General features: G+C 41.7%; 5 protein-coding genes and 2 pseudogenes across 13 annotated transcripts; 3 read left to right on the top strand and 4 right to left on the bottom strand.

The window, feature by feature from the left end:
• The first annotated feature begins 100,733 nt into the window (after positions 1-100,733).
• On the top strand, positions 100,734-128,629 carry CSRNP1 (cysteine and serine rich nuclear protein 1). Its single transcript, XM_089673137.1, has 5 exons — positions 100,734-100,874; positions 117,988-118,163; positions 121,192-121,451; positions 122,448-122,744; positions 123,154-128,629. The coding sequence occupies exons 2-5, from the start codon at positions 118,007-118,009 to the stop codon at positions 124,177-124,179; spliced, it is 1,740 nt and encodes a 579-aa protein (XP_089529263.1). The 5' UTR covers positions 100,734-100,874; positions 117,988-118,006; the 3' UTR covers positions 124,180-128,629.
• A 74,317-nt stretch (positions 128,630-202,946) lies between these two features.
• On the bottom strand, positions 202,947-203,091 carry LOC149465912 (U2 spliceosomal RNA; annotated as a pseudogene).
• An 18,258-nt stretch (positions 203,092-221,349) lies between these two features.
• On the bottom strand, positions 221,350-320,433 carry TTC21A (tetratricopeptide repeat domain 21A). 2 transcript variants are annotated; one of them, XM_089673134.1, is made up of 30 exons: positions 320,133-320,432; positions 313,801-313,877; positions 312,878-313,007; positions 310,917-311,027; positions 306,820-306,986; positions 302,870-302,986; positions 301,063-301,220; positions 299,168-299,252; positions 296,205-296,303; positions 292,318-292,510; positions 289,302-289,399; positions 288,091-288,291; positions 286,655-286,784; positions 271,872-272,029; positions 269,270-269,485; positions 267,102-267,340; positions 265,796-265,868; positions 259,948-260,058; positions 257,984-258,122; positions 256,778-256,881; positions 246,020-246,208; positions 244,157-244,267; positions 238,950-239,031; positions 238,292-238,442; positions 237,146-237,307; positions 232,736-232,931; positions 228,336-228,560; positions 225,180-225,300; positions 221,691-221,758; positions 221,350-221,613 (listed from the first exon to the last, which is right to left on the bottom strand). In XM_089673134.1, the coding sequence occupies exons 2-30, from the start codon at positions 313,825-313,827 to the stop codon at positions 221,536-221,538; spliced, it is 3,939 nt and encodes a 1,312-aa protein (XP_089529260.1). In that variant the 5' UTR covers positions 313,828-313,877; positions 320,133-320,432; the 3' UTR covers positions 221,350-221,535. The 2 variants fall into 2 exon arrangements, with proteins under 2 accessions (XP_089529260.1, XP_089529261.1); XM_089673135.1 differs by lacking the exon at positions 312,878-313,007 and having other exon boundaries at positions 320,133-320,433.
• On the top strand, positions 320,213-378,044 carry GORASP1 (golgi reassembly stacking protein 1). The gene is made up of 9 exons (XM_089673136.1): positions 320,213-320,379; positions 349,081-349,161; positions 355,321-355,524; positions 355,611-355,697; positions 355,992-356,122; positions 361,006-361,159; positions 366,011-366,146; positions 372,337-372,489; positions 374,813-378,044. Exons 1-9 carry the CDS (start codon positions 320,317-320,319, stop codon positions 375,040-375,042), a joined length of 1,239 nt encoding a protein of 412 aa, XP_089529262.1. The 5' UTR covers positions 320,213-320,316; the 3' UTR covers positions 375,043-378,044.
• Positions 378,045-405,315: 27,271 nt separating this feature from the next.
• Positions 405,316-462,965, bottom strand: WDR48 (WD repeat domain 48). Its single transcript, XM_089673133.1, has 19 exons — positions 462,893-462,965; positions 458,476-458,616; positions 456,549-456,627; positions 454,533-454,615; positions 453,504-453,633; positions 447,422-447,510; positions 443,210-443,311; positions 442,852-443,076; positions 441,833-441,907; positions 441,545-441,647; positions 440,842-440,939; positions 437,871-437,978; positions 436,774-436,870; positions 433,727-433,822; positions 433,524-433,632; positions 427,432-427,519; positions 424,104-424,180; positions 419,808-420,000; positions 405,316-415,082 (listed from the first exon to the last, which is right to left on the bottom strand). The coding sequence occupies exons 1-19, from the start codon at positions 462,938-462,940 to the stop codon at positions 414,987-414,989; spliced, it is 2,037 nt and encodes a 678-aa protein (XP_089529259.1). The 5' UTR covers positions 462,941-462,965; the 3' UTR covers positions 405,316-414,986.
• Positions 426,027-426,142, bottom strand: LOC149465909 (U2 spliceosomal RNA; annotated as a pseudogene).
• Positions 462,966-510,814: 47,849 nt separating the features above from the next.
• Positions 510,815-1,028,836, top strand: LOC149465907 (sodium channel protein type 5 subunit alpha-like). Of its 8 annotated transcripts, XM_089673130.1 has the most exons (28): positions 510,815-511,576; positions 669,730-670,057; positions 672,967-673,085; positions 681,878-681,967; positions 707,315-707,443; positions 710,681-710,772; positions 727,469-727,702; positions 752,796-752,859; positions 756,630-756,771; positions 757,412-757,609; positions 759,164-759,349; positions 761,546-761,929; positions 819,151-819,286; positions 844,855-845,093; positions 848,662-848,835; positions 851,786-852,142; positions 880,815-881,294; positions 895,810-895,833; positions 902,382-902,502; positions 943,100-943,254; positions 945,949-946,122; positions 974,713-974,835; positions 995,928-996,203; positions 1,004,187-1,004,243; positions 1,009,808-1,009,945; positions 1,016,496-1,016,600; positions 1,019,528-1,019,798; positions 1,023,165-1,028,836. In XM_089673130.1, the coding sequence occupies exons 2-28, from the start codon at positions 669,782-669,784 to the stop codon at positions 1,024,397-1,024,399; spliced, it is 5,979 nt and encodes a 1,992-aa protein (XP_089529256.1). In that variant the 5' UTR covers positions 510,815-511,576; positions 669,730-669,781; the 3' UTR covers positions 1,024,400-1,028,836. The 8 variants fall into 8 exon arrangements, with proteins under 8 accessions (XP_089529256.1, XP_089529253.1, XP_089529251.1 ...); XM_089673127.1 differs by lacking the exons at positions 510,815-511,576; positions 669,730-670,057; positions 672,967-673,085 and having other exon boundaries at positions 681,883-681,967; XM_089673125.1 differs by lacking the exons at positions 510,815-511,576; positions 669,730-670,057; positions 672,967-673,085; positions 974,713-974,835 and adding an exon at positions 974,258-974,383 and having other exon boundaries at positions 681,883-681,967.
• Positions 1,028,837-1,137,175: the final 108,339 nt, after the last annotated feature.

The following is a 1,137,175-nucleotide window of genomic DNA, read 5'->3' as shown; positions in this document are numbered from 1 at the left end:
GACTGTTGTATGTTAACGCAAAACGCAGTGGAAAACGGATAGGTGGGAACCTAGCCTTAGAAAGACATACTCCATATTGACAGAGACTCTGTAGAGGGCATCCCTGGACTCCCTATTCACCTTACCTTCACACCCTTGCAGCACCTTGCTCCTCCACATCTGATACATGTGGTATGGGGGTGATGTGACTTGCTATTTTGTGATGGTACCTGGGCCTGGCAGCCAATTGCTAGGCTAAAACACTGTCACATGACCTCACCTACACTGCCAATTTCAGTGCTGGCTAGGGCTAGGGATGTCTAAAATGGGTTCATTCAGAATCTGGTGCAGCTGTGCATGGTATCCAATACTATTGTAGTTCAAGTCAAACATCGGCCGTTCATGTGTTTGGCGAACGCACAAACGGTAAGGGCGTTCAGCGGGATGCTCACCTGCCGTGCCGCACAATGCACTGTGCCCTGACAGTGCATTGTTATAGGCCAAAGCAATGCACCTGACCGCAGGTCAGGTGCAATGTTTTGGCTAATCACAGCACATGATGATGTCACAAGGGGGTAAGGTGACCCCCAGCCCCTTGTGATGTCATCACAGTATTTAAGAACTGTCATCCTGGCGCAGCTGTCAGATGGCAGGAGCCAGCATCGAGAGCGGAGCGTTTTTTTTTTTCTTTTTTTGAGTTGGCAGAGGTGGCAGGCATTGTGTTTGAAGTTGGATCTACTTTGGGGGACATTTTTTAAATTTTTGTTTTTAATAAAGGACTTGTCAAAGACTGTCCACTGTAATTTTTTACACTACACTTTTTTTGTGAATTTACCCCATACTCATTCACATGGGGTGGGCTGAGATCTGGGGGTCCCCTTGTTAAAGGGGAGTTCCAGATTCTGATAAGCCCCTTGCCCACAGACCACTACAACCACCGGCCACAGTTGTGGGAAAGAGGCCCTTGTCCCCATCAATATGTGGACAAGGTGCTTTGCGGGGGGAGGGGCACCCCCCATGTTGAGGGCATGTGGTCTGGTATGGTTCAGGAGGGGGGCTATCGCCCCCCGTCTTTCTTGACCTGCCAGGGTGCATGCTCGGATAAAGGTCTGGTATGGATTTTGGGGGGGGCCCACACAATTTTTTTTTCTCACATTTTGGCTTCGGGGTTCCCCTCAAAATCCATACCAGACCCAAAGGGAGCAATTTTGAGAAAAAAATCTAATTGCTGGGCAATGCCTGCAATTCTTTTTACATTCAGCTTTCAGCGAGGAACCCCACTGACAGCTGAAACATTAAGGAAGCAGCTGTTAGTAGCTGTGCCATATTTTACCGCATACTCAGATGCAGCAAGACACCGCTTCTGTTCAAAGGTTGCGGACAAAATTTTGTTATGTTTGAATGTCAACCACAAACCGAACAAGGGGGTATTCGGCCTATCACTAGTAACCAATCAGCTTCTAACTTCAGCTTGTTCAGTTGACTTTGACAATAAAACCTGGAAGCTGATTGGTTTCTATGCAGAGCTGCACCAGACTTTGCACTCTCCAGTTTTAGTAATTCAACTCTACTGTCACTTTGCTTTAAATGATCAAGGTGACAGTCTCTATAAATAAAACTACATACTTATATTTGTAATTCAGAGTTTCTCCATGTCTAGATCAGGGGTTCTTAACCTGAGGTCCATGGACCCCTTATGGGTTTTAGGAAAGCCATGAGGGTCAAATAAAAAATAACATTTACATTCACTATACAACCCCCCTTGTCTCAATCAATGGTTTCCCATTGAAATAAATTAAAGAAAAGCACCCTTCCACTGCTTATAGCCCTGACTGCTAAGCGTCCCATGACTCGTTGCTGGCCCAAGTTTACTATTAAATTCGTATCATTGTTCTCTGTACAACAGCCATCTTGTTCCACCACTTAATAGACAGTGCTAATTCTATTAGCAGTAGTAGTAGTAGTAGATTTTGGGCTGAATTAAAGTATATGTAAACCCTCATTTTGTAAGACAACCCATTCAGTTTAAAATACAAATGAAAGGCACATTTGTGCATATATACAAAAAAATCATATATATATATATATATATATATATATATATATATATACACACACTTTTTTTCCCCTTTTTATAAGTGATCACATTCCTTTTGTTCTCAGCTGCATAAGGGTGGGGGAGGAAAAACAGCAGAACACTGATCTTCCCAGTGAACGGCTGTGCAGGAGGGGCGTGTCAGGACAAGTCTGATCATTGGAGGAGAGCACCCTGAAGTTCAGCACAGCTAGAGAACTGACCACAGTGTGCTCTCATGCCTAGTGTGGTCAGTTTTTAATAGTAAAAGCAGAGGGACTGGTAGAACGGATGCAGCAATACCATTTTTTGATTGGGGAGTACAACTACTGATACTTTCTGTCAAGTACCAACCGTTACCAAGTAACGATACTTGGTGGTGTGATTTACGTCGATACAAAATGTATGGATGCAAATTACATTACAAAGAATAGCATGCGATTTGAACAGGAATGCAATTCCTGTCCAAATTGCATGCTGTTTCCCACTGCTCCTGTGTGAACCCAGGCTTGTCATTTTTTTGATCACTTTATTTCTGTCACAAAGAATGTAAACATCAGTACACAGCAATAGGTCTGTGACAGGTATGCTTTATGGAGGGACCCCAAATCCCTCCTCTGCCCTTAAAAGCATTCAGTCACACCAAGACTGGTGTGACTGAATGCATTTATTTTTTAAAAATGGCGCCTTGTATTTCAGAGTAAACCGATAGTAATGTCAGGTCATTGCTTCAGATTTACTATTTAATGGAGCCGAACAAAGCCAATCCAAGAAAGCTGCGGGGAATTCAGATCCTCAGACCTGTGAAGCGGCTTTTTTTTTTTAGATGGCTTCTGATTGGTCAGGACTGTAGCACAGCTTTCTTGGATTGGCTTTTTCAGCTCCATTAAATAGTAAATCAGAAGCAATGACCCAAAAAAGCCAATCTGAGAAAGCTGCCCTACAGTGCTGACCAATCAGAAGCCATCTAAACCCATACTGTCATCCCTGCAAGGAGAGGAGAGAAAGCCACTTCACAGGTCTGAAGATCTGAATTCCCCACAGCTTTCTTGGATTGAATTTGTTCGGTTCCATTTAATAGTAAACCGGAAGCAATGACCTGACATTACTATTGGTTTACTCGGAAATACAAGGCTCCATTTTTAAAAACAAAAATTCAATTCAGTCACACCAGTCTTAGTGTGACTGAATGCTTTTAAGGGCAGAGGAGGGATTTGGGGTTCCTTCATAAAGCGTACCTGTCACAGGCCTATTGCTGTGTACTGATGTTTACATTCTTTGCTACAGAAATAAAAGTGATCAAAAAAGTGACAGTGTAAAAAAAAAGAAAAAAAAGAAAGTGGAGTGGAGAGGGGGTCCATTGCTTTAATCAGATCCATAAAGGGGTCCGTGATTCCAAAAAGGTTAAGAACCACAGCACTAGACGAGAACCTGTTTTATCTATAGCTTTGGCCTGTGGCAGTCTGAACTATCTGTCAAACATCTGGTGGTGCTTGGAGTAGACGACAGTCATGGTGGTGCTTGGAGTAGACGACAGTCATGGTGGTGCTTGGAGTAGACGACAGTCATGGTGGTGCTTGCAGTAGACGACAGTCATGGTGGTGCTTAGAGTAGATGACAGTCATGGTGGTGCTTGGAGTAGATGACAGTTATGGTGGTGCTTGGAGCAGACGACAGTCATGGTGGTGCTTGGAGTAGACGAAAGTCATGGTGGTGCTTGGAGTAGACGACAGTCATGGTGGTGCTTGGAGTAGACGACAGTCATGGTGGTGCTTGGAGTAGACGACAGTCATGGTGGTGCTTGGAGTAGACGACAGTCATAGTGGGGCTTGTAGTAGATGACAGTCATGGTGGTGCTTGGAGTAGACGAAAGTCATGGTGGTGCTTGGAGTAGATGACAGTCATGGTGGTGCTTGGAGTAGATGACAGTCATGGTGGTGCTTGGAGTAGACGACAGTCATGGTGGTGCTTGCAGTAGACGACAGTCATGGTGGTGCTTGGAGTAGACGACAGTCATGGTGGTGCTTGCAGTAGACGACAGTCATGGTGGTGCTTGCAGTAGACGACAGTCATGGTGGTGCTTGGAGTAGACGACAGTCATGGTGGTGCTTGCAGTAGACGACAGTTATGGTGGTGCTTGGAGCAGACGACAGTCATGGTGGTGCTTGGAGTAGACGAAAGTCATGGTGGTGCTTGGAGTAGACGACAGTCATGGTGGTGCTTGGAGTAGACGACAGTCATGGTGGTGCTTGGAGTAGACAACAGTCATGGTGGTGCTTGGAGTAGACGACAGTCATAGTGGGGCTTGTAGTAGATGACAGTTATGGTGGTGCTTGGAGTAGACGACAGTCATAGTGGGGCTTGTAGTAGACGACAGTCATGGTGGTGCTTGGAGTATACGACAGTCATGGTGGTGCTTGGAGTAGACGACAGTTATGGTGGTGCTTGGAGTAGACGACAGTCATGGTGGTGCTTGGAGTAGACGAAAGTCATGGTGGTGCTTGGAGTAGATGACAGTCAGGGTGGTGCTTGGAGTAGACGACAGTCATGGTGGTGCTTGGAGTAGATGACAGTCAGGGTGGTGCTTGGAGTAGACGACAGTCATGGTGGTGCTTGGAGTAGATGACAGTTATGGTGGTGCTTGGAGTAGACGACAGTCATGGTGGTGCTTGGAGTAGACGAAAGTCATGGTGGTGCTTGGAGTAGACGACAGTCATGGTGGTGCTTGGAGTAGACGACAGTCATGGTGGTGCTTGGAGTAGATGACAGTCATGGTGGTGCTTGGAGTAGATGACAGTTATGGTGGTGCTTGGAGTAGACGACAGTCATGGTGGTGTTTGGAGTAGACGAAAGTCATGGTGGTGCTTGGAGTAGACGACAGTCATGGTGGTGCTTGGAGTAGACGACAGTCATGGTGGTGCTTGGAGTAGACGACAGTCATGGTGGTGCTTGGAGTAGACGACAGTCATGGTGGTGCTTGGAGTAGATGACAGTCATGGTGGTGCTTGGAGTAGATGACAGTTATGGTGGTGCTTGGAGTAGACGACAGTCATGGTGGTGCTTGGAGTAGACGAAAGTCATGGTGGTGCTTGGAGTAGACGACAGTCATGGTGGTGCTTGGAGTAGACGACAGTCATGGTGGTGCTTGGAGTAGATGACAGTCATGGTGGTGCTTTGAATGAATAGTATATATTTTTCTTATAAAGTCAACCTCAAGCATTCCTAGTAAGGCTGCTACTGTAGGCATATACCTAGATCTCCGATTTGATCATTACATTCCCGGGGCTATTTTCGTACACATGGAATGAAATGAGTAGTTCTGGTATACATATAATAAATTGACATTCTTGTAGCAGCCCATATCCATTCGACAAGTGATATCTCATTCATGCGCACACATACTACTAAAATATGTACACATCTTTCCGCTTCATCTGTCTGACGCTCTTTGAAGATAGGAAGGTGAATGAAAGGCCAGCTTGCTTGATCTATTGAAGTTTAAAGACAGTGGCTTTAATTTTGCCTGTTTGATTACTTGCACATTACTCTACAGTCTAAGCCTTCACACATGGCATCACTTAATGCAGGCTCTGGGGAGTTGTATACTGAGACATGGATGAGCTGAGACAGACTCCTCCTGATCACAGGTGGGTGAATGGAAATGACAGTTTCAGTGACTAGAACACTGTAAGCTGGGATGACTGCCCTGCAATTATAGCAATTATAGTGTTTCACCTCTGAACAGAACACAGATTCTTTGACCTCACAGAGGTGCAGTGTCCTGGACTGGCTTGGCTCCTATAATCTTCATCCAGGGAGAATTGTCATGTAGGCACACTGTCTGCACCAACGCCACTAGACACACAAAGCGTATTCCTGTTTTGGATCTTTTTTGTATGGCTAGCTCTTGTAATACAAAGTATAATGCCCAAATCATTTATAAGGTTTGAGAAAGTGGACAGCATGAGCTGGTAAAGATGGTAATCTACACACTTAGCCAGGTATGTCCCCTAAACACCCCCCCCCCCCAAAAAAAATATATTTATTATATTATATATGTAAAAATGAATGCAAAAAGATAAATTCACAGTAGAAACACATATACAGTATGTGATTTTTAATACTGTTTGGCCCTTCTTGGGATCCAGACATTACTGCCGCACAACACAAGCAGATCCTTGTATGCCACTGCAGAAGCAGCAGAATAGCTTGGGCAGCACAGTGGCTAAATGGTTAGCACTTCCACCTGGCAGCACTAGGGTCATTGGTTTGAATTCCAACTATGGCACCACCTGCCTGGAGTTTGCATGTTCTTCCTGTGCCTGTGTGGGTTTCCTCTGGGTACTCCGGTTTCCTCCCATACTCCAAAGACATACTGGTAAGTTAATTTGATCCTGTCTAAACTGGCCCTAGTATGTGTATGAACCTTAGATTGTATGCTCCTTGGGTGACTAGGCAAGGAAGCAGCACAGGGATGATGGCATCTCTCTGCTGTCTCCTCCTATCAGTAGGATTACTATCAGAACATTTTCATGAAGCAGAGTTTGATTGGGTCCGAGTACCAATCCTGTTTCCCAGAATGCAGCTTTACAGGGATTGCAGGGGGATGATAGTGAGATGCATGTAGATCCTAACACCAGTTGCATTTCAAATACATATAATGTTTACTTATATAACTGCATTGATCATTCTAGATCAGTCTGGAGTTCCTTATCTAGTAGGATGTTGCTGTAGATTCCTGCTAAGCTGTCTCCTGAAGCTGGTACTGGCTGTGACTTGATAACTTTTTCTAGTGTGCATTTGAAATAATTTCTTGTCACTGTCACTTGTCTTGTGACTGTTCTGCAAACCTGGCAGCCAAAGCAGAGGAGAGACTAAATTAAGCAAAAACGTAGTCTGATCATAAAGGCCTCATTTCTTTTTTTAGCCAGCCAGAGGACTCCGAAAAAAACAAAAAACAATAGATTCCTTACCCACACAATAAAGGTGGATGGAGAAATCCTCTTCACTGTGCCATTGTATTTTGACAGCAGAACTCCTCCGCTTTTAGAATACACTGATCAGTGGCTGCAGCCAATTGACTGTAGCCAGCAGAATGAGAAAAATTTCCAACACTCCCAGTCAACAGAACTCAATTGTTACATCAAATTCTGTTGAGAAGAAATGGCCATAGATGGATCAAAATTAAGACAGTCCCTGCTGAACCGGTCGCATTTCAGTCTATCTATTGGCAGTTTTATGCTGGACATAGATAAAATAGATTACCCTAGAAACATGGCTAATTAAAGGATCAAAAAGAGATGAGCCGTGTATGGGACATGCCATACTGAAAACTCCTCTTTAAATCCTTTTTGATTATTTGTTTTTCCACAGGAAAAAACAGAGACCTTTCCTTATAAGGTATGGTAATTAATAATGATAAAAACACAGCTGATGCTTATACTATAAATTTATATAATATATAATAATAATATTTAAAATAGTTTTTCTGGAAAAAAATCATGGCTAATTATTAGAGTTCACCTCTGGCTCGGATGTTGTGTTTTGGCTGTGACAAATGAATGCCACCGGATGCCAAAAGTTTTATGGTTTTTACTGGAACCATCAATAGCCAGTTTTGGGTCAGAAATCATCCAAGTAGCACCCAATATATAAAAATGTACATACATGCTGTGAGCTTCTCAGGCTGTCTGTTCAGGATTCATGGACGGTGCCAATAGCCACATCACACAGCTCTGATCATACTGAAGCACCTCTGTCTTCTGCCGGCTCCAGAGCCGTGTATTTTTTAGGAGTCAGGCCAAAAGCCATGGATCTATCTTCCCCGTTCTAGCCCTACAACCTCTGCTCTTACTAAGCTTTCATCTGTATGAAAAATAGAGCACTACAATTTACAGGGGCTGTCATTACTCTACACAATTAATGATTCCATGGTGTACTATGTAATAATGTACTATCAATGTTATAATATCTCCAAACATTTCTCAAAACCAATAAATTGCAATACATACATACATACGTACATACATACATACAACATTACTTATATCTCCAGTGTCTTAAACACTTTTAATGCCTCCAAACATTTCCTGTACTATATTGCAGATTTCCCAATACACACTAAAAATCCCCATACTCTCCAATATTTCCTATACGTTTCCATCCTTTCTAGCATTCCCCATACTCACCCAAATTTTCCGTAAGTTACCAGGCCTCTTAAAATTCCCAAATATTCTCTATAAGTTTTGAACATTTTTAGCATTTCTCATGGCCCCCAATGTTTCCTATACTTTTCGATGCCCCTCCCCCCCAATATTCCTCACACTTTCAAATATTTTCTATATTTCATACAGTATGCTTTCTCACACTTCTCATACTCCCCGACAGTGTCTATAATTTATCATTTTCAAAGCCTCCCACCTCTCCCCAATATTCGCTGTATTTCCAATATTTTCTATACTTTTCCATACTTTTTAATGTTCTCTGTGCACCCAATATTTTCTTTTCAATCGGTTTTATTGAATTTTCACAAAAAAACAAAAAGAGAATACACTATCGATGTATCACATTACATTCAAACCAAAGATAGGCAAAAGGATAAGATAAGGGGGGTAGGTACAAGACACCACAAAATGTGCTCACTAATCCAATACTACTAAACATATCAACAATGTTGAAACCGTAAGTACAAAAGTCCAGTGTGCTGTAGGAAACCAAACTTCCATAGAACATCTTGTAATACCCTGCCATCTCCCAAAAAAAACGAGAGGGAAATAATCGTACAACAGTGGAGTAATGAGACCTGATGGCCTGATGGCCTGATGGCCTGTAGGGTTTGCAGTCACACAGAAAAATCAAAAGCTGTTAAATTTGGCATTAGAAATTGGACCTTGGTGTACAACAGCAGGACATAATTATGAGCACAAGGACAGCCTTTGAGAATCTTTCGAATAATATCATGAATTCAGAAAGAAAGAAAAGACAGAAAGAAGGGAAACTGAAAAAAAATTAAAAATGTACAAGAAAGAAAAAAGAAAAGAAGAGGTAGAGAAGAGAAAGTTGCAGAGTTTTGCCAGCCCACGAGTCCATCACTGCCCACCTACGCGTCCGACTCTAGCCATCCGACACCTGCAAATAAGTAAGCCAGGTATTCCAAGTCTTGTCAAACATTGCCTCTTTGTCATGTAGTACGCTTAAAATTTTCTCATTGAACATAATCCATGTCAATTTGCGCTTTAGTAAAGCCAAATCAACTACCGGACTTTTCCAACTGTGGCAATTACAATATTAGCTGCCAAAAACATATAATAAATCGGAGTTTGTGTATGTCTCAGGATGTTCTCCACTGACTCATTTAAAAATGTAACCTGATCGTCTTTGTCAATGGTCAATAAATATATTAACGAGTGGACATGTAAAACTATTCCCACCTGCCCACACCCCCAAAAGCAAGAGGGGAGGAGCCCGGATACATTTTGGAAGTTGCTCTGGTACCAAATACCATTTGGAGTAGGTTTTGTACCTTGCTTCAGTCAAAGGCACGTTCATGATACCTTTATGGATATGAGTAGCCCCAATATTTTCTATACTTTTTATACTTTCCTACATTCGCATCCAAAAAAGCCGACCATGGGGAGAAGGGCCACCATATATGTAAAACCATTCCCACCTGCCCACACCCCCGAAAGCAAGAGAAGGAGAGACTGGATGCATTTTCTAAAGTTGCTCTGGTACCAAATACCATCTGGAGTAGGCTTTGTAACTTGCTTCAGTCAATGCCATGTTCATGATACCTTTATGGATACGACTAGCCCCAATATTTTCTGTACCTTTAATATTTCCAACAATTCCCATACTCCCCACTTTCCCCATTCTTAAATAAATAAATACATAAGTACTAAGGTGTTCCTTTTTTTATGCAGAGATAACTTATCTCATTTCTGTTCTCTGCAGTTCTCAGGGAAAAATCATTTCTTCTGTCCCCCTGCTAATGAAGCGCTGAACATTTGTTCTCAGAAGAAGAGAGAAGTTTTTCCTCTGAGAACAGCTGAAATCTGTATAGAAGGAGGAGGGCTGCTTATGATCTCCTAAGATAATTGTGTGACTACAGACCACCTGAGTTTAAACAGTGAAACCAAAGTTAAAAAGACCATGCAATGACATGAAAATAATTAGCACTGACCACTTTTTAACGCACATTTTGGCACATTCTTTAAATGTGTATTTTGGCTCCTTTTTATTGCTTATTTTAGAATTATTTACGTGCATTTTGCTTCTTTTTAACATGTATTTTTTTAATATGCATTTTGATGTGGGGTTTTTTTATGTGCATTTTAGCACTTTTCTAAACACACATTTAGGCGTTTCAACGCACATTTTGGCACAGGTTATTTCAACATGCATTTTGGTGTGGTTTGTAATGCATATTTTGGCACTTTTCTTAGCACGTATTTTGCCACTTTTTTAAAGTGCATTTTGAATTGGTTTTTATGCATATTTTGGCAAACTGCACATCTGCTAGCCACTTTTGGGTGCCATTAACAAATAATGGCATCGCAAACATGACATGCATTTTGCATGCGTTTCCAGAACACACAATTATTATTATTATATAGGATTTATATAGCACCAACAGTTTGCTCAGCGCTTTACAATATAATGGGAGACAATACAGCAACAATACAGTTCAATACAAGAGGGTTAGGAGGGCCCTGCTCCTTGGAGCTTACAATCTAAGAGGGAGGGGCTAGTGGTACAAAAGTTAGTAACTGTGGGGGATGGACTGGTAGGAGGAATAGAAGATTCCATTATTAGCTGAGGGCATGATAGGTTTCCCTGAAGAGATAAGTTTTCAGAGATCGCCTAAAAGTGAGCACAGTAGGAGATAGTCTGATAAATTGGGGTAGAGAGTTTCAGAGGATCGAGGAAGCTCTGGAGAAGTCCTGGAGACGAGCATGGAAGGAGGAGACAAGGGAGCTAGAGAGCAGGAGGTCATGCGAGGAGCGGAGAGTACGGTTTGGGTGATATTTGGAGACAAGATCGGTGATGTAATTTGGGGCAGAGTTATAAATGGCTTTATACGTTATTGTTAATGTTTTGAATTTTATTTGTTGGGCAATGGGAAGCCCATGGAGGGATTGGCAGAGAGGGGTGGCAGATACAGAACGGTTAGTAAGGTGGATGAGTTTGGCAGCAGCATTCATGATAGACTAAAGGGGGGATAGCCTGCGATGAGGTCGGCCAATGAGGAGGGAGTTACAATAGTCAAGGCGAGAGATAACAAGGGAGTGAATAAGTTCCTTAGTAGTTTCCGAGGTTAAAAACGGCCGTATCTTGGAGATGCTGCAGAGGTGAAGTCTACATGATTTGGACAGTGATTGGATTTGGGGCTGAAAGGACAGATGGGAGTCTAGGATTACACCTAGTACCCTGGCATGAGGGGAGGGACTGATGGTTGTATTATTGATCTTGATGAAAAGTTTTGGAAAGATTGAGTTTGAGGAAGTGGAGTGACATCCATGCAGATATATCACTTAGTAGGTTAGTAATGCGAAAGGAGACTGAAAGGGTGAGGTGAGGAGTAGAAAGATAGATTTGTGTGTCATCAGCATAGAGATGGTACTTAAAGCTATGGGAGTTTATCAAGTGACCAAGGGAGGAGGTGTAGATGGAGAAGAGAAGGGGTTCAAGGACAGAACCTTGAGGGACCCCTACAGAAAGAGGGAGTGAGGAGGAGGAGGCAGAGTTATAGGTAATGATGAAGGAGCGCAGCGATAGCTAGGAGGAAACCCAGGAGAGAGCAGAGTGGAGGGGATGGTCAAAAGTATCAAAAGCCGCAGAGAAATCAAGTAGTAAGAGTACTGAGTAGTGGCCATTGGTTTTAGCAGTTAGTACATAATAACGCAGGTAATAAATTAGCCAAAATACATGTTAAAAAAAGCACCAAAATGCACATAAAATTTCAACTCATATTTTTTTTAAAATGTGTGTTGAAAAAAGCAGCAAAATGTTTGTTAAAAACTGCACCAAAATGTGTATTAACCAATTCAATACCGGGCAATTTTACACCTTCCTGCCCAGGCCAGTTTTCAGGTTTCAGCGCTCTCACACTTTGAATGACAATTGCGCGGTCATACAACATTGTACCCAAACTAAAATTTTATCATTTTCTTCACACAACTAGAGTTTTCTTTTGATGGTATTTAATCACCACTGGGGTTTTTATTTTTTGCTAAATTAACAAAAAAAGACCAATAATTTTGAAAAAAAAAAAGTTTTTCTTTGTTTCTGTTATAAACGTTTGCAAATAAATAATTGTTCTTCATACATTTAGGCCAAGATGTATTCTGCTACATGTCTTTGGTGAAAATAACCCAAATTAGGATGTATTTTTTAGTTTGTAGGAAAGTTAAAGAGTTCACAAACTATGGTATAGATCTGAATATTGATCAATCCTGAAGTACTGACAGCCAATCTAATTTCTTGAGGTCCAAGAATGTCAGAACAGTACAGATATCCCCCAAATGACCCCTTTTTGCAAAGTAGACAGTCCGACGTATTTCATAAGAGGCCTGGCGAGTTTTTTGAAGTTGTATTTTTTTTGTAATAATTTTTCGGAAAATGAAAAAATTCAAAAAATTAGTTTCACTATTTTTTTTTTACATACTGTCACCAGTGCAGTACATCGTCATCATATAACTGGCATGGCGGTGATCAGGGACACTGACTGGTGACAGTATGAAAAAAATATATATATATAAATTTTTTTTCTTTTTTTTAAGATTTTTTTTTCATATTTCACTATGACCACAGTAGTACAATGTTACCATAGTAACATTGTACTACTTTGGGGAAGTGATCAGTTTTTTTTTGTTTGTTTTTTACACAATTTGCTTTTAGCAAAGAATTACTTTGCTATAAGCAAGCATTTACCTGAATGACCTCGATTCATTCAGGGTTTTTTTTTTTTTTTGTGCTTAGCTGTGATTTGGCCACAGCTAATCACATGACATGTGCATGTGATTAGCTGTGACCATTCCCAGCTAGGCACACTAGTATACAATGGATGGCATGAATGAAGCCATCCATTGTATACAACTGTCATGTGACCTGCTGTGATTGGTCACAGCAGGTCACATGGTACCGGCAACGGGGCCGATACTCAGATCTGTCATCGGACATGTCTGAGGTACACGGCCGGTGACAGATCGCGCCGCTGCGCCGCTCTGCAGGAGCGCACTCTGCGCATGTGTGGGAGGACACCGTATGGCATCCACCTGGAACGCTGATGACATTTGCTGGCCGCCATTCGGCCATAGGGCGGGCGGCAAATGGTTAAAAATGCCCAAAAAAGCCAAACTGAACCTTTTTTGGGCATGGAATGTTGTGTGTTTTTTCAATGTGCATTTTGGTGCATTAATAGCGTATTTGTCAAATGACAAAATGTACAACAAAATACATGTTTGCTAACAGCATTTTGGGTGCCATTAGCAATGAATGAAAGGTCCCGTCCGACGATCGGTGTTTCACTGTGTCCGGAGGACACAGCGAGCACCGGATCGCGGTGCTGCACGCTCCCAGGGAGCGCGCACAAGCACGGTGCGGGGAGGCCGTTTATAAACGGCCACCCGACCCTGCACTGCCACCGTCCAGCCGTTTATATACAACGGCCAGTCGGGAAGTGGTTAAGCAGGTTTATGATTTTGTGTTGGGGCACATTCATAGCCATCCTGGGTCGCATGTGGTCTGTGGGTTGAAGGTTGGACACCCCTGTTCTATTAAAATGTTTCCCAAGCTCACCTTTTCAGCCTGATCAGTTGACAATGACTATTCACAGGGGTTGATTTACTAAAGGCAAATAGACTGTGCCCTTTGCAAAGTGCAGTTGCACTCTGCGAGTGAAGCTCCAGAGCTTAGTAAATGATGGGAAACTCCACTTTGCAAAGAATAGCCAATCACGTGCAAGGAAAACTGAAAAAAAAAAACAGTATTTTTCTTGCACATAATTGGATGATAGAAGTCAACAGAGCTTCTGCTCATTTACTTAGCTCTGAAGAAAATGCTGTTGCAGAGTGCACCTGCACTTTGCAAAGTGCGCAATCTATTTGCCTTTGTAAATCAACCCCATTGTCTTAGTTCTAAAATGAGATACATAAGCTGCAGTGCTACATGTGGTCCAAACATCTCTGTGTTGTGATTAACTCTAGTTGTGTTACGTTATCCATCTTCCCTCTTCTCTTGGGAATATGAATCGGTAGTTGTGCTTCTGCTTGGAAGGGGAATATATTGGAATGATTCTTTGTAATCATAGACTTACTCCCTGTAATTAGCTTTCTCCATGTGGAACCCAATGAAAATTCTCTTATCTGCAGCTAGACCATGGTAATAATGGCATAGCAGATAACTTACACCCATGAATAATAACACTGTAATTGCAGGCTTGGTGTTCCTGTACTATATAAACCAGGAACATTTGCTCCAAGAACATTCAGAAGGAACCTACAAACCTAGGTGCTCACAAATACATATTTAGGTGCAATTATAAAAACATTGCAAACATCATTCATCACCATTTGTGTTTTACAAGTTTGACAATTAAGAACTTTATGCAAATCTATTTGGTTTGCAAACAGAACTTCAGTTTACAGTTTTTTTTTTGTTTCGGATAGAGTGAGGGATGGTTAAAACTCTTGTCAAATCTTTATTGCCGTCTGAGGCTCCACCAGAGAGATTTTCTTTGACTTCCTGTGCCACTGACAACGGCTTCACCAAACAGAATTTGACGGAAACTTTCCAGCAGCAACACAGACTGAAATTAAAATACCTTTATTTCAGTAGCATAAGAGAAGGTTAGAACCTCTTTCATTACTGCTAATGGAGATTTGCTCTCATTTCCTGTGTGGTGAAACCTTTGTCACCATGACTCACTAACAGCACTCTATCTAAACAAAAAAAAAAGTTTTGGCTCAATTAACATCTTCCTCTGAAGTCAAATGAGGTCAAGAAAAGGAACCAGTGAAAGCTATAGGAGACCACAGAGACTGTAGCTTTCAGAAGATTGACACAAGGTTTTCTAGTGGACTTCAGGGAACCAGTTCTGGTGATAGGAGCAGTTTGGCAACAGCAGGAGAGGTAAGTATCTTATCTCTTTTTTACAGGTATGAGTTTGCTTTAAATACTTTAGTATATGACAGGATCACTTTAAACCAGCCTTTCTCAACTAGAATATCATGGAACCCTAAAATTACTCCAGATGTTGCTAGGGGTTCGCTGAGCAATGAGCCATCCACTGACATCAATGATCTTTTGACTGTGTTCAAGGGGGGCATTTTTCCCACTGACTGTCAATGTTAGGGGCATTCTTCCCACTGAGCACTCCACCTCATTGCCAGTGTAAAAGTGCCCTATTCCTGATGACCACTAATCTAAGGTGGCCTTTTTCCGCTGGCTACCAATGTAAGGGAGCAATTCAAAGAGCATCAAAGTAAAGGGCACAACAATGACCACTAATGCAAGGGGACCTTTTTCCACGGACCACCATTGTAAAGGGGCATTACAGTGACCAATATTGCAATTGAATGTGCTAGTTCTATCTGTTCTTTACAGGTATGGGCTTGGTTTAAATGTTTTAGTATGTGACAGGATTACTTTAAACCAGCCTTTCTGAGCCAGAATACCATGGAACCCTAGGGTTCCTCCAGAGGTTGCTAGGGATTCATTACAAAATGAGAAATTTCTATCTCTCATATACTGTAAGTCAGCCTTTTTCAACTGGGGTGAGGTTTCTTCAGGGGTACCTTGGCAAAATCTCTAAAAATTGCCCAAAAAGTATACAAGCCAGCGGATGGAGCAAGCCTGCCTTTTAGTTACACAAAACCAGAGGTTTGAACCATTACGACCTTCTAGCCACTGAAGTCCTAACAACCAATTACATCATCAGTTGGTAAGGTGGATGTTGGTTGCCTGCACATCATCTTTTTGGCTACCTGTAAAGGAGCACATTTTTCCACCAATATTAGGGGGATTCCTGCCACTGAACACCAATGTGGGAGCATTCTCCCCACTGTGCATCAACGTAAGAAATATTCTTCCCCCTTACTGCCAGTATAAAAGGGCTATTCTTCCACAGACCACCAATCTAAGGGAACATTTTAAGGACCGTTGGTCACTACAATGATCATTAATGCAAGAGGGCACTTTTCACTGACTGTCAGTGTAATGGGCCATTTTTCCTCTGACCATCAATGATCCATTTTCATTGTCTATTATTCTTTTCTGGTCATTATTACTTTTATTTGTTTCAGCTCATTGGTGGTACTGAAAATAATCTTGCCCTATAGAATAGCTCTGTGTATCAAACATGCTAAACAAGGCTGTAACAGAACTGACCGAGACTACGCTTGAGTACTTCCGTTAGAATACCGCTTCCCCATCCGATTACTGACAACAGACACCACAGCCGACCATACAAGACTAGACGACACCAGTCTTGAAGTAAACCAGGAGGTAGACTACTTTATTTGAACACAGATACAAGATATATACACTCAGGGGACAAACCCCCCTCCCTGCATAATGACACAGGGCGGGGCAATCTACATTTAGTAACAAGAGACACACAGGTATTCAAACTTCACCACTGGTCCCATCAGGAGGGATGGCTGCTGGAGACCCCCCCCCCACTAAGCTAATACACATAAATACATACATCCCATAATAGTTTGCTCCCAAGCCAGACAGACAATAGAATAACGGGATGCAGCCACATAACATTAAACAATCAACAACCCCCACCCCGCTTATCTCCTAAATATGTCTACACAGTCTGAGACAAAGCCCACACAATATTAGGACAGATCACCCTGTACCCCTAACAGGCACAGGGTGATTTACAGATAAGAGGGATATGGAGAGCTGAGACAGGGATCTCCCCACCTCTTCAAAGTGAGCTGGGTTTCATGGGCCCCCCACCCAAAGTGACTCCCGTCAGAAATGCACACTCACATTTATGCTTATATCCCAACTCTTCACACTAACGCACTATGGCTTGTAGATATATCAGTTATTAGCAGGGTTCCCTGAGACATAAAAGTTATTTTAAGTGCTCCTCCATGTGTTAAAATGTTGCGAAAGGTGTCTTTAAACTACAATATGTGTACATATAATGTATATAATAATTTCCCATAGTTACCTAAACACCAACAGAAATGTAAAATATGGCTAAAAGTGAGAGGGGCCTTACCGGCTGTGGCACTGGGAGTGTAGAGGCAGTGCAGAGCTGCTCATAATAGGTATTTGATGTATCTTCCATCTGCAGTTAAGGGTATCATAGTTTATGCTTTAGCGCTGGAGGAAAAAGACAGCATAGAAAGGTCAGAGAGATGTTGCATGAGATATACTGTATGTAGGCATACCCTAAAAAATAACTGAAGCCTCAGACAATGGGTTTCTTAGACTGGCCATAAATGTTAAGGTTTTTCTCATTCAGCCCCACAGGGAAAAAACTCCATTCCCCCATCCAACAGTGTAGACAGATGAATGTACAGCACCTGATATTGTATTCTGACTGCCAGCACCTGGTCAGTCAGAATACCTGAAGAGTGCCTGCATCTGATTGGATGCAGGCACTATTCAGCTGAGAATTTTCCGTCTGGCTCATTCAAGAAAAGTGGAGCCAACAGGGCCACCCACAGTACATTCCTACTGAAATGGCCAAAATTTGATCAGTTTATGGCCAGCTTTAAGATTTCTCCATCCCACAGATTTCTCCATCCACGCACATTGTATTCTGACAGTGGAAATCTCCACAGCGCACAAGATGGGTGGGGGGTAGGCTATTCATTCAGTTTAGTCTTACTTTAAGGAAAAATAATGTAAAAGAAAGCCAATGTAGAGACCACATTTAAATCCTCCCCACAAAGCCCTGGCGCCCCTTTAATAGGGTCTGTACGCCAGAGGGCGGGAATAGTTGGTGATCATGTGACCACTGTGATTGGCTATCACAGTGGTCACATGATTTTGAGCCAGTCCTGCCAGCTACTGATTGTTAGTAGGGAGCTTTGACAGCTTGGTCTCTGTACTGGGAGCACACAATGAATGCACTCTCAGCACAGAAACATTGGCTGCCCACACATAAAAGTACAGTTACACATTAAAATGATTGCAGAGGTTATTTTTTTTATGAAAAAAAAAGAAGTTATACTTACTTGTTCTATGTAGTGGTATTGCACAGAGTTGTCTGTTTCTTCCTTTTCTGGAGTCCACCGACAGCTCTTTCTGCTCCTCTGCAGGTGCCTCCTCAGCAAGTTGTGTGCTGGGGGGGAACTTGTTCAGGAATGCTCCCAAGCCAGGCAGTGTGCTTCCATAGACACACACAGCACACCCCCACTCCCTCCTCATAGGACTTTGACTGACAGCCTATGGCTCCCGCTGCTGTCAGAGTCTGCTGTGAGACTAAGACGGGCGGAGCAGTGGCACTGCAGAAGGGGGACAGCGCTGAATCAAGGGAAGACCCAGATAAGTGTTTAGGGAGGGGGTGCAGATACAGCATATGCAAGTGTAAACATTTCCATTTATATTTGTTGGATGTTAATAATAATATCACTTTTATTCTAGTTGTAATAGACCTTTAAATTTTATTATGTGCGATGCAGTCCTCCTTGTGACCGTGCCAGACATCCAGGCTGCAACATGTGTGTTAATTATTACACATTACAAAGCATTCCACTGTGTAGAATCAAGCTGATATTCTGCTATACCTGTGCAGACATTCAGCTGCTTGCACACAACCCTGCTATTTCTACAAGCAAATATTGATTCAAGTCTTTTCCCACAACCTGCAGGTGCCTTTGGCACAAAGCGGGTTAATGGTAGTCTCTGGCCTGGGAGAAGAATATCATTTGCCTGTGTGAGCTCTTATTTGCAGCTGATCCTAGTGCCAAGTGTTTAGACCTTTTGTGATAAGGACGGCCATAAAACAAAGATGGAGGAGTTTAGAGGATTAATCTATTTGCCTGACCTTTGAGCCTTGCTCCAACTTCCCAGTGAACAGTTCTGCAGGAGGACATAAATCAATACTCCTAATTGATTTTACGCCTATATTATTGTTAGAGAAGGTGTTTTATCCCGTAAACATTACCAGCATATAGATGTTTACATTCACGGTACAAACATGTATAACAAGGGGGAGATTACAGAAAGTGATTATCCTTTCCTATAGTAATGATTGTCTTTAAACATGATCTGTCATCTGTGCAAAGCTCAATTCTGGATAAAAGTTGTCAGCAGATACACACTATACATACATTGACCGGCCACTTTATTAGGTACCAGGGGTGGACTGACCATTTGGAAACTCGGGCACTGCCCGAGGGCCCGGGGTCAGTAGGGGGCCCCATGAGATGCCCCTGCTACCTTTTTCATAGGGTTTTGACTTTGGGCAAGGACACAGGGGCCCCATGATCCCCTATTGCCCGGGGGCCCCATGAGTTGTCAGTCCGCCACTGTTAGGTACACCTTGCTTGTACCGGGTTGGACCCCCTTTTGCCTTCAGAACTACCTTAATTCTTCGTGGCATACGTATGTTCAGAGATTCCTCAGAGATATCCACTGGATATTTTCTCTTTTTCGGATCATTCTCTGTAATCCCTAGAGATGATTCTGCGTGCAAATCCCAGTAGATCAGCAGTTTTTTAAATACTGACACCAGCCCATCTGGAACCAACAACCATGTCCCATTCAAAGTCACTTAAATCCACTTTCTTCCCCATTTGATGCTCAGTTTGAAATTCAGCAAGTTGTCTTAACCATGCCTAGATGGCTAAATACATTGAGTTGCTGCCATGTGACTGACTGATCAGCAATTTGTGTTACCAAGCAATTCAACAGGTGTACCTAATAAAGTGGCCAGAGAGTGTAAATACCAACTGTTCCAGGTTTGAAGGGACAGCTCCACATCTTGATCTTCTGTCCATCAATATTGTGTCCCGGGCCATGCCCTGGCAGCACAACCTAAGTTACTGCGCATGCACAGTAACTTAAAAAGGCATTAATTGCAGAGATCAAAGCTGTGAGTAGGTTGTCCCTACTTATTAAAAGCGGGTGGGACTAACTCATAAAGTGAGCATCATCAGCGCTTTCCACATATTCAGAGTTGGGGTTGCAGCAGCAACAACCTGTAGGGTGGGCATGATTTCGGGGGCACCCACCAAGACAATGGGCAGGTGAAATGCAGACCATGGGCAGGGTTAACGGTGTCCCAGAATCCGGGACCATAACATTGGTAAGCATGCAATATTTGGCTAAATGTATATGGACACCCCTCCAAATGATCAAATTCAGGTCTTTTCATTGAAAAGTACTGTTAAAGTGGTAGCAAACTCTATTTTTTAACTTGTGCCTAGAGGTAAATTTGCCATCAGGCTTACCAGTTGGCACAAGGAATACCTCCTAAACGTATTTAGATATTCACATTGGCAATACCCGATATTGTCACCCTTGCATGCGCAGTGACACTGCATTCAGGGCATACAGTGTGCCATCAAATACGGAGCTCCGTACCGTTGCCATTCAGCCAGTGTCTGCAAACCAGGTGAAGATGGAAGGCCTAGGGAGCCGTGACAGCGCTGTGCTGGAGGGTTCTGTGTGCAGGTACGCCTGGCATAATGTACTAGTATGTGGTGCATACTAGTACATTATGACTTAAACCTGTAGGGTGCCCAATTTTTATTTTTATTTTTGTGGCAGTTTACTACCAATTTAATGCTACAGCATACAAACACATTTTAGACAATTGTGGACTTCCAACATTGTGGCAACAGCTTGGAGAAAGCCCTTTTTGTTCAAAATAACTGTGCCCCTGTGCACAAAGCCAGGTCTATAAAGACGTGGTTTGATGAGTTAGGTATGGAGGACCTTGACTGTGCAGGTTCCTGACTCCAATCCAACTAAACAGCTTTAGAATAAACCAGAAGGCCTATTGAGAGCTAGGTCTTCTCATCCAACATCAGAAAATGACCATACAAATATATTTTCGTTTGAATACCCATAGACATACCCCAATCTCTTTTGGTAAAACTCTCCTAGAGATGTGGAGGCCATTATAGCGAGAAGTGTGAAAAGGGTGGGATGAAGGTGGGGGGTGGAGGGGCAACTCCTTACTAATGCTCATGGTTTTAGAATGCGATGTCTATAATTTTGGATAGGTGTTCACTAACATTTAGTCAGTGTATATATTATTATATGTGTGCTTGGTTTAACCACTTGCCCTCCTGAGAATTTACCCCCCCCCCTCCTGACCAGGCCATTTTATGCATTACGGCGCTGCGTTACTTTAACTGAAAATTGCGCGGTCATGCAACACTTCACCCAAATTAAATTTACGTCCTTTTTTCCCCACGAATTGAGCTTTCTTTCTGTGGTATTTGATCGCCTGTGCGTGTTTTTATTTTTTTGCGCTATAAAAAAAAAGACCAACAATTTTGAGAAAAAAACAATATTTTTTACATTTTGCTATATGTCCAGTAAAAAAAATTAAAAATCAAATTTCGTCATAAGCTTAGGACAAAATGTATTCTGCTACGTTTTTGCTAAAAAAAATCCCAATACGTGTAAATTAATTGGTTTACGTGACAGTTATAGCGTTTACAAATGGCGGTATATATGCTGGAATTTTTTTTCTTCACTGGTAATGGCGGCGATCAGCGACTTATAGTGGGGCATTCTGACACTGGGGGGGAACTGACTTGGTGTCACTGACATCCCCAGTTACACCAATACAGTGATCAGTGCTAAAAAAAAGCACTGACACTGTACTAATGGCACTGGGTAGGAAGGGGTTAACATGAGGGGCGATCAAAGGGTTAACTGTGTGCTGGGAGTGTTTTACTAGGGGGTGGTGTGTTGGTGCTTCACTGTAAGCACACTGTTCTGGATGGCTGTACTGCGCACAGCCATCCAGAGCAGTGTGCCTAAGCCGACAGGGAGGAGGACTGTTAGTAAACAAAGCAGCCCTCCTCCCTGTGTGAGATCCTCGGTAATCACCAGGCGTCGGCGGGTAATCACCGTCCGGGACCCGCTAATGGACAGCCTCAGCCGCGAATGACGTCGCAGGTAGGATGCACGTGGCTCGCGCACACCCCCTACCCGGAAATACAAAATCACGTATATATACATGATTTTGTGCTCCCCTGCCACCCTGTAGCAATATTTCTGCTATAGGGCGGCGGGGAAGCGGTTAATAAAGATATAGTGTATTTTCATTAACACTTTTCTGAATCATTGCAATGCTTATTAAGATGATCTTTAATATCTTAGAGTGGTTTTAGAGGCAGGAGTTTTTTTTACCTCTATGCAATAAGTTATAAAACCTTCAATGTGCAGCTCCCCTTTACACTTTCCTGTGCCTGATCTCGATCCAGTGCTGTTCACAAGAGCAGCACAGCTTCTGTTGGCTCCTGTTGCTGTCAATCACAGCCAGTGAGGAGGGGACAGGGCTAACTGCACTGTGTGTGCCAATGCACATACACAGCATGTCTTAGCCAAGTGTCTTATTATGGAAGCACTCAGTATGGAGGAGCCAGGTGCGTCAGCGGGGGACCCAAGCAGAGGAGGATCAGGGCTGCTCTGTGCAATACCATTCACAGAGCAGGTAAGTATACCATGTTTGTTATTAAAAAAAAATCCTTTTACAATTTCTTTAAATATTAATAGCATAAAAATAATCTTATATAAGTTTGATGCAGCATTTACAATTGAATATGTTTGCTTTTTCATATATTTTATTTAATGAGATATAGAGATTTGCAGATTAGCCTAAAGCTGGCCATGGACAAATTTAAATTTGATCAGTTTAGCAGGAATCAACCAAATTTTGATCAGTGTGTGTGTGTGTGTGTGTGTGTGTGTGTGTGTGTGTGTGTGTCCATCCCTGCTCAACAGAAATTGATAGTTATAATTGTCTTCTGTTAAAGGAACAAGTAAAAAAATGTTTGCCAGTGTATTCTGATGGGGTTCTGCTGTCAGAATACAATGTCCCAGAGAAGAGGATTCCTCCATCTACCTTGCTTGTGTGATTGGAGGGATCCGTTTGTGTTTTTTTAGTTTAGCCCCTTGGTAAATGAAAAATTGAACCATTCATACCAGTGAACTGCTGTAAAACATTGTAAAATGTGTGTATGATACACAGTTGGGGTGCAGTGGCATTCATTATCAACAGCATCCCAAAGAACTTAGGCAGCTCATCACATTGTACTTGCATTTTAGCACACCCTAACACAAACCATCTGTGTGCGTTGTCATCTGCTGTGTTAAAGAAAAAAGTGTGTGTTCAATTATCAGTGCATTGCAGTTTATTTTGAATGGGCAGCCTAAACACACTTGGTAACATGCCAGTCACATGTGACACCGCAACATGGTAGGTGTGGACAAAAATCTAGTTGTTGTTTTTTTTACACATATATTTAAGTATTTTTTTTTAAGTTTATCTGTCAAATATAAGCCACAACCAGAGAGTGTTTAGAGTATAGCAGTTAACTAGAATTCATTGAAACTTTGCTCACTAAAGGTTAATGGACTTTGGTCATCATCACCATTGCCCTTTCTACTGCTTAACTGAATAAAGACCTGTATGTATACAGTATATACACAGCGCACAGCATAAATGAGTACATCCATTTTGAAAAGTAAGATTTTAATCAATATCTCAATAAACACGAGAACAATTTTCAAAATTTTGACAAAACTGAGTTTTATAGAACATTTGTTTGGCTCATTACATGAAAGTAAGGTTAATAATATAACCTAGATTATAAAATCCTCTGTTTCACACCAATTAGTTGATGCAAAAATGAATACACCCCCCAACAAAAACTACTCCATCTCGTATTTTGTATGACCTCCATGATTTGTAAGGACAGCACTAAGTCTTCTAGACATGGAATGAACAAGCTGGTGACATATTGCAGCATCTATCTCTTTCCATTCTTCAAAAACAACCTCTTTTAGAGCCTGGATGCTGGATGGAGAGTGATGCTCAACTTGTCCCTTCAGAATTCCCCATAGGTGTTTGATTGGGTTCAGATCAGGAGACATATCTGGCCACTGAATCAATTTCACCCCGTTCTTCTTCAGAAATGCAACAGTGGCCTTAGATGTGTGTTTTGGATCATTGTCATTTTGTAAAAGTGCATGACGACCAAGGGCACGGAGTGATGGTAGCATCTTCTCTTTCAATATAGAGCAGTACATCTGTGAATTCATGTTACCATCAATGAAATGCAGCTCCCCAACACCAGAAGCACTCATGCAGCCCCATAGAAGGACACTGCCACCACCATGTTTCACTGTAGGCACCATGCATTTTTCTTTGTCTTCCTCAACTTTGTGACACCATACAATTTTGAAGCCATCGGTCCCAAAAACATTTATCTTGGTCTCAGCACTCCAGAATACAGAGTTACATATATAGTTAGTATGGCTGTTTCTTGAGGATAACATTTGGATGATGAAGTATCAATCATGTATAGAGGAAGAATATTAGATAAAAAGAAGGAATATTCCTGTATCATTATAGGGGTTATTGTGAATACATAGACACTGTGAAAGACTTTTGTTTTGGACTTTCGGGGGAGAAAGTGATATTCTGTAATCCATGAAGGCCCCACATCACAACTCACAAAACTTAAAGCATCTGCTACTGACAGCTTGGTGCCAGATGCTACAGCAAAACTTCAGAGGTCTAGTGGAGTCCATGCTTTGATGGGTTATGGTAGGTGGTCACAACGTTATGGCGGATCGGTGTATATTTAAGAAAAACAAGATATAGTTGTTAGAAGCTAAAAAACAAAATATATCATATACAACATAAATCAGCCCCAGATGATTCCCCCCCCCCTCACTTCCCATACAGAATAGAACAGTAGGATTTCTTAGATAAGGAATCCAGAAACATTGCCTGAAGCAAGTGATCTGGATTAAATGACAGCACACAAAGGCTTCTACTGCATACAGCTTACTCTTCTTCTTCAGTATAATGGTGTGTACTGTGTGTATAACTGTCAGTGATTAATTATGATTGCACTCTGTATAGATTTTTTTTAGCTTTCTAAGAAACAGAATTGGTAATCCTACAGTAACATTGACAGTGTATACAGTAGTAAACAGTAAAGCTGGCCACACATGCTGGGATTTGATTATTTAGATTCCAGGATAACTCTCCATCCGCCCAACATGCACATCAAGTAGTCAGTTCATGTTGGGTGATTGCCTGATTTTAATTACAGCATAAAAAATGTATTTATTCAAGGAACATACATTGTACAAGATGTTATCAATGAGTGAAGCAACATACAATGATTTGGTCCAACTTTAGTTTTGTAATTATGAAAAGGAAATCTAAACTGAGAGATTATGGAGACTGCCACTCCGGACCTCTCCTTCTAAAAATGCTAGTTCTCTGTCTGTCATCCCAATCCAATTGCTTCAGTATTTCCTAGGCCACTGCCTCAGATCAAGTATGCAGATCAGGAATCATGGTTTCACTAATCTGTATGTTTGTTGCAGGTCAGAGACTGAGAAATGATCAAAACTAATGACAGCCAAGGAACTAGTATAGTTAGGAGGAGGCCTACAAGTTTCCTTTTAGTGGAGGGAATAGAGTTGTAAATAGTAAAAATCTTCTAGTGTGTACTGCATTTTATTCATGTAAAAGAACCGTAAAGTGTTACTAAACCCGCAGCAGTAAAATCAGTCTGTATGTGCTGTCAAGTATGCTTGTTTTACTCACTGTGGAACCTAAGGGGTTATTCCTCTTCCTTGTGTAAATAGAATATCTGATCCTTTCTTCTCTGATCCTCCCCTTTTTCTACTGTCCCCCATCCATCTGCTGTTAGAACAGAGCCTTGGGGGCAAGTTGCACATACTCAGTTTGGTATGTATTGCAAGAGAGGTTTTTCTTGGTTTTATTAACAAAGCCTTATTCACACTGGGCATATACAGTGTATGCTCATGCAAGGGCCATATTTACCCACACAGTACTGTATGTACAGGTGTTCCATGCATCCCCATGAAGGTAGTTCCATTGAAGTCTATTGGGACACAGCTGCTGTCCCCATCTGTGCGGGTGCATGGCCCCAAACCCAGAGAGTGTGCATTAGTGGCCATGCACCCACATGAATGTCAAACTGGAAGTAGCCACAACGTCCAAATCGACATCAAGGGGACTGCCTGCAAACGGATGCATGGAACACCTGTGCATCCACGTGTGGATAAACATGGCCCTCATACGAGCATACTCTGTAGCATGTCTCGTGTGAATGAGGCATTAGATGGGATGGCTCATAGAACATCTAATCGAATGATAATAGAATTCCAGGACTATTATCCATCACCTGGGGGCCACGTGTGGGATAGCATGTCGGGTGTCTTAAAGCAGTATAAACCTAAAACCAAAAATGTAATATCCCACATGGAAAAAAAATATATTTGAAATATATTTTAAAAATATTCTTCCCAAACATATTGACATATATTTGAAATGCTATAGTTTTGGCCATATTCAATATATTTCAAAATATATTTAAATATATATATATATATATATATACTGTATGTTGAAATGCATTTTTATTGCAAAATATATGAAAAATATTTTTAAACATACATTTCAAATATACTGTATGTCTTTAAAAATACAAATCTACATTTTTGGAATGCATTTACAAATATATGTAAAAATATATGTTAAAATTCCTTTTTTTACATGTTAAAACAAATCTAAAGAATATATTTTAAAAAATTTATTTTTTTAAATTGCTTCCTGGTTTCTGGCCAAGGCCAAAATGATGCATCCCAAGAGTCTTGATGGGCTTTTCTTTTTTGTTTTTCGTTCTCTTTTTTTCAAAATGGCATTGGCTAGAAATGCTTGGGGCTTGTTTTTAAAAGTGATTTCTCAACAAAATAAAGACATGGATGGATGCGTAAGTTTATTTTGGATATCTAAAATGAATTAAATAGCATTTTCAGTTTGTGGTGCTCTGGTGCTGTTGAGGTCTGCGTGCAACCATTTATAATTTGTTTAAATAAAGGATATTAAAAAGATAGATGTAGATAGATAGATAGATAGATAGATAGATAGATAGATAGATTTGAACTTCAGTTTTCCTGCAGCCAGCATCAGCATTTCTAACCCCCCTTTCGGTCAACAGTATGGCATTTCAATTAGTCTGTACTGAACTCCGCCATCCCAGCAGAATGCAAACGAAAATTGCTTGGTGACATGCAGAAAGGAAGCTGTGCAAAGCTGTCTCAGACACCAAGCCAACATTAACCAGCAGACTGTGTGTTACAAGGAATGAGAAGAAAAAAATGCAGACATACCAGACTGAGTTATAGTTTGTGCAGTCAGGGCGGGCTGAGCTACAGAGTGCCAGGACAAAAAGACCAGCTTACTAAGGCTTACAAATTGAGGACATTTAAGCAGCTGGCAATTCCCAGTAGCATGACAGTAGACTAGGGGCATTTAAGTACAAGTGTTAGCCGAATACATTTAATTGCATTTCTTTGTGTTTCAACAAATGATAATAAATAGGAATACAGATGTCACTTGATGCTAGGGAATATAGTAAACCCTCAGAAACTTTACAAGTCTGCATGAATAAATTGACATGTTACAATATCCAGACACAGTATTATTATTATACAGGATTTATATAGTGCCAACAGTCTCCGCAGCACTTTACAAAATAGGTAGAGATTACAGTTACAATACAATTTGGTACAAGAGGAAACAGAGGGCCCGGCTCCTTAGAGCTTACAATCTAGGAGGAAGGGTTGAATGATACAAAAGGTAATAGCTGTGGGGGGGATGAGATGATGGAGGAAATAAATGGCGGTTTACTAGGTAGAAGCAGGATAGGCTTCTTTAAAGAGAAAGGTTTTCAGGGATCATCTAAAGGTGGATAGATTAGGAGACAGCCAGACAGATTGGGGTAGAGAGTTCCATAAGCTTGGGAGAAGTCCTGGAGGCGAGCATGGGAGGAGATGACACAGCAAATGGAAAGCAGAAGGTCTTGGGAGGATCGAACAGTGCGGTTTAGTTGATATTTTGAGACCAAGTTGGTGATGTAGCTGGGGGCAGAGTTGTGGATGGATTTGTAAGTTGTTGTTAGTATTTTGAGTTTTATTCGTTGGGCGAGTGGAAGTATAATTACAAACATTTTCCATTTTATAATGAAAAATAAATTAATGTGCTCCAACAATCAATGACTGTTCCTAGACATGATAGGAGCATCTGATGCTAGCCATACATTCATATATTTTTTTGTTTAGCTTGCAGGCTGAAAAAAAAATGGAACAGGTTCCTCTGGTTAGCACTTCCCCCTGGCAGTACTAGGTGCATTGGTTCGAATCCCAACCACGGCTCCACCTGCCTAGAGTTTGCATGTTTTCCCTGTGCCTGTGTGGGTTTCCTCTGGGTACTCCGGTCCTCTCACACTCCAAAGATATGCTGGTAGGTAAACTGGCTCCTGTCAAAATTGGCCCTAGTATGTGTATGTATGAATGTAGGTTAGGGACCTTAGATTGTACGTCCCTTGAGGGTTAGGGACTGATGTGAATGATGTGAATGTACAATATATATGTAAAGTGCTGCATAAATTGACGGCTCTATATAAGTACCTAAAATAAATAAATAAATATTCCCGTTAACAGCGCAGATTAACAAATTCCCCCCCCCCCACCAGAATATTGTACTCTGACAGCCACTGCCAGCAATTGCCAAAATTCCTGAACAACAGCTGCAACTGAATGACTGTGTGCAGTAAAAAGTGACTCCCGTGTGCGGGAGTGACGTCATCACAGCTCAGCCATTCAAGCCGCTGGAGCCAGCGGACCCGGAAGAAGGACCATGTGAAATGGGAAGCCCTGTCAGCAGTGACAACGCACCACTGGAGGGCTTCGTTTTATGGTAAGTTTCAGATAATGTGCTAGGATGCAATGCATACTAGCACATTATACCATTGTCTTGCAGGTTTTTTTTATTGTTTGTTTTAAAAGGTCACGGTTTACTACCACTTTGATAACAAAGTGCAGCTTTCATAGTGTACAGTACTCCATTACAGCCAATTAGGTGGGCAGCTCCAACTCCCCTTTGTGGAACACTCGACAACGGCTGGGAATCTCGGGAATCGTGATGTCACCCATCGGCTTCTGTAACCCACCCAATGATGGAGCTCCCTCCTCTCCCCTGCAGCTGCTGCTCACTAACATAGGGAGGGCTGGAGCTGCTGGGCCATGGGACTGGACTGAAACGACTAAAAAAAAGGTAAGTACACATATCTTCTTTACACAGGACAGGTAGGAAGAAGGAGGAACATTTTTAAGAATAGTTAGTGTTAGGGTTCAAATTCACTTTAAATCTTGGCACAGAACAAACAGTATGTTAAAAAATCGTTTGCGGAAAATCACTAAACCCTTTGAGGACCATAAGATTACGGATTGCCAAAAGAATCAATTTTTTGTTTTTAAAGTTTGTACATTTCAGTTGCTGTAACTAAGTCATTTCATGAAATAATTGGCAAAAAGCTAGATCCATTTGTTGATAGGAACTAATATTTTGACTCAAACCAAAAAGTATTTTAAGTTCTTAATCAGATGATACAGGCAATTAAAAACATGGGACAAATACGTCCCTTGGTCCTCAAAGGGTTAACTAAAATAACATTTTACTTATATAAACAGACGATAGGACAAAAGAATTCTGTAAAAGGAATGATTCAAAAAGACATCATTTTTGTAATCTGGCTATAGCTGCTTGTTTCGGAACAGTGAAATCGTTTTCCCCTTTATCCTCCACTGCCATCTCAAATATTCAGTTATTGCAATGATGGAGAGAAATAATGCTTAATAATGGGCATTAATACTAGGTTGTCTTGTGATTACCTGGCCTAAAAACACTGCATTTGCTTCTGTTCTCTTTTCTCCCTGCGGAAAATAATCTAATACACACTGGCTGCACTATGTTATTATTCATTATAATTGATGCCCAGAGGCATCTGATAACTCTAGCGTGTCTGTGGTTCAGCACAGACATTAAATGGAGATCAAGTATGATGTGTTGTCAGAAATTAATATATTATTACATTACAAGGATTTATTTATGAAGCTACAGATATATTGTACATCTTGGGATATAATGAGGCTGGATGTAAAATAACAGAGGGAAATTTCCAACGAGAATAATAATTAAAGTGTTTTTGCATAAACAAAAATTAGGTTTGTTAATATTAAAAAAGACATGAACATCAAAGTTAGTCCATTGATAATCGTGTTATCATCTGCATTATTCCATGAATGCAAAACATACCATAAACTCACACATCACTTGTAATAGATATGGATGACTATACAGAGCCGGGTTTCTGCACAGCCAACGTGGGTCTTGGCCTAGGGCACCAGGACGGCCAGGGGCAACGCACAGCCACCCACACACTATGTTGCTGAATGTCAGTAAAACATTTCAGTGTACAACAAAAGGTTATAGACTGCTGCTCTACCTGCCAGTGCAATCCAGATGGGTCCTAATCATCACTTTACTTGCACAGCCTGTGATTTTTTTTTTTGCTGAAATGGTGTACTGTGTGCTTATAATGAATCCATCCTGAGTCTGTGCCTTAGAATCAAGCTGCTAGCAGAGCATATGGCCTTATATACATGGGCATTAACCCCTGGTTCACATATAGGCGACTGTGCAGGCTGCGTTTTGCGGGGGCATGAGAGCCCATTCATTTGAATGGACTCCTGTACCCTGGGACACGCAGGGAAGAAGTCCCTTGCACTTCTTTTGAAACCGCAGCCCGCACGGGAACCTCGGTTCCCAGTGCGGTTGTGATTTCCAGTGTGGGTAGCGTGCCATTAAAACTAATGGCACCCACCCGCGGGTCTGCGTTCTTCTGTGTGGGTGGTGCAGCTGTACGGATTTTCATGTGGATCCACAGCAGCACCACCCGCACAGATGTGAACTTAGCCTTATTAGCTCCAAAGTCCTCAAGTAAAAAAACCCCAGCATTCTCCCATATCCATAGAGCCAAAGGTGCTGCTTTCAGCTGCCTATAGAAATAAATGGTTGGTTGTGGCTATCCTTGTGTAAAAGCAATTGCTTCTGCATTGCTGTTTTCCCACGCGTACACATACGGCATATTTCCCTAAACGCGCCACTTTCGCATTAAGGGAAATACGACTTTATGTAAAGACAGCTCTAGAGCCGAGACCAAGAGCTGAAAATCCCAGGGACAGTCAAATAACACAGCCCCATAGAGGAACATTGGAACATTTCCCCTCTATTCCTGTTCTGGTGCCTTGATCCTCACTTTCATTCCTTTTGATGCTGGAGATCAGGACAATTAGAAAGAGTAAATCTCTGGGACACTGACAGTGGTCAAAACCTGACAGAGGTTTTAACCTCTCACCCTTCTATCCAAATTAAAAAAAAATTGTAACTTTAAAGTGAAACTTCACTCTGTCAATCAACAAGGACTATTTTTAACCGTATGCTGCTAGCAATAGTAAATGGATAGGAAAGTATATCATATTTACTTGTTTTAAACTTTTTTTTTATATTTCTTCAGTTACTTCCTAGTTTCCATGCCTAGGCAAATTATGTCATATAACCCAGCAGTCTTCAGGAGCGGAGGGAGGGTTCTCAGCTCAGCCTATGCCTGAGCTAAGGGCAGATGGATTTCAGGAAGTAAATGATACATGATTCATCTGCCTTTACTCAAAATGGCCACTGCCTGAAATGCCAGAAGGAGGCTTTTCAAAATGATTTCTAAGCAAAATAAAGCATGGAGACATAGATGGATGGCTGAGTTTGCGTTAAATATTAAAAATGAATTAAATAGCATTTTTGGTTTGTGGTGCCCAGATGCAGTGCAGTTCCACTTTAAAGTGTTACTAAATCCACAACAGTAAAATCAGTCTGTATATGCAGTAAAGCATGCTTGTTATACTCACTGTGGAACCTAAGGGGTTAATTCTCTGCATTGTGTAAAAAGGCTGTTTGATCCTTTCTTCTCTGCCCCTCCTCTTGTTGAAATGACCACCTGATACAGACTGAATCTGTAGTCACATGCACATGCTCAGTTTGGTGTGTATTGCTAGAGAGGTTGTTTTTTTTTTTTTTCCGTGGAAGAGTGCATTTGATAAGCACAGGGCCAATCAGCACTGTCCAGACAGAGGTCAGGGGTCCTGCATCCTCCTAGAGCAGAATGAAAACTCATCCTACAAGCTTTAACCAGTGCTCTGCTGAAGTCACAAGACTGCTATATACTGCTGGTGAGAAAATGTATTTAGCAGTTTATATTTACTAAAATAATAGCATTTTCATGTTGTGTGTACTGGGGGAGACCAGATATAGTGAATGCAGGGTCCTGGGTTTAGTAACACTAAGTTTGTTGCTCAGTAAAATATCTGAATATAATGAAACATATTGATAGACTGTTTCCCTGTACCATGGGCAATAATACACAAGAAGGAGTTACTACAGTATATCACTATAAGAGACTTTATTGTGGAGGCTCCACACTAACGTACGTACAGTAGATGTATTGTTTTAGCAGGGGTTCCTTGAGATCTGTAAAATATTTGAAGGATTCCTTCAGGGTACAAAGGTTGAGAAAGGTTGCCTTAGACCAGCGTTTTTCAACCTTTTTTTCAGTTGTCGCACCCATTAAAAGTATGCAAATCTCGAGGCACCCCAGTCTAAAATATAGAAAATGTAAATGTTAAACCTGAGTCTGGGACAATGCACACAACTGCTCTGAAGAAATTAAAGCGGTTGTAAAGACTCAAGGTTTTTTACCTTCATGCATTCTATGCATGAAGGTAAAAAACCTTCTGTGTGCAGCAGCTCCCCCAGCCCCCTCAATACTTACCTGAGCCTCATCGCGTTCCAGCCATGTGAACAACAGTTTCGGCCATCCCGGGTTTCTGCCTCCTCATTGGCTGACACAGCAAGCGAGAGTCATTGGTTCCCGCTGCTGTCAATCACAGCCAGTCAGCCAATGAGGAGAGAGGGTGGCGGGGCCATGCCGTGGCTCTGTCTGTGAATGAACACACGAAGTTGTGGGTGCCCCCATAGCAAGCTGCTTGCTATGGGGGCACTCGACAGAAGGGAGAAGCCAGGAGAGCCTGCGGGGGACCCGAGAAAAAGAGGATCCAGGTTGCTCTGTGCAAAACCACTGCACACAGCAGGTAAGTATAACATGTTTGTTATTTTCCCAAAGAAAAAAAGAGTTTTTAGAGTCACTTTAAAGCGGAGTTCCAGCTGAAAAAAAAAGTCAGCAGCTACAAAAACTGTAGCTGCTGACTTTTGAATACAGCCCTTGGTCCAGCGGTGTCCTCGCCACAGCTGGTTCCACCAGCCGTCTTCTCTCCGTGGTGCTGGCATCTTTAGTGTGGGCACCCAGCTGTGACAGCTTGTGGCTTCACAGCCGGGTACCCACTGCGCATGCACGAGAAGCTCTGCGCATTGTGAATGGCCCCATAGTCTTCTGGGACCTGTCACGTATCCCAGAAGACTATGGGGAGGAAGGGGGAGACAACTTCTGCTTCCAATCACCTAGGCGATCGCAGCGGAAGTGGGAGCAGGTACCTGTCAGATTCAGGTACCCCCCGCTCCCCAAAGGTTCCAATCCTTATTGGGAAAGGGGGACAAAGCGGAACTTCCCCTTTTGGGTGGAACTCCACTTCAACGTCATATCAGAAGCTCCCCTTCACATCAGAGATCCTCCCAGCACATAATATTCAATCCTATACATTAGTCCCCACAGCACCCCAAAGACCTTCTCTTTAACCAAAGAGTCCTCCATCACAGAGCCCCCAAATCACACAGTCCCCCCCAATGTATTACATTGCTGATGGAATGAAAGTGTATGCTGTGAGCAGAGATTTCCTTTGAGGAAAGTCCTCTAAACTAAAAGAGAACTAAAGAAAATATATTCGGGTTTGTCCAAATTGTCTTCATTTATTATGTTCACGGCTAAATATTAAATATTTATGTTGTATTTCCCACAATCAGTCAGGAGACGGAACTCTGGAGTATTTATTTCAGGTACTTATATAGCGTCGTCAATTTACGCAGCGATTTTTACATATATATTGTACATTCCCATCAGTCCCTAACCCTCAAGGGGCGTACAATCTAAGGTCCCTAACTTAGAATCATACATACTCATAGTAGGGACAATTTAGACAGGATCCATTTAACCTACCAGCATGTCTTTGGCGTGTGGGAGGAAACCGGAGTCCCGGAGAAAACCCACGGAGGCACAGGGAGAACATGCAAACTCAAGGCAGGTGGTGCCAAAGTTTGGATTCAAACCAACGACCCTAGTACTGCCAGGTGGAAGTGCTAACAATTTAGCCACTGTGCTGCTCATGCCGACTTCAAGTTTTCTGAAGTTCCTTGCCAGTCAAATGATCCCTTGCTGTCAGCTCCATTTAGAAATAGCTGACTGTATCTTCTCCTTGTGTCTAATTCATATTATTCTGTATAGAATATTAAAGAGAGCAAAAGAGACAGGTGATCGAGTAAGCGGCTAGTGCTGGCTTGTCTTGTTAGGGATCACAGAATTCTCTACAAACACAATGTCATGGAAGCATCCTTTATTATTATTATTATTATACAGTATTTATAAAGCGCCAATAGTTCGCTCAGCGCTGTACATTACAAAGGGGGACAGAACATGTGACAGAACAATACCAATACAATGCAAAACATGAGGGGATCGAGGGCCCTGCTCTTTCGAGCTTACAATCTAATTTAACATTATTTAAATGTTAATTGAGGATTTAATCAGAAATGTAAAAAGTTACATCAAACATCACTTTATAAACTTCTAAACATAAAACAGTGTGAATACAACTGACTCAAATCCTTCATAGTTTGCTTTTAGCCAAGCTACCATCAGGTTGAATTGCATTCCAAGGATGGGGAGCCTTGTGGTGACCCTTGCAGGGTCAAACTCGTTGCTCCAGGCAGTCTGTAAGAAAAGGCTTTCAGTCTCCACTCTGTTGACCCGTCTTCTCTTTTATCTTCTTTCCTTCTGCCAGTTCTGGATGACTTGTGTAGTCTGATTTGCATCCTCTTGATGTTCCTTGTACCTAGTAGATTGAGTTTAAGTATGTGATAGATTTTTCTAGGCTCTGTATGTTACTTACCCTCTACACCCACACACATACATTGTATGCGTCAGCATAAGTCAAACCAAATGTTAAGGTATATGAAATGAAGGAATGTACAGCTGAGAAGTCAGGCCAGGATAAAATAACATTTTACAGTACTGGAGTCAGTAGATTTCTGCATCTCTTACCCACATCAGAGTCTAGAATACATGATCAGAAAAATGTATGAAAAATACTGCTTATGAAGTGACCGTACCAGGGGCGGACTGACAACTCATGGGGCCCCCGGGCAATAGGGGATCATGGGGCCCCTGTGTCCTTGCCCAAACTCAAAAAAGCCTATAAAAAAGGTATCAGGGGCATCTCATGGGGCCCCCTACTGACCCTGGGCCCTCAGGCAGTGCCCGAGTTTCCAAATGGTCAGTCCACCCCTGGACCGTATAGTAACCTGATTGTTAGTACACAGCTTTCGTCCAAAATTTTTAGAAGGGACAAGCACGGAAAATGTTCTTGAACGATACCAGATCGTACGATTTCCGTTTGATCAGTACAGTTTTCATCTGAAAATACAATACATTACATCGCTTTCAAATTTGTATTCTGTCGTACAAGAATTTTCATAACTTTAGTAACCTCTTCACTTTCGATATGAGACTAGCATGCAAAAAAAAATGCACGATCATTCACCCGATATTCATAGTTTGGTGTCCCTAGGACAGGGGTGCTCAACCTTTCGAAGAGAGAGGGCCACTTAAGTGATTTGATAACTGGCCGCGGGCCACAATGAAATTAAATGGTTTAGAATTTTTTATTTTGAATAGCATAATGAACATTTGCCTCCTGCAGCTGTGAATGCTGTTTGGAGGGAAAGGAGGAGAAGCCAGCTTTCAGTGATTGCAGGAGGAAAATGGTCCTGTCCAAAAATAAAACAGAATGTGACAGTGAGGCAGCACAGGGTCCCCTTCATAAGACGGGGGTCACTACTGAGACCCCTGATGCTACACCAGTGGTTGGAAGTATGTGGTATAACCAGGGGCGGACTGACAACTCATGGGGCCCCCAGGCAATAGGGGATCATGGGGCCCCTGTGTCCTTGCCCAAACTCAAAAAAGCTTTCATACTGATGTGCTGAAGTTTACCCGCAACGTGCGTGCAGCACAGTGCACTTGAGGTTTTACTGCAGCTTAGCTGCGCTTTGCCATAGACTTCTAATATATCTTGTAGGTGTGGTGCACTTTCTGAAAGCATGCCAAAACTCCTACATTCAGGAGTGTTGGTGCGCTTTTGGAAAGCGCACTAAAACAGCAGGATATAATAGAAGCGCACCTCCCTGGTTTGAGGTTGAGGGCCACATAAGAGGGTTCTAAGGGCCACATGTGCCAGCATATAATAAATATGCTACCAAAATAGTGCGTGCTGTAAATTGCCTCCAGCATTGTTGCCCAGAGTCCTGAACAGCAGTAAATCTTTAGGCTGTCAGCAAGGTGGCCACTACAAATTCGGCACAGTGCCTAAAATAGAGAGCAACTGAGCATTTGCAGAGTGGGATGAGATAGCGTATTACTGGATTTTAAACAGTATAGATTGTAAGCTCCAAGGAGCAGGGCCCTCGAACCCCTCGTGTATCGCATTGTATTGTTATTGTACTGTCGCATGTTCTGTCTCCCATTGTAATCTACAGCGCTGAGCGAACTGTTGGCGCTTTATAAATCCTGTATAATAATAATAATAGTACTTATTTTTAATGTTTTACATAGCTATATCTGCAAAAAGGGTCAGCATGAAGTGATCTAGCAGGACTTAATTTTCTGACTACAGTTCCACTTTCCAAGTCCCTGCTGGTGACTGCTGACTGCTGCTTCACTAATTACCAGATTAATAGATTGCATCCCCAAACATCCTGTCCAGCCAGTTTTACTGTCTGTTTAGCATAAATCACAATATGGGAGTATAATTCTAAGGAGTTCTAGGAGATCAAAGGCTGCAGATATTACAGCAAACTTCCTGTGTCTGATACAGTGGTCACTCGTCTCCTAACTTCATCTTCCATAAAACAACCCCTTCCTAGAGAGAGAATGTATAGTTCATATATGTCCTCCTCTATACGCTACATTTTGGAGGCAATTTACCTGTTCATGTAATAAAGTCTTTATATCATTTTAGGGCTAAATTCATAGAATGGATTCATGCTTTTTGCATCCTTTCATAACCCAGTTATGTTTTCCAGAGGATGAAAAATGTGAAAGACAAACAGATAAAAATAGATACAGAAATAAGTCCTGAAATAATCAACTGAAAACTCTAGAGCAAAATAAAGTACATATTGGCAGTGAAGGAAGTATTTCACACGATGATCAGTACATGTACTTGCTGTAATGGCACAGAATTGATCATATATTTTATGGGTAGTTTCACTTCCTTTTAACTACACCAGAAAAGGAGTTTTGAATGGGGCCACATATAGTATAGGACTCATGGGAGGATAGGCTGCTACATTCAGAGACCTCTAAACACCATCTCTGGACGTCGCCATTCTTTGTGCATTCTAATTTGTCAATTAGCTGCAGTTAGTTTGTGTCCTGCTGGAAACGCAAACTATCCGTGTTCAGCTAATAGCCTCTCCAGGCTCTGGAAGAATGCTGACAATATTGTCGGAATCCACCTCTCAGCATGGGGCTGATAGCCAGAACCAGCTGTGCCTGCTTTTCTGCCTGGTGCTCCAGTGGGTATGTGTATTTGTTTTTTTCTCAGACACCATACTTCTCCTTTTACCTTATGACTGGTACTGGAAGCAGACAGTTTGCATCCAGGGACCAGTCAGTTTGTGCGTGTGCATAGAATCTATCTGCCTCAGATTGCAGCTTGAATGAGCCCTAAAACATTTGCTCTGTTCTAACTCTTACCTTGACTTTACAATAAAGTGTTTATAAACCTTAAAGGATAAGGTCACCTATTTAGTAAAAAAATAATAACTGCGCATTTTTTTGCAGGTAACAAAATGTGCATTTATTATTTTTGTCTGCAGGAGCTTGTAAAGCTATCAGTAGATTGCTGGTGCCATGCTGGTTTCCTGCAGATCTGTCAGTACATTTGCTTGCATGTACAGTACATCCCATGCAGGAGACCTGCATGGCACCAGCAATCTACTGATCTGATCTCTGGTGCAATGCTTTATAGGCTCCTGCAGACGAAATTAATACTGACAGGAAGAATCAGTGAACTACCACGGCGCTGGGGGGTGATCCCCTGCTAGCTGTCAAAGCGGGGCCGGTCTGATTTTAGCATGTTACAGGTTACACCCTGAATATGGGTGTAACATGTAACATGTTAGGAAAGTGAACTTATCCTTTAACAATGCACTTCTTTTATTTGCTACCTTTTGGTCCCTTCAAAAATAACTAAAGGCATCCCTTTTTGTAAATTTTGGACAGAGTGAAGATGGATTAGAACACCTATTACGTTTTTATTGCTGTCTTTGCCCCCATTAAGGAGATTCCCCCTCCCTGTTTGTCCATTTTACCATTATCGTTGAAAGTTAAAGAAAACCCAAATTTCAGATTGTCCCCTGAAAAGTAATAGAGGGGAATTTTTCCAATCAAGAAACTAGTTCTTGTGACCTGGAGGTCCCTAAGGAGTTCCCTTAAAGAAGAACTCCGGAATAGGCAAAAAAATCACCCATTAACACACCCCCCACATAAACACACACAAGACACTAAACAGTTAATAAAAGTTTGAAAATCCTTACCATTGAGTAGAAAGGTCTAATTGAATTTTAATGACCTCATCTCTGTAATTCAAAAGATAACAGCATATGTTCTGCCATGGAGGAGGTGTAACAGCAGGGATTGCAGCATATCCTCTCCTCTCTCTCTGCCGTAAAAGGAAACTACAATTCCCATCAACCACAGGGAATTGTAGTGAATATGGTACAATAGTAGTACACTAGGCCTGTACATGTTGAATGTGTCTGGGAGTCTCAGTCCACCCACCACTGCAAGTGGGTCTGAATTATATCACAGCTTCCTGGAGAAAGAACTACAGAATGGATGTGCCAAGACCAGTGGCTGGGGGAAATTGGAGGCATAGCAGCCACTAGTCTTACAAACAGGAAACCAAAGAGAATTAACGGTTTGATTTGAAAATGAATAGGTTATTTCAGAGCAACTACTGAGTGAACCAGAAGATGAATGCCATATTGAGTGAAGGTAGGAAATCAACAACAAGGACATGTAAATAAGTTTTTGCCTGAAGTTCTGCTTTAATTTTCAGGGATTTCCTCTCACTTCCTGTTTTGGCTATGGGACAGGAAGTGACGGCAAATCTCCCCAATGGGACCCAGATGGCAAAAAATAAACTGTCGGGGGTTATAACCCTCCTTTACTCCTTTTATCCAAAATTAAATGTAAAAAGTTTTGCCTATAGTTCTACTTTAAATATACCCCCCCACACACACACAAACACACAATACATTAAACTGTTAATAAAAGTTTGGAAATCCTTACTATTGGGGATAAAAGTCTAATTGAATTTTCATGACCTCAGCTCTGTAATTCAAAAGATAACAGCATCTGTTCTGCCATGGAGGAGATGTAACAGCAGGGATTACATCATTTCCTCTCTCTCTCTCTCTCTCTCTCTCTCTCTCTCTCTCTCTCTCTCTGCATTAAAAGAAAACTACAGTTCCCATCAACCAGAGGGAATTGTAGTGAATGTGGGCAGGTACACTAGGCCTGTACATGTTGAATGTGTCTGGGAGTCTCAGTCCGCCCACCACTGCAAGTGGGGCTGAATTACATCACTGCTTCCTGGAGAAAGAACTACAGAAGGGATGTGCCAAGACCAGTGGCTAGGGGAAATTGGAGGCATAGCAGCCATTGGTCTTTCAGACAGGAAACCAAAGAGAATTAAGGGTTTAATTTGAAAAAGAATAGACTATTTCAGAGAAATTACTGAGTGAACCAGAAGATGGATGATATATTCAGTGAAGGTAGAAAATCAACAAGGACATGTAAGTTTTTGCCCGAAGTTATGCTTTAATTTTCTTCTCACTTCCTGTTTTGGCTATTGGACAGGAAGTGACACCAAATCTCCCCAATGGGACCCAGATGGCAAGAAATAAACTGACGGAGGTTATAACCCTCCTTTACTCCTTTTATCCAAAATTAAATTCAAAAGGTTTTGCCACAACTGATGGCCCCTGAGTGGATGTGTCTTGTTGCTCCTGTTTTTTTTAAATGTTTATAAATTAATAAAAATCATTGAAATACAAAAAGTTTTGCCTATAGTTCTACTTTAAATATATTTTTTAAAGTGTTTTTTCTGTGCAATAAGTGCAAAAATAAACAACTGTTGATCCTGCCAGAAGTCTTGTGAGCTGATAACTTCTTGTACACTCTACCTGTGCTGACTGTCATTGGTTTGAATTATTCCCAGTTCTCTCTGTAGACCACAAATCAACCCCAATGTTATGGAGAAGAGGTGTTCTGCAGTCATGTCCTAGGGTGATGCTGCTGCTCCTTCATAGATATAGTATGGTTAATGAGCAATGTCACAGGAAGTGTGTTTCTGGCAGGATCAGCAGGTAAAAAAAGAGAAAAAAACCTTTTTAAGAAAACTAGTGCAGTCACCACATTTATAGGCTTTAAAATGAAATGTAAAGTAAACCAGTGCTTTCTGCAGGTTCAGTAAATTAGTCCTGACACTTTACGGCAAGTACTGTAAAGTTCCCGTGGAATCTGAGACATAGTCTACTAACCCCATAGTGAGTACAGATTTACTCTAAAGTGTAACTTCAGCTGAAACTCTTTTTATTGATTTTCGCTAGCCTGTGGAATGTTTTGATCCTCTTTCAGGCTGCATTGTTGTGTGTCTCCTTGTTAGGAGCATTGCCTCTCTCTTCCTGTCCCCTTCACCATCCCAGCATTAATGTCAGCTCAACTTCCTGTTTTGTCTCTCTGAAGCTCATTTTGGGGACACCATTACCAATCCCCAGTGGATTCTCCAAAGTGATAAACAGACAATGCACTCCAGACACAGGACATTCAGATGACAGAAATGTTCTGGTGTTCACTGGGACAGAGCGTGAATAGACAGAGGCAGCAGTAGAAGCTGGACAGAGGTTCTAATCCTCCCTAGTCCACTCTATATAAAACCAGAGAAAATAGTTTAGGCTGGAGATCCACTTTTAGGCTAGGTTCACACTGTGACTACACACGTTTTTCATACAGTGGAAATCGTGCTAGAAGACTTCATGCTGGCCCCTTTTGCATACATTTGTATTACGATGGGAAACATTAAAAATAAGTGTCTATACTTGTTAAAATTCAGTAATACACTGTCTCACCCTGCTCTGCACATGCTCAGTTGCTCTCTATTTTTCCGCACAGTGCCAAAAATGTAGAGGCCGATCTGCTGACAGCCTAAAGATTCACTGCTGCTCAGGGGCTCGGGGTTTCAGCAAAATGGTAGCTTTCAAGAAACAGGAACAAAGCTGGAGGCAACAACACACAAAAGGGTTAGGACCCTTACTTTTTAATATATATATATAAATGATACAGGGTCTGGGATTAAAAATCCCATTTCAGTCTTTGCAGATGACACCAAGCTGTGCAGTTAAATAACGTCCTTACAGGATGTCTCCAATTTACAAGCCGACCTCAATGCACTGTTTAATTGGGCAACTATGTGGCAAATGAGCTTTAATGTTGATAAATGTAAGGTTATGCACTTGGGGGCTAAGAATATGCATACATCATACATACTAGGGGGAGTACAACTGGGGGAATCAATGGTGGAGAAGGATCTGGGAGTTCTGGTAGATCACAAAGCTTAATAATAGCATGCAATGCCAAGCTACGTTTCTAAAGCGAGCAAAATCCTCTCTTGTATTAAAAGAGGTATAGACTCCAGAGAGAGATATCATATTACCCCGGTACAAATCATTAGTAAGACCTCATCTGGAATATGCAGTTCAGTTTTGGGCACCAATTCACAAAAAGAACATTGGGGAACTGGAAAAAGTACAGAGAAGGGCAACCAAACTGATACAAGGCATGGAGGAGCTCAGCTATGAGGAAAGAATAAATGGGCTGAAATCATACCAAACAGAACTGCATGTGAATCGCACAGGAATGCACTGTGTGGGCATGGTGTGAACCGGCTCTTAGTCTGTAAGCAGCTCTGCAGCAGGGACACACATGAATGGTCCCACAGCCTCTGTAAAGTATGTCAGTACTATGCAAGTTATTAAAATAAATACATAAAAAAATTAGTTGACCTGGCATTTGTGAACTGTATAGCTATACAACATGCCATTGGCAGCCACATTGCATTAACATGAGCTCAGTTAAACATTATTTTTTATTCCACTAATTTTATTTAAAGTGGTTCTAAAGGCAGGTAAGTATAACATTTTTTTTCCTTTAGTAGTAATAATAATAATAATAAACTTTATTTTATTTAGCGCCTTTAAAGGTAGCTTCTCAAAGCGCTTCTAAAAGAAAACACAAGAAATACACAGTATTAAACAAAGGAAAAAAAGAACAATTAAGTGAAAGCTTGTCTAAAGAAAAAAGTTTTTAGATTTGATTATTATTATTATTTAGTATCACTTTAAATCTGTAAAAATTAATACAATTTCAATTAAGCATCATCAATGGATTCTATAGTACAAAATAGTTTTATTTTAGTCAAAACAAGTGCAAAACAATAAAATGCCCAAGCTGCTCCTCACTACAATGTTTCTATATAGTAAAGCCAATGACATTCCTTTCAAGTATTGTATTACAACCTCATTGGTATTCAGAATGCAATGTTAACATGTCTTGGTCTGTCTGATCACCCCAGTGAAAGGGCCATGGCAATACAAATTTCAGTGCCCAGCATGGCTTCTGAGACTGGTGCCACCATGATTAATGGCATCCTTGTTTTATTGATTTTTTTTTGGCTACCTCATATAATTTGCAGTGAATTAGAGATCTTTCCTGTTACTTTTTTTGGGAGCTTAAAGGAACCATTTGCAACTAGGTCCCATGAATTTCAATGAACGTACAACAAGTTCAGGGAAAATGCATTAATTTACTTAATTTAAATTGATTCACTAATGAATTATCTAGCTAATTAGTATTAGCATGGACCCTGTTCCTCCACATATAAACAGAATAATTAGTACAGTTTACAGTACACTTCAGTAAAACATTAAAGTTATTAATTTATACTTCATTAGGAGTTTAAACCTACCAGCTAAATGACTGCAATTTTTATCCCAGTACTCATCATGTAGCTAAATCGCAAAGCTGGCCATACACCAGCAAAGTTTTGTTTGAATGTTTGTACAGAAATTTAGAACAATTGCTTGTCAGACCATTTGTTAGTCCCATTATGGACCTAACAAACTTCATGTAAAAACCCTGAGAAATTTTGATTGATTGCCATGCCAATGTTTGGATTCTAAGTTCAATTTCAGAATGAACATGTGCATTACAATAAGTATGAATTTTGCTAAATGAAAACATTTAAAGTTAACACTATTCCATTTTTCTTCTTTGTCACTGTGGTCGAAAAATGACCCCATTTGATTTGACCCCATTTGATTTGACCCCATTAACTATTGGAAATTCGAATGAATGTTTAAAAACTAATTTTAACAGACACAATTCTATTGGTGTATGGCCAGCTTGATTTTCTAAATGGCTGTAAATGGCCCAGGACCATGTGACAAGAGGTTTCAGTTCTCTTTAGCCATGGAGTGAAAGACTTAAAGCAGGACTGCACAAATAGTGGGGCTGCTTTGCCACTTAACCCACTACTCACTATGCTAGAATATACAAATGGTTTAATTTATTTATTACAGGTACTTACTGTATAAAGCGCCGTCAATTTATGCAGTGCTTTACATATATATATTGTACATTCACATTAGCCCCTAACCCTCAAGGGGCGTACAATCTAAGCTCCCTAACTCACATACACATACTAGGGCCAATTTAGACAAGATCCAATTAACCTACCAGCATGTCTTTGGAGTGTGGGAGGAAACTGGAGTACCCAGAGGAAACCCACACGAACATGCAAACTCCAGGCAAGTGGTGCAGTGGCTGGGATTCGAACCGACGACCCTAGTACTGCCAGGTGGAAGTGTTAACCATTTAGCCACTTTATAATTAAATTATAATAGTATTATCTCAAAAGGAAATTTTATTTGCAGGTCACATGACCTTTCGGGGAGGAGAATGGCAGCGCCAATATGTTCGAGACTACATTGCTCTTGCAGGTTTGCTAATGAAGAGGGTGGGATGAGGCAGTTCTTTTGTTTGCCATCTTTAAATGATAAGTTCATCTTTAAAAAAAAAAAAAAAAATGCTAATTTTTTTGCAGGTATAAAAATGTGCATTTACTATTTTTTTTTTAGGAGCCTGGAAAGCATTGCACCAGCGGTCAGCTCGCCGGTGCCATGCAGGACTCCTGCCGACTGTCAATGTAATCTGTCTCCCCGTACATTGTACAGACAGGCAGTTTCACACTGATAGGAAGAATTAATGAACTGCCACAGTGAGAACTACAAGCCAGCGGCCACAAATGATGGCGGTACTGGTAGCTGATTCATTCACAAAACTCTATGAATGAATGATGCGGCCATGTGTAAAAACAGGTGAAACGTAACATATTCCTGAAAGTGAACTTATCCTTTAAGGCATCATACACACTGGCATATTGAAAAATTCCTATAAATGCTTAATCAAGATGCCAGATCTTTTTAACATTAATTGCATGCGTTTATGCAAATCACAGCTGTTTATGTATGCTTATGTAAATAAAGGTGTAGAAAAGACTAGTACACTTCTCCAGGAATGTGAGTTTAGGAAATGCATTTTACACCTGCATATGGCCACATTAGCTAACATGCAGCTGCCTGCATAGGTGTATAAAAAAAAACACCAAAAACACAAAAATGTTTTCCATTCTTGTGTGCCTGATGCCTAACCCTCTCTGTACTGTGCAGCAGATTTTCATAATCAGTTGTAACTAGATTTAAACATTGTCTGTCCTAACAAAGGATTAAAAGTTTAAGGGCTGGGCTTCTTGCATTGTATGTAAATATAGACAGACTTGGGACAGACTCATTCTGATATTGTTCATAAAAGCTTGCAGTCAGCCATGACACCTTCTGCTGAGAAACATCTAAAAAGAAATATAAAAAGAAAAACTTGGGAACATATAACAATCCAAACATATAATGGGGTTTTCTCAAATTTGACTGCAAAAGTGGAAATACGTTTTAAGTCTTTACGTGTATGGCCAGCCCCCAGACTGTCCTTTAAATATTTTACAATGTGTGTATTTACCCTGCTCTAGTGCATGAAATCTACTGTCAATATCAAGAGACAGGAAATCAGTATTGGGAAGGAAAACCCTTTCCATTAAACACAGAACACATATACAGTGTGTGTATCTATCTATCTATCTATCTATCTATCTATATATTGTACTAAGTAGTCAGTGAACGGACTGTTAAACCTAAATTCGGGTTTCAGCGTTTCTTCCCTTCCTCTACTGCCTAGCACATATAACACATTAACACCATAACATAGTGCATAAAAGTGCAGAGCCTATTTCTGTCTTCTTTGAAGTCACATGACGACTGCATCATAAAGCACTTTTGTTTTGTTTCAGTTTACTAGGAGAGGTCGGCACACATCTAATTGGTTGATGTTCTGCACAATGCCTGGAGGCACGCAACAACTTAAAATACAAACTTGAAGATCTCATTGCTGGAAACTCCAGTATGAAAGGATATTAAACTGCTGATTGGGTATTGTAAGTGCAAAATAACCACCGACATGTGACAAAGTGAAAGATTTCCTCAAAGTTCTTGGCACTAGTTACAGGGAAGACTAAGCAATAAATCATTTCAAGACTTCTCAGAAGACACAAAATTCACCTTTTCTCAGAATTTTCAGTTCACGCCTTCTTTTTCACAAATTGACTGTGTTTGGAGCAGAAATATTGTCCTGTTTAAAGCATAAAATATTATTTTCACATTATTATAGTTATGATATTTATATATGATATATATATATATATATATATATATATTATATGATTTGAAATACCCATACTCCCAATTAGATATGTACCTCTAAGGTAAATGAGCAAGTACCAGTGTGGCTTCTATGTTTGGATATAAACAGTCTAAAAATGACATGCAATACAACAGATTTCAGTAAATGCAAAGCCTTAAAGGCTCAGTCCACCTTTTAAAGAGAACTATGGTGTTTATGAAACAAAAAATTATACTCACCTAGGTGGATGCAGCATTGATCCGATGTTGCATCTGTTCCCTGCCAACTCTGCACTGAGAACTGAGCAGTCAAACACTGCTGATCGTTCAGTTGTCTCCTCCGCTCTGAGTAGAGAGCAGTGACTGTCAGTCACCAGCTCTCTGCTCTGCCCCTCCAGTGCACACTGGAGCACTGGGCTATGGAAGGGGCAGGAGCGGCTGTCTCAGTCTCCTAGCAGCTTGCTTAGAAGCTGGGCCAGATGCCAGTCCAGGCATCTGGGTGGATTCCAACCATATGGTCAAGATCTTTTTGGAACCTGGACCGGCACTGTGATGTCAGTTAACAGTGGGCATTAGCTCACTGTCAGCTGAAAATGGGTCACAGGAGTGCAGAACTGAGTGCACTCCTGTGATCCATATGACAAATAGGGCCAAGAAAAATTTGTCTCCCTAATTATCCTTTAAAAAACGAATACGTGCACATATTTTTACAGGGAAAATTGTGCACTTATTTTTCTCACAGGAGCCTGCAAAGTATTGCACCCGCAATCAGTAGGTGTGGGTGCAATGACAGGCATCTGCAGACTCTACCTCCAGCTCCCTGCTCATACCGAGGTATGGGCTTGAAGTTACTGAGCTGGAGGAAGAGTATGGCTTGGATAACACACTTCCTGTGCTAGGAACGCTCACTCACTGTACTATATCTATGGATGGGTAGGCTTGTCATACTAGAACAAGACTACTATCCTATAATACATTACCTAAAGGGGTGTTGATTTGTAGTTCACAAGAGATAGTTGGAAGGCTGATAACATTGTTTAGGATATCAGTTCAGAAAGTGTACTTAGTCTGAAAATAGAAAACGAATTCAGTATCCACATCTAACGTTGGCCATAGATGGATCAAATTTGTTCAGTTCAGCAGGAACCGGACTACTTTCAATCCATCTATGGCCATTCCTGTTCCATAGAAGTCCATCTAATTATTGATAAAAAAAAATGGAAAAAAAATGTGATGCATTGTATAGGTGTGCATGGGGCCTTATAGTATATAGTATTGAAAAATGGTGGCTTTTAAGAGTCACAACATCCGCATTCTTGGTGTCCAAGATGACATCACAGCATGTGATCCTATTGCTCATTTTCTATATTGTAAGTTTCCCAACTCCATCTCTCACTGCCTTAAATGTCAGTGCACTACATGGATTTATGGACTGGGAAACAAACACAGTTTCCTAAGGCTGGCCATAGATTATGCAACGAAAATGACTAGATTCTCCAATTAACACTGACACCACTTCAAGGTGGATAAGGGAATTCCTCCTGCTGCTCTATTGTATTCTGACATTGAGAGGTTTCCTCGCTTTCTGAATACAATACTGCTGCTGGCTATAGCCTGTGGCAGCAACCATATGGAAAAAAACAACAAAATGCTGGTTGTATTGAAGTTGGTTGACAGATAGACTTCAGTACAGCCAGCCTGCTCACAGATGGATCAAAATTTGGCTGGTTCCTGCTGAACCGGCCGAATTTCGTTGCATTTAGTTTTATGGCTTTAGTTTACAGTCAGTGCAGTCAGTACTGCCATATAACAGCATTGAAGGTCATATGAGTCTGCGGAGTTGTGGCACGTACCTTGAACTCTCATATCCAGGAGTGTGCTTTGTTGCAACTGCTACCTTTACAACTATTCCCTCATGGGAAGTTATGTTGTATGATAACCATGTGACCCTTATACCATCTATAAGTAGTACCCTTTTTTTCTTTCTTTTTTACTTTCCCACAAACAACTTATTTGCACCTTTTGTAACATGTCTAAAGATACAAAACTGAGACTAGAATGCAAAAATGGAAACATCCCTGACATGGTTTGTGCAATAATTTTACTGAGGTAGTCTGAAAGGATAAAACATACGTGCAGAATGGGAGGTGTAAAGACACTGGCTGTCCCACATTCTGTGCATAGCAATTCTATAGAACATATATTTCCAAACATACAAGTGATAACACTTCTTCCATTTCCAATAACACAACATTGACAAGTATTCATGCCTTTGCAGATATTGATTAATATACTGAAGTAGTTCATAAAAAAATTCAACATAGTAATAAGAGTGATAAGTTATGACATAAATGACCATATAATGGTTACATTGTTCCAGGTTACCCACCATCTTAGGCTAAATAGAAAGGTTGTCTATCCTGTAAGTGTGCCTGTTAATGTGAATGGCAGACATTTGTCAATTTAAAGAGCAGCCAAGAGAATTAAAGTGTATGAAAATTAACTTCTCTTATTTGGTCCTGTTTGCTTTGTTAAATATAACATTGTAAATGCAAAAAAATAATTTAAGAAATTTAGAGCTCTCCTATGTCCTGTTCCCATGTCCTGTGTTATCAATGTCCTCCCAGTTATCTTGCACTAGAAAACATTAGTCCCTATAGTGTGTAGGTTGTGAGAATCTGCAAGTCTTACAGATTCAACCCCCCCCCCAAAAAAAACAAAAGAAATCTGTGCCATAATACACTTAAAGGACACTTAAAGGAGAAATACAGCCAAAGCTGTTTTGGCTGTACTTCTGTGGATCACTGAATTGCAGTTTGTTCTGCACTCCTGTGACCCATTTTTAGCTGACAGAGGGCTGAAGCCTGCTTTCGGCTGATGTGACTCAGTGAGTGCAGGCTGGGGAACGATCCTGACTTCAAAGTCGGGATCCACCCCAGAATCTGGATCGGCACCTAGCTCAGCCTCTCAGCGATCTGCCAAGAGCCTAAACCAGCCACTCCCTCCCCCTCCACAGCCCAGTCCAGTGAGTGTGGGGAGGGGGGGAGAACAGACAGCAGTGACTGACAGTCACTCTCTGCTCAGAGCGGCTGTGAGAACTCAGCGATCAGCAGTCATGTGCAGGGGTGGACTGACAATTCATGGGGCCCCCGGGCAATAGGGGATCATGGGGCCCCTGTGTCCTTGCCCAAACTCAAAAAAGCCTATGAAAAAGGTACCAGGGGCATCTCATGGGGCCCCCTACTGACCCCAGGCCCTCGGGCAGTGCCTGAGTTTCCAAATGGTCAGTCCACCCCTGGTCATGTGATCACTGAGTTCTCACTCTTAGAGCCGGCGGGGGACAGATGCAACATCGGACCGATGCTGCATCCACCTAGGCATGTCTAAAAAAATAAAGGAAACCCCATACTTCTCTTTTAAGGGAAGCCATGGATGATTCATGGATCAACTTGAGTACAGTCTGCCCATACATGGATCAAATCTTAACCGGTCCGTCCTGAACTGGCAAAGATTCGATCCATTTATGAACAGCTAAAAGCTCTAATCCAGGATATTAGCAACCTCTCTCTTACTTTTTTCTCCCATCCCCCCCTCTAACAAACCGCTGGTATTTAAAAAAATTTCCAAATGGCCATTTTACTTAAGTTGTTCCACTGACCCGATCCTTCTATCTTTTACTTCCTGGGGTCCTTCTTTGCATGTCCACTTTCTATAGGTGGAGGTGACACTTCCAGTGGCCAGGTCCACACTCATAAGCTCCAAAGGCAGGGGAACTCACAGGGTATGTGAGGGGACCAATGCCCAAGAAGCGGGGAAAAATGTATGGTCCCTAGGGCTGGAAATTAGCTTTGCTCACAGAGGAAACTGTGACTTTGATTTAATATACAGCAGCATGGCTTAGGAAGAGGTGTTTGGAATCAAGACTGAGGAGTTAGGTACAATTGGTTCACAGTACCTAGCTATTTTTTTGCTTGGAGTTGGGCATTTAAGCCAATCATACATGGATTGAAATATGGCCAGTTCAGCAGGGACCATTCAAATTTTGATCCATGTATGGGCAGAAATTGTACACAATTTCATCCATCAATTGATTTGGGTAAAACCAACCTGTCAGGTTTCTGCATGCAATTTCTTCCAGAGGCTACAGCAGTAATCATTGTATCCTATGGACCGGGAAAGTTCCCCTCGAAGGCAGAATACACTAGTGCTGCAGGTCGGATTTCCCCATAAACACTGACTGTGTTAATGGGGGAATCAAGCGATTTGCTTTCCTTCCACCCATGCTGGAATGAAACAAAATTGATTAATCTATGGCTTGCTTTTTATACAGTCAGGTCCATAAATATTGGGACATCGACACAATTCTAACATTTTTGGCTCTATACACCACCACAGTGCATTTGAAATGAAACAAACAAGATGTGCTTTAACTGCAGACTGTCAGCTTTAATTTGAGGGTATTTACATCCAAATCAGGTGAACGGTGTAGGAATTACAACAGTTTGCATATGTGCCTCCCACTTGTTAAGGGACCAAAAGTAATGGGACAATTGGCTTCTCAGCTGTTCCATGGCCAGGTGTGTGTTATTCCCTCATTATCCCAATTACAATGAGCAGATAAATGGTCCAGACTTCATTTCAAGTGTCCTATTTGCATTTGGAATCTGTTGCTGTCAACTCTCAAGATGAGATCCAAAGAGCTGTCACTATCAGTGAAGCAAGCAATCATTAGGCTTAAAAACCAAAACAAACCCATCAGAGAGATAGTAAAAACATTAGGCGTGGCCAAAACAACTGTTTGGAACATTCTTAAAAAGAAGGAACGCACCGGTGAGCTCAGCAACACCAAAAGACCCGGAAGACCATGGAAAACAACTGTGGTGGATTACCGAAGAATTCTTTCCCTGGCAAAGAAAACCCCCTTCACAACAGTTGGCCAGATCAAGAACACTCTCCAGGAGGTAGGTGTATGTGTGTCAAAGTCAACAATCAAGAGAAGACTTCACCAGAGTGAATACAGAGGGTTCACCACAAGATGTAAACCATTGGTGAGCCTCAAAAACAGGAAGGCCAGATTAGAGTTTGCCAAACGACATCTAAAAAAGCCTTCACAGTTCTGGAACAACATCCTATGGACAGATGAGACCAAGATCAACTTGTACCAGAGTGATGGGAAGAGAAGAGTATGGAGAAGGAAAGGAACTGCTCATGATCCTAAGCATACCACCTCATCAGTGAAGCATGGTGGTGGTAGTGTCATGGCGTGGGCATGTATGGCTGCCAATGGAACTGGTTCTCTTGTATTTATTGATGATGTGACTGCTGACAAAAGCAGCAGGATGAATTCTGAATTGGTTCGGGCAATATTATCTGCTCATATTCAGCCAAATGCTTCAGAACTCATTGGACGCCGCTTCACAGTGCAGATGGACAATGACCCAAAGCATACTGCAAAAGCAACCAAAGAGTTTTTTAAGGGAAAGAAGTGGAATGTTATGCAATGGCCAAGTCAATCACCTGACCTGAATCTGATTGAGCATGCATTTCACTTGCTGAAGACAAAACTGAAGGGAAAATGCCCCAAGAACAAGCAGGAACTGAAGACAGTTGCAGTAGAGGCCTGGCAGAGCATCACATGGGATGAAACCCAGCGTCTGGTGATGTCTATGCATTCCAGACTTCAGGCTGTAATTGACCGCAAAGGATTTGCAACCAAGTATTAAAAAGTGAACGTTTGATTTATGATTATTATTCTGTCCCATTACTTTTGGTCCCTTAACAAGTGGGAGGCACATATGCAAACTGTTGTAATTCCTACACCATTCACCTGATTTGGATGTAAATACCCTCAAATTAAAGCTGACAGTCTGCAGTTAAAGCACATCTTGTTTGTTTCATTTCAAATCCATTGTGGTGGTGTATAGAGCCAAAAATGTTAGAATTGTGTCGATGTCCCAATATTTATGGACCTGACTGTATATATGTATATACATAAAGATAATGTCTATATACACTATATTGCCAAAAGTATTGGGCACCCCTCCAAATCATTGGATTCAGGTGTTCCAATCACCTCCATGGCCACAGGTGTATAAAATCAAGCACCTAGGCATGCAGACTGCTTCTACATACATTTGTGAAAGAATGGGTCTCTCTCAGGAGCTCAGTGAATTAAAGCGTGGTACCTTGATAGGTTGCCACTTGTGCAATAAGTTCCTCCATGAAATTTCCTTGCTACTAAATATTCCATGGTCAACTGTTAGTGGTATTATAACAAAGTGGAAGCAACTGGGAACAACAGCAACTCGGCCACGTAAAATGACAGAGTGGATTCAGTGCATGCTGCAGTGCACAGTGCGCAGAAGTCGCTAAATGTCTGCAGAGTCAATAGCTAAAGATATCCAAACTTCATGTGGCTTTCAGATTAGCACAACAATGGTGCATAGAAATGGGTTTCCATGGTCGACCAGCTGCATCCAAGCCTTTCATCACCAAGTGCAATGCACTGCAGCGGATGCAGTGGCGTAAAGCACACCGCCACTGGACTCTAGAGCAGTGGAGATATGTTCTCTGGAGTGACAGATCACACTTCTCTGTCTGGCAATCTTATGGACGTGCCTGGGTGGATTATGGGGGGGATTATGGTGTGGGGTTGTTTTTCAGGGGTTGTGCTTGGTCCCTTAGTTCCAGTGAAGGGAACTCAACATACCAAGACATTTTGGACAATTTCTTGCTTCCAACTTTGTGAGAACAGTTTGGGGATGGCCCCTTTCTGTTCCAACACGACTGCGCACCACTGCACAAAGCAAGGTCCATAAAGACATGGATGAGTGAGTTTGGGGTGGAGGAACTTGACTGGCCTGCACAGAGTCCTGACCTCAACCTGACAGAACACCTTTAGGATGAATTAGAGCGGTGAGCCAGGCCTTCTCTCTGAAATCAGTGCCTGACCTCACAAATGCACTTCTGGAAGAATGGTCAAACATTCCCATAGACACACTCCTAAACCTTGTGGACAGCCTTCCCAGAAGAGTTGAAGCTGTTATAGCTGCAAAGGGTGGGCCAACTCAATATTGAACCCTACGGACTAAGACTGAGATGCCATTAAAGTTCATATGCATGTAAAGGCAGGCGCCACAGTACTTTTGGCAATATAGTGTATGTATATATATTTATTGTATTGCAGTGCACTCCTTGGAAACCATTCATAAAACTGAAAACTACTAATGTACCAATATGTGAAAAAACATTTGGCTATAACTATAACATTAAAACTCAAAAGTCCAACAGTAAAAGGTCTGTGTGCTTTCCTGAGGTCCTCCACTGCTGAATTTTAAATGCTTATTTGGTTGTAGGAATTAATTGATACCCTTTTTCTATTGGCGAGTGCGAGAACGGATACTTTGTGGTGCAATTTCCATCCATACAAAATGGGTGCAAATGGCACTGCAAAGAATGGCATATGATTTGAACAGGAAATGCAGTGTGATTCCTGTTCGAATCTCATGCGGTTTCCTCACCGCTCCTGTGTGAACCCAGGCTTGTCATAGTGATTTCAGCCTGGGTTCACACAGGAGCAGAGCAGGAAATTGCATGCGATTCAGAGAGGAATCACATCACGTTCCTGTTCAAATTGCATGCCATTCTTTGCAGTGTCATTTGCACCCATTCATTTTGTATTGACGCAAAGTATTGTTTTTGAGTATCGGGAGAATTTTCGATACTCAGTATTGGCACCAATACCGGTACCGGTATCAGTGTATCCTTGATTATGGGTTTTTTTTTCCCATAAATGATTTTATATTCACTTGCAATGTGCCTTTGAACTTGCTAGAAAAATTACTAGTAAAGCCCTAAAACAGCCCCTCTCCCACTTGCACATCATAGCTCTCTCCTCTTCCTGGAGTTTCAAATTACTGTCTGTGCTGGTCTGGCTCCTCCACCCCTCCCCTAAATAACCTTTTATATAGCAACTGGGGGAGAAGTGAAGAGGAATTCTATATAGTGTCATTTGAGTGATAGCTTTGAGTTTGCTGAGGCTTTTGACATCAAGATGGCAATTCCCAGCAGCGCTCTAAGGTAATTTTGGATGTCTACACAAGGGAGAATTTGCCAGGTATATAAAAATATAAAAAATATGTAAAGTACACATAAAGTCTTATTTTGCTGAATGGTCTGGTCTCTTTAGGTTGTTTAATGGTCTCTTTAAGTTGGTCAAGATGGGAAGAATATTTATGCAGGTACCCAACCATGTGACTGTCTCCACAGTTGGGTACCTGCATAACTATTCTACCCAATTTAAGCCATGGACAGAGAACACTCTGACCATTTTTTTCTGTGAGAGATCTTCCTATCTATGTGCAGCCTGGCACTATCTAGTTAAAGTGATATTAAATGTTTAGTTTTTAAACCTAAAATAAAATAGCAAACATGACATGCTTACCTGCTCTGTGCAGTGGTTTTGATCATCGACTTCTCGGGTCCCCCACCAGAGCTCCTCCCCCTTGACCAGTGCCCCCAATAGCAAGCATCTTGCTGTGGGGACACTGGTGCATGCTTGCTCCTGAGACCCACTCTATGATCCATAAGACACATGGAGCCACGGCTGCTATACCCCCACACTCTCTCCTCATTGGATCACTGTCTGTGATTGACAGCAATGGGAGCTGCTGTGTCTCAGGCAATGAGGAAAGGGAGAACCGGGACAGCTGAGGCTCCCATGCACATTGCTGGATCGAGATGGGGTGTAGGTGAGTATTGGGGGGCTGTGGGGGGAGCAGCACACAGAAGGTTTTTTTACTTTCATGCATTCAATGCATGAAAGTAAAAAACCTTCAGCCTTTACAACCACTTTATATTTATGTATACCCTCATTCAAATGGAACATAGTAGCTGATGAAGGCTGGCCAAAAATTCAGGGAAAAACAGGCAACAGTAAGAAAAAAGTCAACCTACATCTTTTTTTTTCCCCCAAAAATAATTTTATTAGGAAAGTTAAGGCAGATCAATGTGCATGCAAACATAGATTACAGTCTGGACATAGACACAATATGTAGCATCCCGTTTCGCAGACGGGCCATGGGTTTAAACTGTATTACAAATCGAGATGAGGTATATCTTTATATCGAAGGTATATAGCAAACCAGCAGATACATAGAGTATAATAGATAAATTGGTAAATCGGTAAATATAAATAGATAAATATAGGTATATTAATTATTAACCTATCTACTTGTAAGCCCTTATGTTGAGGGAGTGTAACCTACATCTAAGAAGGGTGCATAAGAAGCTTCTCTGGCCCATAACGATATCTCTTGCAGTCCGCTCTTAAAAACATTTAAAAGGTCCACTTTAAAGTTACCATACACAAATATGCATTACTATATGATCAAAATGACTGCAACTCAATCTAATTGTAGGTAATGAACTATCAAATCAGATTAGCTCCAATCCCAGAAATCTCAGTCTTCCAGATTTGAAAATTACTTGTCAGTTTTTCTTTTACCTGCTCAGTAAGCAGAAATAGGTTGGTGCTGCCTATACTCCCCTATAGAGAATTCATCTGACACAAAGGGGTTTATTTACTAAAGCTGGAGAGTCCAAAATCAGACTCCCTTCTGCATAGAAACCAATCAGCTTCTAACCTCAGCTTGTTCAATGAAGATTTGGCAATGAAACCTGGAAGCTGATTGGTTTCTATGCAGAAGTGAGTCTGATTTTGCACTCTCCAGCTTTAGTAAATAAACCCCAAACAGTCCCATAGATACATGGCAGACAAATATGTGTTCTCTATGTACAGATACTGTTTGATGTTTCCTAATGTCCCTCACCCAAAGTGTAACAAATTCAGAAGAGGACAACAGTGGTGGAGTGTCTGTGTTCATTCATCCACTGCAAATCCGGGATGGTCAAACATTGCTTCATGGGAAAGTCAGAGACAATGGCACTCTTGATGTTCACAGCAGGGTCCTGATTGGGAGGATAAATCAGAGATCAGGAGAAGATAAAACAGTACTTAGATCCCTTTAGAGATAAAAGAAGTACACCTTGAAATCAGCTGGATGAGAAAAAGGTCTTCAAAAACATCATAAAAAGACTACATTAACATTCAATAGTAGTGTACACATTCCAAACTGCATTCAATGGTTTGCTACAGCTAAAGCAGCCTATAGATATTCAGATGATCATAAACATTAGATAACTGTCTCCCCATAAGGTATTTCCAGCCACATCAGCATTGTTGTTGGGGAAATAGTGATCAGAAATTTTAGAAAGCCTTGTTTTTTCCCCTTAAGGCAGGCCATACCTTATGAAAAATTATTTTCTTCAATCTTGGGATGAAGAGAAAAAAATAGCTTGATTCCCCCACCAACACAACATAGTCGATCTCTCCTGCAGCACTATTGTGTTCTGCCGGTTTGTAGCTTGTGATTGGACAGTGATCGGGTGAAAAAACCCCAACAGGTTGGTTTATGGAAATCGATTGCAGGATCAACTTCAGTTCAACCAGCCTGTACATATATGGATCGAAATGGGAATGTTTCTTGCTGAACTGTTCAAAATTTGATCTGTCTATGGTCGACTTAAGGGTCAGCGTTCTCAACACACTTCCCCCATCCTGTATGGAAATATTCAGATATACCTAACCCACAGACTTGGGCACCACAAGCAGGACTGGAAAAACACAGTCATTGTGCTGCACTACTAAGAAGTTGAGCCTACATACTGTATGTTTACTTTATGTACATGGAGTAAGGAAACATGGTTTCAAAGTTCCTGAACTGAACTCCTCTCAGAATCCCCTGTGCCTCCTGCCTCCCTCCAGTTCTCTTGCTGAATTCAGCCACAAATGTCCAAGAGCTGGCCAAAAATAAGTAACAAAATAAAGAAACCATTAGAACAATTTGTAAATGTTGAGGGTTGTGATTGCCCCACAGGACACTGGCCCACAAGAGATGTTCATTATGAAAAATGCTATAATCCTCCTTTTAGAGAACTATGGCTTATAATACATACAATACTTATGCTTTAAAATCCATGATGTGCAAAAACCTGTGCCAACAACTCATGATCCTTCGGGTTCATATAACTAAAATGTCTCAAATTATTTAATGCCTTTTAAAGTGTATCTAAATCCAAAGCTTTAGAACTCGGTCAAGCAGGAAAAATCCTCTCTTAAGGGCCATACACAGAGCAAAATTTGAATGGTTCCTGATCAACCCACCAAAATTTGAACCATGGGTGGGCCTGACAGCACCCTCTCACCCAACATCCTTTGATCTGAAAATTGAAAGAGCCAGGTGCACATTTTATGGCCAAAAAGTGTCTGTTTCCAATTATTTAGGCATTCTGACAGCTGCAGGTTCCTGCTGTAATGCGGGCCATAGATGAGATGAAAAACGACCAAAAATCGGCCGAAAAAAAAAACCGGCCGATTTTCGGATTGTTAGTGCGGTAATCGGTCGGCCGTTTTTTGTGATTTTTTGACCTTTTAGATTATCGGTCCTGCTGGAAAATAATCGCCCAAATTTGTCGTTCTGCCAATTTTCGCGGCAATGATGGACACATTTGCCGATGTTTTTCCGATATTTAAAAATGCGCATGAGCAGTGACATGAAAGAAGAAGGAAAAGAAGAAAAGGAAAAAAATAGAATATGAATGAAAAGAAGAAATAGAATATGAAGAAGTAGAAAAAGAAGAAATAGAATATGAAGAAGAGGAAGAAAAAAAGAATTTCAGTCCGATATTATATTTGACATTTAAAAGTATAGCAACATTGTATCTATTTGTATCCGAATAGAAACATCTGTATCCAAAATGGATACAAATAGATTCAATGTTGCAACTTTTTCTTCTTCTGCATATTCTATTTCTTCTTTTTATTCGTATTCTATTTCTTCTTCTTCTTCATATTCTATTTCTTCTTCTTCTGCATATTCTATTTCTTCTTTTTATTCGTATTCTATTTCTTCTTCTTCATATTCTATTTCTTCTTCTACTGCATATTCTATTTCTTCTTCTTCTGCATATTCTATTTCTGCTTTTTATTCATATTCTATTTCTTCTTCTTCATATTCTATTTCTTCTTTTTATTCATATTCTATTTCTTCTTCTTCATATTCTATTTCTTCTGCATATTCTATTTCTTCTTCATATTCTATTTCTTCTTCTTCTGCATATTCTATTTCTTTGTCTTCTGCATATATTCTATATAATTGCCAGCCGTAGACGGGACGAAAATCAGCCGACCTTTTTTTAGTGGTAATGTCGGCGGCTTGAACGACCGATTTTTCATTTTTCAAAAAAAAAACGTCCGGTTTTCTCCCTGTCTATGGCCTGTTTAAGAATACAATAGCCAGCAGAGAAAATTTGTCCATCCACAATGTTTACTGTGGACGGGGGAATCGATGGATTTCTCTCATTCAGCATGCGGGGCTGAACAAGAGAAACATTATCACATATGGCCAGTTTTTGAATGCTGTTACTGGAACAAGTGTCGCCTTTGAAAGATCTATAAGGCTCTTTCCAGCAGTATTTACTGCTTTCCAGCAGTGTTTACCACCCCCCGAAAAGCGTTCCACAGTGGATCACTTTTAGGAGGATGGAGAAAAGAGAGTTTGCTGGCGATAATACTTCTCTACTGTCACCTGATGCCTGTTTTCTTTTCTTTTTACTGCCCAACATTGATTTTGCAGTACAAGACCCCACTACAAGTGCTGTGAGTTACTGCGCAGTCCCAATTACTTAAATGGGAGAGTTTGATTATTATTATTATTATACAGGATTTATATAGCGCCAACAGTTTGCGCAGCACTTTACAAGATAGGTGGTATCCACTGTCGATCTTGGCATGTCACATTAAATTACAAATCATCAGGGCTGCAGCAACGTGTACTCACAAGAGCAGCACTGTGTCTATTTGTAGGTGGGCGGAAAACATGTGGATCGACTGCTGGTTTTTACTACCCCCCTGGCTGCCCATGTGACAAGAGCCTTAAGGCTTTTTCAGACTTGTGGTGCCCTCTGAAGAGTGATCAATGTTTGGTATGCTTTTCAAAGGGCATTTGCAACTTCTGGATTTAAACCTATAATGCTGCACTAATAGCGTGCATTGCATGCACAGTGTGGCCCCATTAAAATTCAATTGGTGAGTACTGCTTGTCAAAATATACACCCTGAATTAAAAATGCTGCGGCTGCAATGCATCATGTGTACAGCCCCATCCTTCTGTATTGGGTCAGCATGGGTGGGCAGCTGGGGAGGAGAAAAAATGCAGCTCAGCCTCCTGTTTTTACTGCTCCTTGCTGGAAAGAGCACTTACGGTTCCTTTAACAACTATTAATTGTGTATTCCTCCCTTCCACACACGTATACCTAATAATATTGGCTGAATGAGCAAATAGAGGGGTGAGTCTCCCCAACTCTTTCACAGACAGCAATAAAAAAAACTGATAGAGGTTCTAACCCTTCCCTACTTTATCCAAAAATAATGTTGTCTATGGATACACTGTAACCAACCCCACATGTACAATCGGTAAATAAATGGTGGTGCTGCCTTTTATCACATAACTGACCAAGAACTGCTTGGAGAGCCTAAAGCTGACGAATTCTCCGACAATCTCAATGGTTCCTCTCATCTTTAGTTATTTAGGAAGAAGCTGAAGTGAGATTGTATGCGGTAATAGAGGTTTTGACCATTGAACAAAGAGCTGCACATACTAAACAGATTGTCTTTAATTAGAAACAGAATGTTATGAGTCATTTCTTATAACACTGCCATATTTTTATTGCCTTTCAAATAAAGATCCCGGTCTGAATGATTTAGTGGAAGTTTGTAAGCTTTGCAGGATCTCGCCTGTACAATACACGCTGCAGCGAAGGCGTAATCACAGTCTATTCTGTCTTAGAAAATACACTACTGGATGCATGTTCCAGGGGAGAACTACCTTGTGTATCACATGTAGAATGTCACCATTCCACACACTACGCATTCAATGGAACTGGATTTTGCAAATACCAACAGTGAAACACTGTAATCATGTGATTTGTGTTCTGGCGGAGATAACAATGTTTGCGGAATCACTTCCAGTGCTAGCAGAACAAGCACATTGTGTGCCGACACTACTTAAGAGAGAAGTATAAAAACCAAATCACATCATTTTAAGTGACAATGTAATTACCATATAGTGTAACCCCATTATAAGTCCTCATGCAAACTGGACATTTCTACAGCTGCTGTTTTTGGCTTCTGGTGGTTTTTTTCTACAGTCAATATGTTATCCTATGTTTCCATGCACACATAGGCTTTAATCAGCGTTTTATGGCAGGAGCATTTTCTGGTTGGAAAAAAAAAACTAGAACTAGTGGGTTTCAAGAAGAGTCTTTAGCTGTAAAAATGCTCTAATGCTGACAAAAGCTGAAAAACGCTAAAAAAAATGTGGCTATCCGGCATTTATGAGCATTTTTGAGCCTGAAGATTTTGTGGGAGTATAATTTTGCTAAAAAACACAAACGCTGAAAAACACTGTAAAATCATTCTTTGACAAGGGTACCAGCCTGCCGCGCCAACGTCACCCTTTGCTGCTGGAGCCACGTGTCTGGCCAGCGGCCATTTTGGAGCCTTTTGAATGCATGCATGAATTTCCTGCTGTTGCTGCTAATTATTATTATTATTATACAGTATTTATAAAGCGCCAAAAGTTCGCTCAGCGCTGTACATTACAAAGGGGGACAGAACATGTGACAGAACAATACCAATACAATGCAAAACATGAGGGGATCGAGGGCCCTGCTCTTTCGAGCTTACAATCTAATATATTGGTTACTATATATAGGTTTACTTGCACCTACTGTTGCTGCTATTGGACACCATATATAGATTTATCTGCACTTATTGTTGCTGCTATTATACTGGACACCATATATAGCTGCTTGCTTAATAGCTGGTGCTATTTGCTGCTATCATACTGGATGCGACATGAAGCTGCTTGTTATGTGAATATCAACACTGGCTGAATAAAATTTACTACACTATATCAGCCTTTTGTCCTGGTGGCTTATTTGAGCTACTTAAGGTGGATGCTGAGCATACCTGATGCCAGCTGTAAGTGAAACCTGTGAGCAGTTCCTACATCCAGAGAGGGTCTGCTGAGAGGTCCGGATTATATTCCCTGGGTATACCAAGTGCCATCGGAGTGCCGCATTCCCACCGGGTTCCAGATGACCACCAGTACCCTATATACTACATGCGTATAATCATTTTATGTCTGGTGAGTGCAAGTACATCCCTTCTTTGCCTATCACGAAAGTCACGAGCACCTTAATCTGTGATGAAAGCTGATGGGGATTAATTGATATTTCTCTATCTGGGAATACTGATGCACCTTTATGGACATCAATACATTTATTTATGCAATATAATGTGAAGGGGCGGACTGACAACTCATGGGGCCCCCGGGCAATAGGGGATCACGGTGCCCCTGTGTCCTTTCCCAAACTCAAAAAAGCCTATGAAAAAGGTACCAGGGGCATCTCATGGGGCCCCTTACTGACCCTGGGCCCTCGGTCAGTGCCCGAGTGCCCAAATGGTCAGTCCGCCCCTGATAATGTGTTTACATGTTAACGTTGTCACTTTATAAACAGGTACTGTCTTCATCAAGACTTCACTACTTTTTTACACTTATGAGCATAAAACTTTGGGCGTTCATCACTTTGTCACTTTAACAATATTTGAGCGCTGCATTTTGATTTTATATATGTTCAAGGTTTTTAGGGGTTGCCTTATGCAAGCTGCTTTTATTATATATTGAGAAGCACTCGCTTTATTATTTATATTTTAGGCTGAAAAACACTAGAAAACGCTGAAAAAAGCTAATGCAAAAATGCTAAAAAAGGCGACAAAACTCACGTTTTTAATGCAGCATTCTACAGCTAATGCTACTGGTGTTTTTATAACGTCCAGTGTGCATGAGGTCCTCATGCACACTGGACATTTTTACAGCTGCTGTTTTTGGCTTCTGACATTTTTCTACAGCCAGTAAACTCCCCAGCATGTTATCCTATGTATCCATGCACACATAGTCTTTAATCAGCGTTTTTTGGCAGGAGCATTTTCTGGCTGGAAAAAAAACCCAGAACTAGTGGGTTTCAAGACAAGTTTTTAGCTGTAAAAATGCTCTAACGCTGAAAAAAGCTGAAAAACGTAAAAAAAAAAGTGGCTATCTGGCATTTGTGAAAGTTTTTGAGCATGAAGATTTTGTGGGAGTATAATTTTGCTAAAAAAACGCAAATGAGAAAAACACTAGAAAACGCTGAAAAAAGTGAATGCAAAAATACTAAAAAAGGCGTCAAAACTCATGTTTTTAATGCCGCATTCTACAGCTAACGCTACTGGCGTTTTTATAATGTCCAGTGTGCATGAGGTCTTATAGTCCTCAGGCCCCTTCTCTTCTCCATCTACGCCTCCTCCCTTGGTCAACTGATACACTCCCACAGCTTTAACTACCATCTATATGCCGATGACACTCAAATCTATCTCTCTACCCCTCACCTCCCCCCTTCAGTCACCGCCCGAATCACTAGCCTTCTGAATGACATATCAGACTGGATGTCACTCCACTTCCTCAAATTAAACCTTGCCAAAACTGCGCTCCTAGTTTCCCCCCCAGCCCCTGCCCCCCCCGACTTCTCCATCACGACCAATAATGCCACCATCAGCCCCACCCCGCAAGCCAGAGTACTAGGTGTCATTATAGACTCCAATCTGTCTTTCCAGCCCCAGGTCCAATCGCTGACAAACTCATGCAGGCTCCACCTCTGCAACATCTCCAAAATACGCACGTTCCTAACCCCAGAAACTACAAAGCAACTCATTCACTCCCTCATTATATCACGACTTGACTACTGTAACTCCCTCCTCACCGGCTTACCTCAACACAAGCTATCCCCACTTCATTCTATTCTGAATTCTGCGGCCAGACTCATCCACCTTACTAACCGCTCCATATCCGCCACCCCCCTCTGCCAATCCCTCCACTGGCTTCCGATTGCCCAACGCATAAAATTCAAGTTACTAACATTGACATACAAAGCTGTTCATAACACTGCCCCAAACTACATCACCGACCTGATATCCATCTACCACCCAAAACACACTCTCCGCTCCTCACAGGACCTCCTACTCTCTAGTTCCCTGATCTCCTCCTCCCATGCCCACCTCCAGGACTTCCCCAGACCGTCCCCCATCCTCTGAAACTCACTACCCCAATCCATCAGACTGTCACCTACCCTCCTCACCTTTAGGCGCACCCTGAAATCCCATCTCTTCAGGGAAGCCTACCCCACCCTCACTTAATTGCCGATCTCCTCCGCTCTTCCTACCACTCCATCCCCCACAGTTATTTCCTCCTGTACCACTCTCCCCTCCCTCCTAGATTGTAAGCTCCAAGGAGCAGGGCCCTCAAACCCCTCGTGTATTGTATTGTATTGTTACTGTACTGTCTCGTGTTCTGTCTCCCATTATAATGTACAGCGCTGAGCAAACTGTTGGCGCTATATAAATACTGTATAATAATAATAGTAGAAAAATGAATATTTTTGCCATGGAGATGATATGTTTTATCATATCTGAATGCCTTTCACTGCTAGGATTGGGGGTTACTGTATTTACTAAAACTGGAGCGTGCAAAACCTGGTGCAGGATATAAAAAAAAATCAGAATGTCGGTTAGGCACTAATTAAAATAGTTTGATATGATCAGACCATTTACTGGAAATCAATCAAATACAAGTTTGCGATAGCATATTGGGCCCTGAAAAGCACAATCTTCTACAAAAAAGTATACATACTGTGTTGGGAGTGGAGAAAATGTTATGTCTGTGTGGGTAACTTCTCCTTGTCCATCATACTATAGAAATAGGTCAAGACCAGGACAAACAAAAAATTATGATGCAAAAAGAGAATTTCTTTGGTTTCTCTGGGGCCCAAACACAAAGATATTTTTGGCTGGACTGGAGTACAGTCTGTGGCAGCTGCAGACACCTGCCAGACCATCACTTTTGGATGGGAGGATCAGTTGGACAGGTCCGAAATGTTTGGAGCAGCTGGACATACAAGCAAGATCCAACCACCCTTAGGATAAATTGTCGGATAACTGAGAGCTGTAAGGGGCTTTATAAACCTGTACACTCAGATCTACAGAGCATACAAAGAGGGCAATCAGGCAGGGGAGATGACACTGTCCTCCAAGATAAGCTCAGATTGGGAGGTGTTTGCCCTCACTTTCACTTTTCATTCAGTAAAAAAAAATGCATATTGGGTCTTCTAGGGAATCCTCAGAGTGCATGTCTGTTTTTGAAATAGGCCATAGTCTTACCCAAGGCTTTTTTTCAGCAGGAATATGGGGGAACACAGTTCCACCACCTCCAGCACTGAATATATGTAATGGCAAGGGGTGCTGGAGTGTGCTGCAGGGTCTATTGATGCTGGCGGCAGGGGGATCCATTTCTGTGGGGATGTCTGTTGCTGCTGGGGAGGTCTATTGTTGCTGATGTGAGTCTTATTTTTCTGAAGAGGTCAATTGTTCCTGGCAGGGATCTACTGTTGAGTGAGGGGGTCTATTGTTGCTCCCTGCTGAAGGGTCCATTGATGCTGGCTGTGAAGAGATCTGTTGTTGCTGTCTGGGGCTCTGTTGTTGCTGGGGGGGGGGTATTTTATTGTGGATGGTCCATTGTTGCTGGGGAGATCTATTGGTGCTGCATGGGGATCAATTTTACTGCTGTTCTTGTTATCATTTACAAATCCCATACAATGTACTTAGCACCACACAATTATACTTGCTTCTGTATTCTATTGCTGCTGGGATGGGTCTTATTTTGCTGGGGGGGGTCAATTGTTCCTGGGAGGGATTTACTGTCGAGGGAGGGGTCTATTGTTGCTAGCTGCTGAAGGGTGCATTAATGCTGGCTGTGAGAAGATCTGTTGTTGCTGTCTGGGGGTCTGTTGTTCCTGGGAGGAATCTAATGTTGAGGGAGGGGTCTATTGTTGCTAGCTGCTGAAGGGTCCATTGATGCTGGCTGTGGGGAGATCTGTTGTTGCTGTCTGGGGGTCTGTTGTTGCTGGGGGGAGGGTATTTTGTTGCGGGTGCTCCATTGTTGCCCAGGGATCTAGTGTTGCTGCATGTGGATACATTTTACTGCTTTTCTTGTTATCATTTACAAAACCCATACAATTTACTTAGCACCACAAAATTATATTTGCTTCTGTGTTCTGTTTCTGCTGGGGTGGGTCTTATTTTGCTGTGGGGGGGTCAATTGTTTCTGGGAGGAATGTGCTATTGAGGGAGGGGTCTATTGTTGCTAGCTGCTGAAGGGTCCATTGATGCTGGCTGTGGGGAGATCTGTTGTTGCTGTCTGGGGGTCTGTTGTTGCTGGGGGGTATTTTGTTGTGGATGGTCCATTGTTGCTGGGGAGATCTATTGCTGCTACATGGGGATCAATTTACTGCTTTTCTTGTTATCATTTACAAATCCCATACAATTTACTTAGCACCACAAAAATGATATTTTTTCTGTATGCTATTGTTGCTGGGGTGGGTCCTATTTTGCTGGGGGGGTCAATTGTTCCTGGGAGAGATCTACTGTTGAGTGAGGGGTCTATTGTTTCTCCCTGCTGAAGGGTCCATTGATGCTGGCTGTGGGGAGATCTGTTATTGCTGTTGGGAAGGGGGGGCTGTTGTTGCTGGGGATCTATTGTGGCTATAGGGGATCTAATTTACTGCTTTTCTTATTATCATTTACAAATCCCATACAATTTACTTGGCACCACAAAATGATACTTGCTTCTGTATTCTTTCAGGGGACAGTACTAGGAGGTGGGTAGGGGGTGGAACCAAGAAATGGTGCTCAGAGGTGGGTAGGGACGGAGACAAGGGGGGACTCAGAAAGGGGGTGTTCCTGTACCTATTCTCTGAGAAAAAAAAGCCCTGATCTTCCCTCAAAATGCTCTGAAATTATACAGCTGGACCCTTTTTAGCACACGGCATGCAGGCAAAGGGCACGTCCTTGCCAGGGCCCTGGTTACATGGACCACAAAGATCTAATATACAGAAAATGAATGGCTAGACCACACAAGGGCTTTTTTGACCTCTATGTTTCCTTTATTATAGGTTTTGAAAATAACAAATTCAGTAATATAGAGATTGGACAAAAGTTGCTTAGTGCAGTATAACACTTTTGGTAGTAAAGTAGTACATTTTGTATAGTGATGTACACATCAGACCAAAAGGAGGGAGAACCGAGGCTGCACAAGGGGCAGAGAGATTTGGTCTCAAAAGAGGGACAATCCCTCCAAATGAAGGACAGTTGGGAGCTATGGCCATACTGATGAGAGGCTAGCAGATCATGAACATATACTGTATGTGATGGTTCTCCATTGCCACCTTTATCTTCAAAAGGAAGGTTTACTTTAAGACAATTAATAAGAGAGGGCGAACTCTTTGTTTCCAGATTGTCAAATATGTAGTACTTATATATGGACGTATCAGCAATCCAAGCTTGGTAGCCCACTTTTCTTCTGCAAACCACCATTAATTCATGTATTTTACTATACTTTGCAAACCATACATTCCCATCGGGTGTCACTGGGTGCCTTTAGTCATCTATGAATAAGGGTCAGTTCACACTATAGAAATGCAGTCCAGATGCATTCTGGATGCATTTCCACATGTGTGTTTTTGATGCATTCCGGTGCATTTTTTACTTGTATTTATTTTTTAATTTCAGGTACTTATATAGTGCTGTCAATTTACGCAGCACTTTACATATATATTGTACATTCACCCTCAAGGGGTGTACAATCTAAGGTCCCAAACTCACATTCATACATACACATACTAGGTCCAATTTAGACATGATCCAATTAACCTACCTGCATGTCTTTGGAGTGTGGGAGGAAAGCGGAGTACCCAGAGGAATCCCACGCAGGCACAGGGAGAACATTCAAACTCCAGGCAGGTGGTGCCGTGGTTGGGATTCAAACCAATGACCCTAGAGCTGCCAGGCAGAAGTGCTAACCATTTAGCCACTGTGCTGCCCATACATGTTCTAGTGCATTTTTTATGCATTCCAGTTCATTTTTTCTCCTCTCCTTTCCTTCAATTTAAATAGGGACTTGTGCATCCCAGTGCGTTTTTGGTTCTTTTTGGTGCGTTCCAGTGCATTCCGGTGTGTTTTATATGCATTTTATCGTGTTCCAGTGCAGTTCTGTGCAGGAAAAATGCAGCCTGTTCTACTTTTTTTTCTGCAACTGGAACTGCAAGCACTGATGTGAACTATAACATTGACAACCATATAACCTACTGTCTGTATGTTCTGGATGCAGAAGAAACGCAACTGAAATGCATGCAGTGTGAACTGGCCCTTAGTGTTATGATATATGCGCAACAAGCAGGGCCTTCCGTTTCCTTTTGTACCAAATTGTATTGTAACTGTAATGTCTACATTCATTTTGTAAAGCGCTGCGCAGACTGTTGGAGATATAGAAATCCTGTATTATAATAATAATAATATGCATAAATTACTGCACTCAAGACATGACATTTTCTGTACTCTGTATTCATCGCTGTATTACTGATCTTTTTTTTTTTTTTTCTTGTTCAAACGTTTTATTATTTTTTTCAAAGGCAAGGAAATACAAGTTTAGGACAATCCATATATATACAGTATATATACAGATACAAGTGAGATGTATTACTGATCTTCACACAGCTGTGTGCACTCTTCCAAAGACAACCACACATCTGTATTCAGATCAGTAACAAAAACATGGATTTGTTTTCTCCCATGTGCAAGAGGCCCTAAAGTTAATAACAAAACTAGGTGGAAATATAAAAGATGAATGAATTTTTCTCCACTTAAAGCTCTCTTTTCTAAACGGCTTTCATCTGCATGGTTTGCTCACAGTAGTTGCGCTGTCATGTGCTTTGCTACAAATGCTACAAATGTAGCAATATGCATGGACAAGAGAAAGTACATTGTTTTCAGCAGGAACTGTTGAAACAATTTGTTGCTGTGCCAGGGATTGTAAAAAAAGTGCTACATGTTGCATTTTGGGTACATTTGAACAACAATTCTGTGCTTTGGCCATTTCAATCCAAAAATAGGTTTACGTTATGGTCCTATAAGTAGGTATAGGAGAATCTGTCAGGATTCAGTTTGCAGGGGGAACATTGAAGCCAGTTTGAAATTCTCAAAACCTGAACTAATGCAGGCCATACCATGGGTCGAATTCCGAACAAATTTTCTCTAGAAAATCTGAATTTTCCTGCGTTTTGTAATCCGATGGTGCCACCATTGGTTTCGAAATTCGGCCAACCAAGCCTTCATTTCCCCTCATGTTGCTTCAGAAAAGAATTTTCATGGGCGAGAATTTTCTTTTCTTTCCAGGTCACAGCTCATGCTCATTTCTTTTTCGTTAATATTTCCCGCACGATTCTCCTCTCATTGATTCGAAACTCGTTCATTTTTCAAAAAATTTCCAACATGCCCGATCACTCAAATTCGATGAACACACAAAAATCATCTGTTTCTATGACCCACTAATGGTGCGAAATTTGAATGAAAATTCTTAGAAAAGATTTTCGAAAGAAAATTCTTTCGGAATTCAACACATGTATGCACGGCTTTAGCAGCGAATTCTAATGAAGTCTATGGGTGCAAATCTTGATGTAAAATTTTGACTGTTTTCAAACCAGTAGGCAAGCTACTGTCAAAAAAGGTGTATGGGGAGCTGGGCACAGCCATGGGGGATGTTATTGGTGTGAATGCAGTGCAATTAGAGTATTACAAATGTATAGCTCAAATCACACATCACGAAAATTGCATGTGATTTGTACAGGTGTGCCGCACCACACAAGTGTGAACTCTGGCTCTAGGAGCAGAAAAAAAAATGCTTATTATTATTATTATTATACAGTATTTATATAGCGCTAAAAGGTTTGCTCAGCGCTGTACATTATAGTGGGGGACAGAACATGAGACAATACAGTAAAAAAACAATACACGAGGGGGTCAAGGGCCCTGCTCTTGGGAGCTTACAATCTAGGAGGCAGGGGATAATGGTACAGGAGGAATGGGGATGGAGTGGTGGGAGGAGTGGAGGAGATCGGCTGTTAGGTGAGGGCGGGGTAGACTTCCCTGAAGAGATGGGATTCCAGAGGATGGGGGAGGTCCTGGAGAAGTCCTGCAGTCGGGAGTGGAGACCAGGGAGCTAGAAAGTAGGAGGTCTTGTGAGGAGCGAAGATTACGGGTTGGGTGGTATTTGGGTATCAGGTCGGTGAGGTAGTATGGGGCAGCATTATGAATGGCTTTGTATGTCAATGTTAGTAGTTTGAATTTAATGCGTTGGGCAATCGGGAGCCAGTGGAGGGAATGACAGAGGGGGGTGGCAGATGCGGAGAGGTTGGTAAGGTGGATGAGTCTGGCCGCTTACTTCAGGATAGACTGAAGCGGGGATAGTCTGTGATGAGGTAGGCCGGTGAGAAGGGAGTTGCAGTAGTCCAGACGTGAGATAATAAGGGAGTGTATGAGTTGTTTAGTAGTGTCTGGGGTTAGGAACTAACGTATTTTGGAGATGTTGCGGAGGTGGAGCCTGCATGAGTTTGCCAGCGATTGGACATGGGGTTGGAAGGACAGGTTTGAGTCTAGAGGGACACCTAGGACTTTGGCTTGCGGGCTTATAACAGTTTCTAGGAGATTAATAAATGCTAGTGTGCATGCAGCCTCAGACTGTGACACCTGATTTTTTATCAAGTGTTAATAGACCTGAATTTACTGGAAGTAGCAGCCAAAACCAAACTAATAGAGAAAACACGGGTTAAAGCAACAACATGACGAAACAGGATGCATTTTTTGGTGTGAAGCCAGCTTGATGGTCGTCACTTGATGAGTAAATACGGTACATACAGACAGCAGGTTACTATTGAACAACTTGGGATGTTGCAAGCTGTTTGTACACCTTTTGCCTTCCTCTTTCTAGTTTTAGTTTTCTTCCTGTATGTTCCTTGCCTAAATAGATTAAGATTTTGTCATTTAGAATTTGAAACCACCTCTGAATTTCCCAGGAAGGAGTGACCAGTACAGTTTTTTATTTTTGCTTTTGTTTTCGTTGCAGATTCTCCACATTATGTTGTGCCTTGCAAGATTTTTATGTGCTACTACACAAAGTCATGTCTTTGGTGATGCTAGAGCTTGTTCACACCCAGGGGTGGACTGACCATTTGGAAACTCGGGCACTGCCTGAGGGCCCGGGGTCAGTAGGGGGCCCCATGAGATGCCTCTGGTACCTTTTTCATAGGCTTTTTTTTAGTGTGGGCAAGGACACAGGGGCCCCATGATCCCCTATTGCCCCTGGGTGGTAGCAAGGTACCCTGAGTCATGTGTCACAATCATACATAAACATACTAGGGTCAGTTTAGACAGGAGCCAATTAACCTACCAGCATATCTTTGGAGTGTGGGAGGAAACTGGAGTACTCGGAGGAAACCCACGCAGGCACAGGGAGAACATGCAAACTCCATGCAGGTGGTGCCATGGAGTTGGCATTCGAACCAAGGACCCTGGTACTACCAAGCGGGAGTGCTAACCATTTAGCCACTATGCTGCCCACTTTGCGATGCATTGACATGCATTGTATTTTGTCTTTGTACACTGCACTGAAAAAAATGCAGCATGTCTACCTTTTTCCCCAGCAAGTACCAAGATGAAAGCTTTGGTGTGAAAGGCCACATGGACAGCAATAGTATTTTAGATATTAACCCTCTCTGTTGAATTGCATTGTAACTGTTGGCGCTAAATAAATCCTGTATAATAATAATAATAATACAAATAATACTATTTGCTGTGCCCTTGTGTTAGGAGAAGTTTCTTCTTTTTTTTAATTATTAGTTTGGATTTTGATAAAAAAAACATACAAAAAGTACCAAAAGCACTTGAAAGTAACAAGAATCTAAACATTACAAGATTCCGGCACGGACTGCGCCTAACAAAGAATTAAAAGTGCTCCATACTCCTCTGTCCATGGGCATAGATAAGAAGCAGCAATATAAAGACGAGGTACCGTAAACACAACATTATAGATGTAACACAGCAGCAGTAGATATACACAGTTCAGAGTAAACTTAGATTCAATGGGCTTGCTATGTAGCAGAAGGGGATGCATTGGAGCAGGGGGTAAGACAAAGTGGGTACATGTGGGGACAGCATGTCTCTATCTAGTAGAAGTTTGAGGTTTTTAAAAAATAAACATCCATACTCACCTCCATGCTGCAGCTGTTCCCTGCTTGCTGTAAGCCAGAGAACTGAGAGATCATATGACCACTGATCACTTGTCAGTTTGCTCTGAGCAGAGAGCAATGACTGTCAGTCACCACTCTCTGCTCTACCCATCTAGCACTCACTGGAACGTCGGTCTGAGGAGGAGGTGGGGGCTGGTGGTTTTGCCTCTTACCCATATGCTGAGAGTCAGATTTAGCTGTCAGTCAGGCAGCTGGGTAGATCCTGACAATATGGTTGGGATCCTTCCAGAGCCTGGACCGGCTCTATGACGTCAGCTGACAGTAGGCTTTAGCCTGCTGTCAGCTGATTCTGGATCACAGGTAAGTGTACTCCCGAAACTCAGAAGAAAGATATGGACTCTTAGATTGTATGCTCCAAGGAGCAGGGCCCTCCTAACCCTCTTGTATTGAACTGTATTGTTGCTGTATTGTCTCCCGTTATATTGTAAAGTGCTGAGCAAACTGTTGGCGCTATATAAATCCTGAATAATAACAGTAGACAAAACAAATGTGCAATACTTCTCTTCTAAGAGGGGCACCTTTGGACAGCTGCATTGTCTGGAGGGAGGGGAGCATTAGATGTACTAGCAGATTCAAATACACATTTACAAAGTGAAACCAAACTCAAGCTCACACTTTATATGCAGTTACAGCATTATTTTCCTTTGTGATAAAGGTTTTACATGAATAAATAAAAACTGCTCATTTTAAGCACCCCTGCCATTTTTAATGGTTTGTCTTATCCATGTAAACTGATACATTTTGCAGAATAGCTTGTGCTTTTGAAACAGAACAAACTTGATGGCTGGATCACCAGAAGAAAACAAAAGAAAGGAAGCCTAAAAAAACAAATGCAGATGCAATTCTTAGATTCATCACATCTAAGAATTGATAAGCTGCAATTAAATAAATGTTTGCTTTTGGGTTTAATACTGCTTTACGTTCCATGATAGTGTTAGCAGAGCCAATTTTTATGCAAGCTTGTAGCCCTAGAATACAATGGTCTGGCCAAATCCCAGACACGGCCTCTCTTCCTGTCTCAGCTTCTTTCCCATCATACTTCTTAATTATTTGCTGTGTGGATTTATATCTTTAATCAATGATGTCAGCTCTGAATGGGTACCTCCTGGCTGCTGTCTGCCTTCCAGAGTTGTAAAGTTGCTGTGGAAGAGTCTGGGCACTATTGTCATTTTATCACAGTGATTACATACAATTAGCCTGAGTAGGTTGTCTCCCAGCCTTTAGAATGATGTTTCTGAAACAGAGAAAGGACAAATACACATTGCTGTTGCAGCTGTTTTCACCTGAACGCCACTAGATCCTTTGATAATACAAAAAAAAGCTATAATGATGCTGAAAATATGGTCCCTCAGCTAAACTGCAGCCTAGACAAGTTACAATTTAAATAACACTAAGTACTTGGGCACCAGTAAAGAAAACCTATGCAGATCATTTATAAATGGTTGAAACCAATACTGAGGGAAGACTATCAATGCTTATTATGTGGCCTGTTTATTATGGTGGCCATACATCATCTGATTAAAAGACTCTTCCAAAAAGTGGACAATATGATCACATCTATGAATCATCAAAAAGACTGCATCATCGATCAATTTCAAGCCAAAACAATCATTAATATTATTTGATCTGGACAAAAAAAAGACAATCACGGGAAAGTAGAGAGTACGATATGATCATTAAGGCTAGGTTCACATTTGTGTGGGTGGTGCCGCTGCGGATCTGCACGAAAATTATTATTATACAGGATTTATATAGCGCCAACAGTTTGCTCAGTACTTTGCAATATACAGCAACAATACAGTTCAATACAAGAGGGAAAGGAGGGCCCTGCTCCTTGGAGCTTACAATCTAGGAAAATCTGTGCATCCGCACCACCCGCACAGAGGAATGTGGACCTGCGGGCGAGTGCCATTAGTTCTAATGGCACGCCGCCCACACTGGAAAACGCAACCGTACTGGGAACCGAGATTCGCTTACGGGCTGCGTTTTCAGAAGAAGTGCAAGGACTTCTTCCCTGAGTGTCACGGGGCATGGGAGTCCATTCAAATGAATGGGCTTTCGTGCCCGTGCAAAAACGCGGCCCGCATGGCCGCATATAAGTGAACTAGGGCTATGTGTGACACGTGCAAAAATCTTTTCATGCGATTCTGGTTATTTAAACAATTGGTAATTTTATCTATTTGTGGTGGGGTGGGGATAGAATATATGATTTTTTTTTTTTTTTTAAAGCAAAGTTTAGTGAACACAAACAGCATTCAACAAAATTTTAGCATTATTTTGTTTTTAATTGTACATACCATATTAATGGGAATAACATAAAATATATATTTTCATATAGAATTCTATTTGTAAAACAAAAAAAATGAACAATGACAGTTGAAAATGCGTAGTGCTTAATTTGTACCAAAAATAAAGTGTACATATCAGGGGCGGACTGACAACTCATGGGGCCCCCGGGCAATATGGGATCATGGGGCCCCTGTGTCCTTGCCCAAACTTAAAAAAACCCATGAAAAAGGTACCAGGGGCATCTCATGGTGCCCCCTACTGACCCCGGGCCCTCGGGCAGTGCCCGAATTTCCAAATGGTCAGTCCGCCCCTGGTACAGGTACAGTAGATGAACATCATTATGGGGTTGACTTACTAAAAAAGAGTGCAAAATCTGGTGCAGCTGTGCACGGTAACCAATCAGCTTCTATCTTCATCTTGTTCAATTAAGCTTTGACAATAAAACCTGGACACTAACTGATTTCTATGCAGAGCTGCACCAGATTTTGCACTCTCCGGTTTTAGTAAATCAACCCCACAATGTATACTTTTTTGTAGCTTGCAGTACGCTGCATAGAAGATTGCTCCAATCAGGGCCTAATATGCTATCATAAACTTGTATTTGATTTTGAGTAAATGATCTGATCATATCAAACTATTTTAATTAGTGCCTAATCGACATTTTGATTTTTTTTATATCCTGGACAGAACAATGATTGGAAATATGATCGTATGTAAAATTGCTTCATGTTTGGCACCCTTAGGTTGCTCATTGCAGTTTTGATGCTAGAGTTCTCCTACTTTCTACAATTTCAGAAAGCTAGTGTATTTTTTTTTATTTTGTGTTACTTTTCAAGTTAAATGAATCTGTGGTTTGCACACGTGAACCTCCAAAGATTTATATAATTACTTTCCTAGGGTTCTTTCACACGGGCAGAAAACCCCCTGGATCCACCTGCTCAGGGGGAAATTTGTCCATTGATCCTCACTGAGCAGGTGGATGACAGGTCCTTGTCTGTTCCGCTTGTACAGAGCGGACACAGACACAGCCCACTGTTCTCTATGGGGCAGTCAGATGTAAACAGACCACCTGTTTACATCCTACTGTCATCTCATCCAAACTACTTTACAGATGAGGAGCAGATGCAGGTAGGTGTAAACGGACACATGTCTGTTTGCATCCTCCTCTACATAGAGAACAATGGGTGGTCTGATTTGGTCTGCCTGAAAAACAAACAGGCGAACCTGATTAGTCTGCCCATGTAAAAGGACCCTTACTCTGCCCTTGATCCATTCAGCTGCCAAAAGTGAAATACAGATCAAATGTAGGGTACAAATCATCTAAATTGTAGCTTACACTGGCTATTTCCCTCCATCAACCCCTGTAACAGCAATAACTGGCCCAGTGCTGTCACTTGGCTGAGCCACATGCTCCTGCATACCCAGAAGCCAAAATTACAGTGCACAGGTGATAAGAAATGATTTATGGCATGTCTGGTCAGTAGTGAATTCCAGGCACAAATCTCCAAAACTTGGAGTTGTCCCGGGAACTAAATTCTTCTGCCTTCACAATACAACTGGACAGCTTATGGAACACAATTAATCACTCTGCAGGGAAGCTTTAGACAAAAAAAATCAATTACGCAATCTTAAAGTGGAACTTTAGTCAGAAAATAATGCCCTGATAGATCACTTCATGCTGGCCTTTTTAGCAAGTATAGCTATGTAAAACACAATAAAAATCCAGTAATACTCTGTTTCATCCTGCTCTGCACATGATCAGCTGTTCTGTATTCTCGGCACTGTTCCAATAATCAGTGAGTCACTAGAGGCCAATCAGCTGAAACCTCAATATTTACTGCTGCTGAGGGAGGAGGAAACAGAAATGACACAGACTGTGCAGAGGAAGGACAGATTAGGGAGAGAGAAAAAAAAAGCTAGATAGGTAACAGGATACATTCTGCTGCCAGGGAGACACAAAACAGTTACTGTAAACTTACAAGTATAGTATCTCCCTGATTTTTTTCTACTTTCTACCTTGGCAGCCAGACTGTGAAGTTCAGCACTGTTAGACAGCCAACACATTCATCATTGTTTTAGTTCTACCATAAGGTTAAATGAAAAATAAAAAGTTCTGATTCCCCCGTCCACAAAGGTGCGGAATCCCCCTACTGTGCTATTATGTTCTGAAGTCAAGGAGCATTCCCTGCCAATCAGATACAATGATCAGCACTGCTAGCTATAGCTGGTGGTACTGAGTGATTGTGAAAAACCCAACAGACTAGTTGAATGGTAGATGGACTTCTGCATAAACAGGGTGCCCATACATGGATTGAAATTTATTTGGTTCTGGATTAAAGCTTCTGTCAGCCTTCCTCTCTAGCTGAGCCAAGACATACTGTACAATCAAGGTTGAAAATGCACATATTTTAATTGCAGAAAGTGGCTAATAATTGTTGACGCCAAGGAGAGGGGAAGAGTTCTCAGTAACAAAGTGACTGTTCTGGGCACAAAATGGCAGCCTCTGGCAAGAAGAAACAAGAACAATACTGGAGACAATTTATAGCACACACTAATTCCGGTAGCATAATTATGAATGTGGAATGTATGTTCTTGTATTAAAGATCATTCATTATTATCAACAACCTGTTATGGGCCTGTTTCCTGCTCTAATGTATTACATTCAACACTGAATTAATTTATATTGGAGAGCAGATACCATTATCTACTCACCACAGCAGTGTTTACTCCACATTTTGCCATTGCTAAAACTCAGGCTCTGATGTGGAGCCTGTAGTGCCCTTGATGTGGAGCCTGTGTTGTCACAATGTGGAGCCTGTGGTGTCCCAATGTGGAGCCTGTGGTGCCCCGATGTGGAGCCTGTGGTGTCCCAATGTGGAGCCTGTGGTGCCCCGATGTGGAGCCTATGGTGCCTCGATGTGAAGCCTATGGTGCCTCGATGTGGAGCCTGTAGTGCCCTTGATGTGGAGCCTGTGGTGTCCCAATGTGGAGCCTGTGGTGCCCCGATGTGGAGCCTGTGGTGCCCCGATGTGAAGCCTATGGTGCCTCGATGTGGAGCCTATGGTGCCCCAATGTGAAGCCTGTGGTGCCTCGATGTGGAGCCTATGGTGCCTCGATGTGGAGCCTATGGTGCCTCGATGTGGAGCCTGTAGTGCCCTTGATGTGGAGCCTGTGGTGTCCCAATGTGGAGCCTGTGGTGCCTCGATGTGGAGCCTATTGTTCCTCGATGTGGAGCCTATTGTTCCCCGATGTGGAGCCTATGGTGCCTCGATGTGGAGCCTATGGTGCCTCGATGTGGAGCCTATTGTGCCTCGATGTGGAGCCTATTGTTCCTCGATGTGGAGCCTATGGTGCCTTGATGTGGAGTCTATGGTGCCTCGATGTGGAGCCTATGGTGCCTCGATGTGGAGCCTATGGTGCCTTGATGTGGAGCCTGTAGTGACCTTGATGTGGAGTCTGTGGTGCCCCGCCAAGTGCTCTCTGCATTACGTTGCAGAGAACACTCTTGAGTAATGACTGGAGAAGTCGGTCACATGACTTTGACAGGTCATGTTACCGGACTCTGAACCTTTTTTCATTTATTGGAATGAATTTGAGCTTCACTTGCTTTGGTGTCTTGACGCAAGTGGAGCCTAATGCATATTTCTAAAGCACATCACTGTATTTTATAAATGTGGCCATATAATAAGGTCATAGCATTGCTGAATAAATGAGGCCCTTTCCTTCACAACCTTTGGGGATCTCACATTTTGTAAACTGAACTAAAATAATTGCAAGGACACTGATATTTTCCAGAACTCATGATACTGAATTAAAAAAAAATACAATTTTCCCATGAAGTCATGATTTATGCATTAGTCATGATTTATGCATAATAGGCTTCTTTGATTTTAAAACAATAGTCTTCAATATAAACTTTCTTAAAAGCAACAAATGTGAAATCTTGCATTTGCAGAGTCACAAACTTCCAGGGAAATAGTGGGGACGATGCCTGGAAATCGGGGACAGACAATAATGCTCTATCTATATGTCAGGAAGAAACATGTTCTAGCGTTTGATCACAGCAAAGTGAATACTTGGAAACTGACTCATGTACACTCCATGAACTTCATGAGTACGCTTTTAAGAATCTACCATTAAATGCATATGTTTTCCAGAATGGTCATTTTTAACAATCAAAGGTAAATAATCTACTGTGTAAATTGCAGGCAAGAACAGCGTACTGCTATATTGTTTGCCATTGACATGTATTTGTAAAGCATATATAGAGCCTATACATTCACAGATCAAAGTTGAATGAGATCTAACCCCTAACCGGATGACATTTAGAACTTTCATATATTGTAAATTAAACAGCTGATCAACTGCAATGTTTTTTTGAGGGGGGGTTTCAAGCTATTTTCACCTTTTTGTATTTTTGAGTACTGCTTAATGCTTGGACCCTGAAGAAGGGAGGACATCTCGAAAGCTTGTCCTGAAAATGTGAATGTTAGTTCAAATAAAAAAGAATCATGGACAGTACTCAATTGTTTTTATCTTCCTATTTGATATGTTAGTGCTGCTGATCTCCTCTTGATTTTTCCCCATGTCTTGTCCACATGTAGTCGATCCATGGTTGACTGTACATTATGTAAGAAGTCAACTTGGAGAGAGTTGTCACTGCAGAACAAAATGGGCCTGAACAAGATCACCGGGTATATTTTGAATAGACTAGACATATGCTCATTGACCATCAAAGCGGTCATGCGGGCCTTCACCTCCTGTAAAGTGACAGACAGAGACTTCCAGGCATGGACAATGGTAAGTTTAGCTGAGAGAAAAAGATATGAGGCCAATTTCTGTTGATATGTGAAAAGGCCCAATATGGGGCAATGTAAAAGAGCAAACCGGGCATCCTTACGGACAGTCACATGGAATAATGTCTGTAGTAGGCCAAAGACCCTGGACAAGAAACCGATCAGACGTGGGCAGGACCACCATGTATGTAGGACATCCCCATGTTGACCACACCAACTAAAACATCTATCACTACTGCTGGGATAAGCATGGGCGAGTCTAGAGACCCAGTCGCACCACACAAGGACTTTGTCCCAGTTCAATTTTTATATAATTTTTGTGATTGGGTTCCTGATGAATTGGATCAAATTCACTTTGTGATTGAGGGAGCCAGGTGGAAGATTGTGGGCAGATTGTCCAATCAGATGTAGACACTGCCAAGGTATTGTGACAGCCACAAATCCATGTATGAGCGCCCTGGTTGTACAGAAGTTAATCTACTGTTTGACTTTGGTACAAACAGCCAGTTGCGTTTTTCCCCATTGATAAGTGCTGCCAACTATAGCCAGTGGCACTGATCATTGTATTCTGACGGTGGGGAAGGCTTCCCACCATCAGAACACAATAGTAGAGAAGGAGGATTCAAACTGAATGTGTGGATGGGGGAATGTGACCCACTGTTTTAACCAAAAAAAAAGATGAATGTATGGGCTACTGTAGCTGTCACTGAAGCAAGTTTTCCCATTGGAAAATTTCTCCTCTAGTTCTGGTGAAAACTCAAAATCTGGATTTTTCTTCACTTTCAGTCCTGTTGTCAGTCACCAAGACAAATAGAGAAGTTGAATCTCATCAGCAGGGACACAGCAATAAAAACCTAGTGGGGTGTCAACCCCTCTCTAATCTACCCCAAACTATAAACCAGTTTTGGCTTTAGATACATTTTATTAGCAATGGGTAGGTCTCCTGATGTGGGTACCCTTAAGTTACTGTGTAATCCTTTTTACATGACTGTCCAGATATCACAATAATGCATCCATCGTGCCGAACAATATGCCTCCATGTATGAATAGCTTCACTCTCTGCAGTTATTTTGCAGAACAGAAATGAGTAATTTAATGCAACAATACTTATGCATTCTGTAATTAGCAAAGTTCGTGCTGTGGGATGCTCGTCCTTTCATGAATAATATTAATATTCTCCACATGCTTCTTAGAGCTTCCCTCTTACCAATAATTTAAAAAGAATATTTACATGCAAAACATTTGTTATGTAATTGTTTCTAAAAATACATCAATCTAGCAGCCTTGTGAGGCCATGCAGTGAATGTAGATGATTACCTTATAACTGACATCATCCTATCACAGATAGCTGTGGATAATGGCAAGAGTTCAACTGGTAGTCCCAGAAATTCTATGTAGATGCACTTTGTTGGCTGTACATTGCATGCATTGTCAGAGGGAAAATCCAGGACAGAAACCTGTTCTATACACCTACCGAACTGATCATTTAACTATTTGAATTGAACCTAGCAACTGAATGCCTTTTTTAATTCCTACTTGGAACCCCTTCTACTGATTTCACAACATGGTTATTATTATTATAAAGCACTGGTGTCAAACTGGCGGCCCTCCAGCTGTTGCCAAACGACAAGTCCTATGAGGCATTGCAAGATTGACCATTACAAGCATGACTCCCAAAGGCATGATGGGACTTGTAGTTTGGCAACAGCCGGAGGGCCGCCAGTTTGACACCCCTGTTATAAAGGATTTATATACTGTAGTGCTGCCAGTTTGCTCGGTGATTTACAACATGAGAGCAGACAGTATATTTACAAAACAATTCAATAGAGGAGGAATTGAAGGGCCCTGCTCGTTAGAGCTTACAATCTAAAAGGGAGGTTCAGGTGATACAAAAAGTAGAGGATTAGCTGATGGAGTATATAAAAAATACAGGCTAAGTTCTCCTTTTGCACCATGTTACATAACCCATATTTATGGTGTAACATGGTACAAATTCCTCCCCTCTCACCCTCCCTGTGACAGCGGGTAAGGGCTCTTCTCCCCCACAGTCGTTTTGCTCACAGCCACACAGGGATCTGTGAACAAATGTACTACAACCCCCATCTGCTACTGTGGACTCAATGGACTACGAGTTTGGTAATCAGCACACTTGTAGTCCACTGAATCTTCCTCCAGCTCTCCAACTGACAACCCGTACAGAGGTACAGGCAGGGAGCTGAAGAAAGTGTCTGCAGGAGCCTGACATTGCAACCATGATCCAGTAATCGAGGGTTCAATGCTTTATGGGCCCATGTAAAAAAAAGAAATTATATATGTACATTTTTCTTCCTGCAAAAATGGCCATTTTTTTTAACCTAGCCTTTAATTCAAACCTGAGAATGTCAGAAGGCGGTGCAATTAATTTCTGTCCACATGCATGAGCTTGTGCTCGCTGCCCCCTAACCTCTCATTGTGTTTTAATTCAATTTATTTTACCTTCAATTCAATTTGTATTTTTGAATTAGCCCCGGTTCACATATATGCGGCCGTGCGGGCCACGTTTTGCGTTTGCACAAGATCCCATTCATTTGAATGGACTCTCGTGCCCCGTGACACGCAGGGAAGAAGTCCCTGCACTTTCGGTTCCCAGTACGGTTGCGTTTTCCAGTGCGGGCGGTGTGCCATTAGAACCAATGGCACCCGTCTGCGGGTCCGGATTTCTCTGTGTGGCTGCACGGATTTTCATGCGAATCTGCAGCAGCACCACATGCACATGTGTGAACCTAGCCTTAAGGTTTTCTGGCCCTTTACATTTTCCTGAGCTGACCTGTACAGGTGTCTCCTGAGTGGTCCAATCTAAGCATGTGACTTTAAAGAACTTTCTGGAAACTGTCTGGACCATATAAAAGGCAGCAGCCCTCTGTGCTCTGGGCTTTAGGCTGGACACTGGACTTTGACCCCCCCTCCCCCTTCCTGTCCCAAGCACTTTGTGTGGTTTGTCACCCATGAATCAAAGGGGGACTTGATATGTTAAAGTTATGATGTTTAAGCTCGGGTGCTATGACTGAGTGGATTTCTGTAATATTATTACTTAAGTGCTTGATGTGAATGAGTTATTCGACTAATACCAATAAAAGTGCCGCAGCCATTATTCAAGCCATTTAACTGTGTTATGTGTTTTTTATATTGGTAAATGGGGTAAAAAGGGGCATATGCGGCCTGCAATCCCATGGTTGGATGGGTTGAGCTATTGGCATGGATTTGGGAAACAGTTGCTCACTGCATAATTTTGATTGGTTTTACTTTTGAAATGACCCCTACTATGTAATTTTTGGTGAAGCAAATTAATCTATTGTAACATAAAACAATAATTTTCAGAGTGACAGTCAACGGGATTTTTTTATTAAAATTATATCAATGCAGGCAAATTTACTATTGTGTTATATCAAACAATTGTGTTTCAGATCTAGTTAAACAATCTGATGAACATCTGATGCAAGTATGTCCAGCTTTAAGGGCACCATTACTGAGATCATCAGATTTAATTATTTGCTACACTTTAAGGCAGGCAATAGATGATGTGATTTTCTTTCCTGAAACTATGGGTTGTAAGAAAGAAAGGTGTTCAATTATCCCATCACCACAGTCAGTGTTGATGGGGAATCCCTTCAGCAGAGCTATTGTTTTCTTCTGGTGGGGGGGCTCAGGGCACCAGCCCCAACTGGAGAACCCATGGATTATTGTTCTTATATAGCTCCCACAGAGGGATTGGAAAGATACACACAGTCTCTTCCCACTAACAACCTGTTAACCACTTCAAGACCGGACACTTTTACCCCCTTCCTGACCAGGGCAATTTTCAGCTTTTAGCGCTATCACGCTTTGAATGACAATTGAGCGGTCATGCAACACTGTACCCAAATTAATTTTTTACCATTTCTTTGAGACAGATAAAGCTTTATTTTGGTGGTATTTATTCACCGCTGGGATTTTTATTTTTTTTGCTATGTAAATGAAAAATTCCAAAAATTTTGAAAAAAAGTGTTTTTTTTATAAAATTTTGCAAATAAATAATATTTCATCATAAATCTTTTCCAAAATTTATTCCGTTATCTTTTTAGTAAAAAAAAAAAATCCAAATTGGTTTATGACAAAAATTATAATTTTTAAACATTTTTTTTACATTTTTATATTATTTTTTTTTTTTTTAACATACTGTCACCCTAGCAGTACAGTGTCACCATGGTGACACTGTACTACTTGTAGGGGGTGATGAAGATTTTTTTTTTTTTTTTTTTTTTACACATTGCTTTTACACCCATATAGGATGTAAAAGCAATCATTTCTCTTTCTCTCTGTGTGCATTCTTGCAGTCATTGAGAAGTACTGAGTGAGCTGTGAGTGGTCACAGCTTGTCACATGGTACAAGCCTGTTGTGAATAGGCTTGTACCATGTGACCTCTGTGATCATTCACAGATTTCACAGGTAGTAAGCAATGATGTCACAAGTCACATCTTGCTTACTACTTTGCATGTGATCACTGATTGGCCAATCAGTGATCACATGATCGGGACTTCGTACAGAGGTCCCGTCCGACGATCGGTGTTTCACTGTGTCCGGAGGACACAGAGGGCCCCGGATTGTGGTGCTGTGCGCTCCCAGGGAGCGCGCACAAGCAGGTTGCGGGGAGGCCGTTTATAAACGGCCACCCGACCCTGCACTGCCACCGTCCGGCCGTTTATATGCAACGGCCGGTCGGGAAGTGGTTAAACATTACCTGCACAAGGTTTAATAACCTTTTAAATGCTAGTCCTTAGGACATCTGATGGTCTACCTGGTCTTTGACTACCTTAGATTGTAAGTTCTAACAAGCAGGGCCCTCTGATTCCTCTTGTACCAATTGAAACTGTAATGTCTGCTCTCATTTTGTAAAGTGCTGCGCAAACTGTTGGAGCTATATAAATCCTGTATAATAATAACACCTGACAGACATGGGATTGTTACATAGCTGATGATGAATTTGAGCTTAAAGGGAAATCACTTCCCACAAATGCATTCTCCAGAGTTTCTGGTGTTAAAGGCCCTCTGCTGTGAAATCTGGCAACAGGTGCTCATATACATATCTATACATGTCTCTGCTCTTGGCCTCTGATTTATATGCATATGCTGTTCAGCCTACACAAACATAATGCATATGTTTATGGTGCACCAAACATACTTCTTTTGTACAGGTCTCTACAGCATAGAAATCATTGATGTGTATACAAAAACACAAACATGTTAAAACTGAGACTTCTCCCAAGATTATTAATACCTATTAAAATGTAAAAAGCCAGTCATATACATATCTATAGCAAAGTCTCTGCTCTTGGCCTCTGATTTATATGCATATGCTGTTCAGCCTACACAAACAATATGCATATGTGTATGGTACACCAAACATACTTATTTTGTCTCTACAGCATAGAAATCATTGATATGTATACATAAAAACAAACAAGTTAAAACTGAGACTTCTCCCAAGATTATTAATACCTATTAAAATGTAAAAAGCCAGTCACGCCTCACCTTAATTGCTCAGAGTGGAATTCTGGCAGGTTTCACTGTGACACTGTGTGGTTTCTGTCATCTATGTGCTTTATTATTCCAATCAGAAAACTGGGAATTTTAACACCAAAACTGAGAAAAGAGTCAGTGGCAGTCTCCAATGGTGAGGAGACAAAAGGACCTGTGGCTGTACCAAGGCAGCTAAGACAAATATTCAACCTGATGTTATTTTCACATTTATAAGTACTCTAGAGGGTAGGAGATAATCTCTTGGACCTCCTATTAAACATCCAGGATGGTCAATCAAAATTTGTGTGTATACAAAACCACAGATTTCAAGGGGGCCACAATCAAGTGAGTTGATAAAGTACTAGGTAGGGATATGCAAGTGACTTTGGTAAAATAATATTGTTGCAAAGCTACTAATTTTATTATTGTGAGGAGGAGATACTCCAATTCACTCTTTGAGCTGATGTTTTTTTTTGGGGGGGGCAGGATTATTTTGGGAATATAGTTAACTCTATTTATTGTTCTTTATATTTGTAGTGTTTTATTTTATTGTCCATTAGATTGTAAAATTTTAAATAATCAGGCAAAAAATGGCACAAAAACAGGTCAAGGATAGCTTCTGTAACCCACTGCACAGGAACCCACAGTCCCCTAAATACCACCCTTATTTTGTCCTTCCCTATTGATGACAATGCATTTAATTCAAAAGATGGAATTTTGCTAAAAGTTTCAGAATTTTTTCACAATTCTTGGGGAATTGAAAGCTCATTTTTAATCATCCATAATTCTTTGACATATGATTGCTGCTTGGCAGTAAGGCAGCCCGTAGACGATTAGAATTTCTTTCCTGCCATCACTGGTGGTGGTAGGAAAGAAAATAGCTTGATTCCCCATTCACCACAGTCATTGTTAATGTGTCCTGCCAGCTGGCAGTTATTGCATGTAGAGAAATCCAACAGGCTGGTTGTACCATAGTCGATCGATGGATTGACTTGGGTACAATCAGCCTGCCCATAAATGGATTGAATCTCGGCCGATCCCTGTTTAACTGGCAAAATATTGATCCATGTATGGCTGGCTTAACAGTGGCACATTTGTTTTAAATTTCTCCTTCAATCCTTTACATAGAAGAGTAAAGGGAAGGGCCAGTTCACAGCTCAGAGGGAGGTTTCCCACCAATCTCCCTGTGCAATAAGGAGCACCTCTGGCCACTGGTCATTATCATCTAATTATCACCCTTTTAAGTAATGGCATTGGTGTGATTTTCATGAACCATAGTTTAGCTGGGTACACACTAGTAGATTGTCATTCAAAGTGTTTTATTTTAAAAACATTTTACAATTTTCTAATCCTCAGTGGGGTCAAATCAATGCTCATTTTTTACCACAGCGGTGAGGAAATTCAAATTTGCTTTAACCTTAGGTTACTCAAATTCAAACTTGCTTTTAACCTTGGGTTACTAATCACAACAACCATGCCTAAGCCAAAGAAGTATTTTTAAGGAGCTATTATCACCTTTGGCACAATTTATCCTGTACATTGTATGGATATGTAGTGGGAGGTCATACAACGTGTATTCATATGCACCAATACGATGGGAAAAATAAACCTTATATTACTGTATACTAAAGCAGAACTACACTGCATCTGAGCATCACAAACCAAAAACACTATTTAAATCATTTTTAATATTCAAAGCCAAGCCCCCCAATCCATCCATGTCTCAATGCCAGTTTTGCTGGGAAATCACTTTGATAAACACAACCTAGCATTTCTGACTGCGGCCATCTTGGGTAAGGGCAGATGATTCACGTAACATTTATTTCCTGGAATCCATCTGCCTTTAGCCCAGGCATGCAGACAGGAAGGTTTAGCTTAGAACACCCTTCCTCCCTCCTAAAGACTCCTGGGATGTGTGACATCATTTGCCTAGGCCTGGAAAACAAGAAAGTAATTGAAATGTGGAAAAAAAAAAAACGTTTAAAATGAGGAAATCTTATATACTTTCCTATCTATTTACTAATGCTAGCAGCGTAAGGATTAAATATAGTCGATGTTGATTGAGAGAGTAAAGTTCCACTTTAATATTATTATTATACAGGATTTATATAGCACCAACAGTCTGCGCAGCGCTTTACAAAATGAAGGTAGACAGTACAGTTACAAAGCAATTTGGTACAAGAGGAAACAGAGGGCCCTGCTCGTTAGAGCTTACAATCTAATATATCAATTGTTTATGCACTGATCTCCATCTATAAATAGGACTTTATGTCTAGAAGTACCTCTAAACCTCTGATCTGGAAGATCAGGCAATGACTTCAGACCTGTGGGTGGCCCTGTACCCAAATGGATTGCCACCATCACGGTAAACAAACAGTTAGAGCAGTTAAAAATTGTCCCAATATCTTATGCTCCTCCTTGATCAGCCAACATCTCTCCTCTTCTTGCTCTCCCCAGTGACACAAACCTATTTATGGAGCGATGTTCAAACGTCCACCAGGAGAATGATTAGATGGTACCTGCATCTCTACCCTTAACACCTGGTTCACATATCTGTGGCCGTACGGGCTGTGTTTTGCACTGACACGAGAGCCTATTCATTTGAATGGAGTCCTGTGCCCTGGGACACGCAGGGAAGAAGTCCCTGCACTTCTTCAGAAAAAGCAGCCCGCATGGGAACCGAGGTTCCCAGTACGGTTGCGGTTTCCAGTGCGGGCAGCGTGCCATTAGAACTAATGGCACCCGCTTGCGGGTCCGCATTCCTCTGTGCGGGATCCGCAGCGTCACCACCCGCACAGATGTGAACCTAGCCTTAAAGTCTATTGGTAGCTTAGGCTGGCCATATATATTATGCAATTATATTTCCTTCAACCACAATTTGAAGGAAAGAAAACTGCTCTATTCTCCCAACACAGTCAGTGTTGAAGAGGGAATCTCTCCCAGTGCGCTATTGTATTCTGATAGCAGAAGATTTTCCCACCATCAATACAATGATCACTGCTGGTGACTATAGCCTGCGGCACTGATCGTATGAAAAAAACGGCAGGCTGGTTGTACTGAAGTTAATCGATAGATTGACTTTAGTACAACCAGCTTGCTCATAAATGGATCAAAATGGTTCCTGCTAAATCAGACGAATATCGATCTGTCAATGGCCATCTATAGGTTCAGCATTGGAAGGCAACCTGAATTGTCTGAGCATGCATGTTTATATCAAAGAAGGTAAGGAGGAGGGAGTGCATTCAGATATCTCTGTTGCCACCATATCTCGGGTGTGATCTGAAAATATCCAATATGATGGTGACCCCTGTTTTCCCAGTCCTGTTGACCGAGGATGTCTGGGTCAATCTGATGTCATCCATTAACATAGAATGTTGTTCAGACTAATTCAATCATCTCATGTCTGTATTATAGTTTACAGTTCAATGCTTATTTTAAATAGGGAATGTTCAGTCTTCAATGTTTCTTTTTTAAGTGATAAACTGAAGTGTGTTCATTGTATGCAATGTGACATTTACATATAAATACTTCAGTGTCACTTTTGAAGTTGCTGGCCAGCCAAGGCTTGGCTGGGTAAATAACAACTGGTGGTGTCAGGCAGGAGGGGGATGAGGCAGCAGATTAGAACTAGTAAGGACTTGTCCTTACAGGTAACTTAAAGAATGACTGTACAATTTTGTAAAAATGTCATGAGTAACTGGCCACAACCACAAGGTGCAAGAATGTTGGTGGGCTCTGCCTTTTGCTGGATCATAGAACATAATGGTCAGTTCCAGGCAGACCACGCTCAGTTGTCTGTGGTCATGGCTGGGCACTGCTTACCCAATAATTGGATACTGACGTTCCAAACACTGTGTGTAGGCTGGGCAGTGAAATGCAATTGTTTTTAGGGTAATCGTTTTTACTGTTAACACAGCACACCACATCTGTTGTAATAGCATTTTCTGTAGTCACTGTGAAATGCATTTGTCAATCAGTTCATTGAAGGACACAGGACTCTATTCTTCATTATCATTATTCTTTAAATGGTCACAAAGCAAGTACTCTGCGTGCTTGGGCTCTGATGGAAGAAGCCATTTCTGGACAACAGTTGCCAAAGTGACCCTCTTTCTACAGGACAGTCCCCACATTTTGACAAAATGTTTCCTGCAGAATTTCCCTCAAGGAGGCGACAGCATTTAGGATGCAATTGCAGGCTGAATACAAATAACTCTGCTATATATTCCTATCAGGGATAAGCATCCTCCATTTGTACAAGAATGCCAGCAACTATTTAGGGCTAGCCATGTGCACTTATCTCTGATTCAGAATCCACACTATTTACCATGGATGATGGAATCTGCACTGCTCACTATTATATTTAGACAGCTGCAGGACCCTCAGCTGCATGAATACCTGAACAGTGACTGTGTCTGATAGAATGCAGTTACTGTTCAGTCAACAACTTTCCACCCAGCTCCTTTGACTTTGAAACTGACTTTTGTTGAGCTTGGTGGTGCTGAATTTGAGCCAAGTATGGCCAGTTTAAGGGAAAGTTTGCACTAACGTTGCTCTCTGAAGAATGATCTGCATTCGGGTCGCTCTTCAAAAAGCATTTGACAGGCAGTGAGGAGGCATTGTATTGCCTGCTCACTGCCTGCTTTAACCCTTTGAACCCCAAACTAGGTTTTGTAGGGTGTCTCTATTCAGTTACATGGGTCGCATGCAGTGGGTGGTATTGCCCACTGAACGTGACACCAGAGATAAATTTTGCCATGCTGCGATGAAAGTGTCACAGCTGTGGCAAATGTATCCCCCCCCTTCCCTTCCACTGCCTTTGCAGCTCAATGAAGAACATTTGGCTGCGGCCCAACCATGTGGTTTTACCACCCCACGGACCACTAGTGTAAAGGGTCCTAGGTTCCACAAGTGTACTTACCCAGCATAAATGAGTCTAAAATAGATTGTACAGCAATTATACAATTAAACTGTAAAGTGTTTGGGAAGTAGATATATGCCCACACAATTAGTTTTCTGCCGCAGATTTTGACTCAGTATTTAATGTCATTGAAACTGCTTGCAATAGATGTCCTAGTGCTATTGGTTCTGTTTCCATTATTTTGTGATAGCAAGCAAGGCCTTAAAATGTAAATAGTTAAAGGCCAAATTACGTTTTTACATAACCCCCCATAGACATGATGAGGTTTATTTACTAAAACTGGAGAGTGAAAAATCTGGTGTGGCTCTGTATAGAAACCAATCAGCTTCCAGGTTTTATTGTTAAAGCTCAGTTGAACAAGCTGAAGTTAGAAGCTGATTGGCTACCATGCACAGCTGTGCCAGATTCTGAGTGCACAAGTTTTAGTAAATCTCCCCTGATGAGTGTTTGTGATATCTGGCTACAATAAATCATCTCATATCTAGGTTGTTGAAAGCATCTTCAGCCAAGATGAACATTTATATTCTGTCATTACATAGCGTACAAATCATTTGTGAAATCCTGAAACCATACAAGGCAATCCCTTTGTTTTGTGACTACATCAAGTCCTGTTAGGTTAATTCCCTGTTTTCACTTTTGATACATAATAAGATTACATTCAGAATACACAAGACAGTCCAGAGTGTGAGCCCATGCAGTGGCAAGGTCCTCCTTTCTGTTGATTACAAGACTGAAAGATGCTATCAGGATCATTTCTAAGAAACTCACTTGTCTCTGGGAATGTTCAAGATAAGTACATACAAATACACCTGGGGAAAGAGGCATTGTTCAATGTGCAATCAAATTAACACCCCTCCACCACCCCATCCCCTGACTACAGTCATTTCGCTCACTGGCAATTTCAAATATATTTTTGTATATTAGTAACGTCACATTATTATTATTATACAGGATTTATATAGCGCCAACAGTTTGCACAGCGCTTTACAATATAGGGGAGACAGTACAATTACAATACATTTCAGTACAGAAGGAATAGGAGGGCCCTGCTCGTGGAGCTCACATGATCAAGTGCAGCGGATGCATGGAGAAGCACAATTATGCTGGCTCTCCTCATTTTGCAGCTCTGCTGTGGAAGATCTAGAATATTTTTTTTGCTCACTGTGTTCTGTTAAATGGGTGTACCGAATAGCAGCTTATTACAACTGGCATCATAGGAAGTGATTGGTCAGCAATGCCACCCAAATGAATTCTGTACCACTAATATAACCTAAATACAGTATTTCAAAGTATTAGGTAAAGGTTCCCACCCATCAAGATTAGTTATTTACGTATGATCAGTTTCCTTTGCCTACTCTAGGGTAGAGGTGGAGAAGGCACAGTAAGGCCGGCCATACATGGGTCGAAATTCGACCGATTTTTCAGACCTAAGGATAATCGGGTGATTTTCACTCTGTTAGTGGATCAATGGCACCGGCCAATTTTCGTGGTTCCTCCCCTTTTCGGTGATCGGGCATGTTGGAAAATTTATGAAAAACTACCGATTTTCGACTTAATGATGGTCAAATCGTACGGTCATTTTTCCGAAAAGAATATGCACATGAGCCATGACCTGGTAGGAACAGAAGTTTTGCCTGTTATATGGGGTGAACTTTATGACTTGGTCGGCCGATTTTCAGAATCATTGATGGCACCATCTGATTACTGAGCGAACTACGTTTTTGATTTACGGATGAAAAATCGCTTGGAATTCGAACCATGTATGGCCTGCATAAAAGGTGCATGATGCATACTCTGCACCTCGGTCCATATAGAAAAAGCTTTAACATTTTTTAACATTAGTCTTGGGGGGGGGGGGAGATTTACTAAAACTGGAGCACTTAGAATCTGGTGCAGCTGTGCATGGTAGCCAATCAGCTTCTAACTTCAGCTTGTTCAATTAAGCTTTGGCAATAAAACCTGGAAGCTGATTGGTTTCTATGCAGAGTTGCACCAGATTTTGCACTTTCCAGTTTTAATAAATAATCCCCATAGTGTTGCTATCATTTTTCAACCTGTGAATGGCAGTCTGCAAATTGGTGTCAAAACATTAGTAAACAAATAAGCAGGTTAATAAACATGATATAAACATAAATAAATACTTCTGTATTTGAGTTCCTGTGTCTGCATCCATGAATGCACAGGGCAGTGTAGAAGGTCTTTACATTCATATAGTTGTACAGCTGGTTTTCTCAGTTGAAACTGGTTAGGCAAGATTCTCTGACATTGTCCTAAGTGAGGAATCTCTAGGAAAACACGCAATAAAAACAAAGTTGGGATACACAGCACATACATGGATGAGCCTAAAGTTGGCCATACACTTTCAGTTTTTTGTTCAGCTAATGGGCAGATTCCTCCACCTGCACAAATGACATGGATAGATAGAATCCAGTCCACAGGGATATTGTATTTTGACAACAGCACGATCGATCAGCAGCTGATTTGGCTGCAGCCACTGGTCAATACAAATCTTCCAACATGTCCCTTTGACCAGGGGCGTACTGACAACTCATGGGGCCCCCGGGCAATAGGGAATCATGGGGCCCCTGTGTCCTTGCCCAAACTCAAAAAAGCCTATGAAAAAGGTACCAGGGGCATCTCATGGGGCCCCCTACTGACCCCGGGCCCTCGGGCAGCGCCCGAGTTTCCAAATGGTCAGTCCGCCCCTGCCTTTGACATACTGGACTTGCCAAATTTTGATCTATGTATCACCAGACTATGACAAAACAATGGAACGCTAGAGCTTGTGGGAGCATAAAATGTGGACCTATCCAAAATAGCAGTGAAAAATTACAGTACAATAAAAACTCATCTTTTGAGTTTTTTTAGTTGTTTGTTTCTTTGTTTTTCTTTTTTCTTTCTATGATGGGAAATATGACCACTCACAACTGATGTTTTCTTTCTCTCTCAATATGTAAATTGCAAGTGCTGTATAGTATGCTTACTGCCGGCTTCCTCTCCTTCAGAATTTGTATTTTATTTTCTTTTGTCAATTTGTGCAAAAATTTGAAAATATGAATAAAGATAACTTTAAAAAAAAAACTCAAACTCATCTGATTTTGCCTATTAAATAGCCAGATCTGGTAATTGTGTTGGTAATAGTATTTATGGTCTGTTTTGAGCCCAACTCCAACCTATTTTTTTTTTCTTTGGTTTTGAAAAAAAAAAAGATATTTTCTTTTAGAGCAACAATGTAAACCTTTGTCAAGCTTCTGTTTCATTTTGGATCCACATGAGGGAGATTTCCTCTCACTTCCTGTCTAGGTGACATTTGTCAGTATTGGAAGAATGACAGAACCACACAAATTGTTTGGAGGCAGCTCACTTTTAAGAGGAACCAATCAGCAAGAGGAAATTAATTTATTCTCTCTTGAGAAGAGGAGATTAAGGGGAGATACGATCAACATATATAAATACATAGATGGTCCATGTAGTGAACTTGATGTAGAGTTATTCACTTTAAGGTCATCACAGAGGACAAGGGGGCACTCTACATCTGAGAGAAAAGAGATGTAATCTCCAAATATGGAAAGGCTTCTTCACAGTAAGAGCTGTAAAATGTGGAATATACTCCCTCAAGAGCTGGTTCTTGGCCAACTCAGTAGATTGTTTTAAAAGAAGCCCTGGATTCTTTCCTAGTTGTACACAATACAACTGGATACTATTACTTATAAGTAAAGTCCATCCAGGGAATATCTCTTGGGGGATCAAGAAGGAATTGTTTCCCCTGCAGGAGCAAATTAGATTGTGCTGTGCTGGTTTTTTTGCCTTCCTCTAAATAGGTAAATAGGTATTGTATATATTGTTTTCCCTTTTATTGGTTGAACTGGATTGACTTGTGTCTTTTTTCAACCAGACTAACTATGTAGCTCCCAGGTTTTATTTTCATAGCGTAACTGAACAAACTGAAGTTAGAAGCTAATTTGTTTCTCCAGTTTTAGTAAATCTCCTCCAAAGTTTCCATTTAAACACTCCCTAAGCCTAAATGACTTTTAACCCTGGTAGCCCATATGTGCAGAGGTAAAAAGCTGGACTTTAAAGATGAAACAACGCACATATGCGTTGCTGGATGGGCAATGTTTATGTGCTTGGAGAGTGCTCCCAGCACAAAGACTATGTTACCGCAAATGGCATTTGGTCCCTAGAAAACATCAGTAGCCTGCGGGACCGGCTTCAGATCATTTGACCACTGTGATGGCCACTGTGATGCCAGGGCGGGCCAGAAAGGGTTAATAATAATCATGATACAAAATGAAAAGAAAGGAAACCCAGACAGTGCAGCAGGCAGGAGAATGAAGGGTAAAGAATAGCTTACAGTTAGACCCTATTCACATTTATGCATCGCAGTAGTAACGTGATCATTACGGCAATACCAGTAAGACATGTCCGTGGGTTGTGGTGCCATTAATGCTGCCCAGATGCACTAAAGCAGCACATCTGCATTGCAATGTACTAATGTGCATAGTGGTGCCGTGTCAAAAAAAATGCTTTCATTGTGTTGGCAGCCTAATAAAATAATTAGTGAGAATGGGAGAATTGGGGATATGCTTGAGGTATGCACTGTGCAGAGTTGTCCATGTAGTGTCCCCTTACATAGGAAGTCAGAGGAGAAGCAACCTATTACCACCTTTGTATGCCACCCACTCCATGCTGGAGTTGAGCTTGTGCCCAAATCACTCTCACGCCAGCTGGTTTTGGGGAATGAATCGATTGATGGAAAGTGGGGGTGTACACAGGGCATCCACATGCAGGCTCATGTGATTAAGGTCTGACCCTATGACCGTCATCTAATGTCTATGCCTACCTAAAACAGGCTTGGGCTGTTCTTAACATGCTTTGACCTGCAAGGCAGAAAGATTGCAAACAAAAAGGTGGTGGGGGTTGTTTATTACCTTTGTAGAAGTGAAGGAGAGAGTCAAAGTACAGACCTATGTGAGTCTAAAGCTGGCCATCCACGGTTCGAATTTCCACTGATTTCTTTGTATTGGCCAAAGTTTGAGCTATGGGTGGGCCCTGCCAAATACCACCTGTATTAAGAAATTGGAAGAGCCAGGCAGCAAAAGGGCATCCGAACAGTGAATGTAGCTAATCAGTGGCAGCCACTGTTGGGGTATTCTGACAGCTGAAGGTTCTGGCTGTCAGAATACAATAGCTGTCAGTGGGTCATTTGTCCATCCATGCTGTTTAGTATTAATGAGGAAATCTATGGATTAGTCTGAAAGAGAGAAATCCTTACATGCATGGTCACCTAAAAAGGGAAATTCCACTTTATGTCCCCCTCCTCTACCTCTTTTGGAGGTTTCTTTTTTGGGGGGTGTACCTAGTTTTGACAGACACCCCCTCACACACACGCACATCGCCTGCAACCTACTGGGACACATCACAAGTCCATGGAGGCTGAAGGTCCATTGACAACGTGCAGCAAGTGCAGTGGGGAGCTGGCTGTGAAGCCGCCGGGAGTCACAGCCAGCTACCCACAGTAAACAGGGTGGTGCCAAAGACCTGAGGATAGGTGAAGCACCAGCCTGGGTGAGCACAGAGCTGGACAGGTGTGTTTTTATGAAAAGTTCAGCAGCTATAGTATTTGTAGCTGTTGACTTTTTTTTTTTTCAGACTGAAGAACTTCTTTATAACAATTAATTTCACGAGGATGTACATATCAAACATACCAGAAACAAGTGTACAAATCCACTATGTCCTGTCATTTCAGAATTTTAATGAATAATATTTTATATATGTACAGTATATACACACATTCTATATAATTATGTTATACTGTCACTGCTGCTTAGTAATGTGTCTGTGTAAATATTATAATTATACTACACCAACACTACTTATATCTCATCTGTGTCTACATGTATATACACCTTATATGTAATTATAGTGCACCAGCACTACTGACTTCCGATCTGTGTCTATATATATATGTTATAATTATACTACATGGACACTGCTCATATCTCATCTGTGTCTATATATAAACAGAATATACACTAATAAATATATTAGTACAATTATACGTAATGTATATATACACATAGATCAGATGTCAGCAGTGCAGTATGGGTGTATATAGGGTGTATATACATTAAGACACAGGCAGCGTCAGTGTAATATATATATATCAGTATGTGTGTATGGCAATGAACATGTTTATATATTTCTATAACATATATGTGCAATTACATGTATACTATCTGTAACCATTTAGTTCATTTGATCCTGCATATGTGTATAATATATAGAGATATTAGATCAGGGTGTGGGTGCAGTATATTGATCTCTGATATATTGGATGTGATCAGTGTGGGTGCAGTATATTGATCTCTGATATATATTGGATGTGATCAGTGTGGGTGCAGTATATTGATCTCTGATATATTGGATGTGATCAGTGTGGGTGCAGTATATTGATCTCTGATATATTGGATGTGATCAGTGTGGGTGCAGTATATTGATCTATGATATATTGGATGTGATCAGTGTGGGTGCAGTATATTGATCTCTGATATATTGGATGTGATCAGGGTGTGGGTGCAGTATATTGATCTCTGATATATATTGGATGTGATCAGTGTGGGTGCAGTATATTGATCTCTGATATATTGGATGTGATCAGGGTGTGGGTGCAGTATATTGATCTCTGATATATTGGATGTGATCAGTGTGGGTGCAGTATATTGATCTCTGATATATATCGGATGTGATCAGTGTGGGTGCAGTATATTGATCTATGATATATTGGATGTGATCAGTGTGGGTGCAGTATATTGATCTATGATATATTAGATGTGATCAGTGTGAGGGTGCAGTATATTGATCTATGATATATATCGGATGTGATCAGTGAGGGTGCAGTATATTGATCTCTGATATATTGGATGTGATCAGTGTGGGTGCAGTATATTGATCTATGATATATTGGATGTGATCAGTGTGGGTGCAGTATATTGATCTATGATATATATCGGATGTGATCAGTGTGGGTACAGTATATTGATCTATGATATATATTGAATGTAATCAGTGTGGGTGCAGTATATTGATCTCTGATATATATCGGATGTGATCAGTGTGGGTGCAGTATATTGATCTCTGATATATAGCGGATGTGATCAGTGTGGGTGCAGTATATTGATCTATGATATATTGGATGTGATCAGTGTGGGTGCAGTATATTGATCTCTGATATATATCGGATGTGATCAGTGTGGGTGCAGTATATTGATCTCTGATATACTGTATATCGGATGTGATCAGTGTGGGTGCAGTATATTGATCTCTGATATATAGCGGATGTGATCAGTGTGGGTGCAGTATATTGATCTATGATATATATCGGATGTGATCAGTGTGGGTGAAGTATATTGATCTCTGATATATATCGGATGTGATCAGTGTGGGTGCAGTATATTGATCTATGATATATATCGGATGTGATCAGTGTGGGTGCAGTATATTGATCTATGATATATATCGGATGTGATCAGTGTGGGTGCAGTATATTGATCTATGATATATATCAGATGTGATCAGTGAGGGTGCAGTATATTGATCTCTGATATATTGGATGTGATCAGTGTGGGTGCAGTATATTGATCTATGATATATTGGATGTGATCAGTGTGGGTGCAGTATATTGATCTATGATATATATTGGATGTGATCAGTGTGGGTGCAGTATATTGATCTCTGATATATATTGGATGTGATCAGTGTGGGTGCAGTATATTGATCTATGATATATATCGGATGTGATCAGTGTGGGTGCAGTATATTGATCTCTGATATATTGGATGTGATCAGTGTGGGTGCAGTATATTGATCTCTGATATATAGCGGATGTGATCAGTGTGGGTGCAGTATATTGATCTATGATATATTGGATGTGATCAGTGTGAGGGTGCAGTATATTGATCTATGATATATATTGGATGTGATCAGTGTGGGTGCAGTATATTGATCTATGATATATATCGGATGTGATCAGCGAGGTTGCAGTATATTGATCTCTGATATATTGGATGTGATCAGCATGGGTGCAGTATATTGATCTATGATATATATTGGATGTGATCAGCGTGGGTGCAGTATATTGATCTATGATATATATTGGATGTGATCAGTGTGGGTGCAGTGTATTGATCTCTGATATATTGAATGTGATCAGTGTGGGTGCAGTATATTGATCTTATATATCGGATGTGATCAGTGTGAGGGTGCAGTATATTGATCTCTGATATATATTGGATGTGATCAGTGTGGGTGCAGTATATTGATCTATGATATATTGAATGTGATCAGTGTGGGTGCAGTATATTGATCTATGATATATATTGGATGTGATCAGTGTGGGTGCAGTATATTGATCTCTGATATATATTGGATGTGATCAGTGTGGGTGCAGTATATTGATCTCTGATATATATCGGATGTGATCAGTGTGGGTGCAGTATATTGATCTGATATATTGGATGTGATCAGTGTGGGTGCAGTATATTGATCTATGATATATTGGATGTGATCAGTGTGGGTGCAGTATATTGATCTATGATATATTGGATGTGATCAGTGTGGGTGCAGTATATTGATCTGATATATTGGATGTGATCAGTGTGGGTGCAGTATATTGATCTATGATATATTGGATGTGATCAGTGTGGGTGCAGTATATTGATCTGATATATTGGATGTGATCAGTGTGGGTGCAGTATATTGATCTATGATATATTGGATGTGATCAGTGTGGGTGCAGTATATTGATCTGATATATTGGATGTGATCAGTGTGGGTGCAGTATATTGATCTCTGATATATATTGGATGTGATCAGTGTGGGTGCAGTATATTGATCTCTGATATATATCGGATGTGATCAGTGTGGGTGCAGTATATTGATCTATGATATATTGGATGTGATCAGTGTGAGGGTGCAGTATATTGATCTATGATATATATTGGATGTGATCAGTGTGGGTGCAGTATATTGATCTATGATATATATCGGATGTGATCAGCGAGGTTGCAGTATATTGATCTCTGATATATTGGATGTGATCAGCATGGGTGCAGTATATTGATCTATGATATATATTGGATGTGATCAGCGTGGGTGCAGTATATTGATCTATGATATATATTGGATGTGATCAGTGTGGGTGCAGTGTATTGATCTCTGATATATTGAATGTGATCAGTGTGGGTGCAGTATATTGATCTTATATATCGGATGTGATCAGTGTGAGGGTGCAGTATATTGATCTCTGATATATATTGGATGTGATCAGTGTGGGTGCAGTATATTGATCTATGATATATTGGATGTGATCAGTGTGGGTGCAGTATATTGATCTGATATATTGGATGTGATCAGTGTGGGTGCAGTATATTGATCTCTGATATATCGGATGTGATCAGTGTGGGTGCAGTATATTGATCTATGATATATATCGGATGTGATCAGTGTGGGTGCAGTATATTGATCTATGATATATTGGATGTGATCAGTGTGGGTGCAGTATATTGATCTCTGATATATATCGGATGTGATCAGTGTTGGTGCAGTATATTGATCTGATATATTGGATGTGATCAGTGTGGGTGCAGTATATTGATCTATGATATATTGGATGTGATCAGTGTGGGTGCAGTATATTGATCTATGATATATTGGATGTGATCAGTGTGGGTGCAGTATATTGATCTATGATATATTGGATGTGATCAGTGTGGGTGCAGTATATTGATCTATGATATATATTGGATGTGATCAGTGTGGGTGCAGTATATTGATCTCTGATATATATTGGATGTGATCAGTGTGGGTGCAGTATATTGATCTCTGATATATATCGGATGTGATCAGTGTGGGTGCAGTATATTGATCTATGATATATTGGATGTGATCAGTGTGGGTGCAGTATATTGATCTGATATATTGGATGTGATCAGTGTGGGTGCAGTATATTGATCTATGATATATTGGATGTGATCAGTGTGGGTGCAGTATATTGATCTATGATATATTGGATGTGATCAGTGTGGGTGCAGTATATTGATCTGATATATTGGATGTGATCAGTGTGGGTGCAGTATATTGATCTATGATATATTGGATGTGATCAGTGTGGGTGCAGTATATTGATCTATGATATATTGGATGTGATCAGTGTGGGTGCAGTATATTGATCTATGATATATTGGATGTGATCAGTGTGGGTGCAGTATATTGATCTATGATATATTGGATGTGATCAGTGTGGGTGCAGTATATTGATCTATGATATATTGGATGTGATCAGTGTGGGTGCAGTATATTGATCTATGATATATATTGGATGTGATCAGTGTGGGTGCAGTATATTGATCTCTGATATATATTGGATGTGATCAGTGTGGGTGCAGTATATTGATCTATGATATATTGGATGTGATCAGTGTGGGTGCAGTATATTGATCTGATATATTGGATGTGATCAGTGTGGGTGCAGTATATTGATCTCTGATATATCGGATGTGATCAGTGTGGGTGCAGTATATTGATCTATGATATATATCGGATGTGATCAGTGTGGGTGCAGTATATTGATCTATGATATATTGGATGTGATCAGTGTGGGTGCAGTATATTGATCTCTGATATATATCGGATGTGATCAGTGTTGGTGCAGTATATTGATCTGATATATTGGATGTGATCAGTGTGGGTGCAGTATATTGATCTATGATATATTGGATGTGATCAGTGTGGGTGCAGTATATTGATCTATGATATATTGGATGTGATCAGTGTGGGTGCAGTATATTGATCTATGATATATTGGATGTGATCAGTGTGGGTGCAGTATATTGATCTATGATATATATTGGATGTGATCAGTGTGGGTGCAGTATATTGATCTCTGATATATATTGGATGTGATCAGTGTGGGTGCAGTATATTGATCTCTGATATATATCGGATGTGATCAGTGTGGGTGCAGTATATTGATCTATGATATATTGGATGTGATCAGTGTGGGTGCAGTATATTGATCTGATATATTGGATGTGATCAGTGTGGGTGCAGTATATTGATCTATGATATATTGGATGTGATCAGTGTGGGTGCAGTATATTGATCTATGATATATTGGATGTGATCAGTGTGGGTGCAGTATATTGATCTGATATATTGGATGTGATCAGTGTGGGTGCAGTGCACTGGTACAGGATGTCAGTGTGTGGGTGTGTGTGTGGTGGGGGTGTTATGCCCTGTGCCCCCCTCCCCCGTTCTATGTGGAGGGGGGGATGGGGGAACACATAAGGCGGCGGTGCGGGATGAATCGCTGACACAGACAGAGGCGGCCGGAGGTGAACGTAGGAGAGCAGGAAGCGGAGTTTGGCTGGTGGAGGTGGAGGAAAGGAGGGGGAGGAGTCTCGCTCGGTGAGGGAGGGGGGAAGGCGGCTGTGTGGCCGGGGCTGGCTGTCTGGCTCCTTCTCCCCGCCTGCGTCACCAGCAGGAGTTTTCCACTGACGAAAAAGGCTGATCTCCGGAGGAGAGGAGTCAGAGCAGGAGGAGCTGTCCCAGCACTCACTGCACTCCACTGCCTCACCGGACTATGAGCGCCGCGCCGACCCCCCGCATCTGAGCCACACCGACAACAGCACGGGCAAGGTAAGTGTCCCCGGGACAGGGGTCCCCCCAACAGGGGGCAATGGTACTAGGGGGGGCAGGTGGCAGAGAGATCGGGGGCATTGCTCCTGGAGTGAGAGGCGCTGTGCCCGGTAGGGCCGGTAATTGGACGGGGTGCAGCTCTCTCTCCTCCCCGGAGACCCGCTCTCTTCTCTCCGCTCCCTCAGATTGTTACTTTGTATCCAGTAGCCGCTCTGTGTGAGTCTATGGAGCCGGAGCTGACTATGGGTGAGCGCGGAGAGTGAGCGGAGCCCGCCCTCTACCGACACTCCACGGTAAGCACACCCAGAGCGCGGCCCCGCTTTTCGCTGGCTCTTTAACTTCCAGTAATTAGTACATCGGAAATCGTGTTTTTATTTTGTGCAATAATCTGGCTTCACTCTGCTACTGGTGATTGTTTAAAATGTGTTCCTGATCTGTGATCTGTCTCTACTCTGCATGGTTGTTGGATGAGTTGTATGTTTTATATTCTGCTGCCTGTAGGAAGTTTTTTGTGTTTTTGGAAGTTGTATGTGTTTAGTAAATATGTAGAAGTGTCCCGGTTATCTGTGTGTGCCGGGGACTGATAAGGTGCGACTGGGTGTCCGGCCTGATAATGCAGCTGCCTGGGATCTGCTGATCGATGTGTGATGGCAGGGCTGGATCGGGCAGTGTGGGTCGGGCAGGGATTGTAGGGATCGGGCAGTGTGGGTCGGACATGGACCTGTGTGGGTCGGTCAGGGACTGTAGGGATCGGACTGTGTGGGTCGGTCAGGGACTGTAGGGATCGGACTGTGTGGGTCGGTCAGGGACTGTAGGGATCGGGCTGTGTGGGTCGGACATGGACCTGTGTGGGTCGGTCAGGGGCTGTAGGGATCGGGCTGTGTGGGTCGGACATGGACCTGTGTGGGTCGGTCAGGGGCTGTAGGGATCGGGCTGTGTGGGTCGGACATGGACCTGTGTGGGTCGGTCAGGGGCTGTAGGGATCGGGCTGTGTGGGTCGGACATGGACCTGTGTGGGTCGGTCAGGGGCTGTAGGGATCGGGCTGTGTGGGTCGGACATGGACCTGTGTGGGTCGGTCAGGGGCTGTAGGGATCGGGCTGTGTGGGTCGGACATGGACCTGTGTGGGTCGGTCAGGGGCTGTAGGGATCGGGCTGTGTGGGTCGGTCAGGGGCTGTAGGGATCGGGCTGTGTGGGTCGGACATGGACCTGTGTGGTTCGGTCAGGGGCTGTAGGGATCGGGCAGTGTGGGTCGGTCAGGGGCTGTAGGGATCGGCCATGGAATGTAGTGTCCTGATCGCCCTGCCCTCGAACACGGGAGTTTTTGGCGGACTGTCTGTCGGGGGAGGGTCGGAGCTCCATTGACGTTCACACAACTTTTTGACATCATCAGCCTCCTGTTTGGCAATAGGAAGAGGATGAGGGAATGACATGGAGTGATTCACAGCGCAGATATGCTGGAAGTGACCTCATCAGTCTGTGGAATTTTCCCTCCTTGGTGATCAGTGTAAGAAGTGATGGCAGGAAAAGTCCTTCCACAGTCCCTGATTTGTATCTCTAGCTATAGATCTGTGTTCCCTGACTCTACTCCTGCTGGGTGTCTGTTCCAAGCATCAACTACTCTTTTGGTAAAAAATAACTTCTAAAGTTAGTTTGTGAACTTTCTTCCTAGTTTGAGGTTGTGTTCCCATCTTCTTGATTTTGGCTTCGTATTGAAAAATATTCTCCTGAACCATGTTCACCTCTCTGGTATATTTGATGTTTAAACATGTTCCCCCATATATACATAAATTCCTGATATGTATTATTCTTCAGATCTGGCACTATTTTTATTGTCTGTTCTATATCAACTATTTTTTGTAAGAGATGTCTTCAGAACCAGCCACAAATTTAAATGAAGTCTAGATAAAGACCCCTCTAGTGATCACTAAACATCCATATAGGGGAATCAGAACCTCCTTCCTCTTCCTGGTGACCCCTCTAGTGATCACTAAAGATCTGTATTGGGGAATCGAACCTCCTTCCTGATCCTTGTGAACCCCCTAGTGATGACTAAAGATCTATATTGGGGGATCAGAACCGCCTTACTCTGCTTGGTGATCCCTTTGAGTGATAACTAAAGATCTGCAGTATATAAGGGGGTCAGGACCTCCTTCCTGGGACAGGGCGCCCTCTACAGGAGGCAATAGTCATGAGAGATAGACCAGAGGAGGAGAGCATTGCTGAACCTTCTTCTGGTGACCCCTCTAGTGTTCCCTAACAATCTATACAGGAGTATTAGAACCTTCTTCCTGGTGACCCCTCTAGTGATCACTAAAGATCTGTATTGGGGGATGAGTACCTACTTGCTCTTCCTGGTGCTCATTTTTAGTGATACTAAAGATCTGCAGTATATAAGGGGGATCAGGACCTCCATCCTGGAACAGGGCGCCCCCTACAGGAGGCAATAGTCATGGGAGATAGAGACCAGATGAGGAGAGCATTGCTGAACCTCCCTCTGGTGACCCCTGTAGTGATCACTAAGATCTATATAGGGGAATCGGGACCTCTGCCCCCTTCTGGTGACCCATCTCATGATCACTAAAGATCCATATAATGGCTTCAGAACCTCCTTCCTCTTCCTGGCGACCCCCTCTAGTGATAACTAAAGATCTATATAGTGGGATCAGAACCTCCTTCCTGATCCTTGCGAACCCTCTAGTGATGACTAAAGATCTATATTGGGGGATGAGAACCTCCTTGCTCTTCCTGGTGATACTTTTTAGTGATAACTAAGGATCTGCAGTATATAAGGGGATCAGGACCTCCTTCCTGGGACAGGACACCCCCTACAGGAGGCAATAGTCATGGGAGATAGAGACCAGAGGAGGAGAGCATTGCTGAACCTCCCTCTTCTACCTGGTGATCCCTTTTAGTGATATCTAAAGATGTATATATGGGGATCAGGACCTCCTCCCCCTGCTGGTCACCCCTCCAGTGATAACTAAAGATCACTAGATCACCAGCAGGGGGAAGGAGGTCCTGATCCCCCTAAATAGGCCTTCAGTTATCACTTGAGGTCACCAGCAGGGTGGAGGAGGTCCCAATTCCCCCTATACAGATAACTAAAGACCTATGTAGGGGGATCACAACCTCCACCTGGTGATCCCTCCACTGACTCACCCCAGACTTCTATATAATAGTAATCAGGATCTTCCTCCTGTTGGTGATCTCCTGTTAATGCATCCCAGAACTCTATATTGAGGAATAATGACCTCTTTCCTCATGCTGGAGACCCCCCCCCCATAATACACCCCAATTATTCTATTAATGTTTCCCACTCCTGGCCACAGTGTTTGCACATTCTGCAGTCCTCTACACCCCCAAACCCTTTTCCTCTGTAGTTCTGGCCATTCTCTCCAACGTTGTACCCCCCAGTTGTCTAAAGACAATCTTACATTTGTCACCTTTACAAATGTTAAGTGTATCCAAAATCAAAACTTTTTTTTGAGTGTGGGGGGGGGGGGGGTTTGGACCATGAGCAAGCTTTATTGCTGTCTTGTGTCCCCTCTGGGGAGATTCACTCTTTGTTCCTGGTGACCAATGAGTCAGAAACTGATGGGAAATACAAAATGTTAAAGTCACCGGAACAGGATGTGAGCATAAATCTGTCAATGGGGACACCCTCTCCACCTCAGCTATGTAGGATGAGGTTTTCTCTCACTTCCTGTTGTCTCTCTGGGAAAGTTAAAAAAAAAAGTCCTCAACTGTACACAGGTAGCAGAGAGGAAAAAAGTCTTAAAGCTGCCATAGTCTTTACAGAAACATAAAAAGTTTTCTTGACAGACTCCTTAGCATGCGTTACAGGAAACCTGTAGAGAAATATAAAGGTTACTATTGCTGAGCTCCTGAAAATGCTAGCTGCCTGGCTCGTTTTGCTTTTCTTATTCTGAGCTGGATCAAGCATGTGACAAGGGAAGACAGAAGTGCTAATTGGCATCCTAGGTCAGGTGGTTTGAAGCCATGGAATTTGCTTGAGTGCCAGGGAATGGGGCATTTTTCACAATGAGAGGTCAGCAGCCTACATTTTGCTCTTGCTAATAATGATGTTAATTAAGCAGCTTGCTCCTGCAGCCTGTGAAGTGAGATAATGGCCTTTCTTTAAGCTGGAGATCCCTGCAGACAGAGAATACATTCCCCCAGGGCATTAACCCCTTCACGGTCCCAGGGAGTCCCAGGCTGTGTCTGTGGCATGAACAGTGAGAACAATGCAATGTGTTACATAACACTTCCCAGCTTGTCAGCACTGTTCTTCCTGTGGATTGCAGTACAGTAGGTACACTTGTACGGGTACACAGAGTGACTGGCTCACTCGGCAATGTCATGCAATTGTAATTGAAGGGACGAACGTCCTATTATTACTGCATGATGTTCAAAGTAAACAAAACTGCAGATTTGTCATCCATAAGCAGAGATTCTCCTTGTGAAAACTGCACTGATGAGTAGATCCAGAGATGGACAACCCAACCTTTTATGTAAAATTTGAATCTTCCTGTGAAAGGGATGCTTTGTCCAGCCTCCTCCCATCTCACTAGAGACCCTTTAGGCTCCATGCACACTGGGCGTTTTAATACAAAATGTATGCAAACATGGGCGTTTTAATAACGCTGGTAGTGTTAGCTGTGTAAAGTCAAGTTAAAAAGGCAAGGTTTTTTTTTTTAGCGTTTAGCCACATTTGCGTTTGTTTTTTTATTTTTTAAAAAAAAAAAATTTGCTCAAAAGTACGAAACCGCTGTTTTTCAGCATTAGAGCTTTTTTACAGCCAAAAAGACTCTTAGAAACCCACTAGTTCTGGGGTTTGTTTCCAGCCAAAAAATGCTGATTAAAGCCTATGTGTGCATGGACACATAGGATAACATGCTGGGGAGTTTACTGGCTGTAGAAAAAAAAACGACAAAAGCCAAAAACAGCAGCTGTAAAAACGTCCCGTGTGCATGAGGACTAAATGTGATGGACAGCTTCAGTAAGGAGGCTCTATAGGATCAGGGTCTGAGTCTAAGTTTGACTTTAAGCCCTGGTTCACACTGATGCGATGCGGAATTCGCAGTGTTTTCTGCAAATTCCACACCACATCAGAATCGCACCCCGTTCAGGTGAACCGCTACAGGTGTGTATGTTAAGTTAACACCCCAAAAGCGGTCCGCAAAACACGGTACGATGTGCAGAATCGGATCGCATAGGTGTGAATACCCATGCTATCCAATTCTATTGCAGACCAAAAAAAGGGTTCTGCTTGGTTTTGGTGCGGTGCAATTGGAGCCATACAAAATGTATGGCTCCAATCACACCGCACACAAATTGCATGTGATTTGCACAGGAATGTGGTGTGGTTCCTGTGCGAATCGCATGAGATATACCGCACTACATGTATGTGAACCCGGGCTCAAATTTATAGAGTTTGAATTGCTCAGGTTTGGTTTAAACAGGACTTAAGAAAAAAAAAAAAAGTAGTTAACCTGATTTTATTTATCCATGTCTTTGTTATTCTTTCTTAATCAGTGTAAAAAAAAATGTTTGCATTAGAGCCTATTCAGAAACTATTATTTTATAGTTCTTAATTGGATAATTATTCCCTGGTTATAATAGACAATTGTGCATTGTACGCAACACAGTAATACCATCCTTTCCCTGAAGTGATGGTCACCCTTTCCTGCAGCTCTAACAGTGACATATTAACTACCATTCTTTTTTGCATATTAAAGTGGACCTACTGATATAGTTCAAATTTCACATCGCTTTGATGTTTTATTGATTAAAAACACTTTTTTTTTTTGCCATAAATAAAATTGCAGCCCAAAGTTTAGCCAGTCATGGTCACATGGTATCTGGCTACCATTCATTGCTGCAATAATCTTTTGGTTGGTACTTGCACATGGTACTGATGTATGAACATCAGATACTCCTGGTATAAAAAAAAAAAAGCGAGGAAAAAAAAAAAGCTGAGGATGGGCTGTATAACACATGTACATTTGCATGTATTCGTACACAGTGGTAAAAATTGTTCTAGTGTTTTATTTGGTTTTTCATCAAGGGAGTGTCGCATACATATGAATTTGCACATATGCAATAAAATACTGGGTAGAAACACAAATTTTTGTAACTTGCTAATTTTTGGTTAGCACTTCCGCCTGGCAGTACTAGGGTCGTTGGTTCGAATCCCAGCCACGGCACCTCCTGCCTGGAGTTTGCATGTTCTCCCTGTGCCTGCGTGGGTTTCCTCCGGGTACTCCGGTTTCCTCCCACACTCCAAAGACATGCTGGTAGGTTAATTGGATCCTGTGTAAATTGGCCCTAGTATGTGTATGTATGAATTAAGTTAGGGACCTTAGATTGTACACCCCTTGAGGGTTAGGGACTGATGTGAATGTACAATATAAATATGTAAAGCGCTGCGTAAATTGACAGCGCTATATAAGTACCTGAAATAAATAAAAATAAATAACTTTTTTTCTACTGTTTTTTTATATGCAGCACAAGTTTACACTCCTGTGTGTACAGGCCCATTAAAAACAATGGGTTACATTTATATAAATAGAAAAAAAAATGCCTGAATTGCCTAACATGTGGCGTTTTTAGGTTTCTGCATGTACAGAAGGCCTTATGAATGAATTCCCATTGCTAGGATTGTTAACATAAATCTCTTTCTTGTGTTTATATACAAACAATTGGCACAATATGGGTCTTCCACTAATTGGTAAAATGTTTTCTTGTAAATCATTAGCAGTGCATGGGCATTTATCTGAAGTACACGCTTTCCATCATGTCTTCACTAGAAACTCCCCCCACCTTAGATTGGTTCCTTCCCCCCACTTCCACTACATTGTGTTGTGTGGGAAAATTCTCTTTATCTGTGATGAGTGGAGGGATTGTGTTCTCCAGCAGTCTAGGGCACACTGCCTTTCACAGGTGCTGTACACAACAAGGTGCCCTTTGGTCAGCCCCCTGTATCTTTGGAATACTATTCTAAGTGGAACAATGAAGGATCTTCCCATGTGAAATATTCCATTTTTTAATTCCTGGTAACAGGCTCTGTGCCTGCCTTAACTGTGCTTTCTGCAAGCCTTTGTTTCCGTTCTGTCACTGTGATTTCTCGTATCCACCCAGACAAGCTGCTGGGATTTAGGGTCGCATGGTAGGATTTGGATTAATACTGCGGACTTGAAGTACAGTCTGTCTGGCTTGTTCCTATAAACCTGGAACACATTGAGAACAGAGTGTGAGATACAGTCTCCAACACCCCCCCCCATTACTATACGTCATTTATGAATGGGGATTGCAGCATTAGAAATGTTTCTTTCTGAATAGAGCTTTTTTTTTTTTTTTTATTCTAAGCTTTGAAAAGATGTGACCGTGCAGTGAGCCATCACAATTTGTAAAATGCGATGATCAAGAAATGATGCCCACTTGGTAGCCTGGGGCCACATAGAGCTGTGAAAGGAAGCCTGTACTAGGAGCATTATGTTAGCTGCTATTGCTGAAAATTACTAGCTGCCTGTCATGCTGATCCAGAATTGGATAGTGTATAGGTCAGGAGTTGTAATTTCAGTCTGCCTTTACTTGCTGCATGCTTGTATGTGAATTCAGGGAGTATTGAAGTCAGACAGCCAATCAACACGTGTTGTAGGAAGGTTGGCATTCTAGGAATTGCCTCTGTATAGAATTTCTTTAATGGGCTCCATCAGGCGTTCTCTTGGTCCCCTATTACCCCTGGTTCACACTTGCCCTGCAGCCTCATCGCATTTCTCTTGTGGGACATGGGGTGGGGGGGAACTTTGTGGTTTCCACGAAGGAGCATTTTGGAAACCGTGCATGCACTGTTTCCTTGTGTGACACATGCGCACAGCAGCCCTTCCAAATGGCCTATTTGCACCACATGTAGTGCAGTGCTTACATTTTTCTGCATCAAAAAAACATGGAAAGTAGATTGTATGGGTTCCAGTGGCATAGTTCACACCAGTGCTGTGCATTCAGTGCTCTTCAGTTCCAAAAAAAAGTACAATATGCTGCTTTTTTTTACTGTGCAGAACTGTACTGGAACGCAGTAAAAAGCATCAAAGACTCATTAAAAAATAAACCCTAGTACAATGAAAAAACAGGATAGGAAGCAAAAGAAAAGCATTGTCTTCATATAAATAAAGGTTTTGCAAATGAAATGACTCAAGAAGGAGGGAAAAAAGCGTCTGTAATGCATTCAGAAACACATTAAAAAAAAGTGCACAGGAATGCATAAAGAGCATTACAGCACATGCAGAAATGCATCCAGAATGGATCTGGAGGATGTTTTTGTGGTATTGTCTGCTGCTTACCTGGCACCACCATTACAATTCCAGCTCGTCACCAGTGCCATATAGACACCATAGTATTGAAGAGCCAGCATTGTAACTGGAGGGCGCAACTAACCTTTCAAATGGTGACCTGCAGTTGGAAATATGATGTGCCCCCACTGGCTACAGTATATTTGATTCGTTGAGCCCCACATGTTATCCGTACCCATAAAATGCAATGAAGGCCATAACTAAGTACAGCTACAGGAGGCCAACAGCAAATTTTGTTTATGGCCAAGCCAATAAATCTATCCTAGGAATAATATAGTGTTCCATCTCAAAAGGAATGTTTCCGTTTTACCTCTTAAATGGTTCTTATGGTAATTTAGGTATATTGAGGGCTATCTCCTAGGAGGCCTGATCATGTTTTGCGCATTTTTATTTATTTTTTTTCTTTTAGGCAAAATCACTATTTCGGTAATTCTTTTTCTCTCGGTTTGTCTAGTATTTGCAAGTTTTTACCATGCAATGTTCTGGGAATGTGCCTGAAAGTCTTAACCTGGAGCTTGTACTCCTAACAGGCAGATCCCGTTCTACCACATCTCTAATCCTTCCTCTCTATTTGCATCTCAGTGATCCAGCGGCTGCTGCACGTGTCTGTTTCAGTGTCTATAAACAGGTGTCTGGCTTTCAGAAAGGAAGGCGTGCTCTGCATAGACTCCTACTTGCTTCCTGAGGTTTAAATGTTTTTACACACCTCTTTAAATGTTTACAGCACTCTGCTTCTCTTTTATGGCCTATTGTAAGTGGATTTCTTGCAGGCTAATGACAATTACAATGGCTTGCCCATCAGTATGAACAGCAAGGCATGCAACAAAACGATACACTTATAGGTTGACATTATCAAAGTCTACAAGGGCCAGCTTGGTGTTCTGTCAACAGCCAGGGATTAAATCAACCAATATAGATATTACTTGTGATGTGAAGAGGAGATAAATGAGTGTATTATTCAAACACTCACTGCAAATCAAGGCCTAGTTGGCCAAGATGGGTGGTGCTGTCAAGTCTCCACAGTGTATACTGTCAGGTATAGCAGAGCTCTATGCATTCTTGAGATTCCTCTATACATGGGGAAATACCCTTTTTACAATAACATGAAAGTGGTATAATGCATTCCCCACCTCGCATCTCACTAGGATACGCCCACTATTCCAAAATGTGTGCTAGAGATTCTGGCACAGCAGTATAGCTTGGGGTGGCCCCTCTCTCTAAGGTCAAGTTTGAAGAAACAGCTTTGTTTGGCTTGACACTTGATGTTTTTAGCTCTAGGTAAAGGGTAGAGCTTGATGCAAATTTTTAGCAACAGACTTGTTTTTCAGAGGTTGATGTACAACACTCAGAGAACAGACAAGTAGTGCCAACATTGAACTAATATTCGTGGCAGCCAGAGCTTTTTCTTTAGACAACTGGACCACGTTCACTCCGGTCATCTTTATTTGACCCTCTTTTGGTTAATATGGAACAGTAAATCCCTAAGGCTTCCAGTTCATGGACATCCTGTATAATTCACATCGGCTAGATGTGCCTTGCGTCAAGAAGTCTAAAGCCAGCCATAGATGGTTTGAATCTCGGACGGTTCAGCGGGTGGGATTACCCCATCAACACTGACAGCATTTATGGTGGAATTGAGCAATTATTTATTTTTCCTCTTTCCTGCAACCTGTGGTTGAGGGAAATAAAATCACATCTTCTATGGACTACCAAAGTTTTATATTAGCTCTTTTAACTATAGAGATCAAATTAATTTTTCCTGCATCCTCTTGACAGTTGTCAAAGCGGCCATCAAGCTTTTATGGACCCTATTGAGCAAAGACATGGAAGCTGAGACATGTTGGGGCATGGAATCCCATTTTCAGTGGGAAACCATTGATTCTCTGCGCCTGTTCTGGACACACATGGTGTTTTGCAACCCCTCAACAGCTACTGTAAACAATGGTACCATTCACACTAGAGTATGCCCTTGAAATTGTAGTACATGTCACATCTTTCTTCTTGTATGCAATCAAAAGCCTCATACAAAGTTTCTCATCCATGTACCAGAATCGCTATGTAAATCCCAGGACCACATTGACCTGCCTTATTGCATTAAGTTTCCCATATAATCAAGGCATCAGATTTCATTTCCTGGCGGACACCTGGTCTCCCATCCCATGTTTCTCATACAGAAGCATATATTGGAATGTCTCCATTTGTACATGACTCTTAAAGTCATAGGAACACCATGAAACAGCAAGGATATTGCTTTGTTGTTCTATTCTACAATAGCAAGCAGTGATGCTTAGAAAAGCTGTCCTCCTGTTTCACAATGGTAAGGTTCTTATTTTTGTGGGTCTGTACCTTTAATGCCTAGCGTCTAGTGGGAGTGGTGGTGCCAGGCTGGAATTCCTGCGGTTTTGGTCCATCGACTCTTGTACTTGTTCAAAAAGCTGTTTTTAGTAAAATAGATGAGTAAGATGGCTGAGCCAAGAACAGAATGTCTTTTGGCAGTGGCAAGTGAGGCAGATTATTTTTTTAATAACCTGAAATAAAATAAAGTTAAATAGTCCTTCTTGTATGTAGCAAAATGTTGGACTTGACACACTCTAAATATTTTTTTTTTTCCTGCGTTGCTATTTCAAGAATTTATTTTTGTTATAATTCTTTTGCTGGTTCTGTATGGAAGGAAAAAGGTGTACACTGAATATTCTAAATTTTTTTGTTTTTTTGCTTCTGAAGAAAGAGGGTGTACCTACTGTATGCAGTTGTGTGTTTAATTTTCTATCTGTACAGTTACAGCAGAACTTCTGCAATTGAGCACCACAAACCAAAAACTGTTTTAATTCCTTGTTTTGAATATTTAAAAAAAAAAAAAAAAAAAAAAAAAACATGGATGGATGAGTTTGATTTGAATATTTTAAAAAAAAAAAAAAAAAACCTCATCCATCCATGTTTTTTGTGTTTTTTTTTTTTTTTTTGTTTTTTTTTTGTTTTTTTTTTTTTTGCTTAGAAATCAAATTGAAAACACCCCCTAGCATTTCTGGCTGTGGTCATCTTGAGTAAGGGCAGAAGATTCATGTCGCATTTACTTTCTGTAATTTATCTGCCTTTAGCTCAGGCATGCAGACAGGAGGGTGTGCTTGGCTAAGAAAACCCCTCCACTCCTGATTACTCCTGGGATGTATGACATCATTTGCCTAGGCATGAAAACCAGGAAGTAACTGAAGAATTGTAAAAAAAAAAATTAAAACTAGTAAATATGATATACTTTCCTATCCATTTACCGATTCTAGTAGCATAAGCATTAAAAATAGTCACTGTTGACTGAGGGTGAAGTTCCGCTTTAATAAGCGTTGTACTCATTTGACAGATTGCTGTCCTTTGTTAGACCTTAGCTGACCTGCTCAGACCCCACCCCTAGTAATATCACATGTAATCTTTAGTCCTCGTGCACACTGGACATTTTTACAGCAGCTGTTTTTAGCTTTTGATGGTTTTTGTACAGCCAGTAAACCCCCCAGCATGCTATCCTATGTGTCCATGTACATATAGACTGTAATCAATGGTTTTTGGCTGGCAAAAAAACCCCAGGACTAGTGGGTTTCTAGATGAGTGTTTTTTTAGCTGGAAAAATGCTGAAAAACGCAGCAAACTGGTGTTTTTGGATGGTTTTTTGACCAAAAAAATGTTTTTTTTTTTCTTGGTCAAGAAAACGCAGCTAGACACTAATGCTGAAAAACTCAAGTTTTTAACGTGACTTGACACCGCTAACATTACCGACGTTATCAAAACGTCCAGTGTGCATGAGGACTAATTATTAGGAAGCGCACTCCTTCTATTGGATCTCGACAATCATGACACTCTAAGAATTATTGAGAAAGTTATACATAGAGTGGCATAGTAAACATTATTATGCAGGTGAAATGCAGTGCATTTTATTTAAAATATTGTTGCATAGTACAGTATCAGGCAGCCTGAACAACAGTTACATTGTACATCCGATACATTTATCAGGATGGTTTAGGAACATGGGTCTGAGCAATAAAACTGCCTCATGTCCTACTGTATGGCCACAAGATATTACTTTATCATTTTTTTTCCTTTTTTATTCTATGAAACTGTTAGTGTAAAATTATACTTGGACTTTTACACATGCAAGAAGTCCAATATCAAGCAGTGCTGTAATCTTCTAATCTGACACTGAAACAATGCTGCCCTTGAAAGACATCAGGTGTTTTTTCTAAAATAGAAGCTGAAGTGGCAGTTACTTTAGGCCCCAACGTCCTCAAGCGACCCCTTCATTCAAAGCTCGGGTGACACTTGGCCACTGGCTCTCTCTGATAATTTCTCGCTGTGTTCACTTTGTAGCGGCCCCGTGAGCAAAGCGGCTTAACAGTGTGTCTTTTCTAGTGCAGTCTAGAGCCACTTCATAAAACATCTGGCAACAATTTACCATACATAATTCAGTGGGAAACAATTGCGGCATAACATCAGAAAGCCACACCGCTCCTATTATATGTGTGGGGAATTTGTAAGGTCAGTAGCAGTGACCTGATTCATGCAGGGTAATATTTGTGTAGTGGTGATTTTTATAATGTATACATTAAAATGGTAGGAGACACTGTAATAAAGAGTGCTGGTACAGAGCATGCAGATTGTGTACAGAATGCTGAGGTGGGACAGGTTGCATTCCACCGGAGTGGGAAGATTTAGCCATTGTTGGTCCAGCTGTTAAGTGTCCTGGCTAAGGTTCTGTGTAAAGAGGGAAGGCCACCCTGTAGATTTGATGAGTGCTTGCTGTCTGTCCGGGGGAACAGAACCACCAGCTGCTGTAGGGGAGAATTTTTTATTTTTTTTGCTTTTATATTTTTATATACATTATAATTAGCATATTTATTTTTTTTTGCTTTTCAAAAAAAAATCTTTTTTTTTGGGGGGGGGGGGGGGGGGCATGACGTACATTTTGTGTACATTCGTGTGCTTAGTCAAATTTGCATGTGTACTTTTTATTGCTAGGTTGAGTACTGCACGCTTGGCTGAAACACTTAGCCACTTGTTTACAAACATTGTGTTGGGTAGACCTTGGAAACCCAGGAACATGCAGTGGTAAATAGATGCGGGGGAATTACCTTGTTTTGTGTGTTCAAGGTAAATTGGTGTGTTTGTTCCCTGTGGTAGTCAGGTCAGGTTTATGGCACCTTTTACATACTGTAATAGCGGCCTAGAGGCAGTCAGATCCCTCCTTTTAGTACATATGCTGGCTTGTGCAGTAAAACACGCTGATCTATAAATTGCTGTGTATGAACTCTTGAACCTTGGCCTGTGTCAACAGGAGAGATTTTTCTGCAGAGCGGGGTGGTGGGTGTGTTTTTAAAGGGTTTTCCTTACCACAGGTCTGCTTGGTATGCTACTGAGGCATTGGCCAATGGCTGCAAGAAGATGACAGCCGGTGAAAATATCTTTGAATACATTAAAAAGATCCACTGAAGCCTGCTAGTGATTTTTATTCATTTTATACTTTTTTGTACTTCTTTTTTTTTTTTTTTTTTTTTTTTTAGGGTTAGTGCCATTTTTGTCAACTATGTAGCCTACAAAGAGAGGTTGCATGTTGGTTTAGCCTACAAAATTGCAAGAAATGTCCTTCTGTACCCATAGTATTTTCGGCAAGTTCAAAAGGCAGGTGGTGTGACCTAATGAAAAGCACAGTAAACCCTAGAAACTAATAGGTTTAGGTTTTAAAAATGTGCAAACTATCTGGCCACTGTTGATAATTGTGCTCGTTTTCTTATTAAATAAATGAGGCTCCTATGTAATTCAGGAATTCCTGGCACAACAAGAATTCCTCTTTCACTGATCTGATTGAAATCTGCAGGTGCTTCCTATAGTTTACTACTCTTTGCACATGACCAATATAAATCTGAAGCCTACCTGCATTACTACAGTACTTAGTAGTGTAGCCCAAAGCAGCTAATGAGAAACTTGTTTTATGAGCTGCCCATGAAACTGTCAAATGTTCTCAGTGGTATCCCATGTTGGCATTTCCATCAAACCAGTTGGCACTATAGATGTCTTTATTCTTTTTTCCTAGTGACTCCATAATGTGCATTGTCATTAGGAAATATCTGAAACCTCAGAGCTGAGCCAGTGTCTTCTTGCTGTACATTAAATGAGACATCAGGGCCATTGCAAGTCTCGCATAACACACTTGTAAATAATTAACCAGCTTACTGTTTCCCCACTCTACAAATATAGCACTAATTCAGATTTAATCACCTGCCCGGTGCTTTTGGTTTGGTTAAAGTTTCCGTTTGCTGATGCTGATGTTATTTGCAACCCCCTCTTTAGCATTAAATATTGTGCTTGATGTCTCCAACCATCAGACCTGCAATAGACAAAAAAATCTATTTCAGGTGTCTTTGGATTGTAAAGTGGTTACACAAGGGGACAGGAGGACGTGTCCCCTGGATTTGACCAGTTCTAAAAGATAAGGATGGTATTTTTGGAGAAAGTCAACTGATGATCCGCTAGTATGCTTATGTTTCTATGCTTGGGGGAACAGTTCCAAGCTACTTATGGCAATAAATATTATACAAATTTCAGCAACTACTCCACATCTGCAAAAGCATTAAAAATAAAAAGTAAAAAACTTGTTCATAGGATCTGATATTTATTTTAAGAGATGGGTTACCAGACAGTTGGGCAATTAGGAAACGATCGGATCATGTACTGTGTTTTATTCTGTTATTCGGGAACTTATAGTATTGGATGAATAATTGCATATGGCTATAGGGCCAAAATTGATGCATGAGCCAAGATATTCTGAAATAGTCACGTGACCAGCTATAGACCAAATATGGTTAGTGAAGACCAGTCTGACACTATTATTGTTATTATTATTATTATACAGGATTTATATAGCACCAGCGGTTTGCTCAGTGCTTTACATTATAGTGGGAGACAATACAGCAACAATACAGTTCAATACAACATCACAAAATGATTTTGCAGCTCCTATTCTTCGATCCAGCAGAAATAAGCTAGCTTACCACTCTGGAGAGCTCAATAGGCATGCAATATCTAGCAAACTTGTGTAATGTGAAAGGATAATTGGCCCACCATCTGGACGTTGCTGATGGGGAAAAATTGACATACAAGTAGGTCTACATCTCTTGGGGCAATAGAAGTAGTTGTGTGACTTCCTTCACTGTCTTGGGTTATCTTCATCTGAGTGACTATTGAGTAGCCATATGTCCATTGGACTGGGCAGTCTGAATATCAATGTTTGTATATAGCGCTGCCTTTACAATGCCTAGGTGGGGCAGTGGTCTGTCTGATGTAATCCTTCCAGCTAGCAACGAGAGTTGCAGGTCAAAAGGCATCTGCTGAATTCTGAAGCCACCTGTAACCATCACTATTGTCACTTGACTTCTGAAATCATTGGGGTTAAGCAGCGATTTATATTTTTATAACGCAAAGCTTGCATGAAATGGTTAACCTTACAGGTATATGTAGTACATACTTTTTTTTTTTTTTTTTTTTTTTATTTACTTTTGATTATAATTGGATGCCAAGTAGACTATTGTAGATGGCAGTTGCTGTGTCAGGGTTAACATCTTCAATCCACGTCATGAAGAGAGCTGCAGTACCAAACATTATTCTCTAACAATCCTGATACTTCTGTTCTCTAAAGAAAGGAAACCTGATGTCATTCACAGCCCCCTATCTTCCATGTAATTTGTGAGCTCAGCCCTCTTCGTCACCACACATTCCACACTGACGTCAACACGCTTACTAGCAGAGCAGTAAAAGTTTCTGGACTCTTGCTCATCACAATACCCCGGCTGTTGTCACGTCGATTGATAAACACGGGCAGATCACTGAGTCACCCTGAGTCATCTTTCCAAATAATGCTTGTGCCGTGATGTCTGTGCTAGCTCCCTCCTACATGCAAGCTAATATTAAACTGCTGTCTTGTAAGCGTATAATAAAATCGTGATGAAGCAAGGCGATTCATTTCACTCCCTCATTGAGACGGGTTGGCTTTCTTTCTATTAAAGCATCAAACGGCGTATCTCCTTATCACTTACTGAATTGCTGCTCTACTCTGCATCTGGCCATGCTGATACAGGCACTGCATTTAGGTGTGTATGTATGTGTGTGTGTTTGTGTGTGTGTATGTATCTATGTGTTTGTGTATGTATATATTTTATTCCATTTCTAGTAAGAAGCAGCTTTCTTTTGGCACTTAAGAGGTTACTTTGTCCTTGTGACGGCAGATATCCATGTAGACAAGAGAGGCAGCACTAGGACATAATTAGATCGGAGGCATAAAATGTCCTTGCTAGAGACCCACTTTCATTGATACATCTTCAGGCAGCAAAAAAAAAAAAAAAAAACCGGGTGGAGCAATTTTGTGCTATTAATATATCTGTGTTTCAGCATTTTTTTTAGTAAGGTCCTATGCCCCCTCCCGTGTGCTTCCCTGGGGACATACAGCATGCAAAAAGTGTTCTCTAAAGAACCAGGCAAATTTTTTTTTTTATTTTTTATTTTTCTTCCTTTTCCTCCTGTCACTAAATGAGCTCGCTGGAGCTGAATGGAAGTGACAGGAAGCAGTTGCCGCATTATTACAGTCTAGCTTTATCTTTGTTTCCTATGTTACAGGAATGCATTTACGTGTTTGTGTGTGTAAAATGTTGATGATGATTATTAGTAGTTATTTTATGGTTTAAAACTGAAAAAAAATTTTAAAAAATTTTCTTTTAATTTTAAAAGGTCTGTGAAATCATCAGCCATGAGCGGGTTACTAAAACGCAAGTATGAGGCCCTGGAAGACTATTCCACATACTCCTCCTCTTCATCATCTCCATCCTCATCTGCCACCTCTTCAGGAGGGGAATCTGATGACGAATACAGCTACAGTCCAAGGCCGATCATTAGGGATTATACCCGTAAGTAGATGGGGTTTAGTTGCTGAAGGCTTTTTTAAATTCTGGTTTAGAAAGAGAAAACGTATATGGTACTTCTGCAATTTATGTGTGCATTGCAGTGTTTTTGAAGAGCCAAACCATGGTAATAGCTTAAAAAAAAATGCTATCACTGCTTCTGCAAGCAGCATGGTCAGACGTGCGCACTTCTCTCCTCCTAGACTACAGAGCACATTCCTTCCTAAGCTGTCTCTTGCTTTGCAGCCAGTAGTGCCAGTATTGTCAGTGTGTGCATGCATGCATACAGAGATTTCTTTCCTGATGCCACCTTCAGCTCCCATGAGCCTGCCAATAAAATGTGTAGCAAAGGGCTCTTGGGGGTTGTCGTTCTGTGAGGGTGCTTACCTGATTAAGAAATAAACTAGACACCTTTTTACAAGCCTATTGGTGATATCACCAGGAGTAATAAACTAGCTTATCACTACAAGTAAAAAAAGAGAGAAAATTAATGCAGGGACATGCTCCAGAGGGAGAGAGCCTTGGGGGGGTAAATTTTTTTTTTTTGTCATGCTTGGAGATCACCTTTGGTAATTGGTAAGGATTTTTGTTTCCTTCTCGAGCTGGGTTTAGATGGCTCAAAATTTGGACAGTTCAGCAGGGGCCAAATTTCAATAAAACTGGCTTTTTTGGTTTTCTGACTTTAGGGGGCCAGACTGTTACCAGTGGGAGTGAAAAATGCAGCAGAAATAGTGCCCAATCATTGTCAGTAGAAGGAATGGCGCCCTATTATTGTCAGTGAGAGGAATAGTGCCCCAACGTAGGTGTCAGTGAAAGGAATGGTTCCCCAACACTGGTATCAATGAAAGAGAAAATTTGCCCCAATACTGGTGTCAGTGGAAGGACTGGTGCAACAACATTGGTGTCAGGGAAGGACTAGTTCTCCAGCATTGGTGTCAGTGGCAGTAGTGCACCATCAATGGTATCAGTGGGAAGAAAAGTGCTGCCCCATATTATTGTTAGTGGGAGCAATAGTGCTCTATATTTTATATCGGTGGATGGAATTATGCCTCATTGTTGTCAGTGGTAGGAACCATTCCCCAATGATGGTACCAGTGGGAGGAAAAGTGCACTTTTCATCTTTTGTGTTAGTAATAGTGTTCTGTAGTTTATATCAGTGGGAGAAAATATGTCCCAATGTTGGTGTTAGTGGAAGAAATGGTGTCTCATATCAGTGGGAGGAATAGTGCCCCAAGGGCCATATAAAGGCAATCAAAGGGCTGCAACCGGCCCCCGGACCACAGTTTGGAGACCACTGCTGTCGAAAATGGCAGCACTCTCTCCACCAACTGTTGTTGTTTTGGTATTTTTTTTCCTTTTTCATAAACCGGTATTGATGAGCTAGTTTTAACTTCTAGAAACTCGTCATGTGTCTTCATTAGTAACTTTACATTAAAATGCTTAAAGCAGACTCCTAAAGTGCCTTGTTGGACTTCATGTTTAAATGCCCAGCCTTGGAAAGTCATTTGCATGTAGCTGATAAGCCAGTCCTGTATTTGTGCTCCCATTCGAACAAAATCTGCTGGCAAATCAGGCTGGTTTTCTGGAGTCGGCTAACCTCTTGCATCCCAGCTGCTGTGCAGTATGATTGTAAACTGGTCTTTAAATAATCTGCATAGTTTCCGTAACTGCAGCAGTAAAGATGTCAACTCTTCAGCACCTGAGTAAACACACAGAGCGCTTTCCCCCTTTGGATTCTAGAGTATAATATATAATCCCGGAACACACAAGTCATGCTCATTACTGTAGAGTGCTCTCTAAAAGTTTTTCATAATCCCCTGACATTAGCCACTTTCCATTGGTCAGCCTGGAAAAGTTGAATGGGTAGAGCTTGTATTACATTTCATATTGGCCATTGCCTTGTTAGTAAGCCTTTATTGCTAAGAGCAACTGTGTGCAGGGTGCAGTAACCCATAGGAACTAGATCTGGTGAAATCTGAGTTTTCTGAATGGGTTTTTGCACATTTTGCTGTCAGCCGTCCTGATACTCTTGTGTTTATTGTCCTTCCACCATGATTTCACAGTTGCATGCACTAGATTTCTTGTGTGTATTTTTGCATTCTTTTTTTCTTTCCTCCAAACTAAAAAGTAAAGATAGTAAGGAAACCTGATGTTTTGAGCTTCCTTCTGCCTGTCTAGTGGAGAGGTTGTATGGCCAAATACAGCAGGACCAGAGGGTGGCTCTCCAAATGACTATATATATATATATATTGCAACAATTCTTTAAAAGAGCAGACAGTTGTAAAGGGAATGTATTGTTTCTGCTGTGCGCTTGCTTACATTGTTTGGTTTAGAGTTGAGATACTCTTTAAAACCAGAATGCTTCAGCTACTTTGTTCCAGCATGCCTTGCCAGCCAGCAGTCCGCATCTGGAAAATGACCAAATATAGGACCTGTCATGAAACAGGATAAAAGGCTATTCCACCTAAAGCCATCAGTGTTTGTCTGATATGAGCCAACTAGCGCACATCTGATGACTGGCAGGCTCTCTGCTCTCATTATGAAAACAAGATTTGAAATGATCAGTTCACTGCGACACCAGTTAACTGGGAGCTGCAAACACTAGGACTGGCTGTCTGCCAAGATCCTTTGTAGTGAACAAGGGAGTGGGTAACAAGTGCTCTGACAACCATCCTTTTCAAGCTGAATAGATTAGGTAGGTGAGACACAACTTCAGTGATTATTTTGGGCAAATAAGCAGTAGCAAAAAAAAAAAATAAAAAAAGTGGTTGTAAGAGATGTAGTTATCTGTGGAAGGATCTGAATTTAAAAATAGTGTGAACTTCCTTTTTCAAAGTTCTGTTCGCATAATGTAGTTAAAAGTCATACTATTTGCCAATTGGCGGTTCAACTTTAATCTGCGCTACTGGTGTAGTTTTTTTTCTTTTCATGTAACTGTCACATGCTTATTAGAACTATGCATCTAATAAGTATAAATAAATATATATATATATCTCTTGTATATAATATTTATATATTTCTGTTCTCTCTACAGCTGTATCCATTTTAAAGAAAGCAAAACTTGCAAAGAAGAACAAAGTACATTTTGACCGGGTGGTCGTGTTCTACTTCCAGCGATGCCAAGGGTTTACGAGTGTGCCGAGCCGGGGTGGTTGCACTCTGGGCATGCGGCGGAAACACAGCTATAGCCGGCAATTTACTATGGAAGAATTTTCAAGGGAACAGTTGACCCGACGCAGGGAGAAATTAAAGGAGCGCTTAAAAGAAGAGAAGCTGATGGCATTAAAAAATATGGTAAGTTTTGATGAACCAATATTTCCCTGCACATATACTCCAGATGGGGAGGGGGGGGTTTGGATGTATTTCTGACACACAATGGGGTTGAATCTCTGAGGCTCCATGCACACTGGGCATATTAATAACGCCGATAACATTAACTGTGTAAAGTCATGTTTTTTAGCGGGTTTTGTTTATCAAAAATTATTTTTTTGCTCAAAAAAGTCCAAAAACACCGGTTTGCTGTGTTTCAGCATTAGACTGTTTTTACAGCTAAAAAACTCATAGAAACCCACTAGTCCTGGGTTTTTTTACAGCCAAAAAAAAAACACCCCTGCCAAAAAACAATGCTGATTAGTCTGTGCATGGACATGGGAGTTTACTGGCTTTAGGAAAAAACGTCAAGCCAAAAAACAGCAGCCGTAAAAACGTCCAGTGTGCATGAGGACTAAAACTGGAGAATGCAAAATCTGGTGCAGCTGTGTATGGTAGTCAATCAGCTTGTTAATTAAGCTTTGACAGTATAACCTGAAATGCACAGCTGCACCAGATTTTGCACTCTCCAGTTTAAGTAAATCAACCCCAATCTGTGGTGGGTCAGGTCACAGAGGTATCTTGCAGGTTGCTTGTATTGGTTTGCACACTCGTGCTAAAATGACCAGCTATGCTCTCTTCATAGCAATAGCTCCTTCTTCCTTTTTTCAAAGCTTCCAATTCCCTTTTGGGAGGTAAATGATTGTAGTTGTGTTTTTTTTACAATTGGCCAAGGATTTAATACCCTAATGAAGAGAGCAACAGCTGCTGCCAATTTCAGCAGCTCCTAGAAACTAGTGAGAAAAAGTGTTCGTCTGTCCAATCTGATTAGTGGCCTTGAGTGGCTACACACCATTGATCTTTGTGCAGTTTTATTTATTTATATTGGGACTTTCACTGGTCATCCTTGTTTTCTTTGCTGTACTAATATGGATCTCATATTCCTACGGTTGCACTTACTTTCACGTTTCTCTTTTACAGTTTACAATGAACGGTACAATAGAGTCAGAAAAGGCCAATAACCTCAGCATAGATGACATCTGTGATGAAGATATCGACATGACCAATGCAGAGATTGAAGATGGTTTCAGTCCTCGCATGTACCCTGCCAAAAAACGAAGGGCACTGCTCAAACGAGAAGGTGTAAAAAAGATTGACAAAACGGAAAAGTATGAGCTTAATGAAATCCGGAAGTCACGAGAACAATGCGGCTGTGATTGCCAGGATTTCTGTGATCCAGAAACTTGCAGCTGTTACTTGGCAGGAATTAAATGTCAGGTTAGTATGGGCTTGCAAAAATTGTTCTCACACCAAAATCACAGTTTTTTGTTTTTTTTAAAGACGGCCTTTGCACTGCACTTGACTGTGTACATTTTGTTCAAAGAAGTATTTTGTTTCTTATACATTTTTGATGTTATATATTTAAAATGTTAGCTTTAGGAGATACCATTTTCTCTTCCTGAGCCTAAATTAAACAGCCAACAACAGTTGGAATGGGGTTATGTGCTGTATCATTTTGGGCAATATACCAAAAACTGTGTGCCAAGGGAGAAATCATTTCATATACTGGGATATGTCTACTTTGTTGGCCCTCATAGGTGGGTTTGTAAGTTTTAGCAGCCTTATTTTTGTACTGAAACCGTTTTGAATCATTCAGTAAAGGAACATGTGCTTTTTATCATTTCAGAGGGATCATTCCACTTTTCCATGTGGATGTACAAAGGATGGTTGTGGAAACCCAAATGGAAGAGTAGAATTCAATTCATCCCGTGTGCAGACCCATTTTATCCATACGGTTATGAAGCTTGAGCTTGAGGAAAAGAATCAAAATAATGAAAGACACGATGAGACCGACGTAACCTGCAGTGAACAATTTGATTCCTTTGGGTGTTCATCACTTGAGGACAGTGAAGAAGAAGAAGATGATGACAGGACTGTTCCTACCACCACATCCACCAGTTCCTCCGCCTCTAATTCCCCAACGTCATCCCCTTATCATTTCAATGTAGACTTGGAACCAGCAAATGAGAACAGTTGTAGTAGTGACACCACAGACAGTTCAAGTTCCTCTTCTCAGAGTGAAGTCTCTGAAGGTCCTTATGAACTTGCCTCTTCATCTGATAAATCCCAGTCAGACTTGGAGGAAGACTATCTTGCTAGGATTCTTCATTTCAATGATTCAGAGTACGAGGAAAACAGCAGTGACTGCCAGGACAACTTAAGTTTTTTTCATAGCACGGATTTTTTCTGTGACAAGGTTTACGAGTCCCTTTCTAGTTCCGAAAAATCCAATAGTGAGGTGTATTCAAACACCTTATCGAACGTTACAAAATGTGTAGATGAAAACGCAAACCAAGGCGCAGATTGCTTTTCGAACAATGGGGTATCTGTGGCCGTCTCTACTGATTCTACTGTGACACAAGGAGAGCCACTCTTAAAAAACTATATGGATATCAGCCTTTCTTCAGAAAATTTTGACTTGCCTGATGAACCAGATTTCAATTTTGGACCTCTTTACAATTCGTTAAGCGAATATGATAATTTGTGTTCTCAGCAGTGTCTATTAACATTCTTTCCTGGATTTCCACCAGCGACAGACGCAACTGCAAGCTTCTTAGAATCTTTGATTAGCTCCTCGGAATCCTCTGGTGACAATCAATATTTAGAAGATGCCTTAAAATCGCCATCTCCTTTTGAATCGCTTATAGCGTAAACAGTGGATTACTGAATCCCATCTGTGGCATATTGCAGAGACATTACTACAATGAAAAATTTGAAATGTTTCTATGTTTTTACATGGATACAAATATTTTTGGTCTTTATATTGGGGAATACACATTTTGGAATACTGCCACAGTAAACTGTTTACTACACATCGATTTTGAACTAATATATACATATATTCTTTTTTTTTTTTTTTTTTTTTTAGAAGTTGCTTGTATATAAACCTGAAGAATTGTGATTTGTTTGTAGACCTGTGAACAACTATTTTATGGATGGGAGTGCAAAAACTTCCATCTGTTCAGTGCTTTTAAGATAAACTTTATTCATGTATTTATTGTAAAATTGAGAAATATTTGCAGAAGTAGTGTGCACTACTCGGGTTTACAGAAAACAAGGAAAAATGGAGAAAAAAAAACACAGACTTTATATAGAGCTGTTTTATTTATTGCAAATTCCAGGAATGAGTCTGAAGCTTGAACTAGCAAGAGTTTTTTATTTAAATTGGAAATACCTCAGATGTATTATGAGTACAATCATATTTTTCCATAATATATCTGCATTATTTATAGCCTAATATTTTCTGATTTCTGTACAAGTGTTCAGTTCTTACACCCCCCCTTAGTTCTGTGCATTGTAAAAGTGCAATATCACAGCAGCAGTCATTTATCAAGATATGTCCACTATATAGAGCAGATTGATAAAGAGACATGTGACTTTAATGTGCACATGGCACCACAATGCTCATGTTCCTGGTCCAGACCACTTCTGTGACGTGCAAGTCTGTGCCTTCCTTTTTTAGCTGTTTTTTTTTTACCTGATTTCAGCAAAGTTTTATGAGCATCTTTCAAACACCTTGAAAGAGGAAGGCTGGGACTAAGATGCAGGGACGTTTTATACGTAGGTATGTGAAGCTGAATGTGTTATGTACCTTGCACTTGCTTTCCAGTGCTCCCATACATCAATTCCACTATGTGGAGTTGCCATTGATAAATGCCACTGACAACATCAACAAGCACAAGGATTTAGTGGGCGGTTCCATTTTTTATTTTTTTCTTTGGTCAAAAATATCTTCGTAGTTTTCAAGTTTTGTCCCAGTATTGAGTTCCACTTACAAGCCATATAATATAATTTTTTTCCTATATGTTTGATTTCAGTTATTTAATCTTACCATAAATTATTCATATTTATTTGAAGCTTCTAGGGATAAGGCCATACAATTCTATGCAGTTGGTTGGATGTTCATGCCAAGAAATCCACCAACTTGGCAAAGTCACTGCAATGGTAAAATAACTACAGAGCCGGAATAGAAGAAAAATTTAAATTGCCATGATTTTTAGGTGGACTCATTTTATATTCCACAGTAATATATGACCCAGGCTATTTATATATATTATTTCTTTTAAATATAGGTTATGTGTTATGTAAAACAAAGTTATTTATTTCAGTCATTTAAATACATTGTCAAATGGATTTTTTTGGTTTCTACAATCCACTTGTATTTAAATGAAATATAACAATATTTAAGCTTTAAATGCAGATATTTAAGTAAGAGTGTTAATTAAAATGAACATTTATGGGATGATTAAGTAATAAAAGTGTGTTTTATATATTTTTAAATTATAAAACATGTTTCAATAGGGCCAGAGACCAAGAACTATGTAACTCTGCTTTGTATTTCTTTTTTGACTGTACTCTAAAGGTTATCTAGTGCTGTGAAAAACTATCGCAAGGAATTTACAAACCATCCTAATACTTTGACCGTCCAGCTCGCTAAAGTTACCAGTTTGTAGACTATATATATATTTTTTTTTTTTCCTATTTTGTGACCTAATTGGCTACTGTGAACAATGTCCTGCTTAGCAGGGCAGTATTGGAAGATAACCAAATTGAAAGTGCAACTACGCTCCTTATTTTAATTCAGACCTTTTTTGTAATTAAAACATTTTGTCAGAGCTCAGGAATCCCATTTTGGCATTAAGGCATTGTTCCATTCACGCACAAGGTGATTCCTTATCTTGGTTGCATTTTCTAAAAAAAAAAAGTTTGCACATGTTGAGTAATGAGCCATTGTTAGGTGGGTAATACAGCATTGAGGCAGTGATGTTTTGCTTTTATTTCCTACAGCCTGAGCAGTGTGCCAAATGTAAATGTTGAGGTTTGCCTAGTAACCTGGAGTAAGTGTGCTCTAAGGCAGTGGTCTCCAAACTGTGGCCCTTTTGCTTGCCTGTATTTGGCCCTTGGGGCACTAGTCTTCTAGCTGACACCATTTATTGGGAAATGTTGATGGGGCACATTTTCTACTACCACTGGCCACAATCTGCCCCTCCCTCCCAAATCCTGAAAGACCGTAAACTAATCCTCTGTTCAGAAAGTTTAGAGACCCCTGCCCTAAGGCAAGACGCCAACATGATTTTGACTGCCATGATATTAGTCCAGCAAAGGCTGATTTAGTGTCACCTACTGCAACAAATGCTTCTTGTTACTAGATAAACCATAAGGTCCAGATTGTATAAAAGTGTCATTATTCAGGATAGAATTATTTCCCAACAGTCCAAACAGCAGTGAAAGCTTTTGAGCCTGGCTTGTGCCTGATGGGAAGTAACTTGATTCTTAGTAGAGACACTTGGATACATCAGGCCCAAAGTTTCATTGTGGTGAAATAGTATTTAGACATGGTTCTTATTCAAGTGATACACACAAGTGCCTTTGCCTGCACTACTTTTGTATGCCGGTGTTATGTTTGTACCAATGTGTCCTTTCATGTACAGCATGTAAAAAATGTGCTTCATCTTTTCACTAAACCAATACATTTGGTCAGAAACTGCCAGTACCAGCTTGCTTCAGCCCATCAAGAAGCTAAAGGATTTACATTATTCACATATGCCAGACCTGGCCATGTGTAATAATATGCTATGTAAAGCAAAGACTTTGAATGGAAGAAGCTTTTCATTGCTTTTGGTCCTGCTAGTTCTGGAGCAGTGACCATTTCTTACATAGGGCATCTGTTCCCCCCAAGACCACCAATTAGATTAATTCTGCCCTGAAAATCTTAATCTCATTGGTGAATGTGGGAAAATAACTCCAGTTCTTAGTAAGTACACATTGAAACATCATGCCTTTTTAATCACTGCCCAAAAAAACAGAATAAACCACAATCTGGGAGAAGGAGGGTTTTTGCGCAAATACTTGCTTCATTAGAGTTTAGCTATGTCTTGGATATATAGGTAAAAAGAACTTTACTGTGCTTATACAAGTCAGAGCTGTGACATACAGTGATCATATCAGCCAGCAGATATCCAGCTTTTAACAGTCAAGCATGGGCAGCTAATAAAAGTACATTTTGATTGGCTGCTTTTTATAACTGGACGCTTTGTCCATCCTATAGACTCATTTGCATTGTTTGGTTGACCATAGATGCTATGTAAATTGTCTGAAGCCTTGCTGGGCTTACACTAAACATTGAAAGCTCCTTTAAAGTGCACCTGTCATGGACACACGGTGGAGGTCTGTATTGTGAATGCTGTGGACTAGTTTTCGCAGCTTGTTTTGACAACTAATCCTTCTCACAAGATGGCTCTTGGCTTTGTGTATGTGATGAGTGCAATGTTACTCTTCATCAATGACCTTTGCGTAATAAAACAATGGCCAACTGAAGGTCATTTTTTTTTTTTTATTGTACCAACTGCTCTAAACTGATCCAAATAAACTAGTGATTGCTATGAGTTACTATGTATACTTGCCCATTGCGTTTTTGAATTTGTCTAATGAGCCAATCGGTTACTGTCTTTAAATATGCTGTCTAGTTCGAAGCCAAACTGAAGGGGTGCACTGTTCTAATGGTATTGTGAAACACTATGGGAACATGGTTTTGCAAAGGCCTGTTCTACCACTCCGGCATTTAATAATGTCGCTTAGTATTTCAAGTGTTAAAACATTCCTGCTAAAATGTAGATAACTCCAGTATTGACAGGCCGGTCTTGACAGCATATTAAAACTTTAGTTTTAGCAGGCATTCATGGGTTTTACTCGGTCTCTAACATACTGACAAGAATGATCTGGTACTCACTGTATTTATTGGCACTAATTTTTTTGTTACAACATTCCTGGGTTACTTTTGCATTACATATATAATTTAAGGTAAATTAAATATCCTGCCTTCATACTATGTGCATTTAATTTATTTGTTTTGTGCCAAAAGCCATGCATAAGATTGTATTTTGTTTCATCTGTGTTGTCTATTTGCCCTGGGTATTTATTGACACGGCTTGTAACTATCAAACCTCTTTCACAATTGCTATCTTTAGCAGTTTTTGTAAATACTGTTGAGTTTTTTTGTTTTTTATCAGCAATGAGAATATCTGCAACTGCTGTATGTCATTTCATTAAAGCAATATGAAGAAAATATTCATTACACTTACAATAAAAATCTTAAAAATAAATGCTTTGTCTTTTGTTTATTTCTTTGATGTTGCATGTTCCTACACTCTGAGATATATTGAGGGATATTTATAAATGGGTTGAGAACCAGAATAATTTCTATGCAATGTATTTTTCTGGACTTCTTTACGCTCTTACTGTTGGAAAAATGTGTTGTTTTTTTTGTTTTTTTTAAGGCCATGGCTGTACTGGGGATTGTAATACTTTATTGCAAGATTTAAACTCTCGCTAGGCTTCTCACATTGATTTCAGTGTGCTCAGATAGGCTGACTGCCAGCATATGGTAATCAACACCCCCCTTCCCAAACACCCACCTGCAAGTGGCCATGATGCTTTTGCTGCAAATACTGCAAATTTAACTTGCCCATTGTGGTCATGGGGATTGCGCTGCAACTGTGAGCCACACATTAGGCGTGCAGTCATGTTGTGATGTAATATTTCAATATAGAATTCCTCTTGGGACTGAGAAAAAAAAAGCCAAAAAAACACCCATTCAAGATTGACTCCCAAACACTTTGAAGCTGCTGTTCTACCTCCCTCTGAAATGTCATCAATCACAAATTACCTTTCAGAGAAAGGTAAAGACTTTCTGTCTACAAGTTCGTTGTTGGCACATGTGCATGCAGCGCATCTGATTGGCTGTAATTATTGCCTTTTTCCTCTATCAGTCTAGTGCTTCTGTACAGGGGATTACAAGAGGCTGAAATAAAGTGAAATTCTGGTATTATTAGTTGCGTAGAAATTCAAGGATGGATCATATGATGGTTTTTACACCTCGGGGGGTTGAACTTTATGTAAAACCTGTACTGCGGGAATATGTACAGTGCTATTGCTGACCCCTTCTGTAAATGCTGGTTGCTTCGCTGTCATGCCAATATACTGGGCCTGCAAAGTGCAGGCACATCAGGGGTACTGTCCTTTTCACAGACTTCACTTGCTGCATGCTAGATACCAGTCAGTAGCTTAGAGAGTTCTGCCATGGTTGTCAGAAAGCTATCACTTTCACAAGGAGGTCAGCAATGAAATGCTCCTAATTCCTTCAGTAGGGGTTTCCTATAATGATCAGTTTGTTAGCTAGAACAGCCCTTTCATCTAATGGAAGATTTTATGTAGCGGGGGCAGAACTGAAACATTCTTTCTAACACTGATGATCATAAATGAAATGAAGGTATAAGCTATGGCCACCAATTAAACACCACATAATGACAGTTTAACAGGCAATGATTGAGAGGGGAAAGTAGGAGATTAAGAACAGACTGACAGTGACAAACCGGGATGAATGGAACTACTTAGAGGAGACAAGAGACAGACACAGGGGAATATGAAGTGCTTCACTTACAATGAGGAAACGTGTAGCCACGGACACATTTGAATAAAATTACATTTCTGGCACTGATACTAGACTTTGCAAGTGGATTGTAATGCGAGTATTGCTTCATTGGAGACCTGAAAGCATAACTACTTTTCATCCATTTTTTTGTACTGTATGGAAGTAGCACAAGATTTAAATCAATTGTGTCATTTAGTTCTTTAAATCTGAAATATTCTGATGGGTAATACACCCATTCTCTGCCTCGGAAAACAAAAACCTATGCATATTCTGAAATAAGATCCATTTAAATTGACTTCAACAATGTTGTTATAGAGTTATGGGCAGCTTGGTGAGAAGTTGTTTTTTAAAATGCAAATTTGTAAACTTACAGTGGTTCTAAAGGCAGAAAGGGTTTTTTTTTTTTTTTTGTATCTTCATGCATTCTCTGCATTAATGTAAAAAAAACCCACCTGGGTGCAGCTCCCTAATCTGCACCCGCCTTATACCTACCTGAGCCCCATCTAAATCCTGTGATGTGTGGGAGGGCACTCCCGGCTCTCTCTCTCTCTCCTCATTGGCTTCTGTACAGCACAACCAATGAGTAGAGAGCAGGGGGTGAGGCAGAGCTGTGTTCTGTGTGTGATTGGCTAATATCCATTCACAGGTGCATGACTCAGGACTGCCCTCCATAGCAAGAGGCAAAGGGGAGGAGCCAGAACTGCTGGCAGGGGACCCAAAAAGAGGATCAGGGCTGATCTTTGCTCTATTCTTGTTTTTTTTTTTTTTTTTTGACTTACAAACTTTAGAATCACTTTAAGCGTGGGTGTGTGGGAATGGATTCCCACAAGTAAGGTGGACAGAGCAGGGGTGAGCAACTGTGGCCCTCCAGCTGTTGAAGTCCCATCATGCCTCTGCCTTTGGGAGTCATGCTTGTAACTCAGTTTCGCAATGCATCATGGGACTTGTAGTTCTACAACAGTTGGAGAGCCACAGTTGCCCACCCCTGGGATAGAGGAATCCCCCCTGCTGTGCTATTGCTATTCTGTCTGTAGTGCTATTCTGACAGCGCTGTCATAATATACTTGTAGCACCCTCCTAGATAGCTAGGGGGAGCTAGATTCCAAATTGTTACTTAGAGGCTGAGCAGCTGCCTGTTTTAATAGTCAGAGGGAGGTTAAATTCAGCTCTGCAGACAGCTCTCTGGGAATTCCCCCAGCTCTATAGAGTTTTGGAGAAATTCTAGAAGCAGTGGGAGGGAGTGAGGAGTGGCTGGTCTACACTCTTGAGGGATCCTGACCAGTCCCCAACAAGAGGCTTGGCATGGGGTCAGGACAGCCCTTAAGAGTGACAGAGCCTGCTCAGGAGGAGAGCTTGGGTGGGAGATGGAAAAGTGAGAGGCTGGAGAGCAGGGGCCTGGAAGGGAGCCCAGAAGGGGAGCGGCTTGCCTACAGGCAGGGACGCTTGGAAGGAGGAAAGCTTGCGACTTCACTGGCCCCCAGAGCAAGGAGTACCTATGCAGCAGGGAAGGATCGGTGCAGCAGAAAGCCTGAGAGCAGCCTCCAGCTAAGTAGCTCATAGGAAGAGGACTGAGAAGACCTGCACCCCCTGGGCCAGTAAGGGGAAGGAGCACTCTGGTGGGAAACTGGGTTAGCTACTACCTGGGGCTGTCTTCTCTTAAAGTGACAGGCACTGGATCCCCTGCCCAGGGATTCACCCATAACAGCTGGATAAGGAGTATCTAGGGCAGGGGTCTCCAAACTATGGCCTTCCAGATGTTGAGCAACTGCAAGTCCCATGAGACCTTGCAAGACTCTGACACCCACAGGCAAGACACCCAGAGGCAGAGAGATGATGGAAGTTGTAGTACTTCAACAGCTGGAGGGCCATAGTTTGGAGAACACTGATCTAGGGCCTGGGGTGGTACTACGTGAGATGCTAGTTAGCTCTTCAAGAAGAAGGATTTATTTTTCTTTGCTGTTAGAGTTGTACATAATTCAAGAAGATTGTCCTCTGTTGCCATGACCCTTGGGTATCCCATACACCCCTTACCCCATCCTAGTTTATATCCCCCTAATAAAATCCAAAAACAAGCTCAAGAACTGGTTACTGTCTCCTGGATGCAAGTCTGTATGGAAAATGCATGTTGTCTGGCAGTACAGGACTAAAGGGACACCCAAATCTTCAGTGACTCCTAAGGGGGTAGTGCTTCTTACTGATCAGCAAAAATTTTCCAACAAGTCAGTTCATCATTAGTTTGCTCCTGGGTGACCATAACCTTATCGCTAAATGTTAAATGGGATGCATAACAGTCATTATAGATGAGTTTCAGATCCACTGCTACCATAGGTTTGCTAGAAATCTCCTGGATTCGATAAATTTGCAGATGGCAGACATTTGGCCAAAACTTTGCAGGTTCACCACCGGAAATAAGGAAAAAACTATTATGCAATGAACAGCCTTTGCTCTTTGTCAGCTGAGTCACTAAAGACAATAATTTGAAGGATTGACAGTCCCAGCCCCCTTTCTATAAAAGTGTGGGACCACATTAACCATGTTGTCAGTGTAAGTTGGAGCTGTTGATTGGCGACAGTTCTGTGCAGGGAGAGATTCTAGATTTTCTTTTATTTCGGCATCAGTACATGTCCCCCATGGCCGTGACCAGCTTTCCATGCATTTTGTTTATCAGCAGCTTGCTTATTAGCCCTGCAAATGGCCAGAATTGAATAACAAACCAATCATAGACTTCAATAGGGTTCCATGCAAAGTTTGAGAACTTTGAACAACATTTACAAAACTTTGTAAATTAAGCCAGAGCATTTCCACTTTTGCAGCCAATTTTGGATAACACCTATTCTATATTTTTTACATGTTCTCATTCACATAAAACAATTAAAAAAATGTAAAATGCTGCTTACGTTTTACTTGTTCTTCTCTGAAAATTCCAGAACTGCTATGCACAGGGGTTTGGGGAGTTAAAGTTTACCATAATTAACTCTGTTCTGCGCAGGCAGATCTTATTATCAGCCATAAACTAGAATTGAACACTGTGGGGTTGATTTACTAAAACTGGAGAGTGCAAAGTCTGGTGCAGCTGTGCATGGTAGCCAACCAGCTTCTAACTTCATCTTGTTCAATTAAGTTTTCACTTGAAAAAACCTGGAAGCTGGTTAGTTTCCATGCAGAGGTGCACCAGATTTTGCACTCTCCAGTTTTAGTAATGCAGGCCATAGATGGGGAGAAAACCGGCAGATTTTTCTTTAAAAAAACGAAAAATCGGTCGTTCAATCGGCCGACGTTACCAGGAACGGTTAAAAAAAACGGCCAATTTTCATCCTGTCTACAGCTGGCAAGAAGTGTCTCTGCAGAGAGCTCCGCTATTTCTTTGACAGTTCTTTGACATTTATAGCGGCTGCAACATTGTATCTATTTGTATCCATTTCGGATACAGATGTTTTTATTCGGAAACAAATAGATACATTGTTGCAGCCGCTATAAATGTCAAAGAACTGTCAAAGAAATAGCGGAGCTCTCTGCAGGGACACTTTTTGCCGGACTGGAATTCTTCTTCATCCTCTTCATCTTCTTCTTCATCCTCTTCTGCTTCTTCATCTTCTTCTTCCTCTTCTTCTTCCTCTTCATCCTCTTCTTCTACCTCTTCTTTATCCTCTTCTGCTTCTTCCTCTTCTTCTTCATCCTCTTCTTCATCCTCTTCCTCTTCTTCCTCTTCTTCTTCCTCCTCTTCTTCTTCTTCCTCTTCTTCATCCTCTTCTTCCTTTTCTTCTTCTTTTTGTCTTCCTCTTGCAGGTCACTGCTCATGCACAGATTTTTTATCGGTAAAAAGATTGGCCGATTTGCCCATCATTGCCGCGAAAATCGGCCGATCGGCAAAATCGGCCGATTTTTTTCAAACTTTACCGATAAAAAAAATCTGCCAAAATACCGAAAAACGGCCGACCTATTAACCCACTAACGATCCAAAAATTGGCTGATTTTTTACCCATCTATGGCCTGCATTAATCTCCCTTGTCTGTCCTAAGAAAGGTCTAGAAGATCTAGAAGCTGGATTTCTCCATTGTATGTAAATTAGGGAAGCTCATTCAGGGGAATTCAATAAAGTTATAATGACAATTTTCTGGTGGTCCCAATCTAGGCGAGGATTTGCGGCAGTGTCGATAACATTGCTGACGAATATGGCAAATTCAAGTAGTTCTTATGACTGCCACTTTAAGGCTCCATGTACACGGGACACTTCTGAATGATGGAAACTGACTGCTGGAAAACGTAGGTTAAAAAACGTCTGCTTAGCCGTGTTTGCATACCGCGTTTATGAGCGGTTGCGTTTAGAAGTGTTTTTTAAAGATAACCTCAGGAGACCTTCCAAAATGCCCAGAATGCACTGAAAAACAGTAAAAAATTAACTATTTCAGACATTTTGAGAGAAATAGAGAGAGCAGAAGCAGAGAGAGCAGTATTTGTTGAGATTAGCTGTCTTTTTTTTTTGTGGTGTTTGGATGTGTTCCAGCTCATTTCTGTGCAGAAATTATTGCAGCAGTGTCTAACATATTTTCTTTCACGCGAAACCTCAAAGTATGGTGTACCAGGTTCATTTGAGTACCGGGAAAACGCTTTGCATGCATTTTTCATGTCAAAAAAAGTCTCTGGACAGCATCTGGAAATGGAAGCATTAAACATTAACATTAAGCATTAAAAATATTTTTCAAACGCTTTTAAGTGCGGTTAGCTGCGTTTACAAGCATTTTGCGTTTGAAACGCTGATAAAATCTACTCCTGAACGAAAGTTTTCTGCATTCAAAAAAATGACTGTAAACGCAACTGCTTGTAAACAACTGTAAACAAAGAAGTGTACATGGACACATAGGAAAACATTAGGGTGAGTTCGGGGGCTGCTGAAAAAAAATGCTGAACAGCCCCTAAATGTGAGTTCATCAGCTGCAGTGTACATGAGCCTGTACAAGAACCTGTTGCTATGGCATTGACAAATTCTTAAAGAATTATCTTTTAGATTTAGAAACTGATGGTTATTAAAGGAGTTCACCTTTTAACAAAAAATAATAAATTCACTTGCCTGGAAAGCATTGCAGGAGCAGATCTCTGGTGCCATGCAGGACTCCTGCAGACTGTCAGTGTATCTGTATGCTCGTATGGGGAAGCAGAATCACACTGACTGGAAGAATCAATGAACTACTACAGCGTTCAACAGCACCCTGCTAGTTCATTGAGAACTACAAGCCGACAGCCGTAAAGATTGTCATAACTGGTAGTTTTCCCATTCATAGTATACTGTGAATGAGTGATGCAGACTGGCAGGCAGAGCCTTGCATGGCCACTTTTTATAAAATTGTGACAGCTAGCAGGGTGCAGAAGATGCTCTGCTAGATGTTGTATCGGGAGATCAGGGGGGAGCAGGGGCTGGTCCTCTCATACATCCTGAATAGGGGTAACATGTTAAGAAAGGTGAACTTATGCTCAAAGGAAAAGTACAGCCAAAGCTCTTTTGGCTGTACTTCTGTGACCTGTTTTCAGCCGACAGTTTGCTGAAACCTGCTGTTGGCTGACGTCACTCAGCCGGTCCAGGCTGGAAAAAGATCCCGACTTTGAAGTTGAGAGAGTCCACAGATTCTGGAGCGGCACCTAGCTCAGTCTCTCAGCAATCTGAGGGGGGGAGTTGGCTTTGGGAGCAGATATGACAGCGGTGTGTAAGAACTCAGCGATCAGATGGGGGGTCAGATGCAGCATCACACCGATTCTTCATCCGCTAGGTAAGTATAATGAAGGAAAAAAAAAAAAATAGCCCTACTTTTGTTTTATGGTGTCCGTTTATGGACCAGTGGTAATAGATTGCTGCTCAGTGTCTTGGAAATTCGCTTTAGCGAATTTCTCCTTACCGTGAGTACTCGCAGTTGGATGCGTAGAAATCCCCCATAAAGCTGTGCGAATCTCGCTTACCACGACTGCAGCTAAATTACACGATTCCTGCCCATCCAAATTGGTTAGCTTCTGTTGAAATGTGGGTGATTGGAGCTCCGTTACCCTAGAATCATCACACGACACTCTAAGGCTAGTGTTGCAATTCACATAAGGGCCGGCTTCAGACTCAGCCCCCGGTTTTATTACAAGCACACACATGCCCCCCACATGAATAAAGTCAATCCCCTCCCACCGAACAATGCAATGGGGAGTGCCTATACACAGGATATACATTCCGATTGGAGCATAGCCTTTCCTATTATCTATCACTGGTCCTCCCCCATGAGCCTTCTGAGGTCAGCAAACTTCCTCCCCTTCCCCCCCCATGAGCCTTCTATGGAGGGCATATTTCCTGTCCTACTAGCTCCTATTGGTATGTAAATTCTTTGTACAAGCATTCCCTAAGCTAAACACCAGTCTGTACCTGGATGGGCCCGATACAATCTTTATTAAAACACATCCATCCAAGATACAGTTTCAAGTTGGTAATGGGTTGTAAGATATGCATAAGCCTACACGCGGAGTTCGTACTGCTTGGCGCCTTGCGGCACGAAGTCCATGTGGTACTATGTTGCTGATATGTGGATACAGGCCCGCGGTCTACTGCCAGCGGCATTCGCATCGAATGCCGTGGTGGTATACACGCCGGTCTATAAGCGCAGATCCGCCATCTCATCCATTACCGAGCTGAGTACTGTAATACATACATTGTACATGCGCATGGCCCAATTGCAGCCTTCAGAGCTTTAATTAAGCCACACGACATATGAATAACACGAATATATGACACATTTAAAGTTCGACCAACAATACAAAATTTCCATGACATCAGTTCTCCGGCATTCTCGGAGAACACAGTTCTCCTGTGAATGCAGTTTATGAAGCAGTTCTCCGAACGAAGGGAGAACGGTCTCCAAACGCTGGAGAACGGTCTACAAACTCTGAAAAATGGCTCATTTTACTATATTCTCGCCAGATTACAGTAAAAGATCAGTTTACTAAACAGAGGTTCTAGTTACCTATTAGGCTTCACCCCCCCACACTGCAAAACTACTCGCCATGCCCCTGTCAGTGTGATGGGCACACTAGCTGGGGAGGGAGGTAGAAAGTGCATTGAGCTGGAGGAGTCCAGTATGGAAACTCCATTTTCAGTGTTGGCATGGACAGATTCATACATGATTTGGGCACAAGCACCAACACTTTCCTTGCTGCGCCCTGATGGAATTCTGAAGGGTGTCTAGTACACCCTATATGAATTTCCTAAAATGAGTTCCAGTCTTTTTCATTGGAGACAGATTGAGTTTCATCTCATTTCAAATAGTATTGCATTAAGGCACACCGATAATGGACATGTACCTTTTTTTAATCCCACCATTCCACAATGCAATTGTACAATACAATGCATGTGCATTGGGGAAATGCATGTGTGTTGGGGTGTACTTTAAGGTGCAATGGGGGTGCAGTGCAGTGAATTAAAAAAGAATGGCATCATGAAGCACTATACTGACAATTGTGCAGTGCCATGTCTTGCAGTAATTACATAGTTAGTCTGGCTGAAAAAAGACAAAAGTCCATCCAGTTCAACCATTAAAAAAAATAAAAAGTTATAATCCTATACCCACAGTTGATCCAGAGGAAGGCAAAAAAACCCAGCAAAGCACGATCCAATTTTCTCCTGCAGGGGAAAAAATTCCTTCCTGATCCCCCGAGAGGCAATCGGATATTCCCTGGATCGACTTAATGTGTGTAACTAACAGATGTAAAGCCAGCCTATTAAAAACACACCAAGTGTAAGTAGAAAGAAGCAAAGAAGAGAAAAATAGAGGTGTGACTTGGAGGAGGAAAAGAGTGGGTTGTGGAAGCACCAAGCAGATCTACCATTAAGGGGATGTTGGATCCTTGTGCCAAAGGTTCTTAAAGCGGATGTTCCTCCTCTTAATCAACATTGACAATTTTTAATCTTAATGCTGCTAGCATTAATAAATAGATAGGATGGTATGTTATATTTACTTCTTTGAACTTTTTTTTTAACATGTCTTAAGTTACTTCCTGGTTTCCATGCCTAGGCAAATTATGTCATACATCCCAGGAGTCTTCAGGAAAGGAGGTGGGGTCTTCGCAGCTAAGCACACCCTCCTGCCTGCATGCCTGAGCTAAGGGCAGATGGATTCCAGGAAGTAAACGCTACATGAATCTGCCTTAGGGTTAGATGGCCATACCCAGAAATGCTAGGGGGTGTATTTCAAAATGATGTCTCAGCAAAATAAAGCATAGAGACATGAATGGATGGGTGAGTTTGCTTTAAATATAAAAAAAATTAAATATAATTTTTGGTTTGTGGTGCTCACTTTAATGTGTATTCCCTGGTAGAATAATTCCCCCAACTAGAACCGAACTATGAAAAGTCATACCATCAGCTGAGGTGATAAACTGTATCCAGTGACACCAGATGTTTGCGGAACTCGTCCAGTCTCCTTCTCAGTATGTTTTAATGTAAGAGACTACTTCCTCATTTTTCCCCTGAGTCCATCAACCATTTTCTTCAAAGTGTGACTCAAACTCACAGCATTTCCTACGCTCTGAAATCTAATATGCCTTCTACCTGAATGCCCTACAACAGCCATTTCAAAAGTAAAAATGTTCTTTAATCAGCATAAAGAGGAAACACACAATAATAACAAACACTTGTGAACACACTGACACATCAAAAAAATGTAAAATCCGTTTGCTAGTGGCTTAGTGAAAGCTTGTGCTCCTAGATATGGTATTAGAAAAGTCTTTTTATCATGAAATAATCCGGATCAGTATAGATTTTATACAGTTGGTTAAAATCAAAATTAGCCGAAAGCAAGTGAAAAAACATCTAGAATAAAATGAGCTAAACAGATTACATAAAGTTAATTTGGTAATTTGAAGTTAATCTCTCAATCAACATTAAACAACAATCAACTATTTTTATTCCTTATACTTCTGGCATTAGAAAATAGACAGGAAAGTATATAATATTTGTTTATTTTAAACTTTTAAAAACATTTCTTCAGTTACTTCCTGGTTTCCAGGCCTAGGCAACTTATGTCATACATCCCAGGAGTCTTCAGGAGAAGATGCAGGGTTTTCTTAGCTAAGCACACCCTCCTGCCTGCATGCCTCAGCTAAGGGCAAGTGGACTCCAGGAATTAAATGCTACATGAATCATACGCCCTTACGCATGGTGGCCATGGTCAGAAATTCTAGGAGATGTTCTTCAAAGTAATTTGTCAGCAAAATAAAGCATGAATATATAAATGGATGGATGAGTTTGCTTTTAACACCAAAAATTAATTTAATAGTTTTTGGTTTGTGTTGCTCAGATGCAGTATAATTCTGCTTTAATACATGAATCAGTCTGCATTGTGGACAAAACTATAAATGAATGATCAATCAAAATAATCATTATAATGCATATAAGACCACAAGTATATTTAAATGCAGACTTCACTGAAAGCATGCCTTAATAACTGGCTGTATGGGCTGGGTCAGCTCAATATAAATATATAACTAACATAGTAAGTAAACACAAATTTATTTTATGCAATATATATATATATATATTTATATATACACTCGAGGGGCATTCAAGTCAAACCGGGATGTTTAATTTTACAGGTATAAAAAGGGATTCTAGCATGGCGGTACTACACGCAGTAGTAAGTGGTAAGTGTGTCCTATTACTGATAGGTGGCACACACATGTCACGGGCCAGTCCAGAGACCAGTTATCAAGATGACAGACAACAATGAACAGCGTGTGGTGATGACGTTTCTTGTGAACGAAGGTGTAAGCCGTGTACCGGGGGTGGGCTCCCCAGGATACAGTGAAGTCACGAATGAGGAAAGCAACCCCAACACCAGCTTTTGCCACAACAGAATTTTACTTAGATGTGGCAAATAAACACAACCACAAATGCTGGAAACATACAATAAATGTACATACACCCAGCCCAAAGGCTGAGACCCTTGTGCTGCACAACACGGTGCCTTCTGATGGATGAAGGTAGAAAGTGAATTTATCTACTGACGGGCAAAAATAAGCTGCCACACCTTGTTATTACCCTAAAAGAGCAGGAATCAGTGTATGGGTGTATGGTATGGGCTAGCCTGCGGTGCAGCACAACAGCTTACAATCTTACACAAATCTACAGTATTCCCCCTCCCATAACTGGTCCTGTAGCACATGCCTGAGTATTCCTTCTGAGCAAACCGCCAGTCTGGCTTGAGTTTGTAGGATATTATCAGCTCTCCAATGTGAAATGTCACTTTAAGTTGTGGAGTCCTTCCAATAATCAGTAACAACACTTGTGGCCTGACACAAACAGAGACCCTAACTAACTAAATATAGGCCTGGACTCAGTCTCCAGGCGCCAACACTGAAATGAGGTGTGTGCACGATCTTACCGACCCGGGTCTGCTTTGCATACGCTGGTGACTCTGAACAGAACAAATGTCTCTCCAACAAGCATGCGGTCTCGCCATATATGGTGCTTAGTTCCTCTGCTCTCATCAGCCTTCCTGGCAGCAATCTCATCAGCATTCCTGGCAGCAATCTCATCAGCTTCCTGGCAGCAATCTCATCAGCTTCCTGGCAGCAATCTGATCAGCATTCCTGGCAGCAATCTCATCAGCTTCCTGGCAATCTCATCAGCTTCACTCAGCTGCAGCTCTGGTTACTGAGGGACGCTTTCACACCTGGATGTCATCAGATTCTCAGCTCACACGGCCCCTTATTCACCATGCTCCAAAACATGGCTTCTCTCTCTCCTTCCTGTTCTCTCCAACTCTGTGTGCAAAACCCCACCTCTTCATGAATATACAAATATCTATGCAGTCTGAGGCTGTGTTAGAAAAACTGTGACATCTTGTGGCTAAACCGCAGAATTTCAGTCAAAACATTAATTTACTTCCACACAGTGTTCAAACAATGAGAGCTGTTTCCCTATCTCACAAAGGCATAACACCAGCGGACATTTACAGAAGACTTCAAGTACAGTACGGTAATGAGACGCCCAGCCGCAGTAAGGCTTTTGAATGGTGTAAATGTTTCAAAGATGGCCATATGTCCGTCAGTGACAATCCCCGCCATGATGATTCCCAGCCCACAGCAGTCCTTCCATTCAGCATGTGGAAGCCTGGATAATCGATGCATAACCTGTCATGAAATTGCACAAGAGACAAATCTTTCTGTGGGAACAGTGAACACAATGATGATGAAGTGAAGCAGGCTGTCCTAGGATGGTTGAGGCGTACTGACAAATCTTTCTATGATGAAGCTTTCCAGGCATTGGTTAAATGCTGGGATAAATGTATAAACATGTATATATATATATATTTTTTTTTTTTTTTTATTTAAAAATCATGGTTTCAGTGTAAAGTTATAGGATATCCAGCCAGAATACGGGAATCAGAGTTTATATATATATATATATATATATATATATAGTTAGTATCTATATATATATATATATATATTTATAAATATATAAATATACACACATTGCTCAAAAAAACCTGACAAACCAGAACTATCAGTCTTGGAAATTCAAGATGAGAATGCTACTAATCAGAGTAGGTACATGGAAATCTACAAATGAATTCAGGCCAGAACACTTTTCAGATGAGTGGATAGATAAAGATCAGAAAGCTCAGAGCACAATATCTCTTAGCAAAGAAGATGATCAAATCATACATATATGCAATAGTAAAACTGTTGAAGAAATGTTGGGAGGATTAGGTGCATGAAAGTGCTAATCTCAGCAATTATATTATTATACAGGATTTCTATAGCGCCAATAGTTTGCGCAGTGCTTTACAATGTGAGGGCAATAAACTGTATTTGATTAGAAAGCTATACCAAACCAAGCTGATGAAAGGCCAGTATATGCATGATTACATTAGGCACACTGTGGAAATGGTTGCATGACTGAGAGGTATAGAAGATGAAATAAAAGATTTTCATGTCGCAGCACCATTACTTAGTGGTTTACCAGAAAGTTATGAAACGCTTGTCACAGCACTTGATGAGCGTCCAGATGAACTGACATTGGAATATGTGAAGGGCAAGCTTGTAGATGAATATAAGCGTAAAACAGAAAGAAAGATGGTGCTCCTGTTGCAGAGTCTGCTTTAAAGACAAAAAATAGGAATAAAAACAGTAACATGCAAAAAGAAACACGTGAATGTTTAGTGTACAAGAAACAAGGCCATTTAAAAGCAGATTGCAGAATCTGAAAAGCTTGAATGCAAAAACAAACTAAACTACAAAAAGCCAAAAGTGTGAAGGAAGAAACTGATTTTTCTTCAGTTAATGAATACGTTTTTCAATCAAAAAGTTGCACCTCATCTTTGCAGGCATGGTGTGTTGATTCAGGAGCTACGAGTTACATGACAAATGACAGCAATTTCTTTATTCACCTTAAACAGAGTAAAACAGAAAAAATCACCACAGCTAATGGGCAAATAATGGGATCAGAAGAAATAGGAGACAGTTTTCTTTACTGTTCCCAGAGTTTCCCAGAGTGTCATTTGAAAGATAAATAAATAATTTGCGCTAGTAAATGTGTATAAATATATAAATATATATAAAGAAATCATCAAATCATAAGTCCAGAAAAAAATATATATATGCCAATACCACAAAAAAAAAAAAAAAAAATATAAAAAAACTTTTAAGTGCAAAAAACTTTTGTGCAAAAAAAGTGTCTAAATATGAAAAATTTCACCAAAAAACCTTGATAATATAATGGCAGATCATCCATAAATATATCTTCAGAAACGGAAACTCTGCAACACACCGATCCTCATCGATCGAAATAACAGGATGAAAAACTTTGTAGTTAATCGAAAATCCACTTCTCCAATAGATAAAGGACCACCTTCAAATGTATCCATGGGGGGAAATGCCAAGCACTCAAGAGAAACAGAAAGACTTCATGGTGCAATATTATAAAAACCAATTCCTTTATTAGGTACTCATTGCACTTACTCAAGAGGTGTCCCAGCCGACACCAGCATCAACAGCATAACAGCAATCACATAAACGAGCCTGGCTACTCAGCACATGCGCAATAGCTGGCAGCCAAAAACGTAATGACGTCACATCAATCAAGCTCCGCCCTACGCGTTTCGTCATCGACGTCCTCACGGAGCGGATAGATGTGAGACGTCTCAACCTCCTTAAATATTCACTCACAGGAAACGAACAGCTGACATCAATGGGGAATCAAGCAAAGCAAGCCGCCCCACAGATGACAGGAGTCCACAAAGGATATACAATGTATCCAATATATTTGCCATCACAAGCAAAAAAACTTTAAAACAAGAGAACAAAAATAAAATAAAAAGAAATTTAAATAAAACACTAATGATAAATAAATTAAATAAATAAATAAATACATTAACGGGCCAGCACCCTCTAAGACCAGGGGTGTCCAAACTTTTTTGGAAGAGTGCCAGATTTGATGAAGTGAACATGTGCGAGGGCCGACCATTTTGCCCGACATTCTGATGAACCATTAAAATTAAATGCAAATGAACTATTTTATGCAAAAGTTTATTGAAAACGGCATATTTTCATTTTGTGACTTGGATGACAAATCTAAACAGGTGTTAAATCACTCTGCCAGCACAGGGAGAAGGAAAGCCTAAATCTCGCGAGATCTCGGAGGTCGCGAGATTTGGGCATTGTTTCTCCTTGCACTGTCTGATGACGTCAAGCGATCCTGAGCACCAATCCATTATAGCCCAAATTGATACCGTATTTTTCGCTCCATAAGACACACCTGACCATAAGACGCACCTAGGTTTTAGAGGCGAAAAACAGGAAAAAAAAAAATTCTGAACCAATGGACTGCAGACACAGTACAGGAGATGACCAGAGACTGCGGACACAGTACAGGAGATGACCAGAGACTGCGGACACAGTACAGGAGATGACCAGAGACTGCGGACACAGTACAGGAGATGACCAGAGACTGCGGACACAGTACAGGAGATGACCAGAGACTGCGGACACAGTACAGGAGATGACCAGAGACTGCGGACACAGTACAGGAGATGACCAGAGACTGCGGACACAGTACAGGAGATGACCAGAGACTGCGGACACAGTACAGGAGATGACCAGAGACTGCGGACACAGTACAGGAGATGACCAGAGACTGCGGACACAGTACAGGAGATGACCAGAGACTGCGGACACAGTACAGGAGATGACCAGAGACTGCGGACACAGTACAGGAGATGACCAGAGACTGCGGACACAGTACAGGAGATGACCAGAGACTGCGGACACAGTACAGGAGATGGACCAGAGACTGCGGACACAGTACAGGAGATGGACCAGAGACTGCGGACACAGTACAGGAGATGGACCAGAGACTGCGGACACAGTACAGGAGATGGACCAGAGACTGCGGACACAGTACAGGAGATGGACCAGAGACTGCGGACACAGTACAGGAGATGGACCAGAGACTGCGGACACAGTACAGGAGATGACCAGAGACTGCGATGACCATTCACAAAGCGAAGCGCATGCGCAGTGGGCACCCGGCTGTCACAGAAGCCAGCGCAGGAAGACTGTGCAGCGCTGGAGCGAGGAACAGGTAAGACCCTGCAGGAGACAACAGCTGAGCGCCCGGCCCGGTATTCTGACATGGTGGCGGCAGAAATACCGGACTGGCCGCTTTATATTCGCTCCATAAGACGCACTGACATTTTCCCCCCTTTTTTAGGGGGGGAAAAGTGCGTCTTATGGAGCGAAAAATACTGTAAATGGTAGCCCCAGTAGTAATTCCCTGTGCACCACCTGGGATCCCTCGGCCCACGTTCCGGACCCCACAGATGAGCTGCCCAATATATAACTTACGGCCCTTCACTAGTGATTCTGCGAACGCCACTGAGGACTCCAGGGATCACTCGAGCGGGAATTGACGTCATCAGCCGGCACACAGAGAAGGAAAGCCCAAATCTCACGAGATCTTGGACGTCGCGAGATTTGGGCTCTCCTTCCTGCGCCAGCTGATTATGTCAAGAGATCGCTGGAGTCCTCAGTAGCTTTCAGGGAATCGCTACCGGGGGCCGTAAGTTATATATTTGGGTAGCTCACCTGTGGAGCCGTTTCAGTCCGGAACGCGGGCCGCAATTGGCCCGCGGGCCGGACTTTGGACATGCCTGCTCTAAGACTGTGTTTCAAAAAGGGAACTTAAAGGGCCAGTAACACTTTAAACACAAATAAAGGGGAACTCTAGTAATAATACAAAAATAATGCAAAAATTGTACAAAAAGCATACAATCTCCCATATATCATCTTTAAACAGTTGCCTATATAAAAATATACTTAAAATAACATAAAAATTAAAAATTTGTGAGAAAACAATTCAAATCTATATCGACATTTAACCCAAATGGTTGCAAGGAATTTAGTTCATAAATCCAAAACGTCTCTTTTTTGGAAATCTCATTAACCAAATCCGAGCCCCTCCAATGGGGTTTTACCATCTCGATCCCATAAAAGGTAAGTAAGCTCGGATCACAATTATGTACCAATTTGAAATGTTTGGATACACTATGTTTATCAAATCCTTTTACTATGTTTCTTATATGTTCGCCTATTCTTGTTTTTAAACATCTCCCAGTTCTCCCAATATATCTCAAATGAACTGGGAGATGTTTAAAAACAAGAATAGGCGAACATATAAGAAACATTATTATTATTATTATTATTACTACGAGTTTATATAGCGCCAAAGGGTTTGCTCAGCGCTGTACAATAGGGGGGGACAATACATGGCACAGTACAACAAAGACAGACAGCGTACGAGGGGTAAGAACATAGTAAAAGGATTTGATAAACATAGTGTATCCAAACATTTCAAATTGGTACATAATTGTGATCCGAGCTTACTTACCTTTTATGGGATCGAGATGGTAAAACCCCATTGGAGGGGCTCGGATTATTGTCATTTGAAAGATACCTGTGAAAAATGACCTGTATTTCCCACCTCTTGAAAATAATCATTTGCCAGTGAAGGAGCTCACAAAACAAGGTAATGTAGTGACCTTCCAAAATTACCGCTGTGCCATCATAAAAGGTGATATCTTACTTGCAAAGGATAAAATTACAGATGAACTGTATCAGCTGAACTGCAATGAGTTGGTTAATACTGCCAAAGTGGAAAAACATTCAAACTGCATTCACACATGGCACAGATGACTTGGGCAGAGATGTTCTGACACAATAAAGAAATTAACGGAGACTGAAGGAAGAGGTATTATCTCACTTTTATAGATGATTACTCCAGGTATACTCCACTATATCTGTTACACAACAAAAGTGAAGTGCCAGAGAAACGTGAAAAGTATACATGTTAGATCAATGTAATTGGGGCAGCACAGTGGCTAAATGGTTAGCACTTCCACCTGGTAGTATTAGGGTTGTTGGTTCAAATCCCAACCACACCACCACCTGCCTGGAGTTTCTGGGTACTCCATTTTCCTCCCACATTCCAAAGACATGCTGGTAGGTTAATTGGATACTGTCTAATTAATTGGCCCTAGTATGTGTATGTATGAATGTGAGTTAGGGAACTTAGATATGTTAGGGTTAGCTACTGATGTGAATGTACAATATATACAGTGTATATATATATATATATCACTGCACAAAGTGGCAGCACTATATAAGTACCTGAAATAAATGAATTAAAATTGACTTAATATGGCCATTTGCCCATATTAGGTCAATGATGTGTATGTCAGCTTCAGAATGGGGGAGTCTTCCACCAAAAGGTCATTGACCCATCAATGACAGTCAACCTCCAGGTTCAGACCCAAGCTCATTCCTAGGAATTAGCATTTTCAGAAGGAGGTGATTAATGGCAACCTCCATATTTCATTCACTGCAGGTTACCTTTAGAAAATGTCACTAATAGAAGTAACTCTGTTCAGTATAGGTTACATAAGCAGGTATGTTTTTATTTAAACAAATTCCTTTAAATGTTCCATTGTACCACATGACCGAACGTGGGATCTAACCAAGAGGACATTGTAGCAATTACATAAACATTAGCACAGTTGGTACATGTAATTAAATGCAGCTGAGGTAGAGACCTGATTTCAACAAACTCTCCACTCTCCCAGAATGATGTCAGTGTGCTGACCTTGCCTTCTGCTTCGGATTAATGGTGACTTATTGAATTACTATTCCACTCTGCACTGGAATGGCACACCTCCTCAGCTGAGGAAAACACGCATCTGGATGGCTCTTTCTCATGACTCTAAAACTGACAACTAAAACTGATGGGAAAAAATTGTGTTTGCAGTTTTTAAAAAAAAAAATCTTTGCTTTTATACACGTTGGCAATGCTGAATTTCACACTGTCCTATTCAGAGAATGTTTAGTGCAGACCTTCCACCAGTTTCATTTAGTGTCAAACTGTCCGCCGCAATATCGCGGTCCCGCTATAAATCACTGATTGCCACCATTACTAGTATAAAAAAATAAATTTCAGCATATATACCCCCATTTGTAGACGGTATAACTTTTGCGCAGACTAATCAATGTACGCTTATTAGGGTTTTTTTTTTACCAAAAATCCGTAGCAGAATACATTTTGGCCTAAATTTATGAAGAAATTCGATTTTTTACATTTTTTTATTGGATATGTTTTAAAGCACAACGTAAAAAATATAGTTTTTTTTTGAATGACAGTGTTTTTTCATTTATAGCTCAAAAAATTTAAACCCAGAGATGATCAAGTACCACTAAAAGTAAGCTCTATTTATGGGGAAAAAATGACATAAATTTCATTTATGTACAGTGTTGCATGACCGCACAATTGTCACTTACCCCCAGTTCACATATATGTGGCCGTGCAGGCCGCGTTTTGCATGGGCATGAGAGCCCATTCATTTGAATGGACTCCCATGCCCATGACACGCAGGGAAGAAGTCTCTGCACTTCTTTGGAAAACGCAGCCCGCACGGGAACCTCGGTTCCCAGTACAGTTGCATTTTTCAGTGCGGGCGGCATGCCATTAGAACTCCTCATTTCTCTATGCTGGTGGTGCAGCTGCACGGATTTTCGTACAGATCCGCAGCAGCACCACCCGTACAGATGTGAACCTAGAGTCAAAGTAATGCAGCGCCGTATCGCAAAACATGGCCTGGTCATGAAGGAGGGGGGAGAGTGTTGGGAATCTTCTCGAGGTTAAGTGGTTAATCAATCTCTATATTTGAATGCAAAAGAAAACTATTGGGTTGTGTTGATGAATCATATTGATAAAGGGAAACCTCAGTCAGCTAATGTTTTATAAGGAAACACTGTAATTGTGTAGATCACAATGTCCACTCAGATTACTTTAAATATGAATATAATAAAGATCTCTCCTAACCAACATTATAAAATTTTTCAAAGTACTTCTGAATGGGCTTGCAGCCTCTTGTTACATGATTCTGTGTTGTACACCATCTCTTTCATGCTCTAGCATGTGCGGTTGAGACTGCAGGGGTGCTCAGTGAATGGGTGCAACTCAGAACCAGGGAACACTCTGGCCTGCATTATCTTGGATTAAGATACAGAACTAATCAGAAATGGCAATAGAATATATGGGGCAACAAAGTGCAGAAGGTACATACAGCCACTCAGCAGATGCACCCTCTGACTGTAAATGCAAAACTTTCATATCTAACTGGACTGTACCTTTAACTGCAGGTTATCAGTCGCCGTATCCTGCCAAAGAAAATGTCACATATGATCAAGTGACATTATAATAGAGTGTCTCATATAGGATTTCAATGTATTCTGTAGTCAGAATGAAATTTAATGTGCAATATACTTATTAGGAAATAATTAATCAGCCTGTTTTAACTCTTTCAGTATTGCAAAAAAGAAGTTAAGCAGCTAAATTATGCAGGACGATTGCCAGCATGGGTATTGTTCCAATGCACATTTTTTGGCCTTTTTCCCACTTTGCAATAGGAAGGCAGCTGTATTCCGGGTGCAGGGGGGGAAGGGAAAGGTACAATGAAGGATTTAGCAGTAATTATTCATCAGTAATTCACAGGAAACAAATGGAATTCTTCCAAGAGCTGATGGAGGAAGTGTTCAAGTACAAGACTCATTTTCAATATTTCACAGTTATCTACACTTGTTAGGCCTCGTCTGTCATACATATTATGTACTGCTGCCTCTTCAGTTCTTATTGCGACCCCTTCTTGAGGTCAAGTCTAAGAAAATGATTAAACCAGTTCATTTAGATATGACTTGGATTGGGCACATTCACAGATACTGTATCTGATATCTACAAATATCAGTTTGCTCATCGATCCTCCTTACTTTTTTTAATTCTTTTTTTTTCTTTTTAAACGGGGGCTTGACAGCATTCAAATAAATTGGCTTCTATTGTGAATTTGGCTATAGATGTGCAGGCTATCAAAGGTACATTTGTCCTGTATATTGTATCTAAAGGAGTTTTTAAAGTTTGTGTAACACTACCTTCTTGAGAGCCGCTGGTTTTGGATCGCCCTTTACTTCCTGCACAGCCAAGCAACACACATTTTCCAGATACAAGAAACAGTCCATGGGCTTGTTTTTTTCTTTATTAGGGAGTTTAACTTGGATAGGATTAAGGGATTATGTGATGCCCAACTTGATTGAAGAATAACAAATGAGGACAATTTCTTTCTGTAAACCAGTGTTTCTCAACCTTGTTTCAGTCAAGGTAGTCAAAAGTATGGACAATTTCAAGTCATCCTCTGAAATTATGGACAGTCTTGAGGAACCCCATTCTAAAATGTTAAAAAAAACTATTCTAATAGTTTTGTGTAATGTAGCAACATCCAGACAAGTAGGACACCCAAAGTTAGAGGTGATTTATTCTTCCAAAACAAATACACTTTTGCACACTGGTACTGACTAGTATTCAACCTCTTCAACCCCCTACAGTCCGGCTTCCATCCCCTACACTCCACTGAAACTGCCTTACTTAAACTCACCAACGACCTGCTAACCGCCAAAGCTAATGGCCACTATTCAGTGCTCCTACTCCACGACCTCTCAGCGGCCTTCAACACAGTCGACCACCCCCTCCTCCTCAAAAAACTACACTCCCTCAGCCTCAAAGACTTCGCTCTCTCCTGGCTCTCGTCCTACCTATCACAATGCTCCTTCAGCGTTACCTATAACACTACCACCTCCCCCTCACTGCCCCTCTCTGTCGGGGTCCCTCAAGGCTTTGTCCTTGGACCCCTTCTCTTCTCCATCTACACCTCCTCCCTTGGCCAACTGATACACTCTCACGGCTTCAACTACCACCTCTATGCTGACGATACGCAAATCTATCTCTCAACCCCTCGTCTCACCCCTTCAGTCTCCACCCGAATCACTAGCCTGCTGAAAGGTATATCAGATTGGATGTCGCTCCACTTCCTTAAACTGAACCTCTCCAAAACCGAGTTCCTAGTTTTCCCCCCAGCCCTCGCACCCCCCCCCCCCACTGACTTCTCCATCACGTCCAACAATGCCACCATCAGGCCCACCCCGCAAGCCAGAGTACTTGGTGTCATTCTTGACTTCAATTGTTAAGGATCCGCCAGGTGGTGCCTCTGGCAGCCCACTGGACAGGAATACCCAGAGCGTGGAGTCTAAGTCCCGGTCTGCGTGTTCACCAGGGCCCCTGATGGTGGGGATGGACTTGAAGCAGACCAGGACCAGGTCACAACCTCCGAGCAATCCCGCCCGTGGCAGAGGGAACCTCCGGGGATGGATACAGGAGGAGAGCCAGATGTGAGGAGGCCGGCAGGCCCAGGCAGGATGGATGGATGGACGGATCGTAGTCAAACTAGCCAGTTGTCACCGTGGGGCAGCGAGGTACAGAATCGGCAGGCAGAGGATAGTCAGGTCACACGCAGGATCAGTATAGGAATGGTCAGTCCGCAGAGAGGTCAAACAAGCCGGGGGTCAGGACAGGAGAAGGCAGCGTAGTCAGAGCAATCCGGGTCAAAAGCAGGAGAAGGCAGCGTAGTCAGGGCAATCCAGGTCAAAATAACTCACTCACAGGGGTACAGGAACTCAGGTAACAGGATAGACCTTGCGGCGATTTGTGACAGCGCAGGGCATCTTTAAATACCGCGCCCTGCTTGTCATTGGCCGCCCAGCGTGTGCTCCTGGCGCCTACTGCGCATGCGCGAGTCTCCCTTAGCCGCGGCCGGCCGGGACCTAGTGCCCGTATCCCGGCGCGAGCCACCGAGACTGCGCATGTGCCGGACGAGACGCCGCGGTGGACCTTGACACCAATCTAACCTTCCTGCCCCAAGTCCAATCGCTAACAAACTCATGCAGACTCCACCTCCGCAACATCTCCAAAATACACCCATTCCTAACCCCAGAAACCACTAAACAATTCATCCACTCCCTCATCATATCACGACTCGATTACTGCAACTCCCTCCTCACTGGCCTCCCTCACCACAGACTATCCCCACTTCAGTCAATCCTGAATACGGCAGCCAGACTCATCCACCTTACCAACCGCTCCGCTTCTGCCACCCCCCTCTGTCATTCCCTCCACTGGCTCCCGATTGCCCAACGCATTAAATTCAAACTACTAACACAGACATACAAAGCCATTCATAATGCTGCCCCAAACTACCTCACCAACCTGATACCCAAATACCACCCAACACGTACTCTTCACTCCTCACAAGACCTCCTACTTTCTAGTTCCCTGGTCTCCTCCTCCCATGCCCGAATGCAGGTGTAGATAGAATTGCTTTCAGGCCTTCCTCTGAGCTGGTTCCTCTCACAGCTATGCAGGCTTTCCTTCGCCAGATGACTGAAGGGCAGTGGAGCCCCCTCTTTCCTCCAACCTGGAGACAGAACCCCCCCCTTCTCCGGGCCCCCACCCAGGCCACACAACAGCACTTTCTCAGCACTCCATCTTCCACCTGACTCCCCTGCTGGCCAGGCTCTGTCATATTTATGGGCTGGATTGCCACACTGCCAATCCTCCTGCCTGGGATTGGTCAGACTCCCAAAAGTATGCAGATCAGCCCCTCCTCACCTCCGCCTACTGACTTCTAAAATTTTTCCAAGCTTCTAGAGCAGGGGGAAGTGCCAGAGAACTGACCTGTAGAGCCCTCCAGCTTAACCTGCAGTAACTATCTTTCTAAACCCAGGCTTCTAGCAAGCCTCTAACTACTCTCAACAACTATGTACACTAGAGGGGGCGCTACATTTGGTTAAGTTAAATTTTTATTATTTAACTTATGTGTCCCTGCTGGTGACATTCACCCTCTTTGTTTGTTCTGGTGACTACTGCCAATGGCGCAGAACATAATGAGATTGGGAACATCTTACAGTTGTCACTGGCATAGGCAGTGAAGGGAAAGATCGCCTCTAACTTTGGAAATATTTCCTTTGCTTTCATTTCCTGTTGTGTTAAATTGATTGTAAATAACCAAATTATATTTTCTAACAAACGTCATACTTACCTGCTCTGTGCAATATTGTTTTGCACAGAGCAACCCCAAACCTCCTCTTCTCGGGTCCTCCGCTGGCATCCTGTCCCCTCCTCTAACCAAGTGCCCTCATAGTAAGCCACTTGCTATGGGAACACTCATGTGTGCTCACTCCCAAGCCAGCTCTGTGTGTCCATAAGTCCATAACAGTCTGTGTGTCCAATATGTCCATAAGAGCTTCTGCATTTGTACACATAGCTGAATCAAAATCAGGCTCAGGTAAGTGTTTAGAGGGTCTGGGGGAGGAAGCTGCATGCAGAAGGTTTTTTACCTTAATGTAAGGAATGTATTAAATAAAAAAAAATGTCTGCCTTTCGAAAAACTTTAAGGGATATTTCTACAATGGACACAGAGATAGGGACACTGTCACCAAAAAAAAATACAAACAACACAAATATAAAAAATTAAAAATAAAATATTTTGCATTTTAACTTGCAGTGATTTTACTTTTGTCCTTGGGGAAGGGGGGGAATAAAGGGGAATATTATAAAGTGTCACTTGAGGGACAACTCCGAGTCTGCTGGGGCCTCTGACATCACATCCAAGATGGAGGCGCCCAGGAGTAATTTCTGGCTTTTAGATGTCTATACAAGGGAGGCTTTATAGATAAATAGCATGACTAAAATACATCAAATAGACACAGAATCTCCTGGGAAAATTTTTGTGAAAAGGGTATGGTGAAATGTCAAACAAAAATCAACACTCTTAACCTCCCTGGCAGTATTCCCGAGTGTAGCCTGGGGGTAACTTTCAGTACCAGAAGCGATAACCCCGAGCTACACTCGGGAATACACTGCAGCGTTGCTATGGGATCCCTTAAGCACTTACCTTGTCCTGCGGTCCCGCGCTGTCCCCCCTGCAGCGTCCTCGGCCATGTCCTCCAGCCGATGCCGGCATCCGTCTTCCAGGTTCCATTCCAGGCGAGCATCGGGACGTACAGGACATACAGGGGGCGGAACCGGTGGGAATTTCAAAAATGTAAACATTTGACATTCACTCAATACACTAAAATCTGATAGTATTACATTACTGTATCAAACCATTTCACATACATTTTGTCCCGAGTGCTTTGTCCTGTGCTCTGCCTGTATTTTACTGTTGTTTCAGCCTGGAAACTGAGAAATGTCCATGGTGTCCAAAAAGCATCTCTTTAGGTTTTAGACTAGCTAGAGAACAGTGAAAACAATGTACCGCTTTGAACACAGAAATACTGACATAATCAGACCGCTAGGGAGGTTAAAATGGAAATCCAGCTTATACCTAAATAGCCGTAAAACTGTCCCCTCCCCCCTCGTAATACCTATGCTAACTAACCTGTGTAAAACAAAGGATGTACTGTATATACTTACTTATTTTTGGGCTGCTCCAGTTACGTGATCCAGCGCCCATTTGTGAGCCATCATGGTTTCAATTTAGAGGAAGGAGCACCGATGACAAATGGTCCATTGAAGCCTATCGGTGATGTCACTGCTCCAGGCTTTACTAGCCACTGCTGGAGCTCTCTCATCTCCCCCCCCCAGACATGGCCGCTGGCTAACACAGAGGATCATGTGACCGGACCACAGCAGTCTGCAAATAGGTAAGTAAATACATCTATATTACACGGGTTAGTTAGCATAGGTGTTAGGAGGGGGAAGGAATCATTTTAACCACATGCCGCCCAGCCACTGTATAAATACGGCGGCAGGGCGGCACGGCTGGGCAAAAGCACGTTTTAAAACATGCGTTTTGTAAACAGGTAGGTGGCGTGCGCAAGGCGCGCCGCCGCCCTACCTGTCCCGCCGATCACAGCTGCGGATGTCAGTCGCCGGGTCATCCACGACCTCTTTGTTTCCCGCTCCCTCAACCTCCTGGCGATCACGGAAACCTGGATCCAGCCCACTGACTCTACCTCCCCTGCTGCACTCTCCTATGGAGGTCTCACCTGGACCCACTCACCCAGGCCTAACGGTCGTAAAGGTGGTGGGGTTGGTCTGCTCCTGTCACCGCAGAGCACCTTCCGAGTCCTCCCAAACCCCCCCTCCCTATCCTTCTCCTCCTTCGAGGCCCACTGCGTCCGACTATTCTCCCCAACCCCCCTGAAGATTGCTGTGATATACCGGCCTCCTGGATCCATACCCCGCTTCCTGGATGACTTCTCCTCCTGGCTACCCTTCTTCCTCTCCTCTGAGCTACCCACCATAATTCTTGGGGATTTTAACATCCCTGTCAACCTCGACAACCCGGACACAGCCCGTCTCCTCCACCTAACCTCCTCCTTTGCACTTGCACAGTGCATACAATCCACCACCCACTCCGACGGAAATATCCTTGATCTTGTCTTCTCCAACCGATGCGCTCCCCACAACCTCACTAATACCCCCTTCCCTCTCTCTGACCACAACCTGATCACCTTCTCTATCTCCTCGTCCTCCAACGCCTACCCCTCCAAATGTCACACTACTACCAGCCGTAACCTCCGCAACCTTAACCCTGCCTCCCTCCACTCTGCAGCTGATCAACTCCACGACCGCATCCTCCCCCTGTCCTGCCCCGACTTGGCTTTGACCGCCTACAACAATGCGCTCTCAACAGCCCTTGACTCACTAGCGCCTTTAACCACACGCAACACCAGACCCCGACCGCTCCAGCCCTGGCAGACTGATCACACCAAAACCCTCAAACGACAAAGTCGTGCCCTAGAGCGACTATGGCGCAAAACCAAATCCAAACAAGCCTTCACCCGCTACAAATCTGCCTTCCGCACCTACACCTCCTCCCTCCATGCTGCCAAACAGGCCTACTTCTTGACCCTCATCAAGGCCCTCTCCTCCAATCCTCGCCGACTCTTCTCTGCCTTCAACTCTCTACTCTCTCCACCCCCACCTCCACCCAGCACCTCACTCACTGCCCTTGAGATTGCCAATCACTTCAAAAACAAAATTGACACAATCCCTGCTCCCATTTACATCTAAACTCCTCGAGCGCCTAGTCTACACCCGCCTATGCTCTCACCTCAACGACAACAACCTCCTCGATCCCCTACAGTCCGGCTTCCGTCCCCTACACTCCACCGAAACTGCCTTACTCAAACTCTCCAACGACCTGCTAACCGCCAAAGCTAATGGACACTATTCAGTGCTCCTACTCCTTGACCTCTCTGCGGCCTTCGACACAGTCGACCACCCCCTCCTCCTCAAAAAACTACACTCCCTCGGCCTCAGAGATTCTGCTCTCTCCTGGATCTCATCCTACCTGTCACAACGCTCTTTCAGCGTTACCTATAATGCTACCACCTCCCCCTCACTCCCCCTCTCTGTTGGGGTCCCTCAAAGCTCTGTCCTCGGGCCCCTTCTCTTCTCCATCTATACCTCCTCCCTTGGCCAACTCATACACTCTCACGGCTTCAACTACCACCTCTATGCCGACGACACACAAATCTATCTCTCAACCCCCCACCTCACCCCCTTGGTCTCAGCCCGAATCACACACCTACTGAGCGACATATCAGACTGGATGTCGCTCCACTTCTTTAAATTGAACCTCTCCAAAACCGAGTTTCTTGTCTTCCCCCCAGCCCGGACACCACCCCCCATTGATTTCTCCGTCACATCCAACAACGCTACCATCAAACCCGCCCTGCAGGCCAGAGTACTGGGTGTCATTCTGGACTCCAACCTATCCTTCCAGCCCCAAGTCCAATCTTTAACAAACTCGTGCAGACTCCACCTCCGCAACATCGCCAAAATCCGCACGTTCCTAACCCCAGAAACCACTAAACAGCTCATCCACTCCCTCATCATATCACGACTCGACTACTGCAACTCCCTCCTCACTGGCCTGCCTCGCCGCTGGCTATCCCCTCTTCAGTCCATCCTGAACACGGCTGCCAGACTCATTCACCTTTCCAACCGCTCTGTCTCCGCCACCCCCCTCTGCCAATCCCTCCACTGGCTTCCGATTGCGCAACGGATCAAATTCAAAATCCTAACGCTGACGTACAAAGCTGTCCACCATACTGCCCCGAACTACATCACTGACCTAATATCCAAGTACTGCCCAGCCCGCACACTCCGCTCCTCACAGGACCTCCTTCTCTCTAGTTCCCTGGTCTCCTCCTCCCATGCCCGCCTCCAGGACTTCCCCAGGGTGTCACCCATCCTCTGGAACTCCCTGCCCCAACCCATCAGATTATCACCTACTCTCCTCTCCTTTAGGCGCACCCTGAAAACCCATCTCTTCAGGGAAGCCTACCCCACCCCCTGCTAACTTGCCTCCCTCCTCCACTCTTCCTACCACTCCATCCCCCACAGCTATCTCCTCCTGTGCCACCACCCCCTCCCTCCTAGATTGTAAGCTCGAAAGAGCAGGGCCCTTGATCCCCTCATGTTTTGCATTGTATTGGTATTGTTCTGTCACATGTTCTGTCTCCCTTTGTAATGTACAGCGCTGAGCGAACTATTGGCGCTTTATAAATACTGTATAATAATAATAATAATGTCCCAGCGATCAGCGGTAATCGCTGACAGAGAGCACAGCTGCAGTAGCTGTGCTTTCTGTCAGTTCCCTGACAGCTCCAGGACACGGTGATCGGGACAGAAGAGTTTATCTGTCCCGATCAGTGGTGTTCCCTGCAGTACACACCCCCGCCCCCTAGTAAAACACTCCCCTCACACAGTTAACCCTTCCCTGAAAAATAAACTTAACCCCTTCCTCCCCAGTGCCATTAGTACAGTGTCAGTGTTTTTTTTTTTGCACTGATCACTGTATTGGTGTCATTGGGGATGTCAGTGACCCCAAGTCAGTACCCCCCAATGTCAGAATGTCCGACGCAATCCCGCAGTCCCGCCATAAGTCACTGGTCGCTGCCATAAGTCGCTGATCGCCGCCATTATTAGTATAAAAAAAAACTAAAAATCCCAGTATCTTTCCCGCCATTTGTAAATGCTATAACTTTCACGTAAACCAATTAATTTATACATATTGGGGTTTTTTTTTAGCAAAGACATGTCGCAGAATGCATTTTGGCAGAAATTTATGACTAAATTTGATTTTTAAATTTTTTTTTACTGGACAGGTTTATAGCAAAAAGTCCAAAATATTGTTTTTTTTCCTCAAAATTGTCAGCCTTTTCTTTTATAGCGCAAAAAAATAAAAACCGCACGGGCGATCAAATACCACCAAAAGAAAGCTCAATTTGTGGGAAAAAAAAGGATGTAAATTTCATTTATGTACTGTATTGCATGACCGTGCAATTGTCTGTTAAACTAGCACAGCGCTGTATAGCAAACAAAATGGCGTAAATTGCAGTATCTATACCAGCAATGGGCAAACTACGGCCCGGCGGACCTTTTAATCCGGCCCGCGGAGCTAGGCTCCCGCTAGGCTCCTCTCACAGTCCTCCCTGAAGACCGGTGTAGCATGAAAATCTGTCTCCTATGAGGATCTGTCCCCCTCGACGTATCTGCGCATGTGCCGGAGATCGCCGATCGGCTGCTAATGCCTGAAACTGGCACATGCGCAGATACGTCGAGGGGGGACAGATCCTCATAGGAGAAAGATTTTCATGCTACACCGGAACGGCGCGGGAACACGGCGAGAGGAACGCGCGGAGCAAAGATAAGTGAATTGACACAAGGGGGACTTGGGGACTTAATATGGGGGATGAATTACTATATGGGGGATGAATTACTATAGGGGGGATGAATTACTATATGGGGGATGAATTACTATGGGGGATGAATTACTATATGGGAGATGAATTACTATATGGGGGATGAATTACTATGGGGGATGAATTACTATATGGGGGATGAATTACTATGGGGGATGAATTACTATATGGGGGATGAATTACTATAGGGGGGATGAATTACTATGGGGGATGAATTACTATAGGGGGGATGAATTACTATGGGGGATGAATTACTATGGGGGATGAATTACTATATGAGGGATGAATTACTATATGGGGGATGAATTACTATGGGGGATGAATTACTATATGGGGGATGAATTACTATATGGGGAATGAATTACTATATGGGGGATGAATTACTATATGGGGGATGAATTACTATGGGGGATGAATTACTATATGGGGGATGAATTACTATATGGGGAATGAATTACTATATGGGGGATGAATTACTATGGGGGATGAATTACTATATGGGGGATGAATTACTATTGGGGATGAATTACTATGGGGGATGAATTACTATATGGGGGATGAATTACTATGGGGGATTAATTACTATGGGGGATGAATTACTATATGGGGGATGAATTACTATGGGGGATGAATTACTATATGGGGGATGAATTACTATATAAGGGATGAATTACTATGGGGGATTAATTACTATGAGGGAAGAATTACTATATGGGGGATGAATTACTATATGGGGGATGAATTACTATGGGGGATTAATTACTATATGGGGGATTAATTACTATGGGGGATGAATTACTATATGGGGGATTAATTACTATGGGGGATGAATTACTATATGGGGGATGAATTACTATAGGGGGGATGAATTACTATAGGGGGATGAATTACTATATGGGGGATGAATTACTATGGGGGATGAATTACTATATGGGGGATGAATTACTATATGGGGGATGAATTACTATGCTTACTATGGGGGAATATTACTATACTTACTATGGATGACACATACACATCATTCATCTACTCTTGGTCCGGCCCCCGGGTCCAATATATGAACCCATTGCGGCCCTCAAGTCAAAAAGTTTGCCCACCCCTGATCTATACCATAGTTTGTAGACGCTATAACTTTCACACAAAGCAATCAATATACACTTATTGGGATTTTTTTGCCAAAAACATGTAGCAGAATACATTTTGGCCTAAATTTATAACCAACTTTGAGTTTACTATATATTTTTTATAGCTGAAAGTAAAAAATATTGTTTTTCTTCAAAATTTTTGGCCTTTTTTTGTTTATAGTGTGAAAAATAAAAAGCGCACAGGTGATCAAATACCACCGAAAGAAAGCTCTATTTGTGTGGAAAAAAAGGACTTAAATTTTGTTTGGGTGCAGCATTGCATGACCGCGCAATTATCAGCTGAATTAGTGCAGCGCCGAGTAGCAAAAAGAGGCCTGGTCATTAAGGGGGGTAAATCCTCTGGAGGTCAAGTGGTTAAAGCTAGTTAGGTGTAAGCAGGAATTCCACTTAATAAATCCACTTAATAAATCCGTTTCATAATTAAGCATCACTGAGGGTTTCCTTATTTCCTCACTTCATGAAAATAATAAGCAATAACTACAAATTAACATATTCTTTGTTTTTTTTATCTTATTCAGAATCATTTGACTATTATTACTAAAGGAAAGCCTCTATAGGAAAAGGGAAATTATTTTACTTGTCATCATGTGTTTTGCGTTCTGTATAGTTCCCCAAATAGCCAATGTATTTGTAACATTTGTAATGCTAAGTCATGTGACTCTCCAACCACAAAGACATGTGAAATGACCACAAAGTTGTTTGGGAAAAAAAAACTGTTTCCACGTGATGAGTTATGCTGAAAATAATGGTCAAAGGCTATTTTAGGTTCCTAAAGGATTTTTTTAAATAAATAAGTGTGTAATGTGCTATTACAAAGATAGCAACATTTATTTAACCAGTAATTCTGAACTAACAAATACAAATCAGGGTTTGTAGAGACAAGCTCCTAAACAGAACACTCACTGTGCATTCCTAGCATGCTCCAAGCAAGAAATTTATATTGAACCAGATGGCTAAATACAGACAAAAGCTGAAAACATTTCCTTCGGGTTGTACTCCATTAACTTATAAATGGACTGTGCTGCATGTAGGTGCTCAACTGCAGTCCCCACCTACCAGGACTGCTCTCCCCTTTCTGTAGTACATATTGAGGTGCTATGAGACACAGTGATAGATGAATGTCTACATGTAGGGAGTCTATGTACATAACCTTATTAAAAAAATGAAATGGGAAGGGAAATGTTGATGTTCAGAATGTGGTAGCCCATAGCAATCAATATTAGTCAGTAGTAGTTGGTCACATTCAACTGGATTTGTTTTGTAATGTTTGGATGTTTTGTAGCTTCTCCAAGCCACTTCAGTTCCATCCTGTTTTTGGATAAATAACCTCTACACATGCATGTCAATCAGATAAGGGGGTCTCTGCTACCTGTATGGATAGAAATGCTGGGGTGTCTTCCTGACATTCACTGAAACTGAAGACGTGACTTGGACACGCTATGAAATGACTTCAAAATTATATAACAGGTGCAGCCGAATGTGCCTAATGGTGGCCCTACATGGATCAAATTTGGCCAGTTCAGCAGGATCTGGCCTAATTTTGATGCATGTATGGGTAGCCTGCTTGTACAGAAGTCGATCTACTGATTGACTTCTGTACAAACAGCCTGTTGGTTGTACAGAAGTCAATGGCCAGCTTAACTTCTACCAGCTATACCTGCCTTGAATACAGGAGAATCTTCACAGACAATCAAGATTATTTTTTCTGAGAAGACTACATTCAATTTGAAATTGGAAACCTAAAGTGTATGTCCAGACATTACCCAGATCACCCATTACCCCCAAACCTCCCTCCCCCCCCCCCCCCCAGATTAAGTCCCAGCATTATTTTTTTTTCTATTACCATAGTCCTGGAGCAAGAAACAGCTTTTATTAAGACATTATTACAAGGCTTGTAAAATTATTCTGAAAGATATTTCCAAACGGACAAATCTCTTTGGAGAGGAAAAGGGAGATAGAACACGGGGATGACTCTGTCTTATAGTTTTGATTGTAACTAGAGGATCAAGAATTAATTGGGGATTTTTTTATATGGAGGGATCAGGACTCAAATCTGTGCAGTTGCTTGAAATCATGTAATGATCTGCAACTGATAGTCATGTTTCTGGAGACTATGTATTTCCATGCAGACCTTTCGGTGGACTGCTCTCAAGGCTGTTTCAATCCTCAGACCTTTTCAGAAGAGACCAATGCTGTGTCCTTTCTGTACTTTGGCCAAGGCACTCTGTTGCAGTTGAATGTTGATATATAGCTTTTAATGCAGTACTATACTATTGTACTATACAATACAGAGATAAAACAATATTTATTTCGATTTACAGCACGTTAAAAGCCCTTAATTGAAAAAAGCATAGACTTTCTTTAAAGCACATGTAAACCCAAAAGCAGCACAGTGGCCAAGTGGCTAGCACTTCCATCTAGCAGCACTAGGGTTGTTGGTTCATATCCCAACCATGCACTAATCGTTTGAAAGTAAGTTAATTGGCTCTAGCATAAATATGAGTTAGGTTCCTTAAGGACAGGGACTGATGTTAATGTTATATATATATAAAATGCTGTATAAATTCTAGTTGTTATATAAGTATGAAACAAATGTAATATATTGCAGCTTACAGGTCATTGAGTGTGGTGGCTGCATTAGTTTTCTTTTTCTTGAAGCCAAATACATTTTGTGTAAGTATAAAAAAATACCAGTTGATCATATCAAAAACCCAATGTCCACATAGCTACAATGTAGGGGCGGACTGACAACTCATGGGGCCCCCGGGCAATAGGGGATCATGGGGCCCCTGTGTTCTTGCCCAAACTCAAAAAAGCATATGAAAAAGGTACCAGGGGCATCTCATGGGGCCCCCTACTGACCCTGGGCCCTCGGGCAGTGCCGGAGTTTCCAAATGGTCAGTCCGCCCCTGCTCCAATTCATTGAAATGAAGTCTGAAACCATCTCAGATATCTCTTTGTGAACTACAGAACACTTCCTCCAATGTTATAGAGATGAGGAGAGGGGAAGGTGTCCATGCTCTCCTGGTATGAGCAGCCCAGTGTGACAGCTCTGCTTCTTCATAGATACAGTACAGAAAGTGAGCACTGAAACCGTAAGGGTGCATTCACATTTACAAATGCACCCTGCTGGCGATTATATGCAAGAACCCCAATGGGGGTTCCTGCGATTAGCTGTGATCAGGCAGCCCCATTAAAACCTATGACATGCTGCTGACTTTTGCAGCTGATCATGCCTACTTGCATACAATTGCTCATGGTGCTATCACATGTGAGTGATCGGTCTTGGACACAGGCAGTCTGCCTCTAGGGTCGATCACTGGCATGTGATCACAGCATGAGCGATTACTGTATTAGTGATTAGCTGTAAGAACTGGCAGCCTCTCATTGCTTTCAAAGGGGCTGCCTAGTCCCAGCTAATCACAGGAACCCCCACTGCGGTTCTTGTATGTAATTGTCGGCAGGGTGCATTTGCAAATTTGAATGCACCCTAAGACAGGAAATATCACAATCAATGGCTGAAAAAAAAACAAAAACCTGTAGAAACAAACTGATGCAGCCACCACATCAAAGGACTGGTAAACTACAATATAGTACATTTTGTTCTTCGGTTTAGGTACACTTTAAAGTGGTTGTAAAGGTAGAAGGTTTTTTTACCTTCATGCATTCCATAGCCTGTAGTCTGATCAGGTAATTCTGTTTTTATTTTACTTGATCTATAATAGGCTGGTAATATATCTGTTTTATAACCCATTTTTAAGGGTGGATGTGGTGCCCACTGATGACATGATTGCTGCAGACTCTTAGGCAGATGTAGCTGAGCTGCTGTATGAAGTTACAGTTTGTGGTTATAGCACCTGCTTATGAATTAATAGACTCTGTTTTCGGATGAAGTGACAGACACCATACATCACTGAGACATGGCAAATTACCAGAATGGTTTCTCTGCTTCTCCGCTAGGCAGCTTTTCAGTGTAGTGTAAAATCAGCTGCATAATCTCTTTTATGGTGAAGTTATATCACACTGAGATTTTAAAATGCTGAAAGATACCCTAAAGATGGCCATACACATGGGAATCTGATCTTTCAGAAACCAATAGACCCTCAGACAAGCTTCTCTGCACCCAGGCAATGCATCTACAGTTCACTGAACACCAAGTTTTGACCATTACTCTGGAAGTAATCAGAAGCACAAGGGTTTTTTTTCACTGCCATGAAGGAACACCATTGTCATTCTAGAATGACAGAAGAATACTACTTTTTTAGTCAAGGAAAAATCCATACATTTTGCATTTTTTAAATGTGTGTCTATATTATGTCCTGTGGTCTATCATAAAAATCTAAGCTATTATGATGCGCCACAGTAATATAATTTAAAAGCTAAATTAATAATTGCAACCATTTTTGCAGGTAAAAAAAATGTGCATTTATATGTTTTTTAAATCAGCCTACAAAACACTGCAACTATGGTCAGAGGATCACTGGAGCAATGCCAGGTTCCTGCAGACTCTTCTTCCAGCGCCATGTCTTTATCAAGGTTCAGACTTTGAATTAGAGAGCTGGAGGAAGTGTCTGTGGACTACAGGACTTGTAGTTTATTCATTTACAGATCTCTGGGGGTGTAATATTTTCCTTCATGATACACGTTACACCCTAAAGCTTGCCATAGATGAACAGAAATTGGGCCGGGACCAATTTCGATCCATGTATGGTCGGGCCTGTTCCTGTTCGACAGAAGTCGATCATTAGAATGACTTCTGTCAAAATGAGAATATTGAAAAATTTTTATCGATTAGTGGCTGCAGCCTGCTGGCTGCATGAAAAAAATAATCGACTATGGCCAGCTTAAATGTGGATGTAACATATACCAATTCAAAAGGTGAGGTTAGCCTTTAAACCACACATTTGCATTCAATATGCAATCCTGGCCTTTCTACTTCACTGTGTGTTCCCTTTCATGTGAATGTAGCACTACCCCTGCAGGAGTTGCTAAATTTTGGGTCCCCCTATAGTCCCGCACAGTCAGGCAACATGCATTTTCTACACAGACTTACATCCAGGAGACAGTAACCAGTCCTTGAGCTTGTTTTGTTTTGTTTTTTTTTATTAGGGGAATTCAACTTGGATGGGGTAAGGGGTCTATGGGATGCCAAAGGGTAACGGCAATGAAGGACAAACTTTCCTGGAACATTACGTTTACGTTTTAAGTCTTTACGGCAAAAATTCTCTTCTGGAGAGCTAACCAGCATCTCTTGTAAAACCATCCCAGACCCCAGATCCTCCTAACCCAGCTGTCCTGGGTGAATCCCCGGGCAGGGGATCCACTATCTGCCACTTTAAAAGAAAACAGTCCAGGGTAGTAAGCTAATCCAGTTTCCCACTGCAGTGCTCCTTCCCCTTGCTGGCCCAAGGAGTTCAGGTCTACACAGTCAGTCCTTCTCCTATGCTGCTGGTTGGTCATTGGCTGCACCTTTCCTGCTGCATAGGTAGTCCTCACTCTGGGGGCTGATAAAGTTCTGAGTTTTCCTCCTTTCAAGCTTCCTTGCCTGTAGGTGAGCCCTTTCTCATCTGGGCTGCCTCTCAGGCTCCTGCTCTCCAGCTTCATTTCTCCATCTTCCACCTGAATTCTCCCTCCTGCTGAGCAGGCTCTGTCACTTTTAAGGACTGTCCTGGCCCCATGCCAAGCCTCCTGTTGGGAATCGGCCAGGATCCCTAAAGAGTGCAGATCCTTACCTCCTCCCACTGCTTCCAGAACTTTCCCCAAAGTTCTAGTGCAGGGGGAAGTCCCAGAGAGCTGATCTCAGAGCCTCTCAGCTCTGAATACAATTCGACCCCACTCTGACTGTTGCACCTGGGCTGCTACTCAGCACCTGTCTAACAATTTGTGATCTAGCTCCCCCTAGCTACCTAGGAGTGTGCTACATGTATTTAGGCAACATGCACACTGGTGCACTGTCCAGCCCCGCCACCAGCAACCTGTCAAAATATAGGACACGTTGAAATATGTGACAGCTGTATGCAGCTGGACAGTGTACTGAGTCTTATGCATGTTTAGGGCCATGTGTGTTCAGGGATGTATGCATTGATCCAGTGTTTCAGGCATACATCCCTGGATGCATGAGGTCCTAAATGTGAGTACCACTAAGTACAGTGTCCACCTGTCGTGTATTTCAGCCTGTCATAGATTTTGACAGGCTGTTGGCAGTGGGGTAGGAGACTCATGGTCTTCCCAGGTGCTGGAAAATGCTACGATTTGACACACATGGCTTAAGAATCCAGTGTACATAAGGCCTTACTTGTTTGGTCTCACTGCTATCAGAATGATGCACTGGTGTGTGAAATCCTAGGTTCTACCCAGCCATTAGAATTGGCTGGTCCATATAAGAGGTAAGAACTCTGCTCAGACCAGGTGAGGCACCACATCCAAAGGTAATTGAACAAATGGAAAGAGTTCATCCCATATCTTTTCTCCATAAATCAAGTAGCATGAAAATGACTATAGTAACTTATCGGGAATGTCTTTGAAAACAGGGCGGTTACTGGATGGCCAGTGTGCTCCTGCCAGCAGGATAAAATGATGGCATAGAGTTTATTTCTCTTTTTCTTTATTTTTATTTTATAGCAAACAGTCAATATTTCTATATGCCATTTTCTTGTTTTTTTATTTTGTATGTAGTACTCTCTTGTGTACAAAGTTTGTAAGTGTAATTAGAGGCTTGCTAGAAGCCTGGGTGTAAGTCAGAGGGTTTACTTCAGGTCACACTGGAGGGCTCCACAGGTCAGGCCTCTGCTACCTCCCCTTGGTTCTGGAAGCTTGGAGAAGTTTCTAGAAGATAGTGGGTGGAGGCCAGAAGGTGCTGATCTGCATATTCATGGGAGTCTGACCAAGCCCAAGGCAGGAGGCCTGGCAGTGTGGCAGACAGGCCCACAAATATGAGAGATCCTGGCCAATAGGGGAGTCAGATGGAAGATGGAGTGCTAAGGTGTGCTGCTGTGTAGCCTGGGAGGGGACCCCAGAGAAGGGGGGGGGGGTTCTGCCTCCAGGCTGGAGGTCAGAAGGGTGGGAGAAGAAAGTTGATAGAGGGAGCTCCACTGCCCTACAGTCCACTGAGGAAGGTCAGCCTGCAAGCTTGGAAGGAAACCAGCCCAGTGAAAAGCCTGAAAGCAGGTTATCCAAAGCTACAGGACACAAGGTCAGGTGTGAGTACCTCTACACCCCCAGGGCCTACAGGAGAGAGGGCTGTTAGCTGCTATACCCATCCAGTTCTCCCTGGGACAGTTCTACAAGTCTGTTCTAGAATCTTTTTCTCTGTGATACACTTCAAAGACAGCCAGGTGGATGGGCAGTTTCTAGCTGGGGACCTACTGCTCATTACAGAGACTGTGTTAATGATCTGCCAAGAGACTGATGCCACTCCGGACGCAGTAGAAAGTCCAGGATTGTTGTACAGAATTTAGGAGGTTTGTCCTCAGAGTATCGGTTTCAAGTAAAGTTGACCATCCCATATACCCCTAGACCCTATCCAAGTTGTTTACCCCTAAATAAAACAACATAAACGAGCCCATGGGCTGGTTTCTGACTCTGAAAGAAAGTGCAGGAAATAGGGGGGCCCAAAACCATTGCCTCTCAAGGGCATAGCGCTACATGTAATTTTTACTTCTGTAAATATTTCTATGCACTGTGTGCCCAGGGATATTAAAAATTAAAAGATTTAAAGTTAGAATTAAAATTCAAAACTTTTAAAGAAATTGCTGCGTCATTGTAAATTTGCTGTTAATCTGTGTGAGATTGCATCATGTTGCTGCACCCTCAAATTCCTTGTATTTGAATTGCATGTAAATTAGCGTGTGAACAATGTCATATCTGCCATAGGTTGGGATAGATCTCATTGTGTGTATCTGTGCATGCGCATATGGTTACCTAATAGACCAGTCAGCTGACAAACTGTAGGTGGTAGCAAGGTACCCCGAGTCATGTGTCTGATATGTGTGGACAGTGGAAAAGGTGTAAGTGTGCAAGCATTTCAGCTCCCAGGATAGCTTGGGGAATCTCACAAGCATGTGCAAATTACCTATCTGCTACACAATCCTAAGGACTTGTTCACATATACTGCTGCCCTTCTAAAAACTGATATGCAGTAGATTGCTTTTCAGAGAGTGATGGTAGTGAGGAGGCAATATGTCCCTGCCCAGCACCTGCTTTAACCTTTACCATTGTTACAACCAGGAGCGGACTGACCATTTGGAAACTCGGGCACTGCCCAAGGGCCCGGGGTCAGTAGGGGGCCCCATGAGATGCCCCTGGTATCTTTTTCATAGGCTTTTTTTAATTTGGGCAAGGACACAGGGGCCCCATGATCCCCTATTGCCCGGGGGCCCCTGGAGTTGTCAGTCCGCCCCTGGTTATAACAACAGCCATAGAGTGCATCAGGTGGTATGCAACATTTTATCTGCCTGTGTATGTCCCGCCAGCTAGATTGTGGGTGAGTTTCCCACTAGAGGTAGCTGATGGTATTGCAGGCAGTTATACCTGTTTCACAACCTTGTTTTACCTTCCCAAATCAAACCCTCTCCTAGTCCCTCCTCCCCCAAGCAAGGATCTTGCTCTGGTTAGCCAGTTGCTCTGGGTATGATCTCCTGACAGCTTCCCAAGCACCAAAACCTCAAGGATAAAGTGCTTATGCCTCTCTGTCTATCAGACAGCACAGCAGTGATGTGAGTGGCCAAAAGAAACAGAACTGAGCAACATGTTGGCACCATAAAAGAATAAAAAGGAAAAAAAAAAAGAAAAGTAAAGGAAAAAAGAGAGAGGGAAGTAAAGAAAGGAAAAGAAAGCAAAAAAAAAAAAATGACGCAGAGGTAAAAGGAAAGAACAGAAAACAAATAAAAGAAAGAAGAAAGGTTAATTTAAAAATCTTTGAAGTGTTCAGTCATTAGTCAGTAGAATGCGCAGATCTCCTCAGCATGCAATAAGTCAGCAGGAATTTCTCCCTAATAAGTCGAACACTTATGATGACTTTATACTCTGCTGCTGAAGTGCGTCAGAGGACGGCTGGTGGGAGGAATATTGCTTTTTAAATGTTGTCACACTTGTTTATACTTCCGAAAGGGATTACAGAGATTAGAAGGGTGCTTATTGTAGAAATGAGTAGCAAATAATTGCTTAGGTGTGTTATGGATGCTGCACAGTGTAGGATGGGAGGTAGGAATGGGTGTATCAGCCCTTGAAATTTCCAAAACTGAGATGTTGCCTTTAAAGTGAACCTGTGCTTCGGCCATGCAAGCCAGGCAATGGATTTCCTTAATTGTCACCCCCAACTGAACTACTCTGTTTCCCCACCAGAGCAAAGATATAAAGCCCCATGTAAACTCCAATGTGGTCTAAGCTTACATAGAACTATGACCGCTCTCACCATTCATGTGATGGTGCCACAGAAAGTGAAATCACATGGTAACCATATTCTCAGAAGGACTGAGTATTTCTCCTTACTCTGCCAGGCAAATGGAACAACCGGGTAGGGAGTGTAATGCGAGGGTCCTATAAATATGTGAACCTGATATTTTGCCTTGCAGTAGCAAGCCACAGTTTTATTTTAAATCTAATAATTTCAGTTTTTACAGTTCCTGGCTCTCATACAACGCATTCTGTACTCAAAGTATTGTTAGTATACAGCTGGTAAAAGGGGGCTCGGCAGTTATGTTGTGGGCACCCTAAACTTTAGGGGCCTGATACAGCTGCATTTGTACCATCTGTTGCCCCTGTATTTTAATAGGCACATGCAGTTGGTCCTCCCACCTGTAGGTGGCGTACTGCCATGATGGCATGGGAAGGAGAGTCTCATAAGGGAATTGGTCTCTTAGAGATTCCATACACTGCTTTGAGAGAGGAAGGTAGTCTGATTATATACCCAACTCTTGAGAGACTTTGGCAGCCATCTTGGCTGAGAGAACCTTTTAAACAAGGTACCCCACGTCATTTTGGCATGCTTCTGGTGAGTGTGTGGTAGGGAATGAACTAGGGATAGTTGTTAGCACAGGGTCAGGAGGGATAGCTCAGGGAAAGCTCCTTCTTCACTTCAAAGACTCAGATAAGTGGTGTGGAGGAGTGGAGCTGGTGCCGGCTGCAGAAACACTCTTTGCCTAATCAATGAAGGGACACTACCCCTGGTAACGGAAGCTGTCCTCATGTAACATATACTGTAAACACTGAGATTACATATTATCTGAATCGCTTCTATCGATAATGAAGAACAGTTTATCTATTGCTGCAACCAAATTATGAAGGAATTAAATAAAAGACATCAGTGCACTATAAACTGTGTGTGAATAGTTTCTCCCAATACAAGGTACCTAACTCAGGCCCTACAAATGTATATATGATTCCACTCACTTATGTTTATCTAAAATGCAAAAAAAAAGTTTCTTTGAGTGTGATAATGTTATTAACCTCTTCACGCTGGCGCCTCATGGCCCTGTAAGGGGTTTTCCGACGTCGGGAGGCATGGGCGGGGTTTTAGGGTCATGTGACTGCCATGATTCACTGTCATGGTGGTCACATGATCGGAAAAGGTCCCGATCGCAAGGGGAGTTTGGGACCTTTCTGTGAGACACCGGGCGCTCACTCTCAGCACATATGTATTTTCAAATGGTATGCAAATATGCGGCTGCTCGGCGTCATGGCCCAGCTGCCGAGAGGCCACATACATGCATACAGAGAGCATCAAGGGGTTAAAGTAATTTTGAAATTAAAATAAACATGTTTTACCCACCTGCTCACCTGGTCCCCCAGCAGTGATCTTGGCTCCTCCTCTTCTTTGTGTGTCCCCATAGTAGACCATTTGCTATGGGGGCACATGGTGTCTGCTCACTCCCAAGCTGTGTGTCTATGGAGCCGTGCTCCATAGACACACAAAAGGACTTAGCCCCACCCCCCACTTCCTCCTCGCTGCATTTGATTGTCAGCTAATGGCTGCTGAAGAGAAAGAGAGGGGAAATGAGAAGCAGCCATGCACAGTGCTGGATCTATTCTCCCCTCTTTCCCTTCACACAGGGAAGAGGGGGAACAGAGCAATAAAAACCATTATTTGCCTTAACGCAAGGAATGTATTAAGGTTAAAAAAAACGTTTTTAGCTTTAGTATCACTTTAAATCAGAACTAAACCTGTCCTGTACACTGGTTGAAATTTGTTCGCTTCAGCAGAGATCGACTGAATTTCATTCAGTGTGTGGTCGTCCCTGTTCAATAGAAGCCAATCATGCAACTGACTTATGTTGAAGGGATATGTCATAACATTTTCCCTGAGCCGCGGCTGCAGCCAATCGGCACGTGTCCTACCAGACCTCATTTGTGTGGATGGAAGAAACTATTCATCTTTTTGTTTTTTTTATTTAGCTAGAGGGCTGAACGAAAAAAACAAACTGTTTATGGCCAGCTTTTTCCCATGTACATAATGTCAGCAAATGACACAGAACGTTACAGAGGTCATAGAAACATACATCACTCACACCCCAGGGGCACACATACTGTAGGGATTATTTGGGTGGGAGCTCTTCAGCTTCCAGCATGTTAGGACTGTTGGAGGAAATCAAAGTATTCATAGGAAACTTACAAAGACACAGGAAGAACATGAGATTGTGGCACACATGGTGGATGGACAATCTGCTTCTTCTGACTATAATGCTCACAAATGCAGCTATCAACAATTCTTGCAATGATTTTAAAGGATACCTGAACCCAAGACCAACAATGTAAGTTATTGCATCTTATCAGTACTTAAAGTGCTTCTAAAGCTTAAACAGGTTTTACATTAATGAATTCTCTGCATTAAGGTACAAAAAAGTTTAGGTAAAAATATCACCCCCCCCCAATACTTACAGTACCTGAGCCCTAACTCAAACCAGTGCTGTGCCCATCTGTGGTGGTTCACCCCACTCTCACAGTCTTTGCATAGGCAGCCGGGGGCTGGGCTGAGCCATGCTCTCAGTGTCTATAGACGCAGGCAGCACAGCTTGGGATCAAGTCTACAGGTGTGCCACAATAGGAATCAGCTTCCTATGGTGTCACACTAAGAAGAGGAAGTGGAGGACTGGGTTGCTCTGTGCAATTCTATTGCACAAAGCAGGTAAGTATATCATGTTTAAACTAATTTTAAACTTTACAAGCACTTTAAAGGTCCATGTTGTGGAAAAATAAATGAATAAATGCATCAGTATTTGCAACAAAAAAAAATTGCATTGTTTTTTATTTTGCATATGAGCGTGCACAGTATTGTAATCTCAATGGGTGTGTATCACAGGTGCAATGCACAATCTCTTGAAGACTCTTCCTCCAGCTCTTTCTCCAAAGTATGTGTAGCACTACCCTCTTAGGCTCCCTGTCATTTTGGACCCCTTTCTGAAAGCCCAACCCCTGCTGACACCACAGGATTCTTTTGACCAGAGTAAATTACCACCAGATCGTAGACTCACACACAAATTAGAGTAAACTGATATGAGGCTTATAGTAAACTTCAATGTGAGCTTAATTAAACGGCACAAAATGGTATTGCTAATTATTACCCTTAGCAACTCTAAGCAAAGAAACAACACATACAACAGAATCTCAATCAGTGTCAGCAGGCCTGCTTTTCAGGAATTAACCCAATACCCCAAACCTGAGGTGTTTTTAGTCCCCCTGCGAGCAAGGAAAAAGTTCACTCTGGGCACTCAGAATCTGATGGCAAGTTTAAATCTGAGAAGAAAGAGTTGTTTCCCCAGGGTAGTCAATGTCTCATTTAAGTGCAGCAAGGAATCTTCTGCGCGCTTGTTGGGGCCCAGTTGGTGCACAAGATGAAGGTAACAGTTCCTTAAAGAATTAATACAAGGAGAGGAAGAAGAAAGGAGTAGTCCTTTCCTTTTCAGTGGCACTTGACTTGGGTGTTGTCCCCTTTAATACACTGAGCAAGGGGGCAGCTTTAGGCAAATAGGGTGTCAAACAAACTGGCAGTAGGGCTTGTTGGCAAAGGGCAACTCCACTCTGGGCTGTTGTAACCATTGGCAATGGTGGTAGAGTTTCAATTAAGAGGGTAGACCAATAATTAAGGGAGCACTGATGTGATAAGGCCCGCAGAAGGCGTGCACTGCGGCCAGCTCTGATGATTGGAATGTGCTGCAAATGTGTTCAACAGTAGCTGCTGTGGGAACTAGGCCATAACACATGGTAAGTAAATGCAATGTCCACAACTCTGTGCAGGTAAAGTAGCAGGTATGAGGTGAATATCAGTGTTCTCTTGTATGGCTGGTGTATGGGACTTTCTCACCCGATTGGTAGCTTTCAGCAAGTTCTAAGTTCTCCCTATCTCTAGGGATGGGGGCCCCCATGGGTTTTCTGGCCTCACTTGCAGCATTCCATCCGGTCAACACAATCCGGGTCACCCGCTGGCAGGCTGCCTCGCTGAACAGGGTGGCAAGGGTAGCAGTCAGCGTCTCCTCCTTGCCTTTCTTCTCTCTAGCTTTGTGGCCTGGTCCGGTTCTCCGGCAGTCAGCACAACTCTCCCTCTACTTCTGCTCTCCAGCTCTCTCTCTTCTCACTTCCTGTCCAGTCTCCCGGGCCTCTGTTTATAAATGCCCCCACCTACACGCTAGCTCCTCTGGGAAATGTAGTCCTCTGGTACACTGCTCCCCAGCAATATCCTGCAGATCAGCATACAAGGCTGCTCTGCAGCATGTGAGCACCACTGAATTGCAGGACACTGCAACCTGTTACGTTGCTTTTCCATAGATACAGCACAGTGGGTTTTGTCACCCTACGAAAGGAAGTGTGTTACTGGCAGGATCATCAGGTGAAAATAAAGGAAAAAAACCCATAAAAAAGAAAACTGATGCAGCCATCAGATATTAGCTCTGGTAAGCTGTAATTTATTACACTTTTGTTTTTGGGTTTTGATATGCTTTGTGTATGGTAATATTCTGTGGACGTTTTTGTGTTTTTTATTCCCAGCCTACTGGAAGATTTCTATAATAGATGCAACCCTTAATGTGATCTCTATCTCCTAAAAGTCCAGTTATTACAAATATTTCTTAGATATGTTACACTACTTGTACACCAACTCTCAGAATATCTGGCCTTACAAACAGAAACAAAAAGTATAATTCCTCCACCACTACACACTCTGGAAAAGTGAAAATTGGGCCAATAAGTTGATTGGGGTGTCCGCCCTGTCAGTTTTGTATTTGTGTTTCATACATTTGAAATCCGTGTTATTTTAATGATACCAGGCATGGATGTATGTCTGGGTATACACAGTGCAGCCTGGATGTGTGGGGAAGGTGTGAATTAGCAATGCTCACTGACATCTATACAGGATCGCAAAAACACAAAATCCAGGCGGGAAATAGGTCATGCTCCAAAGCAGACGCACTCCACAGAAACAATATTTATGCGCTGGGAATTGTGAGTGGGAGAACGCTCTGAAGGCCTTGAACAAATATGGCTTCTGTTTGGTTCACCTCCTTCACCTGTGTCAGACGGAAGATATGTATTTAGGAAACTAATGATTTGGGGTCAAGTTTTAATGTTTTGTTTAGGTTAAAATTGAGGTTTGTATCTTTTTTTTGCTCTGTATATGAAATCCTTATTTTACAAATAATCATATAATACAGGGTTCACCAAGGTCACTGCTAAAAGAAGCAAGAAATCCAAGAGAAGCGCTCAATCCCTGTATCCCAATCAAACCGACCAAGCCCAAGTCCAGCTTCTGCCAGCTCGGTTCCAACAGAGTATTAGTGACAGTCCGCATCATTGCAAGTTCTACTATAAAAAAAAATTAATTGTATTGATACAAAAGGCTAAAAAGACAGCCTCTAAGAGCTAGGTATGGCTGTGGGTGTTTTGGGCTAAAACAAGTCAACTTTTCCTGCATGGCTGTGCAAGGCCTCACATATCAATAAAATATCACTTTTTTTTACACTGGAACTCTCCATGATGCAGACTTTTACTAATAACCTACTGGTGAAAGAAGACATAAAGAAATGAAGTTTTTGGCCCATGCACTTTGCATACAACTAGCACCATTTTTTAATAATGGCCAACCTGCAAGCATGCATTAATGTGCAATAAAGTGTATAGAAGCTAACAGTGAGCATAGCGGAAGCTGTTTCCTTTTGGACTATCTGTCTTTAAATAGGGTTAGGGCCTTTACATTTTAACGGACCAATGAATTGTATTGCACATCAAGCCATGTACAGCCGTGGTTAGCCATTGCTTTAAATGCTAGTGCTAGTTCACATGTATGTGATGCCCTGATGTGTGTTGCCTGTTTTGTAATGCATTGGCACATTTATGACAATGGCTGCACATAATTGTTCTTAATGCACATAAAAAGAAATGAAAAGGTGCGTTGAAGAGCGAGAAACCAGCCTTATACCCCAACATGTGTGCATTGGGCGTGCTCTGTGACTGTTTTGTCCTGTGGACACAGCTTATCACAGATCATGGTAAAGAACCAATCACAGCGGTCCTTTACCATGTGATCGGCTGTGTCCAATCACAGCTGGTCACATGTAAACAGACTTGCTGGTTATTGGCATTTATTTTCCTCACACGCTGTATCTGTGTCAGGAAAGGGGAGCCGATAACTGGCCTTTCTGCAAGTACATTGTTTACACTGATAATCAGGGCTCTGATTATCAGTGCAGTCCCATCAGTGCCAATCAGTGCCCAATAGTGCAGGTTACCAGTGTTCATCAGTGCAGGTTATCAGAGCCCATCAGAGTGGCCTATCAGTGCCCAGCAGTGCCGCCTAATTAGTGAAGCCTCATTAAAGTGCACATCAGTGCCATCGGGTCAGTGCTGCCTCATCAGTGTAGCCTTATCAGTGCCTATCAGTAAAGAAGAAAAATTACTTATTTGCAAAATTTTATAACAGAAGCTAAGAAACCCAGTGGTGATTAAATATCACCTAAAGAAAGCTATATTATTTGAAAAAATTATAAAAATTTCATATGGGTGCAGTGTTGCATGACCACGCAATTGTCATTCCAAGTGTGAGAGCTCTGAAAGCTGAAAATTGGCCTGGGCACGAAGGGGGTGAAAGTAGTTAATTATGCAATTCATGACCAATTGTTTTTTTTTTCATTTTTGTGGCAGGCCTCCTGACAAGTTTGAGAACATAACTGAATAATGAGCATCGGCACAGCCATTTGTAGTTTTCATTGAGAGAGCATTTGTTAGGGTGACAACTATCAAATGAGCAATTAAGGGATGGAGAGGGACAGAACATTGTCCCCTTATTACATGAAATGTCTGAATAAGGACCTTCATGGATCACCAGGAATTATACTAATGAAAGCTGCAGATGCAGAAAAAGATTTAAATTGCCTTAACATGTTTAAGATCATATGTTATTTTAGTGATTGGATTTAAGTCTACTTTAATTGAAAATATGTGTAGGGCAGCAATTATATGTGTGGAATCTGAGCATCAGATACTGAATTGTAGAAATAGACTTTTCTTCAGTACAACAGTTAATATTATCCTGGTAAACATGAAAATAGGCTGGTGTTGCACCTGTTGGCTAGAATAGGCAAATAGGAACTATACATATGCAAAATTTCATATTTACCTAACTAAAAATTAAAGATAAAAAAAGTTTCTTTTAATTGTATGTTTTTTTTCCTTGAAGAATATACACCAATCAACCATAACATTATGACCACTGGCAGGTGAAGTGAATAACATTGATTAACTAATTACAATGGCATCTGAAAGTGTGTGGGATATACAGTATTAGGCAGCAAGTGAACATGTTGTTCCTGAAGTTGGTCAGTTTAAAGCAGAAAAAATGGTCAAGTGTAAGGATTTGAGTGACTTTGGCATAGCCAAATTGTACAAGCTAGACAACTGAATTAGAACATCTCCAAAACTATCTCTTGTGGGATATTCCCAGACTGCAGTGGTCAGGACCTACCAAATGTGGTCCGAGGAAGGAAAACTGATAAACCAGTGACAAGGTCATGGGCAATCAAGGCTCACGGACGCACATTGGGAACAAAGGCTAGCACTTGCAGTCCAATCCAATAGAAAAGCTACTGTAACTCATATTGCTGAAAAAGTTGATGCTGGTTTCAATAGAAAGGTGTCAGAACACACAGTGCATCGCAGTTTGTTGCGATTAGGGGTGCATAGCCACAAACCGGTCAGGATGCCCATGCCAACCCATCGCCATAGCCAAAAGCATCTACAAAGAGCATTTGAGCATCAAAACTGAGCCACAGAGCAATAGAAAAAGGTGGCCTGGTCTGATGAATTCAAGAATGGTTTGAGGAACACACCAATGAGTTTGACATGTTGACCTGGCTTTCAAATCCTACAGATCTCAATCCAATGGAGCATCTGTGGGATGTGCTGGAAAAACAAGTCTAATCCATGGAGGCCCCTTCTTGCAACTAACAGGACTTAAAGGATCTACTACTGACAGCTTGGTGCAAGATACCACAGCATACCTTCACAGCTCTAGTGGAGTCCATGCCTTGATGGGTTATGGTAGTTGGTCATAATGTTGGCTGATTGATGTATGTACAAAAGCTCTATATGTTCCCTTTAGGAAAAAGGTCAGATGTGCAGGTGCAATCTGACCACCTTCAATCACTACAGTGCGATTCTCTATTAACATGGAAGTGTCCATATTTATGCCTATGGAGGTAGAAAAATACACAGGCTGTCTTGGACACATCCATGCATTTTTTTGATACTCTACTGCTAAACTACATGTTACATATTAATCTACTTTAGATTGTACGCCACTTGGGGGTTAGAGACTGATGTGAATGTACAATATACCGGTATATACTGTATGTAAAGCACTGCATGAATTGATGGAGCTACAGTCATGGCCGAAATTGTTGGCACCCTTGATATTTCTCCAGGAAATCATGTATTTCTCACGAAACGTATTGCATTAACACATGTTTTGCTATACACATGTTTATTCCCTTTGTGTGTATTGGGACAAAACAAAAAAAGGGAGGAAAGAAAGCAAATTCGACATAATGTCACACAAACCTCCAAAAATGGGCTGGACAAAAGTATTGGCACCCTTTCACAACTGCGGATAAATAAGAATGTTACAAGCATGTGATGCTCCTGTAAACTCACCTGGGGCAAGTAACAGGTGTGGGCAATATAGAAATCACACCTGAAAGCAGATAAAAAGGAGAGACGTTCACTTAACCTTTGCATTGTGTGTCTGTCTGTGCCACACTAAGCATGGACAACAGAAAGAGGAGACGAGAACTGTCTGAGGACCTGAGAACCAAAATTGTGGCAAAATATCAACAATCTCAAGGTTACAAGTCCATCTCCAGAGAACTAGATTTGCCTTTGTCCACAGTGCGCAACATTATCAAGAAGTTTGCAACCCATGGCACTGTAGCTAATCTCCCTGGTCGTGGACGGATGAGGAAAATTGATGAAAGATTGCAACGCAGAATAGTCCGGATGGTGGATAAGCAGCCCCAAACATGTTCCAAAGACATTCAAGCTGTCCTGCAGGCTCAGGGAGCATCAGTGTCAGCGCGAACTATCCGTCGACATTTAAATGAAATGAAACGCTATGGCAGGAGACCCAGGAGGACCCCACTGCTGACACAGAGACATAAAAAAGCAAGACTACAGTTTGCCAAAATGTACTTGAGTAAGCCAAAAGCCTTCTGGGAAAACGTCTTGTGGACAGATGAGACCAAGATAGAGCTTTTCGGTAAAGCACATCATTCTACTGTTTACCGAAAACGGAATGAGGCCTACAAAGAACAAAACACAGTACCTACGGTAAAATATGGTGGAGGTTCAATGATGTTTTGGGGTTGTTTTGCTGCCTCTGGCACTGGGTGCCTTGACTGTGTGCAAGGCATCATGAAATCTGAGGATTACCAAAGGATTTTGGGTCGCACTGTAGGGCCCAGTGTCAGAAAGCTGGGTTTGCGTCCAAGATCCTGGGTCTTCCAGCAGGACAATGACCCCAAACATACGTCAAAAAGCACTCAGAAATGGATGGCAAAGAAGCGCTGGAGAGTTCTGAAGTGGCCAGCAATGAGCCCAGATCTAAATCCCATTGAACACCTGTGGAGAGATCTTAAAATTGCTGTTGGGAAAAGGTGTCCTTCCAATAAGAGAGACCTGGAGCTGTTTGCAAAGGAAGAGTGGTCCAAAATTCCGGGTGAGAGGTGTCAGAAGCTTATTGATGGTTATAGGAAGCGACTGATTTCAGTTATGTTTTCCAAAGGGTGTGCAACCAAATATTAAGTTAAGGGTGCCAATACTTTTGTCCAGCCCATTTTTGGGGTTTTGTGTGACATTATGTCATATTTGCTTTTCTGCCTCTGTTTTATATTTGTTCCAATACATACAAAGGGAATAAACATGTGTATAGCAAAACATGTGTTAATGCAATACCTTTTTTGTGTGAAATACTTGATTTTCAGGAAAAATATCAAGGGTGCCAACAATTTCGGCCATGACTGTATATAAGTACCTCTATAATAAATAAATCTCATGCTAGTAAGAAAATTCATTTTTTCTTGACAATTGCTTAGTTTGTAATACATACAATATAGTCTATCTAGAAGTGGACTATTACTACACTATGAATTTGTACTTGATACAAAGCAGGGCCAATATTTCTTTAAGACAGCTACCATTAAATCTAAAATGCATTGCACATTATTGCTTTTTTCCAGAGCCCTTACCTCCTGCCCCTTTACCTTTTCTTCGGCTGTCACAACGGTCTTATGTTTTGCATAGCAATAAGTGTAAGGCATAGGTGTCTAAGTAAAATGTCATACACTTTAGATTGCATTAAACATGATAAGCTCTTCCCCAGTGATCTGAACTGTGTTCATCCCTGTCATCCTTTCAGCAGCAGCGGAATCTAGTTTCCTCAAACTGTAGAACAAAGAAAATCAGCACCGCCAGTAAGAATGAGATGACTGGTCCTTTTCACAGCTGGGTCTACATCGCTGTCAAATACGGTGATAAAATGCGCTAATTAATCTTTGAGGAGTTATGAGTACCTGGAAGGCTTATTAGAATTGTGACTAGATAGGTGGCACAAGTGTGAACTCAAAGGGACTTTGAAATCTGAAAGCCCTAAGGGAATATGTGTTCTGCTGTTCCTTGATATGTACACTGGATTTGGTGTATCTGCTGAGTGCTGAGCTCATTCCTTTCATGTGGAGCATTTAGGACCTCAGACAGAGGAAAAGTAAAGGTTTTAAATGGCATTAGTATTGGCTTTGGATGGATCCCAAATACTCCTGTTCCTTTCTCTCTTTTAACACAAATAGCATAAGTGAAGTGAGAAGGAGGAACCATTACACACATGCATCCCAGCGTATATATTTTTTCCTTTGGTATATGTCCTCTCAATTGCACACATTTGAGCTTAACTCCAGTTTATAGCAGTACTATGAGCCCAAAGGGTGAGTTCACGGCTCTTTGGTCCACAGGTAGTGGGTTTAACGGCATCCAGCAGCAGCAGAAAGGAAGTCTTTAGGGGAGAGTGCCGAGTCGGAGGTGATCACTGTACCAAAAGGCACTTATTTACAGATGTACTAGGCAATGGATTTGTCATGTTTTACTTTAAAGTGTAGTTAGACTAGACATGTGCAGTTCATTTTGTTCTGAATTGAAATTCAGAAGAACTTTTCATTATTAGGAAATTTGTATTTATCCAAATTTCCGAATACAGAAGTGCCCAGGCTGTATCCTTGGATAAGGGTCTGGTATGGATTTTGGGGGGGACCACACACTGTTTTTCTTTTTAAATTTTGGCATGGGGTTCCCCGTAAAATTTATACCAGACCTGAAGGGTTTAGCAAGGATTGAGGGGGGGGGGCCCTATGCTGGTTTTTTCTATGTTGGGATTGTTAGTTTACATTTTGCATTCAGCAGATGATTCATGGTTGTTAAGGATGCAGTGGCCAGAAAGCTGACCCGCTCCTTAACAACCAGCTATTCTTCACAATGAATTTGAATGGATTCAATATTTTTATTCAAATTCGGTTTCATTGGAAATATGTCTAATCCGGTCGAAAACAAATAAACAAAATTAATTTAGTTACAATTGCAACTAAACAAAATTAGTAACTTAAGAACACAAATGTTTTTTGTTCTGCACATGTCTAAGTTAGACTATAATATCTGTGAGACCACATCAGTAGCTTAGGGCACACAGTGGGTCCATAAAGTAGGGTGTCAGAGGCTAGACCCCAGATCCTGTAGGCAGGACAGGGCCTAGAAAGATGGTAGAGAGGTTCCTGCTGTGCTGGGGGGGTACAGCTGGGAAAGGAGCATTCACTGCCACTGTTCCAGAGGACTCCACTGACAAGCAGTGGTGTCCACCAGATTATACTAGGTGAGTTATTTCAGTGTAATCAGCTCAACTCTCTGTTAATTGATAGATGGAACACTTTGTTTATCAGGAACACTGTGAGCTGAGCTCAAGCGTCCTCTGAACTAATCTCTAGTCAAACTCCGAAGTAGCTCTCATTTTTTAATATAATGACCTGTAAGGCGAGTTATTCCCACCCAAGAGGCGGGCTGCTTGGCAGGAATGGTCCAGACCACAGCTGATCAAAGTAAACAAAATGAGCACACATTGGCAGTTCCACTAAAGGTGAGTTCAGAGAATGGTCATCTCTACTCCTCTACCACAGACAGGACTCTATTGTCAAAGTGACAGCTGATTGCACCGACAGTGTGCAATCAGTGGGTCTCAGCAGGCATGTCTTCTGTATGAATCCTTCTGTATGAATGAAGGATGCAAACATTTTGCAACTTTCAATCATAAGTAATGCTTTTATGAAAATCAGTGTAATGTCCTTTAAACCTCATGCAGTTCCAGCAAATCTGAAATTGTACAGATAAGTTAACACTTTATTAAAATTTAGTAATGCCAGTCAGCTTTTGTTATTGAATTCCTCCTTCTCGTCTTTCCTTATTATATTAGTTTTTTCTACTGTTCATATATGATTTTTTAATTTTTCTAATATTGTTTGTTTTTGTAGCACCACATTATAAAAATAGACAAAATAAAACCTGTATTTTCTTTGTAAATAATATTATCATGCTTTATACTAAAACATCCTTTTTGTGTCTTTAAAAAAGAGGCATAGCCAAAGTAATATTTGCACTTTTAAAAAGTTATACAGTAAACTGCCATAGTACCCAATCTGTTTGCTGATTATGGACTATTTTTACAGCAATCAAAAGCCCTTAAACTACCATCAGGGGCGGACTGACAACTCATGGGGCCCCCGGGCAATAGGGGATCATGGGGCCCCTGTGTCCTTGCCCACACTCAAACCACACCCAAAAAAGCCTATGAAAGGTACCAGGGACATCTCATGGGGCCCCCTACTGACCCTGGGCCCTCGGGCAGTGCCCGAGTTCCCCAATGGTCAGTCCGCCCCTGACTACCATCATTTCTAAGCTCAAATTAGTATTTGTAAAAGGTATGGGTGTTCCAAGGGAGACCTTTCGCAGAAAGATTCTTACTTTTGCAACTTAACTGGGAATCACGCTAGTTCATGGATATGAGACTTACAGTAACATGTCTTTCCACTGAGTATTAGGAAAAAAAAATACCAGAAGATCAAAACTAGAAATTCAGCCTAAATCTGGAGGAATCTTTTGCAGAATGGTTCAAAAATCCTTCAGTTTCTGAATCAGCCTCACCAACTGAAAATCTTTTTTTTTGCAGTTTATAACAAAGTACTTGAAAGGAAGAACTGTGAAGAGCCTTCCTGAACTGTAGATCTATGTTTTAACTTTAGTGATTTATGTTTGTTATGCTACAATCCAGTAGAGCATTTTATTTTTGGTTTGAAAAAAGAACCCTGCCTCATTTCTGCTCATCTACCGTTACTACGGTTGCTACACAATCCATTATTTCCCCCAGGTCGTGACAAAACTGGACAGTTTGCTTGGTGGCAAGCAAATGGCTTCCATGATATTCATTCCATGCTCTCTCCCACTCGGATACTCGCCTTTGAAACTCTGCGCTCTTCTTACAATATCCCATTGCGGGAACATTTTGGATACCTTCAACTCCGCCACTTTATCAGTACTTTAATACAGACATGTTCGGGACCCTACAGGTTGACCCCCTTTGAAAGACATTGTAGACATAGACCCCATGCTCCGGGCTTAATTTCCCTGGTCTACTCTTCCATTATTTTTCACAGAACTCCTCCAGTCCATTCTTATCATCAGCGTTGGCAGTCGGAACTTGGGGGCACTCTAGATCAGCAGGATTGGCAGATCAATTATCCAAATGTTCTAGGAATGTTATCATTCTAGAAAACGCATACATGGTTCTTTATAGATGGTATTACACGCCTGCTCGTCTGGCTCGTTTTATTCCCACATATTCCCGACTTGCTTTTGAGGTTGTCAGCAGACAGGTACCATGGTCCATATTTGGTAGACTTGCCCCAAGGTGTGCAGATTGTGGATCAGAGTTTATGCCCTTCTCCGCACTATGTTCCACACAGACATTAAACGCAACCCGTATGAAGCGCTTTTATTTAAACCATTAGTGGGCCTGCTTCATCCTGAACGGCAGCTGGCATCGCACTTGTTCATGGCCACCATGCTGACGATTGCGAGAGCTTGGAAGACTCCCCTCCTCAGCTTCGAGGCTGTCAAAAACCGGATGAACTTTATAATGGTCAACGAAAAGTTGACAGCTATACTGTTAGACATCCATACAAAATTTTTACAGACATTGCGTCCTTGGCTTGATATAGCTCAACCGTCAAGATTCGACCAGTCCCTCTTGTCGATATAAAACTTATATACCAGCTTTTTTTTTTTTTTTCTTTTTCTCTGCCGCAGTCCCCCTGGAGCCCCCCCCCCCCCTTTTTTTTGTTGATGTCTGTTTGTTTGTCTCCTTTCTCTTTGCTCCTTTCTTTCCTCTTGTTTAGTCGGTCTTCTTCAGGTTTTTTGTGCTGATTGTGATTCCTGTTTTGAGTCCTGTACCAGCAATACTGCACCCATGTGCTGGACTCCTTTGAGAGCCCTGCGTGTTAAGTACCTCTCTGTACTCAGAGAGGCTCTTTCTTCTATTCATCTCGCATTCTGTATGTTGATTCTGCAACAATTTTTCCTGAGAGTTTATGTTATTAGTCTCTAAATATCTATCATTTTTGCAGTTTATTGTCTTTTCTTTCTGTACGACACTTATGTACACAGTTTATTTTCATGTTTTCTCATCAGTACATATTCTGTATTATCCATCGAATCTTTTGCATGTTATATTCCTGTTGGTCATTGCATACGTTCTTGACTAATTCTCTGCTGTTTCTATTCTATAATAAAATTATTTGTAAAAGAAAAAGGAACCCTATGTGGTTCTGAAACTTTACACTTGATTAGTTGTGATTTATTTGCAATGGGATAAATTATCACTTTATAATACTACAATGTGTGTTGGTAACATTTTTCTGTTCTGTTTTCAAGCGTTTTGGTGGATCAGAGCCTAATGCTCAAAATCCGTTATCAAGAAGAAGAAAAGACAATAGAAAAACAAAAAACGGAGTTTGCAAAAGTCGTTTTAATGAAGTTACTTCATTTGATAAAGATAAACTTTCCAGTACAGTCTCAGTGCTTACATCATTTCTGTTGAGCTCCTTTGCCTGAGGAACTTTTTTCACTATCATGTATACACAGACAACATCCCCAATGAAGTGGTGCAATATTTCCCTTAAAAGGAAAACAACAGTTGCTGCCACAAATTAACATGTTGCTCATAGTACACAGCAGGTGTGGCTGTACGCGTTGCACAGTGTTGCAGGTTCACTGAAAGCAGAACTTTGATCCTCTGGAAAGCAGCGCTTCCCCATGTGCAGCAATGGACTCTTCCTTCCTCACATCCAGAGCCAGTCTTTGGGCGTGATGACATCAGGAACAGTCCAGGCATAAGAGTGCGGGGGGGGGGGATAGAATGCAGGAGAGCAGGAGAGGCAGGTACTGGTCTTGCGCTCAAAGGATCAGCAGATTAAGTAAGTATATCTCTGCACTGCAAATCTCTATACAAAAACTAGCAGTAAGGGGGCATGCTGATGGGCACATTTTATGTTAAGGGGCACTCTGATAGGCACATATTATGTTAGGGGGTACTCTGATGGGTACATATTGTGGAAAGGGACACTCTGATGGGCACATACTATAGAAAGGGGCACTCTGATGGGCATATTGTGATGGAAAAGAGGCAGTCTGATGGGGAAATATGCTGTAAAGAGGCACTTTGATGTGAACATATGATGGAAAGGGACACTTTGATGGGAACACTGGTGGAAAGGGGCACTTTCATGGGGACACTGATGGAAAGGGCCAGTCTGATGGGGACAGCTTATGTAAAGGGACACTATGAGGGGCACACCTGATGTAAGGGGTCACTGTGATGGGGGAACCTTATGTAATGGGACACTCTGATGGGGCAACTGATGTAAGGGGGCCTTCTGCTGCAGAATCCTGATGTAAGTGGGCACTCTGATGGGGACACCTGATGTAAGTGAGCACTCTGATGGGGACAACTGATGTAAGGGGGCACTCTGATGTCATAGCACGAACTTGAGATTTGGACCTTGGCCAGAAGAAAATTTTAGTGACAGGACCGCCTTGAATTTTAATTCAATACCCCTGTCCTAGGGGTCTTAATGAGCTCCTTTAGTTGATGGGGAGCTCATGATCATGTAAAGGGACTTTTAACTTGCTGGTAAGCAGAGTTAAAATTTACCTTTTTTTAGGCAGAAAAGAGAGGAATTAAGGAACTGCATCCTAAGTCCATTGACCACTATGCACCAATCAAGATGGGTCCTGGTGCTACAACAATGACAAATGTCTAACTAAGCTAGCAGTCCAGGAATAGTAGTTTTTCATGGTTTTTGGTCAAATACTTGCTTGTAGGTTTCAGGAGAGAATGCCTGTCTATAGGCAACTTTGCAACATTTTAGGCCATCCATTCATTGTACAGTCTTTACAGATGGTAGAGCTGATCCAAGGAGTATTTGGGATCCAGCCAAGTCGTTTTTGTGGCACTGAGTTGAAGAAAGGCCTACTGTACGTCAAAGGGCTTTTGTTCACGTGAAACAAGTTTTGCATTCCCATACATGTCTATGGGAACACCAAATTTTCTTGAAGCAGGTCAAATGCAGGCCGGAAGGAGGTCAACTGCAAAAAATAAAATGCATGGCAGTGAATTTTGAATGAGCTCATTCAAATTGATTGCATCGACACAAACCCAAAGCCTGTAGACATGGGCCCTAAGCGGTTGAAAACATAATAAGAATGACCACAACAAAGCAACAACAGCTAAAAGTGGGGTCACGGAGACTATATATATATATATATATATATATATTTTTTTTTTTTTATTTTTTTTTTTTTTTAAGTTTTCTGTCTACTTTAAAAAAATAATAACAGGCTCCTCCTATTCTGGGTGTGCTCCTATAGCAAGCCATAGACATGCTCAGCTTGAACCCCCCCCCCCTCCCCTGCCTCTGCTTTCTCTTCACATGATTTGACTGACAGCAGAAAGAGCCAATGACTCTCACTGCTGCCTTTGTGTCCTTTGAGGAGAGGAACAAAGACCAGTGGTAGGGCCGATACAACAGACTTACCCACCAAGCAATCTCCTTCAGCGCTGCAGTGCCAGTGCTCTCGGCTGTCATGAGCACTTCCAGATTTTTGGATTCAGACTCTTTGGCCACTTGATTGGCTGGGCTGCAGAAATGTCACTCCTGCGCATGTGCACGGAAATCACATCATCACGGCCTACAGCAGGGCCATAAATATTCTCTGAGCTGTGCATGCATGGCTCGATGTACATTAATGCTGACAGGCAGGAAGAAGCAGTTATGAAGCAGATCAATCCTGAATACGGCTGCCAGACTCATTCACTTTTCCAACCGCTCCGTCTCCGCCACCCCCCTCTGCCAATCCCTCCACTGGCTTCCGATTGCGCAACGGATCAAATTCAAAATCCTAACGCTGACGTACAAAGCTGTCCACCATACTGCCCCGAACTACATCACTGACCTAATATCCAAGTACCGCCCAGCACGCACACTCCGCTCCTCACAAGACCTCCTTCTCTCTAGTTCCCTGGTCTCCTCCTCCCATGCCTGCCTCCAGGACTTCTCCAGGGTTTCACCCATCCTCTGGAACCCCCTGCCCCAACCCATCAGATTATCACCTACTCTCCTCTCCTTTAGGCGCACCCTGAAAACCCATCTCTTCAGGGAAGCCTACCCCACCCCCTGCTAACTTGCCAAACTCCTCCACTCTTCCTACCACTCCATCCCCCACAGCTATCTCCTCCTGTGCCACCATCCCCTCCCTCCTAGATTGTAAGCTCGAAAGAGCAGGGCCCTCGATCCCCTCATGTTTTGCATTGTATTGGTATTGTTCTGTCACATGTTCTGTCCCCCTTTGTAATGTACAGCGCTGAGCGAACTATTGGCGCTTTATAAATGCTGTATAATAATAATAATAATAATGACATGAAGATGTCGTCTGTCATAAAAATCCTACCTGTCAATTTTATTTTTTCAGTTTAAAAGCAGTTTAAAACCTAAAAGCAAACATTTATTATATTGCAGCTTACCCTTTTTTATATGGGATGGTTGCATTAATTTTATTTATTTTAGACTTTCTTTCTTCTATTTGTACCTAGTGATCAAGCCAGTACAAGCTCTCTTGCAGATTGCATCAGTTAAAGAGACAAGACAAACCATTTACCTCTAACAAGGGTGCTTACAACGATCAGCTTTTGTTTATTTATGTAAAACATTTATCCCAAAGGGAAAAAAATGGTCTGCTGTAACTATTTATATGTGAGCTGGAGTTTGGCTTTAATTTGTTAGTGTATCTAAATTGGCTAGTACATCTAACACTCCCCTCCCCCCAGACTGACAGTACTGCTGTCCAAAGGTGCCCCTGTGCTCCTTCTTCCAGAGTGGGTGACACTCTAATAACAGGTCTGATAATGGCCTGATCACCGGGTGAAAACAGAGAGTTAAAAAAGCCTAAACCCCCCCCCCCCCCCCCAAAAAAAACCAAAAAGGCAGCTACCACATCTAATGATTGGTATAGAGCAATATTTTACATTTTTGTCTTTGGGTTTTATACCACTTTAATTCTTGCAGATTTTACTGTGGCCCACATTTGTATTTGCTTCCTGTTCCATATTTTTATCACTCTGGTGGCTTTCTGTATATCAGACAAGTACAACTGACACCTTTACTGGCTTGCAGAGATAAAATCAATAAAGAAGCAAACCACAATTGTATTATATTGCTTTCACTTTCATTGCTTGTTTAGTAATAAGTTTCATTAGCAAAAATGTGAGTTAACCTATGCTTGCCAACACTATATTGCCAAGTATTGGGCACCCCTCCAAATCATTGGATTCAGGTGTTCCAATCACCTCCATGGCCACAGGTGTATAAAATCAAGCACATAGGCACGCAGACTGCTTCTACAAACATTTGTGAAAGAATGGGTCGCTCTCTGGAGATCAGTGACCTCAAATGTGGTACTGTGATAGGTTACCACCTGTGCAATAAGTCCATCCATGAAATTCCCTTGCTACTAAATATTCCATGGTCAACTATTAGTGGTATTATAACAAAGTGGAAGCAACTGGGAATAACAGCAACTCAGCCACGAAGTGGTAGGCCATGTAAAATAACAGAGCAGGGTCAGCGCATGCTAAAGCGCACAGTGCGCAGAAGTCGCTGTCAGCAAAGTCAATAGCGAAAGATCTCTAAACTTTGTGTGGCCTTCACATTAGCACAACAACAGTGCGTAGAAAGCTTCATGGAATGGGTTTTCACGGACGAGCAGCTGCATCCAAGCCTTACATCAGCAAGTGCAATGCAAAGAGTTGGATGCAGTGGTGTAAAGCACGCCGCCACTGGACTCTAGAGCAGTGGAGATGTGTTCTCTGGAGTGACCAATCATCTTCTCTGTCTGGCAATCCGATGGATGTGTCTGGGTTTGGCGGTTGCCATGAGAACAGTACTTGCCTGACTGCATTGTGCCAAGTGCAAAGTTTGGTGGAGGGGGGATTATGGTGTGGAGTTGTTATTCAGGGGTTGGGCTTGGCCCCTTAGTTCAAATGAAGGGAACTCTTAAGGCGTCAGCATACCAAGACATTTTGGACAACTTCATGCTTCCAACTTTGTGGGGAAAGTTTGGGGATGGTCCCTTCCTGTCCCAACATGACTGCACACCAGTGCACAAAGCAAGGTCCATAAAGACATGGATGATTGAGTTTTGGGTGGAGGAACTTGACTGGCCTGCAGAGTCCTGACCTCAACCCAATAGAATAGCATTGGGATAAATTAGAGCGGAGACTGTGAGCCAGGCCTTCTCATATGACATCAGTACCTGACCTCACAAATGCGCTTCTGGAAGAATGGTCAAACATTCCCATAGACACACTCCTAAACCTTGTGGACAGCCTTCCCAGAAGAGGTGAAGCTGTTATAGCTGCAAAGGGTGGGCCAACTCAATATTGAACCCTACGGACTAAGACTGGGATGCCATTAAAATGGCTTCCCAATACGTTTACCAATATAATGTATGTATATAATTGAAACTATATATATTATATATATATATATATATATATATATATATATATATATATAAAAACACTAAAGTACACAAGATTATTTACATGCTGATCTTGTCCACATTCTTTAAATAACAATTCCAAACAGTAAGTCAAATAAATCAGGGAGTTGTAGTCTGGGAACATCACAATTTTGTTATAGGTCAGTAAGGGCATTCAATGTAGCTTGATCGTAGTTCTACCCTGTTAGCCTCCCTGTGACTCCAATACTAGAGCAGACAGACTGTACCTTACCACATTTCACCTTGTACCAAGAGTTCATGAAAACAATTACAACTTGCAGGTCAGTGACTAATAACTCGCAAGCAGATAAAAAAACCACAGTCAGCTTCACAACATAGAGAAATAGCAGTGAATCATGTCTGGACATAAACTTTACTGTAACACCAATGTCTCATATCTTCCTGAAATAAAGGAAGGTTGTAGGGCCAAACAACACTGTATTTCTGAAGTCTTCATATATCGACCTGGGAATACCTCTGATGAATCAGAGTGCGGATGGTTACACAATAATGTCACAATGGCAAGAGGTATCAGGAATATCTATCTGTCCATATTCAGCAGCCCCCATCCCTATTTCAAGTTTATGTAAACCCAAACAATACATTTTAATATAAACTTTAACATGTTGGTTTAATTAAAAAAATAGTAATCAATATGTTTAAAGGGTAACTCCACTTTTGTGAGAAAAAAATAGCAAATAAAACAGAAATAATATAGCATATACAATTGTGACACAACTAACATTGTAATTGAATGTTATTAAAAATTACCTTTCCTTTTCAGTCTTCAGCACTGTTATCTTCTGTAAAATGCAATATGGCTACCTGGAGGTGTTCTGTACACAGATAGTGTACAGAGTGCCCCCCAGAAATGTAATTTTCTGCTTGTATAATTGGCTCACTGATTTTCCCAGAAGTCTGCACGAAGATACAAATCAGTTTTCAGGCATCCCCTGCAATAAAAATGTCATTTATGGTGAGATACTCCCAATAGGATATCATGTTTAAAGGGATGCAGACTCTGCAATTTCCTCATTAGAGCCCTGCAGGTGATGCAACTGATTGATATTAATGAAACCACTCCTATTAGATTATATTCCACATGAACAGAGACAAAAAACAAACAAACTGATCTTTCTTCTTAATAACAAAAGGTAGGACTGCAACAAAGTTTGTTAAAATCCTTGCAATGTATATAGATCACCCAGAAGGAAATGGTTTTTTTTCAACAAAAAAAATGTGTAGCTTTTAATTACTTCATGTTCATAGAATGCATACAAATATCCTGGACTGATGTAAAACAACTGCAGCCATGGTCTTGGTATTTATTTAGAGTTGGCGATTGTCTGCTCAGTAAATTTGACCTTGGCCGATCTACAGCCACTTAATCACCTTTATTATAGTAAGAAGGGATGCCATTCCACCATCCAGGGAGTCCAGAACCACGTTAAACAGCCAGGATATCTACATACCTGTACAGAGGAAATCAAGGAACAACCATTCTCTGATTTCAACAAGGTAGCCAAAGGGCTGGACTAGTAAAAAACATTGTAACCTTTCCATAGAGATGGAACATAGAAATTACTAAATCACAGCAGCTGTCACACACTGGCGAGTCAAACCCGCCAGGTGGATGAAGAAGTGGCGTCATCAGTGGCTATCCTCAAACGAACCAAGCAGTCACAGGGAAGAGTACTTGAAAAAGGAAGCAGGGCCTCTGAAACATGTAGTACACACCCCCCTTTTTGCTCTCCCATGACTGCCCGGTTCGTTTGAGGGCAGCCGTTGACACCAACGCTTCTCCATCCCCCTGGCAGGTCCGGTTCCCCAGTGTGTGACAACTGCTACGATTTACCTTTTTCTGTGTTCTATTTCTACACATACTGTTTCCCTCCACGTTCAAGCAGAACCTTCCCTACTTGAATGTAAGTATGTAAGTGTGGATACTTGTTTAATAAACGTTACAATGTTTTTACTAATCCAGCACTTTGGCTACCTTGTCTTCTACATGCTAGTGAGGATCCTTCCCTGATTTGATGTGCCATAGCTACGGCACATTTTTAACCTTCCATCCATCCATCCGTCTTGGACCTCCATTCTGCATGGACTGATACCCAGCCTTGATAACCACATGAACAACAGAAAATAAAAAGACCTAGTGCATTATCGAAAGACTTTAATATAAATCAGTATTAGAGAGAGAGAGGGTCTGAGACTACATGTCCCCATGGAAAAACTGTTTCTAACCCAGACCAGAAATAGGGATATTAGGCAAGTGTTCCTATATTTAATAGATTACTTTTGTTGTCCATATACAGTGAGGAACAGAAGTATTTGAACACCCTGCAATTTTGCAAGTTCTCCCACTTAGAAATCATGGAGGGGTCTGAAATTCACATTGTAGGTGCATTCCCACTCTGAGAGACAGAATTTAAAAAAAATTCAGGAAATCACATTGTATGATTTTTAAAGAATTTATTTGTCTTGCACTGCTGAACATAAGTATTTGAACACCTAAGAAACAGCAAGAATTCTGGCTCTCAAAGACCTGTTACTGTGCCTTTAAAAAGTCCACCTCTACTCCACTCATTAATCTAACTTAGTAGCACTTGTCTGAGCTCTTTAAAGACACCTGTCCACCCCACAGTCAGTCAGACGCCAACTACTACCATGGGCAAGACCAAAGAGCTGTCAAAAGACACCAGAGACAAAATTGTGGACCTCCACAAGGCTGGAAAGGGCTACGGGGCAATTGCCAAACAGCTTGGTGAAAATAGATCAACTGTTGGAGCAATTGTTAGAAAATGGAAGAGGCTAAAGACGATTGTCAGTCTCCCTCGGACTGGGGCTCCATGCAAGATCTCACCTCATGGGGTATCACTGATGATAAGAAAGGTAAGGAATCAGCCCAGAACTACAAGGGAGGAGCTGGTCAATCACATGAAGAGAGCTGGGACCACAGTTTCAAAGGTCACTGTCGGTAGAACACTACACCGTCATGGTTTCAAATCATGCATTGCACAGAAGGTTCCCCTGCTCAAGTCATCACATGTCCAGGCCTGTCTGAAGTTTGCCAATGACCATCTGGATGATCCAGAGGAGGCATGGGAGAAAGTCATGTGGTCAGATGAGACCAAAGTAGAACTTTTTGGTCTAAACTTCACTCGTCGTGTTTGGAGGAAAAAGAAGGATGAGTTGCATCCCAAGAACACCATCCCTACTGTGAAGCATGGGGACAGGGCGACTGCACTGTATTAAGGAGAGGATGAATGGGGCCATTTATTGTGAGATTTTGAGCAACAACCTCCTTCCCTCAGTCAGAGCATTGAAGATGGGTCGTGGCTGGGTCTTCCAACATGACAATGACCCAAAGCACACAGCCAGGATAACCAAGGAGTGGCTCCGTAAGAAGCATATCAAGGTTCTGGAGTGGCCTAGCCAGTCTCCAGACCTAAATCCAATAGAACATCTTTGGAGGGAGCTGAAACTCCGTGTTGCTCAGCGACAGCCCCGAAACCTGACAGATCTAGAGATCTGTGTGGAGGAGTGGGCCAAAATCCCTGTTGCAGTGTGTGCAAACCTGGTCAAGAACTACAGGAAACGTTTGACCTCTGTAATTGCAAACAAAGGCTTCTGTACCAAATATTACCACTGATTTTCTCAGGTGTTCAAATACTTATGTTTAGCAGTGCAAGACAAATAAATTCTTTAAAAATCATACAATGTGATTTCCTGAATTTTTTTTTTAATTCTGTCTCTCAGAGTGGGAATGCACCTACAATGTGAATTTCAGACCCCTCCATGATTTCTAAGTCGGAGAACTTGCAAAATCGCAGAGTGTTCAAAAACTTCTGTTCCTCACTGTACATACTGTATGTACACTGCTCAAAAAAATTAAAGGAACACTTTGAAAACATATCAGATCTCAATGGGAAAAAATATCACGCTGGATATCTATACTGATATGGACTGGGTAATGTGTTAGAAATGTAAGGATGCCCCATCATTTGATGGAAATAAAAATGATCAACCTACAGAAGACTGAATTCAAAGACACCATGAAAATCAAAATTAAAAAATGATGCAGCAGGTTAGTTCATTTTGCTGAAATTTCACTGCAGCAACTAAAAATGGTACTCAGTGGTTTGTATGGCCCCCACATGCTTGTATGCATGCCTGACAACGTTGGGACATGCTCCTAATGAGATGAGGGATGGTGTCCTGGGGTATTTCCTCCCAGATCTAGACCAGAGAATCACTGAGTTCCTGGACAGTCTGAAGTGCAACCTGGTTGCATCGGATGGACCAAAACATGATATCCCAGAGGTGTTCTATTTGATTTAGGTCAGGCGAGCGTGGAGGCCATTCAATGGTATCAGTTCCTTCATCCTCCAGGAACTGCCTGCATACTCTCACCACATGAGGCCGGGCATTGTCGTGCACCAGAAGGAACCCAGTGCACCAGCATAGGGTCTGACAATGGGTCCAAGGATTTCATCCCGATACCTAATGGCAGTCAGGGTGCCATTGTCTAGCTTGTAGGGATCTGTGCGTCCATCCATGGATATGCCTCCCCAGACCATCACTGACCCACCACCAAAACGGTCATGCTGAACCATGTTACAGGCAGCATAACATTCTCCACGGCTTCTCCAGAACCTTTCACGTCTGTCAAATGTGTTCAGGGTGAACCTGCTCTCATCTGTGAAAAGCACAGGGCGCCAGTGGTGGACCTGCCAATTCTGGTGTTCAATGGCAAATGCCAATCGAGCTCTATGGAGCCGGGCAGTGAGCACAGGGCCCACTAGAGGACGTCGGGCCCTCAGGCCACCCTCATGAAGTCTGTTTCTGACTGTTTGGTCAGACACATTCACACCAGTGGCCTGCTGGAGGTCATTTTGTAGGGCTCTGGCAGTGCTGGTCCTGTTCCTTCTTGCACAATGAAGCAGATACCGGTCCTGATGATGGTTTAAGGACCTTCTACAGCCCTCCTAGAGTAACTGCCTGTCTCTTGGGATCTCCTGCATGCTCTTAAGATTGTGCTGGGAGAAACAGCAAACCTTCTGGCAATGGCACGTATTGATGTGCCATCCTGGAGGATTTGGACTGCCTGTGTAACCTCTGTAGGGTCCAGGTATCGCCTCATGCTACCAGTAGTGATACTGACCCTAGCCAAATGCAAAACTAGTGAAAAACAGTCAGAGAAGATGAGTAGGGAAAAAAATGTCAGTGGCCTCCACCTATAAAACCATTCCTGTTTTGGGAGTCATCTCATTGTTGCCCATCTAGTGCACCTGTTGTTAATTTCATTAACACTAAAGCAGCTGAAACTGATTAACAACCCCCTCTGCTACTTAACTGACCACATCAATATCCCAGGAGTTTAACTGACTTGATGCTATACTCTGATTAAAAAGTGTTCCTTTCATTTTTTTGTGCAGCGTATATATGTATAAACAGACTAGTAACAGAAGTATATCTGTCTCTGTCGTTATCTTACATGTACTATACTCGATAGTTAAGTCTGTGATACAGTTTGCATGGGTAGTGATCACCAGGGGCGGACTGACAACTCATGGGGCCCCCGGGCAATAGGGGATCATGGGGCCCCTGTGTCCTTGCCCAAACTCAAAAAAGCCTATGAAAAAGGTACCAAGGGCATCTCATGGGGCCCCCTACTGACCCCGGGCCCTCGGGCAGTGCCCCAGTTTCCAAATGGTCAGTCCGCCCCTGGTGATCACCTTGCTATATGTTAGTAGGGGAACCTGTTCATTGCAATATCCAAGCCTTGCTTGGCTTTATGCATATTAGTTGACAATACAGAAGGGATAATTAAGAATATATTTTGTTACAGAACTAAACGTTTGCAGCAATTTATGTCCTAGAAAATGAATAAACGGTGACACCCGGCGATCCTCATTGGATTCTGGTTTTTGACAGATCTGACTTGTGTTGTAACAGCTCTAGTATGTGTGAAACCAGCAACAGAGACAGCTGATGGCAGGCTCCCCGAGGCTTACATCACCACATTACACTGAATACGCAAGTTGGATTCCATGCCAGTGTTTAACATATCAATTTCACTATCATCTACACTACTGCAGCAACTTCTACTAACATCCAAAGCAGTGCTGGGTTTAACATTCCACACCCCCTTCCCTTCTCCAGCAAAGACTTGTTTGTTGGGTTTGCTAAGGCAACCTTCATTTACAAACCGTATTTAGAGGGAAAGTCTGCCATTGCTGAGCTCCTCCTGAGACTATTAGTTTCCTGACTTGTTTCTAAGCAGCCCATACATTCAATTCCTCCATCCGCACATTCCAGGTGGATGGTGGGATCCTCCTGCTGTGCTATTGTGTTCAGAATACAATGATCATTGCTGCTGACTATATCCAGTGGTACTGATCACTCAGGAAAAACATGACAGGTGCCAGTTTAGCAAGAGCCAGCCGAAGTTCCATTTATATATGGGGAACTTAAATCCAATCCTTTCTACATCACTCGCTTGGAACAAGCATGCAACCAGTAAAGCAGAACTCCTGATGATTATGTTTGTACTAGGTCAGTGACCTAAAGTAATGGAGCCACTAGATCAATATAACAGCCAAGAAAAAAGCATTTCCAAAAACAAAGGTAAGCAATAGTAATGTACATATTTTTCTCAGTAAAGATTTTCTTTAAAGTGATTGTAGTCTTTTTTTCTTATTAATAAAATAAAAACAGGTTTATACTTTCCTGTTCTGTGCAACGGTATTGTACAGAGTGGCCCCCGACGGTGCTCTTGGCTCTTCTCAGTGTGCCACCATATGGCACACTGTCATTGCACACCTGTCATTGCACACCTGTGAGCTCACTCCTGAGCTGGGCTGTGTGCATCTATAGACACACACAGAGTAGCTTGGCCCTGCAACCCTCCCTCATCCCCACTTTCTCCTCACGGGATTTGATTGCCAGCAGCAAAAGCCTTACTGCAGAGAGGTAGGAAAAATGTGTAGCCTTTACAACCGCTTTAAAGCTGAACTTAAAGTGATACTAAAGTCTTTAATAAAAAAACATGTCATACTTACCTGCTCAGTGTAATGGTTTTGCACAGGATAGCCCAGATCCTCCTCTTCTTGAGTCTCCCACCAATTTTTCTGGCCCTCCCTTCTGTCGGGTGCCCCCAGAGCAAGCAGCTTGCTGTGGAGGCACCCGAGCAGGCGTACTTCTGAACCATGGCCCTGCATGACCGCGGCTCGGCCCTGCCCCCCTTCCCCTCCTGATTGAGTCACTAGCTGTTATTAACAGCAGTGGGAGCCAATGGCTTCTACTGCTGCCTCACCCAATCAAGAGTGAGAGTCCCTCAGACAACCAAAGTTCTCGTGGGCATTGCTGGATCAGGATGGGGCTTAAGTGTTAGGGGGGGCTGCTGTACACAGAATGTTTTTTACCTTCATGCATAAAATGCTAGAAGGTAAAAAACCTGGAGCTTTTAAAGCCACTTTAAATGCTCATTTAGGGGGAGGGATCTTTGCAGGGAGTGCAAAAACCAAACCCTGGACTATTTTTTTTTTTAAATGTTCACCTAGGCCCGTAAAAAGAAGCAGTTATTCTTTGACTTAAGATGCCTTCAGTCTTCCAATGACACCTAACAATAACTCAACCCAGAAGACTAATATGAGAGATTGACTTTAGGGTGTCATTGTCCCACCCCCTAGGAACCCTGCACATACAGTAGACTGATGCAGAGAGACGCTAATGCCACTCTCTGCTATATTCAGGACTCTGCATCACTGGAAAAGGACACAGTTGTAAAGTGACCAGCCAGAAAACATAAGTAAAAGGTTTGTTAAAAAAAATCAAATACTACTGGAGGGGAGCCTCAAAAGGGGAGGGGCCTCAAGAAGGGAGGAGGAGGGAGCTCACTGGAGAGAGGAGAATGGAGCCTGGAGTTGAGCTTTAATTAGCCAAGAAGCCAATTAGTTAATCTTGGCACATGAGGGAAATCAAATGTTCTCAGGATATATTTTCTGCATTAAGTCCACTAGATGGTGCCAAGTATCATAGGAAATAAGTATGCTCTTCATCTCCATCTAGTGGCCATAATGGTATTTTTCCCATTTAAACATTTGATCTGCAGAAATTATAGTCTGAGAACATTCTTGTTTTCTCCATTTGCACAGAATGGCTTTACAAGCATTTTCAATGGCATGAACACACAGTGTACATACAAATTCAAATACAGTGGGGATCGAAAGTTTGGGCACCCCAGCTAAAAATTTGTATTAATGTGCATAAAGAAGCCAAGGAAAGATGGAAAAATCTCCAAAAGGCATCAAATTACAGATTAGACATTCTTATAATATGTCAACAAAAGTTAGATTTTATTTCCATCATTTACACTTTCAAAATAACAGAAAACAAAAAAATGGCATCTGCAAAAGTTTGGACACCCTGCAGAGTTAATATCTTGTACTGCCCCCTTTGGCAAGTATCACAGCTTGTAAACGCTTTTTGTAGCCAGCCAAGAGTCTTTCAATTCTTGTTTGAGGTATCTTTGCCCATTCTTCCTTACAAAAGTCTTCCAGTTCTTTGAGATTTCTGGGCTGTCTGTCACGCACTGCTCTTTTAAGGTCTATCCATAGATTTTCAATTATGTTGAGGTCAGGAGATTGTGAAGGCCATGGCAAAACCTTCAGTTTACGCCTCTTGATGTAATCCCCCGTGGATTTCGAGGTGTGTTTAGGATCATTATCCATTTGTAGAAGCCATCCTCTCTTTAACTTCAGCTTTTTCACAGATGGCATCAAGTTACCATCCAAAATTTGCTGAAATTGTATTGAATCCATTTTTCCTTCTACTCGTGAGATGTTCCCTGTGCCACTGGCTGCAACACAACCCCAAAGCATGATTGATCCAACCCCATGCTTAACAGTTGGACAGAGGTTCTTTTCATTAAATTCTGTGCCCCTTCTTCTCCAAACATACCTTTGCTCATTCCGGCCACAGAACTTGTTTCCAAAATGCATCAGGCTTGTCTATATGTTCATTTGCAAAGTTAAAACGATGATTTTTGTGGTGAGGACGTAGAAGAGGTTTTCTTCTGATGACTCTTCCATGAAGACCATATTTGTACAAGTATCTCTTTATAGTGGAATAGTGTACCACAACTCCAGTGTCTGCCAGATCTTTCTGGAGGGATCGTGCAGTCAAACGTGGGTTTTGAATTGTTTTTCTCACAATCCTGTGAGCTGTTCTGTCTGATATTTTTCTTGGTCTTCCAGATCTTGCTTTAACTTCCACTGTTCCTGATGACTGCCATTTCTTAATTACATTCCGAACAGAGGATATTGACATCTGAAACGCTTTGCTACCTTCTTATAGCCTTCTCCAGCTTTGTGAGCATCAACTATTTTCAGTTTCAGTTTTCTAGACAACTGCTTAGAAGAATCCATGGTGCTGATTGTTGGGGCAAGGTCAGATGAGTCTGGGCATTTAAAACCTTTGAGATTGACATCACCTGGTCTTCCCAGACGATGATTGAGAACAATCCATGACACTGGCAGGTCTCAGCTTGGCAAAGGGGGCAGTGCATGCTATAAATTTTGCAGGGTGCCCAAACTTTTGCAGATGCCATTTTTTTGTTTTCTGTTATTTTGAAAGTGTAAATGATGGAAATAAAATCTAACTTTTGTTGACATATTATAAGAATGTCTAATCTGTAATTTGATGCCTTTTGGAGATTTTTCCATCTTTCCTTGGCTTTTTTATGCACAATAATACAAATTTTTAGCTGGGGTGCCCAAACTTTCGATCCCCACTGTACACCCCCATCTGTTTAAGGACCTTCACAATTGTAACAGTCGTATACCTGAGGGAACATTTTTTTAAAACATTTTTTGCCATAACCACTTCTCCTCCATGTGTTATAGCTGGGTAGATCACCCAAACAAAAAAAAAAGGCCTGCTCCCATGAATCAGACATGGTGATACAATGATGGAGGTGGGCACAGACATAGCATGGCTCTGGAAATAATTCAGGATGTCTGCTCTGTGAGCTCAGCTGGATATTAGCAATGCACACCAGCAGCTGAGACAACATCATGGTTATTCATAGGTTATAGTAAGAGATTGTCCCCTGTGCTAGTGGTTGCATGTTTGGATGAATTCCCCTGTCCTCTGCCCATGGATACCCCTGTGGTGCTGCAGGGATATACTTCTAGAGATGGATTAGAACCCCTGTCAGATTTGTATTGCCATCTGCACCCCTGTTAGGGAGATTCAGCCTGTTTGTCCTGGTGAGTGTTATCTTTGAAAGTGAAAGAAAAATCACAAATTTTGGGTTGCCACCAGAACATATTTAGAGGGGAAATCTTCCAATGGGGACACTAGTGCCTTTGGAGGGATTTCCCCTCATGTCCTGTTTTGGCTATGGGACAGGAAGTGAAGGGAAGGGAAATCTCCCCTATGTGACACAGAGGGCAAAAAAAAACTGACAGGGGTCATAATCCTCTTTTACATAATCCAAAATGGAAAAAAAAGTTTTCCTAGAGTTCTGCTTTAATTCATAGAGGTTGTATTATCAGTTCCCACAATGCAAAGCCTTTTCTGAATGGAAGAGGTGGACAATTCATTAATTTGCCCATCCTCCATTCAGAGTGCTTTTCATTGTGGGAATTAATAGTACAGCTTCTATGATTGGAGAGGGGGATGAAAAGGTTGGGCATAGTCAGCACTCAACAAGTACCAATCACAGCTGCAGTTTCTCAAATTAATCCCCTAAGCACTGGAAGTTTTCTGCTGCAGGGGGTATCTGGTGGCAGAGGACAGAATATTTGAATTTAACACAGCATAAGCATAACCCCCTGCACTTAGTGAAAAATGTTTGTTTAAACTAATACATTGCAAATAAAGTGACCAAAATTAAGGGAATAAAATAAATGAGAAAGCCGCAATCCACAATGTGCCTGAATACAAACACGAACAACAGATTAAAATGTAGATGTGCTAACTCCACCAATATTTGACCACAAATTCAACACACTAAATCAAGTACAAACTTATATATACTAATTTGTGAGTGAAGTAAGTCTCCTCCCAACCTGTTCACAGCTACTTCACTTAAAAAAACAAAACAAAAAAACTCTGTGTATAAATGTGCAACAATAACAAATACAACTCTATCCCGTATATTGTGCAAAATATATAACATAAAGTGCTAAATTATTAGTAAAATGTAATACAGTGGGGAAAAAATTATTTGGTTTCATGCAGATTTTGTAAGTTTGCCAACTTACAAAGAAATGAAGGGTCTATGATTTTTATCATAAGTGTATTTTAAATGATAGAGACAGAATATCAACCAAAAATCCAGAATAAAAACACATGATACAAATGTTATAAATTGAGTTGCAGTTCAGTGAGTAAAATAAGTATTGGATCCTCTACCAACCAACAATAATTCTGGCTCCCACAGACTGGCTATGTGCTCATGCAGTACACAAGAAGGTGCTCCTAACAACAACTTGTTATGTGTATAAAAGACTCCTGTCCACACCTCATAACCATGGGCAAGACCAAAGAGCTGTCATAGGACATCAGGGACAAGACTGCAGACCTGCACAAGGCTGGAATTGGCTACAAGACCATCAGCAAGAAGCTTGGGGAGAAGGAGACAACTGTTGGAGCAATTATTTGCAAGTAGAAGAAATACAAAATAACCATCAATCGCCCTCAGTCTGGAGCTCCATACAAGATTTGGGGTAAGGATGATCATGAGAAAAGTGAAGGATCAGCCCTGGCCTACATGGGAGAAGCTTGTGAATGATCTCAAGGCAGTTGGGACCACAGTTGCCAAAAAAACATTTGTAACACAATATGCCACGATGGATTGAAATCCTGCAGTGCCTGCAAGGTCCCCATCCTCAAGAAGACACATGTACAGGCCCATCTGAAGTTTGCCAATGAACATCTAAATGATTCAGAGAAGGATTGGGAGAAAGTGCTGTGGTCAGATGAGAGCAAAATTGAGTTCTTTGGCATTAACGTGACTCGCCATGTTTGGAAGAAGAAAAATGCTGATCATGACCCTAAGAACACCATCCCTACAGTCAAGCACAGAGGTGAAAACATTATGCTTTGGGGCTGCTTCTTTGCTAAAGGCACAGCCTGACTTTGCCGCATTCATGGGCCAATGGCCGAACCATTTATTGTAAAATCTTGGATGAGAACCTTCTTCCCTCAGCCAGAAAACTGAAGATGGGTCTTCCAGCATGGCAATGACCCACAGCTTGTGGCTTCACAGCCGGGTGCCCACTGCGCATGTGCGAGTAGCGCTGCGCTTTGTGAATGGTCCTGTAGTCTTGTGGGAACTGTCACATGTCCCAGAAGACTACAGGGAGGGAGGGGGGAGGACAACTTCAGCTTCCAATCACCTTAGGTGATCGCACCAGAAGTGGGAGCGGGAATCTGTCAAATTCGGGTACCCGCTTCCCAAAGGTGCCAATCCTTAACAGGGAGCGGGGGATAGCCCTAAAGAGAAATTTCCCCTTTTGGGTGGAGCTCCGCTTTAAGGTCATAGAGTGGCCTATCCAGTCTCCAGACCTTAATCCTATAGGAAATTTATGGAGGGAGCTTAAACTTAGAGTTGCCAAGTGACAGCCAAGAAACCTTAAGGATTTAGGGCTCACGTACACGGGGCGTTTGGAAAACTCTTCTGAACAATGGAAACTGACTGCTGAAAAATGTAGATTAAAGTCAGTTTAGTCGTGTTTTAATATAGTGTTTATGTACGTTTGCGTTTAGAAGCGTTTTTAAACGATAACCTCAGGAGACCCTCCCAAATGCCCAGAATGCACTGAAAAATAGTAAATTGACTATTTCAGACATTTTGAGAGAAATGGAGAGAGCAGAAGCAGAGAGAGCAGTATGTTTTGAGATTACTTGTCTTTTCTGGTTGTATTCACTATGAGCACAATGCAGCACGTTCTACCATTTTTTTTTTCCTTCAAGCGAAACCTGGAACTGACTGCGCTGGTGTAGTAGGTTAATTTGAATACATGGAAAATGCTTTGCAAGCATTTCTGATGATGAAAAAAGGCTCTGGACATGGAACAGTTAAAAAATGCTTCTAGATGCAAACGCTTATAAACTCTGTTAACCGCGTCTACAAGTGTTTGAAACGCCGATAAAATCTACTTTTTTTTTTTTTTAAGTCCGCAAACGTGCAACTATAACAAAAAACCCGTAAGTGTTCACAAAAAAAGTGCAAGTGCAAAACACCACACGAAAAAGTGCACTTAGGGGTGTGCTTTGTCCTACCCCCGAAGGGGTTGGACCACTACCCTGATCCCCCGGGGCACGAAGCTCCTGACAGGGACAAGGTTCCCATTTGGTCCTCCTGGCCAAAAGGCCTGGTGGACCACCGTTCCTTGTGTCCAGCCGAAGCCGGACACCCAGTACTTGGTCAGGGGGCTCTCCCGAAGAGAAAACCCCCCAGGGACGGGAGGAAGGAACCAAAAGGCCACACATCCTCCCCCTAGACTTCAGGGCAGGCCCAAGGACCCACACCCTCCATCCTGTGAGAAAAACACACACATAAGTAAAGAAAAAGTGACAAAACGTGGGAGGTGTAATAAATTAAATAAATAGAAAATAAAAAAGTGGTTGTGCCAAATAGTGCACAGACCAGGCCCTGAGGCCTGTAGCAAAAATTGTCCTGGTCCTAGCCAAAAGGCCTGGTCCTACGGCCACTGTGCAGGAAAAGTGGTAAAACAGTGACCATGTGCCATCTTCACACTGTGGGGTCCCACACCCAGGTGTTACTAGTGGCACCCCTGAGGCGACTACTCAGGGGGCACTGGTTTGCGGACTCTCTGCCTTCCCGACCCCTTGGCCAGACAAGGTAGATCCGTCCAAATCAGGAGGAACTGGGTCCTTCCGGTCTCCTCGGGGGAATTACTCCCAGGCCCCAGCTACGTGTGGGCGTCCCGGTTTCTGTCCCCCTGGTACTAGCCGTCCAGACCCCCATCATACCAGCAGGGGTACTATACAAACAGTCATCCCCGCAAAGCTAGAATGACCGTGGAGCACCCCTACTGGACACTGATAAGAAGAGATACTACACTTGATCTTAGCCAAAAGGCCGAGAAGCGATAAAATCTACTCCTGAACGCAAGTTTGGTGCGTTCAAAAAAAATTACTGTAAACTCAACTGCCTGTAAATGACTATGTGTGCATGGACACATAGGAAAACATTAGGGAGAGTTCAGGGGCTGCTGAAAAAAATCCTTAACTGCTCCTGAACATCAGCAGCTGCAGTGTACATGAACCCTTAGAGAAGATCTGTAAAGAAGAGTGGACCAAAATCCCTCCTGAGATATGTGCAGACCTGGTGACCAACTACAAGAAACATTTACCTCTGTGCTTGCCAGAGGGTTTCTTTTTTTTTTGGGGATCAAATACTTATATTACTCGCTGAACTGCAACTCAATTTATAACATTTGTGTCATGTGTTTTTCTGGATTTTTGGTAGATATTCAGTCTCTGTCATTTAAAATACACCAATGATAAAAATGTATAGACCCTTCATTTCTTTGTAAGTGTTGCAACTTATAAAATCTGCAGGGGATCAAATAATAATAATTTTTCCCACTGTAGATGTGAAAGGTAACAGATTTGATGCTACCCCTTCACTGCTACTTCCACTTTAATCACCATAAAAGTGACTTGCTTGCAATTAACCAAAGTTGTCAAATTCAAAAAGTTCATCCAAATAGCAGTGCTGATCAATTGCCACCTCTTAGCAGCTACTTCGATGGACCTCGACCACACCAGTCAACAAACCAGATGGTTTGGACCCACCAGCAAGGCCCAAACACACTAGTTTTTATGCCTCTGGCAATGCCAATTCACTGCCACTGGCATCCGGTGAAGATAAACTATGCCATGGGAATTCAGACCTCCAAAACAATTACTCAGTAATATCAGCCAAGGTGTCCACACTACAAGCTGCAAACACATTAGCACAAGAAAGAAAATATTTCCATATCGCATCAATCCTCAATGTATTAAATCACAGATTGCGTACTTAAATGTGAATGAATATACATAGAGCTCTAATGGCGCACACCACTCCTGACTGCGGCCGTGGGCGATGACGCCACTGCCTGGACTTCGCCCAGACGTTTTACACACTTGTGCTTTCACTTGTGGAATTTTTTAATTAATTTAACACAGCACCCACCAGCACAAGGGACACCTTTTATTCATGGTAACTACTGTTCCCAGTACTAGGAACAGAGCGACACAGTTAGTGCCAGGACAAGATCATCCAGCGCCCAGGGCAAAGATGTAAAACTGTGCCTCCCCTTCCGAGGTCATTATCCCAGCCACGGCACCTCCTGCTTGGAGTTTGCATGTTCTCCCTGTGCCTGCATGGGTTTCCTTCGGGTACTCCGGTTTCCTCCCACACTCCAAAGACATGCGGATAGGTGAATTGGCTCCTGTCTAAATTGGCCCTAGTATGTGTATATATGAATGTGAGTTAGGGACCTTAAATTGTACAACCCTTGAGGGTTAGGGACTGATGTGAATGTACAATATATATGTGTAAAAGTGCTGCATAAATTGGCGGCGCTATATAAGTACCTGAAATAAAAAATAAATAATTATGTGCAAGCTTAGGGGATCCTACGCTCAGCACTCGTTAAAATCACTGTCACTACTCCTGTCCCTTGTAACAGAAGGTGCCTCCATCCCTATAGAAAACCTTTCCGCCCAGGGAAGTCGCCCCTTCTGCCCACCTTTGTCCCAGCCCTGGGCACAGTGGCTTAGGGGTTAGTGCTTGTACCTTGCAGCACTGGGGTACTTAGTTGGAATCCTGCCTAGTATCTGCATGGAGTTTGCATGCTCTCCCTGTGCTTGTATGGATTTCCTCCCACACTCCAAAGACATGCTGGTAGGTTAATTGGCATTAGACTGTAAGCTCCTCGAGCGCTGTGGATGGCCAGTATATAAAGTACGGTGTAAATTGTAGGCACTATATAAATGACGGTAATAAATAAATGAGGAGTAGACGGCGTCTCATCGCGTAGTGTCAGCACCAGGAGTAAACAAAGTTTGTAGTAGACTATCAGCAGGAGCGATTCATGGAAAAAATCAATGCAATAATAACTATTTTGTTTTAGCTGTATATCGCTATAGAAACAAACTATATTTGCTGATCCAGTTACTCTGGCAAAAGTTTGGACGCAGGCCAAATGCTTTTCTTCTTTATTTTTTGTCCTAAGACACACCCGGTCTCCTGCCTAAAGACCTGCGATCATTGGGAAAAAAAGGGAGATGTTCTGTAAAGCAATCTAGTAAGTGATAGCAGATGTCTTTTCCTGACAAGGGTTTCAGTTTGACTCAATTTATAAGCAGCCACAGAGAAGACTTACTGGAATACCACAACAGATCAGAGAGAGATGTGGACATGGATGTACTCAGCTAAAAGTTACCAGAGGTCAAACTTCATATAATAGGTCACTGGCACCCTCTGCTGGTTGTTGCTGTGCACTGCAAGGCAGAAAAGATTTCTCCAAGAAAAGATTTGTGATACTGAGGCTGATATTTAACCCTTTCCCTATCAGGAACCATCTTGCATTTTCCATTTCAGGTAGCACTTCCACTTATACTATTTTCATGTGCATGTTGCGTATTGCATTTGAAAGTTTGCAAAACCACATTTATTTTCAGAAAGCATGGGACCTACAAAATGAATGGTCCATTTCCCACCTATGCGTTCAAATTGTGGAACAGACTGAAACATGTTGCTTGATGTGTCAATGTGCATTGCAGTATGTGCATTGCTGCATATTCCATTCCATTACATATTACAGCAATACTTGTCCATGTCCCCAAATATCCACCTGACCCCTTCTTCCTTTTTTTTTTTCTCACAGCAAGACAGTGCAGGCAGATGTTTACTGGGGCGAGGTGTTGTGGATCAGGTGCATTGCTTCATGTAGGACGGTACTGTATGTGTGGTGTCCATAAGAAGTGAATTAGAGTAGTCCCAAACCGCATTTACAACACTGTTGCAAATACACATGGCAAAGCCTTCAGCTGCCACTGTGCTCTAGTTGTGCTTGTAATATGTCCCTGCGCCTCCCTGCGTCCTGGTTCACATATATGCGGCAGTGTGGGCTGCGCTGTGCACGGGCACGAGAGTCCATTCATTTGAATGGACTCTTGTGCCTCGTGACACACAAGGAAGAAGTCCCTGCACTTCTAAAAATGCAGTCTGCACGGGAACCTTGGTTCCCAGTGTGCGTGGCGTGCCATTAGAACTAATGGCACCCGCCCGCGAGTCTGCATTCTGTGGTACGGCTGCACGGATTTTTGTGCGGATCCGCAGCGGCATCACCCGCACATATTAGAGGAATGGACTGCCTCCAGGCATATCTGGTCCTAATTTATCCCTGCAATATGTGCTCCAACGTGGAGACTCTCAAAAATAAGATTTATTATACAGTGTTTATATAGCGCCAAAAGGTTTTCTCAGCGCTGTACATTAAAGTGGGGGAACAGTACATGAGACAATACAGTAACAATACAATACACGAGGGGTTCGAGGGCCCTGCTCTTTCGAGCTTACAATCTAGGAGGGAGGGGATAGTGGTCCAAGAGGAAATAGCTGTGGGGGATGGAGTGGTAGGAGGAGTGGAGGAGAACGGCAGTTAGGTGAGGGTGGGGTAGGCTTCCCTGAAGAGATGGGTTTTCACGGTGCGCCTAAAGGTGAGGAGGGTAGGTGACAGTCTGAAGGATTCGGGTAGGGAGTTCCAGAGGATGGGGGAAGTCCTGGAGAAGTCCTGCAGTCGGGTGTGGGAGGAGGAGACCAGGGAACTAGAGAGTAGGAGATCTTGTGAGGAGCGAAGATTACGGGTAGAGTGGTATTTGGGTATCAGGTCAGTGAGGTAGTTTGGGGCAGCGTTATGAATGGCTTTGTATGTCAGAGTTAGTAATTTGAATCTAATGCCTTGGGCAATCGGGAGCCAGTGAAGGGATTGGCAGGGGGGGTAGCAGAAGTGGAGCGGTTGGTGACCACACTTTATAGAGAGGCCCTGATGAAACCATGCAACTGCAGCATATATTTGCAAATGTGTGCAATGAAAGCTTCTGTTTTTTAATGTAAACTCTTAGACAGTGTCTTTTTTTTTTTTTGCAGTTTAACTGCGTCCATCTCACCTTCTGTGTGATCTGCAGTTTCCATAGTGTGGCTCATGTGATCAGTTATAACATCAGCCATTTGATGGCATGACAGTTCAGTTGAGAGCATAAGCAAGTGACAGTTATCATTCATGGCATGCCTTGAAGGTACCTGTTTTGGGAAATGCATGGTTTAAATCCGATAACTACAATCAATAGTGTAAGAAGGTATGCAAAGTCTTACAGCTCATCATCTTTGACCTATTCACATTTGTTCATTTTCATGCATGAAAATGAACAAATGTCATGAAAGATGTATGAAGATGCATTGCAAGTAGCAATCCTAGTCTTTCCTATGGGGCTAGTTCACATCTATGAGCTTCAGTTTAGTGTGAAAGGAAAATGGAAACTAATTGGGCCCATTCATGGCTACAGGAGTCTGTTACCACGCATGTCTGGGGTTGCCACCTCGTCCCTTTAAAACCAAACAAATATTAATTACACAGGTTCTGTGGCTGATTAAGTTGGTAATTAAACTCACCTAGTACCTTATTTGCATTTAAATTAGCCTCAGAACCTGTGTAATTAATGTGCTCAGTTTTAAAGGGATGAGGTGGCAACCCTACGCATGTCCCATGCACATGGAACAGTTTGAATCCAAGACTTTGCCCGCTTTGATCTGCCTGGAGTGTACTGATTTTAACCTAAAATTTCAGTTGGGCTTTAGTTGTATTTGTGTATTTTTTGTAGTATTTTACTTAAGGCCTCTTTCACACAGGGTAGACTGTGGCTGGGATCCACTTGCTCCATTGATCCTCTCTGAGCAGGTGGATGACAGGTCCGTGTCCACTCCACTTATGCAGAGCAGACACAGCCTGCTGTCCTCTATGGGCAGTCGGATGTTAACTCCTGTCTGTTTACACCCGACTGCCATCCGATCCTGTATTTTTTGCAAATCAGATGTGATTGGATATAGGCGGGTGTAACGGACACATGTCCATTTACACCCACCGCTCCATAGAGGAGAATAGATGTTCTGATCAGGGTCTGCCTGAAAAACTGACAGGTGGATGCTATCAGAATGTCTACGTGAAACGAGTCTTACTTAGTTTACACAAAAAGCAAACTGCCCAAAAGTGGTCACTATTGGGGACAGGTATCTTCTAAGCTGAGAAATACACCTAAATACCAGGTATCATAAAACACAAGTTTTTATTGCTCAATTTCGAGTGAAACTCCAGCGTGGGTTCAAACGGCTAACATTGAAAGTTCAACACAAGAAGGATATGAATAGATTAAACAGACTAGACAGACAAACATAGATTATTATTACACAGGATTTATATAGCGCCAACGATTTGCTCAGCGCTTTACATTATAGTGGGAGACAATACAGCAACAATACAGTTCAATACAGGAGGGAATTGAGGGCCCTGCTCCTTGGAGCTTACAATCTAGGAGGGAGGGGTGAGTGGTACAATAGGTAAAACTGTGGGGGATGGAGTGGTTGGAAGCGTAGAGGATTCCAGTATTAGCAGAGGGCGGGATAGGCTTCCCTGAAGAGATAGGTTTTCAATGATCGCCTAAAGGTAAGTAGAGTAGGTGATAGATTGGGGTAGGGAGTTCCAGGGGATGGGTGACACTCTGGAGAAGTCTTGGAGATGAGCATGGGAGGAGGAGATAAGGGAGCTAGATAGTAGGAGGTCTTGTGAGGAGCAGAGTGTACGGTTTGGGTGATATTTAGAGATAAGATCGGTTGTGTAAATTGGGGCAGTGTTGTGGATGGGTTTGTATGTCATAGTTAGTGTTTTGAATTTTATCCGTTGATAGATTAATATGACCACGTCTGGACGCATCTAGATTCATACATGGGCAGCATACTGCAACAACATGCTGCAAACGTAGACTACAATAATGTATAAAGGTAGCTCCCATGTACTTGGTTTACTCCTGATGTCTCACCTAGGACACAAATTGGTGTTTTCTCAACCACTCGCCAAGGTGAGCCGCATACATTTATCTCAGTTTTTCTGTTCACCCATCGATCCTCTTAGATGAGCTCTGCCTTTGTTTCGTTTCTACAAATGGAGGACAACATACAGTGGGTATGAAAAAGAATCACCCCCTTTAAAATAATCACATTTTGTTGCTTTGCAGCCTGAAATGAAGACAGACACTGTTTTTGTTTTATCTAGCTGTATTTACTCAGTGCAACTTATAACATCCAAGTGAAAGATACAACAGAAAAAAAAATGAAAAACAGAATCACTGAGCTGGAAAAAGGATCATACCCCTTAGTCTGTTGGGATGTCTCTACTAACTTTGCATGTCTAGACTTTGCAATATTTGCCCACTCTTCTTTGCAGAACTGCTCAAGGGCAGTTTAATTTGATGGTGACTGTTTGTGGACTGCAGTCTTTAATTCATTCCACAGATTTTCAATGAGGTTGAAGTCTAGGCTCTGACTACGCCATCCAAGGACATTTAACCTTTTTCTCCTTCAACCACTGTGTGCTCATTTTTCTGTGTACTTTGGGTCATTGTCATGTTGGAAGGTAAACCTTCTTCCCATTGACAACTTTCTGGCAGAGGGCAGCAGACTTTCCTCAAGAAATTGACAGTATTTTGCCCCATCCATTTTTCTTTCTATCCTGACAAGTGCTCCAGTCCCTGCTGCAGAGTAACACCCCCATAACAGGATATTACCACCTCAATGCTTTACTGTAGGAATGGTGTTATTTGGATGGTGAGCTGCATTGGATTTCTGCCAGACATATCGTTTAGTGTTGAGGCCAAATAATTAAATTTTAGTCTCATCTGACCAGAATACCCTTTTCCATGTGGCATCAGACTCTTTAAGGTGTGTTTTGGTAAAGCTCAGTCATGACTGCACTGCATATGGCCTTTCTTGAGGAGTGTTTTTTTTCTTGCAACCCTCCCATACAAGCGGGGAACACAGTAGCTAAGTGGTTAGCACTAGGGTCATGGGTGCAAATCCCAACCACGGCACTACCTGCACGGAGTTTGCATGTTCTCCCTGTGCCTGCGTGGGTTTCCTCCAGGTACTCTGATTTCCTCTACGACTACAAAGACATGTTGGTAGGTTAATTGGCTCCTGTCTAAATTGGCCCTAGTATGTGTAGGTATGAATGTGAATTAGGGACAGATGTGAATGTACAATATATGTAAAGCGCTGCGTAAATTGACAGCACTTTATAAGTACCTGTAATAAATATAATATATGGGCATCTTAGTGAGTGAAATATACAGGGATATGGGAAATGGCATTGAGACACACACACAGGTTGAACTGGATGGACTAGTGTCTTTACCAACTATGCAACAAGCTACATTTGCGGATAATTTGTGATATTGTTGTCACATGCACACAATGACAACTCTGATATAAAGTTCTTCAACTACTTCAGAGTTGCTGTAGGTCTCTTGGTAGCTTATCTGACCAGTTTCCTGCTGACTCTTTCATCCAGTTTGGAGCGATGTCCTGATCCAGGGAGGGTTTGTGTTGTACCAAATACCTTCCACTTCTTTATAATAGACTTCAATGTGCTTCTAGGCATTGATAAAGCCTTTGACCTTTTTTTGGATCTATCTCCTGCCTGTCCACAACTTTATCCCAGGGATCTTTTGACAGTGCCACCCATAGTAGTTGATTGTTTGCTTCAGTTACACTATCAGTGACTGAAATGCTCCAGGAAAGATCTTTTCATGCTGAGCTAATCAAAAGGACTGCAGTTGATCACAGTTAAAAGTTAAATGACTTTTGTGTGCCACTGAGAAGGTGGTTAGCTGATTGAGTCATTTTTAGGAGGGGGTGATTCTTTTTCCAACTCTGTGATTCTGTTTTTTTTTTTATTTATTTTTATTTTCTACTGACATGTTTGGTTTTATATTTTTCACTTGGATGTTATAAGTTGTACTGAGCAAATACAGCTGGATAAAACAAAAACTGTCTCAATTTAAGATTGCAGAGCAACAAAATGTGATTCTTTTAAAGGCGGTGATTGTTTTCTATATGGTGCAACTGTTCACCACAGCAGGCTACACTCCACAACTTTCAACTTGAAATCCAAGCTGAACTAAGGCTGGCCATACTTTATTCAATCCTCTTGAGATTTTTGCTTTAGATTTACCAAAAACCATATAATATGAGGTCAAACCCAAACAACACTTTCAGTTGTATCCAATCAGGCAGACCCTTGCACTACACAGTTGAAGGTAAATCTAAAGGACATTGGAAAGAAAATTGTATGGCCAGCCTAAAGTATGTACTGTGCAGTGTTGAAAACCATAGCAGCCTTATAGGTAGAACATTGTTTTCTATGTGTTGACTGAATTATGGGGCTGGTTTACCAACGGCAAACAGGCTATTCACTTTATACAGGAAGTTACACTTTGTAGGGGAAATTTCCCCTGAGCTTAGATAATGTGGTTAAATATCACTTTGGAAAAAATACCCAATCACATGTAAGGAAAATAAAAAACAGCATTTTTTCTTGCATATGATTGAATGATGGAAGCCAGAAGAGCTTCCCCTCATTCACCAAGTTCTGGGGAAAACTCACTTCCAAAGAGCAACTTCCCTTTGCAGAGTAAACAGTCTGTCTTTATTAAATCAACCCTTTATAGACTTACATAGAGCCCTGGTTCACACTAATGTGGTGCGGAATTGACAGCGTTTTCTGTGCGAATTCCGCACCACATCACAATCGCAGCCCATTCATGATAACCGCTGCGGGTGTGTATGTTAACACCTAGACGCTGAGCACACACAAATATGTGGCCTCTCGGCATCTGGACCTTGACGCTGAGTGGCTGCATATTTGCATGCAATTAGAAAATACATATGTGCTGAGAGTGCGTGCCCTGCGTGCTCCCAGCACATATGTCCGTGACTCACAGAAAGGTCCCGATCTCCCCTTGAGATCAGGACCTTTTCCGATCATGTGGCCTCCGTGATTCCCAGAAAAGGTCCCAACCATCCCGGCTTCTGAAACTCTTAAAGGGCCGAGAGGCATTGGCGCAAAGGGGTTACGTTAACAACATGCGGTGCAATGTGCAGAATCGGATCGCATAGATGTGAATACCCATGTGATCCGATTCTAGTGCGGACTCAAAAAAGGGTCCTGCATATTTTTGATGCAGTGCGATTTGAGCTATGCAAAATGTATGGCTTCAATTGCACCACACACAATTTGCATGTGATTTGCACAGGAATGCGGTGCATTTTCTGTGCGAATCACATGCAATATACTGCACCGCACAAGTGTGAACCCAGCCTGAGAGAAGTAAAGCACATGCACTAAGTATCATTGCAAATATGGAAGCAGAGCATGAGTAAGTAATGAGAAAAAATGCTGCCCCTATATATACATATAATTGCATACTATTATAAAAACATTTTTTTTAAAACATTAAAAATCTGTATGAACATTGTTTGACATCATACTGATCTCTTTTATATGTTTATCTAAAATACCTATGAAAAGACTATATGCTCTTTTTTACATGACTTTTACTTTTTATGTGAATTTTTCTTCCATTGGGAAGTGCGCAGAACTGCTGCTGGTGTGAATGAGCTGTAACTGGCTGAGAACACACAGGAACATCTACATTCTTCCAATGGTGCAATCCTGCAGCAATTACATAAACTATAGCATCAAAGCCAATTAAGTGTACACACAGCTTCATAACTCCCTGTGGCTCTTTTTAGCTCACAGTTCACCTGAACAATAAGGTTAATTCAGTGTTATTAATAGAACAGCTGGTGCTAGGTTCTCTTTTCTGCTGCTAGCATTTAGAGGAAAAAAAGAAAAGCTTTGGATAACTTAACAAGATATGTTAATGGATTAAACTTCTGAAATCATTACATAAGTGAAGGGATTAAGCTTCAAAGTCTAAGTGATAATTCCATTTGGGTGCAATAAGGAAGGGTTCAAACCCCTAGCATGTGATCACTAATGTTCACGACCCTATCAGCCGCCTCCGACTCTGGCTGACCAAGTGATTGTTGTCATCCGTCTATGTTCATTATAAACGCCTATCAGTTATTTACTAGTGCATCCTTTTTCAATCTTTTCATTCTGTTGGAACCCTAGGAAATCATTTTTTATTCTGTTGGAACCCTAGGAAATAATTTTAAGCTCTTAGGAAACTCCTGCTAAAATGATATCTACAGTTCATGGTACATTAGTGTGATCAATAATGGTAATGTAAATATAGGAAAAAATAAAAGAATATGGAGTATCTTAGCGTATCTGAAACCCAGGGCAGATGATTTTCATACATCCCCTGCTTTATTTGACAGCACTATTTTCAATAATAATTGTGACATGAAACAAATAATGGCCAAAAAGAAATAGACTATGAAGAGTTGAGTGTCCCCTTACACCAGGGGTCTCCATACTTTCTACAGAAAGGGCCAGTTTACTGTTCTTCAGACTTTACGAGGGCTGGACTGCGGCCAGTGGGAGTAGAAAAGGTCCCGACGTCAGTGGGAAAAAAATAATGCCCCTTTGTTTGGTGTCAGAGGGAGGAATTCTGCCCCATCATTGATGTCATTGGACCCTATCATTTGTGTGACTGGGAGGAATTGTGCCTCATCATTGGTGTCATTGGAAGGAGTTGTGCTACCTTTATTGGTGTAAGTGGGGGGGATTATACCCAGTTGGTATCAGTGGATGAAATAGTGCCCCAAGGGCCAGATGAAAGCAAGCAAAGGGCTGCAGTTTGGAGACCACTGCCTTACACTAATGCTTAGTTGGAACAGGCCTCCTTACACTAGTTGTTAGTGTAGTGTCCCCTTACAGTGGTAAATTGCCCCTTTACATTGATGGTCAATGTAGGTCGGAAATCTATTCAGCACCGCTCAAAAAACCCATAGCAACTTCTGGAGGGAACCTAGGATTTAAAGGAAAGCAGCATTAGAGTGTGCAGAGGGTGAGAATTCAAAGGTCATTAATACAAGAAAATCAGCCTGTCAACTGTTCTAGGCTGGGAAACAACTTCCTGCTGAGGTCCCAATAGAGTAAAAGGAAGATATAAATTATTCAGCAGATAGGATAAAGAGAGAGAATGAACAAGTGCTTACCCATACTGTCTGTTTTATTAAATGGGTAGTGTGACATTTCAAAGCTCTACCCATACACACCAACATTTCTGAAAAAATTGGAAGGAAGCCCTTTCACTATAGGAAAAATTGAAGGTGTGCTTCACATTCTACATACTTTGGCAAATTGAACATTCTGGAGGAAATGAGGAGGCTACAGCAATATTCAAACATGATGGGGGGACTCTGTACTTTTAACCTGTGGTGCACATGGTGGTTGTAGTACCTCTCATCTTGGCTTCCCAGATGGGTCTTTCAACCTCTTGAGCCACATTCTTCTCTCAAATTTCCCAACTCTAAGTGTTTCCTATCTCTGGGACAGGACCCCAACAGGTTATATCACCTAATTTCTAGCTGTAGGCTTTCCCTGGGGGGATCCTCTAATTGTCACCGAAAATAGTGCCAGATCTGGTCTATTCCACCCCACATTCTCTGGGATGGACTGCTTCGCTTTTGGTTTTGACCATATCTGCATGCTTAACCTTTGCTGTAGCCAGTGTCAATCCTCCTGAAGTATTCACATTACCATCACACCAGGGTTCTTTTATTGTGTGTAACAAGTGTAGTCAACACAAAAAAAACCATCCCCCTTTTACAGTAACATTTCCATATTCCACAATATCAATTTTTGGTCAATTAAATAACTGATCAAAATTTGTTTGGTTTCTCCTGGACAGGATAAACTTAGACCAGTGTATGGCCAGCTTAACTCAGTAGAGCTTCTCCTCTACCAAGCAACCAAGTCCCTTCTCTGGATTAATTAGATGTCCCCCGATTATAAAACAGGATCTCAGTTAAATACTACATTGGAAGTAAAGATGACAAAATACTTCAAGCACCCCTTTACATATTCACAACAACACACATTGGTGTTTTAAAGCCCAATACTGGGGAATGGTTAGAATATATGTTGGGTTTTATTTTACTGCTGTCTACAACTTTATGTTTTACCCCTGTGGCACCACAAGAATGAGGATGAAAGAGGGGTATTGGGACAGGGCACAGAGAGCAATAAAAATGTGTTTTAACCATTTCCCCATTCTACTAAAGTTAGGCCTAGTTCACACTGGCACTGAAAGCAGGCTTTTGGGGGGCGTTTTAAACACTCCTCAAATGCCTATGCAAATGATACTATGGACAGCACAGAGTGCTGTTCACATTATCAAGACATGAAGCGTTAGCATTGTGGAGTCTGGATGAGTTTGATGCCTTTCAACGCCTCCCATTCAAGTCTATGTTGATACTCCGCAAACGCGCTGGTAGGCAGTTGTAGTGTGTTAATAACATTACAACTTATAGGCATTTGTGGTGCTGTTTTAATGCTTATAAAATGCTTTAAAACCACATGTAGGGCATTTGAGGAGCATTTGTAATGCTTGTAAAACGCCAGTCTAATGCCCATGCTAGCGCTATAGGAGCATTTGTTAAGAGTTAGAAATTTAGTCAAGTGTGAACAAGCCCTTAAAGTGTTTCCATTGCAATCTCTGTTCCAATATTAGAGATTATCAATCACTTCCTGTTCCTCTGACTTCCCGTTATCATGAATGTTAGTGGAATACTTCTTCATGATTCTTTTGAATTATTTTTTATTGAAGTATAAACCATATAAAGAAATACATACAATAGTTGAAGATAAGGTAAAATACCGTTCGATATCACAACCAATCCTATACAGCTTGAAGTAAGGGCACTAATCAGTTCAACTACATAAAATAGCAGAGCCAAGAGAGATAGTCCAAACTGCTTATAAAGATACAAATAATCAACCTACAAAAGAAGAGAACAGTAACGAGGTATCATATTACTAAGAGACACTATTAGAAACCACCTAGATAAAGGGATCATGCCTGTGTTTTATCTATTCATCCACTGGGTATTGTAAAACCCAAGGAGCCCATCTTGATGTATTCTTCATGATTCTTAACCTCCCTGGCGGTATTCCCGAGTGTAGCTCGGGGTGAAGTTTCAGCACCACAAGCGGTAACCCCGAGCTACACTCAGGAATACCCTGCAGAGTTGCTCCGGGATCTATTCTTCCCTTACCTTGTCCTTCGCTCCCGCGATGTCCCTCCTGCAGTGTCCCCGGCAATGTCCTCAAGCGGATGCCGGCATCTGTCTCCTGGGTTCCATTCCCTGCGACGTCAGGACGTACAGGGGACAGAACTGGCTGGAAATGTGAAAGTTGCAAAGTGACATTCACTAAAATCACATAGTAAAACATTACTGTATCAAACCATTTCACATACATTATGTCCCGAGTGCTTTGTCCTGTGCCCTGCCTGCATTTTTACTGTTCTTTCTGCCTGGAAACTGAGAAATGTCCATGGCGTCCAAAAAGCGTCCCTTTAGGTCAAAAGCGGTTTTAGACCAGCTAGAGAACAGCGATAGTAAATTAGAACCACTTGCAGAATTTAGTGATAAAGATTTGTGGGGAAATTCGTCATAAGACACTGAAAACTATTTTGCAACTTTCAGTATTTTTGGTTTGGTTATATTATTGAATTAAATGTATTATTATTATATTATTATTTTTTATGATTATTTATTAAACTATAATTTATGATTTCGTGTTTCAAATTTGAACATATCCGGGATGTTTATTAGACTCTTATTTGGACAGATTTCAGTGAGTTACTCCTAAAAATTACAGGCCTACAATAAAAAAAATACATATTTCCATGCAAAACAATGTACCACTGTGAGCACAGAAATATGGACATAATCAGACCACTAGGGAGGCTACACTGAAGAAGCTACCCAATCCTCCCTCTATCTGAGCTCAGTTCATTTTGTTTTTTTTTTGTTCTGTTTCAGTTAATAGAACTACATGACCCACATGATATGTGTTTTGACATTTGTGTGGGTGATGACAGAGGAGGTTTTTTTTTCCTGTTTTGTCACTACTGCAAGCCCCCCTCTCCTCATTAGATAATCCTGCCCACCAAACTCTATGGGCTTGGATGGACAGGTGTAGGAGCAATAAAATGCGCTGCCAGGCTCCACCCCCCTGCAGGCAGGATGTCAGTGCTACACACATAAAGTGTTACTAAACCCACAACAGTAAAATCAGTCTGTATATACAGTAAAGCATGCTTGTTATGCTCACTGTGGAACCTAAGGGGTTAATCCTCTGCATTGTGTAAAAATGCTGTTTGATCTTGTCTTCTCTGATCCTCCCCTTCTTCCAGTGTCTTCCTCTTATCTCCTGATAAGGCTTATGGTGTGGAGACACTGCACATGCTCAATTTGGTGTGTATTACTAGAGGTGTTTTTTCTTGAGAGTGCATGTGAGCAGCACAGGGACAATCAGCACTGTCTAGACCAGGGGCGGACTGACCATTTGGAAACTCGGGCACTGCTCGAGGGCCCGGGGTCAGTAGGGGGCCCCATGAGATGCCCCTGGTACCTTTTTCATAGGCTTTTTTGAGTTTGGGCAAGGACACAGGGGCCCCATGATCCTCTATTGCCCGGGGGACCCATGAATTGTCAGTCCACCCCTGGTCCAGACAGAGGTCAGTGGTTCTGCATCCTCCTAGAGAAAACTCCTACAAGCTTTAACAAGTGCTCTGCTAAACACTGATAGAAGTCATAAGACTGCTCTAACTGCTGGTGAGAAAAAGTATTTAGTAGTTTTTATTTACTAAAATATTTGCATTTCCATGTTCTGTTGGAGACCAGATATAGTGAATGCAGGGTCCGGGTTTAGTAACATTTTAAACTACATCTTGGCTATTACACACTAAATCACCTGTTCAAGGAGTGCAGGCACTGGCATTTAAAATGTAAATCACTGCCCAGAGCCTGAAGTACACAGAACTTTGAGAAGGGTTTCTAAGGCTTTGCTTTCCACTTGAACAAAAGGAAAACTTAACTCAGGTAAGGACAGGCATTACTTATACACTAGTGGACAATTGTTCTGCCTGGAGTTCAGCTACAGAGTGTATGTTGGGGGGGGGGGGGTGTGTGTTAAAAAAAGGTAGGTATAGGTTGCTGGATTGTGGCATGGCTCTCCCTTGTAGCAGGCTCACAGGGGGCCTTATGGTCTTCCACACACTGCATTCAGACAATGCCCCTAATTATATGATGTGTCTTTTATCTACCAAACAAAATTTCCTTAGCTGACCACAGCATTTTCTGTGCTCAACAGTGCCTTCTTGTGCTTCTGCAGAAGGGCTTGGACCGCACATTTGGAAACCTGTCTTCCTTTAGGTTTTTGCCTGTTAGAGACCTTGTTGATGCAATAAGACTATCTTGTGTTTTGTTGGCGTGCTCAGTCTTGCCATTGTGTTGGAATTTCAGGTCTTTAGCATCCTTAGCCTGCCAGTGGAGCATTGCTTTCCTTTAAGCTGGCCATAGATAGTTAGAATCTTGGCCGGCTCAGCAAGGACCAGCTGACATTCAAACCATGTATGGGTAGGCCGAATGTACCCAAGTTGATTGACTGATCAACTTGGGTACAACCAGCTTTCCGGATTTTACATGCAATTATTGCTAGCAGCTGTTATATCCGCCAGCAGTAATCACTGTTTTCCCCCTGCTCCTTCCCCCCACTCTGCTGGGAGAACACAATGGCTCGGTGGGAGGGATTCCTCATCAATATTGTCTGTGTTGATGGGGGTATTGCAGGAAAGAAATTTGCACTGTCTATGGCTTGCCTTACAAATTTCCATTCCTCCTCCTACACAGCCAATTCTGTTTTGCTAAATGATCGCACTTTAACCTACATGTTGTCTTGTTGTTCATTAGCATCTGTTTCGGTATAATTGCTTAATCATGCACTGGACCATATGCCTGCAAAGTCTGTGCAAGTTTACCTGAGAGTCACGATGGTGTTTTAAAGGAAAATAGTGTATATATATATATATATATATATATATATATATATATATATATATATATTGAGTTGAGATTTAAAAGAGAAGTATAGACATTTATACTCACCTAGGTGGATGCAGCATCGAACCAATGCTGCGTCTTTCCCATCAGCTCTGCAGTGAGAGCTGAGTGATCAAACTCCGCTGGTTACTCAGTTCTCCCCCTCTGCTCTAAGCAGAGAGCAGGGACTGTCAATTTCCATCTCTTTTCTCTGTCCCCTCCAGCGCTCACTGGAGCGCTGGGTTGTGGAAGGGGCGAGAGGGGCTGGCTCAGGCTCTCAGCAGATCACTGAGAGGGTGAGGCAGGTGTCGGTCCAAGCTTTCGGGTGGATCCTGTTCATGTGTTGGAGATCTTTTCAGAGCTTGGACTGGCTGAGCAAAGTCAGCTGACAGCAGAATTTAGCCTGCTGTCAGCTGAAAACGGGTCACAGGAGTGCAGAATGAACTGCACTCCAGTGACCAACAGGAGATGTACAGCCAAAATATACTTCTCCTTTAAGGGCTTATGCACATGGGTGGCCGAGCCCATTCAACGTAATTGTAGACACATTTCCTTCACATGGGCAGCCCAGGTGCAGTGTACAGTGTCAGTGCCATGAATGCTGTATACAGTGATGCTATCCTAAACACAAGTATAGAATATTGGCTATACTTGTGTTTATGATAGTATATGATCTTCATGAAGAGAAAGCACCAGGAACCTACAGGACACCAGAAGACACCAGGGCATCCACTGCAAACGCCAGAGGATCCCAGGTGTGGGACACAAACCTGTCCAGCTTGTTGTTGAATCTGGACATCAAGAGATCCACATCCCCACCTCAGTGGAATCACTACAAACACTAGGGGTAAAGGATCCATTCACCTGGGTTCAGCTGTTGGTTGCTGGAAAAAGTCAGCCTGCCAGTTATCTACACCAGGAATGTGTACGGTGGAGAGAGCCAGAACTCGAAGGTCTGCCCTAGATGAGATCAGATCCACTTTCTTTTGAGAGACATGACTTCTTGATGTAAAATATGTATAACAAGTCTGTTCAGTGAAAATCTCCAAAGAGATCAGTTGCTAACAAAAGACATGATATAAGTAATTATCAAGCAAAATATATAAAAATATATAAAAATATTTACAGCACAGGAATGATATTGTATAAGCAATAAATAATTGTACTGTGATCCACCACACTCCAACGAATGAAAGGTATATGCAATGTGCAAATGACATCCACCAGCAAAACAAATTATTATACAGGATTTATATAGCGCCAACGGTTTGCTCAGTGCTTTACATTATAGTGGGAGACAATACAGTAACGATACACTTCAATACAAGAGGGATTTGAAGGCCCTGCTCCTTGGAGCTTACAATCTAGGAGGGAGGGGTTAATGGTACAATAGGTAATAACTGTGAGGGATGGAGTGGTTTGAAGAGTAGAGGAATCCAATATTAGCAGAGGGCGGGATAGGCTTCCCTGAAGAGAGAGGTTTTCAGTGATCGCCTAAAAGTAAGTAGAGTAGGCAAAAGTCTGATAGATTGGGGTAGGGAGTTCCAGAGGATGGGGGATACCCTGGAGAAGTCCAGGAGACGAGCATGGGAGGAGGAGATAAGGGAGCTAGAGAGTAGGAGGTCTTGCGAGGAGCGGAGAGTACGGTTTGGGTGATATTTAGAGACAAGATCGGTTATGTAATTTGGGGCAGTGTTGTGGTGTCATTATATATTTTCAATAAACATTCAACGTAATTGACACTCCAGTGTTTCACCAGTGCAAATCCTGTCACCTTAAGGTAAGTACCTTACCAAACTCTGTACCCCACACAGAGGTATAATCCACTCATAGAAATGAAATCCTCAATACAGAAAGTTTGCTGCTGATCGTGTCTCATCCGTCTGTGTCTCCCTTTGCCTGTTCCTCTCTCTCAGCAGCTCAGACATCCAGGAGAAAATCTGCTCAATCACCAGATCCAACACTTCTTCTCTCTAAGCCGCCAGCCAATCTCCCAAATATCATACCAAATTTTTATATATCATGTTTATATAGTTTTTAATGTCATTCAAAAGTTATTTATCAATTATCATAAATGGAAAGACACTTGATTCAGTCTCAAATTCATTGCATATACTAATAAATATATATAAATAAAAGAGAGAGATAAAAACACACAGTGTATATAAAACTTTTTGTTCTTTTTTTCATATGTACATTGATGACAGCAATAACTTAATCAACTTCAATATGTAAAATACAATTTTATTTAACAAATCAGATTCGGTTTATAAATTATGCCAACAGATAAGGAACATGCTTCAGACCAAAACCGCTTACTTAAAAAAAAAAAAATTGAACACATAAAAAATGAATAAGAAAAGCCCGGCAGCAGAACAGATAGGCATATACTGTACAGGATAATGCAAATTATGTCTTCAGACAGCTCTGAGCCTTTTCCAATATTTCCTTTCTAATTTTGGGATATGTGGGGTGATCTTGAAGAACCTACAATGAAGAAAACGTTAATATTGCACTGTATATTACCAGGTTTTTCCAGAATAAAAATGTATTTCCACGCTTACCTTATGACAAATATCTATAGTATCCACATACTTCTTGTCCTTTAAATAGTTAAATGCAAGTCTAAAACCTGAAAACATGGGAAAAGTCAATGCGTATTTTAAAAATGTTCAATTGTACATTTTCAATGGCAGCTAGACACCTGATACATAGGGGTTCATTAAAACAGAGGGGTTAACTAAAACTGAAATTGCTGTTCACAGACGCTCTCCATGCAATCTGACAGAACTTGAGCTATTTTGCAAAGAAGAATAACTTCATAAACTTTCACTCTCTAGATGTGCAAAGCTGGTGGAGACATCCCCAAAAAGACTTGCAGCTGTAATTGCAGAGAAAGGTGGTTCTACAAAGTATTGACTCCGGGGGGCTGAATACAAATGCACAGCAAATGCACAGATATTTATTTGCAAAACATTTTGAAAGCCATTTATCATTTCCTTCCACATCACAATTATGTGCCACTTTGTGTTGGTCTATGACAGTGGTCGGCAAGCCGCGGCTCGCGAGCCACATGCGGCTCTTTACACATTTTAATGCGGCTCTTCTGTGTGCCGGGCGCCCGCTCCCCTCCCTCCTCTCGGGCGGCCGCCCCAAAAGTCAGGACTCTGCAGCTAGCCCAGCAATGGGCAAACTACGGCCCGCGGCCCGTATACGGCCCAGCGGACCTTTTAATCCGACACGCGGAGCGTGGCAAACATTGGCTGTCAGGATGTAGGCGGGGCAGCGTGACGAACTCCTCTCCTCTCACAGTCCGCCCTGAAGACCAGAACGGCGCGGGAACACGGCGAGAGGAACGCGCGGAGCAAAGGTAAGTGAATTGACACAATATGGGGAATGAATTACTATAGGGGGGATGAATTACTATATGGGGGATTAATTACTATAGGGGATGAATTACTATATGGGGGATGAATTACTATATGGGGGATGAATTACTATGGGGGATGAATTACTATGGGGGATGAATTACTATGGGGGATGAATTACTATATGGGGGATGAATTACTATGGGGGATGAATTACTATGGGGGATGAATTACTATGGGGGATGAATTACTATATGGGGGATGAATTACTATGGGGGATGAATTACTATATGGGGGATTAATTACTATGGGGGATGAATTACTATATGGGGGATTAATTACTATGGGGGATGAATTACTATATGGGGGATGAATTACTATGGGGGATGAATTACTATATGGGGGATGAATTACTATGGGGGATGAATTACTATATGGGGGATGAATTACTATGGGGGATGAATTACTATATGGGGGATGAATTACTATGGGGGATGAATTACTATATGGGGGATGAATTACTATATGGGGGATTAATTACTATGGGGGATGAATTACTATATGGGGGATTAATTACTATGGGGGATGAATTACTATATGGGGGATTAATTACTATGGGGGATGAATTACTATATGGGGGATGAATTACTATGGGGGATGAATTACTATATGGGGGATGAATTACTATATGGGGGATGAATTACTATGGGGGATGAATTACTATATGGGGGATGAATTACTATGGGGGAGGAATTACTATATGGGGGATGAATTACTATGGGGGATGAATTACTATATGGGGGATGTATTTTCAGTTTTAAAAATGTGGCTCTCAAAATAAATTTCAATCGTGGTTTTGGCGAGATTTGGCTCAGTTGAAAAAAAAGGTTGTCCACCACTGGTCTATGACATAAAATACATTTACATTTTGGGTTGAAACATGACAAAATATGGCACTTAGGCATGCAGACTGCCTCTCCAAACATTTGTGAAAGAATGGGTTGCACTCAGCTCAGTGAATTCAAGCATGGTACCGTGATAGGTTGCCACCTGTGCAATAAGTCCATCCGTGACATTTCCTTGCTACTAAATATTCCACGGTCAACTGTTAGTGGTATTTAACAAAGTGGAAGCAACGGGGAAGAACAGCAACTCAGCCATGAAGTGGTAGGCCACATAAAATGACAAGAGTGGGGTCAGCGCATGCTGAAAAGCACAGTGTGCAGAAGTCGCCAACTGTCTGCAGAGTTCGTAGCGAAAGACCTCCAAACTTCATGTGACCTTCAGATTAGCACAACAACAGTGTCTAGAGAGCTTCATGGAATGGGTTTCCATGGCCGAGCAGCTGCATCCAAGCCTTACATCACCAAGTGCAATGCAAAGCGTCAGATGCAGTGGTGTAAAGCACGCCGCCACTGGACTCTAGAGCAGTGGTCTCTGGAGTGATGAATCATGCTTTTCTGTCTGGCAATCCGATGGATGTGTCTGGGTTTGGCGGTTGCCAGGAGAACGGTACTTACCTGACTGCACTGTACCAAGTGTAAAGTTTGGTGGAGGGGGGATTATGGTGTGGGGTTGTTTTTCAGGGTTTGGGCTTGGCCCCCTAGTTCCAGTGAAGGGAACTCTTAAGGTGTCAGCAAACCAAGACATTTTGGACAATTTCATGCTCCCAACTTTGTGGGAACAGTTTGGGGATGGCCCCTTCATGTTCCAACATGACTGCACACCAGTGTACAAAGCAAGCTCCATAAAAGACATGGATGAGCAAGTTTGGGGGTGGAGGAACTTGACTGGCCTGCACAGAGTCCTGACCTCAACCTGTTAGAACACCTTTAGGATGAATAAGAGTGGAGACTGTGAGCCAGGCCTTCTCCTCTGACATCAGTGCCTGACCTCACAAATGCGATTCTGGAAGAATGGTCAAACATTCCCATAGACACACTCCTAAACCTTGTGGACAGCCTTCCCAGAAGAGTTGAAGCTGTTATAGCTGCAAAGAGTGGGCCAACTCAATTTTGAACCCTACGGACTAAGATTGGGATGCCACTAAATTTGATATGCGTGTAAAGGCAGGGGTCCCAGTACTTTTGGCAATATAGTATACCTGTACAGATCAGCCCTGATCATCTTCTTTTTGGGTCCCCTGCCGGCAGTCCTTGCTCCTCTCAACTGCCGAGTGCCGCCAATGATAAGCCTCTTGCTATGGAGGCACTCAAGTAGGCTCCCTCCTGAGCCACGCTCCTGTGAATGGACATTGTCCATTCACACACAGAGTGTGGATTGCCCCCGCGTTCTCCTAATTGGCTTCTAATTGATGCTGTGTAAGCCAATTAGGAGAGAGACCTGGGAGAGCTGTGGTACTAATGCACCTTGTTGGATCGAGATGGGGCTCAGGTAAGTATAAGGGGGGCTGAGTGGGGAGCTGCCAAAGAAGGTTTTTTACCTAATTGCATAGAATGCATTAAGGTAAAAAAAAACCTTCTGCCTGTAGAACTAAGTTAAGTTTCTGAACTGTGGACACTGGGTGGGTTTGTCTATAAAAGAATAAGAGTCAGGGAAAAAAACCTTTCCTAATATATCCAAAACTTAAATAAACAGATGCAGATCATTTAATAACAAAATAATCAATATATTTTCATTTAAATAATTCTTTAAAAAGATCCATATTTAGCAGTTTACACTCACCTACAGCTGGGCTGGACTGACTGCTATAATTCCAGGCAAGTTTATAATTCACTGCAGCATCCTTGTATGATTGTTCCTTCTCCATAATAAAACCCAGGTATTCATATGCTTTGCAGCAAGACTAGAAGAGGTACAAGTCCGTTATTTTACAGTAACATGCCATGCAGATATCTACAGTAGAGTAAATGACAGAAAATGTAAATAGGTATATGTAAATGCATATCAAATGAATGAAAATAGAACAAAGGAGAAGTACAGCCAAAGCTATTTTAGTTGTACTTCTGTGGATCACAGGAGTGCAGTTCATTCTGCACTCCTGTGATCCATTTTCAGCTGACAGCAGGCTGACTGGCAGTCACCGCTCTCTGCTCACAGTCAGGGGCGTATTTGTCGTGAGGCCAACAAGGCGTTTGCCTAGGGCGGCACTTTTCAGGGGGGCGGCGCGGCAGCCCCCCTCTTTCCCACGGAGTGCCCCATCATTGGTATCCATGTGGAAGTAATAGTACTCCATCGTTGGTGTCAGTGGGAGGAATAGTGCCCCATCATTGGTGTCAGTGGATGGAATGGTGCTCCATCATTGGTATCAGTGGATGGAATGGTTCTCCATCTTTGGTGTCAGTGTAAGGAATGGTGCTCCATCATTGGTATCAGTGGATGGAATGGTTCTCCATCATTGGTGTCAGTGTAATGAATGGTGCTCCATCATTGGTATCAGTGGATGGAATGGTTCTCCATCTTTGGTGTCAGTGTAAGGAATGGTGCTCCATCATTGGTGTCAGTGGGAGGATTGGTGCTCGATCTTTGGTATCATTGGATGGAATGGTGCTCCATCATTGATGTCAGTGGATGGATCGGTGCCCCATCATTGATGTCAGTGGCAGGGGCGAGACGCGTCGGTACGCAAGCAGGCATTTCCGGGTGCGCTGTGACGTCACTTCCGGCGTGGGAGCCATATTTGAAAATCCTGTATTGTATACCCATGCAGTACAATTCCAGCATGTGGTAGATCTGCAGTGTCAGAGGCGAAGGAATATGTGAGTGGGCATTTTTATTTGTTTATACCCCAATAAAAAGGTTTTACACTATGGAGGTTTTTTGTTTATATATGGCCTGGAGAGGACATCACTGACAGGGCTGTATATGGGAAGATTGGAATACGTTGAAGTGGATATGCCCAATAATCCTGATACCATCCTGAGGGGTTTATATCTCTGAGCGAGCTGACCCGGTAGGGTCGATACAAGGAGGTGAGGGGGCACTTCAGCCATTAAGGATTTGCACAAGAGTGATCACATGTCAGCGCCTGCATGAGCATTTTTTTCTGAGCATCAAGATTGGACTTTTTATATAATGTTGTGTGGATATATATTATTGTGATGAGCACCACTATTGGACATTTTTATATATAATTTTGTGTGGATATATATTATTGTGATTCTCACGAGTGTTGGATTGGACACTGGTCACATGTACACTTGATTACACGTTTTGCACTGTGTATATTTTACTCCCTGTGTGCACTGGGGGGGGGGGTTTCATTTATTTGTGTTTTATTTATTGATTTGTAGCACTGCACTATTTGTATATATATTTAGTCACTTCACTCATTTTGTTAAAGAGGTTAGTGCTAGCAGCTTGGGAGTTAGGACCCCATTTTGAGCGCAGGAGGATTTTTACCATTTCCGTCCCTAGGTTTGGTGTCACCCGATGCCAGAACACTTGGTGACACCCCCTCTCTCTACCCTCTTTCTCCCCCCCTCTCTCTCTCTGCCCTCTTTCTCCCCCCCTCTCTCTTTCTCGGTCCTCTTTCTCCCCCCCCTCTGCCCTCTTTCTCCTTCCCTCTCTCTGCCCTCTTTCTCCCTCCCTCTCTCTGCCCTCTTTCTCCCTCCCTCTCTCTGCCCTCTTTCTCCCTCCCTCTCTCTCCCCCCTTCTCTCTGCCCGCTTTCTCCCTCCCTCTCTCTCCCCCCTTCTCCCCCCTCTCTCTGCCCTCTTTCTCCCTCCCTCTCTCCCCCCTCTTTCTCCCTCCCTCCCTCTGCCCTCTTCCCCCCCCCCTGCCCTCTTTCTCCCTCCCTCCCTCTCTCTGCCCTCTTTCTCCCTCCCTCTGCCCTCTTTCTCCCTCCCTCTGCCCTCTTTCTCCCCCCCCCTCCCTTTGCCCTCTTTCTCCCTCCCTCTCTCTGCCCTCTCTGTCTCCCCCCTACCTACTACATGAAGCTGCACTGCTGTCACCAGGGTTGGGGGATTACACACTGACCTGCTGCATACTCTGCCCGCCCCTCCAGCTCTCTGACTTCAGCACCCGTGGCAGGGATGTGGACCCGTCCCTCTGCTGAAACTCCGAGGAGGAGAGGTGTCTGAAGTGCTTGCTCACTGTCCGTCCCCTCAATGCTTGCCTATTTCAGCAGTGGCACATACAGGGATGGACAGAGCCTCTCATGGGGCCCAATAGTGACCCCGAGCCCTCGGTCAGTTTGCCCCTGGTGGAGCAGGTCTGGTGTCACCCCGTGCAAAAGGACGCCCCTGGTCAGTGGATAGATTGGTGCCCCATCATTGATGTCAATGAATGGAATGGTGCCCCAAAGGCTGGATATTGGCAAGCAAAGAACCACATCCAGCCCATGGGAGAATTGAGCGCAGAGAAAGGGGCCATGAGGTCTTTATATTAATGTAGTGTTTATCTAACATAAATCAAATACAGTACAAAAAAAAGTCTTGAACTGCCATTTTACTCTACTTTCACATGTGCTTGCACTGACTGCAGCATTTTCCATGCTTAAACTAACCCAGAGCTGGTCTTGCAAGTTACTATGGTAACAATACTGCTAAAGAGCAGTTAGGATCCTATGTTATTATTTAGAGTCATGTGTCCCTCTAGACTACCCTTGGATACTAGGCCCAGGCTGTACATGGGGCTTCCACTCCTGCCCAAATTGAGATAAAGCCCTGACACGTTTGCGGTTAGGCCCAGCACCATGATTTAACTCTAAAATACCAGACCTTTCACTGCCTACTAATGTTTTGGTATTTGACAAGTGAATGATGCGAGCCAGGTCATCTGGAAAGGATTGCTCAGCTTACAGGCTAGGAAAGGAGAAAACACTCTGTAACTTGGACGGTTTATGAAAATGGCCATTTAATAACAGTGTGCCAATAACAAACCTTGTTGTAGTTAAGGCAGCGTTTCAGCAGTTCTGTAGCTATGTCATATTTTCCTGATTTGATATATATATCTGCAAGCAGCAACCAGCTCTTCTCAAGATCTTCAGCATCTTCCATTGTCCAGCGAGCTTTGGTTAAAAGTTTTAGCTGGTTTCTTGCTCTGGGTGTTTGCTTTAGAATCATGTATGCTTGAGCCATTGCTAGAAGGACTGAGACATTCCCCTTCTACAAGTACAAGGAATATAATATACATATCAAGTTCAGCTACATGGGGAGTACAGAGACATAAAAGGCAATAGAAAAGGACAAGATAATTAGAAACAGTGACGTTACTTTTTATTATTCAGAACTATAGAATTTAAAGGCACAATACAGTTACACATGATGATTCTGTTTAAACTGACACAGCCAACACAATGAAGCTGCTTAAAGTGTATGAAAATACTTTTTTTTTCATTAAAGTGGTGGCAAACCTCTGACACAAAATATGAACAAAGCATATCCCTCTATAGCACGGGTGTCAAACTGGCGACCCTCCAGCTGTTGCCAAACTACAAGTCCCATGAGGCATTGCAAGATTGACAGTTACAAGCATGACTCCCAAAGACAGAGGCATGATGGGACTTGTAGTTTCACAACAGCTGGAAGGCCGCCAGCTTGACACCCCTGCTCTGTAGTATGTAATTGTCCCATGCAAAGCACCAAGTGTCATTTCTGTCCGCTGCCTATTTCCACTGCTATCTGCATGAGTCGCTTCTGACAAGTTTTCCTACCCCCAGGAGGTAAAAAGATGAGAGGGGAGAGAGCTCTAGCACACAGCCTGGTATTGAATTCCTCAGCTCTGTTCCTGTGTTCTGTTTGAAGGGGGGTATGTCCCTTCCCTCTCACTGACCTCTGCAGAGTGTAACTTCTTCTCCCAGCCCCCTGCTGTTTAGAGCTGAGAGATCCCATGTAAATTCTGCACTTTCTATTTCAATGGTTTTTATTAATTTTTAAACAGTATAAAAGAGAGGCAATAAAACACGCCCACGCAGGGGCTATCAATTGCACAGATAAAAAAAAATGCAAAATAAAAAAAAAAAGGAAAAACCGTGCTCTAATGCCAACAGGGCAAAAGGTATGCCCACGCAGAGGCTATCAATGGCACATAAGTTACAAAACATTACTGTAACTGACTATAACAACTAAATGCAGCACAATTCTGCACTTTAAATGGATGAAGAGGAGAGGTGGCTGCAGATAAACAAAAACAACTTATGTGTATCATCTGAGGCTAGTCACTTCACAGGGTATATGTAAGGGTTTACAACCACTTTCATTTTGTATAGCGTAGGGAAGGGTTAAACCCTCTTAATTTTGTCTTTTGTCTGTTTCTCATTTGGGGAGATTCTACCCTTTTTGCTCTGATGACCCTTGTCTCTGAGACAGAAAGTGAGGGAAAATCTAAAACTGTAAAGTTGTTACCAGCACAAGAGGTAAAAGTAAATCATCCACTAGTAACAGATGTTCTGGTGACAACTGACTAAAGGGGAATTTCTACTCCTCACTCACTTTGGAGAGATTTATTCCCATTCCTCTCATTTTCCTGCATCTTCAAGACAGGGAAGGGAAATCTCCCCAGTGGGACAGAGAGGGGAAGAGAGAACCTGATATGGGTTTAACCCTTTCCTTACTCCATCCAAAACAAAAAAAAAAAAAAAGGGCTATTTATAATTTATAACTGCCAATCTGTCATGCCGGTATTTCTCTGCAGTGGGCTAACTGGCTCTGCAAATTCCTTGAGCTGCCAGAACACCAGTATGTAGATATAGTATCTTCTTGTCCTGCAGCTTCTGTTCAAGCAGGCCAACAGTCCCAGTATCTAATTTCCTAATAACATAGGGACACCATGTATATGTATGTGCATGGTCCTGCATAAGCATGGAGAATACATACAACACTGACTGGCAAAATGATAATACCTGTCCAGAAATATAATGATAGCTCTGCTCATTATAAAGCATTATATAAAACTAAAATGAGGGCTTTTCTTGCTTTAGCACTTTTACCACTTTCTGACTAGTATCAGAAATTTACTAAACATATTCACATGTTGCTCTTTGAAACCCTCACATCAATATTTCTGAAGGGTAGGCTCACAAAAGTTCCCGTAAGTATCTATGAAATCTGCCAAATTGTATTTTGGTGCATCTGGTGAGCCCCCAATTCTAAGTGCTGTTTACATTTTCTGTTCTGACACAGAGCTAAGCCCTGCCTTCAACATTTAATAATTAAGTGCCAAAAGGTTTAAAGACTGTTAGATATTAGTGCATTACTAGCATGTTTATTATAAGTTCCTTAACAAGATCTAGAGCAGGGTTTCTCAACTGGATTTCCACTGCGATATACTTGTCAAACACAATCAGCTGACAGGTAGACCGCATCCACTCTTCTGACACATGCAGAGCAATGCAGGGAAGTGGCTGTGATACTGCTGATTGTGTCATACTGTTTCCCGCTGCCCCCCTCCTTACGAGGAAGGGAGGAGGGTCCGGCAGGGAACAGCACACAAGAGGACTCATCTCAGCCACTTCCCTGCGTTGATCTGCTTATGAAGGAAACCACTGGTACTGTAGTGTATGCCCCATAATGTGCCTGCTGTGTTCCCCATGTAATATGCCCTGCTGTGGGCCCCATACAATGTTCTGCTGTGTGCCACATGTAATATGCCCCACTTTGTGCCTGATAATGTGCTCTGCCCCCATGTAATGTGTCCTGCTCTCATGCAATGTGCCATGCTGTGTGCTCTGTTCCCCAGTAATGTTCCTGCTGCCCCCCATGTAGTGTGTTGTGCTGCCCCCAAGTAGTGTGCCCTCCTACACCTGTGTACTGTGACCCCCTGTACTCCATCCTGCTGCCCCGTGTACAGTTTCAAGTTGGACCCAGAATTCAGCATCTGTGCAGAAAAAAAAGCAAGCACAAGTTTCACATTAAATAGGTATGTTTAATGCTATTTTAAAATGTAATTGCTGTATATCAACAGTTCGCTGACTATACCAATGTTCCGTGAGCTGTAGATGTGAACAATATTTCAGGGATTCCCCAAGATCTCAAACTTTTTGCCAAGCTTCCTCCAAAGTAAAAATGTTTAGAAACCCTGATCTAAAGCCTGGACCATAGTGCACTCTAAACTGGTTGATGCTACCTTTGACCACTAGATGGGCGAAATTACAAATGAATAGTAGAGTTTAATACCTACAGCTATTGTTTAAAGAAGTTGTAAAGTTCTGAAATTAGAAATTAACAAATCATATCCTTCTATAGTATAAACTTGCCTCTAATCTAAGCACCTAGTGTGCCTCCTGTCTGCTCTCTCATTCTATGGCTATCTGCATGAGTCACTTCTGACAGTATGCCAACAGCAGACAATCCCAGGAGGAAAGAGAGAGAGGGGGGAGAGAGAAGAGAGAGAGAGAAGAGAGAGAGAGAGAAGAGAGAGAAGAGAGAAGAGAGAGAGAGAGAGAGAGAGAGAAATGGGGAGAGAGAAGGAGGGAGAGAGAGGGGAGAGAGAGGAGAAGAGAGAGAGACCAACCTTTCCCTCCACTAAGGTCTCGGATTACACTCAGCTCTATGTTGTGCAGTGTGTGACATCAGATTGCCGCCCCCTGCCTTCTGGAGGGGAGAATTGCTGTGTAAATTCTGTACTTTAAATGGCTGTAGACAAATAGAGTGCTGTAGATATGCTGGCAGGGGCGTCCAAAGGCAGGTGCAGGGGGTGTGCGCCGCACCGGGTGACACATATTGTATGGGGTGATACCGGACCCGCTCCACGAAAAAGTAAGTTGTAAAACAAGCAGACGATCCCCGCAAAATGGATCAGGTCTGCGGATTGAGCATAATGGATCGGAGTCCGATCCATTATCCTCCACAATCCGCAGATCCGATCCATCCTGCGGGGATTGTCGGCTTGCTTTACAACTTACTTTTTCGTGGAGCGGGTCCGGTGTCACCCCGTGCGATAGGTGTCACCCTTTTCGTGGAGAGATCAATTAATCCTGTATAGATTGCAAGCCGATGATCCCCGCAGGATGGATCGGATCTGCGGATTGGGGAGGATAATGGATCAGACTCCGATCCATTATGCTCAATCCACAGATCCGATCCATCCTGCGGGGATCGTAGGAGGGGGTGTCACCAAGTGTTACCGCACTGGGTGACACCAACCCTAGCGACGCCCCTGTATGCTGGTACAACTTATGTAGGAGAATTGAAGCTTAATAAACGCCTTCGAAAATCGTTTTCAAGCTGCAGGAAGTACTCACATCGGGATCTGTGTTTAATAATTATGTGGATAAAGTAAACCATACACATACTGCAGAGATCAGTGTGACAAGGTGAAGTTGGGATGAGATGTACATTACCTCTATGACTGCCATTTCAGTGAATGTATTAAGTGCTGTTTCCACATTGGTCTTGTCTTTAGTGGCCACCAGGCAGGCGCACTGCAGCATTGTCAGTCGTTTCTCACCCAGCACAGTATGGGGATTGAACTCTTTCAGCAATTTCTCAGCTGTCCGAATGCCCAGCGTCTCTGAATCTCTTCTTTCTCCTGGTAGGCTGAATAGCAGAGGAAAACACACTATACAGGTTTCTTTCTCACAACATGCCTTATTCAGTGACAGAACTAAAGGATGAACTGCATCAAACATTCTGGGTCGCTCACAGCAACAAATCAAGTTTGCTTTAACTTCTACATTGCACTGCGGGGAGGAAGCAGAATTTATTTTATTTTTATTTATTACAGGTACGGTACTTTGATTTGTTGCTATGGGCAACACATGATGTTTGTGACATTTCTTCTTTTGCTAATTGACAAATATGTACTTTCAGGGCTTATTTATTAAATGCAAGTACATGAGAATAGTGGTGATGCCCTATTGTGAGTTTGATTTTTCATTAACCTCTGCTAGGTATAAAATAAGGCCATTATAATTGGTTATTATAAACAATGACCGAGGTTCTATCTATTCCCCAGCATATGCTAAAGATATAAACTTTACGTGAGCTACAAATTCTACAATATGATTGTGTATTCTCTGTACAGTCTCCTTCATGTTGACTATGTAGTACAAGATAACAGCCCAGTACAATAGGCCTTCAGACTACATCGTTGTTAAAGAGGATTGTACAATCAGTTTGTAATGTGTTTGGGCATTTTTAGAAATTCACCCTTCCTGTTACAGCAGAGCTGTGCCCACTACTCCAATGTACTGTCCATAATATACAAGTTGCCCATATACAATAAGGGTTATATACTAAAACTGGAGAATGCAAAATCTGGTGCAACTCTGCATAGAAACCAATCAGGTTCCAGGATTTATTGCCAATGCTTAATTGAACAAGCTGAAGTTAGAAGCTGATTGGCTACCATACACAGCTGCACCAGATTCTGAGTGCTCCAGTTTTAGTAAATTTACCCCAATGTGTCTTTTCCATGAACTGCCAGAGACGTGATAAACAGAAGGGAGAAACAATAGAAGGCCGCATTGACAGCAAATCACACAAGTCTGAAGCACAAGCCCTTTAAGACAACATGGAAGATACACACAATCAAAGGTAACCCTGATAATTACAGCTCTTAAGGCCTCATGCACACAGGGCGTTTTTGCAGCTACTTTTAGGGGCATCAGGCTTTTTTTTCCCTACTACTTCCAAACTGCCCTCCATGTTATCCTATGTGTCCATGCACACACAGACCTTTAGAAGCTTTTAGTAGCAGTAGCATTTAACAGCAGGAAAAAAAAAAAACCCAGGGCCAGTGCCTCCAGGAGCAGCAGCGTTTTGGCAGAAAAAATGCTTAACAAGGCTGAAGGCGTGTTTAGCGCTTGAGCGTTAATTAATTTTAAAGGCCAGAATAAATTATTATTCTGGCCAATGAAATGAATTAATGCCCAAGTGTTTGGCGCTTGTAAATGTGGCTAAACACTTGTAAAAATGTTAAATACTTTTACCAGCGTTAGGCATTTTTTCTGCAAAAACGCTGCTGCCAGGAGGAAGGCTTCTAGGAGAGTTTTTTTTTTTTTGAATGTCCTCTGTGCATGAGGCCTAATACAGAACAATTACACAAGATGCATGATTCTAATGTGGAACAGAAGGCACACAACTCCATAATGTCTGATTCTCTAGGGCAGCCTTTCTCAACCAGGGTGCCTTGAGGTTCCTTCAGGGGTGCCTTGGCAAAATGTCTAAAAATTGCCCAAAGCTTGTATACAAGCCAGCGGATGGAACAAGCCTGCCTTTTAGTTACACAAAGCCACAGGTTTTTATTGTGCACCATTACGACCTTCCAGCTGCAGGCGTCCTGACAACCAATACCATCATCAGTTGATACGGAGGATGTCAGTTGCCTGCACAGCATCCTAGTTTGCCCCTCCCCTGCCCCTCTCCATCAGTGCTGGGGTCACATTAGCTCAGTGATGGATAAAAACTGAGGGAGAAGAGAAACACTGGAATACTAGTCATTACCAGTGTGCAAAAGCGTATTTGCTTTGGAAGAATAAACACCTCTAATGTTGGATGTCCTATGTGTGTGGATGTTTCTGCGTTACAAAAAACTATTAAAATAGTGTTTCACATTTTGGAATGGGGTGCCTCAAGACTGTCCATAATTTTAAAGGGAGCCTTGTCTAAAAAAAAAGGTTGAGAAACACAGCTCTAGAGCAGCCTCTCTCAGCCAAGGTTCCCTCAGGAGGTTGGTGGTACCTTGAACACTGACGGTTTGATCTTCTTCCAACACTGACCACCAATTCTAGGGATCTCTTTTCCACTAATCCCTAATATAAGGGGGCACACCTTCCACTGACTACCAATTTTTCCTATGCCCTCCAATGTAAGAGGTCCTAACTCCCACTGACCCCACATGTAAGGGGACCTTTTCTGACCACCAATGTAAAAGGTCACTCACCGTCAATAAAAGAAGGCCTGCCCCCACTGACAATCAATATAGGGGGGCCTTCTCTGCTGAACCTCCAATGTAAGGGGCCCTTCTGCCACTGTCCTCCAAATATAAAAGAATGTTACACTCCTCACTGTCTGCATTTCTTTTCTGCCTATTATGATTATTATTATAAATATTATTTTTAATTCATGGTCATTGTTAATGGAAATAAATTTGCTGTGTAGATGAGAGAGGGTGTTAAAATGACCTGCCCTGGGCATTAAATATCCTTGAACCAGCAAACACAAATGACCTGCGCTTGGGGATGGACTCGATGCAGGCTGCAACCACATTAAGAATGTCCTGGAACATGCACACCTTGCTGCCCTCAACAGACTGGGGGAATCCAAATATACTGAATGAGGAAAGAACAAAGAGAGGGCACACAGGCCTAGTGCATTACCATAAAAAATATTTAATAAGAAATAAAATATGTGTTGTACTCACAAACGACAATAAAGTCAAGGCACATCATAAAAGAACAGCTGGATCAACACCGCGCTGAGTAACAGTCCATAATGGGGAGTGTAGACATCCAATAGGCTGACGCGTTTCGAGGACTTGCCTCTTCCTCGTTTGTGAGTACAACACCTATTTTATTTCTTATTATTATTTCTTATTAAACATTTTTTATGGTAATGCACTAGGCCTGTGCGCCCTCTCTTTGTTCTTTCCTCATTAAATATCCTTGGTATGCCACTCTTTATGTTTTATTTAATTCCTTCTATTACTAACTGTTCATGCTAATGTATCTTGAGTTGTGTATACATACATATTTAGAAGGGATACCCAGAAACCTGGGAACCTCTGTGGTAAAAGGTTGAGAAAGACAGCTCTAGGGGAAGAGGAAATGACACCAAAGTGACATCACTTTCTCCTAAAGTAGGATAGGTTTAGCATATGCCGAGGGCCCAACTTCTACTGCTCTGCCATCATCCATTGTTACTTCCTAAGCTGGGATCACCCAGAGAATACAAGAAGTCAGTGGTTTTAGTAATGTAAGTAACAGAAATAAATAACAAATCCAATAGGAAAATGGGGCTCCCATGATAGGTGTTAGCCTGGCAAAACAAGAGCAGAGGTCTCCCTCTTGGAGCCAAAATATGTAAAACACTGTTAGATAATATGACTCTCCAGTATCTATAAAAATGAAATACCTGGTATTAGTGGGCTCTCTTTTAGATATCGATTGCTAAGATGACTGGTTGATTTTTTTCACAGCATCAGGTTTTCATTTTGATAGCATCACACATAATTTGAAGACTGGTGTAAAAGCAGTGCCACTTTGATAAACTATGACAATAGCATCCATCAACCTGGTGGCTGACCTAAGTAACTTACAGATCTACACATGAAGTAAGCTTTCCCTTATAGTAAGGTTTTCCAAAATGCAGACAAACATGCTCAAACTAAGCAGAAAGTGACTTGCCAGTTTCATAAAAGTTTTCAAAGTGGCTTCCTTCCAAAGAAAATGTTAATCTTTACCCCTCCTGCTGTCCGCATGCCCAATCTCTGCTGTCCTCAAGTGCTACACTGGGTTCTGCATCAAACACACGTACTGAAGTATCAGATGTTTGGTCGCCCCTACATTCCCTGTTTTCTTCTGCTGAACCTTATGTCACTGTGTCCTGTAGTGATGTAGGGGCCTGCAAAAGGAACCAAAGTGCAGAGGGGGGACCAGACATTTTAAAGACAATGGAGAGCTGCGCTGCGGGTGATGGAAGGGTTGAGCATTAACCCTTTACTTTTTCAAAATAATTTTAGACTAGCCACCGAGCCACTAAAAAGTTGTACATGACAAGTCAACTGACTAGATAATACAGAATGTGCTTACCTGTTATCTTCATTTAGGCTGTCAAACACCTCTCCTCCTATGATCTCATTGTCTGGATTCAAACATATCTGGATCATGTTTGTAACAGACTTCTCTCCCCAGTCACTGTCTTTACGAGCCTTGTTAAAATATTTCAGAGCCTCATTTGGCTGCCCTAGATGCCTGAAATTAAAAATACAGTGAAAAAGTAATTGTTATCGTGGGAGATCCTGCTTCAAAGTTCCAAAAATATAAATGTATGTTTTTTGGCTATTATAAGAACTTGTTATGCTGGTAACACATTCATATAAGTCATCTGGGTACTAGTTTGAGAGTTTGACTGTCAAGCTATGTTTCTTAATCCAAAAAACTTCTTAGCAATAAAACGGACACCTTCAAGGTAAGTAGCTCACCAAAGACTGAATTCCTAAACAACACTGTGGAGATGCCATATTCCTTTAGCCGGCTGCCAGCAATGTGACCTGAAAGTGGATCTCCACCCAAAAGGGGAAGTTTCGCTTTACGCCTTTGTCCCCTGCTCCCCATTAAGGATTGGCACCTTTGGGGAGTGGGGGGGGGCGGATTTGACATGTACCGGCTCCCAGTTCCGCTGCAATTTTCTAGGCGATTGGAAGCGAAAGTCGTCCTACCCCCCTCCCTCCCCGTAGTCTTGTGGGACAAGTGACAGGTACCAGAAGACTACGGGGCCATTCACAAAGCACAGCACTTCTCCCGCATGTGCAGTGGGCACCCGGCTATGAAGCTGCAAACTGTCACAGCCGGGTGCCCACACTGAAGATGCCGGCGCCGGGGAGAGAAGACGGCCGGTAAAACCAGCGGTGGTGAGGACACCGCTGGACCGAGGGACAGGTAAGTGGCTGTATTTAAGTCAGTTTTTGTAGCTGCTGACTTTTATTTTTTTATTTTTTAGGAAGAACTCCGCTTGAAGCTCAGTGTACACTTTTAGCAGAATGGGAAAAGAGAAATGTGTGTACAAACTGATATCTGTTTCTTTGGTAGCAAGTAAGAGAAATTTAGAATTTTGGCAGCAGGATATCATTGCAGCTTAGTTTTTAACCAAGATTAAACCACAAATTGGCTCGTGTAGGAATCATGCATTTTGCAGTAACTGTATTTAACAGAATTGAAGCTCAATTTAGACGTTACCAACAATGAAGACCTTTACAGTAATTATAGCCAGGTTCTAGTGTGGTCCTTGAAGATGCAGTCAACGCCAGATCAAAGAACTTTGGAGCATCATCCAGCTTTCCACTTCTTCTTAGTAAGTCAATCAGTTTACTCAAGACTGTAAAATTATCTAAAAAACATACAGGATAGCATGACACATGCTGCATTAGAGCTTACATGAACAATGATAATAAAAATGAGATTATTGTGTATAGTGGGAGAGCATACTCTACTCTACTGTCAGCTACCAGTGGCAGACAGCCCAGGAAATCTGTTCACTAGGCCAAACAGAAGCCCTTACAAACAATTTAGAGAAATCCTGATTGGATAGTGGAAGTGTAGCTGGGTGGAACATGTGATTATTTTTGTAGTACAAGTGTTGCTTAATGGTTGTGATGGTGGTACACAAGCAGGGGCAGACTGACCATTTGGAAACTCGGGCACTACCCGAGGGCCCGAGGTCAGTAGGGGGCCCCATGAGATGCCCCTGGTACCTTTTTCATAGGCTTTTTTGAGTTTGGGCAAGGACACAGGGGCCCCATGATCCCCTATTGCCCGGGGGCCCCATGAGTTGTCAGTCCGCCCCTGTACACAAGTTTAGGAAACATTGATGTATACCAGTAAAATATATTCAGACCTGGTGTTTTTTCCAGAACCTGGTGAAAATGTTCTATAGCTTTGTCATACTGCTGTTTCCGGAACATGATGTCTGCCATCATCTAATGGGTAAGAAGAGAAGATCAGTTTAATTCTAGGTGATGATGATGACATTATTTGCAGTTCAAACATAATTCTAAAGACTATTAAAGTGGAACTTTATGTACAAAACTAAAATGGGAAAGCAGGCAGGATTTTTAATTCAGAAAAGACATACAGACAGAGACGTGTGGAGGGCAGTCAGGCATAAAAGGACAGCAGAGTCTGTTTATACCCGGACGCCCATAGAGCAGATCGGGCTCCACCCTTGTCTGCTCTGTATAAACTGAGCGGACCTGGACCTGTCATGCACACATTCTGCTCTGATCAGCAGGGCATCAGCAGACAGGTCACCTGCTCATCAAAATGGAGTCTACCCATGTGAAAGGGGCCTTAGTGATATGAAAATCTAGAATGGCCTGGATGATTGGGTACAATTCAGCAGCCTGCCTTTGATACATAATTACATCCTTATGGATGGTAAATGATTATGTCATCATAAAACTTATTGCCCACAGATATCAGGAGACTGCACAAAGGTAACAATGCACAAATATATTATGATTGATTTATATGGTTTTTGTTGGCAAAGAAATGTTGTAGATGAAATTTCTACAGCTTTCTGTATAAATGGGTTTTGATGGTGTGTTTAAGGCTCCATGCACACTGACTTAGGACAATGCTGCTCCTAGAGGGATTTAACGTTTTGCCAGTAGAACAGTAGAAGCAACTAATGTTATCCTATGTGTCTGTGCACATTAGGTCATTTAGAGGCATATTTTGAGTTCAGTATTTAGAGGCTGAAAAAAACTCAACTTTTCTATTTTTGAGAACGGTTTTCGGACAGGAAAACCATTAAATGCTGCTAAGCACTCCTAAACTCTTTTACAAAAAATGCTCTAAATTAGCGGGGGTTTTTTCTGCCAAGAACACTGGCATTTTTTTAAGCCAGTGTGCATGGACCCTAAATCTAAACCATCATGTTGTTTAAAACTGCAGCTTCCTGTATAAACAAAACTCCTCCTGTGCACTCTTTATTTGCCATGCCTCACTGACAGCCTACAGGACAAAATCAAACACCTTTTCCAGGAAAAACCACAGAATAATAAGACATTTGCCAAAAATGGCAAATAACTATCAAGGTATTATAAGAGGTCCTCACCTGGTTTACTCAAATCTTAATCTTTTGGTTGTTGCTGGAGCATAGGAAGGCTTGGGGTCTACAAAGTGCTACAAATATCCTATTTCCAGTCTTATTGAGCTTATACAGCATGTATGTCCTGAGAAAGGGTGCATAAACCCCTGAAACACACTGGCTGTTTTTTTTATTCTATTATAACAATATAACATGATCAGAGGATAAAACCACCTGGGACTGTAACTCAAGATCTAACAGCCAGTGGAAACAAATAAACAAGTATACCCAGGTACCAGTCCTTGCAGATACAGGAGCAGTTTGCCCGCACGTAAACAGTAGTGTGTCAGAATCGGAGGATCTAAGGAGCCACCCGATCTTCACCAGAGCCGCTGGAGGTGTGGATGTTGCACTGCAATGCAGCTCCCAGGTTGCGGCTCTCTAACACACCCATGCGGACACAGTGCAACCAAATAGCTTGCTGGAAGGACATGGAGTATGTACAGGCTACTAGGCACCAAGGTAACCTACTTCAGCAAGCTACGAAGGGAACCCAGAGGAGGGAACTCAGGGAACAAGCATAAAGCTCAGGAGAATGAGGGATGCTGAGCAATGGTGCAGAGACAGACTCAGCAAGCTGGAAAGAACTGCAGGGCATACAACAACAGGTAACAATGCTGAGAAGGACACACACACAGCAATAGAAACTGAAGGGATCCATGAACAGAAGCCATAGGGAATACAACTGCACAGTCAGAGGGAAAACACTGAGAACACAGACAGGATCAAACAACACACAGAATATGGGTATGCTCAATCAGCGGTGAACACCAAAAGAACCAGAGGAGTCCGGCTTCCATGTGAAGACACGTTTTCCAAAGACGAACACACAGATGCAAAGGCTTAATAATACCTAGGTTCAGGGCGGATAGACAGGAACCCAAGCAGCTTGGACAGGAGGCAAAACCCGGCTCTGGATAGATGTGAACGGAAGCATGACAGAGAAGTGACCAGAGGGCAGAGAAAAGTTTGTGTATTATACAAAGAAAAGTGCTATACCTACAGTTGTGCTCAAAAGTTTGCATACCCTGGCAGAAATTGTGAAATTTTGGCATTGAAATTGAAAATATGACTGATCATGCCAAAAAATGCTCTTTTATTGAAGGGTGATGATCATATGAAGCCATTTATTATCAAATAGTTGTTTGGCTCCTTTTTGAATCACCCAAATGGCCATGATCAGGGGCGGACTGACAACTCATGGGGCCCACGAGCAATAGGGGATCATGGGGCCCCTGTGTCCTTGCCCAAACTCAAAAAAGCCTATAAAAAGGTACCAGGGGCATCTCATGGGGCCCCCTACTGACCCCGGGCCCTCGGGTAGTGCCCGAGTTTCCAAATGGTCAGTCCGCCCCTGGCCATGATCAAAAATTTTCATACCCTGGAATGTTTGACCTTGGTACAGACACACAAGGTGACACACACAAATTAAAATGGCAATTAGATGTCCCACATCTGTGGCTTTTTAAATTGCAATTATTGTCAGTGTATAAATAGTCAATGAGTTTGTTAGCATTTACATGGAAGCACTGACTAGGCTAGATACTGAGCCATGGGGATCAGAAAAGAACTGTCAAAAGTCCTGCGTAACAAAGTAATGGAACTTTATAAAGATGGAAAAGGACATAAAAAGATGTCCAAAGCCTTGAATATACCAGTCATCACTTCCACTAAGAAGTAGAAAATTCAGGGACCTCTTGATACCAAGCCAAGTACAGGTAGACCAAGAAAGATTGCAGCCACAACTGCCAGAAGAATTGTGCGGGATACATAGGGAAAACCATAGGTAACAACAAGAAAAATACAGGCTGCTCTGGAAAAAGACAGTGTGGTTGTTTTGAAGGAGCGCAATGTGATGACACTTGAAAAAAAATGAGCTGCATGGTCCAGATGCCAGAAAGAACCTTTACTGCATCAATGACACAAGAAGGCCCGGTTAGGCATGTCAAGGTGTTGTCAGGCATATTGTAACCGGGCTTTTTTGGGGCATTGGTGCAGTAAAAGCTTCTTTCTGGCACCTCGACCAAACAGCTCATTTTTTTTCAAGTATCCCCATATGTACTCCTTAAAAACAACCACACCATCTTTTTCCAGAGCAGCCTGTATTTCTTTTGAGGTTGCCTGTGGGATTTCTTTGAATCCCAGACAATTCTTCTGTCAGTTATGGCTGCAATCTTTCTTGGTCTACCTGACCTTGGCTTTGTATCAAGAGATCCCCGAACTTTCCCCTTCCTAATAGGTGATTTAACAGTACTGATTGGCATATTCAAGGCTTTGCACATCTTTTTGTGTCCTTTTCCATCTTTATAAAGTTCCATTACCTTGTTACTCAGGATTTTTGACAGTTCTTTTCTGATCCCCATGGCTCAGTATCTAGCCTAGTCAGTGCTTCCACGTAAGATCTAACAAACTCATTGACTATTTATTCACTGACACTAATTGCAATTTAAAAAGCTACAAATGTGGGACATTAACCTCTAATTGGCATTTTAACCCGTGTGTGTCACCTTGTGTAACTGTACCAAGGCCAAACATTCCAGGGTATGTAAACTTTTGATCATGGAAATTTGGGTGATTTCTGTTATCATTATGATTTAAAAAGGAGCCAAACAACTATTTGATAACAAAATGGCTTCATATGATCATCATCCTTCAATAAAAGAGCATTTTTTGACACGATCAGTCATATTTTCAGTATCAATGCCAAAATTTCACAATTTCTGCCAGGGTATGCAAGTTTTTGAGCACAACTGTATATACAGTATAAGGAAGTCTTCTTTATAAAGTATAAAGAAGACATTATACATAGCTTTGCACCCTAGCTATCCCATCTAGCCCTTTAGCAACAAGCCAAACTAAAGGATGCTGGCTGACTCCTTATGGTAAATGTTTCCCTGTAATGCACTCTCATCAGTATGGCCTACAACCAAATGAAAAAATGTGGCTCAACCCAGTGTTTCTATATTTAATTACAAAGGCTTTATTTGTGTTGTGCACATACAGTATACACTCATCGGCCACTTTATTAGGTACACCTGTTCAATTGCTTGGTAACACAAATTGCTAATCAGCCAATCACATGGCAGCAACTCAATGCATTTAGGCATCAAGACGTGGTGAAGATGACTTGCTGAAGTTCAAACCGAGCTCAGAATGGGGAAGAACGGGGATTTAAGTGACTTTGAACGTGGTATGGTTGCTGGTGCCAAATGGCTGGTCCCAGTATTTCAAAAATTGCTTATCTACTGGGATTTTCACGCACAACCATCTCTAGGGTTTACAGAGAATGGTCCAAAAAAGAGAAAATATCCAGTGAGCGGCAGTTGTGTGGATGAAAAAGCCTTGTTAATGTCAGAGCTCAGAGGAGAATGGGCGGACTGGTTTAAGATGATAGAAAGGCAATAGTAACTCAAATAACCAATCATTACAACCAAGGTTTGCAGAATACCATCTCTGAACGCAGGACACATCAAACCTTGAAGCAGATGGGCAACAGCAGCAGACGACCACACCGAGTGCTAGTGTACCCATCTTCTAATGGCTACTTCCAGCAAAATAATGCACCATGTCACAAACCTCAAATCATCTCAAACGGGTTGAACGTGACAATGAGTTCACTGTACTCCAATGGCCACTCCACAGTCACAAGATCTCAACCAATAGAGCAACGTTGGGATGTGGTGGAATGGGAGATTCACATCATGGATGTGCATCCAACAAATCTGCAGCAACTGCGTGATGCTATTATGTCAATATGGACCAAAATGTTTCCAATACCTGGTTGACACCTTGTTGAATCTATGCCATGAAGAATTAAGGCAGTTCTGAAGGTAAAAGGGGGTCCAACCCAGTACTAGCAAGGTGTACCTAATAAAGTGGTCAGAGAGTGACTGTATAGTATATATGTATTTGCAGTATACAGAACATGAAAGACAAGAGAACATTCCGTTTACCATGGTAGCTTCCTCTTTATATCTTGGGTCCTGAAGTAAGACATTGCACTGCATTTCACAGGCATCCAAGTCATCCATTATAAGGAACAGACATGACAACTGTAGCAAAACCTGTTATAAAAGAAATGAGATCAGTTGTTTTCTTAAGCACTTGGCCAACCTGATACTACCCACTTCGTGATTTTTTTTTACTCTAGGGTTTTTTACAGATCCAGTAATTTTTAATATACAGAGTGAGCACACCATGTAATTATTTAGCAATAAAGTTGTATTATTATTATTTTTATTATACAGGATTTATATAGCACCAACAGTTTGTGCAGCGCTATACAAAATGAAGGCAGACATTACAGTTACAATACAATTTGGTACAAGAGGAAACAGAGGGCCCTGCTCGTTAGAGCTTACAATCTAAGAGTGAGGCTCAAGTGATACAAAAGGTAATAGCAGTGGGGGATGAGCTGATGGAGAAAGTAGAAATGCAGTGTCTTAGTTAGAGGCAAGATAGGCTTCTTCAAAGATAAGGGTTTTCAGGGAACATTTAAAGGTGGATAAATAAGGAGATAGTAGGACAGATTGGGGCAGGGAGTTCCATAGGATGGGAGAAGCTCAGAAGAAGTCCTGGAGGCGAACATGGGAGGAGGTGACACGGGAACTAGAGAGCAATAAAGTTGTATTAGCCATATAAACACAATAATTATACAATGGGTACAGATATCCAAGTATGTCATCACATCAAGCATAACACAGCAAATGTATTGGCTCCACTGTTAATCCCAATCTATAACCAAAAAGAATACATGCATGTACATAAGAAAATTGAGCGCCACTTGTTCATATAGCAGCTGATGTTCAGAAATATATACAGGTGTTCAGTACCCTAAATGGAATAATTTCCAGAAGGATAAGGAACGCATAGCCAGACCTTGGAGAAAAGAAAGAGAACGAGGATGAAGATCCCAAACTTTTAGAGGTGCAGGAGCCCCGTATCTGCCCTCACTCTTTTCACTGTATTTGTTTACACCTGAAGCCATTACAGGCTAGGGAGAGACAGACCTTCAGTGTCCTTCAATAGGATAACTGGACAGGAAGGCTGCTGTGAGATATCTTTAGAGTCTACTGGCTTTTGCATTCCCATACAAGCCTACAGGAATGCAAAACCCACTTGAAGCAGGTCAAATGCAAGCCAGAAGGAAGTCAACTGCACCTGTCAGTGAATTCTGAATGATCTCAGAAACATCTATAGAGTCCAAAGCTATCTACACAGGGCTTACTTCTCTACAGAGTCACCTTTATAAATACTGTATATCCATAGCTCTTTTATACAAACCAGCTTATGTTTTTTTGTTTTTTTGTGGTCTGGTGGGAAAGCCCCTCTTTAAAAGGCTCATTAGTTTATTCAGATAAAGCTGAACTCAATTGTATCTGAGCACCACAAACTGAAAACCCTATTTAAATTATTTGTAATACTCAAAGCAAATTCACTTTGACCATCCTAACTAAGGGCAGATGATTCATTTACTTCCTGGAATCCATCTGCCCTAAGCTCAGACATATAGGTAGGAGGGTGTGCTCAACTGAAAAGTCCCCTCTTCCAGATTCAAGAAAATGCCTAGGTCATAAACCAGGAAGCAACTGAAGAAATGTTAAAACAAAAAGATTAAAAAGGATGTTAAGGAATTAAAAATAGTTAATGCGGATTGAGAAATTTTAGTATACTGTGACTTCATGTTATACCAAATGGTAACTTTATAAAGTCTACTGCATGAATTTGGAGGACAGGAAGATTTATTTATATATATATATATATATATATATATATCTATCTTAAGATTGTCTGGGTAGATGATGTGAATTACTTACTTTATTGTCTGTGTCGTAGTATGAAATTGCATCTTTGTAGTATTTCAGTGCATTTGTGTAATCCTTCTCCCCTAAGTAATGTTCAGCAAGTTGTACACAGATTTTGGAAGCCACTTGTAACTGATTTGTGATCATATCTGGTTGTTCAAAAGGAACTCGCTTCAATATCCTCATCTGAATGTCCAGTGCCTGAAATGAAATCCAGTAATATGTTTATGTAGCTCACATTTCCCAATGGCCTGTGAAAATGTATAATGAAAGAGAAGTTTCAGAGAGTTGGTCATATAAGAGCTCATCCAGAAAGAACATTAAGCTTGTCAAAGAGATCAGAGTAATGCCTGATGAACAGAGCTATTATAAACAATACACTGCACTTTATAGAGTAAACACATACCTCCATGCAGTTTTGGTTTGCCACAGTACAGCACTCACCTGCACTGCATTTATATCAGTCCTGATCACAAAAAAGTGAATGGGGCAGTTTTGAACGCAATAAATTACATCAAGTTTTCTAGATGCTAAAGCTCAACTTTTAAAGAATCAATTTAAAGAACTAGGCTGCAAGCTGAAGGGAAGGACCTCCAAGGTGATATTCTCTGAAATATTATCTGTGCCATGCGCAACTCAGGAAATACGGGGAGATTAGAGAACTCAATGCATGGCTAAAGACCAGGTGTAAGAGGGAAGGATTTGGGTTTCTAGAGCACTGGGCTGGATTTCATTGGGGTGCAACCTATATGCTAGAGATGGTCTGCACCTAAATGGAAGGAGGTCTGCTATTCTAGGGGAGAGGTTTATGGGGAGGCTGGAGGAGTATTTAAACTAGGATCGAGGGGGAAGGTGAATTAGATTATAATGGGGCAGACAGATCAGACAGGGGTCAGTACTTATTGATGGGTTGAATGGGGAAAGATGGGGGGAGGGCTATGGCAGATGATAAGAAGGTTCCCATGTTACAAACAACTAGTGAAATTGGTAACATTTGTATGAAAATAAAAAATATGCAAAATATGTGTGCACAAGGTGTCAATGGATTAAAGTGTTTGTTCACTAATGCCAGAAGACTGCGAAGCAAAGTAGGTGAGTTGAAAGCTTTGGTGCATGAACAGAACTATGACTGAAAGGGTATTGCTGAATCTTGGCTTCATTTTTCACATGACTGGGCCATTAATATTCCTGGCTATGTTCTCTTTCGGAGAGACAGAGTAAATAGGAAAGGTGGTGGTATCTGTCTTTATGTGAGAAGTGATCTCAGAGCGAGTGTGAAGCATTATGGGTGGAACTGAACATGGGGTTGCGTACTACTAAGGTAATCACTGGAGTTTGTTATAGGCCACCTATTGTTAATGAGGAGGTGGAGACTTAGCTCCTTGCATTGATCGTAAAGGGCTGCAAGGGTTGGGGCAGTGATAATAATGGGAGATTTTAACTACCCGGAAATTGACTAGAGTAATGGCACTGCAGGAACAGTTAAAGGGCAAATGTTTTTAAACCTACTACAGAACAATTTTATGGTACAGTTCATAGAGGCCCCAACTAGGAATGATGCTCTGCTGGACCTGGTAATCTCAAACCATGCAGAGCTTATTATGAATGTCCATATAAAAGAACATCTGGGTAGCAGTGACCATAACATGATTTTATTTATTGTTAGCTGTAAACAGCGAGCACATATGGGAAAAATAAAAAGGCTGAGAGCTTCTCTCTAAGGCTTAGACTTGGAGGGAATATTGGCATCAATGAACACAGCACAGAAATGGGAGTTCTTCAAAAAGACTGTATGTGAACACACTGCAAAATATATTCCCATGGGCAACAAGTTTAAAAAGCTAAAAATCAAACCTATGTGGTTTAAGGCCAAAGTTAAAAAGCTATAGATAATAAGAAAATATATTAATAGTAAAAAGATCTGGTCCGAACATGTATGCCCTTTACGGAATAATCTAGAGTGGGTGACTGGGGACAAAGAGAAGGCAAATTTATTAAATACCTTCTTCAGCTCTATGTATACAAAGGAGCATGGGGGAGCTTTTGTCCATACTGGGGATGGTATTGACATAGCTCCAGATGATCCACATTGGTTCACAATTGACATGATCCAAAAATATTTAGACAGAATAAAGGTGAATAAAGCACCTGGATTGGATGGCATACACCCACGGGTCCTTATTGAATTGAGCTCTGTCATTTCAAAGCTATTGTTTCTAATTTTTAGGGACTGTTTAATGACTGGCATAGTACCACTGGATTGTCATAAGGCCAATGGGGTGCCAATATTTAAAAAGGGATAAAAATCTGTACCAAGTAATTATAGACCTGTTAGTTTAACTTCTATAGTTGGGAATATACTGGAATTTTTAATAAAAGATCACATAGATGAGTTCTTGCTGGAAAAAAATATTTTAAGCAACAAACTGCATGGGTTTATGAAAGACAGACGTTGTGAAACAAATCTGATTTCTTTTCATGAGGAGATGAGCAAAACCTTGGACAGAGGGGTGGCGGTGGACATGGTATACTTGGATTTTTCAAAAGCGTTGACAAAGTTCCCCATACACGGCTAATGTGTAAAGTAAAGTCTATGGGCTTGGAAAAATCTGTATGTAAATGAAAGTACAGAGAAGGGCATGCAAGCTGGTAAGAGGCATGGAGGAGCTTCGGTGTAAAGTTATTCACCCTGAGGTCATCACAGAGGACAAGGGGGCACTCTTTACATCTGGAGGAAAAGAAATGTAATCTCCAAACATGGAAAGGTTTCTTCACAGTAAGAGCTGTGAAAATGTGGAATAGACTCCCTCAAGAGTTGGTTCTGGCCAGCTCAGTGGATTGCTTCAAAAAAGGTCTGGATTCTTTCTTGGATACACAGAATATAACTGGATACTAACATTTATAGGTAAAGTTGATCCAGGGAATATCCGATGCCTCTCGGGGGATCAGGAAGGAATTTTTTCCCCTGTGGGAGCAGATTGTTTCATGGTTTGCTGGGGTTTTTTTTGCCTTCCTCTGGATCAATTGTGGGTGTAGGATTATAACTTTTTTTTTTTTTTTTTAATGGTTGAACTGGATGGACTTTTGTCTTTTTTCAGCCAGACTAACTATGTAACTCAACGTTCAGTTAACAAAAATCCAACTGTTTATTTTTTTTAGAGAGCAGGCATATCCTGAGTAGAAAAGTCTGCATCCTGCCAACATGGTCTTGAGAACAACCCTTGCTTTTTGTGTGGAGGCAGTGGTCTCTCTGAAAAGGTCTGACACACTACCTGATGAGTAAGGCAACATGCACACAGACGTACTAAAGCAAAAAAAAGTTTTATTGTATAAAACACATTGTTTTCCAGTGAACTGTGGAGCTGCAGGTGGGGTGTTAATAGAAGTTAATGGCCGTAGGCCCCTGTACTCATATAAATGCCGATGCTTCTCTGAATTGGCATTTGTCCAAACATGAGACGGAATTTTCCGAATGCACGTCGGCATTCGATAAATCACATTGTATGCGCATGTACAGGTAAATGCTGATCCAGAGAAGCATCAGAGCTTTTACAAGCATAGTGAGGTATAGGCATTCATTTTTATGACTGTCTGTATGCCCCACCTTAGCTCCCTAGCCTCAGGAAAAAGACAGGGTTTATATATATATATATATATATATATATATATATATAATGCCTAAGTACATCCTTGTGTATGAGCCCTAAGACCTATAGCTCTGTAATAAGGAAAGCTGATATTCCTTGCAGTTTGTGTAGTTTGAAAAGCTCTAGCACTGTAGGAAGTGTTCTGGATCTCTGCAGAGAAACTACTGTTTCCACACAGAGAATAAGTGTCTTTTCTTTGCAGCATGATAGCAGGACACAGACTTCTTTAATCAGAAGAGAACAAACTGTCAGACTACACAAATATTTGTCTTGATGTACCGGGAATGTATTTATCTGGTCATACTGAAAGTGGGCTTTAAGATGCCTCTCCTTCATTGTTCATTTATGTTTGTTGTCTGTACACCAGAACATTTATCTTTACAAACATAAACCATAACATAATAATACTTTATAATTGTGTGATTCTTATATTCAGGATCTATTTTATTAAAACTGACTTATTTAAAGGAAACATAATGGTTACCACCGAATATTTCCAGCACTGAGGCTGCATGTTCGATAGATGCGTGGAGTTTTTATACTATCCCTGTGTTGGAGTTTCCCCTGAATACTCAATTTCTTATCACTAATCAAATTCCATTCTGGTATTTGGATAGGTGTATGACCTGCACTTAAACTACAATGGGCTCCCTTTAAACTACAGATATGTATGACTTGCACCCCACTGCCCCTAAGTGACTTTTGCACAGATACAATACTATAATCTATACAGGGCAGGGAACATGACTAAATCCTAATGGAATAATCACCCTCCCATTTACCCAACACAATAACCTGCTGCAATCTTCCAACATATCTACTGCTTTGATACTTGTTCTCTGAGGTTTAATATTATGATCGTTTTCCCCCTGATACAGAGGCTGTCTCAACTGTCTTTACTGGATGATAACGTGAAAAAGAAATAAGAAAAAAAGCCAGCCCACAGAATAACAGAATGTAGATTCTATGAATCTACATAGAAAAGACAAACTGATTAGTAAACGGAGCGGTAAATAGTAATGATTTCAGTATTAAATGATTAAGAGTATATAAATGAGCAGTTAACAGAAGAATCAAATGGATTACTGAATGAGGGCAAAAAACATGTGCACCAAACTGAGGAAATTCACCTTTTATGTCTCATAGTCAAGTCCAACAGTGGAGGAATCCCTGGAGAGATAACCTGTAATGCAGGGGATCATTGCTTGTACAGGCCCCAAAAGATTTCCCAGCTTTGGCCAAAGCATTGAGGAGAATAAGATGTGGATTCTTTTTTTCATTTCTGGTGGGTTTTGCCCTCATTTAGTAATCTATCCACTTCTCTTCATTCATTTATTTAATTGCTGTGTGTTTAATAATGATTTGACATTCTTATGACATACTGCTGGAACAATACATGACTTCATATTCTTGGCTACCTGTAATGTTATTATGATTATACATGATAGCGGCAATACAATGAGCCTGAAATACGTCACCGACTGAGCCCAGAATGTGCTCCTTGTCATAGTGCGGGGAATCAATGACATGACCCAAAAAGAGGGAACGACCTTACTCCTCATCTCCATCTCCACCATATCTCCCCCCCTACCCCCCACCCTACTCCTCCATTGTTACTCCTCCTCTCCACCTCATTTCCCCCACCCTCCACCATATCTCCCACCCTACTCCTCCATTGTTACTCCACCTCTCCATCACCACCATATCTCCCACCCCACTCCTCCTCTCCACCATATCTCCCCCCGTACCCCCCACCATATCTCCCACCCTACTCCTCCATTGTTACTCCTCCTCTCCATCTCCACCATATCCCTCTCTCTCCCCCTTCATTTCCAGCTCTCCCCTCACCTCCACCACTTCTATCCTCTTCTCAGATCTACTGCCCTTCTCCACCAGTTCTCCCTGCATGCTTTCCCATCAATCAGTCCCCTTCCCCATCACATTTCCCTCTACCCTCCGTCATTTCTCCTTCTCCCCTCCCTACCCCCCCCCCAACATTTCTCCCTCCTCTCCCTACTGCCCCCCCATCACAGAGCGTCTCTTCTACCCCTCCCCCATAATATCTGTACTGTATGACATCACCTCCCCTCCCCCACCATACAATCTATATACTCTAAAACATCACCCCCCCCTATACAATCTATATACTGTATGATAGCCCACCCCTCCCCCACCATACAATCTATATACTCTAGAACATCACCCCCCCCTCTATACAATCTATATACTGTATGATATCACCTCCCTCCCCCACCATACAATCTATATACTGTATGACACCCCACCCCTCCCCCACCATACAATCTATATACTGTATGAAACCCCACCATAAAATCTATATGCCGTATACTATCACTTCCATCTGTATATTACCTCCCCCATAGGATCATCTCATATACAATGTACACAAAGTATACTTTACACCTAAAACTGGAGTCCACAAGAGTGAACATCTACAGGGTAGAACTTAAAGTGTTACTAAACCCAGGACCCTGCATTCACTATATCTGGTGTCCCACAGTACACAGAACATGGAAATGCAATTATTTTAGTAACTATAAACTGCTAAATACCTTTTCTCATCAGCAGTTAGAGCAGTCTTGTAACTTCTATCAGTGTCCAGCCGAGCACTAGCTGTTAGGAGCAGTTTTCTTTCTGCTCTAGGAGGATGCAAAACCCCTGTCCTCTGTCTGGATAGCACTGATTGGCCCTGTGCTGATCGCATTCACTCTCCCAAGACAAGAAAAAAAAAAATCTCTAGCAATACACACCAAACTGAGCATGTGCAGAGTGTCTCCACACGATATGTCTTATCAGGCGATAAGACCGTGGCACTTGAAGAAGGGGAGGATCAGAAAAGTTAGGTTCAAACTGAATTGTTACACAGGATTAACCCCCGCTTTACTGCATATACAGACTGATTTTACTATTGTGGGTTTAGTAACACTTTAATAAATGTGTGAACAGAAGACAAGTTGTAGCCTTACAAACTTAATGTGATAGTAAACTCGTTTTTTAAAATTTTACCTACAGGTAAGCTTACAATAAAGCTTACCTGTAGGTAAAATGAATATCTCCTAAACGTGCATTGTTTAGGAGATATTCTCAATTTTCAAAAGCCGGCGAATGCGCTCTGAAGGAACGGCATACCAGTGTTGTTCCTTCAGAGTTGTGTGCCGTGGCCTGGGACTCCCAAGCACATGCGCGGAAGTAATGTCATTGCGGCCCAGCCTGTCAGACAGCCAGAGTTCGCAAACCCGGAAGGAAGACCCGGTGAAGATGGAAGTCTCTGCAGCGATGACAGCGCGCCGCTGGAGGACTTTGTTTTAAGGTACGTTTTATATAATGTGCTAGTATGCGATGCATACTACCACATTATGACATTACCTTGCAGGGGACTTTTTTGGGTTTTTTTTCCTGAGATTTACTACATCTTTAAACAACAGAAGCCTGATGGGGCTTGACTGGGAAATAAGGAACCTTACCCTTGATACCATAGGCCTGAGAAAAGGAATGACGAATCCCCCTAGAAATAGTGGATCAAGAGGATCAAGAAGCAGCCTGACTCTTGTGAGGACCCACAAGCACAACAAACAAGGAATCAGACCGTCAAAATGAAGTGGTATACCTAAACTCAAACAGATCAAACAACAATAAAAGAGTGAAGCATCTTCTCCTTAGGATGCTTCGGATTAGTACAAAAAGAGAGTAACACAATCTCCTGATTCAAGCAGAACAAAGAAACCACTGTAAGTAAGTAAGAAGACTGAAACCTCAACATCACCTTTATCCTGGTGAAAAACCAGGAAAGATTCCTTGTAAGAAAGCACAAAAAAAAGGTGAGCAGATAAATGTTTAAATCTAAAGACTCAAGAAAATCCAACAGGCATAGCCAAGGATAAAATTCTACCAGGAACCCATTACGTCAGGCAAAAAGCTTATTATTTTTTTTCAGTAAGTCTGTATAGATAGTGAAACAAAATCTGACAGGGGTTATAACCCTCCCTTACTTTATCCAAAATGGAAAAAAAACTGTTGCCTATAGTTCTACTTTAAGATCTGAGCTAAACAAATAAAACCCTGGCTACACCAGAGCTCAAAATGTGGCATAAAGCTCAGGCAAAGATCGATTCTGCCAAAGTGAAGTGTTACTATTAGTCCTCAGAATATCAAGCCATGTCCCATAGCTTGAGACACTAATTCATCAGGTTGGAAGATTGGCCTTTTAAACCCGAAATTAATAAAAGTAAGAGGGTCTAGGTGAGGGGCAATACTGTCAGTGGCCATAAGATGCATAAACCAGGGGATCTGACCAGTGCATCAGTGGAAAATATGAAAAGTTTACAATGCCAATTAGTATAAACTGAAGCCTGCCAGGGGCAGGCCTCCCAAAGCCTTGGGATATTTCATACTGGACAAGTTCAGTTTATGTCTGCTGGAGCCCCAGATAAAAGGTTTTAGTAGAGAATCTAACACTTTAAAATATTTCAGGAACAAAGAGATTGTAGACTGCCAAAAAATATAAAGGGTTTTAGGGAGAAAAATCATTTTAGCAAGGTTAATACGAGTGCTAGACCCAGTCCTCTGGATGGCTGGGGGTCACCATAAACAGAAGCAGCCAAAGGGATGAATGAGTCAATCAGTGTACATACAGTGGAAGTTGGAACCACCTGGAACTTCTTTCTGCAAATGCTATTGGTGCCAAGTAGGGCTATACAACATATATATAAGTAAAAGTGCAGAGCTAAAAATCAATCAGAGTAGATAAATAAGTTATTGCAAAGTGCTATAGTGCCAATGATCAAAGTAAATAAAATGGAAATTATAAATAAGTGTCCATATATGTGACAGTCTGTGTTAAGGTGATCATCAATCTTATGCAATCTGCTGATAAGTTATTCAGTGATGTGCCAAAAGGTGTGGTAAAAATACGCACTCACCAGATGCGTATTTTAAATACGCATATAAGTTATATAGCCAGAGGTCCCCTTAAAGGTGGAACGGATTAAGCAAACCGGATACGGAATCTCTTTCCTCTGGATAATACGTAGCCTTGCGGGTGTCTTCCGAATCTATAAAGGTGTATTCCTGCCAGAGGTCCCCTTAAGGTGGGATGGGTGTAACAGCCTGAAGTGGAATCTCCCTCCTCTGGATCCTATGTAGTACTGCAGATAAATTCCAAGATAGACTCTGTGAATCAATCAGCTCAATGTAGAGCCAGAAAAAGAGTTGGCCATAGTGTAGTATTGTAATAAAAAGGTTTATTAGTAATCCACGTGGTAAAACAGGTAAGTATAAAATGAATAACAATGCATTGTGGATAGGGACTAACCGTCCACCAAGCAAGATGGCCGCCAGACCTTTACGAGGCTCCGGCAGCGTGACGTCACAGCGTATTGGCTCCTCCTTAAAGGATTCCACTTCAGGCTGTTACACCCATCCCACCTTAAGGGGACCTCTGGCAGGAATACACCTTTATAGATTCGGAAGACACCCACAGGTCTACGTATTATCCAGAGGAAGGAGATTCCGTATCCGGTTTGCTTCATATGTTCCACCTTTAAGGGGACCTCTGGCTATATAACTTATATACCTCACCTGTTCCTCTATCCAGCGGCGCGCTGTCTTCCCGGCTTCTGTAGTGTGGGCGCTCGGCATGACAGCCGGGTGCCAAGTGTGCATGCGCGAGAAGCGGTGCGCTTTGTGAATGGTAAGGCGGCACCTGGGACATATGACAGGTCCCTGAAGCCGCCGGACCAATCACAAAGCGCAGCGCTTCTCACTCATGTGCACTGGGCACCCTGCTGTCAAGCCAAGCGCCCACACTACAGAAGCCGGGAAGACAGTGCGCCGCTGGATAGAGGAACAGGTAAGGTCCTGCTGCAGAGCGGACACTAACCAAAGAACAACTCTGCAGAAGTAAGAGCGGGTACCTGTCAAATTCAGGTACCCGCTCCCCCCCCTCCCCAAAGGTCAACAGTCATCTCCTGTACTGTCCACAGTCTCTGGTCATCTCCTGTACTATGTCCGCAGTCCATTGGTTCAGAACATTTTTTTTCCTGTTTTCTGCCTCTAAAACCTAGGTGCGTCTTATGGTCAGGTGCGTCTTATACTTACCTAGGGCTATAAAACGAAGAACTCGGGAACAGGTAGATAAGTAGTTTGATAGGTGGCTGCCACCTAAGAGTAGGGGATCATTTAAATAAAAATTTCACTAAAAGCAATGTTTCCTTTAAGTTATTGGTTAAAATAAATTTGCAGCAAAACCACATGCAATATAAAGATACTACGATGCATATACAAAAAGAAACAAAGGCGTGAAGGACTTTAAAGATGCTTGTATACCCTCAGGATGAATAACTTTGATACACTAAATGTATAAAAATTATGAAATTTATTACACATAATAAAATGGAACATATACACCCTCCCATAAAATCAGGTAGGAAAAAGGCCCCAGCAATATCTGGTCCCATTGTACTCGTCTCTCTCTCTTGGGGTCGATCTTTGGTCTGAGCAACTGTCACTATGGGTAACTCACATTATCATAATTATAGATTACTGATTAGGTATAATAGGGTTAACTTGTGTTATTATCTAGATTTTGATGTTAAGTAAATAACTAGTATTGGAATATATTGTATTTCATGATCCCTTCTGTATTTACAGTGTTTTCCCTTCTTTGAACCCCTGAAGAAGCAAATGCAGCAAAACACGTTGGGATTTACCATCATATCACCTTCCCATTTTGATGCTTGTTACATTGGTGATGTTTAGGTCATGATTCTATATTGTTGACCAAGAGAACGTGTGATATGGGATTCTCTGTACTGAAGGGTTCTTTTTCCTACCTAATTTTATGGGAGGGTGTTTATATTCCATTTTATTATGTGTAATAAATTTCATAATTTTTATACATTTAGTGTGTCAAAGTTTTTCATCCTGAGGGTATACAAGCACCTTTAAAGTCTTTCACACCTTTGTTTCTATTTGTATATGCATATACTTGGACATTGTGCTAATGGATCTGACATACCAATTGTGAATAAAGAGACTATGATGCAATCACTTCACATATGCACTTTTTTCCATGGAGGCTGCAGAACATCGGCGGCTATCTTACCTTGTTTAACGTGTCAACCATTTCTTCTGTTTTATAGTTTTTGTATGTACGCCCAAGTAAAATGAGAAACTTCACATCATTAAACAGTGAGGGCAAATCAGAAACTGAAAGGAAATCGAATGCAGTGTGTTACTATTTGTCCAGCTGATACTATAAAATATGATTCCACATAAGCTACCTATTCAATTCCAGGAAAATTACTATGTCCTTGTTGGTTTAGCACAATTACTGGGTTAAAGTGTAGCTCTTGGCAAATATAAAAACACCATTAAAAAGAAGCTGTGTATTCCTTTAAAAATAATTAAATGCATTTTACATACAGCTTGCTGTTGATCTCAACTTTCTGTCATCTCATGCACAGCAGCACTTCTACAGGGAAGAGGAGAGGCAACACGAAGAGCCATCAGAAGGGGAAAGCATACTGAGATGAGTTCATGACCCATCTGTGTGCTGCTGTTTCTTTATTGTCAAAAAGCTGTTAAAGTACAACTAAAGGAAGACATGCACATACCTCATAAAGTTAATAAAAAACTTGCTTTACTTTCCCTAAGTGGGCCAAACTCTCCTTCATTTGTGTCTCCCATGCTTCCCCTCCCAGACACTGCAGCTTACAGTGGTAAGGTTTCAGCAGCAGAGGCAGAGCTGTCCAACTCTCACTCTCACAACCACCAATGCAGGTGGAGGGGGGATTAACTTTCATTGCCACTGACCACCAATACAGAAGAGGAGAAGCTGCAGAAGTGCACTTTTGATGCGTTTTGTGTTTTAATCTGGCCAGCAGCAAGCTGGGGAAAAAACGCAAAATGCATCAAAAACACGTGCAAAAACGCACCACAAAAAGCACGGCAGAAACGGATCAAACGCCAACTGCACAGGTGTGAATCTAGCCTTACTCAAAATGGCCACACCCACAAATGCTAAGGGGTGTTTTTCAAAGGGATTTCTCAGCAAAATAAAGCATGGAGACATGGATGGATGTGTGAGTTTGCTTTTAAAATGTATATGCTGCATAGTACCAATGAAACATTCCAAACCCAAGAGTCAAGATGAATTAATACTGGGAAGTAAACAGACCTTTTAGTGTAATAATAGATGAGTGCATATGTACTGGACAGGTATATATTCCCCCCAAAATCAAACATGTTCATAGAGCATAGTGAAAACCCTTTGTTCTACCAAGTTCCTTCATCAAAAGGAAAAACATACCAGGCTCGTGATTCAGAGCGTGTGTCAGGAGATCTTCTGCTTTTTTATAGTTCTTCAGTTTAAGAAAAAGTTCAGCAAGATCACAGCACAGAAAATCCTCTGCACTCATCTTTAGAGCAGCTTCATAGTAATTTACTGCCTAGGAATAAGATAAAGGTGAGACAGCCATCACACTCCATGAAAATGTCACAGGTGAATGGAGAAATGTAGGAAGTAGAGGTTTACACTCTGACATCTTACATATACATACATCTAATATACAAACCTTCATAAATAGTAAGTGAAGTTCACCATTTATTGAAAGTATCCTATGAGAAACTATTTTGTTTTCGTTTTCGATGAATTTAAATAACTCCCGTCTATAGTATACAGTGTAAACCAGCAAAGCATTCAAGTTTAGCTAGCATAGCACAGGGCACATACAGTAACATAGCTTGCACCAAGTAAGAGTCTGTCAATAGAACCCTCTGCCAACACTGTGATCTTCCATATACAAGACACACATTGTTTTTAAAAAAAGGTAACAATTATTCCTCATAATTATGGCCAAATGTTATTGCAGGTTACACAGTTCATTAGCAATATCCTCAGGGATACAACAAGGTGTTGTTATATCATACACGTATAGTCCCTATGTTTCTTAGAGACTTCGTGTTTGCTTTCTGTGGCCAAAGCACATGGCTTTGTGACCCTGGCAAATTGTTACAGTCCACATTTCCAAAGCCTTCCTGAAAGCAGGGGTGTCCCTAGGGTTGGTGTCACCCGGTGCAGTAACATTTGGTGATACCCCCTCCGACGATCCGCACAGGATGGATCGAATCTGCGGATTGAGCATAATGGACCGGACTCCGATCCATTATGCTCCCCAATCCACAGATCCGATCCATCCTGCGGGGATAGTAGGCTTTCTTTACAACTTACCTTTTTCATGGAACGGGTCCGGTGTCACCCCATATAGGTTGCATGCCGACGATCCCCGCAGGATGGTTCAGATCTGCGGATTGAGCATAATGGATCAGAGTCCAATCCATTATGCTCCCCAGTCCGCAGATCTGATCCATCCTGCGGGAATCATCGGCATGCAACCTATATGGGGTGACACCGGACCCGTTCCATGAAAAAGGTAAGTTGTAAACAAAGCCGACTATCCCCGCAGAATGGATCGGATCCATCCTGCCGGGATTGTCGGCTTGCTTTCCAACTTACCTTTAATTGGAGCGGGTCCGGTGTCACCCCGTGCGGTAGGTGTCACCCGGTGACGCATGCACCCCCCACACCTGCCTGAAAGTATTATACAATACTATGTAGGCCATGTAATATTCAGACCCCATGCACACTGAGCATTTGCCCAGCTCTTCTAAATACATTTCTCCTGGAAGGAGAAAAGCAGTGTAAAAAATGTGCCACATTTTTGCAAACGCGTTTAGGCGCATCAAGTGCTTGAGTGTTCATTCGTTTCAATGGCTAGAATATTAATTTATTTTGGCCATTGAAATGAATGAACACAAGAGCTAAATGAGCATGCACTTAAGTGCATTTAGACGTGTTTACATGGGTTCAGGTGCATCAGGCATTTTTTTGCGGCCAAACACTCCTCTCTCACTGGCCCTGTCTTTTTTCTTTCTTCTTCTAAACGACCCCTGCCAGTAAATGCCTTTGTGTGCATGGACACATAGGCTAACAAAGAAGGGTGTTTAGAGGCAGAAAAAAAGCAAAACGCCCTTAAAAAAGACATTTTTGATGCCTAGTGTGAGTCTTTTTACTTATTACTTAAAATAAACATCATTATTCCTCATTAGCTGTTCAGTGAAAGGGAAAACTTTGATTGTAAAGCCTATTAATAACTTTGTCTCAGCTGATCAAAAGAATACAGGAAACTTAAAAAAGTAAGCAAGCATTAAATTCTGATATTCTGAATGTGCTGATGGCATAAAAATACAGAATTAATGAAAATCTACTACAACCTTTTTATACTGATGGGTTCTCATAAGCGATAGTCCAACCCTGCTTGTAAGTGCTGCATCTTTTGGCTTCTTTCTTTGTGCTTGATCATAGACCTCTAAGGCTTTCTCTGGCTGATACAAGAAGAACACAAATAATCATTAATTACATTTAGACCATAAATAGAAAAGTATTATTTTAATAAAAATTAAAGTAAACCTTTCCTAATAGAAACCCAAAAATGCTAACTGTTTGGCTTTTATGAAGATCCACTGGCTTCAATACTTTCCGGGTCATTAGCTAAGAACAAGTATACCAATCAGTAAAGTCCTTATCTTCATACTTGTTCAATACTGTAGCTGTAGCAGCCTGGTATTATTCTTTTAGAACCAGTGGTAAACTTTTATGTAAAAGCGATCCAAACAGCCCAATCACTTTTAGAGAGCTTGAAAAGGGGCTCCCTTCTTCCGGCATCTTTCTAAGGCTCTCCCGTTCCACCAGGTAGCTCGGGACTGATGTAAAGTGTCAGGCCGGCTGATAGCAGAGGAAATGGAGGAACATCCATTCCCCCATCTCCTTTGTGAAAAATAAAGCATGAAGCGACAAGGATATCGTCACTTCTGGTTTCAGTGCTCTGTTTGATCGGCTGCCTTGGAGGGCACAGGAGGGATTGGGGTCTAACAGACCCCAGATCTCTCCATAAAGATTAACTGTCATTGCACAAAGTCATCACAAGTGGTGTTGTTCCCCCCTTGGAAAGGCAATAATAAAATAAAAAAAGGAAAAAAAAAGGAAAAAATTATAAAAAAAAAATAAAATGAAAAGAAATGAAAAAATATTAAAGCACCTCCATCACCCCCATTCTCAACAAATGCAAACATTTAGGTCCACACGCATTTGTAAAAAGTGACTGTTCCAGAAATGTGGGGTGATGCCTCAAGTGTCAGAGTGAAAGCAAAAATTCTAGCAGCAGAGCTCATGTTTAACTCTAAACTGGTAAAATGTAAACCCTTTTAAACAGTTGCTATTGGATAATTTTTGGTACTGTAGTTTGTTGCCATTCAGGCTTGGCGCCATTTTAAATCTTGACATGTTTAGTATCTATTTACTGCAACATTATATCTTATATTTTGTCAAAATATTGGGTATTATATTGTGTTGCACTATAATTTGCATTTGAATATTCTCCAGGGTCTTTCCTTTCAGGAAATATATAATGCTTGGAGGTTCTAAGTGATTTTCTAGCAAAATAAAAAAAAAAGCTGACTTTAACTGCTTTGGCGCTGCCCTATAGTAAAAATACTGCTACATGGCGGCACGGGTGCGCAAAATCATGTATATATACGTGACTCGCGCTCCTGCGGTTTTTGCGGGCTGGGTGCCGATCTGCTGATGCCATGATTTGATCCCAAGGGATCAATCATCCGATTTAGGTCAGTGATGGTCAGCCTAAGTCGGATGATCGATTCCTGTCCTATCAGGGATCTTCCTGTACCTGTGTTTACACTTACACAGGTACAGGAAGTGAGATCACATTCTGTCCCAGAGAGAGAAGAATCAAGACACAGTGAGTAAAAGCAGCACACTTTTCACACTTAGAACACTTTAGGACACATTTAACCCCTTGATTCACATACCAGCACTGCAGTATCACTTGGTGGTATGGCGAGTCCCATAAGTGCAGTACAAGCTGGTGCAGTGGAGAGCACAAGTATTGTCCCGCAGCTACCAAGAATTCGCACACAGGCCCATACAGCCCCTAGTATCCTTCCGGACATGCTTGCAAATCCCAATTGGCAGCCCACAAATTCTGCAGCACCCTTACTTCCCCCATTCACTGCCCAAACCGGAATTCAGATGGAAACAGCAAATTTAAATACTCCCCTTGATTTTTTTGGAGCGGTGTAAAAATAATTTAAAAAATCAAAAAAAGGTAAACAAAAAACAAAAAAACACCCTCGCCGCCCCACACCTGCGTTCCTGACCCCGTGCCAGTATGTTAACAGCAGTTGTACCCTGCATGTGAGGTATCGCCGCGAATGTCAGATCAAGGGCAGTAATTCTAGCACCAGACCTCCTCTGTAAATTTAAAATGGTAGCTTGTACAGGCTTTTAAAGTGTTGCCTATGGATATTAAAACATATGCAGTTTGTCGCCATTGCAAGGGACATGCGCAGTTTTAAAGCATGTCATGTTTGGTATCTATTTACTCGACATACCATCATCTTTTATATTTTACCAAATAATTGGCCAAGATATTGTGTTTTTGTGCAATAAAAGTTAAAAAAAAATTATTTTTTCCAAAACATTTGCGTTTGAAAAATTGCTGCGTGAGTACTATGTGACATAACAAATTGCAGCACCCACCATTTTATTCACTAGGGTGTCTGCTTTAAAAAACTATACAATGTTTTGGGGTTCAAATTTTCCTAGTAAAAAATACTAATTTATTTCAAGTGAACAAAAAGTTTCAGAAAAGGCTTGGTCTTCAGGTGGTTAAAAGTGTGAATAATGTGTGGCATAAACTTCTAATGCTGGGCATAAAATGCCCCCACCCCCCAAAAAGACCCCTTTTTGGAAAGCAGATAGCCCAAACTATTTGCTGAGAGGCATATTGAGTCAATAGAAGAATTTATTTTTTTACCACAAGTTTTTAGAAAATGACAAAAAATTATAATTTTTTTTACAGAAAATTGGCATTTAAATGATTTATTGCTCACACATGCCATTGGTATATGTGGAATTACTCCCCACAACACATTCTGCTACTTCTCCCGAGTATGGGGGTACCACATGTGAGAGACTTGGCAGTCTAGCCAAGTACAGGACTCCAAAATCTAATCAGCACCTTCAGGCCTTTAAAGGGCTTTATTTCCTCATTCCACTTCCTGACTACCTATCACAGTTTGGGAGGCCCTGAAATGTCAGGATAACACCAAACTCCCCCAAACGATCCCTTTTTGGAGAGTAGACACCCCAAGGAATTTGATAAGAAGCATGGTGAGTATTTTGCAGATCTTGTTTGTTGCCACAAGTTTTTAAAATATGAAGAAAGAAAACAAAAACATATTTTTTATTTTCTTTTTCTATATTTCAAAACCTTGTGACAAAAAGAGATCTGCAAAATACTCACCATGCCTCTTTTTAAATTCCTTGGGGTGTCTACATCCATCGACTCAATATGCCTCTCAGCAGGTAGCTTAGGGTGTCTACTTTCCTAAAAGGGGTCATTTGAGTGTGTTTGTACTGTCCTGGTATTTTAGCACCTCAAGAAATGTGATAAGCAGTCAGAAAGTAAAAGCTGTGTAAATTCCATTATATATCCCATAGTTTGTAGATGCTATAACTTTCACACAAAGCAATCAATATACACTTATGGGGACTTTTTTTTTTTACCAAAAACATGTAGCAGAATACATTTTGTCCTAAATTTATGACGAAATTTGAGTTTTTTGGATATTTTTTTATGACAGAAATGAGAAAATATTGGGTTTTTTTTCAAAATTTTCAGTCTTTTTTTTTTTATAGCGCGAAAAATAAAAAGCGTACAGGTGATCAAATATCACCAAAAGAAAGCTCTGTTTGTGTGAAAAAGGGACATAAATTTCATTTATGTACAGTACTGCATGACCACGCAATTGTCAGTTAAATTAGTGCAGCATTGTACAGCAAAAAATGGCGTAAATTGCAGTCTCTATACCATAGTTTGTAGATGCTATAACTTTCACACAAAACAATCAATATTCACTTACTGGGATTTTTTTTACCAAAGACATGTAGCAGAATACATTTTGGCCTAAATTTATGATTAACTTTGAGTTTACTACAGTATACAGTCAGGTCCATAAATATTGGGACATCGACACAATTCTAACATTTTTGGCTCTATACACCACCACAATGGATTTGAAATGAAACGAACAAGATGTGCTTTAACTGCAGACTGTCAGCTTTATTTTGAGGGTATTTACATCCAAATCAGGTGAACGGTGTAGGAATTACAACAGTTTGCATATGTGCCTCCCACTTGTTAAGGGACCAAAAGTAATGGGACAGAATAATATTCATAAATCAAACTTTCACTTTTTAATACTTGGTTGCAAATCCTTTGCAGTCAATTACAGTCTGAAGTCTGGAACGCATAGACATCACCAGACACTGGTCATGCCTGGTGGTGCTCTGCCAGGCCTATACTGCAACTGTCTTCAGTTCCTGCTTGTTCTTGGGGCATTTTCCCGTCAGTTTTGTCTTCAGCAAGTGAAATGCATGCTCAATCGGATTCAGGTCAGGTGATTGACTTGGCCATTGCATAACATTCCACTTCTTTCCCTTAAAAAACTCTTTGGTTGCTTTTGCAGTATGCTTTGGGTCATTGTCCATCTGCACTGTGAAGCGGCGTCCAAATGAGTTCTGAAGCATTTGGCTGAATATGAGCAGATAATATTGCCCGAAACACTTCAGAATTCATCCTGCTGCTTTTGTCAGCAGTCACATCATCAATAAATACAAGAGAACCAGTTCCATTGGCAGCCATACATGCCCACGCCATGACACTACCACCACCATGCTTCACTGATGAGGTGGTATGCTTAGGATCATGAGCAGTTCCTTTCCTTCTCCATACTCTTCTCTTCCCATCACTCTGGTACAAGTTGATCTTGGTCTCATCTGTCCATAGGATGTTGTTCCAGAACTGTGAAGGCTTTTTTAGATGTCGTTTGGCAAACTCTAATCTGGCCTTCCTGTTTTTGAGGCTCACCAATGGTTTCCATCTTGTGGTGAACCCTCTGTATTCACTCTGGTGAAGTCTTCTCTTGATTGTTGACTTTGACACACATACACCTACCTCCTGGAGAGTGTTCTTGATCTGGCCAACTGTTGTGAAGGGTGTTTTCTTCACCAGGGAAAGAATTCTTCGGTCATTCACTACAGTTGTTTTCTGTGGTCTTCCGGGTCTTTTGGTGTTGCTGAGCTCACCGGTGCGTTCCTTCTTTTTAAGAATGTTCCAAACAGTTGTTTTGGCCACGCCTAATGTTTTTACTATCTGTCTGATGGGTTTGTTTTGTTTTTTCAGCCTAATGATGGCTTGCATCACTGATAGTGACAGCTCTTTGGATCTCATCTTGAGAGTTGATAGCAACAGATTCCAAATGCAAACAGCACACTTGAAATGAACTCTGGACCTTTTATCTGCTCATTGTAATTGGGATAATGAGGGAATAACACACACCTGGCCATGGAACAGCTGAGAAGCCAACTGTCCCATCACTTTTGGTCCCTTAATAAGTGGGAGGCACATATGCAAACTGTTGTAATTCCTACACCGTTCACCTGATTTGGATGTAAATACCCTCAAATTAAAGCTGACAGTCTGCAGTTAAAGCACATCTTGTTTGTTTCATTTCAAATCCATTGTGGTGGTGTATAGAGCCACAAATGTTAGAATTGTGTCCATGTCCCAATATTTATGGACCTGACTGTATATTTTTTATAGCCGAAAGTAAAAAATATAGTTTTTTCAAAATTTTCGGTCTTTTTTCGTTTATAGAGCAAAAAATAAAAAGAGCACAAGTGATCAAATACCACTGAAAGAAAGCTCTATTTGTGTGAAAAAAAGGATATAAATATAATTTGGGTACAGCACTGCGTGACCATGCAATTACCAGTTCAAATAATGCAGAGCTGAATAGCAAAAAAATGCCTGGTCAGGAAGGGGGGTAAATCCTCAGGATCTCCTTTTACAGGTGTCATCTTTGAGCACATAGGCCACTGGTAAGGCATGAATACACCCCTATTCCCAATGATGGAAAACAAATAAATTGATAGCACAGCGCAATGCAATAGAGTCCAGAAGGATTTTGCAGAAGATACCTCCTGAATGTTCATGTAGGCATCTCCCAGAAGAAGACTTGTCTGTGGGCCAGGCAACTTCTCGCTCAGCTCTCTGTTGGAAAGAAATCAACAATTTTGCTTATATATAATGGTTATCACATAAATAATCTAGAAAAAGGAAAGTGTGTTGTCCTTAGCAATCATCAGAAGTCAGATGTAATTTTATTGCAGTGCAAGTCAGAAAAAAAATTGCAGTGTGGGCAACATGCATACTTGTTTCAGGTGGAACATTATATGGTCACATGAATTCTGATTCACCACAATACCATAAAAATAAAAATCCAAATTTAATAAAGAATTCTTAAAAAGTAACTCCACTTTTGTTGGGAAAAAAACATTCCCCTCTTGGTGATCTATGCACATTGCAAGGATTTTTAACAAACTCTTTTGCAGATTCCTACCTTTTGTAATCCTGAAGAAATCGCTGTTGTTTGTGTCCGTGTGTAAAGTGAATCTGTATAGAAGTGGTTTTATAATTATCAATCAGCTGCTGCACCTGCAAACTCTAATGAGGAAAGTGACGGGGCCTGCATTCCTTTAAACATGATTTCCTTTTGGGAGTATCTCACCAAAAATGACATTTTTGTGGCAGGGGATGCCAAAAATCTGACTTGTATCCTAGTGCAGACTTAAGGCAATAAAGCAGGAAATTGCATTTTTAAAGGGCGCTCTGTACACCATCTGTGTACAGAACACCTCCAGGTAGCCATATTGTATTGTATTTTACAGAAAATACAGCACTGCAGAGTGAAAAGAAAAGGCAATTTTTAATAACTTTCAATAACAATATGACTTGAGTCCAGGGGCGGACTGACAACTCATGGGGCCCCCGGGCAATAGGGGATCATGGGGCCCCTATGTCCTTGCCCAAACTCAAAAAAGCCTATGAAAAGGTACCAGGGGCATCTCATGGGGCCCCCTACTGACCCCAGGCCCTCGGGCAGTACCCGAGTTTCCAAATGGTCAGTCCGCCCCTGCTTGAGTCACAATTGTGTATGCTATATTATTTATTTATTTTATTTGCTATTTTTTTTCCCCATGAAAGCGGAGTTAGCCTTTTTCATTTACCAACTGCAACAAATCTGTTGTTTTTTTTTTTTTAAGTCAGACTAGGACAGTATAAATTCTGATTGGTAGCTTACCAAATTCCATGTATAACTGAAATTTCAAGCTTTGATGAACAAGCCTTTTAAAAGTTCTGTTACGGTAGCATACTGACATGTTTATTTTAGAAGAATACTAAAAAATATCTGTTTTTATTAAGATACTGTTACTAGAAACATACCTGTAGCAAGCAATGTATAATTTTTTATCCTTTCGATTTTTCAGATAAACTTCTGCCATCTTTTGCTTGACCTCGATGTAGTATTGCTGGTTTGGTGTGATGTCTCTCAGCATGCTTAGCGCTGACTCTGTATCGCCTTTACTGAGGGACATGTCTGCATTAGCTATAATGATTCGAATTTCTTCTGGGGTCCCATGAAATGCATTGACTGCATCTTGTATTATCTTTGTAGCTTCATGCTATAACATCCCAAGAATATGTAATCAGGTGAGATAAAGGTTATTAGAAATGTAAACGCTAGCTCAGTGTAAAACTGATTTTAGAGTCACCCACTTGTTTCTTGAACCTGTTGCAGTGTGGTAGACTCCAGCTGTGAGTTTATTTGCAGTGGTGTCTGCCTTGCTCCACTCCCAGCCAGCCATAATGAAGGCTTGATTGAGCTCTATATTATACATCACTGAGATTCCATCAATGAAGTGCAACACCATAATTAGTGCTGCTTTATTCCTAATATAAATGGAGGAATTCTCGGAGACCCGTCAAGTTAGGGGGCCCCAGCACCTTATGCGAAACAGTTTCTGATTTTTGGGGCTTAGCCTAATATGCGCTGCTTACCTTAGCTGACCATACGCTCTACTCAAATTTCAGCCTATTCCTGCTAGCTCGGCCGAAACTGAGCCCTCATGCGCACTGGACGTTTTGATAACACTGGTAACGTTAGCAGTGGAAAGTCACATCAAAAACTTGCTTTTTTCAGCATTTTTGCATTAGCGTTTAGCAGTGTTTTGCCACGATTAGCAGCATTTTTCTGCGTTTGGGTTTCTTTAGCATTTTTTAACCACAAAAAAAATTTTTTTTTGGTCAAAGAAAGTCCAAAAACACCAGTTTGCAGCGATTTACCATGGTTTGCCCCGTTTTTCAGCATTAGAGTGTTTTTACAGCTAAAAAACTCCTCTAGAAAACCACTAGTCCTGGTTTTTTTTCCAGCCACAAAATGTTGATTACAGTCTATGTGAGCATGGACACATAGGATAACATGCTGGGGGGTTTACTGGCTGTAGAAAAAAACATTAAAAGCCAAAAACAGCAGCTATAAAAACTTCCAGTGTGCATGAGGACTTACTCCTGGTTCACATATCTGAGTTCCTGCGGTCTGCGTTTTGCGAGTGCACGAGAGCCCATTCATTTCAATGGGCTCCCATGCGCTGGGACATGCAGGGAAGAAATCCCTGAACTCCTTCTGAAAAAACAGCCTGCACGGAAACCTCAGTTCCCAGTACGGTTGCAATTTCCAATGCGGGCAGTGTGCCATTAGAACTAATGGCACCCGCCCGTGGGTCTGCATTTTTCTGTGCGGGTGGTGCGGCTGCATAGATTTTTGTGTGGATCCGCAGCGGCACCACCCGCACATATGTGAACCTAGCCTTAAGCAGTGTATGGTTCTGCCAGCACCGCTGCAACATTTGCTGAATGAGACTTTTAGTAAATTGTTGGCCAAACAGCAGCTGTATCCAATCAGATGCAGACACTGTTCAGTAATCTTAGAGCCAGTGCTGCTGGCTGTTAGAACACAATAGCATGTCACAGGGGAATCATCCAACCACACTGTTAGCGTGGATGGAGGAATCTTTTATACTTCTTTCATTTAGCCTGCAGGCTGAATGAAAGCAATCCTTATTTGCGTGGCCAGTTTAAGCAGCGACTGCATTAATTTTTTGTAGTATTTTTTCCTCTGTTTTCACCTGGTTATCTTGCCAGTAACACACCTCCTGTGTTTGGGTGCCTCCACTCTGGATGAAAAAGCACAGGGGCAAGGCAGACAGCACCATTCTTAATCTGGGGGAGGGGAGTGTTAGATATACTAGCAGATTTTAATACACTAACAAATTGAAGCCAACCTCCAGATCACACTGCAGTTACAGCAACATCACATCTAAGAATTGGTAAGCTGCAAAGTAATAAAAGTTTGCTTTTGGGTTTAACACTGCTTTAAATATCATAGTCCATCACTGTAATGAGTAAAGCTGTGTTTGTATGAGTGAGCCACAAGTAAAGACAGCAGCAAATCTTTTTTTCCAAAGTCCCTGCAGCCTAGTACAGAACTCATTACTCTTAAAAAAAAACCTGATTTGTAGTGCAACCATATAATGCCTCAGCTCTTGCTTTACCTGCTCTCCATTTAAACGAAGAAGTTTGGCCAGTTCCAGATATATGGACACTCTGTCACTTATACTAAGGCTTCCAGTTTTACTTCTTCCAGCCACTCCACTTTTCATCTCAGGGAGGCTCATAGCCATTCTTAGCATCTGTATAGCTTCTGCACGGTTTTCTGTTTTCTCCAGAACCTTAGCCTTAATTAAATAATAAATAGGATGTTCTCGAACCTAAATTATGAAAACAGGAAACATGATGATTAAGATATATAGTGATGATCATAAAAGATTTAAGATATTATTTATAAAGCACATAAAGAAACAGAGTACATATCGAAATAGGAGAAATGATAGGTAACACTCTACCACCAGTATCCCAAGCAGTGTCTCCACCTTTAGGGGTCATTCACACTATCAACTGAGGGGCGGTAAACTCCTACAGTTGAGCAGCATTTTTACCACCTCACAACCACTCCCCCTTCAGCTGCAGAGGCAGCGGCCAGGGGTGTACACATCCTAAGGTCATCATGCATTACTTTACAGCCACGGCAGTGGTTATACCTTCTGTATGAATGGGGATGCTCTGCGGAGTGTTAGTGTGGTATTCAAGGGGTTAAAGCAAGCAGTAAGGAGACAATACAACACCTCCTCGTCCCTGATTTCAGATTGCTCTTCAGAGTTCAAAGAAATGTGAATAAACCCTTATGATATTATGCATTACTCTGTAAAAGCAAATATTTATCAAGTAGCCCTTGATGTGTGTCAGTGTATCCTACATACCCTTTCGACTAAGTACAGTATATATATTTGTTTTTCATCAGATTTTATTTTAGGTCAGATTTTGTGTAAGAAACTATTTGCCATGCAGGGCAACAAGAAAGATGGGATGGAAGACAAGTACAGTTTAGTACACAGGTTTTCAACTTCAGCTTGCATAAGAAATGACATTGTTACTAAGGCATAAAATAGTTTCACAACCACCAGGCAAGGAATTTTAGCAGATCTTCACCCTCTTTCTCAACAAAGCCTCAGTTAAATTGTAATGTAAATCAATATCTTTGGAGAGTCTAGTTTTATATTCTTCATAATTAACTTTGTTAATACATTTTGCAGCTGCTCCAGGCTGCAGCCATCATTGATGTCAAAAGGATTGTCTCATTGACACCTGGGATATCAGCATCAGCAATCCCAAGATTGCATCTTCTTTTTGTCATATCATGGTATTTTGTTACAGAAAATGACAACTGTGTCAGCCGCACTGTGTGATTACTGCGCAGGACCAAGAGCTGGATATGTAAGCTGGGTATCCATCTGCACTAAATCCCAGAAGTAAGCGGGTTTCAGCTTTGGGTGCCCTTGCCTGAAACAGTCGCTGGCACAGTGGAGTTAGAAGGTATTGTACTACAAATTAAACATGAAAAGACTCAACTAAATATAGAAAATATATTTAATGCCAGCACAATAAAAATGTACAGTAATATTTTTCCTTAGATTTATATAACTGAAAAAGAAATATATTTGGTTTATTTGTGATTTAATATTTTATAAAACTTTAAAAGGAAACTAGAATCATGTTTGTGTCAATTTTAAATTATTTTTTAATATTGGTTCATATCCGTTTTTTTATCAATATGTTTACAACTTTGTTTAACAAATAAACATTTATTGCATGACAAGTGATTCCCAGAGCACTATCCTTTCTCGCAGGCTCGTTGTGAAAGCAGTCTAGAGCGCCACCTTTGCAACATTTCATGTTTAGGTTAAAAAATAAATAAATAAATAAACTTTTCAAATGTTTTTCTTTGTTTAGTCCTGGCCATATAGTACACAAATAAATAATATATGTACAAAACCACCATACATTAAATTCCGGTGAGGAAATAGGTAAACAAAGGGAGTTTAGCCTTCCTAATGTTATAGCCACATTGTGGGTCTTTGCTCTTTCTATCATAACATAACACGGGTAAATCTTTATACATATCTCCTTCTTTACAAAGCTGTTTGAAAATGTAATTTATACAGTTTTTCCCATATAAGATCTGCTTTAGAGGAACCCATTCCTGCAAGAACATGGAAGCTGCTATTGCGGACTTCTTATTTTGTAAATGCTAGATGTTTGGTTATCATGCCAACCCAAAACAAGAATGTAGATATGGACTACTAACTTTAAACTTAGTGACACATATATCTGGCAAGTAACTCAGAAATTCCTAAAGCCAGAGGTCAGCATAACGGCCAAGAATTTAGCATTTTTCAGCATAACAGCAGTGGCAGCCCCCACATTTCACTTTAAACTACTATACTAGGTTCAGTCTGACAGTAAATCCAGGAGAATACGTGTATCATTGGATCATATATACAGTAAATAGAGACATCAGGGCATAAACATCAAGCTTTTCACTTGATAACCATGTTAATGCAAAATCATACAATAAGAATGTTGTAGAAATCCATACTTATCATAATCCTTAAGTGAAATTCTGGAACAAGTCTGGCTATGCCCTAATCTACAGTCATGTCATAATTTCTCTAATTATATAATAATCTGTACCCATTATTTGGACTGTTGGCAAGTATAATATTCATGTTCCCTATTTCATTTATGATTAACATTCACCTTAAAGTTGTGGCTGACTCCAGTTTCTAGTGACACTGAGCATTCAGAATACTTTTCTTGTGACAGGTAGATCTGGGCCATAAGAAGGTGAGCGTCAGCCCACTCAGGATTCAGCTCTATACAGCGCTGTAAGGTTCCTTGTGCTCCATCAAAATTACCTGCAAGTGGAAATAACTAAATGGTACTTCTGTAATGAATATAAACATTTGTTCAACAAATATGAAAACAGTACAACAGGAAAGGGGAAATGCTATTTTAAAAAGTATTAGAAATTAAATGTTAAAATTAGAGTACTACTGTAGCGCTACCCTCTTGAGAGACGCTGATTTTGGGTCCCCCTTTACTTCCTGCACAGCCAGGCAACACACATTTTCCAGACACAGGAAATAGTCCATGGGCTTGTTTTTTTTTATTTATTAGGGAATTTAATTTGGATAGGGTAAAGGGGTTATGGGATGGCCAACTTGATTGAAGAATAACAAATGAGGATAATTTCATTCTCTAAACTACTACAAAAATGGCAGATATTTGACTATGCCCCAGCCAAAACATGACAGTCTCGAGCAAAGTGGCAGCTTGCAGGAGCTCTGAGTCACCTTGAGTGAATTTTTAGCAAAGTCCCAACTTGTAGGAGCCGTAAGTGAACAAAATACCAGTCCACCTGGCTACGATAATTGATCCCAGGACAAGGGTTTGGGTAAGCTATGAACTCTCCCCTGAAGATTTACCAAGAACTTGCATCCAGCACACTTCTCACTTATAGGCCCTGGGGGCGCAGAGGTACTCACTTTGTCCTTGTCCTGCAGCTGTGGATAGAACTGCTTCTAGGCCTTCTGCTGGGCTGGTTCCTGTCCAAGCTATGCAGGCTGTCCTACCCCGATGGACTGCAAGGCAGTGGAGCTCCCTCCTTCAGCTTTCCTCTTTCCTCAAACCTCCAGCCTGGAGGTAGAAACCCCCTACTCTCTGGAGGCCCACTCCCACAGCAGCACTCCATCTTCCACCTGACTCCCCTGCTGGCCAGCCTCTGTCATATTTTTGGAATGGTCTGCCTGCCACACTGCAAGGCCTCCTACCTGGGATTTGTCAAGCTCCCATAAATATGCAAATCAGCCCCTCCTTACCTGTGCCTACTGACTTCTAGATGCCTCTGCAAGCTTCTAGAGCAGGGGGAGGTACCAGAGAACTGACCTGTAGAGTCCTCTACCTTAACCTGAAGTAACTCTCTGTCTAAACCCAGGCTTCTAGGAAGCCACTACACTACACTACTAAAGTATGACTTATAATATTAATCTATAGTCATGTCTGTATTTAGAACGTTTTGCAAACAACAATTATTTTTTAAAGGCTGCACGCTTCTGCTTTTTATGCAGAGATAATATTTGACTGAACAGACCATCAAATAAAAGTGAAAAGGGCAGACTGCATCACGTTGCTTACAGAGAGTCTTATGATTCCTCTGTGTGCACCCCTCCTCTGTGCATTTCTGTTACCAGAGTAGTGATAAGAACAGGGAAAGAAACAAAGAAAAGAGTGCCATAATTAGAACCATTTGTGGGTTTGTGCTGCTCCTTCTTACCCTGCTGCTCTAGGCAATGGACTTCCATTGCCTTATGACAAATTAAGCCTTGTATGTAGCACATTTTAATTGTATACATACGACATCAAATGTGTATTCTTTGAATAGTTTACACATATTCTGAGTAGGGCAACACATGAATGACTAATGGTTCAGCAAGAAATCTGTACTGTTCAGGGGCGGACTGACCATTTGGAAACTCGGGCACTGCCCGAGGGCCTGGGGTCAGTAGGGGGCCCCATGAGATGCCCCTGGTACCTTTTTCATAGGCTTTTTTGAGTTTAGGCAAGGACACAGGGGCCCCATGATCCCCTATTGCCCGGGGGCCCCATGAGTTGTCAGTCCGCCCCTGGTACTGTTTTTAACCTCTTGCCGTCCGCCTGCTGTTTATAAACGGCAGGGCGGTGGCAGTCCAGGGTCGGGTTGCCGTCCATAAACGGCACCTGCCTTTTCTAGCTGTGCGCGCCCCCTGGGAGCGCGCACCACCGCGATCCGGTGCCCACTCGTCGGACGGGACCTCTGTACGAGGTCCCGATCATGTGATCACTGATTGGCGAATCAGTGATCACATGCAAAGTAGTAAGCAAGATGTCACTTGTGACATCATTGCTTACTATGTGTGAAATCTGTGAATGATCACAGAGGTCACATGGTACAAGGCTATTCACAACAGCCTTGTACCATGTGACAAGCTGTGACCACTCACAGCTCACTCAGTAATTCTCAATGACTGCAAGAATGCAGACAGAGAGAAAGAAATGATTGCTTTTACATCCTATATGGGTGTAAAAGCAATCAGTGTAAAAAAAAAAAAAAATCTTCATCACCCTCCACAAGTAGTACAGTGTCACCATGGTGACAGTGTACTGCTAGGGTGACAGTATGTAAAAAAAAAAAAAAAAATAAAAAATAATAATATAAATAAAATAAAATAAAATGTAAAAAAAAATGTTTAAAAATTATAATTTAGGTTATAAACTAATTTGGATTTTTTTTTTTTACTAAAAAAATAATGGAATAAATTTTGGCTAAGATTTATGATGAAATATTATTTATTTGCAAAATTTTATTTAAAAAAACACTTTTTTTCAAAATTTTTGAACTTTTTCATTTACATAGTAAAAAAAATAAAAATCCCAGCGGTGAATAAATACCACCAAAATAAAGCTTTATCTGTCTCAAAAAAATGGTAAAAAATTCATATGGGTACAGTATTGCATGACCGCGCAATTGTCATTCAAAGTGTGATAGCGCTGAAAGCTAAAAATTGCCCTGGACAGGAAGGGGTAAAAGTGTCCGGACAGGAAGTGGTTATAGTGTTAAGAAAATTGGATATATAAATGTGATATAAGAGGTTAGTATTGGGGATATAACAAGCTAGACTACTAGACTATACTATATGCTATATCAGAAGCAGGCCCTTGTGATTGAAAGACAAATAAACCAAGCGCTAGGTGTCAGTGAAGGAAGGGATGGCTAGCAGCTGACATTGGAAGTAAACCTCTAAAACTTCAAGTGGTACATAAACGATAAAAATATGCAGCGCTATAGGATTAAACATAAATGAGTAGATAACAAATACTAAAAAAATCAGATATGACATGAAGCTTCTAGGTTATCATAACGTATTAACGTGACTTCTGTGATGTATCGGCATCTGGAAGACTGGAATGCTCGTGACTCTTGTGGTAATAAACTGAGAGTAGATTGCACTAACCGGATGCATATGCAAATGAAGCATGGAGTAATTAAGACCTACTCCTAGTACTCTGGAAGTAGGTCACTGGATAGGTAGTTGTCATCTTAAAACTTGCCACTAGGTGTCATATCTCCCAGGACAGGCAAAGGCAGGAAATCCACAGACAACAGCAGCAGCCAAATGAGGTATTACCCACGATATCAGCCAGCAGACGGACAGGAAATATGTAGCCACCTTCAAAAAAGGCCCGGGCTCGCTCAGTATAAGAAAAGGAGCCACAGGCCAGAAGCTTTGATAGTGTAGCAGGGTTTATTGGTATAATAAAAAACATAGGTAGAAAACCACTTACAGAGTAAGAATATGTACACGGCCGTCCAGCAATGGCCATGCAATGAGTGAAGATATCTGGGGGGGCACCATCCCTGACGCGTTTCATGCGCTGTGCACGTTCTCAAAAGGGGGGTGCATGAGGTGAAAACGATCCCTTATAAGACAAAATGGCCGCCGCCATCACTTCAGGCGCATGCGCCGTGGGTCTTTTGTCTGCAGTCATTATACTGCAAGAAAATGGCCGCGGCGCACTGACACTGCGCATGCGCACCTTTGCCGCAATGACGTAGCGGATTACACGGCGCATGTGCGCCTCGGCATTTATGACACCTAGTGGCAAGTTTTGTATTTCAATGGTTTTTATTAATTTTAAACAGTATAAAACAGAGGCAACAAAACACGCCCACGCAGGGGCTATCAATTGCACAGATAGAAAATGCATAATAGAGCAGACAACGCTCTAATTCCAATAAGGCAAAACGTATGCCCACGTAGGGGCTATCAATGGCACATAGGTAACAATAACATCAGTGAAACTCAGATTATCGCAACTAAAGACAGCTGTCCACTGTCACATCAAAACAAACAGAAAAGGAAAGAAGAAAAGCAGAGAAGAAAGAAAGAGAAAAAACCAAAAAAAAAACACACACCAGAGAGCAAGGGTCCATGAGCGCCAATACAAAACTCCATCACCTCCCTACACTGGCCGGGGGGAGCGTGGGAAAGGCATATTGCAACCATGGCTCCCATATTTTCAAAAATTTATGTTGAGAGTCGTTGCATATACTCGACATCTGTTCATTGAGCATCATAGTAGTCATACGATCCCGCACCCCCTGAAAAAGTACAAACGGACTCTTCCAGGCCTGGGCAATTGTCCTAGTGGCCGATAAAAACAAATAGGAAGCCAACCGCTGCTGACGAGCCAAGAGGCCCGGTATGGGGCAATGAAGCAAAGCATACCGAGCATCCCGGCGTATGGAGAGATGAAACAAAGTGAAAAGGAGGCCAAACACACAAGACCAAAAACGAACCAACCTCGGGCATGACCACCAGATATGCAGTACATCGCCACGATGGCCACAACCCCGAAAACATCGATCACTACAGGCAGGGTTAGCCTGGGCCAAACGAGCCGGCACCCAATACCAACGAAACAATACCTTATAGGCTGCTTCCAGCGTGGTTGTATTAAACGAACATTTAGCTATGAGGGACCAGGCTTTATTCCAGTCCTCCGGATCCACAGCCATTCCCAGGTCGCGTTCCCACTGAACTACATATGAAAGAGAAGTGTGCGACGAGCATCTGTTCAAAGCTGCATAAAGAAGGGAGAAAAGGCCCGGGGCGCCTGGACGCTGCTGGCAAAGCCGTTCAAAGGCAGATGTCTGATATGGGAAAGCAGAAGTGGCCCTCAGCGAGAGTAGCCAGTGCCGCAATTGAAGGTACCGAAAAAATTCCGCTGGGGGAACATCCCGAGACTCCCGGAGGACATTCCAGGTGGGAAAGGACCGAAAAATCAAAAAGCGTCGCACCTGTGAGAAACCATGAGCCACCCACCAAGAAAATGCCCTCGGGTGATCTAGACCCGGCGGGAAAAGAGGGTTATTAACGATTGGAAGCAAGGGCAGGAAAGGTGACATCAGGCCACTGGAGTAACGTACCGAGTCCCAGACTCGTAGGCCATGGAGCAACATCGGACTCAGCGCCGTAGGGCGCAGGGCAGGGGGAAGCCATAGAAGTGTCGATAGTGCGATAGGGGCACAATTAGGCAGTTCCAGCAGGACCCAGAGAGGAACATCGGAGGAAGCGTGCAACATAGACAGCGGGGCAATTTGGCTCGCCTGATAATACTTAGTTACATTGGGTACCCCAAGACCACCTTGGAGTCTATGAGCAAAAAGCGTATTTCTAGAAACTCTGGGATGCTTATTGGCCCAGATAAAACGCATAAACTTCACCTGAAGCAACCGAAGAAAATGAGGGGGAACCCGCACTGGGAGGGTGCGAAAATAATATAACAATTTCGGCAAGATGGTCATTTTCACTGAATGAACCCGTCCTATCCAAGACAGGTGCGGAAATTGCCAGGAATGCATAAGAGAAGATAAGGAGCTAAGCAAAGGATAATAATTTGCAGCAAAAAGGGAGTCATAGGTGGGGGTCAAGCGAATGCCACCTAGTGGCAAGTTTTGAGATGACAACTACCTATCCAGTGACCTACTTCCAGAGTACTAGGAGTAGGTCTTAATTACTCCATGCTTCATTTGCATATGCATCCGGTTAGTGCAATCTACTCTCAGTTTATTACCACAAGAGTCACGAGCATTCCAGTCTTCCAGATGCCGATACATCACAGAAGTCACGTTAATACGTTATGATAACCTAGAAGCTTCATATCATATCTGATTTTTTTAGTATTTGTTATCTACTCATTTATGTTTAATCTTATAGCGCTGCATATTTTTATCGTTTATAGGCCCTTGTGATTGTCCTTATGTGAAGCTGCAAATGTAAAAGTTCCTTAGCTATGGCTAGTAATGCTTTCTGGGATGTGTTGACAGCTTGTGATATACTGTATATTGTAGGGCATGGTCCAATTTAATTAAGAGGAATAAAGATATATAAAATGTTATCTATCGCTACCCATAGGATTTCACTTTTTATTTACTGAGGTGTGTAAACTAATGAAAGACAGTTGCTGATTGACTATAATGGTTTCTGCACTTTGCTGTGCTGCAATAAGAACATGAAAGAGAACATGAACTTGCTTTAACCACTTCCCGTCCGGCCGCTGTTTATAAACGGCAGGACGGGACACCTACAGCAGCGGGTTGCCGTCTCTAAACGGCACCTTGTATTTGAGGCTCGTGCGCGGCTCCTAGAGCGCGCACCCGCAAGCCCGACGATCGCCGAGTCCGACGGACACGGTGGATTACGTGACATGGTATGGGACCAATGAAATCGGTCCCATACCATGTGATCAGCTGTGTCCAATAAGGACACAGCTTAAGTGTAAACAAAAGCCGCATGGTGCGGCTTCCGCCTCCTTCTCTCACGGAGTTGTCTGTGAGAGGAGAAACAGCGAAGAAGAGGCAGTAGTTAACTGCCCTCCACCTCAGTGACACCTGATCGCCCCTAAAGTGTCCCTGATCGCCCCTAAAGTGGCCCTGATCACCCCTAAAGTGGCCCTGATCGCCCCACGTGTCCCTGATCGCCCCCACAAGTGGCCCTGATCGCCCCCACAAGTGGCCCTGATCGCCCCCACAAGTGGCCCTGATCGCCCCCACAAGTGGCCCTGATCGCCCACAAGTGGCCCTGATCGCCCACAAGTGGCCCTGATTCCCCCAAGTGGCCCTGATTGCCCCAAGTGGCCCTGATTGCCCCAAGTGGCCCTGATTGCCCCCAAGTGGCCCTGATCGCCCACAAGTGGTCCTGATCGCCCACAAGTGGCCCTGATCGCCCACAAGTGGCCCTGATCGCCCAACAAGTGGCCCAGCAGTGTCCCTGATTGTCAGTGTCCCTGATCACCACATAGTGGCCCAGCAGTGTTCCTGATCGCCACAGTGTCCCTGATCGCCTCAGTGGCCAAGCAGTGTCCCTGATCGTCACAGTGTCCCTGATCGCCGCAGTGGCCAAGCAGTGTCCCTGATCGTCACACAAGTGGCCCAGCAGTATCGCCGCAGTGGCCAAGCAGTGTCCCCGATTGCCACACAAGTGGCCCAGAAGTGTCCCTGATTGCTGCAGTGGCCCAGCAGTGTCCCTGATCACCGCAGTGTCCCTGATTGCCGCACAAGTGGTCCAGCAGTGTCCCTGATCGCCGCAGTGGCCCAGCAGTGTCCCAGCAGTGTCCCTGATCACCGCAGTGTCCCTGATTGCCGCACAAGTGGTCCAGCAGTGTTCCTGATCGCCACAGTGTCCCTGATTGCCGCACAAGTGGTCCAGCAGTGTCCCTGATTGCCGCAGTGGCCCAGCAGTGTCCCTGATCGCCACACAAGTGGCCCAGCAGTGTCCCTGATCACCACACAAGTAACCCAGCATTGTCCCCGATTGCCGCACAAGTGGTCCAGCAGTGTCCCTGATCACCGCAGTGGCCCAGCATTGTCCCTGATCACCGCAGTGTCCCTGATTGCCGCACAAGTGGTCCAGCAGTGTCCCTGATCGCCGCAGTGGCCCTGATTGCCGCAGTGGCCCAGCAGTGTCCCTGACCACCACACAAGTGGCCCAGCAGTGTCCCTGATCACCGCATTGGCCCAGCAGTGTTCCTGATCACCACACAAGTGGCCCAGCAGTGTCCCTGATCGCCGGATAAGTGGTCCAGCAGTGCCCCTGATCACCGAAGTGTCCCTGATCACCGCAGTAGTCCAGCAGTGTTTCTGATTGCCACACAAGTGGCCCAGCAGTGTCCTGATCATCGCAGTGGCCCAGCAGTGTCCCTGATCGCCGCAGAAGTGGTCCAGCAGTGTCCCTGATCGCCGCAGTGTCCCAGCAGTGTCCCTGATCACCGAAGTGTCCACGATTGCTGCACAAGTGGTCCAGCAGTGTCCCTGATCACCGCAGTGTCCCTGATTGCCGCAGTGGCCCAGATCACCACACAAGTGGCCCAGCAGTGTCCCTGATCACCACACAAGTGGCCAGCAGTGTCCCTGATCGCCGGACAAGTGGTCCAGCAGTGCCCCTGATCACCGCAGTGTCCCTGATCACCGCAGTTGCCCAGCAGTGTTTCTGATCGCCACACAAGTGGCCCAGCAGTGTCCTGATCATCGCAGTGGCCCAGCAGTGTCCATGGTCGCCGCACAAGTGGTCCAGCAGTGTCCCTGATCGCCACAGTGTCCCTGATCGCCACACAAGTGGCCCAGCAGTGTCCCTGATCACCGCAGTGGCCCAGCAGTGTCCCTGATCACCATACAGTGGCCCAATCAGTGTCCCTGATCACCTTACAGTGTGCCTGTCCATAAAGTGTCCCTGATCTCTGCCACACCAGTGGATCCTGTTCACTGCCATCGTCTGTGAGGAGAGAGATCCAGTACAGCTAACTGTGAGTAATTTTCAGCCTTTGCACAGAGTTTACACACACTCACAAAACTTTGCCAGCCACCTCACTGTATCTCTGATTTTTTCCCAACAGTGACTAGTGTGACCCAACTGCAGCCAGATATCTGTCCCTCACTGCAACACCATCCTGATCACTGCCATACCAGTGGGTCCTGATCAGTGTCAAAAATATGGCCAAAAGATCATATACAAGCGAGGAGGCATTTCAAATTCTGAGTATGACAGATGAGAGTGACGGAGAGCTTAAAACATACCTTGGGGTGTTTGCTTTCCAAAATGGGGTCTTTTTGTGGATAATTCCATTGTCCTGATGCTCCAGGACCTCCAAAACAGCAATAGGTAGTTAAGAAATTAGATGTGCGATCTTTGCCCTTAGAACGCTAACAGGTGCTTATTGGATGTGGAACCCCTCTATGTGGCCAGACTGTGAAAAAGTCTCACACATTTGGTATCACCATATTCAGGAAGAGTTAGAGAATGTGTTTTGGGGTGTAATTTTAAGTATGCCTATGCAGTGTATTAGAAATATCTCATAGATTGACAACTTTGTGTAGAAAAAAATACATTTTCATTTTCTTTTCGCATTTTCCAAAAACTTGTGGCAAAAAATGAAGTCTTCAGAAGACTCTGCATGCCTCTTAAAACATACCTTGGGGTGTTTGCTTTCCAAAATGGGGTCATTTTGTGGATAATTCCCTTGCCCTGATGCTCCAGGACCTCCAAAACGGCAATAGGTAGTCAAGAAATTAGATGTGTAATTTTTGCCCTTAGAACGCTAACAGGTGCTTATTGGATGTGGAACCCCTCTATGTGGCCAGACTGTGAAAAAGTCTCACACATTTGGTATCGCCATATTCAGCAGGAGTTAAAGAATGCATTTTGAGGTATCATTTTAAGTATGCCTATGCTGTGTAATAGAAATATCTCATAGATTGACAACTTTGCGTAAAAAAAAATACATTTTCATTTTCTTTTCACATTTTCCAAAAACATTTGGCAAAAAATGAAGTCTTCAGAGGACTCCCCATGCCTCTTAAAACATACCTTGATGTGTTTTCTTTCGAAAATGGGGTCATTTTGTGGGTAATTCAATTGTCCTGGTGCTCCAGGACCTCCAAAACTGTGATAGACAGTCAAGAAATTAGATGTGTAATTTTTGCCCCTAGAACGCCTAAGGGTGCTTATTGGATGTGGGGCCCTTCTATGTGGTTAGACTGTGAAAAAGTTTTACACATGTGGTATCGCCATACTCAGGATGAGTAGCAGAATGTGTTTTGGGGTGTAATTGCAAGTATGCCTATGCCGTGTGAGAGAAAGAACTTGTTAAATGACAACTTTGTGGGAAAAAAAAAAAGAATTTTTTTTACTTTCATCATTTCCTTAAAAAATTGGCAAAAAATGACAAGTTCAAAAAACTCCCCATGCCTCTCATTAAATACCTCAGACTGTCTACTTTCCAAAAAGGGGTCGTTTGGGGGGTATTTGTACTGTCCTGGCATTTTAGGGCCCCAAGAAATTATATAGGTAGTCCGTGCATCAGGATTGATACATTTTCAAATATATCAAATATATATACCGTGGTCTGTGGACTCTATAACTTTCACAAAGACTAAATAATACACACTGATTTGGGTTATGTCTACCAACAAAATGTAGCACAATGGATTTTGGCCTAAATTTATGAAGAAAGTATATTTATTTGCAAAATTTTATATCAAATACTAAGAAAAACATGTTTTTTTTCAAAATTTTCAGTCTTTTTTCATTTTTCTAGCAAAAAATAAAAACCCCAGTGATGATTAAATACCACCAAATTAAAGCTCTATTTGTTTGAAAAAAATGATAATAATTTCATTTAGATACAGTGTTGTATGCCTGAGTAATTGTCATTCACAATGTGAGAGCGCTGAAAGCTGAAAATTGGCCTGGACAGGAAGGGGGTAAAAGTGTCCGGACAGGAAGTGGTTAAGTTATGCTCACAGCACAGATAGGTACCCAGAGTCTTCCTGCACTACTGAGCTCATTCATGGTTTTTCTGTAGCCGCAGTGTGTTTCTGCAGGGTACAGACACTATCTGATACACACACTGTAAGCACTGGGTACAAATGTTTAGGTTTTTTTTCATTCATTCGGTGGGCTGAAAGGAGAGAAAAAAATATAGATTCCTGCCTCCACACAAGAGATGTGGATGCAGGAATCCTCCCCTGCTGGGACATTGTATTCTGACAGCGGGGACCCTCTGCTGTCAGAAAACAGTGATCAGTGCTACAGCCGATTGGCTGAAAGCTGCGGATAGAAGAAGATTTTCCAACAGTCCTGTTCGACAGAAGCTGATCTAATGATCGTGTTTTGTTTAACAGGTAGGGCTACATGCAGTTTGAAATTTGCTGGTCCCTGCTGAACCGAACTTCAATCCGTGTGTCCCCAGCTGAAGACAGACTAACGCAGCCCCTAGCCACTTGTACTGGATGTGGGAATCCTTCCCGCTGAACTATTGTTTTCTGACAGTGGGGAGACTTCCCCACTGTCAGAATATACTGATCAGAATTGCAGGCTATACCCTGATCGAGCGGAGAGATCTGAAAGGGCAGTTGTACAGAAGTCCATTGGCTCATACAAGAATCAAAATTCAACCAGTCCCTGCTGAATTGGCCAAATTTTGATCCATGTATTGCCAGCTTAATAAATGAATACTGGTGCAATTTCAGCCAGATGAAGGTTAAGCTACCAGTATGTTTTGCCACTGTGGGAGTTAACAGGGGCAATCAGAGATAATCCATGGAAACACAGGAAGTACATATAAACTTTGGTAGACAATGTCACGTTTATATATAGCAAACCTTTACAAACCAAATAAATATGTGTTTTTCTTACAAATCAGTTTGTATTCTCCCATGCAGTCATCATTTTTAAAATTCCTGCCTGCAGTTTGAAGAAACACCACTAGATGTCACCAACATTTCTGTCAGAAGCTTTCATGCTACTAATAAAGCTAAACTGCAAGTAGGCCTATGAGGTTGATTCAGGACTTGTTCAGTTTTTGGGGCGCCTTTGTAAATTTTGCTGCACTCTCCACTGCAGGATAAATGCTTCTCAAGATCTAAGTGTATAATTCTTCCCATAAATGCACTGCAGTGAGACGGAAAGGAAACTGTATGGGGTCCTTCGCAATGCATTTTAAGACATCTAAAGTTTGCATTGTTTTGTTTGTAAAGTTTAAAAAGTAATCATAAACTCTAGGCAAAACTATTCAAACCATCTAAAATGCTTATGTTTTATGTTTTTTTTATGCAAAGGGACATGGCAGGGTGCCAGATCAGCGTGAGTAGAAACAGTAGAACTTTATTCAAAGAGCACTTACATTTAAAACCTCCACGGTCAGCGTCCTGGGTCAATACAATGTACAGAGACATCTCTCTCCAGGGTGGTGGAGCCGACAATTGCTACAGGGCATAAAGAGAGACCCACTGGAGATGGAAGTCTGCAGCGTCTCTCCGTGAGCTCCCGCAGCTTGGTAAAAGGAGGCAGAGCTTTGGAAACGCATTGTGGCCCACCCACCTATCACTCACAGTACCTGTCAGTAACCCCGGCCATCCAGCGGGAGCTTACGGAGAGATGCCACGGACTTCCATCTCCAGGGGGTTTCTCTTTATGCCCTGTACCGATTGTCGGTTCCACCACCCTGGAGAGAACTGTCTCTGCACATTGTACTGACCCAGGACGCTGACTGTGGAGTTTTAAATGTAAGTGCTCTTTGAATAAAGTTCTACTATTTTTACTCACGCTGACCTGGCTCCCTGCTGTGTTCCTTTTGCATGCCTTCTGAGCAGGGGCGGACTGACCATTTGGAAACTCGGGCACTGCCCGAGGGCCCGGGGTCAGTAGGGGGCCCCATGAGATGCCCCTGGTACCTTTTTCATAGGCTTTTTTGAGTTTGGGCAAGGACACGGGGCCCCATGATCCCCTATTGCCTGGGGGCCCCATGAGTTGTCAGTCCGCCCCTGCTTCTGAGGGATTCCCCACATCCTTGGCAAGGAGCTGCCGGTGATTGTGTGTGCCTTAGCCCCTTCATCATCCACACATTTCCTCATTCAACTACCACCCAGAAGGACTGTTTAACAAAAGCAAAACAGGGCGCACTCTCTTCGTGCATTAAACATAGTAAACCAAGAATTTAATATGAAGCATAAAAATGCATACTCACAAACCAAAGGGGGGTAAAAACAGACAAGAAGAGTCCATAATGACAGTCTGAAGTAACGATAGACCCTTAGTCAGGTTAGAGTTTGTCTCCCGAAACACGTTAGCATACCTCACTAGGGGTCTATCGCGCTGTTTTGCTTTTGTTCACCAGTATCAAGATTTCCCGATCTTTAAGGGCTTCACCTCTACGAATGACAGTTTCAGTCTGCATGACGATTAGGCGCTGGTCCCATTTGTTCAGAAGGACTGTTTACTTGACATATGCTGATTCTTGCATGTTTGCTAGTTTTGTTACATTGTATCCGGTGACATTTTTTTTACTTATTTGCCAGCTTATGTGGACCCTTTTATTTGTTCAGCATTCACATCATATTCCACAATCATTAGAGCACTGGATATGCTTGTAATTTTTACAAGGTGTTATATATGGTATTGCGTTTTATGTCTTTTAGCATTAGATTCTGAAAATCATGCTTGATGCATGTGGAATGTGAGGTTTGTATTGACCATAAACAGAACTAGTCTATTGTTGGCGCTATATAAATCCTGTATAATAATAATAATTTTACAAATGCAGAAGCATAGCAACAAGGGTTACTTTAATAGCTCACACGCCAGCTTTTGATGTATACTGGTGCCACATTGCTGAAGTGGAGTGAGTTCCAGGCTCCCCTTATATCTCTTTGCTCTTAGCAAGGGGCTAATTCATCTGCAAACAGGGTGCACATAAGATGGGTCCAGGGGCGGACTGAGAACTCATGGGGCCCCCGGGCAATAGGGGATCATGGGGCCCCTGTGTCCTTGCCCAAACTCAAAAAAGCCTATGAAAAAGGTACCAGGGGCATCTCATGGGGCCCCCTACTGACCCCGGGCCCTCAGGCAGTGCCCGAGTTTCCAAATGGTCAGTCCGCCCCTGGATGGGTCAATGTTATTTTGACTTGCATAAGCAAAGCAAATGTTAGCTTTAACGTCAACCTGTATTTTGCCCATGCTGGACAAAATAACAGGTTCTGCCTGCTGTATGGAGCATACATACTTACCTTGCATTCATACAGCCAATCTTCCGAAGTTTGGACTAGCAATTGGCTTCTAAGATATTGAACACTGGGCAGTAAAGAAACAGAGGCATTGTTACATGTTCCCCAAAACTACCTGGTTTGCAGCAGATGGCAGTGAGAGAAAATGAGGAATAAAAATAATGGCACTGTATGATCCATACAATTAAAGGGAACCAATTACTGTGCCCAGTATAAGAAAAATACAGGTTTACGTAAACCTGATCTGAGACTAACCTGAAACTGATCTCAAATGCCTATGTATAGAATGTGTTGATGGACACCAACATATATTTATTGTGGGATTTCAATAGATAGATTTATTTGGCCAGTTTACAAAATGGCACGTAACAAATTAAATGAAAACATGCTGAAACAAACACCCTGGAAAGTTTTCTGCTTGGCAAGGACCCAGTACTGCCCACCCTCCCACCTCCTTTCTGCAATCAGTTGTGTTTGTCTATATAATTTGTTTTAGTTTTGGATGAGTAAGGAAGGGTTAGAACACCTACTACTATTAAGATCTCTGTTAGAGAGATTTCAAAATACTTACTGTCACAGTAAGAAGGGTTTCACCAGACAGGAAGTGAAAGTAAATTTTCAATAGGGACACAGGCAGAAAATAAAAAAAACTAAGAAGGGTTCTCACCTTCTCCTACTCTACTAAAAACCAGCAGTTTTAGTTCTATCCATGTTGCAGATTTTTCTCTCACCTTTTGAAACCATTGTCACATGGAAAGGAAAACCCTCTAAAGGAGCCCCATATAGCAGTAAACACTGAACCGAGTATACATGGAGAACCACCGTGACCTGCCCAACAATTGCATGTCTATGGCTACATTTAGAAAGAAGACATGTGACATACCTGTCAAGTAAATGACTTGTGACTTGAAAAAGAGAGGCTCTGGTAAACACGGGGCTACTGCAATTACAGGAGACAGAATGGTTGCTACCTTTTCTAGGAACGGTGATATGGTTTGCCCTGGGGATGCAGGCTGCAGAAAAATAGACAATTATGCAGTTATTCTTTGAGGAGCTTGTGAACATAAAGACATTTAAAATTAGAGATAAAGCATACAGTATATTCTGTGAGTACATATGTTAAGTGTCAGTAATGATCTGTTTATTCTTCTGTACTTGTTAAGGTACTCTTACATAGAAATGTTATGTGGAATTCTTTTATGCAATTTTATTTTATTCAATTTACATTTTTGCTTTCAAGGACAACTGTACCTTTGGTACAATTTATACAAATGTCCTTTAAAAAAATTCCCCCCATCCTTCTGTGTGCTTCCCACCTGGACAAATACTTACCTTCCTTCCTCTAATGATCTTTGCTGTGTGGCCCTGTCTAGATCCACACAGACCTCCCTGCGAAGACATCCTCTTTATTCTGCACATCTGCACCATTCATTTGAAAAAGCAAGTTGTACTCTCCTGGGCCACTTCAGATGGTACTGTTGTGCTTCTGATTTTATGTTGCATATACTGTATGTATAGCTTGTGATTAAAGCGGAAGTAAACTTTGGTAAAAAAAAATTCTCCCTGCAAGGCAATATCATAATGTACTAGTATGCATCGCATGCTAGTACACTATGAAAGACTTACCTTAAAATGAAGCCCTCCAATGGTGCTCTGCCAACTCTAACAGGGCTTCCATCTTCACCCAGTCTTCCTTTAGGGTTTGCGGGCTCAGGCTGTTTGAATGGCCGAGCCACAATGACATCACTGCTGCGCATGCACATGAGAGTTACAGCTGTGGCGTAGAGCTCTGAAGGCATGGCATAAGTAAGCCGTCCCTTCAGAATGCATGCGTCAGTGACGGCATTGGCTGCAGAAAGAGTGAATATCTCTTTAACAGTGCATGTTTAGGAGATATTCTTTGTAACTACAGGTAAGCTTTGTTATAAACTTACCTGTAGGTACAAGTGCCCAAGCGGTGTTTACTACCGCTTTAAATACTTACAGAACAGCTCCCCTATGTTGTGAAGATGAAGGGGGGGGGTGTTCTGTAGTTCAGCAAAAGGCAACTGGGCAGAGAAGAAATCATGCCTTCAATTTTCTGTTCAGTAAAGGTTCTATGTTGTCAGCCCACAACAGGAAATTAGTAGCGAAGTGCAAGATCAATAGGTATTCTGTACTGTGCAGGAATAAAACATTCAGAGATGTACTGCATATGTTTTTTTATTTATTATGCCCTGACACTAGTAAATAGGTGGAGTAGGAAATAATTAGAACTAGACAAATCTTGTGAATTTCCATCAAAAAATAGTGGTGAAGTTCCATAAAAGCAACTTTTACCTGCTTTGGACAAAATTCCAAATACATTTTCACAACATCAACAATAAACGTGGGGTCCAATTTTTCTAAGTATTCCACCCCCAGGGGAAGACTGTTTAATGTGGCAAAGTGCATCTCCAATGATTCTCTCAGATGGTCTAATATAATCTTCTCTTCTTTTCCCTTCTTGGATGCAAGGACAGCTTCCACATAGCATAACTCCTGCAAAAAGAAGCACATACTTTATATACTGTAACCACTGGTACAGACTTCTAGGTATACAGCAGTAGCTACAACTGCTTGCTCAAAACTGTACAATATGTTACACAGAACACAGCTACTCCTGCTAAATGTTAAATGATCAGCAGCCTATAGGTCTCATCAGACCACAGGACGTGGTTCCAGCAATCCATGTCCTTAGTCTGCTTGTCTTCAGCAAACTGTTTGCGGGCTTTCTTGTGCATCATCTTTAGAAGAGGCTTCCTTCTGGGATGACAGCCATGTAGACCAATTTGATACAGTGTGCGGCGTATGGTCTGAGCACTGACAGGCTGACCCTCCATCCCTTCAACCTCTGCAGCAATGCTGGCAGCACTCATACGTCTATTTCCCAAAGACAACCACTGGATATGATGCTGAGCACATGCACTCAACTTCTTTGGTCGACCATGGTGAGGCCTGTTCTGAGTGCAACCTGTCCTGTTAAACTGCTGTATAGTCCTGGCCATCATGCTGCAGCTCAGTTTCAGGGTCTTGGCAATCTTCTTATAGCCTAGGCCATCTTTATGTAGAGCAACAATTCTTTTTTTCAGATCCTCAGAGAGTTCTTTGCCATGAGGTGCCATGTTGAACTTCCAGTGACCAGTATGAGAGAGTGAGAGCGATAACACCAAACTTAACACAACTACTCCCCATTCACACCGGAGACCTTGTAACACTAACGAGTCACATGACACCGGGGAGGGAAAATGGCTAATTGGGCCCAATTTGGACATTTTCACTTAGGGGTGTACTCACTTTTGTTGCCAGAGGTTTAGACATTAATGGCTGTGTGTTGAGTTATTTTAAGGGGACAGCAAATTTACACTGTTATACAAGCTGTACACTCACTACTTTACATTGTAGCAAAGTATCATTTCTTCAGTGTTGTCACATGAAAAGAAAGAATAACATATTTACAAAAATGTGAGGGGTGTACTCACTTCTGTGAGATGCTGTAGATGTTTATTTACCTTTGATCTTCCCAGTGATTGCTGCACCTCACGCAGGAAATCCAGCTGCTGTTCTGCATCTTCCAGGTTGTTTTGGAGTATCTGGCACCATATAATACCTAGAACATATAGAAAAACATGGGTTCTGCTTACCTACAACAACACCTTAAATTGTAAGTGATGGGTTATGTTATCTCCCCAAATTACTAAAAGAAAGGTTGTGCATGTGACGTTTATGGGATTTCTTTTTTGTTTTACAACCTCCATTCTCTTGTTTTATCTTTCTTTCCCTCTCCCCCTTTTTTTTGCTCCCTTTTTCCCTCTTGCTGGTGTTGTGATAACCAAGCATCACATACAGAGAGTGTCCTACAGTTTACTGTTTTGGCTTTGCAGTTATGCTCATAAAGCAACAATATTAAACTGAAGCTCATGCAGTATGTACTGTAATACCCTCCAAAATAAATGTCCTTGGCTACCCCTCAAAACATAATACACGCCTAAAGTGTTACTAAACACACAACAGTAAAATCAGTCTGTGTATGCAGTAAAGCATGCTTGTTATACTCACTGTGGAACCTAAGGGGTTAATCCTCTGCATTGTGTAAAAAGGATGTTTGATTCTGTTTTCTCTGATCCTCCCCTTGATGTTTGATTCTGTTTTCTCTGATCCTCCCCTTCTTCCACTGTTCCCATTCCATCTGCTGATAGAACAGAGCCTTGGGGGCAAGCTGCACATGCCTAGTTTGGTGTGTATTGCTAGGGAGTTTTTTTTTCTTGGGAGAGTGCATGTGATCAGCACAGGGCCAATCAGCACTGCTTGCTCAGACAGAGGGTCAGGGGTCCTGCAGCCTCATAGCACAATCAGGGGAGAAAGAAAACTCTTCCTATAAGCTTTAACCAGTGACCTTGATATAGTGAAGGTTGCAATGCTGGTTCAGAGCTGGAAACACCTGAGCCCGAGAGTGGGATTAATGCTAAACTAGTTAATAAAATATATGCTTTTTCTGATTGTGATTAAACAAATATCCAACAGGGGATTGATCCCACTGAAAAATTATGATCCTTATTGTTGTTTAATATCTTTATTATGCTATTCATAATTTAAAAAAAATGAAATTCTGAACCATTTCTTTTCATTGTGGCCCTCAACCAGTTACCAAATCACTTAAGTGCCCGGTCACACCGATGCGATTACAGGTGCAATTTGCGATTAAATTTGCATCTAATGAATGTGAATGTCAATGTCTTAACATGTGCTATTTGCTGCAATTTCTAAAGTAGTTCTTGCATTACTTTTTCTGCAGTTTTGTTGCGATTTTACATACATAGAATATAATGGAAATCGCACTGCAAATTGGAAGAAATTGTTGAAAATCTTAACAAGTAGCAATAAAGTCTTCAGAAATCGCACCTGAAATCACGCTGAAATTGCACACAAATTGCGTGATTTTAAATTGAAGCGGTGTGACCGGTGACTAAGCCCTGGTTCACACTGACGCGATTTCATGTGCGATTTGGGTATTGAAATCATACCTGAAATCAGATCTAATGAACGTGAATGTGAGTGTCTTAACATTTGTGATTTGCTGCAGTGCGATTTCAGAAGTAGTTCTTGTATTACTTTTGCTGCAGTTTATTGCGATTTCACATACATAGACTACAATAGAAATCGCAAAACGCAAGAGTATCTAAATTTGTGACATTTGTGATAATTTTTATTAACCCTTTCCTAGTTTTCTCCTGCTGTTCAAGCCTGACCGCCACATTGTTCCTCCATGTGACTAGTACAGCCCCAGCCCACATTCCCTCTGATGTCCCCTCTAACAAGTAGCAGAGCATGGAAATTGAAAGAAATCACCAGAAAACACAATGGAAAATGCAAGAAATCATTGGGAAATCTTCACAAGTTGCAAACATATCTTCACAAAAGGGGTGAATTTGCAAACAAAATGCACGATTTTAAATCGCAATCAAGTGTGAACCAAGCCTAAGGGGCCCTCACACTTCAAAAGGTTGAGCACCCCTGGTGTAATTCCTCTTTTTTTTTAACCACTTCCAGTCCGGACACTTTTACCCCCTTCCTGTCCAGGCCAATTTTCAGATTTCAGCGATATCACACGTTGAATGACAATTGAGCGGTCATGAAACACTGTACCCATATGAATTTTTTAGCATTTTTTTGAGACAGATAAAGCTTTATTTTGGTGGTATTTAATCACCACTGGGATTTTTATTTCTTTTTACACTGATTGCTTTTACACCCATAAAGGCTGTAAAAGCAATCATTTCTCTTTCTCTCTGGCTGCATTCTTGCAGCCACTGAGAACTACTGTGTGAGCTGTGATTGGTCACAGCTTGTCACATGGTACAAGGCTGTTGTGAATAGCCTTGTACCATGTGACCTCTGTGATCATTCACAGATTTCACACGTAGTAAGCAATGATGTCAGAAGTGACATCTTGCTTACTACTCTGCATGTGATCACTGATTGGCCAATCAGTGATTACATGATCGGGACCTCGCAGAGAGGTCCTGTACAACGATCAGTGTTCCACTGTGCCTGGAAGACACAGTGGGCACTGGATCGCGGTGCTGCACGCTCCCAGGGAGCGCGCACAAGCAGGGTGCGGGGAGGCCGTTTATAAACATCCACCTGACCCTGCACTGCCACCGTCCAACCGTTTATATACAACAGTCGGACGGGAGGTGGTTAATTAAAAACTGTTGCTACAGCTGTTCAAGCACCCAGTGTTAAACTTTGTCCCAACTTTTTTAAGTGTCAGTTTTCCTGGACAGCACGGCCTGCATGAAAAATGTAGGCCATGTGAAAAAAAATGTAATTAGCATACTAACTGCTATCTTTACATGACAGTGGTCCTTCAATATACCTTCTTTAAATACCAAGCATTTGCTTGTTTTAGACTATATTCATTAGGCTGCATCCATGACACTGAGACATGAGAGTAACTGTCACTATGACAAATAACAATTGTTATAAGTTACTATATTGCACTTATGATTATATACAGCTACACACCTGTAAGGGCTTCTACATGATTTACATCCAGCTTCATAGCAGCAGAATACCAGTTAGCAGCTTCAGACACATTGCCTTGATACATGTGCAGTTTGCCCAGATCTACAGCAAGCTCAGCATGTTCAGGAGATTTATTGTACGTGCGCTCCAGGAACCCAGAGATCTCTTGTAGAATTGATCTGTTCCTTCCACACTGTAGAGGAAATTATACTTTTAAAAAGGCACGTGCCCGCAAGAAAGGAATGATAGGAGAAGACAGCAATTCACTGACTTAACCTGTTAGGCCTCATTCACATGGGCAGCAGTAAAAACAGGCAGTTGATCTGTGTTTTTTACGCCCCTCTAAACTGTACAATGGTGGATTGCCCAGGCCAGGATGCTTTAGTTCGCAGAGGAGCAGCAAAAATTATACAGCATGTGGCCTCAGTCACATGTGTGCCACTTTCTACCACAATCTCTGGTTGATTGCTTTTCAGAGGGTGGTAGAGCAGCAGCTGTCAGGCATTCATTATTCAATCCCGTCACCTGTTGAATGCCCATTTTTTTAAAATCTTAACAGGGATTTTCTATTGAAATACCTCACGCAACTGCAACCAATAGTTTGGCTCATGGTTTTGGCCCCATTCACATGGATGGGTTGCATTTGGTGGTAGTACTGCCTGCCCAATGTAATGTGCTGTATAATTTTTGCTGCGCCACAGCAATATACACTACCCCCTCTGGCTGCTATTACACAATTGAGGTGGGTGGTTGAGGGGCTGTAAAAATGTAAATAAAGCGCCTGTTTTACTGCCCCTGATCCCCATGTGGACAAGGCCTGTCATAGTTGGTGTTCAGTACCACCGTCAATTGCAATCCATTCAGATAAATTGTGCCAGAGAAGCAAGCGCAAGCCAAACGCTTGGTTTAGGGTTGCAGAAGAGTAAACAAATCCTTGTACAGCTGAGAAAAAAAAAGAGTATTCAGGAGACGGTAGTATTGCTTCCTGAATGCCTGGCAGCCACTGCTCTATCCCTCCTGAAACGCAATCCACCACATTTTCAGAGGAGAGCATCATCAATATAAACAAAAAAGTCATGTAATGATAATTTCAATGTTGGTAAGCCATGTTGAATAACCATCCACAGTGTCCAGGACAAAGATTGTGTAAAGAGCTCCCAAGTATGTCATGCTTACAGAGACTAACACTGTCTACATGGCTTATTGGCCCCTTCTGATCACATGGCATATCTTCACTAATGGGGCCACAATGGCACCTGCCTTGAGCTAACAAAACCATCCAGTCCACCATCAGTCTTGTAAGAAATTAAGTACAGATTGTGGTACCCACCTTTTAAATGTAGCCAAAGCCTGTATCCCATTGAAATGGAAAGACCCAACCCCCTGTCCATTGCACTCTGGTTTCACAAAGATGAGGACAGGAATCACATGGAAGACTTTTGGCCAGCAATAAACATGATACTTACAAGACCTGGTTCCACTGGAACTGTTATATCTTTTTCAAAAGAAGGGAAGGCCCCACCAGCAGAGGACCACTTCCCTCCAGCTGGAGACCCTCCATCTATCTAGACTGCCCCCGCCCGAAGGAACAAAGATCCCCTTTACCCCTCCTCATAACCCCCACACTTTTTTTTTCTTTCTTCCACCTCTCCCCCCTTTGCCTTTTTTAGCACTTACATGGATGCACTGAGCAGGCTAGATACTGAGGCATGAGAATCAGAAAAGAAATGTAAAAAGTCCTGCATAAGAAGGTAATGGAACTTTATAAAGATGGTAAAGTATATACAAAGATGTCCAAAGCCTTGAATTTGCCAGTCAGTACTGTTCAATCACATATTAAGAAGTGGAAAATTCAGGGGATCTCTTGATATCAAGCCAAGTACCGGTAGACCAAGAAAGATTGCAGCCACAACTGCCAGAAGAATTGTTTGGTATACAAAGAAAAACCCACAGGTAACCTCAGGAAATATACAGGCTGCTCTGGAAAAAGACAGTGTGGTTGTTTTGAAGGAGCACAATACAATGATACTTGAACAAAAATGAGCTGCATGGTCAAGTTGACAGAAAGAAGCCTTTAGTGTGCCAATGTCACAAAAAAAGCCTGGTTACAATTCAGTATGTCTGACAACACCTTGACATGATTTACGGGGGGTTTTTGTGGCTGTACTTGGCTTGGTATGAAGATATCCCCGAATTGTCCATTTCCTAATTAGTGATTTAACAGTACTGACTGGCATATTCAAGGTGTTGGACATCTTTTTATATCCTTTCCTATCTTTATAAAGTTACATTACCTGGTGATGGAGGCCAATGGAGAGAGGGCTTCCCTTGCGGCCAAGTTTCCGGACTCCCTGAGAGTGGGACAGTGGGAGTCAGGCCCAAAGTTGCACAGGTTGCCTGTAGGAGTGCTAGTTGGTGGTCCACTCAGAAGCACAGCTGGTGTACAGAGACAGGTCTGCAGACTGGTGGCGCCTGTTTGTGGTATGCAAGCCCTTCCGGGATTTAGATGTTTACTGGGTAGTTGGTTCAAGCCAAGGTCAGGTACCAGGTGGGAATCAGAGCAGACGTAGTCAGATGGGATAGCAGAGGTCATACACAGAGGAGTGAGAGAGTATCCGTAAGCCAAGCTGAGGTCAGATCAGGTGTAAAGCAGAGTAGACAGGTCCAGGAGCAAGCCGAGTCGGTAACAGGAAAACACAGGTCAGAATCACAGGAAACAGGAACCAGGAACAGGGCACGGGGAGCTAGAGATCATCCAGAAACTAGAGAAAGTGATGAGCCTCCTTATAAAGGCCGTCTGGCACCAGACTGAGGCTGATGTGTACTTCTGCGGCCATGTAGAGTACTGGCAGAAATACCAGATCTTTCAGAACTTTTGCCGAGGACAGGACCCTGACAATTACCTTGTTACTCAGGTCTTTTTACAGTTCTTTTCTGATCCTCATGTCTCTAGCCTGCTCAGTGCATCCATGTAAGAGTTAACAAACTCCTTGACTATTTATACACAGACATTAATTGCAATTTTAAAAGCCACAGATGTGGGAAATTAAACTTTAAAGACCATTTTAACCCGTGTGTGTCACTTTGTGTGTCTGTACCAAGGCCTAAACATTTCAGGGTATGTAAACTTTTGATCAGAGCCGTATTGGTGATTTCTGTTATCATTATATAATAAAAAGGAGTCAAACAACTATATGATGATAAATGGCTTTATATGATCACTATGCTTAAATAAAAGAAATTTTTTGGCATGATCAGTCATATTTTCAATATAAATGCCAAAATTTCACGATTTTTGCCGGGATATGCAAACTGTTGAGCACAGCTGTATATCTCCTTCATCTCAGCAGACTTACAGAGCACCAGGGGATGGAACAGATGCGGAGTATGTACTGCTATGGCAGCAAACATTGAAGCAACCCTGTTGCTTTGCCCTGCACAGACTGAGCACAGGTTCACTTTAAGCACTTACACATTTCTCAGTTTCTTTGCTCAAGGATGTTAATAAAACTGCCATACTTCTCTGCTCACATTGCTTCGCTATGGTGCTTAACTGTGGAGGACTGGCAGTCACAAGGGCTACCTGGGTTAACAACCATGTTCTTCTGTACACAAAGGGGCTCCGTGGGATTATCACAGACATGCAGGTCATTTAAAAAGCATGGACAGGAAATCACTAACACAAGGAATCATGAAACTAGGAAAAGATATACATTTCAAAATAACTGAGGAAGAATTAAAATTGTATCCAACTTTACAAGACAATACATGGTTACAGCTCTCTTCAAAATAAAATGTGTCTTAATTTATAATTATTTGGTTTCTTTGAATACTGAAAAATCCTTGGCTCAACTATCATTTGTCTCTGGTAAAAGAACACATCTTACCAAGCTGCAAATTACACGGAACTTCTGGAAGTGAAGGACTGGGTTCCGGGGCTCCATCATCTCCACAGCATTGATCAGGTCTTTCACGTAGGTGAGAGCCTAAAGCAACCCATGCCATAAAAAGTATTAGCATACTCATTAACATAAAAACATTAATGTTCACAATGTCCTGGAATGACACATGATCCAGTTATTCTCTACTGCATCTGTACTACAAACCAGAAATTCTAAATAAACCAAAGTGTATATATCAAAGTGATATGTAAAAACTGCTATTTTGGGACAAGGAAGAGTTTTTCTTTTTTAATGATAACCTTAGATTGTACGCCTTGAGGGTTAGGGACTGATGTGAATGCACAATATATATGTGTAAAGCGCTGCATAAACTGACGGCGCTATATAAGTACCTGAAATAAATAAAATAAATAAATTGCCTTGAAATAATTATTTTTACGTCTACAGATTTTACAGGCAAAAACGTGAAAGAAAAAAGAATAATATTTTTTTCCAGTTTTGTCCAGTGACAATCTCAAACCAGCTGTTACTGGAGATACAAACCATGTTTTTGTTATTATTTATCCTTTTTAATATGATACTCTTGATGTCCCTGATACAACAAATACATGTGTCTTCTTAAACCAAAAATAAAAAAAATATCAAAATGGATACAAAAATAAAAAAAAAGGAAGGAAGAGAATAAAATTTGCTAAGGAGAAAAGATGAAGTATGTAACTACACCAGTGTTATTCAACCTTTTTTCAGTCAAGGCACCTTTTAAAATTATGGACAATCCTGAGGCACCCTTTAAAATTATGGACAGTCTTGAGGCACCCCATTCTAAAATGTGAAAAACTATTCTAATAGTTTTATATAACTCAGCAACATCCACACATGTAGGACACCCAACATTAGAGGTCTTTACTCTTCCAAAGCAAATACACTTTTGCACACTGGTACTGACTAATATTCCAGTGTTTTTCTTCTTCCTCAGTTTTTATCCATCACTGAGCTAATGTGACCCCAGCACTGATGGAGGGGGGCAGGGGAGGGTCAAACTAGTCATTGGTTGTCAGGGCGCTGGCAGCTAGAAGTTCGTAATGGTGCACAATGAAAACCTGTGGCTTTCTGTAACTAAAAACGAAGGCTTGTTCCACACACTGGCTTGTATACAAGTTTTGAGCAATTTTTAGACATTTGCCAAGGCACCCTTGAAGAAACGTCAAGGCACCCTGGTTGAGAAAGGCTGAACTAGACACTAATCAATATGGAATTAATTAGGAAAGAATTTTAGAAAAATTAGAATTGAATCAAACAGAATAGAAAACAAAGGAATAGAATACAGCAATAGAATAGATTAGAAAATACAGGAAGAGAATAAAATAAAATAGAATAGAATAGAAAGAAATAAAAACAAAAAAGAATAGAATAGAAAAGAAAAGAATAAATATAGCCATCTTTTGAAATTCAAATTTCCAATTGATTAAAAATGAACAAATATATGAAACAAATCCGATTATACAAAATGAATTCCAAAAATGAATCATTCTAACATAACGAATATGACAAAATTAAATTATTAATCTAATGAACGAATACGAAACAAAACAAATGTTTCCGCCATGCACATCACTATTTTACAATATACAGGTTTGCTTTCAAAGCTCCTGGGATCAGGTCATAAAAGAATGCAATGTGATTCTGTAACAACTGAATGATCATTGCATCTGACTATATTGCAGATCTTTTAGTGGGAGCCACTGTGATTGGCACAGACCAGGACATATGTTGTCAAGTTTCTTAAATGAAAAATAAACTCTTAGCTTTTTGAATTTGAGGAAAAAAAAGATTATGTGAATACATTCTGTTTCAAAGAAAAAGTATAATTAAAAGTAAAACTGCAGCCCTGCAACAGTTATATAAGATGTGCAGCTATACATTGGTGTACAGGTGTACCTTGGTTTACGAACGCCTCGGTTAACATAATTTTTGGTTTACGAATGAAAATCCATTGAAAATAATGCCTCGGTTTACAAATTTTTTCCCAACATGAAGCAACTTTCCCCAGGATGCATTGCACCTGGGAGGTTTATAGCGCAGGCGCCGTGCCTTTAAAGTGCACTTTATAAAGAGTTTTGAACAGATAAGACTTTTTTTTTACTTTTTTCTGACCTCCGAAACGGATGAATTGGTTTTCCATGCATTTACAAATTTTTTTCGCAATACGAAGCAAGTTTCCCCAGGATGAACTGTGCCTGGGAGGTTTATAGCGTCGGCACTGTGCATGCTGGAGTCTGTGGATAGCACGTGGCGTCGAGTGTGGAGGTGTTGGAGCGGTTTTTGCATCGAGTTTTGGAGCCATTCTGGAAAGTTTTTAACATGTCCCTGTACAGTATTTATGCCTTTAAAGTGCACTTTATAAAGCGTTTTGAACAGATAAAAGGCTTTTTTTACTTTTTTCTGACCTCCAAAACCGATTAATTGGTTTTCAATGCATTCCTATGGGAAACCGTGTTTCGGTTTACAATGTTTTTGCAATGCGAAATTCCTGGAGAACGCATTAAATTCATAAACTGAGGTACGCCTGTATTTGTTTTTCCAAAAGATCATCCTGTACAGGAAAGACAGAGTTTACAGAGAAGATGGGGCAGAGTTTTCACCAGGCCAGCTAACAGTGTATAATGGCCAGTCTACAGAAGAAACAGACTTCTTCTTTTCTGTTCCAAACCCCTACTAATCCTAGTTGCCAGCAATGACATAGATGAGTTGGAATTTGCTCTATCTATTCAGCAATTGATGGTGTAAACTGGGCAGTGCCAACCAAGTGCAATGGTACAATACAAATTCCATGTCCTAGCTGCATCTACATAAGAGAACCTAGGAACAGATATTGGGATGTATATGAGTATGCCATATACAGATTAACCCATCCACAGGTTTCCAACCCCATCACACCATAAACTAACCTTTGGTATATTTCCTTCCCTTGTTAGTGAGTATATGGCTAACATCTGAAAGGCATCAATGTTTTTTCCATCTATTGATAAGATGCTAAAAATAAATAAATAAATAAATAAAAGCAATTAAACCAGACAAAGTATACATATATACAAATATATGCTCTGCGTATGTGTGTGGAGTGTCTAAGGACCAGGCTGGAAGTGGTGCAGGGTCATTTGTATGTTTAGTGCTACATAAATAGTGGTAGTTCATTAAGAAGTTATAGAAGATGTCTGTATGGAGGGGTTGGGGTGCTATTTGCAGATGAAGCTGGTCATCTGTTTTCATGCAGTCATGAACTCCATCAGTTTACCACTGGGTATGAAGTGGTGAAAACCAAATATACAACATAAATATGAGCCCTGTACACCTCAAAAAGATTGTCTTTTTTCCTTTGGTAAATCAACCCCAGTCACTTTCTAGGTAGGGCCTGTGTTGATGGGCTTTTGTTTACTACTGACTAACTAACCGCTTTTCTCTCCAACACATACAGGGGTTGATTTACTAATACCGGGGAGTGAACAATCTGGAGCAGTTCTGCACAGAAATCAGCTTCCAGGTTTTATTGGCAAAGCTTAATTGAACAAGCTGGAACTGATGGGCTACCATGCACAGCTGCACCAGATTCTGCGTGCACCAGTTTTAGTAAATGGCCCCCACAGTATATCAATAGGAATTCAAAACCAACGTGAAGAAGGTCAACAGCAGGAAAAATGCACCTATAATGAATTGTGAATGGTCTCAGAAGTGTCTCAAACTGATGTCAAAACTCATTGCATTTGCCCACGAACACATGTCCATATTGTACTTTGAGATCCTGCTCAGTATGGACAGAAAAACAAATGCAAAAATGATAAATGAGTTAGATCATAAGTTGATTTTCAGGGGACAATATACTGGCCTAAGGAAGAGTAAAATCAGTCATGCATAGCTCGGCTATGGTGACTGTAATAGGTACATTTACCTGTAATCACTGTGACGGTTGAAGACCAAAAGAGTAGAGATGACAGTAAAAGTAGAGGGAAGGGGGAAGGACTATGGTGATCCATGTTAGAATACAGGCTCCAGCTGATCTAATAGACATCTTCTATAAATGCCCCTGGAGGTATCCCCCTCAAAGCTATAAAATAAAATGTTGAACCTGAAAGAGGTTCCAGGGCAGACCCCAAATTGGCTGGTGAAATAATATCTACCAGATGGCTTGAGAATGACATGAAATCTCCTGGGAAGAACTTATGGCAGTAGTCAGCAAAGGAGAGTCTGTACTGAGCTGCTGTGCCTAGCTCCCATGTAACAGGACTAAACTGTCTGAAAATGGCTGGACTGACAGGTGGAATGTTTTACTGATAGGAAATAGATGTGAATGAGATACTCTCATTGCTGTACCTTTAGGGACCATGCACACTGGCTTAAAAAATGGCAGTGCTCTTGGTGAAAAAAATGCTAATTTTTGTACTAGCGTTTAATGTTTTGGGGGTTCTTTTGCCAGAAAGTCTATTTTCTATTTGTGCGTTGCTATACATATCCAATAGTTGGGGACCACACTTTTCAGAGGTGCCTTGAAGCAGCAGTGTGGCTTCACAAGTATTTGTAAATGTTTGTTGGCGTACGTTTGTATTCTTTTATATATTGCCCTGCCTATGTTCTCCTTTCCCCTCTTTTGCTAGTTTCAAAGCAATCAAATCAACTTCAGATTAGATTTCAGGTAAGTATACTAGTAGTAATCCAAAACAAATTTGGATTACATTTCATATCTGCTTATAATTAAATTTGAATGAATTTGAATTAGTATGCGAGTGGCGTAAAAGGTAGCTTTAATATTTGCTTAGAATATTGCTTTATACACCATTGTGTTCTTTACCGTTGTGCTGTTTCAAGGCTTTGGTCCCAGTCTTGCTGTGCTAGAACATATCTCATCTTTAAAGTCAGTGCTATTAGAAATTTAGGAAAATTAACAATGATCTGGTTAATTATATCCAGGGCTCCAGAGTAATTCTTCTGCATTATGAAACATTCAGCCTGCAAAGTAAACCAGCATAATATTAATTATGAAAAGGACAAAGTACAAAACAAACCTGTGGCATACTGTATTTTAGGAAACTTTCATTGTTGCAATCATTACAACAGACCCAAGAACTGCTGTAACATTTGGGCTGTGAAGGGGTTAATAAGTGCCTAATTAACAAGTAAACAACAAAAGAACATGTTATTGCTAGTATATATTTTCAATAAATTGGGAAATTTCTGTTATCAATTACTAAACATTTCATGATATACATAGAAAAAAGAATACCTATTCACTGTGCATATGCCACTGTGAAAGGGTATGTAAATCCTAACAATGAGCTTCTCTTATTTGCTCCCTTTTGATTTGTTAAATAAACCACTGAAAGTGTGTCACTTTAGTTTCATAGGTTTTGTTTGAAAAGTAAAAATGCTTGTTCATCCCGATAGAACTTCAATACCATCCTGTGTCCTCTGTAGTAACGTACGATATTATTAGCCCTGCCTAGCTCACATTCGTGAACTACTGAATACCCCTTATAGTTTGTAGATGTCCCCATCTATTTTTATACCCTCTATGTTATGGTGAAGAGGAAAAAGGAGGTGTCTTGTAGTCCTGTCCTAGGGTGCCAATACTGCTGTGTTATTAGTAAAGCCTGAAAAAAACACTGATGCAGCCACCACATCTGAGGACTAGTAAACTGCTACATATTACATTTTTTGCTTTTGGATTTGGATACATGTTAAATTCAAGCTGAAGGCTGTAACATTATGGTAAGTCCATTGATAAGGCATCTGCAATGGGGATGTTCAGACCTCCTATTTAATATAGTAATTATTTTTTAATATGTCCATATAGTCCAGTCCTCCAAATAATAAAAAAAAAAGCTCATCCCTGAGAGCATATCATTGTAAAAAATACTCAGCTATCCTCATGTCTGCAACAAAAGCAACTTGCATTTGTAAGACATGATGTTTTTTTAAACCTCTGCTGCTATATACAGTGCCTTGAAAATGTATTCATACCCCTTGAGATTTTCCACATTTTGTCATGTTACAACCAAAAATGGAAATGTATTTTATTTGGATTTTATGTGATACACCAACACAAAGTTGTACATAATTGTAAAGTGGAAGGAAAATGATAAATGGCTTTCAAAATTTTTTACAAATAAATATCTGAAAAGTGTGGGGTGCATTTGTATTTAGCCCCCTTTACCCTAAAAATGGGTTGAACATGTAACAGGTTCCAAAGGTGAACTTATCCTTTAAAACAGAAAATATCATATTTGACCACTACAGTGCGCTAAGTATCACAGTGGTATTTTCCATTTCAGATTAAAGAAAAACATTCAACCAGCACAGGCAATAGCGCCATTTGCACAGAACAAATATACTTTCCCTGGGTGAATTGTTCTGTAAATTTTAATAATACACCCCTTTAAGTTGTGATCAGGGGCGGACTGACAACTCATGGGGCCCCCGGGCAATAGGGGATCATGGGGCCCCTGTGTCCTTGCCCAAACTCAAAAAAGCCTATGAAAAAGGTACCAGGGGCATCTCATGGGGCCCCCTACTGACCCCGGGCCCTCGGGCAGTGCCGAAATTTCCAAATGGTCAGTCTGCCCCTGGTTGTGATAGATCAGCACAAAATAATGCATTACCTTTCCAATCATTCCTAACAAGTCTTTGTTGCTCTGCGTTCCCTCTTCAAAATACTTAACACACTTTGCCAAAGAGGGTTCTAGGGTTAAGAGAAGCCATCCTTTCAGCACCAACCCCTAAAAGAAAACAAATTCAGATCAGGAAGCAGATCATGTAAGGCAAGAATACATCACAATAAATTTGAAAACTCGTATTTATCTCCCACAATGGAAAATAACGTCACATTTTTAGAAAGTTTTTTTCCTCCAAATTAAACTAAGCCCATGCTTTAAAGGACATATGGTATACCTACCTTCCCAGGGGCCCAAGTCTTCACTGCTTTAGTGATCACCAGCTGCCGCAGGTGCCAACACAGGCTGTAGTGGTGTATGAGCCAGTAAAAGGAAACACAGTGTGAGGCGGGAGGCACAGGTATTCCCACACACAGAAGTGTTGGATACCCAAAGTGGCCAGGGAACAGTAAAGTGTTGGTGGCTAAAGAAATGGACCATCAGAAAAGTATGTATACAGCATCTTATTTTTCCAGCGTGGGCTTGGCTAAGTTTGAACTTTGTAGTGACAGGGTCACTTTACAATGCTCTAGTCACGACAGAAATAGATGGGCTGCTACTGATGACTTTTCTGAACATGCTAGTTCCCTGGCTGTGCTACTGAAGATTTGTCTTAAATGCTTTCAGAGTCACTGCCCTGCAACAAGAACAGAGACAAGGCGGGTGATTTACTAAAGGCAAATAGACAGTTCACTTTACAACACACTCTGTAAGAGAATTTGCACCAGAGCTTGGTAAATGAGGAAAAGCTCTGCTGACTTCCATTGTCTAATCATGTGCAAGCAAAAATGCTGTTTTTTTTTTCATTTTCCTTGCATGTGATTAGATACTTCTTGCACAATCTTGACCTCATTCACGAAGCTCTGGCGCTAATTCCCTTGCAGCGAGCAATTGCACTTTCAAAGTGAACAGTCTATTTCCCCTTAGTAAATCAACACCAAGGAATACCAGTTTGTGACTCAGGAGTACTAGAGCTAGACAGAGCCACAAAACTGGTCTTTTCAGAAAAAGTCATGATAAAATGCTCTGGCCTTTTCAAGTATTACTCTTGAAAACTGAACTCCAGCCTTACCTTCAGTCTTCCACATTTGTAAAGGCTCCTTTTCTGTATTTAAATTGCTTACTCTGATTTCCTGCACACTGTGAGCTTCTCACAGCGTGCAGCCTCATTTCTTGGCTGGAGAAAGACCAGAAACATCTATCACCCAGCCCACCTGTCCCACCTCTTTTATCACCCTAGGTTCACACCTAAGCATTTTCTGCAGCGTTTTGCAGAAATGCAGTACAGTCCATTTAACATGATTTCCTATAGGACATGTTCACACCTGTAAGTTTCCACCTGGTGTGTTTTTTGGAAAGGGTCAGGGGATTATTTGAATGCAAAATGTTGCATTTTTGGTTCTATAGACTTTAATGGAAACGCTGCAGAAAAGAATGTATTGCGTTTTTGCTGCGTTATTGCCACATTTTTCAAGTGTTTTGCAGTTTGCTTTTCAAATCTGCCTAGCAACAAGAAAAATAAAAAAAACTGAAAAAACCCCCCCCCCAAAAACGCAATTCAAAACACAATGCAGAAATGGCTCAAACCCAACCTGCATAGGTGTGAACCTAGCCTGCATTGAATTTTAGTGTTTTCAGTTATGTCAGCAAAAAATCACATGTGGGCATTATTTAGGGCAGTCTACATGCATATACAGCCTGCCTAAGAATGCCCACTTCTCCAGATTAAAATCCATGCATCAAGGCATTTGCATAACTCCTCCAAAAGCCATCCCACTTTTTGCATCAAGGCTAAGGACTCTTGAGAGGAGAACTGGGTCTAAAATATAATACATAATAAAAACAGAAAACATTTGTTGATTGGGGGGGGGAGACAAGGGAGGGCAGAATATAAGCAGATACATTTCTAGCTTTAAGGAAACAAGAATATTTCAAAGTTGAAGCTAAACTCCAGGCTGATATAAAAACATCACTTATTTAGTGGTTTATTCCTTTAGGTCGCTTTCACACAGGGAGGCTCCGTTTCAATCAGCAGAGGATCTGTGTAATGATCCCCTGCTAATCACAGCAGAGTTGTGGATGACAGTTCTGTGTCCTCTCATTTTCTGCAGAGTAGACATAAACAGAGCCTGTTCTGCTCTATGGATGGGCAGGGGGAAACGGACTGTAAACTATCCATTTACACCCAACTGTCCTCCAAACTGATCCCATTTGATGGAGGGGGACGGATCCCCTTTGGGTTTTTTTTTAGTGGACTGTATCAGATTAGAGGTATGCAGATGTAAATGGACACAAGTCCATTTACATCTGCTGGTCCACAGGGGTGCACCAACCTGAAAAACTGAAAGGCAGACCTGATCAGACCCGTGAAAGGGGCCTTAAAGATATTTAAGTCTATTTCTGATACAAGTAGCATAAATACCCAATCTACCTTGATAACAACCTCTGTCATCTATTGCAAACAGTACTGATAGTGAAAGAGGATGGGTAACGCTGGCAGTGAATCAGGCTCTGTTGAATGCACATGTGCTGAAAGATTCAGACAGCAAGGCTAGTGATTTACCAGTATCTCGCTTCTCCTTCATTGCACAATCAGCTGGTTGTAGGTGGGGAGGTCACAACATTGTATTCATTAAGGCTAGGTTCACATTTGTGCGGGTGGTGCCGCTGCGGATCCACACAAAAATACGTGCAGCTGCACCACCCGCACAGAGAAATGCGGACTCGCGGGTGGGTGTCATTAGTTCTAATGGCATGCCGCCCGCACTGGAAATCGCAATTGTACTGGGAACCTCGGTTCCCGTGCTGGCTGCATTTTCTGAAGAAGTGCAGGGACTTCTTCCCTGAGTGTCCCGGGGCACGGGACTCCATTCAAATGAATGGGCTCTCGTGTCTGTGCAAAACGCGGCCCGCACAGACGCAGATAAGTGAACCAGGGGTAAGGGTGCACTTACACCTGTGAATGCACCTGATGTCGATTACATGCAAAAATCCCAGCAGGGTTTCCTGGTGATTAGCTGCCAGAGGCAGCCCCATTTAAAGCAATGGGAGGCTTCCAGCTCATTGCCGGGAATTCCCAATGGGGTTCTTAAATGTAATAAACATCAGGTGCATTCGCAGGTGTGAATGCACCCTAATTCCAACAGGGAAAAAGGTGTTACCCTCTTGGCTGGTTGTAGGTGGGGAGGTCACAACATTGTATTCATTAAGGCTAGGTTCACATCTGTGCGGGTGGTGCCGCTGCGGATCCGCACAAAAATATATGCAGCCACACCACCCTCACAGAGAAATGAGGACCCGTGGGTGGGTGCCATTAATTCTAATGGCACACGGCCCACACTGGAAATCGCAACTGTACTGAGAACCTCGGTTCCCGTGCGGGCTGCGTTTTCCGAAGAAGTGCAGGGACTTCTTCCCTGCATGTCCCGGGGAAGGGGAATCCATTCAAATGAATGGGCTCTTGTGTCCGTGCAAAACGTGGCCCACATGGCCGCAGAAATGTGAACCAGGGGTAAGGGTGCACTCACACCTGTGAATGCACCCGATGCATATTGTATGCGGGGTTTCCCGGTGATTAGCTGCCAGAGGCATTTAAAGCAATGGGAGGCTGCCAGCTCATTAACGGGAACTCCCACTGGGGTTCTTAAATGTAATCAACATCAGGTGCATTTGCAGGTGTGAATGCACCCCAATTCCAACAGGGAAAAAGGTGATACCCTCTTGGTTGTGCAACAGTGTGTACATAGAGTTGCCCCACAGAATTACAAATCCTTTCCCAGTTTAAACAGTTTTGTGTATTTAGATATTTAACTGGAGTTTAGCTTTAAAAGGATTCTGTCATTGTTCCAACTTGCGTTGCTGGATCAAGTCTGGACAGATCACTTAGGAGCACTGCATACCTCATTTGACCTGTTGGACATTTTCAGCATCCTGTCAACATACTCCTGTGCCTTGTCACTTCTTCCAAGCAGCCACAGAAGTAGTCCTGCATAATAGAGAGCTTTAGGTCCTGCTGACCTTCGGTTTTCTTTTAACTTACTTTCCAGTTCAGAAACCTCCTCACGATCTGTGAGAAATATGCAATGAAATATTACATAAATGAAATATATACATTTTACACAATAAAAGTCATTGGGAACAACAAGGTGAATTTTTTTTTTTACTACACCAATCCATAAAAAATATTTATTGAATTTCCAGCATATACTGTATATCTTCCCTCAGATGGAAGACCAGTGTTAGAGAAGAGGGCTCAGACAACTAGCTATACTTACTGGGACTAATGATCCTGAAAAAATGTGAACAATAAACAGGTAAATATCCACAACTAATACTTTACTTTAGGCAGAGTCCAAGAGGTTAGATCAACTTTTATCTTTTGAGGACATCAATGGCAAAGTTTTTAAACCTGAGCTGAAGGCTCTCCTATTAGTTTTCATTATAGTGTAACTAACGGCAAAACAATTTTTTTTTTGTTTTGGATAAAGTGGAGATGAATTAGAACCCCCATCAGGTTTTTATTGCTGTCTGTGTTTCTGTTAGGGACATTCATCCTCTCTGTTTGGCCTGTTTACTATTATCAATGAACATAAAAGTAAAAGAAAATCTAAAATTTTGGGTTATCACCAGGCATCCCCTCCTGTGACCAGGATCATAGGGATAGAGCAAGCAGTCACCCGATATAAATCTGCTTTCTTAACATACAATTCATCCCTTCATGCTGCCAAACAAGCCTACTTTGTCATTCTTATTAATACCCTGTCATCCAGTCCTCATCGTCTCTTCTCTACTTTTAACTCTCTACTTTCTCCACCTCCACCACCACCCAGTACCTCACTCACTGCTCACAAGATTTCAAATCATTTCAAAAACAAGATTGACGCAATTCGTAGGGGCATCGCCACTGCACAGACACCCATCCCACTTAGCATACCTTATACTAAACCTCCCTCAACACTTTCCTCTTTTGACCTCGCTACTACCGAACTGGTCATTAAGGTTTTCTCGGAAGCCTGTCTCACTACCTGCCCCCTGGATCCTGTCCCCTCACAATTACTACGGTCACCCTCTCCTTCCATCCTATGCTCCCACACTCACATCTTCAATCTTTCCCTCTCTAATGGTGCCTTCCCCTCCCCTCTAAAGCATGCGCACATCACTCCCATACTTAAAAAGCCCTCCCTGGACCCCACCAACCTGAACAACTTAAGACCCATCATCCTGCTGCCAATTACCTTTAAACTCCTAGAACGCTTAGTCTACAATGGGCTGAGCTCCCACCTCACCGACAACAACCTTCTTGACCCTTTACAGTCTGGCTTTCGCTCACTGCACTTCACTGAAACTGCCCTACTAAAACTCACTAATGATCTACTAACAGCTAAAACCAATGGCCACTACTCCATACTCTTACTACTTGACTTCTCTGCGGCTTTTGATACGGTTGATCATCCCCTCCTCCTCAAAAAACTCCACTCTCTTGGTCTCAGAGACTCTGCTCTCTCCTGGTTCTCCTCCTACCTATCGCAGCGCTCTTTCAGTGTTACCTATAATGCTGCCTCCTCCTCTTCACTCCCTCTTTCTGTAGGGGTGCCTCAAGGATCTGTCCTTGGACCCCTTCTCTTCTCCATCTACACCTCCTCCCTTGGTCACTTGATAAACTCCCACGTCTTTAAGCACCATCTCTATGCTGATGACACACAAATCTATCTTTCTACCCCTCACCTCACCCCTTCAGTCTCCTCTCGCATTACTAACCTACTAAGTGACATATCGGCATGGATGTCACTCCACTTCCTCAAACTCAATCTTTCCAAAACTGAACTCTTAGTATTCCCCCCAGCCTGTGCCCCCCCCCCCCCTGACTTCTCCATCAAGATCAATAACACAATCATCATTCCTCCCCTCATACCAGGGTACTAGGTGTAACTCCCATCTGTCCTTTCACCCCCAAATACAATCACTGTCCAAATCTTGTAGACTTCACCTCCGCAACATCTCCAAGATACGCCCGTTCCTAACCTTGGAAACCACTAAGCAACTTATTCACTCCCTTGTTATCTCTTGCCTTGACTATTGTAACTCCCTCCTCATTGGCCTACCTAATCGCAGGCTATCCCCTCTTCAGTCTATCATGAATGCTGCTGCCAGACTCATCCACCTTACTAACCGTTTTGTGTCTGCCACCGCTCTCTGCAAAACCCTCCACTGGCTTCCCATTGCCCAACGGATCAAATTCAAAACATTAACAATAACGTATAAAGCCATTTATAACTCTGCCCCAAATTACATCACCGATCTTGTCTCTAAATATCAACCAAACCGTCATCTCGACTCCTCGCAAGACCTCTCTAGCTCCCTTGTCTCCTCCTCCCATGCTCATCTCCAGAGCTTCCCCCATCCTCTGGAACTCTCTAACCAAATGTATCAGACTATTGCCTACTCTGCTCACTTTTAGGCGATCTCTGGAAACCTATTTCTTCAGGGAAGCCTATCCTTCCCTCAGCTAATAATGGAATCTTCTACTCCTCCTACCAGTCCATCCCCTACAGTTACTACCTTTTGTACCACTAGCCCCTCTCTCCTAGTTTGTAAGCTACAAGGAGCAGGGCCCTCCTTTCCCTCTTGTATTGAACTGTATTGTTGCTGTATTGTCTCCCATTATATTGTAAAGCGCTGAGCAAACTGTTGGCACTATTTAAATCCTGTATAATAATAATATTAGAGGGGAAGTCTTCCAATGGAGACACTAGTTCTGCTAAGCCCGCTGACAGTCAGGGATTCCTTCACTTTGGAGGAATTTCCTCTCACTTCATGCTTTGGTTATAAAACAGGAAGTGAAGGAAAAATTCCCTAATGGGACACAGATGGCAAAAATAAAGAAAATGTAGTTGTTATAACCCTCCCTAATGCAGTCCATACATGGGTAGAATTCTGAACTAATTTTCTTTAGATGGTGCCACCATTGAAATTTGAAATTCGACCAACCAAGCCTTCAATTTCATCCCATATTGCTACAGAAAATAATTTTCGTGGCCAAGAATTTTCTTTTCTTTCCAGGTCACAGCTCAAGCTCATTTCTTTTTCAATTATATTTCTCATACAATTCTCCCTTCACTGATTAGAAATTCGTTCATTTTTGAAAAAATTTCCAACATGCCCAAAAACTCAAATTCGATGATCGCTCGAAAATCGTCTGTTGCTGTGGCCCACTAATAGTGCCAAATTCACATTAAAATTCTTAGGAAACATTTTCAAAAGAAAATTCTTTTGGAATTCAACGCATGTATGGCCGGTTTTACTCTATCTGAATTTAAATAAAAAAATGTTCAGCCCCAAGCCATTTCTGGCACTTTTTGTTTACATTTTAAAATCAGTATTTTTTGCTAGAAAATGTCTTAGAACCCCCAAACATTATAGATTTTTTAAAGCAGAGGCCCTAGAGAATAAATTCATGCTTTTTGCATTTTTTTATGTCACACAGTATGTTCGCTATGGTTATTCAAATGCAATATTTGGAAAAAAATTTAATTTTATTGCAAAAAAAACACAATACATTACCCAATTAGTAATAGAGTAGGGATATATGTTCAAGAGGAAGAGGAGGTGTATTGTAGCATGTTCACTATTCACATGTATATAAAGAAAAGGTGGTCTATGTATGGAACATTGGGGTAACAGACGGATCTATTGATGAGGGGGAGGTGTTTTATAGCACATATGAAGGTTTTTTTGCACAGTTAGTTTTCTCATTGTGAGATTAATACATGAGAGTCATTTATAGCACTCAAATCTAAAGAAGAAAGGGGGAGGTGTTTTGTAGCACCATACCAATATTTTATAGCATAAAACAAGGCATGTTGAGACATGATGAAACCACAGGCAATAATGTTGAATGGTACTTCTCTGTCTGCCTTTTTTTTTGTGGGGGGCACAGCTTCCAGAGTTCAGCTGCAAATTTGAGTGTAGAATGTATGCAATAAGAATTAAACCTTACCAAAGGTACCACTTTTCTTATGAGTATAAATTAGAAGCATAAGGGTGCATAAAGAGACATCTGGAACTTCTCTGATGGACTCTAGCTCTCGAATGGCCTCCTGCACTCGGTCTGGTGAGAGAAGAAAAAACATTATGATAACAGTACACACTATTATGTTCACTAATTGTAAGCCAAACTACAAAGTACTAAACAAACCATGAACTGAGATCGGAGAATGAATGAGACTGAGTCCAGTTTCACGCATGTGCGGCCGTGCAGGCGGCGGTTTGCATGGGCACGAGAGCCCATTCATTTGAATGGACTCCCGTGCCTCAGGATATGCAGGAAAGAAGTCCCTGCGCTACTTGGGAAATCACAATCCACATGGGAACCGAGGTTCCCAGTAGGTTAGCAGATGTGAACCAAGTTGAGCTTGAGCTCTGCAGTCACTTTTGCAGCAGTTGTTTTCTTATTCCGGGTCACAATCCTGTGCAATGTACTTTTGTCTTTTTCGGTCAGTTGACCATATCGACTGCGCTTATGCTTGCCAGATGACGTTTTCCTGGAAACTGTATATGCCGTCATAACCTTTGATACTGTATCTCGCAAAACAGCAAATAAATTGGCAACTCCAGTCACAGAGACACCATCTAACCGAACACCAACAATATGCCCTCTTTGAAGTTCCCTAAGCTCTGACATCAAGAAATAGAAATATCGCCAGCACATCAGGTTTCTCCAATATGGGTCCGAAGTTTTAATGTGTAATCACATAGTTACAAAGAAAGCAACGTTTCGGAGTCTCGCAGAACCCCTTTATGCATCACATGCCTGATGAAGGGGTCCTGCGTGACTCCGAAAAGTTGCTTTCTTTGTAACGGTGTGGTTACACATTAGGTCCCTGGTCACATCAAAGCTGATTTTGAAATCGTACGACTTACAGTCAGGTTGTACAATTTCAATATCACGTGACCTGCCGATTTCAGTTGCGATTTGCCAGACATCTGACACAGATGTCTATGAAAATCGCAACAAAAGTAGTGCATGCACTACTTTAGAAATCGGTGCGGCTCTGATCAAGTTGGAACCGAACCGATATGACCGCTCTAATAGCGGACAATAGGGCGCAACTTGGCATACGATTGCAAGTCGCATGGCATGCAAATCGCATGCCAAGGCACACCCGATATGACCGGGGGCTAAAAGCTTTGGACCCATATTGGAGAAACCCAGTGTGCTGGCGATATTTCAGTTTCTTGATGCATCGCGGTTCCAGCCGTTGGTCGCAACATCACCCACTTACAGCACTTACATTACCCACTTACCACCCACATACAGCCATTGTTCAATGCAGGAATGTGTGCACTGGGATTTTGAAACTACACAAAACTCTGAAATGACTCCGTATTAAAAGCAGCGCACGCAGTGAATGACTATAGTGAGGCTTCCCACCTGTTAGCTAGGTGTCTCATCACACAGCGGAAGCAAAAGAATATTACATAACTTCCGCTTTCAATGCGAAACATGCGGTCACTTTCACACCTGCAAATCATGTAGTGTTTCCATATTTATATCTAACTCCTGTATTTCAGTTTGAAATCTGCATTTGATCTCTTTTTCAATCAAAGGGATTACCCCTCCCACAGATCAGATCCCTAGTGTAACCAAGATATGGCTCTTCAGGCACACAGTAACACTCTGTGGAAGGGAATTCATTAAAACTGGAGCAGCTGTGCATGACAACCAATTAGTTTCTATCTTTTATTTTCAGAGCTTAACTTGAACAAGCTAAAGAGAGAAGCAGATTAATCGCCATGCACAGCTGCTCCAGATTCTGCCTGGTTCAGGTTTGATAAATTCCCCTCTATAAGTGTATTAAACAGGAATTGCCTTTAGCTGCACTATGAGAAGGAGCGATGTCATAGACAGAGGCAAGAGATGGGGAGTACTGACCTTACGGATATTATATGATGACTTACCTTCCATCAGGATGCCAAAAGCTTTAAAAAATAGAAGCACGGGATCATTGTAGTATTTCTGCAGACCTTCCCTTGCTATATTTTGCATATGCCGATAATATTTCTCATTACAGTGGAAAATAATAGCGGTCTAGAAAACAAAAGTCATATATTTTGCATCTTTGGCCACCAAGCAACTAATAAAAATAATGATAAGAAAAAGAAAAACCCGAGGAGGAAGAATAATACCCACACAAACAGCCCTATCCATCTATTTCAGTAGCTGGCTGACACCATCCTACACTATGCTTCCCACATTCATCAAAGTACACTATAGATACTTGAAATGATTTAGAGCAGGGGCCTCCAAACTTTCTAAAGAAAGGCCCAGTTCACTGTCCTTCAGACTTTAGGGGGGGCCGGACTTTGGCTATTGGGAGTAGAAGAGGTCCCGATGTCAGTTGGAATAGGCAATGCCCCATCTTTGGTGTCAGAGGAAGGAAGAGCACCCCATTGTTGGTGTCAGTGGGAGGAATTGTGACCTATCATTGGTGTCATTGGCCCCATTATTGGTGTCACTGGGAGGAATTGTGCCCCATTATTGGTGTCAGTGGGGAGAGTTTTGTTCCATTGTTGGTATCAGTGGATGAAATAGTGCCCCAAGGGCTGGATAAAAGCAGGCAAAGGGCTGCATCTGGCCCCCGGGCCGCAGTTTGGAGACCACTGGCTTAGAGTATACCCATAACATGAGAAGACTCTTTTATCATATGTAAAGTTTCCCATATGAAGAAACAAAACAAAGGCTATAGGAAGCTGATCCTGGAGTATAATTTCTACACGGTAGGCCTAATGCGCCCAATAAGTATCATAGATCTCAGTCTTATTATTAGTCATGCACTCATCTAGAAAAGAAAGGAGGAACACAAATAAATTCACATCCTCACCATAAGCTGTGGATCCGTATCCGCCATCGTAATGTGGAGTATTAGTCAGTGTTCTTGTCTGCAGAGAAGGTGGATGTCTGTAGAGGAGACACAAGAGGAAATCTCACATCAGTTCTTGGCTTCTCTCCAGCACAATGTATTCCCTCACTGACAGCTTCATATCAACCTAACCTCCCAATGCTTCAGATTTCCTAACATGTTACTTTTACTGATCTGCATTTCTGATTCATCATTTGCTATTACCCAGATATCAGTGCTGCCAGCCTGTCCTTTCCTCTCAGATATCAGTGCTCTCAGCCTGTCCTTTCCTCTCAGATATCAGTGCTCCCAGCCTGTCCTTTCCTCTCAGATATCAGTGTTCCCAGCCTGTCCTTTCCTGTCAGATATCAGTGTTCCCAGCCTGTCCTATCCTCTCAGATATCAGTGTTCACAGCCTGTCCTTTCCTATCAGATATCAGTGTTCTCAGCCTGTCCTTTCCTCTCAGATATCAGTGTTCCCAGCCTGTCCTATCCCCTCAGATATCAGTGTTCCCAGCCTGTCCTTTCCTCTCAGATATCAGTGTTCCCAGCCTGTCCTATCCTCTCAGATATCAGTGTTCCCAGCCTGTCCTTTCCTCTCAGATATCAGTGTTCCCAGCCTGTCCTTTCCTATCAGATATCAGTGTTCCCAGCCTATCCTTTCTTGTCAGATATCAGTGTTCCCAGCCTGTCCTTTCCTCTCAGATATCAGTGTTCCCAGCCTGTCCTATCCTCTCAGATATCAGTGTTCCCAGCCTGTCCTTTCCTCTCAGATATCAGTGTTCCCAGCCTGTCCTTTCCTCTCATATATCAGTGTTCCCAGCCTGTCCTTTCCTCTCAGATATCAGTGTTCACAGCCTGTCCTTTCCTATCAGATATCAGTGTTCCCAGCCTATCCTTTCTTGTCAGATATCAGTGTTCCCAGCCTGTCCTTTCCTCTCAGATATCAGTGTTCACAGCCTGTCTTTTCCTATCAGATATCAGTGTTCCCAGCCTATCCTTTCTTGTCAGATATCAGTGTTCCCAGCCTGTCCTTTCCTCTCATATATCAGTGTTCCCAGCCTGTCCTTTCCTCTCAGATATCAGTGTTCCCAGCCTGTCCTTTCCTGTCAGATATCAGTGTTCCCAGCCTGTCCTTTCCTCTCATATATCAGTGTTCCCAGCCTGTCCTTTCCTCTCAGATATCAGTGTTCTCAGCCTTTCCTTTCCTCTCAGATATCAGTGTTCCCTGCCTGTGTCTTCCTCTCAGATATCAGTGCTCCCAGTCTGTCTCCTACTTTCAGAAATCAGTGCTCCCAGTCTGTCTCTTCCTGTCAGATATCAGTGCTCCCAGTCTGTCTCCTCCTGTCAGATATCAGTGCTCCCAGTCTGTCTCCTCCTGTCAGATATCAGTGCTCCCAATCTGTTTCCTCCTGTCAGATATCAGTGCTCCCAGTCTGTCTCCTCCTGTCAGATATCAGTGTTCCCAGCCTGTCTCCTCCTGTCAGATATATGTGCTCCCAGTCTGTCTGCTCCTGTCAGATATCAGTGTTTCCAGCTTGTCTCCTCCTGTCATATATCTATGCTCCCAGCCTGTGTCTTCCTGTCAGATATCAGTGCTCCCAGTCTGTCTCCTCCTGTCAGATATCCGTGCTCCCAATCTGTCTCCTCCTGTCAGATATCCGTGCTCCCAGTCTGCCTCCTCCTGTTAGATATCCGTGCTCCCAATCTGTCTCCTCCTGTCAGATATCCGTGCTCCCAGTCTGCCTCCTCCTGTTAGATATCCGTGCTCCCAATCTGTCTCCTCCTGTCAGATATCAGTGCTTCCAGCTTGTCTCTTCCTGTCAGATATCAGTGCTCCCAATCTGTTTCCTCCTGTCAGATATCAGTGCTTCCAGTCTGTCCCCTCCTCTCAGACATCAGTGCTCCCAGTCTGGCTCCTCCTGTCAGATATCAGTGCTCCCAATGTCTCCTCCTGTCAGATATCAGTGCTCCCAGTCTGTCTCCTCCTGTCAGATATCAGTGCTCCCAGATTGTCTCCTCCTGTCAGATTTCAGTGCTATAAGTCTGTCTCCTCCTGTCAGATATCAGTACTCCCAGTCTGTCTCCTCCTGTCAGAAATCAGTGCTCCCTGCCTGTGTCATCCTGTCAGATATCAGAGCTCCTAGTCTTTCTCCTTCTATCAGATATCAGGGTTCCCAGTCTGTCTCCTCCTGTCAGAAGTCAGTGCTCCCTGCCTGTGTCTTCCAATCAGATATCAGAGCTCCCAGTCTTTCTCCTTCTGTCAGATATCAGTGTTCCCAGTCTGTCTCATCCTGATCAGTACTCCCAGTCTGTCTCTTCCTGTCAGAAATCAGTGTTCCCAGTCTGTCTCCTCCTGTCAGATATCTGTGCTATAAATATGTCTCCTCCTGTCAGATGTCAGTGTTTTAAGTCTCTCTTCTCCTGTCAGATGTCAGTGTTTTAAGTCTCTCTCCTCCTGTCAGATATCAGTGTTTCCAGGCTGCCTCCTCCTATCAGATATCAGTGCTCCCAGTCTGTTTCTAATGCAGACACCTGATCATTCTCCAGTTTCTGCTTGCATTTTTCATGCTGAGACTTCTCTTACCACCTTCCTATTGGATCTGTGCCCTCTTTATGGGATCTCTGTCCTCTTTATGGGATCTCTGCCCTCTCTATGGGATCTCTGTCCTCTCTATGGGATCTCTGTTCTCTCTATGGGATCTCTGTTCTCTCTATGGGATCTCTGCCTCCTGTATGGTATCTCTGCCCACTGTATGGGATCTCTGTCCTCTGTATGGGATCTCTGTCCTCTGCATGGGATCTCTTCCCCCTGTATGGGATCTCTGCCCCCTGTATGAGATCTCTGTCCTCTGTATGAGATCTCTGCCCTCTGTATGGGATCTCTGCCCCCTGTATGGGATCTCTGCCCCCTGTATGGGATCTCTGTCCTCTCTATGGAATCTCTGTCCTCTGTATGGGGGATCTCTGCCCTCTCTATGGGATCTCTGCCCTTTCTATGGGATCTTTGTCCTCTGTATGGGGGATCTCTGTCCTCCATATGGGATCTCTGCCCTTTGTATGGGATCTCTTTCCCCTGTATGGGATCTCTGCCCCCTGTATGGGATCTCTGCCCCCTGTATGGGATCTCTGCCCCTGTATGGGATCTGTCCTCTGTATGGGATCTCTGCCCTCTGTATGGGATCTCTGCCCTCTGTATGGGATCTCTGTCCTCTGTATGGGGGATCTCTGCCCTCTCTATGGGATCTCTGCCCTCTCTATGGGGGATCTCTGCCCCTGTATGGGATCTGTCCTCTGTATGGGATCTCTGCCCTCCGTATGGGATCTCTGCCCTTTGTATCGGATCTCTGTCCCCTCTACGGGATCTCTGTCCTCTCTATGGGATCTCTGCCCTCTCTATGGGATCTCTGCCCTCTCTATGGGATCTCTGTCCTCTCTATGGGATCTCTGTCCTCCGTATAGGGGATCTCTGCCCTCCGTATAGGGGATCTCTGCACTCTCTATGGGATCTCTGCCCCCTCTATGGGATCTCTGCCCCCTGTATGGGATCTCTGCCCTCCATATAGGATCTCTGTCCTCTCTATGGGATCTCTGCCCCCTGTATGCGATCTCTGTCCTCTCTATGGGATCTCTGCCCTCCGTATGGGATCTCTGTCCTCCGTATGGGATCTCTGCCCCCTGTATGGGATCTCTGTCCTCTGTATGGGATCTCTGTCCTCCGTATGGGATCTCTGCCCCCCTGTATGGGATCTCTGTCCTCTGTATGGGATCTCTGTCCTCTGTATGGGATCTCTGTCCTCCGTATGGGATCTCTGCCCCCTGTATGGGATCTCTGTCCTCTGTATGGGATCTCTGTCCTCTGTATGGGATCTCTGTCCTCTGTATGGGATCTCTGTCCTCCGTATGGGATCTCTGCCCCTCTATGGGATCTCTGCCCTCTCTATGGGATCTCTGTCCTCTGTATGGGATCTCTGTCCTCCATATAGGGGATCTCTGCCCCCTCTATGGGATCTCTGTCCTCTCTATGGGATCTCTGCCTCCTGTATGGGATCTCTGCCCCCTCTATGGGATCTCTGCCCCCTCTATGGGATCTCTGTCCTCCGTATGGGATCTCTGCCCCCTGTATGAGATCTCTGTCCTCTGTATGGGATCTCTGTCCTCTGTATGGGATCTCTGTCCTCCGTATGGGATCTCTGCCCCTCTATGGGATCTCTGCCCTCTCTATGGGATCTCTGCCCTCCATATGGGATCTCTGTCCTCTGTATGGGATCTCTGCCCTCCATATAGGATCTCTGTCCTCTCTATGGGATCTCTGCCCCCTGTATGCGATCTCTGTCCTCTCTATGGGATCTCTGCCCTCCGTATGGGATCTCTGTCCTCCGTATGGGATCTCTGTCCTCCGTATGGGATCTCTGCCCCCTGTATGGGATCTCTGTCCTCCGTATGGGATCTCTGTCCTCCGTATGGGATCTCTGTCCTCCGTATGGGATCTCTGTCCTCTGTATGGGATCTCTGTCCTCCGTATGGGATCTCTGCCCCCTGTATGGGATCTCTGTCCTCCGTATGGGATCTCTGCCCCCTGTATGGGATCTCTGTCCTCTGTATGGGATCTCTGCCCCTCTATGGGATCTCTGCCCTCTCTATGGGATCTCTGCCCTCCATATGGGATCTCTGTCCTCCGTATGGGATCTCTGTCCTCTGTATGGGATCTCTGTCCTCCATATAGGGGATCTCTGCCCCCTCTATGGGATCTCTGTCCTCTCTATGGGATCTCTGCCCTCCGTATGGGATCTCTGCCCTCTCTATGGGATCTTTGTTCTCCGTATGGGATCTCTGCCCTTTGTATCGGATCTCTGTCCCCTCTACGGGATCTCTGTCCTCTCTATGGGATCTCTGCCCTCTCTATGGGATCTCTGCCCTCTCTATGGGATCTCTGTCCTCTCTATGGGATCTCTGTCCTCTCTATGGGATCTCTGTCCTCCGTATAGGGGATCTCTGCCCTCCGTATAGGGGATCTCTGCACTCTCTATGGGATCTCTGCCCCCTCTATGGGATCTCTGCCCCCTGTATGGGATCTCTGCCCTCCATATAGGATCTCTGTCCTCTCTATGGGATCTCTGCCCCCTGTATGCGATCTCTGTCCTCTCTATGGGATCTCTGCCCTCCGTATGGGATCTCTGTCCTCCGTATGGGATCTCTGCCCCCTGTATGGGATCTCTGTCCTCTGTATGGGATCTCTGTCCTCCGTATGGGATCTCTGCCCCCCTGTATGGGATCTCTGTCCTCTGTATGGGATCTCTGTCCTCCGTATGGGATCTCTGCCCCCTGTATGGGATCTCTGTCCTCTGTATGGGATCTCTGTCCTCTGTATGGGATCTCTGTCCTCTGTATGGGATCTCTGTCCTCCGTATGGGATCTCTGCCCCTCTATGGGATCTCTGCCCTCTCTATGGGATCTCTGCCCTCCATATGGGATCTCTGTCCTCTGTATGGGATCTCTGTCCTCCATATAGGGGATCTCTGCCCCCTCTATGGGATCTCTGTCCTCTCTATGGGATCTCTGCCTCCTGTATGGGATCTCTGCCCCCTCTATGGGATCTCTGCCCCCTCTATGGGATCTCTGTCCTCCGTATGGGATCTCTGCCCCCTGTATGGGATCTCTGTCCTCTGTATGGGATCTCTGTCCTCTGTATGGGATCTCTGTCCTCCGTATGGAATCTCTGCCCCTCTATGGGATCTCTGCCCTCTCTATGGGATCTCTGCCCTCCATATGGGATCTCTGTCCTCTGTATGGGATCTCTGCCCCCTCTATGGGATCTCTGCCCTTCATATAGGATCTCTGTCCTCTCTATGGGATCTCTGCCCCCTGTATGCGATCTCTGTCCTCTCTATGGGATCTCTGCCCTCCGTATGGGATCTCTGTCCTCCGTATGGGATCTCTGTCCTCCGTATGGGATCTCTGCCCCCTGTATGGGATCTCTGTCCTCCGTATGGGATCTCTGTCCTCTGTATGGGATCTCTGTCCTCCGTATGGGATCTCTGCCCCCTGTATGGGATCTCTGTCCTCCGTATGGGATCTCTGCCCCCTGTATGGGATCTCTGTCCTCTGTATGGGATCTCTGCCCCTCTATGGGATCTCTGCCCTCCATATGGGATCTCTGTCCTCTGTATGGGATCTCTGTCCTCCATATAGGGGATCTCTGCCCCCTCTATGGGATCTCTGTCCTCTCTATGGGATCTCTGCCTCTTGTATGGGATCTCTGCCCTCTCTATGGGATCTCTATGGATCTCGGTGCGGTACATTCTCAGTCTCACCTCCTCGGGCGTCCCTGGTTACCCGGCACTTCCTGTGTTACCATCTGACCTCACCATCCTTCTTCCTCCTCCAGGCGGATGAGCCGATCCCCGATGTGCTCTCCCCCTGTCTAGGTGTCGGAGGTTGATTGGCAGTCCTGGCGGTGTGTCAGCGCAGAGTGTGTCCGGCGGAGTGTTCCCGGTGATGGGGCTGTCGCTGAGCTCCGAGCCCGCCGAGGGCGGCAACGAGGGATACCACGTCCACGGGGTGAGAGCGGACGGGGGAGGCTCGGGGTATGTCTGTAGAAAGGAGCGGGTGGCTCCGGTGACAGTGACACGTTCTGCCCACTCTGGGCCGGTGTACGGAGGGTCCTCTGTCGGTGTCCCTGCCATTGATCATCCACCCATCCGGCGTCACCATGGTGATCGCCTGTGACCGCACACACACATGACGATCTGATTGCACAACTTCATTACATTGCAGTCTACGAGGAGGATCTACTAACGACCAGTGGACGGTGTCCTCTGCGTTCACACTTGTGCGACTTCAATATCGTGCGATTTTCATTGTGACTTTGGATGAGTGCAACTTTGGCTTTGACCAAGGATAATTGTTTCTGCTGTACAAAGTCGCACACAAGTCGCATGTACAACATTCAGGTGCGACTTTGGAGGGTTTACATGAAGTCTATGGCCCTCAAGTCGCATGAAACTCGGACCAAATTAGTGCAGGAACTACTCTGAAGTCACGCAGATATGACTGGTAGACCATTGGGAAACATGGGGGGCGACTTTGGACCCCAAAGTCACATGACAAGTCGCATAAGTGTGAATGGAGCCTTATGTGCGACTTTGGAGTCTAAAGCCGCATGACAAGTCGCCCATCATGTTTCCCAATGGGTACCATTCATATCTGTGCGACTTCAGAGTAGTTCCTGCACTACTTTGGTCTGACTTTCATGCAACTTGAGGGTCACAGACTTCAATGTAAACCCTCCAAATTTACATGAAAGTCACACCTGAATGTTGTATGTGCCACTTTGTACAGAAGAAACAATGATCCTTGGTCAAAGCTAAAGTCGCACAAGTGTGAATAGAGCCTTACAGTGCGACTTCATGCAATTTTGATGCGACTTTGGCTTTGACCAAGGATGATTGTGCTGTACAAAGTCGCATGTATATCATTCAGGTGTGGCTTTGGAGAGTTTACATTGAAGTCTATGGCCATCAAGTTGTATGGAAGTCCGCCCAAAGTAGTTCAGGAACTACTTTGAGGTTGCTGCGACTTGAAGTTGCACAGATATGAATGGTACTCAGTGGAAGACATGGGGTGCAACTTTGGACTCTAAGCCCTGTTCACTCTGGTGCAACTTGTCATGTGATTTGACAGTTTCAAATCGCATGACAAGTCGCACACTTTTTGTCAGCAATGGAACTGTTCAAACCAGTGCAACTGCAGACTTGAAGGTAGATCCTGCACTGCTTTTTGCAATTTCAGGTGCGACTTGCATAGACATCTGTACATGAAGTCGCAAAGATGTGTTCCAAGTCACACCTGAGGGTCCATTCACACTTGTGTGACTTCAAAATCGTGTGATTTTCATTGCGACTTAACAGTGGGATTTAACACAACTTGGATTTGACCAAGGATAATTGTTTTTGCTGTACAAAGTCGCACACAAGTCACATGTTCAACATTCAGGTGCGACTTTGGAGGGTTTACATTGAAGTCTATGGGCCCTCAAGTTGCTTGAACGTCAGACCAAAGTAATGTAGGAACTACTTTGAAGTCGCACAGATATGAATGGTACCCATTGACAAACATGGTGGGCGACTTGTCATGCGACTTTGGACCCCAAGGTCGCATGAATGTGAATGGAGCCTGAAGTCGCACTGACGTGATTTTGAAATTGTGCACCTTCAAGTGAAGTTGCACGATTTCAAAGTCGGATCCAGTGTGAACCAGGGCTTAGTGCCCGGTCACACTGGTGCGATTTGGAAATCGCACCTAATGAATGCGACTATCAGTGTCTTAATGTGCGATTTGCTGCAATGCGATTTCTAAAGTCGTTCTTACATTACTTTTTCTGCAGTTTTGTTGCGATTTCACATGCATAGAATATAGTGGAAATCGCACTGCAAATTGCAAGAAATTGGTGAAAATCTTCACAAGTAGCAATAATGTCTTTGGAAATCGCACCTGAAATCGTACTGAAATTGCACACAAATCGCATGATTTTAAATTGCTGCGGTGTGACCGGTGACTTAAGTAGCATGACTAGTTGCACAAGTGTGAATGACCACTTAGCCCTGGTACACATTGAATGCAACTTTACAAATCGCACTACTTCAAAGCCGCGGATCAGTGCAATTCGTACCTCTGATTTCACTGCGGCTTGCAACTTCATTTACCAGAAAGTTGCAATGCAATCGGAAAAAAGTAGGATCTATGTCTGAAATCAGACTACTTCAAATCGCACTGATTAAGACAGTGCCATAGCAGGGGCGGACTGACAACTCATGGGGCCCCCGGGCAATAGGGGATCATGGGGCCCCTATGTCCTTGCCCAAACTCAAAAAAGCCTATGAAAAAGGTATCAGGGGCATCTCATGGGGCCCCCTACTGACCCCGGGCCCTCGGGCAGTGCCCAAGTTTCCAAATGGTCAGTCCGCCCCTGTGCCATAGACATACATTAGAGGTGTAAATTGGATGTGGCACCTGAAGTCGCACCGGTGTGAACCAGGGCTTGGGCTACTTTCACACTGATCCGCAGCAAAAATGCATTTACCTTTTTACTGCGTTTGCGGTGCTTTTTTAAAAAACTTTGAAAAGTGCAGCAGACCCGCAACAGATCAGTGTGAAAGCAGGCTTACTAACTCTGGAGGAACTGCACAGTCTGTAAACCCACCACTCTGGGTGTTTCAGCGTTCACGTTTGTGCGTGTCTTCAGTGCCTTTGTGGTGCGTTTTTTCTAGATTTTTATTTCTCAGAATTTATTTTCTTTACTAAGCTACATTTACACAGCTTTAGGCGGGCCATAGACGGGTTGAACATCGGCCGTCTATGGCCGGCATTAGACAGAGAAGCGCACCATACAATGTGACAGCAATACAAATATATTATTTGGATTACAATGTTTCTGTTTGGATACATTTGTTGCAACCACAAGACTTTTTCATATAAAATATAATATCAGACTGGACTTCCAGTTCGTAGGAAGGATTCTTCTTCTTCCTCCTCTCTTCTTCCCGATTTGCCCATCATTGCCGGGAAAATCGGCCGATCGTCAAAATCGGTCGCAAATTTTCCAACATGACCCATAAAAAAAAAATGTGCAAAAACCCCGAAAAACGGCCGACCAATTAACCCACCAACGATGCGAAAATCTGCCGTTTTTTTTTTCCCCAGCCGAAAAATCAACCGATTTTCAACCCGTCTATGGCCTCCATTATGCTCATTTGTCGTGTGTACCGGTGTGAAAAATGCCGCATGCTGGACTTTTATTTATTTATTTTTTTTAACACCCATGAAAGCAGTGCAGCAATGTGAACTCGGCTCACTGGCACACATTCAATATCCCTGCATAGGACTTCATGCTGCATTTATAAACACAGCTGGCTGCATGCGATGTCAATGAGCCCTTATTGTCCCCAATAGAAGGACACGCCTACACAATCCATTCCAGTCTCCAATCAGGCACTGATCTCTGTATTGGTGTCACTGGGGATGTCAGTGGCAGGTAGTCAGTTCCCACCCAGTGTCAGGATGCCCACCGCAGTCCCGCTATAAGTTGCTGATCGCCACCATTTCTAGTATAAAAAATATAAAAATCCCAATATCTATATCGCCATTTGTAGACACTGTAACCAATTAATTTACACGTATTGGGATTTTTTTTTTCTATTTAGCAAAGACATGTAGCAGAATACATTTTGTCCTAAACTTATGATGAAATTTGATTTTCTATTTTTTTTTATTGGATATGTTTTATAGCAAAAGTTAAAAATATTGTTTTTTTTTTTTCAAAATTGTCAGACTTTTTTATTTTTAGCTCAAAACATAAAAACCGCAGAGGTGATCAAATACCACAGAAAGAAAGCTTTATTTGTGGGAAAAAAAGGACATAAATTTCATTTGGGTGCAGTGTTGCATGACCGCGCAATTGTCAGTTAAAGTAACGCAGCTCCATATTACAAACATGGCCTGATCAGGAAGGGGGGGGGGGGGAGTAAATCCTCTGGAGGGCAAGTGGTTTAACTGTTTTGGATAGAGATGGATTATAGCCCCTGTCAGCTTTTATTGCTGTCTGTGCCCATGGTAGGGAGATTCCCCCTCTCTATTTGTCCTGTTTATCATTGTTGTTGAAAGTGAAAGTAAAAAAAAAACAAATTTTGGGTTGTCCCTAGAAAAGTATCTTAAGTTGACACCCCAAACTCGATTCCCCAAATGTAGTGCGATGTGCAGAATCGAATCCGACTATGATGCAGACAGAAAAAAGGTCCTGCACTGTTTTGATGTGGATTTGGTGCAATTTGAGTCATACTAATGTATGGCTCAAATTGCACTCCACAGAAATCGCATGTGGTTTGCACAGGAATGCAGTGCGTTTCCTATGCAAATCACATGCGATGTGCTGCACTGCATCAGTGTGAACCCATGTTTAACCACCTTCCGCCCGCCATATAATACAATGACAGGTGCAAGGTGGTTCTCTCGTTCTGATAGGATGTCATATGACGTCCTTCCATTCTCACCGCGCATGTGCGGCTCAGGGAGCGCGCAGCGATCGCCGGTGCGCTGTGTCCCTCGGACACAGCGGATCACGGAAAGAGCCGAAGATGTCGGCTTGGTCAATGTGATCAGCTGTGTCCAATCACAGCTGATCACATGTAAACAGGGAAATGCCGGTTATCGGCATTTCTCGCCTCTCGAGCTGTCACGCTGACAGCTTGAGAGGAGAGGAGAACCGGTAATCGGCTTTCCGCGGAGGGGACATGTACACTGATCATCAGGGCACTGATGATCAGTGTGGCCCCAAAAGTGCCACCTGTCAGTGTCCATCAGTGCTCATCAGTGCCACCTGCCAGTGCCCATTAGTGCCACATCAATGCCACATATCAGTGCATACCAGTGCCCATCTGAGCTGCCTTTCAATGTCACCCATCAGTGCCAGTCAGTGCCACCTATCAATGCCAATCAGTGCCGCCTGTCAGTGCCGCCTATCAGTGCCATATATCAGTGTCATGTATCAATGCTGCCTTTCAGTGCCCATCAGTGATGCCTGTCAATGCCCATCAGTGCAACCTACCAGTACCTCCTCATCAGTGCCCATCAGTGCCACCTATCAGTGTCCATCAGTGCAGCCTATCAGTGCCCATCACTGCAGCCTCATTAGCGCACATCAGTGAAGGAGAAAAATCATTTATTTACAAAATTGTATAACAAAAACTAAGAAAAAACGTTTTTTTTTTTCAAAATTTTCAGTGGTTTTTGGTTTGTTTAAGAAAAAATAAAAAACCCAGAGGTGATTAAATACCACCAAAATAAAGCTCTATCTGTCACAAAAAAAATTATAAACATTTCATATGGGTACAGTGTTGCATGACCGCGCAATTGTCATTCAAAGTGTGACAGCACTGAAAGCTGGTAATTGGCCTGGGCAGGAAGGGGGTGAAAGTGCCCTGTAGGCAAGTGGTTAAGGAGATTGCACAATCACATTGTATGATCAGCCCAAAGTGGCTCTATAGTTAAAAGGTTTTCTTCCTTAATGTGTCTGTCTGCAGATCATCTGTCACCTCTCCCCGCTCTCACAAGCTTGGCTAAGAGTGAAGGAAGCCATTGGCTCCTGCCGCTGTCAGTCAAATCCAGTGAGGAAGGAACAGGGGGTGGGACCAATTTGTGCTGTGTGTGTCTATGGATGCACACAGCCTGGCTCGGGAGCACACCCACACATGTTCCCCTGTAGAAAGCATCTTCCTGTGGTGGTGCATGAAGAAGGGGTGGAGCAGACAGCACTGGCTGGGGGCCCCAGAAGAAAAGGTTTGGGGCCAATACCCTTGCACAGGTAGTATAACATGTTTATTACTTAAGTTTAAAACATTTGTTTGACTTTACAACCAGGGATGAGCTCAGACATGTTCAGGCACACTTCCAAACCCACCTGAACTATTCCACCAAGAAACTGTCAAAGTTGACAGCCCATCCTAGCTGCCTCACCCTGCAGTTGCATGTACACAAGAAGCGTGTACATGTGATTGCCTCCATTGTCATTGATTGGCTCTTCACTTCCTGGCAGGATAGCTCAGTTGGGTTTGGACGCATGTCTGACATGTCTGAGCTCATCCCTGATCATGGTACATGTTGCAGTCAATGTGGCATTCATTTTTTACTTCAGTGATGAGAAAATTCGAATGAGCAGGATGGAATGTTTTTCTCAAACAAGCAAATCTCTAACCAAGCATGTGGATTCTGTTAGGGAGATTACATTTATTCCAAAATCCAATATTAAAAGCAAACAATTTGTGAAATGATTTCGAATAACATTCATCCAGTCAACAAATGCAGAAAGAATTTTTGTACAAATATTCATACGAACATTTGAAAGTCTACTAGTCAACTTGAAGTGGTATTAACCAATTCCAACTGGCCTGGTGCGTATATGAAGCCTCTCAGCGAGTGGGCTTCAAGGCTTAGCGGTCACATATATGAAGCCCTAGGTACACGCCTTACTGTACAGCAGTGTTTCTCAACTCCAGTCCTCATGGACCCCCAACAGGTCATGTTTTCAGGATTTCCCTCAGATGAAACAGCTGTGGTAATTACTAAGGCAGTGAAACTGATCAAATCACCTGTGCAAAATAATGGAAATCCTGAAAACATGACCTGTTGGGGGTCCATGAGGACTGGAGTTGAGAAACACTGCTGTACAGAGAGTGCACTCCCAACACAGTAATGAGCGGGTACTGAAAAAGTCCTAATGCATACATGCGATCGGGAGCTTCTGATCATGTGACCGTTGTGACTGACAGTCACAGCGATCACGTGATTGGAATTCCCGTCTTCACATCCTGGCATTTAGATCCTCTTAAAGGGCTGAGAGGCAATGCTGGGAAGGGGTTAAACCCAAAACCAAAAATGTGATTTATTACTACTTACCAATTATTAGATGTGATGGCTGCATTAGTTTTCTTTTTAAGGCTTTTTCCCTTTGTTTTCACCTGGTGTTCTAGCCAGTAACATACCTCCAGTATTAGAGTACCCTTATTCTGGATGAAGGAGCACAGGGGGCACCTTTGGACAGGAGCATTGTCAGATGTACTAGCAGATACTAATTAGGGATGCATCGAAACATATCGGCCGAAAATACCTCTATCAGCATTCTGCCGATAGGAAAAATTTAGCAGATACAGGAGACTGTGCGTACTGCAGATGTGAGAGGGGGGGCGGCGGAGAAAGGCAAGAGAGGAGCAGTGTATACAGTGATTGGCTGTCCCTATGGGGGTTATTTACTAAAGCTGGAGAGTCCAGAATCTGGTGCAGCTCTGCATAGAAACCAATCAGCTTCCAGGTTTTATTGTCAAAGCTTAACTGAACAAGCTGAAGGTAGAAGCTGATTGGCTCCCGTGCACAGCTGCACCAGATTTTGCTCTCTCCAGTTTTAGTAAATCTCCCCCTATATGTCAGTGTCGGTTTTTAAATGCAATTGCTGGGGGTTTTTTTTTCTTCACTATAGCTCAGAGAATCAGCTGTCACTTACCCGGAGCTAAAAGAAACAAACTTTCTTTTTAGTTTCTTTCCTGAGCTAAAAGAAACAAAGATTCATTCATTCTCTGAGCTATGGTGAAGAAAAAAAAAGCCGGCAATTGCATTTAAAAATCGGCACTGACATATAGGGTTTATTTACTAAAGCTGGAGAGTCCAAAATCAGACTCCCTTCTGCATAGAAACCAATCAGCTTCCAGGTTTCATTGCCAAAGCTTCATTGAACAAGCTGAGGTTAGAAACTGATTGGTTTCTATGCAGAAGGGAGTCTGATTTTGGACACTCCAGCTTTAGTAAATAAACCCCATAGTGACAGCCAGTGAAGGGAGCCTCTCTGTATACACTGCTCTCTCACTGTATACACTGATCCTCTCCTGCCCCCTTCCTTGCACACACTACCCCCTCCCCCCTACAAAGATATGCTATCATGTAGGGGAATATCGATCCCCTATGTGATAGCAATAGCATCATAAGTTAAAAAAATAAAATAAAATTATACATATATATATACATACATACATGAAAGTAGAAAAAAAAAAAAAAATTGGAGCCTCCAAACCTCCACATACGCAGACATTTCGGTTCTGTTTTCGGCCACGTGCATTCTGAATTCTCGGTATCGGTTTCGGCACCAGAATTTTCATTTCGGTGCACCACTAAGTAATAAATTGATGCCACACTCCAGCTCATACTGCAGTAACACAAGCAGTTCCAGCAACAGTTTTTTCTTTTGGGATAAAGGTTTTACATAAATACATAAAGCTGATCATTTTAAGTGCCCTTGTCAGTGGTAAATGGTTTGTCTCAACACTTTAACGCTTACATTTTCAGGAGAGCTTGTTCTGTTAACCAACAAGAGACTTAGTGGCCAGATCAACAGGTAAAAATAAAGGAAAGACAGCCTAAAAAAGAAAACGAATGCAGCCACCACATCTAATTGGTAAGCTGCAATGTAATAAATGTTTGTTTTTGAGTTTAATACCTCTTTGAGGGACATTAGTGAGCAGACGCCGGTAGCCCATTAATAGATCATTACAGGTCAGGCTGCAGACAGCACGTGAGGTCAAAGCCCTCAAAGGAGATAAAGGGATCCTAGTTTGCACATTGTCTAGGATCACCAACCCTAGTACTCCATCGCTGTTCTCTTGCAGCGACATTCTGCAAAGAGCAAGTGTCAGCTGTACCGCCTTGACTCTGCCACTGGCAAGTTGCAATGACAAAATCGTCAGTGCAACATGGCCCTCTGTAACCACCTCCCACCCACCATATGAGGTAATGACGGGCGCAAGGCGGTTCTCTCGTTCTGGGAGGACGTCATATGATGTCCTCCCACTCTAACAGCGCGCGTAGATCGGTGGTGCGCGGTGTCCCTCGGACACAGTGGATCACCGATCAACGGAAAGAGCAGATGATGTCGGCTCTGTCATGTGATCAGCTGTGTCCAATAACAGCTGATCGCATGTAAATAAGGAAATGCTGGTTATTGGCATTCCTCTCCCCACGAGCTGTCACACTGACAGAGGAGAGGAGAGCTGGTAATCGGCATTCTTCAGAGGGGACATGTACACTGATCATCAGGGCACTGATGGTCAGTGTGCCCTGATGATCAGTGTAGCCCCTCAGTGCCACCTATCAGTGCTTATAAATGCCACCTGTCAGTGCCCATCAATGCCATATATCAGTGCTGCCTGTCAGTGCCACCTATCAGTGCCATATGAGTGTTGCCTTTCAGTGCCCATCAGTGATGCCTGTCAATGATCATCAGTGCCACCTACCATTGCCTCCTCATCAGTGCCACCTACCATTGCCTCCTCATCAGTGCCCATCACTGCAGCCTCATTAGCACACATCAGTGAAGGAGAAAAATCACTTATTTACAAACTTTTATAACAAAAACTTAAGAGTTTTTTTTTTTATTTCAAATTTTTTAGTTGTTTTTGGTTTGTTTAGCAAAAAATAAAAAACCCAGAGGTGATTAAATACTACCAAAAGAAAGCTCTATCTGTCTCAAAAAAATAATAATTTCATATGGGTAGAGTGTTGCATGACTGCACAATTGTCAAGTGTGACAGCACTGAAAGCTGAAAACTAGCCTGGGCAGGAAGGGGGTATAAGTGCCCAGTAGGCTAGTGGTTAAACAACGTTGACAAATATAAACGTTAAAGCTGAACACTGGGTGAAAATACTTTTGTTTAAATCTGTTCCTCAATAGCTCCAAAGGATGTAAATCCTGTGAGCACCAAATGCCTTTGCAAACCCAGATATTGCCTTGTAAATAGGAGCGACATCATCACTGAGCAGTACATAACCTGTGCGCAGAGCTGTGGGAGGAACCCACCAGGGCCCACCCACTGCAGGCTGCCTGTAGAAACTTACAGGAGGGGCGGAGAGAAGACCAGTCACCCTGTACAAGTAGAGAGAGCAGCAGTGACCGGTCTTTATTACAGGAAGCTCCTGCACAGAAGTAAAATTTCACCCTGGATTACTGCACAGATCTGGAAGAAATAAACAAATCACTCCAAGAAGTAAGAATACACAAGCCTCCTATATTTAGACAATACTTGTTTATCCCGATGTTCAGCTAAATAAAATGTTAGTACTTTCCTGTCTGCCATACCGTATGATATTTGTCAGTGTAGTATAGTTGTTTTCACATTGTTCACATCATTGCTGTGTAAACAGGAGCTTGTCATGCACAGATTTCAGGCCTCAGGCCCTTTCAGATCCCGGAACCTTGGTATGGGTGCTTTACGGGCTCCTGCACACGGCTGTACATGTGCATATGAAAACTGATGGTTATGCATGTATATCCGCGCACAGCATAGTTTGTCAGTAGGCTCAATTACACGCTAGCTGTGACTCCCAGGCACCACACCAGGCAGATTTGACCTTGTATGGCCATGTGCAAGAGCCATAAACCTAGGTTCATACTATCAATCACATATAAATCGCACAGAAAGCGCACCGCATTCCTGTGAAATTCACATGCAGTGCGATCGCACCAAATCACACCAAAGTAGTGCAAGCACCAATAGAAATGCACTGCAACTGGATTGCATGATAATTTTGTACCATGTTACCATGCAATCTGGTGCAGGCAAACGCACTGTATTTGGAGTGTCGTTAGCATTGCACTGCACCCACTGTAGATCACATGGGCAGTGTGAATGGAACGCAGTGCAGGGAATGCATATGGATCGCAGGTTTCCCACTCCATGTTCTAGTTAGAACCAGGGATACTTCAGCACTCTAAATTACGGTGACGATCCATTATATCCGGGTTTTTCTGCTATGCTGATGTTGACATTGTGTGTGACTCACATTGGAGAAGCTGGAAAGATATTGCGTATATGCTAAAATATGTGACCCCGAGCAATGCCCATGCAGGGAAAATATTCACTTTAATTCTGGTCCCGCATACTCACCTTTTTTTTGCTTTTCTGCTGCAGTAATATTGAAAAATACCCAGAGCTTCTAAATGTCTAGTACACGCGATTCAAAAATCGGACAAAGAAAACCCTGCTCTCAGAGCGATCATCTAATAATTTGATCATTGGTACACAGTTTTCAAAAGCCAATCACGACAATCAATGCAAAATTTTCCAAACGGACAAGCACGAATATTTTTCTTGTAAGATAACAGAACAAACGATTTTCATGTAATTAAGTGTTCTTGCATGGCAAGACCACTTACTGTTATCTCACATATATATTCTTATTATTATAGCCAAATTTACCACCCTAACTCCTCCCACAGTTTTTACACTACATAGACAGTAATATACCGAAACATGCGGATTGTTCCCGATTGGTGTGCTATTACTTTGTGGAACGTTTCGCCGAATGGTTCACGAAATATCGCCGTTTTTGTGGTGAAATTAGTCCCATAGGAATGAATGGCGGAATGTTCAAAACTAGAGTGGGAGCTGACAAAAGCTAGAGTGAGCTGAAAAATCAGGACATGATTTCTAAACTGCCATCACTCCCTCATTTTCAAGCCCACCTACACAAATCTTATATCAAAACGTTCAGCTATCCCTGCTGCCACTAAAAATGTCCATGGCTAAGCCATAGTCCTGATAGTTTTCACAATATGACCATTTGTTTGCAACTCACGCCACACATTGACATTCATTGAAACTGCACTCTAGCCACCTCAAATTTGAAGGGCAATTTCTAAACTGCGACTGTGCCTTAATTTTTAATATTTCAGAGACATACTATGCATCAAAATGTAGGTCTGGGTCTTGTGATTCTCACTATATAAAGCTCTTCAGTGTAGGATTTATAATTTTTAAACTACAAACGTTTGAAGATGGCAACCGCCAGTGAAGTGAGCAAGTTGGAGCAGTTTGTTTTTAAACACTCTTCTCTGCCCTTGCTGTAGAGTGAGTTGCCATAAGAACCCAGGTGTGAGCAGGCAGCAGAGTGACAAGCCACGCCACCCAGTTACTCCGCCCAATCCAGACTACTGGTGGAGGCAAGAACACTTCACACAATTTCCCCAGAAATTGTAGCTTTTCTAGTTAGTATAGTATTTATACGAACAAAAGTTGAGTGACTGAGACTGCTCATGCTCTGAAATGAAAGAATACATTATAATACAATCCAACACATTAGATCACTTCCCATGTTGTATTCTGTCTTTCAAGAATTTTTGTAACTGTATTAACCTTTTGCGATATGAGACTAGCATGCAAAAAAAAAAAACAAAAGCGGACAATCATTTGATATTGTCATCGTGTGTAGCAGGCATAAGTGTGACAGATCATGACTTTCCTTACAATGGACTGCACTGGCGATTGGCTGCTCAGTCACCTGTCGCTGTCACATGGTGGAGGGAGAGAGTCCTCAGCCCTGTGTAAGCTCCATGTCATGAGCTCCTACAATGAACATGTCAGGACAGATGTTGTCACTTGTGATTTTTTTTTTTTTTTGGTGGCATACTTGGGGGTTGTCTTCTTATCCACCTTTCACTACATGGTGCGTTGTGACCTGAAAGAAGCATGTGCTTATCAGGTGATGGGCCAGGGGTTCATGAATGAGTGAAGCAAGCATAAATTTGATAGCCCTGGAGCTTGTGCAAGGTTAAATATCCTGACCTTGTAACTGTATGCATGATATCCCAGCAGTGCCTTCTGATCTTAGCTAATCAAACGCAATTCACATGTATAGCATGAGATTTTTGCCCTATAGACCTTTTCACCTGAAAAAGTCCATAACTATGCATTTTCCAGGTGCTTCTATTAGTCTATGGGGTCCTAAATTCACATTTCTGCCTGCGAGAAGCTCATGGGCTTTTTTTTTTTTTTTTTTTTTGAGCCTCGCACAACAAGCGACACAACTCTCAGGTGTGAACAGGGTTCCTGTTGAGTTCTGTTGTGTCTGGAATCCTGCAACAAAATGCTCAGAGGTGAAAGGGGATGACTGATTGCCAACACTTGACAAAAAACATCTCAACCAGGAAACAGGCAGCAGTTAAAAATACATAGGAATCAGGCTTCTTATTCTTGTCTTCTCTATCTGAAAATTGTCTGGAGTAGGCCTTACGTATCCTTGAACTATTGAGCTGTGCTGGACCTGATGTGACCGTGCTCACATGACTGAAATGACTTGAGGATAGACACTTACTAGATTTAGCAGCATGCTTATTTTTGATACCGGTGACAGTGGTGACACTTTAAGAGTTTTAACTGGTAAAGCAGAAGCGGTCTTCGGCTCAACAATATCTATTTTAAGGTGGCCATAGATGACCCATAATTTTATGATCAGCCAGCGAGCTGATTGGAAAAATGAATGGATTCCTTCATCTACACAAGCGAGGTGAATGGAGGAATCTTCTCCTCTGAGACGTATTATGGCTGTGGGATTCAAATACACTGATCAGAGGCTGCAGCTGCTGATCAAGAAAAGTTCTCCAACATTCCTGTTCAAAAGAAGTTGAACTAATGATAGACTTCTGTCAAATGGGGATGGCCACACATGGATCAAGATACAGCTGGACCATGCTAAACCTGAAAAATTCCAATCCATCTATAGACAGCTTTAGATTTTTTTCAGAAGGCGCTGACACCTGACAACATCATATATGATCCATGGAGGCTGTAGGATGTGGAAACAACATCATTCATGACTGTAAGAATGTCAAGAGTGGTGTCATGGGCTAACCTATAGTGAGCAGGTGACATCTTTCCTCTATTTAGCCCACCTGGGACAGTGAAATGTGGATTTCTGTTTGGCTGCACTGTTTTGCAGTGTACAGATTTCTAAAGGCCAGAGGGTATACCGTTCTGTAGAACAAGTTGTAGACCATATCAGAAAACCTTTCCCACTTGGCCCATATCTTCTTTTGTTTAGTTGGCTTGGAGTAGTGGCCAGGTTTGATTGGAAGCAGTAGTTGTCCGTCGGGTTTCTCAGGTCTGACCAAATGCTGACATGGCAGGTTGTCATCCTTTTATATTTTACACAATTGAAGCTTATTGAAGATATAAAAGTAACAACAAAGAGACAATTAGGTCCCATCCATGCAGTATTTAGTACAATCTCAGACATAGTATACATAGTACAAGAATTATAGACTGGTTATAGTCTATCAACAAAGGTCTGTGGGTCCCAGCAATCAACAGGGTATGCATGCCAACTCAGATGAGTAACTCCAACAATCACCCACCATATGAAGTGAAAAAAGAACAGGAAGAGGGATGGCATGGGGAAATGTTAAAGAAAAAAAAGGGGGGGGGGGAGGGTGGTACATAGGGAAAGTACAGGCGTGAAGTCGTAGGCCCACCCCAGCAAAAAGGTATGGCTACACACAATATAATAAACATTATTGTTCCAAAAGTAATGATGTTGTTAAAGGTCTCCACCACGCCATGGAGTTGGCACCATTTTCAGAGAGTTGACTGTAGGAACCTATGGGCAAAGCGAACCATTTGCTAATGTGCCCATGAGGCCTCATGCACACCGGATGTTAAAAACTCTCTTAGAAGATATCCTCCTTGCAGCAGCTTTGTTGCAGAAAAAAAACACCTAACGCTTGTAAAAGTATATAACGCTTTTACAAGCATTTAGATGCTTTTACAAGCATCAAACGTTTGGGCGCTAATTCATTTCATTGGCCAGAATGGTAATTTATTCTGGCCATTGCAGTGAGTTTATGCTGAAGTGCTAAATGTTGCTGCTCCTGGACGCACTGGCCCTTGGGGTTTTTCATGCTTGTAAACGCTACTGCTACTAAAAGCTGCTAAAATTGTGTGTGCATGGGCACATGGGATAACATGGAGGGGCGTTTAAAAAAAAAAAACCTCCTGACGCCCCTAAAAGTGGCTGCAAAAATGCCCTGTGTGCATGAGGCCTGAAGAAGATCCAAGTTTCCCCAAACTGTTGTATTGATCCTTTTATCAAGGAGATCTTCTGTGGGATATTCCAGTCCCGTGAGATAACAGGTCTTGAACCCAGTTCTTGTATTGAGGAGGATGCCCAGTGTCTGGGTGTAATAGTACACATCCATGAGAGAAGAGGACCTTGGTGATATGGGAACAAGAACCAGGCCAGAATGGACAATACGCCATTTGTGGGGATTTTGGGAGATTTATACCTGTGACGTGGTGATAAATGTAGCAAAGTGGTGTTCCAAAGTGACCAGACAACAGCTTTACTATAAATGTAGCATTGTAGCTTCTACCATGCCACAGCACCAGCAGTTAGGGGTGATTGTGGGGAAAATATCTGAGGGCATTTATACCACTGAGTCAGTATTTTGTAGCCCTCTGCTGAGCTGAGGTTGCCCTAGTGATGGCATAGATTACCCTGGGTTCACATACATGCGGTCCGGTACATTGCATGTGATTCATACAGGAACCGCACAGCATTCCTGTGCAAATTACATGCGATTTGTGTGCGGTGCGATTGGAGCCATACATTTTGCACTGAACCTGCACCAAAAACATACAGGACCCTTTTTTTAGTCCGCACTAGAATCGGATCGCATGAGTATGCAATCTGATTCTGCACATCACACCATGTTTTGCGGACCGCTTTCGGGGTGCTGTTAACGTAACATACACACCCGCAGCGGTTCGCATGAATGGGGTGCAATTCTAATGCGGTGTGGAATTCGCACTGAAAACGCTGCGAATTGTGCACCACGTCAGTGTGAACCAGGGCCAAAGCCTTCTTTACATCAGCTGGCGAGTTTGGAGTTCTGCCTGCCAAGCCACAATATATTATGACTGAGAGGTGTATCTTCTCATCAGAAGAAGATCATAGAACAGGGAGAAGGTGTGTGAGGACTGCTGTCAGCTTGTCATCCTTTCAGGCTCCATGCACACTGCAGTTAAAAAAAAAAAAAAAGCCTGTTTTTCAGGTATTTTGCTTTTCTTTTTTTTTTTCTCTGCAGCAAAGGACATAGGGGTTTCCAGGCGTTTAGAGGCAGAAGTATTTTAAGGACAGAAATCTGAATGCAGAAAAATCAAATTCAGGAGAGAAATGTTTTGGCTTAACGCGCAAAAATGCTCCCAAATGTGCCTAAGGGCAGGGTGCATTTAGCATTCATTTCAAAGCCCAGAATAAATTAATATTCTGGCCACTAAAATGAGTGAACACCCAAACATTACATGTACCTAATCGTGTTTGAAAAATGTGGCTTTTCTCCTGCCAGGGGAAAGGTGCTCAGAATAGCTGGGCAAACACCCCAGGTGCACAGGGCCTATTTTCCCTTTTTTTTTCTTTCTTTCTCTCTTTCTCTTCCTCTCTCTTTCTCTCTTTCTCTTCCTCTTTCTCCCCCTCTCTCTTTCTCCCCCTCTTTCTTTCTCCCCCCCTCTCTTTCTCCCCCCCTCTCTTTCTCCCCCCCTCTCTTTCTCCCCCCCTCTCTTTCTCCCCCCCTCTCTTTCTCCCCCTCTCTCTTTCTCTCCCTCTCTCTTTCTCCCCCTCTCTCTCCCCCCCCCTCCCCCCTCTCCCCCCCCTCTAGCCCCCTCCCCCCCTCTCTAGCCCCCTCTCTAGCCCCCTCTCTCTCTCCCATCCTCTCTCTCCCATCCTCTCTCTCCCATCCTCTCTCTCCCATCCTCTCTCTCCCATCCTCTCTCTCCCATCCTCTCTCTCCCATCCTCTCTCCCCCATCCTCTCTCCCCCATCCTCTCTCCCCCATCCTCTCTCCCCCATCCTCTCTCCCCCTCCCTCCCTCTCTCCCCCTCCCTCCCTCTTTCCCCCCCCCCCTCCCTCTTTCCCTCCCCCTCCCTCTTTCCCTCCCCCTCCCTCTTTCCCTCCCCCTCCCTCTCCCTCTTTCTCTACCCCTCTTTCTCCTCCTCTCTCTCTCTCTTTCTCCCTCTCTCTCTTTCTCCCCCCCCCCTCTCTTTCTTTCATAAAAACTGTGTTTAATACAGGAGAGCCATGCATTTATTTACTATTTTCATGTGTTTTTTTTTTCTATTCTTTATGTTCATGTCCGTTCTTTTGCATTACTTCTGCATGCCTGCGCAAAGCTGTGCTATAATGAAGAGCTCAGCAAAACGTGCCATTCTATGTGACTGTTTATTCTGGAACAGACCAGGAAGAGGAGCTTATAAAACCAGACTTGTACTGTCCTACAGTCGTGGGCCCCATGCACACTGCAGCTGTCAAATGCCTCTTTTACAGGCCTTTGATTGTTTGTTTTTTTTTCTGCTCCTAAATGTTAGCATCAAAATCACATTCAGAAGAGGAGCTTTTGGGCAGAAAAAAATGCCATGTCTAAACATGATCAGCAGGCCATACATGGGTTGAATTCTGAACGTTTTTTCGATCAAAAAATCGAAAACATTGTTCGTTCTGTAATCCGATGGTGCCACCAATGATTTAAAAAATTGGTTGTTTTTCATGAACTTTCCAGCATGCCCGAAAAAACAAAATGGGGAGGAACCAGAAAAATCAGCCGGTGCCATTGCCCCACTAACAGCAAAAATCGGCCGATTATTCTTAGGTCTGATTTTTGAAAATCGACCCATGTATGGCCGGCCTAAGTGTGTCAAGCACTTGGGGGTTCGTCTGTCTAAATATGCCTAGGCATGTCAAGTGCTTGGGTGTTCTTATTTCATTGGTCAGGATGTTAATTTATTCAGGCCATTGAAGTGAAAAAACAATGCTCAAGGGCTAAACATGCTTTTAGCAATAATATTCTGGCCAATAAAATAAACAAACAGCCAAGTGCTTGATCCACTTAACTGCGCCTAAATGGCTTGCGAAGCTGCTTGTTACTTGGTGGGAGAAAAGCATTTACAAAAGCCAGTGTGCATGCAGCGTTGTGTATAGAACGGGTCGGAATGTTCATTTTGAATTCTACTCATTGGTCACAGCAGGCATGCAAAGAGGTTAGACCAGTATGTTCCTACATACCTGCAAATTGTTAGTGCAACTTTGTGATTTAATATCTGCCAGGAATCCTCATATGATTTACTTGTTCTCTGGATCAGGGGCAGACTAACAACTCATGGGGCCCCCGGGCAATAGGGGATCATGTGGCCCCTGTGTCCTTGCCCAAACTCAAAAAAGCCTATGAAAAAGGTACCAGGGGCATCTCATGGGGCCCCTACTGACCCCGGGCCCTCGGGCAGTGCCTGAGTTTCCAAATGGTCAGTTCGCCCCTGTTCTGGATTGATGTTTTATGACACCTTAAACCTCCTGGCAGAAATCCTTAGTAAAACACTAGCAGTTCTGCAAATTTTATTCCTGAGGTCCCTGACATGGGATGCAGGATGTTGGGCTCAGGGATCAGCACTGGGCGGGCCATTCGTACTTTGCTGGCGTGGCTCTCAAGTCTCAACAGACAGCTACGTAGCGTCTCCTCCCTTGGAAATCTGTCTGTGAAAGGTTGGGCACTGTGTAGAATGAATTAACTCTTTCTGATGTTGCCTTTCTGCATAACTAAAGCTGGTCTGAGACTCAATATTCCAATATGTGTATATGTGTGTTTAGAAGATTATGGGTGTTCTATTTCAATTATGTGTTTAGCTGTCTGGAGTTCAACTAATGCCTATTAGTAAGATTATGGACATAGTTAAAAGTCATTTACACACCAGTCACATTGGGTGTGATTTGGCATGTGATTTTCATGCCATGCGACTTGCAAATCGTATTCCAAGTCGCACCCTATTGTCCGCTATTAGAGCAGTCATATCGGTGTGGTTCTGACTTGGTCAGAGTCGCACCAATTTCTAAAGTAGTACATGCACTACTTTTGTTGCGATTTGCATAGACATCTGTGTCAGATATCTTGCAAATCGCAACTGAAATTGGCAGGTTGCCCGATTTTGAAATCGTGTGACTTCACTGTAAGTCGCACAATTTCAAAATCTGCTTTGATGTACCCTCCTATCCCTCTTGTATTGTACTCTATCGTTGCTGTATTGTCTCCCTTATATTGTAAAGTGCTGAGCAAACTGTTATAAATCCTGTATAATAATAATAATAATAATGTGGCCGGGGGCTTAATGTGAGTTTCACCAAACATTCACTAGAAGTGAATTGGTCACTGTCATTTAAAGTGGTAGTAGTCTGTTGTCATTTCTTCCTTTTTGGGTACCCCCAGGTGGGTTATGGCTCTGTGCTGGCATGGACAGTATATTTACACATACAGCACATATCGGGGCTGTAAATGTTCAGTGAGCTGCACATGCGCAGCTCAGTGTACATGATGGCTGACAGGCAGGAGGAAGCAATTATGACAGAAGAAACCAATATGACCTCTTCTGTTCTAAATGTCCTGTCTATTTTGTCAGCAATATTTTTTAAAAACAAAGTTTACTACTACTTTATAAACACGTACCTGGAAGATTCACCTGTAGTAAATGTTTGGTAAAGGTCAGATTTATTGCTTGATTCACCCTGAGGTCATCACAGAGGACAAGGGGACACTCTTTACATCTGGAGGAAAATAAATTTAATCTCCAAACACAGAAAGGTTTCTTCACAGTGAGAGCTGTGAAAATGTGGAATAGACTCCCTCAAGAGTTGGTTCTGGCCAGCTCAGTGAATTGCTTAAAAAAGGCCTGGATTCTTTCTTGGATACACAGAATATAACTGGATACTAACATTTATAGGTAAAGTTGATCCAGGGAATATCCGATTGCCTCTCGGGGGATCAGGAAGGAATTTTTTTCCCAGCAGGAGAAAATTGGATCATGCTTTGCTGGATTTTTTGCCTTCCTCTGGATCAACTGTGGGAGTAGGATTATAACTTTTTTTTTCTATGGTTGAACTGTATGGACCTTTGTCTTTTTTTTCAGCCAGACTAACTATGTAATAAGTATGCCCTAGGCAGCATCTTTTAAAGTTCTGGATAAAGTAGGGAATGATTAGAACATCTGTCAGATTTTTATTGCTATCTATGTAAACAGTGGAGAGATTGACACTCCCTATTTGACCTGGTTACCATTTTAGAATTTTCATGAACACGGGAGGTTCTTGTGTGTATACCAGTCTTATTTAACCAGGATTCCTCTGGAGGGGTCTAAGGGTTCCTTGAACAGTGAGCAATTTCTGACTCTCAGATAAGTAACCACTGACATTAATGATCCTTTCAACTATCTGTAAAGGGTCAATGTAGGAAACATTCCACCTACTTACCACAAATGGAATCTGCATTTTTGCAACTGACTACTAATGTAAGGAGTATTTTCCCACTGGCCACAAGAGTAAGGCAAGCCACCGATGATGTGATTTTCTTTCATGGGTTACAGGAAAGAAAATAGCTTGATTTCCCCCATCAACAGATCCTCCTGCAGCGCTATTGTGTCCTGCCAGCAGGGAGCCTTCCCTACCAGCAGAACTCAAAGATCACTGCTGGTGGCTATAGCCGACAGCAGTAATTGCATGCTAAGGGTCCTTTCACACAGGTGGTTTTTTTTTTTTTCATCAGTTCAGTCACGTTTTTTCCAATAAAAAAACGGATCAGTTCACATCGTTTTTCATCAGTTTACATCCGTTTTTTTTACATCCTTTACCAATGCAAAAACGAACCGTATGTCTGTTTACATCCACTTTATGTCCATTTACATCTGTTTTTCATCCATTTCGGGGTTTTTTTGTTGTTTTTTTTTCTTGAAGAAAAATAGGGTTTTCTTCCGTTCAAAAAAACAGATGTTAACGGATGCGGACATTAACGGATATAAACGGATGATCATCTGCTAGTCCATAGAAATACATGGGTGTCCGTTTTTCATCCGTAAATGGACCGATGAAAAACAGACATACAGAATGGCTGTGTGAAAGAGCCCTAAAAATCCAACAGGCTGGTTGTACTGAAGTTGATGGATTTCAGTACAACCATCTTACTCATAGATGGATCAAATCTCAGCTGGTCCCTACTGAAGATTTGATCCATCTATGGCTGGCTTACTGGGGCCCTTATCCCACTGACCATCAATCTAAGGGAGCCAGTCTCCATTGACCACTAACCTGAGTGAGCATTTAATTGACCACCAATATACAGTAAGTGGGCACATTTTAACTTACCATTAAAGTAGAAGTCTGCTTTTGTATATTAGGTGGTCATGTCATCCCACCTCGAGTTGTGTAATTTATCTTCTTTTTAGAAAATGAATAAACAGGTTGAAATTTAAAGCAGAAGTCCAGGCTAATACTACCTCTGCTTAAAACTGCTCCCACCCAGTTTTTAGTTCCTATACTAACTGCCCTGTAGAAGGAAGATGCATATACTTACCTATGCTTAGAGCACTTTGGTCTGGTCATGTGATTTCCCCAGTGGCCGGCTTCAGGGGAGAGGAGAGAGCAGTGACCACAGATTGAATGCCTGGCGATGACGTCATCCATAGGCTTACTGTGGGGCATCAGTGGTCCCTCTTCCACACTGAACCTGTGGGTGGGAGCTGACCACATGACCGGACCAGAGCACCCTGAAAATATGTAAGTTTCTGTATATTTCTTCTACAGGAAAGTTATTATAGGTGTTAGAAGGGGGTGGGAGCAGTTTTAAGCTTCGCTAGTTCTAGCCTGGATGTCTACTATAACATAAGGGTGCATTTCTCCACTGACCACCAGTATTAGTGGGCCAATGCCAAATGACCATCAACATAAATGTTTCTCCAATGACCCAGTGTGGGTGAATACCACTATTTAGACTTCTGCATTTCTTTTCTGACCATGATTATAATTTTATTATATTATTACTGAAAATACCTTTTATCATTTAAAACAGCCTTGGAATAATGTGTATGGAGCTGTAGATACAGTAATTATTAGCAAGGGTTAAAATGTTTGTGAAAGGCTGATATATACCATCCGTAACATTATCTGTCTGGTGCTTGGCAGGTGGATACTATGGAAGTGGCTACTTGTGTTCTTTGTGTTGTCTTTTGTGTTATATTTAGTAGATGACACAAAATTATTATTACCATACAAAGCAAACATTGCATCATACATCTGACATGTTTAAACAGATCCGTTCGTTTGCAGGTCATTTAATCATTTGCTCACAGTGGGAACTGGTACACGTTTCACAGGGCTGGTGTGCCTTACACCCCAGTCCATTTGTTTTCAAGCTCTTTTCAATTAGTATACTCCTAGGGTGACCATAAACTGGTAGGTCTCTAATATCTGTGTGGGGTCTGGTACCCTCTGAATATACTACACCACTGGTTTATTGCACCCCCAACTTTGATGATTTTGTTGACAATCACCTAGAACACACTGGCATTAGTCATTCTGATCTATTTTATTTGATGAGCTGTGCTAAATAGCTGACAAACAGGGTACCATATGCACCACACACAGGAAACTGAATTCAACACAATGGTGCTCTCAGCATACATTGAACACTCAGCAAGCCAGCCCTGTTACATGGGAGGAAGGGGACAGTTGAGCAGGGTCTGCCAAATTTTGAACTGTGTATGGCCATTGGATTGAGATCTGGAGAATTTGGAAGCCAAGTCAACACTTCAAATTTGTTGTGTTCATAAAACCATAAAACTGATTAACAACCCCCTCTGCTACTTAATTGACAAAATCAATATCCCAGGAGTTTAATTGACTTGCTATACTCTGATGAAAAAAGTGTTCCTTTAATTTGTTGGAGCAGTGTATGGAAGTTTGTGCGTGTATGTATGTATGTATGTATGTATATATATATATATATATATATATATATATATATATATATATATATATATATAGGTGAAATTAATATATGAGACTCATTACATGCAAAGCAAGAGAGTTCAAGCCGTGATTTGTCATAATTGTGATGATTATGGCTTACAGCTCATGAAAACCCCAAATCCACAATCTCACAACATTAGAATATTGTGAAAAGGTGCAATATTCTCAGCTCAAAGTGTCCCATTCTAATCAGCTAATTAAGCCATAACACCTGCAAAGGGTTCCTGAGCCTTTAAATGGTCTCTCAGTCTGGTTCAGTAGGAATCACAATCATGGGAAAGACTGCTGACCTGACAGTTGTGCAGAAAACCATCATTGACACCCTCCATAAGGAGGGAAAGCCTCAAAAGGTAATTGCAAAAGAAGTTGGATGTTCCCAAAGTGCTGTATCAAAGCACATGAACAGAAGTGAGTACACCCCTCACATTTTTGTAAATATTTTATTATATCTTTTCATGTGACAACACTGAAGGAATGACACTTTGCTACAATGTAAAGTAGTGGGTGTACAGCTTGTATAAGCTCACACACACCTCAGCATCCTCAACAGGTTTTGTCAGAAACCCTTTACTTTACTTTCCGTTCAGAGTCGTCATTTTCTATGGGACACTATACTACAAAATACTCCCACAAATGCGGGCCATTGGTTGCAAACAAGATTTGTTAATTTGCATACACAAAAAGGTATTTTTCCTAACAAATTCAGTCAAGACCATATTGCAAAAATGATTACACCCCAATGCCCCCAATAAGCAAATATAAATTTTACACAAAATCCTAATTAACACAAATTCAACTCCAGGTGAGTCTAATTATTCATTAAACAGGTGTCCAGCAGACAGTTGATTATAAAAGAGTGTTACTTAACAAATGTTTTTGGAACTGATGGCTTCAAACCTGTATGGCATCGCAAAGCTGAGGAGTACAAAAAAAAATGCATGGTGCCTACAGTGAAACATGATGGTGGCAGTGTCCTTCTATGGGGCTGCATTTCATTTATGGTATCATGAATTCTCAGATGTACTGCTCTGTGTTGAAAGAGAAGATGTTACCATCACTCCATGCCCTTGGTTGTCGTGCATTTTTACAACATGACAATGATCCATCTAAGGCAGTGGTTCTCAACCTTTCTAATGCCGCGACCCTTTAATACAGTTCCTCATGTTGTGGTGACCCCCAACCATAAAATTATTTTCGTTGCTACTTCATAACTGTAATTTTGCAGTGGGAGGAGTAGTGCCACATCATTGGTGTCAGTGGGAGGAATAGTGTCCCATAGTTTGTATCAGTGGAAGGAATATTGTCCCATCATTGGTATCAGTGGGAGGAATAGTGCCACATCGTTGTTGTCAGTGGGAGGAATAGTGCCCCATCATTGGTGTCAGTGGGGGGGGGGGGAAATAGTGCCCCATCATTGATGTCAGTATGGGGGGGGGGTAGTGCCCCATCATTGGTGTCAGTGGGGTAGGAATAGTGCCCCATCACTGGTGTCAGTGGGGGGGGGAATAGTGCCCCATCACTGGTGTCAGTGGGGGGGGGGGAATAGTGCCCCATCATTGGTGTCAGTGGAGGGAGGAATAGTGCTCCATCGTTGGTGTCAGTGGGGGGAGGAATAGTGCCCCATCGTTGGTGTCAGTGGGGGTGGGGGAATAGTGCCCCATCATTGGTGTCAGTGGGAGGAATTGTGCCCCATCATTGATATTAGTGACACCAATGATGGGGCACTATTCCTCCCACTGACACCAATGATACTTACCTTGCTGACCCCTGCTCCAGTGTGGGCTCGCTCCCTCCCTTTCCCATCTACAGCCAGCATACCTGGCTGCAGCAGCACCATCTGTACAGTACAGACACTTACCGGTCAGCTGTCTTCCTTCTCAGCCGCTCTCTTCACTCGCTCCAGCAGCTCCCTCACTCGATCTTATTTGATCTTTGCGTTGCCGCTCGGCTCCTCCTCTCCAAGCTCCACCTCCTCACCAGTGATTGGCCGCATATGTGCCTCTCCTGAGCTACAGTTCCAGCAGCCAATCATTGGTGAGGAGGGGGAGCTGTTGCGTTATCCTGGGGGTGTGGCCAGATGACAGGGGCGGCATGTCATCCTGCCCACACATCGCGGTCCAGGGAAATGTTGGTGTATTTGCATGTGGGCGGACCCGCCTGGAGACGGATAGAGGAGCGGTGTCTCAGTTCCTAAAACCATCGGAAATATGTGTTTTACGATGGTCTTAGGCAACCCCTGTGAAATGGTCCTTCGACCCCCAGGTTGAGAACCACTGATCTAAGGCCACTGTTGTATTTCTGAAGAAGAACAGGGTGAAAGTGATTCAGTGGCCAAGTATGTCTCCTGATCTGAACCCAATTGAACACCTATGGGGAATTCTGAAGAGACAAGTTGAGCATCACTCTCCATCCAGCATCCAGGCTCTACAAGAGGTTGTTCTTGAAGAAAGGAAAAAGATAGATGTTGCAATATGTCGCCAACTTGTTCATTCCATGTCTAGAAGACTTGGTGCTGTCCTTACAAATCATGGAGGTCATAAAATACTAGATGGAGTAGTTTTTGTTGGGGGTGTGTTCATTTTTGCATCAACTACTTGGAGTAAAACCGAAGATTTTGTAATCTAAGTTATATTATTAACCTTACTTTCATGTAATGAGCTAAACAAATGTTCTATAAAACTCAATTTTGTCAAAATTTTGGAAACTGTTCTTGTGTTCATTGAGATATTGATTCAAATCTTTTCAAAAGGGATGTACTCATTTATGCTGAGCACTGTGTGTGTATATACAGTACGTATATATGTGTGTGTGTATATGTGTGTGTGTGTATATATATATATATATATATATATATATATATATATATATATATATATATATATTTTAACATTAAATATATACTTTTGGCATTTGGATGATGATGTGGTTCCAGAAGACAGAGGACTATAGTGTCCTGAGATGTTCTCACTGTTGACACAGGGGTAGGTCTGTTTATTGTAGAATGTCGGCGTAAACCGAAGCTTCTAATTTAGCCCTCACACTTTCACACCTACGTCTTCTGAGTGAGTCTCTGGACCTCATCCCTTTCTGTTTTTAAAGCTGAACTCTGTCCAGATATAAAACGCAAATATATGCAGTTCTGTAATCATTACTACGTCATTAAATGTATTTTTTTTTTCAATGCAAGCAGTGCAAGTACCTGAACTTAACCAGGTATCCACTAGGGATGCACAGAAATTTTGGTGGCCAAAATTACCCTCATCGGCCTTTGGCTGATGTGAAAATAGGCACTGATACAGGTGCCAAAAATAACCCCGCCCCTCATTGCTCGCTGCCGCCTGGTGGCTCTCAGCCTTACCTGAGAACCCATCCAACAATCCCGGGCATCAGTGAAGGAAAGATGGCCTCCATCCATCTCTATGCCCTTGGAGGACCGGAGTGACATCATTACGTCAGTTCCGGTACCGGCACCTTGTAAACAAGGTCTTTTTTTAAAGCACTAGATTAATGCTTTCTTTGATCTAATGTTTTACAGTGTAGAGGAGAAGTGGGATCTTATTGACCCCATATCTTTCGATAAAAATAGGACCTGTCACTGCTTATTTCTATCAAATGGGATGTTTGCATTCCTTGCGATAGGAATAAAAGTGATTTAAAAAAAAAAATTAAAAGGACAGTGTAAAAAAAAAAAAAAAGTAATACAATTTTTTAAAAAAGGTTTAAAGTGCCCCCATCCCCCTGCGCAGTGGTGAACGCATACGTAGGCCACTCCCACATATGTAAACGTTGTTCAAACCACATGTGAGGTATCACTGCAAATAATTCTAGCACTAGACCTTCTCTGTAACTTTTAAACTGGTAACCTGTAGAAATTTTTAAAGCATAAACCATGGAGATTTTTAAGTACTATAGTTTGGATCTATTCCACAAGCGTGTGCAATTGTAAAGCATGACATGTTCGGTATCTATTTGCTCGGCGTAACATCATCTTTCATATGTTACAAAAAATCTGGGGTATATAGTGTGTGTTTGTGTTGTTTTGTTTTTATTCAATAAAGTGTATTTTTTTTCCAAAAAATTTGCATTTGAAAAATATATAAATTTTTTTAAAACTGTCCATTTGGGTTTCGGTTTTTGGCCAAGTGCATCCTGAATTTTTTGTTTCGGCAGCAGAATTTTCATTTCAGTGCACCACTAATATCAACTTCTTGCAGTCCCTGTACCGCACAGCTCAGATGGGTTAAGGGGAGGAAGCACAAGAAACCAATCAATTGTTCTACTGGTGTGAGAAGCATGCTGATAGGAAGAGAGAACAAAGTGACAGTGATGAGCATATCAGTGTGCTGCTTCTCCTTTCATTGTCCAGTCACAGGCTGGAAAAAGACCTGTAAGCGTTTCCTGCAGTAGAGAAAATCAGGTCTCCATCCCTGCCACACTAAACTGTGCTGTGTGATGGGGCTGTATACATCTCAGAAATACAAATCCTTTGGCAAGTGAAATAAATTTTTATGTATATTTGTTAGGAAATCTGCTTAAGGCTACATTTAAAAGAACAATTAGCGCAGCCTGCCATTTCCACTGGCAAGAATCTGCACATTTCTGCAGCTGGAAGTCCGGAAGTGTACGAAGAGTTGTGGCTGTTCAGCCCATACAGTGTAATAGGGTGATGGCAGCAACAATTGTGACTGCTAGCGCCGCATCGATTACCTGCAGTGATCTTGGCTAGACGCTCACAGAGTGTGTCCAGCCACAGTCATCTGACTCAATTTCAGGTAATAGCTGGCTGTACCAATAGTAATAAATATCTGAGGCCTCCATCAGCCTGTCCTTGCATTGTATGAGATGAGGGCCTACACACACACACACACACTCTTGCCAATGGAATTTACAGGGTGTGCTAATCGCCCATGTCAATGTAGCCTTAGCGCATGTATGTATTTACTTAGTGATGTGTCATTGACCGTGTTGTCCATGTGTTTCCCATTGCAGATTGTTTTAGTAAGGATAAACCGGTAGATCTAGAATGCAGTGGTAGAAAATCTCCATACACCTGTTATTCCTGTAACTGCAAGTGTAGCCACACCTTGGCTGTCTGATCTTCCTGATTTTCACACATTGCAGGTTTCTACTCTCTTAGCTTTATAATTAGATCCTATCCTTTCATGTAAATTGAGAAAAGAACATTGCCTGACAGTAAGGGCAGCTCACCATACAAGTTAGGCTGGCCACACATTATACAATTTTCTTCTCCAACCAAAACCATATAATATGAGGTCAAACCTCAACACTTTCAATTTGAATGCAATCAAGCAGGCCCTTGCACTACATAGTAGAAGGTAAATCTAAAGGAAATTAAATAATAAAATTTTATAATGTATGGCCATCCTTAGGCAGGCCATATACTATTAAGCTGGCTATAAGTAGAATTTCTTTGAAACGTATTTGTTTTAAGAACGTTCGTTCGATTTCTCAATTGTTAGTTGGGGTCCAATTGACATTTTGTTTTCGACCATAGTGATGAGAACATTCGAAGGAGCAGGATGGAGAATTTTTCTCAAACAAATTTCTAACGGGATATATAGTTTTCATTATAGAAATTACATTCATTCTAAAATTGAATGGTAAAAGCAACAGAGTTTTGAAATACTTATGAAAAACATTCGTCAAGACATCAAATGTATTGAGAATTTTCTTACAAATATCTGTATGAGTGTTCGTACAAAAATCTACTAGTTTTATAGCCAGCTTTCATTTTTTTTCATTCAGTCAAATAGATTCCTCCATTCCCACAAATGAGGTGCATGGAAGAATACATTTTTGTTACTGTGCCCTGACTGCTTTGTCCTCTGGGCTAATCCCCACCAACTGCCTTGCCCCTGTGCAGTAAGTGTTCTTATTGGTCATTGATGCATTCTTAGAAGTCACTGGGTTGGGTTAGATATAAGGCCTTAGAAACAAAGCAAAATTAATTTTAAGGGAGTTACACGGTTTTTTTTTAATAAAGAAAATAATGAGCATCTTTTTTTAAATTTAATTTATAATGTATCTGTTTTGTTTTAGGTTCAGGAGAATTCTCCAGCACAGACAGCAGGACTTGAACCATTTTTTGATTTTATTATTGCAATTGGACATACACGGCTAGTAAGTGATTATAAATTACATAAGTAACTTATTTTATACACATGAATCTTGTTTTATGTTTTTATTTTAAAATGTATAGCACAGTGTAAATGGTTAGCACTTTTGTCTGGCAGCACAAGGGGCATCAGTTTGAATCCCAACCCTGGCACTACCTGCATGAACTTTGCATGGTCTCCCTGTGCGGGTTTCCTCCGGGTACTCCAGTTTCCTCCCATACTCCAAAGACTTGTTGGGAGGGTAATTGGCTCTTGTCTCTGTCCCTTGTATGTGTATGTATGAATGTGAGTTAGGGACCTTAGGTTTTAAACTCACGGCAGGGACTGATTTTAATGTATAATATATGGAAAGCGCTGCGTAAATCGACTGCGCTATGTAAGTACTTGTAATAAATATATAAGGCCTGTTGTAGAGACCCAGAGATCGTTAAAAAAAAACTGCTGAAAAAGAAAGTATATTCACTGCTTTACACTTAAGAAGACACTGTCCCCTTGTTCAGGCAGGGTAGAGTGACTGTGTCTCAGCAAAGAATATCCCCCAAACCTCTAATATTCACCTTGCCTGCCTGCACTCCCTACTACAATCAGTGGTGTTGATGACCAGGAGGAGTGGCAATGTCAATTCCTCAGTAATGTGACTATGCTGGGGCCTAGCAATTTGCTACTAGACTTGAGCAGTATCACAGAAAAGGAGGTCACATGCTTCTTTATACCCGAAACTGCCAGATCATACTGCCAGCTGCAACAGACAAAGGAGCAGTTGGGGAGCACTGGAGAGGTAAGCATGAGAAAATCGGGGTCATTTGCATGGATACTATCCCTTTAAGACCTGCACTTCTTTTTTAAAAATGTAAAATAATCAATAATTCAATGTAAAATAATCCATTAGTCATTTTGGAACCAGACAAAAACTACAATCTTTCCTATTCATAAAGAAAAGTTTCTGTTTTGAAATGCGTTGCCATGCTCTAGGTGCACGTGAGACTTTAAATTTTTTTTTTTATTTGTATTTCAATAGTTTTTATTAACTTTAAACATATAAAAAACAGGCATAATGGCACATAAAGAGTTTGAATTTTTAAATCCAATCCAACCACCAAGCACAAATGATTGTGTGCATGCTTTTCTCTTATGAAAGGCTGGTATTGATGGGCAGATTTATTGCCATGAATGGAAGAAGGAAACTTCTGTCTATTCTTAGTAGCCTTGTGACCTGCCGCTGTCTCTTGTGTGATTAACCGCATGGCCTAAAATCACCTGCATACTGCATCATATAAAACACAACAGCAGCACGCAAAGATGTGTGGATATATGAAATGGTAGTGGTATCCCAGACATGAATATACAAAACTGAGTCTGTGCTCCCTATAAGAATCAATATGAAGTACATACATAAATAAGATGTCCATATGTAAACAGGTTCTTATTGAGTGCACTGTGCACTCATTAAGAGCCACCCAAAGGGAACTGAATAAAACCTATCTGGGCCACTTTAATAAAAAAAACAAAAACAAAACAAAAAACCCATAGAACCATGTAACCAAGGTTTACTGTAAAACGTGATGTCTTCGTGGCCACTGCGGTTATGACAGAGGTCCCCACCTCAAAGCGCATTGTCCTGGAGACCTTTTGGACTCTTCTCCCCCTTCATGTAGCAGCTGGCGAGGATTGGCAGTGACATCCAGTTCTAGGTGGCGCCACTTCTGGTGAGGTCAGTTCTAGTCTGGGACTGGCGTTTTTCATACAGACACTAGCTCAGTGCTCTTCCTGCCTCCTTGCTTAACCCAGGTTGGTTTGTCCATCTCGTCACCCTTTCACGAGTGGCCACGAGTACCGAGTAATGTAGAGTTTACACGACTTAACATCACACCATAGTGCTACTGACCAGTGATGTGGGAGAGACTTCCATATAATAGTTTTTAAAAGAACTTTAGTTTTATGTTTTTCCTATTAAAGTGGACCATATGTTTTCTCCAATTACCTTTGGGTGGTTCTTATTGAGTGCACAGTGCCTGCCGTCACGCCTTTTTTGTATGGACATATTATTTATGTAAAGACATCATATTGTTTCTTGTAGGGAGCACATATTCATTTTTGTATATTCATGTCTGGGATACCAGTACCATTTGGTATATCTACACATCTCTGTACGGTGCTTTTTTATGTTTTATTTGTTTCCAATAGTGTTAGCCGCATAAGGATCGGATTTTTGTTCCCATGGCCTGAGTGGACAGCGCCCTGACACGCGGACTGCTGTTTTCATACTGCATCGTTTGTAGTTATCACCATCCTTCGTTTTTGTTGGGAATTGGATTGCTCAGAGATCTGCCAAGAAGTTGAGAAATGTGTGAGGGATAACAAGTGCTTTCGACATTTGGAGGTGTCCATTATTAATCCTTAATGTAGCCCTCAGGGCTTGTTCAGACCACAGGGCATGCAATAACACGCTTTATAACAAAGCACAGTAATATGCTTTGTATGTGCTTGGAGATGCATTGCCATTTGTTCTTACTTTCTCCCCAATGCACCTATATGGTGCACTGTATGCTCTTGACGTTGTACTGTTTCAAAAAAATAGCGCAGGAACCATTTTTTGCATTAAGTTGTATTAAGGACCCATTTGAGCTTCATTAATGCAACCTGTTTTGATGCAGAAAGTTTTGAGCATTATGGTGTGAACGTGCAGTAAAAGCATTGCATCAATTGGCAGAGTGAGGGCAAGATTGGGCTGTTTATGACCACGGAACGAAGACACTCGCCAGTCTTATCCTGGGGTCAAAGTAGTGACTGGCTATGGAATGCCTGCTGCATTCTACTTTCAGGAAGATCTTGAGGATATCAGCCTAAACTGTTAGAAATAATAAAGGACCTGCTCCGAGTCTTTGACTCCCCGCTGAGGTGCTCTCAGTCGGCACCAACACCACTCATTAGAGAGGTTTCCTCCCGGCACATTCCATAATGCCCCTATGCTTCATCTTCTTTCCAAACAGAATGGGAAAATGGATTTTTCATGTAAATCCTGTACTGTAGCCACACCAAAAGTTTCCATTATTTTTCTACTTTAACTGGAGGGTCAGCAGAAGAGCCATAAATATATTTTTATGCCATATTATGCCAGCTAGGTAATTGTTTAATGACACCGTAAGCTGCTCAGGTTCTCAGGTCTTTGTAATCCTCCCAATAGAGTAATTGCCAGGCATACTATGCCAGCTTACTGCGCTGATAAATTGGTTGACATTCTGGCAGCTGCTGCTGGAACCTGTTAACAATTACAGTGAATGGTTTGCTCATTTTACTGTAGATATTATGAAAGAAGTGCAGACAAAAACCAAAAAAGCAGCCATAATAAAGGAAAAATGAATTTACTTGTCTACACACGATATCCTGTTTCTGTTGATTCCAGCTAACATGGTAGCCATTACACTCAATGTAGTTTGAAGCACTGAATAAGTCTCCCATCTACCTCCTTTAAATACTGTTGTAGCACATAGTAAGAAATAGAAAATCCATATCATTTGGGATTAAAAACACGGAGGCCTTCCTTTGTTAACCTACTTTTAAGCTAAAAAATGCTAGATGCTCGGCTGTCACGATGATCCCCTTATTTCAGTCATTTGAATCATGTATGCATGCCGCTGCAAGCCTTTGTTACTGGGGAAGTGGTGTAACATGAAAGTACCTGTGAAGGGAGTAAAACGTACAAAACATTACAAAAAATGCCTCAAAACCCATTGTAATGCATTGTTATTTTTCGGCGTTAACAAGTTTTGATGTGTTGGGAATTGTCATTTCTTGCAGTATATATTAAATATATCCTATAATGATCAGAGGATTTGAAATATAGGCAGCTGAATGAATGCATTTTAACTATTGCTTTAACTTTTGCTTGGCCCTCTGCATTGCATTGGCTTTCATATAGATGGTTGCACCAATGACTAATAGGAAGGACTGGACATGGCCAAGTTTGACTTTTACTGGTATAATCAAGATTTGTATACTAAGCAGCCTACCTCTCTGTATTACTGATTTTCCTGACACCTTCTCAGTGAAGGTGACCCCCTGGCCATGCATGTTGTCATCAGTCTTTGATCACCCAGTTCTCTGTGCAGAGCCGGCGAGGAACAGATCCACCTAGATGAGGTGTGTTATACAGCCCATATTTCTCTTTTAAATCTGAAGTGTAGCTTTGGTTACACTTTACATAGTTCGTTTGGGCCAAGCTGACCCAAACAAACTATGTCCCTGATTAGTAGCTGAGGACGCTGTATGTAGCTGAGGCTACATACGTCACTGTATTCTGGTGTGAGCCAAGACCTTTCTGTCTCAGACTTGGAACACAATACAGTCTGTCAAAGTTGATCGAGAGAGTGAAGTTCCACTTTAAAGCTGAACTCCAACTTTGGTACACTTTACATCGTTTGTTTGGGCCAAGCTGGCCCAAACAAACTATGTCCCTCACTAACGTGAGCCTACTGGATGTGCTGTATAAACTGTATGTAGCTGAGGCTACATGCAGCACTGTGTTCCAGGTGCAAGCCGAGACCTTTCCATCTCAGACCCAGAACACAAGTGGCACTCAGCCAGTGATAGAAAACAATGTATTCTAGTAATGCTTCCTTTGATTGGCTAAATCAGAGGTTGTGACATCATCAGCCCTACTCTTTGACTCAGCCTGTCGGAGGAAGCTTTGTAGTCATTGCTAGAATACATCGCTTTCTATGATTGGCTGAGTGCCGCTTGTGTTCTAGGTCTGAGACGGAAAGGTCTCTGCTTGCACCCGGAACACAGTGCTACATGTAGCCTCAGTTATATACAGTTTATACTGCACATCCAGCAGCCCCACATGTTAGTGAGGGACATTGTTTGTGCCAGCTTGGCCCAAACAAACTATGTAAAGTGTACCAAAGTTGGAATTCAGCTTTAAAGTGGAACTTCACTCTCTCGATCAACTTTGACTATATTTTATTCCTTATGCTTCTAGCATAAGTGAATAGAGAATGTTTATTATATTTACTTGTTTTAAACTTTATTTAATTTTTTTTACATTTCTTCAGTTACTTCCTGGGTTCCATTCCAAGGCAAATTATGTCATACATTCCAGGAGTCTTCAGGAGGGGAGGAGGGGCTTTCTCAGCTAAGCACACCCTTCTGCCTGCAGGCCTAAGGGCAGATGGATTCCAGGAAGTAAATGCTACATGAATAGTCTGCCCTTACTCAATATGGCCTTGGCCAGAAATGCTAGGGGACTGTTTTTCAAAGTCATTTCAAAATAAAGCGTGGAGACATAGATGGGCGAGTTTGCTTTGAATGTTAAAAATGAAATAGCATTTTTAATTTGCAGTGCTAAAATGCAGTGTAGTTCTGCTTTAATAGCCTTTTTCATGTATGTATCCATTCTGATTTCTGTTTGGGTCCATTCACACGGGCTATTAGCACACCCTTCAGATTCCAGCGGATTCCTGCATCTAGGTCATGGGGGTCAAACCAGCGGCCCTCCAGCTGTTGCCAAACTACAAGTCCCATGAGGCATTGCAAGATTGACAGTTACAAGCATGACTCCCAAAGGCAGAGGCATGATGGGACTTGTAGTTTTACAACAGCTGGAGGGCCACCAGTTTGACACCCCTGATCTAGATTGACAGATGTGTGTAAAGATGCAGCCGCTCAGCCCAAATAATGCAATAACAGGCTGATGGCGACCGCAGCTAACTGTGACTGTTCACACAGTCAGCTATTTACTTGCAGTGATCGTGGCTGGACACAGACTGCTCAAGCCACGACCATCTGTCCCTAACCACAAATAATCGCTGGCTGTGTTGACAGTCACAGTTAGCTGCAGTCGCCATCAGCCTGCTCTTCCATTGTTTGGGTTGATCGGCTGCAGCTCTTCACACACACCTGTTATTCCGCATGTGGGGATCAGCAGATTCTTGCTGCTGGAATTTGTGCTGATCTTCCATGTGAATGGACCATTATATAGCAATAGAAGAAGATTAATCTGAAAGAATGTTGGGCTTGATAGTACACCAGACTTTTCTGTAGATAGCACTTACTTGATAACACGCTAAGTGCGATTGGGCCCTACATTTATTTTTGTAGTTGTGGAGTGTTTTGTTCCATTAGTTTATCAGCTGTACTGTATGTGATGCTTTTATCTCTTCAGAATAAAGAAAACAGCATGTTCAAAGATCTCCTGAAAGCCAACATGGAGAAGCCTGTGAAGCTGGAAGTTTACAACACGAAGACGATGAAAGTGCGAGAACTGGAAGTCACCCCCAGTAACATGTGGGGTGGGCAGGGACTTCTAGGTGCCAGCGTCCGATTCTGCAGCTTCCAGGGTGCCAATGAGCATGTGTGGCACGTTCTGGTAAGTGAAGCTCCAGTACCAGTGCACAAGGAGGGATGATCTGCGGATCTGAAATATTTCCTACATTCATATTCTTCTGTTTTTAGGACGTGGAGCCAAATTCCCCAGCAGCTCTGGCCGGGCTGCAGCCTCATACGGATTACATTGTGGGGTCTGATCAGATTTTGCAAGAGGTATGAGCAGCTCTGTTTATAAACATGATGTAGGATCAGTAGAACCCGCTTCAAATAGTTATAGTAGGAGAGGCTGTAGATTTATTACAGTCAGGAGAGAAGAAGCGTGTCGTGTTATGCCAACATACCTCCCCTGCCTAACTGAGTTAAAAGGTCTTCTGTCCCTCCTATTAGGAGCCTGTTTTTCAGTCTAGCTCTCAGGATGGGCTAAAGAACAAAGCACAATTAGATATATATTTGTTTGTTTCTAATGTGTAACACAGTATGTTGTATGCCTTGCTTGTATTGTTACAGTCAGAAGATTTCTACTCCTTGATAGAATCTCATGAAGGGAAACCACTGAAGCTGCTGGTCTACAACACTGAGACCGACTCCTGCCGAGAGGTGTTCGTAACCCCCAATGGGGCATGGGGAGGTGAAGGAAGGTATACTGAGCTATAATTTATTCATATAAGTCTTGCACTGAAACAAGATGGAAAGGTAGACAAGTGTGTACAACATAAAAAGGATTTTCACTCTTGAATACCTTGATACTCACCTCCCTTTTCTTATGTTTCTCAAGTATTGAGAGGCACAGGCATGTTAAAGTATATTTAAACCGTAGAACAATAATATATAATGCAGATTTCCAGTCCTTGAATGTGGTGGCTTATTAGTTTACATTTTTCAGGCCACGAACATATTTGGCAAGTACAGAAAATACCTGTTGATCTCACTAGAAATGTAGTGTCCTAGTCCCATTCTGAAGGCAATAATGTTCTCTTCTTTCTGTAAACTAATCCCCCTTACCCCTGCCCTGTGAAATGGAAAAGGAAAGAGGATGACATGCTTGAAGTCCAACCTAGGTGACACCAGCGACTCCCTCCATAGGAGTGTGTGAACATAACCAGCCAGGTACAGGAAGCATGTTATTGGAAGGATCATCAGGTTTAGAAAAATTACATGAAGAATCAAAAGTCATGCAGCCACCTCATCAAATGACTGCTGGGCTGTAATAATTAAAATATTTGTTTGTTTTGTTTGGGTGGGGGGAGGTTTAAATACACTTTAACCATCTCCCGCCCGCCATATAGTAATATGACGGACGCAAGGTGGTTCTCTCGTTCTGGGAGGACGTCATATGACTTCCTCCCATTCTCACTGCGCATGCGCGGCTCATGGGGCGCACAGCGATCGGCGGTGCGCTGTGTCCCTCGGACACAGCGGATCACCGATCACGGAAAAAGCCGAAGATGTCGGCTCGGTAATGTGATCAGCTGTGTCCAATCACAGCTGGTCACATGTAAACCGGGAAATGCCGGTTATCGGCATTTCTCTCCTCTCAAGCTGTCACGCTGACAGCTTGTGAGGAGAGAAGAGCCGGTAATCTGCTTTCCGCGGAGGGGACATGTACACTGATCATCAGTGTGCCCTGATGATCAGTGTAGCCCCAGCAGTGCCACCTGTCAGTGTCCATCAGTGCCACATATCAGTGCCCATCTGAGCTGCCTTTCAGTGCCACCTATCAGTGCTGCCAATCAGTGCCACCTATCAGTGCTGCCAATCAGTGCCAGTCAGTGCCGCCTAACAGTGCCAGTCAGTGCCACCTATCAGTGCCATGTATCAGTGCTGCTTTTCAGTGCCCATCAGTAATGCCTGTCAATGCCCATCAGTGCCACCTACCAGTGCCTCCTCATCAGTGCCCATCCGTGCCATTTAGCAGTGTCCATCAGTGCAGCCTATCAGTGCCCATCACTGCAGCCTCATTAGCGCACATCAGTGAAGGAGAAAAATCACTTATTTACAAAATTTTATAACAAAAACTAAGAAAAAACTTTTTTTTTTCCTAAATTTTCAATGGTTTTTGCTTTAAGAACCAATAAAAAGCGCAGAGGTGATTAAATAGCACCAAAATAAAGCTCTATCTGTCACAAAAAAATGATAAACATTTAATATGGGTACAGTGTTGCATGACCGCGCAATTGTCACTCAAAGTGCGATAGTGGTGAAAGCTGGAAATTGGCCTGGGCAGGAAGGGGGTATAAGTGCCCTGTAGGCTAGTGGTTAAATTTTATTTCTACCGTTAGTTAAACTTGAGAACCCCTTACTATATGTTTGTTTCGTGTTGCCATTAACACAGCATACCAAAAATAAATGTTAAATATTTCCTGCATTTCTAGTTGCTTTTTAGGTACATTAACATACATTGCAGAACATAAACTGTGAGATTGTTATTGCAGACCGTGTTCAAATCAAGTTTAAAACTGATAATGCGATCTGCCAACACAGTACAGACAGTATTAATTATGTTCGCTCCACAGCCCACTCCTTAACATTACATGGCAAGAGAACGGTAGGTAGGATTTTAAGCAAGAAAAAAGCACTTGGAAAGGTCGAGTATATAGCTGCTCGTTCCCAGCATAAATGCAAACAGGAATGACCCCCTATGGGACTTTAATGCAGCAGACATACTATCACACATATACTCCTTAAAGCTCTGATGACTATTCCAGGGATATATTCCCTTTGTAAGATTACAACATTCTCAAGAATAACCCCGACGCGTTTTGATCATTTCACTTTAAGATCATCTTCAGGGAGCATAAGAGCAAGAGGGATCTCTGAATAAACATATTCGAGATTAGTAATGATTTATGTATGAGAACACCAATGACAATTATACAATCTCCATTTTCATACTTACAAAAAAGTTAAACATTTAGTGTTGATCAGAGCAGTCATAAAAATACTAGTATTCAAAATGGGAATGCATGGTGCAACATTCAATGGTGTGAGCTATCAAGGGTGCAAGAGTGGTCAAATACCCATTTCGATCAACATTAAATGTTTAACTTTTTTGTAAGTATGAAAATAGAGATTGTATAATTATTGGTTTTCTCATACATAAATCATTACTAATCTCGAATATGTTTATTCAGAGATCCATCTTCTCTTATATTCCCTGAAGAAGATCGTAAAGTGAAATGATCGAAACGCGTCGGGGTTATTTTTGAGAATGTTGTATTGTTGTAATCTTACAAACGGAATATATCCCTGGAATATTCATCAGAGCCAGTGTGTTTTTTATATGTAATGTATATTTTACCAATGTTTTTGTACATTAAAGTACGAGTAAAAAAAGTTCTTTATGAGTATATGTGTGACGGTATGTCCGCTGCATTAACGTTTCATAGGGGGTCATTCCTGTTAGCACTTAGGATGATAAGCACTTGAAGGAAAATGCGGTCACTTTACTTTCATTTCTATGAGTTTAGCAACAGACGCACCTTGTCCCTCCACACTAGCATTTTGATCTTGGATAATTGTTTTAACTGTAGAACGTATATGGTGTAGAAGAGAGAAACTTTAATGCTGCAGATAACAATAAAAATAGGTTCCTGGTAATTCATCTCTTCCTCACAGGGACTTGGTATCCGCTGGAATTCCCCTTTGAGGAGCCTATACATCCAAGATGATTATCACACATCTTGTATCAGCAGGATAGCATTGTATTATGCTGTTTGTATTTTACCTTCTACAGTCAGGTCCATAAATATTGGGACATCGACACAATTCTAACATTTTTGGCTCTATACACCACCACAATGGATTTGAAATGAAACGAACAAGATGTGCTTTAACTGCAGACTGTCAGCTTTAATTTGAGGGTATTTACATCCAAATCAGGTGAACGGTGTAGGAATTACAACAGTTTGCATATGTGCCTCCCACTTGTTAAGGGACAAAAGTAATGGTACAATTGGCTTCTCAGCTGTTCCATGGCCAGGTGTGTGTTATTCCCTCATTATCCCAATTACAATGAGCAGATAAAAGGTCCAGAGTTCATTTCAAGTGTGCTATTTGCATTTGGAATCTGTTGCTGTCAACTCTCAAGATGAGATCCAAAGAGCTGTCACTATCAGTGAAGCAAGCCATCATTAGGCTGAAAAAACAAAACAAACCCGTCAGAGATAGCAAAAATATTAGGCGTGGCCAAAACAACTGTTTGGAACATTTTTAAAAGGAAGGAATGCATCGGTGAGCTCAGCAACACCAAAAGACCCGGAAGACCACAGAAAACAACTGTGGTGGATGACCAAAGAATTCTTTCCCTGGTGAAGAAAACACCCTTCACAACAGTTGGCCAGATCAAGAACACTCTCCAGGAGGTAGGTGTATGTGTGTCAAAGTCAACAATCAAGAGAAGACTTCACCAGAGTGAATACAGAGGGTTCACCACAAGATGTAAACCATTGGTGAGCCTCAAACACAGGAAGGCCAGATTAGAGTTTGCCAAACGACATCTAAAAAAGCCTTCACAGTTCTGGAACAACATCCTATGGACAGATGAGACCAAGATCAACTTGTACCAGAGTGATGGGAAGAGAAGAGTATGGAGAAGGAAAGGAACTGCTCATGATCCTAAGCATACCACCTCATCAGTGAAGCATGGTGGTGGTAGTGTCATGGCGTGGGCATGTATGGCTTCCAATGGAACTGCTTCTCTTGTATTTATTGATGATGTGACTGCTGACAAAAGCAGCAGGATGAATTCTGAAGTGTTTCGGGCAATATTATCTGCTCATATTCAGCCAAAAGCTTCAGAACTCATTGGACGTCGCTTCACAGTGCAGATGGACAATGACCCAAAGCATACTGCAAAAGCAACCAAAGAGTTTTTTGAGGGAAAGAAGTGGAATGTTATGCAATGGCCAAGTCAATCACCTGACCTGAATCCGATTGAGCATGCATTTCACTTGCTGAAGACAAAACTGACGGGAAAATGCCCCAAGAACAAGCAGGAACTGAAGACAGTTGAAGTAGAGGCCTGGCAGAGCATCACCAGGGATGAAACCCAGCGTCTGGTGATGTCTATGTGTTCCAAACTTCAGACTGTAATTGACTGCAAAGGATTTGCAACTAAGTATTAAAAAGTGAAAGTTTGATTTATGATTATTATTCTGTCCCATTACTTTTGGTCCCTTAACAAGCGGGAGGCACATATGCAAACTGTTGTAATTCCTACACCGTTCACCTGATTTGGATGTAAATACCCTCAAATTAAAGCTGACAGTCTGCAGTTAAAGCACATCTTGTTCATTTCATTTCAAATCCATTGTGGTGGTGTATAGAGCCAAAAATGTTAGAATTGTGTTGATGTCCCAATATTTATGGACCTGACTGTATTTTAGAAGTAAAAGTGACAGATATGATGGTGTTACCTCTGTGTGTGGCCAACCTTAAACATATTAAATGTATTCTGTGGAGTTTTTGCTTGTTACAATCATTGAGAGTTTTCAGAATGAATCTTCTGTTTCTGTTGTTGCAGTTTGGGGTGTGGCATTGGTTACGGTTATTTACATCGGATTCCCACACACTCGGTGAGGCCGGAGCAAAAGTATGAAATAAAACCACCCTCACCGTTACCACCAGAGCAAGAGCCTGTTCTGCCTGCTGTGCCACCAATAAACGGATATAGCGAGGTATGATGCTGCATTCATTGGCTGTCATCAGAGAATGTCCTTTTCATCTAATATTTTACTATAAGATTGTGCAGTTACTTTCTACTTTGTTACTTTTATCATCTGCTCTTTTCTCTCTCATTTATGTCAGCATGTTAAGATTTCTAGATTTTGTAGCACATGAATGTAGTTTGGTATAACCAAGCCAATTAAATGCAAATTGTTAGGCAGATTTGAACATCCTGAAACGGACTAAAGGTGGGAATACATGATTAGAAAATCAACCGATCGGTCACCCGACGACCGAGAGGCGTTCGTTCGTTGGTCGAAATCGTGGCCCACAGTAACCAATCTAAAAAAAATGTTCGTTGGGCAATACGTAATGTTGACGTCTTCCGTACAAGTGGAAGTGATGCAGTGTGCATGTGACCTTGTAGCCACCCCTTCTGGCCAGAACGAGCGATATACACAATAATTAGCAGCAATGAGTATTATTATTATACAGGATTTATTTAGCGCCAACAGTTTGCTCAGCGCTTTACAATATAACGGGAGACAATACAGCAACAATACAGTTCAATACAAGAGGGTCAGGAGGGCCTGATCCTTGGAGCTTACAATCTAAGAGTATAATATAGTTTTTTTTATGACCTATATACATAAATAGTGGTACATAAAATATAATATGCAGAATTCTGCTTTCATTATCTCATTAGGCCAATCTACTTTTAACATTTGGATTTTTCGATCGTGTTTCCGAAGATTTCTTGGACATAAACATCCGGGTCATCTTCTGTTTCCACTCATGCGTGATAGCGCTTGATAGATTTTTTTCGTACGACCGTCATACCACTGCATAGAAAATTGGTCGTTCGTATGCGAAACGACAACATTTTTCACTGTTGTTCAACCGGATTTTTTCGTTCCCAATATCATTATCGGTTAAAACATCCTGCTCATCAACAAAGAGAAAATCGCTCGATCAGTGGTTTTGCTAAATTTTTCGTACGATTTTCTTATCGTGTGTACGGAGCACTATAACCTGTGATTCCATGCACGAGATTTTATTCATTTTCCAGTTCTGTCTTTTGAACATGAATCCAGTTTTTAATACATTTGTACTGCATCTATTGGTTTCCCAAATCAGGAAGAGAGATGGGCTGAATTCACTGGCCCACTTAACACCACCCTTATGAGCACTGCTTTTTACCAGTGTGCTTGGATAGGACCCAGATTTAACATATTACAGCTTTCCAGTCTTTACATCTCTTCAGGGAAGCCTATCCTGCCCTCTGCTAATTCTGGAATCCTCTACTCTTCCAACCACTCCATCCCCCACAGTTACTACCTACTGTACCATTCACCCCTCCCTCCTAGATTGTAAGCTCCAAGGAGCAGGGCCCTCCTATCCCTCTTGTATTGAACTGTATTGTTACTGTATTGTCTCCCATTATATTGTAAAGCGCTGAGCAAACCGTTGGCGCTATATAAATCCTGTATAATAATAATAATAATACATGTAGTGGCTGCATTGCTTTCCTTTTTTTTCAGGCACTTTTTTTTTTTTTTTTTAACCTGGTTATCTTGTAGATAACACACTTCTGTGAATAAAATCCTATAATGTTGCGCTCCCAAAACACTCCAATTTATATATGGAATCACTTTATCTATGTCCTAAGAACCATATGCAGAAAAAATAAAAAATATATATATAGTAGATCAAATGACATGAAAAATATACTGAATTGATATTAAAAGAAACCTCCGTGATTATACTAAAATAATACCTGTGATTAAAGAATGAATATAACTTCACTTATAAAAAATTATTCAAATGATCAATGTGCATAAATAAATTAATAAATGCATATGTGAAAACAGTGTCCCATATAATAAAAGTGACTTTGTGCTGTTAATTAATCTTCAATCCATATTGCATGTGAATCCGTGACTGATTGTGAATCCTCCCATTAGTGCAGATGTACGCTCACCTCCTTCTCTGCCTATAATTAGGCTATATGCGCTTTTGGTTCTCCTCCTATGGAACCTACTTGACTAGGACTCCCTCCTTTGGAACAATGGATATCCGCCGCTATTAGCATATGCTCTGGGATTGATCCCGTCTCCAGAGGATACAACTCCTCTATACTCTCATCTCCATACGGCTCTCCACATAGGAAAAAGATCTCAACATGGTGTTTTATCCTTTATAAAGATTGGCTTTATTGACTCCAAGTATAACACTCACATGTGTTGTATTCAAAATCCGTATCACAGTATGAACCGAGTCCTCCGCTGACTGTCAGAGGCATGCACCCGTGGTCCGGCAAACAAACTTGTTTACATGGTTTTCACGCATGCAATACCTCTTGTCTTGTCTCAGCAGAGTCCATCGCTGAAAAGCCGCCAGCCTGTTCCAATCTATTGTCCTATAATCTATTGGAACAGGCTGGCGGCTTTTCAGCGATGGACTCTGCTGAGACAAGACAAGAGGTATTGCACGCGTGAAAACCATGTAAACAAGTTCGTTTGCCGGACCACGGGTGCATGCCTCTGACAGTCAGCGGAGGACTCGGTTCATACTGTGATACGGATTTTGAATACAACACATGTGAGTGTTATACTTGGAGTCAATAAAGCCAATCTTTATAAAGGATAAAACACCATGTTGAGATCTTTTTCCTATGTGGAGAGCCGTATGGAGATGAGAGTATAGAGGAGTTGTATCCTCTGGAGAAGGGATCAATCCCAGAGCATATGCTAATAGCGGCGGATATCCATTGTTCCAAAGGAGGGAGTCCTAGTCAAGTAGGTTCCATAGGAGGAGAACCAAAAGCGCTTATAGCCTAATTATAGGCAGAGAAGGAGGTGAGCGTACATCTGCACTAATGGGAGGATTCACAATCAGTCACGGATTCACATGCAATATGGATTGAAGATTAATTAACAGCACAAAGTCACTTTTATTATATGGGACACTGTTTTCACATATGCATTTATTAATTTATTTATGCACATTGATCATTTGAATAATTTTTTATAAGTGAAGTTATATTCATTCTTTAATCACAGGTATTAGTATAATCACGGAGGTTTCTTTTAATATCAATTCAGTATATTTTTCATGTCATTTGATCTACTATATATATATTTTTTATTTTTTCTGCATATGGTTCTTAGGACATAGATAAAGTGATTCCATATATAAATTGGAGTGTTTTGGGAGCGCAACATTATAGGATTTTATTCACATTTTTTTTCACATTGGTAGTTATGTGTTAGATGTTTGCGATCCGACTATATAGAGGACATATATTTTATGTTGTATATTAGGGAGACCTTTTTTTGTTTTCTGGCTCGCAAGACACTTTAAATAGATAACACACTTCTGTCCCTGGGTGTCTGCTCTCTATTCTGCACTGTGTCTATGCAAGGGGCCACAGTTTCCAACCAGGCTGGACTACAAACATGTCTGCCTTTGTTCATCTGCAGTACATTAAGCCTAGTACACACGGTCAGATAGTCGTACAAAAAATACCACGTTTGAAGGGATCGTACAGTAATCTGATCATTAGTACACAGCTTTCATCCGAAATTTATGCAAAGTGACAAGCACAAAAATGTTTCTCGTACAATACCAAATCGTACAATTTTTGTTTAATCCGTAAACGAGTTTTTGTCCAAAAATACATTACAATACATGAATTCCGAATTTTTATTCTGTCCTATGAGAATTTTCGTAACTTTAGGAATCATTTCATTATCGCTATGAGACTGGCATGCAAAAAAAAAAACGGACGATCATTTGTCCGATATTCTCATCGTGTGTGAGTGTGGGGCTTTAGAGTTGACAGGATTAGTAGTTTACAGAAAGAAGATAAGATCATTGTGCCTTCCTGTGAGCTTAAAGTGTTACTAAACCCACATCAGTAAAATCAGTATGTATATGCAGTAAAGCATGCTTGTAATACTCACTATGGAACCTAAGGGGTTAATTCTCTTCATTGCGTAAAAAGGATGTTTGATCCTGACTTCTCTGATCCTCCCCTTCTTCTGTCCCCAATCCATCTGCTGATCGAACAGAGCCTTGAGGGCAAGCTGCATATGCTCAGTTTGGTGTGTATTGTTAGAAAGTTTTGTTTTTTTTTTCTTGGGAGAATGCAAGTGATCAGTACAGGCCCAATCAGCACTGTTTAGACAGAGGTCAGGGGTTATGCAGCCTCATAGGACTGTCAGGGGAAAATGAAAATCCAAAATACATGCTTTAACCAGTGCTCTGCTGGACACTGATAGAAGTCACAAGACTGCTATATACTGCTGATGAGAAAAGGTATTTAGAAGTTTTATTTACTAAAATAATTGCATTTCCATGTTGTGTGTACTGTGGGAGACCCGATATAGTGAATGCAGAGTCCTGGGTTTAGTAACACTTTAATTTCAGTTAATCTAAAAGGAAGCTACAAGGTCACTGCATTTCTCACAAGATCTTCAGGTATTTTTGTACATGCTAAAAATGTTCTTAGTCTGACAAAAAAAAAAACAAATGCAGCCACATCTGTGGACTAATATGCCACAATTTTGTTTTTTGGTTTATTTATCCTTTAATGCAAGATTCTTTACCTTGTTTCTGGATGTATTTCCTCCTTTAGCTTTCTGTAGATTTCCCAGAGTTATAAAGCGCTTCCTAGGAGATCCGTTTTCTACCACCTTCCTTTCCTTCCTACCTTATCAGATCAGTGCTTAACAGCTTCTCCTTCCTTCCAATTATAAGCACGTGTCCTGAGTTCATGGAACTACAAAGCTGAATTTGGCTTTTAAAAAACTGTTCCTGTTAATGGATGAGACTGTAACGTGTCGTATCTTTGATTTTAGGCTCCTTTGCTGGCACCAGAACCAAACACTGATATGGCTGATGAAGCTCTCACACTGGCTGAAATGCAAACACACCAGGATACTGGGGAGCATACTCTGGTCCTGCCGCCACCAATACAGAGAGTGGTAAATCCAGGTATTACAGCGTGACAACAATCCTTATCCTCTCTTTATGTATCCTATGGGGTTTTTTTAAATTTCATACACTATCCTCAGAGTATAGTTGCACTTTCACTACAAATTATTGTACAGCCATAGAAAAATGTTCATGTGATGGATTACCTTTTCTGAGAACTCCTGTTTCCAGCGTAACAGACTGCAGACTCTTTGACACTGAGTGCACCTTATTGTCCTCTGTAAAAAGTGCTTATGGGACAAGGATTCCTTTCAGCTATATTTAGACCAGGTCTCCTGTCTTCAAACAATGCCCACTAGTATTGGTTGGGAGCAGCTTGTTTGCAGCAAAATGCTGCAGGTTTATACTTTAAATCGGAGTTCTGCTCACCCTGTCAAAAACTGTAGCTGCTGACTTTTAAAAAACAGCCACTTACCTGTCGCTTGGCCCCACGGTGTGTCCCCTGCAGCCCGTTTCACTGGCCGTCCTGTATTCCAGGAGGCTGGAATCTTCAGTGTGGGCACCCAGCTGTGACAGCTTGCGGTTTCACAGCTGGGTACCCACTGCACATGTACGAGTAGCGCTGCGCTTCATGAATGGTCCTGTAGTCTTCTGGGACCTGTCACGTGTCCCACAAGACTACAGGGAGGGAGGACACCTAGGCGATCGGACCGGAAGTGGGAGTGGGTACCTGTCAAATTCAGGTACCCGCTCCCCCCCGTCCCCCTAAGGTGCCAATCCTTAATGGGGAGCGGTGGAGCAGTCTTTAAAGTGGAACTTCCCCTTTTGGGTGGAGCTCCGCTTTAAAGACGAACTCCAGGGAAGAACTTTTGCAGATAGTTGTCAGGAGGTGAATGCTCCAACATGAGACTTGTGGCTCGCAGAACGCTAATTCTATCTGCACATATCATTGTAAAAAAATCTTCATAACTACAAACCATAATCAAGGGCATAAATAATTTACATATGTGCTGCAAACCCTAAAATAAAACCTGAAACATCAGACCATATCCTTATGCCCAATTTATAATGGTTAACCACTTCAAGTCTGGACATGTTTACCCCATTCCTGTCCAGGCCAGTTATCAGATTTCAGCGCTATCACACTTTGAATGACAATTGTGCGGTCATGCAACACTGTACCACGCGAATGTTTTAGCATTTTTTTGAGACAGATAAAACTTTATTTTGGTGGTATTTATTCACCACTGGGATTTTTATTTTTTCTGCTATATAAATTAAAATGTCCAACAATTTTGAAAAAAAGTGTTTTTATTAGAAAAGTTTGCAAATAAATAATTTTTCTTCATAAATCTTGGCCAAAATGTATGGTTATCTTTTTAGTAAAAAAAATAACCCAAATTAGTTTATAACCAAAAATTATAATTTTTCTAAATTATTTTTTCCATTTGTATTTTTTTTTTATATTATTATTTATGTTTTTGTTTTTTTTTTAACATACTGTCACCCTAGCAGTACAGCGTCACCATAATAACACTGTACTACTTGTGGGGGGTGATGAAGATTTTTTTTTTTTTTTTACACTGATTGCTTTTACACCCATAAAGGCTGTAAAAGCAATAATTTCTCTTGCATTCTCGCAGCCATTGAGAAATACTGTGAGAGCTGTGATTGGTCACAGCTTGCCATATGGTACAAGGCTGTTGTGAATAGCCTTGTACCATGTGACCTCTGTGATCAATAACAGATTTCACTAGTAGTAAGTAATGATGTCAGGAAGTGACATCTTGCTTACTACTATTCATGTGATCACTGATTGGCCAGTCAGTGACCACATGATCGGGACCTTGCACAGAGGTCCCGTACAGCGATCTGCTGTGTCCTGAGGACACAGCGGGCACCAGATCGCAGTGCCACGCGCTCCCAGGGAGTGCACACAGCCTGAAAATGCGGGCGCTGTTTATAAACGGCAACCTGCTCCTGCACTGCTCCCGTCTGACCGTTTATGTATATGGGCCGCACAGGAAGTGGTTAATAAATACACAGAAGTGTATTAATCAGTACTCCAGGTGCAAGCTCCCAGGAACTTGCTGCATCAAAATGACCACCTGTTTAACGGTAATTCCAAGTGCACGGCATAATCTCCCCTCCCTGAACTCAAATTTTCTTCCCGATATGGTCTTGAACTTGGTAAGAATGGATATCCCATTGACAAATCAATACATTCTTGTATAAGTATGTAAGTATGCAATGTTTAGGGAAGAGACTACCCGTAGTTTAATAGATTTGTCTTAATCACATAGTACAGGACACAGGCTGGATATTTGTAAATACTGGGTCATAGACTAGTACCCTCAGGTGACTGGGCATTGGCAAAGCTTTGCTGGACAAAGCCCCCTGGGACTATAATCCTACCCCACCCACTCAGTTTTTTGTCCTAAGGTAATAGATCTCTTCTTCCTTTTGGAGAAATCATTTTGCTTCAGTTTATTATTCTACTTTGAATTCTTCAATCTAATCTTCAATCAGTTACTCACACTCTTCTAATGCCACAACAGAAGCCTTGCATCCAGATCGCTGCAACCTTGGTAAAAGCTTGGGAGGCTTACCTGGACCCCACGCTGTGGGAACAGCCTGTAATCTTGCTTCAGGAAGGGTGCTATATAGGTCCAGGGCTGTGGTTAATTCCTATGAAACTCAAACCTGAAGACCCCTTTTGGGGGTGCGCCCACCTTGATGGGCAAAGCCTGGACCCTGCTTAGGGACCAGAGTCATGGACAGGTAAGGCAGGTTTACCCTGTACTGGATTAATACTGTAGCCCCACTTATTACAGGTTTCCTAAATAGTTTTAGATAGAATACTTTCAGGAGACCAGGAATTGTGTTTGAAGTTATTCACTTGAGCAGTGTTAAACTTTCCAAACTTGGCAGTAAAATTCCACTGTTCTAAGCGTAGTCTCCAATTCTACCCCTATCTCAGGCACCAAACATGCAGCATATCTGACCAAGCAGATTTGTCTGCAGCTATGTTAGACTTTCTTGGATAACTAATGGCTTAATTGCAGCCATAATTGTCCAGAGCACAAAGCATCAAGCTCCTCCACCTCTGGTGGAGCCAGAACGTAAAACACCTCTTCTAGAGGATGTAGACTATTAGAGAAATGACGTGGACCCAAAAGCAGTGTTTTAGGAGGCTGCAGAAGATTTCTCACCCTGAGCCTCTCATAAACCTGATGTTATGAGTTCATGCAATGTGTTTGCCAGTTTAGATATGCTCACTTCTGCTATGCGCAAAAGCCTCGGCATTGTCGCACTTGATTCTCCTCCATCTCTCAGTACCCCCTTGGGTACTAAATCTGCTAAATGTACAAAAACATTTCTCATTTGTGAGCAAATAGAATGAGCAATTTGTGGTGATTACGTTAACCCTGAAAAATGTTTTACCCCTCCCAAGAATCACTGGTGAAATCTATTCAGTGGAAAAGAGTTTAGAATGGTCTTTTCCAATAGTAGACCATTCTGTCTCAGTCTTAAAGAAACTTCCTGTGCCTATAGAAGATGTTCCTTCATTTAAAGATTCTGCTGACAGAAAGCATGAGACGCTTTTAAAGGTTTTGTTTAACCATTCAGGCCCAGGAACCGGCTCTTGATGCAATTTCGGTTTTCCAGATCGCAGGTAATTGAACTGTGGCAATGGACAACCAGCAGGATCCTGACTTCCCTCTGTCTAATGCCCTAGAACAAGTCATGATTCAGATCTCCAGATTGGCTCCTATTTCTATGCATAAGTGCATAGACGTCCTGGACAGCTGAAGCTGTTTGCACATGTTGCCTCGTATGCATGCCCTTTGAAGAAGAATGTCTATTTAGAGAGGCACATGACAAATACATCAAAGATGTCACAGAAGGAAAAGTACTTCTTCCACAACAAAAGGTTCCTAAACCTCCTTCCTCAGAAATGTCTCTCTCCTCAGGCTTCATCTTCAATACCACATTTCAGTCCTTCCTTTCAGCGCAAGACTTGAAACACAAAACCTACCAAATCCACCCCAAAATGCTCTTCAAAATGAAGGGGCACCTTCATTTCTAAGAGTGGGGGGATGTCTGTTACAGTTTGCCTTTCTCTGCATCACATACAGTATGTCCCAGACCTGTGGGTGCAATCAATGGTTTCAAAGGGGTACAAAATAGAGGTCAAAAACTCTACCCCCTGATTGTTTTCTTCTCTCAAACCAACCAAACTCTTCTCAAGGACAGTGAGATCTGCTGACCACCCTGAACCATCTCTTTCCCAGGGTGTGGTTGTTCTGGTTCCTCTGGAGGACAGATTCAACGTATTCTATTCAAACCTGTTCATGGTGCCAAAACCCAACAGAGGTATTTATCTTATCCTGGACCTAAAAAGGGGAATACGTAGCATCAGTAGAAATCCAAGATGCTTATCTACATATCCCCTGCACCCAGAGTATTCACAGAGGTATTTGCACTTCTTTTTGGCCTCTTAAGAACTTAGGGCATTCCGGTAACAAGGTACTTAAGTGACCTTCCTCTGAAGGACTCCTTTCTCCTTCAACTATCTGCAAACATCCAAAGGACTATTCAGATGCTTTAGGCCTTTGGTTTGGTATTCAACTTTCAATAGTCTGCTTTCCACCCAATTCCCTTTACCTAGAATAATTGTGGCCTCATTCAGTACTAGGTGTTTACCAGTGTGTCTCCAAGCCCTGTCTGACTCGTTTTATCATTCAGCCAAAAAAGGAACACAACAGATTCATCTATCCATTCTGTACAGTGCAGATAGGTGAATCTTCTGCTGTGGCAGTTGCATTTTGAGAGACGGCACTAGTAGCTGTCCTAATACCCGAACCACGCCTGCATCTGATTGGTTGTAGCTGCTGTTCAGGTGTCAATTTTTTTCTTTTGCCTCCTTTTGAAGGGTGTTGGCTGACAGGGGGCCAACATGAATTTTGACCACTTCATCAGTAACTGTTTGAAATTTGAACACTGTATGGCCAGCTCAAGAGACATTTTGGTAAATGCCTAATTTTGAGTGAGACATTGGAGATCACTTTTATTGCTGTCATCTATTAGTTTACTGAAACGGTGTATTTACATACTGGTAATTTGAGCACACATCTTATGTCTGTGATCCCTGCTGTTTTACCTTGTTTTTTATGATAAACCTCTTTCTGGAGCATTGCAGACTCTTAGGCTGATACAAGAACATGATGATTTGTCAGTGGCATTGAAGCAAGCAAGTTTAATTCCATGGAAAGGATATTAGAATGTCCATTTTGACTTGACTTGCCTTCAAACAGGTGATCACCTGATCTGGTGAGTGTTACTCCAACAGGTGGTGGAATTGAACCCGGAGTACTGAGTGATACCTATCGGTGGCTTTATATACTATTAGACTTGCACATACAGATCTGGACGATTGTTTGGTGTTTTACTTTGCTTTATTCACGGTTTTATTTTTTTACATGTTATGTGCGCTACCTATTTGTTCATTATTTGAATATCTTTTTTGCAGGTTTGCAACATATATTTAAAGCGGATCTACGCTGCATCTGAGCAACACAAACCTAAAACCCTATTTGATACATTTTTAATATTCAAACCAAACAAATCTATCCATCCAAGTCTCCATGCTTTATCATGGGAAATAGAGAGATCATTTTGAAAAACATCCCCCTATCATTTCTGGATGTGGCCATTTTGAGTAAGGGCAGATGATTCATGTAACATTTACTTCCTAAAATCCATCTGCCCTTAGTTCAGACATGCATGCAGGAGGGTGTGCTTAGCTGAGAAAGCCCCCTTGTCTTCTGATGATTCCTGGGATGTCATTTGTTTAGGCATGGAAACCTGGACCTAATCTAAGAAATATAAAAAAAAAAGGTTTAAAACAAGTAAATATGAATATACTTTCCTATTTATTAATGCTAACAGCATAAGGAATAAAAATAGTCAATGTTGATTGAGAGTGTGAAGTTCCTGCTTTGAAGGTATCTACTGTATGTACACTGAAGGGTTACAAAATAGTGCAGTGTTATCTTTGTACATTTAAATTTAAAAATATCGACATGTTTGACATATTAAGCTGTACAAATGGGTATCTATAGCAGTTGTGTTTCCTAGGACATCACACTTGTCAGTTAAAGGTTTCATTAATTTTTTCAAATGTCTGATCTATAGAATAGATCTATGGGATAACAAAGGTGGAATTAATATTTGTGTTTCACTATAGGGTTTCCAGATAATGCAAATATCCAAGTGCCTGAAATTCCAGATGTAACCAAACTGATCGATGTAACATCACCAGCTTTTCTTAATGTGACTCCGGAGCTTCCTATAGGAACAGACAAGATTCTCAGTGCTGAAGAGCTCAGTGCATACATTGGTATGTTTAAATGTGCTGTAAATACATGTATGGTCGTATATTTAGTGTATGCTCTATATGTCCCTCTCTATTATATTTTAATACTTGTCAGTGATTTGGTATTTTGCTTTCAGAAATACATTGATGACAAAACATTGTGTCAGCTCCTTGAAATGTAAAAAGTGAAAACCCACTTATATAGGAGTTAATCAACTTATAGTCGTTAGATGATTGCTGCATGTTGGAGAGCAGTATACAATTATCAGAAAGCAAACCTTCAGGGCCCGTTCACACCATGGTGCAGAGCCATCCAGTTTTCTGCATGAATTCTACAAGAGCACTACAAAATCAATTGTTTTCTATGTGCCCTGTTCACACCACAACACCAGTATCACGTGCAGATTTTTTTCTGCGCAGAAATCTGCAACGTGTATAAAACTCATTGAAGCACGCATGAAAACTGATATAAACTGATGTCTCTGCAAGTGAAATCTGCACGTCAGTTTCCATCCGTTTTTCTGCATGTATGGTATGAACGAGACCTCATGTTTTTTTGGCAGTTGACTGGAGTGGTTTGCATTTGTTTGGCTAACGTATTGATTTTTCAGGATGTGGCACATAAAGATTTACACCTAGTATTTTAGAGTTACTCCTTCAGTGTAGGTTAGTTCAGTGTCCTACATACACGAACAGCAAACCACTATCATCACTGGACAAAAGCAGATCGCCCCTGTTGTCCTGCTTGGCAGACCTATGCTTCTCTGGGTAAAGATTTGCTTCACTGAAGTGCAATGTGCAAATGCAACACAAGCCATTGTTGGTTACCTTCTTTCACCACAGAAGAGCATCCTGTACATTTCAGAGCTTTCTCTTCTCTCAGCACATCACGCTGATTTTTTTTTTCTTTCTTTTTTTTACTGTTGGAGACAAGTCACTTGGTGATAAGCCGTGAAAAGTAGCAGTGAAACATCACCATGATGTTTAGAGAGAAGGGCTGGGGAAGGCTTTTCAAAGATGCACACTGTGGAAGGAAACCTATGATCCTGTTCTGTCTCTCCAATCTAAGCATTGAAAGTGTGATCTCTGTAACTTACAGTTGTGATGAGATAGAGATAACTCCAATCTTAGTTGAATAACACAGGCAGTGACTCGATCAGATGACACCTTGTAGATCTTGTTAAGTTTATTCCATAAACTGAGAGAATCTTACAACAATGAACATCAGATAGGTCAAAAGATCATAATGTGACCTGCTTCCATAAAACATGAGGCATGAAGCTGAAATGCATTTGTGGGAAAAGGGGTGGGCTATCTATACAGCAAGAACTAAACCAAAGGAAAGGGAGGAGCAGAGACAAAATACAAAGAAAACCTAAAGGCATATGACAGCCATGTGAAACATGACAGATCCTGATAGGAAGGGTCATAGATTAATCTTCCCACACATGTGAATTGCAAATGAAAACAATCATCCCCATATCAGTTGTTATTTAATATTTTATTATAAAAGGCCCCATGCACAGGAAAATTTATTATATTAAACTTATGAAAGGAATGTTCCACTTTGACCAATTGAAATTGGATTATCTCTCCTGCCAAGCTTTTGTATTCTGACAGCTGCCTCCTTCACCACCCACTGCTCTGCTCTCTGTACTGGCAGTGTATGGAACAGTGATGATGTCACTGTTGAGCAATATCTGTGTTTGAAAGGACAATTTGTGCAAAGTGGATTTATATCTTTTGTGGTTTTTGAGGAATGTGTTTAAAGGTTTTTGTGCTCAGTGTTCAGCTTTGAACAACATTCAGACTATCTAGTGGTGAGGTAGGTTGCTGTGAAGTGCACTTTGCAGGGCTTTACAGTTGAATCGGAATAACTGTCATGTCTGCACCTATAGATATTGCTGCTTTTCATCTATGACAATCAAGTTTTAAAATATGTGAGAAGCCAGAAAAGGGTATAGGAAAGCAAAACATTGAATAGGGGGAAGAAAAATTTTTTTTTTAACTAAAATAATAATAATGCACAGTATATTACAGTTAGAGAGAATGATGAAGGTGAAAAAAACATTGTAGGTATAGGGAATGAAGGAATGGGCACCAAGATGGTCATTGCACAAACCCCCAGGACTCTCTAAAGCCGTGTATTGGCAGCTGAATGCTGTGTCACTTTGACCGGCAGAGCGCCAGCATTTCTTGATGGCACCAAAGCTTCCTATACATTGCTGTGCACAGATAATGATGTCTGTGCTTTATACAAATACTCAAAAACTGAAAGACTCTTCAAGCTGTTCCTCTGATTCCTTAAATTTTGACTTTGCATGTGTGATTTTTTTTCTCCTTACAGAGCAGGTGACCATTCCAGATGTGCCACCACTTGGAATGCCCATATCGCACACTAGCTTGGAGCAGTCACTCGTCGAGCACAACACAGCCACCTCTGAGGACATGAGCAGTACTCCAGCACTGGAGAGTCTGGAGAATGGATCATATGCTCAAGAGGACACACTACTCTCTTCTGCTGAATTGCAAAGCACAGAGGATACAGCCACCATCAGAGCTGAAACAAAAGAATAGAAAGTAAAAGACCTAGAATTTTAATTATATTTGCCAAGTTTTATGAGCTTTCCACCATGCAACATGTATGGTCGCTAACAGCAAGACAGTTAAAGGTTTTATTTTTTTAAATCTTTTCACAATGAGCAATTTTATGCAAAGGGTAGATTTTAATGAATTATCTATTTGTGCTTCTTGTGGATCTGCCTCTCAGGATCATAGAGCTTAAAATCTTCACTAGCACTAGCTGGCATATTACTGTTTTGATGGGCATGTCAGAGGTGATGGGTCATCTGCATTTATCAGCAGGATTTCTGTTGAATGTATGATTGGTTGTTTGGTTTGCATCATGGATGTAAAGATCAGTCAAGACCAGATATCTTTCCAGTTCTCGATGATTTGAAGCTAAACTGCCAGTTTTAGTTGGTTTAAAGCAAAACATCACTCAACCTATAATTTAAGGCCACCCATGTTACCCCACTATGCTGTCCTGATCAGGAGTCATGTGTTTCCTTCCTTGGGCCTCCATGTGCTGTGCTTGGAGCGTGAGGAAATATATCAAGCCACTAACCATGTAACTGGCGTAACCATCTAGAGTAAATGCCCGTGACTTCGATCAATCAGCTTTTTTCAGTTCTATACCTTTTTCCATAGTTAGGCCATATTTTCAGCAAAATTAACAGTTATGTGTGAGACCTTTTATTCTTTAAAAAGGAACAAATCTTAAGCAGACCATGTGTGGCTGGATAAAAGTAATGCTTGCACTCATTGAGCCACCTCTTCTCCCCTTTTGAATGCTGGGTGCTCTTGGAAATTGGAGGCTCTCATTACCAGGCAGATAAACTTTCCCACTTGTTGGATAGTCTTCCTGCATTTGAGTTCTAACGCTTGACTTTTCTATGCAGCAGAGTGAAGGTTCATAGGTACTACACACCTGCCACTGTCAGCACCTGGTAAGCACTGCGGAGGCTCCCAGTGCTTGCTAATGCATAGATTGCTAGATATCTACTTCAGACTTCAGCTGTCTAAGGCCACCCTATGTAATAGTAGCAGATCACAGTACTATTCTATAATTTAAAACATTTCGGCAAATCTAAATCCTATTCTAAATCAAACCTATAATATACTATCTGCCTGCTGGCCTGTAACCTACTTGCGTTTCAGCAACTACTAGCTCCATCATCGCGCTGGCACCTGGACCCAGCTGCTGATTGAGGTCTTTAGTGTTCCGTGTCCTAAAGCAGGATCTGTGTTCAACCAGATACCACCCTTCAGAGAGATCATGTGACCTGTCATTTTCAGTGACTGGCAGCGGGTTTTAATAAGCTTTAGGCTTGTTTTATTGGTGTACATGGCTTTCATTCTACTGAAGTGTTTATAGTCCCTTTCCAATCCACCCAGAGTTGATCAGTTTTTATTAGCAGCTCATAGTTGTTTGGTAGGGGGCTTAAAGGCCATGTTTTCTGGTTACATCCATATTTTGGGTGTAATACTATTCTAGGTCATATTCCGCAACCCCCCACCCTCAAAATGCCCCCTACTTACTTGATTAGGGAATGCTTTTCCCTGGAATTTAGCACAGAATTTTGTAGCTCCGCCTGCACAGCCACACCATCTATTCACAGGGATCTGCTAATGGGAAGACTGCAATATCCATCCGCCACTAGAAGGAAACTAGCAGATTGTGCTGGGGCAAGTGTGGTGAAGTCATCGCAGTTGTAGTTCACCGTTTACCTTTTCCAGCCTCACAACAGAAGGACTATACCTCTGTATGGAACTGGGGATGGCGTGTAAACCATTCAGGACCCTGTGCAAATGCACCCACGACAAACTGATCGCAGTAGCAATGTTCTGTAGGCTTCAATGCAAGAATTGAAAAAAGGCACGTTTTATTTACTTAATATGGGTGCATTTAGTACATTTTCGACTAAGGTAGACTATACCTTTAAGCATTAGTAGCTATTCTACTTAGGCCCCAGGCTTACTCTTTACTTTGAATCATAATGAGGTGGCTGCTGACTTCTTTACACAAGGAGTGGGACTGCAAAGGGGGATTAAGGCTAGGGATTGTGGTGGGCTGACCTCCAGAGACAACAATGTTGTGGCATTTTGCCAAGGGGTAGGCAGAATATGCTGCAAGAAGGGGTATAAAAAGGGCAAGACCTGAAACCTGTGTTGCTGTAGTAGTTCAAAGCACATGGGGGAAAGAGGGTCATACTTTGGCCTTTTTGCGTTGAGTCTTGTCGGCAGGGGTTTCACCTCACCAACATCAACCAAGAGCAGAACAAATATTGCTTTTATCCTGACTATTAGTTTTTTTTTTTTTTAATTGCTCACAGTACAGCAAAACTAAATTGTTTGTTATCATGTATTTCACTGGGAAATACAGGTTGTAGAGACATGCACGTGTCTACGTGCAGACAGTTGCATAGTTAATAACCTGGAAAAAAATCCTGGTTATGACTATTTGTCAAATTAACTTTTTAATTTTCAATGCAGTGAATTTCAAAGCATTAAATTGCATTTTAAGACCTCTTAGGGCCTTTTCCTGTGTGGTCAGAACATGTTAGAGCATGTAATAAAATTCATGTAACTTCATTTAAAAAGTAGATGCATTTGACAAAAGCATTATTTCAATTGCATGCTGGGAACAAAGCATGACAATTTCATAACGCACGTATGTAAACAGCAATGGAAATGTTCAGACAACACATACAGATGCATCACTATGTACATACCACAAAGCAAGGGGTCATCTCTTAGATTCAGATGTCTAGATTGTGTTCCTGTGTGGGCAGGAGATATCCGTTATAAAATATGTTTTAGATTATTGGCTGTGTGGAATATCCAACTGAGAATAACCAAATAGAATACAGTTTTATGAAGGTCAGGTTTTAGGTGGGTTTTGTTTTTGATGTCTTACTTTTTAATTTATTATAATTTAAAGGAAATCACTGGGGGTTAGTAAATGTAATGTTCTTAATAATTGTTATGTATGATGTAAGTAAATATGTATCATGGAGTATCAGCAGCACAAGAAAGTATGTTTTGCTTCAACACTGCAGAGGTAGCACACTAAGGGTGCCTGTAACCTGGAAAGTGAAAGAATACTCCAGTCAGAGCAAATTCAACAGTAAGCGTAAAATTAGAATATTTACAAGTTGCACGCCATTAAATCCAATCAATAATTTATTAAGGCTTTGTTCACACTTGAGCGTTTTGTAGCTCGAAGCTCAAAAAGGCTCAAGAAGGTAAATTCACTTAATTTCAATGGTCCCTGTTCACATTTTAGCGTTTTGTTGCCTGTAGCAGAATGCCTGTGGCTAAAAAAAGTACATGAGCTACTTTTCAGGTAGAACTGAGCGTTTTTGTCCCCATAGACTTTAATGGAAAATAATTGAACAGCGAGAAATTAGCATTTTTTTTTTCCAAGCATTTTCAGCTCAAACAGCAGCTCCCCTCCCTGTTTCTAGCATCAATGCACAACTTATAGACACACATCTTGTGTGGAAATGGAGGAGAGATTGCTGCTGGAAGCTGAGACCTTCATTGGTCTAATTCCTGCCCCCCCTGCATCTATGATCCCAGGGATCCCCGTTATTGCCGGGTAAGAACCACCAGCGCCTGAGAAGGAAGTTGGAAGAAGCTTGCTGCCACACTGGAACAGCTACACTGCTCCCCAGATCAAGGACAAAGGTACAGAACTTCTGCTTTTTCTACATTTCTTGCAGGCATGTCAGTCAGGCATGATCTCCCAAGGTTTTTAACTTCATATCTTGCTCTGAACTTTAGTGGAAACTTGCAGCTGTATTCTTTTCCAGAAATGTGATTGGTCTTCTCTACCCTGAGTTGCCCGTGTAAAATCTGTCTAGATGTTTTCTGCAACATTTCGGCTGCATGTTTTCCAGATAGCAGAGCAAAGTTATGTACTTGCACACTGTGCTCATCCTAATTAATGTCACATGTAAACAGGATGGACGCATCTACACAAGTGTCTATTCACCTAAATGAATAACGCCTGAAAAAAAGTCTGACATATTTGTAATTCTGATCTAGAAACCGCTCAAAAATGCCAGAAAAATATGCTTCAAACCGCTCAAAACAAGTGTGAATGTAGCTTAAATATATATCGCCATCAAGGCATTTTTATATATGCAAAACTGCTTCCAAAGGCCAACACACTGCTTCCATCAGGGCTGAGGGCTCTTGAGAGGAGTACTGAAGCCGGGTGCTGTGTTATCAGGACTATATGTACAGCACCCTGCCATGATCTGCCTGCATTGCACAGAGCAGCAATACTAAAATAAGGGGTCTGAAATAAGGTACTGATGAAAGATAAAAGGTTTATTTAACCACTTCGCGCCGGCCCTTTAAGAGTTTCAGAAGCCGGGAGGCAGGCAGGGTTTTAGGGTCATGTAACCGCTGTGACTCGCCGTCACGGCTTTCACATGATCGGAAAAGGTCCCGATCGAAATAGGAAATCGGGACCTTTCTGAGAGTCATGGACATATGTGCTGGGAGCGCGCAGCACATATGTATTTTCTAAATGCACGCAAATATGCAGCTGCTCAGTGTCAAGGCCCAGATGCCGAGAGGACGCATATTTGTGTGCGCTCGGCGTCTAGGGGTTAAACATGCAATTAGTATATTGATTGGGGGGAGGAGTAGCCAAAGAAATGAGAAAAAAAAAACGTTCCCCTGTAAAGAAGAGATATTAGGATTCTTCGGGCACTGTAGCTGTTGAACATAGACAACGTGAGTGCTGGCACAGGTAAATACAATATCTTTTCATCCTTTTTTTTTCTCCAATTTCCTTCAAATTACCCTTAGACATTTTACAAAATTTGAGTGTGCAGGCATCTGTGTGTCACAACTTCATTATACAGGTACTCATAGACAGTAGGTGAATGTGGGAAACGACAAATGTGTTCTGGAGACATATGTTCTTCTCTTTCCAAGAAACTGGTGGTGTCTGCAAGTACCTGTGTTATGTCTCCAGGTCATTCCGTGTCCCTGCTGCCCCATGGATACTAAGCCCAAGTTCTACACAGGGTCTTGTCTATAAGTTCACACTAAGCATTCTTCCTGCAAGTGCGAAAGTGTGCTGCTTGTTATTGACAGGCTAAGTGCAATCGCCTTGGCAATAATGGTTCAAATATTCAATGAAGGACAATAGGCAGAGTTTAAGCAGCTTTCTATCCTTTTGGGCTAGGATCCAAGGTTCCCCACAGAAATACAGCAAACAATATGAAGACCAACACAGGTATCTGCAATTAGGCACGGTTACATGAGGCACTTGTCTGGTCACTTTAAGCAGGTACAGTTATGCATGGTAATGTAAACATTGTTGCTTCAATCAACACTAACTTGAATTACAAATGGCCTTAAATAAAAGATTTTATACAAAAAAGTTTTGTATTCCTGGTTCATTTTAGCAGGTAGCGAAACAAAAACAAAGTAATTGTTATTTTGTATCAATCTGCCAGAGCGCCTCACAATGAGGGGAATTTATCAAACCTAAAGCCGGCCATACATGTGTCGAATTCCGAAATAATTTTTTTTAGATCTTTTCTGAGAATTTTTGTTCGAATTTCGCACCACTAGTGGGTCACAGAAATGGCCAGTTTCGTGCAACCATCAAATTTGAGTGATCGGGCATTTCGAATCAATGATGGGAGAATCGTACGGTTAATATAAATGAAAAAGAAATGAGCATGAGCTGTGACGTGGAAAGAAAAGAAAATTCTTGGCCACTAAAATTCTTTTCTGTAGCAACATGAGATGAAATTGAAGGCTTGATTGGTTGAATTTCGAAATCAATGGTGGCTCCATCAGGTTACAAAATGCACAAAATTTCTGATTTTCTAAAGAAAATTTGTTTGGAATTCGACCCATGTATGGCCTGCATAAAGCAGCTGTGCATGGCAACCAGTCAGCTTCTATCTTCAGTTTGTTTAGGTATACTTTGAAAATCAAAGCTAGAAGCTGATTGGTAGCCATGCACAGCTGCTCCAGTCAAAGCAGGCACTGGGTCCAAGTCAAAGATATGGTAATTAAATTTAGCCATACTCGTGGGCTGAATCTGAGAAATATAATATCTTTCTCCATCCATGCTAAATAGTATGAATGGAGGAATTTCCCTGCCAGCTAATATTTTCTGACAGCTGTAGCTTCTAAATACCTGAACAATGACCACATCTGATTGGATGCACTCGCTGTTCAGCTGGCAATTTTTCAGCCAGCTTGAACTTTCAATTGAAGTTTGTTGAGCTTGGAGATGCCAACAGGGCCAACAACAACTCAAATTTTGGCCGATTCATCTGAAATTGTATGGCAGGCGTCACTGTATGTGTTTATCAAAAACTTCTGACAATAATAGAACTACAGGAATTGCCAGGGTTAAAATGGTTTTAAAGATGCAGCCTCAGGGTTTGTCATACTGACCCTCATTTATTGACGTCATACAGGATGGAAGTTCAGACTTGGAGGCTGCAACTAGGCCTCATGCACACTGGATGCTATAAAAACTAGCATTTATTATTTCAGGTACTTGTATAGCACTGTCAATTTACGCAGTGCTTTACATGCATATATTGTACATTCACATCTGTCCCAACCCTCAAGGGGCGTACAATCTAAGGTCCCTAACTTACATTATTATTATTATACAGTATTTATAAAGCGCCAATGGTTCACTCAGCGCTGTACATTACAAAATTCATACATACACATACTGGGGCCAATTTAGACAGGATCCAATTAACCTACCAGCATGTCATTTGAGAGCAGTTTGTTCCTTCTCCGAGGCCAATAGAAGGAGCTAGAGGCTCCGAGCGCGTAGCCTGACTTTTCCACGTCTCTGCTCTTCCTCCCCACTGACCCTCCACCTCTTCCTGTGATGTCACATCCTGCCGGTGTGTTCCAGGCTGGTTACTAGGCTCCTTCCTGCACAAACGCCACTGGATCGGCTCTACAACACCACCACTCTGTAGGGTTGACCACTACAGTGTCTCTCACCATCTCCATCAGCCCAGCTGTTATGGCACCAACCACCGGTGGTGCCTGCAGGGCGTTTTGAGGAACGGTCATCTCTCATATACACAGTTGAGCTTTGAACATCTCACAGAGCACTGTTCAATCCATCATCCAAAAATGGAAAGAGTATGGCATGACTGCAAACCTACCAAGACATGGCTGTCCAGGCAAGAAGAGCATTAACCAGAGAAGCAGCCAAGAGGCACATTGTAACTCTGGAGGAGCTGCAGAAATCCACAACTATTAGTCGTGCACTCCACAAATCTGGCCTTCATGGAAGAGTGGCAAGAAGAAAACCATCATTGAAAAAAAAGCCATAAGAAGTCCCATTTGCAGTTTGTGAGAAGCCATGTGGGGGACACAGCAAAAATGTGGAAGAAGGTGCTCTTTCAATTGAGACTAAAATTTGGCCTAAAAGCAAAATGCTATGTGTGGTGGAAAACTAACACTACACATCACCCTGAACACACCATCCCCACCGTGAAACATGGTGGTGGCATCATCATGTTGTAGGGATGCTTTTCTTCAGCAAGGACAGGGAAGCTGACCAGAGTTGATAGGAAGATGGATGGAGACAAATACAGGGCAATCTTAGACAAAAAACCTATTAGAGTCTGCAAGGTGGAAGTTCACCTTGCAGCAGGTAAACGACCCTAAACATACAGCCAGAGCTATAATGGAATGGTTTAGATCAAAGCATATTCATGTGTTAGAATGGCCCAGTCACAGTCTAGACCTAAATCCAGTTGAGAATCTGTGGCAAGACTTGAAAATTGCTATTCAGAGACCCAATCTGACAGAGCTTGAGCTATTTTGCAAAGAAGAATGGGCAGAAATGTCCCTCTCTAGATGTGCAAAGCTGGTGGAGACATCTCCAAAAAGACTTGCAGCTGTAATTGCAGCAAAGGAGGTTCTACAAAGTATGGACTCAGGGGGGCTGAATACAAATGAACATCACACTTTTCACATATTTATTAGTAAAAAAAATTTGAAAAGCATTTATGATTTTCCTTCCACTTCACAACTGTGTGTCACTTTGTGTTGGTCTATCACATAAAATCCCAATAAAATACATTTGTTTTTGGTTGTAACATGACAAAATTTTCAAGGGGTATGAATACATTTTCAAGGCACTATGTGTGTGTGTGTATGTATGTATGTGTGTATATGTATGTGTGTATATATATATATATATATATATATATATATATATACATACATACACACACATGCTATTTTGCCAAAAGTATAGGGACGCCTGCCTTTACCCCGTCCGTAGGGTTCAATTTGCTATAAAAGCTTCGACTCTTGTAAATTTAAATGTTTTACCATTCTTCCAGAAGCGCATTTGTGAGCTCAGGCATTGATGTTGGATGAGAAGGCCTGGCTCACAGTCTCCGCTCTAATTCATCCCAAAGGTGTTCTATCGGGTTGAGGTCAGGACTCTGTGCAGGTCAGTCAAGTTCCTCCACCCCAAACTCGCTCATCCATGTCTTTATGAACCTTGCTTTGTGCACTGGTGCGCAGTCATCTTGGAACAGGAAGGTGCCATCCCCAAACTGTTCCCACAAAGTTTGGAGCATGAAATTGTCCAAAAAGTCTTAGTATGCTGACACCTTAAGAATTAACTTAACTGGAACTATGGGGCCAAGCACAACCCCTGAAAAACAACCCCACACCATAATCCCCCCTCCAACAAAACTTACACTTGGCACAATGTAATCATGCAAGTAAAGTTCTCCTGGCAAATGCCAAACCCAGACACGACCATCGGATTGCCAGACAGAGAAGTGTGATTGGTCACTCCAGAGAACACTTCTACACTGCTCTAGAGTCCAGTGGCGATGTGCTTTACACCACTGCATCCGATGCTTTGCATTGCACTTAGTGATTGGCTTGGATGCAGCTGCTAAGCCATGGAAGACCATTCCATGAAGCCTTCTACTTTCTGTTGTGCTAATCTGAAGGCCACAAGAAGTTTGGAGGTCTTTAGCTATTGACTCTGCAGACGGTGACTTCTCTGCGCAATATACTATACTATTTGGCAATATAGTGTGTGTGTATATGTGCGTGTGTGTGTATATACAGTTGTGTTCAAAATTAATAGCAGTGTGTTGAAAAAAGTGAATAAAGCTCAAAATCCTTCTAATAGCTTTTATTTCCATACACACAAATGCATTGGGAACACTACACATTCTATTCCAAATCAAAACATGAAACAAATATATCAAATTTGTGTTGTTCCTTTAAAAAAATTGAAGAAAAGTGAATATTAGACTGTTCAAAAAAATAGCAGTGTTTGTATTCTTCTTTACAAACTCAAACATTCACTATATAAACTGAAAAATGTTTGAAGATTTTGCTTTCCTTTGAATCACTTAACTTCTTGCCGACCGCGCATAGCCGAATGACGGCTTCACCGCGGCCGGCCAGTTCTGAGTGGACGTCATATGACGTCCTCCCAGAACGCGCACTCCTGCGCGCCCCAGGGGGCGCGCACCCGGTGATCTCCGTGATCGCTGTGTCCTACGGACACAGCTGATCACGTGATGTGGTGAAAGGCCGATCCCACCGGCCTTTTACCACGTGAGCAGCGGTGTCCAATGACACGCTGATCACAGGGAAATGCAAGTGCCGGTTCTCGGCTGCACTTTCCTCACGCTGTCAGATCGTGAGGAAAGTACTGCCGAGAACCGGCAGTTGTCAGAGCGGGGATCGGCACCGATCATCAGTGCCCTGATGATCAGTGCCCTGATGATCGGTGCCCAGCAGTGACACCCGCATGTTCCGCCCAGCAGTGCGCCCACTAGCCCTGCCCACCCGTTCCCAGCAGTGCCCCCACCTGTGCCCAGCAGTGCCCCCACCTGTGCCACTCTGCAGTGCCACCTACCTGTGCCCAGAAGTGCCACCTACATGTGCCCAGCAGTGCCACCCACCTGTGCCCACCCACCAGTGCCACCCACCAGTGCAGCCCAGCAGTGCTGCCAGTCAGTGCCACCAGTCAGTGCCCAGAAGTGATGCCAGTCAGTGCCGTCTATCAGTACCCATCATCAGTGCCGCCTATCAGTGCTGCATATCAGTGCCGCCTATCCGTGACCCCTAATTAGTGCTGTCTATCAGTGCCGCCTATCCGTGCCACCTCATTAGTACTGCCTATCAGTGCCCTTTAGTGCTGCCTATCAGTGCCCATCAGTGCCGCCTCATCAACGCAAATCAGTGAAGGAGAAAAAATACCTGTTTGAAAAATTTTATAAAAGAAACAAATAAACTTTTTTTTTTTTTCAAATTTTTTGCACATTTTTAATTTATAGCGCAAAAAGTAAAGCGCCCAGTGGCGATTAAATACCACCAAAAGAAAGCTCTATTTGTGAGAAAAAAATGATCAAAATTTCATATGGGTACAATGTTGCATGACCGCGCAATTGTCAATCAAAGTGCGGCAGCGCTGAAAGCTGAAAATTGGCCTGGTAAGGAAGGGGGTATAAGTGCCTGGTAGGCAAGTGGTTAATGAATATTTAGTTGTATAAGCACTGTTTCTGAGAACTGCTGTACATCTGTGTTGCATGGAGTCACCCAACTTCTGGCACCTGTGAACAGGTATTCCAGCCCAGGATGATTGGACTACATTCCACAGTTCTTCTCTATTTCTTGGTTTTGCCTCAGAAACTGCATTTTTGATGTCACCCCACAAGTTTTCTATTGGATTAAGATCCGGGGATTGGGCTGGCCACTCCATAACGTCAATCTTGTTGGTCTGGAACCAAGATGTTGCACGTTTACTGGTGTGTTTGGGGTCGTTGTCTTGTTGGAACACCCATTTCAAGGGCATTTCCTCTTCAGCATAAGGCAGCATGACCTCTTCAAGTATTCTGATGTATTCAAACTGATCCATGATCCCTGGTATGCGATAAATAGGCCCAACACCGTAGTATGAGAAACATCCCCATATCATGATGCTTGCACAACCATGCTTCACTGTCTTCACAGTGTACTGTGGCTTGAATTCAGTGTTTGGGGGTCGTCTGACAAACTGTCTCTGGCCACTAGACCCAAAACGAACAATCTTACTTTCATCAGTCCACAAAATGTTGCGCCATTTCTCTTTAGGCCAGTCAATGTGTTCTTTGGCAAATTGTAACCTCTTCAGCACGTCTTTTTTTCAACAGTGGGACTTTGCGGGGGCTTCTTGCAGATAGCTTGGCTTCACATAGGCGTCTTCTAATTGTAACAGTACTCACAGGTAACTTTACACCTTCTTTGATCTTCCTGGAGCTGATTGTTGGCTGAGTCCTTGCCATTTGGCTATTCTTCTATCCATTCGAATGGTAGTTTTTCGCTTTCTTCCACATCTTTCAGGTTTTGGTTGCCATTTTAAAGCATTTGCGATCATTTTAGCTGAGCAGCCTATCATTTTCTGCACTTTTTTATATGTTTTCCTCTCTCCAATCAACTTTTTAATCAAGGTATGCTGTTCTTCTGAACAATGTCTGGAACGACTCATTTTCCTCAGAATTTCAGAGAAATGCACTGTAACCAGCATGTACAACATTTGCTGCCTTCCTTCCTTAAATAAGGGTAATAATTGCCACCTGTTTTTCAAAGAATGAATGACCTCACTAATAGAACTCCACACTGCTATTATTTTGAACATGCCCCTTTCAATTAGTGATTCAATTACACAGAATCAGCAGCATGCATGTCATGACTGTTGGGTCTGTTGGATTTCTATTACTCTACTACACCTGCTAGTAAATTATTTGCCATGTAGAAATATCATTTCTACCAAAAACAGTGATTGATCAGGTTAGTGATGTCTGACTGCTATTATTTTGAACACAACTGTATAATATATATATATATATATATATATATATATATATATATATACAGTCATGGCCGAAATTGTTGGCACCCTTGATATTTCTCCAGGAAATCATGTATTTCTCACGAAACGTATTGCATTAACACATGTTTTGCTATACACATGTTTATTCCCTTTGTGTGTATTGGGACAAAACAAAAAAAGGGAGGAAAGAAAGCAAATTCGACATAATGTCACACAAACCTCCAAAAATGGGCTGGACAAAAGTATTGGCACCCTTTCACAACTGCGGATAAATAAGAATGTTACAAGCATGTGATGCTCCTGTAAACTCACCTGGGGCAAGTAACAGGTGTGGGCAATATAGAAATCACACCTGAAAGCAGATAAAAAGGAGAGACGTTCACTTAACCTTTGCATTGTGTGTCTGTCTGTGCCACACTAAGCATGGACAACAGAAAGAGGAGACGAGAACTGTCTGAGGACCTGAGAACCAAAATTGTGGCAAAATATCAACAATCTCAAGGTTACAAGTCCATCTCCAGAGAACTAGATTTGCCTTTGTCCACAGTGCGCAACATTATCAAGAAGTTTGCAACCCATGGCACTGTAGCTAATCTCCCTGGTCGTGGACGGATGAGGAAAATTGATGAAAGATTGCAACGCAGAATAGTCCGGATGGTGGATAAGCAGCCCCAAACATGTTCCAAAGACATTCAAGCTGTCCTGCAGGCTCAGGGAGCATCAGTGTCAGCGCGAACTATCCGTCGACATTTAAATGAAATGAAACGCTATGGCAGGAGACCCAGGAGGACCCCACTGCTGACACAGAGACATAAAAAAGCAAGACTACAGTTTGCCAAAATGTACTTGAGTAAGCCAAAAGCCTTCTGGGAAAACGTCTTGTGGACAGATGAGACCAAGATAGAGCTTTTCGGTAAAGCACATCATTCTACTGTTTACCGAAAACGGAATGAGGCCTACAAAGAACAAAACACAGTACCTACGGTAAAATATGGTGGAGGTTCAATGATGTTTTGGGGTTGTTTTGCTGCCTCTGGCACTGGGTGCCTTGACTGTGTGCAAGGCATCATGAAATCTGAGGATTACCAAAGGATTTTGGGTCGCACTGTAGGGCCCAGTGTCAGAAAGCTGGGTTTGCGTCCAAGATCCTGGGTCTTCCAGCAGGACAATGACCCCAAACATACGTCAAAAAGCACTCAGAAATGGATGGCAAAGAAGCGCTGGAGAGTTCTGAAGTGGCCAGCAATGAGCCCAGATCTAAATCCCATTGAACACCTGTGGAGAGATCTTAAAATTGCTGTTGGGAAAAGGTGTCCTTCCAATAAGAGAGACCTGGAGCTGTTTGCAAAGGAAGAGTGGTCCAAAATTCCGGGTGAGAGGTGTCAGAAGCTTATTGATGGTTATAGGAAGCGACTGATTTCAGTTATGTTTTCCAAAGGGTGTGCAACCAAATATTAAGTTAAGGGTGCCAATACTTTTGTCCAGCCCATTTTTGGGGTTTTGTGTGACATTATGTCATATTTGCTTTTCTGCCTCTGTTTTATATTTGTTCCAATACATACAAAGGGAATAAACATGTGTATAGCAAAACATGTGTTAATGCAATACCTTTTTTGTGTGAAATACTTGATTTTCAGGAAAAATATCAAGGGTGCCAACAATTTCGGCCATGACTGTATATATATATATATATACATACAGTGAAGGACATAAGTATTTGATCCCCTGCTGATTTTGAATGTTTGCCCACTCACAAAGAAATGATCAGTTTAAAAATTGAATGGTAGGTGTATTGTAACACTGAGAGACAGAATAGCAACAAAAAATTCAAAAGAAATGCATGTCTAACAAATTATGCACTGATTTGCATGTTCATGAGGGAAATAAGTATTTGAACCCCTTCACAAAACATGACTTCGTACTTGATAGCACGTGCATTCAACTTCTTTGGTCGACCATGGGGAGGCGTGTTTTGAGTGGAACCTGTCCTGTTAAACCGATGTATAGTCTTGGCCAATGTGCTGCATCTCAGTTTCAGGGTCTTGGCAATCTTCTTGTAGCCTAGGCCATCTTCATGTAGAGCAACAATTCTTTTTTTCACATCCTCAGGGAGTTCTTTGCCATGAGGTGCCATGTTGAACTTCCAGTGACCAGTATGAGAGTGAGAGCGATAACACCAAATTTAACACACCTGCTCCCCATTCACACCTGAGACCTTTATAACACTAAGGAGTCACATGACACCGGCGAGGGAAAATGGCTAATTAGGCCCAATTTGGACATTTTCACTTAGGGGTGTACTCATTTTTGTTGCCAGCGGTTTAGACATTAATGGCTGTGTGTTGAGTTATTTTGAGGGGACAGCAAATTTACACTGTTATACAAGCTGTACACTCACTACTTTACATTGTAGCAAAGTGTCATTTCTTTAGTGTGTACTCATTCTGTGACATACTATAAACTGTTGGAAATAAGTATTTGATCTAGCCAATCAGATGCTGTCTAGCTCATACTGTCATTCCTGCAAGGAGAGGAGAGAAAGGCCCATATTATACTTTGTGAAGCATGAATGTATATTACTTGTGTAGGCTCTACTTCTTCTTCAGCGCTAATTACACAGTAACTTTTCTTCACTGTTCCCTCACTCCCGAAATGAGTCTGGGGGTCGGGACTGACCTTCCTGGAAACATCAGATCGCTAAAAGGCAGGACATCTGGAAAACAATCCTCTCCAATGTGTCCTATTCCCACCATAATGTTGTATTATGCAAAATGTATGTCAATGGATGTCAGCACACATAAAAAGGCAACTAAAATGGATGGAAATGTACATGCATTTTAGCGCAGGTCATTGTGAATTGGCCCATAATGGGAGCAACCACACAGAAGTGCAAAACGTGTGAGGCTCATATTTGCATGTACAAATCTCCAGTCCAACTGAACCCAGGAGGTGTAAGGGGAAAAAACATACTATTACTAATACTATTAACAAGGATAAGGATATCACACTGCTTCATCCAATCACCGGCCTCTTTATAAGGTACACCTGTTCAATTGCTTGGTAACACAAATTTCTAATCAGCCAATCACATGGCAGCAACTCAATCCATTTAGACATCTAGAAGTGGTGAAGATGACTTGCTGAATTTCAAATCGAGCATCAGAATGGAGAAGAAATGGGATAGTTGTTGGTCCCAGACGGGCTGGTCTGAGTATTTTAAAAACTGCTGATCTTTTGAGATTTTCAAACACAGCCATCTCTAGCATTTACAGAGAATGGTCCGAAAAAGAGAAAATATCCAGTGAGCAGCAGATGTGTGGACAAAAATGCCTTGCTGATGTCAGAGGAGAATGGGCAGACTGGTTGCTGTGACATTTAGATGGTAGGGTCAGAATTCGGAATAAACAACATGAAAGCATGGATCCAACCTTCCTTGTATCAATGGTTCAGGCTGGTGGTGTAATGGTGTGGGGGATATTTTCTTGGCACTAGCAAGGTGTACCTAATAAAGTGGCCAGTGAGTGTACATTGTAATGTCATACTGTCCCAAAAGTGTGAGTTATTACTGGATAACCCCCTTTCAAGGAATCCTCCAGGATGGTCACTTTTCATTTTTTTTAGACCAGACCCCCCGAAACCAGCGCTCAGCCAAAAACAAAAAAAATACTGTCGCAACTGTGGCATGAAAAGTTCCTCTAGTAGCGAGAAACCTTTATACCAGAAAATGTAAAAGTAGTTTGTGGGGGGGGGGGGAATGAAATGCCTTTCCACGCTGCATTGGAAGATTATAAACAGTCTGATGCACCAACTTCATTAGCTCAAATCAGCGAGGTGTCTAGAGAGCAAATTAACGCTCCCTCTGTCCAATGTAGGACTGTTACCAACTCAGATGAGGAAGAGGGAAAACTGCTATTCCCGGATAGTTTAGATTCAAACGCTGAAACTGAACAGTCAGAAAACTCAAAAACATCCAGACATTTATTCCCGGAGGAAGAGAACGTCGAATTGCTGAAAGCAATTTATGCGACAAACAGATTCAGAAGCTTCCATCTGCTGATTTCGTTCAGCACAAAGTTTACAGGGACTTGCAAGAGGTAAAGCAAAGGTCATTCAATCAAAAATATCATAGACAAAAAATGGAAAGACTCAGAAAACAAGGTATTTTTTCCTAAGGCTCTAAAAATAAGGTTCCCATTTGACGAGCAGTCAGGAATTCAAGTAAAGTGCCCCAAATTAGAGGCTGCCCTGGGAAAAGTCTCTAAAAAGTCAGACCTGTCTTTTGATGACATGGGGTTGCTAAATGTTTGCAGCACCCAGATTTTGGGTTCACGTACCCTGTGAATATTGCACTTGGGAGCATGGTTTACTAAGCAGAGAGCACTGATTATGGCTTACAGCTAGTGAAAACCCAAAATTCAGTAACTCAGAAAATTTGAATATTAAGTAAGACCAATAAAAAAACTATTTTTAATAAAGAAATGCTGGCTTACTGAAAAGTATATCCATGTACAGTATAGTATGCACTCAGTACTTGGTCGGGGCTCCTTTTACATGAATTACTGCATCAATGTGGTGTGGCATGGAGGCGATCAACCTGTGGCACTGCTGAGGTGTTATAGAAGTCCAGGTTGCTTTGAAAGCAGTCTTCAGTTCATCTGCATTGTTGGGTCTGGTGTCTCTCGTCTTCCTCTTGACAATACCCCACAGATTCTGTATGGAGTTTAGGTCAGGTGAGTTTGCTGGCCAATCAAGCACAGCGATACCATGATGATTAAACCAGGTATTGGTACTTTTGGGTGCCAAGCCCGGCTGGAAAATGAAATCAACATCTCCATAAAGCTGATCAACAGAGGGAAGCATGAAGTGCTCTAGAATTTCCTGGTAGAGGGCTGCACTGACTTTGGAGTTGATAAAACACAGTGGCCCAACACCAGCAGATGACATGGCTCCCCAAATCATCACTGACTGTGGAAACTTCACACTGGACCTCATGCAACTTGGATCTGTGCCTCTCCAATCTTCCTCCAGACTCTGGGAACTTGATTTCCTCCTGCAACTTGGATCTGTGCCTCTCCACTCTTCCTCCAGACTCTGGGACCTTGATTTCCAAATGAAATGCAAAATTTACTTTCATCTGAAAAGAGGACTTTGGACCACTGAGCAACAGTCAAGTCCTTTTTATCCTTAGCCCAGGTAAGATGCTTCTGATGTCTCTGGTTCAGGAGTGGCTTGACACAAGGAATGCAACAGTTGTAGCCCATGTCCTGGATACGTCTGTGTGTGGTGGCTCTTGAAGCACTGACACCAGACATAGTCCACTACTTGGGAATCTCCCCCAAATTCTTCAATGGTCTTTGCTTCACAATCCTCTCAAGGCTGAGGTTATCCCTGTTACTTGTGCACCCTTTTCTACCACACTTTTTCATTCCACTCAACTTTCCATTAATATGCTTGGATACAGCACTCTGTGAACTGCCAGCTTCTTTAGCAATTAAGGTTTGTGACTTACCCTCCTTGTGGAGGGTGTCAATGACTGTCTTCTGGACAACTGTTAAGTCAGCAGTCTTCCCCATGATTGTGCAACTTACTGAACCAGACTGAGAGACCATTGAAAGGCTCAGGAAACCTTTACAGGTGTTTTGAGTTAATTAGCTGATTAGAGTGTGACACCATGGGGTTGATTTACTAGGGCTGGAAAGTGTAAAATCTGGTGCAGCTCTGCATGGTAGCCAATCAGCTTCTAACTTCAGCTTGTTCAATTAAGCTTTCACAAAAAAAAAAATCTGGAAACTGATTGGTTTCTATGCAGAGCTGCACCAGATTTTACACTCTCTGGCTTTAGTAAATCAACCCCCATGAGTCTACAATATTGAACTTTTTCACAATATTCTAATTTTCTGAGATACTGAATTTGGGGTTTTCACTAGCTGTAAGCCATAATCATCAAAATTAAAAGAAAGAAATGCTTGAAATATATCACTCTATGGGGTTGCTTTACTAAAGGTAAATAGGCTGTGCACTGCAAGTGCAGTTGCTTTAGATCCGAGGGGAAGCTCTGCTGATTTCTTTCAACCAATCAAGTGCAAGCAAAAATGCTGGTTTTGTTTATTTTGCATGCTCTCCTCAGATCTACAGTAACTGCACTTTTAATGCACTTGCAGTGTACAGCCTATTTGCCTTTAGTAAATCAACCCCAATGTGTAATGAATCTATATAATACATGAGTTTCACTTTTTGAATTGAATTACTGAAATAAATTAACATTTTGCAGATATTCAAATTTATTGAGATGCACCTGTACATTGTTTGCATTTTAGTTTTGTATTTGGTCAATAATTCACTATTTACTTCAATAAGACATAGGGGTGTAGCACACATTATTGCATTTACACAGCAATGCAACACACGAGCATTTTTTATTAGTCAGTAAATGGGAAGAGTAGAGGAAGAGTGTAGTGTAGGTATAAAGCAGTGTTTCCCAACCAGGGTTCTGCTACAAATCAACATAGTGGCGGATGTATATCCACTCCGTGTTGTTTCCAATGTTCTCAATGTGCACTGAGAGTATATACTGTCAGCGTGGATTGATACCCGATAGTTCCTCTGTAGTTCCGACTCCTGTGAACTCAGAAGGAAGCGCCAGGAGCAGTGCAGAGAACGGGAGCTGAAGGAAGTGGTGACATCCTATCTCAGCACTCACTGCAAACTAGTGAGGGGGTGAGCACAGAGCAGGACCACATAGCGGAATCATGAGGTGACAGCCTGTCAGTATAGTAACAGCAATGCAGATAGCGGAGAGAGCTGGAGTACATGGCTGGATCTGGAGTTGTGATCCGGTCAGTATGGTAGCAGTGATGCAGATAGCGGAGAGAGCTGGAGTACATGGCTGGATCTGGAGTTGTGATCCGGTCAGTATGGTAGCAGTGATGCAGATAGCGGAGAGAGCTGGAGTACATGGCTGGATCTGGAGTTGTGATCCGGTCAGTATGGTAGCAGTGATGCAGATAGCGGAGGGGGAAGCAGAGAGCTTGAGTACATGGCTGGATCTGGAGTTGCGACCCTGTCTGAATGGTAGAGGTGATACACTGTGGAGGGGGGGAGCAGAGAAAAGGAGCACATGCCTGGATCATGAAGTGAGATCCTATGTATACAATGCAGACTTCAGAGAAGGGGCGCAGAGGACCGGAGGTGACATCCTGTGTATAGCAGTACTGACTGCAGAGAACGGGAGCCCGTGGCTGGATCAGATTGAATGTAGCAGGAGGTGAGCTCATAATAGCTTTATTATATGCCATAACTATACATAAAGCTATTATGATCTCGCCTTCTGCTACATTCGGTGCTATCCAGCCATGGGCTTCCATTCTCTGCAGTCAGTACTGCCATACACAGGATCTCACCTCCTGCTACACCCGGTCTCCATCTCTCTGCTCCCCCCCCCCCCCCCAACAGTCTACCTTCAGCCACTGCCATGCACAGGATCTTGCCTCCTGCTACATCCGTTCTCTATCTCTCTGCTCCCCCCCCCCCCCCTCCACTGTCTACCTTCAGCCACTGCCATGCACAGGATCTCGCCTCCTGCTACACCCGTTCTCCATCTCTCTTGCTCCCCCCCCTCCAGTCTACCTTCATTCAGCCAGGAGCTCTCACTCTCTGCACCCCTCCCGACACCCTCCTCGCAGTTCACAGGAGCTGTAATGACATCAATGCACCCTGATTGTACTCTCTATCCGTGCACATTGATACAACATTGGTATTGTGTATATTTTTTCTGCACAGAAATCTGCAACATGTATGCATTTTTCTGCACACAAAAAGCTCACGCTACACAAAACTGTGCAGTTAACAGGGCACATAGAAATCAATTGTTTTCTATATCTCCTTGCAGAAACCTACCTTAGAAAAATGCACGTCCCTGTACATGGTTTGAACAAGCCCAAAATATTTTATGCAAATATCAAATCTGCACCGTTTTTCCATCAATTCTTATACATATACATTATATTGTGAACGAGACCCAACTGTTTCTGCAGTCTGCCTTATTTATGAATCGATATTTGGGAGTTTTGTTCAAGTTCAGCAAGGCCTCATTCACCCCATACATGCATAAAAACTGAAGACAAAACACGCAGATTGGACCTGCTCAGAATCTGTTGGGCTTGCTCACACTATGTGTAGTTTTTCTAATGTAGGTCTCTGCGAGGACATAAAGAAAACAATTGATTCTATGTGCCCTGTTCACACCACAATGTTGGTGTCATGGTTTTTTTTTCTGCGCAGAACAATGCATACATTTTGCAGATTTATGTGCAGAAAAAGGCAAGCCCAAGTTTTACAGGAGGGAATTAATTTTTTTTCTAATATTTATTCTATTTAAAAAAGACCTATAAGTTTATTTTTTTCCTTTAATCCTTATGAGCTGCTATTACCTACAAATCTTTGCAGCCCTTCAAGAAGCGCACCCTTTCTGTAAAGAAATTAATTACCTGTGGGAGGGGCTACAGTATTCTCGGAATTTTCATGCTGACAATCTGGTCAGGATCCACCCCCTTGCTTCTCCTCCGATTGATGTGGGGTCTGGGCTCTCTGCTGGCTCCTGAGACTTCACAGAACACACACAGCTGCTCTCCCCCTTCCTCCTCCAGGCAGAGTCATCTTAGCACACACAGCCCCCAGTAAATTATTATTATACAGGATTTATATAGCGCCAACAGTTTGCTCAGCAATTTAGAAAATAATGAGAGACAATACAGCAACAATACAAGAGGGTTAGGAAGGCCCTGCTCCTTGGAGCTTACAATCTAAGAGGGAGGGGCTGGTGGTACAAAAGGTAATAACTGTGGGGGATGGACTGGTAGAAGGAATAGAAGATTCCATTATTAGGTGAAGGTAGGGCTTCCCTGAAGAGATAGGTTTTCAGAGATCGCCTAAAATTGGGCAGAGTAGGTGATAGTCGGATAGATTGGGTTAGAGAGTTCCAGAGGATGGGGGAGGCTCTGGAGAAGTCCTGGAGACGAGCATGGGAGGAGGAGACAAGGGCGCTAGAGAGCAGGAGGTCATGAGAGGAGCAGAGAGGACGGTTTGGGTGATATTTGGAGACAAGATTGGTGAAGTAATTTCAAAGCAGCAGCTCTGCAATGTACTGAACACAGTAAATGCTCTCTAGTCATTGTTCTGTGTTCATTCACAAAACAGAAAGACACATTAAACAGGGGGGAGGGGGGTGATGTTTGCCACGCCTTTCCTTCTGAATGAACACTGTGGGATGTGTAAAGAGCATTTCCTGTGTTCATCCAGGGGAATCACTGACAGTCCCCCTTTCTGCTCACCATCCTGACAACCCAATCACCCCCCTTTGCTAGCAGTAGCCGGAGAACAGGCCGACACAGGCTTTAAAAGCTGCTGAGTGCTGGGAAGGGTATTGGAGGACAGGGGAAATCTAAGCCCACAAGGGAGGTGGTAGAGAGTTGCAGAGGGGAGAAGATTCATGTAGGAAAAGTGCAGTCCAGAACCTTAGACCAGCAGAGGTGAGGAGACGGTACTTTCATGCCTCCACTTCGGAGTTTTAGCATGCCTACTGTAACTAGCAGCTTGGGTGTATGTCTACTGCCGAGAGAGAGGGATTGAAAGAGGGGCTGGACTGCTGGAGTTGTATTCAATAGCTCTAACCTTTCAGAGAGTGGACCATTACTGGCTCCTTCCTGACAGTTCAAGTGTCTGTACTGCAGAAAGAAGTTGGAAATAAAGCAATATCATTGAAGGGTAACATGTACTATCTATTTTTGTTTTCCCGTACTTCTCCTTTAATGCTATTTCTACAATGATTGTTGTTGTATCTACAGCTCGTTGATCAGATCCAATGTTCCATGAACTGTAGATCTGAAAATTTTTTTTAGGGGTTCCCTGAGATCTAAAACTTTTGCCAAGGGTTCCTCCACGGTAAAAAGGTTGAGAAACACTGGTATAAAGGACAGTGTTTTGGAGAAGAGGGAGCATGTGATTTCTCCAATGTAATGTGATTGTTGTCAGGAGGAGTTCAACTTGTATTACAGTTTACATGTAAATAACATTCTACCCATATACACCCTCACCTTCCCATCATATACTGTACACTATATTGCCAAAAGTATTGGGACACCTGCCTTTACACGCACATGAACCTTAATGGCATCCCAATCTTAGTCCGTAGGGTTCAATATTGAGTTGGCCCACCCTTTGCAGCTATAACAGCTTCAACTCTTCTGGGAAGGCTGTACACAATTTTTAGGAGTGTGTCTATGGGAATGTTTGACCATTCTTCCAGAAGCGCATTTGTGAGGTCAGGCACTGATGTCAGACGAGAAGGCCTGGCTCGCAGTCTCCGCTCTAATTCATCCCAAAGCTGTCCTATCGGGTTGAGGTCAGGACTCTGTGCAGGCCAGTCAAGTTCCTCCACCGCAAACTCGCTCATCCATGTCTTTATGGACCTTGCTTTGTGCACTGGTGCGCATGTTGGAACAGGAAGGGTTATCCAAAAAAGTGTTCCTACGAAGTTGGGAGCATGAAATTGTCCAAAATGTATTGTAATGCTGATGCCTTAAGAGTTCCCTTCACTGGAACTAAAGGGCCAATCCCAATCCCTGAAAAACAACCCCACACCATAATCCCCCCTCCACCAAACTTTACACTTTGCACAATGCAGTCAGGCAAGTACTGTTCTCCTGGCAACCACCAAACCCAGACACATCCATCAGATTGCCAGACAGAAAAGCATGTTTTATCACTCCAGAGAACATGTCGCCACTGCTCTAGAGTCCAGTGGCAGCGTGCTTTACACCACTGCATCCGATACTTTGCATTGCACTTGGTGATGTAAGGCTTGGATGCAGCTGCTTGGCCATGAAAACCCATTCCAAGAATCTCTCTATGCACTGTTGTTGTGCTAATCTGAAGGCCACACAAAGTTTGGAGGTCTTTAGCTATTGACTCTGCAGTTGGCAACTTCTGCGCACATCAGCATGCGCTGACCCCACTCTGTCATTTCACATGGACTACCACTTCATGGCTGAGTTGCTGTTGTTCCCAGTTGCTTCCACTTTGTTATAATACCACTAACAGTTGACCGTGGAATATTAAGTAGCAAGGGAATTTCATGGATGGACTTATTGCACAGGTGGTAACCTATCACGGTACCATGCTTGAATTCACTGAGCTCCTGAGAGTGACCCATTCTTTCACAAATGTTTGTAGAAGCAGTCTGCATGCCTAGGTCCTTCATTTTATACACCTGTGACCATGGAGGTGATTGGATCACCTGAATCCAATGGTTTGGAGGGGTGTCCCAATACTTTTGGAAATATAGTGTATGTACAGTAAGCAGAAACACACTCCTCACACTTCCCACATGTACAGCCATCCGGGAGCAGGAACACAGAGTGATGTTTCAGGACCGGAATCAGAAGTCAAGACATCTGCTGTATCTGGCAGTAGCTCTCCTTGTTGAGCCACCTGAAATGCTGGACACCTCCTTTCCTGATCCCTCCTTGGACAAACATATTTTCAGTCTTGTTTCTGGTGAACCTTGAACTTCTTTCTCTTCCCATGAACTTTCTATCTAAGCCATGCCTTTGCACTCCGTGTGCCAGATTGTGTTTTTCTCCAGCCAATATCTTGCTAATTATGGCTCTTTCACATTGCTCCACTGAAAAAATGCATATGCATTTTTGATGTGTTTTTGATTCATTTTTGGTGCATTTTGAATGTGTTTTTCAATAAGGAGGTGAGTTTTGCTGTGCTTTCTTAACATGTACCAAAAATGTAGCATGTGGGACTTCTAAATATGCACCACACCTCTAGCGCATTGGTATGAAGAGATCTATAGGATACAAAAGAATACATTTTTTTATCCATTTTTGTTCCGCTTTTTAAACACCAAAAGCACATCAGAAACTGATCAGTGTGAAAGAGCCCGTACGTTCCTCCTGTCGTTCACATCTTCATTACCATTCATTATTGACCTTTGACTTGTCTCTCGATTATGCTTCCTCTTGATCCCAAACTGAAACTGCTTGTTACGACCTTAGGCTTGTTTACCGACTAAGCTCCTGATTGATCCCTACCTGCTACAGTACCCCAGAACGCTACTGTAGTGTATATTTCTGAATGTACCTGTTTGTGGTGACAGTGTGTTACAGACGTTTAATTTAAAATCATAGTTGCTGTTGCCAACACTGGGAATGTTTCCTACTTATTGGTAAAAAAAAAGTAGGTGGTGGCAGTATAAAAGGTTAATTGCTTAGTTAACTTAACCCAGTGATAATCACTCTCAGCCTGTTGGTCCTTAGATTGGGGTCTCGCAAGCTGAAAATCTATGTGCAGGGTAAGGCTAAGAGTGTCACTGTTGCAAACCAGTGACAGCGCAGTGTGAGGTTGACCAGCCAGTGGTCACAAGTTGGTGAGAAGGGCAGTGGCCTGACCCACGTTTGTCACAGTGAGCGTAGACACTCCTGATGATCTTGAGGCTTTCATTCAATTATATATCCAAATTGATTAGAGACTCACAGAAAATAAGAAGGGGAGACTGGGAATGTTTGCAAATAAGTGTGGCATGCATTTCCTGCTAGTCAGTTTATTCAGAAGGATCCAAAAGCTTCTCCAGGTTCTAACACTCCAGAACCTATACAGCTTGATGCTATCAAAAGATTCATTTTTACAGAAAAGCAGAAGATGTTCGGAGATCATATGTTTACATTACGGGGACTTTGGGCATTATGCAGTTAATTATCCTACCAAAGTTAAAGGAACAATTCTCTACTATCTTATTTTTCCATCCCTATTAAACTTATCACTGAGAGCCATTAAGTTCTTTGCTCTGCTATACTGGACTCCGGGGCCAGGGGGAACTTTATAGACATACAATTCACCCAAATCATTAATATTCAAATGAGAAATAAACCAGCCCATATTGATATAGAAACAGTTGATGATTCACCTTATTCTCCAGGATCTGTTACCCATGAAATGGTCCTTTTGAACTCCAATTTGAGACCAACCATCATAAGATTATCAACTTTCAGCTGTTTACGTCACTCAAATTTCCTGTCATCCTGGGCATTCCTTGGTTTCCACCCATAATTACTCCATAAACTGGGGGGTACAGATTATAAATGTTATGCCCCCCCATTTTAAAGAACATTGCAGAGAATCTTCTCAAACAAGTTCTCTTTTGATCAAGGAATCACAAGTTGATATTACCAACTACCCAGTCGAATGACAAGATTCCTGCACAGTACTATAAGTTCTGGGATGAAAAGCATGCCATCAAGTACCTCCTCAGTGCCTGTACAATTTTCCCATTGAACTGCTCCTAGGAAAAGAAATTCCTTTAGGTTGTTTTTAATCTGTTAGACCCTGAATTAAAGGTGCTCAGCGAGAGGCTTGATGAGAATTTAGAGAAGGGCTTTATTAAATTCTCAACACATTGATTTACAGGAATTTGAATAAAATCACTAATAAAAACCATTATCCACTCCCCTTAATTCCTCAAATGTTGGAAAGACTCCAACAGAGCTAATTTTTAATGGTTTAGAAAGAGTGTTGCTGGTTAATTGGGGAGGTGACAGATATTGTTTATTGCAGAAAAAGGTATACTGGATATATAGACTACAGACCCGCTTCCCCTCTGGAGTTGATCACAGGCGGGATGTGGACCTGTTTCTCAAGTGACATTTTTTGGTCTTTTGCTATTTTTCCTCCCTTTATTTCTTCTGTTCATGATTTATATTTGTTTGGCATTTACTGATTTAGCTGATATTTTGATTATGCAACTGCTTTTTCTGTTTATGCAGTGATTCATTCATTTGTACTATTTAATAGAGTTATATTTACTTGTTAGCCATGATTAAGGCCTGACGGCCGAAACAAGTTGGCTTTTTACATGACTGTACCACAACGAATGTTAATAAAGAGCATTCGATTATAGCTGTTGTACTGGAACGTCAGCTGTCCTTATGCATTACCTTTTATTGTGGAACTGGATGCTCCAGATTCGGCAGTGGAAGCTATCCATTCTCAGTGAAGAGAAGAAAAGATGCAGCTTCATCCTTTGTGCATACTTTTCTCGCTTAATGTCTTCAGCTTAAAAGAATTATGACACTGGGAATAACAAGTTGCTAGCAATTAAGGAAGTTTTTCCGAATGGAAGGGCTAATCATCCTGTAACTGTTCTTACTGATCCAAAAAAAAAAAAAAATCTAGAATTCATTTGTTCTGCTAAGAGCTTGTCTTGATTATCTCATATCCACCTGGGTCAAGGAATGATAATAATGGTTAAAGCTGATGTTGTCAAGGCCTCTTTCGGAAAGCAACTCTGAATGTACAATCCTGTCTCATAGAACTTCCTAGGGGGCCACAATTTCTAAAACATTCTTGAATCTTCTCAAAGTGGGGTATAATATTGAAACAGTTTTATCAAGTTTCCTTTGGTGGTCTGGTTACACAACAGATGTCAAAAGCTATGTGGCCTCATCCCTGACATGTCCATATAATAAGACACCCCGATCTTGTCTTTTGGGTTTGCTTCAGCCACTACCTGTTCCATCAAGACCATGGGGGTCAATTCCTATGGACTTTGAGGTCAATCTACCTCCCTCAAAAGAAATTTTGGGAATTGTCGACCATCTCACTAATATGGCTCATTTTATACCTGTTAAGAGGGTACCCACTGCTGAATTAACTATGGAACTGATGGGATAGGGAAGTCTTTAATTACATGAAATTCCTTATGATGTAGTGTCAGACAGAGTGCAGTTTACTTCAAAATTCTAACGGTCAGAACAAGAAGACCAATCATCACTCAGGAGCAGTACCTTCAACGTTTTGTCAGGGTGGACTATCTTTATATTGCAGAATTCGCTTATAACAATTCTAAAACATAGTTTTTATTCCTGATCTTATTAGCTTAACTTCAATTCTTGTTGTTACCAACAGATTAGCTACATTACAAGAGATTCAGAAGAAACTGATCAAGGCTTTCAAGGAGACTCAGGAATGTTACAAGGAGGCTGCTGACAGACATTGCAGATATCCTTCCTTTCGTGTGGGGGACAAAGTTTTTTTTATCTACGAAAAATTTTAAAGGTACATGTTCTATCTGCAGCACTGGACCAAAAGTTTGTGGGACATTTCCAGATTTCAGCTCAAATTAACCCAGTCACTTTTCTCTTAAAACCTCCTGACAGTATGAAGTATCCTTGCTGAAACCATTTCATGCAAACCCTTTCCCTGGGAGAATTCTCCCACCCCCTTCACCTGTTAAGGTGCAAAGTGAAGAAGAATATGTGGTTGAGAAAAGTCTTGATTCCAGAGTCTTTAGAAACAAATTACAGCATCTGGTTCAATTTGAAGGTTATGGGAAAGGAAATTCTTTAGAACCTCAGGAGAACATTTAAGCCCCTAGATTAACAGAATTCCACCAGAGGTTTCATCACAAACCTGGCCCTCAGACGTCTAGGTGACATCGTGAAAGGAGGGCAGTACCATCACATACCTGAATCTGAATCCAGGACATCTGCTGCGTGCATCTGGCAATAACTGTTCTTGCTGAGCCACCTGAGATGCTGGACACCTCCCTGCCTGATCTCTTGGACAAACTTACTTTCTATCTTGTTCTGGTGAATCTTGAACTCCTTGCCCATCCCAAGTACTTCCCGTTTATGCCATGCCTTTGTACTTCCCGTTTGCCAGATTATTGTGCTCTACTCCAACCAATATCTTGCTCCTTACGCCATCTGCATTTTCATTACCATTCGTTACCACCCTTTGGCTTGTTGGGTAACTTTGCTTCTGCTTAGTTGGCTTGTTGGGTAACTTTGCTTCTGCTCACGCAGCTTGGCGTTTTTGGTGTTCCCCCCCCCCCCCCGACAACGTGCGGGTGCACAAAACGCGTAGGAGCCAATAACGCCATGACGGAGCAACGTGGAGCTCCGGCGGCCATCTTTGTTTCAGGACAGTTAGTCCCAATACCTATACTGCACTCAGTCACTTTACCTTGGATGTTATGTGATTTTTTTAAACTGGATACCTGATACCTGGATGTTTTTCCCTAATAAACAAGCCTTACTACACTATGGGTACTCTTCTACTTTAACTCCCTTGGGGAGTATTAATTTGCAGATAACCCAGCATCCAGCTTTCAGATAGGGAGCCCCTGTACATCTGGAGAGCTGACCTATCCATCCCTTAAAGGGATCTCTGGCACCTTTCCAGTCCACATCAGAAGCCCCAGGATCCAGACCTATCCATTGAGGGATTTAACCTTATTCCTGCCCAGATTTGGATGACCTTGATGACATCAGGATTTTAATACACAAATGCGCATTTTATTATGCGTTCTGGTGAGTGCACATTTCTCCTATACCTGATTGCACAAGCACCGAACTCCTGATGATCGCAGGATCCCTATATGCACTGATAGTCACCTTATGAACTATTTATTATATATTACTTGATCGAATTTGATGTTTTTATGTACCTATTTTTAACGCTGCACTATATTTTATCTTGTCTGCTTGATCTCAGCCTGCACCCACTTGTGATTGACCTTTGGCTTGTTTACCGATTACACTCCTGCTTGATCCCTACCTGCTAAATCTGCTACTGGGTCCAGGATTGCTCACCTTCTGTTTTGGAGATACTGAGGACCACAACCTGACATTAACATGCAGCAAAACCCATCTCCACCATCAGGAGCTCTGGTGAAGACCGGTTAGTTCTTAGACCCCAAGTCACCCGCCAGGGGAATTTGCTCATGTATTTATCCTGATGCTTTCTGTATGAGCCTTTCCACGGCTAAAGCCACTGACCTCCAAGCCTGACCCCTGATAATATATAGTGGTTGAGGTTAAAGATTAATGAAAATAGAAAAGAAAAAATGGTGCTAGAGATTTGGTTCTTGGTTCTGAGCCTGCTTCCTGATTTCTTCCACCTAACCAGCGGTGGCTGTTTCCTGGAATGCAGTGATCTGCCATCCAAGCACATGGGATCTGTACTGGGATGTGCCTTGCTACCTTTGGGAGTTATCTTTTTATGATTAAAGTCTATGGCTAAACTTAGGTACTCTCTGGTGCTCCTTGCTTAGTGATGAATAAGCTGCATGTTGCTATGGGAACCAACAGTGAAATGTGACTCTATGGTTGGTGCAGTAATGGACAGGTTGCCAGCCTCCTCTGGTGTGCATTGAGAACGTGTGCTGTTGTGCTGGCAGTGCATTCTTAAACTCCATTGCAGTGCTTGCTTTCTTTCCAAATTTTTCTTTTCCAACCAAGTAGTGGATGTGTATGGATTATTTTTGGGGAATTTAGTGCCACTTTAAACATGAGGATGTAAAACACAGAACAAGATAAAGGTTTGGGGTCTGGATCTTAAACTGTGACCTCTGTGGTGTCTAGCTGTAGCTTTTCTTGGTGTGCCACCTGAGATGCTGGAAAGCTTCCTGTCTGATCCTGTGGACCATCTTGCCTTGTACCTCACCATCTGATGAACCTTGAACAATTTGCTCCTCCCATAAACTTTGTTTTGTTTTTTTTGCCAGGTCTCTACATTTCCTGTTTGCCATATTATTGTGCTCTTCTCCAGAAAATATCTTGCTCCTTTCCCTCTTGATGCCATCCATATCTTCACTACCACTCACTACCAACCATTGGCTTGTTCTTTGACTACGCTTCCACTTGATCCCAACCTGCAACCATTTGTTACCATCCTTTGGCTTGTTCCTTGATTACCCTTCTGCTTGGTCCCAACCCAAAACCATTTGTTGCATATCTTTGGCTTGTTTACTGACTATGCTTCTGCTAGATCCCGGCCTGCTACATCTGCAACCAGGCCCCCAACTTGCTCACCTCCTGCTGGGGCGATGCTGAGGATCACAACCTAGCATGCCGCAAAACCCAATCTCCACCATCAGGAGGGCTTAGACCCTGCAGCTCGGGTGAGCCAGCATCACCTGCCAGGGCAACCAGGGGTACTTATACTGCTGGTCGGTGGGAACCTCTGCTGCTATAGCCATCGCTCTCTAAGCTTGACCTCTGACTGTGACACAAAAGCTCACTCAGAAAAGATGGGGGGGGGGGGGAGAGAAAAAAAACTGGTTACATGGGTTTAAACAAGACGTAATTGAAGTTTTGGCCTTTAGCACAGTATATCTTGGCTTAGTAGTTCACCCATCATTTTTTTTCTTGTTTCCTGGAGATTCTGCAATTAGTGGTTTAAAAGTGGCAGTCCTAGATACTGGGTTAATATTATTCTGAAATGGAGCCATCTTATAAATGCTTACTTATCTTTGTAGGTCAGCCTTTTCTCTCCATTTATACACTGCCATAAAATGTCTAACAAAAATCATATCTGTGTAAACCCCAGAAGTCACAATACAACTGCTATTTATTCAAATCTTTTATTCTATACAACCATAAAATACACTTCATTAAATTGGTATGTTCCCCAGAACTACTGCATCAGAAGGGTTTGAAAAGGGCTTTCATTATGTATTAAACCATAAATAAAAGTAGGCTACATGTTTCAAAGGAATGGTATGAGCAATCCATATAAACACACAACAAAAAATTAGTACTGGTGATTTCTTAATTAAATTTTAGCAACATATAGCAGGTATAATTAGGGCATGAATAGTATAATAAAACTGCATTAATTCTAAATATGAACATATACCATGCCTAATTATATATTACACGTGTGATGTCAAACATATTGAGTGAAATGTCTGATGACAGTAAAATCTTAGAGGGGCTATTGGCTGTATTTAATAGTATATAACAAAAAGCAATGATAAGAGTGCTTCACATCAACCGCTCAGAAGCTTACAGTAGTGAAGTTTGATTATAGAGAAAGGAAACTTGGACTTGGGCTTTAATTCTAAACACGATTTCCAGAACTAAGTTATTCTGCTACTATATCAGTGTAGTAGCATCAACTAGTGTCCAGCTTTGAGTTCTAGCAGCATCACACGGTGAATACAGAGCTGACTGACCAAGATGGACATCCACCTACCTCTCCATTTCAGCCAATCAGTGTAAGCCTTGTATTCTTTGAAAAAATAAATGGCTTACTCTGAATGAAGGGAAAAAGGGTTTCCTTTATGCTTTTATCATGTTTGGTGATTTTCTAAATAAAAGGTGACTTCTACAGTAGAGCGACCTTCTGGCCTTTTTTTTCTTTCATCATCAGCTGTGAGCACCTGTTAAAGTGGAGTTCCACCCAAAAATGGACACTCCCCTCATCTGCCTCCTCCCCCCCTCCACTGCCACATGGCACCTTTTGTGAGTACCTGGTTTTGACAGCTACTCGCTCCCACTTTTGGCTCAGTTTGCCTCGGCGGACTGAGCCACTGAGCCAGAAGTCAACCCCCCCGTAGCTCTCTTGGGCACTTCACAGGTCACGGAGGAATGTGGCTCATTCACAAAGTGCAACGCGTGTCATGCATGCACAGTAGAAAATCGGCTGTGAAGCTGTAAGGCTTCACTGCTGGGTTCCCTTAGTCAAGATGGCGGCGCCAGCACCCAACAGCTGATTGAAGACAGGTAAGTGCCCTGACAATAAAAGTCAACAGATACAGTATTTGTTGCTGCTGACTTTTTTTTTTCTTTCTTTTCAGAATGAGGGGCGGGGTTGGGCACGGACTCCGCTTTGAGTACTATAGCAACAGTGTGTGGCTGGCGGACCTGGAGCTGTGTTTTCTCCTTTAGAGATTCTTCTGAATGGCTGTGAAGCATCAGCCCAACTGGATTTTGTTCCTGTAGTAAACGGGAAGTTGCCCATGATCCTGTGAAACCACAGCACTACATGTTGCTGATGCTACTACAGTATCATACAGTGCTGAGAGCAACAGAATAACTTAGTTTGGGTAAAACTGGCCCAAATGGACTATATACATAACTAACTATTTGACATGGAAGGAAACCTGGATTTAAAACTTTATGCAATCAGATTGTAATGTCTGGTGTGGTAAATCTCCTTTAGATATACTAACAAGTATGTACTACAAGGGCCTGTGTTATTGGATACACAGTGCTTGGATAGTATGGGGAGTCTAAACCTGCCACAGATGACCAGCAATTTCTGCAACAATGGGCAAAGATGACATGATCTAATAAATGGTATGATATGGTATAACGTATGTGGACACCATTCCAAATTATTGACATCAGGTGTTTCCAGTGAGGGGTACTGTTAATGTTACAGTATACAAAGACCTTTTTGACAATTGTGCGCCTACAACATTGTGGGAAGAGTTTGTGAAAGTTTCTTTTCTGTTCCAGTATCATTATACCCCTGTGCAAAAAGCCAAGACCATAAAGACATGGTTTAACGAGTTTGGTGCAGAAGGACTTGAATGACCTGCACAGAGCTCTGACCTCAGCCCTACTGAACACTTTTGGGATGAATGAGTAGGCTGAATGTGAGTCAGGTCTTCTTGTCTTGAGTGAGCACAATTTAAGGAAATAATAGAGAGACGTTTAACTCCACATTACTGCCTATAGTTTGGCAATGGAATGTCCAATAAGCTCCTACAGGTGTGATGGACCCCTTTAGGGTCCATTCACACTAGATGCGGTGGGACTGCGCAGAGCGTTTATTCCACCGCATGACAAGGCAAAGTGCCATGTCTCCTGTGTGCCCAATTCACTCTACTGCATTGCGGTGATATGCGGGCATGGTGCGCGGAAAAAGAGTAGAGCATGCACTTTTTTTTTAATGCAGCGTGAGGCACCACAAGGCAGCCAATTGCACTTAATGAAATGTCTGTGTGACATTTCACTAAAGTTCTTTAAAAAATAAAAAAAAAGGAACGGTGCGGTAAAGAACGGTGATACCCACTGGACCGCGCCACAGACCAGCTGCTGTGTTATAAAGCGGTAACTGATGTGAATGGACCCCCAGTATTGATCTCATGAAGATATGTGAATAGTTATGGCCACCCCAGAGCTAACTGACCCTATCTCTACAAATGTAAAGCCAGGGAAGGATAATCACATTTCCATTCCACGGTTCTTTAATGTGAACAACCACACAGAGGTGGGAAGCTTAAATTTAAATGATAAAGTACACCAGGTTTGCCTGCACGGGAAGGGATATATTCACACAATATGTTAAACACTAATGTTTACCTACTTAAGGCTTGTGTAGGATTTCAATACTTTTAACTTAAAACAGCTTTACTTTAAAGTGATATTAAAAGCTTTTTGACTAAAAGAAAAAATGTTCTAATTACCTGCTCTATGCAACATTATTGCACAAAAACAATTCCTTAACCTCCTCTTTGGTGTCCCTCTGCTGGTGCTGTTCGCTCCTCCTTCCTCCGGATGCCCTCTCATCAAGTGTGGTGCTGAGGGGGCACCCAGGTAGGCACGCTCCCAAGCCAGGTTGTGTGTGTATTCACAGACAGACACAGTGCCAGTAAGCCATGAACTGGCTCTCTCCTCACAGGAGTTTTGTCTGATAGCAGAAGGAGCCAGGAAGAGAGGAGAGTGGTGCTGCAGCTGGGACAGTGCTGGAACGGTGAGAGGAGTTAGGTGAATGTTTAAGGATGAAGTGTGTGTGTTTGTTTGGGGGGTATAATGCATTAAGGTACAAAAAAATAAAAAAAATTTTATACTTTAGAACCACTTTAGGCCAAGGAAGAAATGCTTTCTGTTAAGAAGTAAGGAGTGTTTAAATCCTTGCTTGCCTTAAAAAGGAGCACACCAAAAATATGGAGGCTGTCACTGCTAACCATATCTTGAAAATGCAGCTGTTGGACTTATGATCTGATTTCAATGCTATGAGCTACTGATCTCAGTAAGGCCCCTTTCAAATCGGGTCCGCCTGTCCGTTTTTCAGGTGGACCCAATCAGAACCTCCATCCTCCTCTATGGAGTGGCGGATGTAAAATGGGCTGTGTCCGCCTACATCCAATCCGAACCGATAAAAACAGATAGGGATCAGTTCCCCTCTGTTTTGCTGGATCAGATGGCAGTCAGGTGTAAACAGAGAGGTGGCCCATTTACATCCGAGTGCCCATAGAGGAGAGCGGGCTGCGTCCATATCTGCTCTGCAAAAGTGCAGTGGACACGGACCAGTCATCTTCCTGCTCAGCTGGGATCAGCAGATAGATACCCTGCTGAGCAAGTGGATTGCCAGCGGAGTCCACCCAGTGTGAAAGGGGCCTTAGGAGCAATTCTGACTTTCACCTGCCACAAGCTTGTTCAGAATCTATGACTCCAAGGAAAGACCATAATGATCAAATATTTATCTCACAATGGGGTAACTTAACTGAGAATCATAGCAGGAAGTCCACAATCAGCTCATCATCCATCAATTGTTGACACAGATCCCTTTCACAAGAGAAGATGTTAACACAGTGTCATTGCTCAGGTCTTCATCCCAAAGCAGACTTCTGATTGATTGCTGTGGCAGGCAGCAAATCATTGCTCATTGCACATGAATAAAGTTCACTATGAATAAGTCTGTTGGCAATATTAAGTAAGGAAACACATTTTAAAACAAGATTTTACATAGATTCTAGCAACAGCCTCAGCCAGCTTGAAGAAATTTGTAAAACAGCAAATTAGAATAAATCCACACTGGATTGAAAGTGCAAAATACAATACAGGTCTACATGGCCTAGTACCAGACACAGGCAACCTAAAGGGGATTTGTATCTATGTCTGATGAGGTCATTAAAATGGGAGAATCCACTAGATCAAATCATTACAACCTGGATACACATGGGAAGAGGAAGGTAACTGTAAACTAACCAGACATGAAATTACCTTTTATACACCTGAAATGTATATTGATTTCTTTGTTCTGGTTGAAGTGTAGCAGGGTCATGTCTCCACTGCTCTCTGTAAACCCAGAGATGACTATTACCCCACCCTAGGGGCTTCACTGTGACAGACCAGCTCAGATTTTTAGCACAGGTACCCATTTTTCTGTTTTAAAAGTATCCCTGGAGGGATTATAATCCTGATAACCTGACCCCTGGACATTATAGCAAGTATCTGGGGATATCAGTACAAATCTTATGTTACAGTACCCCAGGAATCCTGAAACATGGGAAACTCCAAACAGTGCCATCATCTAGGAAGCTGCACTTTGCTGTTCTGCACCTTCCACTGGTCACTGTGGTCACCTATCACACTTCTGGCCAACAGTAAGACATTGCCTAAGTCCCTGATGAAGTCACTACATGCATGTTACAATGCTTTAAGGGGTAAATGAAAACATATGTAGACACCTCTAGGAGCCTGCTATAGTGTCGAGGTCATTATATGACTAAAGTCCCCACAAGATTGTATGTACAGCTCCTTTCTATAGGGAATTTACCATAGCGCAGAAGACAAAGTATTTCTGTATCTTCTAGCGGATTCTCTATAGGAATAAAGAGTTCACTAATGCCAGCAGATGGGAATATGAAAAGTCATGACCAGGCTGTAAAGATCAAATGCACCTCCAGCTCTACCTTAAACAGGGTAAACAGATTTGGCAAGTTGTCTTCAAGACTGATAGAAGATCAGGTAAACATTTCCATACCTCATCTGTTGCTCTGGCAGCTTCGGCATCCTTGTACACAGTGTATACCGCTCAGGTGAGTCACTTTACTACAGTTACGTGTGAGTGCCCGCCACGGCTCACCGCCGCATACACTAAAGAGAAAGTAAATGGCCACAAACCACCACAGAACTAATGCAAAGCAAAATCTTTAATATCTTCACAGTCAGGAGAGCAGAACAGGACAAGTTGTTGATGTGTTTCACACTGCGTTGTTGATGCGTTTCATAATGCGGTTATTCTGTTCTAAAATAAGCACGTTACTTGAGTGTGAAACGTGTCAGCTTGTCCTGTACAGCTCTTCTGACTGTGAAGATATCAAAGATTTCACTTTGGATTAGTTCTGGGGTGATGTGTGGCCATTTACTTCTCTCTCTTCAACCTAGGTATCCTAACAATATTTGTTGTGACTATTTGGGCATCATACAATACCTAATTAGTGTACAGTCAAATCACAATCATAAAGTCAACATCTTTCAACCTCTTTTTCCTCTGTATGGCCAGCTTTCTGTGCAAAGATGAAAAGATAATATGAAGTCAGATTCCAAAACGGAACAGCTGAAAACATCTGCTTAATCAGCTGAATCTACTTAAAAAAAGCTGGACCCAGCTACGCGACATTCTACCTGCCGTGCTTGCAATATCATTTCTCTGGATATCTATAGCATTTGTTCAGTAATGCAAAGGAAAAGAATTTAGCATTTTTTTTATTTAACTGGAACCATTAGGTGACACATTACTTCCCCTTTATACGTTCCTATCCAGCAGTGGATCTAAATCATCTTCAAAAGGAAGTGTTTAATTATATGATCACTAAATGAAATGACAATTCAGTCCATAAAACAGCACCTTGCAGCTGGCATTTTTAACCTATACACAAAATGTTGAGTTTATTTACATCTCCAAAAAACAAATTATTTGTCAAACAAGTATGAAATTTGCCTTCCTTTGTTTCAAGTTCCAGAAACCTTTCCACAAATCCTGAAACCTCTTATGTTACAAAATATATAGTCAGAGCAGCCGTGGTACATACACATCTACACGTAGTCAGAATGGAAGGTTTGGCTCAGTGGCTAATGAACAGCATCATGGCAAGGGGGAACGGAGTTCAGTATGATGCACAGCATCAGGACCCACACCATGCCAAAACATTCTTTATACAGGGAGATAATTACACAAGAACTGTTGGCATCTTTTTATTATCAAAGTGCAGGTGCACTTTTCTACCAACAATTGCGATAGAAGAAAACAAAGACTTTGTGTTATTTGATGGTACAAAGAGCAAAACTACATTATAACTAGGATTGCACAGATACCAATAGCGGTATGGATGACAGTACTTAGCACGTGCATTAGTTTCGGTACTCGTCCAATTGCTCCGATACTAAAAACCGATACCTTCAGGATCTGTTCTTTCAGCTGTCAGCTGAAATGTAAACAAAAGAATGCCAGCAATTATCAGTTGTTAAGGAACGGGCTGCTGTGTGCTTAACAACCAATGACATTTCAGCTGTCAGCGGGATTCCTCTACTGACAGCTGAAATGTAATAAAAAAAAAAGATGGATAGTTGTCTATCCATCTGAGCGATCCTCGATCCTCTGGGTGGCCAGCTCAGCTGTTTTGCCAGAAAGAGTACAGAGAGGAGCAAAGGGCAGGGGAGGTGCGGGCTGAGCTCTATGCATCTTCTGTGCACAGGGCTTTACAGTGCTCTGTGCCTCACAGCACATGTGCTAACAGAAGACCGAGGATCACTCAGAGGAGTTGAGCTACTGCTGTCACTACTGTAGGGATAGAATTTGTGCTAGGAAGAGGGGAGATTTGGGGGGGGGGGGTATTTTGGGAGGAGTTACAACCTACAGACAACTAAACCCCGCCTCACAAGAGTACATTTTAGGGTTTGTTCACAGCAAGTGCAGTGCGCCAACATGTGCGAAAACTCATGTTTTCCTATACCACACAAAAAATGTGCTGCCTTTTGCAGACACACGTGGGTGCCATTAATTCTTAATCCTCTACAACCCCCTAACTCCCCTCCCCACCTTCCAAACCACCCCTCTACCTAGGCAATAGGTATCGGTAATCGATATCACACTTTAAAAAAAAAAAAAAGTATTGGTACTCGTACTTGGTGTTAAAAAAAAAAAAAATCGGTATTGGTACATTCCTAGCTATAACTCAAGAGGCCATTTGTCTTCCCAAATCAACTATGTACCAGTAATATCCCTTCCATGAAGCAATGTAAGAATTGTGGGTTATCCTATAGAAAGCTCATGACACAAGTCTTACCTGCCTTATGGCCCTTCAGCTACCTCCTGGTCCTACATGGAAAACAGCGCAGATATGCAAAATCTACATTAAAGGAGAAGTTCACCTTTGAGGACTAGTAACACTGCAGCCTCTGTCTGATTCTTCCTCACCGCCCCCCGATGACAACAGTACAGGGAGAAGTTCCCCGTACTAGCTGTGTGTGTTTAAAATCAGCACGGTCATACGGGGCTCCGCCCACATGGTCACGTCATTCAGTCACAGAGTTCTGTGAATGAATGTTCCTACAAGTACAGACATCCTTTACGGATGTCCGCTTATAGTTCTCAATGAACTACCACAGTGCTGTGGGGAGTCGTGGTAGTTCATTCACACTGTCAGTGTTACACCATCTGCACGTACGAGGTACAAGCACACAGATATAAACTGACAGTCTGCAGGAGACCTGCATGGCACCAGCAATCTGCTGACCACTGTTGCAATGCTTTACAGGCTCCAAAAATAAATAAATGCACAGTTTTTTTACCTGCAAAACAAATGTGCATTTATTATTAAACGTGAACTTATCCTTCAATGATATGAATTCTCATAGCATACAAAAGGGATACATTTACAATAAGCAATATCATGGATGGCCTCTCCTAAATGGTGCAAAGGCTTGAAATGGTCTTCGGCCAATAAAGTACCAGTCATTGATTCTTAACACACCTTTAGGAAAGATCAGATGCTTTCCAATACACATCAGCGCTCTTTGTACCATCATATTAAATAATGACTCCACCTTTCTGGCAAATGTAATATTATAGGGTATGATGAGGCAGTCTTCAATGGTTAACATTATTGCCTACTACATTTTTCTTATGTAAATGAAAGGATTTAAAAAAATCCACTATACCGAGTAAGTAATGCACAAATTTTGCTGGTTTTCATGGAGGAACACTACACATGGCTGTGTCTACGGAACATTCTTTTAACTGCTCCTGGCATGTACAGATTGCATTCCACTGATATAAACACAGGTCAACAGCAATGTTGATCATGCTCAACAAATAATGTACCTTGCAGGTACCCTTTTGCCTGAATTGTTTTACCTTATTGATCCAGCTTGTATTGTCTTATTGTGTATTGAATAATTAAAAGGACATATAATGGCTCTGTTACAAAGATTTTTAATTCTTTCTACGGATATACAGTATCTACATTCATCAGACAACTGCCTCTTGGCAACACTTCAGTTTTAATTTGGCTTTATTAAGAAAAGTAGTGCAATTTTAACATGACAGCATGTAATGTGCAATAATCCATAACAGCCAATTAGATTTACTTTGACTGCAATCAAGAGAATTTGTTTAAATCTGATCGGCTGGCAAGGGTTATAACACTTTTTTCATGTTCCTGTACTTTTGTCTGCCTTATTGAGGCCTGTATGTGAAAGAGATATTATGGTAGTAAGAATGTACAAATCTCCAGTGCGATCGAACCCAAGAGGTAAAAGGGAAAACAAAATGCAATTACTAACACTATTTACAAGGATAAGGATATCACACCGATTCACACCTTATAATATCATACTGTCAGAAAAGTGGAGTTGTCTTTCAGTGTACCAGTCTATGCCAACATTAGAGGCAGTTACTGTGTGGCACATGAAAACACAGCTTGTCAATTCACCAGGAACCCAGTAAGCTTCCTGGGAGGAATGACCTTATCCCTTCTATTTTAAAAAATTAACGAAACAGCTGAATAGCTTATACAATGGCTGCCCACTGGGGCACAATTCAAATAACCCTCATTCATAGGGACTGCTCCTTACCTTGCTGAACTGGACAGTTAAAACTACTACCTGCAGACTGGAATGTACTTAGACACACACGGTGCAAGGGGCAGGGAACTTTACATCAACAAGCTCTTCTGAAAGACAGAAAATCAGAGCTTAAGAGAGACTTCAAAAGACTCTTGGGACAGATAAGCATAGGAAGCATTACAAAGTGTGTATCAAAGACTTTGTACATTAAAACACAAACAAAATAACGTTGGGCTGCCTTCGTTTTCTGGATCCTTCAGGTAACTCAAGTAACTAAAGCAGAGTCAGTGGGTAATTGCTTATTTGTTAGATTAACTAAGCATACACATGAATGCCCATACTGGCTCTGTGTTCAAGAGTTCAGCAGGCTTCTATACAGTACTAATGTTGAATCCAGACGAGTAATGTCAGTTTAGTCACTCCTTGGATTTCTTTCACGTGGATTTCTGGCGATAGTGGAGGGTCAGATCACCTCCACTCTTCCAGATGAAATGTTTCACAGTCCTCAGGTCCATATTAGGATCTAAAATCTGCAGAAAACAAAGACACAGATGTGGGAACATGAATGCAAAGAGTAAGTAAAAGGAATTATCCTTAAAAAGAAACAAGTACTGAGACTGTTGATCCTGTCTTCATAAATTGCTAATCCCTTGGCCGTCATAATGACCCAACACATTTAAAGGCATTGTACACTTTCAAATCTTTGCACCAGGTATTAGTGCAGTTAATTCTAGGTGCTGTTTGTTCGTCTTGTAATAATGAGCTCATATTTTGTGGCTGCAGTCTGCAGTGTCATAGCTGATTGATTTCCTTTTGTCCATGTATTGCTTTAGCTAACTGGTTCCTATGCGCCAAGGGAACAGAAAAACGTTGTGTTCAGGGCGACACGGAGTCCAATCCATGCCTTGCCATCCCCTACGTATTGTATCACCGATGTGGGAGTGCTAATGTGATGAAATACTACTCCAGCGGCATGAGTGAGTTCCCTGTGTGTCTGTGAATGCTCTGCCTGCTAGTGTCAGATTCAGATCCAACTACTGTGTAGCCTCTCACCTGCATGAGCACAAGACTGAGATATTCAGGGGTTGAGGAATATGTGGTTTCTTCACAAGAAGTGTCAGGTCTCATACAACAGACAGAAATTGTGCATTAACTTGTGCAATGTCATGCCAAATGCCTGTATCAAACAGAAATTTTATGACACAAGATTGTATAAATATACACCAAACTACAAGATCAATGCACAACTTATGGATGCGAAAAACGCAAAGTGCAGGAAGCTCACTATGACTGATACTTCTTGACTAACTAGTTCCGTACAAGTTGGCAGATCAGGAGTTCTGCCTTTCCTATTCTGCGAGTTAGTTACTAGCTTGTGTCTCAAAGTACTGCCAAAAAACTAGCATTTTCAGAAGCAGGTCACCAATGGCAGCCCTCATTTTTTCTTTAAATTTTTTTTTATAGAAAATCCTGTCCCCTGCCTGCATGCTGAAGAGAAGGACCCCTTTCACTCTTGGTTGTGAAGCCTCTCTGGTCTCTCTGAAGTTTTGCACATCCCTGCTGAGTCAGAGCTACAATTCTCTAATCAGCAGGGCTTTGTCTGACTCAGTCAAGTCAGGAGTCCCACCCTGCAACGTGCTGGCAGGGGACAGGCTTTTCTTTTCAGGCTGTGACTGCTTTACATAAAAAACAAAAAAATTAACTGTACAACATTGAACACCTTTTGTCTTGATGTACCAAGAAAGTGTTTAGCTGATTTAAACATAAGGTCCAACTGGGCTGTAAGGAAGGAATGCTGTTTGGAGATGCATCTAATCTAGAGCTTGTGAACATTAAATATAAGAGTTAATTTAAATGGAAGGGGGTAGAGCAAGAACCAGTATCAGAGGAGTGCCCCACAATGAAGGTTTATTGTTTGAGCATACAAAATAATAAACAGTGTTTAATACACGATTTTCCATGTATAGTATAACCTGGGCCTTCATATTAACCAAGTTCAATGTGGATTTTTTATGGCTTGTGTACAGAATTCACATCTATGCACACACGTTAAAAAGGAATCTATTAATTTTAAGCATTTTTTTACAAGTTTCCAAACTGACCTTTTATGCACGTTCACATTTTTGTCCCATTTTATTTAATAAAATCTGCACTAGATTACATGATATATACTATAAATGCTAGATACAGAAAACTTTCATGATACAATGCAGGGCCCATCTAAAAGTTCAAGCCAGCATCAGCTTTTGCCTACAGAGCTGTGTGAACTAGAAGAAGGGGGTGTGCTATACTCTGACTTAGTCTGTGTGGGTAAAAACGTAAAGTTAAATAGGCTCTAGAGCTCCATTCACTGGCTGCATAGGGTAACCAAAGTATTTTTATGGAATATCCCATATTTACCCAACTAGATAGATAACATTTAAAAATGTAACCTTCTGTCCTGAACATAAAGAATATACACTGCTCAAAAAAATTTAAGGAACACTTTTTAATCAGAGTATAGTATCAAGTCAATTAAACTCCTGGTATATTGATCTGGTCAGTTAAGTAGCAGAGGGGGTTGTTAATCAGTTTCAGGTGCTTTGGTGTTAAAGAAATTAACAACAGGTGCATTAGATGGGCAACAATGAGACAACCCCCATAACAGGAATGGTTTTACAGCTGGAGGCCACTGACATTTTTGCCCTGAATGTTTCTCACTAGTTTTGCATTTGGCTAGGGTCAGTGTCACTACTGGTATGCACAGGAAGTCCAACTCCTCCAGGATGGCACATCAATACGTGCCATTGCCAGAAGGTTTGCTGCATTTCCCAGCAGTCTCAAGAGCATGGAGGAGATTCCAGGAGACAGGCATTTACTCTAGGAGAGCTGGACAGGGACGTAGAAGATCCTTAAACCATCATCAGGACCGGTATCTGCTCCTTTGTGCAAGGAGGAAAAGGATGAGCACTGCCAGAGCCCTACAAAATGACCTCCAGCAGGCCACTGGTGTGAATGTCTCTGACCAAACAATCAGAAACAGACTTCATGAGGGTGGCCTGAGGGCCCGACGTCCTCTAGTGGGCCCTGTGCTCACTGCCTGGCACTATAATGCTCAATTGGCATTTGCCATTGAACACCAGAATTGGCAGGTCTACCACTGGCACCCTGTGCTTTTCACAGATGAGAGCAGGTTCACCCTGAGCACATGTGACAGACGTAAAAAGGTCTGGAGAAGCCGTGGAGAACATTATGCTGCCTGTAACATCGTTTGACATGACCGTTGTGGTGGTGGGTCAGTGATGGTCTGGGGAGGCATATCCACAGAGGGATGCACAGACCCCTACAAGTTAAAATAAAGGCACCCTGACTGCCATTAGCTATCGGGATGAAATCCTTGGACCCATTGTCAGACCCTACGCTGGTGCAGTGGGTCCTGAGTTCCTCCTGGTGCACAACAATGCCCGGCCTCATGTGGCAAGAGTATGCAGGCAGTTCCTAGAAGATGAAGGAATGAATACCATTGACCTGACCTAAATCCAATAGAACACCTCTGGGATATCATGTTTTGGTGCAACCGACACTGTCAGGTTGCACCTCAGATTGTTCAGAAGCTCAGTGATGCTCTGGTCCAGACCTGGGAGGAAATACCCCAGGACACCATCCGTCATCTCATTAGGAGCATACCCCGACGTTGTCAGGCATACATACAAGCACGTGGGGGCCATACAAACTACTGAGTACCATTTTGAGTTGCTGCAATGAAATTTCAGCAAAAATGGACTAGCCTGCTGCATCATTTTTTCCACTTTGATTTTTGGGGTGTCTTTGAATTCAGTCCTCTGTAAGTTGATAATTTTCATTTCCATCAAACAATGGGGCATCCTTACAGTCCTAACACATTACCCAGTCCATATCAGTATAGATATCCAGCATGATTTTTCCCCATCGAGATCTGATGTGTTTTCATAGTGAAGCAACTCATAATCTGTGGGGATGTTAACCTGCACTCAGTGTTAAAATTTTACACAACCTGGGGACTGCTGTAACTTAAAATACCAGAATACAAGATGATATCTAAACAAAAACTATACCACAAAAAGCTGTGCTGTACCTTTAAAAAAAATGTGCTCAAGTGCAACTAAACAAACAAAATTCTTAAAAAAACACAAAAAACAAACAATTATCACATGCTATGCATCAAATTCATATCACAAATTGTGCATCATTATATACCGCACCTAGAAAGTGCTCTTGTGCAAAATAATATGTAAAAAGAAAAAAAAAAACAAAAAACACAACAATGAAAATAATTAATGCATTTTTCATAAAAGTGCTGACGTGCATACAGCATGAAAAAAAGTGCTCATGTGTTCTTCATTTAAATTAGAAAATAGTCCACCAAAGTCCACGGAGATTCATAAATTCCCAAATAGTCTGGTGCTGTGAAATTTCAATCTAATTCCACCGCTGTGAAACTACCACCGCCAAAACTAGCCTCTCACCAAATGCAACAATCTCAAGATTAGAAGTTAAAACAGCAGGTGTCACTCCACACAGGATCACAGCAGCAGTCTAGCTTGCACTATCCAGCTCGTCCTCACCTGGGTCAGGCTTCAATCACTCAGAGAACAAACCAAAAATCTATGGCCCAATATCTTCATTCAAATCAGTCTATTGACTTTACAGGTCCTTACAATGATTGGCGTCTACAAATATTAGAAATAGCATCGCTGCTCAACCGGCGGTGTGCGCGATAATGTCATAAGAGGCTGGTTCTTGCGGTGGTGGCTAGACTGATAATTTCCCAAATAATCTTGTGCTGTGAAACTTCAATCTCTATGAAATTTTTTCATGCTATATGCACAATAGCGCTTTTATGAAAAAATGTATGATTTTAAACTTTGCTTTTTACATAGGAATTATTTGCACTAGAGCACTTTTTAGGTGTGGTATATAATGATGCACAATTTGTGATATGAATATTATGCATAACTTGTGATAATGATTATGAATTTTGTTTATGTTTAAAGGGACAGTGCAGCTTTTTGTGGTACAACAACAAGAACTTAAAATCCAGTCTGACTTCAGCAGTACCCGACTGAATGGCCATGCTATTGCAGTTTTCATACTGTCATACTGGATAACTCTGCATAGGTTCTGTACTCAATATAACTTCTGGCTGCTATATTTAGCCAACATAACACCATCTTCACTGCAGTATCAACCACACAAATAAAAATCAACCAGAACATACATAAGCAAGTAAACATTACCTGGTCCTGACACAGGAGTTCAATCTTCTCTTCGGCCAGCACAGCAATGTCTTCTTCTTTCTCTTGTTCTCCTGGCTTCTCATTATTTGAGGAGCTGGTTGTCTGAGATTCCGTATCTACATTTATAATCTTCTCATAGACGTGCTCCATCACCTTTCTGACTTGCAGCATGTCACTAGCTGAGAGTCTGTCCCTGCAAAGGTGGGAAGTGCTTAAAATGTTACCCGTAATTCAGAAATGGTAATGGTTTAGACACAAACTCTGCTACAATGATATTCAGACAGGGTGGATAAAAATCAATGATTAAAAAAAAAAAAAAAAAAAAAATCGGATTTTTTTAATTTAAATTGGATTTTTTTGATTTAAATCGGATTTTTTAACATAAAATGCTTTTTGAGGAAAATATATTACCATCCAAAAGGTTATTCCATCATGAAATAAAGATTAGTTTTTTAATTATGTAGAATAAGGCTGTATATGTTTAATTTGTTTGGTAAATAAATTCCATTAATCCATTCACAATGTCATGCTCTTCCAGAGGTTTTTGTAGGATTATTGGGCAGTTTCTCTGCCTACAAGATAGTATCACAGATGCTTGGTTTACTTTTGCAGTTCTCAAAACTGAATTTGACTCAGCGGAGATCACATGCCTCTTCTTCACAGCAAAAATGTTAGAACATGAACAGAGTTAAGAAAAAGACCTTAATCCTAACTTCTACAAACCTATGAATACAGAATCAACCCCTTCAGTGCTAAATTTCAAGAAGTTCAGTGAATAGAAACAATATTTTTCTGATTGTTTGGAGTGGAATAGATCTGCACAAGAAGAAAGTGAAACGAAGTGTGAGGAGGAAGGGGCTGACAGTCTAAGTTTCTTAAAATATATATATTTTGTTTAGCCAAATTAGTTAACAAACATGGATGTTTGTTTAAGCAAATAACACATGCTGGAATGTTATTGTTTCAGTTGAATAAATCTATTTAAATTGTTATTATTAGGGTAACGATTATTTTTCTCCTTCCTAAGTACAACAGAAACGTTGTCCAAATATGAATGATTAACCTATTAAACTGGGGATAAAAAACTAATGTGAAAAGTTGTTATTCTAAAAATCTTCATCTACTTGTATATTAAAGTTATACCAGCAAGAATTAGTCTTTATGTAGAAAACTAGGATTTAAATCAAGCCTTACTGACTAGTGACTTAAATCGTGATTTAAATCAGTTTGATTTAAATCAAATCCACCCTGTATTCAGAAAATATGTTATTGGCAATTCCAGGTTTCCAACATTAGGATCTTTGGTTTACCTGTAAAATCATTTTATTGAAATACATCACAGGACACAGAGGACTTAATATTCAGGGCTACCTAGGGTTATGCTGCCACCTTTAGGTGAATGGACAGTGGGCCAAAAAAAAAAGGCATAACCCCTTGCAGCCCAACTAATGCAGGCCATACATGGTTCGAATTCCAAACGATTTTCGTACGACAATCGGACCTAAAAATAATCGGCCGATTTTCGCTCTGTTAGTGGGGCAATGGCATCGGCCGATTTTCGTGGTTCCTACTCATTTCGTTTATCAGGCATGCTGGAAAATTCGTGAAAAACAACTGATTTTCGAAATCACTGGTGGCACCATCGGATTACAGAACAAATGAAATTTCGATTTTCGAATGAAAAATCGTTCAGAATTCGGACCGTGTATGGCCTGCATAAGTCTCCGTTTTGTAGCCAGCAGTTAGGAATACAAACGAGTGGAGGGATCTTTGTGTCCTATGATATACTCATTAGGATTTTTGGTTTACCTGTTAAATCCTTTTTTCTTAAATCATACATCACTGGAAAGAGTTGATATTGACGACTACTTGGGATGTCCCAAAGCAGTGAACATGAGGGGTGGGCAAGACAGCAATAAGGACAAATGCTCAAACCCAAAATAGAACAGGGACAAAACCCACCAAAAAAGATCTTCCGCCCCAAACTGGTGTCTGTAGAGGCACGAACATCGACCTCATAGAAATTAGTAAACCTGTGAAAAGAAGACCCGGTAACAGTCTTACAATCCTAAACAACAGAAGCTTGATGCTGAAAGGCCCAGGATGCATGGACACTCCTGGTGGAATGAGCATTGACCAGAAAATGAGGAACCTTGCCCTTGATACAACAGGCCTGAGAAAAGAGCTGATGAATCCACCTGAAATAGTGGACTGACAATGAAGACCCCAGGTAGAACAAACAGGAAGTCAGACTACTGAAATTAAGCTGTAACTTCAGAGAAACTCAAACAGCGCAAGCAACATTCAAAAAGCGAAGCACCTTTTTCTTAAGATGCTTAGAATGAGGGCAAAAAGATGGCAACACATTGTTCTGATTCATGTTGAATGAAGAAACCACGTTAGGTAGGAAAGAAGGCCAGGGCCTCAACATCAACTTATCCTAGTGAAAAACCAGGAAAGTTCCCTTGCACAGCCTCTGAGGGCCAAGGTAAGGGCCATCAAAAAAGACCACCTTTTGTTTAAGGAGTAACAAGGGAATCTCTCAGAGAGGTCCACACAACCACCAAGACAAAGTTAAAGTATCGCGGGGAGCCATACAGGTGGGTCAATCCATGTGACATCCATCAAAAAATGTTTTAACGAATGCGATGCAAAAAGTCTCTGAAACAGAATGGCCAATGCCACTATCTGTCCCTTGATGGTACTTAAAGCGAGAGACAGCTCCAAACCAGACTAGAGAAAATTCAACATGCACCCCATGACATATGGTCAGGGATGGAACTTATGAGCCAAACACTAAATGGTGGTACATCTTCCTGGAAGTTAATTTTCTAGCCTTAAGGAGAGTAGGACTGCAGAAATCAGAAACACCCTTGTATCTCAGGAATTGGGCTTTAATAGTGTAGCCAAAACATAAAGCAGGATGAAAAATTAGACCCTGCAACAGAGCCTACGGCTTGCAAGAGATTTACAATGTTGGCACACCACATTTTTTTTGGCCATGACTGTGTTCAGAATCACTGGAATGCCCTTTGCCTTTATCTTGTATACCAGGTAAGGAAATAGCTGAAGTGAAAGGAAGGCATAGATCAGGGAAAATGGATCCTAAGGAGCCACCCAGGCATCTAGTACAAATACCTGGGAATCCTTGGTTTGTAACACAAACCTGTCCAAACTTGTTATTGAATCTAGATTCCAAACGAACTACATCCAGTGCCCCTCACCCCAGACAAATCTCTGTAAGCACCTTCAGGTGAAGGGCCCATTCAGCCAGAGTCAGGTATTGATAGCTGAGAAAGCCCGTCCACAATACCCACTGTACCTTATGATCCATGGTCCAGTCTGGATGCAGAAAGTAACTAGCTGATCTATGTGCAGAGAAAATGGTCCTAAGCAGGTTGGGGGCTCTGGGAGAGAATAAAGCCAAGCAGCCGATCACATCCTGCCTGCTGTGCAGAGTGCTACTAAATAGATAGAAAAAGCCACAGGCTAGGTACCTGCTTGTACAAGAACTCAAAAGGTCAGGTCCAGGAGCTGGACAAGAAGGTGGCAATGGGTCCTTGCTGGTTGTGCTCTGTTGACTTAATGCAGAGAGAACTGTCAGAGAAGGGCTGGAAGTGGGGATAGTATGTACTCTGCACAGCAGGCAGGATGGATTGTAATGAAGGAGGGAAAAGGAAGGGTCTGTCAAGATAATATAATCTGTGACAAGCAGTGGAAACTTCAGATGTACACCACATTCACCAGAAGCCCACAGAGGTGTTCTGTGTTTGGGACAACCCTGGACCCCGAGACTCCTCTTAGAGATTCCTTATGAACAGCTTCCTTTTCTTCTTCCTCATCACAACGACTTTGCTCTGATGCCTTATCCTCCCTCAAAAGGAGAGGAGAGAGAAAAGTGTGCCCACATTTGCGCCTCTGGCATTCCTTACTAGGGAGAACCCCTGGAAAGAGTTGATCCTGCAGCTAGAAAACTCCTCCCTTGACACAAAGGAAGTGGAGGATGGTGCCCCTGAAACAGTGGAAATACCACATAAGGGCAAGGATTCAGAGTTAATCTGACACTCTGGGGAGCCACTGCAAAGCAAACTTTGCAGGGGGTTCTCCCTACCTGATAAAAGTATTCGAGTTCTGCTTTGAAAAAAAAAACAAAAAAACAAAGTATTGAAGATATTTTGGTTAATTTAGTTTTTCACAAGTGCTATAAATGGGCTTTTAAATCAATCAATGGTTCTCCTATAAAATCAGAAAAATGCAAAACAGCAAGTGACCAACAGGTACTACAAATGTACTCACTTCTTCAACGTCTTTGCTCCAGATGATGAATGGGGTTGGAGGTAGAATGGAATCTTATTAAATTTGGGCATATTTTTCTACAAAACATTAGAAAAAAATAATTAATTTTAAACAGACATCTACATGTTTACACATACAAAATGAGTGTGGCATGGCATCCGCTGGTTAACTACTTCATGACTAGCAGCTGTTTACCATGAATGGCCCATACCAATTTCTTTTACTGCAGTTAAGCCTATTGGATAACAACTTTGTGATAACTTATGATACTGAATTGATAAAAAATGTAAATGTATGTTTTTCTTTTTCCCAAGGTGACCATAAACTAACCCACCCTAATGTACCATCTACTTTAGATCTACCATCCACTAAGTATTGCAAGAGCCTGGCTGCTTGACACAAATGCAATGGATTGTTTAGGTGTGTCCTCCTCTTACACATCTCTTTATAGCTGAAGTTTAGTCAATCTGCAGTCACATCACTTACCTGTAATGAAGTATGTCAGACGTCTATCGGGCAGCTGGGTCCTGTAGAAACATTCTGTGCAGGGATGACAGGCCTTCTTCCTGCTGCTGTACTTGTGGTAGTGAGAGAATTAATAGCTCTGAGTCTTCAGTGAGGTGCAGCGTGATCAATGCATGGATCTTCTCAATGGAGGAAAGAGGGAAAGGGTCTCCATCAGATCTTTCCAAGGCAGCTCAAAGATGACTCAACCATTAACTCCCTCAGCACCAGACGTTCAGCAGCAAGAAGAGGACCTGTCACCCCTGCACAGAGGATCCACTCACCTGAAAGATGTGGGACAAACTGTACCTAATTACAGGAAAGTGATTTGACTTCAGCTATAGGAGCATAATTTTTTGACTAAACTTCAGCTTTAAAAAAACAAACATATACACATAACAAATATTTCTGTGTTAATGTTTAAGGGATAAAGTACACTTAAAAAAAAAAAATTTTTTTGCAGGTAAAAAAAAATAAAAAAAATAAAAAATGTGCATTTACTATTTTTTTGCAGCCTTGAAAGCATTGCACCAGCAGATCGCTGGTCCCATGCAGGACTCTTGCAAACCTGTTTTTTTTTTTTTTAAGTCCGCAAACGTGCAACTATAACGTAAAAACCCGTAAGTGTTCACAAAAAATGTGCAAGTGCAAAACACCACACGAAAAAGTGCACTTAGGGGTGTGCTGTGTCCTACCCCTAAAGGGGCTTGGACCACTTACCCTGATCCCCCGGGGCACGAAGCTCCTGACGGGGACAAGGTTCCCAATTGGTCCTCCTGGCCAAAAGGCCTGGTGGACCACCGTTCCTTGTGTCCAGCCGAAGCCAGACACCCAGTACTTGGTCAGGGGGCTCTCCCGAAGAAAAGCCCCCTAGGGATCGGGGGAGGAAGGAACCAAAAGGCCACACATCCTCCCCCTAGACTTCAGGGTAGGCCCGAGGACCCACACCCTCCATCCGTGAAAACACAAGCATAAGTAACAGAAAAAGTGACAAACGTGGGAGGTGAAATAAATTAAATAAATAGAAAATAAAAAAGTGGTACCATGCCAAATTGTGCACAGACCAGGCCCTGAGGCCCGTAGCAAAAATTGCCCTGGTCCTAGCCAAAAGGCCTGGTCCTTAGGGCGCTGTGCAAAAAGAATGTAAAAACAGTGACCATGTGCCATGTTCACACAGTGGGGTCCCACACCCAGGTGTTACTAGTGGCACCCCTGAGAGCATCTACTCAGGGGGCACCGAGTTTGCGGACTTTCTGCCTCCTCAGCCCCAGGCCAGACCAAGGTAGATCCGTCCAAATCAGGAGGTACTGGGTCTTTCCAGCTTTCCCAGAGGAATTACTCCCAAAGCCCCAGAACGAATCATGGCGCTCCCTGGTTTCTGTCCCTCCGGTCTAGCCTTCCGGACCCCCATCATACCAGTGAGGGTACTATACAACAGCCATCCCCGCAAAGCTAGAATGGCCGGGAGCACCCCCACTGGACACTGATAAGAACAGATACTACACTTGATCTTAGCCAAAAGGCCGAGAAGCGACTCTTGCAAACCTGTTTGTCTGTATGCTTGTACGGGCAAGAAAATACACTGTGACAGGAAGAATCAATGAACTACTACAGTGCTCCACAGTGCTCTGGTAATCCATTGAGAACTACAAGCTGACAGCTTCAAAATCTGTCAGGACTTGTTCTGTGAATTAACTACATGGACGCGTGGGCACAGCCCTGCACATTCGTGCGGTTTTCAAAAAGTGACAGTTAGTACGGGGAACTTCTCCCCTTCTTACCCATACTTCTCTTCTTCTGGAACTTCTCCCCGTACTGCTGTCACAATGAGAGAGGACAGCAGGTGGAAGCTGCAGAGGTGGGAACATGTTACATGTTTTACCCTAAAAAACGGGTGGAACATGTAACATGTTCCCAAAGGTGAACTTATCCTTTAAATAAAAACTAGCAAAAAGAACTGAGGGGAGGAAGGGATTAATTAGCAGCTAGATAAGCAAAGAATCTTTATTAACATGAAAAAAAAACGCTCTTTTCCCATTATAGGTTTGCTGCATCTTAAGGCAGATCAAGAAACAAGCCTGTGGTCAGCACTAGCACTTTTGAAAAGCCTGTACCAAACTTTACAAAAATTACACAAATGACCACAGCAGCTAGGTGTTGTCCTAAACATTTAAGCAGGGGCAATTGATTGGCTTGCTGTCCAGGACTTCAGCAGTCAAGTCAGGTAGAAGAAGTGTACAGTAAGTGAACAAATATCTATAAATTGTACTGGAGGCTGATGTCCAGCCAGGACATTTATGCAAAGTAGAATGTCAATTAGTCAATAGCAGGATTCCTTTCTAGATGGTACTGATTGGTAATATTTAATAAAGTGAACATGATCTGTTAATCATCCTGCAGTTCAGCCAAACACAGGCACGTGGGTCTTTATTTATTACAGGTACTTATAAAAGTGCCGTCAATTTACACAGCGCTTTACACATATTGTATTCACATCAGTCTCTGCTTTCAAGGAGCTTACAATCAAAGGTCCCTAACTTCCATTCATACATACACATATTAGGGCCAGTTTAGACAGGAGCCAAGTAACCTACCAGCATGTCTTTGTAGTGTGGAAGGAAACCTGAGTACCCGGAGGAAACCCACACAGGCACAGGGAAAACATGCAAACTAGTGCTGTGGTTGGGATTTGAACTAATGGTCCTAGTGCTGCCAGGCTGAGGTGTTAACCACTCAGCCACTGCGCTGCCCATCATAGATAGAGATGGGCAACAGTATATGTTGAATATGTTTTCCCAATAAGAATAAAAAAAACACTACTTACATCCACAGTTATATCAACCACCCATTGTGGAACAGTTTCGTTGAGAAGCATGGATTCAGTCTCTCCACCAGAATCTCTACACAGTAGCCTTGAAGGGGAAGAAATAGCACCCATTACTCTAGTTAAAAATTTATACATTTTCAAGAGTTTTATGCAAATGTGAAACCTTTCCTTTCAACCTAGAAAAAGCAAAAAAACAAAAAAAACAAACAAAAACAAAAACAAAAAAAAAGTGAAAAGCTTCCCATCTGGCCTATTTTATTTAAATGTAATCATACAAAATCAGGGATGCTGAATTCCTATCGCCCTTTGCCTGGGACATGTAGTTCTGGGCACCGGGTAGGTAGGTTTTTTTTTTTACCTTCAGCCCTGCTCACCTGCCAGGTGGAAGCATTCGGGTGGCAGCGCTGCCACCCTAATGCTTCCACACAGTGCCAGCTTCTCAGACCCCAACCTCCCCCACCCCCCCCCCGTATGAGGCTCCCCCTGCCCACGGTCTCCCGGGCTAAGCTTACCCATCTGCGGGCCCGGGACCGGCTCACCGCCAGTGGCTAGAGGGGAGGAGGGGAGGAGAGTGGACATGTCCGCTCCCCTCCCTGTCCTGACCCAGAGGTGACGTTATGATGTCACTTCCGGGTCCCCGTTGAGAGATTCCCGGCAATTGAGGCCAGGAAAGAATGTACTGCAGTTTGATGTGCCCTGCATTACATTCAGGGGAGCAGAGGGGAGACATGCAGGTTTTAGACCTTGGATGGCTCAATAAAGAGAACCTGTCACCAAAAAAATCATCACATGGGGGCACTGTCCCATGTATTAAAAAAAAAAAAAGTTTTTTTTCTTTAAATTGTAAAAAATGAAAGTTACACCCAAAAGCTTAACATTCCCCCCCCCCAAAAAAAAATTGAGCCTCCCACACATATGCACACACAAACGTAAAAGCACACTCTGGGGCGCCTACGCATGAAAACGTCGATTGCGATACGCGTCACATATCGCCACGCACGCCAGAATGAGAGCAATAATTCTAGCACCACACCTCCTCCGTAACAATATACTGATGATCTAGAAGGGGCTTTAAAAGTGTCACCTATAGAAAATATAGGGTACTGAAGTTTGTCGCCATTTCACGAGTGCACACAAATTTAAGGTATGACAAGTTGGATATCTATCTACACGCTGCAACCTCATCTCCTATATTTAAAAAAAAAAAAAAAAAATAGAATAATTTATTGCATTTTTTGTGTCCTAAAATGAACTAACTTGTATTTTTTACTGATATTTTGCAGTAATATCATGCAACATAAAAAATGGAACTACCGCTATTTTATTCTCTAGGATCTCCAATTTCAGAAAATATATCATGTTTGGGGGTTTTGTGTAATCTTCAAGCCTAAAATCATTTTTTTAATCTTGTGCAAAAAAAAACACAAAAACGGCTCTGGCAGTGAAAGGGATAAAGGATAAGCCAGACACTCCCCTTTCCTGACAAGCACCCAATCCGTGCTCATTACACTGCAAGGTCTCTCCCTTCCCTGCTAGTCCCTGAGTGCCGTGCTGGAAACAGGCAGGGAGGGGAGGAGGAGATAAACAGCGCAGTGTTAAAATATCAAATGTTTAAGTCACATTAAAACCTCTTTTGTTTTTAAAACATTCCTAATATCACCTCCGATTTAAATATGGTTTTGGTTCAAAAAAGAACATTTTTTTTATCTGGACAAGTAGATTGTCATGAGGGACAAGTAGATTGGGACACCGATTTAGTCTCTTGGACAAGTAGTTTTTTAAAAAAAATTTCCACACCCCTGAAAATTAACCTCAAATGTTTCATTTTTAACTCCTAATAGTCCCAGGAATATGAGCGATCCTACAGGTTTCCAAATAAGTTGCACCTAAAGGCTCATTCTATAGTCCAACCAAAGAGCTAGGAGAGTTCTTTGATATAACACAGGAAGGCAGAGGACACATTGCAGCTCAGAATTACTGACAAGAGCAATGCTTCCAATGTATATTAAACAGACCAAGACGAAGCAAAAAAGTTCATTGCTAGGGTTTACATACAATACAAAGTTAAGTGAAGTTGTAAACACCTTTTTGGGGTTTAACCATTTAAAACCCTTTTACTGCCACAGACAAATGTCATTTAGCGTCAGCAGCAGCGGGTTTTACACACACTCCCCGATAAGTGTAAAATTCACAAGCCGATTGTCTACTAGACCCCTGATGTCTCATTAAAGAGTACCTGTCACTATAATGAAATTCAAAATACTAACAACTTACAAAGCCATCCACAACTCTGCCACCAGTTACATCACCGACCTGGTCTCAAACTATCAACCAAACTGCTCTCTTTGATTCTCCCAAGACCTTCTGCTCTCTAGTTCCCGTGTCACCTCCTCCCATGCTTGCCTCCAGGACTTCTCCCGAGTTTCTCCCATCCTATGGAACTCCCTACCCAAATCTGTCTGGCTGTCTCCTAATCTATCCACCTTTAGACAATCCCTGAAAACCTCTCTTTAAAGAAGTCTATCCTGCTTCTACCTAGTAAACCGCCAATTATTTCCTCCATCATCTCCCCCCCACAGCTATTACCTTTTGTATCAGTGAACCCTTCGTCCTAGATTGTAAGCTCTAACGAGCAGGGCCCTCCGTTTCCTCTTGTACCAAATTGTATTGTAACTGTAATGTCTACCTCCATTTTGTAAAGCGCTGCGCATACCGTTGGCACTATATAAATCCTGTATAATAATAATTACTCTATCAAGGGCTATTGAACCCCTATGTGATAGCAGTGAAAAGTAAAAAGAAAAAATAAAGTGTAAAAAATTAGTTACATCTAAGCACATAAATTGTAAAGATAACAATAAAAACATTGCACTGTTTCATTAACATAGTTCAATGTGACTTCTCTGTATTACATTTCTGGTTGTCGATGCTCTAATTTACCTGGCTGATCCTGCCTGTGCAGCTCCTCCTACAAGTAAACTGACCACAAAAGCTTGACAGCCGATCCATGCTACTACCATGGTTAGTTTACATCTTGTGTCATCCCACTGAAGATACAGGTGTGCTGTGCTAGCCTGAATCTCCTATAGTCATAGTTAACTGATCATCTGTACTTTTTAACTTTTGGTTACCCTAGTATGTCATTGTTTTATAGGCACACGCAACTTTAAAAGTGGTTGTAAAGGCTAATGGTTTTTACCTTAATGCAATATAAACATTAAGGTATAAAACCTTCCATTTGCTGTACCCCTCCCCCCTTCTCTAAATACTTACCCAATTCTTGTATTGATCCAGCACTGTGCCCGGCTGCCGGTCTTCATTTCCCTCTTCCCGCTCTCACAAGCTTGGCTGAGAGCAGTGGGAACCACTGGCTCCTGCTGCTGTCAAGCAAAACCTGGAAGAAGGGAGCAAGGCCAAGTTGCGGTGTGTTTGTCTATAGGTGCACAAAGCTCAGCTTGGGTGCAAGTCTGCACATGTGCCTTCCTATGGTGGCAGAAGGAGGAGGAGCTGAAAAAAATGTCTAGGAACCCCAGAATAGAAGGTTCCAGGCATCTCTGAGCAAGTAAGTATAATATGTTTGTTACCTTAATTAAAAAAAAAAAATTGTTTTAAGGCTTGACATGTTAGGTATCTATTTACTTGGTGCAACCTCATATATTCAATTTAAAAAAAAACTTAGGTAATTTATTATGTTTGTGTGCACTGTTTTCAAAAAAATATAGATTATATTTTTGGATTTTTAAAGTGGAGCTCCACCCAAAAAGTTTAGGCGATCAGAAGCGGAAAGTTGTCCTCTGTCCCTCCCTCCCTGTAGTCTTCTGAGACACGCAATAGGTCCCAGAAGACTACAGGACCATTCACAAGGCACAGTGCTAGTCACGCATTCGGAGTGGGCACCAACTACAGTTTTTGTAGCTGCTGACATTTTTTTTTTAGGTTTGACTGGAGCTCCGCTTTAACTAACCTTCACACCTAAAAATTATAATTTTTTTGACAAGTGCAAAAACATCTTTGGTAGTGGAAGGGTTAATCAAGTCAGGTGTACATATGGGACACGGCTAAAAGCCTGGCTTATGGTATTTGGAGCCCATGGCAACCAATACCCCATTCTCCTACTCCCAGATATGTTTGTTATTTACCTCACATCTGATCTGTTAAAACTGCCAAAAAATGGTTTATAGCTACAAGTAAGGCCCAATTATAGCAAACATTTTCATTTTAGTGTTTCCTAAAGCAGGAAAAGGTGAGAACTCATTTATCATTTATTGGTGTCTATGACCTTACTGAAAAGATTTTCCTTCACCTCCTGTTCTGGTAACAGAGTGTCACAGGGACAGGAAGTTATGAGATAGCTCTCAAAGGGGGCAGAAAAAGCAATAAAGGCACTTGCTGTTAGTTTTTTCTTTAGGTGAGCTGGGGAATTTCATACAAATTGTGAACAGTATAGGATTTGTACTTATTTGATGGCTATTGTTATTCTATTTTGATGTATATTTTTTTTTCCTATATTGTAGACTGAACTGCAGTTAAAATATCTTTTCCCCTGAGGAAGCCTTTATTGGGCGAAACATGTAGGGAAATTTCACTTCTTCCAACCGCAGATACAGCCAAACTCTCATCATTATTTACAGTATTGTATTTTTTTTATATACAGTGACTAATATAAGTTGTTACATTTTTAATATGTCTGTTTATGTATTCAGGCACCTTTAAAACCCCACATTTCTCTAGCACTCTGTTAGATTTTTTTTTTAATGCTGACTTTGTCTTGTCCTTTTGACCTCTGGCCACTTCATTTAACCGCCTCCCGCCCGCCATACAAGGTAAAGACGGGCGCAAGGCGGTTCTCTTGTTTTGGGAGGACGTCATATGGTGTCCTCCCACTCTAACCGCACATGCGCGGCTCCGGGAGCGTGGCGATCGGTAGTGTGCTGTGTCCCTCGGACACAGCGGATCACCGATTAACAGAAAGAGCAGAAGATGTCGGCTCGGTCATGTGATCAGCTGTGTCCCATCACAGCTGACCGCATGTAAATAGGGAAATGCAGGTTATCAGCATTTCTCTTCTCATGAGCTGTCACGCTGAGAGCTCGAAAGAAGAGGAGAGCCAGTAATCGGCATTCCTCAAAGGGGACATGTACACTGATCTTCAGGGCACTGATGATCAGTGTAGCCCCAGCAGTGCCACCTGTCAGTGCCCATCAATGCCAGCTGTCAGTGCTCAATGCCACCTGCCAGTGCCCATCAGTGTATATCAATGCCACATATTAGTGCCTACCAGTGCATATCAATGCCACATATCAGTGCCCATCTGAGCTGCCTTTCAGTGTCAACTATCAGTGCCAGTCAGTGCCACCTATCAATGCCAATCAGTGCCGCCAATTAGTGCCACCTATCAGTGCCATATGTGAGTGCTGCCTTTTAATGCCCATGAGTGATGCCTGTCAATGCCCATCAGTGCCACCTACTAGTGCCTCCTCATCAGTGCCACCTATCAGTGACCATCAGTGCAGCCTCATTAGCGCACATCAGTGAAAGAGAAAAATCACTTATTTACAAAATTTTATAACAAAAACTAAGAAAAAAAACTTCAGTGGTTTTTGGTTTGTTTAGCAAAAAATAAAACACCCAGAGGTGATTAAATACCACCAAAAGAAAGCTCTGTCTCAAAAAAATTATAAACATTTCATATGGGTACAGTGTTGCATGACCGCGCAATTGTCATTCAAAGTGCAACAGCACTGAAAGCTGAAAACTGGCCTGGGCAGGAAGGGGGTATAAGTTCCCTGTAGGCAAGTGGTTAATGTCATTTAATGTCCTGGTGTAAAATGGATTAAGAATGGTAAACAAAAAAAAAACAAAAAAAAAAAAAACACACACACAAAAACCTGACAAGGTCCAATGTCCTTCTCACTCTATACAAAACAAAGTTTTGGCTTGAGTTGGGCTTTACCCTTTACATGAATAAATTCACAAATTTCTGTTTTAAATCTAAAGGTACTATCTGCAGTAAAAACAAAGGTTAGAAAACATGACACTTGTAAGATCAGACAGGAGTCTTCCACAGTTCACTATAGATCTGAATATACCTGAACAGAGTGCGTCCTCCTGCTTCACCAAAGATTACTGGAGTATGAGGCGGCACCTGAAAATAGCCATTGCCTTTCTGGATTCGATTTTCTTGCTCCCCATTTACAACTGCACAAGAAAATGACAGAGATGACAGACATCAGATATGGATTACTCAGTCATATGCACAACACAGGCTTCCCCTCACAGATTGTCACCTCACCATGATTGACTTCATTTTCCTCTTCTTCCATGGGGTTGATGTGAGTTTTTGGCCAAAACTCAAGTAATGCTTGTAATAAAAGACCTCCAAGGTTCACTGCAAGCACAAAAAGCTACTTTAATCCTATATATTCACACGTCTGTCTTTGTGACTACACAGAGAAAACAGAAATTAAAGGATCTAGAGCCTAAACTCAAAAACAAAATTGAGAATTAAGGTTATTAAGTGTATTTTACCACATTTGTTCTTTATCGTCTCTATATTTTTACTATTTTACTAAATGTAGAAATGAGTACAGACATCACAAGCATTTAATAGCCCTGTAAAGACAGAATGCAGAACCTGCATATGTATGGAGTCCCTATATGTATAGCCATCCTTGCAAACCACATATAATACTATGAATTAAGACCTTTGAAATGTTAAAATATCCAAACCTAGAATAATATATAATTAGCAATATATTGCAGATTACCAGTCTTTAGATGTGGTGGCTGCATTAGTTTTTTTTTTTCAGACCAAGCAAATGTTCTGTAACTACAGAAAAATACCAGCTGATCCTGCCAGGTATCCAATGTCTTTTTAACTTTCTGTTTACTGAACTCTCAGTCAATGTTATTTGCATCTCATCTATCCTCTGTAAGCTATATAGAAACTACACCTCTACTCCCTCACTATTTAATGGAGATGAGGATAGCAGGAGTTATTTGTAGTCCAAATCCGGAGAACAACCTAGGGTAATTACACTGCTCTTCCATAGATACAGTACAAGGAGTGAGCATGGTCACTCTAGAAGAGTACTGTGTAACCAACAGAATCCCTGAGTGAAAATAAACGTAAAGAAGAAACTAATGCAGGCACCACATTTAAAGACTGTTAAGACACAATATATTACATCTTTGTTTTTGGGTTTAGATATGTTTAATATGATTAACATATTGATTTCTTTATGTGCTATATAGGTATGTGTGAGTGTATATAGATCATTCACCTAAAGCCGAACTCCACGTTTACTTTCTAAATAGCTTTTGGACCAAGCTGGCCCAACAAACGAACTATTTCCTTTACTAACTGATGTGGCCGCTGTCACTGTATAAACTGTATGCAGCATTCGCTGCCCACATTATACAATGCAGTGTTACCAACGGCGGATGCAGGGGATTTCCGTCTGTTACCGGAACAAAATCAAGTCACAGGAAGCCTTGTATTTTTTTAAATGAATACAGAATAGAGGTAGAGAGTCGCACAGACAACATCACAATGTCCACCTCGGGCCAATCAGTGGAAGTCCGGTATGTGATTCAGTGAATGGCTGTTTTTATCACAGCATAATCAGGCAGCTGTTTTGATTTGTGATATATCCCCCCTTGCTAAACTAGTTCAATGTATGGTTGGTATAAAAGGTTTCATGTAAATAAAATATAAGACCACTATCTGTAGCTTACGGGCTAACATTGTCCCTAGAAATCTGTTCATTATGTATGGAATTGGTTTTTCATTATTTACAGAGCTTCCACCCCCATCAATCACTGACCTCATGCCTGCATGGATACAATGCAATATGCTCATAGTGGAAAGAAGGACAGGCAACAGAAAGCAGTGGATGGAGAGGAATGTTTTAAAAGGACAAACAAATCATGAGCGAGTTGGAGTGGAGTAATACTATATACAGCCTGTTTATTTAGTGTACTGCCTCTCTTCAGAAAAACATGGTAATTAACGGTGTAGAAAAGTCAAAAAATGTTTAGTTTCTGCATGGGTGCTTATCTACTCTTTTTTCACTCCTGGCATCATAGAGAAGGACTTCCCACTTAATCTGTATTTAGCTGGTCATAATCCCTTTAAATCTGGACGTTATGTCTGTCCCCTTATTTTCTCAACAGTTAAGTAGTTTTAGTAAAAATCTAAATACCTGCGATGTCACTGCCAGGTCCAGGGAAAAGCACAATGAGGATCAAGGAAGCAGACAACTTCCTTTTGCTGTTTGGCATCATTAATTTGAACTACAATTCCCATCATGCAATGGGAATTAGTTCTATCAATGGGTGTGCATTTGAATAGTTTGTGGTGGATCAGATGTGTTCTGACTCCGCCCACATAGCTGCACCCTCCACTTCTCTGGCCTATCAAAATCGGCTTTGTCAGGGGCAGGAAAGACCGGAAGTCTAAGACTCCGACTACAGCCAGGGACGACGGATTTTTTGTCGTTGGTAAAGTAGAACTCAAGCAGGGGAAGGAGCGGGCAACGTCAGCCATCAGCCATACAAACAGGAAATAAGGGACACAATGCCCTTGTTATATGGGATGAAAAGACTGAGTTCAATGAAGAAAAAAAAAAAAAAGCATCAAAAAAGCACTGGGTTTTTGATACAAGTTCTTATAAAGTAGTAAGAGGACAAAACATTCGGAGAGCTCAAAGGCTCAGGTTAGGCTGCTCACAACAGAAAGGCTACCCTCCAGACCCTCCAGTAGCTACCCCAGCAGGTCACTACAAATAAACATGCACTAATGGAAGAAGCGCCAGACCAAAGGATAAGAGAGTCCAAATTAATTTATTCATTGATAACATATTAAAAAAATCCAAACGCATTCTGTGAGTCAGAAAAAAATTCCCCCTTTGTCAATGCTTCAGTAAAAATAAGAACCATGAATGGACGCAAAATAGAGCGTTCCTGTGTAAATCTTTGTAGGGAAGCCAATTTCTGGATCAGAAGAGTTACTAATCAGCAGTAACTTGATTCAAGTCCTCTTAACATTCTTATTTCAACTGAAGCCCTGATTATGGGGGAAGTATTTTGTATAAACCAATACATTCATTTGAACTCTTATCCTTTGGTCTGGCGCATCTTCCATTAGTGCTTGTTCTTTCTGGTTACAAAGACTGATCTGGCAAGGTCTGTAGCCTAACAATTACAATGAATCACAGATTTGCAAAAGGTAAGAAAAGAACATCACATGCATAAATGTCTCTGCATGGAGTTCAGCTTTAACAAAACCTGCTTCTGGATAAAACACATTGTCACAACAGTAATAACAAAGTAGCTCACGTTTTGGATCGGATCCATCAGGGCTGCTGAAGCCAGCATCCTTAGCTGATACCCAAGCTGCAAAGCAGTCACTCTCATCTAAAGTAATGGTCAGCATCTGCCAACAAATGTGAAGGTTACATTTAATAACAATGATTTTCAATGAAAAAAATCTACAGTCTACTGGAAAAGCAGGATATTGTTTTTAAATGCAAGGTTTAAAGTGTTACTAAACCCACAACGGTAGAATCAGTGTGGAACTTAAGGGGTTAATCCTCCACATTGTCTAAAAAGGATGTTTGAGCCTGTCTTCTCTGATCCTCCCCTTCATCTACTGTCCCTAAAACATCTGCTGATAGCACAATGCCTTGGGGGCAAGCTGCACATGCTCAGTGTGGTATGTATTGCTAGAGAGTTTTTTTTCTCATATGAGAGTGCATGTGATCAACAAAGAGCCAATCAGCGCTATCCAGACAGAGGGTCAGGGGTCTTGCAGTCTCATAGGACAGTCAGGGAAGAATGAAATCTCCTCCTACAAGATTAACCAGTGCTCAGCTGGACAATGATAGAAGTCACAAGACTGCTCTAACTGCTGATGAGAAAAGGTATTTAGCAGTTTATATTTACTAAAATAATTACATTTCCATGTTCTATGTACTGTGGGAGACAAGATATAGTGAATGCAGGGTCCTGGGTTTAGGAACACTTTAAAGAAATAATAGGACAAATTTAGTTTTCCGCTACTTTCCTGAAGATCATCTAGTATCCCAAGCACAGTAAATTTTAATATTTATCTGAACAACTTGTGCCCTGCTGAGAATCCAATTTCTCTATCATGTTTTCCCAGAAATGCGCTTGATCAAAGAAGAGAGAGAGAGAGAGAGAGAGAGAGAGAGAGAGAGAGAGAGAGAGAGAGAGAGAGGGGGGGGGGGAGAGAGAGAGAGAGAGAGAGAGAGAGGGGGGGGACGGGGGGGACGGAGGGAGAGAGAGAGTGGGTATGAGAAGATTATACACATAGGTGAGTTTCAGTATTTACAACAGCCAACTATTCTCTAGCACTGCCATCTAGTGCTCCATCTAAGTATTACATGTTACAAAATGCAGAAAAGGACACCTACCCCAGTCTTCAGATCAACAGAGAACCAATTTGGAACATAAACCATCTTAAACCTTGATTTAATTTCTTCTTCAAAGTCCACTTTTCCCAAATCCTCAACTTTGCAAGCCTGAAAAATCAAAACAGATGGTTGGCACTCTCAAATAGAGCTAACTAAGGGTAATCCACAGTCCTACCCCATTCTAAGCCTACTCTATCTAACCCTGTAAATAAAAGATCCCTATAATTACCTATTCTGAAGCAACTCCGTTCCGGTCTCCAGCGGCTGCTTTTGTGACTTATTATGGGGCATCTGTTGTCGGCTATCCTTTACACAGAAGCCGCCGTTGACAGCTGATCCTGGGACTAGACCAGTTTCAGAATAAGCAAGCAAAGGGATCTTTTCTTTACATGGTTAAATAGAAACAAGCTGAAGCCAATTTTCATCATCTTGTACTATTTTAGCTTTACAGCCTGCTGATCCTGTGTACAACCGGGCGTCATTTTCCTGTAGGTTAGAGCTTGACAAGCCTTACATCCTGATCAGCGCCAGCATACAATGTCACCAGCCTCAGGACTCACCTTCTGGAGTATTAGAGTGCTACTGTTTTTTACTTTAACCAACATACCATGATTATTATTACAAAGTTGTAAGTGAGGATGTTTAGAAAATGCAGAGATAATCAGACAATCTCCCAACAAAACTGTTAAGGGGCTGGTGTGGGAAATGACTAGACCACTTGGCTAAGAGGTCCAGTGAGGCATGCTTCAATTTCCTTTACATTGCTTGGCAATAAGTAAGCTATTTAAACAATGAAAAATACTTGTTTGCAAGACCTGAATTTTAAGTGCCTACACAGCAAACATTCAGCTGTAACATACATTTATGTGGCACATGCTAATGTGTGTACGCATACAAGGGAAAAACAAACACACACACACACACACACACACACACACACACACACACACACACACATATATAGATATATATATATATATAGATATATATATATATATATATATATATATATATATATATATATATATATATATATAACAGAAGGCCAAGAAGAAAAAAAAATATGCAGACCTTACAATTTGAAACAGATTATTCACTGACTTAATCAAAGCTTGAACAATAACATACTGTCTGATTTGTCATTAATTTTGTATTAAATATGCTTAAAGTGACACTAAAGTCTTGTTTTTGCTTTTAAAATAACAAACATGGTATACTTACCTGCTCAGTGGTTTTTCACAGAGCAGCCCAGATCCTCCTCTTCCCAGGTTCCCTGCTGGTGCTCCTGTCCCCTCCCTCCTGTTGGGTGCCTCCATAACAAGCAGCTTGCAATGAGGGCACCCGAACAGGCACGCCAATGACTCCCACTGCTGCCTCAGCCAATCAGGAATGAGAGTCCTCAGAGAACCGAGTCTGTCGTGAACATCGCTGTATCGTGATGGGGCTCAGGTAAGTGTTGGGGGGGCTGCTAAATACAGAAGGTTTTTACCTTTGCAAACAATGCATGAAGGTAAAAAACCTTGAGCTTTTGCAACCACTTTAAATGATCTCCTATGTGATCAAAAGGGGAACCACAGTAGGTCATGATCATAAAAGGTCAAACAATTACTGACTAACTATCATTTTAAGCACATCCAATCACCTGATTTTTTTAAATAATTGCTGAATAATTCAGCAATTCAGTCATTTCGTTTTCAGCTGACAGTGGGTTAAAGTCCGCTGTCGGCTGATGTCACTCAGTCGGTCCAGGCTGGGGAAAGATCCCGACTTTAAAGTCCGTATCCACCCAGATCCCTGGACTGGCAGCTGGCTCAGTGATCCACTGAGAGTCTGAGCCAGCCCCTCTTGCCCCCTCCACAGCCCAGCGCTCCTGTGAGTGCTGAGTAGAAAGGCAAAGAGACGGAGACTGACAGTCCCGGCTCTCTGCTCAGAGCGAAGAAAGAGAACAGTGTCTGATTGTTCAGTACTCACACTTAGAGCTGGCGGGGGACAGATGCACTCTAATAGAGGAGGTGTGTTACTGACCAGGTCACCATGTGAAAACAGAGAGAACAAAGCTTACAAAGCTTAACCACTTCACAACCGCACTATAGCCGAATGACAGCCACAGCGCAGTCGTCCAGTTCTGGGAAGGCGTCATATGACGTCCTCCCAGAACGCGCCATCCTGCACGCCTCTGTGATTGCGGTGTCATACGGACACAGCTGATCACATGATGAAGTAAAAGGCCAATCACAGCGGGCCTTTTACCACATGATCAGCTGTGTCCAATGATACAGCAGGTCATCGAGTGAATACAGTTGACAGTTATCGGCAGCACTTTAATCACACTGTCACAGCATGAGGAAAGTACTGCCAATAACCGGCAATTGTCACAGAGCAGATCGGCACTGATGATCAGTGCCCTGATGATCAGTGCCACCCAGCAGTGCCACCTCATCAGTGCCCATCATTGCAGCATATCAGTGCCTCATCAATGCCCATCGGTGCCACCTCATCAGTGCAGCCTATCAGTGCCCATCAGTGCAGCCTCATCCGTGCACATCAGTGAAGGAAAAAAAATTACCTGTTTTCAAGATTTTATAACAGAAAAAGGAAAAACTTTTTTTTTTTCAAATTTTTTGCTTTTTTTTGTTTATAGCACAAAAAAAAAAAAAAAAACACCCAGTGGCAATTAAATACCACAAAAAGAAAGCTCTATTTGTGTGAAAAAAAAAAAAAGGAAAAACATTTTATATGGGAACAGTGTTGCATGACTGCGCAATTGACATTCAAAGTGTGAGAGTGCTGAAAGCTGAAAATTGGCCCAGACACAAAGGGGGTAAAAGTGCCTGGTAGGCAAGTATTAAAAAAAAAACAAAAAACTAATGCAGCCACCACATCTGATTGGTAAGCTGCAGTATATTACATTTTTGATTCTGGGATTAATACTGCTTTAATGGTACTATTACAGTATAATTTTTGTACTTACTTTCAAAACATCCCAGTAGGCCACGTTGTTATTTGTATCTTTGGTTAGTATGTGTCTTTTGTCATTGAGAATGTTGCACTGAATAATGCTAGCTCCCCCTGGAGAGAGAAACAGAAACAACCAAACTGAAAAGGCAACTATAAATTAAAAGAAAGACTTTTAAGTCTTAAATAAGAAAAAAAAGTATTTGCATGTTATCTACAGTTTAGGCAATGCCCACACACGCAAAGTGAAGACAAAAAACCCACCTAAGGAATCTTAAATTGGTCATTTTGGAATACAGGGTAGAAACACAATCATCAGCAAATTTCTAGCGTTCAAAATATATTGCTACACAGACCCTGTGACCAACCCATTCCTATTACTAAAACACAGAGGTCTGTTTTTACAAAATGGGAACAAATACAGTGTAGTGTACGTATATGCTTACAGTATCTAATTTAACTAGAGAACTATCCCAATTGGCAAAGAATCGCAGTATTGTCCCTCGGATAGAAAAATTCTGAATTATGTTTCTCTAAATATAATCAGGAATTGCGCACCAGAAAATGGTATGAAACATTATAATGCAATCACCCATATTACACACATGAACATGGAAGATTTAACAAAACAAATATGTACGCTTCTTTGGTGTAATCCAGTACCTAAGAGATACACGAGAATACGGCCTATTTAGTGTGGAATGAGGGCTTAAGATTACCTTTAATGACCTGGTCGGGCTGTGAGCAGATTGGACTCATCGGTGTGCTACAGTCATTCTCATATTCTCCTGAGGCTCTGAAGTTCATAATACCCTTTATAGGCTAAAAGATAACAGTGTCCCATTAACTTTGTTTCCTGAGTTATTAGGAATACAACATTACACAAAACGGTTGTACTGGAACTACAAGCTCCATCATTCTTTGCCAGCATGCTAGGAATTCTAGTTTTAAGAGCTGGAGATAAAATAGGGACAAAATAAACAGGGAAACGAAAAATCATTTCTTACCCATTTATTAACAGATGACTTTGTGGTTGCAACCCAAAGGGCAATTGGAGGGTCAACAGATCTGTCAAGTTCCATCTAGAAAGACCAACAGAGACTCTAATATGTAAAATATCACACAATGTATGGACAACTGTGCCCACTGCATATGTGACAAAACACCACATGGAAAAACTAAACAATGAATCAAAACAACCATTTTTCCTTAAAAAAATATATTTCTTTGGTTTCCAAGTAAGTTGCTCCTTGACTCACAAATTATCACAAATTATAAAGGCAAAGTAGTATAGCAGATACAGTAGACAGCTGATGCACCTAGTCATAAAACAGTATTAAGCCCCTTGGGCAGGGCGATACTCACTGGGGGTGTGGCTATGGATGAAGTTGGCTGAGGCTGCTTTCTCCTGTTTATTAATGGTTTTGCTAGGTGTGCAGTGCTTGGGACCTTTCTCTATGTATATCCACAGTATAGAAGGGAGTTTAATCTGAGCCTAGCCAAACATGCATAGAATTTACTCATTCAGCACATGAAGCCGAACAAGGGAAATCAATGGATTCCCCATCTACAATAAACTGTATAGATGGATAAATCTCTACTGTCAGCTATTGTATTCAGATAGCTGCAGCACACATGGCTTCCTGAACAGCCAGTTATTAAAATGTTGCTGATTAACAAATACTGCTGCCTTCATGTACATATATGATTCCTAACTATACATAAAAATACACACATTAAAAAGATAATAGGGTTGATTTAATAAAACTGCAGAGTACAAAATCTGGTGCAGCTTTGCACAGAAACCAGCTTCCAGTTTTTTTGGTTTTTTTTGTCAAAGCCTAATTGAACAAGCTGAATGGCTACCATGCACAATTTTGCACTGTTCAGTTTTAGTAAATCAACCCCATTTTATATCAACCTGATATATATATATTAATATGCATTATTTATAATAAAGAGTTCTGCAGCTCTGGAAAAAAATAAACTCCAAGCAATCTTTATGAAAAAAAACAACAAATCTAACCTTTAAAACGGGAGCTTTTTCTTCACAGATGAGCAGCCGCAGATCCGGATTTCTCAAATCTGTACAGTAGATCTTGCGATCTCTCCCTCCAGAGTACACATGCGTGAAGCCTTCATTAACCTGGAGAGCCCAGACACCCTCGTCATGCACCCTATAGGTGGCTATGCATCTCTGCTGGCCTAGAGACCACAAACGGATTGTGCCATCTGAGCTTCCTGAAAGACACTAAAAATAAGACATCCATTAAATAAGAACGTTAAATCCTGAAAATGTTATATTATACACCCCAAGCAGCCCAGCCTAAAAAAGACAGACATACAGATACTGGTTACAGCATGAAGGTCAATTGGGCTTATACCTGTGTACCATCTCGGTTTAGCAGTAAAGCCTTTACATTGTCTGTGTGTCCTTTCAATTTCATCAGCTTGGCACAGGTCCTGGGATCCCAAACTCTTAACACCTGTGGTAAAGAAATTGCAAAGCCTAATTAACATATTTTTTCACATATTCATTAAGACAGAAACAAATAAAGTATGAAAGGGTACTGTTACAATCCACCAGTATTTTTGTTTTATTTTCTGTGGCCCGGTTTGGGGGATCTTCCCTCACTTCTTATCCTGGCAACAATAATGTCACCAAAACAGAGAAACCTTTCTAACAAATACAAAGCAATAAAACACTTATAAGGGTGGGAGAAGCTACAGCCTCCATTAGCATTCATTGTGGCCTGTGTCCCCACTGAAAAAATTTCCCTTCACTTCCTGCCACAGTGACATCTCCAAAAGCACAGGAAGTGAGGGGAATAGCCAGCTGAATTTAGAAAAAAATATAAAAATCTGTAATTACGGACATCATCTACTGAAAATGCAAGCTGCCTGGATGTCACAATGATAACTAGCTTCAGTACCTTCTGAGTTACCGTCCCAGAAAAAGAACACAGATGAAGAATTCTGACTTTTGACCCAAACTGCTTCATATTTCTACTGAAATAGTGACTCAGAAATAATGATACATGAAACAGGCAAATAGCATTTTTTACAAAATCAAAAGGAGGAATAAATATTTCTCAAGTACAAGATTCTTTTAAGATAGACAGTTATTACTGGGCAAAACAAAAAATCAAATTATTCCATCTAAAATTATTTTAACTGTGCAGGTATCCCTATAAAATAAGGATATTTGTCCCTTCATTAGATACACTGTACATAATACTTTGTAGTCTGAATCGTGGCTCCAAGACACAGGGGTCTGAAGGTTTCTGCCCTGTCAGCTGTGTGACCTCATGCTAATACCTGTGTGCTGTCAGCAAAAGGTCAAGCAGATGGCATGGAAGAAACTATCAGGCCATTGACTAAGTAAACTTAAACACATTTATAATATTTACAGTATGTATACTAACTATTCAGGTGTGTATATATATATATATATATATATATATATATATATATATATATATATATACACACACACACACACACACACACACACACACACACACACATATACATATACATACATATACATACATACATACATATACACACACACATGCATATATACACACACCTACAGTTGTGTTCAAAATAATAGCAGTGTGTTAAAAAAAGTGAATAAAGCTCAAAATCCTTTTAATAGCTTTTATTTCCATACACACAAATACATTGGGAACACTACACATTCTATTCCAAATCAAAACATGAAGAAAAATATATCAAATGTGTGTTGTTCCTCTAAAAAAATTGATGAAAAGTGAATATTAGACTGTTCAAAAAAATAGCAGTGTTTGTATTCTTCTTTACAAACTCAAACATTCACTATATAAACTGAAAAATGTTTGAAGATTTTGCTTTCCTTTGAATCACTTAATGAATATTTAGTTGTATAAGCACTGTTTCTGAGAACTGCTGTACATCTGTGTTGCATGGAGTCAACCAACTTCTGGCACCTATGAACAGGTATTCCAGACCAGGATGATTGGACTACATTCCACAGTTCTTCTCTACTTCTTGGTTTTGCCTCAGAAACTGCATTTTTGATGTCACCTCACAAGTTTTCTATTGGATTAAGATCCGGGGATTGGGCTGGCCACTCCATAACGTCAATCTTGTTGGTCTGGAACCAAGATGTTGCACATTTACTGGTGTGTTTGGGGTCGTTGTCTTGTTGGAACACCCATTTCAAGGGCATTTCCTCTTCAGCATAAGGCAGCATGACCTCTTCAAGTATTCTGATGTATTCAAACTGATCCATGATCCCTGGTATGCGATAAATAGGCCCAACACCGTAGTATGAGAAACATCCCCATATCATGATGCTTGCACAACCATGCTTCACTGTCTTCACAGTGTACTGTGGCTTGAATTCAGTGTTTGGGGGTCGTCTGACAAACTGTCTCTGCCCACTAGACCCAAAAAGAACAATCTTACTTTCATCAGTCCACAAAATGTTGCGCCATTTCTCTTTAGGCCAGTCAATGTGCTCTTTGGCAAATTGTAACCTCTTCAGCACATGCCTTTTTTTCAACAGTGGGACTTTGCGGGGGCTTCTTGCAGATAGCTTGGTTTCACATAGGCGTCTTCTAATTGTAACAGTACTCACAGGTAACTTTAGACCTTCTTTGATCTTCCTGGAGCTGATTGTTGGCTGAGTCCTTCCGATTTTGGATATTCTTCTATCCATTCGAATGGTAGTTTTTCGCTTTCTTCCACGTCTTTCAGGTTTTGGTTGCCATTTTAAAGCATTTGCGATCATTTTAGCTGAGCAGCCTATCATTTTCTGCACTTCTTTATATGTTTTCCTCTCTCCAATCAACTTTTTAATCAAGGTACGCTGTTCTTCTGAACAATGTCTGGAACAACCCATTTTCCTCAGAATTTCAGAGAGAAATGCACTGTAACCAGCATGTACAACATTTGCTGCCTTCCTTCCTTAAATAAGGGCAATAATTGCCACCTGTTTTTCAAAGAATGAATGACCTCACTAATAGAACTTCACACTGCTATTATTTTGAACATGCCCCTTTCAATTAGTGATTCAATTACACAGAATCAGCAGCATGCATGTCATGACTGTTGGGTTTGTTGGATTTCTATTACTCTACTACACCTCCTAGTAAATTATTTGCCATGTAGAAATATCATTTCTACCAAAAACAGTGATTGATCAGGGTAGTGATGTCTGACTGCTATTATTTTGACCACAACTGTATATAGTGTGTGAGATTAAACACATACACACACACTGTACACAAAATAGGATTACACACGCACTTTCATGTCTTAGATAAATATAAAAAAAATGCACATGCATATTTCATATTTAGTTCTGAATTTAACCAAATAAAAAATTATCCCAGAACCATTAATGCCTCTAAAGTGTCCATATTAACAGATTTGACTTCCACCTAGAAGTCAAATCAACCTGAATATTGTGTTTTTCCTGCCATTGGCTTGGGTTTAGTGGGCACACTGTGCCAAACATCTGGCACCTGCCCTCAAAAGCATTGCTGTCACTGTCCGCCTTGGTGATTACCACCCACACTACATAGCTTAATCCAGCTGGGTACTGAAACTTTCCTTCTTTTTGACTGTTAAATGATGTCCTAAAGGCTAGCACATGACAGAGATGGAACATCAGCACTGAGGCAAGTATAATGCAGGGAGGTCTGCTTGGAGTAGGGAGACCAAAGCTTCATTCCCATTGAGGCCATTTGCAGTGTCAAACCTGTGTTTTTATGCATTTGGAGGACATTTCTAAATGCATATAAATTGCATGCAATTATTTTTTTTAAAAGACATCATTCTCACTGAGCATTTACCTGTGTTTAGTTGCGTTCAATTTATCTGCATTTAGCAAAAATAGAACTCAGTGCATCCAGGATCCAATTAGACACTCTAAACATTGCTAAATGTGTGTAAAACACTTCCAACATTTTAAAGCAGGAACATCTAAAAACACAGGAAAAAAAGCGATCTGGAAGGTATAAAAGTTGTTTAACCTTCCAAGATAACTTGTTCTGTGTTTAGATTTCCTAAACGGGTGTGCCAGTGTAAACCATACTTCAGTTACACACTTGCAACTCTAAGTTCTTGCTTTGAATCCCACTATGGACAAAATCTGTTTGAAATGTGTATATTCTGTGTGCTTTTCCCCATTACCCATAAAACACACTGGTAGGTTAACAGCCATCCATTCAAACTGCATAAAAGTGTGAAATGTCATTAATTAATTGTGAGCACCTTTGGAGAACACCAATTACTGTAACTGCTTGCCCAGACAAAGTAAAAAGCAGCACAATACGTCACAACTATATAAATATAAGAAATAAATATGAATCACTGACTGTGCTTATCATTGCAATATAAATTCTATGGTATAGAAACAAACATTCAGGTGTGTCATAAGCAAAAATTTCAGAGCTGTACTAAACATGAGGAAGAAAAAAACCTGTCAATTCATAAGATAACAGAAAGTGGGGGCGCCATAAGCAAAGATAGAGTATAGACATTTACTTTATACAGCTAGCTCCAGTTCAAGAAATGAATACAAAAAAATTAGAATTTCAATTTACCTTTTCTGTGGAGCCAGATACAATGACTGTGCCCATCTGATTCATGGCCAGACTGTATATAGAGTCTTTGTTTCCACTCAGGGAAGAAGCTGAAAAACACAAAATGAAACAATGAAATGAAGATGAAAACTAGCAATGGGAAAACTTTCCATGAATGTCACCAACATGTTACTATAAGTATTACTGTATTAGGTTAAGACAAATCCAAGAACAGACAATGCTCCTAAAAATCTGTTGTATCTAACTTGTTAAGTCTTTTCTACAGATGACAATGAAAAGCAATTATTACCTGGATCCTTAAAAGGACCACTGCTGAAAATAGTGTATTCTGGTTGTTATATGATAGTAGTCAGTATTTGTTTTATCTTAAATCGAATTATTTTAATTTATGTTATGGTCTGCATCCAGATCAAGATGTCTACCAAAAATAAAAGTGACAGGGGATGGGAAAACTACAACACTACCAAAGCTGTATACAATTATTACATTAACTCTAATGGTTTGCTGGCATGAACACTTATTCATATGCATAAAGAAATTGAATTGGAGCTGCCCTGAGATAGAAGAACACATGATCACATATACTCATCTATCTGGCATCTCTTGCTTTTGAAACTACACTTCAGAAGTGCAACTGCTGACAGATGTGCCAACGTCAACATCACTACAGGACAGAGCAGTGACAGAGGTTGGAGGATGAAACCACAGTACACAGCGGGGAATCCAACATTTTTTAAGTGTTAAATGAGTCTGCGAAAGTCTACACAGGTGGGAAGAAGGGGAGGTAGAAGATATGGGCTGCCTGAGAGGCAAGTATAGTCCCTTATCCACCATAGGGAAGCTCCATTTGGATTTTTTAAGTGAATGACAGGGTCACTTTAAATACAGATAAAACAGAAAAAAGGATCCACATACTGAAAATTATCACTTTATATTACCACATACAGTTATCAGAAGACAGTATTTTCTGCCATAATGGTCTTTTGTAGGTTCTTTGTCTGAGGTACTCTTCTAGCTTAACCACCTGCCTACCGGGCACTTATACCCCCTTCTTTACCAGGCCAATTTTCAGCTTTCAGCACTGTCGCACTTTGATTGACAATTGCGCAGTCATGCAAGATTGTACATATATGACATTTTTATCATTTTTTTCTCACAAATAGAGCTTTCTTTTGGTGGTAGTTAATCACCGCTGGGCACTTTACTTTTTGCGCTATAAACAAAAATTGCAAAACATTTGAAAAAAAAAAAAAATTTATCTTTGTTTCTATTATAAAACTTTTCAAACAGGTAAATTTTCTCCTTCACTGATGTGCATTGATGAGGCAGCACTGATAGGCAGCACTAATGAGGTGTCACGGATAGACGGCACTGATAGGTGGCACGGTTGATGGGTATTGGTAGACAGCACTGATAGGTGGCACTGACTGGCATCACTGCTGGGCACTGACTGGCGGCTCTGCTAGGCATTGACTGGCGCAACTGCTGGGCACTGACTGGTGGCACTGACTGGCAGCACTGCATTGATGGGCACTGGTGGGTGGCACTGGTGGGCACAGGTGGGTGGCACTGCTGGGTGGCACTGCTGGGCACCGATCATCAGTGCCCTGATGATCAGTGCCAATCCCTGCTCTGACAACTGCCAGTTCTCGGCAGTACTTTCCTCGCGCTCTGACAGAGTGAGGAAAGTGCAGCCGAGAACCGGCAATTGCATTTCCCAGTGATCAGCGTGTCATTGGACAAGGCTGATCATGTTGTAAAAGGCCGCTGTGATTGGCCTTTTACCACATCACGTGATGAGCTGTGTCCGTAGGACACAGCGATCACAGAGATCGCCGGGGGCGCGCAGGAGAGCGCATTCTGGGAGGATGTCATATGACGCCCTCCCAGAACTAGCCGGGCGAAGTGTAGCCATCATTCGGCTATGTGCGGTTGGCAAGAAGTTAAAAAAGGAACATACTGGCCCCTTTATCTATAGCTCAGACAAATGAGAGTTGGTCCAGTCTGGGTATGCCACTACTGGCCTCCTGAAAACACTAGTTGCCTTGCTGTATCACACTTCAAAACTTTGAGACACAGACCCAGAACAACCATGCAGATAACTAATACTAAACAGCTTTTAATCTGCATACCTGCTTAGTTATTAACTTAGAAAATCCTGAAGCCATGAAAGAAGAGTAACTAGCATTTATAAGGAAGGTCAGCAATGATAGCCTACACATTTTCTGTGCATGGTTTTTTATTCTATATTCACTATGTAAGCTGGCCACGGATGAACAAGATATGAGAAACAACTATCAGATCTGACCTGGATTGATCTACCAGCACTGCCACCACAGAGACCTTTCCTCCAACTTACAGTGGATATAAAAAGTCTACACACCCCTGTTAATACTTTTTCTACTTTTAATTCAACCTATAAACTGTACAACTCAACTGAAAAACTAAACTAATGTGGCTGCATAAGTGTGCACACCCTCTTATAACTGGGGATGTAGCTGTGTTCAGAATTAAGCAATCATATTCAAAATCATATTAAATAGGAGTCGGTACACACCTGCCATCATTTATAGTGCCTCTGATTAACCCCATATAAAAACTTCAGCTGTTTTAGTAGGTCTTTCCTGACATTTTCTTAGTCGCATTCTACAGCAAAAGCCATGGTCTGCACAGAGCTTCCAAAGCATCAAAGGGATCTCACTGTTAAAAGGTATCAGTCAGGAGAAGGATGCAAAAGAATTTCCAATGCATTAGATATACCATGGAACACAGTGCAGACAGTCATTATCAAGTATACAAAATATGGAGCAAAAGTGAGATTACCAAGAACTGCACATCCTTCCAAAATTGATGAAAAGACAAGAAGACGTCTGGTCTGGGAGGCTGCCAAGAGGCCTACAGCAACATTAACCACTTCCCATACGGCCCACGTATATAAATGGCCAAAAAGGAGCAGTGCAGGAGCGGGTGACCGTTTATAAACGTCCTCCCGCATTCCCTGCCTGTACGCACTCCCTGGCAGCTCTCACAGTATTTCTCAGTGGCTGCAAGAATGCAGCCAGAGAGAAGGAGAAATGATTGCTTTTACAGCCTATATGGGTGTAAAAGCAATCAGTGTAAAAAAAAAAACAAAAACTGCTAGGGTGACAGTATGTTAAAAATAATAATATAAAAAAAGAAAATAAAAATGTAAAAAATTATACATTTTTTGTTATAAACTAATTTGCCTTTTTTTTTTTTTTTTTTTTTTTTTACTAAAAAGATAGCTGAATACATTTTGGCCAAGATTTATGAAGAAAGATTATTTATTTGCAAAATTTTATAAGAAAAACACTTTTTTTTTCAAAATGTTTGGACTTTTCCAATTGTATAGCAAAAAAATTAAAATCCCTGTGGTGAATAAATACCACCAAAATAAAGTTTTATCCGTCTCAAAAAACATGCTAAAAATTCATATGGGTACAGTGTTGCATGACCGCGCAATTGTCATTCAAAGTATGATAGTGCTGAAAGCTGAAAATTGGCCTGGACAGGAAGGGGGTGAAAGTGTCCAGACTTGAAGTGGTTAAAGGAGCTGCAGGAATATCTGGCAAGTACTAGCTGTGTGGTACATGTGACAACAATCTCCCGTATTCATATATCTGGGCTATGGGGTAGAGTGGCAAGACAGAAGCCTTTTCTTATTATTATAAGAAAAACATCCAAGCCTGGCTAAATTTTGCGAAAATACATCTGAGGTTTCCCAAAAGCATGTGGGAAAATGTGTTATGGTCTGATGACACCAAGGTTTACCTTTCTGGCTATGATTCCAAAAGATATGTTTGGCGCAAATACAACACTGCACGTCACCTAAAGAACACAATACCCACAGTGAAGCATGGTGGTGGCAGTATCATGCTTTAGGGCTGTTTTTCTTTAGCTGGAACTGGGGCCTCAGTCAAGGTAGAGGGAATTATGAACAGTTCCAAATACCAGTCAATATTGGCACAAAACTTTCATCCTTCTGCTAGAAAGCTGAACACGAAGAGGAACTTCATCGTTCAGCATGACAACGACCCAAAGCATACATCCAAAATCAACAAAGGAATGGCTTCACCAGAAGAAGATGAAAGTTTTGGAATAGCCCAGTCAGAGCCCAGACCTGAATCCGATCGAAAATCGGTGGGGTGATCTGAAGAGGGCTGTGCACAGGGGATACCCTCGCATTCTGACAGATTTGGAGTTTTTTTGCAAAGAAGAGTGGGCAAATATTGCCAAGTCAAGATGTGCCATGCGGATAGACTCATATCCAAAAAGACTGAGTGCTGGAATCAAATCAAAAGGTGATTCAACAAAGTATTAGTTTAAGGGTGTGCACACTTATGCAACCATATTATTTTACTTTTTTATTTTTACTTCCCTCCACCTAAAAGATTTCAGTTTGTTGTTCAACTGAATTGTACAGTTTATATACATTAAAAGGTGGAAAAAGTTCTGAAATTAATTATCTTTGTCTCATTTTTTTTACATCACAGAAACCTGACATTTTAACAGGGGTGTGTAGACTTGTTATAGCCACTGTATGTAATGAATATTGCACACACTAAAAAAACTTATTTAATTTCTGCAATTACCAGGAAGAGACTCTGCACTAAAGATCTAATGTAAAGCGCTGAGCAAACTGTTGGCGCTATACAAGTCCTGTATAATAATCTCCATTTTCTTTATCGTAACCAGGAATTCTCTTTTAATCAGTCATGCCTAATGTGAAAATGTGGCAGACCAGCCACTGGCAAGTTGGCGGAGGCAGTATTTTAATTCCAATATGAGAACACATCAATATGAATGGTCTGATTTAATTAAATCAAGTCTTGTCTTCTGCTACACCGCAAGCTACTCTGCTTTTTTAAACCTTGTCTAGAAAATTAGTAAAAATGGTATGAAACCAACAAGAGCAGAAAATCAGTTAATTATTTACCTAAATGGTATTCATTAACTACAGCAAGTTTTATGACTTGACAAGGTGAAAATAGCTTGCTCTGAAACAGGTTTAAAATGAGGGAGATTTACTAGAAATCAAAGCACTCAGAATCTGGTGCCAATGTACATTGTAACCAATCAGCTTCTAACTTCAGCTTGTTCAGTTAAGCTTGACAATAAAACCTGGAAACGGATTGGTTACTATACACAGCTGCACCAGATTCTGTGTGCACCAGTTTTAGTAAATCTCCCCCAAGGTGTCCACTTTGCTCTCATATAGTGCACCATTTCCAAAGATGACCATTCAGGGTGAACTGATTGTAGAGTCTCCTTAAGATCTACCAGAAACTATGTAGCAAAAGGCCTGCCTGATTGGATAAAGTTTGAGTGGATGGTGGAGCAGCTGTACAAGGAGCTGTGATCTGAGTAGGAGCACCGCCCCAGACCTCTGAGAGCGGATGGTGAGCCCGACTGGCAAGGTACGTCCTTCCCTACAGAGCAGCCCCGATACTCCTCTATTGAGGTCCCTCGTTAGCGCTCTAGTCTCCACCCCTTCCAGCCAGTGCCCCTATAGCAAGAAGTTTGCTCGGGGGGGGGGGGGGGGGGGAACATATGCATGCACATGCTCGCTCCCAAGCCCTGCTCTGTGTGTCCATAAGACACACAGAACAGGGCTCAGCCTTGCCCCTGCTCCTTGTCACTGGTCCTGATTGACAGGTGCAGGAGCCAATGAGGAGCAGGACAGCTTCATGATTTAATCGAAAAAGGGCTCAGATATGTATTTGGGGGGGGCTGCATACAGAAGGTATAGAATGCAGCAAGGTAAAAAAAAACCTTCTAATCTGAAAACAGAACTTGACAAAAAAAAAAAATAAAAAAAAAAAAATCACGGATATAATTGTGTAAGAACAGCATTATAAATGAAGCACAATCGATTCTTCCATCCACACGATTTAGTATGGATGGGGGAATCGAGTTGGTTCACTCATTCACTCCATTGAATTGAAAAAGAGAAATCTACAAGTATATGGCCAGTATTAGTCAGTAGTCTTAGCCTACTGTGCTTTCGAGAGCCTGAGATCAAGCAGCAAGAGGCAGTGTTTATAATGTAAGCAGTACTCACTAGTGACAGTATTGTTGGATGCAGTCAGTGCAGTAAGAGTATTTACATCCCAGAGGAATATCTGTCTGTCCAATCCTGCAGAGGCCACTAATTCTTTGTCTTTTGCATAAGCTAAGGCTTTCACATAGTCCTGGGGAAGATAACACAATGTAAAATAATGAATGCAAGAAATATTTTAGTTCAATACAAACATAACGGGTTAATGTTTAGATGCTGTCCTATCATTCAGCCTAAGAGCATTAATAAAACTGGAGCAAATATATTTAAAAGTGAACCCCATATGCCTTAAAGCAAAACTTTGGGAAAAAGAAAAAAAAAAAAATTCTCTCATGCAGTGGGGTTTTGCTCACGGCAGGAGCTGCAGGGACTGGTCTGGAGTCTGAGGATCAGCAGATTAGGCAAGTACATCTCTGCTGCCCTCACCCCTAGACAAAAACAAGCAGTTAGCTCATGCAGTGCAAGCACAACCCCATTGTATGGGAAAACATTTTTACTGGGAATTCTTCTTTAACACTTTCTCAGGTAACAACGTAATTGAAGTAAAAGCAATTTGTGGTGTCTGAATTTTTTTTTTTTTTTGTTAGTCTTTACCGCTCTGTGCTTTTAGAGACCTATGTTGAGATTAAACCTTGCACTCCTGACACCAAGCTACGCTCATGCCATTAGACTGTCAAAAGACAAAACCCAGCATAGCAGATGACCTGAGAAATAAATAATGGTTAGCACTAACACATGGTGGGGTTTAATCCTGACTTGGCAAAAGTCAAGGATCTCTGTACATTCTAGGTCTAGGATTCATGGTGCTCCACAGGCATAGGGATTGATTAGAAGTCTAACACAAGCACTGTGGTAGACATTTTTGGCCAGGTCAAACTCAATTTAAAGTGATATTATGATGAAATATAACAAAAACAGAGAAAAAAAAAAAAAAAACAACAACAGATATAGGAAATATTTTGGAGTTTAACTGGAGTGTATCTGTAAGTCTGTTTATAATCATACTGTTGTCTTGAAGTAAGGATTCCTTACCTTGTGTGTTCTCAGTGTTGACATGCAGAATCCCTTGTGTGCATTCCATACCTTAACTGTGGTATCCGATGACGCTGATATTACTGTTGAGCAATCAATCAGAACCATTAATGACATTGCAAATATTTCTTTGTAAGAACATTCAGCAGCAAGTATGACAAAATTTGTAATATGTACCAAAACAAAAATAGTTATATCTACATTGTATCACTAAATACAGTGGGTAAAATAAGTATTGAACACCCACCACTTTTCTCAGTAAAAAAAATTCTAAAAAGGTGCCCTTGACATGAAATTTCACCACTGGTCGGTAACAACTCATGCAATCCATATGTACAAAGAAACCAAAAACAAATAAGTTCAGAAATTAGGTTATGTGTAATAAAATGGAATGACACAGGGAAAAAGTATTGAACACGCTAACTGAAATTTACTTAATACTTTGTACAAAATCCTTTGTTGGTAATGACAGCTTCAAGACACCTCCTCTATGGAGAAACTGGTCGCATGCATTGCTCAGGTGTGATTTTGGCCCATTCTTCCAGACAGTCTTCAAATCTTGAAGGTTCCGTGGGCTTCTTCTATGAACTCTGATCTTTAGTTATTTCCATAGATTTTCTATTGGATTCAAATCAGGTGATTGGCTGGGCCATTCTAGCAGATTTATTTTCTTTCTTTGAAACCAATTGAATGTTTCTGTGGCTTTGTGTTTGGGATCATTGTCTTGCTGAAATGTCCACCCTCATTTCATCTTTATCATCCTGGTAGATGGCAGCAGATTTTTTTTATCAAGAATGTCTTGGTACATTTTTTCATTCATCCTTCCTTCAATCATATGAAGAAATTTGCCAGTGTAGCATGTTGAAAAACAGCCCCACACCATGATGTTCCCACCTCCGAACTTCAATGTTGGTATGCTGTTTTTGGAGTGATGTGTACTGCCATTTGACCTTCAAACTCGCATCCAAAGAGTTCAATTTTGGTCTCATCTGACCAAACTATATTCTCCCAATAAACACAAATGCTCCTGTGCTTGGTGATGGACTCAGTGTAGGCTAGGACCACATCATGAATGTCCTGGAATATGCACACCTAGCTGCCCTCAAAAGACCGAGGAAATCCAAATGTACTGAATGGAGAAAGTACAAACAGAGGGTGCACTGGCCTAATGTATTACCTTAAAACATGTTTAATAAGAGATAAAAATAGGTATTGTACTCACAAACGACAGTAAAGTCAAAGGCACATCATGAAAGAACAGCTTGTACAAAACCGTGCTGTGTAACTGTCCGCTAAGGAGAGTGTAGACATCCAATAGGCTAATGCGTTAAGAGGACTTGCCTCTTCCTCAGAGCCACAGAGGAAGAGGCAAGTCCTCGAAACTTGTTAGCCTATTGGATGTCTAAACTCCCTTAGCGGACAGCTACGCAGCATGGTTTTGTACAAGCTGTTCTTTCATGATGTGCCTTTGACTTTACTGTCGTTTCTGAGTACAATATCTATTTTTATCTGTTATTAAACATTTTTTTAAAGGTAATGCACTAGGCCAGTGCGCCCTCTGTTCTTTCTCCTTTCAGTATAGTCTCCCAGTATTTCACAGGCTTATCTAAATGTCACTGGCTGGGCGGGGAGGATGTCACTCCCACACATGTGCGGGAGTTCTGTTGGTTTCAGCATTGTTGAGTTTGTACAGTGAGCTGCGCATGCGCGGCTCACTGTACCGGGGCAGACATGCAGGTAAGTAACTTTAATGCAGAAGAGACAAAGCATGTCTCTTCTGCATTAAAATTCCTGCCTGTCTGCCAATTTTAATTTTTTTGAGCTTAAGTTCCACTTTAAAAGCTAAACTCATTTAAACATGAGACTTATTGTAGCGATTTGAGAAATAATCAAGCAATGTTACTACCATTCCAGCAGGCAAACAGATTTAAATACATTTTAAAATAACCAACAGTTAAGGCATGATCACAGAGTACAGAACTCATAAATGTAAGAGAATTACCATAACATACTTACATGTTTTGCCATTACAGCATAGTACAATGTCATTCACCCAGTCTGTATGATGTTCCATAGATGCTATGTAGGGGTCTTGCTATATTAAACAAAAGTGAAATAAGATTAGTGAAAAGGGCACATCTATAACTACTTACATTATAAAACAAGCCAAAATGATTTTCCATTGAAAATGTGAAAAACCAACCCAAAGATCCAAAGACAATGATGTGATACTTTGAAGCAAATCTTAGTGGCAGAGATGAGCAAAATTATCTGTGAATCAAAGTAGATTAGGAAAATCGTATCCTTTTCAGTGAATCACAAATCCCATGGATAGCTGCATGCAGATTGGTCCAATCTGAATTCACAAACTGAATAACTCTTGGAGTACCAAAGGCCTGAGATGATACCGGCTGTCTACAATCAAATCTATAGGAAACTCCTACCTTCATGCAGTGGCTGCCTTCTATGTCAACACCTGATTGGGCAAGATAGAAAACATGCCCCAATCTGTACTGTTTCCAAGTTATATATGCAGCACAATAAGTCAAACACTTGATATTTTTTACATTGATATATTTCACCCGAATAATTAGGGTCAAAGTCAGCATTACCGCATACTATTGTTCCTTGGATTAAGACATTTCTTGTCATAAATAAATATTGAACTACAAAAAAAATGCTGTTCCCCGATCCTATCATTGCTGAAGGTCAATTGTTGTAAAACAGGTGTGAGAATACAGAACCATAAAATGACCGTTTTCAAATGTTCTTATATATACACAAAAACAAAGTAATTATTGCAATAAAAATAGGTTTTGTTTTTATATATATATTAAAAGGTGATATCATACAAATTAAGCCCCATCTTCATACCTGAGTGCTTTATCGCACGATTCACTCAAGATGCAGAATTCCATTATTCTCAATTGGCCTGTTCACACTCGAGCATTGTGGTGCTCGTCACCCATTGCATAAGGCTCAAAAAAAGTATAGGAGCTTCTTTGGGGAAGAATTGCATGATTTTGGCCCCATAGACTTTAATAATAGTGCCTGAAAAATGCCTGATAACTGCAGCGCTTACGTACTTTTTTTAGGGACTCCCATTTAAAAGACATTGGGGCCAAAAATGCACAAATCTGCTCCTGTGCTACAAGTAATGTGTACAAACCCGCAAAAACATTTCTAAATCATCTGACTGCACTCACATTAAAGTGGTCTAAAGCCTTAAGGTTTTTATTCACCTTAATGCATTCAAATCAAAAACATTTCAGTGCTCATTTCTCCCCCCGCCACCTCAAATACTTACTCAAGTCCTGAATGAATCTAGTGCTTGTCTGCCAGTCTTCTCTCCCCTCTTTCCACTCTCTCACAGGGTTGGCTGAGAGTCGCTGTCAGTCCAACCCAGTGAGAAGAGAGTGGGGCGCAGAGCCGCACTGTGTGTGTGTAATGGACAATACAGTCCGTCTCAGAACCCAGCACACGAGTGTGCCACCACAGCAAGTAGCTTCCTATGGTGGAACAAGCAGAAGAGGAGGAGCCAGGAACACCAGCGAGGGATGCCAGATGGGGAGGTTCCCAGGCTGCTCTGTACAATACCATTGCACGGATACCATACCATTGCACACAGCAGGTAAGTATAACATTCTTATTATTTTAGGGAAAAAAAAATTAACCTCTTTAAGTGTAAAGAAATGCTAACATAGGGGTAGGCAACCTCAACACTGCAGCTGTGGTGAAACTACAAATCCCATCATGCCTCTGATGTATTTGTGCGAGTCGTACCCTTATGGGATCTGTAGTTTCACCACATCTGGAGCGTCGAGGTTTCCCACCTCTACTTAAACACCTATGCATCCATCAAAGAACGCCATTTGAAGACAGATTACACAAGAGTACAGAGGTAAGGAAGCATTTTTTTTGGTATTCAGGATCCCATGTTTACTTTGTGCTGATTCACACTCCATATTCTGATGATTGAGTCTCGTCCAGCTGTAAAAAGCCTGTTCAGTGCAGGATCAAGCTGCAAAGCATTCACTCCATTGCGATTGTACTTCTCGACTTCATCTCTAATGACATAGGAAACCTACAAAATAATAAACCACAATGAATGTATAATAATGATCACGTAATCCTATAGTAAATAACATTAGAGGTCACAGAGATTAGCATGTCTAATAGTGGTGCGTTTAGACTTTAGCATATAAAGAAGCCCTTTAAATATAACAAATAATTGCAAGGCTCCAAAAACACAAAATTATATAATTTCATCCTAGCAGCTATACATACTTAAACATAACCAGTACTGATGACTTATATACTGGTACAGATTTATGGAATAAATGACCAGTGTCTTTCAAAGTTCAGTTCTACATTTGTGTGACATAAGTACTCAACTGTTGACCATTCAGATCTAAAAGGGTGAGAACACTTTTGAAATGGAAAAAAAAAAAAAGAAAAGAAGGATATTTGGTCTCTTGATCTCATTCACCCAAAAAAGTTCAGAGCTCAGATTCAGAACAATCCAAGCTCTCACTGCCTGTGCAGTATGGGGCTCAGCAATGTTTATATCCTCTGATGTTATTTTGCTTGCACAAGGCCTGGCCACAGACAGTCATTCACTATAATAATTCAAACAAAACATTCATACTCAAAATAAGACATAATGAGAGAGGCAATATAAATATTTCATAGGTAAGGGTTCAATGCTGGTTGTACGGATATGCACAGAAGAGCAAGCACATCTCAAAGTGTACATCCGTGTGGGTCTCACAGTGTTCTCATTAATTCACCGGACCCACACAGATGCACGTGGCGATCCTAAAAGGTTTTGCAGTCGATGACCTTTCACTGATTTCAGCAAGGTGTCTGCACGAACACATCTGCATCCCATAAGGATGGCACAACCTCTTTGCGTAGGTATACTGATAGACAAGCCTGTGTGAATGAGCCCTGAGCCTCTACAACAATTCTAGGCACATTAAAATCAGTCACTAATACTATCCAAAAGAGCTGCAACTAAATCCGAAGGTTTCCATCATCCCAGCTCTCTGCAATCTACTATGACCATGCTACACACAGCCCCTCACAGGGTCACTGAAAGCTTCTATGATATCCTCTCGCTATGTTGGCTGCATCTCCATTCACATTCGAGTTTTTAAGGCAGGTTTCAATCTGGTAACTAACATTTTTTTGTTAAAATTAAAGTGGAACTAAACCCATAAATTTAAAGCGATAGTAAAAAAAAAAAAATCAATATATGGACCCCCTGCAGGTTAATGCCATAATGTGCTAGTATGCACTGCATCCCCTAAATGGTGTGTGTTTGGACCACATTCATTGTACCTACAGGTATACCTTAACACAGTGATCTCCAAACTGCAGCCTGGGGGCCGGATGTGGCCCTTTGCATGAGTTTATCTGGCCCTTGGGGCACTAGTCCACCAACCGTCATCAATGATGGTGCTCAATTCCCCTTACTGACACCATCATTGGGGCATTACACATCTCACTGGTATCAGCAATGGGGCAGTATTCCTCCCTTTCAATCCAATGATGGGGCACTGATACCGGGGCATTTTCTACTCCCACAGTCTACAGTCTTGCCCCCCCCCCTAAAGTCTGAAGGACAGTAAACTGACCCATTGCTTAGAAAGTTTGGCGACCCCTGCCTGAATGAAAGCTTACCTGTAGCTACAGGTTTAAAGTTTGACTTTACTACCCCTTTAACAGTTTCCCACAACAGGTACATTGGTGGCATGCCATGAAAGTGAATGATCACAGTTACTGAAACACAGGAATTAGAACACTTGTCAGGATTTTATTACAGTGTCCTTATTAGAGAGATTCACCCTATTAGTCCTGATCACTAATGTCACCAGCAATGAAAGTGAGGGTACATTAAAAATTTGGATGTTGGCACCAGATGAGGTATAAAGGCGAAATCTTCCAATGTGAATGGGAATGGAGATTTCTCCCACATTGGAAAGGCATCCTCTCACTTCCTGTTGAAAAATGGAAATGAAGAGAAGAGAAATCTCCCTAATGAGACACAGAAGGAAAAATACGAAACGGACAGGAGTTATAACCCTCCTCTACTCTAGACAAAATAATAAAAAAAAAAAAAAAAAAAAAAAAAAACAAACAAAACATTCTGGCTTATTGTTTCTATACGTTTCATATTTTCCTGTGATATTAAAAAAACACAAATATTCAGAATACCGTACTTCTGACTATGAGTCCCATTAATGATTTACATTTTCCTGCTAGTTGGTGGGCAGACAGCTGCAGCATCTCCTCTTTCAGCTGAAATTCCTCACTACTTGATACGTTATATCTCACACACGAACAATAAATTATTACTGAAAGAGTGTAAAACTTTAGAGGGGCTCCTCTTCAGAGATTGATGGGACAGATTCCAAAAAATATAATAAATTCCCAAAGTTGAGCCAGGCCCCTTTCCACCTATGCATGTGGATTACTGTGTGTTCTTATGTGTAGACACGTGTTTATGTATTAAGTGTATGCTGTACCATGAGGGGTCCTCATCCTCACGTGTCACTGCAGTTTTTAAGGTGTTCATTGAATTCAAAAGGCCCCTGAGAAGTATCATGTGTCAATAAATTCACATTAACCAAAAAAAAAATACTGCAACAAGTTACGGTAGATCTTCACCCTTTAGGGCACAGGTGTCAAACTGGCGGCCCTCCAGCTGTCGCCAAACTACAAGTCCCATGAGGCATTGCAAGATTGACTGTTACAAGCATGACTCCCAAAGGCAGAGGCATGATGGGACTTGTAGTTTCACAACAGCTGGAGGGCCACCAGTTTGACACCCCTGCTTTAGGGCATGTTGGGTTGCCCTGCCTCCTCCTCCCCCCTCCTTCTGTCACAAATGGATTACACATATTATACATGTGTATACACACATACAAGCACTGTAATATGTCTCTTGTGGATCACAGGAGTGCACTTACTTTTGCTCTCCTGTGACCCAGAATCAGCTGACAGTGGGATAAATTCTGCTGTCATCAAGAACAACAGAGCCATTCCAGCCCCTGGATGTACCCAGACAATAATGTCGAGATCCACCCGGATGCCTGACTAGCAGCTGTCTCAGCATGTGGCCACTCCTGCCCCCTCTCCACTAATTGCTGGAGGGACAGGGCTTTCTGCTCCAGAAAGACCGAGAACTGAGATCAGCAGTCATGCGATTGCTCAGTTCTTGGATGTAGGGCTGGTGTGGGACAGCTGCGGCTTCACATTAATGCTGCAGCAGGGAGGTGAATATAAGTATTTGTTATTTTCAGATTCCCACAATTTGCTTTAAGTAAGCTTTATTGGTGCTACAGAGCAGCACTTCTGGAATTTGAGCCTAGGTGAGAATGTCTCCCCGCCTCCTGCACACGTGCTGCATGACTCAGATACTGAGAAAGCCCTGCGGCACACACACAGCAACCAAGGAAGTCCGAAAATGGTCTTTGCACGTATATGGAGAGCCACCATCGTATGCACATGTACCCTGGGGCTCCGCCAGGACCTAGAGGCTGGGCAAAGTCCATGGATAAATCAGGCCATGCGCCATAACAATGGCACCACAGAGGGGGCAGAGCCTGCTGGGAGACGGACTTCACTTCCAGGGAAAACCGCCCTAAAGCCAAACTCCGGACAGATATAAAAAAAAAAAAAAACACATTAATACAGTGCTGTAACCAATCTGACAATACAAAATGTAACATTTTTAAAACTAGACTGGGGGAAGGAAGAAGCAGAAGGAGGAGCCAATCAGGTGTCTTGCAGCACAAGGAGTATGCTGATAGGAGGAGAGAACAGAGTGACAGAAGAGCTCATCAGTGTACTGCTTCTCCTTTCACTGTCCAATCACAGGCTTGGGGAGGGGTAATCAGGTCTCTGGCGTAGTAGAGCTGTGTAAATTTCAGGACTGGCTGGACAAATACAACAACAACTGCTTTATATCCCTATAGGTTTTATCATTGCCTTCAGCTCACATCTCATCACTGCTTACAGAGCAGCCGTCCCTGTCTCTGTACAATGACCGTCCCGGGGAAGGATCGGAGCCTGGAGGACAATCGTGACATCATCCGGGTGGAAGAGTCTCAGAAGAGGGGGGAGGGGTTGTTCTGATCAGAATGTGGAACTCCCCTCCAAACATCCCCATCAGCTGCCAGGGTCAGGCTGGGAGCCCTCCGTGCACGCGGGGTCATTTCATAGGGTGCAGCACACAGGGCTCCCCCAGGACCAGGGCAGCTGTATGTGTGTGAGGGGGAGCGCCCTCCACCACCCCCAGCACCGACCACATCCGCCGCACACTCCCCCAGATCATCTCCCGCCATCTGTCCTACCTGAACTTTCCTCCGCCCGGCGGTGTTCTGCCTGTGATGAGCTGCCATCTTGCATGTTGACACTCTGTGGTCACTTCCGGCACGCAAAAGCCCTCTCAGAACTCTTCCGCCCTTACTGGCAGCCCGGCTTTCCGCTCCTTTTCCGCCCACACTATCGCCATGATGAGCAGAACACTTCCGCCCTTATTGCAGATGCGGACTTCCTCCCCTTTTCTGGCCTCATTTGTTCGCGTAGAGGTAGATCACTTCCGCCCTTAGTAGAGGTTTGGACTTGCTGTCTTTTTCACTTTAGTGCCCACACAGTATATTATCCACTTCAGCTCTGGAAGATTTTCCCCCCTTCATGACCAGGCCATTTTTTTGCTATATTGTACTGTGCTACCTTAACTGATGATAATTGTGCGGTCATGCAACGCTGTACCCAAATTTACATTATTTTTTTTCCACACAAATTGCACTTTTGGTGATATTTGATCACCACTGGGTTTTTTTTATTTTTTGAAATATAATGGAAAAAAGCCAAATATTTTGAGAAAACAATATTTTTTACTTTCTGTTATAAAACATATCCAATAATCAAATTTATTCATAAATTTTGACCAAAATGTATTCTGCTACATGTGTTTGATGAAAAAAATGATACCAATAAATGTATATTGATTGGTTTGTGTGAAGGTTATAGCGCCTACAAGCTATGGTGTATATATACACTGCAGGGGCAGACTGACAACTCATGGGGCCCCCGTGCAATAGGGGATCATGGGGCCCCTGTGTCCTTGTCCAAACTCAAAAAAGCATATGAAAAAGGTACCAGGGGCATCTCATGGGGCCCCCTACTGACCCGGGCCCCCGGGCAGCGCCCGAGTTTCCAAATGGTCAGTCTGCCCCTGATACACTGGAATTATTGTTTACTACTAATGGTGGCGATCAGCGATTTATAATGGGGCTGTGGGAGTGTGGCCGGAAATCTGACATTAACTGACATCGCCAGTGACATTGATCAGTGATAATACTATACACTGTCACTGTACTAATGACATTGGCTGGGAAGGGGTTAACATCTAGGGCGAAGAAGGGGTTAAATGTGTGTCTAACTATTTGTAAAGTGTGCTAAGTGTGTACTAAGAGATCTATAAGTTTCTCATTCCTGCTTTGTAGGGATGAGAAACTGACAGATTGCTCCCTGTGTACAGAGCTCTGTGTTGAATGTCAACACAGAGCTCTGGGCTGTGACACAGGCGATCAGCAGCTCCTGGCCATGAATCATAGGCTGGGAGTTGCTAACAGACTTCTGCTGTGTACAATCATAGAGGGTGTCGTTGAGGGGGGGGGCACGCCCAGAACTCAGAAGTAGGCAGCGACGTACCCATAGAGCGCTTTGCATTCTGCAGTACAATGCAGGCGGGCGATCGTAAACGGTTATGCAAAGAGAAAACCTATCTTAGAATATAAATACTTTTATACAGATGGTACCCACATCCCCACAATTGTACTACAAAACCAAAAACACCCATATTGGGCTAATGACAGGACTTTTTAAGGTACCATACTACATAAATTCCATAGTTTCTAAAACGGTCAAGATTTTGATTGATTTGCATGACTAAAATCTTTTAAAAAAGATTTAAAATATTCTCAACTGCTGCTCACATTATACATCGGTTTATAATATTGGAAGTGACGGAAAAGCCCACATTTTGGGACATCATCAGAACAGGAATAGAGGGAAAATCATCCAATGGGGACACTAGTTCTGGTGACAGCCCAGGATTCCCTCACTTTGAAGGGACTTCCTCTCACTTCCTGTTTTGTCTGTGGGACAGGAAGTGAAGGAAAATCAGGCAAAAAAACTGACACAGGTTATAACCCTCCCTTACTCTGTCCAAAATGAAAAAAAACAAACAAAAGTTTTGCCTTTAGTGACATTGTAAATTTGCTCAGTAAGTGCAGAAAATAGAAGAAATGTAGAGCTGTCCTATGTCCTGTTGCCAGGTCCTGTGTTATCAGGTGTCCTCCCCGTTTTATCTTGCATTATAAAATCATAGTCCCTATAGTGTGTATATTATAAGAATGGGTAGGATTTAGAAGTTAGTAATAGACATCTAGGCAGAGCTGGCAACAAGTCTTGCAATTTATTCCTCAAAAAGAACAAACCTGTGCCATAAGACACCTAAAATGGAACATCATTCTCCCATCCAACATTGACTATTTTTAGGGCTTTTTCTCTTAGAGAATAGGTGCAGGAACCCCCCCCCCCCCTTCTAAATAACTTCTGGTATCTTCCCCCCTACCCACCTCTGAGCACAGTCCCTTGGATCCACCCCTACCCTCCTCCCAGTATCGCTCCTTATAAAGAATACACAGTCACGTGTCATTTTGTGGTGCTAAGTAATTTGTATGGAATTTGTTAATGATAACAAGAAACTCAGTCAAATAGATACCCTGCAGCCAGCAGCAATAGACCCCCAAGCGAAAAAAAAAAAACACCCCAGCAACAACAGGCCCCCAGCAGCAGCAACAGACCTCCCAGTAGCTAGCATCAATAGACTCTGCAGCAGCCAGCAGCAGTGAACCCCTCCCTCAACAGTAGATCACTTCCAGCAACAATAGATCCCCCACCAGCAACAATAGACCTCCCCAGCAACAAGACCACCATGCAAAAATAGATCCCCTCCAGTGACAATAGATCCCCCAGGAGCCAGCATCACTAGATCTTCCAGCACACCCCAGAACCCCTTGCCATTACATACATTCAGTGCGTTCCCCCACATTCCCACTGAAAAAAAGCTACTCGTACATGTGCGAGTAGCACTGCACCTTGAAGTTGGTCCTGCAGTTTTCTGGGACCTGTGAAGTGTCCCAGAAGACTGTGGGGGGAAGGAGAGAGTCCGAACTTTCGGCTCTGTTCGCCGCGGAGAACTGAGCTGGAAGTGGAAGCGGGTACCTGTCAAAACCAGGTAATCCCTTTCCCCATCCCCCCAAAAAGTACCAAATGTGGAGGGGGGAGAAGGCAGACAAGCGGAGATTCCCCTTTTTTGGAGCTCCACTTTAATAGGTTTAGGTTACAGACCAGGAAGATCAGTGTTCTGGTGTTCCTCCTCCCCCAGCTCTTTAATCATTATGCAGTTGAGAACAGAGGGTATGTAATATCTTTTAAAAAAAAAAAGGGGAAGATTTCATCCCCACCCCAGCTGTGGTAGCCCACTTATAGTTATTGTTATGAATGATGCATATTTATATTACATTGAAGTCATGGTATACAGTTGTTCCTTATATTTGACCTCTTTGCTGGAGAGCTACTGTATTCATGTCACTTGTGATGTTTTGTTCCTTTTCATGCTTAGTTTTTCATCATGTGCATAATTGTAACCTCCTTCACTTGCAAACAATCAAAAGATTGAACAAGAAAAAAGGGTCAGAAAAGGTATTTATAATGTTTATTAAATCTAAACACAAACGTTTTGCCTTTCCTTTCATATTTTAAACTGAATGGGTTGTTTCATAAGGTGAGGGCTCACGTATACTTTAATATTCTTTTTCTAATTAAACCAACAATATTGAAACTTTTTTGGTTATTATTTTTGTTCGTTATTTTAGGTGCATTAAAAAGAGTGCAAGATTTACAAAAAAAAAATCAATAGTTTTAGTGTAATTGTAAAAGGGACAAATTATGGCAAACATTTTATAATTTTTATCTACAGTAACACATTTTTTTAAACTTACTGATTGAAGTAGTAAAAAAAAGTGATTTGTATTTGATTATAGGCTGCATACCAAACACTTTCAGTACCATGAAAGGAAAAGAAGATGTATGGATGCAAATTAAACCGCAAAGAATAGCATGCAATTTGAACAGGAATGCAATTCCCCACTGCTCCTGTGGGAATGCACCCATGGATGGCTAAGCCACCAATGATGATGTTACAATGGTGGAACATATTTGGTGTGACATATAGCAGTTTACATGGACTTTGGGTGATCTAATGGGCCATTATTGAAGTTGTGATACATCATCTAGATTTCAAGCAGGAACAGCCTTTTGTGGATTAATGTATACACTTATATCACGCTTCTGATATCCCTATGTCCTTAACCGCTTCCCGACCGCTCTATTTCATATATACTGCTACAGGGTGGCACGGGTGCACAAAATCACATATATATATACGTGATTTTGCATTTCCGGGCAGGGGGCATGCACGCCCTACCCGCACCGCCATTCACGACGCGGCTGTCAATCACCGGGTCCCAGCCAGTGATTACTCACCGGCACCCAGTGATTGCTGAGCATCTCTGACGGGGAGGTGAACTGTTTGTAAACAATACAGTTCTCCCTGTCAGCTCGTGCACACTGCTTTGGATGGCTATGCACAGCACAGCCATGCAAAGCATTGTGCTTACAGTGAAGCACACGGACACAGCCCAATATAAAACAGCACACAGTTAACCCTTTGATCGCCCCTCATGTAACCCTTTCCTGCCCAGTGCCATTAGTACAGTGTCAGTGCTTTTTTTTAGCACTGATCACTGTATTGGTGTCACTGGGGATGTCAGTGACACCAAGTCAGTTTCCCCCAGTATCCGAATGCCCGTCACAGTCCCGCAGTCCCACTATAAGTCGCTGATCGCCACCACTAATAATAAAAAAAAAAAATTCCAGTATCTGTACATTTGTAAACGCTTTCACGTAAACCAATTAATTTACACGTATTGGGATTTTTTTCTAGCAAAGACATGTAGCAGAATACATTTTGGCTTAAATTTATGACAAAATTAGATTTTTTAAATTTTTTTAATTTTTTTACTGGACATGTTTACTAGCAATAAGTCAAAAATATTGTTTTTTTTCTCAAAATTTTTGATCTTTTTTTTTTATAGCGCAAAAAATAAAAACGCACAAGCTATCAAATACCACCAAAAGAAAGCTCAATTCGTGGGGAAAAAAGGACCTGAATTTCATTTGGGTGCATGATCGCGCAATTGTCAGTTAAAGTAACACAGTGCCGTAATGCAAAAAATGGCCTGGTCAGAAAGGGGGGTAAATCCTCTGGAGAGCAAGTGGTTAATTAAGTATTTAAAGGAATTCACCCATATAACTGTCCCGCTGGCACTCACCGTGGGTTACCATCTTGCATTTTCAAAATTCGAGGCATCATTTAAGTTCTTTTTCTCTGCCTCCAAGAATACAAGGTCCTGAGGAAGCAAATAATGTGAAATGCGTCGACCTCTTGGAATATATTTGGCATAGAAAATGATAAGCACACGATACCTCTGTAAGGGCTATGGCCCTGGATTGTTTTTTTTTAATGATGTGATTTTAATGAAATCTGGAATAAATTTAGCATTTTTTATATAAACATGTGTCTGTCCTTCTTGGTACCACATGACATCACACTGCCATTCTGGTTTCTTGAAGAAAAGTCCTGTGTGAGAAGCATCGGTTGGTAGCTATCAATGAATCAGGGAATGGTAACTTTCATTGGAGACTTCTCAATCAACTTTATGACAACTTCTCATCAATCCTGAAGTAATACATTGTGACAGACAGTATTCTTCTTCTGAGGGAGAAGTATTCTGGACACAGGTGGAACATTGCCCTAAAATGAAGCATCCCTTTTTTGTGTCTGTCTGAACAAGTCCTGACGCACTGCAGTGTGTCCTGACAGATTACTGATTATTTAAAGTGTAACGCTTTACCTTTTATTTGAAGAATAAAAATGAAAAAGTGCAGGAGAACAAAACAGTGTTCCAGAGAAAACCCGTGACTGAACAGACAAGTGGAGAGGAAGCAGTGAAGTGGGGTTTGGTAAGGACAGACGATAAATGGAAGCAGAGAACGAGGTGTGAGACTGTAGACAAATACACTAATAAACAGAAAATTAGCTTCACTGAACTGCAGTGTGTCAGTAATTAGACTGATACTCTGTTAACTTTATTGTGGTCACAGAAAAGTACACATGGAGATTGAGAAGAGGAAAACAGCAGTAAAATTTGTCACAAATCAGGTCTCCTACAGCAAAGTTTCTGCAACAGGTTTACAGATCAGTGTGTCTGTTTTCATGGGCAGCCAAGTGTGACAGTTTTGCAGTTTGCAGTAATTGCATCTGAGACAGATTTATTACTAAACATGAGACAGATATTCATTCTGTTGCAATGTTACTATATGGCAGTCAAAGGAAGAATTTATTACTCATACTATTAGACTGGCCGTACACAATACAATTTGATTGTATACTCTTTGCACAATCTCCTTTAGATTTATCAAAACTGCTCTAGATTATACCTAAATATTCCATTCAGTTTGTATCAAAGCAGGCAGACCCTTTCACTATATCGTTGATTTAGATCCAGGGGCAGACTGACAACTCATGGGGCTCCCAGGCAATAGGGGACCATGGGGCCCCTGTGTCCTTGCCCACACTAAAACCACACCCAAAAAAGCCTATGAAAAAGGTACCAGGGGCATCTCATGGGGACCCCTTCTGACCGTGGGCCCTCAGGCAGTGCCCGAGTTCCCAAATGGTCAGTCCGCCCCTGTTTAGATCTAAAGCAGGTAGTGTATTGCCATCTTAACCGTGTATTAAATCTGTTGCACAATCTGCCTTATTGCTTCTGTTAACCTTGCCTTGCTGTGCGACTGAATTGATAAATATTTCCCAAAATATTCTCCAGCAAACTATTTATAATACCCACCTTTACTAATCCTGGCCACACACAGGGGGGATTTGCTAAAACTGGAGCAGAATCTGGCACAACTGTGCATGGTAGCCAATCAGCTTCTAACTTCAGCTTGTTCATTTAAACTTTGACAATAAAATCTGGAATTTTATTGGTTTCTATGCAGAAGTGTAACGGATTCTGAGTGAACCAACTTTACTAAATAAACCCCACAGTCACATTGTGACCTGTCAGAACTGTGTGGCTTGAGGGTCTTCTTGATTAGATATTAACAGGATGATTATTTAGGTAGGTCTACACAGCTGATGGTAAATTTGGCTGATCTAAAGAAAATATGTGGTCAGACTTTTGTAAAATGTTTAAAGAAGAATTCTAGTTATTTATATATTACAGGTACTTATGTAGCGCTGTCGATTCATAGCTATATATTGTACATTCACATCAGTCCCTAACCCTCAAGGGGTGTACAATCTAAGGTCCCTAACTCACATTCACACATACATAGAATAGGGCGAACTTAGACAGGAGCCAATTTACCTACCAGCTTGTCTTTGGAGTGTGGGAGGAAACCAGAGTACCAGAAAGAAACACATGCAAGCACAGGGAGAACATGCAAACTCCAGGCAGGTGGTGCCATGGTTGGGATTTGAACCAACGACCCTAGTGCTAACCACTTAGCCAATATATGCTAGTATTGATATTTTAGACAGAATTACATTGGTCCAGCCTGGACCAATGTTACTATGGACACTATATTGCCAAAAGTATTGGGATGCCTGCCTTTACACACACATGAACTTTAATAGCACCCTGTCTTAGTCCCTAGGGTTCAATATTGAGTTGGCCCACCATTTGCAGCTATGAAAGCTTCACCTCTTCTGGGAAGGCTGTCCACAAGGTTTAGGAGGGTGTCTATGGGAATGTTTGACCATTCTTCCAGAAGCGCATTTGTGATGTCAGGCACTGATGTTGGACGAGAAGGCCTGGCTCGCAGTCTCCGCTCTAATTCACCCCAAAGGTGTTCTATCGGGTTGAGGTCAGGACTCAGGTAAGTTCCTCCACCCCAAACTCACTCATCCATGTCTTTTTGGACCTTGTTTTGTGCACTGGTGCGCATGTTGGAACAGGAAGGGCCATCCAAAAAAGTGTTCCCACAAAATTGGGAGCATGAAATTGTCCAAAATGTCTTGGTATGCTGGTGTCTTAAGAGGTCCCTTCACTGGAACTAAGGGGCCAAGCCCAACCCCTAAAAACTTAGCCCACACTATAATCCCCCCTCCATCAAACTTTACACTTGGCACAATGCAGTCAGGCAAATACCGTTCTTCAGGCAACCGCCAAACCTAGATATGTCCATTGGATTGCCAGACAGAGAAGCGTGATTGGTCACTCTAGAGAACACATCTCTACTGCTCTAGAGTCCAGTGGTGGCGTGCTTTACACCACTGCATCCAACGCTTTGCATTGCACTTGGTGATGTAAGGCTTGGATGCAGCTGCTTGGCCATGAAAACCTATTCCATGAAGCTCTCTAAGCACTGTTGTTGTGCTAATCTGAAGGACACACGAAGTTCAGAAGTCTTTAGCTATTGACTCTACAGACAGTTGGCAACTACTGTGCACTGTGCGCTTCAGCATGCGCTGACCCAACTCTGTAATTTTACATGGCCTACCACTTTGTGGCTGTTGCTGTTGCTCTCAGTTGCTTCCACTTTGTTATAATACCACTAACAGTTAACCGTGGAATATTTAGTAGTAAGAAAATTTCAAGGGTGGACTTATTGCACAGGTGGCAACCTATCATGGTACCACGCTTGAATTCACTGAGCTCCTGAGAGTGACCCATTCTTTCAAAAATGTTTGTAGAAGCAGTCTGCATGCCTAGGTGCTTGATTTTATACACCTGTGGCCATGGAGGTGATTGGAACACCTGAATCCAATGATTTGGAGGGGTGTCCCAATACTTTTGGCAATATAGTGTATTCACAAAGCTGAAGGTTGTATTAGAGCTATATTGTGGATATGGCCAGCAGGTGGCGCAGGGTGAAGTTGCATATAATAACGATTTACCATTGTAGAGCTCCCGTGTACAGTTCTAATGATTTCCTGATTCAGAGTTCTGGGGCAGAAAGAAGTGAACCCACAGGATACATAAGCTGCCCCTGTGCAAAGCATTAAAATACAGCCTAGACTGGATATAGGCTGTAGAAATAAAAATGGATTTTATATTCTGATTTTTTATAAGAAAATAGGATTTTTTCCCCGACAATTTTGCTGACAGTTTACACCATGTGAAATCTATCATAATCTGGAGCTGTCTATGATGGGAAACTGGGGAAGGAGGTTTCCCTCCCTGCCATAACCTTGGGGTAGACACAGGACGGAGGTGTTTGACAGTATTAGTGACTAGAATTAAGAAAGGAGGTGGGGGAGTGAGTGCAATATGCCACTAGGGATAATGAGAGGAGATCCATGTGGACCAACAGGGAGGCCAAGGGACAGAGTTGCATAAATCCACACAGCCCCCTACATCAGTGGCCACAGGTATCCAGAGGGAGGAGAAGCCTGCTAACGACAGTGCAGCCTACTTCTCACCCATCTTCACCCTGAAAGGGACAAAGCGGTCTTTGGCAGACTGCAATCAAGAAGGACATCTGCAGGACATTGGATTAGTGAACCATGCTTGGCCATCCTTGTATATTCTGATCATTGCCTACATTTGCTGGGGCACTGCTGCTGCAGGTGGAGCTTTATTTCAAAGGGAACTCACCATTCTTTAAGTGTCTTTTTGGGATATCCTACTACCTCTGTGGATCACAAATACCTTCCTTTGAAGGGACCACCAGCAGACTTTGTGGTAGTTTTACACAGTGGTCAGTGGTAAGCTAGGGTCTTCGTAATTGCAATTAGACCCCAATAGTTAGCCTTGTTCCACTTGCTACATATTGGGGATATTTGTGCATTGATTATTGGTTACTGATACTGTATTTGTAGCTTCATTCACTATTACCCTGGTGCATTTCAAGGCCCTTTTGCACTTTTTGGACTGCAGAGCGGCACAGCAGGGGGCAGCGGGATGCTGTTTTATCTCATCATACAGCTCCCTTTTTCTTTTTTTTCTGAACTTTATGTGAAGTGCACAAAGTGACACTTTATTCATGTCACTGTGCTTGCTGTGTGGAGCCATGAAAGGCCATCAAGAGAGGTGTGATATTATGCAAACGCATTGTATAATATTGCACAGCCCTGGAATGCAATGAAACACTGGTGTGAACCGGAAACACAAAAACTAGTGTTTTCTGTGTGTCATTGCAGTTACCCACATTTATCCACAAGGAAGAAAGAAAGTAACTGCACATAGTGTGAATGGGCACTCAGACAAGGCCTTTCACTGGTGATAAAAAGAATGAAAACCAACCTTATTCATTATATTGTATTACTGAATGATACTGCTGTTAACAATCTATTGTATTTTTTGCTGTTCGGTCTGTCTAACCAATATTTTTCTGCAGAACCTATTGTAGTTTTAGTAAAGCCCAATTTTGTGTCAGTGTTGGTGTACTGTAGGTTCATTTACAGGGTGGGTTATCACTGGAAATGGTAGGAGAACCCAGTATTTACCAGAAGCTCCTATGGGGGTAGTTCTAAAGCCATAAGCCCTCGTACATGGACTCCTAGTGCATGCATATGAAAGGTGGCCACTAAATGTGAAGGGTCATGTAGGGAGATGGGTCTGTTGAATATACGGTTGCTAAGCTAGTCGTTACACTATGAAATGTGTCAATCACCCTTGCTCACTCCTAGTCTGGTTTGAAATTTAACTAATGTGCAGAGCATAAGGCATATACTCAAATTTTCGGGCTGTTGATCTTGACCCCACTCTGGAAGCTCAACCACTGCTGACACCACCGTAAGCTTCTGGCCAGAAGAACCCCCTGGCTGTCACCAGAAAATAGACTCACACACAGTGTAGAGTGGACTGATATTTTGATTACATTGAGATCAAATGAGAGCACAATAAAGCAACATAAAGAAAAATATGTGCATGTCATAGCAGCTATGACTCTTAGCAACTTCAAGTACAGGTCAACACACAGCTTAATCTCAGTCAGTTCTAGATGTCCTGCAATTCAGATTTTAACCAGTAGCCACAGTCCTGAGATGTTTCTTCCCCCAGTGAGCAGAGAAAATATCAAACAGTTCTGCTAACTCACTTTGGGCTCTCACAGGCTGATGTCCGGGTTCAATTCTGAGGCAAAGATAGAGCTCTTAGATTGAATAGGTTAATGTCCCTTTAAACTGCAGTTTAAGGTCTTCTTTGTTCTTGATGGGGCCCAAGTTGGTGCACTTTAAGGATTCAATCTCTTTGGGAGCAAAGGTGGACGTTCCATAATAAAAGGAGAATATAAAGGAAAAGCGCTGCCCCTTTAAGTGATATTCAGCTTGGGCAGCACGCCTTCAACACATGGGGTGAGATGTGAATTTAGGCAGGAGATTCAACAAATGGGCAGAAGCACGTTGCTGTAGAGATTGGACCACAGTGGCAAACTGCAGCAATGAAGGGGGTTCCTGATGAATGTGGGGTGACTGCAAGGGAAGCAATAATGTGTCTTGACCTGTGGAAAGCAGACGCTGCAGTAGACTCTAGTGACTGGATAATGCTGACGGTTCATTTACTATTAGGCTGGATAAACTAGGCCTTAACATATATAACTTGTGAACAGTGTCAGTTAAACTAGGCAGGGAACGGCAGACTTGAATAATGTAATTGGCAACTTAAATGGCTTGTTGATGGAACTCTCTCACCCGATCCGTGGCACCAATCAGGTAACAGGTGGTCTCTCTGTAGATGGGCCCCCAGTAGTCTTGCTGGTCCTCCTTCAGAAATCACTCCTGACAGTAGCACTTCGGACCGCCAGCCAGCAGAGTAGTTCCCCAGACTCATCAGCGATGTTAGTAGGCAGCAATTCTTCCCATTTCCTCCACTATCTCTCTCTCTGCGGCCTAGAAAGGTCCTTCAACATCCCACACAGCCTTCTCTTCACTGCTGCTTTCCAGCTCTCCCCACTCACTTCCTGTCCCAGCTTCTATATTTATTTGCCTCCACCCAATCACCAGCTCCTTTGGGAAATGCGGTTCGCTAGCTCGCTGTCCCACAGTAAAGTACTGCAGTCAGCTTACGAATCCCACAAAGCTTTTCAACAGAGCCTGTGCCACTGAGCTACAGGACACTGCCATCTTGTGTCATTTTAGCATCCTGCAACCTGTGTTTTAGCAGGGTGCTACATATATATATATATATATATATATATATATATATATATATATATATACACACAGTGCCTTGAAATAGTATTCATACCCCTTGAAATATTCCACATTTTGTCATGTTACAACCAAGAACGTAACTGTATTTGATTGGGATTTTATATGATAGACCAACACAAAGTGGCACATAATTGTGAAGTGGAAGGACAATGATTGAACATTTTTACAAATAAATATGTGAAAAGTGTGGTCTGCATTTGTATTCAGCCCCCTTTACTCTGATTAAAATCTAGTGGAACCAATTGCCTTCAGAAGTCAGCTAATTAGTAAATAGAGTCCACCTGTGTGTAATTTAATCTCAGTATAAATACAGCTGTTCTGTGAAGCCCTCAGAGGTTTGTTAGAGAACATTAGTGAACAAACAGCATCATGAAGGCCAAGGAACACACCAGACAGGTCGGGGATAAAGTTGTGGAGAAAGTTAAAGCAGGATTAGGTTATAAAAAAATCCCAAAGCTTTGAATCTGTCACAGAGCACTGTTAAATTCATCATCCAAAAATGGAAAGAGTATGCCACAACTGCAAACCTACCAAGACATGGCCATCCAGCTAAACTAACAGGCCGGGCAAGAAGAGTATTAATCAGAGAAGCAACCAAGAGGCCCATGGTAACTCTGGAGGAGCTGCAGAGATCCACAGCTCAGGTGGGAGAATCTGTCCACAGGACAACTATTAGTTGTGCACTCCATAAATCTGGCCTTTATGGAAGAGTGGAAGAAAAAAGCCATTGTTGAAAGAAAGCCATAAGAAGTCCCATTTGCAGTGTGCAAGAAGCCATGTGGGGGACATGGCAAACATGTGGAAGAAGGTGCTCTGGTCAGATGAGACATACAGCCAGAGCTACAATGGAATGGTTTAGATCAAAGCATATTCATGTGTTAGAATGGCCCAATCAAAGTCCAGATCTAAATCCAATTGAGAATTTGTGGCAAGATTTGGAAATTGCTGTTCACAGACACTCTCTATCCAAGCTGACAGAGCTTCAGCTATTTTGCAAAGACAAATGGGCAAAAATTTCACTCTCTAGACGTGCAAAACTGGACATCTCCAAAATGACTTCCAGCTGTAATTGCAGCAAAAGGTGGTTCTACAAAGTATTGACTCGGGGGGGCTGAATGCAAATGCCGCCACACTTTTCACATATTTATTTGTAAAAAAAATTTTGAAAACCATTTATCATTTTCCTTCCACTTCACAATTATGTGCCACTTTGTGTTGGTCTATCACATAAAACCCCAATAATATACATTTACGTTTTTGGTTTTAGCATGACAAATGTGGAAAATTTCAAGGGGTATGAATACTTTTTCCAGGCGCTGTATTTATTTATTTATTACAGGTACTTATATAGCACCATCAATTTATGGAGCGCTTTACATATATATTGTACATTCACATCAGTCCAATCTAATGTCCTTAACTCACATTCATACATACACATACTAGGGCCAATTTAGATAGGAGCCATTTAACCTACCAGCATGTTTTTGGAGTGTGGGAGGAACACGGAGTACCCGGAGAAAACCCACGAAGGCACAGGGTGGACATGCAAACTCCACGCATGTAGTGCTGGGGTTGGGATTCGAACCAACGAGGTTGCTAGGCGGGAGTGGTGAGCATACTGTATATATTTTAGATTGTAAGCTCCAAAATGCAGGGCCATCCTAACCCTCTGGTATTGAACTGCATCGTTGCTCTATTGTCTCCCTTTATATTTCTCCCTTTATATTGTAAAGCGCTGAGCAAACTGTTGGGCGCTATATAAATCCTGCATAATAATAATAGAGAGAGAGAGAGAAAGAAAGAGAGAGAAAGCGAGAGAGTGTACATATATATATATATATATATATATATATATATTTAGAATGTAAACTTTCATATTTTTTAGCAGTTAGTAGCTCATCATTTGTTATGGAATTAAAAGTAACGGCACGCACACTTAAACATCTTACTTTGAAATGGCTGACAGGTCTCTTATCTTCTGAAGTAATATGATAAATTAAAAAACAGGATATTATTTTTAAATACAGGGCGGTTAAAATGGCAGATGAGACAGCATTTCTGTATCTCCATCTCTCTAGTGGATTCTTTAATTGCTTCTTCTGGCATTTACAAACCTAGGATAAAGAATTCTAACATTATATTTCATCTCAGAATTGTCAGAGGTTTTTTTTTTTTTTTTTACATTGCCGTAGGACCCCAGATTATTCAATCTGGTAGCTGATGTCAACAACTGAGTGATGTGTTATTCTCCCATCTGATGAACAGGGCAAGAATCAAGCCCTCCCCCCAAAAAAGACTCCTAAAACTTAACCTTTTTTTAAAAAAAAAAACAATTTTGCTAAATATTGTAAACAATTGCCACATTTTTAAATAAAATACAATTTTTCATATTTTTTTGCATCTTAGTGCAGCTGCTTTCATGCAGTCTCTTTGTAGCCACTTGTAGTCCATGAAAGCTCATGTGACAGGGTGACAGTGTAATAAGTGCTTCAGCAAGGATATTTTAGGGATTAGGTTTAATATGTAAGGCTACTGGAACAGAACCAAAAACATTAAACTAGATTGCTAACAACAGCATGTAGGCAGGTGCAGTCTGTCTTCTCCATTGCAGTTGGCGCTAGTCCACAGTGGCAATGCAGAGGGGAGAGGAAGTGGAGGGAGATTGGACTTCTCTGTGACTTCTTCAGTCACATGAGACAGTAATCTGGTTGGATGCCCTTGTCCCATGTGACCCTGGTTGCCATCTTGGGTCAAGCACAGTCTATTCAAGACTCTGACTCCAGGTTTGGTGTGCTTTATGCGAGTGGCTAGTGTAGGGACAGGCTTCCCATCTGTCTGGGACAGCACTAGCGATAGGGAAAGGTTCCAGTGCAGTAGGGAGAGAGCAGGGACTATGTCTATCTTCTCAGGAAGCTTCCCCTTTGGGTTGGACCAGCCAGGCCACACTCTGCTCCTCGTGGCAGACGCTGTCGGCAGTGCTGAGTCTTCATACTGCTGTCTCTGTGCTGCACTGTTGTAAGTGTTCATGGTCAGGGGAGCCTCCCCACCAGGCCAAGTTGTATTGTTGAATTATTGTTACAATACATTGTCTTTGGCAGATTGTGTGTTTGCTGGTCGTCACACTGCGCTGCACCTACCCAACAAGGGCTATGCCATTCACAAATCACCCAACTTTTGAACGCCATGTATGAGCTACTGGTAAAATTGAGAATCAAATTGTATGTCAAGCCAACATCTTTTTTCTTAGTTTTAGAAAGAGTGGGGAAGATTTGGAACTCCTGCTTGACATCTAAGGGCTCCATTAAAGAGATTTTCCCTCACGGGTCCCACTGGAAACCAGACAAGAAATTAGGACAAATCTGCAATAGGAACACAGAAATAAAACTCAGAAAGGGGTTCCAGCATCCCCCTATTCTACTAAAAAGTGTGTTTTGAATGTGCTGCTGGGGGGAAAAAAGGTGAAAATTTGCCAATGGGGAGGATTAAGGTGAGAATGTGCTGCTGAGGAAGGGGGAGGCGAGTATGTACAGGTGGGGAGGAAAAGGTGAGTATGTGCTGTCTGGGAAGAAAAAAGGGGATATGTGCTGCCTGGGAAGGGAAAGGTGAGAATGTGCTGTTGAGGAGGGGAAATGTATGTGCTGCTGGGAAGGGTAGCAGTTTGCCGCTTTTCCATGCATGGGCACAGGCTCTGTTTCATTCCCATATCTCACCACTTTTAACTACTCCTTTTCCTGCTTTCCTCACTAGACACCAACTGAAACTAATAGTTAGGCTAAATTTAGTTTTTGGCTCCATTGTACTCAGTGAAGTTTTTTTGGTCTGGTCAGGTTTCTCTAAGCTTGGTGGTTAATTACTCCTGCCTGCTTCTGGAAGAAGCCTCCATAATATAGTGTAGGAGGATCAACCACTGAGTTATGAATATTTACCATACCTCAGCCAATCCCTGGGATGAGCCACCCAGAAGGTGGCTGAGAGTGGTGATAAATGTTTGGGAGGCCGGCTCACAGTGTTCTTGTCTTGGGGGCTGCTGCCCCTGGCTTGTAGTCTGCATACTGGAGTTGCTTTTGGACCTTAGCAAGTGCTGGATTGAGGGCCTGAAGAAGATATGCTAAAATAATTTTTGCTCAAGGGCATCCTCTTGGAGTCCAATCTGAGGTAGGATCATTGTCTCCCTCGCTAAAGAGTGTCCTGTGGTACCTGGGTGGCAGACAGCTGTTCTAGAACATTGTGAGTAAAACCTGGGTTTGGACTCTCAGGTGTGCATGTGCTAGAAGGAACTGAGCGCCAATGGTTACTGGATGGATTGGGTCTTGTTATAGAGACCTAAAATTACTGGCCATTTCCTATTACCTCTAGTTAAGGCTGTTTCAAGAGGATTTTGTAAGAGATTTGTCCTCCTGTTGTTTTCTGATAACATTTTGAGATATCCTGAACCCTACATCCCCTCCTGCTCATGTCAAGTTTCTGCAAATAAAATCCAGAAAAAGACATCCACTAGACTGAACCTATATTGTCGGTGTACTTTGAACTGTGACTGTGGCAGGCAGCCTCTGTATTAGGAAGGAGACCTGGGCATCTTCTCATTGGCCTCTATGGGGAGAGTGCTACACCTGCCTTAAAAAAAGTATTATTTTAAAGGAGTCATAACCTTTGTAAATTTACTTTTTTTATCAACTTTATCTTAACAACAATCAAAATGATACTGGCACTGTCAAAATAGCAGCAGTAGTGGTAATATGTCACAGACCAGGCTAAATAAAGCATTTTATGTACCTTTTGTAAAATGAACAGTTAGAGATATGTGCTATATAAGGTGCGTTATAAGGAAAACAACAGCAGAACAGGGGAAAAACAGCTTTTAAGTCTCAAGTGAGATATAATAACTATTTATGGGTAAATAAGGTTTTTATTGGTTACATGTTCATTTCTTGCAGAAAAATAAAGTTTCCACAGCCAAGTGGGATTTATATTTGTGGACTAGACAAAGGAGGAAATTATCATGGGATAAACTAAGAAGTAGAGTTAAAATAACTCATCCATCTTATTGAACTGAGCCTGTTGTCTTTTACAATTTTGTATCTACTTTATCCACATTTGGTTTAATTTCTTTTACAACGTTTTGATCATGGTAATTTGATTTACGTTCATATTTATTTGTTGACCCAGGCAGTGCAGAGCTCCTTGAATGTTATGCAATTTTCTCATTGCTCCTGACACTGATAATATTATCGCTATAATACGATGTCTCTATTGTATGTACAGAGTAAAAACTGTCAGCAATTTTAAATTGTCTGCACAGATTCTATATACTGGACACATTCTGAGCTGCCTACGTTTTTTCTGAGTTGACTATCAAAGAAGAGATTATTATTGCCGATACTCAACTATTGCAGAACTACAAATTTCAATCCTCCCATCCTAGTTCTTGCATGTGGGCAGACCAGGTGGGGCTTATGTGGTTGCTGATCATTTGTAGTGGGTGACCTTTGCTCTCATATCCCCTTCTTGCCATCATCCTGACTTATGATCCAAGTCCTTCAATAGACGTTGTGCCACTAAACCGTCCTTTATATCTACCTTAAACATTTCCAGCACTAAATTGCCATGGGTCCCTCCATGACACTATTTTTAAAGTAGAGCTATGGTGCTGTGGCATCCTCATAGATAGGTGAGGTGCATGTAGTTGTTTTGGTCTGTTCTGTGTTTCTCTAGCTGTTCTGTGTTTCTCTAGGCCCCTGTCTGTCTTGAAAGGTTCTGTAAAATTGTGGGCTGGGAGAGTCAAACCAGCAGCTCAGTTTTTATGTGGCCCTTTCCAATCCCTGGGCAGAGGTACCCAGATGGTGGCTGGGAGGGAGCATAAATAGCATGGGCTTGAACCTGAGGTATCTTTTCCTAGGAGGAGGAGGTCTCAACCTGGAGGGCTGCTGCCCTTCTGGACAGGCCTACCATGTGTCTGCTGCTCATGGAGGTCTCAGATGGGCTAGCTGGGGGGCCTGTTCTGCTAAAAGTTGCTAAAGCTGACTGAGGGACTTTCGTCTGGGGATCTGGTTTGGTATCACTGGAGAGTTATCTGGAAGATATTGGAAGGGAGAATCCAATTATCCAAGGACATTAGTGAGTACAGACTGGTGTGAGAGATCCCTGAGACTGTGTGCTGTTGCTATCACTCTGGTGCTAAAGTCAGCGCTGCTCAAAGGGGACATTGCTTGGGGTGTCCTGTTATAGCTCTAACATTTGCTGCTGCAAAGGACTATGCTCAGAATCTTAGGAGAAAGATTAGAATCCTCAAATTGCTGCTAAAGTTATTGGAGTAGTCCATAGTTACTCAAAACCTATCCAAGTTCAAGTTCTCCAGTAAAGCATCAGAAAAGCATGCCTCTAAACTGGTTACTGAGCCTAAAAGAGTGACAGTGACTGTGTGCCTGGCTGGGGGTGCAACTACAGGAAAAGAGTCTAGGGACCTAAAATCCCAGGCTCCTGCTGGAGTGAGCAGTACACAGCATTTAATTATGAATAAGAGTGTAGCCTTACCCCCTTAGGAGTTGCTGAGTATTTGGGTCCCCCTATAGTCCTGCACAGCAAAGCAACACACACTTTCCACAGACTTGCATCCAGGAGATATAAATCAATTTTTGAGCTTGTTTTTGATGTTTTATTAGGGGATTTCAATTTGGATGGAGTAATTAGGTATATGGTATGTCCAATGGAACCAATGAACTGAGGAAAACTTCCTGGAACTATTTACTGTCTACTGCTACACAGTCTGTTTCAGAGAGCTTGCCAGCATCCCCTTTAGTACCACCCCAGGCCCCAGATAAACTCTTCTTTACCCAGCTGTCTGGAGGTATCCCTGAGCAGGGGACCTGGTGCTTGTCACTTAAGAAATTAGACAGCCCCAGTAAGTGGGGAATCTGGTTTTCCACTAGAGTGCTCCTTCCCCTGTCAGGCCCAGGTAGTGCAGGTGTACTCACTCAGTCCTTCTCCTGTGCGGCTGGTGGTTGGTGACTGCTACCAAGCCTTCTAGCTGGGACGCTCCTTCCCTGCAGCACAAGTGGTCCTCGCTCTGGGGGCCTGTGAGTTTCTGAGTTTTTGTCCTTTCCAGAGCCCCTGGAAGCCTGGGTTCACACAGGAGCTGTGGAAAAAACTGCATGCGATTCAAACGGGAATCACACAGCATTCCTGTTCAAATCACATGTGATTCTTTGCAGTGTGATTTGACCCCATTCATTTTGTATGGGCTCAAATCGCACCACAAAGGTAGTGGTACTCAGTATCGGTGAGTACTTGACTGAAAGTATCGGTACACGTACTCGCCAATAAAAAATACAGTATTGGTGCATCCTTACTTTTGTTTATTGGTTTGGTGTTTTTATGTATTGAATTAAGAAATCACTAAGTGGTTTGAGCACGGCACTGATTCATACATGTACTTAGGTGATTTTGGTCACATTGTGCATGTAGCTTGTTCATTTTTAGGCTGTCACGCCAAATTATTTATTCATACTGCAGATATATAAGCCTGTAGCTTGTAAACCAGCACTTGCCCACACCTAGTCCAGCCCACTGCTTTCTGGATTGACAGCACTGTTTCTCTTGCTAAAATCACAGTGAGCTGCAGTGTCGGGGGGTGGGAATGTATGAGATGCAACGTCTCTTCTGCAATAAAATGAATTTACTTGTGTCACTATTGTCCTCTGAACTCTGTATCATTTACTTTTGACTTTTGACCCTTGAGCTTAGTACTATGTGACACAGAGTTTAGGGATCAGAAGTAAGTGATGCAGAGTTCAGGGGTCAGCAGTAAGTGACACAGGGTTCAGGGGTTAGCAGTGACTCAGAGTTCAGGGGTCAATAGTAGGTGACACAGAAATCAGGGTTCAGTGGTAAATAATGCAGTGTTCAGAGGTGAGTAGTGAGTTCAGGGGTCAGCAGTAAGTGATGCAGAATTCAAAGGTCAGTAATAAATAACTGAGGTCAATAATGACTTAGGGATCAGTAGTGCAGTGCAGAGGTCAGCAGTGACTCAGAGCATAGGGATCAGTAGTAAGTGACACAGAGTTTAGGGTTCAGTAGTAGGTAACATGGAATTTAGGGTTCAGTGGTAAATGATGCAGTGTTCAGGGCTCAGTAATGACTCAAAGGTTAGTAGAAAGTGATGCAGAGTTCAGGGGTCAGTAGTGACTTAGAGGTCAAGGGTCAGTAGTAAGTCACTTGTCACTAACCCCTGAACAGGTGCCCCAACATCTACTGTGCTGTACATTCCCTATTCAACACTGTCCCATTTATACTATGTGAGTCAAACCGGACTCTATGTAACCACATCTCTTTAAACCATGCTTTGAAATAATAAATCACCTCTAATGCTGAGTGTCCTGCATGTGTGGATGTTGCTGCATTATATACAACTATTAGATTAGTTTTTCACATTTTGGAATGGGGTGCCCTTTTAAAATTATGGACAGTCTTGAGGCCCCCCATTTTAGAATGGGGTGCCTCAAAACTGTCCATAATTTTAAAGGGTGCATCAGGACTGTCCATGATTTTAAAGTCTGCTTTGACTGAAAAAAGGTTGAGAAACACTGGAGTAGATTAGGAGGGAATGCAGTGCTGCATGCTTGAGCTCCTCAGTGATCATCAGGAATGTAAAATGGCACAAAATATTCAGAGAATCCTTCACATCAGGAAAAATGTAATGGCTCAATTCTAGTTTGTAAAGATTGGTTCTCTGATCTGTAGTAACCCTACATTTCACACAATTTTTGTTATTTTGGAAGTTGCGCACAAGCCCTTTTTAGGGCTCATTCACACGGGCATTCATGTACATCATGAAGAGCGTACATGCAATAAAAGGTGTGGAAAAAGCCTGCGCATGGTTGCAACTGTAGATGTGAACCAAACCCTAATGCAGTGTTTCTCAACTCCAGTCCTCATGGACCCCCAACAGGTCATGTTTTCAGGATTTCCATTATTTTGCACAGGTGATTTGATCAGTTTCACTGCCTTAGTATTTACCACAGCTGTTTCATCTGAGGGAAATCTTGAAAACATGACCTGTTGGGGGTCCATGAGGACTGGAGTTGAGAAACACTGCCCTAATGGCACCCCTGCATGTCTGCTAAAGGGCAGTGCATTTCTATGTCGGTAAAAGCACACGATTCCGACATGCATAGATGGGAACCTAGCCTTAGTGGATGGATACACATCAGCGTGATGACCCACATAGCCAAGTTTGACAGGTACGCAGGGATGGATGCATGGCCTGCATGCACAGTCGGAGGTTGTTCACCGATCTCTGTGTACCTGTATGAGTGAGTCCGAGCCAATGTATATCCATTCACTGCCTGCATGCTGCTCCATGCTAGTACAGAAAGATAGACAAACTGCTTTTCATGCAGTGCTGAGCGCCCTTGTGAATGAGCCCTTATGTGACAGATATCCCACTTCTAAAGAATGAAGACCCTGAGACTGACACTCAGGAAACCGATCCTCCGTATTTTCTATCAGTGCTGTTGCTAGGGAACCATAACATAATCGAAGCCAAAATGAATGTTTGTAGAATGGTGAAAAGGGGGGAGTGTTGGCAGGTGAACTGAGGATTGATATAGTAACACTACACAGCCAAACTTTTATCTGTAATTATTGGCTTGAAACTGCCTATTTTCCTGTTCTCACAGACTGTCAAACCTTCATATTTTTTTTTATTCATACGCATGGTTCACTTATTCATAAGTGATATTTCCTGCTCTATGAGTCATTGAATCATTTCCATATAATTAGTAGACCGTTGAAATTCTGTGTTTGTGCATGTGGGATCCTTTTTGTGAATGAGTGTTCTAACAATCATGCCATTGGATACGGTTTGATACTTTGCTTTACAGATTGATTTTATTATTATGTTACCTCGGGAAGGCCTATTCTATTGAGCTGCTTTGTATTTTAATTAACATCAATTTGTACAGCAAGTAATACCGTTTCCTTGGAGCTTTGGGAAGTAATTTGTCACAGCGCAGAGTGACGCAGTTGGGAAATGTGCACATTCAGCGTTATCGTTATAAAATGTGAAGATAACATTTTCAAACTTGCCCTCCAGAGGATTTACCCCCCCTTCCTGACCAGGCCATTTTTTGTGATACGGCGCTGCATTACTTTAACTGACAATTGCACGGTTGTGCGATGTTGTACATAAATTACATTTATGTCATTTTTTTCTACAAATAGAGCTTTCTTTTGGTGGTATTTTATCACCTATGGGTTTTTAATTTTTTGCAATATAAACAAAAATGTTTTTGATAATTTTGATAAATAACCCATTATTTTTGACTTTTTGCCATAAAACATATCCAATAAAAAAAATTTAAAAACTAAATTTAGGACAAAATGTATTCTCCTACATGTCTTTGCTAAAAAAATTCCCAATACGTGTAAATTAATTGGTTTACGTGAAAGTTATAGTGTATACAAATGGCGGCATATATACTGGAATTTTCTTTTTATACTAGTAATGGTGGTGATCAGCGACTTAAAGCAGGAATGCGGGACTGCAGTGGGAACTGACTAACTGCCACTGAAATCCCCAGTTACACTAATACAGTGACCAGTGCTAATAAAAAGCACTGACATTGTACTAATGACACTTACATAGTTACATAGTTGCATAGTTAGTCTGGCTGAAAAAAGACAATAGTCCATCCAGTTCAACCATAAAAAAAATCCTATACCCACAGTTGATCCAGAGGAAGGCAGAAAACCCAGCAAAGCATGATCCAATTTGCTCCTGCAGGGGAAAAAATTCCTTCCTGACCCCCTGAGAGGCAATCAGATATTCCCTGGAGTTATATTCTGTGTATCTAAGAAAGAATCCAGGACTTTTTTAAAGCAATCCACTGAGCTCTTGAGGGAGTCTATTCCACATTTTCACAGCTCTCATTGTGAAGAAACCTTTCTGTGTTTGGAGATTAAATTTAATTTCCTCCAGACGTAAAGTGTGCCCCCTTGTCCTCTGTGATGACCTCAGGGTGAATAGCTCTACACCAAGTTCGCTATATGTCCCACTGATGTATTTATACATGTTGATGATATCCCCCCTTAATCTCCTCTTCTCAAGAGAGAATAAATTCAGTTCCTCTAATCTTTCCTCATAGCTGAGCTCCTCCATGCCTCTTATCAGTTTGGTTGCCCTTCTCTGTACTTTCTCCAGTTCCCCAATGTTCTTTTTGTGAATTGGTGCCCAAAACTGAACTGCATATTCCAGATGAGGTGTTACTAATGATTTGTACAGGGGAAAATTATATCTCTCTCTCTGGAGTCTATACCTCTTTTACAAGAGAGGATTTTGCTTGCTTTAGAACCTGCAGCTTGGCATTGCATGCCATTATTAAGTTTTGGTCTACCAGATCTACCTGGGCAGAAAGGGGTTAACATCTGGGGTGATCAAGGGGTTAACTGTGTGCTGTGTATGTTTTACATTGTGTGCTGTATGCTGTTTTACTTGGGAGACATGCTGCCTGTATCTTTTTGCTGTACAGAGAGATACAAAGCAGCATGTCCATGCTGACAGGATAGAGACCTGTATTGTTTGTCACAGGCACATCTGAGAAAGAATTCCACCGGAGTTTGCTGGTTGTAAAGGGTTAGATCTTCCTCTGTGAGATTCTTGCTTCTATTCCTATGCGACTTAAGAGCAGAGCCCTCCCCCTTTTTATATGAGCACAGGGAGGAAGGCTGAGCCCAGCAGAAGCCTAGGAAACAACAGAGCTAACATTAACCCTTCCCTAACCTGGACAGCTAACACAGAACCCACACCTGTAGGCAACCTGCCTACAGTTGTGTTAGTATAAATTCAGCAATGGCAGCCAATAGGGATGATTTACTACAACTGGAGAGTACAAAATCGGGTGCAGCTCTGAGTAGAAACCAATCAGCTTCCAGGTTTTATTGTCAATGCTTAATTAAATAAGCAAAAGTTAGAAGCTGAATGGCTGATTGGCCAGTGTATTTATTACATAGCAGGTTTACTTCCAGATGACACTTTTTCACAGAAAGGGTTATTTCTTTTTTAAACCATTTTGTTGTTTTGTTATTTGCTCTGTTATCTTAGTAGAGTTTTTCTTTATCAAATGTTATTAAAGTGTATTTCCAATTTTGCAGCCAAATTGGGATAACATCTACTTTATTTTTGCTACATGTCCCCATACACCTAGCATAGCTTAAAAATATTTTAAAATTGCAGCCTTTTTTTTTTTACCTTTTTAGATGCTTTAGTCTGGACCCTTTACAAGGAAAAACCAACATCGTTCTCTTTGTTTGTGAAGGAGCTGGACAGCTGTTTTTGCCATAATGAACCCTGTCTGTACTGTATAGACAGATCCTCATTAGCAATTGAAACTAGGTTTGAACACTTTAGGGAGATTTACAAAAACTGGTACATGGTGAATCTGGTGCATCTATGCATGGTTGCCAATCAACCTCTAACTTCACCTTGTTCCATTAGGCTTTGACAATAAAACTTGGAAGTTGATTGCTTGCTATGCACAGCTGCACCAGTTTCTGTGCGCACCAGTTTTAGTAAGTCTCCTCCATGTGTCCTAACTAATGCCCCGTACACACGATGAGAATATCGGACGAACGATCGCCCGTTTTTTTTCGCCTGCTAGTCTCACATCGAAAGTGAAAAGGTTACTAAAGATAAAAAATTATCCCATGAAAGAAAATAATTTCGAAAGTGATGTCATGTATTGTATTGTATTTGTATTGTATTTTCGGACAACTACTGTACTGATTAAACGAAAATTGTACGATCTGGTATCGTACAAGAAAAATTTTCACGCTTGTCCCTTCGGATATTGTCGCACGAATTGTCGTGATCGGCTCTCGAAAGCTGTGTACTAATGATCCGATTATCAGACGATCGGACCTCGTACAAAAATTTTCATACAATTTTCTTATAGTGTGTGCAAGGCATAAGGGTTAAAAGTTAAAGATTATTGCATTGTATGTCAATGAGGACAGACTTAGGACAGACTTACTCTGACATCGTTCATAAAACCTTGCAGTCAGCCATAACAACCCCCCTGAGGAAAATCTAAAAGACAAGAACTATTTTTTGCCATACTCTATACACACTACAAATCCCATAGTCCATAGTCCATCTCGGGGGCAAGCAAGAGCCACCCTCTAACAGGGAGTCGGATCACGGCAGCATATATCGCAGCTTACCAGTTCCTCAATGTGATGGCTGTATTTGTTTTCTTTTTTAGGTGTTCTTTCTTCTATTTTCATCTGGTGATCCAGCCAGTAAGTCTGTTATTTGTCAAAAGAACAAGCTCTCTTCCAGGTGTATCAGTTTACAGTGATGAGACAAACCACTGGCAGTGGTGCTTACAATGGTCAGCTTTTATGTATGCATGTAAAATCTTTATCCCAAAAGGAAAAAACGATTTGCTGTAATTGATTATAAAGTATTTAACACTCCCCTACCCAGTGCTGGGACAAGTGGTGCCGGGACAAGGGGTGGGCAGGAGGGGCAGCTTCCCTGGGCACAATGATTTACTATAGGGATGAGGGCGCCTTCCTTCTGTTACAGGAGTAGTGATAGCGGCAGTGTTTCTGACAAGCAAGTGACTGCTGGGTGTGGTATCCCCTAAGCTTGCACATCATGAATGGTGGGGTCACAGTTCTGCATATTTGCCCTGGGCCCTGGATGACCTTGTCCTGGCACTGCCCCTACCCCCAGACATCTTCTATTTTCATCTGGTGATCCAGCCAGTAAGTCTTGTTTGTCAAAAGAACAAGCTCTCTAAAAGAGAAGAAACATTTTAAAAAATTTCTTTTGGACATGTTGTGGAAATGGTAACATATAACAAAAATATAGTGGAATTTTCTCAAATTTGACTTCAAAAGTGGAGATATGCTTTAAGCTTTGTCAAGCATTGTTAGTTTCACTTAGTGTTCAGATGGATTTATAATTTAAAATAAGCATATTAAAGAAGAAATTAGAGAAATAGTGGTAAAAAATGATTCAATAAGAATGAATTATGTAGTTTTTAGTGCAATCCTACAAAACACATTTGTATTAAAGTAGGTGCTTACATAGAAATGCTATTAACTCTAAAACATATATTGGTGCTGTAAGGAGACAGCTGAAATATTTACTTTTACATAAGTTATAACTTTGTCCAGTACTGTTAGGCTCATTTAGTGTTCAGTCAGTACCATCATTTAAAAGAAGAATATTAAAGAAGAAATTAGAGAAATAGAGCTAAAACATAAAGCAATAAGAATTAATTATGCAAGTTTTAAAGGCAATATAATAACCTGAGATGCCCTCCTTCTAGAAGCAACCAAGTGCTGCTGTAATTGCATATGTAACACAAATACACAAGATATAATAAACAAAAAAAAAATTAAACCAGTACTCCCAAACATTTATTATTATTATTATTATTATACAGGATTTATATAGCGCCAACGGTTTGCTCAGCGCTTTACATTATAGTGGGAGACAATACAGTAACAATACAGTTCAATACAAGAGGGATTAGAGGGCCCTGCTCCTTGGAGTTTACAAACTAGGAGGGCGGGGTGACTGGTACAGTAGGTAGTCACTGTGGGGGACGGAGTGGTTGGAAGAGGATACCAGAATTAGCAGAGGGCGGGATAGGCTTCCCTGAAGAGAAAGGTTTTCAGTGAACGCTGAAAGGCAAGTAGAGTAGGTGATAATCTGATAGATTGGGGTAGGGAGTTCCAGAGGATGGGTGACGCCCTGGAGAAGTCTCTCAGACGAGCATGGGAGGAGGAGATAAGAGAGCTAGAGAGTAAGAGGTCTTGCGAGGAGCGGAGTGTACGGTTTGGGTGATATTTAGAGATAAGATCGATTACGCAAGTTGGGGCAGTGTTGTGGATGGCTTTATATGTTGAAAAAAACAAAACATTATATCAACCTAGATACATTGTGGTAAAAAATGTACCAACAGTGTAATCTGTAAACATCAAAGAATCTTCTGTGCTCCAAAAAATCCTGATGTTGATAAATTTGACACTGTGGGGCTGATTTACTAAAACTGGAGAATGCAAAATCTGGTGCAGCTGTGCTTTCAGGTTTTTTCATCAAAGCTTAAAGTGGAACTTTAATCAAAAAACTAAAAATTGGCAGACAGGCAGGAATTTTAATGCAGAAGAGACATGCTTTGTCTCTTCTACATTAAAGTTAGTTACCTGCCTGTCCGCCCCTGTACAGTGAACTACACATGCGCAGCTCACTGTACAAATTCGTCAATGCCAAATCTGACGGAACTCCTGCGCATGCGCCACCAGAGTACCGTGACCCCTACATTTCAGTGACATCAATGTAAACCTGAACTGCCATACACTCTCTGATCCATTTCCTCAGTCCTTTCCTCCAATCGTCATTTCTTTGCAATAGGCAAAGCAAAAATTTCATTGAATAATGACACCGATCTGTAATGGAGAAAAATGTAATTTAATTTGGAGATTTTTTTTCCATGAAAATTATTATTTTTTAAAAAACCCAAAAACCATTTGGACCTAGGCTAGGTTCAAACCTATGCAGGTTTGAGCCATTTCTGCATTGCATTTATGTTGCGGTTTTGCACCTGCGTTTTTTATGTTTTTGATGTGTTTTGCATTTTTTTTTCTTTTTTTTAATTTTTCTTGTTGCTAGGCAGATTTAAAATGCAAAACGTTCAAAAATGCAGCAAAAACTCAATACATGCATTTCTGCAGCTTTTGCATTGAAGTCTATAGAACCAAAAACCAACTTTTTATGTTAAAAAAGCCCACTTTCCAAAAAACCTACCGAGTGAAAACGCGGAGATGTGAACAGGTCCCATAGGAAATCATGTTAAATGGACTGGACTGCGTTTCTGCAAAAACGCAAAATGCTGCAGAAAACGCTTAGGTGTGAACCTAGGGTTAGCCTGGGTTCACATTAATGCGGTGTGGAATTCACACCGGTTTCTGTGTGAATTCCACACCGCATCACAATCGCACCCTGTTCATGCGAATCGCTGTGGGTGTGTATTTTAAGTTAACAACACCCTGAAATCGGTCCGCAAAACGCAGTGCGATGTGCAGAATCAGATCGCATAGGTGTGAATACCCATGCAATCTGATTCTAGTGCGGATCAAAAGAAGGATCCTGCACCTTTTCGGTTCGGATGCGGTGCAATTTGAGCCATACAAAATATATGGTTCAAATTGCACACCGCACAATTCGCATGTGATTTGCACAGGAATGCGGTGCAGTGTCTGTGCGAATCACATGCGATATGCCGCACAAGTGGGAACCCAGGTTTAAAGGAAGTGAATTCATAACGTCCTGATAGTTCACAATTTTGCAGTATTTCACTTTTTTTAAAGAGTAAAGCAAAACACATCTCTGAACCTACAGCCTTGTGTAGCTAAATGGAGGTTATAGGTTATGAAGGGGCCACCATCACTCATCACATAAGTGTAAGGCAGGACTACATTAAAAAAATCTTAAAAAAAAAATACCCTCTACAATACACACACTTTTTCCTCATATAAATAATGCTACAATCACAAAAAAAATACCAGTTGATCCTACCAGAAATCCAGTGAGCATTTAACTTCTAGTACTGAGCTCCAGTGTGTGTGCAGTGCAGCTCTGGTGCTCTGTCAGGTTGAAATATAGATCATATATTACCAGCAAACCAGCGAAAGGTTTCTTAAAGGAAAAAATGGAGGTTATAAAAAAATAAACATCTATACTCACTTCTATGTTGCAGCATAAATGTGATGCTGTAGCCCTCCCACATCGGCTCTAAGACTGGGAACTGAGTGATCACATGACCGCTGACTGCTCAGTTCTTGGTTTTCTTGGAACAGAGAGCAGACCTGGAGCATCAGACTGGTAAGGACGAAGGCTGTTGGCTCTGGTTCTCAGACGTGTGATAAGATCTGCAGTCAGCTGCCAATCAGGCAGCTGGGTGGATCCTGACAATATGGTTGGGATCCTTCCAGAGCCTGGAGCGGCTCTCTGACATGAGATAACAGCTGGCTTTAGCCCACTGTTGACTGATTCTGGGTCACAAGAGTACAACATTTTGCATTGCTACAAGAGAAGTATGACCAAAAAAGCTTTATTGCATATATTGTAGCTTACTAGCACTTCAATGTGATGGCTGCATTTGTTTTCTTTTTTTAGGGGTTCTTTCTGCTAATTTCATCTGGTGATCCAGCCAGTAAGTCTGTTATTTGTGAAAAGAACAAGCTCTCTTCCAGATGTATCAGTTTACAGTGATGAGACAAACCACTGGCAGTGGTGCTTACAATGATCATCTTTCATGTATTCATATTAAATCTTTATCCCAAAAGGAAAAAAGCTGGAGTTTGGCTTCACTTTGTCAGTGTATTTAAATCTGCTAGTACATTTAACACTCCCCTACCCAGTGCTGGGACAAGGGATGCTGGGACAAGGGGTGGGCAGGAGGGGCAGCTGCCCTGGGCGCAATGATTTACTACAGGGATGTGGGCGCCTTCCTTCTGTTGCAGGAGTAGTGACAGCGGCAGTGTTTCTGACAAGCAAGTGACTGCTGGGTGTAGGATCCCCTAAGATTGCCCATCATGAATGGTGGGGTCACAGTTCTGCTTCTTTGCCCTGAGCGCTGAATGACGTTGTCCCGGCACAGCCCCTACCCCCAGACTGATAATGCTGCTGTCTTCTGTACCCACTGTGCTCATTCATTCAGAGTGGAGGGTAAAAAGCCTGAGGCTCCATGCACACTAGTGTTTTTAAGCTCCTAGAAGCTGTTTTGTAGAGTTTTTTGAGCGTTTTTCCAGCAGAAAACAACACTAAGACCCCGGTCCCATTGGGTGCGACTTGGCATGCGATTTGCCTGCCATGCGACTTGCAAATCGTTTGCCAAGTCGCACCCTATTGTCCACAAATTACAGCAGTCAGACCAAGTTGGAACCGCACCGATTTCGAAAGCAGTACATGCGCTACTTTTGGTGCGATTTGCATAGACATCTATGTCAGATGTCTTGCAAATCGCACCTGAAATCGGCACGTCCCCCACCTCTGAAATCGTGCGACTTGTAAGTTGCACGATTTCAAAGTCGGGCTTGATGTGACCGGGGTGTAAGGCTACTTTCATGCATAGACATTTTTCCACGCTTTTGTCGAGATTTCTGAGCATTTTTAAAGGACACAAAACTTAACAACTGCACCAAAAACGATTCTCAGAGGTGTTTTTGAGGCACTTTTTTACCTTAAAAAAAAAAACAATAGTGTGAATGGAGCCTTAAAAAAGAAAACAAATACAGCCGCCCTATCTAATGATTGGTAAGCTGCAATATATTGCATTTTTGGTTTCGGGTTTATTACCACTTTAAAACAGCTGCAGCCTTTACCAGAAAACATTAGTGGCACACTGAAAATCTTGTTTATTGTCTGAAAAATTTCTTTGAAGCCCAACTTCACCTTCCCATCCCATCTTCCCAGCTCGCCCCTTCAGCCCTCCTTCCCTTTTATGCACACATTTATTTTTACGTTTTTTTATGCTTACCCTTTTTAGATTTCTTCAAGCTGGTCGTGTGTCACACTGGATTTGATTTTGGCATTAGCTGTGTAAAGTCACACTAGGAACACAAGTTTTTCAGCTTTTTTGCGTTAGAATTTAGCCGCATTTTTACGCATTTTTACGTTTGCGTTCTTTAGCTTTTTTTTTATTAAAAAAATTTTTGCTCAAAAATAGCCCAAAAATGCCGGTTTGCTGTGTTTTATCACATTATGCCACATTTTACCATTTTTCAGTGTTAGAGCATGTTTACAGCTAAAAAAACTCCTCTAGAAGCCCACTAGTTCTGGGGGTTTTATTCTAGCCAAAAAACGCCCCTGCCAAAAAATGCTGATCACAGCCTATGTGTGCATGGATACATAGGGTAACATGCTGGGTAGTTTACTGGCTGTAGAAAAAAATGCCAAAAGCAAAAAACAGCCGCTGTAAAAACGTCCCCAGTGTGCATGAGGTCTAACTGTGCAAGGGAATTTCCCCAGAGCTTAGTGAATGCGGTGAAATTTCACTTTGCAAAGAATACCCAATCCTGTGAAGGTAAATAAAAAAACAATAGTGTTGTTGCTCATACATGATTGGCTGATAAAAGTCAGCAGAGTTTCATCTGATTCACTAAGATCTGGGGATAATTCCCTAGCAGTGTGAACCAGGGGCGGACTGACCATTTTGGAACTCGGGCACTGGTCAGTAGGGGGCCCCATGAGATGCCCCTGGTACCTTTATCATAGGCTTTTTTGAGTTTGGGCAAGGACACAGGGGCCCCATGATCCCCTATTGCCTGGGGGCCCCATGAGTTGTCAGTCTGCCCCTGATGTGAACAGTGGGTTCAGTGATGCCGGGTGTCATTTAACCTGGAATAAAAATTGAAGTCCCAACTGCCCACCAAATTATACTAGTGACCTAGTTTCAACAATAAGGGTCCTGTGGGGATTAGTTTTTTTTTTGTTTTTTAAAGTCAAATAATTGATCACATATCTCCAGTATACTAAATTGTTTCCTAATCTGAATTTACAAGAGTCAGAGTAAAGTTTATATAGAGCCAAAACTTTTTTTATATCACTCAGGGACTCTATTTGTAAGATCTCTGCACTTGAGCTCCTGTATCTGCACTCCCGCTGAGATTATTATGGGGGATGTCCCACTCTCCCTGTTATTTATTTTATATTACAGAAGGAAGTGTTGACACCCCCACAGTTCATAGGAAGAAAAGAATGGAAACTATTAAGGTGAGATCTCACCATTTTAGAACCCAAGACATAAGAAGCCAGGACTGATCATGATGAACACTGTAAGATAAAACTGCATGTTATTACCTCTCACGACTATCTAGTGCTGACCACAATTTCAAGCATTGCTGTCAATGACTGCATGACTGAATGGTTTATGGGGTAATAATGGCTACCTCCCAAAGTCAGGGACAAAGCTGGGAAATATGGCAAAGAGATCTTACTGTCAGAGTATCTGGGAGTATAACCCTAGGTTCACATCTGTGCGGGTAGTGCCGCTGCGGATCCACACAAAAATCCATGCAGCCGCACCACCGGCACAGAGAAATGCGGACACGCAGGTGGGTGCCATTAGTTCTAATGGCACGCTGTCCGCACTGGTAAACGCAACCGTACTGGGAACCGAGATTACTGTGCGGGCTGTGTTTTCCAAAGAAGTACGGGGACCTCTTCCCTGCATGTCACGGGCACGGGAGTCCATTCAAATGAATGGGCTCTCGTGCCCATGCAAAATGCAGCCCGCATGGCCGTATATATGTGAACCGGGGGTCAGGGACTGACTCAGCACACCTAGTTCCCTCTATAAGGAAATTACCCCTACTAGATGGACTGCTCCTCTAAAGTAGCCCTAAACCTTAAAGTGTTACTAAACCCAGGACCCTGCATTCACTATATCTGGTCTCCCACAGTACACACAACATGGAAATGCAATTATTTTAGTAAATATAAAATACCTTTTCTCATCAGCAATATATAGCAGTCTTGTGACTTCTATCAGTGTCCAGCTGAGCACTGGTTAATCTTGTAGGAGGGATTTTCATTCTGCTCTGACTGTCCTATGATGCTACATAACCCCTGACCCTCTGTCTGGACACTGCTGATTGGCCCTGTGCTGATAATATGCACCCTCCCAGAGAAAAAAAAACCCCTCTAGCATTATACACTAAACTCAGCACGTGCAAAGTGATTCATAGAGCTCTGTACTGTCAGCAGATGGATTGGGGACAGTAGAAGAAGTGGAGGATCAGAGAAGACAGGATCAAACATCCTTTTTACACAATGCAGGGGATTAACCCTTTAGGTTCCACAGTGAATATAACAAGCATGCTTTACTGCATATACAGGCTGATTTGCAAGACTAATTTTTCAGTAAACAATGGCTGCACACAAAAAGAGAAACATAAAGATAAAAAAGATAAGATAGGTTAGCATATTTATGTTTTATCAGAGGATGTAAAGTGTTACTAAACCCACAACAGTAAAATCAGTCTGTATGTGCAGTAAAGCATGCTTGTTATACTCACTGTGGAACCTAAGGGGTTAATCCTCTGCATTGTGTAAAAAGGATGTTTGATCCTTTCTTCTCTGCTCCTCCTCTTGTTCAAGCAACCACCTCTTATCTCCTGATAAGATAGACTGAACAGTAGGCATTTTGCACATTCTCAGTTTGGTGTGTATTGCTAGAGAGGTTTTTTTATTGGGAGAGTGCATGTAATCAGCACAGGGCCAATCAGCACTGGTCAGGCAGAGTTCTGGGGTTTTGCATCGTCCTAGAGCAGATAGAAAACTGCTCCTACAAGCTTTAGCTAGTGCTCTGCTGAACACTGATAGAAGTCACAAGACTGCTCTAACTGCTGATGAGAAAAGGTATTTAGCAGTTAATATTTACTAAAATAATTGCATTTCCATGTTGTGTGTACTGTGGGGGACCAGATATAGTGAATGCAGGGTCCTGGGGAGACCAGATATAGTGAGTTCAGGGTCCTGGGGAGACCAGATATAGTGAGTGCAGGGTCCTGGGGAGACCAGATATAGTGAGTGCAGGGTCCTGGGGAGACCAGATATAGTGCGTGCAGGGTCCTGGGGAGACCATATATAGTGAGTGCAGGGTCCTGGGGAGACCTGATATAGTGAGTGCAGGATCCTGGGGAGACCTGATATAGTGAGTGCAGGATCCTGGGGAGACCAGATATAGTGAATGCAGGGTCCTGGGGAGACCAGATATAGTGAGTGCAGGGTCCTGGGGAGACCAGATATAGTGAATGCAGGATCCTGGGGAGACCAGATATAGTGAGTGCAGGATCCTGGGGAGACCAGATATAGTGAGTGCAGGATCCTGGGGAGACCAGATATAGTGAGTGCAGGGTCCTGGGGAGACCAGATATAGTGAGTGCAGGGTCCTGGGGAGACCAGATATAGTGAATGCAGGGTCCTGGGGAGACCAGATATAGTGAGTGCAGGGTCCTGGGGAGACCAGATATAGTGAATGCAGGGTCCTGGGGAGACCAGATATAGTGAGTGCAGGGTCCTGGGGAGACCTGATATAGTGAGTGCAGGATCCTGGGGAGACCAGATATAGTGAATGCAGGGTCCTGGGGAGACCTGATATAGTGAATGCAGGATCCTGGGGAGACCAGATATAGTGAATGCAGGGTCCTGGGGAGACCAGATATAGTGAATGCAGGGTCCTGGGTTTAGTAATATTTTAAGCTGCAATGGCAGCAGACAGAGGTGTTCACATACCACTGTAGGCCCACACAAAAACTATCCAACATATTGCAATCGTGGGGCAACAAGCCCACCCAAAGTGACACATTCAAGAGGATGGGAAAGTGCCATAGATTCCTCCGCACCGTGTGGTTGTGGGTGCATTTGGTCAGCAAACACAGGATTAAGACAGGTGGTGAGGAGGTGTCATTGGCTGCAAATTGCCTCTGAAAAGCGATCCAAATGTGATTTGCTTTTTAGAGGAGTAGGTGGTTTAGATGCACATCCAAACCCAGCCTAATAAATTAAAAACGTGTGATTGTTCAGACAAGTCCGTGTCCCCATCGTGGACGATGAGCGCTGTGCCCTGCGCTGTGTGTCCTGTCCAAGGTGCTGAATCCCCCTCCCCGCTCCTCCCCGCTCAGACAAGCCCAGCTGCAGACTATCACACGGACACGTGGCAGCAGATGGAGATCCGAGTGTCATCGCTGTCAACACAGCGCATTCCCTCCCGCCACCCCGGATTTCCTCCACCAAACATTTCCTAGCCCGAGAAACCGCAATCAGCTCGGGGAGCGCACGGCGCCGGCCCCTCCCGTGCACCTCCTTCACATGAGCAGTAGAGGGCGCCGGAGCACTCCTCCCTGCGCTGGGAGTGTGGGGGGCAGTGGAGGTATGCGGAGTATGGGCAGCTGTCATGTACACAGTGCGGGCTGTCTTCTCTGACACGGGGCCCTCAATGTGACCATTGAACCCATAGCATGCAAGGAGGCCGCCAGCACATAGCATAGGGGTCATATGCATAGCCTGAGTTCTTTTCCTGCATTAGCCTTTAAAAAGACATGTTTAGGCTGCCATTATAATGAGCTGTCCTTGTCACCCGGGCTGGCCGGAATAAACAGCCCGACACCTGCAAACGTTTCCTAAAACAAGGATATAGTGTCAGATTTTGTCGTGTCCCCTCCCCCCAACTTGATATCACCCTCCCCAACCTGATACCTCCCATCCTGATATCACCCCCCCCCCCAACCTGATGCACCCCCCACCCTGATATCACTCCCAACCTGATACCACCCCCCATCCTGATATCACTCCCCAAACCTGATGCCCCCCTCCAGCCCTGATATCACCCCCCCTCCCCCCTAACTGATACCACCCCCCAGCACACTACATTCGAGGAAGCAAATGGGAGCTTTATTAAGGACCCGGGCGGGCCTGTGAGGTCATATCTGTGCTTTGGTAAGTAGCAACAGGTTTCTGAAAACAGTCCTGACTGGCCTGACAACCCTCGCAGTGTTACCCACTTGTCCTCTAGAGGATTTACCCCCCCCCCTTCCCGACCAGGACATATTTTGCAGTACGGCGCTGCGTTACTTTAACTGACAATTGCGCGGTCCTGCAACGCTGCACCCAAATGAAATTTATGTCTTTTTTCCCCACAAATAGAGCTTTCTTTTGGTGGTATTTGATCACCTGTGCGTTTTAAATTTTTTGTGCTATAAACAAAAAAAGACCGACAATTTTGAGAAAAAAACAATATTTTTGACTTTTTACTATTAAACATATCCAGTTTGAAAAAATCAAAAAATCAAATTTTGTCATAAATTTAGGCCATAATGTATTCTGCGACATGTCTTTGCTTAAAAAAAATCCCAATACGTGTAAATTAATTGGTTTACGTGAAAGTTATAGCGTTTACAAATGGCGGTATATATACTAGAATTTTTTTTTCTAGCTAGTAATGGCGGCGATCAGCAACTTATAGCGGGATTCTAGCACTGGAGGGAACTGATTTGGTGCCACTGACATCTCCAGTGACACCAACACAGTGATCAGTGCTAATAAAAAGCACTGACACTGTACTAATGGCACTGGGCAGGAAGAGGTTGACGTTTGGGGCGATCAAAGGGTTAACGGTGTGCTGTTTTACATACTGGGCTGTGTGTGCTTTACACTGTAAGCACACTGCTTTGTATGGCTCTGCTATGCAGTGTGCAGGAGCTGACAGGGGAGAGATCTGTGTTTTATATACACAGGTCTCTCCCCCGTTGGAAATACTCAGCAATTACCGGGTGCAGGAGAGGAATCTCTGTCCGGGATTGACAGCTGAGGTCACGAATGGCAGCGGGCGCCCCCTACCTGGAACTGCAAAATCCCACATATATATATATATATATATATATATATATATATATATATACACGTGATTTTTGGCACCCATGCTGACCTGTAGCAGTATGTCTGCTATAAGGTGGCACGGAAGCGGTTAAAGAATAATAAATAAGTGGGCCATTAATTAAATGTATTTTTTATTTAGGGATCAGAGCCTAAAGACCACCACACACATTAAAATCTGATTGTACAATCTCGTGTTTCCCGCACCTGCATTAGAGTGAACCCAATCCTAGGCCCCTTGCACATGGGTGTGATCATTTTCCGATGTTTCCTTGTGATGCCCGTGTGCAAGGGGCCAGAAACTGTATGTAGAGACCAGAGCAATATTGTGTATAGGTGAGTCACAAGTTCTTGAGTACACATCAGTAAATGATGACGCTCGTGTGTAAGGGGCCTAAACGAGTAAACATGCAAGTATGATGACTGCACTCAAATGGAAAAATCCCTCCTAGATTGTAAGCTCCAAGGAGCAGGGCCCTCGAACCCCTCGTGTATTTTATTGTATTGTTACTGTACTGTCTCATGTATTGTCTCCCATTGTAATGTACAGTGCTGAGCGAACTGTTGGCGCTATATAAATCCTGTATAATAATAATAATAATGAAATGTTCTCATTTTATTTTACTGCTCTGTACCCAACACTGTATTACTGATCTTTAATCAGCTGCCTGCAATGTCCCATAGACAACAATGCATCTCATTTCAGATCAGTCACAAATTCAGCATTTTTTACTCCCGTGTGCAGCAGGCCCTAGGCTCAGCACACATATTACAATATGATTGTACAATCTTCCTAAGATCCACCAAAAACTCTGTAGTGCAAGGCCCTGTCTGATTGGCTACACGGTGATTGGACAGATTCGGTAGGTTCTCATATTACATAGCTTGGGTAAAAATAAAGTTGATTGTGCAAAAATAGTTATAAGTTATAAGGTTAATGGGGACCCATACAATCGGATTGTACCATCTCTGTATAATTTTCTTATGACTTACCAAAACTATGTAATATGAGAACAAACCTAATATGGAACTATGTATTTATTATTCCTATGTAATAAAAAATGACAAACAGGCAGGATTTTACCCCAAACATACTAGGGTTATTTGCTACAACTGGAGAGTGCAAAATCTGGTGCAGCTGTGCATAGAAACCAATCAGCTTCCAGGTTATATTGCCAAAGCTCAACTGAACAAGCTGAAGTTAGAACCTGATTGGCTACAATGCACAGCATCACCAGATTTTGCACTCTCCTGTTTTTGTAAACCTCATTTATTTATTTATGGTACTTATGTAATACCATCAATTTACTCAGCGCTTTACATACATATATATTATATATTCACATCAGTCCCTAACCCTCAAAGGGCATGCAGTCTAAGGTCCCTAACTTACATTCATACATACACATACTAGGGACAATTTAGACAGGATCCAATTAACCTACCACCATGTCATGGAGTGTGGGAGGAAGCTGGAGTACCCAGAGAAAACCCACGCAGGCACAGGGAGAACATGCAAACTCCAGGCAGGTGGTACTGTGATTGGGATTCAAACCGACGACACTAGTACTGTCAGGTGGAAGTGCTAATCACTTAGCCACTGTGCTGCCCAACCTCCCCTATGTCTCTTCTGCCTTAACACCCCGGTCACATCAGGTGTGATTTGACATCCGATTTGCATGCCCTGCGACTTGCAAATTGTATGCTAAGTCGCACCCTATTGTCCACTAATACAGCGGTCATATCGGTGCGATTCTGACTCGGTCGGAGCTGCACTGCTTTCTAAAGTAGTGCATGCACTACTTTTGTTGCGATTTACATGGACATCTGTGTCAAATGTCTTGCAAATCGCAACTGAAATCGGCAGGTCACCCAATTTTGAAATCGTGCGACTTCACTGTAAGTCGCACGATTTGAAAATTGGCTTTGATGTGACCGGGAACTCAGTCTAGGTTCACACCTAAGCATTTTCCACAGCGTTTTATGTTTTGCAGAAATGCATAGCAATCCATTTAACATGATTTCCTATGGGATACGTTCACATCTCCGCGTTTTCACCCAGTGTGTTTTTGGTTCTATAGACTTCAATAGAGACACTGCAGAAAAGCATGTGGTGTGTTTTTGCTGCGTTTCGGATGCGTTTTAATCTGCCTAGCAACAAGACGCAAAAATGCAAAATGCATTAAAAAACCACATAAAAAACGTGCAAAAAGGCAAATTGCACTGCAAAAAGCATTGCAGAAACGGATCAAGCGCAAACTAGGTGTAAACCTGGTCTAAAGCAGTAGTAAAGTAAAAAAAAAAACAAAACAAAAACTTTCCCCCTGCAAGTTAATGACATAATGTGCTAGTATGCATGAGCACATTATGAAAGACTTACCTTGAAATGAAGCCCTCCAGCGTGCTCCATCACCGCTGACGAGGTTTCCATCCCCCCTGGTCTTTGATCTGGGTTTGAGGGCTCCAGCCCCTTAATGTCACTCCTGTGCATGCGCACAGGAGCCACGCCCACAGCACAGCACCCCGATGGGATGGCATGCTGTCCCTCCAGAGCGCAGTCTACATGCGCTGGTGATGTCACCGGCTGCCCGTACAGGAGACATTTCTTAGGGGATGTGACGTCAAGACGCATGCACGCTAACCTAAAGTGTCGCCGCGGCCATTTTGTTGGTTGTCTACACATGGTTTTCAGCCAAATGTTTGCAGAGACATTACAGAGCCATTGAGAAAGATATGGTGTGAGCTGGAAGTTCCTTATTTTAAATGTAAGTTATGAATAAATTTGTCCCTACACTTTTGAGATCTATCTAAGAGTCTTCTTGCTTCTATGAGGACTTTGGAGGAGTACCCCTGAAGCGAAGGAATGGGAAGAGCCTGATTCCATAACATAGCCTATGCATATGAATACTCCCAGAGGGTAAGAGTATTTATTATCACTGTTGGCTGGATCACAGAGTGCACACAATATTGGCGTGATCACGGAATGCTCACGTTTTGGTTTATATATATTTATATATAATATATATATTTTTTTTTTGCACATTTAAAGAGTGGTTTGTGTTTTGCACGGATTGGAGTGTTATGTATATGTTTTAAGGTAATGCACTATAGATTATTTCTTTTTCTTGAGGTTTTCGTGGAATAATTAGGATTGTATTCCTTCTTACTGGATTGAAGTGGAAAATTTGGATTTTGGGTTTTATTGGACACATTTGAGACTTTTTATTGGACACATTTGAGACGGAAATTAAATTGGACACTTTATGTTTTATTTGATTTATTTATCATTTTTCATATTATCTTTGGGAATTTATGTGGTTTATCACAAAAAGGTATATTTATTATTTTGTACTTTCTAGGGAGAAAGTGTGACTTTTTGGTGGGATTTGAGTTAAGGAGGTTATTTATTTATTGATTTCTTGTCTTGTCAGGTAAGTTTTATTATTAGCTTACCTGTAGGCAGTGGTGTATTTAGGTTTTGTGCTGCCCTAAGCAACACAAAATTCATCCCCCTTCACACAGCACACAGGAACAGAGCTGAGGTTGTTAATCACAGGCTGTGTGCTGGAGCTCCCTCTCCTGTTAACTTTTTACCTCTTGATCTCAGGAAAATGTGTCAGAAGTGACTCATGCTGATAGCAGAGAAAGTAGGCTGCAGAGAGAAATGACACTTACTGCTCTGGATTAAGACAAGTACACACTATAAAAGATATGCTTTGTTCATATTTCAAGCCTGAGGTTGACAACCATGTTAACTAAATTCTGAACTTTAGTGTTGCAGAAAGTAAACTTTTCATGTGGAAACTTTTTCCGTCAGGTGATCAGGAATAATAGTCTTTGTATTGCTCCAAAAATATTTCCATTATAACAATAATCAGATGACCATACATAATACATAGGCACACTCCCTGTACCTAAAAGCATTGTTTAAAATGATCTGCCACTGATGCAAGTGTAATTTGCAAAGAGCATTCAGAACAAAGTACGGGTCAATACAATGAATCTTCTACTGATCACCATGACTGTCTCCGGTTGTTAAGTTGGCCATACACTAACAGAATTTTGCTCAAACCTTTTCATTTTCTGATGGTTAGTGGGGTCAAGTCGACCTTCATTTTTAACTGCAGTGATGAGAAAATGTGAAGGAAGGACAATTTTTCTCTAATGAACAACTTTCTAACAGTGTTTGTGGTTTTCACGAATGTTCATTTGAAAATCTACTAGTGTATGGCCAGCTTTGGAGACCCTTATTATTATTATCACACAGGGAGGTTTTCAGTCTTTGTGCATCACCCTGAGAACAGGCATGACTCTTCTCTGTTCTATATAGAAGAATGAAGGATGAAGGTATCCTCTGGGGCCACATTGTGCATCATTGTGGTGCTCCAACCACTCACAGGGGCACATACCTTCTATATCAGGGGTATTGATTTCAAATTCACAAAGGTCCAGCCTGTAAAACGTCCTTCCAGCAGGTCCGATTCTTAAAGGCACCTCTGTGCATGGGCAAACATGGCACGTTTTTCAAGTGCCAAACCGCATGGTACCATCATCAGTATCATGCAGCTTGGTATGGCACCATTTAAAAAAAGTTTCAGAGATTTCTTTCTCTGTGTTTCTGTGTATAAGGAAGCTCACTGACATAAATGGGCAGCCTACACACAGAACACAATGATGTGATCCTAGCCTCTGATCCTTCACATCACAGTCCTGTTATTACATCAGTGTTCTCAGTTCCCCTGCACATCATCCCTCCCTTCACATTACAGTCCTTAGTCCCCCTTCACATTCTTGTCCTCCGCCCCCATTTATATTAGCTCTCTACTTCAAATTGCCCTTCCCAGCCCCCCTTCATATAATGCCCCTTCACGTTCCTGTTCTCACCCCCTTTATAGCACCCTTGCTTCACATTGCAGTCTCCAGCCCTCCTTCACATTCCTGTCCACACCCCCTTTATAGAACCCCCTTCACATTGCAATCCTCAGTCCCCCTTTACATTCTTGTCTTCACCCCCTTTATAGCACCCCTCCTTCACATTGCAGTCTCCAGCCCTCCTTCACATTCCTGTCCACACCCCCTTTATAGAACCCCCCTTCACATTGCAATCCTCAGTCCCCCTTTCACATTCTTGTCCTCACCCCCTTTATAGAACCCCTCCTTCACATTGCAGTCTCCAGCCCTCCTTCACATTCCTGTCCACACCCCCTTTATAGAACCCCCCTTCACATTGCAATCCTCAGTCCCCCTTTCACATTCTTGTCTTCACCCCCTTTATAGAACCCCTCCTTCACACTGCAGTTCCCAGCCCCCTTTCACATTCCTGTCCTCATTCCCTTTATAGCTTATAGCACTCCCCTTCACATTCCTGTCCTCACCCCCTTTATAGAACCCCCCATTCACTCTGAAATCCCCAGCCCCCCTTCACATTCCTCTCCTCACCCCATTTATAGAACCCCCTTCATACTGCAGTCTCCAGCCCCCCCTTCACATTCCTCTCCTCACCCCATTTATAGAACCCCCCCTACACACTGCAGTTCCCAGCCCCCTTTCACATGCCTATCCGCACCCCATTTATAGAACCCCCCCTTCACACTGCAGTCCCCAGCCCCCCCTTCACATTCTTGTTCTCACCCCATTTATAGAACCCCCCCTTCACTCTGCAGTCCCCAGCCCCCCTTCACATTCCTCTCCTCACTTCATTTATAGAACCCCCCCCCTCCACACTGCAGTCCCCAGCCCCCTTCACATTCCTATCCTCACCCCCTTTGTAGAACCCCCCTCCTTTCATAAGACTTCACATTCCTGTCCTCGCCCACCCTTTTATATCACCCCCTTTCCTTCACATTACAGTTTCCAGACCCCCTTCACGTCACCCCAGATTCCCCCGTACTTCATAGTAGTGACAGACCCCACTTCCCCATCCTACCTTACAGTGCAGAGGGCAGAATGCACAGAAGGTCTAGAGCTGACATCGTAAAGGGCAGCACAGTGATGGACAGAGGGTGGGCGCTGCCCCAGTTAATTGATTGGTTGCTATGATGCAGGGCAGTCCCAGAAACCAATCAGTAAACTGGCCCTGCTACCACCCTCTGTCCATCACTGTGCTGCTTCCCTAGGTCAGCTCTGCAAAGAAGACAGTGCTAGCGGCATCTGGAGGGAAGAACCAGCTTCTAAATGGTGCGGCTGTGGCTGGTCTGAGAGGTACATTGAATCAGTCCGCATCTGGACCCGGTCCGCCATTTAGTGATAGTTGTTCTATATGTTATATTTTGCTGCTGACAAGAATCAGTAGATTCTTCCCAATGGTTATAAATGCTGCTTACACACACTGGGGGGACATTTACTAAAACTGGAGCACACAGGATCTGGTGCAGCTCTGCATAGAAACCAATCAGCTTCTAACTTCAGCTTATTCAGTTAAGCTTTGAAAATAAAAACTGGAAGCTGATTGGTTTCTATACAGAGCTGCACCAGATCCTGTGTGCTCCAGTTTTAGTAAATCTCCCCCAGTGTGTGCAAACAGTTGTACAATCTGTACAAATTAATGGCAAGCACCACTGCTGTTCACATGTAACCACTCATCAGTCAGTGGGGATGATTTACAAAAGGCAAATAGCCTCTTCACTTTGCAAGGGAATTTTCAGTTTGAAGGGAATTTTCCCCAGAATTTAGCAAATAAGGTGCAGCTCTGCTGACTTCCATCATCCAATTATACGCAAGCAAAAAAATATATTTTTTTTCTTGCATGTCATTGGTTATCCTTTGTAACGTAAATTGTTGCCGTATTTACTAAGCTTGGGGCAAATTTTCTTTGCAAAGTGAAAATTCCCTTGAACAATGCACAGCCTAATTGCTTTTAGTCACTCAACTCTATTTTGTCATATTTAGTAAAGAAAAGAGTGCAGTGACCCATATTAACTAATCAGAACTTATTGTTCCCTGATGGATGCCAGGATGCTGGAATCTTTCTGATATTTAATACCGAAATGGGTTACTGTCCTTTGAACATCCTCTACGGAGTTTGCACTTGTTAACATAAAAATAGAACCAGATAAACATTTTAATGATAGGCTAATTGGCTCCCTTTTTAAATTGTCCCCAGTATGTGTGTATCCATGTGAGATAGCAACCTTAGACTGTACGCTCCCTGAGGGCCGGTTCACGCCAGATGCCGTCCAGTGCAGGAAAAAAAAGTAGAACATGTTGCATTTTTCTGCACTGAATTGTACTGGAACGTGGAAAAATGCATAAAAACACACAAGAATGCATCTAAATGCACCAAAACGCACTTTCCCTTTTTGAAGTTGAAGTAAAAACAGAGGGGGGAAAAAATGCACCAGAATGCATCAAAAAACATACATGTAGAAACGCATCTGGGCTGCGTTTCTGTGTTGTGAACCAAAACTGAAGGCATGGACTGATTTGAATGTATAGTGTGTAAAGTGCTGTGTAAGTTATCATCACTATATAAATAATTCACGTACATGCAGTGCTATGAGTGAATTAGGGCTTGTTCACACTAGCAGTTGAGGGGTGGTAAAACCCACAGTTGAGTCAAGTTTTTATCTTCCCCAGCTGCTTCCGTTGAGTTAAAGTATACCTAAAGATAAAAAGTTTTTTCTAGTTTTGGACAGAGTGGAGATGGATTAGAACACCTGTCAGGGTTCTTTATTACTCTTTCTGCCCCGTTAGGGAGATTCATTTGTTTTTGTCCTGTTTACTATTATCATCAAAAGTGATAGTAAAAGAAAATTATGGGTTAAATTAAATTTTGGGTTTCCCCCACAACAGGAATAGAGCGAGAAACTTCCAATGTGGACACTAGTTTTGGTGACCCTGGTGACAACCAGGAATTCCCCCACTTTGGAGAGATTTTTAATCACTTCCTATTTTTAAATGGGGAAATCTCTCCAATCAGACTCAGATGGCAAAAGAAAAAAAAGAAAAAAAAACCTGACCGGGGTTATAACCATCCCTTACTCCATCCAAAATACTAAAAAAAAGTTTTGCCTTTAGTTCTTCTTTAAAGTAGAACTAAAGGCACATTTTTTTCTCATTTTGGATAGAGTAAGGGTCGTTTATAACTCTTGTCTGATTTTTTTTCTTCATCTGTGTCCAATTGTGGAGATTTACCTTCACTTCCCATCCCATAGCCAAAACAGGAAGTTCGAAGAAATCCCTGCTAATTAAGGGAATTCCGTGGGGACAACCCAAAATGTGGGATTTTCTATTTTTTTTCACTTTCAATGATAATGATAAAGACAACAAAGAGAGAGGGTAAATAAAAAAAAAACAGGTGTTCTTGGAGAAGAAGTTTTGATCTGTCTTGGCACTTTATTTGTTTGGACTTCTCACCTGTTTTATGGACATCAATCATATCACAATTATTTAGTGTCTTGCTTTTTTTTCCTTTTTTTCCCTTGTTTTTTATATAGTGTATGTAAGCAGGGCAGCAGAGTGTTTACTACTGCAATATTGCGTGTTTTGCACCATTGTTGGTCACTACAAATTCACATCTTAGTTATCACTAAGTTTTTTGTGTGTCCTGCCTCTCCCCCTATTTTTCCATCTCTGTGTGCTATCAGGGCGGCGAGGTGTTTACTCTTTTATTTATATATTTAGTCACCTTTATTTCATTCATATTATATTTTCAGTTTGCATATTTATGAATGATTTATACCTTTGAACTTTTATTTTGTTGTATGCACTGATTTGGACAATCTGGGTTAGAAGATCTGGTGGTTATTTACTTAGTTTGTGTCTTGCACTGTGATTGTTTCACATTAATTGTCATTTGTTTTGTAGGGGCAGCACAACATTGCGCTACTTATATATTAACCTCTTCGCGCCAACAGTACACATATTTGTGGCCCCTCGGTGGGTGGGCCTTAATGCAGAGAGGTCGCATATACGCACCAGAATGTAAACAGAGCTGTGCCAAGAGAGCATACGCTGTGCACTCCCGGCACAGTTACTGGTGGCTAACGGAAAGCTCCCAATCTCTACTTTCGATTGGGAGCTTTCTGATCATGTGACCGCTGTGACAGCCAATCATGGTGGTCACATGATCAGAAACCTCGCCCTGCCTCCCCGGGATCTTCTTAGAAGGCCAAGTGGTGCTGGTGTTAAGGGGTAAAAAAGAGGTGAATCTCCCTAACAAGAACACAGACAGTTATAAAAAACCTAATAGGTGTTCTACTACCTCTCCATGCTATCCAACACTAAAAGAAAATAAAAGTTTTGCCTTTAGTTATACTTTAAAAAAGAACTCCAGGAAAAAAATGTATTTTCCCATGCAGTGGGGCTGTGCCGGCACTGCATGGGCTAAATGCTTGTTTTTGTCTAGGGGCTCTGAAGGTAAAGATATACTTACCTAATCCACCGATCCTCCAAGTGCAAAAGCGGTCCCCGCCTCTCCTGCCCCCCCCACACTAGTGGTCTTGTGAATGTGCTGTTCCTGATGTCATCATAGCCATAGACCGGCTCTGGATGTGAGGACTGCAGGAACAGTCCATCGCTGGACATGGGGGAGCGCGTTTTTTTGGAGGATCAGAGGACAGGATAAGTACAGCTTATCCCTGAGCTCCTAGACAAGAAGAACACTTAAGCCGTGCAGTGCGGGCACAGCCCCACTGCATGGGAAAATACATTTTTTTTACTGGAGTTCTGCTTTAATGGCAGAATTACCAGACTAAAATAAAGTGAAAAAGTGTAAAAAAAGAAAACTAAAGCAGTCAACACATCTAAGGACCAGTAAGCTGCAATACTATTATTTTGTGTTCTTGGGTTTGAATATGCTTTAAAGCACAGGTGTCAAACACAAGTACCGCGGGCCAAATCCAGCCCTCCAGGCCATTTAATGTGGCCCTTGCAGTTTTCCCGAATGTACCCCCTTGTCTCCGCCCCCACCTTTTCACAGCAGTCGGAAGCAGAGAAGAAAAACTCCTCTGCCAAATCCTGCACCTCTCAGTGCAGCTGCAGCACTCCCTCATCTCTGCATCCCCTGGTCTCAGCATTCAGCAGACTCTGGTAACTGACTCCACTCCTCCACTGGTCCTCCTCCAGACCCTGCACTTTTTGCTTTCCAGCTCTGCTCCCAAAGGAGGTGCATGGTGATGTTAGGGAGGGTGTGGGATTCTTGACATCTGTTGTAATGGGGGTAGGGTGCTCTGGACATCAAGTCTTACAGATACAACTGGCCCTTTGAGGGCAACCATAATGCTGATACGGCCCACGATAAAATGGAGTTTGACACCCCTGCTTTAAAGTGTTACCAAACCCAGGACCCTGCATTCACTATATCTGGTCTCCCACAGTACACACAACACGGAAATGCAATTATTTTAGTAAATATAAACTGCTAAATACCTTTTCTCATCAGCAGTCAGAGCAGTCTTGTGACTTCTATCAGTGTCCAGCAGAGCACTGGTAACAGCTTGTAGGAGGAGTTTTTTTTATTCTGCTCTAGGAGGATGCAGAACCCCTGACCCTCTGTCTGGACAGCGCTGATTGGCACTGTGCTGATCACATGCACTCTCCCAAGAAAAAAAAAAAACCTCTCTAGCAATACACACAAAACTGAGCATGTGCAGAGTGACTCCACACTATGTCTTATCAGAAGATAAGAGGGGAACAGTAGAAGAAGGGGAGAATCAAAGAAGAGAGGATCACATGGCCTTTTCACACAATGCGGAGGATTAACCCCTTAGGTTCCACAGGGAGCATAACAAGCATGCTTTGCTGCATATACAGACTGATTTTACTGTTGTGGGTTTAGTTCTCCTTTTCTTGGTAAAATTCTACAGACTGCTACTTTCACACTGATCTGCTGCAAAAACACATAGGCGTTATTACTACGCTTTTTCATCGCTTTCTGAACGTCTTTTAAAGGACACGTGACTTAAAAACTCCCCTAAAAATGCTTCTCAGAGATGGTTTTTGAGGCATTTTTGAGGTGCTTTTCAGGCGTTTTCCATTGATTTCAACGGGAAGAGGCGTTTTTGGAGCGTTTTTTTAAACTCCCTAAACATGCTTCAAAGATGCTGCAAGCAGGAGTTTCTACACCACACCGCTAGCGCAACGCCTTACTGTGAAAACATACATAGATAATACATAGGGAAGCGTTTTTCTTGAGCTTTTCATCTTTTTTTTAATGCAAAAAACGTTTACAAAACTCCTCAGTGTGAAAGTAGCCTATGATCAATATAAGTGCATATAGTCTAAGCTGATTTTATTAACAAAAAAAAACAACAAACATAAAAAAAGGTTTTTAGAAGTAAAACTCCAATATCAGGATGTATGTAGTATACATGCACGATACTGTTAGTGAACGCAGTTTGCTGATCTGACCATTAGGTGGCGACAACACCCCAGCGTTGAACGGGCTGTGCTGCGGGGGGAGGTTGAGTCAAGGGAGTGACTAGCTGGGGAGAATGTTATAGCCTGCCATCCGCCCTGGTGACGAGCTCCCTGCTGTCCCTATTATAATGATTACATGTTAAAGCTCACACCTGCACTGGGGCTTCATTGTCAGGTGGAGAAGGGCTTGTGAGGTTGTGGATGGCAGTTAGATTGCATGCTCCTTGCCTAGCTAGAGAGAAGACAAGAAGAAGTTGGTGGGATTGGTGGCTGATGCTCTCTTTGTAAAGTTTCTCATTGAGATATTTTTGGATTGGAGCTCTTCTGATGTCTATGGGGAGGACAGGCTGGTGATGGCAGAAGAGGACAGTCCAGCAGTATGGCAGTGATGTGTGCTCACACTGGGTCCTGATCTGAACTTCATCCACTTCTACAAAGCAAGTTGAGATGCTGGAATATTCATACTGGTGATACATAATTAATTGTGCTTGGAACAAAGTGCAGCCCCCTTGCTCAAGAGTGGACATGACGCAGCTGGTTGGTTGTAGATTAGGGCAATTGGGTTACAATTGGAATTAAAGGGGCTGGACTTCTGGGCTTGTACAGTCATGACCACCTGAGTTTACAGCTCTTTTGTCATTCACACGTTAATATCCTGGCTTGGAGGGAACATGGAATTCCATCAAAAACTTGGATGACCAATTGTTGGTGTCTGATGAGCGAGAGACCTCCCAGCCCTGTAAGTGCTGAAGACAGCTGCTGCCTGGCTCATTCATAGGGAGTGGTTACCTTGAGAGCAGTCCTGAGCTTGCTGAACAGAGATCACACATCCTAAAACCTCAGAGAGGTTCCAGTGACACCAGCTTCAGACAGGTAATATCTCCTCTTCTCTTACCTCCAACCTTCAACCCATCAGCCCCCTATATTACCTTACTTCAGTGAGAGAGATCAACCTGTCAGGGGCGGACTCCCCCTCCCCAAATTGCAACACCCCCAAAAGCAACATAAGCTGGGTTCTCAATTGGACCAAGCATCTGGGGTAGAGCACACTTTGTGGACTTTAGCTGGTCTAGGCAGTTTAAGTACTTTAGATCTGCATGACGAGCGGTACTTCTACGTGAGTATAAAATATTCCTGTGTGTATTGTAGTACAGCATGGATTGCTTTCATCCAGTTCATCAGTCAGTACAGCACTACAGCAGCCCACCTTATCCTTGTACAGTTGCCAGCTATTCTTGATTTCCAAGAAAAAGTCCTTGATTTGGAATATTTGTCCATGGAACTGTCCCTCGATTTTAGTCTTAGCAACTGTTGTGTTTTTGCAGAAATGAAACTGTACATTCAGTTACTTTCTTTATTAATTAAATATCTATTGAGGAGCGGCATGTTCATTGCAATAAAGTGATATGATTACAATACACTGGTCATCATAAGGTAGATGGTGGTTTATGGCCCACCAGTGTGTATGGCCGGCTGAGTTAGGTGAATTATCTTACCAATAAAGTGTTACTGGAAATTATTTTAAAATGATGGGGCCTTATTATATTAATTAAACCTGTTAATTATAATAAACTACCCCCCCCCCCCATTTTATTAACTCTGGAGTTTAGTTCTGTGATTAATACCTGTCAAGCTTTGTCTAATTATCCCTTTTTGCTCTCTGTGGTTGGGTGAAGAATTAAGACCCATATCTATAAATTGAAAGCCCTGTTGTCAGAGTCTTTAATATTGTGGTGAGGGCTAGCCTTTGGAATTTAAATTTATAGCATTTTATTTGGAATACATCCCAGAATTATTTTTCACAAGAGTATAATAGGAGTGGAGGACCTCAACATCTTTTGCAGAAATTAACTGGGTAACCTTACAAGGAGAATTAGAAGGTTTTATCCTGTAGCTTCTTGCTCCCTTTGCAATAATGACATTGAAATTGGATTACAAGGGATAGGTGCGTAAGATGAACACAAGAAGGGGTTGATGTACAACTCTACAGCTGGATAAACCTTATCCTGGCCATGTGATTATGTAACTGAATTATCCCAACCACTGCCTTCTACACTGGAAGTGTGTTTGACTTTAAATGCATTAATCTAATTGAACTGATGATTTTATTCAATTTGAAAGTATGATTCACTGTGTTAATGCTTGTCATCTCTACTACTGCTGTGTTTTTATTTACGAGGAGGATGACGATTATTATTAATATAATTTATTTAGGGATGATAGTACTTTAAAAACTACATTTAAAAGATATTTGTCTTTGTTTTCTATGATAAATGAAATCACATATTCTTTGCCGCACATATTGAACTAATAACAATAATTATAATTATTATTATACAGAATTTATATAGCGCCAACAGTTTGTGCAGCACTTTACAATATAAAGGGAGACAATACAAGTACAATACAATAAAATACAAAAGGGTTAAGAGTGCCCTGCTCAAAAGAGCTTACAATCTAATACTAAATACGTTTGATGCTGGCTTGCATTTTTGGATAGGAATCACTAGATGTTTCATTGTTGTCACTTCAGAAACACTTAGAAATGGTTAGTACATAGTATCAAACTGTTTTTAGAAGAATGTCAATTGATTATTGCCTTTCTGTATGGTAAGATGAAGCATGGTCGATATAATATCAAGTTTCTGTTGCTAGGTCCGACAGTCTAAGTGGTAGAATGTTGGGTGCAATCAAGTGAAATCTCAGCACTTTTTCAGTTCAGTGCATGGCCAGAGATTTGAAAAGTTGTCCCCAAAATCTTACAATGGCCAGAGTATCTGTATAATTATAGGTTAAACATCTTCGAAATTTGAATTGTTGTGGCATAGAGGCTTATTTTAACCAGAGGCTGGAAATATTGGTTGTTGGGAAACACTGACTTGTGTTAGATGGAGAGAAAAGCCTTACCTATGAAGTGTAATAGGCTAATAAAAACCAATGCCTATCTGAAAGTTTATGAAAGCACTTAAATAACACATCCAAGACCCACCAATTTTACTAAAGGAATCATTATATGCAATGTACGGTATTCGCCTTTAATCCTTTTCATGACAGGTAGAAGTTTTCATGAAATTGAATATAAAAGCTTTTGACTTTGGTGTAAATTATCCTTTCCTTTAATTTGGGGTGTAGGATGAAAGCTAGTTACAAAATAGACAAGATTATTATTATAATGAGATTCAAATATATAGCTTCTGGATTTTGTTTAGTGATTTGGAACAATTGCCCAGAAGGGAGCATTTTTATACATAAACCAAAAATATCCACCGGCCAAGAACAGGTGGATGGATTGTTAATTGCTAGCTCCTTCCTGCTTTTCTTTCAAAGGCCCCCCGTGCTTTATTTGGGAATAATCTCCCCTCAGGATAGGGTTTTGCCTGGTTAGGAAGAGACTTCAAAGAGTAAAGGTCATCAAGGCATTATGAAACTCTGTCCTGATGAGATTGTGGTCTTAATTCATCAAATTTCTGCTGCATATAATACTGTATATAAAATAGTTTTACCTGTTAGGGTTGTAGCTCTGAGAGGAGGCTGGAGAGTTGATAAAGACTGACAAATACATATAAAAAAAGTGATAATGGATTGGCAGCTAAAAACTATAAAAACTAAAACAAACACATATTTTTATATATATATATATATATATATACACCTTGAATTATATTTAATGGGGTTCTAATGCCTTAAGTTGGCCACATGTCCTATAGCGGCTGCTAACTATCCATTGTGCTTTTAATTTTTTCCCTACTCTTGTCATTCAAACATACATGCCAACACTCAAAGAGGAATTTTATATGACCTTATGCAAACTTGTCAGGAGAAATGTCACTCTATCATGAAGCACTTATGCCAGATATGTCCGGTAAAGTGTTGCAAGAAGAGGGCAAAGACTCCTGTGTAGATTTACATTGAAGAATCATTGCATTTTTTTAAATATTTATATTAAAAGCCAAACCCAAGAAAAACTAATTGGTTTGATTTGGGCCAAGACAGCCACCCATTTGGATCTGTCTGGGAATGATGCTGGAGTTCCTCTGATCCCCCTGTATGGCTGCTGTGACGCCAAGTGGGGGAGTCAGGATCCCCCTACTCGATTTTCCATACTATAAGTTGCGGAAGATCAAGGAGTTTAAAATGTGACACGTTTGTAAAAAGTTTTCGAAGGGAAGGGGCAATGGGAGAACTCATTACTAGGGCCTTTAAAGAGTATGTAAACCCAACATTTCATATTCCTGACATATGCCTGCAGCACCATGTACTTGTATGAAAACCCCCCACCACAAGTGTAACCGAACCCTTACTGGACTGCTTGGTTAGCTTGTACATACTGAAAATAAATAAATGAATATCAATAAAAATAAAACAAATGCTGAATAATATTATGACATAAATTAATACTGTGCAGTTACTATGCTACAGCACTGTATATGATTATAATCCTTTAAAGCTCAACGCCAGGCAGATATAACAGATGCAAATGAATGCAGATTTGTGCACATTAATACACTGTGAAATGTATTTCTTTAAATGAAATCAGTGTAAACACCTGCATTTGATTCAGTATCCCATGTACAACAGAACTCAGACTGGGTGAGGGAGAAGCAGTACAAAGAGCTAATCAGCTGTGCTGCAGTGCAAGGAGCATATTGATAGGAGCAGAGTGACCAGAAAGAGGCACTCATCAGTCTGCTGCTTCTCTTTTTACTGTCTAGTTACATAATGGGGAGGGACAAGAGACAAGAGCTGTAGATATACCTTAAATGCAGTAGAGAAAAATTAGGTCTCCTACTGGACAGGGCTTTGGTATGCGGATTGGGTGGACAGAAATCCTTTGGCAGGTAAAACAGCTCTTTTATATGTTTTCATCTATGTATGTAGCTGTTTGCCTGCATTTCAGCTTGCATCAAGGCAGCTGTCCAGAGACTGAGGAACTCATGGAAGTAGTGGCCTAATATTTCATAATTTGTGTGTGTGATACTCTAGCAGGATCATTATGCAATGAAGCCTTTCTGGGACAGTAATTGCTGTTAATAGTTACATATTGTTCAGTTATGTATTTGTTAAAAATCCTAATATGCTTTAAATGCAGCTATTTTTCTTGAATTTGGTGTGAAGTCAGCTCCCTGTCATCCTCTGCACAGCAGCACTCAGACTGGAAGAGGGAGGGGCACTACCAGGAGCCAATTAGGTGTGCTGCATACATATGGCAACAAGAGAAGGGAGCAGAGACATGAGCTTATCAGTGTGCTGGTGATCGTACTCTGCCCATTTAAAGATTGTCGCTAGGGAGGTAGCAAATCTGTTTTTCATAACCCCATCAGGGAATAATCTCAGTAAATCTCAGGACTAGCTGGACAGAAAACCAAATCCTTTGGTAGGTAAAATAGCTCCACCCAATCTATTTCTGCATATTTAGCTGTTTTGCTAGAGGTCTCCAAACTTTATAAAAAAGGGCCATATTACTATCCTTCATACTGACCTTAGGTGGACCAGACTGTGACCATTGAGAGTAGAAAATGCCCCAGCATCAATGGACAATGTCTCAGAATTGGTGGTCAGTAGGAGATGGAATAATGCCCCATCATTGGTATTAGCTGGAGGAATAGGGCTCTGTTGGTGTCAGTGCAAGGAATAGTGCCCTATTGGTGTCAGTGGAAGGAATAGTGCCCTCATTGTTGGTATCAGTGGAAGGAATAGTGCCCATCATTGGTATTAGCTGGAGGAATAGGGCTCTATCGTTGGTGTCAGTGCAAGGAATAGTGCCCTATTGGTGTCAGTGGAAGGAATAGTGCCCTAATTGTTGGTATCAGTGGAAGGAATAGTGCCCCATCATTGGTTTTAGTTGGAGGAATAGGGCCCCATCATTTTTGTCAGTGGATATAATAGTGCCTCATTGTTGGTGTCAATGGAAGGAATAATGTCCCATCATTGGTGTCAATGGAAGGAATAGTGCCCTAATGTTGGTGTCAGTGGAAGGAATGGTGCCTCATTATTAGTGTCTGTGAAAGAAATAGTGCCCTATGATTGGTGTCAGTGGAAGGAATAGTGCCTGATATCAGTGGGAATAACAGGGCCTTGTATTAGTTGTAGGAGCAGTGCCCCAAGGGCCGGATGAAAGCAAGCAAAGGGCCCATGGGCCACTGTTTGGAGACCACTGGCCTCGAGAACAGATTTCAGTTGGACCTGAACTCCAAACAATTTGTTATGTTATAGGAAACATCAACAATTATTAATTGTGGATAAGCTGCTCCCTGAAAAATCTACCCTTTGTCTGGAATTCTACCTGGAATATAGCAGAGCTCTTCTGAGTGTGAGTGTGCCTAGGCACTCTTGTGTGCTGAACTTCATAACTGTATATCTTCAGTATGAGATCTAAGGCACTGCTGTCTCCAACTGATATACTGCAGACAGAGAAAGTGGTGAGATTTGCAGTATAATTTGGCGATGTCACCACTTTGCTGCTCACTGTTCTCCTTGCTGGAGGTTTTGACATGAGGAAGTGTGTTTTTGCCTCTTCAAAGATAGCAGCCTCCCAGGGGTGGACTGACAACTCATGGGGCCCCTGGGCAATAGGGGATCATGGGGCCCCTGTGTCCTTGCCCAAACTAAAAAAAACCTATGAAAAAGGTACCAGGGGCATCTCATGGGGCCCCCTACTGACCCCGGGCCCTTGGGCAGTGCCCGAGTTTCCAAATGGTCAGTCCGCCCCTGCAGCCTCCACACAGAGACATAGTGCAGAACAAGGCATGGTAAGTCAGTAATGAGGGAAGGATCAGGTGCAGGTAGACCAAAGGCAATACTGCTGACCAGTCCTTTGCCCTCTGCCTGACTTTTTTCTGGCTCAGCTTCCAGGATTCATTTTCTCTTTGAATTTGTGGTCAGTCCTAAACAAGTGGAGCAGTCTTTACCTATGCTGTCTCAGAATAGGACCATATCAAAGAAAATGCGTCATTCTCTCCAGGAAGGTTTATGAAATGGTTTGTTTTTAGGTCTCATGTGTTGTGGTTTTCCCAGAACAATTACCTGTTTTTTTCCACCAGAAATCCCATTCTGACAATGCCTTTTTCTTTGTAATTTGAGCTCCTAGTGAATGTAGTTGGATAGGATGATAGGGATGAGCTTCTACTACAAAGCCATATGTGGGATAGATTTTATAGTCTGAGCTAAGTACAGGTTAAAGAGTCCATACAGTAGAGGTTTCTGTATACAAAAGGATAATATTTCCAGAAGCTAATAACCACGGGGGATAATTATTCCAACAAGAACATCTACTGCGCTGTGCAGCATATGTTGATTATTTTCTTTATTTGCCCTTATAACATCTCCATTATCACCAGCATATCTCTGCTGAATCAGCAGGGAACATGACTTTGCTGACTGGTGTTCGAGGGAACTATGAAGACTGCTATCATGCTTGGAGTGATCTGCAGGTTCACGGTGTATTCAGTCGCATCCCCTATGTGGTAATAATTTCACATGAGGGAACATCTGAACAGCGAAAAAATATTGTGCCATGCATAGCCAACTTAATGACGTCCAGTATCCTGTAGCAGATAAACAGGATTTAGTAGCTAGAAGAAGAGCAGTCATTTTGCTGCTTACTAATACCAAAAAACACCTATGGACAGCAGATTTAAATACATTACCAATCTGAAGCCAAACTCTAGCTCACACTTCATAGGCAGTTAATGCAGTTTTCTTCTGTTTGGGATAATGGTTACATTAATAATAGCTGATCATTGTAAGCACCCCTGTCAGTGGTAAATGGTTTGTCTGATCTCTGTAAACTGATATATCTGGAAGAGAGCTTGTTCTTTTGAAAAACAACAGACTTACTGGCCAGATCACCAGATGAAACTAAAAGAAAGAAAGGCTAAAAACTAAAACTGTCTGAGAATTGGTAAGCTGCAATATAATAAAAGATTGATTTTGGGTTTAATACTGCTTTAAAACATACTAGCACTTAGGACAAGTAAAAAAAGAAAAGAAAAAAACTAAATATTTCTAATTCATATTTGCGCAGACCCTCCCATCCCCTGCACTTTTTAAACTCCCCTGATAAAGTAGTTAAGGAGTCGTCTGATTTCATCATGTAACATCTTGAAGGTTTTCCTTCTTCTCTTCCTGTGGCAGAGATTGGTGGTCTTCAGTACTGAAAAGAGCAGTGCTGACATTATGACATGAACACCGTTCTCTGCAATATTGTACTGCGAATCCAGGCCGACCTGGAGATGCATCCTGAAAGGGGTGTGTCCATGACAGCCTGGGCCCACAGGAAATGAGTTAAATGATGGTCAATGCCTGGCCTGAAAGAAGAGCTGTAGTGGACCTCGGAGCATCAAGTCTGCAGGAATCAGTGCCAGATAGTGGGGGAGTATTTTAGCAAAAGGTGCTTTACTAATCTTCTACAGTACCAGGCTACATGTAAAAAAATATTCTGATATAAAGTGACATTAAAAAAGATTTACAAAATCTATTCAAGTGTGTATTCTTAACTCAGAAATTACTTTTTTTGCTCAGCCTCCTCCAATTTCCTTTTTATGCTGCTGTGATCTGACATCCTGTTAGAGGGAAGCTGTTAGTTCATTCATGGTCCCACTGTATGTAGGAAAGTAGTCACCCTTTCTTGCTCGCTCCCGAGATGGACTGTGGTCTAGAGATTATGGGATATGTAGTGTGTAGTGCATTGCTCAATCCAAACAAACTAAAGTGAGGAGGGAAAGGAGAGGTTCAGGAATGCAAGGAGGTCATTACAAGAAGGCAGAAAAACACAGCAATAACACATTTAATGAAAAATAGATTACAGGGCCATTAAGTAGTGGATGTGTATAGATATTTTTGGAGGATAAGGATATTGTTTAGCTTTACTTCAACTTTTTTAATATGTCCTCCCAAACATTCTACAGCTGTGCAATCTGACTGGCTGCAGGTGCCAGACTGTACTGTAAGTATATTTTGATATATGCTAGGTGATATAATGGTCAAGTGAAATGCCTGATAATTATCTGTAAAATCTTAAGCATTTATCTGAGGGGGGGGTTAAAATAATTTCAGAATGAAGTATGTTTGGAGTTTGTGGAGCTTGTGTTTGGGTGACACTGAACTAATTGAATGTATCCTTGTGAGTATGATCTATAAAATTACCTGCCTTTATTAATCTTAATGTGTATACCAAGCCAAGATATTTTTCAGTTTTAGTAGATAGCAATAAAATATATCTAGCCTTCCCCTGATCTACTAAAAATAAGCATTTTTGTTTTAGTCTGTTTAGCTATTGAAGATTTTCCCTCACTTCTTCTCTGGCAAAATAGTTTTCCCCCAAAAAATAAGTAAGGGGAAATCTCTCTAACAGAGCCCCAGATAGTAGTGAAAAGCCTGATGGGGTTCTAATTCTTTTTCTCTCTATCCAAAAGTAAAACAAATGTCTGGACATACACTAAGTTAAGATGTAGTATTTAAAGTTAGCTGTGATAAATTAGAGACTATGGGATTGGTTTACTAAAACTGGAGAGTTTAAAATCTGGTGCAGCTGTACATGGTAGCCAATCAGCTTCTAACCTCAGCTTGTTCAGTTAAGCTTTGACAATAAAACCTGGAAGCTGATTGGACTCTATGTTGAGCTGCACCAGATTTTGCACTCTCTAGTTTTAGTAAATCAATCCCTATGTCTTTATTAAATGTAATAGTTATAATGCATCGTTGCCACCATTTTTAGGGACGCTCTGCTACAGACAAATGTGCCTATTTCTGACATGTCATTGCAAAAAAGCCCAAAGAATACGCGTGTTGGAGGGATGCCCATAAATAGGTTTTGGTATGCTAGGGGACTGTACCGTGTTAACTGAAAAGGATCCCAATAGCAAAATCAATCTTACTGATTAAATATTTATTAGAACACCAAAGATGCGTTTTGTGACCACAAAAACATCTTAAAAAATCTGGAGTAACACAGATTCGTCATCAGCAATTGCTGCAGAGCAAGTCAGTGGTCAGTGGTTGCTACACCCATACATTAACAGGCGCTTCCGGGACACACATATTCTTTGCGCTTTTATGCAATGTACAGGATGCCTGGGATGGGTCTTGAATGCAAGATGTGTGTCACCCTTACTTGGGTTGTGGTCCCTGAAAGGGGGACAACAAGAAAAGCAGTTCAGAGTACTCAGGAATTCTTACCTGTGCAGGGTAAGATGTTCTGGGGTGCTCTGTTACAAAAGAGTAAACTGATTTGTAGTTTTCTCAGGATTATTAAGTCCTAATATGGATCCTGAAATGTGGAGGCTTAGAAAGATCTTGGGTTGAAAAGAGCCTCCAACCCTGACTACGGGTTCTTTGTACCTGAAACTAGCCAGCAGGTGTCCATGAGAGGTTGTATGGAAGAGGACACAGTTGAGAGAGGGCTGTGGGCTGTTTGCTGAGAAGCTGCTGGGCTTCTGTGACCTTCTGGACCCTTGAAGCAGGTGGAAAATGTAAACCTTGTTGTGGGACAAGCTTATGCTGACGTTGAGCCGAATGTTTATTTTTGTACTAGGTTTGAAGATAAGCTGTTTTGGTTTGCCTTATAGACAATTTGTTTTACCAAGACACGGCTGACTGGTGATTCAGGCCCCCAAATATCACTGCATCACCTGAGTTTACATGACCATCTTGACATCCTCTTAGTAGACTTTGAACTGGACCTCCCCAAGCATCAAGAGCAATCACCCAACCATCTGCATGGAGACAACCATATTCTCCTTAAATACATGCAAATATTCACTAGCACACCAAGGTTCTCCAAATGTGGTCCAACCATATTCTCCACATGTGTTGACATCCAGATTGCAGCCACCATTTCATTTGGTCACTCAACCTCATCAATGTAAGTTACACATTTCTACTTACTACAACTGTGTTCACACTGTCAAATCACCTAATACTGCGACATAAGTACTCTCCCGCTACTGGTTGTTCCTGATTGTTAAATTTTTCTAGAGGAAACAGAATATAGTCTGTTTATGACACACAAGTACAACTGTACTCCAAATTTGCTTTATGGTGTAGTTACAACGTCATTAATGTTTATTTCTTCTCATTAGAAAAACAAAATAGAATACTTCAATGGATAATAAAAACTTAAAATAATTACTGTATATGATAAAACTTATCAGTTTTGAAAACAGAAACTGTTTTCATGGAAAGGTCTATAAACCCTTGGACTATGCTAGGTAATGCTGTCGGCAAACTATGATAATCAAATCCTTATTTTTATTATTATAGTTCTTATATTGATAGGAGTGATTGAAAGTGCCCCCTCCTGTTAACTAGACCCCTGTGTGGTTAGGTTTTAGGATGTCTACGAAAAGACCACCAAATAGCCCAGTCCTAGTTTTCTGCTCTTCTTCAGCACCTTCCAGTACATTCACACACATTGTCAAGGGGACCTGAAAGATTTCCATACATAGTTTTATCTGAGTGCTCCATTCCTCTAAATGTCAATGGAGATTTATTATTGCCTGGACTCTTGGCACTACAGCCTAACAAGGGTAATCATGAGAATGGTGTGGCTGAATGACATTGATAGCTTAATAGGGGATGTATCCTTTACTAAAGTATGTTTTACTCAGTTTATTGTTATATCACCTGGTCATTTACACATATTACGCGTCCTATATTTTTATTTGCTTTGTTCACATTTTAAATAGTGTATACTGTAACCATGCATGGAGCTAAAAACTCTTATTATTCTGCATGCCCTTTGGTGTCAATATTTGAAAAAGAGGAATGAGGAATAGAAAAGAATCTTGTCAATGCATTAAAAAGTGTTTATTATTATTGACTCTTCTGTATATACAGTTATTTAAGAGGATGCTTTCCTATTTTGTAAGATGGCACGTTAGCTATTCTATTCTAAACCTAGATTTGGAAATGATCAGACATCTGCAAACACCTTTATCGAGGCAAAAAACAATAGTTTGTAAAAGATTTCCCTGAATGATTGCTATTGTGTCTTAGCTAGTGTTCACCTGCACATAAAAGTGATTGGTCCAGGCAATAGGTTGATGTGACTGCTAGTATGGTCATATAGAGGAGCAGGGGCAGACTGACAACTCATGGGGCCCCTGGGCAATAGTGGATCATGGGGCCCCTGTGTCCTTGCCCAAACTCAAAAAAGCCTATGAAAAAGGTACCAGGGGCATCTCATGGGGCCTCCTACTGACCTTGGGCCCTCAGGCAGTGCCCGAGTTTCCAAATGGTCAGTTTGCCCCTGTAGAGAAGGTGATTTGGTGATCAATTTCTCCATACCCTGGAAGTCCAGAAATTTTATCAGGATCCAGTGTCTCTACCAGGAAGGGGAAATGGTGCAAAAATGTAACATCTGGCTCCTCATAATGTCCACCATCTTGAGTGTGGCATGGCATGCAAACAGTGCTGCTTCTAATTATGACCCATTGACTTAGGGCCCATTTAAACCTTTCCGGTGCATGTGAAAGCGGTAGTAAAGGTAGTAAAATCTCAGGGAAAATTACAGATATAAATCATAATGTACTAGAATGCACTGCATACTAATACATTATGACAGACTCGCCTGCACAGAGAGCCTTCCAGCGCTGCGATGTCATGGATCTCCCTGGTCTTCCTGGTTTTGTATCTTCAGCTGCTTTAATGGCCTTGCTGCAGCGACATCATATCGCCATGGCACACAGAGCAGTTTGGCGCATTGCCTGGCCAAGGTCTGAATGGGCGCATAGCATTGTCAGCCTGCAATAGGAAGTGCTGTTACCAGCAGGATTCCTCAGTACAAAACATTGCTGCAGTTTCACAATTACCAAAAGGTATAAAGTTTTCTTCAATGAACATTATTTCTTAAACCAGTTGCAGTCATTTGTGTGCCACTGTCCCTCAAGCACCCCAGGCCGGGGGGGGGTGATCCTGGGGGTGGTCTGAAAACGTCTGGTGGAACTGTCTAGGACGGTGATCTAACCAAAATTGGAGGCGGGTGCTTATCAAAACCATGTACCCCCTCCCCCCCCCAAAAAAAGTTCAAAATAGAGAAGGGGGGGGGGGGTCATGAAGCAGAATGTCCTCTATAGGCTGACGTTCTGCTTTAACTTGTCATGTTTTCTGGATTTCCTATGTGTTCATATGATTTAATCAGTGTAACTGGATAATTAATTACTATAATTATCCCCTTTGAAAATACTGTTGGGGGTACTTGAGTCCTAGTGGTCGATTTACTGAAAGCAAGGGAATTTGGACTTTGCAAAGAAATGTCCTCCAAAGCTTAGTGAACAAGGTGAAGCTCTGCTGTCTTCCATCCTCCATCACGTTTAAGCAAAAGTTTAGTTGTTTCAAAATTTTCCTTGCATGTGATTGGGTATTCTTTGCAAAGTGAATTTTCATGACAACTTCCCTTGTAAAGTGAACAGTCATTTGCCTTTGGCAATGCAACCCCTAGAATTGCTAAACAGTGCAGTGAACCCATTATTATGGGTTTCTGATTGTTTCATTACTGATCAGACTCTTCTAGCATAGCTGCAATACCAAAAATGCTGTGTGCATTTTTTTGGGTGCATTAGGTAGCCCTTTCAAATCAATAGGCTGCCTTATTGTCATGCATGTTAGCGTGCAGTAAAACACGTGTTAATGCATGTGCTCTAAAGCAGCGCAACAGTGTGGACAAGGCTCTTAGAGAATCATATTGTGTGCTCAGCCACTAGAAGCATATCACAGAAGCTCGCTGTAGGTATGTGGAGAGAAGTTTACTTTTGCATGATCAGCAAAGAACAGCTGAGGTTCAGACAAAAATTTCCACCATCTAACTGTTCTTGACCCTCGTCAACTGTTCATGTGATCCATCATGCTCCATATGTGGTGACAGTGACTTACAATTGTTGCAGAATAGTTCCTTCAGAGAATGCTAGGGGTTCCTTGAGCAATCATCAGTGATGGATTGACTTCCCCATCTGATGGTACCTGCACAGTTCCCAGCCTCTAAGACAGTGGTTCTCAACCTTTCTAATGCCGCGACCCCTTAATACAGTTCCTCATGTTGTGGTGACCCCCAACCATAAAATTATTTTCGTTGCTACTTCATAACTGTAATTTTGCAGTGGGAGGAGTAGTGCCACGTCATTGGTGTCAGTGGGAGGAATAGTGTCCCATCACTGATGTCAATGGGAGGAATAGTGCCCCATCATTGGTATCAGTGGTAGGAATAGTGCCCCATCATTGGTGTCAGTGGGAGGAATAGTGCCCCATCATTGGTGTCAGTGGGAGGAATAGTGCCCCATCATTGGTGTCAGTGGGAGGAATAGTGCCCCATCATTGGTGTCAGTGGGAGGAATAGTGCCCCATCATTGGTGTCAGTGGGAGGAATAGTGCCCCATCATAGGTGTCAGTGGGAGGAATAGTGCCCCATCATTGGTGTCAGTGGGGGGAATAGTGCCCCATCATTGGTGTCAGTGGGGGGAATAGTGCCCCATCATTGGTGTCAGTGGGGGGAATAGTGCCCCATCATTGGTGTCAGTGGGGGGAATAGTGCCCCATCATTGGTGTCAGTGGGGGGAATAGTGCCCCATCATTGGTGTCAGTGGGAGGAATAGTGTCCCATCACTGGTGTCAGTGGGAGGAAAAGTGTCCCATCACTGGTATCAGTGGAAGGAATAGTGCCCCAACACTGGTGTCAGTGGGAGGAATAGTGCCCCATCATTGGTATCAGTGGGAGGAATAGTGCCCCATCATTGGTGTCAGTGGGAGGAATAGTGCCCCATCATTGGTATCAGTGGGAGGAATAGTGCCCCCATCATTCGTGTCAGTGGGAGGAATAGTGCCCCCATCATTGGTGTCAGTGGGAGGAATGGTGCCCCATCATTGGTATCAGGGGGAGCAATAGTGCCCCAACATTGGTGTCAGTGGGAGGAATAGTGCCCCATCGTTGGTGTCAGTGGGAAGTATAGTGCCCCATCGTTGGTGTCAGTGGGAGGAATAGTGCCCCATCGTTGGTGTCAGTGGGAAGTATAGTGCCCCATCGTTGGTGTCAGTGGGAGGAATAGTGTCCCATCGTTGGTGTCAGTGGGAGGAATAGTGTCCCATCGTTGGTGTCAGTGGGAGGAATAGTGCCCCATCGTTGGTGTCAGTGGGAGGAATAGTGCCCCATCGTTGGTGTCAGTGGGAGGAATAGTGCCCCATCGTTGGTGTCAGTGGGAGGAATAGTGCCCCATCATAGGTGTCAGTGGGGGGAATAGTGCCCCATCATTGGTGTCAGTGGGGGGAATAGTGCCCCATCATTGGTGTCAGTGGGGGGAATAGTGCCCCATCATTGGTGTCAGTGGGGGGAATAGTGCCCCATCATTGGTGTCAGTGGGAGGAATAGTGCCCCATCACTGGTGTCAGTGGGAGGAATAGTGCCCCATCACTGGTGTCAGTGGGAGGAATAGTGTCCCATCACTGGTATCAGTGGGAGGAATAGTGCCCCAACACTGGTGTCAGTGGGAGGAATAGTGCCCCCATCATTGGTGTCAGTGGGAGGAATAGTGCCCCATCATTGGTATCAGGGGGAGCAATAGTGCCCCAACATTGGTGTCAGTGGGAGGAATAGTGCCCCATCGTTGGTATCAATGGGAAGTATAGTGCCCCATCGTTGGTGTCAGTGGGAGGAATAGTGCCCCATCGTTGGTGTCAGTGGGAGGAATAGTGCCCCATCGTTGGTATCAGGGGGAGCAATAGTGCCCCATCGTTGGTATCAGTGGGAGGAATAGTGCCCCATCGTTGGTGTCAGTGGGAGGAATAGTGCCCCATCGTTGGTGTTAGTGGGGGGAGGAATAGTGCCCCATCGTTGGTGTCAGTGGAGGGAGGAATAGTGCCCCATCATTGGTATTAGTGACACCAATGATTGGGCACTATTCCACCCACTGACACCAATGCTACTTACCTTGCTGACCCCTGCTCCAGCCTGGGCTCGCTCGCTCCGTCCCTCTCCCATGGTACAGACACTTACCGGTCAGATGTCTTCCTTCTCCGTCCGCTCTCCTCCTCTTCACTCGCTCGATCTTCGCGGTGCCGCTCAGCTCCTCCTTTCCAAGCTCCACCTCCTCGCCGGTGATTGGCCACCTGTGTGCCTCTCCTGAGCTACAGTTCCGGCGGCCAATCACCGACAAGGAAGGATTGATCCCGGGGGTGTGTCCAGATGACAGGGACGGCATGTCATCCCGCCCACACCTGGAGACGGATCAAGGAGCGGTGTCTCGGTTCCTAAGGCCATCGGAAATATGTGTTTTCCGATGGTCTTAGGCGACCCCTGGGAAAGTGTCGTTCGACCCCCAAAGGGGTCGCGACCCCCAGGTTGAGAACCGCTGCTCTAAGACCACTTTCAGGTAAGGAATAGCTGAAACAAATGATTCTTTTACGTTCCATTCATATGAGATGCTTTACGGCGGACCCTGTGCAGGTCCATGTTTCTCTGGCACTGGAATGTCCCTATTCTATAGGACACGCGGCTGCAGGGACACAGCTGCTATGTCCTAATGTGACATGCAGGTAAGTGTGGGGCCCAGAACACACCCTACATGCATTCGGGGACCTGCATTCACCTGCATGTCGTATTGGGATACAGCAACTGTACCTGTGCAGCTGCATGTCAAAATAAATAGATATGCATGCAACACTTCTGCATCCATTGCCATTGGCTCCTGCTGCTTCCAATCAACTCCTGCACAGAGGATGCGAGGGCCTGGGCCAAACCAGGCTATGTGTGTCTATAGACATACACAGCCTGGCTCAGGAGCAAACCCACACATCTGTTCCCATGGCAAGCACTTACAATGGGGCAGACACTAAGGGGAAGAGCAGACAGTGCCGGCGGGGGACCTGAGAAGAGGCAGTTCGGGGCCACTCTGTGCAATACAATTGCACAGTACAGGTAAGTATATCATTTGTTATTTTAATGAAAAATAGCCTTTAGTAACACTTTAATGTTTTTGTTATTTTATTCTCATTTAACTGATAATCCTAACTTGAGCTGAAGATGTATTTGTTTTTAGTATTGGTTCCCTGAGGTGTGAACATTGTTTCAAGGTTCCTCAGGGGAGAAAGGGAAGGGCTGGTTTGTATTGTGTGATGATTCTGGTTGGTGTCTGGGTGTTGATACACTGGCCAGTTGCTGTTTAAAGCCATCACCTTATCGTGGTTGATTTACTAAAGGCAAATAGACCGCGCACTTTGCAAATTGCAGTTGCACTCTGCAAGAGCAGTTGCTCCAGAACTTAGTAAATGAGCAGAAGCACTGATGACTGCCATCATCCAATCATGTGCAAGCAAAAATGCTGCTTTTTTTAAACTTTCCTTGCACGTGATTGGGTATTCTTTACAAAGTGAAGCTTTACCTCATTTACCAAACTTTGGGGCAACTGCACTTTGCAAAGTGCACAGTCTTTTGGTCTTTGCTAAATCAACCCCATTGTGTTAGTTGAATATCACTCCATCTCTGATCACCTTTAGAAGAACGCGTATCCCTAAGATGAATCATATTTGTTTTCTTAATAATAAAAATAATAATACAAATAATGTTCCAAATAAGCATCATTTTGTTTCAATCTTGATTATGTAGTTATATGATTTTCCAAGAAACATTGTCTACTACAGAATATCTACATTTTATCATTTGGACTCATATCATACTTCTCCAACCTTCTGTTTCAGCTAAGTATCCAATTGCCTGTGGCTGCTAATGACCTAAATGACTCTTTGGAATGCAGCTTTATTGTCCCATGGGCAATGGATGGATTACAGGTGAAATGACCAATACCTGTCCTGTGCTAGCCTGAATTCTACAGAATTACTTTATGCTAGGACATGCTGTCACTTGTTTTAATAGATTGTATGTTTTCTATATTGATTGAATCCGTTAATGGCCAAAAATTCCAGCTCCACGTCAGTGCAGTTGAATTAGAAGCCTGCATACCTTCTAGATGCCACTTTTATACAAATGCGGGCCTGACCCCAAAGAGCAAAGAAGTAATAAGCACACTGATAGGTTGTTTAGCGTTTGCTCTACTTTTTTTGTTGGTAAGAAATAGGAAGTGGTATGTAGAGAAATACACTCTGAAGTGATTTTTGAATTATTACATACTGTATGCACAGGCATGATTTGTATTCATTTATGTTTTTTTCCTAAAGGAACTTTACTTTAAATGGTGATATATTTCTTGGCATGATGCTTGCACTTTGTTGACCAGTTTTGTTAAATTAATAAGGGACGGTGTGACAGGCCATTTAAATAAATGTAAATTAAATTAATTATAGTGTTGCATATGTGTTGTATAGTGCAAACAGTGTATCTTGAGAAAAACGGACTGATATCCGTTAATATGTTGACCATAAAATTATATTAGTTAATGGATGGATGTTGCTTAACCGACCCCAGGAGTCCAATGTAGAGAAATGGCCTCATCCGCCATACTGGCCACGCCCTCTGATGTATTTCGGGACCTCTGTGATCCAGCCCTAGTGGGTGGAGCAAAACGCATCAGCGGTGTGGTCAGTATGGCGGCTGAGGCCATTCCTCTACATTGAACTCCTGGGGTCTGTTGAGCAGCGTCCAGCCCTTCACTTGTATTGGCTGACAGTGGAATCGCTCAGACTCTTGTGCAGGTCTTCTCACTTGCCGGCAGGGTGATCCTTTTCCTTCCATTCATAGCTTGGAGTGGCACCATAAGGTATACTTTTCACTAATAAAATGATATTGCTTTGATTTATCTACTTGTTTTGGATTTATAATTTATAGTGCACACACACACACACACACATATATATATATATATATATATATATATATATATATAATATTATGAGCAGTATAAAGCATGTAAACCTTCTGTAGAGTGCATTTGGGACAGTGTACTAAATAATCTTTTGCTGCATTATAACGTTTTGGATGCAGTTCCTGTGGCATTGCAATATGTTATATGAATTTTGTGCAGTCTCAGTGCTTGAAAGAGTTTAGTGTAATATTGCTTAATAGGACAGTGACATTTTGAAAATATTAATTATCATTGAATTTTTTAAGTATCATTGGATACAGAAGCAATGTTTGTCTAAGTTATAGAACTCCCATTAGCCCTGGTTCACACTGATGCAGTGCGGAATTTGCAGCGTTTTCTGTGCAAATTCCTCATCGCATCAGAATTGTACCCCGTTCATGCGAACCGCTGCGGGTGTGTATGTTAAGTTAACAACACCCCAAAAGTGGTCCGCAAAATGCGGTGTGATGTGCAGAATCGGATCGTATAGGTGTGAATACTCATGTGATCCGATCTTAGTGCGGACCAAAAAAAGGGTCCTGCACCTTTTTGGTGTGGGTGCGGTGCGATTAGAGCCATACAAAATGTATGGCTCCAATCGCACCGCACATAAATTGCATGTGATTTGCAGAGCATTGTGGTACGTTTCCTGTGTGAATCACATGCGATATACCGCACCGCATATCTGTGAACCCAGGTGAATGTTTATGTACATTGCATTTCTTTATGGGTGTATTAGGTTAAAAAAAATTAAAGCAAAACTCCAGGCAGATATAAAAGACACAAATGTAGGGCTCATGTCAGTGGGCGTTGTTTTCTTGCGTTTGGAATGCCCATCAAAAGCAGGCTATCAAAATCTATTGATCTTCTGGCTTCCATTAAGCAGTACACATGGCAGTTCAGAGACCGTGTTTGTGACCTGCTTTGCGTTACACTTCTGTGGACGCAGTATGCTCTATTGAGGTGTTTTTGAACAATAGGGAAAGCAGGTCAAATGTATCTTTTTATCTGCCAGACGCTGTGTTTGCCATGCAAATGCATGTGTTTGACTAGCACCTCTGTAATTATGAATGCATTCCTCAAAGCATTTTTTTAAATGCAGACAGAGAAGGTACCTTAACTCCTTTGTGACGACATTACGCATATACGTGGCCTCTTGGCAGGTGAGCCTTGACGCAGGGAGGCTGCATACAGGAGTACCAAAATGTAAATAAATCTGTGCCGAGAGCGTACGTCCTGCGCACACCTTGCACAGTTATCGGATCGGGAGCTTTCCGATCATGTGACCATGGCAGTTGCATGATCATAAACCCCCCCTGCCTCCCGGCATCAGAAACCCCTATAAGGGCTGGGATGTGCTGGCGTTAAGGGGTTCATTTGACTTGGTATCAGTCTCTTATAGTTCCTGCACATTAGAGATCAGAGAGGGGAGGAGAGAAGCAGCGCAAGGAGCTGGTCAATTGTGTTACAGTGGAAGGAGCATATTGATAGGAGGAGAAAGCAAAGTGGCACAGTGATGAGCTCATCAGTGTTGGTTGCACAGTTTTTGGTTCTATTCCCTTGCTAAAATCTTCATATTAGTAAATGGATATTGTGTCTCTGGATGCAAGATTGGATGTGTTGACATGTGAAATGAAAAAGACAATTTAAATTTCTCCAACAAATTGTGTAATAAGCCAGCGGGCGATGGAACCACTCAAAACTAAAATATTATCTTCTTAATGGGACTAAAACTTTTTTTTTTAGCAGATTGGGGAAAAGATAGAGCCAGTGCTACAGTATAGTTATTGTCCATGCTCCCATTGGGAAGATATTCTAACATTGGAAATAGGAAAAAGCTTTCAAACAAGAACATAGAGAACAATAAGACACTTTTTTATTTGGGTGGGAAGAGGTTAATAACCTTTGCCAGATTATGTTCCTGTGTTCCAATTTATTCTCACTTCTTGTCTTGATGACAGGTGGTTTACAGAACAGGAACTGAGATTAAAACTCCCCAGCCATGACACAGCCAGCAATGACAAACCTGACAGGGTATAACTGAAAATGTTTTGCCTAAAATTCAATTTTATTGTTTTGTCCTATTGAGATCCAAAAGTATGTTCCAAAAGTATTACTTCATAATGGGTGGATTTACTAAAACTGAAGCATGCAAAATCTGGTGCAGCTGTGCAAAAAAAAACAACTTCCAGGTTGACTGAACTGCTGAAGATAGAAGCTGATTGGTTATTATGCACAGCTGCACCAGATTCTGAGTGCTCCAGTTTTAGTGAATTGCCCCCAATGTGTCTTTGGTGCAGTGGACGTGAACTTACCAGGTATAGAGAACCTCAAAAGGGGCATCTGGCATTATTTAAGGGCCCCACACAATAATCAGTATGGGTAATGCTATAAGAGGCAGTCAGAGTCTGCAGACATGCTAGAGGAGGTGGTCAGAGATTGCAGACATGCTAGAGGAAGTGGTCAGAGATTGCAGACATGATAGAGGAGGTGGTCAGAGATTGCAGACATGCTAGAGGAGGTGGTCAGAGATTGCAGACATGATAGAGAAGGTGGTCAGAGATTGCAGACATGCTAGAGGAAGTGGTCAGAGATTGCAGACATGCTAGAGGAGGTGGTCAGAGATTGCAGACATGTTAGAGGAGGTGGTCAGAGATTGCAGACATGTTAGAGGAGGTGGTCAGTAATTGCAGACGTGCTAGAGGAGGTGGTCAGAGATTGCAGACGTGCTAGAGGAGGTGGTCAGAGATTGCAAACGTGCTAGAGGAGGTGGTCAGAAATTGCAGACGTGATAGAGAAGGTGGTCAGAGATTGCAGACGTGCTAGAGTTGGTGGTCAGAGATTGCAGACGTGCTAGAGGAGGTGGTCAGAGATTGCAGACATGCTAGAGGAGGTGGTCAGAGATTGCAGACATGCTAGAGGAGGTGGTCAGAGATTGCAGACATGCTAGAGGAGGTGGTCAGAGATTGCAGACATGCTAGAGGAGGTGGTCAGAGATTGCAGACATGCTAGAGGAGGTGGTCAGAGATTGCAGACATGCTAGAGGAGGTGGTCAGAGATTGCAGACATGCTAGAGGAGGTGGTCAGAGATTGCAGACATGCTAGAGGAGGTGGTCAGAGATTGCAGACATGCTAGAGGAGGTGGTCAGAGATTGCAGACATGCTAGAGGAGGTGGTCAGAGATTGCAGACATGCTAGAGGAGGTGGTCAGAGATTGCAGACATGCTAGAGGAGGTGGTCAGAGATTGCAGACATGCTAGAGGAGGTGGTCAGAGATTGCAGACATGCTAGAGGAGGTGGTCAGAGATTGCAGACATGCTAGAGGAGGTGGTAAGAAATTGCAGACTTGCTACAGGAGGTGGTCAGAGATTTCAGACTTGCTACAGGAGGTGGTCAGAGATTTCAGACATGTTAGAGGAAGTGGTCAGAGATTGCAGACATGCTAGAGGAGGTGGTCAAAGACTTCAGACATGTTAGAGAATGTGGTTAGAGATTGCAGATATGCTACAGGAGGTAGTCACAGACTGCAGACATGCTACACGTGGTGGTCAGAGACTGCAGACATGCTAGAGGAGGTGGTCAGAGATTGCAGACATGCTAGAGGAGGTGGTCAGAGATTGCAGACATGCTAGAGGAGGTGGTCAGAGATTGCAGACATGCTAGAGGAGGTGGTCAGAGATTGCAGACATGCTAGAGGAGGTGGTCAGAGATTGCAGACATGATAGAGGAGGTGGTAAGAAATTGCAGACTTGCTACAGGAGGTGGTCAGAGATTTCAGACTTGCTACAGGAGGTGGTCAGAGATTTCAGACATGTTAGAGGAAGTGGTCAGAGATTGCAGACATGCTAGAGGAGGTGGTCAAAGACTTCAGACATGTTAGAGAATGTGGTTAGAGATTGCAGATATGCTACAGGAGGTAGTCACAGACTGCAGACATGCTACACGTGGTGGTCAGAGACTGCAGACATGCTAGAGGAGTTGGCCAGAGATTGCAGACATGCTAGAGGAGGTGGTAAGAAATTGCAGACATGCTAGAGGAGGTGGTAAGAAATTGCAGACATGCTAGAGGAGGTGGTTAGAGATTGCAGACATGCTAGAGGAGTTGGTCAGAGATTGCAGACATGCTAGAGGAGGTGGTCAGAAATTGTAGACATGCTAGAGGAGATGGTCAAAGACTTCAGACATGTTATAGAATGTGGTTAGAGATTGCAGATATGCTACAGGAGGTAGTCAGAGACTGCAGACTGCTACAGGAGGTAGTCAGAGACTGCAGACTGCTACAGGAGGTAGTCAGAGACTGCAGACTGCTACAGGAGGTGGTCAGAGACTGCAGACATGCTAGAGGAGGCAGTCAGAGACTGCAGACATGCTAAAGCAGTTGACTAGAGATTGGGGACATGCTGCAGTAGACAATCAGAGATTGTGGACATGTTAAAGGAGGCAGTCAGAGACTGCAAGCATGCTACAGGAGACAGTGAGAGATATTGGACATTCTAAATGCAAAAATGCTGCAGGGGATAGCCAGAGGCTGGTGACATGCTACAGGAGACAGTCAGAGATTGTGGAAATGCTGCAGGAGACGGTCAGAGACCATGGATATGTTACAGTCGATGGTCAGAGACTGTGGACATGTTACAGGAGATGGTCAGAAACGACCAACATGCTACAGGAGACGGTCAGAGACTGTGGTAATGCTACAGTAGATAGTGAGAGACATGCTACAGGAGGTGATCAGAGATTGTGGCAATGCTGTAGGAGATGGTCAGGGACTGTGGAAATGCTACAGGAGACTGCTAGAAATCACTGCCCTTTTACAAATAAATTCTCCAACACATACTGAGGTCCAAGGGGCGCAAGGCAAGTGCAATCATATACAGCTTGAGGGCCACAGGTTACACGCCAGAGCTTTACACACTAATATCACAGTGCGCTCTGTAAGTACGCCATGACAGATCTGCCTGTAGAAATCAGAACTAGCAGGCTGTAGCTACCCTACTCCAGTAAGGACACAATGCATGGCAGGCGGAATGTGGCACTCTTGGCATTTCCGCTTCTTTCTGAATCAGGGAAGAATAGGCGGCGTTCTTGGGTGTCACACGTCTTGACGACAGCTGCTATTTGCTGCCGTACGGGACCAGGGCTTTGTGCATGTTCTACAGGAATGAATCAGTGTGGAGCTGGAGAGGTTGGGAGGATTGCTGACTTGTTGTCTCATGTTAATGTTGTTGTCGCGGTTTTGAAATTGTTCTGCTTCCTATAGCCACACAGCGGCAGCTGTTAATACTGTCTCTCACTCTGTCAAACAAAAGCTGCGAAAAAAAAAGAAACCTTGTGTGTTCTCTTTCAATGGAAGATGAGCAGTAGATACAGATAATCGAGTTCCCACATGAGAAATGTATAATGCTGTACTTCAAAGCTACCCCTTCATGTGGTCTTTCATAGTCATGTTTTAAAGAAACAGCAGGCATAATCCTGGATGATATAGATTTAGATGTGGCTGTATATTGGCTGTATATGGCCAACTACAGGGCTGTGCTGAGAATGAAATCTGCCCCGAAATTTAAAGTACATCAACTGGTATTGTATGGAGACAAGCTTTGTCAAGGCTTGGTATGTACAGGCAACATCACTTTCTCATATGGTGCCAAATACTCACAGGGTAAATATACTTTATTGCTACACAAACAATAATTATGGCTACAGTACCTCCTCATTGGGTTTAGTGCACAGATTAAATTTTTACCCTGTCATAGATACTTGTGAAGGCTGGACTTATCTACCCAAGCAACAAGCATGAATGGTCGTGTGCTTAGGAGACTTCCCTGGAACATTTTCATATGGAGACTAGCAGTGCCGGATTACCAAAAAGGCTGTCTAAAGGCCCCATGACAACGGATTAAAATAATATTGATTTGACCTTAAAAGAAAATTAAAATGATGCTTTCTTAAATTGTTTACAAAAGATAAAAAAATGAATCAACTTAAAAAAAACGAAAACTTTACATTTAAGGCTCTACAGAGAAAATACTGTATTAATGTAATATACCCAATAACAACCTAAAGTACATAAACCATAGACAGCAGGTTCACATTACAATTTGTCTAGTAAAAGCTTATCTTCTTTCAGCTGTCAGTTTGTTAAGTATGAACAGGAGCCAGGCGCTGTGTAGTTTTGTGATAAAAGTAATACACCTTATATGGAGGTGTGCCTTTAATAATTCATATGGTAAAAAATAGATAACCATCCTGTGGCTTTAAGAAGCCAGGCTCCAAGATGGACGGCCGGTCCGCTCAGAGGGAAGCAGTGGAGAGTAGAATGCCTGTCAGTGCAGGGACCACGTGTATCTGACATCCCAGCGTCCCGGATGATGTCACCACGATGTGGAGAGACGGAGGGGGGGGGGAACTCTCGCTGGAGCCGCAGCTTTAGAAGGAAGAGGCCGGTTGCCGGGACAACATGTTTCGCACACATGCGCTTTATCAAGTTTGTTAAGACTTTTGGTGCAACCTACATACGTATAATGTAAAGAAGACATGGACATCTCCATCTAGTTCTGCAGCGCACATGTTAGCCCACTGGAGCAGCCTTTCTCAACCTTAACAACACAGGTTCCCTTGAAATAACTGTCTGGTCTCAGGGAACTCCGCTAAAAATGACTATATCTACAACTAATGATACGTTAGTGTGATGGTCAGTGGGAAGAATGCTCCTTACAACTGTGGTCATTGGGCCCTTACAGATAGCTAAAAAGGTAATGGGGTCAGAGGGAACTTATCTGAGAGGAAGACATTGTTCATTGCTCAAGTAACCCCTAACAAGCTCTGTAGGAACCCCAGGGTTCAATGGAACCCTGGTTGAGAAACCCTACATTAGAGCATGCACATGAGAGACCTCCAGAAACCTGCAAGAGGGGCCCCAAGGTTTCAACTGTCTAGGAGCCTCCACAGAGTTTAATCTGGCACTGGAGACTATTCAAGGCTTTGGACATCTTTTTATGTCCTTTTCCATATTTATAAAGTTCCTTTACCTTGTTATGCAGGACATTTGAGAGTTCTTTTCTGATCCCCAATGGCTCAGTATCTAGCCTAGTCAGTGCTTCCATGTAAAAGCTAACAAATTCATTGACTATTTATACACTGACACTAATTGCAATTTAAAAAGCCACAGATGTGGGACATTAACCTCTAATTGGCATTTTAACCCGTGTGTGTCACCTTGTGTGTCTGCACCAAGGCTAAATGTTCCAGGGTATGTAAACTTTTGATCAGGGCCATTTGGGTGATTTTTGTTATCATTATGATTTAAAAAGGAGCCAAACAACTATTTGATAATAAATGGCTTTATATTATCATCATCCTTCAATAAAAGAGCATTTTTTGGCATGATCAGTCATATTTTCAATATCAATGCCAAAATGTCACAATTTCTGCCAGGGTATGCAAACTTTTGAGCACAACTGTAATATTACAGAGTGTTAAACAGGTGCTACAGTTGCAAGAAAAAGTATGTGAACCCCTTTGGATTACGTGGAGTTTTGCATGAATTGGGCATAAAATGTGCTCTGAACGTCATCTAAGTCACAACAATAGAAGAACACAGTCTGCTGAACATAATACTACACAAACATTAGATGTTGCCATGGTTTAATTGCACATAACATGTAAAAATTCACAGTGCAGGGAGGAAAAAGTATGTGAACCTTTGGACTTAATAACTGGTTGACCCTCCTTTGGCAGCAATAACCTCAACCAAACGTTTCCTGTAGTTGCAGATCAGACCTGCACAACCATCTGGAGTCATTTTGGACCACTCCTCTTCACAAAACTGTTTCAGTGTAGCAATATTCTTGGGATGTCTGGTGTGAATCGCTCTCTTAATTTCATGCCACAGCATTTCAATCGGGTTGAGGTCAGGACTCTGACTGGGCCACTCCAGAAGGCGTATTCTGTGCTGTTGCAGCCATTGTTTTGTTGAATTACTTGTATGCTTTGGGTCATTGTCCTGTTGCATCACCCATCCTCTGCGGAGCTTCAGTTGGCGGACAGATGGTCGTACGTTTTCCTGCACAATGTCTTGATAAACTCTGGAATTCATTTTCCCATTAATGACAACAATCCGTCCAGGCCCTGAGGCAGCAAAGCAGCCCCAAACCATGATGCTCCCTCCGCCATGTTTTACAGTGGGGATGAGGTTTTGATGTTGGTGTGCTGTGCTTTTTTTTTCTCCACACATAGTGTTGTGTGTTCTTCCCAAACAACTCAATCTTGGTTTCATCTGTCCACAGTATATTTTGCCAGTAGTGCTGTGGAACATCCAGGTGCTCTTTTTCAAACTTCAAACGTGCTGCAATATTCTTTTTGGACAGCAATGGCTTCCTCCGTGGTGTCCTCCCATGTACTCCATTCTTGTTTCATGTCTTCCTTATTGTACATGCGTCAACAAAAATGTTAGCATGTGCCAGAGATTTCTGTAGGTCTTTAGCTGACACTCTGGGATTCTTCTTTACCTCATGCAGCATTCTGCGCTGGGCTCTTGCAGTCATTTTTACAAGACGACCATGCCTAGGGAGAGTAGCAACAGTGCTAAACTTTCTCTATTTGTAGACAGTCTGTCTTACCGTGGACACATGAACATCAAGGATTTTGGAGATACTTTTGTAACCCTTTCCAGCTTCATGCAAGTCAACAATTCTTGATCGTAGGTCTTCTGAGAGCTCTTTTCTGCGAGGCATGGTTCACATCAGACAGTGCTTCTTGAAACCAGTAAACCCAAAACAGGTGTGTGTTTTTTAAGGGCAGGAAAGCTGTCAGCAACACATCCAATATCATCACACTGATTGGAGTCAAGGTTGGCTCACTCCTGGCTCCAATTAGCTCTGGGAGAAGTCATTAAGCTAGGGCCTCACATACTTTTTCCTCCCTGCACTGTGAATGTTTACATGTTATGTGCAATTAAACCATGGCAACATCTAATGTTTGTGTAGTATTATGTTCAGCAGACTGTGTTCTTCTATTGTTGTGACTTAGATGATGTTCAGAGCAAATTTTATACCCAATTCATGCAAAACTCCACGTAATCCCAAGGGGTTCACATACTTTTTCTTGCAACTGTATTTGCTATGACATAAATGTTCTGGCTTACTGAATCTTATGTCTGTGTTGTGCACGATCATTGTATTTTGTACAATATTTTATGTTTATATGCTCTTTATATGATGCTTATTCTTTTTTAAGAGCATTGTTCTATGCACCAGTAATTTTTTGTAGTTTGGTAAAAAAAATTGTTTAATAAAAATGACCTTATTAAAAAAAATGTCACTAGACATTCCTGCATGTGCAGTGGCAATGGCCACTTGTAGTCTCCACTGCAAGAAGATGCATGTGACAGGCTGACAACCAAAGAATACTACTGGGAACCAGTTGTCAACTGTAAATAAAAACACAAATCTTACAGGGCTGATCCAATGATCGGATCCCAGAGAACTCTGAAACACACCTAGCACTTGTAGCCTAGATACCCATACTTGCACCCAGTGTATGGAACACATGTCTAGGGCTGGGGCTGTATCCTCCACTATACAGTACTAACAAATCCATACTGCTGGATAAGCAGATTCCTTTTACAAGATGGGCTTCATCACTGGCATAAGTGCCAGGAAGAGGAGAGGCAATACTGTCATAGTCTGTCCCTTGTGTACCTGGGCAGGTGACGTATTGCTTGGCAACCTATCGCCTCTCACAGTACACAATTCCCTTTTACACAAACCAATTTACACAATAATCATTTAGTACGCGAGACACAGGTATTACAAGAATGAGTGATCCAGCAAATCCCCATCACACAAATCACCAGGCAGAACAAGGCAGTATATTATCAAAATTTCTGTACCGTGGTTTAGAAAGGAAATACAAAAAATATCATTGGTATTTATAACCAGTCTAAACAAATGTTTTCTATTGTATCTAATAGCAGGCCTATTCAGATATCTACATCTATCAAAAATTGTGTCACAGTTTAAGAAGCTGAAGGGCTAAGGGATCTCTTGTTACCCAAGGTGACAACATTGGGTACCTGAGCTGCCAAATGCTATGCAGCAGTGTTGTCAGGAGGAAAGAAGGGCAATGAGTGACTTTTAGAAGATTATATTATTCATACCAGGGGTGGACTGACAACTCATTGCCCCCCGGCAATAGGGGATCGTGGGGCCCCTGTGTCCTTGCCCAAACTCAAAAAAGCCTATGAAAAAGGTACCAGGGGCATCTCATGGGGCCCCCTACTGACCCCGGGACCTCGGGCAGTGCCCAAGTTTCCAAATGGTCAGTCCGCCCCTGATTCATACTATGTATCCATAGGTCAGCAGAAATCTCTCAAAGGCAGCCGACATCTGTCCAGTCAAGCTCATCACAGGAGGATCACAACCTGCCTCACTGGTCTAAAGCTTTGTTCCAATTCTCCACACACAAAGGAATGACCTGAACACACAGAGATCCTACCACACACTGGAAGATATTCTCTACAAAGCGAGTTCTTCTTTAGTCATAGTTACATAGTTAGTCTGGCTGAAAAAAGACAAAAGTCCATCCAGTTCAACCATAGGAAAAATAAAAAAGTTATAATCCTATACCCACAGTTGATCCAGAGGAAGGCAAATAAAATCCAGCAAAGCATGATCCAATTTGCTCCTGCTGGGAAAAAAATTCCTTCCTGATCCCCTGAGAGGCAATTGGATATTCCCTGGATCAACTTTACCTATAAATGTTAGTATCCAGTTATATTCTGTGTATCCAAGAAATAATCCAGGCCTTTTTTGAAGCAATCCACTGAGCTGGCCAGAACCAACTCTTGAGGGAGTCTATTCCACATTTTCACAGCTCTCACTGTGAAGAAACCTTTCCGTGTTTGGAGATTAAATTTCTTTTCCTCCAGACGTAAAGAGTGCCCCCCTTGTTCTCTGTGATGACCTCAGGGTGAATAACTCTACACCGAGTTCACTATATGAATCTCTGATGTATTTATACATGTTGATCATATCCCCCCTTAATCTCCTCTTCTCAAGAGAGAATAAATTCAGTTCCTCTAATCTTTCCTCATAGCTGAGCTCCTCCATGCCTCTTATCGGTTTGGTTGCCCTTCTCTGTACTTTCTCCAATTCCCCAATGTTCTTTTTGTGAATTGGTGCCCAAAACTGAACTCCATATTCCAGATGAGGTTTTACTAATGATTAGTACAGGGTCACCCTCTAATTTTCCTCTACTTGACTTGAATCTGTTGCATTGCTTGCAACTTTGTGGCCATTTACTGTAGGTCCACCTTCAGGGCCTGGTTACACTAGCTTTTCTGTGAAGAGATTGGTAACAGCGTTAAATCTCAAGGTTTATTTTCTCTGGCAATCTTTGGGCTCATGCACACATATGGTAAAAACCACATCATTTTCTTTTTAAATGGATCTGAATGCAGAGTATGGCCTGCTATGGCCCTATGCACACAGGTGCATAAAAACTGTTCTGTATTCAGAATCATGAAATCAACTTGAAAAATCTTGAAAGCATGAAAGCATTTGTCCATTTACATTCTTACAGTGTACAGCACAAATATACTCTGTAGACGTACAGGAGCCACCTGCGTCCTAGTAACTCTAGGGCTCTAGGCATCAATAGCCTTCTGCATCCTAGCAACAAAAGATGCTAGGTGTCAATACCTGGCCATCCTAGCAAAGAAGGTCCCTAGGCTTTAGCGACCTAACAACAGAAGGTTGCTAGGCAGTTTTCTAGCTAGTGTGCAACCAGCAGTGAAGATGGGCTGATGGTCAAATGAATTCATTGGAGCGATCTTAGGGGTAGTGTGCCTTTCAATACTCACCCAAAGTTTGGTGTGGTCGTGCAAGAAGAAATCTAGGATTCTACATAGAACCACTGCTTGGTAATATACTGTAACTCCAAATGTGGTAACCCTGCCCGTCCCTCCACTTTGCACTTCATGAGAATGTCATGTCGAGCGCAGGTCAGGGTTCGGGGGCAAAGCTACTTAAAGTATTACTAAATCCGCAACAGTATAATCGGTCTGTATATGCAGTAAAGCATGCTTGTTATACTCACTGTGGAACCTAAGGAGTCAATCCTCAACATTGTGTAAAAAGGCTGTTTGATCCTCTTCTTTGATCCTCCCCTTCTTCTACTGTCCCCAGTCCATCTGCTGATAGTACAGAGCTCTAGTAGTCACTCTGCACATGCTCAGTTTGGTGTGTATTGCTAGAGAGGTTTTTTTCTTTCTTTGGCAGAGTGGATGTGATCAGCACAGAGTCAATCAGGACTGTCCAGACAGAGTGCCAGGGGACACGGCAGCATCATAGGACAGTCAGAGGAGAATGAAAACTCCTGAAAGCTTTAACCAGTGTTCAGCTGGACACTGATAGAAGTCACAAGAATGCTATATACTGCTGATGAGAAAAGGTATTTAGCAGTTTATATTTACTAAAATATTTGTATATCCATATTTTGCATACTGTGGGAGACCAGATATAGTGAATGTAGGGTCCTGGGCTTAGTAATACTTTAATCAGGGCTGAACTTACTCAGCAGAAGAACTGCCTTGGTACTACTATTGGTAGAGCTTGCAAATGTATAAAAAGAGAGTTAGGATGTCTATCTTGAAGAGGGACATTCTACCTAGCCAGGGGTGTTTTGAAGATGACCAACTCAACAGCCTCTGCGGAGTGCATGCCAATAATAGCAAATAATTGAGCTCATTTATATTGTTGCATCCCCAGATATTTGATTGAGGTATGGGACCAGCCAAAGGGACACTTGCTCTGTAGACATGCTTGATCATTAGAGGGCGAGAACACATTAAGGTGGGAGATTGGTTGCACTATCTTTAAATTTGCTGCTAGTTGCTTGTAGTTCCTTTAGTAAGGAGGAAAATGCTATTTGAGGATTTGAAACATAAAGGAGCAGATCATCCACAAAAAGGCTCAACTGGTGCTGCCTGCCTTTTATGTCAATGCAATACACACCTTATTTTGACCGCAGTTTAATTTTCCTAGCAAGAAAAATACTAAGGACAGTGATTCTAATATTGGTGGAAATTTCTGGTGTTTATAGTGTTAATATGGGTAGAGGTATAGCTGGTGTGACAGTATACTAAATGTCCTATGATCTGTTCTGCAGTAACAGGTTGCTATTCAGATTCTAGGCTACAGAGCACGTCACCAGTGTTCTGCCAGTCCAGCCATTAACTAGGCAAACGAACAATAAACAACTGCTAAAAAAAGAACACAGATAATCAAACACCAACTCCAGGCACCAGAGGGAAGGGATTATACACAAGGTGAACACAGGGGAATTTAACACATCACAATTATCATATCTGTGATTTAAGCTTCTGGAAACCAGAAACCATCATCTGCTTTCTCTTTTATTGCCTGCATAATGATTTTCACAAATCGCCTCTTTTCATTGTGGAATTTTTGGATATTGTTAATACAAAAGATAATATTTTTAAAGTTACCCTGTGAGGATAAAAATTAGAAAATGACATTGTTGACTGTGTGAGGAAGGACCTCCTTGGAGCCTGCTCCTTTAAACCAAGTCAGCAATAATAGCTTCCTTATTTCAATCTTTACAGATCGTCTTGCTGTCTTGGATCCTGCACATTTAAAGGAACGTATAGTCTTGTTATAAGAGAGACATATTGATGGAAATAATTGTATCAGTATATATAAATGTTTTAAAATCTTGTTTCTACTTTGTAATTATAGATGCATAGGGAGGCGGCCATATTTACTCATTACATATACAAGTTATCCTTTTTAAATTGCAGGACTAGCTTTCCTGTTTCTTTTCACAGTGTATGTCTATGAGTTGTTTAACTCAGTGTTTCTCAACCTTTTTTCTGTCAAGGCACCCTTTAAAATTTTGCACAGTCGCAAGGCACCCCATTCTAAAATGGAGAAAAATAAACTAATCACTTTACATAATGCACCAACATCAAGACATGTATGACACCAACATTAGAGGCGATTATTTTTCTTCCAAAGCAGATATACCTTTGCACACTGGTACTGACTAGTGTTCTAATATTTCTCTACTCCTTCAGTCTCTCTCCCTCACTCAGCTAATGTGATGATGGGGAGGGGCAAACAAGGATGCTGTGGCTTTGTGTAACTAAGAGGCAGGCTTGATTCACCCACTGGCTTGTATACAGTTTTTGGGTATTTTTTCGGCATTTTGCCAAGGTACCCCTGAAGAAATATGAAGGTAACCCAGGGTGTTTGGGTACCCTGACTGAAAAAAAAAAAGCTGGTTTAGCTAATTGAAAACAGTGCATACCTTGTGTTGCTAGTATTCCATCACTTTTTAAAAGAGAGTAAACATACTGAACTACTGAGTGTGTCCTCTAGTGGCTGATCTACAAATCTCTTTATTTAATACAATAACAGAATATTGCTGAGCAAGAAGCAGGTGGCACAGAAACCTATTCCAGATCAATTTTTGGTAGAAAATGCCAGGTAGCTTAGTATCATGGCAGATGTATTTTGCCAAAAAGGCAAGCATTAGTTCCATGGAAAACCCCCTAAAGTAAGTCTGTCAATACCATTATACTTAGATATCTGTCAGGTCTTGTGACCTATGCCATACGTTGTCTGCTCTTACCATGACTGTGCTCATCTGCTGTCTATACACCACCAACATGGCAAGAAGCGTGGTGCTTATGGGAGGCACATGTGACTTCTCCTCCTCCCTTAAGTCACCACTTGGTGGATGTATGGCTAATCAGCAGGCCTGAGGGCTGTCACTTGAGGTCAAGGAAGGGGGGTGGTGGAATGCGTTGTCTTTCAGCCAAACACCAACCAAAATTCCTAAATGGATTCTAGTGCTAAAAGTGAGACTGTAATGTCCACCAATGAAAAAGGAAAGACATGGCAACCTCCAACTATGTGACCAGGTTGCAACAATCACTGTGAAAAGACGCCATCTCAATCTTCAGGTGAAAACTCACCAAATCATAGGACCTCACAGCATGAAGGAGGTCAATAAACACCAGTGTAATAAATGTGACTGGAACGCAGGTATCATAGATCTTGGATCCTAGGTCCTTCCCATCAATCCAATAAAACATTTCTTGATCATAGTGAAACATAGAAAAGAGGAAGCTCCAATTGTATATTACACTTTTATTAACATTTATTTCATAAAATCACTATCCACAAAAGTTAACTTACATAGAACAACAGGGCTGAGAATTGTGATGCCATTATTTTATGCTCTGCTCAACATGTTGCATCCTATGGGACATTATCAGGGGTCTGGGGATCAGTTGGGGACCCCCAATATTGATTAGAACAATGGGGTGAGAATTTTGGTCATGCTGATATATGCATATTTGGTACCACGTTGTATTATTTTGTAATTTGTATGTGTTACAAATGTTAAAAAAAACCTATTTACATATCAGTTTGCTTCTAACTGAATGTCTACAAATTCATTGTAGTATGTTGACATTCTGGTATGATTTGTCAAAGTCTTTCTGAAGTACTATAAAGGCTTTAGTGATTGTAGGTACGCAGTCAGAAAATGTGTCTTCCTAGTGAATGAACAAGGCTATCTGTATTGTTGCGGGAATTCAAAGGTCACTGGGTTTGCTGGAACAGCTTTCCTTTGAATGTTCTCTCTTTATGTATGAAGTCTAATATGTGTGTGTCTTCACTCTGCAAAAGAGAAATGAAATCCTGCAATATATAGTTTACTTTTATAACAAAGGCACAATATGTGTATGTTTACTTATGGTGAGCACGTTGTCTTTCACAGTTAGAACTGTACGATTCATTGCAGATTATTGGCTCTCTTTAAATATTTTAACATGTTTCCATAATTGGCAGGGTTTTAGATTAAATACTAAAAAAAAAAACAAATCACATGCGAGGCATTGTTCTGTGTTTCTCATTGATCAAAGATCTGTGTATATATACAGTAGTTGATTTTCTTATTGCCCATGCAGTGTTTTGTGTAGATCATTTTCGTGGAGGGTTAGCAGAACTAAGTCGGTGTCATGAGCTGAAATGTAACACTGTTTGTCTGTAACACTGTTTGTCAAGTGAGCTATACCAAGTACTCAACAGTGCTATAGCAGCTGATTGTAGTGGTGGTATGGTGGGAATTCCTGAAGAGGACTCTGACTGGCTGTGCAAGCTAGTCATTCCAAAACCTAAGCTAGCTCTTAGAGTTGGCTGGGGCTGGGATCAGTAGTCTGGAGTACCTATGTGTTGGGCTACCAATGCTTGGGGCCAGATTTCCATCACTGGTAGACACAAAACCACTGGGACCCAAGCAAAATCTCTGCTAATATCACCTCTATTATACAAAATATTTTCTTGGTTTAACAATCCCTTTCTGGCATAGAATATGGTGTTCATCCTATAGTAGTTAATCACATTCAACTGGACTTTTTCTGTAATGTTGAAGACGGTTTGCTACTCTGATGACTATGTTTCTGTTTATCATGGGAAAAATCTGCAGCTGATAGCTATATAGAGAAGGTTGCCATTTGTCATTGCATAAGCTTAAGATGCCTACTGGTAAAACTGATCCAGGCTGGGGAGGCAGAAATAATGCCCGCAACTCATCACCACAGTCCCCTGTGGGCATCCGCAAGATAGGGCCACCGTTACCCCATACAACTCCCCCCACCCCAAAAAGACATCCAACAACAAATACTAAAGAATGTACCAACTTCTGCAGTTGCTGGTAAAATCGTGTACCATAATGCACCAGAAAGTAATAGAGGGTAAATCTTCCAATGGGGACACTAGTTCTGGTGACCTGGGGGTCCCCAAGGAATCCCCTTAATTTGGAGGGATTTCCTCTCACTTCCTTTTTGGCTATGGGACAGGAAGTCAGGGGAAATCTCCCCAATTGGACACAGATGGCACAAAATAATGTGGCAGGGGTTATAACCCTCCTTTATTCTATCCAAAATGAAAAAAAAAAGTTTTGCCTATAGCTCTACTTTAAATAAAATTTAAAGTATTATATTTAGCAGAGTGTTGATATAATAAAAAAGTGTAAATGTTTACTGTATAATATTATAATATAATATAATATAATATATCATACAGTAAAAGGCCACTTTATTATGTCAAGGTTATGCCATATCATTTAAATGTCTAGGTTTGTGTATTAGCAACACAATTTAAAATATTAAAGTAACTCTAAACAAATTTGTCTACTTATGTTGAAATTATCTTTATAATCATTATGTGGCTAGTGTGTGTCTGTGGTGTATGTCAGACTTTAGATGACCTCTGGTCACTGTCACTTACTGAACTCAAAATGGACAAATAACATAGTTTAGGTCAGTTAGGCATTCAGTTAACATGAACATTAAATGTATTTCTACCTAAAACAGCCAAAAGTAACTTAATTTGTCCTGAAATGAGTCATCTACAATCCCTTAATTTTTTTTTTATTTCCAAGGATTGTCAGCTCCATCTAGTGGCCATAATGCAGTATTTTCCTGGAATACCTCAATCAAGAAACTGCATTGTGACCACTAGAAGGAATTGATGATCCTAGAAAATTAACATATTGGGCAAATTACATTGATTTTTCGTAAAGGCAATGTAAATGATTGACATGTGTTCAACATATTTTTTTTCATAATCAGACTCCAAAGAGTTCTCACATTTACATAGAAGAGTGACGACAGAAAAAAGATCATATAGTTCAACGAGTCTACCCCATTTTTTAATTGATATATATTTTTATTCTCGCGACTATAAAGTGAAAGTGATCTGGCAGCTGAACAGCCATTCCTCCTGCCGGACACCCCCCCCCCCCCCCGTGCCTTCCTCTGAGTGATTCCTGGGCTTTCCAACCCGGAACCACATTAATGGGCTTAAACATAGCACATGGGAAGGGACTGGAGAACATCCACTCGTTGCTCTCCTCTGCCTGGATTGAAACCAGAAGTGATGATTGCGGCATTTTCAATTCAATTCACCTGTCATTCACTTTCCGGTTTCAGAGCACTCATTTTCTGGCTGATACAGTCAAAGAAGCATGTATCAAGCAGATCTCTGCTTGTTTACATGCTTTGGAGGGCAAGGGAGACATTGGGGTCTATTAAACCCCCAATGTCTTCATAAAGAGTACCTGTCACCTTCCAATGGTATCAAATGGGGGTTTGTTAATCAATTGTGATAGCAATAAAGTTAAATAAAAAAATGAATTTATAAAAAAGTGTAACAGCCGTTGCCCCGCACACACCCACAAATGCAAAGGTGAGCCTAGGGTGTGCACATGAAAACTGCAATTGCAGCACACGTGAGTTATTGCCACCAACATCAGTGTGAGAGCAATAATTCTAGCACCAGAGCTCACGATTAGCTATAAACTGATTTTATTTATTTCAGGTACTTATATAGTGACGCCACTTTACATGTATATTATACATTCACATCAGTCCCTAACCCTCAAGGGGCATACAATCTAAAATCCCTAACTTACATTCACACATACACATTTTAGGGCCAATTTAGACAGGAGCCAAATAACCTACCAGCATGTCTTTGGAGTGTTGGAGGAAACCAGAGTACCTGGAGGAAACCCACACAGGCAGAACATACTAACTCCAAGCAGGTGGTGCCTTGGCTGGGATTCAAACCAACGGCCCTACTACTGCCAGAAGGAAGTGCTAACCATTTAGCCACTGTGTAAACTGATGAACTATAAAGGCTTTTAAAGCGCCTCATGTAGACATTTTTGGGCACCATGTTTTTCGCAATATCAGGCACACGTAGTTTTAAGACTTGGCATGTTTGGTATCTATTTACTTGATTTATATTTTACCAAGATATTATAGCAAGGTCTACCATTACCAAAGTATTTTATTGTGTTTGTATGCACTGAAATTCATTGTATTATATTATTTTCCTGAAAATATACATTTGATAAACAGTTGCATAAATATTGTTCAACATAAACAAATGCAACTTTTTAATGTGCAAGGCCTCTGCTTTCAGAAAATATAATGGTCTGGGGGTTTTAAGTAATTTTATGGACAAAAATGCATATTTTTACATGTGTGCAAAAAAAGTAATCAAACTGCTCTGGTGTCGCAGTGGTTAGTGGTTAATGGTGAATGATGAATTGAACGAAGGAGTTTTTCAGTTAATATGATGGGACCTGCTGTTAGCTACAAGTCACCCAGACTGTGACAGGAGATGTGGACAGACAAATTGTTTGACCATCAGACAGTATAGATAAGCACCAGGGAACGGACATTTGTGCTGGCTAAATCTTTCTGAGACAGCACAGATATATTAAGTGATGCAGGCTGCTCTGTTCCAGGCAGAGAATGTCATGGCACTCGGTGAGAGGCTGGTCTAGTTATTAGTGTATCAATATAGCAAGCAGACATAAAACAGCATTAGGGATCTTAGGTAATGCCACAGAGCGCAGGAAATGCAGAGATGGACGGCTCATCCTCCTTTGGCTTTCTGATGTTTTATAACAATTACAATTCCCCCTTTAGCTATTAAATCTGTCTCTAAAAGTTACATCTTTACAGAGCACATATAATGTTTGTGGATGGAAAGCACACAGTAAAGAAGAACAGAGTGGGTGGGGATCAAATGTTATCTCTTCCACCATACATTTTCTTTGGATATGGCGCCAGTCTGTTACCAAGTGCTTCTGCCAACTGTGGTGTGTCCCTGGCTTCTCTGTGCCCTGACAAAGCTCTTCAGAAAACCCAAACCTGTGGATTTGGGTAGACACAGCACTGCCATTCATCTCTCACACTATGCACATAAAAGACTGGAGGGTGTGCCTATTCCTATGTAAATACTGACTTTCAGTAAGTCGTTATCTACATTACACATCCAGGCCTCTGGTTGCAGTCTGTGGAGTGAAAGTAACCATAGTTATATCATTTGAGAGCAATACACACTTCAAAAGAGAAGTTATTTTTAAAAAATCATACTTACCTAGGTGGATACAGCATCGCTCCGATCCTGCATCTGTCCTCCACGGGCTCTAAGTGTGAGAACTGAACGATCACATGACCACTGAGTTCTCACAGCCGCTCTGATCAGTCACCGTTGTCTGCTCTGCCCCCCCCCCCCCAAATGCTCATTTAGTCTAGGGCACGTATATGTCAGACACAAGGCCCTGGGCCATCTCATGTGGCCCTCGCACCCAGGGCTTTTTTCAGCCCAAGCCCTCGACTCCTCGCTCACTGCTGTCACTTGTAAACATAGAAGCTTTCTTTTATTAGGACTGCTTTGCTCTCGGCTGCTCGTGGCTTTCACAGATTCCTGCATGCACTCACACCGCGGCACGGAGGGGACAGATGCCAACCAATGATCTCAAGGCAAGGCAGAGCTGCCTACAGTGTACCAGATCTGGGCCAGGTAGGTGAGATGCAAGGAAGCTTTGGTAGGGGGAGATGAGGGCTGTGAAGGTAGATGTGTGCAGAGGTGGGGCATGGGGGAGAGTGGTGCACTGCATACTACTGAACTCTGCATTGTGTACACAGTGAAGCCCTGAACTCTGCACTCTCTGCTTAGTGCACTCCTGAACTCTGCACTCTGTACACCGCATACTCCTCAACTCTGCACTGTGTACAGCATGTATTCCTGAACTCTGCACACAGCTCACTCCTCAACTCTGCACTCTGTACACCGCACACTCCAACTCTGCACTGTGTACAGCATGTATTCCTGAACTCTGCACACAGCTCACTACTGAACTCTGCACTCTGTACACCGCACACTCCTCAACTCTGCACTGTGTACAGCATGTATTCCTGAACTCTGCACTCTCTGCTTAGCGCACTCCTGAACTCTGCACTCTGTACACCGCACACTCCAACTCTGCACTGTGTACAGCATGTATTCCTGAACTCTGCATGTAGCTCATTTCTGAACTCTGCACTCTGTGCGTAATGCTCTCCTGAACCCTGCACTCTGTACTGAGTGCACCTCTAAGCACTGCACTCTGTACACAGTACACCCCTGAACTCTGCATTCTGTACTGTGCGAACTTCTGAACTCTCCAATCTATATGCCGAATACTCCTGAACTCTGCACTCTGCGCTCCTGAACTCTGCACACATAGTCTTACAGATATAAGCAACCTTTTGAGTGCAGCCATTATACCGATGTGGTCATATGCTGATGTCATCAAGTACAGTGCAGTACCAATAGTCATGCATCATAGAAGAGGACAGCACCAGAGTGAGGATTACAATAAGTATTACACTTTATGCCTCTACCCCTAGGCTTAACAAATGTTTAACCCTTAAAGAGAAGGGGGGGGGGGGGCTAGAGTATCACACTGCAAGGGTAGCTTTTTATAACAATCTCTGAGTTCAGCTTTGAGCTCCTGTGTCAGCACTCTATTATGAGGGATTGTCACTATACTTTTTGATTTATTTTTAATGTCATGGATAATGCAACAGAAAATGCTAAAACACCGAAAGGTGGGGTTGAACAGAATAGGAATTTTTGGTAGGGGTATCCAACAAATACAAAAAGCTAGAAGCTTACTAACCCCTCAGTCCTTCACTTAAAAAAAATAAATTGTAATTAGACTGCTAATCATGTGTGGCTGTGTGTTGGGGAGGCATTCAAAATGCATGACATAATGTGCACTGCGGTAAAACATGCATTACCGCAAGATACTGGGGTGAATGAGCCCTTAAAGACAGCATTTCCTCTTCTCTTCTTCTCCATGAAGAGAGGTTTGCTGTAGTCCACAGAGAGAACAGGGAACAATGCTAAACGGTATAACTTCAGCACAGGCAGGGAGCACAGCAAATTATCAGCTCACATGATTTCAAACAGGATCAACAGGTACTTTTTGTACCTAGAAAACAACTTTATAGCCTGCGCTTAGGTGTAGAATTATTTTGTGCATATACAAGCTGTTGAAGTTTACACTTTAAAGCGGAGTTCCAGTGAAAAAAATAAGTCAGCAGCTACAAAAACTGTAGCTGCTGACTTTTAAAAAACGGACACTTACCTGTCCCTCGATCCCGTGGTGTCCCCCCCACAGCCAGTTTCACCGGCTGCCCTGTGTTCCCAGTGCCAGCATCTCCAGTGTGGCCACCCGGCTGTGACAGCTTGCGGTTTCACAGCTGGGGCTCACTACATATGCCTGAGTAGCACTGTGCTTTGTGAATTGTGCCGTAGTCTTCTGGGAACTGTCACGTGTCCCAAAAGACTACGGGGAGGGAAAGGGGGGAGGACAACTTCCGCTTCCAATCTCCTTAGGAGATCGCACTGGAAGTGGGAGCGGGTAGCTGTCAATTTCTGGGACCCGCTCCTCCCCGTTCCCCAAAGGTGCCAATCCTTAAAGCATAACTTTCCATTACCATTAAAGTGTTACTAAACCCACAACAGTGCAATCAGTCTGTATATGCAGTAAAGCATGCTTGTTATACTCACTGTGGAACCTAAGGGGTTAATCCTCTGCATTGTGTAAAAAGGCTGTTTGATCCTTTCTTCTCTGCCTCTCCTCTTGTTGAAATGAGCACCTGATACAGACTGATCCCGTGGTCACATACACATGCTCAGTTTGGTGTGTATTGCTAGAGAGGATTTTTTTTTCTTGGGAAGGGTGCATGTGATCAGCACAGGGCCAATCAGCACTGTCCAGACAGAGGGTCAGAGGTTTCACGTCCTCCTACAACAGAAAGAAAACTCCTCCTACAAGCTTTAACCAATGCTCTGCTGAAGTCACAAGACTGCTCTAACTGCTGATGAAAAAAGGTATTTAGCAGTTTATATTTATTAATTTTATATTTATTAATATAATTGCATTTCCATGTTGTGTGTACTGTAGGAGACCAGATATAGTGAATGCAGGGTCCTGGGTTTGGTATCATTTCGGTAAATTTTAAAGATAGTGATTTTATTTTGCACTGCTTTTCATGTGCTAAGTGCCAAATCCCACAGCAGCCAATCAGCAACCCACCAACTGGCTTGCACCAAACTGATGAGAATTTTGCTATGGGTTACTACACTTTGCAAACCATTTTCATTCTTAGTGTCTCCTTATTAAACAATATCACTGCAGCATCTTTCAGAAATGGTATCATAGATATGAACGTGACAGAGTTAATATCAAACCATTTTCTCATTCTAACACAGGGATCCTATGTGCAATATGGCTGATACCTTGACATAATGAACTGAGACTTGGAGACAGGCAGCAAATGGCACTTGACAACATACTGTCAAATAAACCAGTTTTGTCAGCTGTCACACTTGTTTATTCTAGAGACAAACAGCATAAGATGGGACATTTTGTAATTTAGGACAAACTTAGAGGTGGATTTGGTTCAGGACAGCAGTTATAAAGATGGATTACTCCAACTACAGAGCTTAGACAGAATATGCCTGTGAAAAGACTACAAGAGAAATTCATTTTAATTACCTGGGAGTTATGGGAATACTAAAAAACTAAAACAGACCTGTCACTTATGCCCAAAGGCACATTATTGCTACATTTACTCATCTGCATTCTATCATGTGGTGTGGTTTATGTATGTTGCCATGCCAGGACAAATGCATTTTAGGTATCATTTATCCCTATAGAAGGTGTGATTTGCTGGAAACCACACCATAACTTATTGTAACACTACAAATTGCAGAGTTATGAATATAGCCTAATACTATGTACTAATATTAGGACATCATACCAGTCACCAGAATGGGGGGAGAGGACAAGTATGGAAGATTTCTACGCAGAAAGATACATCTTCTAAATGTTAGAGCTGCCACCTCTCCATTGGGGAATCCTCATGGATTCATGGAATCATCATGTTTATCCCAAGATAAACAATGGCCTGGATAGATGAACTCTTTATATGACTGCATCTTCCATCCAGTCAATATCCAAATGGATATCTGTTGGAAATCATGGGAAGTCCAGACCTGGTGCATTGTCAGAAAAGAAAGTATGCAACAGTCTTTCTCAACTTTTTTTTTTACTCTGGAGGAACCCTTGAAATATTTTTTTAGGTTTTGCTAAAAATAATTGTACATACTATACAGTTCATAATGGCCATTAAATTGTGAAACATTTTACATGTAAGAATAAAAATGATGGTGAACCTAGCATATTCAACACCCCAAGCAGTTCATTTTTTACATACTTCTCCTCTATACAACAATATTTATAGTAATAACCTTGAATTTAAATTAATACTAACAACAGAAAAAAACACAGATGGTCCCCTTGCATTGGTCTAATAATACTCACCTATATTTCCATAGGACCATTTGTGTATTTATGTTATTTTCATTATGACCATTTGATTATGCCACACCAATTTGCTGTTATATGTTATTGCCACATATTCCTATTGACTGTGGAGATTGATCTGTAGTTTGGTATCAGATTGATGTGCTGATCGACTGCAGCTGATCTCGTATGCGGAAAGGGTATATATTTTATGAGCAGACGTCTGATATCCACTCCACCCCTTGAAGACGTCAAGTGACGAAACGCGTTGGGCCTGGCCTAGTGGACGTGAGGTTGAAACATTCCTCCCAGCTGTTGGCTGTGTTGATCGCAGTGCAGGATGTTCATCCCTTGGTTTTTCCCTTGTGGATGTGGCATTTTAGAGGCTGTTATTGCTGGTGTCGGCTAGACACCTTTTTTGTGAGTTCAATACTTTATTAATAAAATTTTACTGGTTTTAAACGTACTGCACCATCATATCTCTTCTTATTCCTCGAGCTTTGCCCATGTTATTGGAAGATCATTTGCTGCTTAGCTGTTCCAAATGTGCTGCCTAGCTGTTCCATATGTGCTTATTGGATCACTATTGGTTGCTGTTCCTCTACTGGGATATCCTGCAGATCATCGCTCCCAGAGCAAAATGCTATCATGCTGGTTTATAATATAATCAGCATATAGCTCTGGTGAGTGTATTCATTTCATATGGTGTCGGATTTGCACACGGGTGTTTGTTTTCAAGATTGACATTAAGTTGATATTGGACTATCACTGTTATGGTGGCTGGACTTATGTTTATATTTATGAATTCATTTATTTTTATTATTTATCCTTTCATGTTTTGTGAATAATTAGCGCACTTTTTATTTGTACACTATTTTACCATTTTGGCTAGAAGTGCTGCTTATTTGATTTATTTTGCATTTTCTGTGGCGCTTCTTATATCTGCTACTTTGTTTTTTATATGTTATTTTAAATATTTTTATTACTATTGTACAACTGGAAAACAACTAGTAAAGCTAATAAACTTAGTGATTGTAAAGGTTGTAATAAAAAATAAAAAACATGTTATACTTAGGTACCCTGTGCACTTGTTTTGCACAGAGCAGCCCCGATCCTTTTCTTTTTAGGTCCCCCGCTGGTAGTCCTAGATTCTACCTCCAGCTGAATGCCCCGATAACAAACCTCTTGCTATGGCAGCACTCGAGCAGGCTTGCTCCTGAGCTGCGCTCCTGTGAATGGACATTGTCCATTCACACTCAGAGCAAGGCTTGGACCCACCCCCCCACTCTCTACTCATTGGTTTACTGGCTGTGATTACCAGCAGTAGGAGCCAATGGCTCCAGCTGTTGTGTGAGCCAATGAGGAGAGCGAGACCCAGGAGAGCTGCGGCTTTCATAAACATTGCTGGATCAAGAGGGGGCTCAGGTAAGTATAAGGAGGGCTGCACCCATAAAGTTTTTACTTTTAGCCTGAGTTCACTCTGATGCAGTTTGGAATTCACAGCGGTTTCTGTGCGAATTCTGCACTTCATCGCAATTGCACCCGTTCATGCGAACCGCTGTGGGTGTGTATGTTAAGTTAGCAACACCCCGAAATCGGTCCACAAAATGCGCTGCAATGTGTAGAATTGGATTGCATAGGTATGAATACTCATGCGATCCGATTCTAGTGCGGACCAAAAAAAGGCTCCTGTACCTTTTTTGGTACGGATGCGGTGCGATTTGAGCCATACAAAATGTATGGCTCAAAATGCACCGCACAGAATTCGCATGTGATTTGCACAGGAATGTGGTGCGGTTCCTGTGCGAGTCACATGTGATATGCTGCACCGCACAAGTGTGAACCCAGGCTGATTCATAGAATGCATTAAGGTAAAAAAGACTTCTGTCTTTGTATGTAGTAGGTTTGGCATCATTTTTTTGTGAATCTTTTGTAGTTTCTTACCTGAGATCTTGCCAGTAACAGCATTTCTTGTTGCAGACTTTCTACACTCAGCCACTGCCTCACAATTAGCAGCTGCATTGGCAGACCACTGTATGCATTCAAGTCTGTCAGAAAGGCAGACCAAATGAAGGACCATGAAAGGCAGACAGTGCTGCTAATTGCATGGCAATGGCTTAGTATTGAACGGTTATTTTAGTTAAATTGCAGGTAATCAGTTTGTGAATGGGTTGTATGGTCAGGACAGGAATTTATGCTATATAAACGCATGGTTTGAAGCTGTCATACAGTTTTTTTGCGTTCATAATAACATGTATATATTTTGTGCATATATACATAACGTTGGCATGAATGACCTAGAATGGTCTACAAGCATCAGACACATCATGCATGTCATTACGTGGCTAATGAGTGATGATATCATGAAACAACTAAATGGATGACCTGTACCTGTCCCAGCATTAAAAGATTTGTCTTTTGAACTAATTTGTAGTGACAGTGTACCTATATATATCAGTATTGACCAGCAGTCCTGTATTATCTCTCTCATCCATGTCATGATGGAGATAATGTGTGTCCAGGTCTGCTCATGAAGCTTCACTTGTGAAATACTTAGTTCACAGCCATGACATTGACTGAAGATCTTTTTTAACCTTGCTGCAGCGATGTGTTTTTAACACACTCCCAGCCACTATACCGGCCAGAAGTGTGTGTACAAGTGGCTGTGACGCCCTTCCCCTACACAACACCTCCTCGCCATGTTTTCCTTGCTCCGCTATCCCACCTGGCCTGCTGAACCTTCCCCCCTGAGCAAAGAACATAGATGTGTATGAGGTCAATTACTAGACCGGTGTTGTCATTCTACAGGAGCAGTCCTCCTGTCCTGGGGCAGTTGGTGACAGGATATTCATGGAGCCTGTCCTCAGTTTCCCTTTACATCACGGTTCTCCCTTTACATTATAGTGCCCCTTTACAGTGCAGCCCCCTTTACATTTATGTAACGTGGACTGCACTGTAACGGGGGGAGAGGGGGGCTGTGATTTGAAGGGGACTACACTGTAACGGGAGGGCTGTGATGTGAAGGAGACTGTACTGTAAAGGGGGGGACTGTGATGTGAAGGAGACTGTACTGTAACGGGGGGGCTGTGATGTGAAGGGGACTGCACTGTAACGGGGGGGGGGGGGTTGTGATGTTAAGGGGACTGTACTGTAATGGGGGCTGTGATTTGAAGGGGACTGTACTGTAACGGGGGGGCTGTGATGTGAAGGGGACTGTACTGTAACGGGGGGGGGCTGTGATGTGAAAGGGACTGTACTGTAACGGGGGGGCTGTGATGTGAAGGGGACTGTACTGTAACGGGGGGCTGTGATGTGAAGGGGACTGTACTGTAATGGGGGGCGGGGCTGTGATGTGAAGGGGACTGTACTGTAACGGGGGGCAGTGATGTGAATGAGACTGTACTATAACAGGGGGGCTGTGATGTGAAGGGGACTGTACTGTAATGGGGGGCGGGGCTGTGATGTGAAGGGGACTGTACTGTAACGGGGGGGCTGTGATGTGAAGGGGACTGTACTATAACAGGGGGGCTGTGATGTGAAGGGGACTGTACTGTAATGGGGGGCTGTGATGTGAAGGGGACTGTACTGTAACAGGGGGGCTGTGATGTGAAGGGGACTGTACTGTAATGGGGGGCTGTGATGTGAAGGGGACTGTACTGTAACAGGGGGGCTGTGATGTGAATGAGACTGTACTGTAACGGGGGGGCTGTGATGTGAAGGGGACTGTACTATAACAGGGGGGCTGTGATGTGAAGGGGACTGTACTGTAATGGGGGGCTGTGATGTGAAGGGGATTGTACTGTAACGGGGGGGCTGTGATGTGAAGGGGACTGTACTATAACAGGGGGGCTGTGATGTGAAGGGGACTGTACTGTAACGGGGGGGCTGTGATGTGAAGGGGACTGTACTGTAACAGGGGGGCTGTGATGTGAAGGGGACTGTACTGTAACAGGGGGGCTGTGATGTGAAGGGGACGGTACTGTAACGGGGGGCTGTGATGTGAAGGGAACTGCACTGTTAACGGGCACTGTGATGATTACAGTGAAGTCCCCTTTATATCACTGTGCCCCTTTACATTACAGATCTGCGGTTCAGCCTGGCCATCGATAGGCCACGGACCAGTAGCAGTCTATGGCCCAGAGGTCGGGGACCCCTGTTCTGTCAGCATGCTCCTTGTCAGCACAAAAATTGACTGGCTCCTCATGCTGCTTCCCCCCCTCTCTGAGCTCTGCTGTACTCTGGGAACTGCAAGAGGGTGGTACCAAGTCAAACTCATGTACTTACACTGCTTGCAATGAAAAAAAAACTGTTAATGGTATACTAATGATTTTAGAGCTGCATACATTTGTGTCTTTTCTATCTACTTGGAGCTTAGCTTTAACATAAAATTCCAGCCACCATATAAGTTACAACTCCTATCAAGAAAAAATTGTCAGTGTGCTAAACTCAGAAAGGCCCTTGATGAACCTTTAGTATATGTTTAATATGATCCATTGCACAAGATAAAGAATGTTTTTCACAAAGGACTTTAGACCGTTGCCAGATGATTCTCTGCTGTGCACCACCTTCTATGAGTACTATGGAGGGTAGTTCCCAAATCTAAGGGACACACGGTTCTGCATTCCACGTTCAAAAAATAAGGAAACGTGGTCGTAAGGTATTGGCACCTAGAACAACATATTTAGAGAGGGGCTGGGAACTTTCAAATGTTTACATGTTATAAGTAATTGGCAAATGGAACTCCCATATGCATAAGATAAATGCTGATCTAAAATTTGGAAATGCTTATCAGACAGACCTTGTATATCACTGGAATGTACTCTAAAGGAAACAAATTACTTTGCCCGTTTAGTGCAAAATCTTAGGTCCGCTTTAGAGCAGAAATGGACATATCTACCTTCCATGTGCTTCTGTCCAGCCCATGTACTGAGTACATTTCCAAAACAATACTAGGTCGGAGGTTAGATGGGGCTAAGGACCTGCCTATCATTGCCTGGGCCTGGTTTTTAGATGCTTAGACATCCAGTGTTGCATCATGGGGAAGCATTCACTGTTTTTTTCAGCTCCAGCTGGTGAACAGAACAACATGGGAGGTGGTGTAAGCTAGGTACATGCTCTTTACTCTCACTCCCCTAAATTGGGGAAGTACATAGTCACTTTGCAATGACAGTGTAAACTCTACATACATGTCAACGCATATCCTCATCAGTAGCTGTAATGATTATCATACAAAATAATAATAATAATAATAATTAATATGATTCATGACCTTTCAGTGCAAACACCCTTTTCCATTATCAGCATGAAGAGTCCTATGACATTACTGCAGTAGTGAGTTCTGTCCCGCTGTGCTCTCTTGTTCCTCTTGCTAGCTCATGCCAGTAATGTCTCATGTTATTCCTCTAAAGGCTCATCTCTTTTGTCTTACGCAGCATCTTTAAATAGTTTGTGAATTATTGAACATCATGTTAAGAGGATGATGATACATATTGATAGTTGTTAGAGCTCCAAGCATCATCGGGGCGAAGTCAGGACCTGGCACTGGTGTTCACACACAGCTTTGTCTCTCCACCCCTTCTGTTTCGAAGCACCACTTGGTGTGAGCAGTGGAGAGCTGCCAGATTGGGACAGCCTGGAGAAGGTGCTGACGGAGGCAGCAGGACCTGGGACGCATTCCGATAACTGAAGCTGTTTCATTGGGAAAACATACGTTCGCCTGGTGGGGCTGGACAGGGATTTGATTGCGAGGAGATTTTTTGATTTTTGTGGATCTTTGACAGATCTGAAACATTTGTGCCAAGGACTCACTCTCATTGACAGTGTGTAAGTACACAGAATTCTTTTTTGTAACTGTGATAAAGCCTAAATGGTAGGGTTGGCCAAAAGTGTGATGGGACAGGCATTAGGAACCGGTGCTGGGACCTGTAAATCCTAAGCAGATACAGAGGTAAAGATTTCCTCCAGCTGCAAAAAATCTTATGAGGTTTGATAGAGGTAGATGATTGCTGTAGTTAATAAGAACAAATGAATTAATTATGCCTACTTAATAAGTCGATGCACAGAGTGCAGTAGTTTATAGGAACCAATTAGCAATTACGTTTTACTGTTCTAATGAAAGGTGAGGCATCATAATTACTTTTTCAGTAGTTTATTTATTAAACGTCACTGTAAGTGGCATTCAAAACATAGGCATCACCATCAGATTAGGTTGTTTTAGGCCAAGCTATGTAGACAGTTGACTGAAATTGTTGATGCCATATGATTAGATATCATGCTTGGAATACTAATATCAAAATCCATAATAGTACTGCACATAATAATAGGCACCATATACCATAGAATAAAATTTAAACAGGCCTCCCCTGTATTTGAGATTAAAAACTTTAGACTGTTTCTTTCAGATTTTAAAGTGGCTCTAAAGGCTCAGGGTTTTTTTTTTACCTTAATGCATTTTTTGTACCTTTTGTACAACAACCCTCTCCCCCTCATACTTACCTGAGCCCGATCTTGATCCAGTGCTGTGCATGAGAGCAGTGGCTATCTCCTCTCTCTCTACTCGCTGGGCAGATTGATAGCAACGGGACCCATTGGCTCCTGCTGCCGTCAATAAAATCCTATGACGTGGGAGCGGGGGGCCGGGCCAAGTCCTGCTGTCTGCGTCCCAGGACGCAGGCAGCTGGGCTCAAGAGCGATAGAAAGTGGCTTCCTATGGGGGCACTCCCTGCAGAGGAAGTGCTGGGAGTGCCAGCGGGGGGGACCCCAGAAGAGGAGGATTGGACCATTGCACAGAGCAGGTAATCCTTATCTGCAAAGACTCAAACAGAAGGACAAAACAAAAAGAAGAATATAAGTCACACGTAGGCTCCCCAGCCTTGTGGGTCTCGGAGCAGTTGCACTCATCATACCCTAGAAGAGAAATCACACGTGGGCTCCATAACCTTATGGGCCTAGGAGCAGATGCACCAATTGTACCCTAGAACAGAACTCACACGTGGGCTTCGCAACCTTATGGCTTATGAGCAGATGCACCCATTTTACCCTAGAACACAAATCACACACGGGCTCCCCAACCTGATTGGCCTAGGAACAGATGCACCCATTGTACCCTAGAACAGAAATCACACAAGGGCTCCTTAACCTTATAGGCCTAGGAACTCTAATTGTACTCTAGATCAGAAATTGCACGTGGGCTCCGTAACCTTATGACCTATGAGCAGATGCACCCATTTACCCTAGAACAGAAATCACACGTGGGCTCCCCAACCTAATGGGCCTAGGAGCAGATGCACCCATTGTATCCTAGAACAGAAATCACGCAAGGGCTCCTTAACCTTATGGGCCTAGGAGCTCCAATTGTACCCTAGAGCAGAAATCGCACGTGGGCTCCATAACCTTATGACCTATGAGCAGATGCACCCATTTTACCCTAGAACAGAAATCACACGTAGGCTACCCAACCTAATCGGCCAAGGAGCAGTTGCACCCATTGTATCATGGAACAGAAATCACGCAAGGGCTCCTTAACCATATTGGCCTAGGAGCTCCAATTGTACCCTAGAACAGAAATCGCACGTGGGCTCCATTACCTTATGACCTATGAGCAGATGCACCCATTTTACCCTAGAACAGAAATCACACGTGGGCTCCCCAACCTAATGGGCCAAGGAGCAGATGCACCCATTGAACCCTAAAGCAGAAATCCTACGTGGGCCCCCAACCTTATTGTCCTAGCAGCAGTTGCACCCATCATATCCTAGAACAGAAATCACATGTGGGCACTGCAACCTTATGGCCTTAGAAGCAGTTTCACCCATTGTGTCCCATATCCTAATGCCGGTGACTGAATTGGATAACTTACTACTCACCAGTGTAGCCAAAACTGGTAAACCCTAAGCATTTACACCCAAGACAGATCAGTCACCCTGAACATTATCTGTATTAGCTGCCTACTAGGGGGCCTTACCCTTGAAACGTTTTACAGCTTCTTAATCTGTAATGTGTGTCTGGAGATATCTCCTCTTTAGTGAAGAATAATTATATTTAGCCTTACAGCTGATGGGCTGCAAATGTAAAAAGTGACCTTATATTCTTTGGGGGTTATTTAAACCCAGCATTCACAAGGGATATCCTGCCTTTTACATACATTGATTTCCCAGCTCAGAAAAAAGGTAACATGATCAGCCTTCTTTGCTTTCCTTGAATTTTAGACCTCAGAATTGGTGTTCTCTGGAATGTTTCACTTTCACTAAGATTTCTGCTTGGTGTATGTATGAATAATTAACACTAACAGTGAACTGCTATCGATATCACATAGAGGGATGAAATGGGCAGCAGTGATTAGGCTGTTGCATCTCTTAGTAGCACTTACAATTAAAGTAGACCCTGAAACTCTCAGTTCTTTGTGGTTAACCCCTGGTAGATTATAGTAAATTCTCCATCTAGACAAATGGCCTGCTGGAAAAAGTGCAGTAAAATCACACACAGCAGGCACACTAACATCTACTTAGAAAGTATAAAACCATAAATGTTTCTAAATAGTACTCCTGATAGTGAGGCTGGATAGGAAGCCAGTTAATGCAATATTAATCAATTTCCAACATTGGTTACTTTTCAAAAGTAGAGTATTCTTGTTTTATTAAATCTGTATACTAATGGAGATTACTCACTCCTTTTATCTGGAGTGTTCTAAAACAAACAGTGCTCCAAATTTCATAAGGCTTTCCTTAAGTACAGTTCGATAATGATGTCTTGTAAACAAGCACTCATAATGATAATAATGTAGAGGAACAGAAAATGGGCTTTGCTGCTTTGATTGAACTGCCAAACCTGGAAAAAAAGTACAAAATGAAAGCAGTTTTGACAAATTCTTGGCTCTAAAAGTCATCAAAAATTATAGTATAAAGGGAATATAAAGGAAATTCATTATTATAGCAATTTAGGAAGCGCATAGTCTTCTCGTGTTGGAAGCCTATGCCAAATTTTGTGTCATTTAAATTAGAGCTAAACACAATCACAAAAATTTCATAACATTTTCAAGGTGTAAATTTAATTTTCAAAGTTGCTTTCAATCTTTTTAATATGTGAATCCTGGCACTAAATAAATAAAATCTTTTTGATCATCCCTCTTTCCCCCTTCACAGCTTGTTTGGTTTAGGAGGGCCACATTGGAGTGCAATACTTACCTTATTTCATGGTTCTGAAGGCTTCGTTCACATTCGACAACTGGCCCCCTGAAACTGTTCCCTTTCGCTGGCCATGCAGCCCCCCTATTTCCTTGGTCATCACATATGTTGCAGGACCAGTGGTTCTGCATTGTCAGTGATGTTGAGAGTCCACCCACATTCTGGCTAGGAGACCAGAGTTCTGGCTGCAGCAAGATATAGGGTAAGTTCCTTCTTTCAATTGAAACCCCAGCCAGCTTTCATTAAAATAAGACCTAGTGATGCTGTCAAGGTCCTTGTTCAGGCACTTCCTGTTATGGCGCTGACAACAATCACGCTCCTGGGTTGTCAAGCCTTCACATGTTCCTCTGGTGCAGACTACTAATGCTGGCACACATTTAGCAGACATGATCTACTATTGCCTCTATTAGGAAGTATTGGCAGATTAATGATGTGCAGCTGATACTGTGGTGGGAGAGGAGAGATCAAAAACATCAGCACCTTGACAACTGAGTTGTAAGTAGCTATTTCAAGTTAAGGTGGGAATACACGATTAGAAAATCGACCGATCGATCATCCGGTGACCGAGAGGCGTTCATTCGTTGAAATCGTGACCCACATTAACCAATCAAAACAAATGTTCGTTGGGCAATACGTAGTGTTGACATCTTCCGTACAAGTGGAAGTGATGCAGTGTGCGTGTGACCTTGTAGCCACACCCTTCCGGCCAGAACTAATTATATACACAACAATTACCAGCAATGAGTATAATATAGTTTATTACATTATCTATATACATAAATAGTGATACATAAAATATAATATGCAGAATTCTGGTTTCATTATCTCATTAGGCCAATCTGCTTTTAACATTTGGATTTTTCGTTCGTGTTTACGAAGATTCCTTGGGTATAAACATCTGGGTCATCTTCTGTTTCCGCTCATGCGTGATAGCGCTTGATACATTTTTTTCGTACGACCGTCATACCACTGCATAGAAAATCAGTAGTTCGTATGTGAAACAACAACATTTTTCACTGTTGTTCAACCGGATTTTTTAGTTCACAATATCGTTATCAGTTAAAACATCCTGCTCACCAATGAAGAGAAAATCGTTTGATCAGTGGTTCCGCAAAATTTTTCGTACGATTTTCCTATCGTGTGTACGGGGCTTTAGTCCCTCCAGCACTTACAGGAATCCCTTTGTTGGTTTTGCAGTTCTTGGTAATAGACTTGTTACTTGCATTTTCTTTGTTCCTGTCCCTAATGCAAAATTTGGCTTGGGGCCTGGGATGCTGTTTAGCAGGCTTGAACATTGTCACATACAGGTGAAACTCGAAAAATTTGAATATCGTGCAAAAGTTCATTTATTTCAGTAATGCAGCTTAAAAGGTGAAACTAATATATGAGATAGACTCATTACATGTAAAGCAAGATGGTTCAAGCTGTGATTTGTCATAATTGTGATGATTATGGCTTACAGCTCATGAAAACTCCAAATCCACAATCTCAGAACATTAGAATATTGTGAAAAGGTGCAATATTCTAGGCTCAAAGTGTCCCACTCTAATCAGCTAATTAAGCCATAACACCTGCAAAGGGTTCCTGAGCCTTTAAATGGTCTCAGTCCGGTTCAGTAGGAATCACAATCATGGGAAAGACTGCTGACCTAACAGTTGTGCAGAAAACCATCATTGACACCCTCCATAAGGAGGGAAAGCCTCAAAAGGTAACTGCAAAAGAAGTTGGATGTTCCCAAAGTGCTGTATCAAAGCACATTAATAGAAAGTTATGTGGAAGGGAAAAGTGTGGAAGGAAAAGGTGCACAAGCAGCAGGGATGACCGCAGCCTGGAGCGGATTGTCAGGAAAAGGCCATTCAAAAGTTTTGGGAACTTTCACAAGGAGTGGACTGAGGCTGGAGTCAGTGCATCAACAGCCACCACACACAGACGGATCCTGGACATGGGCTTCAAATGTCGTATTCCTCTTGTTAAGCCGCTCCTGAACAACAAACAACGTCAGAAGCGTCTTACCTGGGCTAAAGAAAAACAGACCTGGTCTGTTGCTCAGTGGTCCAAAGTCCTCTTTTCTGATGAGAGCAACTTTTGCATCTCATGTGGAAACCAAGGACCCAGAGTATGGAGGAAGAATGGAGAGGCACACACTGCAAGATGCTTGAAGTCCAGTGTGAAGTCTCCACAGTCTGTGTTGATTTGGGGAGCCATGTCATCTGCTGGTGTTGGTCCACTGTGTGTCATTAAGTCCAGGGTCAACGCCGCCATCTACCAGGAGATTTTGGAGCACTTCATGCTTTCTTCCGCAGACGAGCTTTGTGAGGATGCTGACTTCATTTTCCAGCAGGACTTGGCACCTGCCCACACTGCCAAAAGCACCACAACCTGGTTCAATGACCGTGGGATTACTGCGCTTGATTGGCCAGCAAACTCGCCTGACCTGAACCCAATAGAGAATCTATGGGGCATTGACAAGAGAAAGATGAGAGACATGAGACCGAACAATGCAGAAGAGCTGAAGGCCACTATTGAAGCATCCTGGTCTTCCATAACACCTCAGCAGTGCCACAGGCTGAGTTGCATTACTGAAATAAATGAACTTTTGCACGATATTCTAATTTTTCGAGTTTCACCTCTAGGCAGTGCAGATAGCCGTAGTAAGGCTTACATTTACTTATGCAAGTCACCAGAAAGTTCCTATTTGCATTTTAATTTTGATGGGGTTATGTCACCCCTTCTGACAAATCTAAAAATTTTACATACAGCAAATCTTTGAAACCTAGTAATTTAAATGTATGTATGGTACAGTATATCAAAAACTCTTTAGACAGAGAAGGGACAGGTTAAAAACTCTGCTACGTTATTAATGAATTCATTTATTTATTTATTGCTCTCTGTGTGGCAGTAATTAAATTTCCCTTTACTTCCTTTTCCAGACGCAACAGCAAGTTAGGTGAAATCTTCCAAAGTGAGGAGGATTGTTCTCTTGTTGTCAACAGATGCCACATTGGAATATTTCCCCTTACTTCTTGTTCTGGGGGCAATTCTAATATTTTGGAATTCCTGTTACTTCCTTTTCTTGATGACAGCAGTCACCGGGAAAAATAGAGGGGTGATGATCCCCAGTGGGACCACAGACAGCAATAAACACTTGGCAAAAGGTCTAACCCTTCCCTACTCCATCCAAAGCTCGAAAAAATGGTTTTGCCTGAAGATACACTTAAAGCGGTATTAAACCCAAAACCAAAAATGGAATATATTGCAGTTTACCAATCATTACAGTAGACATGGTGGCTGCATTAGTTTTCTTTTTTTTTTTAGATTTTTTCTTCTATGTTTTCACCTGGTGATCTGGTCAGAAACACACCTCTTGTATTAGAGTGCCCTCACTCTGGGTGAAGGAGTACAGAGAGAACTTTGGACAGCAGCATTATCAGTCTGGGGGGAGGGGAGTGTTAGATACACTAGCAGATTTAGATTTACTAACAAAATGAACCCAAACTCCAGCTATTTTTTGTGCAGTTACAGCAGTTTTTTCCCTTTTGGGATAAAGGTTTTATATAAATAAATAAAAGCTGATCTTTGTAAGCACCCCTGTCAGTGGTAAATGGTTTGTCTTATCTCTGCAACTGATACATCTGGAAGACAGCGTGTTGTTTTGAAAAACAACAAACTTGCTGGATGTATCACCAGATGAAAATAAAGGAAAAGTCCTAAAAAAATAAATCTAATGCAGCCACCACAACTAATGATTGGTAAAGCTGCAATATATAAAATTGTTGGTTTTGCGGTTAATACTATCTCCAGGAAAAACCTTATTTATAGCTTTGGAAGGAGTGGGGAAGAGTTAGACATTCTGCCAATTCTGCTTGAAGTTACTCAAAGTCATTACTGAAAACCAGCGCATCTTATAAAAGGATCTTTCACATGGACATTCTGATCAGGTTCATCAGTTTTTCATGCAGATCTGATTGGAAACTCCATGCAGCTCTATGGACAGGCACCTATATATATGGACTTGTGTCCATTTATACCCGCCAACCTCTGAGTCCATCCAGGTCTGAAGAAAAAGAAAAAAGACTGCATCCTTTTCCATTTTTCCAGACCTAAACGTGATGGATTAGAGGTAGCCTGATGTAAATGAACACCAGGCCATCAAGGACTTTGTAAACTGAATGATCCTGGATGTAAAAAAATTGACATCCATCCCATTCAGCTCTGATTCGGCAGGGGATCAGCTCACAGATCAAGCCTGGAAGGTCCACCAGGGAATATTTTAAAGCTGAACTCTGGGCACAAAACGTTTCATTGAAATACATTCCTTACTAGCCACACAGGATATAAATTATCTTTGTATGCACTAAATAAATGACTGATGTGAATGTACAATATATATGTAAAGCGCTGCGTAAATTGATGGCGCTATATAAGTGCCTGAAATAAATAACATAAAAATAAATAAATGCATTTGCCACTGTATATGGGCCCTTAATAAGGGTATGAAATGTTTGTCCCCCCCGCACCCCTCCCTTGGCTTACTTGAGCCCTCATTCAATCCATCAATGTGCCTGTCTGCAGGCCTTCTCTCCCCTCACTTCCTGGTCTCACAGGCTTTGCTTAGGCAGCAGGAGCCATTGGCTCCCACTGCTGTCAATAAAAGCCAGTGACGAGGCAGCAGAGGGTGGGGCCGCGTTCCACTCTCTGTGTCTATAGACCAGGGGTGGACTGACAACTCATGGGGCCCCCGGGCAATAGGGGATCATGGGACCCCTGTGTCCTTGCCCAAACTCAAAAAAGCCCACGAAAAAGGTACCAGGGGCATCTCATGGGGCCCCCTACTGACCCCGGGCCCTCTGGCAGTGCCCGAGTTTCCAAATGGTCAGTCTGCCCCTGCTATAGACGGTGGCAATGTGGGAGAGAGCGCACATGAGTGAGTGACCCCATAGGAAGCAGCTTCCTATGGAGGCATGCACCAGAGAGGAGGAGCCAGCGGCAGCGGCGGGGGACCTGAGAAGAGGAGGTTTGGGGCGGCTCTGTGCAATTTCACTGCACAGAGCAGGTAAAAATAAACCTGTTTGTTATTAAAAAAATGCATTTTTAGTGCACTATCACTATAATGTTAAGAGTAACTAAAGTAGTAAAACAAAAATTACATCTATGTTTCAAGTTTCAATTCTGAATTGTTTTATCCTGCTCCTATAAAACTCTGTGTACATGTAGACCCCATTAATACCTTAGGATTGTTCCAGAGATCTCTATCTGCATTCATTTCCTTTATGTTTGTCTCTTCAATTAATTCTGATCTCTCAATACCCCCCCCCCCCCCCCCTTTTTTCTAGCCACCCATTCATATGAACTGAGAGTATGAGTGTAAAAGTGATGAGCCTGAGTAAAAGAACACATCCTGTCATGCCTTTAGACCAGTGTTTCTCAACCGTTTTTCAGTCAAGGCACCCTTTAAAATTATGGGACGTCCCGAAGGACCCCATTCTAAAATGGAGACCCCAGGACTTTTTCTACTTTCAGCTATACAAAATATATCGTAAACTCAAAGTTAGTCATAAATTTAAGCCAACATGTATTCTGCTACATGTTTTTGGTAAAAAAAATCCCATTAAGTGTATATTGATTGCTTTGTGTGAAAGTTATACAAACTATGGTATAGATACTGTAATTTATGCCTTTTTTTGCTATACAGCGCTGCACTAATTCAAATGATAATTGCGCGGTCATGCAATGCTGTACCCAAATGAAATTTACGTCCTTTTTTTTCACACAAATAGAGCTGTCTTTTGGTGGTATTTTATCACCTGTGCGCTTTTTTTTTTGCGCTATAAACAAAAAAAACACAAAAATTTTGAAAAAAAACAATATTTTCTACTTTCCGCTATAAAAAATATATTGTAAACTCAAAGTTAGTCATAAATTTAAGCCAAAATGTATTCTGCTACATGTTTTTGGTAAAAAAATCCTGTGCATTAGCAGGCAAACTGGCGCTATATGGGAGGGGCGCTAACACTATCGGAAGTCACCAGTGACACTAATACAGTGATCAGTAAAAATCTGTTCACTGTAATCAATGACACTGGTGACAGGGCAGTGAAGGGGTTAACTGGGGGGTGATCAAGGGGTTAAATGGGATTACTGGTGTACTTGCGGGCAAACTGGCGCTATCTGGGAGGGGCGCTAACACTATTAAAAGTCGCCAGCGACACTGATACAGTGATCAGTAAAAATCTGTTCACTGATCAATGACACTGGTGACAGGGCAGTGAAGGGGTTAACTCGGGGGGGGGGGGCGATCAAGGGGTTAGACGGGATTACTGGTGTATTAGCGGGAAATCTGGCGCTATCTGGGAGGGGCGCTAACACTATCGGAAGTCGCCAGCGACACTGATACAGTGATCAGTAACAATCGGTTCACTGATCAGTGACACTGGTGACAGGGCAGTGAAGGGGCAGTGAAGGGGTTAACTGGGGGGGAGGGTTAAGGGGTTAAACGGGATTACTGGTGTACTGCGGGCAAACTGGCGCTATCTGGGAGGGGCACTAACACTATCGGAAGTTGCCAGCGACACTGATACAGTGATCAGTAAAAATCAAATCACTGATCAGTGACACTGGTGACAGGGCAGTGAAGGGGTTAACTGGGGGGGGGGGGCGATCAGGGGGTTAAATGTGACCTAGGTGTGTTGTAACTGTAAATGTGTAGTGTTTTACTCATGTTTACTGTGTCTTCTTCTCTGTCTGGAACGGAATGTGCCCAGGCAGAGAAGAATGACGTCATATCCTGTCCTGTGTAAATGTCAACACAGGACAGGATAGGACAGGGACCGATCATCTGATTTCAGCCACACATCACTGGCTGAAATCTAATGATTGATCCCTCCGGGATCGAATGGTGTCACCCGCGGGTCGGCGGAAGCGCGCGCGCGCCCCCTGCCGGCGAGAACGGCGGGAGCGTGGAACCCGTTTTAAAACGTGGTTTTGCGCCCCAGTGCCGCCCTGCACATGTATATATACAGTGGCAGGGCGGCAAGTGGGTAAAGTGTGCCATGAGATGTGTTCTTTCACTTTTCTAATCAGTAGGAAGCTTACAGTATGTATCACCTCCATGCTAGTTGTTAAAAAGAAGCAGAAATACTAAAAAACAGGCACTCTAGCTGCCCGGGTGGACTGAGGATTTGCACACATTTCCAAAGTTAAAAAAAAATATTTTAACAATACAGCATTTTGAGTCAGTGATTAATGCTCTTTAAGAATGTGGCTTTAGTCCTACTGTAAACTGGAAACAAATTTGCAATTTAGTAGTGATCGATTATTCTCCTGACATCTAATTGGTAACTAGACACGTGATGAAAGCAATGTCATAGTCCCCATCTACACCATATCTATGAATTCCAGCTATAAGCAGAAAGTTCCAGTGACCTCAACGCTGCGATGATCTTTGTGCAGACATGAAGCTTAACCTACAAAGCTTGATCACAAAGAAAATAATCATTATTTTAGCCATGTGACTGTAGTGTCCAAATCTGATTGGACTAATTGAAAATGATTGTCACTTATTAATAAGTATCCTTATTGTGGTGTGTTAACTTTGTGAATTAGATCTACGGACTTAGATTAGAGCTGGTGTCTATGTGCTTTCTCATACCACTGGATGTATTAATACTTTGGGGGATGATTTACTATGTAACTCATTTAAGGCCTCATGCACACTGGGCATTTTTACAGCTGCTGTTTTTGGCTTCTGGCATTTTTTTCTACAGCCAGTAAACTTGCCAGCATGCTGTCCTATGTGTCCATGCACACATAGGCTTTAGGCCCCTTTCACACAGGAGTTCCGTATGTCCGTTTTTCATCTGTCCGTTTACGTGTGAAAAACAGACACCCATGTATTTCTCTGGACTAGCAGATGTAAATGGATGATCATCTGTTTACATCTGTTAATGTCTGCATCCGTTAACATCCGTTTTTTTTTTTGAACAGAAGAAAACCTTTTTATTTCTTCTGTTAAAAACCCCACAGAATGGTTGAAAAACAGATGTAAATGGACAAAAACTGGATGAAAACTGATGTAAACAGACAAAAACGGATGTAGACAGATAGAAAAGTATGTAAACAAATGAAAAACGGATGTAAACTGATTAACAATGGATGAAAAAAACACGGATAAATAAAAATGGATGTAAACTGATGAAAAATGGATGTAAACTAATGTAAACTGATGAAAACCGATGTAAACTGATGAAAAACAGATGTAAACTGATGAAAAATGGATGAAAAAATGGATGAAAAATGAATGTAAACTGATGAAAAATGGATGTAAACTAATGTAAACTGATGAAAAACTGATGTAAACTGATGTAAACTGATGTAAACTGATGCAAAACTAATGTGAACTGATAGACAAAAGATGTAAACTAATGAAAAACTGATGTAAACTGATGCAAAACTAATGTGAACTGATAGACAAAAGATGTAAACTAATGAAAAACTGATGTAAACTGATGAAAAACTGATGTAAACTGATGAAAAACTGATGTAAACTAATGAAAAACTGATGTAAACTGATGAAAAACTGATGTGAACTGATGAAAAACTGATGTGAACTGATGGAAAAAAGATGTAAACAGATGAAAAACTGTTAACTGATCTGTTTTTTCTTGGAAAAAAAGTAACTGAACTGATTAAAAAAATGTAACGCCCGTGTGAAAGGTTTTTGGCAGGGGAATTTTTTGGCTGGAAACCTCCCCAGAACTAGTGGCTTTCAAGAGGAGTTTTTAGCTTTAAAAACTCCCTAATGCTGGTAAACGCAGTAATAGGTGGCAAACCAGTATTTTTCTGGTTTTTTTTAGCCATTTTTTGTAAAAACATGGAAAATCGCAGCTAAACGTGTCTAAACACTAATGCAAAACTGCTAAAAAAAATGTGGAAAAACTCACGTTTTTAATGTTACTTGATACAGCTAATGCTACGGGTGTTTTTAAAATGCTCAGTGTGCATGAGGCCTTTAACTGGTTCAGTGCAGTGTATCCACTTCACACATACAGCCTGGCCCAGCAGAAATGTAGCTGATTGGATGTGAGAATGAAACATGCTTCTTTTGTATCAAATGAGTCCATTAGTTACTCATTAGTTCCTACACTACTTTGATGCGACTTTGAGTGTCATAGAGTGTAAAAGTGAAATTTGCTTGAAAGTCAAACTCCAAAGTTGCATTGGTAATCATGCAACTTTGGAGTCACACTAGTGTGAACCGAGCCTTTGGCCCCTTTCACACAGGCGTTGTTTTTTTCATCAGTTTAGTCTCGTTTTTTCCAAGAAAAAATGGATCGGTTCACATCAGCTTTTCATCAGTTCATGTCAGTTATTCATCAGTTTACATCCGTTTTTCAACAGTTTACATCAGTTTTTCATTCGTTTAGATCCATTTTTCGTTCATTTACATCAGTTTTATCCATTTACATGCGTTTTTTGTCTGTTCTGGTTTTTTTAACCAGCTCCCGTCCGGTCATTGTATATAAACAGCCAGAGGGTGGCAGTGCAGGATCAGGTGGCCGTTTATAAACGGCCTCCCCGCACCCTGCTTGTGCGCGCTCCCTGGGAGCGTGCAGCATCGCGATCCGGTGCCCGCTGTGTCCTACGGACACAGTGGAACACCAATCGTCAGACGGGACCTCTGTGCGAGGTCCCGATCATGTGATCACTGATTGGCCAATCAGTGATCACATGCAGAGTAGTAAGCAAGATGTCACTTCTGACATCATTGCTTACTACGTGTAAAATCTGTGAATGATCACAGAGGTCACATGGTACAAGGCTATTCACAACAGCCTTGTACCATGTGACAAGCTGTGACCAATCACGGCTCACCCAGTAGTTTTCAATGGCTGCAAGAATGTAGCTAGAGAGGAGAAATTATTGCTTTTACAGTCTTTATGGGTGTAAAAGCAATCAGAGTAAAAAAAAAATAAAAATCTTCATCACCCCCCACAAGTAGTACAGACACTGTACTGCTAAGGTGACAGTATGTAAAAAAAGAAAAAAAAACATAAATAATAATATAAAAAAATAAATAAAAAAGATGTAAAAAAAAGTTTTAAAATTATAATTTTGGTTATAAACTAATTTGGGTTATTTTTTTTTTTACTAAAAAGATAATGGAATAAATTTTGGCCATGATTTATGATGAAATACTATTTATTTGCAAAATTTTATAAGAAAAACACTTTTTTTCAAAATTTTTGGACTTTTTCATTTACATAGCAAAAAAAATAAAAATCCCAGGGGTGAATAAATACCACCAAAATAAAGCTATATCTGTCTCAAAAAAAAAATGCTAAAAAATTCATATGGGTACAGTGTTGCATGACCGCGCAATTGTCATTCAAGTGTGATAGCACTGAAAGCTGAAAATTGGCCTGGACAGGAAGGGGGTAAAAGTGTCTTAATGAAAGAAAAATAGGGTTTCTTTCCGTTCCAAAAAAAAACAGATGTTAACGGATGCGGACATTAACGGATGTAACAGATGTTCTTCCGTTTACATCCACTAGTCCATAGAAATACATGGGTGTCATATTTTGATCTGTAAACAGACACATGTAAGATGGACATACAGAACGCCTGTGTGAAAGGGGCCTTATTGTTATAATGGTAGGGTTGAAGTATTCAAATAATAATACCAGAAATTAGAATGTTTGGCAAAGAGAACCACTAAAAAGTTTTCCTGGTTAAAAAATAAAGTACGCTAACAATTTCAGTAATGACTGCCTGTGCCACCAACACAAGTGCAAACTTAATTTTTTAAAAGCTAAAACAATAAAAAAGACTTTCTATATGAATAATAATATAAATCATTTGTAGTGGTGATTTTTGTGCCCAGCCAGGGGGAGGGTCTGCTTCTTGTGCCTAAATACACACGTTCAGAGTTCAGAGCACTTGTTTGGCACTGGCCCATGTCTGAAGGACATGATATCATATCAAAGGAAGTGTCCTGTGTGACTGAGTGCTGACATTTCTGGGTGTCTGAGGGAGCTGTCGGGATTGACAGAATATCATGTGTCATGTGAATCACCCTTCCTGGACATGCTGTTATACTGGAGGATTCCTTACAGGGAGTCCTTAATTAATTGCACAGGACTTCTTGTGCCATCATTAATTAATCCACATATGACAGATTCCTTTTTATTTAACACGGAAGACACTTTACGTACTCATACAAGGAGCGACATAGGCTATAGGCTGCACAACTAGGGATAATACAGTAGAAATAAAATCACAACACAGAATTCAGGCTTATGAATCTTTTGGAAGTGACATCACAATGCTGCTAAAGAAACAATGCAGAAAATTTTCTATTTAAATACATGCTGAGTAATCAGCACTGGAGACATGTCTGTGTCGCAAAGAGAGGTGCAGATGGCCATGCAGGCTCCACATTACTCTGAGCTGGTTACCTTTAAATCGGGAAGTGCCATACCTTAGCACACTACAGTGATGAGAGCTACACTTCCCTTGTAGCTGCTATGCTGCTTCTGCAGAGGAGATTAGGATTGCAGACTACTGATTTTCCACTGCTGATTGCTCAATAATGACACTGTGAATCGGGCGGACTGACCATTTGGAAACTCGGGCACTGCCCGAGGGCCTGGGGTCAGTAGGGGTCCCCATGAGATGCCCCTGGTACCTTTTTCATAGGCTTTTTTGAGTTTGGGCAAGGACACAAGGGCACAAGGGCCCCATGAGTTGTCAGTCCACCCCTGCTGTGAATTTACAATGTAAAAGTCACTTTCACAGTCTCCCAGCCCTGCTCTTCAAAAACGTGATCTTGTCTCGCATAGGACTTTTATTTAAAACTCTTGGCTGGCTCTGGTTTTGTTGCTCTCTGTGTTCCCATTGGAAGGATTCCCCCTCGCTTCCTGTCCTTGGTAAAGAAAGTAAGCAAATTCTCACACGTGGGACACAGAAAGCAATAAAAACCTGACAGAGTGTATCATTCTGTTGTTTTCTTCCAAAACAAGAAAAATGTTGTTAAGTGTTTCACTATAGTCCCCATGCACACTGGGGACATTTTTACAGCTGCTGTTTTTGGATTTTGGCATTTTTTTCTACAGTCAGTAAACTCCCCAGCATGTTATCCTATGTGTCCATGCATACATAGGCTTTAATCAGTGTGTTTTGGCAGGGGCGTTTTTTGGGTGAAAAAACCCCCAGAACTAGTTAGTTTCTAGAGGAGTTTTTTAGCTGTAAAAATGCTCTAATGCTGGTAAACCGGCGTTTTTGGGCGTTTTTTTTAAGCAAAAGTCTTATTTAACTATTTTGGTGCAAAAAAGGCTACAAAACACAAACGTGAAAAATTGCGGCTAAATGCTAATGCAAAAATGCTGAAAAACTTTTTTAATGGGACTTTACACAGCTAGTGCTACCAGCATTATTAAAACACACAATGTGCATGGAGCCGTAACGTGGAGCTCAATAACTCGGTGGTAACGTGCCATTTAATGGATTTTTACAGTTTTGAAGTCTCATTCCAGGCAGGAAAAAATACCCTTGAAGTGCTCCTCCCCCACACTGCAAGGATTTAAGTAAAACTCTAGGCAAAACTTTTTTTTCATGTTGAATAGAGTAAGGGAGGATTATAACCTCTGTCATATTTTTTTTCACCATGTGTGTGCCATTGCAGAGATTTCCCTTCACTACTTGTCCCATAGCCAAAGAGGAAGTGGGAGGAAATCCCTGCAAATTAAGGGAATCCCTTGGGTACCCCCAAGTGACCAGAACTAGTGTCCTCATTGGAAGATTTCCCCTCTTCCCTGTTACTTTTCTGGGGAAAACTCAAAATTTGGGATTTTTTTATTTTCAATGATAATGGTAAACACATTACTTTTTTTTTTCGGGAATGCAGTTCCGGCACCTCCAGCACTGAATGTATGTGGCAAGGGGTGCAGGGCTGTGCTGGAGGGTTCACTGATGCTAGAAGCTTGGGAACCTGTTGTCACTGGGGGATCTATTGTTGAAGCAGGGTCTATTGTTGCTGAGGGATCTATTGTTGAAGCAGGATCTATTGTTGCTGGGGGATCTATTGTTGAAACAGGGTCTATTGTTGCTGAGGGATCTATTGTTGAAGCAGGGTATATTGTTGCTGAGGGATCTATTGTTGAAGCAGTCTATTGTTGCTGAGGGATCTATTGTTGAAGCAGGATCTATTGTTGCTGGGGGATCTATTGTTGAAGCAGGGTCTATTGTTGCTGAGGGATCTATTGTTGAATCAGGGTCTATTGTTGCTGAGGGATCTATTGTTGAAGCAGGGTCTATTGTTGCTGAGGGATCTATTGTTGAAGCAGAGTCTATTGTTGCTGAGGGATCTATTGTTGAAGCAGGGTCTGTTGTTGCTGAGGGATCTATTGTTGAAGCAGGGTCTATTGTTGCTGGGGGGTCAATTGTAGCTTGCAATGATCTACTGTTGAGGGAGGGGTCTATTGTTGCTTAATGTTACAGAGTCTATTGATGCTGGGAGATCTGTTGTTTGCTGGTGGGAGTCTATTATTCGTGGGGTGGATCTATTGTTGCTAGGGGATATTTTGTTGCGGGGGCCTGCTGTTGCCGGGGAGGGGGGGCTATTGTTGCTGCTTGGAGGGGATCTGTTTTACTGCATTGTTATCATTAGTAAATTCCAATCAAATTACTTAGCACCACAAAATCATTCTGTTTTCTCTAAAAGGGGTGGTACTGGGAGGTGTTTAGGATATAAAACTGAAGGACTGTGCTCGGAGGTGGGTATCGGGCAGAAACAAGGGATGACTCAGAAGTGGGGAGTACCTGCACCTATTCTCTGAGTAAAAAAGATCAAATAGAAAGGGTAAATCTCCCTAAAAGGGGCACAGACAGCAATAACAACCTGACATGTGTTCTAATCCCTCTCCACTCTATCCAAAACTAAAAAAAAAATAAAGTTTTGCCTTCTGCCTTTAGTTATGAATTAAAGTTTAACTTTGGGCAAATAAAAAATTAGCCCAGCCCTGCAAGTGTTAACTGTGTGTTAATGTCTAAGGAAACAATAAAAGAAAATGTACTTACCCGATCCTCCATTCCTCCCCAGCTAGCTAGACCGGTCCCTGCAGTATCTGCACTCCTGCCCTCTAGCAGTCTCTAGAGTCCTGGCATGAAGACCAGAGCAGGGTTCATAGCCCTGCTCTAGACATGAGAACTGGAGGTGGGGGAGTGCCATCTGCTGGGGGAGCAGAGGTCATTAGTACAGTGTCAGTGCTTTCTTTTAGCACTGATCACTGTATTGGTGTCACTGGGGATATCAGTGACAGTTAGTTCCCTACAGTATCAGAATGCCTGCTGCAATCCTGCTATAAGTCGCTAATTGCCACTATTACTAGTATAAAGAAAAAAAAATTCCAGTATATATACCGCCATTTGTAAACGCTATAGCTTTCACATAAACCAATTAATTTATTAATGTATTGCGATTTTTTTTTTAGCAAAGACATGTAGAAGAATACATTTTGGTCTATATTTATGATTAAATTTGATTTTTTTAAAGTTTTTTACTAGATATGTTTAATAGCAAAAAGTAAAAAATATTGTTTTTTTTTCTCCAAATTGTCGGTCTTTTTTTGTTTATAGCGCAAAAAATAAACACAGGCGATCAAATACCACCAAAAGAAAGCTCTATTTGTGGGAAAAAAAGGACATTAATTTAATTTGGGCGTAGTGTTGCATGACCGCTCAATTGTCAGTTAAAGTAACGCAGCTCCGTATCGCAAAAAAATGGCCTGGTCAGGAAGGGGGGTAAATCCTCTGGAGGGCAAGAAAGTTGAACAATAACTGTTAATGACAGACTGCATTATATATGTCATTTTTTAAAATCGCTACCTAATATGGATAGCAAGAGAATGCGCAGTGGGAGCTGTAAGGAAAGCACTTCGAAGCTGCAATTAGTAATGCTATCACATTAGAGTATAGGGGACTTGAAAGGCTATACTGAATGGCTGTTTTGGCTGCGTACAGTAGCTTTTAAACACACAGTATACCTCATTAATAAGGAAATGTTATCCCCCGAGCTATTTAAATGTATATTATTTTCACTGTTTTACAGATAAATGTGTGCAAGTCTTACATACAAAATTCCACTTTTTAGGTGTTCAGGCTTTTATTTTTACTAATCAGAATGCAGCTCATTGCTTTCACTCAAACTGTACACAAAGGCACGTAAATATTAGTAAACTAGTCATGTTTAGTAAAAAAGAAAATTAAAAAAATGGATTATATTATGACTAGAATAATTTTTAAACTCATATGTGAATGTAAACGCACGCAAAATACAGATCATAATTGCATTTTTTGCAAAACTGTCAACTAGGAAGATCTGGTGTTCAGACAAGGACCCTATGGGCCCATTCACTCCAATTGCAGTGTAGGAAGGCGCTGCCAGCTGCAGATTCTTAATAGCACCCCCTCGCATCTCTGTTTGTGGCACCTAAAACGCATGGTACTGCAGTACCATGCAGTTTGGTGTGGTGTAGTTTTCGAAGTCACACCTGCTGTACTTTTTGCTTGTTTTTTCAATTGCAGGGGCATCCCTAGGGTTGGTGTCACCCGGTGCGGTAACATTTGGTGACACCCCCTCCGACAATCCCCGCAGGATGGATCGGATCTGTGGATTGAGCATAATGGATCAGAGTCTGATCCATTATCCTCCCCAATCCTTAGATCCGATCCACCCTGCGGGGATCGTCGGCTTGCTTTAAAACGTACCTTTTCGTTGAGCTCATGGAGAGATCAGTTAACCCCATATAGCTTACAAGCTGACGATCTCCGCAGGATGGATCAAATCTGCAGATTGGGGAGGATAACAGATTGGACTCCGATCCATTCTGCTCAATCCGCAGATCCGATCCATCCTGCGGGGATCGTTGGCTTGCTTTAAAACTTACCTTTTGATGGAGCTCGTGTAGGGATCAGTTAACCCCGTATAGGTTGCAAGCCGACGATCCCCGCAGGATGGATCGGATCTGCGGATTGGGGAGGATAATGGATCAAACTCCGATCCATTCTGCTCAATTGGCAGATCCGATCCATCCTGCGGGGATCGTCAGCTTGCTTTAAAACTTACCTTTTCGTTGAGCTCGTGGAGAGATCAGTTAACTCCGTATAGGTTGCAAGCCGATGATCCCCGCAAGATGGATCGTATCTGTGGATTGGGGAGGATAATAGTTCGAACTCCGATCCATTCTGCTCAATTGGCAGATCCGATCCATCCTGCGGGGATCATCGGCTTGCTTTAAAACGTACCTTTTCATGGAGCTCGTGGAGAGATCAGTTAATCCCGTATAGGTTGCAAGCTGACGATCCCCGCAGGATGGATCGTAACTGTGGATTGGGGAGGATAACAGATCCATCCTGCTCAGTTGGCAGATCTGATCCATCCTGTGGGGATCGTCGGCTTGCTTTAAGACATACCTTTTTGTGGAGCGGGTCTGGTGTCACCCCGTGCAATAGGTGTCACCCAGTGCGGCCAGCAACCCCCGCACCTGCCTAGGGACGCCCCTGCTGAACTGGTCCCAAAAGAAATCAGCTTGATATAAAAATCCTCATCCACAGGGGTTAACTTTTTATAAGAACTTGTTTCCATGTATCATTTTCCATTATACCTCCTGCTTTGCGGTGCTGAATGTACACCAAGTTTAGCAAATATAGGAAAGCAGTCTTCACTGTCCTGTTTTTCATTTGGCATAAGATTGAATATTCAAAGTAAATATCGCTTCAACGTATTCATTAAACTGAGCACACACTCTGCAAGGTTTTTCTTAATGTATATGTATTGACATCATTGATTTTACTTGACTTTTGAATAGAGTGGGGAAGGGTTAGACACTCTGTTGAGTTTTTACTGCTGTCTGTTTCCCTGTTAGGTAAGTTCATCCTCTCTGGTGGCCATTGTCACCAAGACACAAGATAGAGTAAATGAGGGTAAATCTTTCAGTGGAGACACCACGTCTTGTGACAAGGAGAATCTACTAAAGGAATGGAGAATCTTCACACAATAAATTGAATATTTGAGTTCTCAGACCAGTGTGAAAAGTAAAATCCTGTTTACCCTTTTCACCTGAACATGATTGGATAAGTCATATGAAGATTTTCAACTACTTTAGTAATGAGTGTGTTTAGCTTACTTTCTATTGCGTCTCTGTGACAGGAAGTAAAGCAAAATCTCCCCAGTGGAACCTAGAGAGCAAACACCAAACTGACAAAGGTTTCAATCCTTCCCTACCCTACCCTGAACTAACAGAAACCATTTTGGCTAGATACGCTTAAATGGCTCATTCACATGGGCGCAAAGGGCCATACAGCGTGAATAAGGGGTTTGTTTATGTGGCCAGGAGTGACATGTGTGGGGATTTCTCAGCTAAGCACATCCTCCTACCTGCCTGAGCCAAGGGCAGACTGATTCCAGGAAGTAAATTCTACATGAGTCAGCTGCCCTTGCTTAAGATGGCCGCAACTGGAAATGCTAGGGGGGTATTTTTTAAAGTGATTTCTCAACAAAATAAAGCATAGAGACATGGATAGATTGGTGCGTTTGTTTTAAATATTAAAAATTACTTCAGGTTTTTGGGTTTGTGCTGCTCAGAGTTAAAGTGGAACTAAACTTAAAGCTTAAAAAGTGTAAATATTCATTTTACTTATCCAATTATGTGAACCGCATCTGCACATGATTGACTGTGAACAGGGATTTATTTTCACATGACTGGATAATTGAAGTGAATGTTCACACATTATTAATGAAGATTCTCAATCTCTTCAGTAAGTCAGCCAGAGGTGTAATTAGAACCTCCAGGGCCCCAGTGCAATAAACCATGAAGTGCCCCGGGGCCATTTCCATCGGTCCCAGGGCCTTTTTTATGGTACTGGGTCCCTTCCCTCCAAGCCTTTACTCCCGTCATGGGGTCCTTTATTATGATCTTGCAGCGGGGCACTATCACATGTTCTGCAGCGAGCGCCCTTCCTGCCATCTCTGGTCCCCTCCCCACGGTGGTGGTGGCCCAGTCTCTTTACGACCCTGGTATTTCTTCCACTGGGTGTAGGGCAGTGTCAGTAGATCAATGGCGTCAGTGGTTTTTAATTTTTATTATTATTTTTAAATTTTTTTAAACAATATTTTGTTATTTTTTACAATTCTATTTTTAATTATCTTTTACAATTTTGTTAGGAGCCCTGTTGGGGGGTTTGGTGAAATATCAGGGGTCTAAAAAGACCCTTGATGTCTCACTTTTGAGACAGAGAAAGGGACTGAGGACAAAGATTTATTAGTCCTTTTCTCTGCAGCCTCAGCTGCACTGGACAGTGACTGAATGGGAAGTGTTCTGTCCTGAGCAGCTTCCCATTCATTCACAGTTTACTATGCTTCAGTGATGAATGGACACAGGAGTGATTGGCCCCGATCACTCTCTGTGTTACTTAAAGTGTTACTAAACCCAGAACCCTGCATTCACTATGTTTGGTCTTCCACAGTACACAAAACATGGAAATGCAATTATTTTAGTAAATATCAACTGCTATATACCTTTTCTCACTAGGAGTTAGGGCAGTCTTGTGACTTCAGCAGAGTACTGGTTAAAGCTTTTAGGAGGAGTTTTCTTTCTGCTCTAGGAGGATGCAAAACCCCTGACCTCTGTGTGGACAGTGCTGATTGGCCCTGTGCTGATCACATGCACTCTCCAAAGAAAAAAAAATAAACCTCTAGCAATACACACCAAACTGAGCATGTGTATGTGCCTATGGATTCAGTCTATATCAGGTGGTCATTTCAACAAGAGGAGGGGCAGAGAAGACAGGATCAAACAGCATTTTTACACAATGCAGAAGATTAACCCCTTAGGTTCCACAGTGAGTATAACAAGCATGCTTTACTGCATATACAGACTGATTTTACTGTTGTGGGTTTAGTAACGCTTTAAGAAAAGGAACGGGCCCATAAATTACATATTTACAGGCCTCTTTCAGCACTCTCCATGCTGACACATTCCTTGCAGCAGCCGGTGGGAGAGGAGGGAAGCCGGCAGTGTTGCAGAGGGAGAGGGGGACCAGAGGAGCACGGTAGAGGTTCAGACGCAAGTGGAACAGGGACAGAAGGAGCCGCGAGGGCAGCTAGTAAATGCTGGTGCCCCTCCTGTCCCTGTTCCTCTTGCTGCCCAGGTCCTTCACAGTTGTTGCATGCCAGGGTCTGGTCGCAAGTGCAACCTTGTGACCCTGGTAGTTCCAACATTGAACACAGCCTTAATAGCTCAAGAGTAGGGATGTTCTCAGGTGTGCTCGGATTCTCCTGAATGATCCTGTCAGGAAGATGTGAGTGTACTTGGCCAATCATAAACAGCCGAGGTATTCCCTGCCCTGCAGCCTCATATATACAGGCAGTGTGTATAGGAGCAGTTGCAGGGCAGGAAATGTCTTGGCCACTTATGATTGGCTGAGTACGACAGCTTCCTGGTGGGATTGCTCAGGTAGGTTCGGACTAGGAACCGAACATATTTGAGTTCATCCCTACTCAAGAGTTGTAAGTGACCAAGTAGTTATATGCAGCCACTCAAAGCTTCCTGTAGTGGCTAATCTACATTTTACTATGCGTAATACAGCGGTTCAAAATATAGAAGTGCAAGCTTGCAAAAATGTGAACATCATACAAAAATATTATTTAACCACTTGCACTCCAGAGGATTTACCCCCTTCCTGACCAGGCCATTCTTTGCGATACGGCGCTGTGTTAATTTAACTGACAATTGTGTGGTCATGCAACGCTGCAGCCTAATGAAATTTATGTCATTTTTTCCCACAAATAGAGCTTTCTTTTGGTGGTATTTGATCGCCTCTGAGTTTTTTTATTTTTTGAGATATAAAAAAAAAATTTGAGAAAAATAACAATATTTTTGACTTTTTGCCATTAAAAAAATTTAAAAAATCTAATTTCGTCATAAATTTAGGCCAAAATGTATTCTTCTACATCTTTGCGAAAAAAAACCTCCCAATACGTGTAAATTAATTGAACTACGTGAATGGCGGTATATATACTGGGATTTTAATTTTTTTATACTAGTAATGGACGGCGACCAGCGACTTATTGCGGGACTGCAGCTGGCATTTCTGCTATAGGGCGGCGGGAAAGTGGTTACAAAAATTAAAAATAATGTCCCTGAAAATAACCTTATCTTCCCCTTTAACTGTTATCCAAGATGCAGGCCAATGAGGAGGCTTCACATCATACTGTAATGTAATTGTATGGACCAGACTACACAGGACTAGATGTGTCTTGGCTAACTTTGTTCAGTGTGTTTGGTGGTATATACTGTATGGTTTCTGCTGGTGGACAAATCACAAGGCAGGGGAGCATTCTGCTTCACTTGAAGTCTATGTACATTGGCATTGTCTGAATAGGTCTGCGATCCCTCCGTGACAGACGTGGTGCTGGGACATACAAAAGCACTTAACTATTGTCAACAGCACCTGTCATTCCTGAATTATTTTGTCTGCTCACACGTAATTAATGAGATTTGTGAAACTAGAAAAAGACTCAGGAAAATAGTAAGTGCTGAAGACGTGTTTATGTTCATTCCGGCCTTCTCATGGTTTCCTATGAGGATTTTCCCTGATAAAAGACATGAACATTTCCTGCTGCAGGGTCTTGTGCCACTAAAGGGTGTCAAGGCAAATCTCTAATGTGTTTGTATTAATTATCTATTTTCAGGGTTATTTGGTACAGGAGCACTAAGACACATGGCGACCTATCAGATTTCAGTTTGCTGTAGTCAGTTTGTCGAAGGATGATGAAGGCTTAGTTTACCTTTGCTTACTTTTGCCAAAAACACTGTGGTTGTTAAACTCAGACATGAAATATAAACAAAGCATATCCCTCTATAGTGTGTACGTGTCTCTATTCAGAGCACTAAGTGCCATTTCTGTCTGCTGCTTCGTTCCTCTGCTATCAGCATGAATAACTTCTGACAAGTTTTCCTGACACCAAGAGAAAAATGGTGACAGGGGAGGGACCTCCAGCATATTGACAGCCCCAGCTCTGTTCCTGTGTGCTGTGTTAAGGGGGATGTGTCTCTTCCCTCCAATTAGATATTAGAATTCTCCTCGCTTGGCTCTGCAGGGTGTAATTTCAGCTCTATGCCTCTTTTTTCAGAACTCTCAGAAAAGCTTTTTAAATTCAGCACTTTGAATGGCTGTAGAGAAGTGAAGACAGCAGATAAACAGGTACAAATGATGTAGGAGGATCTGTTTCATCTCTGTGTATCATCTGAGGCCATTCACTTAACTGAGTATATGTAAGGGTTTACAACCACTTTAAGTCCGGACACTTTCACCCCCTTCCTGCCCAGGCCAATTTTCAGCTTTCAGCGCTATCACACTTTGAATGACAATTGCACAGTCATGCAACACTGTACCCATATGAATTTTTTAGCATTTTTTTTTAGACAGATAAGGCTTTGGTGGTATTTATTCACCTCTGGGATTTTTATTTTTTTTGCTATATAAATGAAAAAGTCTTACTATTTTGAAAAAAAAGTGTTTTTCTTATAAAAGTTTGCAAATAAATAATCTTTCTTCATAAATCTTAGCCAAAATGTATTCAGCTATCTTTTTAGTAAAAAAAAAATAACCCAAATTCATTTAGAACCAAAAATTAAAATTTTTTTTACATTTTGTTTTTTTTTTATATTATTATTTTTTTTTTTTAACATGCTGTCACCCTAGCAGTACAGTGTCACCATAGTTCTGCCGACTTTACTACTTCTCTAACATACAGAGCTCTGTTTTGTAAAAGAATGCTTACTTTTTCAGATGCACATTACACCGTCCTCCCCTCCGTGTCCTGCAGATGGCAGGATGTACTGAGCGTTGGATGCGTCATCCTGGAAAATTACAAATGAACATTGAGCTCTGTTTCCTACTCACACATATGTAGGCCGTTCTCCCTCACTCTGGCAGGATTCTAAGCTGTGAGAGAGAGCGGACTGTACATGCATGGCTTGCTAAGAGCTCATTCGTGAGATTCCAGGGCTGTGCATCCAACATTCAGTACAACTGCAGGACAGAGAGGGGAGGACAATATTACGAGCATCTGAAAAAGTAAGCATTTTTTTACAAAATGGAGCTCTGCATGTTAGGCTCCATGTACACGGAACATTTGGGAAACACTTCTGAACGATGGAGACTGACTGTAGGTTAAAAAAAAGTCTGTTTAGCTGGTTTGCATACTGCCTTTATGCGTGTTTATGTGCGTTTGCGTTTAGAAGCATTTTTTAACCAGTTGCCGCCCGGCCTATAGCCAGATGGCGGCAGGGCGAGCAGCTCGTCCCTTCGGGTGGACGCCATATGGCGTCCTTTCAGGCAGTTTCCCTGCCCGCAGAGCCACGCAGCGGCGCATTCTGTCACCGGCCGTGTACCTCGGACACAGCCGATGACAGATCTGTGTACCAACCCCGTTGCCGGTACCCTGTGACCTGCTGTGACCAATCACAGCAGGTCACATGACAGTTGTATACAATGGATGGCTTCCTTTCATGCATACGCAGCACCTGGGATTTCTGGGCAGAGGATATACATTATGTTGCGCAGACTGAAAAGCCAATGTGCAATTGGCCTTAGGTCCGGTTCACGACTGAATGCAACTTTGAAATTGCACTACTTCACTTGAAAAAGCACGATTTCAAAGCCACAAATCACTGTGATTTCAGATGCGACTTGCCTGACATCTGTGCAACTTCATGTCTCTGCCAGTCACACCTGAAATTGCTGAAAATAGTACAGGAACTAATTTCAAAATTGGTGCAACTCTGACTCTGCATTGATTTGAAGGGTTCCATTGCCAGCCAGGGGCAACGTATCATGTGATTTGGAACGGTCAAATGACAAGCCGCAACGGTGTGAACTTTCTGCTAAATGTGTGTTTTTAAGCAACTTGTTCTATTTGTAAATATTTATAAGCAAATATTTATTAGAAAATATTTATTAGCAAAACATATTCCATACTGTGTCTGGTGTTTTTTTTTTTTTTTTATACTAAAACTTTATTTATTATCATTTTCCAAAGCCATATTTATTAAACTATTAGGACCAAATCACATTGCTGTGTTGCAGTAATGTGCGTTACAGTATGCATTTTAAACAGGGCTGTAGTGTATTGCGTTGCCCATTGCTTTTACACATAGAGCAAGGGTACTTCTCTACAATATGCTGGCAAGGGATTGGGTTTCATACTCAAGCTGTGGCTGCTTTCTAAAGACAGCATTTAAAGAGACAGTCCACCCAAAGTGATACTTTAGTGGCGCTTGCTGATTTAAGATATCACCTGGCTTCTAATATGCTGAATATACTAAAAGTCCTCACATAATTTTTGACTCATATCCACCTGGGGTGTCCTCACCAGCCTATGTGTGTTCCAGCTCCATCTGTTGCAATATGTATATTTAAAAAAAAACAACCCAAACAGCAGTTTACAATTGGTCCAGGGGCCAACATTTGTATGTGTACGCATGTATATGCTCGGATCTGTGTTTTCTAGCATTTTGTCATTCATTTGTACAGGCGGCTGTAATGCAACATCTATGACCCCCGGGCATGAAAATACGGCCATTTTTTAAGCTGTTCAGCCCTCTGCACCCATGTGCCTGAGCCCTAATGGCCACAGCAGATGCACTGACCCAGGAACTCAGAGCGCAGAGACCAAAAGAGTGCTGAGAGATGTTAAAAAATCTTCCAGATGGTTTCCCTCTCCAGCGTCTACAAGAATTGAGATACCTGCTCTGGGTGCACTAACCCTTTAATACTATAAAATTCCAGGTATGTTTTATGCGCTGTGAATATTATACTTCATACTCATATCTGCAGCTATTTTTCTATAAAATGCATGGTCATACATTTACACATAAGCAATGGTTTGTCCGGTCACTTCTGATTTTTCTAAGGCAAATTTTTTTATGTCAAATTGTGATATTGTCCAGGTACCTAGCCAAAAGATTACCATCACTGCAAAATTTAAATATCACGCTTCTGGCTGCCATGGTAACTAATTCTTGTTTCTTGCTGGCAACTTTTTTACGCGTTTTGATAGATTCCCTGAGAGATGTGCACACAGTAGCGCCCCTGGTGGCCAAAACAGAAAAAGCTTTTGTTATTTGTACGAGGCCAAAAAATACTCACACCGTTATCAGGATAGGCAGTTCTACATAAATGCTACAAGTCCTTTCCGTTTTGTTGTTTCTATGGCAACCTTACTTTTTCTGGGTAAATGCCATCTGAACAATTGTTGTTTTGTTTAGGAAATCATAGGCTGAACAGTGAATTTGTTTTGTTATAGGACATTACCTGTATACGACCCCATACTATCATTGCCTGTTACATCCTATCTCTCTTATTCCTTGATTATTCCTTTGGAAAATATTATTTTTTGCTTTACTGATGCTATAAAGAAGCAATATTGATATGTACCGCAAGACCAATAGAAATAAATACTTAAAAGATTTTGTGAAAAAATATGTTGTGATCTTAAAGTGCACCTGTCAAAAGCAGCAAAAAACAAGGGAAATAAAGAAGCCATGTTGTAGGTTGTTTTTATACGGCAGTATTACTACTCACCTTTATATTATAGATTTTGGGTTTACATGCCATTTAAAGTACAACCGAGGACCCATTCACACTTGCGTGCTGTGGCAGTTTGCACTAAAATGGACACAGTAACGGGCAGTGCTGCAACTCTTGGCTCTCCTTCCACTTGGGATATTTCCTCTAACTTCCTGTTATGTCTCAGAGATGCATTCATCCAGTTACAGAATTGCCATTGTATTCAGTGAACAGAAAATAGATAGTAGCCTGATATATAAATGTATTATCCATTTCAGCTCCAGCGACGTACCTGTACGTCAGTGGAGTTTGAGCCATCATCCCCGTACCATTTTTTAGACTGGATCGACTTTGTTCGCCTCTGAGACATAGTAAGCAATGACCTGACATCACTTCCAGTTTAGTCAAAAACAAATGGCACCATTTTTTAAAAAAACAAAAGCATTTAATTACACTGATCTTGGTGTCATTCAATTCATTTAAAGAAGAACTCCGGGATAAGAAAAAAAAAATCACCCACTACTGCACTTTCCTATACAAGACACTAAACAGTTAATAAAAGTTTGAAAATCCTTACCATTTAGGAGAAAAGTCTAATTGAATGTTCATGACCTCATCTCTTTAATTCAAAAGATAACAGCATATGCTGTGCCATAGTGAAGGTGTAACAGAGGGGATTACATCAAATCTTCTCTTCTCTCTCTGCAGTAAAAGGAAACTACAGTTCCCATCAAGCACAGAGAATTGTAGTGAATGTGGGCGGGTACACTAGGCCTGTACATGTTGAATGTGTCTGAGAGGCTCAGTCCACCTACCACTGCAAGTGGGGCTGAATTATATCACAGCTTCATGGAGAAAGAACTTAAGAAAGGATGTGCCAAACCCAGTAGCTGGGGGAAATTGAAGGCATAGCAGCCACTGGTCTTACAAACAGGAAACCAAAGAAAATTAATGGTTTGATTTGAAAATGAATAGGCTATTTCAGAGCAACTACTGAGTGAACCAGAAGATGAATGGCATATTCAGTGAAGGTAGGAAGTCAGCAACCACAAGGGACATGTAAAGAAGTTTTTGCCTGAAGTTCTGCTTTAAGGGCAGAGGAGGGATTTGGGGTCTTATTGACCACAGATCTCCACATAAAGAGCCCCTGTCACATGCCTATTGCTGTCACAAGCGATGTTTACAATAAACATGATAGAAAAAATTTAAAGCGACTGTGTCAAAATTAAAATGAATTAATTAAAAATTAAAGGGACCCGTCCCCTCGTGCTTGCGCACAAAGGCAAATACATATGTCGGTCCCGCAAACACCAATCATCCCGCACATGTGAGGTAATGCTGCGAATGTCAGATCATAGGAAGTAATTCTAGCACCAGGCCTCCTCTGTAAATCTAAAGTGGTAATCTGTAAAGGCTTTTAAAGCGTTGCCTATGGATAGTAAAATTTATGTCGTTTGTCACTGTTGCATGGGCGGGCACAATTTTAAAGCCATGACATATTTGGTATCTGTTTATTCAGTGTAACATCATCTTTTATATTTTACCAAAAAATTGGGTTATGTATTGTGTGTTTTAATGCAATTAAGTGTATTTTTCCCCAAAAAAATTGTGTTTGTAAAACCGCTGCGCAAACAGCATGTGACATAAAAAAAATAGCAAGACCCACTAATGTATTCTCTAGGGTCTCTGCTTTAAAAAATAATGAATGTTTGGGGGTTATAAGTAATTTAGTAGAAAAATTACCGATTGTTACATGTAAACATAAAGTGCCAGAAAAGGCCTGGCCTCAAAGCGGGTATTTTAACAGGCCTATTGTGGGAACTTCTCTTCAACGACCAACAAAGGGGGATGCACTGAACCCATGCATCAAACCTACAATAGCCTAAAACATAACTTTTATTAACACAGATCATAGAAAGTATAAAGAGGTCAAAAACTGCCAGGTGTAAAGATTGGGTCTGGTGCAGGGGCAAAATACCATAATGGTGGAGGCTATATGAGAAAGTACCTCCAAATGAAGGGAGACCTCAAACATGTAGCACGTGACCAACCTGAAGTGTACAGGGGAAGGTCAATATTTTGTCCAATTCTATCTACCTAAAATCTTGGACTAATACTAAAGGTTACTGTGGCTACTGCCTGCCTAAGGTCCGACACACCAGTGGAAAGAATACAAGACGTTTTGTAAATAGATGGGAACAGAGGAAGGGGGAGAGGCAGCCTCCCTTCTATATTGTACAGTAGCAGAAACTGTCAGTCTGAGTGGCAGATGGTAATAGAGGAAACTAACGTACTTCAGGAATAGTAGTCACAATATTACATAAAACATCTCCAGGCCAGTCACAATTAAAGAAATACTTTTTTATGGAGTTCTACTTTAAGAAAATTAGCAGCGTGCTTTCAGATTGAGTGTTTGCTCCCTCTAGTGGCAAGCTTTAAATAGTTAGAATTAATATAATAACACAATTATGGAAAGCATACATATACTGTAATAATGTAGAAAGCCACAATAAAATGACTTCAAGATAAACACTGCTATATTACTCTTAATACGCCCTCCCTGAATTATACAGTACTATCCCTTTAAATGAAAAAGTGGCCTAGGTTGAAATTATTTATTTCAGGTACTTATATAGCGCCGTCCATTTACGCAGCTCTTTACATATATATATATATATATATATATATATATATATATATTGTAAAATCACATCAGTCCCTAACCCTCAAGGGGTGTATAAGCTAAGGTCCCTAACTCACATTCATACATACACATACTAGGGCCAATTTAGACAGGATCCAATAAACCTACCAGCATGACTTTGGAAACTGGAGTAACCAGAGGAAACCCACGCCAGTATAGGGAGAACATGCAAAGTCCAGGCAGGTGGTGCCGTGGTTTGGATTAGAACCAACAACCCTAGTACTGCCAGGCAGAAGTGCTAACCATTTAGCCACTGTGCTGCCCAAATCCAAAAAAAACCCCACCAAATCCACTGGTATTCCATAGTTGATTATTTGGTGAGGTCAGCAGACATTTACCAAGTAGAGGTGATTTCACCACTCTTTTAATGGGTTGTACAATTCTGTTATCTTGCTATGCATATCACACAGTTTGTAAGTATGTTTTTTGCTCTACTCCAATTAGAGGGAATGTGGGAGATTTACAATTTATATACACAATGGTGTAATTCACAGTGCATCAAGTTCTTTGTCCTTCAGCATGAATATTCTTTTTATGTGGTTCTAATGACTTCAATAGCAATCAGCTGTAAAGCAACTAGAATCTTAAACGGGAATACGAGGTCTTGTTTACACAGGGCATACTACAGTATATTCATGAGCCAGGGCTGTGCTTACCTGCATGGGGTGTTCCTTGCAGTCCTATTCATGTCATAGGTGCTGCTCCCCATTTGACATCTTTGTGGGTGCACAGCCCCAATGCACCCTGTGTGAGTTCAGGGACACAAATGCGGATGTTAAATTGGAAGCAGAGGTTTTGTCCTCACAGCTGTTGTGTCCCAACTGACATGCACAGGTATCATGGAACATTTCTGCATGCCCCTGTGAGTAAACACGGCCCTTGAATGGGCCTACACTGTAGTACTTCCCTTGTGAAAACAGTCCTAATGATATAAATACATATAAACCGATTGGAATATTAAAATTAAACATGTTACTTGTAAGGACATTTTTACCCCGTTGGCGGCGACCGCCTTTCGGCTCTTCAATGGTTCTAAAAGTTGGGAAGCAGAGGTGGGTCTTCAGGTCATGTGACCGATATGATTGGCTGTCACAGTGGTCACATGATCAGAAAGCTCCAGATCGCAAGTGTGCATTGGGAGCTTACAGATCACTGTCAGCTACCATGCTGGGAGCATGCTGAGGCCATGTTCTCAGGTAAGTAGTTTCAACAGGGCCTCATGGCGTTAAAGTCCACACGTGGAAAGGCCAAATCAGGGGCGGACTGACAACTCATGGAGCCCCCGAGCAATAGGGGATCATGCAAAATAAAGAAATAAAGTGCAGCGCTAAAGTAATAGAAAACTAATGAATACAGTCTTAGGTAGACAAGCTCCTTAATGGATATAAGGAGTGCTGATGTGACAGTTCTGTTATGAAATCCAATGCGGTATCCAGTGAAAGAATGGTAAGATTGCCTACCAACCAGAAGCGCAATCAATATGTGCATATAGGAATCCAAGACCAGCTGGAAGTCTGATGTGGGAACAGCCAAGTGGAATGTTGATGTCCTCCAGGGAGTCCCTCAATCAAATAATGGGTGCTGGTCTGGTCTATCACCTCTCCTCTGGTCCGAATGGAACACCAGGGGGTCCCTCAATCTAGTAGTGGGTGCAGGTCTGGTCTATCACCTCCCTTCTCTGGTCCAAATGGGACGTCTGGGGTCCTGGACTGGGGTTAGATGCTGCTCTGTGCAGCCCTCTGCTCTCCTCATTCGGCTCACGTGTTCCTGCAGTGAGGAGAGCAGAGGGCTGCACAGAGCAGCATCTAACCCCAGTCCAGGACCCCAGACGTCCCATTCGGACCAGAGGAGGGAGGTGAAAGACCAGACCTGCACCCACTACTAGATTGAGGGACCCCCTGGTGTTCCATTCGGACCAGAGGAGAGGTGATAGACCAGACCAGCACCCATTATTTGATTGAGGGACCCCCTGGAGGACATCAACATTCCACCTGGCTGTTCCCACGTCAGACTTCCAGCTGGTCTTGGATTCCGATATGCGCACATTGATTGCGCTTCCGGTTAGTAGGCAATCTTACCATTCTTTCACTGGATACCGCATTGGATTTCATAACAGAACTGTCACATCAGCACTCCTTATATCCATTAAGGAGCTTGTCTACCTAAGACTGTATTCATTCGTTTTCTATTACTTTAGTGCTGCACTTTATTTCTTTATTTTGCTTGCTATTGAAAGGTTTTGTGATTCTTTTTATCAGTGCATTTAGCTGCTTACATGTGCGCTCGCTAGGCCTCCACAGTTTTTAATAGGGGATCATGGGGCCCCGCTGTCCTTGCCCAAACTCAAAAAAGCCTATGAAAAAGGTACCAGGGGCATCTCATGGGGCCCCCTACTGACCCTGGGCCCTCAGGCAGTGCCCGAGTTTCCAAATGGTCAGTCTGCCCCTGGGCCAAATATATGCATGCGGTCAACATCAGCAGGTTAAACGATGTGTACAGTTTTTTGTAATGTGTAATAAGATTTTGGAAGGGTTAAAAAATGCATAATGTATTCAAGTATAACCAAAGGAAAAACTTTTTTTTTTAGTTTTGGATAGAGTGCAGAGGAATTAGAACCCTGTCAGGTTTTTATTGCTGTCTGTGTCCCCGTTATGGAGATTCACTCTCTATTTTTCCTGTTTACCATTATCAGCAAAAGTGAAAGTGACAGAAAATCCCAAATTTGGGGTTGTCACCAGAACAGGAATAAAGGGGAAATCTTTAAATGAGGACATTGATTCTGATGACCCTGATGACACTTATGGATTTCTTCACTTTGAAGGCATTTCCTTTCACTTCCTGCTTTGGCCATCTCTAGTTGCTATTTAGTACTATTCTATTCATCTGTAAATTGACAGGCTCAACCGATGCATATTCATTTATATACAGAAATTAGCTTCTACTTTCACTGTTTTGTCACAGGTTGTAAGTGTGTAGCAGCCCTGTAAATGTTTCTGAAGTGAAGAAGACAGGACTATACTGTGCTGCAAAACTGTGTAACTTAGACATTTATGAACAGAAATACAAATCTTTAGGCAGGCAATTCAGCTCACTTTGAGCTAATGACCCAGAGCAAATTTTCTGATAAGGACTAAAGTGTCAGCATAACAGTCCAACAGCTAGTGTTTTCAGTAGGAGGTCACCAGGGGAATCCCACATATCTCCATTATGATGTCGGCTACACCAGTAAAATTAGCAGTGGCTAACCCAACTCCACCACACATAGGCCTTGTGCTCAGTAACAAGTGCCCTCAATAGACATGGACCTTAGCTCATATTCTTTTTCATCTGACCATGAATAATTACATAGAATGTAAAGTTTAGAATAATTTGGAAGTCAAACGTCTGACTGAAGCAAAAGCACCTTTCTTCTATTTCTATAATAGGAAAAAACTCCAGACAGCCATTATAGCTTCATTATCATGTTTTTATTTCTCTATTAATAACATTGGCACAAAGAATCAGCTTTATAATACCAGCCAGGTGGCAACCCTAATAACAAGAATGCTTGTCAATAGACATTCCTCTAATGCTTGCTATTGTTACCTCATAAGAACTTCCTACTGAGGTTTGTCTTCAAGGTCATTGACTATCTGACAGTCTTGGATCAAGGAAATATTTGTCTTCAATTATGTGGTTGGCGGTAATGGAGAACAGAAAAACAAGCTCCTGTAGTATCGGGTCTGGTTGGGTCTAGTGTTAGTTTTTTTTTCTCCATATGTAGGTGACTTCTCTGATGTCCAACCTTTATATAGCCAAAAAGTCCTATGGTCACAATCTTCTGACCAACTATAACATTACAGCTTGAAACCAGGTGACTCCTGCCAAAACATTTTATCTTTAGTTTTGAGAAGGGAAGCATTATATCTTCTGTCCAGTTATAACTGTTGTCCTTAACTCAACTGAGAAGATTTTGCCTCAGGTTTAGATACATCAGGACAAGATATGAGTGGCATGGGGAACCCCAGGACAGGAAAGAGCAAATAGCAATACAAACTAGAAAAGCTACAATTTCTGGGGAAATTGTGTGAAGTGTTCTTGCCTCCACCAGTAGTCTACAACTGGAGTGGGCGGAGTAACTGGGTGGAGTGGCTGGAGTAACTGTTGTGTGGTTGGAGTGGCTGGAGTAACTGTGAAAAGGTTGGACTGGGCAGAGTAACTTTATGGAGTGGGCAGAGTAACTGTGTGGAGTGTTTGGAGTGAGTAAAGATAGTAAACATTACACTAACCAATTGATTGATCAAATTTAAAAAGTGCACATGGCAAGCTTGATAGAGTGAGAAATGCATTTCAACTTTTAATTATTTATATAGCACATTTAATTGCAATGTTGTTGCCTAAAGTGCTTCACAGTTACATTAAAATATACTTTTTTAAAAACATTAGCAGCATTATCACCTCAAATACTCTCTACTGTAGAAAACTTATTTCCAAACCTTTAACCAGAAGCCGGCCAAACTGTCACCAATTCAAAATTAGATTTCAAATAGGGCAGAGAAGAGCGGTTAAAAACAAACTGCTCCAAATTGCTCACTTCACTAGTATCTTCAAATGGTCATAGTTTTAAAAACTATAAATCCTACAGCGAAGAGCTTTATATTGTGAGAATCACAAGACCCAGACCTACATTTTGATGCATAGTATGTCTCTGAAATATTAAAAATGAAGGCACAGTTGCAGTTTAGAAATTGCCCTTCAAATTTCAGGTGTCTAGAGTGGAGTTTCAATGAATGTCAATGGGCGGCGTGAGTTGCAAACAAATGGTGATATTGTAAAAACTATCAGGACTATGGCTTAGCTGTGGACATTTTTAGTGGCAGCAGGGATAGCTGAACATTTTGATTCAAGATTTGTGTAGGTGGGCTTGAAAATGAGGGAGTGATGGCAGTTTAGAAATCATGTCCTGATTTTTCAGCTCACACTCTAGCTTTTGCCAGCTCCCACTCTAGTTTTGAACATTCCGCCATTCATTCCTATGGGACCAATTTCACCACAAAAATGCCGTTATTTTGTGAACTATTCAGCGAAACGTTCCACAAAGTAATAGCAAACCAATCAGGAACAATCAACACGTTTCGGTATATTACGGTCTATGTAGTGTAAAAACTGTGGGAGGAGTTAGGGTGGTAAATTTGGCTATGATAATAAGAATATATATGTGAGATAACAGTAAGTGGTCTTGCCAAGAACACTTAAGAAACATATGTTGTATCCTTTTTTCAACTACACTACTTTTTTGGATGGATGAAAGTAAGTGGAACACATGGACAGGGAATCCTATTTGAAACCCCCGTTTTACAAAAAAAACTTTTTACTTGAAATTTTGCCTTTAAAATATTTGTCTATTCATCAACATGATAAAAATTCATACAAAGTTTTTTTTGTGATGAGAAAATTAATGTGCGGAGTTAAGTTTCCATTTCCTTAGTTAGAAAGCAAAAATACAATTTCAAACTACCCCATGCATGGGACTCGCTTCTTTTGCAAATAAATGGCAAACTGATTGTTGCAGTGTAGTAACAAATGTAGCTATAGTGTTATGGTTATATACTGTACTTTATAGCTATGGTCATCTCCAACTCTCCACCACTCCTGGTACAGTCTGCTCTTTTAACTTTCACTACTAAGTAATTGGAGCACTTAGTATGGATGTCCACCTCTAGACGTAATGACTCTGAATGACAAGAACCTGGAAAGTCCAGTCCAGTCAAAACTGAAGATTACGCTTGAAATGTATACAGAGAGCACAACTTATCTGCCATGGGTTTCTGTATTTAATTCAGACCTCAGGGTCCCCACAATGCAAGGGTTAAATGCTTAGGTCTAGGGGTAGAGGAATAAAGTATAATACTTACCTTATTCCTTGCTTTCCTCAGACTTCTCTATCTGTGCAACTGGTCCCATGAAACCTGAGGCACTCTGGCCAATGAGCGCACGCTGACATCATCAAGTACAATGCAGAACTAATAGTCCTGTACTATCCATGATGATAGCAAGGACCAGCACACAATCAGGTGCATCAAAAAGAGGAGGAAAGTGCCAGAGCCTGCCAGAGCAAGGAAAAAGATATTACACGTTATTCCTCCAACCCTAGACTTAAGGCGCATGCAACCCTAGCAGTATTGGAGATGGGTTGGGGGTCCCACTGCAAGGGTAGCTTTTTCTACATACCCGAACTTCAACTGTAAGAATAAATTAGACTGAAATTAACATAAACTAAATGGACATTCTGTATTGTTTCTGATTATTGGCAGTTCACTGAATGATTTTACGTGTTGTCTGAAGTTGATCTTTAAAACGGTTGTATACCCTCACCTTATAAAACAACCCATTCGGTTTAAAATAGAATTGAAAAGCAAACCATTTGTGTATAGATATAAAAAAAAATTATATGCACCTTTTTTTCCATTTTTATAAGTGACTACATAGCCTCTGTTCTCAGCTGCACAAGTAGTTCAGAGAGCTGGGGAAGGAGAAGCAGCAGTACAGTGATCTTCCCAGTGCAAGGCTGTGCAGGGAGGGGGATGTGTCAACACACGTTTGATCATTGGTGGGGAGTATAGTGAGTTCCCAGCATAGATAGAGAACTGACCACGCTGTGCTCTTCTGCCGAGTGTGGTCAGTTTTTAACAGGAAAGCAGAGGGACTAACAGGAACCCCAAGGATTTCACACAAAGGAAGCAATACACAGAGAAATTGATATTGTTTCATACAAGTACATGATATAGCAGACACATATCAGGAATATGAAATGCTGGGTTTACAGCATTTGGGCTCCTTGTTTCAAAAGCTATACATTGTGTTGGAAAACATCATAGCAGTTGAATTCCTAATGTTCTGTGTGCCATATTATCATATAACAATATTTACCTAATAAAACAACTGTTTATAGGGAGCCATGTTGTGTTTGGAGAAAAATGTGACCTATTGAGGTTATGTATCATCGATGTGGTACATGTCTTAATGTGGTAGGACTGTCTTTCTGATGGGATCCTCTTCCCAGAATGCAAAGTATGTGTGCACGCTTCATGCCTTGGTGTCCTTGTCATGCTGAAGTCAGGTCCTTCCAACTTATTTATCACATGGTGCGATGTTTTGAGTCAAGTGCTTGCACCTGCACTTCCTGCGGTGGTGTAATTAGCTAACCTTAAGCACCAAGTGCAGCTGTTAAGTACATTTCTCCTTTCTGGAATGAAGTGTAGCGGTGGATAGCTCTGTTTCCCCACTACAGTCAAGATCATTTCCTTGCTTTAGATGTGGTGCACTTGGTAGTGGTATGAATTATGTGTGGAAGAATATGTAGAATGAGATATCCATTAGTCTGACTTCTACCAAGGTTAGGAGTACTCTTCATGGTATGTTTGAAGGAGTGTACTACTTGTTTCTTGTCCTACTTTCTACCGTTTTATGTACTGCAAATCAACATATTACTGTCCTTAAATGCCTGTAATATCAATTATTATTTTGCCCATGTTACCTTTTATACCTTGTTCTTGGCTTTTAGGAAACCACTATCTTTTCTTCCTTCCACATGTTCTCCATATCACTGTTTGAAAAAGTAGATAAGATGCTGAATGCAAGAGCTTCTGCAAAACCCCTGTGCAAGATATCTGTTTAATGAGTGGCATGGAGATGACACAAAGGCCCTGATTCACTATTGGGCGTGGGCGCATATTTATGGGCTTAAGCCCAATTTTCATGGGCGTCCGTCATTTTTTACCCTGCAACCTAATTCACTATTGAGCAGAGCCCATAAGCAGATGCCCAATCTAATTCACAAAAAGACACACGCCCGAAATCAGACTCACAAAACAGACTTGCTAAGAAGCAAGTCTAAAACCATGAAAAATCACTGCAGAGACATGTTCACTTAGAAATTTGCTTTGCCAAATATCAGGACTTCACTTTAAACAATATCTGCTATTTCCAAAAAAATTAAAAATGTGTTAAAAATCGTTTTTTTCAAGGAAATCGACACAGTAAAAATCTAGAAGCCCGTGCAGTGTCTTTGGCAGATACAACTGAGCATGTGCAGAACACATTTTAGACTTCTGCCATGGGCGTTTGCTTTTTAGCCACTGACTAATAGTGAATCTGATTGTGGATTCCTCTGAGAGCCGGCACTCGCTCGCGACTATTGTGTTTAATAAACAGCACTCGGCATATCTTCATGTAATCTAACTAGATTTCCTTAGTTCTAGTGATTCTATTTTTGTTTCTTATCCTTTATAATTATTTCTGTAATGATTTTACTTATTTCAAAGGTCTAGATAATATTTATTTTGACAGCTGAATGTAAAAATAAAGGTCCACAATAAAAAAAAAAAAAAAAAAAAAACAGCGTGGGTCCCCCCTCTCATCCATACCAAGCCCTTCAGGTCTGGTATGGATATTAAGGGGGAACTCCACGCTGAAATTTAAAAAAAAAAACAGCGTGGGTCCCCCTCAATATCCATACCAGACCCTTATCCGAGCATGCAGCCCGGCAGGTCAGGAAAGGGGGGGGACGAGCGAGCGCCCCCCCCCTCCTGAACCATACCAGGCCACATGCCCTCAACATGGGGGGGTGCTTTGAGGCAGGGGGGCTCCCCCCCCCAAAGCACCTTGTCCCCATGTTGATGAGGACAAGGGCCTCTTCCCCACAACCCTGGCCGGTGGTTGTGGGGGTCTGCGGGCGGGGGGCTTATCAGAATCTGGAAGCCCCCTTTAACAAGGGGGCCCCAAGATCCCGGCCCCCCCCCTACGTGAACGAGTCTGCGGTAGATGCTCCCGCAGACTCCTTCACAAAAAAAAAAAGTGTGGTGTAAAAAAAACACAGTACAGGGTCTTTGACAAGTCCTTTATTAAAACAATGTCCCCCGAAGTAGATCCAACGTCAATCACGGCGGCGGCGGCAGGGACCCGAAAAAAGAAAAAAAAAAAAAGGTTCCGCTCCCGTCGGAGGCTTCCAGCCATGTGAAGAAGAGGCTAGCTGACAGTTCTTATATAGGTATGGGGCGGGGCCAGCCGGGCACATCATCCCCGCCCCTTACCTATTTGAGAAATGTCACCCTGTCTCTCCGCTGAGGCTAACTAGCTGAATGCAGGAGACAGTCTGACATTTCTTATATAGCTATGGGGCGGGGCCAGCCGGGGACATCATCCAAGTGACCCGCCCCATGTCACATGCTTGCTGTTCCCGGCTGGCCCCGCCCCATAGCTATATAAGAAATGTCAGACTGTCTCCTGCATTCAGCTAGTTAGCCTCAGCGGAGAGACAGGGTGACATTTCTCAAATAGGTAAGGGGCGGGGATGATGTGCCCGGCTGGCCCCGCCCCATACCTATATAAGAACTGTCAGCTAGCCTCTTCTTCACAAGGCTGGGAGCCTCCGACGGGAGCGGAACCTTTTTTTTTTTCTTTTTTCGGGTCCCTGCCGCCGCCGCCGCCGCCGTGATTGACGTTGGATCTACTTCGGGGGACATTGTTTTAATAAAGGACTTGTCAAAGACCCTGTACTGTGTTTTTTTTACACCACACTTAGTTTTTTTGTGAAGGAGTCTGCGGGACCATGTACCGCAGACTCGTTCACATAGGGGGGGGGGCGGGATCTGGGGGCCCCCTTGTTAAAGGGGGCTTCCAGATTCTGATAAGCCCCCCGCCCGCAGACCCCCACAACCACCGGCCAGGGTTGTGGGGAAGAGGCCCTTGTCCTCATCAACATGGGGACAAGGTGCTTTGGGGGGGGGAGCCCCCCCTGCCTCAAAGCACCCCCCCATGTTGAGGGCATGTGGCCTGGTATGGTTCAGGAGGGGGGGGGGCGCTCGCTCGTCCCCCCCCCTTTCCTGACCTGCCGGGCTGCATGCTCGGATAAGGGTCTGGTATGGATATTGAGGGGGACCCACGCTGTTTTTTTTTTAAATTTCAGCGTGGAGTTCCCCCTTAATACCCATACCAGACCTGAAGGGCTTGGTATGGATGAGAGGGGGGACCCACGCTGTTTTTTTTATTATTTATTTAATTCACGGAAATAATTTAAAATTCAGCTGTCAGTGGGAAACCCCGATGACAGCTGAAACATTCCTTCTGTCCCTGCAGAGAGCTCCGCTATTATATTTGACATTAAAAAGTATAGAGACTGCAACATTGTATCCATTTGTATCCATTCCGGATATAGATGTTTTTATTCGGATACAAATAGATACAATGTTGCAACCTTTATACTTTTTAATGTCAAATATAATAGCGCAGCTCTCTGCAGGGACAGAAGTAATTACTTCGCTATTATATTTGCAGGCCGTAGATGGGGCGAAAATCGAACAATTTTTTTGCCATTGGTGGTAACGTCGGCCCATTGAACAACCGATTTTTTTTTTTTAAAACGGTCAGTTTTCGCCCCATCTAAGGCCTGCATTTTTCTTTTTCTTATTCTTTTTTTTTATTCTTTTTCTTGCAGGTCATGGCTCATGTGCAGATTATTTATCTGTTAAAAGATCAGCCAATTTGCCGATCATTGCAGCTAAAATCGGCCGATCTGCAAAATCGGCCAATTTTTATCCAAATTTACCAATTAAAAAAAGTTGCAAAATCCCCAAAAATGGCTGACCAATTAACCCACTAACGGGCTGAAAATCAGCCGATTTTTTTTGCGGACGATTTTAGACCCATGTAAAGCAGGCCATAGATGGGTCTAAAATCGGCCGATTTTTCTGCCGAAAAGAAAATCGAACGATTTTCGGGCCGTTAGTGGGTTAATTGGTCAGCTGTTTTTCGGGATTTTGGCACATTTTTTTTATCAGTAAATTTGGAACAAAAAATTCAACTTTACTGGTAAACAAAATATGCTAAAATCCCAAAAAATGGCTGACCAATTATCCCAATAACGGAAGAGGCCCTTGTCCCCATTAACATGGGGACAAGGTGCTTTGGGGGGGAGCCCCCCTTCCCCAAAGCACCCCCCATGTTGAGGGCAGGTGGCCTGGTATAGTTCAGGAGGGGGGGCGCTCGCTCGCCCCCCCCCTTTCCTGACCTGCCGGGCTGCATGCTCGGATAAGGGTCTGGTATGGATTTTGGGGGGATCCCCAAGCTGTTTTTTTTTATTTCAGCGTGGAGTTCCCCCTTAATATCCATACCAGATCCGAAGGGCTTGGTATGGATGGGAGGGGGGACCCCACGCTTTTTTTTTTTTTTTTTACATTCAGCTGTCAGTGGGGAACCCCGCTGACAGTTGAAACATTAACACATGGCTGTCGCTCCTACAATCCCGCATGAGTTATGTTATCAACTCATGCAGCATTTTAGTAGCGAAAACAAATGCAGCGCTCATGTTTCAGCTGTCGGCGGAGTTCCCCACTGACAGTTGATGTAAAAGTATTGCAGGGAATTATAAACAATTTGTAAAAAACCCGGCGTGGGGTCCCCCCCTCATCCATACTAAGCCCTTCGGGTCTCGTATGGATGTTAAGGGGTAACTCCACGCTGAAATTAAATAAAAAACAGCATGGGGTACCCCCCAAAATCCATAACAGATACTTATCTGAGCATGCAGCCCAGCAGGTCAGGAAAGGGGGGGGGGACAAGCGAGCGCCTCCCCCCCTCCTGAACCATACCAGGCCACATGTCCATACCAAATTATTCAAACATTTGTAAACAGACCAATTGACTGAAATGGTTTGGCATTTGTACCCCAAATATGACGTTCCCTGAGGCATTGGTAAACCGAGGTACGCCTGTATTAGTATTGCAATCCTTTGTATTGGGATACATAGAACCATCATACATGTGAATTGGCAACATAGCACAACATTTGTGTCACATTGGAGATATCTGGTAGTTACACTGAACTTGCCCAGGGACCTAGGATTGATTCACAGCACAGAAATACAGGCTGGATTAGCAATGTAGCTCCGTGGATTAGTGGTTAGCACTACTGCCTCATAAGTCTAGGGTTGTCGGTTTGAATCCCAACCACGGCAAGGAAGTAGTATGATCTCCGTGTGTGGCTGTCTTCAAATAGATGTTCTGGCAACATCTTTGCTTTCTGTCTAAGTGATCCCTAAAATGTGAATTAGAATGAGGCCTTGTCTGTTGAAACACCTTCAAAGCTGTACCTTATGTGAATGTCATACAATGGGGTAAGATAAGAGCCTGGAGCACTAATAGATTTGATAATGATGGTTTACACTCAACCCACTTTTGTGAAGGATTTGGCAAGCAAAGAGCTGACAGAGAGAGAGAAGAGCGAGCCAGTGAGATGAAGAAGAGTGAGCGAGAAAAACATACTGAAGAGTGATAAAGAGAGACATACAGGAGAGAGAAGAGCAAGCCAGTGAGACAAAGAAGAGTGAGCGAGAGAGAAAAGACTTGGTTGGTGAATCCACACATCAAACTTGTCACAAATACTGGTATGGATTTTTCCACCAAATGCAAAGCAGACCGCACGCCTTCAAAGATTTATTTCCTTTGTTAATTCTCCTGCTTCGTTCACACTATATGCAAATGAAAATTACTGTTTAAGTTGCCAATTTTACTGTGTTTTCTAGAGAATTACTAACTAGTTGTGTTTTCAATTGTGTGTAGCATTGCGATTTCTATTTGAGTCTAGATGTTAAATTGCTAATAAATGGCCAAAATCTTCAAATACCTTTGAACTCTCACTGCAACAAATGGCGTACGTTAATACACTCACATTCACATTCATTATATCCAATATCAGGTACGATGTCAATTCACAAATCGCACCTGAAATTGCACACCCTGGATGCGACTTGTCATGCGATTGGCATGGCCAGCAACTTGCCCTTTGCATGGCAAATTGCACACAATGTTACTGGGGGCTAACACCACTGTCACATCTAATCCGATGCGGCAATTGCCCAACTTACAGTGAAGTTGCACGAGTTCACAATCCAATTGGATGTGAACAGAGCCTACAGTGGCCAATAGGGTGCGACTTGGTCTACGATTTGCAAGTCGCCTGTAATGCCAATTGCATGGCAATCGCAAACAATGTTACTGGGGGCTACCCGGTCACATTAAAGCAGATTTCTAAGTGGTGTTATTGACACCACAGTCACATCATGTGACTTGCATAGAAGTTGCATGATTTCAAAGTCGGGGTACATGGTGATTTCAAGTGCAATTTGCAAGACAATCGACACCGATCTCTCAGCAAATTGCATGAAAAGTAGTGTATTCATTACTCTATTATTACTTGCGGCTCCAACCAAGTTTGAACCACAACAATATGAACGCTCCAATAGCGTGCACATTGAGTGGGACTTGGCATGTGATTTGCACAACATGCAAGTTGTAAATCGTCTGCAAAGTCGCACCCTATTGTCTGCTATTAGAGCGACCACATGGGTGCGTTTCAAACATTGATTTCTATAGTAGTACATGTACTACTTTAGTGGCAATTTGCATAGAGATCTGTGTCAGATGTCTTGAAAATTGCATTGAAATGGTCAACTTTACTGTAAGTCGCAGGATTTGTAAATCAGCTTTGCCCAGAGTGTAATGTTTGGTGATGTTTGATTTCTGGAGTGTTTTGCCAATTGATGGGAAATTCACCATACTAGTCAAATCGATTTGTCATTTTCAGTATTGCATACAAGATGTGGTCATGTGACTGTCTTAACTCATGCGAGAATCTGGAGGGAATTGTGACCATAGTAGCAATAACGGTTCCAATTGGGGTTCCCTTTCACATCCCTGCTCAATGTTCTGTTGTATGCTGCACACATACATTTCACTGTATATATCTTTCTGATTTGTGGGGCCTGTATACCAAGGGATAATGCAGGTAGGAAGCGGATTCATCAGGTGAAAACACTTTCACTGACCAAACTAAGGTCAGTGGTGGGTGTGGCTTCATTGGGTGTGGGGCCTTGTTTGGCACGCTCCAAATACAACCTAGCTTATATAAAGACGTGCAGTAGGGAGTGATTTGGCTTGTTACTAGGCCGGGTGGTTTGTGACTAAGTCCTTGCTTGTAGTGGTTTGGGGGAGGAAGAGATTTTGTGCTGAATTGCCCCAGACACCACTCAGGCTGTGTTTGGAAGTGGGCTGGAAATGTTTGCATATTTTTGGCCTTGTAAAGTGTGTTTGTGTGTTATTGCACAATGATTGTGTTTTTTCTCTTTGCATTGAAAGCCTCACACATGTCAATCGTTTTGTTTAAAACCTGCCCTTGTTTTAATTTTGTTTGCTTATTTAGACTCCAATGCATTTTTCTGACAAACCTGCTGACAAATGTATGTGTAGGGGATTTGTAGAGGTGGGAGGGGATTTGTAGAGGTGGGAGGGTTTTTTTTCACATGCTTTGTTTTCTTGATATTTTGATCTGAAGACTTTTTTTTTTTGAATGGATCTTTATACTAAGTGATTGTGTAAGTAAATCCTATGTGCATGAAAATGTTACTTGATTCATCTTCCCCTTTGTTTCCTGCTATAACCTGTGCACACACAGTTCACTAGAAGTATCTTTAGATTGTAAGCTCTTATGAGCAGGAGTGTTTTATTTTTGCCACATCAATCCTATTTTTGTGACTCACCAAGATATTGACTGTACCTACTTGTTCCTGCTGACCAAATAAATGACGATATATTTGATCAATAAATATTTGACCGATGTTTTTGTGTTTTTTATGTTCAATATATGAACAACCTTAATAGTTACTTTGTATACTTATATAATCTGCTCAAATGTAGCTTGTAAGAGCGTGAATATGCAAGTGTGTGCAAACTGGCTTTTTCAAAACCAAAAAAAAAAAACCCACTTGCACCACAATATTGTTATGTACTAATGAATGTCACATTCACTGTGCAGCCAGCTACAGGTTTTCTACAATTCGATTTACAGTAATAAAATAGTCCACACTTTGTTTATTTTTGGCCTTTGGCAACAAATATTAGCCAAGGTTAAAAAAAACAAATCAATAAGAAACACACATTTGCGAAAGCTATCATAGCCGCACATAAAAATGCGCGATTGCAAACAAATAAGCACCAAACAGGTGTCCGCATGGCGCATGAACGGCTATCCTGGAAGTCCGTCATCACGTGCGCGCGCACCCGGAAGTGGTTGTGGGGAGTGTAAGTGGATGACAAGTGGTTGGAGGTTTTGTGTTGGTTGAAAATTTTGATAACCTTATTGGCATTTGGACATGGCGAGAGCACAGTTCTCAACTGAGGAGATGATCCTTATATGTACAGTAAGTGTGGCCATTGCAAACATGTTTATAACATGTGAGGGACAGGTAATTGCAATTTTGTGGGTGGGGCCTAGCAGAATCTCACTTGGTGCACATGCTACTTATCTGTACATTAGCTCCTGGGTATTGATGGGTCAATGATATTAACCACTTGCCTACTGGGTACTCCTACCCCCTTCCTGTCCTGGCCAATTTTCATCTTTCTGCACTGTTACCCTTTGAATGACAATTGTGCGGTCATGCCACATTGTACCCATCTTAAATTTATATCAGTTTTTTCAGACAAATAGAGCTTTCTTTGGGTGGTATTGACTTGCTGCTGTGTGTTTTACTTTTTGCTCGATAAACCACAAAATAGCTCATAATGAATAAAAGTCTGTTTATATTATAACATTTGGTAAACTGGTAATTTAGCAACACTGATGTGCGTTGATGAGGCAGCACTGGTGGGTGGCACTGCTGGCCACAGGTGGGCGTAACTGTTGGGTGGCACTGGTGGGCACTGATCATCGGGGCCGACCCCTGCTTTGATAACTGCTGGTTCTCGGCAGTACTTTCCACACATTCTGATAGCGTGATGAAAGTGCAGCCAAGACCCGGCAAATGCATTTCCCGGTGATCAGCGTGTCATTGGACATGGCTGATCACATGGTAAAAAGCCGCTGTGATTGGCCTTTACCACATCACGTGATCAGCTGTGTCCTTAGGACACAGCAATCACGGAGAGCGCGTTCTGCCAGGATGTCATATGACACCCTCCCAGAGCTGCCTGGATGCAGTGTAGCGTTATTCGGCTATCTGCGGTCGCCCAATAGGTAACCAGCTAGGCCTTCATGGCTAATCTTTGAATATCTGGACATGTATACTGCGTATAATGCATTACATTCTACAATGTGTTGGTGTACATGGTATTACAGTGTGCAATGCGTTGCTGGATTCTGCATGACAGTGGACAGCGTATCACAGTGTGCAATGCGTAGCTCCATCCTGCATGACAGTGTACAGTGCATTACAGTCTACAATGTGTGGGTGTACACGGTATTACAGTGTATTACAGTGTGCAATGCGTTGTACACTGCAGTGTGCACTAAAGCATTTTACACTCATGCACTGTACACACTAAAGCATTTTACACTCATGCACTGTACACACTAACGTATTTGACATTTTTAGTGTGCAATGCGTTAGTGTGCAATGCCTTGGACAGTACAATACATGTGCATACCCTGAAAAAGGGTCCTGCACATTTTTGGCCCGGATGCGGTGCAATTTGAGGTGTGCAAAATGTTTGTCTCTAATTGCAACGCACACAAATTGCATGTGATTTGCCCAGGAGTGCGGTGTTAGACCACAATGCATGTATGTGAAGCCAGAATAAAAGGATGTGGATTTTGTCTACTTTTACTTGCGCATGTTAACATTATGTAAGTGCATTTTTTTTCTGTTTAACATGCTATAGAAATGCAACATGCATTTGGATGGAGTGTTTTTGTATGTGCATTTTGGAAGTATTCTAAACACACATTGACCCTAGGGCCACACCATATCTTATGCAGGCCATAGATGGGTCGAAAATTGGCCGATTTTTCGTCCGAAAATAAAATCGGCCGATTTTCGGATCGTTAGTGGGCTATTTGTTCGGCTGTTTTTCGGTATTTTGGCAGATTTTTTTTTTTCGGTAAAGTTGGAAAAAAAAACGGCCGAATTTGCCGATCGGCCGATTTTCGCGGCAATGATGGGCAAATTGGCCGATTTTTTACTGATAAAAAATCTGCACATGAGCAGTGACCTGCAAGAGGAAGACAAAAAGAAGAAAAAGAAGAAGAGGATGAAGAAGAGGATGATGATGAAGAAGAAGAAGAGGATGATGATGATGAAGAAGAAGAAGAGGATGAAGAAGAAGAAGAGGATGATGATGAAGAAGAAGAAGAAGAGGATGATGATGATGAAGAAGAAGAGGATGATGATGATGAAGAAGAAGAAGAGGATGATGATGATGATGATGATGAAGAAGAAGAAGATGAAGAAGAGGATGATGATGAAGAGGATGATGATGATGAAGAAGATGATGAAGAAGAAGAGGATGATGATGATGAAGAAGAAGAGGATGATGATGAAGAAGAAGAGGATGATGATGATGAAGAAGAAGAAGAAGAAGAGGATGATGAAGAAGAAGAAGAAGAGGATGATGATGATGATGATGATGAAGAGGATGATGATGATGAAGAGGATGATGATGAAGAAGAAGAGGATGATGATGAAGAAGAAGAAGAAGAAGAAGAAGAAGAAGAAGAAGAAGATGATGATGAAGAGGAGGATGATGATGAAGAAGAATAAGAGGATGATGATGAAGAAGAAGAAGAAGAGGATGATGATGATCAAGATGATGAAGAAGAAGAAGAGGATGAAGATGATGAAGAAGAAGAGGATGAAGAAGAAGAGGATGATGATGAAAAAGAAGAAGAGGATGATGATGAAGAAGAAGAAGAGGATGAAAAATGAGAGGAATTCCAGTATGGCAAAAAGTGTCCCTGCAGAGAGCTCCGCTATTTCTTTGACAGTTCCTTGACATTTACAGCGGTTGCAACATTGTATCTATTTGTTTCCGAATAAAAACATCTGTATCCTAAATGGATACAAATAGATACATTGTTGCAACCGCTGTAAATGTCAAGGAACTGTCAAAGAAATAGCGGAGCTCTCTGCAGAGACACTTTTTGCCGGCTGTAGACGGGATGAAAATCGGCCGATTTTTTTTTTACCATTGCTGGCAACGTCGGCCGCTTGAACAACCAATTTTTCATTTTTTAAAAGAAAAATCGGCCGTTTTTCTCCCCGTCTATGGCCTGCATAAGCATTAGTGTGCCTGGGGGAGGGGGGGACCTTGGTCCTTTCCAAACACAGTAGATGCTCCAAGAATGTTTCCTTGAACTCTTGAAATGGTTAAAAAGGAAAGACACTCTAGATAGCCTGCACTGAGAATTGACTGTCATGATGACGTGTCAATGATTATTTGCTCTCATTTTTCAGGAGTGGTACTGCTTGCGGTTGAAGCTGGTAGAAATCCACCTTCACGTCCTCCACTCACCTTCACTCGTGGCCAGTGGATATTTTGTGGCCGCAGGCAAGAACTGGCATCGAGGACCTGCATAATGACCCTGGCATGCCAGAGGTGGTTTGGAAGCAGCACAGCAATTTGACCATCCCTTTCCTCTATGTTGGTTTTAGGGGTGCAGAGTTGCTTCTCGTTCGTGAACGGACTGTCGCCGGATATCAGAGTCCCCATATTTTCAAGATATGTTTTAGCCATGTTGGCTTATTTTTATGTTATTTTCCAAGTGTGTCGCACCTAACCGCACAGTAGTGTGGTGCCATGCGTATTTGTGGCTGTGAATGGGGCTGTTTTTAATAGACGTGTGTAGGTGCAACAACGTTTTCATCATGGTACCTGCGCACATCTACATAGGGCATTGCATTTCTTTGCTGTGCTGGAAAATGTGTGTTCTTGCATGCGTTTCTGCACCACCAATGGTGTGAACAAGTCCTAAGGGCTGTTCACACTATAGAAACAGTCTAGATGTGTTCCTGATGGGGTTTTTTCATGCCCTTTTGGCATGCATGTTTAGTGTGTTCCAGTACATTTTGAATGCATTTTGGACATGTTTACATTGCATTTTTATATCCCTTCCACTTATTTTTTTCTATTTTCTTTGTATTCAATGTAGTTAGGGACATGTGCGTTTTAGTACATTCAAGGACGTTTCAATGTGTTCCAGTACAGTTCTGTGCAGAAACAATGCAGCGTGGTCAACTTTGTTTACAGCACCTGCAATGCACTGAAAATGCAAGCGCTGATGTGAACTATGACATTGACAACCATATAACCTTCTTTCTGTGCGTTTGTGATGCCGAAAAAGCAACTGAAACACATGTAGTGTGAACTGGCCCTAAAGTTTATTAGAGGTCAGGGAACGGGACTGACCAGGAATTGTGAATTCAATCAGACTAGTGGTGAGATACAATCAGCAATTGTATAATAATGTGAGATCTGAGCTGTAGCTGATAGAAAATGAGACACATTCACTTGATCAGTAAATAGATAGTTAAAGAGTGGGGCGGTGATCCATAGATTTGCATATGGGACAGGTGATGGCGGGGTGGGGGAGGGGGTCAAGTTGTATAAGGAGACAGATTTAAAAGAGAAAAATGTTACAATGAAATATACACGGCATGAAACTTGCACATTTCCTAATTGGCAGAAGAGTACATTCATCCACTTTCTAGTCATTAGGCAAAATCATAATTGTTTGATCAATATTCCTGACACTGACACAACCCAGAAAATTGATCTCCATTTTTTAGGATGTAGCCATGACCGGGATTAGAACCCATGACCCAAGTGCTGTAAGTTCTGAGCTCTAACCACTAAACCACTGTGGGAGACACAGTTTGAGTTATAATGTAGAATAGTTCCATTGTTTGAAAATGATAGAGCGAGCGCTGGTCACATGATATAGACTACTAAAATGGTATTACACAAGATAAATATAACCACGAACAGTAGTGCATGAACTCGTGAAAGGTCATCCACCCCTGTGACAGTGTACTACACTATTGAGCACCTTTCTGGCTCCTGTGGCTGAGCTAATTCCTCCCCAGGACCATTTGGGCACCCACCCTGATGGATGGATGGATGGAGCTGGATGACTAACCCATAACTGCCAGCATACCGCTGCACCCCCAGATGTGTGGAGTGTATAACCCATACACATTAATACTTTTGTTCTGGTGAGTGTAGACCAGTCCCAAGGGTGGTTTACCTTTCACGAGTTCATGCACTACTGTCCGTCACGGAGAGACCACACGTGCCATTCATAGGCACTCTCTGAGTTGGTACTCTCACACGAAGGACATTCCATTATTCAGGAATGATTCTATGAACTTATTTTAGCACCATTTACAATATTACATCATTGTTGCAATTCTTTGCACTTTTTGGTTTTTACATGCGTTCATTATTGATCACATGCATTTATAGCACTGCACTTGTCTTTAACATAGAATAGTTACGTGATTAAAGAGAATGAAGATATATAATTATATTGGGAAATTAGAAGTATATAAATTATTTGAGATATAAGTGTGTAAATGTTTAACATTTGAGTACAGAATGTTTGACATTCATTAGTAAATGCATTAGTTTCCTGATCATTTTGGAGACACAGCAAGAAAATAAATAGAAGAAAATAGAAAATTCTAATACAGGTGTACAGGTGTATTTAAAACATTCTAAGAATTCTTTTGCCATCATGAAAACGCCAATGTAAATAAAGCCCGCGCTTGTGCACCATCTAGCGAACATATCCGGTATTGCACCTAAAAATGTGCCAGTGATAGCAAAGTAGTCAATAGACGCTCGTCAATGAGCTTGCTAGACGCTGGTCAGACGACTGATTGATTGACCGGAGTCTGCCTGAATGGTCAGTCTCTGCTATTACACTCACATCTTAGTGAATCAGGGCCTATGTGTCTTGCAGTTTTCTCAGTGATTTACTTGTGACGAATTATGACGATAACAAAAAATGGCCCTGATCACACTTTTTTATACCCTGGAATGTTTGGCCTTGGTACAGACACACAAGGTGATACACAGATTAAAATGGCAATTAAAGGTTGAATTCCCACATCTGTGGCTTTTTAAATTGGAATTAGTGTCTGTGTATAAATAGTCAATGAGTTTGTCTGGCTCTCTTTTAAATTATGACGATAACAGAAAATGGCCCTGATCAAACTTTTTTATACCCTGGAATGTTTGGCCTTGGTACAGACACACAAGGTGATACACAGGTTAAAATGGCAATTAAAGGTTGAATTCCCACATCTGTGGCTTTTTAAATTGGAATTAGTGTCTGTGTATAAATAGTCAATGAGTTTGTTAGCTCTCACGTGGATGCAATGGGCAGGATAGATACTGAGCCATGAGGAGCAGAAAAGAACTGTGAAAAGAACTGTGTAACAAAGTAATAGAACTTTATAAAGATGGAAAAGGATATAAAGAGATATCCAAAGCCTTGAATATGTCAGTCAGTACTATTCAATCACTTATTAAGAAGTGGAAGGCTCTGGGATCTCCTTATACCAAACCAAGGTCAGTTAGACTAAGAAAGATTGCAGCCACAACTGCCAGAAGAATTGTTTGGGATACAAATTAAAACCCACAGGTAACCTAATGAGAAATACAGGCTGCTCTCGAAAAAGGCGGTGTGTTTGTTTGCAGGAGGACAATATGATGATACTTGAACAAAAATGAGCAACATGGCCGAGTTGCCAGAAAGAAGCCCGTACTATGCCAATGTTACAAAAAAGTCATGTGAGGCATCTCAAGGTTTTGTCAGACATATTGTAACCAGACTTTTTTGTGGCATTGGCGCAGTAAAGGTGACTACCTTCATTCTCCTTGGTCCCATTATACGTAGGAACATAGCCACCCTCTCTTGCTCGATCCTGCGATGGATTATGGACTATGGGATTTGTAGTGTTCATAGAGAAGCACACATTGACTACAACTAGATATCACTGCTTCTACCAAACATACAGAAATGAGGGGAAAAATGGGTGGTTCAAGAGACCACAGAGGACATTTCATGGAGCCAGAAAAACACAGCAAGAAACAATTTAATGAAAATTGGATTACAGAGCCAATAACTAGTGGATATGTATGAATGATTTTTGGAGAATAAGGATAACCTTTAATGTCACTTAATGATTTAAAGCAAATCTTTAGATTTGCTTGATAACCCCTTCACTGCACTGCTGATACTTTTTCCACCCCCCCAATCCTGCAACCCTGTTTAGCTGCTCAAGACCCAAGCTATATCTGATATTAGAATGCATGGGGAAATATGTGAGTCTCTTTTACCATATCCAGCTGTGTATATATATGTATGTCAGTAATGTGCATTGTGGGAAGATGCGCTAGAGATATAGGGAGCATGCAGCCACCATGCGCCATGCAGTTTTAGTTTTTTTTTTGTGCCACAACAATATTGAGTTAATCCACAAATCAGCAATGATTGCCTGGCATTATTGGTACAAAGGGCAGGGTATTGTTTGTTGCTTTACTGTGCTAACAACACCATGATATTCCAAAGCACACTTGAAAGTTCTAGTTGTATTGTATGTCATATAGTTGTTAACAAAAGGTCACAGTTTCCCCAAAATGTAGTGACCAGTTATATTCAGAAGATAGGCAAACATTGTGTTTTTCATTGTAATAAAACAAATGCCCTTTTGTGCTCTATGTTTCCCAAATTGATGTGCTGGGGTTGTCATCCTTTCTTCTGTTTGGATGAACTATACAACTCTCAGTAGGACATTTGGAATCTGGTTTTCACACCAGTAATCATTTGACTTTGTTGGAAGGAAAAAATGTTGAGCTTGTATAAAAGGTGCCACTATCCAGTTATATATCAACTCATAATTTGGTCATGTTCTCATTTTACTGCTGTAAATAAAATATTATTTGCAATAATGCTTGAAAGCAGTTGAACTCCTTCAAAGTTCAAGTAGCAGTTACATTTATGCAGGATTCCAGTATGAAAATTTCTACTACCAAGCTGCTGTAATAAGCATGGAACAATTTTAATACTGGACAGCTTTGAGTTTATTTAAAGCAAAAAGAAGTGATTGTGTGCAAAGTGCAGCAGCCGTAGCCTTAGCTCCAGGGGGGGACTGACAACTCATGGGGCCCCTGGGCAATAGGGGATCATGGGGCCCTTGTGTCCTTGCCCAAACTCAAAAAGGTATATGAAAAAGGTACCAGGGGCATCTCATGAGGCCCCCTACTAACCCTGAGCCCTTCGGGCAGTGCCCAAGTTTCCAAATGGTCAGTCTGCCCCTGCTTAGCTCCCAACTATCCCTCATTTAGAGGGACTGTTGCTCTTTTTAGAATCACTCTCTCCCTTTTTCCTTTTCAGTTTTTGTTTTGTTGCACTTCTATAAAAAAATTTTTTTAAAAATGTAACTTTTAAAATATTTTATTTGACTTGTAAATTATTAAATTTGTTATCTTGAAAAGTCATTATAGAGGAACAGCAGTGGTGACAAAAATGCAGTTGCTGGTTTAGCAACTCATATTTTGTGTATCAAATTTATAGTCCACATAACTGGACACATGGCAGGCCTTTGCTTACATACTTTGAGTGTATCCATCTTTCCCATCTAAGAAAGATGAGTTGATTGCCTAACAATCAATATAATTTTATCTTAATGCAGTCGGATGGTGGCAAATGATTAATGATATTTCAGAATTATTTACTGTACTTTGCACTTATAAAGTAGAACAATTTGCCACAATTCTTTTTCAGATAAAGATATATTCATTTTAGTCATTTAGTCTATTCTCCACATATTTGATTTATAATTTTTCCTTTTAAGCATAACCCACTTTCCTTGATCTACAAGTCACATCAACTTGAAGCCAGACATATAATAGCTCCAAGTCTTTAGCTCTACCTACTCCATGTATAATTTAGTGGTGGTCAACTTGAAGAGGCCAAGTACATGTAGAAAGTTCATGAGCAATGTCATCGATATATTCTTGTTCATAAGAAGACTATAGAAGCTTTTGTCCACCTAGGACTCCTGAAACCCTACACTATTTATCACAGAAAGTATCCTTCAAATGTCAGAAATGTTCGGAGATATTTTATGAATAATTAATACGGCTTGAGTACTGTAAGTAACGTGCGCAAAAAGAAACATATTTCTCTAGACTTTTTTTTTATTCATGGTGTGTTTGTCATTTCATAAGAACAAAAGGTTAGTTTTAATGCTATGAACTATAATTGTTTGGCAGGAGGTTGATCTTTCATGTTTGACATGAAACCGGAGATCTTAGGAGAAGATAACATCTTCATCCTTCAGAGAATTTGTTCCAGTAATTGTCTGGGAAAAAATATCTTCCACCAGTCTCTTTATCAGATGTAGGCTCTTGGATCATACAAAAAAATCAATCAACTCCTCAAATTTAATTGTAGAGAATGTTGGGATAATTAGTTGAAAACATGATGAATGTTTTACCAATAAATTTTATAGTCCTCTGCAGAATTTAAGTTGTATTTGTACATTTGATCAGCAGTAAACTAGTTTAAAAACAGAATAACATAGAATATGGTAACCAAAAACATTTTTTTTTTTTTGTATTCATGAACTTGACATATATCTAAAGTCCCCCTAAGTTTATTGGGTTATTGTAGGGTATGGTTAAAAGCTCTCTCAGTTTTTGTTGGCCATCTATATCCAGCTAGGGAGATGTCCCATCACTTCCTGTTATGTTGGTACAACAGGAAGTGAGATGAAATTTCTCCACAAAGTAAGGGAAATTTTCTCTTACACAATTGTCAACACAAGTGTCTCCCATTATTGTCCCCATTGGAAGAATTTTTTCTATTCCTGTGCTGATGACAATTCAGAATTTTAGATTTTTCCGCATTTCCAACCCCTTAAGCAGTGGTCACCAGGACAAAAATTCACAGTGGGGACGCAGACAGAAATAAAACCATGATAAGGGTTTTAACACCTCCCATATTTTGAAAATGAAAAAGAAAGGATTTAGCTTTAGATAAGTTTTAATGGTAGTTTATGGGAGTCCTGATTAAACAGTTAGCAAAGTTGGATACAAGCAAGGCTACATTTGCTGTAAGAGTAGGAATAAAAGGTAACAAATTGTAACTCTGGGTATGATAATTGCTGTCATCTTATAATTATTATTATTACATTATTATACAAGATTTATTTAGTGCTAACAGTATGCACAGCTTTTACAAAATAGAGGGAGACAGTACAGTTAAAATATTGCATTCAATCAACCAACCCGAGAGTGAATGCCATGCACCACATCCTGGAAAATTATATGCAAAAAAACACAAAATCAAAAACGGGACTTTTTCGGTCCAAAAAAGAAGCTTCAGAATGTATAACAATATTGTTAAAATATGAACACTTTATTTAGTACAAAATTAAAAACATTTAAAATGTTTGTGTCATATTAGACATGTATTTTACACCAGACTCCTAATCACAACCTCCCACCAAACGTCATGATAGCATGCACTTTTAACATAAATCATGTATAGGAACTAGGAAGAGATTCCTTTGTACACTGTAAGCTTTAGGGAGGATGTGAGTTCTCAACATGTTTCATGGATCATGATTCATCGAGAGAGACTTTACCGCTGGTGGTATAAAAAATTAACAATAGTAGACAAACCAATACTTTCATTTGCATGTAGGTCTTATATTGTTTTATTAGCTACTAATGACTGGTGCAAATGAAGGAGTAGATATGGGTAGCCTATGGTGGAAATATAGAGGCGGGAGGTGGGAGAGAACCAACCTGGACTTCAATACACATACGGCAGCAGGTTAGTAAATGGGCTGGGGGGGTGAAGGACCCAGACCTATCAACGCACAATACCAATAGATAAACTAAAAACACCTCTAAAAAAAAAGTCAAAAAGAGCATATAACATGCTATTCATAAGAATATTGCATCCATAATTGCATAATGGGGGGGCATAAAAAAAGCTACAAACTGCAGGGATAACAAAAGGCATATACTAGAGAGCAGGAGAAAAAAATGACAAACCACATACCCCCAAAGGGAGACAGGGAGACTGCACAGACCTCCAAAACCGCTGTTACAGTTAAACAGTTAAACACTATTCAATGCAAGTGGGATCAGAGGGCCCTGCTTATTAGAGCTTACAGTCTAAAAAGGAGTCTCAATAGATATTTTTGATACTCTTGATGCCTTGTTATGGGTCTTATTTCCATCAGGGTTTCTAACTCTAACCCCCCTACTCAGCTTCAATGATTCTGCTCTCTATTTATATCTTTGAAAAATCCAACAGAAGGCATAACACCTAAATCTGAATCAAGGTCATTGAGATGGCACATGAAATTCAGTATGAACCCCATGAACAGATAAATTGGTGAAGATCAGGGCAAACCTATAGTGCACAAGACATATTTAGCAGTTTAATTACATTTGCATTGAAGGTGTAACCCTTATGCTACTTTCACACTACTCCTTTGCAAAAACATGGTAAAAACGCATAAGTGACACGTTTTCTATTTGTTTCAATCGGGAGGTGTGTTCGGTTTTTTTTTTTAAATGGAAGAAAAATTGATCAGTGTGAAAGCAGACTTTTATTAGTTTGATCAAAAAGCCTACTACTATTGACCTATCCTATTGCGAATATGGTAACAAAAAGAAACCAGCTGCCGACTCTACCTTCTTATGCTTTATCAGAACAATATACTATATTTGGGGCAGATTCAACTTTAAAAGATAAAAAAAGATTTACTGTATGTATTAATAATTAATATATTGTATATTTTCTAAAAATAACCCATGAGCATAACAAATCTATAGAATGAATGGACCAGGTAGCACATGTCAGCCAATTATTCCACCTCCCTTTTTAAAACTAATGGTGATAATGGAGTCTTCAGCTGTCTTGAGAACACAAGCTACAATTAGATATACATTAACATGTATTAATGTGTCTTTCCTGAATTATTAAGGTGTTCAGCAGTATAAGCACAAACTAGCATATGTAATACTGGTGCATTCCATTGTGTGATTAAATGAGATTGGTAATACATGTAGGCCATTGACCAAGTTAACACATTCCTTTTGATGGTGCTTTCCAGAGAGACATCCTAATGGATGTAAATAGGGATTCTTGTCATAGTACTTGCTGGTCAGTAAATCCTGACTTACTTGTTCAGGATTAAAGAGAGTGGGATGTCAATCAGTGTTCTGTTAACTCACAGCTTGTATATATAAGTCTTCCTTAGGCCCCTCTGATGGAAGCCACTGGTGACAAATACATTCAAATTAGAATGGTATTTTGTAATATCAGCATGTAAACTTTGGTTCTGGGTATTTGCATCTGACTGTTTTATGCAAATTATAGGAACCATTTATAAAAATAGTACAGAAAAAAGTGAAAGTTTTAGTTTTGAACAACAAATCAGTGGCAGACTGTCAGAGGTGACAGTGAAAGAAACCAGTCAATTATTTGCTAAGGACAACTCCTCTATTGCTTGAACACATGAAAAAAAGTGTGTTTGTCCACAACAGTTAATCATGTGATAGCATACCTAGAATAGAATTTTGCTGCTAAGAAGAAAATGCACGTTTTTTTCATATCAGTTAAGGTGCCTATTGACATGAGATGGCAATTGCTTGATCCGACATATTTTAGCGAGTTTGGGTGATGACTTCATGTCTGTGGACACTGCCAGACATGCCAAGCTGCTAGAACAGTTTTTATTTGTCACCTCTTGTCAGCATTGTTAGACTCTTGCAGCCTATTCCCCTCAAGTCTCATAAACATACACGTTTATGGAGATTGCTAGAAGATGCAGGAGCTGGGGGGGGATTTGGATTACGTCTATATGTCTGAAATGAAACATTATTTAAGGCTTCAATACACAGCTCAAATGTTGGCCAATGCAGTTACTGTTTGGTTTTTATGACAGCCGATCCATCGGCTGTCAGAATACAAGAGCCAGCAGGGGACATTCCTCCATCTGCGCCTTTAACATACATGGTGGAATCTGTTAAATTTCTTTAGTTTAGTGGTTTACATGTGGAAGAAGGGCTTTATTTGTTAATGATTAAATGAATAAATATTATAAATGCCTAAATCTTTACAAAATTCATCCCAATATCAACCTGTGATTAATTTGTTGCTCTTCAAATCATTTATGGCTACTACTGTATATCACTGCTGTGCTATACTCTAATAAGGCAAAAGGTGTTTTGGGCAGGGTATCTTAATATCTTCAATATTGACATTGACAACTGCACTTTTGATGGGAGAAAAATATCCTCTGGGTAATCAATGTACATTGCAAGGATTTTCACAAACTGTGTAGCAGAGTTCTACTGGTTTGTTGTATGCTGTACTATGTCCTTGGAAGTCTGGTTCCTGAATAGGAGCATCTGTGTTCATTCTAATCATGTGATGTACTTGCAGTGTTCTAATAAGAAAGGTTGCAGTGTCTGCATCCCTTTAGAAGTAATTAACCCCTAGGTAGTATCTCACCAAAATTCTATTGCAGAGGATGCCTAAAATTTTACTTGTATCCTAGTTCAGACTTCTGGGAAAATCAGTGAGCCAATCACACAAGCAGGAAATGGCATTTCTAGTGAAGTTCTGTACAAGTTATGTACAAAACACCTCCAGGTTGCCATATTTAATTGAATTTTACAGAAAAGGACATTGGCTGCAGATTGAAATGGAAATGTAATTTTAATAACATTCATTTACAATATGGCTTGTGTAGCAATTATACATGCTATATTATTTTTTTATCTGCTATATGTTTGTTATCCTTTTGCACAGGCTGTTGCACATTGCTCAGTACTTATGTCTACATGGTTTCTCATGTGTGAAATATTAGGATCTATAGTAGTAGAATAACTTATCAGGTTATCCAAATAAGAAAATGTATTAGGGCAGTGGTGTCACGCAGGAAGCATACCCCACAGTCTCTCTTATGTATTCATGTGTATTCATCCCTAGAGACTATTGTTCACTGATTTTGTGTGAAGTGCTGCTTTTGTACTTTCCAGTTCTTACTAGAAATTGAATCATAGTTTTGGAAAGGCTAGAGTTATTCTTTGATGTTATAAAATTAAAACACTGAAAAAAGGTGAACATATTGTAAAAAAAAATATAGTAATAATCTGAACGATCAAAGACAAATCTGGATATTGATGGAAAATTCCCTTGTACAGTTACTTTTTTATGTCATAAAGTACTTGCAAAAGAGTTGCAGTGGCAATTTATCTTTGCATATTATATATGGAACCATGGGTATAATGACTTATCTATACAAAACAATATATCACAGTTTAATCAAACAGAAAATGTGTGGCACGCAAACACATTTCCAATTGTTTATTTTTGCTAATTGCAATGTATTATATTCCTTCTTTTTGATTCTGGTATACACCTTTTTGTTGGTGGCATGTCGTAGTCAGTGAAAATTTGTATAAGTCAGCAGGCTAGCAGCGCTTATAGGGTTAATGGAATGACTTATGAGCTGGCCAGGCATAGAGGTTATATTAGTCAGCTAGAACATGTGACATTTACAAACAATGTACTGTCCTGCATATGTCACTGAGCTATGATCTGGACGGCGCTTCTAAGGTCTGCTGACAATGAATGAAAGAGCAATAGCTCTTCCATGGAGATAAAAGCAAATGTATTTGTCTGCACAGATAAGTAACGGCGGTATTTGTATAAGCAACTGTTTCAGTGTTACAACTTTATTTCAAATATTTTCATTATTTCTGCCTGTAGATTTAAAAATGGAAAATTTGAAATACTATTTGAAATGGCAAACTGAAGAGTAAAGACACCACCATATCAATATTTGTGTATGCTATAAATTGCCTCCAGTGTGGCTCTGTGCTCCCCATGCCAGAAAACCCAAGCCACAATTTTAGAAATCTACTTCATCGTTGGATGTCTTCTTCTTGCTAGTCATCTAGGCCAACCTACTCATGATGTCTTGTGGGAACTCGGGAAACAGTATAATAATCTTTTTTCACGTGAGATCTTGCAGAATTACTACAAGACCTCCCGAGAAGGCATTGGTAATGTAGACTAGCTAGGAGGCACTATTTCCATCACAAGTACTTTAGATGAGGTGGGAGGGAAGATATAAAAATAGTATGCATGCATAAATAATGGCGTTTTACAATAGAAGTGTAATGTGGTTCCTGCTAAGCATGTGGAGCTGCATGCTAATGTGCTTTTATTATTTTGGAGGAAAGTTCCTCTTTAAATAGAACATGATCATGCTTGCTGTATATACTACACGCATATGCCACAAATGAGATAATATCACCGGCACTAGGATGCTACAGATATAGCAGATATATATCAAAACCCTTCAGGATGCATGTATATACACATACTTTACTATACAGCACTAATCTTGTGACTTTAAACCAATTAAAAACAAATTAAATAACCATTCCACAATTTAGTGCTTATATAATGTAAAAGTCAAGTAAAGTGTCCAGCTCCAGTCTGCTATGGGCTAGAGGCATTACACCAATTGGGAGGTTGGGATATGGGGGCACGTGAAAGGTACCTCTAGCCCAAACCAGGTTGTTGTGCTTTTGCACCTCTGGCACCACGGGAAACATGGGGAAGGGAGGAGGAAGAGCCGGTCACTTGACAGAACATCTTTCTACACATCTATTCCTCCTCAGGTTTGATCTGAAGAAAAAAAATGCACCCGGTGGTCAGGCCTGTATGGAGGAGCGCAGGTTCTGTAAAGTATATTCTGATTTTCCTTGACTTTGAGAAAACAAACTTGCTTTAGCTGAGAGTGTTTCCCAAGATTGATGAGTTAAAAGGTGAATTATCCAGGCTTACTGTGGATGGAGAATCCTCTGAAATCAAGTGTTGTGTGACTTACCTGTGGCGGGTGATCATATTCAGTCGCGTTCTCTGGTGTGGTCATGGTGGAGTACTACAGCACTTTGTTAAAGAGCACAGTTTAAACAGCACTTTTTGCACAGTGAATCACACTAAGAATCATTTAAGTGATCTTTCATTGGCACATGGACAATTTACTGGACTTTTAGATTGTATAAGCACTAAATTGTGAAATGGTTATTTAATTTGTTTTTGATTGGTCTAAACTCAACAGATTAGTGCTGTATAGTAAAATACGAGTGTACGCATATTCCACAGTCTTTGTGCCCTCTATATATACAGGAAAGAAACATTGGTATTGATTTACTAAAGGCAGATTGTTTACTTTGCAAGGGAAGTTGCATGTTGCAAATGAATATGCCCCAAAGCTTAGTGAATCTTTCAATTTGCAAAGAATATCCAATCACATTCAAGAACAATAAAAAAAAGCATCTTTGATTGCACATGATTGGAGGACCTTGCAAAGTGTAACTTCTCTTGTAAAGTCATCAGCCATATGGTCTTTAGTAAATCAGCCCCCTTGTCACCAGTCCAAGATTTTTTAAAATTCTTTTAATGAAACTGAAAGCACAATGGATGCATGTATGATATTTTTAAATTAGTTATTGCTAAACAATGTGAAAGGAATAGGAATCTGACACTTGTGGGAGCGTCGGATTGCTGTCTCAGCCAGCTCTCCCCACAGCTATCATGGCTCATGCTGATAGTGCATGAACCGCTTGCTAATTGTGTAAATGAATGAAAGTATTTTCATTCTGCAGCCCAAATAGCTTCAGAAATCATTCTCCAGAGCTGTCAGAGCCGCATAATGAAAAAAAATGTTTTTCACTCATTCATCCTATCATCAAACAGCTTCTGTATTTGACCTCTGCATTAGTGTGCAATTTTGCATGGAGTCTCCCCAGAGCTATATACAAGAAGAAACACTAATGTTGTATCCTACCGGCGTAAAAGACTGCAGCTTCCTGCAAAGCCACACAATGATAGTGATAGTACAGACGCAAGGTAGAGCCTCTTATCGATGGTATGAATGAATGGATGTTTGTTCATCCTGTGGCACTGACAGCTTCAACAAGACTCTCCCCAGGGTAACTAGGGCTGCAGAAATAAAATCATTTTTTAAATTCATTCAGCAAGGACCTTAAGCACTGTCAGCATGAGCTGTGACAGGTATGGGGGGAGCTAGAAGACAATAGGATCTGACACTTTAGGAAGTGTCAGATTACTATTTACTTTGCAGAGCATATAAATGAAAAGGCAACCAATAAAAAAAAATAGCACGTGTTTCTGTTATGTTTTAATAAAAGCATCCAAATAAATCTTATCTGGTGATAGGGTTTCTTTAATTAAAGTGCCACAAATGAGAGTTTCACAGACACATAAACATCAGCAGAATAATTTTCAAAAGCTGAAACTCTTCCAGTACATATACATTTCTGCACACAGAAAATAGACAATGACATAACACTTTGTCTAGGTCTGCCTTAACCACTTCCCGTCCGGTCCATGTATATAAACTGCTGGACAGGAGCAGTGCAGGAGCGGGTGGCCGTTTATAAACATCCTCCCCCTTCCCTGGCTGTGCGCGCTCCCTGGGTGCCTGCTGTGTCCTCTGGACATAGTGGAATACCGATCGCTGTACGGGACCTCTGTGTGAGGTCCTGATCATGTGATCACTGATTGTCCAATCAGTGATAACATGAATAGTAGTAAGCAAGATGTCACTTCTGACATCATTGCTTACTACTAGTGAAATCTGTGAATGATCACAGAGGTCACATGGTACAAGGCTATTCACAACAGCCTTGTACTATGTGACAAGCTGTGACCAATCACAGCTCTCACAGTATTTCTCCATGGTTGCAAAAATGCAGCCAGAGAGAAGGAGAAATGATTGCTTTTAGAGCCTTTATGGGTGTAAAAGCAATCAGTGTAAAACAAAAACTGCTAGGGTACATACTATACTTAACATACTATCACCCTAGCTGTACTTCTAGGGTGATAGTATGTTAAAAAAAATAAAATACAAATGTCAAAAATGTTTTTGAAAAATTATAATTTTTGGTTATAAACTAATTTGGGTTATTTTTTTACTAAAAAGATAGCTGAATACATTTTGACCAAGATTTATGAAGAAAGATTATTTATTTGCAACATTTTATCAGAAAAACACTTTTTTTCAAAATGTTTTGACTTTTTCATTTATATAGCAAAAAAATAAAAATCCCAGTGGTAAATAAATACCACCAAAATAAAGTTTTATCTGTCTCAAAAAAATGCTAAAAAATTCATATGGGTACAGTGTTGCATGACCGCGCAATTGGCATTCAAAGTGTGATATTGCTGAAAATTGGCCTGGACAGGAAGGGGGTGAAAGTGGCCGGACTTGAAGTGGTTAAAGAAGAATCTCATTAAAATAGTCAGGAACTACTTACTGTTGCTAGTAATCAGCAAGTTCTGAGACAATGCACACGTTGGTCATGTTACTATTGGCATATAGAATGCAGAGATCAGGAGTATGTAACATACAGTCCAGCATACAGTATGTAAACTGCAACAGAAAGGGATGTGTTCTATACAGCTGAGTGTACAAAGTATAGCAGTTAGGCAGTAATGTAATGTACAAAATACAGAGTGCTGCCATTCAGGTAACCCCCCCCCCCCCAACAAAAAAAAAAAAACTACCCTCCCTACCTCAAGCCAGCTCCACCAGTAAAAACTGCGCTCTGAAAAAGATCTCCCTACCAAGTAAAATATTTCAACCCCCATCCTAGCTAAATTCCTTCCATTAAAAGCAACACCCCTCACCTCTGTACCCCTCTGCCACTACTTCTCACCTGTGCACTTCAACTACATCTCACCTCTGCACCCTTCAGCTACTTCTTCTCACCTCTGCACCCTTCAGCTACTTCTTCTCACCTCTGCACCCTTCAGCTACTTCTTCTCACCTCTGCACCCTTCAGCTACTTCTTCTCACCTCTGCACTTCAACTACATCTCACCTCTGCACCCTTCTGAAACTACTTCAAGCCTTCACAACCCTCTGCCATTACTTCTCACCTCTGTACCGCTCTCCCACACAGTGCAACAATTCAAAGTGAATATTGCAGCATGTGCTGCTTTTTATTTTATCTTTTAATGAATTATTCATTTTTATCATATAATTTTTGTCTAGAGTTTGGATAGGCAGTAGTTTTTTTCCGACAAGACATGTATTGTTTTGCAATTACAGAGTGCTTAGTGGAGTTTTTCTGTGATACACAATAAACATGCAATTTGCTGAGTTATTTTTATAAAAGGTGTAGTGTTGTAGAAGTACTGTAGGCAAAAGTGTAAAACTTTTGGAGCAAATTAGCAATATCTTTTCACTCTAATGTTGCTTAGATACAAAAATGTCACATCAATGTCCTCTAAGTGACCCTTGTGTGTGTGTGTGTGTGTGTGTATATATATATATATATATATATATATATATATATAGTGAATCCATCTGCAGGAAAATAATAAAATATGGCCCATCTTGTACACTAGAGTTCGTTATCCTGCCACAGACAGCACACACTGTACCTTTATCCTCTCAAAGTACTGTAATACAACACTAAGATTTCTGTCTGGATTATGTCCCATTTATGATTCCAGAGCTCTGCATTCAAGTTTGATGGGCTGTAATTAAATATACATTAAGGTGGGAGGAAAGTCACGTATGTAACAGCATAGCTGTTATTACATAATCAACTTATATCACATGCATTTCAAATGCAGCAAATCTATGCTTTGAAGGCTGTCATAATGTTGTTTTACAATATATGCTGTATAATGGCAGTGAACTCCAACTAGATTTGCTTGGACAGACGCTCAGAAGTGTCTACTTATAATTGTTTTGTACAAGGTGAACACAACTTTCACCCAGGATATACACAATTTTATAATTAAATCTATTACAAAGATATGTTAATCTTGGGTGAAAATTCTGTGAAAACTGTATTAGAACATTTAAATTCCTTTTCTGCATACGGTATCTTCCATACAGTTTGAAGATATTCTGTGTTCAAATGAAAACATTTGCTATGAAAATGTATATGGTTATATCTAAATGTCTGCAACTTTTGCTTTTGTGTGCTGCATATGCTTACTGTATGTGCATCAGGTTGTCCTGGCACAGTATGTTCTAGTAACACCTAATCCTAAACATGTGATTCTCAAAGATTCTCAACTCCACCAATCAGTGTAAATCTCCGGTCACACTGTGTGCGACTTGGCATGCGGTTTACATACCATATGACTTGCAAATCGCATGGCAATTTGCACCCTGTTGTCTGCCATTACAGCGGTCATATTTGTGCACTTCCGACTTGGTCAGAGCCACACCGATATCTTAAAGTAATGCATGCACTACTTTTGGTGTGATTTGCATAGACATCTGTGTCAGATGACTTGCAAATCGTACCACAAATTGACATGTTATCCGGCTTCACTGTAAGTCGCACAATTTCAAAGTCAAGGTAGGTGTGACCGGATGTTAAGCTACGCACCGTATGATTCAGTAAGGAATTATTTAAGACAGGTCATCACTTGCGCATTAATTGCTTTATAAACATGCCCCAAAGTGTTACTTGCAGCTTAAGAATTTTAAGGGAGGGATGGTACACAGTTAAGAGTGACTAAATGGAAGCCTTAGGCTACGTTCACACTAGCGTTGTCAGCAGGCGTCAGACAGGCATTTGGGAAGCGTTTTTAACGCTTCTCAAACCCCTATGAAAATTCTGCACATGGCAGCACACAGTGCTGTTCACACTGAAGCGTTAGCTTTGCAGCAAAACTGACACCTCGTGTCCAGTCAGAAGGAGTTGAAGCCTCCCAATCAAGTCTATGGTGCCGCTCCTCAAACGCCTGGCAGGCGTTTGCGGTGCGGTTGCGAGGCAGTTGCGGAGCGTTAATACCATTTATCTTCATTATAGGCATTTGTAGTGAGGTTTTAACGCTTGGCAAACACCTATCCACCGCCTCAAAACTGCACATAGGACATTTGTGGAGCGTTTGAGGAGCGTTAAAAATGCTTCCCAAACGCCTAACGCCTGTCAAAGGCTATAGGGGCATTTGGCAAGAGTTAGAAATAAAGTCAAGTGTGAACAAGCCCAAAGTCTAACCCAACCATAAATAGATTCTCCTAAAGTGTTAGTTTACCTTTACAGAAAAAATGTAAAGGTAAACAAACATCAGACACATTGTACCCCCCCCCGGGTCCCCACTGGACTTACCTCCAGGGTTGCTGAGCTGTCAGCACACCCACAACTGCTCCAGAGAAGAAGAGCAGGGATTTAAAATCCCCAGACCATTGGAGAATTTGCTGTGGTGCTGATAGTTTGGAAACCCTGGAGGTAAGTACAGTGGGGACCAAGAGGGTGAGGATGGCATCCAGTGTTAGTTCACATGTACAATTTTTCTGACCTTAATTTCTTTTTTTTAAAATTTATTTCAGGGACTTATATAGCACTGTCAATTTACATACATATATTATACATTCACATCTGTCCCTAACCCTCAAGGTTTGTACAATCTAAGGTCACACATACTTTACTAGGGCCAATTTAGACAGGATCCAATTAACCTACCTGCATGTCTTTGGAGTGTGGGAGGAAGCTATAGTAACCAGAGGAAACCCATACAGGCACAGGGAGAACATGCAAACTCCAGGCAGGTGATGCCATGGTTGGGATTTGAACCAGGAACCCTAGTGCTGCCAAGCAGAAGGGCTAACCAGTAAGCCACTGTGCTGCATACCCACACTCTGGCAATCTCTTGTGATATCACTTCAGTGGATATGCACATTTCAAAGATCCAGTGAGATTCAGCTTGACTCTTATTGCTGCCTCTGCAATGTGGGTGATATTTCTCAATTCCCCCAAAATTTTAAGGACGAGGATTCCTTGTTGTGGTGTGTAACAAAATGTTTGTAGACACTGTTTATTATAGTCCTTTTATTTTGTATGTGTGTTGTGTTTATTGTTCATGTATTTGTTACAATCTCATACTGGGTCTTTTTATTTGACTTTTTTAATTTGATTTATCACATGGATTTTCCATTTTAAGACTATTTGCGAAATGGTGGGAGCAGCGTAATACAGTTTATACTATAAGTTCCAATGGCATAGTTCACACCAGTGTGGTCAGTTCCAGGGCGTTCCAGTTCCAGAAAAAAAAGGAGAACATGATGTATTTTTCCTGCACTGGAATGTACTGGAATGTGGTAAAATGGATCAAAAACACACTGGAACTCATCAAAAAGGCATCAAAGAATGCACTGGATCCCACTGCACTGCAGTAAAAACAGGAAAAATGTATCTGGAAATACATAAAAAATGCAACAAAAACGTATCGGAACGAATCAAAAAGTGTTAAAAATGCGCCTGCAGAAGTGCATCTGGAAGAGATCTGGAGTGCGTTTTTGTAGCTAGAACCTGCCCTTAAAGGGATGGTTCACCTTCACCAAAGAACTGACTATGTAGGTAAGGGACGTCTGTGGATAAAAACAGACTGTGTGTCTCTGACTAAAGTTGAATAATGTATAGATGTATACATTATTTAACTTTCTAATCTATAGATGTAGCCCATTTACGTACTTCATGAAGCCTGACTGGAATACTTCCAGGACATTGCTAAGTACTTCCAGGACGTTGCTAAGTGAGGCCTAGACCTTACTGCTCACCCCCACCATCACAGGATTGAGCTTTTTCTCTGATTCATACCCCCTCACATGCTCTTTCTCTCCCCTGATCTAGTAGCTCTGAGCTCAGCATCTGAGAGCTCCCTCCTGTGATGGTGGAGGTGAGCGGTAACATATAGGCCTTGCTTAGCAACATCCTGGGAGTATTCCAGTCAGGCTTCATGAGGTATGTAAATGGCATACAATTTTTGGAAGGGTATTATTCAACTTTAGTCAGAGCTGTACAGTTTGTTTTTATCTACAGACACCCCTTATCTGCATAGGCAGTTTTATGAACTATGCCTTTCAAGATTCTCTCCAGTCCAACATTTCATTCTTACATATACACTGATTCAAGGAACACAATATACTTATGCAATGGTTTTAATTTTTGTCCTTTTATCTCCATTTGCATGGGATGCACTGCTAGGTAAATCGCTATGTTCGTCAGTGACTGAATTATTCTGAATCGCAGTCTGAGAAAAAAGGATTTTTTTGTAAACGACAGGCTATACTGCTGCACTGCACATGCTCCGTCCCCCTGCCCCACCGGTTGATAGTTGCTTGCTTCAAGCACTTTATTACCATAATCATGAAGCTGCTCTCCATTATGAAAACCTAGTAAACCTAGTAAAACGTATTGATACTTTCTGGTAAAGGATGTTTCACCCACTCCTCTGCCCTCTAATGCATTTCACTCTGTTGGGAGCCTAATCATGGCTTTGCAATTAAGCTCCTGATGGAGTGAAATGCATTAGAGGGCAGGGGAGCAGGTGGAACCACTTTTGTACCAATATATTTTATACAAGGCTTTTATGATGAAGAACAACTTCTCTTTCTTTATTGGATTATCATAATTTTGTATACTCACCACAAAATCCTTTTTTCCTGTGTTGATTGAAGGACACAACGGACACATCTTTAAATTTGATTGCTGACCATCCAAATCTAAAGATCTCCACTGTGTCCTTCAATGAACAGTTGAGAAAATTTAAATAATTACATTCACATTGCATTCACATTGCATTCAAGCACAGCTTCTTCTCTGTCTCCACTGCTGCCCCACCAAAACACATCCAAACACATTATAATGTGACAAGAGTCTCCACCTTTGCCCAAAATCTCTGTGAGAAGCTTGCTAAATTAGGCATTAAAATAAAAAAAATCAGATTGAATGTTTACTATTCTGATTTTTTGGGGCTGGTTTACTGAGAGCAAATAGGCTGTACACTTTGCAAGGGATATTGCACTTTTGCAAAGAGGTATGCCTCAGAGCTTAGTGAATGTGGTGAAGTTTTACTTTGCAAAAAATACACCTGGAAGAAAAATTTAAAAAAAGCCACGTTTGCTTGCATGTGATTGAAGCTTCATTTCATTCATTAAAGTGGAGTTCCAGCTGAAAAAAAATAAAATAAAAATCAGCAGCTACAAATACTGTAGTTGCTGACTTTTAAAACAGTCACTTACCTGTCCCTTGGTCCAGCGGTGTCCTCACCACAGCTGGTTTCACCGGCTGTCTTCTCTCCCTGGCATCTTCAGTGTGCGCACCCAGCTGTGACAGCTTGCGGCTTTACAGCCGGGAGCCCGCTGCTCATGCGCGAGAAGCGCTGCGCTTTGTGAATGGCCCCGTAGTCTTCTGGGACCTGTCACGTGTCCCAGAAGACTACGGGGAGGGAGGGGGGAGGACAACTTCCGCTTCTGGTCGCCTTATGAGATCGCAGCGGAAGTGGGAGCGGGTAGGTGCCAATCCTTAATGGGGAGCGGGGGACTTAAAGCGGAACTTCCCCTTTTGGGTGGAGCTCCGCTTTAAAGTGGTTGTAGACCCTTACCTATACCCAGCAAAGTAACTAGCCTCAAATGATACACAGAGATGAAACAAATCCTCCTACATAAGTTCTATATGTTTATCTGCAACCTTCTCTTCTTTACAACTGTATGTGGGATCTGACGCATTGCACAGAGAGTAGAGTTGAGTGTAATCTGAGTCCTGGGTGGAGGTTACGTACACACCCTCTCTATACAGTCTCATAGGGAAATATGTACAGCTGAGGCTGTCAATAATTTTCTTTGTGCTGGAGCGGGAGGGGCTGTCTCCCGAGATTGCTTGGTGTCAGGATAAATGTATAGAAGTGACTCATGCAAATAGCAGAGGGAGGAGAGAATAGCTAGGAATCTCGCTAGGTGCTTTGCATTATGGCAAGTACACACTATATAAGGATATGCTTTGTTTATTTTTCATGTCAGAGGTTTACAACCGCTTTAAGCACTTGAAAAAATTCCCTTGTAAAGTGAACAGTCTATTTCCCTTAATTAACCACTTGCCAACTGCACTATAGCTGAATGATGGCTACAGTGTGGTTGTCCAGTTCTGAGAGGGCGTCATATGATGCCCTCCCACACGCCCCCGTGATCACTGTCTCCTACAGACACAGCTGATCACGTGATGAGGTAAAAGGCCAATCACAGCAGATCGCTGAGTAAATACAGTTGCTGGTTATCCGCTGTACTTTCCTCGCGCTGTCACAGCTTGATGTGTGATGTGATGTGCCGCACCGCATAAGTGTGAACCGGGGCTTAAAAGGGATGTAACAGCAGGATCCCCAAACATAAGAAAAACATAAAGACACTTAATGCATATACATATCACTGCTCTTATACCAAGCACTGTCAATTACTTCCACAATAATTTGAATTCTATCAGGGCACCAAAGACTGAAGGTAGTGCTTCAAGTATTATACTATATGTTTTCTACCATGCTGTGATGCTGACATATTTTTTTAACAAATTGTTTTATCTCCGCAGTTTTTAAAAATAGGAAATACTTAAGAGATAATTTAAGTATTAACGGTATAGTGAGGCCTTAAAATCTGGCAATTTCACTGTTGAATTATAGCTAAGTGCCAAATAGCATTTCTCTCTTAAGAGCAAAGGACCATCAGCTGATTTTCTACAGATCAATATCTGCAGACATCTGAGACAGGAAGAGAAGGGGAGTACGTTTGCTGAAATCATTAGGGTTTGGTTTAGAGGAGTGGAAAAACTGACTTTTATAATGTGTCCTCTATATGATCTTGGGCGAGACACATTATCCCCCGGAGTCTCGCGTGTTGTTAATGCTCATGGGACAGGAATGGGCCCAGGATTCTTCTATACAGTATCACTTATCTGTTGATCTCCTGTTTATGTTTTGTATTAAGAGACAGGTTTTGTACCGAGAGTATAATTTACATGTCACATTCCTGTGAAGTAGGATTGATACATTGTAAAAAAGTCAATGAAGATGCAATGGTAAGGCCTTCTACACCTAGGACGTTTTTACTGCCACTTTTAGGGGCTTCAGGCTTTTTTTTTTTTGCACACATAGACTTGTAGCAGCTTTTACTGGCAGGAGAGTTTAGAGGCAGGAAAAACCCCAACTGCCAGTGTGTCTAGGAGCAGCAGCGTTTTGGCAGAAAAATGCTTGATGCTTGGCCAGTTCAATAGAAACCGGCCAGCATTTGACCCGTGTGTACGGCAGCCTGTCTGACAGAGGCTGGCTGTTCGGGGAGATCGCTGTACTAACAGTAGTACAGTGGCTCCTCCTGAGCTGTCAGGTTTTTCTCCGTTCAGCCCACTGGGGGCTAATAATTTATTCTGGCCATTGAATTGAATTAACGTTCAAGTGAAAAACGCACCTAGCTTTAACACAAGTATAGACGTGTTGTCTAAACTTGTGTTAAAGTTAGGTGCATTTTGCACTTGAACATTATTTCATTTCAATGGCCAGAATAAATTATTAGCCCCCAGTGGGCTGAACGAAAAAAAACCTGACAGCTCAGGAGGAGTCACTGTACTTAACTATCCGATGTTAGTACAGCGATCTCCCCAAATGGCCAGCCTCTGTCAGACCAGCTTCCGTACACACGGGTCGAATGTTGGCCGGTTTCTATTGAACTGGCCAATGATGCCCTACATTCAGCCCATGTTTACTATGCTTTAGTTAGCCTTGTGCATGAGCTGTCAAGCCTTCATGTAGGATTAAAGCGGTAGTAAACTGCAACCTTTTTATACAAGAATGAAAAAACCCTGAGGACAATGTCATAATGTGCTAGTATGGATTGCATACTAGCATATAATGTGAGCTTTACTTTAAAACGAAGCCCTCCAGTGGTGCACTGTCATCACTGACAGGGCCTCCATCTTCACCCGGTTCTTTCACTGGATTCGCAGGCTCAGGTGGCTTGATTGACAGAGCCACGATGATGTCACTCCTGTGCATGAGAGCAGAAGTCACTTTTTTACAGGACTCAGCTCTGAAGGAATGGCATGGGCATACAGTTCCTTCAGAGAGCATGCGCTGGTGTCTTTTACAAGCAGGGACGGACTGACAATTCATGGGGCCCCCAGGCAATAGGGGATCATGGGGCCCCTGTGTCCTTGCCCACACTCAAAGCACACCCAAAAAAGCCTATAAAAAAGGTAACAGGGGCATTTCATGGGGCCCCCTACTGACCCCGGGCTCTCGGGCAGTCCCCGAGTGTTCGAATGGTCAGTCTGCTCCTGTTTACAAGTAAATATCTTTTAAATGTATTTACAGTAACTACAGGTAAGCCTTACTATACTGTAGGTACAAGTGAAAAAAACAACTTTACTACCACTTTAAAACCTCAGTGCTTTTAGTTTAACACATTAAGCACAATAAAATAAACAATCCTTATTAAAGTATTTGTTAAAATTATTACCCCAGCACTTGCAATTTACAACCTTCAATGCTGTTGGTTTCCTGTCATCTCAGGAGGAGCAGGGGAGTGCCTTGCCATCCTAGGCTATAGGGCTGTGTGTTTCTGTGGATGCATACATTTTAGAGAGACACAACTCTAGTCTTTACATGCAAGGGTACCGTTATAGGATGCTGCAAGATAAAGGAGCCACCCTGAAACAGGAAACCTGGGGCAGTGGTCATGGCACTAGCTTAACCACTTGCCTACCAGGCACTTATACCCCCTTCCTTACCAGGCCAATTTTCAGCTTTCAGCGCTGCCGCACTTTGATTGACAATTGCGCGGTCATGCAACATTGTACCCATATGAAATTTTGATCATTTTTTTCTCACAAATAGAGCTTTCTTTTGGTGGTATTTAATCGCCACTGGGCGCTTTACTTTTTGCGCTATAAATTAAAAATGTGCAAAAAATTTGAAAAAAAAAAAAAAGTTTATTTGTTTCTTTTATAAAATTTTTCAAACAGGTATTTTTTCTCCTTCACTGATTTGCGTTGATGAGGCGGCACTGATGGGCACTGATAGGCGGCACTGATGGGCACTGATAGGCAGCACTAAAGGGCACTGATAGGCAGTACTAATGAGGTGGCACGGATAGGCGGCACTGATAGACAGCACTAATTAGGGGTCACGGATAGGCGGCACTGATATGCAGCACTGATAGGCGGCACTGATAGGTGACACTGATGATGGGTACTGATAGACGGCACTGACTGGCATCACTTCTGGGCACTGACTGGCGGCACTGACTGGCACAACCCCTGGGCACTGACTGATGGCACTGACTGGCAGCACTGCTGGGCTGCACTGGTGGGTGGCACTGGTGGGCAGCACTGGTGGGTGGGCACAGGTGGGTGGCACTGGTGGGCACAGGTGGGTGGCACTGGTGGGTGGGCACAGGTGGGTGGCACTGCTGGGCACATGTAGGTGGCACTTCTGGGCACAGGTAGGTGGCACTGCAGAGTGGCACAGGTGGGGGCACTGCTGGGCACAGGTGGGGGCACTGCTGGGAACGGGTGGGCGGGGCTAGTGGGCGCACTGCTGGGCGGAACTTGCGGGTGTCACTGCTGGGCACCGATCATCAGGGCACTGATCATCAGTGCCCTGATGATCGGTGCCGATCCCCGCTCTGACAACTGCCGGTTCTCGGCAGTACTTTCCTCACGATCTGACAGCATGAGGAAAGTGCAGCCGAGAACCGGCACTTGCATTTCCCTGTGATCAGCGTGTCATTGGACACCGCTGATCACGTGGTAAAAGGCCGGTGGGATCGGCCTTTCACCACATCACGTGATCAGCTGTGTCCGTAGGACACAGCGATCACAGAGATCGCCGGGTGCGCGCCCCCTGGGGCACGCAGGAGAGCGCGTTCTGGGAGGACGTCATATGACGTCCACTCAGAACTGGCCGGCCGCGGTGAAGCCGTCATTCGGCTATGCGCGGTCGGCAAGAAGTTAAACTGAAACATAGGCAAGGATTAACATGGTTAAGGCTCCAGGTTTTTTACCTTCATGCATTCTGTGCATGAAGGTAAAAAACCTTCTGTGTGCAGCAGCCCCTCCAATACTTACCTGAGCCCCATCGCAATCCAGCGATGTGCATGAGAGCCTCAGCCCTCTGGGGACTCTCCCTCCTCATTGGCTGAGACAGTAGCGGAAACTATTGGCTCCTGTTGCTGTCAATCACAGGCAGTGAGCCAGTGAGGAGAGAGGGGGCAGGACCGAGCCATGGCTCCGTGTGCAAATGGACACGTAGAGCAGCATTTTGGGAGTGAGCCTGCTCAGGTGCCCCCAAAACAAGCTGCTTGCTCTGGGGGCACTTGGCAGGAAGGAGGGGCTAGGAGCGCTGGCGAGGGTCCTCAGAAGAGGAGGTCCGGGGCTGCTCTATGCAAAACCACTGCACAGAGCAGGTAAGCATGACATGCTTGTTAATTAAAAAAAAATTATATTTAATATCACCTTAAAGATAAAGAAGCTGCATACTCTGTAAATGATTACATTATCTTCTGAAAGTGCTTGAAAAACTGAAGGTTTAATATCACTTTAGGGACCTAGGTACAGCTGCACATTCTGTAGGTGTGCACTGCTGTAATTCATGTACTATATAAATCCTACCATGATGTACACTAAAATATTTTCAGATATATTTTTATGAGCTTTATTAAAATTATTTACATTTAGAAATAAAGACTAACTAAACTCAAAAACCAAAAATTAACATATTGTAGTTTGCAAGCCTTTGGATGTGGTTGCTCTGCTCCTTTTTCACTTTTCTGGTTAGAAACATTTTCAGCAAATACAGAAAATACAGGTTGATCTTTCCTTTCCATAAACAATGTTTTTTTCACTTCACTAGGATATTAAACTACTCCATGAATACTGAATTTTCTCACATAGTCCTCATACTCTTCCCACACCATGGGACCACATCTCCTCCTCTGGGAGCATCTACTTTCCTTCTGTGCTGGCCCGTTCCTCTGTCTCTTTCCTCACCTCCATATATAGGTGGTATAGTCCAGTGTTTGGGTCTCTTTTAATATGTCTTTGAAAGTTACAATGTACAATGTTCATTTACAGGAAAGAAAAAAATATGTGTCACCCCTGTTCACCAATAATGTTAGCTTCTATTTTCCAACTTCCCATAGAAAAATCACATCTCTGTTTGCTTTTTGTACCTTCAGTACTTTCATTGAATTATTTTACAGCCTGTTGAAAACCCTCTTCATGTGCAGTGCTATCAAACATAAGTAGAGATACATTTTTAAAAAATGGCACCTTTCATAATAATTTGGATGATTCAGACAAGTCAAATGAATTTAATGAATGAATCTTTGAAATTTTGCTTAATAGACTTTTTTACCATGATTAAAATATTTAGAAGGGTTTACAGCCTAATTCTTCACCATTCTACTTTCACGTACTGTAGGTGTGTAATATACAATAAACTTGAATTGGTTTAGTCAGATACTAAGTCATCTGTTTTGTAGGACACAATAGCCTGTCTTCTTTTCTAATTCTGGCCATAGATGTTCAGATGTCTCCTGAGACAGACTGGCATTGAGACACATGCATGTTCCAGGGTGCCTTCCGGTTTCTTCAGGGGCACCTTGGCAAAATGCCTAAAAATACCCAACAATTGTATGCAGCCAGTGGGTGGATCAAGCCTGCCTTTTAGTTACACTACGCCATAGGTTTTCATTGTGTACTATTACAACCTTCTAGCTGCTGGTGTCCAATGACATCATCGGTTGATAAGGAGGACGCCTGGCACCTGTACAGCATGCTTGTTTGCCCCTCCCCTGCCCCTCTTCATTAGCACTTGGGTCACATTAGCTGAGTGAGGGAGAGAGACGGAAGGAGAAGAGAAACATTGGAATACTAGTGAGTACCAGTGTGCAAAGGTGTGCTTGCTTTGGAAGAATAAATCACCTCGAATATTGGGTGTCCTACGTGTGTGAATGTTGCTGTGTTATGTAAAACTATTAGTTTAGTTTTTTATATTTTAGCATGGGATGCCTCAAGATTGATCCATAAGATGAAAAGGTGCCTTGACTGAAAAAAGTTTAAGAAACACTGTTCTAGAACCTTCTTGAATACACTTAGGCCTTTTTCATATGAGAGGTTGGGGGAGTAGGGGTGGCAGGATGTGGTGGGGGTAAAAACAGCCATCTGAGCCACAGTTGTACTGCTTCCCCCTTGCCCCCAAAAAGTGACAAATGTGGCAGTGGAGGGGGGAAGGTGTAATCAAGCGGAGCTTCCCCTTTTGGGTGGCGCTTCGCTTTAAGGTTCACGTAAGCCAATGCTCTGAAAAGGGATCAGTGGGTTGCTCTTCCTCCTTAACCTCCCAATACAATGCCCCCAGCCCCCCAACCTCCTAAACCCAAAACTCCAAAATGGCAATGGGGACAATCTCTATTCTCATGAGTGCAGAGTTTTCATAAATACACACAATCTTTTGAAATGCACAAGTTGTATTATATATATGTTCATGTGTATCCTTATAAAACCTAACTATTGTATCATCTAATATTACCTTGACTTTCCCCATGAATAAATGACGAATTAAAAAAACACTGAAATGTCAAGGAGTTAATTCAAGATAAATCCATCATGTGTGAAGCAAAATCACAGCAGTTTAACGCAAATTAAAAATCACATTTCTGTCTTTATTGTTGAGTGACCAACAGTGGAAAAATCAAGTTTTGCAGATTTTAATTTAGTTATCTGCCCTATGCCTTGTCAAAATGGTGACATTGTAAACATTAGTCTGGATGCCAACAGGCTGAGTGTAAAAATGTTTTTCATCGAATGAATAAAAGACATTATGAGTAGACTGATCTTCTTAGTCCTTAAGGTGATATTAAAGGCAATTGTTTTTTTTTAAATAACAAACATGTCATACTTACCTGCTCTGGGCAATGGTTTTGCACAGAGCAGCTGCAATCATCCTCTTTTCAGGTCCCACTCCGGCTCACCAGGCCCCTCACTGCAGCCTAGTGCCCCCATAGCAAGCAGCTTGCTATGGGGGCACCCAAGCAGGCTCACTCCCAACCCCCTACTCTGCATGTCCACACCCTCTATCTCCTAATTGGCTCACTGGCTGTGATTGACAGCAGCAAAAGCTAATGGCTCCCGCTGCTGTCTCAGTCAATGAGGAGGGAGAGTACATGGAGAGCCGAGGCTCTTTGCACATCGCTGGATCGCAGTGCGGCTCAGGTAAACATTAGAGGGGCTGCTGCATGCTGCACACAGAAGGTTTTTTTACCTTTATGCATAGCATTCACAAAGGTAAAAGACCTTGAACCTTTATAACCATGCATAGCATTCACAAAGGTAAAAGACCTTGAGGCTTTACAACCACTTTAAACTAAAATCCAGTCAGCTATAGAAAATGCCATGAGGGTTCTGCTCCCCCATGTATCAATGAATTAATGTTAATTTAACCTATGGGCTGTAATGCAGTGGTGTCCACTGGCCCTGTGTTGTACATATAGACATCATCAAGAGGACAGTCACACGGCCTGGAGAAAAGGAGGGGCTTCTTGGGTTCGGTTGTCTATCTGATAATCAGTAAGGAGGAATGATGTAGAATCGAAAAAAAAGGTGAGTAATTTCCTCTATTACATGACAGATTAGATCTTTAAAGCTGAATTTCAGGTATGGATTTTATTGCATAGTTTCATTGGTAATTATGCTAACTTGGAACATGGAAACCTTGTCCGCCTACCCAAATGCATATCTGATGAGGATCCAAAAGTTGTTATCTTTATTTGTTGATTTTGGCTACAAATAACGTTTCCGCACTACTTTGGATGAGCCCTTGACAGCTCAAGTGCTATCTTCTCCTTTCTTACTCCCCTTTTAACATCAGTTGGGACATTTTGTGCATTACATTTAGGTCTTTTCCTTGGGGCTTAGTAGAGGTCCGGCTGTGTGCCCTCTGCATCCGCATGTGGGCGATTCCTGCACCCCATGGTTCTAGATGATCTTTTGGGCCTTTCCCACCTTGCCTGATTTGATGTCTACCTCATGTGAGCACTTTGGAGCCATATCCATCTTCATACAGCTTGGTTTAGCAGCTATTATCCTCCTGGGGAAGTAGGCATAGGAATTATAGTCAACATTGAACTGGACTTTACATTCTGCTAAGAGCTAATGCTCCAATTACCGGTATATTGTGATATTGAATCAAATTACAATATGGTGGTATTTGCTGCTAAGAAATTTTATTATTATTATTATAATACAGGATTTATATAGCGCCAACAGTTTGCTCAGCGCTTTACAATATAAAGGGAGACAATACAGTTTAATACAAGAGGGTTAGAAGGGGGCCCATCTCCTTGGAGCTTACAATCTAAGAGGAAGAGGCTGGTGGTACAAAAGGTAATAACTGTGGGGGATGAACTGATAGGAGGAATAGAAGTTTCAGTTATTAGCTGAAGGCGGGATAGGCTTCCCTGAAGAGATAGGTTTTCAGAGATCTCCTAAAAGTGGGCAGGGTAGGCGATAGTCGGATAGATTGGGGTAGAGAGTTCCAGAGGATGGGGAAGACTCTGGAGAAGTCCCAGAGTCTAGCATGGGAGGAGGAGACAAGGGGGCTAGAGAGCAGGAGGTCATGGGAGGAGTGGAGAGGACGGTTTGGGTGATATTTGGAGTTATACATGGCTTTATATGTTATTGTTAATGTTTTGAATTTTATTCGATGGGCAGTGGGAAGCCAGTGGAGGGATTGGCAGAGAGGGATGGCAGTTATGGAATGATTAGTAAGGTGGATGAGTCTGGCAGCAGCATTCATGATAGACTGAAGAGGGGATAGCCTGTGATTAAGTAGGCCAATGAGGAGGAAGTTACAATAGTCAATATTATATTTTTATACTACTTTTAACTTTTTTTTATCATAAATAAAGTTTAATTTGGAAGACACTCTCCCTTGTTATTTTAACTGTAAATGTTTTGTGTGTTACTCTTTGGGGCACCTAAAAAGTCCATGTACTGGGCATTTTTTGACTGTTTTGACTTTTCAGGATGTGGGGCCCCACCCTTTGTACCAAGGCTAGAGCCACCCGAGATTATTCTTATTGCATAGTTACATTGGTAATTATGCAAGCTTGGAACAATGTAAGTATATATATGTCATATGGGATCTCTGTGGAAGTTATTGATTCCACATATATGGCATATGCATACTTACATTGGTCCAAGCTGGACCAACGTACAGTAACTATGCAATAAAATACATACCTGGAATGCAGCTTTAATATACAGGGGGCACCATATTGGCAGTTTTTTAGCTGAGCAGATTTCATCTTTAAACTGTAATAAAAAACATTTTTACGTGTGCCAAAGTTTGATTCTTTTTAGTCTGAGAGTTCAGAAACTAATAATTTGCAGATTTAAAGAAGAAGAAAAACCTAACTATATCTATTTTTAAAAAGGTTCCCTCCCCTCTCCTTCTACCTATTCTGCATAACTTATATAAAAATGATCTGTAAAACTTCCTATTTTTAATATGCTCCAGTGTGGTCACCGATCCTTGAGCTCTGTGTAAGGGAATGCTCAATAACGTCTCTGCATTTTGGGGAGCCGCAACTATACCCATAGACTCCCATGGCCCAGCTGTTGTCGGCGCTCCCTCCTCTTCCCTTAATTTACCAGAGTGGATTAAAAATAGGTAAGCACACAGATCCTTTTTATAAAGGGTTTGAAGGATAGACAGGAGGAGGGGAACATTTGCAAGAATAGATATAGTTAGGTGTTTCTTACATTTTAAGTATTTTTGGTTATTTTGAGTTTAATTGTTATCGGTAAACAGAGTGAAGGCACAACACTGTGTGAACCTTATTCATCTTGTGAAAGATGAGGTCCTTAGTGAGATGATAAGAAACCTAAATTCTACAAATTGGAGCTTTTATAGTCTAACTAAATAAAACAAATAGTGATATGATAATCTCATGTAAAGTAGAACCCCCTTTTAGAGTTATTTGCGTGGAGCACCCTTTTGTTCCACTTGGGTACCCAAATATATATATATTAGGTCTAGTGTATAGATCAGTACAAGTTAAAGTACCAGATATTTTCATACAGTTCATAACCTGAAATCATGATGCTTATTTTCAGACACCAGCATAGCGGAAAATTAGTGATATTGCCATAGCAACAAGACAAATGTTTGCTTTTATTTTTGTATTCCAGAAATTTGATAAATTTGGTTACTATGAGCAGTATGAGTACAAGCATAGAAAAAGGCCCTCCTGCATATTTAACCCCTCTGCCATTGCAGGCTGGCACACTTTGTACCTCAGCTGGGGTCACTATTTTTACATATTATGCAGACTAATATAATGCAGATGACTATATTAAAAGTTAATCAAAGCCCGCCTAGAACAAAAGTAAAAATACCATTACATTTTCATGCTAATAAGAAGTAGCATATCCACTTGCGGGCTGCCCACCCGCAATGTTTGGTGGACAGGAGGGCCATACAGGCATGGCGTTGTACTTGTACGTTGCGTCCCTGCCCGCCTTCTCCTGCTGTGATTGTACACAGCGGGAGTTTGTCAGCAGGTCCCAGCAAATGATTCATGGTCGGGACTTGCTGGTCAGCTGTGTCCAATCACAGCCCAGAGCCCTGTGTTTACAATCAGCACAGGGCTCTGTTCAGAGGAAACAATCTCTCTGTTTCTTCTTCCTGCAAAGCTGGGAGAAGACATAGAAAGATATTTAGTAAAAAGCAGCACATATTATACACAATAACACTTGCTAGGCACACATTTACCCATTGATTACCCCAAGATGTTAACCCAGTCATTGTCATTAGTACAGTGACAATGTATACTATTATATATTATCACGGTATTAATGTCACTGGTGATGTCAGTGGCAGTTAGTCAGTTCCCACTCAGTGTCAGTTAGTGTCAAATTGCCTGAAGCACTATCACAGTCCCACTATAAGTCTCTGATCCCCGCCATTACTAGTATAAAAAACATTTCCTTTACTTAGGTGGTCAGGCTAAGGGAAAATATTCTTTTTACAAGGTTCTAATAAGTAAATAGTTTGGTCTGGTCCCTTCACATCACCTTATTTTTCTCTTTTTATGTTCTTTTTCTCTGATCTGAATATTTATTAAAGTAAATAGATATTGCAGTGGCATAAGTCATTTTTAAGTGGGCTGTACAAAGCACAAATGTGAAAGCATGGATTTGTAAAGGAGTTTTAATAGGACTGATCTCCAGAAGTCTTATGTAATGTGTCTCCTGAAGCATGTCCTCAACCTACAACAACTCCTATAGCATGTTCACAGCTTCTGATCATCTCCTGCAGCATGTCTGCACTCTTTGATCATCTTCTATTGAATGCCTGCAGTCTCTGATAGTTTTCTGTAGTAGCATATGCACTGAATATTATGTGCAGCAACCCTTTGGTCACACACTCTCTTTTAAGAAAGTTGACCACCACTGGATTAAATGAATAATCATAGAATTCAGATGTCAGAGAGAAACACTTTTTGCCTTGTGGGAGGTGTGATGACACAAACGATTACAGAGAAACAGACTCTGGGGGAAAAAAAGCGGAAAAAAAAATCAAATCAGTAATTTAAAAACTGGTACCCACCTAAAGCTTTAAGCGTAGCTGATGTCAGATTTTTTTCATGCTAAAGTGGGCATTTAAAGGAGATTTAATTACACTATACCCAGGATTTCATATTTTGTATATTTTACATACCATTGCATATATTGTATGACATGAATCCCCTTTTACATATCTATGCCCATCAGAGTAATACAAGTTTTATTTCCATTGTTATCTTGTAGTAGTGTGTAGGAGTGTGCTTTATTGAATCTTGCTTCTATCAAATATGGATCTGGTTCTAGGATTTCAAAGTTGTATACTCTCCATAAAGTTCTGCCTTTTAATCAGACTGGAAAAAATAAACTAGAGAAATTATATCTGAACTATCCATACTTTATTACTAGGATCTATAAATACTGTCTTTTCAAATGACTAATTTCTATCAAACTTTCATGAATACCTGATATCTCACTATTATCCTCTTTCAAATTCTCCTCTATATCTGTCTGATCCTTTACTGAACTCTTACTCTATAAAGGCAAATTCAAATCCATATAAAACACCCCTCAAATTAAAACACTATCAAAACTGGAAATAATATTCCCCAAAACCCAACATGTTTCATCACCTGACGTAGCAGCATCATCAGTGGTAATGTGCATCAAAGTGACATGCTCTGTGCATAAGTGCTCAAATAAATCAAAATGTCCATTATGATTTGTTTGAGCACTTATGCACTGAGCACATTATTTTTAATTTTGAGGAATATTATTAGACAGATATAGAGAAGTGTTTAAGAGAGGATAATAATGAGATATCTTGGATTCATGTGAGTTTGATGGAAAAGAGTAATTTGAAGAGACAGCATTTATAGATCCTAATAATTTTTATATAGTATGGATAGTTCAGATATAATTTCTCTGGACTATTTTTTCCCACCAAAATTGTAAATAATATGAAAAAGCACTACACTATTTCAAGTTATGATGGAAATAAAACCTATATTATTCTGAAGGGCATAAACATACATACTGGGATGCATGCCATACATGGTAAGCAAAATATACATCATGTTAAAGTGGAACTAACTTCCACAGAATACTCACCTTTGTTTCAGTAATGCAATAGGTCTAACTACACCTTTCAGACCTTGTTTTATGTTACACCCATATTTAGGGTGTAGCATGAAACATGGTCAGAGTCCACAAGCCCTTCGCCCCCCACACCACCCTCAAACTGCCCCCCTACTTACAAAATCCAGGGGTTCTTCTCCCCACTAGTACCTCTCAAATTTGATTTTGTCATTTATTAACAGACAGTTGTGAATGAAAATGCTGCAGCAGAGGGACTGCAGTTCTCACAGGAGCACATTACATGACATTCCTGCAATTGTAGTCGACTGATACTTCCTTTAGCTACATAGCTAAAGGTCCATGCTTTGGTACAGACCTAAGCTGGAGGAAGAGTTTGCAGAAGCCAGAGCACCTAAGATCCTCTTACTGCATGTGCATTGCTTTGCAGGCTCATGCAAAAAATAATAAATGCACATTTTTACTTTCTGCAATGTGGGTGAATGATTTATTTATGTGTTTATTTTTTTATGCAAAAGGTAGAATTCTTCTTCATAGCCCAGATAAAGTCACAGAAGGATTATAGTCTGGCAACAGGTGACTAGATGTATGGGTGGTCCTAATACCATTTCACCTCATACGCAGCTATGGGGTAACCCCACTCTTCCCCACCTCCAGTTGATTTCAGATCCAACTGTGTGGGCGAGATATGGTATTACTACCCTTAAACATATTATCCCAAATGGCTCTCTTCTAACTTTTTATGCTTTGAAGGCAAAATTTCACCTCCCTAACTGCAAGGATTCAACCTATGTCTGTAGCCCCCTTGTCCTAGTTATTTTCACCCTCAGGCCTGGGAGAAATAAAGCTCCGACACCGAAGTGTGCACGCTAAATCTCTGAAAGTTTAATGCATGACAAGAACGGTTATACAGAACTCAATAGGCGTTGCTTAATCTCAGGATGACCAATGAAACATTCCATTCTTATCAGTATAGTTACGTGAAGAACAGAAACTGCAAATTATTGAGGGATACCATATAAGGTGGTTCCGTTTAGAGAAATGAAACTAGTCTAAGGAAACGAGAGAGAAGTTACAAAATCGAAACTAACTGTTCACACATCTAGAAATGGAAGCATTATACAAAATGGATGGCAGTTAATCAGACATATTTCCTTACACTAACCAAATGTTTTTTAGATATATTAAGTTACGCCATGTGGTTAGATCACAATTTCCCACTACTGTTACTTTAACATTACATTCGGTTGAGCACTTTTTAACCTGTAAAAATGTGGATAGGACACTCTCCTCTCTGAACCTGAGGATCTCCGGGAATATGACGACTAAGGTTACCCTACTGTGTCGTACCTGGCAGAGAGATCTCCCCAGCCTCACTGATGAAGACTGGGGTGAAGATATACAACAGTTTATACCACTGATGATATCTGCTAGGGACAGGTTTATCCAGATGAAATTTTCAGAGGCTATCTCTCATTTACCCTACAGTTGATAAATATTGCCGTAGGTGTAAATTGGAGGTGGGCACTTTTATACACATGTCCTGGTCCTGGTCCAGTCTTCAATTCTTCTGGCAGGCTGTGGTAGCAGATCTCAATGCTATCTTAGACCTACATGTACCTTTGGATCCCTTTTTTTCGCCTGCTGGGTGTTGGTGTAAATCTAGAAGTTTCCTTTCGCCAGAGCTGCTTCCTTTTTTATGCAGCATTCAATGCACGGAAGCCTACACTGTCTAAGTGGAAGTCCTCTGAGATGCCCATAGTTAAGCAGTGGAGAACAACAGAAAACCTAGGTGCTCCCTCTATATAAATTGATCTAAATGGGTTGTAACTGTCAAAAAAATTCCAGAAAATATGAGGTCTTGGGTGGAGGCTAGAGGGTTGTCTTTATGAATGGTTGGTGACTACTCCCCTCCTTTCCTTTTACACACGTCAAGTACTTATAGAAATGAGAGGTGCCTTCACTTAAGGGCTGAACTAGGATTAGAGTTTCTACTTACCAATGTAGGGTTTCCCCTTTCGCTTTACTCTCAGCTGCCTCCTGTTCTCCTTTTCAGGTATTTTTCTTTTTTTTTAGGTCATTTGCCTAATGTCCTCCCCTCCCTGTCCCTTTACCCACCTTTCTATCCCTTCTCCACCCCCCTGTTCCAGTCCATACTTTCCCCACAACAACTCCCCCCCCCCCCCCCTCTTGTCCCATGGTTGAATTGTGAGTGTCTATGCATATGTGATGCATATGTGCTATATTATCTTGACATGTCACAAATTCTATATACCAACTAGACTTGTGTTTGTATTGTTTTATGCAAATAAAAAAGTATCTGTTAAAAAAAAAAGTCACAGAAGGAATTTTAAGGAATTTTCAAACACAAATATCTGCCGCAAAACATAGCATGTGGGAGTATAGGAATATAAAGAGACTTAGAGGTGTAATGTGGTTTAACTCTGTTATGACCATCAGCGTATGACACGTGTTGGGGGAGGGGGGCTGGCTATTGGTCCCCTTTGTGACGGCAATGAAATTAAGTGGAAAAAATGTAATAAATGAAAGTTACACCCAGGCACATAAGACCCCCCCCCCCCTAAAAAAAAAGTTTTGATCCTGCCCCTGCACAGAAATTTTTATTGCATGTCACATGTTTGATATCACCACATATACTAGAGTGAGAGCAGTAATTTTAGGACCATTATTTAAAGTTAACTCTAAACTAATAACCTGTAAGCACTTATTGAAGAATTTGGGTACCAAAGTTTGTCCATCTTTCATGACCGTACATAATTTTAAGGCTTTATAAGTTGAGCATTAATTTATTCAGTTCAACTTTGTATTTTATATTTGACCAAAATATATTTTCTGTTAGTGTGCGCCCAAATTAATGTTAGCGTATTTTTACTGAAAATTTGTGCTTGAAAGGTTGAGATAATATCACGTGGCTAAGCCCTGGTTCACATCACTGGGATTCAGGTGCGACATGAGATTTACAAATCATTCCTGAAGTTTCTATGGCACTGTCTTAATCAGTGCGATTTGAAGTAGTGCGATTTCAAAAATACTTCCTGCACTACTTTTTTTAATTGCAACTGGCATTGACTTCTGTTTAATGAAGTTGCAAGCCACAGTGAAATCTGGGGTACAAATCGCACTGATCTGCAGCTTTGAAATTGTGCTACTTCAAGTGAAGACTCGATTTCAAAGTTGCATTCAGTGTGAACCAAGGCTCAATGAGCAATTAAAATATATGTGGGGACAATTATATCTGCCAAAGGATTTGTAATTCTGTGCAGCCTGTTTTATGATTCTCAAATTTCTGCATTGCCAGTGTATTTGTAAATTGCATATTGTTATATGTATCCAGCATAGAAACCTCAGATTAAAAAGGAATAGACAACGTGTTACATAGCCACGTGTTCTGGCCTTGGTTAAGTTACAATATGTTAATTATCATCAGATCCTTATGAATCGCACAGTCAGCAAGGTACAGCAAATGATCTGTGGTGGACTTCTGTGTCTTATCAAAACATTGTTGGTTGGAGAAACATTAGATGAGAGATTATCATGGGAAATGTTCCTTGTGTAACAGATTCTTCCTTATTATAAAAATAATTGCTTCCTTCTGGCTGTTCCGTATGCTGTTCATAAAGTACACCTTAAAGTGGAACTCAAGCCTAAAATAACTATTCTTAAAAATGTTCCGCCCCCTCCTTCTACCAATCCTGCCTAGTCAGTGTAAAAATTATCTGTGTACTTATCTTTCATGTCTGGTCACGCGATCCTGCAGCTCCGGCTTCCCTGTGTAATGGAGCGCTCAACAATTCTGGGAGCTGTGACAACACCTATAGACTCCCATGGCCCAGCCTTTGTTCACTTTCTCTCCTCTCCCCTGCAGCAGCCACTTACTGAAACAGGGAAGCTGGAGCTGTAGGATCATCTGACCAGACTAGACTAAAAAAAAGGTAAGTACACAGATCTTTTTTACACAGGATAGGCAGGATAGGTAGGAAATGAGGGGAGGGAACATTTTTAACATTAGTTAGTGTTTGGCTCAAATTCATTTTAAAGGTACACTCAAGGCAAACATGAACTTAAAGTAAATCAGGGTTACAGCCTAATTGCTGAGTGATCCTAAATTTTATGTTGCCATGTATGTTTTGAACCCGGATGCTTGGATAGACAAATTACAATAGCTGTCAGTGCGCTCCTTCACAGGTGCCCTCTTAGCACACGGCTGAGGGGGCATCCACAGAAAATGACAAGGAGACAGTGCCAATGGGGCACTCTAGAAAAGGAGGTAGAGGATTGTTCTGTGCAATACCATTGCACAGAGCAGGTAGGTATAGCCTCTTATTTATTTAAAGGACAAAATGTTACTTTTACAACCACTTTAAAACTGCATACTGAATGAGATGAGTGATTGGAAAATCTGCCCCTGTATGATATCACTGCCTAAAAGTACTATCTTTCCTTATCAGGCAAATATCATTACAGTGGGTAGGAATTCCTGCCCCATAGCCAGTGGTGACATTAAAAGCGGGCTCACTACAGGTCAGTGTTGCAGACCGCAGGGTGGGTGATTGTTAATCCTTTTCTCTATAGGTATGCCCTTTTTTACAACTTTTTATATTAGTGACTTTAAAGTAAATCTCCACTTTTGCTCCAGGTCAGTTACTAACATTGTTTTTAGCAAATATCATTGCAAATACTTATATGCTTCTTTTCTGCAGATACTGAGACAGGCAGCTTGTTGCAAGTGAAACCTTTTGTCTCTCCTGTACTCTTTCCAATGGAGGATGCTAACTGATTAGTGTGTCCCTCTAAAATGTAGTTTATTATTGCCTTGATACCTATTCTTTGCTTTGGTTATGAAACATTTCTATTAGTCATACACATAGTTAGTCCGGTTGAAAAAAAGACACATGTCCATCTAGGTTAACCATTAAAAGGGGAAAAAATGAAAATGGATGCAGATCGGTATCTTTATCCAGGTATCCTTAATTTTTACAAGTCCTGTCAAATCATATTATTGTTATTGGATGAATAGGTTTTGTTTGCAAAAATATGTAACAATGTATGCTGTAGATAAAACACCTAAAATCAGAAAAACATACACAACCATTTACTAGATTGTACAAAACAATCTATCCACTACAAACTTATGTGTTCAAAGCCAGAGGTTAACCATTTTGCATGGCCATTCTGTTGCCGGTTTCTGGAATCAGTTGATTATTGAGCACAGTTAGAACATATAATACTCTACTGCCCATTGCTAAGATTCAGCCACATGTCACCCTTCTTTCACAGTGTACCTTGAAGTGACACAGAACTAGATTCCCTACTTGTATCTAATTGAGGTGACTCATGCTTTCACCACTGGGCTTTGAAAAACAAATGTATTGCATATTGGTATGAAGAGCTGCAATCACCTCATACAGCTAAATGACACATTGCCTTTTTCTCACTGCCTGCGGAGGCCGGGGATCTGCATTAAATTAGCAGTCTTATTTGTTATTTTTGCTCTGATGGAAAGTGAATTGAGCTACGAAGAGTGGCACAAATCATAAGACAGACATTGTATCACCTATGTGTTTGTTTTATTTATATTAGTAGTAAGAGATGTAATAACTTTCCTTTTAAAATTTCTCGTAAGAGATGTAATCATTTCCTTTTAATATTAGCAGTAAGAGATGTAATAACTGCCCTTTTAATATTCTTTGTAGGAGATGTAATAACTTACCTTTTAATATTTGTTGTAGGAGATGTAATAACTTACCTTTTAATATTTGTTGTAGGAGATGTAATAACTTTGCTTTTAACAGATGTAGTAAGAGATACAATAACGTCCCTTTTTATATTCGTAATAAGTGATGTAATAACTTTCCTTTTAACATTCATAGTAAGAGATGTATTAACTTCTCTTTTAATATTCGTACTAAGAGATCTAATGATTTTCCTTTTAGTATTTGTAGTAACAGATCTAATAATTTTCCTTTTAATATTAGCAATAGGAGATGTAATAACTTCCCTTTTAATATTCGTAGTAAGAGATGTAATAATTTTCATTTTAATATTAGCAATAGGAGATGTAAAAACTTCCCTATTAATATTAGTAGTACGAGATGCAGTAACTTCCTTTTTAATATTCACAGTAAGAGATAGAATGACTTCCCTTTTAATATTTGTAATAAGAGATGTATTATATTCCCTTGTAATATTTGTAGTAAGAGATGTATTAACTTTCCTTTTAATATTAGTAGACCAGGGGTGCTCAGCCTGTGGCCCACAGGCCACATGTGGCCCTCAGAGCCTTCTAATGTGGCCCTCGACCTCCAACTGAATAGAGGAGTTTTGGTTCACTTTCAGAAAGTTCACCACACCTGCCAGGTATAATAGAGGTCTATGGCAAAGCACAGCTAACCCAAAGGAAAGCTGCAGGTGTACCGTGCTGCACCCATGGTGTGGATAAGCCGCAGAGCATCACTGTGAAAGCAGCCTTATAGGGGGCTCAGGACAATAAGGTCTCATTTACATTTGCGGTGTGGAGGGTGGTGGTTTTTACCACCCTGGTGTAGTGGCATCACATTGGCGACCCTGCCTCATGCTCCAGGGGGCCTGTGTAGCCTCCATGTCACATTCTGTTTTACACTTGGACAGGAGGGGCTGCAGGAGTAGCATATACAGGAACCAATCCTCACCATTTGTCTCCTACAACTGCTGAAAGCCTGATTCTCCTCCTCTTCCTCCTACTGTTTTTCAGTAGCTGAAGGAGGAAAATGTTCATTATACTATTCAAAAAAAAAAATACTATTCAAAAAAACACTGTGGCCCGCATCGGTTGACCCGCTCTTTAAAAGGATGAGCACCTCTGTAGTAGACAGAGATATAATACCTTCCCTTTTAATATCCATAATAGATGTACAACTTTCCTTTTAATAGTCATAACAAGAGATGTAATATCTTCCCTATTAATATTAACAACATTGTAGTGTGAGGGCACATAGAAAAGTGTTTCCTTTGTGTCCTCGCAGAGACCTACTTTAGAAAAACACAGCTCTCTAGCCACGAATATTTTCTGCAAGTCAAATCTACATATTTTGTCCATATGTTTTTATGCCCATGAAAGAGGCCTAATAGGATCACAGAGGCAAACCATTTCCTTTCTTTAGATGCTAATCACCATCATGCAGGCATACAGTACCTTCTGTGTCCCTCAAATCATCGAGTTTATATGCTGGGATTACTCCCCCATATCCTCTGTCCGCTCTGGATAGAAGCATTAGGGCTCTTACAGACCCCAGTCCTTCGGTTGCTTCTCCTTCCTCCTTCTCCTCCTGACCATTCACAAAACACACAACCCTGTGTTTCATTTTCAGAATATCTAGGAGGACAGAGACACAACCACACTGCTGACATCTAGTAGACCTGCAGAGTTTACAGCTTATGTGGCCAGGAAGTACAACTGGAGCAAGTAAACAAACTGGTTTGCAGCACATTAGAGGTGTGCCTGGATGAGGAGGATTTGATTCTGAGAATAATAAATGTTTTGCTGCTGTAAATATGTTAAGGTATTCGTGTCTGGAATTGGGCTAAAAAAGAAGTACATTAACTTTAAACCAAGCCTTCACTGACCTCTGTAGCCACAAACTCTCTGGAATAATTTATCCTCAAAACAGAGGCAATGAAGCCCAATTCAATTTACCCTGCTTCTCCCTCCCAGAAGTGACTCAGCAGCCTTTTAATCGTTAATAGAAACAGTGCAGGAGCTCTGAGAAGGGAAGCAGGGAGTATAGGGTGCAGTAGATGATTTCAGTGCCTGTTATGAAATAGGATGAATTGCTTCACAGTGTCTACAGCTACAGTAGTCAGTGAGGGCTTGTGTTAAACTTAATTAAGTGCTCATTAAAAAGTAATAAACCCAGAACCAAAAATGTAATATTTTGCAGTCATTGTATGTGTTGTCTGCATTTGTTTTTTTTTTAATCTTTTTTCCCTCTATTTTCACCTGGTGATCTGGCCATTAATTCACCTCCTGTATTACAGTGCCTCACTCTAGATAAAGGAGCACAGGGGGCACCTCTGGACAGCAGCATTGTCAGTCGGAGGGAAGGGGAGTGTTAGATGGACTAGCAGATTAAAAAGCACTGACAAACTGAACCTGAACGCCAGCTCACACTTTGTAAACAGTTATAGAAAACTGTTTTTTTTCTTTTTGGGTTAAAGGTTTTACATAAATTAATAGAAGCTGATCACTGTAAGCGCCCTGTAAGTGTTAAATGGTCTGTCTCATCCCTGTAACTGCAATACATCTGCAGGAAAGCTTTTTATTTTGAAAAACAACAGACTTACTGGCTGGATTACCAGATTAATATAGTAGAAAGAAAGCGTAAGAAAGAAAACTAATGCAGTCATCACATCTAAGAATTGGTGAGTTGCAATATAATAAATGTTTGCTTTGGGATTAAAATCTGCTTTAGGGACATGTAAATACTTAAGAGCTATAGGCTGACCACAGGTTTACTTTAAAGTTAAAATGATTGTAAAGGGAAAAATTATAATTTTTTTTATAACAAACATTTATCTGCTCTGTGCAATGGTTTTGCACAGAGTAGCCCTGATACTCCCTTTCTGTGTCCCCCACTGGCACTCCTGGCTTTTCCTTCTGCTGAATGCCTTCATAGCAAGCACTTAGCAGCCCCTATCCTCCCTTCTCAGGTCCCTCGCTTCCTCTCCTCCCCCTGCTGAGTGCCCCCATAGCAAGTCATTTGCTATGGAGGCACTCATGCGGGCTCGCTCCTGAGCCATGCTCTGTGTGTCCGCTGACACACACATTATGGCTCGGCCCTGCCCCCCCCTGCTCCCTCCTCACTGGCCTATGATTAACAGAGCAGGAACCAATGGCTCCTGCTGCTGCCTGTAAGCCACTGTAGTGGGAGAGAGCAGTGATGCTGCTCTTGGGCACAGTGCTAGATCGACATTGGGCCCAGGTAAGTATAAGAGGTGGGCATTAAAGTAAAAAGCCTTTTGCCTTTAGAACCACTTTAGCAATTTACTTTTAACACTAGCAAAAGTGTGCTTGTTGGAGCAGAGGAATTGTGCTTTGTGCAGAAATAGGAGAGAAACAAGTGGAAATATGTACAGTATATTTTATGGGAGCTAAATACTTTTTAAGTTTCCTTTTTCTTATCAATCATTGGGTCTTTATCTAGATCCATTATATTTTTGAACCTCCAGTCTGTAGGTAAAGTGGAATATTTAGCTGTGGAACAATTCTCCACTGTTGGCAGAAATCCTGTGGTCATAAAAATAAAACAAACCTCCAAAAATACAGTAGATTGTTCTTCCTGGGATCTTTGACATGGCAGTGATAGTTGTCTTCCGGCCATTCTGAAAATTCCTGTTAATTGCCTCCCGGGAAGTCTTACCTTTGTCATCAGTGGCCGTCTCTGCTCTCTTTACAAGAACTATAAATAAACAGAGGTCTTGACAGATTTTGGTTATGACATGTCCGGTAAAAACAAAATATGCTTTTCCTATTTACTTGTTGACAAGCCGTCACAAGCTTGACACAGGCAATGTGTGGCTCATTACAATGACTATTACAGCCTGAATTACTTAAAGGATAACTGCACAGTTATCAAACGTTTACCACTCATAAATAGTAAATTTATTTTTTGTAAATTTGCTCATAAATAGTAAAGGTGTTTTCTGTAAATGTGTAAATAGGAATTACTTCAGCAGCCTGCTACTGATCTTTCTGTCCAGGCTGCAGGCAGAAAGAGGGCACCACTGTATTCCTTAATGGTAGGTGGTGTCACCCACCTACCTTGTCATTTGTGAGGGTTGTTTAAATCTCAGGACTGGATGGAGAGGAATAAATATAATTTACCCAAGGCCATTTTTTGCCCTTGAGTAAGTAAATGAGCTTTAATTGTGAGGTTATCAAGGAACAGCTCTCATAGAATTAAACAACAGTCCAAAGTAAATTGACTTGTTGAATCTACAAGTTCTATAAAATATGTTTCATTTGTCCGGTCCTATTCATAAACCTAGATTAACATCAACTGTGAGGTCCTAAAATAATTATTATATTTCCTAAAAAATATATAAAATGGAAGATACGTAAGATGAAGTTAGACAGAAGTATTTTGAAATATATGAAGTTAATTCCCGCCATGCACTTGGCAACCATGTTGCTGGTTTTAAAGCTTTCAGCTTTTGACCACAGAGGAATGCCACCTACTGTTTAAGTAGTTTCTAATGATTAAATTATCAATACTGATATAGAAATAGGTGAAAAATACTTTTTGAATGAATCCACTTGAGCCCTAAATTGGCCGTCAGTGTAGGCATTTTTAATTTGAAATTTCAACTAGTATGCAGGGAATTATTGTGATTTAGGATGTACCACCACAATAATTATATATAACACCGTTTTAAAATATATTTAACAAAACATGCATTACTTAAAAAAAGGATTTTCAAATTTGCCTAGAGCTCTTTATGGAGAATTTATAAAACAGGGTAGCTTTGTTACAATGTCTTTGAAAGTTTTAGGTTTTTGCATACACATATAGTTATTTGCTTACATAAATGCTGTTCATCTATAAAAATGCACCTTAGCTCAAGGCCTGCCAAATACTTCCTCTTCTTTGAATGCATCAATGATGTACAATAAACTCAATGACAACTAGCATGCTGAATATAAAATCATACTGCTTAAAGACATTAGATGAAAACATCCAGGTGTTCAGCCTTCTATGAGACTAATACATTAAAATTGTATAATAGTGAAAAGTATCTAAAAAAAAGTATCTTTGCAGCATTCAATTGGATCCAAGATATAAATTATTGTGTTCACTCTCCTCCTCCCTCTGACCATTCTCCTCTACTTTTAACCATGCTCTCTCTTCTTCCTGTTCATTTTTCTTATCTTCTATTCATGCTCTTTCCTTCCATTGCTGACCGCTCTTCTCCACTTCCAACCATGCTCTCTCTCCTTTCTGTTCATTCTTTCTCTCTTCCGCCCATACTCTTTTTCCTCCATTCTCTGACCATCCTTCTCCACTTCCAACCATGCTCTCTCCTTTATGTTCATCCTTCTTCTCTCTCATCCATGCTCTCGCTCCTCCCTTTTCTGACCATTCTTCTTCTCTTCTGTGCATGCTCTCTCTTCCCATCTTTGACCACTCATCTCCACCTCCACCCATACTCTCTTTCCTTTCTGTTCTTACTTTTTCTCTTCTGTCCATGCTCTCTCCTTCCTTCTCTGACCATTCTTCTTCTCTTTTATCCATGCTCTCTCTTCCCATCTTTGACCACTCTTCTCCACCTCTAACCATGCTCTGTCTCCTTTCTGTTCATCCTTCTTCTCTTTCATCCATGCTCTCACTCCTCCCTTCTCTGACCATTCTTCTTTTCTTCTATCCATGCTCGCCTTCCCATCTCTGACCACTCTTCTCCACCTCCAACCATAGTTGCTCTCCTTTCTGTTTATGCTTCTTCTCTTCCATCCATGCTGTCTTCCCTCCAATCTCTGATCACCATTCTCCACTTTCACCCATGCTCTCTCTCCTTTCTGTTCATTCTTTTTTCTCTTCGATCCATGCTCTCTCTCCTCCCTTTTTTGACTGTTCTTCTCTGATTCCAACCATGCTCTTTTTCTTCTGATCATTCTCCTTCTCTTATATCCAAGCTCTCCTCGCTCTTTGATTATTCCCCTTCGCTTCCTCCCATGAACTGTCTCTACATTTTGTGATCATTCCTTTGCATTCCAAAGAGCACAGGAAACAAGATTGCTGGCAGGATTGTGACAGACCAGCTGTCACCCCAATTGGGTGATTCTGTTAGAGAACTGCTTCTTTGCCACTGGGACACAGGATCAAGGTATTATAGCTGGGCATTGCACCCAAGACTAGGCGACACTAACTTAGGTGCAAAATTGGAACTCTATGGAACAGAAATACAGGTTTTTATACACTTCAGAAATAGGGACATCCCCCACATGAACAATAAAAACAAATATTACACATTGGGATAAACATACCACACTGATTAAGTAAGAGTTTGATCACATTATCCTAAACAGTGCAACTAGTAAACAGTACAACCAACAGCTAACAGTTATCTAATTAACAGTAAGCTAATCAACAGCCAGGTACTCAGACAAGCCAGAGAGCCCACCCCAGACAGCCCGGAACCTCCAACACTGAACACACAAAGTACACTACACATGCTGTCTTTCAGGTGTTTATTTTCACTAGTATAATCTGTCCATCATAAGACAAAACTCATACAATATTCCAACAGTCTAAAAAAGTGGAATTCATCTATCTCCATAGATTTCTTGAGGGACATTGTTCATAAATATTTCTGTCTCAAGTGGAGGAGCTTCGCAGGAGGGCCACCATATTTTCTCTGACCATTAACCTGTATAAGATTAATATTACACCTTTCCATCCAGCTGTATTGTCTTTACTCAAAGAATTAATCCCCGCCTCACTCTCAGCTTTCATCACGTTGTTGTCCATCGTTAGAGAAAGATCTGCTCTCTCCATCGGCCATAGTCAGAAGGCTAGCCCCTAGTCTCCTCCAAAAGTCTTGCCATGGTTGGATCTATCACAAGGATCAACAAGTACTTTCTGCATTTACCAAAGAAAATACTGTAAATAATATAGTTAGCACTCTGAAAAGGAGCAGGTAAGGGAATTTCTTTTTTGGGCTTACATACACATTAAATATTGAGTTTCACATTGCAAGAGGTAAAGGATCAGGAAAATTTGCCTTGTAGTAAAATGACTGCAATAGTAAAAGAATATTATTGTACATGAGTGCTCTAGCATAACAAAACATTGCCATCTGTTGCATTAGCATGAGCCTATTTGTTTTTATTTAAACAAATAGGAGCCTTACCTTATCCCTCATTCCCCTTGGCTGATGGTGCTCTTCTCTTCTCCCTGACACTCCAGGTTACAGGAGGGTCCTCAGCATTCTCACATACAGTGCAGGAGTATTGCTCATTCATTGTACCTAAGGCAATTGCTGATTGAAGTGTCCTAGAGAAAAGGCTTTGAGAGAACAGGCATTTTGAGGGAGTTTGCCTAAGCGAGGTAAGTATTAAACCTTATTCCTCTAACCCTAGACCTAACAGGCACTCCAAGGGTATTTGTTTTCTGCTTGGTGTATGTGTATGTGTGTTTGTATAAGCCCTATTAAAAATGTCCAGAAATTTCTCCCAAATGCTCCTGGGAAAGTTTTGCACATTTTGAGGTTAGTTGTAACCTGCCAGATGTGTGACATACAAGGCAGTCACAATATTACTACCTTGCACGTCACACACCTTTTGTAATTCTTAAATAAATAAAATATACAAAAAAATGTTCAGAAACATTATGTAAAAGTTTTAGATGTTTATCAGAACTTAGTGTGAATGAGGTTTTGATTATGGTAACATAATTTCCCACACATAAGTGATGTATTGTTAGTGATACTATTAAAGGACACTGCAGTAGACTCAGCTTAGTCTCTCTCCCTCTTGAATGATTAGTAAAGCTCAACAATATGACACACCCAACCATACTATCAAATAGCAGCTGCTAGTGAGAGAACTTCTCCATATAGATGTAATATGGTATGAACTAATCGATATGAGTAATTTGTATTTTACCGTTTCTTGAACTCAACATCAAAGGTAGATTTTAAAGTGATTCTGCTGCATGTGAAGCTAGATCAGAGTGGTAAAGTGTATCTTGGCAAGATGTAGAAATTACTTTACTCTTTACATTTATATTGTGTTTGATGATTAAATTGCAAATAAGAACCAGCAGTGCTTTTTGTTTAAAGCCGAGCTCCAGGCAGATACAAAGCCATAAATTAATACAAAAAAAATTTTGGGTTGTCACTAGAACAGGTCACTAGTTCTGGTGATCCTAATGACATCCAGGGATTCTATCACTTTTATGGATTTCCTCTCTTTACCTTTTTAGATTAAGTGACAGGAAGTAAAGAGAAATCTACTTAATGGCAATACAGATGGGGAAAAAAACTGCCAGGGGTTTTGACCCTCCTTTACTCTATTCACTTTCTTTGGGCGCCTAAACCTCCAAGACTCCCCCTAGTGCTCCTTTGACTTGTAAAATTACATGGAGGTATGGCTCTTCATGACATTGCTAACTACCAGGCCGCTCTTCACTTGACTAGAGTCATTGACTGATGTAGACACAGCCCACTCAAACAAAGGCTGAGTACTTAGCAGAATATAGTAAGTAAACCACCTGCGCTACTCAAACTAAAAATAAATATAAAAAATATATAAAAAACAGCTAGCTGCTATCACCTGGCTATATACCTGAATGCGTTTACAAACATTAAAAGAAAAAATGGTGTTGCGCTTCCATGTACAGTGCATAAATACACTTAAAAGGCATAATTATTGCATAAATATAAATCTCAAATAAATATATACACATCAAAAAAAGACTAAATCATGTGAAAATGTGCAACCAATATATATATATATATATATATATATATATATATATATATATATATATATGTAGATGAGACATCACACACTGACGAAAATGGTGAGACCCTAAGGATGCATCCCTTAAAACAGGGAAACATTGTGATATCAATCACACATAAAGTGATAAATCAAATGACATAAATTATGCCTGGAAAAAAGTGCCCTGTCCAAACGACTCACAACTGACGTGAATAAATTAAATTGAGACTGTCAGGATGAAACCTGACTCCAAACACAACTTCTGGACCACACAAAGTCCTACCACATAAAAGTGCCACAAAAAATGTGATAAGTGACAAAATATATTGTATTACTCATGTGATTAAATCCCTGGTGGGATTAATTTGTGTGAACACAAACACTAGAAACGTGTTACAACACTATATCACAATGTGCTGAAAAATAAATAAATAAAAATACAAAATGAAAATAAAATATAAAAAACAAAAACCAAAAAAAAGTTTTAAGCCACATAATGCCACAAATGTGCCACTAAATAATGTAATAATTATAAGCAACAAATGCCCTTGTGAACTCTTCAAACAAGTGGAAAATTCCACGGTAATATAGGTGATATAGGTGAAAAAAATTTGGGATCCGTCGCCGGCTGGATTGCCCCCTCACCTTCATGCAGCAACCCTAAAGGGCCAATAAGCCTTCATAATATAAGATATAGCAATACGACCAATCAGCATATACGGATCCAGGTTAGTAGTAGTGGTGGCATCCCCCCTGTGGAGCAATGGGTATGACCAATCCTGATATACAAACTTCTTTTTAGGCAGGATGATAAATCAGCCAACTTTTCACAGTGGATCCTCTTGTTGGCTTGTATATACTGTAGTGTGCTGTCAGGGTCACTTTAGGGTAAGTATCAGTAAAAAATAAAACCACAGTAAGGGATTTTGCAAAAGTGAAGGATCCTTCACTTTTGCAAAATCCCTTTGTGCTGTTTTATTATTTTGAGTCATACAATATATTTTGTCAGTTATCACATTTTTTGTAGCACATTTATGTGGTAGAACTTTGTGTGGTCTGGATGTTGTGTTTGGAGTCAGGTTTCATCCTGACAGTCTCACTTTAATTTATTCACGTCAGTTGTGAGTCGTTTGGACAGGGCACTTTTTTCCAGGCATAATTTATGTCATTTGATTTATCACTTTATGTGTGATTGATGTCACAATGTTTCCCTGTTTTAAGGGATGCATGTTTAGGGTCTCATTATTTTCGTCAGTGTGTGATTTGTCGTCTACACACACACACATATATATATATATATATATTGGTTGCACATTTTCACATGATATTGTCTTTTTTTGATGTGTATATATTTATTTGAGATTTATATTTATGCAATAATTATGCCTTTTAAGTGTATTTAGGCACTGTATATGGAAGTCAATACCATTTTTTCTTTTATATGAGTACCTAGCAGGCTGTGTCAAGTGTTCTGTTACTTGTCCTTCAATGGTGTTCAATTGACGTACCACAAACCCTTAAATCTCACCCTACCGCTGGTGTTACCTGGAGTATCTGCAGAAAAGTCTTTCCAGACAAATCAAACTCCCATGCTCCATCTTCCTTTCTAACAATTCTGGGTAATTCATCATGAGCTCATCATTTCAGAACTACTAGCCCACTATGGAGCAACTAGCAACATACCCCTTTCTATCTACTCTAAATTTCAGAAATAAGGCCCAACTTTTGCACTTCATGGCCTCCCTGTCCCCGGCATCAGTCCTTTCACATGATCTCACACAATTTTAACAACTGTGTGACTCCTTGACCCCTCTTCAACATGCGATAGCCTTAACTTATGGATTGTTGATTCTCCACTGGCAAACTCTAAACTGCCCTATTTACCTAAATGGTAACATGATTTCCAAAGTACTTTTTCATCTGAATAAACTGATAGAATACTCCTTTAAACATACATCTGTTGTAAATACCAGGAATTTGGGTTTATAATTCTGATGAGATGGTAATACACACCACACAGTCTACATAAAATGTTCCCATGCTGATCAGAGCAGAGGGGGCAGATGACAGTTTCTACAGAGCAGATGTGGACAGAGCCTGCTCTGTTCTACGGGTGGCCGGGAGTAAACAGACTCCGCTGTCCGTTTACACCCCAATACCCTTCTCCACTTTTTTTAACAGGTCCAGAGCGGACTTGGAGGTAGGTAGGTGTAAATGGACACAAGTCCTTTTACACCCTCCTGTCCATAGGAATGCACAACCTTATGATCTGGTCCCCCTGAAAAACTGACAGCCAGACCTAAACGGATCGCCCGTGTGAAAAAGGCCTAATAGAGTTAATTCCATTAAATTAATTTCCTTTTATTTATTGCCGAGTTTATACCCTTTTTTCTTTTTTATGTGCTAGCCAATAAAATGCAAAAATATAATTGAAACACACATAAAATGATTTTCAGTTACATATTCTTAATGTTCCCCTTTTAACAAGCTGGTGTTTAATAACATAATCTATTTAGATTTCTTTATGTTCATTACATCTAAATACATTTTCTCTCAGTTGTTAAATCCCCTTTACAGATTTATGGTAAAGGGGAACTAACACTTTAATAATAGGAAACAAAGAATCTAAACTTTAATGTATAAATCCACTTTTAGGAAAAAATATGAAGAACAAGAATACGTTTTTTTACACTTCATTATCATAGCTTGGTGTAGACTCCTTTATCCGAAAACATATATTCGAAAAATACAACTCAAAAGAGCACAAACAGACAGTAGGAAATGAGCAGATTTCTATCACTAATCCTTACAAAGATAGTGAATGTCATTTATTTATCTACATATAATAGCTAACATAGCACTTGTTTTGTATATGTGGTGTTGGGTTTGTAGCAATCACTTAGGGTACCCAAGCAATCTTTTTCATGCTATTCACTTATTCATTATTTGTATATAAATAAATTGTATTCAATATTTTTATAAGAATTGGTGATAGCAATGTGCTCATTTCCTACCATCCATGTGTGGTCTTTTGAGTAGTGTTTTTTAAAAATAAATCCAGTATTGTTGGAAAAAAAAAGTCTGATGCTATTTACCATAGTTACATATGTTACAAGGATCTTAGCAAACTTCATAACAAAGTTTTACCTGCTGAAATTAGTATTGAAACTCACACATATTTCCCACTTACCGTGTTTCCCCGAAAGTAAGACCTACCCCGAAAGTAAAACCTAGCGGTACTTTTTAATGTACTGCTAATATAAGCCTCCCCCCGAAAATAAGACCTACCTCCACCAGGGGCGGACTGACCATTCGGGCACTGCCCGAGGACCCGGGGTCACTGCAGGGCCCATGAGAGGCTCAGTCCGTCCCTGTATGTACCGCTTCTGAAATAAGCAGGAATTGAGGGGACGGACAGTGAGCAAGCACTTCGGACACCTCTCCTCCTCAGAGTTTCTGCAGAGGGGTGGGTCCACATCCGTGCCACGGATCTACGGATTGGGGAGGATAATGAATCGGACCCTGATCCATTATGCTCAATCTGCAGATTGATCCATCCTGCGGGGATCGTCAGAGGGTGTCACCAAGTGAATAAAAATAAATAAAAGTCAATAAAAATAAGACCTACCCGAAAATATGCCCTATTGCATTTTTTTCTACCTAAAATTAATATAAGACACTGTCTTATTTTCGGGGAAACACGGTATGTCTAATTTCCTAAAGCCACTTCCTACTTCCTAATTGGAAGTGTGATGGTCTTCCTAATGTTGTTGTACGATCAGTCCCAATTTTATAATTCAGAGAAAAAGGCATGCATTTTTCAGACCAGTGATATATTGGCTGTTTAGAAAACCTACTAATAATATATTATATGAAAAATGTGTTTGCTTATGAAAATGTTTTTGCTTGCCATTTTCAAGAATCCTTTAGACAAAATAATGACTCAGATCTTTCAAGGTGATCATCTATCAGAATCTGTTGTAGACATTCCATGAACTTGGGGTGATCATGACTGACCTATTAAGTATAGCTGACCCTGATCTATCTTCAGCTTTAATGTTTTTAACAGTTCCACAATGTCCTGTCCTAACCCTTAGAATGATATCTATGCACGATAGTCCACTTCACCCCTGTTCAGTTGGCAGAGTACAGGAAGTATTGGCTTCCAAGTAGTTACCCATACTGTAGGTCTGAATAAAGACAGCTTGTTCTTTTTTATTTATAGAGTCTTCAAACAGGAAGCAAAAGAATGAAAAGTTCAGTGAGTATTAGCATCACTGCTAAGGCCAAATTAATCAGTTTGAACCTACAAAAAAATATAGTGAAGACGTTGCTATGGATTTTAGATTTATTTAGGTCCATGAGCAATGTTCTTTGTACAAACACATTTTCATGCTGCTACCTATCTCTTTGTAGATTGAAGTGCTCTTTGGGTTTTATCAATTTATTTGGTTAACAATATCATATTATTAAATGTGTGTGTGTGTGCATATATTACATATATTACAACTGTTCTTTAGATTAAAGGTGAATTAATGGAAGTAACATGAGAGTTGATTTGGTATTATTGCTTACAGTATTTATTATTAACAACTTATGGTGAAAAAGCACACTATAGCATTTATTATTGAAAATAAATTTTGTGGGTACTAACATTATGTAAATATTGCAATGGAAATGGCTTCTCATGTATAGGTCTTATTTGCATTGTATTTATTCTGAATGTGAGCTTGAACACATATTTTCTAGTATTTGAATACCAGTAAAGTTTATATTTAAAAACTCTTCCAATAAAACCTATTTAAAAGAAAAAAAAGAAGTTTCGGTTTGCACATTAGGGAGGTAGACTTTTTGGTAGTAATGTGATATCAGCCGTGGTCATTTTAATGTCATCACATCATGGGATGTATTTTATGTAGTCCAAAACTTGATGCAAGATAATATAATTAGGATAGAATCTTGAAAGACTCCTGGCATCCCTGGGCACTTAGATTGAAATGTTGTTAGGCCTTTAACTAGGGCTTTTTCAGTGGGAACGTGAAAGAACGCAGTTCCGACACCCCCAGCGCTGAATGTATATAATGACAAGGGGTGCTGGGATGTGATGGAGGGTCTATTGATACTTGCTGCTGGGAAATCTATTGTCTTTTGAAGGGATCTTTTTTGCATGGGGGTCTATTGTTGCTGGTGAGTTCTATTGTTGCTGGTGGGGAATTTGTTGTTGCCGGGAGGGTCAATTGTTGCTGTGAGGAATCTACTGTTGAGGGAGAAGTCTATTGATGCTGGCTGCAGGAGGGCCTATTGATGCTGGCTTCTGGGAGATCTGTTGTTGCTACTGGGGGTCTATTGTTGCTGGGGTGATATTTTGTTGTGGGGGTCCATTGTTGCTGGGGGGGTCTGTTATTGTGGAGTGGATCTATTGTTGCAAGGAGGTCTATTGTTTCTGTTGGGGGGTATATAGTTTCTGGCTGCAGGGGATCTTTTTTTACTGCCTATCTTGTTAACATTAAGAAATTACTTAGCACCACAAAATTATACTTGGTTCTGAATTATCTAATGGGGCGGTACTGGGAGGTGGGTAGAGGGTGGAACCAAGGAACAGTGCTCAGAGGTGGGTAGGTGGTGGAGACATGTGGAGACTCAGAAGGGGGGAGTTTCTGCACCTATTCTCTGAGAAAAAAAAGTCCTGCTTTAAACATAACGTAAGAAAATTGGTTGAGGCTGTTCCTTGTCCCCCATGTCAACTCTGTTCTACTTCTCTACTACTTTTTCTTTCGCTTATTACTCCTTTCCTGTGGCACTGTATTAGAACTGAGCCAAGAATTATCTCTCTAGCATCTACCTGTCAGCGGTTCCTATCCAAAAAAGCAAAGCACCAAAAAGGATCCCCAAAAGTACCACACACACACCACTTCTTTTACACACATTTATATTCCCTACCTCTAATACAGTCAAATAGAAATTATCCTTACACACTGCAATGCCTTTTATTGGTATTAAAAAGAAATCTTTGGATCAGATCTGGGTCTGAAAAATGACTGAAGTGTCATTACTTAAAAAAGAAAAGATATATTAATACAGAAATGAACTGAACAATGGTCCAATTGCACACGTGCGTTAAATGAATCATCAAATATTTAATAAATGCGCATTAATTTATTAAGTGAAAAAGTATTCATTGTGAAGTTAAGTAAACGTAGAAACTCCAAAGAATGGTGAGGGGAAAATGAAGGACCAGCAAAGATTGAAGTATATTTATCTACTGCATCATTCTTGGGAGCATCAGTTACTGCAGAGGAGACCTGGGTATGTGATTTATTAAAGACAGGCTGTTCACCTTGCAAGGGAAGTTGCACTTTGCAAGGTAATTTTCAACAGAAATTAGTGAATGCGCTGAAATTTCATTTTGCAAATAATACCAAATCATCTACAATGAAGATAAAAAAAACACATTTTAGCTTTCACAAAATTGGATGATGGAAGTCAGCAGAGCTTCACAACATTCACTAACCTCTGGAGAAAATTCCCTTGAAAAACACAATTTCGCTTTCAAACAGTATATTTGCCTTTAGTAAATCAATCCCTACAAGTAGTAAAATGATGACTCCATCATTTTGCACCCATAATGTTTCTGTGGGTCTTGTCAAAATAAAATTTTCTAACCTCATTGCTTTGCCCAGGGAAGGTTGTAATAACCGCAGCTTTGAAATGTCACAAGTAGAACAGTGATATACTGGGGCCCTCAGAATTCAGAGGCAATTGAAGCCAGGTACCAGCGTTGTCATTCTTGCCAATCTAAATTTGATTTGAAGGGATAGCAGCCCAAACAAATAGCAGATTTTTAACCACGCATCACCAAAATACAATATAAGTGCCCTTTCACACATGTATTCTGATCAGGTTTGCATGTTAATTTTATATATACTTGAACCTAGTTGAAAGCTCCAAGCAGCTCTATGGACAGGCAGATGTAAATATTTGTTTGTACCGCCTGCCTCTGAGTCTGTTCTAGTCCAGAAGAAAAAGTCCTTTTCTATTTTTCTGGACCTAAGCATGACAAAATGGAGGTAGCCTAATGTAAACAAACACGTCTGTTTACATGTGTCCACCCATAGCGCTATCATGGTTCCATCCATGACCACTGGACACAAACAGAACAGGCGCAGATGTCAAAACATCCACTCATGAATCCCCTGCTAAATGGAGCGGAGTGACTCCATCTGAAAGAGACTGGGTGTGATTTATCAATAGTTCATTTTATTTAGTTTCATTACGTCATTGAAGCTGTAATAGTAATATTTGGTATTGGTAAAAATATTTGGTAATAATAACACCTAACCACTGCATTTAATAGGAGAAGCAGTGCTATGGGGGAAGGGGTATTGCAACACACTGTAGAGTACTGCAGTAACCATGTTTAGGACGTAAGTATAAAAAAATCAAACCTACATCTGATTAACAGGTAACTAGAAAGATGTGGTTGGGTGGCTTATATTTAAATAGATTTTTTTTTAAACAACAAAAATGGGGGCACTCGTGCGTGCTCACTCCTGAGCCTCACTATGTGGGTCTGTAAGTCACACAGAGCACAGCTCAGCCCCACCCCCACTTGCTCCTCACTGGCTATGATTGACAACAGTAGGAGCCAATGGGGATCAGTTCTGGATTGAGATTGGATCAGGTAAATATTATAAGGGCTGTAAGGCAGAGGGGAGGGCACAAAATGATTTTTACATAGAATGCATGAAGGCAAAAAACCTTCAGTCTTTAAAACCACTTTGAATGAAGAAAAAACATTATTTGTGGCTACATTTATTTTGTGCTCAATAAGTCTACATTTTTATGAGCAGCTGGTAAAATGTCTGTACAGTTGTAACTCTGAGGGAACCAATCCGAGTATACTGGCCCCAGGAAAATAGTTTGCCTATGATAATTATTCCAAATGTCAGAAATTTGTTTTACTGATGTCTATGAATTGGTGCACTGTTCACAAATACATGCAATAATCTACTGGACTAGGAATTATGGGAATGAAGCATGTGATCCCACCTATTTCTGGTGCTATTAGTGGTTGATGCGGTTAGTAACTGATATTTTCACAAACTACCTATACATGGCCATTAATGTCACTAGATTCAAGTGATATGTCATGCTTTTACATGACTGTACAATGTATAAAATATCACATTTATTTTTTTGTAGCCCATCAGAGCAAATGTATTTATAGGCTATCCATACATATGAGATAATCTAAACAATTAGGATCGGATCAGGTATTCAGAGGAGAATTAAAATGTGTTCATCTGAATAATTGCTGTTGAAATAATAAGAAACTGGTGTATCTATCTGATAAACTCCTCTTTTCTAGATACAATCTTGTGCATAAATCGTCTTACTTGCAGTAACATTTTACAACCTGCAGGTGTCAAACTTGCAGTAAATGCCTGCAGAGCACTTACACTAACGCCTTAAAGTGACTCTAAATTCTATTTTTAAAGAAAAAAATCCACTTGCATATGTATTCTTTTCTTTTTCTTAACGTAAGAAAGTGCCTTCTGCTGCTCTCAGCTTCCTCCAAATATCCAAATTCCTTTTTTTTGCTACTGTGATCTGACTTTCTGTTAGATGGTGGCTGCTGTCATTCTCCATAATCCCACTTCATGTTGCAATGTAGCCACTCTCTCTGCCTCACTCCCGAGATGTACTATGGACTATGGTACTTGTAGTGTGCATAGAGCAGTGTACATGACCACAACTAATGTGCACTGCTTATTCCAGGGAAAAGGAGAGGTTCAGGAGCTCACGGACAACACTACAAGGAGGCAGAAAAACACAGTAAGAAACAATTCCATGAAAATTAGTATGTAGGGCTGTAAGGAATGTATGTGTATGGATTATTTTTGGAAAAATAAAGATATTTGGGTTTATTTACTGGAAAGTGCGAAATCTGGTGCATAGAAACCAATCAGCTTCCAGGTTTTATTGGCAAAACTTAACTGAACAAGCTGAAGTTAGAAGCTGATTGGCTACCATGCACAGCTGCCCCGGATTCCGAGTAAACTAGTTTTAGTAATTCTCCCCCATTGCTTCCTTTTAAGCATCACTTAAAAGGAAACCTGTGCTTTGCCAATACAAGGCAGAGAACTAAGTTCACTTTGATCTCTTCCCCCTCCACAGCAGTGCATTCTTACCTTTATTTTTCTCCCTCACTGTCCTCTTTGGCCATTAGGAGTGAATAATGAAATACTTGTGTAAGTTTAATGTGTGAACAGGGGTGGACTGAGAACTCATGGGGCCCCCGGGCAATAAGGGATCATGGGGCCCCTGTGTCCTTGACCAAACTCAAAAAAGCCTATGAAAAAGGTACCAGGGGCATCTCATGGGGCCCCCTACTGACCAGAGGCCCTCGGGCAGTGCTTGAGTTTCCAAATGGTCAGTCCGCCCCTGTGTGTGAACCTTTCACAGGACTGTGGATTGTCCAGCCTTATTTCATGGTCCTAGGCCAAGCATCAGCACTGTCACATCACAAAAAGGACAGTGAGGCATATATACTTCCACATTTGGAAGTACTGAGTATTTTCTTTCTTCAGCTGAACAGAACAGCAGGGGAGTGAAGGGAATGTGAGTATTGCTTGCTGTTTAGAGGGGCATTACAGCAAACCTGTTATGGGTCACATTTGTGGACTGTATTTGCTAAATTCCTGCTAAGAAGTTCTAGTTGCTTGACTGCTATGCTAATCCCCTGAACAAATATGTAGTTTTCATTTAACTTGCTGCATACCTGTTGCAAAATAGTGATTTGGAACACGTCAAAGCCAGTGGGGTTGACAGCCAGGAAGCCAGAATTTTTAGAAGTCTGATATGCGTGTGTGATAGCGCTGCACCAATAGAAGTGAAAGTTGGCCACATGATTTTTCCATCAAAGAAGCAGATCCGTGTTTGAAGTTTAATATAAGTGGACCCTGTTCTGGTCCTCGGCTGCTACCTCTCTGCTGTGCATTGAAGAGCCCCTGGTACAAAATTTCATCTCACTTCAAGGACTTTTTGGAACATTTAATGGTTAAAAACATCAAATGCAGCTAATGTATTTCGGGGGAAAATCCTCCTTGTTATTCAGGGTGTTAGTATTCATCAATCCTTAACACAGGTTGCTCAAGCCCTAAAGAAAGGGAGACTTTTTTCCCCTAAAATCTGTTGGCTATATTTGATGCATCTAACCATTACATGTTCCAAAAAGTCCTTCAAGTGTGATGAACTTTTGTCCCAGGCCCTCCTTAGTACACATTTAAGAATTTTTAGAAGGAAGTCAGCAGTGGAAACCAACTTCATTATTCATGACAGTTTTTTAAAAACTAGTTCTCAGGAAGCAATATTGTTTAATATCTAATAAAACAGTATGATCTTATTAAAATAATTAACACAATAGAGGCAAGGAAATTTTATATAATGAACCAGAAAGCACACTTTTGCCTAAGTTCCTCATCGTTTATATTTTAATTATACTTTCTGTTGAGTATGGTGTTTGTTATTAATTTTCGCAGCTTAACCTTCTTCCTCTTCGACATTCTTTAAATGCATGTCACGTTCTTCTACATTAAAAAAGAAGTTACTGATACGCTATGCTGTGCATTAGAAGGTATTATGTAACATAATCTTCTTATTTACTTCCATGCTAGAAGGCAGATACTGTCTTTGTGAATGGATTAGTGATTATTTCTCCTAAAACAAAAGCAAATGTAACCACTTTCGAATATATTACTCTATGTGCCGTTTAGCAGATTATTGGCTAAAGTCTGTCAGACACGAATGCTGGTTTATTTAATGTGGTTGTTACCAACTGGTGGCATTTGAGCTGATGTTCTTCAATAATTCCCAGCATGCTCTACCAGCATGCTGCCAAGGCTGATGTGTAAACGTTGGACTTCTGCTTTATTGCGTTTGAGTTTAACATCAGTGACTATAGAACTGTCTTAAAGGGTCTTGGGATTAATGTGTCCAAAAGCTTTGTGCAAGTTATTTTTTCTTTGTCTTCTCATAAAATATACAAGTGGTTTTATGAAGTGTTCCACACATCTAGTTTTTCCCAGGATGTTAGTGAAGAGGTACTGGGAAGCTTTCTATGTACATTGTGTTCTGAATTCTGTTCAATACATCCCCATTGTCTTTTAGATGGTATAAAGAAATGGTGGTGTGTGCATAGGCTACATGGATTAAAGCCCAGATTTCAACTTTCTCTTTTTTTTTGTTTTGGCTATAATGGGGAAAAAGGTCAGAACCTCTTTTGTTTCTGATTGTTCTCTGTTTCCTGGTTATGGAGAACCGGTGGCACATCAAGAACTGAGGGGAAACCTAATAGGAACACAGGCAGCAATAAAAACAGAGGGCAATAGAAGGGCAATAACTTCTGTCAGGTCCCTTTTTAAAGACATTTCCTCACTTCCTGTCCTGGTTCCAGGTCTCATAGTGATGGAAAACAAGAGAAACTCTCCCCAGTAAGAATACAGACAGGAATACCAATTAGACAAAGATTTCCTTGTACAAAAACACAGTTAATACTCACCTATTCTGCTCAAAGCAATGTTGTAGTTTGCTTTTACCAAAGAATCTTCTATATCTCAAAATCTTTTGGTTATGTTGGATGCCTGGTGTTCTGATGCCAGTGTGGTTCCTTCCACTGGATCCCATGTCACTACTGTCTCCTGTAATGACATAGGGGTTGACAGAGAGAACCACAAAGATCAGGGGGAGACCATAAATACAACACTCCCAAAATTATCATATGCAAAAGATTCCTTGGGTGCTAGATTTCAAGTATAAACCCCACCAGGCCACCTTTATTGTTTTGTGCATCTGATATAATAAGTGTCTTTTATCAACATTTTATTCCTTGAGAACATATTAAGGTAACTGGTGGCCCTAAAAAATCTGGGAGCTGATGTAATATTTCCAAGCACAAGTTTTTTTGCCCATCCCTGGCAAAAGCCTTGAGGGTAAGAATAAGTTCTATAGTTTGTCACCAAAGGACCAATGAAGGAGGCACATGTGTCAGAACCACATAGAACACTGTCCATGCTTTAGTATTAGGGGCAGTTGCAGGTCCCTTTTAAAGAAATGTCCCCCTTATGGGAAGGATGACCTGCTGGAAAAGTCATGCTTAATAAGACAGCACATTCATTTCTTTAAATTATCTATTTATTGGGTTTGATTTACTAAAACTGGAGAGTGCAAAATCTGGTGCAGCTCTGCATAGAAACCAATCAGCTCCCAGGAATTTTGTCAACGCTTAATTGAACAAGATGAAGTTAGAAGCTGATTGGCTACCATGTACAGCTGAAGCAGGTTTTGCCCTCTCCAGTTTTAGTAAATCAATCCCCATTATGTGACACTCTACAATTGATATCAGTGATGTCAATGTTTCAGTAAAGAAAACAGCAGGTTAAAGCAAATGAACAGTGATGCGGTTATGATGTAATTTTGTGAACAGTTTAATATTTCCTTCTTTAGAGTCATAAGTCATAGCATCTCGTATATAAAATCAGACAAAGTCAAATCCCTACTTCCATGAGTAAACCAACCTTTTTCTTATTTGCCTTTCAGGAGTTTCCAATGCTATAAATAAGAATTAGGACTGAAGAAGCAGGATGAAAATATGGCAGTCCTGTTGTTGCCACCAGGTCCTGACACCTTTCGCCGTTTCACCCCAGAATCCTTGGCTGCTATTGAGAAGCGTATTGCTGAGGAACAGGCCAGAAGCGCCAAGCAGGAATACCGAGAAGGAGAGAACAATGAGAACAGTGAGGGGAAACCAAAGCCACATCCCGACTTGGAGGCCGGCAAACCGCTGCCTCGTATCTATGGGGAATTTCCTGTACATCTCATTGGACAGCCCCTGGAGGATATCGACCCTTACTACAAGAACAAGAAGGTGATGCCAGATGGGAATTCAGCTTTTTTTCTCCAGAAGGGAAACTGTGGTTACATTGCATTGTGCTTGGGAAAGTAGAAGATAGTTTATTTTATGTTGATTCGTCACAGACGTTTGATTCACATTAAAATTGATGTTAGTGATGTGACCTTGCCCTAATATAGTATTCTGTTTTGTGATTGTGTCATGTAGGCAATTATTATCTGGTCTCAGCCAATCTGGCACTATTGATAAGTATAGATTTTATGATTAGTTATGCTGTTATACTGTCTGCAGCCCCTATATGCATCTGGCCTCCAGCAAAAGTTTCTGACTATCTAGTTCAGATAAATACCATCTAGTGTTCAGATAAATACCTGTACCTTTGCACAGTGTTTTACTTTATCATTAGTTGATTTTTTTGTATAGTTAGGGATGAAAACATCCTGAATGCCTGGCAGCTACTGCTCCTGGAAAGCAATGCAGTGCAGTTTTTACTGCCTGTATTGTAAATTTTAAAATATAAGTTCTCCACAATACCTATAGATATAGAAGTGAGTGAGAGTTTGTATTTTTACTGAATGTCCAGAATATGTAAATACTTTAGTGTGCATAATCTGGCCACAGGTTCACTTTACATTCTTTAAGTAAGATTCTTTAAGCGCAAAAAAGGGAAGTTCTACTTTAAGTCCTGTATTGGAGGGAGCGGGTACCTAGTACATAGTTGTGACAGCTACCTACTCCCTCCCTCCCTGCAGTCCTCTGCAACACATCACAGGTCCCAGAAGACTGGGGGACTATTTACAGAGCACAGTGCGGCTTGTTCATGTGCAGTGGGCAGCCAGCTGTGAAGCCGAAAGCAGCATAGCTGACTGCCCACAGTTAGGATGCTGGTGTTGGGGGCCTGAAGACTAGTGAAGAACTAGCCCAGCTGAGGACGGTGCTGAATCCCTGGACAGGTAAGTGTTCTTTTATTAAAAGTGAGCAGCTATAGGATTTGTGGCTGCTGAATGTTAATTTTTTTTTCCATAGTGAACCTCCTCTTTAGGTCATTTAAGACACTAAAATCACTGGCTGAACTGGTTGTAGTCTCATGTCTACAGTTGCAGGTAGGCACCATGGGCTGACAATTTTGAGAAGTTTTGGGAAGGATTTTTTTTTTGGGAGTGGGAGGGGAGACTCGGCTTATATGTTCTTGATCTCACCTGACATATGTGCCTACATTGTCTGCCTATGCTGCTTTTCTCCTACCCCTACCCTTTGCACTGACCTAAACATGCTAGTTCAGGAGAGCCAATCTTGTACATTTACAGACATCTGCACCCTTTGGGAGATTGGTTATGATTGTGTCCTTCAATGTCTGACTGGTGTCTAAAACAAGGGTGCTCATCCTTTTGAAGAGCGATGGCCACTTAAGTGATTTGGCAACCAGTCTTGGGTCACAGTGAAATGAAATGGTTCAGAACTTCGAATTGGTTTATTTTGAGTAGCATAATGATCATTTTCCTCTTGCATCCACTGAATGCTGGCAGGAGGGAGAGGAAGAGAAGCAGGATTTCAGCAGTTGCAGGAGGAAAATGGAGAAGGCAATTTCTTGTATATGCCGATCTTCCTGTCCAAGTGTAAAACAGAATGTGATAGGGAGGTCGCACAGGTCTCCTGGAGTATGAGACAGGGTCGCCACTGTGACCCCTAATGCTACACTACTGGTTGTGGAAGTTGTGTTAAAAACATGTCTCAACTATGGGGTATTATCACCCCCCCAAACTGCAAATGTAAATGAGCCCTTACTGTCCTGAGCCCCTACGGCTGCTTTCACACTAATGCACTGCGGTTTACCTGCACCACTGGAGCAGCACAGTGCACCCACGGCTTTCCTTCGGGACACAGGTTGAATACCTCTGGTATAAAGTTATAACCAGCCTTAAGTCATCATTATTTAAACTGACAGAAATAACATTCTTTATTGAAAAACAGGGTGTCAAATGCAGCAACATGTATCAGTCAGACACTTGTTACAGTAGCTATAGTAAGATGTAGTCAGGATTAGGCATATTTATTTCTGATTGGCTGCTGTACACATATGTTATAAACTGTATGCTGTTCCTAGCAAGAAATATGGTCCCTTTTTCATTTCTAATTTGTCTTAGATGTTTGATTGCAGAATGATGTTTGATCTCCGCTGAACTCTGGTCTTACATTCCATCTTGCACAGTTGTATAGGCTCCACTTCTGTGCTGAAATTGCTGTCTCTGATCTTCCTGCACACTGTTAGCATCTCACTGTGTGTGTCAGAAGCTGCAGCAAATCAGATAGAACCCTACTTATTTACTGGCTGGAGGGCCTTCAGCATCATCTAGCACGTTTCTCCTCAGCTTTCCTGTCCCTGGCCTGCCCCTTTCATCTACTATATTCTTTAAATCATGAAGGTGTTACTTATAACAATCTGCATGCAAAGGCAGGCTGCCTAGGAGTGCCCGCTTGTCTAGAGTGTCTTTCACCTTTTGTTTAGGGATTTTTGATATTTGTATAACTCCTGCCAAGAGCCAGCCAACTGTTGACATTAGGGCTAAGTGCTCTTGAGAGGAGTATTGAGACAGGGTGCTGTGATGTTTTCACAAAACTATGTACAGCATGCTGCTTATCCACTCCAACAAGGCATGGTCTTCCTGTATTGCATAGAGATGCACAGAGACCTAGTAATGAAATCACTAGGATTAAAATAAGGTACGTAGTGTAAACAGAAAGTGTTTATTTAAACATTTCTTTAACATAAGGGGGAAAGGAGGCACCAAGGTAGGCAAAATGTTAGCAGCATAAACTTCAGCATTAAAAATGTTCAGTTAGTTTTATTTTGGCAGACCTGTGTTTTAAAGTGTATCCTCAAACATATTTTAATGCACTACTTTTTTTTCTACTTTTCTCTCTAGACCTTTATAGTACTAAACAAAGGGAAGACAATCTTCAGATTTAGTGCCACACCTGCTTTGTATATAATTAGCCCTTTCCATCCTGTAAGAAGAGCTGCAATCAAAATTTTGGTACATTCATATCCTTTCATGTTAGACAACATTCTCTCTGAAGTGCTGACTCAGCATCGTGTACCACATGCTATCTGAAAATGCCATCCATCTGTTCTGTGCAGTATGTGCAAACTTGACAGTAAAAATAGGCATAAATAAGATAAAAACAATATTGGAGTCTCTTTGCAACCTACTATTTTATTTTTAAAAAGGAGTTTCCAGATTTATTTCTTCCTATTAAACATATGAATGTACAGTATATTTTTAGTAAATGTGCATTTTGAGGTATTATGGTTAAAACTGAACTCCAGGCTAAAAAAAGCTAAATATATAGATGAATTGTGGATGTGGCAGCTATTCTACCTGCCAATGTTTCGTATTTCTGTCCATCCATTCCTGATATTTACAGAGCGCTGTCACAGTCAAGAATTTTTTTAGAGTACATAAAAATGTCTGCTTCTTTTGTTAGCACACCTGTAATATAAGAAAATAGCAAGACTAAGTATGTAATGTGTAAAAATGCCATTTATTTAGATCAGGGGTCTCCAAACATTCCAGACAAAGGGCCAGTTTACTGTCCTTCAGGCTTTAGCGAAGCCATACTGTGGCAAGTGGGAGTAGAAAATGGCATCAATGGGAGTAAGCATTGCCCCATCATTAGTTTTAGTGGGAGGAATAGTTCCCCATTGTTGATATCAGTGGCAAGAATAGAGGTCCATCATTGATGTCAATGGGATGAATAGTGCCCCATTGTTGATATCAGTGGCAAGCATAGAGGTTCATCTTTGATGTCAATGGGATGAATAGTGCCCCAGGGGTGGGATAAAGGCAAGTAAAGGGCCGCATCCGGCCCCTGGTCCACAGTTTGGAGACCACTGATTAAGAACATTACCAATGAAACATGGAAACAAGCTTTTCAATACATTAGAACACACATAAAATTTGGAACATTTGGAACAAGTGATACAGTTGTGTATAAATACATTCCAGACGTGTCACAATATACACCAACGGTATAACTTTGTGTCCTCTCTCAGCCAGCATATCAATATGCTTATGTGAACTAAGAGCAGCATCTGCTAGTATTTGCCACAGTATTCTCCTTTAAGCTAATAGTTGCAAAAACAAAATAATCAATTCAGGTCCACATTTTATATATCGCAGTACAACTATAGGGAAAGGAAATGGAACAAAATGGCAATCTGCAAAAAGAACTATATTTCCATCAAACACTTGTATACGTCAGACCAATGTATCTATAGCTATAAATGCTGGAAATGAGAAATGCAGTCATTTTTAGTGCACGAATGTGGATGTGACTAAAGCACAGGACTAAGTGAGTATATTTTGCTCCCACCTTTGTGTGCACACTCCCAGCTGGCACAAGTACTGTACACTCCTCAGTACTCTGCTTGTAGGCAGGTAAAATTATTATTATTATTATTATACAGTATTTATAAAGCGCCAACAGTTCGCTCAGCGAAAATCCATCAAATAGGTGGTGCTGTGTCATTATACAGATGAAGTGAATTTTTTTTAGGGGAAATTGTACCCTCATGGACTCCAATGGTGTCTCAGAAGAAGCAGCTGTCTGATTGGATGCTGCCACCGCTGGTGAACTTTGGCAGCCATCTTGGGTGAGGCAACTTTTTTTTATATAAGGGTCTCCATGCCATTTTGGCACCCTTCTAGCTAGTGAATGTAGCCAGAGAATGTACGCTGCTCATTTTCTCTTCAGAGACCAGTCCCCTCATCACCCCCATGTAGTATGCACTGCATATTAGTATGTTATTGCAAACTTACCTGCAAAATGATCCCCTCCAACATTGTGATGTCAGTGTTGTCAGGTGTCACAAGTATTCATTCCAGGTTCAAACTCTTCAGTCACTTGACTGGTGAGACCGCGATGACGTCACTCCCACACACGCCTGCAGAAGTCACTTCTTCAGAGCACTGTGCCATGCCGTAAATGTACACTAAGCTGTGTATATTTGTCATAAAACTCCTACCTGTCAGTGTTTAAGAGTTTATTCTGCTTTAATACTACTTCAAGACAGTATTTTCAGGCTTTGGATAAATCAGGTAAAGGAGAGTTAACGCTAAGCTCTCATTGAAATATATTCAACAATGTCCACAAATTATAAATGCACTTTACTTGCGTCAAACTTACCTTGTAAATGTAATGGTAATATTATCACATGTGTGAAGATTACAGTGCAAAGAGCAGTGCTGCAAATGGCTTCCAGCAGTTCCTCCCTTTACAAACTCCCTGCAGATAACTAGAGGAAGGGGCAGATACAAGACCAGTCACCCTGCACAAGGAGAGAGAGTAGCAGTGACCGGTTCTTACTACAGGAAACTCCTGAACCAGTGGCAAAGTGCAAGAGTTGTTTCATGCTGGATTAAATGGAATGGAACAAATACAAGCACACCAAGATTCAAGTATTAATACACATAACACTTGTATTTAGACAAAATTAGTTTAGCTTGGATTTCAGCTAATGAAATTTAAGCCAGCCATACATGATTAATTTGTTTTCATTCAACCAGCGGGTTGACCTGATTCCCCAATCCACACATTTGATGTGGATGGGGGAATCCTTCCTGCTAAGCTGTTGTATCCTGACAGTGGGGGAACTTCCCTGCCTGATCAATGTTGCTGGCTATAGCTGGCAGCACTGATCATTTTCCAAAAACCCGAAATGCTGGTTGTACACAGGTCGATTGATAGATGAGCTTGTGTACAACCAACCTGCCCATGCAGTACATTGATCGAAATTCGTCCAATCCCTGCTGTACCGGCCAAATTTCAATCCATGTGTGTCTGGCTTTAGTATTTAACATGTATTCTGCTCTGGGCTCCCTGAGCTGAAACCCAACTTGACACCTACCAAGGCTCAAAATTGCACAGGGTTGGGGGCTTACTTTAATGTGAAATTAAAACCATCTACACTTACCTCTATTCCAGCAATGTTACAGTATATCTGTGAGCTCCCTTGCCGGCACCGACATTTTCTTCTGGTCTGTTTCGGGGTTTGATGGTGTGATGATATTATTCTTGGGCTTGTGCAGCTTTCTAAAGAAGCTTGCAAAGAAGAAGTAAAAATCTTTATCTCAGCAGAGGCATAATATGTGTTACAGCTCTGTCAGACATTGCTTGTTTTCAGCCTTGTTCCAGCTTTCTCTGCCCTGCCACAGCCCAGGATTTACTTGTGATTCTTCTTAAACCAGCCATAGATGATTGAATGTCAATATGTGTGTGGCCTACTCTGTTCAACAGATGTTGATCATTAGATCGACTTCTGACAAATGAACAAGTTGGAAAAATGTTGTTGTTCATTGGCTGCAGCGCTGGGTCTTGCTGTCAGAATATAATGTCCCAGTGGGGATGAGAGATTCCTCCATCCACCTTGTTTGTGTGGATGGAGGAAACTGATCTTTTTTTTTTTCCGTGTAGCCCACTGGCTACCAAAAAATACTCTTGCATAGCAAGCTTTACCATTCAGTCTTGATTTTCTAATGTGTGTCAGCACAAGCTAATGATGCTGGGAGTGGCCTTGAGGGTATTTAGGCACCAGCCTTTGAACAGGCTGGTGCTATGTCTTCCTACCAGCAACCTGAGAAGTATAGAACTGACGTCTGCTATTTCCTGATTGTGCTGACCAGGATTGGCTGACTAGTCTCTCATCTTCTAAGCTGTCTACTTCCTATTCATTGCCGACACAGACTTCCTGACAACCCTCTGCTTGCTGCCTGCTTCAAACCTCAATAGTCTCTTCTCTACTTATTGCTGAACGGACTTCCTGACTATCCTTTGCTTGTCCTCTGCCAAGACACCTTCTTGTACCTGACTACTCTGTGGTAACCACTTGTCTCGACCTCTGCTTGAATCTGACTACTCTGTAGTCTCCTGAATCACCCAATGTCTCTGCACCGTAGTCCCTCTGTTACTGCCACCCATGGTGGGGAATCCCAGGGACTGTGACCAGGTGCCAGTTTGTAGCAAAGAACACTGGATGGCACTAGGGATCCAGGCCTTCATCCATTGCAGGGTGCTCTAGTGAAGACCCACTGGTACTTAAATTCTGCACCCTGGGTGAGCCCACATCACCTGCCAGGGGTCACAGTAACAGTCTCTACTGCAATTAAAAAAGCCTTCTTCCTTGCATGCATTCTTTTTCTACGGTATTATTTGTTATTTCATTTTTGTACCGTGATCTCTTACCCCTTCTCCGATGCTTGTGCAGCCTATGGGGCCCTTACACTCCTTCTACAAGTTTGTGCCAGAATGCCTGCTCCTAGTTTCCATAACAGCTAATCAGATTATTTGCTTTCATTCCTCTATATATAGAGACATGGAACAGTGAACTTGGTTACTATAGACAACATAAGACCGAGCAGTTGTGTCTGAGCACACAGTCAGAACAGCATCTAACATCCAACTCTTCAATGGGCAACTTGAGTGAAAAATATTTTGAAGTTATCTAATATTTAATTCCCTCTGTGGATAATTAAACACCACCCAAGAGATTATCTTTGTGTTGGTGCATGTTGTTTTTGAGTTACGGTGCAGCAAAGAATATTGAATGCACCAACTAATTGTAAGCAAATTCCTAACTGTTGTTAGACAGTTAAGGATCATTCACACAGGGGGCTGGAGGTTGTAAAAGCAGGGGTTAAATCGTGGTTTTACCAACCCCATACCACCCACCTAAACACAAAAATGCAGCCGATCAAAGCTGTACACTTGCCACAGTTGTGAAACACAAATTACAACAGTATGTTGCATTCAGTTATCTGTAGCACTGCTGAATGCAACCCATTCAAGTGAACATGGTCATGCCGCAACCACACTGCAACTGTGTACATTGTGGTGTGGTGGGTTGGAATTTAAAGAGTTAAAACAGGCAGGGAGAAGGTGAATCTGACTCCTAACCACCTACCAGATGCCCTCTGAAAACTGATCTATCCTGTGAACCTGGGAGCAAGCCATTAACCCCCCGGTCACATCAAACCTGACTTTGAAATCGTGCAACTTACAGTGAAGTCGCACGATTTCAAAGTCAGGTGAGATGCTGATTTCAATTGCGATTTGCAAGACATCTGACACAGATGTCTATGCAAATCACACCAAAAGTAGTACATGTACTACTTTAGAAATCGGTGCTGCTCTGACCAAGTCGGAACCACACCGATTTGACCGCTGTAACTGCAGACGTTAGGGTGCGACTTGGCATACGATTTGACTGGGGTGTAAGGTGTTATTAAACCCCATAAATTAAAAATCATATAGTGCTGCAGACCTCAGCACTTACCATATTTGCTGTGTGTATTTCTCTAAATACCTGTGGTTGCTTTGCTTTTCCTCTTTTCCACCCTCTTACAGGGTCCCATGGGGCCACTTTTTCATGTTCACTCCCTTCTGGCACAACAGATTACTTTCCCAACGCTGTGCGCATCCACAGCAATATATAGCCTGGGGGAAGCCACTCCCTCTGCCTGCCCCATGCAGTTTATTAAGTTTATTGACACCAGCTGGAGTCTGCACTGGCCCTTTAGAACTTGTGCAGTTAGTACACAGAGCACATGCTTCCCTACTGGGAAGATTGTAAGACTTGAGCTAGGTGCAGTGAAGAGTCAAAAATGTCAGTGATTTGTTTGAGTGTGTTACTAGATTACATACATTTACTTAAAAAATGTTGAGCAGTTCTACCTTCAAGTGCAACTAAAGGTAATTAAAAAAAAACTGTGAGCGACAGCTCTTTATTGCGGAAGAGTCATGCAAAGTCAAAATAATACTCCAGATTATTGTTCTATTACAACTAGAGCCAGCTTGACCTCTGATCTAAGACATACAAATAGCTCGCTAACTATTTATAGAACTGAAAAATCATTTGCAGCTAAAAAGTTAAATTCCTGGAAAATAAAATAACTTAAAATAAAATCTAGAGAAGGAAAAAAGTACAAGTAGTCAGAAACCTCTTAAGATCAATCAGCGCTAATGACAGATATATATTTAATAATTTTAAGGCATGATTGATGGCAGTTACAGCTTTAACAGTTTTACATGCCTGTAGATCTTTTATGTACTGCTATAGACTTCACTATTCCTATTTATGGACATTAAAGAATCTTATACACTATAAAGCCTGGGACTTTCAAAATCTATGGAACCGTGTCCTACATTTTCAGGTTCATTAGGGAAGATAAAATATAGGCTCTATGTTTACATGATAATTCATTTCATATAAACAGCTGCTTTTTATTTCAAGAAAAGTATGAGCCTTACAAATATTTATTAATGCTAAATCCTATCTCTGGGCATACACAGACTCCTCCAGGGTTCCGTCCATCCATCCCCCCTCATTTCCCATTTAAACAAACCTTTAGCAGCATTTTTTTGTCTTGCCTGAATCTGCTTTCCATGTCCCTCACTGCCAGTGATTGTCAGGGCAGGGGCCGAGGAACGGACAGGCAGGCCTAACAATGTAACGCACTGGCTGACGACAACCACTACCCACAGACCGAAGTCCCTCAGGGCGCGGAGTCTAAGTCCCAGGCTGCCCTTCACCAGGGCCCCTGATGGTGGGGATGGACTTGACGCAGCCAGGAACCAGGTTGCGGCCCCCGAGACACCTCAGCTGCGGTAATGGCCGCCGCCAATGGCGTGTAGCTGGTGGAAGAGACAAAAGAGTAGTCAGACAAGCCGGGTCAACAACAACAGGACAAAACAGTACAGGACAGCAGACGAGAATCACAGGTCACGAGCCGGGTTCAGCAACAGAGGGTCAGATCAAGGGAGAATACAAAGAATAGTCAAGTCACAAGCCGAATCAGATACCAGGAGAGTCACGAGAGTCAGAACAGAGTAATAGCAACACAAAGACACAAGACACAAGTGCAAAGAGCATGTGCGGGCCACAGGCTTATATGTCATCAGCCACACCGCTCTGGGGGATGGACCACAGAGACCTGAAGGCATAAAAGGATTCCCATCATGCACAGCAGAATCCAAGATGGACGCCAGCACATGGAGTAACATAACCTCAGGGAAAAGGTAGGACCTTGACAGTGATCCATTGCTGCAGTCTAAACTTTTTTTTTTAATTTTATCAATTGCTTCTTGGTTTCTAGTCTAGGCCAAAAGGACACCATACATCCCAGGAGTCTTCATGAGCCTCTTTTTTCTTTCATGTGGAGGAGGGGCTTTCTCAGCTAAGCACACCCACTTGCCTCAAATGCTTGAGTTAAGGGCAGATTAATTCCATTGTACATGAACCATCAGCCCTTAATCAAGATGGCTGCAGCTAGGAATGTTAGAGGGGTTGGGATGGATGAATTGGTTTGCTTTGAATATTAAAATTTAATGAAATTGTGTTTTCAGTTTGTGGTGTTTGGATACAGTTGCCTTCCCCTTTAAGAAAACTAAAGACTCAGGACTTGATGTGTTATGTGACCATAGATTTGGGGAGTTTTAGCTTTAGTGGATGGGGGTGGGGAGATGGTTTGATGTCTGGAGAGGAGATCACACTACTCCTCCTAACCATGCAATAATCGGCTTTTCTATCCAGAAGGTCACCGCCATCTTTGTTCAGAGGGATCAGCACCTTCTTTCTACATGTAAATCCTGGTGCCTTCATATAAGCCTTTTTGTTCTTACACAAGTTGTCTAAACAGACGTCAGCACTGTTGATGCTTCTCATCCTGTGACTTGTCAAAAATGTGCGATGCATGATGTACAGGCTTACGAGGGGAGGTAAACTGAGGAAATACTTACCTCTTACTTGCAGTAGACTTATGATACCAATCAGTCAGAATGCACCTCTCAAACAGATCTTAAAAGTAAATGTTTTTAATGATAAAGGCATTTTGGGGTTTGTTTGTGTGTTTGTTAGTTTTTTTTAATTATTATGATATTGTATATTGCTGCATGTCAGGAATTTATTTAGGAAAGACAGGTAAGAACATACAGTGGTAACATGTTAGATACATCTGTTGTTCAGATAGCCTGACACCTGGGATTTAATAAGGGTGTTTGTAAATAAGTTACAATGTAATGGAAGAGGTGGAAGGAAGACACCATCCTTGGTTCTTCCGGCCCCCATTAGCAGATGGGCATAGCATTGCATCATTAGCTTTATAAAATAGGCAATTTTTGAGGCTTTTTTGTACTTTTTTTGTGTGTTTTAGGAATAAAGTGTGTTTAGGAATAAAGTGTAGGAGCTTCTTTGGGGCATGATCACACATTTCTAGCTGTAGACTTTTTGTTATTGGAGCACATAAAAAATGTGTGCCTTTTTGCACTTTTTTGTGCACTTACATTGAAGTCGGTGGGCCAAAAACACCCCATGTACCTTTTCAAGCTTCAGACATTGGGCTACAGGCACCTGAACACTCAAATGTGAACAGGGATAATTCAAAAGCAGGGAATTTGGCTTGATGAGCTTTTGGGAGCTTCAAATTCTATAGTGTGCAGTCTAAATGCTCTTTGAGCTACCATGGTGGCAAGCATATACAAAAGGATGGAGTTTACCATGCAGGAGGTGGAATCAACTGATTGTCAACTAGTTCTAAAATACAAAAATATAGGAAAAGAAAAGGAAATGGTTAAAACTTACCTTGCCTATCTTCCCCCTTTTTTTTTGCATATTGTTGATGCATAACTAAAGGTGCACTTTCAGAAAGTGTCTTCTCATGATTTTTAGCACTGTGTGTTTTCGTCATCTGCCTTTTTTAAGACAGCATTTAATGCCCCATGTAATGTTTGTTGTAAATATTTAATTTCAGCAAATTATTTTCCTTAACTAATATTTTCCACTTTGTTCAGTATGTTTATAATGTGCACTATTCTCACAAACTGTGTGTTCATGGCTATGTCTGATCTTGGTCCATGGAGCAAGTATGTTGAGTAAGTATCATTTTACTGCTAAATATATTTTGATTCATTGTTTTGTTTAATATGTAGGAATATGTATTTTAGCTTTCAAAATCCACATATGAATTACCCTATAAACTTTTAATATCATTTACATTATAAAAGCAAAATGCTTTGAGGATTTTGATTGTCAGAGATATTCTGTTTTTTATTATTCAAAAGGAAAGATGGCTTTGTAAATACTTAGTTGTTCTAAAGGCATTAAAACACCACTTTTTTTCCAATTTTATAGTTCGTTTCAGTAAATAAATAAATGTACAAAGTGTAGTAACTTATGGAAACGTATTAGAACATCATCTCTCATTGTTCTTCCTTTTAAAAAAGTAAATGGTAAATTTGTAATAGTTTTTTTATAGCCTACTATATTGTGCACATTTTCAGTGCTTTTTACACTGAACTGTCTTATTGAATAAGCCAGTATACGGTATCTGCCATGTTCTTAGCTATGAAAATTGATATTTTTGCATTGTATCCAGATGAGAAATTATTTAGTATATTTATAGCTTGTTATATTCAGTTATATTTGTGTAAATGTGGGTATTTTTTGTTTTCTGTATTTGCATCTTTTCTTTTATATACATGTGAATGACGGGGTATATTTATATGTAACTCCCCTCTCGTGAGGGGAGCGCTCCTTAACAGGGACACAGGGCTAGGTTAGGTGATCAGGTAGGGGAAGGATTACATTTTGGGGAAACCTGAGTGATAATTCACACTTCAGGGATTTGTTATTGGTACTAAAAAGCCCCTCACACTCAGAACTAAAAAAAAATGTACTGTGAAATGCCTTTTAATTTTCTTCAATTTAAAGTCACATATAGCAAATAATAATTTGATGTTTTTAGTTTTGCCTCACTGTCTGTGAGTTCTAATTGCATGCTTTTCTTATACAAGGATGAAAAATCATTTTTACCAGTTTGTGAAATATTGGTTTGTAATGCCACATTTACTTTGTCTTTTCTTTAAACTTCAAGTATTTAATTGGAATGCTATTGGTTCATGTTTCTACTGCTTGTGTTCATTGATGTCTGTACTTTGTTCTAATAAAATCCTCTGCCAGGGCTTTCTTGTAAGACACACTAGGCACGTAAGTAAATCTAACCTTCCATTGAGCCCTTCCATAAAGTTTGCCAAACTCACTGGTTATGCTGCATCATAATTACATCATAAGCAGGTCTTACGAAATGTATGTCATTCTTTCTGACCACAACTTATTTTTTTCTTACAATAATAAAAAAATATATTTTTTGTATCATGCTCTTTTTTTATACAGATTACTACCTCAATATACAGTATATATTTCAAAACATATGTAGCCTAGATATGTAGTAAAGGCATGGTCAAGAGCAACAAACTGTAGTGTAGACTTGGACTACCCCTTATACCTTATGTATGAAACCAAATAAATTATGATTCAGTTATTGTATATGCACTATACATTTGTCATATGCAAGATTACGATTCTTGTTCCCATTACGATTTGTGGTCATAGGAAAGACACCTAAAAAGTAACCTATTTGATGTAAATCATATTCATCTCTACTTATATGGATCTAATATAGATCTAATTTACCAAAATATCTGAATTGAAAAGGACATTCACCAATATATTACACAAAGCTATGTTTAGGGTCTTGAATAAAGTGTTAATGGAGGCTAATTTTTTAAAATAACAAACATGTTATACTCAACTGCTCTGTGCAATGGTACTGCAAAGAGCAGCCCCATCCTCCTCTTCTGGAGTCCCCCGTCAGCAGTCTTGGCTCCTCTTCTTCTTAGTGTGTCCCCATAGCAAGCTGTTTGTTATGGAGGCATGGTGTCTGCTCGCTCCTGAGCTGTGTGTCTATGGAGCCACGCTCCATAGACTCACACAGTGGGGCTTAGCCCCGCTCTTATACTTCCTCCTCACTGCATTTGATTGACAGCAGCAAGAGCCAATTGCTCCTGATGCTGTTCAACTCCTGTGCGAAGAGAAAGAGAGGGGAGAAGATATGCAGCCATACACAGTGCTGGATCTATTCTCCCTTCTCTTCCCCTTCATACAGGAAAGGGGGAGGACAGAGGCATAGTAAACATTTTTTACCTTAATGCAAGCAATGGATTAGGGTAAAAAAACTTTTTTAGCTTAACGCCCCAGTCACACTGAATGTGAATTGTCATGCAATTTTCATGCCATGCAATTTGCAAATCGCATGCCAAGCCGCACCCTAGTGTCCGCAATTACAGCAGTCATATCGGTGCAGTTCCGACTTGGTCGGAGCCATACCAATTTCCAAAGTAGTACATGCACTACTTTTGGTGTGATTTGCATAGACATCTGTGTCAGATGTCTTGCAAATTGCACCTGAAATTGGCAGTTCACCTGATTTTGAAATCATGCGACTTCGCTGTAAATCATTTGATTTCAAAGTCAAGTTTGATGTGACTGGGTGTTAGTATTTGTTATGGAAGATTTTTGTCTGAGACACTGCAAATAAAAGCAAGAACAGATTCATAGGACACAATCACTGTGGTTTAAGGTATACGCTCTGACAAAATGTATTATTACATTCTATTTTATACAGAAGATAAAAAGGGGGTGGTGTGAGATGTTATTAAAAATTAGCAAGTAGAATTTCATATGTCATAGACTATGCCTAACAGTTGCGAAACTAAAACCCCAAGAAGGGAGGGGGAGAGAGAGAACATCTAGGTTTGTTCTGTCTGTGTCTTAAGTGAAGGGAACAGGGCACATTTCAACATTGCAAGCAAGATGGAGTCTCTTGTGCTTAAATGAACAATACAGTGAAAGTCTATGTCAGTATCTCTTTTAAATGGATTAATAAAAATAATCATCCTAGCTCCCTTGAGTGCTTGACACATGTCTGAAACACCAAAACCCTTGAAGTAAAATAAACGGCTAAGCAATAAACAAATATTTAAATGTTCCCTTCTTATTCCTCTCCTGGCCCTTCATACATTTTTAACAAATTGCAATATCAATACCTTTCTGAGCATTTTGTTATGCAGTAACATAGCTGCCAAGCCCTGGCTCCTCCTGTGCAATATGGAGGGCTGGCATTGGAGATTGATTCCATAGAGCAGGGGTCTCCAAACTTTCTAAACAGTGGGCCAGTTTACTGTCCTTCAGACTTTACGGGGGCCGGACTGCGGCCATCGGGAGTAGAAAATGTCATGGCATCCGTTGGAGTAAACAATTGTGCCCCAACATTGATGTCATTGGTAGGAATTGTGCCCCAACATTTGTGTCATTAGGCCCCATTGTTAGCGTCATTGGGAGGAATTGTTCCCCATCACTGATGTCATTGGGAGGATTGTGCCCCATCACTGGTGTTATTGGGCCCCATTGTTTGTGTCATTAGGAGGAACTGTGTCCTGTCATTGGTGTCATTGGGAGGAATTGTATCCCTTCGTTGGTGTCAGTGAAGGATACAGTGCTCCAAGGGCTAGATAAAAGCAAGAAAATGGTCGCAGTTTGGAGACCACCGCCATAGAGCAATGTCCACCACTGGCATCCACCTGTTATCTGAGATTAAAAGAGCTCTCTCCTGCCAGTTACACCAGCACCAGTTGCATCAAAAGAAGTGAGGGATTGGAGCTATGCAGTCATTTGAAAACATAGAATGAAACCCTACAACCCTAAAAAATGTATTTACATTGACATTTGTGTATATGTATGTATATATATATATATATATATATATATATATATATATATGTGTGTATATATATATACATATGCAGAGACATGGGGAAAAGAGTTGCAAGTACATTTAAATGTTTGTTTATTAGTTAGCATTTCCTTCTATTTTCATCTTCATATCTTTCAGAAGAAGTCATGTGACTAATGCTGGCCATAAATGAGTGGAAAACTGAACGCGATAAATAATTAAAATAACGAATACTAATGTGCCATCATTTGTTTAGTTTTTCTAAAAAAAAACCCAGCATGTTGGATCAGGCACTTTTGATTGCGGCATGAAAATTGTGTGTTGGGGCTGGCACACTAATAATTTGATTACTAATAAATGATTTGACGGTTTACAAGAATTTTCATTTGGTTTTTGACTCATCTGTGGGCACTTAGGATTTCAGACATATGACCAGCAATGAAAGGAACCTGGAGTAGCATTTTCTCCAGGCCAGCTGAGTATTTCAACCCTTCTCTTGTTTTGTTTATCCATCCCAGGAGGACTGGTAACAACAATCCTTGATCATCCTAATAAGCCAATGCTTTTGGGTATGGGGCAAACACGCTCCCATCCCCACATCTCTCAATGCATTTCAGGATGCCAAAGCAACTTTGTGACCAAGTTTTAGCAATGTCACTTGCAGCTTAGGAAGTTCTTATTCCTTGTATAAGTCAGTATTTGCAACAGATCTTGTTGCACTTGGGAATGCCCTCTATACACCTGCAGGTTTAGTTTACTGTATTAACACAGTGTATGGCTTTACTTTAAGGTGCTCATACACAAGCAGATTATTAACAGAGAGAGGTCATTTTAGACCTTCTTTGTTGATAACTGATCTGAATAATGCCTGCCACTAACTTTTAAACCAAAGAGATAACGATGAGGCTACTAAATGGTAGGGACAGAAACCACATTGGTGTACGCATGACACTCCTATACAAATTCTTCTATTGTTCCTTGATTAGTATGGGTATTTGCCACCTGTCTGGACCAACCATATCTGTCCTAATGATTTGGAAATCATTATGGAATACCTGTTTTATTTCAGTAATCCACAGCTAAGACAAAGAAGTCTTGAGTGACCCAATTTGACCACATATGGGGTGCATTAGATAATGCTGAAAAAGTTGAACTAGGGTTCCTTTTTAGTAATTAATGATGCTTTACCTCTACAGGGTATGTACAGCCCAAACTTTATTTTAGTTTTAGCTAAAAGTAAAAAGATTAGGACCACTGTCATATTTTTTATTGTTGTCTGTGTTTCTGCTGGTGAACTGCACCCTCACTATTTGTCCCAATGACCATTGTCACAGAGACAAAAATTATGAGAAATTCAAAATGTTAGAGTTGTCACTAGAACAAGAAGTTAGGGAAAATTACAGATGGGGTCTCCAATGCCAGTAACAAGTGTACAATATAAGTTTCCTTGACTGTGTAGAGATTTCCCCTTACTTCTTTTGTATTTCTGGGGCAGTAAGTTAAGAAGAACCTCCTTAATTGAACACAGATAGCAAAAAAAAATATTGACAGGGCTTTTAACTATTCCACGCTCTATCTAAAACTTAAAAGGGCTTGGCTATACCTATACTTTAATGTTCACATAAATGAAGAGTAGATTTTGTAAGATCGTATTTGCATACACAATTTCAGAGAAGTGATGCTGGCTTAGAAAATGTTTGCTGCTTTTCTAAATATAAACTCTTGCCTTCATTATCTGGTCTGGAATCTGTGGAAGGAAATATATTTATCTCCACTTTGTACTAAAATGTAAACAGGAGGTTCAAAAGCAATCAACAAAGCTATAACTTGGCTCATTTTACTAGTTGTAACAAAGGCTTGATAATCAGTAGCATCTGCTGCTTTGAAATGTGGTGGCTTATCTTGTCATTGTCAGTTGAGAGAAAGGAAAATGCCCCGGGTTACTCACAACATAAGGTATCTCCTGTGTGCAGGATCGAAATCAAATCCAGCTTTGACTAGCAGTACCAGAAGATTTGATTGAAATAGTGTCCTTATCATTGGTGGGACCACCTTGGGCACAGAGGATGAAGGCACTCCTAGACCACTTGGCTGTATGTCACCTCTTGTGTGCTCAAGGTAGGTATGTTTCTGTGCATTACTTATTTGTGCAGAAAGGCCGAGTTCAAGGCTCAGCAACTTACCACTCACATGACTGAGGTTGCTATAGAGACTGGCAGAATGATAGATGGAAATCTGCAGTCCTCACTTGAACCTTTTTTTCCAGAGCCACCCACTGTGATATTTTTGCTAGGCCTGGTTGATAAGCAAATGAGACACAATTTTCATTAAAGGATTGTTCCCTATTGTGTAGATTGGTGATGAATTACAGAATTTACACAGCATGTTTAAAAACATGTGAAAAGAAGCACTTCTGACACTCAGAAGAGTTGATTTGTAATTGAATGTATCTGGCTATAAATTTCTTCCCTAATTTACCATTAAAAATATGTTTAAAGTAGAACGATGGTCAAATTATAAAATGACATATGTGATGTAGGCTGCCTATGCCAATAAGGCTAGACGCTTTAATTTTCTGAGTTCCTTTGGAACATTTTGTAATTACTTATTATTCTTTCCTGTTGGGTAGTCCCTTTCTTTGATAGAATGCCAATGTTCTTTCTCCTACAGTGAAATCACTGCAACGTTGTCATGCTTGCTGCTGCTGTAGCTGCTTAGATTCTGAAACTTTTGATAGCCTTATCAGTGAATAGCCCTGCCTAACTCTCTCCACAGAACTTTAGACTGACAGTTCAGACCTTTTGGAAAATGGTTTAAAAGCCCTGCTCAGTCTTTCCCAACAATGTCTAGCAAAGTACATGAGAAATCCAGTTTTCCTGCTACATTCACTTCCAAAAAGAAGTACAGTACATGTCTTTTAAGACACATAGACCTAATTCACACAGTGAATGTACACCATCAAGAAGGAGTGCATTTCTGCACCCAAGAGTCACAGGATCCCATATACAAAGAACTTGTAGCACCGCTTAATGCACTGCAAAGCCTCCCCCTGCAGTCCAAAGTGCAGATTGAGTGCCAGAGTTCTAACAAGCTCATCCAGGCTAGCAGAAGCATATCTGAAGACAGAAGGTGGAAGCGCCTCACACCAGAACCCAGTCACTATACCTAAAGTTAAAGATACGACTTCAGCCTAAGCTCCTGACTACACCCCTCTGACATATTTTACCCATGAGGCTTAATCATAGAGATTGTCATGGGCGGAGCAAAACATGTCAGAGGGTGTAGTCACGAGGATCTAGGGCTGAAGCCATATATTTAACTTTCTGTATAGTGGCTGGGTTCCAGTGTGCAACTCTTCCACCTTCTGTCCCCAGGAGTCACAGGGGTTACAATGACAGGTACAAACTGTCTGCGTTCATGGCTATTCATCCATCCCTTGATACAAGCGAAAACGCATGTGCAGTTACATGCTTACAGAACTGACACTTGTCAGCCTGTCATTGGCATCTGTCAGCTGTGGCTGTATGCAAACACCTGTGACTCTTGGGTGCAGAAATGCATTCACTCTCGATGGTGCAGAAATGCATTCACTCTCAATGGTGGCCCTGTGCGGTTGTGTGACTGAGTCCCTAGTATGCCAACTTATCTGAAATGAAAAAACTATAGTATTTAGATGAATGTTAAAGGAAAAGTGGTTTGGTACATATTTCTATTATCTACTAAAAATAGCAGAAAATAAATCCATCTATTAGTGGACTTACAACCTTAACAGCCGGTTTAGCCGCTACAGACCAGGATTAAGGAGGGCACGTTGAGGACCTTTCCATTCACTTTTGCCTCCCTCACAATTCTGTTGGCCTGTATATACTGGCTATATTATATATACATTCATCTTGCTGTCTGCTCTTTCTCTTTGTGGATGCGTGTTCCATGTTAGCACTGTTTCTTTGGGGAAGATAAGCAGGCAGAAACATCATACAGGCAGCACTGTTAGCAATTTGTAAAATAACAAAGCATTGCATGCTCACCACTTTGGAACCTTTGTAAATATTGAGTGGGAAAAGGTCCATCATAAACATTGACATCAGGCCTGAGATGTCTTGCTCCTGCTCCAAACTTTAGCAGTGGGCCATTCAAACTGCTGAACATACTGAAAGTTGTAGATTAGGACCTGATGTTATCTAAGTAGATGAGCCGTGTCTAATGTTAAACAGAGTTCTTGTATGCTCAGTATATAGATTTTGATTTTGTAAATAAATTCTTATAGAGCAGCATGGTGGAATCAATACTATATCAGAAACAAAATAAATTCATGAACATTGTAGCATGTAACTGACTCCGTCATTTCATTGTCAGCTGAGAGCAATCATACCTCTCATTCTCTCAGGAAATAGCAACATGTTTGTTAGCCCACACTGTCTGATTATTCATATATAACACAGTCTGATGGTTCAGCTTCCTTGCTGAGCTTTTGTAAGAATGCTGTGGTGCCTGTGCATTTATTACAATAAAAAGCTTGACAAATCTGATTAACAGAACATAGTTACTGTATGTGTGCAGTGATGAGATTTAATTAATTTATGCCCATGTTTGAGAACTAATATATATACTTAAATCCGAGAGAGAACCATTTCTTTTTTCTTACTCTAAAATGTAAAAAAGAAAAAGGTTAGGCTTTAGTAAGGCAAAGAACATTTTGAAAAATGCAGCAATGTACAGCAACAAATCAGAATTCAGCTTGGCTGCAGTAAACTGAAATCTTATTGTCCCCTGTAGGTTACTGTATTGGGAACATTATCATTATTAGTACATGCATTGATCACATTGATGCAGGTCAGGCATGAAGCAGAATAATAATTTTGTCTTGGAAGGCATATCAGAATGTGTGTTTTTCTAAAGGTAACCTGCCAGGAAAGAAGCACCTTATTTAAAAAAAATCCTAGTCCACTTTCTGTGCTTTTGACAGTTCAACAATTTTACATACCCATCACTTAGGGCAGTGTTTCTCAACTCCAGTCCTCATGGACCCCCAACAGGTCATGTTTTCAGGATTTCCCTCAGATGAAACAGCTGTGGTAATTACTAAGGCAGTGAAACTGATTAAATCACCTGTGCAAAATAATGGAAATCCTGAAAACATGACATGTTGGGGGTCCATGAGGACTGGAGTTGAGAAACACTGACTTAGGGACACCAAGACCAATAGGAAGGTTTACATTTTGCAAAAATCTAGACAGCATTAGAAAGGTTGTAAGCCTTTCACATGCTTTCTAAAACATAAAAAATTTTGGCTTTATGGTGTCCTTTTATGAAACAGAGATCAGCGGTGATCCTGAGGATCATTGCTGATCTCAGATCATTATTGGTTTAGGAAACACAGATGATCAGTGGAGAACATATTCTCTGCTGATCATCTCAGCACACAGACGGCCAGTGTATGAAGGAGCCCTTCACTGGCGATCTGTGTTCTCCCTCCAGATTCTCCAGCCCAGAGGTGGAGAATCGGAGGAATCGCAAACGAAGCAACGGTAATTTACTTTGTACTTTGGTAATTTGACTGATCTCGTACTGTAATCTCGTGAGATTATAGTAAAGCGCAGCCGTTTTCCAGCATTCAAAGCATTTGTAGATCGCTTCTCCCTTCATACAGAGAAGTGATCTATACCGCTTCTTAAAAAGGCATTCAGAGGAGAACTCTCTTCTCTGAGAATGCCGGACAACAGAGCAGCGGTAATTTACTGCTGCATGATAAAAGGACACATATATACACTTTAAAGAGTTTTCAGAAGGTTGAAAGGGCAATTTGTGTAATAGCCGAAAGCTGTAAATGTAGCCTATTCAAAAATTGTGGTACCTTTATTGCTTACCAAGGCATAAAATGATGAAATGTTTGTCTTGCCGTATACTGCATTGAAATGTGGGAGTTGTTCTTAGTATGCCTTGCAAGTAGGAAGCGTGCGGGAATGTTTTGTATATTAATACTGAAATTAAGAAAATAATTGTGAATATTCCAAAATTTTTAAGTGGCTAAAGTAGTGGACAGTATTTGTGTTGGGCCCATGATATCAGCCCTTTCCTAAGTCCTATAAAGTTTGTTTTGGCATGAATGGCTTTCACTGATGGAATAAGATCATTTAACACCTAAGGCAAATCAACCAGGTTGCAATCCCCTCCCATTATATTGGTAGCTCTTTTATTCCCTGGTGGCATAAGGGTCTGACAAACACTAGTATAGGTGCTCAAGTGTGAAAAGAAAGGAATATAAGGGGGGCAAAGGAAACCTAAAGCCTCAGTTGTGGAGGTTCTTGGGTCATTTTCTGCAGCAGAAACCTTTGAACTGTCAGTGGTCATCTGAAACGTGTGCTATCTACAATCTGTTTTATTACATTTGGAAGGAAAGATAAAATAGTCACCAGTTAGAATACCTTGGAACTTTCCTAAGTATGTAAGCCTGGGATTGAGTTGTAGTGAGGGGCAGGACAAGGGAAGAGACTAAACATGGCATGCAGAGTACACCACGCCAAAGTGGAATCGATGGTTAAATAGCTACAGTATGTATGTACTGCATGGTGGCCAAATATAGGGTTAACAGTAATGTAGCTTGACAGACCAAAAGACAAATAAATTATGGTATTAACATCCTCTAAACATATAGCCCTGATATGGTCTCACACATGTGACCCAAGAGTTAAACTGGTAATAAATGGCAAATGTGAAAATACCCAGACACCATACTGGCAAATAAGCCTAGCATCCCTGCACATAGCTGTGATTCCTAGTAAGTTCTAGTGAGATAAACAATGTTGTTTTTTGAGGCTTAGCACTCAGGGCTTATGCAGTCCTGGAATCCCGGATGCATCCTATTACCTCCTTCCCTCTGATATTTTTTATAGACTTGTTGCTGCTCCAGCCAGAGACTGTCTTGACAGCAACACATCCCCCATACTGTACCAATACAATTTTATTTTATATTAGTAGCCAAATCCGTAATAATACAATCATTAACTGTGGAAGGAGAGCACCTCCAATGTAATCCTCCACATAGCACACAGGTTACTTGAAAACTGGTAAACTAGACTGCAAAATACTGACAGGTTTTGCAGTTACATAGAAAGTACTAAAATCCTCAGTCAGAAAAAACAATAGATAGTTTTAGGGTTCTTGCATTACTATTCCCCAAAAACCCAGAGTCTCTCCAGTGACTGCTGGGTGCTGACTGCTGCAACCATGGGCTCACAGCACCATCTGCACCCATGTGGGTGTGGTCCTGAAGTCTTCTAGTTTTCCTCCAGCACCTGCAGAAGTCAAGGCTCAGTTTCATCTCTGACAACTGACACTCCTTCAGTAGTAACAGGAGACTCCCAACATGTACCTAGGTCTTTTCACATCATACTGCTCATACAAACTTGTTGAAACACATAAAAAAATGCTTGTGCATTGATGTGCATTCAACATGCATTTTAATGCGCATCCGGTTGCGATTTTTGGCACATTGGCATGCGTTTTCATGTCATCTGTTGTGAAATGACAGTTCCCTGGAAGTGACTGACAACTAACAACAATTTGTTTTGTATAGATTGCATTTTAATGCAACACATGTGTACTGATGTGAATGTGGCACATAAAAACCATTGTTTTCTTTGTGCCCTTTCAGTGATCTGCGCAAGTCACAGCATATGGTGTGAATGAGTCTGAGCCCTCCACACTTAACAATGTTTGCAAACAATACAAAAAAGTGGCAACCACCCCATCCTGTAACTAGCCTTTGCAGTAAGGAGCACATGTAAGGTCAAGGCACATGACAAATAAACAAAACATTTCCCAGCACACTTACCAGCCAGCCTGCAAATCGACCGAATTGGTCCTGTCTAACAATTTACATTAAACACAGGGTTTTGTTTGCACACATTTGCAAATATATACATAAACTGCAGTGGCCATGCTAAGGCTCCTCTGTATACTGTGGTCCTAACACTGTAAATTTTAGAGTCTCCCAATTTGGAACACATGCAACAGTGGATAGATTAGGGTAGGCGTGCCTGGAGGGAGCCCACGCCTCCTTAACAGTACAGGGGCGCACATGACGCTCAGCAAAAAGCACAAAGGCAGCTGAAGGTATCCAGTGCGTCCCCGAGCTTACATCAACCAACTGTACAAAAAAAGTGACAACCACCCCAACCTATAACTAGCCTTTGCAGTAAGGAGCACATGGAAGGGCAATGTACGTCACAAACACACAAAAGATTTCCCAGCACACTTACCAGCCAGCCTGCAAATCAGCCAAATTGGCCCTGTCTAACAATTTACATTAAAGCAGAGGGTTTTGTTTGCAAACATTTGCTAATATATGCATAAGCCGTGGTGCCCACTGTTTACAAACAAGCCTTATAGCCTTTGCTGGCGCATGCCGACAGCACTCCTTCCCTCCCTCCTCTCCACATGGCATGCAATGTTTACAAACAATCCCTGACAGCTTCTACCAGTGCCTGTGCACAGCACCTCTTCCTCTTCTTCACACAGGGAACAGTGCAAACCAGCATGGCTGGGAGAGATCCAGCAGGTTCTCAGGTTTGCCAATCAAGTTTTAGCTAACATTATTGTAGCAGTATTGTTCTGGGGAAAATACAATACTAAGAATTTAATTGCTCGCTATGAGAAACAGCTTCAGTTTAATTTGTTCCAGTTCACATAAACCTTGGGCAGATACATTCACCAATGAGGAAGCTGCAAGCACAGCCAGCCCCCCACCGCTTATGGCTTCCTGGGCTGTGTAGGCAGCTGTGGTTATTATTACACCCCCGAATACAGTTGTACAGGAATTACTATAATAAGTGTTGCTCTGTAGGAGAATGACTACTTGTGTATTACAATATGGCGTATGGAAATGAATACATATGATTAGTAAAATATAGTACTACAGACTTTCCAGCTTCTGCAGTAATTTCCACATTGACAGAGGGGAGAAAGGGACTTTTAGCAGCAATCAGAATGTGGAAAAATGAACCTATCAGAATGTAAATACATGTATTAAACAGCAATTTAATAAGCAGCATATTTACAGGCACATTAAGCGTAGGCACCTGGGCTGTGAGCACACACACGGCCTGCTTCGTTTCAATGTACATGACAGGTGGGGGTGATATGCAGGACTGCAGGAAAGCTTTTAAAAAGCAGCTAATCCAGCAGAAGCATTGTACAAATATCTGCCACCTACACATCACTCTGATTAATTTCACATCTAGATTTATCAAATCAAGAGGAAACTACAGAAAAGCAAAACCTCCCTAATTTCTCTATTGCGAAGACTTTTGTAATTACATTATACTACACACGGATTGAAAAGCTTTTCTTACATACTGCTTGACCGTTAGTGACTGGTACACTAATATACAGTATATATATATATATATATATATATACTGCTCAAAAAAATTAAAGGAACACTTTTTAATCAGAGTATAGCATCGAGTCAATTAAACTCCTGGGATATTGATCTGGTCAGTTAAGTAGCAGAGGGGGTTGTTAACCCCTTGGCGCCGTCGCCTCTTGGCCCTTTAAGGGTTCCAGAGGCCAGGAGGCGGGGTGGGGTTTTTGGGTCATGTGACCGCCTTGATTCGCTGTCACATAATCGGGAAAGGTCCCGATCGAAAGAGGATATCGGGACCTTTCCGTGAGTATCAACCGTGTGTGCTGGGTGCGTTCGGCCAGCGCCAAGAGGTTAATCAGTTTCAGCTGCTTTGGTGTGAATTAAATTATCAACAGGTGCACTAGATGGGCAACAAGGAGGTGACCCCCAAAACAGGAATGGTTTTAGAGGTGGAGGCCACTGAAAGTTTTTTTCATACTCATCTTTTCTGACATGCTTTGCATTTTGCTAGGTTTAGTGTCACTACTGGTAGCATGAGGTGATACCTGGACCCTACAGAGGTTGCAGAGGCAGTCCATCTCCTCCAGGATGGCACATCAATATGTGCCATTGCCAGAAGGTTTGCTATGTCTCACAGCACAGTCTCAAGAACATGGAGGAGATTCCAGCAGACAGGCAGTTACTCTAGGAAATCTGGACAGATTGTCCTTAACCCATCAGTAGGACCAGTATCTGCTCCTTTGTTCAAGGAGGAACAGCATGAGCACTTCCAGAGCCCTACAAAATCACCTCCAGCAGACTGCTGGTGTGAATGACTCTGACCAAACAATCAGAAACAGACTTCATGAAGGTGGCCTGAGGGCCCGACATCCTCTAGTGGGCCCTGTGCTCACTGCCCAGCACCATAGAACTGGATTGGCATTTACCATTGAACACCAGAAATGGCAGGTCTACTACTGGTGCCCTGTGCTTTTCACAGAGAAAGCAGGTTCACCCTGAGCACATGTGACAGACGTGAAAGGGTCTGGAGAAGCCATGGAGAATATTATGCTGCCTGTAATATCGTTCAGCATGACTGTTTTGGTGGTTGGTCAGTGGTGGTCTGGGGAGGCATATCCATGGAGGGATGCACAGACCTCTACAGGCTAGACAATGGCACCCTGACTGCCATTAAGTATCAGAATGAAATCCTTGGACCAATGGTCAGATCCTACGCTGGTGCAGTGGGTCCTGGGTTGCTTCTGGTGCACAACAATGCCTGTCCTCATGTGGCGAGAGTATGCAGGCAGTTCCTGGAGGATGAAGAAGTTGATACCATTGAATGGCCCCCACACTCGCCTGAATACCAATTGAACACCTCTTGGATATCATGTTTCAGTCCATTCCGATGCGGCCAGGTTGCACCTCAGACTGTCCAGGAGCTCAGTGATGCCCTGGTCCAGATCTGGGAGGAAATACCCCAGGACACTATCCGTCGCCTCATTAGGAGCAAGCATACAAGCACATGACTTCTGAGTACCATTTTGAGTTGCTGCAATGACATTTCAGCAAAATGGACTAGCCTGTTGCAAAATTTTTTCACTTTGATTTTCAGAGTGTCTTTCAGTTCAGTCCTCTGTAGGTTGATCATTTTCATTTCCATCAAATGATGGGGCATCCTTATGTTTCTAACACATTACCCAGTCCATATCAGTATAGATATCCAGCATGATATTTTTCCCCATTGAGATCTGAGATCTGATGTGTTTTCAAAGTGCTCCTTTAATGTGTATATATGTATACAATATATATTAATATAAGGGTACATGCACCTGGTGCTGATGTATGAAAGTCAGATTCCTGGCAGAAATTTCCTGCAAAAAAATACAAACACTGGCAGTGTAGGAAATGCGCTTATTTGTGAATTTTCATGCACAGCCGTAAAAATATTTGTAGCCTTTCATGGAATGTGTTGTATGCACATATTTGTCCAGCATTGCAGATTTTTATAAATCTTTTTTATTTGTACACACTGCAAGTTTTTGCATCTACAGTATGTGTACAGGCCCATTAAAAACAATGGGATGTATTTAGATCAGTAAACAAAATGCCTGAATGCCTAAAAATATGGTATTTTTAGGCATCCAACTACAAGAGGCCTATACTGCATTGGCTGACATTTAGAGTTATGTAGCCTGTAGTATAATATGGCTGTGTTGTGTTTCCCTTCAGTAGGGTTGAGCAAACTGAGAGTTTTCACTTCCCCAATATTTTAGCAAAAATAGGGAGATTTCCACCAAATGTTGCCATTTTGGCTAAACAGGGTTTGGGGTGTTGGCTGGGAGAGAGTAACTTTATAGAATATTAAATGATAAAAATGTGGAGCTTTTGCATATGATGACCATTCAGAATCCAGTGTAATTTTTCCTTTGCACATTAGAAAATGAAAGCAGGTCACTCATAAGCTTTATGTGCACTTTTTTCATTCTCATTTTTTGTGACTTTGAAGATTTTTTGTTTGTTTTACAATATTAGTTTTAGGCTACATGCACATGGTCACATATGCCTATGCATCATAACGACGCGGTGTATTTTTGTTGCCTGGGATGTCCTGGAGCAGCATACAGCCACCCATAGATAAAGAAGTGCATGCATACAAATGTAATGCACTTAAGCCCTGGCACACACAAGCAATTATGGATGCATTTTCATATGCACAGATTCGCATGACAGGCCAAATATTATTGTTCCTATTTTGGTGGTTCACATTGATGTGATCCACAGGCATTGTGTTTTGAATGCGATTCCAAAAAGGGTCCTATGCAAATTTGGAGCAGTGCATTCCAGACTCGCAAGTGAAAGAGTATAGTGGCATTCGGAGGTGTTCACATAGGATTGCAATTGACAGGCATTTTGGTATTGAAGTCAATGGATGGCGTTTTTGTATTGAAATAAATGGAAAGCGTCTTTGCATTGTAGTAAATGGAAGGCATTTTTGCATTGAAGTCAATGGAAGGTGATTTTGCATTGAAGTCAATGAAAGGCAATTTTTCATTGAAGTAAATGGAAGGCAATTTTGCATTGAAGTCAGTGGAAGGCGATTTTTGCATTGAAGTCAATGAAAATGCAGAAGCCAAAATCACACCTCTGGTGAAATCACACTCAAACCGCAATGCTATTCACATTGAAATGCATGCATAAATTGCAGTGCAATTTCAGCACGCATACAGTATGTGTGAATCCAGAGTAAGGCACACTAACTTCGCGTGGGCTACTTTACACTAATATGCAGCTCAAGGACACCTTGGGAACTAGAAATGTGTTTTATGCTACACGGGTAAATGTGCCCAGGTGCATGAAGCCTTACAGTCCAAAGCTTCTTATGATCATTATCTGATTGGTGCTGCTTAAGCAGGCCATAGATGAGTTGAAAACCAAACTAAACTTCTTGTCAATAGCCAGTTCGTTTGTTTTTCACATCATTAGTGTGCCCACTTCGACACGTAATTTTCGTTCCTCAACCGAAAGTGCTTGATCCAACATGTTGGCATTTTTTTGTAAAAACAAACAAATTTCAAATCGTTAATGAGGTCATTATATGAAATAGTAAAATAAAAATGATCTGCGCATGAATTAGGAAAGTATGAACCCAAAGGAAAAGAATGTTCACTGTCAAGAAAGTTCTTTCATGCATTAAATGTATAACTAGCATGGACTAATTCACTCCCAGTACCAAGAAACATCAATAGTACAAAGGGTGTTGTGGAATACACAAATATCTTTGCTTTAAAATGTAAAAATGTTGACACCTGATATACTAAGCAGACTAGGAATGAGTGCTTTCAATAAATACACCAGGAAACAGCAAGTCTACTTAGTACATAAGGTGTCACAGTGTGTAGAGTATAGATAAAAGAGAAAATATAGCATATGAATGTACAATATATATATATATATATATATATATATGTGTAAAGCGCTGCATAAATTGATGGTGCTATTTAACCATTCTCCCTCCAGAAGATTTACCCCCCTTACTGACCAGGCCATGTTTTGTGATACGGCGCTGCGTAACTGACGGTTGTGCGGTCATGCAACACTGTACATAAATAAAATGTATGTCCTGTTTTCCCCACAAATAGAGCTTTCTCTTGGTGCTATTTGATCACCTGTTTTTATTTTTTGAGCAATAAACAAAAAAGACCGACAATTTTGAAAAAAAAATATATTTTTAATTTTTTGCTATAAAACATATCCAGTAGAACAATTTAAAAATCAAATTTCTTCATAAATTTAGGACAAAATGTATTCTGCTACATGTCTTTGCAAAAAAAAAATCCCAATACATGTAAATTAATTGGTTTACGTTAAAGTTATAACATCTACAAGTTGCGGTGTATATACTGGAATTTTTTTTTTGTTTCCTATACTAGCAGTGACTTATAGCGGGACTGTGGCGGGCATTCTGACACTGGGGGGGAACTTGCTAACTGCCACCGACATTCCAATGACACTAATACAGTGATCAGTGCTAATAAAAAGCACTGACACTGTACTAATGACAGTGGGCAGGAAGGGGTTAACATCTGGGGCGATCAAAGGGTTAACTGTGTGCTGATTTACATAATGTGTTGTGTGTGCATTACTAGGGAGACATGCTGCAGTGTATTTCCCTGTTGTACAGAGAAATACACAGCAGCATGTCCTTGCTGGCAGGAGAGAGACCTGTGTTGTTTACACACAGGTCTCTCCGCTGTCAGCTGTGCACGGCAATTGCCGGGTGCCAGTGGGGAATCTTAGGCCGGGACTCGGTGATTGACATGCCTAGCTGCTAATGGCAGGGCGGCTAGGCCAGCACGCACGCGCGCCCCTCCTGCCCGGAGATGCAAATCATGTATATATACATGATTTTGGCAGTCCTGCTGCCCTGTAGCAGTAATTCTACTATAGGGCGGCAGGCAAGAGGTTAAGTACCTGTAAAAATAATAATGTAAGCATTAAAAAAAAAGACAACAAACACAAAAATATCCAGAACAAGCACATGTTTATTATGCAAAACGAGCACAAAAACTGTTAACAGTGCAAATTTAGAAACAATGATGGCACAATCGTATGATAAAATGAATGCCATTTTCATGTTTCATTCGACAGAATGTTCGGTTTTTGACTTGTCTATTGCCTGCCTTAGGTAGCCATCCCCATCCCTCAAAAATCAAGAAGTGTGAATGATAAGAGTGTGTAGATGGGAGATAACATACACCTACTGTAGAATGAAGAACGAAGTAGTCATTTTTATTACAGAATCTATATAATCAAGCAAAACTCTCAGTGACCAAAAGGCCATTGTTACTTTTCTAGGAAAAAGGAAAAAGGAAAAAGGTGCTTTTGTCATGCATCCATCTGCCATTCCAAAAGAGGAAAGAATTGTGGCTGAAGTGACCAAGCAGTTCAGTGACAGTCAGATCATTGCTGTTATAAGACATTTGCTCATCTATAGACACCCTTTATTCTTGACTTCAAATTCGTACCCTATTTGTGGTGGTGAACAGGTTAAAAATTGACCTGCCATGCATGTCTGGACTCATATACAACAGGAACTCTGGAAAAAAAAATCAATTTTTATTTTGTTGTGGAAAAATTGTTGGGTTACATGTAGCAGAGCAAAGCACAGATATGTATGCACAGTAATAGAACTAGCTTGGTTACTTACATCCGCTTCTTTGTTCAGAACTTTAGGATGACTATTATGTAACAGGCTAGTCAGGAGACAGCTGGCATCTTGTTATATATAATTTTTTGTTGTTCTCTTTTACAATTGTTGATGCATTTAGCCTCAGCCACCTTCTTCTCACATTTCTCTTCCTTTCGTTCAATTGAGTTGTTTGGAAGAGATGAATTTGCTACCTTAGTAACCATCTACTTACTGAGATTTTCTTCATTTTTGCCTTCTTTAATGTGTTGTGGTTGGCTCTTCAAGCTGCTTGTCAGCAGGAATATGCAGTCAAATACATTTAAGCTGCCTTCACACCTATATGTTGCAGTAATGTGCATTTTACATTGTCTTTCCACAATGCACAGTAATGCATGGCACTTTGTGCAGTGCGCTACGGTGCCATTTAGTTAGACTGATACCCCAGTTCACAACTACAAAAAGTGCCTGCGCACCTGCACTGCAACACATTAAAATCTGCTGTAGGGGCTTGTTTTCATCTGCAACAACTTTAAAGTTATAGGCTTCAGGGTCATCAGCCTGGCTTAACTATCTAGCGAAACATGGACATTTCAAATAGTATGCAGGATGGGAGATCTTTTAATGTGGCAGTAAAGTAAAGTTTTTTATTTATATCTACAGGTAAGCATATAATAAGGCTTACCTGTAGGTACAGTAAATACTGTATCTGCTAAATATGCACCATTTAAGAGATATTTACTTTAGTAGCCGGTGACGTCACCGGCGCATGTGCACTGTGCTCTCAATGGACGGCATGCCCTCCATTGAGAGAGCTGTAAAGCAGCTGTGACTCCCATTCAAATGGCCTGTGAACCCAGTAGGAAGTCAGGGAGAAAATGGAAGCCCTGTCAGTGGTGACAGCGAACTGCTGGAAGGCTTTATTTTATGGCAAGTCTGTCATAATGGTTTTTTTTCCAGTTTACTACCCCTTTAAACTTTACTGGCTGTTGTTGGTGTTCTCAGGGCTGGGACACGGGGTGGACGGGAGGGGTAGCTGCCCTGGGCACAATGGTGTACTGTAGGGATGGAGCAGCCTGTTACAAGGATGACAGGAGGTTGCAGTTTGGCATCTTTGCCCTGGGCACTGGATGACCTTGTCCCGGCACTGGGTGTTCTTATTCCAGATCATAGGGTCACACAGGCCCTGGCCTCAGTGTGGTGGCTTATGCCTTCTTAGGTGGCCTTTAAAGTGGACCTGAACTCAAAAAGTGGAGATTGTTGTAGAAAACATCTAGAAATGTTAATTGTGCCTGAGCAGTACCCTAAAAGATTTACATTTTGTTTTGAATTTTTATTGAAAAACAGCAGTGCTTTGTTTCTGGGACCTCACCTTGCTGTTTCCAGGGATGCACTGACATGGGTATACTCCTCTGTGTTTGGTGGGACTGCCATAAAATTTGAGGCTTTGGATAGGTGTCTACTAACTGATATACACAATTTGTGGTAAAGATATCTGAACTAATCAATTGGAATCTCTATTAAATCTAAAACCAGAGGGATGCCCTAACCCCTGATTTAAACTTGTAGCTTTTGTCTTTACGGCTGCTAAGCAAACCTTAGCAAAAACATGGAAATGGGCTTCCCCCATGGTCCAATTAGTTAAGCGGAATCTTGATATCTTGGTACTTAAATTTATTTATGAAATATATTTCATAGGTTCTGGGCATCATGGATAATGCAATACATGGTACCAGACTTTGACCAAACACTCTTCAAAATATGAGCTTGTGTTTAGCAAGAATATACCACCCCAGACTTCATCCTTCTACCCCTCTACCCAATTTCTCGGTCTCTTCTCATCACCCCTTCCTTCCCCTCTTACTTGCCTCCTTTTCTCACTGTTATTGTATCCTTACCTGTCTTTAACTTTTTCTCAATCTGTACCTTTGCTTTTCTTACATTCCCTCCTTTTCTTTGTTACCTTCATTTACCTGGTTCTGTGCTGGCACTAATGACCTTGTCTATTAAGCCAACACAACCTTGTCCTTTGTATATTAAATGTTTGTATGTAATTATTATTGCTCCTGTGTAATATCTACTCCCATGTTATGGTTGCATATGATATACAGTCATGGCCGAAATTGTTGGCACCCTTGATATTTTTCCTGAAAATCAAGTATTTCACACAAAAAAGGTATTGCATTAACACATGTTTTGCTATACACATGTTTATTCCCTTTGTATGTATTGGAACAAATATAAAACAGAGGCAGAAAAGCAAATATGACATAATGTCACACAAAACCCCAAAAATGGGCTGGACAAAAGTATTGGCACCCTTAACTTAATATTTGGTTGCACACCCTTTGGAAAACATAACTGAAATCAGTCGCTTCCTATAACCATCAATAAGCTTCTGACACCTCTCACCCGGAATTTTGGACCACTCTTCCTTTGCAAACAGCTCCAGGTCTCTCTTATTGGAAGGACACCTTTTCCCAACAGCAATTTTAAGATCTCTCCACAGGTGTTCAATGGGATTTAGATCTGGGCTCATTGCTGGCCACTTCAGAACTCTCCAGCGCTTCTTTGCCATCCATTTCTGAGTGCTTTTTGACGTATGTTTGGGGTCATTGTCCTGCTGGAAGACCCAGGATCTTGGACGCAAACCCAGCTTTCTGACACTGGGCCCTACAGTGCGACCCAAAATCCTTTGGTAATCCTCAGATTTCATGATGCCTTGCACACAGTCAAGGCACCCAGTGCCAGAGGCAGCAAAACAACCCCAAAACATCATTGAACCTCCACCATATTTTACCGTAGGTACTGTGTTTTGTTCTTTGTAGGCCTCATTCCGTTTTCGGTAAACAGTAGAATGATGTGCTTTACCGAAAAGCTCTATCTTGGTCTCATCTGTCCACAAGACGTTTTCCCAGAAGGCTTTTGGCTTACTCAAGTACATTTTGGCAAACTGTAGTCTTGCTTTTTTATGTCTCTGTGTCAGCAGTGGGGTCCTCCTGGGTCTCCTGCCATAGCGTTTCATTTCATTTAAATGTCGACGGATAGTTCGCGCTGACACTGATGCTCCCTGAGCCTGCAGGACAGCTTGAATGTCTTTGGAACATGTTTGGGGCTGCTTATCCACCATCCGGACTATTCTGCGTTGCAATCTTTCATCAATTTTCCTCATCCGTCCACGACCAGGGAGATTAGCTACAGTGCCATGGGTTGCAAACTTCTTGATAATGTTGCGCACTGTGGACAAAGGCAAATCTAGTTCTCTGGAGATGGACTTGTAACCTTGAGATTGTTGATATTTTGCCACAATTTTGGTTCTCAGGTCCTCAGACAGTTCTCGTCTCCTCTTTCTGTTGTCCATGCTTAGTGTGGCACAGACAGACACACAATGCAAAGGTTAAGTGAACGTCTCTCCTTTTTATCTGCTTTCAGGTGTGATTTCTATATTGCCCACACCTGTTACTTGCCCCAGGTGAGTTTACAGGAGCATCACATGCTTGTAACATTCTTATTTATCCGCAGTTGTGAAAGGGTGCCAATACTTTTGTCCAGCCCATTTTTGGAGGTTTGTGTGACATTATGTCGAATTTGCTTTCTTTCCTCCCTTTTTTTGTTTTGTCCCAATACACACAAAGGGAATAAACATGTGTATAGCAAAACATGTGTTAATGCAATACGTTTCGTGAGAAATACATGATTTCCTGGAGAAATATCAAGGGTGCCAACAATTTCGGCCATGACTGTAGCCTGGTATGACTATAACTGAAGGAAATGTAACCCATGAGGTGACAGGCCTAGATTATTACAGTGAGCAGAATAAAAATCTACTGTGCCTAGACATGCCTGTGCCATGAGCCTGCACATATACAGTGATAAAGGCTTTGCTATCTTGCTAGTTTCATGAGATTTGCTGATGTCACTACTTTACTGCTCTCATTGCTGGAGCGAAAGCTGTCCCTGACAACCTGCAGATGAGCATGCCCCTGCTTCTGCTTTATTCATTCTGTGGATCTCTATACCTGATTTTTTTTAAATTCTCCCACTGGTTATTAGGTAACCAGTCTACGGAGAAGAGGGGGGGAGCTCTGACATGAGAAAACAAAGCTCTGTCTCTAACAAGATGGTCAGTAATGAGGAAAAGATCAACTGCAGGGAGCCAACTGGCAATGCTGGTGACTAGTTCTTTGCCATCTGCTTTCTTCTTTTAGGCATATCCTCCAGAATTCAGGTCTTTTAAAGATGTGGAGACCCCCATAAACAATGTAAATTCTTTACAGAAATAGGGTTTTAATAAAATTACAGAAGGGTTGTGATATGGCCATAGGGTTATGATATCCCCTAATCAGTGCTTATATTACAGGACAGAAGTATAACTAAACATTTCTCAATAAATGCATAGGCACAATTAATTACTTATTGGAAATGACTGCAGCACCAAGTGGTATTTAACAGGCATATTAATATCTATACTGTTTGCTATCCATCCATAGTAAGAGCTGAGAGGTATGACTTGTGTAGTCCATGCTGCATATCAAGTGGACAGAATTCACCACTATACATCAAGATTCCATTTTCCTATATAGGTTATGCTCATTAATGAATTGATTTCCAGGATGTGGCGCCCATGCTTGATCTAATTATTGCCAGTCCATACAAAGATGCTGTATTCCATTTATTTGCAGACTCATGTCCTCAACATTGTCTACTTAACAGACGCTATTAATACTGTTGAGCATGTGCATGATTAACTGTGCTATAAAATCTGCATGGAGTGTCAGTAAATCGAAGCTGTTTAACAGACAAAATTAAAGCTGGATGTGCACCATGACGGATGAAGCCTATTATCATATGTCAGAGGCAGAAAAACACAGTGCAACAGTCCATTAATAATATAAATGTATTTGTATAAATGCACATTCCTATTAGCATGGGTAGATAAAGCTTAGGGAGACTTTATCTGCAACTGTCAGTTTTTCAAAGAGCTAGTGACATGCTGAAACATTGTTGCAACAATGTGAAAATCCTGTTGGGGTTTTTTAAAGAGACACTTTCACCTTGCCTATGCAGTGTTTTTGAAGAAAACATCCTTGACCCCTAATACTCACCTTACCTGCACTCCTTTGCTGCACCCTTTTCTTCTTCATTGGCTGTGTTGGTCACCTAGAGGAATGATGTTGTCACTTCCCTTGTCTCTGGTGACAGTTCTCCTACCTATCAGTAGACTGCTAAGCCCAGTCAATATTACAGGAGAGCAGGTAACATGCTCCTCCATACTCAGAAGTATTCTCACCAGCTGCAGAAATGCTAGAAACAGCAAGTAAGCATAGGTAAGTGAAAGCAAGTAAATGGAGGTTGGGGACCCTTTCCAGAGACACTGTTGCTTTGCCCTGTATGCACAAAATGTCAGTGTCTTGTTTTAAAACCCAACTTGACCCAAACCATGCTGGATACAGTTAGGAAGGGTCTCAGTCTAACTCTTCCCCATTTTACCCAAAATGAATTTTAAAAAGTTTTGGCAAGAGTTGAGCTGTAATAATAATACAATAACTATTGATGCACACAGATCATGGTATTTGGTCAGATTTCAGCTTTCAATAAAGCTGGGCATACATGCAGAGATCTGATCATCTGGCAGGGAATAATTAGCCTCTTAGAGAAGCCACTTTTCACTCTAACATGCACTGTGCGTCTATTTTTTAGTGTATATTAGGTGATGTACCCTATAATGCTTGTAAGCTATAATAGAAGTTTTCTGGCATATCTGTTCATATCTGTTTCCTCAACATGTTTGGAGAAAATAACACATTAAACATTCCAACCAGCTACTTTCCTTGCTGGTCTCAGTTACTCACCATAATGACTACACCCAGTGACATTGTGGTACAGCTGTGCTAAGAAGATTTGCGGTGATTGACAGTTTCGTAGAATGTATGGCCATCTTTAAATGTACATAAAATACTAGATCAATACTTATTGAAAAACATGAATTTTTGATGTGCTCTTTGTATTTTATTATTTAAAGACCCATCCACCCAAAGCTGATATTTTCGAAAAAGGTGGACATTACTGAGATAAATCACCCTCTGGTTCCCTGTATCAATCTGAGATTCAGGCAGTAAAATTCCTTTACCTAATGCCCCATCACTCAAAACTACCAGAGTGATTTTATATTGTGAATCAAACTCACCTGGGGATGTATTCAGCCTACCAGCCTCCATCCATAACTGTAATATTGGTTTGGATAGGCTTATCTGTACAATTTGTAAAATATGCTTTTATCTATGGACCCTGAAAGGACTAATACAACCATGTTGATGTATGCATAGGATGCATATAGGAAACACTTATATACATATGAGTATGTATAATTCCCAGAATTGTGCAAGAGACTGAAAATTTAGAAATGAAGTAAATTCAGTACAAGTAACTATGCACAGAAAATGTAAAGGTCTGTTCCTGCTTTATACTTTTAGTCATTTATGAAATGATTTGGGTCTAATAATATAAGTACAGAGATTGCCATACTGCTGTGGGAATAGCAACCATGTTGTTGGAGTTTCCTTTACTTTAGGATGTGAAGAAATTGGCTAATTGTTTTTATGCACTCTGCCCAGGTATACTTTCACTGGCATTTATACTTTTGAATCTTTGATAAAAATATTGGCAAGAGGATTCTGTCTGAAAGAATTCACCTTCCTACGAGACCCATGGAACTGGCTGGATTTCAGTGTTATTGTCATGGCGTGAGTATAGTTTTCTTCTTTTATATAAATATTGTCATGTGTTATAGATGCTGAACATAATAGCATAATGCTTGAGTGCTTTACAGGGGCAGTCTACCTATAATAATAGTTTATTTTGGGTATCTTTATGTGACTTCAACATCAAATTCCACACAATCAAGATTTATTTTGAAAATCTTTCTGTGATTTCAACTTCAAGATCCACACAATTGAATTCCTACCTCTAACCACCAACTATGTTCATTATGAGAGGGTCTCCCTCTTTCCGATATACTATTGCACTTTTCATAAAATGCAAAAAAAAAGAGTAAGACTCCATGACAGGGCTGGGCAGAGAGTTCTTACCGTTGGTAACCCCAGTAAGGTAGACTTTTATTGTAGTGTCTAAAATGCATGTTGATTAAAGTGGAAATCCACCCAAAGTTTTTTCTTAGTTTTAGAGTGAGAAAGGTTTCATCCCCCACCAATTCTTTATTGCTGTAATCCTGAAAAATTGGCAATGTTCCACTTTAATCTCAGCAAAAATCACAGCACTCAACAATTATGTCAAGTACTATTGCATTTTTCTTTATGCACAGCAGCCATAACAGAATTCGGCCTTCAACAGTCATGCATTGTCAGACAAGCAATTTTTTTTTTAAATACTGGAATACTGGATAGGTTGCTATCAGTTTGCCCATGTGTTCTTTGCTTATGGTCAAAAATCCCACATTGTTAAGAATATTTGGAAAACCTTTAAAAGGCCCCTGTCATGTCCATTAAAGTATATAAACTAACAATTACCTGCACTTGTCTTCAGAACAGCTCGTTTGTGCCTGGGGAGGATCTTAGATCCTCCCCTATACAGAGCTAAGGGCTAAATTTCTCTTGAAGTCGAGCAGAAGCCATACCTCTGTTATTCATCTGGGGAATGTTAAATTTGAGACACTGGCATTTTGAAATTGAAAGACAGGCCCAGAATCAAGATTCTGTACACAGCCTGAGCCTTGAATTCAAGGTCATCTCCAGGAAAACAGGAAATATATGCACAAGTACACCTATACAAAGTATTGTTAGTTTGTACCCTCTGGTGGTCATGTGTTTCTGGAATTCTGAATTGTAACTGAAATATATGGTTATTTTCTCAACATAGATATATACTTTAATACAGTACATTCTGTATGTCCAATCAAGATTTGTCAGTGGATGCAGTTTTGATGGCATGTAAAGATAAGAATAATATAGCCTATTAGTAGACTTTCTAATACACTTGTTTCAGTGTCAGATATGTTGGTTGTATACCATATTCCCTTTATTATAGCTGTTCAGACTAACAACACGTAGCTCAGATGTAACTGGAGGGAATGCAGGGAGAGTGTTTGCCAATTGCTCTAAGAGGTCAAAGGGCTGAACAGTGACTGCTTCTGTTTAGGGTAGGGTTGGGATGAGCTTAACTGCTCTGGTTTGTTTTGAGCAGGGTTCCAAGAGTCTAAATGTAATTTCGGTCCCAAACCCCATTGAAATCAATGCCACATCTGTCGAATCAAATATTCCATGTTAAATCTTGTACTGGGACCCTGTGGCTTGTGGGCAGAAAAGGGCACCTTTATTCCCAAAAAGATTTGACCTGATATACCAGAATTTGCTTAGTCTGGTGTTATATTCTTTTTCCATAATTAAGCAATATTTTCCAAGTCTATTTTCTTAAGCAAGGAAAAATGTGTTATCCTGCATTTAGACTTGCCATTCATTATATGGGAGTGTTGGGTTTACACTGAATAACAAGAAACAGTATAATGAGCGCTGTCCACAGTGCTGACCTTGTGTTCTCTTTCTAAAAATTCAAACACTTACAACAGTGATAGAAGACAAATCAGTGGTCTTTTGAGAGGGTCCTAAAAACACTGACATCCCACAAATCACTAGTGCAATCATGATAAGCATGAGTGTGCCATTAAGCAGCGATTTATTTGCAACTCACCTGTGCCATGTGACTGGCAGATAAGCTGCCTTCTTTTGGATTTCTAACCCATATATTATCACTAGAAAAAAAAAAGAAAAGGAAGAGCAAAATTGTAAATGTCACGTTAAAAGTGACTTTAGGTACATATTGGACTACAAATATGCTCTCACTGAAAATGCACTATAATTTACTTTTCCTGATCCTTACACTTAGCTTTTAGTGCTGATGATGTGATAGGTGCACCAATGTACTGACTGTGTATTGAAGACAGTAGGGCCCATAATAGAAAAAGTAATAAAAATAACATTAAAAATGTTATTATATAAAAAAAATTTACATCCGGTAAATCATTTTTATAACCTGGTGCTATTATAATTCCATTCATATTCTGTTACGAAGTTTACCAAACTAACCTCACTTACAGAATAAACGGAATGGGATGGAGAGACAGATTATGCTTGACAGACCAGCTCTTTGCCCATAAGGAAAAAATTTAATTTTGCTAAATTTTGACTCATGGCTGGTAAACATTGGTATTTCTGCAACTCGGGGGATCATATACAAACAAAAGGAGGAACTTTTATGCAAGACCAGCAAACCTGCATTTGTTTTAAAGTACAACTCTGGTTAAATTAGAGTTTTCCACAATTCACCAAATGTAGACCCCTAGGAGTCCTCCCTCCATGTAGAAACATGAATGATCTCAGTGTCCTGCATACACTTGGTTTCACCATAAAAGTATTAGATGTTTCCTGCAGCACCACTGCAGTTGGAATACAGTATTGTATCTTATTTAGATTTAGTGAGCCTGTTGCTGGACCAAATTGGGTTACCTTGCATTTATAAACAAGTGCAAGATGAAGTTCCATCTACATAGAGGGTCTCAAATAGGGGTCAACTTCCAATTTAAATGGTGAACCTGTTAAGGGAGATCATTTTGCTTCTGAAGCAAACACAGGTTTTCTGATCTAAGTGTGACACTTACATTCTTCAGTAAATCACCTCCTCAGTGTTCATACTGTGGTTTCCTCCATTCCTCGATTCCAAATAACTATGGTTTGATTCTACAGGTATGTAACAGAGTTTAAAAACCTAGGCAATGTTTCAGCCCTTCGAACTTTCAGAGTGTTGAGAGCTCTGAAAACTATATCGGTAATCCCAGGTAAGAGAGCATCCCCACTCCAGTTCTCAGCTACTGCAAGTGCTTCAGTCTGTGACCTGTTTTCCCTCCTCATTTGCTGTCAATTATGAATGGTGTTTTGCTATAGTCTGTGTGTGCCTTTCCCTTATTACAGATATGCCACTGAGTTTGTGGACCTGGGCAATGTGTCAGCTTTAAGAACATTCAGAGTACTTCGAGCTTTGAAAACAATCTCGGTCATTCCAGGTGAGGATCGGGTTAAACACTAAGGCTGCTTGTAAAAGCCCACATACCATTCCGATTAACCAAACTGATATCCTACTGACAGTGGTTGACACTGAGATACTGTGGAATGGTTCTATGTCGAGAATGCAACTTGTCTGCAGAATGAATACCTTTTCTTATTTATGAATGCTAATCACTAGAACGTTAAATTCTTTCCCTACAAGTTATCTATTTGCATACTATACATAATTACCCCCCCATGTACCTTTAACAAGCTAAACAATGTGATTTATGAAATATCTTCTTGAGAAAACACATTTCCCCCTCCTCTATGACCACCTAATCTGTGATAGTTGCAGGAAGTACATAAACAAGGAATTAAATGGGTCATGTGGTCTATGACTAGCAACCCAAATGAATAGATCATGTTATCCCTGAATATCTTCCTTTTAGGCGCAAAACAAAATGCAATATATTCAGGGGGGAATCTGGATCACTGGAGCCTGTAGGCTCCTAGGGGTTGATTTACTGAAGGCAAATAGACTATACACAGTGCAAGTGCAGTTTCCCCAGAGCTTAGTAAATGAGGGGAAGCTCTGCTGACTTCCATCATCAAATCATGTGCAAGCAAAATGCTGTTTTTTTATTTTCCTTGCATGTGATTCAGTATTCTTTGTAAAGTGAAGCTTCACCTCATTTACTAAGCTCTGGAGCAGCTACACTTGCAGAATGCAACTGCATTTGCAAAGTGCTCAGTCGTTTTTCTTTTAGTAAATCCACCCCATAGTGTTCAGTGCTATAAGTAACATCATTATCATCTCTTATATGTAGACAATTCCTTGTGTCCTGGCCCTAACTTGGCATGGAATATTGTGATGTCTAAAAAAATAAACCCTTACATAAGTAAATTTATTCTACTGTTGATGTAAAAAAAAATTAATAATTGCACAACTATAGGCACATGCCTGCCAAGCCAAATGGTAAATCTGTCACCGTATATACTTCAGCTATCAAAGATCTAACCTAGACATTTTTTGCTTTTGGAAAAGTGAAAGGATCATTCTCTTTCTCCTAGTAAAAAAATAACAGACCTTGAGGACTAAAGTGACTATTGATGGGTATTGATGAGTAGTTTTTTGCTTGCAAGAGTTTGTATTTTAACCCCGAGCTTGCTATGTTATCACTAGCAATGCTCCTTAGCAAAACAAAACATATTTCCTATCTGCAGCAATGTGATAATAAAGATAAAAAAAATCAAGTTTAGATCTGGCAATTGTCAGGTGTATTGCCAGATCTGACATTGTACAGGAAAATCACAATTTGCCCATGCATCAAAACGAGTCTCGATTTACCCAATCACAGCACACCAGGTTTATTATAGTTGCTGGCAGTCAATACACACATATTAAGATCATCAGAATGCAATTCTCCTGTGCAATGTTAAATTCACTGCTGATAAATCAATTCACTGATCTTTAGTGCTCTCTTAATTAGGACAGTCATCATCTATGTACTGCCTAATTTCTTGCCAGGGGCCATTTTAACATTGATAGCAATGGTGGAAATAGTGGATATACTAACAGAGTTCTGAAAGATGAAAGACTTTAGAAATGTATTTGAACAATAATGCAGTTAGAATATTAAACACAGCATATTGCAGTTTGTTCTGGTTATGTAATGCTAATTCCTGTCCTTTGTAGATAGCCTAGCTGTGCCTTGTAAGTACACATTATATATCTTAACCACTGGTGATAAAAGAACATAAGGCCCTACATTTGTACTGGTGAGGGGATACCAGGCTCCTTTGGACCCTGCAGTGTTTACTCACTGGGCCTGTATTTTATGTATTTTAATTTTACATTCAAATCATTAAATTAAGGAAATTGAAAATGTAATTAAATTAAATGCATAATGCTGCAGATAACACTCCAGAATAGGCGGATAAGCTGTTATAAAATGTTTGTCCACCATTCACAGACCTTTCCTTGTTCCAGCACTTTTTGCTACTTTCATTACCTTTTTATTACCTGGAGGAAAATAAATTTAATCTCCAAATCCGGAAAGGTTTCTTTACAGTAAGAGCTGTGAAACTGTGGAATAGACTCCCTCAAGAGCTGGTTCTGGCCAGCTCAGTGGATTGCTTTAAAAATGGTCTGGATTCTTTCTTGAATACACAGAGTATAACTGGATACTAACATTTATAGGTAAAGTTGATCCAGGGAATATCTGATTGCCTCTCAGGGGATCAGGAAGGACTCTTTTCCCCTGCAGGAGCAAATTGGATCATGCTTTTCTGAGTTTTTTGTCTTCCCCTGGATCAACTGTGGGTATAGGATTATAACTTTTTTTTTTATAGTTGAACTGGATGGACGTTTGTCTTTTTTTCAGCCAGAATAACTATGTAACTTTGTAACTATGAATAGGGCTTTCCTTGCTATAAAGTCCCAAAGCAAGCAAAGACCTGTGCTTTATAAAAGTGCCATTTTTTTAAAGCAGCAGTAAGGCCATACTGCTGTTTTCAACTAGGCTGTTAAGTCTAAAGAAGTTGCAAAGATTTTCTTCTAACGTATTCTTTCTACAACCGATAGTTTTAATTTGTTTGAGGTTGGTGGGTTTGATCATCTGCTAACTTCTTGTATATCCTGAGTAGCCTAGTGGGTGGAACGCCCTCAATATTACCAGAATTAATTTTTATCCCAGCCAAACAAACTCCAACTGTACTTTAGACTGAATGGTGGTGTCCCTGCTGGACTCTCTATAGGCTTTTTGCAATGACAACAAGATGGCTGGACTTGAGAAGACAAGATCAGAGAGCCCCTAAAAGATATAGAGTCCCACAGGGTTATGCAACAAGTAGGCATTCACCCCAACCTCACATATCACTTTTGGTGGGCTTGCTTTATTATCCATTTCCGAACAGTGCAGCGGTACAAGAACCCTTTTTGACTTAGGTACCCAGTAATATTAGATGTGGGACACACAAGTGCTGGGACCTCTCCCATCGTCAGATAGACCAGGACAGGATTCATTTCCACTTAGCCCTCAATTGATAATAAGTGTTTTTACTTGGCCGGTAGATGAATGTAGGGGACCCAAAAATTAGTCTTGCACAGGGCCCTTATGGTGATTTTTGTCCCCCTTTACCATGAAGTGCTTTATTTCCAGCAAAATACAGCTGATGAAAAAGATAAACAAAAATGTGAAAGTTAAGTGAAGATATATAATTCTAGAAATCAGTGTGCGGTGTTCTCATTCTGGCTCTTGTGCTTTACAAGTCTATTAGGAAAATAGGATTCCTTACTAATAATGGGTTCAGTAAAGGGAAGTCCCTATGTAATTTCATACAACATACAACATTGTGTTGAACACAAATTGAATACAGTGTAAGTCTAGAGAAACAGCAGAGTTTTCCCTTCTGTTATCCTCATTTTGACAGAAAATTTGATTTTGGATACTGTTACAATCCCCCGAGAAGGAATGTTTTGACACTGATTCACAAGAAAAAAGTCCCTCCCTGTATATTTATAGGTTTGATCCCTTCATGCAGTTACACATACGTGCTTTCACCTAATAATTGCCGCTCAAGCTAATATCATAATTAACCGCTTGTAGTTTTGGAAAAGAGATGGCTTTCTTCAGAAACGGCTCCATTACCAGCACTGCTGTGCACATTATGACAAGTCTGTAATACATCCTGAGGACAAGTTGCATTCAGCCTTAGTGCTTAACATTTCTGACCTGCATGGGAAGGTGATAGGTCTGCATGGTAATATTTCTAGGTGGGCATTCTAACACAGACGTTGGCAATTGTATGTCAGACATACCTGGTAATTAATCTGTCTGAATACACACATTTTGTTACTATGGAGATTGAACATTAATCTTTTTTTTTTTATCTGAACGGCATTTTTTGTACTAATAGAATTTAAAGGTACCCATAAAAGGTGCAAATGAAAGTTGGTTTAGTCTAATTGGGTCAGGCATAGATAGAAACATCTAATGGCCAAACTCAATGTGAATCTAATCTCTTAAAGCCTAACTCCATACAGATTTTGTTCATAGAGCTCAAATTTCTGACAGGTTTTACTTCTGTTTGGGACTCCTCTGGGAATATTTTCCTCACTTCCTATCCCTGTAAGGCTCTCACAGGAAATGACACAGGAAATGGGGGACGGTTATAAAAACACTGTGGGGTAGATTTACTAAAACTGATGACTCAATTACGCTTTGGCAAATAAATCTGGAAGCTGATTGGTTTCTATGCAGAACTGCACTAGATTTTGCACTCTCCAGCTTTAGTAAATAACCCCCTGTTAATTGTAATCCTTCCCAATACCTACTAAAATGTGTTTTTGTGTCTCACTATTAATGAGATTTTCTTATTATTTCCTTTCCTGCAAGAAACTGATGGAAAAGCACAGAAGACATTACAAAAAGCTCTGACCCCTTGCCATTCTATCCAAAAGAAAATAAAACAAAATGTGGCTAGAGTTGTGGGCTTTAACAAATTTACTAGTAGTAGTGAATGTTGAAAATCCTGCATTTCTTTACACATCTTTACATGGCAAAGTGAACATTCACTTATGTATGTATATTCTCTAGTCCATTAGGGCCATGTTACACGTGTGATCCTGTCATTGGTGACAAATTTCTAGCGACATGATCGCTTAGAGACCACTTACCTGTTTCTATGAAGATGCTTCTATGCTACCTGGGAGAGCAAGTTGTTAATTAAATAGAGGTAAGCGGAAGGCTCTCCTAAGTGATTCTTCTGTGGGTGATATGTCACCTGCAGTAAAATTACCTGTGGGACATAGCCTTTAGAATATCAACCTGGCCAAGTCAGCAGCCCTACTATATAAAGGACTCCAGTCCACAATTATTTTGTCAAGTCCATATTGTTTCTGAAATAGCAATTCACCTTGAGACATAGGGTCAAAATGCAAGACGAATATCTGAGTTAAAGGAGCCACCATGAACTCACACAGATCAACATACATATTGTCAGCACACCCCTTCGTCATGCATGTGGCCCTGAACTTTTGCACTCTTCCACTGTCATGTGAACACTCTGGATAAAAATATTTGGACATTACTTGAAGATACTTGGTCTGCTGGCAATATGTTAGTCAATCTGGGATGTTACCAGTTTCTAGCTGGCAGTTGTTGCAGCACCCATCCATCTCTTAGCCTACTCTAGGAACGAGGGCGATGAGAATATTGTTTGATGAACTGATACTGGTACCAAGATACTTTGACATTTTCCAGTCATTCTGGGGATTCCAAAGTTATATATTCCAGAGTTAACAGATTACCAGTTTGGGTCAGTCTCTGGGCACTGACAGTCAGGACCTAAAACTGAGTGATTTAACCAATTTGTTGAGATCTAGGGCACAATTTTCACAGTGTAGCCTGGCCATAGTTACACTGAACTTGTCCTGAATGACATGCAGTAATATGTTGTACTCTGCACATTAAATGAGATAAGGCTGCCATTCTTGGTGCTCTTTTGTGTAGATTGCCAACGTCTGGTTAGAATGATCTAGAATGAGCTCTGATAGAGGTGTTTTTATTGAGGGTGTTCTGAAGTATGGCGAATTCTGGGCTATTGTCTTTTCTGCTTGGTGTTGCATGGTTTTATCCTTTTTCACCAACTGTTTGCTTACACTTTGATTTGTGCTAATTCAGCTGAATAAAAATGTATTTAATGATATATTCACATTTATTAAGAACTGACAATATTTAACAAAGCATGGATATGTTTTTGTTTGATCTGAACATTGTATGGATGTACAGGATATGCATGATGGAAAATCATTTCAAACACTAGAGTAAAAACCAAGGTCTACCAACTAGTATGAATGCACCCTGCTGGCAATTACAAGCAAGAACCCCATTAAGGTTCCTGCAATTAGTTGTGAGCAGGTAGCCATATTGAAAGAAATGGTAGGCTGCTAATCATGCCCACTTGCATGTAGTCACATGCGAGTGTTTGGCCCTAGATGCATTAGAGTGTGCTCGGTTAGCTTCGAGAGCTGGCAGCCTCCCATTGCTTTCAATGGGGCTGGCTCCTTGCAGCTAGTCTCACATGTGTAGGTTCTCGCATGTAATCACAGGAAGGGGGCATTCACAGGTGTGAATGCACCTTTACTGTTAGGGCAGTTAAAATGTGGAATTCTCTCCCCCAGGATGTGGAACTAGCTGAGACTGTTGAAAACTTCAAAAAACATTTGGATGTCCTCTTCTGGAAGTAAAATTTACAGAGCTATGGGAAATATGAGAGGATAAATATTGCAAACACATAGTTAAACTGGACGTACATATTTATTTTTTAACCTTATGAACTATGAAAGTATGTAGCTAGGGTTTTGAAAATGAACCGTTCCTGATAAAAAAAAAATGGTGGTACCATTGCTGCCATTGTGTCAGTATGCAAATACTAGTTAATTGGCTGTTATGCTGACCCTCTTCTTCAGTGCTTTAAATCATTAACCCAGAATAGATATGCAAAAAGGGACTTCTGACTTTACTTTGACTTCTCCTGATCTGCATACTTCTTTATGGACATTTTTTTGGAAGTACTAAAGCCAGCGGATCTGGCAACTGCCAATTTCAGAAGGAGGACAGTAATACCAGCCCCAGTTTTTCCTTTAGGTTTATTTTTTTGATTCAACAAAAACAAAATGTGTGCAGTTGTGTCAGTTGTATGCACAATAAAGAACACTAAATCTCCCCCAACAATAACAGACCAGTCAATTGATCCATATCATGCCCTGAGCTCTCCACTAGCTAGCCCTAGTTAGGCCTTAAACATATATTTTCTCTATTTCTGAGCTGTGACTGATAACTATGAATAATTAAAGGGAATATATAGTCATTTTAAATTGTTTTAGGAATTCATGTAAGCAAGATCAGCTTTGAGTTAACATTATAAAAAAACAATTCTATGTATAATTGTACATATAGATATACAGTAAAGTGCTCAGCATAACTGAGTACACCCCAACAGATTTGTCAGAAAACCTTTCCTTTCAGAATCAACATTTTCTATGGGACACTATACTACAAAATACTCCCACAAATGCGGACCATTGATTGCAAACAAGATTTGTTAATTTGCACACACAAAAAAGTATTTTTCCTAACAAATTCATTCAAGACCATGTTGCAAAAATGAATACACCGAAATGAAAGTCTTAGGAGCAAAGTTAAATTTTAGAAATAAAATCCTAATTAACAAGAATTCAACTAGAGATTCATTAAACAGGTGTACAGCAGACAGTTGATTATAAAAGGGTGTTACTTAACAAAGAAAACTCCTTCTCATTTCATGCTGTCAGCGATGGCACCACTTGGAAGAGAAATGTCACAAGGCCTGAGAAAGAAAATAATTTCATTACACAAGAAAACTGAAGGCTACAAGAAGATCAGCAAAGCTTAATTTATCATTCAGAATACTGTAGCAAAAGTGATACAAATATTTAACAAAGATGGAACTGCAACCATCTCACAGAGATGTCCATGCTGTCCACAGAAGTTAATACCTCGACAGGAGACACGGCAAACCTTCTGGCAATGGCACGTATTGATGTGCCATCCTGAAGGAGCTGGACTGCCTGTGCAACCTCTGTAGGATCCAAGTATCGCCTCATGCTACCAGTAGTGACACTGACCCTAGCCAAATGCAAAACTAGAGAAAAACAGTCAGAAAAGATGAGTAGGGAAAAAAATATCAGTGGCCTCCACCTGTAAAATCATTCCTGGTTTGGGTCGTCTCGTTGCCCATCTAGTGTATCTGTTGTTAATTTAATTAACACCAAAGCAGCTGAAACTGATTAACAACCCCCTCTGCTACTTAACTGACCAGATCAATATCCCTGGCGTTTCATTGACTTGATGCTGTACTCTGATTAAAAAGTGTGAGGTCCCAATTCATGTGATTAGAGATTGGCCTGATTAAAAAGTGAGAGGTCCCGATTCATGTGATCATTGATTGGCCAATCAGCGATCACATGAACAGCAGTAAACAAGATGTCACTTCCTGACATCATTGTTTACTACTTGTGAAATCTGTGAATGATCACAGAGGTCACATGATACAATGATATTCACAACAGCCTTGCACCATGTGACAAGCTGTGACCAATCACAGCTCTCACAGTATTTCTCAATGGCTGCAGTAATGCAGCCAGAAAGAAGGAGAAATGATTGCTTTTACAGCCTTTATGGGTGTAAAAGCAATCAGTGTTACAAAAAAAAAATCTTCATCACCCCCCTCAAGTAGTACAGTGTCACAGTTTTGCCTGTTGTTGTGAGTTAAAAGATTACAGCGGTGCTAGCCGTCAGCAATCCGAGTGTACGGCACCAAATAATGTGTAGGGAGGATAGTACCTCCTTTTCAAGTTCCTCTCCTTTAAAGGAAACTTGTATAATTACCTTCAGACAAGATGATGCTTCAAATTATATTTATTGTTGCATATACGTATATGGGGAATACAGTATCTGCCCTCCCTGCATTCCACTTTCCACTGAGTCCTTCTCTGCCTACAGTAAATAGCCCTTCCTATCAATAGCAGCAGATCGCATTAAAGGACCACATTGGAAGGCATATACCCATCCTAGAATATCACACGCCTAATAGTACTATGACAATCCAGATACGTGTTTTGCAGCAACTATATATGAAATATATGAAGTTATGGATCGAAGCATAAAATGGTGTATACATAGTCATCTTATAATATATATATATATATATGTGACTCAGTAAGGATCATAGTTATCCCTACACAGCTCCGGAGCCACTGCTTTACGTGTCCATTTACACACAGAGCTGTGGCTCGGCCCAGCCCCCCCTCTCTCCTCATTGGCTCCCTGGCTGTGATTGACAGCAGCAAATGGCTCCCACTGCTGTCTCAGCCAATGAGGAGGGGAAGCCCCTGAGAGCCGAGGCTCTCGTGCACATTGCTGGATCATAATGGGGCTCAGGTAAATATTGTTGGGGTTGGGTCAGTGGGGGGGAGGGGGGCTGCTGCTGCACACAGAAGGTTTTTTTTACCTTCATGCATTGAATGCATAGACCCACTGTGAACATTACTCCACAGCCCTCCTAATAAACATTACAAAGCAGGAAGAGCATGTGATGTTTTCTAAGTAAAAACCACATAAAATGGTAACCAACATTTTTTTTAAATTATGCTATGTGAATGGGAACATATCACAGATAAAATGTAGGTGTCATCCCAATTTGGCTGCAAAAGTGAAAATACACTTTAAGAGCTTGGTGCTTTTTTGGCAGATCAACAGGTAGTTGCCTGTGCTTGCAGGGCCTTTGAACTGATAAAACATGTAGGAATGTGCATGTATTGTAGAGAAATACTGCATAAGTATTTTTATATTGACTTGACATATATAGTTTAATATCAAATGTATATTTATTAAGATGTTTCTTAAGTAGTTGAAACACATTAAAGAGGAATGAAATGAAAAAAAAAAGGCAACAATTAGGCTTTCACTTTTTTATATATAAAAAAAACCCCTACATGGAGATTATGTTATAGCTCATGTAAAGAAATAAGCTATGCAATAAATCTTGTTTACTCTATATATCATGTTCTAATTTGACAACTTATCTAAGGCAGTAATTATTAGGTTTGAATGACCATTGTGCTGAAGGGAGATAAATGTTGGCCCCACAGTGCTCATCTCTATCAGATACATCAGCATTTAACACTTCACACCCCCTGTGTGTCTGCAGCCCTCCTCCCTCCTCTAAGTACAGCAGTTTATAGTCATTGCTTGTTTTCTCTACATACATTAACAATTTATTGGCACGTTATACTTCTACTCTAATATTCCCCATGGAGTAAGCATAAAACTAGAGAAAAGGTAAAGCTCAGTAAATACATCACACTCTAGTTAAGCATGTACGCATACACATGTACACATATGAATGAAACATAATTCCAAATTGGCTTAAAGAGTACCTAACCGCCCTCCCCCAAAACACCCCTAAACTAAAGCTGGCCAGAGATTCCTCCATCCACACAAGGGAGCAGGATAGAGGAATCCCCACTGCCGGGACATTGTATTCTGACAGCGGAACCCAGAGCTGTCAGAATACAGTTGGCTACAGACTCTGATTAACAAACGTTTTCCTACTTGTCCGTTTGAGGATCAACTTCTGTCCAACAGAGACAGTCACACATTGATTGAAAATTTGGCCAGTCCTTGCTAAACTGGTCTAATTTTGATCCGTCTATGGCCAGCTTTATGCAAGCCACAGATGGTTTCGTTTATCGGCTGATTTTTCATCCGAAAAACGAAACATCAGTCGTTCTGTTGCCACCAATGATTGCGAAAATCAGCCATTTTTCACAAACTTTCCAGCATGACAGATAAAAGAAATGAGGAGGGACTGCGAAAATAGGCCGATGCCATTGCCCCACTAACAGTGCGAAAATTGGCCCGACTATTCTTTCGGACGAAGAATCAGCTGATAAACGAACCGTCTATGGCCTGCATTAGGATGAGATCAGAGGAACTGACTTATTTGCTTTGACTTAACAATTTGCAATTTATTTTATTGTGCATCTCAAACCAAAATGTTAGAATTGCTGTCATATATTTAAAGCTAATCTCTATGTTTTAGTGAAGTTTATATAGTTAGTTTGGACCAAGTTGGCCCTTAACTAGCAGATGTCTGCAGTGACCTTCAGCTACATATAGTATACAAGGGCTGTGGTCCGGCAGCAGGACAGGAACTTTCTGTCCCAATCGCGGGAAAAAAAAAAAAGTTAATTTGAGTTAGGTTAATTATTGCATAACCATTCACAGGGAGCTTTGTATTCAATTAATGAATACAAAGGGGTTGATTTACTAAAACTGGAGAGTGTGTAGAAACCAATCAGCTAAAAGCTTAATTGCACAAACTAAAGTTAGAAGCTGATTTTTTTCATTTTTAATAGAGTAAGCAATGATATAGCCCCTGTCAGTTTTTTTTTTCTGCTATCTGTGTCTCTTTGCGGAGTTTTGCCTTCACTTCCTGTCCCTTACCCAAAACAGGAAGTGAGAGGAAATCTCTCCAAAGTGTGGGTAATCCCTGGTTTACCACTAGAGTCACCAAAACTAGTGTCACCATTGAAAGATTTCCACTCTATTAATGTTCTGGTGACAACCCAAAATTTGGGATTTTCTTTTACTTTCACTGTCCATGATAATGGTAAACAGGACACATAGAGAGGGTGAACCCCTCTAACAGGGACACAGACAGCAATAAAAACCTGACAGGTGTCCTAATCTCTGTACATGCTATCCAAAACAAAAAAAATACCTTTAGTTATGTTAACTGCTTCTCCGCCGCAGTATAGCAGATATATTGCTACACGGTGGCACGGGTGCGCAAAATCATGTATATGTGTGATTTTAATTTCTGGGTAGGGGGGGCGCGCCCTACCTGTGCTGCCATTCGTGGCCATGGATGTCAATCACTGGGTCCCACCGGCGCCCGGTAATTATCGACAATCACCGACTGAGAGGAAGATTGTTTTGTTTACAAACAGACTTCCTCCCTGTCAGCTCGGGCACACTGCTCAGAATGGCTGTGCACAGCACAGCGATCCCGATCAGTGTGCTTACAGTGAAGCACACCCCCCGCCCCCTAGTAAAACACTCCCATCACACAGTTAACCCTTTGATCGCCCCTCACATTAACCCCTTCCTAACCAGTTCCATTAGTACAGAGTCAGTGCTTTTTTTTTAGCACTGATCACTGTATTGGTGTCACTGGGGATGTCAGTGACACCAAGTTAGTTCCCCCCAGTATCAGAAAGCCCGCTGCAGTCCTGCAGTCCTGCTAAAAGTCGCAGATCGCCACCATTACTAGTAGGGAAAAAAAAATCCCAGTATCTATACTGTCATTTGTAAATGCTATAACTTTTATTATTTCAGGTACTTATATAGCGCCGTCAATTTACGCAGCGCTTTACATATATATTGTACATTTACATCGGTCCCTAACCCTCAAGGGGCGTGCAATCTAAGCTCCCTAACTCACATTCATACTAGGACCAATTTAGAGAGATTCCAATTAACCTACCCGCATGTCTTTGGAGTGTTGGAGGAAACCAGAGTACCCAGAGGAAACCCACGCAGGCAGAGGGAGAACATGCAAACTCCAGGCAGGTGGTGCCGTGGTTGGGATTCAAATCAATGACCCTAGTACTGCCAGGCGGAAGTGCTAACCATTTAGCCACTGTGCTGCCCATAACTTTCACATAAACCAATTAATTTACACGTATTGGGATTTGTTTTAGCAAAGACATGTAGCAGAATACATTTTGGCCTAAATTTATGACAAAATTTGATTTTTAAATTTTTTTTACTGGACATGTTTAATATCAAAAAGTCAACAATATTGTTTTTCTCTCAAAATTGTCGGTCTTTTTTTGCTTATAGCGCAAAAAATAAAAACCGCAGAGGCGATCAAATACCACCAAAAGAAAGCTCAATTCATGGGAAAAAAAGATGTAAGTTTAATTTGGGTGCGGTGTTGCATGACCGCGCAATTGTCAGTTAAAGTAATGCAGCACCGTAACGCATGCATTACTTTAAATGGCTTGGTCAGGAAGTGAGGTAAATCCTCTGGAGGGCAAGTGGTTAATGCTGTCTCTGTCCTTGTTAAACACCTGCTCCACTGCAACCTAAGGAACTATTTCCTCTTTCCGGAAAACAGGAGGTGAGGGGGAAGTGTTCCAGGAGGGTCACATACAGCAATGAAAATTTTACAGAGCTTTAGCACTTTGTTCTATGCTTAAAATTGTTTTAGCAGGGATTCAGTTTTAGGTACAGATGAGGCAGAGGGATCCTGCCACCTATGTACAGGAGTCAGGAGCTGGAAAATGAGAACACTTTTCATGTTTCTAGGGCAAGGCAGCTGAATTTTTGTAACCACTAGGCAGCTACAAAATAAATCCAACACTGCCTTCAACTTTAGTTTTTTAATAAAAATAAACCTCCAAATTTAGAATATTACCCACTACTCAGCATAGTATGATATTTACCCCTGGACAATGTTCCAATGTTACCTTAACCAAAAGCAACAGACTGCCCATGTGTGTTTGTATGAATGGATTTCAGCAGACTATGTTTTCATTTTTTTCTGATCATTTTTCTTTGAGCCTTAAATATTCCCCTGAATTTGACAGAAACAAATAGTCCCACCTACACGGTAATATACAGAGCAAATAAGCTGTCAATAGAGAAGGGCCTCGGCCTTAATTGAGTATTTGCCACCGCAGTGACCTGTGTAAGTCGGTCTATTTATTCTGTCAATACCTACAATGATATTTGTAATAATATCAGGAATGTTTTGCATGGGGTCTTGGTTATACGCCGAAGAAAAAATGGTACTGAATAGTGCATTGCTCAGTATTCACAACATGGATTAGAAAAACCTAAACTACACAATTACTTATTAGCTTGAAATTAACACCTTGTTGTCAGTGCATGGAAAACGAGATGATCGACAAGAGATTATTCTTCAGCTACTTGGAGATAATAAGTCTCCTCCATAGTTAAAGTCTAAACGCTGATTTACTACTTAGTGTAAATTTAACAGCAGCTAACAAAACTGTCTTTACAAGTATTAAAAGGGGAAATACCCCTTAAATGGCCATTAAAAAACAAAACATTCAGTTTTGATTAATTCATTCCTATTGATTGTATCATTTCTATTAACGTGAATATTCTCGTGCCTATTATCTTTCATAATCATATCCTAATCTTAGCTACAAGGTACTATTTTTCTACCTATGTAAAGCTAAATGAAATAAATATAGGTAATTTTAGCTGGATAACTTAAAAATATAAAATATAGATCTGTCTTATTTCAAACACACTTAATAAGGGTTGTCTGAACTGTTCTAGATTCTACAAAAAAAGTGTAGTATTTACCAAAAAGAAGCTTAAATACTTAAAAAATAAATTTAGAACATAGAGCAGAAGAAATAGTACTAGATGTAACTAGATAAATATTGTAGTAGCAGGGGCAGACTGACAGCTCCTGGGGCCCCCAGGCAATAAGAGATAATGGGGCCCCCTGTGTCTCCGCCTACACTAAAGCCAAAGCCACACCCACACAACACCTCACCTACATATTGCTGCTCAGCTGCATATAAAGGGCATTAAAAATAATTGAAAAAATAATAAAACAATGTCGTGGGGTCCCGAGGGGCCCCCTCATATCAAGCCCTTTGGGTCTGGTATGGATTTTGAGGGAAACCCCCCACGCCACAATTAACATAAAATGGCATGGGTCCCCCTCAAGATTCGTACCAGACCCTTATCCTAGCATGCAGACCGGCAAGTCAGGAAAGGGGGGGGGACGAGTGAGTGCCCCTTCCTCCTTAATCATACCAGGCCACATGCCCTCAACATGGGGGGATGCTTTGCGGAGGTTCCCCCCCAAAAGCACCTTGTCCCCATGCGGGTCTCTTCCCTGCAACCCTGGCCTGTGGTTTTGGGGGTCTGTGTACAAGGAAATTATCGAAATCTGGAGGCCCCCTTTAGCACAAATCACCAATAAATGTTGAATGAGTATGGGGTACATGGTACCGCTACTCATTCACAAAAAAAAAAGTGTAGTGTGAAAAAAGACAGGAGACAGTCCTTGACAAGTCCTTTATTAAAAGAAGAAAAATAAAAGAATGTCCCTCGAAATAGATCCAACGTCAATCACGATGCCTGCCACCTCCGCTACCCGAAAAAAGAAAGAAAAAAAAAGGCTTTGCTCCCGATGGCTCCCGGCCGCCTGACTGCTCCACTGGCTTGACAGTTCTTAAATATATAAGGGGCGGGGCCACCCAGTGCCATCATGCGTGTGGCCTCACCTCCTTGTGACATTGTTGATCTAGCATGCCCCAGTTGATGACGCCACAAGGGGCAGAGTCACACATGTGATGTCCCTGGGTGGCCCCTCCCCTTTCATATTTAAGGACTGTCAAACCAGCGGAGCAGGTGTATAGCTGGGAGCCAGTGTCGGGAATGGAGCCTTTTTTTTCTTCTTTCGGGTAGTGGCGGCGGCGGGGGGCATCGATTGATGTTGGATCTACTTCGGAGGACATTCTTTTATTTTTCTTCTTTTAATAAAGGACTTGTCAAAGACTGTCTCATGTACCCCATACTCATTCACATAGGGGGTGGCTGGGATCTGGGGGTTCCATATTCCAATAAGCCCCCCAACCGCAGACCCCCACAACCACTGGCCAGGATTGCGGGGAAGAGGCCTTTGTCCTCATCAAAAAGGGAACAAGGTGCTTTGGGGTGGGAGCTCCCCTGCCCATGCATGTGGCCTGGTATGGTTTGGGGGGGGGGGGCGCTCGCTCGTCTCCCCTCCTTTCCTGACCTGCCGGGCTGCATAATCAGATAAGGGTCTGGTATGGATTTTGCGGGGGACCCCCACACCAATTTGTTTACATTTTGGCGTGGGGATTCCCCTCAAAATCCATACCAGACCCGAAGGGCTTGGTATGGATAAAGGGAGGACCCCACGCCTTTTTTTTAAATGATTTTTTTAATTGCTGGCAATTCTTTCTTTTACATTCAGCTGTCAGGGGGAACCCCGCTGACAGCTGAAACATTAACGCATGGTTTTCACTACTAAAATATCGCATGACTTGATAAAATAACTCATGCAGTATTTTAGTAGCGTTTTTTGGTGAATTCAAACTTTTTTTAAAAATGCTATGCGGTATCCTACCACATACTCGGATGCGGTAAGATACTGCTTAGTAAATTGTGCCCAGTGAGCCTCTCACCGGGCCCCCCCACTGACCCTGGGCCCTCTGGCAATGCCCAAATGGTCAGTCTGCCCCTGTGTAATAGTAATTCAAAAATCACAGAAATGGGAAATTAAAGAATTTGGCTACATTCTTAGCATACAACGTACTATAACATCAATGTGATATTAAAATATAACCCTTTCTGAGGTACCCATATGTCCAACAGTTATACACAGAGGAAGAATTTAAAGAGTGGTGGCATTATGCTGTTGCTAGGCCCTTTGCTTTAAGGCTATATAGAGAATGCTTTCCAGAAGGGGAAACCAAAGAGTTCACCTGCAGCTAGAGCCCCAGTACTGGAGACTGCGGGACAGATAACAAAAAATACATGTTAAGGGATCTTGCTTAACGCCATCCAAAACTAACAGAACAATTTAATGGAGCTGCTTTTTAGAGCAGGACTGAAAAAATGTTTTCCAGTGTCTCGTTTGTAGTATAGAAGTTAATTACCAGCTTTAAAAGTTGAGACAAACAAGAGCTATGCCACTGTAAACTATATAAAATATATTTTTTTAAAAATGTAGCTTTTTATAAATACAATAAAAAAATTTTTTTCTGTTTTTTGCAGTTATAAAATGTTTTACTTTTTGCTTAATTAGCATGGTCTACAATCATTATCAGCGATTATTTAAAATATAGTAAATCATAAAATGAATAATTCCTTCATTGTTTAATGAGGAGAAAAAAGGAATAGTGAAGCCTTATGCAGAAACATAAGTTTGCATAACATACACATAATGGTCTTGTAGCTTTTTACCTTTCATAGTACCAGTAGGTATTCTTTCATAGCTGTGGCATCAGAAGCTACCATGTACTAAACTTTACTGGACTTACTATTTATGTACTATGGTTTTAACTGTTCATCTTATTTTCGTTAGGACTGAAAACCATTGTCGGAGCCCTTATCCAGTCAGTTAGGAAGCTGGCAGATGTTATGATCTTAACAGTTTTCTGTTTGAGCGTTTTCGCCCTGATAGGGCTACAACTCTTTATGGGCCATTTGAAACAAAAATGTGTTCGAAATTACACATCTTACAACCAAAGCATGGGTGACAGCCTGTACTGGAGTAACTTGACATGGGAATCTTATGAGGCCTTCATTAATGATGAAGGTAAGTTCTTGTTTTTGTATCCAGATATTTTACACAGTGTTGGTTTTTTGAGTTTCTTGGTTAAAGTTGTAATGTCGATAACTGACAATGATGTTTTGGAAAGTTTTGAAGGTCCTTAGTTATGGTAGTGTACACCCAATGCAAAAGTAGTTTTCTCAAAGGTTTTTCACAGCAAATTTAGAATTGGTGATTGTTTTATCAAACAGTAAGTTAGGGCCAGGAAAATAGGATAATGTTTGTAGTAGAAGATATAATCCTGGACAAGGGATGCTATAGCTGATCTTTGTGAATTCAACAAACTCTTTGCAGAGCCCCCCCCCACTTTCCCCACACTGCAAGAGTTAAATGCTTGTTTAGTCTAGGGGTGCAGGTATATTACTTACCCTATATCTCACTCCAGTACTGTTCTCTTCTGCCCATAGATGGGCTGTGGGTACTTGTTCGCCATCATCATGTACATTACAGTGCTAGTAACCTTACACAGTACATGTGGAGGCGTGCTTGCAGCCAGGGCCCAAAGCACCTTCATTATAGCTTGCTGGAGCCAGGATTCAGGTAATTATTATACCTTATCCCTACACCCCTAGGGTAAACATTTGATCCTTGTAGTGTAGGGGTAGGGGGGGCACTGCAAGGCTAGATTTTGTTTAATTTCTGGAGTTTATTTATTATTTATTTATTTCAGGTACTTGTATAGCGCCGTCAATTTATGCAGCGCTTTACATATATATTGTACATTCACATCAGTCCCTAACCCTCAAGGGGCATACAATCTAAGGTCCCTAACTCACATTCATATACAAAGGCCAAATTAGACAGGAGCCAATTAACTTACCAGCATGTCTTTGGAGTGTGGGAGGAAACCGGAGGAAACCCACGCAGGCACAGGGAGAACATGCAAACTCCAGGCAGGTGGTGCCGTGGCTGGGATTCGAACCAACGACCCTAGTACTGCCAGGCGGAACTGCTAACCATTTAGCCTCTGTGCTGCCCAAAGTCTTTAAATATCAAAGCATGAGAACCTACAGGCTCCAATGATGAAAATATGGTCCAAGTACCTGCCTAATTGGATACAAACTGTGCATATTGTTTAGGAAGTCCCTCAGGTTATGTAGTTTTGACAAATTTAATGGAGAATGTACAGAAATTGTACCATCAGATTGTTACATTAATGGGCAGCTTTAGACAGTACAGTGAATTGGTAGTAATTTGATAGGATTGCAGGGAAATATTTTTAGCACATATCTTTAACACAATTGGAGTCATTTTTAACATCTGACTAGATACTAATTAAGGCGGAATGGGTCCATAGGCAAGGTAGCAGATTAGCTTCTCTTCAGTTCGCATTGTTTGTATTGGCATGACCTGCCCCATCATTTGCCTACAAATGCATCCTGCTTTGTGAAGTGACAGTCAGGCCCACCCCATCAGGCACCATCTACCTAACAAGTGCATCCTCCCATGTGAATTGACAAGTGCATTCCCTTTTGATAAATTGAACAATCCCCCGCAGGGGCAGTAAACATTGTAGCTGGACACTCTTGACATCTACTTGGGCCTACGTTCCTTGTGGATGTTTCAGCTCTGCATCTGTGCTCTGCATATGTCTAACAAGCAATTTTTCTTCTCTAGCATTTTAGTAGTATGTTTGTACTACTATAAATCTCCTGTGTTGCTCTAATCTAATGAGACAACTTCCAGAAAAGTTTAAAGGTCTCAGTATCCAGTAATTAATCCACCTGTGTAGCCTAGCCTGTATTGTGGTCAGAAGCAACGATTCTGAGACCTTCTTTTATTTTCTGTATTCCAGAATTGACATTTGAAGGGTGATTGGTTGATATGGACCAAAACAACTTTTCTTACTATCACACTTTTCATACACACACCCTTAGTATTTTTGCAATAGAGAAGACTAGTCAAGATGATGAGTATATGTTTATATGTCTATAAGCAGAACATTTCCAAATTCCTTTCTTCCAGATATTATAGACATATACGTCACAGTATAATTGCTGTCAGAAAATGGAAGATACATAACTTAGGAGACAAACTTAGCAAGCATTTATTTTTATTTGTTTTAGTTATTATGTACTGCAGTTCAAAGTGTTGTCTAGACGAACAGGTCCCTTATTACTGACGCTTCTTATAGAAGCAAAGGCAGTGGTGCGTTTTGTGTGTATTTTTGTCTTGCCGGCTATCAAACACTGCATTGTAGCATTTTTCTGACTTGTTGTTTTATGCAAAATATCTCAAATATGCATTCTTGTAGAAATCACAATATGATTCTTCCTGGCTTTATGTTGTGCGGCAGTTGATGTACTTAGCAGTAAGCCTATATACAGTAGGGAAAATTATTATTTGATTCCCTGCAGATTTTGTAAGTTTGCCCACTTACAAAGAAAGGAAGGGTCTATCATTTTTATCATAGGTGTATTTTAAATGATAGAGACAGACTATCAACCAAAAATTCAGAAAAAAAACACGATACAAATGTTATCAATTGAGCTGCAGTTCAGTAGGTAAAATAAGTATTTGATCGACTACCAACCAACAATAATTCTGGCTCTCACAGACTGAAAATGTGCTCATGCGGTACACAGATTAGTCCTGTCAATTTAACAAGGTGCTCCTAACGACAACTCATTATGTGTATAAAATACACTTGTCCACAGAATCTATTTGGGCTGTTTCACACAGACATTCCAATCTGGTCCGCCTGCCCTGACATGTGTCTGTTTACACCCACTGACATCTGATCCCATCTGCCAAAAAGGGACAGATGGGGATCCAATTCCCCTTCCTTCTGTCGGATCGGTTTGGATGAAAATGGCCAGGTGGTCCGTTTTCATCCGACCGCCCATTGAGGAGAGTAAGCAGCTCTGTGTCTGCTCTGCAGGAAGCAGAGCGGACACGGAGCTGTCATCGGATTGCTCAGTGGGGATCAGCGGAGAGATCCCCTGCTGAACAAGTGGATCCGCTAAACAGGTCCGCTCCATGTGAAAGGACCCTTCCATTCAAACCTCACCTTGCCATGGGCAAGACCAAAGAGCTGTCAAAGGACATCAGGGACAAGATTGTAGACCTGCACAAGGATGGAATGGGCTACAAGACCATCAGCAAGAAGCTTGGTAAAAAGGAGACAACTGTTAGAGTGATAATTCCCAAATGGAAGAAATTCAAAATAACCATCAATCGCCCTTGGTCTGGAGCTCCATGCAACATTTCGCCTCATGGGGTAAGCATGATCATGAGAAAAGTGAGGGATCAGCCCAGAACTACAGGGGAGGAGCTTGTGAATGATCTCAAGGCAGTTGGGACCACAGGCACCAAACAAACCATTGGTAACACAAGATGCTGCCATGGATTGAAAGCCTGCAGTGCCTGCAAGGTCCCCTTCCTCAAGAAGGCACATGTACAGGCCCATCTGAAGTTTGCCAATGAGCTTCTAAATGATTCAAGGAAGGATTGGGAGAAAGTGCTGTGGTCAGATGAAACAAAAATTGAGCTCTTTGGCATTAACTCAACTCGCTGTGTTTGGAGGAAGAAAAATGTTGACTATGACCCTAAGAACAACATCCCTACAGTCAAGCATGGATGTGGAAACATTATTCTTCAGGGCTTTTTCTCTGCTAAAGGTACAGGCCAAATTTGCTGCTCTGAGGGGCCAATGGATGGGGCCATGTATTGTAAAATCAGCCAAAACACTGAAGATGGGTCGTGGATGGGTCTTCTAGCATAACAATGACCCAAAACATACCGCCAAGGCAACAAATGAGTGGCACATTAAGATCATTGAGTGGCTTAGCCAGTCTCCAGACCTTAATCCTATAGAATATTTATGGAGGGAGCTGAAACTTCGAGTTGCCAATCGAAAGCCAAGAAACCGTAAGGATTTAGAGAAGATCTGTAAAGAAGAGTGGACCAAAATTCGAGTTGTGTTCAAACCTGGTAATCAACTACAAGAAACATCTTACCTCTGTGCTTGCCAACAAGGGTTTCTCCACCAAGTATTAAGTCATGTTTTGCTTGGGGATCAAATACTTATTTTACTCACTGAACTGCAACTCACTTTATAACATTTGTATCATGTTTTTTCAGATTTTTTGGTTAATATTCAGTCTCTATCATTTAAAATACACCTATGATAAAAATTATAGACCCTTCATTTCTTTGTAAGTGGGCAAACATACAAAATCTGCAAGGGATTAAATAGTTATTTTCCCCACTGTATAAGTGATTTAGTTTAAATCTGTTACAGCACAAAGCTGCATAGAGTTGCTTGCTTTCAGCATAGATTTGGGCCTGGACATGGAGGATAAAAGCTGAAACTGGCAACCTGCAGAGTAAATTTTGGTGAAATTGTGTTACTATATCTCTTTGCTAAGCTACATCAAGCTAAAAGCACTTTTTTGTGATTATCTCTGTAATGCATTATATGCTGAAATCTGTGCAATGTGTTGAGTTCCATTCGAAAGTAAATTCATCACGTAGTGACAGTTCATGGCTTTGTCTCTACCTCCTGCCCTATATTACAAACTCTGATGCAAGCTAAAATAAAATCACTTATAATTAAAGGTTTAATAAATGTTTGTGTTCACTTTCCCAATACTCTTACTATGATCCATGCTTCCATCTCACCTACATGCTGCAGGAAGACATGAAGCATATTTCAGTAGAAATATTACCAACAGAGAATAATAGAGGGCAATATATACAGATGAGATCACTATTGTTTAGGGAGGTGTTACATTAGATATTGTATGTGTAATCCTATCAGTTCTGCCATTCATAAGCATGCTGTGATTACCATCTCAGGCACAGTCTCTGTTGTATTACACACATCAGCATTCAAATGATAATCTCCACATGTCTATAGCTGTCTTGTGCCATAAGAACTAAAAGGCTAGTGGTGAAATTCACTGCTAAAAAGGAACCTGTACTAAAGGAGTAGTCAGGTTCCCATTGCTGATCACTTTTTCTGAAAATGATTGTCCCCTGGGTGTCATGTTAATTTCATTCAGCACTTTTTTATACACTTATCTGGATCAAATGTGCAAATCAGAAGCTCTGACTTAACTATGACTTTTATGATCTACATGCTTGTTCTAGGTCAGAAAGGACAGAAGTCACATGCAGCTAGACAATTTGTCATATTTTACTCTTTAACACTGTGATCTTTTCTGGTATTTTAATCTATTTCATGTTTTCCAATTAATACTTCTCTGTTAATATAATAAATTAACACTCTTAAATTTCCCACATGAAAAGTCAACCTTTCACCCTTGAAAGTGCATAAAACCAACTACCTTTTCATATTCTACAAACATATACACCCTATCCCGTAGTCTCATACTACTAACATAATGTCCATCAAAAAATCCCACATACAAAATTTTTGTCACTGATCACAAATTGTGTTTTGTAGAGTGTCACGCATTGCAGTGGTGGTTTCACAGGACCACTAGTCAAGTGGTGTGCTGTTTTTCACTTCACATGTGTGATGTTTATTTATGTCACCAGTGTGGTTGCATGCTATCACGTTTATTGATTTTAAAAAGATAATGCACTATATCTAGTATATTTTTTTGAGGTACTTTTGGATTGAAGGGAAGATTTGGACATTGTCACAGTTGGAAGATTGAAGAAGCGAGGATCATTATTTGCACATTTTATAATTTATTTATTTTTGGACTTTTTTTGTATGTGGGACTTTTTGATGGACATTATGTTAGTAGTATGAGACTACGGGATAGGGTGTATATGTTTGTAGAATATGAAAAGGTAGTTGGTTCTCTGTTAATATGTACAATGTATTTAGGCATATTAATAATGGGGGCAATACACTATACGAAGAATTGTACAAAACTCTATTGATTGTAATGTTCGTTCAATTCTCTAATAATTAGTGGGTGAAAAATGATAATCCTTTACTGAGGAGAAAGGGTCATCTAGAACAAAGAGAGAGAGAGAGCAAAAAAGGGTCAACCACCTTAGTTCATGGCGACACTTCCCTTTTTGGAGGAGTGCACAATCTGGGCCCACACTCCCCCCAAAAAAGTAAGAGACAGATTGTTAATCAGTAGCTGAATGCTTTAACCAGTATTAAGTTCTATTGTTGCCTTTAAAGTTGAGTACCTACCCTTCAGTAAAGTTCTCAAGCATTTATATATCAGCCTTCTTTGTCTCCAGCAGGTCTAACAAACAAATCTGTGCTGTAGGAAGTCAAATGAGTAGTTGGAGGGTAAAATATTGAGTACTTAGTTGGCTGCTTAGCAACACTCAGAAGACAGAAAGACATCTTCCTAGTACTAAGCCTTGGGAATGAGTCAGAGATTATTGGACTTCTGAAGAATGGTGCTTGAGGCCTCCTCGGTTAGGCTCAGCAACTCAGGGGGGAAAGTATGTTTTTATTCTGCTGAGAGATGGATTGAGATTCAGACATCCCTCTCACAGAACCTACAGAGTGATGAGACATAGCTTGGATGCACTAACTCAATATGCATCCCTGGAATGTCCCAGTGTTATCTGAAGATATCAACCTTGAAGGTCGTCTACTGCAAGCTAGGTCTTACATCCAGAATACAGTAACCTATAAAAGCAATAATCAATTAATTAATCCATTAGCAATTATCTTTCACTAATTTCACTTCACTAATCACTCTTTCACATAAATGGTACAATCAGGTTTCCCGTCACAATCAGAACTATGACCAGGTGGATGTAAATGGAAGGATGGACTTACCTCCAAGTCTGTCTAGGTCCAGAAAAAAAATAGAAAAGGTCTGTTCCTTTTCCAGTGTTTATTATTATTATTATTATTATTATTATACAGGATTTTTATAGCACCAACAGTTTTTGCAACACTTTACAAAATGATTTTGGACCCAAACATGATGGACTGGAAGTAGCCTGATATAAATGGATGCTAATATGCTTTCATCTGGCCGCCAAACATGGGTCCAGAAGGCTCCAGTAGCAGATTGGTGAAAAAAAAAACTGAATGGGCACAGATGTCACCTTTGTAACATCTTGCCACATACCTGGTTATAGAGCCTGACATGAAGAGGAAAGCCTCTCTTACAGCTCCAGCTCAGGAACCAGTGGGAGTGAGACAGTGGTTGCGAGGTATGAGTGCTTGAAGCAAGCCCAGTAGTCTTCGCAGGCACATAGCCAGTGCTCCACTGGGAATGAGCCAGGAGACAAAGGCTGCTGACAGCGGACAGATGCAGTGGACCCAGAGCTGGCTGGTAGCAGACTGGCAGGTGCTTGGCTGGCTGATGACATGAGGTGCTCGAGCAAGCGGGCAAGAACCAGGCAAGAGTGTACTGGTCAGGAGGCACTGAGGCAGACTGGGTCAGCAGGATGCAGGGTCAGACATGAAAGGTCAGTAGCAAACAGTCAGATCAGGCATAAATGGTAGGCAGGAGAATAATCAGGACACAGGCCAAGGTCGTCGACAGTGAGGCAGATCAAGCAAAGACAGGAGGCAAAAGCAGATTCCAGGGACAAGCCAAGGTCAGGGCAGGTAGAATTCATGCATGGTTAGAAGCAAGCCAGGCAAGGAACAGAAGTCAGGCATAGGAACAGAGTACATGGAACGCTGTAGATCAAACAACAATCAACCAGTGCAGCAGCCTTGTTTAAATAGCCCATTTATCAACAGCATTAGTGACAGGTGCGAGCCCGGGCCTGCACACATTTGCCTGGAAACTTGCCGGCAAGCGCCTGCGCACACGTATGCACCTGGGAACATTGGGGTAGATTTACTAAAACTGGTGCACTCAGAATCCGGTGCAGCTGTTAATGGCAAACAAAGTTTCTAACTTCGGCTTGTTCACTTAAGTTTTGGCAATAAAACCTGGAAGCTGATTTCTATGCAGCGTTGCACCAAACTCTCCAGTTTTAGTGAATAAGCCTCAATGTCTGCACTATGGGCAAGCCTTCCCTGACACATCTGTCCTGTTCTGCTGCAACTCAGCAGGGATCTGGTCATGACAGATCCCCTACTGATTGGACTAGATGGTGTTCTTATGAAAGGATCCGAAAATGAAATCTGATTGGTTGCTAGGAGAATGGAATTGAAATATGCTATCATTTGATAATTTGTTTCAGTTAATACTAGTATGGTGAGGGACCAGAAACAGACCTCTGTCCCTTAACAAGGTTATTGTTGAACAAAGAGTCAGTGGTAAGTAGCAAAATTTTATATAAATTTAAAAAGCACTGCAAAAAGCAATGAAGACATACAAAGTTAAGTAACCCAAAACAACCAATTAGACTTAGTTTATTGAACTCAGATCGGTCACAAATTAATTCTGGTTGTTACAGCTTACTATACATTGTACATTGCCCAGTGGAGTGTTTATAGACCAGATGGAAAGAAGCATTCGTCCCACCACTGAACATATATTACATGTGTATAGTGCTGAGTCCTATTATAGTCTCACTGTGTTAGACTTCATACATATGTATATTTAAGCATAAATGAATTTGGAAAGGAACTTAAGTGCATTTTCAGCATTTGCTTGCTAAATAGTTTCTAAAGCCCGCTTTTGTGTCTCGGTGTTTTGTCTCTTCACTCTCTTTGATAGGAGTGACAGCACGTAGGTCTCTGAAGAGAGCACTCTGCTTTGTGTTAGCAGCTGAGTGGTTTGCCTGATCGGTCTTGCATGACAGATTGTCTGCAGCTAGAGCAGGCGGAATTGGAGCTTCTGTGCGGGAATTCATTAGGGGAAGCACACAGCTATTTACTCCTAGGGGCTCCAGACTGCAGCACAGTGTCATTTATATAGAAAGGAGTTCTAGCACATGGCTACCAAAGTCACTTTTACAGTTTGGATAAGTACATGCTTACTGCAAACTAATCAGTGTGCTAATTCTGTCTATTTACACTGATATTTTAAAGTTTTTACAAACAACCTCGGCAGTTCAGACCTTTTTTTAAATACAAGCTGTCTAATGATACAACCTTTTCTGGTCAGATTATTGTATTAATAAAAAGCTAAACAATAGTGATTGTGACATAAAAATATATATTCAAACAACATAACTATACAAAAACATAGTGCAAGTATAAATCCACACTATGGTGAATCCAGTGAAGAATCACCAGATGTTTATGACCCACTGCTTATAAGCAAGTCTAAAATGCACACTTCATATAAGGCAAGCAGGATATCCAAGTTATTCTTCAGTTCACTGAAATATTCCTCATGCATACATGACCATAATAACCTCCATTGCTCTCTACTTGAAATTGCAATCAAAACATAAGCAGAACTCTAGTGTAGCACCTTTTAACATCCAAGACAGCAATATTCAAAGCATTATACTCACATAGCAGTTACCATATAACCACCCCTTTATATATATGAACGCCCCAAGGCACTCTGAGTGAATGAAAGGTTTAACGGTCTCCTATGAGGTAATGGCAGTTAGCAGGACATCCAGGTTATCCTCTTCTCCAACAAGAAGCCACCATGTACCATTGAATTCCACTCTCCAGGTGCTCCTCCACAACTCAGAACTGGCACCAAAACAAAACATATCTCCACAGTGTAACCAGTTTAAAAATATAAACTGCTTTATTTAATAAATTGTACTTACATATAAAAAAAAGCTAATCCCCTTTAAAAATGTCAAACACCAGCACTTCCAGGTCCATGTTATATCACTTGTGCTCAATGCATTTCATCATTCAACTTCCTCAGGATTACTCAGTACAGTACTTTAAAGAGAAAAAGATGTCAAACTTCAACTGGGTTTTAAAGCAAAGCTGCATGTAGATAGCACGTGCTGATCTCCTCTACTGGGCTCAACACAGTTTCTGCATACTAAACTATATTAACTTAAACATTCCTGTGTTGTGTCACCAAGTCTTTACAAACAGCTTCTCATTTTTTTCCTAAACACTTCACAATGCAATGTAAGTGTCTTAGTGACCAAAGTGGGGGTGTGCAAACACACACATTATCAGCTTAGAGCTTCTTGGAGTTCATGAAAGCAGATTGAAGTTAGTATTATATTGCATTTAGCTGAAAATGGTTTGTTATTACAGGTACAGGTCGTGTTCACGGTGCTCTACATATAGCCTGGTTTTGGTGTCTCTATATGTATTAATTATGGTAAATAGTGTAACTGTGGCCCTCTGAACACTTTTCTTAGTTCTGATGCATGGTAATCTGTAAGTCCTCTTGGTAAAACAAACTAAAACATATTTGAAAAATAGCTTCTAAATCCAGAAAACATCTGCAATTGCATCACCCTTACTATGCACAAAGGCCAGTATTGGTTGTATAGAACACCTACAGCACTTTGCAAATGTGCCTAAGCACAGCTTCAGTGGGAATTGCAAAATAAAGATAAGGCTTATCCCTAATCGTTTCTTACACAGCACTATAAATTGTGAGCGCTGATGGTGGCTTTTATAGCTGAACATGTTACCATCTGCCATCAAGGATAAGGTGTAATAGTCCACTGAATGGTCTCTATAGACTAGTTCTTTCAATCAATTCTTTTCTTGGAAAATGAAACCAGTTCCTTTTTTGACAGGGACAAATTTTTTTTGTGGTCTCATAACGAGTTTGAAATTTAGGTGCTTTATAGACATCCTTGTGTGCCAACGATAGGTAGGTTTTGAAAATAATTGGCAAATTCTGTATGGCCAAACTTGCAGTATTATTCAATCTTACTTCCTATGTGTCTGTTGGGTTGTACAGCTGTTCTTTAGCAGTTTTAGCAAAACAAATGAAATTAATAAAGTATCCCCTAAGGCAAAACCTTTCCATATATCGAAACTCCCCTTAACAATCACTCTGCAATAACCTTCATCCTACAAAGCCATCCACAATGCTGCCCCAACCTACTTAACTGACCTGATACCCAAATACTACCCTACCTGTGCCCTTCGCTCCTCTCAGGACCTCCTACTCTCTAGCTCCCTGATCTCCTCCTCCCACACCCGACTGCAAGACTTCTCCAGGACCTCCCCCATCCTCTGGAATTCCCTACCCCAATCCATCAGACTGTCACCCACCCTCACCACCTTCAGGCGCACCCTGAAGACCCACCTCTTCAGGGAGGCCTACCCCTCCCTCACCTAACATCTGACCTCCACTCCTCCCACCACCTCATCCCCCACAGCCACTTCCTCCTGTAGCACTTTCCCCTCCCTCCTAGATTGTAAGCTCGAAAGAGCAGGGCCCTCGAACCCCTCGTGTATCGCACTGTCTCTGTCTTGTCTCATGTCTTGTCCCCCTGCCTTTGTACAGCGCTGAGCAAACCCTTTGGCGCTATATAAATACTGTATAATAATAATAATAATAACCTAAAGCTAATAACCTGTAACACTTTACTCCCCCAGCATTTTAACCTCATCCCTACCATATCTAAACCCAAAACCAAAAATGTCTTATATTACAACTTACCTATTCTTATATGTGGTGGCTGCATAAGTTATTTTCAGGCTAAGAACATTTTCAGCAAGTTCAGAAAATACCTGTTGATCTAGATAGAAATGCACTGCTATTGTCATGTTCTATGAGTTTAAAAGAAAACCTAAAGAGAACATAAAGAACCCTATTTTTATTATGTAAACTACATGGTCCATCAACCTCTATGTAATGAAGGTGAATAAAGGTTTGAAGTCCAGCCTGTGTGACAACCTGGAATTCCTCCATAGTTATAGACAGAAAAAAAGTGTAGACATAAAGGGACAGGAGCTCCACTAAACCAGACTACTCCACTGTTTAAAACACATCAGGGTGTACCAACATCCCAATATAATATTGAACACATGTACAGAGACCATTAGTGGTACGTTTTAGGTTCACATAATATTTTTTTAATGCATATATATACACCAAAAAAGGTGTTTTTTTTTTAAAAGGATGCATTTGAATAGTGTGTACATACAAACTCCCACTAATGGTCTTTGTATATATTTTTAATAGCGAAACAGTAAGCATGTTATTTGCAGGATTAGTAGGAAAAAATAAAGTAAAGAAGCCTCAAAACGGTAAACAAAAAGTGCAGCCACCTCATCTAAGGACAGGTAAGCTGCAATATATTACATTTTTATTTTGGGTTTAGATACACTTAGAATTTCATATTTAAAGAACAATTCCAGCTATGGATATTTTTTACATAGTTACATTGGTCCAGTTCGGACCAATGTAAAAATGCATATACCATACCCAACCGATGTGACCTGAAAGCTGGAAATTACTACTACTCCATTGATCTCCATTGGCTTCCAGGTCCTGCACTGGGTGTCTGTGTTGCTGCATTGTGTACACACTGGGCACAGGTGCTAGTCAGTGAGAGAGTTGCATTTTCCGAATGACTGCAAAGTGGCTCTGATTTGATGAGGTAGAGCGTTGGGGTTGTGACGTCATGCTCTCCACCTCATCCAATCAGAGAATGCTTTCCCTTTATTCAGGAATGGAAAGCATTCTCTAAATGGCATCTGGAGATCACTGGAATAGCAGTAGTGATTTCCAGATTCCAGGGGAATCAGCCAGGTATTGTATATACACAGTTACAATAGTCCAAGCTGGACCAATATAATTTTGTATAAAATATCCATTTCTGGAATTCTTCTTTAAATTTGAAGACTTAATCTAAATCGAACACTTGATTAAATCTAGCTAACCCTTAACCTAACGCTGAATTATTCTCTTTACACCTGGCAGCTTAACCTCTGCTGAAGGTGTTGAGGGACTTTCTGTCATAGGGTAGCAACAGTGGCTGAGTTTGAGCTTCTGTACCACCCACTGCTTAGAACATCTGCGCCCAGAGCAGAAAGTTTACTAAAGAGTCACTTTCTTTATCAAATAAATTTAATAAAAAATATTTCACTGCACTGCTGTGATTTGTGTGCATAGCTAGGAAGGGTTTAGTTATACTTAATCCTCCACCCTAACATTTATAAGTCTAAAATATAATGCTTTTCTTATTGTTTAACCATCCATGCTGCGCAGGCTCCATGTTTGGTATAACAGTTTTCCTTAAATTCTTAGTCACCTTTGAAAATACTACACTTTTATGTAGCAAAAAAGGTGTAAAATATTACACATATTAATGGATTTTCTTCATTTATTTAAAAAAAAATCTCCTTTTTTACACACTGTTGCTTTTTTTCTGAAATGGATTAGATTTTTTTATAATCCCTAAAAAAAAATTCAGTTCACATAATACTGATATTACATTTATGGATAGGTCAGTGTTGCCAACCTACCAGATTGAAATTCGCTGACACGACACCCAGATTTTACTGGCACAGACAAATTTTTACTGGCCTTTTCAAAAGGTAAAAAATTACAGTTTAAAGTGCAAATTTCAGTATTTAGGCCACAAACACATACAATATGCAATTAGCAATGTGATTTAAGATGGGTATTAAAGGATAAGTTTACCTGTGGAACATGTTCCATGTTCCACCCATTTTTAGTTTGAAACATGTAACATGTTCCCATAGCCGCAGCCGCCCCTGACGCCCCCTCTCCCTCTGAAAGACAGTACGGGGAGAAGTTTCCCTGTACTATCTGTCAGATTTAAAAACAATGCGGCCATACGGGGCTCCACTAACATGCCGCATCATTCATTCACAGAGTGCCTTAAAGTCCCGACAGCCTTAGCAGATGTGTGATTGTAGTTTTCAATGAAGTTTTCATTGAAGCTTCCTGTCAGTATATCTGCTTGCTGGTACATCTCGTGTAGCTACCAGATATTCTGACAGGTCTGCAGGAGACCTGCATGGCATCAGCGATCTGCTGATCCCTGGTGCAATGATTACAGCATTTTTACCTGCAAAAAAAATGTGCATTTATTATTTTTGTCCAAAAGATGAACTTATCCTATCTAAGGCAAAAACATATTTCTTATTTTATTTTTGATATAGTAAGTAGCTCAGGAACAGGACTCAGGAGGGCAAAAAAAATTGGAATGGGCAGGGTCACACACACAAAATGGATTCTCACAGCAGTGTTCAGCAGCACAGATGATGATGACACCTCACTGCAATGGCACGTCCCCTCATGAGTCATAAATGATAGTCTTTCTCCATGCCAGGTGGTCCCTTGAGTCAACTCCAGCTCCAAACAGCAATGACAGTCCCGCTCCTGGCATGTCTTGCTCCTGTTCCGCACACAAGGTTCTGGCTGCTCTGCTCGGCTCCTTATTACCTTCAATATAAGCGTGTTTTGTGATACCATGGTACAAAGTCTTTGATCCCCTGCTGATTTTGAATGTTTGCCCACTCGCAAAGATATTATCAGTCTAAAAAATCGAATGGTAGGTGTATTGTTACACTGAGAGACAGAATAGCAACAAAAATTTCAAAAGAAAGGCATGTCTAACAAATTATGCACTGATTTGCATGTTCATGAGGGAAATACGTATTTGATCCCCTATCATTCAGCAGGATTTCTGGCTACCTGGTATTGTTCATTCAGGTAACAAACTGAGATCAGAAGCAGTCTCTTAAAGGGAGTGCTGCTAATCTCATTTTGATACCTGTGTAAAAGACACCTGTCCACAGGAGCAATCAAACAATCAGATTCCAAACTCTCCACCATGACAAACACCAAAGAGCTGTCCAAGGATGTCAGGGACAAGACTGTAGACCTACACAAGGCTGGACTTGGCTACAAAACTATCGCCAAGCAGCTTGGTGAGAAGGTGACAATAGTTGGTGCAATCAATCGCAAATGAAAGAAACACAAAACAACTGTCAGTCTCCCTAGGTCTGGTGCACCATGCAAGATCTCACCTCGTGAAGTGTCAATGATCATGAGAACAGTGAGGAATCATCCCAGAACTACACGTGAGGATCTTGTCAATGGCTCCAGGCAGCTTGGACCACAGTCACCAAGAAAACAATTGGTAACACACTACGCCGACAAGGATTGAAATCCTGCAGTGCCTGCAAGGTCGCTTTACTCAAGAAAGCACATGTCCAGGCCCGTCTGAAGATTGCCACTGAACATCTGAATGATGCAGAGGAGCTCTTTGGCATCAACTCGCCATGTTTGGAGGAGGAGAAATGCTGCCTATGACCCCAAGAACACCATCCCAACTTTCAAACATGGTGGTGGAAACATTCTGCTTTGGGGGTGTTTTTCTGCTAAGGGGACAGGAAAACTGCACTGCATCAAAGGGACGATGGACGAGGCAATGTACCATCAAATCTTGGGTGAGAACATTCTTTCCCCAGCCAGGGCATTGAAAATGGGTCATGGATGGGTGTTCCAGCATGACAATGACCCAAAACACATGGCCAAGGCAACAAAGGAATTGCTCAAGAAGAAGCACATTAAGATCCTGGAGTGGCCTAGCCAGTCTCCAGACCTTAATCTGATTGAAAATCTGTGGAGGGAGCTGAAAGTTCGAGTTGCCAAACGTCAGCCACCAAACCTTAATGACTTGGAGAGGATCTGTCAGGAGGAGTGGGCTAAAATCCCTCCTGAGATGTGGGCAACTTGGTGGCCAACTACAGGAAACGTCTGACCTCTGTGATTGCCAACAAGGGATTTGCCACCAAGTACTAAGTCATGTTTTGTGAAGAGGATCAAATACTTATTTCCCTCATGAACATGCAAATCAGTGCATAATTTGTTAGACATGCATATCTTTTGAATTTTTTATTGCTATTCTGTCTCTCAGTGTTACAATACACCTTCCATTCGATTTTTAGACTGATCGTCTCTTTGTGAGTGGGCAATTCAAAATTCAAAATCAGCAGGGGATCAAATACTTATTTCCTTCACTGTAGATACCACCTCCACCAGACCCACCCCCTGCCTGCACTGCCCGAACACACTGTAGCAGGTACTCGGATGGTGTGGACGGCTCTGAACCGGAACTGCGTATGTGCAGTTCCGTGCAGAGCATCACAGCCATATTTTTAACTGGCAACCATTTCCTGTCACTGGCATTTACTGGCAGGAGAAAAGTGCCCATTTTTTACTGGCTGCCAGTAAAATTACTGATGGTTGGCAACACTGGGGTAGGTACTAGTGGGCAGAGTAAACCAGTTCATAGATGGATCGAAATTGGGTCGGTTCAGCAGGTTGTATAGAAGCTGATCTGCCAATCAATTTCTGGACAATCACCATGTGAAATTTCTTGTTGATCATAGCCTACAGCACTGATCAGTGTCTTCAGCCTCCTGTCTCAGAGAATACAGTGACAAAGTGGGAGGATTCCCCCATCCACCTTGAAAGTGTAGAGGGGGGAATTGGGTACCCGCTGGTTGAATGAAAAAGATCTGACACATCTATGGTCAGCTTTACTCTCTAGTTCACTATAGCTCTTGATTAGTTTGGTGAAACTATCTCTCCTCTGTAAACAGATAAGTGGGCTTAGACATTCTGGTGCAAGGATCCTGGTGTCTGTGTTTCCAGATGTAATTCAGATTTCAATAACAGTTTTAGGAGGACTGACCCCTTTATTCACTCTAATAATTCCAGGTTATATTGCATAATAATTCCTGTTTAGTCAGCTATGAAAAAGTGTGTTAATCTCAGTTACGTTACGGGAAATTCATGCATGTATTAATTTGCAGAGCTGCAGAAAATAAATCTGATGTGCTGACATTTAGGTGAAATAGTCTGGAACTTATATAAAATATGCACATCTTTGTCCTAGTAAAACGTGATTGTGTATATGCCTTGATACATCTGGTGCTTTGAACATGATGCCTTAGTTCATTATGTGTAGAGCGTGTACTCTACTTGACATTTGACATCTATTCACGGACTTCACCTTCTTGTGATGCTTGCCTCAGATACAGCAGCACTGTAGTTGATTAGTAGGCTGGAAGAAAAACAGATTCTGTACACTGTGATCTATGCCTAAATAGAGAATGAAGCACAGCCGAAATAGACTTTGCTTCCATTATCTTCCCTGTACTGACTGCTGACCTGCCTGCCTCTGTCAGAAAATTCCTATGCTGTGATGATAAAGTTCTGGCCCGTGTTACACACTGATAGTCGGTGATCCTGTCAACATAGTAACACCCTAGAGGACCAAAACACTGCAGTAACCCATTGGATGCTGGGAAGAAGAAAGCTTAAAGTTGGCCATGGATGGGTATAATTTTGTACCAAAATTCTTCAAAAAGAAGGTTCTAAGAAAGTTTGTTTTTGTAATCATTCGTGGGGTCAAACCAACATTAATTTTCTGCTGGTTGCAGCAGAATGACATTTTTTTCTTGAATGAATGACTTTCTAACAGTGTATGTGGTTTTAATTTGGTGGTCCATTCATTGCAAAATCAAATGTTAAAAGCAAACAAGAAAATATATAAATTTCAGAGAATGTTCTGAGAATTTTCGTATTAGTTTTCCTAAGATGTTTCCTAAGAATTTTCATTATATCCATCTATGGCCAGCTTGAAGTGATAATAAAGGGGAAAAAAACCCCCAAAAACTAAAAACTAAAATCTCATACTAACCTGCTCTGTACAGTGGTTTTGCATTTTTCTAGATTCCCCCGCCACCACTCCTGGCCCCTTCCTTCTGCCAAATGCCCTCAGAGCATGCAGCTTGCTATGGGGCACCCAAGCAGGCTCACTCCCGAGTCACTGCTCTTTGTGTCACACAGAGCCATGACTTGACCCTGTCCCCTATCTCTCCTCATTGGCTCACTGGCTGTGATTGACAGCAGCGGGAGCCAATGGCTGCTGCTGTCTCTGCCAATGAGCAAGGAGAGTCCCCGGAGAGCCGAGGCTCTCATGCACATCGCTGGATAACGATGGAGCTCAGGCAAGTATTAGGAGGGGCTGGTAGGGCAGCTGCACACAGAATGTTTTTTTTACCTTCAATGCATAGAATACATGAGGGCAAAAAACCTTGAGCCTTTACAACCACTTTAAGTGGCAAATATATATAGTGAATTTTCTGGGAGCACATATTTTAAGGTATTTTTCTCTTTATTTACATATGCTTTTTACAAAAGTATGTTGAGGTTATAGGTGGTAAAAACATGAGAAATCATGCGAAAAGTGAGAAATGTATTGCTGAGCTGTTGACAGTGAGATATCAGGCTCCCTGAATTATATAAAACAATCAGGGTCACTTCTTGACTCATAGCATCTCCATGGTGTATAATGCTGGGTTCTACTGTAATGGATTTTTTGTGTATTTTTTGTGATGTTTGTGAAGCTGTGAATGTATTTTATGGACTTTTTATGACTCTGAGGATGAACCAGATAAGTGCTCCTGTGTATCTTTAAGATAATTCTATAGTGTATATCCTATTCATGCACATATATTGACATTGCTAAGCAAATATGAGTGTGACGCTAGAGAAAGCGACACTGGGGCCGGTGTCTGGGTGACAGGAGATTACCTGGCTTACTAAACACGTGCAGGGGAGGAGACTGCAGTGTATGCTCAGTGCGCTAGATCTTCCGCTTTGCTGCCTTCCGTGCCTTGCAGCGAGGGATTAAAGTATTTATGTTCTCTAGAGAAAAGCACTTCCACATCATCACAGGTCAAACACTCGCACAGACTGGTCATTAGTAGAATCTAAGGTTACATGTCACTTCTAGAATGGCAGAGGCTAAGGCCTCCTCTAATAATCACCCACCACTTGCCAAATGCAAATATATATTTCATGTTGCATGTTCACCTTTCTCATTTATCATATGTCTAAAAATAAATGTACTGCCCATAGCAACCAATCATATGTTCTTTTCCTTTTAAAAACATTTGGTAAAAAGTGAAAGGAATTAAATCACATTTGTTGCTATAGGCAGCACAAACAGCTCTTCTTTAAGACATTGATATAGTCCAGTGGGGTTTATTTACTAAAACGGAAGAGTGCAAAATCAGGTGCATTTCTGCATAGAAACCAATCAGCTTCCAGGTTGTATTGCCAAAGCTTAATTGAACAAGCTGAGGTTAGAAGCTGATTGGCTACCATGCACAGCTGTACCAGATTCTTAGTGAACCAGTTTTAGTAAATCGCCTCCAAAGTTTCTCTAGAATTAGTTGTTAATGGCCATATTGGGCAGTTGCACTAGGCTACTTCCGTAGGGCTATGACTTGGCTGGAATTTATTATTTTTACCACTATATCCAAGTTCTATTCAATTAAATATCTTAAAGTGTATGTTACCCTAAATACTGTATGTGTATGTTTACATATGTGTATTTTATAATTCATAGTCCCTATCATGTTTACGCACCTATTCCATCCGAAGTATGTGGCTGACAACTACCAGTCATCTGTCTTCCTTGTTCTATACTGACCACACAAAGCACAGATGCTGATCTGTGTTAGTGTGGTCAGTTTTCAACCTATGGGTGGCCATTCAGATGTACAGGACACTGTGCAGACTCTCAGCATGCCTGTATTGGGTAGTTTGTTCAGCCACCACACCCCCCGGCAAATGACAGCCTGCTTCTGACACTTACCTCCTCCCAATCCCATACAATAAATATTATAAACACTCTCCCTGCTCAAGCACAGCCTGAATCTTACCACAGGCTGAACAGATTATGGGAAACCATGTAACCATGCCTCCCCCTATCAGGAAGAAGAGATGCATGGTCACAGGACAGAACTTTTTGACCTTGTAAAGAAGGAAGTACAGATCATTTCTGAAACTACGCAAAATGAGTTATGGTGCCTGCGCAGTTATAACTTTTAGGAAGTGTCTGTAATATTGTATGTTCATAATTACTTTAACTTGCAAAAGCACCTTCTATTTCAGACTCCTCCAAATCACCAAATTTCCTTTTTCTTTTTGCTGCTATGATCCAACATACTGTTAGGCTAGTTTCACACTATTGCGATTTCCTTGCCACCGATGGCACAGCAGCCCATTCAGAATTAATGGCATCCCTGCATGTCTGCTAACAGCAGCGCATTTTTTGATGCGGATGCAGGAAAGAGTGATTGCATGCAACCCTTCACTCACATGTAGTGTAAACCTAGCCTTAGAAGGTGGCTATGGTCACTTTCTATGGCAACACTTTATGTAGGAATGTAACTACCATCTCTTGCTCGCTCCGGACATGGACTATGGGATTTGTAGTTTACATAGAGCAATACACATGCCTGCAACTATCTTGTATTACTTGTTCCAACTAACGGAAGTAAGTGGGAAAAGGAGGCAGTTGTTAGTGGAGGGCAGAAAAACACAGTAAAACATTTAATGAAAATTAGGTTACAAGCGCATTAGGCAGTGGATGTGATTGGAATATTTTTGGAGATAAAATCTCTGGATCACAGCAGTGCGACTAGGCTTGCAATTTGACAGTTTCAAATTGCATGACAAGTCACACCCTATTGTCGGCAATGTTACCGTTGAAATCAGTGTGACTCTGACTTTGTGGCGCCACACCGAAATGAAAAAAAGGTTCCTGCACTATTTTTTTCAGTTTCAGGTGCGATTTGCATAGAAGTCACACAGATGTCTGCCAAGCCGTACCTGAAGTAGCACTGACATGCAGCTTTGAAATTGTGCAACTTCAAGTGAAGTCATACAATTTCAATGTCGGATCCAGTGTAAACCAGGGCTAAGGATATCGTTTTGTATTGCTTCAATGAATTTCATAGTTTGACAAAATGTAACAATATAATTATAAAGAAGAAATGTTTTAGTTGGAGTTCTAGTTTTTTATGGCAATTGGAACATGTTTTTATACAGCATTTTGATGGTGTTTCAGTTTTAGTTAATGCAGGGGGTATTAAAATCATAGCTTCATATGTTTCTGAATGACCCTGGCAGTGAGGCTCACCAGGACAGGCCACCTACTGCCGCCATCACAGAGTAGTATAAAATCCTATGTGTTTTTAGCTTAACACATTGAGCACAATAAAATAAACATTCCCCAGTAGACAATTTGTTAAAGTTTTTACCCCAGCACTTGCAGTTTACAACGTTTAATGCTGCTGACCCCTGCTCTCAGTGCTGCTTCCCTGAACATCTTGTCTTTGCAGGAAAGAGTTAGCAGTGGACAGTGCAGTCTTCAGCCATTCTGATAGCTTGGAGAAGGGAGGGTGAGGAGGTCAAAAGCGTGGGAGTGCCTTGCCATTCTTTACTACAGGACTGTGTTGTGTGTATTGACATACACAGTGTAGGGAGACACAACTCTAGTCTCTGCATGCAAAGGTGGCTCCATAGGATGCTGAAAGAGAAAGGAAGCGTCCTGAAACATGAAACCTGGAGCAGTGGTTATGGCTCCAGCTTACAACTGAACATAGGCAAGGATTAATACATAATAGAAGAAGAAACTGCATACTCAATAAGTGAATATATCATCTACTGAAAGTGATTCAAAACTGAGGGATTTCTTTTTGCAATGTCATTGTTGTTACTCTTGGGAAAATCTATAGAAATGTAATGAACATAAAATACTGACAGTGGTTTAATATCACTTTAAGCCATATTTTCATGCAGCAGCGATAGTACAACTAAAAATTACGTATGATGACCGTACCAATTTATTCAGTGGTTGAGGTCATGTATACAGTATGTGGTTATGTGCTGTGTGCTTTTAAAAAAATCATGCATTTAAGTACAATTGCATGATTTTTTCAAATCAATGGTACTGTATATCAAAATGCAAAACATTAAAAAATAAATATTTAAAATATAAGCATTTTTCAATGTAAATATTTAAACTAGGCTGTACTTTGCATGGCAAACTGAGCTAGGCTCCATTCACACTAGGGTTTTTCAAATTGGGGGTGGAATCGCCGCGATTCTGCCCATGATTTGAAAACACGCTGTAAAAGTGTGAAAACGTGCGATCACGCTTTCAGGTGCCATTCATTTCAATGGCACCTGAAAACGCAGGGCAAACACATGGCAAATGTGTCACGATTGCGCAAACAAAATGCGTGACGCACGACACCTAAAAGAGGTTCCGGTACCTTTTTTTGGGCTTCTCGTGATTTTGTTTGTGCGATTGTGGCGCATTTGCTGCGCGGAAAAATGTGCTGCAATCGTGGCAAAAACGCTCTGCTTTTTAAGGTTTTGAGTTTCAGTTTCATGAGCTTTTCTTCTTCATGCTGATCCCCGAAAATTCAGCAGTGAGGTCTCTCTTAAGAGGTCTTTATTTATCATGTTATGCTATTTTTTTCCTCCCTCAACCGAAGCAGCTTACTCCCTGCTTCTGTGTTTTTGCTGGGCATTCATTTACCAGTGACTTTGATTAGATATTTTTCCATTGTTTCATAAATTCTGACTCATTTGGAAACTGTATTTCTTCTTATGCTTTATGAACTTCAGTGAACATTTATTCTCTTGTCTCTTTGCACAAAAATAAACTTTTTTATTTTATAAAGCTTTCTTCCCCAAAATTTACCAAAATTTTTCCATGACATTCACTTTGCAACTTTTACATTTTTCTTGGCATATTTTTGTTTCTTATATTCTGAGAATGCATGCTTATTTCTATTGTTTATCGTATGTATTGATCATCTTGAACCAGTTAAAACACTGCTGCTCTTTACTTTGTGAAATCTTCCTAGCTAATGCATCTGCAATTGTCTGTACTTATAGCCTTTAAAAATATGCAAACCCTCACCTTGTAAAACAACCCATTCAGTTTAAAATAGAAATGAAAGGCAAAGCATTTATGTATACATATAAAAAACATTATAAAAGTGATCACATGCCCTCTGTTCTACATAAGGAGCTCAGGAAGGAGAAACAATAGTACATTGGTCTTCCCTGTGAATGGATGTGCTGGGGGGGGGGGGGAGACATGTCAGCACAAGCCTTATCATTGGATTAGCTCCCAGCACAGCCAGAACACTGACCAAGGTGTGCTCTCATGCTTAGTGTAGTCAGTTTTTAATAGGAAAGCAGAGGGGCTGGCAGGAACACCAGGGATTTCACACAAAGGAACCAACACAAAGAGAACAGGATACTTTTTCATACAACCACATATATGGAATATGAAATGTTGGGTTTACATATTCTGTAAGCTCAACTGTATATCATCATTTCATCATCATCACTTGGTCCATACACTATGATAACAAAGAAAACCATAATACCTCACAAAATATTTACTACTATAATAATTGTATTGGTTTTATTATTATAATTTTTATTATTCAGGATTTAAGTTGTATGGTAGGTGGGGGGCCTTCGCCACCTAAATAAATGGCACGATCCCCTAAACTATATAATGAAGGAGTAAAGCGTTACCACCATGTTATATAAGGGACCGTGGGGATTTTTTGTGTGCCAAAATACCACTCAAATACCATTCAAACTGAAAAGAACATTAATAAAAACACATTTTTATTTTCATATTAAAATATAAAGGTAGTAAAAGCTTTTGTCTTCAACTGTGGCTCCAACCTGAGAGTGTACAATAGAACAAACATAGGATAGAACAGATTGATGTGTTTCAACCAAAAAAGAGATTCTTCAGGATTGCTTGGTTATTCATTCATTGTGGCAGTACGGCAGCAAGATAGTTCCTGGGTCCGAATAAGTTAACGGTGTTACTGCCATTGTGCTACTTAATGAGCAGTTCTTTTCTTTCAGTGCTCAGAAGCTGCTCAGCTGTCGGTTTGTCACTTTTTGTTAGTTATTTTTACTATTTCATTAAAGGTGTGATTTTTAGCTGCAATTTCTGCCTCCTCCTGGTTTATGGTTCCTGACATGTATGGCATCTTTTCAATGTTGGATCAGATATGCATTTTCTATAGCAATGGCTTATTGGTCATCTCCTGCTGGCTGGTACTAATTCACAAGCCATTGGTGGTCTGTTTTGGGACTAGATCTCCATTTGGTTCATTCTACCTCTTTTCCATATTGTAGGGAATGCCTTATTCAGACCCAGGAACTATCTTACTACCATACTGACAAAATGAGTGAATAACCAAGTGGATCCTAGAGAAGCTCTTTTTTGGATGATCCATCTGTACTATCCTATGCTTGTTCTATTGTACACTCTTATGTTGGAACTGCAGTTCGTGACAAAAGCTTTTATTACCTTTATATTTGATTATGGAAATAAAAATGTGTATTTATTAAAGCTCTTTTCCATTTGAATGATATTTTGGCACACCAAAATTCCCAGGTTGCCACGGGCCATGGAAGTAACTCTTTACTTCTTCATTATTCAGGAGTTTTATTGTGCTAACAGTTTGTACAGTGTTTTACAAAGTAGACAGTACAGTTACAATACAGTTCAATGCTTGAGGATTAGAAGGGCACTGCCCCTGAAAATTTACAGACTAAAGGGGAAGGGAAAGTGATAGGGGAGGCAGGATAGCCTTTCTTAAAGTGATTACTAATAATTAATAGATGAATATTGCGATCTCAGTTTTGGAAATATTTATGGATGTGGTGTGACATCCATATTGGCTGGAAGGGTTAGCTGAGGAGTGAAGGGATTCGGGTATCATCCAGATAGAGATGGCATTGGGATTCACTGGAGTTTGTCAACTGATCCACAGAGAAAGTGTAGATAGAGAATAAAAGGGGTCTGAGGACAGAGGCTTGGGGGCCTCCTATGAAATGAGAAAGGGGAGAGGAGGAGATATAGCTGTAGGTGACAGTGAAGGTGCATAAGATAGATAGGAGTACCAGGAAAGGAAGGCCAAGAAAATGGAGTTTGTTTTATGAAGAGCAGGCGGTCAGCTGTATCAAAGACAGCAGAAAGACCTAATAGTATGAGTAGTGAGTAGTTACCATTGGGTTTAGCAGTTAGTAAGCTGTTAGTGAGTTTTAAAAGGGCAGTTTTTGTGGAGTTCTGTAGATGAAAACCGGACTGTAAGGGGTTGAGCAGGTTGGTATCCGTATAACCTGCATCAGACCCAATACCAGCAAATTTTTTTTATGAGGGTTTGGGGATGGAATTGCTTCAACATGTCTATAGAGTCCTCTCATGGTTTTATGAACTGCTGTTTGTATGATCCTTGATCTTCAATCTTTTCTGGTTTGACCCTAGTAGGAATCTAAGGAGGCATAGCAGGACATACAATTACTATTCAACTATTCAAACAGATGAATATATATATAGAGAATATACTATAACTATATTTATATTTACTATTAAGCAGATTAGTATGCTGTTTTACAAGTGAAATAAACCTCCTTCTCTTTTCAATTTTAAGGAAATATCTTCAGAAGCAATGGATCAAAAGATGCTTTACTTTGTGGAAACAACAGTGATGCGGGGTAAATTTTTCAAGTTTTAGAAATAAGTTGTTTTTATGCAGTGTGATCAATACACATAACAGTTTGTTACACTGCCAAATTACAAAGCATTTTGTGAGCAAAGAGATTTTTGAGTTATCATTATGAGCTTAGTAGATTTCACTCAAGTTATCCTTCTCATTATAACAAAGCAGTATTGACAAATCAATGGAACAATATACGAAATCATCATTCTGAAGTATGTTTAATGCATTATACACAACCTGCTTCCATCAACTCAGTATTTTGTGCTGAAGGCTTTACCCTTTGTCCCTGCACAGTCCCATGGGAGCTTTTGTGGGTTACTTTGGTTGATTATGAGGTATGAGTTTTGGCAGAGGATTGCCATACAGGTGCCAGATTATAAATCTAATGTCTTGTTCATTTAATGAAGCAGAATTAAAAGTTGAAGCAACAGTCCTTCCAGTCCACTACTAGCCTTCGGATTTTCTACTTATCCCAAAAGACCCTTAACATGGTAACCATGTAGGACAAGTAGTAATTACCAGATGAGGGCTTTCCTTGTCAACTAGACAAATAAAGACTGGCCCAGATCCCCTGCAGTCAGGTTTGCAACACGCTGATATGTTGGCCATTTTACTTTGTAAAAGGTATGAACAGCTCCATATGTTTGCATAAAATAAATAAGTATATTACTTTCATATAAAACGAGATTCATTGCCACTAAATTACCTATACAAGCTTACAAGAAGATGAAATTTGTAAGCTTGCAGAAGGGAACAACCAACCACCCTCCACCAGACACAACCCATTTGATTATTAGCTTGAGGTGAAAATTTATCCCAGAAATCTTCAATGAACTTTAAACAGCCATATAACACATATTTTGATAAATGGAAAACACTATATTTGCTTTCTTTGTACTCTTCAGTTATGCATCATCAGAAACTGATGGCTATTGCCAGCAATACAATGCAGCCCATGTTGTAGCTTAACCCTCCTCACGCTATTTACATCTTTGACAGCATCAGGAAAAATGTAGGGTACAACAATGGCGCATCATTTCTGTCCTTGTGATTGCTAGGCATCCTGGAGGTGTTCATTTGGTGCACAGCACAGACATTGCTGATGGTGCCATAGAGAGGATATCTTGCCATGATGTTTCAAACACTAAAGCTGGGTACACTTGGGTCGAAACGGTCATTTCAGCCCATGTGTACAGCTGTCTGTTCTGGTGCGTAGGGAAATGCACCCTCATCCGGTCAGAATCAGCTGTCTGTTGAACGGGCATACTGGAAAACCAGCATCAACCAGCAACTGATCAGCCCTGGCAGCCAACGGCTGCCAGAGCTGATCAGTGTGTTCTGGCAGGGGGTAGTCCCTTTGTTAGAACACTAACGCACAGTGGGGGAGCTCACCATACTAACATTGCTTTTTTCGTTCAACTTGCTGGATTGAATAAAAAAAAAAACTTATAGGGTGTACCCAGCTTTAGTGTTGCCTGACCACCTTCTTTCTGAGGTCTTTTGATCTGGTGAGTGCACATTGTTCACAGGGTTAGAACACTAAGGCACAGTGGGGGAGCTCACCGTACTAACATTGCTTTTTTTGTTCAACTTGCTGGATTGAATAAAAAAAAACTTATAGGGTGTACCCAGCTTTAGTGTTGCCTGACCACCTTCTTTCTGAGGTCTTTTGATCTGGTGAGTGCACGTTGTTCCCAGGGGGTGGAGAAGCACAGCTTTCACCAACACATTCAGTTTTGACTGGAGCACCTTCACATTAGTATGTCGTTGTACTAAAATTTGTATCTTCTTTGAAAGTTTGAAACTATTTCAAAGGCTTTTGTTTTTCACTGTTTCTATATGAAAACTCAGTTGTAATTTAATTTTGCGATTGGTAATTATACATTCTGTACTCAATATTCTTAGCATTTGTCCTAATGCAATAGTCCATACTTTATTTTGTTTGGTGATACACACATTTTTGTATACATATTTCAGACAACTTTTTCACTGTTTTGGAACAAGTGGTGTTCAATGTAGTTCTTTAGTTTCTTTATGTAGATAGCATGAGGTGGACTGAGCGACACATTACATGGTGGCACTGGTATTAGCTGGCAGTATACAATGATGATTGCTGGGCAAATAGAGTGCAGACGGAAGTCAAATATGGTGTTATGCATTTATCAAGATACATGTTATTTATATGTTATTTGGCTGTTCAGTGAAGATTTTCAAGGTGAACTTGATTTTCAAGGTGACCACCTATCAGCGTGTTGATGCTGTACAGTACATACAGTATGCATGTATTGCATTACAAAATCATATACGTATTTCCCAGCATTTTAAAACAGTTGTTGGGCTGACTAGTAAGGCAGTTTAGCTATGTTAGTTACAAAACTATCTGTAAGGGAGTGTGGATATCTACATACCCATAAATAAAATAATGTTTAACAAATTGTTTATTTATTTATTACAGATATTTATATAGCGCCGATTCATTCACATCAAATTAGGTTATAAATAACCTTTATATCAAATGTAAAATTCAAGGTAGTATGAATTAAAAAAAATACTTTCTATGTTCAAATAACAGGTTTGGATTGTTAAGGTGACCATTGTTTCAAATCAGTAACATATTTAGGCACAAACTCCAAATTTTGGTATCAATGAAACAGGAAGGATGACAACTGCAGGCAAACACCAAGGTGACCTATGCAAAACTGTTTTTGAAAGGAGAACGTCCATGCAAGAAAATGGAAAAATCTATTGTAGAATTGCAAGGGACACAGTGGTTGCAGCTGCTTTTCCTCTTGAAACTGGGGGACTATGTGGAATATTTTTGAAAACCACTGGCCACTTACACCACAGTCCCTATCTGAAACTTCCCAGTGGTCAACATTGCATTGTGATGACATTATCTTGCTATTATTGAAATAACACCAATGCTCTACCTAAAGAAGCTGGATTGTGTTTCCACAAAAATTTAACTCAGAAATTACTTGCGTTGTGCTACTTTGCACATATTCTACTATAGTTATGTTTCTTTCTTTTATTTTCTATCCATTATTCTCTTTCAATTGTGCCCTCTATGTAGTGCCTGAACCTTGATGGACCTTGATAAATCACTGCTGGCTTGACTGATTTTGTCTCTATTTTAAGCTAAATCTAACAAGTTTGAAGAGGTAAACCACTGGGAGCCATAAATAAATACCTAGTTTTAAATATAGTGCAAAGTGCCTACTTTGCTACATGCATATAATAAATGTCTTTAAAGCTGCAATCAAGACAGAGCCAAACTTTTAAATACATTTGGCCTTTATAAAATACTTGATAACACTGCAGGTTGGTCAGGTGAAATGATTTCCTTAATGACACATTGCAGAACACACTCACATTCTGAGGCCTTTCTTTTTAGCCACAGCTTTTTTTCTAAAATGTATCTAGGTTACAATGTATAATATATGTTTTCAGTGGAAATAGCGAAAATAATTCAGAATATGGTGTTCATTTGTTTATTTGTTCAATTTCTAGGCTGACATTCTATAGGGGTAGCAGGGGAAATAGTCTAAGCAGCTTTCCCCAACATACCCAAACTTTCCTTTGCCTTCTTCATCCCAATCTGCAGGATTCTAGGGAGGTCCAGTTGTAACTGAAAGATATAGTCCTGGCAATATGTTTTGGGTTGGCCACAATATCTCCTGCTACTGCATTTAGAACTAAGAAAGTTGTAAAGTTCTACATATTGAAAAGGTCTTTGATTTGCTTTGCCCTCTTTTCTTCCAACAGGAAATGTCCGGAAGGTTTTGTATGCCTGAAAGTTGGTAGAAATCCCAATTATGGCTACACTAGTTTTGACACTTTTGGATGGGCTTTCCTTTCTCTGTTCCGACTTATGACACAAGACTATTGGGAGAACTTATACCAACTGGTATGTTTTAATCTCTTGCCTGTTATAAAGATTGGTGACATATGACCCAAGAATGCCCAGACCCTACCTGACAGCTCAGGGCTGAATGGGGTCATTTAAGTCTAGAGCCCCAGAAGGTGATTACATGTACTTCCAAAGTCTGAAGAGCTTATCATTGTACATAGACATTTATCAACTTGTTGAGAAATCATCTTGCAATCTTTGAAAAAGCAGAGTTGGACACTGCCACCATGCCACTGCTCACATCTCAAAGAGGGAGGGAAGGTGTTAATTTTCCAATACTGCTTAAGTCCATTGCAAGAGATATGATGTGGCTAATAATGCTACAAATGTTAGACAGATTCTTCCCCATCATTCATTTTTGCAAAGACATCTGACAGTCTATGGCTACTATAAATTCTTTATCCTTCTATTAACCAAAGAGCATTACGTGCATATGAACTTAAGAGGTTTTATTTAATATTTCTGAATATTACGCATGGGACAAACCACCAGACAGTTAAAAAAATTACACACAGATGTAAACCCTTCACTAACATAAAAACACTTGATTTAACATCAGTAATATTAAAAAGAAAAGCATATTAAAAACTTTAACAGTGGTGGTAACATTTTGTTAATTGGTATTCTATCATTTCAGACTCTTCGAGCTGCAGGGAAGACATACATGATATTTTTTGTGTTTGTCATCTTTTTGGGTTCTTTTTACCTTGTTAACTTAATCCTTGCTGTGGTTGCCATGGCTTATGAAGAGCAGAACCAAGCCAGCATCGCTGAGGCTGAAGCAAAAGAGAAGGAGTTCCAGCAAGCCATGGAGCAACTGAAGAAGGAGCAAGAGGTTAATATGTAAAGTCAATATACATTATACCCAAGTTAACTTCCAGTTTAAGTCAGCTAAATACATTCCAGATGTATCAAAACAAAAAGTGTGAAAAGTCTTACAGGTTGTATTCTCTAGTCAGCAGGGGGTGCGTAGAACCTCTGCACAGTGACCACTAACTGACTTACACACAAAAAATAAGGGTCCTTCTTTACAGCTTGTTGACTGGAGAGAGGATGTTTCATGTGTGCTGAATTGTGGTACTCTGTGTCAGAACAAATGCTGCATGTCTGTTTTTTGATCTATGCTTGTGCTTTGGCAGCCCATTCAAAATAAATGGGCTGCTTTAAAGCAGTGCACATTAGCATATGACACAACACGCATGCCTTAATGCGCTGAAGTGAAAAAGTATGTTTCGGACCTAGAAACTTGCCTTTTGTTTTGATGCACTTAAAATGTATTTTGCTGATTTCAACAGAAAATTCAGTTAACATTTTAAAGGATGTCATATGGGTTATTTATATTTCACTTTTAAAGAAACAAGAGAGTATCCTAGAAGAATTGCATAGTTAACATTTATTAACCCTGAGGCTACTCCACCCTCTCACTCCTCTTGCTACTAGTCAAGTGAGCCCTCTCTAAAGCCCAGTACACACAATGAGAATATTGGACAAGTGATCGTCTTTAATTTTTTTTTTTTTTGCATGGTAGTCCCATATCGAAAGTGAAGAGGTTACTAAAGTTTCGAAAATTCTTGTATAACAGAAAGAAAATTCGGAAGTGATGTAATGTATTTGTATTGTATTTTCGGGTGAAAACTGTACTGCTTATATGAAAATTGTATGATCTGCTATTGTACGAGAAACATTTTCGTGCATGTCCCTACAAATAATTTTGGATGAAAGCTGTGTACTAACGATCATTGTATTTATTGTATGATTTTCTGATCATGTGTACTAGGCTTAAGAATGGCTGCTTAAAGCGGAATTAAGGCCACTGATTTACCTGTTTTCTGAAACAGATGCATTCAAGGCATACCTCTAATGATTGCCATAGTTGCCAGTGTGCTTATGTCTTCTCTCAACCAAATTTTCTATCCCAATCCAAGTTGCTGGATGTGGTCCCTGGATGCAAACTCTGTATCAAGGGGCACATATCTGTCCCTAACTGCAGGTAATCACTTTGTACAAGCTTTTTGTTCACAGTTTTAAGCCAGCCATAGAGGGCATGTATGGGCAAGCTGAATGTACCCATGTTGATCGATCAATCGACTTGGGTACAACCAGCCTGTCCAATTTTACATCCAGTAATTGCTAGCAGCTATTATAACAGCTACCAGTAATCACTGTGTTCTCCTGGTGGGGACAGCTCCGCCTCTCCCACCACTGGAAGAATACAATGGGTCCACTTGAGGGAATCAAGTGATTTTCTTTCCTGCAACCTGTGGTACAGAAACACACTGATCTGGGTGTTGTACGGCCCTAATCAGCTGAGTGAATGAATTAGTAGTATTTGTAGTTTCTGTTAGTACTGAGCAAACAATAGACTTTGTCTGTGTTTTTTGTTGGGCAGGCACTTGCAAGCAAAGGACCTGATGCTGGGTCTCACAGCTCCTGTGAAATGTCACCATTCAGTTCCAAAAGTGCCAAAGAAAGGAGAAATCGAAGGAGGAAAAAAAAATCCTCAGAAATTGATGAGTATAATGATGATGCAAGAACTCATAGAGGAGAGTCTGATGAGGAGAGCATGCGGAAAATGGTAATTTCAAACTGTGAATTACATATCAGTCTAATTTAGTAAACTGTGTACATATGAAGTAATGCTAACCATATGCTGGATAGTTTTCTGTTATAAGAACATCTTACTGATGAAAGATGTTTTCACCTGTCTGATACATGTATATGAATATTATTTATCCCATGACAGTTCAGCACTGGTTTTTTGCATGTCACTCCCTAGTGATGTGCAAGCTTCTGCTAAACTTCATTAGCCATCAGTACTGCTGGCATATTGATTGCAGTGCACTGGCAGTCACACAATCTGTGGGAGGAAATGAGCACGGCTTGAAGTTGACTAGTAGAGCAGAGGTGGGCTAATAGCTGGGATAATGCTATTAGCCTGCCCGTGTCCTCACACACAGTTGTAGACCATGTTGCTACTTCAGTAGCACAGGGTGACAATGCTGTGATTTCACTGTGGAGTGAACAGTGTTGTCACGGTTAATAAGTAATAGTTCAACTAATCTACTGCCAAAATAAAAATGCATTTAAACTATTTTACAAGGGGTACTTTCAAAAAGAAAATATGCTGTATTCTGCACTTGCTGCATTTGTTGACCTCTTTCCAATAATGCTAGCTGCCTGACTATTCTGCTGATCTATTGGTTTTAGTATTTTCTCTGAGCTGGAACAGCCATGCGGGTAAGGAACATCTGAGGTATACTCAGCCTGGCATGTTCAGGCTCACCATCAGCACCAATTCAATATAAAACTATACTATACACTATTACTACTTTGAGTTATCCACATCAATATACAAATGCATTCCTTTACCATATGTTTTACCATATGTTTATGCAGTCCAAGTCCAAGGATATATTTTATCCTTAAGTCCAAAAAATATTTTTGATGTATTGCCATGCCCACGCCATAGCCATCCTTGCTTTCAGTCTGTCCAGCATGATTAGCCCTACCAGGAGTTTCAGCTTTTGATGACCTAAAACTACTAAGCATCACTTGAGCATGCAAGCCACCCCACATGGCAAAATGATTTGCCTTTGACAAGGTGCTAATTCATGTGAATGTAGACACTAGTATATTATGTAAACACATTCACTTGAACGTATCCAGGAAAACATGCTCTTAAGATTTAAAATGTAAATAAAAAAAAAAATACTAAACCTGCAGTTAACACTCGCAATGTCAGAAATTGATAATAAGGTATAAAATCCTTTAAAATCCATAAATCACTCATCTCTAAAAATTAATATAACCCACATGCACCTGTTCACGTTCCCTGGGAAGGAAGTACCCCTTGGGCTAGTCTATCAAGTAAAGCAAATGTCATTTCTTTCGCCACCTATTTGTTACAGCTAATTTAGATCAGACTAAAAAGAACTTTCCCACTTCTTAACAGCTGTCAAGTCACTTTGAGGCTGGATATTGCTTGAAAAAGCAAGCAGCTGCACTAAAAAAAAACATATCGCTCCTGAATGTACCTGGAGTGATTTAGGGTTTTTTCTTACATAAACTTTATTAGAGTTGAGTGTTTTTACTTATTAGTCTTTTTACTGGTTGTTTATATTTGTGCTATAAAACTGCTATTCTAATTTCAAATCAAGTGGCTTAAAGGGACTGTATAGTTGTTCAGTAGATATTTTGATTCTTTATTTATTATAAGGAAAAAAAGAAGCAAAAAACATTGACTTATTTCTGATCAGACAGATTATTAAAGGTTTTAATCAGACAAAAGGAAGCCACAAAACTATCTTTTTCTTGTGGGTTATCCAATTGGCTAACCCATACTACGTTTTAATTAAATGTCATTTTTTTTCAAACACAGGGGTTTAATATATATATATATATATATATATATATATATATATATATATTTATTTATATATATATATATATATATATATATATATTTTTTTTTTTTTTTTTTTAAAGAAATCTAAACTAAAAATCCCCTAATTTTCACTATTTTTTGTTTTAGCTTACATTACAACAAAATTCAGATAAAACTACTGATACATAATCATATAAGAAATTGAAATAATAAAAACCTGTTGTCATAACAAATAGTAGTATATAAGCAAATCTATTGAATTTGTTTTTATTTTGAGGGTAAACATTTGTTTATTTACTGTCAAGTACAGGTTCTTGGCTTTCCGCTCCATATAAATTCAATTGCACTAATACAATTGTGTGATTTTTATTTTTAATGTTTTTGTAGTCTCTTCTTGGGATTGGTTTTGGGCCCAGTTCAGCTAAACGGAAAATAAGCCAAGGGAGCATATTCAACTTTCATATCCGTGGGAGAGACCTTTGTTCAGAGACAGAGTTTGCTGATGATGAAGTGAGCAATGCCAGTGAGGGTCATAGAGGGTCTCTTCTGGTTCCACGTGCTGGAAGACGCCACAGCATCCAAAGTCAAACAAGTGCTCATTCACATCCAAACACTCCAGGCTTCACACAGAATGGCAAACGGAACAGTTCAGTGGATTGTAATGGAGTTGTGTCTTTGGTTGGAGGAGCTGGCTCTTTCTCAAACCCAACCTCTCCGGGAGGATTACTATTGCCTTCTGTAATTGTGGAGAAGTCTGGAACTGAAGAAAACGTAAGTTGGAAACGCTTGTCATTGATTCTGTATAACTGTATACCATAGCTGTATAGTTTGTAGGTGAAGTATACAAACTATAGGTTAGAATCATTGGGCAGTTGCTTTTTGTAAACTGTCAGTGGAAGATGACTTTTTGTCTGTGAAGTTTGTAGCACCATGTAGGGGGTTTGTGGGGGAAAGCAGTACATATACATTAGTTTATGGAGACATGAAGCAGAGAACAGAAGCAAAATAGACAGCAATGTTTGTAGGTACAACATTATTGCACGGATGTCCTACAGAAAAACTGTCATGGAAAGAGGGCGTGGTAAAATGCGGAGCAAAATTTATGAGCTGCAAAAGGAGATCATTTTTCATTTTGATGTTCACAGACCCTCTGCGGTTACTCTGCATGTACAGTTTTACAGCAAGTAAATATGAAAATATTTTGTTTATTCTGTGCACCTATGTATCTCCTTTTTATCAGTTATGATGGACAGTTTCAGAGGAGTTAGTGATTTTCTAACCTCCAGCTGATGGCTCTTCTTGGCCCCTTCCTATGTTATTACTGGTCTGTCCTTGTTGGCTTCTCTCTCTTAAATCTATTAATATACTGCAGCTCAGATAACTTTACGCGACTCCAGAGTAGTTTGATTCTCTTCTGAGAAAATCTCTGGTGATTGCCTGTTACACCTACTGTGAATGTGTTCTTCTTTTTCACAAACCTGTCTTCACGTTTGTCCTCCAAACAACACAGCTGTAATCTGCTAATAAAGCTGCATTGTGGAAGTGTAAGAAATGAGGTTACGCAGGTGGATCCTGGAAATTTGAAGAGTGGAATATTGTTCTAGTCAGCAGAAGACAAGTAGAAACAATGGCCCAATAGAAATTAAAGACACTATCTGGGAAATATTTTTAAAAAGATTGTTATTTTAAATAGGCTCCAAATGATGGTAGGCAAGGGGTTGGGCTGTCTGAGGACAAAGCATTGCTAGGTTCTTGAAAATTTACCTTTTCTAGATGAGGGAGAAGAATCTCTGTTTTCAACTTTGCAACCAGGACCATATTTTTGGAAGCTAGCTTTTCTGTCATTTCTTGCCCCCACCCTCATCTAAAAATAAAATTACATTACTGCAAAGCATTGTCATACTGGTACAGACAAGCTAGTGACAGCAAAAGGCTTTTTAGTCGTTATGGGTCAAAATTGATTCTTCCAATGAGTGCATTTAAAAAAGTATAGGAGTAAACTTATTCCCATAGCATCAATATTCCCACAGCAGAAATATTTTGCTATCATAAACGAGTAAAATGTTCTAGATAAGCAAACTGTATCAGGAGGACCCATCTTTGGGGTCTTTACTGAGCACCTTGCTTCTAACCCATTAAACCTGGGTAATCTATAATTATTCTGTTCAACTCCACCAGAATATATTTTCCAACACAAATCAGTACACAAACAGCATTGTTTAGCATTTATCATGCAATAATGTACAACCAGGACTTTTCATATGTGGCAAAGAAATCATGTGCAGTTTTAGGAAAAAATAGTTTCCCCCCCTTTTCTCTTCTGCATCTATGTCATATGTTGGATGTTCTCCTCATTCCTTCTAGAAACCTTCATCATGTGTTAGATCTCATAATTTTTATGCCAAGCCTCTCTAACTTGACAGGTGTTCTTTGGAATCCTCCTCCTAACCCCTGTAGCTTGTCAGATGTTCTCTTCGTTCTTTCACCAGACTTCTGTAACTTGCCTGATCTCCTCCCAATTGCTCCTCCTAACTTCTGATACTTGGCAAGTTTTCAAACCTGTCACTTGTCAGATCATTGTACGCCATAAATAGTTAACTCTACATGTAAGGATAACTTTGCCTCTGAATGACTTCTGCTGTGGTTTAAGACATTGACAGTAACATAAAGAACTAGCTTTACCAAAAAATAGTTTCATGCAGCACGTTGAATTAAATGACACACTGATGCTGCTATTGGCAAGTAAAAGACTTATATTTATCTGACTGAGTAATACAGATGCAATCCCAAAGCTACACAATAAATATTGTTTTCGAAAATCACAACGAAGATCAATTTTAGGTGCTTTGTCAAAAAAAAAAATCGATTCTTTTTCAATGAACACACCACAATAGAATTACAAAGCATAACAGCACAATCAGACATGGAAAATATATTAGGGAAAGTATTTATTCCCTATGGAATTGCATGGATAATTTTCCAAAGTGGGAGTAATATCTACAATAGTTTGTAATATATATAGGATAACCTCCATCTAGTTTTCAGACAATTGTACTTACATAATAGCAGTGAAAATAGCAGTGGTGATACACAAAGGGGATGATTTACTAAACCTGGAGAGTGCAAAATCTGGTATAGTTCTCATAGAAACAAGTCAGCTTCTTATGCAGGCCATAGATGGGGAGAAAAAACGGCAGATTTTTCTTTTAAAAAACGAAAATTCGGTCGTTCAAGCGGCCGACGTTACCATCAATGGTAAAAAAAAAATCGGCCGATTTTCATCCCTTCTACAGCTGGCAAAAAGTGTCCCTGCAGAGAGCTCCGCTATTTCTGACAGTTCTCTGACAGTTCCTTCACATTTACAGCGGTTGAAACATTGTATCTATTTGTTTCCATTTAGGATACAGATGTTTTTATTCGGAAACAAATAGATACAATGTTTCAACCGCTGTAAATGTCAAAGAACTGTCAGAGAACTGTCAGAAATAGCGGAGCTCTCTGCAGAGATACTTTTTGCTGGACTGGAATTCTTCTTATTTTCATCCTACTTCTTCTTCTTCTTCTTCTTCTTCATCATCCTCATCCTCTTCTTCTTCTTCATCCTCATCCTCTTCTTCTTCATCATCCTCATCCTCTTCTTCCTCTTCTTCTTCTTCATCCTCTTCTTCATCCTCATCCTCTTCTTCTTCTTCCTCATCCTCTTCTTCTTCTTCATCCTCATCCTCTTCTTCTTCTTCATCCTCATCCTCTTCTTCTTCTTCTTCTTCATCCTCATCCTCTTCTTCTTCTTCATCCTCATCCTCTTCTTCTTCTTCATCCTCATCCTCTTCTTCCTCTTCTTCTTCTTCATCCTCTTCTTCATCCTCATCCTCTTCTTCTTCTTCTTCCTCATCCTCTTCTTCTTCCTCATCCTCATCCTCTTCTTCTTCTTCTTCTTCTTCTTCATCATCCTCATCTTTTTCTTCTTCTTCATCCGCATCCTCTTCTTCTTCTTCTTCTTCATCCTCATCCTCTTCTTCTTCTTCATCATCCCCATCCTCTTCTTCTTCATCATCATCATCCTCATCCTCTTCTTCTTCTTCTTCTTCATCAGCATCATCCTCATCCTCTTCTTCTTCATCCTCTTCTTCTGCTTCTTCATCCTCATCCTCTTCTTCTTCATCCTCTTCTTCTTCCTCTTCTTCTTCTTCATCCTCTTCTTCATCCTCTTCCTCTTCTTCTTTTTCTTCTTTTTGTCTTCCTCTTGCAGGTCACTGCTCATGCGCAGATTTTTCATCGGTAAAAAATCGGCCGATTTGCCCACTAATTGCCGCGAAAATCGGCCGATCGGCAAAATCGGTCGATTTTTTTCCAACTTTACCGAAAAAAAAAACCGGCCAAAATACCGAAAAACGGCCGACCAAATCGCCCACTAACGATCCGAAAATCGGCCGATTTTATTTTCGGCCGAAAAATCGGCCGATTTTCGACCCATCTATGGCCTGCATTACTTCAGCTTGCTTAATTAACCAATTCAATACCGGCAATTTTACACCTTCCTGCCCAGGCCATTTTTCAGGTTTCAGCACTCTCACACTTTGAACGACAATTGCGCGGTCATACAACATTGTACCCAAACTAAAATGTTATCATTTTCTTCACACAACTAGAGCTTTCTTTTGGTGGTATTTAATCATCGCTGGGGTTTTTATTTTTTGCTAAATTAACAAAAAAATACTGAAAAGTTTGAAAAAAACCCACGTTTTTCTATGCTTCTGTTATAAAAGTTTGCAAATAAATAATTGTTCTTCATAAATTTAGGCCGAGATGTATTCTGCTACATGTCTTTGGTGAAAATAACCCAAATTAGGATGAATTTTTTAGTTTGTAGGAAAGTTATAGAGTTCACAAACTATGGTATAGATCTGAATATTGATCAATCCTGAAGTACTGACAGCCAATCCAATTTCTTGAGGTCCAAGAATATCAGAATAGTACAGATATCCCCCAAATGACCCCTTTTTGCAAAGTAGACAGTCCGACGTACTTCATAAGAGGCCTGGCGAGTTTTTTGAAGTTGTATTTTTTTTTGTCAGAATTTTTTGGAAAATGAAAAAATAAAAAAAATGATTTTCACTATTTTATTTTTACATACTCTCACCAGTGCAGTACAGCATCATCATATAACTGGCATGGCGGTGATCAGGGACACTGACTGGTGACAGTGTGAAAAAAAAAAAAAAATTTTTTTATTTATTTTAAATTTTTTATTACATTTTTTTTTTTTTAAAGATTTTTTTTCATACTTCACTATGTCCAAAGTAGTACAATGTTACCATAGCAACATTGTACTACTTTGGGGAAGTGATCAGTATTTTTTTTTTTTTCACAATTTGCTTATAGCAAAGAATTACTTTGCTATAAGCAAGCAAGACATCAATTCATTCAGGGTTTTTTTTTTTTTTTTGTACTTAGCTGTGATTTGGCCACAGCTAATCACATGACATGTGCATGTGATTAGCTGTGACCATTCACAGCTAGACACTAGTATACAATGGATGGCATGAATGAAGCCATCCATTGTATACAACTGTCATGTGACCTGCTGTGATTGGTCACAGCAGGTCACATGGTACCGGCAATGGGGGACGGTACTCAGATCTGTCATCGGCCGTGTCCGAGGTACACGGCCGGTGACAGATTGCGCCGCTGCGCGGCTCTGCAAGCGCGGCTCTGCAAGCGCGGCTCTGCAAGCGCGGCTCTGCAAGCGCACGAACTGCGCATGTGCGGGAGGACGCCATATTGCGGCCTCCCAGAAAGCTAGTACATTTTTCAGGACGCCATACGGCTATTGGCCGGGCGTCAAATGGTTAAGCATTGACAAAAAACCCAAAAAACTGGAAACTGATTGGTTTCTATGCAGAGCTGCACCAGATTTTTCACTCTCCGGCTTAGGTAAATCAACCCCAAAGTCGAGTAGCCCATAATATCCAATTGAATTTAGGATACTGTAGTCAAAGAAAATATGACATGAAGAATAAAATGCTGCAATGTAAAGTACAGGCTCTCAGAGGCACACCGACATCAGTCTCTCGGGAGCTCCCGTCACAGATGAATTCCAGGTTATTTTGACAAACAAGATTGGGTAATTCCTGAAAGCTAGCGCTCCCCTTTCTGTTTTCTGCATGTTCCTATTTGCCAGTGAGGCTGCCCATTATAGTGATGGGCCAGTAGGAATTTGTGTGCTTGTGTATGTACAAATGCTTCTCTCCTGAATGAAGAAGAATTGTGTTCAGGAGAGGAATGTTCTTGCGGACAAATGCCAAACGTGGCAAAAATGCATGTAAACGGGGCTAAACGTGTATTAATGCTAGGCACCTTCAGCACGTGGGTGTTTTTCATTTCAGTGGCCAAAATACATTATTATTCTGGCCAATTAAATGAAAAAATGCCTAAGCTCTTGATGCGAGTAAACACAGAACACGCATTTACCAGCGTTGAGTGGTTTTTATGGGGTCCAAGAGTGCCCCCTTCATCAGGGCTTGATTGACAACAGTGTGAAAAGACTAGAAGTGAACAGAACTGGTAATGGTATTTTTTACAGCGTGATTGCAAGCACAGGCCTAGTCAATAGTTGTTTTGGCAACAACATGCAATAAAATACAGGGTGACCCTAAAGTCTGGACACATGAAATATCACTAACTATATGTTTTTTTTCTCAATGTGTCCAGACTTTAGGGACACCCTGTACAACTGCCTGTACACAATCCCCTGTAGATCATACATTGAGCTGCGCATGCACAGCTCAGTTTACCTCCCGGCACACTGCCTGTGCACCAGGGAAGACTACCCTCAGGCTCATGTGCGGGAGTGATGTCATCTCACACTGGCACCCAGGAGAAGATACTTTAACTCACCAAATATACTGTATTTGAACAGGCCGTAGTAAAAGATTAGTGTATTTCCAATTTTCTTTTAGGTAAACTATGACATAATTAAACAAAATATTATATATAGTCAATCTATCAGTTCTCAGTGCAGCAGATCACTTTCCAATTGCACAGTTTATAAAAACTGCACATAGTAAAGTTGCTTATTTCTGACATATTTTGTTTACACCTGAATAATTATTTTCTGAAAAATCTATTCAACTTACGAAACCACTGGTTCTAAAATATTATAATGAGCCTCAAATAGTGTATTTTGCATTCATGCAAAAGTCCAAATTTTAAACACATTATCTACTTTATAGAAGACAGAATGTGCTCCTGGCATTTAATGAATACTCTATAGTGTGTGTGGTAGCAAAACAATCTATTTATTCTGGATTGTAAAATTAACATGAACAAAATGGCTGCCAAAGAAGATTGAGACTGCAGTTCCTGTGGCAAGAGGTCATTCTGGCATCTGTCAGAGTTGCCTATTTGCCAGTTTAGGCTTAATTTAGAGTTTCATAGAATTATGTTATGAGTATATACCGTCAATGTTGTGTAATAGATGCTTTTGTATAGCGTTTAAGTGGTATTAAACCAAAAAGCAAACATTTATTTTATTGCAGCTTAGCAATTCGTAGATGTGATGGCTGAATTCTTTTTTTAGTCTTTCTTTCTTCTATTTTCATTAGTAAGTCTGTCATTATTCAAAAGAACAAGCTCTCTTCCAGATGTATCAGTGTGGGCAGATAACCAGGTGAAAACAGTGGGGAAAAATGCCTAAAAAAAAAAACTAATGCAGCCACCACTTCTAATGATTTGTATGCTGCAATATATTACATTTTTGGTTTTATGTTTAATATCGCTTTTAAGTTTTTGGTGTTTAATTATTGTGTATGGTATATTGTATCGCTGTACCCAGGGTTTTGTGTGGATTGTATTTCATACGTACACTTTCTATTAAGCAGCAAATTATCTCTAGTACATATAAAATACCGGAATAGGCAACCCTGGAGAGGTAGGGATCTACCTGGAAAGCATAGAAGAGATCAAAGATCACCAGGGTGCCGTTTCTTTTTTAAGTTCATAACCTAGCAAGGCTTAATTAAAAAATAAAGAAGATTTGAAGAAAACCTAGAATATAAATAATTAAAAATATAATAATTCAAATTCACTGTAAAAATATTAACATATTGCCTCTTTAGCTAGAGCGAGAACCTTGGCATTCACTTTCAGTCACAATTTCTTTCATGTCTGGAGAGTAATTTGTCACTCCAGTTTGTCTGATGCAGGGGTTAAAGTGTTACTAGACCAGCAATGGGCAAACTACGGCCCGCGGGCCGTATACGGCCCGGCGGACCTTATAATCCGGCCCGCGGAGCTAGGCTCCTCTCACAGTCCTCCCTGAAGGCCGGTGTAGCATGAAAATCTGTCTCCTATGAGGATCTGTCCCCCTCGACGTATCTGCGCATGTGCCGGAGATCGCCGATCGGCTGCTAATGCCTGAAACTGGCATATGCGCAGATATGTCGAGGGGGACAGATCCTCATAGGAGACAGATTTTCATGCTACACCGGCGAGGGACACGGCGAGAGGAACGCGCGGAGCAAAGGTAAGTGAATTGACACAGGGGGGACTTGGGGACTTAATATGGGGAATGAATTACTATGGGGGATGAATTACTATAGGGGGGATGAATTACTATGGGGGATGAATTACTATATGGGGGATGAATTACTATGGGGGATGAATTACTATGGGGGATGAATTACTATATGGGGGATGAATTACTATATGGGGGGTGAATTACTATGGGGGATGAATTACTATGGGGGATGAATTACTATATGGGGGATGAATTACTATATGGGGGGTGAATTACTGTGGGGGATGAATTACTATATGGGGGATGAATTACTATATGGGGGATGAATTACTATGGGGGATGAATTACTATATGGGGGATGAATTACTATATGGGGAATGAATTACTATATGGGGGATGAATTACTATGGGGGATGAATTACTATGTGGGGAATGAATTACTATATGGGGGATGAATTACTATATGGGGGATGAATTACTATATGGGGGATGAATTACTATGGGGGATGAATTACTATATGGGGGATGAATTACTATGGGGAATGAATTACTATATGGGGGATGAATTACTATATGGGGGATGAATTACTATATGGGGGATGAATTACTATGGGGGATGAATTAATATATGGGGATGAATTACTATGGGGGATGAATTACTATGGGAGATGAATTACTATATGGGGGATGAATTACTATGGGGGATGAATTACTATGGGGGGTGAATTACTATGGGGGGATGAATTACTATATGGGGGATGAATTACTATGGGGGATGAATTACTATATGGGGGATTAATTACTATGCTTACTATGGGGGAATATTACTATACTTACTATGGATGACACATACACATCATTCATCTACTCTTGGTCCGGCCCCCGGGTCCAATATATGAACCCATTGCGGCCCTCAAGTCAAAAAGTTTGCCCACCCTGTACTAGACCCACAACAGTGAAATCAGTCTGTTTATGCAATAAAGCATGCTGGTTATACTCAATGTGGAACCTAAGGGGTTAATAATCTGCACTGTGTAATAAGGCTGCTTTATTCTATCATCTCTGATCCTCTCCTTCTACTACTGTGCCAAATCCATCTACTGATAGAACAGAGCCTTGGGGGCAAGCTGCACATGTTCAGTTTGATGTGTATAGCTAGAGAGTTTTTTCTTTTTTTGGGAGAGTGCATGTGATCAGCACAGGGCCAATCAGTCCAGGCAGAGGGTCAGGGGTCATGCAGCCTCATAAGACAATCAGGGGAGAATGAAAACTTCACCTACAAGCTTTAACCAGTGCTCTGCTGGACACTGATAGAAGTCACTAGACTGTTCTAACTGCTGGTGAGAAAAGGTGTTTAGAGGTTTATATTGACTACATTAATTGCATTTCCATGTTCCGTGTACTGTGGGATACCAGGTATACTGAATGCAGGGTCCTGGATTTAGTAACACTTAATGTACAGAGTGCTGGGGTCAGGAGTTTGTTATGTACAGAGTGCTGCGATTAGGAGTATGTAACATACTGAGTTGAAGAGGAAAAACTGTGTAATGTGCAAAGTATGGGGGACAGGAGTGTGTAATGTACAGAGTGAAGGGTCAGGAATGCATATGATACAGAGTACAAGGAAGCAAAGTACTATGTAATGTACTAAGCTCAGGTGTCAGAAGTGTGTAATGTACAAAGGGATGAGAAGCTGAAGGTTTTGGTTGTGTTAGTCATGATGCTATTGGGTGGCTTGACATTGAGCTGTAGAAACAAAATGGTCTGCATCCCTCACACAAGGGCGCTGAGCTTATTATTATGGAATTTAGGAGTTTTTTGGACATGCATTTAAACGGGGGCAGAGATGTAATTGTTGAGGAGCATTTCTGTCCCCAGTGCAGTGGGTTGAAACAAATGTGAGGGTTTGAATTGCTAAGGCCTGAGCTGATGGAGTGGTCACTTCATTTAAGGTTTCTGGTGGTAAAAATAAAGCAGTAGATAGTAGTGTTTGACACATTATGTGCACTAAGGCTTCACATCTGAGTGTAGCATTTTTTGCTTGAATTTTCATGCATATTTTACAGTGATTTTTGCACGTTTTTGCACATTTTCATACAGCTTTTTTAGCTGTTTTTGAGCTTTGGTGTTTTATTATTAGCCAGTAGAGAAAAATATCATGTGTTGCATCATTTGTTGCTAGGTTTTTCTGCTTCAGCTTTTCCATCAGTTTTTATTTATTTATTTTATTATTATTATTATTATTATTATTAATAATGATAATTATAATAATTTATTAATATTTTGTTTTTTGTTAGGGCAAGGGGTTAGAATTAAGGTTAGGTTAGAGTTAGGATTAGGGGTTAGGGTTTGGGTTAGCATTTTATTTATTACTTTCTTATTATTTATTTATGTATTTATTTATTTTTGGTTAGAGTATAATAATAATAATAACTGAATAAATAAATGTAAAATAAATACACAAATAAATAAAAATGATCATAAATAAATACTTGTAATAATAAATTAATAATTAACCCATAACGTTAACCCCTAAAACCTAAAAAAGTAATAAAATAATACCAATAATTAATATCATTATTAATAATAATAATAATAATAATAATAATAATAAATAATAATAATAATAAAAATATTTTTTTTTTGTTGTTCTGGTATTTATTATTATTCTCATTATTAATCATTTATTTCATTTTTTTTTAAGGTTAGGGGTTAATTATTATTCATTAATCAAGATTTTTTAAATTTATATTTATTTTACATGTATTTATTCATACAGTCATGGCCGAAATTGTTGGCACCCTTGATATTTCTCCAGGAAATCATGTATTTCTCACGAAACGTATTGCATTAACACATGTTTTGCTATACACATGTTTATTCCCTTTGTGTGTATTGGGACAAAACAAAAAAAGGGAGGAAAGAAAGCAAATTCGACATAATGTCACACAAACCTCCAAAAATGGGCTGGACAAAAGTATTGGCACCCTTTCACAACTGCGGATAAATAAGAATGTTACAAGCATGTGATGCTCCTGTAAACTCACCTGGGGCAAGTAACAGGTGTGGGCAATATAGAAATCACACCTGAAAGCAGATAAAAAGGAGAGACGTTCACTTAACCTTTGCATTGTGTGTCTGTCTGTGCCACACTAAGCATGGACAACAGAAAGAGGAGACGAGAACTGTCTGAGGACCTGAGAACCAAAATTGTGGCAAAATATCAACAATCTCAAGGTTACAAGTCCATCTCCAGAGAACTAGATTTGCCTTTGTCCACAGTGCGCAACATTATCAAGAAGTTTGCAACCCATGGCACTGTAGCTAATCTCCCTGGTCGTGGACGGATGAGGAAAATTGATGAAAGATTGCAACGCAGAATAGTCCGGATGGTGGATAAGCAGCCCCAAACATGTTCCAAAGACATTCAAGCTGTCCTGCAGGCTCAGGGAGCATCAGTGTCAGCGCGAACTATCCGTCGACATTTAAATGAAATGAAACGCTATGGCAGGAGACCCAGGAGGACCCCACTGCTGACACAGAGACATAAAAAAGCAAGACTACAGTTTGCCAAAATGTACTTGAGTAAGCCAAAAGCCTTCTGGGAAAACGTCTTGTGGACAGATGAGACCAAGATAGAGCTTTTCGGTAAAGCACATCATTCTACTGTTTACCGAAAACGGAATGAGGCCTACAAAGAACAAAACACAGTACCTACGGTAAAATATGGTGGAGGTTCAATGATGTTTTGGGGTTGTTTTGCTGCCTCTGGCACTGGGTGCCTTGACTGTGTGCAAGGCATCATGAAATCTGAGGATTACCAAAGGATTTTGGGTCGCACTGTAGGGCCCAGTGTCAGAAAGCTGGGTTTGCGTCCAAGATCCTGGGTCTTCCAGCAGGACAATGACCCCAAACATACGTCAAAAAGCACTCAGAAATGGATGGCAAAGAAGCGCTGGAGAGTTCTGAAGTGGCCAGCAATGAGCCCAGATCTAAATCCCATTGAACACCTGTGGAGAGATCTTAAAATTGCTGTTGGGAAAAGGTGTCCTTCCAATAAGAGAGACCTGGAGCTGTTTGCAAAGGAAGAGTGGTCCAAAATTCCGGGTGAGAGGTGTCAGAAGCTTATTGATGGTTATAGGAAGCGACTGATTTCAGTTATGTTTTCCAAAGGGTGTGCAACCAAATATTAAGTTAAGGGTGCCAATACTTTTGTCCAGCCCATTTTTGGGGTTTTGTGTGACATTATGTCATATTTGCTTTTCTGCCTCTGTTTTATATTTGTTCCAATACATACAAAGGGAATAAACATGTGTATAGCAAAACATGTGTTAATGCAATACCTTTTTTGTGTGAAATACTTGATTTTCAGGAAAAATATCAAGGGTGCCAACAATTTCGGCCATGACTGTATATGATTACTATTTTTTTTTTACATTTTGTCATTTGAGCAGAAAATTGTGCAAAAAGAGTGTTAAAATGTGCCAAAACACGCCAATCATGTGTTTCAATTCTTTTCTTTGGGAATAAAAACGACCTCAAAACATGCAAATTTGCCCTATTTGAGCTACAAAAGTAGCTCCAAAACTTTTTGGAGCTTCAGGCATTCTGCTTCAGGCAACTTGGAGTAGAGATATGAATCATCTCCATAAAGTAATATTGATTTTTTTCCCCCTGAGCGTTTTGGAGCTTCAAACTTTGCGCTACAAAATGCTCAGGTGTGAATGGGGCCTAATACTTGTAGTTTAGGCAACAAGCTTTGTGAACTAACAGCTCTTATGTCTAGGGACAGGATAATGAATAAAGCGAGCGCTCAGAAAAACCAGCTGCTGGAACACTTCAAGGGATCACTAAACCTCATAATGAAGACAATATAAACATATAGTGCAGCGCTGAAAAAGTGATAAATTGAAATGTATAAAATATATATATAAAAGTCTTTCTCATGATAATATAGTCGAATATGTGCAGGTCTTCTCCTCATTAGGTGACTGGAAAATAACAAGATTGCGCACTCACCGACCGCACATTTAAAATGCGCCTGTGTATGATATATTCCAAAAGACCAGCCAGGTATACAGCTCCAGAGACCACACGGATCCTCCCTCTCCAACACTCTCGTCCGCCTTGGGTGTAGCAATATCTCCAGATCCAAAGGTAGAAAGACAAAGATCCCCCTTTTTTTGGTTCCAGACACCCCAAGAATGGAAGATGTATATCTGCACTCTCCAACAGGAGAGTCAAAGAAAAAGGGGAACGCCAATAGTGTGGTACTATCAAAAACTTTATTGGAGCAATAATGCCTGGGTCATATGCACACATATATCCACACACCATAAGCCAATAACGGACAGGTAGGTATGAAAGGAAAATAGTAGTACTAACCCGGCAATGGCATAAAAACGAAGACCACCAGACCTCCTCTTGGTCTCAGTGGTCTGGAAGTCACACTTGCTACTTGGCTCCTCCTGAGGCCTTTCGTGCAAAAAGCACTTCTTCAGAGGATGGACGCCACTAGCAGTGTGACAGCCAGACTTCCATTTAAAAGCTGTTCGCGCATGCGCGAAAATCCCGCTCTATCGTGAAAAGCGGTACTGCGCATGCGCGAACAGCGGCCATCTTGCCGTGGATCGCGGCTGTGCAGTATCAAACTCCGAGTGAGGAATATATATATATATATATATATATATATATAGGGGAATGCACAAAATAAGTGCCGCAAGAGCCCTCTCAAAAAAACACTAACACCATGGCATTAAATAAAGCGATCACATTCTAAAGGGGCTTAATAGATAATAATCGAATTCTAGATCACCACGTCTTATAATACGTATTAGTTCATATTATAAGACGTGGTGATCTAGAATTCGATTATTATCTATTAAGCCCCTTTAGAATGTGATCGCTTTATTTAATGATTTTGGGGCATTTAGAAGTTTTATATGTAATTTAAGTTTATCATCACTTTCATCTTTGTATGATGATACATAAGCCCCTTTGCCATGGTGTTAGTGTTTTTTTGAGAGGGCTCTTGCGGCACTTATTTTGTGCATTCCCCTATATATATATATATATATATATATTCCTCACTCGGATTAATTACTCCAGGTCGGGTATCTTTAATGCTTCCCTTCAGGGTGGGCAGGTATCTGTATTCATCTATAGAATAAAAGAGCACCTGAGTATGTGGTTGCTTGTCCGTTTCTTTAATGGGTTAATCTTCAGCAGCTATTTCCTTGCTGCCTATGATCCATGGCAATATGGCAGCGATCGGGTGGCGCATGCGCAGTTTGATACTGCACAGCCGCGATCCACGGCAAGATGGCCGCTGTTCGCGCATGCGCAGTACCGCTTTTCACGATAGAGCGGGATTTTCGCGCATGCGCGAACAGCTTTTAAATGGAAGTCTGGCTGTCACACTGCTAGTGGCGTCCATCCTCTGAAGAAGTGCTTTTTGCACGAAAGGCCTCAGGAGGAGCCAAGTAGCAAGTGTGACTTCCAGACCACTGAGACCAAGAGGAGGTCTGGTGGTCTTCGTTTTTATGCCATTGCCGGGTTAGTACTACTATTTTCCTTTCATACCTACCTGTCCGTTATTGGCTTATGGTGTGTGGATATATGTGTGCATATGACCCAGGCATTATTGCTCCAATAAAGTTTTTGATAGTACCACACTATTGGCGTTCCCCTTTTTCTTTGACTCTCCTGTTGGAGAGTGCAGATATACATCTTCCATTCTTGGGGTGTCTGGAACCAAAAAAAGGGGGATCTTTGTCTTTCTACCTTTGGATCTGGAGATATTGCTACACCCAAGGCGGACGAGAGTGTTGGAAAGGGAGGATCCGTGTGGTCTCTGGAGCTGTATACCTGGCTGGTCTTTTGGAATATATCATACACAGGCGCATTTTAAATGTGCGGTCGGTGAGTGCGCAATCTTGTTATTTTCCAGTCACCTAATGAGGAGAAGACCTGCACATATTCGACTATATTATCATGAGAAAGACTTTTATATATATATTTTATACATTTCAATTTATCACTTTTTCAGCGCTGCACTATATGTTTATATGTCTAGGGACAGCTTGGACCTTGTTTGCAATTACAGAGTTGTGGTTCCAGGATTCAAATGACTGGGAAATAACTATACCAGGGTATACACTATACAGGAAAAGACAGAATAGAGAAGAGGGAGGTGGAGTTGCCATAATATCAAAAATAGCATAGCAGTGAGGTTAACATCGGTTGTAGCCAAGTTAATGGAATCACTCCTGAAAAGAAGGATCATTGATCATTGAATTTGCTAAGCAACTGAGGGTAGATCATATCAGACTAGTCTGATTGAATTTTTTTTACTATATTACCAATGTTTTGGACCAGGCTGGTGCTGTGGACATAGCATATCTTGCTTTTCTTTCCTATGGGAATAAAAACGCACCAAAAAATGCACATCTGCCCAATTTCAGCTACAAAAGTAGCTCCAAAACTTTTTTGAGCTTCAGGCATTCTGCTTCAGGCAACTTGGAGTGGAGATGTGAATCATCTCCATAGTGTAATATTGATTTTTTCCCCCCTGAGTGTGTTGGAGCTTCGAGCTACAAAGCGCTCAGGGGGAATGGGGCTTAATTGCAGTTTAGGCAACAAGCTTTGTGAACTGACAGCTCTTATGTCTGCGAACAGCTTGGACCTTGTTTGCAGTTGCAGAGATGTGGTTCAAGGATTCAAATGACTGGGAAATAACTATACCAGGGTATACACTATACAGGAAAAGACAGAGTAGGGAAAAGGGAGGTGGAGTTGCGATATATGTCAAAAATAGCATACCAGTGAGGTTATCTTGAATTCAGCAAGGCATTTGATACATTTCCACATAATGATCTAATACAAAAGCTGTACAAGCTAGGACTTAGCCCTTGGGTGGTTCAGTGGATATGCAGCTGGCTAAAGAATAGATACCAGAGTGGGGTTGGAAATGGGGTTCATTCAGAACAGAGACCAGTCACTAGTGGTGCACCCCAAGGCTCTGTTCTAATTAATCTATATATAAGTGATATAACTGAAGGTTTGTAGGGAAAGGTATGTCTTTTTGCTGATGACACAATGGTGTATTATACCATTGTGTCCATGTTATATACACCCGGGAGGTGTATATAACATGGAACATGATTTGCCCTTACTGGAAGATTGGTCAAAGAAGTGTAAATTGCAGTTTAATGTTTCTAAATGTAAAATAATGCACCTAGAGAAAAATAATCCCTTGAGAGAGTACAACATTGGGGGTACAGTGTTGGCCAGCCCTACAGAGGAAAAGGATTTGGGGTTACTTATTTCAAATGATTGCAAAATGAGCAACCAGTGTGATCCGGCAGCGAGAAAAGCAAATAGAGTTGTAGGATGCATCACTAGAGGGGTCTCCAGGAGAAGGAAGGAGGTCCTTATTCCCCTATATAGATCTTCAGTTAGATCTCATTTAAAATATTGTGTCCAGTTCTGGAGACCTCACTTACAAAAAGATATTGATAAGATAGAACGAGTCCAGAAGCTGGTAACAAAAATGTTGAAAGGTCTGGGGTATAAAACATATCAACAACGACTTCAGGAACTTAATATGTACAGTCTGGAGGAAAGAATGGAAAAGGGAAACATGACTGAAACCTTTAAATACATCAAGGGGGTGTATAAGGTTCTGGAGAGCAGTATTTTCAACAGGAAACCAAAATCAAGAACACAGGGACATGACCTTACACTAACTGGAGGAGTAGTTGACGCTTGGAATAAACTTCCAACAGAGGACAAGCATAGAGCTATACTGAGACAAAAAAAGTTAATAAAAAAAACAAAAATGAAAAAAAAAACCAAAACAACAAACCCCCCCCAAAAAAAACAAAATGGGCAGACTCAATGGACCACTCTTTTTCTGCCGTCACTTTGCTATGTATCTATACTGCGTGCAGGCATCAGACATGTGTAATGTTATGAGTGCAGGAGTCAGGAGTAAAAGTAATCAACAGCCCAGTGAACAGAGTGCAGGAGTCAGAAGAATGTAATACTGCAAGAGTCAGGAGAATTTACACTGTAGTACACAGCACCCCCTATGGTTCGTTACACCCTCTTTATTCATAGCAAAACACTACCCCTTGAGGCATTTTGACAGTACACATACACTCAAACACACATATACACAATAACTCCAACATGTACACTCACACATTCAAACCCACATACACTCTCATACATAGACACACTCACATATGCATACACACCTGCCATCATTTACCTTTCTCTCGACTAGCTGTCTCTCTAGCTTCTTCAGTTCCTTGTCCCTCTTCTTGCTGGCAGGATGCATTGATTCAGCAGTCCTAAAGAGAATCAATATGACAGGCTGTGCCCTGTTTAGGGTAACCCTCATCTGTGTATGGAACCGTGGCTGCCTAGTGTGTCAAGCAGCCACAGCACCAGAGAACATGGGTGGCAAAGAATACAGGGCCCATGTGCTTGATGCTAGTAATGCCCATAGTGACAGAGTCGCATTCTAGGTATTACATGACCAAAATCCATGGGTAGATTGACCTGTTGCCGACTAGACTGAGGCACAGTGTTAACACATGAAATAAACTAGTGCTGCTTGACAGATGTCCACCATTTTGTTTGTCAATAAGTCCTGTTTGTCAATAAAGCTTGATGTTTTTCCCAGGCCTACCATTAGTTAAACATGTAAGGCCCCTTTCAGACAGGGCGGATTTGTCAGCATGTTCCGCCTGCTCAGTGGGGGATCTCTCCGCTGGTCCCCACTGAGCAGGCAGATGACAGGTCTCTGCTCTGTTGCTGCGGAGTGGACACAGACACTGCCCACTGATTTCCATGGGACGGTCGGATTGAAATGGACCACCTGTCTGTTTCTACCTGATTGTCATCCGATCCGTCTGTTTTTGGCGTACAGGATCGGAATGTATGCCGGCGGGTGTCAGCAGACTATTGTCTGCTGACACCCGCCAGTCCACAGATGTCTATGGATGGACCGATTGGGTCCGCCTGAAAAGCAGACAGGCAGATCCTATTGGTCTGCTTGTGTGAAAGGGGCCTAATATGGGTGACTTATCAATGGTTTATTAAAACAAACATTGTGCTAAGATGTCAACTAGTGCTCTTTCAGTTAATCTCTCAAGAAATAATTTATTCCCCTTACTATAAGTGTGCCAGAATGCGGCCTTTGTGTTGCTAAGTTGAGTACTAATCGCCATGCTTTGCATGTGGCAAACAGATGCAAAGCAAAGTGGTTTTTGATGGAAGTCAGAACCTTTCCCTCCTAATTGTCAAAGTGGTCTCATGGAAGCACTGTTTACTTATTATATGGCACTGCTTCGAAGAAAGAAAACTCTTTAAGACTTTGACTCCTGCTAGGATAACCTGAATCAAAACGAGAAAAGGGAAATAAAGCAATTGAACTTGGAACAGCAAAGAGCTCCAGCTAATGTACTGCGCTTATTGTATTTTTCTAAGCATGGATTAGACACGGCAGAAGCTGAAATAACTGTTCTCATGTTAATTTTTTTTTTTTTTTCGCAACATGATACTTTTATGAACACAGAAGTGCACATGTGAAGTATGAAAAATAAGATATAAAGTCCATATTATATTAAGCTGAGCTTTAAAATATGGAAGTACTTACATGTTTTGTTATGATATACTATACATTTTACTTATTTATCTTTGGTTTGTTTAAAGTGTATGTCAATGAAAAAAAAAAAAACACATGCGCATATCCCCATGTTTTATCCCTTCAAGTACAGAAAAATACCTTTTGATCTGCCAGAAATGCGCTCAGCTGCTAATTTCCTCCTGTGACATGACACCATATACCCTTTTTGTGAGCTGAAATTGCAAGAATTGTCAGCTCTGGGTGTCAGCTCTGCACAGTTATCTCTTGTTAGACCACTGAGTCCACCCTATTCTCCTCACCTCCACATCAAGATAAGAGCTGGAAGGGCTCCTTGAGATAACGCAGGAAGTGTGCACAGGACACAGTACAAGCTATGAATAACTGACATTATCAACAGGTATTTTTCTGCATTTAAAGCGGAGTTCCACTCACCCTGTCAAAAAATAAAAGTCAGCAGCTACAAAAACTGTAGCTGCTGACTTTTAAAAAACAGCCACTTACCTGTCCCTCGGTCCCGCAATGTGTCCCCCGCAGCCCGTTTCACCGGCTGTCCTGTATTCCAGGAGGCTGGAATCTTCAGTGTGGGCACCCAGCTGTGATAGCTTGCAGCTTCACAGCCGGGTACCCACTGCGCATGCACGAGTAGCGCTCCACTTCATGAATGGTCCTGTAGTCTTCTGGGACCTGTCACATGTCCCAAAAGACTACAGGGAGGGAGGGGGGGAGGACACCTTCCGCTTCCGATCGCCTAAGCGATCAGACCGGAAGTGGGAGCGGGTACCTGTCAAATTCAGGTACCCGCTCCCCCCCGGCCCTCAATGATGCCAATCCTAATGGGGAGCGGGGGAGCAATCCTTAAAGTGGAACTTCCCCTTTTGGGTGGAGCTCCGCTTTAAAGTACAACTTCAGAAAGAGAAAAAATTCTCTCTTGTAGTGGGAAAGTAACTGCACTTCAAGGGTTAACTGTTTGTTTCTGTCTAGGGGATTGAAAATCAGTTTTACTTACCTGATCTACTGGTCCCCAGGCTGACAGCGCTCCCATACGATCTGGCTGTGGTCTGCAGTGTTAATTTTGACATTAAATTTCGATTTCATTTTAGTCATAGTTTTTTGGCTAAAATGCCATTTTAGTTTTAGTCATATTTTAGTCATCTGAATTGTTTTAGTTTTAGTTGTATTTTAGTCGACTAAAATCTCCAGTACATTTTAGTTGGCTGAAATCATTGTAGTCAACTAAAATCTATTGGGTTTATTGTAATGCATTATTTGAAGTGTTACTAAACCTACAACCGTAAAATCAGTCTGTATATGCAGTAAAGCATGCTTGTAATACTCACTGTGAAACTTAACACAATCCTTTGCATTGTGTAAAAAAGATGTTTGATTCTGTCCTGCCCTTCTTCTACTGTCTGCAATCCATCTGCTGATAGAACAGAGCTTTGGGGGCTAGCTGCTCAAATTCAGTTTGGCGTGTGTTGCTAGAGTTTTTTTTCTTGGGAGAGTGCATGTGATTAGCCCAGGGCCAATCAGCACTATCCATACAGAGGGTCAGGGGTCCTGCAGTTTCATAGGACAGTGAGAGCAGAATGAATACTCCTCCTACAAGCTTTAACCAGTGCTCTGCTGCACACTGATAGAAGTCACACGCCTGCTTTAACTTTTGATGAGAAGAGGTATTTAGCAGTTTATATTTACTAAAATAATTGCATTTCTATGTTCTGTGTACTGTGGGAGACCGGATGTAGTGAATTCAGGGTTCTGGGTTTAGTAACACGTTAAGCATTTCACTAGAATTTCCAAACTCATTATATACTCCTGGAGTAAAAATCTAATAACGTTATTATTTATGGTTAAGGTTTTTGTACGTGCACTACACAGATTTAGCTGTTGTGCTATATACTGCACTGTAAAAATAAAACCAAGTTTTGTTACAAGAATATTGCTTGTTTGACAAACAGAAGTGCAACTTTAAAATATAACAAAAAACAAACAAAAAATCAGCGCTTCACATGCTAAAAATCAGAACTTAATCTGTGCAATCAAAATTAGATAGTGTCTAGGGGCTATGTTAACCAACAGAAATGTATAAATAAATGGTAATGCACTTACAAGCTTCAGTGTGAAACAGGCATAGAATTAGCTCAATGTGAAGCCATGAGTAGTGGTAATAGTCCTGACTGGAGTCACTGGGATGATGGAGAGGCGGTAGATGCCGGTGATAAGATCCAGAGAAGCTGTCAGAGAGCTGTGGGAACCTTGGAAGAATTGTCCGATAGAGCTGTCAAAAGCCGGGGTGCTAGTAGCCAATCAAGAACCATTTCAGAGGTGAAACCACACCTCCTTCATCAGCCTCCTTTTTGATCAGCTAATGAAGTGGTTTTGCCTCTGAAACGGCTCTTGATTGGCTACTAGCACTGGCATCTACTGCCTGTCCATGATCCCAGCGGCTGCAGTCAGAATTGTTACCACTACTCATGGCTTCACATTAAGCTAATTCTATGCCTGTTTCACACTGAAGCTTGTGAGTGCATTACTATTGTGTTTATGCATTTTATGTGATTAAAATCTTGCTGCACTATTGGCTGCCTAGCGTCAGGGCCGGGGCTTTCACTAGGCAAACTAGGTGGCTGTCTATGGTGCACTGCCACTTATGGGCACATAGGCGCAGCACTGGCCGGCACTCTGTCTGTGTGTGACTCCACCACATCATAAATGATCCTCTAGTTGAGAGGAGAGGCGGCAGAGGGTAGGAAGAAAGGACAGAGGAAGATGCCCAGTGTCTGGGGCCAGTGTAGCAGCTGAGCTGCCGCTCCTTCCCGTATTCCTCTCAGACTCAGTCCCTTACTGCAAGCCAGCTGGCGGCTGCTAATCACTGTGGAGTTCCAGCCCTTCTTTTCCCATTCATCAGCGGAGGTGGAGTTGCACCTGTAGAGGAAGGTAATGTCTGATGTCTCGTGTCTGTGTGAGTGTGACCCGGCTGGCCGGCCAGCCAGCCATCCATCACATGTGCAATCACAGCCTGGTCTTCTAGTGCCTGCTGATCTGTGTCACTGTTGGTGGTGGTGTGTTGTGTCGAAACTGTCACTGTGTGGGATTGCTCAGTTCAGGTGTTCTCTCTGGGTGTGTGGGCAGGGCTGCCTCCTGTCACAGTGTTTTATCTCCCCCCCATTGCCTAAGGAATTCCAGCCTCGGATCTGTCAGAGTGTGGATCCATCATCCTTCACTCACTGCAACTGTCTCCCTGCCACTGCCAGCCACAGATACAGTCTGACCATGACACTGATTTTGTCTTTAATATTGGTGCTGGTGGCATCTTATGGCACTTATTTTTACAAATGAAAAGAAATGTAGCAGTTTCATGTTTTGTTGATTTAATTTTTTCTGTTTTTTAAAATTTTTTAATTATTTATCTTTTTTTGGAGGGGAGCAAGTAGATGGTCTTGCCTAGGACACAAAATAGTCTAGCACTGGCCCTGCCTAGAGCCTCTCTCTCCCCCTTTCCCTTACGATAGAAAAAAACATCCCTTCCTCACAATTTAGTTCTGTTTTCCTTCATTGATGAAAATTGGCATTGATTTTCTTCATAGTTTTTGTGAATTGGTGAAAATTCAAGATGATTTTCATCTAGTTTATGTCACTGAAAACATGCCTCTGAAGAAAATTATGAACGTAATTAACACTGTTGGACTGTCCCTCCCTGTCCTCACATCCAGTCCAGGGCTATGGTCCCTGAATTGGACTTGATGATGTCAGAGGACCTTAGACCTTAGTGAAGCAGAGAAGATGGAGAGTGATGCCATCGATGTGCAGCTTTTCTTTTTCTGCCATGCTCTTGGTTTATTTTATCAAGGCGATATTAGGCAGCAAAAAGTTTCTTTATTCCTTTTATAAATGACTGTGAGCCAAACAGACTACTTCTGACTTTTCCTCTTGACTCTGTTTGGATTGTCTGATTTAAATTGAATATTATGAATTGTGAGAAAAGTCAGTGTAACACAATGGCTACCGTTCATCTGCATCTATCTATACAGGGTGTTCTTACTTGGGCAGTAAAACGCAGAGCTGAAATTGCTTTTTCATGGAGGCCCTTTGGAAATTTTGAGCACCAATGGTTTGTGGTGGTGATAAAATCACTCTTTGTAAGATAAAATAACAATTCAGGAGAAAATATGGCTTTTAGCAGTTACTATATGGCCCATTAACGCAAAACAATATACAGTCATACTTATGTTTGTGAATTGCTTTTTTTGGAGGAGGCTGTGAGCAGTAGAAGCAACTTTTTTTTGAGTCAAGAATACATACTGGTATAGAATTTTTGTCTGTTAAACCAGAATTTGGTGTTTGGAACATTTCAGAGTTTTGTGCATTTCAGCAGCAGTGGGTGGAGGTTTGGAGGTTAGCTGTTGGGAGAAAAGTGTAGGTGTAGTGTGTGGAGACAGTTGGCTTTATTTACCTGCCCCAATGGTAAATGCCTTTCCATGCTGCAATATGGTGATCCAATTTATGGTGGTGATGGTCGAAGTGTCTGTCATAACATATTTGAGTTTCACTACTGGAATTATATCGCGGATTTAAATATTTTTACTAATACATACTCCAGCTCTTACCCTGAAAAAGCAGTCGAGGAACTGTGAAACACATCAATGTTGAGTGCTGTTACCAAGATTGTGACACTCTAGCCTTATTGTAACTGGGTGCACGTGGAATTGGTTTCCTGTGAAAATTATTTTAACTGATGTATCTTGGTTTTTATGTGGTATAAAATAAATGACACATTTTATGCTTATAGTACTATTTTGTTTTGGCCCTTGAAGGTACATTGAAAGCTCTACATTATACTTCCTCCCTTCCTCTAGGGCAGTGGTCTCCAAACTGCGGCCCGGGGCCAGATGTGGCCCTTTGCCCGCCTTTATCTGGCCCTTGGGGCATTATTCCACCAATGATGGAGCACCATTCACCCTACTAACTCCATCAATGGGGCACTATTCTTCTGATTGATATTTACAATGGGGAGCTTTTCATCCCATTAAAACCAATGATGGCACAGATGCCGGGGCATTTTCTACTCCCACTGGCCACAGTCCGGCCCCCTAAATCCTGAAGCACAGTAAACTGGCCCATTGCTTAGAAAGTTTGGAGACCCCTGCTCTAGGGCAATGGTTTTCAAACTGCGATCCACGGGCCAGATCTGGCCATTTGATTACCTTTATCTGGCCCTTGTGGCACTCCTCCCTCCATTGATGTGAGACACTATTCCTCCCCAAACAATGGGGCATAATTCCTGCCACTGACACCAACAATGGGGCACTATTCCTCCCAGTGACACCAACAACGGGGTACTATTCCTCTCACTGACACCAATGATTGGGCACTAGTCCTACCACTGACATCAATGATGAGGCACTATTCCACTCACTGACACCAGCAATGGGGCGATCTTTCTCTCACTGACATCAGCAATGGGGCACTTTTCCTCCCACTGACATCAACAATGGGGCACAATCCTTTCCACTGACAGCAGCAATGGGACACAATTCTTTCCACTGAAAGCAATGATGGGGCCCTATTCCTCCAGCGATGGAGCACTATTCCTTTCACTGACACCAATGATGCGGTACTATTCCTCTCACTGACATCAATGATGGGGCACTATTCCTCTTACTGACACCAACGATGGGGTATTATTCTTGCTGACACCAACGATGGGGCACTATTCCTCTTACTAGAAATTCTGAAGGACCCTCTGCACACTGGTATACCCTTTCAAGCAGACTATGCAATAAATAGGGATATTTAGTTCACACATATTGCAATACATGCTTAAGCTGGCCAACTGCGTCAAAGTAATCCCTCTATGGCCAGTCCTACTCTGCCCTGCCCTGCCTACGCAAGTGCTACTGTGGACACAATGCTAGCATAGGGGAAAAGACACAATGGGGAGAGCTACAAGGTTCAGGTCTGACTACTGACCCAACAATACAACAAACAAGAGATCCCTGTGCTCAAATCCATACAGCTAGTGCATGCATTTATCTATCAGGTGCTAAAGGGGTGTAACCACATAACACTAGAAATTCTGAAGGACCCTCTGCACACTGGTATACCCTTTCAAGCAAACTATGCAATAAATAGGGATATTTAGTTCACACATATTGCAATACATGCTTAAGCTGGCCAACTGCGTCAAAGTAATCCCTCTATGGCCAGTCCTACTCTGCCCTGCCTACGCAAGTGCTACTGTGGACACAATGCTAGCATAGGGGAAAAGACACAATGGGGAGAGCTACAAGGTTCAGGTCTGGCTACTGACCCAATGATTGGGCGCTATTCCTCTTACTGACACCAGCAATGGGGCACTATTCCTTTCACTGACACCAACGATGAGACACTATTCCTCCCTCTAATACCAAAGATGCATTGTTTACTCCACTGATGCAAGGACAATTTCCACCCTTTAAAGTCTGAAGGACAGTAAACTGGCACTATGTTTAGACAGTTTGGAAACCCCTGCTCTAGGGGGTGGATATTGTTGCTACTGCTCTAGAGTTTAGTGTCTCTATATCAGCATCCTAATTGGCACAAAGCTGCCTGGTTGCTAAAAAGGCAATGTATTAGTGTAGCTTACAAAATGGTTTTCACCTCTGTGTGTGGGTCAAACATACAATATAATACACTAAATATTTTAAATGAATCGGGCTAGGTCACAAGCAGAGGAGAAATGGAAGCTGGCTAGCTAATGGCAGCATCATGGTTGTCTAGGAAATATGTCCATAGCACCATGGAAACATATACTCATTTGGTGATGCAATGACAAGGATGTGGCTGCAAAACAGGCTTGGTATCTAATCTATGTAGAAAATTTGTTCTGGATGTGAAAGCCAAGTGGCAGAGAGCCCTTTGTATCACATTCATTCTGAAGAGGCAGCAGAAGGGCAGCTTAGCACAACACAGACTAAACTATGTGCAAGTAAATATAGAATGCTCGCATGTATAATCATCTCTTGTCCTTTCCACCACTCATTATCCTTTTATTGGTGCATGGTGTGCTTTATGCTTTTATATCGAAGGAAGTATCTAAACTTACTGTATATACAGTATTTATTATGCTCACCAACAAAACTAGATCATTATCAGAATTCATTTGGATGCAGTGCTTGCACTTACTGGAAGGTGTTTGTGGTCAGAGAGACCATAGGACAAGAATGAGAGCCAGGAGACTGGTCATTTCTAACTAGGCATGCCACAGAAGCCAGCTCACAATCCTAAACCTGCATCTGCAAGATTACTTTGTTAATGAAGCAGGCAAGGACCTTTTTTTGTAGGTGCACCTCTGATTTAAAGGGAAAATATCTGCCCCTAGAAGCTATTATGAGCATTTTTTTAATCTGCTCCTAGAAGCTAATATCCTATGTGTCCATGCACACTATGTTATGCTAGAAGCATTTTTCAAGCTTCAGCATTTAGGAGCAGCAAAAAAATAGTTTTTGTAGACTTTTTGGCAGCGTTTTTCCAGAGAAAACAGTGAACGCTCCTAAACACTTTTTAACGCTACTAAAACGCTCTTACCAGCTTTTTTTGGAGTTTTTTTTTCTTCATCTAGGGCTAGTTCACACTAGATGCAGTCCAGTGTGCTCTTTTTCCTGCATCAAAAATGCATGCACAGTGTTTTCCATATATTCCAAAGGCCCTAGTTCACACCAATGCAGTCATTTTCTGGTGCAGAAAAAAAAGTAGACCATGCTACATTTTTGCTGTACAGAACTCTACTGGAAAATGGCAAACTGCACTGGAACGGAGTGTGGTGTGAACTGGATTAGGGAGGAATTATTTCCCCTGCAGGAGCAATTTGGATCATGCTTTGCTGGGTTTTTTGCCTTCCTCTGGATCAACTGTGGTTATAGGATTATACATTTTTTTTTGGTTGAACTGAATGGACGTTTGTCTTTTTTCAGCCAGACTAACTATAACTATGTAACTATGTGTATGCTGGCCAAGTTCGCACACCTGTGCTGTAGTTCAAAGGAAAGTCCAGGAGGCCGCACTAAAGCACATATTGATGTTATTGTATAGAAAAGCATTATGGTGTTTTTAAGCTGCTTTTTTATACAATAAAAGTGGATATGTGCTCATACATAGAACGAAATTCATCTGGTCCCTGCCGAGGCAGTCAAATTTCGATCCATGTATGGCCGGCTTTAAGGAAGCTGTTATTATTGACCTCCCTCTCCATCAAAAAATTCTAGTTTCTGACTGTCGTGGTGATCGAGAGGCAAAACTTTCAGAGATGGAGTAGTTAAAGCCCATCTGCAGGAAATCTGAAAAAAGTTCTTTTTTTAAGTCCAGGGGACAGAAAACTACTTATACTTATGGAAGACTGTGCTCCTCTGACAAATGGGGCTTCCCATGCGCCACTGGTGGACTGTTCCTTAGTGTCCTCACCTCCAATGCAGGGCTATGGTATAGGGAAAAGAGGCTTTGGAAATTAGACTAGTAACACTAGGAGGATCAGGTAATTAAAAGTACTTTACTAAATCCCCTAGACATAAGTGAGCAGTTAACTCTTGCAGCATCTGTACTATATCTCTACTGGTAGGAAAGATTTTTAGGATTTCTGCAGTTCGGCTTTAAAACAGTTAGACAATAGAGTAGAAACTTTGATCTCTCTCTAACTTCAGTGACAGCCAGGGAACCAGCATATTTGTCTCAGTATAAATGTCCTATAAAAAATGTATCCAGGAAATGTCCAGGAAAAAAACCACAATTGGTATAGCTCCACTTAACATAGAATTTAATTTTACTTATATCTCTGGGAATGCATTGTATATATTCCTAGGGAATACCTATTTTTATTTTTATCCTATAAAACATAAATTACATACATTTCATAGTACTGAATACATTTGTATATAAATAGAACTCAACATATATAGCTGGGAAAATGTTTGGCAATACCATGGTGTTGCCATCTTAAGAAAATGACAGTAAGCACCTGAAGAACCTAAACTGTTGGGTTGGCTTTATAACATTACAGTGTGGTAACAAGCAGAAAAAAAACACACTGGCACCCGAATACATAAAAATAGTAGGTACCAACACTCTGTGCTGCAGTCCTCCACTACCCACATGCCATGAGTTCAGGATACCTTGTATTTGGAAAATGCCACACTGACATTTATATCTCTTGTCATGCATTCTCAGCCCATTCTAAATGAATAAGATGCCCTAACACAATGCCCACATGGTATTGCACCAAAGCAAATTATTGTAGTGTAAATTAATGTCCACCAGGTCCAAAAGCAGCCCTTTGTTGCCTACACATTGCATAACATCACATTATAGTATTCCAGATAGTGTGTTGCAGGCTAGTTTTATGCATTTTATTCAATGTACAACAATGCGGGAGACAACTCTGGGAGAAGTAGAAATTGTCTAAATATAAGATACATATGTATTCTAACGTGAATCTTGGTTTGCTTTGGGTATTCCTTTCAGATCTGTGCAGTAATCCAGAGTGAAACTTTACCTCTGTGCAGAAGCTTCTGGTAATAAAGACCAGCAGCTGCAGGTCTCTAGCCTTGTGCAGGATGACTGGTCTTGTCTCCACCGCTTTCTGTAGTTCTCTGCAGGCAGTCTGTAGTGGGTGGGCCTGGTGAGTCCTTCCTAGGACTCTGGTCTCTGCACAGGTTTATGTGCAGCACAGTGATGATATCACCACTACGTTTACAAAGTAATATCTGAGTTTGTAAAGTCCTTTAGTGCACACAAAGCAGATTTAGATCCTTTTTGGCTATTGAGAAATATATTTCTCAAATGCAAGTTATTGCAAAATGTTGCAGAATTTTCAAATTCTGTTACTTTCTCCCTATCCTGCATCTCCTCTGAGACCTTTGGTGACAAAAAAGATGCCCTTACTCATGTGCTTTCATCCTCCCTTGTCACTTTTGCCCCATTAAAAACTGGAACCATCTCATTCTCCTGTCCGCCTCCATGGTATAGTTCTCACCTACGTTTAATGAAGGCTGTCTCACAGAGACTGGAGCACAGGTGGTGCCGTTCAGGCCTGTGTTCATTATCAGATTTGGAAGGACCATTTGTGTGTCTATAAGGGTCACATTGAGACTGCTATTTCTCCCATCCCATTCAGTAAAATCTAGCAACCCTAGACAGCTCTTCTGCACTATTGACAGACTATTAAAACCTTACAGTCCCTCCACATTACAAGCTTCAAGACAGCTCTGTAACACATTCTTAGATTTTTTTCTCCTCAAAAATTGACAAAAAAAGTAATCAAATTCTTACTACACCATATGTTTTGTCCACATCACTTCCTGACCCACCCAGTTTTACTGGTTCTTCTCTCTCCCACTTCTCTCTACTTGAATCTGCATCTCTGATTAAATTGGACTCCAATATGAAATCTTCCACCTGCATACTTGATCCTATTCCCACCCATTTATTTAATTCCGGTCTTAGTTCTCTATGCCCCACTTTTCTCAATATCATAAATGACTCCCTTAGCACTGGTTTTGTACCAACAATCCTCAAAACTGCTGCCATCACCCCGGTACCTAAAAAACTCAACATGGCTCTGGACAACTTAAACACATTTTGCCCAATATCTACCTTACCCTGCCTTGCCAAGATCCTTGAGTGGGCTGTGATATCTCACTTACATAATCACCTGACTTTAAATAACCTATTTGAACCCCTGCAATCTGGTTTTCAGCAACTGCACAGAAACCGACTTGGTCAAAGTCACTAATGACCTTCTGTTAGCTTCTGATTCTGACTCACTAACTATTCTTATTCCACTGGATCTTAGTTCTGCCTTTCATACTATAGACCACAATCTTTTACTCTCTCGCCTTGAAACTATATTTGAAGTTTCAGAATTGGTTGGGAAATGGATTAAGTCATATCTTAATGATCGCTGTCACTTTGTTTCTCTTGGCGGATTCCAGTCTGATGTTGGTCCAGTCAAGTATGGTGTTCCTTAGGGCTCAATCTTGGGTCCCTTTCTTTTTAGCAGTTACATATTTCCACTTGGCCAACTGCCTAATTCACATGGGCTCAATTATCTCTTCTATGCTGACAACACTCAGATATACAGTTGCAAGAAAAAGTATGTGAACCCCTTGGGATTACGTGGAGTTTTGCATGAATTGGGCATAAAATGTGCTCTGAACGTCATCTAAGTCACAACAATAGAAGAACACAGTCTGCTGAACATAATACTACACAAACATTAGATGTTGCCATGGTTTAATTGCACATAACATGTAAACGTTCACAGTGCAGGGAGGAAAAAGTATGTGAACCTTTGATTTAATAACTGATTGACCCTCCTTTGGCAGGAATGACCTCAACCAAACGTTTCCTGTAGTTGCAGATCAGACCTGCACAACAATCTGGAGTAATTTTGGACCACTCCTCTTCACAAAATTGTTTCAGTGTAGAAATATTCTTGGGATGTCTGGTGTGAATCGCTCTCTTAAGGTCATGCCACAGCATTTCAATCGGGTTGAGGTCAGGACTCTGACTGGGCCACTCCAGAAGGCGTATTCTGTGCTGTGGCAGCCATTGTTTTGAAGAATTACTTGTATGCTTTGGGTCATTGTCCTGTTGCATCACCCATCCTCTGCGGAGCTTCAGTTGGCGGACAGATGGTCATACGTTTTCCTGCAAAATGTCTTGATAAACTCTGGAATTCATTTTCCCATCAATGACAACAATCCGTCCAGGCCCTGAGGCAGCAAAGCAGCCCCAAACCATGATGCTCCCTCCGCCATGTTTTACAGTGGAGATGAGGTTTTGATGTTGGTGTGCTGTGCCTTTTTTTCTCCTCACATAGTGTTGTGTGTTCTTCCCAAACAACTCAATCTTGGTTTCATCTGTCCACAGTATATTTTGCCAGTAGTGCTGTGGAACATCCAGGTGCTCTTTTGCAAACTTCAAACGTGCTACAATATTCTTTTTGGACAGCAATGGCTTCCTCCGTGGTGTCCTCCCATGTACTCCATTCTTGTTTAATGTTTTCCTTATTGTAGATGTGTCAACAAAAATGTTAGCATGTGCCAGAGATTTCTGTAGGTCTTTAGCTGACACTCTGGGATTCTTCTTTACCTCATGCAGCATTCTGCGCTGTGCTCTTGCAGTCATTTTTACAGGACGACCATGCCTAGGGAGAGTAGCAACAGTGCTAAACTTTCTCCATTTGTAGACAGTCTGTCTTACCGTGGACACATGAACATCAAGGCTTTTGGAGATACTTTTGTAACCCTTTCCAGCTTCATGCAAGTCAACAATTCTTGATCATAGGTCTTCTGAGAGCTCTTTTCTGCGAGGCATGGTTCACATCAGAGAGTGCTTCTTGAAACCAGTAAACCCAAAACAGGTGTGTATTTTTTAAGGGCAGGACAGCTGTCAGCAACACATCCAATATCATCACACTGATTGGAGTCAAGGTTGGCTCACTCCTGGCTCCAATTAGCTCTGGGAGAAGTCATTAAGCTAGGGACTCACATACTTTTTCCTCCCTGCACTGTGAATGTTTACATGTTATGTGCAATTAAACCATGGGAACATCTAATGTTTGTGTAGTATTATGTTCAGCAGACTGTGTTCTTCTATTATTGTGACTTAGATGACGTTCAGAGCACATTTTATGCCCAATTCATGCAAAACTCCACGTAATCCCAAGAGGTTCACATACTTTTTCTTGCAACTGTACATCCACACTAAACTGGATTCTACTTTGGCTACTTCTCTCTGTATCTTATCTAACTGTATTTGTGATATAAAAACTTGGATGGCACACAATTCCTTCAATTAAACTGTGACAAGACTGAAATCATAAATATTGGCACCCCTATCAATTATGTAAGGCCAGCCCTGACAGCCTCTATCGATGGCACTGTACTTGAGCTCCAGTCTAAACTGAAAAATCTAGTGGTGATATTTGATGCTAGTTTAAACTTTGATCCACATGTACAAAATGTTGTCAGAACATCTTTTTTTCACTAGAGAAACATTGCTCGGCTACGTCCTATGCTATCATACCCTATGGCTGAAAAGCTGATTTATACATTTGTGTTCTCCTGAATTGACTGCTGCAATGCTCTACTCACTAGTGTACCTAAATCCATAAGTAATCTAGGTGTGGTACAAGTGGCCAAATTACCCCTATCCTGGAGTCCTTGCACTGACTACTCATCAGGTTTGCATAGACTTTAAGATCTTCTTGCTCACCTATAAGGCTCTTCATGGCTTGGCACCCCTTTATCTCTCAGAATTTTTATCAACTTACTCCCCCCCCCCCCCCCCCATAACCTCTACTTATCAAATTCTGGTCTTCTGTGTCCCCACTATTCACCTACACTCGATGGGAGATAGAGCCTTCTCTTACTATGCTCCAAATTCTGGAATTCACATCCAAGGAACATCAGAGAGTAATTTTCTTTAAAATCATTCAAATCAAATGTAAAAAATGTTGTTCTTTAGACAAGCTTTCATGTAATTGCATTATTTTTCCCTTTTTTTATGCTGTGTATTTCTTGTGTTTTCTTTATAAAGCACTTTGAGCAGCTACCTTTAAAGGCACTATATAAAATAAAGTTTATCATTATTATCACTTTTTTTATTTACCTGGAGTTTAGCTTTAAGCCTTAGGATACATGCAGACAGCACAGCCCACCTGAATAGGATACATTTGCATCCAGGAAGGATATTAAAGGCTCTGAATTAAAAATAAACAAAAAAAGTCATATTTACCTGCTCTGTGTAATGGTTGCACAGAGCAGCCCTGATCCTCCTTTTCTCAGGTCCCCCGACGGCACTTCTGGCCCCTCCCCCCTGCGTGAGTGTCCCCAGAGCAAGCCGCTTGGTCTATGTCTATAAGACACAGAGAGCACTGATCAGCCCCACCCCTCAGCTCGCTCCTCACTGGCTGTGATTGACAGTAGTGGGAAATGGCTCCTGCTGTTGTGTCATAGCCAGTAAGGAAGGAGAGACCCAGGAGATCTGAGGCTCCCATGTACAGCGCTGGGTCGAGATTGGGCTCGGGTAAGTATTGTGGGGGGGCTGTGATGGGAGCAGCACACAGAAGATTTTTTACCTTCATGCATATAACCAAGAAGGTAAATAACCTTCAGCCTTTACAACCACTTTATTATCTGTAATCCTGAGTTGTCAGATTTCACAGACAATCAAACGGGCTCAGCAGTAGGAGTAGAGGGATTTTGCATTCTGGAGAGCCTGTGCTTGGTAAGTTCCTCTCTCTATGTTCACACTTGTGCATTGCGAGAATGTGTGTGCCGACCTCCACCATGCGTTTTGGTGTAGTGCGATTTTTAAAAAGGGCCAGACACATCTTTTGCACATTTCTCAAATGTAGAGCAGCCTATTAAAATGACTAGACTGACCAAAACATGTCGTGCAGGAATGCGTGGAAACACAACATAAATGTGTGTGTGCTCCATCACACTTGCATCGGTGTGAATGGAGCCTTGTTAGTGGCATTGTATTACTTTATGTGATAAACTATTGGGAAGGTGATCCAGCATCACAAGCAGGCTTTGTCCAGGACCCCTGTATTGCCAACAAAGGGAGTGGGGTGGACTGGTGCACTCCAGCAGTGCCTGGATAAAAGCAGTACTAAGCAGGTTGGCTATGCTCAACATTCTTCATTTTCAGTTGACTAGAGTGGATCTTTAACCCTGGCTGCTGACATTCAGTACGACGATCCATCCGACTCTAATCACGTATATCAATAAAATCTGGCCAGTTACTGTCTCCAGGGACATTCACTTATAAAGCTATTGTGTTTTACTGCTGTGTACTGTAGAGTCTGTGGACTGAAGGATCTGAGTGATGTGATGTTTTCAGCCTGTAGCATACATCTTTAGTCACACAGTGGGCATATGTAACTTGAAACTGATCTGCCTTTGACATACAGACCACATATAATAGATGTGCAGTGATTACGCCTGTCTGTTTTCTCAGAGCATGTTTTGTGTTGCAAGAGAAAATAACAGTGATATGGACTGCTTCTGACTTTTGAAAGCACTTTGTTGATGAGAACACACTCATCTGTCATATAGTGTATAAATTGTCACAGGAACAGTTCCTGTGTGTAGCGCTTCCTACACCCTTTTTACATTACTCTATTGTTCTTGTTCGGTTCAAATATATCGCAGAGCAAAATTAAACACAAGAATGATCTTACCACCTTCCTAAAGCACATTTATTTTGAAAAACAAAAATTTTAATGAAATCTACGGCCACAGCATATACTTTCATTTTGTCACAACAATACAAACAATATTTTTTTGACAATTCAATATAAGTGTACTCAAAAAATCTTTCATGTTGTGAATTCTGCCTGTCTGCTGGCCATCTCTTTCCACAACTTGCTGGATTTTTTGCAGCTTTTCCTCTGCTGTTTACTTTCCATTTCTAAGGACTACATATCACATGGTACGTTGCTGCCTGAAAGCTATAGTTATGTGAAAAATGAAATGTTCTTGTTTTGGAGGTGTAAAAGAAAGAAGCCTCTCGTAAATAAATTGTCAGTGTTAGCATTATAAATTGGATCAATTTTAAATCCAGTCCTGATAGGAATTCTTTATTGTTATTAGCCAGTCCACAACAATGAATCCTCTATACAGGAGGTCTTTTTAACAAAGTGCCAGTTTACTGTCTTTCAGACTTGAGGGGGGCCAGAGTGTGCCCAGTGGAAGTAAACAATGCCCTATCTTTGATATCAGTGAGAGGAATTATGCCCTATTGTTGGCGTCAGTGGAAGGAATTATGCTCCATTGTTGACATCAGTGGAAGGAATTATGCCCCATTGTTGGCGTCAGTGGGAGAAATAGTGCCCTGTTTTTGGTGTCATTGGCAGGAATAAGGCCAAAGGCAAGGTAAAGGCAAGCAAAGGGTCACAGTTTGGAGACCACTGTTCTATACTATTCCCATTCTTAAAGCGGTATTGAGCCCAAAACCAAAAATGTAATATATTGCAGCTTACCAATCAGTAGATGTGGTGGCTGCATTAGTTTTCTTTCCCTTTGTTTTCATCTGGTGATCTGGCTAGTAACACACTTAGTGAGGCACAACTCTGGATGAATGAGCACGGGGGCACAGCAGATAGTAGCATTATCAGTCGGGGGTGGGGGTGGGGGGTGAGAGGAGTGTAGTGTTAAATGTATACGCAGATTGAAATATAGTAACAAATTGAAGTAAAATTCCAGCTCACACTTCATAATCAGTTAGAGCAAACAGTTGTCTCCTTTTGGGATAAAGGTTTTACATGATTAAATAAAACCTGATAATTTAATAACCCCTGCCAGTGATAAATGGTTTGTCTCTTCCATGTAAACTGATACATTCTGCTTGAGAGCTTTTTCTTTTGAAAAACAACAGACATACTGGCTGGCTTACCAGATGAAAATAGAAGAAAGAAAGCCTAAAAGAGAAAATTAATGCAGCGATCACATTTTAGAATTGGTAATCTGCATTATAAGAAATGTTTGCTTATGGGTTTAATACTATTTTACCTTCTCTGTCTTTCTGTTCACAATTAGGCTACATTCTCACAAGCAATTAGAGCAAGTGCGAATAGTAGTGGCAGGAATCAGAGATTCCTGCTGCAGCTTTCAGCTGGTAGGTGTTATTTGCATTACCATAAAAAATGTTTAATAAGAAATAAAATAGGTGTTGTACTCACAAACGACAATAAAGTCAAGGCACATCATAAAAGAACAGCTGGGTCAACACCGTGCTGAGTAACAGTCCATAATGGGGAATGTAGACATCCAATAGGCTGACGCGTTTCGAGGACTTGCCTCTTCCTCAGTTGGCTCTGAGGAAGAGGCAAGTCCTTGAAACGCGTCAGCCTATTGGATGTCTACATTCCCCATTACGGACTGTTACTCAGCGCGGTGTTGACCCAGCTGTTCTTTTATGATGTGCCTTGACTTTATTGTCGTTTGTGAGTACAACACCTATTTTATTTCTTATTAAACATTTTTTATGGTAATGCACTAGGCCTGTGCGCCCTCTCTTTGTTCTTTCCTCATTCAGTATATTTGGATTCCCCCGGTCTGTTGAGGGCAGCAAGGTGTGCATGTTCCAGGACATTCTTAATGTGGTTGCAGCCTGCATCGAGTCCATCCCCAAGCGCAGGTCATTTGTGTTTGCTGGTAGGTGTTATTTGTCCGAACAGCCACTGATTAGCTATGGTGATCGATGCTGGAACCTGTTTAAGTGCGTCCAGCCACGATCGCCACAGGTATTTGCTGGCTGTGCAGAGAGCCATGAGTAGATGCGACTGCTGGTGACCTGTCATTATTGTGAACAAGGCCAGCGGCGGCACTTACCTGCTGAGAACCGCTACAGGAATTAAGATTCTTGCTGCTACAATTTGCACTGGCCAGTGTGACTGTAGCCTAAAAGGTAAGCACAATATATCAAAATAAATGTCTGGATTTGCACAAGTTGGTTACAACCTGATCCAACTGAAATCAATCTGAATGAGCAACAGCCATTATGTATAAGGGTACTTTCAGTGAAAGGTTCATAGATGAAATTATCACCTTTCAACAGTCCTTTTATTATTTGCACAATTGAGAACTCTTATCTACTTTACAGCTTGTACAGCATCCTCTTCTTTGATGTAAATTGGAATAATGATGATTGAAAAGGCACAGTGTATGGCTGAAAATGATCAGCACTATCATACTAAAACTTACAGCCGGAGCAATGGAAGACTTATCTTAAAGGCCAAGTGGAATTTTAGTGCCCATTCACATATATGCAGTTTGGATGCTGTTTGAACCGCATTTAATCTGCATGACATGTGAAAAAACATTGCTTCCTATAGTGCCTGTTCACACATGTCCGGTGCACTGGCAGTGTGGATTCAGTGCGGTTTTAAAAAGAGTCCTGTCCGATTTCTGAGCAGTGTGGTCCAGTTCAGGTGTGGATTACAGGCTATTGACTTCTATGGAAACTGTTTCTAAACCGCATATGTGTGAACAAGATAAGATCCTGAGCTAATCCTGTCCTGAACCTGATGTAAACCTGACCTGAACCTGTGAACAGCTACTGTGTCAATTAGCTGTGAAACCTGAGCTTCAATACAAACCACACAAGTGTAAATCAGCTTTTCAGTAGATCTAAATGCATTCACTTTAATCAACAATTTGATTGTAATTCCAAAGGTTGTTTCTTAGTCATTTTAAATATGCAGCTTTCATTAAAAGAATATTGTGATCCTTGAGATTCTTGGCTCAAGAGCTGTCTCCCAATTGTGGTCCTGTGTTCTGGACCTGTCAGATGCACTCCTTGGTGGATACTGTAGGCAGCCATGGTGGCACACATTGCATAGTATACCATTGTAATTATCAAGAAGCTGGTTCAGAGAAATTATGTGTAGACAGTGATGGAATTAGTACATGTAGACAGAAAGACACGGTGTGGTGAGGGAGCTTTGGCCACCCTTTTTTTATGTGCTTGTAATACCAGGACCACTTTAAGATACCCTTAAAGTGTTACTAATCCCAGAACCCTGCATTCATTCTATCTGGTCTCCCACAGTATGCATAACATGCAAATGCAATTATTTTAGTCAATATAAACTGCTAAATACCCATCACCAGTATTTAGCAGTCTTCTGACTTCTATCAGTGTCCGGCTGAGCACTGGTTAAAGCTTGTAGGAGGAGTTTTCTTTCTGCTCTATGAGAATGCAGAACCCCTGACCTCTGTCTGGACAGTGCTGATTGGCCTTGTGCTGATAACATGCACTCTTCCAAGAAAAAAAAATCCTTTCTTGCAATACACACCAAACTGAGGATGTGCAGAGTGTCTCCACATGATATGTCTTATCAGGAAATAAGAGGGGACACTGGAAGAAGCGGAGAATCAGAGAAGACAGGATCAAACAGCATTTTTACACAATGCAGAGGATTAACCCCTTACGTTCCTCAGTGAGTATAACAAGCATGCTTTACTGTATATACAGACTGATTTTACTGTTTTGGGTTTAATAACACTTTAAACATCAGAAGTATTTCACACAGTCCAGCTGTATATATTTTGCAACAACTCTAAAAATAAAAGGTGGTGAAGCATTTGTAAAATCAGGGTTGTAGATTTTTTTCTACACAGTGCTTTGCAGTGAACTGACAGTGTAGCAAAAGCACTCTGACACTGGAAGGGCTTATAACTTCAATTTACTCACTGTGCACCGGGTAACATATGGCACAATCCATTTATCCACAAAATAATAATTACTGTGCCACCAGGAAGAGTGTAATTGACATTACAAGAGATGTTAGCAAGGTGTCCTAGACACAGCTCTACTGGTGACAGTAAGATTACATAAACAGCAAGCAAGTTTCATTACAAAAAACAGTGGCCAAAGGTCCCTCACCACACCGATGCTTTGCACATTTGTTCCTGACTGCAATCAGTCTCACGCATATAAGCAGGTTGAAAAACTGATCAAAATAGTCAGGTCTCTCCTAGCCTGGGTTGGGTAGGGTTAATTTCTGCATTCTGGTTTCACAGGCTTTTGACACTAAGTACACGTTCAAGACACAAGGCAACCACTTGAGGTGTGGTACCTGGGTAAGGTGAGGTGTCCTCCAATAGTGAAGGAGACACTATTTGGGCTCCTTACCCAGTGGTCCATCTCCCATAGCAACCAGGAGCAGGCCAGAATTATGGGGGTCCTCAGCTTAACCACATGGTACGGGAGTGAAGGAGTTAACACAGGTCATGCATGAAATGTTTGCTATGAGTCCACTGGGATCTTATTCTGTTACTGGGAGCGAGGTAACAGATGTACACTGGCTGGTGGAAGTGGTGTGGCTCTACCCGTCAACCCGAATGCAACGCATAATACTCACTGTATGTAAAGCATTGGGACAACACTTTATTAGAAACTTAGCTTCATTTTACATGCAGTGTTAGCTCATCTATGAGTCGGGAGACTGCCTTAATGTTAGATTGTGGACATGACCGCAGTTCCTGTCTCGTCCAGTGCATTGATGAGTGCGCCTCTGGCAATGGTACCCCTAGTGCATTGGTGAAGTAGGCCCCTTCCAAAATATGATGTAGTCAGTAAAATCCAACCACCCTTCATGCACATTGTCCCAACTCTCTCTGCTGCCTGATTCTAAGCTTCTGGTGTTAGAAAGGGGTCAGCAAAGTGGGCCCCAGATTCCTCCTCCCTGGTGTCTCTGATGATCTTCAGAGGGCAGAGCAGGATATGGGGATGCATTATAGAGCTTTGCTAACAATCATTTTCAGTCATTTCCCTGGCTCTTAGTTCAGTGGGCTGGGTTCTTAGCAGCACTTCCTTCTTCATCTCTCCTAAGCATTCAGTGCGTGGAGTTTGCCAATAAGTCTCCTGATGAATTGTCCACCTCTTGGCCGGGGAGAAGATGTATCTCCAGTATGGCCATAAAGGTGATTGAGCTGTGTGACTCCCACCTTAAAAGGTGCTTCCAACTGAACTGCACCTGTCTAACTGCTACACCTATACCATAGATGTATGCCCTGTGTGGGTTTGGACCCCATATCCTCCCTTATCTATGCCTCTGTATACAAATTCAACAATTATCTTACAATTTGGGTAAACTAAGCTTGATTTAGGGATTAATCTTCATGTCACATTCATCAAATATATCCTAAAGCATCTGCTTACATTGATCAGCTAATAATCACATTGTTGGTATTACTGACTTTTATGGCTACAATGTTGTCACCTGGCACATCCCATCATATTGCTGTTTGCAGTATGTGTTAGTGCTTTGTCAATAATATTGATTACCTGAATCTGAAGCAGGGTGATGAAATTGTAGCTCAGGGCTATGTTGTACAGTTGTGTTCAAAATAATAGCAGTCAGACATCACTAACCTGATCAATCACTGTTTTTGGTAGAAATGATATTTCTACATGGCAAATAATTAGTGTAATGAGTAATAGAAATCCAACAGACCCAACAGTCATGACATACATGCTGCTGATTCTGTGTAATGAATCACTAATTGCAAGGGGAATGTTCAAAATAATAGCAGTGTGGAGTTCTATTAGTGAGGTCATTCATTCTTTGAAAAACAGGTGGCAATTATTGCCCTTATTTAAGGAAGGAAGGCAGCAAATGTTGTACATGCTGGTTACAGTGCATTTCTCTCTAAAATTCTGAGGAAAATGGGTTGTTCCAGACATTGTTCAGAAGAACAGCGTACCTTGATTAAAAAGTTGATTGGAGAGGGGAAAACAGATAAAGAAGTGCAGAAAATGATAGGCTGCTCAGCTAAAATGATCGCAAATGCTTTAAAATGGCAACCAAAACCTGAAAGACGTGCAAGAAAGCGAATAACTACCATTCGAATGGATAGAAGAATAGCCAAAATGGCAAGGACTCAGCCAACAATCAGCTCCAGGAAGATCAAAGAAGGTCTAAAGTTACCTGTGAGTACTGTTACAATTAGAAGATGCCTATGTGAAGCCAAGCTATCTGCAAGAAGCCCCCGAAAAGTCCCACTGTTGAAAAAAAGACATGCTGAAGAAGTTACAATTTGCCAAAGAGCACATTGACTGGCCTAAAGAGAAATGGCGCAACATTTTGTAGACTGATGAAAGTAAGATTGTTCTTTTTGGGTCTAGTGGCCGGAGACAGTTTGTCAGACGACCCCCAAACACTGAATTCAAGCCGCAGTACACTGTGAAGACAGTGAAGCATGGTTGCGCAAGCATCATGATATGGGGATGTTTCTCATACTACGGTGTTTGGCCTATTTATCTCATACCAGGGATCATGGATCAGTTTGAATACATCAGAATACTTGAAGAGGTCATGCTGCCTTATGCTGAAGAGGAAATGCCCTTGAAATGGGTGTTCCAACAAGACAACGACCCCAAACACACCAGTAAATGTGCAACATCTTGGTTCCAGACCAACAAGATTGACGTTATGGAGTGGCCAGCCCAATCCCCGGATCTTAATCCAATAGAAAACTTGTGAGGTGACATCAAAATGAAGTTTCTGAGGCAAAACCAAGAAATAGAGAAGAACTGTGGAATGTAGTCCAATCATCCTGGGCTGGAATACCTGTTCACAGGTGCCAGAAGTTGGTTGACTCCATACAACACAGATGTACAGCAGTTCTCAGAAACAGTGCTTAGACAACTAAATATTCATTAAGTGATTCAAAGGAAAGCAAAATCTTCAAAATTTTTCAGTTTATATAGTGAATGTTTGAGTTTGTAACGAAGAATACAAACACTGCTAATATTCTAATAGTCTAATATTCACTTTTCTTCAATTGTTTTTAGAGGAACAACACAAATGTGATATATTTGTCTTCATGTTTTGATTTGGAATAGAATGTGTAGTGTTCTCAATGCATTTGTGTGTATGGAAATAAAAGCTATTAGAAGGATTTTGAGCTTTATTCACTTTTTTCAACACATTGCTATTATTTTGAACACAACTGTATAATATATATATATATATATATGTATATATATATACTGTGCATTTCTTCTTATTACTTAAAGGAAAGCACAGAATTCTTGATCTACCATTTTTACCTGCAGCAAGTGCTGCATGCACACCTCCATGGCACACAAAGAGGCTCCTCCTTAGCTTCCAGCCAAGTGATTTTCTAATGTAAAACAGCTTGTTGCAAACTGATATGATGCATTTGGTATCTAAAGTTCCACAGTTGAACTAGATTCAGTAATATCTATGCAGTAGAATAAACATCCATCTGCTTTTTCTGTTACTGTTTACTAGCAATCTTAATTTAGATCCATGGGTTTTAAGATCCAGTAGATGGAGGATGGAGGCTTTTCCCCCACTTAGATGGTCTTTCTTTGGGCCTGTGTTGGTGAGCGTTTGTCTGCTTCAGAACAACTTTGCTCTGTACATGTCTATAAGAAGGCAAAAGCCCCTGAAGCTGGTCAAATAGGGATCAACTGCAGGTCAGCATCATCTGCTATGAATTCTCAATGGTCTCATTGTTGAAAGTACTCTGCATTTGCCAGTGGGCATACTGTAGGTCTTTACAGTTGTTGGTTAGTCTGAAGAGCATTGAACAAAACTCTTACCCCCAAGAGGGACAAATAGCAATTGCAAATTTAAGCAAATGCACACACCGTTGAAATACACATTACTGTAAAGCACTTTACTTAGCAAAATGATCGTTCTGCTTAATCATCCATAAACTTTACGCAACCCAGCCCCACACACAGTATAGCCAAGAACACTAAAACAATGTTCAAAGCCTATAGCATTGCAGCTTCCTATGAATATCCTTACCTCCATTTGTTCCTTGGTTAAGACTGGGCATCACCTACTGATGATGTTCCCTGCCCTTCAAGCCTGCTTAAAGTGACACTTAAAAATAGTTATATTAAAGTATGTATTAAAAAATCAAAAAAGTACCTTCTATTGCTCTCAGCATCTCCACTTCTCCAAAATCTTTTTTTTGATGGCTGTGATCTGACTTCCTATTAGAGGGTGGCTACGTTAATTTTTCATGGTCCTGTATGTAAAAACATGGCCACCCTCTCTTGCTCTCTCCTGAGACTAGTATCTATGAACTATGTGATTTGTAGAGTACATAGAGCAATGCACATTACGACAACTAACATGCACTGCTTGTTCCGACCAAATGGAAGTGAGGGAGCTGAGGAAGGACATTACAAGGAGGCAGAAAAACACAGCAGGAAAAAAATGAATGAAAAATAGATTACAGGACCATTAAGTAGTGGATATGTATAGATTATTTTTGGAGAACGGGGATATTGTTTATTATGACTCTTGCTTAATCAATTATGTATCAGAGTGACCTATACAGTATTTAATCTAAATGGTAACCATACCCATAGAATATATCATCCCAGGGCATTTTTACACCAGCAGCATTGATCATCATTGCCCAATGCAGTCCCAGCACAAGAATAAGGCAATTTGCTTTATGTTCTATGCTTTCAGTTCACAGCAATGCACTAATTGGTATGTACTGAAATTTTGTGTCATATACTGTATGTATGTGGTGTAATGTGTCAAAACGCCATAAAGTAAAACAAAAAAAAAATGGTTACAGATAATGCCCTGCAGCACCAGTACATATCAGTGCAGGCATGCTACCACATGTGCTATTGTGAACAGGCCCTTAATCCCAACTCAGACCTCATATCAGAGAATGAAAGTAGCTTGCGCACGACCAGGTGGCACTTTACCTTCCAGTGAGCAGACTGGTAGCATGGCGCTACACATTCACTGTTTTTTTATCATACAGTAGATCATGATAGAGAAACCATTGACTTGTAAGCATAGAAGCTGCCATTGTTTACATCTACTTTAAAAAAAAACAGTACCCTGGTTGTCATGATGATCCAGTGGTTTCAGTACCTTTTAAGTCTCTCGCCTTGGAATAAGTATGCAAATATGGAGTTCTGATTTAATTTTATTCTCATATGCATCCAGGTCAGTGACTCTGAAAGGACTGAAGCAAGAATTTATATTCTCAGTCAGGGTTCTGTGGGGTTAGGGTTGTTATCATTTTCTTGAGCAGTAAAAAATAGTGGATTGATACCCACCTTCACTGACCACCAATGCAAAGGAACAAATTTCCACTGACTGCCAATGTAAGGCAGGCCATAGACAATGTGATTTTCTTTCCTGCAACCACGGGTTGCAAGACAGAAAATTGCTTGATTCCCCCATCAGCACAATTAGTGCTGATATAGGAATCCCTTCCGTGGAGCTATTGTGTTCTCCCAATGGGGAGGGGGCTTGAGGGGAAGTCACCTCTGCCTGTTGAACACAGTGGTTATTGCTAGTGGATATAGCTGCTGGGAATAATCGCATGAAAAATCTGACATGCATGTTGTACCAAAGTTGTACAACAATTGAATTGGGTACAGTCAGCCTGCCATAGATGGTTCGAATCTCGGTCAGTCCCTGCTGAACCGGCCAAGAACCATCTATGCTCAGCTTTAGGGGTCAATTCTAACACTGGCCACCAATGTTAGCGGACTCCACATTTTTTGCTGTTTGACTTTCTTTTTTACTGTTGTTATTTATTTCAAGCAAATCACTGCAAATATTTAGAAGTTTGGTAACTGGTAATTGTATGGGACATTTTGGATCATTTCAGTCATACAACTGGATGGGAGAGACTTGAATGGGGTAGTTACGTAATTATCTATTTGTATGTTTTTATCAATAACAAAATGTTTTTAATATGGTCTTAATTCAACAATAAATTTTGGATACAAATTTTAGAAATTGATATTAGGTGTGATATACAGCATATTGATATCTAAAAAGTCTATATTATAATTGTAACATTATGCACTGGGTGTCAAATACTCTAGGAAAGCCACAATTCATATTCTTTTATTAAAAACTTTCTTTAACTTATTGATCATGAGGTATAATTTTTTTTTAGCCAGGATCCCCGAGAACCTCGAGAGGTGAAAAGCTTAAAGGCTAATCTAGACAAAGATTTCTACCCTTCCACACTTTAGCCAAGAATAAAAAACAAGTTTTGGCTGGAATTCCACTTTGACGTTATTCTAATTTATATGTATTTTTTTTATAAAAGTGTAACAACTTCATATTATTTATTATTTTTATAGACATGCACATTTTCTCCCTATTTTTTTGCCAACCATTGGGCCAGCAGGAACACTTATACTACAGTAAAGTAGTACACTTTAAAGACTTGTCAGCTTTCATGTACAGAAAGAAGCTGTTTTTACTATCAGTATTTGTTTAACATTTCTATGCATTCAGATAAAAGCCACAGAAAGATAGCAGTAACACCTGGGTGCCTAATTAATCCCTTGTATGTTTTTTTTTTTAAATAATTCCCCTGTGTTTGCTTAGGGAGGTGGGGGCTGATCACATAGAAGCATGCTCATCATCCTCCCAGCATATGTTTCCAACAGGCATAGAAAGGCAGCTCTATCTCTTCTCCTTCTATGAGGAATATTTAAACAAAATGAATGAACAAGTCTCTTTTGGCCACCTGCTTTCCTTTGGTGAGGATCTCACAATCAATGTGTCCAGTAATATACACTACATCCAGAAAGTATTTACAGCTCTTAACTTTTGCCACATTTTGTTATGTTACAACCTTATTCCAAAATGGATTAAATTCATTTTTTCCCTCAACATTCTACAAACAATACCCCATAATGACAACATGAAAGAAGTTCATTTTGAAATCTTTGCAATTTATTAAAAATAAAAAACAAAAAAAACTACATATACATAAGTATTCACAGCTTTTGCTCAATACTTTGTTGAAGCAGCTTTAGCACCAATTACAACTTTAAGTTGTTTTGCATATGATGCTACAAGCATGGCACACCTATTTTTGGGCAATTTCTCCCATTCTTCCTTGCAGTATCGCTCAATCTCCATCAAGTTGGATAGAGAGCGTCGGTACACTTTATTATTATTATACAGGATTTATATGGCGCCAACAGCGCTTTACAATATAACTGGAGACAATACAGCAACAATACAGTTCAATACAAGAGGGATTGGAGGGCCCTGCTCCTTGGAGCTTACAATCTAGGAGGGAGGGGCTAGTGGTACAAAATGTACTAACTGTGGGGGATGGACTGGTAGAAAGAGTAGAAGATTCCATTATTAGCTGAGGGTAGGATATGCTTCCCTGAAGAGATAGGTTACACAGCCATTTTCAGATCTCTCCAGAGATGTTCAATCGGGTTCAAGTCTGGGCTCTGGCTGGGCCACTCCAGGACAGTCACACAGTTGGTCCGTAGCCACTCTTTTGTTATGTGGGCTGTGTACTTCGGGTCGTTGTCCTGTTGAAAGATGAACCGTCGCCCCAGTCTAAGGTCCGGAGCGCTCTGGAACAGGTTTTCATCAAGGATGTCTCTGTACATTGCCGCATTCATCTTTCCTTTGATCCTGACTAGTCTCTCAGTTCCTGCTGCTGAAAAACATCCCCACAGCATGATGCTGCCACCACCATGCTTCACTGTAGGGATGGTATTGGCCAGGTGGTGAGCGGTGCCTGGTTCCCTCCAGACATGATGCTTGGCATTCAGGCCAAACAGTTCAATCTTTGTTTCATCAGACCACAGAGTTTTGTTTCTCATGGTCTGAGAGTCCCTCAGGTGCCTTTTGGCAAACTCCAGGTGGGCTGCCATTTGCCTTTTACTGAGTAGTGGCTTCCGTCTGGCCACTCTACAATACAGGTCTGATTGGTAGAATGCTGCAATGATGGTTGTTCTTCTGGAAGGTTCTCCTGTCTCCACAGAGAAATGCTGGAGCTCTTTCAGAGTGACCATTTGAGTGTTTGCTTACCTCCCTGGCTAAAGCCCTTCTCCCTTGATTGCTCATTTTGGCTGGGTGGCCTGCTCTAGGAAGATTTCTGGTGGTTCCAAACTTTTTCCATTTACAGATGATGGAGGCCACTGTGCTCATTGGGACCTTTAATGATGCAGAAATTATTCTGTACCCTTCCCCAGATCTGTGCCTTGATACAATCCTGTCTCAGAGGTCTATAGACAACTCCTTGGACTTCATGTCTTGGTTTGTACTCTGACATGCACTGTTAACTGTGGGACCTTCTATAGACAGGTTTATGCCTTTCCTAATCATGTCCAATTAACTGAATTTCCCAGAGGTGGACTCCAATCAAGTTGTGGAAACAGGATGGTCAGTGGGAACAGGATGCACCAGAGCTCATTTTTTTTTTCAAACCGAACTTCTTTCACGTTGTCATTATGGGGTATTGTTTTAGAGTGTTGAGGAAAAAAAATTAATTTAATCCATTTTGGATTAAGGCTGTAACATAACAAAATGTGGCAAAAGTTATACTTTCTGGATGCACAGTATGTGCAGCACCACTGTGTTAGTTGCCATGCAATAGAGATAGTTCACTTTTTCAAAATGTAAGCCAATGCTTGACTTTTCCATCAGGTAAAGTAAAAATGAAATAGAAAGCCTGGGTGACCAAGATGTAAGATGAGGTGGCATTCAGGCAAAGTATATCTAGTCCAGTCATTAAAATCTCATATATGCTATATTGCCAAAAGTATTGGGACACCCCTCCAAATCATTGGATTCAGGTGTTCCAATCACCTCCATGGCCACAGATGTATAAAATCAAGAACCTAGGCATGAAGACTGCTTCTACAAAGATTTGTGAAAGAACGGGTCACTCTCAGGAGCTCAGTGAATTCAAATGTGGTACCATGATAGGTTGCCACCTGTGCAATAAGTCCATCCATGACATTTCCTTACTTAATATTCCACGGTCAACTGTTAGTGGTATTATAACAAAATGGAAGCAACTGGGAACAGCAGCAACTCAGCCGCAAAGTGGTAGGCCATGTAAAATGACGGAGCGGGGTCAGCGCATGCTGAAGCGCACAATGTGCAGAAGTCACCAACTGTTTGCACAGTCAATAGCTAAAGACCTCCAAACTTCATGTGGCCTTTAGATTAGCACAACTACAGTGCGTAGAGAGTTTCATGGAATTGGTTTTCATGGCCAAGCAGCAGCATCTAAGCCTTATATCACCAAGTGCAATGCAAAGCGTCGGATGCAGTGATGTAAAGCACGCCGCTACTGGACTCTAGAGCAGTGGAAATGTGTTCTCTGCAGTGACGAATCACGCTTCTCTGTCTGACAATCTGATGGACATGTCTGGTTTGGTGGTTGCCAAGAGAACAGTACTTGCCTGACTGCATTATGCCAAGTGTAAGGTTTGGTGGAGGGGGGATTATGGTGTGGGGTTGTTTTTCACGGGTTGGGCTTGGCCCCTTAGTGCCAGTGCAGCATACCAATACATTTTGGACAATTTCATGCTCCCAACTTTGTGGGAACAGTTTGGGGATGGCCCTGTCCTGTTCCAATATGACTGCGCACCAGTGCACAAAGAAAGGTCCATAAAGACATGGATGAGTGAATTTGGGGTGGCCTGCACAGAGTCCTGACATCAACCCGAAAGAACACCTTTGGGATGACTTAGAGCGGAGGCCTTCTCGTCCGACATCAGTGCTTGTCCCCATAGACACACTCTTAAACCTTGTGGACAGCCTTCTCAGAAGAGTTGATGATTTTATAGCTGGAAAGGGTGGGCCAACTCAATATTGAACCCTACGGAATAAGACTGGGATGCCATTAAAGTTCATGTGTGTGTGTGTGTGTGTAAAGGCAGATGCCCCAATACTTTTGGCAATATAGTGTACGTTTTAGCATCTTAATTAGATTTAAAACTTGTTTTCAAGCTTTCATTATCTGGTGATAATTTTCCATTACCTGGTGATTCTGTTTGTTCAAGCACTTTCTGTTCCTTGGTGACAACAGTCTCTCAGTTGCTATCCCTACATTGTCACTCTGTCTCATGCATACTTGACTAGGAGTACAAGTGGCTGTGCTAACAACCATTCGGTAGGTATGGTCCAAGGCTGTCAACCTCAGGATGCCAGTCCAGAGCAATAATGCCCAACTGACACTGGAGCAAAAGCATATAAATAAGAAGTTGCTGAAAAGAGTAGGAGAAGAATTGCATTACTGAGATTCAGAAAAAAATGAAAAACAGTATTTGTTCTTGAAAAAAGGTCATCAAAACAGGGGGAAAATCTCATAAAAAAGAGAAGAAAGGTCATATGACCATGGACTGTTGTTTCTAGAACCTTTCACGGCCATAGCCTTCATGTGTTCAATCTTGGACTCCTACCATTGGCTATAGGTGTATACACGGAATAGCATGTTGTATTTTGTGTTATTTACCAGTCTATGCATTCATTGATATACATTTATATGTTTGACCACATTTAGCCTTAGAGGGTTGCAGCTGCGGGTGGGGTGGCAGAACAGTCTGAGTTGTGCATGGTTAGACCGGGGAATCATGCAGGACCTTTACCTAGTAGACAGCCTTTGGCTCATTCTGAATAGTGGGCACTAGGACTGATCCTGGTTTCTTCCTTGCCATTTAGAGTGGCAATTTGTGGGGCGATGTGGGATTGTATCATCTATCCCCTGTTTGGAGGTGAGGATTCCCATATGCAGGGGCGAGGGGGTTTTTGGTCCCTGGGTGAGGGTGGGGGGGCTTGGGGATTGTTGGAGAGGTAGGGTGCGGACAGGTGGGTGTGTGTGTGGGTGTGGGGGGGGGGGGAGTTGTCTACATCCTTTTGGAGGGAGGGGGCATATGGGCTCTGGTGGGGTGGTCTAGGTCGGTGGTATTTTAGGACATTGACGTTTGGCAATGAGGTGTGTGCTGGTTCCACATACTTGCAATGCATGTTATATATTTTTTATGTAATAAATATTTTTGTAGAGGTAGCTTATTGAGTGTTTATGCCTTGGTTCCTTGGTTACACCCTACCCATATTATTAGGGCGGCACCTCTCGATACATATACATTAGTTGGATGGGTTCCCCAGACCATTTGTGCCCTTTTTTACAGGGGGCAAATCTTCCAGTGAATATACTAGTTCTGGTGACTATCAGAGATTTTCCTCAATTTTCTATTGTGGCTATGAGACAGAAAGGATATGGAAATCTACCAAATGGGACACAGATGGCAAGGAGTTATAATTCCCCCTCACTCTATACAAAATGAAACAAACATTTTTTGTGTGTCTATAGACACACACAATGCAGCTTAACCCTGTCCCCCGCTCCCACATTACTTGATTTGATTGACAACAGCAGAAACCAATGGCTCCCGCTGCTCTCACTGAGTCCAGTAAGGAAGGAGAGAAGGAGTGGTGCTGCTGATCTGGGGCTTAGCTCTGAATCAAGATTAGGTTCATGGAAGTATTGGGAGGTTGACAATCGAAGGTTTTTTACCTTAATGCACAAAATGCATTGAGGTAAAAATACTGCAGCTTTTAACACCACTTTAAAGCCTATTTTTGTTTTAATAAAATAAACAAGATGTCATACTTACCTGCTGTTGTTCAACAATATTGCTCAGAGCACTCTCTCATTTCCCCTTCTGCAGTCCCCAGTCAATGCTGTCCACCCCTCTTCTCCATGTAACACCTCAGCAAGCCATGTGCTGAGTGGGCACCCATGCCACACCCATAGACACACACAGAACAGCTTGGCTACGCCCCCACTCCTTCCTCACTGGATTTGATTGACACAGCAAAAACCAATGGCTCCCGCTGCTCTCACAGTGCTGTACGAGAGAGACAGCAGTGCTGGATTGAGATTGGGCTCTGGTAAGGATTGGGCGGGACTGGGGGGGAGCTGATAATAGAAGGGTTTTTACCTTAATGGAAGCCTTCAGCCTTTACAACCACTTAGAGATCTTCTCTTCTGGATTGCTGAGTAGGCACCTGTGCATTTACACTACCAAATCGGGCTGTGTACATCCACAGACACACCCACAGTGTAACTCAGCCATGCCCCCCACTCCCTCCTCAAAGGATTTGACTGACACTAGTAGGACCCATAGGTTCTCAGGGTCTTCTAGGAGACCAGGAAGTAGAGGCAAAAGACCTGCAGCCGACACAGCGCTGGATCACTTAGAGGACTAAGGTAAGTGTTTGAGAAGGGAGGGGGGGGGGGATGAACAGTTTTTATGGAGTTTTTTACCTTAATGCAGAGAATGCATTAAGGTAAAAAAAAAATATTAGAAATTAGATTTTTTGAGTTACAATTTCAACTTAGACAATTAATAGGGTTGTATATACAGTACATTTATCTCAGCATAGTGTAAAAAAATAACTAATCTATGTTAGTATTGTGTAGACATAGCTACTGTTTATATTTCTGTATATATGACAATTACGTCTGTATATTATTACACTGTTGTCAAACTTTGTACTCCGAAAACCTGCTTTTTATGTTGCAAAAATATTTGTTTTGAACTAGAGATCTAGTCTTCATACATGTTATTTGAAGGCAGTGCTGAACGTTTCGGAGGTAAACAGTCTGTGTTGTCTACGTTCCACGCTAGTAGTCTTTCCAGTTGCTTGCCTAACTGCTTGTCTCCTCCTGTTATCTGATTCCTAGAAATATTTAGCCTGGTATCCCCTGAATTCTATATCACACTTGAAAGCACTCCATACACGTTTGAGTGGGCTGATAAGCTCTGGGATGTTTTGGAATTTTTTTGCAGACACGTTGAGTTCTAGGAATTCTTGTATATTTATTGGTACTAGCATTTACTTAAAATGTGCAGTGTGCAATGTGGGGGAAATATTTCAAGAACTGCGTAGTGCTTTAATACCATAACGATTCAGAAAATTAGGTTCATTCAAATTTTAAAAGGTCCATTTTGATCTTGTGATGTTCTATATGAAAATGTTTTCTTGTTGTTTACAAGTTTAACTGATAAATTTTACATCAGTTCTTAACTACTCTGCTGTTCCATTTGTATCTATGTGCTAACGTAAAAGTTATCTCATATTTCTTTTATTACTATTTAAAGTTGAACTCCAGGCATTATCTGTTTTGCATACTTACAGTGGTCCAGTTTGACACAATATAACTATGTATATCTCATACCTGATGGACTGCTGGGGAAGCTGGAAATCACTGCAGTAGTTGGTGGGTTCTACTCAGGTTATGTGGGAGTGGCTTTCCCTCTGTGCACTAACCACAGGGAGTTACTTGCTTGGCACCGCCACCATTCATAAAATGCCTTGTATTTTTTTTCAGTGAATACAAGGAATTCTCTGATTGAATGTGGTCAAAGGGGAGGGGTAGTGATGTTTCAGTCTTCACTTCATCCTCCACCTCATCCTCCCTGTAGTCAGTATATAGTGGTGTAGCTGTGATCCACAACAAAAATCACAGCTGCCACTCAAGGCTCCATCAGGTCCTCTTGCATGACAAAGTGACAAGGACAGAGCTCGTCCCAGCTAAAAATATCCAGTAGGGAAAGGAAGTCCTTTAAGTCACACATAACAACAAAACCCTGTGAGGAGGTGTGTGACAGTCTCAGGGAAACTCATACAAATGAGCGCAGAGAGGCCACTTCAGGTGGAAACATATGAACAGTTAATCATGAGTTCACCACTGCTGCCTTGTTAATCATTTGCATGATGAAGAGAACTGAAAAAAATAGGCGCTGTGGAAAATGCTCTCAGTCAAGCAACTTAATGAAGGTGCATCTTTATTGGGTGAGACAAAATAGCAAATATAATAAAATTTGACCAGCCTGAAGTGAACAGTGTGACTCCAACGGACGGCCCGTCCACTCTGAAGGGAGCTGAGATCATAGAACGCTCCTGTCGGCTTCAAATCACGTGGTGTCAGCGTACCGGCACCCCGAGTGGTGTCACCATGGCAAGCGAAAGCAGTGTCCGGCGTTGGCTTCAGCTGGGAGCATGTGTAGGGTTACCGAGACGACATGTTTCGCGCAGTTGCGCTTTGTCAAGTCTCTGGTAACCCTGTCCGGCGGCCATTATATAGCAGACCATTAAAGGGAAGGCTGGATGAGTGTAATTAGCAGGGGATGGGGTGTCAATCAGAGCAGACGGCTCATCCTGAAGCAATGCTGAATACAAATTTAAAAGTACAAACTGCAAATTATAGAAAGTGGTGCCAATTAATGGAGTGATATGTATAAGAACACTATTGGAAAACATGATATACTTTTATCTTTAGCAGAATTAATGTACTAATAAAACAAAACAATAAAATAATAAAGGAAATACTTTCATGTGGGAGAACTCTAAGTTAAAAATGACATCGCTGGTACATGTAAGCTATGTCAAAAAATGCGTTTATAGTGAGGTAATTTTGGGTATATGGACAAAGAAGGGGGGGAGGGGAGGAGGGGAAAGCTTGGCATATGAAGATAAAAATGACTGTATAAAAGGTACTACTAAAAAAAAAAAAATATAGTAAAATCAATATGGTATCAAATTAGGGACAGTAGCTCATATGTGCATAATCAAATAAACGCAATAAATGCGTAGTAACATGTGTTCATAATTGAGTAAACACAATATATACATGGTAACAATGAAAGTTAAAAAACAAGTGTTAAAAGAAGACAATAATGTATATAAAAGAAATATCAGTACATAAGCATAAATAATGGTCAAAAAAAAAAAAACCAAGAGGATCCTAGTTCTGGGGACTATAAGTCATACTTGTTAGATAATGCTATGGATTTCAAGATCCTCATTGAGACCATTGGGGGTCATAGAACTTAACTTGTAGATCCAGAATGTCTCTCTTACATAAACGGGCTAGTCTTTCATTGTCAGTAAATGTACCCTTTGTTGGAATATCTTCGATTGCTAAGACCTCAAAAAGACTGAAATTCTTTTGATGGGATTGTAAAAAGTGCCTGGGGACACTATGCTTATCGCAACCATCTCTTATAAGTCTTCTATGCTCCCCTATGCATTTGCATAGCGGGCGTGTGGTTCGGCCTACATATAGGAGCTTACATGGGCATGTGAGGACGTATATGACATGGTCAGTTGCACATGTAATAAACTGACGAATGGTAGCTGTTGCCCTGGGAGTCCAAAACCTGTGATCTGCCATGGGTGATGGACTGACAGGTGAGAAAACCTCTTTTGTTGCATTTATAGATACCAGTTCTGTCGTCAAATGTAGAAAGGGGGACGTTATCTTTGTAGGTGGATGGTGACATTTTGCTTGGGGCTAGAATGTTTTTCAAAGTACGGGCTCTCTTAAAAGTTACTTGTGGGGTGCGTGGGAGAATAGGTGCTAGTCTAGGATCTAATTGTAAAATGTGCCAGTGTTTGCGAATGATGTTGGTAATGTCACGATGTGAAGTGTTGAAACCAGTGATAAACCTCACCGAGTTGGACTGGTTACGGGCCTGAGTATGTATTCGGTCTTTCAATACGATGTGTTTGCTGTATGCATTTTTAATAAGGGAAGGGGGATAGCCTTTCTCAGAAAAACTTTTTTTGAAAGGAGAGAACCTTGTTCTTGGTAATCACATAATTTTGAACAGTTCTTCCTTAGTCTTTGGAATTGGCCACTGGGAATATTATTCCAGGCTGGATGGTGACAACTGGAAAAGTGTAGATATGGGTTCCCACTAGTGGGTTTGGTGTAATTTGTACTACAAATTTCATTATCTGTGGCTGATAAAACCAAGTCTAAAAAGATTATATCTTGGGAGTTAAAAACATGAGTAAAAAAGTCCAAGGTAGTTTGAATTGCAATATGCGACAAAAGATAAAAATTCATTCAAATCACCATCCCAGATTAATAAAATGTCGTCAATATAGCGCCCAAAAAAAACGATATATGGCAAAAGGGTTGTTTACTTGTATATATTGTTTCTCCCAAAAGCACATTGGGAGATTGGCATAACAAGGGGTAAAATTCGCTCCCATTGCAGTCCCTTTTGTTTTCAAGTAAAATTGGTCAAGGAATGTAAAATAATTATGGGTAAGGCAAAATTCTGTACATTCAATAATAAATTTGGCTTGGGTGGAGTTAATTGAACTTTCAGAGGATAGGAAGTATTGAAGGGCCTGTAGGCCTATGTGGTGGGGGATTGATGTGTATAAGGAAGTTACATCAAGTGACGCCCAATGATACCCATGTTTCCACTGGTAATGGCTAAGGATTTCTATCACATGACTGGAGTCTCTGATGTAGGATGGCAATTGTACAATTAGTGGTTGGAGGAAGTAGTCAATGTACTTGGAGAGGCCATTAGTATTTGTGCTTGCAATTATAGGGCGACTGGGAGGATGTGTAGTAGATTTGTGTATTTTTGGCAAATTATAAAAATATGGAGTACTACAAATGGGGGGGAAGGAGGAAAGACTATTCAGCATTGCTTCAGAACTAGCAGTCCGCTCTGATTGACACCCTATCCCCTGCTAATTACACTCAGCCAGCCTTCCCTTTAATGGTCCTCTATATAATGGCCACCGGCCAGGGTTACCAGAGACTTGACAAAGCGCAACTGCTTCAAGCATGTCGTCTCGGTAACCCTACACATGTTCCCAGCTGAAGCCAAGGCCGGACACTGCCTTCGCTTGCCATGGTGACACCACCAGGGACGCTGGGACTCTGACACCACGTGATTTGAAGCCGACAGGAGCGTTCTCCGATCGCAGCTCCCTTCAGAGCAGACAGGCCATCTATTGGAGTCACACTGTTCACTTCAGGCTGGTCAAATTTTATTATATTTGCTACTTTGTCTCACCCAATAAAGATGCACCTTCATTATGTTGCTTGACTGACAGCATTTTGACAGCGCCTATTTTTTTCAGTATGACAGTCTCAGCCACTCCTCAAATACATTTCACTCAGCCCCTGGAGCTTAACCCCGAGGCAGTTTGAAACTCGTTGGAGTGCATAGCCTGGTTGGAGCCTGGGCTGATGTTGTCATACACCTCCTCACAGGGTTTTGCTGTGATGTGCAACTTTTAGGACTTGCTTTCCCTAGTGGTGTAGCTGCCCACATAAAATCTGAGAAGGACCTGGAAGATCTCAGCTATCACTGTAGGAGTGCCAACTACTACAGTGATTTTGGAATCCTCAGCAGTCCATCAGCTATGGGATATGCATAGATACATTGTTCCAAGTTGGACCAATGAAACTATGCAATACAAATAACTCTAGGAGTTCAGCACTAAAGTATATCTAAAGCCAAAACTTTTTTCTAGTTTTAGAGTAGGGAATGGTAAGAACCCCTGCTTTTTTTGCCATATTTGGTCCATTTGGGAGATTTGCCCTTACCATCTCATAGGCACAGCAGTAAATGAAAGGAAATCTATCTAAAGTGAGTCAAATCCTGTTAGACAGATGTCACCACAAAAGGTGTCCCAAATGTAAGAATTTTTCTCACCTCCTGTTTCAATGACAGCACAGAATGTTGTATTTTCCTTGATGTCAGTCTCTGTAACAGTGAATACTTTGACAGAGTAAAGCTTCCCAGTAGGGGACATATACATCAATTGAAAATATGTTTGTTAAAGTGGAGCTCCACCCAAAAGGGAACGTTCCACTTTAATGACTGGTCCCTCGTTCCCCATTAAGGAGTGGCACCTTTGGGGAGCGGGTACCTGAAACTGACAGGTACCCGCTCCCACTTCTGCTGCGATCACCTAGGCGATCGGAAGCGGAAGTTGTTCTCCCTCCCTCCCCGTAGTCTTTTGGGACATGTGACAGGTCCCAGAAGACTACGGGACCATTCAGAAAGCACAGCGCTATTCGCGCATGTGCAGTGGGCACCTGGCTGTGAATCTGGGTGCCCACACTGAAGATGCTGGCATCGGGAACACCAGATGGCCGGTGAAACAGGCTGCAGAGACTACACCATGGCATCGGGGGACAGGTGAGTGGCTGTTTTTTAAAGTCAGCAGCTATAGTTTTTGTAGCTGCTGACTTTTATTTTTTTACAGAGTGACTGGAACTCTGCTTTAGCTTTTTCCCACTCTATCCAAAACAAAAAAAAAGAATTGGGTTTTAGATAAAAAAAACAGCATAAAAAAACTCCTGTCCACTGTACAATGTGCATGGGTGCTTTGTGCTTCTGATGGTTAACAGAAAAATGTTCACCATTGTCAACTGCACCTTGGCAGTGGAAACTTTTTGATCTGGTCACAAAGTAAGAGATTGGCCCGTTTTATGTTGTCTAGCAGTATTCCAGAATTCTACAGCTTAAATTTCACTCTGGTGTTAAAAATTGATTCTTAGTCTTAGTCTTGTAGGGAGTAAGCAAACTGATCAGGTCAGGCTATTTTGCACCGGTGTACTGGTCCTTGGGGAATTTGCAGAATCTGAGTTTAAGGTCAAGGCTTGCTGTCTACTGATCAGTCTACATACCTACCATCATCTCAGTTCATGACCTTTGAGAAATGACAGAAAGGAAAAAGTCAAAGATGCAAGCCATAGGAATACATAAGTTTTACACACAGAATTTATATGCTGACTCTCTGTAATACAGTGGGCATAATGACATGTTAGAGAGCCTTGTAGCCTTGCCCTTACTGTTTTTGAATTGGGAGGTGTCCTTTGAAGTGGTTTAGGTTTTAGGAAACCTGTAGCCAGGCTATGGACATTAAAATATTGACTTACTCTTAACAAGCAGTACATGATCTTTACAACAAACCCTCTATGACCTCTGTAGCTGCATATATTGCAATCTGTCTTCAAGTTCTTAGTAGATGCACTAAATTCATTCTCTCAGGAGCTGAGCTCCCCCTGCTCCCCCTTCTAGCAGTGACTTAGCAGCCATCTAACCTTTTAATCCCTAATGTAAACACAGAGCACAAAGTTGGATAAGGGAACAAGGAGAGCTGAGTTGAATGTCAATGGCTCCCGCAGCTGTCAATCTGCCCGGGGAGGAGGGAGACAGCGGCGGGAGGCCGCTGCTCTTGTGCACATTGCAGGGTCAGATCAGGCTCAGGTAAGTATGGGGGGATCCTGCAGCACAGAAGGTTTTTCATCTTAAAGCATAGAATGCATTAAGGTGAAAAACCTTAAAGCTCTAAGGTTATATGAATAAGAATATGAATAGAAGAAAGTATTTTCTTGTGCAAGTTGCCAAAGTTCAAAACCAGGAGTATTTCCATGGACAAAATTTTCACGAGGCACAACAAAAGTGGCAGAGGCCAAAGTTAAAAATCCAGTTTCCATAAAAAAATTTAGTTGGAGATGTGGTCATTTGAGTTAGAAATATTGCTTAGTGAATCTCTTGCCATCACTGAATTTGTAGTCTTTAAAATCTGATCAAAACTAACAATAGGAAAAAAAGTGCAAATAGCTAATAAATATTAATGTTTAGTTGAATTTTCAGACTAGTGAATGTTTAATACACTATTTTGCTTAATAGATATCTCCGTCAGACCTTGAAATAAGTAAGATGCAGCTGCTTATGCCGCACCGGCTGTCAGTGGAGTACCCAGACCAGCCGTTTCAGAGGCCACGGGCAGTGAGCGCCGTCAGTATCCTAACCAATGCCATGGAAGGTAAATATCTTGTAATAATATTTTCTTGATTGCATGACACTGATTTATTTTTGTATCTATGGTTTTGCTGTTTGTTATAATATTAGGTTATTATAAAACTATTTTTATTCTTGATAAATAAAAAAGAGAAGCTGGAATAAAATCAGCTAGGGAATTCAGCATAAACAATATGATGGTATATCAGTGGATTGATGATTGACAGGGCCAAGTTACAGTTTCTATTGTTACTCCTGGAGGTGGTCTGTGTGGTCCTGGGACAATAGTGCAGTGCTTTCTTGGGACTCCAGTAATCCCTGTTCATGCATAAAATAATGATCTGGTATCATGTGTGGGTAGAAAAACTGGAGCAATGGCTCATAACAGCATAGTAGAAGCTTCATATACTCATTGGCACTTTCAGTTGCCTTTATTGTTGTATTTTTATTTTCAAAAAGTACTAGAAAAAGAACTTTAAAATAAATGGTTCCCACAGATTGAAGACTAGTCACGCATATGCATCTGTCTACGAACGAGGCAATCTGGGTCCTATCTAATTTATCAGTCTCCCGTCACTACAGTTTTATTTAGTAGACACCACTTTAGGCAGTGAAGGCTTGGAAGTTTTAATACCACAAGCATTCCTGTCACTAATAAAAATGTAGTATTATCGTGGTGCAGCACTGAAGCTTTACATGTTTCAGGGATATTCAACCTGCATTATTTCTGGTGACCAGTGTGCTGGAATGTGAAAGGGACTGGAGATCCTACATTTTCTGTTATCACCAGCACAAAAATAGAGGTGACATCTCCCAATAGAAACACGTGTTCGAATGACAGTTGCTCACAGGTTAACTCCCGGTGTGAAAAATAAGTAAAAAAAAGCAAATAAAAAAAAATAACATAGTGTATACAGTTGTGGCACAAGTCATAATGTAATGTTATTAAAATTGACCTTTCCGTTTCGATCTGCAGTGCTGTACTTTTCTGTAAAATGCAAAGTGATATGGCAGCCTGGAGGTGTTCTGTATACAGATGGTGTACAGAATGCCCCCAGACATATAATTTCCTGCTTGTGTGATTGGCTCATTTTCCCAGATGTCTGCACTAAGATACAAGTCAGATTTGGGACATCCCCTGAAACGTAAAACATATTTTTTTGGTGAGATACTGACAAAGGGAAATTACATCTAAAGGAATGCAAACCCTGCAACTTTCTTCACTAGAGCCTTGCAGTTGCAGCAGCTGATAGATAATTATGAAATCCCTCCCATACAGATTCACTTAGCACATGGACACAGACAAACAGCTATTTCTTCAGAATAACAAAAGGTAGGAATCTGCAACAGAGTTTGTTAAAATCCTTGCAATGTACATAGATCACCCAGAGGAGAATGTTTTTTTCAACAAAAGTGGAGTTACTCTTTAGGAAGAGTTTTTCTTTGCTCTGGGAGGTTTATTCTCACTTCCTAGGAAGCAAAGGAAGATTTGCCCAATGGGACACAGCGAGCGGAAAAAAAATTGCCTTGATTTTAGCCATTTGTCCAAAACAAAAATAAAAGGATTTGGCTTTTGCATACACTTTAAAGCTGAACTCTGGGAAATGTAAAGAAATTACCCTTGCAGTGGGGTCCCCTCACACTGAAAGGGTTAAATGCTTGTTTTGCCTAGGGTAACAGAGCAGTTTTTCCTACCTTACTCCTCTCTCTGACAAGCTCCTCCCTTGTACGGTTGCCTTGAACCCTCTTCTCTTTGGTGCTCTGTCTGATGGTTGCATTCTGATGCATCATGTACAATGCAGAACCAGCAGGCCTGCACTATAAGTGGAGATGCCAACGGCTTGCCCACCACTCGGCGGGTCAGAGGGAAGAGGATTGGGCTGGCTGCCAGGGGGAGTGAGTGATAATGCAAGTAAAAGTGCTTTTTAAAAGGGAAGTTGAGTTTTTTTGGGTGTTTTTTTTTTTTTTTTTAGAAATCATACTTAGGTGGATGCAGCATTGGTCCAATGCTATATCTGTCCCCTGCCGACTTCCTAATCGCTCCGTTCTTAGTGCTCCATTAGCAGAGAGCTGTTGACAGTCACTCACTGGAGCGCTGGGCTGTGCAGGGGGAGGAAGCGGCTGGCTCAGGCTTTCACAGGCTCTCAGCAGATCCCTGAATGGCTGAGCTAGGTGCTGGTCCAGGGATCTGGGTGGGTTGTGACTTTAAAGTCGGGATCTTTCCCCAGCCTGGACTGGCTTGGAGTGATGTCAGCTGTCAGCGAACTTAAGCCAGCTGTCAGCTGAAAATGGGCCACAGGAGTGCAGAACGAACTGCACTCCTGTGATCCACGCTTTGGATGTACTTCTCCTTTAGTGTCTCCCTTGACAAAAATGAGCATTTAACCCTTGCAATGTGGGGGAACCCCACTCCAAGAGTGGTGTTTTCTTTCCAAAACATTTTTATTAAAGATGTTAAGCTTGCACTTGTAGTTCAAGACAATAGCAATAGAGAGCAAATCACAGAGCGGTTCCCCTTAAAAACATTTTTTAATTTCTCTTGAGTTCTGCTATAGGCCCCTTTCACACAAGGCGGACTCTGATTTGATCATCAGGGGATCTTCCCGCGGATCCTGTTAATCAGATCAGAATGAGCGGATGACAGCTGTCCATGTCCGATTAGTGGATGCGTGTCTGCTCCATGGGTATCCGGGTGTTAACAGACTCCACCTGTTTATAACCGACTGCCATCCAATCAGCCTAGACCAGTGGTCGGCAAGCCGCGGCTCGCGAGCCACATGCGGCTCTTTACACGCTTTAATGCGGCTCTTGTGTGCCGGGCGCCCGCTCCCCTCCCTCCTCTCGGGCGGCAGGGACTCTGCAGCGTGATCCAAAAAAAAAACAGCCAGGGCAGCGCGCTCAAATGCAATGATTGGCCAGTCTCGCTGCCACTCACATCCTGATAGCCAGTGATTGGCTGTCAGGATGTGTGTAGGCGGGGCAGCGTGACGAACATGAGAGGAACTAGGCTCCTCTCACAGTCCGCCCTGAAGACCGGAACGGCGCGGGAACACGGCGAGAGGAACGCGCGGAGCAAAGGTAAGTGAATTGACACAGGGGGGACTTGGCTTACTACTTGCTACTTACTTACTACTACTATATGAGGGATGAATTAATATGGGGGATGAATTACTATAGGGGGGATGAATTACTATATGAGGGATGAATTAATATGGGGGATGAATTACTATAGGGGGGATGAATTACTATAGGGGGGATGAATTACTATAGGGGGGATGAATTACTATATGGGGGATGAATTACTATGGGGGATGAATTACTATAGGGGGGATGAATTACTATATGGGGGATGAATTACTATAGGGGGGATGAATTACTATAGGGGGGATGAATTACTATGGGGGATGAATTACTATAAGGGGGATGAATTACTATGGGGGATGAATTACTATATGGGGGATTAATTACTATATGGGGGATGAATTACTATGGGGGATGAATTACTATATGGGGGATGAATTACTATGGGGGATGAATTACTATATGGGGGATGAATTACTATGGGGGATGAATTACTATATGGGGGATGAATTACTATGGGGGATGAATTACTATATGGGGGATGAATTACTATGGGGGATGAATTACTATGGAGGATGAATTACTATATGGGGGATTAATTACTATATGGGGGATGAATTACTATATGGGGGATGAATTACTATATGGGGGATGAATTACTATGGGGGATGAATTACTATAAAAACTTATTGAAACTAAAAACAGTGTACCATCCTATGTATTTTCAGTTTTAAAAATGTGGCTCTCAAAATAAATTTCAATCGTGGTTTTGGCAAGATTTGGCTCAGTTGAAAAAAAAGGTTGCCCACCCCTGGCCTAGACAGATGGGGGTGCATCCCCTTCCGTTTTTTAAAAAATTTTTAGAGGACCGGATCATGCTGGAGGTTGGCAAGTGTAAACAGACACAAATCCCTTTACACCTACTGGTCCATAGGGATAAATGGAGGGTCCAATCGGGTCTGAAAAACTGAAAGCAGACCTGATCAGACCCTTCGTGTGAAAGGGGCCATAAATCCACTTAGTTTACAGATTTGCAGACAAAAAGCTCCTGACATGTGGGTGAGTATGGCTGCTTCTTCAGCCATGTGCCATACAGCTTCTCTTTTTTAAACTTTCAAGGCAAATTTGAATATTGTGGTTGTGACAAATTTCCTAATACTTGCACTTTCATACGTCAGATCTTTTCTACTTGAAAGAAAGGAAAGAGGCTACAATGGGTATGTTTGGGAATAACTCTGTTGTATTGCAAACAGACAAGCAAAAGGGATTTCTAGATAACCAAAAAAGGGTAGATCTCTGCACTACAGCAATGAAAAATAAAGACAAAAAAATGAAAAGGTACTCTAAAAAATTAGAAATGATAGTGAAACTATAGGTAAAACATTTTTTTTTTCATTTTGGATAGAGCAAGGGATTGTTAGAACCTCTGTCAAATTTTTTTTTCACCATCTGTGTCCCATTTGGGAGATTTCCCTTCACTTCCTGTCCCATAGCCAAGCAGAAAGTCAGAGGAAATCCCTGCAAATTGGAGGATTCCTTTGGGGATCCCCAGGTAATCAGAACTAGTGTACCCATTGGAAAATTTCCCCTCTATTACTTTTCTGGGGACAACCCAAAATTTGGGATTATCTTTGCTTTCACTTTCAATGATAATGCTAAACCGGACAAATAGAGAAGGTAAATTTCACTAATGGGGGGAACAGACAGCAATAACAAGTGTTCTAATCCATTTAAACATAAAAAAAGTTATGCCTTTAGTTATACTTTAAAGGGATTCTAAAGGCTTTTTTTTTTAATAACAAACATGTCTATACTTACCTGCTGTGGCAGTGGTAGCCAGGATCCTCCTCGTCTCGGGTCCCTTGCCGGCGCGTCTGGCCCCTTCCTCCTGTCGGGTACCCCCACTGCAAGCAGCTTGCTATGAGAGCACCAGCTGCTCTGTGTATCCATTCACACTTGGAGCCATGGCTCGGCCCAGCCCCCTCTCTTCTCATTGGCTCACTGGCTGTGATTGACAGCAGTGGGAGCCAGTGGCTCTTTCTTCTGTCTTAGCCAATGAGTAGTGGGCATCCTGGGCTAGCTAGACTCCAGTGCACATCGCTGGAATGAGAGGGAGCTTAGGTGAGTATTAGGGGGGGCTGCTTCACAGAGATGGTTTTTTTACCTTCATGCATAGAATGCATGAAAGTAAAAGACCTTGAGCCTTTAGAACCACTTTAAGCTTTAGGCTGTATACTAAATATGCATCCAACGGCTTAATTTCTAACTTTAAACAGAATGTACCTTTCACGGTAAATTTGTCACTCTTGTCATACAGGTGCTTTTTAAATAGCAACATTTAAATTGCCATGGTCAACGTAATGCTTTGTATTGTGCAAATAAAGAACATTACTACCTAGCAAACGGGCAGGAACATAATATATTATTTTATACTGGGATACACAAAATTACACACACGAACCAAAAGAATGAAAAGTTGCCATCTGCTAAGCAGTGCTAAATGGTGACATCATCTTTTCTTTCTTTTGGCTTTATTTTTTTATTTTTTATTTTTTTTCCAAAAAGAAAGCCTTTATTAATAAAAAACGTAATGGTACAAAAGACATGTACGGGGTGCCTAAGCAAAACAGCGGGCACAACCTACAGCGACACAGCAATAACTCAAACAAGAAAACACAGACAATGCAATGATACAAAACACGACTACAATAAGGTTATGCTTGCAACAAACCGGAGCCAATATAGTATAGTATGGGGTGTAATTGCATCATATCTCCTGCGCTCGTGCTTCACCATGCAGGGCTGTAGCGATAGGGAGGATGGTTATGGCACCTGAACGTAGGATTCGGCCAAAAGCTCGTGGCAATGGGAAGAATTACAAAACCGGCTTACGTTGTGATAGGGGCCGTTGATGGAGAGTGAAAGAATGGCATGTCTAGTGTTCCAGGTAGTATATCAAAGCGAGAGGCGAGAAAACAAGAGAAAGGAGAAAAGAGAAAAAGGGAGGTAGAAAGAAAAAAGATAGAAGCAGAGAGGGGGGAGGGGGGTGGAGAGAAAAGAGAAAAAAAATAAATAAATAATAGGGGGGGGGGCATATTGGGTGAGTAATGACAGCAATATCTGGGGTTAATCATGTATGGAGATAGGAGTTAAGCTAACGCCAGAGACGCTTGGGAAGGGATACATCGTCGGGGAGAGTCTCAGTGCCTACCACAAAAACTACTGTAAAGAAGTAACATCAGCAGGAAAGCCGGACCAAGTCAGACCTGATGGTCCATAAGAGACTTGTATGTAGGAGTAGTTGTGAAGTAGATCCAGCAGGCCCAAATGTGGGAAAATGTAGTGGGAGTGTCAAGGGCCGTCGCAATTAGTTCCTCCATGTCTGCCATTTTACCCACACGGACAAGCCAATCACGAACAGAGGGGGGGGCGAGAAGAGCCCCAAAGGGTGGGAAGGCAGAGTCTGGCTGCGTTGACCATATGCATGGCCAAAGATCTATGATGTCCCCCCGGAAGGGAGGAGTGGTGGAGAAGAAACTGGGCCGGAGACAGAGCCAGAGGCACGGTCGTCACCGATACTACAATCCTATGGACCTCTTGCCAAAACGGTTGAATGCTCAGACAGGACCACCAGATGTGTAGAAATGATCCATCCGCAGCCCCACATCTCCATCAGGTATTGGGATAAGAGGGATTAAAATGAGAAATTCGTGAAGGGGTGCGATACCACCTCGACACCAATTTGTAACTGTTTTCCTGCATCGAGACGTTAAGGGAGCATTTATGAGAATATTTGAATACACGTGCCCAGGCTTTATTTGTTTATTTATTTCAGGTACTTATATAGCACCGTCAATTTACACAGCGCTTTACATATATATTGTGCATTCACATCTGTCCCTAACCCTCAAGGGGCGTACAATCTAAGGTTTTCACGGTTTATGTGCAATTGCACTGTCCTTCAGTTTTGTGTTCTAGAAATATTGTATGCCGATTGTGATTGCATCCTGCTTAAAATCTCTTAAACATTTGTTAAAAGGATAAAAAAACTAATAAGGTTTCCAAGGACAAATGTTAAAAATGTTTATAGAAAATGACTGTTTTCAAAGTGACTATCTAATACTGTTAAAAATCCAAATAATCGCAATTAGCTATATAATTGAATAATAGTTGAATTTCAAAAGTATTCTGCACTGCAGTGTTAGCTTTCTCTGATTGTAATGTGAAGTATATTCCTTTTTATTTTGAATACCTAATTATGTGCAGATGCTTTTTACATGATTGGATAATTTAAGTGAATATTCACAGTTTTTTTGAGTTACTTTTGTTAACTTGAGTTACTTTTGTGCAACATGTCTAAGCATAGAGAGGCTTCTGCTGATTCCTGCTCACGGTACAACCAACACTATACGCTCATCTTATTAGCTTAACAAAAAGGTGTACACTTTTAAATAACTTTCACTTATTAGGAAGCTAGAGTAATTCAATAGTTGTTTGTAGTCTAAAGGGCATAACGTTTTCTAGGCTGGTAATAAAGTTCTGCTATCAGAGAAAGCCAAACTGTTAGAAGAGCCCAGTTCCTTCAGAGCTTCTGACCTACTGGTCATGAAATGTGTAATGTCAGCAATTTCTTCTGCATCCAAATATCTGGTTGTCTGACTTCTCTCAAGATTCCGGAGGCAGAGACAAGGAAGCAAGCTGTCTTTATTTGTTCTACTCAGGGAATGTTTTTTGCAAGTCACCTGTAAGGTAGTTTAAACAGTTAAAGACATACCAGGTATGCCCATGGTCCTTGAGTCCTCCATGCAGGGTACATGCCCATAGAGGTGTAGCTTGGAATAGCTGCTGTAGCTATTGATAGCCAGTTTCCAATCTGTGTAGCAGAGCTGCTGTTGTGTTGCTAGCAGTGACTATTTATTCATTTTCTTTGCTCTCGTTTGTATATCCACAAATATCCAGTTAAATAACTGTTGGAATATAAATGCTGTATTAAAATAAAAAACAAGATACAGTCATGGCCAGAAATATTGGCACCCCTGCATTTCTGTCAGATAATGCACCACTTTGCCCAGAAAATTGTTGCAATTACAAATGTTTAGGCATTCTCCTGTCTATTTCTATTGTTTGTATTAGTATGACACAAAAAAAGTGGAGAAACAAAAAGCCAAATATGACACATTCCACTCAAAACTCCAAAAATGGACTGGACAAAATTATTGCCACCCTCAATTTAATGTTTGGTAGCACACCCCTTAGAAAAAAATAACTGAAATCAATTGCTTCTTGTAACCATCAATGTGTTTCTTACATCTCTCTCTACTGGTAATTTGGACCACTCTTCTATCGCCAACTACTCCAGGCCTCTCAGATTGGAAGGGTTCCTTTACCCAACTGCTGTTCTGAGATCTCTCCATAGGTGCTTTATAGAATTGATATCTGGACTCATTGCTGGCAAGTTCAGTGCTCTCCAGTGCTTTGTCTTAAACCATTTCTGGATGCTTTTTTGACGTGCTTTCGGTCATTGTTCTGCTGTAAGACCCATAACCTCTGAGGGAGACCAAACTTTCTGACACTGGGCCCTACATTGCACCCCAGAATTCTTTGGTAGTCTTCAGATTACATAATACCATGCACAAGGTCACGACATTTAGTTCCTGAAGCAGCAAAGCAACCCTAAAACATCAGTGAATCTCCACCATGTTTGACTGTATGGACTGTATTCTTTTCTTTAAAGGCCTCATTGCTTTTTCTGAATCCAGTAGAATGATGGGCTTTATCAAAAAGATGTAATTTTGTTTCGTCTGTCCACCGCACATTCTCCCAAAAGGATTTTGGCTTCCTCAGGTAAGCTTTGGCAAACTCCAATCTGGCTTTTTTATGTTTTTGTGTCAGCAGTGGTGTCCTCCTGGGTCTCCTACCATAGCGTTCCTTTTTATTCAGATGGCGACATGCAGTGCAAGCTGACACCTGAAAGTCAGCTTGAATTTGTCTGGAAGTTGATCGAGGTTCTTTAGCCACCATATGGACAATCCTTTGTTGCACTCATTGATCAATTTTTCTCTTATATCCATGTCCAGGGAGATTAGCTACAGTGGCATGGGCTGTAAACTTGTTGACAATGTTGCGCACAGTGGACACAGGAACATTAAGATCTCTGGAGATGGACTTGTAACCTTGAGATTGACCATGCTTTTCCACAATTTTTGTTCTCAAATCCACAGACAATTCTTTGTTGCTCTTTCTCATCTCCATGCTCCATGTGGCACACAGAGACACACAACAGAAAGGTTGAGTCAGTTTTTCACCATTTTAACTGGTTGACCGTGTACTTTCCATATTGTCAGCACCTGTTAATTGATACAGACAAGTTAAATTACAAATTACGGGAGCATCGCAAACTTCAAATGCAATTATTTCTTACAATTTTGAGAAGGTGCCAATAATTTTTTCCAGGCCATTTTTGGAGTTTTGCGTGGAATGTGTCAAATTTGGCATCTCCACTTTTTTTGTCATACCAATACAAACAAAAGAAATAAACATGAGAATGCCTAAAACATTTGTAATTGCAATAATTTTCTGGGCAAAGTGGTGCATTATCTGACAGAAATGCAGGGGAGCCAGTATTTTTGGCCATGTCTGTATCTTGTTTTTTATTTTAATACAGCATTTATCTTCCAACAGTTATTTAACTGTTTGGATATTTGTGGATATACAAACGAGAGCAAAGAAAATAAATAAATAGTCACTGCTAACAGTTTTTTGAGAACTAAACCTGTAGCTAAATTGGTATAAAAATAATTAAAATTATGTTGCATGGTAACTGGTTAAATACATTTTTATTAGAGATGAGCGAAGAAATGAAAAATTCGATTCGGCTGATTCGGCGAATTCCAGTGTGAAATTCGATTCGATGCGAATTTCTCCGCTACGAAGATGACTTATTTAAAGGGTTTCTAGGCTTCAGAGAGCCTTTAAATTAGTGCAGAACACTGTACCTTTAATTTAAATGCCCTTGGAGATGAGGAAGGAGAAGGAGAAGGAGAAGGATGAGAAGAAGGAGAAGGAGAAGGATGAGAAGAAGGAGAAGGAGAAGGGTGAGAAGAAGGAGAAGGATGAGAAGAAGGAGAAGGATGAGAAGAAGGAGAAGGAGAAGGATGAGAAGAAGGAGAAGGAGAAGGATGAGAAGAAGGAGAAGGAGAAGGATGAGAAGAAGGAGAAGGATGAGAAGAAGGAGAAGGATGAGAAGAAGGAGAATGATGAGAAGAAGGAGAAGGATGATAAGAAGAAGGCTGAGAATAAGGAGAAGGATGAGAAGAAGGAGAAGGAGAAGGATGAGAAGAAGGAGAAGGATGAGAAGAAGGAGAAGGAGAAGGATGAGAAGAAAGAGAAGGATGAGAAGGAGAAGGATGAGAAGAAGAAGGATGAGAAGAAGAAGGATGAGAAGAAGGAAAAGGATGAGAAGAAGAAGGATGAGAAGAAGGAGAAGGATGAGAAGAAGGAGAATGATGAGAAGAAGGAGAAGGATGATAAGAAGGACAAGGAAGAGAAGAAGGAGAAGGAGAAGGATGAGAAGAAGGAGAAGGATGAGAAGAAGGAGAAGGATGAGAAGAAGGAGAAGGATGAGAAGAAGGAGAAGGAGAAGGATGAGAAGAAGGAGAAGGATGAGAAGAAGAAGGATGAGAAGAAGGATGAGAAGAAGGAGGAGAAGGATGAGAAGAAGAAGGATGAGAAGAAGGAGAAGGATGAGAAGAAGGAGAAGGAAGAGAAGAAGGAGAAGGAGAAGGATGAGAAGGAGAAGGATGAGAAGAAGGAGAAGGATGAGAAGAAGGAGAAGGAGAAGGATGAGAAGAAGGAGAAGGATGAGAAGAAGAAGGATGAGAAGAAGGATGAGAAGGATGAGAAGAAGGAGAAGGATGAGAAGAAGGAGAATGATGAGAAGAAGGAGAAGAAGGAGAAGGATGAGAAGAAGGAGAAGGATGAGAAGAAGGAGAAGGATGAGAAGAAGGAGAAGGATGAGAAGAAGGAGAAGGAGAAGGATGAGAAGAAAAAGGATGAGGAGAAGGAGAAGGATGAGAAGAAGGAGAAGGAGAAGGATGAGAAGAAGGAGAAGGATGAGAAGAAGGAGAAGGATGAGAAGAAGGAGAAGGAGAAGGATGAGAAGAAGGAGAAGGAGAAGGATGAGAAGAAGGAGAAGGAGAAGGATGAGAAGAAGGAGAAGGATGAGAAGAAGGAGAAGGATGAGAAGGAGAAGGATGAGAAGGAGAAGGATGAGAAGAAGAAGGCTGAGAATAAGGAGAAGGATGAGAAGAAGGAGAAGGATGAGAAGAAGGAGAAGGATGAGAAGAAGGAGAAGGAGAAGGATGAGAAGAAAGAGAAGGATGAGAAGGAGAAGGATGAGAAGAAGAAGGATGAGAAGAAGAAGGATGAGAAGAAGGAAAAGGATGAGAAGAAGAAGGATGAGAAGAAGAAGAAGGATGAGAAGAAGGAGAATGATGAGAAGAAGGAGAAGGATGATAAGAAGGAGAAGGATGAGAAGAAGGAGAAGGATGAGAAGAAGGAGAAGGATGAGAAGAAGGAGAAGGATGAGAAGAAGGAGAAGGATGAGAAGAAGGAGAAGGAGAAGGATGAGAAGAAAAAGGATGAGGAGAAGGAGAAGGATGAGAAGAAGGAGAAGGAGAAGGATGAGAAGAAGGAGAAGGATGAGAAGAAGGAGAAGGATGAGAAGAAGGAGAAGGAGAAGGATGAGAAGAAGGAGAAGGAGAAGGATGAGAAGAAGGAGAAGGAGAAGGATGAGAAGAAGGAGAAGGATGAGAAGAAGGAGAAGGATGAGAAGGAGAAGGATGAGAAGGAGAAGGATGAGAAGAAGAAGGCTGAGAATAAGGAGAAGGATGAGAAGAAGGAGAAGGAGAAGGATGAGAAGAAGGAGAAGGATGAGAAGAAGGAGAAGGAGAAGGATGAGAAGAAAGAGAAGGATGAGAAGGAGAAGGATGAGAAGAAGAAGGATGAGAAGAAGAAGGATGAGAAGAAGGAAAAGGATGAGAAGAAGAAGGATGAGAAGAAGGAGAAGGATGAGAAGAAGGAGAATGATGAGAAGAAGGAGAAGGATGATAAGAAGGAGAAGGAAGAGAAGAAGGAGAAGGAGAAGGATGAGAAGAAGGAGAAGGATGAGAAGAAGGAGAAGGATGAGAAGAAGGAGAAGGATGAGAAGAAGGAGAAGGATGAGAAGAAGGAGAAGGAGAAGGATGAGAAGAAGGAGAAGGATGAGAAGAAGAAGGATGAGAAGAAGGATGAGAAGAAGGAGGAGAAGGATGAGAAGAAGAAGGATGAGAAGAAGGAGAAGGATGAGAAGAAGGAGAAGGAAGAGAAGAAGGAGAAGGAGAAGGATGAGAAGGAGAAGGATGAGAAGAAGGAGAAGGATGAGAAGAAGGAGAAGGATGAGAAGAAGGAGAAGGAGAAGGATGAGAAGAAGGAGAAGGATGAGAAGAAGAAGGATGAGAAGAAGGATGAGAAGGATGAGAAGAAGGAGAAGGATGAGAAGAAGGAGAATGATGAGAAGAAGGAGAAGAAGGAGAAGGATGAGAAGAAGGAGAAGGATGAGAAGAAGGAGAAGGATGAGAAGAAGGAGAAGGATGAGAAGAAGGAGAAGGAGAAGGATGAGAAGAAAAAGGATGAGGAGAAGGAGAAGGATGAGAAGAAGGAGAAGGATGAGAAGGAGAAGGAGAAGGATGAGAAGAAGGAGAAGGAGAAGGATGAGAAGAAGGAGAAGGATGAGAAGAAGGAGAAGGATGAGAAGGAGAAGGAGAAGGATGAGAAGGAGAAGGATGAGAAGAAGGAGAAGGAGAAGGATGAGAAGAAGGAGAAGGAGAAGGATGAGAAGAAGGAGAAGGATGAGAAGAAGGATGAGCAGAAGGAGAAGGATGAGAAGAAGGAGAAGGATGAGAAGAAGGAGAAGGATGAGAAGAAGGATGAGAAGAAGGATGAGAAGAAGGAGAAGGATGAGAAGAAGGACAGTTCTGTGACAGTTTCTGTCTATTTCTGACAGTTCTGGGACATTCACTCCATACAGCGGTTTCAACCGCTGTATGGAGGGAATGTCATGGAACTGTCAGAAATAGACTATTAATGACAGTTCTGGGACTGTCCTTCCATGCAGCGGTTGAAACATTGTATGTATTTGTTTCCATAAATGGATCCATTTATGGAAACAAATACATACAATGTTTCAACCGCTGCATGGAAGGACAGTCCCAGAACTGTCATTAATAGTCTATTTCTGACAGTTCCATGACATTCCCTCCATACAGCGGTTAAAACAGCTGTATGCAGTGAATGTCCCAGAACTGTCATAAATAGTCTATTTCTGATAGATCTGGGACATTCACTCCATACAGCTGTTTTAACCGCTGTATGGAGGGAATGTCATGGAACTGTCAGAAATAGACTATTAATGACAGTTCTGGGACTGTCCTTCCATGCAGCGGTTGAAACATTGTATGTATTTGTTTCCATAAATGGATCCATTTATGGAAACAAATACATACAATGTTTCAACCGCTGCATGGAAGGACAGTCCCAGAACTGTCATTAATAGTCTATTTCTGACAGTTCCATGACATTCCCTCCATACAGCGGTTAAAACAGCTGTATGCAGTGAATGTCCCAGAACTGTCATAAATAGTCTATTTCTGATAGATCTGGGACATTCACTCCATACAGCTGTTTTAACCGCTGTATGGAGGGAATGTCATGGAACTGTCAGAAATAGACTATTAATGACAGTTCTGGGACTGTCCTTCCATGCAGCGGTTGAAACATTGTATGTATTTGTTTCCATAAATGGATCCATTTATGGAAACAAATACATACAATGTTTCAACCGCTGCATGGAAGGACAGTCCCAGAACTGTCATTAATAGTCTATTTCTGACAGTTCCATGACATTCCCTCCATACAGCGGTTAAAACAGCTGTATGCAGTGAATGTCCCAGAACTGTCATAAATAGTCTATTTCTGATAGATCTGGGACATTCACTCCATACAGCTGTTTTAACCGCTGTATGGAGGGAATGTCATGGAACTGTCAGAAATAGACTATTAATGACAGTTCTGGGACTGTCATTCCATGCAGCGGTTGAAACATTGTATGTATTTGTTTCCATAAATGGATCCATTTATGGAAACAAATACATACAATGTTTCAACCGCTGCATTGAAGGACAGTCCCAGAACTGTCATTAATAGTCTATTTCTGACAGTTCCATGACATTCCCTCCATACAGCGGTTAAAACAGCTGAATGCAGTGAATGTCCCAGAACTGTCATAAATAGTCTATTTCTGATAGATCTGGGACATTCACTGCATACAGCTGTTTTAACCGCTGTATGGAGGGAATGTCATGGAACTGTCAGAAATAGACTATTAATGACAGTTCTGGGACTGTCCTTCCATGCAGCGGTTGAAACATTGTATGTATTTGTTTCCATAAATGGATCCATTTATGGAAACAAATACATACAATGTTTCAACCGCTGCATTGAAGGACAGTCCCAGAACTGTCATTAATAGTCTATTTCTGACAGTTCCATGACATTCCCTCCATACAGCGGTTAAAACAGCTGTATGCAGTGAATGTCCCAGAACTGTCATAAATAGTCTATTTCTGATAGATCTGGGACATTCACTCCATACAGCTGTTTTAACCGCTGTATGGAGGGAATGTCATGGAACTGTCAGAAATAGACTATTAATGACAGTTCTGGGACTGTCCTTCCATGCAGCGGTTGAAACATTGTATGTATTTGTTTCCATAAATGGATCCATTTATGGAAACAAATACATACAATGTTTCAACCGCTGCATGGAAGGACAGTCCCAGAACTGTCATTAATAGTCTATTTCTGACAGTTCCATGACATTCCCTCCATACAGCGGTTAAAACAGCTGTATGCAGTGAATGTCCCAGAACTGTCATAAATAGTCTATTTCTGATAGATCTGGGACATTCACTCCATACAGCTGTTTTAACCGCTGTATGGAGGGAATGTCATGGAACTGTCAGAAATAGACTATTAATGACAGTTCTGGGACTGTCCTTCCATGCAGCGGTTGAAACATTGTATGTATTTGTTTCCATAAATGGATCCATTTATGGAAACAAATACATACAATGTTTCAACCGCTGCATGGAAGGACAGTCCCAGAACTGTCATTAATAGTCTATTTCTGACAGTTCCATGACATTCCCTCCATACAGCGGTTAAAACAGCTGTATGCAGTGAATGTCCCAGAACTGTCATAAATAGTCTATTTCTGATAGATCTGGGACATTCACTCCATACAGCTGTTTTAACCGCTGTATGGAGGGAATGTCATGGAACTGTCAGAAATAGACTATTAATGACAGTTCTGGGACTGTCATTCCATGCAGCGGTTGAAACATTGTATGTATTTGTTTCCATAAATGGATCCATTTATGGAAACAAATACATACAATGTTTCAACCGCTGCATTGAAGGACAGTCCCAGAACTGTCATTAATAGTCTATTTCTGACAGTTCCATGACATTCCCTCCATACAGCGGTTAAAACAGCTGAATGCAGTGAATGTCCCAGAACTGTCATAAATAGTCTATTTCTGATAGATCTGGGACATTCACTGCATACAGCTGTTTTAACCGCTGTATGGAGGGAATGTCATGGAACTGTCAGAAATAGACTATTAATGACAGTTCTGGGACTGTCCTTCCATGCAGCGGTTGAAACATTGTATGTATTTGTTTCCATAAATGGATCCATTTATGGAAACAAATACATACAATGTTTCAACCGCTGCATTGAAGGACAGTCCCAGAACTGTCATTAATAGTCTATTTCTGACAGTTCCATGACATTCCCTCCATACAGCGGTTAAAACAGCTGTATGCAGTGAATGTCCCAGAACTGTCATAAATAGTCTATTTCTGATAGATCTGGGACATTCACTCCATACAGCTGTTTTAACCGCTGTATGGAGGGAATGTCATGGAACTGTCAGAAATAGACTATTAATGACAGTTGTGGGACTGTCCTTCCATACAGCGGTTGAAACATTGTATGTATTTGTTTCCATAAATGGATCCATTTATGGAAACAAATACATACAATGTTTCAACCGCTGCATGGAAGGACAGTCCCACAACTGTCATTAATAGTCTATTTCTGACAGTTCCATGACATTCCCTCCATACAGCGGTTAAAACAGCTGTATGCAGTGAATGTCCCAGAACTGTCATAAATAGTCTATTTCTGACAGTTCTGGGACATTCACTCCATACAGCGGTTTCCGGCAAAAAGTGTATGTGCAGAGTTCCTCTATTCTGCCGATACACTTAGAGGAGCTCTGCAGATACACTTAGAGGAGCTCTGCACATACACTTTTTTCCGGTTTGGAATTATTCTTATTTTCATCCTACTTCTTCTTCTTCTTCTTCATCCTCATCCTCATCCTCTTCTTCTTCTGAGGATGAGGATGAAGAAGAAGAAGAAGAAGAAGAAGAAGTAGGATGAAAATAAGATTAATTCCAAGCCGGCAAAAAGTGTATGTGCAGAGCTCCTCTAAGTGTATCTGCAGAGCTCCTCTAAGTGTATCTGCAGAATAGAGGAACTCTGCACATACACTTTTTGCCGGCTTGGAATTATTCTTCTTTTCATCCTACTTCTTCTTCTTCTTCTTCTTCATCCTCATCCTCAGAAGAAGAGGATGAGGATGAGGATGAGGATGAGGAAGAAGAAGAAGAATGAAAAGAAGAATAATTCCAAGCCGGCAAAAAGTGTATGTGCAGAGTTCCTCTATTTCTGACAGTTCTCTCACAGCTTCTTCACATGTACAGCGGTTGAAATATCTGTATCCTAAATGGAAACTAATAGATACAAATTGTATCTATTAGTTTCCATTTAGGATACAGATGTTTCAACCGCTGTACATGTGAAGAAGCTGTGAGAGAACTGTCAGAAATAGAGGAACTCTGCACATACACTTTTTGCCGGCTTGGAATTATTCTTCTTTTCATCCTACTTCTTCTTCTTCTTCTTCTTCTTCTTCTTCTTCTTCATCCTCATCCTCATCCTCTTCTTCTGAGGATGAAGAAGAAGAAGAAGTAGGATGAAAAGAAGAATAATTCCAAGCCGGCAAAAAGTGTATGTGCAGAGTTCCTCTATTTCTGACAGTTCTCTCACAACTTCTTCACATGTACAGTGGTTGAAACATCTGTATCCTAAATGTAAACTAATAGATACAATGTTTCAACCGCTAAACATGTGTTCCTTCTGTCAGAGAACTGTCAGAAATAGCGGAGCTCACTGCAGGGACACTTTTGCCGGCTGATCGGGAAATGTTCGATTCGCGCACCCGAAGTAGGCAAAATTTCGGTTTCGACACGAATCGAATATTTCCTGAAATTCGACTCGAATTCCGGTTCGCCTAGTTCGATTCGCTCATCTCTAATGCTAATGTTCGCAAAATAATTACTTAATCTTGTTGTTGCTGAACTTTTGCAAGTGCATGTTACTTCCAATCTATACAAATTTATGTTCCAACTTTGCAACAAATTCAGAATGCCGCCCTGCTTTCACAAATGTGCTGCAAGTACGCCAAAGTAGCTTGCGATAGAATCAAATTTGAGAAGTGATGTGGACTTTTTCTAAAAACAGAACAGACAGTGGATTTTAGGTAAACTGTGACAAGCAGTTACATATGGGGCAATTCTGTGAGCAATGTTGAGGCAACGCTGCCACTCTTTTATGCAATGTGTAGAAAATCTGCCATACTTATTCAGACACAGATGCAGACAAAAAAAAATGCACAACATTTATTAAGTTGAACTACAACATTATGGTAAATCTGTAAATTTTTAATGAAAGCTATGCAAAATGCAGCAGATTAAGCCCCGGGTCACACCATAGCTTGCATGTGAATCACACTGGAACTGCACCACAATACTGTGCAATTCGCATGCGATTCTGTGCAGTGTGATTTGAGACCATTCATTTTGCAATGGGCATTTGCAGTGCAGTGCCAGAAAAGCACAGGGATCGCAGTGTTTCCCGCACCTCATATGTTTGAACCTAGGCTTATGGATACAAAGTCTGCAACTTTATTGATAAATATTTACCTAGTGTTTGTCACATTAAACCTCATTCATTTAGGGGTTTCATCTACTATATGTTCATTTTGATGAACATATATCATTGTGTTTCAATTGACTGGTATGTTCTGTTGTGTTCAGGCATCCATGAGCATATCGTAATAGCTCAATTTATTTTCTGAGTTGGGCCATTTGTTTTGTAGGTTGTCCCATAATGGCATTTGTCCTTGACATGCAACAAAAACTTCTTATAGTAAGTTCTTAAAGTGTTATTAAACCCAAAGATGTACAAAATGTAAAATAATGTTTTATATATGTATATATATATATTTACAGCTTACCAATCCTTAGATGTGGTGGTTCCACTAGTTTTCATTTTTTAGGCTAACACACCTTTTGTTTTAGAGTGCCTACGCTCTGGTTGAAGGAACACAGGGGGGGACATATGGACAGCAGCATTGCCATGCACTAAAGACAAAACAGGTATGCTCATACCCAAGCACCAAGGCCGAGTGTAGGATGAATAACCTAACATTTATTCAGATTTAAATAAGTGGTAGGACAGTTGTGTGTTATTGCTACTTATAGCATGTAAGGGGGACCCCCAAAAGAACTCCTTGAAACTCCAAACAAATTGCCAAATACCCGTAATAATATTTCAGTTACTCCCACTAAAATTGTGGCACTGTAAGAGGAAACTCAATATGACTCTATGAAATATCACCAAAAATTGTGTCATGCTAAGTTAGGTAAAAATATCTCCCCAGTGCCAAATATAGGACACCACAAAAATACCTCTTATCTATATAATTGTAATATCAATATTGAATCTGCTCTACACAACCTGGCTGTGTAATATTTATGGTGGTGGTTATATACCAACCCCCCCACCACTGTTATTCAAGCTGATTAACATTGTTGGGGAGGTTGATATATAATCACAACCCTAGATATTATAGTACCCAGTTTGTGTAGAGCAGATGTGATATTGATATTACAATTATATAGCCAAGATATATTTTTGTGGTGTCTTATTTATGACACTGGGGAGATATTTTTATCTACCTTAGTATAATGACACTATTTTTCGATGATATTTCTTAAATCTTATTGAGTTTCCTCTTCTAGTGCCACAATTCTAGTGGAAGTCATTGAAATATTATTTCCCAATTTGTTTGGAGGTTCAATAATTGTATTGGGGGACCCCTCTCCTAATAGTAGTAATAACACACACACAACAGTCTTACCACTCATTTAAGTCCCAATAAATGTTAGGCTATTCATCCTTCACTTGGTCTTGGTGCATGCTTGGTGCATCCCCGCTTTGTCTTTACTTCATTTAAATGCCATATAAAGGGAGATTTTTTGTGAGATACAGTAGGCTTTAGTTTGAGTGCAGCAGCATTGTAAGTCTGGGGGGGGGGGGGGGCTTACTATTGTAAGCACCCCTGTCAATGTAAATGATTTTCTCAACCCTTTAACTGCTATTTTGTCTGGACAGCTTGGATCTGGTAAGGTTGCAAAATAGCAGACTTACTGGCTGGATCACCAGGTGAACTAAAAGAAAAAACAATCTAAGAACTGCTAAGCTGCACTTTGATACATTTTTGTTTTTGGGTTTAACACCCCAGTTTCTAGGAAACAGCTTCTCTTACATGGGTAAGCATATCAATTTCTGAGACACTGGTCTCAAATCTAATCACACTTTCATTTTGCATACAAAGTGCTTTACCCAGCCCGGTAAGGTGGTGCTGAGTAGTGAAAACACGCTTTCCTTCTGCTCCCAGGCAGCGAATAAGTAAAGCATGCTTTCTAGTAGCAGGTAAGTCTATATGATTAGCAGCAAGTAGGTAATTCTTGGACATACAAATCCAAGCAATATAAGGCATTGCAGGTTTACCAGGGTGTGGAAGAAAAGGTGCAGACTGCTGAAGAGATAGAAGAGACATCTTCATCGCCAGTCTTTTTGTGTCCTGTAGTCCGGGTGGCAGAGTAGTAATAGGGTGATTTATTAACAAGTTCAGGCATCCATGAATATATCATAATGGGAACAGGAACTGGAACTAACTTGTACTGAGAATTAAAAGTATAGATGTAACATCTGTAAATGGTGGCATCAAAAGTCCAGAAGTATGAACACTACATAATCTTTTCTTACTTCCTTGGCATTTTCTCTGTAGCTAAAGTTAAAATAATTAAAAATAGAAGTGAGAAACCCTTGTGACAATCATAGCAGGTAGCTTGGCCCTTCAACTGAAGTAGAGAGATGTTGTACCTGAAAGACATAAGATGCTATTAGGGGATTTTAACCCAATATAGCAAAATAACAGTTTTGGAAAGGCCATGCTGATCAAAATATATCAAGGAAGTATCTAAAAAAAAATTATAGAATATTTGCATTTTAAAAGCACAGAAGAAAATAAAGAAATTTAGCTTCATGGGAATATGTCTCGGTTGGTCAGGCATGCTTTTTTAAGGGTTAATCTAAATGCATTCTCTTGAAATGTAATCTTCAGAATGTTCAGTCTTTACTCGCAAAGGCACTGGGTGACTCACTGATAATTGGGCAGTTTACGTGATGAAGACTTAAGTGTATCCCAGCAATGATTGGCACTGCTATTTTATCTTGTGCTGGTTAAAACCCGACAGGTCTCCGCATTTATAAGGACTTTATAAACCAAAACGCTAGACATCTTTCTAGGCTGTTTTCAAAAAAGGGCTGTTGAGTCTGATGAATGATGAATTAGAAAAAGAAATACACAGATCTCTGTAAAATACAAGCTATTAAGGGGAAATCTATTTCTGATGGAGCTTCCCCTCTGCTTTTTTGAAGGCCTTTTTTATTTCCTGGATTAGTGCAGATTGGTCAGAATTACTGTTCATTGTCAATTTACAAAGTCCTGCTTGCTAAAAGGAAAACAGGCATAAAAATATTCAATTTCAAGTGGCTTAGGATTCCTGTGAGGAGATCATCCTTCTTGGTGTTCTAGCCCAATCTGCCATAGCGGCTGGCGATGGTGCTGTACTAGTTACATCATTATATCAAGGGATTGGGGGGAAAACATATTATAGTAGCTGGCCATAACAATTTAACAGGTTTATATGACAATCGTTGTGGTTACTGAAAATCTAGTAGCATCTGTCAAAATATTTTTTTTACATAATTTTTTTATTGTTTTTTTAACAAATTATATAGAAACATGTAAACATAAATAGAAGGTCATACTTTTTTTTGCATAGATAATGTATAAAGCTTTAGGAAGGCAAGTACCAGTTGATACAATTAAGAATCATACATGTTCAGTCCATTTTCCAGTATATAACCATGTTAATGTGTACTTTCATAGTGGTTAGAAACTTTGATGATACTGGAACTGATGGAAGGTCCAGAGAAAGAAAAATAGCAGAAGAAAAAGAAGACATTTTTGTACCTTTTCATACTTTTGAAAACCAAATATGTGCTCCTTAGGGACAATGGACGTTACATAGCACTTTTACTGTAAATTCCCCATGATTTTTGCTTCCAAGTATACTCCAATATATAACATAATGGAAAAAAAACATGTCTCTGTTGCAAATATCTTATCACTATAACTGTTACCCCCATGTGATGGTTTATCAACAGTGGTGTATTTAGGTTTTGTGCTGCCCTAGGCAACACAACCCCCCCTCCCGCACAGAGAGAGCCTGACATTGACCAACAACAACCCTGCCCCCCCTCCCCCCCTCCCCCCAAGAGAGCCTTCCACTACCACTGCCCCCCATACACCAGCCAACATCCGCCACGGTGAGATGGAGAGAGACACTCACCTTCACAGCTCCGCATATCCCTGGGAACAAAGGTGGGGCTATGCATACACCATCATGAAACCTGCCACCTCTCTCAGAACCCACCAGGTCCCCATGCCGCATGTGTTTCTTCTTCCATCCCTTCTTCCAAGGAGAAATGCTGCCCCCCCTGAAAAATGCCACCCTAGGCAAATGCCTTGTTTGCCTTGTGGTGTTCTTCCTTCCACAGAATGTTACACACTGTTGATTTGGCCACTCCTAATGTTGCTGTTATCTCTCTGATGGATGTTTCATTTTTGAAGTCTTACAATGGCCTGTTTCACGTGCATGAACAGCTCATTTGAACGCATGATGTATGTTAACAGCAACAGATTCCAAATGCAAATACCACACTTGGAATCAACTCCAGACCTTTTACCTGCTTAATTGATGAAGAAATACCGAAGGAGTAGCCCACACTTGGCCATGAAACAGCTTTTGATCCAATTGTCCAATTACACTGTTCAACAGGTAAAAAGTTTTGGGCATAAAATTAGCTAATCTTACATAATTTTGGGGTGCTGAAAATGACCCTAAAAAATGTTGATTGGCTCTAGTTTCCATGATATATTCACCCATCTAATGACGTAAGCCATTCAAAATTATGATGCAACTTCAGCTGCATATTGCGCAATTGATACTGGTGACCAATAGAAAATTGCATGTATACTGAGATGATGCAATATTAGCCTTTAATTGCATCACTTCACTGCATAAAAGCTGCAGTATCTGTAGCTGATTGTAGTTCGACAGCGTCTTTACATTTCGTTTTATGCTTATATAGGCTACTCAGTAATGCCTCGAACTTGTGTGAATAAAGCAGATAATTTCTGCTATATCTGCGGTGAAATAACTTTTATCTCACAAAAAAGGAGGATAACAGGAATGATTAAGAAAGCCTACAACTTGTATTTTGGCTGCAAGATAGGAGACCAGGACAAGAGCTGGGCACCACATATATGCTGCAATTCTTGTGGGACGGCACTGGAGCAATGGTTGAATGGAAAAAAGGCATCTATGCCTTTCGCTGTGCCAATGATTTGGAGAGAGCCAACAGATCATGTTAGTAATTGTTACTTTTGTATGGTGCCTCCAGTTGTAAAAGGGCTAAATAAGAAGAAAAAGTTATCTGTGCACTATCCAAATATTCCATCGGCAATACGTCCAGTTCCTCATGGAGAGGGGCTACCAATTCCTAAAGCACCAGAATCCTTCGTGGTTGAGTCAAGTGAGGAAGAACCTGAAGCGTGTAGTCACGTGCAGTTGTAAGAGATAGCCCTTTCCTCGAATACAAGAGAAAAGCCAAGAGAAGCAAAACCGACACAAACTGAAGACAAAACTAGTGAGAATCCTAAGTATTAAAATGATTCAACTTAGCTTATGGCTATAATTTTTCTTGGTAATCCTATGCAATATATTATGCCATTTAGGCTTTGTTATGTAGTCAATATCACTTGCTTTATATTTGTGGAAAGACATCTATCTATATAATTATTGTGCATTATGTAGTCATTACGCCTATAGTAGAAAACTTTCCGTTTACAGAAAAACTAGAGCCAATTGACAAATTTCATTGTTATGTTTGAACTCAGAATGTGAAATTCATTAAGAAATGGATCCTTTTGTTTCCAAAACTGGCAAAAAATAAAAATTTGTTGAACAGTGTTACTTTTGGTCCCTTGAAAAAGGGGGGATGGCTACTCTTAAGAGCTGTAATTCCTAAACCCTTCCTTCAATTTGGATGCACACACCCTCAAATTAAACCCGAGAGTGTGCACTTTTAGCCTATATCTATTATATAACTATAGTTTGAATATGTTTTGGTAAATACCTGAAAAAACTGTGTCCAAATATTTATGGACCTAACTGTACATTGTAGGTGCTATAGGCAGTTACCATACATGACAATATTCATTACATTGCAGAAATGTCACCGTTAAGTGGGATACTCACTATGAGAAAATTGGGTGAACTATCATCTGATTTTCCATGAAGGTGCATACCAAGATTTAATTGTCAATTGACTCGGACAACATAGGCAAACATTCTATCTTGTGCACTCTTTCTGTGTCTATTGCTACCTTCTTCCGGGTTGTTCTGTGCTTCTGAACATGCACATTTTTCTTTCTTTGTTTATTTCGCATTGAGAAAAAATCAGATGTTGTGTTCATGTACAATAAAAAGATTCTAGATTGCACGTTCATTTTGTTGTTTAAACAGTCAGAATTGGCTGTCAAAAGCACTATACTATCAGATAATCATCCAATCATTTCTAGTAAGGAAAATTTGTTCTAATTTTCTTATAGTATGTACCCAGCTTTAGTCTGACACAGTCATTTACAGCTATGTGATCAACTGCATTCCCCACATAAGCAAAAACAAATGGTGTTTAGATTTTGACAATGCCAGTAAACTTGAGTTGTCTAGGTAAAGTATATTTTTAGGCAGAAACACAAAAAGAAAGTCTGATGGTATAGACCTCCAGTTATAAGCAATTTCTTCAGCTGTCTTTAGAACATACATCCTTAAACAGACCTGTACATAAAGACTGACATGTGACATTGTTTAAAATAAAAAATTTGTTTCCAGCTATTCATCTGAGCAGTATTTATTGGAGGATTTGAATGTTGTGAAAGTACTGCAGCAAAATCTTTTTTGAATTAACCATATGTTACTAAATGTAAAAGTGTTAAACCGCCAAAGCAAATCTATGCTGTAATAAGTTAATGACAAAAATGACCAAGGACTTACAGTAAAAAAAAATCAGCATTATCAGTGACCCAAAAATTTGCACCCAGATTTCTATGCTGAGCAGAACTAATCTATTTACTTCATGACCCCCAAGCTCAGATCCACCAATCAGCTCTGGCCCACAATATGATCATCCGCTACTGTGGACAAAGGAAGAAGCAGTACACTAACACAGATTTAAACAGCTTTTTTGAGAATCTTTTTCCCAGTGCCACTAAAAGCAGAGGGTCCCCAAAGGGATGAAATGAGCAGTGATGCTGCAGACAATATTCTCAGTTTGTCTCATGATTGTATAGATGATTTATAAATTCTTGCCAGGTACATGCTATTTAGGGTTTTTATTCGAAAAAAGAATTCTTGATAAATGACCTTGGCAAGCAAAGCATGCTGGAAATCTTAGTTCTCCAACAACATGTTAATTGTCACTCCAGTACAATAAACTAAATGGTGCCAAGTTGTAGTTTGAATGTTGAGAATTAAATTACTGTTATGCTCTCTACCTAAAAGGCACTATTTGTAGCCCTGCCAACAAGTGACATTGATTTTAGGCAAGTTTTATTGACGTTTAGTCAGACTTACTAATTTGTAGTATAAACAGTCTGACAGACAACAAGGCTATCATATTGCCCCAAAAGCTCTGCAGTTAATGTACACTTGATTCCTCTTACTTGACCCTAGATGCTACTTTAAATAAAATGTATTAAAACAGATGTCTAAAATTACACCTGCCTTAGGATGGGCTTTCTTATCGAGGTCAGTGTACTAAAAAACTAACTAATCTTTGTGTGGTATTTTTTATTTTTATTTCAGAACTAGAAGAATCTCGTCAAAAATGTCCTCCATGCTGGAATCACTTTGCTCAGAGGTTCTTGATATGGGACTGCTGTGATTCATGGTTATATATCAAGGATGGGATGAAGTTTGTAGTCATGGACCCTTTTACTGACCTGGCTATCACTATTTGCATTGTATTAAACACTTTATTCATGGCCTTGGAACATTACAAAATGACAGAGGAATTTGAAAAAATGCTGACAACTGGCAATTACGTAAGTAATGTGTAATAGGAAAAAATCTCTTACTTTGTGAAAAATAAAGGAAAGTTGGGTATCATCTTTATTTTATTGGCTTCATAAGGGCTTGCATACAGCTGGGCTGATTTTAATAAAGAAGTTGAGAATCCTCACAAAATAAATTGTGTGAATATTCACTTCAGTTATTATTATTATTATACAGTATTTATAAAGCTCCAATGGTTCGCTCAGCGCTGTACATTACAAAGGGGGACAGAACATGTGACAGAACAATACCAATACAATGCAAAACATGAGGGGATCGAGGGCCCTGCTCTTTCGAGCTTACAATCTAGGAGATATCAAAGCAAATTCCTGTTTTCCTATTTTATCTGTACATGATTAGGTATTCAAAGTAAAAAGGAATTTGTTTTTCACATTGGATAACTGAAGTGAACATTTAACTTTTTACACAATTTATTGAGTGATGATTCCCCCATTTTCAGTAAATCAGCCTCTATGAGTTTGACTTTTCTCCCAGAAACTGACCCAGTTCTCCCTTCCACGTGTGTATGTTTAAAACACACCTTTTGTAATTTCAGTGTTGTCCTGAAATAGAGTGAGATGCAGTTTGGTGGTTACTAATGAGAGATATTTTCATGTGTATAAAGTGCTGATTTAAGGAAAGTCTGGGTTACCTAAGGCAAGCACATTTTGTTGTAACCCTTTTCAGCCAATTAGCAGTCATAGTTTCCTGATCTGAATGTAGGAAAAGTGAAATACGATTGGCTGCTATGGCTTACTGTCTTTTCTTTTTTACTATAATTTGTCTGTTTACAAAATTCCAGCCAAGAGAAGCTTTCCAGAGAGAAAATAATGATTTCCTCTGAACTTCAAGTGATACAATAATAGAATGTCAGTATTAATACCCATGTATAAAGTGTGACAGTTGCATATGATAGATAAAATAGAATAAACGATACAAGTAAAATGAATCTATATTCAGGTTAACAAAGCCATTCTATTGTGAAGGAGATAGGCAGGCAGACAGTCAGTTGGTGTAAGTGATCTCCTATGGGTTTACATAATAGAAAATAAATACAGATAATCAAACTTTCACCAGAATCAGATACATGTCCAGACAAAGTGATTTTCATTTATTCATAGGTGTATACAATAAGAGAAACCTGAAATGACTGTGTGCAGGCATAGTCTTGTACACAATGCTAACAGTGCCAGGGAAGTTAGGATACAAGCCCCCTGGAGGCCCTGTGTTCCCAGAGGCTCTTGCTTGTTTACAGTAATAGTAAACTGCATTTAAAACATGGGCGATCGAAGGGCAGACTTGTTATTGACAATGCATTATCTAAATGAAGGGGAATAAAAAGCTTAGAAGAACACACCACTTAACTTGTTCCAGGCAACATTTCAAAACTTCACATAGTGAGGAGTAGCTCTTAGGCTCCGGCAGCTATATTTAGACCTTGGAAGCATCTCTACTGTCCCCAGGGAGCTGCCATATCTGTGATGTTGCCTGGAATTACATCATATCCTGGCAGATGAACAGTCAGGCTAATACACACGAGAATGGCAAACCAATATTTGAACCCATTTGTGCCCTCATTTTAATAAGTCAATACTATATTCACCCAGACTCCTATGCAATGGTTTTAGAGTTAGAGGTTAAATACAGAAGTCAAAAAAGTTTTCTGAGTACTGTAGGATATGGTGAATGACATGCTGCTTTTAGTTTCCTAGGCCTACACAGTTGATTAAGCATTTCATTTCTGGTCTGATTCTACCTTACATCTATATTCTAAATGTAATTGAGCTCCAGGAGATATTAAAGAGACATATTAATATAGCTGTGTCTTCATTAATAAATCAAGAAAAAGGAGACTTGTTCGTAGGAGGAGAAAGAGAGAACAGTGAGTAGGGAAACCTCATCAGTCTGCTGCTTCTCCTTCATTCTCCAGGCTGCAGGATGGGAATGAAGAAAACATCCTGATATTCCTTCTTCAGTTGATTGTAACAAAGAAATCAGTGTGTTTGCTGTATGGCAGGGCTGAGTAAATACCTTCCTTTATGTATTTCAAATTTGTATGTATCTGCTTGCCTGGAATTGAATAATAATGATTATGTAAGGTGAAAGCTTGGCTATCTGACTTTTTTATTTTGGATTTATTATTTGCAAGAAAATAAAATGATGTTCCATCAGATTTCAGGAAATGTAGTGGGACGTGAAGCATGTAATAATTAGTTTTCTGTCTGTGTAAATGCTTGGCACCAACTAGCAATCACAAACTTTGCACATTGCAGTTCCAAGCAGCGACCACTCTCCCATGCGCAAAATGCTTTGAGTGGAAACTTGAACATGGTTCTGTTAGATTTTATGTAGCTAATATTGTAGAAGTGTTAATTTAATTGACAAAAATATTTTCGTCATAGTTTTCATCAGCTGCTTGTCTTCAGTGACAAAAAAAATTATAATTAAGTCAACTGACGAAAACTATGATGCAAATCAATTCCAATTTTCACCATCGAATGAAAATATGTGGGAGGGATGCTTACCCTCCTGAACTTCTGCTTTCGTAGGCACTTCACCTGTCTGTTGAAGCCCCAGCCCCCTGACGAGACTGGAAGCTCCTTCTGTCTGCTTGCTGCCTGGAGATTACTGTAATGTTCTGGAGATTTTAGCTGACTAAAATACGACTAAAACGAAAACAATTCAGATGACTAAAATATGACTAAAATTAAAATGGCATTTTAGTCAAAAAGACTATGAGTAAAATGAACAGTGTATTGCAGCTCATAATAAAGAAAAAAACACCACAACTTCACATTTAATGTTGACATTCAATATTGTTTGATCCGAGACCTTCTTTAATTTTCAGAACGGTGCACTTTGCAGTACCAGACACTTTTTATATGTTCCATACATATAGCTGTTCAATTCACACACCTACTTTTTACCTGATTTGAACTCTTATATTGCCTTCCTAGTTGATAAAATAGTCTTGAGCAAACAGATAACGATTAGGATCTGAAAAGATTCCTAAACACTCTGGAAGACAGTTAAGCCAAAGGGATACAGAGAACATTGTAAGTGTAATTGCTAAAAGTAAGCCATAAAGCATTTAATTATGTTTTTTTATGTAAATGGAAACTTATTTTAAAAATATATTTAGGAAAAACAATGTACTTTTCAACCACAACCAATTAAATTTCAGCTGATAATTATCCCATTTTAAGTTGTAAAATAAAATCTGAATAGTTGCAAGAGATAAACATTTCCTTATTTACTTGTTTTTTAACCTGCAGGGTTTGCAGATTTTTTTTCCAGACCAAATGCCCATCAAAAAAAGCTTTTAATATTTTGCATGGGGCAGGACAAAAACTACTCCCAATATGCTTCAAGGTTCAGACCTACTGCTCCTGATAAAAAGCATGACACAGTCCAGCCAACAATATATGTAGAGATTGGTTATAACTGAGGGTACAAAATGGAGTGGAGGTGCTAAAAGCAAAAATTAGTCACATGTTTGAAGTATCATGTTTGATATGTATCTATTCATTTTTTATTATCCTAATTATATTTCCACAGGTGTTCACTGGTATTTTCACTGCTGAAATGGTCCTTAAAATGATTGCCTTAGATCCCTATTACTATTTCCAGCAGGGATGGAACATTTTTGACAGCCTTATTGTGACTTTGAGTTTAATGGAGTTATGTCTCTCCAGCATGGGAAACTTGTCTGTGCTCCGTTCCTTCCGACTGGTAAGCTTACATTTCCAGTTGATTCTTGAAGAGTTAGTTCAAGGATACAAATGTCCTTGTATCTTTAAACAAATAAAACCAATTAAAGCATTACTTGGGCATTGCTCGTTATCGCTAGATAGAGGTTTCCCAAAATAGTAGTAAATCTAAGTACTGGGCACAAAAGGGAAAAACCCTATACTGTACCTTGCAAGGATAACATGTTGCTGATCTGGCCTATTAATTGCAAGGATTTCAAAATAAAAGCATAATGTGATCAGAATAAACAACAATGAAATAAATACCTATTGCCCTTGATGTTCAGGAACAACTGTATAAACAAACATTTTTTTTTTACAAAATTTGAAGAGGGCTAATATTTACTGGTTAAAGTTTACAGCAATCTGAGATTGCAGGGAGATCCTCCCGCTTCAAACCAGCAGACCATGATTATCCAACTGTATAGCAAGGAGAGAAGAAAGAGAAAGAATCACACAGGTCTTGTGAAATTAAAAGCTTTACATGTAATAATAACCGTATAAAAGCATTGGTCACATTCACAGAAGGGCTTGAAAGTGGTGCATTCATGGCTCTCGTGAACAGTCTTGTAACCCAGATCCACCAGGTCTTGGTTATGTGGTGTTCTGAACCAAAAAGGCAGATTTCTTACCTTCCATTGTTTTGTGTATACAGCCATGTATTGCTGGGAACATATCATGTATAAACACCAACACAGAAAACACACATTCTCCACCTATCCAAAGTCTGTGGTGATTTTCAATATACAAGACCAAAAAATACTCCTATACCAGACAGCAACAGATCTCAAAATTAAGTTATATTGTCTTTTAGGTCATTTATTACATAGAAAAACATATAAAACATATAAAATTATCTTTTTATCATGATATAACAAACACATTAAAAGCAAAAACCATAATTCCTCCCCTCTGGTTCATACAAATTATGTTACTCCTAAGACCAAGGGACACAGGGATGAACATTCAAGATAAAACTTCAAAAGGACCTGACATCTTAACCTTAGATATACAATATAAACTGGATATAATGAATATCATCCCCAATGTCTGCATCTTACAGTATACAGTATATGAGCCCAAAGAAAATAACTTTAAAGAGCCAAACTGCTAATGGCCGTAATTCAGCCTACACAAGTTAAGGAAGTGTCCAGATATAGAATATGGATGGTGTTGATGTAAAGATATTCCTTAAGTAGGAGATTTTAATCAAAGTCAATTTGGTAATTCGAACAAACATTTTAAACATAACACATGTCAAGAAGCAGTCTTAGGGATAATCAGGCCATGATGATGAATTTTTTACCCCATATTTGAGCCAAAGCTGACAATATTAAGGCTTGGAACACATATTACAGCCTTCTCCAGATTATTTCCATATACATCATATATGATAGGGAAAAATAGGACAATCCTTCTTTTGTAGAACAACACCAGCGCAGCATACTGATAATCAAGGCAATAATGTATGTTCTTTACATTGGATCAGTGTATATTCTGTGTGAGACTTTTAATGAGCCTTTGCACCTGGAATAGAGAATTCCACTTTCACAGTCAAGGTAGATTCTTTGGAGGCTCTTTTAAAGACTTGGTATCTTAGATGTTTAATATTTGTTTTTCAAATTGCATATATTATTAAACACCATCCATTTTCTATATCTGGACAACTCCTATTGTTTGTGTTGGCTGAATTATAGGACTACTAGCAGTTCAGCTTTTTAAAGTTATGTTCGTTGGGCTCATGTATAAGGAGCAGACATGTGTGACCAGGGGCGGACTGACCATTTGGAAACTCGGGCACTGCCCGAGGGCCCGGGGTCAGTAGGGGGCCCCATGAGATGCCCCTGGTACCTTTTTCATAGGATTTTTTGAGTTTGGGCAAGGACACAGGGGCCCCATGATCCCCTATTGCCCGGGGGCCCCATGAGTTGTCAGTCCGCCCCTGTGTGTGGCTATATTTATTATATTCAGCTTATATTCTATATCTAAGATTAAGATGTCAGGTCCTTTTGAAGATCTATCTTGAATATTCGTCAAGTGTACCTTGGCTTTCGGAGTAACATTATTTGTATGTGGCAGAGAGGAGGAATGGTGGTTTTTGCTTTTAATGGGGTTTGTTTAACCATGGTAAAAGGATAATTTTATATGTTTTATATGCAATAAATGGTTTAAAGACTACACAACTCATTTTTTGGTATTTAGTATATTTCTTTACTTTTTATACAGGTAATTGTGAGATCTGTTACATTCTCTTTAGTAGTGTCGGAGGATTTGTTTGGCTTGAAAAACCTAATGGCAGAAGGTCTAGTAGTAGTGCTCCCAGGGCCAGATTTTTGCTTATACTACTCACATTGTGGCTAACCTTAGTACAGCACTAACAGCAGCAGATCTCAAAGTTGCACAAGACCCATCCAGACTGAAAGAGACAGCTTTACTACTCTTTATCAGTACACACAGAAGTTAAAGATTATGTGAAACTGTCTTAGGAATTTTCTAGCAGTTTGTGTTCTAAGTGTACAGACTCAGTCAGCAGCCCAATGTGTGTATGACTGTGTTATGCTCAGAACTGAAACCTGTGTTGGCTCAGCATTGTTAAAATACATTTATTGAGACTTCATTGAATAACAGTTCTCTGTAGTTATCTATACCATATATAACCTTAATACCTAAATGATTGCTATCTTTTGGAGGTTGTGAACATCTGACGTACTAGTATCATAGACATATAATAAGAATATATATCAATACAGGTATTGTAATGTAAAACAGAATGCAGAGGTTAAAAAAGCTGACTTTGAGATTGTGCATATAAACCTTGAGCTATTTCTTAAAATTTTTAAAATCAAAGTCAAACCAGGATAATTATGACATGTCTTAGCAGTTTACACACATGTGTACTAAAACTATGCAATTAATTTTTGTCTTTATTATAGCTCCGTGTTTTCAAACTGGCAAAGTCATGGCCAACATTAAACACCCTCATCAAAATTATTGGCAATTCTGTTGGGGCTCTTGGGAACCTTACCCTTGTTTTAGCAATCATCGTCTTTATTTTTGCTGTTGTGGGAGTGCAGCTTTTTGGACGGAACTACTTGGACTGTGTCTGCAAGATTAATGATGATTGCAAGTTACCTCGATGGCACATGAGTGATTTCTTCCACTCATTTCTTATTGTGTTCCGGGTTTTGTGTGGAGAATGGATTGAGACCATGTGGGATTGCATGGAAGTTAGTGGTCAACCCTTGTGCATCCTTGTCTTCATGCTAGTCATGGTAATAGGAAATCTAGTGGTAAGTTGCAATGTTTTCATACATTTGTTTTTTGTTCTTTTATGTTTCTGCTTCCATCTCTCCTCCATAGAAACCATGGTTGATATCTGGCAGTGCTGAGATCTTTCAAGCATAAAATAGCATTATTCAGGTGGAGATGGCTCTATGTATTTTGCTGAATTTGTGCTATAAATTAATGGTTTTGAATGCAGAGTCAGCAATACAAATAATTTGGAAATGCTCATCTACTGTTGGGAATAAATGATAAAATAAGTGAGCCACTTAGAGTGGATCATTAGTTTCCAAAGTATATTTTCATTGACATAGCAGTTTGATATGAGCTCAATAATACCACAGTTCAACTCTTTTCTTTCCTTGGGTAAAGGCTTATTGTATCTTGCATGATAGTTATGTTGTTAGGTCTCTGTTTGATGGTCATGCAACTTGCAGTTGCTTTGCCATTCAGACATCAGCACAAGCCAGAAGGTGAATGTTCTTCATTGAACTGGGTAGTCATGTGTGGGATTTTGTTTTATCAGTGGGTGAAACTGGTCTCTGAGGAGATGGAGTACATGTAGATAGCAATGTATGGAGAAAAGAGCGCTCACAGCATGGTACCTTTTAAGCTTGTATATTTTTGGATGTATATATATATATATATTTAAAACAGTTGTTTTTCTAAATGTATGGATATGGTACAGTTCTGCTTCAAGATTCACCTGTGAATTATAGTTAACCTAGAATACATGTAGGGCTATTTGCTCCACTAAAGTGTATATATACCCTAGCAATTAACATATTTTAATGCTTCTTTTGGGCTGGTAAATATAACATTGAAATGATGGAAGGGTTTTGTAGTTTTAAACCTGTACTAGGGTAACAACACTGCTTATTCATAGATGCAGTACGTTGAATAAACATTGTCACCCCATGGCAGGACATACAAATATAGAATAGAAAAAAATTACCTAAATTATGATAATCCCTATATTTGTTGTTAAGCAGCATCACTTTAAGTTCTCTCCTTGAAGTCCTAAACATGAGAAGTTCTAGGATTGTGTTTGACACTCAGTAACTAGCAAGGGATCAAGTTGCTAGAAGTCGTGTCATAGAATTCAGGCCCTAATTGCCAACTCTGGCTTCTTCATGGAGGTGTGTTGTGTCAGTGAATCTCCATGGGATGTTGATCACAAACAAGAAATTGGAATAGTTCCATGAAAAAAAGAACAGGGCTAATTTTTGTTCTCAGTATGTTTGTTCCTCTGGCATATGCAGCATTGAGATGCTAAACAAGGAACAACTGTCTCTTGGCCATAAATATTAAGTGAGGCTAGTAGTGGATTTCTCTGGTACTCAAAAGTATAAACCAAAATTAAGAATCCTATAAATTATGGGCAGAACAGCTCACTATTTAGCATACGTCACCACAGAAGTATAACAAAAATATATAAAAATATATATGAAACTGCTTTTTGCATACTATACAAAATGTGTTATTCACACATAATACAAAAACCATGTAAAAGACAATTAAAATACTTCCCGTGTCCTACTCTCTTAAACACTCACAAAGCTATCTCAGGTGTCATATGCAATACAAACAGGATCACCAGTTGTCATATAGATTCTAAAAGTCTCGGGGTAAACATTTGTAAATTTGCTGTAATTTCATAAAGTATCCTATGCTTATGGGCACATCTCCTAACAAGGAGTATATTGATCAAACAGTAGCCACTGGACTCCTGTAAAAGTAATCCAATTACTGGGACTTGGCAGACATACCAAGTAATTTTCCAAGTGCACAGATAAGTGCCGATCAAATGCAACAGCTCTGTATTCAGATATCTGCTAATGTACAGTATGTCTCCAGTGGTTTTCTTGTGACCCCCCAATGTGCAGCACTGTAGATGTCTATCACCACACACAATATAAATGGTCAATCATATAGCATATGTGGCATATCAGGTGTGACTGTGAATGTACATGCCATATAACTACTTAGGTGCAACCGCTCAGAATCCTAGCATCTGCCAAAGTACGTCCCCACTTACCGTATTTACTGAACTCAGGTAATGGACTCATTACTGTATGATAAAAAATAAACTTGAATTAACTCCATCTTATGGGCTATCAGTAGTCTGCACAGTGTCCTTTGGTGGAGAACCAGCGAAACTAGTCAGGTTTGGGCTTGTGCCCTCACTGGAATTCTGCTCTCTCTTGAGTTTGCATGGACCTCTGGGTTGCAATAAGTATACCTGCATACATCATTCCATTTGAGTGTGCAATATTTACATTCCTTGTCCATGTTTATTATATGGGATGGCAACCATCTTTTGTACTTTGAACTGCCTTTTTCTTTATTCCATTTTAATTTTATATGACTATAATATAGACCGGCACTGTTGAATTTTACAGGACACTGTAAAAGAGTACTCTCCCCCTTAAAATGGGATAATAAAATTGTAAACTTCGTAAATACTGTTTAGTTTGTGTTTAGCTCCTTTATGCGTGTATATGGTCTTAAAGCCTAACTCCAGGCAAAAAAAAACATTCAGTGGGAATCCTAATCCTCTGATTCTCCCCACACAAGACCAGTCCCTGTTGCTGAACACCCCCACCCCTGCGCGCGCTGTCTCGCGGTCTTGTGTCATGGACTGTTCCTGCCATCATAGTGCCCATAGACCTGCTTTGGACATGAGGAGAGCAGAAGCAGTCCACCGCTGGATTGTGGAGGAGCGTTGTTGGAGCAGAGGATTGGGTGAGCATACAGCTTTCTCCTCTCTCCTGGACAAAATGATCAGTTAACCCGTGCAGTGTGGGATTTTTTTTTATGCCCTGATTGGGCTTTAAGTCGATTAGTGTGTTTAAATGTTTCTTCATGTGGGAATTGTGGAAACAATACATTGGAGTTGATTTACTAAACGCAAATAGACGGTGCACTTTGCAAATGCAGTTGCTCTAGACCTTAGTAAATTAGGGTTAGACTTTACGTTAAATAAAATTGTAAAAAAAAAAATCCTGGTATCAGAGACAAAACATAATTTATTTATTTATTTTTAATAAATGTTTGCTGCATCTTGTGATCTTTGATCTCTTCTATGTTGTCAAGGTAGATCTCCACCTCTTCAGGATTGCCTACCTCTGCTTATAAAATGTCCATCTAGCACTTTTTTCTTAGTTTTGGCTAGAAAGGCAAAGGATTACAATCCCTATCAGGTGTTTACTGCTATCCAGGTTTCCATTAAAAAGATTTACCCTTACTTTCTGCTATCTAGCTGATATTGTTTTATAAGACCAGAAGTGAGGGAACTCCCCAGCAGCGACACAAATAAAGATAAAAATGCTTTTCCTTAGTAGAATATAGAAAGGCTTGCAACCCTGACAGATTTTTATTTCTGTGTGGGTGTCCTTGAAACTGTTATTACCAAGACAGGAAGTGAGGGTAAATATCTGTAAAGGAGGTCCAAATATCTGTAAAAACTTAGCTAGAGTTCTAATTCATGCGTGCACTATCCAAAACTGGAAAAAAAGTTTTTGGCTTGACATACACTTTAATAAAGAAACAGAGAAGGTACATTATATGAAACAGATTAACATAGACATTGGAAGAAAATTTGGCTGTGTTTTTCCCCTTGTTTAATAATTTATTTTCAATACCCATGTCTCCTGAATCCAATGGATTTTTATTGCACAATAGAAATAATGAGTCCTTAAATATAAAACCAACAGTGCTACCAATCACAGCTGGTAAGCACATTGTACATGAATAGGAAAGTAGGCTTACCTCTTGGGAGTTCCATTTTATCACACTTTTTTCACAGATTAACTCCACCTGGCAGCTGGTAAATACAGATGGTTCTACTGCACTTAAGAAGGCCAGCGATCAATTTAATTATTTATTGCTTCCCACTAAACAAACCCCTATTGATAAGCCTGCTGGACGTACTAGTGAAAAGCCACATTATATTGGTAGCCTTTATAATGTGACTTCCTGCGCTACCAGTGTAAGCTTATCTGTTGATGAACACTCCTACATTTCTTCCCCCATACTTTTCATTTATTTTATTCCTAAATTTGGCTTTAGCCACAATCCAAATTAATTTTGTTACCTGCAGAGCAGAAATTCATTTGCAGTTAATTAGAAAATTCAGATTAGCCCCCCACAAGGTATGTTGGATGACATCCTATTGCTGCTGGGTTTTATGTTTTCCTATATTAACATTGCTCACAACAGTATAGGGAGAGCTTTTGTTAGGCTTAGAGCTTTAAAGATTTTTGTGCAGGAAGGTGTTGGCATTTACTTTGAGAACTCAGTTTCTGTCTTTGCAACTTTCTATCGCTGTCAGTTGTAGTGATGCAGGTGACCTATATGTGATAATAGAAAGCTTTTACTGTATTTTCTGGTGATATTACTCTTTGTAAGGACCTGGCCAGGTGAATAAGACTACGTGCACAAGACCATTTTTTAATATTATAGTAAATCTATAGCTGAAAAAAATGTTTTCGTTTTGGATAAAGGGTTTAGATCAGGGTATCCAACCTTTTGAGCTTCCTGGGCCACATTGAAAGAAGAATTGTCTTGGGTCACACAAAAAATACACTTACAGTTAGGATACCTGATGGGTAGAAAAAGTTGGGCAGATCACTGCTATAGATAGATAGATAGATATTTTTTTCTAATAGTTTTGTTAAAAAAGTAAAATAAGGGCAACATACAGCCGCATGGCTGTATCTAAGAGGGTGCTGGAGTGGGGTGGAGTGGGGTGGAGTGGGCTGGCCCCCCCAGATTTTAGTGGCATGCCCCAAAAAGACCCCAGTCCATAAACTCTACCTCCCCACACAGCACATACCATGGTTGCCATCCATCATGAAATTCAAGGACAGTTTGTAAAATTTGTGGTTTTTACATATGTTTGTGAGTGTTCTTTAAGGACATGCAGACTGCCCAAGTCGCATGCTAAACTCTTGGGCTGTGAGTTGGATACCCCTGGTTAAGATCCTTTTAGAGAAGAAATCTCTCCAAAGTAATGTTAATCCTTCCTTAAACAGGGGTCTCTATTGGACGTTTCCCCCTGACTTACTGGGTGGCTACTCAGAATCTTTTAAATAGTAAGAGCTTCTGTAGTGGGGAAACAGATGGAAATAAAATCTTGACAAAGGTTCTAACCTCTCTGCCCAAAATGTTTAAAAACTGAAGGTTTTGCTTTTAGAAACACTTATTCTTGCAGATGCTAGTCAAAATAGCATCATTTTCAACATGTATTTACAAATCAGTAACAAAAATCTCATCTATTGGCCTTCCTAAAGCCCAACTCCATACAAAACATATAAGCCACCCTCGATGCCTCTTCTGTTAAGGTATACAGGGGAGCTGCACTGGCCTCCTGGAGCATGGGGTCGAGTTGCAATTAGGACCCCTGTACATATGCCCCTGACAGCATGTGGTTTAGGTTTGGTAAAGTCCAATCATTCCAAAATCAAATGTTAAAAATAAACAAAATCTTTCAATTTTTCTGAGAAAATTCTATGAATTTTCCTAAGACTTTTCCTGAGAATTTTTATTCAAAATTCTGTCCATTTATGGCCAGCTATAGTCAGCAGTTCAGCCCACTGATTGGAGGTTAAGGAGAACTTCATATGGATTCTTGCAAATGCCATTACCTACCATAAGTCTTTTTAATGACTCAGATCTGCTGTGGGGAAACACGAAGCAGTTAATGATCAAATAGAGTTGTTCATTTTCTGAGTGAAGTCTTGTAACTTGTTTGATACTGGTGTCTGCCTGCATTGTAACAATATGTGAGTCACCCATTGAATAGGTAAATGCACATCCTAAAATTAGTGACATTTGGAAGATTGCATTAATTGTATCGCTTTATCAAAAAGTGCTAAGAGGAAGCAATTTTGTCCTACATTTTATTCAAAAGCAATTACATTCAATAAAGTAAATTGTGGCGTGAAAGTTTTTAACCTCTATTAAATAATTTCTGTCTGATCCTACACAATAATTATATGCTATTTATAAAGTCACACTAACACCATTTACATCCTTGCAAGTGACCTGAGGAGATAGAGGGTGATGGATAGACCGATATAGAGAGGAGTAATACAATAACTGCATTTGATAGTCTACCTAAGTTTCTGTAACATATTGCCTGTAATCAGTAGTAAAAGGCAAAAGAAAAATTGTAACAATGCATCGCCATAAAATACTGTATGAACAGTAGCAATGGATTATCATGAAAGGTATTTCCTGCAGAAATGGACATTCTTACTGTAAACCTGCATAAATGTGACCACTGCAGGAGCTTTAATTCATTGTTTGTTGCAATATGGGCAGTACTGCACTGCGGATTTATATTGCTCCCCTGGTATAATGACTGGAACTCTGATTGATAATACAGTTACATAGTTAGCTAGTTTCCCAAATCACACCAGGGTTGGAAGCAATGTTAGCTCTTATGGATTTGGACACTTCCCGTCTTACCATTCCAAGAGTCATAAAGAAAGCCACCACAGATGAATAGCATAATAGTTTCATGCCAAGCACACTTGCAGCACTAGAGTGCTTGATTTAGTTACCATCATGAATGTTATCTTCCAGGCCCGGATCTAGAGGGGTGCTGGAGTGAGCTATGCCCACCTAGATTTTAGTTGTGACCCCCCCAGGTCTCTAAGAGTGCATCTGCTGATCCATGAGGCCATGTGATGGGGACTGTTGATGTAAAGGACACTCTGAATGGGAAAGCTGATGTAAGGAGCACGCTGATAGGGACAGTTAATGAAAGGGGGACTCTGATGGGGACAGTTGATGTAAGAGGCCCTCTGATATGAACAGTTGATGTATGGGGACATTGTGACAGGGGCAGTTGATGCATGGGGCACTCTGATGGGGACAAATGATGTAAGGAGGACTCTAATGGGGGAAATGTATGGGAACAGTTGATGTAAGGAGGTTCTGATGGGTCTCTGATGGGGACAGTTGATGTAAGGGGGCACTCTGATGGGGACACCGGATGTAAGGGGGCACTCTGATGGGGACAACTGATGTAAGGAGGACTCTGATGGGGGAAATTTATAGGGACAGTTGATGTAGGGAGGCTCTGATGGGGACACTTGATGTAAGGGGGCACTCTGATGGGGACATCTGATGCAAGGGTGCACTCTGATGGGGACCCTGATGTAAAGGGGGACTTTGATAGGACAACTGATATAAAGAGACACAGCTTCTGTGTAATCATCCTAATCTAATGACAGCGTAATACATACTAGCAGTTCCTGTTCACTCCTGTATCACCTCTGCACTACCTGTCAGGATCTTTGTCACAATGTTGACAGTATGCTCCCTGACCTTTTATACTGCACCCCCAGATCAGAAAGGCTAGATCCAGCCCTGCTATCAGCATGTGTGTATGTGTACTTGTTATGATTATTTTAGGGACATTAGACATCTCAGCATCTCTTGTCAGGGAATACTTTAAATAGTGAACATGTACTCCGTTAATTGGCTGCCACATGACCACAGTATATTTACTGCGGCAGGGCGGCATGGACAGGCTGGATCACATATATGTATGTCATCCAGCAGAGTGCACACACACTGTCGGTACCCTCTTGTTTATTTTCCATACAATATCATTCTTTCCACTCTACGTTTTCTAGAGGTGTGTATCCTCATCTCTAACTCTATTCAATGTGTTCGTGTGCAGGAGTGGATTGATGCAGAGGGCAGGTATATTTCCTACTGTGTACGTTGGTTTTGCTGCATAGTGGCTGCAGTATATATCCCTCCACCCTACTCTTCAGAGATCATTAAACGCCTAGCTCAATTTATGGCCAATCATCCTGATGCTCCCCTATTGGCGTTGGGTGATTATAACAATTGCTTACTCCCTAGCTTGGATAGATTGCCTTTCGGCGGTAGGGGCAGACAATTATCCTCTCAGCCTACCCCATTTGCTAATTTATTGGTGGAACTGGGCCTTCAGGATGTGTGGCGGATGAAGTATCCGACAGCAAAATGTTATTCATGTTTTTCTGCCACTCATGATGGACTTTCACGCATAGAATTGGGCCTTGGGAATATGACTATCCTGGTCAAGCTACAGGTGTGCTATACCTGCTCTCGTCCGCTGTGGAAGGTGAACCCATTTTGGTTGACACTGTTTCCAGAGTCCGAGTTGATTTCGGGGGAGTTGCCAGACTTTCGCAGCGGAACGAAGGCTTGTCCCTGCTAGGAATGGTTTGGGATGCGATGAAGGCCTTTCTGCATGGCTTGATTATCTGGGAGATTTCAGCAGTTAAGCGTAGATCCAGGGAGTGGGAGGAAAAGGTACGCTTAGATGTTCAACAGTGGGAGGTTCAGATGATCCAAGCCCCTGTAACCGAACCTCCTGGAAAGATGCTCAAGCCCTTTACGAATCAGTACTTACTGAAGTGGCAGATAAGAAGCAATATTTTTTGTAACAAAAATATTTTGAGGAAGGGAAAAATATGGGGCACCTTCTTGCTGCTGTGGCGATGTTTAGACAAGATTGAGGATGCTGATGGAGTGATCTGCACGAGTCATGCAAAAATCCTGAGAGTTTTTCATCACTTTTATGATGATCTGTATGCTTCTAAAAAACTATTAACTACCCATTCTCAGCTTTTGCAGTTTCTAGACACCTGCTCTTTTCCTGTTTTATTGGAGACTGACCAGAAAGAACTGGAGATGACAATTAATGTTGAGGAGTTATCTGAAACTTTGGCAGGCACCCCCAGTAATAGATCTCCGAGTTCAGATGGATTGCCATTCGAAATCTATAATAGATACGGCGCGCAACTCCTCCCAGCATTACTCAATGCCCTGAATAATGCCATGGATGGAAATGGTTTGCCCCCCTCCATGAAGTAAGCTGTTATTATAGTATTATTGAAGCCTGGAAAAGATCAATTAAAATCTGACTCCTACCGACCTATTTCCCTTCTGAATACGGATGCTAAATTGTTGGCCCAGTTTCTAGCTACTAGACTGGCGTGGATTATTGGTAATATCGTACATAAAGATCAGTTGGGGTTTATTCCTTCTAGAGCGACGGCTAATAATATTCGTATGACTTTTTTTGAATTTGCTAATTCTGGTGGACAATCCTGGGGGGAGGGCAATTTTGTCTTTGGATGCGGCCAAGGCATTTGATAATGTGGAATGGCCTTATCTATGGGAAGTATTGTCTAGATTCGGCTTTGGTCCCAAGTTCATTAGTTGGGTGCGCCTTCTCTATAAGGCCCCTAGTGCCCGAATCTGGGTTAACGGGGATTTGTCAGATTCATTCAGGCTGCAGAGGGAAACGAGGCAGGGTTGTCCCCTCTCACCCAATTTGTTCGCTTTGACGTTAGAACCTTTAGCGGTTTTGGTGCGACAATCTCCGGACATCGTCGGTTTTACAAGGGGTGTATTCCTTTATACAGATGATACACTGTTATTTTTGGGTGATACTTCCACATCCTTAGATGCTGTTATGTCCCTTATTGAACGCTTTGGTGGATTTTCCAGCTTTAAAATTAATTGGCATAAATCGGTGTTGATGCCCATGGATCCTGTAGAACTCCCCCTCCCGGCCTGTGCACAACACATCAAAGTAATGTCTACATTTAAGTATTTGGAGGTGGTAGTCTCTCCTTATCCTAAGCAGTATATTTCTCTTAACCTTTTACCTCTACTCCATCAGCAGAAATTGAAGTGTAACAGTTGGTGCAAACTCCCTCTGTCGGTGGTGGGCAGGGTCAATTTAATTAAACTGATTTGGGCCCCCGCAACTTCTTTATATTTTTCATGATTCTCCCATATGGATTCCTAAGAAATGGTTTCATCACACAGACCCAGTTTAGGAGTAGTATTTGGACAAAACAAGTGGCTATCTCTGTACTCTAATTTTTCATAGAAAAATACCTCTGGAGAGTGAGACTCCGTGTAAATGTATTAAGATCGATAAAGAGTTCAAAAAGATTGGGCAAATTGGGGGGTGCAAAATTCAGACCCTTCTGTAGTAGACTATATTCGTACGCACTGAAAGTTAACGGGGTTAACGGGGATTTGTCAGATTCATTCAGGCTGTAGAGGGAAACGAGGCAGGGTTGTCCCCTCTCACCCAATTTGTTCGCTTTGACGTTAGAACCTTTAGCGGTTTTGGTGCGACAATCTCCGGACATCGTCGGTTTTACAAGGGGTGTATTCCTTTATACAGATGATACACTGTTATTTTTGGGTGATACTTCCACATCCTTAGATGCTGTTATGTCCCTTATTGAACGCTTTGGTGGATTTTCCAGCTTTAAAATTAATTGGCATAAATCGGTGTTGATGCCCATGGATCCTGTAGAACTCCCCCTCCCGGCCTGTGCACAACACATCAAAGTAATGTCTACATTTAAGTATTTGGAGCTGGTAGTCTCTCCTTATCCTAAGCAGTATATTTCTCTTAACCTTTTACCTCTACTCCATCAGCAGAAATTGAAGTGTAACAGTTGGTGCAAACTCCCTCTGTCGGTGGTGGGCAGGGTCAATTTAATTAAACTGATTTGGGCCCCCGCAACTTCTTTATATTTTTCATGATTCTCCCATATGGATTCCTAAGAAATGGTTTCATCACACAGACACAGTTTAGGAGTCGTATTTGGACAAAACAAGTGGCTATCTCTGTACTCTCATTTTTCATAGAAAAATACCTCTGGAGAGTGAGACTCCGTGTAAATGTATTAAGATTGATAAAGAGTTCAAAAAGATTGGGCAAATTGGGGGGGTGCAAAATTCAGACCCTTCTGTAGTAGACTATATTCGGACGCACTGAAAGTAGCTTTAGACAAATTGTATATTTTGATAGTGCTATATTCCAGTGCTATTGCTTTCCCCTTTTGGACTTGACCCCACCTCTCCCTCCTCTACGGGTTCTCCAGATCTTTTTTGTCTGTGTTGGTCCCCTGAAAGGGGTCCTCTCTCTAAAAAAGAGTGTGTAGTATTCCAAGGAGCTAATGAGGTGGAGGGTGTAGGACCTTGTTCCTCTTGTGCCTGAAGTGTTTTGGGTGACGTGATGTGTCTCCTAGCTGCGCCCTGCACAGATGTATTGTGCTCACTGGGAAAGCTAGCTGGTAGGGCAGATGACCTAGAGTGATGCACCTGTGTGAACAAGGAAGTGTCCTGTCTATTGCCTGTATCATCACACGGAAAAGAATCAGAATAATGCGCACCTTTAGGATATTGAAAAACCTTATTAAATCGATGGTTGTTATATTGACTCCTATGTTTGCCCTTCCCATCATTATGGTTTGTATTATTATTATAAAAGTTTCCTCTATGCCTATTTGGCCCTGAATGGCCTGAGGGGAGAGGGGGGTTGGGAGCCTTGGCCTCATCTATTTCAGTGGGCCTGTGGCAAGTGGCAGCGTCCACAAATTTGTTACCCCTATTGTGGTTCATCCTACTGGGTGGTGGAACTTGATTGGACTGTCATCCTCCCACCATTAGAAGTGGGTGGAAATCTTTTGCGTTTCCAATTATGTTCTCTCCCAGCTGCAAAATCTTCCCTGTCTCTTTCAAATTTATGGGCCTTATTGCTAATAAGATTGGCCTTAAACGAGACTGTTTGATCATTAATATTGTTATCCCATTCCGTAAAGGAAGCTACATGGGTAAACGCGTCTTAATCGTTCTGAATTTGTGAGAGCTGAATCCGGATATTCTCCAAATTCCTCTCTCGTTGTTTGATCACTATTACCAACCATCCTTTGCTACATTCCCTGGACAGGTTATACCAATCTTCTTTAAGATCTGCTTCCAAAAAATCACAGCTGTTAGTAATCCTCATACCCCGAGGGGCTCTCTTAACCTCCATATACTTATTTAGTGATGTGTTTTTCCTTTTTTTTTTGCTGGAGGTGGATTTGATTGGCCCTTTTGTGATTGGGCCTTCCTGTGTGCTGGGGCGTGGTTCTTTCTGACCTCACTAGCACAATTTGGTATATATATGTCGGATCAGCAGGTATACACTTTAGCTCTGAAGAAGGGGGTTCGTCTCCCAAACGCGTCAGCTTATCCCTATGCAGGGCGCATTATTGCATTGGTCTGTCATCGTAGACTACCTGTTCGGTTTTTATTCTCTTTTGGGTTTATAAGTATATATCTATTTGTTTTCCTAATAAATACGTGGTGTATCACGGTAATGCACGATGAGAGTGCGCCCTTGTCTGGTTTTGTTCACCAATACCCAGATTTCCCGATGTTAGAAGGGCTGCACCTCACCATTTGGCATTCAGAATACCGTTTAGTCTGCATGAAGATTTGAGCGCCGGTTTTGTTTGTTTTTAGATTTTATTTTCTGGCAGTCCAATTGCAGCAACTGATTGGCTGGGATCCGCCTGATAATACTGATCCCATTATTAGCTTGATTTCAATTCCTTATCCCACCATTTCAGCTCTTTCTCATCTTGAGATGGCTCTACCGGTCCTATCCATGGCTCCAACTGTGAACCTCTTGAGGTGCGTCTGGAGTACGGTAAGAGCGTCCTTTCATATTACTGGCTTTCTTTCCTGTACTCCCTTGTGGAATAATCTGCAATATGTAGAACTGGCTAAACTGGAGGTTTTTCACGACTGGCGGGATCAAGGCCTGAAATTTGTATATCAGCTGTATTTGGGGGCAATCCTAAAGTCCTTTTCTCAACTGCAAATGGAATTTACATTTACACATAAGCATTTTTATTGTTATCTTTAGCTACGCCATGCGATACAGGCTCAGTCTTCACTGATGTCAACCCATAAGAAGGGCATGATTTCTCGGGTATACTCTCAGCTATTGTCTACAGTACAGGATCAAGCTAGTCTCCGGAGCAGGGCGCAGTGGTCCCGGGATATTGGAGAGTTTGCTGGAGATGTCTGGGATTCTGCCCTGGAAACTGCTCTGGGAATTTCTCTTTCTCCCTCTCATAAATTGTCTCAATTGTTTATTCTCCATCGGGCGTATAGGACCCCTGTGCAACTGTATCAGTGGGGCAGGCGGGATTCAGCTGATTGTCCAAGCTGATTTAATTCATATGCTTTGGCGTTGCCCCAAGTTACATAGATATTGAAGTGAGGTTCTCCAACCTATTTCTCTAGTATCGCAATATACTGTTCCCCAGGATCCCTTGTATTGTCTGTTGGGGGCACTGGACCAAGAACTGTTCCATCCAGGAAGGTATATTATGGTATCTAAACTTTTATATCTGGCTAGGAAGTTGATAGCAAGGTACTGGTTATCGTCGGCTCCTCCGACTAGTAAGCAATGGATAGATTATGTTAATTCTTTACTCCCACGGGAGAAACTCATGTACCGACATCGCAATTCTTATCGTAAGTGCCAGCAGGTATGGCAGGGTTGACTGCATACACCTGGGCTCGCCCCTCCTCAATTGATAGTGGACCGACTTCTGCAGGTGTATGGCTCCACTCTACCCCTGGGGGAGTTCATTTGCATCTTCCATTCTTTTTGATGAGACATCTCGGGTGAACTAGAGGTTGTTGTTGATGTGGTTTTTTTTTATTGTTTGAACACATGTTTTGGCCTTTGTTCCTTTTCCCCATTTCTGTTTACATCTGGTTGGGATGTAAATAGGAAAAAGCAAGATATTGTCAAGAAAGTTTTGGATCCTTGTGGTCTCTGTTTTGTTTGATTACCATTTCTTTTATTCTGTTTATTACGGGATCTGTGTATCCATGTTCTATTTATGTGTAATCCTGCTGTTGCAGTAATGTCCTTGTGGATTCTGTAAATACTGTTTCATTTCCTTTATTATCTTGACAATAAAAGTTGGTTGGATTAATAAAAATGCCTTGGACTGTCTACTTTCCAAAAAGGGGGTATTTGTACTTTCCTGCCACTTTAAGGGCCTCAAGAAATGAGATAGGCCATCAGTATTGATCAGTTTTCAGATATATATATACCATAGTTTGTAGATGTTATAACTTTCATCTAAACCAATTAATATATACTTATTGGGATTTTCTGAACCAAAGACATGTAGCAGAATATAATTTGACTTACATTTATGAAGAAATGTGATTTTATTGGATATGTTTTATAACAGAAACTACAAAATATTGTTTTTTTGTCAGCATTTTTATTTTTTTCCCATTTATACACAAAAAAATGTAAAAGTCCAGTGGTGATCAAATGCCGCCAAAAGAAAGCTCTGTTTGTGTAAAAAGCATTATATATTTAATTTGCGTATTGTGTTGCATGACCGTGCAATTGCCAGTTAAAGTAGTTCATTGCTGAAGAGCAAACAAATGGCCTGGTCATGAAGGGGGTAAAATCCTCCGGAGGTCAAGTGGTTAAACAATGTCTATAATACCGGTGTAATATAAACATAATAAATAAATGAATAAATTGGTATCCCTGTGGATGGACCAGATGGTCAATATTAGTGATAGGGACCTGGCAGCAAGGACCTCTCTTCCCCAAAGCAATTACTGTTGAAAAATGTGACTTTGATAGGAATGTTAAGCTATCCAAGGGGAATGCCAGCTGGTCCTTTTTACTATAGAGTTGCAATTAGTGTGAAACACTTCCCTAGCATAGGAGGTCATAGCATTTAAATACAGTATATTCTTTAATAGACACAAAGACTATAGCTTCATTTTGCATGGGCCAAATGCCTTTGCAAACCCAGTTATTGAAACAACGCATAGATCTGTGCTCAGGCAATAAATCTTTAATCTGCAAAATCCTCCTGCACAATATCCTGATATATGATAAATGGCACTATGTCATTTGAGAGCTGCACTAATCCTGTATCAAAATTACATTTTTAAACCCTCAAATGTGCATGACTTCGCACTTGCAAACAGTCCAGAAAACAAAACAGATTCCTTCAGCAAGAGAACACAAAATTGTCCATATCTCTGGTACAAATGAAAAACTACCCACACAGGGGTTTGGGGTTTCCCAGCTTCAGGGATTCCAAAAAGGAGGCTTTCACAGTTCAGCAACAGTATCTGTCCCAAGCTAGTCCATCTTGCTCACCCAGGTGTGTCCTGCTCCTCCTCTTTCTCACAGACAGTTACTTATTGTTTCCTCTACCTTTTTTAACTCTGATGCATCCAGGTTAACCCCTTCAGGACCAAAGTCCCTGCAATCAGGATTGGGAGGTTCTTCCCTTGCAAAATGCTTCAATATTCCAAAATTCCAGGTGGGGTGCAGAAAAATGTCAACAGGTGCTATTGACTGATGAGTCAAAAGTTGAAATATTTGGCTGTAGCAGGAGGCAGTTTGTTCGCCAAAGCGATGGAGAGTGTTATAATAATGAGTGCCTGCAGGCAACAATGAAGAGTGGTGGAGGTTCCTTGCAAAGTTTGAGGCTGCATTTCTGCAAAAAGAGTTGGATATTTGGTCAGGATCAGTGGTGTCCTTAATGCTGAGAAATACAGAGAGATACTTTTCCATCTTGTCATACCATCATGGAGGTGTGTGATTGGCCCCAAATTTATTCTGCAGCAGGACAATGACCCCAAACATACAGTTGCAAGAAAAAGTATGTGAACCCCTTGGGATTACGTGAAGTTTTGCATGAATTGGGCATAAAATGTGCTCTGAACGTCACCTAAGTCACAACAATAGAAGAACACAGTCTGCTGAACATAATACTACACAAACATTAGATGTTGCCATGGTTTAATTGCACATAACATGTAAACATTCACAGTGCAGGGAGGAAAAAGTATGTGAGGCACTAGCTTAATGAATTCTCCCAGAGCTAATTGGAGCCAGGAGTGAGCCAACCTTGACTCCAATCAGTGTGATGATATTGGATGTGTTGCTGACAGCTGTCCTGCCCTTAAAAAACACACACCTGTTTTGGGTTTACTGGTTTCAAGAAGCACTGTCTGATGTGAACCATGCCTCACAGAAAAGAGCTCTCAGAAGACCTACGATCAAGAATTGTTGACTTGCATGAAGCTGGAAAGGGTTACAAAAGTATCTCCAAAAGCCTTGATGTTCATGTGTCCACGGTAAGACAGACTGTCTACAAATGGAGAAAGTTTAGCACTGTTGCTACTTTCCCTAGGCGTGGTCGTCCTGTAAAAATGACTGCAAGAGCACAGCGCAGAATGCTGCATGAGGTAAAGAAGAATCCCAGAGTGTCAGCTAAAGACCTACAGAAATCTCTGGCACATGCTAACATTTTTGTTGACACATCTACAATAAAGAAAACATTAAACAAGAATGGAGTACATGGGAGGACACCACAGAGGAAGCCATTGCTGTCCAAAAAGAATATTGCAGCACGTTTGAAGTTTGCAAAAGAGCACCTGGATGTTCCACAGCACTACTGGCAAAATATACTGTGGACAGATGAAACCAAGATTGAGTTGTTTGGGAAGAACGCACAACACTATGTGTGGAGAAAAAAAGGCACAGCACACCAACATCAAAACCTCATCCCCACTGTAAAACATGGCGGAGGGAGCATCATGGTTTGGGGGTGCTTTGCTGCCTCAGGGCCTGGACGGATTGTTGTCATTGATGGGAAAATGAATTCCAGAGTTTATCGAGACATTTTACAGGAAAACGTACGACCATCTGTCCACCAACTGAAGCTCCGCAGAGGATGGGTGATGCAACAGGACAATGACCCAAAGCATACAAGTAATTCAACAAAATAATGGCTGCAACAGCACAGAATACGCCTTCTGGAGTGGCCCAGTCAGAGTCCTGACCTCAACCCGATTGAAATGCTGTGGCATGACCTTAAGAAAGCGATTCACACCAGACATCCCAAGAATATTGCTACACTAAAACAGTTTTGTAAAGAGAAGTGGTCCAAAATTACTCCAGATCGTTGTGCAGGTCTGATCTGCAACTACAGGAAACGTTTGGTTGAGGTTATTGCTGCCAAAGGAGGGTCAACCAGTTATTAAGTCCAAAGGTTCACATACTTTTTCCTCCCTGCACTGCGAATGTTTACAAGTTATGTGCAAATAAACCATGGCAACATCTAATGTTTGCGTAGTATTATGTTCAGCAGACTGTGTTCTTCTATTGTTGTGACTTAGATGACCTTCAGAGCACATTTTATGCCCTATTCATGCAAAAATCCACGTAATCCCAAGGGGTTCACATACTTTTTCTTGCAACTGTACAGCCATTGTCATTAACAACTAGCTTCAGGATAAAGAAGAACCAGGAGTCCCGGAAGTGATGGTTTGGCCCCCACAGAGCCCTGATCTCAACATCATTGAGTCTGTCTGTCATCTGTCTGTGATCACATGAAGAAACAGAAGGATTTAAGGCAGCCTACATCCACAGAAGATCTGTGGTTAGTTCTCTAAGATGTTTGGAAAAATCTACTTGCCGAGTTCTTTCAAAAACTGTGTGCATAAGTGCTGGGTGTACCTAGAATAACTGATGATGGTTTGAAACCAAAGGGTAGTCACACCAAATATTGATTTGATTTAGATTTTTCTTCTGTTTGCACACTTTGAATTTTGTGAATTGATAGAAATAAAATATATATTTTTGAAAGCATTCTTACTTTACAGAATTTCTTCACACCTACCTAAAACTGTATATACAGTGGGTAAAATAAGTATTAAACACGTCACCATTACATACAAGGGACGCCATGCACATTTGAGGAGATATGAATTTAGTTTTGCTACAGGATTAGCACAGCACTCACACAAACCCAGTTATTACCCTGTAAAATTGGCAGTGACCTCATCAATATGCTTCACATAGCCATGCAGAGCACAGAGCTGTGGGTGGAAGCCAGTGGGCCCACCCACTACAGGCATCCTGCAGAAAACTACAGGATGGGGTGGAGACAAAACTAGTCACCCTGCATAAGGACAGGGAGCAGCAGTGACTGGTCTTTATTACAGAAACCTCCTGCAAAGAGGTAAAGTCTAATGCTGGATTCATTTACAGATCTGGAATAAATGCACAAAGTACACTAAGAGTACACAAACCCCTTGTAATTAGCTTATCCTGGAGTTCAGAATTAAAATGAACCATTTTACCAAATCCAGACACGAGATCTTGAACTGATTTGAATAGTATGTCATTGCTTCTTGATTTTTACCTTTTTTTAAGCTCATAAAAAATATATACAATGTAAATTTCCCATTCAGCCCATGAGTATCAATCTGCAAAAATGTAGTTATGCTTACATTTTGGTCAGGAGCCCCATGCTGCACCCCAGCAATTTATTGCACAATACCGCAGATTAAGGCTTCACAGGGTACAGTGCATTATGGATCAAAGAAAGCAGCATGCAGCCTCCATTTTGAAACATTTCTCTTATTACCATTTGTTCAGTCTGAATACTGACTCCCACTCACTCAGTGGTACCACGAAAATATGTTCTTAGTCTTGTTATTTGTTTCCTCGTGCAGAATACGAACATATGTGACATTAAATATATGTATTTTTTTTCCTCTTGTGATTCTATTTCTGTCCAAATCTATTTTTGAAGGCTTTGTTCCTCCGGGTTCTTGAATAGGAATCAGAACACTTACCTGGTCACATGTTAGAGCTGGTGGCTAGCTAAAATGGCGTTTTGTATGACCATGCTATTGGAGTTATAAAGGGATTCTGTAACATTCCGTTTTAGCACAATTGTCATTTTTCCCAGCTACACTTTGCAATAAAGGTTACCCATGCTAGCTGTAATTATACCTAGTGTTTTGCTTGTATTGTTCCCTGGGAAAGCGCGAACAGAGTGTTTGTCAATTCAAGTAGCTCTGAGAGAAAAGTTTTACATTTATGAGAATTCTAAATGATCATTTTTTTCTGCTGTGCACAAAATGTTTCCTTCAAATTCAGCAAGTAAGATTAATGAATCAAATTGAGGCAATCATTGAAGGGGCTATATAGTAGTATAGTGCATAATATAGAGCATTTTTAGTGAGGACGTATTTTGAGCTATTTTTTATTATAGGCATTTACATAGCACCAACAATTAATGCAGCGCTTTACATTCACATCAGTTCCTGCCCTCAAGAAGCTTACAATCTAAGATCACTATCTCACATACATACTAAGGTCAGTTAATCTATCAGCAGAATATGGAAGATGTCACCTGCAGGTTAAAATTTTTAAACTCTTACCTATCAGCATGTTTTTGGAGTGTGGCAGTAAACCAGGATACCTGGAGGAAGCCCATGCAAACAGCATGCAGGTAGTGTCTTAGGCAGGATTTGAACCAAGGACCCCAGTGCTGCAAGGTATATTTATTTATTTCAGGTACTATGCCATAATTATTTTATTATTTTATTTCAGCTACTTATAAAGTGCCGTCAATTTATGCAGCACTTTACACATATATTGTACATTCACATCAGTCCCTAACCCTCAAGGGGTGTACAATCTAAGGTCCCTAACTCACATTCATACATACACATACTAGGGCCAATTTACACAGGAGCTAATTAACTTATCAGCATGTCTTTGGAGTGTAGGAGGAAACCAGAGTACCCAGAGGAAACCCACGCAGGCACTGGAGAACATGCAAACTCTAGGCAGGTGGTGCCGTGGTTGGGATTTGAACCAACGACCCTAGTACTGCCAGGCAGAAGTGATAACCATTTAGCCACTGTGCTGCCCACATTCTTTTATAATGAATTACAGGCCCCCTTTATGCAAGCTGAACTATTTCAGCGTATTTAGCAGACTGATAATAAAGGCACTTTAGAAGTGAAACAGGAAGGTAAGGTTTTCTTGCCCATTGTGAAACTACCTTACCTGTACAAAGGAAAGTAAAGGCACCTATTCAATTCATCTTCTTCTCTACATTAGCAGACCCTGACTGGCTGCTAAGAGCAACATGTAGCCATCTTGCAGTTTGTACAATGGGGTTGATTGACTTTAAGGATAAGATCACCTTTAAGAAAAAAAAAAATAATCAATGCACGTACAGTATTTTTTGTCAGAGAAAAAAAAATACATATTTTTTTTTTTTGTTCCACAGGGACCTGCAAAGCACTGCACCCACGATCAGCAGATGAACAGATTCCTCCATCTACACAAATGAAGTGGATGGAGAAATGGATGGAGAAATCTACTCTGCTGGAACATTGTATACTGACAGTGAGACCCAGAGCTGTCAGAATACACTGATCGGTGGCTGCAGCTGCTGATCGACAATAGTTTTGCAATGGTGGTGAAGTTGAGAATTTAAGAACAGATTATTGTAGTGACAGAGAGATAAGAGAGGCTTGTAATGATTCATCCATCCAGGAAAAAATTAGTTTTGGATGGATCACACCCCTTAAGTTGTATTTTATAGTCAAAATGGCTGCCAGCCACTTATGTGTGCAAATCACAGACTGTCCTAAAAAGGGGACCTGTCAGGAAAGATACACAAAATAAGCCATTGCTGACTTATATTTGAAGGTGCACGCTATGTGGCTATACTTTTCTTCACCTCAATGACCTGGTTTACCTGTAGGTACTGTAAATATCTCCTAAAAGTGCACCGTTTAGGAGATATGTACCTTTGTAGAGCACCGGCACATGCGCTTTGAAGGAACGGCATGCCCATGCCATTCCTTCAGAGCTGTGTGCTGTAAAAAATGACCCCTGCACACATGCGTGGGAGTGATGTCATCGCGCCTCGACCATTCAAGCTGCTGGAGCCCACGAACCCCGAAGAAGAACTGGGTGAAGATGGAAGTCCTGTCAATGGTGACAGCGAGCTGCTGGTGGGCTTATTTTTAAGGTAAGTTTCACATAATGTGCTAGTATTCGATGCATACTAGCACATTATGGCATTGTCTTGCAGGTTTGTTTTTGTTAAAAAAAGGTTGTGATTTACTACCACTTTAAGGTTTTTTACCTTAATGCATTCCATGCATTAAGGTAAAACAACCTTCTGTGCTGCAGGATCCTCCCAGCCCCCCCTTATACTTACCCATGCCCGATCCAGCTATGTGCACGAGAGCTATTGGCTCCCGCTGCTGTCAATCAAATGCTATGACAAGGGAGCAGGGGTGGAGTCACCCAATCTGTGTCAATAGATGCAGACAGGAAAGCTCAGGAGCAAGCACGTGCAAGTGCCCCATTGCAAGTGGCTTCCGCCTTACAGCACTAAAAATGGAGGAGCAGAAACTACATTTCCACTTAGGTGAAAACATTTTTTTAAAGCTAGTCCGCCGTTTACATCCTCCTTCTCCCCTTTACATAACTGCTGGAAAAAAGTCTGGAAAAAACATGTAAGGGAAAAGAAAAAATAGATAGTTTACTCAACTTTCCAGTGAGTAGACATGAGTGATGTTATCCTTCCACCAGTGAGATCTGGGGAATGTAGGGTACTCCAAGTCTCGTGAGAAGATGATCCTGAGCAGACCTGCAGCATTATTTGGGGTACTCAGCATTCTGCTGGACCTCACTGGAGAATGATGACGCAACCCCCTGCACCAGGGAAGCTGGAGGAAAACTGAGTATCAAATTCTTTTTTCTTCCCCTACAGGTCAGGTTTTTAATTTTATTTCAAGTGTTTCCCTAAGGGATAGGGGGAGCATATGTAAAGTATAAAGTATAAGTGCTAACTACTATTTTACATGCTTGGTCATATGTGTCCAGTTGTATTAAAGTACAGCCAAAACCATTTATTTTTGTTTTGGATATGGTACATAAGATTTAAAGAGGTACTAAACTGCCCCCACCCCTGCATTTGTTTACCACTTACCTTAAGTGCTGGGGTGCTCCTCAAAGCACATACTCACCTGCACAGTGAATCCAGCATTGTCCTGCTGTGATCTGCTGTTTGGGTGCCACACAGTGGGTTCTGCGCTGCCACCTTGGTCCTTTTCAGCTGGCTGCCACTTTCAGGTGTAGGCAGCCAGCTTTGATGACCTACCCCCCGCACACTCTCTGAACCACCACCCCCCAGCCGCTCTGTGTGCCAGTCCTGCAGCCTCCTAGGAGATGTGATGTAAGCATCCCAGGAGGCTGCAGGACCAGGTACAGGTCTTTCAGGACTAGGCCAGAATGGCAGCAGGGGAACAACAATTACAAAAATAAAGTGGGAGTGTTAAAGTGGAACTAACTTCTTTCAGGGAGCTTAGTACCACTTTAAAACCCCTATTTCTTTTAGTGGTCTGTCTACTATTAGGGGGGTTTACCTTTACTTCCTGTCTTGGAGATGCAACAGGAAGTGAGGAGAAATTTCCTCAAAGTAACAGGAAATCTTATTTTACACAGTTTTCGCCAGAACCATTGTCTTCTTTGGAAGATTTACCATCACCTCTTGATCTCATGACAACTCTAAAACATTAGATTTCCCATCACTTTCTGTCTTGCAGACAGTGAGACATGCTGCAATAAAAATTTGGCTGAGGGTCTAACCCTTCCCTCCCATCCAAACTTGTAAAAAAGGTTTTGCCTTTAATTACACATTAACCACGTCAATACTGTACACTTTCACCCCCTTCTTGCCCAGGTTAATTTTCAGCTTCCAGCACTGTCACTCTTTAAGTCCTAATTACTCAGTCATGCAACACTGTACCCAAATGAAATTTTTAACATTTTTTGAGACAGACAGAGCTTTCTTTTGGTGGTATTTAATCACCGTTGGAGTTTTTTGTTTTTGCTATATAAGCGACAAAATACAGAACAGTTTCTGTTATAAATGTTTGCAAATAAATAATCTTTCTTGACAAATTTAGGTCAAAATGTATTCTGCTTCATTAATTTGGTAAAAATAACCCAAATCAGTGTATATTATTTAGTCTGTGTTAATGTTATAGAGTCTACAAACTAAAGGATATATATTTGAAAATTAATCAATCTTAATGTACAGACTGCCTATCTCATTTCATGAGACCCTAAAATACCAAGACAATGCAAATACCTCCCAAATTAATTTTTTTTGGAAAGTAGACAGTCTGAGGTATTTAGTAAGAGCCATAGTAAGTATTTTAAAGTTGTATTTTTTTCACAATGTTTTGGAAAATGAAGACATTAAATGAAATTTGTATTTTTTCACAATTTTTTTTTAACATACTATCACCAGAGCAGTACAGCGTCATCATATGACTGGTGTGACGATGATCAGGGACTGATGGCAGTATATATATATATTTTTTAAATTTTTAAATTTTTTTTCTTCTTTTATTTTTTACTATTTTTTACATACTGTGACCAGAGCAGTACAGTGTTGCCCTAGTGACACACTACTACTCTGGGGAAGTGATCAGAATTTTTGTTTCTTTTTTACACTATGATTGCTCACAACAGTGATGATTACTGTTATAAGCAATCATTTTTATAAATGGCATTCGTTCATTCATAGCCATTCATTGAGTTCTATTGTGATAGCTGTGATTGGCCACAGCTATCACATGGTACAGATGCACTATGATTGGCCCTGTCTGTACCATGTGATCACTGTGACCAGTCATAAAGGACATCTCAATTATACACAATGAATGGCTATGAATGAAATTAATTCATTGTGTACAACTGTCATGTGATCGTTGTGATTGGTCACAGCGATCACATGGTACTGGTGCCGGCCCGGTATATTGAGCTGTCCACCGCACACAGCAGGTAACAGATCGCACTGCAGTACGGTATTTAGGGCACACGCGAAGCGCATGACTCGGGGGACAACTTATGACATTTATGAACTACTGTAGTTCTCCTGCTCGGCCGTCATTTGACTATAGACTGAGTGGGAAGCACCTAAATATGAACTTTAGCTACTATAGGCAGTGGCGGAACTACCAGGGTTACAAAGGTCACACTTGTGACCAGGCCTTGGGGTTCCAACACTGTGGAGATGGCCACAAGCAGTGTTGTCAGTAAAAAAGGGCACTTCTCTGTTGTCCATAAACCTGTTAAACTACTGTTGTCCCGGAGCTTCTTCTCAGAACTGAGCTCAGATGATTAGTAATCGGCCAGTTAAGGAATTGTGCAGTGCAGTTCCAGAGCTGGTCGATTAGTAGTCAGCTGAATTTGGCTCTGGATTGGCAGAGTTTGACTTGAGTGGATGGGGCAAGCCGTTGTTCAGGTATGTAGTGACATCAGTCGGTTTTGCACGCTCAGTTCCAAAGTCAGCCGATGAGTAATTGGCTGAGTTCGGCTTCAGCTCTGTGGAGATAGGCATGATTACCGGGGTGCTGGTCAGGTGCCTGGTGACATCACCTTTACAGCAAATTTGAAAGCATCTGAAAGGAAGGGGCATGGGGGAGAGGAGAACCAAAGCCTGCAGGCAAGGTCAGTGTGTGACACAGTCAGTCAGTCACTCTGCTGGGTTTCACTGATGTAAGGGGCGAGTGGAGACCTTAAGGTAAGGAGGGAAACTGATATAAAGGTCCCCTCTTATATCAGTGTCCTCACTCCCCTCTTACATCAGTGAAACCTTTTACCCTAGTGTATTCACTCTGCAGACTCTGATGTAAAGGGGAACTCTGAAGACTCTGGTGTAAAGGGGAACTCTGGTGTAAGAGGTTCTCTGGTCACCGGAGCCCCCCCCCCTTACATCAGAGTTCCCAGCATTCCTCTTACATCTGAGTCAGCAGAGTTCACCCTTACAGTGCAAGGGGAAATCTGCAGACTCTGAACTAAGGAGCATCTCTGCAAAGTCTGATGTAAGGGGGGGGGGCTCTGGTGACCAGAGAACCTCTTACACCAGAGTTCCCCATTACACCAGAGTCCGCAGCATTCCTTCTACATCAGGATCCACAGAGTTCCCCTTTACATCAGGGTCCGTGGAGTGTCCCTTTTCATGAGGGTCCGCAGAGTTCCCCCTTACACCAGGGTCCACAGAGTTCCCCTTTACATCAGGGTCCACAGAGTTCCCCTTTACCTTAGGGTCTGAAGAGTTTCCCTTTACATCAGGGTCTGTAGAGTCCCTCCTTGCAATGTAAGGCAAACCCTGCAGACTCTGTAGTACTGTAAAGGGGGCTCTGGGAATGCTGGGAACTCAGTTGTAATGGGGGGATTTTAATGTAAGGGCAGAAAGGGGACCCACTACAGAACATGTGAAAGGGTCCTCATTGCAGGACTATAATAAAGGACCCGTAATGGGAGTAAAGGGCCCCAGGCTCAGGTCAGGGGGTCCCTTCATAGTTGTTTTGCACCCTGAAGATTCTAATTATGCCTCTGACTGTAGGGTTCCTATTTCACTGCAATGAGTCATCTTGCCTAGCAACTGTTGAGTTAAGGTATATCAGAAACACAGCTAGTGCATTGTTTTTGGTGAACAAGCAGACTCCTAGTCCTGCATTATGAGAAGAAACAGTAAATCACAATTGTCTAGCACCACAGAGTAGGAAGCAACAGCTGCAGATGTAATGACCAATTATGAGTGAAGAATGTAAATATATATTTACAAACTATATACATTTAAAAAGGTTTTAAAACACTAACATGTTTATAAAGTTATTTACTTCAAGCTGATCGCTTTTACATGTAATGTATATGTATAAAAAAAATAGATATCTATTTGCCTGCACAGGATGCACAGGTCCCATTCATGTCTATTGGGGTGCAGTGGCAATGTAAACACAACTGCTGGTCCTAATTTGACAGCAATGGTTGTGCGAATGCATGTCCTCAAACAAGGACAGTGTTAGTTTGGGGACACGCACCTGCATGTACATGGCTATAAATTGGGACCAACAACTACCGGTATGTCTATGCTGCCACTGCATCCCCATAGACAAAATTGGGACTGCCTGCTTGCAGATGCATGGAACACCTGTTCATCCTATATGGACAAACATGACCCTTTACACAGATGTAGGCTTAAGTACAACTGTGTGAGTGAGGCCTTATAATAGCAAAGTGTAAACAAAGTTTCATAAATATTAGCAGCTAATGGATTTCTTGATGAGCAACTCTTTCTGTTAGACGTAGGCTAACCATATACATTTAGACTTCTCTTGTTTAGCCCATGCCCCCTTCAACATGTAGGCAGGTGCCTACAAGGGGAATATTTTATGTTACCAAGTAAGCATACACTGCCCAATTTAAGGAAAACCTTTCCTGGGATTTTTGGATTCTGCTTTCTTTCTCAGTCCATGTATAAATTGGGAGAAAGCTGAGTCAGGGGGCTTTTCAAAGGGTTTTTGGGGGAGTTTCCTGAGTGTTCATGAGCTTTTTCTGCGTTTTCTGGGCTTTGTTCTGCGAGACCGCATGGAAGCAAGAGGGTCTCTGTCACTTGAATAGGATGTAGCCTTTGTCCTCCACCCCAAAGGATTCACCAGCAATGGACACTACCAATTATGGACTCTCACCATTTCAGGTATGCCTCGGCAGCCATAGAATAGTTAGATAGGAGTTGGATGGTGTTGTACTTTACACAGTAATGTCTCCAAGCCTTACAGTAAAACATGTTAACTATTGTTCATGGTGGTAAATTGTGTATCAGAGAACAGGGCCTGTAAAGCACACGTGGGGTATGAAAGCAAAGCCGCTACAAAGGGTTAACTTGGAAGAAGAGTCAAATCAGGAAAGGAGTTTCCACGGGTAAACAGGGACTGGTGGGAACTGAACAGTAGCTGGTTAATAAAGCGTGGTACTTGGCATAGGCGAAAGGTCCTCTAGTAGCAATGGGGGTTGGTGTACTTGCTCCTTCTCTAGCGGTCGGTTTTCCCAAAGGTATCTGGGACAAAACCCACAATTCGGAGAGTTCATATACCTAGCTGCATGGTATGGGAGAGTGGAAGGAGCTAATCAAGTGTACGCATGAATTTTGCACTAGGTGCATGTCAGGATCCCATTCTAACACTGGGAGTGAGGTGGTAGAGTTATGCTGGAATGGTGGTGTCCCTCCTAAATGCAACACACAACAAGAAAGGTGTGTGGTGACACGGGATGGAATGCTTCACAGAGGAACTTTGTATGTCACACAGCTGCACACAGTGTACAGTTCATCTCTAAGCTGGGGTACTACCATAATGTTGATTTTCACATCAACGCGGCCCTGCCTGGTCCCAGGCACTAATGAACGTGTGCACGAGAGAAAGGGGTACCCCCCCCTACAGCCCATGCATGTTTAGGGCAACTAGGCCCTGCCCACACATACTCAACAGCATGGACAGAGGAATCGCCACTGCTGGCTATTGTATTTAGACTGAGGCTGCCTGAATACCTGAACAGTGACAGCAAGAAGAGCTCTAGTCAAAACGTTTATTTTCAGTGTTGAATAGTGTGAGGACGGGGATGGAAGGTAGAGAACCTATGACATTATTTTATTGCTATACATGCCCCCATTAAGGAAATTTCTCCTCACTTCCTCTCGAGTCATATGGTGTTTGTTACCATTCACTTCTACACTACTACTAAAAATTGTTTTTATACTGGTCAGTGTCTGTGTTGGAGAGATATCGACTAGTTTCCAGCATTCATTAGACAAAAAGTAATGGGAAATCACACCATCAGGTATACTCACATCATAGCACAAAACTTTGAACAGAATCCGTAACCCTTCCCTATTCCATATAGAAAAGAAGTAAGAGCAATTCTACACAACTTTCATCTGCACTAGTAAACTGTGAGCTTGAACTTCATTTTAAAGCCATAATACCTGATTTACCAAGTGCACTTATATATCTAAAAAATAAAACGTATACTGAAAGTAGGGAACAGTCATAAACAGTTCCCAAAGATGTGTTTCTTTTTATCTATTATGTCATAATTAGCTCATATGAGTTAATATACAGTATATGTGTCACACTGCTCTGCAATGGGTGAGCTCAGCTGTAAGGAATCCCTTGAAAGCCTTTTGTAATATATTTGTTCTTTCAGATTAGCCTGCTTGTTGCAGTAAATGTATATGGATAGGTTTGAAATTTGGAGTAGAGGGTTTTTTAAACAGTATGTTAGTTTTCAATAGATCATATTTGAGCAAGGGGGCTGAAGAGAAAAAAAAAACTTGCCTTTTCAGAAGGACATCAGTATATGCAATCCACATTTTCTGAGCACAGGCTTCCTCCAATACTTAACGTAACAACTAGCATTACAATTTAAAGGCATGAGAAAGCTTCACATTTTTAAAGTTATTTCAGATGCATCTGTAATCACTTTCCATATGTTGCTCCTTGTTCTATTAAATCTTCAAATAACATGAAGAAAGAGCTTGACCCCTCAGCTCTGGCCTGACATACTCCTTTAGGGTGGTTTCTTTTGCTTACAGGGTCCCATGAAGCCACTTATTCATGCACACTCCCTGGATCAAGAATAAAAGGTCATGTGCACACACTCACTGCACTCCGTGCGCAGGTAGCCCACAAGGAAAACACAGAAGACCCATGTCTGTCCCCTCCTCCACTAGAAGAGTTGTCTTTAGAGACAATCACTTTCTTGGAGGAGGCGCATAGGCTGGTCTTGTTTTTGCTCTCCACTCAGGTGACCTTTGTCAGTGCAGGCAGTGCCCAAGCATTGGAGACATTTTTTTAGTGGTTCTATGAATGATAGGACATGTAGTCCCAAGGATGGGGGGGGGACAAGCCTGTCATCTGCCTTGCTGTTCAGTAAGATTCAGATTTGTTTAATTCACAAGACTGGCTGAACAGAATTACAAATCCTTTGCCATACTGTATATGGCAAAGGGTTTTGTTTATTTGCCTGGAGTTCTGCTTTAACAATGTCATCCCCAGTATTTATAAGTAAACAATTATATTAGTTAATGTGTGTATTTTAGTTTTTACTGTATTTTTACATCTTCACAGGTTCTGAACCTCTTCTTGGCTCTCCTGCTTAGCTCGTTCAGCTCGGATAACTTAAGTGCACCGGATGAGGATGGTGAAATGAACAACCTTCAAATAGCGATTGCAAGGATTCAGAGGGCTATTTCCTTTGCTAAACAAACTGTTATTGATTTTTTACGCAACCTTTTTACCAAGCCCAAAAAAACTGGGGACACATTCATTACCAACCTTTCGAGGAAGAACAGGAACATCAACAACATCAATCTGCACAGTCACATCAACATGAGCAGCACAGGGAAAGAAAAGGATTACAGGGAAGGGAATAATACCAATGGAGGCATTGCAAAAAATGGGGAAAAGTATGTTGTGAGTGAAAGTGATGATTACATGGCCAACCCTCGCCTCTCAGTGTGTGTTCCCATCGCTCTGGGTGAATCTGATGGAGAATATCATGAAGAAGATGAACAGAGCATTTTCACAGATGTTGAGATCAGTAAAGAGGTCAGTCTACATGATATTTTATGGAATATTGTATATATGTCTTTAAAATGTTTGCTCCAGAAGTATTATTTAAGGTCAAAGCCCACACACTGGTAAAACACTCTCTGACTTCTTTGTGACGCAAGCATTAAGATCTATGTGATGGATTTTAAGTTCCACTTGGATAATGCATGTGTCTTCTGCAATAAAGACCCCACCTGTTCAGTTTTTTATTATTAGACTTTTTGTTTCGCTTTAAGAGGAGTTTCCACTTTCCTTGTTGAAAAGTGATATTGTTGAGAATGCAACAAGAGATGTTGGAACATACAGTGGTGGGCAGGAACACCCAAAATGTCTGGGTGGACAGGAAGAGTGGCAAGAACAGAGGTAGACAGATCTCGCTGTTGGAGTATCCAAGACTAGAAATGAGCTTCAGCATCCTCCTAAACTCATCTCTACCTGAACTTTGAACTTGCACTCTCTTTTTTACTTCAATGAGCAGTGGGTCAAGTCATTCCCACCTTGCAGCTAATGTAAATGAAGAGATGAGTTCGGCTGGAGATGGTAGATGGGCTGGAGATGTGTTCAGAGGATGACTGGAGATGGGTTCAGAGTATGTCTGAGTTCATTTCTGTCCAAGAAATATAAAAAGCCAAATTAGTCCACCGTGTTCCACCTATAACTGAAATGGTGGACTGGCCCCTTAACAATCCTCATGTAGGTCATTCTACTTGCAAATCTTCTGTTTAAAAGTGTGAAATGTTTAGGCAGGTGTGGGAGATGGCTAATCTGTTTTATCTGTCTGAGCTCAGTATCGGTTTATTCCAGTTCCGTGATACTTTTTTGGCTGTTCAAACTGTTGATTTCCTTACAGAGTGTTGGCTGACAACAAATCACATTAGATCAATATCATCAGAGGATTATTCCTGCCAAATATCAAGATTTCCTATTTGTGATCCTGTAACTGTCACGTTATCTTTTCATGCCTGATGTGGAAAAATCAGTTCACTAAAACCCTTTTCCCACATAGAAATCTGAATATGGGGATATCCCTATGGGTAGGAAGCAGCATTGGATAATTGTGTAAGCAGATTTCTCTTGTGACCTTGACCATTACATGATAGAGAATAAAGCTAAGTTTCAGTATCGCCCAGCATATCCTCTCATCATGGAACAAGAGGCGAGCTGACTATTTCCTGATTTGGCTGCTTGAGAGTCTCTTGTGTTTCTTACAGCAGGTGTGCTATTTCATCTATGATGCATCCTGTCAGCTGCTTCACTTTGTGTAGCTAAAACAAATGCGAGTAAACAAGCTTCATAGGGGGTTTAATAGCCGCTCAATGAAGACATGCAACTATCGCTTTCTTGGGGATGCAGAAATCACCATATAGTTCCTGAAGGTTTATGCCACTACACAACAAATAAAAGGTGCAATTTCACACTTTATGTATTCATTTATGTGTTAGTAATACAACAAGAACAGCTTCTCCTGCAATTTATAGATATTGGGGATTTGAACAATGCAACTGATTTTGGTCCTTGAGGTCATGGGGTTCCAGAATAATTGCTGCTCCCCTTTATTTCCTGGCATTACCGCTTATAAAAAAATTAAGTAGCATTTCTGTTTGCTGTCTCCTTTAGTGTCTTTTGTTTAAAGCTACTGTAAGTGCGCCTTTTAATAAAACATTACTGTGCAGCCAAGTGCCCCCAGTAGTGTTAAAAACTTGCCAAGCATATAAACATACAGCTAGTTTACATGACAAACCTGAAGGTCAATCTCTGCTTCCCCCAAGCATGTCCAAAAAACTGTCCTCCTGACAAACTCAGTCACTCCCTTTATTCACCCTGTCCTGGCATAGAAATGGAGACACTGTAACCATATGGCACATCTCTTGATATAAAAGGAACAAGTGCTCTCCCTTGTTTACAACTGGCTCATGTGCAGTGGGCTTTCCCTCCCCCTAGTGGCTAAACTCAGTTCTGCTGTGACAGGGGGAGAGAGTAGCATTTCTGTTTGCTGTCTCTTGTCCAAATAAAACTACCCCCTTGAAAGATTGGCGTGTCCTGGCATGGAAGTTGAGATGCTCTGGCTATTGACAACTCCCCTAGCATAACAGGAATGAGCATTCTACCTTGTGCTGTGGACTGTCCTTCACCCTGTCTCAGCAGAGCTGATCTCAGCCACTGCTGCGACAGGGGGAAGGAAAGCCCACTGCACATGTGCCAGTTGTGAACAAGGGACAGCACTTGTTCGTGTTATGTTGTGGGTACACTCAACCATCAGAGTGTCTCAGCTGCTATGCTAGGACAGGGTGACTCTGCCATGGGGTGTTTTTTGGACGGGTTTAAGGGAAGCAGAGATTGACTAAAGGGTTGTAAACTAAGCTGTATATTTTTAGTCTGAACAATGTTTTTACACTGCTGGGCCCCTTGACTATATGGTATTTTTTTAAAGGCAAGCCTTTTTAACACTTTAGTTGGCATGCAAGGGCTTAAAGGAATGGTACTTTTAGACCTAAACTTTAACTATTATCATTAACTGAAAGATATTTAGATTGTTAAAGCCCACCTCAGTCTCCCTTTATCTTCTCTGTTACTTTTTGTTTTCAAAAATACCTTTTATACTTACTTTAAAGCCAGCTTTCTTCTTGCTTTAATGATGTAGGCAGTCCTGAATGCTGCAGAGAGCAACACTCTTGTAGTGACAGTAGTGCTGTACTCTGCAGCATTCCCTTTTTGAACAGGGTGCTTATCACAGTCTGGGCTCACAGGAAATAGGGTAAATGATGATAGCCATTATGTAATGTAAATCAGAAGAGAACCAGCAGTAAGTTGCAAGAGCGGAGAGTCTGTAGGGGACAGTTAGATAGTTACATAGTTAGTCTGGCTGAAAAAAGTCCATCTAGTTCAACCATAAAAAAAAAGTTATAATCCTATACAAACAGTTGATTCAGAGGAAGGCAAAAAACCCAGCAAAGCATGATCCAATTTGCTCCTGCAGGGGAAAAAATTGCTTCGTGATCCCCCGAGAGGCAATCGGATATTCCCTGGATCAACTTTACCTATAAATGTTAGTATCCAGTTATATTCTGTGTATTCAAGAAAGAATCCAGACCATTTTTAAAGCAATCCACTGAGCTGGCCAGACCCAACTCTTGATGGAGTCTATTCTACATTTTCACAGCTCTTACTGTGAAGAACCCCTTGTCTTCTGTGATGACCTCACGGTGCATAACTCTACACCGTGTTCACAACATGAACCACTGATGTATTTATACATGATGATCATATCCCTCCTTAATCTCCTCTTCTCAAGAGAGAATACATTCAGTTCCTCTAATCTTTCCTCATAGCTGAGCTCCTCCATGCCTCTTATCAGTTTGGTTGCCCTTCTCTGCACTTTCCCCAGTTTCCCAATATTCTTTTAGTGAATTGGTGGCCAAAACTGAACTGCATATTCCAGATGAAGTATACTAATGATTTGTACAGGGGTAAAATTATATCTCTCTCTCTGGAGTCTATATCTCTTTTAATACAAGAGAGGATTTTTTTGCTTTAGAAACTTCAGCTTGGCATTGCCTCCCATTATTAAGCTTGTGATCTACCAGAACTCCCTGATCCTTCTCCACCATTGATTCCCCCAGTTGTACCCCCCTAGTATGTATGATGCATGCATATTCTTAGCCCCCAAGTGCATAACTTTACATTTATCAACATTAAACCTCATTTGTCACATAGTTGCCCAATTAAACAGTACATTGAGGTTGGTTTGTAAATTGGGGACGTCCTGTAAGGATGCTATTCCACTGCAAAGCTTGGTGTCATCTGCAAAGACTGAAACAGTATTTTTAATCCCAGACCCTATATAGTTTATAAATATATTAAATGTAAGGTCCCAACACTGAATCCTGGGGTACACCACTAACAACCCTAGAACATTCAGAGTATAAATCATTAACCACTACTTTCTGAATATAATCTTTTAGCCAGTTTTCTATCCATTTACATACAGATTTTTCCAAGCCTGTAGACTTTACCTTACACATTAGCCGTGTGTGGGGAACTGAGTCAAACGCGTCTGCAAAATCCAAATATACCACGTCCACCGCCACCCCTCTGTCCAAGGTTTTGCTCATTTCTTCACAAAAAGAAATCAGATTTGTTTGATAACTTCTCTTTTATGAATCCATGCTGTCTGTTGGTTAAAATATTTTTTGCAAGCAAGAACTCATCTATGTGGTATTTTATTAAACTCTCCAGTATCTCCCAACTATAGAAGTTAAACTAACAGGTCTCTAATTACTTGGTAAAGATTTTGATCCCTTTTTAAATAAAGTCACCACATTGGCCTTACTCCAATCCAGTGGTACTGTGGCAGTCATTAAAGAGTCCCTAGAAATTAGAAACAATGGCTTTGAAATGACAGAGCTCAATTCTTTAAGGACCCGTGGGTGTATGCCACCCGGTCCAGGTGCTTTATTCACCTTTATTCTGTCTAAATATTTCTGGATCATAACAATTGTGAGCCAATGTGGACCAACTGGCACTGTGTCAATACCATCACCAGTATGGACAAGAGCTCCCCCATGCTCCTTTGTACAGAGCTGAAGAAGGTATTTAATAAATCTTCTTTCTCTTTGTCCCCAGCCACTCACTCTAGATTATTTTGTAAAGGGCCTACATGCTCGGACTTGACCATTTTTCTATTAATATATTTCAAGACTTTTTTGGGGTTTGTCCTGCTATCTTTTGCAATCTGTCATTCGTTTTCAATTTTTGCGGGCCTTGATTTCCTTTTTACATATTCTGTTATATTCTTTGTTATGTTTAAACAATGATAGTGTTCCTTCTATCAACAATTCAGGACATGAGGGTTGTTAACCAGGGTTTTTTTATCCAGGCTTCTGAGGGGCCCCAAATCGTCTACAGTTAAACCAATAAATTTAATGAGCATTTTACAAAGCTGCACAGATTTTTAGTATCTACTGGGGCCCCTTTACTGCTAATTTCTGGAAAAGGTGAACTTAACCTTTAAGTTTCCCCTACCTTAATCCTCTTTCCTAAAGTCACTGGTTTCAGATCCTTGCGGCCACCAAATATTCCTACATTTTTTCTAGTGCACCCTCACTTACAGGAAGTAATATATGCTGAGTGGGCTGTTTAGCTTTTTTAACTTTTGCCATAAGCCACATAGGTTTTATTTTTAGCCTTTTAAACTTGTTGCCCATGGGAATATATTTTGCAGTGTGTTCACATACAGTCTCTTTGAAGGACTCCCATTTCTGTGCTGTGTTCAGTGATGCCAATATTCCCTCCAAGTCTAGGTCTTGGAGAGCATCTCTTAGCCTTGGAAAATTAGCTCTTAAACTTGAGTGTTTTTATTTTTCCTGTATGTGCTTGTTCTTTACACCTAACAATAATTGAAATCATGTTATGGTCACTGCTACCCAGATGTTCTTTTATATGGACATTCATAATAAGCTCTGCTTGGTTTGAGATTAGCAGGTCTAGCAGAGCATCATTCCTAGTTGGGGCCTCTATGAACTGTACCATAATATTGTCCTGGAGTAGGTTTATACATTTATGCCCTTTAACTGTTTCTGCAGTGCCATTACTCCAGTCAATTTCCAGGTAGTTAAAATCTCCCATTATTATCACTGTCCCAGTCCTTGCAGCCCTTTCGATCAGTGCAAGGAGCTGAGTCTTCACCTCCTTATTAACACTGGGTGGCCTATAACAAACTCCAATGATTACCTTTGTTGTATGCAACCCCATGCGCAGTTCCACCCATAATGCTTCAGCCTCATCACACATGAGGCTGCAGCATTATGAGTGAAACTAGGTCCTCTTCCACACTTGCTTTGAGATCACTTCTCACATAGAGACAGACACCACCACCTTTCCTTTTTACCCTGTCTCTTTATAAGAGAACATAGCCAGGAATACTAATGGCCCAATCATGTGAAGAATGAAGCCAAGATTCAACAATACCAATTAAATCATAGTTCTCTTCATGCACCAAAGCTTCCAGCTCACCTATTTTGCTTGGCAGACTTCTGGCATTGACATTGACACCTTTTACACACGTATTTTGCATTTTTTTTTATTTTCGTACAAATGGTATCAATTCCAATGGTTGTTTGTAACATGGGAACCTTCTTATCGCTTGCCATAGCCCTCCCCCCATCTTTCCCCAGTCCACTCACCAATAAGGACTGACCCCTGTCTGATCTGTCTGCCCCATTATAATCTAATTTTCCCTCCTGAGAGAAGGTGAGTATTTCAGTGAGAGCTGTATTGTTTTTGTAACAGCTGCTGTTTAATAGATTATTTTTTAATCTATTGGCCAGCAGATTTGACAAAAACAATATTAAGCTAGAGTTCTGCTTTAAAGCACTGTGTATCATTAATAATCGCCATATTTTTAAATAAAATATTTTTACCTTTCTTTTATTCTATGTTGCTTCGCAGTGCTGGTGATCGCTTGCAGCTTCTTTGCAGTCACTTCATGTCTACATGAACGCAGGGGATGGCTGTATGACACTTTTCACAGTGGACCATACTGGCTTGGTAAAACAGCCACCTGTAGTCTTCATCAGAATCCCAGGGTGACACATTTTAGGAGCATAATTGGGAGGCAGGATCACCTTGTAATATTTTAATAACATCTATAGATTTTAAAATATTGAGATACTTTTGAAGGTAAATATACTTAAAACGGAACTAAACTCAGCAAAGCTTACCTTTGCTGGTCCTTTTCCGGTGCCAGCATCTTCTCCGTGGCTTCTTTCAGGTGCTAGTCTTCAGCCTTTGACTGGCGTGGGATGATGTCACCCCCAACATACTCAGGAGTGAAGCCATCTTGGCACACAGGCACTATGAAGGAATGTAAACTAAGTTGAGCATGCACATTCTACAGAACACTGTGAGAAGACAGGTAGGTTTATTTTATTGCAGGTCTCTTCTCCAATAAAGAGTCTGCCAGCTCACAACTTATTAAAAGTTTTTAAAATTTTAGAGTTTAGTTCCATTTTAAAATATTTTACATGAAGGGGCATAGGTCAAATATTGCCCCAAGGCCTAAAGGTTTTTGGGTTACACTCTTAAATAAAACGTATCCTTATGTTATTACAAACACAATTATTTTCAGATCCAATAGATTCAGGAGAACTAAATGGAATTATAAATACACACTGGATTTATATGACCTACAGTGGACTGGTATTGGTGTAATTGGTTTGCGGTGCCATAAAAGACAGCCCAACCTTGCCTACTGCATGCATTCCTGTGTTGTATTCCTGCATAACATATTGTCATTACTAAAAGCAATCAGAAATGAAGACTGATCCCACAGATTAGCAAGGAAGCTAATTAGGAATAGTGATTACCATAACAGACATACTATAGCTTGTCATCTTGTATTTTTTACAAACGTAGCAATGATGTGTGTACGTGTCCCAATTTTTGGGACTTACAGGCTGTCTATGAGTAATTTTTTGTAATAGCAAACCTTTGAGACTGACATTTTCATAAGCAGGCTTTCAACACTTTGAGAAATACTTAGACCTGTTTGTTTTGAATCTTAATGAAGATGCACAGCAGAAGTTCCTGTGTGAACAAGCCCTATATGCTATATTTTTGCCCTGTGGTGGGTATTGAGGAGCACCTAGTTCAAACGTTCATATCTCTTAAAGATCTTTTTGAAGTGTTTATCGGTTAAGTGCATCAAAAACAACCAACGTAATTCGGGGAAAAGGCCTCCTCCTTCTTTAGGACTTGAGCAGTAGATGTTATTAGAATCATGATAAGATGCAATAGAAAGCCTATTTTAGGGCTTGATAAAGACTGTCATTTCTTAACAGCACTATCAACTGTCAGCTGATATTCACTTTTTAGGACGCTAACTACATAGTCAGTTTGGTTATTCTGACAAAGAACATGTAGTAAATTTAACTAACATTTTGCTTTGCACAATAGAGTGCTGTAGGACTTTCCTGCCTGTTCTTTGATGCACACTACCAGGAGGTACATGCATTGACTTTCTGGTTTGACATTAATGTTTCAGATGTGTATAAAGCTTCACAACAGGTACTTTAAGGACAACAGTGATTCGATACTGCATCATCAGGGGCTTGTTAGCCATACTTTATGAAGTAGAGACTCCTACTTGAAATCAGGATGTACCATAGCATTTAATTATACCGATGAAGGAGAATGAATGAACAGCTGTGTGCCTGCCATCCCTGACTTTATCATTACCGCCTTCATTTTAAAGACAATATTGTTTGGATGAGTCACAATAGACAATGATGCTTGTCCTTTTACTATGCACACACGCAGGCCTCCTGACGCTTGGAGAGGTTCCATTCTCTGCGCCCTGGTCTTTTCAGCAGCATGACTCAGCATTAGGATAGGGAACCGATCTGGAGCTCACACAGATGTTTAATAATACTATCTAATCTCCACCCCTGTGTTTCAGAGCGTCAGCATGTGCAAACAGAATAAATACTAAATTAGGTTCAGGAAACTTTAAATTAATATAGGTTTACAAGATTCTTTATTTTACTGCTAAAGAAAGTTTGCCTGTACATTGAATGAGCTGAACGCACAAGGGTGGCAGCAAGCGCAGAGGTAGTCATTGGTGCAGCGGCAAGTAAAGTGGGGGCATGTAGGAAAGAAGTGATGAAAGCAGAAGAAGAGAGTGGGGGTCTGGCACAGAGGTGGTTGGTGTGAAGATGTGATGCAGTTAGAGAAGAATGGGGGTCAATGGTGGTATGAAGAGCGTTGAGTGATGGGGATGGCCAGTGGCGTAACTAGAACCTTCAGGACCCCAGTGCAAGAAACCATGAAGGGCCCCACTAACCCCCAACCGGGTCCCTTCCCTCTGAGCTCAGTGGCGAATCGCAAGGGCCTGGTCGCAGGCCCTTGCGTTTTAAACATTATTTTTTAAAATGTTTTAGGAGCCTCGTTGGGGAGCATAGGTGAGAAATCAGGGGTCTAAAAAGGAAGGAAGAGAACTTCACTCACAGTGCATGGATGGATCGGCAGGCTGTGCCTTTCCTCTTCTGCCTAGCCTTCAAACTTCCTGCACATGCAGTTTGGCGGAGCAGACACAGGAGCACAGGGAGCAGTGGGAGGAGGAGGAACAGAAGCAGCTCTCTCTCCTCTCCCAGTCCGTGCTGGAAGGGGAGAGGGGAACTGCCAGCGCTAACTCTTCTCTATCTCAAAGCCCTGCAGGCTGCAGCTACTGGGGATGGGGGGGGGGGGGAGCAAGGGAGTGCAACCATAAGAAGCTGGATAGGAGCATTGGGGAGGCTGCATACAATGGAATCCATCTCTTCATGTTCCTTCTGCAGCTGCTGAATGCCTTCTTCTCCTCCTCTCCCTCCTGCAGGCATTCACTGGCTGCAGGAGGAACATAGAGAGATTGATTCCTCTATATGCAGTCACCCTGCCGTTCCTCCTATCCACATGGGCCCTCTGCAGCATGGGGCCGGGTCTCAATTGCAACCCCTGTAGCTACGACCCTGGGGGTGGCACATAGGCACAGCAGTGGGGAGGTTTCAGGCATAGTGCTGAGAATAGGAGGGTAGGCACAATAGTGATCGGGGGGGTTGGGGTGGTGCTTGTGACAAGAGGGTGGTTGCAGGTGTGGTGGTGAGAGGTGCATATGTGAGGAACAGTCAGCTGTAACCCTGGATTAAGTCCTCCTGGTTAACAGCAGACGCTGCAAGGGAGGTTGGTGGTGTGAGCTGGTAGGCCAGGGCTTGCAGTGCCTGTGTATGCCACTGCAGATGGCAGAGTCTATGGGGGGGGTGTACTAGCAGGGAAAGTAAATTGAAGGTCATGTCCCGTTGCAACAAGTCTAATTGGAACTCACTGGCCTATATATATACATTGATGCTACTGTGCATGCATGGTAGTACACAGTGTTATTGTCTACCTGCTGCTGCTGTGCATGCGTCATGTATTGACATCACTTCTGATCATCCTAAAACCTCTACACTACCCTCATAGTGGACCTGGCATTTGGTGACACTGCTGCTGATCTCCTCTAATGTCTAGCACAAGAAGTCTCCAGTCAGTTATATGGGAAAGCTTAATCCAGGTCTGGTTTTTCAAGTTTTTAATAAATCAGACCACACTAAACTGACCTCATGTAACCCCTTTTTTCCATATTAAATAAATAGTAATCGTACACAACAGAGATGAGCAATCAGAGAAACCAAAGACAGCAGACCTATAAAGGCCGCCATCAACTATATGTAACAAAAAATATAAGCAAGGTCAATAAAATACAAAAAGAAATAATAAAAAAAAGGACTGTGTGCATTTCCCAAAAGGCCCCGGAAAGGAGTCTGGGGCTTTGACAATAAATGTGTTAATCCCGTTCCATGAAATCTACTGAAAGCTCCTTGACAGATCCCACCACTATATCATCCCCTCTATGCAACGCCTGCCCAGGGTGGCCACAATGTAACTCTCTTTTAAGTGGTGGGTGCTTGACTAAGTCCAGACGTAGAGAAAAGCCAACAATGTTCCAGAATGACTTCTGTCACTTGAGAAACCTTGGCGTGGGACTTCAGTTAATGGTTTTTATGGAACATTGTTGGAGTACTGACATTTCTCTATGTCCAGGTTTTCTAGCTGTCTATGTCCAAGCTAAGTAGATGCACTCTCTATTTGTCCTTGTGACCATTGATGCCACGATTGAAATTGAATAGGGCAAACTACATTTTTTTGTCACAGAAACACAGGGGATATCGTTTAATGGGGACTTTGATTCTGGTGATAGCTGTCTAAGAGGGGCTTTCCCCTCACTTTGGAGAGATTTCCCCCTGCTTCCTGTTGTATCTCCAAAGCAGCAAGTCACACAAAATCCCCCTAATGGGGCACATAAAGCAAAAACAAAAGAAGAAAAAGAATATTGCCAGGGTTTTTAACTGCTATTCTATATAAGTTTTGGCTTTAGATATACTTTATTGAAGAGGCCTTGTTTATAATCCTAGCAGCCATATAAATAACCTCTAAATACGGTATATGTCTTCAAAATATTTCTTTTTTTCCGGGGGTTTGTTCCTCAATATACCTGCTCTGTAATACGTTATACTAGGGACTGATATAAAGCCACAGTATGGAAATTAAAATCTTCTGCACAGGTTTTGGTCTGTGTAGCCCATTTATTTTAATGGAGGGTAAAAAAGTGCCAGTCTTTAATCAGTTAAGTTTAGTGACATAGCTAGTCAATATAGATGTGTTCAGAGGGCATGGAGACGTGTTACTAGTGATGGAGGAAATGAAGACATGTTTTTGAAGTGACTTCACTCTTTGTCACCTCCTGGACCTTTTTTTAGTAGATTACCTGTAATGTGCTGTAGAGTTCTTTCAACACACCTGCCTGGCAGCTTCCTTGCAGCTGCTCATGTTTCTCCATTCCAACACTTTACTATCTGCTCCATTAGAGATGTTACTGCGGGATGTGAGTGCAGTGCTGAAGTCCTTTGACAGTGTTGATAGGTCCCCATCCATCACCTACTTGTTTATGCCACTCACTCTCCACATTGCCAGATGACTTCATTTCATATTTGCTGGAGGAACAGTGTGATCTTTTGTATTTTCAGGATTGCATTTTTATTTTATACACTTTTAAAGTAAAGAATAGCATTGCAACAAGGGTCTTGAGCTGATTTGCTAGGGAATATGAAACTCTTCATACAATAAATTATGTGAATATTGACTTAATACTGGTTCTCACTAGTGCGATTTCAGATGCAACTTGATTCACACAGAATCGCATGACAAGGAAAATCACATTATTTTCAATGTTCATATCAATACACCCCCAAGTGGTGTGATCTTGGAAAAGGTGCTTGTACTATTTTGGTGTTATTTACAGTGTGATTTGTCCACACAGAATATAGAAACCACATACAAAATGCAATCAAAGTCGCACTACGTATTCACACTACAAATCAAGTCAAAAACACATCACAGTAGATCAGGGGCGGACTGAAAACTCATGGGGCCCCCGGGCAATAGGGGACCATGGGGCCCCTGTGTCCTTGCCCAAACTCAAAAAAGCCTATGAAAAAAGGTACCATTGGCATCTCATGGGGCCTCCTACTGACCCTGGGCCCTCGGGCAGTGCCCGAGTTTCCAAATGGTCAGTCCACCCCTGCAGTAGATTGACCTGAGCCTTAAAGTGGTTGTAAGCTCTTACAAATACCCAGTGAATACTTCAGGTGATACGTAGCAATGAAACAAATCCTCCTTTAGAAGTTGTACCAATTTATCTGCCGTATTCTCTTCTCTATATCCAATCAAAGTAAAGCTGGCCTAAAAATTCAGCAAAAAGGGGGCGGAGAGCTTAAATTACATTCTGTACAGCTCAGTGAGAAGAGCTTTCAGAGCTGATTGAAGGGAAGAGACACACCCTCTTCACACAGCTCATTGCAACAGAGCAGGGGCTGTCAATCTGTTGGAGGTCTCTTCCCTGTCACCATTTTTCTCTTGGTGTCAGGAAAACTTGTCAGAAGTGACTCATGTTGATAGCAGAGGAACAAAACAGCAGATGGAAATTATACTTAGTTCTCCTAATCGAGAAAAGTTCACACTACTGAGAGATATGGTTTGTTCATATTTCATGTGTGACATGAAGTATACAACCACTTTAAATTATTTAGTCATGTGAAAAGCATGTGCACATGATTAGGTATCCAACATGATTACTTTGGAGACAGAAAAGAGAAATTAAAAAAAAACCTGAAGTGAATACGGGTAGTAAATGGCTCATTTTGTAAATTCCTGCTCACTAAGAGAATATAAAAAACTTTTTGCCTGATTTACTAAAGGGGCTGAGAAGCCTCACTTAAAAAATGGTGTGAATTTTCACTTTAATTATCCAGTCATGTTCAAATCTGCACATTATTGGGTGTACAAAGGTGTTTCCTTTTTCCATAACTGGATAAATGATATGAATATTCACACAATCTTTTGAGTGAAGTTTGTCAACGTGTTTAGTAGATCAGCCTCACTGGATCAAGGGACATCCTGTTATTAGGAAATGTGTCCAGCTGAGCTTTACTTCTGGAAACTCTAACTGCTTGGCTATCAGGCTCCCCTCTTTAAGGCCTTGTTTACTGATGGGGAGTGTTTTTACTGCTCCCCTTGAAGCATCAAAGGCAGTGGATGGGGGTGTACATGCAGTATGTCACAGCCTCGATACCTTAGATTGAGGCACAGCAAAATGAATTCCTAGTGTCGTGCCTGATAGGCACTATCGTCCTGCCAAATATAACACTTTCAGCTAAATAGGGTTGTGCTTCAACCGGATACGGTGTGGTGGTGCAGGTTTTTAGAGGTTAAAACAGGCCTCTTCGTCATTTTCCAAAGACTTCTGAAGAGATATTCACCTCGGATCACTCTTCAGGGGGCAACATACAGTGGCCATTTTATTATATTAGACACAATCAGGAAAGTCAAAGAAAATTTTGCATATTCGTTCCAGATTAGTGTTTCAAACTAACCCTAAAACCATGAGTCACTAATCTGAAACAAATATGACTTTCCTGATGTGTGTACTTCTTATACATCACAGCCAGGCAATTAGAGTTTTCAAAAGGAGGTCCACATTTGCCTCCTACTGTCAGCCAGTGAGGTCAGTAAGGAACTTGCTTTCATCTTGATATGAGGTGTATATTGTTTAATGTGATGAGAAAACCACAGTAAGGTTTCTTTCACATGTGTGGTCACAGGATCTGTGTTGGATCACTTTTCAGAGGAAGTTTAGAGGCATTCTGGATATGATACAGTTGTCTCCTTGATGCCTTTTTTTTTCAATCTCAAGGGGTATTTATCATTGCAATAACATCTTGCTATCGCATGCCTAATGGTTGGCACTCAGTTATGCTGAAATTCCATTGACTTCAATGGGCAGGTTCAGCGAGCAGCACCATCTGCCAAATGTGATGTGACAAGTTACTGTTTTAAATTTCTGTTTTTACCACCCCTTTTCCACTTGTGTAAACTCAGTCTAAGGTATGTGTGTGTGTGTGTGTGTGTGTGTGTGTGTGGGTGGGGGGGGGGCAGGGAGTGGGTGGTAGAGGTGGCACATATATCCTTTAAATATCGTTTATGGGATGAGAATCTATTTGCTTTTGTTCTGCGTTTATTCATGTCTGCGCACAACTGTTAAAAGAGAAATCACACCTACACTGAAATGAAGTATCAAATTTACTCTGTGCCTGATCTGCTATGAACTATACAACAGTACAGTGTGACGGTGCTAAAGATGATCCGCCCGTTGTCACTTGTATTGAAGTCTTGATGCAAAGGTCCTGGTCTTCTTGTAACGCTGACATTGTGCAAATGATTAAACCAAATACTTTCATACCTTGGTCTTCTATGGTCTGACATATGATAGAGGATTATTTTATCATTTATTTCTTTCTGCAGCTCGTGTTTTGTAATAACGAATGTAATACTTATTTTGTGTTTATCTTTGCTTACGCTTCCCTTGGCTGATAATAACTCTAAGCAATCGGATGATGTACTTAAAAAGGTATGTCCAGTATTTGTTTTATGTTGTATGGAATCTGACAGTATGGGAGATTTTATACAGGCAGAAGATCTTCCTATCGCTTTATACACTACTGTACATGTATTAACCTACATATTACTGTGTCAGAATGGAGCAAACAAAGGTTTTCTTACATCCTCTTATTGCAATGGTATCAAAGTATTTTAAGGTTCTTTAGCCTTTTGTACACAGGGTCAGCTGTATTTACTCATTATGTATGTACTTTCTCTGAACGCCAGGAAAATACAACAGACATATATAACAGCAGTAATAAACCCAAGAACAAAAATGTTATATATCAAGCTTACCAATCTTTAAATATAGTGGCTGCATTAGTTTTCTTTTTTAGGCTTCTTTCCCTATATTTTCACTTGGTGGTCAGGCTAATATCACACTTCCTGTATTACGGTGTCTCCACTATAGGCTAAAAGCGTCAAACACTGTGTACATCTATACATCTAGCGTTTGAGTATTAATGCAATTCAGTGGCCAGAATACATTAGCGGAATGCATTAAAGTGGTTATAAACCCTTACATATACCCTGTGAATTGACTGACCTCAGGTCATACACAGAGAGGAAACAAATCCTCCTACATAAGCTGTACCTTTTTATTTACAGTATTCTCTTCTTTACACCTATTCAAAGTGCTGAATTTATAAAGATTTCTAGAGTTAAAAAAATGGTACATGGAGCTGAAGTTACACACTGCAGAGCTCAGGGAGGAGAGGTCTGAGAACTGATTGGAGGAAAGAGACACCCCCCCCCCTCCACACAGCTCACAGGAACAGAGCTGAGGCTGTCAATCTGCTGGAGGTCCCTCCCCTGTCACCATTCTCTTGTTGTCAGAAAAACTTGTGAGAAGTGACTCATGCAGATAACAGGGGAATGAGGCAGCAGACAGAAATTACTTTTAGGCCAGCCATAGATGGCTGGGATCTCAGCGTTTAGCAGGATTCGAATCATGTATGGGCAGGCTGAATATATCCAAGTTGATTGATTGTAGTTGTACAGCCAGCCTGCCAGATTTTGCATACGATTATTACTAGAGGCTGTTATAGCTGCTAGCAATGATCACTGTGCCCCCCCTGTTCCCTAGTCAAGAGAACACAATGGCTCAGCGGAAGGGATTACTGTGTCAACAATGACTGTTGATGGGGGCAAATTTCTTCCCTGAAATCTGAAGAAAAGAAATTTGCTCCATCTATGGCCGGCCTTATTGCTGTTAACTGAGACAAGTACACACTATAGAGGGATATGCTTTGTTCATAGTTTATGTGTGGGTTTACAACCAGTTTAATGCTCAAACGCCAGATGTGTGTGCAATACGTGACTTTAGGCACATTTTTTAATCAGCTTTTTCCTGCCAGGAGTTCTGGCAATCAGAGGAGCTAAAACAGGCACCCTGTGTGCACGAGGCCTTACTTGTGAATTGTGTTCTTCTGTCACAGAATATGTGAAAGGGCCCTATGTGCTTTGCCCGTGTTCATACTAAAGAAAGATGTATAGTAGGATAATGGCAATGGTCTCTTGTAACGGCAAATGGTTTTTTTTTCATTACACCACATTGGATGTTTGACATAAACACAGGCTTACTTCATTTCTGTTCACCTACCTTTACACTTTAGTAAATTAGGCCAAATGAATCAAGCAGCAATCTATTCCCTTGTCTCCTAAAACTCTGCTATTCTACACTCCATCCTATGTCATCTTCCTACAGATCCAGGCTGATACATCTGGAATCCCCAGCCACTGCCATTTTGCATACTGTCTCTATGTGTATTTATTATGGTGTTCTGTATTCAAAGTCAGGTTTAAACTTCATAGAATATGGAGACCTGTGTTATGAGTCAACCTCATTATTTTATGTCAGCTAGACATTCCTTGAAAAAATAATCATTTCCAGCCATATCACTTCGGCATTAAACACAGTATTGCAATACGTGGAGGTTTCTGTCTGTTTCCCCGTATTTTCATATGTCACAACATAATTCCTTTTCAGACAGTCTGCCCTGCTGTTAGTTATCTCCGTGTTGCATCTGTTTTTTCCTCTTTATTAAATCTTACTGTGTAATACGTGATTTGTATGTTGATAAAAGACATGACGGTGCAGTTATTACAACGGTGATGTGAGGTTGGTGCTAAGCAGGGATGTATACTTTGGCACACACAGTTCATTCACAAATCGCAGTCTACTATCTGTTTAACAGAAAGGCAGCCAAAGGCATAAAGATGTTTTGTACAGTAATGTTTGGCACGTTCTCCTATGTGTTTTATAATCATCCCTTAATGTTTTCTCTTAGATGTAATTGGCAGTAGTGTGCATAGAGGCTCCCTTAATACAATCACGTATCAGAGTATCTGAATGAAGCAATCTTACTGTTTTTCCCAGTGCACACTTTTATGTATAATGCCCTTAGATTTTTAATGGCTAACAAGGGCATATCTCTTTCAGAACCCTTAAGGAAGGCCATACATGATTCATCTGATCTTGTTCAACCAGCAGGTTTAAGGAAAAAATTAGCCATTTCCCCCGATCCACATATTTGATATGGATAGGGGAATCCTCCCACTGTGGTATTGTAGGAAGGAAGAATTGTAGGAAGCCTCCACGCTGGCAGAATGCAGTGATTGTTGCTGCTGGCTATGGCTGGATACACACAGGATGAAAATTGGATAAAAATGGTACGTTTGGGACTGTCGGCCTATGTACAGCTCCCTGTCCAACAAAAGCCGGGCTCACAACCCACTTCTGTTGACCTAGCATCCTATCAGCACTCACAGCCAATGACCGCGAGCGCTGATCAGTGTGTTCTGGTGAAGGGTAGTACCCCTGTCAAAATACCATAGCTCAGTAGGAGAAATTACCGTACTAATGTCGCTTGTGTTAGTACCGCGATCTGTAATTTTTTTCGTTCAGCCCACTGGGTTATAGTGTGTACCCCGCAATAGTTGGTGGCACTAATCATTCGGGAAAAAAAACACCTGTTGGCTGTACACCAGTCAATCGCTAGATCGGCTTTTGTATAACCAGCTTGCCCATACCTCGTCCCTGCTGAACTGGCCAAATTTCGATCTATGTATGACTGACTTAAAATTTGTGATATAACGAACAATGTTAAAGAAGTGTTTATCAGACATTATGTGCAGATGAGGATTGTGGTAAGCATGACAGTGTTCTGTGTGGGCAAGAGAGGAGTACACAGGGTATGAGAGCAAGCAGTATATGCGGAGGGCATGACAGTGGGCAGTCAATAGAGGACTGTGGAGGGTATTGGTGGGTAGTATGTGCAAAAAGAAGTGTGGGGGGTATGACAGTGGGTAGTATATGCGGAGAGGAGTGCAGAGGATATGACAGTAAGTAGTTTGTGCGGAGAGGAGTGTGGAGGGTGTGACAGTAGAGGTAGTATGTGTGGAGAGTAGTGCAGAAGGTAAGACAATGGATTGTATGTATGGAGAGCAGTGCAGAAGGTATGACAGTGGGTTGTATGTATGGAGAGCAGTGCGGAAGGTATGACAGTGGTAGTATGTATGGAGAGGAGTGCAGAAGGTATGACAGTGGGTTGTATGTATGGAGAGCAGTGCGGAAGGTATGACAGTGGGTTGTATGTATGGAGAGCAGTGCGGAAGGTATGACAGTGGTAGTATGTATGGAGAGGAGTGCAGAAGGTATGACAGTGGGTTGTATGTATGGAGAGCAGTGCAGAAGGTAAGACAATGGATTGTATGTATGGAGAGCAGTGCAGAAGGTATGACAGTGGGTTGTATGTATGGAGAGCAGTGCAGAAGGTATGACAGTGGGTTGTATGTATGGAGAGCAGTGCAGAAGGTATGACAGTGGGTTGTATGTATGGAGAGCAGTGCAGAAGGTATGACAGTGGGTTGTATGTATGGAGAGCAGTGCAGAAGGTATGACAGTGGGTTGTATGTATGGAGAATAGTGCAGAAGGTATGACAGTGGGTTGTATGTATGGAGAGTAGTGCAGAAGGTATGACAGTGGGTTGTATGTATGGAGAGCAGTGCGGAAGGTATGACAGTGGGTAGTATGTGTGGAGAGGAGTGCGGAAGGTATGACAGTGGGTAGTATGTGTGGAGAGCAGTGCGGAAGGTATGACAGTGGGTAGTATGTGTGGAGAGGAGTGCGGAGGGTATGACAGTAGGTAGTATGTGTGGCCAGGGGTGCTGAAGGTAAGATAGTGGGTAGTATGTATGGAGAGCATTTCACTGAATGTAAAAACCTAACTTTTATTATCAATAAATATTAACATGTTAAAACATTTTTTTATATAACTATTTTTCACTTATAGAGTTGGCTGTGCTGTCTTTTTAATTATACTATAACACTTTCCTTGTTGATATTTTCATTTCAAAATTTATCTCTTTAATTTTTTTACCTCCACCGCCAAAAGCGCTCAAAAAAAAAAAAAAAGGTACTCAACACTACCTCTTTAATATTTATTGACAAAGATATATTTTACATTTAGTGGGTGAGATGAACAAGAATATGATGCACAGCATATTCTCTACAGATTGATAATATATATTCCCACACTGTGATCTCTTAATTGAAACACTAAAGACAGTTTATATAAATATTAGTTAGCGGGCAGTATGTGCAGGAAGAGTGACAGAGGGTAGGACGTAGGGGAACGTGCTGAATAAAGCATTCTACTTGTTAATTCCCAGCACACTATGGGAGATCGATAGGGACAACCTGATTTGCTGACACAGGCAACAGGCTAACTTCTTCACACACTTTTATGCATGAGGCCCTAGGTTTATAACGATAAGACATTCATAGACTGGCTGCATTCACTAGGGGAGATTTGTTTTGTTCATAGCTGATGATATACAAGTGTGTTAGAATATTTATCTGGAGCAAATAAGCAATAAATATTAAAGCTGTAGTTTGGGAATTTTTATTTATTTTATGTTTATTGGAGGACATAGCTCTGCTTTGCTTTTTCTGGAATATGTTTGCAATGCTTTCTTCACCACTCTCCTCTTGATGGCTTTTGTACTAAGGGCAGAGAAATCTGATACTGCCCCCTTCCCCATTGCCAAAATGACACACAGGAAAATCCTGCACTCATTGCATTTTATTTGGGAGCTTCATGTCATCTGTGGGTAAAAGAAAATTGCCTTGTCATTTGGGATCATGCAATGTACTGACAAGAGTTCTCTGAAAGGCACAGGTGGTGTAGCCTTCCCAGGGTGCATTATCAGTGCCTCCAGAAAGCAGGAAGTGCAATTCAATTACATTCCAGTAACAGAATAAATATTTTTTATTTTCAAAACAACTTGCAGATTTTTTGGTGTTGCATGCATCAGGAAGTTTTAGTGTAGGGGGTAGAAAAAAAAAGTTTAAGCACACAAGAACAGCAAATGCAGAGAGGTGGGTGCCATGTCCTTCTGTTAATGTGAAGAAAAGGATTTTATGATTAAAAAAAATCATCTTTATCCTTGAGCACTCATTCACTCCATGAGGTGCGTTGGTGCTTTTTTGCACGTTGCGTTTTAGGGCAGCCAGTTCATTTCAATATGTGCATGCAGGGGCAGACTGACCATTTGGAAACTCGGGCACTGCCCGAGGGCCCGGGGTCAGTAGGGGGCCCCATGAGATGCCCCTGGTATCTTTTTCATAGGCTTTTTTGAGTTTGGGCAAGGACACAGGGGCCCCATGATCCCCTATTGCCCGGGGGCCCCATGAGTTGTCAGTCCGCCCCTGTGTGCATGGAGCACACAAAAATGTGCAGGAACAATTTTTAAAGTCGCACCGCACTAAACTGCATGGTGCTGCAGTATTTTGCAGTATTTTGGCGATCATGAATGTGCGCATTTGCAAGATGCATGGTGGTACACTAAGAATCACGTATTTTTGAGAGTCCTGTCTCAACTTTGTTTTTACAGGCAAGTCACTTCTCTTTCTACTGTTATTGAATCAGACCTGATATATCCTGACGTTTCCTGATAATCTTTAATTACTGAAGATGAAATATTTTGCTGTATGTATACATCTCCGAGATATTGTAAAACTCAAGTAGACAAATTATAATTCTTTAATCAGATTGGATTATTAACTGGGCCATGGGGAAGAAGTCAGACCATACAATGTAGCACTGCACACAGATGAGCCTTGAAAGGGATGGAACATTCCTTTTCTAATATTACATGGCATAGTAATGTCATTGTAATCCCCACTTCCTCAGCTACCTTTAAATAAACTAGAGTGTACAAATAGCAGAGACATGCCGACAAACAGGAAAACACAACAGTTGTTTCATCATAATGGTAGTCTGTTTTTTAGGTAGAAATAGCTTACTCTAAAAGGATTAAAATAGAACATACACGTGTACTGCCTGCTGCATTAATGCCTGCCGGACTGAAGTACGTGAAAAATGTGCTCCCTAAATAAATGAATGAGCATACAATGACCAACTTTGAAGCTTACTTACTATGAACATATGTACAAAAGTTATTAGAAGACCTTCTTCCCACCCACTCACTAATATTGTGTTTATTTCTTGTAGAAATCAGATGATAGCATTTCTGAATGCAGCACTGTGGATCTGAGGAAGTCTCGGGAATTTATTGAACAGCAGCCTGACTCTTCTGAAGAGTACATGGATCCAGAGGAATGCTTTACAGAAGGTATAGTGACTACACGTATTTTTCCAGTAAAAGATATATGCCATTTTCCTTCTGTAAACTGGAAAATCTAAGTACAAACTGCACAAAAAATGCATAGGAACTGAAACTCTAACAAAGCGGTATTAAACCCAAAAACAAAAATTGAATATATTGCAGCTTATCAATGCTTAGATGTGGTGGCTGCATTCTGTTTTTTAATATGTTAGGCTTTTTCCTTTATTTTCACCTGGTGGTGATGGAGGAGCAACGGAGACAACTGTGGACAGCTGAGGAGAAGGTCGTTTTAGATTAGCAGATTTAGATAACAAATAGCTGAACTCCAGCTAACACTTTTAAAGCAGTTCCGCAATACTTTTTTTTTCTTTAGATGAAAGGTTTTACATAAATGAATAAAAGCTGATCATTTCTAAGCCCCCATCAGTGGTAAATGGTTTGTCTCAACTCTCTAACTGACACTTTTCCTGGACAGATTGGTCTATTAAAGAAATGCCCGTAGCGAAAGAAAGAAGAAATAGCGCAGGGCATACATGACTAGGCCCAGAGTGGGGGAAGGAAGAGCAGAAAGGGTTAAGGTAGCTCCAGGAGGATTTTGTTATTGTTAGTGGGGGGTAGCTGATTGGTAGAGGTTGGTGTAGGTGGGGTTTTGCTGCACCTTAGGATGGGAGGTTCTGTGAGGGGGAGTCAGTTAGCTGGACGGCAAGAGTGTGAGCTTCCCTCCTGCCCTCCCTGTTTGGGTGAGTTTTGGGTCCCTCCAGGTAGAGGGGGGATTATGTTGGTTCATGGGCAGTTGTTGGTCTTTGGAGGCGGTTCTTATTTGGAAGGTAAACAACAATGGTGTGGGACCCATCCGTGGTATGGGATGCCCGGGGACATTCCCAGTTAACCAAGGTTTAACTGGAAGGTGGTGGTGCTGCACTGCGGACGGTATGGTTGTCTCTGAGCTGGTTGGTTGCGGCTGGAGGCCTAGTGTATATGGTTGTCCGCAGGTGCATTTCGGATCGTTTTGGGGTGCCTTCGAAGACCAACAACAATTCTGTGGGTTTCTGTTACAAGGAATGGTTGGTGGCGGTTGTTGGTCTTTGGAGGCGGTTCTTATTTGAAAGGTAAACAACAATGGTGTGGGACCCATCCGTGGTATGGGATGCCCGGGGACATTCCCAGTTAACCAAGGTTTAACTGGAAGGTGGTGGTGCTGCACTGCGGACGGTATGGTTGTCTCCGAGCTGGTTGGTTGCGGCTGGAGGCCTAGTGTATATGGTTGTCCGCAGGTGCATTTCGGATCGTTTTGGGGTGCCTTCGAAGACCAACAACAATTATGTGGGTTTCTGTTATAAGGAATGGTTGGTGTATTGTAACTTGAGTTGTTAATAAAAGGCCATGTTGGCCATTTACTCCAAAATTGGTGTTATGTCTTTTGTTAGTATAATTGGTTAAGGGGAAGGGGGTTGGTGCGGAACGGTAATGGTGGTAATGGGGAAGTGGACGAGCCTATCTCTGGTGCAATAGTCAAGAAAGTTGAAAAACAACAGACTTACTGGCCAAATGGACAGGTGAAAATAAAAGAAAAAAGTCCTAAAAAAAAGAAAATGTATGTAGCCACCAAATCTAAGAATTTGTAAGCTGCAATATAATACATTTTTTATTTTATATTTAATAGCACTTTAAAGTATATAAGGCCAACTTGAAAAAAAAAAAAAATATATATTTATTACATCTCAATACATGCACATTTCCTTATGTTTTATCAATTAAAGCAGTCAGCAGAAAATGCACAAAGAAAACTGTATGCTGCGCACTAATAAGCAGAAGGTGCCCATGACTGTAATAAAAAGTGAGGGATAAAGGAATAAATCTTGCTTCCAAAAAAAGTCTATTTAAAAGCCGTATGATAGCAGTTTAATAGCATAGTCACTGCAAAATCACAGTCTTGTGTAAACAAAAGATCACATCCAACCTCTGTACACAGCTAAGTATCACAGCACTGGTGGCGAAGGTGGAATCTGTGAGCACATACCAACTGGAAGGGGAACACTGAATGGCGGCTGCTGGACCCGCAGTAGCGCTCCGTGGCGGTCTCGCATATAACAAGCCAGGGAGACACCAAGAAGATGGCTGCTCTGTGTAGTGTTTAGGGTCTGGAAGTGATGTAATCGGCAGCACCGTGAACCGGAGGTGGTGAGGCCATCAGCTGGGCGACTGTGTCAGAGGGGGATTGATCATGGAAACGCACTCTCTCACCAATAGGATGATGCGTTTTAAAGCACCAGACTTTCTTATCAAATCTAAGAGTGGGACCAGAGACTACATTATACTATATAGAATCATACATATTTACATCATATGAAGATTAGCCTATATGGTTTAGCACTTTTTAGTACTGTTGTGATCACATTAGCAAAAAATGCACTGAGTTCCAAATTTCCGTTTATGTGCTGACAACATGGTGCCTTTTCTACACAGGTGGGAAGGAATGGTGTTAGTCCTGCCCAGTTGTCTTTGCTGAAATACAGAACATCTCCTTCTCGCCACTCCATAGGAGATGTTCTGTAGTTCAAGGGCAGAACTGGGAGGGCTGATTAGACTAGTTGAGATAAGACTTTTTTCTCCCCGTATTTTTCAAACAGATATAACAAGACACTTTCAATGGTATAATTACTGGACCAAAAGGGACCAAATAGGAGAAGTTCTCTGTTAAGGTTTACATACACTTGACTTTTAGTAAAGGCCCTCCATACTGTTCCCCACTATGCAGAGTTAATAAAAAAGTACTCCCTAGATCAGACATTCTATTCAGTAGATGCTGATGGGCAGAACTGTGCCTCTGGTAGTCAAATACCTGGACTTCTTTGACCTACTTGTAGATTGTCCAAAGGCACTACTTTTATTGTAATTTAATTCACAATGTCCGTTCCACTTTAGAGGACCGCAGTTGTGGAAACTACTGTATTCAAATAACTGTTTGTGGTAATACATGTGAAGATTGTACCAAGTATATGAAATCATTTTTTTTATTTGTGCAAGCTTTTATTTATATTTTTCCCAACATGTCAACCACGTTGACAGTGACAAGACTTGGGGAAAACTATTCCACTGAGCTCTAGTGCATTTCTGTAAAGAGATATATTGGCAGAAAGAACAATGTGGGGAAAAGCCAACTTCTTCATATGTGTGTCTGCATCTCATGCCATGAATTGATAATTATGCGATTCAAACAGCATAAAATCTTGTTTTCGGGTACAGACAGAAATGTACAAGATTTCATTTATTCTTTCTTTTTTATGTTATAGATATTGGTTGTTTCCATTTCCATAAATCAATAACTTTGGAATGTAGGCCTATGTCTACCAGAGACCTAAACTTTACAGCTTGCACACATGATATTATCTTTTTATTTATGAGACCTACTAGGATATCACCCCAATTTGGTGTCAGTTTTCAAAATAGCTTTTATAGTTAAAATACAACAGTTCAGTTAAGGTGCGCAAAGTCCAGTTTTAAATAGCAACTCCAGCACGAAGGACCCTTTCTTTCTGTGTGGAAGCAGTGATCTCTCTGCAGACATCTGACATGCTCCCTGTTGAGTCAGGACTTGAGTTCTGACTACACTATGAGATTGATTCACTAAAACTAGAGAGTGCAAAATCTGGTGCAGCTGTGCATGGTAGCCAATCAGCTTCTAACTTTAGCTTGTTCAGTTAAACTTTGACAAAAAAAAAACAGTTTTAGTAAATCAACCCCAATAAGTCTAACTGAGCAGGGGGATGTCGGACCTTTTCAGAGAGACCACTGCTTCCACAGCTGAATTATAAAGCTGGCCATACACTGATTCATTCATTCAAAAAACAGATTCCTCCATCCATGCTATACAGCTAGGATGCTAATCTCCTGCTGCGGCTATTATATATATTGCATGGTTGACTTTTGTTGGACAGGATCGTCTGCTGAGTGAATTTCAGATAGTATCTGCTGAACTGGATGCACCGGACTGAGGCGATTTCCTTAAACTGGAGCACACAGAAGCTTATGCAACTGTGCATAGTAACCAATCAGTTTCTATCAGGGGCGGACTGACCATTTGAGAACTCGGGCACTGCCCGAGGGCCCGGGGTCAGTAGGGGCCCCATGAGATGCCCTTGGTACCTTTCATAGGCTTTTTTGGGTGTGGTTTGAGTGTGGGCAAGGACACAGGGGCCCCATGATCCCCTATTGCCCGGGGGCCCCATGAGTTGCCAGTCCACCCCTGGTTTCTAGGTTCTATTATCAAAGCTTAATTGAGCAAACTGAAGCTGATTAGTTGCTATGCACAGCTGCACCATATTCTGTGTCCTCCAGTTTTAGTAAGTCCACCCAATGTAAAGCCAGCCTAAGGCCCCTTTTACACTAAAGGTCTGATCAGGTCTGCCTGTCAGTTTTCAGGTGGACCCGATCCATAGACCTCTATGGACCGCTAACATCCACCAGCATCCTGTACGCCAAAAACAGATGGATGGGGATCTGTTCCCTATCCATCAGGGGGATCGGATGACAGTCGTGTGGAAATGGACAGGCAGTCTATTTCCATCTGACTGCCCCATAGGAAAAAGCAGGCTGTGTCTGTGTCCGCTCTGCGGCGGAGCGGACACAGACCTGTCATCCACTTGCTCAGTGGGGATCAGCGGAGAGATCCCCCGCTGAGCAAACGGATCCGCTGACCGGTCCGCCCCATTTGAATGGGGCCTAAGACTTTGCATAACTTTTGTTTTGAATTACCTAAAATGTATTTAATTGATTCAAACTTAAGGTTCAGTTGGTTTTCAAAGGAGAGATGTCATGAAAGGCATTGTAGGCTGTAATTGCTAATCTTCTAAAAATGCAAGTTGTCTGTATGTCACTGGCTTAAATACTTTCTGAATCACTGAACTAGAAACAATCTTCCAGCCAGTGAAATCAGAGTAAAGTCTTAGCTCCTGATCTGCATAATGTCAGTGACACAGGGTCACAAAGTAAAAAGTAATGAAGCCAAGGCAGTAAGACAGCCAGGCAGCTAGCATTTTTAGAAGGACAGGTTGGCTTTGCCAGCCGCTTTATGTCTCTCAGCACAGGTTTCTTTTATGAAAATAGATTTAGCTGAATTTTGAGCGCTCTTTGCTGTATCCAGGTCAGAATCAAATTGCAAGTAAGTGAGAAAATCCAAAGTTACAGGAATAATTATGTGACAAGAAAAGGAAGTCCAATCTTACTTACTGATAGCAAAATGACAAGCAAAACATGTAAAGCAAAGGTATAGTACCAGTATTGTACTGTCTGCACTGCCATCTACTGATCAAATACTAGAACATGTTAAATGCTGATTTGTTTTTGTACAAAGTGGTACATTTAAGGTTATTTTGTCCCGTGTATATGTCAGTAGCCTAGGCAACTGCTCTCAGTCATTTCAGAATCATTTCTTTGCATTGCAGCCTCAGTTTATGTAGTCTGCCTGTATACTGTACACCCCAAGATTGTCATATCCCAAAAAAACCTCCTTTGTTCAAAGTACAGGACAATCTGAATCAAACAACGCATGGTCACACACTGTTATTAAAAATAATAATAATAATAATAATAAGTATATAAGAATCGTTTGTGCTGCCCTTGCTGCCAATCCAGTCTCTTTTCCTGAATGAATCTGCACATTTATACCTGGTTGGATGTTGAGGACAACACATACTGTACAAGTTTATTAGCATGCAGGGGTTGATTTACTAAATCTGGAGAGTGCAAAATCTGGAGCAGCTGTGCATGGTAGCCAATCAGCTTCTAACTTCAGCTTGTTCAAGTAAGCGTTGACAAAAAAAATCTGGAAGCTGATTGGTTTTTATGCAGAACTGTACCAGATTTTGCACTCTCCAGTTTAAGTAATTCAATCTCACAGTGTAGTATATGTTTGAAGGTGTTGGACAGGTGAACAGACAAAAATGTAATATGTGCTATTGCATTTATTTGTCTCTACGCATCTGAAATAATAGACAGCTGATGCAACACCACAATGACCCTTCTCTGGGGTCTCCAAGACCCTTCACTGTTACTGTTGAGCCAAGTACCTATTGTTGTCCCATAATGACATATACTCAGAGGTGATTTTACTAGGTGAACCTATGTGTTAACACAAGAGCCAAATAGCTCAATATATAAAGCATGCCAATGTGATCATGGGGTTCATTGGTTTCTCACCCGCACAATAGAATAGAGGGATATAGATTGTCCAATGGTTGTTATAGTCATACCTGGTGGTTGCAACATCTTAAAAACTACTACCTTGTGATTTCTTACATTACAGCCTGTAGATTTTAGACAAACTGGTACAAAAACAATTAGCGAGCAACAGTTTTGTGGTGAAAACACTTAGTAATGAGAGGGGATCGAGGAAAAGAGCTAGAAAGGTTCCAGCTGACAGGGGGTCTTCAACTGCTCATAAAACCACTGTTAACTACAACAACTGTGCCAGCAACTGTGCCCTGGCCACTAAATCTCAGGCTGCAGTGGGTATGGGATCACCAAAGTGAGTTGATCGATAAGTTTAATTATTTAATTTAAATTTATCTTGATACATGGGTTATGCCCTTAAGTTTAATTTTGAGTCAGTCTAATATCTGTCTGGCACTGATGGTAAGGACAGGCCTCTTAGGGTATATCAGGTTATTGCTTAGCTGTGCTCAAATTATAACTATAACTGTTATTTGCTATATCTGAAAATTGCAATAAAGCTGTGGCCTTGCCCTTTTACAACTTACTCAGCCTCTGTGTCATTTTTGGGCAAGACATGGTTTTTATTTGGTTGTCGCCCAGCCTACGCTTCTCAGCAGTCAAGTGGAGTCAGAGTGGGGCATACAACGGATAATTGCTTGGGCCCAGTCTTGTGTTACTGTTTCAAGCTGGTGATGGTGGTTTCATGTAGAGAGTGTTTTCTCTCAATGAAAAAAACTAACTGTAGGTCCATTCTCCCGCCTTGCCACTACCATAAAATGTAGACTTCCCTGATACTTACTTACCTGTCAAATTTTGACTTTAGGTCTGCTTTAAAGAATACGTAAACCCAACATTTCATATTCCTTATATGTGGCTGATGTATCCAGATCTCTTTGTATTGTTCTCTTTGTGTGAAATCCCTGGTGTTCCTGCCAGTCCCTCAGCTTTCCTGTTGAAAACTGACTACACTAGGCATGAGAGTACAGTGTCGCCAGTTTTCTGGCTGTGCTGGGAACTCAGTCTGCTCTCCTCCAATGATAAGACGTCTGCTGACACCCCCCCCCATACACACACACACACATAGCCATTCACTGGGAAGATCAGTGTGGTGCTGTTTCTCCTCCCTGAGCTCCTTATGCATTTATAAAAATCGGGGAGAAGGGTATTTATAATGTTTTTCAGATGTATACATAAATGTTTTACCTTTCATTTCTATTTTAAACTGAATGGGTTGTTTTACAAGGTGAGGGTTTACATACTCTTTAATACCAACTGAGCAATATTTGTCTGCTGCAGCAGACCTGAGTACTCCTGCTTACTGCATGCATCCCACTCTGAACCACGTAGACCTCCTCTCATGCTGGTTTTGTGAACATAACAATGACTTTAAAGTGCTTCTAAATGCTCAAGGTTTTTTACCTTCATGCATTGTATGCATGAAGGTAAAAAACCTTCTCTGTGCAGTAGCCCCCCTCGAATACTCATCTAAGCCCCCTCTCGATCGGCTATCCCAGGACTCCCTCTCCTCATTGTCTGAGGCAGAAGCGGGAGCCATTGGCTCCCAGTGCTGTCAGTCACAGCCAGTGAGCCAATGAGAAGAGAGAGGGGTCGGGAGCCGAGCCGCAGCTTCGTGTGTGAATAGTTACATGGAGCAGCGGGTGCCCCCATAGCAAGCTGCTTGCTGTAGGGGTACCCGACAGAAGGGAGGGGCCAGGAGCGCTAGCAGGAGACCCGAGAAGAGGAGGATCAGGGCTGCTCTGTGCAAAACCACTGCACACGGCACAAAAGTATAGACATGTTTGTTATTTTTTTTTAAATAAGCCTTTAGAATCACTTTAATTTACTGCAAATACCTACAAAATAGGATAATGCACCTTTGCAGTGAGGTGTAAAGAGAAGCTCACAGCTATCTAAATCTATGATTGACAATTCAGAAGGAACTGCATGATGCTGTGGAGTCTAAAATCCCTAACAAACATTTCCTGCATCTTTTTGAACTTATGCTACCTGTTCTGAAGGGGAAAAAGGGTCTTTCCTGATCCTAGATAAGTACAAATACATTCTAAAGTGGCCACTTGTATGTATGAAATAAAGTGGTTTTTCATTCTCCTTGTCAGCAAACCTTTTATTGCCATACGGAAAGATGAGGCTGGTTTTTAAAGTATTACTGGGTAAACCCAGAACAGTAAAATCAGTCTGTATATTCAGTAAAGCATGCTTGTTATACTCACTGTGGAACCTTAGGGGTTGTGTAAAAAGGCTGTTTGATGCTGTCTTCACTGAGCCTCCCCTTCATATGCTGTCCCCAATCCATCTACTGATAGTACATAGCTCTAGGAGTCTCTCTGCACATGCTCAGTTTAGTGTATATTGCTAGAGAGTTTTTTCCCTTTGGATGAGAGCATGTGATCAGCACAGGGCCAATCAGTGCTGTTTAGACAAAGGTCAGGGGTCATGGAGCTTCGTAGGACAGTCAGAGCAGAATAAAAACTCCTCCTACAAGATTAACCAGTGCTCAGTTGGACACTGATAGAAGTCACAAGACAGCTCTAACTGCTGATGAGAAAAGGTATTTAGCAGTTTATATTTACTAACATAATTGCACTTCCATATTCTGTGTACTGTGAGAGACCAGATACAGTAAATGCAAGGTCTTGGGTTTAGTGACATTTTAACTAGTATACTGTGCACAAAAATACTACCAATCATCAGTAACAGTCCATGATGAGTAGATAAAACAGACATCATGGGAAATATTTACTAAAACAGGAACCTAGTGCAGAATCTAGTGCAGCTGTGCATTGTAGTTGGCCAATGAGCTTCTAACTTCAGCTTGTTCATTTAAGCTTTGACAATAATACCTGGAATCCGGCTTCTAGGCAGAGCTGCGCCAGATTTTGGATGATCCAGTTTTAGTAAATCTCCCCCATAAGTTTGACACTGACAGTCCAAAACAATCATGAAACCTAGGCATATTGGCTGTAGTTTATCTGCTTCAAATATGGGATGTTTGAGGGGAATATTCTTAAGTGCTTAGATCAACCCACATACAGTATACTCACAGATACACTAGATCTTCTGGAAAATGACAATGTTGCCAAATTGTCAACTGGTAACTAGTGGGTATCCACATTCCACCGGGCATATAGTGAACTTAGAAGGGCTCCATTGTATCCCTTACCTGTTCATTTATGGCCTGTACACACGATAAGAAAATCGGAAGAAAAGTCCCATCAAACAACCGATCAGTAGATTATCTGATCATTAATATAGTGCTTTCAACAAGAGAGTCCGACCTTTTGGACAACAAAAACCGAGGGTGTAAGCTAGAAAATTTGTATCATACACGAGCACAACTTCCAATTTTTGTGTAATGTGTACAGCAATCGTATGGAAATACTCAAATAAAAAAAATGTGCATGATCAAAAGTATACAACAACCCTATACTTCCTCTTCTACTACGCTAGTAAGTAGCTATGTTTTCCTAGGTTTGCCTTTGTCGGCCGAGAATTTTCTTACAAGTCAATACCATTCTGGCTACATCATGACATGCACTTCCGTGGAAAATTGAACGATCAGTCATTCAATTTTCTCATAGTGTGTACTAGGCTTTAGGATGTACTAACATTGGATATGGTTGAACTGAGCCACACTTAATTTTAATTGTCCCCACTCTCCTACTGACTTGCACTTACACTATACTTTAAAGGAAGCGTTCCCAGGTACACTGATGCCATCACCTCTTCCAATCAGACTACAGTGATCCCTGCTTCCATGCTTATTGATATGTGCTCAGGCATGGTTTACACTCACACTTAAATGAACCATGCCAGGGACCATGTCTTCCAAGTGGTTCTGGGCACAGTATGCTTAACTATTCCTGGGCACAGTTCTGAGTGTTCACACTACACAAACCAACTAGGCCACGGGGGTGAACTGTGCTCTAGTATGGTTAAAACTGACAGTGTGAGTGCACCCATAGGGTACACATATGTAATAGGGTACTTTCCCCAGGGGTGTGTTTACCACAAGGCAAACAAGGCATTTGCCTAGGGCAGCATTTTTCAGGGGGGCAGCACTGCCACCCAGAAGAAGGGATGGAATAAGGGACACATGCGGCATGGGGAGCAGGTGGGATCCAAAAGTTGCTGCGGGCTGCTTAAACGGTATATGCAGAGCCTGATTCTCGTTCCCAGGGATGTCCGGAGCTGCGAAGGTGAGTGTCTTTCTCTCTAGCACCGGAGTGGGGGTGGGGGGTGGTTTGCCGGTGTATGGGGGGAGGTGGTAGTGGAAGCCTCTTTGGGGGGGGGGGGGCAGGGGTGTTATTGGTCAATGTCAGGCTCTCTCTGTGGGTGGGAGGGGGGGATTTTTGTGTTGCTTAGGGCAGCCCAAAACCTAAATACGCCACTGACTTTCCCAATAGGTTTTTTCACATGACATGACTTGCTGAATCCTTCACATTTATCCCATGAGCCCTTTGCTAGTAAATAAAAGTATCTTTTGTGGATCTTGCTGGCATGATATCAGCAAGTGAACGGCAGAAAGCTCATGCTTTAACCTGTAAATAGACCCTTCTTAAGTTCACAGGCTGTGAATCAGCAATCATCAGCAAGCAATAATCGAACAAAAACTAGGTATTAGTGGTTATAAGTGTGGATGTTAGTAAAGGGATAAGAAACTGTAGATATCTGATTAGAAGGGGCAGTCTTATGTGAAAAGTCAAGGGATAAGAAAGAAATATTCCTGGAGAATAAAGTGTTTATCTATGGCAGTTTTAACAAAGGGCTAATCATTCTTTTTGTTGAATTACATGCAAAATCTGCCTGAATCTGGTCAGTGTTAACGGGTAGTGTTAGTTTATACTGTTTAAATGAAACAAATGACAAAACTACCATATTATAATATATAGGTAAACTAAGTTCAAGAGAAATAAGATGAATTATTCTAGAGATCTAGGTGCTATTGCTGTCAAAATTGAAAAAGTTCTCCAGCACAGAGACGAAGCTGTCAAAGACAGCTCCCAGTCCCTAGTATTGATTGAGGTGCAGCATGACCAGCACCCGATCATGTGACCACTGTGATAGACAATCACAGTGGTCATGGCATCAGGCAGACCTTCCCTTTACCCTGTCCCTGATATCCCAGTTAAAGGGATGCTGGGGCTGGATGGGAAGGGGTTAATGCTATTTTTCTGTCTTTTTAAAAAACCTGAAGTTTCCATTAATATAATTCCTGGTGGTCCTTGTTCATGATTTGCAGCTGATGTCAGTGTGAGTGCATGTAGGCATTCAGTGGCTGAAAGCGGCTAGAAGAGATCAGCAACACTGAAATGCAAAAAGACTAAAAAAGGCAGCAGTATTTTATAGGTAAAAATTTAACATTTTTACGGTACAATGCTTTATGAAACTCTTATGTATGGAGGGTTAGATCACTGAATTAAGTGAAATTAACTAGAACAAGCATGCAGCTAATGCTGGGTATACACACAGAGTTTTCTTATGTTCAATCAGAAGTTTGAACAAAAAAACTCACATGTTACTGCATCCACATAATCAATGTGAATGCCAGGATATCCTCTGCTGCACTATTGTATTCTGACAGCAGGGTTCCCCCCCCGATCACAATACACTGATCAGTGCTTCAGCCACTCGCTACTGCAGCTGATCGAATACTGGTTTTCCAGCCGGACCGTTTGTCAGTCTAATAACCGGCTTCTATTGAAGAGACATGGCTACACATGAACTGAACAGTTTCTGCTGAACCGGTCAAAACTTGATACGTATATACCCAGGTTAAGGAAGCCAGGGGTCAGAACTGCATGCTTGGTCCAGGGATGTGACTCGTGATCAGAGGAAAACAGTGCCTTAGGTCTCACACTTTAGTTATGCAACTATGAGACTTTAGGCATGGAAGTGTCTAGGTACACTCATACACACCAACCAAGAAGTGCACTGCTTGATTTCAGGAGGAATTTAAGACAAAAGTGTTTTTAGGACACTGCTTAAAGTGTTACTAAACCCAGGCCCCTGCATTCACTATGTCTGGTCTCCCACAGTGCACAGAACATGGAAATGCAATTATTTTAGTAACTATAAACACTAAATACCTTAATTATTTTAGTAATTACTATAAATGCTAAATACCTTTTTTCATCAGCAGTTAGAGCAGTCTTGTGATGTCTATCAGTGTCCAGCCTAATCACTGGTTAAAGCTTGTAGAAGGAGTTTTCATTATCCTCTCACTGGCCTATGAGATTGCATAACCCCTGACCCTCTATCTGGACAGTGCTGATTGACCCTGTGCTGATCACATGCACTCTCCCAAGAAAAAAAAAAACCTCTCTAGCAATACATACCAAACTGAGCATGTGCAGAGTGTCTACACACGATATGTCTTATCAGGAGATAACAGGGGGACACTGGAAGAAGGGGAGGATCAGAGAAGGAAGGATCAAACAGCCTTTTTACACAATGCAGAGGATTAGCCCCTTAGGTTCCACAGTGAGTATAACAAGCATGCTTTACTGCATATACAGACTGATATTACTGTTGTGGGTTTAGTAACACTTTAAGCACAATTACCTTTTTCCAAATATTCCATATAACATAGCAGATCTTCACTTTTTGAGTTTATATCCACTTTAAATATGCTCTTTGCAACATATTAACCTAATGTCAAATTTGCACAATGAGCAAATGTCAATATCAAGTGGCTGTTTATTATTGTATTAAGGTTCAGACTATGGGATGCGGTGTTCTGAGATGGACAATCTTCTTTTGGAGTAATAATTAACCGTTTCAATACCGTGCAATTTTACACCTTCCTGCCCAGGCCATTTTTCAGGTTTCAGCGCTCTCACACTTTGAATGACAATTGCGCGGTCATACAACACTGTACCCAAACTAAAATTTTATCATTTTCTTCACACAACTAGAGCTTTTCTTTTGGTGGTATTTAATCACCGCTGGGGTTTTTATTTTTTGCTAAATTAACAAAAAAAGACCAAAAATTTTGAAAAAAAAACACATTTTTCTTTGTTTCTGTTATAAAAGTTTACAAATAAATAATTGTTCTTCATAAATTTAGGCCGAGATGTATTCTGCTACATGTCTTTGGTGAAAATAACCCAAATTAGGATGTATTTTTTAGTTTGTAGGAAAGTTATAGAGTTCACAAACTATGGTATAGATCTGAATATTGATCAATCCTGAAGTACTGACAGCCAATCTAATTTCTTGAGGTCCAAGAATGTCAGAATAGTACAGATATCCCCAAATGACCCCTTTTTTGCAGAGTAGACAGTCCGACGTACTTCATAAGAGGCATGGCGAGTTTTTTGAAGTTGTATTTTTATGTCATAATTTTTCGGAAAATGAAAAAATTAAAAAAATTATTTTCACTATTTTTTTTTTTACATACTGTCACCAGTGCAGTACAGCGTCATCATATAACTGGCATGGCGGTTAGCAGGGACACTGACTGGTGACAGTATGAAAAAAAAATATATATATATTTTTTTTAATTTTTTTATTATATTTAATTTTTTATTACATTTTACTATGACCAAAGTAGTACAGTGTTACCATAGTAACACTGTACTACTTTGGGGAAGTGATCAGTATTTTTTTTTTTTTTTTTACACAATTTGCTTATAGCAAAGAATTACTTTGCTATAAGCAAGCATTTACCTGAATGAAATCGATTCATTCAGCTTTTTTTTTTTTTTTTTTTTGTGCTTAGCTGTGATTTGGTCACAGCTAATCACATGACATGTGCATGTGATTAGCTGTGACCATTCACAGCTAGGCATTAGTATACAATGGATGGCATCATGAATGAAGCCATCCATTGTATACAACTGTCATGTGACCTGCTGTGATTGGTCACAGCAGGTCACATGGTACCAGCAACGGGAGCCGGTACTCGGATCTGTCATCGGCCGTGTCCGAGGTGCACGGCCCGTGACAGATCCCGCTGCTGCGCCGCTCTGCATTACCGCAAACGGCGCATGTGCGGGAGCACGCCAAATGGCGTGCACCCAGAATGAAGAGGCACATCTGAAGCCGCCAAATGGCCATTGGCCGGGCGGCTAATGGTTAAACAATCTGAAAATGTGCTCAAAATTTGAGTGTATGGCCTGACAAGTTGTTTTTCTGGCAAAAAAAAGAACCTTGTACTATTGTGTTTGATATCACAACAGCTAATAATAGTTCCTGTAACAATTTGATAGCTTATAATTGGTTTCTAAATCTCTGTAGCACTGGTGTTGTTACTGTAACAAAACACCATGGTGATGATTTCCTGAATTTAGCCACTGTGAAAAAAATAACACATCAAAAATATAACAAAATATGAATTCTTGAAAAAAATGATAGGTCTTCCTACTCTTTCAGACCTTTGCTATTGCCTTTACAAATTCTATATAGTTCAAAATAACAAACATATAATGTTTCTAAAAGGAAATGATGGCTGTGTTGCCTCTTGTAGTTTTACAACATGCACTTAGTCTAAGACCTCGTGAAGAGACCACCAAAACCCAACCTAGAGCAAGCTGCTGTATGCATTCTCTTTTACATTTATTTTGATGCAAATGTGCAGTAATAAGACTTGTTTTAGGCTGTACAGTAGGTACCAAAATGTTAGTGATGTTGAAGCGATCATCTGCTTAAAAAATCTGTTTGATGTGAATAGACACATACCTTATTAGACCTTTGATACAAGACATACTGGTGTATTTATATCAAAACCTTTCTTTAAGTTTTGAATAGCATGGTAAAGGGTACCATATTATTTACATCAACATCATGCTTTAAGATACTGTAGCAATACCAATACGATAACCTTATGGGCCCACTTTCCTCAACTACGTTGGTATTGCTCACATTCAACATCCTGTCCCGCACACATGTCATCTACAATAAGTCTCGAAGGGTGTGCAGCCAACATTGGCAAATCCAAATGAAAGAAATAGCCAGCGCTCCTTAAACATTATGAGGGGAATTCCGTAAAGATTCTCACCATTTTTCTGGCATTAATCCCTCTTGTTAATGTGTTGCGCCAAATTTATAAAGCATCTGCAACATTTGTGTTTCTGGCAGCAACTTGTGCACCAAATTAAGGTAGTTCTAAAATGTGGCACTTTTACATTGTGGTGCAACATCTGTGCCAAATTCACTATAAAGTACTGTCAAGGTCCTACCTTTTCCCTGAGGTTATGTTACTCCATGTGCTGGCATCCATCTTGGATTCTGCTGTGCATGGTGGGAATCCTTTTATGCCTTCAGGTCTCTGTGGTCCATCCCCCAGAGGGGTGTGGCTGATGACATATAAGCCTGTGGCCCGCACATGCTCTTTGCACTTGTGTCTTGTGTCTTTGTGTTGCTATTACTCTGTTCTGACTCTCGTGACTCTCCTGGTATCTGATTCGGCTTGTGACTCGACTATTCTTTGTATTCTCCTTTGATCTGACCCTCTGTTGCTGAACCCGGCTCGTGACCTGTGATTCTCGTCCGCTGTCCTGTACTGTTTTGTCCTGTTGTTGTTGACCCGGCTTGTCTGACTACTCTTTTGTCTCTTCCACCAGCTACACGCCATTGGCGGCGGCCATTACCGCAGCTGAGGTGTCTCGGGGGCCGCGACCTGGTTCCTGGCTGCGTCAAGTCCATCCCCACCATCAGGGGCCCTGGTGAAGGGCAGCCTGGGACTTAGACTCCGAGCCCTGAGGGACTTCGGTCTGTGCGTGGTGGTTGTCGTCAGCCAGTGCGTTACATTGTTAGGCCTGCCTGTCCGTTCCTCGGCCCCTGCCCTGACATTACACAAGTGCTATGAACCCTGACGGTGCAGGCACGCCTTCGCTCCCAATGCTAGTCGCCAGACTCGATCAACAGGATCACCTGTTGGATCAGTTCGCTCAGGCGTTGCAAACTCTGCTTGCACGCACTGCACACCTTGCTCCTGGTGCTATTAGGCCGGTAGTCACTCCAGTGGTCTCTCCTGCTGCTTCTCCGCCTATTGCATCCACCACCTCGACGGCTGCATCAGCGGCGCCCAGAGGTATGACTGGTTCTGCCCCTCTTCCACAGCGCTTTGGGGGTGAGCCGAGTCAGTGTCGTGGGTTCCTTAACCAGGTGGGTATTTATTTTGAATTAATACCCCACGCCTTTCTGTCTGAGAGGTCAAAGGTGGGGTTCCTAATTTCACTACTCTCAGACAAGGCCTTGGCCTGGGCAAATCCCTTATGGGAGAGGAACGACCCGGTGATTCAAGATTTTTCCGGTTTTGTCGATGCCTTCCGTAGGGTATTCGACGTACCGGCTCGTTCCGCCTCGGCGGCCAAGCTGCTCATGACCATGCATCAGGGTTCACAGACCGTGGCCGAGTACGCCATAGAGTTTCGTACCCTGGCAGCAGAGGTCGGTTGGAACAATGAGGCTCTGGTGGCTGCGTTTTCCCATGGTCTTTCTGACACATTGAAGGACGAGATTGCAGCTAAGGAGCTGCCTGTGGTGTTGGAGGAGCTCATCTCTTTCCTGATCCTGATTGACACCAGGCTCAGGGAGAGGCCTTCACTCAAGGAACGCCTGCGGAGGCCTTCCAATCGACTGGCACCTGCGTTTTCTGTCCCACCCGTTCCTCCCTCTCCTCCCACGCCTCCTGGGGATAGCTTGTCTGGTGGGGAACCCATGCAGCTGGGGTTTGCTCGCCTTTCCGAGGGAGAGCGGGCCGCTCGGCGTCGGGAGGGTCGCTGCCTGTACTGTGGCCTCGGTGGGCACTTTCGGCAATCTTGTCCGGTCCGTCCGGGAAACGCTCGCACCTGAGATCATGTCGGGGACAGATCTTGGGTGGAGTTTCCTCGTCCCCGGCGTTCCGCAAGGATAAGCCACTGATCACCGTGGTCCTTTCTTGGATGGAGGGCTCGGTGACGGCCCAGGCATTGGTAGACTCTGGGGCTGGTGGGTTGTTCTTGGACAGCTCGTTTGCTGCACAGCACTCCATTCCCCTGCAGGCTCGTGCTACCCCATTGGTTCTCGAAGCAATAGATGGCAGGCCCCTGCAACCGCCGCAGTTTACCCACGAGTCTCTGCCGATAGAGGTAGCCATTGGGGCTGTTCACAGGGAGTTGGCCTGTTTTCAGGTGATTTCTTCCCCACACTATTCGGTGGTTTTGGGGTATCCCTGGCTCCAGAGGCACAATCCAACCTTCAATTGGCAAACAGCCGAGATTCTCTCATGGTCTCCACAGTGTGGGGCCGGGTGCATCCGGGGGCCGGTTAAGGTATTGTGTGCCTCCTCGGACTCTGCGTTGCCCACCGACTATGGTGAGTACCGGGACGTGTTTGATAAGGTACGCGCTGGTACCTTACCGCCGCATCGTCCTTACGACTGCGCCATATCCTTGCAACCCGGGGCCACTCCTCCGCGTGGCAGGGTGTACCCTCTCTCGGTTGCGGAGAATAAGGCCATGGAGGAGTACGTTGTGGATGCGCTTTCCCGGGGGCACATTCGTAAGTCTACTTCTCCAGCAGGAGCAGGTTTTTTTTTCGTAAAGAAGAAAGGTGGGGAATTGAGGCCCTGCATCGATTATAGGGGTCTCAATTGGATTACCATTAAAAATGCATATCCAATTCCTTTGATTTCTGAGTTGTTCGACCGCCTTAAGGGAGCAACAGTCTTTACCAAACTCGACCTTAGGGCGGCGTACAACCTCGTACGGATCAGACAGGGGAATGAGTGGAAGACCGCGTTTAACACCAGAACCGGGCACTACGAATACCTGGTGATGCCCTTCGGATTGTGTAACGCGCCCACGGTTTTTCAGGAATTCATAAACGATGTCCTTCGTGATTTGTTGCAGCAGTGCGTAGTGGTTTACCTGGATGACATCTTGGTTTACTCTACCTCCATGGAGTCCCATGTCCAGGATGTCAAGCAGGTGCTGCAACGATTGCGTGAGAACGGACTCTTTTGTAAACTCGAGAAGTGCGAGTTCCATCGATCCCAAGTTGCCTTTTTGGGCTACATAATTTCCGCGGAGGGATTTTCCATGGACCCTCAGAAGGTTGCGGCGGTTCTGCAGTGGCCTCGTCCCAATGGTCTTCGGCCCATTCAGCGCTTTCTGGGTTTTGCCACCTACTATCGTAAGTTCATCAGGAACTTCTCCACATTGGCAAAGCCTCTCTCTGACGTAACCAAGAAGGGGAGTAACCCTCACGAGTGGCCATCCGAGGCCATCATAGCTTTCGAGGCTCTGAAAGCCGCCTTTGCTTCGGCTCTGATCCTTTCGCATCCCAATCCTGGGTTGCCCTTCGTCCTCGAGGTTGATGCTTCTGAGACGGGAGTAGGGGCTCTCCTGTCTCAGCGTCGTTCGTCCGATGGACCCCTACTTCCCTGCGGGTTCTACTCCAGGAAGCTTTCCTCTGCAGAGTGCAACTACCAGATTGGAGATCGGGAGTTGTTGGTCATCATTCTGGCTCTCAAGGAATGGAGGCACCTGCTCGAGGGTTCCGCGGTTCCGGTCCTCATTCTTACCGATCACAAGAACCTGACTTATCTTTCGGAGGCCAAGAGATTGACACCCCGCCAGGCCAGATGGGCTCTGTTCTTGTCACGCTTCAACTATGTGGTTTCATATTTGCCTGGTTCCAAGAATGTCAGGGCTGATGCGTTATCACGGCAATACTCTGAGTTGTCCAGGGAAGACTCTGAGCCAATCTCACTTATACCTCCAGATCAGATCCTGGCTGCCATTCGCACCAGTCTGACCTCTCCTCTTGGGGAGCAGATTTTGGCGGCTCAAACTGATGCTCCTCCCGGGAAGCCGGAGGGTAGATGTTTCGTACCCGAGGGATTGCGCACCCGCCTGCTGCGTACCTACCATAACGCCAAAACTGCCAGGCATCCGGGGAAGAACCAGCTGTGTTGGGTCATCTCTCGCTTATTCTGGTGGCCAACCCTCCGTGCCGACATTGCCTCTTATGTAGTGGCATGTTCGATCTGTGCCCAGAATAAGTCTCCACGGCATCTCCCTTTGGGTCTTCTGCAACCCATTCCCAATGGGGAGCGTCCTTGGTCACATCTAGGTATGGACTTCATTGTAGACCTCCCGGTATCTCGGGGTCATACGGTCATCCTCATGATCGTCGATCGGTTTTCCAAGATGTGCCATTGCATTCCACTCAGGAAATTACCAACAGCGCAAGAACTGGCCACGATCTTTTCCAGGGAGATTTTTCGCCTGCCTAAGGTAATTGTCTCGGACCGTGGGAGTCAGTTCGTGTCCAGATTCTGGCGCGCCTTCTGCTCCCAGTTGGGTATTAGTCTCTCCTTTTCTTCAGCCTACCACCCGCAGTCCAATGGGGCTGCGGAGCGTTCCAATCAGGCCTTAGAACAATTCCTTCGGTGTTATATTTCAGACCATCAGGACGATTGGGCTGATCTCCTGCCTTGGGCAGAGTTTGCCAGGAACTCGGCGGTCAACTCCTCCTCCGGGATGTCTCCCTTCATGGCCAACTATGGGTTCCAACCCGCGGTATTACCTGAGAGGTTCTCACCACAGGACATTCCGGCTGTGGAGAACCATCTTGCTGCCCTGCGTTCTTCATGGGGGCAGATCCAGAGGGCCTTGAGGGACTCAGCTCAGCGCCAGAAGTTCCAGGCTGATCGCAGACGGTTGCCTGCTCTTTCATACCAGGTCGGCGATCGGGTGTGGTTGTCTACTCGCAACCTCAATCTTTGGGTGCCCACACCCAAACTAGCTCCCCGTTTTGTCGGTCCTTTCCGCATTCTCCGCAAAGTGAATCCGGTGGCCTATGCCCTTGCCCTTCCGTCTGGGATGCGGATCTCCAATATCTTTCATGTTTCCCTGTTGAAACCTCTGATCTGCAATCGCTTCACTACCTCTCTGCCTTGGCCCCGTCCTGTCCGGGTTGACGGTCATGAGGAGTATGAGGTGAGCCGGATCCTGGACTCTCGATTGGTGCGCGGTTGATTACAGTTCCTGGTTCATTGGCGCGGTTATGGTCCCGAGGAGCGTTCCTGGGTTCCTTCCGCGGATGTCCATGCTCCTGCCCTCCTCCGCGCTTTTCATACCCGCTTTCCTCAGAAGCTTTTTGTTGAGCCGCGGAGGGGGAGGGGCCCTTGAGGAGGAGGTACGGTCAAGGTCCTACCTTTTCCCTGAGGTTATGTTACTCCATGTGCTGGCGTCCATCTTGGATTCTGCTGTGCATGGTGGGAATCCTTTTATGTCTTCAGGTCTCTGTGGGCCATCCCCCGGAGGGGTGTGGCTGATGACATATAAGCCTGTGGCCCGCACATGCTCTTTGCACTTGTGTCTTTGTGTTGCTATTACTCTGTTCTGACTCTCGTGACTCTCCTGGTATCTGATTCGGCTTGTGACTCGACTATTCTTTGTATTCTCCTTTGATCTGACCCTCTGTTGCTGAACCCGGCTCGTGACCTGTGATTCTCGTCCGCTGTCCTGTACTGTTTTGTCCTGTTGTTGTTGACCCGGCTTGTCTGACTACTCTTTTGTCTCTTCCACCAGCTACACGCCATTGGCGGCGGCCATTACCGCAGCTGAGGTGTCTTGGGGGCCGCGACCTGGTTCCTTGCTGCGTCAAGTCCATCCCCACCATCAGGGGCCCTGGTGAAGGGCAGCCTGGGACTTAGACTCCGCGCCCTGAGGGACTTCGGTCTGTGGGTAGTGGTTGTCGTCAGCCAGTGCGTTACATTGTTAGGCCTGCCTGTCTGTTCCTCAGCCCCTGCCCTGACAAGTACCGACAGTTTGTATCTTATGAAAGTGGAGCTAATTCATTTTTTCTAGTACAGAGAGAGACTCTGGTGAAGACAGATTGTGCAAAAGTGTCTCTCTTGTGTTCTAAAAGTAAAAATTCAAATACAAGTTCTATACAGGTATCTGAATTTGACATATGCTGCGCCACTTTTAGAGCACACATGAGACACTTTAGCAAAATTTGTCTGCACCAGTTTTTATGAATTCCAGAGTATGTATAAAAACAGAGGTGTTAGTAAAATATATATTTGCAATGTATGTGTAAGTCTCACTTGCCCGTTAAAACCCATCTGTGTAGTGTGATCCTTACTTCTAAACTAGCAGAGCTCCCATTCTAAAAATAAATAAAGAGACTAAAGGCAGGTATGTCTGGAGGTAACTCATTTCACCTTAAAAGTGCAGAAACCCATCAGGAGCCCAGTACTGTCCAAAGGCAGCTGAAGATGTCCAGTGTGTCTCAGAAATCAACAGCTTTTTAAAGCAAGGTTCATATTTCCAACCTACACTGCCTCTTCAAAATCTTTGAGGTAATGTGGTCTCTACTTCTAATCTAGAAGAACTCCCATTTTGGGACATACACATTAATAAATAGAATTAAGGCTGGTATGCCTGAAGGCAAGTAATTTCTCCTTGAAGGTGCAGAGACACACCAGAAACCTAGCACAGCCCAAGTGCAGATGAAGCAGTCCAGTATGTCTCAGCAATTATTAACTTTTTAAAGTAAGGTTCATGTTTCCAATATACATACCAGATAGTCAGCAAACTAAACACTGTGTATAAACATCCTAAGAGTGGGTAGCATGAAAATTTTGGGGGTGGTTGTGACAGTTACCAAACTAAGTAAATTCAACATCCTTTCCTGCAGTGTTGCCCACAATAGGTATAGAAGGGTGCATGACCAAAGGTGGCAAAGTATATATCCAAATTAAAGAATTAGCTGGCAATCCTTAGATAATATGTATTAAAAAAGATGCATTAGTTTCATATATATGCAAATCTGTATGTAAGCTACATTACTACTTCAAGGACACTCTGTATAGTGTTGCCCCTAACGCTAATCTAACAGAACTACTACCCTGGGACATACACAGAAATAAATAGATGAAAGGAGGAGGGCATGGAGGTAACTAGTTTCTCCTAAGGGTCCATTCACACGGGGGGCTTGACTGCGTACTCTGTGCAGGTCCGTGTTTTCCCAGCATGGGGATGCACAGGTGTTGCATGCAGCCCTATGCCAGCAGTCCATAGAGGTTTATTGGGGCACATGGCTACTTGGACAGAGCTGCTTTGTGCCAATATGACATGCAGGTGCGGGTCCCTGAACGTACACAGGGTGTGCAATGTTCAAAGGCTATAAATGAACTGAACACCCACGTGAAAGGGCCCTAAATGTACACAGAACTGACTAGTGTGTAAAACTCACCCATTAGCTTCTAATGATTCTCAGGAACACCACTGACAAAATCTTAACAGCAGAGTTCCCAGGTCTGATCCTCATTGATCACCATTATGAGGATCTTATATTTTCTGCAAATAGTTTTTTTTCACAATAAGGATCACGCAGCAGTGAGTATGAAACTTTCCCTGCTGCAGCAATTACCGTATTTTTCGCTCCATAAGATGCACTTTTTTCCCCCAAAAAAGGGGGGGAAATGTCAGTGCGTCTTATGGAGCGAATATAGAGCGGCCGGTCCGGTATTTCCACCACCGCCGTGTCAGAATACCGGGCCGGCCGCTCAGCTCTGCAGTGGGACCTTACCTGTCCCTCTATCCAGCGGCGCGCTGTCTTCCCGGCTTCTGTAGTGTGCGTGACAGCCGGGTCCCAAGTGCGCATGCGCAAGAAGCAGTGCTCTTTGTGAATGGTAAGGCGGTACCTGGGACACATGACAGATCTTAGAAGCCGCTGGACCAATCACAAAGCGCAGCGCTTCTCGCGCATGCGCACTGGGCATCCGGCTGTCCGACGAGCGCCCACACTACAGAAGCCGGGAAGACAGCGCGCGGCTGGATAAAGGAACAGGTAAGATAAAAAAAAACTCTGCGGAAGTAAGAGCGGGTACCTGTCAAATTCAGGTACCCGCTCCCCACCTCCCCAAAGGTCAGCAGTCATCTCCTGTATTGTCCACAGTCTCTGGTCATCCCTGCACTGTCCGCAGTCTCTGGTCATCTCCTGTACTGTGTCCGCAGTCTCTGGTCATCTCCTCTACTATGTCTGCAGTTTCTGGTCATCTCCTGTACTATGTCTGCAGTCCATTAGTTCAGAATTTTTTTTTTCCTGTTTTCTGCCTCTAAAACCTAGGGTGCGTCTTATGGTCAGGTGCGTCTTATGGAGCGAAAAATACGGTATACTGTATGTGAATCCAAGGTGGGGATTAGCAAAATGATGAACTAATTTATTCTGGCCATTGAAATGAATTAACGCTCAAACGCTAAACGTACCTAGCGTTTAATGCACTTTAGTCATGTTTACACCCATTAATGTGCGTCAAGTTTTTTTTCTGTCAAAACGCTGCTGTTTCTGGACGCACTGGGAGTGTTTTTTTTTTCTGCTTCTAAACTCTCGTGCCACTGAACGTCTCGAAAAGTTTATGTGTGCATAGACACATAGGCTAACATGCCGAGGAGTTTAGAGGCAGGAATAAAAAAATGCCAGATACCCCCAAGAACTGCTGTAAAAACGTCCAGTGTGCATGAGGCCTTATCAGCAGCTATGGGGAAGTTAACTGCCCAAGCCTTTCATAGAACTTAAGAACACAAATAAAAAAAAGATAATTATGACATGTTTGCAACAGTCACAGTTATATAGGTGTTTACAGTAAGAACCACTCAATGATGACCTTGTACTGACATTTCCCAGTTCTTTACCTATTTACCCTCCCTTTTTACACACAAAAAGCATCAGGGTCATTACAAATTAGGTTGATAGCGGTTTGGCGCCACACTTCCATTTTAGGTTGTGTAGTAATAAGATAATTTGGTGCAGTTTAAACGCCAGTAATGGAAATACATGCCTCATAGACTAATGCAATTTTCCTCTACTTGCTCAATGATATTTGATGCATGACTTGAAAAGCTCTTAAGGGAGAAAACACTTCAATTCTGTATTAAAGAAAAGCCAAACACAGTCCTCCCTTGGCCTTAGGTAATGCTGATAGAACATTTACTTAGCAGTTTTACCTGTTACAGTCATGTTATTTTCTCTGGAATATTGGACAAGAGACATTTGAAGAAGAGAAAATTGAACAATACGTCACTTTGTATTAAGATGAATAGGCATTTGATTAAAGCTGAACTCCAGGCTTCCCTTTATTCTTGCAGAGTTGTACAGGCGTCTGTCCTGCTCTGAAATTACTTACTCTGATATTACTGCAAGCTGTGAGCTTCTCACTGTGTGCATTAGAAGCACGGCAGGTCATGTAGAGCCCACCTCATTTCTTGACCAGAGAACGATTCAGCATTTTTGGAGAAGCACTATTCATTTGAATGGACTGCCCTCTGCTCCAAAAATGTGCCAAAGTAGCTCCTGTACCTTTTTTGGAGCCAACTTTGGCGTGTTTTCAGCACATGTAGATTTGAGCGTTTTGTGTGCGTTTTCTCGAGTGTCAAAACACCTGTTTAATTTGTGCATTTGTGTCGCCATTGAAATTAATGGCACCCAAATGTGCATTGCTCATTTTTACTCAATTTTTTTGTGATGCAGAATCATACAATTCTACCAGAAATTGTAGAATGCCTAGATGTGAAAAAAACCCATTAAATTTAACTGGGACTTTACCTTTAGACTCTGGGGCAGGGGCGGACTGATCATTTGGAAACTCGGGCACTGCCTGAGGTCCCGGTGTCAGTAGGGGGCCCCATGAGATGCCCTTGGTACCTTTTTCATAGGCTTTTTTGAGTTTTGGCAAGGACACAGGGGCCTCATGATCCCCTATTGCCCGGTTGCCCCATGAGTTGTCAGTCCACCCCTGCTCGGGGGTGTTTGAATTACACAAATAGCTGTGCCAAACCCATGACTGTATTGTTTAGCTGTCCAGCTACAACATATAGTTGGAGGCCTCCATTTGCCCATTACAGAAACAATTTCTGGCAACTCCTTTCTGTTAAATGTTTTATGCCAAATTGAGTCCCCTTCATTATCTAACGAGTTGAAATCACCCTTTCTATACACCTAATAAGTCACTCTCCATATATAGACTTATTCATAAGGTATGGAATAAGGCTAAGAACTTACAAGGGGTCAACGGTTCCACTAATTATAGCCCTATATGGAAGAATGCAGCATATCCAGAACTGGCCAAGTTACAGTGTGGCCAGAAATGGCATTGTATAGGGTAACACACAAGCTTGCTTGCTCCCTTTCACTGTGTTACAATCTTAATTTGGGCTCCCCAATAGCATGTATATTTTCTGTCTACGGCTGCAGTATAGGCTCCCCACCCCCTATCGTTTGGCGCCTTCCTCCACTTCAGTATTCAACTTTACACAACAAATGCCCCCAACAAAGTGTTATGCTATGCATATTTCCTCTTGGAGTGTTACCCATGTAAGGCTATGGAACTGTAAGAAACAGATGCCTCTGTTGGATTGTTTCAGGCTTGCAAACTCATTCTGCTAAATTGGAAATCTGAACACTCCCCATCTGTTTGAGATTGGGTTTCCACTTGGGTACTACCCTGCATTATGAATGCCCCATTTATCAGCATTGGGGTTGCCCAAATAAATTTGAAAAGATATGGGGTGCCTGGCTGAACACTTCTGGTCTCTCACCAGGAGAGTTGATTCCAGAAAGGATATTAATGTGATGTTAGGAATACCAATTTTGATTAAACTGTTTTCTGATTAAAAAAATAAAAGCAGATCTTGCATGAAAAATTCATGGTCTATTTATTCCCTGTAACCCCACCTACCCCACCCATTTTAAAGGCCACGTTAAATACAAACAAAAATCCCACACATCAAAATAAAAAAATTTACTTCTTTTATTCACTGGTTTTTCGCTCACCGCACCTAGGCAAAGGTGACATTCCTGGGCTCTTCCCCAGGATCCTGAGAATCCTAAAGATCTTGCAGAAAATACTGTAGAAGAGTGTCTTCTTGCAAAACTTTGTGATTCTCAGATTTCCTGAGATCCTGGTGGTGTACGACATCTCTAACTTATTAACAATGTGTATTTTGGTATTTAACATTACTAGTATAAGAAAAAAAATTTCAGTATACACTATATTGCCAGAAGTATTGGGACGCCTGCCTTTACACATAAATGGACTTTAATGGCATCCCAGTCTTAGTCCATAGGGTTCAATATTAAGTTGGCCCACCCTTTGCAGCTATAACAGCTTCAACTCTTTTGGAAAGGCTGTCCACAAGGTTTAGGAGTGTTTCTATGGGAATGTTTGACCATTCTTCTAGAAGTGCATTTGTGAGGTCAGGCACTGATGTCAGATGAGAAAGCTTGGATCGCAGTCTCTGCTCTAAGTCATCCCAAAGGTGTTTTGTCGGGTTGAGGTCAGGCCAGTCATGTTGGAACAGGAAGGGGCCATCCCCAAACTGTTCCCACAAAGTTCTGAGCATGAAATTGTCCAAAATGTCTTGCTATGCTGACGCCTTAAGAGTTCACCTCACTAGAACTAAGGGGCAAGCACAACCCCTGAAACACAACCCCACACCATAATCCCCCCCATCAAACTTTACACTTGGCACAATGCAGTCAGGCAAGTACTGTTCTCCTGGCAACCGCCAAACACATACATATCCATCGGATTACCAAACACAGAAGCATGATTCTTTTCTTCAGAGAACACATCTCCACTGCTCTAGGGTCCAGTGGTGGCATGCTTTGCATTGCACTTGGTGATGTAAGACTTGGATGCAGCTGCTCGGCCATGGAAACCCATTCCAAGAAGCTCTGTATGCACTGTTGTTGTGCTAATCTGAAGGCCACATAAAGTTTGGAGGTCTTTAGCTATTGACCCAGAAGACACAGACTTATGCACACTGTGCGCTTCAGCATGCGCTGACTCTGCTCTGTCAGTATACGTGTCCTACCACTTCATGGCTGAGTTGCTGTTGTTCCCAGTTGCTTCCACTTTGTTATAATACCACTAACAGTTGACTGTGGAATATTTCATGACAAAGAAATTTCACGGATGGACTTATTGCACAGCTGGAAACCTATCACAGTACCAAGCTAAAATTCAATGAGCTCTTGAGAGTGATTTATTCTTTCACAAATGTTTGTAGAAGCAGTCTGCATGGCTAGATGATTGATTTTATTCACCTGTGGCCATGGAGGTGATTGTAACACCTAAATACAATGATTTGGAGGGGTGTCCCAATAATTTTGGCAATATAGTGTATATACATACATGGGGTCTACAGAATAAGCTGATTTAGCATTTTAATGGAAAAGGTCACTTTTAACTTATGGGCATACAGACACTTCCACCCTCTGTCCCACCTATCGACTACAGCCTTGAGCTAGGTACAGTGAAGGAAATAAGTATTTGATCCCCTGCTGATTTTGAATGTTTGCCCACTCAGAAGGAAATGATCAATCGAAAAATCGAATGGTAGGTGTATTGTAACAATGAGAGACAGAATATCAACAAAAAATTCAAAAGAAATGCATGTCTAACAAATCATGCACTAATTTGCATGTTCATGAGGGAAATAAATATTAGATTCTCTATCATTCAGCAGGATTTCTGGCTATCAGGTGTCTTTCATACAGGTAACAAGCTGAAATTAGAAGAAATCTCTTAAAGGGAGTGCTGCTAATCTCATTTTGTTACCTCTATAAAAGACACCTGTCCACAGGAGCAATCAAACAATCAGATTCCAAACTCTCCACCATGGAAAAGACCAAAGAGCTGCCAAGGATATCAGGGACAAGATTGCAGACCTACACAAGGCGGGACTGGGCTACCAAACTATCGCCAAGCAGCTTGGTGAGAAGGTGACAACAGTTGGTGCAATCATTCACAAATAGAAGAAATACAAAACAACTGTCAGTCTCCCTAGGTCTGGTGCACCATTCAAGATCTCACCTTGTGGAGTGTCAATGATCATGAGAACAGTGGGTAATCATCCCAGAACTACACGTGAGGATCTTGTCAATGATCTCCAGGCAGCTGGGACCATAGTTATCAAGAACAATTGGTAACACACTACGCCAACAAGGATTGAAATCCTGCAGTGCCTTCAAGGTTCCTCTGCTCAAGATAGCACATGTCCAGGCCTGTCTGAAGTTTGCCACTGAGCATCTGAATGATGCAGAGGAGGACTGGTTGAAAGTGTTGTGGTCAGATGAGACCAAAATTGATCTCTTTGCAATCAACTCAACTCCTCATGTTTGGAGGAGGAGGAATGCTGCCTATGACCCCAAGAACACCATCCCAACTGTCAAACATGGTGGTGGAAACATTCTGCTTTGGGGGTGTGTTTCTGCTAAGAGGACAGGACAACTGCACTGCATGAAAGGGACGATGGACGGGGCAATGTAACTTGGGTGAGAACCTTGTTCCCTCAGTCAGGGCATTGAAAATGGGTCATGGATGGGTGTTCCAGCATGACAATGACCCAAAACACATGGCCATGGCAACAAAGGAGTGGCTCAAGAAGAAGCACATTAAGGTCCTGGAGTGGCATAGCCAGTCTCCAGACCTTAATCCAATTGAAAATCTGTGGAAGGAGCTGAAAGTTCGAGTTGCTAAACGTCAGCCACCAAACCTTAATGATTTAGAGAGGATCTGCCAAGAGGAGTGGACCAGAATCCTTCCTGAGATGTGTGTAAACCTGGTGGCCAATTGCAGGAAATGTCCAACCTCTGTGATTGCCAACAAGGGATTTGCCACAAAGTACCAAGTTTTGTGAAGGGGATCATATACTTATTTCCCTCATGAACATGCAGATCAGTGCATAATTTGTTAGACATGCATTTTGTTTGAATTTTTTGTTGCTATTCTGTCTCTCAGTGTTACAATACACCTTCCATTCGATTTTTAGTCTGATCATTTCTTTGTGAGTGGGCAAGCATTCAAAATCAGCAGGGGATTGAACACTTATTTCCTTCACTGTATTATTAGGATCTACCTGCTTAAAATCACTGGGAATGCTTTGCATTCCCGTTTCCTTTTCTGCAGCTGCAAACTAGGCAAAAATACAGTCAAATCCTTGTTATGTCTCTAGGAACACTTCTGTTGACCATTTCTATGGTGTGGTTAAAAAAAGTCAAGTGTATCTGTACTTAGAACTTTTCTAAACTTTTTGATAACATGGGAAAGGATTAGAATTGCTGCCAAGTTTTACCTTCATTGGAAGATATCTTTGGGAACTTCCCTCACTGCTTGTCTGGTAAAAAGGTTTTCCCCAGGGCAGGAAGTGAGGAGAAATTTCTATAACAGCAATACAAATTAAAATAAAAATGCTGTTTTTAAATTTCAGTAAGGAATGCTAGAAACTCTGCCAGCTTTTTATTGTTGTCTGTTTCCCTGTTGTAGATTTTCCCCCATTTTCTGTTTGGTAAAACATTGTACACACAAGAAGCAAGGGGAAATCTCTCTTGCAGATCCCTGGATTGTATTAAAACCTGACAGCACCTCTAATCTCCCCCCCCAAAAAATGTTATAGATAGACTTTATTAAACTTTGTCCTGAAAATGCAATGTTTGACATGGCACATTTTAAAGTCTACCCAATTGGACTCTTTTCTACCCGATTGGACCCCAGAAAACATATCAAGGCCAAATGTTAGCATTTTCTACAGTTTTGATGTGATAATAACATGAAAAAGCCTTTCTCAAAATCCTTACTCCATAAAGCACTAGGCAATTCAATACAAAGCTATATGAATGTACAATAATTATAATGTACTAAACCGTTTGAGGAGTATTTGAAGCATTTTGTATTTATTCCTGACAAGAAAACCCAAATGTTTTGTAGATGATAATTATATATATAATTGTTGCTTTTATAGATGCAAACTTCCTGGACCTTTCAGGTAAATGTATTTATAAGTGATTTGGTATACAATAACAGTTTGGAGCATAACCTTTTCTGAAGTAACCAGTCACACTTGTATCCCTATTCTTTTTTTTTATGTTAACAGTATGCATAGGCCATCTTAATAGCACCATTACAGCTAATGCTCAAACCTGGTATTTTTGCACATTGCTTCTAACTTTTCAGTTTGCTTTGAATGCCTCAAATGCTGATTTACAAAAGAAAATGTCAGATCTATTAAATTTATTAGCAAGCGTCAGAAAGGTGAAATGCAATTATGTTTTTTACTCTATAGCCTGTACAACACATAGAGCATACTGCAATTAAATTTCAACTCATCAGAAAACTTCTGTTTTCAGGCCAATATGTTTTAACGTGAAGACAGAACCTATCTTTTAACAAATTATTACAAAATAAAAACTAATGATGGCAATAGCAATGTGCAAAAATAGCAATCATCACATTCAAAATGAGACATTAAGTAGTGAGAGTGTAACATTTGGTACACCTTAGGAAAAGCACTGACCTATGTGCATGTATTGTACCCAACTAATACTTAGCAGGATGACCTTTATGACAGCAGATGTTTATTCTGCGATTCACTTTCTTTGTGGTCTGAATTGCAGGTAATCTTTTATCATTGCTGACTCTTTCACATGAACATTGTATTTAGAAGAAGAAAATGTTCTTCCCAAGTCAATGGGGCGATTTAACAAACGAGTAAATTTTGCACTTAGCTCAGTGAATCTATATTCACTTCAGTCATCCCATTATGTGCAAAGGAAATCTATCTCCATGTGGTTAGATATTGCAAGTGAACACAAAACATATCTAGCTAGGTGAAAAATGTATTTCTTAAGTAAATCACCCCAAATGTATTTGTTTACTTTTGCATATAACATGAATTAAAGCATTATTAGAGTCTGTAGGCAAACATTCACACACTAAAAGGATATCTAAACCCAGATCAAAAACATAATATACATTATATTGCCAAAAGTATTTGGACACCCCTCCAAATCATTGGATTCAGGTTTTCCAATCACCTCCATGTCCACAGGTGTATAAAATCAAGCACCTAGGCATGCAGACTGCTTCTACAAACATTTGTGAAAGAATGGGTCACTCTCAGGAGCTCAGTGAATTCAAGCGTGGTACCGTGATAGGTTGCCACCTGTGCAATAAGCCCATCCATGAAATGTCCTTGCTATTAAATATTCCACGGTCAACTGTTAGTGGTATTATAACAAAGTGGAAGCAACTGGGCACAATACCTCTCAGCCACGAAGTGGTAGGCCATGTATAATGACAGAGCAGAGTCAGCGCATGCTGAAGTGCACAGTGCGCAGAAGATGTCAACTGTCTGCAGAGTCAATAGCTAAAGACCTCCAAACTTTGTGTGGCCTTCAGATTAGCACAACAACAGTGCATAGGGAGCTTCATGGAATGGGTTTCCATGGCTGAGCAGCTGCATCCAAGCCTTAGATCACCAAGTGCAATGCAAAACATCAGATGCAGTGGTGTAAAGCACGTTGCCACTGGACTCTAGAACAGCGGAGACGTGTTCTCTGGAGTGACCAATCAAGCTTCTCTATCTGGCAGTTTGATGGACGTGTCTGGGTTTGATGGTTGCCAGGAGAACGGTACTTTTCTGACTGCATTTTGCCAAGTGTAAAGTTTGGTGGAGGGGGGATTTTGGTGCGGTGTTGTTTTTCAAGGCTTGGTCTTGGCCCCATAGTTCCAGTGAAGTGAACTCTTAAAGTGTCAGCATACAAAGACATTTTAGACAATTTCATGCTCACAACTCTGTGGGAACAGTTTGGGGATGGCCCATTCCTGTTTCACCATGACTGCGCACCAGTGCACAAAGCACGGTCCATAAGGACATGGATGAGTGAGTTTGGGGTGGAGGAACTTGACTGCCCTGCACAGAGTCCTGACCTTAACCCGATAGAACAGCTTTGGGATGAATTAGAGCGGAGACTGCAAGCTAGGCCTTCTCGTCCGACATCAGTGCCTGTTCAGTACTCTCCAGCACTTTGTCTGAAACCATTTCTGGTTGCTTTTTGACATGTGCTTTGGGTCATTGTCCTACTGTAAGACCCATGACCTCTGACGGAGACCCAACTTTCTGACACTGCGCCCTACATTGAACCCCAGAATTATTTGGTAGTCTTCAGATTTCAAAATGCCATGCACATGGTCAAGACATCCAGTGCCTGAAGCAACAAAGCAACCGTAAAACATCAGTGAACCTCCACCATATTTGACTGTACGGACTGTATTCTTTTCTTTAAAGGCCTCATTTCTTTTTTTGAAAACAGTAGAATGATGGGCTTTACCAACAAGCTGTAATTTTGTTTCATCTGACCACAGCACATTCTCCCAAAATAATTTTGACTTCCTCAGGTACATTTTGGCAAACTCCAATCTGGCTTTTTTATGTTTCTATATGATTTCTTTATTGTCAGCACTTGCTAATTGATACAGGTGAGTTTAATAACAATTACAGGAGCACCACAAACTTGGAATGCAATTATTCCTTACAATTTCAAAAATTCTGTCCAGTCCATTTTTGGAGTTTTGCGTGGAATATGTAAGATTTAGCTTTCTGTTTCTATAATCTTTTGTGTCATACTAATACAAACAAAAGAAATATACATGAGAATACCTAAACATTTGTAATTGCAACAATTTTTTTCTCTGCAACAATTTTGTCCTTCTAATGTCCTGTGCACTAAACTGATATCTCAATATCACAATATTGACATTTTCCGCAACCATCTTATGTGAACTACATGACTCCCCCATCCTCATTTAATGGAGATGAGTAGAGAGAGGTGTTTGTAGTCCATATCATTAGAATAGCCTAGGGTGACAAAGCTGCCCCATAGGTACAGGGCAGTGCATTAGTCACCCTAGGACAGGAGATGTTTTTGAGGGTTACCAGTGAAAATGAGGGAAAAAAATAAATAGATGCAATCGCTGCATCCAATGACATTTGGCCAGTTCAGTGAGGACTGGCTGAATTTTATTACTTGCCTGGGTGACCCTGTACAATATAAGTCACTTGGTAAATGTTTGTTGATTATTGGCTGCAGCTACTGATCAGTGTATTCTGACAGCGCAGGTACCTGCTGTCATTATGCAATGGGGGAGATTTACTAAAACTGGTGCACAGAGAATCTGGTGCAGCTACGCACAGTAACCAATCAGCTTCTAGGTTTTAGTGTCAAAGCTTAATTGAACAAGATAAAGTTAGAAGCTGATTGGTTACCATTTACAGCTGCACATGTTTTAGTAAATCTCCCTCACTGTCTTAGTGGGGTACATTCCTTCATGCACCTCGTTTATATGGATGGAGGAATCTGTTAATTTTTGTTTTTTTTGCCATAGGGTGGCCATAAATGGCCAAACTGTAGCCATAGCACTGACACTCTGCTGACTTACATTTTTCAATCATGTGCAAGCAGAAATGCAGTTTTTTTACCATTTTCCTTGCATGTGATTGGGCATTCTTTACTAAATGAAATTTCACCACATTCAATAAGCTCCGGGGCAAATTCTTTTGCAAAGTGCACTATTCCTTGCAGTGTGAACAGTCTATTTGCCTTTAGTAAATCACACCCTATAGGTTTGCAACCCAGCATAGATTTTTCAGCATTGTTCACTATTGTCCGAAAGCAGCTCCATTGCAATAATAGACAAGTGAATAGCAGTGTGAATGCCTGTATGCCGAAAGTAGCTGCATAGAGGCTGCAGGATATCAGCAGCACTGGCAACACATGGCAATTATTTAAAAAGGACAGAGATTCGACAGAATAAATGTCATGCAGTTCGGATCTACTCATAAAACGCCACTATCTATTGACTGAGAAAATCCAGCCCAGGTGATTTTATTATCCCTAGTGATAGCAAGAAAGCCCAAAGGTAAAGGAAAAATTGAGAAGTGGATTTTTCAAACTGCTGATATTTATTGTCAGCTGAATAATAAATACTGTCAACGTGTTTCTTGGCACTATTCTGGCCACTTCCTCAGGATGGTACTGAAAAACAAAAAATATATGCATATATGTGATATCTCTTACAATAGTTAAGTAATTTATAATATAGTAAGATATATATATATATATTTACATTTTAGTTTTTTTAAGGCAGCGTTTTATGCACCATCCTGAGCAAGTGGTCACTACTATATTGCTACAAGACACGTTGATGGTATTTACTATTTTGTGGGCAATAAATATCAACACTTTAAAGAGTCCACTTCTGAATTTCTCCTTTACATTAGGACACCTCTGGTGACACCACTTCCCATCTTATGGAGCTCAAAGATTTCTTGCTGTGAATACACCGAAATTCTGAGACCGCAGTGGGTAGGATTGTCTGAATCACCCCACCAGGCAACCTCTTTCTGCACAGGGAAAGCTATATTCCCTACAGGCTTTCACTCCAGGCTGGTTGATCCCTCATAAGGGAGCTCAGCAACCTCACAGATGTGAGTGCATTGTTGCATTTTATCATCGCTTCATTTGTCTGAAAACTACTACGCTCTTCTTTTTTCCTTTTCTATCTTCTCTCCCTATCCTTTGAGGAACCACAGTCATCCCTTGTGATAGGCTAGCCAGAGGTGTCTGGTCACATCCGAAAGCATCCATGTATAATATGAATGCTGTACAATGACTTTTTAGATGTCTTTGAAGAACCTTATATATCCGAGTCATGGTATATCTAGTAGTAGTTAGTCACATTCAACTGGACTTGTTCTGTAAAGCTGAAGATGTTTAGTCACTAATCCAAGTAGATGTGTCAGTTCTCATAAAGCTACTGGGATGCGTGGCACATTTTTTTCAACTTTACAGCGCAAGCCTAGTTAAATTTGACTACTTCTAATGATTTTCCAGGCGATTAAAGTGATATTAAAGGTAATTAATGTGAGGTGGTTTTGCGCAGAGCAGCCCCGATCTTTCTCTTCTTGGGTCCCCGTGGGTGCTCCTGGCTCCTCCATCCTGCTGAGTACCCCCATAGCAAGCAGCTTGCTATGGGGGCAACCAAGAAGGCTCACTCCTGAGCCTTTTCTCTGCATGTCCATTCACACACAGAGCACAACTCGGCCCTGGCCTCCCTGCTCTCTCCTCATTGTCTCACTGGCTGTGATTGGCTGTCTCAGCCGATGAGGAGGCAGTGTCGCAGAAGAGCCTCTGCTCTCTTCCCATCGCTGGATTGCGATGGGACTCAAATGAGTATTGGGGGGGCTGCTGCACACAGAAGGTTTTTTATCTTCATGCATAGAATGTATGAAAGGCAAAAAACTTTGAGCCTGTACATCCACTTTTTAAGTTTTGATCCGACAACAGTTTCAGTGTTTATGAACATTGCTATTTTTTTAAATGTGTAATCTCTGTGCTTAGTGTTACCTAAAACTAATAAAAGCTAATAAAGGCACACTGCAGCACATACAATATCCACAAACAGATATTAAACATTAATAAGAATAAAAAAAAAAAAAAGTGTGGTGCTATCCCTTTAAGTACATGATCTTTAAAGTAAATCAATTGAAGGCATTACATGCCTTAATTATATTGTGCAATAAAATGCAATGTAATTGTGCAAAACAGCGCAAAAGTGACAAGTGCAAAAAATATAAATATACTTAATAAATAAGATTATAAATGTCCGCAGATAGTGAAAACAGATGGTGAAAATCCCATATCAGCAAACGTTGTGTACAATACAGACTGTGACAAACTCCTCCACCAACATAAGCAATAAAAAACCTTAGTTATAGGAGGTCAAATGCGCTTCCTCAGAGAAATTAAACAAGATCTATGGTAATAAAGCCCCTCCAGCATACTTCCACAGCATTCGTAATAAACAATGATCATATTGGGACAAAAAAGCACCCCACATGGCGTAATACTGGTGTTCAAGTTTATATATGTAATATAATACTCACAAAGAAAAAGACAAGCATTAACAAGAGAAAGCATCTATGCCACTCGGATTATGTGCGTGGTGACATCAGATCCTAAGCTTTGCCCTCAACGGAGCATGAGATCTGACATCACCTACACACATACGCTGATAGGCGCGGATGCTTTCTCTTGTTTATGCTTGTCTATTGCTTTATTTGCGTGTATTGTTTTACACCTTTTTTATTGCTATTTTATTGCAAACACAGAAAACTTGTTCTACAAGTCTCTGAAACCCTGCTTACACGACCTGCTATTTAAAAACCAATGGCAGCATCTTGTTGCTCTTCTCTTGATAAAACAGTTTAATTAAAAAGTTTTTTAAATTTATAATTAAGATATTTTTCTTTTTCTACTAAATAAATACAGTCCTGGTTTATAAAACTAACACTGTTAATTGCCCTTAATTTTTCATTGCTGCAATACAATTGAGTTAATTATTTCATTTGCTCCGTCCTTACTCTTTATGTTAAAGAACTTAAGATTTAGCTGATGTTTACTGTTTTCAGCAAACAGAAAATCTCAGTCACATAATACTGATTTGGAAATCCATTTGTTGAATGTTACTAATGGATAGGATCTTGATTGCTACGTTAAAGCCTTTTCTGTTTATGTGAAATGCTGGATCCCTTTCAACTAGTGATATGGATTTATACATTATGGCTATCGAGATGCCTCTTTTAGGAGCTTCCATGCAGATATATGTTTAAAGATGATTTTGGTGATAATTGCAGTGAAAATGTACACATTAATATTTTAGATTATGTCCTCAATTTCTTGAGACAGAGCCAACTTATAATTACGTGCACCAAAAGATAAATATGCTTGTATTAGAGCAGGCACCACAAGGTATAATGATAGGCCTTTAATTTTCCTCTTTGTGCCTTTGAGGCACCTGCAACCCCCCTCAAGGCATGTAGGAACTAGCAAGGAACTGTAATGGGAATATCTCGCCACTGGAGTCCCTAGGGATTTAAGGAGCCAGTAGGGGGCTTAGCACATCAGATTTTTACTTATAACAGACATCTGAAATGATTCTTTAAAGTAATTTCAGCTTTTAGAATTGTGACAGTGCTGGCTAAAAGCTAATAGTTTGTGCTGCATACTGCTATCTTTTATTATTGCTTGCCTGCTATCTTAAAATGGATGTCTATTGTTCACCTTCCTGTATTAACACAAAAGGTTTCTTCCTCCAACAGATTCCTAGGCATCACCTGAATGTAGAGTTGACATAGCCAGATTTCATCCATACCTGTTGGTGGAATCTTATTGACTCACGCGGTTTTCAGCAGCGTGTACATCACATTTGCTCTTTGAATTGTTCTAATAAGTGACGCCATTCTTGTGTGTGTGTGTGTGTATATATATATATATATATATATATATATATCTATATATATATATACATACATACATACAGGGCTGGTGCTAGACTTTATTGTGCCCTAGGCAAGACCAGTTACTTGCATCCCCCTCTCACAAAAAATCTTTAACATTTTTAAAAGCAGTAGAAAATATTAAAACAACAACATGAAACTTCTAAATTCCTTTTATGTTGCAAAAATAAGTGCCATAAGATGCCACCAGTACCAATATTAAAGCCAAAATATATAATAACCGAATATAAATTAACTGTATTAACCAATCAGACAGAGAAACAAACAGAAAAAGAGACATAAAAAGACATAAATGAGACAATAGTGGTGTCATTGTCAAGGGTCAGTGTCCAGTGAAATCAAACCCTTCGATCACACTATCAGCCAATGCACAGGCAGGCACTTCAATTCAATTTAATTCAGCTGTCAGTGTGGGACTGAGGTACTGTATGTCCTTTGGTAAAGTCTGTCTGCCTCCCTCCCAGGCTCTGTTAATCCGTGTCACGGACGGACTGTATCTGTGGCTGGCAGTGGCAGGGTGACAGTTGCAGTGAGTGGAGGATGATGGATCCAAACTCTGACAGATTCCAGGCTGGAATTCCCCAGGCAATGGGGGGAGATAAAATGCTGTGACAGCAGGCAGCCCAGCCCACACTCAAAGAGAGGACATCTAAACTGAGCAATCCCACACAGTGCCAGATCCGACACATCACGCCACCACCAACACTTACACAGATCAGCAACGACAGGCCCAGCAGACACTAGAAAAGCAGGCATGTCATCACTCACTGATATTGCACATGTGATGGCCGGCCGCCGGCTGGCCGGGTCACACTCACAAAGACACGAAACATCAATAAGAGTCAGACATTACCTTCCTCCGCAGGCGCAGCTCTTCTGATGAATGGAAAGAGGCTGGATGGAACTCCACATTGATCAGCAGCCATCAGCCAGATTGCAGTAAGGGACTGAGTCTGAGAGGAACACTGCCCCTTCTTCCTCTCTCTCTCTGACACCCCTCCCCTCAGCTGAAGGATCATTCATGACACGGCGGTGTCCCACACAGAGAGGGTGATGGCCTGTGCTGCACCCAGGCACCTCTAGAAGGCAGTGCACCCTAGGCGGCAGCTTGGTTTACCTAGTGGAAGCACCATCCCTGTATATACACTGCTCAAAAAAATTAAAGGAACACTTTTTAGTCAGAGTATAGCATCAAGTCAATTAAACTCCTGGGATATTGATCTGGTCAGTTAAGTAGCAGAGGGGGTTGTTAATCAGTTTCAGCTGCTTTGGTGTTAATGAAATTAACAACAGGTGCACTAGATGGGCAAAAATGAGACGACCCCCAAAACAGGAATGGTTTTACAGGTGGAGGCCACTGACATTTTTTTCCTTACACATCTTTTTTGACTGTTTTTCACTAGTTTTTCATTTGGCTAGGGTCAGTGTCACCACTGGTAGCATGAGGCAATACCTGGACCCAACTCCTCTGGGATGGCACATCAATACAGGCCATTGCCAGAAGGTTTGCTGTGTCTCAAGAGCATGGAGGAGATTCCAGGAGACAGGCAGTTACTCTAAGAGAGCTGGACAGGGCTGTAGAAGGTCATTAACCAATCAGCAGGATTTGTGCTCCTTTGTGCAAGGAAGAACAGGATGAGCACTGCCAGAGCCCTACAAAATGACCTTCAGCAAGCCACTGGTGTTAACGTCTCTGAAACAAACTTCATGAGGGTGACCTGAGGGCCTGACATCCTCTAGTGGGCCCTGTGCTCACTGCCCAGCACCATTTAGCTGGATTAGCATTTGCCATTGAGCACCAGAATTGGCAGGTCCAGCACTGGCGCCCTGTGCTTTTCACAGATGAGAGCACTTTCATCCTGAGCACATGTGACAGACGTGAAAGGGTCTGCAGAAACCATAGAGAACATTATGCTGCCTCCAACATCGTTCAGCATAACCATTTTGACAGTGGGTCAGTGTTGGTCTGGGGAGGCATATCCATGGAGGGATGCACAGACCTCTACAATGGCACCCTGACTGCCATTGGGTATCGGGATGAAATCCTTGGACCCATTGTCAGACCCTACACTGGTGCAGTGGGTCCTGGGTTCCTCCTGATGCACGACAATGTCCGGCCTCATGTGGTGAGAGTATGCAGGCAGTTCCTGGAGGATGAAGGAATTGATACCATTGAATGGCCCCCACGCTCGCCTGACCTAAATCCAATAGAACACCTCTGGGATATCATGTTTTGGTCCACCCGACGCCGCCAGGTTGCACCTCAGACTGTCCAGGAGCTCAGTGATACCCTGGTCCAGATCTGGGAGGAAATACCCCAGGACACCATCCGCTGTCTCATTAGGAGCATGCCCTGACGCTGTCAGGCATGCACACAAGCATGTGGGGGCCATACAAACTACTGAGTACCATTTTGAGCTGCTGCAATGAAATTTCAGCAAAATGGACTAGCCTGCTGCGTTAATTTTTCACTTTGATTTTCGGCGTGTCTTTGAATTCAGTCCTCTGTAGGTTGATAATTTTAATTTCCATTAAACAATGGGGCATCCTTACATTCCTAACACATTACCTAGTCCATATCAGCATAGATATCCAGCATGATATATTTCCCCATTGAGATCTGATGTGTTTTCAAAGTGTTCCTTTAATATTTTTGAGCAGTGTGTGTATGTATATATATATATATATATATATATATATACTAATAGATTTTAGATTTACCACATGCAATGGTCATTTATCCATTGTAGAAATAAAGTCTTTATCTTCTGACAATGGACCCCCACAACAAAGTACCACCCAACAACAATAGATCCACCCCAGCAACAATAGACCCCTGCAGCAACAACAAATTTCCCAGCAGCCAGCATCATTATACCTCGCACTCAACAGTAGATCCCTCCCAGCAACATTATACCCCCCAGCCAAAATAAATTCCCCAACAGCAGCAACAGACCTCCCTAGTAACAATAGACCCCTCATAAAATTAGAACCCCTCCAGCGACAATAGATCCTCTGGTAGCCAGCACTAATAGACCTTCCAGCACACCCCAGCACCCCTTGCCATTACATACATTCAGTGCTGGAGGTGCCAAAACTGCGTTCCCCCATGTCCTGCTGAAAAAAAACCCCAAAAAATAAAAATATATATAATTTTAAACTGTAACCGAATGTTATATTATATGAATATAATATGAATTCTTAGCCTTTGTTCATTTTACATTTTATAGGCTGTTTGCATTACTGCCCCTGCTGCAGAGTGGACATCACAAAAGGATTTGGCAAAGTGTGGTGGAAGCTAAGAAAGACCTGTTACAGGATAGTTGAACACAATTGGTTTGAATCTTTTATCATCTTCATGATTCTTCTTAGCAGTGGGGCACTGGTACGTATATTCCTTATATTAAAGAAGCACCAACTAATTTGATATAAAATAAAGCTCTAATTGTCTATTGTATGACAACAGCAAGTTCACAGTGATAGCAGCAAGCCAAGCATGCTGGAGGTCATAAGAAGATTAGGTGTTTTCACCAAGCACTGAAGTAATAGACTAGAGCAAAAAATAGTTCCCTTCAGTAAACTGACCCATCAGTGAAGGAGACATAGCAAACAGACATCACTTGGTGTTTGCAGTGTTTGCATATATTTATTGTGCCTTTCTTTTAAACAGGCATAATTTGCAAACTGCTCTCTGACACTCTAAAACACCTTTATTCAGACACTATATCACAACTCTTTATTGGTGCCAAGACATAGTGCTTCCCATCAGTTACTGAGAAACCATTATTGTGATCATGTTAGAAATCACATTTAAATGCTGACTGTATGCAGCAAAGTATACTAAGACCAAAAGCTATCTGAGGTGAAACCTTTGAGATCCATTATTTCACATTACGGTACTTGTAAAAGGGTTTATAATACATTTGGAAAACAGTTTTCCTTTATAAAACATGCTAGACTACCTTTTAATCCATTTTACACCCATCTAATGAAAATCCTTCACAAAATTTTAATTTAAAGAAATAATTTGTCTGGTGTCTTTGCTTAAAGTCTTTTGTTTCTTATGCTCCTGTTTGGATTGGGAAATTGAATGGCTTTGCATTAATAATTATTAAAGTACCCTAGGGTGACACAGAAATGACCACATTAGACATCCTTCCTGAATAACATGCATGTAATCTCATTCAGTAAAATGATGCCATTATAGTTGATGGTTTACTGTAACAAGTAAGGATGGTGCACAATGGTTTATCTTTTCTTTCACGGATGGTCTGAACAGGCGAGGAGTGTAAAAAAAGGAACTATGTTTTCTTTAAAAGTAGAATAACAATGACTGAGTGGTCATTTTGTTTTGTGGGGGCTCTGGTCTAAATCACTTTTATATTTTCACAGAGAGAGGCCAAAGAGCTTTTTTAGTCCTCAGCTCAATAATTTCATTGGAAGAGCTGAGGATAACTCAGATAAGCAGTTGTCAACTTGTAAGCGAAAAGGGACCTCAAATGCTGTCCCTGACATCACCAAAAGGCCACACAGAATGTTTGCTATATGTAATGCTTTAGAGAACTGTCAGAAACTGGAGACCTAATAGAGGAAATGAAGGTCAGAGAGTGTGGGCATACTACATTTTTGGTTGGGGATATGCTATAGAAGACAATATGAAACTGGGAACATGTTACATGAGGCAAGTAGAGATTAATGCTATTACCCTAATCAATGTTCCCACTACAGACTGCTGAGTCCCGAGGCCTGCACATCATATACCAAAGGCCCACATGTTGGGCACCAGGAACCTAGATTCATTCTTGTAATCAGGTCTACAAAGACAGACTGGTTGCAAGAAGAGGTTCTGCCTTAGATTCTTAAAGAAATCAATAAAAAATCTATAGCAGCACCACCACTATCAAGCAGCCTCTTATATCTCCTGTCAAAGAAGTTAATGAGTTGAGGGTTGTAAGTTAGTGAAGAGACCCCTTTTTGAGTAGGATGAAAGAGCCTTTGTTAAACCAACAAACGAGGTATGATATTACATGTAAAAGAAAACATTGACCAGAGAATTGTGTAGTACTAGTACATATTCATTAGATTCTTTAAATCAGGCTCCATTGATAATACTAAGAGCAGGCACTCTCAGCCAAGGTTCCATAGATCCCCAGTTTTCCTCCAGAGGTTGATAAGGGTTCTTTGAACTCTGGCTGACTGATTTTCCATCTGATGGTGCCTGTATATTTACAGCAATAACACTGATGATCATTTAGCTGTCTGCGCAGGTGGCATATGGACCCTTGCTTTAAGTGGTGCATTATTGAAACTGGCTACCGGGGTAAAGAACATGTGTTCCACTTACCACTAATGGTTTTAACAGGGGTTCCCCAACACCCAATTATTTTAAGGGTTCCGCTGGGGAAAAATGGTTGGGAAAGGCTGACCCAGCATGTCCTAACTATACCTAGTGAGGGATCCTCTGTGATAATGGCTGTTAGACTGTCCCGTAGCAGTCAGTTATCAGCTGCCTGGTTTGTTGTTCCATTCAAGTGGTGTGCAGTAAAAACCTGTCAACAACCCTACAAGTCTGTATTTGTGTGGGTGTTGTGCTACCTGTCATCTCTTTCCAAACTTCCATTACACTAGAAGTGCGACCCCACTGCATAACAAGAATGTATATGTAGATGGTTACAGTTTTGGTGTATTAATTTACATACAAATATACTGTTGTGCAAGACATGATGACATCATCGTGTCTGATTGGATGACACATTTGTACCAACAGGTGTGATGGATAATAGGACAGATTGCCTTTCATCATTACAACATGGCATCACTAAGAGAAGCTATATCAGCTTTAACAATCTCTGTGGCTGCAGCAATAAAACACATAATTATCAGCGCAGGTATTCATGTCTAAAAGTTATCTCAGTTTGTCATAATTTACCCAAAGAGGTCAGCAACATATCTGCTGCATGGGTGAAGTTAGGAAACTGGTTCGGGTTGCCATGACAATGAAAGTTCATAATTCACAATAACTATGTGTTACAGTGCCCTTGCGTCTCAAGTACTTGCCTGAAAGCTTTTTGTTTCCTAGGCATTTGAGGATATTTACAACGACCAGAGAAAAGTCATGAAAATCATCTTGGAGTATGCTGATAAAGTGTTCACTTACGTTTTTGTCCTGGAAATGCTGCTTAAATGGGTGGCCTATGGCTTTAAGAAGTACTTCACTAATGCCTGGTGTTGGCTGGATTTCTTCATAGTTGGTGTAAGTACTGTGTATCTGCTTAACTAAAGATTGTATGATGTAACTGTGCCACCTTGCACCCCCCCCACTTCCCACCAAACTCCTCCATGGTTAATGCAAATAAAGCAGAAGGACCACTAAACCTAAACTAAGAAAAAACAACATTCTATTATCGGAAGCACAACTATAAAAAAACTTTGCTTATGCATGGAAAAGTGACAGGTTCTCTTTAAAAAGAGAACCCCCCCCCACCACACCCACTTATGCTCATCTTCATCATTCTCATGCACAACTCTTCGAGCTGTCAGTAAATACTCTGTATTTCCAGTTATAGTGGGACATGTGGCTTCCGCCTCTTCCTCCTAGGATGCAGTGCTTGGGGCTGCTTCAGCAACCAACCACCAGGCACAAACACATGAGGAAGGGGAAATAATCATTGCTCATCTGTAAGCTATGACACCATCTAAGAGTTTGCGCAGAGTTAGAACTTCTGCAGCAATGCCGAAACAGAGTGTTGGGGGAGGAAAGCCATTGTGAGTATCAGCAGGTGAAGGGTTCCTATTTTAAGAGAACCTGACACTTTGCCCAGAACAGAAATATAGAAATGTTACTTAAAAAAGCCAATGAGTGAGGGCTTTATTTCCTAGCCCGTGCTATGTTTTACATTGAACCCCAAGTTCAGCATAAATATATTGTCTGCAAAGCTTGTTGCCCAGCATACTATGAGTGGATATAGTTAATTGCACATGTAGGCTTTGTGCTGAGACATAACAGTAGCTTTAGGCAGACTAATGGTCTCGTGTGTGCATACCTGACATGCTGCTGATCTAGTCTCAGGCACACCTCCTGAACCCCAGGGGCCCTTCTGAGTGACTCAGTCACATGATTAGTAGGTGGGATGATGCAGCTGCAGTCTTCATACAGTGCTGCAATCAGCTGATGCACAATAGAATCATTGAATCTAATGTTTAACAATGAAAAGCTTGTATTGAGATCTATATTATAAACTACTGTAAGTTCATATTAGGCTTTAGCACCATTTAAGTTTATTACTGTTTATTTTGTATCTGGTGTTTATCTTTTAGTACATAAGCTCAAATGTGTTAAATATTGTATTACTCATTCAAATATTTTGATGACTATTGTATTTACTTGGTGTGGTTTTAATACCTCTAAAAAATGGGTCAAATAACATCAAGAGTTTATCTTCTCATAAACTGATTTCTTTTCTCATGATCATTTCTGCACCATCTGTGAACTTGACTGTTTCTCCTTCTAAGTCTTTTGGGACATTTTACAGAAAATGATCCTTTATTCTCTTGGTTAGCTATCAAATAGAATATTTTGTCCATGCCGTTTACATGTTTCCTTTTAGTGAATGTAGCATTCCTTCCCAGTGTGATCATCTCAAGGTAGAGGAACAGAGCATTCTAAGAGCGAGCGGAAATCTTTAATGAGGCCAGAAATAACAGATCCTTCCAGCTTGGTTTGCTTTGAAATTATCATAATTAATGATCTATAATTATGTTTCATCTGTGCTTCTGTAAGATGGGTATGGTTTCTTGTCAGGTTGCATGGTGCTGGGCTTCTTGTGGACATCATGGAAGTGTTGCCATTTTGTCATATTATATCTTGCGATAGTCACAGTAGTAATAGCTCAAGTACAGGATGCTGTTTAAGTTTTTTTTTAAGGTTCATATGAAGCAATCCCTTGGCCAACCAGCATTCAAGCACAACTTCCTGATCTGTTAAAATTTGAACTTTGCCTCTTACCTTTATGTGTAATCAGCCAGATGGGGTGAAAAGACTCATTTCATGCAAACTGCATTTTGTTTTCATGATATACTTTAAAAAAGAGTGCAGTTTGTATGTGCAGTGGTTTTTATATGATGTTTTAATTCTTTGTGAGAAGCAGCATTGATGCTAAGTCATGGGTGTGCACCGAGATCCAACTCTGAGAGCAGGTTAAAGCTGTTTGGGATCTTTTGGAGAGGCACTTTAATTGTTGTGCACTGTCTGCCAAAGACCTCCCTCAACAAATTGTGAGTGCCGCACAATCTCTTGTTTGATAAGTATAAGCCACCTACAGCTGAACCTGGATATCATAGCTTGATAAATGAGTTATAATGACTCACGGAAAGGCTGGGCTTGATTCTGGATCTGGCTTTTCCCCCTTGGGCTATGGATGCTGCTCTGGGCTTGATAACATCAGGACTCAAGATCTCTAAAGTTCAGGGGATCAGTCTTGAGTGGAGAGGAGAGGAGGTTAGGGTAAGTATATCTCCTTTCATCTTTGGCCAAAAATGTAGATTTCCAGGGGATGCTAAGTAATTATTTTCTGAAAAGGTGCAGTAGGCTAATTAAGTTTGATTTGAAACAGAAAGATCTCTTGCCACCTGCTAGTTGTCATAGGGATATGACTACTGTATCTAAGGGTAAACTTTGTCAACCCAAAACTCTCTTTCAGCTAACAGAATCCCCATTACCCATTCACCTTTTTATAACTCTTAATGCCTCTGGCAGTGAGAGCACTGAAGTTCAGGCTCTGACCAGCTGCCAATTGCTGTTGTATTTATTCCACTTATTTTACAAGGCAAATTGGAAAACAGCAAGGCTCAATTAAATTAAAATACACTGTACATTCTGATGAACAGCCCCACTGCAAGGGATATTTTGTTTTCTGCCCGGAGTTGGGCTTTAAGACCTGTTGGGAGACTCGACCACTGTCAATTATATTTTGTCTGTTGTCTGTTTATTTGGAAAATATAGTAATCACTATGGCTTTAACGCTTTTACACAACAGATGAAACATGTAGGAACAATTTTTTAAGCTTCTTCTCTTCTTTCTTTATGCTTCTACATGCCCTGATTTTTATTCACTGCCCACCATTTTTGCCTGAGGCTACCACCCCTCTGGATCATTCAATTGTACCCGAAGCTCTCTGTTATGGACCTGCCGGCGGTAGCCTCTAGCGTTCCACAGACCGGAGTTCCCCAAGGCGCAGAATCTAAGCCTGCTTGTTCACCAGGGCCCCTGATGGTGGGGATGGACTTGTAGCAGGCCGAAACCAGGTCACGGCCCCTGGGTGCACCCAGCTGTGGTAGAAGCACTTGCTGGAGGTGTAAAGCACGTGAGAGCCTGATGTAAGGAGGTAGAAAGAGCGGGGTCGGGCAGGCCAGGTCGGTAGCGGTGGAGGCAGCACGGTACAAAACAGTAGACAGAAGGGTAAACTGGTCACAAGCCACGTTCGGTAACAGGAGATCAAAACGTGCAGGATCAGACAGGAAAATGGTCAGGCAAGCCAGGGATCAGAGCAGGAGACAGTCAGCAAATCAAGGTCAGGCAGGGTTGGCAACAAGCAATCTAATTCAGGAACACAGGATACAGATAAGACCATACGGCAATTATAGCACAGACCTGACCTGTTTAAATAGGGCGCCCTGAGCCCTAATTGGTGGCAGGCGCGTTTCCGCGATCGCACATGCGCGTCCGCCGCTCCTGTCGCGGGTGTCCAGGTCCCAATGCTTGCACACTAGTGCGGCCGGGCATACCGCGCATGCGCAGACCCGTGCGCGATTGTGGAAAGTTCCAGATAGTTCCATCGTCCCCCACTGGACGATATCGCCCACTTTGGGAAGCACTGGTTTAAATGGTAATGCCCTACCTGTAGTAACATGTTGGACTACTCTTGTCTGACATTTGGAAGCAGCTGATGTGGTCAGAGTTTTGTTCCCTGACATAATGGAGGTGTTACATACTGGTAGTTACATAGTTAGTCTGGCTGAAAAAAAGACAAAAGTCCATCCAGTTCAACCATAAAAAAAAAAAAAATGTATAATCGTACACCCACAGTTGATCCAGAGGAAGGCAAAAAACCCAGCAAAGCATGATCCAAGTTGCTCCTGCAGGGGTAAAAAATCCTTCCTGATCCCCCGAGAGGCAATTGGATATTCCCTGGATCAACTTTACCTATAAATAGTAACCAGTTATATTCTGTGTATCCAAGAAATAATCCAGGCCTTTTTTAAAGCAATCCACTGAGCTGGCCAGAACCAACTCTTGAGGGAGTCTATTCCACATTTCCACTGTCCTTATTGTGAAGAAACCTTTCCGTGTTTAGAGATTAAATTTCTTTTCCTCCAGATGTAAACAGTGCCCCCTTGTCCTCTGTGATGACCTCAGGATGAAAAACTCTACACCGAGTTCACTATATGAACTACTGATGTATTTATATATGTTGATCATATCCCCCCTTAATCTCCTCTTCTCAAGAATAATAAATAAATTCAGTTCCTCTAATCTTTCCTTATAGCTGAGCTCCTCCATGCCTCTTATCAGTTTGGCTGCCCTTCTCTGTATGTTCTTTTTGTAAATTGGTGCCCAAAACTGAACTGCATATTCCAGATGAGGTACTACTAATGATTTGTACAGAGACTCTCTGGAGTCTATACCTGTTTTAATACAAGAGAAGATTTTGCTCGCATTAGAAACCGCAGCTTGGCATTGCATGCTATTATTAGGCTTTGTGATCTACCAGAACTCCCAGATCCTTCTCCACCATTGATTCCCCCCTTGTATATTCCCCCCCCCTTGTTGTACCCCCCCTAGTATGTATGACACATGCATATTCTTAGCCCCCAAGTACATAACCTTACATTTATCAACATTAAACCTGTTAAAAATATTTGACCTTTTTTTGCTTTTGTAATAAGAGTGACAGCCAACCCTGTTCAGCCCACATTTACTGTCTGTTCATCTAAGTGAAGCTACAACTGTAGTTGAAAAAATGAAAAGGAAAAAGCAATTAGGTTCACTTAATACATGTACCAATCAGCAATCCTCACATTTCACATTGCACATCTAGAATCTTTTGTCACAATATGGAGCAATCTCCCAGTTCCATGAGTCTTTTGCCACCTCGCCTGGACATAGCACTATGCTTCTCAGAGAAAACCCAACTACTGGATTCCACCCTTCTAATAGTTCTACCTGTGAGGTTCTCATGTAACAGTATGATTGGTCTTTTGTGTATGAGGGTCCATTAACACACCTGAATGCTTGCAGATCCAGTGACCCCTTTCTTATTTTGTCATCATCTCTATACCTGGATATGCCTGTCCTTGTTCCACCATCCAGGGAACCATGGACACCTCCAAATAATTTCCTACTTTGGGCCAGCCACTATCTTCTACTAAGATAACTGTGATTGCAAATCACTCTCTGCACAGGTACTCTTTATATTCACATGCCCCCCAAACAGAGTTACACAATTTGCTTTTTTTTAGCCCATTTATGGCCACCCTTTCCCTTTAACGATTATGGACATTTATTAATTCTGTACTGTCTAAGTCTTTAGTACTGCTAAAAGATAAAACATTGTTGAAATAATCCATGCTGAGCTCCCTTTTATAGCTTGTGCTCTGCCAAATGTACATTGTTAAGATATGATCCCCATGGCAGGAAAAATTTGTCAAGCATCCCAGAGCTTATTTATCTATATCTATTCACATTGATTGTGTTGTTTTGCTAAAGCATTTTACATGTACGAGATATCTAATGTTGTAAACTTAAATCAATGAAGAGTAAATTACCTGCATTATGTAGTTTAGAAGATAAAGATGCTGGATTGTGTCAGTCTCCCTTTGGGGTAAAGTATGGTGACAAGAGAAAATTGTTCTGTCTTAAAGTTGATTAGAAGATAAATAAAAATCAAAGATCAGTGAGTTAAACATCTTCGATGATGTGCTTAATAAACATCAGAGAAATATATTTCATACATTGCTACTGTTTTATCCATTTTATTCACTTCTTTTAGTTTCAGAATGTTTATTTTTTATGTAGTAATCATAACCTGCAGACCAGCACTAAGCAGAACTGAACTACCTGTTAATATCTTCCAAAGAATTCCCCGCAATAGCTTTGACATCTATTCCCATGTAAAAAAGCCATAATAAAGCTGCCATCGTTTTCTGAAGTGGTGGTAGGATTTGGGTAAAACCAAGACATATCTCACTACTGGAGATTCCAAGAACTATAAAATGTCAGCAATTGTTTCAGCTTGCAGCAATCATACAAAGATTAAAGTATATCTAAAAACAAAAACAAAAATGAAATATATTATAGCTTACTAGTTCTTAGATGTGGTGGCTGCATCAATGTTTTTTTTCATGCTTATTCAAATTTTATTTTCACCTGTCAGTAACATACTTCCTGTCATAGAATGAGAGCACTTACCCATTGTCTTGTATCTATGAAGGAGCAGCATGGTCATCCAAAACTTTTTTACTGATTTGAGCTACAAACATTTCCTTCTCTCCCCATTTTTATTGCATAGAAGGAGGGGTTTTTGTAGTTTACAGAATGTAGCTGGGATAGCTGATAATGATGTTTGAGATATCAATTCAGTGACAAGACAGGTCTCCTTTGCTGGTCGATGACTCACTTCTGCCATCATGGATGTGATGGATTCAACAAGTTTTTTGGAAAATATTAGTATTATTATTACTGTTACTTTGAGCAACTCTTGTGATATATAGCAGTATATTTAAATATGAATTTCATGTTTGGCTATATTATATAGTACATAGTTACATTGGTCCACATTGGATCAATATAACTATGCATATATCATACCTAGCCGACCCCTCTGGAAGCTGGAAATCACTGCTGTTGTGCTGAGCAGCCAGCCTGATGCGCTGTGTACACTGGAAGATGGTTGATCAGCATGGGAGGCATTCAGACAATGCTTTGCATTTTCTAAATGAATGTAATCCTTTATCACAGTGTGATATCACCACACAGCTTTTATTCATTCATTCAACATTTGTGTATTATCATTGTTATGGCTGGTGGAACGCTACACGGTCCTGATTTTGGTGACAGCTTTTTCAGGGTGTCTTTACTTTGAGGTATTTTTTTCACTGTACTGCCTCTCTGTCTTGTTCAATAAGAGAACACTTTGCATTACTTCAGAAAGCGCAAATCATTGTGCCCATGGTGAGCAGCTGATCTCCTGTGTTCAATAGGCAAGAAAGCAGCTGTTGGGCATAGGACCTGAAAGCTAGTGAAGATCACTGGAGTAGCATTATCTACTTCAGTGATTTTCAGCTTCCACGGGCATCAGCCAGGAATGGTATACTGAAATAGTTCTTTGAAACTCAGCATAAATCACTATTTGGGAAACAGCTTTAACAGCCCCCCCTAATTGTGTTCAGTATGTCAGTGAAATTACTTTCATATTAGTTCACATTATGACAGGAACATATAGTACTTTGAAAGAGTATTCATACGCCTTGAAATTTTCCACATTTTGTCAGGTTACAACCAAAAACGTAAATGTATTTTATTGGGATTTTATGTGATAGACCAACACAAAGTGACACATAATTGTGAAGTGGAAGGAAAATGATAAATGGTTTTTAAAAATTTTTACAAATAAATATCTGAAAAGTGTGCCATGCATTTGTACTTAGCCCCCCCGAGTCAATACTTTGTAGAACCACCTTTCACCTTGTGCATACAACCCATTAGTGGGTGGACGTACTCATTTCTAGTGTGGGGGTACCCCTGGAAGCAATAGAAAGTACCTTTCGTCCAGTAATTAATGTTGAATGTGTTAATTAGAATCTTTCTTTCTCAATCTCAGTCTTTGCAGGCAGCCCTAGAAGACTTAGATGTAGGTCTGTCCCTTTTTCCCTAATGTAGATGAATAGGCTCAGAAACAGGTCCTCTTATCTCCTCTCTAATGGCTCTGGTCCTTTGGATGTGGGGCACGGACCCTGAGAGTAGGGCTGTACCCATTGCTCTTCTCTCTGGAGATCTGGAATAGTTTACCTGGGAAAACTGTGAAGCTCTCCTAGGTGCAGCCACTTGTGGGAATTGACATCCTGTAGCCATTAGTCTCCAATAGCAAGTATGGCACAACACCCCCTTTAAGGATTACGATTCCCATCATTCATAGCTTTCTCCTAGCAAGTTCTCTTTGATATTCCCATTGGCTGTTTCTCTTTGTCTCTCTTAATCTGATTTGCACTGCCAGAAGGGAGGAGAGAAAGCAGAGAGTGAGCGGGAATTACAGAGATCTAAGCCTGTCAGCTGTGATAGGAGAAAGGAGAGAAGATGGCTGTCATCACACAGCCTAGCACTCCTTGATGAAATGCAGTATATGGGAGGAGGGTAGGTTACTTAGAATTAATAACGTTTTGCAGGAGTGTTGCCATGATATCCTGGAATAGGTTATGTACGTATTAGGACTATCTGATGTGTTCTGATTGTAGATTGAGTTTAAAAAAGTAGTGATTTAAAGTTCAACTCTAGACTGATAGAAAGGACAAAAATGCATGCAGATCTGTATTTATTTAATTAATTCATCAAACACATTTTAAATGCAAACATTGTAAATACCTGCATTTGACCTGGTGTCTGCTGTTTGCAGTACTTGTGCAGAGGAGCTCGAGGGGGGTCTGGGGTGTGTGTGATGGGGCTGTGTAAATCTGGGAATATGACAGACAAAAATTCACTTCAATGGCAGGTAAAACAACTCTCATGTACAGTATGTATTTAATCTATTTCTGTTTTCATTACATACTTTATTTTAGACCCAGTGATGTCATCACTGGTTCGCTGTGCTTCTCTGTGTAATGTAGGCAAATCATGGCTAGCGGGAGGGAGGTGTACATAGAAAAAAATATCACACCACCCAGTATTTCTCTGGAATGCCCTTAGCCTTGTTGCAAGCAATGGGCTGGTTATTTGGAGGATTTATGCAAATATAAATATAGGTGGTAGTCTGGTGGTAGTCTGGCACCATCTCTGCCTCCACCTCATCTAATCAGAGAATGCGAGAAATGTGAGAAAATACAAAGTGATCTCTGAATGGCACCTGCCGCTTGGCGCGGGATCTGGAAGTGGGTTGAGATCACTGGAATAGCAGTTTCTCCTTCAGTGATTTCCAGCTTCCAGGGGCATTAACCAGGTATGATACATACAGGTGAAACTCGAAAAATTAGAATATCATGCAAAAGTTCATTTATTTCAGTAATGCAACTTAAAAGGTGAAACTAATATATGAGATGGACTCATTACATGCAAAGCAAGATAGTTCAAGCCGTGATTTGTCATGTGATGATTATGGCTTAAAGCTCATGAAAACCCCAAATCCACAATCTCAGAAAATTAGAATATTGTGAAAAGGTGCAATATTCTCGGCTCAAAGTGTCCCACTCTAATCAGCTGATTAAGCCATAACACCTGCAAAGGGTTCCTGAGCCTTGAAATGGTCTCTCAGTCTAGTTCAGTAGGAATCACAGTCATGGGAAAGACTGCTGACTGGACAGTTGTGCAGAAAACCATCATTGACACCTTCCATAAAGAAGGAAAGCCTCAAAAGGTAATTGCAAAAGAAGTTGTATGTTCCCAAAGTGCTGTATCAAAGCACATTAATAGAAAGTTATGTGGAAGGGAAAAGTGTGGAAGAAAAAGGTGCACAAGCAGCAGGGATGACCGCAGCCTGGAGAGGATTGTCAGGAAAAGGCCATTCAAAAGTGTTGGGGACTTTCACAAGGAGTGGACTGAAGCTGGAGTCTGCATCAAGAGCCACCACACACAGACGGATCTTGTCAAGCCGCTCCTGAACAACAAACAACGTCAGAAGCGTCTTACCTGGGCTAAAGAAAAACAGACCTGGTCTGTAGCTCAGTGGTCCAAAGTCCTCTTTTCTAATGAGAGCAACTTTTGCATCTCATTTGGAAACCAAGGACCCAGAGTATGGAGAAAGAATGGAGAGGCACACACTGCAAGATGCTTGATGTCCAGTGTGAAGTTTCCACAGTCTGTGTTGATTTGGGGAGCCATGTCATCTGCTGGTGTTGGTCCACTGTGCTTCATTAAGTCCAGGGTCAACGCAGCCATCTACCAGGAGATTTTGGAGCACTTCATGCTTCCTTCCGCAGACGAGCTTTATGGGGATGCTGACTTCATTTTCCAGCAGGACTTGGCACCTGCCCACACTGCCAAAAGCACCAAAACCTGGTTCAATGACCGTGAGATTACTGTGCTTGATTGGCCAGCAAACCTGAACCCCATAGAGAATCTATGGGGCATTGCCAAGAGAAAGATGAGAGACATGAGACCGAACAATGCAGAAGAGCTGAAGGCCGCTATTGAAGCATCCTGGTCTTCCATAACACCTCAGCAGTGCCACAAGCTGATAGCTTCCATGCCATGCCGCATTGAGGCAGTAATTGCTGCAAAAGAGGCCCAAACCAAGTACTGAGTACATATGCATGCTTATACTTTTCAGAGGTCCTATATTGTTCTATGTACAATCCTTGTTTTATTGATTGCATATAATATTCTGATTTTCTGAGATTGGGGATTTGGGGTTTTCATCACAATTATGACAAATCACGGCTTGAACTATCTTGCTTTGCATGTAATGAGTCTATCTCATATATTAATTTCACCTTTTAAATTGCATTACTGAAATAAATGAACTTTTGCACGATATTCTAATTTTTCAAGTTTCACCTGTACATAGCGACATTGGTCCAAGCTGGACCAATGTAATTATGTATAAATTTGCCATACATGGAATTCTTCTTTAAATCTAAAGCTCTAAGTGCATCTAAACCCAAAAACAAAAATCCTTGGCATGCAACCCAGAAGCTACTGGATATCACTGCAGTAGCAGTGTCTACTACAGTGTTTTCTAGCTTCTAGAGTGATCCCACAGGTATGGCATATACATACATAGTTACATTGGTACAAGCTGGACCAGTGCAACCATGTGAAAATATCAATATTCGGAATTCTGATTTAACATATTCCCAAAACAATTGCATTCAAGGCATGCCATGAATGATAATTGTCATAGTTGCTTGTGCTCTTAATTGAATGGACAAGCCATCAAATGGCTGGTGTCATAACTGATATCATGTGCAGCACCATGACAACTGCAGAGTAGAACAGAGGCTAAGATGGCAGCTTCCTTGGATGCAAAGCATAAGATGTTTTTATTCTGCTTTAAGTGAATGGAGGTTTGATGGACACAAAGGTCAATATGCACACTACATTGGCCGCCCCTTAGTTCTGATTCCCACTTACTAAGTTGGAATCAACCTTTAAATACAGTGCCTCTTCCTGTCTCAAAAATGGTGTTGAATGTTTAACTTTTACAATATATTGCTAAAAAACAGACATCCGCTGGTATATTGCCTGAGTTGTGTAACTGAAACTATTAAAAAAAAAAAAGCTTTTGATTCAGATTTTCTATGTCTCGGAGCAATGCTTGACTGCTTGACAAAAATGCACAGACATTATGTACAGAAAACAATATAGCAATACAATCAAGGAAAATTTCATTAGACAGTATAAATGGTGGAAGCCTAAGATGCTTATTAAATGTCTGAGCGACAAGGAATCCTCACATCTTGATGACAGATCCTGAAATTTCATGAACGACGAGGGATGTTCTTCATTGTGCTGGGAGAAATATTTTTATGTGTCTGCTGCCTTTTCCAAGAAAGACAAAACCACAACTACACTGAGAGTTCTTGTCTTTGGATTCCTCATAATTATGTACAGGATGTGTACATTGTCTTCAGTGGCGTTTCTAGACATCGCCATCCTTGAAGTATTTTCAGTATCTTAATGAAATCTCAGCTTTCAGTCCTGTACTGTTTGAAGTGAATAGCAGCTGTAAAATAAGAGCCCATTTTAAAATCATAACTGTTCCTTTTGTAACCATGGTAAAAATAAAATACGAAAAACCACTCCTGCTGTGAAAAAGCTCTGGACCAAGTAGAACGTCTTTTCATATTCACATTCAAACACTGAAAAATAATGCTTTTGGCAAGAATAAATAGGCAACCCACAGTTATCAGCTATTGATTATCAATTTCACGTCAAATGACTGTTCTTATTGGTAACATTTTGTCCCTTTTATGCTTTTACAAATCTTTTATAGCAGTGCTATATACCAACTGTATCCACTCAGGTATAAATTAAGGCCATTACTAATCCAAGCCTCATTTTTTTGTGTTCGGAAACAACCTTTTGACATTTGCCAACTCAAGATTTTCACCTGTTCATAATACTGCAGCTCAACAGCCCAATCTACTTCATACAGAGAAGATTGCTACGGTTTTTGACGTTCAGTAAACTTGCTAATCTTGCTGTGCTGTGTCCCTCTTGGGAAATGTATGGATGTTGGGACATTATGAACTGTGAAAGATTATTGAAAACAGTATAACAACTGTATACAGTACAGTGAAAGCTAAAAAGAGACATCTTAATGGTACACTCCAATCAAAACTAAAAATTTAAGAGACATAGGCTTCTTTTTTCATCCACGTTTTTGCTGTAGTGCACCACACTAATCCATAGCTTAAAGTGTGTCTAAAGTAAAAACTATGTGGCCTTAGTTTTGGAAAAAAACTGTGCACGTAGTCCCATGGAGGGTCGTGTTCACCTGTACAGAGATGCACAGCTATTCTATGCATCCCTGTGCGGGCAGTCCCATTGGTGCCAGTTGGGACACTGCTGCATGGACAATGACGGTTCTGCCAACCTGACATCCATGCAAGCTCACAGCCCCAATGCGAGATTTGAAGATAAGTGTTAATTGGAATTGTTTTAGCCCAGACTGGTTTACAATCTGGTTTATATTTATCCCATTTTCAAACTATTTGCCAAGCTGCCATCATCTAGACTAGTGGGCTTCAAACTGCGGCTCTTTGCTTGCCTATATCCTGCCCTTAGGACACTATTCCTCCCAGTGACACCAAAAATGGAGCAATATTCCTTCCACTGACAACAGCAATGGGGCATAATTCCTCCAACTGATATAAATGATGGAACATTATTCCTTTCACTGACAGCAAAGATGGGGCATGATTTCTCTAGTTGACACCAACAATGGGGTACTGATCCTGCCACTAATATCAATGATGGGGTACTATTCCTCCTCCTGTTGACCATGTCATTTTGTAATGTAACTTTTTTACTCCCAATAACCACCAATCCCAAGTCATTTTTAACTCCCACTAACACTGGGGCATTCTCTAATCACAATGGCAAAAGTTCAGCCCCTAAAGTCTAAAGAACAGTAAACTAACCCATTGTTTAGAAAGTTTGGAGACACCTGATCTAGACTGATAAAAATATTCATGAGCATTAGTGAAAATTCAAAGAGGCCGTTTACTGGCACAAAGCATGCACACTGTTTTTCTGACATTTTTCATGTATTGTATATATATATGGGTTCAAAAGGATACAGTTTTACTGCACGCATTTGCATTGAAAGGCATTAGTGACTGAATGTCTTGCCATATGCTAAAGTAGTCCCCTATTTTAACACAGAGATAGGGGAACTGCTATTGGTTGTAAGGTGTATCATATCCCCTAATTATATAATGAACAAACAAGGAAACCCCTAACTGAAAAAATGAGACAACACCTTAACATGAGTTATCAACAAGTAGCATCAAAAATATAAATTTGTAACAAGTACATTTTCAAACTGATATCACATTTTTAATAACTGAACTAAAACTAATACAGTGCCTTGATCCCCTAGCCCACACACCACTAAACAGCCACAATCATTAAATATATAAGCAGGTATAATTGCATATTAGTGTCAGAAACAAGTTAGTATATGCCTGCATACTAGTATACTAGAGAACTCAGTTTTTCTGAAATGGATAAAAGTAAAGTTAGCCATTGGATAAATTGAAGTCCCCCATATACTTTACATCATTCATATATTACTGGAGTTGGATAAAAGTTTTAGGTTACAGAGCTGAAAGGAGGTGGAAGACTCTGTGATTTAAGAGGACCCCTCATTTTAGAAAAGACATGAAGACAACCTAAATATACACTTGCCTTCCTCCATGCTGACTCTCCTGCTTTCGTCCTTTTTTATGGTGTCTCTGTTACCTGTGCACCCTCTCCCATGCCATCATTTTGAAGAAACTTTTAGGGGTAAGCCTACAATATAGTCCTAGTGTGCATGCCTGAGATGTAGTGCATGACATCATGCAGCTCATCTCTAGAGTTGCCTCCTCATCCGTTTAAAACCAAACACATATTAATTACACTTGTTTTTTGGGCTAATTTAATGCAGATAAGGGAGTTTAATCACCACCTTAATCAGTCACAGAACCTGTGTAATTAATATGCGTTTGCTTTTAAAGGGATGAGGTGGCAACCATACTTATCTCGTATATACGCCGTACATTGCATTAATCTATTAAAAAGGATGGCTTCCCCCTAGATATTGCAAGCTTTCAGTGGAAAGCTTTTTTTTAAAAGATGACTATGATAGCGTCATATGACGCTTGCGTGTGATGAGCCACATTACTCCATGCGCTCCATCTCATGCATGCGCAGCATGATAATACATTAGATTAGGTATTAAGTTGGCTTCCTGGGGGGCATTAGTGCTGCTGGGGCTACATCATCAGTGCTTTCAGGGAATCCAGGAAGTGGACACAAAGATAAGTATGTAAGACAAAGATGAGCTCTTAGTATTCCCCCAGCCCGTGCCCCCTCCCCTGACGTCTCCATCAAGATCAATAACACAATCATCAGTCCCTCCCCTCATGCCAGGGTACTAGGTGTAATCCTAAACTCCCATCTGTCCTTTCAGCCCCAAATCCAATCACTGTCCAAATCTTGTAGACTTCACCTCTGCAACATCTCCAAGATATGGCCATTCTTAACCTCGGAAACCACTAAGCAACTTATTCACTCCCTGGTTATATCTCGCCTTGACTATTGTAACTCCCTCCTCATTGACCTACCTTATTGCAGGCTATACCCTCTTCAGTCTATCATGAATGCTGCGGCCAGACTCATCCACGTTATTAACTGTTCTGTATCTGCCACCCCTCTCTGCCAATCCCTCCATTGGCTTCCCGTTGCCCAACGGATAAAATTCAAAACATTAACAATAACGTATAAAGCCATTTATATCTCTGTACAAAATTACATCAACGATCTTGTCTCTAAATATCACCGAAACCGTACTCTCCGCTCCTCGCAAGACCTCCTACTCTCTAGCTCCCTTGTCTCCACCTCCCATGCTCGTCTCCAGGACTTCTCCAGAGCTTCCCCCATCTTCTGGAACTCTCTACCCCACTTTATCAGACTATCGCCTACTCTGCTCACTTTTAGGCGATCTCTGAAAACCTATCTCTTCAGGGAAGCCTATCCTGCTCTCAGCTAATACTGGAATCTTCTACTTTTCTAACCAGTCCATCCCCCACAGTTACTACCTTTTGTACCACTAGCCTCTCCACCTAGATTGTAACCTCCAAGGAGCAGGGCCCTCAAATCGCTCTTGTATTGAACTGTATTGTTGCTATATTGTCTCCCTCTATATTGTAAAGCGCTGAGCAAATTGTTGGCGCTATATAAATCCTGTGTAATAATAATAATAATAAGTAAATAAAAATGTAGAAAACAGTGTTTGATGATTTCACATCAGCATACAGAGATGCATGCTGATATGAATTTTAGTAAAAGGAGGGAAAGGTCCGCTTTAAGCTGGTTAATGATCACTTTTTTCAGCTTCTTCTCGAATATACCAAACACATGAGAGTAGTGTAATAAAACCTCATATTAAGTAAAGTAGATAGTGATACCAGGCAGAGTTTTGCTGGCACTTTCTCATATTCTGATTACCTCCTGTTGGGAGCCATATGGTTATTCTTTTTTAATGGAAGGAAATATGCTTTGAAATAACGTCATTGCTCATAATGAAGGTATATGTTATAATGGTGTCAGTATGGTTTTTTATTAGATGAATAAAATTACTTCTTTACAGTTATTTTTTAAGTGCTGTTGTTTATATAGTGCCCCGAAATTGAACTGTCTATGTGTTATTCCCCTCTTCCATCTCATCAGCTTTCTGGTCTGAAAGAAAAACTTTCTATGTACTTTCCATTTTATTGATCCTATAAATCATTGAATAGTACTTACACACTTTCTGTCTATATGATGTTCTTGCATCGAACTGTCCTTATGCAATGGACCAGAAATTAGTTTTCCACCTCCTGTTTCGGTATATTTAACTTCATGGAAATTGCATTATGGTTGGTTTATGGTCTGTGGTTACTGCTTCATTGGCTTTAAGCATAAGTGTGTCCTGTATAGTATAAGTAGTAGAAAAAAAAGCTGTTTAATGGCAGATACACATTAAAATATATACAATTGCTTATGATTAATATTCTGATGCTTTCTGAGTAACTTTTAAAAGGATTTTTTTTTCAAACTGCTAGAGTTACTTCGATTTAATCACTTGCCAATATGGACAAGTGATTTTTCATTGAAAATTAGTCAATCAGATGAAATTACGAAACAGGAATTTGCTTTTCAAATAAATAGATAATTGAAGTGAATATTCATACAATTTATTGAGTGAACATCCCCAACTCCTTTAGTATATCAGGCTCACAATAAGGAGCTAGTGTGTATTTGTGATTGCCCTGGGCAGATAAAAACATGGTATTGGTACTTAACCTCTTCGTGTCGGTGCCTCCCGGCCCTTTAAAAGTTTCAGAAGCCGGGAGACGGGCAGGGTTTTAGGATCATGTGACCGCCGTAATTTGTTGTTATGGCGGTCACATGATTGAAAAAGGTCCCGATCGAAAGGGGAGATTAGGACCTTTCCGTGAGTCACGAACATATGTGCTGGGAGCGCACAGGGTGCGTGCTCTCAGCACATATGTATTTTCTAATTGCATGCAAATATGAGGCCGCTCGGCGTCAAGGCCCAGATGCAGAGAGGCCGCATATTTGCATGCGCTCGGCGTCAAGGGGTTAAGCAGTGTGTGTAGCAGTTTGCAAAGGGTTAATTGATAATGTGCAATTTATATTATCACTCTCCATACGGTGGTAAGCATTTGAGCACAAATCATTTAATTCCTGTCTAGTAACTCAACCCTTTTTGGTTGGCTATGAGTCCAAGTTGAAAGCACAAGGGAGGCTGAGAGCTGTAAAGCAGCATAATTTTAGACAGTTAACATTACCACAATGTAAGAATGGAGTGAAACTATATAAAACAATCCACTAAAAGTTTGCAAAACCCAGCTCAATCAAATTGGCCTAGTCTGGTTGGGCCTTAAGCCAGAATTGATTGATTTAATCTCAAAGCACCAAAACCACTGCTCTTTACTCAGTTGGCAGAATGAATATACAGTTGTGTTCAAAATAATAGCAGTGTGTTGAAAAAAGTGAATAAAGCTCAAAATCCTTCTAATAGCTTTTATTTCCATATACACAAATGCATTGGGAACACTACACATTCTATTCCAAATCAAAACATGAAGAAAAATATATCAAATTTGTGTTGTTCCTCTAAAAAAAATTGAAGAAAAGTGAATATTAGACTGTTCAAAAAAATAGCAGTGTTTGTATTCTTCTTTACAAACTCAAACATTCACTATATAAACTGAAAAATGTTAGAAGATTTTGCTTTCCTTTGAATCACTTAATTAATATGTAGTTGTATAAGCACTGTTTCTGAGAACTGCTGTACATCTGTGTTGCATGGAGTCAACCAACTTCTGGCACCTGTGAACAGGTATTCCAGCCCAGGATGATTGGACTACATTCCACAGTTCTTCTCTATTTCTTGGTTTTGCCTCAGAAACTGCATTTTTGATGTCACCCCACAAGTTTTCTATTGGATTAAGATCCGGGGATTGGGCTGGCCACTCCATAACGTCAATCTTGTTGGTCTGGAACCAAGATGTTGCACGTTTACTGGTGTGTTTGGGGTCGTTGTTTTGTTGGAACACCCATTTCAAGGGCATTTCCTCTTTAGCATAAGGCAGCATGACCTCTTCAAGTATTCTGATGTATTCAAACTGATCCATGATCCCTGGTATGCCATAAATAGGCCCAACACCGTAGTATGAGAAACATCCCCATATCATGATGCTTGCACAACCATGCTTCACTGTCTTCACAGTGTACTGTGGCTTGAATTCAGTGTTTGGGGGTCTTCTGACAAACTGTCTCCGGCCACTAGACCCAAAAAGAACAATCTTACTTTCATCAGTCCACAACATGTTGCGCCATTTCTCTTTAGGCCAGTCAATGTGCTCTTTGGCAAATTGTAACCTCTTCAGCACATGTCTTTTTTTCAACAGTGGGACTTTGTGGGGGCTTCTTGCAGATAGCTTGGCTTCACATAGGCGTCTTCTAATTGTAACAGTACTCACAGGTAACTTTAGACCTTCTTTGATCTTCCTGGAGCTGATTATTGGCTGAGTCCTTGCCATTTTGGCTATTCTTCTATCCATTCGAATGGTAGTTTTTTGCTTTCTTCCACGTCTTTCAGGTTTTGGTTGCCATTTTAAAGCATTTGCGATCTTTTTAGCTGAGCAGCCTATCATTTTCTGCACTTCTTTATATGTTTTCCCCTCTCCAATCAACTTTTTAATCAAGGTACGCTGTTCTTCTGAACAATGTCTGGAATGACCCATTTTCTTCAGAAATTCAGAGAGAAATGCACTGCAACCAGCATGTACAACATTTGCTGCCTTCCTTCCTTAAATAAGGGCGATAATTGCCACCTGTTTTTCAAAGAATGAATGACCTCACTAATAGAACTCCACACTGCTATTATTTTGAACATGCCCCTTTCAATTAGTGATTCAATTACACAGAATCAGCAGCATGTATGTCATGACTGTTGGGTCTGTTGGATTTCTATTACTCTACTACACCTGCTAGTTATTTACCATGTACAAATATAATTTCTACCAAAAACAGTGATTGATCAGGTTGGTGATGTCTGACTGCTATTATTTTGAACACAACTGTATAAGGGTGATTTGTGCATTGTTTTAATTTGTAATAAAGCTGGTTTTCTTCATGGGTAAAGCCAGTAAGGCATTATTTTTGACCAAAATCTGGTGGTGATCCCCTCAGTATTTGTAATATGAAACAAAAGAAGGAGTAGTCAAAGACAAAGAAATTCAAGCCCCCCCCAAAAAAAACAAAAAACATAAAACATTAATATTATCTTTTTTTTTACATTCACCTTCTTTAGGCCATCCAAATGAAGCACAAGGTCCTCATTCTTTTTGGATGTTCTCCTGTCAGTGGACAATGACAATGTGGAGAGCAGTGCTGACATGATGGCATTAGCACCACTCTCTGCATCAATACTCTGAGTTCAGGACACCTTGGTGACTCTCCCTCAGAGGGCATGACCATAATGTCCTGCACTCACCATCTGTCCTGTGGCAGAGCAGAGCTACAGTGCCAGAGAGATGGCGATTATTGTACCCAGAGCTTTTTTTTTTTTTAATATTCCCAGAGCTCGCTTTTACCTCCCTTTTGTTTGTCATAGGTTGATGACAAAAGGTGTAGATAATGTTTAATAGGCTGCCATTGACTGGATGACTCTGAAAGAAGATTTTTGAGAGTGTTCAAAGAATTGGTGTAAGTACAGGTTATGTGTAGCCCTGTTGCGTGAGTATAAAGAACTTGTAAGGCTTTGTGCATACTGGCTCAAAAAAACGCTGCTCCTAGAGGAGTTTAGTGTTATGCCTGTAGAAGCAAATATTGTTATCCTATGTGTCCATGCACAGTAGGTAGTCCAGAGGCATTTTTTAAGCTCAGCATTTAGAGTCAGAAGAAAACCCTTCTGTTTTGCATTTTTTAGAGTGTCTTTCTGGCAGAAAAAAAATCACTAAACGTTCCTAAACGCTAGCACAAAAACCGCTTAAAATTAGCTTTTTTTTTTTCTCCCAAGAGCACTGGCATTTTTTTAAGCATGGAGTCTAAAGGTTAACATAGATCATGGAGGGTCCCCTGCAAAAGGCACTAATGTTCAATTTGAGTAGGCGTCTGCACTTGAACAATAACCTGACCTTCTGTGTGTGTATAGTGTGTCAAGAGGTTTTAGGCTTGTAATTATTTTCCTTTACATTTTACATGCAGAACTGTACAAGCCATAGATGTTAGCTTTCTTTTGGCTCATTCTGCTTTGTTGAATAAACTAATGCAACTAACTAAGGGTTAAAAGAAATGTGCTGTAGTAAATACAGATCTGTTTGAGTATTTCGCTAAAAGCTGATCTCTCATTGGTTGTTATAGATTTCATAGCACGGGATAGGTTATATGACATCCCCGCACATTCAAGTCATTGCTAAACAAATATATTTAATGTACCTATGTTTATTGTATATATAGATCAGGTTATCATCTTTTTAATAACCTTAGGTGGAATTTATTGTGCTGGGCATTAAATCACCTCTATCACTTTTTTTTTTCTATCAGAATTGTTGATGGGTAATTTGAAATACCACCGAGAATCCCATCACACTGGAATTAACAAGAAATAAGTAGTCATTCATGTGAATGAGTATTAGGTGTCCTGTGGATGCATGGCCTGTGATCTCTTCATATCATTAGTAATGTTTCCTTCACTATAGACTTTTTAATAATATTCTGTGTTACACGTGTCAGGGATTTCGTTAGCCCCTGGCCCCTTATGTCCCTTAATAGGCACGCTCTTCTATATTAGATAGATGTAAATGGCCTTACATTGGCTACATTTAAAACTTATTTTCCCAACACTAGGACAGGTTATTGGCTTAGAGTTTTTTTCTAACTTTAAAAAATTATAGAGAGAGAGAGAGAGAGAAAATATTACGTTTGAAGAATAAAGTAGTGATTTTATGGAATCACAGGTTAAATTATTGTAGATTTGTTAAAAAGGGGCCTAATGCATGCACTTGTGCTTATAACTGTTTACACCTCCCTGACTCCCTGAGGTCTGAGAGATTGGAGAAAAGGTGAATTTTAAGCCTAGGGCTACACTGGTGATTCAATCTCTGCTACTGAGAACTGTTGGCAGTAATTTAATTTGCAGCATATTGATATCAATGTAATGCAGGTAACATAACTATCAACAAGCAGTTACATCTCTCAGCAGACAAAATGGTGTTATCCTAGGTCTGAACCTTTGGCTCATTTATTAAAGTAAAAAGCCTGCAGTAACCAATAGTACATTTTAACCGTGCTTTACATGTATATTTTTTTTTAATAATTATACAAAAACTTTATTTTACACAATAACATTTAATAAAGGGTTGACCCATAGCGCCTATGTCGTGCAGCATTATGAATTTTCTAAAGAGAGAGCTCAGCAGATTTGTTTTGCTTTCAGACTCTCTCTTGTTAATATTGAAAACCTAAAGAGAGAAGGAAGGTGGGGTGGAGTTGGGGGTGGTAGTCACCGAACTGAAGTGTGATTGCTGTGTTAGTACACTATGCGCATCATTGTTTCTTTCTGCACTAATTTATCGAGCAAGTATGCCTAATAGGCCTAGTAGGGCTTCTTATAGGCTCATTGTAAACAAATGCTTAAAAGGGATCGAATGTGAGACCAATAAGAGTGTCAGCAGCTGAGAGCATATAGGCAGAGAGATTGTTAGATGCTACAGATCTCTGTTACAAGTGATTTGTAAAGTGTGTGTACACATCTGCTCCAGGTTGGTCCATACCTAGCCAGCCTGGCAGAACTTAGGTGTTCTAATGAAGAAAAAGGGAAGATCGCACACTACATACGATAAAAACATATTTATTTTATTGCAGATTTGCCCAGGATAAAAGATAAAACTCTGACCCTGTATGCAAAGCGCAGTCAAAAGAGCACAAAGGTGCAGAGCAACAAAGTTGATAGTGTAACATGTTCCTTATTTAAATTATTAGGTCCATTGAGGCAAATGGTAAAATGTCTATCTTGCTGTATATATAACAGGTATTCATTATAGTTATACCATAGTATATAATATAATTATAATAATAACTATAAAATATCAGTTTTTATATAACATATTCAGACTCTGCCTCACCTGTGTAAAATTACATTTGCATATTCTCTTACTCATGGGTTTGGGAATAACTGTCAATAGCAGAGCAGGTGTAGTCTATTGCAGTGTTAGGAATACGCTTTCCACAACAGACATCTTGCAATTTGTCACCTAGTTCAGCAGCTGGGAAATCATTTATCTTAAATTTCTCTTGCTGGCTGAGTGGGTGCAACAGGTGGGATTTACATTCCAAAATCAAGGGATCAACAGGGATTAGCACCACCATTTCCTGAGCCCATATCAGGGAGGATGATTTGTATTTTGTACCACAGTGCTCTATATATATATATATGTGTGTGTGTAACGGCTGCTGTTAGTTCTGTTTAGCTTTATGTATATTTTTGTTTGTTTATGTTAAAGTACTCATTAAACAACTTTTACTTTATAAATGAATGCTAATGTTAAAATTCTGCAGTCTTTTATTGCCACATTTTGTATGAAAATATAGCACCTTGAATAGGCTGTCAAGTGCTAAGATGCTGATGTGTGATGTAAAATATTTATGTTTTAAGTGACATTTATGTATAGTGACATTTCAAAATATATTGCTGTTCCTGTGTTTTTGCATATTATTCACGCTTAAAGTACAAGTTCACCTGGCTTGTACTTGACCAAATATTCCTCCAAGCACTCAAGTGTGTTTTTACCTCCCTTGCATTGTCTGCAAGCAGGTAAAAATCTAGTGTCATTCTGCACATGGCAGCACACTGGCTTTCCTTAGACTTGAATAGAACATTGCTCCTGCATTAAGGGTATGACTCATTCAAGTCAATAGAATTTTAGTGTGTAGATTTGTACTGGCTGGGCTGCAGCAGTGTGAGAGACCACAGCCATCAGGAAAGGTAAGTATGGTCCTTCAGGGGAAAGAATGGCTCAGCTAATTTAAAGGGGGTAAGGATAAGGGGTTGGAGGGATTTTTTGCAAAAAGATGAATGTATACTATAAACTGAGTGAGGTTCCTTAAGGAACTTTAGACAAAATTAGGATATGGGCATTAGGTCATGTAGACATTGATGTTGCTTTCACTTTTTCTCTGAAATTGTTCCTCAAAGTGCACCTGTTGTATTGATAACATTTTAAATTGATACTGTATATAACAACATTATTTTTCAACATTTACACTATATTGCCAAAAGTATTGGGACGTCTTCCTTTACTTATGAACTTTAATGGCATCCCAGTGTTAGTCTGTAGGGTTCAATATTGAGTTGGCCCACCCTTTGCAGCTATAACAGCTTCCGTTCTTCTGGGAAGACTGATCACAAGGTTTAGGAGTGTGTCTATGGGAGTGTTTGACCATTTTTACAGAAGGGCATTTGTGAGGTCAGCCACTGATGTCAGTCCTAGGTGGCAGTCTCTGCTCTAATTCATCCTAAAGGTGATCTATTGGGTTGAGGTCAGGACTCTGTGAAGGCCAGTCAAGTTCCTCCACCCCAAACTCGCTCATGCATGTCTTTATGGAGCTCGCTTTGTGCACTGTTGGAATAGGAAGGGACCATCCCCAAACTGTTCCCGCAAAGTTGGGAGCATGAAATTGTCCAAAATGTCTTGGTATGCTGACGCATTAAGAGTTCCCTTCACTGGAACTAAGGGGCCAAGCCCAATCCCTGAAACAAACCTACACCATAATCCCCCCTCCACCAAACTTTACACTTGGCACAATGCAGTCAAGCAAGTACCATTCTCCTGTCAATCGCCAAACCCAGACACATTCATCAGATTGCCAGACAGAAGCATGATTGGTCACTCCAGAGAACATGTTTCAACTGCTTTAGAGTCCAGTGGCGAGGTGCTTTACACCACTACATCGGACACTTTGCATAGCACTTGGAGATGTAAGGCTTGGATGCAACTGCATGGCCATGGAAACCCATTCCTTGAAGCTTTCTACTGACTGTTGTGCTAATATGAAGGCCACACAAAGTTTGGAGGTCTTTAGCTATTGACTTTGCAGACAGTTGGCAACTTCTGCACACTGTGTGCTTCAGCATGCGCTGACCCCAGTCTGTCATTTTACATGGCCTACCACTTCATGGCTGAGTTGCTGTTGTTCCCAGTTGCTTCCACTTTGTTATAATACCACTAACAGTTGACCATGGAATATTTAGTAGCAAGGACATTTCATGGATGGACTTATTGCACAGGTGGTAACCTATCACAGTACCACGCTTGAATTCACTGAGCTCCTGAGAGTGACCCATTCTTTCACAAATGTTTGTAGAAGCAGTCTGCATGCCTAGGTGCTTGATTTTCTACACCTGTGGCCATGGAGGTGATTGGAATACCTAAATGCAATGATTTGGAGGGGTGTCCTAATTCTTTTTAGAAACATAGTGTGTATATATATATATATATATATATATATATATATATATATATATATATATATATTAATTATGATATAGTTTGAAATCACAGGATAGCACAGGACAGCCCAGAGCCATCCCAGAATACTTATGAAGATAACGGCTTTCTTAGAGCTGGTATTTTCATAGCCATACTCATTCTCATCTATAATATATATATATATATATAAATGCTCAGAACAGATGATTGGTTACCAGCATTGTATTGTGGGATGTGGGCAGAGGGTGAGCCTATCCTACAGGTGGAGGGTACTATATTGGATAATACAGATAAAGGTATGTGCCCACAGCTTATTTTCACAGGTTTGTTTTAGGTGTGTTTATTTTTTCAAAATATTCCCAAAGCCTGTGAAAATAATGTTTTGTAATTGATGCTGTTCATCTATATTATCCCAGTTAATTTTTCTACCAGGATGCACAAAAAAATAATGTTAATTAACCTAGTTTATAATTACAGGTACTTGTATAGCACCATCAATATAAAACATATATATTGTACATTCACATCAGTCCCTGCCCTTAAGGAGCTTACAATCTAAGGTCCCTAACGTAGTCTCATGGTAGGGATTTGAACCAACAACCCTAATGATGCTAGGTGGAAGTACTAATCATTCAGCCACTGTGCTGCCCTAGTTATGTATCTTTACTTTTATTAAAACACAGGGATAGCAGTTTTGAGTGCACACTGATACAATGTGCCCCTTGCAAGTCTATAACTCTGGATTCCTTTCTCTGGAAACAATTCCTGCCCCTTAGCCAAGACTTCTGTGTTCTCCTGTACTTAAGTGTCATGACTTCTCCTCACATGGTGTATATAAACAAATATTTCTCAGAACAGTTTCTTCCCTCTTTTCTCTGTGTACAGTCAGCAAGATCCAAGCAAGTATGTGCCCTGGACTTTCTGAACCATTTGCTAGATCCTCCTAGCTACTTCAGGGGGATGAGGAGGCTCCTGTCAGCTGTGACTGGTGACATTGGCTGGAAAGTTATATAAATGTTTGGATCGTGCAGAGGGTACGAGCAGCAAAAAAGTGTACTGTAAAATATTCACCTAAATACACCATATTATTGAGCTTTTACCATTCATATTTGTAAATGGCTTTAAATATTCACCTAATTTTGGAGGACTTTATTCAGAGAGGTGGTGATTGTGCAATGTATATTTTACAAGGCGTTACTTAAAGAGAGTGATGCCTTTGGTGAACCCCAAGGAAGTTGCTGTTTAGGGTATCTCCACGTCGAAATACCAAACTAAAGTTCTAAAGTAAAGGCAAACCTTTTTTTTTAGTTTTGGACAGATCGGAGAGAAATTAGAATGCCTGTCAGGTTTTTGTTGCTGTCTGTGCCCCTGTTAGGGAGATTTACCCTCTCTTTTTGTCTTGTTTACTATTATAATGGAACATGAAAGCAAATAAAAATCCCACATTTTGAGTTGTCCCCAGAATGGTAATAGTGTGGAAATCTTCCATTGGACTGGAAGGAAGAGTCAGCACAAAAAAAGCCTGTTGGTAATTTGATTGACAAAAGTGCCTGATTTGGTTGTTCAAAGTATAAGCATCTGCTTTAGTAAAACATCCAATGACTTTATTTCACCAAAGGATAGTAGATGTTTCGTGCCTATCATTTGAACAACCACATCAAGCGCCTCCACCTATCGAATCACCGACAGGCTTTTTTTGTGGTGACTCTTCCTACCAATTTGTCCATCAACCTGAGAACCCTGCAGAACACCCAGGATGAGAATGCCTGAGACATAGAGAGTGACCACACTGACCCTGCGTGGAGACAGGTTTTCTCCACTCGTGCACTAGGAAGGCTGCATGCCCCCCCTCCCCCCTGCTGGGTGACCACACCTGGCACTGGTGACAACCAGAGATTCCCTCACTTTAGAGAGATTATCAATTACTTCCTGCTTAGGCTATGGGACAGGAGGTGATGGGAAATCTCTCCAATGGGACATAGATGGTAAAAAAAAAACCATGCAGGGGTTATAACCCTCCCTTACTCTATCCAACATGAACAAAAAGTTTACCATTAGTTCCACTTTCAGTTTATAAAGAAGACCCAATAACGTGCAAAGAAAATAAAACAATATTTTTGCTTACACACGATTGTATGGCAGAAGTCAGTAGAGCGTATTCACTAAGCTCAGGGAACATTGCCATTGTAAAACAGTCTTTTTTTCCTTTAGTAAATCGACACCCATGTTTCTGTTCAAAAGTCCTGAATTACATCTGACTGTTCTACTGATCCATTCCTATAGTGGTACTTTATCTGTTGTACAGTAAGAGTACCTTGACATGTGGGTTTGCCATTGAAACATAGATGATTGCTAAATGAATGTTACTTGGATGTGTTTCTCATCCTTTCAAGGTAGGGGCTCCTTTTTGACAGAGAAGCAACTGTTGTATTGTCCTTTTAAAGGGACTTCTTATTTGCATTTGATTGGTGGAGCATTCTGGAAGTATTGTATGCATTGCAGTTACACCATAGGCAGACTCACTGCTGTGGTAGGGGCTGATGTCCTTTTATTAGAGGGGATTCGCTGCCATGATTTGTATAAAGTATCTTGTTCATGTAGATTGCTGGATCATATTTGGCTACATGCAAACAGTGGCAGCCACTGTAAACCTGTCATTACTTTAAATAGGCTGAGTGACTGCTGCTATTCACATGCCCCTGTGATTTCAGCTGAAAAAATCCACTGATTCTTGCCACTGAAATCAGTGTATGTGACGACATGGCCATGTGAAGGAGGCCTTAAAAAAGTGCCTTTATGCATGTACATTGCATGGTGGTACCTATAAAACACTGCTAGAATGGAGCTCTGTTTTCTATACATTGTTTTTTTCTGTTGTAGTCACATATTTGAGTGTAAAATTTTCACAAATTTAATAGTATTTCACAGGTGACACTAGATTATGAAGAATAACCAGTAGATCACTCACATTCTCAAGGGGCTTCTCAGGTTTATCTTAAACCTGTGAGCCTCTTACTAGGAGAGTAAGCCAACATTGTTATGGGGACTTGGTTTAACCACAGGAAGACATGGTATCACCCCCCCAAATACTCTCTAACACTCTTGGCAGTATTTCTCTTCTCTTTTTTACTGGTCAGGAGAATTTTTATGTATGTAGCAATCTCATCCCAGCCACATCCACCAGTATCATCCTACAAAAGTGTCTTTATAAGCCTCTAGAATTTGCTTTTGTAGAGATATAGGAAGTTGTTCCATCATTTCCATTTACTTTTATAAACAGTATTGTAAAAGGATATTCCATGAAAAGGATCACACTCCCACTCTCTCTCTTTCCCACCTGAGTCCCTTTGCAACTCCAGTATTTTACCATGAACAGAAGTCACGGTTTCAGATTTTGTTTTTATTGGGTATTATCATGATTTTGGTTATTATAGTGAAACCATTCAGTTATAACATTATTCAACTACAGTCCTCTGTATTACAGTATATTTTCTAGCTAACTAAACTTCAGCTAATGAACTCCTTTTAAATCCGTTTTCATATGTAGCTACCTTTCTACACAGCTAAAAATGTTAATTAACATTCATTGTGTGCATTAATAATAACATTCATTGTATGCTTTAATAAATTTGCATTGCATCTGAAAAATATCCTGTATTGATTATAAGGTATCATGAAACGTTTGAGCTTCCAAAGGGGTGTTCATTTTAGGTTTAAAAAAATGAAAAGTAGTATGCAACACCAGGATTCTCTGTTATTTGATTATATGGTGTGCTAAAAAACTTTGTGCTGTGTTTTTAAAAGAATGTTTAACATTATTTCCCTTTTCAAGAACCACAAAGGTTAAGCATTTGGGCAATAACATTTGGTTGCATGGATCTGATCAGCCATTTTGTTCATTCAATCTATGCAGATTTCAGTAGCTTGTCTGATAGCAACTTATGGGAATAGCCAAGGGCAAGTGGTTTCCATGAAGTCTCTCAGAACACTGAGGGCATTGAGGCCTCTACGAGCCTTGTCCAGATTTGAAGGCATGAGGGTAAGGTTAATCACATTTTATCAGTGTTTCTTCACATTTTTTTTTACAGGAAAATAACGTCTTTTGCTTTTAGGAAAAGAACAGTGGATATAAAAAAAATGTACTTAATATGTATCTTAATTTACACAGAAATATCAAGGAAAGACAGTGCTTCAGGATTATTTATTTCGTAAGGATTCAAATTGAAACATATAAAAATTGTAACTCTGCTTTTCTCCTAATATTTTCCTTCTGCAGGTCTTTGGTTATGCATAATTTATTCATCAGAAGCAGGTAAAGATGGCCAAAGTGTGTTAACGGCCTGGATTCTGTTTTGTGTCTCCATTTAGGTGTCTTTAATAAGCTTGATAGCTACTGCCCTGGGATTCTCCGAATTTGGTCCTATTAAATCTCTTAGGACCCTCAGAGCTTTGAGACCATTAAGGGCATTATCACGGTTTGAAGGGATGAGGGTAAGATTACAACAGCAACCCAACTGGGTCCATTTCAACAAAAAGCATGTGTAGGACCTAATTTTATTTGAATTGATGTTAGTAGATCTGTATACAAGAATGGCTCTTCCATTTGGTATACAGTTAGTTTTTTCTCAATTTTGACATTTGTTTCATCCTTGCAAGGAGATTTGAAGTTATATAGATGGGGAAATCTCAGTACAGAGAATGAAACAAATAACAGAGAGATTTCAGACGAGGGTACATCATCAACCCTTGCAATGAGTAATTGACAAAGGTATCAAAATTTCAAGATTTGTGGTGTTTTTTACCACCTCTTCTAAGTTCTAAAGTCATGAATACATTCATTGCAAATACTTTCTTCTGAAATACTTGTGTGTTTGCTAGCTTGCCAATTATTGGGTTTTATTTGCATGTTCAGCTTTTATTCTATTAACCAATTCCGTTTGACAGATTTCTTCTGTGTGAAAATAAGTCTCAAACTCTTGCATGTAATTTTTGTTAAGTTTTAATCAATGCATGTCTTTGCAGTGTCTTTCTCTTTCAAATTGGCTGCTCATATATAGGGTAGACATCATGGGGTTTATTTACTAAAGCTGGAGAGTCCAAAATCAGACTCACTTCTGCATAGAAACCAATCAGCTTCCAGGTTTCATTGCCAAAGCTTCATTGAACAAGCTGAGGTTAGAAGCTGATTGGTTTCTATGCAGAAGGGAGTCTGATTTTGGACTCTCCAGCTTTAGTAAATAAACCCCCATGTGTTCTAATCTTAAATAAATGTGTTCACTTAATACTGTACATTCTAAAGTATGCCTTCTGTTCACTTCAGTGGTAAGGTCCATGTCTGTGCTTGGCTTTTCTTGTAGTCATTTTCAGTCATACAGTCATATGGTTCTCATGGACATTAGATGACTGCCATCCAGTACAGGGTGTATTGGCAAAAAATGAACTCAACTGATATCTGAAAAACACATAATAAAAGTTAGACTGGTTGTGCTGGAAATAGTGATTTGTTCTTCAAAGATAGATCCAGCTCTGAAGCTCTGTTTATGTGTAAAATTTCATGCTGTGCAGTGAAAAATATATAGCATTATTTGAACTGACTGTATGTAGCACTATTAGAACTGACCTCAGTAGGATCTGACCTTTAGATAAACTGAAATCTTACATTATGAATGTCCCAGGCACATTTACATGGTGGTAAGGTTTTAAGCACATTCAGTCTTAGATGTGCTTCTTTTCAAGTTTCATGAGAAAATGGGCCCAGTCATTTCAGCTAAAGCAATTGTAAACCAGTTTATTAACTTTAGCAAATATAATAATGAGGGTGAGGAATGAATCAGAATACTCCAAAAACGTAGTTGGTCTCAGTCACCAGACCAGGCTCCAATTCTCCTCAAAGGCACACTAAGCATCAAAGTCTCCCTGCTCTTACAGGCTATGTGTACTTGAATACCCACAGGTCTTTGGCTTATTGGAGATCAAGCTTCTATAAGTGTCTTGGTCCTGGTGTTCCAAGGCAGGAGTGTTGAGAAGGTTTGTGGACTTCTCAGTTCTCATGTGGGGGACAGCTGCAATTGCTTTCAGCAGCCAGTCAAATCTCCCAGAAGGGGAGATTCCTCCTGCTTCCATCCTTTAGGTCCTTGGCCCTGAGGAGAGGGACAGACAACTTACAGATCTATCCTCTTAGGTCTAGGCCCAGGAGGGAGGAAAAGATCACGTGACAGGAAGTATTTCAAATATTTAACAGCTCCCTGCACATATAACGAGCACGACCCCCTAACAGTTTTGAATAGTGTGGTGAGGGGCTAGAACCTCTAACAGGTCTTTGTTGCTTCCTGTGTCCTCCCTGGGCAGATATACTCTCTTTATTTACATTAAGTATTATTATTATATATCCACTCACTGGCCTCTTTTTTAGGTAAACTTGTTCAATTGCTTGGTAACACAAATTGCTAATCAGCCAATCGTATGGCAGCAACTCAATGCATTTATGCATCTAGACATGGTGAAGATGACTTGCTGAAGCTCAAACCAAGCATGAGAATGGGGAAGAAAGGGGATTTAAGTGACTTTGAACGTGGTATGGTTGTTGGTGCCAGGTGAGATGGTCTGAGTATTTAAAAAGTTGCTGATCTACTGGGATTTTCATACACAACCATGTTTAGGGTTTATAGAGACTGGTCCAAAAAAAGAAGAAAATATCCAGTGAGCAGCAGTTGTATGGACAGAAATGCCTTGTTGATGTAAGATGTCAGAAGAGAATGGGCCGACTGGTTCTAGATGAAAGAAAGGTAACAGTAACTCAAATAACTACTCGTTACAACCATGGTATGCAGAATACCATCTCTGAATGCACAACACATCGAACATTGAAGCAGATGAGCTACAGCAGCAGAAGACCACACAGGGTGCCACTCCCATCAACTAAGAATAGAAAACGGAGGCTACAACTCACAAAGGCTCACCAAAATTGGACAATAGAAGACTGGAAAAATGTTGCCTGGCCTAATGAGTCTCAATTTCATCTGCGACATTCAAATTCAGATTTTGGCATAAACAACATGAAAGCATGGATTCATCCTGCCTTGTATCAATGGTTCAGGCTGGTGGTGGTGTAATGTAGTGATGGGCCGAACACCCCCTGTTCAGTTCACAGTCAAACATCTGAACCTACCAAAAGTTTGACTGCGAACTTCGAACAGGGACAATTTACTGAGCGGTATCTTACCGCATCTGATCATGCGGTAAGATACCGCTCAACTACTAAAAGACAGCATGAGTTATATTATTAAGTCATGCTGTATTTTAGTAGTGAAACATTCTTTACTGTTTCAGCTGTGAGCGGGGTTCCCCTCTGACAGATGAATGTCAACGAATTATTGGCATTGCCCATTAAAACTTTTTTGTAAAAAACGTGTGGGGTCCCCCCTCCCATCCATACCAAGTTCTTTGGGTCTGGTATGGATTTTGAGGGGAACCCTCACACCAAAATTAAAAAAAAAAGGCAGGGCCCCCCCCCCCAAAATTCATACCAGACCCTTATCCGAGCATGCAACCTGACAGGTCAGGAAAGGGAGGGAGAGCAAGCGCCCCCTTCCTGAACCATACCAGGCCACATGCCCTCAACATGGGGGGCTGCTGTGGGGCAGGGGAGCTCCCCCCCAAAGCACATTGTCCCCATGTTAATGGAAATAGGGGCCTCTTCCCGACAACCGTGGGCTGTGTTTGTGGGGGTCTATGGACGGGGGGCTTAACGGAATCTGGAAGCCCCCTTTAGCAAGGGGGTCCCCAGATCCCAGCCTCCCCCCATGTGAATGAGTATGTGGTACCGCTACTATTCACTGCTATTCACAAAAAAAAAAGTGTAAAAATGACAGGAGATAGTCTTCAACAAGTTCTTTAATTAAAATCAAAAATTTTAAAAATTCCCCTGAAGTAGATCCACGTCAAGCATGAGGCCCACAGCCACCGCTGCTCCGGTATGACAGTTCTTAAAAACTGTGATGACATCACAAGGGGGTGGGGTAACTCCTGGCCCTTGTGAAGTCATCAGGCACTGTGATTGGCCAAAGCATTGCACCTGACCTGTTGTCAGGTGCATTGCTTTGGCCAATCGCAATGCACTGTCAGGGAGCATTGCATTGTGGGGCGGGGTGGGTGAATAGCCCACCGAACGCCTTTACCATGCATATGTTCAGTGAACACACAAACAGCCAATGTTTGAGTCGAACTAGTGTAGTGGTGTGGGGGATATTTTTTTGGCACACTTTGGGCCCCTTAGCATCAATTGAGGATCGTTTAAATGCCATGGCCTACCTGAGTATTGTTACTGACCATGTCCATACCTTTATGACTACAGTGTACCCATCTTCTGATGGCTACTTCCAGCAGGTTAATGCATCATGTCACAAAGCTCAGATCATCTCAAACTGGTTTCTTGAACATGACAATGAGTTCACTGTACTCCAATGGCCTCTACAGTCACAAGATCTCAATCCAATAGAGCACCTTTGGGATGTGGTGGAACGGGAGATTCGCATCATGCATGTGCAGCCGACAAATCTGCAGCATGATGCTAACATGTCAATATAGGCCAAAACCTCTGAATAATGTTTCCAACACCTTGTTGAATCTATGCCACAAAGAATTAGGCAGTTCTGAAGGCAAAAGGGGGTCCTATCTGGCACTAGCAAGGCGTACCTAATAAAGTGGCCGGAGAGTGTCTATTTTAGTATATTATGTAAAGTCAACTATTTAAAATATTCAGTTGTATGCTCCACTATGTAAGTTATTTAAATAAATAGTTAAGTTTATTAATTTTTATTTTAAATATGTAGAAGTGCATTCATCCCAAAGGAAACATTACACAGGTATTGCTAGATGCTCTCCTAGGCAAGGAAAGGAATTAACCTTGACTAAAGCCTCTTTTACTATGTGGTATTATGATGATGATGATTACTGTTGCTATTATTATTATTATTATTATTATTATTATTATTATTATTATTAATAATAAAGCCTATTTTTTTAGTATGGATAGAGTAGGGAGGGATTATGGATTCTATGTTTTTCTTTCTTTTTCTGTTTTTTTGCTGTTTGTGTCCCTGCTTGGTAGTTTTACCCTCCTTAATGGGCCCTGGTGATTTTGACACTAGGACAGAAAGTGAAGGAAAAAAATCTAACATTTTGAATTGTCACCAGATCAGGAATAGAATGGAAGTTTTCAAATAAGAACACTTGTTTCAGTAAAAACTGTCTTTCCCCTACTTTGAGGAGATTTCCTACAACTTCCCATTGTGTCTATTGGAGCTGAATGTAATTCTCCCCACAAAAATAAACACACAAACAAACAAACAAAAAAAAAAGCAAAACTAAAGACTTTCCTTCCTTGATCAAAAACTAACAAACATAATTTGGGTTTAAGATATGCTTTAGTTACTGAATATAAATTATAACCTTGGTAAAAACATGTTAGATATTCCCAAATCCACAAGGAAACACTATATAGTATACAGTGTCAATATACACAGACATTTCAGTGGAATGTGGAATGCAGTGGTGTGCACCAGGCCAGGGAAGGACTAACCATTTGGAAACTCGGGCACTGCCCGAGGGCCCTGGGTCAGTAGGGGGCCCCATGAGATGCCCCTGGTACCTTTTTCATAGGCTTTTTTGAGTTTGGGCAAGGACATAGGGACCCCATGATCCCCTATTGCCCGGGGGCCCCATGAGTTGTCAGTCCGCCCCTGCACCAGGCACACAGGAGATAATGTCATGCAGTTGAATTGTACTGGAATGGCCACCCAACACAGTCTCACTGCATCTTGTGTGAATGAACCCTAAGTCCCTTAGTAGTTTAGTGCTGGTTGTGTTTTTGTTTAACACTATATAGTATATTCTGTGACATTGTATGGTGCCTTATACTGGTGGCTTTAGCTATATAAATGTTGTATTTACAGAAGACTGGAAGAAAAAACATAGCTTCTTGGTGATCATGCTGATAAGTAAGCATTGCTCCAAGCACATGCTAAAAGCCTATTAATGCCCTTGGCTGTCTGCCCGATTCTTCCACTGCAGTAAACAACAATTAGCAATATTTGTAATTAGGTATTGTTAGAGGGAAGTTTATTTTCTCTAATTTCCTTTCAGTTTGAACATTTTTGTTCTTGCCTAATTTGAATAATTGCACACACACCAGAATGAATAGGTCTTACATAACTAACAAATGTGCAGTTTTCTGAGCACATACTGCCAGCTAAATCATTCCATTAAACCTTAGGCTAGCCCAGCAATCCTGATGTTATGGGATAATTCATACCGTAGATGTGTACTCCTCCACATTACTTAAACTTTTACTTCATTCATGATCATATAAAGAATTAAACATAAAAGTACATATTTACATATTATACATTTAAAGTTCATTATATGTAAAACAATATGGATGGTAGACACAGCCTACCAGGCCAAGATTTTTGTTTTTCTTTCTGGCAGTGCATGAGGTCAACAGGCCACCCCACTGGGTGAAGCATTCTGGTTGTGGCAACATAGTCTTGGAACACCTAAACCTGAAGATATAATATCCAGACGTTCTCAGTTTCCCTCAACAAAAGTCTCTACAGTCTAAATAGAAAGATACTTTAGTATAATTCAGAAATAAATTATTCATCCAACCCAAATGGTCTGCAGCATAGAGAGAGGTGTGCTTAAAGTGTATGTCAAGACAATACATCTGTTTTTTTAGTTCTAGATAGAATAAAAAATTATTAGAACTTTACTGCCATTTGAGGTTCTGGTAGAGATTCATCCTTGCTTCTTGTTCTGCTGACAACAGTTTACCCGAAAAGTGAGGGATAATCTAAAACAAGGACACAGACAACAATACAAGTCTGAAGGGGTTGTAGCCTTCCCCAATCTAAAAAAGAAAAGCATTTTTAGTTCTGTCTGTGTTGCTTTTGGAAAGTTTGCTCCACTTCCTGTCTGGTAAAATGGTAGCAGGGCTCCTGTAGCCTCTACCCCTGTATTCCTATACAGGGGTAGAGGCTACAGGGGAAAATGTCATCCTTCCATTCTTCCTACTTCCCTTCTCTCCTTTCTTTCTTCTTCTTCCCTTTCTTTTCACCCATCCCTGTTACCCAAGATTCCCCAAACAATACTTTTGGTAGTTGCGGCTGCAATCTTTCTTGGTCAACCTGACCTTGGCTTGGTATTAAGAAATCCCAAAATTTTCCACTTCTTAATTAGTGATCGAACAGTATGGACTGGCATACTCAAGGCTTTGGATATCTTTTTATGTCCTTTTCCAGCTTTATAAAGTTCCATTACCTTGTTATGGCTGTAGTCCCTCCCAGAACTCTTCTGAAAACCCCTGGAAATAAAATCTTTATCCTAATATATTCAGATTAAGTGAATGTTTTCCGGGCCACGTTAGCAATTCATCATATTAAAAGAACCTGTTAGGACAGAAATATGGGAAATTCCATCATCACATCCACCATATATCTTTTCCCACTTACAAGTAATCCTCAGATCTAAGCAACTACTGACTAACAATTTCCTGTAATCAGCATAAACCCTGCGATGTCAGCAGGATGTCATAGTGGAGATCGCAGACAATCAGTAGACCAAAACAAAAAATCTCCTGCCAGGTTATGTCACCTGCAGATCATGAGAAGACAGTTCTTTTTATACACTATATTAGTGAGTGAATAAAGTAATTATTAAATGATAAAGACATGCTTATTGAGCTTCAAAAGAATTTAATTTACAATCCAGTAGCCTATATATATAGTTGTGTTCAAAATAATAGCAGTCAGACATCACGAACCTGATCAATCACTGTTTTTGGTAGAAATTATATTTCTACATGGCAAATAATTTACTAGCAGGTGTAGTAGAGTAATAGAAATCCAACAGACCCAACAGTCATGACATGCATGCTGCTGATTCTGTGTAATTGAATCACTAATTAAAAGGGGCATGTTTAAAATAGTAGCAGTGTGGAGTTCTATTAGTGAAGTCATTCATTCTTTGAAAAACAGGTGGCAATTATTGCCCTTATTTAAGGAAGGAAGGCAGCAAATGTTGTACATGCTGGTTACAGTGCATTTCTCTTTGAAATTCTGAGGAAAATGGGTTGTTCAGAAGAACAGCGTACCTTGATGAAAAAGTTGATTGGAGAGGGAAAACCATATAAAGAAGTGCAGAAAATGATAGGCTGCTCAGCTAAAATGATCGCAAATGCTTTAAAATGGCAACCAAAACCTGAAAGACGTGGAAGAAAGCGAAAAACTACCATTTGAATGGATAGAAGAATAGCCAAAATGGCAAGGACTCAGCCAACAATCAGCTCCAGGAAGATCAAAGAAAGTCTAAAGTTACCTGTGAGTACTGTTACAATTAGGAGACGCCTATGTGAAGCCAAGCTATCTGCAAGAAGACCCCGCAAAGTCCCGCTGTTGAAAAAAAGACGTGCTGAAGAGGTTACAATTTGCCAAAGAGCACATTGACTGGCCTAAAGAGAAATGGCGCAACATTTTGTAGATTGATGAAAGTAAGATTGTTCTTTTTGGGTCTAGTGGTCGGAGACAGTTAGTCAGATGACCCCCAAACACTGAATTCAAGTCACAGTACACTGTGAAGACAGTGAAGCATGGTTGCACAAGCATCATGATATGGGGATGTTTCTCATACTACGGTGTTGGGCCTATTTATCGCATACCAGGGATCATGGATCAGTTTGAATACATCAGAATACTTGAAGAGGTCATGCTGCCTTATGCTGAAGAGGAAATGCCCTTGAAATGGGTGTTCCAACAAGACAACGACCCCAAACACACCAGTAAACGTGCAACATCTTGGTTCCAGACCAACAAGATTGACGTTATGGAGTGGCCAGCCCAATCCCCGGATCTTAATCCAAAAGAAAACTTGTGGGGTGACATCAAAAATGCAGTTTCTGAGGCAAAACCAAGAAATAGAAAAGAACTGTGGAATGTAGTCCAATCATCCTGGGCTGGAATACCTGTTCACAGGTGCCAGAAGTTGGTTGACTCCATGCAACACAGATGTACAGCAGTTCTCAGAAACAGTGCTTATACAACTAAATATTAATTAAGTGATTCAAAGGAAAGCAAAATCTTCAAACATTTTTCAGTTCATATAGTGAATGAGTTTGTAAAGAAGAATACAAACACTGCTATTTTTTTGAACAGTCTAATATTCACTTTTCTTAAATTTTTTTACAGGAACAACACAAATTTGATATATTTTTCTTCATGTTTTGATTTGGAATAGAATGCGTAATGTTCCCAATGCATTTGTGTGTATTGAAATAAAAGCTATTAGAAGGATTTTGAGCTTTATTCACTTTTTTCAACACACTGCTATTATTTTGAACACAACTGTATATATATATATATATATATATATATATATATATATATATATATATATATATATTTTAAATTTCCACTAATTACAGCTTTCTATCTTCTGTTGTTTCGTTTGATTCCTACCATGTACCTAGGCAAACTGTACTTTCATTGTCCTGGCATGTGGTTCTAAGTAGTTTTCTGCTTGCAGTATTTTCCAGGATAGGATGCCCAGTATTGTATAACCACAATACTGGGATGAGACAACCCTCTCCCCTTGGCAATTTCATAAAAATACATGGTATGCATCATCACAGATAGGATACAAAGAAAATGCAGTTACTCGGTACCATTTGCACAAAGCTTATATGGTACAAAAAATAAAATCCATATGGAGGCAAACACCCCTTTAATACACTGCTGAAAAAAAATTAAAATAACACTTTTTAATTAGAGTATAGCATCAAGTCAGTTAAGCTCCTGGGATATTAATCTAGTCAGATATGTATCAGAGGGGGTTGGTAATCAGTTTCAGCTGCTTTGGTGTTTATGAAATTAACAACAGATGCACTAGATGGGCAATAATGAGATGACCCCCAAAACGGGAATGGTTTTACAGGTGGAGGTCACTGACATTTGTATCCCTACTCATCTTTTCTGACTGTTTTTCACTAGTTTTGCATTTGGCTAGGGTCAGTGTCACTACTGGTATCAAGAGGTGATACCTGGACCCTACAGTTGTTGCACAGGCAGTCCAACTCCTCCAACATGGCACATCAATACGGGCCATTGCCAGAAGGTTTGCTGTGTCTCCCAGCACAGTCTCAAGAGCATAGAGGAGATTCCAGGAGACAGGCAGTTGCTCTAGGAGAGCTGGACAGGGCCATAGAAGCTCCTTAACCCATTAGCAGGACCGGTATCTGCTCCTTTGTGCAAGGAGGAAGAGGATGAGCACTGCCAGAGCCCTACAAAGTGACCTCCAGCAGGCCACTGGTGTGAAGGTCTCTGAAACAGACTTCATGAGGGTGGCCTGAGGGCCTGACGTCCTCTAGTGGCCCTGTGCTCACTGGCCAGCACCATAGAGCTTGATCGGCATTTGTCATTGAACACCAGAATTGGCAGGTCCACCACTGGTGCCCTGTGCTTTTCACAGATGAGAGCAGATTCAGCATGTGACAGACATGAAAGGGTCTGGAGAAGCTGAAGAGAATGTTATGCTGCCTATAACATCGTTCAGCATGACCGTTTTGGTGGTGGATCAGTGGTGGTCTGGAGAGGCATATCCAAGGAGGGATGCACAGATCTCCACAGGCCAGACAATGGCACCCTGACTGCCATTAGGTATCGGTATGAAATTGTTAGACCTATTGTCAGACCCTAAGCTGGTGCAGTGGGTCCTGGGTTCCTCCTGGTGCATAACAATGCCTGGCCTCATGTGGCGAGACTATGCAGGCAGTTCCTGGAGGATGAAGGAATTGATACAATCGAATGGCCCCCACACTCGCCTGACCTAAATCCAACACCTCTGGGATATCATATTTTGGTCCATCCGACTCCGCAAGGTTGCACCTCAGACTGTCCAGGAGCTGAGTGATGCCCTGGTCCAGATCTGGGAGGAAATACCTCAGGACACTGTCTGTCATCTCATTAGGAGCATCCCCTAACGTCATCAAGCATGCATACTAACACGCGGGGGCCATACAAACTACTGAGTACCATTTTGAGTTGCCGCAATGAAATTTCAGCAAAATGGACTAGCCTGCTGCATCATTTTATTCACTTTGATTTTCAGGGTGTCTTTGAATTCAGTCCTCTGTAGGTTGATAATTTTCATTTCCATCAAATGATGGGGCATCCTTACGTTCCTAACACATACCCAGTCCATATCAGTATAGATATCCACCATGATATTTTTCCCTATTGAGATCTGATGTGTTTTCAGAGTGTTCCTTTAATTTATTTGAGCAGTGTATATGCAGTGTATTTACTTACAGAGCAGACACAATAGTGAGTATTTAGATGACCTATAAATGGAAAATTGTTTGCATATTGAGTGGGTGGTAATGGTCTAAAGGGATACATTCAGTAAGTCCAACAACCAGTAAATATTGTGCCATTTGCGTTCATTACAGATCAGACTCTGAACTGTAGCAGGTTTTAAATATAGCAGGCGATAGATGTGTTCAGACTATGATTTAGGAAAAGAAAGCAGAGTTAGCAAATAATAATAGGAGGCATGTCACTTAATCAGCTACTCAAATTGTCATTTGACATTTCAATCATGGCAGTGAGATATCCCCTTCCCCCAGTCCTGCTGTGTTATGCTCGAAAGTGAGTGGAACATTCAGTTTTATTTCTAGAGTGGATCTGCTGTACAATCCTACTAGGGGTCAGTTACATCAGTATTGTGGTGTCCATTTTTGGTAGCAGATTCTACATGTAAAATGTATGGAGAATATACTTGAGAACAGAAAACCAGAAAGCTCCGCTCTTAGGAGAGCCCTAGTTTTCATGGCCATGCAAGAGAAATGGGGAAAATGTATTCCTTCCTGCCTTTCTTCCTTCTTTACTTTTCTACCTTCTTTATTTTTCTGTCCTCCCTTTCTCTTTCCTTCTCTCCTCCCCTCTGCTGTCCTTCCTTCCTTCCAAGATACGTAGATATTACAAAAAGTATTTCCTTTTAGTCATAACATTTATTTCAGTGTGCAATCATTCAATAAATAACTAGGATATATTGTTTGATTACTTATCTACTTTACTCTAGAGAATGTTTGAAGAATCTAAATTCTGACAACAGAATGGCTGACCCTTATTTGCATAGTCATAACCAATCAATATCATCCAACATCTGGTGTTTATCTGTCAGTCTGGCTTAATACATTTACTAAGGATTTCATAATGGAAAACATTATAGATCACTTCTAAAACATATGTTGTGTCTGTCATAGACAATTTAAATTGACCTTTAATTTAAATTTAGAATTTCATATTTGTATGATTTAGTGAAGCAATTGCCAACATGATGATATTAAGGCTAAAGATGTCAGTTAGATTTTCATTCTGGTCAATAGAGAAAGGCTCTGTGATTCATCTATCAACCTACATATCATTTACTTCCTAATGAGAAAACTAAGTATAATTGCTGCTAGGATCCATAATAAATTTCAGATGAATAATACAAACAAAAACATAAACATGTTCATTATGTACACTTATTAATAAAACCATACATAACAATATCTTCCTACCATAGTTACAGCATACAATCGATACAAAAGGGCTAATGTGATTATACTTAATTAAATATTGTTCAGGAAGACTTGTGATCTGGATGATACCTTGACATCAGTTATTTTCAGTGCTGTAAAAGTAGATATATAGCAAAAACCTTTTTTCTTTGGACAGTGTTTGGAAGGTTATTTGTTGTCTACGTCCCATTGGGGAAATAGTAGTAAAGCCCTTAATATGGCTTTTGATACACATTGAGGAAAACCACCTGACCATCCTGCAGTCTGCTAATTGGACAATGAAAGAGACGTGCCATGCTGATAATGTCATCACTCCACTCTCCCTTCCTCTCAGTAAGCTGCTAGTTCGTCAGCACCTGCCCTTTATCCTGACCAATGTGAAGCCAAGCAAGAGATTTGCATTTCTCCTGCTACCTTCTCAGGAGAGATATCATTCTTGACAGTAACATGAAGCTAGGAACTCAAACCTCATAGGTAGGATTCTTGCGATATATTGGAAGCCAATGGGTTATTTGGCTTGCCTGTCAAATATAATTGTTTTTTAATATTAAAAAGCACAGAAAATGCTTATAGAGGAACTGCTGTTTTGAGGAGAAAAACATTTCAAGCTCAAATACATTAAAATATCTGGCAAAAACAGGCTAAGCTCATAGAACAATTAAAGTAGAAATGAAACTGTTTTTCATTTGCTCTGAACACATTTATTGCACAATGAGCTAATTCATATGGCTTCATAATGGTCTAAAAAGTTGGCTTGCTCCTATCCCCAGAGAGTTTTAGTTGGCAGGAAGGTTTGAACATGTCACCTATAATATACAGAGATGAGGACTTGCTGGCTTTCTTGCTAATGCTGTGGCACACAATACTATGGTGATCACAGTAATCTGGGATTTTAATACATCATTTATGTCCTATTCTGTGACATTTACAGGGATATGTGATAATGTTCAGGTAAATCTGTGATGTCTTTGTGAAGACTTTTCAAGGAAATGTCCAACAAAATGTATATTTTACACAATCACAGTTACTCCTGAGCCAAAGAGGTTTCAAGCCAAGTTAGTCTCTGCACCCCAGGCAAGAGAACACTTGGTATTCCTTGCAGAAAATTGGAATTGTTGAAAAGTACATATTTTCAGAATACAATGCTCAAAGGATGATTGTACCTCTGTGTATCCTTTTTAAATAGAGTCCCAGTAGAAAAACCTGTTCTCACAAACCAGTCTGTACATTGGCTGCACATGATCCTTATTCATACTGACCAGGAACACCTACAGATTCAGCAAGTAGTTGCCAGTGTGCTAGGAATGAGGAATTCTGCTTTTACAGAGTGAATAGGGATGTTTTGTATTTGCATTACACATGGGCCTTATACAAAGCTGAGATTTGGTGAACCTTTAAAACTAACTTTTCTGTGGCTCTCTGTATAGTAAGGTCCTGTTGCTTACAGCGGAGCTCCAGGCTCCCCCCCCCCCCAAATTAAAAGTCAGCAGCTATATGTACTGTAGCTGCTGTCTTTTAATTTAAGGACATTTACCTGTCCAGGGATCCAGCGATGTCCTCACCTGAACTGATTCTTCAATCGGCTTCGGGTGCAGGTGCTGGCACTTAAGCTGGCATCTTGTGGCTTCACAGCCAGTTTCCTACTGTGCATGTGTGAAGTGTGTTGCACTTTGTGAATGGTCTCACAGTCTTCTGGGACCTGTGAAGTATTCCAGAAGGCTGTGAGGGAAGGAAGGGAGGGCTAGACTTCTGGCTCAGATTGTCGCAGCACAATTGACTGGAAGTGGGGGTGGGTACCTATCCAAACTAAGTACCCCCCCAGAAAAAAAAAGTGCCAAATGTAGCAGTGGAGGGAAGGAGGATGCAAACAAGCAGAACAAGGGTGCAAATCAGGGGAATACTTACCTTATTCCTTTCCTTCTCCAACAGCCAGTACTCTTTGCTGATCTGCTCCAGCCCTGGAATGTGGGAATGTGTACATCCTCATGTAGCAGGGCCACTGGTTCTGAGTTGTACATGGCCAATGTTAATAAGGGACAACTGGCGCTTCCCTTCACAACTGGTGAAGAGGTGAAGAGAAGTGGCTTTGGGTAGACAAGTATCAATTCCAGAAGAAATAAATATGCTTATCAGGAGGTTAAACTTCACCATGACTTTGCTGAATGCCAGAGACAGCCAAGCAGTTAGTAATTGTAGAAGCAGGTCAACTGAAGATGTTCTCAGTACAGTGCACAAGTGTGTTCATTCCTTAATGAACGAAGAAGTCCACAGTTTATATGTACTCTTAGGCTGGCCATACATGTGAGGTGATGACGCTATGGGATATACTAAACTATGAAGTCAGGTAATAAGTAGTTAAACTTTATTTGCTTTAAACATCCAATTGTGTTAGGTAAGGAAAGGTTAAAACTTTTGTCACTTTATTTTCTACTGTCTGTGCCCTGTGAGGATATTGTCCCACAGACACAACATGGGCCTGGATTGGAATAATTTCTCTTACTTTCTGTTCTTGTGGCAACTGTAAAGTTTAGGATTTTCAATCACTTTACGTCTCAGTAACAATGATCACCAGACCTAATAGAGAGGGTGCATCTCCTGTCTTGACAGAGGTTCTAATCCTTCTCTACTGTATCCAAAATGAAAAACAAACAGAGAGATAGATATATAGATAGATAGATAGATAGATAGATAGATAGATAGATAGATAGATAGATAGATCAGCTATACATGCACATGCATTATCTCTTATTCTTTGAAAAACGTGGATTGCTTGACAGTCTCAGTGTATGTAGTTACCCATAGGGCAGATAAAATCACATCAAGATTGCGTACAGTACATTAAATAGATTACATTGTTCTTTATTTTACTCTGTTTATTTTAAGTATTCTGCATGGTAAGGTGTAAATTAACATGCATGATCTGTCTTTCATACCCATTGTGTTCTAAGTTTTGTCTCTTCTTGTTTGTATGATGTACTTAGTCTCTGCACCAAACGTAGCATGAATTGCAAAATATTAGAATATCTAGCAATTTATATTTTCTAATACTTTTGGGATGTGGAAAGTATAATCCACAATTTCATTGAATAGTTCATTTTTACTGTTCTTATTTAGACACAAACGGCCATATTTATAGAGTAGTGAATGTGACATTTACCAAACATTCACTGCAGGTGAATCTTGTCTGTTGCACGTGTTTTAAATGACAGTGAAGGTTTGGCAGATGTTACCTTCACTGCTTTATGAATATGTCTCATAGTTTCAAGTATAACTCAGGCCAAGCTGTGGACCTTCAAGTATTTACATATTCTTAACAAGCATTATATAAAATGTACTGATATTTATAGTAGCTGAGCTTCCTATGGTTTGCACTCACAGAATTGACTTAGCAGCCCTCCTATGTATAATGTAAGCACAAAGCAGTCATTCTGGAAGGGCAGAGAGCAGAGTCCTGAGACCCCACTTAACTTTGTTGCTTCTCTTAAAAATTTGAGGATGAATTGTTCCACAGTACCTACAGCTACAGAGGTTAGTAAGGATTTGTTTTAAAGTCTGTTTATTGCTTGTTAAGAATATGTGAATATGTAGGGCAAAACAACATGTTTGCTTTAGTGCCTCCTCTTTCAGCCTCTTTAAAGCAACCTTCCTTTCACTTTTCTGCAGCTCAGTTTGTCCACAAAAAGAAAAAAGCTCTGTGTAAGCATGAATTCTTTTGAGTCTGACTTTCTCCTCATTCTCCATGTGATAGTGCTGGAGATTGGTGATTAGCTGTTTAGACACCTAATGCAAAATTGTGAGAGAAAGAAGGTGTGTAGCATGTTACCAATACCAGAAAGTACCAGGTATTTCTCTTCATTTCAGGAAGCCAAATTGAGTGGCAGGGGAATGAAGGGAAGGAGAGTACAAGTAGGGGTGAGCAGGCATTTAAGTGAACTGGTTGCTGAGCCTTGAAATGTTTCAAATGATGTAACTGGAGAAAAGAGTTTACCCTGTTTTACATATGCTAGTAGCTGGTCTCCGAGTCTTGCAGTCTCCCCATTTCTGCCTTTGTGTTCCTTTGCTTTAATGCTGGCATAAAGTTTAGCATGGAATTAGCTACTGGCAGTGCTGTTCATCGTGCAACCCTTCTAACTGGGGGCTTTGAAGATATATAAGAAGTGATGTTTATAGGAACACTGCCATTTTTCTCATGCAAGTAAAAGTGGCAGTGTCTCCTTAAAGCCCACCCTTCCAGCAAGGTGCACTCACAATCCCTGCATTGCCCTGCCACCTCCCCCTTCTTGCACCATACAAGTCTTTATACCAATGAATTGCCAGTCACTAGGCTTGGACCCTGTAAAATGGGAAATGCAGTGACTTGGGTAACCTTATTTGAGGTGGACTCCTGCAGTATGGATTGGTAAGTATACCTTGCTGAAGAGATGGGTGGATTATCAAGAGACAACGGGGGAGATTTACTAAAACTGGAGCACTCAGAATCTGGTGTAGTTGTGCATGGTAGCCAATCAGCTTCTACCTTCAGCTTGTTCAGTTAAGCTTTGACGATATAACCTGGAAGCTGATTGGTTTCTATTCAGAATTGCGCCAGATTTTGCACTCTCTAGTTTTAGTAAATAACCCCTGCTGTTTCTCTGTTGTAAATGAGCAGGTTACAGTGCCTCTTTACAATATCGGAAGCTCTGATCTTTCAACTGCATGTTATGGGAATTTAGGAGAAAATTATGGAGAATGTACACACTAATAGGGTAATAGCATTTTTGTGCAGGTTTTGTTTGAGTATAGACTCTTGGAATAGGTATCAGAGAAATGCTAATGTTTAAGGAACTCTGTGAGCTACAACTATATGTCTATCTGAGTTGTCTCATGTTCTTCGTATAGGACTAATATGTTTGGTCATGCTGTTGTTCTCTTAAAGAAAACCTGTAATGAGAGAAATATGGATGATGCTATTACTGACCTCCATTTGAATATGCTAGTGTCTTGCCTGTATCTTTTTTCTGTGCTTTGTCAGAGCAAGTATGCAGATCAAGAAAATCAGAATGAAGTCAGAGCTTTTATTTTGCATACTTGTTCTGGGTCAGTAAATCATAAAGTAATAAAGCCACTGGATCAGCATAATAGGCAGGGGACTAGCATTACCAAAAGAAGAGGTCAGCAATGGCAGCCTTCATACATCCTCAGTAAAGGTTTGCTGTCATTCATGATGACCTAAATGAGAGCCCTTGTTTACAATTACTCAACTGTCTGCTGATTACATGTTTTCTTGTCCACTCATAGGTGTTAAGTTTGATTTGTCTTAATAAATATGAAAATGATGTCTAAATTATTTATATTAAGCTTGCCATGTAGCTTGTAATTTGCTTCTCTGCTAATGATCTTTTCTTATTATTAAACCAGCGCTTCTCAAACAGTGAGACAGACCTTATTTGGATGCTCAAAGTTACAAAATGCTAAAAACAAGTCCAATGATGGGTTGCATTATTAGAGTTAATTTCTTTATATGCACTGTGAGGTAGATTTACACGAGGAATAATTTTCTACTTTATTATTGGGAGAAAATTCACTTAGCAAAATATTCACTCTGAATACCCAATCATAAATTAAAAGAACAAGCAACAAACAAAACAAAATGTTACCTTTTTGGAATGATTGTTATGTGCTGTACACAGCTTTGCTGTATACTGTATATAAAGAACAATAATATGTTTGGAGGATACCAACGCTGGTTTAGCTACGTATGTCTCAGCGTTTGTAGAGTTTGTTGACATGGATCCTTGTGGTAATGAGTTTGTGTGAGGTCTGAGGAAAAAAAAGACAAGTTTGAGAACAACTGGTTTAAATTGTGCATTTATTTATAACTGATTAGGGATTTGTATAGGTCATGGACAGTTAACAAGCATTGGATTGCATAGAAAGAATAATTCTGTTAGCAAATAACACATAATTAATAACTGAATGTGTTACTAATATTTAGTAGGCAAAACTTTTACAAATTGTTTGAGATAGTGTGGCCCATACATGATCTACAGAATGGAAACAAAAATGTTGTATACATTTTGCATTACACACATTGGTGTGAAGTGGTGAATGGTGCCCCATTGTACCATGCCACCTTTTTTGTGTTGTGTTTTGGTGCCTTAGGTAGGTCATTTAAATGAAGGACTGCCTAAATGCAACAGATTCTGTTGCATGTGTTCTAATGCTCACCAGATTTGCATACTTCCAGCTTCCATTGGATAAGGAAACTCACATTTACAGAAGCAGAAGTCAGCATTGGCAGGTATTCTGTAATAAAAAGATTGTAATGGATCTATTTTTTTTTCATGCGAAAGGGTTCATATTTGTTTATTCCATGACCAGTACAGACTCTAATTTTTATAAAACTTAAATGCATCATGTATTGAAAGGACGCAAATATTCAAAATCTATTTTACTTTTCTCATCCAAATTATTGCATATGTTCTCACTGCTGCCTGGCATTTGATAAAGTAATTTAAACTTAATATTAACAATACAAGTGTGAAATATATGTGTGAATATGTGTCCTTACATATGTATGAACTGTTTATTTGACTTACTTTTTCTGCCATTAAGAATGAGAAATGCACACCTTAGAGGAGCAAGCAATGGTATGCCTTGTTTTGTCAGGTATTATAAAACTCTGTATAGTCCAGTGGCTGATGTCCAGGAATACATGACTATTATAACAAATTGTACTGATCTGGAAAAGCATACTCTTTCTTGCAGATTTCTATGTGTTTTCTCTTCAAAATGGCAAAAGTCTAACAGAGTGAACATAAGTACGCTTAGTTCAGTAATATAAGACTGCACAGCTTGATTTTATGGAGAGCATTTCTTTGTACAGTCCAAACTCATTATTATCTATTAAGAAGTGTAGTAAGCATTCAAACTGATACTTAAAAGAGCATTTTTCACTTTCTCTCTGAGAAATGTGGTATTATAAGGCAGGACAGCAAACCAGCTTTGTAAATAACATATATATTGAAATTTGTTAAACAGATGTTATGCCCATTTGGATCTTTCCAGATGTGGGTTGTGTGACCACTTTTCACACATTCTTTCCTAGGGGAGGTATTTTAGAGTGACCTATATCTATCTACCTTTAACCGCTTCCCAACTACCCTATAGCAGAACTACGTGATTTTGTATTTCCGGGTAGGGGCACGCGTGCACCCTACCCTTGCCACCTTAGGCGGCTACAGCTGTTGATCACCGGGTCCCGGCCAGTGAGTCCCCACCGGCACCAGGCGAACGTATCACTGACGGGGCAAAGGTCTGTATGTAAACAATACAAAAAACGGTCACTGCCCCAGTCTATAACTGGCCTTCACAGCAAGGAGCACATGGATGGGCGACTCATGTCAAACAACAAAAGTTAGAGCTGAGAATGTTTGTTGTTTGACATGCGTCGCCCATCCATGTGCTCCTTGCTGTGAAGGCCAGTTATAGACTGGGGCAGTGACCGTTTTTTGTATTGTTTACACACAGACCTTTCCCCCGTCAGTGATACTTGGTGTTTGCCTGGTGCTGGTGGGGACTCACTGGCTGGGACCCAGTGATCGACAGCTGTAGCTGCCTAAGGTGGCGAGGGTAGGGTGCGTGCTTGCCCCTACCCGGCAATACAAAATCATGTACTTCTGCTATAGGGTAGTTGGAAAGCAGTTAAAGCTAGGTAGATACAGGTCACTCTAAAATAATCTCCCCTAGGAAAGAAAGTGTGAAAAGTGGACAGACAACCCACATCTGGGAAAATCCAAATGGGTATAACACGTGTTTAACAAATCTCAATATATAATATATGTTATTTACAAATGTATCCATGTGCTCATTGCTGTGAAGGCCAGTTGGGCCACACTACCAATTAATTTACACGTTTGGATTTTTTTTTAGCAAAGAAATGTAGCAGAATACATTTTAGCCTAAATTTATGACAAAATTAGATTTTTAAATTTTTTTACTGGACATGTTTTATAGCAAAAAGTAAAAAATATTGTTTTTTGTTTTCAAAAAACTGTCGGTCTTTTTTTGTTTATAGTGCAAAGAATAAAAAACACAGAGGCGATCAAATGCCACTGAAAGAAAGCTCCATTTGTGGGGAAAAAAAATAACATAAATTTCATTTGGGTGCAGCATTGCATGACTGCGCAATTGTCAGTTAAAGTAGTGCAGCACCGTATCACAAAAAATGGCCTGGTCAGGAAGGGGGGTAAATCCTCTGGAGTGCAAGTGGTTAATTAACTATTATCAAAGTACTTGGATAGATGTAGCATATTGTGGGGGTATTTACAAAACTGAAAAAAAAGTTAACGGCATTGTGTAAGCATGCCCAAAATACCTACCTCTCCTCCTCTAGGTCATGTCCAAGCTTATATTTTTCTTATAATCTGTTCTTGTAGCAAAAAATAGCTTTTATTATTTCCTGTTATGTCCTCACCAAATGTGTTAAATTGTTGATGGACAGCTCCTGGGAGCTCAATTCTTGCTGATGAAAGCACACACACAAAACTAATCTTCTAAGGCAGGCTGATGTGATGATATGATTTTCTGCATTTCCCCTCATTTTTAGTACTGGAGACAATGGTTCCTAGGCTAATAGAGAGGGTGGTTCTACCCAGTAGGGACACAGATATAAAAACTCTATGGGGATTCTAACTCTTTCCCTCTCCATCTAAACCAGAGTAAAATTATGGCTTTTAGATGTATATCATCTGCCATGTTTTGGGGGCAACATAGATGTTTTTATATTCTGCAATATAAAATATTCACATTTTATAATATATTTGACTTACTATGACTTACAAAAATACCTTTGCAATTATTATTTTTTTTTAATTTACACAATTCACAATATAAAATCAAGCTAAATAGGCATGCTTGCCATGTCATGTTCTGTTAATTGATCATTTTTTTGGTATGGTAAACTAATTATACAATGTTCTGCTTTAAGGTTGTAGTAAATGCCTTAATTGGAGCTATTCCGTCCATCATGAATGTCCTCTTGGTCTGCCTCATATTCTGGCTAATTTTTAGCATCATGGGAGTGAATTTATTAGCCGGAAAATTTGGGAAATGCATTTATGCTGACAACAAGACAGAGATCGATGCATCAATTATAGAGAACAAAACAATGTGTGAAGAAATGAATTCCTCAGAAGCCTACTGGACAAAAGTGAAAGTCAACTTTGACAATGTTGGTGCAGGATACTTGGCTCTACTTCAAGTGGTGAGTACTAGTTTGTGTTTTCTAAATATGAGTGCTCAGCTCAGCTGCCCTTTCTGTACCCTAAATTTCCACACTTCCTTCTGACTCTATAACATGAAAATGAGAATTAAGTATAAAGTGGTTTAACCACTGATTCCTTAAAACTTTTCAAAGCTCAATGGGTTGTTTCGACTGTCAGAATCTAACCAAAACTTAAATATCAGTTTTTGCTGGACTGACCATATCCCTTTTTTCAATATACATGTTACTTTTTAGTTTAACCTTTGATCTGCATGTACAAAATGTTGTCAGAACATCTTTTTTCCACTTGAGAAACATTGCTTGGCTGCATCCTATGCTATCATACACTGTAGCTGAAAACCTGATCCATACATTTGTGTTCTCCCAACTTGACTACTGCAATGCTCTACTCGCTGGTGTGCCTAAATCCACTATTAATTGACTTCAATATTTACAAAATTCTGCAGCCAGAATCCTAACTAGGTCTGGTACTAGTGACCATCTTACCCCTATCCTGGAGTCCTTGTACTGGCTACCCGTCAGGTTTCGCATAGACTTTAAGATCCTCTTGCTCATCTAAAAGGCTCTTCATTGCTTGGCACCCCATTATCTCTCTGAACTTTTATCAACTTACTCCCCCATCGTAAACTCCGCTCCTCAAATTCTGGTCTTCTGTGTGTGTCCCCTACTTACCTACACTCGATGGGAGACAGAGCCTTCTCCTGCTTTGCTCCAAAACTCTGGAATTCTCTTCCAAGGAACATCAGAGAGTCATTTTCTCTAAACCCATTCAAATCAAATCTAAAAACGTTTTTCTTTAGGTAAGCTTTCATGTAATTGTCACGTTTTTTTTCCTTTACTTTACCCTGTTTTTCTTTGCGCTTTGAGACACTATCTTTAAATGCTCTATATAACATAAAGTTTATTATTATTACTATTACTTTTAAATGTGTACCAGCATCAGCCTCTTGCCAGAAATTTTTGTTAACTTCATAGTGCAAACTTAGTCAAAGGTGATATCCATTATGTTAGAACACATGGTTCAGAAAGGTTGTGTTACTGGATTTTTTGGTAGAACATAAGGAAATAGTGGATGTTTTTCATTGTGCAATGTGTGCAGCAGAGAACAAACTGATACTGACAAAGTCAACAGAAGACCCACTCAGATCTGGTAATCATGTTCTGCTCTTCTTCCCACCTGCAGTCCTGAGATGTCACGCTATGTGGGAAACTGTATGAGGAACATTTTTCAGATTTAAACATATAAAAGAATGACCCGAACTGTATTATAGAGTGGAAAGTCTGTAGTATTTTGAGATTCTATATCAACATGAAGTGAAGTTTGGATGAATTATGCTGTTCGATTTAGATATATGTTGTGTTAATTCAGGGATAATATAACACCATCAACACCTTGCTTCTTAAAGCAAGGGGATCTAGCATTCGTCACTCTCAGAAGTATTCATCGTTGAAGAGTCCAACGGAGCCTACAGCGCTGGAATGGAGGGGAGGTAGAAGATATGGACCACTGGTTAGGAGAGTATAAAAAGATTTTTAGTCCGAATTTTGTTTAATGTGACAAGATCACTTTATTGCACATTTTACGTGGTATGGATAACAGTTGGATAGACACAAACAAATTACATTTATTTTAAACATGCATCAGTAGTAGATTCAGCATATATATTCTATAGCATGAATGTCCATTGCATTGCAGATGAATAGTGATTACTGCAAGTATACGACTTAGTCAGGTATATCAGTGATTCATATTGTCAGGGTATAGTATACACCTGTGTGAGGACACATCTAATGCAGACTGCATTATTTTATAGAATGAACTATGGGGTGTTATAGATGGCATGGTTTTTCTTGCATCTATTCGTTGCTTTGTCAATCAATTCTCTGCATTTGTTTTGTGGTACATCTGTATGTTAAACTATGATATTCTTTCTTAGTAACAAAGTATCTTTTAGTTTATGCTTCAATAACCACAAATTCAAAAGATTTATTTTAGACAAATAAATCAATTATTAAACACGTAAATTTTGTAACTAATTTAATCTTTTTCTGTGGTACAGAAAGAAAGAAATGAATTCTCTTTCATTTCAATATGAAGCTGTAGGTGGAATTACATAAGAAATTGAAAGAACAGTTTGATTTTCATTGTATTCAATCAGAACTGTTTTTTTCCCAGGATAAAAAAATGTGATTGATTGGAGAGGCAACCACAAAAACAAAATTAAAAATTGTATTCTGTACGTTTCCTGATTCCAACTGATTGTGGAATAGAGAATGTACTCTTTCTTTGTGCCTAGAAAGGAGTTTTGTTTTCTCAGGTAGAGAAGAATTGTTTGGATTATATTATGTGAAGGTGCCAAGTTCCTACCAATAGTATTATAGAATGGAAGGAAATAACAACATGATGAAAACAATGACCCCTCAAGTGTAGGTAATTTAGATGCAGTAAAAAGTCCAAATTCAAATTTATTACCAAAAATCAATCAAATCTGTATTCTTAAAAACTAGGGCATTTAATGTAACAATGTCCATCAGTTACAAACATGTGTTGATTAGTAAGCTTCACCTTTATCTTTAATTAAGCTTCATGTACCTAAAGCCCAATTGAACCCTAATTATTCATTACTGTAATGCAGCCATGTTGTATATACAGTATTACATTTGAGGCTCTTTTACTTATTTTACACTAAGTGCTGCAGCAAGGGTTAAACTATACTGTGCTTCCAGCACATAGAAGAGTCAGACCATGTCACACAAAGTGGTGGTCTGGCTCTCCATTGGTCCCACAGTCCCCTTCCCCCTTCCCAAAACACTATTGTAATCAATAGCACACTGGCTTCCTGAGGGTTCAGTTGGACTTCAATAAAGATTATAAATCACCTAAATATTTTGGAGGAATCTCTTTTAGATCTGTAATTGTTGGGATGACAGCAGCTATGCTCTTACCATCTGTTGGAGTAGACATCTTTTGAATGGGGGGTTTTCACAGCAGAATAATTCCCATACTAGCAACAATCTATTTTATCGTGCTTGCGAAAAAACATAGCACAAAAAAGTAAATTCTTGCCTGTTCAGCTCTAACTAAACATCATGTCCTTTTCTGGTAAGGAAAAAGAGCTTGCCTACAGATCCATGAAATTACAGTTCTTAGCTGCTGCTACACAATGTTTGTCTTTGCAGATGAACATTAGCTTTCTCATGCTTTAGAGATGTAGAGAGACCCCTTTGAGGTCAGAGGTCCTTATTAAGAACACCCACAGTCATGGTATAAGTTACCTTGATTACAACTAGGCCCTGCCCCAACACATTCCTGTTACTATGATTGGCAGATGGGAATTGCTGATAATAGGAATATGCAGGAGGCAGGAAGAGGCAATCAAGCTTTGGCACTGGAAGTGCCTTGTCAGAATGACCTGGCATTTTGGCCATGATGGGACAGTTTAGAACAGGGGTGTCAAAACTCAATTTCATCACGAGCCTCATCAGCATTATGGTTGTCCTCTAAGTGCCAGTTGTATATGTAAGACTATGTAAATGTATCTTTATCATACATAATTAATTGCCTCTGCATTCAAATATTATTGGTTTTAGTAATAACGTTAAGACTTTAGCTGGGAAGGGCAGGTGCAGACCGGCACTGAGCCCACTCACACTTCTAATAAAGCATAAAAGTGCAGCGCTAATTAAACAATAGTTACACAATAATAGATCACATATGATTGTGGATCAGTAAAATGACTGCGTAAGTTCATCAGATGTGCTGAATAAGCATACAGTCTCCAACAAGTGAGGAGCCAGAAATAGTGAATATCAGAAAATAGCCAAGTAATGCACTAACCAGATAGCGCATGTTAAAGCACATGGGACATTTAAGACCTGTCCCTGGTACTCAGCCACTGTATCACTGGAACAAGGCGGTGTCATCTATAGGGTGACCACTAGATGTCATCTGTCCGGGTGTATCCAGCCACTGTATTAATGGATCAGGAGGGTGTCATCTATAGGGTGACCACTAGATGTCATCGGTTCCAGGGGAAGCTGTATCACGGATCCAGGGATGTCACTTGCAGATGTGTTCTTGCTAGGCACAGCACCAGGACCTTCTGGATTCAGGCTCCCCAGAAATAAAGAGCCCGTGGAAAAAGGCCTCAAATAGTGTGATATCGTTTATTAGGTCAATAAGCAATCAAAAAAGGACTTACTAACAAAGGTTCAGCTGCTCATAAACGGCCAGACCCGGAGGTACATGTACATAGGATAAACATAGCTTGGCACTTCCCTAACGCGTATCGTGTAAGTACACATCATCAGAGGGGACTGTGCCAGTGGTAAGTGTGGTATTTTAAACCTAAAAAAGCGCCAAAAATCACTGCAATGCGGCAGCACCGTTATTGCCGGTTCGCGCATGCGCAGTAGCGATCGGCCATTCGCGCATGCGCAGTAGCGTCCGCGGCGGCCATTTTAAAGAAGCCCAACAGACATTGTTCCATGTAATGTGAATGCATGGACATGCAAGTGCTGGCTCTGCAGCAATCTTAATGGGAATAAGATTCTGCAATCTTAAAAACACACGTTGCAGGAAATACAGCATTAACAGTGCATGGACCATACTGTATGCACCATTATAGTAAAAACGGCCTAAGTAAAAGACAAAAATATAAATGAGTGGGATCTCTATGCTCGAGACCAAGTGGATATATCTTCTACAGTCCCAAGCTCCACAGGGACTTAACGTAGAATTAGATATTAATTGTTTTATTGATACCAGCTGATCGATCTTTTATGATTCTAAGTACATTGGTTTAATTATTTTTTATGATCTTACTTTTTATCAGATTGTTTTTATCTATAAGTTTGACGTGTTTGATGTTATCTTGCCTTTATCTGTATTCCTATTTGAGTGTTTAGATCGCTCTAATAAGTCGATGCACTTTAATCTCTTGATCACTTTAACAAATTCGATGCACCTTAATCTCAGTGCATAAATTTAACATTTTACGGTTATTACTGTTTTAACCAGATTTTTATCCATGCGTTTGTCATATTTGATGTATTTGTGTTTGTATCTGCATTTTAATAGAGTGCCAGAATCGCTTTTTTAGATGAGATCCCACTCATTTATATTTTTGTCTTTTACTTAGGCCGTTTTTACTATAATGGTGCATACAGTATGGTCCATGCACTGTTAATGCTGTATTTCCTGCCCCGTGTGTTTTTAAGATTGCAGAATCTTATTCCCATTAAGATTGCTGCAGAGCCAGCACTTGCATGTCCATGCATTCACATTACATGGAACAATGTCTGTTGGGCTTCTTTAAAATGGCCGCCGCGGACGCTACTGCGCATGCGCGAACGGCCGATCGCTACTGCGCATGCGCGAACCGGCAATAACGGTGCCGCCGCATTGCAGTGATTTTTGGCGCTTTTTTAGGTTTAAAACACCACACTTACCACTGGCACAGTCCCCTCTGATGATGTGTACTTACACGATACGCGTTAGGGAAGTGCCAAGCTATGTTTATCCTATGTACATGTACCTCCGGGTCTGGCCGTTTATGAGCAGCTGAACCTTTGTTAGTAAGTCCTTTTTTGATTGCTTATTGACCTAATAAACGATATCACACTATTTGAGGCCTTTTTCCACGGCTCTTTATTTCTGGGGAGCCTGAATCCAGAAGGTCCTGGTGCTGTGCCTAGCAAGAACACATCTGCAAGTGACATCCCTGGATCCTTGATACAGCTTCCCCTGGAACCGATGACATCTAGTGGTCACCCTATAGATGACACCCTCCTGATCCATTAATACAGTGGCTGGATACACCCGGACAGATGACATCTAGTGGTCACCCTATAGATGACACCGCCTTGTTCCAGTGATACAGTGGCTGAGTACCAGGGACAGGTCTTAAATGTCCCATGCGCTTTAACATGCGCTATCTGGTTAGTGCATTACTTGGCTATTTTCTGATATTCACTATTTCTGGCTCCTCACTTGTTGGAGACTGTATGCTTATTCAGCACATCTGATGAACTTACGCAGTCATTTTACTGATCCACAATCATATGTGATCTATTATTGTGTAACTATTGTTTAATTAGCGCTGCACTTTTATGCTTTATTATTTACTCTGGAGGTTCACGAGGTGCCTTTTGTGCCAGCAGCTACCATATCTACATCCTACTATGCGCTCGATTTTATATATATATTTTTATATATAAGTTTATTTTACCACTCACACTTCTAGCTTCATTCAGAAGAAACTTTATTGGTGACTGCTCAGACAGACCATGGTTCTGCCATGGTGTTCTATCTGAACAGTCTCCAATAAAGTTTCTTGTAGAAGATTCCAGAGATGTGTGAGCCTCCTTCTCAGCTGGCATAGATTTGTATCATTTTACAAAAATCATATGCAGAAGTCCAGAGCACCTCACTCTACATCAGATGCCAAGAGCCATCCACCTTCATAAGTCAAGAGTCCCGCAACCTTCCTTACATCACATGCACCCCCCTTACCTTGTGCTTCTGCTGGGAAGAAGCTGGGAAGCAGATAGTGCAGGGTCTGGAGGAGGACCAGAGGAGGGCTTGAGTCAGCTGCTGGAGTCTGCTGAATGCTGAGACCAGGGGAGGAGGAGAAAAGGGGGTGCTGCAGCTGAACAGAGAGGCACAGGATCTTTAGGGGGAGTTCTATCCTCCCCTCTGCTGTCGACTGCTGAGATGTGGGGAGGGGCTAGAGTTGATCCTCTACTCAGCTGCACAGGGAAGCACAGGATCTGGTGAGTTCTGTCCTCCTCTCTGCTGCCAAATGCTGAGAAAAGGTGGTGGTAGAGACAAGGGGGATGAGGCAGCTGCAGGAGAGGTGCGATAGCAACATGAAATTGCCTGGTGGGCAGGATTCGGCCTCAGGGTCTTGTGTTTGACACATGTGATTTTGGAGGCTACTACAGGTATACATCTTTTGTAGATTTTGGTTGATAGATTCTTTTTAGTTCAGTTTTTTATGTCTGTGTGGAATAAGTAAATACTGGTACTGGATTGCTACTTGAGCATAGATTAGCTGTAGACATCATTTAAAAGGCAGAAGAAAAGTGGAAAATCATGGAGTTTAAAAGAGAGAACAGCAAACATATATTGTATATAGGAAAGGCTTAACTAAATGTGTTCAGTGTTCAGTAAAGAACTTTAATTATATTCTTTAAAACATACCACTGAATGCACAAATAAAATGTTTCATTTTTATTCCAATTATTTCTATTTTATAAACAGTTTTATTTTGTAATAATTTAGCTTTATGTGTTTTGCAGAAATTTAATTTTTGTCAAACTCTTGATTGGTTATGTACTTTTAGAAATGTATCTCTCCATTAGCCTGTCTCTTATTGCCCTTTATAAAGAGGCTTTACCTTGCGTTCTACTGATATACCACTCAGAGTGATGTAGAAGTGTGACAGTCTGATCATTTCTTTTTCTGGGTTTTTTAGCCAGAGCTGAGCCTTGCCAGCAATGACATAGAGCCCTAGCAATGCAATATTTACATATACACAGAAACGGTGCTAATTACTGCAATATGTAATGTGCAGACATGGAGATACTTCACTGGCAATTTGACAGTGTGTTTTATTTCCTTATTGTTTTGTGCCTCTCCCTCGTGGGGGACACAGCTGTTTCCTCTTGAAAACAGAATTGGAGGCTTGGTACAAATGGCTTTTTGTAAAAAAAAAACCTGCCCCCTACACACACACACACACACTGTAAACTGAATATTAAATGCTAATGTACATTTCTTTTGTGATGTGATTCCCTGCGTAGAGTGAAATCTTATGTCAAATATACTGGCGCCATTCATCACAGTACACAAGAAAGTATACATGCTTTAATTTCATAAACAATATATAGTTCTAACCATGTCCCTACAATAAAGACAAGAACTGCTTTGCAATTTACTGAGTACTTTGTTTCCTGCAGGCAACATTTAAAGGGTGGATGGATATCATGTATGCAGCTGTGGATTCCCGAACACTCGTAAGTAATGTTTAATGTGACTTTGCAGAACAAATCTAAAGAGATAATAACCCCCCCCCCCTCAATTTTTTATTGCTGTTTACCAGTTCTTATATGTGTTGACTGTATTAGTTTTCCTTAGGCTTTTTCCCTTTATTTTCACCCGATGATCCAACCAGTGAGTCTGTCATTTTTCAACTTCCTTTTTCACACCAATCTGCCTAGTAAAAGTAGGTTGAAACAAACCATTTGGCAATGACAGAGGTGCTTCCAATGATCAGCTTTTATTCATATGTGTGAAAAAAAACCCTATCCAATATAAAAGTTTGCAGGAGTTTGGCTTTAATTTGTTAGTCAACTCCATCTAAATCTCCTAGTGCATTGACCCTACCCTCCCCCTCGACTGACAAAGCTGCTGTCCAAAGCTGTTTCCATTGCCCTTTCATCCAGAGTGGAGATACCTAAAATAGGAAGAGTGTTACTGGCTGGCTGGATTACCAGGTGAATTTAAAGGTAAAAAATGAAAAATGCATCCATCACACTTAAGGATTGATCTGTTTCAATGTCAATTTAGCTACCATCATCATTGGATCTTGCCATTAAAGATGGGGGGGGGGGGGGGTTGATTTATTAAAAGATTAGAATGTTAACTTTGCAAAGTAACTATTCACTTAGCCTAATTAATCTGGTGAAGAAATTTAAAAAGTTTACTTTGGATATCCAATCATATGCAATAAATTGGATTAGATTATTAAAGAGAACCCAGGTTCACCTTATTCATTAAGTCAAACGGCATTCTCTAGGAAAATTGAAAATTGAGGGAGATTCTCCCTGTCTATTTATCCTAGTGAATGTAATCACCAAAAGTGAAAGTGAAAGAAAATCCCATATTTTTAGTTGCCACCAGAACAGAAATAGAGGGAAAATCTTCCATAGGGGGCAGTATTTCTGGTGTCCCTGATGACTATCAGGGATTTCCTACACTTTGAAGGGATTTCCTCCCAACTTGGGATTTCCAACTTCCTGTTGTGGCTTTGGTATGGAAGAGAAGAGAAATTTTATTAATTAAACTCATGGCAAAAAAAACCTGACACGGGTTATAACACTCCCTTACACTATCAAAAAAAAGTATTGCTTTCAGTTCTACTTTATGAGCATGAGCCATATGTGCTGTTCTGAACCACCTAACCTATGGTGCTCTGTGTGTGAGCATGAATGGTCATCTTAAAAAGGTAATCTTAAAAATTCTCTAATCTAAAGATCTATAGAAAGAAAATAATCAATGAAAATTAAGAAAAGCACTGGTGTTTTAAGTTGCACGTCACTTCAATAAGGATGGCCAGATCTCCCATTGCACATCAAAGCTAAACTACCAGCCTATGGCAAGGTCATAATTATGTTTTTGTTCCCATAAGTAAAACAATGCCTAAATTGTATAAGTAAATAGAAGCTATACTGCAAAGCCAAATTATTCATACCATGGAGGAGACAGGCTACCACTGTGTTAAAGAGGTTTTCTATTCTTAACTAAAAAAGTCAAAAACTCCTGCGTTGCGCTAAATCTTGCATAGAGTCCTGCAAATCAACTGCTCCCGTGAACAATCAATTCTATGGATGCTGTTGTAATCTGTGCTGCTCATTTGTTCTGTGTTGGCCTTGTAAACTAATTTGAAATGAATTTCTAAATGAGTAAATCATTTTTAGTTTGCTAATGTTAGCTCAGCGAAAAAAGTACAGGTGTGTTCAGTCATTGCAAGCAAACTCCTGTCCCCTTGCACAGGACTTAGTGTTCAACATGAACACTGCTTCCAAACATCTTTGATTGGCTTCAGCATGACCAGACAAGTATATTTTCCATTTTTTTATTGAAAATCTAGAACCCCTTTAATGTATTAAAAACATGTATAAAAATAGTTTGCATGGTTAGAAATTGTAAAGTAGTTTTGACTTGTTAAAATGTGAGAAGCTGTATTCATTAAAGTCAATTAGATTCAAATTCAGTGACATATTGGCTGCAAAAAAATTATTTGACTTTCTGATTATTTTTTTAATTATGCTTTTTTTTTTTTCTTACAAGTATTAGTGGCACCATGAAATGTGTTGGAGAATGTAAAACATTAGTAATACAATTAATTCCCTGTTGCCATCCGTCTTCCATTCACTCTTGGTGGTCCTGTGTCATTTATGGTTATGGTTATTCAATGCGGTGACTGGGCTGTATATATCGCATGCTTCAGTCCTTGTGATTGACATATGTTTTTTATTACCCACGTCCATTTTCCAGATGATATAATGCAATCTGCAGAGTGGGCTGATTTGAGAGTTTCAGGAAGAGCTTAGCCATAAAAACGAATTTAATTTCACACATGCGACTAATTATGAATGATATGGTTCGCTTCTCATAGTGATTACTGATTCACAAATGATTAACTAACAAAAACAGAGGTTTTGGGAACGTGGAGGTTCTTGCAGTGATTTTCATATGTGTGTGTGTGTTACAGCAGGAATTAAATAACTGCAAGCCATATGCAACTCTGACATAACACTGCCAACTCCTGTGTGCGTGTAACTGGAAAAGCTAAAAGGCGACTCTAGCCAAAGCTTTTTTTTTCGTTTTCAGTTAAGTTGAAGTGTTAGATCTTATGTCAGGTTTTTATAGCTCTCTGTGTCTCCTCTAGATATATTTCCCTTAATTTCCTGTTTCAAGCATACTTAGGCTGATTTATTAACCACTTGCCCTCCAGAGGATTTACCCCACCCCCCTCCTCCCCCCGACCAGGCCATTTTTGCGTTACGACACTGTGTTACTTTGCCTGACGATTGCGCGGTCCTGCAATGCTGCACCAAAATGAAATTTACTTCCTTTTTTCCCCACAAATAGAGCTTTCTTTCAGTGGTATTTTGACTGACAATTTTGAGAACAAAAACAATATTTTTGACATTTTGCTATTTAAACGTGTCCAATAACAAAAATTAAAAAAATCAAATTTTGTCATAAATTTAGGCCAAAATGTATTCTGCTACATGTCTTTGTTAGAAAATATCCCAATACGTGTAAATTAATTGATTTACGTGAAAGTTATAGTCTTTACAAATACGATATATATATATATATATATATATATATATATATATATATATATATATATATACAAATATACTGGATTTTTTTTTTATTTGTACTAGTAATGGCGGCGATCAGCGACTTATAGTGGGACTGCGGTGGGCATTCTGACACTGGGGGTAACTGACTTGTTGTCACTGACATCCCCAGTGACACCAATACAGTGATTAGTGCTAATAAAAAGCACTAACACTGTACTAATGGCACTGGGCAGGAAGGGGTTAACATGTGGGGTGATCAAAGGGTTAACTGTGTGCTGTTTCACATTATGTGCTGTGTGTATTTCATACAAAGCAGTGTGCAGGGGCTGACGGGTATACATACAGGTCTTTTCCCCGTCGAGTAATCACCGGCCGGGACCCGATGATCCACAGCCGAGGCTGCGAATGGCGGCATGGGTAGGTCACACGTGCAGCTCACGCACACCCTACCTGGAAATGCAAAATCACGTATATATACGTCATTTTGCACACCTGTGCCATCCTGTAGAAGTATTTCTGCTATAGAGCAGAGGGGAAGTAGTTAAAGGATTTGAGAATCAACACTTAATAAAAATGAGTGAAAATTGACTTCAATTGCAAGGTCAGATGAAAAGACACTTAGGGGTTTATTTTCTAAAGCTGGAGCGTGCAAAATCAGGCTCACTTCTGAGTAGAAACCAATCAGCTGCCAGGTTTTATTGCCAAAGCTTAATTGAACAAGCTGAGTTTAGAAGCTGATTTGTTTCTATGGAGAAGTGAGCCTGATTTTGCACGCTCCAGCTTTAGTATATAAGCCCCTTACTATTTATTTGTTTTATCTGCACATGATTGGGTATTCAAAGTGAACACAGTTACAATTTATTGAGTGAAGACTCTTAATTGCCTTAGTAAATCAACCTGGGTTGTACAGGGGAAACTACATGGGATCCATATGATCAAGATGGATAGGCTCTTCCCTCATTTGAGCCTTTAAAAGTATTTAAATATGTATTGGAATAAGTCTACTGATGCTGATAGCTAGATAGGAACTGCCATTGGTGTTGGGGGTTTTAACACAAGTCTATAAGAGAATAGCAGATATGGCACAAAGTACACAAACTGGCCAGTTTCTCTTACAGTACAACCATGTTGTAATGTTCAGTGTGTCCTGTGAGTTTGCCCATGGCAGAATGATACGATCATACAGTCTCCACTTGTGTCTATCACTGACGTCAATCAAACATATGTCACCTACCTACTTTCTATTAAAACCAGCAAGCTTGTAAAAACAAAACTAAAGTATAATGGGTTTTTGCCTATAATATTGTTTTCAAAAGTGTTTATATATTGAAGTTTTATATATATTTCGTATTATATGTAAATCTTTAGTTTACAAATAAGTACAGGATGCATCCATAACACTTAGCCCTCATGCACACTGGGCATTTTACCCATCATTTCTTTGGCTATTGTAATGAATGAACACTCAAGTGTTAAATCACCTAGTGTTGAGGTGCATTTAGACATGTTTAGGTGCATTGGGTATTTTTTCTGCCTGTAATTGCTCCTGCCTCTAAATGCCAGTAAATGCTTATGTGTACAGGGACACATAGGCTAACATGGAGGGGCATTTAGAGACAGAATAAAAAGGTAAATACAAAAGCTCAGCACTGCTATTATAGAGTATATAAACTGTATAACTGACTAATCCAGACAGTCCCTTTATATGCTAAGATAGAAGGAGGGGGGCCTTCTTCTGAGTCATCCACCAGTGGGTGAGCAGGAGTGTGCCTGATGGGTCATCCACAGGAAGTCATTCTGAATCAGTATTAAAACCAATTATTCACCATCTGCAGGCAGCAAATGTTGAAAACAGATTGGGGCCAGCAGATCTGACCATATAAATATGACAAATGTCACTGAGAAATAGATTTCTCATTGAAAGATGGGAAATCCAGATGTGTGGCAAATATTAACACATTGATAAAGTGATTAATGTTTAGCCAATATGCGAACTGACCATTCAAAGTATATACCTATATGTGTTCAATCTTTGTTTAAACATTTATAATACTTTTAAACATTTTTTTTTCTGCGTTTGCATTGCGTTTACCTTAATGTTAATCACTATATCAATATGTTTTTTCATCATTTTAACTAATTGTTTCCTAGTTTGGTTAATTTATATTTCAATATTTTTCTTGCACATGATTGGCTTTTCAATAGCTTCACCGTATTTACTAAAGTACAAGTAAACATTCTCTTCTTTAGAAAATCAAACCCTTTGTGTGGCTGATTGATTATATCACAGCTGTACTCCTGTTGCGATGCTGAATACCCTGACAAACATACAGGGCAATAACTAATATTAATAAAGCACAATACATTTGTAAGCATGCAGAGAATGTTCTAGATTTACATAGTGACTTATAACTGTAATGTGTATACAATAATGTTCTTTGTTAACATGTATTTACTGTTCTTTGTTTTTTGTTCCCTAGATTGAACAGCAGCCGATTTATGAAATTAATAAATACATGTACCTATATTTTGTTGTTTTTATCATATTTGGCTCTTTCTTCACTCTGAACCTTTTTATTGGTGTCATTATTGACAACTTCAATCAACAAAAGAAGAAGATAAGTATCTGAGTGTGTTTGTATTGGTGCTGGAGGCCTCAATTTGGAAAATGCCTCTAGGAAAGTTAAAGGGTGTATCTAATTAGATGTTTAGACTGGTACACATCTTCATTACTTTGTATATAGAATATATGTTATTATAATGGAAGCAGCCTTGCTCTTGCTTGTCCACAGCAATAAAACATAAGACTTAAAAATAAATACTAGCTTCTCTAACTGTGCTTAAAATTATCCTTGCTATTATGGAAGTAGAACTTGTGTCCAGACCCCAGCCCCAAAGAAAAAAAAAGTTCTTATTTGCAAAGTTGCCACCACATGGTATCTCTCTGCAGAGCAACATGCTCTAGATTTTGTGAGGTTTGTAAGAGTACAACAAATTCCTCTGAAAGCAGTTGTCTTCTCTATCAAGAGCAACCACAGCAGCAGCATAAATGTACTCCTTCAAACTAATCTTTTAATTTCAGAGCTTCTTTTACAATGTATACATACACTATATTGCCAGAAGTATTGGGACACCCCTCCAAATCATTGGATTCAGGTGTTCCAGTCACCTCCATGGCCACAGGTGTATAAAATCAAGCACCTACCCACATGGAAGAAATTATATTTTAAATATATTTTAAAAGTATTCTTCCCAAATATATTGACATATATTTGAAATACTAAAATTTTGGCCATATTCAAAAATAATCTGAAAAATATTTTTAGAAATACATTTTCAAATATACTGTATGTCATTAAAAATACATTTAATCTACATCTTTGGAATGCACTTACAAATATATGTAAAAATATATGTTAAAATGACTTTTTTTATATGTTAAAATCTGAAGAATATATTTTAAAAAATATATTTTAAATAATATTTTTTATATATTTTTAATATATAAAAAGACGCATTTGAACATACAGTATATACATATATATATATATATATATATACACACTGAAAAATATTTTGAAATATATTGAATATCGCCAAAATTGTAGTATTTCAAATATATGTTGATATATTTGGGAAGAATATTTAAAAAATATATTTAAAACATATTTTTCTTCCATGTGCGTAGCCATGCAGACTGCTTCTATAAACATTTGTGAAAGAATGGGCTGTTCACAGGAGCTCAGGGAATTCAAGTGTGGTACCGTTATAGGTTGCCACCTGTGCAATAAGTCCATCCGTGAAATTTCTTTGCTACTAAATATTACACCGTCAACTGTTAGTGGTATTATAACAAAGTGGAAGCAAATGGGAACAACAGCAACTCAGCCACCAAGTGGTAGGCCACGTAAAATGGCAGAGCAGGGTCAGTGCATGCTGAAGCGCACAATGCACAGAAGTCACCAACTGCCTGCACTGTCAATAGCTACAGACCTCCAAACTTTGTGTGGCTTTCAAATTAGCACAACAACAGTGTGTAGAGAGCTTCATGGAATTGGTTTTCATGGCTGATCAGCTGCATTCAAGCCTTACATCACCAAAATGCAATGCAGTGGTGTAAAGACAAGTTCTCTGGAGTGACGAATCACTCTTCTCTGTCTGGCAATCCAATGGACGTGTCTGGGTTTGGCGGTTGCCAGGACAATGGTACTTGCCTGTCCACATTGTGCCAAGTGTAAATTTGGTGGAGGGGGGATTATGGTTTGGGGTTGTTTTTCAGGGGCTGGGCTTGGGATGAATTAGAGTGAAGATTGCGAGCCAGGCATTCTTGTCTGACATCAGTGCCTGACCTCACAAATGCATCAAATGCGCTTCTGGAAGATTGGTCAAACATTCCCATAGACACACTCCTAAACCTTGTGGACAGCCTTCCCAAAAGAGTTGAAGCTGTTAAAGCTGCAAAGGGTGGGCCAACTCAATATTGAACCCTACAGACTAAGGCTGGGATGCCATTAAAGGTCATGTGCGTTTAAAGGCAGGTGTCCCAATACTTTTAGCAATATAGTGTATATATACAGTGTGTATATATATATATATATATATATAAACATTTTTTTTGTAATCTTTATTTTAGAAAGATTTTGTCATGCAAAAAATGACCTGATATGGCAAAAAAGGAGCACTGACTACAATAATCGGTAAACATGAACAATCAAATAAAATCAGTGCTTGGATGGTGCCCCACAGGCGTACTACGTAGAAAAAGGTAGTCGAAGGTGCATCCTATCAGGGCATGAATACAAACAAAAAAAAGGAAGGGATGGTAAATAAAAGAAAGATGAACAAGATAAAACATCAGATTATATCAGGACACTAATCCAATTCAGGGAAAATATAAAACTAATTCAATGGATGCTTACTCCAATGTATTTTCTTCCACTGAGAATCTGTGATACTCCCATACTAGACCTAAGCTATTACTGAATTTACATAGTTAAATGCATATATAGACACAGTTTATTATTTACCATGAAAGATCTCAGTCCATTCCAAGTCATTACCGCAACCATAGCAACCGGTGCATAAGAACATCTCTCTACAGTTACTTGTGTCAGGTCACTAAGAATTTTGAAAAGAAAACTTCATAAATTGTTACTGCTGATAAAGTGTAGACTAAGAGGGTAAATACAGTTTAGAGAAGCCATGCCAATTGACCCCCTCAAACTCTTGTAAACACTCAAGTTGGGTTATTTAAAAACTGGATGGAGTCAGATAGTCAAGCATTAAAGAAAAAAAATGCAAAGGACACAAAGAATTTAGGCATGAGTGTGCAAAGCAAACCGCTTTGTATCTGTGTTTGTTCTTTTGTTACTGGATGCAGATTTTGCACATAGTGCAGTTTTTATAATCATGGCCTCTAAGTCTGTGCAAAAGTTTCAGCACAGGCATCTTGCAGGTAAAAACTTCATAGTCAGACCACTAAATTGAAACATATATAACCTGCTTCAGCTGTCCTTTAAAAAATGTGCATATCTCCCTTTCTGGAGTGTCTCTGAACCAGAATATTATGTTTTTGCATCCATTAAACTACATTTATAGTACGTAATGACTGCAAGTAAATCTCATATGCTTCTGCATTTGTACCAATGTTGAAAACTGTTCAGCAGAACAGATTGACTCTCAGACATAGCCATAAGTAATTCTAATATTGTGCTGTACAAGGATCCTTTAGATTGTTCTTTGCCCTAAGAATGAACAACTGTGAAAGATTGAAGGCCAGTGGAATGCATGACATGGCTTTGTGTATACAGCATACAGTATGTGTCAATAGGAATGAGCTGAACCTGGGTTTGGTTAGCTGAGGTTTAGCTGAATACATCAAAAGTTCATATGCCAAATTTAAACCCCATTGAAGTACTTAAGTCTGTCAAAAAAATGTTCTCCATTATTAAGGCCAGTAGCCAAGGAATTGACCAAAAAAAGTGCAACATTAAAAAGCACCATTCCTTCAAAATACCTGCTTGGGGCATGGGGGTTGGAGTTTGTAAATAAAGCAATGGGGAGCCCAAAATACACACCAGACACTCTTAAAAGGAGGATGATGGTATTGTATGTATTTTGAAGGGTTATTTACAAAATAAAGAAAGCTTGCTGGCACAAGTAAATTCGCTGTTCTTTTTTCTATATGTCACTTTTGCTATACATGTAACAATTTTGTATGGATTTTGAGGGGAATCTTGTGCAGAAACTAAATGGTTTAGGGTACATCCTCAAATCTATACTAGACCCTCAATCTGACCTCATTGCCTGGCAGGCCAGGAAATGTTGGAGGCAACCCTCTAACCATACCAGGTCATGTGCCCTCAAAATGGAGGGTCCCATGTTGATGAGGACAAGGGCCTATTCCCCACTATCCTGGCCTGCTGCATGTGGGGGGTGCAAGGGGGAACCCATCAGAGTCTTGAATGCCCCTTTAAGATAAGTGGGCTCCCAGATATCTGCTGCCTCCCCCCCCCCATGTGAATAAGTACACATTCAAGTTGTGAATAAACACAGCCATCATATGGCTTCATATGATCATCATCCAATAAAACAGCATTTTTTGGCATGACCAGTCATATTTTCAATATCAATGCCATAATTTCACAATTTCTGCCAGGGTATGCAAACTTTTGAGCGCAACTGTATGTGCCTGCTATATCATTTACTTGTATGAAAAAGTATCCTGTTCTCTTTGTATTGCTTCCTTTATGTGAAATGCCTGGTGTTCCTGCCAGTCCCTCTGCTTTTCTGCTTTCCTATTAAAAACTGACCACACCAGGCAGAGAGCACAGTGCGATCAGTTCTTTAGCTGTGCTGGGAGCTAATCCAGTGATCAGGCTTGGGCATACAGGCCCCTCCCCCCAGCCCATCCTTTCACTGGGAAGACGAGTGAGCTGCTGTTTCTCCTCCCTGAGCTCCTTATGCTTCTGCGAACAGAGAGAATGTGATCACTTAGAAAAGGGGGATTTATAGTGTTTTTAATATGTGTGCACAAATGTTTTGCCTTTCATTTCTATTAGGAATCTGTCGATTTGGCAGCAACATATCCCTAAATGAGTGGGGTATGTCTGTGCTAGGAAGCTGTCATGACAGCACTGTATCCCCAGCCCCATTTACCTGCCAGGGGATTCTGTGGCTTAAAGCGAAGTTGGGAATAAAAAGACAGGGGACTCTGGTGATGCCACTTCCCATATTTGGGACATGATGAGCTCAAAGGGAACAGGGACCTGATGGGGGACTAGTCCCTACAGCACCAGTACTTTTTGGGTGGGTGGATCCTGATGAGGAATTAGAGACCTGCTTCTCTTCAGGTCCACCTTGTTTTTTTTTTGCCAGTGGGAGGCAGTGGGTAGATTCAAAAGCCTCTGTTGGTGTGAATAGTGGCTATAGATCTGCCCACTTCTGTGCACTGTCAATTAAAAGGAAGGTGGACCTGATGGGGAACAAGTCTCTGAGCTTCCCTTCAGGCTCATCCAACCCCACTACAAAACTCCTCAGCCATGGTTCTGTCTATATTATATGATGGGCACAGTCGTTGGGAAGGAAGCTCACTATAGAAAGAGAATCCAGTATAGACACTCTGAACTCAGTGCTGGCCTCCAACAAATTCATGTACCTATTTCTGACAGGCACATGCATCTGCTGCAAGAACCCACAACTGCAGAGGGCTGACAGAATTCCCCACAATAATGTGGTAGTAAATTAATTTAGAAAAAAAAACATTAAAAATGCCTCCCCCGCAGGTTTAGGCCATAATGCACTAATATGCATACCAACATCTTGTGACACTTACCTGTCATAATATGCCCTCTCCAGTGCTGTGCTGTCTCCTATCCAATGGGTCCCAGGCACTTCCATTTTTGTCCCCTCTTCCTTCTAGCCTCAGTCTCGTTTCCCACTTGAATGGCCAGGCCAGGAATCACATCATCTCAGTACAGATTGGGTGCCATTAATGCATGCTGAGCTGTACTTGCACAGCTCAGTGTACATTACAGCTAACAGACAGGGGAAGCATTTATGACAGAAGAAACCGATAGGGTCTCTTCTGTAATATAAGCCCTACCTGTCAGCAATTTAAAAAAAAGTGGGTTTATTCCCACTTTAAATTCATCCTAGATATTGTTATTTAGTTTCCTGATATCATTTTGATAGTACAGTACATGGAGGATTAAGGATACAACAGTGCACCTACATATATACACTGCAACAATTTCCTTCGCTGAAACCACTACAATCATAATCACCTACTGTATGTGTACGTCTTAATTTTTCCCAGTCTTATGTCACTAATTTTGTTCTTGTTATCATTTGTTTAAATATCACTTATGTCAGTTTTACTGAGCTTCTTTTTTTTTATTGAGATGCGTACTGCATAAAACATTCACCATCCCAGCCATAGAATCCAGGATTAATAACACTCAATCAGATAAGCAAGATGCTTTTTCTAGAATGACTCAGTGGAAGACATTACTTATCAGAAAGTATACATCAGGTACAAGGAGATAGGGGAATATCCCCTTAAAATAACACTGCTCCTTTATCATAGGCTCACATGTGCTGTCAGACCAGAAAACGGCTAGTAGGCTTGATATTTGTGTATTTATTTTGTGTCCAGGCTATGGACATTAAAGTATTTACATATTCAAAACAAACAGTAAAAGAGCTTTAAAAGAAGACATCCATGACCTCTCTTGCTGCATGTACTGTAAAGTAATTCAATCTCAGAGATCCCCAAAGAGATGAAGTTCTCCACAATTCCTATAGGTACAAAGGTGAATAAGGGCACTAAAGTATATTTTCTGTTTGTTCAGGATATGTAAATACCTTGATGTTCAATGTCTGGGCATAGGTTCACTTTAACTGACATTGGCAGGGGTAACTGACATAGACACCTGGTTCTTACTTTTATTATAATATGTAAAGTGTTAGTGTTAACTAGTATCTTCTAAAATACTGTTCAGCCTTATATTTGAGGGTTACCAGTTTTCATTGTAGAGTTTTGATGTCATAGCTGAAAAAATATAAATAGTATTTCAAGAATAATAATTTCATAACTGTATTGTGCATGATAATAATGTACTGCATATTATGGCAAAAATAATAATAGCTTTTGTTATATCATTTTACTTAGGAGGCCAAGACATTTTTATGACGGAAGAGCAAAAAAAATACTACAATGCTATGAAGAAACTGGGCTCAAAAAAGCCTCAGAAGCCAATCCCAAGGCCTCATGTAAGCATTGAAGCAGAGGACCAATTATTTTGTTTTCAAACAATATGGATGTGATATCTATATGCCATTAATCAAAGCTGCAACTTATTTGGATGGTATACATTTGTATTGCTTTATGCAGCCGCTCCTCCTCAACATCATTATCTGCTCCATAGTGCCTTTTCTTTTTAGCAGAGTTGGATATTCTAACAGGAGATTCTCACTGGTGCACTGTGGTTGCAGAGCCATTTATGCACGATTTACATGCGGTTGAAGGTGCGCTCCCATTGATTTCTTTTACACCATGTGTTTTCATGAAAGAGTATCAAAATCAAAGTCCTGCAAGATGCATCTTTTATGTGCTTTCAGAAAATGCACGGTCTAATAGAGGTCAGTGGAAGTACACCTTAAACCGCATGTAAAAGATACAATCGTGCTGCACCCAAACCACAGCACACAGGTGTGAGCCCAGCAATAGGTAGGACAGCACATTGGCTTGGTGGTTAGCTTCTCTGCCTGGCAGTATGAGAGTTGTTGGTTTGAATCCCAACCAAAACACTGCCTGCCTGGAGCTTGCATGTTCTCTCTGTGCTTTCATGGGTTTCCTTCCACAATCCAAAGACATGCCTCCTGTCTAAACTGGCTCTAGTATGTGTGTGTATGAATGTAAGTTAGGGACCTTAGATTATAAGCTCTTTGAGGGCAGCAACTCATGTGAATGTACTGTATATATGTAAAGTGTCAGTGCTATAGAAGTACCATAAATAAATAAGAAGTCATTGCTATTAATAAATTAATAGTAATAATCACAGACCTGTATTAACAGATTTGTGCATTTTGAGAGTTTTCTTGGCTTTACTGTTACAATTATTTACTTTTCACGTAGAGATATGCAAGTGCTCACATGAATGTCTGTAAAGCAATCCCTGAGCATCTCCACATAACTGCTGAGATTACATGATAAGCCATATAGAGAGCATGTTTTTCCAGTCATTTTGAACCACCTGGGAGGAACAGTAAAGCACAAACACTGGTGCACTGCTAAGAAAGAAACATAACATAAATCACATTTTTATCGCATTAACAGACAATGAGAGAGATTTACTAAAAACTGGTGCACACAGAATCTGGTGCAGCTATGTATGGTAGCCAATCAGTTTCTAACTTCAGCTTGTTCTTTGGCAATACATTCTGGCGGCACATTGGTTTCTATGCACCAACTTTTGCACTCTCCATTTTTAGTAATTAAACCCCAATGTTTCTCAGCCAACTGTGTAATTTTTGCTTAGTTTTGAATAAAGTGGTAAATTATTTCTCACCCTCACCCTTTACAAAAAATGTATATATATATATATATATATATATATATATATATAAAAATTCTAAAAATAAACAAAAATATTCACAACCAAAATAAATCCCCGGGGCACAATAATGTCAGCAGATGATTTAGATGATATTTGCATTTACTGTGCGAGCAATATGTGAGAGTCAAAAAGAAACACACATACATACTCATCTAGAAGGCTGTCCCCTGCCAGCTCTACATCAAAAACTAAGTGATCAAAGACTGCTGATCGGGTCCACTCTGAGCATAGAGCAGAGACTGTCAGCCACTAGCTCTTTGCTCTGCCCCTCCAGCGCTTTTTGGGGTGTCAGACTTTGAATGGGCCTTGAACTGCTGGGCTCAGGTTCTCAGTGGTGTACCAAGAGGCTGAGCCAGCTGCCAGTCACCAACATTATTGTCAGGATCCTTCCAGAGCCTGGACCAGCTCTGTGACATCAGCCGACAGTGGACTTTAGCCTGCTGTTAGTTGAATCTGGTTCACAGGATTGCAGAACTAAGTGCACTCCTGTGACCCACAGTAGAAATATGGCCAGAAAAGAGCTTTGGCCTTACTTCTCCTTTAACCCAATTTAATTTTAAAGCAGGAGTTTAGGCAAAAATAAAATCTTCTCTATAACTTTAGTATCCAACTTACCTGTCTTAAAGTATGTCCCTTTGCTACATAAAAGTTGCATTAATATATTTTAATTAAAACACTTTGTTGATGATATTTTTCCATAACTACAGTATATGGAGGTGCTACAATTAATTAAATGATGCATTGGGAAAACTTGAGGAAAACTTTTTTTTCTAAATTTGTTAGTATTTATGTCCAATAAAAACAAAGGAAATAAAAATATGTTCATCCATATTTGCTACCAAAAATAAACATCTATCGGTCCCAAACCCCCCACCCCCCTAAAAAACAATGTATAACATGTTAGGATAGACTACCAGCATTAAAGGGTATAATGTGCAGAACCAAGATATCACAAAAAAAAAAAAATCCTAAAAGTTAAGGGGTCAAATGCTGCAAAAGAAGTTATCTATTTTTGATCACCCCCCTAAAATGATCAAAAGCTATCCCCCTTTCCCATATCTCTCAATGTCCTATTTCTCTTAATGGGGATTCTATTTTAATGATCAACTGTAATTTGATTTGACTTTTCTATCCACCTTCAATGTCACCTGCTGATGAAAAATGTAACTGTTAAGATAATTATTAATTATTGGTGTTTTAGAAGCTCCCTTATACCCAAATGGCTAAATCTTAGTCCTCAAGGCATTCTAAACAATAACTGAATACAGGGCAAACAACTGCTTTCAAGAGGGCTATTGTGGGGTGGAGGCCTTCTGTGGTTCTCTTTGTTGCACTTGTTTTTTTAAATCCACTTTAAATAGTGTAATGTAACTACACCACAGTACTGTATCCATACTGCACCTCTACTTTACTATTCATAAAGTATTGATATCTTAGTAAATAATAGATGTTTCATCTAAGGTCAGAACTTTAAAGTCAGCTTGTCAAAGCTGATTTTTCATACTTGTTTATTTTGCGGTTGTAGTGAATGCAGATGCTTTGGCTCTTTTGAGCTGAACCTTATTTCTCCTTATTTCGCAGAACAAATTTCAGGGATTTGTCTTTGATGTGGTGACAAAGCAAGCCTTTGACATTATTATCATGGTTCTCATATGCCTTAACATGGTCACTATGATGGTGGAAACCGATGAGCAGAGTGAAGAGCTTGAACATTTACTGTACAATATCAACCTGGCATTTGTGGTCATTTTTTCTGGTGAATGTACACTAAAAATCCTGGCTCTTAGGTACTATTATTTCACCATTGGCTGGAATATCTTCGATTTTGTGGTAGTCATCCTTTCTGTTGTGGGTAAGTAGTCAGACTGTTCAGTTTACAAAGTGAGCTTATGCAAAAAATATTGTAAAGTTATTTTTCATATTGTGTAAGCTGGCCCAGGCTCTGATCACTCATTATTAATTTAGTATTTAAAACAACCCTTGTTAAGTCCTCAGTAAAAGAGAGAAACCTTCACTCAGTTTCATATTTTGCTGCTATATGACACTTGTTTCCTCCTGGATTGAGTATGAATCTTATTCTTTCACAGAGTGCCTATCAGTTACCTATTTTAGGATAGCAACAGAGAAATACATTTTCAATGATAGAAATACTTTAAAGTTTGTGATTTATGAATTGAAGGGGCAGACCTTTCAGTAATCTGCCTGTCCTCCATTCATAGATACTGTTTCATTTATAGAAGCTACCACATCGCCCTCAATTTTATTAATACCCACAGAACCAAACAGTTATGGAGGTGGGGGTGGTTGGTGGGAGATTTCACCTACATCATGTAATGTGCAGGCAGAGATACAGCTTTCCTGTATGAACACTCTGTATGAAAATAAAGCCTTAAATTAAGCTGCAAATTGCTTTATTATTACTTGGTCTATAAGTTCTGGACAAACCCCACCTATCTGCCTGTCCAGTAAGACTACATTTACTGAACAAGGGAATGGACGGACTAAGCCCAGAAGTCAAGAAAATTCCTGGTAACACATGTACAATGTGTTACATTTCTTATAATAAAATAATAAATATATCAAATAAAATATTAACATGCTTTATATTAGGTTCATTTGAAACTGTAAAATTCTATAGCTTTTTTTCTATTTACAACACAGTTAAGTGTACAGTAACTGTCTCTCACATAGAGTGAAGAAGATGCCTGGCCTCGTTGCTCCTAAATTAGTCTTTCCTATCTCCCTAGCCAGTGTTTGCAATGTTCTTTGGTTTGCAAACGACTTTAAACCAAATCACAGTTATGGATGACCGGGTATGCTTGTGTCTACCAAAAAGTGACTCTGACTTTCTTCTGTGTCCTATTTCCTCTCCAAGGTAACACCTTGTTGGCTCCTGACTTTGCTCACAAAACTGCTTTCCATCTGCCAATTAGTCCCCCCCCCATATAACTCCCTCCCCGTACCACATGCATTCTTGCATTTTTTTTTTTCTCTGCCTCCTCCTTCACCCTTACCCCCGGTTCACACCTATGCGGCCATGCGGGCCGCGTTTTGCACAAGCATGAGAGCCCATTCATTTGAATGGACTCCCATGCCCGTGACATGCAGGGAAAGAAGTCCCTGCACTTCTTTGGAAAACGCAGCCCGCATGGGAACCTCGATTTTCAGTATGGTTACGTTTCCCAGTGCGGGCGGCATGCCATTAGAACTAATACACAAAGCAGTGTGCAGGAGCTGACAGGGGAGAGAACTGTACTGTTTACATACAGTTCTCTCCCCCGTCAGTATTACTCAGCGATCACCGGGAGCCGACGAGTAATCACCGGCCGGGACCCAGTGATTGACAGCCAAGGCCTCAAACGGTGCAGCTGCGTGTGCTCCCCGTATCCGGAACTGCAAAATCACATATATATATATATATATGTGATTTTGTGCACCCGTGCCGCCCTGTAGCAGTATTTCTGCTATAGGGCAGATGGCAAGTGGTTAAATAAAAACAGATTTTTACTTGTTACTTTGTCTACATGCCAACAACTTGAAAATTATTTAGCACTTGTTCTTGACAACAATGAAAAACAGACCATTGTGAAAATCTATAAATCTATGATACAAGATCCCTTTTTATTTAGGCACCAATACTAACAATCATTTAGACTTACAATATTTTGACAATTCAACATTTCTTCAGTGTCATAAAGGCCTCATGGACACTTGAGCTCAAAACCGCTGCTTTTACAGGCATTTGAGCTTTTTTTTTCTCTGCCTCTAAACTCCCCTCTGTGTTAACCTATGTGTCCATGCACACTATAGGCATTTACAGAAGGTTACAGGCAGAAAAAAAACAAGAGAAGAGCATTTTGGCAGAAAAAAAAACGCATGGCATGCTTAAACATGTGTAGACATGTCTAAACACATGTTAAAGCTAGGCACTTTTCCCGCTTGAGAGTTTTTTCATTTTAATGGCCAGAGAAAATTAATATTCTGGCCAATTAAATGAATAAACACTCAAGCGCTTGATGCTCCTTAAAAGTGTGTGAATGCTCCTAAACACATTTGAAAAAGCTTGACTTAGGAGCATTTTTGCAGCTGCCTTTCTCCTGTCAGGAGAAAATGTTTGTAAAAGCTCCAGTGAGCATGAAGCCAAAGAGTACTTAATGATGGGACAGTTTAATATGGTTTATTAATGACTTACTGTCTGTTTAAAACATTTCAGAGGACTTAGGCCAGTCATAGATTTATAAAAATTTGACCGATTCAGCAGGAACCATCCAAATTTTGATCCATCTGTTGGCATGCTGATTGTACTGAAGTCAATCTATCAATCAACTTCTGTACAACCAGCCTACCGGGGCTTTTTAAGCTGGTGGTTATAGCCGCCAGCAGTGATCATTGTATTCTGCCTGTGAGGAAGTCTCCCTTTGCTCCCGGTTGGCAGAACACAATAGCGCTGTGGGAGGGATTCCCTTATCAACACTGACTGTATTGTTGGGGGAATCGAACGATTTTCTTTCCTTCAACCACAGACTGAAAGAAGGAAAATTGCTCGATTCCCCTATCAATCGAGCGATTTAGACAGGAACATTGAGGAAAATTGAGGAACATCATAAACCTGATAAAATATATACATCTGATTCAAACTTAAAGTGGTAAATCACGAGTATGTGGTTCAGCTGCTAATAAAGGCTTTACTGTTCTCCTCTGAAAGCAAATTCTATCCTCTCTCTTTAGGGACTGATTTGTGATTTGTGAACTATGACACTTCAATCAATAAATCATGGGTATAACTGAAAAGCACAGAGCCCCATAAAAAAATTCTGACTGACACCCCCCTCCCCCCCACATACACATACACACACACTTGACAGTTCTTTCTCTGACACACCCAATAATACCTCCATTTACTATATACCCCTAAGATGAGCCCAATAAAAATCCGTGGCCACACTGGCCAGGGTCTTATATAGTTTTCTTGCACTTTAGATACTAGTGCTTATAATAGTTCTTCATGGAAATTGGTGAAAATAAAAGCTAAATGAATTTTAGATAAATTATCAAAAAAACAATCTACTTATTGTATTAAAGCCTACTAATTGTATAAAATATTGAAATAAATATTGATTGTATAAAAAATTAAATCTTCTTGTTCCGATTTGTAAAGTTTCTTTTTAATAAGAATGTATTTAAAATAGTTCTGAACGATTTCTCATTCTGTTTGCAGGTATAGTACTTTCTGATATTATAAAAAATTATTTCGTATCTCCAACGTTATTCAGAATAATCCGTTTGGCAAGAATTGGACGTGTTCTGCGACTTATAAGAGGAGCCAAAGGAATAAGGACTCTTCTCTTTGCCTTAATGATGTCACTCCCAGCCTTGTTTAATATTGGTCTCTTGCTTTTCCTTGTTATGTTCATATATGCCATTTTTGGTATGTCAAACTTTGCCTACGTAAAGATGGAAGGTGGAATTGATGACATGTTCAACTTTCAAACATTTGGAAACAGCATGATTTGCCTATTCCAAATCACAACCTCAGCAGGGTGGGATGGCCTACTCAGTCCAATATTAAACAGTAATAAACCTGACTGTGATCCAGAGTTCCCCAATCCAGGAAGCTCTCCTGGGAACTGTGGAAATCCCCCTGTTGGGATTGTCTTTTTTGTTAGCTACATTATCATATCATTTCTTATTGTGGTTAATATGTACATAGCCATTATTCTGGAAAACTTCAGTGTGGCCACTGAAGAAAGTACAGAACCTCTAAGTGAAGATGACTTTGAGATGTTTTACGAAGTCTGGGAGAAGTTTGACCCAGAAGCAACACAGTTCATTGATTACTCAGTCCTGTCTACATTTGCCGACTCACTTGCTGAACCCTTACGCATAGCCATACCAAATAAGATCAAACTGATAGCCATGGATCTTCCTATGGTTAGTGGAGACAGGATTCATTGCTTGGATATTTTGTTTGCCTTCACCAAAAGAGTTCTTGGAGAATCTGGAGAGATGGATACTCTAAAGATACAAATGGAAGAAAAGTTTATGGCAGCCAACCCATCTAAAATTTCTTATGAACCCATCACCAGCACCTTAAGACGCAAACAAGAAGAGGTGTCTGCCTGTATCATCCAAAGAGCCTATAGGAGGCATTTGCTTTATCGTTCCATGAAACAAGCCTCATTCCTTTACCGTCACAGGTCCTGTGATGGAAACATTATTGAAGAAGAGGCCCCTGAAAAGGAAGGCCTTATTGCCATCATGATGAATGAAAATTTTGTGCATCAATTGGATAAAGTAGAGTCTATTTCTTCTACTTCTTTTCCGCCCTCTTATGACAGTGTAACTAGGGACACAGGTGAAAACTTTGGGTTGGAAGAAGAAGACTCTGCAAAAAATGACGAGTCCACAGATTGTAAAATATGTGCAGACAGAGACAAAGAGTCCTTTGTATAATCTTTGGGGGTTTTTTTGTTTATTTTTTCCTGAAACGCTATCAGATATTGTTTACAGAATGTTACGACGTACAAGTGCACAATAGTTCTGGCAGCCTTCATATTTGATTTATTTGTGAATATAATGAATTAACTTTTCAATTGAACTACTGGGAATGAATGCTTTACAATTTGTTGGCTCTGTCTCAGTCAACGTTTGCTTTACATTTTTACATCAAAAACGTATGCAGCCTACGAAGTACTACCAGTGGTGTGGTTATAAGTATGCTAATGTGTACAAGAGTGATGCAATGTATCTCTATACACAGACAAAACCCTGACTGTATACATTCATTTATGGTCTTATAATAGTGTGTTTAGTAAAGGTTATATATGACCTTGCATCTAAATTAAATCCAAATATCACAAGCTGCTGTAGCAAAACTATATACACTTACTGTATATGTCATGAATGGTCTTTCATAAATTTATATTTGATATTTTTTTTTACATAAAAAAATTCTCTTTCTTTCCAAAGGGAGAGCAGATGGTTATTTAAAATCTGCATTTGAAACTCTCGAATGATGTAATATTTAAAAAAAATTTAAAAAAGGATTATTGGAACTTGCTGCTGATAATTGTACAAAACATTTGAACTGTTATTACAAGCTGATATGTATTTGCTTGGCATGGGTAATGCAAATAAAGCTTTTTAAGTGGGTTCATTAACGTGTACAAAATATTTACCCATTTACGTCTAAGGAAATTATCTTAGAATAAATTTTACACATTTTTTGTAGACTGAATATTAAAGAAACAAAGAAATTCCTTTTTGACCAATAAAATATTTTTATGATGGCCAACCACAGATTGCACATTTTGTTGAATGGGCTTGAGCACTACCCTGTTTTATATCCATAATCCTAGTCCACAAATTACATGAACTGCTTGTCTAAAATCTCAATATTGGGAGCCTTAAATTACCCACTGTATATTTGTTTATCTTTTTTTTCTGTCTCTCAGGGAGTCCTGTGGTGACATCTTTGCGCCTCAGTTCTTAGCTCTACCACCCTTTCAAGGCTATTACAAGGGTGCCCTTCTCTTGCCGCTAAATTCTGAATACGTCTATTTAATTTACATTATGCAAAATGCTGCAGGATCAGGAAACTTCCTTACTTGACTTTGTAATGGCTAAGATTGGGATTAGAGACAGATGTTATGGATAAGATATTTTTGTTAGTGTCCCCAGGGAATATCTGATGGCAGAGTGAGGTCAGCTCTTCAACACCCATCCATAACATTGAGAGCTGACTAAACTTTTCTTGCCATCTTTATACAAAACATGTGTCATCCAAGCACAGGACTGAACCAATACTAGTGCAGTTTATTGTTTACCATTCCAACCTATGTGTAGTGGTCAGCCCTTCATGCCAATCTTTATTTTCACCATATAGTCATTTGTCTTCCTTCTGTTCATCACAATGTGTAATACAGACTTTAGGCATCAATGTCCTGGTAAATGCACTCAAGGCTTGATGTAAAAATTACATTTCATGCATAATAGAGTATAAGAGTTTACTGACAGTAGGGGATAGGGTGGCACTTTATATATTAATTATAATCAGAAATAACAATTGTTGCATTATAGAGTGCTTTCCCCTACACAAAACTGCACTTTATATAGAGGATTTATCAGAAAAAATATAAATCTGTTACAACTAACTGCTTAATAGATTCTTAAACCTTTATGTTTTTGCATGCCTTTGTGAAGTAAATCAGCATTTGGCAGCTTTAGATAAACTTTAGTATTAACAGGAATGGTGAAATCCCTTGTACTGGACGTGCTCACTAAGCTCCAGAGGACTTTCCTGTGATGTCATATGTCAGGTTTTTTCAAAGCAGCAATACAGGCCAAATAGAACAACCGTTGCCAGCATAGCATAATATGGAGAAAGAACACTGTCAAGTAGCACTGCTAATGTGCTAGAAGGAATTTTGGCAGGAAAATGTTAAACCCTTTCCCACAGACAGACCTCAGTCTTTCTAATGGAAAGCAGATGACCATCTAAAATGCTAGGTCATGGTCGATCAGTCCTATTAGGACCTGCTTGTTGCTAGGTAAGGTGCAGTTATTTAGGTATCTATGAATTCAGTTCTTTAGGTATCTGTGGTAGCATCACTAAATGCAACAATTTCTTTTCAACACAAGGTTTTTCAAATATTAATTGAAACTATAGCTAGATATATGTCATCCTGTTAAAGTCAGTAGGGTCGGGTTAGTAAAGGAGGATAGATTGTTCACTTTGTAAAGTTAATGCTCAGTTAATTCAAACAATAAGGTGTGTTCACTTCAATCATCCACTTATATACTAGCAAAATCCTTTGTTTTTATTACCCTTGCACATGTTTGGGTATTCAAATATAGTTTTGTCTTGATTAACTGAGATCAGTGAAAATTCACTTTGCTTAGTGAGCAGTCTCTACCCCATTGAATCATCAATCCCAGAATTTTGAGCTGTTTGTCATTCTGGAGGTCACATCTTTGACAAAGAATAAAGAATTTAACCACTTTCTAAAGAACGGCTTTAAAACTGAGCATGGTCAGTCACTTATTTTTTAAAGGGAAGAAGGGATTCATTAGTGGAAGAGCCTTCTGCTGTGGGTTGAGCCCACCCAAAATACAAAAAGCTGTTTTGAATGGAGTTTGACCTTATATATCACCTCCCATAGTGTTAAATAGATTATTTGGGTTTATTATTATCTAATGCTATATCCATTAATTTGATTAGGCGTTATTTGTAAACTGGATCTGGATGGGCAAATAAAACTGGCATTGCAGGAACTTTTGTCTTTAAATAATGCCTTAGAAAAGATGTACATTTATAAAAAAAATTTCTTAATATTGGTATTTTAAGACACTAGATGTATACTCTATACTATATACTCAATATAGATGTATAGTCTGTATTGATAATGTTAGTTTTTTAAAACTGCATGAGAATTTTTCCTTACCTGTTACAGCAATCCTTGAGTGTGGTTCTTCAAATACTGTTGAATAATGGTATTTGAGCACCAAGACTAATGCCACAATGCTTGTTGATGTTCTGATCTATCTATAATCCTGTATCAGGTATCATATCAGTTTATTCTCTTTTTAAATCACAAAACAAGCTTGATTTATATGATGTAACATTACAGAGTAACCCATAAAAGCATGCAGGGATGCATGCTTTATCAGAATATTGGCTATTGATTTGGTAAATGTATAGCAGGAAAGGGAAGGTGGGAGTGATTCCATGGCAAACAATTAGATTTAAGCTGTTTATTTTATAGTTCTCAGAAAGTTAAAGACCAACTCTATTTTTTTTTTTAAATCCCACTAATTGTTAAAATAAAAATGCAGAGTCACTCATTCTATGATCCAGCACTGATCCTCCTCTGGTTTGAATGATGTCCAGCATCATTCAGTTCACTTCCTGTGAATGCAGGAGCCTTGTTCTGGTACCCTGCACTCACAATCCAATCACGCAGAGTACTGTGCAGACATCATTACATCAGCTCTTTGCATCATTGAGGACTGTCTAGCACTGGAGAAGAGGAAGAGGACGTTATGTGCTACTTGACCTACAGCAAGACTTCAGAAAAAAAATATAAGTATAACAAATACATGCAGGGAAGGGGGCATTCAGGGAAGGGGTGTGGTTGGGATTTAAGTAATTTTGTACATTAGTAGGTAGGGACCCATAAACAATCACAGTTTGATATGTCAGGTGAGGAAAAATAATTAACAACTTTTTAGCAGATTGAATATAATGTGAATTCATTGTTTAGGTAGGTGCTTTGCATTGTTAGTACACTTTGCCAATCTGACAGAGCAGGTCAGACAACACGTGGACCAGCTTTATGGGTGTAATCAAAATGGAGGCAAGAAAAGATATTTGTGGGCTCTGGAATGGCAACAAGTAGGAGCATCTGATTGGTCACTGTTATAAATCCTCCACATTTTCTTTTCTCCAGTTTTTAAACACAATGCTTATCTTATACATGTGTGAAAGATCCATGCCTTGCTTACCTTGGCGTGCCATGTGTCTAGTACACCAATGTTTGCTATGCCAGAGAATTCATGCACAGGTTTTTTTAAGAGGCAATAAATTTGGTTCCAAAATTGCCAATTATAGTTGTGTATGGTTTTCCCTTGTGTAACATTTTAATGTCTATATATTTTTTTGATCCAAAAAATTGTTAAAGGCATCAGTTAATATTGATTTTACTGACAGCGTGTGCAACACTTCCATTGCCCTTACTGTAAAAATTCATATCTATGTTGCACATGAAAATTTGCTTCTACTCAAAAGGTATGTCCACCTGTCACCTATACAGCACATGTAATAAAAAGTTCTGATGAGAACTTCTTGTATTGACCTTGAATATACTTGAATAAAATTATCATTCTTTGTAACTTGGTGGTTTTCTTTTTCATATCTACTTAAGGTACTTGCTCTGTGTATTGATGTTACCATGATAGTTTTTTAAATGTTTTTATTCTTTTCAATTGATATTGGAATTTGATAGACTAGGGATTGTTTTTGTTTCATTTTAAATTTTATATTAAAACGTACCTAAAGTTAAAAGTTTTATGTTTTTTTTGTTTGTTTTGGATAGAATAAGCAAGGATTAAAACCCTATGACGTTTTGGGTTGTTTTTTTTCATTCGGTGTCCATTGTACCTTTTCTTCCTAGCCCAAAGACAGTGGGCAACAGAAAGCTTTCCCTCGATTTCTATTCTGGTCACAACTCAGAATTTTGGATTCACCCTCAGTCCTGATGACAATGGTCATTAAGTCAAATAGAGAGAATGTAGCTCTTCAAGAAAAACCTGACTAGGGTTCCAACATTTTCTCACTCTATCCAAATTGAAAATAAAGTATTATCTTTAGGTATACATTATTCCAGTCATTATCATATTTTTCAAAATGTTCCAGTTTTTATCAGACCATACACTACACAAATTCCATTATCACCATTTCCTACCTATGCACACACAGTTAGCGAAATAACACAGTTAGGGGAAAACTGGACTAAAATATGAAAAAGCACAGGATATTTTAATAAATTGTAATTATTTTAGATTTCTATTACATGTTTCAAACAACTCTTATAATATTTTTTTTTAAGATATGTTTTTATTTTGTAAATCAGTTTTTTTCTTGCAAAAGTAACTAGGTAAAAAAATATTTTTTTTTTTCATAGTTATATCTATTGGAGAAACATAAACTGACAGTAGCATATGACTGATATTAGTGAGAAAGAACAAAGAAGTGAAAGAGGTCTGAACAGTAGACTGTATATTCCAATTTTATTCTGCACAGCATACCTCAGGGGACCACAAATGGAAGGGTGTAGTTATCTTCATGGAAACATACATATATGTGAACAAATTTGTATTAAGTAATAGTGTATGTGTTATGCGGTGCTCCCTTTTGTGCAAAATGCAATATCCACATTATATATATATATATATATTTATAAAATTAATTATTTTATTTTTTATTTAGATTTTAAAATTAAAAGAAAAGTGATAGACAGATAAATCAATAGTGATAAACCAATAAATTAGTCCATAAATTACTCCACAAATGTTGTAGTCCCCCATTATATGTTGGTGTGTAAACAGATAATGTATTTCTCCATTTTGTGCTCAATGATCACTGCAATCCACACCGTCATGCAAGTAGTTCCACTATTCTCCACCTATTCTCTAGTGTGCTCACCTCCAATCATGGACCAACAACTCTAGTTGTTCGATCAGTTTTTCCCCTATTGGGGTATGGATAGACTTCAGAAATTCCTCTGATATAGATCTTCTCCCCTGCCTATTTTGCCTTTTTTGTAAGAAACTGTAAATAGTAACCGTATTTAAAATATACAGGTCACTTTAAATAGCCTTAATTTATCTACACTATTTTAGTAAGTCTTTTAGCAAGTATAATAATCCCTCATTGAAGGACTATTAGAACATGGCAGCATCCTTATACAATGCTCAAAAAAATTAAAGGAACATTTTAAAAACACAAAAGATCTCAATGGGGAAAAATATCATGCTGGATATCTATTCTGATATTAACTGGGTAATGTGTTAGGAACGTAAGGATGTCCCATCATTTGATGGAAATGAAAATTATCAACCTATAGAGGACTGAATTAAAAGGCATCCGGAAAATCAAAGTGAAAAAACGATGCATCCTCCAGGAACTACCTACATACTCTCACCACGAGGTCAGGCATTGTCATGCAGCGGGAGGAACCCAGGACCCACTGCACCAGTGTAAGGTCTGACAATGGGTCCAAGGATTTCGTCCCAATACCTAGTAGCAGTCAGGGTGGCATTATTTAGCCTGTAGAGGTCTATGCTTCCCTCCATGGATATGCCTCCCCAGACCATCACTGACCCACCACCAAAACGGTCATGCTGAACAGTATTACAGGCAGCATAACGTTCTCCAGACCCTTTCACTTCTGTCACATGTGCTCAGGGTGAACCTGCTCTCATCTGTGAAAAGCACAGGGTGCCAGTGGCAGATCTGCCAATTCTGGTGTTCAATGGCAAATGCCAATCGAGCTCTATGGTGTTGGGCAGTGAGCACAGGGACCACTAGAGGATGTCGGGCCCTCAGGCCACCCTCATGAAGTCTGTTTCTGTTTGTTTGTTCAGAGACATTCACACCAATGGCCTGCTGGAGGTCATTTTGTAGGGCTCTGGCAGTGCTCATCCTGTTCCTCCTTGCACAAAGGAGCAGATACTGGTCCTGCTGATGGGTTAAGGACCTTCTATGGCCCTGTCCAACTCTCCTAGAGTAACTGCCTGCCTCATGGAATCTCCTCCATGCTCTTGAGACTGTGCTGGGAAACACAGCAAACCTTCTGGCAATGGCACGTATTGATGTGCCATCCCGGAGGAGTTGGACTGCCTGTGCAACCTCTGTAGGCTCCAGGTATTGCCTCATGCTACCAGTAGTGACACTGACCCTAGCCAACTGCAAAGCTAGCAAAAAACTAGTCAGAAAAAATGAGTAGAGAATAAAAAGTCAGTGGCCTTCACCTGTAAAACAATTCCTGTTTTGGGGTTCGTCTCATTGTTGCCCATCTAGTGCACCTGTTGATAATTTAATTACCGCCAAAGCAGCTGAAACTGATTAACAACCCCCTCTGCTTCTTAACTGACCAGATCAATATCCCAAGAGTTTCATTGACTTGATGCTATACTCTGATTAAAAAGTGTTCCTTTAATTTTTTTGAGCAGTGTATATTGTGAGACTGCTAGAACACGGCCGCAATATCTCTTTATCATAGACTACAAAAACATGGCCACCGTATTAGTCTCAATGGAATGGCCACCAAAACATCCGTGAGGAGACGTTGTGGACGTGGCAGCAGAGGAGGAGAGTTACATGCGAACGAGTGTTACTAGCGGCTGGAGGTGAAACTAACATAAGGAGGGAAAGAGTACCACCATCATTATCAAGAAGACTACCCAGGACTGGGAGGATCGTATCTTTGATTCATAAGGCTCATTGGTCCTGTGGGGCCTGGGCAGGAAGGTGAGGGAGCACCCCAGCTTTTGAGGATTGGCACAATACCAGCACAAGCACAAGAATATCACTTGCATGTGTATGTGAAGTTATGCCATTCATGTGGACTATTTATACTATTGCATCTGTGTTATCATTGGGGATAGTGTGCAGTAGTATTGTCCAGTAGAGTTTTTTGCACAGTTCACTAAGTTACTTCTAGAGATGAGCGAATCGAACTTGGCGAAGTGGAATTCGTTTAGAATATTAGGAAAATTTCGCAGACTTCGGATGCGCGAATCAAAATTTTTCCAAAAATGGCGGCGACATGTGCGGCGACGGAGCGGGGATCTGTGGGAAGGCGCGCAGACAAGGCGCGCTGACCCATAATGCATTCATTCATGACGTGATCGCATTAGCCAATCAGCAGCCAGCCAGCCAGCACTGTGTAATGGTCGAGCTATAAATTGCGGCCATTTTAGAATTCTCCATTAGCCTCCAGTCATTCAAGAGAGACAGACCACCTGTCTGTATTGAGGGACAGAGTTAGGGCCACAGAATCGTTACTTAGGGACACAGAACCGTTACTTAGGGACACAGAACCAATACTTAGGGACACAGAACCGTTACTTAGGGACACACAATCGTTACTTAGGGACACAGAACCGTTACTTAGGGACACAGAACCGTTACTTAGGGACACAGAATTGTTACTCAGGGACAGACACAGAATTGTTACTCAGGGACAGACACAGAATTGTTACTCAGGGACAGACACAGAATTTTTACTGAGGGACACAGAATTGTTACTGAGGGACACAGAATTGTTACTCAGGGACAGACACAGAATTGTTACTCAGGGACAGACACAGAATTTTTACTCAGGGACAGACACAGAATTGTTACTGAGGGACACAGAATTGTTACTGAGGGACACAGAATTGTTACTGAGGAACACAGAATTGTTACTCAGGGACACAGAATTGTTACTCAGGTACAGACACAGAATTGTTACTGAGGGACACAGAATTGTTACTGAGGGACACAGCATTGTTACTCAGGGACACAGAATTGTTACTCAGGGACACAGAATTGTTACTCAGGGACAGACACAGAATTGTTACTGAGGGACACAGAATTGTTACTGAGGGACACAGAATTGTTACTCAGGGACAGACACAGAATTGTTACTGAGGGACACAGAATTGTTACTGAGGGACACAGAATTGTTACTCAGGGACAGACACAGAATTGTTACTGAGGGACACAGAATTGTTACTGAGGGACACAGAATTGTTACTCAGGGACAGACACAGAATTGTTACTGAGGGACACAGAATTGTTACTCAGGGACACAGAATTGTTACTGAGGGACACAGAATTGTTACTCAGGGACACAGAATTGTTACTCAGGGACAGACACAGAATTGTTACTGAGGGACACAGAATTGTTACTGAGGGACACAGAATTGTTACTCAGGGACACAGAATTGTTACTCAGGGACAGACACAGAATTGTTACTGAGGGACACAGAATTGTTACTGAGGGACACAGAATTGTTACTCAGGGACACAGAATTGTTACTCAGGGACACAGAATTGTTACTCAGGGACAGACACAGAATTGTTACTGAGGGACACAGAATTGTTACTGAGCGACACAGAATTGTTACTGAGGGACACAGAATTGTTACTCAGGGACAGACACAGAATTGTTACTGAGGGACACAGAATTGTTACTGAGCGACACAGAATTGTTACTGAGGGACACAGAATTGTTACTGAGGGACACAGAATTGTTACTCAGGGACACAGAATTGTTACTCAGGGACAGACACAGAATTGTTACTGAGGGACACAGAATTGTTACTGAGGGACACAGAATTGTTACTGAGGGACACAGAATTGTTACTCAGGGACACAGAATTGTTACTGAGGGACACAGAATTGTTACTGAGGGACACAGAATTGTTACTCAGGGACACAGAATTGTTACTAAGGGACACAGAATTGTTACTAAGGGACACAGAATTGTTACTCAGGGACACAGAATTGTTACTCAGGGACAGACACAGAATTGTTACTGAGAGACACAGAATTGTTACTGAGGGACACAGAATTGTTACTCAGGGACACAGAATTGTTACTCAGGGACACAGAATTGTTACTCAGGGACAGACACAGAATTGTTACTGAGGGACACAGAATTGTTACTGAGGGACACAGAATTGTTACTGAGGGACACAGAATTGTTACTGAGGGACACAGAATTGTTACTCAGGGACACAGAATTGTTACTCAGGGACAGACACAGAATTGTTACCCGAGGGACACAGAATTGTTACTCAGGGACACAGAATCGTTGAATTAAAGAGTATGTCAGACAACACGCAGAGGAGTGGCAGAGGAGGCAATGTTTTAGGAGCGAGCAGACGTGGCAGCAGAGGAAGGGGTCGAGGCAGCACTAGTCGCAGCCAGAGGCCAGTGCTCCCGGTGTCATCCAGCGGTCGTGTCTCCACCGACAACCCTGCCATCATCGATTGGTTGGCTCGGTCGTCTTCCTCTTCCCAGGTCACCTCTGACACCTACAGCCAACGGTCGGTGGGTACGTCAGACACAACCGTTAGCTGGCATGGCCCGGGAGCAAGCCCACTGAAATCACGTGTCCTCTACCTGCCCCTGTCCTTTGGTGTTCCCTCACCAAGCGAAGTATCGCATGCTGTGGGCTCAGCCCCACTGTACAGTGAGGAAGAGCTAACAGAGGGCGGTCAGGAACGGGGGGAGACATCCGCCTCTTCAGCAGCCAGGCGAAGAAGTACTGGCGAGGAGAGTGGCTCGGTAGCCGGTCTAGAGACAGGTCTGTCTCCTGACCCACACGCAGCCGAGGGGGCTAGTAGTGAGGCGGAGACCCTAATTGATGATGATGAGGCTGATCGCACTTGGCAGCCTCGTCGTCATCAGGCTATTGCTTCCGCATCATCAGGAGAAGAGGGTGCCAGCTTGGCAGCGAGCAAAACAGTCGGTGGGTTGCCCAGGAGGCAGCAGTGTCGCAGCAGTGTCAGTGGAGGCAAACGGCCACGGAGTAGAGCACCAGCTCTACTGCAGCCTACCACCACGGCCAGTAGTGGTGCCGGTGTGCACGGAGGAAGTAGCAGTCAGCCAGTGAGGAGTAGCGGGGGCAAAGTTTCCTACTCGGCGGTGTGGCAATTTTTTGTCAAGCCGCCCGAGGAAGTAAACGTAGCCGTATGTCGACTATGTGGCCAGAAAGTCAAGCATGGCCAGGGGGCCCATGTTGGGACTACAGCGTTGCGTCAGCATATGCAGCGTCGCCATTTGGTGGCCTGGGAAAACCGTGATAAAGATACGGCGGTTCTGCCTGCCTCCTCATGCTGCTGCTAGGTCCAGAGTGTCTCATGGGTCCCTGTACGGCCTCCCATTGCTGCTGTCTCCATCGCCACACTCTGCCATGTGCCACTTTCAGGTCTCCTCACACTGCTGGTGTGTTCCTTTTTGTCATAGGGTGCTGGCAGATTACGGGCCTCCCATTGCTGCTGCCAGGCCCGTAATCTGCCATGGGCCCCTGTACCGCCTCCTCATGCTGCTGCCAGGTCCAGAGTCTCTCATGGGTCCCTTTACGGCCTTCCATTGCTGCTGTCTCCATCGCCACACTCTGCCATGTGCCACTTTCAGGTCTCCTCACACTGCTGGTGTGTTCCATTTTGTCATAGGGTGCTGGCAGATTACGGGCCTCCCATTGCTGCTGCCAGGCCCGTAATCTGCCATGGGCCCCTGTACCGCCTCCTCATGCTGCTGCCAGGTCCAGAGTCTCTCATGGGTCCCTGTACGGCCTCCCATTGCTGCTGTCTCCATCGCCACACTCTGCCAAGTGCCACTTTCAGGTCTCCTCACACTGCTGGTGTGTTCCATTTTGTCATAGGGTGCTGGCAGATTACGGGCCTCCCATTGCTGCTGCCAGGCCCGTAATCTGCCATGGGCCCCCGTACCGCCTCCTTATGCTGCTGCCAGGTCCAGAGTCTCTCATGGGTCCCTGTACGGCCTCCCATTGCTGCTGTCTCCATCGCCACACTCTGCCATGTGCCACTTTCAGGTCTCCTCACACTGCTGGTGGGTTCCATTTTGTCATAGGGTGCTGGCAGATTACGGGCCTCCCATTGCTGCTGCCAGGCCCGTAATCTGCCATGGGCCCCCGTACCGCCTCCTCATGCTGCTGCCAGGTCCAGAGTCTCTCATGGGTCCCTGTACGGCCTCCCATTGCTGCTGTCTCCATCGCCACACTCTGCCATGTGCCACTTTCAGGTCTCCTCACACTGCTGGTGGGTTCCATTTTGTCATAGGGTGCTGGCAGATTACGGGCCTCCCATTGCTGCTGCCAGGCCCGTAATCTGCCATGGGCCCCCGTACCGCCTCCTCATGCTGCTGCCAGGTCCAGAGTCTCTCATGGGTCCCTGTACGGCCTCCCATTGCTGCTGTCTCCATCGCCACACTCTGCCATGTGCCACTTTCAGGTCTCCTCACACTGCTGGTGGGTTCCATTTTGTTATAGGGTGCTGGCAGATTACGGGCCTCCCATTGCTGCTGCCAGGCCCGTAATCTGCCATGGGCCCCTGTACCGCCTCCTCATGCTGCTGCCAGGCCCGTAATCTGTCATGGGTCCCTGTACGGCCTCCCATTGCTGCTGTCTCCATCGCCACACTCTGCCATGTGCCACTTTCAGGTCTCCTCACACTGCTGGTGGGTTCCATTTTGTCATAGGGTGCTGGCAGATTACGGGCCTCCCATTGCTGCTGCCAGGCCCGTAATCTGCCATGGGCCCCTGTACCGCCTCCTCATGCTGCTGCCAGGTCCAGAGTCTCTCATGGGTCCCTGTACGGCCTCCCATTGCTGCTGTCTCCATCGCCACACTCTGCCATGTGCCACTTTCAGGTCTCCTCACACTGCTGGTGTGTTCCATTTTGTCATAGGGTGCTGGCAGATTACGGGCCTCCCATTGCTGCTGCCAGGCCCGTAATCTGCCATGGGCCCCCGTACCGACTCCTCATGCTGCTGCCAGGCCCGTAATCTGCCATGGGCCCCCGTACCGCCTCCTCATGCTGCTGCCAGGTCCAGAGTCTCTCATGGGTCCCTGTACGGCCTCCCATTGCTGCTGTCTCCATCGCCACACTCTGCCATGTGCCACTTTCAGGTCTCCTCACACTGCTGGTGTGTTTCATTTTGTCATAGGGTGCTGGCAGATTACGGGCCTCCTATTGCTGCTGCCAGGCCCGGAATGTGCCATGGGCCCCTGTACCGCCTCCTCATGTTGCTGCCAGGTCCAGAGTCTCTCATGGGTCCCTGTACGGCCTCCCATTGCTGCTGTCTCCATCGCCACACTCTGCCATGTGCCACTTTCAGGTCTCCTCACACTGCTGGTGTGTTCCATTTTGTCATAGGGTGCTGGCAGATTACGGGCCTCCCATTGCTGCTGCCAGGCCCGTAATCTGCCATGGGCCCCTGTACCGCCTCCTCATGCTGCTGCCAGGTCCAGAGTCTCTCATGGGTCCCTGTACGGCCTCCCATTGCTGCTGTCTCCATCGCCACACTCTGCCATGTGCCACTTTCAGGTCTCCTCACACTGCTGGTGTGTTCCATTTTGTCATAGGGTGCTGGCAGATTACGGGCCTCCTATTGCTGCTGCCAGGCCCGGAATGTGCCATGGGCCCCTGTACCGCCTCCTCATGTTGCTGCCAGGTCCAGAGTCTCTCATGGGTCCCTGTACGGCCTCCCATTGCTGCTGTCTCCATCGCCACACTCTGTCATGTGCCACTTTCAGGTCTCCTCACACTGCGGGTGTGTTCCATTTTGTCATAGGGTGCTGGCAGATTACGGGCCTCCCATTGCTGCTGCCAGGCCCGTAATCTGCCATGGGCCCCCGTACCGCCTCCTCATGCTGCTGCCAGGTCCAGAGTCTCTCATGGGTCTCTGTACGGCCTCCCATTGCTGCTGTCTCCATCGCCACACTCTGCCATGTGCCACTTTCAGGTCTCCTCACACTGCTGGTGGGTTCCATTTTGTCATAGGGTGCTGGCAGATTACGGGCCTCCCATTGCTGCTGCCAGGCCCGTAATCTGCCATGGGCCCCTGTACCGCCTCCTCATGCTGCTGCCAGGTCCAGAGTCTCTCATGGGTCCCTGTACGGCCTCCCATTGCTGCTGTCTCCATCGCCACACTCTGCCATGTGCCACTTTCAGGTCTCCTCACACTGCTGGTGTGTTCCATTTTGTCATAGGGTGCTGGCAGATTACGGGCCTCCCATTGCTGCTGCCAGGCCCGTAATCTGCCATGGGCCCCCGTACCGACTCCTCATGCTGCTGCCAGGCCCATAATCTGCCATGGGCCCCTGTACCGCCTCTTCATGCTGCTGCCAGGTCCAGAGTCTCTCATGGGTCCCTGTACGGCCTCCCATTGCTGCTGTCTCCATCGCCACACTCTGCCATGTGCCACTTTCAGGTCTCCTCACACTGCTGGTGGATTCCATTTTGTCATAGGGTGCTGGCAGATTACGGGCCTCCCATTGCTGCTGCCAGGCCCGTAATGTGCCATGGGCCCCTGTACCGCCTCCTCATGCTGCTGCCAGGTCCAGAGTCTCTCATGGGTCCCTGTACGGCCTCCCATTGCTGCTGTCTCCATCGCCACACTCTGCCATGTGCCACTTTCAGGTCTCCTCACACTGCTGGTGGGTTCCATTTTGTCATAGGGTGCTGGCAGATTACGGGCCTCCCATTGCTGCTGCCAGGCCCGTAATCTGCCATGGGCCCCCGTACCGCCTCCTCATGCTGCTGCCAGGTCCAGAGTCTCTCATGGGTCCCTGTACGGCCTCCCATTGCTGCTGTCTCCATCGCCACACTCTGCCATGTGCCACTTTCAGGTCTCCTCACACTGCTGGTGTGTTCCATTTTGTCATAGGATGCTGGCAGATTACAGGCCTCCCATTGCTGCTGCCAGGCCCGTAATCTGTCATGGGCCCCTGTACCGCCTCCTCATGCTGCTGCCAGGCCCGTAATCTGTCATGGGTCCCTGTACGGCCTCCCATTGCTGCTGCCAGGCCCGTAATCTGCCATGGGCCCCCGTACCGCCTCCTCATGCTGCTGCCAGGTCCAGAGTGTCTCATGGGTCCCTGTACGGCCTCCCATTGCTGCTGTCTCCATCGCCACACTCTGCCATGTGCCACTTTCAGGTCTCCTCACACTGCTGGTGGGTTCCATTTTGTCATAGGGTGCTGGCAGATTACGGGCCTCCCATTGCTGCTGCCAGGCCCGTAATCTGCCATGGGCCCCTGTACCGCCTCCTCATGCTGCTGCCAGGCCCGTAATCTGTCATGGGTCCCTGTACGGCCTCCCATTGCTGCTGTCTCCATCGCCACACTCTGCCATGTGCCACTTTCAGGTCTCCTCACACTGCTGGTGGGTTCCATTTTGTCATAGGGTGCTGGCAGATTACGGGCCTCCCATTGCTGCTGCCAGGCCCGTAATCTGCCATGGGCCCCTGTACCGCCTCCTCATGCTGCTGCCAGGTCCAGAGTCTCTCATGGGTCCCTGTACGGCCTCCCATTGCTGCTGTCTCCATCGCCACACTCTGCCATGTGCCACTTTCAGGTCTCCTCACACTGCTGGTGTGTTCCATTTTGTCATAGGGTGCTGGCAGATTACGGGCCTCCCATTGCTGCTGCCAGGCCCGTAATCTGCCATGGGCCCCCGTACCGACTCCTCATGCTGCTGCCAGGCCCGTAATCTGCCATGGGCCCCTGTACCGCCTCCTCATGCTGCTGCCAGGTCCAGAGTCTCTCATGGGTCCCTGTACGGCCTCCCATTGCTGCTGTCTCCATCGCCACACTCTGCCATGTGCCACTTTCAGGTCTCCTCACACTGCTGGTGTGTTCCATTTTGTCATAGGGTGCTGGCAGATTACGGGCCTCCTATTGCTGCTGCCAGGCCCGGAATGTGCCATGGGCCCCTGTACCGCCTCCTCATGTTGCTGCCAGGTCCAGAGTCTCTCATGGGTCCCTGTACGGCCTCCCATTGCTGCTGTCTCCATCGCCACACTCTGCCATGTGCCACTTTCAGGTCTCCTCACACTGCTGGTGTGTTCCATTTTGTCATAGGGTGCTGGCAGATTACGGGCCTCCCATTGCTGCTGCCAGGCCCGTAATCTGCCATGGGCCCCCGTACCGACTCCTCATGCTGCTGCCAGGCCCGTAATCTGCCATGGGCCCCTGTACCGCCTCCTCATGCTGCTGCCAGGTCCAGAGTCTCTCATGGGTCCCTGTACGGCCTCCCATTGCTGCTGTCTCCATCGCCACACTCTGCCATGTGCCACTTTCAGGTCTCCTCACACTGCTGGTGTGTTCCATTTTGTCATAGGGTGCTGGCAGATTACGGGCCTCCTATTGCTGCTGCCAGGCCCGTAATCTGCCATGGGCCCCTGTACCGCCTCCTCATGTTGCTGCCAGGTCCAGAGTCTCTCATGGGTCCCTGTACGGCCTCCCATTGCTGCTGTCTCCATCGCCACACTCTGTCATGTGCCACTTTCAGGTCTCCTCACACTGCGGGTGTGTTCCATTTTGTCATAGGGTGCTGGCAGATTACGGGCCTCCCATTGCTGCTGCCAGGCCCGTAATCTGCCATGGGCCCCCGTACCGCCTCCTCATGCTGCTGCCAGGTCCAGAGTCTCTCATGGGTCTCTGTACGGCCTCCCATTGCTGCTGTCTCCATCGCCACACTCTGCCATGTGCCACTTTCAGGTCTCCTCACACTGCTGGTGGGTTCCATTTTGTCATAGGGTGCTGGCAGATTACGGGCCTCCCATTGCTGCTGCCAGGCCCGTAATCTGCCATGGGCCCCTGTACCGCCTCCTCATGCTGCTGCCAGGTCCAGAGTCTCTCATGGGTCCCTGTACGGCCTCCCATTGCTGCTGTCTCCATCGCCACACTCTGCCATGTGCCACTTTTAGGTCTCCTCACACTGCTGGTGTGTTCCATTTTGTCATAGGGTGCTGGCAGATTACGGGCCTCCCATTGCTGCTGCCAGGCCCGTAATCTGCCATGGGCCCCCGTACCGACTCCTCATGCTGCTGCCAGGCCCGTAATCTGCCATGGGCCCCTGTACTGCCTCCTCATGCTGCTGCCAGGTCCAGAGTCTCTCATGGGTCCCTGTACGGCCTCCCATTGCTGCTGTCTCCATCGCCACACTCTGCCATGTGCCACTTTCAGGTCTCCTCACACTGCTGGTGGGTTCCATTTTGTCATAGGGTGCTGGCAGATTACGGGCCTCCCATTGCTGCTGCCAGGCCCGTAATCTGCCATGGGCCCCCGTACCGCCTCCTCATGCTGCTGCCAGGTCCAGAGTCTCTCATGGGTCCCTGTACGGCCTCCCATTGCTGCTGTCTCCATCGCCACACTCTGCCATGTGCCACTTTCAGGTCTCCTCACACTGCTGGTGGGTTCCATTTTGTCATAGGGTGCTGGCAGATTACGGGCCTCCCTTTGCTGCTGCCAGGCCCGTAATCTGCCATGGGCCCCCGTACCGCCTCCTCATGCTGCTGCCAGGTCCAGAGTGTCTCATGGGTCCCTGTACGGCTTCCCATTGCTGCTGTCTCCATCGCCACACTCTGCCATGTGCCACTTTCAGGTCTCCTCACACTGCTGGTGGGTTCCATTTTGTCATAGGGTGCTGGCAGATTACGGGCCTCCCATTGCTGCTGCCAGGCCCGTAATCTGCCATGGGCCCCCGTACCGCCTCCTCATGCTGCTGCCAGGTCCAGAGTGTCTCATGGGTCCCTGTACGGCCTCCCATTGCTACTGTCTCCATCGCCACACTCTGCCATGTGCCACTTTCAGGTCTCCTCACACTGCTGGTGTGTTCCTTTTTGTCATATGGTGCTGGCAGATTACTGGCCTCCCATTGCTGCTGCCAGGCCCGTAATCTGCCATGGGCCCCCGTACCGCCTCCTCATGCTGCTGCCAGGTCCAGAGTGTCTCATGGGTCCCTGTACGGCCTCCCATTGCTGCTGTCTCCATCGCCACACTCTGCCATGTGCCACTTTCAGGTCTCCTCACACTGCTGGTGTGTTCCATTTTGTCATAGGGTGCTGGCAGATTACGGGCCTCCCATTGCTGCTGCCAGGCCCGTAATCTGCCATGGGCCCCCGTACCGCCTCCTCATGCTGCTGCCAGGTCCAGAGTGTCTCATGGGTCCCTGTACGGCCTCCCATTGCTGCTGTCTCCATCGCCACACTCTGCTATGTGCCACTTTCAGGTCTCCTCACACTGCTGGTGGGTTCCATTTTGTCATAGGGTGCTGGCAGATTACGGGCCTCCCATTGCTGCTGCCAGGCCCGTAATCTGCCATGGGCCCCTGTACCGCCTCCTCATGCTGCTGCCAGGCCCGTAATCTGTCATGGGTCCCTGTACGGCCTCCCATTGCTGCTGTCTCCATCGCCACACTCTGCCATGTGCCACTTTCAGGTCTCCTCACACTGCTGGTGGGTTCCATTTTGTCATAGGGTGCTGGCAGATTACGGGCCTCCCATTGCTGCTGCCAGGCCCGTAATCTGCCATGGGCCCCCGTACCGCCTCCTCATGCTGCTGCCAGGTCCAGAGTGTCTCATGGGTCCCTGTACGGCCTCCCATTGCTGCTGTCTCCATTGCCACACTCTGCCATGTGCCACTTTCAGGTCTCCTCACACTGCTGGTGGGTTCCATTTTGTCATAGGGTGCTGGCAGATTACGGGCCTCCCATTGCTGCTGCCAGGCCCGTAATCTGCCATGGGCCCCCGTACCGCCTCCTCATGCTGCTGCCAGGTCCAGAGTGTCTCATGGGTCCCTGTACGGCCTCCCATTGCTGCTGTCTCCATCGCCACACTCTGCCATGTGCCACTTTCAGGTCTCCTCACACTGCTGGTGTGTTCCTTTTTGTCATAGGGTGCTGGCAGATTACGGGCCTCCCATTGCTGCTGCCAGGCCCGTAATCTGCCATGGGCCCCCGTACCGCCTCCTCATGCTGCTGCCAGGTCCAGAGTGTCTCATGGGTCCCTGTACGGCCTCCCATTGCTGCTGTCTCCATCGCCACACTCTGCCATGTGCCACTTTCAGGTCTCCTCACACTGCTGGTGAGTTCCATTTTGTCATAGGGTGCTGTATGGCCTCCCATTGCTGCTGCCTCCACCGCCACACTGTGGCTCCACACTCTGGTTTTGGCCCCGTGACTGCCCAAATGAGTGAAGTGTGCGGTGATTCTAAGATCGACGGTATTCATCTGCATGTCATACTGACTGACAGTATTATTTCTCTTCCCCAGCAGACTCCAAGGGCATTTAAATTAAAGGTACAGTGTTCTGCACTAATATAAAGGCTCTCTGAAGCCTAGAAACACCCTTTTTATAAGTTAAATTCGCAGCGAATATATTCGCATCGAATCGAATTTATTCCTCGAATTCGCCGAATCAGCCGAATCGAATTTTTGAATACTTCGCTCATCTCTAGTTACTTCATCCCCCAGGGGATACACACAGTGTTTTTGCACTAACTTATGATCCCTCAGTTGAGGATCCAGGAGGGGGGAGTGTGTCCTTAGTAGCACTTACCTACTGTTTAGTGTGTGTAATTGATATTGTTACTATTATACCTGTGACTTGTTTTCGTCATTATATCGGTTTTATATAGCGCCGCACTACTTTGGTGTTTATTGTTATCATTTTGTGCCTAGGTTGAGGCATTTTGGTGCTGGCAGCCTATATTTAGTGTATCCATACCAGCGCAGGAGGTACTATACATTTGTGCACCAAAACATGACCACCCCATTTATTCTCAATGGGCGAGCTTCCACAAAATAGCTGCCTTAAATGACATTATCACCAATAGCTATAAAATATATTCTTTCACCCCACTTGTACCCTGATGAAGTCATTTGCGGCTTGACGTAACACGTGGGAGGAGTCAGGTGACACTGATGCCGCAGGGACGCTAGAAAATGTCTGTTTTAAATGTTTAAAGGCGTTTTTACTGCATATATAATGTAAGTACAATTCTTTTAATAAAAGCTTGGCTTTAATTTTACCACACTATGAGAGACTATCCCATATTTTGTTTGAACATACCGGCAGTGGAGGAGGCAGAGACCAGTAGTCTCTTCAAGGGGCATACACCAGGAAAAATATTAAAGGGGAGAAGATCTATAACAGAGGAACTTCTATTCTATTCATACACCAAAAGGGGAAACACTCATCTAGACTGAATAATGCAAGTTATTGGTCCATGGTTGGAGATAAGCGCATTAGAGAATAGGTGGTGGAACCCACTTGCATGATGGTGTGGATTGCAGTGATAATTGTGCACAAAGTGGAGGAAGACATTATCTGTTTACACACCAATATCATTTGGGGACTATAAGCAACATTTGTGCAGTAATACACAAGAACACACACATATGGGTGTCAACATGGCAGCACACCCAATGTAGTTGACTTGTTTAGTCTTTTTTTTAATATAATCATATTTTATTAAAGTTTTCAAAAACATGTATTCTGACATCTGGCATCAGTTGCTGCAGGAAAATACATTTATAAATAAATCATCCTCCCAATTGAGATAAGACAACAATCAGGTAATGCAAATTTGGGTAAGAGTCATTCCAAGTACAAATACAGGTATGAATAGAACCAATACAGTATACATGATCTGTCAACAAGCAATAGTCACTCTGAGGTACCCATATACTTTTTGCAAAACCATGGGATTTATATCCAAATATGCTAAACCGTTGTCTTCCAAAAGAGTTTTACCATCGACAAAAGGAAGGATGGTAGAAATGCCAAGGTAGGTAGAAAGGTACAACAAAAAATGAGTGATCCCATGTGCTTTGGTCAAAATAGTCATCAGGTTTAATGGAAAAAAATATAGAAACAGTGTGTGCAAGCATGTTTTGAGAATTTGCCAGTGTTCCTTCCCATTGAATCTGTGAATCTATTCATATCATAATTTAGTCAACCTCCCTCTTCCAGCCTGCAAATGTAGGGCAAGCAGTGTGCTTACAAAATTGTGGAATCACACTCTTGGCTGCGTTGAGTTACACTACGCTTGTAGGACTTGAGAGATGAAGGTGTACCATGGAAGAGGTAGTGGAAGGGTGAGAGGTTAATAGGTTTGAAGGTGTTCTTTAGGATCAAAGGAGAAATAGAGCCCCAAAAATTTTTAATCTTGGTGCATGACCACCATATATGCAGAAAAGTACACTTTTCGTTAGAAAGCCTCCAACACCTTGAGTCTGAACCCTTAAATATTTGTTCCAGGCACGCAGGTGTTTTGCTGCATCTAGGTCAAAATTTGTAACAGGATTCCTGCACTCTGGAGATTCTAGAGGAGGAGCGTGTGAGCCTCATAATCTTTTGTAGCTGAGTCGGGGAGAACTCCACTTCAAATTCCTTCCCCCATTCTCTAATAAAGTACAGAGGCTGTGGAGCGGAAGTATGCAGGAGTAATTTATGAAGTTGAGAGAGGAAATGTCTAGTGCCTTGCAATTCAGAGAACAAAATCTTAAATGCAGTAAAGCGATGCATAAATTGATGGTGCTATATAAGCACCTGTAATAAATAATAGATAAATAAATAAAGTTAGACAGTTTTTAGTTTTTTCAATGATCCTTTGGAAAGGCTTCAAAGAGACTTCTCAATGTATCTAGAGAAAGCAATGTACCATTAGAGGCTAGCTTCGTGCAGGTGGTGTATCCATCAGCCCCCCATGTGCAAAAGAAACGCACATCTTACCCAGGCTCAAACTAGGGGAACCCCCCTTCCCCCAGTGGAGCCAGCGGTGAAGTCTTGGATGCCAAATCTCCATTAACATTCAGTCTATCCCATACAGCCAGGGTCTTGGATGAAAGTGGGGATGTCCAATCCGAAAGACCTCTATGTGAGGCTGAAAGCCATGGCACTCCTGCAAGTTTCCTATCTGCCACAGATGTTTCTAAGGGTACCCTAAGCTTATCAGCAGTGCTTTTTCACCAATTTAGGATGCATACTAGTGCCATGGCTTTGTAATGATATACTTTATTGGGAAAACCCAGTCCTCCATCTGTTTTCAAACTATGTCGAGGTGTGAATGCTACTCTGGAATTTTTCCTGTGCCACACAAATGTTGTAAATAGCCTCCTAAGGTGGCTGAAAACGTCTGGGGAAGAGTAATCATAATAGTGTGTAACAAGTAAATTATTAGAGGGAGGATGGTCATCTTAATAGCGTTTATTCACTCTAGCCAAATAAGGGACAGGCTTTGCCACCCTTGAAGATTTAAGGCTATCCTATCCAAAAGGATCCCATAATCCCAAAGCGTTTAAGCAGTTAAAGTCTACAGAAATATGGATTCCTAGATTTGGTAAGAAGTCGGTGTGCCAAACAAAAGGAAAGGAGCGGCGCAGCTGGGCAGAGAGTTCTCCTCAGATATTAATGGGCAAAATTTTCAATTTGGTGTAATTAATCTTAAAGTTGGACAATTGACTAAAACTGTTTCATTCCAACATTAGGGTGGGAAGGGTTGTAAGAGGTGGGAGATATGGAATTTATGCTCTCTAGAGGCTACATGGATACCTTTAATATTCCCACTGCTTCTGACCATACTCAAAAAGGATCTTGTACTAGGGTAAAAAGCAAGGGGGAGTTTAGTCCTATTTAACAATAGGCAAACAAATAAGTAAATTATAAAAATATGTAAGTATAAACCACAGTGCTGTACACATAAAATTATCTTCTGCCAGGGGTGAGTTTCGGGTCACTCAAAATGTGACGGACAGTTTTGCTGACTATCTAACATCTTTTGAGACCCTTTGTGAGAATGGTGAATATGTGCCCTGAACTGTGCCATGCTGTACCCTATACGAATACCCTACTAGTGTATGGTAGCGACGTAAGCAGTCCTTGAGGCAGAGACCAGGTTAGCCAGGACAGGACAAAAAAAGCGGGTGTCGTGTCTTATTCCGTGTCTGCTACAGACACAACATCTTCTTTTGGGGTGACCTTTGGGTTGGGGTACCAGAGAGGACATCTGGAAAATGCCTCTCATGCAGCCAGCTAACTACATCTAGATTTGAGGATTGGGCCACAGCACCTTCGGGATACAAAAGGGCCATGATGATCTCTTCCTGAAATTTTAGGAAGGATCCACTTCATCCAATTGCTTTGTAAATTACAAAAGCGTTATATATAACCATTTGAAATAGATAAATAGACACCTTTTTGTGCCAGTGCTGAGCTTTCTGGGAAACTAGGTAGGGATTCATCATTTGGTCGTTGAAGTCCACCCCTCCCATGTTAAGGTTATAGTCGTGGACACAGAGGGGTTTCTCAACAATGCCAGATACCGTGTTAATTTGGACTGCCTGCGTGAATGGAAGACAGTACGAAAACATCCCATTTGTCCTTCCACTTCACTGAGAGCAATTCATCATTCTTCAAGCAGGCTTTCTCACCCTTTCTAAGTCGGGTATTTAGAAGCTGTTGGGGGAAACCCCGACGATTAGGTCGCACGGTGCCACATGAGCCAATTCCAAGATTGTACAGATGTCTACATAGTGGCATGCTTGTATAGAGATTGTCCACGTATAAGTGGTACCCCTTACAGAACAAAGACGATGCCAAGTCCCAAACTATCTTGCCACTGCCCCCCATGTAGTCTGGACATTAGGGGGGCTCTACTTCGCTGTCTCTTCCCTCATAAACTCTAAATTTGTACGTATAGCCTGTGGCCCTCTTACAAAGCTTATACAATTTGCCCCCATATCTGGCACGCTTGCTGGGGATGTACCGTTTGAATGCAAGGTGGCCAGTAAAGTGAATGAGGGACTCCACGCAGATGTTTTGCGTATGTTTTGCATATACTGTAAATTGATTTGGCCCACAATCAAATTGTACAAATCTTCTATGGAAAACAGCTCCAAAAAATCAAGGGGAGTTAAATTTGATGTTTCCACCTGAATTCCGGGTTGGGCAGTGAATGAGGGAAGTACGGGTGCTGCAGAATCTGTGGGCTGCCAATCAGGATTTGCAAGCACTTCTGGAAGGACACTAGTGGCTCTACGAGTCTGTGTGTGAATTCTTGGTGGCTGCGGGACAATACTTGTGCTCACCACTGCACACCAGCTTGTACTGCACTTATGGGACTCGCCATGTCACCAAGTGATACTGCAGTGCTGGTATTAAAAAGATCAGGATATACTAGGCCGCTGGTGCTCACCAGTTCGCCAAAAGGTAGTGCGGCACTAGTACTGGCACTCTGCTGCAAATGAGACAAGTCATGTGATCCTAGCACTTCAGCTTCATGGGGTCGGGTACATCTGATCTTAACAGGGATCTCTTCTCCATTGTCCGAGCTACCTGTCAGGGTGACGCTGCTGTCTACAGGTTCGTATTCTGAGGTAGATTCTATCAGGGAGGCTTCCGCTTTGCTCTCATCTGACATGCTCAGAATCCTGTAGGCCTCTTCACTAGTGTACCTTTCATTGGAAATTTTGGACTAAATTTACAGGTACCTAGTGCGACTTACAGGAAAAAGAGCATCTGGCTGTCAGGGACTGCTTGAACCGCTACCAATAAAATTCACCTGCTTGCGCTGGCAGATATCAGGCCTGATTCTGTGAACACTGCGGTTTTGTGTGCAATGTATTACAGGTGATAGTGATCTGAAATTATACTGACACTGCACTTATCGTTAGGGGTGGGGGGGGAGCACTGGGGCTAAACGCTAGTGCAGGCATCGAACGGGGATGATCCTGCTAACACTGCGTTTTTGGGAACATTAATACTAAAAGGGCACTGGTATAGTTTTGTTCATGATCAATATATTGATCCGTATAAACACTATACTAGTAATGGTGGTGATCAGCGACCTATAGCGTGAGTGCGATAGTGTGCAAGCAATCTAATGCTAGCTGACCCTAGTTGGCAGAGAGACTAACTGACCCTGATGCTATCTGACGTCGCAAGTGGCACTAATACAGTGATCAGTGAAAAATACTGTACACTGACGCTGTACTAAAGGCACTGGCGGGGTGGCAGGGGGCAACCAAAGGGTTAAATGTGGCAATCAAAAAGTTAAAATGTCTCTATCTAACGTGTGGGTGCAGTGTGCTGCTTTTACTCACATGTGATGTCTTCCTTCTCTCTCTGGAACAAAATGGTTACAGGGAGAGAAGAACCAGCTAGATCCTGTGCCTGTATTTACAAATACAGGCACAGCTCTGCATCTCCATTTTATGTAGAAGATTGGCAGAGTCCTGGCCAAAATCACCAGCCGACACCGGCTGACATACATCTCCTATAACGAATGACAGCAGGGGTCAGCAGGGGGGCACACGCATGTGCTCTCTAAACCCGGAAGAGCAAAGCGACGTATGGGTACGTCGCTTTGCCTGCAGCTACCGCCCATTCGCAGTACATTGCGGGCGGGTGGGAATCGGTTAAACTGACACTAAAGCTTTGTTGTTGTTTTTTTTAAAATAACAAACATGTCTAAACTTACATGCTCTGTATAGTGATTTTGCACAGAGCAGCCCCGATCCTCTTCATTTTAGGTCCCCCTGGCGCTCTTGGCACTTCCCCCTTGGGTAGTGCCCCCAGGGAAAGCCGCTCGCCTTGGGGCACCACTACATGCTTGTCCCCAAGTCACTACTTTATGTGTATAAGACACATAGAACTGCAGCTCAACCCCACCTCCCTGCTCTCTCCTCATTGGCCCACTGGCTGTGATTGACAGCAGCGGGAACCATAGGGCTCCCGCTGCTGTCTCAGCCAATGAGGAGGAAGAGTCCCAAGACAGCAGAGGCTACTGAGAACATCACTGAATTGGAGGGGGCTCAGGTAAGAATTAGGGGGGCTGGAGGGGCCGCTGCACACAGAAGGTTTTTTACCTTCATGCATTGAATGCATGAAGGTAAAAAAACCTTGAGCCTTTAGAACCATTTTAAGCAATTAAAAAACACTGTTCCTTGTCAAATAGAAATGTAAAATATTTTTTTTTTGTGTTCATACCTGCACCCGTGGGCAATGCCCACTTTCCTACCCATGCAATTTTTTTTCACACCACCTTGCCTATTAAACCAGAAATAGGATTAATATTAATTTGAGAGATTTGGCTCTTACTGATTTCAATGGGGTTCGTATTCAGCATTTGATCTTCTTAAGAGTTCACCGAGTTCTGCTTGAAACGAACCCAGGGCAGTCTGGCTCATTCCTACTCACAACACACTAGTAAAACAGTAACATTTGATCTGCATATGACATCAGTTAAAGGAAGCTTACAAAAGTTAGATCAAATGTATTTCTATTTAATCCCTTATTACTACAGGTATGAGAGCAGCTTACATGCAATGGCCATAAAAACTGCTAGAACTCTCTGCTGACCAGAAGTCTTCTTCAGTGTAGCTGATAGCAAGTGATAGCTCTACAGAAACATTTTTCATCCTCGGCAGCAAAAAAATGTATTTTATCTATATAATTCATAACTATGTTCCCTTGTTTTCATTTCTAAATCACAAGCTACTTGACGGATGCTCTTAGAAAAGCCTTAACCTTAAGTATTTTCTTCTATAAAATATGAGTTTGTTATGCACTGTGAAATTAAAGCTTAATAGCATTAGAAAAAATATCAGCCAGAAAAATTTTGTGAAAAATAAAAGAGCTTTGTAAACAGAATGATTAGTGAGTGTTGGTAAAAGCTTGGTAACGTGGGCGTAACAGAATGTGTGAATAGATTGTGTTCCTATATTGGCCATTATTCTTGCTTGTTGCCTGGTGTGTACTTTGCAGCTATTTCAATGAACACTCCAGGTGTTTGGTTAAATAGAAACAAGACTTTTTTTTTGTTTGTTGGTACTATTGTGACTACACATAACTGTCATGCAGAAATGCTGTATGTTAAGCATAGAACAGTTCTAGTTTGTAAAATCTGATAAACAGTTCAGCATCACCTAGAGTTCTCAAGGTGCTCTCAGTTCAGTTATAACATCTGACTGTATAGTATCTGTTTAAAAGAAGAAAAGAAAAAGACCACGATTAACACAATTGTCTTCTTCCAATGCAAGTCTGTAATTGGCCACAGAATCAAAGTATCCCCAGTGCAGTAGTCACTTAGAGAGTACAAAAATGTAATATATTGCAGCGTACCAGTCACTGGATGTTGTGACTGCATTTACAGTATTTTCATATTTCCCTTGATTTGCCCCCAGTAATATTGCCAGTAATACCCTCAGTGCCAGTAACTCACTTCATTACCTATACTATCTACTAATACAATAATGTGTAATATTTCAATAAAATATTCCAAATACATATATCACTTTGTCAAATACATATATGTCACTTACATCACAATCATGAAGGAAGTCTTACCACAACCTTTTGCTGTGATTAGCCTAGAGATCAAAATTTAAAGCAAGAAAAATATGTTTTCTTGGAAATTTGAGACCTTACATGATGAGAAGGAAGACATTAGCAGTTTAGGCAATAAACTCTGCTGTAGAATTGACAACATTTTCTTATCGAAGCATTGGATAATATTTGTGTAAAAATGGACTTGAACTCAAAAAGTAAAGATCTGCTATGTTATAGGAAACAGTTAGATAGGTTAATTGTGCCTTAGCAGTACCCTGATAGTCTACATTTTGTCTTGAATTCTTCCTAAAAATAGTAGTGCTCTTCTTGTGCTCAGGCACGCACCATTCTTGCACCTCATAGCTGTATATCAGCAGTTTGAGATTAACCACTAGCCTACAGGGCACTTATACCCCCTTCCAGCCCAGGCCAATTTCCAGCTTTCATCGCTGTCACACTTTGAATGACAACTGTGCGGTCATGCAACACTGTACCCATATCAAATTTTTATCATTTTTTTGAGACAGAGCTTTCTTTGGTGGTATTTAATCACCTCTGGGATTTTTACTTTTTCTTAAACAAACCAAAAACCACTGAAAATTTTGAAAACAAAAACGTTTTTTCTTAGTTTTTGTTATACAATTTTGTAAATAAGTGATTTTTCTCCTTCACTGATGTGCACTAATGAGGCTGCAGTGATGGGCACTGATAGGCTGCACTGATGGACACTGATAGGCTACACTGATGGACACTGATAGGTGGCACTGATGGGCACTGATGAGGAGGCACTGGTAGGTTGCACTGATGGGCATTGGCAGGCATCACTGATGGGCACTGAAAGGCAGCACTGATACATGACACTGATACATGACACTGATATATGGCACTGATAGGCAGCACTGACTGGCACTGTTAGGCGGCACTGACTGGCACTGATAGGCGGCACTGACTGGCTCTGATGCGCACTGATAGGCGGCACTGACTGGCGCTGATGCGCACTGATAGGCGACACTGACTGGCACTGATAGGTGGCACTGATTGGCAGCACTGATAGGTGGCACTGATTGGCATTGATAGGTGGCACTGACTGGCACTGATGGGTGACATTGAAATGCAGCTGAGATGGGCACTGATATGTGGCATTGATGTGCACTGGTATGCACTGATATATGGCATTGATGTGGCACTGATGGGCACTGGCACGTGGCACTGATGAGAACTGACAGGTGGCACTTCTGGGGCCACACTGATCATCAGGGCACACTGATCATCAGTGCCCTGATGATCAGTGTACATGTCCCCTCCGCGGAAAGCCGATTACCGTCTCTCCTCTCCTCTCGAGCTGTCAGCGTGACAGCTCGAGAGGAGAGAAATGCCGATAATGCATTTCCTTGTTTACATGTGATCAGTTGTGATTGGACACAGCTGATCACATGACCGAGCCAACATCTGCGGCTCTTTCCGTGATCCACTGTGTCCGAGGGACACAGTGCACCGGCGAGCGCTGTGCTGCGTGCTCCCTGAGCCGCGCATGCGCAGTGACAATGGTAGGATGTCATATGACATCCTATCAGAACGAGAGAACCACCTTGTGCCCATCATTGTACTATAGGGCGGGCGGAAGGTGGTTAAAAGGCATAATTTCCCCTGACTGCTAATCTCACATGATTTCGAGATTTTATCACAGTGCTGTTCACGGTTCTCCTTGATGGAGAGGATGTTGTACCTGAGAACATGCTGACTTGCATCTCATTGCTTCTGCTTCATTCATTCTGTGGATCTGTACTTCCTCCATCCCTGCTTTTACTGTTGGATAATGTACTATACGTCATCAATTATCAGAGGGACAGCTCTGCCATGAGCAAAGTCCTTTCTTTAGCAAGATAGTCACCTTCACAGAGATACGGTATGGATGTGTGTGTAAGAAAGGGATGGTGGCCTTAAAACCCAGGGATGACCAACTTGTCCTCATCAGATAAAAATCTCTCACCCTTATTACAGATTGCGACCACACCTTCCACATCGTACGGCCTAAAACTTATATGCAAGAGAGGCCCAACCCCCCAGAAAACCATATCTCAGTCATAGTCCTGTATCCAAAAAATATGGATAGCAACATGTGTATTATCTATCTATGAAAGGCAAAGGCCCCTTCCATAAAAGGAAAACCATCCAAATAATTCAGACAATGTAACCATCAACTATCCATAATTATTAATGTATAATAGGGAAACCAACCCCAAACAGGTAATTGCACCCCAATTTCCCCGCACATTCGATCACCATGTGTTACAAATACATACCCTCACAGGGATGCAGCAATCATTTTTTTTCTTAACCACAAGGAAAGCATAAAACCCCTCTTACGAAACCATCCCCCTTAAATAGTAGTAAGTAGTCTCCCACGGGGCCTCCCACCCACAACAGATGCTGCCAAGCCTAAATTAAGGCCCAGTCCAAAAACAACAGCATAGCGGCCCCTTCACCACCTCCATTTGTGTCTCCCGCTCAATCCTGGTGTGCTCCAAGCTGGAACACAACCTGAAGTGACATATACAGTAAGTTAGAATTAGAAGTCGCATCATTCAGACCGCATCAGTTGGAACCACTGCACCTAAAATAATCACATTCCGATCTACAGTGCACTGGTTACCCAGTACTACCCTGTGTCCCCAGAAGGAAAACTCTAATGAGGGATGAGGGGGCACAGGCTGGGGAACAAACACATACCCCACTGAAAAACCAAAGCAAGAAACCACTCTGTACCATATTAACAAAACCCACTTAGAGACCTGAACAAAAAACAAAAGTAATCTAAATAACACAAATCACCACCAAAATATACCACATCATTATACACGATGTGAGGTGCACAGTATAATCACAAATCCAATACATGAATAATATACGTACAAAGCTGTCCACCATACTGCCCCGAACTACATCACTGACCTAATATCCAAGTACCGCCCAGCACGCACACTCCGCTCCTCACAAGACCTCCTTCTCTCTAGTTCCCTGGTCTCCTCCTCCCATGCCCGCCTCCAGGACTTCTCCAGGGTGTCACCCATCCTCTGGAACTCCCTGCCCCAACCCATCAGATTATCACCTACTCTCCTCTCCTTTAGGCACACCCTGAAAACCCATCTCTTCAGGGAAGCCTACCCCACCCCCTGCTAACTTGCCTCCCTCCTCCACTCTTCCTACCACTCCATCCCCCACAGCTATCTCCTCCTGTGCCACCACCCCCTCCCTCCTAGATTGTAAGCTCGAAAGAGCAGGGCCCTCAATCCCCTCATGTTTTGCATTGTATTGGTATTGTTCTGTCACATGTTCTGTCTCCCTTTGTAATGTACAGCGCTGAGCGAACTATTGGCGCTTTATAAATACTGTATAATAATAATAATAATAATATCTGATAATCTAAAATCAAACATGCAAGACTATGAAAGCAAAAACCATATAGGGATAGAAATCCCAGCTCCATATAAGCAAGACCTCCCACTGATATCTTCTTTTAGAATAAACCCAGTATATGCATAACATTCCTAAATTGGGGCAAAACTAATTTGATTATTGAGACCAGGGGGTTATGTAGCCTTCAAGTTGTATATCCACCTAATTTTTACCTGTAGAATAATCTTATACATATCCCCCTCTCTAGGAGGATGAATGTATCCTAGCCAATGCCATAAATTTCAGCGTGTCAACCTTGTACTGATGAACGTTCTAGAAAGTGTCTAGTCACCAGACCTTCTAGGTTGCCTGTGGTGATATCACAGACATGATCTTTAGTCCTTTTCCAACACTTTTTTTTGGTTTTCCTGACATAATATTACTTGCAACCACATGTCAATAGACATACAATTCAGGTGGTTTCATAGTTTGCAAAGTGGCGAGGTATAAAATGTTACTGATTGAGTAATATTACATCCTTATTGACAGTAGGATCATTTCCCACATTTGAAGGTCCCTTTGGATACTTACCCACACAGGTCAACCAAACCACTTTTGGAAAAATAACTAGAGACAAGGACACGTTTTGAAAGATCTACGTATTTCTCAGAAATGTCAGATGTATGTACTGTTACAGAACTTTTGCATGTTTCTGTTCTTTGGGACTTGTTTACACAATAAATTTGTATCCTTTTTATGGTTGTCATCCCATTTTTGCCATTTCCATTAGTGTGTTTCTGGTATATATTGTCTAGTTCTTTTTGCTACAATATAAGCTCTCAAATTGTTGGGGGGGTCAGCTATACAAATTCCCTGTTGATTTTTTGTAAAACGTTGGTGATTGTATGCCCTATCCATGATCTCAAAAAATTCCTTCTTCAAATAGAGCATGCTAGAGGGTGGAATCTAATGATACCATAATTGATTCTTTAAGATTTCCTGGCACACAGCCACATATTTCCTCTCTTCCATAATCACTATGTTTCTTCCTTTATATGAGGGTTTAATGAGCATACCTCTCTATCTCTGCAAACATTCAAATGCTTGCAATTGTGTCTCTGTAACATTAGATCTTTTTAATCCCAGCGGGAGCTTCTCCATGTCCCTAGCAACTAATTTTGAAAACAACTCAAGTCATGTATTCATATGTGTGGGAGATTTTTTAACTTATGGTTAAATTCAAAGAGGGGTGTGAGCCCCAAACCATCTGAAAGGTACCCTCAGCCAAAGTGAAATCCTCCTGCACATATCCTTAAAATTTTCCTCCACATCAACCTCTGCCTATAAGTGTGTAAGTATCTTCAAAGCCTTATAGTCAAGTAGCACCTCCTAGTTTAGCTAGGGGGAGCTAGACTCCAATGGTTAGACAGGGGCTGAGCAGCAGTCCATGTGTAAAAGACAGAGAGGGGTCAAATTGTGTTCAGGGCTGAGAGGCTTTGCAGGGCAGCCCCTCTGGAATTTCCCCCTGCTCTAGGGCTTTTGGAAGAAGGCCTTAGAGGCAGTGGGTGGATCTGAGGAGTGGCTGTTTGCACTCTTGAGGGGTCCTAACCAATCCCTAACAAGAGTTTGGCAAGGGGCTGGGCACCCTTAAAAGTGCTGGAGCCTGCTCAGTAAGATGAGTATGGGAGAGTGCCGGGTGGAAGAAAGAGAGAAGAAGGAGTGAGACTGTGAGGAAGAAGGCTGCAGAGAGGCCTGATGGGATGGGGCCCACCTGCAGGCCTGGAGCTGGAAAGGGAGAAATTTTGGAACTCACTGACTCCCTGAGAGACAACCACCTGTATTGCAGGGAAGGAGCAGCCCAGCTTATGGGCCAGGTAGCAACAGCCAACCCATTAGCGGTACAGGAGACGATCTGAGTGAGTAGAAGGAGAATGGTGAGAAACCAGATTAGCCCCTTACTAGTGACTGGTCACCTATTTAAAGGGATAGGAACCGGATACCCTGCTCAGGGATGCCTCCAGATTTCTGGGTGAAGAGGAGAAGTTTAACTAGGGTCTTGTGAAGCTTGTGAATAGTTTCAGGAAGTTTGTCCTCAGTTGTTGGTTCCCTTGGGCATCCTATAAAGTGAGGAACAGAAGTATTTGAACACCCTGCGATTTTGCAAGTTCTTCCACTTAGAAATCACAGAGGGGTCTGAAATTCACATTGTAGGTGCATTCCCACTCTGAGAGACAGAATTTAAAAACAAAATTCAGGAAATCACATTGTATGATTTTTAAAGAATTTATTTGTCTTGCACTGCTGAACATAACACTTAGAAATCACAGAGGGGTCTGAAATTCACATTGTAGGTGCATTCCCACTCTGAGAGACAGAATTTTAAAAAAAAATTCAGGAAATCACATTGTATGATTTTTAAAGAATTTATTTGTCTTGCACTGCTGAACATAAGTATTTGAACACCTGAGAAAATCTGTGTTAATATTTGGTACAGAAGCCTTTGTTGCAATTACAGAGGTCAAACATTTCCTGTAGTTCTTGACCAGGTTTGCACACACTGCAACAGGGATTTTGGCCCACTCCTCCACACAGATCTCCTCTAGATTTTGGGCCTGTCGCTGAGCAACACGGAGTTTCAGCTCCCTCCAAAGATGTTCTATTGGATTTAGGTCTGGAGACTGGCTAGGCCACTCCAGAACCTTGATATGCTTCTTACGGAGCCACTCCTTGGTTATCCTGGCCACTCCTCTCCTCTCATGATATCCTGCTCTCAAGCTCCCTTGTCTCCTTCTCCCATTCTCATCTTCAGGACTTCACCAGAGCCTCTCCCATCCTCTGGAACTCTCTAACTCAATCTTTCCATCTATTCCCTACTCTGGCAGCCTTTAGGCAATCCCTGAAAACTCTTCTCTTCAGGGAAGCCTATCACGCCTTCAATTACACATTTATCACTTCCATCAGCTTATCCCCTAGAGGAATAACCTTTGTACCAATTCCCCACCCTATTAGATTGTAAGCTTTTATGAGCAAGGCCCTCTTAATCCTTTTGTTTTTTATTGTACTGTAACTGTATTGTCTCCCTATTATATTGTAAAGCGCTGTTAGCACTATACTGTATGTATCCTGTATAATAATAATATGCATTATTTGTGGTTAAGATAAGAAGAGATTGCGGCATCCCTGTGAGGGTATGTATAGAAAACACATTGTGATCAAGTGTGAGGGGGAATCGTGGTGCAATTACCTGTTTGGGATTGGTTTCCCTAGTATATATATTAATAATTTTGGATAGCTGATGGTTACATTGCCTGAATTATTGGGATGGCTTTCTTTTTATGTAAGGGGCTGTTTTCTTTCATAGATAGATGATATACTAGTTGCTATATGTGTTTTTGGGATACAGGGTTATAGTCAGCCCCTCCGGTTTTCTGGGGGTTTTGGCCTCACTGGTACATATGTTTTGGGCCACGCAATGTGGAAATTATGATTGCAATCTGTAATACAAGTGAAAGATTTTTATCTTATGAGGACATTTTGATCATCCCTTGGTTTTAAGGCTACCAATTCCCCTCTACCCCCATATAACTTTACATTTTTCAGTATCTATCCAGTCTGTGTGGTTTGTGAGCCTCCCCTCAAGCCGGGCGGCATGGTATATGGGTATGTTCCCCATATTGGTTACACTTCTCATACAAAGATTAATGGGTAAGCATTTTCGTGTCCTTTTTTCTGTTCACACCTTGATGTGATGGATAGTTTATGTGTTTGTTTTTACTATATTATTAATTTTTTTTTTTATAATCACAATTAAAATTAAATGAATAGATAAATAGTGCTGCGGTACTCACTAAACCTAACCATAAAGCAAAAAGCAAACACCTGACAGAGCCCCTAACTAAGGTGATATAAGTGCACACCTAGAAAATTGGAACATGAAGGGGCCATCCCCAAACTGTTCCCACAAAGTTGTCAGCATGAAATTGTCCAAAATGTCTTGATATGCTGACACCTTAAGTGTTCCCTTCACAGGAACTAAGGGGCCAAGCCCAACCCCTGAAAAACAACCCCACTACATAATCCCCCTCCACCAAACTTTACACTTGGCGCAATGCAGTCAGGGAAGCGCCATTCTCCTGCCAACCGCCAAACCAGACAAGTCAATCAGATTGTCAGACAGAGAAGTGTGATTGGTCCCTTCAGAGAACACGTCTCCTCTGCTCCAGAGTCCAGGGATGGCATGCTTTACACCACTGCATCTGATACTTTTCATTGTACTTGGTGATGTAACGCTTGGATGCAGCTGCTTGGCCATGGAAACCCATTCTATGAAGCTCTCTACGCACTGTCGTTGTGCTAATCTTAAAGCCACACGAAGTTTGGAGGTCTTTAGTTATTGATTCTGCAGACAGTTGGCGACTTCTGCGCACTGTGTGCTTCAGCATGCGCTGATCCCGCTCTGTCATTTTACATGGCCTACCACTTCATGGCTGAGTTGCTGTAGTTCCCAGTTGCTTCCAATTTGTCATAATACCACTAACAGGTGACCGTGGAATATTTAGTGGAAGGAAATTTCACGGATGGACTTATTGCACAGGTGGTGTCAGGGCTCCAGGGTATGACCAGAGGTATGTGAACCGACACAGGGAAACGCAGACTCCAGATATGATATAAACAATATAATTTATTAACACTAACAATACATAAACGCAGTGCAATACTAAAACATAACACAGTGCAAACGAACCAAACCAAACCACCCACAGATAACAAAACATACAATGCAAGCGTCGTCAGGCAGGCCGGGATTATCAACAGGAGGTCAGAACGTATGGGGTTAAGCAGGAGAATGGTCAGACAAAGCCAGGGATCAGAGCAGGAGAATGGTCAGACAAAGCCAGGGATCAGAGCAGGAGAATGGTCAGACAAAGCCAGGGATCAGAGCAGGAGAATGGTCAGACAAGGCCAGGGATCAGAGCAGGGTCAGCAACGAATCAGACAGGAACAGGAACAGGGTTGCAGGAACAGGATACAGGGCCCAGGAGAAACACACACCAAGGCAGAGTCTGCAGGTCTGGCCATCCCTTAAATACACCAGCATAAGCAGTTTCAGGTGTTTGGCTGGCTGCACGGTTGAGTCTCTGATTGCTGGGAACACCCGCTGGCCAGCCCTGGTACTGCAGCCCATAAGGCAGGTGAGTCCCACCATTGCTGGCCAGTCCATTCCTGACAGGTGGCAACCTATCATGGTACCATGCTTGAGTTCACTGAGCTCCTGAGAGCGACCCATTCCTTCAGAAATGTTTGCAGAAGCAGTCTGCATGCCTAGGTGCTTAATTCTATACACCTGGCCATGGAGGTGATTGGAACACCTAAATCCAGTGATTTGGAGGGGTGTCCCAATACGTTTGGCAATATAGTGTGCGTATATATGGAGCTATATATATAGCACTATAAGGAGTGAATTGGCTTCCTATGCCCCTGCATGGTTGTAAGACTCCTTGGGTCGATCTTGTGATGCAGTTGTTTCCTGACTGACCCTGGTACATATATAAGTGTGTGAAGTATTGGTATTACTGTATAAAGAACTGTTGATATAAAACTAGCTTATACACAAGTGTCTGCTTATCTGTAGATTGCTCCGATGTTCACCTGATGAAATGGTTATGGTTATTCTATGAAACGCGTAGGTAATTATCTTTATTCCACTGAACTATCAGCATCTATACAGGAACTGCTTTCTCTTTATATGTAGGGAAATATTTTGCACATATACAGTTGTGTTCAAAATAATAGCAGTGTGTTGAAAAAAGTGAATAAAGCTCAAAATCCTTCTAATAGCTTTTATTTCCATACACACAAATGCATTGGGAACACTACACATTCTATTCCAAATTAAAACATGAAGAAAAATATATCAAATTTGTGTTGTTCCTCTAAAAAAATTGAAGAAAAGTGAATAGTAGACTGTTCAAAAAAAATAGTAGTGTTTGTATTCTTCTTTACTCAGACATTCACTATATAAACTGAAAAATGTTTGAAAATTTTGCTTTCCTTTGAATCACCTAATTAATATTTAGTTGTATAATCACTGTTTCTGAGAACTGCTGTACATCTGTGTTGCATGGAGTCAACCAACTTCTGGCACCTGTGAACAGGTATTCCAGCCCAGGATGCTGGGACTACATTCCACAGTTCTTCTCGATTTCTTGGTTTTGCCTCAGAAACTGCATTTTTGATGTCACCCCACAAGTTTTCTATTGGGTTAAGATCCAGGGATTGGGCTGGCCACTCCATTCCGTCAATCTTGTTGGTCTGGAACCAAGATGTTGCATGTTTACTGGTGTGTTTGGGGTCGTTGTCTTGTTGGAACACCCATTTCAAGGGCATTTCCTCTTCAGCATAAGGCAGCATGACGTCTTGAAGTATTCTGATGTATTCAAACTGATCCATGATCCCTGGTATGCCATAAATAGGCCCAACACCGTAGTATGAGAAACATCCCCATATCATGATGCTTGCGCAACCATGCTTCACTGTCTTCACAGTGTACTGTGGCTCGAATTCAGTGTTTGGGGGTCGTCTGACAAACTGTCTCTGGCCACTAGACCCAAAAAGAACAATCTTACTTTCATCAGTCCACAAAATGTTGCGCCATTTCTCTTTAGGCCAGTCAATGTGCTCTTTGGCAAATTGTAACCTCTTCAGCACGTGGGACTTTGCGGGGGCTTCTTGCAGATAGCTTGGCTTCACATAGGTGTCTTCTAATTGTAACAGTACTCACAGGTAACTTTAGACCTTCTTTGATCTTCCTGGAGCTGATTGTTGGCTGAGTCCTTGCCATTTTGGTTATTCTTCTATCCATTCGAATGGTAGTTTTTTGCTTTTTTCCACGTCTTTCAGGTTTTGGTTGCCATGTTAAAGCATTTGTGATCATTTTAGCTGAGCAGCCTATCTTTTTCTGCACTTCTTTATATGTTTTTCCCTCTCCAATCAACGTTTTCATCAAGGTACACTGTTCTTCTGAACAATGTCTGGACGACCCATTTTCCTCAGAATTTCAGAGAGAAATGCACTGTAACCAGCATGTACAACATTTGCTGCCTTCCTTCCTTAAATAAGGGCAATAATTGCCACCTGTTTTTCAAAGAATGAATGACCTCACTGATAGAACTCCACACTGCTATTATTTTGAACATGCCCCTTTCAATTAGTGATTCAATTACACAGAATCAGCAGCATGCATTCATGACTGTTGGGTCTGTTGGATTTCTATTACTCTACTACACCTGCTAGTAAATTATTTGCCATGTAGAAATATCATTTCTACCAAAAACAGTGATTGATCAGGTTAGTGATGTCTGACTGCTTGTTAGAACCCGCCAGGTGGTGCCCCTGGCTGCCCACTTGACAGACCTACCCAAAGCGTGGAGTCTAAGTCCCGGTCTGTGCTTTCACCAGGGCCCCTGATGGTGGGGATGGACTTGAAACAGACCGGGACCAGGTCACGACCTCCGAGCAGGCCCACCAGTGGCAGGGGCAACCTCCGGGGATGTATTGGTACCGGGAGAGCCAGATGTGAGGAGGACGGCAGGACCTAGCAGGATGGATCACGAGCGGGGGTCCCGTGGGGTAGGCGAGGTACAGAATCGGCAGGCGGAGAGTAGTCAGGTCACACGCAGGGTCAGCAGGATAAGTCAGTCCGTAGAGAGGTCAAAACAAGCCGAGGGTCAGGATGGGAGAAGGCAGAGTAGTCAGGTACAATCCGGGTCAACACAGGAGTAGGCAGCGTAGTCAGGGTCAATCAGGGTCAAAAACACAGGTACAGGACTCAGGAACTCAGATAGACCTTGCGGCGATTACTGACAGTGCAGGGCATCTTTAAATATTGCGCCCTGCACTGTCATTGGCCGCTCGGGACGCGCCCCCGGGCTGTCATTGGCCACCCGAGGCGCGCCCGCGGGTCCCACTGCGCATGCGCGGCATCCTGTCATCCACGGCTTGCCGGGACCTAGTGCCTGTGTCCCGGCGTGAGCCGTGGCCAGTGCGCATGCGCCGGCCGACAGGACGCCGCGATCCCTGACATTGCCCCCCCCCTATGGGCACCCTCCGGGAGCCCCACTGATCTCTCCACCGCGGGTGGCCACGAAAAAATTCCCGGATGAGTCTGGGGGCGTGAACATCCTGGATGGGCACCCAAGAATTCTCCTCAGGGCCATAACCCTTCCACTTTATCAGGAACTGCGTCTGGCCCCCCCTCTTTCGGCAACTGAGAATAGTTTCTACCTCATATTCCTCCTGGTCACCTATGGCGACTGCCTCAGGAGGTCTGGATTGGCGATCCGGGAAGGAATCTGGTCTGGATGGTTTCAGGAGAGAGACATGGAACACCAGGTGTATTTTGAAAGACTCCGGGAGCTCAAGTTCATAGGCCACTTCATTGATCACCCGTTTAATTGGAAATGGTCCTAGGTACTTCGGTTCTAACTTCCTGGAAGGACACAGCATTTTCAAGTTGGTCGTAGCCAACCAAACCTGATCCCCCGGCTGGAGCAACAGCTCTCCTCTTCTCTTCCTGTCGAACGCCTTTTTACTATCTTCTTGGGCCTTAGTGATGGCCTCCTGAATCGTTTTGTTATTGACAGAAAAGAAATGCAAGACATCTTGAGATGCGGGTACCGGACTTTCGGGCGTTAGGTCGGGGAGAAACGTAGGATGATATCCGAAATTGGTAAAAAACGGTGATTGTCCCGTCGCTGAGTGGCTCGAGTTATTATAGGCGAACTCTGCAGAAGGCAACAGTGTTAGCCAGTCGTCCTGGAGATAGGAGGTGTAGCATCTGAGGTACTGTTCCAATGTTTGATTGGTCCTTTCTGTTTGCCCGTTGGTCTGTGGATGGTAAGCAGATGACAGTGACAGTTTGATTCCTAATGCTTCACATAAGGCTTTCCAGAATCTAGATGTGAACTGGACTCCCCGATCCGATACTATGTCTTCGGGTATCCCATGTAGCCTTACTACTTCCTTGATGAATATCCGTGCAGTCTCCGGTGCCGACGGGGTTCTTTCCAAGGGCACGAAATGAGCCATCTTTGAAAAGCGATCCACGATCACCATTATAGCAGTGTAGCCTTGAGACGGTGGGAGTTCGACCACAAAATCCATGGCAATCATTTGCCAGGCCCGTTTGGGTATCGGCAATGGACGCAACAATCCCCAGGCCTTGCTTCTGGAGGGCTTGTTCCTTTGGCAGGTGGGACAGGTCTGGACGTAGCGCTCGCAGTCTTTGACCATGTTTGGCCACCAGAATGAGCGCCGTAGTAGCTCCAGAGTCTTCGCCACCCCAAAGTGCCCTGCCATTGGATGGTCGTGGCAGTGCCCCAGGACGAAAGTTTGAACTCCTTCTGGCACCACGATCCGATTTTCCTTCCAAAGCAGACCATCGCGGTTCTGGAGAGGCGACCCAGGCGGGACTGGCAGTCCAACGGAAGCGTCAATCAGTCTGGAGCGAAGTTCCGTTTGCAGGACGAGGAAGCTTCCGGATGGCAAAATTGTGTCAGGTAACACTGTATCGTCGGGGTCCTCAAACATGCGGGACAGAGCGTCTGGTTTTGTATTTTTAGACCCAGGTCGGTACGTTATATGAAAGGTAAATCGAGAGAAGAAAAGAGCCCATCTCGCCTGGCGTGGTCTCAGTCGTTTCGCCGTCCTTAAATACTCGAGGTTTTTGTGATCCGTGAATATTAGGATTGGGTGTGTGGCTCCTTCCAGGAGATACCTCCATTCTTCTAGAGCGGACTTGATGGCCAGGAGTTCCCGATCTCCAATATCGTAATTGCGCTCCGCCGGAGTCAACTTCCTGGAGAAAAACGCCACGGGATGCAGTAACTCCTTGGTACCACTCCTTTGGGAAAGAATCGCTCCTACCGCGTTTTCGGAGGCGTCCACTTCCAAAACATATGGAAGAGAAGAATCTGGATGGCAGAGAATGGGAGCAGAAGTAAACAATTTCTTGAGCATGTCGAACGCGGTCTGGGCTTCAGGGGTCCATTTAAAACGAGTCCCTTGTTTAGTCAGTTGCGTGATTGGGGAGACCAGCCCTGAGAAGTTCCTGACAAACTTTCTATAAAAGTTTGCGAATCCAATGAAACGCTGTACCCCCCTCTTATCGGTGGGTGTTGGCCAATCTAAGATCGCCGTGACTTTCTGGGGATCCATCGCGACCCCCGCGGGAGAGAGGACCAGTCCCAAGAACGTTATTTCACACTGTTCAAAACAGCATTTTTCTGCCTTGGCGTAAAGCCCGTGTTGGCGTAAACGTGTTAGGACCCTTGCCACATGCTCCCTATGAGCCTCCAGTGAGGGTGAAAATATCAGGATGTCATCTAGGTAGACAACCACGAAGACATCGAGGAAATCACGAAAGACATCGTTAATAAAGTGTTGGAAGGTGGCCGGTGCGTTACAGAGCCCGAACGGCATCACCAAATATTCGAAATGACCGAATCTCGTACGAAAGGCTGTCTTCCATTCATCCCCCTCCCTGATACGTACAAGGTTATATGCCCCCCGCAAGTCTAATTTAGTAAAAATCGCTGCTGACCCTAACCTCTGGAGGAGCTCAGGGACCAGGGGTAACGGATAGCGATTTTTTACTGTGATTTTATTCAGGTCTCGGTAGTCAATGCAGGGCCGTAACGATTTGTCTTTTTTTTCTACAAAAAACAACCCAGCCCCGGCCGGGGACGTGGACGGGCGAATAAATCCCTTCCGCAGATTGTCATCAATATACTCCCTCAAAACCCCTGATTCTAATTCCGATAATGGAAAAATGCGACCGAATGAAATCTCAGATCCGGGTAGGAGGTCTATGGGGCAATCGTAGGAACGGTGTGGGGGAAGAATGTCTGCTCCTCGCTTACTGAACACATCTAAGAAATCGTGGTAGGCCGGAGGGATAACCTGAGACAGATCCGTATCACCATCCATGCATAGGAGAAACCGGGGCGGCACGGGCCCTGGGACGTGGCAGTGATCCCGGCAGTATGGTGACCGAAACTGAACCGTTCCCTTCTCCCAATCAACCCGGGGGTTATGGGCCGCAGCCAAGGAAGCCCCAGAATGATTGGGAAAAGGGGGGATGCGATGGCATCCAGACGGAGGAACTCCTGATGATGGTCAGCCATCGTGGTAAAAATAGGGGGAGTCTCCTGATCCACCACTCCCGACTTTATGCTAGACCCGTCTGCCAGGAAGATGTTAAACCCCCTTTCTTTGGTCTGGAGGGGGATCTTTTGCCGGTGAGCAAAAGTAAGATCAATGAAACAACTACATGCTCCCGAATCAATGATTGCGGTCACCGACAGGGTTCCTCTGGGAAGCTGTAACGACACAGGTATTGCCAGGTAACTAGATAGGTCACCCCTTTCTGTAGGTAAAGGAAAACAGGAAGCGGACTTACTCATTTTTGCAGGACAGGAGCGCACCTGGTGACCAGCTTCCCCACAGTACAGACATAGGTTCTGCGATCGTCTCCTCTGACGTTCCTCGGCCGATAACGTGGAACGGGCCAGTCCCAGTTGCATGGGTTCTGAGGTGTCCCCTGCTTCCGTGCTCCGAGCATGGCTCCCTGGGGTTGGAGCTGCTTCTCTCGGTGGGATCCATGCCACCCTTTGACCCTGGCTACTCCTTTCCAGGCGACGCTCTCTCAGTCTGCGGTCAATTTGGATGGCCAACTCTATCAGTTTCTCAAGAGAGTCCGGTAGTCCTACTCGTGCTAATGCGTCTTTTAGAGACTCAGACAGCCCAATGCGGAACTGGTGACATAATGCCGCATCGTTCCATCTGGTATCTCCCATCCAACGCCTGAAATCAGACGCATACTCTTCGGCCGCCCGGCGGCCTTGCCGCAGAGAGTATAGAGTAGCCTCTGCAGAGGCAGCCCGCTGGGGGTCGTCATATAGGACGGCCATGGCCTGAAAGAACTCAGTCACGGAATCGAGATGGGGGTCACGCTTCTCCATCAGGCGGTGAGCCCAATCCTGGGGCTCATCCTGAAGGAGAGAGATTATAAACCCCACCTTGACGGTCTCGACGGAAAACGTGCGGGGCTGCAGGTCAAAAAATAAAGTGCACGCGTTCTGGAAGGCCCGAAAACGGCTTCGGTCTCCACGGAATCGTTCCGGCAGGGGAACGCGGGGTTCGGGAGCTAGGGGTGCCGCAACTGCTCCGGATGCTGGAGCAGCGGTTGATTCCGCTGTTGCGGAACTTGGAGCAGGGGGAGTCTGGGTGGCAAACGACTCCATGCGGTCCTCAAGCCGGGTGCAGCGGCTGTGAAAATTCTGGAAGGCCTGGGTCAGAGTCGCCAGGTGCTGGCATATATCCTCTAGGGAGGCCGGTCCTCTTCCTGGCTCTGTCATGGCCGCAAGGTACTGTTAGAACCCGCCAGGTGGTGCCCCTGGCTGCCCACTTGACAGACCTACCCAAAGCGTGGAGTCTAAGTCCCGGTCTGTGCTTTCACCAGGGCCCCTGATGGTGGGGATGGACTTGAAACAGACCGGGACCAGGTCACGACCTCCGAGCAGGCCCACCAGTGGCAGGGGCAACCTCCGGGGATGTATTGGTACCGGGAGAGCCAGATGTGAGGAGGACGGCAGGACCTAGCAGGATGGATCACGAGCGGGGGTCCCGTGGGGTAGGCGAGGTACAGAATCGGCAGGCGGAGAGTAGTCAGGTCACACGCAGGGTCAGCAGGATAAGTCAGTCCGTAGAGAGGTCAAAACAAGCCGAGGGTCAGGATGGGAGAAGGCAGAGTAGTCAGGTACAATCCGGGTCAACACAGGAGTAGGCAGCGTAGTCAGGGTCAATCAGGGTCAAAAACACAGGTACAGGACTCAGGAACTCAGATAGACCTTGCGGCGATTACTGACAGTGCAGGGCATCTTTAAATATTGCGCCCTGCACTGTCATTGGCCGCTCGGGACGCGCCCCCGGGCTGTCATTGGCCACCCGAGGCGCGCCCGCGGGTCCCACTGCGCATGCGCGGCATCCTGTCATCCACGGCTCGCCGGGACCTAGTGCCTGTGTCCCGGCGTGAGCCGTGGCCAGTGCGCATGCGCCGGCCGACAGGACGCCGCGATCCCTGACACTGCTATTATTTTGAACACAACTGTATATGTATATTCTTATGCAAAAAAGTGAAAAGCATTTTCTGTCATAGCTGATCAGTTGAAGCAGTGGTATAACATATGGAGGTTATAAGCTGAGATAGGTGTTATGCTAGTGGTTGCTTTTTTATGATTAATTGTTCACATTTGGAATGTTTTGAGTTGAATTCAATAAAAACTAAATTTTTTTCTTAAATAATGGGACTATGGTACAGTGAAGGTCCATTTCTTTATCCATATTTTAGGTAGACGCTATACATTTTGCAGATGTGGAACTGTAGTCAGCCAAAAACATACCTTTAAATCTTACAGGTTGTAGATAATCAAGTCTGAAGAGGGGTGTCAGTGAAGTGAAGAGTTCAGGAAGCACCTTAGCAGTGTATGAGAAGAGGACCAGTCTGTGCAGGCAGGATTCTCATAGTAGTAAGTACTATGTGTGGAGCTGTTAGTGTGTATGCTCTACATCTGCACCTACGTTTCTTTCCACACAGCTGGCTGCAGCTCAAGACTTGACATATGGATTAGATTAAAGTCTGTAGTTTTATAGTGCGGCACTTTTGACATTTAACTCTACAGAAACAAGCTTCACTTCTTTATAGTAAAATTGTAAATGCTGCATTTCTTTGCAGTTATACAGAATAGGCTGAAAGATGGGATTTGCAGTCCTGCTGTGTAACTATTTCTTCTCACTTTTGTAGAACTGCAAATTTCAACCTTTCAATCTCCAACTGTTAACATTTTTGCAACTGCACAAACAGTGTACAACTTGAGAGCCTCTAGGAACTTGTTTATTGTTAATATCAGAATGCTGGGTCTCTGACAAACACCAAACATCTACTTACGCAGGGCCATCTTTAATATTGATTGGACCCTCGGCAAACATTTTCCACAGCCCCCCATGCAATTTCACTCTCCACCTGCTCTGAGACTTACAATAAATAGTCGCTAAACTCAAAATGAGTTTACTGCAACAGATCAGGCAGCAACTGCAATTGGTTGCCCGAGGTTACAGCATATTTCTTTTCACTGACTGCTTGCTAGAGGTTACAGCACACATCATGTCTCACTGATTAGTTCCAAGAGGTTACAGCACATGATTTCTGCTTGCTGATTGGTTGCTGCTGGTTACTGAACATCTTTACCGCTCACTGATTGGTTGTTAGAAGTTACTGCACATCATTACCGCTCACCGATTGGCTGCTAGAGATTACTGAACATCATTACCGTTCACTGATTGGCTACTAAAAATTACTACACTTACCGTTTACTAATCGGTTGCTAGAAGTAACTGCACTTCATCATTATTGCTCACTGACTGGTTGATAGAGATTACAGCAGATCACTACTGTTCACTGCTTGGTTGCTTGAGGTTACTGCACATCATTACAGCTCACTGATTTGTTGCTAAAGAATACTGCACATTATTACCGCTCACTGATTTGTTACTAGAGGTTATTGTACATTATTACTGCTCACTGGTTGCTATTGGTTACTGTGCATCATTACTACTTACTTATTGATTGCTAGAGGTTACAGCACATCATTACAGATTTATACCGACCACTAAAGTAATAGGAGCATTCACAGTGACCACCAATGTAAGGGGGCATTCACACTGACCACAACTGTGAATGAAAGGATTCTACACCATGCTCCAATATGATGAGAATATATACACTGACCTCCAATGTAACTGAGACTTTTAACATTTGTGCATGTCGGGAACACATGCAAAATTGCTTTCCTGACATTACAGAAACGTGCTGCCCTTTACCAAATACACTGCAGTGCCATTTATTGTTCTTGGCATCCTCAAACATCAGCTGACGTGTGCATTTTCACATGCACCAAAATTCACGGTGCTGTGGCCCTGTGTGGCTCGTGTGATTTTGGAAAAGGGCCAAGGACTTTTTTATGCATTTCTAGCACATAGAGCAGCCTATTGAAATGAATGGGCTGCCCTACACGTGATGTACATCTTTATCCACCCGGTCAGTACACCTTTGCATCCTAAATTTCCCTGCTAACCTCTGCACCCCAAACCTTGCCCATCCTCTCCACTCCAACCTCCCCCCCACCTTAAAGCGGAGCTCCAGCCAAAAGGGGAAGTTCCACTTTAAAGACTGATCCCCAGCTCTCCATTAAAGATTGGTACCTTTGGGTAGCGGGTACATGAAATTGACAGGTACCTGCTCCCAATTCCGCTGTGATCACCAAAGCAATTGGAAGCGGAAGTTGCCCCCCCCCCCCATAGTTTTCTGGAACACGTGACAGGTCCCAGCAGACTGCAGGATTATTCAGAAAGCGCAGCACTACTTGCGCATGTGCAGCGGTCATCTGGCTGTGAATCAGGGTGCCCACACTGAAGATGTCGGCGCCAGGAACAACGGACAGCCAGTGAAATGGGCTGCAGGGAGGACACCGCAGGATCGAGGGACAGGTGAGTGACTGTTTTTTAAAAGTCAGTTGAAGGCATCTGCTTGCATTTACATAGAAACACAGAAGAAACATAGAATGAGGTCTAACTAAATACCTAGGGCTACGTTTATACAGTAGATCTTTAGTTAGATCTCATTGAGAATACTGTGTCCAGTATTTCTGGAGACACTGTGCACATTCTACGTAGGGGCCCCATTGCCACTTGTCTCCTCAGTGAAACCATACCAAAAAAAAAAATTGATTAATAAACAATTAAAACCTTTCCAAGCCTAACAAAATAAAGGTTTGCTCAACTTCCACATTCTGCTTACAAGCAATTTTGGTCACAAAAACATTTAAAATCAAGAGTTAGGTGCAAGATAAACAACTTTGGCAAATTAAAAGTAAATGTATAATTTTATATAAAATTGCCATATAAACCTTTCTGTGATTTAATGTTATTACATTATTACATTGACTGTTCCATGTCAATCTGAAGCCTGTTTAATTTTCTCTGTAATTTTCTAAAACTATCACAAAATTCAATGCCATATGGCATCCTGGAGATTCTTGGCATCCCTTTGCATTAGGAATTCCATTTATGGTGAGATACTTCCTAAGGATTACTGACTTCTAAAGGGATGCAGACAGAAAGAATCAGAAGAAAGTGCACCGGGTGATTATAATGGGTTAAGACCCTCCTATTCAGAACTGAAAAAGATAGGGCTCTGTTACAAACTTTGTTAAAACCTTTGCAATGTACAAAAGTGCACACAGAGGGGATTTTTTTCTTTTTCTCAACAAAATTTAACTTACACTTTAAAGTGGGCCACCTAAGCAGGACTATGTAGCACTCCTACTTCTGCTAGTGTAACACCCTGCTATTATTCAGACTGCAGGATGTTAAAAGAGACAGTGTCCTGCAACTCAGTGGCACACAGCCTGGTGAAAAGCTTTATGGATTTTGTAGGCTGAACCACAGCACTTTGTTGGAAGGCAACAAATTAGGGGACTACAATTCCCAGAGTTGCTGGTGTGTGGCATATAAATGTTGAAGCGGAAGCAGGAAGTTAGCTGGGAGAGAGAGCTGGGAGGAAGGTGTGAGAAGACTGTGCAGAACGCCAGAGGACCAGGCTGCAGAGTGAGAGAGTGGAGAAAAAGGGAGGAACAGTTGACCGCTGACATTGCCAAAGAGTCTGGAGAGCTATCCTGTCGGCTGACGACCCGGAGTACTGCAGTTACAAATAAACTCTGTAGGAGGAACCGCAGGACCGCTGGGGGCCCCCATCTACATAGAGACCACCAGTGACTGGGATGATGCCACAGAGCGGGTGAGAGAGTCCCATTCTCCAGCCAGTCAATTGAATCAGCCAGTTTCTACCAAGTTACTGACATTGCTCACAAGTTGAGGCCTTGTTCACATAGCCTATTAGCAAACACTTCTCTAATATAATCCAGTCATTAGAGGCTACTGCAGTGTCTGCCCTCTGCGGGCCAAGCCACACCACTGCTTCTGCTGCAGATGGCTCACATTCATCAAGGGACACTTGTCATCGTAGCCATTGGCTATTGTAGACTAGAGAGGAATTAACCCTTACCAATAGGTGCTTCTGCCGCCCCTTAAACCTCTTGCTTAAAACCTGCATCTCATCTTGTGTATTAAAGGGATACTGCCCAAGTAGAATACAGCTTAAAAGGGTAGTGCCTGTGCTTGCATGAATCCTTTTGAGGGACTTCCACCTATTGCAACCAAGGAGATCTGAATTTTTGTAATGCACCAATGGGGCCCCAATGAGTGCGCACAAGATCTTTTGCTTCAGTTAAAGGAACATTAGCCTTCCTAATTAAACAGCTCTTTTCTTACCTCAGACTTGAACCTTGTCATCAGTTTCTGAGGGCCAAAAGTGATCTACCTTTACTCTTTAGTAGTTTTCCTCTGCTCACTGGGGACACAGACATCTCAGAGTTGAGGCCCTTTGTTAAATTTTGAATTGCAGGACGTCCAGAACTGACTGATATTTGTTTTGTCTGTATGTGTTGACTTGCAATTAAAGTTACTAAGTGATAACTGTTTTTATATGCATGCCTATTATTTTGTGTATTACCATGCTCACATTCAACTCTAATATAAACAAAATACCAGTTCACTCTAACTTGTGTGTGAGTCTATTTTCTGGTAATATTGAGAGAGTTTACTCTGGCCAGTAATGTACGGTGGTGTCAGCAGAGGTTGGGCTTTCAGAATCGGGTCAAGAGCGGCAGGGAGCCCGAAAATAACTCAGCAACTTGTGTTTAGGAGACTGAGCAATGCTGCAAAGGCTGTGGCTCTGTTACCTCCCCCTGTCTTCTAGGACTCTTTGGATATTTCCAGAACATAATAGGTGGAGGGACAGAGACTGCAGTGTGAATATTTATGGAGTTCCCACTAATCCCTGGCAAGATGTGCCCATGGGCATGCCACCCATAAATACTCAGAAGCCTTGCGGTCTGAGAGCAGAGTCCAGGGTCCAGTCATTTGCAGGGACCCCTGTGTTGGAGACTCTGCCCCCAGGGCCAGAAGAGAAAGAGCAAGAGGGGAGGAAGAAAGCTCCAGGACATCACAGGCCATTGTCTCAGCTATGCCTAGCTGCAGACTTCAAGCCAGTGTAACAGCTTTTTGGATTCCAAGAGCTGCTTAAAGGGACTGAGTACACACCAGCCATCACACCCAAAGCAACAGGGAGGACAGTGTACTGCAATACTGCATGTGTCTCAGACCAAGGGGACAGCTTTAGTGCAGTGCAAGGCAGTCAGGAGCAATCTTTAATTTTTGGGCACCCCATGTACCCCCAATCCCTACCCAAGTTCTTTGTTCCCAAAATAAACACTAAAAAAACCCCTAAACTGATTCTTGAACCATCTGGAGTATGTGGGCTGTGGGTGCTGTGGCCAGCAGCTCCTTCGGGGGAAGGAAGTTGTAGCACTACAACTATATGACAGAATTTATTTTTTTAAAAGGGGGCAATTTCTTCAAATGAGGGACATTTGGAAGCTATGTTGCTAGTCCTGCAAGAGTCATACTGAGGCCAACCAATAACTGTCTGTAATATGCAGCTCTAAGTTTGCAAACCAAATGCTACTGTGATGCACAGAGCAGTGACTAGTTTGTATATAACATATACAGAGCAGCGACTGTTTGTATATGACATATACAGAGCAGCGGCTGTTTGTATATGACATATACAGAGCAGCGACTGTTTGTATATGACATATACAGAGCAGTGACTAGTTTGTATATAACATATACAGAGCAGCCACTAGTTTGTATACAGCATATACAGAGCAGCCACTAGTTTGTATCTAACATATACAGAGCAGCCACTAGTTTGTATACAACATATACAGAGCAGGGACTAGTTTGTATACAACATATTCAGAGCAGGGACTAGTTTGTATATGACATATACAGAGCAGGGACTAGTTTGTATATAACATTTACAGAGCAGAGACTAGAATGTATGTAGCATATACAGAGCAGGGACTAGTTTGTATACAACATATACAGAGCAGGGACTAGTTTGTATATAACATTTACAGAGCAGAGACTAGAATGTATGTAGCATATACAGAGCAGGGACTAGTTTGTATACAACATATACAGAGCAGGGACTAGTTTGTATACAACATATACAGAGCAGGGACTAGTTTGTATACAACATATACAGAGCAGGGACTAGCTTGTATATGACATATATAGAGCAGAGACTAGTTTGTATACGACATATATAGAGCAGAGACTAGTTTGTATACAACATATACAGAGCAGGGACTAGTTTGTATATGCTGGCCCAAACTGCATCATCTCTTGTACTAAAGTCCTTAATGAGCTGAGATGGCTACGAGACCTAAATTAGACCCGAGCTGACAGGTGACAAGCACAGTGCATTCTTTTTCACAGCAGCTGTTTACTTCACATCCATGAATCTTTCTCACATTCATGCTTGGAATGAACATGTACATACATGTGGTTTAGTGGGCAAGGTGCTTTCCACATGACCTTTTACCTTGTTAGGTGCCATGGTTAATTTGAGGAATGAAGAAACCATATGGTAGCTGCCGGCACATCTAGAAGACGGCACATAAAAACAATTCTGCTTGCTGACTCTTCCTCTGGCCTTTGCTGTGGAGTACTAGTCCCAGATAGACCTCAGTGCTCCTCATTATATCCTCAAAGGAAAAAAAAGCTGCAATGGTGCACAATTGTAAGGAACATATAACAAACACTGATCTGCTATATGGATAAAACTTGGGTCATTTTATTGCCTATAACTTAACCATCCTCCTATGGCTTATCCCTTTTAAAACATGTTTAATCCCTTGACACCGAGCACATGCAAATATGCGGCCTCTCGGCGTCTGGGCATATTTGCGTGCAATTAAAAAATACATATGTGCTGAGAACGCACGAAGAGGTTAATATGCCTAATTAAATCTGAGACAAAACAAACTTTGTTTATTGTAGTTTATTGGTATCTAAACCCCAAAACAAAAAATGAATACATTGCATCTTGCCAGTCCTCAGTTTTCTTTTCTCTGTCTTTTTTTACACCTGACATTCCTGCAAATAACACACTTTCTTGTCTCTGGGTGGCTATGCACACTCCTTCACTGTATCTATGATGGAGAAATGGTTGCCACCCAGGCCGCTTTTTTGATTTTGGCTACAAATCACTAAGTGGCTGACCTGCTGCATTCCGAAAACAGGAAGCATGGGCATGGGCGTCATACAAAGAATGCTTTGCATTTTCTGAATGAATGCAAAGCATTCTCTGATGGGAGCAGGTGGAGAGGTGGCGTGGTGATGTCATGCTCTCCACATAGTTCAATCAGAGAACTCTTTGCATTCATTCAAAAAAGGTACAGCATTCTCTAAATTGCCCCTGTGCCCAGTGGCCAACCTTCAGTGTTCAGAATGAGCAAGGCAAGCCATTTGGCACAAGACTGAGAAGCAAGTGGTGATCCCTAGCATAGCAGTGTCTACTTCAGTGATTTCCAGATTCCAGGGCCATCAGCCAGGTATGGTATATATATAGTTATATTAGTTCAATATCCATAACTTATTTAAGGAAGTTCAGTGCAGCCGCCAAATATATGGATCCATTAAACTGATCATACATCATACATGCTTAAATACACACCAGGTCAGGTTTAAGCCAAATGCTACGTGTATCCTTGTGACTAGTTCTGCAAAATATATGGAATAATATCTTATCTGTGTACCACTACCATTGTAAAGGCCGCTGTGCTCTGCAAAGCCAGGCAACACATATTTTCCACACTTGCACCCTCAGAGTCAGTAAACAGTCTTTGAGCTGGTTTTTAGTTGTTTTTATTTAGGGATTAACAACTTGGATGAGGTTTAGGAGTATTTGGGATGCCAAAGGAACTGTAGAACTTGAGGACGGACTTCTTAGCAACTATGTACAAAAATGCGGACTAGCAAAAATATAGCATTTTCCCTTTTTGGTGTACCTCCTCAGACCCTGGATGAATCCTCCTCTCCAACCAGCTGTACTGAGGGTTCCTGAACAAGAGGTCCCAGAAGCTTGCAGTTATGCTTTCCCCGATGAGGACTATTTGGGTCATGCACCTGACCGCCCTATCCTCTTATCTGGCCCAGGGGTTGTAGGAGTCCGGCGGCCATCTTTAAGTCTGGACGGTTAGTCCTGTCTTATCATTTAGAGTTTTTGTATTCTGATGCATCGGTTTTAATATTTTTTATATTTTGGAATGCGGGATAATATCCTATAATAAATTACTCCTTTACAATACTATACTATGGGCATCTTCTTGTTTAACTCCCTGGCGGAGTAATTGATTTTCAGAAGCCCATTCAAGAACACAGATCCATCCCAGTATCCAGAGAGGCAATCTCCTGTATATTCAGGAAGCAACACCCACCCAACCCTTCAGGGGACCTCTGGCTGATTTTGGATCATCATAAAGCCCTGGAATTACCTGATGTGCCACTCGCCCTTCAGAGGAAGGATAACCCACCACCTGATCTACCCTGATCTCCTTAAGAGGACATCTGGATATATATTTACATGCTCATTTATATTGCACGTCTGGAGAGTGCGCAATTTTACTATAACCATTTGCACAAGCACTGGATTACCTATTGAAGCAGGCACCTTCAGAGCACTATAGTCACCTTTGAACTTTTTAATATTTATTTATCAATTGTCTATTTATGAACTTCATCTACTTCATTGCTGAGTTACCTTATAAGATTATATATTTTTTAGCGCTACACAGTGATTTACCATTTGTATTGAGGTTTTATTTTGGTTACCTTTTGTGCATAGCTGCTCCTTTTAGCGCACTCACATATTTTATACTTTTTTGGTGTAGGAGTACTCACACTGTCCTGTCCTGTCAGAGTGGTGGGTTAGCAGCTTCTTTCAGGCCTCTCGCTGGGCTGGCTCCTTCCCTGCTGCTCAGGACATCCTGCCTGGAAGACTTTGAGCAGTGGAGATCCTCTTGTCCAGCAACCAGCCTGTAGGCAGGCTCCCCTCTGTGGGGACCCTCCCAGGCTCAACACTCCAGCCTTCCTCTCAGTCTATCTTCCACTTAACTCCCCCTTCTCCTCAGGCTCTGTCATATTTGAAGGTTTCCCTGGTCACCATGCCCAGCCTCCAGAAGCCCTGACCTGTAGAACCTCCCAGTTTGTCCTGAGGTGAACTCCTGCCTCACTCCCAGGCTGACTCATCCCCGGCTGCTACTCAGACTCTATCTAAAAAACAACAAAGTTAGCTAACCTAGAGGGCGTTACATCTGTATGAAAACTCAACAATAGAAGGGTCCTTATGCTGCTTAGTTGCTGGTTAATTTGGTTCAAATCACATTTGAAAGCTGATCAAAGAGACATGATGGCAGTTTGACATGCACATCTGACTGACAAATATTTCCAGTGCTCACTCTGCATACACTGAACAGGCAGCCCTGGAAAAAAAACTCTGAAATATGAGGGGAACAAAAAATATAGTGGTAAAAGTACAATTTATTTATTTCAGGTACTTGTATTGCACCGTCAATTTACACAGAACTTTACACATATGTATTGAACATTCACATCAGTCCCTAACCCTCAAGGGGTGTACAATCTAAGGTCCCTAACTCACATCCATACATACACATACTAGGGCCAATTTAGACAGGATCCAATTAACCTACCAGCATGTCTTTGGAGTGTGGGAGAAAACCAGAGTACCCGGAGAAAACCCACGTGAACACAGGGAGAACATGCAAACTCCAGGCAGGAGGCGCCATGGTCGGGAATTGAACCCATGACCCATTTACACCAAGGCAGACGTGCTAACCACTGAGCCACTGTGCCACCCATACAATGCAACTATTCCTCATAAATTATTTGTCCAGTGTGAGCAGCCTAAAGTGTACCTAGTTTTTGATAGACAGGGGAAAAGGTAAAATTCTTTTCACATTTTTTTACAGTTCTTGTTGATGACAACACTGTCGCCAGAGATAGAAGTCAAAGTAGATCTATAACTTTGCATTGTCACCAGGACATGTATAGAGGGGACATTTTCCACTGGTTGCACTTGTTCTATTGACAGCTAAGCGCTTATTTACACTTGCGGTTGGGCGGGCTGTAAAAACACACAGTTGGGCCATGTTTTACCTCCCCACAAGTGTTCCCCCTTAATCTGCAAAGGCAGAGGATGGGGTGTACACTTGCCACAGCCACAATGCTTTGCAGCTGCAGAAAGACTAAAAGCAGACATTTCCCTTTTCACTAAATTTTTACATCAGCATGCATCTCTGCATACTGATGTGAAATCATCTAACACTGATTAAAAATAAATAAAAATCTAACCAATGACGTAGCCCCAGCCACACAGATGCTCCCGCGAAAGACAATATCATTAGTGCCTTCAGGTAGACTGGGTACCAAAGCTGTGAGATCTCGCAGTATTCTCATACAAAATGCTTCATCTTGCACAGGTGTCGTACTGCATTAAACTAATTTTCTGTTAAAAAAGAAACTTGGGAAAAAGATCATTTTTATAATGGTGGCACTGGAGCAGGGACATCAGCTACACAGAAGCAATATGAAAAGGGATTCACAAGAAGGAAAGACAGGATGGACATTTACTTGCTTATATACAATGTACTTTATATTATTGCCATTTTCTTGTCCTCAATAAACACACTTTCTCATTCACTGGTTGGTAAAAATAACTTTATCTTGTACAGGGGATTGCAGAGAGTTAATATAAAAACAGACCACCAGTGATATGTTAAAATAGACCAAAATAAAAATAAACTCAACTAGGGTGTTTTTAAATTTGCCAGCATACCCCATCCATAAAAAGTGTGCACATACCCTGAATACTTCATAATGAGCTTTGAATAATACTCTAGCAGAATCTTGGTACAATAGATGGCTGATTGGCACAGTTTCAATGCAGAGTTTACTTTCCTATATTATGGATTCTTTTGTCACTATATGGTAAGAAATGTTTTAACCTAGGTACCCTGTTATTTCCTAGACAATAATGTAATAGTTATGAGTAATATCAAGTAGTTATTACTCATAACTGTTCAGTGCTATTTGTACTATTTGTCCGTAGCAGAGTAGAAGAGCCAGTATGAAGAGATGTTATTAATGGAACTATACTGACCTGAACCCAAATTACAGATCTGTTAATAGCACACACTTTAAAGAGTATCTAAATCAGAAACAACAAGTTGTTAAATTAACTTTCTACTTTAAAGTATATGTGAACCCTCACCTTGTAAAACAACACCCTCAGTTTAAAATAGAAATGGAAGGAAAATCATTTGTGTATATACAGTGTATACAGTATATATATATATATATAGATATATAGATATATATATATATAGACATATCATTATAAAATTATAAATAATTTCACATGACCTCACTTCTCAGCTGCATAAGGGGCTTATAGAGCTTTGGGTGGAGAGGGGCATATGTCAGTAGTGGGCAGAGGAAACAGCAGCACACAGATCTTTCCAGAGATTAGCTGTGGTGCATGTCAGCACAAGTCTGACCAATAGAGTACAGGCAGACTGGTTTCCCAAGTCGAATGCATAGAAGCAATCTGACCACACTTGGATGGATGATCTTCCATGTCCTGGAAAGCAGGGGGAGAGGCAGGATCACCAGGTATTTCATATGAAGAAAACTATGCAAAGAGAACATGGTACTTTTCAATATAAGTACATAGTAACAGAGACACATTTGAGAAATGTTGGGATAACATAGGCTTTTTTCCCTTTTATTTGCATCTGGTGATTCTGCCAGTAACAAAATTTCTTTGTTTGGATGACAACACTTTCCTGACTGGACTACAAATACCTCTCCCTCTCCTTATCCCCATTACATAGGAGAGAGACATTCTGTAGTTTGCTGAAGAGAACTGGGAAAGCTGATAACAATGTTTAAGATTTCCGTTTACATTGAAAGTTATAAGGGCACAAGATTTGTATCAGGATTTACAGAAATGTTTCCTTATTTGCAGAAAATGCACTTAGTCTGATAAAGGAAAACTAATGCATTGAGATTGTGCAGGATGCCTGGAATGTGTCCTGGACAGCTGGTGTATTCCTGTTTTTGAGTTTGGGTCCCTTTAAGGGGGTTGACTTGTATGCAGTTTGAATACTCAGGGGTTCTAGCCCATGCAGGGTGAGTGGTTCTGGGTAGTCCGGTCAGAGAGGAATGGTTATACATTTCTCCCAGGGTTAATTTACAGTTCTCCCAGGGTGGTAAATCCTCATTTGGGACTTGGAATTCAGAGGTTCAGAGAGACATTAGATGGCAAAGAACCTCCAAACCTTGATTACAGGGAATTTGGTCCTGAAGGTGTTAGGCCACCTGCAAAAGAATGTTGGAAAACAGCAGGAAGAAAACAGTAGGTGTCTGTGAGGTAATGTTGAATGGTTCACAGCTGTGAGATTGTGTGGACTATCTGGAGACTGAGACTCTGGTTTTCTGAATTGCTGAGGCTTATCTTGTACCCCTGAATTAGACAGGAACCCTAAAACCCGGTTTGGGATTGAGATACTGGCGGAGTCATTTTGTGTGATCTTCATGACACCAGGACTATGGCCTGTTTGCCTTTATTTTGTTGAAGAAAGCTATTTGTGTTGCTTGCTTTGAGAGACTACTAAAGACTATTTACATTTACATGCTGGTGATCTTGGGCCTGTGAGATGGGGAAACAGCTCTCATTGTTTGAACACTGTTTGTGTGGAAGTAAATTGATGTTTTGACTGACATTCTGCAGTTTAGCCACAAGATGTCACTGTTTTTCTAACACAGCCTCAGACTGCATAGCTATTTGTATATTCATGAAGAGGTGGGGTTTTGCACACACAGTTGGAGAGAACAGGAAGGAGAGGGATAAGTCATGTTTTTTAGCATGGTGAATAAGGGGCCGTGTGAGCTGAGAATCTGATGACATCCAGGTGTGAAAGCGTCCCTCAGTAACCAGAGATGGCTGCCAGGAAGCTGATTAGATTGCTGCCAGGAATGCTGATGAGATTTCTGCCAGGAAGGCTGATGAGAGCAGAGGAACTAAGCAACATATACGGCAAGACCGCATGCTTGTTGGAGAGACATTTGTTCTGTTCAGAGTCACCAGCAGAGGCAAAGCAGACCCGGGTCGGTAAGATCGTGCACGCACCTCATTTCAGTGTTGGTGCCTAGAGACTGAGTCCAGGCCTATAGTTAGTTAGTTAGGGTCTCTGTGTCAGGCCACAAGTGTTGTTACTGATTATTGGAAGGACTCCACAACTTAAAGTGACATTTTACATTGAAAGCTGATAAAATCCTACAAACTCAAGCCAGACTGGTGTTTTGCTCAGAAGGAATACTCAGGCATGTGCTACAGGACCAGTTATGGGAGGGGGAATACTGTAGATTTGTGTAAGATTGTAAGCTGTTGTGCTGCACCGAAGGCTAGCCTATATCGTACACCCATACACTGATTCCTGCTCTTTTAGGGTAATAACAGGTAAGGTGTGGCAGCTTATTTGTGCCCGCCAGTAGGTAAATTACTTCACTTTCTACCTTCATCCATCAGAAGGCGCCGTGCTGTGCAGCACAAGGGTCTCAGCCTTTGGGCTGGGTGTATGTAAATTTATAGTATGTTTTCAGCATTTGTGGTTGTGCTTATTTGCCACATCTAAGTAAAATTCCGTTGTGGCAAAAGCTGGTGTTGGGGTTGCTTTCCTCGTTCGTGACTTCACAGTATCCTGGGGATCCCAGCCCCGGTACACGGCTTACAGGCCCTCCATATCACAAGATGCAATTAAAGTAAGCTAACTGCAAGCGTAAAGCGAGGAAGGACACATGGAATCCTGTATAAAGATGGCCTCGGCTGTCGCTCCGGCCACGTCCTCTGATGCATTTTTCCCCGCCCACCAGGGCTTGGTCACAGAGGAGTAAGTTAAGTTAACTGCAAGGCACATATACAGTATATAAATATACAATTGTGCTCATAAGTTTGTATACCCTTGGAGAATTGGAAATATACAGTATGTACCATATAGAAAACACGAGTGAGCAGACAAAACATATTTCTTTTATTTCTTATGTGATTCATATTCAACTGTAGGCTATAGTAGAATGTCACAATCATAAAACAAAATATGGCAACAAGAAAATAAAATGACCCCTATTCAAAAGTCTGAATACCCTTAGTTCTTAATGCTGTGTATTGCCCTTTTTAGCATCAATGACAGGATGCAGCCTTTTGTAATCGTTGTCTATGAGGCCCCCGATTTCTTGCAAGTGTTATACCTGCTCAATCACCTTGCAAAGTCTTTGGTCGTCTTGCAAGAACCGCACGTTTGAGATCTCCCCAGACTGGCTCGATGATTTTAAGGTCAGGAGACTGTGATGGCCACTCCAGGACATTCACCTTTTTCTGCTGTATCCACTGGTGGGTCAACTTGGCCTTGTGCTTAGGGCCATTGTTGTGCTGGAAAGTCCAAGAGCGCCCCATGCATAGCTTCTGTGCAAAAGAATGCAAATTGTCTGCCAGTATTTTCTGATAACATTTAGCACTCATCTTGCCATCAATTTTCACAAGATTTCCTGTGCTTTTAGAGCTCACATACTCCCAAAACATCAGTGATCCACCACTGTGCTTCACAGTGTGGATGCTATTCTTGTTGCTATAGGCCTTGCTGAACCCTTTCCAAACATAGTGCTTATGGTTGTGACCATAAAGCTCTATTTTGGTCTCATCACTCTAGATTACAGTGTGCCAGAGGCATGTCAAGATATTTTTGGGTATATTATAATTGGACTTTTTTGTGGCATTGGTGCAGTAAAGGCTTCTTTCTGGCAACTCAACCATGCAGCTCATTTTTGTTCAAGTATCTTTGTATTGTGCTCCTTGAAACAACCACACCATCTTTTTCCAGAGCAGCCTGTATTTCTCCTGAGGTTACCTGTGGGGTTTTTTTGTATCCTGAACAATTCTTCTGGCAGTTGTGGCTGCAATCTTTCCTGGTCTGCCTGACCTTGACATGGTATCAAGAGATCCTTGAATTTTTGCACTTCTTAATAAATCATTGAACAGTACTGACTGGCATATTCAAGGCTTTGTACAGTATATCTTTTTATATCCGTTTCCATCTTTATAAAGTTCCATTATCTTGTTAAGCAGGTCTTTTGACAGTTCTTTTCTGTTCCCCATGGCTCAGTATCTAGGTTGCTCAGTGAATCCACGTGAGCGCTAACAAATTCTTTGACTATATATACCCAGACTCTAATTGCAATTTAAAAAGCCACAGATATGGGAAATTAATTTTTAATTGCCATTTCAACCAATGCGTGTCACCTTGCGTGTCTGTACCAAGGCCAAACATTCCAGGGTATGTAAACTTTTGATCATGGCCATTTGGGTGATTTATGTTATCATTATGATTTAAAAAGGAGCCAAACTATATGATAATAAATGGCTTCATATGATCACTATCCTTAAATAAAAGACAGTTTTTTAACATAAAAAGTCATATTTTCAATGTCAATGTCAAAATTTCACGATTCCTGCCAGGGTATGCAAACATTTCAGGACAACTGTGATATATATATATATATATATATATATATATATATATATGGACCTTTCTTACCTCATTTATACTTGTACCTGAGGGGAGTAAAAACTCCCAAGCTGCATAGCCAAAACGTGTACAATTCATGATTGCAGTACAGTTGTGTGGGTTTTTGGGGATTAAAGCAGGCAGTGAGGGAATGCTTCCTTACCACCTGTCAAATGCCCCTTAAGGAACAATCTAGTGCAGATTTATCCAGGTCATAGTGTAGATAGTGGTAGTAAGTCACATTTTACTGGACTTGTTACGTAAATTTGAAAACATTGTTCTGCTTATCCATAAGGCTTCTTCTGTTGCAATGAGAGTCAGGAAAAGCTAGCATTTATATACACAGATAACCCGGTCACCAATCACAGTGGATTGTGTCATGGCAGTTGTCAGTTGATTAAGAGAGTGGGGCCCCCTACTGACCCCGGGCCCTCGGGCAGTGCCCGAGTTTCCAAATGGTCAGTTTGCCCCTGAGTCAGATAGGTGTTTAAAGTGGAACTTCAGTCAAAATATTTTACTTTTGCAGTTGTAGCCTACCCCACCGAAGGGGCTGCGGGAAATAATCCAGGTATCCTTTATCTTTGTTCAGAGGTTGCTAGCCCAGGTACCCATTCCAAAGCACACTGACAAACACAGGTTTAGTCTAGGGAATGTCTTTTCGAAGTTTTATTGCAGTACTTGAACTAGAGAGAGGGATGAGGCTGTAGGATACTTAAAAAAAAAAAAACAGGTGCAAGAGGTCAAATTTTCAGCAAAGTTCCACAATAACAGCCTTAATTATTACTGGAGATAGCAGGGACAGGCAGCTAATTTGAGACTCTCTAAGAGCAGTCACAGTTCTTGTAGAAACCTTTGGCATCTAACTCTCAAAGCATATGCACGCCTAAGGTACTAGGCATTAGGTCCTACTCACAATGTCCAGAGACAGCTCTCCAACCAGCTTCTCAGCGACACTCTTTAGTGAAAGGGACCATTTGCCAGCCCAGATTCCCAAGGTTGTGTCCTCCAGCAGATTTCCTTACAGGCTGTCAGTCAAGCACATGCTGAGGCCTAGCAGCAACAGATCTTCAAAAGCACAGGCTGCCTCCTAGGAGTAGAGCCCCAGGACAGGGAAGCACATAACAGACCTTCTAAAACATTTATCTTCTCCCCAGCTACCTTCTGGGTGCCCCCTCCCAGGGATTATCTGGAGTCTGAAAAAATATTCATAATTCAGTGGCTGACCCTCCTACTGTATTTTTGGAAGCTTCTTCCAGAGGCAGGCAGGAGTAATAAGCCACCAGGCTTAAGAAGAACTGACCATGCCTTAAAAATAAATTGTTGCTCAGCTGAGTGCAGCAGAGCTAAAACTAAATTTAACCAACCCAAGACAAGGCGCTACACAGTGGAAGATTAAAACCCTTATCATGTTTTTAATGCTATTTGTAGCATAGCTGGGGTAATTTTATCTCATTTCCTGTCTTGATGACCTTTGTCACTAGTATAGAAAAACTCTCCATAACGGAAACATAGACACCATTGAAAACCTTGCATAGATTAACCCTAACCGTTCCCTACTCTACACAACAAGAACAATACGATTTTGGCTGTAATTACACATTAATAATGTTTTAACCAGCCCCCTCTTTTTAAAATGCTTGACTGTTTTCCTCTTCTCCCTTCAGGTGTACATTCAGTGCTCTGGGCTTACTGAGCTTGTACAGTTTGTGCTGAAAAGAAAATACCAGACAAGCAGCACTCTGACAATGGTGAAATAAGTGGGCGCAGAAGGTCCAAGCCCATTGGGAAGTGTTTTTCACTCCTCTGAATAGTTTGAAATTCAAGGAATACGCTTTTGCTATATGCATTTTTAATTTATTTTTTCACCAAATGTCTCTCTCCCAAACTAAAAACTATTTGCTGAGTCAAGTGCGCTAATACAGAATAAGTGCCAGGGAGCATAAACCTGGGATCACCTCTCACATGAAAGACTTCAGTAGGATACACAGCCGCCAGCTTCTGACTCAGCCCCAGCCACATATGTAAAAGCCTCTATCAATACCCTGTCTGGAGCATAGAGGATGCCCCCGGCATCTCATGTGGCTGCAGCTGTCCTTTCCTCTCGCTAGAAAGACAGCCAGGAATTCCAGATACGCTTCTGTGCTAGGAAGAGGAATTGCCACCTTGGCCATGGCTAAGTCACAGGCCTAATGAGTGATCTGTCTATTGCCATTTTAGGCTAATGTATGCTAACACCAAAGTGACACAGGAAGACTTGGATAAAAACAAGCAGGAGAAGAAATTGAGTAAGGGCTACTACTGCCTTTTGTAAATAATACATGTTAATATATGTGAAAAAGAGATAAAAAAAGGCCTAATATGTCCCACAGATCAAAAAATATTTTCCACAAATCGACTAAAACAACTAAAATAGATATTTTTTCTAGTCTACAGATTTTATTTTTAGGGCAAGAAATAGGTACCTATTTACCTAAAATAATAATAATGTGATTTATTTAACATGAGCATAACTGATTCATGTGAAGTGTGAATTTAAGAACAGGTCCACTTGAAGAAAAGATTAGTTTCAGTTCAGAAGATTAGAAAAGTGTAGCTTTGTCAATTTTTATATCTGTAATGATGAACAATGTAGTGACTTGGCTTAAATGGCCAAATACACAAGGACTTGGTTATATCCTTTGTTTATTGCAGCACAATATAATCCAATTGGTCCCGATTTATCCAGGTCATAGTGTAAATAGTGGTAGTAAGTCACATTTAACTGGACTTGTTACGTAAATTTGAAAACATTGTTCTGCTTATCCATAAAGCTTCTTCTGTTCTAATGAGGGTTAGGAAACGCCAGCATTTATATACACAGATAACCCGGTCACCAATCACAGTGGATTGCGTCAAAGGCAGTTGTCAGTTTACTAAGAGAGGTGTGAAATTTTGTGACTGGAAACTTCTTATCTTGTCATACAGAACAAGTAATTGAAAATGACATATAACTAGAAAAGCTACAATTTCTGGGGAAATTGTGTGAAGTGTTCTTGCCTCCACCAGTAGTCTAGGGCTTGAAAATGAGGGAGTGATGGCAGTTTAGAAATCATGTCCTGATTTTTCAGCTCACACTCTAGCTTTTGTCACTCTGCTGCCTGCTCACACACCTGGGTTCCTATGGCAACTCACTCTACAGCAAGGGCAGAGAAGAGTGGTTAAAAACAAACTGCTCCAACTTGCTCACTTCACTGGCGGTTGCCATCTTCAAACGGTTGTAGTTTAAAAATGATAAATCCTACTCTGAAGAGCTTTATATTGGGAGAATCACAAGACCCAGACCTACATTTTGATGCATAGTATGTCTCTGAAATAAAAATGAAGGCACAGTCGCAGTTTAGAAATTGCTCTTCAAATCACAGTGGATTGTGTCATGGCAGTTGTCCTTTGGGTAAGAGAGGTGTAAAATTTTGTGACTGGAAACTTCTTATCTTGTCATACAGAACAAGTAATTGAAAATTAGATATAATTAAAGGAATATGTTTTGTCCCATGCTTTGGTGGTCTCCAGAAGCTGTCCTAAACAAGTACTTTTGTGTACTTTTAATAAAATGAGTCTATATACCCAATGGAAATTTTACAAATCAATTGAATGGTGGCATAGCTTGGCACACAGTGAGCACTGACCATGGGAAAGCTTGAAATACACTTGGAAACACAGAAACATCTATTGGATTCAGATATTCAGCAATTTCAAAGTCTGTCCATGAAAACCAACTGAGGTGGGCTCTGCAGTGTAATCTGCTAGAACAGACCCCAGAACATCCAATAGAGTTTCAAAGTGTGCACAACAAAGTTTTGTGCCTCCAAGGACAAAAAGTCACCGCAGGACATAGTAATTTGCATTCTAAATTTCATTTTCAAAAAGAAGATTATGTTCTGCTCCCTTATCAACTTTAATGGGTCCTCAAAAGAAAATTCTCCCAAGACAATCACAGTACTACACGGAAGAGCACTGAGACCTCTTCTGATCTCCATCTATAACAATGTATTTATTACAGGTACTTATATGGTGCCATTAATTAATGCAGCGCTTTACATATACTGTATATTGTACATTCACATCCGTCCCTATCCCTCAAGGGGTGTACAATCTAAGGTTCCTAACTTACATTCATACATGCACATACTAGGACCAATGTAGATAGGATCCAATTGACCTACAGCATGTCTTTGGCGTGTGGGAGGAAACCGGAGTAATCGGAGGAAACCCACGCAAGCGCAGGGAGAACATGCAAACTCCAGGCACGTGGTGCTGTGGTTGGGATTGGATCTGGTTCAGATAGCACTACCTACATGTCTCTCATTCTTCCGGGCAGGCTAGACTGACAATCTATGGATCCATAACAACCTAGACATCTTTTCTGAAGCTGTACACATTGACTACTGTTCAATGTAGAAAACTCTAGATATCCTTCAAACCAAATCCTGACAGAGAATTTATCATTATAATTTTTGTATAGTTCTGTTCCTTACAGGAACTGTAGTACTTTGTCCCATGTTTCTAAGTGCTTTAAAACCCTAGTTATGAGGTTCACCCTGCCCCCCACCTCTCTGCTGCAGCCAATCCAACAACAGCGAAAAAAGGAGACAGCTGATTCATTGCTACACATATTAGTAATCAAAATACCCGCTGCACAAGTACAAAAACTAAATAAGTGCAGATATCATTGGGCTGCCACCTGCCTTGATATATTGATAAAACACAATTGCACACCAAAAAAAAATACTTCATGAAAATTTACAAATATTAACCTATGCACTGGAAATTTTATATAACTGTACTATCAACACAGTCAGTGAAATAAACCAAAAAATGAACAAAAGTTCAATGTGTTTTTTCATCACAAGTGCCTGTGAATAAATCCAGTGCTGTGAATCCCACATGCTCCACCACCTTATGCTCTCACCTGGAGATTTTGACCTATATGGAAAAATAGGTCTCACTGTGCCTTTTCCTTTGAAGAGTTAAATACTCCCTGGACACCTCCGTAAAACAGTCACCGTGCCTCTGTCTTATATGGTTCCTCAGGTAACCTAAAGCAGTGTTTCTCAACCTTTTTCCAGTCAATGCACCCTTTAAAATGATGGACAGTCTTAAGGCACCCCATTCTAAAATGTGAAAAACTATTCTAATAGTTTTATATAACGTAGCAACATTCACACATGTAGGACACCCAACATTAGAGGGATTCATTCTTCCAAAGCAAATGCGCTTTTGCACACTGGTACTGACTAGTATTCCAGTGTTTGTCTTCTCCCTCAGTTTTTCTCCATCACTCAGTTAACGTGACGAAAGCACTGATGTAGAGGGGTGGGGAGGGTCAAACTTACAGGCTGAGGCTGCCATCATGTGAAGTCATCATTAAGGCAGCACTCCATCTTAGAAGCTAGCATGCTCTATTTGCACAGTTAACCATTTGTGTATGTTTCCTTTAGCTTCTCCTAATGGATGCAGTGTTTCCGTGTGGGAACTGCTGAGTCTGTACCCCATCCCACCAGCACACCCCAGTGACATTATGAGACTTTTCCCTGATGCAAAGGAGTCACTTATAAATATGTTCCCGAGCTTCTTTACCCTGGGGCCTCTTACTCTCTCTCCACTTTTCTCCTATGAGCCTCAGGTTAAACCTTGGTAACGTATCCACACTGACTTCTCTTCATCTCCCATCTACTCCCTGTTCTTTGATACGCCATGCATGCACCCCTTCTTTAAGTAATTTCAGACCAGGCACCATTTTGGAACTTCAGAACATTTACTTAAAAACATTTACAGAATTTCACCCAGATCATACTTTATAAATGGTGTAAAGTCCAAAGAATAAAGTCCATGAATTCACCTTTGGTACCCTGACTGGGTACACACTATCAGTCTTTGTTCGCTCAACCAAGTGGCCTGAATGGAAAAACAGAAGAGCTTGGGATGAGCTCGCTGTACTAACTATCCAATGTTAGTATAGTGATCTCCCCGCTGAGCTATTGCGTTAAGACAGGGATACTGCCCCAAACCCCCCCCCCCACCAAAACACAGTGGTCAGCACTGGCAGCCATTGGCTGCCAGCACTGATCGGATGCCGAGTGGATGCTGGTTTCTGGTTCAGTTGGCTTCTGTTGGACAGGCGGGCGTATGCATGGGTTGAATGTTGGCCAGTTTCTATTGAACTAATTAATATTTGGCCCTTGTGTAAGGGGCTTAAAGGGGACCCCCAAAAGTGAGAACAGAGGTACATGTGGCAGAAGTCCTCCATGCAACTACTCATCCAAGAACCCAGCTTGGTTTCCTCCTCTTGTATTTATAGCTATTCTCAAAGGGCTAGAGCCATGAACACCTGATAGCTGGAACATTAACCCCTTCCTAACTTCTATTCAGCCTGAGAGGAAATCACACAATGCACATTTTACCCATAAAAGGCTGTACCAAATTAGCAAGATAAGGTATAACATAGCCCTTATTCACCTCAAGTAGGCGCCTGCCTACATACTTCCGGGTGTGCCCGCTTATGTCATAGGCTCTGCCCCCACTGGAAAATACAAAGCACAGCAAGCAAAACCTGTGAAATTACTTAAAGAATATGTATGTAACAGATATCTGTAAAGCCCAACTGAACTTTCATTTTTAAATCAGCTAAAAGCATTCTAGGTGAATCGAAACAATGGTGTGCCAAGTCTAAGGCCTCATTTACACTTGTGGTTGGGAAGGGTGGGTGGTGGTAAAAACAAGTGTTTAGGCTGTTAACTTATCCTAATGAATGAGGTAGGCTTTTACCCAAAAATGCATTGGCATACCTTTATTATCACCAAGAAAGTAAACTCTTATTGGTCCCAGTTGTCTATTTTGTTGCTCTCTCTACAATCTCAAAGTGTATATATTGTGACAAAATTGTGTGACTGCATTTACAGTCATGGACAAAAATATTGGCACCCTGCATTTCTGTGAGATAATGCACCACTTCCTCCAGAAAGTTGTTGCAATTGCAAATGTTCTCGTGTTTAGTTTTTTTTGTTTGTATTGGTAGGACACAAAAAAGCGGAGAAATAAAAAACCAAATCTGACATATTCCATGCAAAACCCCAAAAATGGACTAGACAAAATTATTGGCACCTTCTCAAAATTGTAAAAAATAATTTTCCTGTAATTTGTAATTAAACTCACCTGTATCAATTAACAGATCCTAATGTTCCTGTGTCCACTCTGCACAACATTGTCAAGAAGTTTACAGCCCATGGCACTATAGCTAAGCTCACTGGACGTGGAAAAAAGAGAAACATTAATCAAAGATTGCAAGGAAGGATTGTTCGAAAGGTGGAAAAAGAACTTCAATCAACTTCTAGACAAATTCAAGCTGACTTTCAGGCAATGGGTACAACTGTGCAAGCTAGCAATATATGTCACAATCTGAATGAAAAGGGAAGCTATGGTAGGAGACCAAAGAGGACCACACTGCTCACACAGAGACATAAAAAAGCCAGATTGGAGTTTGCCAAAACTTACCTGAGGAAGCCAAAACCTTTTTGAGAGAATGTGCTGTGGCCAGAGGAAAAAAAAATACAGCTTCTTGGTAAAGCCCATCATTCTACTGTTTTCAGAAAAAGAAATGAGGCCTTAAAAGAAAAGTCCCTACAGTCAAACATGGTGGAGGTTCACTGATGTTTTGGGGTTGCTTTGCTGCTTCTGGCATTGGATGTCTTGACTATGTGAATGGCATTATGAAATCTGAAGACTACAAAGAATTCTGGGGTGCAATGTAGGGCCCTGTATCAGAAAGTTGGGTCTCCATCATGGGACTTACAGTTGGACAATGACCCAAAGCACATGTCAAAAAGCACCCAGAAATGGATTCAGACAAAGCGCTGGAGAGTACTGAATTGGTCAGCAACGAGTCCAGATCTCAGTCCCATAGACCACCTGTGGGGAGATCTCAAAACAGCAGTTGGAAAAGGAACCCTTCCAATCTGAAAGACCTTGATCAAATTTTGAAAGAAGAAAGATCCAAAATCCCAGTAGAGAGGTGAAACAAACTCATTGATGGTTACAGGAAGCAATTGATTTAAATTTTTTTCTAAGGGGTGTGCTAACAAAATATTAAATTGAGGGTGCCAATAAATTTTTCCAGGCCATTTTGTCCAGGTTTTGCTTGGAATGTGTCAGATTTGGCTTTTTGTTTCTCCACTTCACACCAATACAAACAAAAGAAATAAACATTTGAAATTGCAACAATTTTCTGGGCGAAGTGGTGCATTATCTGACAGAAATGCAGGGGTGCCAATATTTTTGGCTATGACTGTAGCTGTTTGCCTAGGTTTTCTTTCACCTTTTATTTCTCATGTAAATAAAACCCAATCCACAAGACATTGATGTCTATACATTAGTTACTCTATGTCTGTTAAGTGCAATATTGAATTGAGCCACAGCAGTAAGTATTCTTTGAAATCCTATCTTCTTGACACATTGGCCCCTTATGCTGCACTTACAGTAATGGCTACTTTGTAATAAAATATGTGTGTATACATTTTGTTAATTATTTATTTTTTCCCAAACCGCATAAAGTATAGTAATTGGGCTTCCTGTAAGCAACTGTAAGCAAACTGCTGTCTGATTTCCCTGTCAGCCACAAAAATGCAGAACAGGATTCCTTTCAGTGTGGGCTGTATGGATGCTGCACCTGTTAACCATGGCAAATTTCGGCAGCTTTAAACTCCATGGAGTGTCACCTAAAAGTGCTTAGCTAGATTAGCCTTGGCAGTTGTGACCGAGTCAGCTTACCCTGTTTTTTGCAGGATGGTGTAATAGGGAGTCTGGTATGAGCACGTCAGGTTGTTTTCTAAGGCCAGGCGGCTGGGCATGACACTTGCAAGTGTTGAAAGCTTACATTACTTTAGAATTCCATTCTAATCCTCTCAGCTCTGTCTGCTCAAGTGTCACATTAGCCAAGTATGTCAAAATACTTAAATTGTACAGTTTGTGTAGGATGGACAGTAAAACGATGATGTAAATATTGCTGACAAATCCTCTTCTTTTGCTTGATGGACAAATTTTGAATGCTCGGTATTACAAAAAACGAATTTGTATTCTAGTTGTAATCAAGCTGTGCAGAAAAATGACTGTTACAAGGACTGGGAGAAGCCATACAAAGTGGGGTGTTTACAGTCAGATGTATGCATCTATTTTAAACCGTTTTATTCAGAGGATAAAAGTCGTACAGTTTCAAGGACCTATTGATACAACTGTGGTCCAGTGCACTGGGGGAATCGCATATTAATGTGCATTACATTGCATTTTAACATTCGTTGTATTAGACAACCCATTTATTTAAGTGGGCTGCCTAATACATCACAGGGGACCTAAAATAGTACCTGCTACATTGTGAAAGTGCAATCTCCACTGAAGTGACTAGCCTACACTGATAAACAGTGATGAAGCAGCCCACTTTTCTCCACAGCCCCTTAAAGTACCCAGATTAGACAGCATTTCTTACCTTTCAGAAGACTGGGGGTGGGGAATCTGATGTCATACTCTGCAGAGGGAGGGAAAGGACAGCCCCTATCTGCACATCTCATAGGAAACATGCACATCTGAGGCTGTCAATCTCCTGGTGTGTGCTAGGGGGCAGGGCCATCTCCTGGGATTTCCTGGTGGTGGGATAAATGTCAGATGTGAGTGATCATGCAGATAACAGAGGAAGGAGAAAAAAGACAGATCCACAATAAAGCCGACTATAGATGGATTAAATCTTAAATGGTTCAGAAGGGACTGGCTGAGATTTGATCAAACTAAGGGCAGGCTGGTTGTACCCAAGTCGTTGGATTGATCGACTTAGGTACAACTAGCCTGTCAGATTGTTTACATATGATTACTGCCAGAGACTAAAGCCTCTAACAGTCATCATTGTGTTCTGCTGGACGGGAAGGTTCCTTGCCAGCAGAACACAATACCATTGCAAGAGGGATTCCCCGCCCCAAACACTGACTGTTGATAGTGAAATCAAGCAATTTTCTTTCCTTCAACACATGGTGGAAAGAAAATCACATAATCTATGGTCTGCTTAAATGCTAGATTGAGTCACATACACACTATAAGAGGATATAGTGCACTTTAATGTATATATGTAAAAAAAAATACAGCTGGTAAAATAAGAATTGAACGCATCACCATTTTTTTAGGTAAGTATATTTCTAAAGGTGCTGTTGACATGACATTTTACCACATGTTGGCAACAACCCATGCAATCCATACATACAAAGAATTCAAAACAAACAAGTTCAGAAATTAGGCTATGTGTAATAAAATGGAATGACACAGGGAAAAATTATTGAGCACATGAAGAAAGGGAGGTGCAAAAAGGTATGGAAAGCCAAAATACCAGGTGAAATCTATCAGAAATTAGAAAGCAATCCTTCCCCTTTTCAGTGCCAATAATATCAACTGGTTCAGCCTCAACTGATGGCCATATACCTCTCATGATTGATAAAAGCAAAGGACCTCTCAGGACCTTCGCAATTTTACTGTTGCAAAACATACTGATGGCATTGGTTACAGAAGGATTTCCAAACTATTGAATGTTCCAGTGAACACCGTTGGGGCCATAACCCGGAAGTGGAAAGAAGATAATTTTACCATAAACCGGCCACATCCAAGTGCTCCTTGCAAGATTTATGACAGAGGAGTGAAAAGAAGAGTTGTCCAAGAGCCAAGGACAACTTGTGGAAGGCTTCAGTAATACCTGAAATTAACAGGTACAATTGTTTCAAAGAAAAGTAACATACTCAACCATCATGGCCTGTATGCACGCTCACCATGCAAAACTCCATTGCTGAAGAAAAAGCATGTTGAAGCTCATTTAAAATTTGCTTCACAACATTTAGACAAGCTTGTGAAATACTGGGAGAATATAGTCTTGTTACATGAGACCAAAATTGAACTCTTTGGATGCCGTAATACACACCATGTTTGTAGGTTAAATGGTACTGCACATCACCCAGAAAATACCATTCACTGGTGATCAGTGGCAATGATGTTAACCTCCCTTACCCCCACCCTGCATTGATGGTCATTAGTAGTGCTGTTAACCCCCTCCTCCCGCACTGGTCGTCAGAGGTAGTATTGGTAACCCACTTCCCACATTGGTGGTCACCAGCAGAGTTATTTGCCCCACTCAATGTGCACTTACCAGATCACACACTGTCATTTCACACTAGTACAGGACAAATGCTAGGACTACAGGACAACTTCACTCTTCACATCAGGATCACCATTTGAAAGTAAAGATAAAACAATGAATAAATAAATGAAAAATAATGCAGTCAACACATCTAAGGACTGGTAAGCTGCACTTTATTAGCTTTTTACTACTAGTACATACATTTGAGCTGATTACTTTCATATATATTAATCCATTAATGTCCATCAATAAACTATCAGACTGTGAAAGGGAAATGATACCTAGTGCCAAGTATGAATCTATTCTATGGTGTTCGAGTTTGAAGTGTATGCGCAGAATGCATCTCAAGAGTCGCTGATTAGATTGCAGACGGAGAGTGTGTAATGAGGATAATGCGTGCTGCTGCTTATCAACAACTTCAAAAACTTTCCAAACTTTCCAGACCATTGAGTATGACACCATGATCTGATCCAGATGACAGGTCACTGTGATATAAACACAGTTTTGGCCAAATGGTAACACCTATGTTTAACTGTTACTCTACTGTGAATAATGCATGCTTACCTAAAAGACCAATCAAACTATGAAAACACTTTCCCTTAATGTGAACCTCAGCGTTTTCCATTAAAAACAGTGAATAGTCACTTGTGAATGATATAGCACTCATAGTAGGCATTTGTAGCTGCTCTACTGCTCAACTTCATCCCCCAACTTCTAAGGTCGCCATCATTGTATTAAAATATTGTATTTAGAAGCAGAAGCTGGACACTGCATGCCAATCAAGCTTCTGATACAAACCCTTGAGGCCAGAAGAATGAAGGGTGTCTAGGCACTGCCACGTTTGTGGATGCACTCAGCTGCTTCTTAACAGAACGTGTGTCCGTTTTTTTTCACTGATTTGTATTTTTCACAAAACAATTGTGATAACCAATTTCTATTATCCAGTCAATGTTGAAGATTTTAAAGCCCAATTAAACTTTCTGAATTTATTGTAATAATGCAGTCAGACTGCATATACAGTAATAAATATGCTTTTTTTGTACTCTCTGCCACAGCAACAGTTAAAGTATAACAAAAGCTATAACTTTTTTTTTTTTGGAGAGAGATTAGAACCCCTGTCATGTTTTTATTGCTGTGTTTTCCCCTGTTAGGGAGATTCACCCTCTTTAGGTGTCCTGTTTACTGTTATCATTGAAAGTGAAAGGAAATCCCACTGTTTGGGTTGTCACCAGTACAGCAGTACAGAGGAAAACCTCCAATGAGGTTCTGGTGACCCTGGTGATAACCAGGGATTTCCTCATTTTGGAGGGACTTCATCTCACTTTCTGTTTTGGCTATGGGACAGGAAGCGAAGGGAAAACTCCCCAATGGGACACTGATGGCAAAAAAACCTGATGGGGTTATTTGGAGCAGTGTCATGATGGGGTGCGCTGGACTGCTGAATATCCAGGCAGTTGTGACACACAGTTGTGTGTGAGAGCAGCAATCCAACCATCTCTTACTTTTACAAATCTTAAAATTTACCCATGGAGCACAAAGTCCAAAAAACAAAACAAAACAAAATACAACAAAAAAAAACAAAAACAGCAACAAAAAAAACCAACAGAAGCAATATATTACAAGTTATGTATCCTGATTGCATTACAATAATGAATGAAGAGGGTTACATTGTGCTTTAAGTATCGGCCATCTGGTCATCTTTAATACTACAGCCTGATTAACAGCTGGATTGCAATGTAAGTTATTGTCATATATAGAATACACATCTGCTCAAATTGTCTCATGTTCTGAGCACCACCTTCTAAAGCAAAAGGTCCTCCTATTTTTTTGCACTAAGTTGACAGCAGTGCCTAACATATATCGCATCACAAAGACAAAAACTAGAGTATGAGGAAGCCTAACATAAATCCACAGTGTTTTTGTACAAAATGCCTTTATTTACATTCAGCTCTTAAGGATTTTTTTCCCCCCAATTTTCTCTCTAGTCAGATAAATAAGAAATATTGCATGTACTGTGTATTTTATTGTTATTGCGTGTTGCCATCACCAGGTGGTGCTCTAGAATCTGCTGATTGGAGGACCTAGTAACAGTCGCATTCAACTGGACTTGTTCTGTCCAATGGTGAAGATGTGCTTCCACATTACAGAACAATTCCAGCTGAAGTTGACTAAAGCCTCGTATACATGAATGATCATCTGTTTTTTTTGCAAAAAATTAAGAAGTTGCTACAGTTACGAAAACTCTCCTACGACAGAATACAACTTCGGAAGTGATGTAATGTATTGTATTGTAATGTATTCTTTAGTTTCCAAGCATGTGCGGTCTTCCTCACTCAATGTTTTTGGGACGAATACTGTACTGACTAAACGAAAATCATTTGTTCTGGTATCGTATGAGAAATTTTCATGCTTGTCCCTTTGGATAATTTAGCATGAACTGTCATGATCGGCTCTTGAGAGCTGTGTAATGGCGATCAGATTATTGGACCATTGCTTTGAAGGTGGTATTTTTCGTTTGAGTTTCTCATTGTGTGTACTGGGCTTATTTGGCTGATTGGAGGTGTTCTCCAGGGTTGTAAATCAGTATTTTGAAGATACTGAATAAGATAATGTCATTTGATTTCCAGCAACTATATTAAGAATACGCACATTACTGTATGAGAAGCACTGTCTGCTTATATATTCCCCATATATATAACATATGAACGCCTGCACCCCCTTTCTTTATCACCCACCTCTCCTGCACTCCTCTTCAGTTACCAAGCCTGCAGTCCCTTTACCTCAACACCCAACCATGCCTGCAGCCCTCTTTTATCTCACAAGCCACTGGACCTGCAGCCCTCCTTCCCTTGCCACCCACCACACCTGCAAACCCTCTTGATTAAAAAACCAACATTCCTGCAGCCCCCTTCTCTCACCACCCCTCCTTATACTGCCCCTGCACCCCCCTCACCACCCTCCACCCCTGCCCTCCTCTTCCCTCACCACCCACTGCACCTGATACAGACCTCCTTTCTCACCTTTCATTTCATGCAGACACCCTTCCCTCACCAGCCACTGTAGCTGCACACCCCTTCCCTAACCACCCACTGTGCCTGTGCCCCCTTCAAAACCCACCATGTTTGCTAACCCCCTTTCTTCACCCCCCCTCTCCTCTTCTGTTACCACTCACTACCCGTTCCCTAGCACCAACCACACCTAAAGCCCTTCTTCACGCAACACCCAACACAATTGCAGCCACTATTCCCAAGCACCATGCCTGCATACCCCTTCCTGCACCAACATTCATGTCTGCAGACCCCCATCCATCATCACCCACCTGCCTGTGCCCCTCTTATTTTACAGTTCACCTACCCTCTACCCCCTTCTTTCACCACCCACTCCTCCCTTTCACACCACCCATTGCGCCAGCAACCATTTTTCACACCACTCATTTCACTTGCACCATCCTTTCACCACCCACTGTGCTTGTGTTTTCCTTCTATTACCAGTCCCTGTTAGAACCCACCATGCCCCTGCCTCTCCCCACTCACTGTTCCCCTCCCTCTCTCTCAACATTCCCTGCATCTGTGCCTCCCTTCTTTTGCTACTCTCAGCCCCTCATTCTCACACCACCCATTCTGATTGCACTCCCTTATCAATGCCTACTGCATCTACGCCCCTCTTCTCTCAAAATAGTCTCCACTTCTGCACCCTCCTTCTCTTACAACCCATCACACCTGTGTCCCCTTCTCATGTTATCTGCCACTCCTATGCTCTCCTTTCTCTCACCACCCTTCTCTTCTCAAGCCACCCACGCTCCTGCATTCTCCTTCCTAAGCTCCACCTACACTCCCTTCTTACACCGCCCATTATGTCTGTGCCCCTTTTCGCTCATCACCCACTATACCTGTGTTCCCCAGCAAACACTTCCCCCCTCACCAGCCACCACACCCCTCTCTCTCCATTCACCACTCCCTGCATCTATTCTCCTAATTTTTTTACCACTCCGGGTGCCTCCCTTCTCACAGTACCCACTGCACTTGTGCCCTCATTTTCCACCACCTACCATGCCCCCCATATCACACCACCTACCATGTGTGCATCCATTATCTCACACAATGTACCATGGCTGCACACTCCCTTCTCACACCATCCTCCAAACTTGCAGTTCCCTTCTCATATGACCAGCATCCCCCTTCTTTCACCACCCACTGCACTTTCACCAACCCTTCTCACCCCATTTGTTATTTCTGCCCTGCACCCTATATTATCACCCACTCACTGCACTCCTTCTACCCATACCACCCACCTTGCCCACCACTGTTGTGGTTGTTGTGCTGCCCCAGGCAACACTAAAATTGGGCGCTCCGCTGGACCCACCTCTGCAACTCTATGCCAATCACTTTCCCCCCAGCCCTGCCACTCTCTGCCAAACCCCACCCCCCCTCCCTCCTGGGCCCTGCTACCACTCAACGTCTGCTGATCCGATGGCTACCCCTGTCATTAGTTCATCTCCGGTTCTGGAAGTGTCCTCCTCCCTAGGCTCTATCAGTCTCTGCCAGTGTCTCGCTCTCCTCTCAGGACTGGACCTGCTTATTCCATCCTGCCACTTCCTCTCAGTCTGCCCCTGCTCATCAGGTTCCTTCTTCTGGGGGAAGGGGGGTGCTGCCACCCTAAAACTGGCCTTTTTTTTGCCTCACAGTAAATACACCACTGACCTCGCCTGTGCCCCCCTCCTTCTCTAACCCCCCACAATGAGCCCTCATTCTCTCACCCCTCATCTTCTACACCCACACATCCCTTCCCCCAGTGCTCTCAGCACCCCAACTTTACCTGTTCTGAAATGGGCACACTTTTGCTAGTTCCTAATACAAAGTAAATGCCTTTTACGGGCTCATTCACACCTGTCCATCCTGGTGCCCTGTTTTGAAGGGGCTGCCAATGCAACAGAGAGAACAGAAAATGTACCGGCAGCTTTTTGGGGGCTTACAGCTTAAAGGATAAGTTCACCTTTTTGGTCAGAATTTCACTTTTCATAATAAATAGAAGCGTTTTCCAATGTCATTTCTGGCCCAGCCACCCCAATGTGCTTTTCTCTCACTTACCTCATCCACGGGACATTTAATTTATTGTCAGTTTATTTGAATTTTTAAACTGATTTTCAGATTCCATCACTTTCTGTAGATCATCTCTCAGCATTCACTTCCTGTACGCCGTCTCCGAGAAGCCTTCACTTGCATCACAGAAGAGGGCATGGTAGGGTGTGTTCGCCACAATGGATCACACCTCCCTCATTACAATACTACCTTCCATCCACTTTCTATACAATCTGATTGTACAATCTGTTTCAGATCTCCCATCAGCTATGTAGTACAAGGGCCTGTCTTATTTGACACAGATTGAATGGATTGCTCAAGTGTATCCTCCTATTCCATAGTTCTGGTAAATTGTACAGAGATTGTACAATCAGATTGCATAGTATATGACCATCTTTATACAAGTACATAGGAGGGAGTGGACAGAGACACTCAGTTACTAGGCCCCGTTCACATCTCCACATAGCGAAAACTCAACCTGCATGCGTTTGTTTTGGGTGTTTTGGAGCGTTTTCACTTGTCACACATAAGGCAGTCCATTCACTTGAATGGGCTGCCTTACTCACAACAATCGCTCCAGAGAAGCTCCAGAAATTTGGAGCGGAGCATGGTGCGTTACCGCAGTTTTTAGTGCATTTGCCGCACTTGGGGTGTCATTAACATGTAATGACAGCACAAACACGATGCACATTTGCAGTGTCTTTCTGAAACGCATGGCAAAGCAGGCAATTTCTGTGCAGTTTGCCATGCATTTCGGAAACACACAGATGTGAATAGAACCTCATTGTTCTTGTGTAAACCAACCAATTTCTCTTTCAGGCCCCATCCACACCTAGAGTAATGGGAACGCAAGTTTTTTTGTGTTGATTCCAATGGACTGCGCTACATATATCTTACTGCACGTTTTTCTGCATTTGACACCCATTTTTTCATGTGGCAAAATGTGTGTTTGCTGGTGTTTGGTGTGCCGTTAACAATTACTGACACGGAAAACAAGGTAATTTGAGGTGTATAAATGTTGCCATACACTATACAACCTGATTGTACAATCTCTGTGCAATCACCTTTAGGTTTACTAAAACTATATAATTGGAGGACACATCATCTATATAATCACTCTGTATTCAATCAGATAGGTCCTTGCACTACATCAGGGATGTCCCATGGGCTGCATGCGGCCCCAGGGAGTTTAGCATGCGGCCTGAGCCCTTCTGAAGGGATGCTGGGGAAGGCAGGCAAATGCATGGGTGGAGAGATGCCAGGGATGCTGTAAAAAAATAGTTGATGGGTGAAGGTAGTGGGTTTAAATGAGATCAGTGCAGGATGTGTGTGTTAATGAGATCAGCAGTAAATTCCTCCCTGTGTCTTACTGGCTTCTCTGTCATAAATTTACATAGCAGCAAGTGATGAAGCTTTCTAAGAAATACAGCAAGGGCTAAGGTAAGGCATTGGTCTCAAAAATCAAATAAAGTTTTTATTTTTCTGCAACCGAAGTACCGTATTTGTCGCTCCATAAGACGCACCTAGGTTTTAGAGGCAGAAAACAGGAAAAAAAAATATTCTGAACCAATGGACTGCGGACATAGTACAGGAGATGACCAGAGACTGCAGACATAGTACAGGAGATGACCAGAGACTGCGGACACAGTACAGGAGATGACCAGAGACTGCGGACATAGTACAGGAGATGACCAGAGACTGCGGACACAGTACAGGGATGACCAGAGACTGCGGACAGTACAGGAGATGACTGCTGACCTTTGGAGGGGGGGGGGGCGGGTACCTGAATTTGACAGGTACCCGCTCTTACTTCCGCTTAGTTGTTCTTTAGTTAGTGTCAGTGCATCTTAAATTAAGTGCGCATGAGCGAGAAGCGCTGCACTTTGTGATTGGTCTGGCGGCTTCTGGGACCTGTCATGTGTCCCAGGTGCCGCCTTACCATTCAAAAAGAGCACCGCTTCTTGCGCATGCGCACTTGGCACCCGGCTGTCAAGCCGAGTGCCCACACTACAGAAGCCGGGAAGACAGATAGAGGAACAGGTAAGGTTCTGCTGCAGAGCTGAGCGGCCGGCCCGGTATTCTGACACGGCGGCGGTGGAAATAGCGGACCGGCCGCTCCATATTCGCTCCATAAGATGCACTGACATTTTCCCCTCTTTTTTTGGGGGAAAAAAGTGCGTCTTATGGAGCGAAAAATACGGTACTTTACTGGTATATTGGTAAATAGAGGAGCTGGATTTTAGAAAAAAAAAAAGTGGACTTAGCCTTTAAAACAAGCCCCTCACCGACCTCTGCAGCTACAGGCACACTGTGGAGTAATTCATCCTCAAGGGTCACAGCAGTGGCAACCAAATCACAGTATATCTTCCCTTACTCTGGCAAGAGGAGCTTGCAAGCTGTCCAATGTAAACAAGCAGCAGGTTTTCTAAGGTGTTCAGGAACAGACTATAACCTGACTTCAGATTGTGAGGATGAATTGTTCCACATGCAGCTACAGAAGCCAGCTAGGGCTTGTTCTAAATCCCATTCACTGTGTGTTTAAAAATGTGTGAATACTTTAATGTTCATAGTTTGGCCGTAGATTCACTTTAAGGAAATAGCAATGTTTCTTGGATAAAAGTGGCAGTTCACTGATTGATTTCAGCCTAAGCGATTTTACCTGGTTACGTTAAAAAAAAAGAGCATGGCTAATAATGTATGAAGTACCATCATAAAAATAAAATCTGCTGATCTCAGTAATTTGAAGTGTAAGCATAACTGCATATGTTAAAAGTATCTGTTAAAAAATGCATAAATGGGGTGGCAGTACTCAGGTCAGCAAAGCATAGCAGAACAAGGTAATCTGAGTGGATAACAGTGTTCTCATTTTTGCTCTCTTACCATCAGTGTAACAATTACAGTTAATCCTTTCTGGTTATTGCTCACAACTTCTACATTATGGATGCATTCTTGCTGGGTTTTATCATATTGACAGTCTTAGGTTTATTACTAATCTCGCTTGTGAAGATTAATAAAGAGGGAATTACTACTGATCTTTGTTAAAACACAACAGCAGCAATAGTTTATTTCAAAGGTTAGAAAAACATGTTTTCTAAATTTATGAATTTAGTTTGAATTTATTAAAAAGAGGAACAAATGGAAGTAGTAATCAATGATAACCAGTGGTAACTAGTCTGATTCCTGCTGTCATTTTTACAATTATCTAGGCAAGATTGAACAAAAAAGTCAGTGTAAATTATAACATGATTTATGTAAAGACAAAAGAACCGCAAAGTCATTGCGGGATTTTAAAGGCACCACACAAGTTAAAAATTAAAATTTAAAATAGTTGTTTATTTTACATCAAAAACATTTAAAATTGATATTTATTTACACATTCAATAAAATGTTTTTCACATTACAGTGGGTTTTCTCCTTGCTAAAACAATCAAAGTGTGTTCAATTCATCAATATACACTGCTCAAAAAAATTAAAGGAACACTTTAAAAACACATCAGATGCTTTACACCACTGCATCCAATGTTTGCATTGCACTTGGTGATGTAAGGCTTGGATGCAGCTACTCAGCCATGGAACCCCATTACATGAAGCTTTCTATGCACTGTTGTTGTGCTAATCTGAAGGCCACACGAAGTTTGGAGGTCTTTAGCTATTGACTGTGCAGACAGTTAGCAACGTTTATGCACTGTGTGCTTCAGTATGCGCTGACCACGCTCTGTCATTTTACATGGCTTAAAACTTTGTGGCTGAGTTGCTGTTGTTCCCAGTTGCTTTTGTAAGCCGTGTACCGGGGTGGGCTACCCAGGATACAGTGAAGTCACGAAACAGGAAAGCAACCCCAACACCAGCTTTTGCCACAACAGAATTTTACTTAGATGTGGCAAATAAACACAACCACAAATGATGAAAACATACAATAAATTTACATACACCCAGCCCAAAGGCTGAGACCCTTGTGCTGCACAGCACGGCGCCTCCTGATGGATGAAGGTAAAAGGTGAAGTAATTTACCTACTGGCAGGCACAACTAAGCTGCCACACCTTACCTGTTATTACCCTAAAAGAGCAGGAATCAGTGTATGGGTGTATGGTATGGGCTAGCCTGCGGTGCAGCACAACAGCTTACAATCTTACACAAATCTACAGTATTCCCCCTCCCATAACTGGTCCTGTAGCACGTGCCTGAGTATTCCTTCTGAGCAAAACGCCAGTCTGGCTTGAGTTTGTGGAATTTTATCAGCTCTCCAATGTGAAATGTCACTTTAAGTTTTGGAGTCCTTCCAATGATCAGTAATAACACTTGTGGCCTGACACAAACAGAGACCCTAACTAACTAACTATAGGCCTGGCCTCAGTCTCTAGGCGCCAACACTGAAATGAGGTGCGTGCACGATCTTACCGACCCGGGTCTGCTTTGCATCCGCTGGTGACTCTGAACAGAACAAATGTCTCTCCAACAAGCATGCGGTATCGCAGTGTATGTTGCTTTGTTTCTCTGCTCTCATCAGCATTCCTGGCAGCAATCTTCCTTTCTCTGAACAGGATCAGGGTCTTGGACACGATCAGCTTCACTTAGCTGCAGCTCTGGTTACTGAGGGATACTCTCACACCTGGATGCCATCAGATTCTCTGCTCACACTGTTCCTGCATTCACCATCCACAAAACATGGCTGCTGTCTCTTCTCTTCCTGTTCCCTCAACTCTGTGTGAAACCCCACCTCTTCATGAATATTGAAATATCTATGCAGTCTGAGGCTGTGTTAGGAAAACAGTGGCATCTTGTGGCCAAACCGCAGAATGTCAGTCCCGAACATTTAATTTACTCCACACAATAATTTACTGCCCACAAACAGTGTTCAAACAATGAGAGCTGTTTCCCCATCGCACACTTTCACTTTGTTATAATACCACTAACAGTTGACTGTGGAATATGTAGTGGAAGGAAATTTCAAAGACGGACTTAATGCACAGGTGGCAACCTATCACGGTACTACGCTTGAATTTACTGAGCTCATGAGAATGACCCATTCTTTCACAAATGGAAGTAGTAATCAATGATAACCAATGGTAACTAATCTGATTACCGCTGTCATTTTTACAATTATCTAGGCAAGATTGAGCAAGAAAGCCAGTGCAAATTATAATGTGATTTATGTAAAGGTGGATTTAAGGAGGTTTAGACATGAAATATGAACAAAACCTATACATCTATAGTGTGTCTGTATTAAGAGCAAGTGCCATTTCTGTCTGATGCCTTGTTCCTGTTATCTGCATGAATCACTTCTGGCAATTTTTACTGACACCAAGAGAAAAATGGTGGCATGGTAAAGACCTCCATCAGATTGACAGCCCCAGCTCTGTTCCTGTGTGCTGTGTGAAGGGGGGCCCCTTCCCTCCAATAAACTCTCAGAGCTCTCCTCACTGAGCTCTGCAGTGTGTAACTTCAGCTCTCTGACCCTTTTTTCTGAGAGCTTCGACAAGCTTTATAAATTCTGGACTTTGAATGGATGTAGAGAAGAGAATGCAGATAAACAGGTACAACGTATATAGGAGGATTTGTGTCATCTCTGTGTATCACCTGAGGGCAGTCAGTCACCTCACTGGGTATATGTAAGGAATTACAAACACTTTACTAATGAATAAACATACACATTTTTCTGATGATATTAGAACAAAGAATATTTGAAGGTACAGCAATCAGTGCATTTGTGCCCATATGGTACAAAAACTATTACATATTATAAAAGAGCAGTAAATGAGCTTTAAAATGCCGATCTTTCTAGTTGTTTTGAGTGCAAGTCATTTATTCTCAAAGATAATCAAAGATCACAACAAAGACTCTAAAGCTGGCCATACACACTTGAATGGATTCCCAGACATATTAAACAGGTTAATTTTATTGCTCATAAAATCAATGAAAGAATAATGCAAAGCAACATTTATATATGTAGCATATATATATAATAGAATCTGCATGTACAGTAAATCCAATTGTGCATACACTATACAGAAACCTATTGTTCTTCCATACATTCCTTTACAATATATAATAATTTAAAATAGTTTAAAACAAATGTTTGTGACCATAAATGTTGTAATTCCAAATTAAACTTTTCCATGCACATGTGCATAACAATAAGTACTATTTTTCCAGCTGAGGACCATATTAACAATTATTAACAATCAGAATTTTGTTCTGTGAGATAAGATTTTCTGTTCCTCACCTTTGATTTTTCTTGTTGCTATGATCAAACATGACCATTAATGTGTCCCATAAACCATTAGAAAATCAGAAAAAGCAAACATTTCAACAATAATTGTTTTGAAGGAAATTAACTGTGTATTGGCCATCTTAAAGTCAGGTTGCAGTTGGGTTGGCCATCTTAAAGTTGGGACCTTGTTTCCTAGTCTGCCATCTGGATTGGCATATCCTTGCGCCCTACATTGCCAGCACAGCACCCCTTCTAGTGAGCCACTGTGTAAGCCTCAAACAGGGGTGGACTGACAACTCATGGGGCCCCCGGGCAATAGGAGATCATGGGGCCCCTGTGCCCTTGCCAAAACTCAAAAAAGCCTATGAAAAAGGTACCAGGGGCATCTCATGGGGCCCCCTACTGATCCCGGGCCCTCGGGCAGTGCCCGAGTTTCCGAATGGTCAGTCCACCCCTGGCCTCAAATGTACTCAGCTAAAGGGTTACTCCTCAAATATACTGCTACTGTAAGTCCTGCATACTGGTGATGACAATGTGCAAGTGCCTTATTGGCCATACGTTGACTTTGGGAAAGCAAACAAATGGTAGCACTATTTACTATTTATTAAATAAACAAGACAATTCCTAGAAGACCTTGTCTCATCTTTTCCCTTTAAAGCACTGACACAAAACTGCTCTGCCCACATACAGTAATTACATTAAACCATTATATGTTTGTGTTGTGAACTTTGAAAATTAATTTCTTCATAATCCTTATAGATACAGAGATTGAGGCCTTGTTTTAAAGTGTTTACTGTTTTTTTTTAGAATGTGTAAATACTTTAGTGTGATTGATTTGGGTGCAGGTTCACTGTAAATATACTGTTAAAATAATTGTATTATATCTGCTAAGTGTAAAAAATACCTGTTGATTGTACCAGATATCTAGTGAGTTGATAATTCGCTTGCATTGTTCCCAGCTTTCTCTCTTGACTACAGAACACCCTCCATGTTAAGGAGAAGAAGAAAGATGCTTTGTAGAGATAATTAGAGATGAGCGAATCGAACTTGGCGAAGTGGAATTCGTTTCGAATATTAGGAAAATTAGCAGACTTCGGATGCGCGAATCGAAATTTTTCCTAAAATGGCGGCGACATGTGCGGCGACGGAGCGGGGATGTCTGGGAAGGCGCGCAGACAAGGCGCGCTGACCCATAATGCATTCATTCATGACATGTGATCGCATTAGCCAATCAGCAGCCAGCCAGCCAGCACTGTGTAATGGTCGAGCTATAAATGGCGGCCATTTTAGAATTCTCCATTTGCCTCCAGTCATTCAACAGAGGCAGACCTGGCTGTATTCAGGGAGAGAGTTAGGGACACAGAAACGTTACTTAGGGACACAGAAACGTTAGTTAGGGACACAGAAACGTTACTTAGGGCCACAGAAACGTTACTTAGGGCCACAGAAACGTTACTTAGGGCCACAGAAACTTTACTTAGGGACACAGAAACGTTACTTAGGGACACAGAAAAGTTACTTAGGGCCACAGAAACGTTACTTAGGGCGACAGAAACGTTACTTAGGGCCACAGAATCGTTACTTAGGGCCACAGAAACGTTACTTAGGGCCACAGAAACGTTACTTAGGGCCACAGAATTGTTACTTAGGGACAGACACAGAATTGTTACTGAGGGACACAGAATTGTTACTGAGGGACACAGAACCGTTACTTAGGGCCACAGAAACGTTACTTAGGGACACAGAATTGTTACTCAGGGACAGACACAGAATTGTTACTGAGGGATACAGAATTGTTACTGAGGGCCACAGAACTGTTACTTAGGGCCACAGAAACGTTACTTAGGGCCACAGAATCGTTACTTAGGGCCACAGAAACGTTACTTAGGGCCACAGAAACGTTACTTAGGGACACAGAATTGTTACTCAGGGACAGACACAGAATTGTTACTTAGGGACACAGAATTGTTACTCAGGGACAGACACAGAATTGTTACTGAGGGATACAGAAATGTTACTGAGGGACACAGAACCGTTACTTAGGGCCACAGAAACGTTACTTAGGGCCTCAGAAACGTTACTTAGGGCCACAGAAACATTACTTAGGGCTACAGAAACGTTACTTAGGGCCACAGAATCGTTACTTAGGGCCACAGAAACGTTACTTAGGGCCACAGAAACGTTACTTAGTGCCACAGAATTGTTACTTAGGGACAGACACAGAATTGTTACTGAGGGACACAGATTTGTTACTGAGGGCCACAGAACCGTTACTTAGGGCCACAGAAACGTTACTTAGGGACACAGAATTGTTACTCAGGGACAGACACAGAATTGTTACTCAGGGACAGACACAGAATTGTTACTGAGGGACACAGAATTGTTACTGAGGGACACAGAATTGTTACTCAGGGACACAGAATTGTTACTGAGGGACACAGAATTGTTACTGAGGGACACAGAATTGTTACTCAGGGACAGACACAGAATTGTTACTCAGGGACAGACACAGAATTGTTACTGAGGGACACAGAATTGTTACTGAGGGACACAGAATTGTTACTGAGGGACACAGAATTGTTACTCAGCGACAGACACAGAATTGTTACTCAGGGACAGACACAGAATTGTTACTGAGGGACACAGAATTGTTACTGAGGGACACAGAATTGTTACTGAGGGACACAGAATTGTTACTGAGGGACACAGAATTGTTACTCAGGGACACAGAATTGTTACTGAGGGACACAGAATTGTTACTGAGGGACACAGAATTGTTACTCAGGGACAGACACAGAATTGTTACTCAGGGACAGACACAGAATTGTTACTCAGGGACAGACACAGAATTGTTACTCAGGGACAGACACAGAATTGTTACTTAGTGCCACAGAATTGTTACTTAGGGACAGACACAGAATTGTTACTGAGGGACACAGATTTGTTACTGAGGGCCACAGAACCGTTACTTAGGGCCACAGAAACGTAACTTAGGGACACAGAATTGTTACTCAGGGACAGACACAGAATTGTTACTCAGGGACAGACACAGAATTGTTACTGAGGGACACAGAATTGTTACTGAGGGACACAGAATTGTTACTGAGGGACACAGAATTGTTACTCAGGGACAGACACAGAATTGTTACTCAGGGACAGACACACAATTGTTACTGAGGGACACAGAATTGTTACTGAGGGACACAGAATTGTTACTCAGCGACAGACACAGAATTGTTACTCAGGGACAGACACAGAATTGTTACTGAGGGACACAGAATTGTTACTGAGGGACACAGAATTGTTACTCAGGGACAGACACAGAATTGTTACTGAGGGACAGACACAGAATTGTTACTGAGGGACACAGAATTGTTACTGAGGGACACAGAATTGTTACTCAGCGACAGACACAGAATTGTTACTCAGGGACAGACACAGAATTGTTACTGAGGGACACAGAATTGTTACTGAGGGACACAGAATTGTTACTCAGGGACACAGAATTGTTACTGAGGGACACAGAATTGTTACTGAGGGACACAGAATTGTTACTCAGGGACACAGAATTGTTACTGAGGGACACAGAATTGTTACTCAGGGACAGACACAGAATTGTTACTCAGGGACAGACACAGAATTGTTACTCAGGGACAGACACAGAATTGTTACTCAGGGACAGACACAGAATTGTTACTGAGGGACACAGAATTGTTACTGAGGGACACAGAATTGTTACTGAGGGACACAGAATTGTTACTCAGCGACAGACACAGAATTGTTACTCAGGGACAGACACAGAATTGTTACTGAGGGACACAGAATTGTTACTGAGGGACACAGAATTGTTACTCAGGGACACAGAATTGTTACTCAGGGACACAGAATTGTTACTGAGGGACACAGAATTGTTACTGAGGGACACAGAATTGTTACTCAGGGACACAGAATTGTTACTCAGGGACAGACACAGAATTGTTACTCAGGGACACAGAATCGTTTAATTAAAGAGTATGTCAGACAACATGCAGAGGAGTGGCAGAGGAGGCAATGTTTTAGGAGCGAGCAGACATGGCAGCAGAGGAAGGGGTCGAGGCAGCACTAGTCGCAGCCAGAGGCCAGTGCTCCCGGTGTCATCCAGCGGTCGTGTCTCCACCGACAACCCTGCCGTCATCGATTGGTTGGCTCGGTCGTCTTCCTCTTCCCAGGTCACCTCTGACACCTACAGCCAACGGTCGGTGGGTACGTCAGACACAACCGTTAGCTGGCATGGCCCGGGAGCAAGCCCACTGAAATCACGTGTCCTCTACCTGCCCCTGTCCTTTGGTGTTCCCTCACCAAGCGAAGTATCGCATGCTGTGGGCTCAGCCCCACTGTACAGTGAGGAAGAGCTAACAGAGGGCGGTCAGGAACGGGGGGAGACATCCGCCTCTTCAGCAGCCAGGCGAAGAAGTAGTGGCGAGGAGAGTGGCTCGGTAGCCGGTCTATAGACAGGTCTGTCTCCTGACCCACACGCAGCCGAGGGGGCTAGTAGTGAGGCGGAGACCCTAATTGATGATGATGAGGCTGATCGCACTTGGCAGCCTCGTCGTCATCAGGCTATTGCTTCCGCATCATCAGGAGAAGAGGGTGGCAGCTTGGCAGCGAGCAAAACAGTCGGTGGGTTGCCCAGGAGGCAGCAGGGTCGCAGCGGTGTCAGTGGAGGCAAACGGCCACGGAGTACAGCACCAGCTCCACTGCAGCCTACCACCACGGCCAGTAGTGGTGCCGGTGTGCACGGAGGAAGCAGCAGTCAGCCAGTGAGGAGTATCGGGGGCAAAGTTTCCTACTCGGCGGTGTGGCAATTTTTTGTCAAGCCGCCCGAGGAAGTAAACGTAGCCGTATGTCGACTATGTGGCCAGAAAGTCAAGCGTGGCCATGGGGCCCATGTTGGGACTACAGCGTTGCGCCAGCATATGCAGCGTCGCCATTCGGTGGCCTGGGAAAACCGTGATAAAGATACGGCGGTTCTGCCTGCCCCAGCCCCCGCTCCATCACCCGCTCCGTTACTTGCTCCGTCACCCGACGTCAATCGCCCTCTATCAGCCAGTCAAGGCTCCAACACCTCTGCTGAGGGGAGTTGTCGCTCGTTGGCATCTTCCGCTCGTTCTGATGCTCCTTCTCCTGCTACTCCTCTTCACGGATTCCGTCAGCATTCTTTCTTGGAATCCGTTTCCAAGAGACAACAGTTTGCGAGCACGCACCCGACGGTGCAAAAGCTGAACGTCCTCCTGTCCAAGTTGCTGGTGCTGCAGTCCCTCCCTTTCCAAGTGGTGGACTCAGCACCTTTCCGAGAAATGATGGCTTGTGCCGCGCCGCGGTGGAGAGTGCCAAGCCGTCATTTCTTCGCCAAAAAGGCAGTGCCAGCCCTGCATTCACATGTAGAAGAGATGGTGGGCCAGTCTTTGAGCATGTCGGTCTCTGCCAAAGTGCACGGCAGCGCCGACGTGTGGAGCTGTAACTACGGTCAGGGACAGTACATGTCATTTACGGCCCACTGGGTGAACGTGGTGCCGTCACAGCCGCACCAGCAACTTGGACAGGTCACGCCGCTTTTGCCTCCACGTTTGCACGTCCTTGGTCCGGCAAAGATGTCCGCCTCTACCACCTCTTCTTCCGCCGTGTCATCAGCCGCCACCCCCGTGCCAAGTCCCATTACCCGACCGGCATATCACATGTGCAGGGCGCAACGGTGTCATGCTGTGCTGCACCTGGTATCCCTTGGCGAACGTAGTCACACAGGGGAGGAACTTCTCAGTGTAATGAACAGAGAAATCGACAGATGGCTGTCTCCGCGCAAACTCAAAATCGGAACCATGTTGACTGACAACGGAAAGAACATGTTGTCTGCTCTGCGTCAAGGAAGGTTGTGCCATGCCCCATGCATGGCTCACGTGTTCAATCTGGTTGTCAAGTGGTTCCTAAAATCCACCATCCCACTGCAAGACATCCTTAAAATGTCACGTAAACTTTGCATGCATTTCAGCCATTCCTACACCGCAAAGCACACCCTCCTTGAGCTGCAGCGGCAGAACGGAATTGCACAGCATCGTCTGATCTGCGACGTTGCAACAAGGTGGAATTCAACCCTACACATGTTAGACCGCCTTTACGAACAGCGAAAGGCCATCACCGATTTCCTGATGTTACAAGCGGATAAAGGTACTCCCCTGTGTAACTTTGATGTCAGCCATTGGCAGCTCATGCGTGACACCTGCCGCTTGCTCAGGCCCTTTGAGGAGGCCACGCTATTCGTGAGTCGGCAGGACTATGGGATGAACGACGTCATTCCTCTGTTGCACGTCCTGGAACAAATGCTGTTAACAATGGCTGGTCAGGGTGCGGTAGACGTGGCGCACAGATCTCAACGCCACATGACCCCTGTGGGGGCAGGACAGGAAGAAGAGGAGGAGGTAGAGGAGGACATTTGTGCTCAGGAATTATTGAGTGAAATGGGTGGTTTTTCCACTCAGCGGACAGGAGTGGAGGAGCAGGAGCATCTGGTAGAGGAGGAGGAGGAGGAGACAGAGGACCCAGACGCACCGTGGCAGTATGCTGTGGAGATGGAGGCAGGGAGTCCCTCGCATTCCTTGGCACAAATGGCCCATAGCATGCTCGGTTGCTTGCGTAGCGACAGCCGAATAATAACCATCAGACAGAGGGATGACTTTTGGCTGTCCACCTTGTTGGACCCTCGCTACCATTCAAAAATGGTGGCCTTTTTCACACCTGCTGAGAGGGAGGCCAAAATAACGTACTATAAAAACCACCTATGTAGTCAGTTGGTCTCTGCCTTTGTGCGCCAACGTCCATCCTCAGACACTGTGGGCCCTGTGCGCTCGCGTTCCGCTGCCATGGCAGCAGGGGAGGGGTGGGGTGGTAGGAGCAGTGGCAGCTCCACCAGCAGCGGCTGCCTCAGTCTGCAGTCGATGATGAGTAGCTTTCTTCACCAGCACAGTGAGGAAACTACTAACCAGCCGCAGCAGCAGCAGCATCAGGTGGACCTGGAGCAGGACCTCAAACAACAGGCTTGGGCCTACTTGGACAGCACCCTGCCAACCGAGGTAGACAATCCCCTTGACTACTGGGCAACGAAACTTGACCTTTGGCCCCAACTAGCTGAATTTGCCCTTGAAAGGCTGTCATGCCCGGCCAGTAGCGTGGCATCGGAGCGCGTGTTTAGTGCGGCAGGAGGTATTGTAACTCCGCGGAGGACACGACTGTCCACCCAAAGTGTGGAGAAACTCACGTTTGTGAAAATGAATCAGGCGTGGATTAGTCTGGATTTCAAACCACCAGTTCCTGACACAACTGACTAAATCCGCCATGAATCATGCCCCAAACATGTGCCACTTTCAGGTCTCCTCACACTGCTGGTGTGTTCCATTTTTTGTCATAGGGTGCTGGCAGATTACGGGCCTCCCATAGCTGCTGCCAGGCCCCTAATCTGCCATGGGCCCCTATACCGCCTCCTCATGCTGCTGCCAGGTCCAGAGTCTCTCATGGGTCCCTGTACGGCCTCCCATTGCTGCTGTCTCCATCGCCACACTCTGCCATGTGCCACTTTAAGGTTTCCTCACACTGCTGGTGTGTTACATTTTTTGTCTTAGGGTGCTGGCAGATTACGGGCCTCCCATAGCTGCTGCCAGGCCCCTAATCTGCCATGGGCCCCTATACCGCCTCCTCATGCTGCTGCCAGGTCCAGAGTCTCTCATGGGTCCCTGTACGGCCTCCCATTGCTGCTGTCTCCATCGCCACACTCTGCCATGTGCCACTTTCAGGTCTCCTCACACTGCTGGTGTGTTCCATTTTTTGTCATAGGGTGCTGGCAGATTACGGGCCTCCCATAGCTGCTGCCAGGCCCCTAATCTGCCATGGGCCCCTATACCGCCTCCTCATGCTGCTGCCAGGTCCAGAGTCTCTCATGGGTCCCTGTACGGCCTCCCATTGCTGCTGTCTCCATCGCCACATTCTGCCATGTGCCACTTTCAGGTCTCCTCACACACTGCTGGTGTGTTACATTTTTTGTCATAGGGTGCTGGCAGATTACGGGCCTCCCATAGCTGCTGCCAGGCCCCTAATCTGCCATGGGCCCCTATACCGCCTCCTCATGCTGCTGCCAGGTCCAGAGTCTCTCATGGGTCCCTGTACGGCCTCCCATTGCTGCTGTCTCCATCGCCACACTCTGCCATGTGCCACTTTCAGGTCTCCTCACACACTGCTGGTGTGTTACATTTTTTGTCATAGGGTGCTGGCAGATTACGGGCCTCCCATAGCTGTTGCCAGGCCCCTAGTCTGCCATGGGCCCCTGTATCGCCTCCTCATGCTGCTGCCAGGTCCACAGTGTCTCATGCCATGTGCCACTTTCAGGTCTCCTCACACTGCTGGTGTGTTCCATTTTTTGTCATAGGGTGCTGGCAGATTACGGGCCTCCCATAGCTGCTGCCAGGCCCCTAATCTGCCATGGGCCCCTATGCCACCTCCTCATGCTGCTGCCAGGTCCAGAGTCTCTCATGGGTCCCTGTACGGCCTCCCATTGCTGCTGTCTCCATCGCCACACTCTGCCATGTGCCACTTTCAGGTCTCCTCACACACTGCTGGTGTGTTCCATTTTTTGTCATAGGGTGCTGGCAGATTACGGGCCTCCCATAGCTGCTGCCAGGCCCCTAATCTGCCATGGGCCCCTGTAACCGCCTCCTCATGCTGCTGCCAGGTCCACAGTGTCTCATGCCATGTGCCACTTTCAGGTCTCCTCACACTGCTGGTGTGTTCCATTTTTTGTCATAGGGTGCTGGCAGATTACGGGCCTCCCATAGCTGCTGCCAGGCCCCTAATCTGCCATGGGCCCCTATACCGCCTCCTCATGCTGCTGCCAGGTCCAGAGTCTCTCATGGGTCCCTGTACGGCCTCCCATTGCTGCTGTCTCCATCGCCACACTCTGCCATGTGCCACTTTCAGGTCTCCTCACACTGCTGGTGTGTTACATTTTTTGTCATAGGGTGCTGGCAGATTACGGGCCTCCCATAGCTGCTGCCAGGCCCCTAATCTGCCATGAGCCCCTATACCACCTCCTCATGCTGCTGCCAGGTCCAGAGTCTCTCATGGGTCCCTGTACGGCCTCCCATTGCTGCTGTCTCCATCGCCACACTCTGCCATGTGCCACTTTCAGGTCTCCTCACACACTGCTGGTGTGTTACATTTTTTGTCATAGGGTGCTGGCAGATTACGGGCCTCCCATAGCTGTTGCCAGGCCCCTAGTCTGCCATGGGCCCCTGTATCGCCTCCTCATGCTGCTGCCAGGTCCACAGTGTCTCATGCCATGTGCCACTTTCAGGTCTCCTCACACTGCTGGTGTGTTCCATTTTTTGTCATAGGGTGCTGGCAGATTACGGGCCTCCCATAGCTGCTGCCAGGCCCCTAATCTGCCATGGGCCCCTATGCCACCTCCTCATGCTGCTGCCAGGTCCAGAGTCTCTCATGGGTCCCTGTACGGCCTCCCATTGCTGCTGTCTCCATCGCCACACTCTGCCATGTGCCACTTTCAGGTCTCCTCACACACTGCTGGTGTGTTCCATTTTTTGTCATAGGGTGCTGGCAGATTACGGGCCTCCCATAGCTGCTGCCAGGCCCCTAATCTGCCATGGGCCCCTGTAACCGCCTCCTCATGCTGCTGCCAGGTCCACAGTGTCTCATGCCATGTGCCACTTTCAGGTCTCCTCACACTGCTGGTGTGTTCCATTTTTTGTCATAGGGTGCTGGCAGATTACGGGCCTCCCATAGCTGCTGCCAGGCCCCTAATCTGCCATGGGCCCCTATACCGCCTCCTCATGCTGCTGCCAGGTCCAGAGTCTCTCATGGGTCCCTGTACGGCCTCCCATTGCTGCTGTCTCCATCGCCACACTCTGCCATGTGCCACTTTCAGGTCTCCTCACACTGCTGGTGTGTTACATTTTTTGTCATAGGGTGCTGGCAGATTACGGGCCTCCCATAGCTGCTGCCAGGCCCCTAATCTGCCATGAGCCCCTATACCACCTCCTCATGCTGCTGCCAGGTCCAGAGTCTCTCATGGGTCCCTGTACGGCCTCCCATTGCTGCTGTCTCTATCGCCACACTCTGCCATGTGCCACTTTCAGGTCTCCTCACACACTGCTGGTGTGTTACATTTTTTGTCATAGGGTGCTGGCAGATTACGGGCCTCCCATAGCTGCTGCCAGGCCCCTAATCTGCCATGGGCCCCTGTACCGCCTCCTCATGCTGCTGCCAGGTCCACAGTGTCTCATGCCATGTTCCACTTTCAGGTCTCCTCACACTGCTGGTGTGTTCCATTTTTTGTCATAGGGTGCTGGCAGATTACGGGCCTCCCATAGCTGCTGCCAGGCCCCTAATCTGCCATGGGCCCCTATACCACCTCCTCATGCTGCTGCCAGGTCCAGAGTCTCTCATGGGTCCCTGTACGGCCTCCCATTGCTGCTGTCTCCATTGCCACACTCTGCCATGTGCCACTTTCAGGTCTCCTCACACACTGCTGGTGTGTTACATTTTTTGTCATAGGGTGCTGGCAGATTACGGGCCTCCCATAGCTGCTGCCAGGCCCCTAATCTGCCATGGGCCCCTGTACCGCCTCCTCATGCTGCTGCCAGGTCCACAGTGTCTCATGCCATGTGCCACTTTCAGGTCTCCTCACACTGCTGGTGTGTTACATTTTTTGTCATAGGGTGCTGGCAGATTACGGGCCTCCCATAGCTGCTGCCAGGCCCCTAATCTGCCATGGGCCCCTATACCGCCTCCTCATGCTGCTGCCAGGTCCAGAGTCTCTCATGGGTCCCTGTACGGCCTCCCATTGCTGCTGTCTCCATCGCCACACTCTGCCATGTGCCACTTTCAGGTCTCCTCACACTGCTGGTGTGTTCCATTTTTTGTCATAGGGTGCTGGCAGATTACGGGCCTCCCATAGCTGCTGCCAGGCCCCTAATCTGCCATGGGCCCCTATACCGCCTCCTCATGCTGCTGCCAGGTCCAGAGTCTCTCATGGGTCCCTGTACGGCCTCCCATTGCTGCTGTCTCCATCGCCACACTCTGCCATGTGCCACTTTCAGGTCTCCTAACACTGCTGGTGTGTTACATTTTTTGTCATAGGGTGCTGGCAGGTTACGGGCCTCCCATAGCTGCTGCCAGGCCCCTAATCTGCCATGGGCCCCTATACCGCCTCCTCATGCTGCTGCCAGGTCCAGAGTCTCTCATGGGTCCCTGTACGGCCTCCCATTGCTGCTGTCTCCATCGCCACACTCTGCCATGTGCCACTTTCAGGTCTCCTCACACTGCTGGTGTGTTCCATTTTTTGTCATAGGGTGCTGGCAGATTACGGGCCTCCCATAGCTGCTGCCAGGCCCCTAATCTGCCATGGGCCCCTATACCGCCTCCTCATGCTGCTGCCAGGTCCAGAGTCTCTCATGGGTCCCTGTACGGCCTCCCATTGCTGCTGTCTCCATCGCCACACTCTGCCATGTGCCACTTTCAGGTCTCCTCACACATTGCTGGTGTGTTACATTTTTTGTCATAGGGTGCTGGCAGATTACGGGCCTCCCATAGCTGCTGCCAGGCCCCTAATCTGCCATGAGCCCCTATACCGCCTCCTCATACTGCTGCCAGGTCCACAGTGTCTCATGCCATGTTCCACTTTCAGGTCTCCTCACACTGCTGGTGTGTTACATTTTTTGTCATAGGGTGCTGGCAGATTACGGGCCTCCCATAGCTGCTGCCAGGCCCCTAATTTGCCATGGGCCCCTATACCGCCTCCTCATGCTGCTGCCAGGTCCAGAGTCTCTCATGGGTCCCTGTACGGCCTCCCATTGCTGCTGTCTCCTTCGCCACACTCTGCCATGTGCCACTTTCAGGTCTCCTCACACTGCTGGTGTGTTCCATTTTTTGTCATAGGGTGCTGGCAGATTACGGGCCTCCCATAGCTGCTGCCAGGCCCCTAATCTGCCATGGGCCCCTGTACCGCCTCCTCATGCTGCTGCCAGGTCCACAGTGTGTCATGCCATGTGCCACTTTCAGGTCTCCTCACACTGCTGGTGTGTTCCATTTTTTGTCATAGGGTGCTGGCAGATTACGGGCCTCCCATAGCTGCTGCCAGGCCCCTAATCTGCCATGGGCCCCTATACCGCCTCCTCATGCTGCTGCCAGGTCCAGAGTCTCTCATGGGTCCCTATACGGCCTCCCATTCCTGCTGTCTCCATCGCCACACTCTGCCATGTGCTACTTTCAGGTCTCCTCACACTGCTGGTGTGTTCCATTTTTTGTCATAGGGTGCTGGCAGATTACGGGCCTCCCATAGCTGCTGCCAGGCCCCTACTCTGCCATGGGCCCCTATACCGCCTCCTCATGCTGCTGCCAGGTCCACAGTCTCTCATGGGTCCCTGTACGGCCTCCCATTGCTGCTGTCTCCATCGCCACACTCTGCCATGTGCCACTTTCAGGTCTCCTCACACTGCTGGTGTGTTCCATTTTTTGTCATAGGGTGCTGGCAGATTACGGGCCTCCCATAGCTGCTGGCAGGCCCCTAATCTGCCATGGGCCCCTATACCGCCTCCTCATGCTGCTGCCAGGTCCAGAGTCTCTCATGGGTCCTTGTACGGCCTCCCATTGCTGCTGTCTCCATCGCCACACTTTGCCATGTGCCACTTTCAGGTCTCCTCACACACTGCTGGTGTGTTACATTTTTTGTCATAGGGTGTTGGCAGATTACAGGCCTCCCATAGCTGCTGCCAGGCCCCTAATCTGCCATGGGCCCCTGTACCGCCTCCTCATGCTGCTGCCAGGTCCACAGTGTCTCATGCCATGTTCCACTTTCAGGTCTCCTCACACTGCTGGTGTGTTACATTTTTTGTCATAGGGTGCTGGCAGATTACGGGCCTCCCATAGCTGCTGCCAGGCCCCTAATTTGCCATGGGCCCCTATACCGCCTCCTCATGCTGCTGCCAGGTCCAGAGTCTCTCATGGGTCCCTGTACGGCCTCCCATTGCTGCTGTCTCCATCGCCACACGCTGCCATGTGCCACTTTCAGGTCTCCTCACACTGCTGGTGTGTTCCATTTTTTGTCATAGGGTGCTGGCAGATTACGGGCCTCCCATAGCTGCTGCCAGGCCCCTAATCTGCCATGGGCCCCTGTACGCCTCCTCATGCTGCTGCCAGGTCCACAGTGTGTCATGCCATGTGCCACTTTCAGGTCTCCTCACACTGCTGGTGTGTTCCATTTTTTGTCATAGGGTGCTGGCAGATTACGGGCCTCCCATAGCTGCTGCCAGGCCCCTAATCTGCCATGGGCCTTTATACCGCCTCCTCATGCTGCTGCCAGGTCCAGAGTCTCTCATGGGTCCCTATACGGCCTCCCATTGCTGCTGTCTCCATCGCCACACTCTGCCATGTGCTACTTTCAGGTCTCCTCACACTGCTGGTGTGTTCCATTTTTTGTCATAGGGTGCTGGCAGATTACGGGCCTCCCATAGCTGCTGCCAGGCCCCTACTCTGCCATGGGCCCCTATACCGCCTCCTCATGCTGCTGCCAGGTCCAGAGTCTCTCATGGGTCCCTGTACGGCCTCCCATTGCTGCTGTCTCCATCGCCACACTCTGCCATGTGCCACTTTCAGGTCTCCTCACACTGCTGGTGTGTTCCATTTTTTGTCATAGGGTGCTGGCAGATTACGGGCCTCCCATAGCTGCTGCCAGGCCCCTAATCTGCCATGGGCCCCTATACCGCCTCCTCATGCTGCTGCCAGGTCCAGAGTCTCTCATGGGTCCTTGTACGGCCTCCCATTGCTGCTGTCTCCATCGCCACACTTTGCCATGTGCCACTTTCAGGTCTCCTCACACACTGCTGGTGTGTTCCATTTTTTGTCATAGGGTGCTGGCAGATTACGGGCCTCCCATAGCTGCTGCCAGGCCCCTAATCTGCCATGGGCCCCTGTACCGCCTCCTCATGCTGCTGCCAGGTCCACAGTGTGTCATGCCATGTGCCACTTTCAGGTCTCCTCACACTGCTGGTGTGTTCCATTTTTTGTCATAGGGTGCTGGCAGATTACGGGCCTCCCATAGCTGCTGCCAGGCCCCTAATCTGCCATGGGCCCCTTTACCGCCTTCTCATGCTGCTGCCAGGTCCACAGTGTGTCATGCCATGTGCCACTTTCAGGTCTCCTCACACTGCTGGTGTGTTCCATTTTGTCATAGGGTGCTGGCAGATTACGGGCCTCCCATAGCTGCTGCCAGGCCCCTAATCTGCCATGGGCCCCTATACCGCCTCCTCATGCTGCTGCCAGGTCCAGAGTCTCTCATGGGTCCCTGTACGGCCTCCCATTGCTGCTGTCTCCATCGCCACACTTTGCCATGTGCCACTTTCAGGTCTCCTCACACACTGCTGGTGTGTTCCATTTTTTGTCATAGGGTGCTGGCAGATTACGGGCCTCCCATTGCTGCTGCCAGGCCCGTAATCTGCCATGGGCCCCAGTACCGCCTCCTCATGCTGCTGCCAGGTCCACAGTCTCTCATGGGTCCCTGTATGGCCTCCCATTGCTGCTGTCTCCATCGCCACACTCTGCCATGTGCCACTTTCAGATCTCCTCACACTGCTGGTGTGTTACATTTTTTGTCATAGGGTGCTGGCAGATTACGGGCCTCCCATAGCTGTTGCCAGGCCCCTAGTCTGCCATGGGCCCCTGTATCGCCTCCTCATGCTGCTGCCAGGTCCACAGTGTCTCATGCCATGTGCCACTTTCAGGTCTCCTCACACTGCTGGTGTGTTCCATTTTTTGTCATAGGGTGCTGGCAGATTACGGGCCTCCCATAGCTGCTGCCAGGCCCCTAATCTGCCATGGGCCCCTATGCCACCTCCTCATGCTGCTGCCAGGTCCAGAGTCTCTCATGGGTCCCTGTACGGCCTCCCATTGCTGCTGTCTCCATCGCCACACTCTGCCATGTGCCACTTTCAGGTCTCCTCACACACTGCTGGTGTGTTCCATTTTTTGTCATAGGGTGCTGGCAGATTACGGGCCTCCCATAGCTGCTGCCAGGCCCCTAATCTGCCATGGGCCCCTGTAACCGCCTCCTCATGCTGCTGCCAGGTCCACAGTGTCTCATGCCATGTGCCACTTTCAGGTCTCCTCACACTGCTGGTGTGTTCCATTTTTTGTCATAGGGTGCTGGCAGATTACGGGCCTCCCATAGCTGCTGCCAGGCCCCTAATCTGCCATGGGCCCCTATACCGCCTCCTCATGCTGCTGCCAGGTCCACAGTCTCTCATGGGTCCCTGTATGGCCTCCCATTGCTGCTGTCTCCATCGCCACACTCTGCCATGTGCCACTTTCAGATCTCCTCACACTGCTGGTGTGTTACATTTTTTGTCATAGGGTGCTGGCAGATTACGGGCCTCCCATTGGTGCTGCCAGGCCCGTAATCTGCCATGGGCCCCCGTACCAACTCCTCATGCTGTGACGTTGCAACATGGTGGAATTCAACCCTACATATGTTAGACCGCCTTTACGAACAGCGAAAGGCCATCACAGATTTCCTGATGTTACAAGCGGATAAAGGTACTCCCTGTGTAACTTAGATGTCAGCCATTGGCAGCTCATGCGTGACACCTGCGCTTGCTCAGGCCCTTTGAGGAGGCCACGCTATTCGTGAGTCGGCAGGACTATGGGATGAACGACGTCATTCCTCTGTTGCACGTCCTGGAACAAATGCTGTTAACAATGGCTGGTCAGGGTGCGGTAGACGTGGCGCACAGATCTCAACGCCACATGACCCCTGTGGGGGCAGGACAGGAAGAAGAGGATGAGGTAGAGGAGGACATTGGTGCTCAGGAATTATTGAGTGAAATGGGTGGTTTTTCCACTCAGCGGACAGGAGTGGAGGATCAGGAGCATCTGGTAGAGGAGGAGGAGAAGGAGACAGAGGACCCAGACGCACCGTGGCAGTATGCTGTGGAGATGGAGACAGGGAGTCCCTCGCATTCCTTGGCACAAATGGCCCATAGCATGCTCGCTTGCTTGCGTAGCGACAGCCGAATAATAACCATCAGACAGAGGGATGACTTTTGGCTGTCCACCTTGTTGGACCCTCGCTACCGTTCAAAAATGGTGGCCTTTTTCACACCTGCTGAGAGGGAGGCCAAAATAACGTACTATAAAAACCACCTATGTAGTCAGCTGGTCTCTGCCTTTCTGCGCCAACGTCCATCCTCAGACACTGTGGGCCCTGTGCGCTCGCGTTCCGCTGCCATGGCAGCAGGGGAGGGGTGGGGTGGGGTGGTAGGAGCAGTGGCAGCTCCACCAGCAGCGGCTGCCTCAGTCTGCAGTCGATGATGAGTAGCTTTCTTCACCAGCACAGTGAGGAAACTACTAACCAGCCGCAGCAGCAGCAGCATCAGGTGGACCTGGAGCAGGACCTCAAACAACAGGCTTAGGCCTACTTGGACAGCACCCTGCCAACCGAGGTAGACAATCCCCTTGACTACTGGGCAACGAAACTTGACCTTTGGCCCCAACTAGCTGAATTTGCCCTTGAAAGGCTGTCATGCCCGGCCAGTAGCGTGGCATCGGAGCGCGTGTTTAGTGCGGCAGGAGGTATTGTAACTCCGCGGAGGACACGACTGTCCACCCAAAGTGTGGAGAGACTCACGTTTGTGAAAATGAATCAGGCGTGGATTAGTCTGGATTTCAAACCACCAGTTCCTGACACAACTGACTAAATCCGCCATGAATCATGCCCCAAACATGTGCCACTTTCAGGTCTCCTCACACTGCTGGTGTGTTCCATTTTTTGTCATAGGGTGCTGGCAGATTACAGGCCTCCCATTGCTGCTGCCAGGCCCCTAATCTGCCATGGGCCCCTGTACCGCCTCCTCATGCTGCTGCCAGGTCCACAGTGTCTCATGGGTCCCTGTACGGCCTCCCATTGCTGCTGTCTCCATCGCCACACTCTGCCATGTGCCACTTTCAGGTCTCCTCACACACTGCTGGTGTGTTCCATTTTTTGTCATAGGGTGCTGGCAGATTACGGGCCTCCCATAGCTGCTGCCAGGCCCCTAATCTGCCATGGGTCCCTATACCGCCTCCTCATGCTGCTGCCAGGTCCAGAGTCTCTCATGGGTCCCTGTACGGCCTCCCATTGCTGCTGTCTCCATCGCCACACTCTGCCATGTGCCACTTTCAGGTCTCCTCACACACTGCTGGTGTGTTCCATTTTTTGTCATAGGGTGCTGGCAGATTACGGGCCTCCCATAGCTGCTGCCAGGCCCCTAATCTGCCATGGGCCCCTGTACCGCCTCCTCATGCTGCTGCCAGGTCCACAGTGTCTCATGCCATGTGCCACTTTCAGGTCTCCTCACACACCGCTGGTGTGTTCCATTTTTTGTCATAGGGTGCTGGCAGATTACGGGCCTCCCATAGCTGCTGCCAGGCCCCTAATCTGCCATGGGCCCCTGTACCGCCTCCTCATACTGCTGCCAGGTCCACAGTGTCTCATGCCATGTGCCACTTTCAGGTCTCCTCACACTGCTGTTGTGTTCCATTTTTTGTCATAGGGTGCTGGCAGATTACGGGCCTCCCATTGCTGCTGCCAGGCCCGTAATCTGCCATGGGCCCCTGTACCGCCTCCTCATGCTGCTGCCAGGTCCAGAGTCTCTCATGGGTCCCTGTACGGCCTCCCATTGCTGCTGTCTCCATCGCCACACTCTGCCATGTGCCACTTTCAGGTCTCCTCACACACTGCTGGTGTGTTCCATTTTTTGTCATAGGGTGCTGGCAGATTACGGGCCTCCCATAGCTGCTGCCAGGCCCCTAATCTGCCATGGGCCCCTGTACCGCCTCCTCATGCTGCTGCCAGGTCCACAGTGTCTCATGCCATGTGCCACTTTCAGGTCTCCTCACACACCGCTGGTGTGTTCCATTTTTTGTCATAGGGTGCTGGCAGATTACGGGCCTCCCATAGCTGCTGCCAGGCCCCTAATCTGCCATGGGCCCCTGTACCGCCTCCTCATACTGCTGCCAGGTCCACAGTGTCTCATGCCATGTGCCACTTTCAGGTCTCCTCACACTGCTGTTGTGTTCCATTTTTTGTCATAGGGTGCTGGCAGATTACGGGCCTCCCATTGCTGCTGCCAGGCCCGTAATCTGCCATGGGCCCCTGTACCGCCTCCTCATGCTGCTGCCAGGTCCAGAGTCTCTCATGGGTCCCTGTACGGCCTCCCATTGCTGCTGTCTCCATCGCCACACTCTGCCATGTGCCACTTTCAGGTCTCCTCACACACTGCTGGTGTGTTCCATTTTTTGTCATAGGATGCTGGCAGATTACGGGCCTCCCATAGCTGCTGCCAGGCCCCTAATCTGCCATGGGCCCCTGTACCGCCTCCTCATGCTGCTGCCAGGTCCACAGTGTCTCATGCCATGTGCCACTTTCAGGTCTCCTCACACTGCTGGTGTGTTCCATTTTTTGTCATAGGGTGCTGGCAGATTACGGGCCTCCCATTGCTGCTGCCAGGCCCCTAATCTGCCATGGGCCCCTGTACCGCCTCCTCATGCTGCTGCCAGGTCCACAGTCTCTCATGGGTCCCTGTACGGCCTCCCATTGCTGCTGTCTCCATCGCCACACTCTGCCATGTGCCACTTTCAGGTCTCCTCACACACTGCTGGTGTGTTCCATTTTTTGTCATAGGGTGCTGGCAGATTACGGGCCTCCCATAGCTGCTGCCAGGCCCCTAATCTGCCATGGGCCCCTGTACCGCCTCATCATACTGCTGCCAGGTCCACAGTGTCTCATGCCATGTGCCACTTTCAGGTCTCCTCACACTGCTGTTGTGTTCCATTTTTTGTCATAGGGTACTGGCAGATTACGGGCCTCCCATAGCTGCTGCCAGGCCCCTAATCTGCCATGGGCCCCTGTACCGCCTCCTCATGCTGCTGCCAGGTCCACAGTGTCTCATGCCATGTGCCACTTTCAGGTCTCTTCACACTGCTGGTGTGTTCCATTTTTTGTCATAGGGTGCTGGCAGATTACGGGCCTCCCATTGCTGCTGCCAGGCCCCTAATCTGCCATGGGACCCTGTACCGCCTCCTCATGCTGCTGCCAGGTCCAGAGTCTCTCATGGGTCCCTGTACGGCCTCCCATTGCTGCTGTCTCCATCGCCACACTCTGCCATGTGCCACTTTCAGGTCTCCTCACACACTGCTGGTGTGTTACATTTTTTGTCATAGGGTGCTGGCAGATTACGGGCCTCCCATAGCTGCTGCCAGGCCCCTAATCTGCCATGGGCCCCTGTACCGCCTCCTCATGCTGCTGCCAGGTCCACAGTGTCTCATGCCATGTGCCACTTTCAGGTCTCCTCACACTGCTGGTGTGTTCCATTTTTTGTCATAGGGTGCTGGCAGATTACGGGCCTCCCATTGCTGCTGCCAGGCCCCTAATCTGCCATGGGCCCCTGTACCGCCTCCTCATGCTGCTGCCAGGTCCAGAGTCTCTCATGGGTCCCTGTACGGCCTCCCATTGCTGCTGTCTCCATCGCCACACTCTGCCATGTGCCACTTTCAGGTCTCCTCACACTGCTGTTGTGTTACATTTTTTGTCATAGGGTGCTGGCAGATTACGGGCCTCCCATTGCTGCTGCCAGGCCCGTAATCTGCCATGGGCCCCTGTACCGCCTCTTCATGCTGCTGCCAGGTCCAGAGTGTGTCATGGGTCCCTGTACGGCCTCCCATTGCTGCTGCCAGGAGGCAGCAGGGTCGCAGCAGTGTCAGTGGAGGCAAACGGCCACGGAGTAGAGCACCAGCTCCACTGCAGCCTACCACCACGGCCAGTAGTGGTGCCGGTGTGCACGGAGGAAGTAGCAGTCAGCCAGTGAGGAGTAGCGGGGGCAAAGTTTCCTACTCGGCGGTGTGGCAATTTTTCGTCAAGCCGCCCGAGGAAGTAAACGTAGCCGTATGTCGACTATGTGGCCAGAAAGTCAAGCGTGGCCAGGGGGCCCATGTTGGGACTACAGCGTTGCGTCAGCATATGCAGCGTCGCCATTCGGTGGCCTGGGAAAACCGTGATAAAGATACGGCGGTTCTGCCTGCCCCAGCCCAGGGTTCCATTTTGTCATAGGGTGCTGGCAGATTACGGGCCTCCCATTGCTGCTGCCAGGCCTTAATCTGCCATGGGCCCCTGTACCGCCTCCTCATGCTGCTGCCAGGTCCACAGTCTCTCATGGGTCCCTGAACCGCCTCTCATTGCTGCTGTCTCCATCGCCACACTCTGCCATGTGCCACTTTCAGGTCTCCTCACACTGCTGGTGTGTTACATTTTTTGTCATAGGGTGCTGGCAGATTACGGGCCTCCCATTGCTGCTGCCAGGCCCGTAATCTGCCATGGGCCCCAGTACCGCCTCCTCATGCTGCTGCCAGGTCCACAGTCTCTCATGGGTCCCTGTACGGCCTCCCATTGCTGCTGCCTCCATCGCCACACTCTGCCATGTGCCACTTTCAGGTCTCCTCACACTGCTGGTGTGTTCCATTTTTTGTCATAGGGTGCTGGCAGATTACGGGCCTCCCATAGCTGCTGCCAGGCCCCTAATCTGCCATGGGCCCCTGAACCGCCTCCTCATGCTGCTGCCAGGTCCAGAGTCTCTCATGGGTCCCTGTACGGCCTCCCATTGCTGCTGTCTCCATCGCCACACTCTGCCATGTGCCACTTTCAGGTCTCCTCACACACTGCTGGTGTGTTCCATTTTTTGTCATAGGGTGCTGGCAGATTACGGGCGTCCCATTGCTGCTGCCAGGCCCGTAATCTGCCATGGGCCCCCGTACCGACTCCTCATGCTGCTGCCAGGCCCGTAATCTGTCATGGGCCCCTGTTGTCGCTTGTTGGCATATTCCGCTCGTTCAGATGCTCCTTCTCCTGCTACTCCTCTTCACGGATTCCGTCAGCAGTCTTTCTTGGAATCCGTTTACAAGAGACAACAGTTTGCGAGCACGCACCCGACGGTGCAGAAGCTGAACGTCCTCCTGTCCAAGTTGCTGCTGCCAGGCTCGTAATCTGTCATGCGCCCCTGTACCGCCTCCTCATGCTGCTGCCAGGTCCAGAGTGTGTCATGGGCCCCCGTACCGACTCCTCATGCTGCTGCCAGGCCCGTAATCTGTCATGGGCCCCTGTACCGCCTCCTCATGCTGCTGCCAGGTCCAGAGTGTGTCATGGGTCCCTGTACGGCCTCCCATTGCTGCTGCCAGGCCCGTAATCTGCCATGGGCCCCCGTACCGACTCCTCATGCTGCTGCCAGGCCCGTAATCTGTCATGGGCCCCTGTACCGCCTCCTCATGCTGCTGCCAGGTCCAGAGTGTGTCATGGGTCCCTGTACGGCCTCCCATTGCTGCTGTCTCCATCGCCACACTCTGCCATGTGCCACTTTCAGGTCTCCTCACACTGCTGGTGGTTTCCATTTTTGTCATAGGGTGCTGTATGGCCTCCCATTGCTGCTGCCTCCACCGCCACACTGTGGCTCCACACTCTGGTTTTGGCCCCGTGACTGCCCAAATGAGTGAAGTGTGCGGTGATTCTAAGATCGACGGCACTCATCTGCATGTCATACTGACTGTCAGTATTATTTCTCTTCCCCAGCAGACTCCAAGGGCATTTAAATTAAAGGTACAGTGTTCTGCACTAATATAAAGGCTCTCTGAAGCCTAGAAACACCCTTTTATAAGTTAAATTCGCGGCGAATATATTCGACTCGAATCAAAATTTTTTCACGAATTCGCCGAATCAGTCGAATCGAATTTTTGAATAATTCGCTCATCTCAAGTGCTAATACACTTCTGGTTCCAAAGTGAAAACACAATTTATTCACAGATGCAGTGTAGTAAGTATTACTCTAGGACAGGATGTGTGTTATTCGCAGGGTCACCAGATGAAAACAAAAATAAAAAAAAAACTGGAAAAAGAAAACTAGTGCATAATGCAGCTACCACATTTTAGGCTAGGGATTATTGGCTAGGGACCGCCTTCTTCAATTTAAGCTGTTGTATAGAATTTATTACACACCAGCCATATTGGCTCATATATATGCTTCTGACTCTGTGGACTGTTGGTGCTGTCAATCTTCACTGGCAGATTTTGACCATATATTCTGTCTTTGCCCAATAATTACGGACTTCTGGTGTAAGGTGATCCGTGCCCTGGTCGAACATACGGTATTGCAAATCCCACAGACTGTCTCAGTTTTTCTTCTTGGACTAATAGCAGAGTTGGCATCCTTACAATCACCACTTTTCTCTCAGTAACCCTGTTTTATGCCTGTAAGGCAATCTTGCTTCATTGGGAAAAAATAGACGACCCCTCAATATCATTTTGGAAAACCCTGATTAATAGGATGTTGGCTTTGTATATAATGACCTATTTGAATAAAGTCTGTCCTAAGAAGTTTGAAAAAGTCTGGCAGAGTTAGGTTTCTGCTACATCTACTCTCACGTGAGGTGCTTGGAGTAGATAGGTACATTTCAGGGATAAATTGCCCTGTGGGTAGGCCAGAGTAGGACCTTTACTCTGTGACATCACATGAGGTTTTGCCTTATCTTTGTTTCTTTCCTTCTTATGTTGTTGCATTTATATACCTGCAGATACTGGAAGTTACATCATTGCACTTTACCTGATTCCATTATTCATTTATCTAGGGTTTATATGATTCTGACCTTTTTCTATTAGAGGTGTTGCATTAAGTTGTGGGGGGGGGGGAGGGTTGGTTAGGATGCTAAGTTCACTGGCTGCACCAGTATATGATTGTAGATTGTACTTTTGTGAATTGTTGTTGTACACCTTAATGAAATAAAATTTTCCCCAAAAAAAAGAATGCATAGTCAAATTTCTGGTCCCTAATTCTGTTATATAATGTCAGTGGTACCCTTGAAATGTCAGTCCATCGAAAACGTACATTTTAGTTATAGATGGAGCTCGGTGAGCTAATTCAGCCCCTTCTTTCTTTTATGTCTTGGCTATTCCATAACTAGTAACTTTGTTCATGCAAACCTAAAAGTTTTAGTTGTTCCCACCTATATATGGTATAAAGTAAGCCTGAAAGTATTAGTTGTTCCCATCCATATATAAAAGAAAGAATTTGTAAGGAATAATAGCTGACCACATATTAATTACACAGGTTCTCTGGCTGATTAAAGTGATATTTTAAACTCACTGTATGCCTTATCTACATTAAATTAGCCTCAGAACCTGTTTAATTAATATGTGTTCAGATTTAAGGGGATGAGGTAACAACCATACACACCAGGTGGGTGTTTAGGCACAGGAACTGAAACACAAATCTAATCAAAGGAGTCCCCAGAGATATAAGAAATAGTCAGGTGATTTATCTTTTCATTACCCAGCAAAGATTGAAATATTAATTTTGGTTTGGACTGGCCCATTAAAGTGTAACTCCAGTTTTGTTGAGAAAAAACAACCCTCTCTTTACATTGCAAGTATTTTAGCAAACTTTATTTTGCAGATTCTTACCTTTTTGTGTTCTGAATAAAGTGCATTTATTAACTATATCTTTTCTGAATAGGAGGGTCTGCCTTCATTGTAAACACCAGAAACAATATCTGTGGTATATTGAGAAAGGATGCAGAGTCTGCATCCTTTTGGAAGTTGAATAACCTTATAAAGTACCTCACCAATAATTCCACTTTAATTGCAGTATATGCCTAATATGTGATTTGTTTCTGAATCCAGACATCTGGAAGAAAAGCCAATAACACAGGTAGGAAATTAAATGTATGAGTTCTGTTGGTATAAGGCATGCCTCCAAACTTTCTGAGATCATTAAGAAATAATATGCAAAACAAGATAGGGTAAATCCACTAGTCCTTTTAACCACTAATTTTCCTTCATGCCAACTTTTCAAGATAGCAAATGTGAAATACAGAGGATTGATGAACATTCTAACCGAGTATAGCGCTCCTGCCGCAGGCTAGCTAATATTAGTATATGGCTTTGCTGTAATCAGCTGAGATGCAATTTACTTTTTAAGTCTGATGAGGTTCATCCCTAAACCTGGTGGCTGATTGCTTCTGCCTTCTTCTGGAAGACTATTCCAGAAATAGTTTAGGCAGTTCAGTAGGAGGATTATAAATAGTTATCTGACTTTAGCCAATCCCTGGAGGCTGGCCCAGAAGGTGTAACTGGGGAAAAGATAAAGAAATATTTTGGTCGATCTGATCAGAGTTCTCTTCCATTAGGGCTTCCTCATTTGGAGGAGGCATATGTGTGCGTTCCTGAAAGTTACTGCTACTGGGCCTCAGCATATGCTATGGGTTGCGGGCTTAAAGAAGGCTTGCTTGAGGACAAGATTGTTCAGGAAGCTGTCCTCCAGGATTTTGTAAGTGCTTTTGGGTATCCTGCACCCTAAACCCTCTTCCCTGCATTTTGATCAAGATCTGCTATAAATCCTAAAAAGAACACTAGACTGAGACTGAGTTTGATGGTGTGCTTCTGGGACTGAAAATAGGGCAGGGAGACCCTGAACATGTAAGGGAGACCCACTTTATTTCCAATGGCCCCTCCAGAGGTTATCGCTCCACCAAAATATAATAGTCTTGGTAGTTGTTAAGTAATACAATTTTTAATGATGTCTATATCTCTTGACCAAAAAGAGGGACAAGCAAGGAGGAAAGAGAGACGGAGGGATTTTATTTGATATGAGGGATAGCCCCTCAAAATGAGGGAAAGCTGGGAGTTATGATATAGAACCTTTTAGTTTGCCTTTTTCAAGGAAGTGGACTAATTTTGTGACAATCACTAAAATTTCATATAATTTTGAACATGTTAATAGTTTAAAATGTAAAATCATAAATTAATTTCCATAGTATATTTCAATTATTTCTAGCCTACTTCTATTAATCTGAACCATCTTGAAGTTTGTAAACTTATTTTGTGAAGATCACCACACATTTACTTCCTTGAATTCTGTGACAGCTATTAACTATGCCCTGCTTATTCACCATGTCCACTATGCCCTATGCAGTGCTGTGACACAATTAACAGAGTTTGCCTTCTTAACCACAGAGGTGCTGAGAGGTGGAGTTTCAGAAGGCGGAGTCAGTACAGGAAGCAATGCATGCCGGCGGCAATGTACCATGGGATATATAGTCTTTGGAAACTGAAAGTAATCAACAAAGTAGAAGCTGAAAAGCATGCAGGGAAACCAGGGAGTTGTGGAAAGAGATGGCCAGCAAACAGGCAGAACTCACAACAGGAATAGCTATTTTCCAAGTAACAGATTGACAAAAAATAAATATTGCTTGTATTGCTATTACAATACCGATTTTAAAAAATTAAAGTGTATGCTGTGACCTTAGATTTCCCTTAACGTAATTTAAAAAGGTATTTTCATTTTTAAAAAATCTTTATTAACCACTTGAGCTCCGGAAGATTTTATCCCTTTCTTGACCAGGCCATTTTTTGCAGTCGTGCAATGCTGCACGTAAACAAAATTTATATTTTTGTTTACACAAATAGAGCTTTCATTTGGTGGTCTGTGATCACCAGTTGGTTTTTAATTTTTCAGCGATATAAATGAAAAAAGACCCAAAATTTTAAAAAAAAGCAATATTTAAAAAATTTAAAAAATCTAATTTCTTCATAAATTTTAGCCAAATGTATTCCACCAAATGTCTTTTTTAAAATAAATCACAATAAGTGCACACTATATTGCCAAAAGTATAGGGACAGCCCTCCAAATCATTGTATTTAGGTGTTCCAATCACCTCCATGGCCACAGGTGTATAAAATCAAGCACCTAGGCAGCAGACTACTTCTACAAACATTTGTAAAAGAATGGGTCGCCATCAGGAGCTCAGTGAATTCAAGTGTAGTACCGTGATAGGTTGCCACCTGTGCAATAAGTCCATCCGTGACATTTCCTTGCTACTAAATATTCCACAGTCAACTGTTAGTGGTATTATAATAAAGTGGAAGCAACTGGGAACAACAGCAACTCATGTAAAATGACAGAGTGGGGTCAGCACATGCTGAAGCGCACAGTGCGTAGAAGTCACCAACTGTCTTCAGGGTCAATAGCTAAAGATCTCCAAACATCATGTGGCTTTCAGATTAGCACAACAACAGTGCATAGAGAGCTTCATGGAATGGGTTTCCATGGCTGAGCAGCTGCATCCAAGCCTTACACCACCAAGTGCAATGCAAAGCTTTGGATGCAGAGGTGTAAAGCATGTTTGTCTGGCAATCTGATGGATGAGTCTGGGTTTGGCGTTTGCCAGGAGTATGGTACTTGCTTGACTGCATTGTGCCAAGTGTAAAGTTTGGTGGAGGGGGGAATCTTGGTGTGCGGTTGCTTTTCAGGGGTTGGGCTTGGCCCCTTAGTTCCAGTGAATAGAATTCTTAAGGTGTCAGCATACCAAGACATTTTAGACAATTTCATGCTCCCAACTTTGTGGGAACAGTTTTGGGGATGGCCCCTTCCACCCCCTTGGGATGGAGGAACTTAACTGGCCTGCACAGAGTCCTGACCTCAACCCGATAGAACACCTTTGGGATGAATTAGAGCAGAGACTGAGAGTCAGGCCTTCTTGTCCGACATCAGTGCCTGACCTCACAAATGCGCGTCTGGAAGAATGGTCAAACATTCCCATAGACACACTACTAAACCTTGTGGAAAGCCTTTCCAGAAGAGTTGAAGCTGTTATTGCTGCATAGGGAGGGCCAACCCAATACTGAACCCTACGGACTAAAACTAGGATGCCATTAAAAGTTCATGCATGTGTACAGGCAGGCGTCCCAATATTTTTGGCGATATAGTGTATTGGTTTGCATGAAAGTTATAGTGTCTACAAACTATGGTATGGACACTGGAATTTTTTTTTTTTTTTTATACTAGTAATGGCTGCGAGCAGTGACTTACAGCAGGACTGTGATAGTATGGCGGGTACTTTGACACTGACACTTTGTGGGAGCTGACAAACTGCTACTGACATTTCCAGTGACATTATTACAGTGATCAATGCTAATAATATACACTGACACTGTACTAATGACACTTGCTGAGAAGGGGTTAACATCTCGAGGCAATCATAGGGTTAACTGTGTGCCTAACAATGTGTTAAGTGTTTATTTTGCGGGGAAACAAAAATCGGCACATTGCCACTGCCAGGACAGAGCTCTGTATTGTTTATACTCACAGAGGTCTGTTCTGTTATTTGCTCCGCAGATCGGTGGGTCCCGGTCATATATCAACTAATCAGAGCACAGCCAGGGTCAGCAGGCGTGTTTGCGCCCCCTACCCAGAAGAGACGAATCATGTACCAGTTATGTGATCCAACCCAGAGCAGCCACCCTGCAGCAGTATATCTGGGTGGGGTGGTCCGCAAGTGGTTTAATAATACCAGGTAATCCCACCATGCAGGTTCTTGTTAAGCACTTCCTGCTTTAGTGTAATAAAGCTCTGTCACTGTCTCACAAATGTTTTCCTGTGTGATCAACCTGTTGCATGATTTTCTGACCGAGGCTACAAATGGCACATATTATACAAGTATGCTGCACTGTTGTCACCATCATAGTACTTTCCTGAGAAATGCCATGCAACCATCTCTTTTCTGGAGCGCATTTAGACAGAAAATTACTGCAAATAAGTTGTAGTTGACCAGCACAGAGATGAAACAAAGGAAGAAAAAAATGTAAGAACAGTATTGTCCAAAAAAACATTGCTTATAGCAAACTAAATGTTATTCAGCTAGGAATATGTCTACTTTAGTCACTTTAAATTCCAGAATGGTTACTTCCTACTAAAGTATTGCAGTTTCCTGATTACCTGATCTGCTTCTATTTTTTTAGCAGAACACAAAGCAGTTTCCATAAAATGTTATCCAAACAGTACAACAACAGAGTGGAAAATATTGACTTCCAAAACCTATGGACTGGAGGCTATTTATAGAGCATCACCGATTTTCCAGCTGAAACATTCTGAAATTTACATGGAAGTTAAATGTTCAATATGCTATCGGCTTTTCACCCTGAGAGCGACAGGTGCCTTGCAATTAGAGTTCACTGTTCAAAACAGATTAAACACATTAAGTTTATTTCAGCACTTGTTCTTACGGTCACAGCTGTTAGTCTGAAAGGAAATTTGTGGTCAGGACCCTGCTTATCAAATTCATGGTTTGCAATGTGCTAAAGAGTGAAGTAGTTGAAGAATTAGCAGCCTTATTATCTGGATGCTTTCTTTTTCACTTAGAGTTTTTTTATGGTATGTATAATGTATCCTTAAGAGCACCTGTCATCTGTCATTACAATTATAATTACTGTAACGTATATTGTATAACTCTCAAGAGAAATTCCTTATGGAAAACTGTACTAGTACCTTTCTATGTGTTTTTTTCCCTTTAAATGTGGATGATAGGCAAACAGCTAAATATACAAATGAAAGACATGTAGTGGAGCTGTTTATGCTCCATTTCTGTTGAATGAGCTTCAAGTTCTGTTTGCAAACGGGTGAGCAAACTGGCCATATTTAATGGTTCCCCTCTTGCCTATCTTAGCACTCCTCCAACATCACCTACAACTCTACCTCCTTCTCTTCTCTTCCTCTTTCTGTAGGGGTCCATTTCCCTTGGTCAGTTCATAAACTTGCAGGGCTTCCAATACCATTTTTATGCTGAAACACCCAAATGTATCTCTACTTTTCATCTCACCCCTTCAGTCTCCTTGTGCACAAATCTACTAACTGAATCTACTAAATGACATATCAGCATAGATGTGAAACCACTAAAGCTTTTTAAAAAAAACTGCTCATAATATTTGCTCCTCCTGTGTTTCCTTCACAGACTTTCCCTTTGAGATTGATAGCACCACTTTCCTTTACCCCCTTCATACCAGGTACTAGATGTAATCTTGGACTCTGACCTCTCCTTTAACCTCACATCCACTCACTGTCCAAATCTTCACTTTTCCAAAATGTGTTCCCTTCTTAACTAAAGACACCACCAAGCTACTAATTCACTCTCATGTTTTCTCTAGCCTTGACTACTGCAACTCCTCATTGGCCTAGCTTTAAATAGGCTATCCTCCCTTTAGGCTATCATGGATTCTGCTTCCAGACTCATCTTACACTCATCAAATGAATACAATTCAAAATATTAACAACAACTTACAAAACCATTCATAATATCTCTGGAGCCTCTCCTACCATCTGAAACTCCCTGCCCCACATGTATGGCTACCTCTCCTACTCTGTTTGCCTTTAAGCGATCCCTCATCTATTTAGGAAAGCCTATCCCCCCTCTAGCTAGCAACTGAATATTACTTTCATCCCCACACAGTTTCTACCTTCTGTCAATGTCTTTTTCTTTTTAGATTGCAAGCTCTCCAAAGCAGGGTCCACCTAACCTCTTATCTTGAATTATATTCTAACTGTACTATCTTTCTTTATTTTGTAAAACACTGCATAAACTGTTGGTGCTATATAAATCTTGTATAATAATAATATTTGGCCATTTGCCCTCCACACCCCAGCTGATGTTTGTTTATAACCCAGCCTGCATGACTGGATAAGGGTCTGGATTGAATTCCATGGGGAAAACCATGCTGGTTTCCATACTGGGCCACATGCCTTTTACCAAAGGAGGGTACCTTGCTAAGGGGGGCATCATATGGAGGGGACAAGCAACTTACCCCTACATACTGTCCTCCAAAAGGGATGTGGGCATTTACAGGGTGGGGACTTATCTATATATGAAAGCCCCCTTTAGAATAAGTGGGCCCCCAGATATCACCTCCCAAGAGTATAAATACAGGGTAAACAAAAATGTAAACTGGTTGTAAAGGCTCAAGGTTTTTTTTACCTTCATGCATTCTATTCATGAAGGTAAAAAACCTTCTGTGTGTAGTAGCCCCCCAGCCACCCTAATACTTACCTGAGCCCCATCGCTATTCAGCAATGTTCACGGGAGCCTCGGGGACTCTCTCTCCTCATTGACTGAAACAGCAGTGAGAGCCCCTGACTCCCGCTGCTGTCAGTTATAGCCAGTGAGCCCATGAGGAGAGAGAGAGGGTGTGGGGCAGAGCCACTGCTCTGTGTCAATAGACACACAGAGCAGTGGCTCAGGAGCGAGCCTGCTTGGGAGCCCTCATAGCAAGCTGCTTGCTTTTGGGGCACTTGGCAGGAGGGAGGGGCCAGGAGCACTGACAGAGAACCCGAGAAGAGGAGGATCTGGGCTGCTTTTGCAAAACTACTAGGTAAGTATAAATGTTGTTATTTAAAAAAAATGTTTAATGTTTTAATATCACAAGGTAAAAGTTAAAAAAAACACCCACGTAATGGTAAAGGCCTTTATTTGAAAAAATAAAAAAGTAAACAATGTCACAATGTAAAATGTCAATCATATCATCCAGCTCAATGATATTGACACAACTGCCACCTTCCTAACAATCTTTACCCAGAGCAATCCCACTGCAAAATAACAAAGCACATCTGGCTGGTGCTTGTGTACAAACATCAACCAGCAGGGGATCTATCATTTTGTGGCACCAGCACTATGGGTCCACATTGTCAGGCAGCAAATAATTGTGCTGGAATGGAAATATTGCGGGGTGGCAGGGAAATATTGTTGGTCAGTGGGTCATCATGATTAACAAGGACATACATCACTGGACAATGTAATTGATGTTCATGATTCATTTTTAACTAAAAGACATTTTCATGGTATGGCTTTATTTACATTTTGCATTTTTTTTTGGCAATGAGTAACAAGAGATACTATGTAGCTCCTCTCTGCCATTATACTTTATTCTGTCCTCCTATCAGCACTTTTCTTGAAAGCACTTGAGCACTGCAGATTGCTATAAAGCACTGCAAAAGGCTGATGTGAACACAAATTCCGGTACATACACTGCTTGTTAAAAAAATATATTTCATGATGTATTAATTCTTACAGTGATGTACTAAATATTAGAGAGTTTCACTAATCCTGTGTCTTGTGCCTGTACTTTGGCTTTAAAATTTCGAGTTGCGTGGGACATCTTGGGGCAATGATATAACAGACTGGTGGGCAGCAATGGTGTTACATTAGGCATAGTTAGGTCAGTCAGGTTCATTTAGAACTGTAAATAGAAAAATGAAAAAAGAACAAATTACTCATCATACAT

The sequence above is a fragment of the Staurois parvus genome, unplaced genomic scaffold (genome assembly GCF_062004578.1).
Source record: "Staurois parvus isolate SC_StPar_1 unplaced genomic scaffold, SC_StPar_1.0 ptg000136l, whole genome shotgun sequence".
Taxonomy (NCBI): domain Eukaryota; kingdom Metazoa; phylum Chordata; class Amphibia; order Anura; family Ranidae; genus Staurois; species Staurois parvus.
Note: the sequence above shows the minus strand (reverse complement) of the source record. Positions and strands in the feature narration are given on the sequence as shown.

Bases quoted from the DNA above. Each gene is read 5' to 3' on its own strand.
- LOC149465907 (XM_089673130.1), top strand. From the start codon at position 669,782: ATGGCAGTCCTGTTGTTGCCACCAGGTCCTGACACCTTTCGCCGTTTC. The intron at 752,860-756,629 runs GTAAATTTTTCA...TTCTTCCAACAG, and splicing joins GGAAACAACAGTGATGCGGG to GAAATGTCCGGAAGGTTTTG. The intron at 759,350-761,545 runs GTAATTTCAAAC...ATGTTTTTGTAG, and splicing joins AGGAGAGCATGCGGAAAATG to TCTCTTCTTGGGATTGGTTT.
- TTC21A (XM_089673134.1), bottom strand. From the start codon at position 313,827: ATGGCGGATACGGATCCACAGCTTATG. The intron at 239,032-244,156 runs GTAAACGGAATG...CTTACCCATTAG, and splicing joins ATAAAGAGGAAGCTACCATG to ATGATGGCAGACATCATGTT. The intron at 228,561-232,735 runs GTAATGTACATC...TTGTACTTGTAG, and splicing joins CTGAAATGGCAGTCATAGAG to AAGGGGAATGTCTCAGTCCT.
- GORASP1 (XM_089673136.1), top strand. From the start codon at position 320,317: ATGGGGCTGTCGCTGAGCTCCGAGCCCGCCGAGGGCGGCAACGAGGGA. The intron at 320,380-349,080 runs GTGAGAGCGGAC...GTTTTGTTTTAG, and splicing joins AGGGATACCACGTCCACGGG to GTTCAGGAGAATTCTCCAGC. The intron at 372,490-374,812 runs GTATGTTTAAAT...TTCTCCTTACAG, and splicing joins AGAGCTCAGTGCATACATTG to AGCAGGTGACCATTCCAGAT.
- WDR48 (XM_089673133.1), bottom strand. From the start codon at position 462,940: ATGGCAGCTCATCACAGGCAGAACACCGCCGGGCGGAGGAAAGTTCAG. The intron at 441,908-442,851 runs GTTAGATTTGTT...TGGTCTTTCTAG, and splicing joins AAAAAGCTCCCGTTTTAAAG to ATGGAACTTGACAGATCTGT. The intron at 437,979-440,841 runs GTAAGTACAAAA...TTGATTTTTCAG, and splicing joins CCTACTGGGATGTTTTGAAA to GCTTGCAAAGTTGAGGATTT.
- CSRNP1 (XM_089673137.1), top strand. From the start codon at position 118,007: ATGAGCGGGTTACTAAAACGCAAGTATGAGGCCCTGGAAGACTATTCC. The intron at 118,164-121,191 runs GTAAGTAGATGG...TTCTCTCTACAG, and splicing joins GATCATTAGGGATTATACCC to CTGTATCCATTTTAAAGAAA. The intron at 121,452-122,447 runs GTAAGTTTTGAT...TCTCTTTTACAG, and splicing joins TGATGGCATTAAAAAATATG to TTTACAATGAACGGTACAAT.